Here is a 1,114,697-nt window from a genome sequence, read left to right on the forward strand (position 1 = left end):
GGCATCGTCCGGAAGCGGCTCTCTCTGGGGAAGCGGGTCACCATCCTTCCCAGTTCTTCACTGGACCTCAGGAAAGATGCCAGGACTCAGGTCCCCTTACTCCCATCCTCACTGTGCCCTGGAAAACTGACACTGCTCTCTTGTCTGGGACAACTTGTAAGGCACTGGTTAATCAGAGTCAAGGCAGAATATATTTTTCACTGGATTTAGAATTAGATTTGCCAGTGGCAGAAGGTACATTGTCTTAGACCTTCAAAGATGAACTGACCCGGTAACTAGAAGCCTTTTCCTCTACCTGGGATGTTGGAAGCATTTATCAGCCCTGACATTTCCTTCAGTTTTCAAGTTACCTGGAATTTCAGATTTAACTACCTTTCAGGAAACAGGTAGAAACCTATGAGAGAAAATACTAGACTAAAAAGAGGGAGAGAATCTTTACAATTAAGCTATTTGTGTTTAGCAAGTAAAAATCAAAACCCTGTGTTGTAGATAGCGCTGTTGATAGAATGACTGTGTTATTTCCTAATTATTTAAAATGTAAAGACCACCTGCTGAACCACACCTTTAGATAATGTCTAAATATGCCCTAGGTAATGTCTGTGGACTCCCTTTAGCCTTATTTATTGTTGATACTAACAGTACAGCTCATCTCTCCAAGATAAGGTATATACCAAGGCAACTTTGATTCCTTAAATAGGAAATTCAATTTTTAGAAATAATCCAGAGCTGAAAATCTGCTCTGTGTGATATTGACCATGCAAGGGTCCCCAACCTATGCTGTTGTCTTGTTAATAGCTAACCAGCTGCCCACAACTTTAAATCTAGGTGGGGAAAAATAAGCCCTTTTCCCAATTGAAGTGACACTTGGAAGAAAGTTAACAGACAAACTTAGCAGTGGGCTTCTGTCTGTCTCCCTGTGTGTGGTTGACTTTTTCCCCCTTGCAGATTGCAGGCATCTGCTCACCAGAAGGCGTTAGCCAGAGACCAGGCAAATGAGGGCAAAGATTCTGCTGAGCAAGGAGAGCCTGACCTCTCCACCCTGAGCTTAGCGGAGAAGTTGGCCTTGTTTAACAAACTGTCCCAGCCGGTCTCAAAAGCGATTTCAACGCGGAACAGATTAGACGTGAGACACAGGAGGATGAATGCTCGCTATCAAACCCAGCCGGTCACGCTTGGAGAGGTGGAACAGGTGGGTGGCCTGTGATCCAGCTCCAGTTTGCATATATGTCCTTAAAAGATGGGAACACGGTGTCCCTCTGAGGTTAGCGATATAGTCAGGGCATCTACCTGTAAACCGTGTTACCTGTCGTTACTTGGCAATAACTTCGTTCTTAAGGATATAACCATGCCGAGGATGGAGCTCTTCTCTTGTTCGCGTCATGGCTGAAGTCATCTGGAGCTGGGTCCCTTTCGGGGAGAAAAATAGGGCGCATGACCTGCTTTTCCCCCAGATGATTTGATTAACGAGATGCATTTATACAACTACGTCTAGGATTGGTTTCTCACCCAGAGAAGCAGGAAAACTGCCCCAAGTGTAGTGTCTCCATCCATGTCAATCCATCCAGCAGTATTTACACAGGCGGTGTTTTTATTTTTACTTTTTAATATTTATTTATGTACTTGGCTGCACCAGGTCTGAGCTGCGGCATGCAGGATCTTTAGCTGCAGATCTAGTTCCCTGACCAGGGATCAGACCCAGGCCCCCTGCATTGGGAGTGCGGAGTCCTAACCACTGGACCTCCAGGGAAGTCCCTAGGTGGTGTTTTTACATCAGCTTTTTCCTTTTGAACTGTGTCCTCCCAGGTGCAAAGTGGCAAGCTCATCCCTTTCTGCCCCACTGTTAACACATCTGTGTCCACCCCGGCATCTACCGTCACCCCCATGTACGCAGGGAATCTTCGGACAAAGCCACCGCTGGATGACAGCTCCAGTACCGCTGAGCAGAAGTTTCCTTCTTTGCTAGAAAGTTCAGACTCTCCAGTTCGAAGCATCCTGAAATCCCAAGGCTGGCAGTCTTCGGTAGAGGCTGGTGGGAGCAAAGGAATGTCGAGAGAATTTGAAGAGACAGAAAGCAAGGGAGTCTTGACAGGTGGAGATGGTGGTGTTACAAAGTACGGCTCCTTCGAGGAAGCAGAGCCATCCTGCCCCACGCTTAGCAGAGTCCGGGAAGGAGATGGCCATAAGGAACCCATCTATGCTGTTCCGAGAAAAGGAAGCCTGGAGCTCGCCCATCCTCCCGTGGCTCAGTTCGGTGATGAACCGAAGGAATTTTCCACTGCACAAAGCACCGCACAGGGGAGCCCGGACTGGAAGGACAGGCAGCTCTTTGAAGAGAAGGTGGACGTGGAGAACGTCACAAAGAGGAAGTTTTCGCTGAAAGGTAACTTACTGCTCCTTTCCTTTCTGCTTGGTGGGTCACATGTGTTTGGGATTGTTTTTAACTGAATTATGAAGGCAGTTGACAACTAAGTGTTAAGTGTTGATTGAAAGTCTAGTGTGAATCATACCCTCCCCAGACTTTTCTTCCTCTTGAACCTGACTTGTTCGGTGGACTCATCAATGTTTCTGCCATAAAAATACCTGAAGTGCTTTCACACATCTTGATAAGGGTTTTTGATGACTTTTGTCACGACACGACAGCCTTGTGAACCCCTAGCTCTTTTGGCTCCTTTTAGAAATTGATGACCCCAAAGGTCCCGGGCTGGGTGAGCATAGGGAATAGGGCTGGAACCCAGTCTCTGGGTTTCAGGTTCTCTTCCTAGATCCTTTTTGTGCAGACTAGCAAGCTGTGCTGCAGGGGACTGTAATTGTCTTTCTGCATTTCCATAAAATGATAGTGTGTCAGTTATAATAGTGGCTTTGGTTTGGGAGTATGACCCATGTGAAATGTCAAAGTATTGTTTTGGAGGCGTAGAAACATTCTGCAGTGTGTAGTCCAAACCAACTTCCTGTGTCTCGCACGTAGGAAAAGACCAATTGTCACAAAAGAAGTCGCTGGGTGGAGTCATCCACTGGGAAGTGTGGTTTCCTCAGGGACTAGAGCGCGCCCCAGATTTGCATAAATCCAAGTGGATTGGGTAGCCTGCCATGTGCCCACGGATTGAACTCCAAGTGCGGGTCATCCGGGGTCGGGGTCAGGGTGAAGGGCTCAAAGAATGCTTGCGCAGGGGAGTAAGTGCTGACAGGGCTTCGTTGCTTCCCAGCGGCAGAGTTCGGGGATCCCACTGCTGAGCAGGCAGGCGCAGCTGCTGGGAGACCGGTCGCTCAGACTGCAACCCCCGTGTCCTGGAAGCAGCAAGATCCCTCTGATCAGCCGCAGGAGGAGCACTATCGGAGTCCGTGTGCAATGTCTGCTGCTGAAGAGATCAAAGCGCCAGCGGCGGAGGGCATCCTCGACTCTCCCAGCAAAACCATGTCCATTAAAGAAAGGTAACGAGATTTAATGATTGAGAAGGAACTTTCCTGGTGGGAGGGCGTCGTACAACTTGCTTTTAGAAAAAGATCTGAGGAATGGGCAAAGAGAGAAACTCATGAATCCAGCTACCAGAGGGACTGTGCTCTCAGGGCATTTGAGAGGAAACCGCGTTTATCCCCGTGCCTGGTTTCCTGACGCTGGGAGATGCTGCTTCAAGACTCAGACGAGGAGACAAACAGAAGCAGACTTCTGCCTGCTTCTTTTGTGGTGCTTCTGTTTTCTTGTTTTATACTCAGTTCTCTGACCAGCCAGTGACAGGGGCAGAGATCCTGGCTCTTTCCCTTTCAGATACACGTGGCTTGAAACTGAATGTGTCCACTGCTTGTGACTGTTTGTCAGTGTAAATTATATGTGGAGTGAACGGATAAAAATTAACATTTAGGACATAAATCCTGGGAATTAGAATCTAAGTTTTGCTTGCTTCACAGAAAGTAAAATGGGTGACTCTTCTGCACTGCATTTAGACATTTCCTCTCAGGTACTAGCTATGAAAGACTACATTTGAGCATTAAGTAACACTGAAAGCTCATTTCATTCAAAGGGTCATGGAGGGTTCAGAGGAGATAAAGAGGACAGATACAAAGAATCGGAGTGAAATATCTGGGGTTGTATGTTCTGTGTCAGCCTTTAGCAGAGGATGTGAGTGACAGGAGGACTGGGTCCGGAATGTTCTCGTGAATTTCCCAATTTGATTGGCAGAAGTATGGTTCCGCCCACCCGGATCACTCCTTAGCACCTCCACTGTTCAGGAGTTTTCTTGCTCTGAGCGGCACTGGCCACTCTGATTTTTTTCTAAGTACATTTCCAACTACTTAAGACGATGTATCAAACCACAGTGAAAACTCTTCCTTCGGTTTTTCAAGTCAAACTTTTGAATAATATTCATAAAATATTAAATAGATTAACAAATTAATGAGACCGTTAAAGCTTATTTTCTTTAGCCTTTAATTATCTAAAATTCAAAATACAGAATACCTACAAGACTGAGGAGGCATGGGTGTTGGGGCCAAAGGGGTGAGCTAAATAAAAGGAGTGATGCTTGAATCAGGGAAGCAGTTTGACCTGTTCTGGCATGAAGTCCTCTCCACAGAAACTGGCTCAAAGAGGGTTTGATCCCAGATACCTAACTTTTTTTTTTAATTGAAGTATAGTTGATTTACAATATTGTGTTAGTTTTAGGTGTACAGCAAAGTGATTCAGTTACTTGTATATTTTTTTCAGATTCTTTTCCATTATAGGTTATTATAAGATGTAGAATATAGTTCCCTGTGCGATACAGTAGGGTTTGTTTATCTTATATATAGTAGTGTATATATGTTAATCCCATACTTCTAATTTATCCCTCCCCCCACTTTTCCCCTTTGATAACCATAAGTTTGTTTTCTATGAGTCTGTTTCTGTTTTGTAAATGAGCTCATTTGTATTATTTTTTAGGTTCCACATATAAGTGATATCATATAATATTTGTCTTTCTCTGCCTGACCTACTTCACTTACTATGATAATGTCTAGCTGCAACCATGTTGCTGCAAATGGCATTATTTCATTCTTTTTCATGGCCGAGTAATATTCCGCTGCATATATGTACCACATCTTCTTTATCCATTCATCTGTCGATGGACATTTAGGTTGTTTCCATGTCTTGGCTATTGTGAATACTGCTGCTGTGAACATAGGGGTGCGTGTATCTTTTCGAATTATAGTTTTCTCTGGATATATGCCCAGGAGTGGGATTGCAGGATCATATGGTGGCTCTATTTTTAGTTTTTTGAGGAACCTCCCTGTTGTTCTCCATAGTGGCTGCAGCAATTTACATTCCCACCAACAGTGTAGGATGGTTCCCTTTTCTCCACACCCTCCAGAGACCCAACTATTGATAACTGGTTAGGTGAGAAGGACGAGGTACCATTTAAGGGAAATAATGATAAGTATCACTTATACACAAGTTCTGATGTTTTACCCATCAGAAAACATTCTTGGGGTAAAATTCCAGTAGAAAATAATAATATACCCCTTCTCTCAAAGGCTTTTAAAGAGATTCCCCATCTTGGGGTATATTCTGTCTGTTAGACAAAAAAACTTCATCAAATGTCGTATCTGCTATGCAGTCATTCTTGGTTCACTTGCCTGTTTTTAGTGAATTTTAGTTTCTCTCTTTCCAAAAACAGTTTTAATCCTACTGTAAAATTGTAATTTTTAAAAAACACGAGGTGCTGTAAAGGTGCAACTCCCTAACCCGGGCTTTGTAGATGTCTGAGGAGATGGAGGATGGCTGTAAGGTTGCTGTGAGCTGCCTGAAAGGGTGTTCAAAGTCGACTGTGTACACACGGACCTCCTGGCTGGTGGGAGATAGCGCTTCTCACAGATCCAATGGGCTCCTGTTCCCAGTCTGTCCAGAAGCATGATCATGAGAATGCTTCTTAAATTTTCAGCTATTCAGTTTAATTGTCAAACTGTACATTTAAAAGAGGAGGAGGGACACTTTACTTAGCATTTATGTTTGTAAAAAATTATGCCAAAACAAAATATATTGCCAGAGATCTTACCCCCCCCCCTTATGTTGATGGTACTTTTATTTGTACTTTGCTAAAGCTATATATATCTTTACGGTCCATATGCGATAGCTTTTCCCCAAGGGCGGGGGTCTCTATTCCTCCCTTCTGTTAAAATAAAATAATGAAGCTTGACCCTTAAAAATAAGTATGCTCGGGGCTTCCCTGGTGGCGCAGTGGTTGAGAGTCCGCCTGCCGATGCAGGGGACACGGGTTCGTGCCCCGGTCTGGGAAGATCCCACATGCCGCGGAGCGGCTGGGCCCGTGAGCCATGGCTGCTGAGCCTGCGCGTCCAGAGCCTGTGCTTCGCAAAGGGAGAGGCCACAACAGTGAGAGGCCCACATACCGAAAAAAAAAAAAAAAAAAAAAAAAAAAAATAAGTATGCTCTTATATTCCTTTGGGCTTTCCTTTTTTGAGATGACATATAAAACAGAACTTTTAAACCTTATTCTAATTCCTCTGACCGCCTCATTTCGCGGAAGGAGAGGTTGAATTCCAGTGGCCTCTGGAGCCACATGGCCAATAGGACCACCCCCAGGGGCTGGTCATCAACTCTTCCTCTCAGTACACGTGACAAGGCTGCCGTGTGTTCACGTCAGCATCTCAGCAGCTAACGTGTGTTCTCACAGAGGGACATCGGTTAGAGGGCAGAAATTCTAACGGGACAGCAGTGCTCGGAAGAGTACACCCTCCTCCTGTACTGATTTTCTCAGCTCACGTGTTCTTGGCATCACTAGTTTCAAATTTCACTTTCATGTTTCAGACTCTTCAGAAGTAGAGACCGGACTTTGACAATTTCCTTCATCATTTCTTCTAGGCAGCTGCAGCCTGAGGATGTGGTTCTGCCTTCCTTGATCTTGTGCATCTGTCTTTCCTGCTCAGGACTTGAGCATCTTAAGTCCTCCGTACCGAGGACCACCGAGGGTCCTAGGCTGCCCAAGGCATTTCCCCTGTGTGACCTTATTGAGGGCTGAAGACAGCCCTTCGAAGGAGGCAATACTATCCCCATTTCGTAGATATAAACTAAGACTTACGAAAGGGGAGCAACGGAGACATTAGAGGAAATCCTCCCTACATTCCTCTTTTAGAACATGTTTGACGGTCGGGGAAACATATCTAAAAGTCCTTTTCTTTCTTCCTCTTTTATGACATCTCGAACGTCAAGTTTGGATCATAACTAGCATAAAGTTAAGGCTATATTCTGCTTTTCCCATTGGATTAATAACATCACTGTTTCATAACTGCCTACGTGGTTTGGGTTTAAATCGTCCCTTATGGGGCACTTCTTTGAAAACCATGGTAAATCGAATATATTTTGTGTTATTTAGGGATAAAACCTTTGATACCTCTTTAGAAGTTTATTAGGCTTTTAGAACTCTTTTTTCCACCGTTACTGAAACAACTGCTCTGTGTTTTCATTTTCGGGGGGAGAAGATGCCTAAAAAAGGCAAAAGAGCCGTCCTTCCCCTGGGAAATTGATGGAGCGTAAGGATGTATTGAACTCCCAGGAATGCTGAAGAGGCCTCCCATGCCTCTGGCTGAGCCTGCAGACTCCTGCCTTATAGGGCCTGGCTGGGGTCCCCCTGTGTTCCCCGCGAGCCCCACCTTCCACCCAGCCAGACTCGAGGTTCTTACCTTGTGGCCCGGAGATTTCAGCCACTGGAGGGCCCCAGATTTATGTCGGCGTTACGGACAGAGGTATCTTTCCTTTGCTGCCTCCTTTTCTGATCTTTGATTTGCCCTCATTTAAAAGACATTAGTTCACTCCTCCAGCCTATAAACCAGCCAAGGCCAAGATCTGATCTAAGGACTAACCCGTGCTGTTCAGCCTTATCTGTGTGGTGTTTGCGATTCTCTGAAATGAGGGGGCATCTTTAAAGGAGGGAGGAGAAAAAAGTACTGCATCTTAGAGGCATTCGGTTTGCGGGGCCCGTATCTGACCCAGCCCTGGCTGCCGAGCCTGCAAAACTTGTTGCAATCGAGCAGGGCTGTCAGACCAGTGCTGCTGAAACAGCCCGCCTCAGGCCAGTATTCCCTGCTGGGAAAGCATGGGCTGTGGCTGGAGGAAGAGCCGTTTCCCCAGTGGCCTGGCAGGCACCCATATCATGGTGGCCCCAGCCAGGCCTTGGGGTGAATAACTCACGGGTTCTCAGCCTCAGACTAAGCAGATGCCCAGGCTCTCAACACCCCAGCCCTGCAAATAGCACTTGGACTTGATGGACGTTAAAAGTGCTGACAGCTGTTTGAGTTGCATAGGCAGTCATTTATGGTATGTGCAGGACCAGACGCTTGCCCCCAACCCACCCCAGCCCTCTGCAGTGCACGGTGGTCTGCGGGGACTCAGGAGCGTCATGAGATTGCAGGAGAGAAGGCATTTGGAAAGGTCTCCCACCCTCCTCAGCTTGTTCAACACCGAGTCGGAAATCTAAGCGGACAGGAATAATACATGTATGTTTCAGTGCGTGTTACTTGTTTTCCATCACTTGCGCTCTGCAGGCTCCGGCTGGGCCTAATACCACGTGGGCTCAACTGAAGCACAGCTTCTTCCCTATTATTTTGGTTACTCTGTAGTCTTTGGAAGTTCCTGGATACCCTGCCAGCATATCTAATAGCAAGATTTCAGGCTCTTGGAAGGGAGGAATTCTTTGAAGGCTACCCCAGGAGAGGGGGGAAATATATAAAAAAGCCAGAATTACAGTACAGTTCCTAACACATGAGTGCGAAAACGTGCCTGGTCAGCTTACACACAACTAGTGAAGCAAGCCAGGACGTGCCGGGGTGGGAACCAGAGCTCCCTGCCCCAGTGACATGCAGGGTGACCTGGGTCAGTGACATCCTTGGCCTGTGTGTGCACCCATGTCTCATTCGGAGCAACAATATCCAGTTTCTTAGAGGTTGCTGAGCAGATCAACAGAGTGAGTACGCGGTGGACTACAGAGTGATTACAGATCCATACTTTGCCTTTTTCTAAATCAGTTTTCCATTCCTCCGTGCAGCCGCCAGGGTAACCACATGATTATTTAGATGATGTTGGCATGGCTTCAGACATTTGGGACCTTATTTCTGAGAATGCCCTTAGGGACCATAGTGCATTCTTTTTAATAAATGCAACTTCTGAGGCTGCATTTGATTTTTTAAATTTCTCTGAAATCACTTGGACTCTAATCTGACTGCAAAGGTAAGGTAGCCAAGATGAATAACTGCTGGTCTAGGTCAAGGGTGAAGTCAGAGCTGGTTCTGAGCGGTAAGGAGAGTATCAGTTAGACGAATGTCTGTGTTCACAAGATGAGGAATTGGAAATACATCTTCATTTGGGTGGTACTGGCATGCTTACCTTTTGGAAGTCTCCTTTATAGACGCTTTGAAAGCTCTACTGCAGCGTGCAAATACTCATGATTTCTTTTCATGATTTGATTTTATTTGATTATTTTTTCCTGTTAGAATAAAACTGACTCACTCAGAATAATTAGAGGAAAGATAAATCTTAGTCCTTATATAGTCTGACATTCAGATGGAAACCCTTAAAGGAAATTAGAATCTGTTTTCAAGTACACGAACTAGCCCTTGTAGAATGCAGAATATTGCCAAGCATCATAGATTATAGACTTTGGGGCTAAATGAGAGCAAGTAGGGTCTTAGATACAAGATTCTGACTCTAAGTTTCCAGTGTGGATTTTTTCCCTCACCATCAAGCCATTGTCTGACACCAGCTGGGCGTCCTACAGTTCCACCCAGTTCTGATGCTGTCTACCTGGAGACAGCCTCAGACCCCGCAGGGTAAGCGCCCTGTCCCACAGGACCGCCCCTCCCCCTTTCTGCAGACACCAGTGGCGAGTCCAGGCTGTCACCTGTGCTTCTGACCTACCCACCAGCTACAGACTGGAGGCTCCAACAACCTTCTCCTTGGGCTCAATTACTTTGCTACAGTGGCTCACAGAACTCAGAGAAATATATTTATTTACTAGACTTCAAGTTTATTATCAAAGAAGGTAACTAAGGCACAGCCAGATAGAAGAGATGCACAGGCGAGGTGTAAGGAGATGGTGTGGAGTTTCATGCCCTCACGAGGCGCACCACCCTCCCCAAACCTCCACCTGTCTGCCATCCCAAGAACTCTCGGAACCCTGTCCTTTTGGCTTTTTTATGGAGGCTTCATTACGTAGGCCTGATTGAGTTGAATCACCAGTGGCCAGTGATGTAGTTAATCTGAAGCCCCTTTCTCCTCCCTGGAGGTCAGCGGGGGCGGGGGGGGGGACTGAAAGTTCTAACTCTCTAATCACAGGGTTGGTTCTCCTGGCAACAAGCCCACACTTAGATGCTTCCAAAAGTCACCTCATCCACATACGATACCATTACCACTCTCATCATTCAGGAAATTCCAGAAGTTGTAGGAGCTCCCGTGCCAGGAAAGGGGACAAAGACCAAGTATATATTTATTATAAATCACAACATCACAGATAAACGAGGCGGCGTTATACCAGCTTTGTGGAGTGAATGTTGGGTCTTATCTGTTGTCACATAGCAGCAGGGAAGGGAAGGAAAAGGAAGAGGTCGGGAAAGGGGATAGGTCCAGAGTTTGAAGCCCTTGCCCTCCTTGAACTCCTTGGGGAGTTCTTTATAGCTTGCTTTCCATTATTTGACTGAGCGAATACAAATATACAGTATGATTCTGTATGAATTTGTAGATGTACATGGAGTCATATTTACTGCAAAATCTGTTTTCTTATTTGCTTAACTAAACTTTTATCGTGGAGTATGATATATTTCATCCCATCTCCAATTCAGATGTTTAACGGAGTCAGGACACTCGGTAGAAGGGCCCTTAGAAACCATCTAGTTCAGTTCCCACTGTGACCAATAAGGAACGGAGACCAGGTTACTTGACAGGAGTTAACAGCCAAATGAGCACTGATGTGTTGCTTAAAAATACACTCCTTATGGACATGCACTAATGAATGTTTAAGAGACCAGCCCAGCAGGCTCACCAGAGGGAAAGGAGTCCAATCATTTTTTTCCCTAATCTTTAAATTGTTTGAGCGTCAGCTCAGATGAGTTTAATGATCACCACTTTTGTGCCTTTTATCTTTCCTGTGTTTGTCCAACTTAAATGCCCAAGACTGAAACAGCCTCATGTTCATGAGAATAACCTTTCATAGATTTTAACATCCAAGCAGCTTTTTATCAAGTCACACCATAGTTGAACTAAAGTAGGTCAGGTAAAAACCTCAGTTCATTAGATTCTGTTTTTGTATATCGCTTTTCCCTGAGGAAAATTGAAATGATAATTTTAAAAATGGGTTTACAGAGAAGTTTCTGTATTAAGAAGGCAGATTGGAAAGACCAAGTTCATTTGGAAGAAAAGAACAGGACTTAGAATACAGGACATCTTAACATCGTCTTTTACCTGTAATTAAAACATGTGATATCCAGAGATTGTCAATAGCTTTAAATTTTTAAACCCATTTCTGCTATCCAGCTTTAGTCATTAAATGTTAATTCATCAAGTGACCAGAAGGGATCACTAGAAGACATTTTTCTCTGGGGACGTTTACTTTTATTTTCCTTCCTGCTCTCAGCCCAAAGGCAAGGAAAAAACAGAGATATTCCTTTGGTAGAATGATGTTGCATCTTTTATCTGGGAAAGTCAGTTTTCAGCTTTGCATTTCAATCCGATTTTAAGACTGTTGGGGCCATCTTAGAAAATATAATAATCTACATAATATAGTAATCTGTACTATTTTTCCAGACAGACTTTTTTCAGAATAAGTGACATTCAGAATGATTCAAATTAGGCAGCGGTGGTCATTTCTCGGGCAAAGACTTCTGGATGACTTAAACTGTGGTTCTGTTACCAGGAAGCGTTGGTGCTGAACTCTTTTTGGTCGGCGTGTCTTCCCCTTAGATTAGCCCTGTTGAAGAAAAGTGGTGAGGAAGACTGGAGAAACAGACTTAACAGAAAGCAGGAGTATGGCAAAGCGTCCGTCACCAGCAGCCTGCACATCCAAGAAACGGGACAGTCACTCAAGAAGAAGGTAACATTGTCCGTGCATGGGAAAAGCATTCTAACTAACATCACGCTTGGACGTGCATCCACCAGGCGAGCATGCATAACTTAACTGGTTACTACCCTGGGAAGCATAGCACTCTCTTGCCACGAGTGTCCACATTTTAAAAAGTCTGTCCCACAGCAGCTTCAATTGATCACCAGGTAAAGTCTTGAGATGTTCTAGAACTGGGAACAGCACCACGTACCTAATGCATCAGCAAGCAAGTTCCTAAATTTGGAAGTGTGCGCTTTTACTTTGGTTTCAGACCTTCTTAAATGGAGTCTGACTTTACGGTATTATTAAAGTCTTTAGAATGAAAAACTGTCATTGACCGCTAACCGTTTCTAAGTTGCATATAAATTATGGGCTTGAACGTCCTATGCCGAGGTTTAAAACAGGAGTATACAAGAGAAGAACATAATTGTGGTCGGTGAGGACTGATTTCATAATTGAAGACATGTTTCATGATGAGCAGGTAAGCCTTTTATTGAGAAGGTATGGCAAAGTATGTGACAAGTTTCGAGAAAAGTAATACACTGTTGTTGATACAGGCAAGCATTTCTTCATAGGCAAATGTAATTGCTAAATTACTAGTAATGATGACCAGCTTTGACCAGTCAGTGCACACTTTGAAAGCGGACGGTGACTTGCCCACTGCATGGCCCTGTGATTGCCAATGCACCTGCTGGCTGGGGGCAAAGTAGACGCTGTGACACACCCACTGGCCAACTTCTAGGCTCAAAAGTCTTCAAACAAAAAGGAAAACAAAATACTTACAACCAGATGATCACCTGGACCCCTTCTAATCTAAAACAATTTAATAAGCATCCGTGGAAGAAAGAAATGATGAACGTGACCTTCAGGCGTTCAGAAACTTACATTAAAAGGAGGTGTGTCCACAGGGCTGTGAGGAGAGAGTTCTGACACTGTTTCCTGTGGCACTTCTGTGTTTTCATAGGTTAAATTGAAACAGCAATTTGAATTCTCTTTTTTGAGACAGACATGACATTAAAGATAATGACTAAAGACAGTTAAAGCTCAGCCATTTGTAAAGTTCTCAAATCTGACTGGATATTACAGCACCTATGTAGGAAATCTGGATTTCCAGAATGAGATCCGGAAGTGAAAGTAAACTCTGTCCCTCAAATCATTGATCCCCATCACCCACAAACTTTCTTTAAAAGCTTGATTTGAAATCATTGGTTCACACATAACTTCAGCGCTTCATTCTTGGTCATGTCGAAAGATGCAAAGAAACCTTCCCTAGCAGGTCCCGCAGGGCACGGTGAAAGGTAAAGCTACAAAGCACAAAGCCAGGTAGAGCCCTCGTGAACAGTGGAATCGATTTCAATGCTCCACCCACTTTGGAGACAGGGATCATCCGAGGCTGGGTAACCCAGAAGGATGGGAGTAGCGGGTGAGAACAGAATGGCCTTAACACTAGGCAGAGGTTCTTGGGAGGCAAGAGATGGGAGGCGGTGACCGCGGTTGCCCCTGGCTTGAGTGGGAAGTGGTGTCTTGGGCTCACGGACGCGGGGGATTCTGCACCAGCATTGAGCTCACCGTCGGTCTCCTGCTGAGTGACCTAGTTCACTTCGGCCCAAGACAATAAGCTCTTTGAAGTTAAAATAAGCCCACCCATTTTCAGTTTTCGTAGCAGGCACTGGGAGATCACAAGTTCTGTTGAGGTCGGGTGGTTTTCCCATGGCCTCTGATAAGCCCTTGGCTTCATGTCTTCCCAAGGGCGGGCCGTGTATTTCAGCCACACCTTCGCCAGCTCAGATGAAGCAGGAGAGCTGCCTTGAACCTGATCTGCCTTAAGACAGTCCCCCGGGGCAGCTGGTTGTTGGGGGAGGTGCTTGAGACATGGCCAGGGCTCGCTGGGTGTCCAGCCGCTCCTCTGGAGAAGGAAGGACATTCATGACATGTGCTCCATGCAGATGGCAGCTTGCTGCCTGGGCTGGAGCTAGACTTGCTAGGGGCACAAGCTCTGGAACCTTCCATCTTTTGCACCAAGGGACAAGGGACTAGATTTACAGTCAGGTCATCACTTCCTGCACAGTTTCTGAGTTCATCAAATGCACATATTCATGGTTATGAAACATTTTACCCTTTGGCCTCCTCGAGCTTTTGTGTGCAGTGAGCAGGGTCCCACGAGTTACAGCCTGTGGAGAAGCAGAGGAAGCAGGAGATGGAGACTGGCCTCTATATAAATCACTTCTCCTGTGAAAACCCACGCTGTCCAGTAAAAATATAAAGCGAGCCACGCGAGTAATTAGAGATTGTCATGCAGCCACATTAAAAAAAATGATGTAAAGGAGGCCTTGAAAATCTAAAACAGTTTTTGTTTCTGTCAAAGGGTTTGTCCCAAAACAAAACAAATTTTTTTGGCGCTCTAACCCGCATCTCACCGGGGGTTCTATATGGAAGAAAATACTCTTTTGGTCCATGAATAGATTTGAGGTTAGATTTTAGGTTAGTTAGAGTTTTCCTTTCCCTTCTAAAGGATCAGTCATGTCTCAAGAGCTGATGTCACTTAACATCAGTTCCTTGCTTTCCAAATTTATCCCCCAAAATCAGGATTGATGATTTGGAGCTTAGCAGTGCCCATCATCTACCTTGCGGACCCTGTCGTTTCCTGCGACAAATAGCTCGGGTTTTCTCTCTCTCGCCCTCCCTCTTCCCTTCCTTCTGTTCGTGGTTTAGGGCATTGCTAACCTGACTTACACATTTTTGCCCTTGTAGTGTATAGAATTAGTTCTAAAGATGGCAAAGCCCATTGGTTTGTAGGTACGGCCAGGCTTGTAGTGCAGGGAATGTGTCCACTTGAGCATGGTATGCAGACAGTTTCCTTCAGAGTAACTCATCCCATCCCAAGAGTGAGAGAAATGAAATGAAGCCAAGTTTGAAAGAAAAGGGATTTGGCAGGAGTCTCTTTGTTTCAACTAAATTGCAGTTCTCTATTTTCACCAAATCATTATTTAAAATTCCAACCCCATTTTGGCATCTTCAGTACTTAAGGCAGAGACAGTGACTCCTGTGCCCTTTGGTCAAGATAATCATCAATGTTTCAGACTTTTTCCAGGAAATAAAAACCCTGTATAGAGTTTGTGGTTACAACCCTGAGTCCACATCTGAGTCACAGATCAGGATTTGATATCTGGCTGTGCTTCCATCAGCGTGTCAAGTCAGTGAATCAAGCTAAGGTCTGTGATGTCCCCAGAACAAGTCCTGGAAAATTCTAGGAAGGTCAGTCTGCCACATTCGTGTTCTGATTGGCTGTGTCATTGAAATTCGAAATCACAATTCAAGAGCATGAAGTCAGTTGAAGGAACAAGGCTAAGAGGGCAAGGAAGGCTGTTGGTACGACCTCCAAATTAAAGGTTATTATCCCGCTGACGAGTGATGAATTCACTTGGTGTCTGTGCCACCCGATCGTGTGGGCATGTGCATGCTTCTCCGGGAACCCAGCACAGAGTTCTTGGAAATGATTGTGACACCATAACCCGATCCTACCCTTCCAGCACTCTGCAATGTCTCCTATTTGTTTTAACCTGTAGGAAGAAGGAGCATTTACAGATGATAATGCCGTTTCTAATCTGCTCTGGGTAAGCCTGACTCTCACGCAGATCTCCTGGCCACGTGTAACTCTCATCCCTGACGGTTCCCCTTGGTGCCCCTCTCTGTTTGGTTTTCTTCTCCCGAGGCAAGATGCCACCTTGATCCAGAGTGGAGCGCTATCCTGTTTCCTGAAATTTTGTTTCAACCGTAGAATGAGAAAACTTGAAAGACGTTAAGGAAGATATTTTATATTCGATGTTAAAACGGTCCATGAAAGTCAGGGTTCCCCTGTGTGTCACGGAATATCTTCTGTAAATTGCAGTAATCTTGCCAGTAACTCAATTACTGCACAGAGCTGACTTGGGTATACTTACTGTGCTTGTGTGGGGATTTCTGTTAGCATTCTAAAAAAAGAAACAAGTAGGATGGACTCTTTGGGGAAGAGAATTGAAATTGCAATGAGTAAATTAACTTTCTGTGAGAGAAATCCTTGTTTTTGTCCCTCCCCCTTCCCCACCCCGCTGTGATAAATCTTCTCTTTTCACCTCTAATCCTCTTGCTTTGCTCTATAGGAACCTGTATATGCTTCTACTTATTCTCCTGCTATTCCTGCTGCCCATAAATACCTGTCTTTTGTATCTATTAATCAGGTGAGGAATTGCCTACACGTATTAAGCCTCATTGCAATTTCTGAGCAGCAGGGAGAAACTTGTTTCATTTGGGGAAGTAACTCCTTTGCTGCATTTCTGTGTGTGTGTGTGCGCGCGCGCGCGCAGATGTAATCGCTACTTCATATATTTAGGGTCAGTCACCCACATCTCAGCTTTCGCTCAGACCCCTAGGGAGACCTATGGTATTAATTCATCTCATAGTCACGTGACTGGTTGAAGAGGAAAGTCCCCCATTTTAATCTCCAAGGTTTATATCCTAAATTGAGTCAGGAGCCCAGGCAGGACCCCGGGGCTGTCTTGATAAAGTAGGAGGAGGTGGCCCAGGCGCTTTGGGGCGTGGAAGAGGCAGGATGGAAGAGGCGGTCCTGATGGGAGCTAGCTGCCATGGTGCTGTTGGCATGGTAACCACAGCCCTCCTTCCCCACTCCCCACCTCCACTGCACCCCGTCCGAACCCCGCCACAGAAGGGAGACCTAGCCTGGGCTGATATGATGCGTTGGTACGTAATACGTGATGATGTTTAAAGCTAAAAATACCAGTGATTGTTTGTTATTCCCCTTGGAATGTCCCTGGGGTCAAAGTAGCTAGAAACAGTAGCTGCATCCCCTTTGCCACGAGCCCCAGGTGCTAGTTGCCTTCCATCTGTGGGACCTGGCTGGTCATTCCCCCTTAGGGTTTCTGTCTCCTCATCAACCCTGGGACCACGCCTCTCAGGTGGCCTACAACTAGAAATCTCATGACTGTTCTGTTCCTTTAGGACTAGTGGTGACAAAAGGTCTTTGAGGGAGAGGCACAGGGTTTCAGCCAGAGGAAGGGTCTGGTGGGTCCTCCCGGCTTCATCTGGCATCTTCACAAGTGGAAACTCCCCGTTTCTTCTCCCGCAGGCGGCCTTTCCCTCACTCTCCTCAGTGCCTTTCCTCTGAAGTTAGGAATGTGGGTCTGTGGGAGCCCGGCCCTGCATTGCCAGCTGGTGTCCACCCCAAAAAAGAGGCTGAAATCTGGAGCGAACCTGCTGTTCCATCACTAAGGGGGGGAAATGCCTGTTTTCTTCTAAATAAGTCAATGTTAAACTTTAAAAGAAAAGATATATTACTGAAGTCTTTAAATATAAATTATGTATATTATATAATACACATGTCTTGTGTGTATATATATATATACAGTATACATTTTTTATAGACTTTACTTTTTAGAGCAGTTTTAGGGTCACAGCAAAATTGAGCAGAAAGTGCAGAGACTTCCCCTAACCCCCCCCCCCTCAAAACACACACACACAGCCTCCCCCATTATCAGCATAGCCCACCGGGTGGCATGTTCATTACAGTTGACAAGTTGTTCTCCCTCAGTGCCCATCATTTGTATTTGGGTTCACTCTTGGTGTCGTACATTCTCTGGATTTTGACACATGTATAATGACGTGTATCCATCATTGTAACATCATACAGAGTAGTTTCACTGCCCTAAAAACCCTCTGTGGGACTTCCCTGGCGGTCCAGTGGTTGAGTCTCCACGCTTCCACTGCAGGGGGTGCAGGTTCGATCCTTGGTTGAGGAACTAAGATCCCATGTGCCGTGGAGCGCGGCCAAAACAAAAAACAAAAAACCCAAACAAAACAAAAACCCTCTGTGCTCTGCCTTTTCATCCCTACCTCTTCCCCCCGCCTCCTTCCCTTGGCAACCACTGATGCTTTTACTGTCTCCATACTTCTGGTCTTTTCCAGAATGTCATATTGTTAGAATCGTACAGCATATGGCCTCTTCAGATTGGCTTCTTTCCCTTAGTAATATGCATTTAAGGTTCCCCCATGTATTTTCATGGCTTGATAACTCACTTCTTTTTACCACTAAATAATCGTCCTTGTCTGGATGGACCAGTTTATTTATCCATTTGCTTACTGAAGGTCATCTTGGTTGCTTCCAAGTTTTGGCAATTGTGAATTAAACTGCTATAAACATCCATTGCAGGTTTTTGTGTGGACATAAGTTTTCAACTCATTTGGATATCAAAGAGTATGATTGCTGGATCTTATGGTAAGAGTATGTTTAGTTTTGTAAGAAACTGCTAAACTGTCTTCCAAAGTGGCTGGACCATTTTGCATTCCCACCAGCAATGGATGAGAGTTCCTGTTGCTCCACATCCTCGCCAGCATTTGGTGGTGTCAGTGGTTTGGATTTTGGCCATTCTAGTAAGTGTGTAGAAGTATCTTGTTGTTTTAATTAGCATTTTCCTGATGACATAGGATATTGAACATCTTTTCATCTGTACGTCTTCTTTGGTGAAGTGTCTGTTCAGATCATTTGCCCATTTTTAAATTGGTTGTTTTCTTCTTGTTGAGTTTTGAGAGTTCTTTGTATATTTTGGATAGCAGTTCTTTATCAGATATGTCTTTTGCAAATATTTTTTCCCAGTGTGTGGCTTGTCTTCTCATTCCCTTGACAGTGTCTTTCACAGAGCAAAAATTTTTAATTTCAATGAAGTCCAGCTTGTTAGCTATTTCTTTCATGGATCATGCATTTAGTGTTGTATCTAAAAAGTCATCAGTGAACCCAAGGTCATCTAGATTTTTTTCTATGTGATCTACAAATTTTATAGTTTTGCATTTTACATTTAGGTCTATGAACCATTTTGAGTTAATTTTTGTGAAGGGTACAAAACCTGTGTCTAAATTCTTTTTTTTTGCATGTGGATGTCCAGTCATTTGTTGAAAAGACTATGAAAAGGCTGTCTTTTCTCCAGTGTATTACCTTTGCTCCTTTCAAAGATTAGTTGAGCATATTTGTGTGGGTATATTTCTGGGCTCTCTACTCTGTTCTATTGATCTATTTGTGTGTTTTTTCACTAGTACCACACTGTCTTGGTAGTAGTGGTACTTTTGCAGTAGCTTTACAGTAAGTCTTGAAGTTGGGGAGTGTCAGTCTTCTGGCTTTTTTCTTCCCCTTCAATATCGTGTTGGCTAATCTGGGTCTTTTGCTCCTCCATATACACTTGTCTGTTCATCGATATCCACAAAATAACTTGCTGGGATTTTGATTAGAATCACACCAAATCTATAAATCAAGTTGGAAAGAACTGACATCTTGACAGGATGGCATCTCCCCATCCATGAACATGGACTATCTCTCCATATATTTTTAAGTTTAAAAAAAAATAACATTTACCAGAAGCAATCTCTGTCTTATCACTTCAAAATTAAAATGACCTAAAAATCCTGTATTGGGCTTCCCTGGTGGCGCAGTGGTTGAGAGTCCGCCTGCCGATGCAGGGGACATGGGTTCGCGCCCCAGTCCGGGAAGATCCCACATGCCGCGGAGCGGCTAGGCCCGTGAGCCATAGCCGCTGAGCCTGCGTGTCCGGAGCCTATGCTCCACAGTGGGAGAGGCCACAACAGTGAGAGGCCCGTGTACCACAAAAAAAAAAAAAAAAAAATCCTGTATTTTTACTTCTGGACAATTTTCCCAGATGAATGTTTTACATCCCAGTGATGGGGCACTAGCTCCTCAGTGTTCCTGGAGATCCTTTCCTCCAGCAGTCCTGGTATAAATATTCAACAATGCAGGGGCTCAGAGAGGGAAACAGAGCATTGAAATAGTATACAAGCTCTGTCTAAATGGACTGTTTGTCTCTTGTCAGGCTTCAACCCACGTTTTCTTCTTCCTCACATGCCTCAGGGCTGTATCAGAATAAGATTTTCCTTGTTCCCTTCCTTTCATCTTAGTTGCTGGGAAAGGGTGACAAGGTCAGATTATAGTCACTTTGAGGTCCAAACCTAGTTGAGATCTTTTTGCATGTTTTGTTCAGGCCACGTGAGGCTCTGGGCACTGATGATGGATGGAAATCACTTAAAGAGATGCAGAGCTAAATTTCCTTAACAGTGCACAGGATCCGAAATGCTGATAGCATTTTTGAAAACTGAGAAGTGATGGTTTGTCACTGTACCTTATTCCTCTTAACACATGATTCTGTGATTTCTTCCTGTGATGTAGTTTCACTAGAGGTGAATAAGATAAACACTTAAAAGTCAGATCACAGTATTTTCTATCTATGAAGCTCTCCACTTGTAGAAGAATTTTACCCTTAGATCTGCACTAATCCTAGTCACACGTTAGTTCTCTCTCGTGTATCGCCTCCTGTGTCAGAAACACTTAGTGAGATTTGCACTGATTTCTCAGGTGTACAGAGGCAAACCCATCAGTAGCAGTATGGTAACCTGAAAACATTCTTGCAGCTTAACCCTTTGCACACTTTCTAGCTGTGTCCTACTGAGTCTCTGTCCATCCCTAAGACGCTCCTTTCTTCCCAACTGTTTCACTACCTTCTCCTCCCCTCCCCCTCCCCTTCCCCTTCTCCTTCCTCTCCTTCCTCTCCTTCTTCTTTTCTCCTTCTCTCTCTCTCATTCCCTCCCTCCCCCTCCTCATCTTTCTGCATCACGTTCATGAGATCTATATTTGAAACAGTAAAAGATAGATTGGGTAGGGCTTCTATTCATATTATGCCCCAACTCCCTTACTCTCCCAGTCAATCCTAAATATCATCAGCTAAACCTAGGAAAACCTGAACAATGACACAGTGCTTACTATACTATGTATTATCTCCTTCTCTAAATAAGGAAAGAAAACCTTCGAAGGGAAAAGCAAGACAAGACAATCATGAAGTTTTTTTTTCCGTACGCGGGCCTCTCACTGTTGTGGCCTCTCCCGTTGCGGAGCACAGGCTCCGGATGCGCAGGCTCAGCGGCCATGGCTCACGGGCCCAGCCGCTCCGCGGCATGTGGGATCCTCCCAGACCGGGGCACGAACCCGTATCCCCTGCATCGGCAGGCGGACTCTCAACCACTGCGCCACCAGGGAGGCCCAATCATGAAGTTTTAAGCTAAAAAAAAAAAAAAAAAGTACATGGACGAAGATGTCTATCTTGCCTGTTTTCATATTTTGAGTTCTAAAATTTAATAGCAACTTGTGATACATTCTGTTAATTTCTAAAGGGAATAAATAAACTGTATATTTATACATATAACACATGCATATGACATATATACATATATATAAGATAAATATATACACATTATATATATCTTACTGCATTATAGAACCATTTAAAGTCAGATAAGGGGAATCAGGGGCCTCTAGACCAACCCTACTAAGTGGCAAAGTTAAGGTGAAACTTCTAGAGAAGAAAAAACGTTTATGTTTAACAACATCGTTTAGAGGTGGGTGAAAAGCGTGCTCCTTAACGTAGATCTGGCAAACCACCGGACACCTTGAATCCGGGGACACCTGTATCATCCCAGGGCTTACGTCCATCACGTTCTCCCTGGAGCTGCAGGAGAATCCAAGTGCCTTGGGAAGTGGAATTGTTGACCTGGGGATACCATTTTTCTGAGCCATTAACCACACTTCCCGTGCGCCAGGACTCTGGAGATTTTGCTGAGTTCACCATAGCACTGGTGATGTCTGGATCTTCAGAGAAGAAAACTTTCTTGGCACTTTATATGTTTTTTAAAATATTTTAAGGCTAGTGTCCTATGGATTAAAATTCACTCCTGAAACTTCATTTTCCAAGAAAACTTATCCTCTTTTTTGAATTTTGATGAGGTTTTACTAGCAAGTCCACCGCATAGTTTATAAGGGCCTGTGATTCAGAGAATTACTTGGAATTAGGGTCATCTCACCACTCATGAGTAGGAAGGGCCTGGAGATAGAAGCTCTTTCTGTTCTGGGGACGATGCTTTTCTTTCCTCGGCACTAGCTTCCAGGGCTCCTGCCCTCTCCACTGCTTCTCCCCCTGTGCGCCCCACCCCCATACCCAGGGGGATTTTGTAGTGAAAGGAGGGACAGGTGAAGGAGGAGAGAAAGGAGACTTTTCTCTGGCCAGCATTCCAGCACGTCCCACCCCGGTGTCAGCCTGCTGCGGTCATGGTCATCCACTCTCCCGGCCGCGCCCCTTCCTCTGCACTGGTCCTCGGTGCCTTGAGCCCCGTCCTCGGCCTCCTTCCTGCCCATCCCCCTCCTTTCCTGGTCTCCCTCAAGTCACCCCCCACCTCCAACTTCTGCCTTTTAGGCCAAATGAGTGTCACCAATGGCTTAGAAATTGAAGAGGCACCTATCTCCAGAACCCCAATTAGAAGCATTTGAATGCCTTTTTTAGGTAGAACTGTTATTATGTACGTAGGTTATCTCTATAGCACAACTCAGCCCCGATGTCAGATACTCTGTGACTTAAAAGTCGCTTTTATGGGCTTGACCTGGTTGCCTAACTGCCCATGTAACATAGTTGCTCTAGGAAAAAGCACGCGAGTTCCAGAAAGCCTTCTGATCGCACATCCTTCCCTAATCAGCTTTCCTTCCTTTATGATTGACCATGTTCCTCGTGAACTTAAGAGGGTAAGATTTTCTAGACACACCGTGCGCTTTGTGAGTGTAATGGATAAAGAGTCCTAGTCAACTGAGTTTAACTAGATAAGTAAAACAGAGCAACTTTAAAACCCCGTAAAATTCATGGCAGGAAGACAGTCTATTTTTGTTTCTTTTTACAGAGTATCATTTTGATATTCCAGTGTTGCAAACAAATAAGTGAAAAACTAAGTTCTAACCTACAGTTCCCGCGTTGGTGGTGGTGATCTCTAACCCAAGGTGGAAATAGGGAAGCCGAGCCTGTTTCAGCGAGAGCAGCTGTGGACGTGTGGGGACGATGCTCGGCTGCTCTCTGCCTGCTTTTCAGCTCACGGGGGGCTGCGCGCTAACGCTTCTGTCTCTGTGATTTGCTCTCCTGTTTTCTTCTGGGTACACTCCGTAAACAGCGGGTCACAGAAAGTCGAGAGAGCCAGATGACGATTGAAGAGAGGAAGCATCTCATCACCGTGAGAGAGGACGCCTGGAAGACCAGGGGCCGAGGGGCAGCCAACGACTCCACCCAGTTTACCGTGGCCGGCAGGATGGTGAAGCGAGGTCAGGATGCGTGTGCGCGCTCCGTCGCCCCGCCCACGGAGGGGGCGTGGCCGGGGAGGGCTCAGTGTAAACAATGGGGCCGCAGTCTGCTCTGGCTTTCACTCTCACTGAAATTGTGCACACGTTTTCTGGGTAGGTTTTGTGAGATAGTCCTACCGAAAGCCTTTTCCTACGACACCGTCATCTTTGACATCAGACACATAATGCAATTAGTCACATTTCAAAACAGCCATTTGCAGATGGAGCCCAGGTTTCAAAAGCGATTTTGCAAATCTGCTAACAGATCTTAGTCCTTTCCTGTCCTTGCTTTGAAATTATTTCCATTTTCTTGCCATCTGGCAGTCAGTTCACCCAAATGAGCCTTTCTCAATGGAGGAGGAGTTTGTGTCTTCGCCCTTTTAGGGTAATTCCCGGGTCTCTTTCCATCAAACCAGAGTTCCCTGGCTTCGGAAGCCCCATTTCCAGCGATGTTTTAATAGCTGTCCAAAGGATGGATCCATTTCCACAGGGAAGTGAGATTTCCCTACAGATGGGCAGTTTCCCTGCAGCTGTGCTCTTGGAACTCATTTGCAGCAGGGAATCCAAAGGTTTATGAAAGTGATGAATCACGTGGTTAGAAGTCACCAGAGAGCTGAGGGGCTCCACATCCTGTAGGAAACCGTTAAAATCTAGGGTCCTTGTTCACCTACATGCACGTACCTTCATTTTCTAAGCTGTGGTTTAAGCAGATTTCTTAACTTAGTGATAAAGGTTTTCACATTCAGGTAGAGTTAACTTACATTGGTGTCTGCTTTCTAGGTTTGCAGTTCACTTTCCTCAGAACCTTTCAGGGTCCTCACTCAAAGACAGGGCCTAGCTCATTGTAGGCTCGTGATAAATATTTGCAGAAGGAAAGGAGGGAGGCAGGGAGGGAGGGGGAAAGGAAGGGAAGGAGGGAGGGAAAAGCCCTGAACTGAGATGAACCCAAATCTTGGTGGAAAAATCCTTTGTAACAAATTTATTCTTAACTTTTCTTGGAATTGTCAAGGATAACAGAAGATAATTTGCTCTCAGAATGAGGTGGCATTTGAATACGTTCCGTATACTTTAGGTGACCCCCATCCCTGTGTTAACAAAAGCAGATTAAGGCCCACACTGGTTAAGAAGAACTCGAGCTGAGAACTTGAACCGGAGCTCAGACCTGCCCGCGTCTAGCCCAGGCTTTTCTCCTGATGACTTTTCACTTTGGTTTCCTCTTTCCTCTTCCATCTGAGAAGATGGTAATTTATTTGAAGTCGGGCCCTTACTACCAGATACCACTGCCCTTGTCCACAGGAATGTCAGAGGAAGTAGCTTTGCTCTTAGGCAGGTTTGGAGAGTAAAGTCAGAGATGTTCCTCTCCCTTAGTGGATGAGTTAGTTCACTTTCACGTGTTTCTGAATAAATCAGGGATCTTTATGTAACAGGTGCGATATGACTTTGCTCAGGAAATAATTTTCTTGTACTTTCAATCTAATGGAAAAACTGCACCCTGTTTTTCTAATATTTGTTACCACCACCTACACAGTGATGTGTTTCACTCAGTCACCGCTCTTTCGGATTTGCAGATAGGGCGTCCAATGTCTTACATTCGCCAAAGAATGAAGGAGTCCTCACGCTGCAGCCACCAAGATTTCCCATCTCTTCGGGTTACTGTGTACCTGCGAGTTGCCAAGAGGCATGCCGTACCCTGATTTTCATTCTCTCACCCCAGAACACTCTCTTCTCCCCAGGCTCGCTAGGACTGTCTCCCTTTTTCTTATTCCTAGATGCTACATAACAGGGAGTACGCCACAGATTTCTGTGGTATTCTAGAATTCTCCTGGAAGTAAGTGCACCTTTGAATAAGAGAGATGTGAAATGTTCCTGAAGAGAGTAGGTGACTGGTTACTGCCTGCAGAATTCACTGAAAAGAGGTGTGGGGAATGCTTTGTTTTGTTTTAACATCGTGAAATTTAAATCTGTGTGCCCTCCCCCACTATGGACGAACCCTAAATCTCTCCAGGAAGGAGCTGGTCCACCTCTGGGAGCTCAGCGCTGCAGCCTGAACAGGCAGCAGGGCGCGCCGTGACAGCACAAGGGGCCGGTGTCCCAGCCACACCTGACATGGGTACGATCCTCCAACAGTCGCAGATCAGTACAAATGGTTCCTCTTGTGTCTTTCGTACAAAGCTTAGCACCCTCTGCATTATTGCCTAATAGGACCACACTCTGAGTGACGTCCCCAAAGGCCAGACTGTCCCCATGTCCCCTCAGCTGGGAGGGACACTCCGGGGCACTTCCCGGCCAGCGTGACAAGCCCGGTCTCCCCGTCCTCTGCAGAGATGGTGCAGAAACAACCGGCCCTCCGCATCCTCGCGTTCCGCAGCCACGAATTCAACCAACTGTGATCAAAAAAAATTTTAATTCCAGAGAATTCCCAAAAGCAAAACTGGAATTTGCCACCGCAGCTCTTTACATAGCATTTACATTGTCTTAGGTATAATGGGGCATCCAGAGATGATCTAGAGTCTCCGGGAGGATGTACGTAGGTTGTATGCAAATGTGCCATTTTGTATAAGGGACTTGAGCATCTGTGGATTTTGGTACCCACAGGGGGTCCTGGAACCAATCCCTTGTGGATATACCAAAGGACGACTGTATACTTTCTCTTCAGCTACCTCCACTGCCCCCAAAGCCTCCAGACGTCACCGTTTCATCTGTTCGAGGACATTCTGATTGCCTTCGTGTCTTGGTGGTTCAGTATGGAATGGCAGCCTGACAGCCGCCGCAGGCCTTAGAAACAATAAAACCCTGTCTCCATTGGCAGGTGTCCTACACGTGTGGGCACGGTCCCAGGCACATGTGTGTGTCCCATGCGTGTGTGTAAATTCTGTAAATTGTTAGATCTCCGTTGGGACTCAGGGCCATCCCTCAGGGTCCTGGGAACTTCCGGAAGTTTCCTGAGATGCTCAATAGCTCCTTTGTCTGCTCTGCAGGTCTGGCGTCCCCCACTGCCATCACCCCAGTAGCGTCCCCTATCTGCAGTAAAACGAGGGGCACCACGCCAGTTTCCAGACCCCTGGAAGGTGAGTCACCAGGCACCCAATGTGCCAAGAGGTCTGTGATCAGAAGAGCCCTCCGTGCTTCTCTCACCTGTGTTTTCTACTTGCCCAGATATCGAAGCCAGACCAGACATGCAGTTAGAATCAGACCTCAAGTTGGACAGGCTGGAAACCTTTCTAAGAAGGCTGAATAACAAAGGTACAAGCCAGAGGGAAGCTTGGGTTCGTGTGCTTGTAGCCAGTGTGACGCAGGTTTCAGTGGGTAGCTCGGGAAGCCTAGAAACACCTGACCTGCTCCCAGCATCTCTAAATCCCAACTGGGATTGATTTTTCTCCTCAGCTAAATTGTCTTCTATTATGACTTCACCAGTTCGTACTGTAAGCATTATCTTTGTTATGTTTTAAGAAATGAAGTGATTGGTCAACATTGATGAGATTACCAAACTCTGATTCACTTGGTAAATAATGAACTCAGTAGGGAGCCCCCAATAACACATTTGTTCCTGGATCTAAACCCTTGGGATGGGCTTCCCTGGTGGCGCAGTGGTTAAGAATCTGCCTGCCGATGCAGGGGACATGGGTTCGAGCCCTGGTCCGGGAAGATCCCACATGCTGCGGAGCAACTAAGCCCGTGCGCCACAACTACTGAAGCCTGTGCGCCTAGAGCCACCGCAATAAGAAGCCCGCGCACAGCAACGAAGAGTAGCCCCCGCTCTCTGCAGCTAGAGAAAGCCCGCGAGCAGCAACGAAGACCCAACGCAGCCAAAAATAAAATCAATCAATCAATAAATTTATGAAAAAGAAGTAAATAAACCCTTGGGATGTCATCCAATCAGGATTGTAGACTCGGTAATTTTGCCTTAAACCCTGAAAGCAGATTATTACACGAAATCAACGTGAGCTTGGGCCTGATGAACTTTCAGTTGTATATGTCAATTTCCAATAAGGTAGCAGCTGCTATTATAATCACAAATGACTTCTAAAAGAAATTCTAGTGAATAAAGATTTCAATACAAAAGTCCATGAAGTATAGATAATAAAAGAATAACATGCAGAAATAGGCTCATCTCTTAAAAAATGTCCAGTACTTGCAATTTATCAAATAGTAAGCCCTGGATTCCCTGCTATTGACAGTGACCCCTATAGGTTGAAAATAATACAGACAAAACCACCTGAAACCAGAAATATAAAAGTATAATGTAATAACAAAGCTGGCAAGGCAAAGAATGCAAACGAGTCAGTTTATCACCTGTATGTAATGGTGATCTAGCCCAGGGGTCGGCAAGCTAATCCAGCTCACCTCCTCTTTTTGTAAATAAAGTTTTATTGGAACCCAGTCGTGCCCATTCCTTAGCATATTGGTAAGAGTTGCTTTTGTACTATAGCAGCAGGGTCATGTAAGGGGCAACACGGGTCACACAGACTCCCATGCAAAGCCTAAACTATTTACTACGTGACCCTTTGCAGGACAAGTTCTCACCAAACCCTGAGCTAGAACGAGGCTGAGCTAGCGCTGCCTCCAAAAGCGCAAACAGCAGGTTCAGAAACTCCCGGTGAGCTTGAGCCTCCAGCGCTCCCAGCGCTCCCAGTGCAAGCTCTGTGCGGACGGGACGTCCTCTCCTGAGAAGCCAGCTGATCCCCCGGAAGCATCTACAGAACCCTGGACATCCCCGTCCTGTCTGCTCCACCCCTGGACCTTAGCGGGAAGAAAATCATGTTTAAGACTCAGTGAAGCGGAGTTGGAGTCACGTTTGTACACAAATCTCAGGTCATTGGTTTGCTTGTTTGTCCGTAGTTGGTGGGATGCAGGAAACGGTCCTCACCGTCACCGGGAAGTCCGTGAAGGAGGTGATGAAGCCGGACGATGAGGAAACCTTTGCCAGGTTCTACCGCAGCATGGATTCCGCTCTGCCGAGAAGCCCTGTGGAGCTGGACGAGGACTTTGACGTCATTTTCGATCCGTATGCCCCCAAGTGAGTTATCCCCTTTCCCATCTGTCACCCCTGGAGAACGGATTCCTTCACTGGTCTCCACACAGCACGTCCTCGAGAATCTTCTCTCACTGTTACCTCCTTCTGCAATAGAACTTCATTACAGCCAGACTGACACCAACCAGGGTTCTTGGCCTACCCCAATCAATAGAAATTGATAAGAGGCCAGACAGGAAACTCAGGCAAGGCTTTATTGGGACCCCTGCCACAGCAGGGGGGAGAAAGAACAAATAACAGGTTCCCTTGCTCGCTCCCCGAGGGGGGTGAGCTGCTTCCTTATATGAGGAGAGGGCAGGGGCGGGTCCAGGGGCTGGAGGCGTGGCTTAGGAGGTCTGCCCACCCCTTTGGTGGTGGTGTGTGCAGGGGGCATGCACAGTGCCCTGCTTTGGCTCCCGACACCCTGTTTTTGCTCCCTGCTCTTCAGAAATGGCAGTTGGGTTTTTTGGTCTTTTTGTATCCTTTGTCCATAATTTGGCCCAATTGCACAGGCACAGTTAATTTTAGTCCCTAATGGTTTTTTGTATTTTGTTGCTTGAGGAGACGTGTGTCCAGGTGCAAGCCCTGCAGCAAAGGGTCTCAGGTCCCAGGTCCCAGCCCGTCTCAAAATCACTATTCTCTAGAACCAGACACTGGGCTAGATAGAGCTTGCGTACCCAGGACAGACGTCCCCTCTGGCAGAAAGCCTTGCATCCACACCACATGCCTGGTCCATAAAAATAAAGTGACTGTGTTTTTCACGTCACTTGAATATTGTTTTGCAGACTTTATGAACACTGGTTAGCAGAAATTTCTATGCCTTTCTTCATTTGACATGTCAAATTCTTACTCAACTTTGAAAACTGTTTGGATCACCTGGGCTCTAATGAATACAGCTAACTAGAAAATCAATGAAACGTGTTACTTAATTTGCAATCATTGATAAGATCAATAGATCTGAGGGTTTTCTCAGTGATGTCCCAGGGTCCCTCTTCATGCAGGAACGTAACTAAACCACCAAAGAAAAGTGTTCATGGTGTTAGGATTCCCTTGGTTGTGATTGCCACAAAGAAAGGCAAGTCCAACTGGCTTCAGCAGAAGAGAGGCCTGGAGGGATTTACAGGTTCCCTCCTTGAAAAGCGCAGGCATGAACTCAGGTTCCAGGGGCTCAGAATGAGGTCTCTCGCACCTGGTTCCTTTAGGCTGGCTTTCCTCTCAGTCAGGCTGTCACCACGTGGTAGATGGTCACCCCTCACTCCGGATTTATATCCCATCTCGTTGGCCACCGCCAGCACAGGCAGCTGACCTGCCCAGCCTTCCCAGAAGACGTTCCAGGCTTGATTTTCTTGGGTTTGCATCCAGCCCTACAGCCATCATTGTGGCCAAGGGGATGGAAGATGCCGATTGGCCAGCAGTGGGTGGTCTTTGGAGCCCCTCGGGAGCCAGGGTAGGGGACAGGGCATGGAGGGAGATGGTTCCCCCAAAGGAAAGCCAAGGAGCTCTTACGAGAAGCAGGGAGAATGTGCTGGGTGAGCTAATAACCCCACAGCCGTCCACCACGTTTATCTGTTGCCCACAAAGTTTTCAGAGTGCCCGTCTCTTCCGGAAGTCTGCGTGGTTATCATAAATGTTTCCTTAAGCTGCTCCTGATACCTGTTTTGCATTTTTCAATGTGTTCAGTTTTGTTCAGTTTGCTACCTTAAGAAAATGAACAATTTGCCATTCCCCACCTCTAAGTAATATTTGGGGTATTTGCATACATTGGTAGTGAACCACTGCTCAATCTTCTCCTCACCCAAATGTCATTGTTTACATGGTTACATGAAATTTAAACATTGATATGTATGTTTACACACGCGCACACACACATGCGACAATGTTATGTATGGAAGAGGACCTCCAGGTACAGAGATCCATGCACTTAAGACATTAAAAGCAGCCGAGTCTGCTGGGAAACCACGTGACTGGGTCCACCCCTCTCCCCGTGTCTGGTCTTCTACCCCAGAGAGCTGAGTGTGTGTGTGGGGGGGGGGGTCACAGTTGGTTTTGTGGGCCTCTCTTATTTCAATATATTTTTCAAAATAGTGCTTATTTTCCAGAGGGGGGCAGTGGGTCGAGAGGAGGCTCGTGATGGGGAACTTGGGGAGGGAACTGGAAAACTTGCATGGAGAGAAAGCTGAGTCTGGTGGAGAGAGGGTTAAATCAAGAAGCAGTGGCTGGCTGTCCGTCCGCGGAGGGCTTGCTGGAGCCCGAAGGAGAAGTGGTCCTATTCCGGCAGGAGAAGTAGCGATCAGCGTGTTGTGGGCGCGATGAGAGGGAAGGACCGCACCCTTCAGGGCTGTTCAGGAGGGGGATGGGCTGCCCAGAGGCACTGGCCGCTCCTCCAGCCGGAGACCACGGGGCGTGGTGAGAGCGGGGCTCCAGGCGTGGGCTGGCATCCGGAACTAAATGGGCTTCAGTCTCCCACCTCCGAGATCCTCAGTGGAGGGGTGATGGGAGGGGAGAAACTGTACGATTATAATGAAGTCAAGAACTAAACTCGCGGCGCCCGCTGCTTCAGCTCAGACCCACGCGAGCCACCAGGCGTGGGTGACACTGCAGCCCCGGCCACAGCAGCTCTGTTCTGCCTCTTAGGTTGACGTCCTCTGTGGCTGAGCACAAGCGTGCGGTGAGGCCCAAGCGCCGCGTTCAGGCTTCCAAAAACCCCCTGAAGATGCTGGCAGCAAGGGAGGATCTCCTCCAGGGGTACACGGAGCAGAGACTGAACGTGGCCTTCGTGGAATCAAAGCGTATGAAAGTAGAAAAGAGTGAGTATCAGGACCCTCCCCAGCTGTGCGCTCGGGGACCGGTGAGCAGGTGACTGTCCTCTCCTTTTCCTGCCTTGCACAGGCCAGTGACAGTGCCCAGAGACACTCGTGCAAGGAGCAAGTCTGCACACACACGTGCACACCCGCAGGAACTCTGCTTGGAACTGAAAGGCTTGCAGTGTGGCCCATCTATTCACTTACATCAAATCATCCTGTTTTGTTGTTTTCTTCAAGAGGTTGGAGGAAAGGGAGGTTGCTGGGCTTTGCGATTCAACCCATTTCCAAACACAGCGATTCTTCACTTGATCTTATTCTAGAGCAAATGATTCGATCTCTCATGGGCAAGTGTCCCAAATTTCTGTTTTGCCTAATCCGAGATTTTTACATTATTAATTAATGCAGAAACCGGTGCTTTTCACATTGTTTTGGGCAGGACCCTCGGGCTCCTTGGAGCTGGGATGTGGGCTGCGGGGAGTCGGGAGAGTTGGGATGGGGCGGTGAATGGAGCGTGGGAGCAGGCCCGAGGTTTTCATCCCACTTCAGGCTAAGCCGTCGGCTTTTATCTGCCCGGTCATGTGGGGCTCCCCAGTTCTCAAAGAGTGGTTTTCCCAGTGGAGCTACTGGCGTGCATAGTCCTGTTCTTCTGAAGACTCTTGCTGTAGTTTTTATTTTCCTATAGCACTCATAAACCTACTTACTAACGTGTTTTTTTAGAAATAGCCTTTGGATGCAGTGGTTGAGTCTTTCCATAGTAACTGGTTTACTAATTAAGATGTTACAAACTCTCTACGCCATACGAGTTGTCAGGTAGTGTTATATTTCTTCAGTATTAGAACCTCATCCCAGCAAAATAATTTTCTGAGTTTCTCTCGAGCATATGCATAGTTTTTTAAAGAATGAGCTAGAGAAATAAAGGTTTATTGGCACAAGTTTTATGTACTTTAACTGTACCTCCACTTTTTGGGGACACACATACATTTGTTGGTCCACACTGAAAATCCAGCCTTTTGTTACAATCTTAAATCTGAGAGCAAGCGATCTCAAGAGATCATGGAGTTGTTCACTTAGCCTCCAGAGAAAGATGAGAACTAAACCATGCCTTACGAGGTGCCTGCTTTTCTGCATATAAAGACTTTGGATGGAAGATGTCTAACAGTCTCCCTTAGGAATGCGTTTTCAACATCTAACACTGTTAGGAATTATAACAGCTTTAGTGGAATTGCAGCACATGAGTCCAGCTCCTGATTTTATACTGATGTGGCTGGTCCACAGTGCCATTCAATTCTTGTCTCTCTGCATGGCCAGGGTGACACTTTTCAGCAAGCATTTACACTTTCAATCCTATGTTTAACTCCTAACACAAGGCTTCACTGCATAGTTAATCAGACTGGAGTGTGTTTTCCCCATCAGGAGTGAGTCACTTATGCATGATTGCTGAGTGTAAACACTGTCATTTCTCCTGAATGACTTGCTCCCCCTGCACTGTGTTTCCTCCTTTGACCCTCCCAGTGTCCGCCAACTCCAACTTCTCAGAAGTCACCCTGGCGGGATTAGCCAGCAAAGAAAACTTCAGCAACGTCAGCCTGCGGAGCGTCAACCTGACGGAACAGAATTCCAACAACAGCGCGGTGCCCTACAAAAAGCTGATGCTGTTACAGATTAAAGGTATTCAGAGCGGCAGAGAATGACACACGACCAGGGATTTTAGTCTGGTAACCTCGGGAGGCCTGACTTCCCCCAACTTGCCCGAAGGGAGAAGGGAACGCATGCTTTTGGAGAGACCACTGGGTGCCACCTCGTCTCACATCAGCCTCACAAAATCCCACCAGGTGGGAAACATTACGCCCGTGTGGTAGCGCTTACTGATGCGCCCGAGGCCCCAGCAGCTGCTGAGCAGCAGAGCTGGCTTTGAACCCTGGTCTGTCTGATCCCAGGATCTCAGCGTTTGCTGCTGCTCCCCTTCCCGTGACCCCGGCCACACACGGCCTGCGGTCACCAGACCCCCCTCAGCCATCAGAGTGTCCTCTCCATCTGTCCTCCCCGCCAGTGAGACGGAGAGAGGGGTGTCCTTGAGGAAGGGGGCAAGGGAGCATAGGGCAGGGGGTCTCAGTGGCTCCAGCACTCTCCCTCCCCCTCCCCTCCCTCCCTTTCTCTTTCTCTTCCCTCCCTCCTTCTTTCTCTGCCTCTTTTCCTTCCTCCCTCCCTGTCTTCCTTCCTTCCTTCCTTCTCTCTCTCTTCCCTCCCTCCCTCTCCCTCTCTCTTCCTTTCTTCCTTCCCTCCCTCTCTCCCTGTAGCAAGGAGCCCTAACCCACAACCAGGGTGGCTCTGGCTCTGCCCCAGAGACTTCGCTGCCTCGGGCAGCACTGCTGTAAATTAATGCTCAAGAAAAGCATGACCTGTCCTCTGCTTCGCTGGGGTTTTGCAGGGTGTGTCTGCATGGCCACTGTCCTTTCTAGCGTATTTAAAAGACCCTTGACGAGTGCAAACCACCCGCCTCTGTTCCTACGTTGTGACGCAGAGACTGCACCGTCAGTGTGATTGTGGAAAGGTCGAAACCATTTAGGAGGAGTTGGAAGCCGCACAAGGCAGTGCTTCCCTCTGAGCTGATTCCTCTCCACGCTCAAGTTTTCGGTTTAGAGAAGAACTCCCAGGGATGAAAAGGCTCTCTGAAGGCCCTCGCCTTGCCCGGCCCGCAGAGGCTGTTAAGTGTAGGAGGTGGGCTGAGTGGAGAGAGACCAGGAGAAGAGTGGGGGAGGGGAAAGGAGGTGTTTGCTGGTGTCCCTGGGGGAGGGAACCTTAATTAATCCATTCACATGCTGTCAAGGGACACTGCTAATGGTCCTGGGAAACATGGTGACCTCTGGGCACCTGCCACCAGGGAAGGTCATCGACAAGGCTATGACTAAGTGCCCTGGGTCATGGGAACCCACGTGAGCAGATGAGGCTGTTGGGGATGGGAAGTCGGGGGCAGGGATGCTCCGGACGCGGGGTGCTTCCCGGGCGGTCCTGCCGGGACTGCAGGACAGCGCTCCTCTCTGGGGAGACGGTGACCCTCCGCCTCGTGCCCAGGAAGAAGACACGTGCAGACGCGGCTGGTGGAACCTCGCGCTTCTTCCCTCAACAGCGGGGACTGCTTCCTCCTGCTCTCCCCACACCACTGCTTCCTGTGGGTCGGAGAGTTCGCCAACGTCATAGAGAAGGCGAAGGTCGGTATCTGAGGAACGGAAGTGGTCTCGTTTTGCATCCCCTGTAGACACAGGGAGAATGTTCTTCCAGTGGCCAGATCCCTGGAAAGCTTCTCAAACGTCCAATGTTGCATTCAAGCGAGAGGGGACAGGCGCGTTTATTGTCCAGAAGGTCTCTGAAACGAGCTCCTGGTAAGTGCTTAAGGGGGATGTTTTAAAAGGAATCTGACCTGTGCCTCCAGGTTGAAAGTTCTGGTTCATCCTTCCTTCTGTGGAGAAAAAGAACTGGCCCATCACTTCCAAGTTGTTTATCCTAGGTGTCTAGGAAGTTCTGCTATGGATCTGTTGAATGAGTCTATTGAATGAGACTTTAGTGGGAAAAGACCAGGGGGTGGGTATTTTTATTTTGGGGTATTTTTCCTTCCTTCCTTCCTTCCTTCCTTTCCTTTCTTCCTTCCTTTCTAATTGGAGTTGATTTACAATGTTAATATCTGCTGTACAGCAAGGTGATTCAGTTCTACATATATGTGTGTGTGTGTGTATATATATATATATATATATATATATTCTTTTCATATTCTTTTCCATGATGGTTTATCACAGGAGAGTGAATATAGTTCCCTGTTCTCTACAGTAGGACCTTGTTGGTGATCCATCCTATAGATACTAGTTTGCATCTGCTCATCCCACACTCCCACTCCATCCCTCCCCCACCCGCCCTCGCCTTTGGCAACCACAAGTCTGTGCTCTATGTCTGTGAGTTAATTTCTGTTTTGTAGAGAGGTTCATTTGTGCCATATTTTAGATTCCATGTATAAGTGATATCATATGGTATTCGTTTTCCCTTTCTGACTTACTTCACTTAGTATGATCATCTCTAGTTGCATCCATGTTGCTGCAAGTGGCATTATTTTCTTCTTTTATATGGCTGAGTAGTGGGATGGGTATTTTTAAAAAGCTTCACAAATGATCTTTTGAATTTGAAGATGGACAGGTGTTGCTGTAAAGAATGGATACCCCCAGTCCTTTCGTTATATTTTCTTGACTTTTAGACAGTCCCCAACCACCAGTGCCCCCGGACCCTGTGGTCACAAGGTTTTCCTTTCAGACACACTGTCTCTCTGCTCTGATTTCAGTGTTGCCCCTCCATCTGACCGTGGGCTTGTCTGCCCAGGTAACTGTGTTCCTCTCTCTTTTTAGGCCTCAGAACTCGCAAGTTTAATTCAGACCAAGAGGGAACTTGGTTGTAGAGCTACTTATATCCAAACTATCGAAGAAGGAATTAACACACACACTCATGCAGCCAAAGACTTCTGGAAGCTTCTGGGTGGCCAAACCAGTTACCAGTGTAAGCGTTGACTGCATCTCAGAGAATGAGCCTTGCCTACCTTTCCTCCTCGCCTGCTTCCTTCTTCCAAACCAGCCCCCCTCCAGTGGGAAACATAATGTCCTCTTCCTGTTCTTACCCCAAAGCTGCTGGAGACCCAAAGGAAGATGAGCTCTATGAAACGGCCATAATAGAAACCAACTGCATTTACCGACTAATGGATGACAAACTCGTTCCTGATGATGACTACTGGGGAAAGATTCCAAAGTGCTCCCTTCTGCAGTCAAGAGAGGTACAGTGAGTGGTCCGCCCTCCAGCAGGAAAGCCCTTGGCCCCGGGCTGCCCGCTAAAACAGGTAGTAAGTGCGATAGGAGCTAGCCAGGGTCAGTGCTTGCTGCAGGCCAGACATTTTTTTTTTTTTTAACTTTTATCTTATATTGGAGAAAGTTGATTTACAGTGTTTTTTTAGTTCCCGGTGTACAGCAAAGTGATTCAGTTATACATATACATGTATCCTTTTTCAAATTCTTCTCCTGTTTAGGTTATTACAGACTATTGAGCAGAGTTCCCTGGACTCTACAGTAGATCCTTGTTGATTGTCTGTTTTAAATATAGTAGTGTGTACCTGCAGAAACATCTTTTTAAAGGCTACCGACTTGTGATTTCAAACCGTTACTGCTATCTTAGATGCTGATACAGAATTCCGAATGTTGTTCAGAGGAGGCATGGGTCATTGAAGGCTTTTCTGTTTTAGGCCAGATGGAAATATGACTTAGCCCCATCTCTTGATTTTTGTATAAACATTAAATATTTTTCAGTCCTTCAGTTTCAGGAAAAATAGGTGTATCTGTAGTGTATGGGTTTGCCAAGTAGTGTGCTGATTTTTCCTCTCACACCAGCACATATTTATTATTACACAATTACATATATTTCCAGCACCACGTTTTTTTTTGTTTTTTGTTTTTTGGCTGCACCGCTCAGCTCGCGGGGATCTTCGTTCCCCGACCAGGGATCGAACCTGAGCCCCTGGCAGTGGAAGCTGGAGTCCAACTACTGGACCGCCAGGGAAGGCCCACCACTAAGTATTCTGAGTGTTGAGAAAAAAAGGGGAAGACACAGAAGGACTTCAAATTTCGCTGGGTAGAAGACAATGAGAAAGGATGTAATCCAAAGCTAGACTGATTGTGTGACAAATTTAAACAGAGAAAAACGTGTCACAGAAAAAGAACTAATCAGGAATGATTTTAAAGAGAAGGGGAAATTGAGGCTAGTCTGCAGTTAAGTAGAATTGGGATTGCTGGAAATGAAGGAAAAAATTATTCTAGGAAGGAAGCATAGAACAAACCAACAGGCATGTAAATAGGAGCCCTGAGTTCATGTATTCATTCACCAAACACTTAGTGAGCCCGACTGTAGATACATTAATAAGTACAGTATGGTCTTTGCCCTTGAGGGTCCTCTGTGCCACGTGAAGCGGCCCTTATGAGCTGAGTGAGTGAATGACAGAGGAGGAAAGGAGGAAGGAAGGGAGGGGGCGGGGAGGAAGACCTGCTTGAATAGCTGTTAGGAATCAGAAGTGTTTGGAGGAGGGGCATTAACGGGCATTTAGGACCACAAGACAGAAATCATCCCCACAGGGCAGAGGCTGGCTCGGCTGTGCAGTACCATCCGGCCAAGTCTTTCTGTGCTTGTACTGAATGCTCCATTAGCATTTGAATCATCGCCTGTTGGACTCTCGGTCACTAAGACCCTGGTTCAACTAGAACGTGCCCTTGAAGTTAACACGTTCTTCTGTGCCATTTCCCCAGGTACTGGTGTTTGATTTTGGGAGCGAAGTTTACGTGTGGCACGGGAAAGAAGTCACGTTAGCACAACGGAAAATAGCCTTTCAGCTGGCAAAGCACTTATGGAACGGAACCTTTGACTATGAGAATTGTGACATCAACCCCCTGGACCCTGGAGAGTGCAATCCGCGCATTCCCAGGTACCGCTGGGGCCCTGGGCAGCCAAGGCTCCCACCGCAGTGTTTAGCCATCCCCCTTCAGGGGTTTTAGTTTTCATAAATGATTGCAGTGCAGTACCACGAGTATTCACAACGAGAACAGTGCTTTAGCTTTTCCCTAAGAAATACAGAAATACAGATGGTGTAGTCATCTGGAAGATGCTCCTGTTATATTTCATTTCTTGAAGTAAACAAATCGATGCCACCTGCAGTATTCAGGTGCTGTTGTGACATATAATTTGTTGTTTAAACAAATGACTTGCTGATCTGAAAAGCTTGCCAGGTCCTGGAATTCAGCCATGGATCTGAAGGTGCAAAAGCAACGCATCTCTTTCTGATTTCACACCTTCCCAGCCTAGCCCCTGAATTCCATTTATCTGGCAGTAGATGATGCCTTTTGTGGGGAGGGAGGATGTGGTATTGAAATAATGATTGTAATTATAACATTTCCTACACTCTACTGGACTTTTAAAAGTCATTTTGGCAAATCAGCCGAAGATGCACAAAACTCTCAGAAATATGGTCATGAAAACAAGAATTCTTACATGCAAAGGATCATTGTTTTTTATTTCTTAACTACCAGGAAAAAAGAGAAGTGCTTTTAAATTATGCATGCCACATAATGGGTTAGAAATGGATGTGCCACCAAATGGCACATTAAAACTGCTTTTTAATGTTTTCAATTGAACATACAGATTTCAACTTTCCTACCTAGTTTCCTGTTTTAAAATACAATTATTGATTTTATTATTCATTGTAATTATAGAAACAGTTCAGAATGATCTCAGTGTAGGTGAAAAGTTTTCAAATCCTTTCCAAGCAAGTGCACATTTAACATAAAATTAGTACTGAAACAACTAGTTTTTTAAGGCCTAAAGCTAAGACTAAGAAGAATGTTTTAGTTGGTATAGTAAAAAAAAAAACATACTGAAGCATAAAATCTGTGGGATGGACAATGGATGATTTATATTTAGTCGTGACATCATCTGAGATCTGAAGGTAGATGAGTGGGCACCTAACCCGCTGGCTCTCAGCATCTCCCAGGTCAGAAGCACGGGAGAAGCTTTCAAAAGAAATGCAGGTGCCGGTCCTGGCCGTTTGGGTGGGGTGGGGTTTATGTGTCCGTACATCTTAAAAGCTCCCCCAGGGATTTTAAGGTTCAGCCCACGTAGAGCGCCCAGCCCTTCCTCACCGAGGAGTCATGACTGAGCCCAGCTCAGACCTGCGGGTCAGGACAGGGAGGGAGCACCCAGCTTCACACCCCCGTGCTGCAGACCTGCCCTCTGTGCTCCCTGACCTCACACATCCAAGATGGATTTCTAAGCTGAGACCAAGTGTCTTTCTATAGGCACCCTACCAAGTCTGCAGAGTGGAATTTATATAAAAGACGGTCACTCAGCTATTTTCTGATAAGGACCACAGCCTTCACGGTAGCCCTGAATTTTCCACAGTTGCTGATATTTGGTTCCTAAGTCCCGGCAGCGTTGGCAGTGGAAGTATTTGCACACAGTGCCTTATCCTTTCAGTCCCCTTTGAAACAGGCAGCCCCCCCTTGATGTGCCTTAGCCGTGATGCCTGAAACTGTGGTCTGGACCAAACAGGACGTGACGAAGCACATCGGGGGCCACCGCAGGGCCCAGGAAGCACTGCCCCTCGGTCTGACGGTCCCAGTCCACAAGCCAGGGCTGGTCTGGAAGGATGGGAAACGCCCGCACCTCATCCTCAGGGCTCACCCCCTCCGCCCCGGCGCTTCCCATTGCTAAGTCAGCTGTGTTCCAAGCTCAGCGTCAGAGTCCGGGATCCCGAAGCAGTACGGACCTCCCGACTGGGCTGTGCTGCCCCCTTCCCCGTCTGCATGCTCTGCCTGCCCGCTGTCCCGTCCAGTGGCCTAGAGATCAATATGCACAAATTCACTTTCTGATTTATGAGAGTATGTTCGCTTCGGGAAGAGAGGAGAATTTCCTGTCCCTGGAGACTGGAGAGCTCCATTGTAACATGACTTAAAAAGAGAGAGGATTCAGGGTGAGCATAAATTCCCCCACCCGTTCACTAACCTGACGGAAACACGGCAAGCCCCCGCGGCGAGCACGGCCGGCGTAACGGAGGCGAGGAAGACACGCGTGACTCCTGCCTTGCTGAGCTCCCAGCCTGGCGTGCTGCCCCCCAGGGGACCCCAACACGAGAATTTGCTGGAGTGCAAGGCAGATCCGGTCCTGACGTGGGTCACATCACATTCAGGCACATCAGCTCCAAGGACACAAAGCCTTGCAAGGCTTGGGGCTAAAATAGCAAAACGTCATTGATTGGGTCACATAAGTGAAAACGACCCGTTCCTTGTGTCTACTGCTTACGTATTCTGAGTTCCTCTCACTCGCCACATGTTCTGGTTTTGGACTTCTTGGGCTCAGCATGACTTGTTTGATCTTGGTTCTTTTCCCATCTCTCCCTCCCCGACCCCCCCTACAGAAAAGGACAGGGGCGGCCTGACTGGGCGATATTTGGGAGACTTACAGAACACAACGAGACGATTTTGTTCAAAGAGAAGTTTCTCGATTGGACGGAACTGAAGAGACCTAACGAGAAGAACGCCAGCGAACCTGCCCAGCACAAGGTATGTGGGACGATCAAGCCCCAAACCTCAGGGCTTGGTTTGGGTCCCTGCAGAAGGGGCCTGAACGCTAAAAGCCTTCCTGGGGTTCACTGGGACAGCAAACTGGTCTCCAGTTATGTTCTGACTTCAGGTCAATGAAAGCAGCTGTGTTTGTGGCTCCAGGTTGATCGGCGTCCCGTTCACAGTCGTGGCTGTCTGCCCCCAAACGCAGCCTTTCCTTAAGTGCCCTGAAGCAGCCTGAGCGCTGTACTTGAGGCCACCCCGCCGCCAGTGCAGCAGTGCGGAGTGTGACAGGTGCCGCCGGGCATCTCTGCGTTCTCTCCTAGGACGACCCGCGGGCGGAGGTCAAGCCCTACGACGTGACGCGGATGGTGCCGGTGCCCCAGACGACAGCGGGCACCGTGCTAGACGGGGTCAACGTGGGCCGGGGCTACGGCCTGGTGCAAGGGGACGACCGCAGGCAGCTGGAGATCGCCAGCGTGTCGGTGGACGTCTGGCACATCCTGGAATTCGACTACAGCAGGCTCCCCAAGCAGAGCATCGGGCAGTTCCACGAGGGCGACGCCTACGTGGTCAAGTGGAAGTTCATCGTGAGCACGGCAGGTGAGTGAGCTCGAGCCCCGCCGCGGGGACCGTGGCTGCCGGACCCGGAGCGCGGGCCGTGTCTGCCCCAGCCACGGGCGGAGGACCAGTCGAGGCATTCCCCTTGAGAGCCTCTCCGTAAACCTCGTGGATAGATTCCTAGCACCCCGCCGTGGCCGACAGCTGTGACGTCTCCCTCTAGAAAGCCGACGGGCACGGTAAGGTTTCTCTGCCGCCCTCAGCCCTCCCCTGCCCCGTCCCCCGAGGCTTCCTAGGGAAGTGATGATCTGTCCCCCATGATGGTCACCATGTGGCTGGATGCTGCCGAAACAAAAGCTATTAAGTAACACAGAGCCGATGCGTCAGAGCTGAAACAAAAGGGTGCCATGACGTCACAGTAAATCCACGCACAGGAGACGTATTTCCGCCGATGCCGAGAACGCTGACTGTGCTCTGTGGATCTGGCGGAATAAATACACGGTCAGAGCTACTCCTGGTTCCCACGAGTGCTGTGCTCTGCGCTAGAGGCAGTGAGGGCGGAGAGCGGCAGATCTGGGGGGAATAATCCCTTTTTCTTGCCGAGAAGAGAGCACGAATCGGGCTGTCCACAGCGTCCCTCAGCCCTGCGCGTTTAGGAGACAGTTCATGACACAACTCGGTGGCTCCGAGATTCACTTGCCAAGGGAGTTTGTTCACCTCTTTCCAGCCCCATTGCCGTCCGGGTGTGGCTGCCCCGCCGGGCACAGGGCGGAGGCCACTGTTAGCTGATCAAACACCTGCAGGCTTAGAGCCATTTGGTTTCTTTCCTAATGTATCTCTGTGGGTAAGACACTTTTTTAAATTTATCGTATTGAAATCTAGTTGATTTATAATGTTGTGTTAATTTCTGCTGTACAGCAACATGACTCAGTTTTATATATATATATATATATATATATGCTTTATCACTGGATATTGAATATAGTTCCCTGTGCTGTACAGTAGGACCTTGTTGTTTATCCATCCTATAGATACTAGTTTGCATCTGCTCATCCCAAACTCCCACTCCCTCCCTCCCCCCCACCCCTTGGCAACCACAAGTCTGTTCTGTGAGTCTGTTTCCATTTCACAGATATGTTCATTTGCGTCGTATTTTAGATTCTACCTATAAGTGATATCATATGGTATTTGTCTTTGTCTGACTTACTTCAGTTAGTATGGTATTTGTCTTTGTCTGACTTACTTCAGTTAGTACGATAATCTCTAGGTCCATCCGTGTTGCTGCAAATGGCATGATTTTGTTCTTTTTTATGGTTGAGTAATACTCCATTGTGTGTATGTGTATGTATATGTGTGTATGTATGTATGTGTGTGTGTGTGTATATATATATACACACACACATACATACATACATACACACCACATCTTCTTGATCCATTCATGTATCAATGGACATTTAGGTTGTTTCCATGTCTTGGCTGTTGTGAATAGTGCAGCTATGAACATAGGGGTGCAGGTATCTTTTTAAATTAGAGTTTGTCCAGGTATATTCCCAGTAGTGGGATTGCTGGATCATATGGTAGTTCTATTTTTAGTTTTTTAAGGAACCTCCATCCTGTTCTCCATGGTGGCTGCACCAACTTACATTCCCACCAGCAGTGAAGGAGGGTTCCCTTTTCTCCACACCCTCTCCAGCATTTATTATTTGTAGAGGTTTTAACGATGGCCATTCTGACCGGTGTGAGCTGGTACCTCATTGTAGTTTTGATTTGCATTTCTCTGATAATTAGCCATGTTGAGCATCTTTTCATGTGCCTGTTGACTATCTGTATGTCTTCTTTGGGGAAATGTCTATTTAGGTCTTCTGCCCATTTTTCAATTGGGTTGCTTATTTTTTGTTGTTGAGTTGTATGAGCTCTTTGTATATTTTGGAAATTAACCCCTCGTCAGTCACATCATTTGCAAATATTTCCTCCCAGTCCATAGCTGTCTTTTCATTTTGTTGATGGTTTCCTTTGCTGCGCAAAAGCTTGTAAGTCTGTTTAGGTCCCATTTGTTTATTTTTGCTTTTATTTCTATTGCCTTGGGAGACTGACCTAAGAAAACATTGGTACGATTTTTGCCAGAAAATGTTTTGCCTGTATTCTCTTCTAGGAGTTTTATGATGTCATGTCTTATGTTTAAGGAATAAGACATTTCTTTCGGGTGTCATTAAATATTCCTGGCCCTGCCTTCCGGAAGCATATGGTATAAATGACGGGGGGCAAGTAGGAAGAGGTGCTTGCCTCCTGCTGGGGTAGGAGAGCTCCGTTCCCTGAATAGGATCTGGCGGCTGTGGGAAAGCCCAGCGGCCGATGGGCAGGCATCGCAGGTGGGGAGGAGCTAGAGGCACCGCTCTGGGCTTCACCAGCCGCGCTAGGTGAGTACCTCACGGAGGCTCCATGGGATGTGTTCTGTCCTTTCACTAACTTCTCAGATGAGGAACACAACACCGAGATTAAGGAACGCCCCCTGAAGTCACATGGCTAGGAGAGAACAGGGCTGGACACTAAAAGCCCCTTTTTTTTAACCCAAGGAGGCCTTATAGCCTGGGTCTCAGTCTTCTCCCAGGCCCCACATGCCAGCTGTGTAACGTGGGGAAAGTTACTTAACCTGTCTGAGCCTCGGTTTTCTCACCTGGAAAACAGAGCTTCTAATACCCAGCTCGCAGGGTCCTAGGATCTGGTGCGTGATGGTTAGCGCACAGCCGACCGCTTACTTACGTGAGGGTACCGGAGATCGTCATCGCTGACGTTCTCAGCAGCCCAAGCATAGTTCCTGCACTGAACCTGAAGATCAGACAGATAACATGGATCCACCCCGAGCAACAGCCGTGCAACAGCAGTTCTCAAAGGGCCTCTACTGTGGGTTTAGGCTGCTGAGCGTGTGCGGGCTTGGCAAGCTGAATACTAAGCTGTGCCGCCTGGCAATAAAGACGGTAAGAGAGAACTTAGTGCGGAAAGATCTACTGACCTTCGGTGCCATGGACCTGCACCCATCGTTCTCATCTTTAAGATACAGGAAGTGAGGGGACTTGGTGTTTTACAAAACCAGACTGGGCACTACAGTTGGAAATTCAGTCGTTTCCTTACCTCAGCTGTTAGATATAAAACAAGAAGTGATGGTCAGTGAAAGGATGACTAAAACAATATGAAACTGAATGAAATTTAAAAACAGACTCAGGTTTCTGAGGTCTTCCTTGACTATATACTTGGAGACCCGAAGCGCTGATTTGACCCAGGTAAATGCTTGCTGTATTTCTCCCCGGTGAACACAAGGTACATGTCACGGCCCGATCCAGCAGCCCCGTAATGGGCAAAGTGACAGCTTTGATCAAGCCCAGCTGCGGAGGGTTAAGTGAGGCCAGGCAGCGCTCAGATTCCAGGCCGTCCCTCGGGGGGCAGAAAAGCACGGCCCGATGGCATCCACAGCTGCCCCGTGGTCGTCACGGAAGCCCCGGCCCCGTGGTGTCAGCTGGTCCAGCCCTCACGCTGCTCAGACCCTACAGGGGCCGCACCTGCCAGCGGGGCTGGGCCCCTCTGGGGCGGGCCCAGCAGACAGCAGTCCCGGGAGACACAGCACAGTCACCCGCTTGGCAGATGCCGGGCAGCCTGCTCCTTGGGAAGTGAACTGTGGCCCCGAGAGTAGGGAGCCCAGAGGCCCTGGTGGTCAGTGTCCCAGAGGCTGCCTCAGGTGCTGCAGGATGTGACTTGTGTCCCCCCAGGGTCAGGAGAGATAGGCAGCTCTGGGCACCCAGGGACACTGCATCAGGCCACGCTGGAGCGCCATCCAGGGGCCAAGTTCCTGTAGTAGGGGGCGGTAAATGGGGTCCGGCTACAAGACCGCGCGATGAGCAACTCGCTCTTTATACCTCGGTTTTTCTGTTACTTCATCAACACCTGCTGGCAGTGAACTCTTCCTCCTGAAAGCAGGGTGGACGGCGGGATGCAGCAACACGCTCAATTCGGCCTCGGGTCAAGGCCGCAAAGATGATAGCCCAGCAGCTGTTACTATATAGCTTAGCCTTTAATTTGCTAAAATTAAAACTAAAGAAATGAAGTCAAAAAGTAAGTTGTACATAGGATTAAATTTGGGGTATGCCGAAGAAAACTGCAAGGAAAATTCATGAAAACTTTTATGGGATATTTTTAAGGAAATATCCTATTTTAGGTATATACACACAAGCCCATTTTTGAATGTTAGGATGTAAAACATTGGTTGGTTATTAAAGCGTGAACGTATGTTTACACAAAGTGCTACCCAATTCCAAGATACGTGCCAGCTGCTGTGATCTGTTTTATGCATATCTCTCCCCGGTAATCTAGTTGACATGACTAAGTTTCACTACTTTGAAGAGTGTGGGATTGCTAATCAAAGGTAAACGTTTGTTCCTACCTAAATTAGCGGAAATTTCAATGGAGTGGCTTCCAGATTAACAGTGGACATGTATCATCTATTCACGGATGGTTCCCATTCACTTTGCCCACTTCAAACTACACAAACTTGACCATTTCAGGTTCACAGTAGAAGGCACTAAGGGCTGAGCTTGGTCAGAATCCTTTAAGAATTCTCATAATCATTTATGAAAATTGTTCTAGAGGACTTTGATAAAGCCCCCCCCCAAAAAAATCACATAAGTATGGCCCCTGACCTCTTAAGAACTTGAAAACAATGAGCTTTCTTCTTACCTTCAAACCTCAAGACAGCTGTGACTTTGTCGGTGGGACTGGAGCTGAGGAGGACTGAGATTGTATAGAACCAGGGGATCCAGTTCTTTTTTTTAAAATTAATTTTATTTATTTTTGGCTGCGTTGGATCTTCATTGCTGCGCGCAGGCTTTCTCTAGTTGCGGTGAGCGGAGGCTACTCTTCATTGTGGTGTGCAGGCTTCTCACTGCAGTGGCTTCTCTTGTTGCGGAGCACGGGCTCAAGGCGCGTGGGCTCAGTAGTTGTGGCTCGCGGGCTCTAGAGCATAGGCTCAGTAGTTGTGGCATGTGGGCTCAGTAGTTGTGGCTCACGGGCTCTAGAGCACAGGCTCAGAAGTTGTGGCTCATGGGCTCTAGAGCACAGGCTTAGTAGTTGTGGCACGTGGGCTCAGTAGTTGTGGCTCATGGGCTCTAGAGTGCAGGCTCAGTAGTTGTGGTGCACAGGCTTTGTTGCTCCTTGGCATGTGGTATCTTCCTGCACCAGGGCTCAAACCCATGTCCCCTGCATTGGCAGGCAGATTCTTAACCACTGTACCACTAGCGAAGCCCCAGTTATTATTTTTGATTGCTCACACGCGTGGGTACCACAGCCACCTGCATCCTCCCTGGGTTGACCCCACCTGGGGCCACCCGGGCATGTGAGTCGAGAACTTAGTCTCCGGACGCCACTCGGCCTAGAAGTCTCTGCCCCGTGGTCCCTGTCACTCGGGCCTCTGGTCGCGCACCTCCTCGGAAAGGTCTTCCCCCACCAGGCACTCGCAGCAGCTCTCCCCTGCCCCATGTCACATCCTGTCTTTTCCTCACAGCACTTCCCACCCTCTGAAGCTGCCTTGCTCAGCGCCATAGCCCCAGTATCCTGAAGAGTCCCTGGCACATAGTAGGTGCTCAGTAAATATCTGCTGAATGGAGAAATGAGAGAAATCTGGGGAGAGATCTCTTCCTGAAGGTTGCAGTTTGGGGTCTGAGGTACCATCTGAAACGACCACTTGCCCAGAGAACTGTCCGTGATTGCTCTTCAGTGGGGTCTGTGTTTTGTGCGCTGCTGACATCTGTCCAGTGCCCGCGCGGTCCCAGACAGTGAGGATAAGCAGCCCTTAATCCTGGCTACAGCCCTGGTGGCCGGTATCATTTAAATCCCAGATTATTTTGTGAAAGCCACAGGTCAGCAATTTCTCTCTCCCCTTTCTGACACAACTTGGAGACTTCACAGCGGTTTTTTTTACTCGAATAGTCTTAGCAGACTACATTTTTTCCTTCGTGCTGAAAGCTGGCCCAGCGGTCGTTTGCAGTCTTTTCTCCCCCAGCTCACCTTCTGCCAAAGGATGGCGTAATGTGGAAAATGCGTTTGTGTCTTCGGGAGCCCTTGGCCCTGCTCTGGCGTCCCCACTTTTCTCTGTCATCTCCCCCAGGATGACAGGTGTTTGTCTTAGGGTATCAGGAGGGCCCTGCAGATCATTTTTCTCCAGTTTGGAGGCTCAGGATCCGTTAGCTAGAAGAAAGGTGGTTTCTCTCTCCTCCGAGGCCATGATTGATGTTCCCTCCGGCTGTGAATGATGTCTCCCCAGCGCTGCGCCCCAGAGCCGCTCCCTTACTGTTTGTCCTCACGGGGCCTGGAGGCCTGAGCTGGCACTGGCTCTTCCTGGGCTTCGTCTGCTGCTCACCCCGTGCTCTGCCTTTCTGTGTGTCCGCAGTGGGAAGTCGCCAGAAGGCCGAGCACCCGGTCAGGGTGGCCGGCAAAGAGAAGCGCGTCTACTTCTTCTGGCAAGGCCGGCAGGCGACTGTGAGTGAGAAGGGCACGTCGGCTCTGATGACGGTGCAGCTGGACGAGGAAAGGGGCGCCCAGGTAAGTCCTGGAGGCAGATGCGCCGGAAACGAGGGAGCTGGCCTTGCCGGGAGCCGGAGGGTGTGTGGCCTGGTCCCCTAAACACAAAGACAGTATCGTCCAAAGCCCCTTTAGTCCTGGTCCGGCTTCTCCAGATGTCAGGCTGTGCCTCATCTCCCCACCTCTTCACCAGGAAGGCAGACCTCTCGTAATATGACCTTAAAGAACACCTGCAAATAGTAAATCCACAAAACAAGTGCAGAGAGCCCATGGGTGGTTTTTTAAGTTTCCACTTGACTGATCATCAGGGAATTAAAGAGATGCCATTTTCCACTCCTCAAATGGCAGAGAGTTTTAAAAGAGTAGATCCAGGGCTGGCAGGGATTCAGTAGGATGGGTACCCGTGCCTGCTTCCACTGAGAAGTGTAAACTGAAATACCCATCCTGAAAGCAGCCATAGCTTAGGAACCTTAAGATGCTCATACACTTTGATCAGTGATTCCACTTACACAAACCCATCCTAAGGAGATGTCGGCGACTGATGTAAACATTGGGTCTGCCCATCATCTGTGTTCCTCACAGCAGCCTGAGTGATTTTTCTACGACACGTCAGATGGTGCCCCTCGTTCTCCATCACACTCGGGACTACCACCTGAGGGTCTCCCGAGGGTCAGCCCTGCACCCCCCTCCAACCTCCCTCTTCTTGCACCTGGTCAGGCCACTCCCACCTCCTTGCAGTTCCTAGACACACCTCTTTCCACCCCACCCCCCACCCCAGGGCCTTTGCACTGATTCCCCGGCCTGGAACACTCCCCCTGAAACCTTACATGGTTTGGGTTTCTGTTTGAATGTCGCCTCCGTGTTTTATCCACATCCCTCCCCATTTTCCTGTCCTTCTCTGTCCCTTTGCTCTGCTTTATTTTTTCACAGTGCTTTACCCCTACGTAAAACAACATTCATTTTGTTTACTTATTTATTCTTTGTCTTCCCTGTAAGCATGAAAGAGACTATGTCTGTCCTGGTCTTACCCACTGTTATAACCCCAGGGCCTGCATGATGCCTGGTAGGTACCACTACCCAAAGTCAAGGTTTTGAAAGCACTTCTTTTTAACGTATTGTCCCCTCCTTTATTACCAGTAATTAAGAGTTAACTCTGGGGTTTGGGGACCATAACACCCTGTGCAGATCCTTTTACTATCTTGGATGAATAGTTAAGAATAACATCAGGAGAGAGAGGACTTTTCTCCAGAAACAGATCCACATCACGCAGCCTTCCAGGCTCCTAAGAACCAATCCTCTTCCCTAAAAAGTGTTTAATGCAGATGTTCTATGATGGACGATACTTTCCAAATAGCTTTCAGGGACAAACAGTTGTTAATTTATTCCTCAGAGTGGATCATTTCAACTGTTGTTTTTTTTCTCGTAAAGGCTGTGAACGAATATGTTTTATCATGCCTTCAAAATCATCCTTAGAGTTTTGAGTCTTAATCTAATTGGAGCATTTAATTTTTTTATCAATCCAACGGATGGAAAATCACTGCAGAAATAGAAAACACTGCCACAGAATGGCTCTTAATGACACAGAATGGGCCCTGAGATTGATAAGTCATGGTGAGAAATGTGTCCTACCTTTCAGTGCTCCCCTATGGCCAGGCTCAGTGAACATTTCCTTGTTTAAGGGGAGATATCTTGGCAAAGTGAGAGTCAGTCGACTCAGCCCTACGTCCGTTCCTGTTACTCTGCTGCATCTCACGCTGATGCGTAACTGTTGTGCTGACAGAGGCGCCGCTGAGTGACAGGCCCTGTGAGCGGACCAGAGCCTGCAAGAGACAGTTCTTTTCCCCAGAATCACTAAGTCGGTGATTAGTCATTCTCACTGCTGAGAGGTTTTCTTTATTAAAAACATGTTTAAACTAATCATGTTATATCCGTACCATGGAACGCTACCATTAAAATATCAAAATTCATGTTAAGAATCTTATGTGATGACAGAAAAACGTCAGTTGAAGAAAATCTGGGGATAAAAGCAACATAAAAAACAGCAATCCTATTTGGGAAAAATGTATACCTGAAAAATACTTTGTATTATAGGAAGGCTATACGCCAGAATTGTAATAGTGTTCTCTATAAATCACAGTATTATCAGTGGCTTTTATTTGTACTTCTCAGTATTTTTCAGATTTTCGACAACAGGCATGTGTTATTTTTATGACTCTGCAAAACCGGGACACGTGACTCACTGTAATGTGTTTAAATCGGAAGGTCCAGGTCCTGCAGGGCAAGGAGCCCCCCTGTTTTCTGCAGTGTTTCCAGGGGGGGATGGTGGTCCACTCCGGGAGACGGGAGGAGGAGGAAGAAAACGCACAAAGTGAGTCAATTCTGCTGTTGGAATTCGATTCTGTTCTTCCTCTCCGGGAAGGTATTTTTATAGGCGTGGGGCTTTAGAGTAACTCTCTTCATGTGGCTGCGGCCTGACCAGCGAAGGCCTCCTGACGTCCGCCTTACAAGTCAGCTTTCTGGGTGCCTCCCCTCCCGCTTCCTTCCGTGGAGTTGCCTTCAGAAAGCAGCTTTGCATAAAGGAGGCCCCAAGATGACTTGACCTTAAACTGGATCCTGGAGGGGGAAAAAAAATCAGTCATCTTCTCTTCTAAATTATGAGATTTTTGTTGACCAGCATCCAAAAAAAAAAAATCATAGTTTTAGAGCCTCTTAAAAAAATATGCCTGTTATGACTTACCTAGGTCTTTGTAAATAATGTAAAACTGGTTTTTCTGCATCGTGCACTTTGGGCAGCCTGCTTCTAACCAACTCCAACAAGATTGGCTTTCTGGGACTCAGTAAGACCGCAGCCTGACCTCGCCTCCACCTGCCCCTCCAGACACAGAAAGGGGGCGGGACGTGGGCTGCCCTGCAGGCCCCCTCCCCGCGCAGCCACGTCCTGACTGTGCCACTGGTGCCCCCTGCAGGCGAGTGGAGGCTGTACTGTGTGCGCGGAGAAGTGCCCGTGGAAGGGAACTTGCTGGAGGTGGCCTGTCACTGCAGCAGCCTGCGATCCAGGACGTCCATGGTCGTCCTCAACGTCCACAAAGCCCTCATCTACCTGTGGCACGGATGCAAAGCCCAGGCCCACACGAAGGAGGTCGGAAGGACCGCGGCCAACAAAATCAAGGAACAGTGAGTGCTGTGTGTGTGAGCACCTCTCCCGAGGGCTTCCCGGGTGCAGGCTAAGGATCCTAAGGCCCCCGTGGACGCCCCGTGTGCCCAGAGTGACTCAACGTGGGAAGTTGAGCCCCACGTGGCCAGAGGCCCTGAAGGTCCAAGTTCATGTGACACGTGTCCAGCCCAGACCTCCCCCGTGAGGGCTTCCCGAGGCCTTACCTGCCTCCGTAAAAGGCACAGGACTCCCAGCAGCTGCTTTGAAGGTGTGATTTGGCTTTTGAATTGTCAACCTGGAGTCCTTGGTTATTTAAAGAGAGCAAATTTCAAATGTCATTTAGGGGGGTTGGTTGTATCAGAGCAGTGGAAGGTTTAGGGCATTTAGCCAAAGAGAGTTGGGAGACCACCCACCGTGTCAGACTGAGGAACGCCCCCTCCTTCGGGGACAAGTGTGTTTCCCAGCGTCCGAGGCAGCTGCCCAAGTGCTGGGGTCCCTTCCTTTCCCAGGCAGGCACCCACAGGTGCCCACGACCCAGAGACAGCACACCGTGACAGCGCTAGGTGAGGACCCACCCTGGGGAGGGGCAGGCGGGGAGAGCCCAGAAGAAGCTGTGCCGCCCGCCACCTGCCCAGGTGCCTCTGTGCATCCCGGGCAGCACGGGCATCTCGGGCAGCCAAAGAGCCCAGTGCCCCCTCGAGCTGAGACCTGGGAGGACCTTGGTGACATCTGTACAGTGGAAATGAAGAGTCTCCCGGGGCCACATCCCACCAGGTGCCATCTGGTAAAATTCATTCTCTGGGCACCAAAGCGGTGCGGTCAGGGTCTGCTTCCCCCTGAGGCGTGCACGTGACCCAGCGCACGTGGAGAGCGGGAGGGGAGAGACCTTTCAGTTGGTGGACAGCTGTGAAGCAAGATGCTTCCTCTCCAGGCATCATTCTGAGGGCCAGGAAGCTAGATGATAGACAGGGTTCATTCAGGTCTCACATGGCACTGAGGCCCATCAGATTCATCCCTGGACCCCTGAGAAAAAACAAGATGAATAACTTATCCCCTCATTTAACAAACCTTATGAGCTGCTGCCTGAAGTCACGCACAGATCTAGGGACCAGGGCCGTGCGAGGGGACACACCCAGCCCTGGGACGAGGAACGGTAAGTATGCACGTGCCACAGAAAAACACTGTTTTCATCACGGCTTCTCTGTGGCCCAGCGTTCCTCTCTAAGGGCCCAGCCAACCCCTCCCTGCTGCACACACTCAGGTACTACAGAGCGTGTTTTCATTCATTACAAGAATTGTTCTAGTTAGAAAGTAGGCGCGAGCTGGTGAACCGAGCTGTAGATCTAGTGGGGATCTAATTTTGTGCTGCCCTCACCTCTGGGCCTCATCAAAACTCTCGGACTCTCTCTGTGCAGATGTCCCCTGGAGGCCGGGCTGCACAGTAGCAGCAAAGTGACAATTCACGAGTGTGACGAAGGATCGGAGCCCCTGGGATTCTGGGATGCTCTGGGGAGGAGAGACCGGAAGGCCTACGACTGCATGCTCCAAGGTAAGCCCCGGCGCCTGGAGCACCAGCTCACTCAGTGCGCGTTTACGCACACGTGCCCCGTACAGCACACCAGGAGCTACACCCAGGCCGACTGCTCTGGGGCCAACAAGACGACAAGGAGGCTAAATAACGTGTATGACTGATCATGATGCCAAGGAAAAGCTGTGTGTGTCAGAAAAGAGGTACAGGTGACAGAGGTGGAGAGTTAAAAGAAAGATTTCTTCCTCCAGGAAAATATCACACAGGACTCCATGGAAGACAGCACTTACCGGAGCCTTGGAGGTGTAGGTGTGGCTTGGAGAGAAGTGAAGGAGGGGGGAGCATTCCAGGAAAGGAGCTGAGCACAGCGTGAAGCTCTGGAACAAGACGCTTTCGGTGTAGCCGGCATCCAGGGTGCAGGGAAATAGTGGGGTTTAAATGAGAGAGTGGGTCGGTCTTGTCTTTAAATACACAAAATACAGATCGACATACATGCAGAATAACGTAAGAAAAAAGCTAACAATTACTAAGCCGTTAAGGCGAGCCAGGCCCTGTCTAAACACCTGCTGGACATTCACTCACTCAGTGCTCACAACCCAACAAGCTGCCTTGGTCACCGATGGGGAAACTGAGGCCTGGGGTGGTTAACCAGCTTGCCCGGGTTGGAAAACAGTGGGATGTCCTCATGACCGCACCACCATACTGCCTCTCAGCTTTTACAAACTTTTACATAGGTTTCTAAAGTACAGTTGACCCTTGAACAACATGGGGGTTAAGGGCCAACCCCGCACACACACACACACACACACACACACAGTCGAAAATCCACATGTAACTTGTAACCCCCACCAAACTTCTCTACTCATAGCCCACTGCTGACCGAGAACCTTACCGAGAACATAAAGAGTTAACACAGTTTGTAGGTTTTATGTATTAAATACTGTAATTCTTACCATAAAGTACGCTGGAGAAAACAAGATGTTATTAAGACAGTCATAAGGAAGAGAAATTACATTTACTGTATCGTATTTATCGATACCGTAAATTTACATCATCTGTTTACAAAATGAATCATTTGTCAGTACCTACATCAACATTCTCTTAGATGATACAAAACACTATAGATGTTATACGTATTACTAACACCAGACATCAAAAATGAAAAGATATACATATGTTCCCATATCTCTTCCCTCTATGTATATGTATAACTGATTCACTTTGTTATAAAGCAGAAACTAACATACCATTATAAAGCAATTATACTCCAATAAAGATGTTAAAAAAAAGAATAAAGCTTCCAAATAGACTCAGAAAAAAAAAGATAATGTGAAAAAGAAATTCATATATACAGGTATAACGAAGAAGCAGCAATATGATTACTTTACAATCGGCTAGTGTCATTGATACAATTGCTTCACAGTAGCCCAGCCTATACACTAATGAACAGTTATAAAATGTTTATGGCATACAGTGTTACAGTCCTATTCATAATAAAGTATTGGAAACAGTGTTACATTTTTATAAAAATCACTTACCCGTGATGATAGGCTGATACACAGCTTCCCCAATTATAAGAGAGAGAGGCATACTGTACGGTAATGTAATTCTTTGAAAGCGAAGCTCTAAAACAGTAAGAAAACAAACACATTTTATTTCAAATATCACTCATCTCATGCCTATGTAAGGACAGACTAGTATCTACATATATTTGATGCATTCATGACATACCTAAATTTTCTTACTTTTTTCAATATTTCTAGGCTATTCGGTTTGTCTGCAGGTTATTTTCCAGTGTCACAAATCTCCAAAAATTTTTTCCAATATATTTGTTGAAAAATCTCCATGTATTAAGTGGACCTGTGCAGTTCAAACCTGTGTTGTTCAAGGGTTAACTGTACTGCATATTGATGATGGGAAATACAAGGAAATTAAAGAAAATAAGATCCTTATAATCACGTCTTTCAAAGATGTGAACCAGAATTAACATTTCTTTATGCAATAAGTACTTATTTTTTAAAATAAAATTTGGATAGCATTCTTTATACAGTTTTGCAACCTGCTTTTTCCCCTTAATTTATTATGAACAATTTCCCAAATCCTATTTTAATATTTAGACTTTTAATGGCTGCAAGGTATTTCATGAGTATATCTGCCACTCTCTACTTAGACTGTGTCCTATAGTTGGAGAGCTGAGTTCTTTCCAGTTTTTCTCTAACAATAATAAAGTTGCAAATAATTTTCAAAAGAATTATCTGCATTCATTTCTAGTTAAGGTAAATTCCTAGACATGGATCTCCTTTGTTGAAGTTAGTATAAAAGCCTTAGAGTTCAGCAAGTGTCCCTAGAACACTGGCACCAAATTCCACTCTCACCAGCAATTTACAGACGTGTACATTTCACAGCACAATCATACACTCAGTTTATTACTTTTTCCTGTTTGCCAACATTGATGGTGGAAATTACTATCTAAACACTGTTATAACTTAATGTTTTAAATCAGAAGTACTGTTAAATGCTTTCTATATGTATTTTTTAGCCATTTGTACTTACGTTTAGGTGAATATTTTATTTGTGCCTTCAGCACATTTTTAAGATATTTATTGTTTCATTATTATATTCCTTTATAGACTACTAAGGATATTAACAGGTTTCCATATTTCCCATTTTGTCACTTGCCTTTTAGTTTTGTTTGGTTGGGGGTGCTTTTTGTATAATGTAATTGTTCATTTTTATGTTGTTAATGCATAAATCTCTCTTCTCCTTGAATTATACTTCTTTTGTAATTATGATTAAAAAGGCCTTCCCCACCTCCAAGTTCAGATAAATCTCACCTCTTTTTACACTTTACAATGCTTTGATCATTTCATGTCTAACAAACATTAATTCTCCAATCCACCTGGAATTTACTTTGGTGCATATTTTGTCTTTAGCTTTTGTTCTCTTTTCTTTCAAAGATCCTGGAAATTTTAACTTCACACCCCGCCTGTTCATCCTCAGCAGCTCCTCTGGCGATTTCTCAGCCACGGAGTTCATGTATCCAGCGCGAGACCCCTCTGTGGTCAATTCCATGCCCTTCCTGCAGGAAGACCTGTACAGCGCCCCGCAGCCAGGTATGGCCCACAGAAGGGGGCAGTCGTGCTGAGCCAGCAGAAGGCACGCCTTCCAAAAAGCCTTTTTACTTTTGCATCTAGTAAGCAGTTTTTAATCTGCCAAGTACACTTTTTAATATTATCTCATTTAATCTTTATATTATCTCATTTAATCCTCACACCTCCCCCCACAAAGGAAGTTGCCATCAATCACATATTATAGTGTAAAAAACTGACCCTCAGTTACTCAACTCACCCAAATTCGTCAGTTAAGAATAGGCTGAGTGCAACTGTGTCAGGCATGAGTCTCTGCTGTTCTCTCAGCCTTCCCTCCATCTTGCTGCTTCATGGTCTCCATGTGGCTGCCCCTGCTCCAGCCATCATGTTTCTGTTCAAAACAGAAGGCAGAGTAGGGAAAAGGGCAATGATGGCCATGTCTCCCTCTCCTACCAGATAAAGCAAAAGCTTTCCCAGAAGCCCCCCAGCAGACTTCTGTTTACACCCCCTGGCCAGAGCTCTGTCCCATAGCCACCCCCCAGCTGCAAGGGAACCTTGCAAGAGTCCGAGGAGCAGGGGGTTGGGAGTATCTGTGGAGTGAGCCCAAGAGCAGTGTCTGCCATGCTGCACAGCAGGGCCAAGGCCCGTGTCTTCTGATTCCAAGGTCAGGGCCGCATCCACTTGACTGCCACCTCAAGGCAGAAGCTGTGTGCTCTTGTCATGGGACAGTCACAGTCACCAGACACCAGGCGGTTGAGGCTGAGGTCGGCTGCCCTGGCCTCACCGCATCTCTGCTCTCATATTACAAGAGCCTGGAGCGGCACCAGGAACTTCCCGGACCCTGGCAGCCCTGGTCACCACCTTAAAACCTCGATAGTGCACACAGTCACAGGGTCATACTGGGGAACTATCAGCCAGTGTCTTAAAAGGGGCTGCTACCCACCTCTTCGTCCTGAGGCTCAGGTTGGGTCTTCAGCCTCCACTGGGCTTTTCAGGCATGTGATTATCACAGAATTCTGAGATGCAGGCTAGGAAAGGACTCAGGCGAAGGACTCAGGCAAGCTGGGCTGGTGGGTGTGAGAGCCCTTGACCACGTGGAAGAGTCAGGCTGACGGTCTGCTGAAGAGAAAAGGGAGCAACACTTGATTTCCAAAGCCCATTCCTCCCTGAAAGAACCATGGACTTAGATTGCCTGCAAAGCAGTCCTACGTGGGGCATGACCACTGATGACCCGAGGGCAAGCGTGATGTACTCCCCAATGTTCAGTACGCATTTTGGGCATCAGCGGTGCTGACAACCCCTTGGGGGTCACGTGTGTCATCTGTCCCGCTCTTCTCAACCGGCCAGGACCCAGAGGGCGGCTGCAGGAGGGGGAAGGAATGGGGGGAGAGGGAGGAAAGAGCCCACCTCATCGACGCCATCTGCCTCAAGGCATCTCCTGATGCACCGTTCAAAGGGCCAAGACGTCAGGGGCACCCTCCCTGTGGCCCTGAGTTTACCTGCCAAGGGGATTCTCGCACTGACTGGGGCGGCAGGGAGGGAGGCATCGGTTCGGTGCGGGGCAGAGCCCCTGACTGTCTGCTCCGCCCTCGCAGCACTTTTCCTTGTTGACAATCACCACGAGGTGTACCTCTGGCAGGGCTGGTGGCCCGTGGAGAACAAGATCACTGGCTCCGCCCGCATCCGCTGGGCCTCGGACCGGAAGAGCGCCATGGAGACGGTGCTGCAGTACTGCCGAGGTGAGGCCGCGGGGGGCGGGGGGGGGGACCCTCCATCCGGATGCCCTCTGGCTCTCTGCAGACTTGCTCAGAGTCCCAGACCACACTTCCCTTTCCACGGGTGCCAGCAGCCTGGATAAAGCCGGCAGACAGACCTGAAACCGACTGCTTTCCCTTGAACTTTTTTGAGACTCACTACTTCTGAGATTAGTACATTCTCAGCTGCCAGCATGAATGAGATTTCATTTTTCTCTTTTTTAAATTGAAGTAGAGGTAGAATATTATATGTTACAGGTGTACAATATAGTGATTCACAATTTTTAAAGGTTGTACTCCATTTACAGTTATTATAAAATATTGGCCTATACTCCCCGTGTTGTACAATATACCCTGGTAGCAGATTTTATACCTAATAGTTTGTACCTTTTAACCCCCTCCCCCATATGGCCCCCTCCCCCCTTCAACAAAGTGAGTATCATTTTTCTCTTTTATATTATGAGGCCAAATAACCTGTCACCCTTGAGGTTAACGGCTGAGTTGTGGGATGCCTGGCCTGGCTAAAACCCTTCTGCACTCAGGATCAATCATGCTGTGGGACACCAGGCCCCATCCTCGCACTGTCCACACGCAGCGTCACCCCCGTCAGAGGGGAGAGACCACCCCAAACGGGCTGGAAGGCCAATGGCAACCTTTCTGTCATCTGTTGTTCTGTTTAGTGTTTTACCTAAAAAGAAAGATCTGTAGTCAATTCGTGGCTTTTCTGCTATACCATCCACCTGAAACGTCTGGTCTTTTATATAAAACGAAGATGCCAGTGATTAATTTCTTACCTGAATTTTTAAGATTTCATTGAGTAGTATTACTGAATATGTACAGCTGATTTTCTCTTGGAAAGCTCTTTTGTAAAAAAATAACTTAATAAACTTCCCACCAAATGTTTAAGCTAAAGTAGCTTCTAAAATGCTGTTATGAGCTGGTAACTCACGCCGAACTCAAGGCTGGGTTAGGCAATCACAGGAATACTTCACAGGTGAGTCCAGGAGGGAAGGTCCCACCCAGATGCCAGAGACAGGCTTGCTTTTCTCCCATCCAGGGACCCAGAAGTGTTCTGTTGGGTTCAGGAAGTTCAAAGTCAGGTCGATCCCATGCAATTTCATGCACAGTCACATGCACGAAATTAACATTTTTTTGTAAACATCATGGCGGGGAGGGGCTACAAACTCATAACTTCCATTTTAACCCTGAAGTCAAGAGATGCAAACAAGAAAAAAATTACAGGGGAAATGAGAGAAAGCCAGGGCCATCGGGGCCACGCTGGGTCTGTGACAACTGCCTTCTGTGTGACCGCAGGAAAAAACCTCAAGAAGCCACCCCCCAAGTCTTACCTCATCCACGCCGGGCTGGAGCCCCTGACCTTCACCAACATGTTTCCCAGCTGGGAGCACAGAGAAGACATTGCAGAAATCACAGAAATGGTGAGCACGCCCCGTTCCCGTCGAGGGGGCCCCTGCCTTTCGGACTGTGGGAGGACTTCACCTGGGGGGAAGCAGCCAGTTGCATTTTCACGTGGGAGCACGTTTCCTTGGTCACAACACGTTCACCAGGCTATGTACAATCAGCTCAGGAATAGGAAAAGCCTAAGGAGAAGTCAGTGGAAATATTTTGGTAATCTTCTACACACGGCTTACGTTCCAACACTTAAAAGCAAAGGTGAATTTAATTAATTTGGAGACGACACATCAATAAAAGCAGCTGTCTCTTCCTCCTGTCAGCTGAAGATCCGTTGCTTCTCCAAGTCCATATAAGGCACCGCAAAAGGGCCCCGGGTCTCAGACTCTAACCTTGGGTCAGAGGCAACATGAAATAAGCCCATAGGGAAGCCCCTGCTCGGCTGAGTCGGAGTGGAGGTGGTGTGAGCCCGTCCTGAGGCGTACGGCCCGTTATGAGCCGGAACGTTACCCTTTCCACCTGCACGGAAAGAGGAAGCTTACTGCCGCTGTGTGGAACTTCTCGGTGTATGAGCTCTGAATGCTGCTCGCAGTAGCAATCCCAAGGGCATCTTTGGTGTTGTGGGAGACAGGTTTGTCCCGTTCAGATTTTCTCACTGTGTGGGAGAAGGGCCGCTTCCCTGGCAGAGCTGACGTGGAGGGGTATTTGATAGGAGGTCTGGATAAGTTTAAACAAACAGCAAAAATGCACTGCTGCTCGACCACGGAGGGGGCTGCCTCACCTCTGCTGGTGACCCTAAGCTCGCTCCCTGGAGCCCAGTGCGCTTGATCTTCACAGATGGGGGCTCAGGCCGCCTGGGAGCCGACAGGCATGGCAAGGTGGCCCTATCCAGAATGAACGTGTGACCCAGGACACCTCAGAGCTCTAGGGGTTACGAGCCCCATTGCTGTGGTCCAAGTTCAATTACATCAGTCACTGCCACTGTCCCGTGTGCCCTGCAGACCCCCGGGGGCTGGCCGGGGGGCTCTGGGGAGTCCTGTACAGCCCGCGGGCCATCAGCCAGTCCGCCATCGGGCAAGTCGTGATGAGAATTCACCAAGAGCCGCTCTGTGCCAGGCACTGCTCCAAACACCGCACTTAGCTTCGCCTTTAATTTTCACAACAGTCCACTAAGACCCAGCTGCTTCTTATCCCCGTTTCACCAGCGAACTAGCCAAGGCACGGACACTCGGAGAAGCTCGCCCCGATCTCTGACGTGTCCCCTCCGCCACTCGCCCCCGATCCCTGGTCTGTGTGCAGCTGAATTCACATCATTCCCCACACACACCTCCACCCAAAGGAGGTAGCCCACTGGGGGTCCCAGGTTTAACAGAGGAAGACTGTTCACCCGGAATAACCTGTTCAGGTGAAATGCACACAGTGGTTTAAAAACAAAAAAGAACTCAATTCACCCCAGCATATTCTAGATGCATTTTCTTACCTCCTTTTTCTATTGAGGATTAAGAGATGGGGTCTGAGGGGGTGGAGGGGGTGATTCCTTTTAAGTTTAACTGTTTTTAAATATCTGTAAACAAATTCCATTATTTGCATGCTTCCAGCGTTTCAACTTCACATTTAATCACCTTCTGGATAATTCACTCGTGTGATAGTCCCTAAACTTTTTTCCTGATGTATCTGAAATGCCGTGCAGGGTGAGATGGCATCTCAGAGCCTCATCTCCCTGAGCGGGGTCTCCAGGCTGCAGTGCAGATGGGCCAGGGGGGCCTATTTTCAGGCACATGATGAAACGTGTTCAGATGTGGGACACGGAGGTCCCCCTCTCTGCCCCCTCCTCTTCTCCAGGACACGGAAGTTTCAAATCAGATCACCCTGGTGGAGGATGTCTTAACCAAGCTGTGTAAAACCATTTATCCACTGGCCGACCTCCTAGCCAGGCCCCTGCCCGAGGGAGTTGACCCTCTGAAGCTGGAGATTTATCTCACCGACGAGGATTTCGAGGTAAGCGCTTCTTCAGGTGGGACAGCATTTGAGCACAGCATGCGTGGCTTGTCAGAGGGTCCTTTCACTCAGGGCGTTTCTTTCCCTCCTTCCAGTTTGCACTAGACATGACCCGAGACGAATACAGTGCACTGCCTGCCTGGAAGCAGGTGAACCTGAAGAAAGCAAAAGGTCTGTTCTGAGTCATGAGATGCTGGAGGAACCTCTGTTGTCACTTTCAATACTGTTGGACCAGGAAAATGGATGTGGTTTTTTTTTTTTGGAAGCAGGGTATGGCTAGTCCTTTAAAAAATATTTTTTCATCCGCGTTTTCGAAACCTGAAGCGATCAGCTCTCCTGCTTGTTTGGGAGTTGTGTATTTTGTAAATGTTCCAGAAAACTCTCTGGAAACACACCTTCCACGATTCAGCAGATGATGTTCATATGGCATCCGCAGCCTTACGCGCGCTCACGCAGGGGGCCCTCAGCAAAGGCCACGGCACCTTCCATGATTCAGCAGACGGTGTTCATAAGGCATCCGCATCCCTACGCGCGCTCACGCAGGGGGTCCTCAGCGAAGGCCACGGCGCTGCCCTCCTGGTCCTGCTAAGCGTTGCCTGTTATTTTTTTTTTTAAGCAGTTCCCTTTATAAAGTGTTATTTTGATAGTCTGTGGATTCTAAATATATATATTTATATAAACACCGTATAAATCAAATATGTATTTAACAAAGCAATATGTATTCATTTACTTTTAAGGGTTTTTTTTTGGTGTCAAAATAATATTAAAAGGTAGTTGCTTCTGTTGAATTAGTTCTGCCACCAATGTGTACCTTCACCCACGTTCAGAGGCGTCTCCTTCAGCGTTAAGTCTGACTCGTTCTGAGTGCTGCTTCCGGTGCTAAGATGAACAAAGAATTTATACTTCCAGGCACAGGCTCTTAAGAATCTGTGCAAATCCACCTTTCTACCTTAATATCGCCCCCAAATGTATAGTGCCTTGTATTATGTACAGTTTATATACAGAAAAGTTTGCTCTGCATTTTTTGACGATGGTTTGGAACATTATCTACAATTTTACTCTGAAATGGTAGAAATTTTAAAAAGAACCTCAATTTCTAATACCTGTTGTAAAAATTAAATGTGTCATTTGGCGATGGAAGACTCCAAAATAAAAGCTTCAGAATAAACACGACTATGAATTGATTGGTTCACAATGAGTTCCTTTCTGAAAAATATTTTTTTGTAAATGTTAACCTAGTACCAATATTCCACGATTCAGTATTAACTGCCGTAACTTTTAATTTAGCTCAGAGCAAGATGTAATACAAGGCTATAAGACTAAATAGACAGATATTCGTCCCATAAAATAAGTTGTAAGTCCTATGTTGAAGAACATATTTTTGCAAGTCATCATTCAACAGAAGCTCTTTACCCTCAACTATAGCTGCATCTCAAATTCAAGAGCTCAGTGCCTTTCTAAAAACATTGCATACATAAGGCATTTAGAAAGCATTAAAAACTCCTCACCAGGGCTTCCCTGGTGGCGCAGTGGTTGAGAGTCCGCCTGCCGATTCAGGGCACACGGGTTCGTGCCCCGGTCCGGGAAGATCCCACATGCCACGGAGCGGCTGGGCCCGTGAGCCATGGCCGCTGAGCCTGCGTGTCTGGAGCCTGTGCTCTGCAACGGGAGAGGCCACAGCAGTGAGAGGCCCGCCCACCACACACACACAAAAAAACTCCTCACCAGCTCTTATGTTCTTAAACTCCTAGGTCCAAGGGAAAAAAATCTGAAAAAGAAACTAACACAACATTGTAAAGCAACAACACCCCAAGAAAAAGAAAAAGAAAATATATAATTGACTCACTTTGCTGTACACCTGAAACTAACACAACATTGTAAATCAACTGTACTTCAGTCAGTCAAACCCCAAATCCCTGGTTTTGAACAAACACCACAGAGCCCGCTGTGAGTTACCACCACCCGCCTTGGTCTTAAGTTCACACGTCGATCACAGAATTTCCTTAAACTCCATCGCTGACTCATGAGCGCCACCCCCCCATGCCCCAGAACTGCGCCGGGTCAGGGGTCTCTACCCGCTCTGGCCCTACCACTTGATGACTGTGTGACATTGGGCAGGCATGGAACTGTCCCACCTCGATCTCCTCTTTTTTAAGGAAAGGAAATCAATCCTATAACTGCCCGCCTCCCAGGACTGATTCTGGGCGAGGAGGGCTGGATCCCACTGCTGCCAGTGTTACCGTCATGGCAGTGGACTTAGCAAAGCAAGAGGCTTGAAGTTAAGGAACGCAGTCACGCACCTAGAAATGGCAGGTTCCACCCAAGCAAGGAGAACCTTCCAAAGAAAGAATGTAGAAGGAAAAGTAGAGGGGTTCAGACTGTGTGTCCCATGGGTAGGAGGCAAAGAGGAGCAGAGAGGGGTGCACAGAGCCAGGAGGACAACCAGTGAGTGTCACAGAGGCTGGGCTGCCTGCGCCATGACAGTCCAGGGAAATCACCTGGATCCTTCGATGCACAGAAAGTAACCAGGGCTGTGATGAGAACTTCCAGAGGACAGCCTGGTGTAGGTGTGACGGACAACACAGAGTCATCGGCAATGCCCATTACCCCAAATTGTCCCAAATGCTTTAAAACCGCGTACATCCACTGGTACTAAACACTGTCCCCCAGCGCTGTGCTTTGTCTGCCTCTCGCCTCTTCTCTGTAAACAGGGCACCCCGTCTTGCATTTCATAATTACCTTTTGCCTCTTTTCTTGAGCTGTTTCCTAACTCTCTCTCTGGCCTGCAGAACTAGATCCTCTTTTATGTGGTTTTGTGATCCTTTTCCCTTCATAGCAGGACATGACCTTTGCATCCTGGGAAAGGACCCCACCTGAACACATGACATGCTAAATCTCAACAACTCAACCACCTGGGCTGGGCTGCACCCCTTCTCCAGTGCCACTCCAAGGCAAACCATCTGGGGAATTTTTTTTCTTTTTTTTGCGGTACGCAGGCCTCTCACTGTTTTGGCCTCTCCCACTGCAGAGCACAGGCTCCGGATGCGCAGGCTCAGCGGCCATGGCTCACGGGCCCAGCCGCTCCACGGCATGTGGGATCTTCCCAGACCGGGGCACGAACCCGTGTCTCCTGCATCGGCAGGCGGACTCTCAACCACTGCACCACCAGGGAAGCCCCATCTGGGAATTTTTATTAAAAACAGTTAGTGTTTTTTTCATTCGCTGCTTTTGAACTCAAGGACTTTTAAAGAGGGGAACGGATATCCGGGTGGAGACAAGACGTCACATGTGTCCTGAGGCTCTGGAAGAACCACAGGAATACAAGCAGGTTCCAAAGGACAGGAACCATTGCCCCAGTATGTCCTTCTCGGGCTGTGCCCGGGTCAGGGTCAAAGACTGCTCAGGAGCCCACTTCATTCTCTCCTTACTTTAAAACTTCAGCCCCACTTGTAGCAGAGCTCCCATTCTGGTAAAAGGAGATGCACTCCAGAAACAGCCTGAGAATCCGTTTTGGCCCTTCACTTTTGTTTTTCTTGCCTTCTGATTATAAAAGTAACACTGTCCACACAGAGACTTGTAGTACACAAATGTTCACAGCAGCATCATTCATAATAAGCCAAACCTGTAAACAGCCCACCTGTCCATCGGCTGAGAAACAGATAAACAAACAAAACGTGGTACATCCACACACTGAAATACTGTCCAACAGGAAAGGGAACAAAGTACTGATCCACGCTGCAACATGCATGGACCTCAGAAACATCATCATTCAAGGATTGGGAGTTGGGGATCAGCAGATGCAAACTAGTATATATAAGATGGATAAACAACAAGGTCCAACTGTAGAGCACAGGGAACTATATTCAGTATGCTGAGATAAACCATCATGGAAAAGAATAAGAAAAAATATATGTATAACTGAATCACTTTGCTGTACAGCATAAATTAACAAAACAAAAAGACGACTCACAGAATACAAGAAAATATTTGCAAATGGGACCAACAAGGGATTAATCTCCACGATACACAGATAGCTCATACAACTCTATGTCAAAAAAATAAACAACCAAGTCAAAAAATGAGCAGGAGATCTAAACAGACATTTCTCCAAAGAAGACATACAGATGGCCAAAAAGCACGTGAAAAGATGCTCACCATCACTAGTTATCAGAGAAATGCAAATCAAAACTACACTGAAGTATCACCTCAGACTGGTCGGAATGGGCATCATCAAAAAGTCTACAAACAAATGCTGGAGAGGGTGTGGAGAAGAGCGCCCCTCTCGCACTGCTGGTGGGATGTAAACTGATGCAGCCACTGTGGAGAAGAGTACGGAGGTTCCTTAAAACACTAAAACTAGAGTGGAACAAGGGGTGGATGGCGGAAGAGTAAGACGCGGAGATCACCGTCCTCCCACAGATACACCAGAAATTCATCTACACGAGGAACAACGCTTACAGAACACCTGCTGAACGCTGGCAGAAGACCTCATACCTCCCAGAAGGTAAGACACTCCCCACGTACCTGGGTAGGGCAAAAGATAAAAGGAAAAACAGAGACAAAAGAACAGGGCCGGGACCTGCACCAGTGGGAGGGAGCCGTGAAGGAGGAAAGGTTTCCACACACTAGGAGCCCCTTCGCGGGCGGAGACTGCGGGTGGCGGAGGGGGAAAGCTTCGGAGCCGCGGAGGAGACCGCAGCCACAGGGGTACGGAGGGCAAAGCAGAGAGATTCCCGCACAGAGGACCGGTGCCGACCGCCACCCACCAGCCCGAGAGGCTTGTTCTCCTCACCGACCGGGGCGGGCGGGGCTGGGAGCTGAGGCTCGGGCTTCAGTCAGAGCGCACTGGCGGCGTGAACACAGCCTGAAGGGGGTTAGTGCGCCACGGCCGGCCGGGAGGGAGTCCGGGGAAAAGTCTGGAGCTGCCGAAGAGGCAGGAGACTTTTCCTTCCCTCTTTGTTTCCTGGTGCGTGAGGAGAGGGGATTCAGAGCGCTGCTTAAAGGAGGCTCCAGAGACGGCCGCGAGGCGCGCCTGAAAGCACGGACCCCAGAGACGGGCGTGGGACGCTGGGGCTGCTGCTGCCGCCACCAAGAAGCCCCTGTGCGAGCGCAGGTCACTCTCCACACCTCCCCTCCCGGGAGCCTGTGCTGCCCGCCACCGCCACGGTCCCGGGCTCCACAGACAACATCCCCGGGAGAACGCACGGGCGCGCCTCGGGCTGACGCAACGTCACGCCGGCCTCCGCCGACGCACGCTCGCCCCGCCTCCGTGCCCCTCCCTCCCCCGCGGCCTGAAGGAGCCAGAGCGCCCGAATCAGCGGCTCCTTTAACCCCGCCCTGTCTGAGCGAAGAACAGACGTCCTCCGGCGACCTACACCCAGAGGCGGGGCCGAATCCAAAGCTGAGCCCCGGGAGCTGTGCGAACAGAGAAGAGAAAGGGGAATCTCTCCCAGCAGCCTCAGAAGCAGCGGATTAAAGCTCCGCAATCAACTTGATGTACCCTGCGTCTGTGGAATACATGAATAGACAACAAATCATCCCAAATTGAGGAGGTGGACTTTGAGAGCAAGATTTATGATTTTTTTCCCCTTTCCCTCTTTTTGTGAGTGTGTATGTGTATGCTTCTGTGTGAGATTTTGTCTGTATAGCTTTGCTTCCATCATTTGTCCCAGGGTTCTATCCGTCCGTTTTTTTTGTGTGTGTTTTTTTAAAAAAAATTTTTAATAATTATTTTTTATTTTAATAACTTTATTATATTCTATCACACTATATTCTATTTTACTTTATCTTCTTCTTTCTTTTTTTCCTACCTTCCCTCCTTCCTCCCTCCCTCTCTCTCTCTTTCTTTCTTCTTCAACTAATTCTTTCTAATTTTTCTCCCTTTTATTCTGAGCCATGTGGATGAAAGGCTCTTGGTGCTGCAGCCAGGAGTCAGTGCTGTGCCTCTGAGGTGGGAGAGCCAACTTCAGGACACGGGTCCACAAGAGACCTCCCAGCTCCACATATCAAATGGCGAAAATCTCCCAGATATCTCCATCTCAACACCAGCACCCAGCTTCACTCAACGACCAGCAAGCTACAGTGCTGGACTCCCTATGCCAAACAACTAGCAAGACAGGAACACAACCCCACCCATTAGCAGAGAGGCTGCCTAAAACCATACTAAGTCCACAGACACCCCAAAACACACCACCAGACGTGGACCTGCCCACCAGAAAGACAAGATCCAGCCTCATCCACCAGAACACAGGCACTAGTTCCCTCCACCAGGAAGCCTACACAAGCCACTGAACCAACCTTAGCCACTGGGGACAGACACCAAAACAACGGGAACTATGAACCTGCAGCCTGAGAAATGAGACCCCAAACACAGTAAGTTAAGCAAAATGAGAAGACAGAAAAACACACAGCAGGTTAAGGAGCAAGATAAAAACCCACCAGACCTAACAAATGAAATAGGCAGTCTACCTGAAAAATAATTCAGAATAATGATAGTAAAGATGATCCAAAATCTTGGAAATAGAATAGAGAAAATGCAAGAAACAGTTAACAAGGACCTAGAAGAACTAAAGATGAAACAAGCAATGATGAACAACACAATAAATGAAATTAAAAATTCTCTAGATGGGATCAATAGCAGAATAACTAAGGCAGAAGAACGGATAAGTGAGGTGGAAGATAAAATAGTGGAAATAACTACTGCAGAGCAGAAGAAAGAAAAAAGAATGAAAAGAACTGAGGACAGTCTCAGAGACCTCTGGGACAACATTAAACGCATTAACATTCGAATTATAGGGGTTCCAGAAGAAGAAGAGAAAAAGAAAGGGACTGAGAAAATATTTGAAGAGATTATAGTTGAAAACTTCCCTAATATGGGAAAGGAAATAGTTAATCAAGTCCAGGAGGCACAGAGAGTCCCATACAGAATAAATCCAAGGAGAAATACGCCAAGACACATATTAATCAAACTGTCAAAAATTAAAAACAAAGAAAACATATTAAAAGCAGCAAGGGAAAAACAACAAATAACACATAAGGGAATCCCCATAAGGTTAACAGCTGATCTTTCAGCAGAAACTCTACAAGCCAGAAGGGAGTGGCAGGACATATTTAAAGTGATGAAGGAAAAAAACCTGCAAACAAGATTACTCTACCCAGCAAGTGTCTCATTCAGATTTGATGGAGAAATTAAAACCTTTACAGACAAGCAAAAGCTGACAGAGTTCAGCACCACCAAACAAGCTTGACAACAAATGCTAAAGGAACTTCTCTAGGCAAGAAACACAACAGAAGGAAAAGACCTACAATACGAACCCAAAACAATTAAGAAAATGGGACTAAGAACATACATATCGATAATTACCTTAAATGTAAATGGACTAAATGCTCCCACCAAAAGACACATATTGGCTGAATGGATACAAAAACAAAACCCATATATATGCTGTCTACTAGAGACCCACTTGAGACCTAGAGACACATACAGACTGAAAGTAAGGATATGGAAAAAGATATTCCATGCAAATGGAAAGCAAAAGAAAGCTGGACTAGCAATTCTCATATCAGACAAAATAGACTTTAAAATAAAGACTATTAGAAGAGACAAAGAAGGACACTACATAATGATCAAGGGATCGATCCAAGAAGAAGATAAAACAATTGTAAATATTTATGCACCCAACATAGGAGCACCTGAATACATAAGGCAAATACTAACAGCCATAAAAGGGGAAATCTACGGTAACACATTCATAGTAGGGGACTTTAACACCCCACTTTCACCAATGGACAGATCATCCAAAATGAAAATAAATAAGGAAACACAAGCTTTAAATGATACATTAAACAAGATGGACTTAATTGATATTTACAGGACATTCCATCCAAAAACAACAGAATACACATTTTTCTCAAGTGCTCACAGAACATTCTCCAGGATAGATCATATCTTGGGTCACAAATCAAGACTTGGTAAATTTAAGAAAATTGAAATTGTATCAAGTATCTTTTCCCACCACAATGCTATGAGACTAGATATCAATTACAGGAAAAGAGCTGTAAAAAATACAAACACACGGAGGCTAAACAATACACTACTTAATAACGAAGTGATCACTGAAGAAATCAAAGAGGAAATGAAAAAATACCTAGAAACAAATGACAATGGAGACACGATGACCCAAAACCTATGGGATGCAGCAAAAGCAGTTCTAAGATGGAAGTTTACAGCAATACAATCCCACCTTAAGAAACAGGAAACATCTCAAGTAAACAACCTGACCTTCCACCTAAAGCAATTAGAGAAAGAAGAACAAAAACCCCCCAAAGTTAATAGAAGGAAAGAAATCATAAAAATCAGATCAGAAATAAATGAAAAAGAAGGAAATGATAGCAAAGATCAATAAAACTAAAAGCTGGTTCTTTGAGAAGATAAACAAAATTGATAAACCATTAGCCAGACTCATCAAGAAAAAAAGGGAGAAGACTCAAATCAATAGAATTAGAAATGAAAAAGGAGAAGTAACAACTGACACTGCAGAAATACAAAGGATCATGAGAGACTACTACAAGCAACTCTATGCCAATAAAATGGACAACGTGGAAGAAATGGACAAATTCTTAGAAATGCACAACCTGCCAAGACTGAATCAGGAAGAAATAGAAAATATGAACAGACCAATGACAAGCACTGAAATTGAAACTGTGATTAAAAATCTTCCAACAAACAAAAGCCCAGGACCAGATGGCTTCACAGGCAAATTCTATCAAACATTTAGAGAAGAGCTAACACCCACCCTTCTCAAACTCTTCCAAAATATAGCAGAGGGAGGAACACACCCAAACTCATTCTACGAGGCCACCATCACCTTGATACCAAAACCAGACAAGGATGTCACAAAGAAAGAAAACTACAGGCCAATATCATTGATGAACATAGATGCAAAAATCCTCAACAAAATACTAGCAAACAGAATCCAACAGCACATTAAAAGGATCATACACCATGATCAAGTGGGCTTTATTCCAGGAATGCAAGGATTCTTCAATATATGCAAATCAATCAATGTTATACACCATATTAACAAATTGAAAGAGAAAAACCATATGATCATCTCAATAGATGCAGAGAAAGCTTTCAACAAAAGTCAACACCCATTTATGATAAAAACCCTGCAGAAAGTAGGCATAGAGGGAACTTTCCTCAACATAATAAAGGCCATATATGACAAACCCACAGCCAACATCGTCCTCAATGGTGAAAAACTGAAACCATTTCCACTAAGGTCAGGAACAAGACAAGGCTGCCCACTCTCACCACTCGTATTCAACATAGTTTTGGAAGTTCTAGTCACAGCAATCAGAGAAGAAAAGGAAATAAAAGGAATCCAAATCGGAAAAGAAGAAGTAAAGCTGTCACTGTTTGCAGATGACATGATAGTATACATAGAGAATCCTAAAGATGCTACCAGAAAACTACTAGAGCTAATCAATGAAGTTGGTAAAGTAGCAGGATACAAAATTAATGCACAGAAATCTCTGGCATTCCTGTACACTAATGATGAAAAATCTGAAAGTGAAATTAAGAAAACACTCCCATTTACCACTGCAACAAAAAGAATAAAATATCTAGGAATAAACGTACCTAAGGAGACAAAAGACCTGTATGCAGAAAATTATAAGACACTGATGAAAAAAAATAAAGATGATACAAATAGATGGAGAGATATACCATGTTCCTGGATTGCAAGAATCAATATTGTGAAATGACTCTACTACCCAAAGCAATCTACAGATTCAATGCAATCCCTATAAAACTACCACTGGCATTTTTCACAGAACTAGAACAAAAAATTTCACAATCTGTGTGGAAACACAAAAGACCCCGAATAGCCAAAGCAACCTTGAGAACGAAAAACGGAGCTGGAGGAATCAGGTCCCCTGACTTCAGACTATACTACAAAGCGACAGTAATCAAGACAGTATGGTACTGGCACAAAAACAGAAAGATATATCAATGGAACAGGATAGAAAGCCCAGAGATAAACCCACGCACATATGGTCACCTTATCTTTGATAAAGGAGGCAGGAATGTACAGTGGAGAAAGGACAGCCTCTTCAATAAGTGGTGCTGGGAAAACTGGACAGGGACATGTAAAAGTATGAGATTAGATCATTCCCTAATACCATACACAAAAATAAGCTCAAAATGAATTAGAGACCTAAATGTAAGGCCAGACACTATCAAACTCTTAGAGGAAAACATAGGCAGAACACTCTATGACATCAATCACAGCAAGATCCTTTTTGACCCACCTCCTAGAGTAATGGAAATAAAAACAAAAATAAACAAATGGGACCTATTGAAATGTCAAAGTTTTTGCACAGCAAAGGAAACCATAAACAAGACCAAAAGACAACCCTCAGAATGGGAGAAAATATTTGCCAATGATGCAACTGACAAAGGATTAATCTCCAAAATTTATAAGCAGCTCATGCAGCTCAATAACAAAAAACAAACAACCCAATCCAAAAATGGGCAGAAGACCTAAATAGACATTTCTCCAAAGAAGATATACAGACTGCCAACAAACACATGAAAGAATGCTCAACATCATTAATCAGTAGAGAAATGCAAATCAAAACTACAATGAGATATCATCTCACACCAGTCAGAATGGCCATCATCAAAAAATCTACAAACAATAAATGCTGGAGAGGGTGTGGAAAAAAGGGAACACTCTTGCACTGCTGGTGGGAATGTGAATTGGTACAGCCGCTATGGAGAACGGTATGGAGGTTCCTTAAAAAACTACAAATAGAACTACCATATGACCCAGCAATCCCACTACTGGGCATATACCCTGAGAAAACCATAATTCAAAAAGAGTCATGTACCAAAATGTTCATAGCAGCTCTATTTACAATAGCCCGGAGATGGAAACAACCTAAGTGTCCATCATCCGATGAATGGATAAAGAAGATGTGGCACATATATACAATGGAATATTACTCAGCCATAAAAAGAAACGAAATTGAGCTATTTGTAATGAGGTGGATAGACCTAGAGTCTGTCATACAGAGTGAAGTCAGAAAGAGAAAGACAAATACCGTATGCTAACACATATATATGGAACTTAAGAAAAATAAAATGTCATGAAGAACCTAGGGGTAAAACAGGAATAAAGACACAGACCTACTTGAGAATGGACTTGAGGATATGGGGAGGGGGAAGGTTAAGCTGTAACAAAGCGAGAGAGTGGCATGGACATATATACACTACCAAACATAAAATAGCTAGCTAGTGGGAAGCAGTCGCATAGCACAGGGAGATCAGCTCGGTGCCTTGTGACCGACTGGAGGGGTGGGATAGGGAGGGTGGGAGGGAGGGAGCTGCAAGAGGGAAGGGAAATGGGAACAGGTGTACATGTATAAGTGATTCACTTTGTTATAAAGCAGAAACTAATACACCATTCTGAAGCAATTATACTCCAATAAAGTTGTAGAAAAAAAAAAAACTAAAAATAGACCTCCCATATGATCCCACAATCCCACTCCTTGGCAGATATCTGGAGAAAACTGTAATTCGAAAAGATACCTGCACCCCTACGTTCACAGCAGCACTATTTACAATAGCCAAGGCATGGAAGCAACCTAAATGTCCATCGACAGAGGAATGAATAAAGAAGATGTGGTACATATACACAATGGAATGCTACTCAGCCATAAAGAAAGAACAAAATAATGCCATTTGCAGCAACCTGGATGGACCTAGAGATTATCATACTAAATGAAATAAGTCATAGAAAGACAAATATCATATGATATCACTCATATGTAGAATCTAATTTTTTTTAATGATACAAATGAACTTATTTACAAAACAGAAACAGACTTAGAGATATCGAAAACAAATTTAGGGTTACCAGAGGGGAAAATGGGGGGAAGGGATAAATCAGGAGCTTGGGATTAACATACACACACCACTACTATATACAGGATAGATAATCAACAAGGACCTACTGCATAGCACAGGCAACTCTACTCAGTATTCTGTCGTAACCTATATGGGAAAAGAATCTGAAAAAGAATGAATATATGTATATGTATAACTGAATCGCTTTGCTGTACACCTGAAACTAACACAACATTGTAAATCAACTACACTCCAATAACATTTAAATAAATAAATGGGGGGGGGAAGAAACGTCATTCAATGAAAGAAGACGGACACAAAAGGCCACATATTGTTCAATTCCATTTATATGGAATTTCCTGAAAAGGCAAACCCATTCAGACAGATCAGTGGCGGCTCGAGATGGAGATGGGAGTGAAGGGGACTGGGGATGAGCACCAGGGAACCTTTCTGGGGGGCGGGGGGGTGCTGACGGAAACGGTCTAGAGCTGGATTCTGGTCATGGCGGCACAACTCTGCAAAAGCACTAGAACGTACTGAGCTGTGCACTTGCGTAGGTGTATTTTACAGCATATGGTATCATGCCACGAGGGTGCTGCTTCAAAAAAATAGTAAGACCAATCTATGTGGAAAATATCAGCATTGTAAGGATACATAATTTAGGGATGGAAAATCATAGCTATTCTTGCTGTTAAAGAAATAATCATTCCTGACACTGGTCAAGACAGTAAGGCAGGGACTTCCCTGGTGGTCTGGTGGTTAGGACTCAGTGCTTCCACTGCAGGAGGCCCGGGTTCAATCTCTGGTTGGGGAACTAAGATCCCACAGGCTGTGAGCTATGCACCCCCAGCCCCCCAAAAAAAGACAGTATGGTGGATGTTACTCAGAACAATCATGATAGGTGTAGGGGCCACTGCTGAAGGGGAGAGAGACTGGGCTCAACTCCAGATACAGTAGGAAGAGTGGGGATGTGTAGTGAAGAAGCAGAGGTGGAGTGTGGGCATCAGTGGATGGAGAATCACCGAGAGGAAACATCAGGGTAAGGGGGGGATCTGGCCGTATCAACCTAAGAGGACTCCTGCTGAGTGCAGGTCAGGGTGACCAGACACCACCTTGGGGGATGGTGGAGACACCCGATCAGATAATGAGGGTGATGAGACATCAAGGGTAAGTGAGCATCTTGCTCCATGTGGGCCTGTCCTGGAGGCCATGCCCAAGGACAGGCTCAGAGTAGCCTGACTCAAGCTTGGCCAAAGACAGTGTCTTCATCACCACTTCCCATATACAAGTACTTCAGTCGTTTGAGTTATAGTCTTCTAGATTCTTCTTTACATCAACTAACATAGAGATGTATGCTCATGTTTTGGGGTTTTTCTAAGGGAAAAATTGCATTTGTTCTTTGGCATGTTAGTCTCCCATCAACAGCAGGGCTCAGACGCTGGTCTCTGGATGTTGATCTGGGTGTGTGTGAGGTTCTGCGGTCACGTGGGGCACAGTGTGAAGGCCCAGATCAGCATTCAGTGCTGCTCACAGAGGGTGGGCGGCATCCGGCCAGGGCCCAGAGGGAGGATTTGGGGATTGGTTTTCAAAGGCCTTTCTTGATCTGAGATCCAGATCCAGAGTCAGGGCCAGAAGCCTCAGTACAGGCCTCTGTGCAAAGCAGATCAGCAGTGTAGTGAGAGACTAGTAAGGTTCAGGGGGACAATAACACGTCAAGGTCAAGGTCATGATTCAAATGCGAACAATGGAGTGTCAAATTGAAAACTGAAATAATGGGAAATTGAATATATTGGTACAGTATTTGACCCAAAGAAAAACCCCTACTTTACTTCCTCCTTTACTCGTAAGAAGTCAGTGCAGGGGGAGCGACGAAGGTGGAGGAGCCACAGGGCGCGGAGTTCACCCTTCCCCACAGATACGTCAGCGCGGCAACGTCAGCGCGGCATCGACACGTGGCACGAGTTGCACAGAACACCCACTGGACGCTGGCGGAAGACCTCAGACTGCTGAAAGGGCGAGAAAACCTCCATGCACCTGGGTAGGAAGGAAGGAATCGGGATGGGACCTGTGCCCGGGGGAGGAAGCTATGGAAGAGGAGACAGGGAGACCAGCCAGGACACAAGGGAGTTTCAGAGCCTCAGAGGAGAGCACGGCGGCCGGTCTGCGGCAGCCAGAGCAGAGGGAGAACTGCACGGACAGTCAGTGCTGCAGCACTGCACTCCCCAGCCTGAGGAGTGAGTCCGCTGGTGCAGGTGGGGGCTGGGGGCTGGAACTCGGGCTTCGGAGGTCAGACCCAGAGAGGGGACTTGGGTTGGCTGTGCAGAAGCAGCCCAGGTAGGCTGGCATCTGGTGCAACCGCAACTGAGGGTGTAGGCAGATGAAGCATGGGCCGCCTTAGAGGCCAGGTGCGATTGTTTGGGGGGTGCACGAAGGAAGGGATGGGACCTGGATTGGAGCCTTTTTCCCTGTGCAGGCACTCGCAGAGGGCAGGACGCCGCCTGCACGGGCTCCAGGAGTGGTCAAGAGCCGCCTCCACTCCCATCGCATGGTCCGGGGGCAGGCCTGGGCCTCCACAGCCACCAAGAACCCCAGGACTGGGCACCAGCCACCATGTCTGCATACCCCCTATCAAGGGGATAATGATCAGCACACGCTGAGGAAGTGGGTGATGGGCATCAATACCAAAAACAGCCTCGGGCTTCCCTGGTGGCGCGTTGGTTGGGAGTCCGCCTGCCGATGCAGGGGACACGGGTTCGTGCCCTGGTCTGGGAAGATCCCACATGCCGCTGAGCGGCTAGGCCCGTGAGCCATGGCCGCTGTGTGTGCGCATCTGGAGCCTGTGCTCCACAGCGGGAGAGGCCGCGGCGGCGAGAGGCCCGCGTACCGCAAAAAAAAACAAAAAAAAACAGCCTTCACGCCAAATATATTAAACCCACACAAGCTACATAGGGTGACTTCTGAAAATAAACAGCCCTCCAAGACCACAGTAGATAATTGCTTCTCTTAAACTCACAGAGTAAAAGAAATATGACTAAAATGAAGAAGTAGGGGAACCACTACACCAGTGAAATGACCAAGAGAATTCCCCAGAAATAACAAACATTGAAACAGACCTCTTCAGTTTAATAAACACCAATTTAAAAGAGGAGATAATTAAAATACTAAAGGAATTAAGAAAGGCTATCGACAGAAATGCAGATTACTGTAAAAAGGAACTAGAAGATATAATGAGTAAGCAAGAAAAATGAGAAAACTCATTTGCAGAGATGAAAGCTGAGCTAAAGGCAATGAATAGCAGAATTAATAATGCAGAAGAAAGAATAAGTGACCTGGAAGAGAGAATAATGGAAATCACCCAATCAGGATAGCAGACAGGAAGCCAAATTAAAAAAAATGAAAGCAATATGAGACCTATGGGATAATACAGAGTGTGCCAACCTACATGTAATAGGGATTCCAAAAGGAGAAGAAAGAGAAAAGGGGATCAAAAATGTATTTGAAGAAATTATGGCAGAAAACTTCCCAAACCTAAAGAAGAAAACAGACATCCAGGTACAGGAAGCACAGAGACTCCCAAACAAAATAAACCGAAACAGACCTACACCAAGACATATTATAATAAAAATGGCAAAAGTTAAAGATAAAGAGAGGATTCTAAAGGCAGCAAGAGAAAAACAAAAGAGTTAATTACAAGGTAACCCCTGTAAGGCTATCAGCTGATTTCTCTACAGAAACGTTGCAGGCCAGAAGGCAGTGGCTAGGCATATTCAAAGTCCTGAAAGGGAAAAAATCTGCAACTTAGGATACTCTACCCAGCAAGATTATCATTTAGAATAGGAGGAGAGTTAAAGAGTTCTCAGACAAGCAAAAACTAAAAGAATACAGCAATACTAAACCTGTTCTAAAGGAAATATTGAAAGGTCTTTTCTAAATAGAAAACAAGTAAGAATCTATACGAAAGAGAAAATCGCAATTGAAAAGCAAATCACTTAAATGAGCCAGTACACAGATTAAAAAAACAAAAATCAAATCAAAAAATTTCTATGAAGGTGATGATAACCACAATGAACAGCAAAAGGATGAACAGGAAGGTGTAAAGGAGGACATCAAAGTCATAGAGTGACGGAGAGGAGAGAAAGAAAATGTCAAGTTTTTTTTTTTCCTAGAATGTGTTTGAGCCTATATGACTGCCAGTCTAAGGCAAGTAGATAATAGGAAGGGATTAATAACATACTTGAAAAACAGGGTAACCACAAATTAAAAACGTAAAATAGATTCACAAAACCAAAAAGAAAAGAACATAAGTATAATAAAAAAAATCATCAAACCACAATAGGAAAAAGAAAAAGAGACAAGGAAGAAATATAAAATCAGTGGGAAGACAAGGTTTAAAATGGCAATAAATACATATCTATCAATAATTACCTTAAATGTCAATGGACTAAATGCTCCAATCAAAAGACAGAATGGCAGACTGGATTAAAAAAAAAAACTGGAACCTACGGTATGCTGCCTACAAGAGACATACTTTAGGGCAAAGGACACACATATATTGAAAGTGAGGGAATGGAAAAAGATATTTCATGCAAACAAAAATGACAAGCAAGCAGAGGTAGCAATACTCGTATCAGACAAAATAGACTTTAAAACAAAGGCCATAAAGAAAGATAGAAAAGAACACTATATAATGATAAATGCATCAATACAAGAAGAGGATTTTACACTTGTCAACATATATACCCCTAATATAGGAGCACCCAAATACAACAAATACGAACAGACATAAAGGGAGAAATTGATAGAAACACAATAATAGTAGGAGACTTTAACACCCTGCTCACATCAGTGGACAGATCTTCCAGACAGAGAATCAATAAGGCAACAGAAATCCTAAATGATACAATAGAACAGTTAGACTTAATTGACATTTTCAGGACATTGCATCCAAAAACACCAGAATATACATTCTTTTCAAGTGCACATGGAATGTTCTCTAGGACTGACCACATACTAGGGCACGAAACAAGCCTCAGCCTCAACAAATTTTAAGAGTATAGAAATTATCTCAAGCATCTTTTCTGACAACGACATGAAACTAGAAATTAACCACAGAAAAAGAAATGAGAAAAAATGATTAACTGGAGACTAAACAACAAGCTACTAAAACACCAATGGATCAAAGAGGAAATCAAAGAGGAAATTTAAAAATACCTTGAGACAAATGACAATGAACATACAACTATACAAAATCTATGGGATGCAGCAAAAGTAGTTCTTAGAGGGAAGTTCACAATGATACAGGCCTTCCTCAGAAAACAAGAAAAATCTCAAATAAACAACCTAACCTACCACTTACATAATTAGAAAAAGAAGAACAAACAAAACCTAAGGTCAGCAGAAGGAAGTAAATAATAAGGATCAGAGAGGAAAAAAATAAAATAGAGATTAAAAACAATAGAAAAAAAAAGCAATAAAACCAAGAGCTGGTTCTTTAAAGGGTAAACAAGATTGACAAACCTCTGGCCAGGCTCACCAAGAAGAAAAGAGAGAGAACCCAAAGAAACAAAATTAAGAAATGAAAATGGAGAGATAACAACTGATACTGCAGAAATACAAAACACCACGAGGGAATACTATGAACAATTATATGCCAACAAATACAACCTAGAAGAAATGGACAAGTTTCTAGAAACATACAGCCCATCAAAATTGAATCAAGAAGAAGCAGATAATTTGAACAGACCAATCACCAGAAGTGAGAGAGAATCTGTAATTAAAAAAAAAAAAAAAACTCCCTACAAACAGAAGTCCAGGATCAGATGGCTTCACAGGTGAATTCTACCAAACATACAAAGAAGAACTTACACTCATCCTTTTCAAACTCTTCCAAAAAACTGAAGAGGAGAGAACACTCCCAAAGACATTCTATGAAGCCACCATCACCCTGATACCAAAACCAGACAAAGATACCACCAAAAAAAAAAAAAGAAAGAAAAGTTACAGGCCAATATCTTTGATGAATATAGATGCAAAAATCCTCAACAAAATATTAGCAAACTGAATCCAACAACACATAAAAAAGATCATACACCAGGACAAAGTGGAATTCATCCCTAGTTCACAAGGATGGTTCAGCATATGCAAATCAATCAATGTAATACACCACATAAACAAAAGAAAAGACAAAAACCACATGATCACCTCAACAGATGCAGAAAAAGCATTCAACATTCATTCATGGTTAAAAAAACCTCTTACCAAAGGGGGTATAAAGGGAACATATCTCAATAAAATAAAAGCTATTTATGACAAACCCACAGCCAATATAATACTCAATGGTGAAAAGCTGAAAGCCTTCCCGCTAAAGTCTGGAACAAGACAAGGATGCCCACAATCACCTCTTCTATTCAACATAGTATTGGAAGTCCTACCCACAGCAATCAGACAAGAAAAAGAAAAGTTATTTCAATTGGAAGGGAAGAGGTAAAATTGTCACTATATACAGATGATATGATACTATATATAGAAAACCCTGAGGACTCCCCACGAAAACTACTAGAACTGATAAATGAATTCCGCAAGGTAGCAGAATACAAGATTAACATACAGTTATCAGTTGCATTTCTTTACACCAAAAATGAAATATCAGAAATGGAATGTAAAAAAAAAAAAAAACCTCTTAAAATTGCACCCCCCCCCAAAAAAAAACATACATGGGAATAAACCTGACCAAGGAGGTAAAAGGCTTATATGCTGAGAACTATAAAATTGCACCTATAAAATTGTAGTAGTAAAGGAAATTGAAGATGATTCAAAGAAATGGAAGAAAGATATCCCATGTTCTTGAACTGGAAGAATTAATATTGTTAAAATGGCAATACTACTCAAAGCAATCTACAGATTTAATGCAATCCCTATCAAATTACCCATGACATTTTTCACAGAACTAGAACAAATAATCCAAAAAGTTATATGGAACCATAAAAGACCCAGAAATGCCACAGCAATCCTCAGGGGAAAAAACAAAGCAGGAGGCATAAGTCTCCCAGAATTCAGACAATACTACAAAGCTACAGTAATCAAAACAATGTGGTATTGGTACAAAAACAGAATATACGGATCAACGGAACAGAACAGAGAGCCCAGAAATAAACACACACACCTACGGTCAATCTTCAACAAAGGAGGCAAGCATATAAAATGGGAAAAAGACAGTCTCTTTAGCAAGCGGTGCTGGGAAAATTGGACAGCTGCGTGTAAGTCAGTGAAGTTAGAACACACCCTCACACCATGCACAAAAATAAACTCAAAATGGATTAAAGACATATATAAGACATGGCACCATAAAACTCCTAGAAGAGAACAGGCAAAACATTCTCTGACATAAATCATATCAGTGTTTTCTTATGTCAGTTTCCCAAGACAATAGAAACAAAAAGAAAAATAAACAAATGGGACCTAATCAAACTTAGAAGCTTTTGCACAGCAAAGGAAACCATGAACAAAATGAAAAGACAACCTTTGGAATGGGAGATAATATTTGCAAATGATGTGACTGACAAGGGCTAAATTTCCAAAATATACAAACAGCTTATACAACTCAACAACAAAAAACAAACAACCCAATCAAAAAATGGGCAGAAAACCTAAATAGACACTTCTCCAAAGGAGACACACAGATGGCCAACAGGCACATGTAAAGCTGCTCAACATCACTAATTATTAGAGAAATGCAAACCAAAACCACAATGAGGTACCAGCTCACACTGGTCAGAATGGCCATCATTAACAAGTCTACAAATAACAAATGCTGGAGACGGTGTAGAGAAAAGGGAACCCTCCTACACTGTTGGTGGGAATGTAAGTTGGTGCAGCCACTATGCAGAACAGTATGAAGTTTCTTCAGAAAACTGAAAATAGAGCTGCCAATATGATCCAGCAATCCCACTCATGGGCATATATCTGGACAAAACTATAATGCAAAAATATACATGCACCCCTAATGTTCATAGCAACACTATCCACAATAGCCAAGACATGGACACAACCTAAGTGTCCATCGACACATGAATGGATAAAGAAGATGTGGTACATATATACAATGGAATATTACTCAGCTGTGAAAAAGAATGAAATAATGCCATTTGCAGCAACATGGATGGATCTAGAGGTTATCATACTAAGTGAAGTCAGACAGAGAAAGACAAATATAATATGATATCACTTATATGTGGAACCTAAAATATGACACAAACGAACTTATCTATGAAACAGAAATGGACTCACAGACAGAGAGATCAGACTTGTGGTTGCTGGGGGTTTGGGGGGCGGGAGGGTGGTACAGAGAGGGATGGAGTGGGAGTTTGGGATGAGCAGATGCCAACTGTTATATATAGGATGGATCAACAAGGTCCTACTGTAGAGCACAGGGAACTATATCCAGTCTTCTGGGATAAACCGTAATGGAAAAGAATATAAAAAAGAGTGTATATATATACATATGTATAACTGAGTCGCTTCACTGTACAGAAGAAATTAGCACAACATTGTAAATCAACCATACTTCAATAAAATAAAGAAAAAAAGTCCCCAATTCACCCACCTGTCCCCCAAACCTTAGCCTTCCATGTCGGAGGCTAAGATACCTGGCGGGGCTGTGGGTGCTGGATACACAGTACGGGGGGGCGGGGCGGAGGGGGTCACCCAGGGCAAGGAGCGCAGACCCCAGGCTCTCCGGTGCCCGTCCCTGTCCTGCCCCTTACAGCTGTTAACCTTGAGCAAGTTCCTCACCCTCTCTGTGCCCCAGCTTTATTCCCACCCACAGGATGGGGTTGCCGATGGCAGTACCCACCCCACATAAGATTGTAGGAAGTAACAGACTGGGTGCCAGCGAGTGCTTCCCGCGTGGCAACAGGGCGGGAAGGAGAAGCTGAATCGCCTTGCCTTCTAGGAGAAAGGACCTGTCAGCCTGGGGAGTAATTCAGAACTCGAACAACAGAGGCTTCTCCTCTCTGTGCACTTGGAGGGGGTAACAGAGACCCTGGGCGGGAGGGGTGGCGGAGCCAGGCCTCGCGGGGGGTCTTCGCACAGCAGACCTCGTAACTGCGCCAAAGCCCGCCATCTCTATCAGCCCCTCCCCCCAGGCAGCCCCAAGCAGGCGCGCAGCTTAAGGGAGAAAACAGCGCTCGCTATGCAGAAACCCACGCCCAGACAGAGCGCTTCCCCCAGCGCCCCCCAGGGTGGAAGGGCTTCAGCGTCCCCTGGGGTAGGTGAGGCCTCGTTCCTGAGGGCCAGTCAAGCCTGAAATTTCTTCTTTAACACTGAATTTAACCCAGGGATGATGTCTTAGGGGGAGATGTTTTCTGTTTATATCCAAATGGTCCTCTGGCCAATTAATTTATATTAATTTTGAAATAACGTGTCAATTGCATTCTTCCGGCTGAAAAGCCAGAACTCAGAGCCTGGACTGGCCTGGGGAGGAAGTAGGGAAACGACAGAAGAAGGACGTCTGGCCCAGGGCCCGCAGCGCGGAGCGAAGAGCGGTGGGGCCAGCAGGTGGCGCTGTCGCTCGCAGCGGACGCGGAGGTGCCGGGCCGCCCCGCCCCCACTCCCCCACCTCGCCTCGCCCCGAGTCACCGTCCCTAAAGCAGCGCACGCCCTTGGGCACGGGGGTCGGGGTCGGGCTGGGGCTAAGACCTCCCCCGCAGGGCCCCATCTGACCCCGAGCGACCCCATCTCTGCCGGTTGATTTGTTTCCAGCACAGAGAACTTGAATCCGGTGACCCGAGGGGAGGGGCTCCCATCCCGCTGCTGCCCGCGCGCAGGGAACCTTCCCAGAAGCAAATCCACCTCGTGAGGGCAGCCCTGCGGCGAGAAATCTCACAGTTAAATGAAACTGCCCCAAATCGGGGGGTTCCGCGGGCCACGGATCCCCTTGCTCTCAGCATCCGTCCCCTGTACACATTTTCTTTCCTGGCTTCTGTGAGTGTCTCCCCTTGGCCAGGTTTGCCATCCACAGAAGGAAGGTGATACCTTTCTTAGAAGCAATTAGTTAATGTCAGGAAAGCTCTCCGTCGGTGAAAAGCGCTAAATTCTATTTACCAAATACTTAATCAGCCACGCTTGGGGGGAATGAGTCATCATCATCTATTCAACTTGCTGAATAACCAGAGAAAAAGGCATGATCAGGAAATTCATCTTAAACACAGGTTTGCATAGATTTTGTACCTGTCAGGACTACGAGGGAGAATTTTCGAATTAGCGCTCGGATTCCTCCCTGCCTGGCAGGACCCTGAAGTCCCGGGTCCCCTTCCTCCTCAGCCCAGGGGGCCCAGCAGCAGCATCGCGGTGGGGGGGAGGCTGGCCGCAGCCTCCCTGCCTAAGCTCCTCCGGGGCCTGGCAGGCCACAGCATCTCTTCTCCTCTGGTCCGTTTCCTCATGTCCCCTCTGTCACATGCCTGTCCCTTCCTGCCCTGGCACGGACTCTGTGAGGAGAAATGAGGTGGTGTGGGAGGCATGGGCGCTTTGAAATGAAAGGCACCAAACCAGCTCGGAGCGGAGGGGGCTGCAGAGGCCTTCCCAGTGCCTTTGAAGCAGCACGGCCCAGTATGCATCAGACTCCCCGCTTGGGGAGCGAGCAAGGGAACCTGTTGCTTCTTCTCACTCCCCCTGCTGCGGAAGGGGCCCCAGTAAACCCTTGCCTGCATTTGTTGTCTGGCCTCTTATCAGTTTCAACTGATTAAGGAGGCCAAGAACCCTGGTCGGTGACACTGGGGCTGGGGCATGCAGCAACACTGGCCAGGACAGCAGGTAAAACAATGAGCTGTCTGGTGCGCATGCCCAGGAATTGGGTTTCTGGTTTTTTTGTTTGTCTGTTTTTTATCATGAATGCAATAAAAAGCTGCGGAAGGATTTGTAATGAGAAAAATGAAAGGACTGATATGTTTGTTGATCGAGACCACCCTAGCTGAAGCGTGGACCGTGGATTGGAGGGAAACAGAGCTACAATCAGCAGACGGGTCCTGTGGCCTCTGTTGTCATCTAGGTAGGAAGCCATGGTGCCAGAACTGGCACGGTGACCACCAGGAACCAAGGAGATCGCAGGGCACACGCCCAGGCTATGGAGGCACCCAGTCTCAAAACCCATCGATCGGACTCCGTCATTCAGTCAATAAATCTTTACTGAGCACCGACTGTGCATCAGGCCCTGTCTGGACTCCAGAGCTACAGAAATGAAGAAGACGGATGCTCTCAGAGAGGCTACACAATCATGGGGTCCCGGTAGGGCCGGGGCAGGCAATAAGCAGCAAACACAAAGGGAGCTAGTTTAATTGTACCGAGCTTCCTGGATCTGCCGTTTGCTGTGTCATTAATTTTGGAAAGTTCTCTGCCGTGATTACTTCAAATATTTGTTCTACTCAGTTCTCCATCTGGTTTTCCCATCAGGTGTGTGTCACACCTCTTATAATTGTCTCCATCCTTGGATGTTTTGGATTTTGTAAAAAAAATTCTTTGTTGTATTTAAGTTTGGGAAGTTTCTATTGGTCTATCTTCAAGCTCATTGCTTCTTTCCTCAGCTGTGTTGAGTGTACTGATGAATGCATCAAAGGCACTGCTCATTCCTGTTTGTTTTTTTTCTTCCTAGCATTTCCTTTCGCGTCTTCCTTATCTCTCTGCTTACATTCCCATCTGTAATTGCATGTGGTCTACTTTTTCCATTAGAGCCCTGAACAAATTAATCACAGTTAAATTCCCTGAATGATCATTTTTACCATCTGTGTTACATCTGAGTCTGCTTTTTTGATGCATCTTTTGTCTCTTCAGACTGTTTTTCTTTGGTTTGGGGTGGAACTTATGATTATTTTTGTCAAAAGCTGGACGTGCTGCACTGGGTAATAGAAACTGAGGCAAACAGGCCTCTTCTGTAAGGATTTATGATAATCTGGCTAGGAGTTGGCTTTGTTTAATGTTTTTTGCAGCTATAAGTGCCACAGACTTTAAATCCCCCTGGGGTCCCCATGTCTGGTTTTTGCCTCCACTCTTGGGCTTCTCTACATCCTCCTTCTCAGAGGGAGTGTGTCTTGTAACCCTTTCAGCTGCAACCCACTGTTGTTACAGGGAGCCCTGCTGGTGTGGAAAAGTGGAGGGGAGGGGAAAAGCGCCATCATCTTCTAACTGAATCTCAGTCCTGTGGGGGTGTGTGCCTCTTGTCTGTGACCTTCACAAGTGTTTCCTCCTGTGTAGTGAGGCAGGAAGGCCTGGGGAGGGATGCTCTTCCCAGACCCGGGACAAGGCTAGCTATGGTGAAGCCACAGAGGACACCCTGGTGTATCTCACAAGGGCCACTTTTCCTTCACGTCAGCCATAGCCGAGGATCTTAGACCTTCGCCAGGACAACCTGGTGGGGTTTCTGGAGGTAAAGCTCGAAGAAGGGGGGGGTGGTCCCCTGAAGGCCGCACTCCCCAGGAACTGGGTGCTCTCACACAGGTGCATACTCAGCCTCCAGCAAGTCACTGAAACGGCCATTGCCGTGTCCCTACCAGTTCATGGGTCCAGCAGCTTTGGCTTTGGGTAACAAGCTCTCAGCCGTGCCTCTCTGGATTCTCTGCAGATTTCAGGGCTGTGGTTTGCCCAGAAACCTCAGTTCTCTAATACAGGGGTCCTCGACCCCCGGGCCGTGGACAGTAGCAGTCCACGGCCTTTTAGGAACCGGGCCGCACAGCAGGAGGTGAGCGGCGAGTGAGCAGCAAAGCTCCATCTGCCACTCCCCGCCGCTCCCTGCTGCTCCCCGTCGCTCCCCGCCACTCCCCGCCGCTCCCCGCCGCTCCCCGTCACTCCCTGCTGCTCCCCGTCGCTCCCCACCACTCCCCGTCGCTCGCATGACTGCCTGAGCCATCCCCTCCCACCCTGTCCGTGGAAAAACTGTCTTCAACAAACCAGTCCCTGGTGCCAAAAAGTCTGGGGGCCGCTGCTCTAATGGGTCAAAGAAAAGGTGTTAATGTTCAGTTTGGCCAGCTTCCTCTTGTCGTTAAGGATGGGAGTGAGAACTTCCAAACTCTTACCTGTTGGTTCGGAAACAAAAGTCAATAAATAACATACTTTTAGGTGGTGATGAAGTGCAGGAGAACTGACTGGGGCGATGGGCATGAGTTACCGCAAGGTCACGAGACGGCTGTCCGTGGAAGAGACGTGAAGGGTGGGGAGGGATGAGCCTCATGACGGTCCAGGGGAGGACGCTCCAGCATTGGGATTGGCAGCTGTGAGTTCTTGGAATGGAAGGGCCTACGTGGCCAGAGCACAGGGAGAGGCAGAGAGGAGGGAGGACAGAGAATGGGCGCACGTCTGGGGTGACGACACGCAGAGCTGAAGCCGGTAGGCAGAGAAGTGACGTGATGTGACCCACATTTGCAAATGAGCCCTCTGGCTAGAAAGTCCGTAGGTCCAGGTTTGCCCAGGACAGTCCTGGTTTGGGTCTTTTGCCTGGTGTAATTCATCATCGTGCCCCCTTTCACTTTTAAAAGTGTCCTGGTTCAGAAAACAAATCACAGGATTCCCCATGACTCTGCTCACAGGGAGGGGCATGGGCACAGCTGTGGTGGAAGCTGAGGGGTCCGCTGGAAGTCGTGGTGGAAGCTGAGGGGTCTGCTGGAAGTGAATGCAGTGAAGACAAGCCATACGGGGTTCTGGCCGGGGTGGTGGCTGGGGAGCTGGGGGGACTGACACCCCCAGGATGTGTGGTAGAGGCGGAGCCAACAGGATTGACGGCGGGGGTGAAGGCGGGCAGGAAAGAGAGGAATTAGGGACCTGGGCAATCATGAGCCACTCCTTCTCACCCCATCACCCAGGCTCGTAAACTCCATCTCCAAAGACTCTCAAGTGTCCTTCTGCTCCCAGTTCTCACATCCACCTTCACTCTTCGACCCCTCCATCTCCCGCCTGAATTCAAGAGCTCCCCTCCAGGACTTCCGGGGAAGATGGTGGAAGAGTAAGACGCGGAGATCACCTTCCTCCCCACAGATACACCAGAAATACATCTACACGTGGAACAACTCCTACAGAACACCTACTGAACGCTGGCAGAAGACCTCAGACCTCCCAAAAGGCAAGACACTCCCCCACGTACCTGGGTAGGGCAAAAGAAAAAAGGAAAAACAGAGACAAAAGAACAGGGCCGGGACCTGCACCAGTGGGAGGGAGCCGTGAAGGAGGAAAGGTTTCCACACACTAGGAGCCCCTTCGCGGGCGGAGACTGCGGGTGGCGGAGCGAGGAGCTTCGGAGCCGCGGAGGAGAGCACAGCCACAGGGGTGCGGAGGGCAAAGCAGAGAGATTCCCGCACAGAGGATCGGTGCCGACTGCCACTCACCAGCCCGAGAGGCTTGTCTGCTCACACGCCGGGGCGGGCGGGGGCTGGGAGCTGAGGCTCGGGCTTCGGTCGGAGCGCAGGGAGAGGACTGGGGTTGGCGGCGTGAACACAGCCTGAAGGGGGTTAGTGCGCCACGGCCGGCCGGGAGGGAGTCCGGGAAAAGTCTGGAGCTGGCGAAGAGGCAGGAGACTTTTCCTTCCCTCTTTGTTTCCTGGTGCGCGAGGAGAGGGGATTCAGAGCACCGCTTAAAGGAGCTACAGAGACGGCCGCGAGCCGCGGGTATCAGCGCGGACCCCAGAGACGGGCATGAGACGCTAAGGCCGCTGCTGCCGCCACCAAGAAGCCTGTGTGCGAGCGCAGGTCACTGTCCACGCCCCCCTTCCGGGGAGCCTGTGCAGCCCATCACTGCCAGGGCCCCGTGATCCAGGGACAACATCCCCCGGAGAACGCACGGTGCGCCTCAGGCTGGTGCAACGTCCCGCTGGCCTCTGCCGCCGTAGGCTCGCCCCGCCTCTGTGCCCCTCCCTCCCCCGCGGCCTGAGGGAGCCAGAGCGCCCGAATCAGCGGCTCCTTTAACCCCGTCCTGTCTGAGCGAAGAACAGACGTCCTCCGGCGACCTACACGCAGAGGCGGGGCCGAATCCAAAGCTGAGCCCCGGGAGCTGTGCGAACAAAGAAGACAAAGGGGAATCTCTCCCAGCAGCCTCAGAAGCAGCGGATTAAAGCTCCGCAATCAACTTGATGTACCCTGCGTCTGTGGAATACCTGAAGAGACAACGAATCATCCCAAATTGAGGAGGTGGACTTTGAGAGCAAGATTTATGATTTTTTCCCCCTTTCCTCTTTTTGTGAGTGTGTATGTGTATGCTTCTGTGTGAGATTTTGTCTGTATAGCTTTGCTTCCAGCATTTGTCCCAGGGTTCTATCCGTCCGTTTTTGTTTTAATTTTTTTTTAATGATTTTTTATTTTAATAACTTTATTATATTTTATCACACTTACTTCTATTTTACTTTATCTTCTTTCTTCTTTTTTTCCTTCCTTCCCTCCTTCCTACCTCCCTTCCTCCTTTCTTTCTCTCTTTCTTTCTTTCTTTCTTCTACTAATTCTTTCTTTCTACTTTTGCTCCCTTTTATTCTGAGCCGTGTGGATGAAAGGCTCTTGGTGCTGCAGCTAGGCGTCAGGGCTGTGCCTCAGAGGTGGGAGAGCCAACTTCAGGACACGGGTCCACAAGAGACCTCCCAGCTCCACGTAATATCAAACGGCGAAAATCTCCCAGCGATCTCCATCTCAACACCAGTACCCAGCTTCACTCAACGCCCAGCAAGCTACAGTGCTGGACACCCTATGCCAAACAACTAGCAAGACAGGAACACAACCCCACCCATTAGCAGAGAGGCTGCCTAAAATCATAATAAGTCCACAGACACCCCAAAACACACCACCAGACGTGGACCTGCCCACCAGAAAGACAAGATCCAGCCTCATCCACCAGAACACAGGCACTAGTCTCCTCCACCCGGAAGCCTACACAACCCACTGAACCAACCTTAGCCACTGGGGACAAACACCAAAGACAACGGGAACTACGAACCTGCAGCCTGCAAAAAGGAGACCCCAAACACAGTAAGTTAAGCAAAATGAGAAGACAGAGAAATACACAGCAGATGAAGGAGCAAGATAAAAACCAACCAGACCAAGCAAATGAAGAGGAAATAGGCAGTCTACCTGAAAAAGAATTCAGAATAATGATAGCAAAGATGATCCAAAATCTTGGAAATAGAACAGAGAAAATGCAAGAAACAATTAACAAGGAGCTAGAAGAACTAAAGATGAATCAAGCAATGATTAACAACAAAATAAATGAAATTAAAAATACTCTAGATGGGATCAGTAGCACAATAACTGAGGCAGAAGAATGGATAAGTGACGTGGAAGATAAAATAGTGGAAATAACTACTGCAGAGCAGAAGAAAGAAAAAAGAATGAAAAGAACTGAGGACAGTCTCAGAGACCTGTGGGACAACATTAAACGCATCAACATTCGAATTATAGGGGTTCCAGAAGAAGAAGAGAAAAAGAAAGGGACTGAGAAAATATTTAAAGAGATTATAGTTGAAAACTTCCCTAATATGGGAAAGGAAATAGTTAATCAAGTCCAGGAGGCACAGAGAGTCCCATACAGAATAAATCCAAGGAGAAATACGCCAAGACACATATTAATCAAACTGTCAAAAATTAAACACAAAGAAAACATATTAAAAGCAGCAAGGGAAAAACAACAAATAACACACAAGGGAATCCCCATAAGGTTAACAGCTGATCTTTCAGCAGAAACTCTGCAAGCCAGAAGGGACTGGCAGGACATATTTAAAGTGATGAAGGAAAAAAACCTGCAAACAAGATTACTCTACCCAGCAAGTGTCTCATTCAGATTTGATGGAGAAATTAAAACCTTTACAGACAAGCAAAAGCTGACAGAGTTCAGGACCACCAAACCAGCTTTACAACAAATGCTAAAGGAACTTCTCTAGGCAAGAAACACAACAGAAGGAAAAGACCTACAATAACGAACCCAAAACAATTAAGAATATGGGAATAGGAACATACATATCGATAATTACCTTAAATGTAAATGGACTAAATGCTCCCACCAAAAGACACATATTGGCTGAATGGATACAAAAACAAAACCCATATATATGCTGTCTACTAGAGACCCACTTGAGACCTAGAGACACATACAGACTGAAAGTAAGGATATGGAAAAAGATATTCCATGCAAATGGAAAGCAAAAGAAAGCTGGACTAGCAATTCTCATATCAGACAAAATAGACTTTAAAATAAAGACTATTAGAAGAGACAAAGAAGGACACTACATAATGATCAAGGGATCGATCCAAGAAGAAGATAAAACAATTGTAAATATTTATGCACCCAACATAGGAGCACCTGAATACATAAGGCAAATACTAACAGCCATAAAAGGGGAAATTGACAGTAACACATTCATAGTAGGGGACTTTAACACCCCACTTTCACCAATGGACAGATCATCCAAAATGAAAATAAATAAGGAAACACAAGCTTTAAATGATACATTAAACAAGATGGACTTAATTGATATTTACAGGACATTCCATCCAAAAACAACAGAATACACATTTTTCTCAAGTGCTCACAGAACATTCTCCAGATCATATCTTGGGTCACAAATCAAGCCTTGGTAAATTTAAGAAAATTGAAATTGTATCAAGTATCTTTTCCCACCACAATGCTATGAGACTAGGTATCAATTACAGGAAAAGATCTGTAAAAAATACAAACACACGGAGGCTAAACAATACACTACTTAATAACGAAGTGATCACTGAAGAAATCAAAGAGGAAATAAAAAAATACCTAGAAACAAATGACAATAGAGACACGATGACCCAAAACCTATGGGATGTAGTAAATGCAGTTCTAAGAGGGAAGTTTATAGCAATACAATCCCACCTTAAGAAACAGGAAACATCTCGAATAAACAACCTGACCTTGCACCTAAAGCAGTTAGAGAAAGAACAAAAAAAACCCAAAGTTAGCAGAAGGAAAGAAATCATCAAAATCCAATCAAAAATAAATGAAAAAGAAATGAAGGAAATGATAGCAAAGATCAATAAAACTAAAAGCTGGTTCTTTGAGAAGATAAACAAAATTGACAAACCATTAGCCAGACTCATCAAGAAAAAAAGGGAGAAGACTCAAATCACTAGAATTAGAAATGAAAAAGGAGAAGTAACAACTGACACTGTAGAAATACAAAGGATCATGAGAGGTTACTAAAAGCAACTATATGCCGATAAAATGGACAACCTGGAAGAAATGGACAAATTCTTAGAAAAGCACAACCATCCCAGACTGAACCAGGAAGAAACAGAAAATATAAACAGACCAATCACAAGCACTGAAATTGAAACTGTGATTAAAAATCTTCCAACAAACAAAAGCCCAGGACCAGATGGCTTCACAGGCAAATTCTATCAAACATTTAGAGAAGAGCTAACACCCATCCTTCTCAAACTCTTCCAAAATATAGCAGAGGGAGGAACACACCCAAACTCATTCTACGAGGCCACCATCACCGTGATACCAAAACCAGACAAGGTTGTCACAAAGAAAGAAAACTACAGGCCAATATCACTGATGAACATAGATGCAAAAATCCTCAACAAAATACTAGCAAACAGAATCCAACAGCACATTAAAAGGATCATACACCATGATCAAGTGGGCTTTATTCCAGGAATGCAAGGATTCTTCAGTATACGCAAATCAATCAATGTTATACACCATATTAACAAGTTGAAGGAGAAAAACCATATGATCATCTCAATAGATGCAAAGAAAGCTTTCAACAGAATTCAACACCCATTTATGATAAAAACCCTGCAGAAAGTAGGCATAGAGGGAACTTTCCTCAACATAATAGAGGCCATATATGACAAACCCACAGCCAACATCGTCCTCAATGGTGAAAAACTGAAACCATTTCCACTAAGATCAGGAACAAGACAAGGTTGCCCACTCTCACCACTCGTGTTCAACATAGTTTTGGAAGTTCTAGCCACAGCAATCAGAGAAGAAAAGGAAATAAAAGGAATCCAAATCGGAAAAGAAGAAGTAAAGCTGTCACTGTTTGCAGATGACATGATACTATACATAGAGAATCCTAAAGATGCTACCAGAAAACTACTAGAGCTAATCAATCAATTTGGTAAAGTAGCAGGATACAAAATTAATGCACAGAAATCTCTGGCATTCCTGTACACTAATGATGAAAAATCTGAAAGTGAAATCAAGAAAACACTCCCATTTACCATTGCAACAAAAAGAATAAAATATCTAGGAATAAACCTACCTAAGGAGACAAAAGACCTGTATGCAGAAAATTATAAGACACTAATGAAAGAAATTATAGATGATACAAAAAGATGGAGTGATATATACCATGTTCCTGGATTGGAAGAATCAACATTGTGAAAATGACTCTACTACCCAAAGCAATCTACAGATTCAATGCAATTCCTATAAAACTACCACTGGCATTTTTCACAGAACTAGAACAAAAAAGTTCACAATTTGTATGGAAACACAAAAGACCCCGAATAGCCAAAGCAATCTTGAGAATGAAAAACGGAGCTGGAGGAATCAGGCTCCCTGACTGCAGACTATACTACAAAGATACAGTAATCAAGACAGTATGGTACTGGCACAAAAACAGAAAGATATATCAATGGAACAGGATAGAAAGCCCAGAGATAAACCCACGCACATATGGTCACCTTATCTTTGATAAAGGAGGCAGGAATGTACAGTGGAGAAAGGACAGCCTCTTCAATAAGTGGTGCTGGGAAAACTGGACAGGGACATGTAAAAGTATGAGATTAGATCACTCCCTAACACCATACACAAAAATAAGCTCAAAATGCATTAAAGATCTAAATGTAAGGCCAGAAACTATCAAACTCTTAGAGGAAAACATAGGCAGAACACTCTATGACATCAATCACAGCAAGATCCTTTTGGACCCACCTCCTAGAGAAAAGGAAATAAAAACAAAAATAAACAAATGGGACCTAATGAAACTTAAAAGTTTTTGCACAGCAAAGGAAACCATAAACAAGACCAAAAGACAGCCCTCAGAATGGGAGAAAATATTTGCAAATGAAGCAACAGACAAAGTATTAATCTCCAAAATTTACAAGCAGCTCATGCAGCTCAATAACAAAAAACAAACAACCCAATCCAAAAATGGGCAGAAGACCTAAATAGACATTTCGCCAAAGAAGATATACAGACTGCCAACAAACACATGAAAGAATGCTCAACATCACTAATCATTAGAGAAATGCAAATCAAAACTACAATGAGATATCACCTCACACCAGTCAGAATGGCCATCATCAAAAAATCTAGAAACAATAAATGCTGGAGAGGGTGTGGAAAAAAGGGAACACTCTTGCACTGCTGGTGGGAATGTGAATTGGTACAGCCGCTATGGAGAACGGTATGGAGGTTCCTTAAAAAACTACAAATAGAACTACCATATGACCCAGCAATCCCACTACTGGGCATATACCCTGAGAAAACCATAATTCAAAAAGAGTCATGTACCAAAATGTTCATAGCAGCTCTATTTACAATAGCCCGGAGATGGAAACAACCTAAGTGTCCATCATCCGATGAATGGATAAAGAAGATGTGGCACATATATACAATGGAATATTACTCAGCCATAAAAAGAAACGAAATTGAGCTATTTGTAATGAGGTGGATAGACCTAGAGTCTGTCATACAGAGTGAAGTAAATCAGAAAGAGAAAGACAAATACTGTATGCTAACACATATATATGGAATTTAAGAAAAATAAAATGTCATGAAGAACCTAGGGGTAAAACAGGAATAAAGACACAGACCTACTTGAGAATGGACTTGAGGATATGGGGAGGGGGAAGGGTAATCTGTGACAAAGTGAGAGAGAGGCATGGACATATATACACTACCAAACATAAGGTAGATAGCTAGTGGGAAGCAGCCGCAGAGCACAGGGAGATCAGCTCGGTGCTTTGTGACCACCTGGAGGGGTGGGATAGGGAGGGTGGGAGGGAGGGAGACGCAAGAGGGAAGGGATATGGGAACAGATGTATATGTATAACTGATTCACTCTGTTATAAAGCAGAAACTAACATACCATTGTAAATCAATTATACTCCAATAAAGTTGTAAAAAAAAAAAAAAAAAGAGCTCCCCTCCAGCCCCACGGGCATATGGTATTGTCCCCCTGGGCAGCGACACAACCTCTGGTCCTGCAGCCCACGTCGAGAGCACAGCCTACCTCACACGGTCAGCATGGCCCTCGTTAACAAGTCTACAAACAATAACTGCTGGAGAGGGTGTGGAGAAAAGGGAACCCTCTTGTACTGTTGGTGGGAATGTAAGTTGATACAGCCACTACGGAGAACAGTATCGAGGTTCCTCAAAAAACTAAAAATAGAGCTACCGTACGAGCCAGCAATCCCACTACTGGGCATATACCCTGAGAAAACTGTAACTCAAAAAGAGTCATGTACCACAATGTTCATTGCAGCTCTATTTACAATAGCCAGGTCATGGAAGCAACCTAAATGCCCACTGACAGATGAATGGATGAAGAAAATGTGGCACATATACACAATGGAATACTACTCAGCCATAAAAAGGAATGAAATAATGCCATTTGCAGCAACATGGATGGACCTAGAGATGATCATAGTAACTGAAGTAAATCAGAAAGAGAAAGACAAATACCGTATGATATCACTTATATGTGGAACCTAAAATATGACACAAATGAACTTATCTACAAAACAGAAACAGACTCACAGACACAGAGAACAGCCTTGTGGTTGCCAAGGGGGAGGCGGGGGAGGGAGGGAGAGTGTGGGATGAGCAGATGCAAACTAGTACACACAGGATGGATAAACAACAAGGTCCTACGTAGAGCACAGGGAACTATGTTCAACATCCTGCAATGAAGCGTCATGGAAAAGATGATGAAAAAGAATGTGTGTGTAACTGAGTCGCTCTGCTGTGCAGCAGAAATGAACCCAACACTGTCAATCACCTCGACTTCAATTAGAGAAAAAGCAGAGCCTGAGCCTGCGACCGCCGCCCCTCAGGGCTCCCCACGCGGGACGTCCCACCACTTCTTCCACAGCCTTCCACCCCTTGGTTCAGTGAGGCCTTCTGCCCAGGGTCCCCTCCTGCCACCTGTGCCCACTGAGCTTCTTCCCACCCTTCATGTTGCTTCCATGGCACCTCCTCAGTGGAGCCTCCAGCCAGCTGCCCCTCCCTTCTCTGACCAGCCAAGACCCTCAAATCTCTCTTTCAAGGCCCTTACGTAGTCCATCTTATAAAGCGGTCACTTGTGTATTTCCCCTCACCCTTCAACTACTCTATAAACTTCTGATGGAAAGAGCCATGTTCTCCGAACCTTCCATCCTGCAGGGCACTCGGCGCATCACGAGTGGCTCAGCGCTTCGTGGCGCTGAGTCTGGCATGTGGACGGCTATGGCTGCTTCGGTTGGTTCGACCCTGGCAGGCCTAGCCCTTGATGCACCGTGAAGTCAGCCAGGTAGGAAGCTCCTCGTGGGGTCCTCACTCCGAACCAGGAGTAAGACCCGTGCCGGGCAGCGCGGTCCGGACCCGGGCCCAGCTTGGCCCTGGCATTCGGGATAGGTGGGTGGAGGAGGCAGGTAAAAGAGTTAGACCCTTTAGCTGCAGTCTCCCCACTTACCAGCTGTGTGCTTTGGGCAACTTGCTGAACCTCTCTGTGGTCTCAGGTTTCTTATCTGCGAAGCACTGGCAGTAACAGCACCTGGCCAGGGGTGCTGGGAAGATCCCACGAGATAAAGCACGTAAGATGCTTAGCACAGAGTCTGGTATAGGGGACATGCTCCGTATCAGGCGCCTGACTGACGGAGCTGAGGCGTGGAGAAAGCCATGACTGCAGGCGTTGATGGGCTTTGATCATTTTATTACATATTTTAAATTTTTTAATGGGAACTCTCAGACTGGAGGGGTGAAGCGGGCCCTGCCACAGGACTATAAAAGGACGCAACTGCCCTGGAGAGCAACTTACCAAGAACCTTGACCCAGTCATTCCACACCTGGAGAATCTAGACTATGGAAATTCGCAAAAATACAGACAAAGCTGACTCCGAAAATGTTAGCCCCAGAATTATGAACAACAGCAGAAAACTGGAATTGAGCGACTATTATCTAAGGAAATAGTTAAGAAAAGTTTGGCATGGTATCAAGCGAAGCGTATGTAGTTATGAAAAGCATATTTGCAAAGATCTCCGAATGACTGGCGGAAATGCTGATAATGGTAAATGAGAAAAGCGAGCTACAAAATACTACGTAAGTGAACATAATTATGTAAAAAGCATGTGCGTGAAGAAGAACGTAAAATAGAGCAAAGTGTTAATCCTCGGCTACCGCAGCCAAGTGATGATAGCGGACAGTTTTGATTTTCCTTTTTCGACAGTTTCTAAAGTGAGAGACTGTTTTCTGAATCAGAAAGAAAAATCATGCTGTCTTAACAGACACCGGGCGTCTGGGTCGCCGTGCCCGTGCCGCCCGTGGTGCTGCCGCAGCCGTGGCCCCCGGGACGTGCGGCCTCGAGCAGCCCCCAGCCTGTGGACTCGCCTCTCTGGACCGCGGCGGCCTCCGCGGAGAAACGGCAGCACGGATCCTCACCTGTCTGAAGGCAGCGGGCCGGGTCAGGCGCGATCTAGAAGGCTTCTCCAGCCCCGGTGGTCTTGCAGGAGCCACCTTGGTGAGGCCCCTTTTCTCAGAGAGGGACATACATGGCTAGGACCGGAGGGACGAGCAGAGCAGAGGCCGCGTGCTTCTCCACGCCACGCGCCGAGGACTCGCTGCAGGGCCGCAGCTGCCCTGAGCTGCCCCTCCAGGCAGGAGTTTCAGGAAGAGGAGGAAGCCGCTGTCCTTTCCTCTCCTGGGGCTGTGGCCCTGCAGCCCTCCTTCGCCCCAGGGCCTCTGCTGCCGGCCCTCAGGGGTTTCTCAGACACGAGCAGCCTGTGGTCCTCTGCCTCGAAGATGCCCGAGGTGCCCAGGGCCCCGCGAGCAGAACCCCACGTCCTTCCTGCCCCCCTTCTCCCCTGGGAACCCAAGGACGACCACATCTTCTGTTCTGAAAACTCAGTCTGGGGGCTCAGAAGCTGAAGTGGGGATACGGAGCTCGCTCTGAACCTCGCGGGACAGACAGGCATCCCGGGCAGACACCCGCAGGTGGCTTCTACCTGAAACCAGCAGCCCAGGCACTGACTTTCCATCACGGGATCCAGCATGGGGCTGAAGTGAGGCACGTTCTTCCCAAGCTGCAGGTCCGCCTGGGACGCGCCACCAGTCATACTGGGAGGGCCCAGGAGTTCACCTGCCTGCGGGCACGGAAGAATTCACTGGGATGGGCCCAGCAGGTGAGTATGGATCTGCGGGCCTGGGACACATCCACGCCCTGCCCTGCCGCTCGCTTACTTGGCTATGTGACTGGTGAAATTATCCGATCTCTTTAAGTGCTGATTTTCCCATTTATAAAATGAGAATCCCAGTGGCCCCTACTGCACAGGGACGCCCTGAGGATTAAATGAGAAAATACACAGAACATGCTTTCCCCGGTGCCTGGCAGAGAGCAAAGGCTCAAGAAGTGGCTATTTTTGTTAGGAAGCTCTTCTTGGGCTCAGCACCCCAGCAGGCAGGGAGGAGGATCCAAGAGATTAAAGCACATTCCTGCTTCTCCAGTGAGGGGAGGACCCTCCCCAGGAAACAGTTAAACAGCTAAGCAGTGGGTGACTCGGTGCAAAAAACAACTGGAAGGCGGCAAGGCTACTTATAATAGCCTCGGTCTGGAGGCAACCCAAACGCCCAGCCACCCTGTGGTGACTAAGCGAAGCCTGAAACGCTGCAACCGCACGACCCGCTGCAGAGCCGCTGGAGACGGCCAGCGTGCCGCTGAGGTCCACACATGGAGAGGGGCCTCGGAAAGGAACGTTTCCAGAAGGAGGTCGCGAGGTGGCGTGTGCACGCCGTTGGCCCTGATGGGTAAACAGACGTCAAGCCCCCCTTGGAGGCCCAGAGGGACCTGGAGGAGTGGAAGCAGTTTAAAGCGCTCGTCAGGTATTTGTGTTTTCCCCCAACAAGTTGCTTAAGGACCGGCTGTTTAGAACGGATCATGGTGCCCCTGGGAAGGTCAGGGGGCGTGCGGAGAGGGAGCGAGGTGTGGGAGAGGCTGGGAAGGCAGAGGACGGCGCTTCAGCAGGTGTGGGAGCACCCGTGGGTTTGAAACTAGAAGCTGAGTTGCCCCAAGGGCACAACTTGGCTTCCCCCACCCCACCGGTCTCTTTGGCCAAAGACAGTGAGTCCAGTGGTGGAGAGACGGCAGGAAGAGCGGGTGCGGGGCGCGCGGGGCCGCCCTTCCCCAGGGCTCACGCTCTGTGTCCGCGGAGCTCTCGGCTTGCCTACAGGGCGGGGGCTGCTCCGCGCTCTCCCCGGTCCTGCCCAGACGCCTCCTCGCGGTGCCCGAGGGGCCCGTGTGGGAGGGATCCTGAGGGGCCTGTGCCACGGCTGGAAAGCCTGCATTCACGAAGATGCACAGGAGCCTCTCAAACAGGGTCCCAGGGACACCGGAAAGAGAGCTTGGAAATAGTTGAGGAACTTCCCCTCCATCTTGCTGGCCTAGCGAAGGCTGCAAGGCGTGAACAGGAGTCTCTAGGGCATCTCTGGGCTCGCGGCGCCCTGGTTTAGTTTACGGGTAAGTCAGCCGGCTGTGGCTTGGGTGTGGCCGGCCTCCGGGATCAGCTCTTGGGTCTGGCTTCTGTCCCCCGACCGTCACGAAAACGCACACGACATCGACACTGGCGCCCACCAGGTGGGGTGTGTATCCCGCCTCTGCCACTAGACCGCGACCCTGAGCAGGTCTGCAAGCGTCCGGAGCCTCCGGTTACTCGCCTGTAAGATGGGGCCGCTCCTGCCCCCCTGCAGGGCTCCGGGGCGAGCAGTAACGCGGGGAAGATCCGCTCAGATTAGAAGCCAGTGAGCCGCGGGCGCTGCCCCGTTCTTGCTGCCGACCCGTGCCTGTGGTGGCAGAGGTCCCAGCCTCATGACACAGTCACACTCCAGAGGCACAAGCCCGCAGCGTGAGCAGGCCCCCCCTCACCCCGCCCCCCTCCCTGTCCCGAGGCCTCAGCGGCCCTCAGAGGCGGGTCCTGCGTCGGAGACGGGCTCCCCCTGCCGGCGTGTAACGGTGGTGCTCAGGGCAGGTTGGCGGATGGGCCGCAGCTGCGGACTGTTCTAGAATTCCCCGGGAGCGCCCCTGCCCTACTCCAGGGTGGGCCAGCCGTGGACCAGCCACCTACAGCATAAGAAGAAACGTGTATTTGGTCCCTGTCCCTGGTTCCTCATATAGAGACCCACGGAATTTCCTAAGTGATGGGGTGAGAGGAGTGTCTTTTGTCCTACGATTTGGTCTTTGTCCCTGGAACCATCTCTCGGAACTTCCTGGGTGATGGGAAAATCTCTTGTCCTAATAGGGCAACTGCTGTTGGGCCCCTAGATAGCTCAGAGTGGGGCAGGTCCCCAGAGACCAAACGGTGATTAGAAGCTTGGAACTTTCAGCCCCAATCCCCAACCTCTGGAGAGGGGCTGGAGACCGAGTTAATGATTGATCATCACCACATGTGATGCCTCCATAGAAATCCCAATGGCATGGGGTTCAGGGAGCTCCTAGGCTGGTGGACACAGCCACGTGCCAGGAGAGTGGGCACCCCAAGTGCTCAGGGCAGAAGCCCGTGCTCGGGAGCCTTCCGGACCTCGCCCTGTGTTTCTCCCCATCTGGGTGTTCACTTGTATCCTTTGTCACATCCCTTGTAATAAACTGGTAAATGGAAGAGCAGCGTGTTCCTGAGTTCTCGGAGGTGTTCTAGCAAATTATCACAGGAACCCCTGATTGACAGCCAGCTGGTCAGAAGTAGGGGACGCCCAGGACTTGTGACTGGTGTTTGAAGTGGGAGCAGCCTTGCAGGACGCAGCCCTCAACCTGTGAGGCTGGGGTGTCAGTGTCAGAGTTGAGCTGAAGTGCCCAACAACCAATTGTGTCCAGAGACTCAGGGAGCTTGTGATCGGAAATCACCGTGCCGTCTACACTTTCGAAATGAAAGGGGCCCCCCCACACAGGGAGGGAGACATCACGAACACCGTCCTACTAATGGCCGGCCCCGGGCAGGGGGCTCTGAGAGCCTTCCTAGAGACATACATAGGCCTCCATCTCACAGCTGAGGGGCCAGGCCAACCATAAACAAGACAAAAAGACAACCTATGGAATACGAGAAAATATTTGCAAATGATGCGACTGACAAGGGCTTAATCTCCAAATATACAAGCAGATCATACAGCTCAACATCAAAAAACAAACAACCCAATCAAAAATGGGCAGAAGGGGCTTCCCTGGTGGTGCAGTGGTTGAGAGTCCGCCTGCCGATGCAGGGGACACGGGTTCGTGCCCCAGTCCGGGAAGATCCCACATGCCGCGGAGCGGCTGGGCCCGTGAGCCATGGCCACTGAGCCTGCGCGTCCGGAGCCTGTGCTCCGCAACGGGAGAGGCCACGGCAGTGAGAGGCCCGCGTATCACAAAAAAAAAAAAAAAAAACCCACTACAGTGTGGTATCATCTCACACCAGTCAGAATGGCCATCATTAACAAGTCTACAAACAGTAAATGCTGGAGAGGGTGTGGAGAAAAGGGAACCCTCCTACACTGTTCGTGGGAATGTAAGTTGATACAGCCTACTATGGAGAACAGTATAGAGGTTCCTTAAAAAACTAAAAATAGAGCTATCATACGATCCTGCAATCCCACTACTGGGCATATATCCAGAAAAAACCATAATTCAAAAAGATACACGCACCCCTACATTCATAGCAGCACTATTCACAATAGCCAAGACATGGAAACGACCTAAATGTCCATCGACAGAGGAATGGATAAAGAAGAGGTGGTACATATATACAATGGAATACTACCCAGCCATAAAAAAGAACAAAATAATGCCATTTGCAGCAGCATGGATGCAGCTAGACATTATCATACTAAGTGAAGAAAGCAGAAAGAGAAAGACAAATACCATATGATATCACTTATATGAGGACTCTAAAATATGACACAAATTAACATATCTATGAAACAGAAACAGACTCAGAGATATAAAGAACAGACTTGTGGCTGCCAAGGGGGGAGGGGAGAAGCAGGGATGGAGTGGGAGTTTGGGATTAGCAGACGCCAACTATTATATACGGGATGGATCAACAACAACATATAGTGTATAGCACAGAGAAGTATATTCAGTATCCTATGATAAGCCACAATGGAAAAGAATATGGAAGAAAAAGAATGTATATATACGTATAACTGAATCACTTGGCTGTACAGCAGAAATTAACACAACATTGTTATAAAAAGAAAACACAAGCCTCCCAGGCCGCCACTCAGACGCCCTTGTCCTCTGTGCTCTGCTCAGCCTGGCTTCTGCGTCTCCTCCCAGGCCTGGCAGCTCTCGCACAGGCCTTCGCCCACCCTCTTCCCTGCATCCAGAATGATCCAGTGCCAGCACGCACGGCCACCCCTTCCACCCAGCCATCCCCTTCGGGTCTCTGCTCAAGCCTCCTTTCACTAAAAACCTTCCCTGGCTGCTCAGTCTAGGGGGGTCCTTTAGAACAAATTCCCCTGAAATCTCATTCTTTTCCTTCCTCAGAATATGCATCTCAGTCTACAATTACGTATCAGTCATGTGATTGTTGGATTGATTTCTCTGATCACAACTGTATACCCGAACCTTAACAGAGGAACTAACAGTCGTAGGTTCTTTACAAATATAGACTGAATGAATGAGTTGAAATATAGGGCCCTGACTTATCTTTGATATTCCAAGATTTACGACCTCACAAAATAGGTCAAGGCCACAAGTTCCATGCATCCAATCATCAGAGGGATGGGGTACTGGAAAGCCAGGAATAACAAACAGGAAAGCCATCACACAAACCGGGTGGTTATTCAAAGCCACTCCCCCAGAGGGGTGGGCACAGATGGAGAGAGCAGCAGGGTCCAGCTTTGAGGATCGACCTGACTCTACATGGGGAGCAAACCTCTGATTTCAGAATGGCTCCTGCAGTGGCTTTGGAAGAGTGGTGAGGGCATTTTTGGTGACCACAGGGTCAGAAAGGGCCCCAATGGCATTCCCTTGGAGGAATTCTTTCGGAACTAAAGACATTGAAGTAAGGCGTTGGGCCAATCCCACGCAACAACACTTTTTTGTTGCTCCAGTGCCAAGAGCACCTCTGTTGAGAAATTCTGAAGGGAATCTGGGTGACGGAGGGCATAATACCGTTACATATCCCCCTACACAAGCTCCCCCCATGACTCTAAGGAACTGAGCCTTCACTACCATGAAAAGAGGAAGTGGCTGTTTATTAAGACACAGAGAACAAAGCGGGGGCACCCACAGCACCAGCCCTGGTGCCAAAACAAAGCAGGACCGCACAGTCTGGATGATGGCTGGCACACATGCATGGGTGCGTGCACGTGCACACACACACACAAACACGTGGGCGAACTCTGGCTGGCATGCACGCACACACGTGGACGGACTGTGGCTGACAAAGAAGGTGGTGCTATGGCTGGTCCTACACAGGGCCGATCCTCCTCACCCTCCCGGCCAGGGCTTCCGTCTGGGGAAACTGGAGGCTTAGGGCTGGGTCTCACGGTGCCATGATGGTGATGACCAACTCCAGCTGCCCTGGCCAGGCTCCTCTCTTACTGGCTCTTTGCACACAGGACCTCACGCTGAGCGGTGGCGGCGTGACTGGTCTTGCCTTCACTGCTCCATTTTACGTGGATGGCAGCTTAATGCTACCAGGATTCCAAGTTATGTTATGGGATAAGTTGACCATTTTCTTTCCAATGTATGGTGAATTCCAAACCAAAAGGTATCCAGGACTCTTCTTACACCTTCTTTCCAAGGTGAGGTCATCATAAATGATTTTCTTTAGAAAATCCCGTGTTCAACAGGCCCCAGGTCTCCCTTCCCCACTTCTTCTCCAGATCATGTGATCATAAACGGAACTGCCCAGAAGTTCCCTGACCCGTCATCCCCTGGCGACGAACAGAACTTTATAGTATAATACGGTCTGACAGCACATAGTATATCATACAAATTCTTACGACCTCTGGAAGAATCCTGCGAACAACTGGCAAATGTGCTTCAACAATCACACGGATTCTTTCTCTCTGATAACAAATGTAATGCGTGTTTATTCTAGAATATTCAGCCAAGCGCCAAGAAGAAAAATTGACACCCACTCACTCTCTCACCTACAGAGATAATCATCGTTCATGTTTTAGCGATCCTTCTCCCCCAAGCACGTGTAAGATACCCGTTTTTATATGAAATTGAGGTCATACGAGATGTGCTTTTTAAGTGGCCCTTTGCATTGGGCAATAGATCAACCACGTGTTCCATAACACGGTTTCCATGGCTATTTACCATTACATTGTATGGATGATCCAAAACTCACTTAACAAACCCCCTCACGCTGGACATTTGGGAGCAGCAGGGATGCTGTGCTCAGCAATCCTCCACTGACTCTCTTCCTGAGAATAAATTCCTGGAAGTGAAATGGCTGGGTCAGAGGACACAGGTCTGGATACTTATGGCCACACTGTCTTTCCCAAGTTTCCTAACAGTGTGTACCTTCCCGAGCAACGTGTACGGGCATCCATGTCCCCGGACACTTACCACCAGTGAGTGGCTGGTTTCTTCTTGGCTCTTCGACTTTAGATGCAGTGGGCCATGTAGAATACAGTGACATTCGTCTGTGGAATTCATCTCCATCCTCGGGAACCTATATACACACAAAAGACAGCACTTCTGAAATGACCAAGGAAACGCAGGACATGTTTACACGTGAACGGAACGCTGAAATAGGTTTTGCAAACTAAATGATAAAACGACGCTCTTTTGCTGACACAGTATGGATGGAAATTTCGGGCCTGGCCCTGCCCACGTATTTAAAATAACCTATGACAATGTCCCATCACCTGTCACTCTTTCCACCCAGTTGTTGGTGGCATAGATTTTAGAGGGGCATCACTCCAAGCTCCGTGTCTCCTAGGGCTCATTCTGCGTCCCCCAGGCCTGCAGTTCTGTCTGGCTTCCCTGAGCTGGGGAAGACCTTTCGGGGAGAGCAGGGTAGAGCTTCTGCCATCTGTCAAGGTGAAGGGTCCTCCTGGGTGTGTGTCTGCCGCCTCCGTAGACTGACTCAGGCCCAGGGAACAGCTGTGGTATTTGGATGCAGGAAAACGCCAGTGACTCATCTTCCTCTGGAAGGCAGGCAAGACCGTGGCATCCTCCTAAGGTGAAGGTGCCTCGTTTGAAATTCCCCAAAAATCGCCAACGTCTCAAACGGTTCCTTCCGTCTGAGAAGTTGTACAAGATTTGTCACATTTGGCGATTCACCTTTGGCCACGGCAAGCTCCGGCTCTGCAATTTAATCATCATATTGAACAAGTAATTTCTAAATTGGTCCTGTGATCAAGACTGTGTTATAGGACTATTAATTGTTTGAAGTGTGCAGCCAGAAAACACACGACAGTCTAGATTTTACGGCTCATTCTAAACGATGGTGACACATTACTGCTTCCTAACACCATAAATTGGATGTTGTTTATAATAATACAGCTAGAGCAGTAACGCTTTATCATCAGAGCCGCTGCCCCCATGGAAGATCATTATTCAGCGTATACTTGATAAATGGGTCATCAGTCACGGGCAGGTGACGGGGCCCATTTTATTTACAGGGGAGCGGGCAATATATTATCCTCTTATTGGGTTGATGTTTTTTCCCAGAAGGATTATGTTGCTTCTTGTGTGTTGCTCAGAGTTCTGTCAGTGTCACTCGTCTTACAAGCATTACGCCCAGAGCAGAGAAGTAACCGTCCCTAACCTCAGAATTATTTTCAGAGAGAACCCGGGAAAGAGACTTTCACTGACAGATTTAATCTCTTACTTCCCAAATGGAAAAACAAAGAGGAAATGATGACGGAGATGAGTAACTGCTCCCCAAAGCCGGCCAGGTCAGGAGAGGCGAGCCACCCTGACTTGACCTGTCCTTTAAATACAGGAAGACAGTGGCTGACTGTGGTTCGGTAGATGGTGTGAGGCCGGGCCTTCCATCTTCCTGGACGTGCGTCCCCAAAGGAGCTTGGCCACCTCTCCCTGGCGCCTGAGAGAGAACGTGGCCTTGCTATGGGGGACAGAGTCGTGCTGTGGACGTCACACCGTGATGCGAGCTGCGCGCCCCGACGAGCTCGGGGGCGCCCCCCGCTCTGGGGTGGGCACCGCTGCCCTGGCCGCCGTGCTGCTGCCAGAAGGCCGACTGCCCCAGGCCCTGGTTAGCAGTGCCCCTCGCCGCTGGCACACGTGTGCTGGTCAAGCGACAGCGGCTGAGCCTCCTCAGAGATGCCAGCCAGGCCGGGCGTGGGCTGTGAGGGGCCACTCCTCACTAGGTCTCAGGCTCCCCCGGAGCCACGGAGACTCCTCCAGCTTCTGGCACTTTCCAAGGTTCTGGTGATTCGGCTTCCGGGCCACACCACAGCCTCTCCTGACCCGCCAGCGTCAGGCACACTGAATTCATCCGCGGGGACATCTGAGTCTCCGCAGCGAGCCTGTGGGAGGGACGGGTGGAGACGGGGTTACAGGCAGAGAATCGCAAGCACACTTGCACAGTGTCTCGCCCTTTTCGAATGCTGCTCCAGACGCTGTCTTGAGGCGAGGCGATGCGACCGGGGACTCACATGCGGGCTGGGAAAGCCCTGCTCCTCCACGAGTGGGCGCCCTCCGGGTCCTTCCTGGCGGCTCTAAGCGCCCATTTCCTCTTCCGGAAAGTAGGGTCCACGCTAGTCCCTGTGCAATTCAGTTTCCAGGAGGACGCCGTGGGCTCACCCACACAAGCATGCATGCAGTGCGGGCTGTTCACTCCTGCTGACGCCCCCCCCGAAAAGAGGTACTGCAGGAGGGGCGGGGAGGGCAGGATGCAAAGAGCATCAACTATCTCATCTGCTTTCACATGGGCCGTCCTGGAGCTTTTTCCACCACCTTCCTCTCTCACGGGTGAGGAGACCGAGGCAGGTTCCTCACTAAGGTTCGTCCCTATTTGGGGCGGACGCTCCCCCGTGCACCGGGGGGCCGCAGCATCCCAGGCCTCCACCCAGCAGAGGACCGTCCCACGCGTGACAGCCAAGGAAGTCTCAGGACATGGCCAGTGTCCCCTGTGGGGCGACGCGACCCCCCAATTGAGACCCCCTGAGGCGGGGTAACTTGTCAAAGGCCCATGGGGAGCAGGGAGCCAGGCTCTTTTTATTCTGCGTGGCCCGCCCGAGGCTTGCCTGTCTCCACCGCTGTCCACCGTGGAGATTTTCAACCGGACGTTGTGTTCAGGAAGATGCTAGAAATTTCCAGCTTGCAGATGCTGGTGGGCTGTTAACAGAGCTCGGCCCGTGCAGATGGGCAGCCTGGTGGGAGGCCCCAGGCTGGATGGCCTTGGACAGAAGTTGGTGACGGGCCCCACGGGCTGTCAGATCACAGGCCTTTTCATTCCTCGACATTTCGGGAGACCTGAGCTTTCTGCCCCAAAGCTACACACCAGTCCCCGACTCGTTCATAGAGTCACCCACACAGTACTCAGAAACCCGAACGGCCGCTGGGAGCGCGGCTCCAGGCCCTACACTGCATCTCAGGACGATCTCTGTGGGGAGAAGCAAACAGAAAACTGACCTAAAGCGATAAAGCCCACTGGAGCATCGTGGGAAGTTGTGCCCTGTGTTATGGCCAGACAGCCCCACCTCGCTGAAGAGCATCTAAACCGATACGCACACACGGAAGGCTGGTGGTTCAGCCTAGAAAGCAGGCGTCCCCAGTTAAGCGTGGCCAGCTGGACCGACTGTCCTCCCTTCCCATCGTCGGTTACCCTAGGAGCAAGAGAGGCGCCGGTCAGCTCTGAGCTGGCTTCCCTGCTAGAGCTGTGGGCGGCCCGCCCTCCCGAGGCCCCTCCCCGGGTGCCGTGGAGGCCGGCCGCCGGCAGAGGGGGCCCCAGGCCTGCCGGGAGGCAGGGCTGCAGGCGGGGAAGCCGCGGCCCAGCCGGAGCACACTGGGGACGAGGCTGCTCAGAAAACCAGCTGGCTCCGTCCCCACTGGCCAACTGACGGAGGCTGGTGTCCACGATGAAGTCACAGACAGTGGAAAGTGCCTGGCCAGGCACAGCGATAACAAAACCAGCGGAAGGAAACTGCAGGCCGGGAGGGAGCAGGGCCGGGAAGCCCCGCTTCCCCTTCGAGCCGGCACCCCAGCCCGTGCCAAGGCCCACGGAGCTCCAGTCGGCCTTTGGAGGCCCCTGCCTGGGTCTCGTCTCTGTGCGGGGTTGCCCGCTGGCCATCCTGAAGCTGGAATCCTGAACCGAGGAAGGGGGGAGGGGAAGGGAGCCAGGAGAGGAGGCCAGGCGGGCTGGCAGGCCCCCTCTGACCCCGCACGGCTCGCTGGTGGCCCGTGGCGGACGTCAGGAGCTAGAGCCGCTGGACACACCGAAGGGGACCGTGAAGGCAAGGCTGGATGCCCCACGCCAGGGAGCAGAGTGTTCCAAAGGCTGGGGACCCCGAGACGTGACAGCTCTGGAAAGTTCAATGTGGCTGCGGCTCGTGCCTGTACCACCCGGCTGTGGAGGGCGGCCTGCGGCTTCCGCTGCCCGTGGGTCTAGAGACAGGGCCCAGAGGGACAGCAGGAGAAGAAAATGATGCGACAGGCCCCGCTTAGGAAGACGCCTGCCCATCCGCTTGCCAAGCGGCAAAGCGGCCCCTTAGCCCTCCAACCCCACGTGGAAGAGGCCCCGCCGCTGAGCCCGCAGGCGGCCCTGGAGCAGACGCACCTGTTAGGAGGAGGGCCTGGCGTCTGCTGGAGAAACGGGTGACCCCGACCGGGCTCTCTGTCTCCTCCGCCCAGAGGCTCCGGGGGCCTGCACCCTCCCCAGCGGCAGAGCGTGCCGTCTGGCTGCCCACAGTGACAACGCCCGCAGCTCTGGCTTTGCCGGGTGGCCCCGGAGCCACCACCGAGCGCAAACTGGCCACTGCAGACACTTCCATAGCGCCCAGTCCCTGCAGGCCAGGCCCTTTTCACCCAAGTGATACGCAGTTAACAGTCATTTATTCGCCATACCAACGAGCCGAGGCCCGTGAGGGATCAGAGGACCGGGCAGCGGCCGGATCCCAACTTCAAACCGCCCTACCTGTCCTTTCCGTCACCCGTCAGGGCGGCCCTGCAGCTGTCTGGCCCGGCGACAAGGGTGCCGTTTCTCTTGTTGGCATTGGGTGCTGTCAGCGCCCCTCCTCGCCCCATCCCTGCAGCTGTGAGCCTGGTTTCCTTCATCTGTTTCCAAGCCTGCCTGAGCTGCAATGTCCCACCTGCTTCTCCACGGCTTTATGTACCATCCGGGCCGTTTAAATCTGGGCTGACTTTTAGGGTGTTTATAAGCAAAGGAAAGTCGGGTCTAAGGGAAAGAGTACTGGTTATCCTCGCCTCCTTCTCGTATTTACTTCCTTTTCTTTAAGACTGTTTCGCTGTTTGCTCTCTGGGCCGCCCAGGGCATAACTGTAAAGGAGACCAAATACGACGGCAGAACCCTCCTTCTCCGTTCTTCCCTCCTGCTCGTCAACAGCCCAGGGGCTCCTGTCCCGGAGGAGACCCATCTATAAACTCCTGAGAGCGCAGCCTTCCTGGGGGAACTCGCCCTGCACAGCACACAAGGCTATGCAGCTCGGACAACAAACGCTACCGTTTCCAGACGGAGGGCAGCACCGTGGCCTGTCCTGGGTCCCGTCTGCGACAGCACCTGAAACATCCCGGAAGCCCGTGTTCTGGGCCCACTGGCAGTGCCCGGCCGCTGGTGCAGACACCGCTGGCCTCCCTGCTTTCTCGTCCCTGGCTTGCGGCCAGGAGACAGGGTGTCCCCTGCCTTCACCTCGGCCTGGTCTCCAGAGGGCTGCCTTCCCTCAGCACGTGGGTGCTGACGCCCCGAGACCCCAGATACCAGTTTAGAAAAGGCCCCAAGAATTGTGAGGAAATGAAGCCCTCCTCCCCCACCCATTCCACAAGCTAGCACCGTGACTCAGCTGTTTCCTCTCAAATCCTGGTACCGGAGGGATGCTTGGAGGGTGCTGGGGTCCCACAGACGACGCGCTTACTGAAAAGGAGGCCTCTGAGCTCCCAGGCCGGGGCGGGCAGCCGCCAGGGAGAGGGGGGCTGGCAGGAGAGGGGCGGCAGAGTGGACGGGGGAACTGTGTGCCCGATACGCGCAGACGCGGCCCCTGGGTTCCGCACCTTTGCAGCTCATTGGCAAATAGCACGGTTACCTACACGGCAGCCACTCGGCCGCGGACCCGACATGCACGTACCTGGTGGGGACCTTCACGGGGAAAGGTCAGCGTGAGCAGGAGACCAAGAAGATACCGCAGGGGCGGCGGGAAACTGCCACGACCCCGTCCTCAGCCGAGCCGCGCCGGGCTCTGAGTTAGGCGTCTCGCGTGTGCGCATGCGCTCGCCCGGCCGCCACGTGAGGAGGCTGGAGCTGATTGGCCAGGTGGAAGCTGGCCTCCCGCCCCGCTGCACGTCGGCTTCCTTTCACAGTCCGGCTACGGCCGGGCCTGTGGGTGAGCCTCGGAAGAGGGGGTGAGAGGGCATAGGGAGTGGGCCCCTTCTGTTGCCCCTGCACCCACGGGCTGCCCGGGCCCAGCCGAACGACGGCACTTAGCTCACTTGGGACCCGACGGCGCCCCCCGACCTGGGGGAGGGTCACCTCTGCGGTCCAAGATCCCCACGTTTGTTTATGTAATCAGTTCAGGGAGGGGTGATGAGGGTCCCTGTTATCTAGGGTTTTGTCTTCCAAAAGCCAGAGACAGAAAGGCCGCATTGGGCAGGAACGCGGGGACCCCGCAGGAACAATAAACAAGGGCCACTGGAGCTCATTTTCCTCCCTCCCTGAGCTGCCGAGTTCACTTGTAACAACCTGCTGCCCAAATTGGCCTCCTCGCCCACACACGCTCCCTGCTTCCTTAGAAGTCAGAGAGGAAAGGTAAAAAAAAAAATGGCAGAAATTAGTGCTTTGAGTTCAGGAAATCCCAACTCCTGGAGCCAATGGGTTAATGTCGGGCCGCTGATAAATCCCAGCTGTTTCAGCCATTCCAGCTGGAGGCCATGGGACCAGGGCTGGAATGAGCAGAAGGATCGGATCTTGTGCCGCTTTAATTTTTGTTCCTGCTTCCCCACGGGCCGATGCTAGGCTTCCAACTCCCTGCCTCGGCCTGGACGGGCTCGTGTAAAGTTACTGTCCAAAGAAAGCAGGAGAACATCTCGTGTGAAGAAGGCGTGGAGCGGCTGGAGTTGGCCCCCGTCTGGTGGAGGACCAGTTTCCACTTAGGGCCGGGCGGGGCTTGCCGCCCCGGGCTCCCCCGGAATGAATTCCATCTGCGGTGCTGCTGCTGGCCGGCCCCCTCCCCCACCCCATAAGAGCATCCGGGAAACAGGCGAGGGAACAGGTGGGCCAAGGCCGGCTGCAGACTCGGCCCCAGAGGGCCCAGCCACGTCCAAGGGCAAACAAGGCGTAAGAGGAGACACCGAGGAACATTCCAAGGTGCTGAGACCCATCCAGGCGTCAGGTCGGTCGTGGCGTTCACTTCTCAGCCTCCCGCGCCAGAACCAGCACCGATGGGCTTAAGTTCTCTCAAGGCGGGGCAAACTGGGTGCCAGCCCAGCGTAGGCCTTTAAGGCTCCCTCAGGGCCTCCAATTCCTCTTAGGTTAAAAAGTTGGAGCACCACTAAATATAAACTAATTAAGCAACAAGGATTTACTGTAGAGCACAGGAAACTATATTCAATGTCTTGTAATAACCTATAATGAAAAAGAATCGGTATGCGTATGTATAACTGAATCATTTTGCTGTCACCTTTAACTAACACAATATTGTAAATCAACTATAGTTCAATTAAAAAAAAGTTGGAGTGGATGACCTTGAAGGTCCCTTTCAGGTCAGCTCTTTCTAAGACTCTCCAGATCTGGCTGTGATCCGTTTGACTAAGAAGCAGCTTTCTACAGAGATGCACTAACACGTCATCACTTTCCCTTGGCTAGTACTCGACTCACTAGTGGCCCCAGAAACGGCGGAGCTGGACACCAGCAAATAAACTCCTGTGAACACTATTTGTAATATTCGTACATAGACAAACCGTGTGTTCGGAACAGAGGGAATTTTGTTTGGACAATTTCTAAGCAATGCTTTGAAAATAATCACTCAGCAAAGACTCAACAGAACACTTAAGTCCATCATTTATCTCTAAAAATTTCCAAGCAGTGCCCTGCAAACTAATCACAATTTCAAATACTCAAAAACCTGAGCCTCTTAAAAACCTGAGTTGGTCACTCAGAGGCCATCGCTCAGCAGGTAGGCCCAAGAGTTTGCACCTAATTCTATAGGTCCAGGCCAGTCCTGAATCCACTTCACGGAGGACCCTAAGTTAGAAGAAGCCCCCAGTCTGGGGTCCCCACCCCAAGTTAGGCTGGATGAGTTCAGGTAATCAAACCCACCCCTCGCTCCATCACTGATGTGAAACACCGATGGGCCTGAGGGTTACAACCGGGGGATGGTTACTCTCTAGCCTTTAAGAGACAGCTAAGGGTCCTACTTCTGACACTGCTGTTCCCTTCAAAAAACCAGACGGGGCTCTTGGCTAATCTTGGCTGTGCAAGGAGGATTTTAGAATTCCAGGAAAGAATTTCCTGAGCATAGCTCTGCAATACAGAGTGCTAATGAAATCATATATTCATTCATTTAATCAACACGTTCATCAAATATCTGCTGCTTGTCTGGCAATTTTTTAGCCAGTGGTATCACACTGATGGACAGGATAATTAGTCCAAGTCTGCCTTCCTGAGGGTGACAGTCTAGCAGGGGAGACATTGCCAAGTGTGAGTGGGTTGCCGGTAAGCAAACTCCAAAGGAAATGGGGAGGAGCCTGGACTGCTGCCTGGCTGAGGGCAGAGCCGTTCCCTTGCTCAGAGATGGGGTTCTGGACCACAGTGGGAAAAGAGCTGAATGATGGCCTGGGGTCTCCAGAAGCAAGTGCTCACGGAGGGAAGGGCTTGGGAGACTGGGCCGGGTCTACCTAGAACGGTGTCCAGGGTGTCCAGGGTTCAAGGGTTCCAGGGTGACGTGGCTGCCTGCAGTGGAACTGGACAGCTGGACGGGAAGACAAAGTCAAGTCACTCGCTTTGGACTGAATCCCCGGGCTTAGTTCTTGAGGGAGTGAGGCACACATGAGACAGGTGAGAATGCGGTGGTGGTGGCAGTTTTGTGACTCCAGGGTGACAAGGGCAGGAGCCACTGGTGGTAAGTCAGCAGCAGCAATGGGACCAAGTCCCCATAGATGACCTTCGCCCCCAGACCCCTTATTTCCAGAGTCTCATTCCCGATGCTTCCTGCAGATTCTGTGAGCTACCCTATCTTTCCAGGACATTTCAGTTTCTGGGCCTGAAATCCAGAGCCCTAATTGGTACAGAGATTGGATATCCCATTAAATGCTACACATATTTAAAAAGGCTTAAGGGCACGTAGCAACCGGCCCCATTACGGGGTGAGTAAGGAAAATGTTATATCGTCTGCTGTAGCCTTTATGGGCAACTGTGTCCAGGGCTGGGCTCAATTCAGGCCAAGGTTTCGATTACACCTCTCCTGTGGGCCTAGGTTTTAGCATGCCCTTTGGTGGACACAAACGTAGCTGGCCATATCCCTCTTCAAGTGCCATGTACTCCAGTGAGGAAGAATGATTTACACGCAGGAAACGCTCTCCATCAGTGCACGACCAGGTGGGAGGCTCCAGGAGGCGGGTCTCCTTCACAGACTCAAGAATATGGTCCCTCCCACGGCTTCTTTGCGTGCATGTTTCAGGACTGCTGCTTTATGTGCGTATTTTTATGCAGAAGGGACCTTGTATGTGTCAACTCTCAGATTCTCATATCTGGAAAGAACTGGAATTCATTTACTCAAAACAATAATTGAGTCCATCTAGCTGTTTTTTCTGTCTTATGAGTCATCTTAAATGCCTTCTAGACAAAGGTGGCTATAAATAAATTAAATAAATAAAAAAGAGTACATGATTCAGCAGAGCTTTGTTCGCTTTCAGAATTCAGAGAACTGTGCTGGGCCTTACGAGGCTGGGGAGTTGGTGCAGGGTGGGAAAGAGGCAAAGATGGGCAGGACGTGATGGGAGGTCTGGCACAGACCCCAAACGATGCCCCACGTGGAGAAGAACCATGGGCAGCAACGGCCAGTAAGGCGGGACTTCAGAAGGTAAGAGCGCTGGGTGACCTTGGGGCGACCATGGATAGCGAAATGAGAGGCACGAGGGACCACTTAAAGATCTCCTACCTGCCTAAGAGGCCAGCGCCAATGCTGAATGGCCCCCACTGACCCCCAGGTCCCCCTCCTGTCAGTCCACGGAAGTCCTTTCTCCCGTCCCCTACAGCCTCAAGGCCCAGCCGAGGGCAGTGCAAGTGAGTTAACACAGAAAAGCAAGAGACGGGAATTCCGAAGAAGTGGAAGATTCCTGCACCCTAGGGGGCCACATAGAGCCCAGTGTCCGGGGGCCTTGGGGGCCACAATGGTCTCTGTCCGCACCCCTTCCATGGCCCAAGCAGCCCCAGAGGGAGCGAGCTGTGAGGAAGGATGAGTCTGCACGTCCCTGCAGCTCTAGCAGGGTCAGGCCTTGGATCCGAGCCCCAAAGGGTGTCCTCGGTGACACTGACAAGGGGGCGGAGCCAGAGCCTGGGCCATGCTGGCGGTTAGTGGAGAAGGTGGCCCAGGACACGGTTTCTCCCCGATCAAACCAACTCCAGCCAAGTTTGTCCCTCGTCTTTACGAGGCCCCCCACCTAGCGTGAGCCCCGCACACAGGGCCGCAGGACACGTCTCCGGAACAGAATCCTCACCACGACCACTGGAACTCCCCCTGAAGTGGAGTTAGGATCGGAAACTGCCTCAAAGTACTTGGCCTTCAAAGCTTAAGATGGTGGCTTGGGTTATATGGACTGATATTAAGATATTTTAAACATTTTTTTGGTGTGTGTTTTTTTTTTCTTCTCTGTAATTAGAGGAGAGGAGGAAAATCTCATTCCCATCACGACGTAGCTGCCCTTTCACACCATCAGCAAGGTTTTCTTGTGCCTCCTGCCAACAGAAACTCCGTCTGGTTTGGTTGATTTTGCTGACTGGCCTCCTGCTCACCCACGGCGGCCTTGGGAGCCCGTGGGCGCCCAGACGCAGCCCAGGAAGGAAAGGGTTGCGGAAAAGTGGTTTCCAGCTCTGCTCAGATTCAGTGCGCCTCAGCAAAGGGACTTTCCCAGAAGTTCCGAAAGGCTGATGGGAGGTTTGATTTTGTTTTTTAGCAATTACGAAGGAAAAGAAAAATAAATCAATCCGAGTGAAAGCAGAAATCCCAACTCACTGACACACTCGCAAACCAGTGCAATGCCATGCACTTTCTTACAGACATGACACACCCAGCACAGAGCTGTTAAAGGCCCAGAGTGCGTGTAATTGGCCTGGTGGGTGTTTTTCTTAGCTCTGCACAAGCCCCCCCATGCCTGCTCCTCATTGAATAAACTTGCTCGTGAATTAAGGTCTTGAAACTAAAATATATGGATCCCCAAGGGCAACTTTCCAATTACCCAGTCGGAGCGTTACACCGCTACTGGTTTCCAACAAGCCAAGCCGAGGCTGCTCGCGGCCAGCGCTCTGGTACTGGTAGGGCTCAGGCCCTACATGGTGGGGCACACCTGGGCTGCCTTTAGCCGGTAACTCAAGTCCCCCAGCTGTTGTTAATGACCATCGCTTATCGACCAGGGACAACACGGGAAGGGGACTCACTGAAAACTCTACAAAGCCTCTGTTAACAGTCTGTAATTGCAAAGTTCATGGCGTGTGTGTTTAAATTTGGAAGGTTCCCTAACTCTGCAGCAATAAAGTTTTCTTCCAAGTCATACCTGAAAAATCACTTCTCGTGGAAGAATCCACTGATACAAAAACAGTTTTATGAAATGTATAATATTTGGTTGGCGATATCCTAACAGATTAGCCATGTGCTGATGAGGTTCGGGTGCAGAATAACAGACCTGAGTTCGGGTCTAGAGGTGAGGTCTGGAAGAACATGTCTGGGGAGGCGTTGGGGGCACCCCAGATGAGCAAGTCCTCTCACTTTACCCGCAGGCCTGGGATGAGACAAAGCAGCTGAGGACGGAGCTGGGCCCTCAGGTCAGCTCAGGGATGGACAGAGGTGGAGGTGCTCCAGATGGGCCACCAGGCTCCTGAGGGCAAGGTGTGCAGGGCCAGCAGCCCACCTTAATGGGCGCCGTGAGCCTGTCTTCCAGGTGGAACGAGAAGAGACACAGAGAGAGGGCTTCTCGCTGAAATGTTCTGGTCTGAGTGATCAAAGAGGCAGCTTGCCCTGGACTCTAAAAATCCACGTGCCACGTACACAAGGCACCTATAGCAAAATGGAGCACACAGAGAACCAAGTCTCCAGACTCACACTTGAGGGAAGTTCACATGTGAACACTGACAATTTCCCAAGTCACTTTTTCCCTTAAGATAATGGGGCATTTGGATGGAAAGGGAGACAGAGAGGAAAACTGCTTGGACTGAACTGCGGGTAAAGCTGAGACTATTACGGACGATCCACGAAGCCTTCCAAGCTTCTAAATGGACCGGCTGGGTAAGATGACCGCTCAAAATGGGGTGAAACATTTCAAGGTAAAAATGAATGCGAGATTTGTTAAAAGCTGAACTTAAAACCTTAAGGAAGGCTGGGTTTAAAATTTCCTAGCTTAATGAATCAAGCGCCCCTTTGATAGCACAGCCCAGCTGAGTCAGGCAGGCCTTGTGGCCCAGCCGTGCCCCATGGGGGCTGATGGGGTGACAGGAACGGCTTCCTTCGGCCCCAGGTCAGACCCCACGGCCAGTTCGAGGCCTGAGTAGGAAAGCTGTTCTTGGAGTGTTCATGCAAGGAGCCCCACCTGAGCCCAGATTGGCGCTTCCGGAAGGTGCCCAGCTGGGCCCTGGCGTACCTGGAGGCGGACACGCACCACGTTCACGGCCCCCTCCCGAGGAGGAGCCACAGTCCAGTGCCGTCCCCTGCCCCACGCCCTGCAGTGACTGCCTCCTGCATCGTCCTGTCCTGGGCCCTGGAACTGGGTAAGCAGGGGTGAGTGATTCACCCTGAGGCCGCCCCCGAGGCAGGTGGCCTGGAGAGCTGGGTGGGCAGAGACACATCAAAGTCTCCATTTTCACCCTGGGAAGGCAGCACTCAGGCAAAATGAGCGGATTGTTTTTAGCCTTCTTTGAAATGAAACCTGGGAGGAGGACCCAACTCCAGCCTTTTCGTTGGCAAAGGAAAGCCCTGTGGCTGCCTTTCTGTTCCCACCCCTACAATTAGGCAGGAGGCCGAGCTGCTTCCTGAAACAGGATCTGCAGTCCAGCCCCGGCTCCGGGCGGGACGCGCTGCCCACCATGGCCTGGCCGGAGGGACCGGACAGCCCACCAAGGCAGCGAGTGGTGGGGGCCCGGGGGGGCGGGGCGTGTGTGGTGAGGCGCTGGCTGTGGCCCGGAGAGCATGGTCCAGGCCGGGGTCCCTGGGCGCCGTCGGGAAGGCTGGTGAGACCAGGGCAAGGCTGAGCTGCAGGCGAGGGCTCTCGGGCCAGCCCGGGCCCTGTCACCCATCACCAGCGGTCCTGAACAGCAGCCTGCGATCATTTGTTCCCTCTGGGGATGGGCTCCACGCGTAATTTGGAGTGAAAACAAGTGTTTTCCAATGTATGGCCCACCTTTCCCAGGCTTGGCCCATCACCCTGGTGGGTATTTTAGCGGATGATGCTTTTCAATGCCTCGGGGCGGGGGGCCAGCTCCGGCCCCGCCCACTCAGCATGTCAGCTGCCACCTGCACCTTCAAGGACTGACGTCAGGAGAGGCCAAAGTGCTGACATCTGCTCCTGAAGTTTGGTTTTAAGTGCTTTCTCAGGAGTGCGAGACTCTACCTGGACCATCGTTCGGAAAATGCTTGCCATTTCTAGAGCAGGGCATTTGCTCATTTAGGAAAAAATTAGGAAGAGAAAATAAGGCCTGGACTCCTGCACCAGGTCTTCTTTTTTGTTGTTGTTGCGGTACGCAGGCCTCTCACTGCTGTGGCCTCTCCCATTGCGGAGCACAGGCTCCGGACGCGCAGGCTCAGCGGCCATGGCTCACGGGCCCAGCCGCTCCGCGGCATGTGGGATCTTCCCGGACCGGGGCACGAACCTGTGTCCCCTGCATCGGCAGGCGGACTCTCAACCACTGCGCCACCAGGGAAGCCCTGCACCAGGTCTTAAATGTGCCTCAGGCTTCCGCTCCCGGGAGCAGCCCCTGCGTCCCCCTTCCCTGCATCCCTGTCTGCAGCGCCTCAGGCCCCGGCGGCCCCGTTCCTACAACGGGAAGCACAGGGATGACTTAGCAGCTAGGTGTCTGACAGCTGCCGCTTTTGTCCCCAGAGGAACCTAGTTCCAGGCTCTTAAACTGGTACACTTCTATTTACTTTCTTTATAACAGCCAAACTGCAGAAGAGCAGTAAAACTTTTTTATGGTTTAACTCCACGCAATTATGATCGCGCGCAATAGAATCCATTCGGTTCAGTTACTTAAAGGAAGAGCCTAAAACACAAATGCAAAACTTCTGGCAGATGCAGAGCAGAGAGGGGATTTCTGGGAGGGGACTGACAGACGCATGTGGGGACTCTTTCCTGCATTTGCTCACGCTGTCCCGCAGTGGGACTCACGTGGCCCTGACCCTGGAGGCCCGGTTTAGTCATCACTTCTAAACTGTTTCTGGGGAGACAGGAGTTAGCGTGCCTTCAGGAGAACAGGTGGGTGAGCAGAAAAAACTGGACGTGGTCACAGAGCTACAAGGAAAATGCACGGGGAGTGTGCAGAGAGGTGGAAGCTGGTCCCACGGGGCCACCCCATCCCTGGGCTATACCTCCTCCTGGGGACTCTGACCTCCCATGGGAGAGAGCTTGGGACCCACCCCCAGAGAGCTGGAAAACTCACTTTTTCTAAGTCAAGTCATTTTTCACGGGCTGTCAAGGGAGCCGCATCTCACCACGGGGCTCCTCAGCCCCTGCCACCTCTGTCCTTCCACGTGTGACCCCTGAGAGGGTCACAGCAGAGTCCGTTAGACTGTGTCACCGTCCCCAGCGAGGGGCACCCTCTACAGCCCCAGTGGAAGCTACGGACGGGCAAGCAGACCTGGAGCCTGGTCTCTCCTGTTTACTTCTTTCTCGGCCCCCAGCCCCCCGTGCAATGTCGCCCATTTATCATCCCTCAGAGTCCAGCCTGGGCTTTCTAGAACTGATGTGCTGACCCCGAGGACTAACCTGCTATGCTTTCACTTGCATTTCAACTGGAATAGAAAGTCGCCTCCAGTGAGCACCCTTCAAATCCAGCCAGTTTGTGATCCAGGCCCACAGCACGACCATCAAAGAACTCGACCCTCCACAGACCTCCCTCTGGCATGAATTACTTACATTCGTTCTGCACACAGAATCCAAAGACCCCTGAAAGTCTCTCCCCATCACGGCTCAGGCTCAGGCTCGAGGTCCCGCAGTGCGTTTCCCAAGGCAGGTCCAGATCCATCTCGGTGTTTCTTCATGAACAGCAACTCAAGCCCAGTTTCTCTTGTTCTGAAGACCTGCGAACTAGAGAAAAGAGCACCGTGACCCACCCATTCAACAAACAATGTGATATCAGGATAGGAAAGCTCCATGTAACATGCTCCATGCAAAGCAGGGAGGAGAGAAAGCCTATATCAGCAACTGGTCCATGGCAATTTGGAAATCCATCCAGGCACTCATCTCTGGTTCCCTGATTAGAGCCAAGTCCTACTCCTGGGGAGGGGCTCCCAGGGGCTCTTAGTCAGGAGCTGTTGGGAGAAATGCCCTTAAGATTCTTAAAAGCCCCATTGTCTAACCGAGAAAGTCTGTAAGGCCTGCCTTTAAGACTCTCAGAAGCCCTGCAAGGTATATGCTTACATCTTTCTAAGGTCTGGAAAGAAGTCTTAGAGCCACACCTTGGGATGGTCACCCTGAGGCCATGCTGCGCAGACAGTGCCCTGGATTTGATCTTTGTCCTCAAGCCACTTCTCACTGTGAGTCACTTTTTCTGGGAGACAGACGCAAGGAGACACAGTTTCGTTATCACACCCAGAAAGCCCTGGTCCCTTTGTATCTCCTTAGTCCATGTATCTCTTCATACAGCTTATCACAGGCAGCTGGAAGAAGCCAGTGGCGTGTTCTCTCTTCTGCCTGGCGTCTCCTCAGCCAGACCCTTGGGTTCATTGCATATCCTGTCTATTTTCCATGTTTCCAAGGGCAACAGTGTTGCTAAACTTTCTGTCCAGACTCCAAATAATATTTTCCTCGCTGTCCTCCAAGCTCTCATCAAGTCTCTTTGAGGTCCTTCTGGCTTTTATTAAGCATCTTCCCAAGGTCCTCCCAGCTTTGCTCAATGCTTCATCCCAAAGCCAAGGCCGTGTGTTAGGTTTTTGTGAGGGCAGGAGCCCACTTCCAGGTACCACATTTTGTTCTGGTTATCTATGGCTGCATAACAAATTACCCCCAAACGTGGGGGTTTAAAACAACAATCATTTGTATTGTTTTCCACAATTTTGTGGATCCAAACCTTGGATAGAGCCCACTGGGTGATATGTTCTTTTCCTCCACTGGGTCAGTGGGTGACATTCAGCTGGTGGGGGGTGCTGGTCTATGGGGGTCACACGGCTGGTGTGTAGGTGGAGATGGCAGGAAGGCCGGGATCAACAGAGACTGTCAGCCAGAGCCCTACCCGTGGCCTCTCCAGCATGACAGTCAGCATGGTCAAGTGCATCACCTGACAGCTCACTCTTCCAGAGAGACTCTTCCTAGAGACTGTGTAATCTGCCATTGTCTTCAGATGTGGGTTTGGAACCTGGCACAACACGACTACCGCCACCGTCTAGTGGACACAGTAGTTCACTCAAGGGAAGGGGGCACAATCCCCACCTCTCATTGGGAGACTTGTCAAGGAATTTATGGCCATCTTTAGTCTTCCATACTCCTTCTTCCTGTTGCTTGGAGTGACGTGCGAAGGCTGGAGTTGCAGCAGCCGCCTTGGACTGTGAGAAGTTGTTAGGAGTAAAAGTCAGGCGCTGCAGATCAACCAGCTAGAAGCAATCTGGATCCCTGACACCAAGGAAAACCATCCAATCCTTAACTGTCTACCCCTGAATTTTTAAAATATGAGGAAAAAAATAACCATTCTTAAGTCATTGTTATTGGGGGCTTTTCTGCCACTTGCAGCCTAATACCTAACAGTTGTTTGGGGTATAATGTATCCTCCGGTAGCCCAGAGTTGCAGATTGAGGAGACTGCTCTGTACCCCAACAATCCATCCTGCACCCCACGGCCAGAGTTTCCTGAAGCATCACACATGGGGGTTGGCAACAGCTCCCCTACCATGCCTTCCACTGCAAGCGCTCTGGACCACACTCCGATCTCATCACTTCCTTCAAAACAAATTTTCTATCATATTACAGTCTTCCGTTCAAGGCCCTCCCCCAGCTCTCCAGCAGGACCTGCCCACTCTCCTCCACACCTGCCGCCGGTGGACTCAGATGCACCTGGGTTGTCCCGAGCCTGTTCCCCAGAATCCCACACACCTTCTTCCAAATCCTACCGTGTTTTTAGGACAGAGCTCAAATCTTTTCTGGGTGAAGAATTTCCAAGATCTCAACGACAGGGCTTGCTCCCTCTCCTGCCTTTTACGGGAGGGTTTACATTGTCCAAACCCCTCACTTGACACCACACGCCGCTATCAATAGGGGTTTGGTTGCTTTTATCCCCCACGCGCTCGCATCTCAATCTTCCAAGGTGAAGCTGGTCATGGCTGTTCTCACGAAGCCATGCATCCGACAAAAGCAGAGCCAGCCACCGGCCAGCCTGGAAAGAGGAGGCAGAAAATGCAGCCGCCCCCAGCTGCCCCCTTCTGGCCACTGCCCACCCCCTGGCACACACGCCCCCATTCCAAGCTCTTTCCCTCACTCACCAGACGCTCACTGGTGCAAACCCACCTCAGCGAACTCCCTGTACCACTGAGGAGAGGGACCCGGGAGCCTGCCTGCTGGGCTGCCCACAGCCCCTGGGCAGCCTCAGCTCCGCTCTGTCCCTGGACCAGTGCTGAGGCTTAGGGCACACGTCCTGGTTGCTCGGATCTTTGTTCCTTATCTTTCCTGACAACTGGGAACAAAGATCAGGACGGACATAAACATAAAAATGAGAATTTCTCTGGCTTTGCTTGTGATCACCTGGGAGAAAAACCCAAGGTGCCCCCCACCCAATGCCCTGCAAGACCAACCCCCTGCAGTCCTGGTCTGCAGAGAACCAGGGTGGACTCTGCTGGGATATCAGGGGACCCAGGAATCAGGAAAGTGGCCGAAAACGGCAGAGTCAGACTGGAAACTTTGGCTAAAACCTGGTGTTGCTTTTCCTGAGTGCTGGAGGCCTGACAGTGAGCTGAACGGACAGCCAGCAAGAGCCCGTTTAATGGCTTCTTTGGCGAGGGCTACTCCTGAAATTAATTATCAATCATTTCTCATCATTCTTAAATGGCATTTGTTAATCCACAAGGCTTGTGTTGCGGGGTGTTCCCCAGGCCGCTCTGAGGAGTCTGAGAGGCGTCCAGACACCTGGGCAAGGCTGGGCGCTGCATCTCCTGGCCCGGCCCCGGGTCATGGCGATAATCCAGCCGCAGTTAACCCACCTGGAAAGCCACACCGCCAATGTGTGCCTCACCTGGGGCAGGGGTGCGCCTGGCATGTCCTTTTGCACAACCAACAGGAGGAGCTCGGGCAGGAGGAACAGGTGCTGACGTGGGGAGCACCATTCCCGCCGTGGCACACCTGGCCAGGGATGGCGCAGGACACGGGCGGCTGCTCCTACCTCCTCCGGCCCCCGTGGGCCGGCAGGTACTGAAGTCAGCGCTAGAGGAGCAGCCAGGCGTGCGCACACGTGGGGACCTGGCCAGACACTGGAGTGACAAGGAGCCCAGGCCAGCCCCTCTGAGAAGGGGCCCTGAGAAGGCCGTCCCTGACTCAGATTGCCCCTGGGGCAAGCAGTCTCAGGGGGCGCCCACGGAGACCCCGACATCCAGAGCAGCGCACAGCGCTCTGACTTGTACAGCAATTCTGCTCACCCCGGAAGAGACAGGGACAGAGCAGGCGAGAGCTTCTGGAATCGTAGCCCTTCCAGAGCCACGTCAAAGCCCTGGACTCCTACTCCCTGGGACACATGTCCCTGGAGTCTGTCCGTCTGTAACCTCACGTCCTCCTCCTGCGTCCTTCCCACGTTACAGGGTCAGGAGCCTTTCAGCTCAGGGTCTCAGAATCTAGGTATGGCTTTGTGCTGACTCTTCTTTTTTTTAATGTCAGATTTTATTGAAGAATTTCCCTTTAATTGAGAGTGTACTAACCCTCTCCCCCGCAAACACACACAAAGATTTACATTTAAAAAAAGATGCAGGGACTTCCCTGGTGGCGCAGGGGTTAAGAATCCGCCTTCCAATGCAGGGGACGCGGGTTCAGTCCCTGGTCAGGAGACCAGATCTCACACGCGTACTGCAACTAAGAGTTCATGTGCCACAACTAAGGAGCCCACCTGCCGCAACTAAGGAGCCCGAATGCCACCACTAAGACCCGGCACGACCAAAATAAATAAATAAATAAAATTAAAAGAAAAAAAAAAAGATGCGGTAGAACAACAGAGTGAATGGAAGTGAGACCCAAATATCAGACTGGCCTGTGGCCCGGCTCTGGCCGTGTGACCTCGGACAGCCATGTCGCTGCTTTGCCCCCGGTTTCCACACCTGCAAAATGAGGGCTCGGCTGGGCCATCTCTTCGGTGCCCTCCGGGCTCAAGTCCAGTGGCGTGGACTGCAGCGCCTCCTGCTGACGGGAAGGCGAACTGCTCCATCCTCCTCCTTTGAGGAACCTTGGTGAGTTTTGAGGGTCCAAGTGGCAGCCCGTCATCCCTAAAGGCCGCCTATTCTGGCAGAAAGGAACGCAGGGAGACATGCGCTGGGGACCCCGGAGGGATGCTATCTCGTTGGGAGAAATTTCTTTTAAACTGGCTGTGGCCTACCACAACTAGAGCTCAGCACAGCCTGAGCGGCTTCACAAAGCAGTGCGTACTGAGTGAGCACTGGCAGCCATCTGCTACACAAACGCCAGAGGCAGGACCCAGGGCTTGAGGACCACAAACTGGGGTGTTCATTCAGGTTTAGCACAAACTCCAGGCATCCATCCCCAGGAGCAGACTCTAGGGGTGCAGACCCTAGTTTGGCACAGAGATTCGAGCCTGGGCCCTGCCAAAACGCAGCACCTGAATCACGGCGTGCTCTGAAAGCAGGCCTTCCTTGTGGGTGGGAGGGGCCTGCCGTGGGTCCGGAGTCTGAGACCATTTCCCTGCGACAGGTCCGCACGGCTCTTGCTGTCGCAGTTTCGAGCTCCATGCTCGTGGTCCATGTCTCTGAGACAGCGCTGATCAATCGCCGGCAATGTTCTAACCATCGTGCAGGACATCTGTGCCACAGCTGCATCAGCCAATGGAGATTTTTGCCATCATTGGGTGATGACGTGCCGTACTGATGGGGCGGCGCTCTGCTAGTCAGGAGGGAGGGCCTGGGACCATCGGAAATTCCAGGGGTTTTAAGGTTGGCGCGGGGTACGGTTCTAGGGGCTGTGCTGCTTGTCTGGGGTGTGTATCAACTGGAAACAACTGGGCATGAACGTCAGCAAGGAGAGCTTTGTACAGACAGACACTCCCACTGCCCCCACAAGATAACCTAAGAGTTATGCTAGCAAAGTTCTCAAAGTCTCAGAGCACATTTCTGGAATGTTCTAGAACTAAGGCCGCTGGTAATGACTACATTGCCAACAGTTGAGCCAGGCTCCTGGGCTAGAAAATGAAAGTAGGCTTTCTGTGCTAAAGGATTTTCAAGGCTACACAGAGAGAAGGGATGTTGGTTCTGATCCATCCTTCCCTAGCACGTTGGCACGTCACAGTGGCTGTTATACTAAAAACCCTAAAATGTTTCGATAAGGAATAAATTCCTGCCATGTACTTGGTGCCCCTAGCTTTCCAGAACACTCTCCCTACTAGATCTTCCTATTAGACTTGCCCAAGGCATCCAGGAGAGAAGAGGCGAGGCTCACACACAGCACCTCTGGGCCGGGGCGAGCCTTCTAGAGCCGCACCGGTGTCTGATGCTCTTGAGACCCCATCTTGCTTCCTCCCTTTCTCCCTTCCCAGGTGTCAGACCTGCATCCCGGTCTGAAGGCTCTCCCTGCCTCCTCCAGATCTGGCCCTCCCCTCTGCTGCCTTGAGCCTTCTAACTCCGTCTCGCCTCGGCCTCCCGAAGAACCCGGCCCAAGAACAGGGTCAGAGGTGCCGAGCAGCCCATCCTGCATCCTGCCTGGAGCAAAGGGGAAGGGCGGATCAGTGGGGGGCCCGCTCAGGAGCAAATCCGCAGATGGGTAAGTCTTGGCTGTGTTCTGTCTGAGGAGGTTACCAGATAGTTGGATGAGGTCCTAATTATCCCCGGACCCGGGGCACGTGCTGCCTTTTCCACGCAGCCGTCTTGCATGTTGCCAGCAGGATGAACGGTGGCTGCCGTTTGGTGGGCAGGTAGCGCATGCGGGGCGTGGTGCTAAGCACGCTTGCAACTGTCCCCATACCCCGTCTTCAGAACAATCCCACTTGGGAACGAGGAGACGGACTCTGGGTCCCTGTGCGGCGTCACACAGCTAAGCCGCAGCACAGTGGGCAGGCGAGCCCCCCTACATCAGAGCCTCCCTCTTCCTGGGGATTTCATACACCGCTGGGTCTCCCACTCTAAACCTTCCCATGGGAAATCACGCCTGAACCATCTCTGAAGTCTCCAGCATCCACCCCGGGGCTCTGCATACAGAAGTGCCCCGGCAGTGCTGACGTGTCCAGGAGCTTCTTGGGCCCGTCGGGGCACTGGTGAGGGTCCCCTTTCCAGTGACAGCCCTGGCATCCCCAGACACAGACTGGAGCTGGAGGCGGAAGCAGGGCCTGGTCACCAGGACCTAGGATGGCAGCGACCTGCTGGTCCCGTCCCCTCCCAGGAGTGACCCGCCCGCCACTACTCCACGGCTTCCCTGGCACTGGGGAGCCACAGTCTCCTCCTGCTGCAAAAATAACTTTTTCTTCTCTTTTGAGCACCGTGGGGCATCCACTCTGAGTGCCAAGCGAGGCCCTCTGGCCCCCAAAGCCACTGGAAAGCTGGAAGGCAGGAGCCGCATGGGGCGCTTAGGCGCCATCCTCCCCGGGAAGAAAGCTGGCTTGTTTCAGGCACACAAAGGCCGGGCGCTGGGCGGCCACGGGCTGTGAATGCTAATGGGCCGGGCGCTTGCCCCCCAGCGGGCAGGCTGCCCTCCCCGCCCCCAAGGGCCAGCGCAAGAGTCGCCTGGGCCCTTCACGTGGGGACCCAGGCGAGCATCTGTTGCAGGCAGCGCAGAGTCTAAACATCCGTGCAGACTTGAACCAACAGGTCCTGCTGAAATGTGCTAACCATCTGCTTTTCCTTAGCCGTTTTTGAGCAAATTGTGTTTACTATGTTAATTTATTTGACTGTCAACAACACCGAATGACACAGTTGTGGATAAACAACATCATTATATATCTCATTCTGGCACCTTACCAGAAGGTTTTTTTTTTTTTTATGCAACAGGAATAAATACATATTGAAATGTTAATTGAGTCCAGGGGCCAACTCACCAGAGTCGGGAAGGCCTTCTCTGGGGGAGGCAGCCTGGGGCGCGGGGCGGGCAGGACTCACTCTTGACCAGAAATGCGGGGATCCTCAGAAGCTGCGGGGCTGAGAAAGAGGCTTTCACGCATCTGATTTTTCTTGCCCAAACTTCCCTCCAAAAACTCTCCCATCTTCCAGATGGTCAAGCAAGGGGACCAGAAAGAGCCCTGAGTGGAGAAGGTTTGCCACGTGAGAGTCCTCGTGACTCGCTGGCAACCGCCCTAAAACCGAAACAGCCAGGCCAGAGTTGGATCATTTCCTAATTAAGATCATTTCCCCCTACGTGCAGAGACCAATAAACTCCATACTTCCAGAGAAAAGGGAGGAAAAAGAGGAGTGCTGGGTGGGACATGGAGGAAGAAGGTGCATCTCACAAGGGACCCAATCAGGGCGTCGGCTCAGGACGAACCTGTCTCCCCAGCGGAGCTCACCCCGGGGCTGAAGAGTCTGGACGCAGGATCACGCTGACTCCCGCAGTTCCCCCGTCAGGTAACGGGCGGCAGGAAGCAAATCAGTTTCCTGGGAGGAAAACAGTTTAGGGCCTCAGACAGAGAGCACAGCCGCCTGCGGTTGCGGAAAGGCACAGGGCTCCTTTCACCGGGCTCACAGGCCTGCAGCAGACTTTGCCTGCACACCCTGATCTGGGGCCGGCGGTGACAGCCGGCGGGCGGCTCCCCTGCATAACAGAGGGGCTCTTTGCCTGCTGACCCGTGGAAGCCCAGAGAAATTCCCAGGTGGCTTCCGGGTGTCCTTGCAAATATTTGGTTTCAGAGAACGGGTCACGTCACGCAGCTTAATACCTGGAGGCTGAAAGGGCTGCAGCGCTAAGCCCTGTCCCCTTCTTGTCCCCGCAGACAGCCCATAAACACGTGGGGCTCATGTTCACACAGAGGGCTGCTGGTTTACGGGCGGGGAAGGGGCGGTGAGCACGGTCACGGGCGGGCTGCCTGAGTCTCAGTTAAACGGGTCTCAGCTGCCAGGGCTGCAGCAGTCACGGAGGGACACCTGGGTCCTGTGAGGCCCCCTGCTCACCCATGAAGTACGCGCAGGCCCTGTCCCTACCCAGCCTTCCAGAGCCGTCCCTCCCTTCCGCCCAATCCCACCGCAGGGATGGCCCCGGCCCTTGAAGGTCGGCTGCAGTGCTGGCTCTGGCCCTCCCAGACCTCAGGGTGCGCCTCCTGCCTCTTTGCTTTCTCGCCTCTCTAGATGCCCGCTCACCCTTGGGAAAAGGTAACACATGGGTTCACTCTAAAAGAGGTGCCTAAATTGCATCTCTTCAAGGGCATTTTCCATTTAATTGAGGGCTCAGCCTTCCATGAAAGGAGTGGGTCTGTTATCGTGGGTGCCTCAGCAGAGACCCTTGTGCTTTAGGCTTCAGGGACCAGACGAGAGGAGGCAGGGGCCATTTCAACCCCAGGTGGGAGCTCCCCTGGAGTCCTGAACCCATTCTGGGCACCCTTGATCTCTTCAGGCGGTTTGTGCAGCATCCTGGAAAGGGATACGAGGACTCGCCACCACCAGGTGGCGCTATTGCCCAGGGCCGTCTAGTTGCCCTCAGGGCGGGCGCGCAGAGGGTAACCAGGGAGTGCGGTCTCGCGGGGCGGGGCTGCTTCTAGTCTGCAGTTCCTAACTCAGTAGTCACTGCAGGGCGGGGCTTAAAGAACGAATCGCGAATTCTTCCACACCATCCTCATCCCCGTTTTGAAGCCCTGCGATTCTCTGATTCCTGGCGTGATGTGTTGGGACCGGATCGAGGACAGACTTCTATTGTGGTCCTTGGGGGGCCCGGGGGGGCGGTCAGGACACTTCTCCTTTCGGGTTCAAGCAGAGGGATCCCAGAATGGGTAACTAGGCAGTACATGCCACCTTTCCAGGAGGGTAAACCCAGCTCCTGGACCCAGCCGGGCCCGCGGCTCCCTGGGCGGATCGCGGCGGGTCAAGCGGCGCATCCCCGGGGCGGAGCTGCTATAGCGCAGCTTCGCCCGCGCCCCCATCCCTGGCCTGGAAAAAGCAAAAGCATCTCTTGGTGCTAGGCTTTCTTCACGTAAAGTGACGGCCACTGTCAGAAAGAAACTGCTGCTTTCTGTACAACCGCAGACCACTTCGGAGAACAGGGACTTGGGATCAAAAAGGAAAACGATTTCAAAACAAACTGTTGCTAGCTGGCTTTTTTTTTTTCCCCTTTCCCTCTCAATTTTTTTAAGGGGGGGGAGGATTAAAAAACAAACAAACAAGAAAAGTAAGTCGGCATCTTCTCACAACTGCAGCTGATTTCCTGTGTAAACGAAAACCATGTGATATTCCATAAAGGCTTCCAGCTTTAAATGACAGGAAATGAAAACCATCACGGGAAAGGAAAGCTTCGGAGTAAACTCCCAGCACTGATATGAGTACGGCGACAGATCAGGGGGATGGCTGCTCATGGGGGCCGGGGACAGCGCCCCCTGCCTCCCCGCAAGCGCTTCTTCTGCGGGAGAAATGGGGCGGCGGCGATCACACCCCGGCGCTGCGCCCGGCAGCTGGGCTTTCAGTGAGGGAGCGAGCTGGGAAGAGCAGTCTTTTCTTTCTGCACGCCTCGCCGAGGTCAGGTCGCGACCCCGCCACGGCGTTCAGTCGGCGGTGCCATCCATATGCATGAAAGCTAATTAACTCTAAAAGGCCCGGCGGGCTGGGTCCTCCCCGCCGCGCAGGGGTCGGGTGGGCGCGGGGCCCGAGCGTCTCCCCCGAGGCCCGGCCTCCGCAGCCCCTCCCGCGCCGGCCGAGTGCGCACGTGTGCGCAGGGAGCGCGCGTCTCCGCGGCGCAGGGACCGGCGGGGCCAGGGAGTTAGGCGCGTCGTTCGTCGCCAGCCTAGCAACACGTGCTGACTTACCCAGAGAGCTCCCGCCTGGCTCTGCGCCCCGGGCCCAAAGTGGAAAAGGGATGCTCATGCGAAAGGGCGTTTCAGGTTCAGGGAGCCAGGGTTCTAGTCCCAACTCCGGCTGCCTGGGGGAGCGAGCATGGGTAAGTCTCACACATACATACACACACACACCCGGGTTCCCTGCGTTTGCTCGGCTCTGACATGAGGCTGCTCGGCTGGAAAATCAGTCGGGCACGTTTCACTGACGATAAATCCCCAGAGGTCTCTCCAGCTGTCACATTTTCCCTAGCTCCCAGTACTTTTAGGTTTCCCAGTTCAGGGCAAGCCAGCAGGTGCCTTGGCTTCCATGAGGAGGCAATCTGTGGGGTGATCTTTTCTACTTCTTCCTTTATCAGTTAAGACTCTTCAAGTTTAGATTTTACAGACTACCTTGAACTAGCTTATGCAAACTAGAGAAAGTTTATTTTACGGGTAGAGGGTTTGCTAGTGGACCCACAACCTAGGACGCACCAGGCTCAGAAAGTTCCTAATTTCTCCTTCACTCACCTTTTCTTCTGTATTTCTGCTGTTTTTTGTTCGACTGGCTTCCTCTAGACCTCTTTCTCAGTCTACCTGGCACATAAGACGGTCCATTAGACAGGTGGGCTCAGGGCAGCCCAGGTGAGGCTGCATTTCCCGCTTTCAGGCACAATGTCTCCGATTGGCCCTGCTTAGATCACGTGCCCAGCCCTGGTCCAATCCGCTGTGAGGGCTCAGTCACATGCTACAAACAGGGCTGCCATGGGCCCACCCCCACCCGTGGTGGGTAGGGGAGACTTAAGGCGTGGGAGGGGCCAGACGTGCCAAAGGGCATCTACTGCGCTAACTCAAAGCCTGATCTTAACCAGGCGTAGGGTAATTTCCTCATGGATGGCTCTCTGGGCTCCTGACCCAGCGCTAGCTTCGCCTTACGATAAAGAGGAGGGCAGGATTCCTTACGCCGAGTTCAGGGGCGCCAGGAAGAACATGCCTGACTTCCCTCCGCGTCAGGCAGGGAGTCAGGTGTGAAGTCACAGGCGCGGGGCAAGACCACAGCGGAGGAGAAGCCGACTTTCTCAGGGAGACTTCTGTGGCCTGGGCCAGAGGAAGGGTGGGGATTGCCAGGGGGAGGAGAGTGGATGGAGCCCGGCGCCTCCTGGCCGGAGGGAAACTTGCTCGCGGCTGTGACTGTTTCTCGCATCAGACTTCTTGATGGCAGACCAGGTAGGGAGGTGAAACACTCAGCGCTCTTGGTCATAAAAAATAAATCTACCTTGACTAGTTCAGCAGAAAATGGATTTCTTAAGTGTATTAGTCAGGAGGGGCTAACCCTAACACAACACTCAAATCAAAGTGGCTTCACACAATAAGAGGCTTATTTTGAGGCACAGTCCAGTCAGGGGGGATTTAAGGGCCCCGGGCTCCTTTACTTCTCCTGGCTCCACCATCTTCTAGGGACCTTGTGTCTTCCACTGGGTCTCTCCTCCATCCTGGGAGCTAAGAGCATGGAGGACTGCACGGGGGTGGGATGACGAGGGGGTTGGGACCAGGCATGGAAGTCCTTCATTTCTGCCCACATTCCATTAGTTAGAGCACAGTCACGTGGCCACACGCAAAAGCCAGGAAGTCTGGAAAAGGCAGTCCAGGAGCCCAGCTCCGTGTGTGCCCAAGGACAAAGAGAAAATGACTCAGGCGAGCATCTAGCCATTCTCTCAGGTGATGTTAGAACATGCTGCGTCACGGACGGGTGCGGGTAAGAGCTGAGGCTGAACTTCCAGGAGCGTTCCCAAATCCCGACCTCAGGCTCCAAGGATAGACGGCGGTGGCCTCTGCACTCAGAGCCACTAATGCCAGAGGCCTGCCTGGGTGCACGTGCCACTTCTGCTAGGACTAATGAAACTTCCGGTCCCAGGGCTTGACCTTGCAGTGTCTGGGAAACAGCCGCCACCACTGAGAGCCGGATGTCTCTGCCGTCACCCAAAACACTTCTAAGAAAGTATGGAGGCCCCAGGAGGAACTCCCTCCTCCTCTCCCCACCCTCACCTTGTTTCCCTCCAGGTTATTCACTTCCAAGTTCAGGTCTTGAATGGGACCATTTGAGGGGTCAAGACTTTATCCTTCCTGCAGGGAAGGCTGGGAATTCGAGTTCTGACCTTTATTCTGGGAAGGCAGGACTCACTGTGAGCTTTTCATGTAAGACAGAGATAGTAATAAACATGACAGATTTCCACCATCCGGGGCGAGTGGGGAGGGGGAACTTCTGGCCATTGCAGCTCTGGCTGGACCTAGATAACATGGATGGGAGGAATTAGACATTATTTTCAAGTGGGTCCAAAATCAGAAAGGCCAAGTGGCAGAAACATAGGTTCTTGGAGTTGGGAAAAATGTTAGCAGTTACCTGTCTTCAACTTAATGCTGAATCCTTCTCCCAAAACTTCTCTGTAATCACCAGCCCCAGTGAAATATTCACAGTGACAGGTGACTCAGTACTGCCCTACAGGACAGCCCTTTGGATTACTTTTTGTTCCTAGAAGGTTCTTTTTTTTTTAATATAAATTTATTTATTTACTTTTGGCTGTGTTGGGCCTTCGTTGCTGCACACGGGCTTTCTCTAGATGCGGCGAGCAGGGGCTACTCTTCGTTGTGGTGCGCGGGTTTCTCACTGTGGTGGTTTCTCTTGTTGCGGAGCACGGGCTCTAGGCGCGAGGGCTTCAGTAGTTGCGGCGCGTGGGCTCAGTAGTTGTGGCTCGCGGGCTCTAGAGCGCAGGCTCAGTAGTTGTGGCGCATGGATTTAGTTGCTCCGTGGCATGTGGGATCTTCCCGGACCAGGGCTCGAACCCGTGTCTCCTGCATTGGCAGGCGGATTCTTAACCACTGCACTACCAGGGAAGTCCTAGAAGGTTCTTTTTTAAGGGAAGCAGAAATCTTACTTTCTATTACTTGCACCCCGGGCTCCAGTTCTGCTCTGGGATGCCACATGAGACAAATCTATCCTGCATACATATGACACTTTTTATGCTCCAACTTCCTGTCCTTAAAAAAAAAAAAAAAAAAACTCTTCTCCAGGCTGAACAGCCCTCCTTCTCTCCATTCCACTCCTCATTTGGTGATCTTCTCGAGAGAGACTTGTGGGCAGAAGGTCGGGAGGACATACCCCAAAGGCAGTGCTGTACATTTCACTACTTCTTACACCTGTCTCAGAGAGATGCACACACATTCCAACTTGACTGATGGAAAAACCAAGGTCCTGAGCAATCTGGCAATAGAAGAAATCCAGGGTCCAGATCAAGACTTGAAACCACAGTCCCAAGTTCCACCAATGTCCCTCCCACGAGGTTCCATCCTCCCTGGGTCCATACAAGGGCCACCGCTCTATGTGCTGCGTCCCTGGGACTGTGCAGATTCCCAAGCCCGGGGAGGTCTGGCCTAGAGATGCTCCGATGGCCCGACTGTGGGGCTGTCACCTTGGTACCTTGCAACAGTTACTGCAAACAAAGACATCGACATAGAAACAAGTCCTCCTGTAAGAGCCTCTGACCACATTCCCCTGAATGTGTAGTATGATGACTTAGGAAGAAAAAAAAAAAAAGCTCATTTACCCTGACATTTTCTGTTAAGAAGAAGAAAAACATTTCTGTTATCTTTCTGAAACCACTGCCTGTCACCTCTGATGCGCTCAGCCTAATGGGTCCCCACAAGAAAGGAAGGAGCCTGTTATTAGCAGAATCACCACTGATTGTACAGAGCTGCTCTGGAAACGATGCTTTAATAGACACCGTGGGCAAGTTTAAATGTGGACGTTTTGCAGGCTGCCTCAACCATCCAGATCCTGGACTCCAATTACGGCTAATGCCCCAAATTCTGGATCCGTTGCTGTATCCATCTATTTTCCCACTGCTTTCATGATTATAAAGGAAATGGACGTTTATTGCAAAATATCTGGAAAAGACGTGCATATATATATATTAAAAAATTAAAATGTCCAGGAATAACCACGGCTGACAATTTAGTGCCTTTCGCCTGGGTTTTTACACGTATATCTGTATATAATGAGGTTAACGTCATGCTACAGACCCAGTTTTGTAGGCTTCTTCCTCATCTAATATTGTATGGTGAGCATTTTGCCATATGGATTTGTTGAGAATATGGCTTGAAGGCTGAATCACATGCCTTCTTTCACTGGCCTGTTCCTCAGTCAGGAAACATGGGAGTGTGGCAGGCGCTGTCCCAGGCTTTGGGGACACAACTTTCAGTGAGACAGCCAGCCCGGCCCTTGGGGGGCTCACCACCTGGTGGGGGAGAAGGAAGTGGGGGTCCAGTCATTGCCAAGGTGGTGAGCGTGGTGAGAAAGGACGGAGCCTCACCCCGCGTGTCCCGGGCGTCCTCGCTGGGCAGGGTGTGGCCCTGAGGAAGTCCTGCTGCAGCCCAGCCGTGGACGGGTGAATTTGGGAAGTGGTCAGACCCCTAAGGGAAGAGGTGGAAACGACCGAACTTGGCCGAGGACTGGATGTGAGGAAGGAACGGAGGGGGATGTCCAGGTCCCTTGCTTGGGCGCCAGGCGGCGGCCCGCGGCCCGCGTAGGAGCCTCAGGCTGTGCTGTTCCTTCTCTTTCCACTAGAAGTGCAGCGGGAAACACCCTGAAACACAAGCCTGTGGGCACCTCTCTGCTGTGTCCTCAGGGTAAAGGAGGCACTGGGTCACGTGGTGGAACAGTTTTTCAGGATTTGATGTGTCTTAACGTCACCTTCCAGGGAGACGTCCCCACCAGCAGGGATGAGGGGCTCAGGCCGGGCCCCTGGTCCACATCAGCCGTAATGGTTACCGTGGTGACAACAGAGGGGCGTGTGGTCCTCCCCACGCGGCAGGCTCTGTTCTCAGCACCTCAGGTACTTTTACTTATTAAAGCCTCACACCCCAGCCTTGAAGTCGGTGCTGTCAGGCCCTCATCCCAGAGGAGCTGAAGGAGGGGCAGGGGTTCACTCACCTGCCCGCTGTCACCGAGCACGTGAGCAGGGAGGTGACACCTCGTGCCGGGCGGCCTGACACCAGAGCCTGTGCTCTCAACACCAGAGCAGCACTTTGTTTAATGTGGCCAGTTGCATATTTCTTAAAAAACTGTATTCCTTTGAACACTAGTCAGTCTGAATATTTTGATCTTTGTGCTTTGCTGTCATGTTTTTGGACATGGATATTTGTGTGTGTGTGTGTGTGTGTGTGTATGTATCGGCATGTGTCTGTTCAGAGTGTATGTGTGTGGATCTATGTGGAACGTGTGTGCAGAGGGTAGAGTGTGTGAAGTGTGTGTATAGTGTGGTGTGTGTGTATAGTGTATAGTGTGTACAGTGTGTATAGTGTGTACAGTCTGTAGTGTGTATAGTGTGTACAGTGTGTGTAGTGTGTACAGTGTGTACAGTATGTATAGTGTGCAGTGTGTAGAGTGTGTGCAGTGTGTACGGTGTGTATAGTGTGTGTAGTGTGTACAGTGTGTACAGTGTGCATAGTAATGTATAGTATGTATAGTGTGTACAGTGTGTACAGTATGTAGTGTGTGGTGTGTATAGTGTGTACAGTGTGTACAGTGTGTATAGTGTGTATAGTGCAGAGTGTGTACAGTGTGGGGTGTGCAGGGTGTGTGTGTGCATCTGTGTGCACTGCCCCTTTGGATCCATGAGGGCCCGCGGGTCCGGATCCCAGTGCGTGGGCTGCACTGTGAGTTACGGTGTTTTGGGGTGGCCTCCTCCTGTGCGACAGGTGCCGTCCTCTCTGGGGGTGGGGAGGGCTGGGAGGGCGCAGGCAGGGCTCAGACTCACAGGCAGGTCAGTGCTGTGGTCAGGGGTCAGGGGTGAGCGTGTGTGCAGGTCGGGCTCCACCGCATCTGCAGGAATCTTGCTGGAGCACGTGACCGGGAGACCCAAAGGAGCCCGAGGCTGGCCCCGCTGGCCTTCTCTGGGTGTCCCTCGAGCTCGGGCGCCCCGGAGCCCCTGTCCTAACTCCCGGCCCCGGCCCCTGCGCACTGAGCGGCCTCCCTGGGCCTTGCGGGGCCCTCCTTCTTCTGGCATCCTGCTTCCTGTTCTTCTACATACAGACTCTGTGAGCCTTTGCAGGTCAGAGGCTTCCCTGTACTGAAGAGTTTGCATCTTGCTTGAACACAAGCAAACGCAGCAGCCAGTAGGAAACAGTAAGTACAGTCGTTCTCCCTTATCCACGGTTTCACCTTCCGAGGCTTTAGTTACCTGCAGTCAACCGTGGTCCGAAAATATTAAACGATTAACAATGTGTGTTAGTTTCAGGTGTACGACTCACACAACATTGTTAATCAACTATGCTCCAATATAAAATAAAAATTTAAAAAAGAAAATATTAAATGGAAAATTCCAGAAATAAACAAGTCATATGTTTTAAGTTGCATGTCATTCCGAGGACTGGGATGAAATCTCACTGAGGTTGCTAAGATCTATGTTCAGAACAAACCTCCTAGTCATGAAACTGTGAAGAAGGAAGAGAGAATTCATGCTGGTTCTGCTGTTGCACCTCAAACTGCAAAAGTTATGGTCACAGTTGGTGATAAATGCTTAGTTTAGATGGAGAAGGCATGACATTTTTACAATAAGATGTTGTATTATTATAATTGTTCTATTTTACTTTTAGCTATATTTGTTCATCTCTGTGCGTATTTATACATTAAACTTCATCGTAGTGGGTAAGTATAGGAAAAAGCACAGTGTCTATGGAGTTGAGTACTGTCCATAGTTTCAGGCCTCCACTGGGGGTCATGGACCGTATCCCCAGTGAATAAAGGGGGACCAGTGTAAAACCCACACAGGACCAAGAACCCACATTCTCAGGAGGCATCCTTGTTCCACCTGGGGTCCCGGTAAAGCCTGGGAGGGGACCCTATGCTGCAGTGTGGTGTCCTGGAAAGTCCCTTCCTAAGTGGTGACTTCCAAGGGGGTGCAGTGGCCAGCCCCAGGGAGGGGCAGTCTCTGATGTCCCACAGGACACAGTGGGCGCTGTCCCGCCCCTGGAGGGTCTCTCCTGGAGGGGCTCTGTCATGTCCACCTCAGCTGGGGGCAGGGGGAGGGAAGCCCAGGCCAGAACAGGAAGTACAGTTGTAAATGGAGTGAATCTTTTTATTTTACCAGAACCAGATGTGTAAAAGTACCAGGAAAAAAGGAAGCCAAAGGTTAACTAAACAGAAGACTGCCATCAGGAACAATGAAGTTATATGGCCATGAATGTCAAGGGCGTGGTTTAGGAGGTGCAATTCTGGGCTGGACGCCCCGGGCCGGACAGGAGGGCTGGGCGCCCAGCACTTCCCGGGGAGACCCCTGGGTGCCTGGGTCTCCCTCCCTGGCCATCTGCAGTTTGCAAGTGGATCTGTGCCTTGGATTCTTTGCCATCAGATTTGTCTCATCTGTGACCTCAGTCCCACCGGTGTCTAAGTGCCCAAGTAGTGACCTTCACCAGCACCTAGCTGCCACATCTGCTGGATGGCAGTCCTGCGACTCAGACCAACTCACGCTGAGGCCTGGGTGTGCTCACCTCGGTGTGTGAATGCGCACACAGGCCACACGTCTGTCTTCAGAGCATCGCCCTCTCCTCCAAACCCCCAGTGATTCCCACCCATTCCCTTCCTCCCAGTAAAAGCAGGTGGCGCTCCGACAGCCCTCAGGCGCCCCGAGGTGGGACCCCGCCGCCCCTCTGGCTCGCTCCCCAGCTCCCCGCCAGCCAGTTCTCCACCAGCTCAGCTCACTCCCACCGCAGCCTTTGCACTGGCTATTCCTCTCCTGGAAAGTGTCTCCAGATATCCACACGTCTCCCTGCCTCCAAGTCTCTGCCCAGATGTCACCTGTCGACCAAGTAGCTGTGACGGTGGAGCACGTGGTGCAAGGGGAAGGGGGTCTTCTGGCACCTCAGCCAGAGACACTAAGAATATTCCTGCTTAGAGGGTGCCCTTGTGGCCTTGGATCCCAAGGACAGGATTGTAGCAGAACCTGCAAGGGCCCGGGAGGTCCAAGGTGAGCTTCCCAAGTCACTGATTAAGTGGGTACCTCAAACCTGGGCCCTCCAAGTCACAGGTGGCTTTTCCAATACGACATGTGTCGCTCTGTGCATCCTGTAGCATCATTTCATCTCAAAGCAAAGGAAGGCACATGACACTCTGGCCAATAGAGCCAACAACTTAGCATAGAATCCCGTAAGGCAGGAAGGTGGGAGGGCTGGGGCCTCCACACAGCGCACTCAGAGCCCAGCCTTACCCTCCAGGGAGACGGGGTGCACGGGCAGGTAGCCCAAGGAGAAGCAGCACCCACGCACCTGTCCACCCGCTCCTGGGGCTTGGCTCTTCATATCTTACAGATTCCAGAATGAGCTACAGAGGTGCTTGTTTTAGAGCCAAGCGGGGCTATTTTATAGCAGATTTTCTTGTTTAAGAATTTGTAAACTGAGGCTTCCCTGGTGGCGCAGTGGTTAAGAATCCACCTGCCAATGCAGGGGACACGGGTTCAAGCCCTGGTCCAGGAAGATCCCACATGCCGCGGAGCAATTAAGCCCGTGTGCCACAGCTGCTGAGCCTGCGCTCTAGAGCCCGCAAGCCACAACTACTGAGCCTGTGCTCTAGAGCCCGCGAGCCACAACTACTGAGCCTTCACTCTAGAGCCCGAGAGCCACAACTACTGAGCACACACACCACAACTACTGAGCCTGGGCTCTAGAGACCACGAGCCACAACTACTGAGCCTGGGCTCTAGAGACCACGAGCCACAACTACTGAGCCTGCACTCTAGAGCCCGAGAGCCACAACTACTGAGCACGCACGCCACAACTACTGAGCCTGTGCTCTAGAGCCCGTGCACCACAGCTACTGAGCCTGCGCTCTAGAGCCCAAGAGCCACAACTACTGAGCCTGCACGCCACAACTACTGAGCCTGCGCTCTAGAGCCCGCAAGCCACAACTAGTGAGCCCACATGCCACAAGTACTGAAGCCTGAGCACCTAGAGCCTGTGCTCTGCAACAAGAGAAGCCACCGCAATGAGAAGCCCGCGCACCACCATGAAGAGTAGCCCCCGCTCGCCACAACTAGAGAAAGCCCGCGTGCAGCAACAAAGACCCAATGCGGCCAAAAATAAATAAATAAATAAATTTATTTTTAAAAATTTGCAAGCTGTGTTTGACTCCCTGTCTACCTCTCCCCTCCCCCCACCACCATCAGCTGCCCAGCCAGGCTGGCCAGGTCCCCTGGGAGTTCTCAGAGGTACCTGTGGTCCCTCGGAGGCAGGCCTGCTGGGCAGAGGGAGGCTGGATGGTTCACAGCTGCTGTGTGCAAAGCCCTGTGGAGGGGAGGGACTTAGATGCAGGCGGGAGGGAGGCCTGGGGACCACTGGGTACTAGGCTCTGTCCTCCAGACAGCAGGAAGCCGGCGGGCATCTCTCCGACCACACACATCCATCCGGAGCCTGCTCCCTGCATATCCCTCAGCCCGGCCTTCCGAGACAAACCGAGGCCCTACCCACACCCTGAGCGGGGCTGGAGGTGATGCTGTTCACTTGATGTATCTCTGGACACAGAGCCCGAATGTGCAGACGGAACAGATTCTAAGAACTCGGATGGGAAAATCCGTATTGCAAATCACCGTCCTTAGTCTGGCTTTACAAGAGCTGTTTATTCCACGAACCGCAGCGTGCTCATCATTCTCATTCTCCTCGAAGTGCACAGAGGAATTAGGGAATTTCCACCCCTCTGGCTATGAAGAAAGGGTGGGAGAGAAGGGAATACACGAGAATCCTGGAAAATAACTGATCCAGGCAGTGGCTTTGGTCGCCACATCTGAATTATCACTACATTCGGTAACATTAAGCGTGGTCCCCCTCCCTGGGCCAGAGGAGAAGACAGTCATCTGTCACCCAGAAGCAAAAGGTCTCTGTAGAGCCTCAGGGTGCTCGGGCGTCAGCTGAGAGCTGGAGAGATGACCGCGGGGGGCGCCGGAGGCAGAATGGGGGTGTTCCTGCCCGCAGGGATGGTCTCGGTAATGCAGGAGTGTAAACTGAACGTCCCCTAGAAGTTCAGATGACGGGGTAATTACCTGCCCCGCAGAGACCGGGAACGGGGGCCACACAGCCCGCCTGCCCCTTCTGGGCCGGCGCTGCACCCGTAGGTGGGTTTAACTGTGAACGGATAAGGCACGTTGTGATCCCATTTAGCAGTTCAAGGTTCCGGAAGCCAGGGGAGGTTCAGCAACTGGCATGACGATGGCAGGTCCGAATCCCCGCCCTCCGACCCCAGACCCACTTCCCTGTCCCCGCCCACTACACGCTGCGGGGGAGGGGAGGAAGAAGAGATTTCAGGATGGAGACACAGCATCAAGGGAGGAGGGAGATAAGGGGGCCTCTGGCAAAGAGAGGACACCTGGGACGTCACCTTCCTAGTGACGGGGGTCCCAACCCCAGAAAAAGCCAACTCCCCAGGTTGGCACACACCGGCCTTGAGTATCAGTTACATCTTGTCGTGACTGTATTTCTCAGCCCCTCTGGAGTGAGCGGGGAGACAGAGGCCGGAGGAGACACTTTGAGCCAGTGTCCCTGGGGGGTTGGAAGAAGGGTAACTAAAGAAATACCTGGGGCTTCCCTGGTGGCACAGTGGTTGAGAATCTGCCTGCTAATGCAGGGTACACAGGTTCGAGTCCTGGTGTGGGAAGATTCCCACATGCCGCGGAGCAACTGGGCCCGTGAGCCACAACTACTGAGCCTGCGCTCCACAACAAGAGAGGCCGCGATAGTGAGAGGTCCGCGCACCGCGATGAAGAGTGGATCCCGCTTGCCACAACTAGAGAAATCCCTCGCACAGAAATGAAGACCCAACACAGCCCAAAATAAATAAATAAATTTTAAAAATAAATTAATTAAAAAAATACCTGAAGTCCATAAAAACAACACATTTTTCTAGATCTAGGGATATTCTGGACTGTTCCTCAGAGGCCAGACAGAAGTGCCCTTGTTTGAAATTCATAATTTACCACTTTGTCATTTCAATCACATCATCTCCAAAAAAAAAAAAAGAGAGAGGATCTTCTTTAGAGCCTAAACATTAAAAAGTCTTCACTAAAATTTAAACCTGAAAACAGTATTTTTCTGAGTATTATGGACTGTGCCATTAATAATAGAACTGCTTTCACCTCCTTGGCATTTCAACCCATTTCGTCAGGCAGCCAGGTAAAACCATATTTGCCTATTCTTTTAATTTTGTTGTTATTTTACAGCAGATGGCAATGATTTCCATTTGAATGATTCTCTTTTTCCCGTATGTGGAAAGAACTTGAAAAAATGAACAGGGTAACTTGTGACAAGGCCTGCTCTGGTGTCTTCCTTACAGACATTTCAACTTGTCCGTCTCAAGGCAAAGGTTTGTGATGCAGTAGAGAGACAGCCCTGCCCTCTTACAGCCCCTTGGAAAGGAGCCCCACCACACACACTGTCCTCTAACCACCAAACTAAGTGGCTCAGAAACAAAATGTCTGAATTTCCCTCCCTTGCTGCCATCTTGGTCTGAAGTCCCACAAAGCTTCCTTTAAAGCAAGTTCGCGGTCTCTCTCTTCTCCCTTCTCTCATCCACATGGCTGCCAGCACCATCCTCCCCAGACACAGGTCAGGGCAGAGTGCTCTCCGCTTGGTCCTACTGTCTACACAAAGCCCTGTAGCCTTTAAGGTCCTCTTAGCACTGGGAGGCGTGAACCCCCCCCCAAACACACCAGGCATTGTCATGCCATGCGCTGTATTTATGCTGACCCTTCAGCCTAGAATGTCTCCTTCTCTGGTTAAAAAATCATCCTCAAGACCCAAATGAAAGTGGACCTCCCAGTTCTCCTAGCTGGAATGGATCACACTTTCCTCTTTGATCCCACGGTATTTGATGCCTCCATTGTTTCACTTTGGTTTTCGTATCTGTTTAAATTCCTTGGGCTACAACATATGCTTCTTAATGGCAGATGTCATCCCTTTATATCCTGTGGATATTGATTGGGTGTTTCTGTGTACAAGTCATGGAACTTGACACTGTGAGAATCTCATGTGATAAGGAATGGACCTTTACTTTGAGAAGTGTGAAGTCCATATTTTCAACATGTGTGCTGGGAATAGATCCAATATCTTAAGTATAACAAGAGCTCTTACAAATCAATAAGAGTGAATATCCCTGTAGGAAACGAAGGTAATTTCAGACACTGCTGGTGAGAGTATTCATGGTCACCACTTTTCTGGAGGGCATTTTGACAATACACATTTTAAAAATGTATAAACTTTTGTTCAGTAATTCCACACTAAGAAGCTTCGCCTAAGGAAGCAGTTAGGCCAGGCACAAAGATTAAATACCACTGCGCTCAACACCATTACGTTCAAGACAGGGTGATTTGTAATACTAAAAAAATGGAAATAGCACATCCATAGGATAGAATTTTTGCAAAAATAAAAATTATGTTTTCAAAAAGTAGTTAATGCACAGAAGAATATCAAGGCTAAAATATGAAAAAAGGAGAATATACATAAAAACCTGCTTCAATACCATAATGTATCTCTACGAAGTGGTATTTTAGGTTTTTAAAATTTGGGTCCTCTAAATTTTCAAAAATGATTATATGTCTATTTTAAAGCCAGAAAAAAAAATTTTTTTTGAAAGAAGGATATTAAATCGGGGGCTTCCCTGGTGGCACAGTGGTTGAGAATCTGCCTGCTAATGCAGGGGACACGGGTTCGAGCCCTGGGCTGGGAGGATCCCACATGCCGCGGAGCAACTAGGCCCGTGCACCATAACTACTGAGCGTGCGCGTCTGGAGCCTGTGCTCCGCAACAAGAGAGGCCGCGATGGTGAGAGGCCTGCGCACTGTGATGAAGAGTGGCCCCCGCTTGCCACAACTAGAGAAAGCCCTCGCACAGAAATGAAGAGCCAACACAGCAAAAATAAATAAATTAATTAATAAACTCCTACCCCAACATCTTCTTAAAAAAAAAAAAGAATATTAAGTCGAAAAGGAGACATAAGGCAAATACAGAAAGGCCCAGGGCTGGGGTCCAGCCAGTATTCATCAGTACACACCAACATGCTCAGTGCAGCTGTGACGGCCAGTGGCCCTTTGTTTGGTTGGGGCCCCCCCATACTGGTCATTAAATATATTTAGTGTCACCCATGCAAATAACCATGATAAGTTTCTTAAAGCCCAGATAAAGTGCTTTTAAAAATGACGTCCAATGAAAAGAATTACTTGCTCTAAAACCGTTAAGAAAGGAAATGAAACAGACCATCATATGCTACAGACTTTTGGAATCACTGAGCTTAGTAGCTGGAAAGAATCTTAAAGATCAGCAATGCCACAGATGGAGAAAATGTGGTTCAGAAGTATTCACCCACTGTCCCAAGGTCCAAGAGGTAGGGTGGTGTGATGGGTTGAATTATATCCCTCCCACCCCCCTCAAAATCCATATGTTGAAGTCCTAACCCCCGGTTCCACAGAACATGACCTTCTTTGGAAATAGGGTTATTGTAGATGTAATTGGTTAAATGTAGATGAGGTCATGAGGGTGGGCCCTAATCCAATATGGCTGGTGTCCTTAAAAGGGGGAAACTTGGACCCAGACATGCACATAGGGAGAACCCCATGCAAACACGAAGGCAGAGATGGGGGTGATGCTTCTATAAGCCAAGGATTATAGCCAAGGATTGGCTAAAGATTGCCAGCAAATCACCAGAAAAATAGGACCAGCACCTTTATCGCAGGCATTTGGCTGTTCTTCTTACATTCCTCTTCCAGGCCCAGATGTCTGAGGCTGGAATGCTGGGTCTGGAACTTCCAATGAAATCCAGATTATGTGTTTTTTTTTGAATTTTATTGAAGTATAGTTGATTTACAATGTTGTGTTCATTTCTTCTGTATAGCAAAGTGATTCTGTTTTACATATATATATATATTCTTTTCATATTCTTTTCCATGATGGTTCATCACAGGATACTGAATATAGTTCCCTGTGCTCTACAGTAGGACCTTGTTGTTGATGCATCCTGTACATAATAGTTTGCATCTGCTCATCCCAAACTCCCGCTCCATCCCTCCCCCACCCTCCCTCCCCCTTGGCAACCACAAATCTATCCTCTATGTCTGTGAGTCGGTTTTTGTTCTGTAGATATGTTGATTTGTGTCTTATTTTAGATTCCACATATTCTGTGTTGAATCCTCTTACCACCAGGGCAAAGAAAGGAGCTGTGAGGGATGGGGTCTGTCTCGACAGAGCTCACCCTCTGATTAGGAAACAAGACACGCTCCCAGGACGGTAGGCGACAGCGATCCACTGATTGTGGAATCTCACCACCCATGAAGCACACGGAGGGGCAGTCCCAGGCACGGAAGTTTCCCGCCCTGTCTGGTCTCACAACACTGTGTTCCATGATCAAAACCACCCTGGACTCAGAAGCAGCCGGAAGCTCAGAAGGTCAGGGTGGTGATGAGATTTGTGTCTAAGGCCCACCCTAGGGTGTGAACTCTTTAGGACAAAACAAGACAAAAGCAGCAGGGAAGCACCTAGGACCCACTTTCTTTAACTAGAATTTAGGCAGGAAAACAAGAGACCAGTGAGGTCTGGACTTCTGGTGTTCAGCCCCTGGGCTCACCTGGCCGGCCCCACTCCCACCCAGGCCGGACTCCCGGAGCCCCTAGTCCTACCCCTAGTCCGAATCACCCAGAGAACCAGCCTCCCGGGGGCCCACCAGGACTCCGGCCAACTGTTCCATGACCCGCAGAACCTTGGAGAACAGAGTATTTCCACAAAGCAGTTTTAAATCCAAACAACAGACTCTTCTGGAAACCATTGCCTCAAGCTGCAGGAGGCAAGAGAAAAAAAAAAAAAAGAACAACCCACAAATTAAAGTCCATAATACATTTTGTACATAGTTTGTGGTTTTAGAGTCACTTTAATCTTTCTCCCCACTAAACTCTTCCAAAGATCTGTGCATCAGCTGAGCCAACACGCGGTTGCACTTCTAAGCAAAAACCTTGTAAAACTAGACTCTGGACTGTGTCCCTCACAGGCTTATAACATCTCCAAGAGCAAAGAGTGACACGATACACTGAAACAGGTCCAAGGAACCATCCCTATGTTTTGTGTCAAAGAGCTGCTTTATTAAAGTCTTAGGACCATGTGTCACACCGGCTGAAGGCTTGTTTGCTTTCTTGCTGCGGAGCCCGGGTTGGCACAGTCGAGCGCATCAGCCCCATCGTCCTGGGGGCTGCAGTGTGTCTGCCCAGGGTCCCCAGCCGCTCCGCCACCGCCGAGCTAAGCCCACGGGTGCTTTGGCATGGCTGGGCAGGCAGCACCCGAGGAGGGTGGCTGTGAGGGGGAGACGCAGGGGAGCCCCCACACTCAGCGCCCTGCATCTCCCTGCTAGATAGACCCCAGGACCCCAGCATTTGCTGGATCCATCTGGCCCCGCAGGCCAGGCCTGTGGCTCCACTGCCCCTGATGGCAGAGAGCACTGTTCTGTTTATTTTTTCAAAGTCTCCATTTCAAACCAAGACCTGTGAACACAACAGTGTAAATCAGCTATACTTCAATAACATGTAAAAACAAAAAAAGCAGGGAACTGTATTCAATATCCTGTGACAAACCACAATGGAAAAGAATATGAAAAAGAATATATATGTATGACTGAGTCACTTTGCTGCACAGGAGAAACGAACATAACATTGTAAATCAACTAGACTGATAAAATTTAAAAAAAAGAAAAGAATTGTGTCTCTAGGCTTGGCCTTGGTTCCCTCTCCTTCCTGAGGAAGCCTGGGGCCCAGGGCCCAGGACAGTCTAGCGAAAGAAGCTGTCGGACAAGGAGAAGCACAGGTAATCTAACTACTTAGCATCCCCGTCTAATCTCAGAGTGTTCACACTTCAGCAGGTGTGAAAACACGAAGAGTGCCAGAGGGAATCTGTTCTCACCATCGTGAGAGCGCCTGGCCTTGGAGTCGGACGGCCCGGGTTAAAGCCTGACCGGTCAGCTTGCCGCCCTCACGCCAGGCGGGTGGGAGCCCGTCCCAGGGCCGCCGCGGGGGCCGGGGAGATGGGTGGTCACTCAGCGCCGTGGAAGCATCTGTCTGCGCTTTCCTCATCACTCTGGTCTCCCCTGACGTGACCCCTGTGAGTTCTATTTCCCGGCGTCTCCCACCCTGAGTGACACAGGACGTGGGCTTGGGCTTTCCCCACCCATTTGAGCAAACACACTGCACAGTCACACCCAGGAGTGGGTCCCAACGAAGTGGTACCACCGCTAACACCCCCGACCTGAGCTTAAGCCTGGGAGAAATCGGAAACAGGTGTTTGCCGAGGGACCCTCGTCACCCCAGGGAGGGTCTCAGAGGCGGAGCACAGCCCCACAGCCTGCAGGAGGAGACGGGCGGCCCCAGAGCCGTGGGCGGCCGTGGCGGGGTGCGCATGCTGTCCTCCGCCTACCCACCCGCTCCACCCGGACCAGGTCCACATCCTCACCTTGGAATCAACGATCTGTCTCCAGCGGGGTCCCAGGCTAAGCACGCACCCGGGAGGCAGGAGGGATGGGTGCCACAATACCCATGAGAACCTTAGAGCAGACGGGCTTGCGGGCTAGGAGGGGCCCTGCGAGGGGGTGAGACGGGAGAGGGGCAGCATCAGGGGACACCTGCCCGGCTACCAGCAGGGCCCAGGCCCTCGGGGACAGGCCGCACCCACCCCCGGGCCGACCGCCGGGTCCAGCACAGGGAAGTGGGCATCACTGGGCTGCAGGGTTTGAATCTATGGAGGGCGCACCTGTGACCCACAGGGACAGTCCTGCGACCATTGACCATGCCAGGCTCGGCCTGTCCTTTGGGCACCCACCGCCCGGGGACCTGGAAGCCGGGAGGCCAAGCCCTGATTGTCGACAGGCCCTTCGGCCAGCTGGGACCACACCGACCCAGCTGTGGGCTCTGGGCACCCACAGACACCCACTGTCCCAGCCTAGCTTGTGCACCTGGAGCCCCGTCCTGGAGTGACGTCCCAGGACGCTGGGGTCAGTGAGGTAGCTCCGCGGTCCTCCTGACTGGAGATGTCTACACAGCTCCCAGCCCTCTGCTGCGCCAGTCCACAAAGGACGGGGGGGAAGGGTAGAACTCCAAACGGGGTGAGAACAGGAGGAAGAGTCTGGAAGGCAGGGCAATGGTGCCGGGGCCAAGGAGAGGCTTTTCTAGAGGGGAGGGCGTCGGATGCTGCAGGCGGGGAGGAGGACTTGGGTAAGACACGGAGCTGGAGACCAGGAGTCCTGACGGCTGGCAGGACGGGGGCCACACGGCAGGGTGCCGGCAGGGAACCGTCCCAGCATCTGGAGCCCAGAGCCCAGCTGAGGGACCCTGCGTCCCTGGTGAGAGATGCTTCCCGTCCCGCCTGCTGACGTCAGAGGAGCCCTGACACGCGGCGCGTCCCCCAGCGATGACCTTCCCTCTGCGGGGCAGAGAGCCGGCCCCAGGCAACAGCTACATTCTGACAACACCACGGTTTTCATGGCATTTTTTAAAATGGTAACTTCTGCGCTGACAAATGATACCACTTTCCCCTTTAATGCAGCGGTAGTTCATTTCCTTATAAACTAATTTATCGAAGTAAAAACGTGAGTCCACTTAAGGAAAAAAGATGGAGTGAGCAGCAGACTACAGCATGTGGTGCGTGGATACGGCGAAAACGGTCCAGACAGTACCTGATGGTGCGAGGGCGTCACGGCAGGGAGGGTGACCCCCTGGGGAGTGGCTGTAGCAAAGCCTCTGGAGGAGGGGGTCCGGGGGGCTGGCGCAGCACCACCCTCAGAGGCCACGGCTCATCGTGAGATGAAACGAAGTCACACGAACACCAGCATTGCAGCCCCGTGTCCTGTCCCCTGGTCCTGGGGACGCCCATCAGGACGGCATCAGTCCCTGGGCCCATCCACCGACAACTTGGTTTGAATTCCCTCTCGGGCCTCCAGCTGTTTGGGAATGAACAGCAGAAAAGAAATGCGAACCGTTGTGAAGTCATGTATGTAGCCCGAGCGGCCTGACGCGGGTCCCTCCCTGACGTGGAGAAGCAGAGTGGGGTCACCGTGATTTCATCAGAGGAACCCGGCCCGGGGTGGGGGCGCTGTGCAGACGCCCGCAGAACCTGGGCCAGGCCTGCCTCCCAACCCCGTAAAGAAGACACAGCACGCACCTGGGAGATGCAAACAAGTGTGCGCTGTTACCGAGGGGTCTGTGTTCCAATTAGGGATGAAACTCTAACAGTTTGGGGTCTGAGGTTGAACATTTTCTCACTCATTTCCCCCCAGGAGAATCTAGTCACTGGCTATTGCTCCATGTCCCCCCGGGGAGTCCCAGCATCCCCACCAAACAAGAAAGAGAGTTAAACCAACAGGTGGCCTGTGGGATTTGCCTCTAATTAAATCATCTCAGAGGCGGGAATTCACTTACAATTGGGCCCAAGCTAAAGCTCCTCGAGCGTACTGGAATCCACGTCACGTCAGCCCGTCTTCCTTTCTTGTGAGTCTCCTTCCCCTGGCGTGTGTTTTCTTCTCTTCTGACCCTTCCTTTCAGCCCTCAGTCTGAGAGTGGTTTCTTAGGAACATGAACACGGGGAGGATACGGTAGCTCCCGGAGCGTCCCCCAAGCCTGGTCGCAAAGTCCTGACCACAGGCTGAGGGTGGGCAGGGCCGGCCCGCACCAAGCCCGCCCCTCCCCGTGCAGGATGGGCCCTCGGGCCCTCAACACTGCAGGTACCCAGAATTACCAACCTGAGCTCATCTGACATGTGTTAGTTACACGATTGCACTTTAACAAGGGGGAGGGGGAGGGAGCAGAGGCGGCGGGAGCCCCCGCTCCCCGGGGGTGCTGAGCCGACCTCTCCCCTCCCCTCCCCTCCCCATCTGACCTGGACAGACAGATGGCCCAGGATGGAGGGGCTGGGTGGAGGTATGAACAAAGGGTCTGGGCTTTGGGGTCCAGGTGGACTGGATTCCAGCTCATTCCCTCTCCCTCCCTCCCTCCCTCTCTCTCTCCCTCCCTCTGTCCCTCTCTCTCTCCCTCTCCGTCTCTCTCTCTCCCTCTCTCTCTCTCTCTCTCTCCCTCTCTCTCTTTCTCTCTCTCTCCCTCTCTTTCTCTCTCTCTCCCTCTCTCTCTCTCTCTCTCTCTCCCTCTCTCTCTCTCTCTCCCTCTCTTTCTCTCTCTCTCCCTCTCCGTCTGTATGTCTCTCTCTGTCTCTGTCTCTCTCTGTCTCTGTGTCTCTCCTTTCCCAACCAGCATCACCCGCTCTGTGGAGCACGGGGTCCAGCTGGCGGCTTCGTTCTCTGATGTTCCCAGTGGCTCAGGAAGGGGAATGGCTGATACATTTCCAGGTTTTCAGAATTTCCAGACTTTCTAGGAATTGGGGGTCTATAAATGCAGATGAAGGATCAGCAATGTAACATATGGACAATCACAGAAAAGCCCACCTTCAGCCCCAGATCATGAACCGGGCAACTACAGAATCTCCTAATTATTCAGCTCTCCTAGGGCCAGGTGCTGCTGAGAGCTTTGCCTGTCTTACCCCCAGGGCTCCCACCTTCCGACCGAGCCATCGAGGCTGAGAACGGCTGGTCATCTCGCTAGGTCCTGCGCTGGGAAGGATGGAGAGCGGACGTGGGTGAACAGAGCGAGGAGAGCTCGGGTTGCAGGAAGCCGGGAGCCCTGAGAACTCAGGCCCACAAGCCCCGAAGACAAGGGGGCAGGGAGGTTTCACCTAGAGAACAGGAGACTGGATGGAGGTGGCTGGCCGACGTCCTTGCAGGGAAAACAGGGACGGCTTTCTCTTCACACTGAGCGCCTTTAGAATAAGTGGGCTCAGTGGGCACTTGGGGAATGACTGGAGTTGCCGTGACAGTGGGCTGTCCCACTCTAGAACCCACGTCAGGGAGGTTTGCACTCTCCCCTCTGTAAGTGTAGACCCAGAGAGGCGCCAGCTGCCAGCCAGGGCCTGGCAGAGATGCTCAGCGTCCTGGTCCCACCTGCTGTCTAAGCAGCCGGACACAGGATTCTGGAGGAGAAGGACTTTTGCAAGTCCGGCTCCTTGTTGCCCTGGCTCAGGGTGGCCGGCACTGGAAGCGACCAGAGAGCTCACCGCCTCTGGGTGGTGGGCACTGGAGATGGGCCAGGGTACATGCAGGGGTGCAGTCGTGCAGAAGAGGAGCTATTTCACGGGCTCAGGCTGCTGTTTCCAGGCGTGTGGGTTTGTCCCGTTACACAGTCACCAGGAAACACAGCACATCCTTCCCGAAGTAAAGATGCAGCCAGGCGGCCCTGCATCCAAAGCTCAGCTCCACCACCTGCCAGCCACGTGGCCCTGGGCAAGTCAGGGAACCTTCTTGCTTTCCTTATCTGTAAAATGGGCACAGCCATCCTTGCCTTCCTTCAGGGTTGCTGCAAACACAGGGCTGTCTCCTAGTCAGTGCCTGATCAACAGCAGAGACCGTATGATGTGGTGCTTAATGGATTCGGAAACCTCTTTATCTTCTTCACGGGAGTAGATAGATACCATTGCACCCATTTTACAGATGGGGAAACAGGCAAATAACTTGCCTCAGAGCTAATCGCAAGCCTGGTGCTCATTCCACTGCATCACAAGCCTTTCTCCCTTTGCTTCTTTTCTCGGTTAAATCCAACCACCACCTATAAGTCCCCTTTCCTTCCAGGCCCTCCCTTCTCACTCAGGATGGGTCGCAGCATCCCTTTCCCTGCAGCCCGGCTCCTGAGAGACAGGTGGTCCATTGCCCCATCCAGCCGCCTTTAACTGAGCAAGAGAGGGCCCTACCGCTTTGCTCGGGTCCCAGCTCTCACTCATGCAATTGAAATGCATTCCGCTGCTCCAAGGTGTAAACGTGTTCCAGAGGCTGGTGATTGTCTATGCAAAGACGTACTTATAGTGAAAACAGTCTGGTAAGTGGCCTAAAGGCTCACAGCAGAGTGGAAGACTAGCTTCATCATTCGAGGTGTTTTGCAGGGCACATGGTGACAATTGCTCCATCTCCGTGAACACAACGCTGGCATCAAAACCAAGGAAGCGAAAGTCCAATGAGGAGGTCCCCGAAGGAGGGGAGGGCGGCTTAGCGCTCTGCTGGTAGGGGAGCTAGATGCTGAATCCCACGAGGAGGGGCAGCCTGCTTCAGTTACCACATCAGGATCCCAAACTCCCAGATCCCAGGTCCAAGGCCCTCACTGGTGGGGCAGGCCCCGCAGCTTGCCCTCTGCAGCAGAAAGGCAGAGGTCAGAAGGTGGATCGTCTTGACCTTCACCCACCTGCCTGTTCCATCTGGAATTCTCTGCCTACACAGACAGGGCCTGGCGGCCATCAGCGGTCCCCAAATGAAATCCTGCTAATCAAGAGCTTTGCTGATGTCTTAGCATTTCTAGGGTGACCTAATTCCTTGTGTCAGTTTTCCACAACTCTTCTACTTTTTTCCTCTCTTTTCTGTAAGAGCAAATCCCTGGACTGAGACCAAGTGGTTCACAGTGCCAAGAAACCAGAGAGGCTGCAGAGGCTCTGAGCACGATGCAGAAAGGCTCCCGGGTGCCAGCACCACCCTGCAGAGGGGCTGCCCGGGAGGCCCCTGCATGCACTCAGGCCCCAGCTGCACCCCCGGGCCCGGAAGGGCTCACAGCTCAGGTGCTTACCAACCACCGCCCAGGGCACGCGTCTAGAGCCTACTGACTCAGGAGTGAAAGCCCTGACCAGCCGCCCAGGTGATTCCAGGTGCTTCCTGCTTACCAGTCATCTGATAGGTACCATCATCCTCCTCACCATGGCCATCATCATGGGTACCATCATCTTCTTCATCATCGTCATCATCCTCACCATGGTCATCATCATGGGTACCCTCATCTTCTTCATCATCGTCATCATCCCCCACCCCCCTTTGATGATGGGGATAAATAGGACAGGACCTTAATCAACCTTCCCGATTCCACCCGGGGGTGGGAGGGGGGGAGCTGGTGGCAGTGTTTGGTTCAAGCCCTGGAACTGTGGTTCACACTCTCTACTTTTAACCATTTCTTCTCCTGCCTCTTTCCAGGCCACCGTCACTTCTTCTCTTGCCATTTCTGTGAGAGGAGGGGTACACAGTAGATTTTGCAGATGAGAAGCATCAAGCAGACGACAGGACCATCTTGGATTACCCTGCTTAGAGCAGTCACCAGGTTGGGAGTCGAACATTTCCAGACTAATTTTCAAGAAGCCTCATTCTGGTATTTAGAATGATCCAATAGAGGAAAAAATCCCCATATCTGCCTCTTCAGCGTTAATGTGCACCCAGATTCCCTGGAGGTGGAGTGAAAAGGCAGCCTCTGATTGGTCAGGTCTGGGGGGAGCCCAGAGGCTGCATTTCTAACAGGCAGCCAGGTGACGAGAAGTTTCTGGTCTGAGGCCTGCCCTCTGAGCACCAAGGCCCCAGAGCACAGATGTCCAGACCGGATTTCTGGGGTCTCCTGAGGCTGCCTCAGAAGCTGGCCTGGGGCTTGTGGGAAGGGGTTTTGAGTAAGATTCTCCTTGAAAGGGGGGTTTTTCATGTTTTGAAAACAGGTTTGAAAACCACAGCTCTAAATATAATATCCCATACATTTGGAGAGACTTAACTAGAATATGAATATAGAAATTTCTCTCCCAAAGATCTTTTTTTTTTAATACACTTTGCTGACTCAGAGGAATCGGCAGCCATATTTGGACAACTGGCCTCACCGTGACCTCCCTGCTACCTAATAGAAAATGGAAAATGTTGAAGGTATTCTACTTAGAAATAATTATATTTACATAGCCTCCGTGGCATCCATCTCTCTCTCACATAGATGCTTAGAGGAACACTTGCTTCTGGAATTCATCAGCTCCAGCTGTTTACTTCCATTTGAGGCCAGAACTTCATTTTTTTTCTCCCTGTGGTTAAGTTTCTTATGGGAGAGAGGGGGAGGGAAGGCTTCTAAGCAGCAATTATCAGAAATTGTTACTGTCCCTGAAAAAGCAATCTGTCCCAAATTTTGAGAGCTCGCCACCGGATCAGAGGAAACGAGATATCGGGGTATATTGAGCTGGACCGTAAGAGAATCCAGTGTTCCCCATCCTCTCCAGATGTCGTCTGCCAGGAAAGGATTCTGTGATCAAATAAGATGGGGACGCACTGGGCTGAACAAGTTTCTCGACTCTAGGATTCCTTGGAGTCCTTCGTAAGTTAGCACGGTATCATGCTCCAAAGGGGGATTAGACTCTGCGGTGTTGCCCAAATTGCCTTCATCACAGAGCCTGCTTCTCATAGATCTTCTCAAGGAACACTGGCATTCCATGGACTCCAATTTCTGGGACCAGCTAATAGAGCCCCAGCTGTGGAGCATCTAACAAAACCCCCCAAACTGAGCAGACATCTTCCCATGTGGTCTGGTTCTCTCTGCCAGACACCAAGGCCTCCCACCTCCGGAATCACAATTCCAGGAAGGTCCTGCCAGAGGCCCTCGGCAGCCCTGAGAGTGTGATGGCTGAGGCTGAGGCCAGAGGGTCGCCCCAGAGGCCAAGTGCCGCTTTCATTCCCCTTTGTGTCCCCAGGGTGGCCTGCAGGGAGCCACCTGTAAATGTGGGATACACGGGATGTGGCGGGTCAGGGGAAGACGGTCTGGAGAGCAGCCAGGAGGAGGTGCCCAAGCCAGAGGATGTACAGAGCTCCCAGGAGGGCAGGGAGAGTGGGGGCGAGGCCTCTGGTGTACGGGGCTGGGACCCAGCAGAGGGCAAGGGAGCAAGGGGCGTCTTCTGGGAAGGAGGGGGCACAGGGGGAATCAGCGCCTCACCTTGTTTTGCATGGACGTCCCTTCAGCTGCCCCAGAGCCTCAGCGTACTCATGTCTCAGACAGCGTTCTCTGACCGTTTAAGGACCCTCGCAGGTCTGGCAGTGAAAGGCTCTTGCATTTTTTTTGAAAACCAGTGGTGTTTTTTTTTTATGTGAAAACGTGTGTTTAGGCATAAAAATGCAACACACAACCAGAAACCACTGGTGTGCAGCTTCTCATTACAGTGGCTTCTCTTGTGGCGGAGCACGGGCTCTAGGCACGCAGGCTTCAGTAGTTGTGGCTCGTGGGCTCAGTAGTTGTGGCTCACGGGCTCTAGAGTGCAGGCTCAGTAGTTGTGGCTCGCGGGCTCTAGAGCGCAGGCTCAGTAGTTGTGGCGCGCGGGCTTAGTTGCTCTGCAGCATGTGGGATCTTCCGGGACCAGGGCTCGGACCCGTGTCCCCTGCATTGGCAGGCGGATTCTTAACCCCTGCGCCACCAGGGAAGCCCCAGAAATTAAGTTTTAAAGGAATGCCGTGAGGAAATAATTCTTTAAAGTCCCAGTCGACTTATTTCGTTAACAAAGATGAAATGTATTTGGCTCTGGTCACAGTTCTGTCATGTTTACACTCTTCATCCCAAAGTGTGACGCCGGGCCATTCAAGGCGAGCTGGGTGACCTTGGTGTTGCACAGACAAGCATTTGTAATTTCAGTAGTTATGTTTTTGTTTTAACATTTATTTGAAAAAATGTAAACTAGAACCTCAAGTCTCTGCCTCCCTGCATGTCCTTGCTTCGCTGGAGGCTAACGCAGGTGGCCCCAGGGCTCTGGCAAATGCTTCGCTGCGAAAGTTTTCAAGGTGGGAGCAGAAATGACAATTGTGAGCGGGTGACTGCAGTTGTAGGTGCCCAGGAAAATTCAGGGATCCCCCAGGAAAGAATGTCCCCCGACTGCGAAGGAGATGGTCCCTGGGGCTGGGCAGGCAGGGCTGTGGGATCGCAGGTTGAGCATACACTCCGGCCCCCCGAATCCCCTCCAGCCAGCACCCAGGGGGGCCGAGCCGCACAGAAGCTCAGCTGGTTTTCCAAACAACAGCAATGAACGCATGTTCCCTGAGTCTTCAGAACCCGGTGTCAAGGACTGCATCTCTCCCGCCAAGCCTGACGGTCCCTGGAAGTGACAGATGCCTGAGGACATGTAAGACAAAGTCTGTGGATGAAAAGAAAACACCAGAAAGGGGACAATTTTCTGCCCGTCCAGCTGCCTGACCCTGATCTGGCTTCTGTCTCTTTGGATTCCAAACCCTGGATTTCATTCACTGGCCAAGACTATCTTAATTCGTCCTGCTCCCAGGACACCTGGCGAGACTGTGTTTAAAGTGTAACAGAGAGAAACTTCAGTTGCTCTAAAGAAGTCCCCGTTTGACCCCTTCACACTGCAGTTCGAAGCGATGCAGGCCTTGGCGTGCGCAGTGGCCAGGCTTAAATAATGTGAAACTTTCTGTTTTCTGACTATGGCTCCAACCCGGCTTAGGCAGAGGGCTCTGTCCATTTGTCACACTCCTGCGGGGGTAATAGGAGTCCCTGGGAGTTCGTGAGGGCTCCTTACATCAGGCACTATTCTAAGAACTTGACACTTACTAATTTAACCCCGAGAGCCAGGGACGGTTATTATTCCCGTTTCACGGATGAGGAGAGTAAGGCCGTACCTAGAGGCTAAGGAAATCCAGAGCTGGGCTTTCGAACTCCTGGCCACTCACCGCCTCCCCGGGGAAGAGGTTCAGGACCTAAAGCCTTTCTAATCTCAGGCTCAAAAACGCAAAAACAAACACCAGACATGTGGATTTCCACAGTCAGTAATTCTCAGCGTGGATTGAGGTGACCAGAGTTTCCTCTAGAACAATGTGGGAATCGAAGAATCTAGAGGGAGCTCCAGGCTCCTGGGTTTGAGAAACGTGGCTTCATGTCTGAGGAAATGCTACCTGGGAATGTAGACCTAACTCCCAGCCACCTAGTGGGGAGAGGTTGGAGGGGGGAAGGGACTGAGGGACCTTCTGGAACCTTCTGGAACCTTCGTCCCGGGGTCTGGCCCAGGAAAGAGATGGGGTTTGGGGGTTTGCTGGGAAGCCCATTTGACTGGCTGCTTCTGAGCCCCAGGGTGTAACAGGGCTCGTTCTGTGCAGAATTGCAGATGTTGTGCAGTGACCGACCTGCCTCTGTTCCTGGGCCCAGGCCGGGCCTGCAGCCGTGCTGCACACTGCTGTCTGGTTGGCAGCCTTGGGGGTTGTGCGGGTCCGCGTGCAGCGTCCTGCCCACCCTGATCCCGTGTGACACTTGGCGACCGGCCATCACTGCTGCTCCTGTCCTGGGAGAAGCCCAGTAGACAAGAGGAAGTGGGCTGGGGGCCTGTCTCCCAGGGCCCTAGGAGCTGGGGGCCGGCCAAGCGGACCCCCTTCCGCAGCCTTGGACAGAGACGTCTCTGGACCTCTGGTGGGTAAAGTGGGTCTAACCTGTCTGCCGCAGGGCTTGGCCTCAGGCCTCTTTTAGCCTCACCCACTTCCCCATGAGCTCCGCCATCTGGGGGCTTGAAACACGTCTCTGTGCTGGGGATTCCAGCCTCTGTCTGCACGAAACTCCTGCCCGCCTGACATCCTCACGTGGAGTTCATGTGTGTCTCACACTTCACCCCGATCGCCCCACACCAGGCCTGCCCTCCTTGGGTGATGCCGAGCCCATCCGCCCAGGCGCCCAGGCCAACGCCCTGGACGTTGTCCCTGGTTTCTTTCTTTCTTTCTTCCACACGTCACAGCCAGTCCACCACGAATTGGCATCTAGATCAGGAGCCTCCTTTCCTGGATTGCTGCTGTGGCGCCTGCCCTTGTTTCCCACTCCGCAGAGCAAGCCCTCACCCTGTGCGGCCCCTGTGGCCCTCTGAGGCCCCGCACACTCAGAGCTCAGACCACTGACTGACCTGCTGCACCCCTGGCCTCGTGTCCTACGCTCTCCCCCTCCTCCCTCCAGCCCAGAGCGGGGGGCTCCAACCTCAGGGCCTTTGTCCCTCCATGGGGGTGCGCTTCCCAGATACCCGAGTAGCTGCTTCCTCGCCTCCAAATTCGTGCTCTAACTGCCACCTTCACAGGTCACTCTACTTATAACAGCCGTGACGCGTCATCCTCTCCCTCTTGCCTGATTCCTCTTTCTCTGTAACAGTTTCCCTTCAAATAAACCACACGGTTTACTTCTTTGCCTTCGTCATCTGTCTGCTTCCTTGAGAGGAGGAGCAGGGATTCTTGCCCATTCTGGTCACGCTCCACCTGGGCACCTACTGCCTGCTGCCAAGTAGGTGCTGATGCAGTTTTGTCACCTGAAAACCCTGCCTGTCCTGTGCTTTACGGAGAAACGCACTCTTCAGACACAGGGGACCCTCGTGGTTAAGACGCACAATTTGCAAATTGAAGACCTGCACCTGCAGGTCTCCGCCCCAGTATTTCCCAGGTCCCCAGGAGGCTCACCTCTATTTAGTACCAGCTTTGCGGCTCTCAGCCATCAAGGGTCGGGGAGGACCGCCAACAGGGGTTATCTGAGCCGTGACACGGGGACCATCTCCTCTTCTGGCCGGGACCCAAGGGAAGCCTGGAGACCAGGAGGCATTGCGAGAAGCAGTCAGGTGACACGGCAGCTGGAGGTTTGCCCACCGCGGGCTGGCAGGTGACGGGCTGGGACAGGAAGTTCAGGCAGGCAGGTGGGAAGCACCCTGACACCCCCAGAGCTCAGAGCAGGGGGGACTCCAGTGTCAGGTGTGTATCCCCACTGGACTGTGAGCCCCCGGGGGCGGGGGTCCATTTCTCTGCCCAGTGGCTGGCTCGGAAGCTAGCACACGGTGGGCACTGGTCAGATGCCAGCTAGGCGAGCAAGGCACTCGCCATCCGGCCCCTGGTGCACTTCCTCGTTTGCAAGTTTCCAGCCTGAGAAGCACCTCCGTAGGGGGTGCATGACTGGAGGGTGTGGACTCCCAGATTTTGCCTCGTGGTTGGTTTCTTGGATCCACTGCTCCCTTCGAGGTCAGGCAGCTGTGACTGCTACGTACAAGAACATCGCAGAGTGGCTTCATTCCCACCCACCCCGGGTAATTTGTGGGGTACACCCTGGAATCCAGAAAAACAATGGAGCCCTGCCCGGTCCCCGAAAGAAAGAACTAAAGTGCTGCAAGCAATCTGGAAAAGAGAAAAGGGCTTGGATGCACAGAACCAGCAGAATCGTGTCACACCTCCCCCCGCCGGCCCTTCGGCTCTTGTAGGAGAACAGGGTGGCAAGGGCGGCCTGCGCCCATCTCCCTGCACGCATCCCCGGATGGGGAGCCTGGGTGCATCCTCCTCCCTCCCGTGGACACACCTCTGTTCACAGCTCTCTTGCAGCTTTTCCTCTTCTGATGGTTGGAAGGGGTAGGAGTTAAATTTGCAGGCTTGAAGCTTGAAGCCTGGGACACTTTCCATCAGTGTGCTGGGCAGCTTTGCAGGGGACCAAACCTGTGACCTCCTGGGGTCTGTAAACCGGGACCCCCCAGTCCCTCCCAGCCTTTCAGGTTTCCTTATTCATGCTTCCCAAGCAGCATTTCCCCCCCAAAAGGAACCCGCACACCAGGAGAGCTGTCCCCTCAAGCCCCCCAGAGTGGTCACAAATGGCTCCGTTTCTCCTGACAGCTACTTAGCTTGGGCATCACTGGAAAACTCAGCTCCACGGCGAGTAACGAACCTGGAAAGGATGTCGGTCTTTGCTGGGATTTCACATGACAGGTTTCTAGCTCTGAACCTGGATAAGATTAACTCTTCGTTCTTAGGAAAGGAAAAAAAAAAACCAACTAATGCTCCGAAATAGCAGTTTAGTGGAAAAATGTGCAGCTTTGAAAGCATCACGGGCAGTCCGATTTGCACGTCCCTTTTCCAGGGCTGCATATTTTCTGTGTCTGATAATATGTTTGTTACACCTCCTCTTGGCCAGGGACACATACAGTAAATCGTCGTCTCGAACCATGTAATCTCTTAACCATAAGGCTCCAACATCTGCTGACCAGTTGCTGGAAGGCGGGCTCATTAACATGGCTTCTAATTTTACTCTTTGAATTTAACGTAAAAAGTTCTAATGAATGTATGTAATTCATACCTTCGAACTTCAGAGACTCCTGAAAGAGAAACCTGTGCTTTTATAACCCGTCTCTGAAGTACACGGTTGTATTTTTAAATCCTATTTCCTCCCCCTCCCCCGCCCCATACACAGCTGCATTATACAACAGACCCACGGGAAGTTATCTCCCTCTCCAGAATATGCATTCAAATAGTTCTCTAGGTTTTGGTGAAGAGCCCCTTTCAACTTCATGCTCACAAGATATGCCAGATGTCCTATTCTTTATGTGGAGATTAGGCCTTCATCCACCTATTAAAAACCAAATTGCAAATTGGCATCAGAAAGACAGCCCTTGAGTCATGTTGGGAGAATTCAGTTTCAGAACTCGCTTTCTCCCTCATGCCTGTTTTTTCCTGAAATGAGCTCGGGTTAGGAAGGGTCTATTCCTGGCCGTCTAGTCCAGTGTTCCCCTGCCCCCCTTCCCTGGCTATGCCGTCAATCCCCAGCCTAGAAAGCGACTGATTTTGATTAAATGCCATTTTGGATTGACCTTTTTTTATTCAGAGTCTTGCCTCCATCAACATATTTGGGGATACTTTTTAGGAACAAACTCCAAGAAGCCAGAGCAGAAACGTTCAACCCAATAACATACGCGACGGAGGAATCATCCCTTGAACCATCACGCGCTGTAGCTGTGTTCATCATTAACCAGCTCCTGGAGAATTTCAGGAGGAATTCCCAGATGGGCGTTCACCTCCTGTTTGGGGTCTTCTATACTGAAAGCAGGATGATGCTTTTAAAGCAAAAGGCCCAGAACTAACCTGGTTAGTGTGGCTTATTAACTCCTGCTGGAAGGTCTGCAGATGTTCTACAGATGCCCATCCCTGTCTGCCAAGTGCATTTTATCTGCCTAGGAGAGCGGGACAGCGACACCGATAATGGATGGCCCGAGTTAACAAGCAAAGTCTCTTTGTTTGTTATGGGAAATTAAGGGGACGGCTTCCCTCTGATTCTCTCAAGTTCACCGAAGTTCAGAGGCAGCGTCGCACCGCTGCATTTTGTGTGGAGGGCCGCACCTCAGACGGCTGGCGTGGTCTCCAATGCATGAGGCTGTTGAACTTGACCCAAGTCAAGATAAGGTTCCTCTGTCTCTCGGCAGACAGTATTAGGCTCTGCTTGATACCAGGCACCTTCCAGGCCCCAGGGATACAGAAGTGAAGCAGAACAAACGTGCTGCTTTCTTGGCACTAACTTTCTAGCATGAGGAGAGAGATGAGAAGCAAGTAACTGATTTGACTACGGCAGTGAAATTTTTCCACCAAAGACCCGAAGACAATGTCCTCCATTCTCTGGGGGACTAGGGATTGACTATGTTTCTAGAATTCTTGGGGAGGTTTACCTGCAGAACTTCTAGGGGTGGTACTGGGTCTGGTGAAGAGGCGGGAGCTGCAGCTACGGGTTGGGAGAACTCTGGAGGGAATCTGGTCCAAGGTCGTCGTCACATGGAGGTGAGGACGCAGACTGCCGTCAAGGCGGGGGTGGGAGGTGTTGCCACCACCAGCTTTGGTCCCAGCGTCTCTCACGAAGACGGACGGAGAGAAGAAGATGGGCACAGGGACACGGGAAAGGCAGAGAGGCGCGGAGCGGGGAGGGGCAGGCGGGGACCAACTTGGGAGGGGCCTCGGGCCGCGGAATCAGGTCCTCCCGGAAGGGTGGAGCCGGCTCCGTCCTTCAGGCTCCCTCAGTGGGGCGGAGCCTGGCTCCCCTGCGGTGACTTCCGAGGTGATGTGGGCTATTTCAGTTTGCTCCCTGTCTAAGCTCTTCCCTTTGTCCCCGCCCTGTTATGGGGCAAGTTGTAACCTGAAAAGAGTCCGAAGGAGCATAAAGAATGCAGGGGTTGCCACGGTGCCTGTTTCAATGGAATATTATCCAACGGAATAAAGTAAATGACCTACAGAGCCCAGGCAAAACAAGGCAGCACGTCGATTGCTCCAGTGCCTTCTGAAAAGTACGAGGCAGCGTCCTTGGGACGATTCACCTCTTTGGTTGAGCACGTATTCGACGCAGCTGAGCCGGTGTCTGGCACCTGCTGTGCCGCCCTGGTGGCTCGGAGGCTCGGAGCCAAGCTGGGCTGGGAGCGCGCGTGCCGCCTGGGCTCTGCCGGCTCTGCCCTCGGGATGTGGCCCTCGCCAGCCACCTGCCCTGTTCACCTCTCAGGGGTTCAAGCGTGGCTTCCCCGGGCCGGGGCTGGTCCAGCCGCGTCAGCCCCAGCATCCTCGCGCGCGCAGCCCCCAAGCTGGAGCGCAGACGCCCACCAGGCTCCCCGAGCTCCTCCGGGGGTCGGTGACAGCGCGGGGGGGGGTGCACAGGGAGGAAAGAGAAGGCGCAGGGGGGAGGGCGTCGCCACGCGGTAGGTCCTCGGGCACCTCAGCCTCGTCCTGTGGGAGTCCATCTCGTCGGCCTGTCCGCAGCCCTCAGCCCCTGGGCCCGTCCCCGCGTGGCTGGCGTCCCCACCCATTCAGCTCCCCGAAGCGGGACCCTGGGAAGTGGCCTCCAGGCCGCCCCTGTCTCTCCCCGCACCCCGCCTGCCTGCGGCCCCCCAGACCCACCGTCCACCCTCCAGCCTGGGCCGGCCGGTCTGGAGCCGCAAAGGGCTGCGCGCGGACACTTCACACAGTTAGTTCACTCGTCTCCGCAGGAAGCTGGGGCGGGCGGCTCGGGGCGGGGTGCCTCCGAGGGCAGGAAGCCCACCTGTCTCGTCCGGGCTCAGCCCCCAGCACAGGTGCGCGCCCGGGCACGTTGGCCTTGATGGAAGAAGGGAGTGGCCCTACTTCCCTCCCTCGGTCCAGGCCCCCGAGTTCGCGGCCTCCCAGGGGCTCTCCCCGCCCTTGACTGTCCATCCTCAACACAGCCGAGGCTCCAGAAGATGAAAAGCCCAGAGACCCTGCGTCTGGAAACCCCCGGGGGTGCCCACTGCCACGGAGACAAGGGCGCGCAGTCCGGACCCGGTGCCCCCCGCACCTGCCGGCACCCACGGGTCAGCGTCACGGCCTCCCTGCACGCCTTCCCTCCTCCAGGCTCCCAGTCTACGTCACCTCCCCCAGGAAGCCCTCCTCTGCTGTCCCGCAGCACACGCACCCGGTCCCTGAGAGCCCCCTGTGCCCTGCTTCCCCTCCCTCCCGGTTTGGGCGGCTGGCCCTCCAGAGGGTGATTCAGCTGCCAGCTGTAGGGCAGAACTCGAGGGAGGGTGAGGATGGAGGGGCAGAGGGAGAGTGCGCGTTGCCCTTGAACCTGAGACCTCACTCCTCTGGGCAGGTCAGCGGCCTGGCTGCCCTGCAGAGGCAGCCCCGCCCCAGCACGAGGCTCCATGATGACAGATTCCGGCCCCATGGAAGGGTGCTGGGAAAGATTTCCAGAGCCGCGGTGGCCTTTGAAAAAGCCCGATAAATGTTTCAATCAGAGACATAAAGGATCAGACTGAGGAGCCTGGTTCGGGCTGGAGCCGGGCCCGGGGAGCACAGCCGTCTCAGGCTCAGCCCCTGCTCCCCGGCCCCGCAGCCCGGCCTTGTCTCCAGGCAGAGGCTGTCAGTCCCACCCCGGGGGCCCCCGGAGAATCAGAGACGCCACAGCTGTGGCCACGCTCATAAAAAGAGATTCACGGAATCAGGGCCTCTTCCCCGCCCCCCGCCCTCCGAACCCCACCCAGGGCCTTCCCACTGCAGTCTTCTGCTTTCTCCCTGGTTGGGCGAGATGAAGCAACCCTCTCGTCTGCAAGAGGCACGGACACAAGAGGAAACTTGGGCAGTGTGGTTACTGGAACGGACATCTGACTCTGTGTCCAGCACGCCTTCCTTGGGGGAGCCCTCTCTCCACAGAGCGGGTGTGCCTGTGTGCTTCGGGGGGGTCTCTACTCACTGCACCCTGTCCCAGACCCAGAGCGGGCAGGTGACCGGGGCTTGAGTAGGGACAGCACACAGCCCAGACCCATGGCCAGGCCCCAGGTCCTCCCCTGGACATTCTGCTGGCCGAGCGGGGAGGCAGCTGGGTGCAGCCGTGAGCTCTAAGGCCCGGCCCATGCCAGCCCCACGTGCAGCTCTGTTTGGAGAATAAACCCAGCAAACCGGAGGGGACCAGCGATGGAGCCTTGGTGACATCATCACTTGGGCATCTGGCAGCAGCTGCATGAACTTTCTGGCTGGGTTAGCCAACCCTGCCCCCCACCTTCCCCGCTTCGAGTTGAATTTCTGTCGCTGGCATCCTGTCTGGTGCAAATGCTGACCATCAGGAAGCTCGCTGCAGAGGGACACCGTGCTTTCTGGCCATGGGCAAAGGATGCCAGTCCCTTAAATGATGCCCAAACAGGCAGCTTGGAAGAGGTGTGATAGGAGTCACCCCTCCTTTGCTTTGAGGGACTCACCGCCGCCGGTGGCACCGATAAATAACCCAAGGCAGCCTGAGGGGAAGAAAACCCAAGTCTCCAGAGTATTTGCCCCGGGGCTGGGCTTCCCCTTACTGCCCACAAGCCTCTGATTGAAGCGGAATCGGCCCATTTTTCGGAGGGGGAAGTGAAGGCATGGGACAGAGAGTCACCCCCTGGTTCTCGCTGACAGTGAGGGGCAGGGCCGGCACCCAAACCCACGTCTGTCTGGCGCCTGGGCCCGTGGTTTTCTGACGGGCCATTCAGCCTCACAAAGGCAGCAGGGCTCAGGGCAAGGGGAGATGGGCCCTCTCTCTAGAGAGGCTGGGGAAGGCCTCCACAGAGGGCGGCCTCCGACCTCCGCATCATCACGCATCTCCCGGAACTGCAGTGTCACCCTCCGTGGAGACCGGGGCGCCAGGAGGGCCCTGCTCCCAGCCAGCGCTGGAACGTGCCGACGGACACTGCTACACAGGCAGGGTGCCAAAGCGGCTTCTGGAACCATCCTTCCCGCAGCCCAGGAAGAAGGGAAGGCACAGGCTGGGGGCCCCAAGCCCTGGAGGAGGGGGCGGAGGCTGGGCTGCCAGGTGGGGGGATGGGATGGGTGTCCCGAGCTGCAACGCACCTCAGCGCCCCAGCACAGGTGCATCCAGGTGATCCCTAAAACGATGCAGGAGTGGAGTGAGGGGAGGGGCTTGTTTGCAGCTTTGACAAATGGCTCTTGAGGGATATGGATTTTCCCACAATAAATTCCACACACACACACTCGGATTCATATCTCCGACGGCCATTGTCCTGGCCGATGGCAGCTCCAGTGTGGGTGCTCACATCTGCCGGGTGCCTTTAATGGGCTCTCAGCCATGTTTTGCAGGCACAGGCCGTGGAGCAGGAACACAGCTGATTGGCTGCCTGCCCCCATCCCCCCCATTCCAACCCCCCATCCCCCCCCACCATCCCCCCCAGCCCCCTGGTTAGAAATGGCATTTTCCACTGAGGAGCCAGGAGCACCAGAGAGACACTGGAACCCCAGGTAGAGCACAGGGATGCCAGCAGCATCCCCCAGCAGGGACAATGTGGGCTGCTCCCTTGGCAGACAGGTGCCACCCAGGGTGGGGAGCTGCAGCCCCAGGAAGGTGGCACGGGGCTTCGCTGCCCGATTTTTGGTCAGTCTCTCCGGAATGCCAACCAAAAATAAAAAATAAACAAAGAAGCACAAATCCACCAGCACCTATAGCCACTAAACACCACTCGCCTTTAGAATGCAGTTAAGAAAGTTCTGGAGCTTTCCTCTTGGGGTCCATTTAAATACTGCCGTGATAGTTGTCTGTGACGTCAGTAAAACATCTGGCCTGATGTCCCATATGGGGAGCCTGAAGGAAGAGAAGAAGTCCATGTGCTGGGAAAGATCTTCAATCTGCGCTCATCATTTTCTAAGGGACACCCTCCCCTCGAAGGTCCTTCTTTGGTGACATTTCTGAAATGACCCGGTGGGGTATTTCTACCAGCTCTCACCTTTGGTATTAATACCAGTACCAGCCATTCCTATCTGAAATGTCTTTTATAATTATGTAATTACATACCTCATTGACCCAATTGTTAAGCCCACAGACAGATTAAATATTAACAACCGCTTGGTTCTCGTGACGTCATTAGTTGGAACACAACCCTGTAATCTCAGGTAACATGCGATGGTAATTATCCTTCACATCCACACACAGCTGAAAACGCACAGCAGTTAAGCCAGATAAGGTTGCCCAGTAAAATGCACTGCCTTTAAGTCCTGTTTTACCTCCAGCGTCTCCAGCAAGGCGCATTTCAGCCCAGCTCAGGGTTTGTCAGCAGGGGCTGGCTGGCGGCTGGCTGGGGAGGGGTAGGTGCAGGTGTACCAAACAGATCAATCCCCATGGATCCAGCCCTCTCCAGCCATAAGTCCGACTGCGCTTCATAAGTTCTAATGGGATTTTTCCCCGAAGCGCTAAGATGAAGATCGGGGTTAGCTCGAGCATCCCTCATTTCAGAAAACAGTGTTGAGTCCGGCAGAGCTCACCTTGGCTATTCCCTGCGGGCCGAGGAGCTGCAGGAGACTGGGTCCTGGGACCTGGCCTGGACCAGCCCCGTGGGCTTTGAAGGGTCCTTCTGTGCTGGCCCCCCTCCAAACCGGCCTTTTCCTTCAGGCCTTCCTAACCCTTTCCGCTGGAGACCCTCAGCTTCTCCACCCCCTTTTCTTCCTCTTCCACCTTCCATCCACTCTCCCCCACCTTCCATCCACTCTCCCCCACCTTCCATCCACTCTCCCCCGCCCATGGCGCCCCGCAGAGCCTCTGCCCCATGGCACCTGTGGCTGGCAGGTCAGGAGCTGACTGGGGCGGGCTTAACGAGAGCCTCAGGTGTTGGGTCCACCTGGCTCTCCAGGCTGTGGGGTGGCCTGAGCCGCTTCCCGTCTGGAGGTGCTGCAAACATCCAGTCTGGGAACAAAATCTGCAAAAGCAAAGCCTCCGCACGTGCCTTGGGCAGCCTGGCTGGCCCTCAGGGCCTCTCCCGACTTCCTTTCCTGCATGCCCCAGCTGTGCCCTCCTGGTGGATGGGTAATGGTCTGTGTCCTGCCCCGGGCTGTTGGGTGCTACTGCAGTCTCTGTTCAGACCCCAGTGCGTGGCTGGTGGACACTCTGGAATATTCCTACAACATAGCTTAGACGTGGGGGAGGACAGCACGGCCTGTCCAGCTCCAGACCTGTCCAGGCTGGCTCTGCTCAGCGCGGGACACCTGCGGCCACCTCCCTTCTGACCCCAGGGTGGTGGTGCTGGAGCCTACCTGGAAGGCGAGCACCTTGAGAAGGATTGCGACATCAAATGTAACATCCCTCTAAACACAAAGGATGGGCTGCCGTGTTCTGCTTGGCTAATAATGAACCAGCATGAATGAGAAAGCATTAGCTAATTATTGCTCAAATCACATTTAAAAAACCACCACTCTTCGCTGAACTTTGGGGAAATGTATAGAAGGATTTGGGCTCCTCTTAAAGATGTACTAATGCACGGGCAGCAGGAGAAAAAAGAAGGGGTACGTTAAGCAGAGTTGATACTGATGAAGCAACTCCACGGGGTGCAGGCGCTGGGTGTCAGAACTGCGGAGGGGCTCAGGGTCCCGCAGGCCTCATCACGATGGCCTGGCCCCCTGGTCCTCGCCTCCAACGCTGGGAACCTAATGTCCCATGGCTTTATAAAGTAAGAGTGATAAAAAGAGGTTGGCATCTATATTACATGCCAGAGACCTCCTGCTTTAGGTCAGAGAGGAAAATGCAAAAAACATCTTTTTTTCCGGCCGCCTGCAGCTGGCGGGATCTTAGTTCCCTGACCAGGGATTGAACCCGCACCCTCGGCAGTGAAAGCACGGAGTCCTAACCACTGGACTGCCAGCGAATTCCCCAATCTCCTTCTTAAAAACAACATTCTTTGCAGCAAATCTGAGGTTTGTATTTAATGCCCAGTAGGGCAGAGCTGCCTAAATCCTCCAAAGCAAACAGACTGGCAACCATCTTCCCAGGAAGAGAAGCTGGTTTTCTTTTGACAACTCATTTGCTTGATCTTAATTAGCCCTGAGGTTTTCGTTGTTGTTGGTGGTTGTTTATTTAATACCAAAGTCAGGGGAAAAGTCAGATGGAGCAACATTACCCAACATTCAACTCTCTGGAGGAGAAACTCAAGGCAGGAACGTGGTTTCTGTCCATTGTCTGGGGAATCATTAAAACTAACTTTAAAAATAAGGAGACATGATAGATGGCTCCTGCTTGCTAATTTCCTATGTGACATCTTACCTAAGGATTCGCTCCGTAATTAGTCAGCCCCAAGGCAAATTGGGCTGTAAGCCTTCTCCTCTTCTGACGGTTCAGTACAGAAGTTTCATTTTCTGCTCTATGTCTCAGCTACCTACCTCTTTAGGCCCAGCAAAGCAGCAAACTCTGTGCCAGCAGCCGGGCTCCTAACCAGGTCCAGCTGCCCCAATGTTTAGTCAGCGCTGTGCCCAGCATCGTGCATTGTGGCTCCTGCCTTTGTGGATTTATCATTTTTCTTTTCTATTATCAGACTGTTCCCAGGGAATGCTTTTTCATGGCTGGCAGCAGGCATGCAGAGCCCTAGAAACCCGACAAGCCTGTTTGAGCCATGATTGAAAAAGTGGTTCGTCTTACGGCCGCAGTGGGGAAGATGCAAGAGTTTAATTGGGTCCGACTTCAGGATTCAGATCACAGTTTTCCCTGGAGGTGTGCGTGGCAGGAAGCAACATTACCAAATCAGGACCTTTCTAAATGCTGAAATTAATCAAGTTCCAGGATCATTTGTAATGGGAAAATGTACGAGAGCATTTGAACGTTTAATTACAATATTCTGTAATTGTTAAATCAGCAGTGACATTACAGAATGCTCTTGGTGACCAGATTACATGATGTATTTCTGTGTGAGAAGGCAACGATGCAAAATGATGTCATCGCAGGCACCCTTCCTGCTCCTTCATCTTCCCCCAAAGGGACCAAGTCAAATAGATAATTTGACTTGATTGTTTTTATCACATTGTAAACATTTCAGAAAAAATTCGAGGATGAAGGTGAACACGAGTCAGTTGGTAATAAAAACGCAGGCTCCAATTCTTCTTGGATGACAGATGAAATGAGTTTAATACATTCTTGCTCTGTGGAAAATACGGAACATTTAAAACTGCAAACAACTGAATTCAATTAGCAGACCTCGTTCAAAACAGCTTGGAGAACTGGAGGACCGGGAACTCTTATTATCCACTCACTGCAGACGTAGGAAAGCACCATAGTTCATGGCTGATGGGAATTGGTGGGGAAACAATGTAAAATTGGCCCCTGTGTTTTTCCATCCAGCCTGAACTGGCAAGTAGATCCACTAAGAGCTTCAGCTGCTAATGTTTTCAACCCCTCACCTTTCATAAGCCCTTAATTCATCAGAAGGATAGAAAAGTGGACAAAATACTTTCAGTGTTGAAAGATGGACTGCTAACTGCATTGCTTTCAAATGCAAGTAAATCCCAATGGTGAAGTTCAATTCCGAATTTCCCTCCACTAATCACAATCGGCCATTGTCGGTGGGCTGTACCCTGCTCCCCACCTCAGAAGAAACCGGTCCTGGGCTTACTTTTTGAGTTGGTGATGCTCCCTGCTTCGGAGAAGGGAGCACATGTTTTATAGAAGAGTGGGCCTTGGCCGTGGTGTTCAAGGGTTGTGTTTTTTGTTGCTTAGCTAGGCCATCACTTTCACAGCCCCGGAAACACACAAACGCGTGGTTCACACATTTAATTGCTTCGACCTGTCTGCAGCGGGAACCCTGTGGGTCACCTGTGCTTCCTCCGTATAATTAGTTGCTAATCAAGTTTCATGAAACAAACAGCACCTTGAACTTGAGAAGCACAGCTTACTTAGGAAACCAGAATCTTCCGCAGGTTTCCTCAACCTCCACAGCTGGACGATTCCAATGAAGACACTCATCAGAGTCTCCACATGCCTGCTTTTCATTTACCAGAAGTGGCCCTCCGATGCCCCTAGAGCCAGAGCAGGTGATCCAGTGAGAGGACACCACTCAAATGCCCATCTGGCCATCTAGTCTGGAAACCACCCATCCCCACTTCACTCCGGAAGGTGCAGGTTGAACGCTTCCTTTGAAGTCTCATTCTCCAGCCCCCTCACTCTTAATTAAACGTCCTGAAAACGTTCATTTTGTATATGTTCTGTGCCTGTGGTACCTTGTCTCTTGCACTTTGTATATATCACTTGATAGCACTGTGTTCACAAAACCCAGCGAACTGTGCTTCTTGGGCTATAGAGGTAGGTTTGACAGTTGAGGATTTTAGCCTTCCTTGGGGAGGTGAGAACTTGCGGACAAAGAATGTTGCCTGCCGTTCCGGTAAACAGTGAATGCTGCCCACCCTCAAGCTATCAGCTACTGCAGCTGCCCCCTGGTGGGGGGAACTCAGGAGGGTGAAGGCCAGATGCTGGCCCTAGGAAGATGCTACGAAAGGAATCATTTCAATGAGCCCAGACTCTTGCCTCTTCCCATACACAGAAAAGAACTAAAATCACTAACCTCAGATGTCTGTTCTTGTGATTAACAGTCATCTTTTGATGTTGGACTACATTTTTTTTTTTCCAGCAAAACCTCCTATCTATCTTCCCTTACCTCTTTGGAACAGTCCCTCAGAGAGATCTCAGAGGCTGATCTCCAGGCTAGAGTCCTCAGTAAGACTCCTGAACTGGCAACTTTCAGGCTGTGCTTTTTTTTTTCAGTCAACAAACTCACCCAGGAAGACGGGGCTCCAGTCCACGCCCATCTGCGTGAAAACACAAGCCGAGGCGGTAGAAGCGGCTTTGGAACGGGACGGGAGCAGCTGCTGCCGGTCCCTCGGGGTGTCCGGGTCCCACCCCGGACTGGGGAGGGGCTGGGAAGGCGGGGTGAGGGCAAGTCTGCCAGGGGGCTGACACCGCTGTCGGCGACCCCCCAGGCCGCAGCTGCGGGTGCAGAGGGCCCACCCAGACGTGGTGACGCTGGGAGCAGAGCCCGCGGGGGGCCGAGCCTGGGCTGGCTCCCAGCGCCTTCCGCCAGGCTGGACTCAAGCGTGGGCAGAAAGGGAGTCTACACAAAGAGTAAGCGCTCAGGGGGAGACATCGAGGGCTGCCTCCCACTTTGGGGCCCCATACAAAATGTGTCCCCGTTTGAGGAGGAGGCGGAGGAAGCCTCCCGCGGCTGGCGTGGAAGCTCAGCGGCCTCCGCGGGAACGGTCCCATCGTGAGTGACCACGTGTGAGTGGCCACGTGGACCACGGGCGCACGGATGGAGAGGCGGGGCCAGCAGAGCAGGGTCGGGGGACGGGGGGAGGCAGCCCCTCCCTGCAGGGGAGAGAGCAGGGCTGGGGGCGGGAGAGGCTCAGCTCCAAGACGGGGGTCTCAGAGCCGGGAGGATCATTTCCACCCGTGTTCCCTGGACGGGACATGTTCAGGATGGCTTGGCTGTAAAACCACGGTTATATGATAAATATTGGTTTAAAAGGGGGAAATAATACAGCCCATGGGGTACGGGGGGCGATTTTCTACATGCTTCAGATTCCACAGACTTTTCAGTGGTTGTTGATCTTATTTTTATGGTCTTCTAAAAGAACTGTCCATTTAAGACATTTTCTTGAAGATGTTGAATGTGACAAAATATTGGGATAAGCTTGCTGCTGGCTGTACGGGCACCCGTGTCAGGCTGCACTTAGTAGAAAACGCGCAGCTCTCAGCTAGATTGGCTGCAGTTTGGACTGTAGGGCTGCCCGCTGTGAAAGGTTTATTTATTTTTTGGCCGTGCCACACGGCATGCGGGATCCAAGCTCCCCGACCAGGGATTGAACCCGCGCCCCCTGCAGTGGAAGCGCGGCGTCTTAACCACGGGACCGCCGGGGAAGGCCCAGGTGTGAAAGGTTTAATGCCAACCTCAGAGCGCGGCGAGCTGATTCACTCTACCTGAGACTGATGTGGTCCGTGCAAATCACACCTTCAGCCCCAAGGCATAGACAGAGAGCCGTTAGGCTGCTTTCCTGACATCTGGTCCGACACGCTCACTTCAGGAGGAGTAGCTCCTTCATCTACCCCCCCATCAGCCTCGCCACCAACTGAGACGCAGCGGTTTTTTCCCGCTACGTTAAAAGACTATTCATGCCCAAGCATGCTGAAGCCTGGCCGAACCTGTTTGAAATCCCTTGCTGTAGCAGAAGGCCTGTTGCCATTTCTGACCGGACGACGTGTGACGCTGACGGCCCCGCAGCCCCAAACTCCCCGGTTTCCTCAGCAGAGAGCAAACCTTGGGTCAAGACAGCATGGTTTCCCACGACTGTCTCAACGCTTGAGCAAATCGCTTAGGTTTGGAGCCCAGAACGTTCCCTTCTGGGATGGCCAGCCAGGAGGCCAAGTGGTGTCCATTTTGGCCATGGATTTTGTGATGGGGAAATGTTCCCAGTCGTAAGTGGACTGAGATCCCCAGTGAATCCCACCGGACCCAGAAAAGCATGAGTCCCTTGTGAAACTGGCATAAGACTGCCCTCTTCAATAATAAGGGCCCTCAGAGTTAACAAATATTACTGAGGTTATTATTTTCCGTATGAGATGATGAAGATGTTTGAAATAGTATTTTCAGGGCACTGATGAAAGTCAAAGCGAAATGAAAACATCCGATCATTGCCAATTTCCTTCTCTCCTAGTGCCTTTCACTATCAATGAAAGAGTCAGATACTATGCTCCCATCTATGTGCAAATGGAAAAGTACAGCTGGGCAACAGCATCTCCTGGGTAACCCCATGTGACCGGAAGTGCAGAGGATCTTCTCAAACCAGTGCTGCTCTGTGCTGGGCTGGCTTTCCGGCCAGGGGGCCCCAAGTGGGCTAGGGTGTGGGTCTCCACATGAGCTGGGCGCTCACGCGTGTGTGTTGATTTGGAAATCTCCCTGGAGGACCTGTGAGTAGTTCCATAAACACTTTTTTTGGGCAACTTGGGACAGATTTAAGCTGGTATGAAAAGGGGAACCAGACCGATTTTATTTAAGCCAATGCATTAAAATTGAGAAAGAGGGCCCTCCGAGGAATACACACAGGAGAATGTGATTAACTAGATGTTAACTTTGAGTGGTTTGGGCCAAGTGACAGCTGCGTGACAAGCAGACTTTGTTTTCACGGCGGCACTGGGTATTGGACATGGGAGGGAGTGGGAGTTTGTTTGCACCAGTGAGAGACTTGGTCTAATTTCAGCATCACTCCCTGGAGATGGTGGCAGGATACAGATCATTTTGAAGTCTAAGCGGCCCTTTCTTCGGCCATGTTCTACCCTTGTGGCCCAGTTATACTGCAGGCCTGGCAAAACGGCAGAACATTTGACAGGATAGTGAGGCCAGAAGGACGAGAAGGAGGGGGTCATACCCACATCCTCAGAAAACCTGGCCCGACGTGGGCTTCTGAGCACAGGCGAGGAGAGGGGGAGAGGAAGGCTGTTGGTTCCAGTAGGTTCCAATGCCGTCAGAATCTGCATCTTCTTCAGAGGACTAGATTTCTGCTGCACCATTTTATTTGAATTAGGATGAGAAATGAGAGACGATTTCAAACCCAGCCGGAACCCAGAGTCAGTAACTCTGGTCAAGTGAAACTTTGGAAGAGCTTTTCAGGGTGAGCCCGGGCCAGGTGGCAATGCCTCTGGGTTCCTAAGGGACGCATTCACTCTTTTCCAAAGGGCACTCAGGAGCCCCCCAGGGCGTTACTGAGGCACCAAAAGGCCTTCTTAGCGGCCACAGGGCTTCAGAACTTCCCAGCATTAGTCATCCCTTTGGCTTGAGGCCACCCTTCAGAAGGCCTATAAAATGCAAAAATCTGGGGAGAGATGAGGGTGCTCCATCAGGCCCGACAGCAGGGACTGGAGGGTTGACAGACAGCCCAGGGAGGCCACAAAGGGACAGGGAGGGTGGCACGTCTGATGCCTGTAGCAGTCTAGTTCAGATTGGGGCCTCATTGGTGGGTCATGAGATCAATTTAGTGTGAGGGAGCCAGAATTAAAAGAAGAAATTAGAACATTCAAGATGCAAAGTGCATGATAATGTAGAGACTGTATTATTTTTACAAAATGAAACATTTGTACCTGTGGGCCGTGGTGCGGTACCGTCAGGCAGCAGGGGCTCAGGCTCAAGGGGTCAGACAACTTTTCCTTCCTTCACAGCGTTGCCGAGGCCTTCCCCAACGACGGCAGCCCAGCTACTGCTTAATCCGGTGAAGACAGTTTGCAACCCAAAGACAATAAACAAAATGCAGCCAAACATTCCAATAACGCAGAAGTAAGTGTCCCGCTTTGCCGTCTCCTGGTACCCCTTTCCTGAAGCCCCCTTCCGGGAAAATTCCTATGCATATTACAAGCACACATCGACCCCTTCTCGCCCACCCTTACTTCCTCCTTTTTCACATGACAGCACACCATACGTGTTCTGCATCGTGCTTCCTGCACACAGTACAGATTTCAGCACAGGAGGTACGACTTCCGTCTTTTCTCCTGCAGCACGGTATTCTGTCCCCTGGAGCACTGAGGCTTCTTTAAACCGGCTCTGACGGATACTTAAATTTGTGTTCAGTCTTATAAACGATGCTGCACTGAACATCCTCACATATGTGTCGACTGAAAAAACCCCACAACCTTGAAGTGGAGAATTACGTTTTATTTGGTGGACGTACTAAGCGCTTAGGCCCAGGAGAGAGGTTCTCAGATCGCTTGGAGGGACTGTAAGGGAGAAGCCAGAATATATAGGAGTTTTTGCAAAAAAAAAAACACCCCAGGTCGTCAGAACATCAAGTGATGACTGTTAATTAAAGAAAACCAGACATCTCAAATTAATGAATTTAGCAATTTTCTATATATGGGAAGACGCAAGGGTCTGGGCTCACTGAAATGATTCCTTTGATATGCACCTTAGCTATCTGGGGCGGGCGTCCTGGGTTTCTCCATCCTGAATCCGCTCAGGGTGCACAGTCTGGGGCGGCTGCAGTGGCTGACAGCTTGATGGCTGCAACATCCTTTGTTTCCTGATATGGCAGGCGCCTTTCTTTGTCCACATCTGTCTGTGAACTCGTGCAGTAGTATCTATAGGCCAGATTCCTGGAAGTGGAGTTCCTGGGTCAAAAAGTCTGTGCATTTTAAAAAGATTTTGATAGAAATCGTCAAATTTGGTTTGTTCCAAGGAGGTGGTACCAAACTATTAATGCCATTTTGCTGCCTGGACCCTGGATCCAGGCTCCCCACTACCCTACGGCACCCCACTGGGCCTTTCCCTTCATCATCAAAAAGTTCCTCATGCCATGTCTTGACATGGCAGTGCTGCCCTCCTATTCGCCCTACCCACTCTTTACTTCAAGAAAGAATAAACACCATTCAAAGGACTTAAGTCTTCTTGGATATCTCAACTTTCCTTAGTTGTAACCACTGTCAAAAAGGCTTGGTTCAATGAATGTCTTAGGAAAAATTTAACTGTGCTTTAATTTGGATGAGACTGGGAAAAGGCATTGTATTAGTTTCATAAGAGCACACACTTAGCAATGACTTCCAGAAATAGCCAGAGCTTAGGGAGGGTCCTGCAGCTCGTATGTTTGAGCACCTGGATCTCCTCCGTGGCCAAATTTTTGTGGTAAGATCTGCATGACAACTCAGGCAATAATCAGATCAAGTTCATTGCTGTTTCTGCACATGCCCTTAGAACACCTGGTGGGAGGTCTCTTTGCAACACCTGACTGGAGATTAAATTCCTACTTAATGACAGAAGGTAAAATCTTTCATTTTTTTGAGTAGCGCTTAGTGGCTGATTTATCAAAACATGATCTATTGTGATGCTAATTGCTTGCAATTTTGTTTGTGGAATGTACTGAAAGAGGCAAGTACTGCCATCCTATTACAGGTGAATTCTTTATGGTTAAGCTAACCAAGGCGTGGTGGGCAATTTGAACATGTGAGCAAGTTTCACTGAAAAAAAAAAAAATCCCAGAAACCTGTTTAGCTTCACATCAAAATCAGAACAAGTGTCACATTTGGTCTCCTTCAGTAGACCCCGGAGTTTCTCCTAGGGTTAAGGCAACACATTGAAACATTCTCACACTTCAGAGCATGGAAGATGTGATGTACTACTTAGCTAACTAACATCCTGAACACAAGTTTAAAATATGCTTGCAAAACCATGGTTATAGTTTTATTATGGGGATAACCATGACCATGACCAAATATGAGATACAATAAACATTTCACCTCCAAAAGGAGCATTCCTGGAGAGGCGAATATGGTTCAAATACGTATTGGATTGCACCCCAAGTCCAGATAAGCTGCCGACTGCCTGATGTTAGGCAAGTCCGTATAAAGTTGAAGCTAAAAATCTGTTAAATCCCAGTTCATCCTTACCAGGGCCCTTTTCCTCAGAGCTCAGCACCAAGGGGAGATTCTACAAAATGTGTACCTAACAAAACACGTCAGCAGCTTGAATGGAGCAAACTGGTCCAGATCTGAGAATTCCAGTAAATAAATGAAGCTGAGCATTTATTGCCAACGATCATGTCACTGGGGCCACAGAAAACTGGAGCGGGGCAGCTGGGGAAGACAGTGGAATGCACGCAGGTTGGATTATTTATGGCGTGCTGATGAACAGACAACTTTCCATATGAGAGGAACGGTCAAGCTCCAGCAGGAAGAGGTCCAGAGAAAGAGAGAGAAACAAAAGGGGTCATGAATAAAAGCGACAGCCAATGAAACAATACAAATCTAAAATGCTGTAACTTTCAGAAATAATTTAGGGCCAAAAGAAAAAAACAAAAAAACCCCCTCATTTTTCTGGCTCTGGGACAACTTGCCAAGAAGCAAAAGACATGAAGTGAAATATACGTGCTGCATTTCAGACCAAATTTGCCCCTGTGCCTTCCTAGCTCTAAGGTGGGGAGCTCCTGAAGCTGGATCTATTCATAGAAAGGGAAAGGGACAATTTTATTTGTTTTTTGCTCACGTATTATTTTTTCAACAAATGTTGTACACTGGTCCTTGTCAGGGGCTGGATCCTCTGGGGCTACGTGCTGAGCAAAGACACAGTCCCTGCCCTCAAGAGGCTTATGGTCCAGTGTGGGAAACAGACAAGCCCACTGGGGCGGGCGCTGTGACCAGGGCCAGCGGAGGCCGCGGAGGGCAGCCACGGGGAGGGATTCGTGGCCCACAGTGGAACTCAGAACGGAGACCGTCTAGTGAATTTCACCTCCTCTATTGACTAAATAGACACCAAAACTCCATGTGATCCCAGTCCCAGTTTATTTAAAAATTAAAATACACTTTTTATGCAAAGATGCAAATGTCTGTGGTTCTCCGTAGAGGTTTTATCCTTGAATTCTGGACGTGAGGCCGACCTGAGGCATCACATACCTCTTCTTACAAGTCTGCCCAAAAGTATAATGAATAACAGCCACCAGTTACTCCGTGGCCCGAGTGTGCCCGACGCTCTATTTGTGTGGCATCGGCCGTTCACAACAGATGCCTTGGGTGGGGGGGTCACGGCTCCCATCTTACCGGTGGGAGAATGGAGCCTCGAAAGGTAACTCAGGGGCAGTAAGCCTCACAGCACCTCCTTGTACACATCGCTGCCTGTGGGTCACGTACGTAGGCTGGGACGTCTGCCCCCCCGGAAGGCTCGTCCATCAAGACCCCCCGGGGAATCCACGTGAGCTGTTCCCGAAGTTCTTTAGCTGAATGATTCCCTTTTCTCCTCCCTCCCCAGTTGGGGTCCCTCTTCGCAGCATTCCCACTGAAGAAGCGCCGTCGTTAAGGACCAGAGACTCCCTGACCGAGGTGGCACTGGGCTGCTCCTGGCGAAACGCAGGGAGGACCTGCGGAGAAGGGGACCCAGGCAGAGCGCCTCGTGAGGAGCCAACTGCACCCCCCAGCTTTGCTCTCGGCTCAGCCTCACCCTCTACTTCTTTCCAGAGGCTTCCTGAGCCCTCGCTGTCTTGCTCTCAATGCAGGAATGTGGGATTAAACACGGGCCACAGGGGAGTGTCCTCAGAACCTTGGGGACTTCGGACTCTCCCGTACGCGCGGGGTGGATGCCCTCTGCCCCCCCCGCACCTTTGTCTCCAACCGGATCCGCTCCTCTGCCCGAGGCCTTCTTGGCCAGTATTTCGGAAATCCTGCTTAGCATCTGAAGACAGAGGGGTCTAAGAACCACTTTAGAGTTTAAGTCAAGTTTCATGGTTTGAACTCAAGTAGTATTCGTGGTAGATCTCATTTGTTAGTGTCTTCGAGACCACTCCTCCAAAACCAAACTAGATGCTGCGCTGAATGGTAAAGCTGTCCCGTGACTAGCTGAGTTCTAAAAATATCCACACAGTGGAGGTCTGACAGCATCTCTCTGAGATTGGGTGCGGCGTGATCGATTGATGAACCACAGCAGAATCTTTCTGAGATTTCTATCCCTACCCTCTTATTCTCAAATTTATAAAACTATTTGCAAAAAAGCCACGGATTGGGTTTTCCCTTTTTTGCGCTATTTAAACCAAATTGTACTTCTGAGCACTTGGTTTTAAAATGAGACATTCAGAAAGATGATTTAAGACCTGCTAGCTCATCAGTTAGAATTTAGGTCTTGCTCCGTTTAGGTAACTTCCTTTAACACAGAAAAATGTTATGACGACGCCCGGGCCCAGCTTCAGGAACAGGGCTGGCCACGTGCACGGCGTTTTCAACCAAAGCCCGGGATTCAAGTGGCTTGAAGTGTTCAGACTCCCCCATTCCGAGAAAACGATTTTGCAGCCAGGATGGCCAGAAACTTCAAATGGCAACATTTCTGATTCGAGGTAATTTCCCAAGAATGTAACAGGCAATCATTTACTCCTGACTTTCAAAGAGGACCCGGGCTTGAAAGGCACAGTTGCATCTAAAATTGATCAGCCAGTGACAGCCCTCTGAAGTTACTGGGGAAGAGGAAAGGCCGCTGAAACACCTGACATCTGGGCTGAACTACCCAGTTCCCTCTCCAGGTTGTAAATTTTCTGGCTCAACAGACTTTTTTAAAATAACTTTTTAACAAAAAAGTGGTTTTTCTATTAGCCAAAGTACTAAGAAATGGTTGATTACTTTGACAGGGAGCACTACAGGGATAAGACTTCGCATCTAAGCCTCAACGGAATGTGCATTTAAGAAAATGAATTTAAAAAAGTCAAAGTCCTGAAAACACGGACTTTCAATTATGACAGACGAGAACCTCATTTAAGGTGCTGCTCTACGGCATATTCAAATAAACTAGAGAATCTGATAAAGATCAACAATATGCCAGGGTTGAGACAGAAATGATTTTGTCACCTGGACATTTACCACATTTGTCGACCTACTTAAACAGAAAACACGTGAACAAAAGGACACATACACGCACACAGACAGGAAGTAACTCAAACACACGTGTTTTTACTAAAAACTGTACTTGAAGAATAGCCTATAATACTCTACATTTCAATCTGCAAATTTATCTTTTTATTGAATCTGAAATAAAGTCTCAGATACTAACAGGACATAGAATTTTAAAATAAAACTACGTTATGTTAGAAAAATATGCATCAGGGGCATATGTACGTATATATTTCATAATAAAATAAAACTGTGTACGAAACTCACGCTGCTCATTAACGCTGATCCTAACCTGTCTGATTTTTGGTATTAAGCGCACCACCACGGAACAGAGGAAGAGGAGAGGAAACCTCCCCTTACCCCTCGGCTTCCTGTCTCATTTCCCGGTCTCGCTGGAAGGTTCGACGACTCCCTGGCTGGAGAGCGCGCTGAGGACCGTCCAGAGTCTCGGAGGGTCGTCGCACTTGTGCCGCTCTTCCCAATGCAGAAGCAGCTCTTCCTTCCTTACCAGCGTCTGTGCACAAAGCACGCAGTGAAAGCCAGGCCGGGGCGGGGAGAGGGCAGCGTCGGGGCCGGGACCCTCGGGGCCCTGGGGGTGTCCTCCGGGCTCACTGGGTCCTGGCTGGGCTCCTTCATGTTTTGCAAGTATCTCCACATCATTCTGATGACGGAGGTAGAGTTGCTTTTTCAGTCTGGGGACTGCACAGAGTTCCCCGTCCAAGGGACGGTGCTTAAGCTGCTTTCTTCTCTCAGGATGTTTCCAGAAAGGAGCAGCCTGCTGAACCAGTTCTCCCTGAGCTCCCCTGCTGCTCTCTTGCACCTGGCCCTGGATCTCCTCTCCATGAACGTAAAGCAGGTGGAACTTGATTTCAGCAAAAGACTGGGCAGTGATCTGACAGCGGCCACATCTGATCTGGAATTTAACCTCATCAGCCTGGTTTAGAAGGAGGTCTTCTTCCAGGCTGGACTTGGTCTCCCTGGAAAGGGGGGAAAGAGTCTGTATCAGATCTCATGGAAGGACACAAGCGGAACTTCTCCTTACAGCTCCTGGCCTTCGGGGATCTCAGACACACGCACTGAGGACGGGCCGAAGGAGGGGCAAGCAGAGAGCGCGTGGGAGGCAGAGGCCGCGGCGAAGGCCAAGGTCAGTGCTGCCTGGGGCCTCACACTTCCCACGCCCGCAGGGTCCACTTCGGAAAGAGGCTCCCCCGGGAGCCACCTGTTCTTTGGTTACCATGGCAACAGACGTGAGCGCCAGGAGAGCGGCAGGAACTCACTGGGTCCAGCTGAGGGGACTGTCCCCCCGCCCTCCAGGGCCCTCCCTCTCCCTGAGCACCCAGTGCAGTCTGGACATCTTAGCTAAAACTCAGCATGGACTCTGTTCAACAATTAAGAAGTGAGGTTTCTTTGGGGAGGCTGCTACGTACCTTAGGAAAAGGGACAGAAATGCCTACAGAGACACAGAGAAACCTCAGAAAAGCCGGGAGGAAACAGGACAGGCGTAACTTATTTTTAATGAATATGACAGACCAAGCTGAAATTGAACAGAAAGGATTTAGAACCATTAGGACAACTGGGAATGGTCAGGGGCCGAGGATCTAAAGTGCTGGAAAACGTTCAAGTTTCACGGTGCTGACGAGCATTCACTTCAGCGCAACCTCTCCGCCCCATCACCTAGAGCATGGTGGACAGACCCAGCGTGGTGCCCTGGTTGACTCACGACTCTCAGACCCGCCCGGCAGCTTTCAGATTACTCAGCTGGTTCGTTTACGGTGCTGGGAAGCAGCGCTGCACAGACAAGGACACAGGGGACAGTAAACCTGGCCTGACGGGGAAACAGGCCAAGCGCTGAGCGTCAGGCCCGCACCTGAGGGCTGCTCCGTGCAGCAGAGCTGCGCTGAGTCCCCGCCACCTGCCACGCCGTATTCTGGGCCAAATGGTACTCTTTGGGTATATATTCTGTGGCCAAGAGTGTGGAGGAGATTACTTCTCGGAAGCACCAGAACTACAGACACTAAGTTACTCTTTCATATTTCAGATGCAAAATTAATCTCTTGCCCAATTGTCCCCAGCGTCCCTCAAAGGGACCTCTGCATCCTGGCTCGTAGAAGATGGAGTCATCAAAAATCACTAATGATCAGAAGAGACCAGAGAGGAATGCGGCCCCTCTTCACAGAACAGGGGGAAGAGGTGGCAGCTCCCTTACGAAATCTTAACCTGAGGGAGGGTCTTCCAAACCCACCTTGCTGCATGTGGAATCTGGCCCTGACCTCAAAGCCGCAGCATCCCCGCACTCACCTGTCCGCCTGTCCCTCCATCCCTCGGGCAGTCTGCTCCCTGGTCCTCAGCAGGTCCCCCGGCTGCGGCTCCGGCTGCGGCTCACAGGGGGAGGGCTCGGTGCTGACGGCCACCCCGTGCACCTCTTTCAGGTGGCCAAAGTAGACTCTGACGTGGCCGAACACCTTCGCGCAGAATTCGCAGCACACGAGCCTCCTGGGCCGGGAGTCGCCGTGATGCAGCCGCACGTGTGCGCTCAGGCTGCCCGGCCGCACGTAGGCTTTGCGGCAGAGCCGGCAGCTGTAGGGCCGGCTGTCGCTGTGCGTGTTGGCGCGCTCGCGGAGGTGCTGCTTGGGCTGGAAGGCGTGCTCGCACACGTGGCACCCGTGCCAAGGCTTCTTGAGGCCGGAGAACCCATTTCTGAAGGCCGAGCCGGGCTTCGGGGAGGGGCTGTCGTCCTGCCTGCAGCCCAGATGCTTGGGGGCAGCGAGGGCGTGACTGAACGACGCGTGCCCCCGGCTGCCGGGCGCGGGGGGCTGTAACGTGGCCGCGGGCGAGGCCAGGGGAGCCAGGGCCGGCAGGACCAGGACAGGTTTGGGCATGATGCTACGGTATTTTTTCACAGCCCCAGGTTTTTGGTCCCTGGATTCCTGGGGATCGGCTCTGGCTCTTTCTTTGCCATCTTTACACTTATTAATGACACATTTCCTCCTTTTACCCTGAAATGTCAGACGTTCATCCGGGACCTTCCGTTTTCTTCCTCTTCTCTCGGCTGCCCCGCCGTTCGGTTTTGCTTTGTGGTTGCGGTCGGCTTTGGTGGCCGGACAGCAGGCCCTGTCGCAGGGGCTCTGCCTCGACGCCTGTGGGGCAGGTCCCCTGTCGGCCACCTGGGGGGCCGCACAGAAGCCCTCCGGGATGGACGAGGTCTTATCACCGGCTGCCCCGCGCCCAGGGAGAGAAACATCCGCAACGTTCACAGCCGCTCCGCCTTTGTAAACCTGCGACGCCCTCATTCTTGAGTAGGGCAGGATGGGCACTTTACCTCTGGGGATGGAAGGGACCACCTGAACCGCGTTTCCAGTAACGCCTGGCGGCAAATGGGTCGCGGCTCTGGCAGGGTCGACCTGTTCTCCAAGTTCACCCCTGGCGACAGCAGGCTTCCTGGAGGGCTTCTTGCCTGCAACGCCTTCTCTCCCTGACCTCTTCGGGAGGCCCCGCTCGGCAGAGGGCTCCTCCGGTGTGGACAGCGCTGGGGCGGAGGGCGGGTCCCGACCTCCGTGGTCGCTGGTCCCTGGGGGCCCAGGGTCTCCATGGCCACCCCCACTGGTCAGCGAGGCCGGGGCCTGGCCGGGTGCCAGCGCCGGCTCGGGTGGGCTGGGCTTGTGCGGGGCCTCGGGATGCTCAGGCAGGCGAGGGGCCGCTTGGGTTTGGGCGGGAGCTTGGCTACAGCCCCTGTCGGAGGAGCTGAACCCCGGTTTCTTTCTGGCTCCTTTGCTATGTCCTGGGCGTTGGTACCGGGGGATGGGCAGCTTCAGGTTCTTGGGCAGAGGCAGTCTGGGTTTCTGGAGTGGCTGAGCCGAGGCGACGTGCGGCAGAGCGACAAGGGAGAAGGTCCCTTCCTGGCCGGCCACCTGCATCAGCGCGTAATTCTGGGGGGCCATCCCCAGGGCCTTCGAGCCGAGGGAGGGGCCTGGATGCGCGTGGTCAGAGAGGGAGGGCGCCGGGCCCGGGAGCACTCTGGACGCCAGGACTTGGGGCGCAAGTTTTGGAGCGATGGTTCTAAACTGACTCTTACCCTGCAGACCCTTCCCACCCTGAATCGTTCCAGGAGGGCTGCTTGATTCACCTGCAAGGACAATGCAGTATAAAAAGTCACGCTGGTGTCACATAAGCATCTTACCATTCCCTCTGCCTGGAAGCAACCCTAGACCCAGCCCTGCCCTTGGGGGTAAACCCCGTGTTCCTCAAGACCCAGCCTGAAGGTCAGCTCCTGCCCACCTTCCCAGGGACTGATGACTGTCCTCCATGGTTCCATGGCCCCAGTGATAACATTCACCACTTCCCACGGTAATTCATCTGTTTATGCATCTCTACGACTAAACGCAGAGCTTCCTGAGAGCTGGGGCTTCCCCCTCCTTGTATTCCACAAGTCCGTCCTCTCCACTGGCCTAAGTCCGCCAGGGCGACCCCACCCCTCCCCCGAGCTCCCAGGCTGCACGCCCTCTGGCATGTTCTGCCGTGTACTCTTATTTCTTTCATATAAATGTCTTGCTTTCCCTATTAAGATCTGTGAGCGTGAAGCCCGTATTGGATCTGCCTTGCTATTTCCCACTGTATCTTTGGTACGAAACAAACGTTCCTTGTATCAAACTTCTTTTCACTCCATTTCAGGATACACAGTTTGACCCACTGGCGCGCAATTCGTTCTGCACAGTGGATGAATTCCAGCCTGAATGCTGGCTTGGTGGCTGTTTTCCCGTGTGACTTGTGGATTTCTTCTCATACCTTCCAAACTGTTTATGTGTGCTTTTGCAATTAAATCACCAGTATTAAAAACGCTGACGTGACACCTTACAAACATGTTGGAAGAAAAACAAAAAGATACACAGTGATAAGATACAGAGACAACATAAAAAATACATGAATCACACAAAAAGCCCCTTGCAGGACACCAAGAGGAACAATTTTAACCGACAGACTAACACTTCACGTCCCTGAGATTAGGCTGATGGAAGAGCAGTGATTACTGCTCTGAGGAACGATTAAGGAAACATGTCGATGCTTCTAAGGGCTGATTCATTGATTTGATCCCCTGAGGCCTCAAGCTCCTAAGGCCTGGCTGCAGAAGAGCTTCCCATTTCTAAGTACCTCATATTAGTCAAGCTTCACTTCAACTCGTGTTTACCAGGAACCTACACTATTCTAGACATTGGATATGGCAGGCCCGTGATTCCTCTTCTGAAACCACTGTGGCCAGATGTATTTTGGAATTTACACTTTCAAATTTTAGAAAAGTAATAAGATGCTCACACCAAATGTTACATAACACCCAGCAGAGTCTGCAGAATACCCCTAGCTAAACCAAGTACCACTTCTGTAGTAAAACATGAGTATTCACAAGGGGGAAAAAAATGAACATTTTTAAAGTGTCTTATTTCAGTTCAGGCTTTGCCTCTGAATGAGTTTTGGTACCCAACGTTTGATAACATTTTCTGTTTTCAGAGCCTGTTAGATTTTGGAGTCATAGGAAGAGGACTGAAGAACTATTTCTTTAGGGGCCACCAAGGATATAAAGATGAATGGATACAACTTCTGCCTTAGGTAGCTGGCAATCTGGTAAAGCAGACAAATAAACATTTTAAAAAAATCAACCTTGATTTTCATGTCTACAGTTAGTGAACTGGCAATTTTAGCAGAAAATTGACTTTTTTAGCAAAAATGACACTCTTCAAGTAAACAAATAAGTAGCACAGTAGGAATAAGGTTGAAATATATACTGACTGACCAACTTATTTTGGTAGCTTACATTAGAGGAAGAAGGAAAAAGACTCGTGTTATGGTCTGGGGAAATCAGACAAGGATAATTATGTAATCTGTTGTTTTCCTTTTTGGCTTTGCTACCATGAAGTTCATGGGTAAACTGACTGGTCGATCACCTCACAACAGTCACCCAAATTGATATGCTACATTTGCTTCATCTTCCTGCATAATTTCATTCATTTTTTACTTCTATTTTCACAGCCTTCAAATTTAAACGTCTTTCATGTTAAGCCTCATCTCATCTTTCTGGAAGAAGTACTGATGTAAGTTGTAAATATTGATAAATATACTAAATCAGAACTGGTAAAAGTTTGCAGAGAGCTTAAAATTACTGAAAGCTTTTGGTTGCCTAGGGACAAGGCTTATTAAAGAATTCCACTAACAGTCACAATGGTCTTTGCATCTACACAACCTATCAGGGGTGAGGGAGGGAAAAAAGAAGAAACGTTGGGTGATTTCTGTCTAGACCATACTCCTAAGTGATCAAGCACACAATATTTATAGTGAGAATTGCTGGAAGAAAGACTATGCTGGCCTTAATTAGTCGCAGGTCCTCTTGAAATAGTATGCGACAATAATGCATCGCAGCACAAGACATGTCACTTGTCTTGCTCAAGTCTGTGCAGTCGGCTCTTTGTCCCCGAGCCAGAGCCCAAGTCCTCGCAGGGGCCTCCAGGGCCTGGTGCCCTCGGCTCCTGGGAGCCCTCTGACCCGCACCGCCTCCAGGCATGCCAACCGCCCCCCGTGGCTGGTCCTCGCCTGCGCTCTCACCACCCTGACTGCTTCCCTAGGTGACCCCCGGTACTTGCTGCAGCATTCCCTTCAAGTTTTGTTCAAACGGCCTCTCCGTGATGAACTCTTCCCCGAGCGCCTCAGTAACCTGTATCCCATTCTGAGCTCCCGGCCCCGCCTTCCTGTTTTAATTTTCTCCCGCACACGTGCTCACGGACTTCATTATGGTCCGCAGCCCCCCCGACCCTGGAGTGAATTCCTCGAGGGAGGGGAGTTTATCTGCCTCTTCAGGGCCTGCAACAGGGTTAGGCATGGGCTCAGAAATCTGATAATTGTTTGTTGAATTTGTAAGTGGTATTTGTGATAAAGTGACCAGTGGCTGAAAGAAAGGAAAAAAAAAAAAAAGAACATAACTTAAAAGCAAACTTGAACAATGCCAAATTACTTTGAAAGTCTGCCCACTGCCAGCATAAGGAAATGGGTTTGCACCATGATTTAAAAACAAACAAACAAACAAACGAAAACCAAACCAAACAACAACAACAAAACCTTTTGAGATAAAGGGGAGAAGTGGGGCCGACTGACGAACCACCCGAGGAACTAACGAGAGGCAGTAAGTGATGCTGTTGGGATGCAGGCCCCACAGATAGTGGCAGAAACAAGCAAGCTCTGGAGTAGACACGGCTTTAAAGAAAACAGACATGCGAGGAGGGAGAGAGACGGGGATTAGAGTGAAGAGAGGAGGAACAGCTAGAAACAGAAAACTGACCCTCAGAGGCAGAGAATGGCAATGTCAGCACGACGAGGGGCAGAAATAACAAAGAAGAGAAGATGCAGCTGAAGCAACAACTGGTGGTCAAGGTCACGTCAAGGTCCCTGTAGACTTCCGCTGGGAAGGGGCTTCCTAGGTTTTATGACCAAGTGTAAGAAAGCAACCTTCTGACAGTTAAGGTTTCCAGCAATGAAACCAACTATCTTTATTGAGCCATTCCAAAGGGGAGGGAGGGAGCTAATTATGATACATGTAAAGTGGATGTGCTTCGAGCTTCCCTGGTGGCGCAGTGGTTGAGAGTCCGCCTGCCGATGCAGGGGACACGGGTTCGTGCCCTGGTCCGGGGAGATCCCACATGCCGCGGAGCGGCTGGGCCCGTGAGCCATGGTCACTGAGCCTGTGCGTCCGGAGCCTGTGCTCCGCGACAGGAGAGGCCACAGCAGTGAGAGGCCCGCATACCGCAAAAAAAAAAAAAAAAAAAATGGATGTGCTTCAGCTGATCTTCAAGAGTTGCTCCTTTACAGTGGAAATAAAATCACACACAAAGAGCAATGGCAGTCAGAAGAAAAGGAGGCCGACCGTGGTCCAGGGGCACAGGGAACTCTTTAGGGTAACCAGCTGTCCCGGCCACAGAGAACACTGACCAGTGAGCAGCCTGGTGGCCTGAGACCACAGAGCCCTGGGTGAGAGGAAGGGGCCTGCCACACAGGGTCGTCCGCCTCAAGTGCCCTGCAATTCAAAGGAGTGGGTGCCGGCATAGAAAAGCTTATCAACTGGCTTCATGATCGCTAATCACAGGCTAATCACGAGAAATCTGTGGGGTGAAAAGACAAGGCCTTGCACAGTAAACTAACTTGCTCATGCCTGCCCGGATCTGCTGGGGATTACATACAAGGCTGGGGTCTTCATGAAGGTGGTGCTGAGTCCCACCTCCCAGAATCATTGATGAATCATTAATGCATCAGAAGAAAAGCAAGGCAGGAGAAAGACGGCGAGGCCACAAAAACAGAAGGAAAAAAACCCCCTAGGAATTACTAAAACGTCCAGCAACAGGGTACTAATACAATACTCATCCAACCATACAACGGAATACTATGCTGCAGTGGAAAACAAGAATGAGTTAGACAGATATGGAATACTCTCCAAGATGTGAGGCTTATCGTATGCTATCACTTGGATTAAAAAAAAAAAGCAGTGAGAAACACACACAAATCTATTCCTGTATACACACAGAATAGCTCTCAAAGGAAACCAAAGAAACCGCCGTAGTGTGGCCTTCAGGGTGGAGCCACCGGGGGAAGTACAGATCGGGGTGAGATGAATGTGTATTTCCCACTGAATACTCTCTGGGCCTGGCACACAGGAGGTACTTACAAATATTTTTTGAATGGATAAAAGGAAAATGAAAGTTTCCCTTTTGGATCCGTTTTGCAAAGGGGTATCCGTGGGGATATCTGTGATGGGTAAGTGTGCATCCGTACATAAATGACTGTGTCCAGATGCCACCTTGAGAGCCTCTCGGGTTTTTACTTTCCTTGCCTACTTAATGGTAAGAATTGCTAATGATAAGGGAAGTAATCGAATAGTCTGACAGGCAGTTTATCACCACCCCGCAAGGTTCAGCCCTGAGAGGCATCAGAGCTCATCACCTCTGAAGGACAACCCAAGTCCTGAGAACTGGTCCTCATAATATTTGGCTCTTTAAAATAAAACAGGGCAGTTTGCAATAAAGGTCAGTTATGCTATAATAACTACAGGGTTTTTCTTTTTTTTTTCTTTTGAAAGAGGTTTGAACAATAGGAGTGTTTAGAGAAACTGCAAATGCCATTAAGTTTTCTAAAACACTGAGATGTCTGATTGTGGGAAGTCTTTCTTGGCCATGTAGCTGCAACAGTGGTTTACTCCACGACACATTTACAAGGCCTCTCCCAGATGGTGTGATCTAAGCCCCGTCACCTGTCACCTACTAACTTACAGATTTCATAGAACTGTGCACTAAATGGTAAGTCGAAATTTCCACTGACGTTCATCATTTCTGGAAATCCTGCGGAATTACCCGTAACACAGTTAGAGAGACCCACAGGACTCTCAGGCACTAAACATGGACTTTTCTAAACTGAAAACATCAAAGGCTCGCTCAGTAAAATTAATTTTTGCACAGTTACTACAATGCAAATAATTAGTATTATTAGGATTTTAAATGTGGACTGTTTTTAATATGTTAAGCATATTAAACAATTATTTTGAAGAGTGACATTTACAGTTGGTGAGAATTTGATCTAACTGTGGATTAAAAGACCTTATTATGGTCTAGAATCTGTGCTGGTCTCTTAATTGAATCCTTATGCAAACTCTGCAAATAAACATTATTGTCCCCTTTTACAGATGAGGCAAAAAGAGGCTTGAGGAAGTTAATTACATGCCAAAATCCACACAACCCAGGTCTGTTCCATTCCAATGTGAAGCAATGACCTTCCTTCTTCTCTTTCATCCTCCCCTCAAAAGGGGGAAAATTCTTTACAAAATTGCCCTAATTAGCTCCAAAATATAATTTTTATCTCTAAATTTTAAGGAGAAGAAAAAAGAAAATTTGAAATAGCAATGGCTTGTTACATCTCCAAACTTCAATTACCATTAAATGATTCTTTCCAACAGCCCACTTATTAGAGAACTGATGAAAAGGTAATAGTCACCTGAAGGTAAAAGCTGATATTCAAAGTTGAGTTTCCCACTTCCTATCCACAGGGTTCTGACAAATCCAGAAAGGCGGCCAGGTATCTGTCTGGAGAAAGCACCGTGTGCGTCCTCCTCCATCTCCTCCAGCGCCCGGGGCTGGTGCGTGTCGGCTGCCCTGACAGGCAGCGGAGGGAAGCCGAGGGCCCAGTGGCACCACGCGCCCGCATCTGCGCCAGCCCCATCAGACTGTTCCACAACGTGGCCCCGCACACGGTGTTAAGAGACAGGAACACGGGGCACGCGACTGTCCAAGAGCTGCAAGCAACTCACTTCCTGATTTCCACCGGCATGAGCCAAGGCCCGCGGTGTTGCTTCTGCACAAAGTTCTTCCCACCCGACCCTTGGCTGGTTCGGGCACGGTTGCCCCTCATTCCATCTGTGGGGACCCGAGGGCCCGTGGCTAAGCCGGAGCACAGAGCAGGTGGAGAGAGAGGGCCCCCCGCTCTTGACGCAGCCCCTGGCTCCAGGCTCAGAGCGCAAGTGTTGCCAAGTCTTGGCCACAAAAGAGCCAAAACTTTTAGGACTTGTTTAGGTTTTAATTTTATTACACTGAAAAACCCTATCTTCAATTTTATTGGTTGGCATCCCTGTTCTCCCTCCCACTTGGCTTTCCAATAATAAGTTCCAGTTGGGGTTCAAACTGTTTCCCAGGATGGTCTCTGGTTAAAATAAGCATGGTAAAACCCCAGAGAAATCTGAGATGAAAGAAACGTCTCAGAACACAAGGGAGCTCAACTTAATTTTGTTGAAAAACCTACAAACACGTGGAGCCATCGCCCACCCGTTCCCCCGCATGTCCCGGCTCTGCGGCGCCATCTACAGGGCTGTACTGAGCGCTGGAGGGAGAGATGGCCCTGTAAAGCGTGCTGGCAACACAGGCACACGGGTGCTTTGTTTCCAAGGACTCGGGAGGCTAAGCATCGCTCTAGTCCACACATCTACAGCACTCAGCCCGCCTTGAGTCATCCTAGTAGGAGCCCAAGTTCAGGAAATCTGACACTGTACAAAGGAAGCAAGCATATTCCCAATTTATGTGTCAGGTGCTGTGCAAAATACTTCACGTGCATTATGTCCTTTAATCCCCACAATGCGCTGAGTTAGGAATTACTGTGATGTGCATTTTACAGATGAAGATTTTGCAGCCAGCAGGTAACAGGCTGGAACTCAAGCCTTGGCCCACGTGACTCCAAAGGCTCTTCCCAGGTCTACCTGCTGCCTGGAAGCTATTACACATGGTGACAGTCACCATCACAGTCTCTAGTGGTAAGATCACGGGTTTGGGGGTTCAGACAGATGTGGGTTCAACTCCTGTCCCTGTCTTGTGGTTGGGGAGAGTCACTCTCTCAGCCTGAATGTTCCCATTTATGAAATGGGCATAATAGTATCTGGCCGCTGGCAGGATTAAATGAAGAAAGTACCCATTCAACGTGCCAGGGTAGTGCTTACCACATGTTAGATTCTCAGCAGCTTCCTACCTTCTCTTGCCAAGAAGTATGAAGCTCCTGACATTTATTTTTGGTGGGAGGAGAAAACGCACAAATCTTGACCGTGAATCATACGGCAGCAGCACTGAACCCTTCAACGGGTATTTCTTGTTTCAGAGGTAAATCAAGGAAAGCGGGAAGAAATAACTATTACTTGTGAATGATGCGCCCTGTAAACCTGTAAAGCACTTCTCTCTGGCCTCTCTCTGACAGCTCACTTATTACATCTGATACAGCCTATCAGGCTCTCTTTTCCCCATCCCGCCCCCCAATCTTTGCATCCAGCTGACAAAGTGCTAATCAGGTGAACAGTTCTAGTGAATAGGAGTGAACATACGTGCATTGTAAAGAGCAGTTTTCTGGGGAAACCCTCCTCTGCTTTTGTTTATATTGAGTATTGATGCTAACTGCTGTTGTTCTCCAGCTTAGCAGGGGACAAAACTCACCTAGTGGCCCTTCAGGGGATGGGGGTAAGCCCAGGCCTCAGGGGTCCTGGGAGGGACGGGGTCTAGAGTGGGACTAGCGACTCTGCCCACATCTCAGGAGGACGGTGAGAGCAATGGCTACGGGGTTTCTCAATTCAGAAGAGAAAATACGGGGACTCTCAGAGGGTGGGGCAGGGCAACCAGAACTTTGACAGCACTTGTAGATTTCAGTATGCTGCTGGGGAAAATCATTAGGAAGTAAGTTTAAGATAGCTTGTTTATAGAAAGAAAAGTCTGGCATCCAAAGAGGGTCTGTAGCCCATAAAATTGAACAAATTAGATATGTGAACATGTCATGAAGCACGGGGAAACAAGCATTCTTTACGAACAAATTTAAAAGCCAGTTACCTAAAACATTAACGGCAATAAAAGAAAAAAAATTTACACAATGTGGTTTTTGTTAAATTCAAGTAGCTAATTATTCTTTTTGGGTCGTATAATTAATGTCTTAAATGAAAATTTAAAAAGCACTACATTTAAAATACATTTTAATAATGCTCAATTTCAGTGAATTTCTCCTTCATTTTAATTAAGCCCCCTGTATCAGTCCTCATTTCTGGGAGGAACTATTTTTAATTTCAAGTGCTTCTGATGAAAAACAGTTGCAAACTATGAAATATTCTTATTTTTAATGCACTGAGAAAGATGAAGTTATTTATCGTTTTGGCAAAAAAAAAAAAAAACCTTGTAACGTGAGCACGATTTTATTCACTATTACAAATCAGTCAACTTGGTATCTTTACCCAAATCTAAGAATGACTAAATAGCACCAGAATTTAACAAAGAGCTAATGATCTATGAGGAACGCAAAGCAAGACAGAGGGATGCTTTATTAAGCCCATCCTCCTGTTATTCTTTTTGCTGTTAATATTGCTAGGATTGTGGATGTTCAGTTGAGTCACACAGCTGAAACTGAGAAGGCCTTGCTAACTGAACCGCATCAAGGTGAAAGCAGTAAATCACTTCGTTTGACACTCTAACTCCCATATAACAAATACCTGTGCATGCTGTCTTTCCAGGAGATTCCGACTTCTTCTGAGTCAGCTGTTTCTCAACAGGGCTGGTGAGCAGGGAAACACCTCCTGCAAAAGGGCTTTAGTGAGCTACGTAAACGTCTCAGGGCAAGAAATCTTCCATCACCGAGTTAAAAAAGGACCCCTTCTATTTACACCTTATATTTCAATATCAGTTGGAACAGTTACATATCTGGGATGATAGTTGGTGAAGAAAACCTTTTCCTTAGTGGGATGAACAGAGAGACAAGGTTTCAACATCAGAACACGCAGTCAGTTGGAACAACTAAACTAGGACAGTGCAGAAAGTTCTTGCTTTTGGTCACAATACCGTGATTATGAAACTAAAGTGGTAAAGATCACAGATCACAATGCTTCAACAGCAGGATAGTTAAAAGCCAGGGACTGGAATCACAAAGATATTCTTATTTTATACCGTAATTTCAAAAGTAGATTTGCTGTATGTATATAGAACAGACATTTTTAAAGAATGTGAAAACTGCATTTAAAAAAATGAAATAACGGTTCCACTGCTTTATGGCAGAGTTTTACAGATATTTTATCTTCACTTCTGATTTATCTTCAACTCACACTGATTTAGGACATTTTTTTTTTCTCTGCAAGTCTTTCTCTACCTCAGCTTTTATGTCAAATAGTTCATGATTTGTAAGTACAAATGTACAGCACCATGTATTTCTTTTTTATGTGGATAGTTATTCCCTAAAACTCCTGCTTGCTAAATCTTTACTGTTCCTCATTTCTTCAATCAAGGTACATCTTACCTTAACACAGAGAGATCACCTATAATACTGACACTTGGAAGAAAATAAAGAGAAAGAAAAGGAAGCACCGGGCACTGCTGGCACCGAGGTCCCGGGCTTGTGGCAGTTATTCCCATGGGGCTGACCAGTCTGGCCCTCCGTGAGCTAACCCCCATATACTGTACAGATTCTGAGGTACAAAACCACGAAGGCCTCGGAGTGTGAAAGCTGTGGGACCAATCTGGACTCCTTTCCTTTTGAATTCTGCCCGGCTTCTCCTCCATCAATATCTTTATTGTTCTTTGGATGACAACTACAGACCTGGCTGAAGGAAACATTCACTCTCGTCCACAGGGTAGGAACATGTAAGCATTAACTCCCCATTTTCTCCAAGGGGGTGGAGTGACGACACAGTCCACCTGCGTTCTCTTTTCCCCGAGGCTCTGCACGTACATAGGTGTGTGTACTTAGGTAAATGCTCCTGGTCCTGGAGTTGGCTTCCTGCCTGATCACCCCTGGACACTCCCAGCATGCCATGCGTCTTCCCACAGCACTGACCCCCACCCCGGTTCCCCTACTTCCCCCGTGCTCTCCACTCCCACTGCCTGCTGCCTGGTGCTGGAGAAACCCAACCACTGTGAACACTGGACAACATCACAGATGTCAGGTTTCCAGTCTGAGACTGCAGATTGACTCCAGTCAGTTTCTTCTCCTAGCAGACTCCCTTCAGTCCCTCTCTGGGACCAGCCCAGGTTTCTCCCACTGCTCGTCTGAGGCCCCACCCCTCTACCCCACCCTACCCTTCCCCCATGGCTCTCTCTCCTCAGTGATTTTTGGCATTGACCTTGCAATGAACTAAGTATTTGTGCCTTCCCTCCCCACCCCCAAATTCACATATTGAAATGCTAACCTCCAGTGTAATGGTATTAGGAGTTAATTAGGTCACGAGGGTGGAGCCCTCATGAGTGGGATTGGTGCCCTTATAAGAGGGACCCCAGAGACTTCTCTTCCTCTCTCTCTGCTACAGGAGCGTACACTGAGAAGATGGCAGCCTGCCACCCAGAAGAGGGCTCTCACCAGAACTGGACCACGCTGGCGCCTCATCTTGGACTTTCAGCCTCTAAACTTGAGAAATAAATTTCTGTTGTCTGGAAGCCACTCGGTCCATGGTACTTTGTTACAGCAGTTTCAAGTGACTGACACCTTGTGCGGAAGAGACAGGTCACTGCCCCTGCTTCCTACTTCTAAACTCTCCTCTTTAATTATACAACACAAATATGGTTACTTTTTCCTGGGGTGGGAGTCAGGAGGGCGAGGCCCTATTGCTCTAAATATACACCATATGCCCCGAGTCCTGAAACACCAAAGGTGAGAAGGTGTGTATCTCAGAATCAGGAAGTGGGGTGTTCCCAACGCTGTGCTGCACCCACACTTGTCTCCAGGCCCCTCTGCTGCCTCCGGGCTCCTACACCATCAGCGAGCCCCGGCGTTCAGGAGGCCTTCCCTACCATCCCACCTGAAGGCCGTGCTCCGCCCCAGGCGCTCAACTGTTTTCTTTAATTGTCCTTCACAGCACTTATGTTTATAATGAGATTATATCACCTGTCTCCTCCCACTAGAATGTAAGCTCCAAGAAAGCAGGGGCTGGCTTTGTTCACTGCCAGGACCTTGGTCCCTAGTCCCTGTCTGGTACGTGGCCATCCCACAGTACGTTATTCACTAAATGAGTGACCTGATAGCTCTCAGCTGTATTGTCTTGTTCTCTCCTGTGCTTTTGCTGGACAAGACACTATACAAACAAAACCAACGACCATAGAGAGCCCTTGGGCTTTCTCTCCTCTTCAAGCCACTGCCCTGTCTCCTTTCTTTTCTTTGTGAGAAAAGTTACCATAGGTAGAGTATATGCTCCCCGTTTCTACTTACTAACTCTATCTTTCCTCACCCTAAACCCTTAAACCCCCTTGTGAAGGACTAAACTGTCCCTCCGTCAAGAGTCAGATTCGGTGCTTAAGCTGTGATCTCGCTTCATCCTCCACCTGCTCTTGATAGTAACATCTCTGGGCAACAGATGCAGGAACTGAATCTTCCTGGCGAGGTCACAAGCTGGTAGATGAGAGATGGGTGTGAACCCACTGTGGCCCCAAAGCTGCTCTCCTCCCACTGAACTTAAGGAAGGGGTTTGGCGATGACTCTGTTTATACTGTTGGTCTCCGCCAGCGGCTGCAAGTGCCACACCATCCATCTCGACGCTGGGAAAATAAAGATCCTTTTGACTAACCTTTTCCAATCAGAGTGTAACCCTCAGGAGAGAGCGCGCGCTTCCTTTTCCTAACAGGAGTCTACAGCATGGCTACTGGAGACTTACAGGAAATTTAAGATTTTAAGGAAATTAACACAGAGGGAATCCCTTCACAATGCCCTGGTGCTTAAAAGCCAGTCTTCTTCCATGGTGGCCTTCCTCTTCTTTTTTTTTTTTTTTAATTGAAATACAGTTTATTTACAATGTTGTGTTAGTTTCAGGTGTATAGCAAAGTGATTCAGTTATATGTATACATGTATATCTATTCTCTTTTAGATTCTTTTCCATTATAGGTTGTTATAGGTTATTGAGTAGAGTTCCCTGTGCTACACAGTAGGTCCCTGTTGGTTTTACGTATAGTAGTGTGTATATTTTAATCCCAAACTCCATGGTGGCCTTTTACAGAGCTTCTGATGAATAAACCCTCTAGGCTTATGTCAAAATGTAACTTTTTTAAAGCATCAATTACACAATCAATTTAATAACACTTTTAGGTACCGACTTAAAGAGTTTTTTTATGATGAGCAAAAATGAAAGGAAAAAAATCATTACTAAGGTCTTTTATAATTTCAGTTATAATATAAATTTCCCAGATTTTTTTCAAATCCTATTGCACTTGCTTCCAAAACTGAGGTCAATGAAGAACATTAGGACTGAATGAAAAAGTCTGAAAATGCTGAAAGAATTTCTAAATTCCTCATGTGGTAAGTCCCGCCCCTTTAGTCAACTTGACGGAGCGTCTGAGAATTTTCCTTCTTTGGGTGGTGAGGGGGAAGCTCCTCGGGGTAAACAAGACAAGTTGCATTACACGCAAGAAAGAGAACAGAGGCCTGGCTTTGGTTCTTTCCCTAACTACTGGAGTGAGCCTGCGCGAGATCATAATCTTTCCTGGCCTTAAGTTTCTCTTTTTACCAAGGGAGGATTAGACTAGAGCATGGTTTCTCAAAGTGTGGTCTGCCGACCTGGGGAGGGTCCTCACTCTCTTTTCATGCTCGTAATAAGATGTCACTTGCCTTTTCTACCCTGTTGGCCTCTGCACGTGTTGCGTTGATGGAGCAAAGGAGGTAACTGGGTAAAAGTGAACTCAGGCAGTGACAGCAAACTGTCCAAGCAGCCATATCCTTTGCCACCATACTCCCTCAGTAGAACAAAAAAGCAGGATAAAATTTCAGTTTTCTTAAACCTTGATCCTTACAGGCCTTTTAAAAATTCTGTACGATGACACGGTTCATCCCCCCCAGAGCACTTGCGCTGCTCGTGGAGGCATGACGGTGGCCACAAGGAACAGTGCTCATGTGACGGTCTGCAGCTGAACTAGCTGCTCTTCGTGGAATAACCATCTTGACTTGAAAGAACATCTGACAGACATATGTTGAGAGAACATATTCAGACCTGGGTACCTCGCAGACATTTTCTCAGAAGTGAATGAACGAGCTTTGTCATTACAAGAAAAAACATCTGGCAGTATCCATGGCCAATGATAAAAATCAAGCTTTCGAGCAGCATTAGAATTTTGGAAAACTTGAATCCATCACCAGGAGACTGAAGCTTCCCTACACTTAGTGATTTTTCAGGTAAGGCTGCTGGTTATTTTAACAAATATGATTTTAAAAATATTGTATAAAATGACATATATAGAAGATCTGCGTAACTCAGTGAACTGTTTTCTAATACACATTGCACGATGGACCTAAATGTAACAGAATACAAGAAGTACACTGACATGGTTTCAAATTTCACATTACAACTAAACTTTAAGCTGTTACCTGACTCGTTTAAACTCAGGTATAGTTATCTGACACATTTTGGTGTAGTAGCAAAGAAAATTATCCACAATTATCTGAAAAGGCTATTAAAATACGCCCTCCCTTTCCAGTTACTGTAAAGCTGGATTTTCTTCAAATACTTCAACATAAACAATATATCACAACATACTGAATGCAGGACCAGATAGGAGACTCCTACCATTTTTAGTGAAGCCAGACTTTAAAGATTTGCAAAAAACATAAATCAATGCTAGTCTTCTCACTAATTTTTTTGCTTTGGAAAATATAGCCAATTACACAAAATATGTTATTTATGTTAAGCTGTAGTGAGATTACTGTTATTTTAAAATGGATTCACAAATACATATTTTTTTAGTTTATAATCTCAAATATGGTAAATCCCATTTGACACTATTGACATAAACAAATATTCTTTGAGTCCTCAATAGTTTTTAAGAGTGTAAAGGGGCCTGAAACTAAAATGTTTGAGAACTGCTGACTACATGAAATCTAATTCAAGCTCTTTCAAGATTCTGATTTTTTTTTGTTGTGTATGTGAATGAGAATAGAAAATAAAATCTGGAAATGTCTTGCTTTTGGTTGATAAGTTTTTGTTTCCTTCACGTTTTTCCCTTGTGAGAATATAATATGGCAGATCCATGAGACAGAGTTGTGAAAATGAAGTGTTTAAAGGTAATTTATTCTAATAAAAATATAAATTATAACTAAATATCACTAGTTGGAAATGTTAGAATACAGCTTAAATAAAAAAATTTTTTTGAGAAAAATATTATAAATATTAATGCTTTGAAATTTATTTTACTCAATTTATATTCATGGAACATCTAATAACATACTTAAACTAATGACATTTGTATTTTTCTCCAATTTTAAGAAATATCATCACAAGATTCTCTTAGTAGTATTAGAACCTTTGAAAAAAACAGAGCATTGTTCTTCTTTCAGAACTTTTAGCAAAATGTATTCAAAATCATTTAAAGTTACTTTATCAAAACCAAAATAATAAGTTGCTGTTTCTAATATAAGTTGGATATTGGAATTTCTGTAAATGTTTTTAGGGTTTTGGTGCCAATTAGTTTAAAGACAAGAACAATATGTTCATTCAAAGCACGACTAGACTTACAAATTTCCATTCCTATTAGTAGTAGACTTTTACCAACATAAAAGGCCTCGTCTATACTTCTGGCTTGCATAACATCTAAATACCGCTGTCGAAATTCTTTCCTTTAGCCCCACTCAGCTTATCACACCAACTATCTGCATAAATAAAGATGTAAGCACCTGCTATATGGCAAATGGTCTCGGGGGCAGATGTTCCCATCCTTGCGTTCATGTTGCTGGGGCCGCATACATTATCTGAACAGATGTATACAATCTGAAAATGTTGGGTCCCACGGTGAGATGTCTCCAACTGCTTCCTATCAAAGTACATAAATGCTGTTTGCACCTGCATTTATGTTAATGATAGAGAGGCAGCAGGGGTTCTGACAAAGTGAGATGTGATGCTATGAAATACACTTACATGGTTCATTGGAGTTTCTGAGAGACTCTGCTGCTGAGTGGCTACAGTGACAGTGATACAGGCCAGAGGAGATGATCTGGTGAGTAGCCTACTTTTTAAGCAGTGGAAATCTGGCCATTTCAAACAACAGAGATACTCATAAACCGAATTTACTAAAAAGAATATTCTAGACTCTAGTATTTTATCTCAAATAGGAGAATAACTCCCCATATGAGGCCTACCTGATAAGGTTTAGGCCACCCAAGTCATTTCCATTTTGTTCTACAAGGAAATTTCTATAGGCTTGTGTGTGTTTTCCATTTGCACTTCTGTCAACAGCATAACATACTAATACAGCAGGTTATTACATTGGAAAGTTCCAATTTCCAACGTTAAGGAGTTAACCAAAACCAGCTTGAAAATGTCAATTTGTACTTGGTCTGCAACATAAAATGGTACCAAAAGCCCAAGAACAGCACTTACGCCGCTAGTTAAGATCAAACTGTTTCCATGTGAATGTCACATATTTAGAAACATAATATTTTGGTAAAACATAGGGCATGCCCCTCCCTGCCTTTAATGAGGTCACAAAGCCACCTTAACCACTAAGTGCAAAGCATCAAAGTACAGTGCTTCTCCTTGCTACTGTGTATTAAATGTGAGCACTGAAGAGACAGTTCACAGCAAGAGTTGTCTTTGTAGCTTTACTGAGCTAAGAACTTGTGGTCACTTTCAAATAATATACTTATTACCTGATTAACTTGACACCGATCATATCAACGTTACCCAAAGTTATTATATCTGCGTTCCAAAAGAACTTTCATTCTGTAACTGACTCTGAGATTTATATTGTGCCCTCAGAGTTTACAAAGTGCATTCATACATGGTTGAGCCTCACCTGCAGATTCCATATGTGTGCACTCACCTGCTTGCTAAAGTTTATTTGCAACCCCCAAATCCATACAGGTGGCACTGTCGTGGTCATGTGTAGGCATGCACAGGCAAAAAGTGTGTGTCATGTTCCTAGCAGTAGTTGATGCTCTGCCTTGTTTCAGCTCCCATACTGTAAACAAGTGTCCTTTTTGCAGTCTATTTAGCGCCACATTTAAAATTTTTTTTTCCTTTTTGTTAGTGATTTCACTGTTTAAAACAGCTCTCGAGCATAGTGCTGATATGTTGTGCAGTGTTCCTAAGCATTAGAAGAGTCTGATGTGCCTCATGGAAAAAAATACGTGTGTTCGATAAGCTTTGTTCAGGCATGAGTTATAATGCTCGTCTGTGAGGCCAGTTAATGTCAAGGAATCAACAAGATACATTCAGTGAGGTGTCTTTAAACAGAAACACACATAAAGCCAGGGTTTGTGTTGATAGCTGATGAAAATGACCAAAGGCTCACAGGAAACCTAACCCTGCATTTCCTGTAGGAGCCATGGTGCAGTATTAGCTAATTCACTGTTTGTGGTGACTTTACAGAATGTGACAGATGCAAATGACGAGAATCAACAGTACCTTATCTCATTGGGCTGTGTCAGGGCGAAATTAACATCCCCATCTGAAAGATGAAAGGACTGAGGCTCACAGATTTAGCCAAGATCACAGAGCCTAGAAAGAAGGGCCGAAGAATAACCGGAGCTCAGCTGTCCAGCTCTTAGCCTGGTGTTCTCTCCCCAGACTGAGAGGGACCGGGAGGACAAAAGACAGGAAAGGAGCTTAGGAAACACCTCCAATGCCATGTTCGAAGGGTGAAACTTTAGTTAGATAACAAGACAATGAGCCACTCTTAGGTTGAATTCTCATAGAAGGTCAACTCCTGCTTGGATAGACAGCCCAGTTTTATTCATTGAAACTGAGCTACAAGAGAGGAGAGCTTAGTTTGGTTTTCCTTTTCCCCCCTTTGCTCCTTGCCCATTGCCCCTCCAAAGGCAATAAATATTTGTTAAGTGGACACATAGACTTGACAACTTCAGCTTGGTGTTTCATAAAAAACAAAGATTAAGATCTTTTCATAGCATCTGAGTAATATGATTTTTTTTTAAAGTGTTTGAGAGTTTAAAGCACTTTTAACAAAATTTAATATGTATTTGAGAAACCACTACATGCCAGGATGCTTTAAAGCCCACCAAAGACAGAAAATTCATTAAGAAGTTTGGGCTTCCCTGGTGGCGCAGTGGTTGAGAGTCCGCCTGCTGATGCAGGGGACACGGGTTCATGCCCCGGTCCGGGAGGATCCCACATGCCGCTGAGCGGCTGGGCCCGTGAGCCATGGCTGCTGAGCCTGCGCGTCCGGAGCCTGTGCTCTGCAACGGGAGAGGCCACAACAGTGAGAGGCCCACGTACCGCAGGGGGAAAAAAAAAAAAAAAGAAGTTTACATAAAGAACCCAACTGATACTAAGAGTCTAAAATAAGTAGGATCATTTTCCTAAACTTAAAAAAAAAGAACATTATTAACTACCTACCCCAAGTGTTCCTTGAGTTCAAAAATTCTATATTCACTAAAACCGAAAATGTTTATTTCTGTAAGATGTAAGTACAGCTTTTTATGTCTATAAGACATAAGAATATATTTTTAGGCTGTGCCATGATTATTTTTAAAATATTTCACTGAATCAGAAAATCTAGGTTTTTTTTTTTTTTTTTTTTTCACAGCTCCAAATCTGAATTCACATGAAAGACAGTAATGGCTATTGGCTTCACAGTTAAATAATGCACAGGTTTTGAAAATTAGTAGGCATGGTACAGAGTGTGTTTAGCTAACTGCAGTGTTTCTGAAGGGGGTCATTAAGACCCACTACTTCTTACTCAAAAGAAGTAAGATGCCTCAAAGCATCTGCCATTTTCTCAGCGCCATTTATCCTTACTCTCACTGAATAAAAAAATAGCACTCACAATTTGATAACTGTGTTTAAACTACACAAATGTTATGACAGAGCTGAGGAAAGTGTTAGAAGACCTCTGAGACCCTTCTACTCACAGCAGACTTGCCTAGGAAATGGCAAAACTGAATTGCGAAGCTGGCGAGTATCTAAGAGGTTTGAATGGCTCCAGCAAAACAGACCCTCCCGGGACCTAAGACTCTTTTCTGACCAATGAACAGTGGGACTTGTATTAATTAACTGTGTGGGGACTTGACACTCATCCTGCCCTCTCCAAGGTGCTCACTTCAATCCTTAACTGGCACAACTACAGTCAACTTCTTCCTGGCACATAACAAGGGAAAACTGTCCCTCTAAAGGAACCATTTGGCAAGGCTGCTCACTTGTGTGTTTCCTCATCTGGCAAGTAAATCAATGCCTTTGCATTTTCAATCACTGTGGTGGTTTTCTTTCCTTCAACAAATTTAAAGTGGAAGTTACGACTGTAGTTTGCCTTATCATGTTGTTTTCATGCCTTTTTTTTTTTTCCAAAACATGGTTTATCACTTGCTACAATTTGCTGTTTTCCAACACAAAATACATGTTCTTACATTTTTATTAGTTTATCATTTGAAAATACCAAACAAAAAAAGAAAGTTATGGGAAAACCATAAATCCTATCTCCAAATCCTGAATGCACGAGAAGATAGAATATTGTAACAAAATAAGTCTGATGAACTTCTGGAGATTCTATAAGTAATACTTTTACACAGAAAGGGATAATAACGACACTATTATAATGGAAAGCTTTTAACATAGTACAAATTATCTGAGTGATGTTACAATGTTAATTTCTTTATCCAAAATTAGGAAACATTTAAATAGAAGGCACTGGAATTTCTAATTAGTTTCCTCTAGTTCTTTCCTAGCTTTAATCCACATCCTGTGACCCCCTAAACCCCACCTGACTGACTTCTACACTTGTGCTCACATCCTGAGCAAATGCTACCTCCTGTCGTGTTTCCTGACCAGCCTCAAACTTCTGGCTCAACCAACTGTTTTCCAAGTACGTCACACTCAGGTCTAATACAGCATTTGTCATGCTTTATTCTGGTTAATCACACACACGTCTGCTGTTCTACTAGGGTTTTGTGTTTTGTAAGAGCGCAGACTTCTGTCTGATTTATCTTTGGACCCCTCAGAGCCTCCGGCATAGTTCCTGGTCAGTACTGTCTCGGGGATCATTAAATCTGCTTGCACTGTATGAAATTTTGTTAGAAGATAGTGTCATATATGATGCCATGGATTTTCTTAAGCTCCACAACTCTGCTGTGATGTCCTACCTGAATGTCATACGTTAACGTGCATGTGTGTGCCTGTGCGCGCGCGCGTGTGCTTACAAGTGTGAAATTTGAAAGTACTGTAATTTATAGACAGCCATTTATAGACAGCCAATTTATAGACAGCCAATAGTTCATTACATAAATCACTCAGCATTTAATTAATGAATGACACGTGATCAGCAAACTTTTCACGTCTCATAAGTGATTGTATTTGATGAAAGAAATGAAAACAAAATCATAATTTAAAAATCTGGCATTTGTCTTTGTTAAAAAATATTAATAGTAATCCAGGACACACAGAAAGCATTTGATAAATGAGTAAATTAATGAATAACCGGGCAATTCTTAGGCCTCATAGCTTTCCTTACCGATATAATTTCCCACGATACAAATTCTAATTTCTGTTTACTTTGGATTGAAATAGCTTTAAGCATTCATATATTTAATTAAGCACAATGTTTCATCAGAGAAGAAAAAGGGGGATGATCTAAAAACAGATTAGAGATCTTCTTTATAAATTTACAGTGTGACACAGGGGACAAACAGTCTTGGATTTTGATGGATCTAGGTTCAGATCTTAGCTCAGTCACTGAACTGGTTGGTGACCTTGGTAAAAAAAAAATGTAATCTCCCTGAACCACAGAAATAAAGATTATATTGAACACCGTGAGCATTAAATAAAACAACGGATGTCAAGTTGTAGGTGGAGTCACTATTACACTGAGGCCCTCGATTAATTGAGATCTTTTAGTTATTATATCTCTTTCTCTGTCAAATTCTGGGTTTGGGACTTACACACCTTTGGTCCCAGGAAAGGCTGATGCAGAATTTGTGAGAGCTGCTGAATTCTTGCTAGGCTTGAGGGCATCTTATACTTTGGTCAAGTCAATGGAGGTAATAACTAAGCTTACACAGCAGCTCAGAGAGGTAGACACAAAACCAAAACAAAGTAAACCTTGAGGAGAGCAAAGGAGGCAGGAGGTGTTGAGTGGAGACAAGCTTTACTTCCCTGTGTCAGCCAGAAACCCAGCAACTCGTTGCTTAGTTACTCACCCTGACTCATAACCTGCTAGAGCTGGGAAAGAACGGCCAGGAATCCTGGCTTCGCTAGTAAGAAACCCAGGCTTAGGGGCACAATAACTCGTCTGGCGGCCCACAGCCGGTTGGGGCTATATCCGGGACAGGCCCCAGCTTTCCTGACGCTCAGTCCAACACTCCTTCTTCTAAGCAGCCACACCTCTCCTCGCCTGCTCAGAGGAAGGAGGTCAGGCCAGCTCGGACACCGATCAGCCACAAGTGCAGAAATCTTCCCGGGGACACGTACCGAAACGCTCGCGGGCGGCCACACTTCTAATTGCTAGCGAGGGCCTGCTATCCCTGCCCCTCTCCCGCCGTCCGCTCTCTTGCCCTAGTGTCTGGGGCTAGGACGTGTGCGATTCTCAAGGGCTCTTACTCTCCCTCTGGCCACGGGCCTGGATGAGAAGCCAGCCGGGGGTCTGCTCTGCGTTCACTTCCCATGAGCGCCCCTGGACCACGCGTGGCCTTTGAAGGCGGCGAGGCATCCCCAGCAGGAGGCAGCCGTGCCCATCTCCCCGCACGGGCCTCCACCCGCGGGCAGGGCCCACGTGTTAATAACCACCCCTGAGAGCAAGGGCCGCTGTCACCTCATAGGGGCCCGCTCCGCGGGGAGCAGCGTGCAGAGTGATTTACATGCATTACCTCCTTCATCCCCACGTCACCTAGAGCGTAGGGCTTACTTCCTTCATTTTACAGATTTATAGATGAGAAAGTGACAGTCAAGTGATGTACCCAAGGTGATGCACTGCAGGGGCAGAAATGACTTTCAGACACAGACGCCACGCTCTTCACAGTTACGCCGCCACCTTTCATTTTGGCAGAGCGAACAAGGAGTGTTTTCTCCAGTTCAGGGGTCTTGAAAGCAAATGCCCTCCTTTCACGAACAGCGACACCTTCCACTAAGGAAGCCCAGTTTTGAATCATTTAAAGGCATTATTTTTCTCACACACACATACCAAACCTTCTGTATGGAAGAGAATCAGTAGAGGCCGGGGAAAGACTTGAATTCCTCTTAAACGTTAGACTTTGCCGTTTATACTGAGGAAAATTTAGTTGTTCTTTATTCAGAAATGACTCTATCTCCACCTGTAAACGGCTTTCCTGAAAGGTCCAGGAGCTCTTGCTAAAAAAAAAACCCCCATGATTTTCTTTTTAAAAATTCATATGGAGGGGAAACAGTTTCTTTTGTTTCTTTTTGTTAAATGGGTATATGGGAAGAAATAGGTCAAAAATGTATAAGCAAACATCCTCTCTCTCTCTACATGTGTGCTGTGTGTGCATACGTGTGCATGAATTTATATACTGTATACATCCTTCTCACTAGAACGCATGTCATTCTGCTTCGTTAAAGCCAATACTCTGTAACTTCATTTGACATCTGTTAGCGCCAGCTAAATTGCCAGCTGAGGTGCTGGCGTCTGTGAGTTTTACGTGGAATGAGATGGCCTGCTCTCAGTAAAGGGGACGTTGTCTGATAAACCAGGAATCCACAGACACTCAAGTAATTTACCAAAAGAAATCAACTTTCGTGTGTAATTGGATTTTTTGTTCTTAGTTCCAGGAAATAAGTCACCTTATGGTTAGAGGACAGTGACCTTAAATGCATTAGTTAAAACTCTTTACGACACACGAGTTACCGGTTTCCCTGGCATGGCTTATCTTACCTTGATCTTTTGGTGGTACTGATAAAGCACTCTGCATTATGATGTCTTTGACTTGAATAACAATTTGCCTAAAAATAACCAAGCACAAATAATAATTAGAAAATAACTGAGATGCCATGTTAACACAAACGAAAAATATAAATTACAAGCTTTTTATCTATAACTCATGAGTAATAAGGAATGGACTGAACTATTGGGAAACTGAAGTTTTAATTTTCCTTCTAGTTTTTATACAGACAGGCTTTTACTGAATGCAGTGGTGTGGGCTTGGAGAGGGAGCAGTGACACACTGAGAGGGCCCTGTATCTGCCTCTCTGCCCTCATAGGGTCAGGGAAATGTGCAAGTAGGCAGTTAAGGTTCCCTAAAAATGCCCTGCCTGATAATTATGTTTTATAGATTCTGCTTAAGAAATAACTAAAATGTTTAACAATATAAGTAAAGGCAGTTAACTGCAATATAATCATTTGATGAAACATAATTCAGTCATTAAAATGCAATTTTGAAGATTACGTAGCAACATGGAAAATGGTGATGATACAATGTACTGGATGCACACAGCAAATGACATACACATGAGGATAACAACTATACAAAAAACGAAGGCAAGACAGGAAATATGTTAATATGTATATTAGTCTTGTTCTTGGTGATATAATTACAGGTGTTTTCCCTTCCATTTTAGCTACTTTCCAAATTGTCTAGAATACAGGGTTCCATATTAATAAACTATTTGAATGTATAAGACAATTAAAGTCCTTGAAAAAATATAGGTAAATATTTTTGTAAGCCTTCAAACATGGAAGTGTTTCTAAGCACGACACCAAAGACAGAAGCCATTAAGGGAAAGACTGATGAATTTTTCCATTGAAAATTTTAAATGTTTTTAAAATAGAAAAACTAGGTAAAATAAAAGGGCACGACTTCTGCTTCCAGCCAAGACTGAACAACAGAGACCAGGTTTGCCCTCCTTCCTGAAACAACCAAGATACAGACAAAATACACAAAACAATATTTCGAAACACTGGACCTTAGGTCACGAAGACTGATCTTTGAGAGACAGGAAATAAATGAGGTGAAGGCTATCATCCACAGCGCAGGAAGGGAGAAAGCTGGTGGAAATTCCCAGAGTAATGAAGAAAAGAGCTGGAGAGAGAGAGAGAGAGAGAGAGAGAGAGAGCGCGCAATGAATAGGGTTCCCATCAAGTAGTCACAGGTCTGTTCTTACAAGTCAGACTGAAAAAACTCCTAATTCACAGAACGCTGGGCAGAGTACAAAGAATAATCTTGCTTTAATAAAGGGGAAGAATTGGTCCTACGTCAAACATTTCTTTGGTTTCACAAAACAAATCTTAAAGCAAGACCTAAAAGGATCAAACTGTTTCCAAGTGTCTTACCTGTGTATTTAGAACAAAGCTCAAGAATATTTATAGAAAGACAAAAATATCCATCACCCAAGAAAGTAAAAGTCAGAATGTCTGACATCTAACAAAGAAGTGTCAAACAATACAAAGAGGCAGGAAAATATGAGCCATAGTGTAGAAAATAATAAAAACTGACCCTGAACTGACACAGATGTTAGGATTAGCAGACAAGATCATTAAATGTATAACTGTATTTCATATGTTCAAAAAGTTTAGACAGGAAAGATATAAAAAAAGACCCAAATAAAATTTCCAGAGATGTAAACTACAATATGTAAGGTAAAAAAATACACTGGATAGGATTATCAGCATATTAGGCATGTCGGAAGAAAATACTAGTGAACTTGAGCATAGTAATAGAGACTATCCAAAATGAAACTCAGGAAGAAGAGAGTAAAAGAAAAATGAATAGATCATCAGTGGGCTCTAGGACAACTTTAAGCAGTCTAGTATATCAGTAACTGGAGAAGAGAGAGATGGAAAGTCAGAAAAATTATTTTAAGAAATAGTGGCAGAAACTTCCAAATTTGAGTAAAGCTATGAACAGATCCAGAAAGCTCAAAAAACCTAAAGCATAAGAAACATGAAGACTACACCAAAGCATATCATGACCAAATGGCTCAAAACTGGTGAAAAAAGGAAAGATTTAAAGTGAGGCAATGCAAGTAAGAAGACATTAGAGCAGCATCTTTAAAGTACTTGAAGAAAAAAGATCTGTAATCTAGAATTCTATGTTCACAGAAAGTATCTTTCAAAAATAAAGGAGAAATAAAGGCATGTTTGTATACACAAAAGCCAAAGGAATTCATCACAAGCCCACCCGCACTACAGGAATGTTAAATGATGCCCTTTAAGTAGAAGGAACATGATATTAGATTAAAATATGGATCTATATACAGAAAGGAAGATTTCAATACTAGAAATCAGAACTACATGATAAGCATGTAAGGCTTTTTTCTTAATAAAATCTCTTTAAAATATAATGGTTTAAATAAAAATAATTAACACTGCATTGTGGGGTTTATAACATATGTAAAAATAAAATGTATGAGAATTTCAGGACAAATGTAGAGAGGGGAGAAATGTAAGTATACTATTGTAAGGTTCTTTAGACTACAGGTGAAGTGGTATAGTATCACTGGAAGCTAGATTATAAGTTAAACATGTATATTATACACCCCAAAGCAACAATTAAAATCACGAAACAAAGAATTTTATCTAATACGCCAACAACAAAAAGATGGAATTATAAATATACGCAGTTTTCAAGGGAAAACAGGAAAAGAGAACAAAGAATAGGTAGAACAAATGGAAAACAAAAAGCAAGATGATAGATTAAAACCTAAACATATCAATAATCATATTAAATATAAATGATCTAAATATCCCAATTAAAAGATAGATGGGACAAAAAAGCAAGACCCAACTACATGCTGCCTGTAAGAAAGGCACTTTAAATATAAGGACACAAACAGATTACAAGTAAAAGAATGGAAAAAGATATATCATGTTAGCACTAGTCAAAAGAAAGGTGGTGTGGCTATATTAGTATCAGAAACAGTAGATTATAGAGCAAAGAATATTACCAGGCATAAAGACGGTCATTTCATAATTATAAAAGGACAACTCATCAAAAGGCTATAGAAATCCTAAATGTTTATGTCCCTAATAACTGAGCTTCAAAATACATAAAGCAAGAACTGATAGAACTGCAAGGAGAAATAGAGAATAATTAATAACCAATAATTGGTAAAAGAAGCAGACAGAAAATCATTAAGGACTCTGGAGATTTGAATGACACTATAAACCAATTTTACCTAATTGACATTTATAGAACATTCCACCCAATACAACAGAATACACATTGTTTTCAAGTGCACACGAAATATTTATTAAGGCACCGTATTCTGGGTCATAAAAACAAGGCTCAATACACTTAAGAGGATTCAAGTCACAACGTATATTCTCTTGAGCACAATGGAATAAAAGTAGAAGCCAAAATCACAGAAATGTATCTGGAAAATCTCCAAATATTTGTTAACTAAATCACACACCTATAAATAACCTATGGATCAAAGAAGAAACCAAAAAGAAAATTAGAGTGTGTTTTGAACTGAATGAAATGCAAACATAACATACCAAAATTTGTATGATTCCATTAAAGCAGTACACAGCGGGTAATTTAGAGCACTAAGCATCTATATTAGAAAAGAAGGTAGGTCTCAAGCCTCAGTTTCCACCTTAAAAACTAAAAAAAAAGTACAATTAACCCAAAGTAAGTAGAAGAAAGGAAATAAGAGATCAGAGAAAAAATAAGTGAAATGGACAACAGAAAAACGGATAAAATCAATTAGATCAAAAGCAGATTCTTTGAGAATATATAAAATCGATAAACTTTTAGCTCAACTGATCAGGAGAAAGAAGACACAAATGACCAATATCAGAAATGAGAAAGGTGTCATCACTACAGACTACCACTATTAAAAAGACATAAGGGGGCTTCACTGGTGGCACAGTGGTTGACAGTCTGCCTGCCAATGCAGGGAGACACGGGTTCGTGCCCCGGTCCGGGAAGATCCCACATGCCGCACAGCAGCTGGGCCCGTGAGCCATGGCCGCTGAGTCTGCGCATCCGGAGCCTGTGCTCCGTAACGGGAGAGGCCACAGCAGTGAGAGGCCCGCGTACCGCAATAAAAAAAAAAAAAAAAAAAAAGACATAAGGGTCCATTACAAACAACATTTTGACAATAAATTTGATAATTTAAATAAAATGAACAGTTACCCTGAAAGACACAAACTACCAAAGCTCACTCAAAAAGTGAGCCCTATGTTTTCAAAGAAATTGGATTTTTAGTTAAAAATCTTCCCTCAAGGAACTCTAGGCCCAAATGGTTTCTTTGGTGAATTCTACTGAATATTTAAGGAAGAAATAAAACCAATTAATTAATACCAATTATACACAAAAATAATATTTAAGGAAGAAATAATACCAATTATACACAAATTCTTCCAGAAAACTGAAAAGGAGGGAATTCTAAGTATCTAATTCTATGAGGCCAGCATTATCCAGAATCCAAAATCACTCAAAAAGTCACTAGAAGGAAAGAAATCTCCAGACAATATCCCTCATTAACACAAATGCAAAAATTATAAACAAGATGTTAGTAAATCAAATCCAATAATATTAACACATCCTGACCATGTAGGGTTATCCCAGGAATGTACACTTATTTAATATTCAAAATCAATGTAATTCACCATATTAACAAAGTAAAAAAAGAGAAACTATGTGATCATCTCAATAGATGCAGAAAATGCATGTGACAAAATCCAACATTCATTCCTTAAAAAAAAATCTTTTAGAAAAGTAAGAATAGAAGGAAACTTCCCCAACTTGGTAAAGGACATCTATGCAAAAACCTACGGCTAACATCATGCCAACAGAGAAGAAGTGAATGCTTTCCCTCTAAGTTTACAATTAAGAGAAGGATATCTACTCTCACCATGTCTATTCAGTATTGTATTGGAAGTTCTAGCCAATGCAGTAAAGCAGAAAATGAATAAAATGCATCTTCACTGGAAAACAAGACATAAACTGTATTTGCAGATGGTGTGATTATCTACGTAGAAAATTCAATGGAATCTATAAAAATAACTAAGTGAGTTTAACAAGGTTAAAGAATACAAGATCAATATATAAAAATCAATTACATTTCATACACTAGTAACAATCAGAAATGAAACAATAAATCAGAAATTAAAATTTAAAATGCTATTTGTAACAACATCAAAAATATGAAATAAGGGTAAATCTGAAAAAAAGATGTGAAACACTGAATACTACAAAACAATGATGAGAGAAATTTTTAAAGATGTAAATAAATGGAGAGATATACCACGTTCACAGATCAGAAGACTCAATATTGTTAAAATGGTAATTCTCTGCAAAGAGTTATAGATTCAATGGAATCTTAATCAAAATCCCAACAGACATTTTGTAGAAATTAACCAACTTATTCTTAAATTCACATGGAAATGCAAAGAACCCAGAACAGCCAAAATCATTTTTAAAACGAAGACAAACAGATAATACTCTTTTAATTTCAAGACTTATTAGAGTCCAGAAATAGACCCATACATGTGTGGCCAACTGAGGCTTCATAAAGGTACGGAGGGAAATCAGTAGAGAAAAGACAGTCGCTTCAACAAATGGTGCTTGGACTACTGGCTATCCATACACAAACAGCAACAAAACTGCGAGATATACCTCATACCACATGCAAATCCAAACGGCAACAGACACCTGCATGTAAAATCTAAACCCACAAAACGTCTAAAACACTATGGCTTGTCACCATGTAAAGACATCTTAGGTAGAACATCCAAAGCATAATCCACAAAACAACTAATAAGTTGGACTCCAAAATTAAAAACTTCTGCTCTTTAAAAAACTGTGAAGCAAAGGAAAAGACGAGCTGCAGAGTGAAAGAAAAGAATTGCAAATAATAAATATGTAAAGACATTATATTCAGAATAAAGTACTCTCAAAACTCAATAATAAAAAAAACATGCAATTTTAAAACAACAGGCACAAGATCTGAAGAGATACTTCATCAAAAAAGATATGGCTTGCCAACAAGGACATGAAAAGATGCTCAACATCCTTAGTTATTACAGAAACGTAAGTTAAAACTACAAATGTAAGTGAAAGTCACACACCTATTAGAATGGCTATAAAAAAAACAAAACCCACTATACCAAGGGTTGGCAAGGATGTAGAGGAAGTGGAAGTCTTTTACACTGCTGGTGGTAATGGGAAATGGTACAATTACTTTGAAAAATAGTTTGGCGTTTTCTTCATAAGTTAAAGATACACCTATCATATGATCCAGGCAATTCCTTCCTACTGTACAAAGAATGTTCACAGCAGCTTTACTGACAGTAGCCCCAAACCAGAAACAATCCAAATGTTCATCAACAGGTGAGCAGTTAAACAAACTGTGGTATGTCCATTCAACATAACACTCCTCAGCAATGTAAAGGAATAAATTATTGATCCACATTACAATATGGATGAATCTGTGAAAACATCATGCTGTATGAAAGAAGCCAGATAAAGAAAGGGTACATATTTTATGCCCTCATTTTTATAAATGTTTAGAAAATGCAAATTGTAGGAACGAAAAGCCGATTAATAGTTGCCTGAGCACAGGAAGACAGAGAGTTGGGAGGAAGGGCCTACAGCTGGGCATGACGAACATATATCCACCTATTAGTGTGAAGAATACATTCACTACCTTGATTGTGGTGACGGCTTCATGGGTGTTACATACATATAGCAAAACATACTGCATTGCACTTTAAATACATGTAATTTATTGTATGCCAATTACACCTTAATACAGCTGTCAAAAATTAAGGCAAATATTGGGAAAAAATGGAAAATTTACAATAGATATATAGTCACCCACTTACTCATTTAACAAACAGTCTTTGAGGTGCAACTATTCAAGGATATGGCAGAAATGGTCTTTACACTCTCAGGTCTGTTATAAACAAATTAATAAGAATGAGAAAGCACTCCATAAAACTAGCAGACTTATATAAGTCAAACTAGTAAATCATTAGAATGTCCAGCCTTACTAATAACCAAAGAAATGTAAATTTAAAAAAAAAATTTTTTTTAATTTCTTTCCCTAAAAAATGGCAAAAATAAAAAAAGATAAAGCAATGCATGCTTAGAAAAAGTCTACAGAGAGGTGCATGCAAAGTGTTTGGGGGTTATTTTTGCAGGATGCACCCTGAGCCTTAAATTTCTGCATTCCTTTTAATGTAGAGCTTCCTTCCACTTCAGAAAATTATGATAATGTGCAAAGCTATATACTACCATCTTCACTATCATCCTCCTCATTATCTTTTTAAAATTCTTCAGGGTACCATTTAAGATATACACCAAGTCAATTAGGATATATTTTTATAATGAAACTATTATAAACACTGTTTCTTAAAATATATATATATATATATATATATATATATATTTTTTTTTTTTTTTTTCTTTTTGCGGTATGCGGGCCTCTCACTGTTGTGGCCTCTCCCGTTGCGGAGCACAGGCTCCGGACGCGCAGGCCCAGCGGCCATGGCTCACGGGCCCAGCCGCTCCGCGGCATATGGGATCCTCCCAGACCGGGGCACGGACCCGTATCCCCTGCATCGGCAGGCGGACTCTCAACCACTGCGCCACCAGGGAGGCCCTTCTTAAAATATTTAAAAATTTGAAAAATGTTTGCCACACATTTTTATATGAGGGGAGTTGGTTACTGTACCACTCTGTAAGCAACTTAGGAGAAACTGCCACATGTTAAAAGTGGCTATCTCTCTGAGTGAGGAATTAAACTGTTATTTAACTTTCCTTCTTATGCTTATGGACATATTGCTATGTTTCCCCAATGAACAAGTACTATCTCTGCAATTGAGAAAAAGCAAAACAAAAATCAAGTTTTTGTTTTAATTGCTTTGGAACGTTATATTAGATAAGGATTGCCAGTAAAATAATCTCAACTGTACACCCCCAATATCTTGGTATTTAAAGTAGAAAATTCACTCAAATGGAGTCTGTTATCTTCTTCTGCCACATGAAGCATGATTGTATTTAATTCCACTGTAATTATGCAAAGCAAAAACAGTGCAATAAGTACACCTAATGCTTATTAAAGAAAACACTTGAATAATCACAATCTCACCTTCTGCTTGGGCTGGAAACCCAAGGCCATTATATACGTGTTCTACAGGAAAGATGCATTAAAAAGTCATGTGCGATGTATTAGCATTTTTCAAGTATCGCACAAGCAACGTCAAGGGGCATCTTGACCCAAGGTGCTATGTATGAAACAGCACTAGCAGCCGCTGCGTCCCTCACAGTCTAGCGACTCTCTGGTCAGTATAACCTGGCTTTTCCTACGTAAATGCTGAAAAGTACATTAAGCAGAAAAACCTATTGGAGAGGAACAAAGGTAAAGAACACAATCAGTGAATACTATCGATTGTAGCAAGACTTAATATAATATGCTTTATAAATCACTCATGCGGTTACCTGTAATTGTAGTCTATACGTCACATCTAAAGAGTTGATCAAAAATGAAAATTAGGTGAATTGGTTACTTGAGAAGTGACAACCTGATGGTGCTGGAAATGGAAATCTTCCATTTATTCCTGGTTGAGGAAACCTAAGGCACACCTTGCCTTGTCTTGGCTATGCTGCCTTGACATGTTTCCTAAAAACACATCTAGATGAAGAATCTTACAGAATAAATGAAAATTGTTTGCTCTATGCTCAATAAGCTTCTTACCATTAACCCAGAGTGTGAGTATGTGTTTAAGTGCATGCTCTTGTGTGTGTACGTAGGCACCATCCAGAGAGCTACAATGTGGATGTTACTCTAGATTATTAAGGGAACTTAATATTAACTGATTAGTATTAGGGAATTATTTCTAGGGAACTATTTCCTAAAGAATAAACACTGTCATTCAGATAAGTGCCATAATATAATGAAATTGGTCAGAAAAACTTGAAACATGAAAACATTTAAAAAGGTAATAAAGTCTTTGGGTGTCTAACTATGGGTCATTTGTAACAGGCTCTTCTTTATGTATGAAGATAACACTACTAACCTATTGACTGGGAAGCTGTTCTTCTCCCAGGCCTTCCTTCAGTTTTGATTCTATGGTGATCTCGTGGCTCTGGACTTTAAAGCATTGCACAGGGACTGTCCCACAGATTTTAGGTTTGCGGCTAGAGCCAGAGTTGGTGAATCTACAGAAGACACCTGCCCCTCCACTGTATTCTACACTATAGCTCTCCTGCACTGAGTATTTGCTATGGGCTGGACCTACAAAGTAATTCACACACACACATGCACGCGCACACACACACACACACACACACACACACTCTTCTTATCCTCACCAGGGCATCAGCACTGTCCTCATCTTTACGGTCAAGAAACTGAGGCCCAAGGAAATTAAGTAATGTGCTCAAGGTCACTTGGATGAGCCAGAACCAATTCTCCAAGTGTGTCTGGTCCCTAAATTCATATACATGCTCCTGCGCCACTGCGTGCAGTCTCCCTTCCCCTCCATCTTTCCTCCATTTTTCTGTCTCGTGAACACCTGTACAAGTAAGTGTGTACCAAGTCAATGGAAATATAGAGAGAAGGTTTGTTGCTGGAAACTAGAATGAAAGGAAAATCAGTGAAACAGAGAATGGGAATGAAGTAATAGGGAAAAAGTGATTTAGAGAAGCTGGGAAAGGAGTGAACCTGGGAAATAAGAGAATTCAGGGGAAAGCAATAGTCATCTTGAAATATTTGAAGGGAAGTTACATGCAGGAAGGATTCCAGGGACACTAGGTGACTCCAGTGGGCAGCAGTCAGACCAGGAAGGGAGACAAGTTACAAGGAAGCAAACCTCAGCCGGATGCGAGGAAGCAGCTTCTCATGACGACTGACATTCAACTCTGGCGCCCCCTCCATTACCTGCTGTTTGAAATGCTGAACCCTGTCACTGAAAACATTGAAGGAGAAGCGATTGAAGCCTTTTTTGTCCAGCCCTAAGAACCACTCATCGTACACTTCAGCACCATGGCAGGAAAGGCCTCAGTAAGGCTGCATAACCCCAGACATCATATAAGTGAAAAAGCCACCTTTCTTTTACTGTAATAAGGAGATAGTCATAACACGAGAGGGAAAGAAAGGAACTGCCTGAATGAACTTGTACCTATGAAGTATTCAGTGCTGCTCTTTTTCTTTTATAAACCCGGGTATTGTCTGAAAACGTTTAATGCACTTGAGGATGAATTCTCCTACCTTGTTTAATTTCATGCGCCCATTATAGTTCACTATTTTTTTAAAAAAACTTTTCAAATCAGCTTTATTGAGGTATAATCTTCATACAGCAAACACACACACACACACAAACGTATATATATCTATGTAGTAATTACATTCTTTTTTTTCTACATTTGATGATGTTTTGACATATGAGGGGCCTGGCTGGCTGGACAGAGTACCCCTTCCAGGGCTAGATAATCCTAGAGATAGCAAACCACCTCCGGAGAGCACACCTTTCAATGCAAAGTCCAAATCCCCAACCACTTCCTTTATGGAACTCTTACACAGCAAGTCAGTATTTCCCCTGGCTTCAATCAACCCAGGGCCAGGCACTGGACAGCTAGGACTACCTCCGACCCTGGAACCACTGACATCATTCAAACTAGGCAATCCTGAACTGCTTTGCCCTGCTTCGCTTTTCCCAGGGAGCCCACAGTAAAGGCTCTAGGCCAGGCTTTCCCATCCCTCCTTCCCTGGAACTTCCAACCCTGGAATGTCCCCATGTGGCCCTGAATGCCTAGCACACCCCCTTTCTTGGGAACTGTAAGTAATAAATTCTTCTTTCAAAGGCAGTTGTCTCTGTGTCTGTAACCCTACCCTACCTGATTAAAACAAATCCCAGATACATTACAAGAAAATATAGAACAGTAAAATCAAAAAGTTCCCTCATTACCTCAGAGTCCCCTTGTGTTCTTTTACGATCCATCCCCACCCCCTTTCCCTGGCCCCAGGCAATCACTGATGCTTTCTGTCACCATAAATTAGTTCTGCCTGTTCTAGACTTTCATATCATTTCAGATAAATCAAACAATACACACTCTTTTGTTGTACGTATCAGTAAATCATTTCTCTTACTGCTGAATGGGATCCATCCTATGACTCCAGTGCAATTTGTTCAGCCATTCACCCGTGGTTGGGCATTTGAGTTGTTGCCAGTTTTTGGCTCTCATGAATAAAATTGCTATAAATATTTGTGTCCAAGTCTTTGTGTAGATAAACATGTTCATATCTCTTGGGTGAAACTGCCTAGCGTGAAACTGCTGAGTGGTTTAACTTTATAGGCAACTGCCTGTTTTTAAAGTAGTTGTACTGTATTTCACTGATTTAAAAAAATAACTTTTTAAAGCATGGATGGAATTCAAGTTTCTCAAAATCTTTATATAAATGAAAGGATCCCAATACCTTAAAGCTCAATTTTCCAAAAATAATGTAATCTTATGGTACCCAGATTCTGACTAACAGTAACAGTCATTTGCTCAATTATAATAAATGCTTATTCCCATCTCAATCTGTCCTATTTAAGAAACTAATAAAATTCTGAAATTGGCACAAAAGGATTAGAAAAGGTGAAAGATAATCTAAAGAATGAGTTTTGATCCACTTAGAAACTTCTTAACTGCCTATATTAATATTTGCATTAATATAATGTATTTGACAATCTTCTTCCTCCCCTGAGTGGTTGAACACTGCTAATCAGTTCAATAAAAAAGTGCCTCTCTGGGCTTCCCTGGTGGCACAGTGGTTGAGAATCCGCCTGCCAATGCAGGAGACACGGGTTCAAGCCCTGGTCTGGGAAGATCCCACATGCCACGAAGCAACTAAGCCTGTGCACCACAACTACTGAGCCTGCGCTCTAGAGCCCGCAAGCCACAACTACTGAGTCTGCGAGCCACAACTACTGAAGTCCGTGTGCCTAGAGCCCGTGCTCCGCAACAAGCCACCGCAGTGAGTAGCCCCCACTCGCCGCAACTAGAGAAAGCCCATGCGCAGCAATGGAGACCCAACACACCCAAAAATAAATAAATGTTTTTTTTATAAAGGGTCTCTTTAAATTCAGATATTTCTGAATGTCAGTCACTGCCACAGTAAAATGCTTTACAGAGTTGTCCTGGGGGACTAGTTTGTTCAAGTCCCTCCAAGGCAACTTCTCTTCTCCTGAGCATTGCGGAAAGTCTAGGTTGTCCCACTTCCCCTAATTTTAGACCTATTGCTAAGGTGGTCTCACCAGATATTCACTGCTGTTCCCCAAACCAAAACCCGAAAAGACTAGACTGACCCTTCATTTTCAGGGCCATGTTCCAGCCCCACCTCAACGTGCAATGTGTGAAGAAGTTGTGGAAGGATCCGTGAACCAAGTGGGGAGATGTATGTTTTTAATTGAAACTTCTGTGAGCTTGAACAAGTCATTGAATCTTTTTGTCTTTTAGTTTCCCTGAATTAGAAAGGGAGAGATAATACTATTTAACCCATTTGGCTGAAGAAAGGATTAAACTTAGAATATTATGTGTTGAAAATATTTTGTAAAAAAAAAAACTATTCAAAAAACAGGGTATTATATATGGTAGTAAAGTTCTGCAGGATTCTTCCAAAAGGAAAAAAAAAAAAGGTTACTGTTGAGTTGGCAAAAAAGTCCATTTGGTTTTTCCCAAGAAAAAAAAAGGAATATACTAGAATATACTTAGAAATACAAACAACATCATTTTCACCTGTAAGATCTAATCATTTACCCTCGTAAAATGCAAGCACATATAGATATTTGTGTTCTTTCACATGTGTTCCACATATGACTGAACTAGGCAGGGTATAGTGTTTAGGAGGGCATTCTTCTAACTTAATAAAAATCTACCCAGGAAAATATATTCTAGCCTTAGACCCTAGTTTTTTTTTTTCCCTTCACAGATTTTCTGTGAGATTACTTCAACTTCTAAGGCTCTAACCACAGCTCTAAATTTGTATTTCTAGTTCCCAGGTTCCAGGGTGAAATATTCTCTGCTTATTACACTGCTCCACTTGGCTACCTGAAAACTAAATGCAGCTCCTGCCTCCTAAAATTAAAAAAAATTTTTTTTTCAGATTTATTGAGGTATAATTAATTGACAAATAAAATTGTATACACCAAATGTGTACAATGTGATGACGTGACATATGCATATTTTGTAAAATGATTACCACAGTCAGGTTAATTAACATACCCGTCACCTCACAGTCACTTTTTTTTTTCCCCCCTGTGGTAAGAACATTTAAATTGTGGCGAGAACACTTAAGGTCTACTTTCTTGGCAGATTTTAAGAACACAACATAGTATTACTAACTATAATCACCATGCTGTACATTAGACCCCCAGAGCTTATTCATCTATCTTTCCCAGAAACAAGCACTTTGAATTCTTAGAGCTGACTCTTCTTATATTTGTACCTCCATTCTGTCAATAACATGCTTATAATCTTACTTCTTGATTGTTCAGTGTCAGGCTGCACCTCCTGGTGTCCCACTGTGAAGGTTGAAGATTTATCTCTATTCTTATCTCTCAATCAACAAAAATCTTGCTTAATAATTTTTCTGAGCACAGAAGTCCAGGTTGAAATTTCCACTGTCTTCCGGTTTCTAGTGTTGCTGTTAAGAAATCCAAAGCTATTTGTGATCCTTTGTATGCAATCTGTTTTTATTTTTTTCTCTATGGCAACAAGGTTTAGAAATTTCACAGTGAAGTCTCTCAGCCTGTTTTCAACCATTTGCCAAGTGTTTGGTGGGCCTTTTCAATCTGGAAACTCTAGATCCTGGGACATTTTCTTCAATTATTTTTCTAAGATTTCCTAATTTATTTTTCTCTGTTCTTTTCCCCTTGAACTCTTCTTATTCTGATGTTTACCCTCCCTGGACTGTTAACACTTTTTTCCCCCTTTTCACATGTTTCTCCTCTTTTTTTTTAAAGTTCTTTTTTTTTTTTAAGTCTTTACTGAATTTGTTACAATATTGCTTCTGTTTTATGTTTTGGTTTTTTGGCTGCGAGGCCTGTGGGATCTTCGCTCCCTAACCAGGGACTGAACCTGCACCCTCTGCACTGGAAGGCGAAGGCTTAACCACTGGACAGCCAGGGAAGTCCCGTGTTTCACCTCTTTTGTTTTTGCTCTTTCTGGAAAAATTCCTTAACTTTATCTTTGAGTTCCACTATCATCTTTACCCAGTAGTCCGAGAAGGGTCTTTTTCATGCAAATCTAACCATTAAAATGTTTTCCTCGTGCTTCAAGTCCATCAGTGGCTCCCTCTGTCCACGGATGAAGCCCGACCTCCTCAGCCCGGCACACGAGGCCTTTAGCGCACTGGCCTGTGTGGCTATCACCACTACACTTAGCTGCTGCATCTCAAAAGGCCGCTCTCATTTGCCTCCACAGTTCTTCATGAACAGCCTTCTCACCCCTGCCCTGCCAGACAATTCCTACTCAAGGCCTCTGCAATGTCTACAATTTCTTGGCCCATTCAAGAAATTTCTACTGATCTGTCCATTACCTTTCAACACACTTTGACTGGCTCTCTTAGGATGCAGCATCTGCTTAAATCTGTCCATTTCTCCCCTTAAATTTGTGAGTTTCCGGATGGCAGGGACAATGCCCTATTTATCTTTATATTTCCAGAACCTAGAAGTGCCTGGTTTATAATAAGGTTTAATAAACGCTTATTGAATGAATAAATGTCAATAATCCTGTAAAAATAAGAGTGCTAGAAATTATTTAACAATACTTGCACGGTTCCATCTAGTACTTTTCATACCATTTAAATCTTTTATTTTCAATAGATGAGTTTCTAAAATTCTGAGTCTTTTTTTTTTTTTTTTTTTGCGGTACGCGGGCCTCTCACTGCCGTGGCCTCTCACGTTGCAGAGCACAGGCTCCGGAAGCGCAGGCCCAGCAGCCATGACTCACGGGCCCAGCTGCTCCACGGCACACGGGATCTTCCCGGACCGGGGCACGAACCCGCGTCCCCTGCATCGGCAGGCTGACTCCCAACCACTGCGCCACCAGGGAAGCCCTCTGAGTCATTTTTTTTTTTTTTTTTCTTTACTTGGGCCTCTCACTGTTGTGGCCTCCCCCATTGCGGAGCACAGGCTCTGGACGCGCAGGCTCAGCGGCCATGGCTCATGGGCCCAGCCGCTCCGCGGCATGTGGGATCTTCCCGGACCAGGGCACGAACCCGTGTTCCCTGCATCGGCAGGCGGGCTCTCAACCACTGCGCCACCAGGGAAGCCCTCTCTGAGTCATTTTTTAAATGAATAGTGATTTTTGAAATCTGAAGCAATATCTTATTAATTCTGCCATTACTATACTTTTCTATAACTTAAAGTGACAGATAAGTGACTAAGTTAATTTTTTCAGTAATAAATTTCCTTTGATCTCTGCAGATTGCCTGGTTGTGTTTTTAGGAGGACTGAACCACTCCTAAAATGACTTTAAAATTATCTTACGTAAATGTAAAAAATGTCCTCGTTTCTTCAGTTTCTCTAGTAGCAGGTGTGGGACTTTTCAGATATATCAACATTGTTTTAAGTGTCATTAACTATCAATAACAAGTCATAGGAAACAATGATTCCCAAAATTATCTATAAATGAAGTAATTTGACAATGCTGCTTTCCTGTTAAAAGGCCTGAGTACATTTTAGTTAAGTCTAAAAAGACCCAAGATTTAGGCAAGTTTTAACAAATGGGCATTCTTCCCTCCCTTATTTATTCAAATGTAAAAGATAAAGATGTAAGAAAAACATTTGGTTCTTTCTACATCAAACAGAGCATCTTTGGAATTTCCAGCCTGGCTTCTCAATGCTAAAAGGATGGATCCTTCTGGGCTGTGAGGTTACCATCATGATGAAGATGAAAGCATTTCAAAAGAGAATTGCACCATTTGGTAAGAAATGACACTTGACAGTAAAATAAACACTATCAAATAAAGAGGCTGTCACTTACACGTCCACGATATAGAGACACGCTGTGAAATCGGTCAGCATTTTGTTTCCTTCCAGCAGTCTGGGGGCAGTGTTTCTAACCGTTTGGATTTAATTCATTATTTTGAAATGATCGTTTCCACCACTCCTGTCTACCTTTAGTGACAAAATCATCTCCAAACTAAGCAGGTTTACAGGAAATTGATATACTTTGAAGATCACTCTGGATCCCTCACATGCGTTTTCGGCTGCTGAGCACCAGGGAGTTTTGGTGGCCTCACCTCAGACCACTGGGTGTCCTTTCCACAACTATTTCTGCCGCCTGCCTGTCTTTGGGAGTCCCACCCTCCCACAGCACTGCCAGGGCGCCCACTCCTCTCACCTCTGCTCCCGTCGCTAGCTCTTTTCTTTTCTACTATTTCTGCCCTGAAGTAAAATCCCATCAATTAAGTTTACAATGACTTCAATTAAAAACAAAAAACCAAACAAAACCCCCCTGCTCGGCTCTGTTTCCTGCTAACTTCATCTATGCTCCATAGTGTTTCATGTTCCTGTGAGTGTGTGGACTACTTCACGAATGAGTCTGGTGATGTCTTCCTCTTCTAAAATAAACTTTCACCTTTTCCCTGGAACACCCCAGTCACACGCCTACCTCTGCAGCATCACCTAAATTGTTCTTTTATTTGCTGCCACTGATGGCGTTGGTCTATCGCTTAGGTTACCAGACAATGCTTATCTCCGACATGGAAAAAGCGAAGGAAAAATGAACAAGCCTGACTCTCGACCTACACCCCCCCAGCTCCCCTCTTTAGAGGCAGCGACTCTTAGCACCTTTGTGGAAATCCTTTCAGCAAGTCTGTGTGTACACAAGCTAACGTGTAGAAATATGCTCTATCACCCGTTCTCCCCTCCCCAAATTAGAGCAGATTATACCTGCTGCTCTGTTTTCGCTTAATATATTTTCAGGAGCTCTCCATATCAGCACTTATGGATCCTCCTCATTCTTTGCAAAGGCTGTATAGTATTTCGTTGCATGGAACCACGGTTCATTAACCAGCCACCTACCGACGGACAATGAGACTGTTCTCAGCCTTCTGCTCTTACCCACGAAGCTGCAGCCTGCATCCTTATATTCACAGCCTAGCTGGCATGTTCAAGTCCATCTGAAGGGTGAAGTCAGGGTAAGAAATTTCTGGGTCAACTTAACATTTTTATGGACACTGCCGTACTGTCATTCAAGGAAGCTGTACTGACTTACCCAACGACATATGAGACTCCTTCCAAAACACTATTTGCCGAATTTGCCACAGGATTAGTTCAATCAACTAAATCCAAAAGCTTCAGAGAGTCCAGCTTGCCTAGATATTTTTCTCAACTCTAGCTGAACAGACAAACCTTGCTCTCTGTTGAAATACACAAACCCTGACAATAAAGTGAAAACAAGTTTCACCTCTCAAGGATCTAGAAGAGTGATTGTTTACGGGAAGTCCCTGACGGACTAGTAAAGGGAAAAATAGTGCTGCCCCGAGTCACCCAAAGGAAGTGGGTGTGCGGGTCAGGGAGTGCGGCCTGCGAGCTGGTGTCAGCGCATTTTTGCTATGAAAATGGAAAGACAAAGTGATTTCCTAATTGAAGCAGACAAGCCAGATAAAGTTATAGGAGAAAAAATCCTACATATTTGAAAAACTGTCCTTTAAAAATTTTTTTTCTTTTCAAGACATCACAGAATGTAACAGGTGTAGTTTAAGAGATAATTTTATCGTGTAAAAAGCGTGCTCCTCTGTCTAATATGAAATGGGGTCTTGACTGAGGTGCTACCAGCTGAGGATCAGGTGAACCCAATTAACCCAATTTTTACTTGTCTGTACTAAGTGGTTTATTTTAGATGCACACTACTCCCCAAATCCTTTAGGGTATGACATGGAAAAACCATAAACAGGCTCTAAAGGTCGTGACATTAATTTTCCTGTCATTCTCATGCTTTAAATAGGCATCAAAAAACTAAAAATTCTTGTCCTCTGGGAAGGAAGGCAAATCTGAAACTAATTATGGTAGTTATTATTGTAATACTATTAAATTAAACGCTGTGACCCCGGCTAAATTTATTTTGGTACCTTTTGTTAATGAATAAAACTTCTCAGATATGATTACTGCATCCTCTCATACTGCAAAATGATTCACCAGAGGACTACCAGAACTAAGTAACCACTCAATAACCTGAATTCTCATTCACCTAAAGCTGAACTGAAAAGTTAAATAAGCACACATGGAATTTTATTGCAGAAAATTCTGTATCTGTTACAAAGTTTTATTTAAGAGTAAAATCCTCACATGGGTAGAAGACTGAGCCAAGAGTCTTATCTGTCATGGGCAGTTTTCACTTGTTTTCTGTTGTCTATTTTGTCAACTTAAGGCTTGCTCATAAAGATTCCTATTTATTTATACCTAAAAGAAAATAAAGGCGGGGGGTGGGGTAGATGTCTCAGTAGCTTCTTTTTTCTGCTTAAGTTTCCAAGACTCAAACTGCTTTCTTTAGGTGTTTGCAGGACAAGATGGTCCAGAGGCAACATTGAAGCTTAAGGATTTCCTGGTAGCTGCCCGACCAACACCTGGGCACCAGGTGGAAGAGGAAGCCACCTGACCTGGTACTTAGGAAGTATTTGCTGTGTGTGTCCACTAGTGACCTGAAATCCAAAATGATATCCACAGAGACTCCGTTGGGCTCATTTTAATCCTACAGAGGCTGGAAGAGAGAGGAGGGCTGAAGACACTGAATGATGAGTTTGGATGGGTGGGAACGAAAATCCGGCAAGAAGGGCGGGCGGGCAACATCCGCGTGGGGTAACGAGCGGAGGAAAGATGAATGAGCAGCAATCACAAAAGAAAGAAAAAGCAAGTGGGGGGAAAACACAACAATGGCAGCATTACTTTAGAAGGAGAAATGGCCTGTGATAAAAAAAAAAAAAGCACTTAAATTCCAGTTTCTTTAAATATCTTAGAAGATACAGAAAACCAGTTAAGAACCGGCTCTTCCTCTCTCTACTGCAGCCAGAAAGACACCCATAGACTCTGTGCATTGTCGGTGGTCTAAGTAGTCAATAACCATTGGCTGGTTGTTAAATGGTCTTGTTGCTGATCAACTGCGACAGTTTATTAAAATTTAAGGTGAGCCAAGTGAAGGTAAATATTTTAAGAGCCATCTTCTACTGCTCTAAATTTGAAAGTCAGGCTTCAAATAAAACTTTCAAATTATCACTATTTGCTTAGAAGTGTTAACGGACCATGAGGCATCACCGCATAGGAAAGATGAGAAAAAGAAGAATGCGGAAGGAAACAGAGGAACATTTTGTCTTGCAAGCCCTTCTACAATGGTTCATTGTGCATACGCAGGGATTCCAATGAAAGGATATGATTACCAGTGTTTCCTGATCCTTTGTTTTCATGTGCTTTACCGTGGCCCCCAAATCTATTTCTTTACACTTTATAGACCCACATCTCAAACTGCCTTTTGGGCTTCATATACATTGTCACATTAGCTGATGAAGCAATTTTTTAAGCTAGTGCATGACGGTGCAGCCCAGCAGCCAAGAGTTCACTCTGAAGCCGTGTCCAACTATGTCTGTGCAACGGTTTTATGATTATTTAAATATTTCCTTATATTTCGCTCTTATTCTTTTAGAAAAATCAGTGGAGCTCAAAAGATTAAAGGTAAATGTGATTAATATGACAGCAAAAGTATAGGTAACAAAAGTAAAAATAGACAAACTGTACCATATCAAAATTAAAAGTTTCTGTACACCGAAGAAAACATTCAACAGAGTGAAAGCGCAGCCTATGGCATGGGAGAAAATATTGGCAATCATTTGTCTAAATAAGGGGTTAATATCCAGAATATATAAAGAACTCTGCAACTCAACAACAGCAGCAAACCAAATAACCCAATTAAAAAATGGGTGAAGGGGCCTCCCTGGTGGCGCAGTGGTTGAGAGTCCGCCTGCCGATGCAGGGGATACGGGTTCGTGCCCCGGTCTGGGAGGATCCCATATGCCGCGGAGCGGCTGGGCCCGTGGGCCATGGCCGCTGGGCCTGCGCATCCGGAGCCTGTGCTCCGCAACGGGAGAGGCCACAGCAGTGAGAGGCCCGCATACCGCAAAAAAAAAAAAAAAAAAAAAAAATGGGTGAAGGAGCTGAATAGACAATTGTCCAAAGGAGATACATACAAATGGTCACAAAGCATATGAAAAGATGTTCAATATTACTTATCATTAGAGAAATGCAAATCAAAACCATCATTAGATATCACCCCACGTCCATTAGGATGGCTACTACCAAAAAAAAAAAAAAGGAAAATTTCAAGTGTCAGCAAAGCTATGGAGAAACTGGAACCTTTCTGTACTGTTGGTGGAAACAAAAAATGGTACAGTTGCTACAGAAAACAGCATGGCGGTTCCTCAAAAACTTAAAACTAGAAATTACCATACGATTCAGCAATTTCACTTCTGGGTATATATCCAAAAGAAAAGAAAGCAGATATCGAAGAGATATATGCACACCTATGTTCATAGCAGCACTATTTACGGTCGCCCAGAAGTAACCCAAGTTATCTATCAATGGATGAACGGATAAACAAAATGTAGTATACGCATACAATGGAATGCTGTTCAGCCTTAAAAAGGAAGGAAATTCTGACACCTGCTACAACATGAACCTGAGGACATGCTAAGTGAAATAAGTCAGACAAAAAAAGACAAACATTCTGTGATTCTACGTATAGGAGGCACCTAGAGTAGTCAAATTCATAGAAACAGAAAGTAGAATGGTGACTGCCAGGGGCTGTGGGGAGGGAAAATGGGGACTTGTTTGATGGGTATAGGGCTGCAGTTTTGCAAGATGAAAAAGTTCTAGATATTGGTTGTACAACTATGTGAATATACTTAACACTACTGAACTGTACACTTAAAGATGGGAAAGATGATAAATTTTGTTATGCTTTTTTTTACAGTTTTAAAAAGGTAAATGTGATTATACTAGTGATAAGAAGCATAGGTCTTATGACCTACATAAATTAAGGCAAAAAAGGCAATCATTCAGGATATTTTAAGTAGGCAAATCTTTAACCTACGTTGGAAGCACAGTGGACTTTAGCCAGGCATATATGTCTTCAATTGTGAAGAAAAATAATAAAATTAAAGAATATTTACAAAGATACAATATTTATACTACACATATATCTATGTGAAAAGAAATGATGTATTAAGGAATTGTATAATGTTTTACTAGTTCTCTGGTGATAGAATCTTCTTATATAGCATCATGCACTTAACTTCTGTGTATGTTATTTTTTTCTTTTTTTTTTGAATTTTTATTGGAGTCTAGTTGTTTTACAATGTTGTGTTAGTGTCTACTGTACAGCAAAATGAATCAGCCGTACATATACATATATCCCTTCCCTTTTGGATTTCCCTCCCATTTAGGACACCACAGTGCATTAGGAGTTCCCTGTGCTCTACAGTATGTTCCCATCAGTTGTCTATTTTATACATAGTATCAATAGTGTATATATGTCAATCCCGATCTTCCAATTCATCCCACCCGCCCTTTCCCCGCTTGGTATCCATAGGTTTGCTCTCTACCTCTGTGTCTCTATTTCTGCTTGGAAAATAAGGTCATCTATACCATTTTTCTGAATTCCACATATATGCGTTAATATACGATATTTGTTTTTCTCTTGCTTACTTACTTCACTCTGTATGACACTCTCTAGGTCCATCCACGTCTGTACAAATGACCCAATTTCGTTCCTTTTTATGGCTGAGTAGTATTCCATTGTATATATGTACCACTCTTTATCCATTCATCTGCTGACGGACATTTAGGTTGCTTCCATGTCCCGGCTATTGTAAATAGTGCCGCTATGAACACTGGGGTCCTATACATAGAAAATCCTAAAGATGCCACCAGAAAACTACTAGAGCTAATCAATGAATTTAGTAAAGCTGCAGGATACAAAATTAATACATAGAAATCTCTTACATTCCTATACACTAACAACAAAAAATCAGAAAGAAATTAAGGTAACAATCCCATTTACCATTGCAACAAAAAGAATACAATACCTAGGATAAACCTAACTAAGGAGGCAAAAGACCTGTATACAGAAAACTCTGACACTGATGAAAGAAATCAAAGATGACACAAACAGATGGAGAGATATACCATGTTCTTGGATTGGAAGAATCAATATTGTGAAAATGACTATACTACCCAAAGCAATCTACAGATTCAACGCAATCCCTATCAAACTACCAATGGCATTTTTCACAGATCTGTGTATATTTTGAGGAACATATTTTACACAGAAGTAAATACTGCCTATAAACAGGAAGTCCCAGCCTAGGGCTCCTCAGGCCATATGCATGTCAACATAGCCACTATGAAGACTGGATCTGGTTTACTTCTTTTTATTTCTCCAAAACGTGTATCACCCCATATTCTCTGGTGACTTTATGAGACAGGCAGGGGTTTCTAGACCATCTCTGTTCATGAGGTACTTTAGTATCAGCAGTTGACAAAAGACTCAGTGTTACAGGGCAAGTGCTTCCCTAACTAACATCTTCTCAGGTCCAGGTTGGCTCAGGCAGAGGTGAGTGCCCCCCACTTCAATCCACTGCCCACTCCCCCAGCCACGCCCCTCCCCTCTCCAGGCTCTGGCACTACCCAAATTAAGCTGCGGGTATGAAGTTAACCCAAGTTGTTCCAGATTAGAATAACCGTAGGCATCTCAGAGACTAGCCATAAATCCCTGTTAGCTTTGAGATGAAAGCAGCAAGGCCGCCTAAGACCTGGGTCTGTATTCACAATAGTGAGACTGCAGATGTGGGTGGGTGAGGGCAGGTGGGAGGAGGTGCTCTGGGGCATGTAGGCCTTGTGGAGCTTCTGCTGCGAACATTCAGTTACATTTTAAGGATCTAAAACATTGGCAAAGATTGTACACCTACAGATTATAGCCTCTAAACAACCACATGGCATGAAATCCAAAACTGAAATACAACTAGTGGGAAATCTTTTCTCATTTTGGTATGCAATCTTTTTTTTTTTTTTTTTTTTTTTGGTACGCAGGCCTCTCACTGTTGTGGCCTCTCCCGTTGCGGAGCACAGGCTCCAGACGTGCAGGCTCAGCGGCCACGGCTCACGGGCCCAGCCGCTCCACGGCATGTGGGATCCTCCCAGACCGGGGCTCGAACCTGCGTCCCCTGCATTGGCAGGCGGACTCTCAACCACTGTGCCACCAGGGAAGCCCTGATTTTAAACGCTGACATTACAAGATCAATTGGCTGCTGCTGGAAATTCACTAAGCATTCAGTTTCCCTATAAATGACTGGGCAGGGGGTTAATTTTAGCCTTACCAAGGAAAGGCATATAAAAATAAAGGAACAATTTCAAAGGATAAGAAACTGCCAAGGGTGGCTGCCCCTGGAGAGAACTGGGGGGCACATTTGGGCGGGAGGCTGACTTCCACTGCATCCTCTTCTGTAAACAAACCTTTTGAATATTTTACCTTATGGATGGACTACTTAAAATAACATTATCACTGATAACAACAACAAGAATGAAGTAGATCTGGAGAGGCAGGTGGTCCTCAGTAAACACTGGCAGGGAAAGACATCCAGGAAATAATCTTAAGTGAAGCAAACTGTGGAACAGTGAGTATACTCTGATACTATTTGTCTTAAAAAAAAAAAAAAGTTGTATTTCCAAGAGGAACATCAAATTGTCAACAGTGGTTACCTTTGGGACTTGTGTTGGTGAAAATTCCCTTTTTCCTTTGTACATTTTTTGGTGTGTGTGTGTGTGTGTTTATATATACACCCATACACATAAACACAGTGTATGTGTGTATAAAATATATAACCATCTATTTTTATATTTAAAAAAAAACTGTTCCAAAAGAGAGAAAAAAAAAACTAGCTAGAATCCACTTTTAAAACATTCCTGGGGGCTTCCTGGTGGCGCAGTGGTTGAGAATCTGCCTGCTAATAATCTGCCTGCTAATGGGTTCGAGCCCTGGTCCAGGAGGATCCCACATGCCGCGGAGCAACTAGGCCCGTGGGCCACAACTACTGAGCCTGCGCGTCTGGAGCCTGTGCTCCGCAACAAGAGGCCGCGATAGTGAGAGGCCCGCACACCGCGATGAAGAGCGGCCCCCACTTGCCACAACTAGAGAAAGCCTTGCACAGAAACGAAGACCCAACACAGCAAAAATAAATAAATTAATTAATAAACTCCTACCCCCAACATCTTCTTAAAAAAAAAAAAATTCCTGTTCAAGAGGATAAATGGATATTTTGACTTTCAAGTGATAATTAACAAACTAAATGGTAGTCTTTTTTCACTTTGTATTTTCCTCATCCCAAATTTACTGCGATCATTACACTTAGTAATTTTCTGTCAAAAACAAATGCACGAGGTTCATCACTCAACCATCTAATGTCTACCAATAAATAGTAATTAGGAAATTGTGCATAGATCAATAAGAGGGCCATTAGATGTAATTTCTTAAAATTCTTATTTCAATACTTTTGCTAAACTCAAAATAATTTCAGCTTAGTAACAGGCATTTAGCCGAGAACAGATTTTAAAATACAGAAAACTAAAAGATAAAAAAATCCAAAGGAACAATATTCTCTGACTTCCCCTGATGAGTTTAGGTTTTCTTAGTTTATGAATCCAGTACACAATTTAATTCTTCTTTCCCAACACTGATGATACTTATGTGAATTTAACATCTGTCATCCTGACAAACTCAAAACTCTCCAAGGGCAGGGCCCAGCTCTGTCTTGTTCCCATTAGCCCTGGGGCCTTGCAGGGGAGAAGTCTTTCAAAAGCATTTGATGAATATACTTTGAAAGATGTAAACCTAAACAAAAGGAGTTGCAAGATTTACAGATATTCAAAAGCAAAACGTTTCCTAAATAAAGATTATGTAACCAACCAAAACAAAAAAGATCCACATCGTAGTTAAAAATAGCATAAGGAGAGAAGAAAAGGTTATTTGCCTAAATGATCTGTGGGACAAAATCAAAGCATATGTTCTCCAGGCTCAATTGCCAAAAGCCCCGCAGTTTTGGCTGTCTTAGAAATATCAGGCTCTGAGTCACAAAGCCAAAGCCTTGAGAAGACTAACTACAAGTAACTCCTGAAATGGGATTATGACACTGTACTCTTAAGGTATGTTATCACTGTAAAATTCATCTTATTAGCAGACTGTTTCAGAATTCTTTCTATTTCAAGAATCTTTAAAAAAGAATTATGGGATGGCAAATATTCTTAAACACACACGCGCGTGTGCACACACACACACACACACACACAAGTGAACTTTTGTTCTGACAATTCTCGAGAGGAATCCAAATCTTAATACTCTTTACTGAAGAAGTATGTTTTTTGGAATGTCTGCAATTATGCAATCTACTACAGTTGAATTAAGTCTACTCATGAACTTGTATGTCAGGTTCAACAGAATTTTAACCAAGGTGGAAAATTATACTTTTTCTAAATCAAAACAAAACAAAATGAAAGTGTTCTGGCCACAAGGATAACTGAAGTCATATGCTTTCTTATGCAAGCTTATATCTTTTGTCAAAGCAGGACAGTTCATTCATTCAGTCAATATAACTAACAGAACATGTTTTGTGTAAAGGGCCATTTAGCATATATTTTCAGTTTTATGGGCCCTATGGTCTCTTTACAGCTACTCCTTTCTGCTGGTGTAGCATGAAAGCAGCCAGAGACAATATGCATGAATAAACATGGCTGTGTACCAATAAACTTTTTAATTTATGGACAAAGACACTTGAATTTTATGTAATTTTCATGTGTCACAAAATATTATCTTCTTTGGATGTTCCCCCAATGATTTAGAAATGTAAAAACATTCTTAGCTTGCAAGCTGTATAAAAACAGGCCCAATTTGGCCTGTAAGCCATAGTTTGCTAACTCCTGACCTAAACCAACTCTTTAGGAAACCTGGTTTACACCACTTACTAGCCGTGTAACCTTGTCCTTGCTCCACCAAAAAAGCCCAAACAACAAACAAAATCAACAGAAGCAACCACCATAACTGAGTTATAACAACTTAATTTTCAGGTGAGAGTTAATATTTTATCTTTATTTATTTATTGAATTTATATTGAATTTACTGTTTTATTTATTTTATATTTTATCAATATAACAACAGCGGCAGCAACTAACATTTATTTTGAGCTTACTATCTTCCAAACAGTGTTCTAGGCATTTTAAATGTGTGCTAATTTATTTAGTTCTCACCACAGCCTTGGGATGGGTATTTTATGGTCACCCTTTCACATATAAGGAATTAGGCACAGAGCAGTTAAGTAACTTACCTAAGCTCTCACAGCTAGTAAAATGGTGGAGCTGAGGTCTGAAGACAGGTACTAGGTTCTGCTTTTAACCACAACTGCCTCTAACCTCCAAATTTCCCTGTTCTTTTCTTTCTTTTTTTTTCTTTTTAATTTTATTTAATTTTTTGCTGTGTTGGGTCTTCGTTGCTGCACACAGGCTTTCTCTAGTTGCAGTGAGTGGGGGCTATTCTTTGTTGCGGTGCACGGGCTTCTCTTGTTGCGGAGCACAGGCTCTAGGCGCGCGGGCTTCAGCAGTCGTGGCACACGGGCTCAGTAGTTGTGGCGCACAGACTCCAGAGCGCAGGCTCAGTAGTTGTGGCACACGGGCTTAGTCGCTCCACGGCATGTGGGATCTTCCCGGATCAGGGCTCGAACCCGTGTGCCCTGCATTGGCAGGCAGATTCTCAACCACTGCACCACCAGGGAAGCCCTCCCTGTTCTTTTCTTAAAGCCCCCATTTCTTTTTTTTTTTTAACATCTTTATTGGAGTATAATTGCTTTACAATGGTGTGTTAGTTTCTGCTTTATAACAAATTGAGTCAGTTATACACATACATATATCCCCGTATCTCTTCCCTCTTGCGTCTCCCTCCCACCCTTCCTATCCCACCCCTCTAGGTGGTCACAGAGCACGGAGCTGATCTCCCTGTGCTATGCGGCTGCTTCCCACTAGCTATCTGTTTTACATTTGGTAGTGTATATATGTCCATGCCACTCTCTCACTTTGTCCCAGCTTGCCCTTTCCCCTCCCCGTATCCCCAAGTCCATTCTCTAGTAGGTCTGCATTTAAAGTCCCCATTTCAAAGGACAATTCTCAGAAATTAAAATGCGCAGTGGAATAAGCATGCACAGTTAATGCTTACCAGTAAAGAGCTAATCCTTAGATTGAGCCTCTATTGCTAGTTACAAAAAAGGAAACTTGATTCAAATGGACGCAAGCTTCCGTGTTCTCCTGGAAAAACTATGAACAACAGTCTGACTCCCTCCTGTGTGTGCTGGCCCACGAGAACAGACATTAGTGAAAATGCCCCAGAAGAGGGCTGCAAACGGCAGGTCACTAAGACTTTCTCTAAATGACTCTTTATTCCCCTAATTTAAATTTGCCTCCTGCTTTGCTGTACACAGTGGCATTTATAGATTTATAAGGTTTGTCTATTACTGGTAGATAAGCAATAAACACTGTAAGCAGAGACACCTTCCTTGTAGCAGTTACGGTAAAACTTAACTTAAATCACAACCTATTGGCATGATCTATTTTCTTCGTCAGGTCTTTACCCATCTGTTGGTTCTATATGTTGACGTTCCAAATGCAAGTGGATACCCAAACAACTAACTCTTTGAAGGTCATTTGAAAAAAATTTTAGGGTATAAAGTTTATTTCCGTGTAGTCTTAAATTGCCAAAGTGGCTTTTAGAAATTATAATAAACTGTTATTGCTCCATATAACTGCAGAATAAAAACATCTCTGAAGAACTTGACATTGTAAGACTTTGGCTGGCCAAGGAAATAAGAATTGCTAAAACTGGATTCATTTCAGTTATTCCTCATTAGAAGGTAGTTACTTGCCAGAAAATTATTTCAGAGTCTATTTTCAATACTTACACCAAAATGAGGAAATTTAAATGACAGATGATCTCTACAGCACTGGAGACCATCAGCAAGGCCAAGTACATTATAAGACCCTGAAGATGCAGGCTAGGCCAAAAGAGGCTCCAAGACCAAAAGGGGCTCCAAGACCGAAATTCATCTGGCAAATACTAAAAAAATGTATCTAGTTTTCTCAAAAAATTTTTTAACTTTCCCCAAATATTTGCTATCAGCAAATTGCATAGCTCTACATAATGTGTGACTGCCTTGGTAAGAAAGACCTAGTTCTCAAAAGACAAAAAAAACAAAGAACCATTCATGTTACTTGAAGTTGTCCATACAAAGTGTGACTGAGGAAAACCTTTGGCTCAGAAATGACCCTCTGACCCACTCACTTTCAAAAGCCCAGCATCCAGGAGCCACGCCTTACACGCCCTCCCTCACTTCCCGTCTCTAGGCCTTCTCCAGATAGTGTCAATTTTATCTCTTACAAAGCCCTCAGGTATGTCCATTTCTTCTCAGCTCCACTGCCAATCACCTGGCGTCAGATGCTCTACCATCCCCTGAGAGACCACTGAATACCCTTCTACCTGCTTCCACGTCTGCTCCTGCAACCAGCACGGCCACAGTGATGCTCTCGTAACACACAGCGTGCCGTGCGGTCCAGAAGGAAAGCCACTACGAGCCCTGCTGCGCCCAAGAGGCTCTGCACAGTCCGGCCTCGGTCCGCTTCTGTGTCTCCTCCTGCACCCTCACCCCCACTCTCTGTGCCCAGCCACACTGGCCTTCCTCCAACCCCCAGAACATACCGTGGCTCTGTCGTCCAGACGGCCTACATGCTGGTCCCCCTCCCTGCGACGCCTCTTTTCTTCGCGATAACCTGAATCCATCCTTCAGATCTCAAGGCAGTCTCACCTCCTTAGGAGGACCGTCTTTTGACCTCGTCTGGCTGAGATACCCCCTGTTGATAGTGAACAGGTATCTTTTTCCCTCAGATCACTGACCACAATTGTAATTATACTTAGATCATGTCTAGTACTCCGGACCAGGGGTACTACCCCCAACAGACAAGCAGCTCTAGAAGGCACGGTTCACACCCCTTTGTGTTCATATGGTGCCCAAAGCATCTGGGGCACAATAACAGAGCACCCAGGAGGGGCTCAGGTAAGATTTATTTATTTATATTGGTGATACAATTCACATACCATAAAATTCACCCTTTATAAGTGTACATTTCAGGGGCTTCCCTGGTGGCGCAGTGGTTGAGAATCTGCCTGCTAATGCAGGGGACACAGGTTTGAGCCCTGGTCTGGGAAGATCCCACATGCCACGGAGCAACTAGGCCCGTGAGCCACGGCTGCTGAGCCTGCGCGCCTGGAGCCTGTGCTCCGCAACAAGAGAGGCCGCGATAGTGAGAGGCCCGCGCACCGCGATGAAGAGTGGCCCCCGCTTGCCACAACCGGAGAAAGCCCTCGCACAGAAACGAAGACCCAACACAGCAAAAATAAATAAATTACTAAAGTGTACATTTCAGTGGTGTTTGGTGTATTCACAAAGTTGTACAACTCTCACCACCATCTAATACCAAACTATCCCATCACTCTACCCCACTGCCTGTCCCTGGAAATCACTGATTTACTTTCTGTCTGTATGGATTTGCTTAGTCTGGAAATTTCATATAAATAAAATCATTTAACATGTGGCCTTTAAAAAAAAGAAGCAGGCATTTATAGCTATAAATTTCCCTCTAATTTCTTTAGTTGCATCCTGTAAATTTTGGCATGTTGTATTTTAAGTTACTTTATATCAAGGTATTTTCTAATTTCTCTTGTGATTTCTTCTTTAACCCATTGGCTATTTCGGAGTATGCTGTTTAACTTCCACGTAATTGTGAATTTCCCAATTTTCCTTCTGCTACTTATTTCTAATTGCATTCTACTGTGGTCAGAGAACATACTTTGTATGTTTTTGATCCTTTTTACATTTATTGAGGCTTGTTTCCTGGCCTAACGGGTAGTCTATCGAGGAGACGGAGCCATGTGGAGTGGAAAGAATGTGTACTCTGCTTGTGTTGAGTGGAGTGTTCTATACATGGCGCTTAGGTCTAGTTGGGTTACCTTTCTAAGGGTTCACCATTCCACGTAGTATCACCCTAATGGTAAGAGGTATACACAGTGAAGTCTGTACTTCGGATTTGCCCTTAAACACATTTATTCTGAAGAACTCTAAGGAGAGCAAAGTAGGAAATAAATGTAGCTGTTCTACCTTTCCTGATTAATATCATATCTATCTCATGGCCATGGTGTAAAAAAAATGATTTCAAAAACCTTGCCAATAAAAAAGTTAGTACAAGTGCAGTGAAATGTGAAATGCTATTTTAAACAACTAATACTGAAATTTAGTTTGCCCAAGCACTTTCTGAAAGAAAGATCATATTTTGCCTGATATAGCAAAAATAAATTTCACAATATAGAAACTTCATTTATGAAATATACTCTGGAAGTAGCATCCATTGCAAACTTTTCAAAAGTAGGCCTTATGAGGCAAATATGGAAATTATGATACATCAGTGTGCAAAAATTTTCTAATAAAATCTTTGTATTATTCTTATATAAGGTTTGCAGTTATTTCTCTCAAAATGTGTAGAAGATAAAATTTGCTGAGTTTCTTCAACATACTTAGGAAACATAATTGGATTTTCAAACTTGAGAGAACAATGCAAAACAATATCACTTGTATAGCATGAAGGTCACATCTACATTTACTGAAAAAAAAGACACAGTATTTAGGATCTTAAGCAAAATCCATAAAATTATTTACCTTATTCTACTGTAAAATATAAAAGCTTACCACTTTAGTAAAGTACTAAGATTTCTCAATGTACATGTATGTGAATATGAACTAAACAATGACTACTGAATTATACGAAGTTACAAATCCAAAGACATGGTTAAGTTTTGGTTCTGTTTATCACATAATCAACACTCAGTAACTCACACAAAGCATCCATGAGCTACTTCTAAATCACTGACATCTTTACTTGGGCAACAGGAAAATTCAACTCCAAAAATACAACACAAGTTTCTAACGGACTAAACTGCAGAGTTCCTGGCTCTGGGCTGAGATTTTATATTTCCAAAAAAAAAACAGAACTCAAAGTCCAAACCTAACACCTGAAATGATAAATCTCAGAAAACTACTTTGTACTCTAATTTGCTTTTCCTAGTCCTAGCCCTACTCACTCTTCTTCATTTTCACCCTGAACACCTACCTTTAGAGCCTATGTCGTCTCACTGAAAGTAATAAAAGCATTTTACTTCTTAATACTGCATGGTGAATCATTTTCAGACTTATAAGTTTCAAGGTGGTGTTAGTAATAGAAGGGTGCTTTCCATCCCCAAGTAACGACATTAACTACATGATCTAACTGCGTGTGAGAAAGTTACGTATCGTGAAGGCATTTTAGAAGGAGCTGTGGCTTATGCAGTCACGGCAACCACCATGAAACACTGGCCTGAATCTAAGAATACATTTGTCATGCTGGCACGTCATGCCTTCTTCCAGTTTTGATAACCGTGTCAGGATATATCCACACAACTATGGTACACATAGATGGCAGTGATAATACCAGGGATGCAAAGAGATCTCTGAAACTGTCTGCATGACCAAAATCAAGGTAACAGCAGGAACATCTACTCTTATTCACAGTGTGCCTGGCTAGATCTTCTTTCACATTGGTTCCTGAGGCTCCCAAGCTCAACCGAGCACTTCTGGAGAAGCAAGGTCCTGGGGGTCTCTGCATCCTCCCCATGCCTGGATGAAGAAAGACTTAAGAGCACAGTTACCACGTGTGAAAGTGGGGAAGAAGGTTCAGCTGAGGCTATTCCTTCTTCATACCCTCTTTTCTCTTAGCTGTCATGAACCAGAAGCCCCTGGTTTTTTCCTGCTGCCTTTCCGGCCATCCTTGGCCATTAAGTCTTGGAGCTCCTCAAGGTAAACATGGGGTCTCACTTTATAGTCTCTCCCTAGGAGATCTCATCCACATCTACAGCTTTATTTATCACATTAACAAACACAGGCACAAGGGTAAGGAGAGTTACTTGTATAATAATAGGCTGTATGAAAAGAGCTAGTTGGGTAATCATAGGCTACATGAAAGAAAAAAAAAACTAAACAGTAAATCTGCTGGAATCAAAACAAGGACCTGTCTTGCATGGTATCAGCTACTGTCTTTTCTACAATCTTGCCAATTTTTATTAGAATGAGTTATTGTCAGAAAACAGCATTCTTTTTTTTTCCTACTGGAAATGTGTGTACAGCTGGCAAATCATCTGCTCTTAGTACGTTAAGACGCAGACAAGTCCAATCGAAATGACTGAAAGGATACTAAAAACTTACCTGGAATTTTAATTGATAGGTTAATAGTAACATATCTTAAACCACTTTTAAACTGATATTTTAATTATCTCATATTTTATGTGTGTGTACATGTGAAGGCTAAAAATCAAAATAGATTTTGCTGGATGCCACTCAATGATGAAAAGGAACAAACTACTGATACACACAAGAATATGGATGAATCTGAAGGGAATTACGCTAAATGAAAAAGTCAACACTAAAGATTATATACTCTAAGATTCCATTTATATAACATTATTGAAATGACAAAATTATAGAAACAGAGGGCAGATTAGTGGTTGCCAGGGGTTAGGGCTGGCACGTGGGGGAGACAGGTGAGTATAGTTATAAAATGGCAACTTGAGAAATCCTTGTGATGGAACTGCTCTGTATCTTGACTACAGTAGACACAAGAAGCCATGCATGTGACAAGTGCACAGGAACTAAATACATATATCCACAAATGAGCTCAAGTAAAACTAGGAAAATCTGAATAGGATCTGCATTGTATCAATGTTAGTATCCTGGCAGTTACATTTGGGGGAAACTATGTAAAGGGTACATGGGTTATTTCTTCTAACTGCATGTGAACTTACAGTTATCCCCAATTTACAATTTAATAACAACAACAACAAAATAGCTGTAAGGTGCTTACAGCACACTCGCAAAGACAGTTTAGATTATCCATCCCTGACTACAGAATTCTAATTTTTTAAAGTAGTTTTCCTCCAGTTCATCCACATTCCATGCTGTTGATGTCAGCCCATGAAGAAAGGCAGATTTAGGTCGACAAAAGGAGAAATGTCTTGAGGTTATAAAAAATACAATAAAAACGTATTAATATTTTAAAAAGTAGATCTTGAAATGCATTTGAAAGTTTGAGATCATAATGACATAAATAAGCATTTATGACCTAAGAAAAACTGCCTCCTTTGGTACTTTGAAGTATTATAAAAAAATCACACGGAATTAAATTACAAAGCTAACACACTTGTTTACGCAGCTGGTCTTTTTTAAAATTGAGGAACTTTAAACCTACAATTCTAATAGGCTTATTGGTGACACCCCAATCCTTTGAAAAATAAATGAAATATCATAAATCATCTGACAGTTCTTAAGCTTAGATTTTTATCATCACTCAGACACTTTAACAATAAAAAGCAATATGAAAGGATAGGATCTTGTGTATGTGACCTATAAAGTTTAAGACAGAAAATAAATCATACTATTAAATGTCATTTAGAACTCTAACTTCAATACTTAGGATTGAATTGGCATAATATTCTTCGTAATTCCTATGAGAATTCATACGAGTAGGGTAGCTTTCCTTACAAAATATTTCAGAACTCTGGCATTTCCTGTGATAAATGAAGCAATAAAGCTTTGGAATTGCAATTGGGTATATTTAAGCACTTCATATAGGCAACCGGACTGCCATCTTACTGGATATCTAGCACTATGAATTTATTATTTGGCATTCAAAGGAATGTTTGAATACTTATAAAAAGTCAAGGATTGGGGTAAGCCCTTTTCATTTTAAGCTACGAATTTAGGACCACATTATAGCTACAGAGTTCAATCTTTATTTTCTGGCAAGTTCATTTAATGAAAATCATTCACAAATTTTGCAGGAAATGTTGAAATGAAAAATCCATAAATACCTTGAAACTGCTTAAGATTCAACAGAAGAGCAGTAAGATCTAAGTGTTAGCCACAGCATCCTGAGAATTTTTATCATAGTTAAGTTTCAAGAAGATAAATTATGGGAGACATTCTCCATGACCCGACTGTAAGGTAAATTTAATGACTGGTCAATGATCAGTCCAAGTGACATTCCAATTCTTAAAAGTGTGCCTTCAGATGTCCCCTGGACTAGCATTAGGGGACTGAGGTCAAAACTGAGGTAAGACTGTAATCATCTTAGATTTCAGTCGTTTTTCAAATTCATTTTAGGATACAGCTATGGAAACCTTAGTCTCCAAATAAAGGCTTAACTAATGTCACATCCCTATCAGGCTGTGTACAGGAATTTAATAAACATTTGAATAAATGACTGAATTGATGATATCAGAAAGCCAACTTCTTATATCCTGCATATCATATTGTCACTAATAAAGAATTCTTAAAGATTAATTTTAAAATATACATTACGTTTCATGAAATTATTATTAAATATTGAATATATACCAAACAATATTTTTGCATATGTGTAAGTTATAATGAAAAATAATAACATGAACACCTGTCTTCCTACTGCCGAGATGAGGGAATAGAACGTTACCAGTCACTCCAAAGTCGTCTTTGTGGTCTTTCCCATTCCAGTTCCTCTCCTTCTTGCCATGCCTTCTCCCCAAACACCTTGAATTTTTTCCCTCACTTTCCTTTATAGTGTTAGCATATGTATCCTTCATCAAATCAAGAATCAAATCTTAAATTCTGTAAGATTTGGGATGGAATTATATTGGTTGGAATCATATTGGAAGCATTCTTATACATTCCTAAGGTTCACCTGTAGTGGTATGTTTCAACATGGCACAATTATGCCTTCTCTTGTTGATGGCTATCTGAGTTCTTTCTGGTCTTCTGGAACATTGTCATATGCGTTTCTCCATGTATGTCTGCAAGAGTTTCTATCTCTCGGAGTGGAACTGCTGGGTTGGTAGATGCACAAGTTGTTAGATAATGACAAAGTTTTTCAAGGTCGATCCAACTGACACCACCACTAGTGAGGGTCAGAGGGGTCGGCGTGCCCCACTGCATTGCCGGTCTGCTGGATATAAAACAGTACCTCCTTGAGACATTTTTTAAGCTTTTTTTCCCTCTCTTTTGGAGTGAAACTGACATACAATGACACGCGCTAATGTTAAGTGGACCATCCCATGAGTTTTTACAAATGCATATACCTTGTAACCCACACCATGAGCACACCTCAAAAAAAGTGCCTTCATGAGCCTTCCCAGCCATTCGCTGCTCCATCCCCTAGAGGCGACCACAGACAAAGTTTGCTTGTTCTAAAACTTCACAGAAGTGGAGAAACCCTGGCTGTATTCTTCTGGATGAGGCTTCTCTCAGTTAGCACGATGAGATTCAGTCAGTGCTGTTTCTTTCTCTCAGAGTAGTACTCTATTTTATGAACACACCAGTCTGTTTATCCATTCTCTCACTGAGACACCTGGGCTGCTTCTAGTTTTTGGCTATTATGAATGAAGTCATATATCCATATGCTATGTACTTCTTGTGAACATCTTACTTTGTGGACTTATATTTCCATTTTTCTTGGGTAGATACCTAGAAGTAGAATTGCTGGGTCACCAGGTAAGTGTATGTTTAGCTTTATAAGGAAACTTCCAGATCTTTTTCGTGAGAGGTTGCACTGTCTAACCCTCCCACACAATATGTAAGAGTTCCAGTTGCTCTACACCCTTATTCACATTTGGTGTCACCGAGCTGTTTAATTTTAGCCGTTCTGGTGGGTGTCTCACTATCGCTTTAACTTGCATTTCCCTAGTGACTAATGAGGCAGAACACAGGCTTACTGGCCATTCAAATACCATCTGTGGTGGAGTGTTGTTGTTACAAAGTGTCTTTTCAAATCATTTGTCCCCTATCCCCACTTTGTGTTTTTGTTCTGTAGCTGTATAAATTCATTATCTATGTAGCCCTTTGACAAATACAAGTTTTGTGAGTATTTTTTCCCAGTCTGTGGCTCATCTTTTTGTTTTCTTAATGGTGTCTTTTGATGACCACGTTTGTTTTTTTTAATTCTGATAAAATCTAAGTTATATATTTTTTTCTTATGGTTATTGCTTTCTACATTTAAATCTTTGCCTACCTCAAATCATGAAGATATTCTCTGATGTGTTTTTCTAAAAGCCTTATGGTTCTAGCTTTTACATTTAAGTAATATGATCCATCTCAAATTAATCTTTGTGCATGGTGCAAGGTAGGAATTGAGATTTCTTTTTTTCCATATGGATATCCAGTTATTCCAGCACCACTTACCGAAAATCTTTCCTTTCCCCACTTGGTTGCTCTGGGCCTTTGTTGGAAATCCAACGACCATATAACTGTGGGTCTCTTCTGGCCTCTCCATTCGGTTGCATCAATCTGCTTGTTGATCTTTATGGCAGCACCACACTATCCTGGTTACTGTAGCTTTATGGGTAGGTTAGGAAGTCAACTCCTCCAGCTATGATTCTGAGATTGTTTTGGATAGTCTCAGTCTTTTACATTTCCATATAACTTTTAGAATCAGCTTGCCAATTAAAAAAAAAAAAGCCTGTGGGATTATGATAGGGATTAAGTTGAATCTATAGGTCAATTTTGGGAGAACTGTCATCTAACTGAGTCTTCCAATCCACGAACATGTCATCCTTCTTCATTTATTCAAGTCTGCTTTGATTTTTCTCAGTAATGTTTTATTGTTTCCAATGTAGAAATTTTTGCATGACTTTTGTTAATTTTATTCTTAGATGTTGTACTTTTATTAAAAATGGGAAATAGGCATATTATTGACAATCTCAATTCAAAATAGGGCTGCTCCATCATACACACTCTTTTTGGAAATACTAAATACATCAAAATTCTGAGCAATTTAGTTTAATAAACAAATGAATAAACATAGTATGTTCTGAATAGTAAGCAAGACAAGAATTTCTAAAAATGGGACAAGGACTCCACAACTTGACAGTAAAATAAAGGAATGGATATAATCCAAGAGCATACATGCTGGAAATGGGATCAGGAGATTTCTTTAATCCACTCACTTTAAGTACATTCTGTGCTGGGACAAGAAGCGGGTTAGATGTATGACCACTTCTATCTGGAGCTGCACTGACCTTTTAAGGATGGGACTCTTGGCACCTCACTGCTCCAAGGCCAACTCTTTTTTGACTTCTGGCACACACAGTCATAACCAAGGGTTTCAAGAAGAGTAGTGCAAGAAGTATTTAGCTTCGACTTCTGAGCAGATATAACACAAGCCCTTGGTCCTCTGCTAAAGACAGGCCTGTATCCCAAAGCTCGTAGGTTTCCCACGTGGCCTCCTTTCTACTGCAACTTGTTTCACTCCTTTCACCTCACTGTGGTCCTCTTCCTCGTTCTCTGCTTCTTCCTGGTATCACTAATTTCATTTTCCATCTTCACTGTCTGATTTTTCAGACGTCTGTATTTATCAGGATCTGGGAGTGAATGGATCAAACCCTTCATCACACACCACATCCAGCCCTAAAAGGCACCATCCCTCCCTTCATCTTTGGCCTCTGCTTGCCTCTTGTTGGCTTCTTTTTTGGTTTCACTTTTTAGAAGTCTTTTCTCCATATGCTTTGCCTTAATTTTCTTCCCATACTCTTCTTGATCAAACGTGCCCTCTTCCTGAAGCCTATCTTCTGCTTTATCATGGTTGATACTACCATGATCCTCTTCCTTAGTATCCTTCACAATGGATTTCTACATTGGCGGCCACTGGTGAACCAACTTCCCTTCATCAGTAGTGTTATTTTCTTATTCACTTAAAGTGTTTCATTACTTTTTTTGTTTCTGCGATTTCCTTGATTTTTTGTGCCTCATCAGTACTAGGAGCAGACTGAGTCTGAGGCCCTTTTGGTTTGACCATCTTCGCTTCCATGTTTCCCCTCATCTGCCTCCTTTCCTCTTCCTCCTTTTCTTTATTAATACCATTGGCCAGCTTGTACTCTTCCTCTCCTGCTTCTGGCCTTTTTCTACCTTACTTAACGATGGATATTTTCTCACTGAAATAAGCTCTAAATTCTTCCACTTAGTCACTGGTGAGGGACAGAGCCTTAAGCTCATTAACAATTCTTTGGTCAGCTGTTTCTACACTTTCCGAAGGAATCTTATCCAAGGAGCTGCTTATAGTAAGACCAAGAAATACAGCCTATTTGGGTAAATGTAACTTGTTCAAATCAAATACTCTTTCATCCTTCATCAGATATACTTACATACGTAAGAAGCAAAATACCTTTGACCTCTTTCTTTTCATTGCTGATCTTGGGCTAAAGATGACTCCAGTTTTTGTTTTTGTTTCCTAGATGTCCATACATTTTTCTGGATTGATTTTTATTTCTTTCATAAGCACTTTCTACTCAAGAAGTTGCTGTACTATCCTTTTTTTCTTCTGAGGGAAGCAAAATTAATAAAGCAGGTCTATATGCTCTGTGAATATGAGTTGGTATCCTCTGGGCAATCAAAGTGAAGAACTCAATTCGTGGCCTGAATATCCAACACCCTGGCTATCGTATCAGTAGCAAAGAGCACAGTTCACTCTTTTGCAGATAAACTTATTACGGACTTGCATTTTTCTCATCTGCTGTTGTCAACCACAGAAGTCAAGAATAGAAATACCAGAGTATAGGCAGTAGGAAACTTGGTTTACGGACCGAACCTCTCGACAACTGGAAAAAAATATAATACTTCTCAAAAAGGAATATAGGATACTTATTTCTTACTTCAGCTCACAACCTATGTAGTTTTATTCCAAAGGGACAGGGATGCTATATTTTACTTTTCTCACCAACTCAAACATATTCAGAGATTTTCAAACTCAAGCACACAAGGTACAAGGTCTTTTACAGATCTGACTTGTTTTGCCTAGAAAAAAGCAAAGTCAATGTTTTTTAGAAAGATTTTTTTTTTTTATAACAGCATTAATAGTGTCAGCAAAGGTCCATGCCCAAGATTCTATTCTACTTCATCATGAACTAACCTTTGGAGACTGGTATCATGAACACTTACTGTTTCATCCTTGTGTTCAATAGTCAAACCTGTATGCAAACAAGTATATTTATGTGGTTGATCTTCTCAAACACCTTGTCTCAGGTCTTTCCATCAATGATGAGATTGCTGAAAAGCCAGGATTCTTTCCTAATTCTCAGAAAAGGCCTGAGAAATAGATAAGTTCTCTCACAGAAAGTATTATCAGGACCCAGAGTCTGTCTGTCAAAGTCTATTAAGAATGATAAAAAGCTTCCAGTACTGGGATAAGGAAAATCAAAGTCTTGCCAGATCCTGTTCTGGCAGCTCCAAGTACATCTTTACCCTGCAAAGCCAGGATTAAAAAAATCTGTTCTCTATTATTGCCTCCATAAAGGCCCAAAGGAATCATTTTTGAAAATTCTTTAAGTTCAATACTATTTGCTGGTTGACTTATACTTGAAGGGTTGTTTAAACAGATATAAAAAGCTCTAAGTTACTTATTCTTTTCTTCAAAATCTTTTAAGTATATTCCATTTTCTTGCACTGACTGAAATCTGAGGCCAACATAATTTCCCCCCTTATAAAAAAAACTCAACCTATTTGCCTGGTTCCCCAAAGGAATTGTTCTTTACCTCTGAGGTCCAGCAATTTCACTAGGCACAGACACACAGAACGCCCCTTTAACATGCAGATTCTAGTTGTCTTTTATTTCAGAAAAGCTTAGTCTCTAAATATTGGATTTACTTCATTAGTTTGGGTGTCTTGTTGTATCTATGATTATATATATGATGGACCTGTTCTGCCTGTCTTCTGTAACAGCAGTCTACAAATTGAGGTACATTTAGAGCTATATGAAGACTAAGAGATACGTCGGCGCAAATTCCAGATCCTCAATCTCCATCCTTCCTATTACTGATCTCTTCCGGAATGTACCTGAGGCTAAGGTACCATGCCAGCCTCTTCTCATTCCCTCTTCCCCTCCTTCACAATCACTCTTTTCCCACTTGACAAAAGAAATGCATACCACTCACAAATCCCGGCTAGTGCATTGCCTTGGAATATAAAAACCCTCCAGGAAGCCAAACCTGTAAATCCTCCTTTAATCAAAGCACTACAGTAAGGATTTGTTCACTCCCCATCATACATATAACATACCTATCTTATTAAGAAATGGAGTATGTGGGCCCATGTTAGTAAATTACAAAATCAGATACATAGTAGAATGAAGCAGTAATGAGAGTGTTTTTACTTAAGGATCTTACCTTCCAAAACCCTTACTATTGTACAAGACACAACTCAACTCTGGGAGACTTTAGGGAGTGCAAAGCAAAGAAATCTTGAAGGCAGCAGCATCACTGTATCCAGGCAACATGTGGCAAGGCTCTGTGCCTTATCTATTTGTCTGTGTTAGAATTAGAATTCAGCTGTGTGATGGTTGTCATGGAAACGTACATTAACATATTTATTTGAGCTGAAAAATCAAGTCGGATTTTTACTGACAGAAGGAAGTCTGACTTGGAAGATAAGTTTAAAGTTGATGACTAAGCTTTGTCAATTAGATTAAATGGCAACCATTTTCCCTAAATTGAGTGATGTACGTTATAGCTGCAAGGTTTTGATAAAAATACGTTTCAAACATATGTTAAGACAAAATATTCCTCTAAAAACTCATTGTATGTTGGTAAGTATATATTAAAATTAATAACGTTTCTAAATAACACTTTCTAAGCATATTGGGTTAAACAAGGTGCCTCTAAGTAAAAGAGTAATAAATATAACAGTTATTTGATAAATCTTAGTTAAGCCTTTTTAATAAACTTTCCCAAACTGAGAAAGTGATAATAAATCCCTTTCAAAGTCAGATGGTTTCCAATTCTTTGCTTTCCACAAATGATTGAGTAATTGGGTTGTTGGTAGATAGATCATTAAACTAATTTATAGATCACTTTTTGATTTCTGGCACATAATTCAGAAGGATGAGAAAAGTTAATAACTGATGCAGTTCTGGCATACTGTAAACACTGATATTTTAAACCCAAAGGCGTTACATCATCTTTTAAATGTCTGTCTGACTTGGCTCCCTTCTCGCTTCTCTAATCCCTATGACCTCACTCTTTTTCTGTATCATCTCTTTTCCCTTCCACGCCTTCCAATTTTGTTTTCATTCCTTTGGTAGTTTTGTTTTTTTCTTTCAACTGTTCTTTCCTGGGTTCTGCTTCTAATTTTATAATTAAACCTAATTATAATTATTAACTTATAACTGATAATTTCACCATTTCCTATTTTGCGTGTGGTATGACATAGGAATCCAACAGTATGCTCTTCCATATGAGCAATCCCTTGCCCCAACTTGATACATTGAAAAACCTACCCGTCCTTTCCCCCAGTGGTTTACAGTACCAGTTTTGTTATAAATCTAGGTTCCATATATAGATGGATCTGTTTCTGAATTCTCTATTCTTTCCATTGGCCAATTTGTATATCTTTATATCATATACTGGCTTAATTATTATAATTTTACATTGTCACAATATACGTAGGAAAGACACTTTGCCTTCACTTTGTCTTTGTAATTCTTGGACCACTCCTCTACCATGTTAAGTTCAGAATTATAATGCTAAGCATCACCAAAATAACAACATTAAAGATGAATAATAGGGCTTCCCTGGTGGTGCAGTGGTTGAGAGTCCGCCTGCCGATGCAGGGGACACGGGTTCGTGCCCCGGTCCGGGAAGATCCCACATGCCGCGGAGCGGCTGGGCCCGTGAGCCATGGCCGCTGAGCCTGCGCGTCCGGAGCCTGTGCTCCGCAGCGGGAGAGGCCACAACGGTGAGAGGCCTGCGCACCGCAAAAAAAAAAAAAAAAAAAAAAAAGATGAACACTACTACCACTAGGAGTAGTAATGTTAAAAACCCCCAAATTTGTTAGGAATTTGATTCTAGGTGCATTGAGCGAATTAATATCTTTGCAACATTAAGTTTTCCAATCCATTAATACTGTGTTTCTCTCCATTTAATTGGACTGTAGCTAATGTCTTTCGATAAAAGTTTATAACTTTCTCAATAAAGGCTGTAGATGTTATTTGTAAGATTTATTCAAATGCTACTTACATTGTGCCTCTACTGTAAATTGTATATTTTTTAAATTGCATTTTCTACAGTAACTCCAACTGTGGAGAAACCTGGCGACAGCAGGTGATGAAGGCTACCATTGCCAGTGATGTCATGTTGATTGGATGTGACATAATCATGAGAAAACAACAGACAAACCCAAATTGAGGTCCATTCTACAAAGGATCTGACCATTACTCTTCAAAGCGTCAGGTCCCAGAAAGAAAAGATCAAGAAATTGCTGCAAATTGGAGTAGACTAAAGAGATAACAGCTACCTGGGTTTGACCCTGAAACAGAAAAAGGACATCAGTAGAAAAACGGGGAAAATCTGAATACAGCCACAGTTCAGTTAATATTATTGTATCAATGTTAATTTCTTAGTTTGAGAAGATATACCATGGCTATGTAGGATGTTAATTATTTCAAAATAAAATGTTTTTTAAAAATTACATCCTCTGTTTTGTTTCTGTTTTTGCAGGTCCATAGAAATGCAATTGGCTTTTCCACACAGATTTTGTATCCAAAAACCTTGCTCAACTCTCTAGTTAATGCTAAGAATTTAGCTGCAGAGTTCTGGAAAATTTCTACATAGACATTTATATCATTTGCCAATAGTGACAGTTTTTTTCTTCCTTTCCATTCCTACACTTTTTTATTTTTATTTTTTTTAGGTTTTTCTCCCCTATTTTACTCTGCCGGCTAGGATCTCTGGTACAATATTGATTAGAAATGGTGATATCATGGATCCTTATCTTTTAAGAGTTAAGTTATATCTGCTAATAGCCAGAGATAATTTTAATTTCATCAGAATAATCTAAGGAAACTAAATTGCTTTTGCCTTGAACATTTCTATCACAGAGATAGCAATACCCTTTAAAAAAATTTTCCAAAGCTAAAATGTTTATTTGAAAAGCATAAAAGAATACACAACACAGAGAAAAAGAAGTGACGTGAAGACAAAAAAGAAAAGCAATATGGTATTATGTTATTAAAAGAAAATAAAAGCTGTGACATTAACCTTGTAGACAACTAACATCTTCCAAACTTTGCTTTCCCGCCTCATGGTGTGGAGCTGTCACTGAGAAGTAGTGTCAAGCCAGAGTCCACATTTCCAAACCCTCCCCCCTTGCACCAGAGGTGGTCTTGTGCATAGCTGTCCCCAAAAGAATGGGGCTGAATGTCAGATCTCAGGTAGAGGCTTTCCAGAAGCAGGTGAGGTAGCTTCCTGCTCCTTCCCCAGCTACTGGAGGACTCAGAGGTGATGGAGGACACCTTCAGTTTACTGCTCATTAGCAAGAAATGCACTTTAATCAGGCTGAAGCTGTTATGTTTTTGTGGTCCACTTACTATAGCACTTAGCTTTCCCCAACTAACATAAAAAATGGTATCTTTAAGTGGGGTGCAGACCAAACAAAAAAAAATCTAAAATATATGACAACTGCTTAGCAGCCCGGCAGCAGGCAAGGGAGAGACCAAGTAAAGGATAGAAGGACAGTCATGTCACACAGTCACAAAACTTTTAAGACAAGTACTGCTTGTGAAAAGGGATCCATGATGATAGAAGTCGAGAAGTGGCTGTCTCCAGGGAGCTAACTGGAAAGCGGCCTCCATCTGGGGCAATGGAGATGCTCTATATCTTAGTCTTGGTGGCGGCCTACACGGTGTATACGACTGTCAAGCTCACTGAACCGAAAGCTATGTGTTTGCTCTATGTAAATTATACCTCGATGCTTGAAAATGCCTGAGATAGCTTCAGAGCTATCTAGCTCTAACTAAGTGTTAACTAAGGGTCTAACTAAGCCTATAGGGAAAAAGAGATGGAAAACAATATCAGAATAACATTATTACTTGCTGCATTTATTGAGAATTTACAAGAAAGAAATCTGCACAGGCAAGAAGTGACAGGTCTGAGAGCAGAACTGAAAGGGAGTAGAGAATCCAAAAATCTGGAGGCTCCCAGGGTTCGAAAATCTGACCGCTTCTGGATTTTACACAGTAAGAGAGGAGACTGAAAAAGGCTTTGAGCAAAAATGGCCTGTTAGGTTTTCTCAGGTGAACAGAGGGAAGTCAGCTTTGCTGCCGATCAGGCTGAGCAAGTGAACTTCCCAGGAAGCCTATTTCAAATGGCCATCCAAGGGCCCCCATACACTGAGAGAGGGGGGAACGGGAGACAGGAAGCAAAGGAATAAATTAGGCGTGGGGCTTCCTGGCATGCTTTTTTGGCTAGAGTGACCATACACAATTTACTGTCCAACCCGGGACAGTTTTGAGAGTAAAAGAGGGCATTATCACTTAACCTGCACGAGGGATATACACTGAGACTGTCCCTGACAGATGGGACACGTCACCCCTCCGTCTGGCATATGGAGTCAACTACAAGGAGGGAGGTCAGAAGCCAGCTAAGTTTCTGAGGGAATAACATTGCCAGCCCCCCACCCCCTAAGCCTTGCCTCTAAGCCTCCAGCTGACTCCTAAAACAATGCTCTAACCACCAAAACTGCATGATCATAAAGTAGGAAACAAAGGTCACACAGCCTCCAAGGTGGGAATATTCCCCCAATGTCTGTATAAGTGTGACCTTGGCAGAAGATGGGCAAAGAAGAACCTTCCAGAAGACATTCAGGTCCTAGGGAATAATGAACAATGGGAACCCGTGTCCCCCGCATCGGCAGGCGGACTCTCAACCACTGCACCACCAGGGAAGCCCTATTATTCATCTTTAATGTTGTTATTTTGGTGATGCTTAGCATTATAATTCTGAACTTAACATGGTAGAGGAGTGGTCCAAGAATTACAAAGACAAAGTGAAGGCAAAGTGTCTTTCCTATGTATATTGTGACAATGTAAAATTATAATAATTAAGCCAGTATATGATATAAAGATATATATGGAGCTCCTTCTAGAGAGCAGGGCCAGAGTCTAAGCAAGGGACATCTTCTACCCCAGGCAACAGTTCTTCCAAATGCGTCTTGCCATTCCATTTTTTTGGGTCACTGTCAGTATTCCTAATTCTAAATGTTCCCTCAGCTTCAGAAAATTAAACACAAACTTGTAAGTTGCAACTTGGGCCTAATGCAGTAAATTATGGACACTACACGTAACGTGATGGTGGTGAGAATAAAGTCTTTTACAAAGAGTCTTTTACAAAGATCACTCACTGAACTGCCTGCCAGGAGGCCATGTTTCTCCTCCAACCCTCGCTGTTAACTGTATGACCCTGGATAAATCATAATTTCTCCGGACTTCAGTTCCTTCATTTGTAAAATGAATAAGAGGATGCCTTCCCGTTCTATAATTCTAATTCAGAATTCTCGACCTCGCTGAGCCAAAAGAACTACAAAAATCCTCCACAAAATGTCATTACCTGGAGAATCCGTAAGAGACTGGGTCTGGTTTTTACAGCAAAAGCAACTCAGCACAATTCTAAAAAGTTATATTGGCAAGAAGAATCCTGGCACTTTTTCATTTCTTGACTTTTCTATATTATTTTGTTCTCATTATAGTACATTAAGGAATAAAATATAACCATTTTTAAGTGGAAAAAGACACTTGCCTTCCATTTCATTAGGCTTTCGGAACTAGTCCAAAAAGAGGAGGGAGCTGCACTGCACTTAAAATTTCAATTCTTTTGTAATGTTCACAACCTAAAATTTTGAATGTTTTAAAAACCAAAATGCTATTTGGAGAAGATTTTTAATCCAAAAATACCATAATAATACATTTTATTCATTATATAGTCAAAATAATATTCATCAAATCCTAAAAATATTATTTTTTCAAATAATTAAAATTTGAAAAAAGTATTTGCTAAATTTCAACTTTTGATGCCTCTAATTTCTGGAAGAAATTAGCACTCAGGACTGTCTTCTACACTGATAAAAGATAAGACAAAAACTAATATTCTACACTGATACTTTGTTACTCACAATTAATATAGTTTTATACATGTATAAAAATAAGAGCCAAACATATTTGAAAGGTAGGACCCAAAGTTTGTCACTTCAAATCACAATATGTTGTTGGGAATTCCCTGGCGGTCCAGTGGTTAGGACTCAGCGCTTTCACTGCCAGCCCAGGTTCGGTCCCTGGTCGGGGAACTAAGATCCCACAAGCCATGTGACACGGCCAAAAAAAAAAAAGATATCACAGTATGTTGGGACAAAAAAAAAAAAGAGAAGTATTTTGCAGATCCTGCTACCACATACCCTAGTATCATCAGTGAGTCTCTAAATCAGTCATATGTATTATCACTGACTATAAAACTATGGACCAGATGTTGGACTATCACACAAAACCAAGACAGATCAACTCCACAGTACCTTGAGAAAAGATCACTCAATTATCTGTTGAGTGAATCAGTGAATCAAAAAATACATAAAATATTTATGTATTTATGGTGCAGAAAAGCACCATAAAATATCCTAAATCTCTGGAACACAAATTTGCAGGTGTACCTCAGATTATATAAAAACTTTAAGCTTAAATAATGGAAAATTTGTAAGTGGAATATTTTAAATGTACTAAGGAAACTAGAGATATTTGACAGTAACTAACTCTCAGGTAAAAGAAGAAATGCTTTTTAATGACAAAAATTATCCCTTAAGAGAATATTTCACAATTTATGTTTCTGTATCAGTACTGATGTTGAGAGGTCTTGTTTGTTCTTATCCAAAACACTTTGTATATGACAATTTTTCTTCTCTGGAAACTTTACCATTTATCTTTTCTTTCTGTTCTAGGAAAGTGTCTTGTATTATTTCTTTGATAATTCTCTCCAAATTTTCTCTTGTATTAGCGAGTGACAGAATCTTCTGGACTGTGTCTCTAATTATTTCTTCCTCAAATTTATTTTTCAATCCCTCTGAGGAATTGATTTCAGCCACCACATTTCTAATTTTTGTCAGTTACTTCTTGTTCTTTAATTTTCCTCTCCTATAATTCTCCTTCTTAAAAAGGATTCTGCTATGCAAAATCTCACATTTTCAGAGATAGTAATTACAGTTTGTTTCTTAAGTTCCCTACTGTTTTGTCCCCTCAGAGTTCTTTATTTTTGTTTGCTTTATCTCTGCTTTCATATGGGAGGTATTCCCAAATATCTGTTGATCCTTGGCTGGCTCTCCCTATTTAAGTGTAAATTATTAGTAAAGCAAGATGGCGGCTCTGCCTGTGGGCTGAGCTTGTTGAAGGTCAGTTTCACTGAAGAGCAGGTGGGGAGCAAGCTGGCTTTCCCTGTGGAGAACCCCTATAGGAAGTTTCTCTGGGACCAGTCAGGCTCTCTGGGGAATCCTCCAGCACCTGACTGGGGACTTGGCTTCCTGATGCTCTAAGAGCAGGACGGATGTTTACTTAACCCCACCCTCTACTGCTCCCGTGTCCCTGAGCCTCAATTCTCTGAAGTTTCAACATCTCCAGAGAATAAACGTTCCATTGCCTGGGCTGTGGGGAAGGTAGTTATCTGGCTGGGGTGAGACAAGGATCCGAGTGTCCAACTGGTCCTTTCATAGACTTTCAACGGGTGGGGTCTGTTTCCAAGCGGATGCTTTAGCTCCTTCTCCAGCCTAACCTGAGGCCTCCTAAGGTTCTACAAGGCAAAGCTGCTTCCTGGCATGTTACTCTACTCTGTGGGAGCCTAGGTGTTCACTGTCCTCAGCTAAGTCACAGGGTCATATAACTTCTGTGTTCATATTTGTGGATTAGGGTTACTAATGTCACCTACTTTTTATCAAAGATAGAGCTGGAATTTTTTTTCTTATTTCCTTTGTTTTGGATGGATTTTGTAATAGGAGAAGGCAGAAAGTTCTCTATTTGCCATCTTAAAATCAGAACTTACAGTCTCTACCACACACCATTTGTAAGGCTTTGAGGTCACTACAGTTTTGGTCTGCTGAGCACACGCTCCCACCACCCTTCTTTGAATTCCTTTGGAGAAAGCCTCTCTCGCTGCATGAGGCCCCAGGGGGGCTTCCAGTCCCTGGACCACACCTCTTTACTGCAGCACTGGGAAATCATGCCCTCTGCTGGGCCTCAGTGATGATTCATCACACACGGGGTCAAGGAGGGTTGATTTGCATCTTCTCTAAGGCAGGCAGCAAGGTGTTTAGCCCCACAAGTTCTCTTTCTGTTGGGACTGCTCAGCTGGGAAGATGACAGTCTCAAGCCGCTGCCATTCATCTCACTGATCACATGCTGTCTGGAGAATGACGAATAAAGAAACCAGCAGAGCTGAAAAAGAGTCCAGATGAGATCATCCGAGTTCCTGGCTGCAACCATGCCTGACGCCAGATGTACCTCTGGAAACCGTAGTTATATAAACAATTAAGTTCCTTTGATTTTCATAAGCTGGCTTGAACTGGCTTTCTTGCATTTGCAACTGAAGGAGTCCTGATGAATTCATCATTTAATTGAAATGTTCCAAATTACTAATAATTGAATGACACAACACCACTTCTTTGCCAAAAATTAAACAGCCTAACTTCTTTTATTAAAATAAAATCACAAATAGTAAATATCATACCCATATGTCCCTTTCACCATTTAGGTAAGATACTTTGATTTTATTTGAATATTCTCATGTTTTCAGGACAGTACTACCTTGGAGAATGAGGCACATATACGTTCTGTAGTACTGCATACCCAATAGCTCTAACCTGTAGAACAATTTTCTTCCAGGGACTTCAGAAAGTCCTGTCATTTCTTTAAACCTTCTCTACTGGAGTTCTCAGTTTTTAATAAAATTCAAGTTGTACGGCTGTCTTACATAAACGCTATGTGGAAAAATGAAATAATATATCTCAAAATATTTGGTCCCTTTGGAAGAAAAGTAGGGTTTAAATGTAAAGAATTATTCAGCCTCAGTCTCTGACCCAGAGACGGGAAACCAGGATAATTTCAATGCAAGGGTTTATGGGAAGGAGGCAGACAGTAAAAACATGCTTCCAAGGAGGCAGGCGGGGATACTTAGAAGTAATGTGTTCCTTGGATGCTCTCCCTGGACTAACCTCCCCAGTGTTATCTCCGGGCCACTGTGCTCACCAGCCCGAGTCAACATCTAAGCCTCTAGGTCTGAAGTTCCTGCCTGGGTCTTTATCACTTTCAAGTGCCTCTCGAGGCTGGGCAGGTAATCCAATACAGTGAGGAGACTAAACATTTTTAATGTATTACGATTATTTTATTTGCAGGAAAAAGTAAATCTTATTAACATTCCAGCCTCTCTCACTCTCTTTTTTATTGGTTTAAGTTTTTTTTTTTTCATGCAGCATTTCTATCTATTATTTCTACTTTGTCCATGGCTTGCTTCATAATGCTATCTTAAATAACAGCTTTGGGCACGGAAACTCCTTGCATGCACAGAACTTATGTATATGAGTAAGAGTGAGTAACAGTGAAGATAATAATGGCTCAGTTTACTGAAACTTGGCACGTGGCATACACTGTTCCAAGTACTTCCCATGTATGACCTCACTCTGTCTTCACTTCAGCCCTGGGTGGTGGGTACCATCATCCTCATTTGACAGATGAGGGCAGGGAGTCACTGAGAGGGGTAGGCAGCTGCTCCAGTATTACAGAGCAAACAAGTTGTAAGTACGAATCCAGGCACCCTGTTCCAGGGACCTCTGCCCTTAAACTATTACCCTGCACTCCACCAAGAAATACACCATCAGTTATGGGTCGAATTGTGCCCCTGCAAACTGTTACACTGAAGCCCTAAGTCCGGGTACCCGTGAATGTAACCTTATTTGGAAATAGGGTCTTTGTAGACATAACTCAGTCAAAACGAGGTTGTCCTGGATTAGGGTAGGCCCTACTACACTATGACTGCTGTCCTCATAGAAGACAACCTGGACACAGGGGAGACAGCCGAGAGGAGAGGGGGGCAGAGGCTGGAGCGATGCTGCCAGAAACCGAGGAGCACGGGGGGCTACCGGAAGCTAGAAGAGGAAACACGGATCCTCGCCTGAGGCCTCGGACGGAGCAGGACCCTGCCAACACCTTGATGTCAGATTGCTAGCCTCCAAACAATGAGAGAACAAACTTCGGTTGTTTGACGCCACCCAGTTTATGGTACATTGTTACAACAGCCCTAGGAGAATAACACCGTCTTTCACTTATACTGAAATATGCTATCCTATCAACCTGTTATTTCCAATTTTAACACAAATGGCAGTATAAGCAACATTTAACTTTCCTCTTCATTCTATTTAAAGGAAACCAACAGCCAGGGGTGGGACTGTGAGAACTGGAAAGCACAGGCTCCCATCTCATTGAGGCAACTTCTCATCAGCTCTAACGGACGACAGCCACCTGCAAAGGTAGGACTAAAGCTGCCACATCTGACAGTTTTCAAGAGAACCCAGAAATCTGGATTCGTACATTAAATTAATTAACAGCAAATTCAATTAGGAACTAGTTAGAATAATACTAGTTAATAACGAACTCGTGTTTAAAAAGAACATTGTGCAAGCCAAACATGGTCCACGACTACGGACAGTCTCTGCTTTGTATGTTTAGTTTGCTTCCTGTGTCTCCTTTCCCTTCCTGGAGGCATCCACCCGCCACATGTAGGAAGCAGGCACAGTGCTGGTGCTAGAAGTCAGGTGGGAGTCGGCACCTCAGGACTAGGGACCCCTCCTGGGATGTATGGCAGATGTGGAAGAGCCCCACGCACTTCTGGGTCCAAGACTGGACAGGTGCAGTCTTCTGGATCTATATCTGAATACTATTCTAATACTATTCTTCCATGGTCTCGGCTGGTCTTCTTAAGGCATTTGCCTTTTAGGAGAGACTTAGGGCTTTAATGGGGTAAAGGTTTGGGGTAAACCTAGGACATGACCTGGGTACTTCTCAGGCTCATGGCCACTTCATTCGTAACCCTGTCCTTGTAACTTAACGAGTTCCCTACATTTCTTCTCTCTTCTCTGTACATGTGAAAGAAGTTTAAGTGGATGACAATAGCTCAGAGCTCTCTTTCAGAATTCACCATCCTGTAACCTATGAACGTTGCCCAGAAACCTGGAAACACTTTTGAATAGCAGTTTTGTGAAAGTACTTTTACAAAATGTGACTTTATTACTCAGGCTTATTAAAAACTTCAAAAATATAAAGAATTATCCTGAGAGTGTTAACATTAACTTTAGTCCGCTAAAGTCTATGACTACTGAGCAGCCTTAGAATTTTCTGAGTCCTCACTGGCTATGAACATTTCAGTATCTACCAGAGTTCAGACCTGTTGGATATGGTATAGAAACTAATGATTGCTTCTGGTAAGTGAAATGAGGTACCTGGTACGTAGCCAGGACTCTCTCTGCTGCACTGAGATGTTTAATTCAGTGACGCAGTTTGGCAAACCATGGTGGTGGGACTTACAAAACTGACAAATATTATTTGGAAAGTTTGTAGAGCAATGTTAAATACCACAAAATCTATCCAAATCATCTCATCTAATGCTTTGTGAGTTTTTGCTTGTTTTTTTGCTTACATTAAAAAATCTCTCAATCTTTCAAGGGTTTTTATACCTGTAAAATCATACTGAAATTCACTAGCTTATTATTCTCACAACCATCCCAAATGGTCAGTAAAGCAGGTTTTATCCCCATAGGATAAATGAGGAAACTGAAGCTGAGAGCATTAAATATTTTAAATTAAAATTTCATTATTCTCCAAAGAAGATATACAGATTGCCAAAAAACGCATGAAAGAATGCTCAACAGCATTAATCATTAGAGAAATGCAAATCAAAACTACAATGAGATATAATCTCACACTGGTCAGAATGGCCATCATCAAAAAATTTACAAACCATAAATGCTGGAAAGGGTCTAGAGAAAAGGGAACCCTCTTGCACTGTTGGTGGGAATGTAAATTGATACAGCCACTATGGAGAACAGTATGGAGGTTCCTTAAAAAACTAAAAATAGAATTACCATATGATCCAGCAATCCCACTACTGGGCATATACCCTGAGAAAACCATAATTCAAAAAGAGACATGTACCACAACATTCATTGCAGCTCTATTTACGATAGCCAGGACATGGAAGCAACCTAAGTGTCCATCGACAGATGAATGAATAAAGAAGATGTGGCACATATATACAATGGAATATTACTCAGCCATAAAAAGAAATGAAATTGAGATATTTGTAGTGAGGTGGATGGACCTAGAGTCTGTCATACAGAGTGAAGTAAGTCAGAAAGAGAAAAACAAATACCATATGCTAACACATATATATGGAATCTAAGAAAAAAAAAAAAAGGTCATGAAGAACCTAGGGGCAGGACGGGAATAAAGACGCAGACCTACTAGAGAATGGACTTGAGGACACGGGGAGGGGGAAGGGTAAGCTGGGATGAAGTGAGAGAGAGGCATGGACATATATACACTACCAAACTTAAGGTAGATAGCTAGTGGGAAGCAGCCACATAGCACAGGGAGATCAGCTCGGTGCTTTGTGACCACCTAGAGGGGTGGGATAGGGAGGGTGGGAGGGAGACGCAAGAGGGAAGAGATATGGGGATATATGTATACATATAGCTGATTCACTTTGTTACAAAGCAGAAACTAACACACCATTGTAAAGCAATTATACTCCAGTAAAGATGTTAAAAAAAATTTCATTAAAATGGTCACGGTTATTAGTGAGGGAGGTAAAGCTTACACCCAACCCCCCCCCCCACCACCAATTCCAAGTTCACTGATGTTTCCCAACAAATAAAAGTCACGCAGACCTGTAGGATCAGGCTGCTTAAACAGTTAGATAGCCAGACCTGGGATCAAAACCCAGTTCTACCACTGACTAGACTTTTGACATCAGATACACTTTTTAAACCTCTCTAAATCCCAAGTTCCTCCGTTGTAAAATGGAGTTAAGATCATAAAAGACATGTAAAGGACATGGCACGGAGTGGGTACTCAACGAATTTTAGTTCTCCCCGCTTCCCTTTCTCCTACAGGCTCCCTCAAATCTGAGCAGACCATCCATTGTCTGGTTAAACATTTGGATGGTTGGTGAAAGCCTAAGTTGTTATAGAAAAGTTAAGTCAAGAGATCTGGAGATAGTGATAACACAAGAGTCACTTAACTGCCACAGGCGAAGGCCAGAGCAGAAACTGCTGTCATGTACGTACTGGTACAGAAGAGCCAAGAGAGTGGTTCTTTTTAAAAAGTCCATGATGTTGAATCCTTTTCTAAAGGGGACAGGTCACATCAAAACATCACACCTTGAATTTATTCTCTGCCATCTAATAAACATGGCCCATTGTTGCCAGACATAAATTATTTAAAATACGTCAAAGAGGTGGGAAACGTATCCGACTAAGGCGTGGTTTGAGACTTCTGAGTGTGGATACGCTGGCAGCCTTCACATCCCGCTGCGGCCGGGAGTGTGAGGCCCTAGGGTCAGCCGGCGTGTCAGTGGCAAAGGAGAAGTGAAATTCTGACTGCTTTAATCTCCTCTCTGCTGCCCCCCACCCCGGGGTGCGGGGGTGGGGATGGGGGTGTGTGTGGTGCAGCGACACCAGCAGGGGATGGGCCTGGAGGGGAGGGGAGGGGGGGAGGTGTGGGTAGGAGAGAAGCATGAGCTCAGAGGACGGGCAGCTGCTGCTGTCAGGAAGCAGGCGTGGGTCTGCCGCCAGAAAAATGAAGCGCTTATCAAATCGGTTGCTAAAAATATTAAAGCGCACAGCATAACTTAGACTATTTCTTCAAATTTCAACTAGATGCTAGAGGATTATGTGCCAGTAAGTATCGTACATGTGACTCCAGCTGTTGGCACAATCCTGCCCAGTGAGAACTGAGGTTGTCTTACTGCACATGTGGGTGGTTAGTACATGCTTTACGAGTACGCTACAGGTCGCATTCCTCATACACACAACTTCACTTATGATTATGAGTTAGACGTGGACATAAGTAGACAATGGTCTCCTTCTATTAAATGCAAACTGGCGGAAATCACTGTTTAAGTTGCCAGGTTGTAAGAGAAAACAGATCAAACTAATGAGGGTGAAGTCGTATAATCGGTTTATAAAAGAAATCACGCCGAGGTCAAGGCTGACATCGCTGAGTCCCGTGCATCCATGCACACGTACACACGTGACCTTCTCTGCTTTCCCACCACCACTGCTCAAACTCAAGCTGGTTCTTATTTCTCTGCCATTCACATGCAGTCGACTAATCCTTTATCTTGGCAAACGCCCACTGCTCACAGGTCACAGAAGCCCCTGAGGGCTTCCCACTGCTTGAGGGGCAGAGGCCTGACTCCTACGTTCGGCCCCTCCTTCTAATTCAGTGGTTCTCAGCCACTGGGGGAGCTTTAAAAGATAAACAGGCTTATGTCTCATGCCGCAGCAATTCTATTTATTAGTTCTGGGGTAAGACCCAGGGACTTGTATTTTAAAAAAGACCTATGGATGGACTCTCATGCACTGCCAGGGTGGAACCACTGGTGCCATTTTCCACTGACATAAACGAAACCTTCTGTCCCAGCCAGTAATGCTGGTTCATTTGTTTGTTTGTTTGTAACTCTAGTCCTCTGGTCATGCTGTTAATCCAACCTGGAATACCCTTTCCTCTCCTAGCTCTTCATCTAGACCCTCACCATCACTCTAAGAGTGAATGAGGTCCCAGCACTATCTTTATAGCCACAGGGAATCACGCCATTCGGATCATCCTAAGAACATTTGTTACCCTCCTGAAGTACGTTATGGCAATTAACAACATATTGTTTGCGCTGTGAATGTTTCTTTCACACTCTACTCCCTGATTCAGGCTCCTGGAGGGGAAAGCACACTTTTCATATTATCTTTGGTTCCTGTTCCCCAGTCCCCAGCATCTAGGACAGTACTAAACATCAAATAGACACTCACTCCTGTGCTCCAAGCTCGTAAGATGACTGAACATGTTAAATTCTCTAAATTTTATGGAGTGCTTTTCTTACAGCCTGACAACAGAAACAGTCAGCCTCCAGGGCTGTTTACATACACGGGTGCTTTTCATGGCAAAGCATCACTACGCCCACATAGGAATGATAATCACTTGTCCACAAAACTGATGTCATGTCAAATATAGAGCTGATGCCTAGAAATGTGTTTTTCCTATAGAGGGAAGTACTTTCCATGTTTATATATTTAATTCCCATAAGCCCACAGGACAACTGCAAGTGAGCAGGAGTAAAACAGCTCCTCATCTGTCAATACCTGACTTAACCCCCGTGTGATAGGGCAGCTGAAGCCCTATTTACCATCCGAATCTACTGTGGGGAGGATGAGAAGAGCAAGCATCCCCTTGCCCTCAATTCAGAAGACATGAGAGTATCAGTGACCTATCGGTAAATGTTCCTTATGCAAATACTGAAAACCAAAAAGCTACTGGTATGAGGGTATCCAATATCAGGGTGGGGGGGACCATGCCAGAGCCCCAGCTCAGACCCTCCTACAGCTCAGGCTGCCCAGAAAGTTACTGTTCTGCTTCTAGGGAATGAGAGATGTGTTTCCATATCCAGAGTTAGAGGCTCTCTACAAAACAATGTGATACACGGAGGCTGCACTGGTACTTCTGGGTTAACTAGTCTTGGGAGGGCTGGCTGAGAAACCTAACCACTATTTATAACATTGTTTTTGTGGAAAAATGCTTTCTGCATTCCAAACAACAGAATTAGACATGAACTTTGGGACTACAGTTTATTTCTGAGGCTGGGAACTGACTGTATCTTGTTAATTACACCACGGTCAGTGTTTTCCTAGGATAAGATGGCAGTGTGGAGGTCTGCCAGGAGGGCACAACGAGAGAGAACAGCTGCCATGAATACGGACCCTATGTGTCTGTAGGGATGAAAGACGGAGGGGATGATGGGAGAAAAGTCCAGGCACATTCTCAATTTGTTATACAAATATTTACCAAGCACGATTAAAGGTTAATGCCGAATGCTGTGTAAGACAGAAATAAGTCAGGCAAGAGGTTTGATTTTCTGGCCCTCACAACCTCGGGTGGGAGATAAGACAGACATCAACACACACACTAAAGCTGCAGGGTAAAATGTGCTGAAACAGTGGTAAAAACAAAATCCTGGGTGAAGCCAGCAGAGAGGGGAAGAGCTCGTGCTTCTAGCTGGAGTGATCAGGGAAAGCTTCGTGGAGGGGTCCACACCTGAGCTGAGCCTTGAGGGGCCAGCTTGCGCCAAGATTTCAATCGGCAGAGAAACCAGAAAGGGAGGAGCAAAGGACGTCACAGAGAAACGCCAAGAAAACAGTCCCAGTCGAGACACAGAAGCACGGACGAGAATGAGGAGTCAGAGAACAGGAGAAAGCTCAGCTGGCTAAGGCGGGGGGTATTTTTAGGAGCTTGGGAGAGGGCTTTGAATTCCAGGGGAAGGCATGGATTCTATCCAGCAGTGAGTGGGGAGCCATTAAGGGGTTTTAAAATTATTGGAGTGGTTCTACGTGCAGATCTGTCTGGCAACGAAGACAGGATAGAAGACAGAATGAAGACAGAAGACCATTAGGAGATAATTATAATAGTTGGGATTGGTTAAGATGACTTTTCAAAGCTACATTTTTTGAATAAATAGTTAACCACTTAAGATTCCAGTTACTAAATATCACCCTTTAATGATCAAGAATATATTTTAAAAAGCCAAAGACTTAAGAAACTGAAAAACAAAACATTTGTTACAATGGAAAACCGTTTTATGTGTTTGTTTGTTTTTTGCGGTACGCAGGCCTCTCACTGCTGTGGCCTCTCCCGCTGCGGAGCACAGGCTCCGGACGCGCAGGCTTAGTGGCCATGGCTCATGGGCCCAGCCGCTGTGCAGCATGTGGGATCCTCCCGGACCGGGGCACGAACCCGTGTCCCGGGTTCGTCTCATTGGCAGGTGGACTCTCAACCACTGCGCCACCAGGGAAGCCCCGGAAAACCGTTTTAGAACCATTAAGTTTGGCACACAGCTGGGACTTGTTGCCTAGACTTGATACAAAATAAAGGACAATTTTGAAGTGCTACTCTCAGTTTTAAAATAATACCTTGATTTTAAACATTATATTTTTAATAAGCACATGAAATTTAGTAAGTAATCATCTTTCCACTATTTTCCAAGACCAGTGATTCAATATACAAGGGGACTCTAAGATATTCTGAGCAATTCGAGCGTTGAGAAAGCCTCAAAGGTGGTGAACTTAATTCTTTACATTTTAAATCAATATTAAGCTGATGCTGAGAGATGTGAGCAGACTTACATGAGGTGACTTGACTTAGCAAATGTCTTCTAAACTTCACATTTTCAGTGTTGGTTGAGACATGACATTCATCTTTATCTGAAAACAAATGTAATGGAAGTAATAAAATTGAAAGAACCGATAGGTAGCTTACAGAAGCCAATTAGATGATTAAACATCATAAATGAGTTATATTTAGTTCTATAAAACTGACATTACTTATATTATATATAATTTAAGAACCTAAGATAAAAATCTCAAGCTATGCTCAAAGACTTCTAAAATAGGAAGTATAACATATTCCCTTTCCATATTTTTTATGTCAATCTCCTAAAACTTCTGGAAAATATATTATTAGATATTTAAGCCTGATTTACACTGAATCATTTAAAATTTAGCTAACAATCAAGCCCTACTCAGTACTAGAGAGCAGGGAGAGATGAAGTTGAATAAGAGATAGTTCCTGTCCTCAGGAAACCCACAAACCACCAGAGACAGACAGATAAACTTGAAAAACTCCACATCAAGGCAAATACAATAAATGCTACAAGTGGTACAAAGTGCTTTGGATTTGGGGGAGGGTTACTTACTACAGGGAAAACGTACAGAGACTCTGTGTTATGGACTAAACCGTGTCTTCTAACCCCCCAAAATCATGTGTTGAAGCCCTAATCCCCCAGTACATCAGGATGTGGCTGTATTTGGAGATAAGGCCGTTTAAGATATGATTAAATTAAAATAAGGCCTTTAGGGTGGGCCCTAATCCAATCTGACTGGTGCCCCTATAGGAAGAGGAAGTTAGGACACAAAGAGACACACCAGGGGAAAGACCATGTGAGGACAAGGAAAGAAGGCAGACATCTGCAAGCTAAGGAGAGAATCCTCGAAGGAAATCAAGCCTGCGACACCTTGATCTCAGATGACTAGCTTCCAAGACTGAGCAAACACATTTCTGTTGTTGAAGTCACCCAGTCTATAGTATTTTGCTACACAGTGCCAGCAAAGTAACATGCTCTGTAAAGGTGACATTTAAATACAGTTTGAAAAGAGATAGGACTTCTAACAATCGGATAAAGGTAAGGTTTAGAAACAAATAACGTTCCAAGAAGAAACAAAAATTACTTTGTTTTAGGCACAGAGGCCACAATCCAGAGTATGAGCTCAGAAAAGTCAGTATACTTCTATAATAAAAGCATAGTCTGGGGGTGAGGAAGAGAAAAGGGGTGGCAGAGAGTGAGGGGGAAAAGCAGGAGGGAGGGAGGGAGCAGGAAACCCACAGACCAACAGACAGACAAGGACTGGACAGGGGCTGAATACTACATTCAGTATATGCAGCTGTATTTTATACATAAAAAGAGCCACCAAGGGTTTTCAGTAGAAAACTCATTCGAATTTGTATTCTAGAAAGATAGCTCTGGTTTTAGAGTTACTATGAGAAGATTCGAAAGGCAGTGAGACTTATTTTGTTACTGTAATAGTCAAGATAAGGGGAAACCAGGGCAACTGCAATGGAATTAAAACGTCAAAAATACACTGAAGACGTGCTTGAAAATGAGAACGAGAATAACCACGCCCTCAGTTATGCAAGACTGAGGGCTGGAACAGTTACCAGCATCCAGTCGGACAGTCACAAATGCAGTGTCCTCGGCCTCCACAGACCTTCCCTTTCAATCACAACCTTGTGTGTGTGCATTGATGATTACTTTTAGAAATCAACCAATCCAAAGACTCAGCTCACTTCTGACCTCTTATACTAGAACTTGATAATCAACCTATAAAACCTATAATCAACCTATAAAAATCCTAAATTCATTTCCTAAAGCAGGCAGTCCTTCAGGATCATCTGTGTGGTCTCTCTTGTTAGAGCAAGTCAATAAGACAGTTTGCTTGTCTTCTAGTTTATTTATTTGAGAGGGGAGCTTCCCACAAAGTTTGAGGCCCATCAGTGAAGTCAAGGAAGAATAGCCAAAGGAGGGAGCACCCTGTCCTGTCTTTTCAGGGCAGAAGGAGGGCTAAGAATAACTTAATAGTCACTGGTGAGCTTAGAAAGAAATTTCAGGATGGCAATAAAAGAGAACAGAAACTTCCAGTAATTGGGGGGATTAAAGAAAATGGAGAAATGGAATTAACTACTCTAAGAGGCCAGGCATAGTTTGAAAGGAAAGCTGAATCTTTAACAAGACTTGTTGTTGTTTTCATTTTTAATGCCAGTAAAAGGAAGAGAGGTTAATAATGGAGCAAAGTTAAGAGAAGGTGGGAAAAGAAGTCTGGTGAGAAGGTGGTAAAAGAAGTCTGGTTAGGGTTCGCCATGTTAAGAGGAGAAACTGTTCTTTCTTTATGGTTAGAAATGGAAGAAAGGATGGGTGATGGATATAGATAAAAATTATTGTGTATAAGGGCGTACAGTTGAGGGAGTTAAGATCAATAGCAAGGCCATCTACTGTGATAGAGAGGGGGGAGGGAAAGAGAGGTGGAGAGACAGTATATAACTGAAGAAATATCTGAATTTGAGGCTTTGAAGGGAAAAAACTAGCCAGAGAAGAGGAGAAAGGAAAACAGAGGGACTTTCAGTATTTGAGATCTTGAAATGATTCTGGTTGACAGAACTGATCAAGTTAAAGAATATAACTTGTTATAGTATACAGTTAAAAAATAGCACTGCCTACGAAAGCCAGGTTTAAATTTCTGCAGAGGAGAGGGAAGAATTCCTGGGGTAAGATCAAAATTATAAAAACTTATTCAAAATAGAGCAGGGGGTCCAGATGACATGAGGACCCAGAAGTAGGTTGGCAGTGGAACTGGGGGTTCCATCTGAACAGGGTAGGTCTGACTTCTTAGAGAAAGAGGATAATAAGAGTAGGGTATCTCTCTCTCTCTCTCTCTCTCTCTCTCTCTCTCTCTCTCTCTCTCTGCCTTACCTGTTTGGTGAGAGAGGGTGAAAGGCTGAACACACATGTCACCAGTCTCTCACCCTCTCTTAGAACTTGCTTGCCCAAACCTGCATACATTCCCCTCTCATCCACACTGCAAACTCAAAAGGGCAAGTTAGGTCAGTCCAATTCAAAGGGGTAGGATGATTAGAGTCAGGTCTAAGGATGCTCTTTTACCCAGTTCCCCCACAAATAAGGTTGACATTTTTATGCCAACCTGAGTTTATGTCTGCTTCTCAAAGGTTCGGAAGCTGGCAGAAGGAAAATGTGATATAATTAATTGGACCCCTCAAACTCCAAAAAAAGGGATGAAAAGTAAATAAACGGAGATCAATCTGAAGGAAACTGTATGGAAGGGGAGTTGAGTCTAAATCTTGTCAGCCACAGTGAAGTTTTACATCAGAGACCTAAAACTGAGACCTAGTTCAGGTGAAGAATATTACTAGAGACGGGAAGATTTCAAAGTATGGATTCAATGCCTTTTTTGGGTCTTCGTTGCTGCATGCGGGCTTTCTCTAGTTGTGGTGAGCAGGGGTTACTCTTCGTTACGGTGCGCAGGCTTCTCATTGCAGTGGCTTCTCTTGCTGTGGAGCACAGGCTCTAGGCGTGCAGGCTTCTGTAGTTGTGGCACGCGGACTCAGTAGTTGTGGCACATGGGCTCTAGGGCTCGCGGGCTCTAGAGTGCAGGCTCCGTATCTGTGGCGCACAGGCTTAGTTGCTCCACAGCATGTGGGATCTTCCCAGACCAGGGATTGAACCTGTGTCCCCTGCATTGGCAGGTGGATTCTTAAGCACTGTGCCACCAGGGAAGTCCCAGATTCAATGCCTTTAAAAGGTATAATACTATTCACAATTTTTACTTTTTTGAGTGTCAGTTTGGTAAGGAATTTGTCCATTTCATACAAGTTGTCAAATGTACTGACATAAAGTTGTTCATAGTATTTTCTTACCCTTTAATATTTCTGGGATCTCTAGTAATGCTTCCTTTTTATACCATATTGTTAATTTGAGCTCTTTTTGTTAAGTAGGAGTTTATCAATTTTATTAATATTTTCAAAGAAACACCTTTGACTTTGCTAATTTTCTTTGTCTTTTTTTCTGTTAGTTATTTCCAGTTTATCTGAATTTAGTTTGCACTTCTTTTTCTAGCTTTTTGAGATGGAAGATTAGATGGCTGGCTTTTTTTTTTTTTTTTTGGCGGTATGCGGGCCTCTCACTGTTGTGGGCTTTCCCGTTGCGGAGCACAGGCTCCGGACGCGCAGGCTCAGCGGCCATGGCTCACGGGCCCAGCCGCTCCGCGGCATATGGGATCCTCCCAGACCGGGGCACGAACCCGTATCCCCTGCATCGGCAGGCGGACTCTCAACCACTGCGCCACCAGGGAGGCCCTAGATGGCTGGCTTTTAATGTTACCTTTTAAACAAACGCATTTAAAGCTGTACAATTCTCCCCAGGCACTACTTTGTGTCTCACATGTTCTGATACTGATTCTGTTCAATATATTTTCTGATTGTGGTTGTGCGTACTTCTTTGACCTACGGATTATTTAAAAGTGTGCTGCTTATTTTCCATGCAAATTGAGAAATTTTTTATCTTTCTGTTATATATTTCTAGTTTAATTCCACCATGGAACATATACTGTATGATATCAATCCTTTGAAATCTGTTGAGATTGGCTTTTTGGCTTAGCACATGTTCTATTTTGGTAAAAGTTCCATGCATGCTTGAAAAAAAATGTGCATTCTGCAGTTGTTGGAAATAATGTTCTATAAATAGCAAATTATGTTCTATAAATAGGTCAAATTAATCACATTGTTTAAATATTCTATCACCTTACTGATTGTTAAAAATCTGCTTGCTGGACATATATTAAGTTAACCTTAAATAACAAAATAATACCTGCATTCCAATATACATTAGGTGCAGACAAATACTGTTTGATTCTGCCTATACGAGGCACCTAGAATAGCCAAATTCATAGAGTCAGAAAGTACACTGGTAGATGCCAGGAGCCCGGGGTTGGGGGGAAGGGAATAGGGAGTTAGTGTTTAATGGGGACAGTTTCAATTTAGGAAGGTGAAAAATTTGGGAGATGGATGATGGTGAGAGCTGCACAACAATGTGAATGCACTTAGTGCCACTGAACTGTACAGTTAAATATGGTTTAAATAGTATGCTTTACATTATGTGACTTTTACCACAATAAAAAAAAATATTTTTTGTTATATTAGTGGTTGAAAGAAGGTTGTTAAATTCTCCGACTATGATTTATCTTCTTCTCCTTTTTGTCCTGTCAATTTTAGCTTTATATATTTTGAAGTTATGTTGTTAGGAACATATAAATTTAGAACTGTTCTGTCTTCCTACTGAATTGATCCTTTATCATTATAAAATGCCCCCATTTATCTCTCATAATTCTTCTTGGCATAAAGTCTGCTTTGTCTGATATTAATATACAAGATTTTTTGGTCAGTACTTGTATAGTGTACCTTTTCTTCTTTTTCCATACCCTTTTATGTGATATATAACTTATGCAAACTATATATTTTTTCTTTTTAAAAAATCTACTCCAAAAATTTGTTTTTTAATTGGAGGAATAAGCCTATTTACACATAATTTAATTATATTTAAGGATACCTTTCTGTTATAAATTTTCTATTCATTCCATCTGCTCTTTTTTCTTCACTTATTCCTTTTTTTGATTAATCAATTTTTTATTATTCCATTTTACCTTTGGTGAAGTTTTTGTTTAAACATTTTTGTAATATTTTTAGCAATTATCTTACAGATTATAAATACTTCCTTGATTTACAGTTGACTTTTACCACTTCCTGAGTAAGACAAAACTATCAGTTTAACTCCATTTATACCTACTGGCCCTTCCACTGTTTTCAAATATTTTATTTCTACATATGTTTAAAGCCCCACAAAACATTATTATTGTTGCTTTCAATGGTCTTAAATCTTTTATATTTACTCATATATTTATGCTTCCCTATGCTCTTCATTTTTCCCTGAGCTTTTATGGTTCACTTGGGATTACTTGTTTTCAGACTGAATAACTTTCTTTAGTATTATTGTACTGTGGGTCTACTTGTGAGAAAGTGTCACACCTTTTGTCTAAAAACTTCTTTATTTTGCCTTCAATTAAAAAAATATTTTTGCTGGGTATAGAGTTTCAGGTTGGCCATATTTTTCCTTTCTGCACTTAAAATTTAAGGATGTCATTCCTTTATGATCTGATTTTAATAATGTCTGTAGGACAGTCAGCCACCAATCTTACTGTTGCTCCATTGAAGGTAGTGTGGTTTATTTCCTTCAGTTGTTTTAAGATTTTTCTCTTTATAGCTGGTTTTCACAAGTCTCACTAAGTTGTACTTAGGTGTGGTTTTCTTCATATTAATCTTGCTTGGGGTTCACTAAGTTTCTTGTGCTTCTTGAACTTGTGGATTGCTATCTTTCATCAGTTTGGAAAACCTTTGGTTATTATCTTTTCAAATATTGCTTTTGCTCATTCTCTCCTCCTGGGACTCCAATCACATGGACGTTAGATGAAGTGACTCAATCTCCTGTGTCTCTTAAGCTGTTTTGTTCTTTCCATTCCTTTCTCTTTCTGAGCTTGTACTTTTCTCCACTAAATGGTCCTTTAGTTCACTGGATCTAGTTATTTTTGTTGTGCCAAGTTTGCTCTTAAACTCAAATCTTAACTTCAGATACCATATTTCTCAGCTCTAGAATATCCACTTGATTATTTGATAGATCCCAACTTTCTGTTGATACTGTTCATCTTTTCACCCACTTTGCTAGATTCTTCATTTCCTTTAACACATTTACAACAACTATAAAATCTTTGTTTGGTAACTCCTAAGTCTATATCATTGGTGGATCTGCTTCTCTTGTACCTTATTCTTTGAACTTTTTTTTTTTTTTTTTTTTTTACTTCTCACATGTCACATAACTCTTTAGTTTATTATCAGTACTGTCAATGTAACAGCCATAAAACTGTGGCTGATGTTGTCTTCTCCCAGTGAGGGCCCATCCTTTCCTCTATTGCACAGGTAGGGTGAGAAGCTGCTCACTTCAATCTAACCAGCTTACTTCTGGTGTAAAACGTCTCAGTGTGAAATCAGTTGTGTGTTTATTGCAGCTGCACCCTACTCCATCACATGGAGACTGTCTCCTAAGCACTGCAGGACTGCAGAAGACGTCACTGCATATTTCCAGCTCAACTTCCCAACCTCCCATCCCGCCCCAAGGCTCAGCAAACAACCTATGGGGAAAACTAGCTGTGTGTCTGAGGCCTCCCCAGGTTCCAGTTCACCATGCCAGACTATGTGACCATCAAAATTCCCATGGTTCCTCTTTCTCCTCATAGAGTTTCACTTCCATAGCAAGCTTGATCCTTAGCCAGTGTCCATTCTCAGCAAACACGCTCAGGAAGGATGACTGCTAGCAATCTCATCTCCTACATGCTCCTCCATTTTTGCTATTTCAGTTCATTCAGCACTCTTTGTTTTCATAGCTCTCTGAGGTCTTCAAAAATATGACTGTGCTTAAGAGTGACACAAATATTTTGAAACTTCTCCCATTGAGAAGTGGGTATATATGTCTCTCCGCAACCTTGAATTTGGGTAATCTCTTTGACTTATTTGACCAATAAAATATGGTGGATATGACAAGACACCAGTTTCTGGGCCTAGAGCCTAAGACACTGACAACTTTAACCTCATATCTAGGAATATATATATGGAAGGCACTGAACTGACACTAAAGAGGGCCAACTAACCTGATCTGGTAAAAAACAATAATAAAACAGCTTTTGCTTTCATCAATTTTCTCTATTATTTGTCTGTTTTATAATATTTTATTTTATTGATTTCTACTTCTTGTTTTCTACCTTCCACTTACTTTGGGTTCATTTTCCTTTGATTTTTCCAGCTCCTTAAGGTGAAAGCTTAGATAATTGGTTTTATACTTTTCTTCTTTTCTAATGTTTGTATTTTAAAGCTATACATTTTCCTCTGAGCACTGCTTTAGCTGCATAAATACTGATATAATGTGTTTTCACTTTTCATTCAGTTAAAAAATATTTTCTAATTTTTCTTGTGATTTCTTGGAACCATGGATTATTTTAAAGTGTATTGTTTAATTTCTAAACATTTGGGGGAGGAATTCTAGATATTCTATTGTTATTTATTTTTAGTTCAATTTAGAAATAGTAAAAGAACATATCCTGTATAGTTTTAATCTTTTAAAATCTATTGAGACTTGTTATATGATCTACCTTGATGAAAATCCCATTGTACTTGAAAAGAATGTGTGTTCCTCTATTACTGAGTGCAATACTCTATAAATGTCAATTAAGTCCACTGGTTAACAGTGTTGTTCCAGATTCTAGTTTTTATTAATAGTCTGCCTACTTATAAATCAAATGCTGAGAGAGAAGTGTTTGAGACTAACTACAACTGTAGTTTTGCCTACTTATCCCTTCTGTTCTGTCAGTTTTTGCTTCAAGTATTTTGAAGCTCTGTTATTGGGCTCATAGACATTTAGGATTGTCATGTCTTTCTGATAAATTGATTCTCTTGTCATTATGAAATATCTCTCAATATCGCTAGTAATATTCCCTGTTCAGAAGCCTATTTTGTTGTCTATTAATACAGCCAGTCCAGTTTTCTTAATGATTAGTGTTTGCATGGCATATCTTTTTCAATCCTTTTACTTATAACCTGTGTGTTCATATACGAAGAGGATTTCTTGTGGACAGTATGTGGTTAGAAGGTCTTGCTTTTTTATCTAGCCTGATGATCTCCACCTTCAGAGCATTTAGACCATTTATACTCAATATAACTATCTATATGACTGAATTCAAAGTAACCATCTTGCTATTTTCTATTTGCCCAAATTTATCCTTTTCTCATTTTTTCTTGCCTTCTCTGGAACTGAATAGTTTTTAGTATTTCATTTTATCTCCACTGTTGGCTTATTAGACAGACCTGTTTCTTTTGTAGTTTTAGTGGTTGCTCTGGTGCTTAAACTATAGTGCTTTAACTTACCACAATCTACCTTCTAATACTAGTACACCACTTCACATATACGTAAGACGTTTACCACAGCAGATCCCATTTCCTCCGTCCTGTCTTTTGTGCTATTGTCACCACAGTCTAATTACAGCGAGACTGTCATGCTGAAAAGCTAGGTGCAGGCACTCTGGTTGACAGCCCCAGCCAAGAATAGCTTTTGAATGATCCTTGTCAAAGTACCAGAAATGTGAGTAAAACTGTCTTGGACTCTTCAAACCAGCCCATCCTTCAACTGAATGCCACCAACTAACCTCAGCTGATGCTACATGGAGAAGAATAACCACCATCTGAGCCTGCCCTTTTCACTGACCTACAATTTGTGAAGTACAACAAAATGGTGGTTGTTCTCAGATTACAAGTTTTTAGGTAATTTGTTACAGAATTAAATAACCATAACATATACTGGGTACATGGAAGTGGGACTCTGTAATAAAAATCTTAAAATAGTGACATTGGCTTTGGGACCAGGCGGTGAGCAGAAACAGGAAGGGCCTCAAGAATACTGTTAATGAAAGCTTAAAGGACATTAGTGAAAATGTTAACAGATGGAGAAATGACAAGCCCTCTTACACAGTGGTGGCAAAATTGCAACATTATTCCTTGCATAAAATAGAAAAGAGAAAATGTGCCCAATAAAGTGGCAGACTTGGCTAAGGAGATTGCCAGGCAGAAGGTTGAAAGTGATGTCTCTTTTAGCCAAGTATGATATGGAATGCAAAGAGAAAGATGAGTTACAAAAGAACTCTTCCATTTTCAAGCAGAATTTAGAGCTAACAAAAGAATCGTTTCATTTTCAAGCAGAATTTAGAGGAGCCAGGACTTGCTCTTTTCAAACATAAAACATTTTCTCATCCCCATTCTCCCCAGACAGAAAAGTAAGAAATAGCTTCAAAGTAAAAATCAAGTCTAGGGCTCTGCCAGTAAAGCATGGTTTCAGGATAAAAATTTCTAGAGTGTGACTGTAAAATACTGTATTGAGACCGAAAAATATTTAAAGTTGTATCTAGTTCAGTTCTAAGAATCTTCTGGACTCTTTCAAACAGAAAAGCTTCTAAGAATCTTATGGGTATCATCTTCTAGTGCCTTGACACATAATCTGAAGTAGAAAAAAGCATATCTCAAAACAAATGTGGGTGTGACTTCTGTCTAGTGGAGTGGATTATAATTTGATACACAGGAATCTCACAAAGTTTTCAAAAGAATTATGTCAGATTGGACTGAAAGGAGCAGAGAGAGAACAAACTGAAAAGATGCTTCTGGATTCTCAAATTTCTACAAGCAGGAAGCAAGGCTGGACAGGCTACCCAGTTATAAACATGAACCATTTCTTATAGAAAAAGCTGGGTGACTCAGAATTGCTTGAGTGAAGCCAGGAGCCAGGGACAATCATTTCCAGGGAGTAGAAATGACCTAATAAAGAAATGACAACATCAGAATTTCAAATTTGCTATGAACTAGTGAAAGCTATGTACCTCTTGTTTCCTGGATTTTGAGTGGAAATGTTTACTTCAGTTATTCTATGCCTGCTTCTCCATTATATGTTGAATAAATAACTTGTCTCTTGAGAGGAACTACAACAGAGGAGCTCCCTGGTGTAGTTACATCTGGACCTGGCTTAAATGACAAGGTGCTGGATCTGAAGCTTGAGGGTAAAGCCACAGTGGGATGAGAATTCTGGAATTCTTGGAAGGGGTTGAGTATATTCTGAGTATAGGAGGAATGCAAAATCATTTGTGGCCAGAGGGTGAACTGTGGTAGATTAAAGATGATCACAAATTCTCTGATACCTCTTCCATTGAGAGGCCACGCCTATGTCCCATCTCATTGAAACTGGGAGGGCTCTGGCACTGCTTTGACCAACACAATATGGCAGAAGTGATGTGGGGCCAGTTTCCAGTTTTAGGCCTTCCCCTAAAGCACCTTCCCCTTCCTATCTCTTGGAAAATTCTCTCTAGGAGTCCCAAGCCACAAGAGTACAAGTCTGACTACCCTGAGGCTATGCTAGAAAGATCATGTGAACACAGTCTTCTCTACCTTTTTCCAGGTACCATATATGTGAGTAAGATATCCTGGATCCTCCAGAGCATCCAATCCATCTACAAATGAATACCATCCAGTGATATCAGTCAGTGCAACATGGAATAGAAAAATCAACCAGCTGAGACTGCCTGAACTCCCAACCCACATAATCATGAGCTATACAGCACAACTGCTGTTTTAAACCACTCAGTGTTGGCGCAATTTATTATGTAATAACAGATCACTGAAACAGTGATTTTTGTAATTTACTTAGGTCATTTCAGGGGCCACAATGTCCTGCCTCTAACCTCTACAACTGAACTGGAAGCAGAAGCCTAAGCCTAGGTCTTATTCAGAAGTAATATGCAAAGTTCGTTATAAGGTAAAATGATTTCTTAGAGATAAAAAGGCCAGCATTGGGGCTTCCCTGGTGGTGCAGTGGTTGAGAGTCCGCCTGCTGATGCAGGGGACACAGGTTCGTGCCCCAGTCCAGGAGGATCCCACATGCCGTGGAGCGGCTGGGCCCGTGAGCCATGGCCACTGAGCCTGCGCATCTGGAGCCTGTGCTCCACAACGGGAGAGGCCACAACAACAGTGAGAGGCCCGTGTACCACACACACAAAAAAAGGCCACCATTCTCAGAGATACTATAAAACAATTCTCCAAACACAATAAACTTCAACTAAGTTACTGCAATTAAAACCAACAATTTTCTTCTTACTAAGTAAGCTACTGTTCACATATAATCAAGCCAAAAGATGCACGCACAGGTTGTCCTGTAGTTCATTTAACAAATGCTTATTTAGACACTTTCTCATGATTAAAACAAGACTAGAATTACAAATACAAAATTAAGACCATTTGTAGTAGTCTCAAGCAGTGATTTTAAAAAAGAACATAAAGAAATACTGGTGTATTAAGATAAATTATTAAGTACAGACCAGGTAATAGCTGTTACTAAAGTGATAACATATACATATATATATATATACACAGACGTGTGTATGTGTGTGTGTGTGTGTACACTCGTATCTTTTTATAAATAGAGGAGTGCCTGGTGCCAGTATGTTTACTGCAGCATCATAACAGCTAAAAACTGGAAACAATTAAAATATATATTTAAATATAGGAAAATAGCTAAGAAGGGAATAGAGAAATGAAAGGAGACCTTACTTTTTTATTCTACATATTCTATACTTGACATATGAATTAAATAGTTAAAAATGTTTTACAACAAGCATGCATCACTTGCGAAAATTCACAATGAAGAGCACACCATTCCAAGCTAAGGTCTGTGGCCATATTCTACTGTCTTTAGAGACAGAATGAGCCCTTGGTCTAAGCAGTCTAAGCACTGGAGAACAGCCAGAATTATTTCTCAGGGAGAACCATAACCTTCAGCACATATTTCTTCAGGCCACATCTACTCATAGGTGGTAGACAGTCTATTTAAATACTTTTCCTCCTCAGGTTCCCCAGCTTTCCTAAGAGGATGCCAATCCTACTCCCCACCTCGCTGGCTATTAAAGCAAATGGCCCCATATCTAACCTGTAACTGAGAATAAGTGCATTCTACGTACTTGCCAGGGAGTGAGATGCTAAACTTCCTGCTACTCAGTTTTCACCGAAAGCCCCTGCAGGACTGCCATCTGTCTATTCCGTCCAGCCATTCTCTACTCTCTAACCGCGTGTCTGGATTAAGAGGGACCACCCGAGAGCAGCAGCATTCTTGGCTTTGTCCTCTTACGCTCCCTTCCCCATTCACGCAGCAGAACTGGTGTGTTTTGCGAACTGCGCTTGATGTGCAGCCACTAGACTGCCCTGAAGGGAGGTTTAAGAGACAGGTGTGGAGAAGACCACTGTCACTTGTTGACTCCGAGGATGCTGCTGGGGACAGAGGTGAGTACACGCTGCACCGTGACTACAAGGATATGCTTCTCTTTGAAGTACAATTATTAGGTTTCTCCTAAAACGCTGATAAAATTTGACTTTGTAAACACTAGAAAACAGAGCTCACCTTAGGAGAGGTCTCTTTAAAGAGCTCGGAGCAAAATCTGTGAATCACCTCAAGCAAATAAAGGAGCTTTTATGAGATGCATTGTGTGTCCTACCCTTAGCCTATCTGTCCCATTTTGTCACCCTCTTTTTTTTTTTTAACAGTATTGAGACACAATTTACATACCATGAAATTCATCTGCTGTAAGTGTACAGTTCATTGACGTTTTAGTCAATTTACAGAAGTGTGCAATCACTAAAACCCAGTTTTAGAACAGTTCCAATCCCCTCGCAAACTCCCTTGAGTCCATATACAGTCAATTCCCATGCCCACTCAAAAAACCTCCTCTGATTTGCTCTGTGTAGACATTTCCTACAAATGGAGTCATACAATTTTTCGTCTTTTGAATTTGGCTTCTTTCACTTAGAACAGTATTTTTGAGGTTCATCCATGTGTCAGCACATATCAGTATTTTCCCTTTTTTCAACTGCCAAATGGTAGCCCAATGTTTGGACATAGCACATTTTGTTTATCCATTTAAAAGCTGAGGGACATTTGGATTGTTTCTCATTTGTGTCTATTATGAATAAAGCTACTATGAACAATGACATGCAAGTCTGTGTGGATATATGTTTTCATTTCTCTTGGGTAGATTCTGAGAAGTGGAACTGCTGGGTTATTATGGTGTAACGGTTAATTCTCTGTGTCAACTTGGCTGGGCACAGTGCCCAGATATTTGGTTAAACCTTATTCTGGGAGAGTGTTTTTGGAAGAGATTTACATTTAAATTGATGGCCTCTGAGTAAGGCAGACTGTGCTCCATAATGTGGGTGGGCCTCTTCCAATTAGTTGAAGACCTGAAAAGGACAAAAGGCCAACTTCTCTGCACAAGAGGGAACTCCCCAGAAGATGGACTTCAGACTTCATCAGCAACGTCGACTCTCCCTGGTTTTCCAGCAGGTTGGCTTTGGACTCAAACTGCATCCCTTTCCTGAGTTCCCGGCCTGCAAGCCTCCCCTATCAGCTTTTGGACTCACCAAGCCTCCACAATCCTGTGAGCCAATTTCTTAAAATAACTTTCGTCCCACATACAAACACATCCTATGTGTTCTGTTTCTCTGGAGAACCTGACTACTGCATATGGTAACTTGGTTTAATTTTTAAAGAAATGGCCAAACTGTTTACCAAGGTGGGTGTACCATTTTACATTCCCACCAACAATGTATGAGAGTTCCTGCTTCTCCATATCCTAGCCATTAGACATCGTCTGTTTTTTCGACTTATGGGCATCCTGCTGGGTACAAAGTAGTTATCTCACTGTGTTTTAAATGTGCATTTTCCTACTAACTAATGATGCTGAGCACATTTCCATGTGCTTATTAGTCATTTATGTCTTATTTGATGAAATCTCTATTCAGTTCTTTTTCTCATTTTAAAATTGAGTTGTTTGTCTTATTATTGAACTGCTGAAGTTCTTTATATGTTCTAGACACAGACCTTTATCAGACATGATTTGAAAATATATACTCTGTGGCTTGTCTTTTCAGTTCCTTAACAGTGTCTTCTGAAGCACAAAAGCTTGTAATAAAGTCAAATTTATCAATTTCTTCTTTCATGTCACATGCTTTTGGTGTTACATCTAACAACTCTTTGCCTAATCCAGAGCCATGAAATTTCTTCTGTGCTTTCTTTTACACGTTTTACAGTTTCAGCTCTTACATTTAGGTCCATAATTAACTTTGAGTTAATTTTTGTGTATGGTTGATTTTTATGAGGAAGTTCATTTTTTTGCATAAGGATACCCAATTTCCACAGAACCGTTCGTTTAAAAGAGAACCTTTTCCCTATCGAATAGTCTTAGCAGCTTTGTCAAAAGTCAATGGACCGGGGCTTCCCTGGTGGCGCTGTGGTTGAGAGTCCGCCCGCTGATGCAGGGGACATGGGTTCGTGCCCTGGTCCGGGAAGATCCCACATGCCGCGGAGCGGCCGGGCCCGTGAGCCATGGCCGCTGAGCCTGCGCGTCCGGAGCCTGTGCTCCGCAACGGGAGAGGCCACAACAGTGAGAGGCCCATGTACCGCAAAAAAAAAAAAGTCAATGGACCAAAAATGTAAGGTTTATTTCTGGACTCTTGATTCCACTCTCCTGATTCGTATGCCCATCCTTACGTGAAGGTCATAGTGTCTGGGTTACTGTCACATTATAGTGAGTTTTAAAATTGGGAAGTAACAAAGTCCTCCAACTTTGTTATTTTATTCATTTATTTTAAATTTTATTTTACATTATATGCGCTAATGAATACCATCTTAAATTCTGAAAAACGACAGATGTATATATTTACATTACACAAAAATAAAATAAATGATATTTTAAAGGTATTTTTAAAAGGACATATTCCTCTTAAGATTTTTTTTTTTTCTTTTTCTGTATGCGGGCCTCTCACTGTTGTGGCCTCTCCCGTTGTGGAGCACAGGCTCTGGACGCTCAGGCCCAGCGGCCATGGCTCATGGGTCCAGCCGCTCTGCGGCACGTGGGATCCTCCCGGACCGGGACACGAACCCATGTCCCCTGCATCGGCAGGCGGACTCTCAACCACTGCGCCACCATGGAAGTCCCCTCTTAAGATTTGAAAGTGACAATCACTAATATATTCCCCTAGGAATAAATATTAAATTAAGCCTCTTCATTCCCTACACCCACAACAACAAACATTTATTGAATGCTTACGACATGGTTCAAAGTTAGGTGCTGAAGATACAGAGATAAGTAAGACACAGTTCCCCATTTCGCATGTAAATAGAGAATGATGGTGCAGTATATTAATAGCAACAACAGAAATATGTACAAGATACAGTGGAGGCAAGGGATATTAACTTTAATCAGATTTGCCATCATATAATAAGTCTGTTTCTGAAAACATGGTTTAAATTTTTTGACTTTTTTCAAAGTGAGTTTAAAAACACCACAGAGGCTAGTGTATACAAAAGCTTGGAGTAAGCAATCCTTGCATAAAATAGAGGTTCTCTCAACTAGTGAGAGCTTCTAATTTGTCCTTTGTTTTTAAGGTTACAAAAGGAATTTACACTAATGGAAAAATTCAAACAAAACAGAAGTATTTATAGTAGAAAGTGAAAGTCTCGTTTTACCTCCAATCCACCCTACTCTTCCCACCAGAGGTAACTTCTGTTACGCTTGGTCAACTGATCGTTCAAAGCTATAGAAGATGCAGAGAGTAGGAACTCTTGAAATAAATCATCAGAGAAATCTCATACCTTGCTTTAGACAGAAAGAAGCCTCAGCCTCTTTCCCACTGACCACGACATCAGAATAGCTAGCAAGACTTAAAAATTATTTTTTTTCCTTCTATATCCCATCCTATGCCCTAGAAAAGGTGAAGATTAAGAAGAAAATGGACCTAAGCAGTAGACCTGAATAATATATACGTGTGCATGTGTGTGGGTGTGTGTAAAGTTTATAGTGACAACTCCTGAAACTTGTTCTACAAGAGATTTTAATAGGTGTTCTTAAAAAAGAAAGGAAGAAAAGAAGGAAGCCAGAGGGAGGAAGGCAGGCAGGCAGGCAGGCAGGCAGGGGGCATTTCCGTCAAGTATATTTGGGAAATACTAGGTTAAATAAAATATCAGTATTCACTGAAATGCTCTCACCTTACATAAAATTAGCTGACCACCAAACTCTTTAATCGTGGATCACTTAGTCATATCTTGAAAGCCAAGATCGTCACAAAACTATGGGAAACAAGCACTGGCTATAGTTTCCCCTTCATTATCACACCTCAATTCATATAGCTGAACAAATGGGGATATTCAGAAATATGCAGAGGGCCACATAAATTTGCTACTGGCCAGAAGACTAAAAGAGAAGTCAGCAGACCGTCTTAAGATTCTCTCCTTACTGGTTAGAAAAACTGGTTTCATTTCTTTGCTGTATAATTCTTCCTTTGGCTGTTTTATACAATAAAAGAATGAAACTAGAGACAGAAGTCTGGCTCTAAAATTAAATGCACTAAAGTGTTTTGTTTTTTTTTTTTCCTTTTTGCGGTATGCGGGCCTCTCACTGTTGTGGCCTCTCCCGTTGCAGAGCACAGGCTCCGGACGCGCAGGCCCAGCGGCCATGGCTCACGGGCCCAGCCGCTCCGCGGCATATGGGATCCTCCCAGACCGGGGCACGAACCCGTATCCCCTGCATCGGCAGGCGGACTCTCAACCACTGCGCCACCAGGGAGGCCCAAAGTGTTTGTTTTTAATAATAAGTAATAATAAGGAAATACAGTCCAAGGATCCCAATAAAAATTCTATCCATTTTTAAATTTGCTTTACAAAACCAAAACAAATTGGATTAAAGGAGTTTGGGATATTAATGTAACAATTGCTTTACTGTAGAAGAACTTTTAAGGGGTTAACTTAAAACTGCCCTAAAGTTATATTTATCTATAGTGACTACCACCACCAATACCTGTGCAAAAAAGAATTGTCAATTTGGGTCTATCTCCTTATACGTTAGACTTCAAATCAAGATGTAACTCAACGGTGAGAGCTGTTAAACTTGCCACTGAGATTGGCTGGGGCCGCTATTACCAACGTGGAGTCATGAATGATCCGTTTTCAATGTATCTTATTCCTGCCTTCCTGCTGAAACTTTAAATGGGTGAGAAATTGGGAGGACTCCCTACTGAGGTGGATCCTTATGGTAACTTAAAGAGCTGCTGTATGTCCTTGGTGGAAGCTGTTTTGAAACTCCACTTCAGTAAAAAATAAGGAATAAATAAGTCACCAATGGAGAAAGGTCTCCACCATATACTTAAGTTTCTTGTTGCTGTTTCTTCACCACTGTTGGGAACATAGAGTGTGATAATGATCACCCACATTTATAAATGTCAGACTCACTCCTTCCTACCTGAACCCCAACTATGAGTTTAATGCCCGACTCAAGCTTCCTTGATGAAACCTCTCACTGCTCTCTAACTCAAGGGAAATGACTTCTCCACAAAGCCACCTGATTCTCGTTCAGGCCTCTCACATAGCCCATAATCATTTTTATGGACCTTAAGTTGCTGTTTAACAGACCAGTGTACAGATCCCATTTGTTGAGAAGTCTGGACTCCAGGTGGTAGGACCAAAGTCGCACACATCTTTGGAGAACGCACAGTACCAGGCACGATGCTGTGTATGTCGGCATTCTCTAAGTATCTGTAAGTATTTGTCCACTAATTAACATAACCATTGAGTGTTCTATGATGGCCCTAGGAATAATGATATGGGAGAAAATATAAGCATTTTCCCATCATGAGAATAATAAATGGGCTTACTGGTCTTAGGAAATGTTAACAGACTATCTATAATTTAAGTAATTTATGACTAAATGTCCTTTTTCTCTATGACCAAGTAGTAAGAGGAGAGAGGGTTACATTGTTAGACACGTGCTTAATCACGCACAGACGGAACACTTCAGAATCTACAAACGTAATCTACTTCATTCATTCAAACAACCCTCTATCGAAAGCCACCGGTGTGACAGGCTGTCTCAGGCACTGGGGAACTAAAAGGGAATGAGAAATATCAACAGGCACACTGACCCCCTAAGGCAGATTCAAACAGAATCAATCTAAAAATTCCTCCACCCACCTTCATGGAAAACCATATTAAACATGGGAAGGTGCATAAAAAATATTTTATCTCACTGCTTTAAGCCATGTAAATAGCTTTGGCCAGCAAACTTAAATTATTCTAGAAACTCCTTCAAAGAGACATTGTTTCGATTCTATCCATCCCCAAACCCTTAGGTTCCCAAGTTGATGGGCGGGTCCATGGCAATGTGCTCTAAACAACACGAGCAAACTTACCCAGGGCTGAGTCTAACGGGCAGCTCATTACCTGGATGAGGCCAGTGCTGGAATAGGTACTCCGGGTCCCTACCAATTCATCAGCAGCCGCTGACACATACGGATGCTTCACAGGAGCGTAACATTTTCTCCCAAAACTTAAGGGGAAAAGGCAAAAATAGAAAATCTTTTGCCAACCACCAAAATGTATATTTAAAAAGTTGTGGAATCAAAATGAGCTGCTGTATACTTTAAAAGCCAGAGAAAAAGTAGAAAATAAGTATCTCCCTAGGCTCAGCTACAACCTCCTGAACTGAAGCAGAAATGTTGCCGTTTCAGCTAAGCAGCTTTACATCTGAGGCAACTTAAAACACACTACCAATCACATAAGCTAAAAGTAAGGCAGTGGCATCAAAATGTACCCTTTTCTAACCAGAACCCATTTTTCAAGTGTGCTTTTAGAAGGAAGAAGGTAAGTCTTCACTAGATCAACGGGCTTTCATTTACCTCGAAATTCACTAAACCAGCAACCGGCAGATTGTTAAATCTACACAGTTAACTTGACAACAAGTCTGATTGTTGGCTGCTAAATGTGAATTTTAAAACTAATATGTTAATGCTCTGTTCTTGTTTCAAATCAAAGGGATTTCTTCTGGGATTGAAAAGTAATGAGCATGTAGCCTATCTCACGGAGGAAAGAGTGATTTCTAATCTCTAAAAACAGGAGGTCCGCCTACATGATCACCTGGGACAAACTTGGCTAGTGCAACCCGGCGAGAAGGTTATAGGAGCCTGGGAATGTTTAACATCAAGAAAGGAATTACAGCTCAGTAAGATCAGAGGGAATTACACAGGAAATGTGAACAGTAACCCTTTCCTATCTCCGTACCCGCTCCCACCGCCTGTGATAAACGGGGTCCTGCGGCCACCCAGCAATGCAAATACACAAGCCAACAGCAGAAGGGGACTGGAAAAAAGCCATTGTATACACACACACACACACACACACACACAGAGCATAAACTCATAATGACATGATAAAATCATGCTGCTCCAGAAAAAAGCCTTTAGCCTTTCTGATTGCCATGTAGGCACTCTATCACTGCCTTATCCGACAAGAGGCCTAAGTAAAAATCCCAAGGAAACTTGAAGAATCACGCGGGGGTGGTGAGGATAGAAGAGCTGGCCGACTCTTCATAAGTAGGGAAAGGTGGCTTCTCTGAAGCTGACCAAACAAACAGATCTCCACCCTGGCTTATGTTTAAACATCTTGTTCCTTGTCAGTCTGTAGGGAAAACATTCTTTCCACAATAAATAATATGCAAACAAATCAGAAATTCTTACTCCATCCGTTATCTACTCTATGTAAAAGTTTTTTCAGTATTGTAAGCCAGAAGCTTAGAGAATTCAACTGATTGTAAACTTTTTTTTTTTTTTAAGAGTTGCTTAGGGATAGTCAAGGCAAGTTAAAATATTTCTAGTTGCTAGTTAAGGAGAATCAAGGGTGACTGTGCAGATCCTGGACTCCTTTAGAGGCCCGCTGGTTCCCATCTCAAGAAAACAAGCTACTCTTGCCACAGCTGCCTCTGGGAAAGGGGGAAATGCTCAGTTTCTATAAATAGGTGAGTGTGAGATTCATTAAAAAAAAACAACTAACAGGGCTTCCCTGGTGGCGCAGTGGTTGAGAGTCCGCCTGCCGATGCAGGGGACACGGGTTCGTGCCCCAGTCTGGGAAGATCCCATATGCCGCGGAGTGGCTGGGCCCGTGAGCCATGGCCGCTGAGCCTGCGCATCCGGAGCCTGTGCTTCGCAACGAGAGAGGCCGCAACAGTGAGAGGCCCGCGTACCGCACACACACACACACAAAAACAACAAAGAAACAAACAACCCCATGGTGCTCGGACAGTAAAGGCATGGTGGGGTAGTGAAATAAAATGAAGAAGAAAGTGGTATCTCCAGCGGGCTAAGTCTAAAATATGGAATAGAATTTTACAGGTCACTCTGAAACAAGATTTCACTTTTTCCTTTGGTATAACCAGGATAGAGATGGTCTGCCATAGACAGTAGGTCAAGAAATAAATGAAAGTGAATACAGAGATGACAAAGCAAACCACCAATGAAAGTTAAAAGGGTTAGCTTTTTAGAAGTATCCAGAAGAGGTGTTAGCTTTTTAGAACTATCCAGAAGAGGGGTTAGTTTTTTAGAACTATCCAGTAGAAGGAACAACAAAACCAAAGATTTTTTTTGTTTTGTTTTGCTCCATTTTCAGCATGTACCTCTCCTCCAAAGCACACATGGCTTCCCCAAGAAACAACCTGTACCAGTAGTGACTTTGTACAGTGAATGGCACGTCACCCAAATAGCAACTGAGATTTCAACTGGAGACTTCTGACTGGGCTTCCAAGCAACGATCAGTTCCCCATCACCGCGTGGACCACACAGAAACTCAGTGGTGCTTGTCTGCTCCTCTGGAAATGAGAGCTTACTTGGAAGGCCTCTTAGTCGCTTCAACCCATGTCTCCTTCTGATACGCATAAAAACTTCATACCTTCTTTGAACGTTATTTGAGATTTCAGAACAATTTAAGTATCATAACCAAAAAGAAGCCAGAACACAAGATAATTTCTGATGGTTTTTTTCAAACCAGGTCCCACTGCAACAGAATTTAGTAACAAACACTTTTCTAAATAGACAGATATTAATTAATACTTGTTTACTTTTCTCTTGAAGACAAAAAGGCCAAATACATCTACAGACACTATGTACTGGTGACAATGAAATGATGTTTATTTGGATCTTTGGCATATCTCTGCTTCTTGAGTTACTGTAGATGATCTTTTCAGTTCTTACATTAGGCCTGAAGAAATGCTGGCTGTACTTCAATATTTGCTCAGTGATTCAGCAGTAGGGCCCCTTTTGCTATTCTGAAGATCACAGAGCTCTGTTACAGTACTCCCTTCCATGTAATAAAGGACAGAGGAAAGCAGTTTAATTTCTCAGGACAGAGGCAATAGTAAAAGAGGCAAACTACAGACAACCTTGACAACAGTTCCGATGATGAAAATAGTAAGAGTATCACCCAATATCTGCATATTCATACAGTGCTTCACACTGTACAAGGCACTTTACGTTAATTCCACCCCGCAACTTTATTAAGTGGGTATTATTATCATTTGATGGAAACAGCATAAAGTGGCTTTTACAAGGTTCCCCAGCTAGTTGAGCAGCAGAGCTGAGATCTAAACTCTTCTGACAGCTCTCCCAGACATTAAAGCTTGCTACTTTGTCAGGAAATTTTGAAAATATCTTCATCCAAACTCTAAAATCAGAGTGCACATAATCAGCAGAATCTTTTTTTCTCTCAACCCACCCAACATCACTCCTTTTCTACCAATTCCCATAAAAACAATCAGAGTTCCTACGGCAGCAGCCTCTACTTCCTCAGACTGGACTGGCCAAGAGCACAGTGAAAAGCATCTTTCAAAAACAAACCTGCTCACACTTAGGACTTGCATCGTGTAACTGTCCCCCAAACAAGGACATCATCACAGGCATGGGTTTGGAAAACCATTAACTACTGAGGAAATGTCTGGGGTTGTCTGTTCTTCATTTAGAATGAGTCATACATGACACATACTACCTGTTCATGCCTGAAAGGTGAGCACATTCCCGGCCTTCTGGCTTAGCAGAGACACTCACTCCCAGGGCTGGGTGGAGAGGCCAACGGCACAGGAACAACAAATCTAACAGAACTAAGAGTTACATTCTTAGAAATTAAAAAAATCATTCCAAAGGTTTTCTTTTTGAAGTCTTATTAAAGAATGATGGGACTACTGGCATTAGTAATTTAATGTAAATGTGAGACATGATGAAGGCGGAATTTTACTCATGTAAAATCAATGATTTTTACTCACCTCTGAAGCTTATTATGAAGATTATGAAACAAAATCATATGAAGGATGCTAAACATCTTGCCTAGCACATAATAACTACTCAGTAAATATCAGCTGCAGTCAGTAACATTACTGAACTACTAAAAACAAAAGATATACTGCAAGATCATATTTAAGTGAACCAGCAAAACAATACATTCTATGGGGTCTTTTTGTTTTTGTTTTTTGGCCACACTGTGGCATGTGGGATCTTAGTCCCCAACCAGGGATTGAACCTGCGCCCCCTGCACTGGAAATGCGGAGTTTGAACCGCTGGACTGCCAGGGAAGTCCCTCTGTGGGTTATTTTTTAACATCTACACAAAACATAAATATCTAGGCATACAAATATATGCATGTAAGTATTCAGAACAAGATTTGGAAGAATAAAGGGCAAAATGGTGACCCAGGGACCGTGATGGTCAAAGGGAACTTTAATCCCTTTAAATCCCTTTGATTTGTAAGGATTTTTTTTTTTTTTTTTTTTTTTTTTTTGCGGTACACGGGCCTCTCACTGTTGTGGCCTCTCCCATTGCAGAGCACAGGCTCCGGACGTGCAGGCTCAGCGGCCATGGTTCACGGGCCCAGCCGCTCCGCGGCATGTGGGATCTTCCTGGACCGGGGCACGAACCCGTGTCCCCTGCATCGGCAGGCGGACTCTCAACCACTGCGCCACCAGGGAAGCCCTGTAAGGCTTTTTTTTTAAAAAAACAAAAGAAAGGTATTTATGTTTTCCTTCTATAAATAAAATTTTTAGTAAAGCAAAGTAGAAAATAGATTTACACAAAGTATTATCTTAATAAGTTTCTTCGATTGCATAGTTGATTTCAGTATTGCATGAAAAAGTTTATTTTATTTGTAGATAGAGTCAAAAAGAGGTCTTAAGCTCCTTTTCCTTATTTAGTAACACCATTCAAGCTTTATGTCACAGACTGCCTAATCTTCCTGATCGTTTACACTGAAAATACCTGCTTGTGCAAAAAGAAAAAAAAGAAAACCTTCCTTACAATTTTATTAAGTTTTAAAACCACTCAATGTATTTAATCAAGGTGCAAGGAGGCTTTCAATGTCCAGGAAGCCATAAATCGAAACAGTTTTACATTGAAAGATCACCCTTTCCCCTTGAATTCTGTGTGTGTTTACATTTCATAAACCACATACAGAAAGTCAAGTTGCTGATTCTTTTTAAGGCCAAAGGGGTTGCCTATTTAAAATAATCACAACAATTTCCAATGTCTTGAGGGTTGCTCTAATTAAAAACCTCTCCTCCTAGGCTCTTCCTACCTTCTAATTCTTGTCTGTACCATTTTGATGCTGGTTTTAAAATTCTAACTTTCCTTCCCATTCACAACCATAACTTTGACTTTTTCACCCCATTCTTCTTCCTTCAGATCACCTAGATGTGAGCCTATAAAATGTGGGCAAACCAGGTCACAAAAGCTCTTATGAACCCCTTCAAAGCAGCAAATAGCAGGCCTCCTGTGGTTCACTCACCAAGGGAAGCCACAGGCCCAACGGGCCTGGGCCCCTGCAATTTACAAATCCAGCTTATAAATTAAAGACCTCCAGTACTGTAAAAAGGGACAGACATTTCAACAGATGAGAGGTAGAGAAAGCAGCCTCTTACTTGACCAGGAGGACATTAGGCTGAATAGAAATCTCCACCTCAAGGAGCTGTGGAGTCAGTGTTTGCGGGAAGCAGTATGATCTCTTTTAGATATATTTATAATTCAAGAAAGCCCTTCTCTGTAAATAAATGGGTAATACTATTTGATCAAAAGTTATTTTCCGGGCTTCCCTGGTGGCGCAGTGGTTGAGAGTCCGCCTGCCGATGCAGGGGACACGGGTTCGTGTCCCGGTCCGGGAGGATCCCACGTGCCGCGGAGCGGCTGGGCCTGTGAGCTATGGCCGCTGGGCCTGCGCATCCAGAGCCTGTGCTCCGCAACGGGAGAGGCCACAGCAGTGAGAGGCCCGCGTACCACAAAAAAAAAGAAAAAAATAAAAAGTTATTTTCCTATAATTTCAAATAAAAATTCTAGATATAATGTGTAGCTAGTATAGGGCAATTTCAACAACAACAACAATATACAGCTTTATTTCTAGCAAATGAAAAGCACATGTATCAACAATTCTTTTCTCCCAGACGCTCAGCTATGGGCTCATTAATGTTAAGCTGCTATATCTGCAAACCTTAGAACAATGGCTCCTCCTGTAGCTGGCTTCCTTGATTCTAGAAGCCTCAACCTAGCACCGTGGTGACCCACCGCAGGCTAGCTGTTACCCACCTGCTCTGGGCCTCAGTTTCTGGTCTAATATTAACACTACCTGATAGGACTGTTGCAAGGATTACATAAGTTGTTATGTGTAAAGAACTAGACTGTGCCTAACACAGAGTCAAGCACTGTACGATTCTTGGCTATTTTTATTATCCTTAACATCAGAAAGGTGTAGCTCTGGGGCCAGAATGTTAATAAGCACAGCTACGGCAACCGCTCCAGGAATCGGTGTCTTGAGACTGCTTAGTTCTTGGCGCAAGTTCAAAGTCACCTGCGAATTCTCTCCTGTGCATTCTAATTACTGATGTCTTCCTGCCTGCCTCCGCGTACCTGGTGCTCAGCATGCCTGGGGACGCATCTCACTCTGGACTCTAAATATCTTGAGAACAGGGACTCTATCTACCTCGCCTTGTAGACTCAACACCTAGTGCAGTGTCTTGCATAGAGTAGCTGCTCTATAAAAACCCAATTGAGGGGCTTCCCTGGTGGCGCAGTGGTTGAGAGTCCGCCTGCCAATGCAGGACACATGGGTTCGAGCCCTGGTCTGGGAAGATCCCACATGCCACGGAGCAGCTGGCCCCGTGAGCCACAATTACTGAGCCTGCACGTCTGGAGCCTGTGCTCTGCAACAAGAGAGGCCACGATAGTGAGAGGCCCGCGCACCGCAATAAGGAGTGGCCCCCACTTGCCACAACTAGAGAAAGCCGTCGCACAGAAACAAAGACCCAACATAGCCATAAATAAATTAAAAAAAAAAAACCAATTGAAACATAGTAAGTATTAGCCATCTATCTGTCTGCCTCACTCAAGCTCAGTTCCTGAGAACAGAGGTTACTGAATGTTGGTTTCTGCATCCCTAGAAGGGCCTACCTCACACTGGCAGTTAATAAAAGCCTACCACCTACTTTTTGTAGCCATGTTTCGAATTTATTTTGCATGTTATTTTGACTTATTCACAGCAACGTTTTATTGACTGAAACAAAATGCATTTCTGAAATGAAACAATTCTTTTTTCTTTTCCCCTAGAAGCTCTTGATAGAGCAGGAAATAAAACTTTTCAATGACTTTTTAGTCCTCAAAGTGATGACTGTAGAGAAAAGAAGCAATGATCCTTTTTCCATGCTGCCCTGGATGGAGCCTTTGTCGGGAATCATCCTCCAGAACCTAGCCAGAACAAAGCCCTTCTTCAAAACGAGTCGTCCTTTGACTGCTGTACAGATTCCATTCAGTCAGCACTGTGTCCTCACTCCTCCACAACTGTGACATGGTCATTATCTGAAAACTCTCTCTGCCCACCCTGCTTGTGACCATGCCCAGCTCAGCTTAGGACAAAAAGCCTGTTTGGGCAGCCTCCTACTGCTGACCTCATGAAACACAAACTCAGGGCAAGCAGCCTTTGGAGCACTCAGGACCTCATCAATGAAAGATCTTCGGCGTGACCTTCAGTCTGATGCCTGGCTGAAGGTCGCATAGTGGGCCTACCTCCCAGGACCCTCAATCTCAAAACATGCACACATCCCAGGGAAAAAGGCAAGAACCTTCTGGGAGTCTAGATGAATATCTTAGTTTTCTCAGGGAAAAAAATGGTGATTTCACATTCTTCTGAGTCATTCTATTACTAGATTACTTCCAGGTGTTGTGGTGGGACAGCCCACCACAACGTGTGTCACTTGCTAATGTCAGGTCGGAGCATAAATACGTGAGTCATATATGGTCCTTCCAATTCTCCTGACTCAAGGTGGTAAGAGAAGTGATTTATTTCTCTTGACTTTCCAAGATGAAATGAAGCTAACTTCTTTGCTTAAACGAAATAAAAGCACTGTCAGATGGAAACTCCCTTGCTACCCCTGGTGCCCTGGTCAGGCATGGAGTTTTAAAGTGAGAAAGCATCTTGGACAGTCATCATCCTCACTGCATCATCCTCACCGCCTGAGGCCCAGAAGAGCTGAGACGTCTGCCATGGTCACAAAGGAAAACAGAGGACCAAAGCAAGACTAATGGTCCTCCTGCATTCTCCTCAGCCTGTTTGCTTTCCACACGCCACACGGAAAGGAGTCTCTGGCCAAGAACTTCACCCTGACCTGCAATCCTGAAGAGGCTGTTCTCAGCTTCCCCTCACTCCCTGCATTTTGGTAGTCCAGCTACATAATTATCTGCTAAAAAAAATATGAGAAATAAAGACAAGCCTTCCAGTCCAAAGTAACTTAGCCACATTACTATTTTCTTAAAGATATTACCCCTTGCAATTGCTACAGGCTTCTTTCCTCCACACTGTTTCCAAGACAAGGCTGCGTGTCCTCTAAGAGCCGCTTCCATAAATAGTCCTCAAGTATATTCCGAAAAAAATGGGAAAGTCCTGCACACAAGCACCCTTATGATAGTGAAGGAATGGAGATGACGCCCACTTGAGAAGGGCACACGACTAGGAGCATCCAAGGTAGGGATAATACTCTATCAGGGACTCAAAGCAAAAGGACAGCCTCTGACACTGAGCAAACATTAAGGAGAATGTAAATGCCATGCCCTGTGCCACCTGGTACCATAACTGACAGGGACATCTCAGAAAACAAGCTTACTCGTAAATAACTGGTAATGTTTCCCTACCCAACACCATAAAATCCATTAATTCAATAATCCCAAACATATTCGGAATCTTATACTTTGCCATTGCAAACACCAAATACAAAATTTGATACATTAACTTCAGTTTGACTATTTCTTCTTTTTTCCCAGTCTAATGAGAAGGGAAAGGGCCTGAATGTGGGCAATAATAAAAAGTGTCTTTTTAAGATATAATACAGAAATAGGTCAAGAAATAATGAGAAGTAATGTAATATGGCACAATAGCATATTTCTAATGACTTTCTTAAGCTTCACTTTGACATATACTTGGAAAACAGGGCAATTTATTTAAAGTTGTGACAATCTTAGGGTTTTCATAATTTCTATAGCTATAAAAATTAATGAAAATATTTTACAAATTATTTAAAATTACAATTTAATAATAGTCTGAGATAAAAATCTAAGATATCAATGAAAACTGAGAAGCAGATAAGTAAAACTTTATTAACTTTCTCATTTCCTACTGAGGGAAAACAAAAGATACCATCTTATTCTTGACTTAATTATAGGTATTACATGGATTTAAGGTTTCAAAAAAACTTAAAAATAATCAGCAGCAGATTTCAAAGCAGGCAAAATTCAAAACCAAATTAAACAAAGGTAAACTTTAAATCAAATAGCAAAAAGTCCAAAACACAATGGAAAATAAAAGACTTATATAAAAGAAACAAGATCAATGAAATAAAACCAATTAAAGATCAATTTTGACAATAAATATAAATGAGTTAAAATACCTGTTAAAAGACAAAGGTTCCTCCCATTAGGTTAAAAAATCCAACTATGAAATCCAACTATGTTCCAATTATAGAAAACATATCTCAAAGAAATGACAAAGAAAGGATAAATATAATAAGAAGTACACAGATACATATGGAAATATAAACTAAAGTAGCAATATTAATGTCAGCTAATCCTCAGTTGAGATACTGACAGTTAATAATGCATGAACACACAAAGCAAAACGAAAAAAGAGAAATATAAAGAAAAATTAATGGAAGAAATCACTGATTTACATCTTTAAGCCTCTGAGATCAGATAAAAAATAATTATAGAAAAGTTAAACAGCATAATAAATAAATATTTTAGTATCTTACAAAGAAGGCAAATCTTTAAAAAGGTCTGTGGAACTTTACTGAAACTGATCATAAATTAGTCCATGAAGACATTTAAAAATTAGAAAAGCAGAATGCTGTTTATCAATTTATTAGTAATTAGTACCTAAATTTTAAAAGTAACTTGTAAATTGGAGAAACACTCTCCTAAATAACTACTGGATCAAAGAGAACTCCTGGCATGAAATCATATGCTATTTTAGAAATTATTTTAATTGAGAATACATATCAGGGACTTCCCTGGTGGCGCAGTGGTTAAGAATCCGCCTGCCAATGCAGGGGACATGGGTTCAATCCCTGGACTGGGAAGATTTCCCATGCCGCAGGGCAACTAAGCCTGTGTGCCACAACTACTTAGCCTATGCACCACAACTACTGAAGCCTGCGCAATCTAGGGCCCACATGCCACAACTACTGAGCCCACATGCTGCAACTACTGAAGCCTGCACGCCTAGAGCCTGTGCTCTGCAACAAGAGAAGCCACTGCAGTGAGAAGCCCATGCACTGCAACAAGAGTAGCCCCCGCTCGCCGCAACCAGGAAAAGCCCGCATGCGGCAATGAAGACCCAACGCAGCCTAAATAAATAAATAAATAGATGAGAATACACACCAAAATACACTGACTATGGCCAAACAGTACACAGAGAAAAACTTAAGTCTTAAATGCTTTCCATTTTGTATTAGGGTATAAACTTTCTACCATAACAAAAGGACTCAAAAATATAGTAGCCACAGTTAGAGATTTTTCTTTTCCATGTCACAATGTGGGGTGCAGGGGGAGGTGTGCCTCACAAGATCATTCAGGGACCCAAGGTGACTCTATCAGCTTCCACATGGCTTCCATCTCTGGACCTAAGGTGGCTGCTATACCTGATGTAACATCCCCGCCAGGAGAAAGAGAAAAGAGAAAGTCTACGGCAAGTAGCTTGTCCTTAATGAGGTAACCTTATACACATCACCAGTCACCTCTCATTAGTCCAAAGCCACACCCTGCTGCAAGAGAAGCAGAGAAATGTACTTTCTAGATGGGCAGCCATGTATGTGCTCAGGTAAAATCTAGGAGTTCTATTCCTAACAGGAAAAATAGATTGTAAGAGACACTGGAGTATCTTCTACATATTTTTTCTGGTTAGAAAAATGAAAAGAACAATAAAACAAAATCAAGAGGGGATTATACGCAATTACTTCATTTTAGTTGGATTCTTCTTAGTGCCAAAGACACTCCAAAGATCAATTAAAGAAATCAGAAAGGTACATTAATGAATGTTAAGGATGCTAAGGTCCCATTCTAATACATCAAATCATAGGCTAACTAAACTGAAAATTCATCTACTCTCTTTCCTTGTTTAAGGATATTTAATTCATGTATTTTTATTTATATTGTGTATACTGATTTATCTAAATAGAATTTTCGGGTCAACTCAGTTTCAGCCTTACACAGAGAGGTCTACTAACATTAGACAGAAGTTAATGTTTTGTTAGTAAAATAACTTTCAAATTTTTGGAATTTTTTTCAAAACAACATTATTGAGGTAAAATGTGTACATTTCAATGAATTTTACAAACATATACATACATCCACATAATCACCACCATAGTTGAGATATAGAACACACTGATCAAACCAAAAGTTTCCCCTGAGCCCCATCCTGGTTAATCAAACTGTAGAGATATAGAACACATTGATCAAACCAAAAGGTTCCCTTGAGCCCCATCCAGGTCAATCACACTCCATCCTCAGCTGCAGACAACATGTCTGTTTATTGTCACTGTAGATTAAATCTGTTTGTTTTGGGTTTTTTTAGCAGCATTTCTGGTATAATAATTGTGAGCAGTAAACGGAATCATAGAGTTTGTATTCTTTTGTGTCTGGCTTATTGAACTCAGCATAATGTTTTTGAGATTCATTCATGTTGTTATATGTATCAGTACTTTGTTTCCTTTAAGTGCTGAGTAGTATATTACATGGATATGCCACAATGTGTTCATCCATTCACTAGTTGATGGACATTTAAGTTGCTTCCAGCTTGAGACTATTATGAATAAAGCTGCTATGGACATTCATGTACAAGTGTGTGTGTAAATATATGTTATTATTTCTCTTAGGTAAATAGTAGTAAAATTGTTGTATGTTATGGTAAATGTTTAACTTTATAACACACTGCCAAACAGTTTAAATGGTTTTATCATTTTACTTTCCTACCAGCAATACATGAAAGTTCCATTCTAACCCTTGTTCTTTTAATTTTTAATTTTAGCTATTCTGATGAATATACAATGGTATCTCATTGTTTTGGTTTGCATTTTTCTGATGTCTAATGATGTTGAACACCTTTTCCTGTGCTGTATTCATTATTTTCTTGTGCCTAGATTTTTAACTGGGTTGTGTTTTTAATGAGCTATAAGAGTTCTTTATATATTCTGGCTACAAGTCATTTGTCAGGTATATGTATTGTGAATATGTTCTCTCTGTTTAAAGATCACCTTTTCATTTTCTTAACGATGTCTTTTGAAGAATAGAAGTTTTAAATTTTGATGGAGTCCCATTTGTCAATTTTTCTTTTATGGTTCATGCTTTTTGGGCCCCAAGAAATCTTTGCCTATCCCAAGTTCACGAATATTTTCTCCTGTAATTTTTTCTTGAAGTTTTATAGTTTTAGTCTTTTATATTTAGATCCATGATTCTTTTCAAGTTATTTTTATATCTAGAAGAAGTAAGAGTTGAGGTTAATGTTTTTACATTTAATATCCACATGTTCCAGTACCATTTGTTAAAAAGACTATCCTTTCCCCATTGAATTAACTTGGCACGACTGTCAGAAATCAACTGACCATATATGTGTGGGTCTATTTCTGGATTCTCTATTCTATTCCATTGATACATATGTTTACCTTAGGCCAACACTACCTTCATCACCGCAGTTTTAAAGAAGGAGCTTTAAAAAGTAGAGGAAGTCTTGAAATTAAGTACTAAAAACCTTCCAATATTGTTCTTGTAAATACATTTTTTAGTTTTTATAGGTCCTTTGTATTTTGATATAAATTTTAAATTTCAATTTCTAATTTTTCATTGCTGGTATATATACATACAACTGACTTCGTGACTCTACTTTGCATCCTGCAAGCTTGCTAAATTCAATGACAAATTCTAGTGGCTTTTTAGAGATTTCTTAGCATTTTCTCTATACATGATCATGTTGTCTGCAAATAAAGACCTTTTATTTCTACCTTGCCAATGTGTATGTCATTTGTTTCTTTTTATTGCCTGTTACACTGGCTGGGGCCTCCATTACAGTATTAGATACACATATGGAAGAGATGGGCATACTTGCCTTGTGTACTGTCTTAGGAGGAAAGCACTCCATCTTTTGACATTAAATAAGACTTCAGCTAGAAGTTACATGTAGATGTCTTTTGTCAGGTTAAGAAATTCCCCTTCTGTTTCTAGTTTCCTGACAGATTTTATCACATATGACTGTTGAATGTACTCCAATGCTTTCTCCTGTAACTACTGACAGGATCATATAGGTTTTTTCTGTTAAAGTGATGAACTTATGCTAGTGAATTTTCCAATGTTAAACCAACCTTGCATCCCTAGAATAAACTCATTTTTTATATCCTGCTGGATTTGACTTACTAATGGTTCGTTAACAAAATGTTTCACTTATGTTCATGAAGGATATTTGTTTATAGTTTTCTTTTCTTGTAATGTCTTCACCTAGTTTTGATGTTAGCATAATGCTAGTGTCCTAAAATGAGTTGGGAAGAGTTTCCTTTTCCTCTATTTTCTGAATTATTTCTCCTTCAAATGTCTGATAGAATTCATCAGTTAAAACATGTATGGGCCTGGAGTTCTTTTGGTTTTAGTTTGGTTTGTTTTTGTGGGAAGGTTTTTAACCAGAAATATAACTTCTTTAATAGATATGGTGCTACTCTAATTTTATCCTTCTTCTGAAGTCAATTACATTACATAAATTGTGCCTTCCAAGGAATGTATCCATTTCATCAAAGTCGTCAAACTTATGTCCAAAAGATGTTTGTAATATTCTTTCTATATGCTTTTGATTTCTGTAGAATCTGTAGTGATGTCCCCTCTTTCAATTTTGACATTATACTTAGTAACATGTGTTTCCTCTTTATTTTTCTTGATTAGGATAGCTAGAGGTTTAATCGTTTTTTCAACAACCCTGCTTTTGGTTTCCTTGTTTATCTGTTGTTTATCTGTTTCTATTTCATCAATTTCTGTTCTTTTGTTTACCATTTCCTTCCTTCTACTTACTTTCATTTTAATTTGATCTTTTTCTGCCTTCTTAAGGTGGACGCTTAGATCATTCAAAGATTCGCCTAAGCACTGCTTCACATATATCCCAGAAATTTTGATGTTTTTATTGTGATTCACTTCAAAACATCTTTTAATCACCCCTCCTTTTTTTTTGACCAATGTGCTAGTTAGAAGTATGTGGTGTAATTACAAATGTTGAGGATTTTCCAGATATCTTTCTGATATTGATTTCTAGCTTAATTATATTGTGGTCATAGGATACACTCTGCATAATTTCCATCATTTTAAACTTAGTGAGACTTGTTTTATATATTAGAAGATGGAGGGACTATCTTGGTGGATATTCCATGTGAACTTGAAAAGAATGCATATTCTGCTACTGGTGAGTGGAATGTTCTATAAATGTCAGTGAAGTCAAGTTGGTTTACAGTGTTGTTAAGAGCATCTATATCCTCCCTGATCATGTTTCAATTTTTTCCATCAATTACTGATATGGGTATTAAAATTTCCAACTACAATTGAAGATTTGTCAGTTTCTTTTTTTTTTTCAGCACTCTCAGTTTCTGCTTTGTGTATTTTTACAATGTAGTATTGTTTTCATTTATATTTAAGGTTATTATTTCTTCTTGACAAATTGACCCATTTATCATTGTTATGAAGTATCCCTCTTTAACCTTCTTAATATCACTTGTTATGAAGCCCACTTTGATATTACTATAGCCACTCCAGTTTTCTCATACTTTGTTTCTAACCTATTTTGAAGGTTATCTTGGTTTTTTATCCAATTTGACAATCTTTGCCTTCTGATTAGAGTAGATCATTTGCGTTTAATGTGATTACTGATATGGTTGAATGTTGTTCTACCATATTGTTACAAGTTTCCTATTTGTCCCATCTAGTTTTGGTCCTTCTCCCCTTTGTTCCTGTCTTATTTTGGATTAGTTTTTAGGATTTCACTTCATATCCACCATTGGTTTCTTATTAGTTAAAACTCTTTTTTAGCTATTTTAGTGAATACTCTCTTTAGCTTAAGACAACCTACCTTCAAAAAATATTATACCACTTCATGTATAAGACCCTTATGATATGCTTCCTTTCCCCATCCCATTCTTTGAGCCATTGATGTCATACGTTTTACTTTTACATATGTTATCAATCTCACTAGATAAACACTGTCATTATTTTTTATTTAAAGAGACATTTATGTTTTAAAGAAACTGAAACAGGGAGAAAAAATTTTTTTGTTTATCAACATATGAACCACTTCTAGCGTTCTTTATCCCTTTGTATAGTCCAATTTCCACCTGGTATCATTTTCCTTTTGCCTAATAAACTTCCTTCAATATTTCTTGTAATGTATGTCTGCTGGTCATGAGTTGTCTCAGTTTCTGTCTAAAAAAGTTCTTATTTGGCCCTTATTTTTTTTTCTCCTTTCTTTTGTATTTTTACTGTCTGTAAAATCCTAGGTTGACAATTTTTCTAGCACTTGAAAATTGCTATTAAATTGCATTCTGGTTTGCGCAGTTTCTGATGACAAGTCTGCTGCCATTCTTGACTTTATTCCTTTGTATGTAATATCTTTTTATTCCCTCTGCCTGCTTTTAACATTTTTCTCTTTATCACTAATTTTCAGCAATTTTCTTGATGTACCGTGTGTGTGCGTGTGTGTGTGCGTGTGTGTGTGCGTGTGTGTGTGTGTGTGTGTGTGTGTGTGTGCTGTTTATCTTGCCTGGGCTCTGTTGATTTTCTTGGATCAATGGGTTTATATTTTCTTCAAATTTGGGGAAATTTCAGCCATTATTTTTTTCTCTTTCACCCTCCATCTAAAATCTGAGACTACAATTACACTTATGCCCATGGTTATCATACTAAAGGAAACCAAGTTGCTTTTCATCTTTTTCAACCTTTTTTCTCTCTATGCTTTTGGTTAAATTCTCACTATGTTTTCAAGTTCACTGACCTATTCTCCTGAAAGATCTAATCTGCACTTAATCCCATCTAGTAAAATTTTCATTTCAGTTACTATATTTTTTTTATCTCTGGCTGTTCCAATATTTTCTTTTTTCTATCTTCTATTTCATTTCTCATTATGTGTATGTACATGAGCCATATTTACAACAGCTGTTTTAAAGTTCCTATCTGCTAGTTCTATCATCTCTGTCATTTCAGGGTCTATTTCTACTGGCTCCTGGTTATGGGGTTTTTCTCCTGCTCCTTTCTTTATCTAGTGATGTTTGACTGGATGCAATTCACTGTGAATTTTAAGTGGCTGAATGCTGCATTTCTTGTATTTGTTTAAAGAGCATTGAATTTCTAGCAGACTGTTGTTACTGTGGATTAATATGATGCTTTTGAGGCTAAGTTTTAAGCTCTTTTACAGCTTGTATAGAGGAACCTTTACTCTAGGGCTCAATCTTACAGTGACCTGGTAATTTTTCATTTCTCATGAGATGTCCTTCCAGCTTTTGGGGGTTTCATCCTGTGCATGCATGGTTTGGTGTTCAGCAGATCCTCAGGAGCACCCCTAAGTAGATTTCAGAAATTCTTTCTCTGTCCAACACCCACCTCTCTAGGAAGGTGAGATTTCAAATGAATCAGGCTTTTCTATCCTGTCTCCTTGCTACTTCCTTCCCTGCTCCATAGTAAGAGTCAGGTACTTCACTTTTAAATTTGGTTACTGAACTTTAAACGCTGAAAGGAGAACTGATCTCCCTCTAAGAAACCTACTGAGCATACCTTCCTAGGAGCAGGGGAGGCAAGATAAAAGGTATTTATTTAGATTCTTTTTTCTTTAGGAATTGAATACAAAAAAACTTACAAAAGTTGAATAGAAAAAAGTATTTACTTCATTACCCTTATTCTTAAAAATACTTGTGCTTTATTATTTGTGTTGGTAGATACCTAAGTAAAGGCTTAAAATGAAGCCCCTTCTAAACCATTAAATAGCTTATACATTTATGGAGAAAAAAAAAAAAAGAGCAGATGTTTTAGGGGAGGTTGAAGAGATAAGTCGGTGGTAGGAAGCAAATGTTTCCAACAAGGCTAGGCTGTCATGAACTAAGTTGGAGTATATAATTATCTGACAGTTGTAATAACATTAATAATCACAAACTATATCTAGAAAATTATGCAGGTTCACTACTGAAAACTGGAAAAGGCCAAATATATAAAGATGAAAGTATGCCATCTATAAATCTATCACTTAGAAGATAACAACTGTTAATATTTGGCATGTGTTCTCACAGAGTTTTGCTAAGCATATACATGCATACATATATACACATTGGGTGGGCCAAAAGGTTCATTCATTTTTTTCCGTAAGATGGCTCTGGTAGTACTCACTTGTCTTTAACTTCATTGGAAACAATTTTGTTAGACTGTATGTGACAGCTGTCATACCAGAGTGCATTTAAAAAAAGACTCATCAAAATTGGTGAATTTTTGTGTAGCCATTTTGATATCGAAGATGGAAGGAAAAAAAGCAACATTTTCGGCATAATATGCTTTATTATTTCAAGAAAGGTAAAAACGCAACTGAAACGCACAAAAAGATTTGTGTAGCGTATGGAAAAGGTCCTGTGACTGATCAAACGTGTCAAAAGTGGTTTGCGAAGTTTTGTGCTGGAGACTTCTCATTGGACGATGCTCCATGGTCGGGTAGACCAGTTGAAGTTGATAGCGATCAAATTGAGACATTAACTAAGAACAATCAACGTTATACCCTGTGGGAGATAGCTGACATACTCTAAATATCCAAATCAAGCTTTGAAAATCATTTTCACCAGCTTGGTTATGTGAAACGCTTTGATGTTTGGGTCTCACATAAGCAAAAAAAACCTTCTTGACCATATTTCTGCACACAATTCTCTACGTTTTGAAACATAATGAAAACGTTCCATTTTTAAAACAAATTGTGACGGGCAATGACAAGTGGATACTGTACAACAACGTGGAACAGAAGAGATCGTGGGGCAAGCGAAGTGAACCACTACCAACTACACCAAAGGCCGGTCTTCAGCCCAAGAAGGTGATGTTGCCTATATGGTGGGATTGGAAGGGAGCTCTCTATTATGAGCTCCTTCTAGAAAACCAAATGATTAATTCCAACAAGTACCGCTCCCAATTAGACCAACTGAAAGTGGCACTCGACGAAAAGCATCCAGAATTAGTCAACAGAAAACACATAATCTTCCATCAGGATAACACAAGACCACATGTTTTTTTGATGACCAGGCAAAAACTGTTACAGCTTGGCTGGGAAGTTCTGATTCATCCACCATATCACCAGACATTGAACCTTCAGGTTTCCATTTATTTCGGTCTTTACAAAATTCTCTTAATGGAAAAAATTTCATTTCTCTGGAACACTATAAAAGGCACATGGAACATTTCTTTGCTCAAAAAGATAGAAAGTTTTGGGAAGATGGAATTATGAAGTTGCCTGAAAAATGGCAGAAGGTAGCGGAACAAAAGGGTGGATATGTTGTCCAATAAAGCTCTTGGTAAAAATGAAAAATGTGTCTTTTCTTTTTACTTAAAAAACTGAAGGCACTTTTTGGCCCACCCAATATATACCTCACAGGATTGCTGTGAGGACTAAATTAGCTAAAATATATAAAGCACTTAGAACACAGTAAGCTATGTACGTGTTTACTATCGTTATTAAGAGGAAAACCGAGTAAATAAAGAGGCTCTGAGTGGACCTGAGACCATTTCAAGACCTGAACTTTCCAACATCATCTGTATGTAGCTCAAATACCTCTTTCATTTGACAGAGAGAAGTGTACTACATTTGAGAACTGCTTTTCCCTTTATTATTTCATTACTGGCTTTAAAGGAGTGTAGATAAGTTAGTCTTCTGCCAAGGCCAGGTGCAAAAATTAGTCTAACTGCCTCAGTGCCAGAGACTGAGAACCATGACACATGTGCCATGATCATGTCACCTTCACCATCAAGAAGGTACCACTGGCCATCTCTCCTCCTAGGAGGATCCCTGGCTCAATTCAAAACAGGAATAACAACACAGGACATAATCCAAATGGTATGTTTTAGGTCAGCGCAGCAGTTTTGTGTGAGGTCAAAATGGTAATCAAGAAGAAGGAGTCAAATATTTGAAGAGATTATAGTTGAAAACATCCCTAATATGGGAAAGGAAATAGTCAGTCAAGTCCAGGAAGCGCAGAGAGTCCCATATAGGATAAATCCAAGGAGAAACATGCTGAGACACATATTAATCAAAAACTAAATACAAAGAAAAAATATTAAAAGCAGCAAGGGAAAAGCAACAAATAACATACAAGGGAATCCCCATAAGGTTAACAGCTGATTTCTCAGCAGAAACTCTGCAAGCCAGAGGGAGTGGCAGGACATATTTAAAGTGATGAAAGAGAAAAACCTACAACCAAGATTACTCTACCCAGCAAGGATCTCATTCAGATTTGATGGAGAAATAAAAACCTTTACAGATAAGCAAAAGCTAAGAGAAGTCAGCACCACCAAACCAGCTTTACAACAAATCCTAAAGGAACTTCCCTAGGCAGGAAACCCAGAGAAGGAAAAGACCTACAATAACAACCCCAAACAATTAAGAAAATGGGAATAGGAACACACATATCAATAACTACCTTAAATGTAAATGGATTAAATGCTCCAACCAAAAGACATAGACTGGCTGAATGGATACAAAAACAAGACCCATATATATACTGTCTACAAGAGACCCACTTCAGACCTAGAGACACATACAGACTGAAAGTGAGGGGATGGAAAAAGATATTCCATGCAAATGGAAATCAAAAGAAAGCTGGAGTAGCAATTCTCATATCAGACAAAATAGACTTTAAAATAAAGACTATTAGAAGAGACAAAGAAGGACACTACATAATGATCAAGGGATCGATCCAAGAAGAATATATAACAATTGTAAATATTTATGCACCCAACATAGGAGCACCTCAGTACTTAAGGCAAATGCTAACAGCCATAAAAGGGGAAATTGACAGTAACACAATCATAGTAGGGGACTTTAACACCCTACTTTCACCAATGGACAGATCATCCAAAATGAAAATAAATAAGGAGACACAAGCTTTAAATGATACATTAAACAAGATGGACTTAATTGATATTTATAGGACATTTCATCCAAAAACAACAGATTATACTTTCTTCTCAAGTGCTCATGGAACATTCTCCAGGATAGATCATATCCTGGGTCACAAATCAAGCACTGGTAAATTTAAGAAAATTGAAATCGTATCAAGTACCTTTTCTGACCACAACACTATGAGACTAGATATTAATTACAGGAAAATATCTGTTAAAAAAATGTAAAAAATACAAACACATGGAGGCAAAACAATACTTAATAACAAAGAGATCACTGAAGAAATCAAAGAGGAAGTCAAAAAATACCTAGAAACAAATGACAATGAAAACATGATGACCCAAAACCTATGTGATGCAGCAAAAGCAGTTCTAAGAGGGAAGTTTATCGCAATACAATCCCACCTCAAGAAACAAGAAACATCTCAAATAAACAACCTAAACTTACACCTAAAGCAATTAGAGAAAGAAGAACAAAAAAACGTCAAAGTTAGCAGAAGAAAACAAATCATAAAGATCAGATCAGAAATGAATGAAAAAGAAATGAAGGGAACAATAGCAAAGATCAATAAAACTAAAAGCTGGTTCTTTGAGAAGATAAACAAAATTGATAAACCATTAGCCAGATTCATCAAGAAAAAAAGGGAGAAGACTCAAATCAATAGAATTAGAAATGAAAAAGGAGAAGTAACAACTGACACTGCAGAAATACAAAGGATCTACAAACAACAAATGGTGGAGAGGGTGTGGAGAAAAGGGAACCCTCTTGCACTGGTGGTGGGAATGTAAATTGATAAAGTCACTATGGAGAACAGTATGGAGGTTCCTTAAAAAACTAAAAATAGAACTACCATATGACCCAGCAATCCCACTACTGGGCGTATACCCTGAGAAAACCATAATTCAAGAAGAGTCATGTACCACAATATTCATTGCAGCTCTATTTACAATAGCCAGGACATGGAAGCAACCTAAGTGTCCATCGACAGATGAATGGATAAAGAAGATGTGGCGCATATATATATATATATATATATATATATATATATACACAATGGAATATTACTCAGCCATAAAAAGAAATGAAATTGAATTATTTGTAGTGAGGTGGATGGGCCTAGAGTCTGTCATACAGAGTGAAGTAAGTCAGAAAGAGAAAAACAAGTACCATATGCTAACACACATATATGGAATCTAAAAAAAAAAAAAAGGTTCTGAAGAACCTAGGGGCAGGACGGGAATAAAGACGCAGACGTAGAGAATGGACTTGAGGATACGGGGAGGGGGAAGGGTAAGCTGGGACGAAGTGAGAGAGTGGCATGGACATATATGCAGTACCAAATGTAAAACAGATGGCTAGTGGGAAGCAGACACATAGCACAGGGAGATCAGCTCCGTGCTTTGTGACCACCTAGAGGGTGGGATAGGGAGGCTAGGAGGGAGACACAACAGGGAGGAGATATGGGGATATATGTATACGTATAGTTGATTCACTTTTTGATACAGCAGAAACTAACACACCATTGTAGAGCAATTATACTCCAATAAAGATGTTAAAAAAAATAATATCCGTAAAAAAAAGAGAGAAGAAGAAGGAGTCAAATCTAAAAGACAGAAGTAGCTCTAATGAGAAAGAGGGGAGCAAAGTCAGAAGCCTGGAGAAGACAGAGAAACCAGAGAGATTCTAGGTGAAAACATGTTACAGAGTTCAGCCCTTCCTTAGAGGCAGAACGGTGTCTTCATTAGAAGGCTGATTTCACATGGTGCGCCAGCATGCACGGGGGTGGGCCGGACCGGACCCTGGCGCTACAGGCAGCTGTGTCAGGCTGCGGGCGATCTTTAAATGTGTCATCCTATTATTTAGGCGCTAGTTACCAGAGCAATCAAATATAAAGTACTTCAGTATCACAGAGTGCCTGAAAATCATTCCTTCCTATACCACTAATTCCAAGTTCCACAGTTCAGTGGTTATAAGAAACTGGAATTTGCATTAATAGACTTCCTGGGGTCTAACTAAAAGCGCTTATAACTTAAAGTTGTCTATTATTTAAATCCTATTTTTGTCTTTCCAAAAGAAGAGAAGGGAATGGCTAGGTCACCCTCAATGACACGGTGAAGCACAGTCACTCCTTCTCAAAGAGCTTCTGGCCTAAGAGTAGGATGAACTTTCCATTTCTAGCAAACTCTGACTGAAGGCCATTTCCAAATATCATGCTCTTTACTTCTCAGACTCAGTACACTTTTGTTTAATAACTAAAATCTATTACAGAATTTGTGTATGTGTGCATTATTTATTTCAGACCTAATATCAATCTAAATAAATTTTAAATTAAAAATGAAAGAAAGAAAAATGCCTCCAAGGAAATGCCTTAGATGAGGACTTGGCCCACCTGAGTACCTTGATAGGAGCTCTTCTTTCACCTCAAATACTGGGAACTTCTCCTAGAAGTTCACCTTTATAATTTATGGATGAAAGCTTCCCAACACAAAGACAGGAGGAGTCATCTGAAAAAAGAAGATTTTGAAAACTGATATAATCTCAGAGCTGGGGAGACCAACTCTGGGGAGAAAAACCACTCTCCCCTCCCCCACTCTAGCACATCTTCCTCTGCAACATCCCAGGAGGTTGATCAGCCTCAAGTTGACACCTTCAGTGACAAAGAACCCACTGTCCTCTGCAGCAGCCCGGTCTATTTATATGCAGATGTCACCGTTACCAACTTACTCGTCTACTGCTTATTGAATGTTCTCTCTCCTCAGAATCCTCTCTCTGTAACTCCTGCCCATCAATTCTAGCAACGTCTTTCTGCAGCTCTACATCTCCAGTCCCTCTAACGCTCAAGAGCAATTCAAATTACAGAAACTCGGAACAACGAAAGTGCAAAACTTCTAGTGTGACCTCTGACCTCTCCCCCTACATGTGCTACAGAGCCTTAGAAATGTACTTTTCTCTCTAAGTCTACCTCCACTGGCACCAGGCTAAAAGCTGAAGTGGTCAGGATGAGGGTATAGGGTAGGGGGTAGGAGGGATTTAGCCAATTCCGAAGGGACTTGGAGAATTTAAGGGACAGCAAGAAAGCAACTGTGGCTACAGAGCCCCATGAGCACACAGAGAACAGCAGGAGAAAAGGCAGCAGGGAGAACCTGCAGGGCCTGGGAGAACGGGGTGAGAAGTTTACCCTGAGTGTAACGGGTAGACACTGCAGGGCTGTGAACAGGGGAAGGACAGGAACTGTTGAACATTAAAACTCAAACAAACGAAACAAAACAAAACAAAACCCACTTTCGCTGCTATATGGAGCACGGACTAGAGATAAGGAAGGCCATCGAGGAGACTATTACTGTCATCTAGGTAACTTACAATGGTGATTATAAGTTACATTATATAATTATACTAGAGTAGCAGTGGGGGCAATGGCAGCAAAGGCATATATTTTGAAAGGAAGACATCTGAGCCCCCCGATAGACTGGATGTGGGTTAAGAAGCAAAGAGAAAAGTCAAAGACGACTTCTAGGTTTTGGCTCGAGCAACTGAGCGGACCACTGAGTAAGCTGGAGGAGGATGCAGGGGCGTGTCTGGGGAAGAGAGTCCAGGCGTCCCGCTGCACATACGTAAGTCTGAAATGCTTATTGGGCTTCTGAATAGAGACGTTGGATAGGCAGACAGATAGGAGCCTGGAGCTCATGGGAGAGATCAAGGCAAAGAAATAAACTGGGGGGATGCATGGTATTTAAAGTGAGGGATGCATGAGATCACACAGAGAATAAGCAGCGAAGGCAACCAAGGACTGAGCCCTGAAGGACACCAGCCGCCAGAGACCACGAAGAAGAGGAGACCGAGAAGGAGAGTTTGTAATCTTGTGTGCATTTTATGCTTTCAGGTATAAGAAGGACTGGAGATTCAGGGCCACAGAAAGACATGGCTAGAACTGACGGGGAAAAGCTTCAGAGAGTGCGGTTTCTGCCCACTGTAACAAGCACTATGATGCGGAAGTTGGCAACATTCTCATTCTTCCTCAAAAAGCAACTGGGAGTATTTTATATCTACGAACGACAAAATCCACAGCCAGCCATCAAAATCTTCTTCAAAGACCACCTTTCAAAGTCACGTGCAACTCTCCTTCTGCCTCCTGGCCAGCTGACGGAGTCTGGAGAGCTCCGTTTCACATGCCAGCTGCTCAATTACCCCATCCCTGGCCTCTGGCATGGGTCCTGGCTTCTGAATCCAAGTTCTCACCCCCACTAACAACGTTCAGTTGCCCAGCGCTGACCAGGAGGCACACTGAGATCATGCTCCCCAGAGCTGCCAAGAGTTCTTGGCATCTGATCAATGAAGCACACAATGAGTGACTGTTCGGCAATTCATCAGGTGACAGAGGACAACTGACATGCTTGGGAACCAGAGGAAGAGCCAGGGCAAGGCTGGAACGGGCAGCAGGAGACTCCACTCCAGGCCCCTCACCCCGGGGGGAGTCTGCTCTGGGTCACCCGGTGTGATCAGACATCCTCTTACCCAGAAGGGTTGCTGTAATCTGGAGTTTACCGTGTGTCTGCAGACGCAGGATTCCCTGGAAGCTGGTAATATTAGGAACTAAACTGTAGGTACTGCACACCGTGGCGATCGGCTGTTTCTGCCACACCTTCGGGGTTGCCCTGGAGACATCTGTTACCCTCCAGCCTCATCTACGATGGGAGTTCCAAACTCGCTCATAGGTATTTGTGAAGGAGATCACTGTAAATGAAGTGCCTGGTACATAGCAAGCGCTCAGTGCCCGGTACATAGCAAGCGCTCAGTGCCCATGAGCTACCCCCATTTATACTTTAGGTGACCATAAAGTGACAGCCAGCCAGCGGAGTGGTAAAGCGTGTCTCCAGAAACAACACTTGCAGGGCTCTTCGAGCACAGAAGAAGAATAAAAAGCTTTTTTGCTTGATTTTATGTGTGGACTATAATTTCATCGATGGAATTTCAACTTGTCCTGAAAAAATGCTCCTCCCTTTTTCTAAACTCTCCTACCAAGGTTGGCACAGTTATGCTACATCACTAAGAAGTAAAGATATCAATCTCATACCAACAGAATTTACAACACCAATTCTGAACAAATATCATCAAGCAAAACAGAACTCTCCAAGCCTAACAATTATCCTGCAAAAGTCATTCAGGCCTGGGTCTGCTGTTGTAAATGTCTATATCCTTTAAGTAGAATATACTTCTATTTCCGTTTATGAAATTTAAGTTTAACTAAAATCACTAAAGTTGGCAACAGCAGCAGGAGACCATTTATAAGGCCAGCAGGGCTATTTTACTTTTATTAATGACAAGTTATGTAATAGTTCAGCAAACTACAGAGCTCCCTTCTTATAGTCTTTTAATATTTATAGAAATATAAAAGAGTTATACTGCCAGAGTCCATTTTGGAAACTGACAATTTCAATTATCTGACAGCTATCAATTATTTCAGCTCAACTACAGAAATGGCTCGTTAACGATAGGTCAGCTGAGTCCAGCACCTGACCTAGAAGCTCAAGTAGATGTGACTGAACAAAACCACCCTAAAAGGGTCTCAACTCCAAACCACTGAGTCACATCACTGGCCTTTTTGCCTCTAACAGTACATCGAAGAAAAGAAAAGAAAAAGAAAAAAGCGGTACACTGGGAACCATGGAAAGGGCCTGCTTATGTTAACAGAAAGAGCAGTACTAAACCACCAAAGAACACACAAGCACCTTAAAGGAATCAAAGAGCAAGTCTGTAACCAAGGTCAAGGAGATGTTCATGGACACCAGGCCAATGTCAAGAAAATGAAATCCCACGCCTCCCATGAACTGAAAAATGAAACCTATCGTCACATATTTCCCTGCATCTCTAATGCACGGAATCTGGGTTTTTCTAAAGGTAATTAAGTATTTTGATTTTTCAAACTATTACACAGAAAAGCTACTTCTAAACTACAATTTTCAAATAAATCTCGATTTTTTTTGGCTTTAAAGAAAAATTTCTATTTTGGAATAATTTTAGATTTACAGAAGAGTTGCAAAGATATTACCAAATTCCTGTGTCCCTTTCACCAAATTCCACCTGAAGTTAACATCTTACACTACCATGGTCCATTTGTCAATACTGAGAAACTGACATTGGTACATCTACTATTAACTAAGCTAGAGACTTTATTTGGATTTCACCTGTTTTTCAGTGGTGTCTTTTTTCAGTTCTAAGATACAATCCAGGACACCACCTTGCATTTAACGATTTTTTTTAGGGCTTTAAGTTTTGAAATATGCCTAACTTGTTTCTCCTATTGACAATGTTCTCTGTATAATTATTATACAAAATAAACCTAAGACTCCCTGGAAAATATGATTTATTGGATACCAGAGAACGTTACATTACGTTCATGTAAACATGGTATTTCTACCATTTTTACTGAGGAGAAAAACAGTTAAATCACTGAAGTAAGATATACCTCATCGCCTACTTTGTCAGGAACCTATGAGATCAAATCATTTAATGTTTCAGAAATATCTCTTCAAAAAATGCTTGTCACTTACCTATCTCCCAAGGCTCCCGTAAAGAGTCATAAGATGTATGGTAAATCCTTTTAATTTAATCCTGTAAGAGAATATAAAGTATTATCATAATCATATTCAGATAATCCATTTTTATCAAATATATGTTAACAACTGTATTCCTTTCATTCCCAAATTTTTAAAATTATTGTATGATATTTTTATTAAGATAACAAAAGAACTAATTTAAGGAAGAACAATACCATAAATTTATTCCATGTCTTTAAAAATGTTTAAAAATGAAGGCATGCAAAATTTAATACGTTTTAAGATAAACAGAAAATGTTCTAGAAAGAAGGAAGTGCCACAATGAATAAAACTGACTAATAAGAATGTTTCACATTCTTTTCCATGTGCATAATGCTGTGGAAATTACTAAGTAGTCACAAACAAGTGAATCACATTGAGGGCACAGCCTTTGTGAGGGGAAAACAGTAATCAGGAATTTGGGGTTAGGAGATTTTTGAAAAGACATGTGTCTGGTAAAGCGACCATGTGTGTCAGTTTCACTGAGACAGTCTCAACTTAGGTCCATTGTCACAGTGCCCCCCCCACCAATTTATTATTTGTCCTGGATTCTCCACTTTCTAGCGATTTTTTTTTAACGAGAGTGTTATAATAAGCTGGAACATTTACTTCCAGGCTCTGCCCTGATCTTGTTGAGTGCTGTGAGATACACGTGCAGTGAATCCAACTGTCAATTTAACCTGTGGTTAAATGTGAAAGACCTCTCTCTGGATGGGCTATAACTGACACCTCGTTCTCAAAGTCAGCACCCAAACCATGGGCAGAAAAAGGAAGTGCACTTGGACAGGAGAGGCTGAGGGACAGCTAAATCCTGCAGTCTTCGGTGGAGGTGGAAAAAATATTCAATGCTGTTGCCCCAACTATGATTAGCTCAAAGATACCAATTTAAGAAAAGCAGATGAAGATGTTTTATATATTATTCTATAAAGCATGACTTTTCATTTAGATCAAATGACTAGTCTTTAATCTTGCTCAGTTCTGATTACAAAGTATCTTGTTTACATAGTCAAAATTAAGTGACAGCTGTTATTTTGTTGGCTCTATTAGCAGAAGGAATTTACACTTAAGTGATGCCAGCTTTCTATCAGTGTCAAGAGATACATTAAATAGAAATCAGTTAATTCCAATAATCGGTTGATAGTTTTCATCCAATTCATGGAATCAAAGTAAAGCTTTTGGAAGTTCATTCTGTACTATGTGATATGCCTGACATTGCTGTAGCTGCTATTTAAACTCTGGAAGTTCAACAACAAAGATGCAATTATAGTCAGTTTTCATTAACCGCAGCAATGAAGTTCTATAAGGTCACCATGAACACTGAATTAGCAAATACCAAAGTACTGCTCTTAAAGGAGAAACAGAGTTAGGTTCCTGGGAGCCTCTGGCTACAACTTCTTCAACTGGTCAAACATAACACTGCATTACGTGTCTTTCTGTATAAAGACACTATATTTAATATATATTATGGATTCATTAACATTGAACTCACAGGCCATCGCACCAACTCATGCCTGAATAAAGCTTACTTAAGACACGTATTTTCTCTGTAAAATACAACACGTCACGACCTTCCTGCACTTAGGAACAATATACAATATACTATGCCTGGGAGTCACTGTAAACAGTGAAACCACCAACAAGAAGCACAAAAATACACAGAAAAGTGGCACTACAAAAAGGATACTTGTTTAGAGTTTGAAAGCTGAAAGAAGAAAGCCTTGCTTTACCTCAGCTGGGAACAAGTGTGTTGAGCAATCCAAATTTTCTGTTCCTCTGTATATGGCCCTAAATGACTACAAAAGGACCAAGAATACTGATTTGGGGGTTACAAATAAATTTTTGTGAGTAGGGAGAATTCGCAAAATGGAATCTATAAATAATGAGGATAGACTATATTTGATTTTACAGAGATACACAAATACAAACTTTGGTCAAGCACAGAATCATAGAGTAAAAAACAATGGTCTTACTAATTTTAAAAAGTACGGCACAGAAATAATCTTGGACATGGTTGTGATTCACATATTATTCACAACTGTACCACGTGAATGGCAAAATATGCCCAAAGTAGAAGCAAACGCATCCCACAATTACATCCACCAAAGATGTGACAGTCTAGCAATCACAACTGACAAATATTTAAACACACACACACACACACACAAACTGTCACTCGTGTGACAAAGATAATGTCAAATAGAAAAAAATACTCCAACGTGGCAATACCTGTTTTCTTTTGTTGCTACATATCTTAGAAATCTTTGAGGCTTTTAAGACTCACTTAGTAAAATCATCAATAGCATTGAAATTTTTTCAGCTGAGCACTCTAAATCTTGGCTTCATTTTGTTCTGTCAGTTGGAAATCTTTAATTCAGATTTAATTTATACAGAGAACCAGTTTTTTTACTTAGATAAGTTTATACTTTGTACCAGGATGAAATGGACTTCCAAATGCTTACAATCTAGCAGCATCTAAATTTGGTAAAATGGGGGACTTCCCTGGCGGTCCAGTGGTTAAGACTCCATGCTTCCACTGCAGGGGGTGCACGTTCGATCCCTGGTCAGGCAACTAAGATCCCGCATGCCGTGCAGTGCGGCCAAAAATAAATGAATAAAAATTTAAACAATTAAAAAAAAATTTGGTAAAATGTTCAGAAGACTTCTAAATAAATACAACTTATCTAACAAGCTTTCTCTTGTAAAAATATCATTGAATAAAGGTACTCTAAATTGAGTAAAAAGACAGTACCTATGAAAATATGTGGGCTGGAATATTTTCCTGTTAAACTACTTAAAAAAATCAAAATTTAGAATGACCTCAATTTAGTAGAATTTGCTTTGAACTTACCAGGTACCTTAGTATCTACACAGATATTATATTCTCAAATTTAAAGATTATGATTTACAGCAATTAGTAACTACTGAAAAGAATCAAGTTTCAAGTTTAGTAATCATAAAATGAAACTTTGAAGACTATAATTTTACAAAACAATACAACTGTGTTTCAAAACTACATTCCTGGGCTTCCCTGGTGGCGCAGTGGTTGGGAGTCCGCCTGCCAATGCAGGGGACGCGGGTTCGTGCCCTGGTCTGGGAGGATCCCGCGTGCCACGGAGCGGCTGGGCCCGTGAGCCGTGGCCTCTGGGCCTGAGTGTCCGGAGCCTGTGCTCCGCGACGGGAGAGGCCACAGCAGTGAGAGGCCCGCGTGCCGCAAAAAAAAAAAAAAACTACATTCCTTTCAGAAACATACAGAGACCCAGTACTACAGACAAATTATGACTAAGAAACTAAATAATGTATATGGGCTTCTACTGAGAATTCTATTTATGGTCTTTCTAAAGTTGAAAAAAATCAGTGTGAAATAATTTTGTTGTGATGTTTGTTGTGATGTTTTGGGTTTTTAAAAAAATATTAACATGGAAATATGTTAACATTTTTCAGAAATGAACTTATTTTTTGAATACAATAAAAATAAATCTGTTAGTCAACAAATAAAATTATACAATTTTATTATTTTTCAGTAATTCTTATTCTCAAAAGAATCTCAGTTTGGGCAATAAATTAAATGGTTAACCTAACCTTGGTGGTTAAGTTTATGTGTCAACTTGGCTAGACTATGGTGCCCAGCTGTTTGGTCTAACACTAGTCTATGTGTCTCTGTGACTGTCTCTGTGGATGTGATTAACATTTACAGTCAGTTGACTTTAAAGCAGATTACTCTCCATAATGTGGTGGGCCTCAACCAATCAGTTGAAGGCCTTAAGAGCAAAGACTGAACTTTCCCAAGAAAGAAGCAATTCTGCCTCAAGACTGCAACACAGAAACCTGCCTGAGTTTCCAGTCTGCTGGGCTGCCCTGCAAATTCTGGACTCAAGACTACATCATCAACGTTTACCTAAAATTTCCGCCTGCTGGCCTCCTCCACAAATTTCACACTTGCCAGCTCCCACAATCATGTGAGCCAGTTCCTTAACATAAAAACTAACTCTCTCTCCCTATCTATCTATCTAGCTAGTATATCCTATTCTTCTAACTATCTATCTATCCATCCATCTATCTATAGTGCATCCACAAAAGCTGTGATAGCATATATAGATATATCTCCTGCTAGTTGTATTTCTCTGCACAACCTGACTAATATACTAGGTAAGAGAGATTAGGAAGTATCAAGCATCTCCACCCAATGGAAGCTGCTCCCTGATAAGAGCAGAAAATGAAACAGTTTTATTTTAGGAAGTATGCAATTACATCATTAACAGTACCTTTAAAGAAGAATAAAAACCCAGATTTGGGGGCCATGCCTTCCTATACCAGAATGACACCACGTAACCCAACAACCAAGCTTTTAGAGAACAAGGTTGTGTCTCTTCCTCCTTTCTAGCAGGGAGTCTGAGAAAGAGAAGATGCTCTAAAATGTTGCTAAGCAAACATTTCATTTTGCTAAACAAACAATGTCTCAGAAGACACTGCCAATCCTAAATGCTGTAAAGATGGTGAGAGTATAAGCAAAAGTATGCTTTTTAATGTTTTCAGTAGTATTACTGTTGTCATTCTGAGACTATTGCATGTGTAATATGGGATAAAAATAAATGAATAATTATGGGATTTTCTAATTCTATAATCACTTGTGTCTGAAAAACCAGGATTCTTGGCACAGAGAAAAGGAGATATGGAAGGAAGATTCAAATACACTGTAGTCTAGAGTTTTAATTGGAAGCATCAATATGACCTTGTGAGGTATTTTATTTTATCTTAAATATGTACATATATTTCTTAACTCTGATTATAGAAAAGGCCTACAAACAAAGGCCAATCCAGCATCATTGAGCATCCCTTAGAGACCAGAGCTTCTTAGAGAAATGGCTAATTCTAGCACTCAGGAGCCAATCTCAAAAGGCTCCCACTGGCCAAAGATGGAATAATTTGAGCTTCATTAATGCTAATAAGTGAAATGGATTAAAACCCATCAAATGTTTAATTCTAAGAGTTCATAATTTTTTTAGTAATTGGTCATCTTCAAGAGATGATAGAGAACCAATTAATCATCTTAAAAACCATTAAATCAAAGAAAAAGCTCAAGAATTTATCCTGCCTTTCCTTTATGAACTGTATGACTGGGTAATACCTAAACTCTTTCAACTATGATAGCACTCTTCAAGCCACATGCACGTCTAATGGTAAAGAGTAAAATTCTAACCGGCTAGGAGGGTATAAGCACAGCCTTTAACCAATGAGTGGCTTATCTGACCATGGGGTAACCCTTGGGTAGTAAAGATAAAAGAAAAAAACAAGAAAATAAATTTGAGTAGAGACATCCAATGTTGTCCACTGGGGGAAACAGCTTTCACACAGTCAGTTCATCCAAGTCACTAACAATATATATAAATAACCAAGCAAACGGTATTAACCCCCATTCCCAAGGTGATCACTACACAGAGTTGCTACATGGTATTTAAAATGCCCGGTCTTCAACAAATACTGCAAAATGTGCAAAGAAGCAACAAACCCATTTTCAGGGAAAAAAAGGCAGGCAATACAAACTGATTCTAAAGGGGCCCAGATGTTAGACTTAACAGATACAGACTTCAAATCAGCTATTACAAATAAGTTCACAGAACTAAAGGAAATCATGTATAAAGAATTAGAGAAAAGTATAAGGACAATGTTTCAGCAAATAGAGAATATCAATAAAGATAAGGAAATTACAGGAAAAAAGCAGCAAATAGAAATTTTGGAATTGTACAATAACTGAAAAAGTACAATAACTGAAATGGAAAATTCACTATAGGAGCCCAACAGTAGACATGAGCTGGAAGAAGAAAGAATCAGAGTGCTTGAAGATAAACTGATAGAGATTATATACAATTTGAAGAATAGGGAGAAACAAAGAATGAAGAAACATGACCAGAGCACCAGGTGGCGCAGTGGTTGAGAGTCCGCCTGCTGATGCAGGGGACGCGGGTTCGTGCCCCGGTCTGGGAAGATCCCACATGCCGCGGAGCGGCTGGGCCCGTGAGCCATGGCCGCTGAGCCTGCGCGTCCGGAGCCTGTGCTCCGCAATGGGAGAGGCCACAACAGTGAGAGGCCCGCGTACCGCAAAAAAAAAAAAAAAGAAAGAAATGAACAGAGCACCCCAGAAAAAGAGAAAGGCACAGAACGGAGACGTACATAACGGCTGAAATCTTCCCAAATTTGATGAAAAACATCAGTAATCTACACATCTAAGAAGTTCAACCAACTCCAAACCAGATAAATATAGAGATCCACACCCAGACAAAATATAATCAAAATGTTGAGAAACAAAGAAAAAAATCTTGAAATCAGCAAGAGAAAAATGACTCATCACATACAAGGAACCCCAATAAGACTGACAGCTGACGCCTCATCAGAAGCAGAGGAAACTAGGATGTAGTAGGACTGAAGATTCAAAATGCTGAAGATAAAAAACTGTGAATTAAGAATCTTACGTCCAGCAGAACCATCTTTCAACCACGAAGGTGGAACCAAGACATTCCCAGAAAAACAAAAACTGAGAGAATTTGTTGCTAGGAGATCTGCTTTATAAGAAATACTGAAAAGAGTTCTTCAGGTTGAAAGCAAATGACACCAAACAGTAGTTTGAATGCACACAAAAAACAGACTGCCAATAATTATGTACATAATTACAAAAGAGACTACAATTGCATATTTCTCCCCCTTCTCTTAACTGATTTAAAGAGCAATTCAATGAAACAGTATGCATACAAGTGTATTGTTGGGCTAATAACAACATGTAATATTTTATATATTTGATGATAGTAACACAGAGGAAGCAGATGAGAGCAAACCTGCCTTGTGCTGGAGTAGGGAAATAACACAAGATGGTAACTCAGACCCACAGAATATATAAGGTGGATGAAAAGTAGAGAAGTTAATATAACTAATCCATAAATATGCACCTGCTCTCCTTTCTTCTCTCAGCTTCTTTAAAAGACTTACATAAAGGAAAAACTATAATAATATATTGTTGGGTTTCTACAATATATAGACGTAATATGGATAACAGTAGTAGCAAAAAAAAAGGAGAGAGAAATAGAGCTATACAGGAGAGGAGTTTCTTAATTTTGCTGAAGGTAGGTAAAAATCAGAAGTAGATTCCCTTAAGCTAAGAGCTATATTGTAAGCCCTAGAGCAAACACTAAGAAACTAATTCAAAATGTATAATTTAAAAATTATTAAAGGAGTTAAGATACCACACTGGAAGAGATTCACTTTTTTCAAAAGAGGACAGTAAAAAAAAAGAACAAAAGGCGGCATAAGACCTATGGAAAACAAAAAGCAAAATGGCAGGTGTAAATCCAACCATATCAATAATATTAAATGTGAATAGACTGAACAATCCAATCAAAAGGTGGAGATTATCAGATTGTATTTTTAAAAACCCAACTATATACTGTCTACAGGAGACAGTAGGTTCAAGGATACAAATAGGTGGAAAGTAAAAGGATAGAAAGTGACACACTATGAAACAGCAACTGTAAGAAAATCAACCAAAATAGGCGGTAAAGCTACAAGAACAACAGAGGAAGAAGAATTGAAAGAATAAATAAACAATTCAACAATGATAATAGACTTCTTATCCCCTTTCAATACTAGTGGAAAAACCAGGAAAAAAAAACAACAGGGCAATAGAAGATTGGAATAAAAGTGTAAGCCAACTAGACCTGCCAGACATCTATACAACACTCCACCCAACAACACAAGGCCGTCTTCTCAAGTGCACATGAAACATTCTCTAAAAGAGACCATATTCTAGGCCACAAACAATCCTCAAGAATTTAAAGTGATTAAAATCATGTGACTAAAATCCATTCCACAATGGAATGCAATCAGAAATCAGTAACAGAAGGAAATTTTGGAAATTCACAAATACATGGAAATAAAACAATACACTTGTAAGTAGCCAATGAAACAAAGAAGAAATCGTAAAGGAAAGTAGAAAATACCTTGAGATGAATGAAAACTAAAATATAACATACCAAAATCTACGGGATGTAGCTAAAGAAAGCAGTGCTTAGAGGAAAATTTATAGCTGTAAATGCCTATATTATAAAAGAAGAAAGATCTCAAATCAATAACCTAAACTTCCATCTTAAGAACCAAGAAAAAAGAGCAATCTAAACCTAAGCAAGCAGCAAGAAAGAAACAATAAAGATTAAAATGCAAACAAATGAAATAAAGAATAGAAAAACATGAAAGACAATCAATGAAAACAAAAATTGTTTCTTTGAAAAGATCCCCGAAATTGACAACCCTTTAGTTATAGTGACCAAGGAAAAACGAGGGGACACAAAAATTACAAATGAATAAAAGGACATTATACAGAAATAAAAAGTATTATAAAGGAATACTATGAACATCTGTACAACAACAAAGTGGATAACTTGGAGGAAAAGAACAAATCCCTAGAAAAACACAAACTACTAAAACTGAAGAAAAAATGGAATATCTAAAAAGGCTTATAGCAAGAGATTGAACTGGTGATTAAAAACACTTCCAACAGATGTAAGTGCAGACTCAAAGGACTTCACTGGTAAATTCGACCAAACATTTAAATGAGAATTAACACCAATCTTTGACAAACTCTTCCCCAAAAAAGAAAGAAAAAAAAAAAAAAGGAGATAATACTTCTATGGGGCCAGGGGCCAGCAATACTCTGATATCAAAGCTAGACAAAGATATCATGAGATATCTACAGACCAATATTCTTTATAGCTATTGATGCAAAAATCTTCCACAAAATATTAGCAAACCAAATTAATAAAATAAAAGCCACATGATCATATCAATTGAGAAAAGGCATTTTCCAAAATCCAACAGTCTTGTCATAAAACTCACTCAACAAACCAGGAATAGAAAGGAACTTCCTAAACCAGACAAAGGGCAACCACACACAAAAAAATCACAGCTAATATTATACTTAATAGTGAAAGACTGAATGGATCACTCCTAAAATTAGGAACAAGAATACAATGTTCTATTTCTTACCATTTCTACTCAACATTTCACTGCAGGTGTAACTAACCATTGTAATTAGGTAAGAAAAAAAACCAAGCAAACAAAATCAGCATCCAGAAAGGAATAAGTATAACTATCTCTATTCATAGATGATATGAATTTGTAGCACATCCTAAGGAACCAACTAAAAAAAAAAACCATTAAACACAAATAACCAGGTTCAACAAGGTTGCAGGATATAAGATTAACATACAAATTCAATCTATTTCTATACAACAGCAATGACCAACCCAAACATAAAAGAATGAAATTAAGAAAAGAGCTGCATTTACAATCACATCAAAAAGAATAAAATACTCAGGAATATATTCAATATTTAACAAAAATAGTACAGGACTCACTCACTGGAAACTACAAAACGTTGGAAAATATTAAAGACAAAACATGCTACATTCATGGGTTGTTAAGACTTAATATTGTTAGGATATCAATACTCCCCTTATTGGCCTACATATTCAGCACAATTACTATTATGATCCAAGCTGCCTTTTCTGCAGAAATTAAAAAACATCCTAAAACTCATTCGGATATGCAAGGAACCCAGAATAGCCAAACAATCTTTAAAAAGGAGAACAGAGTTGGAAGATTCACATATCCCAATTTCAAAACTTACTATATAGTTGCAGTGATCAACACATTATGGTACTGACATAAAGACAAACATGTAAAACAATGGAAGTGAATTAAGAGTTCAGAAATAAACTCTTACATTTATAATCAATTGTGACAGAGTGCCATCCAAAACAATTTAATTGACAAAGTACAGTCTTTTCAACAAATGGTGCAGGGACAACTGAATGTCCAAATGCAAATAAAATAAAGTTGGACCTTTTCTTACATAAAAATTAACTAAAAATGTATCAGAGACTTCAATGTAAGTGCTAAAACTATAAAACTCTTAGAAGAAAACAGAGCAGTAAATCTTTATGGTCTTGGATTAGGCAATGGTTTGTTAAACATGATACCAAAAGTACAAGTGACAAAAGATAAAATAGATAAATTGGGATCCATCTAAATTAAAATATTTTGTACTGCAAATGATACTATAAAGAAAGTGGGGGAGGGCTTCCCTGGTGGCGCAGGGGTTGAGAATCCACCTGCCGATTCAGGGGACACGGGTTCGTGCCCCGGTTCGGGAAGATCCCACATGCCGCGGAGCAGCTGGGCCCGTGAGCCATGGCAGCTGAGCCTGTGCGTCTGGAGCCTGTGCTCCGCAACGGGAGAGGCCACAGCAGTGAGAGGCCTGCGTACCACACACACAAAAAAAAAACACAAAAGAAAGTGGGGGAAAAGACGCAGAATGGGAGTAAATAATTGTAAATCATGTATCTGAAAAGGGACTGGTATCAGTCATAAAGAACTTTTGTAGGTCTTTAACAAAAAGGTAAACAATTATATAATCAAAATTATCATTATTTTATAACTATAATTTAAATTTTTAAATGAGCAAAGGATTTGAATAGATGTTTCTCCAAAGAACATTTACAAATGGCTAATAAACACATTAAGAAGATGCTCAACGCCATTTGCCACTGGGGAAATGCACATGAAAAACATAATACAGGGACTTCCCTGGTGGCGCAGTGGTTAAGAATCCACCTGACAATGCAGGGGACACAGGTTTAAGCCCTGGTCTGGGAAGATCCCACATGCCATGCAGCAACTAAGCCCATGCGCCACAACAACTGAGCCTGCACTCAAGAGCCCGCATGCTACAACTACTGAACCCTAGAGCCTAGAGCCCGTGCTCCGCAACAAGAGAAGCCACCGCAATGAGAAGCCTGCGCACCACAGCGAAGAGTAGCCCCCACTCGCGGCAACTAGAGAAATCCCGTGCACAGCAACAAAGACCCAACAATAAATATCTTTTTTTAAACAATAAATAATTTTTTAATTAAATTTTTTTAATTAAAAAAATTTTTTTTAATTTTTTTAAAAAATTAAAATTAAAAAAAGAAAACCATAATACATTTACAGTCAATTAGATACTCAATGAGATACTACTTTATACCCTTTAAGATGGATATAATGAAAAAGAGATAATAACAAACATTGATGAAGATGTGGAGAAACCGGAACCTTCTAATTGCTGTTGTTTATGCAAAATGGTGTAGCCTCTGTTTTTCCAACAGTTCGGCAGTTCCTCAAAAGGTTAAACCATAGAGTACCACTTGACCCGGCAATTCCCACTACTAACTGTATATTCAAGGGAAATGAAAGCATACATCCACACAAAAACTTGTGTGTAAATGCTCATAACAGCATTATTCATAATAGCCACTAAGTGCAAACAACCCAAACGTCCATCAGCTGATCAATGGATAAACAAAATGTGGCATATCCGTACAATGGGGTAGTCTTCAGCAACAAAAAGGAATAAAATACTAATATATGCTATGCCACGGATGAACCTCAAAAGTGTTACACTAAGTGAAAGAAGTCAGACACAAAAGACCACATGTTAGGTGGCTCTGTGGCGCAATGGATAGCGCATTGGACTTCTAGTGACGAAAGACCACATGTTGTGTGACTTGATTTACATGAAAAGTCAGAATAAGCAAGCTATAGAGACAGAAAATAGATTAATGGTTGCCAGGGCTGGGGTGACTGGGAGGATGGGGATGAGGAATGACTGCTAAGGGGTACACGTTTTTTTCTGGTGTGACAAAAATGTTCTAAAACCTAGACTGTGGTGATGGTTGTACAATTCTGAGAAGACACTAAAACCACTGAATTGTATACTTTAAATGGATTAATTTTACAGCATGGAAATTGTATCTGAATAAAAATGTTTTTACTTTGGTTAAAACCAAACTATAGTGTTGAAGGAAACAAACTGGATCCATAAATTATAAAAAGAAAAATGCAAGTGATTACTATGAAGATTTGGGATGATGCTTACTTATGAGAGAAGAGAGGGTTGTGATTGACACAGGACACAAGGAAGAATTTCACGGGTGACTCGTGAAGTTCTAATTCTTGACCTGGGTGCCACTGGCATTGTAATACTTCATTAAATCATATATCTGGTTTGGGTGATTTTCATACCTTTGTTTTATTTTATAATAAAAACACTTTTTAAGGGACATTTTTGGATTTTTTTAAAAAACAGGAATTTGAGGGGCTTCCCTGGTGGCGCAGTGGTTGAGAGTCCGCCTGCCGATGCAGGGGACACGGGTTCGTGCCCTGGTCCGGGAGGATCCCACATGCCGCGGAGCAACTAAGCCCATGAGCCATGGCCGCTGAGCCTGTGTGTCCGGAGCCTGTGCTCCGCAACGGGAGAGGCCACGACAGTGAGAGGCCCATGTACCGCAAAAAAAAAACAAAAACAAAAACAAAAAACAGGAATTTGAGGTTATATGCTAATCATCTGACTAAATTATTGTCAATATAATAATGAACTATCCTATATTTGCACTGTCCCATACAGTTACTGAGCACTTGAAATGTGGCCAGCACAACTGAGGAACTGAATTTTTAATTGATTTTAATTCTAACAAATTTAAATTCAAATTTAAATAACCACACGTGGCTGGTGGTTATCACATGGACAATGCAGGCTTGGAACATACAACTACTATAAAATTTTTGGCAGATATGTATTTTTCAAGAACAATGGATGAATAAGCTAACCTTTAAAATTCTAAAATAAAATTTACATATCACAAAGATGGCAGCTTTGCGACAACCGTAATTTAAGCTTGCATAAACTTCTCAAAGAACAACCAAATAAACAAATATGTCTATATCTATATATAGATATAAATATAGATATAGACATAGGTATATATGGTATATGTTATATAACGTTGGAATCGGATGTTCATATCTCCAAATTTCGCAATCATATCTCCAAATTTCATCCAAATCATCAAGGAAATGAAAATGGCCACCTAGTCTGAATATCACTGAAGTGATTTGTACAATACATCACCAACTCCCATCCCTGCCCTGTCACAGACTCCAAGAAATACCAATTCCTCCAGAATCTTGAACAAATCCAACTAGATGTAAAGCCTACAGTGTTTTTGTCACCCTCCAATTTGTTCCCCAGATTGGGCCCTCAGTTCTCCAGATTGGGTTTTATGACTAGTTTCTATCACTAAAAATGGTCCTTAGCATTCAATCACTCAACAAACAATGACGAATTATGTTAGGAACTATATTAAGAAACAGATGAAAAGTACAGTCTTTGTCCTGAAAGAAGTTAGAGTCTAGAGGAGGATAAGCACCAAATAAACCTCCAGAATTGAGCAGTGTGTTTAAGAGCTAAATGAGTACAATTTACATACCTCCATGGCTGTACCGAAAAGGGGCATCTAACTCCCAGGGACAGAAAAGGGACCAGGGAAGCAGGGTGATAGTAGAGGCATCCCTGAGCTAAGTCCTGGAAGATAAGCAGCGAAGGGAGAAAGAGAAGTGTTTCAGTCAAAGAGAAAACATGCAAAGGCTCAAAAGCTCAAGAGAACTCAGAATCATGGCAGGTTCAGGTACTAACGCCCAGGAGAAGTACAGAAGCGAGAGAAGCAAACACTAGCCAGGCAGGCAGAGACCCAGGTCTGAAGCCCTCTGCTGGCATAGGAGGGAGTCTGGATTTTATCTGGAAGGTGTAGGAGGCCAAAGGATTTTGAGCTCAGGAATAATGTGATTAGACCTGCATTAAAAAAAAAAAAATCACTCTGCAACAGTATGAAGTATAAGTAAGAGAAAGTCTGAGATTGGAGACAGGACAAGCACTTTTAAAGAGCATTACAGCAATATGGGTGAAAAGATACGGCTCAAACTAAAGCAGAGACAATAAGGATGGAGACGAAATGATGCACTGGAGGGATATTTAGAGGATGGAACATAAACCAACTGTACATGGGGGTAAAGGAAGAATAAAGAATCATGGTGAGTTCCAGGTTTCTTACATGAGAAAAAGGACGCTGCCATGCATCAATTAAAAAAAAATACAAAAGGAACAAGTGCAGGTTTGAGAGTAATTCTGAGTTCTGAAACTCAGAAAGTGGTAGTAAAATCAATAACATCAAACGTCCGCAGAGAGGTTGAGTCAGCTCAGCTCTACAAGCCCCAGCTCAGACTTACTGATTTAGAAGCTCTGGGGATGGAACCCAGGTATTTTCATCCCCCTCCAAATGATTCTGGTGTACGCGCTAAAGCCGGAGAAGCGCTGGTCTTGCAAAACACTAGTGGTAATACTGGCAAAGGCCCAGGCAACTGGGTCGGCACGCATGACAGAAGGGGAGGCTTCCTATCAGGGGCAGCAGAATCCAGGTTACAGGAGATGTACGGAATAAACCGGAGGAAAAGAAATGGAGACAGCACGCATAGACCCTTCTTTCAATAAGCTTGAAGAGAAAGAGGAGACAGACTAAAAATAAAGATGAGAAAACATGATGAACAGAATAAAGTCCTCCAAGTGCAAAAAAGGATTCAGAGCCCAGGCAGAGGAGCTAGTCTTGGAAGGGACGGTGGACACGAGTGGCTGGCCTCACCAGTCTGCTCTCCATCCTGGATACCAGAATCCTAAGTTTGTTCTTCTCTGAGAGGAGGGCTGGAGGGCCATGAATCTTGAGTAGCCAAAGCCAGTCACTGGACTTCTCTATCTCTTGCCACTGACTGGTTTAGAAATGGGATGTATCATATAAATTTGGCTAGTGAAGTCAAGTCTTCTGGGAGGCTTCTTCTTTCTCTCTCTGAAAAAGGACATAAGAAAGATGCTATGGCTTGAATATTTGTGCCCCCCAAAAACCCTATGTTAAAGCCTTAATCCCCAATGTGATGGTATCTGGAGGTGAGGTCTTTGGAGGCTATTAGGGTTAGATTAGTTTAGGAGCTTGGAGCCCCAAAATGGGATTAGCGTCCTTATAATATAGGAGACTAGAGCTCTCTCTCTCTGCCATGCGAGGAAACAGGAAAAAGATAGTTGCCTGCAAGCTCATGAAGAATCAAATCTTCAGGCACCTTGATCTTGGGCTTCCCAGACTCCAGAACTGTGAGAAATAAAATGTCTGTTGCTGAAGCCACCCAGTATATAGCATTTTGTTATAGCAGCCCGAACCAAGACAAGAGACACCTCTTCTTACAGTCTTGGGTGCTTTGATATGAGGATGTCAGTCTTGGAGCTAAAGCTGCCTGCCATCTTGAGACCAGGAAGGGACAAGCTTGAGGACAAAAGCTAACTTATCATGATAGCAGGACAGAAAGACAGAAAGATTCCAAGAGCCTAATGACAGCAGTTAGCTGCTACATGAACCAACTATAAAACCATCTTTCTTCCAGATTTCTAGTTCTATGAGATCATTAAATTTACTTATTATTTAAGTTGTTCACAGTTGAGTCTTCAGTTATTTGTCAGCTGAAAGCATTCTAACTAATACAGAAAGAAAGATTTTCACGAGATGGGTGTGGATGAAATTAACTTGGCCTACTGGAGACCTGGGAATTTGAAGGAGTTTCAGCTTTAAGTTCCACTTATTAAACAAAATGAAGCTCATGTAGTTCCATTTTATAAAGAGACTGGCCTTAAGAGTTCTTTTCTGCTTAAAAAAAAATCTAGTATTTCTAATGATGACAGTAGCTAGTAATGAAGACAATGATGATAATAACAATAATAACAATCCAATTTACCTTCAGCATTCCGTTTGACTTCAATAGTGAAACCCTCCCAATCTTACTTAACCTGATCTATGGTCATTACCGAGGACTCAAGGGGTTTTCCAAAGAAGACTTCTCCACTTCTGAATTTATACCTACAGCTCGTTCACATGCAGGAGGCTCACCTATCCAATTTACCTTCAGCATTCCGTTTGACTTCAATAGTGAAACCCTCCCAATCTCTCTTCCTTTCTGTTTACAACTTGCATGTCAGTTTTATTTTCCATACCTTCATAGCACGCAACACTACGCCACAATATAGTTTATGGAGTAATCCTTACCTTTAAAGGACAAGCACTCTGAAAACAGAACCACTTGTAAACAGATTTCTATTTTTCTTTCCACACCGTTTCGAAACCTGTTCCTCCAGCTGTGGAATGACCCCTTTGATTCCCATCAGAGGGTGGAAAACCAACACTGTCGCCACACGGATCAATGGAGCACAAATAACGAAAAGCACTAGAGTTGCATGCCTATCCAAGCAGTCCCCAAATGGTGAGAAAAAATGTTTCTGGAAGTTAAATTGTAAGTCTTGAGCCCAAAACATTTTCCTACAGAAACGATGTTACCATGAGTCATGCCATTACTAGGCCAGTCCATACAAGCCTTATGAAACCATATGCATAGGACTATTGTTTGAACTACCCCCAGGCAGAATAATACCTTTTCCTTTGGAAAATACATCGTTTTCTCCCTCCACCCTCCACCAGGTCCCAGGGGGAAAGGGCCTCATCATGGACTCTGTTCCCTCCTCCAGCCTCATCCCTCACAACTCTCCCTCCCCACACTCTGTGGTCCAGCCATACCACCCTCCTTCAACCTGCAGGGCCTTCTCCCCTCCAAGTCGTCGCTGTCATGCCCTTCCCGTCCTCTTCGTGGTCACCTCCGCTCGGACTTCGCCGGTCTCGGTTTAAATGCTGCTTCCACAGGAAAGCTGTCCCTTGTCCCCATACTGAGTCGTGGGGCCCTGCCACACTTCCCCACCACAGTATGCATCACACTGCATGGAACCCACTTCGCCAATCTCCCCTATAATCTCTGCCGTGTTGGGGATACATTCTATTTGTTATCTTAAGCCCAGAGATCAGAAGAGTGGCTGGCATTTGAAGATGTTTAATACATATTTGTTTGTATGAATGAATTTTCCTGAGAAGGTACTCCAATGCTTTTTAAACTTGATCTATGGAATACTTAACCTGATCTATGGTCATTACCAAGGACTCAAGGGGTTTTCCAAAGAAGACTTCTCCACTTCTGAATTTATACCTACAGCTTGTTCACATGCAGGAGGCTCACCTATCCAATTTCCTCCACACTGCTGGTTTATAAAGTGACTTAAATGGAACATTAAAATTCTCGCAAGCAGGAATAAGCATATTTTCTAATAATACCTTTATCTCTTCCTTGCAGGTAATGTCATTCATTCTCGTGGCTTTTACTTACTATAACTGATGAAGTGCTGATTCCCAAATTTGTATCTCTAGGCCTGATTTTCTCTTGAGTTGAAGATCCAAGGGTCCAGCTGTCTATAATTTTCAACCTGAACGTCCCACAAGGACTTCACTCCATCTCCCAGGTCCTCCCCGCCCTTTCTTTTCTCCTGTGTTTCCCATTTCTGATATAGACATCATCATCTAGGCACTGGAGCCTGAAACTCAAACTTAAAGACTGGTCCACGGACAACGGTGCAGCTCACCTCCTGGAATCCCAGAGTCTCTGGCACCACCCCAGACCTGCTGAATCAGGAGCTACCTTTAAACAAAATCCCCAGGTGATTCATATGCACACTAAAATTTAAGAAACATCGATCTACAATTCTTCATCCTCCCTACCCCTACACATCAACTCTGTCACTAAGACTTCACAGGAAACTGTCCCAAATATGCGCCTTGCCACCCATTTCTGTCATCACTGCCTTGATGTAAGCCACCCCCTCTTGTCTGGGACACGGCAGTGGCCTCTTAGCCCATCTCATTCCTCTAACCATTGGCTCTCAGCCAGAATTTCAGAAGAGACATTCAGCTGTACAGCTATGAATTTTGAGAGAGACCATGTGGTTGAACAGCTTCTGTGCGCCAGGCTCTGAGGCACAATCGCCCACCCCTAACTTCAGGAACCCCCCAGACAGGTGGCAGGGGTTGACTCACACACCCAAGACCACAGTATGGTACTGAGTCAACTCAGAGGGTGGCTCAGCAGCAGCGCTGGGTCGGGTGGGACGCCCTGCTCCTATCCGGTTGCTGCTCTCGAGAGAAGACAGAGGCCAGGAGGAAGAGGTGAAAGATGCAGTTTGGACGAGGCAGAAGAGTCATATGTCATGTTGAGACAAAGGCAGTGGCTGGGGGTAGCTACAGCACAAGAAACAGAAATCAGAAAATGGCCCCAATCCCTTAAAACCTTGCTGGAATCGGGAATTATCTTAATTTCCAGTACTTCTGAGAGAATAGAAGGGGTAACCCAAGGCTGATTTAAAATGCACTTCTTTGATACCCATTTTTATTACTAATTGTATTCCTTACCTGCTAAAATTCTCTGTCCACCTATGTCCTAAATCTTGACAGTTTTTTTCCTCATTAATTTGCGAGAAGTCCTCCAGTATTACAGATGTTAACCCTCAGTCACACTTGATATGAGCATTTCCCCCAGTCTGTTATTTTATTTTTCCATTGTGAACAAGTCTTCAATTTTATATATCCAAACTGATGATCTTTTCTTTGGTGAGTTTCTCATTGCTCCAAATTCTGAGTTATCAAACTTCCACAAACCTGATGAGTAGTACATTCTATTTTCTACTACTTTGTCTAAAATGTGATTGTAAAAATACCTCGCTCTGGACAGCAGCTAGACCTGATAAAGACATGATGTGCATAAACATTCACACATAGCCATTAATCTTCCTCTTCCAATCCTACTCCCACCCCTTTGCTAAGATACAGCCAGGGAATTTGCTTTCATCCCAACTCCTCGCTTATTTTATTCAAATTCCCTCACACTACAAGGCTGGGAAGGCAGCAGCTGGAACAGGTGTCCTGTGCACTATCTTTAGAGATGGCCCTGAGACACCCACACCCTCTATAGAAGAGTTAAGAATGAATATTTTAAGGTACATATTGGGGACAGAAAACATTTAAGGGATGCTAATTTTAAAGTACTGGTGGCAATATTCACTGCTATACTTTCTAAGTCCCTAAAACTAGAAATCAAATATCTAGGTTTTCTTTAAGGGTCTGCCATGCCATAGCCTTTTGACTTCATGTTATGGAAGACAATTTTCAAATTGAAAAAAGGGCTTAAGGAGCCTCCTACACTGCTGGTGGAAATGTAAACTGGTGCAGCCATGATGGAGAACAGTATGGAGGTTCCTTAAAAAACTACAAATAGAACTACCAAACGATCCTGCAATCCCACTCCTGGGCAAATATCTGGAGAAAACTATAATTCAAAAAGATGCATGCACCCCAATGTTCATTGTAGAACTACTGACAATAGCCAAGACATGGAAGCAACCTAAATGTCCATCGACAGATGAATAGATAAAGAAGATGCGGTACGTATATACAATGGAATGCTACTCCGCCATAAAAAAGAAGAAATAATGCCACTTGCAGCAACATGGATGGACCTAGAGATTGTCATACTGAGTGAAGTAAGTCAGACAAATATCATATATTGCTTATATGTGGAATCTAAAAAAAAAAGATACAAATGAACTTATTTACAAAACAGAAATGGACCCTCAGACATAGAAAACAAATGTATGGTTACCGGGGGGGGGGGGGGGAGAAGGGGTAAATCAGGAGTTTGGGATTAACATACATACACTACTCTGTATAAAACAGATAACCAATCAACAAGGTCCTACTGTATAGCACAGGGAACTCTACTCAATATTTTGTAATAACCTATAAGGGAAAAGAATCTGAAAAAGAATAGATATATAGGGACTTCCCTGGTGGTCCAGTGGTTAAGACCTCTCCTCCCAATGCAGGGGGTGCAGGTTCGATCCCTGGTCAGGGAGCTAAGATCCCACATGCCCCACAGCCAAAAAACTAAAACAGAAGCAATACTGTAACAAACTCAATAAAGACTTTAAAAAGGGTCCATATAAAAGAAATCTTTTAAAAAAAGGATATATATATACGTATACATATGTATAGATATAGATATAGATATATAACTGAATCACTGTGCTATACAGGTGAAACTAACACAACACTGTAAATCAACTGTACTCCAATTTTTTTAAAAAGGGAAAAATTCATGAAAATGAATTACCAAATTTACATGAATAAATAAATAAAAAGGGCTTAGTCTGTGGTGGTTTGCAGTTGAACGTGACTGGCCCCCATAGCAGTGTGGAACTTAGAGGGCAGGGGCACGGTTTAGATGTCACGTGAGGGAGCACACACACGCTGCTCTCAGTGAGGGACCGGAGATCCTCAGTGTCCCACAACGTGCAGGGCCGCCCTGTACGACAACAACCTTCCCGCCCCAAATGCCAACTGCCACCCCACTTCAGCTGAGAGCCTTCCAGCCCAAATGACCTGCTCACAAGGTCTGGTGCAGACACGTCTCCTGACTTCCATTGGTTCTACCTGCCCTGGCATAGGTACTTGTTTCAGAGTGGGAGGGCCAGCCCAGGAGAAGACTGTGAGGTGGGCCTGGCTGTACTGGATGCCCTGCTTACCCTCCCCCCATGGGATCTCTCATTTCACCACCCAACCTGGCCTGCATTCGTTCAAGTAACATCCCCACGAGGTCCTGGCTTTGGCTACTCTCTTCTCACTCTGATCCACCAAATCCTGCTTCCTTCAAGACCTTAGAAAATACTTGATAAACAAATCACACAAAGATGTTAATCTCATGATGACACCAGGCATTCCTCTTCTCAGGAATACCTATATTTAAGGCGTAAACCAAAGATACCATTCCTTACCATCTCCTCTACCACCACCCTGGTACCAGCTCCTCCCACCTTTTCACCTGGATCACCGCAGTATTCCTCTTTTTGTTTGTTTTTTTGTTTTTTGGTTTTTTTGGGTTTTTTGCTAGTGATGTTAACTGTCTCTTCATTTATTTATTTATTTATTTATTTTTTTGTGGTACGCGGGCCTCTCACTGCTGGGGCCTCTCCCGTTGCAGAGCACAGGCTCCGGATGTGCAGGCTCAGTGGCCATGGCTCATGGGCCCAGCCGCTCCGCAGCATGTGGGATCTTCCCGGACCGGGGCACGAACCCATGTCCCCTGCATCGGCAGGAGGACTCTCAACCACTGCACCACCAGGGAAGCACATCACCGCAGTATTCTTAACTTGTCTTCCTGCTTCAACCCTCCAACTTACAGTCTGTTCTCAACAAAGACCTGACCTAAATGAGAGCCTATCGTTTCTTAGCCCCAAACGCCCTGACAGCTCCCTAGTTCACTCAGAATAAAAGCTGAAGTACCTCCAGTGTCCTGCAAGGTCACGCATGATCTGAAATGAGGAAAGCTGGAGGGCAGTAAATCGGGAGAAAGAACAAGAGCTCACTTTGGTTCTGTTAAGTTTGTTAGGAGACAGTCAGACAGAGCTGCCCAAAGCCATTATCCTTAGACCCTCCGAAGGGAGCTTCAGGCTTGATAAGTGGGTCTCCACTGGGGGGGATTCTGCCCCCAGGAGATACTCAGCAGTGAGTGGTGACACCTGCGGTTGGCACACCGGGGACAGAGGGGTTCTACTGGCATCTGGTGGGTGGAGGCCAGAGATGCTGCTGACCATCCTGCAACGCACAAGACAGCCCTGCAGCAAAGTGTCATCCAGCCCCAAACGTCACTAGTGCTGAGGCTGAGAGAGCGTGGGCGAGAGACATAAACACGGGAGACTTACTCAAATAGATCATATTTAAAATCAGAAGGGCGAGGGGGGAAAAAGAGGACGAGACCTTGAGGAGCCCCTCACTGAGCAGTCAGGCAGAAGTGGAGGGACCGACACAGAAGACGGAAAAGGAGAGCCAGGAAAGGGTGGTGTGACAAAGGCCGAGAGCAGAGGTTCCTGAAATGAAGCAATGGGCAACTGCGGTCAACTGCGTGCAGAGCTGCTGAGATGCCAGGTAACGCGGGAGCAGTGAGAGGTCTGAAAGCCCGGACGCGGGATGCTGCGGGGAGTGAGATGAAAGGCGCCTGGGGTGGCTACCGGCAGTTCTGAGGCTGCAGAGTGTACGCACCATGAACGTGAAACCAACACGCAGGTAGCTGGGCTCAGCCAGTCCTGAGTGTTCGCCAGGCCGGAGATCAAAGGGGTGCAAAGGGATGGGGGGAGTCTGCAGGTGAGTAACTGGAACTGGGTCAGAAGCCTGGATGAGGAAGGAACTGATGACCACAGGGAACTCACGAATAGAGAGAAATGGGGCGGGGGGTAATGAATTGAAAGTCTCAAGGAGTCATAAACACTTTCCCACATCAATACATATAATTCTCTTCCATGCTTTTAATTGCTTCATAGTAATATAGCCTATTTCTTGATATTATTAAAGTAAGTGTGATTTTACTTTAAGAAGAAATAGCTCTTTACCATCTGAATACTGCCAACCCTCCTACTTACTCTTCTAGACAAGAATCAAACGGCATTTGTGGAAAAGATCGCGTCATTGCGAAAGATGTGCGAAATAACAGACGTGGGTTAAACTACGAGCCCTTCCATTTACTAACGTTGCGAGCCTGGACAACTTAGCTAACCTCTCTGGACCTCAATCTCTCTAATTAACAGATTGTAGGAGGCAAAATAATGACCCCACCCCCAAGGATATCCATGTCCTAGTCCCTGAAATCTGTGAATATGTTAGGTTACATGACAAGGGGGAATTAAGATTGCAAGTGCCTATCAACGGCCCTTAAAATGAGAGTATCCTGGATTACTGAGATGGGTCCTTAACGGGAGAAGAGGGATGAACAGTCAGAACCAGAGAAACAGCGTCCAAAAGACTCGACCTGCCACTGCGGACAGTGGAAGGAGGCCACGAGCAAAGCAAGTGTGGGCAGCCTAGAGAAGATGGAACAGACAAGAAAACGCATCTCTACTGAAGCTTGCAGAAAGGAATGCAGCCCTACCAGCTCTCAGTAAGACCCATTTTGGGCTTCTGACCTCCAGATCTGTAAGATAATACATTTGTGCTATTTCAAGGCATGAAGTTTTTGTTAATTTGTAACAGCAGCAACAGGAAACGCATACACAGGTGAAACAAATCGCCCATAGACTGCTGTGCATTAGCCAAGATGACGCACATGAAGTACCTAACGGAACGACAAGCACAGAGGAAGCACTGACATAACGGCTATTGATACCCTGCCAGTGCTAATAACTATTAACAGCACTGAACCAACAGTGAGCACCCCAAGAACACTGACTCAGTCCTACGGTTTCCTCAACTCCGTGACCTAAGACATCATAGGTCACCTCTGCAGGAGTCCCTCTTCTCACCTTCAAAACAACATGAGGGAGCCTCAAATACATGACTTCTAGACTTTCTTCCAGCTCTACAATTTTATGATTCTAAAATCTAACTCTTCTTTTTTTTTTTTTGCGGTACGCGGGCCTCTCACCGCTGTGGCCTCTCCCGTTGCGGAGCACAGGCTCCGGATGTGCAGGCCCAGCGGCCATGGCTCACGGGCCCAGCCGCTCCGCGGCACGTGGGATCTTCCCAGACCGGGGCACGAACCCGTGGCCCCTGCATCGGCAGGCAGACTCTCAACCACGGCGCCACCAGGGAAGCCCTAAAATCTAACTCCTTAATGACACATTCTACTTATTGCTAATTAACTGATTCAGAAAATCCTATTAAATAAAAATAGTAAGCCAAGCAGTTTTCATTTTATGTTTCAACATTTTCAATATCTTATACTGCTGAGTTATAGCCTTATAAAGTTGAGTCATGGCATAAAATCACAGGCCTGCAAGCAAGGAAAAATATCTAAGTCATCCTGCTACTATTTAAAAGCCTTACAGTCAAACTATAATATTACTAGGATCTTCTCAAATAGCTCAAAGTATATCCCTACATATTACCTCATACATTCTTTTTTTAACAGCTTTACTGAGATATAACTCACCTACTATACAACTCACCCTTTTAAAGTACACTATTCATTGACTTTAGTGTATTCACAGAGTTGTGCAGCCATCAGCACAAGCCACTTTAGACTGTTTGCATCATCCTGAAAGCAGCTCGCTGCCCATGAGGAGTCCCTCCCCATCCCCCCGCCTCCAATGCCCCCAGCCTACTCATCTACTTCTGTCCCTATGGAACGGCCCATCCTGGACATTTCATATAAATGGAATCATACAATGTATTCTAACGTTTTGAGATTCATCCATGTTGCAGCATATGTCAGCACTTCATTCTTTTTTTTCTTGCTGAATGATATTCCATTGTGTGGATATACTACATTTTGTTTATCTAGTCATCACTTGATGGACATCTGGGCTGTCTCTACTTTTTAACTATTAGGAATAATGCTGCAATAAACATTCACGTACAAGTGTTTGTGTGAATGTGTTTTAATTTCTTTGGGGTATATACCTAAGAATGGAATTGCTGGGTAACCCATGGTAACTTGATGTTTTTAACCTTTTAAAGAACTGCCAAGCTGTTTTCCAAAGTGGCTGCCCCATTATACAGTCCCAGCAGCAAGGTATAAAGGTTCCAGCTTCTCCAAATCCTGACTAACACTTGTCATTACCTATCTTCGATTACAGCCGAGTAGTGGCTACGGGTGCTATCTTCTGTGGTTCTGATTTGCACACCCCTATGACGAATGCTGTTGAGCATCGTTGCATGTGCTTACCAGGCATTTGTAAGTCTTCTTTGGAGAAATGTCTATTCAGATCATTTGCCCATTTTTTAACTGAGTCATTTGTCCTTTTTACTACTGAGTTGTAAGAGTTCTGTGTAAATTCTGGATACAAGTACATTATCAGATATATGACTTTTATGTATTTTCTCCCACTCTGTGTATCTCATCTCATCTTAGTGCAGCGACTTGCACTAAATAAACAGATGCCGTGTTGCTATCCCCATTTTACAGATAGAACTGGCATGTCATTAAACAGACTTGACAACTGGCTGACTCAAAAGTAAGCTTACAGATGTGCTCCTGGTTTTATTCATTTAAAGATGAATGAATATTGATATTCATTCATTGGTATGAATATACATTGTTATCAATGTATATTGATAACACTGCGGCAGAACTTCCACGAAGTCTCCCCCAGTTCAACCCTGATGCTATCTTGTATCTATAACCAGACAATGTTATTTCCAAGTTATATAAAAGATGGTTCCTTCATTCACTGGAAAAAACAGTTATGAAGTGTTAGGTAGCAGGCACTGTTTGACTCCTAGCTCAGGATGCATTCTTGAACATAACCAAATCCTTACCCTCATTAGTCTGATAACTTGGCAGTATTATGCAAAGTCCCTAGCCCTAAAAATATTTCTTAATAGCAAACAATCCAAAGAAAGACATTTTTCATCTTAATGCTTAAAGATCCATCCTCAACTCAGAAGAAACACTACAGATTTTAATGTAAGCGATATCCTGTTTTTCAAAAAAACCCAAAGTGCCAAACTTATTTTGTGGCCTAGGACGACCTTGTTTTTGAGTATTGGCCTTAATAGGCCATCCCTTGCTTCTTATAAATCCTTTTTATAATGCAGCAGTACTTAGTTTAATGACATTTGTCAAAATGAAACTTGACTAGAAGAGGAAAATCCTCACAGTTTTACCTTTAATCAGAAAAACCTGAAGGTGGGGCCTCCCTGGTGGCGCAGTGGTTGAGAGTCCGCCTGCCGATGCAGGGGATACGGGTTCGTGCCCCGGTCTGGGAGGATCCCATATGCCGCGGAGCGGCTGGGCCCGTGAGCCATGGCCGCTGAGCCTGCGCATCCGGAGCCTGTGCTCCGCAACGGGAGAGGCCACAACAGTGAGAGGCCCGCGTACCGCAAAAAAAAAAAAAAAAAAAAAAAAAAAGAAAAACCTGAAGGTCCCGAGTCTCTATCCTGGCCAGTTCCTACTCCATGCTGAGCAAAAAAAAAGTTATACTAGCTCCATTAAACATAAAAACAAAAGTCCAGAACAAAAATCCACTAACTTACAAAGGCAGTTCTAACCTTGTCTGTCAAAGCATTCCTAGTACAGAGCAGAGGGACCAAATCATCCCCAGAAGACTGAAGGCCCAGCCCTGACGGGCCCAGGCAAACTTAAAATTTCTTAGACTGGTGTTTTTTCTCTTAAAGAGTTCCCACCAGTGTTATATTCTAAACTATAATACATCTATGTCCTTTTGTTATAAAAAACATTTACCATTCTTAATGAGGGTCAATATACGAATCTGCTGAGAAGGCAAGACAGAACTCACGGCTTATCAGCAACTCATCGCTCATCCATCTTTCCCGGGCGCATTTAGTAAATAACAGCCGGCAAGTAAAGCTAACGCTGGGGAAGACAGGCCTGCCTCCTAGTTTTGAGCGCCCTCAGCACGCCACTTTGTAACTGGAGGTCCCCACACTCCCTCCGGCTAGAGGTGCCTAAGGATTAACGAGGCACAGCTCAGCTGCGGGAGCATGACCCGAGGCGACCCCAGGGATGGCCGGCTGCAAGCAGCAGCATCCCGGTGCAAGGCAGGCCTTCTCCACACTGTGACCTGGGAGGCTGGGCGTTTTCTGGAGGCATCTCGGGGCTGCTCCGGGGGGATCAGAGAAGAGCTGTACGTGGGCGGAGCACTGCACTGCACCTGTCTTACGTACTGGGCCTCCACGGACATCTTCTGAAGACTGAAATCAGACTGCAACGAAAAGGCCTGAAAACCTTCAGTCTAGAGGAAGTCTTGGCCAGGCAGACAACAATGTGCATCAGATCTGAAAGACGAGGTGAGGGAGAAAGGGGAGGATGGATAATGAAGCCAGTGGGAAGCAGAGTCAAAAACAGGAAAGGGTGTGGAAGAAGCCAGGGGTCAGGGGCAGGCCTCTGTCCACTGAAAAGAATGCCTATTGTGGAGTGGGTGCGTCTGCTTAAAGGAACAGCCTGGCCTCCTTCACCCAGCAGCACTCAACTGCTCAAACCGTCAGCTTCAAAATGCCACTTGCGGGCCCCAGTCTCTCCTTCCTGCTCCCCAGATCCCTGGCCTCCGCCGCCAACCAGCTCCCCACAGAGCGGCCAACATGAACCGTCAGAAAGCAGACCGTCACTCCTCTGATTGGTGGGTGTCTCTCCCACGACGCCTGAACCAAACCCTAATTCCTCAGGGCAGCCTGGACACACCACGCCTCTCTCCTCTCACTCGTGCTCCGAGCCCTGGCCGGGGCTCTGCCCGGGCTGCGTCCGGACCCACGTGCACTGCTGTGTCCCGATGACGCTCGAGTCTGCTCCGAGGTCGCCTCTTCCTGTTCATGCTATCGGTCTCTGACCCTTGACCTTTCTCCATTTTTCTCTTTAACATTTTCTTACTGTCCAAAATTATCCCTGCTTGCCGTCTGCCTCCCCCGCTAGGAGGAAGCTCTACCAGGGCGGGGACTTCGTTTTGATCACTGTTTTGGTCTTGGGAGCCAGACCACTGAGAACAGTGCCTGGAAGACAGATGTTCACCGTTTATGGAATGAGTGAATGAATCAGTCCTGCGTGATCTGAAATGCGTTTAGGCCTCCAGCTTTTCCCCAAACCCCTCTCTTTTCGTACCTGATCCATCAACCACGCGCCCAGCTTTACTTCTTGCCCACTGTGACCTAGGATCTGATCACCGAGGTTTGCAATCACTCCTTTGCCTGAACTCTCAACTTTCTCGCCGGCCTGTCCTTCCCCTCAACCAGCCTAAGGATCTACTTGTCCCCTCACACACCGCAGCCACCCAGAGGTCACTGCTAGAAAAAGCCCCAGCCGTGCCGACGGGGGACTCTGCAAACACACGGTCCCCCACCAGGAGCCCATCCATCTTTTTCAGGCTCTCAATCCAGTCCCCCTCTCACAGCCGACAGAAGCAATTCCAGGCTGCCATCACTTTCTTCACGCTTCCTCCCCTCCCCTCCACTCAGCAAGCGGCATCACCTCCACAGGAACAAGAGAGGGCATTAGGTCAGACTCCCTCCGTTTCCTCCGTCCCTCCGATCACCGACCACACGCCCGCTCTCACCTCCTTCCTGGCAGTGCGGAGGGCGGATGTCCTTCTTCCGGCCCGAAGCTAACCCCAGCCAGAGCTCTGGAAGGCACGCGAGGCAGCCCACCTCCTCAGGGATCTTCCCCGTCATGGGTCCACCCGCCCCCTCCCCATCTTCACCTTCCCCTTCTCATCAGCCTTCTGCCCCACTGCACGCAAAGGCTCAGATTCTCCCGGCACAAAACAAATGAACAAACAAAACTGATCCACTGCCCCAGACGTTACGTCTCTCCCTTGCCTTTGTCCTCTTTTCCCTTTTCTCTTCACAGGCAAGTGTCTTGTAAGACAGCTTGAACTCACTATTTTCACGGTTCCTCTTCCCCACTCCCAATTCACTGCTCGAGCCCCTGAGATCTGGATTTTGCCTGCAAACACGAAACTGCTCTCTCCAAAATACATGTGACTTCTTAGCTGAAAATCCACTAAGAATTTATTAAACCTGTCAATTTAACATCGACATCTTGTCTTGTCTCCTGGCTTCAGTGACATTATTCTTTCTTGCTGCTTGACTTTTTTGGACCCTTCTTGGCAGTCTGCTTTGCTATCTACTGTGTGATCTGAGAAAAGTCTCTCTATGTGGTGTAGCAGTTACAAGCCCAGGCTTGGGCTTAGTCGGCTTGGGCTTAGTCAGCTTGGGCTGCTGTAACAAAGTGCCATGACTAGGTGGCTCAAGAGCATAACTTCATTTCCTCACAGCTCTGGAGGTGGCAGCCCAGCATGGTGGGGTCCTGGTGAGAGCGGTCTTCCTGGGATCCGGAAAGCCTGCTTCTCACCGCGTTCTCACGTGGCAGAGAAAGCTCTCTGGTGTCTCCTCCCCTTCTTGTGAGGACACCAGTTCTGTAGGATCGGGATCCACCCTCACAATCGCATTTAACCTTAATCGCCTCCTTAAAAGCCTGATCTCCAACCCGGTGACATGGCGGGTTAAGGCTTCGACGTGGATCTGGGGGGACACAATTCAGTCCTTGGCAGCCAACAATAACTGCACTTTAATTAAAGCATGGTAAAGCCGAATGTTACGTAACAGTAACTGTGCAAGTACAAGAACTCTAAGGCAGCAGAGAAAATGGGTATCACATGAAAATATCAGGCTACAAGATTTTATATCAACATGTAAAACATACGCATATGAAATAAAAAGGAATATATCATAATCGTCGTCAGGCTGAGGTTCCAGTAAAAGAGCTTATTTCTAAACTCTTGGCTAAGCAGTTTGAAAAATAAATTTTCATAGAAAGACTATATAAATGAAAAACTTCAACTGAACAAAACAATCACTAAGAACAATTTCAAATCTAACTTTCCCTGTTTGTTTCCTGCTAACCTCATTGCCATCTGTATTAACTAGGATATAGGCCAATCTGCTGTGACAAAACCAAGAACATAGTGGCTCAAATGAAAGAGGAGTTTGTTTCTCTCCCATGTAACAGTTTGGGGGCAGACAGGGGGTCCCAGGAAGGTCCAGGGACTGAGGTTCCTGCTGTCTCGTCCCACCACCCCTGTGGACACTGCCCTGGTCCGCAGGACAGAAGCTGGCTCACAACACCTTGCTCTTGGGGGTGGGGGAAAAGAACAGGACTAACAGCAGATCTGAATACGAATGTGGTTTAGAAGTGGCACACATCGTTTCCACTCCCACCCACCGGCCAAAACTTAGACATGCGGCCTCATCTGCCTACAAGGAGCCTAAGAAATACAATTCCTCTGTAGGCTGAGCTAAATATGAGAGGTGAGAGGGTATCCTTCTCCCGACTCTGGAAGAGTCGTCTCCTTCCTAAGGGGACGCCCATCCAATCACTGGATTCCGCTCCGAGTCTACGATCTCTGCAACAGATATCGACGTGGCTCCATCCCAGCCCAGTGACCTACAAACTAACAGACCAGGAACCTTTTGCTCTCCACCACCAGCACAGCGACCAAAATACAACGAAACGAGAATAAGATGAATGCAGTTAAGTCTCCCATTCTGAAAAGAAAAGAATGGCAAATACACGATGAGATACGGCTGGACGAGAAAGGCAAAGAATCCCCCCTCCACCAAGGAAGCCAGACCCTTGGTTAAACTCAGTCCTGTCCTCTGGGGGGAACAGGAGGGATCTCCTTTATCAGTTTGTCTGCTGAAGCCTGGCTTTGCCTCTGGAAAATTCCTTTTTTTTTTTATTCCCATCATCCTTTCTAGCCATATGTGAAGTGGATACGGAAAATCATGTGCTCCAAAGACGTGGCAAAGAGCTGGTGCCAATTTGGGGGTCAAGGGTTGATTTAGGTGTCAGTGTCAAACCCACCACAGGCTTTTACAAGGCAAACTTGCGGCATCTTTGCCAACGTAATCCTCTCAAAAATTCAGCAGGTCTGTTTGCCTTCAGTCAGTACCACATGAAAGCAACCACAGCTAAAGACAGTCCTGTCATAGATACTAAGCTTGTCTTTTCTCCTCCTTCACTTGCTGGCTGCTGTGGCAGATCCATCTTTCCCTCAATTCAAGGTGAGCTACCCTGAGGTCATCTGACTCATGACAGGAGGATTAAACCACGACACCCCAGTGATGTCAGGGCAGGCCACGTGACTTGAGACGGCTCTTCCCGTCTGACTGATTTCAGGCTCAACCATTTAATTTGCTTTGGCCAATAAAATATGAACAAAAGTAACACATGCCACGTCCAAGCACCTGATTCTGCCACATCCTTTTCCTTCTGCCACAGAATAGCAATGTCTCCAAAAAGCCTATTCCTTTGGCTTAGTGGAACAGACGACGTGGAACAGAGCCACGGACATGTCATGAGTAAGAAATCAACCTTTGTTGCTGTAAGGGAGCTGAGACTGTGTTTTTAAGTGCAGCTCTACCTGGCCATGGGGAAATTTTGATGGAATTTAACAAGTAATAACAACAAGTCCCTCAAAATTAAGGACTTGTTATTCAACAAAGGACGTTCTAGACAAAGTTAACAGACAGGCAAAAGACTGGGAGTACGTATTCGCAACATCTAAAAGAAACCAAGGGATTTAATATCCAGTGTATGCCAAGGACTCTTGAAAAATAACAATAAAAAGACAGGAAGTGCAATTGAAAATTGGATAAGACACAAGCAGACAATTCACCGAAAATAAAATCAAAGTGGTCAGATAAAATACAGGATGCCCCATTAAGTCTGAATTAAAGATAAATAATGAAAAAAAATCAGTATAAGCATGGCCTGACTACTACATAGTATACACTTATACTAAAAAATTATTTGTTGTTTATTTGAAATTCAAATTTTATAGTGTCCTGTATTTTTACTTTCTAAATCGGGCAAGCGTAAGTGAAATCCATGTGGCTAACAAGTGAATGAAGAGAAGCTGAGCCTCACCAGTAATCAAAGAAATGCAAATTAAACCTACGAGATACCATTTTATATCCATTATATTAGCAAAGTCCAGAAAACAAGGCTTTTATTGAAGTGCATATAACCCTGTATTTTTCCATTTTATTACAAAAGATCACCTAGCCTAAGATTCTTTTTTCATCATACCACTAGGCAATAAAAGCCCGACTATCCACTGCATGTGCACAGAGAAAAACCGCACTTCAAATCATAATTTCATACAGTAGGTAGTAAAGGAATAATCCCAGTAACCACGGCCAGGCATCATAGACTTCTTCCTAGAAAACTTAAGTGCCTATTTAGAATAAATTTGTAGAAATGAAATGTTGAGGATGGAATATGCTTGAGCATCATTTCGTAATCAACAGCTCTTTCATAAAGAACATCATAACATTAATTTTGCTACTAGATGAAGATTAACCTCTTAAGGTTAACTCTCATAGCAGGTCAGAAACTTGGACTGTAAATAAAAACAAGAATCAGGCTTCACGGTTTCAAAGAGCTTTCACGTAAAAATGCTTTATCTAAATCACAACTATAGCTTTAGCACTGGATGATATCCATCTGGAAGGCAGAGGTAAGACACAAAAGCTGTAGGTTAAGGAAGAGAATACGGGGACTTCCCTGGTGGCGCAGTGGTTAAGAATCCGCCTGCCAACGCCGGGGACACGGGTTCAAGCGCTGGTCCAGGAAGATCCCACACGTCGTGGAGCAACGTAGCCCGTGCGCCACAACTACAGACCCCGCGTGCCTAGAGCCCGCGCACCTCAACAAAGAGCAGCCCCTGCTCCGCTTGCCACAACTAAAGAAAGCCCGCACACAGCAACAAAGACCCAACGCAGCCCAACAATAAATAAATTAAATAAATAAAATATTTTTTTTTAAAAAGGAAGGGAATAGGAGAAGCCTATAAACACAACGTATATAGCACCCATTCTTCGTGTAAATACAGCATGTATGCTATTTTAAATAAAATTTCGATACAAAACACAAAGAACACCAACAACTCATTTTGCCTTCTTGAACTTCTAGGATAAATAATGCCCTCTGAGTTGATTTTAACATCTCCAGAGGAAAACATTTTTAAAACTAAACTCTTACTGTGAGAGATCAATTTAGAAAAAGACCAACATTTTGGCACAGTTCCGAGAAATAGTCCTAAATAGCTCTTTATTTCATTCCGAAGCATAAAAATATTTCAAAATAACTATTAAACCAAAATACTTAATATGAATGGTACTCTGATATAATAGTTGTGGTAAACTGATTTACAGATACTAACGTGACTCAGCCTCCCTTCTATAAAAGACATGCAATATAATCGTGAACCCTTCTAAAATGTTGGTAGGGATAATTGCTCGTCTGCTTTCAAAAGGTGATCACTTCTGGAGGTACCTCTAAGAACAGCGAACACAGCAAGCTTTTAGATCTATAATTCAGCCTCCATCAGGACGAACTGTGGCAGGCAACTGACACAACACACCCCCACAAGAGAGAAAGGGAAACATAAAAGTCACACAGCTTCCACCGTAATGTCTAAGGCATTAAAGTATTTCCATACATCACATATTGTCTTTTTAACTACATATAAAAATAATCCTTGAAACAGCCTGGGCCCCAAATATCATAGAATCCTGAGGCTACCAGGCAGGAAACAAATGATATTCACTGCAGTCTTTTTTCTTTTAAGTTTCAGAAGAAAAGCAAAATCAGAAGTGTTATATAAACGCCACTGCTAACAAAGGTTTGACATCAACGTGGAACATTCAAAGTACCTGCTCTTCGACTTCAGGGAAGGAGAGGACCATTCCTTGGCTCTTGTCCCAAGCTGGGAACAAGTAAACACAGAACCGGTTTTAAAGAAGCCCCAGTCAATCAATCCTTAAAGTCTACTCAATATTTCCACTTAAGTACACAGCTGAGAAAGTCAGCCACTCAGGGACTGCCCCCCTTCAGTACCCTCGCTCCTCAAAGCTGGCCAGTCCCTAAAGTCCAAGTTTAAAGTCAACCAATCCTTAAATTGTCTCACTTTTGAAAAAAAAAAAAAAAAAATCCTAAAACTCCATGCTTCCTCAAAATCCGACCTAAGTACATCTCTGCCTGTTTTGAGGACTATATTCTGCAAGCATAATTCTCCCTTGCTCAGCAAGTATGAAATTCAGCTTTGATTTAGCTACACTTGAGCGGTGGTCTCTTCCTTCAATAATACGATAAATAGTATGGTTACTTGGTTATTAGCATTTTTCTTCATGAAGGTAAGAAAAATATTTGTTATAATAATTCAATTTTATGGAAAGTTGAGAGTCTTTGCCTTTTAAGCCTAAGTATAATCCTACTAGCCCAATACACAGCTGCACTAACAAAGGGGTCCATTTCCTTCTCCTCTCAACCCCAGACCCACACCTCACACTATCAATGGTCCAAACCCAGCCGATGGATGTACCATATGAAACACTAAAATTTCCAATTACTGAAACTTGAATCAAGAATTGAGTATCATCAAATAGTCTTCAAAGAATATGGTAACTGAGCAAATATTTAAGTAGATACTCTTTCTGATCTAATAGAAATGACAGTGTGGCCTGGTTTTTTAAGATTTGAAAACCTAAATTCTAAATCCTATCTTTGAGATTGGTTTACTTGGGTAAACTGATCATCTCTTCTTAAATTTTTCAGTCTAGAAAATAAAGTGACCATCACCAGCTCCTACCACCTCACAAAAATGATGTATGTACTCATTTAGAGTAAGATGGACTCTAAATGTTTCAGAAAGGCAAATAAAACCTAACCATTACGTTATTTTGTTTGTTGCTAAAGTCAAGTCAGTTTGAGGTTTAGGTCAGCATGGAGAAAAAGTACGAAAAACTGTCTCAATTTGATATAAAAGATGGCTGAAGAGAGTAATATAGGTTCTAATTAGAAAAGTAGAATGCATGGGAGTCCTATCCCAAATATAACTCCCTCTATCAGACTGGCAAAGTGAATCGTGCGAGAGGGTCGCCTGACCCCGGTACACTCAGATACGGCTGAGGGCCATGTTTTGGACGGCGTTTGGACTTAGTGTTCTCAAAAAATTCTAAATGGCAAGTAGCGCTGCCTTACGGTTTATCAAAGCTCCGTGAAGTTTCCACTCAAGTTCAGTCAGAGTAGGATTACAAACACTGAATTACCAACTGATTCAAGTTAACATGAACATTTGACTAGGTGTTAAAGGAAACCAGAATGTCACCGCAAGACCTGCCATTTTGGCATATTGGTTATTTTGAAATAAAGGCACTTAAGAAATAGCAGGTACAAGAAAGACACTCTGAGTCTCCTTTGTTCCTCCTGAAAGCAAGAGATAAAACTCCCATGTGAAAGGTACTTTCCCTGTACCAGGAGGAAGACATTCTTATCAGCAGAGGCGGGGAACTGGGGGCTGAGAAATCTGTACAAACAAACCTTATTACAGTAACCCTTACCTTGCTGTTACCCCCTCACCACTCACTACCTCGGGCCCACACCCCTTTGTCTTGTCAACTCTTCACAAAGTTATCGTTTGTCTAAAATGTGCAAAAGCTTCCTGCTCTGGTCACTTCTTCAGGTCTTCATTCTCTTGTGAAGGCTCCCATGCATATGTAAAAGTTTAATAAAATGTGTATGTTTTTCTCCTGTTAATCTGTATTATGTCAGTTTAATTCTCAGGCCCAGCTAGAGACCCAAAGAGGGTAGACGAGAATTTTCCCTCACCTACAGTGCCAAGAGGCCTACTTAGTTAGGTTAGGCATAGATTTGGTGAATTCATACAGAAACTGTCGAATTTATTTCTAGAGAAGAATCCATGGAGAGGCAGTATAATACGCTCAGGGGAAACAGTCAAAACTACATTATGGGTTTGGTGACCTTGAATAAGTTACTTAATATCTCTGAACCTGTTTCCTCGTCTATAAAATAGGAATTATTTCACAGGACTGTCAGAAAGATTAAAAGAGATAACGATAACTAGTACGTTTAAAAGTGTCCTAAGCATCCGGACCTCTGAGTCCTAGATTTACTTTTGTCACTAACTTGCTATAATACACATGACAAGTCATTTGATCTAAGTCGGTTTCCTCATCTGTCAAACAGTGGGGTAATGCATACCCTACACATTTCATGGGGTATTTATGACAATCACATATGAAAATTAATGTGAAAAGGATTTTTCAAATATAGAGAAAGCCTGGGAGTTTTGACTGGGAGATAATTAATTCCACACCTACAAAAATGAAGAGGATTCATACTAACAAACTTGTTACAACCCAGGATTATATAATGCCCCAATTAACTTTACTAAGAAAAAAATTTCATGCCTAAGAACATACCCAACACACTAGACACGTTGGCAACCACTAGGCCATTAGCTACAAGAATTCTTTTCCACGCAATAAATGCACCAAATTGGCTCAGCTCTCCAATGAACTAAAAGCAGTTCAACACAATCTTTTGTTCAAGTCAGGTGTCTGCCACTTAAAACTACCCCTTCAATTTCTAAAGCATCAGGGAAAAAAAGGAAAAGAAGAAAGCTATACATTGCAGGGTTTCTCAACAGCAGCAGTGTTGACACCAGATCATGTTTCAATGTTGGGGTTGCTCTGTGCACCATAGGGTATTTAGGCGCATCCTTGGCCGCCACCAACTGGATGTGCGGAGCAGCACCCCTCCCACACAGCTGTGACACCCAAAGATGTCTCCAGGCATTGCCAGATGTCCCCAGGGTGAGTTGGGGAGGGGACAAGGTCATCCCCAGTTGAGATCCACTGAGCTACAGCCATAGTACTACCTTCCAGTCGTATTTATCTCACATCTCTCTCTCTCCCTAAAGACTGGTGGCTTACAATGCAGTCTGAAAAACTAACAGTTTTGCAATCTAAGAACTCAAGAAAAGAATGCTGTCTGTAGGACAGTAACTTCGTAAGAAGAATTGCAGGTACGGTAGTGAGTTACGGTTCAATTATCTCTTCCATCAACATGCTGTTTTTGCTTCATCCTCTCTTAAGAATTCTCTTCTTGGGAGTTTTTTTGGGGTGACAATTTGGTTAACCTGTCACTAAAGCTTAGTCTCCACCCAGACTTACTAATTCTTATTCGTTAGTGTTTACGTGAAAACAAAAAAAATCAAGCCTCAGCGTTTTAATTTCTAAGCAACCAAATATGAAATTAACCAAAATTAAGTGTTACATATCTATTTAAATTATTAAAATTAAACATATTCAAACATTTAAAATATTAAGTAAAAGTACACAAATTAGTATTCAGCTATTACTGTAAATATATAATATATATGTTGAAGGTAATGTGCAAAAATAAAAGAAACCATACGAAGTAGAATTTTAAGAATTACATTTAATGCCTACTACATTCCATCACTGGGCTAGACACATGGTTTTCTACAAGAAACAGTTTCCATAATATCAGTACTTACATTGGTACTCTTAACATGGTAGTTTTAAAATTTGCCTAGGTAAGTATAAATTTTAAACGCAATTTGGATAAGTTATCTAGGATGCTATATTTCACCTGGTCAGTGTTAGAAAGAGTGGCTTCTGTTGTCTTCAAACAGGACGGCTGACCATCACTGCCCCTCTGCCGGGAGCTACCTGACACAATTCAATAATCGTCAACCTGCTCTCCCAGCGCCTGAACTTAAAAAGTGACAAAGCCTGAGCCATCGACAGGCCACTTCAGACGCAATTCTACTTTATACCATATCTAATGTTCTTAAGGAAGCTAACTGCAATTGTGGTTTAACAAAATAGTGATAATCACTTCAACTCCGTTAAATTTAGGGCCACTACAATAGCAGATTTAAGATTTGGGGACTGCACACTGAGACGGCACATCTCCACTTTTCTACTTGCGGAGGATTCCTGCTTTAGAGTTCTGGTGGACTTGGTTATCCAGATCAACTCTCCCACTGAAAGCTAAAACAGCTAAACAAAATATAATTGTATCTGTTGTAGGGGAAAAGCTCTGAAACTAATCATGAAATCTACAATGGTATAAATTTATCAATATACAATCTGTAATGGTTCAGATGTGAAATACTCACATTAGGAAGTAATAAAACCGTGATAAATGTATGGAGGTTATAACATGCCCTGAAAGAAATCAACAGAAATAACGTACCTACTTTTGTATGTATGGTTCAAGTTCCTGTGTTTCCACATTGTTCCACATAATTCCACTCATGACAAATACCACCAGATCCTCTTTCTCTGACAAGAAATACAGCTCAGTGTTAACGGGGTGATCAGCAGAGAGACTCAAGCTCATTCCGACGTGTGGAACTTTGGCCTGATTCACTTAACCGGGCGGAAACCTGCCTAAACACTTCACACAACCCCTCCATCGCCCTCTGTTATGCAAGCTGCAACATTTTAAGGCAACTCCCTTACTTCACCAGCGGGCCCTGTCAACACTGATGTAACAGAACTGGAAAAACTCATCACTCCACCATGATATTCAAATATCAAACTGTATTTCACTTGGGGAAAATTATACGGTTGCCAAATAAAACTAATACAAATATAGTAAACGAGGCAAGGCTCTGAGTCATTCTTTTCTTGAAAAGGACTCTTGGGGGCCCTCGAATCCCTCCTGCGACCGCTCAGGCCTTCTTTTGCTCCTCTGACCCCGCCCCGCCCCGCCCCTCAAGCGTGCGGGGCTGAGCGGGGGCGGCAAGAAGGCCAGGATGCACTCAGCAGCGTGCGCGCCGTCCACTCGAGTTCTATCCCCACGGGTCCTTCCTCGCACTCTGCTCCTCCAGAAGGAGAGCTATGTTTTATTCATCTCTGAGCTCCCCAAACCTCAGCCAACGTCCTGCATATAAAGTCATGCCTGACGTCCACTCCATGGCAAGCACCAGACTCGGGACTAGAGACAGAGAAGAGGAAGAGATGCGGACCTCAGCCTCTGAGCCTCACGGAGGGGGAATGTTGGATGTTGGCTGCCTGAACGGAATCAAGTAATGACGGGCCAGTTAGCACAGCGCCAGCTGCCTGTGCCTTTCTCCCCTTGCCCATCAAGGCTTAATGAGGAACCAAAGAGGGCCTTCTCGGAAGAAATACAAACGTGTGTCTTCAGCCCTGACCATTCCCCTGAGTTCCACATCCATACATCCAAGGGCCTACTCAACGTGTCGACTCGCAGGGCGTTACAGGGATAAACTGCATGGGCTTGGAAGTCAGACGGCTCGGGGTTTGAATCCCAGCTCCATCACTGCCCAGCTGGGTGCCAGCAGGCGGGTCACTTTGAACCTCTCTGTGCCTCTGTCTCCTCCCGCGTAAAGTGGGGACCCTGATGCCTCCTGGCACACACAGCTGTGATATAAGGATTAAATGAATTAACATGTGTAAGCATGCTTAAAACCCCATCGGACACACAGTTCACGCTTACACGGTGCTGTTAGTCCTAGCGCCGGTCCTGCTGTTACTATGTCTGTCGGGCATCTAAAACTCGTCCAAAGCGGAAGGCACGGTTTTCTTCCCAAACCCCTTTCTCTCGTCTCGGGAAACAGCACCACTATCCATCCACCAGCTGTCCCACCCTAAAACCTGAGAAGTCATCACTTCTTCCTTTTCCCCACCCTCCAACTAGCAAGTCCACACCAGCACTCCTGGCTTCAGAAGCTTTCCACGACTTTGACCACATACCATCGCCTCGCCAGTACCTCCCTAGTGCGGGCGCCCACCGTCTCTCCCCCGGGGGGACAGCAAGACTCTCCCACCTCCCCACTCTCAACGCTCCCCGCTCCACGACCCTCCGGCCAACTCTCCATCCAAGAGCACTGAAGTCAGATGCTATTCCCGTGATGCAAACCTCCCTGTGGCTTTCCGTCACGCTTCGAGGAGCATCCTCACTGCCCCACGCCTACAAGGGCCCTGCCTGGCCCTCCAACGCCACCGGCCACCACCTTCCCCCCTCCTCGCTCCGTTCTGAACACTCTCTCCCTGCCATGCCTTGGCCACGCCAGCCTGGCTTCCCCTCAGCGCACTGCGCCAGGGTCGCTGCCGCCGCAAGGCAGTAGCGGTATTGTCCTTCCAAGTCCGGACTCAAGTCGCGCTGCCCAAACTCAGATGCTGTCCCTGTCACGTTTCAGCTGTGCCACCCTGAGCAAATTCTTAAACCCTCTGTGTGTCAGGGTCCCCATCGATAAAAATGGAGATAGTAATACAGACCTCAGAAGGCTGTAAAAACGTCATCAGGCGTTTAGACGAGGGCCTCGCACACAGTAAGGTCCAGGCAAGGTTTACTGCTGTGATTATTCCTGCCCGACATGCTCTTACCTCAGGCTCTTCCTCTCCCGTCAATCCATTCAACTACCACCCGCTCTGAGAGGCGTCCCCAGACAAACCCCCTCTGAAACGACCTGCCCTGCTCTCCCACTCCCGGCCTCGTCTTCCTTTGCTTCACCGCACTCACCGCCGTCGGAAATAACATCACGGCCTTGCTCTTTGCTGCCCGGTGCCCCGCCGGAACGTGAGCTCCACTAGGGTGGACACGTCGTCTCATCTGCTGCTCTAGCTCCGCTTCTGACCCGGGACCTGACTCTGCAAGCACAACACACCTCTTCCCCAGGTTAGGGAACCGGCGTGAATTTCTTAGTAACGACACCGTACTGAGCCGGCCTCTCGTCTTCACCTTCATGACCACAGCTGATCCTCAGGAGAGCGACACTACGCATACCATCACCTCCCATTTTAGGGAGAAAGCTCAAGTTCCAAGTTTGGGTGACTCATCTTTGGACGCAAAGGCTAGTAACGAGCAGAACAAAGGTTCGAACCCCTGCGTTCCCAGTCTGAGGCCCTTCAAACCAGGATGGAAGAGTATTAGGCCCTGGAGCTGCCTCTACAGAAACGGGATCTCTCGGTCTCATGAATAAATACACCGGGGGTGCCTGGTCCTCTGCCCTTCGAAGTTCCTGACAAGCACCTGCCCTGCATCTGAGAACGATTTTGGCACAGCACGAACGCGTCGGCGGCGCACCAAGCCCGGGCGGGCAGGCAGCTACGACGGCGGGGCGTTCCAGAGGGACACGGCAGCACCCCGCGACTCTTCCGGGGCGCTCAGGGTTCTCTGCAAACCCGCACGGCGGGGCCTCATAATATCGCCGAGAGCGCGGCGGTGACGCTTCCAGCGACTTCTTGGCCCCCGTCCACCACGTTCAGATGGGCCGTCGGGCTCGAGGGTGGTCCAGGATCAGAGTGGGCGGAGGAAGGCGGGAGGCAGACCGTGGCAAGAACCCCGGCTCACGAGACCTCTGTCAGAGGGCTGCGGGTCCCCACGTCCGCAGAGTAGCCCATGCCTTTGTACGCTTTCTCCTGGCGCGGTCACATGCCAGTGTCACCTCGCGTGCCCTCACGACGCGCCCGGCCCTGGGGCTGCCTCCGAGGGAGGCCGGAGGCCGCTTCGCCTCCAGTGTACGCGAAAAGGACACTGAGGCAGCAAGTGGTCATCCCTGCAAGTGGCTCCGCCTCAGCCACCTGGTCGCTCGCGGGACCCCAGAGGAAGCCCGGGCGGGGTGGGGGGGGGGTCTCCACAGGAACCCTGCACCCCTGACTCAGTATGTGCAGAGGGGAACCCAGTGCCCCCATAGAGGAAGAAAGAAAGGGGCCTCTCCCCCCGGACTCCCCCTTCCCCGGCCTACATCACGGCCCCAGGGGAGACGCTGCGGTGCTGCCGGGGCGCGGCCTCGCCTGCTCGCACGCCCGTCCCTCCCGCCGCGGAGGGCGCGCTCCCGGCCCGGGCGGGCACCTGTCCCGTCACCGCGTTCAGCGGCTCCCCGGACCGCCCCAGGAGCAGAACCCACGGCCACCACCGACTCCGGGGGTGCGAGCAGCCGGGTGAGCCCCGCAGGCCCGGGGAACTGCAGAAATCCTCAGAAACTTACAGTTTTCCTACCGCGTGCGCGTCACGGCGAGGTGACGTCACGAGACCCGGCGCCCGGGCAGGTCAGGCCGCGGGTCGCCGCCGCCCGCCCCCCAACGGCCCCGCCCCCCGCGCGCCGGCGGGAGACGCGCCCTTCCTCAGCGGCCCCGCCCCGCCGCGGAGCCATGGGCGCGGGCGCGGGCGCAGGCGCAGGCGCAGACGGCCCGCGTGGCTGCAAATACTCTGGGAGCCCAGCAAGCGGGCTGCCGCCCGGGGGCTGGAGTAGGACGCCAGGCTTGTGAGGTAGATTTTCCACAGACATTGCCTTCCCTCCCTCACGTGTTCCTTAGAAGTCCTCCACATGAGGAAACAGCCATTTGCTCTTCACCAGGTGCCACGGGCGCCTCGGCCGGGAGGGGTCAGCTCTCCCACCGGCCCTTGCTCCTGCCCCGCCCCCTCAAGACTCCGCCCCAACTGGATAGGCCCGGACTCGGCCCCGCCCACGCTGATTATGCTCCGCCCCAGGCTCCGCCCCAACCGGACCTGCTCCGGCTTGGCCCCGCCCACATCTGCTCGACCCCGTCCCCTGGGGCCCGCCTTTCCGGCTCCAGCTCGAGGCTAGGCTGGCGCCCGGCGACCCCACCCTGTCCCGGCGGCTCCTCTAGCGTTTTACTTGAGTTTTTAGCCTCTACCCTTCCTACTGGGTTTCCCGCTTTGGCTCAGTGAGACGACTTGAGGACTACCGTTCTCCTCTATTAAGCTTCGCAGGCGATGATCTGTACAAACAAGGATATTCGCTTCTTCCCTCTTGTAAACTTTCCGCCACCTCCTCCTCCTCGCGTGACGACACCTTCCTGCGCCCATCCCACGGGTCTCTGCCCCTTTTTAGGCTCTTTCTTGTGTTCTTACAAATGACGAGTGCTGGTTCAGAGATGGCTCAGTGGAAGGAAAAAGGAAGGCTCGAAGAGCCGACAGCAATATACTAAACATTTATGTCTGACTTGTAGGATTCTTATATTATTACTCTTATAGGCAGAAAAAAAAACCTTGATGCTTAAAAGTGGCTCAGACAAATATGTCTTGGGGAAAAATAAAGAATGGGAAAAACAGGCCTTGGAAATAGACGCTAAGGAGGAAGTACTGAGGAGAGAAAGGATCACTTTTAAAAACTTACTTGGAATCACGACAAATAGCTAGATGAAGCAGGGAATTTTGCCCGGCAGCTCCAGTGTAAATAAAACCTGAAACAATTGTTTATTTACACTCTCATTGAAAATACTGTAGTATTTTTATAGGAAAGAGTGATGCGGGGGAATGTTAGCCTTTAACGCCTGATATCTGGGCTGATTAAAAATAAACGTATTATTCAGGAAAAACCCACGTAAGTAATTAAATCTTAGAGAAGTTTCTGATTCGGATATTATTCGTATATTTTATCTTAATATATCATACAAGGTTTTAACGATCATTATCAAATGATATAAGAAATTTTTAAAGTTTGTAGATAACAGTTTTAACAAAAATAAGGTTTTTGTTCTGTGGAGCAGGGTTATAGAAGAATCGGCACTTCTTAAAAGTTCTGCGTATTGAACAAATGACAGTATATTTTCCTTGCAAAACAACAATTTTAAGAAACCTTTAAATTGTTAATTTCATTATTTACATGCTTATAAAATCCCCAAAATTGGAATTCTTTTTTAAGGAGATTCTAGATACTCCTATGGGAGCATCCCACACATCGTATATGACATCTGTCCTTTTATGGAATGGAAATGGTTAACAAGTATACACCAAATGCATTAAAAGTTCTTCAATACAAAATACTTCTGCCTCTGTAAGATGGTATGACAGAAGACATTCCTTTCTTCTCGTCTTATTATTTAGCAAATTTTTTCTCTTGATACCCCAAGATTTTCAAACAAAACAAAACAAAAACAAAAACCTCCTGTCTTGCTAGATGCAGGAAAGAAGTAATGCAGCCAACAAAAGATTGACAGGCAGAAAGCGTACCCAAACAAGGAGAGGAACCTCAGGGAATATCAAGTAGAAATTTGGGGGAAATACATGATCAGATACAGTCAAGTTTCTGTAACAGACTGGAATCTGATCTAGACAAGTAACCAGGAGCTAGGGTCAAACGTATGTTGATATTAGAGATAGGAACTGTTAGGAGAACTGCTTTCTTTAAGGCAAAACAAAAACAAAACAAAACCCTGGACATTCAGGCGTTAGCACTGGAAGGACTGAGGACCTTCCTTCACTCTGGCCCTTGGGGTTTCAGTTTCCCCTGGTGGTTGTTTCACTTTGGTATCTGCTGCCCCTAGCAAGCTGGGTTCCAGGGCCCTGTACTTCATAACTCTTCCTTTTGTCCTATTGGCAAACTGCGAAAAGCTGAACCTTAACACTAGGGGAAAATAAAAGGTTGAAATATAATGGCTAATATTTGTCGAGTGTTTATATGCACCAGACACTGCATTAATTCATTTAATCCTTGCAACTGGATGAGGAAAGTGCTGTTATTATCTCCCATTTACACACGGGGCAAGCAGAGTGCAGGAGACCAAGTGTCACACATCTCACAGCCTCTGAGTAACAGAGTCAAGATACTCTAGAATCTGCAGCCATAACCACTGGTCTGTATTGAGTTTCAAGTAACAAGGCAAGAAACAGGGACTTGGAAAGTGCAAGATCTGTAAATTCTAGCTCCTAAAGACTGACCACAGTGTAGGGGTATCTTCTTCACTATTTCTTGGCCTGTCTCCGCATGGATACTTCTATTTCAATTTTTGAGGTGCTCATCATGACCTAGTAAATTGATTTTGTGACCCATTAGTGGATTACCAGCCTGAAAAACACTAATCAGAATCCAAAATATCAAATATCAAATTGTATCCCATGCAATAAGGGTAATTTTTCCCAAAACACAAGCTTTAGTAAACTACTGTTTCAGTAATGTGTGTGTTTTCTGAGTTGCTATGTTAATGTATTTCTTACCATGGATCTCAATTCAAAAAGTTTCAAAAACACTATTATAACCACCACTTGCCTGACTTCTATGCATATTTCATCATTCAGAATCAAGATCAAGACAAACCGAATCCCATTCCAACCCCCTTGCATCCCCCCCAGCTCCAGGATCTGCTCGAGGTAATCAACACAATAACCAGGTCACTTCTACATCCAGAAGGCTCTTGTCTCCAGGACAAAAACCAAGACTGTAATAATGACAACATGATAAACATCCAGAAAACCAGCGTTACACCCAAACAAAGAGAGGCGGTCATGAGAAAGGAGCAGAGTTGGGTAGCTGGGTGGAAGGAAGAGCGGGAGCAGAGCTGGGGGGCTGCAGAAGGACACACGCTCATAAGCCCACAATCTTACAGCTGCGGTGACACGGCTTGCAAAGTTCTATTTCGTATCTCATTTTATCACCTCTCTTCTCCCATCCCTTTACTCAGCTAATTCTCCCCATCCTTGGGATCTCTCCTTTGCAGAAACTTCCTCCGAGAAGCTTTCCCTAAACTGCCTTTGCTCTGGGCCTTGGAAATGATTTTCACCTCCTCCCCTGCTGGACTGTGTGCTCTGTGAGAGTAGGGGTAATATTGGTCTTGTTCAACCTCAAAGGTTTACTGGTACCTGAGGACCCTACCCTGAGCAGGTACTCACTAAAGATGTGTGGAGGAATGAATGGATGGATACATGACCTCAAATCCACACAATGGCTGGTTTCTTACTCAGGATACTAGTTGCTTTCTAAACAGGGGGCACTGTGTTAATAGAAATAATACCGAGAAGAAAAATCCTTTAGGAGGAAAAACTGTTTGAAGGATGGTGCAGCATAATATCGCAAAACCCTGAACAGGGTCAGCTTGCCTGGGTACTTCTGTGCCCAGTTATTTGGAGAAATCCAGTAACTTCTCCAAGCTTCAGAGGGGATTAGGATCACTGAATGTTGTTCAGAGTGAATGCCCTAATAGGGTGTTAGCCCTCAGGGAACTTTGTGAAATCAGGGCAGGCCACCTGCACCCTTATTTGCATGAAGTCCCTGGAAAGAAATTGACAGGCACTAGGGAACAGCAGTGAATCCTTTCAGACAAAGGATATTGGACAAAGGGTGGGGGAGTGAGGAGGGAAACGGAAAGCAAGTCACTAGTGGTGTGGCTCTGAGAGGCCAAGTCCATGACTGAGTAAAGGGCCAGGTGTGTGCTTTCGAGTGAAAAGCTGAAAGAACCAAGCTGCCCTGTGGGTGTGTTGGGATTCGAGGGCAGGGGAAGAAGGTGCAGGAGAAAGAAGAAGGTGTCAGAAAGATCCAGAATTCCTCAAGGAAGAAACCTCACCGGCCACAGCACCGCAGTCAAGCAGAATGTTCCAGAAACAGGCTTGAAGTCTTTGCGTCTTCGGTTCTTCCTCCGTGGGATCTGTTTTCTCCCTTATCTCTTGGAAAAAGACCTAGTCTTTCTTCAAGTCCTATCATTAACTGCTTCTGCTAAAAATAGCCAACTTTTTTGAGCACTTAGATCTAAATCATTGATCAGCACTCTATGTGAAATCTTTAATCTTCACAACAACTCTTCAGAGTAGCTACTATTTTTACGTCTTTTACAGATGAGAGAAAAAGTGATGTTAAGTGACTTGCCCTAGGTCACATAGCTTAAAGTTATCTGACTCCCAATTTCAGCCTTAAATACTTCCCTGGAGCTCATTGCTTTGCCCAGGTGGTCAAACCATCTCTTCCCTCTGCTCCTTAATGAAACTTCTATAGCACATGACATTTAAATGTCTCTCAAATCAGAATGCATCTTAAAATGGAAAGGATAACATAATTTAATTTTTTCTTAGTTTTACAAAAAAATAATGATTTATCTTATCACTGATAGATTCTTTGATTTAATAGCACACAGTATATTGCTTTATAAATGTTTATACGTCTTTCTCCCCACTAAGCTATGAATTCTTTGAAGACGGAGATTGACTCACCCAACTTTGTGTCCTTAGCACCTAACACAGTTCCCGGAATGTAAAAGGCATTGGGCAAATTTCTTGAATTCAGTTGAGGAGGGTATGTTATCTCCCTGACAGCTGGCAGGTGGGTGCAACCTAGGAGACAAAAGTCATCACTGTCATCACCCAAACTCTCGATTATCCTCAAAGCCCTGTTGTTCTGGGAAAACAGTCACAACTTCTCTGAGTTTTATCCCAGTTAAGTTCTATTTGGCTCTAAAGGTATGTGAAGGTTCCCCTTGGTAATTAATTCGGCATGTCTCTTCTCTACTTGACAAAATGTCATTTATTATTTACCCTTTATGTTGGGTTCAGGCAGTTTGTAATCAATTAAAGCAATATAATGAGGCCAAATTAAAGTTAAATTTTAAAATCTGATTTTACAAGGTCAGAGGGAGGGGATATGGGGATATATGTATACGTATAGCTGATTCACTTTGTTATACAGCAGAAACTAACACAACAATGTAAAGCAATTAAACTCCAATAAAGATGTTAAAAAAAATGCATTCATGTTATGTACATTCTCAACCTTTCTATTATCATCATCAATCTAGAATAGTGGTTCTCCATCCTGACGACACAGTGAGAGCTGTGTAAACTTCAAAATGTAAAGCAATACTCATGCGATGCTGCTGGTCCAAGGATCCATACTTGGAGAACACTTGCAAAGGTGAAAGAGGGACTGACAGTTGGGGGGCGGGAGGGGAGGGGGAGGGGAGGGCATCCACACCAGTTGTAGGTTCCGTCAGTGGCTCACCTGTACACAGGGCCCCAAGGAGTAAGTGTGCTCAGGGAAGCTAGACATTAGGATTCTGGACAGACAGTCCTGGGGTCAAACTTGATCCAGAGGCATGAGGCTTTTTATCTGTGAATGGACTACAGAGACCCACGGGCAGGAATGACCAGGAGTGGCAGGCACGGGCACCAAGAGGCTCTTCCTCCATTGTTGTACAACCCAAGGGAGGGAATAGGAACAAGGAGAGTAGATAGATAGATACATAGATACATAGATACATAGACAGACAGATAGTTGATAGATAGATAGATACATAGATACATAGATAGATAGATGATAGATGATAGATGATTGATAGATACATAGATACAAAAGATAGATGATTGATAGATACATAGATAGATGATAGACATAGAGAGATAGATAGATAGATAGTTATCGAGAGATAGAGAGATAGATAATAGATGATTGATAGATACATAAATAGATACATAGATGATAGATACATAGGTGATACATGATAGATAGATGACTGATAGAGAGATACATAGATAATAGATGATTGACAGATACATAAATAGGTACATACATAGATAGATGATAGATACATAGATGATAGATAGATAGATGATGATGATAGATAGATAGATAGATGATAGATAGATAGAAGCATTTTCTGCCTCTCTAGGGTGGAAGCTAAGTCACACTGGATTTAATTTAGAAAAATTAAAGAAATGTGATAGTTCTTGTGACTTGGGTATCATGGCACTAAGTTATGGATGTGACAAAAGCTGATATATGTACAGGAAAATACCTTATATTTGAATAATGCTTTATTGTCATATACAAGTTCTCATGCTCTACTTATGATCTGATTGTAACTACAAAGCGACCCATTAGATTGGGTACAAAGCAGAGACAGAGTAATGCCAGCAGAAATTTAGGAAGCTACCTAAAGAGCCCCAGACATAGTGACACCCTCACACAGAGAGATGTTTGTGTTTTCTGACTCTTACAGTTGAGAAAAATATTTTCTTATCTAGACATCTGCCTTGTCATCAGTATCTTCTTATTTATAAAAGCAAAAATTGTTTTTTTCACTTTAAAATTTTCATTCCTGCCATATCGATCCAATAAAGTGAGCACATGACATTTTTACTTATACACACACACACACACACACACACACACACACACACATCTAGGAAAAGAGATGCCCACTTTATACTAAGTTGCTTTGAATTTTTCTTTAATATGTTACTTCTAAGGCTCTTTTCAAATTTAAAATATTATATTATTCTTGTCAAGTAAAGTAGACCAGTTTCTTAATATGGGCTTGGTGATCAATTCACTAGTAGCTAAAGCATTAAAACTACAGTTGTCTCATTCCTAGATGTCCCTCTCTTTATATAAATTTGGGCCATTTATTTAAAAGCACAGAGCCTGGTACATGGTCAGTCCTCATTTAATGAATGAATACTGATGGTTATCCAAAAGAACTTTTCTAAGAAACAAGAACTGCAGAAAATGAAGGCTCGTGGCCATTTAAGTGTTGCTCATTTATTTTTATGTTTATTTTTTAGAGGTTACATACTCAGAATAAAATTCAGAAATAATAAGTGTACAATTCAATGAGTTTTAACCTATATATATATATAGGCATATGCCCACCACACAATTATGATGTATATTATAGAATACCTCTATCACCCGGAAGGTTCCCTTGTACCACATTGTGGTCAGTCCCCCCACCCCCTCCCCAGCTCGGCCCCTGGTACCAGTGGTTCCTTTGCCTTTATAGAAATAGATTCATGTAAATAGAATAACATATTCTTTTGTATCTGGAATTTTTATTTAACACAATGTCTTTGAGATTCATCCATATTGTTTTACCAGTAGTTCAAACATTTTGTATTCCTCCGCAGTATACATTTTTATGGATAGATCACGATTTATTTGTCTGTTCACCTGTTGACAAACATTTCAGTTGTTTCCAGTTTCTGCTTATTATCGATTAGACAGCTATAAACTTTGGAGCACAACTCTTACGTTTTCATTTATCTTGGATAAATACCTTGTAATGGGGCTGGATTTCATGGTGAGTATATCTTAAACTTTATAAGAAACTGCCAAATTGATTTGCAAAGTGGCTGTACAATTTTACATTCTCATCAGTAATGTACAAGAGTTCTGGTTCCTTTCCATTGTCATCCCCAAATGGTATTGCCCAAATTTCAGCTCTTCTATTGTTTATGTTCTACTGTCTGATCTAAGGAAGACTGGACTCACCCAAAGTCACAGAGATTTTTCTCTTTTGATTTCTTCTGGAAGTTTTATAGTTTTAGCTTTCGCATGTAGAAGTATGATCCATTTTGAGTGAAATTTTTGTATAGGGTGAGGCAAGAGTTGAAGTTCTTCTTTTTCCATGTAGACAGCCAACTGTTCCAGCACTGTTTGAGCAAAGACTTTCTTTCCCCTACTGAGTTGCCACGGTATCTTGGGCATCGTCGCAACCTCATCTTTTTCACGAAGTCCAATCTGATCTCCTTCTAGCCAATCTTTCAGTACACCCACGACTAGACAGAAAACACGTAACCAACAAGGACCTACTGCGTTGCACAGGGAACTCTGCTCAGTATCTTGTAATAACACATAATGGGAGAGAATCTTTAAAAGTTGTACTGTATATATTATATGTCTGAATATATAATATATGTGTGCACATACATATATATGTAGATCTGAATCACTTTGTTGTACAACTGAAACCAACACAACATCGTATATCAACCATATTTCAACAAAACTAAAAAAAACCCAAAAAACCCATAAAGCTTCTGGGGTGGATTCCGTGACCCATCACTCAGCTCCCTCTTTAGGATGGAGTCTCTCACTCCAGCTGCAGGATGTGTGGTTTGGGGATGGCTCCTAGCTGTGTCCCTCACCAGGAGTTGCTCTCACCTATGGGAATCAGCCTGGCCCAAGCCTCGTCTCCTCCCTGGGGACAGCTCCCATCCAATGACTTCTCAGGGCAAGTAAGAAGGTCTGGCCACCTGGTGGGACAACTCAAGATGGGGCAACTCTGAATGGCCATTTCAGCTCCCAATGCCCCCATGGGATCAGCTGCAGCCTCTGATGCGCCTGCATGGCCACCCATATCCCCTCTTCCCACCCCTCTTTCCCTTCACTCTCTTACAGGTACTGTTCCCCAAATTATTCCCCATCTGAATGCTGCATGCAAATCTCAGGGTTTCAGTGACCATATCTTAGGGGAGTCTACTTTTGATCATCTTAAAGCTGATTATGTTATTTCCCTGCTTTAAATCCTTTGCCTACAGACTAAGGTATTCACTCCTGAATTTGGCCTACAAATGCGTTCATAGGCAGGCTCCAATCCCTCTCTCTGTCCTTGGCTTCCTCTGTCGCCATTGACTCTGTCCTTCAGATAATACATATCTGTATCCCCAAACTCCCCAGACCCACTTCTTTGGCTGTGGTCTTCTCTCTGCCAGGGATAAATTTCCCACCTTCTGCTTTTCCTTCTGTTCTGCCTTGGATGGAATGTCAGCTCCTCTGGGAAATCTTCTCATGGTGTCGCCACAGTACCATGCAACCCTTGATCTGAGAATTTACCATCTAACCTTGAAACTTATTTGTTTACCTATCTGACCCTCCTACTAAATTGTGAGTTCCTCTAGGCAAAGACTGAATTCTGGGTCCATGTGCCATCTTCAGTGGGTTATAGATTTTCAATACATTTTTGGTGAATGGATGAATAATAAATACAAACATAAGCCGGACACTATAAGAAAAAGTACTAAACATTTGGAAATTTTTGCTAAACTTCTTTCCTGATATCTTATACCTAGAATATCATGCATCTTCTTTAGCAGAGTCTATAATTTGTTTAAAATCTTTTCTGGGGCCTCCCTGGTGGCGCAGTGGTTGAGAGTCCGCCTGCCGATGCAGGGGATACGGGTTCGTGCCCCGGTCTGGGAGGATCCCATATGCCGCGGAGCGGCTGGGCCCGTGAGCCATGGCCGCTGGGCCTGCGCATCCGGAGCCTGTGCTCCGCAACGGGAGAGGCCACAACAGTGAGAGGCCCGCATACCGCAAAAAAAAAAAAAAAAAAAAAAAAAAAAAAAAAAATCTTTTCTGCGTTCTGGACTACCATGTTGACCAGTAAAACAAATCTAGGCAAACACTTCAAGGTGAAATGAAATCCAAACCTCAGATCTGTACAGTTAGCTATGTCTGTAAACCAGAACTGGGGGAGGAATGGGGGTGAAAATGCCAATAATGTCGAGAGAGAGAGAGAAAGTACTGATTAAAAACTGGATTGGCTGGTGAGAGACTGGAAATTTTCTTCCCGTTCCCAAGAGGCTTATTTTTTTATCTTTCTTTTTCACATGGTAAAGCGGCAAATTAAATTGCAAAGTTAATTCTCATCACTAAGGAAGGGATTCCAAATGTATTAATTAAGGATTGCTGAGCATTTAAATTTTATTCATGAGAATGAAAACTTTTAAATAATTAAACAATTATTTGTTCTCTTTTACAGATTTATGTTATTATAAAATACTACAATTTAACAACGAGTGTTTAGGCTCTAGGTTCCAGAGACTTGGATGACTATTTTAAAATTAGAGCTGTGTTTATTGATATATTTGATTTTATGAATTATGGTACTGGAGTTCCCTTGAGAGATGATGTTCTCTTTTCTTCCAAGATGAAGTCCTTAGCAGGATGAGATCTTATCTTGCAGGAAACCGTGAGTTCACTGTGGAGAAGAGTGATTTGGATTTTGCTCTGGTAGAACATAAAGTACATTTTGAAGGCTTTACTGTCTCTTTCAGTGATTTATCTTATGCATGAAAATAATCTTTAGCCTTGTTCACAACAGATGAATCTATCTTTATAGAAATTGAACAGTCGTTCTGCAAGAAAACCTAAGAAAAACAAAATGATTTCTTTTTGGTAAGGTAAACAGTATTGTATCTTTGACTGAAAATCCCGGTATTTAAAGCTTATGTCAAAATTCTTATTTTAAACAGTGAGGTAGTCATTGGAAAAGTTGAAATCATTGTCTTCTTTACAAGGAAATGTTGAGATTATAAATTCTACATTGTGAAAATGGTATCTGAAGATAAAATTCTAAACAATTGAAAACTAAAGAATATGTTTCTTTTCCCAAATTTGCCTGACCTTTTAAAGTTGAGCTTGGATCCCTCTGCTACTTCCAGTAAATAAGCTACTCTAACTCCCAGATAATATTAAAAATATAACTGCCTAGAAAGGAAACAACTTTGGAAGTTAGGGGGCTTCAAGCAAAACTAAATTATAGTGCTTCATCAAATGACACCAATAATCAGAGGGGTTATTTAATGAAATCATGGGGGTTTTGTTAAGAAAATAAAAGCTTTAGCTTTTTACATATGGACAGAGAAAACGTGTATAGCCCCCACGTTGTCCTGTCGTCACCTTGACGGACAGAGATCGTTATTAACAAGAGTGTAATACAGGCATCCAGAGAGTCTGGAATTCTGTCTCTGTTAAGATTTAGATCCTGCCAGTGGCTAGCAGCTGTTTTAAATTTAAGAGGACAGGAGTGAGTTAGCGACATTTTGTAAGAAATAAATGAGCCCTCAGTGCACACCAATTGCTGGTAAATTCAGAAAATGATAAACATTCTTCCTTGAGCAAGAAAGTTAGATCGGAAACACACCTGCAAAGATTTATTTTCAAAACAGCAAAGATGTTGCTGTGCAACTGAAATATTCTATTTTCACCTTTTCCCCCCAATTTTTCTTCAGGATGGTCTCCTGACTTCAGTTGCTCTCATAAAATCTGAGAATTTTTGATGAAAATAAAACAAAACTCAGAAATTCACAGCTCAAAAGTGTCCAGTTTTAAAACCTAAGTCAATTTCCATTAACATTTGCTCAACATAATTTTCTTATTTTGGTCTATGCTTTTTTTTTCTGTGAAAATAGTATCAACATTTTAAAAAGAATGAAACAAACAAAAAAACATTAAAAAGCAATTAAAAACTGTACAGAAAACTGAACAGTTCTTAAGCCACCCAATAAAGGGGTTGCTAGCACCAGAAAAAAATAGATAGAATGTCTTATGCTTTATCCTATGACTGGCATTCCAGAGAGTTGGTGAAAAACTTTGAACAAACCTCTTCTTTAAGTCAATTGTGTGAAGTTTTAAACTACCAACTTTCTAGTGTTTCTAAATATTATGTAATCGATGTGAATGAGAAAATTTGTATTTCTTAATAAACCTAATTTATAGAAAAACAAATTCCCCCAGGTTGCCATTTTAATTTCCTGAAATAGATCCTCATGTCTGTCACTTAACATGCTATAAACTATATGCATTTCTTATTTCCTTGTCTTTAAATCATAATTCAGGAAAACCTATGAAAAGAAGAATCTATGTTCAAAGGTAAAGTGAAAACTGAGATAAAAATATAGGATAGTAATGGAGACTATACTTAATATAATTAAACTGTAGTTCTATGCCATAATTTGCTTCTAAAATTAGATGATCATCAAAATAGCTCTTTATATTTGTAGTTTTCAAAACTGTGTAGCATTTTTGCCACCATCAGGTGGATGATACACACACACACACACACACACACACAAACCACATAGGCTGAGATAAGTGAATTGAACTGATAAAATGAATTTTAGGTCACTTTAATAAAGTTAGACTTTATTAAAAAGGTTACATAATGAATTAAAATAGAGTATTTTTTCAAATAAATCCAGCCCAAGCTTTATAAAACTACTGTGTTTCATTCAGTAAAAAGGATATATATGTATATATATATATATATATATATGTATATGTATATATACATATATATATATATATACATACACACACACACACACACACACATATGTGTCATTCCTACTCATGAAAATTAGAGTTATAAACTTTAGGGTATTAGGGAAGGTGAAAAGATAAATAATAGTAAAATAATTTCTATTACCATGGTTTATATTACTGCTTCCAAACATGATGAAAGGGTGTGAGTAAAAGATCCTTTGTGATTGTGATCATAAATGCCCAGTCATTACCCCCCAAACTACATAAAATCAGAACCTAGAATGAAAACAACAATAGCAAAAACAAATAAGGAAAAAATCCTCAGGGCACCAATTTGGCGCTGTGCTCCTCTCCTTATGATAGGTTTTTGTTTTTTCCTATTGCTTTGGGATTGCAAAAAAAAGTTTGTCCCACAATGTTATTTCTATATAAAATGTGGGTCTGCATGTGGGTCCTTATGTTGCACAATCCTTGGTGGCAGAAGATAACATCTTTACTTACCCGTCTGCCAATATTTTCCTGTGCACACAGAAGGTCCTTAAAATACAATTGAAAAAAACATACAAATAAATACTAACACATCTTGTCCTTAAACTTAATCTCAATGACATAGCAACAGCTGCTTTGAAGGGAAGGATTCAAGCAAAGCTAAACCACAGAAAATGGTTACCAAAACTTTAGCTAGTGCCTTGAAGAGGCCGCACGATAACCTTTGATGTCCAGTTCAAGTCTTAAGTCTGTGGGAGCAATGGCTTAGAAGCCCTGAAGCCCTAAACCGTGGAAATCCAATTTTGACTTAAATAAAAAACATTTTGTTGAAAATGGTTTCATACATTAAGAATCCTTGATGCATATCTTTTACTAATTTGTCTTTAATCTTCTGGAAAAAGGAATAATTTTGATATAATCTACATCACAAAACATAATGCAATAACTCAAAAATATACAAAAGTAATTATTGCTATTAACAAAATGTTGGAGAATTTTAAAACTCTAGGAAGAGACATTTAAGGAGACAGGATAAGCAACAATTCTTAAAATGTTAGAGTTCTGAAATGTATACATATGCCCAGAAAAGTCTAGTTTAATATTAAATGTATCCATTTTTATGTATTTTGATTACTTACAAATATTTTTAAATGTGTGAAATCAGAATTTATATTACAGAATAAATGCTAATTTTCATAAAGTAGACTTACTTTAGATCTATTAAGTGTGTTTAATCATTCAACAAACATCAATCACATGCTCTCACATGATATTGAGATACTGACTGCATAGTAAGACATTGATTTTCAAGGATCTTTCAGTTTGATAGAGGTGATAAGATAGTAGGAACAAGTAATATCAATACAAGAGATAAAACTCTAAATATTGTTCAACTTCAGTTATAAATATAAGTTCTAAATAAACATTTGGCAATGTAGTTATGAGCCATGACCAAGTAGGTTTGCTAAGTGAATTTATATATACAAAATGCCTGGCACATATGTAGTAAGTGCTACAAATATGTTAACTATTAGCTAGGTATTCCAGAAATATGGAATAGGATGATTCAACATTATGAAAAATGTCTAGTTTCTTACATTAACAAGAAAGAAAAAATGCATTTGTCAATATATACAAGAAACACACTTGATAAACTTCAAGAACAATCAACCAAAAACCAAAACCCAGCAGTTAAAGGGCTAAAAGGCAAATGGGTAAAGCATCATCATTAACGTCAGAAAATAAATAGGGATAGCTACTTTATCAATCAGGGATCAGTCAAGAGGCAGACACCACACCAGTTATTTTAGCAGAGAGAATTTAATATAAAGAATTATTACCTAGGTGTCAACTTCACAAGGTATAGCTTAAAAACAAAAAGAGGACTTGGGATCACAGAGGTAGCAATTGCAGAAAGCAGCTACCGCTATATGATGGAGTATGATCAAGAAGAGAAGTTGGAGTTATTAAAACTTAGACGCTTAGAGAAAAGCCTCGAGGAAATGAAACGCAGATGGCATGTATCCCTGAGTTGGGGGTGCAAAGAGGCGCTTCCTACACGTTAGAAAACTGTTCATGGGATTGTCCTGCTGCTGTGGGAAGGAACTGCTCTGTCAAGATGAAGCAGCATTGGTAGGTTGACGCTCATAGAACAGGGAGCAAATAAGAAGATAAGAAGTGACCAGAAAATAAACAGTAAGGAACAATCCCTGCTTCACTCTCCTTCCTGGGAGCTCTCTGCCAGTGAACTATTTTTTTTTTTTTTTTTTTTTTTTTTTTTTGCGGTACGCGGGCCTCTCACTGTTGTGGCCTCTCCTGTTGCGGAGCACAGGCTCCGGACGTGCAGGCTCAGCAGCCATGGCTCACGGGCCCGCAGCCTGTGGGATCTTCCCGGACTGGGGCACGAGCCCGCGTCCCCTGCATTGGCAGGTGGACTCTCAACCACTGCGCCACCAGGAAAGCCCTGCCAGTGAATTCTTTATCAGCACAGTTTAACAGGGAGCCAACTTGCAAAGCAAAAACACGGTTTGCTAAATTCCAGCCCCAGCATCACAAGCAAAGCATCAAAGTTTAGGTTTGGAATGAAGAGTGGCACATTTGCTATCACCATTATTATTCAAAAATTAGAAAATTAGGCTAATGCTGAAGGTAAGAAAACAAAATAATAACAATCAACATAAATACTGGGGGAGGGCAGCAAGAATTCATTTTATTTGCAGAAGATGTTGTTATACTTAGAGAACTCAAGAAACTATACTAAATTATTTTTTTAAATAAGAGACTAAGGTATGGTGGCAAGATGTAAGATAAATATACAGATGTCAATGGATCTTTCTCTGTACTTTGTTGCATCAGTTACCTTTGTTCTGTAGCAAAACAACCCTGATACAAAAGCAAACATTTATTTCTCACTGACATTCCATGAGGCCCGAGGGTTGGTGGTGGGAGATACTCTTCCATGAGCCTCTTGTGTCCCTATGTGTCCTGCTGGGTATGCTAAGCCTTTAAAACCCTGATCATTTTTTTACCCAGCCATTCCTCAGGGTTCAGTATGCAGTGAGCAACCTTGAGGGAGAAGGTAATACCTACCTCTGGGGCAAAGAGCAGCCTTGCTTACTGCTTGCTATGACATGATGGGATTTCAAGTTCACTGTCCCTCTCCTGTGATGCAACTGGCTTTGTGTTCAGGCATGTATCTGGGCCCCACCATGGGAATGAAGACTCGGGGAACCAACACAAACATGCTGACACTCACTCTGGCTGCTGTCTTTTGTCTCTGGTCCAGGAGTTGTGTCTTCTGTCAGCATCCATGCAATGGGCAAATGAACGTCTTAACTTGAAAGTAAAGTAAAATGTGACACCCTTCACAGATCTTGATGGTTGGCAGCTACTCTGCTCCGAGCTACAGGTGGGCTGCAGGTCTGCTTCACGAGCATTCTTGTTCCAGGATCTAGGCTGAAGAAGTAGCCCCAACCTGGCCATGTTCGTGCCAGAGAGCAGGAGCTCAAGAGGACAAGTATTATCACACACTTGAATTTCAAGCTTCGGTTTGCTGTGTTTATGTCATATATTCATTGGCCACAGCAAGTCACATGGCCAACACAAATGGGGATAGGATGGATGTATGTTTCATCTCTAAGAAGGTACTGCAAATGATATCCAACAAGCATACCTCTCTTACCATGGAGGAAATAGATAATGATCAATAGTACAATCTACCGTACTAGTGATAACCACTTAAACATAAATGGAAAATAAAAGCTTTTTCATGACAGTAAGAAAATCTAAAAAAAAAAAAAAAAAAAAAATTTAACAAAGAATTACAATAGCTACATGAAAACCTTTTTTTTCCTCTTGAAAGATGTAAAATAAAACCTCAATAACAGGGCTTCCCTGGTGGCACAGTGTTTGAGAATCTGCCTGCTAATGCAGGGGACATGGGTTTGAGCCCTGGTCTGGGAGGATCCCACATGCCGCGGAGCAACTACGACCGTGAGCCACAGCTACTGAGCCTGCGCGTCTGGAGGCTGTGCTCCGCAACAAGAGAGGCCATGATAGTGAGAGGCCCACGCACCGTGATGAAGAGTGGCCCCCGCTTGCCACAACTAGAGAAAGCCCTTGCACAGAAACGAAGACCCAACACAGCAAAAATAAATAAATTAATTAATAAACTCCTACCCCCAACATCTAAAAAAAAACCACCTCAATAACTGAGTTCCCTGGTGGCCTAGTGGTTAGGATTCTGGGCTTTCACTGCCGTGGCCCAGGTTCAATCCCTGGTCAGAGAACTGAGATCCCACAAGCTGTGTAGCCAAAAAACAAGCAAAGAAAACAAACAAAAAACGCGCTAAAAACACCTCAGTAAATGAAAACTTATGTTACTAGATGGAAATACAGTATGATTTTAAAAATTCCTTCTCCATTTTAATACATTTTAATGCAAAGTGAATCAGAATCTTAAGTTTTTGGTGTTCTTTAAAATGAAAATGAATAATTTGTCTGTATGGTCCAAGGGGATTCCCCATGAGAAGCTGGTAAGTGATAAAGCAAGTTGCAGAAAAATGTGCAATATAATGCTATTTTTATAAGGTAAAAACACTATGTATTTGTGTGTTAATATAAATATGTATTTGCAGGAGCATATGAAGAAGAGGATGGGTACATAACCTGATCTACCTCAGAAGGATGAACTGGTAAGAGAAGGGGAATCATTCTTTTTTCTTTTTATATCTCTGTATTGTTTGACAATGGAGTTAGCCCAACAGCAAATAAAGTCAGAGAATCACAAAACTATCTTAAATCTTGTCTAAGTCTCCATTAAACAGTGGCATGTTTTAGGCCGACATGGGTAAACACACAAAACGAGCAGATATTTTGCTTCCTGGGCTCAGGTATGAGGGGAAACTAGGGGGTCGTCTTCTGCCATCAGCATCACTTTATTCTTCAAAACCAGCTTGGCACTCTTGGAAACACTCCTCATTAAAAAAGAATAATTTTTTCTAGAAGGCAACTGAAGATGCCAGCCAAAACACAAATCTGATGAGGCTCACTTGTATATCAAGGTTGGAAGTAGGTTATCACAGACAACAAGCGCTCAACTTTTTTGTGCCTAAGTACACTGTTCAAAGGAATTTTGTCGTCCCCACCATGGGTATCATGGCGTTTATTTATTTTTTTAATTTAATGTTTATTTTATATTGGAGTATAGTTGATTTACAATGTTGTGTTAGTTTCAGGTGTGCAGCAAAGTGAATCAGTTACACATATACTTATATTCATTCTTCTTCAGATTCTTTTCCCATATAGGTTGTTACAGAATACTGAGTAGAGTTCCCTGTGCTATACAGTAGGTCCTTGTTGATTATCTAGTTTATATATAGTAGTGGGTATATGTTAATCCCAAACTCCTCATTTATCATGGCATTTAAATTGGATTCACACAAACCTTATTTTTATACGGGTAGATCTTATTACTAGAGTGCAATTCTCTGTGGTATATAATATTAAACAATATTAGAACATATTAAGAAAAACTGTAATGGCTGTAAAGATTTTGTATGAAGTATCTCCTTTAATCACTGGAGGACCAAACTTCACAATGCTGGAGAAATTCTCAGGGAACAATTCATTCCGAGTGGTCCCAAAAGTTTCTTTGAGAGGATATTTCAAAGCTATTCCAGAATTTTTTTCTCGAATTCTATAGTTGGGCATTAGAACATCTTACCTGCTGATGCCACATTTTTAAGTTTTGCAGAAGATCAAATCCTGGCTTTTTCCTCCCCTTAGTCTGATGCATCTTATGATTGTCCTCAAGAACATTGTGTTACACCATATCTTTATGCATGACTTGTGGTTAAAGATGGTGTGGAAGTAAAGAAGCTGTTTCTCAAGTCTTTGGGGCTACAACCAAACCAATAATATCTTCGAAGCTCTTTCAAAATTCTTCTGAACAAATGAGCTTAAAAAAATTGATTGGGGGCCTCCCTGGTGGTGCAGTGGTTGAGAGTCCGCCTGCCGATGCAGGGGATACGGGTTCGTGCCCCGGTCTGGGAGGATCCCATGTGCCGCGGAGCGGCTGGGCCCGTGAGCCATGGCCGCTGAGCCTGTGCATCCGGAGCCTGTGCTCCGCAACGGGAGAGGTCGCGGCAGTGAGAGGCCCGCGTACTGCAAAAAAAAAAAAAAAAAAAAAAAAAAATTGATTGGAATGTGCAGGGATGATGCTCCAGTAATATTGGATTCACAGTGAAGAATTCAGCAGGGGAAAAAAATCAGATTTATTCACTGGTGAGCATCTAAAACCCTGCCCAGCAGTCTATGAGGACTACTCATGTTATTATCAAGGTAGTCAACCCCATGAAAAGTGCTAGAGTACATGCCTTCCTTTGTGAATATTTGAATGTTCACAACAAAGTTCGTATGTTCCATCCTGAAGTTTATTAGCTATCAAAAGAGAAGATATTTGGCTAAAGAATGCAGGGGTCCTTATCTTCAGAACATCAAGGAAACTACTATTTCAAACTTTCAGAATGAATAACTTTCATGGGGGTTTGCCATATTTGGCAGATATATTTGGAACTTTGTATGTGGAACCTGAAATTTTAAGCACTAAACACCAATGTTAAAGTCTGTTAAGTACGCTTCAGGCAGTGATAACTAAAATCCAGCTATAGAGAGAACACATGATTGGTACAAAATAATCCCTCTCTTTCTTTTTAAAAAAAAAATAAAATTATTTATTTATTTTTATTTGTTTATTTTTGGCTGTGTTGGGTCTTCATTGCTGCGCGCGGGCTTTCTCTAGTTGCGGCGAGCGGGGGCTACTCTTCATCGCGGTGCACGGGCTTCTTGTTGCGGTGTCTTCTCTCGTTGTGGAGCACGGGCTCTAGGCGCGCGGGCTCAGTAGTTGTGGCTCCCGGGCTCTAGAGCGCAGGCTCAGTAGTTGTGGCTCACGGGCTTAGTTGCTCCGCGGCATGTGGGATCTTCCCAGACCAGGGCTCGAACGCATGTTCCCCTGCATTGGCAGGCGGATTCTTTACCACTGTGTCACCAGGGAAGCCCCTCTCTTTCTGACTTAATCCTTGAAAGTAATTTCACGGGAAAAAAAAAAAAAGTAAAATAACATCTAGTCTGCCTGCAAGATAAATTCAGGTAATATTTTCCTGATATTATGGCAGAAAACTCCATTTGGAAGGTTGGGAGGAAATTTTTCCCCACTTACATTTCATATTTGCCAAACAATCCCCAGGAGAAGATTTGGGGAATCAAATTTGATTTTGTTGTAACTTCCAAAAATAATTTGGAAAAATTTGGGGTAAAACAAGTTTTTATTTTACCCCAAATAAGTGAGTTGTCCTTGTACACCCCTATCCAATTTTCATGACTGTATTTGTGAAACTTTTCTCTTTAATCTTTCTATTTGTGCTTGTGAAAACAAAGCAGCATGATAGGCTCGATGTTAAACATGGCCTGTTTTGTGTTCCTGCTTCCAAAATCCCTTCCAAATTCTTGCTTCCAAAGAAAGCTTGAGAGTGGGCTCCATAGTCACATAAAATCACAGAACTAAGATGAAAAATGTAGGTCTCTTAAGTTAAAATTTTTAAAGCCTTTCTTCTAAAATACAATCACCTTTATGTATTTTAACTGTGATCTTTAATCAATTCTACCATTTAAAATGGAGTCAAAGGAAACCATGGATTTGAACAAAGAGTAGGTTAAAATGATTCTTGCCTCATTTTTTGCTGCTTCAGGAAATGTACCCTTATCTGTAACAATATAGAGCTAATTGCAATTCCCTTTATGCTTCTGTGCCTTCTCAGATTATGATTTCCTAAAATTCACTTTTCCTCAATTTATTAGCTAAGCAATTAGTTCCTTGTCCTTCAAATCTCTGATCAAGGAAGTCCCTTGCTCTGGAGAGCCTGGTCCAGATGGAGGGCCCTTTCCTCGCTTCGCCACAACACTCTGTGGACCTTTTGTCCTGACACTTTCCACACACTGTGCACTCCATGCTGCCCAGGACCATATTGTATTTGATTTTATACATGCAGCGCCTCGCTGAGTGCCTACTGCTTGCTAGTCTCTCAATAGCCATCTTGGTTGTCCAATATGTGTAGATAAATACATGCAGATATACATGTCAGAGAGAGTAGCTAGAGAAGAGAATGATTAACTACGTAGTGGGGATAGTGGGCAGTCAGGAAAACCTTTACAGACGAGGTGACAGCCAATAGGATTCTACAACTGAATAGGCTGTGCCACATAGAGGGGTAAGTTGAAGGAAGCATGAGAGGAGAGACTCTTAGACAGGGAAAGGGTTAGTATAGGAAGGGAGGGAGGGAGGGAGGGAGGAAGGAAGGAAAGGAAAAAGGAAAGATAGAAGGAAGGATTGATACATGGATGGATGGGTGGAAGGAAGGAAGCATGGATGGATGGAAGGATAGAATGAGGGAGGATGGATGTTAAGCAAAGAGGCAAAGAAGTCTGAGGAGGTCTAAGGCAGTGGGGAAGGGTGGGGGCTGTGTTAACCTGGACGGCACATGCTTCATTCAAGAGGGGAGCCATTACCAGGCTTTTGTCGATTCTACTCACGCAGGAATTTGTAGCCTAAGATTAGCATGTCTTTTTCTTTAAGAGAAGCTAGAAATCAGATATGAAATCTCCCAATTTTTAGATCTTGGTAAGAACCTTAAAGTCTCAACACAGGCTAGAAACGCGCATCCTTGGGCTCAGTTTGTCAACAGCTTGTTTTGTGCCCACAACAAGAAGCACATAGACTGTGGTGAGCAAGTCGTCTTTCACCCCAGGTCAGTGGCCAGGTGGTGGTATGAGAATTACATAGAAACACCCATGCTATCTCTGTGGCATTCCCTAGCGAACCATGTGTCCTCATCGTGAAGGTCCCCGTCGCTGGGAGAGCACTGCTGGGTTTGTGGAGCACCCTGAGGAATTCCACACTCCTGAGTGGAATGGAAAGGTCAGGAAAAACCACTCCAGATGGATTCATTTCATGCTACAAATTCATGACCAGAAGAAAAGGTGAAGGGGAAACCACAAAAGGCCCACGGACAGAAATTTGGGGGGAACACATACATTCAGGGCACCTGAGGAGAAGAAAAGGAAGACGGTCCTGAGGAAAACAGGGGCTTTGCCAGGGGAGCTGAGGGAGGAAAGCCAACGAGGTCGCTTATCACAGGGAAGCTCAGATTATTCAGTGCCCTTGTTTTTATTTAAAAAATGACATGAAAAGTCATTTTAACGACCATTAAATGATTTCTTCAGCCTTCTTTTGCGTGCAGGTTCAAGAGTTAACACTCCCTGACAAACAATGCAGCTTAAGAAAGGAGGTGGGAGGCCGTTGCACATCTGCTTTGCTTTAACCTTTCTCCACAGGAAAAACAGTCCTGACGACTTGGACCGGTTTTTAAACTTGGAATTGTCTTACATGGAGCTGAAAAGCCCTCACACGCAACGAGATTAATCTCATGGCATTGAAACCTTTGGAAACCTGGCATGGAATTTTCTTCCCAGACTGGAAATGCACCTAAGAAAGGGCTACAATGAGTAAACAGATATGGGGAAATGTGTAACCTCGTTAGCAATCCAAGAGACACAGATAAAAGCCACAACGATAAACTTCGGAGCCTGGAATGATGCTGGTTCCGAGAGCTGGCTGCTGTCTTAGTATCTCTGCTCTGAAACATTGTTGGAGGTTAGTACAATCGGGACAATTTCTCCAAAAAATAATCTGGCAATGCATTTCAAGAGCCACAAACTCTTCTGGTTCTGTAGTTTTTCGAGTTGAATTTGGAATCTCTACAATTAGAAAAAATACTACAGGTATAAATGTTTTTGTGTCACCTTTATTTACATGATATTCAGTGTGCTTTATTTACATGATTATTCATTACTTCAGGAGATTTTCTGAGGTTGCTGTCCCTAGAAGCAGAGCCTGAGATGGGGATTGTTTTGCAGTGATTCAGTGAGAGTGTTTGCAGGTAAAACCTGCAAGGGAGCGAGGGGTCCAGGATGGGACTGAGGAAGAAGCCAGGTGAACACATGGATTCAGCTTGAAGTCCAACCTCAACCTGAGCCCACGGGGAGCTCTGGAGCGTGAACAGTCCCATTGGTTGTCCCACCTTGAACAAGGGGCTGCCCTTTTGCACAGCGCAGGCCGTTGGCTGAGTGTAATGACCTGGGCGGAGGGTGGGATCGTCCCTGCCTTTCCAGGTGAGGCAGCTCCTATCAACTCTGGAGAAGGGTTCAGCACACAGCACCTGGAGGATGGATACCCCAGCCTGGGGATGGGGGTCTGGACACTGGCAAGCACATCTCTCCTCTCCAGGTTGGAGATTATAATTGGTGCATAGAACCCAGCTCAGCTCATCGAGTCTAGTATTCCTTGAGGGCAGATCTCCTGGACCCCACTCAGCTTTCGTCACCGAACCCTATTTTGTTTTCTTCTGGGAACAACATACCCCTTTATCTGCGAGTGGTTCTTCCACTGGGAGCTCCTAAACTGTTTCTCCAAAACCCCACCCCCTTCCCGCCACCCCATCTTCTACCCCTATTCCAGCCATAGGTGAGTAGCTGAAGAAACTGACAAAAACAGGAAGGAGACATTGGTAGATGGGAGGCAGAAGTGTGGCTCTCACAGGTTCAAAAGTTGGGGACTGTGTCTGTTTCTCTTGTTGGTGCCAACCCGATGTATCACAGTAACAGAACGCATGAGTCAGAAGGTTGTCGGGTCCCCTTGGGGAGCATCTGTCCTGTCTGGTTCAGCCTTTGGAGTGTGTGCCTTTCCATCCAAAAGTGTGCTCCCCTATAAAACCCTCTGAGTGATACCAAGCGTGGAGGATCCGGCTGGCCTTCTGTATACAGTCTTCTCAGCTTTAGTTTTCACTGCCAGTCTTTTTGTTTATCTTCCATGGAGTTTTAAAGAGACATTGGGAGGATTCTCAAAGCTATCAGGAATGGCCAGTCTTCTGCCAAGTTAATTCAGAAGAGTTTTTAAAAGGAAAAGAAAAAGTGTTTGCACATTTGAGAACTTTTTTGAGAATGCCTTCGAAGTGATGTCTTTTTGCTAAAGACTTCCTGTTTAAACCAGATAGTCTTATTTCTACATACACTTGAGAAATAAATGATAAATATGCAAATTCCAAAGGAATAAATGAAAAGCACTGAGGCTTTTCCACATGAAGTCTTAAAAATATTCAAAAGACAAGGGGATCTACTGGTGGAATAGGAGCCAAAGATTACAGAGAAGCAGAAAAATTCAGGAAGAACTGAAGTGGTGAATGCCTTAAGTTTTTAGTTCAAATCCCTGTTCTACTCCTGAACATCTGTAACTTTCGACAAGGTTATCTTTCCAAGCCTCAGTTTCTTCAACTGTATAATGGGAATGATGTTTCTTTCCTCTCTGGGCCAGCATAGTGACGGTTGGGGATATTTGCCCTGCAGGCTCTGGGGTCAGAATGCCTGGCTTTCAGTTTTGGCTTCATCACGACCCAGCTGTTTGACCTTAGGCTCAATAACCACTTTCAACTTCCTTTCCTGAAAAAATGAGTATAATGAGAGTACTTATCTTATAGGGGATGATTGGAGAATTAAATGGGTTAAAACCACTGAAATGCTTAGAAGAATACTTGGCACATAACAAGCCTTAAAACAACATTGGCTGCTTCAATATCCTGTGATAAACCATGATGGGAAAGAATAGGAAAAAGAATATATATGTATAACTGAATCACTCTGCTGTACAGCAGAAATTAATGCAACATTGTAAATCAACTAGACTCCAATAAAATAAATTTAAAAAACAACATTGGTTGCAACGTGTTAGATATTATTATGATTTTTAAATTAACTAATGTATATAAAGAAAATGATAAGTGGTCAATAAATGTTAAAACAAGGATTTGATCTGTATGTATTTCATAGCAAGTGGTATATTATATATGAACACCCACTAAATGTTTCTGGTTTGATGTCATCATCACTAAAGGGCAAATAACTCACACGTCGCATGACAAGGTAACTGAGGCCTTCTGTGCGAAGTATTGACAGATCTGTCCAAGTTCATTATTAATATGGTGTATCTTCTTTCTTCATTTCTTTTTCCAAGAATATAAAATATCCCTTATCTTAGCATGATGGATCATACTGACAAAACCGAAAACGAACCAGTCACTAAGAAACAGGCTTTGATAAAATTAGCCCTCCTCTCCGAGAGTGACAAGGAGAGAGAGAGGGAGAGGGAGAGACCGAGAGAGAGAAAGAGAAAGTCAGAGACAGAGAGGGAGAGAAACTATGAGAGTGAATGAACAGGACACAAAACTAAAATGGTTTCATAAAGATACCAACACGTAACTTAGCAACTGAGGCTGCATGGTGTCTACACCTGATCTTAGAAACTAGGCAACACTGAATCCAGGCTACCTTGGGTGAAAGGGCATTAGAACAGCATCTCATTTCCAGGCAAATGAACCTCTACGTTACCTTTTTGGTAACTTCAAGACTTAAAGTAAGGACTTGCAATCCGTTTACAGAGATCATAGAGACACATCGAAATCAAGTGTTGAAATGTGTCTTCCAGGTAAAGATAAGACAGGTGTTTCGGCTCTAAGGTGATGTGTTTCCTCACAAAGCTTTGTGCTCTGCAAAATGACTTACTGAAGGAACTGAGTTTATGAAGAAATAAGATTACAGCAGGCCATTCTAAACTATGCAACCCTGTAACCAGAGCAGTATCAAAACAAAAATTGGTTCCTGGAATAATAATCTCCAGAGCCCAGTTAGGCAGCTCTCAGGGAGTCTAGAAAATGCCACAGCAAACAAGTGAGTGGCATCCCGGGCGACGTTTACATCAGAACAGAGCTGGCAGGGCTGCGGCAGCACAGATCGGGGAGGCTGTGGGCTGCTGTGAAGGTGGGCGACCCAGGACCTGCTACTGCTCCAAGGCGAGGGCCAGAGGCTGCGCCGCGCTTCTAGGGGAGGGTCTCCCAGAGGCCCACGATGTCTATTTCCTTAAAGGTACAGGTTATAGGTTCCTAGTGCTAGGGTGGTAATCAGCTGTTTAATTTTTCCTTCTCTGCTACAGGCTATCATTCTATTGCTGTGGTAACAGTGCCCCCTGCCCAGGAAGAGACCATGAACCCATGCCGTTTCCGGGTCCCACTAAGCTTTCCTAGTGATCAATTGCATGGGAGTTAACTTGCACTGTGGGTCATCTAATGTGATCAAGATGGTATTAAATTGGATATATTTTTAGAAAAATTACAAAGCAACTTGCTAAGAAACAGGTTGCTTCTGGCTATGGGAAAGAGAGCTACAGTTTGAATTAAAGTGCTGGGGATCTTGGAGGGAAACTGAGACGTAAGCACAGTGAGTGAGGTAGACGAAGGCCACATCATCATAAGAAGGCTTAATGCTTAGACGATGTCTAATCCTGTCAGCCCTCAGTATCTGCGGGTTTCCCATACACAGAGTCAACCAACCACAGATCAAAAATATTCAGAAAAAGAAATTCCAGAAGGTTCCTAAAAGCAAACCTGGAATTTGCTGTGTCAGTAACTATTGACAGAGCATGTACATGGTGATTTAAAATGCACAGGAGGATGTGCGTAGGTTATAGGCAAATACTACCTCATTTTATACAAGGGACTTGAGCATCCGTGGATTTTGGTATTGGCGGGGCTTGTGAAACCAATCCCCCAGGGATGATGAGGGATGCCTGGACGAAGGGATCTTTCTGGGGATCGTTGGGAGTCCTAAAATCCATCATTAGCATTTTCCCAATTTCCTTCTCTCCTGGGAAGGTTGGGACTGTGGGGGAAGCATGAAATGAGTAAATAACAAATTGAGATAGGAAGGACTGTTGAAGAGAGAGACAGGGAGGATCAGCCCCCCCAATTTGAACATCAAGGGAGGGGCCTCTGAAGAGCCAGGAGCATCCAGACTATCATCCCGGCCTCGGCTCCGGTTACAAGCCGAGAAGTCTGAGGAACAAAGTGGCTTGGGAGTCTTTGCACTCAACATCTGTGGGTCTCCGTTAGCTCTTTTTACCCTCGGTCTGTTTCCAGCTGTTTCCAACTTCAAAAGGATGAACGGATTGTGGTTGACTTCAGGAGTTGGAAAGCAGGAGGGTATTTATGGCTGATCCCAAGGCTTAGAAGCCAGAGAAGGATGAAAACCTTGACCCCAAGAAACAGGTGGGTGCAGTGGAAATCAAAGCAATGGGATAAACCCAAGAATTCTTGGAAAAAAAGAATGAGTTGACCTCAGGCAAAGCAGCAGCCCAGGGAACTGCCGTCCGGAGGCTGAGCGCCTACAGAGACCCCACCCCCCTCCAGGGGCAGCCCCTTCCCTTGGAACTGCTCACTGAAGCCTGGGAGCGAGGGGACCCTGTTTCCATTGTCCAGGATGTGTGGGGCGACTGAGGGGGTCTTTGCTCTGGGAAAAGAGTCTCTGGAATCCCACGTTAGAACTGGCAGGCATTCTCCCAAAGGAAACTTTAGGGTGTATAAGCACAAATAATGTAACAGTGGAAACATGCTGGGTACCACTTTTAGCTCAATACAGGAAGTGATGAGGCCAAAGGGAAAGATAAAGGATGTAGCAGGAAAGACTGGAAGTCTTGTTTATCGGGGGTGATTCTTGAGCCACCAGGCACGATGTCTGGCTCTGCGGCCAGAGTGGTGCTCAGGAAGCTTGTGTTCACTAAGCTTGGAGCCTGGAGGAAGGAAGAACCAGCCAAGGTCTAGAACGGGAGATGGGCATTCGGGTAACGGGAGACGGGCATTCGGGTAACGGGAGCCAGCACAGGGGTGGGCTTTGGGTCGGTATCTCCCCAGGTGAGTCTCCTCCGACCACGAGCACTGGGCCCACCTGGTGTACTGGTTGACAAGGCAGACCCCCAGCCTCTTCCCCAGACCTACTAAGCCAGCACCCCTGGTGGCGAGGCCCAGGAATCAGCATAGTAACAGCCACTCCAAAACTTTCACATTCTTCTGCACGTTAATAACGGAGAACCCCTGGCTTAGGTTTTGTTCTCTAGAAATCTGGGTGCCTGGATGATAAATGGGAACAACTGTCCAATTATTTCCCAGAACTCTGAAGACTGAACATCCACGAACAGGCCATGCATAGGGTTATAACTGAATAGATCTCATTCCCGTTACAACACCCCAACACACACAATCGCTATTGTGCTGCTTGGTAATTAGGCGTCATCGTGAATGTTTCCCTAAAGGATTGCGATTCATGTGGTTTAAAAACATTTCAAGCCAGCATTTCTGCCATCAGCAGGGGAGAGAGGCGGGAGCTGGAGGGTGCTGTAAGGAGAATATCAACTCTTACGAGCAAAGGATCCAGGTTGGGTGTGCCGTTCCTGCAGCTGGGACGCCCACGATAGGAGAGGTCATCGCTTCCTTTCCTGTATGGAAGGTGGAGCCAGCCCCCAGTCGCGGCTTCCTGTGCCGTGTGGGTGTTCTCTGAAGCCCTGGCTCCCTGGGCCCTTCTCAGAAGCCCAGCACACTGACCACTGGGCCTGCTAGTCTCTTCCCTGGGCTACCTGGGCTGGGAAGGAGAGTTGGGTCAGCCATCTTGAGCAGTCCAGCACGAAGATAGATGTGGAAGATTCACATCCCAGGACAGAAGAGCCACGGGCTGTCCAGTCCAGGCCTCTCATCTTGCTGGAGAGGACAGAGCCTCTGAGGATTAAAGTGACTCACCCGAGGGCACAGGACTCATTCAGGGCAGCTCTGCACCTTGACTTTGGGTTCTAACTCCTAACGCAGGGCTCCTTTTTTCCATCTATCCCTGAGCTGGTCTGGCTCTGGCTGGGCAGAAGGCGAGCATCTGACTCACAAGAATTGTACACCAGGCACAGCTGGGCCTGTGAATAGCTTCCTGCTCTTCCGCACATCACCAGATGGCTCCTCTTAGGCATCACTCCATTTTATTGGCATATTAAAATCACAACTCAGAATCGGCGTTGGTGGCAGGCTCTTAAGCCCTTGGGAAAACAACATGGCAGATCTCTTCCTTTCCGTTGATGGATTATTGAACAGCATTTTTTGGACTCCTATTTGTTATTTTCTAGCAAATGTTCTCAGTGTGGCCAAGGGGACCAAAAATAAATTCCAACATTACTTGTGGTAACTGAGAAGCTGAGGTCATGCAGCTTGGAAATACAGTGAGGTCCTGGGGACAGACGTGGCTACACTCAGCCTGGTTACATTTCTCTGTACTGAGGTCATCAACAGGGCTGAGGACTTCCTAAGAGACGAAACAAAGTCCCTGCCCAGAAGGACCATTCCCAGAGAAGTTTATGTGTTGCGCAGAAGCGTCCTCAAGTCTATCAGAACTTTCCACTTAAGAATAGCCATGCCCAATAACAGTCTAAAGTTTGGGGAAAAAATCATCAAAGCCCTTCTTATTTCTCCACCTACTTACCAAATAGCATTGAAAACCAAGCAAGGCTTGTGTTTTAAAAAGGCACTTCTGTTCTTCTTCACAAGTGATCTTCTTTTCAGCCTAAGTGGATGTGAAGATGTCAACCTGGCAGGTGATACAGGTCCTTTACAAGAGTTTATCCTTGGCCTGTAAAAGCTCCCAGAGACATCACACAAGTGTGCTTAACTTCCGTCAAGTGATGCTCACCTTCCGTCAAGTGATGCTCTATTGTTCTACGGGGAAAAAATCCTTTCAAGTGTGCCTGTGGTTTTTAGCCAAGAATGAGCAATTTGGCAAGTTTACCAGGACAGGCTGCTAGCTAATTCTTCTGAAAGAATGGTGGAAATCTTTGACTCTGCAGGTCTTGTCCAAGAAATCCCCAAGGGTCCCACATCACTATGAACTCCCCATTTTTCTTTTTGGAACAAGTAAATGATTCTGTCAAGAATAGATCCTATGGTTGCAAGGAGGAGAGAACAAATTTTTTAGTAGAAATTCAGTCATCACTTCACTTCTTTGCAAGAACGAAGGGGGGAAAGGTGTTAGTGGCATATAACCAACTATAATAGCTTCAGCTATGTGAACCTCTTTATATATCTTGGAATTTTTGAAGCTGAGGGAGGTTGTCTGTGCCAAGATACACTTGGGCAATACAACCTGAGAAAACAAAGTTTTAAATAAAGCACTCTGACATCTTTTTCTAATGACACATGCAATTTGGTTATAGACCGAGCTTACGTCTTTCCTTCCAGCTCGGGAGAAGGCAACATCATCTGAGTCTGGCCCCAAATCAGGAAGAAAGCTGGGCTTGGCTTCACCCCTGTGTTCTCTGTGGCAGCTGGTCCAAGAGGCAGATGGAGAAACCATACATCACCCCCTTAAGCTGAGAGTTTTGGGGAATCTGTTCCCGTTCCCTTGGTTTCTAAACATAAATATGTGTGAAGATTTGGGCTGCGAATGGGCAATGCTCTTAAGTCATTCTGGACCCCAAGGAAGGTGGGATGAGCTCTCCTTCATCTGGAGAAGTTACCTGGGAAACTCCAAGTCATCTTTCCGTAGGCTGATCACAATAAGATCTCCATTTTCTCCACGAGAGCCAAACTCAAAGTTAATATGATTTTCTACCAGTTTCAACATTCTAATTAAATACCTGGCTTTATTTTTTTGGAAGAAAGAAAGCAGAACCTTCATTTCAGTCATAGAAATAACCGTATCTTTGGCTTGTATTAAATGCTGTTGGTCTCCCAAGCTCTGTTTGAAATTCACAACATGGGAATTTACAGAATTTTCATAAAAGCAATTGAAGTTACAGTGTCTCCATGAACTCCCAGGGTGAACTTCTATTAACAAAAGCTGTTTTGCTTTACTCACACCTGCTCGGTTCTCCATGGGGGCTCAAGCGATACACATTCCAATCGAGCAGCGTCAATGAAATCAAATAAAAATTAAGTTCCAGGGGATGGAATGGAGATAAACAACATTACCCCATAAAGTCCATTTGAAAAGGAGCTGAATTATTGGAACTGGTTTTCTAAGCAGAAAATGGTTACAGAAAAATAGATTTTTCAACTGTAAATCATATAGTTTTGACTTGGTGGAATTCTCTTTCTGCAATTCTAACACGTCTTCCTTCTGTTTCTCCCTCTGTGTGTGGGGGGCGGGTGGTGGTGAGGGAAGGGAAGAGAAGGGAACAGGGACGGAGAACATTTGAAAGAGGTAGAAGAGGGATTTCTCTGGTGGCGCAGGGGTTAAGAATCTGCCTGCCAATGCAGGGGACACGGGTTCGAGCCCTGGTCTGGGAAGATCCCACATGCCTGTATGCCACAACTACAGAGCCCGCAAGCCACAACTATTGAGCTGGCGTGCCACAACTACTCAGCGGGCCACAACTACTGAAGCCCATGCGCCTAGAGCCCGTGCTCCATAACAAGAGAAGCCACCGCAATGAGAAGCCCGCGCACCGCAATGAAGACCCAACACAGCCAAAAATAAATAAATAAATAAAAGAAAAAGAAAAAGAAAGAAAGAGGTAAGAGAAAAGAGCTAGCGAAATAGGAATTTCTTTTTTCTCTTTGAATGTTACTGGAAAGAATTACAGAGCTGTCACAAAGTCTGCCTAAATGAATGTGTTTATACTCATTAGATTATGGTCTTAAGAAAAGAAAACTTATGTTTCCTTACTCAAAGTCCATGAAATCCCACTTGTCTTAAGAAGCCTTCTCTCTGTTGGGAAACAAGGTAAGACCTTAATTCCCCTAACTGCCAACACGTTCATTTTCAAACACAGTATTAACATGGCTAAGGTTTGTTCTGAGAATCACAGAACATCCGAAAAGTTTGGCATGAATAGTGCCCCTTCCACACACACACACGCACACGGAGCACATAGAATTATAGGTGAAAGGCAAGGTCCCTGCCTTTAAAGAGCTTACTCTTTTTAGGAAGCAGGAATGTGACAGATATGTGCGTGATGGGAACAGTGTTTTTGTGAGAGGGAAAAGTTCCTTGTTATTCACAATTTTCTGGTTGTTTTTAAAGGAAGGGGGAATCCCGAAGGGACTGTTTAGGGGGAGGTGATGGGTGTGAAGATGCCGGGCTGGGGAAAGAGCTGTAGCTCTGCCTGGGAAGGGGACATATTGGAGGGGGGGAGGGTGCGGGGAGATCCGGAAGCAGGAGATGCTGGCCCAGAGCTGTGAAGGGCAAGTAAGGAGAGCAAGGTGAGGCTGCCTGTGGCTGAAGAGAAGCTCTGGAAGGGGGCCAGAGGTGTACGATGGGGACTTTTCTTGATTTTTTTTTAAATTGAAGTATAGTTTATTTGTATCATTTTTTTTAAAGATTCCACATATAAGCGATATTATATGATATCTGTCTTTGCCTGACTTACTTCACTCAGTATGATAATCTCTAGGTCCATCCGTGTTGCCGCAACGGCATTATTTCATTCTTTTTTATGGCTAAGACATATACAGACTGAAAGTGAGGGGATAGAAAAAGTTATTTCATGTAAATGGAAATCAAAAGAAAGCTGGAGGGCTTCCCTGGTGGTGCAGTGGTTGAGAGTCCGCCTGCCGACACGGGTTCGTGCCCCGGTCCGGGAGGATCCCATATGCCGCGGAGCGGCTAGGCCCGTGAGCCATGGCCGCAGAGCCTGCGCATCCGGAGCCTGTGCTCTGCAAAGGGAGAGGCCACAGCAGTGAGAGGCCCGTGTACCGCAAAAAAAAAAAAAAAGAAGAAAGCTGGAGTAGCAATACTCATATCAGACAAAATAGACTTTAAAATAAAGACTGTTACAAGAGACAAGGAAGGACACTACATAACGATCAGGGGACCAATCCAAGAAGAAGATATAACAGTTGTAAATGTATATGTACCCAACATAGGAGCACCTCAATATAAGGCAAATGTTACTGATTTTTCCTTCCTTCATTCATTCAAACGTCTTTCCAAAGCACTGCTGTGCACCAGGCTCTGTTAGATGCTGGAGACAAGGCAGACACCGGCCCTCAAGAACCCTCCGTGAAGGTTCTCACTGCCTTGTGGAGGGCATTTTCTCCTGAAGAGGGTAGTGAAGGATTCTGAGACGTTGTCAAGGCTGGCACGGGGTCGGGGCACAGAGGTGCCAGGGAGCACAGCCATGCCTGCCCTCCTCACATTTCAGAGGAGTGTCTGCAAAGGATAAACCCAACGTGCTGGCTCTGACTTGTTGTAATTGACTTGATGACCAAGAGTTGAAAGCATCGAAGTGTAGGAAGAACATGCACATCTGTCAGGAATGTGGAGGGAAGGGAAAGTTTGCTTTGGATGGGGTTAGTGACTTCTCAACATGTTAAGGTGACTTTACCTAATTAGCTTGTTCTTTCACCTTGGTCTGGAACAGTCTTGGGAGTTTAATCCTCCAGAGCAGCTGTTCTCAACAGAGCTGTCCCCAATAAATTGGAATGAATTTGGAGGGGCACTATAATTTCTTACTAAAATTACCAAAAGTGGGCAAATGAAGCCACCAAAATGTTTAAAGTGAATATAATAAAAACTTGGGTAGTTAAAAACAGCAACCCCCCCAGAAAAAACAACCTCAGTCTTCTCTACGGCTGTAACATGTGACAGTTTAATGTTTGTGTTTGCATGCATAACCCAATGAGTGTTCCCAGCTTGGTAGCTATAATTCCACTCCTTTCTGTCCCTTTCAAGAAGGAAAAGCAAGTGAATATGAGAGAGATTATTGTAGGTATGATTTTCCTTGAGGCTACTTCTGGGCTCAGTGGAAAGAGTGTGTGATTGATTGATAATGTCTGTCTTGGATACAGGAAGGGGGTGTGGCAGTGCATTGCCAGATATTTGCCTTTTTGAGTTAGATCATTTCTATGAGTTCCATGGTGTTGCAGCTCTTTAGTTTGCTTTGTGTTCTAGTCACCTATATTGTAGTCTTCTGGAAAACTGTATCTTACACAGTTTTGATTAACTCATCTCACCTAGCCCAGCCACATCCTGCACCAAAGGGGCTCAGTAGATGTTGTTAGAATTCAACTGACTTTATATACCATTTAGCTGAGTGCTTCTAACCTGGGTGCTCTCTTAAAATTATGGAACGATTTTACAAAGGCAATGCCCATGGCAACCCCTGTGCATGTAACACTCAATATAGACAAGGTACACAAAATCTTTTTCTCAGTAATTGTCCTAATAGAAAAGAATACATTTTGATCAATAGTAAAGCTGTATTCAACCAGAAATCTGGGGGAATTGCTTTTTTTTTTTTCAGAGCCAGTGCTTTTAGGAACCCATCAAGCACACATGACCACTTTCCTGACTTGGTAAACATGGTCCAAAGGGCCAAATGGAAGCTGTGCAAGCATCTCATGGTCCTCACACTAAAGATTATTTGGATGGGGGAGATTGGGTCAAAACTGTACGAACTCAGGTGGCCACCAAAAGTTGCTTTTAAATAAATAAATACATAAATAACCAACCAATCTGGGCTCTCAGAGAATTTTGCTGATAGCGACCTCTTTATGAAAAGACCAGGTAAAGAAAAATAAATTCAATAACTGAGCATTCTAGTAAGCCAGGAGCAGATAATTCTAGGGTTTTCTATATCTAGTTGCCCAAACATGGATAAGAAGTTAGAACCCTGAACTACTGAACATCTGATGTAACATTTAGTCTTTCATGGCTTGCAAGTCCCATGCCTGGATCAATTGATTTAAAAAATCTCACTTCCTGGTATTTATGGTTCCTTAAAGCTTCATTCTTTTAGCATTTGGAAACAGCCAGTAACCACCTTGAAGAAGGCAGCTCCACTTGTTCTATAAACTTACCCCCAGCTTGAAGAATCGTATAAAGCAAGCAAATAAATAAAAATAACTACGACTGCAAGATGTGTGAAGGAAATTCTTCTTTTGAGAGAGGTAGCCTAATGTTAGGGTTGAGAGCATGGAATCTGGAGCCCAATTACCTAGGTTCAAATCCAGCTCCGACATTTATAAGCTGTGAACTTGGGCATGTCTTTAGCCTCTGTGCTTCCCTTTCCTCATCTGTAAATGAGGATAATCTCAGAAAATATTGCATATTCTGGTATGTGGACAGTATGCCTGGAAAGTCACTATAAGGCATGGCTGGGGCACTGCATCACCTGATGTGAAGTCATTAAAATCATCTTTAAGTTGTCCTTTTCTAAGCAACCAATTAAAAGTTCTCCCTGAATAGTGGATTGACTGCTATACATGCAAAGATCTACCATGTGTTACTGTTCTTTGATTATAGATGAATGACATCATTGCTAATTATCAGAGAAATGCAAATCAAAACTACAGTGAGGTACCACCTCACACTGGCCAGAACGGCCATCATGAAAAAATCTACAAACAATAAATGCTGGAGAGGCTGTGGAGAAAAGGGAACCCTCTTGCACTGTTGGTGGGAATGTAAAGTGGTGCAGCCACTATGGAGAAAAGTATGGAGTATCCTCAAAAAACTAAAAATAGAGTTACATATGACCCAGCAATCCTACTCCTGCCCATATATCTGGACAAAACTATAATTCGAAAAGATACATGCACCCCAATATTCATAGCAGCACTATTCACAATAGCCAAGACATGGAAGCAACCTAAGTGTCCATCAACAGATGAATGGATAAGGAAGGTGTGGCATATATATACAATGGAATATTACTCAGCCATAAAAAAGAATGAAATAATGTCATTTGCAGTAACATGGATGGACCTAGAGATTATCATACTAAGCAGAGTAAGTCAGAGAAAGACAAATATCATGATATCACTTATATGTGGAATCTAAAATATGACACAAATGAACATATCTATGAAACAGAAACAGACTCACAGACATAGAGAACAGACTTGTGGTTGCCAAGGGGGAGGGGTGGGGGAGGGAGGGATTAGGAGTGTGGGATGAGCAGATGCAAACTATTATATAGAGAATGGATAAACAACAAGGTCCTACTGTATAGCACAGGGAACTATATTCAATATCCTGTGATAAACCATAATGGAAAAGAATATGAAAAAAGAATGTATATATGTATATAACTGAATCACTTTTCTGTACAGCAGAAATTAACACATTGTAAATCAACTATACGTCAAAAAATTTTTTTTTAATTATAGATGAGTGAGGTCTGGTGCTCACCACATCCACACCTAGAGGGTCAATTCTTATATACACATGGCCTTTCTAGGTACGTGATCCATAGTTATGTTTCATTGATGACCAAATTCTAAAGCCTGAATGTCAGCCAGTTCTTTAAAGTGGCTCCAAAACTCTTTCATACAAAAGTGATGTGGGTCTAGTGTCCATTCCCAGAAACAGAGTGGACCTGGACGGCAGGCACTCTGGCTTGAGAACTGGCACCAGGGAGAGGCTGGACCCCGGGCCCGAGCAGCCATGAAGCACTGTGACAAAGGGACTAGTTTACAGTGCAACTAAGGAAGGAAGCCAGAGGTCAGCCTGACGGCAGCAGTAGCAGACCACAGGTCAGAGGAGCAGGAAACAGGTCTAGGGCTGTGACCTGGACAATCAGGACCAGGTGGGGAAGGGAAGTGGCCAGCAAGATGGACCGAGGCAAGTATTTCAGGATGTAGCCTGGGAGCACAGGGAGGATGCCGGGCGCCTTTTGGATCAGAGCCAACAGTATGAGGTGGGGATGGGCCTTCCAGTTTAAAGGCTTTTGCAAATGACTTTGCTTAAGGTATTCTGATGTGCAATATTTATACTATTTAATAATCTGGGTTGGGAGGGAATTCTCATTTCTTCAGAAACTTCACACAGACCTTTTGAAGTTTGAGATTGAAGTAAACAGGCTCAAAACTTAATCTCCAACCCCTTCCCTTCTCCAGGCTTCCATACATCAATGAAGGATGCCTCTGGGGACAAAACTCCCTTGAAATGACATTACATGAGCAACAGTGAGCATAAGCTACATGAGCAACAGTGGTGGGCGTCACGTAGCTGAGTGACCAAAGTCCTCTACGTTCACAAGGGCGCTGTCGTGCAAGGTGGAAGGTGCACATGCTAACCTCCTGCCCATCCGGGATCTTTATTCTTGTCTTCACCCCTTGATCTGCTTTGTGGTCAGCAGCGTCCTGCTTCCTAAACCACTCACCTTGTGAATAGGAGCAGCAACAGCTATGCCCACGTATTGAGTCGTAGGCTGTGCTAACTCCTTTACTTGTAATACATGATAGGATCCTTGCAACAATCCCAAGGGTAAATGGTATCATTATTCCCATTTTATGGATGAGGAAACTGAGGCTCATAAAGGTGAAGCAACTTGCACAGGGTCACCAGCAATGGGCAGATCTGGAATTAAATCCAAGTCTGACACCAAAGCCCAGGCTTTTGACCACTCTGCCGAGGTTCTAATGAGAACGGGTTACAGCTGCTGATGGATTAATTACACCCAGGGAATGTAAGTTTTAGGCCCTGCTCTCAGGATTTATATTTCAATACAGATGTAATTTATATTTTTAATTTATAAAACATATAAATGTAAAATATTTATATTTAATATATTTTATATTCATATGTTTTATCTTCAGTTGTGGAACAAAAGTCTAGGTCCCAAATTATTTTTTTAATTTATTTTTTCTTTGAGAGTGTAGTTGATTTACAACATTGTGTTAACTGCTGTTGTATAGCAAAGTGACTCAGTTATACATACATATATTCTTTTTCATATTCTTTTCCATTATGCTTTATTACAGGATACTGACTATAGTTCCCTGCGCTCTATAGTAGGACCTTGTTGTTTATCCATTCTCTATATGATAGTTTGCCTCTGCTCATCCCACACTCCCAGTCCGTCCCTCCCCCCTCCCCTCCCCCTCCCCCTCCCCTCCCCCCTCCCCTTGGAGACCTCAGGTCTGTTCTCCAAGTCTGTGCTCTGGTTACTGTTTTGGGTCCCAAATTAAAAGGATGGGAGGCAGGAGGGAGAGGGCTGGGTGACAGAGGGGGTGAGGCTGTCTGAGGCCAGGTGGGCTGCACGGGGTTTGGTGATCCTTTTAGGACCACCAGAGTGAGTGCTCTGAAAAGGTTGGGCGGCTCTGATCCACTTCCTCCGGAGTCTGGGAGGAGAAGCAGCTCAGCGCTGCGCGGGCCCCTGCCAAACCTATTTTCAGAGCCTGCACGTATTTGGCCAACGCTCTTATCGACGTGCGCTGTGGCCTGGAGCAGCCCGTTCCAGCCCAGCCCCGACACCTCAGACAGACTCGTGCTCCACACTTTGCCTCCTGCTCTCCATCCGCTGCCCTCCCTCTAAACCGTCCCCTTCCTCATCTGGCCCACGTGATGCTGCTGAGACTAAAAACGGCAAACACACTGTATTTACTATCCAAACACGCTACTCATCTTAACTCGTTCGATTATAGTTCCTGAGCATTCTAGAATTTTTTTCTAAATAATCCTCTTTGCTCTCATCCCAAAGGACGTTCTTAAGTTCCTTATATCTTTTCTTACTTCTGATAACCATGTTTTTGACAACCTGGCGTGTCACTCGAACGCGTCCTTTCTGTCAACAGAGGTGCACAGTTGGGCTCCCTCCGAAGTCTGCGCCGCCCCTGCTTTGCCCGTCTGCCCTCCCACCCGCCTCCAAGGGCCCTGCTCTAGGGCATCTGCAGCTCCTTCCAGGCCTCTGAGGTGCTCGCCTGTGGATTTACTTCTAGTTTCTTCCACGACCCTCCTTTCCTATCGACCCCATATTTGCAGAATTGTGACCGTCCCTCAGAATTGGCTTTAAACGTTGCTTCTCCTACTTATTTATCTTTAAGGCATAAAGTCATCAGCTCTGAAACCCGATGCCGGCCACAAACTCGGCCTCCTCTCCCTTCTCCCTGGCTCAGCTGTGGACTAGCATGTAAATTGGGAAGGACCGTAAAATAGCGAGTGACCGCTGCACCCCCCACACGCTGTCACTCCTCTCACACTGAGGAAGGTCTGTGGCTGTTCTTCTCTGCTTCCTTCCATCCCCTTCGAGAAAAAAGAAAAGCACTCGGCAGACTTCCATCGACCTTGCCTGGCCCGAGGACAAAACAAAGAAAATCTCTTTACAACACACCATTAAGTCACCGTGAAATCTGGGCCCTCATTCTCGTGGTTTTGATAAATATGAGGTGTGCTGAAATTAGAGATCATAAATTTGGGAACCAAGAAGAGATTGCCTGGATTTAATAGAACAAGCTGCTACAAGAAATCTGTCTTCTTAAAGTTAATTAAAGGAAGTAGAAATGGTCATGTGTTAGCAGAATCTAGCCCCTCCAAGGAATAGTTTGTGAATATAAATGTAGAAATGCGTGTACAATTTGTAGGTATTATGTGTATGGATATATAGTGTGTCTGCATTTATATACAACATCTTCTGGTTCAGAAGACCTAAATGGACATTTCTCCAAAGAAGATATACAGATGGTCAACCGGCACATGAAAAAATGCTCAACATCACTAATTTTTAGAGAAATGCAAATCAAAACTACAATGAGGTGTCACCTCACACTGGTCAGAATGACCATCATTACAAAGTCTACAAATAACAAATGCTGGAGAGGGTGTGGAGAAAAGGGAACCCTCCTACATTGTTGGTGGCAATGTAAATTGGTACAGCGACTATGGAGAACACTATGGAGATTCCTCAAAAAAGTAAAAATAGAGCTGCCATATGATCCAGCAATTCCACTCCTGGGCATAAATCTGGACAAAACTCTAATTCAAAAAGTTACATGCACCCCAATATTCATAGCAGCACTATTCACAATAGCCAAGACATGGAAACAACCTAAATGTCCATCAACAGATGAATGGATAAAGAAGATGTGGTACATATATACAATGGAGTATTACTTAGCCATAAAAAAGAATGAAATAATGCCATTTGCAGCCACATTGATGGACCTAGATATTATCATACTAAGTGAAGTAAGTCAGAAAGAGAAAGGCAAATACCATACACTATCAATTATATGTGGAATCTAACATATGACACAAATGAACTTATCTATGAAAGAGAAACAGACTCATAGACATAGAGAACAGACTTGTGGTTGCCAAGGGGGAGGGGGATGGGAGAGGGATGGACTGGGAGTTTGGGATTAGCAGATGCAAACGATTATATAGAGAGAATGGATAAACAACAAGGTCCTACTGTATAGCACAGGGAACGACATTCAGTGTCCTGTGATAAACCATAATGGAAATGCATATGTAAATGAACATACATGGGACTTCCCTGGTGGCGCAGTGGCTAAGACTCCATACTCCCAATGCAGGGGTCCTGGGTTTGATCCCTGGTCAGGGAACAAGATCCCATGTGCATACCACAACTAAGGAGGCCACGTGACACAACTAAGGAGCCCGCCTGCCGCAACTAAGGAATCTGTGAGCCACAACTAAGACCCAGCACAACCAAATAAATAAATAAATAAATTTTTTTTTAAAGGAGAAGAATGGGCTTCCCTGGTGGCGCAGTGGTTGAGAGTCCGCCTGCCGATGCAGGGGACACGGGTTCGTGCTCCGGTCTGGGAAGATCCCACATGCCGCGGAGTGGCTGGGCCCGTGAGCCATGGCCGCTGAGCCTGCACGTCCGGAGCCTGTGCTCCACAATGGGAGAGGCCACAACAGTGAGAGGCCCGCGTACCGCAAAAAAAAAAGGAGAAGAATGAACATATATGTATAACTGGATCACTTTGCTGTACAGCAGAAATTAACACAACATTGTAAGTCAACTATGTTTCAATTAAAACAAAACCAAAAAACTCCCCAAAACAACAACAACCAAAAATGCAGGCAGCGTAGTAACACCCCAAGCAAAGCTTAAGGCATGGCTTGGTTGTTAAGCCATTGGCCCCCATCTTGGAACCCCCACGGCTTTGTGCTGCTGGAGCTGGAACTCAGCACACTCAGTTTCTGCTCCGCTGGATGCCTCCCGATTAGGCTCCACCAACAGGGGGCACTAGAGGGAGATCGGAGGCAGGGGTGGGGGGAAGGAGCAGGCCCCTTCCTTCGTGCTTCCTGGCTTGCCAGTTATGCACCAGGGCCCCTCCCTCTGGAGCTGGCCGCTGGCCATTGAGTCCATCAGCAGCTGGTCCCAGTCTCTGGCCCTTGCCCCATACCCAGCAGCATCCTCATCACCCCTCCCCTCAGAGCTTTCAGCCCTGGCCCTGCTGCTGTCCCCTCCAGGAGGTCCCAGTTCTGCAGCCCCTCCCCCAAGCCCCTAGGTCTGATGACACCCACTTCTTCCCTTTGTTCCTCCAGCCCCTGGGGACGGAAGCTGCTTCCTGCACTTATTATTCCTTTCTTATTTCAGGGTCTGCCTTATGCATTCGGAGTTCTCCAATACCTGTTTAACCAATTTCTTATATTAAATTCTCTCTGCTAAATAGTGTTGTTTCTAGTTTCCTGACTAGTTCAGAAAATTAGGAAATCAAATTATATGTATACAGAAACAACCACTGTATGAAGCTATGTAAAAGCAGATGGGGAACAGGGGAAAGTAGCAGAAGGAAATTTACCGAAATCCTAATAAGTGGCCGTATTAGAGAGTTAGTCTTACGGTGATTTTTTTTTTCTCCCTTCATTCCTACTTTTGAGACTTTTTTTGGTAAGGTGGCTACATGACTTTCGTAGTAAAAATATATATCTTTATATATTTTAAAAGAGAGGATTTGATGCCCGATAAAAGACTATGTAGCCTGAAGAGAGATGGGCCTATAAAACCAGGTGAATTATAATCTGAGTAATGAAAAGTGATTGCCAATGTGATCACAATTTCACCGCGAGTATCTTTTGAAAAAGAGAAGTGGTGTCACAGCTCTCCAAGGGGGGAAAATGGTACAGTTCAGAGATAACAAAATGAGAAGATTGATGTGAGTCTCTAACAAATTCTATAACAGCCTATTGCATAGATGAGAACACTGGGAGAAAGCTTGGGTTTACAGACACCATATTATGCCAGATTCACCTCATTTCCTTCTTTGTTGGGTTATTGTATGGGTTGATCATGTATTCACTTATTTATTCATTTGCCCATTCATCCAACAGACATTAATTACATAAATGTTCCATGAACTATGCTCCAGGAACTGTCTTGGCAATGAAGACAGAAATACAAGCTTCTCGTAGGAGAGAAACGTACATGACATTCAGATGCTGTCAACATATGTCCTAGAAAATAAATTGTTCCACTTTAAGCTTTTTATTTTACCTAATAATATGCAAAAGAGTTATCTGTATTTTATACCTGGGCCTCACACATCAGTGCCCCCCAGCCCCTACTTCTGGTAGGGGATGGATTTCGGGGCCTGGGAAGGATGAGGGAGAGGGTCTGGGGTAAGGCCGGATTGGCATGGGTGGGGTGAGGGACGGTTCAGGGGTGGGGGTTTTAGGCGCCATCTGGCAGCCAAAACACATAAAACCAGGCAGCATATGTTTTTCACACTTGCTCATCACAGCAGGGGCCATCAATCATTCTCAATAAGATGTCTGCTCACTCTCTTGATTTCACATGAAAATTGAATGGTCCACGTATCATATTCTCTGATTCCCCCTTAAAGCTGAAGTGGTCAAATGCATTTACTTCCTAGTAATAAACAGATTTAGCTGATTAGTAATGGAAGCCATTCCATTCTTGAAATGGACACTCCTGCTTTTTTTTTGGTATTCTTTCTGATTTGATTGTCCTTATTAAGTACACATAGGACGTCAGAGGGAGGGAATGACTTGTCCACAGTAGGATCTTCTATTCTCAAATCTCAACTTAAATAAATTTCTAACTGTCCTTTTGGTACTCCCTGCTGTGTACACGCGTCTTGGTTAAAATTCTAAAACTCCACTAGGATGAGGGTTGGGAAGACAAGACTAAAACATTTTAGGGGTTAACCCAGATATAGATGTTCATATATCTTTGTTCTTTTTTCCCTCTGATGATAAAGAGAGTGTACCCATACAAATTACAAGCCGATAGGAATGAACAAAGTAGAAAGTGAAAGTTTCCCACAATTAGCAATGGGGGGTGTTGGAGAAGAAGTAAGAGAGGGGGTTTGGTTGACCATGATCCTTGGTAATTAACAGTGATTTTACTTTCAGGCTACAGTAATAGGGATGAATCAAAATACTCTGCTTCAGGGCAGGCAAGGCTCCCAAGCAAATCTTTGTAATAAAATGTGGTAAAGACTCCAGTGGAACAATAGCCAAGACATGGAAGCAACCTAAATGTCCCTCAGCAGATAGAATGGATAAAGAAGATGTGGTAGATACATACCATGGAAGACTACTCAGCCATAAAAAAAGAATGAAATAATCCCATTTGCAGCAATATGGATGCAACTAGAGATTATCTTACTAAGTGAAGTAAGCCAGACAGGGAAAGACACAAATCATATGATATCACTTATATGTGGAATCTAAAGTATGACACAAAGGAACTTTTCCACGAAACAAAAACAGACTCATAGACATAGAGAACATACTTGTGGTTGCCAAAGGGGAGGGAAGGGCTGGGAGTTTGAGGTTAGCAGATGCAAACTTTTATATATAGAATGGATAAACAACAAGGTCCTACTGTATAGCACAGGGAACTACATTCAATGTCCTGTGATAAACCATAATGGAAAAGAATATGAAAAAGAATATATATACATGTGTATAAATGAATCACTTTGCTGTACAGCAGAAATTAACACAGCATTGTAAATCAACTGTACTTCAATTAAAAAAAAACAAAAGACTCTCATGGAAGATCAAGAAGAAAACAGTGAGTATCAGGGCAGAGGTGAAGAGGAATGTTTTGGGGATGTGAGGCTAAAGGTTGGTGTTAACTCATAGCTCCAGGTTACCATCCTTAGCCTTAAACAACAACCAATTTATTTATACTCCACCATATTTCAAAACTATAAAGTGATCTATTAAAATGTATATAATACTGGAATAGAAAATGAAAATAAGTTGTGAGCAGGGGGCATGAGAATTAGGGTAAGAAAAATAAGATTAACCCATGAGTAAGTTTTGGTCCAAAATCAATATCTGTAGAAATAATACACAAAAACCATTTGTAGGAGTTCCTATACATTTGCCAAAGATGGACCACAACTTGGTTCCAAGCTTTCAGGTATGCATACAAAAAAAGAGATCTCTGATCACATTGTCAATCACTTAATTATTGTACTTAATTAATTACTTAAATATACCAATGAATTAGCCATGTAAAACACATCTCTTCATGGTACTGAGTGAGAAAGGATTTTTTCCTGTGGATCTTCATAAAGAAGTGACCGAGTAATACATGATGTGTCCCAGTGGCCTTTACAAGTTCAAAAGGCTTACTTCACTCTGTATGACAGGCTCTAGGTCTATCCACCTCGCTGTAAATAACTCAGTTTTGTTTCTTTTTATGGCTGAGTAATATTCCATTGTATATATATGCCACATCTTCCTTATCCATTCATCTGTTGATGGACACTTAGGTTGCTTCCATGTCCTGGCTATCGTAAATAGAGCTGCAGTGAACATTGTGGTACATGTCTCTTTCTGAATTCTGGTTCTCTCAATGAGCTTTGTGAAGATGCTTCTTATATCAACTGTCAAGGAGATGAAGTCAAAATACCATCACCCAATTCAGGAAGAGAAACTTTATGGGAAAATAAAAATTATGTGGTTTGAGTATATAACTTATCCTAAATGTTCTATTCATTTATTTTTTTAGAACAAATATGTGTAGAGACTCTGCCGTGTTCTCGGCAATGGCAGCCATGGAAAAGTACTGCTTGGATCATCTGGTGTGCGGGGACCCAGCTGCTTCTCTTCCAGACTCACCACCACATTCGCACCAAGGCCACTGTCCCCCGAGCTGCTCCCGATCCAATGACAGAGCACAGTAGACAGGACCAGATAGAAAGAGTCCCTGCCCTATGCGAGATGACTCTACCGTGTAAGCTATGCTAAGAATTTGGAACTTTATCCCTCAAAATGTTTTTATGTTTCATTTTGTTTTTAAATGCCCACAGCCTTAAAATAGGAGACTTTAAGCAGAGGAGTGTCACCATCAGGTTGATGGAGTTTGTCTGAGTCAAAAGGCTTGACAATTGATAAAGTTGAACAGGTGGCGGGAATGGAGCCAGCCTCGGGGCCCCATCTGTCTGAAGGCAGGGGATCTTTCCCGAGTGTTACGTCTCGTCTAAGCTTTTGAATCACCCGCACTGTAGGGGGCAAATGCTGCTGAGACAGTGTCAGAAAACAGAGGTGGGAGGTGAGGAGTTCCTCCCTTTTTTTTTTTCTGGAATCCATCAAGTTTGGGTGCAGCTGATCTGGATTTGTAAAGGTAGAGCGAGAAGGCTTCCAGACAGCCAGCAGGACGAAAGTAGCCGCGGTGCCCCTCCTGTTCATTCCTCGGGCAGCTCAGCCTCACAACCCCCGTCCTCGGTCTTTGGACATTCTGCTCCCTCGCCTGGACAGCTCATCTTCCTTCCGGTCTGGCTAACTGGGGCTGATCTTTAAGTCCCAACAGTAATGTCCTTTACCCCAAGAACCCACTTCCTAGGCTGGGTCAGGTGCACAAAATGTCCCCTATCACTGTTCACTTAGCTCACTTTATTTTTTATTCATTTTATTTTTCTTTTCCATGTTGGTTTATCACAGGATGTTGAATATAGTTCCCTGTACTATACAGTAGGACCTTGCTGTTTATCCATCCTATATATACTAGTTTGCATCTGCTCATCCCAAACTCCCAATCCATCCCTCCCCCATCCCCCTCCCCCTTGGCAACCACCAGTCTGTTCTCTATGTCTGTGAGTCTGTTTCTGTTTCATAGATAAGTTCATTTGTGTCATATTTTAGATTCCACATATAAATGATATCATATGGTATTTGTCTTTCTCTTTCTGACTTGCTTCATTTACTATGATCATCTCTAGGTCCATCCGTGTTGCTGCAAATGGCATGATTTCATTCTTTTTTATGGCTGAGTCATATTCCATTGTATACATGCACCACATCTTCTGTATCCATTCATGTATTGATGGACTTTTAGGTTGTTTCCATGTCTTGGCTATTGTCAATAGTGCTGCTATGAACATGGGGTGCATGGATGTTTTTGAATTAGAGTTTTGTATGGATGTATGCTCAGGAGTGGGACTACTTAGCTCACTTTAGAAAGCTTGCTTGAAGGGTCGCCATCTACGGTTGGACAGGTCACACCTGACAGTGGGGGGCCATTTATACCCTAGTCTATGGGAATAATGTCCCCTGAAGTTGGCCAGTGCACACTCTGTGCAGCTGTACCTCTTCGCCCTGATCGCTTATTTTGTGTGCCTTCTCCCATTCGACTGACAACTCCAGAAAATCCCAGACCACATCTCTGAGCACTACTGCTGGTAACTATGAAGCTAACAGATCTATCCTTGTTAATGCAGATAATGGTGAAATGGAATCTCCCCACTTGGATTTATTATACCTAAATTTTTCCTACGAGCAGCCGCATAGCACAGGGAGATCAGCTCGGTGCTTTGTGACCACCTAGAGGGGTGGGATAGGGAGGGTGGGAGGGAGGGAGACGCAAGAGGGAAGAGATATGGGAACAGATGTATATGTATAACTGATTCACTTTGTTATAAAGCAGAAACTAACACACCATTGTGAAGCAATTATACTCCAATAAAGTTATAAAAAAAATTTTTTTCCTACGCAATGTGTTTGTAATCAGATTTAAATTAGTAAGACCCTCAGTGACATCTCTGCATTTTTGTTTCATAGGCTGTGGCATTAACGCGACCAGATTTCCCGCCCCTTCTACTTCCTAAGGACCTTCATTAAACTGCTGCCTGGAAGGCGAAGCCTCGCAGTTGCAGGGATGGATGTGAGCTGAGACGGGTTTCAGCTGAGCAGGGCTCAGCAATCTGCTGACCGAGGATGAAAGGAGGGAGTTGAGGACCAGTCGGAGGAAGTTCCACCCCCAGCGCCGGCATTCATCTCCGCGCCCCCTGCCCTCCCCACCTGCAGGGAGGCTAGCGAATGGAGTTCTGTCACTGGGCGCATTGCTGGTAAGAAGGGAGGGTGGATCTGAAGAGGCACCAGCAGTCCTGACACAGACTCGAAAGGAAGACTCTGCTCAAATGCTGGACTGAAAGCAAATGACCACTTTCTGCTCACCCAGCTTGGAATATCTGCATATAAGACGAAGGCTGTTTGCCAGGGGGACCTTCTGTGCTGGCCTCTGGGGTTGAATAAAGGCCAAATATTCCCCACATCTATTCTGCCAGAGGTTCTGCATACAGTTCGGAGAAAGTTTCCTTTTTGGTGAACACAACCATCTCTGAACACATGACCACAAAGGCATTCAGCCCCCAGAGACCCCCAAAGACCAGTGATACATGGAAACGGAAAAGGTAATGTACGAATTCAGAAAAATCATGCCCCACTTCCTCCTGTAACTCAGGCAAACTACTTTCATAATTTAAAGCAAAAAAAGCCCAACGAACCCCACAAAACCCTGTATGAAGGATGCCTTCAGTGAAAAGGAGAGCGTGAGTCAAGAGACCTCAGGTTGGGCTCGCGTTGGTTTGGAGAACGTGGCGAGATGATCGAAGGTCCCGTTTAAATGGCGGCTGGAAATATGGAACTACGATTTGGGGATCGGGGTCCCAGAAAATGGATCTGATGGCTCATAGAGAAGAGGAGGAAGAGTAGTATAGAAAGAAATGACAAATTCCCAGAAGCTTCTGTTCACCTGCCTGGCTGTCTAAAATAACCAGCACCAACCCCTTCCAAGTCAACCCATGTCTTCAAGGACCAATCAATAGATAATACAAAGTGCCCATCCATTTGAAAAGAGGGATAATCTGCAAGTAAGAAACACACAATGAAGGTGATCTAAAATGATAACTCTTTGGTAGAAAACATGCTTAAAGATGTGTGTCTAAATATGTCAGTATTTACCATATAATTGAGGAGTTCTTTCTTCCCTCTGAAATTAAATTTTGCAATTTAAGACAACTCACTCTGATGAAAGGACCATTTATTCACTAAGGAAGTTATTTCTGTGCAACATTAATCATCTTAAGCTCAGGGTTTCTCCAGAGGGATCACCACCAGTTTGTTACAGGAAAGAAACAACATTACTAGATTACTATCCTCACTAACACTGTAAGATGGAATTTAGAAATAGGATGGGCTTTATGACTTCCCTGTGGGCACCATAATCACACATGGGCACCATTATCACCAGTGGAAAAGATGGCAACTGCTTTGGGTGCAATGAAAACGACATTAACGAAAATGACCAGGCTGACGTGTTCTTGAGTGCTGATGGAATTCAGGGAAAAAGCCTTATTTGTGAGCAGCTTAAATAGTTGGAAGATGCTGACTGACATTCACTGCCGTAACGATGACAGACTTAATTCCAGAATTTCACGTAACGGTGTAGCATGTTGAGAAAAGTGAATAATCCTTACTCTTTTAGACACCCAGATATGCATTAAGCATTTTAAATAATGCTCTTATATCTAAAACCATTTGAGACTATCGATTGAGGCTCAGCTCTGGCAAAAACTGTGCCATCAGGAGAATTCTTTACATATCTCCACAGTCTGTTCCCAGTGAAATAGGCATTCATTATGTATTTCAGTATTTTTCCCTTTCTCCCCCAGCAGAGATTGCAGACATGGTACCAGGATCTCTCTTCTTCCCCGGCAGGCGTCACTCGTCAGTCTCGGCATACTTGCTTGCTGAGCCCAGACCGGCTTTCCAGAGATAACACCTCAGTGATAGGCCAGTGCGTCGGTGCTTGGGTGAAACATAGTTGCCCTTCCCGTCCCCCAAGATAGCTCTACAGACCTGGTTTAAAAAGTTAGCTACGGGGCTTCCCTGGTGGCGCAGTGGTTGAGAGTCCGCCTGCCGATGCAGGGGACACGGGTTCGTGCCCCGGTCCGGGAAGATCCCACATGCCACGGAGCGGCTGGGCCCGTGAGCCATGGCGCTGAGCCTGCACGTCCGGAGCCTGTGCTCCGCAACGGGAGAGGCCACAACAGTGAGCGGCCCGCGTACCGCCAAAAAAAAAAAAAAAAAAAGTTACTTCATTCCATATATTCAGCTCTCTATAAAATTCCTTTTTATGACCGTCAAAAGTATTTCTCAATAGGTTATTGAGAAACCAGATGTGATTATACATAATTAAAACACCACCAATCTTTTAAACTCACACATGTAGAAGATAAAATATGATAAAATGAATGGTGAGCCAACTCATGTATAAAAACCTGAGTGATACTTTTTATAAATATATTTTTGTATAATGGAGTAAACCCGTAAGCACAGTTAAGTTTTATTGATCTGTGAAATATTAGTATCTAAGAGGAGATCGATTCATCATACTTTTTTAAATTCAAGCATAGTTGACTTATAATATTATATTATTTTCATGTGTATAGCATAGCGATATGGTATTTTTACAGACTGTACTCCATTAAAAGTTATTACAAGATAATGGCTATAATTCCCTGTGCTGTACAATATATCCCTGTTGCTTATCTATCACACTTTAACACTGCACTTTTTGCCATGGCAGTAGCTATCATAACATCACAAAAAAATAATCGTCTTCAAAAAATAATCTTATCTAGGAAGGGTTTTTTTTATGTTACCATAAACTGCAAAGTAACTTGATTATTAGGTAAATTGTATCAGCAAAAGCTTAGCTTCTAGTGTCATGCTTTGTAACATCTTTATCCTCAAGTCCATTCCCAGAAAAGCCTTCCTCAGAAGAGGGTAACTTCCAGCTCTAAACATCAACAACCTCAAATGCTGTGATCATTATTTCTTTCCATTGGGATAGTTGAACCATAAGCCCAAGGCTACTAAAAGCTTACACAGGTGGCAGGGAAATAACCCAAACAGGACTGGAAGACTTCTTAGCTTCTTTCCCATCCTTAACCTGGTGACCATCTCCTTCTCGGGATGTGGAAGAAGCTGGCAGGCAAGGTGGCCACCATGAGGCCTCCCGGGGGGGCAGGTGTGGGGCAGGCTACCTACTGTCCCTCCTGTGTCCCTGTCTCCTGTCTCTTCTCTACTGCACCCCAGGAAGCAACGGAAGAGACCTGGGAGGCATGAGGTGTTCACTTTAGGAAAGGATTTGTGTAAAAGGGAAAGCCAAAAATCTATCACACACACTGGATGTAAGCCAACTCTTTTTTATATATATATAATTTTATTTATTTATTTTTGGCGGCATTGGGTCTTCGTTGTTGCACACGGGCTTTTCTCTAGTTGCGGCGAGAGGGGGCTACTCTTCATTGCGGTGCACAGGCTTGTGCTTGCGGTGGCTTCTCTTGTTGCAGAGCACGGGCTCTGGGCACGCGGGCTCAGTAGTTGTGGCTCGCAGGCTCTAGAGCACAGGCTCAGTAGTTGTGGCACACCGGCTTAGTTGTTCCACAACATGTGGGATCTTCCCGGACCAGGGCTGGAACCCATGTCCCCTGCCATGGCAGGCAGATTCTTAACCACTGCGCCACCAGGGAAGTGCAGCCAACTCTTTAAGGTAAAAGCGAGGTACAGAGCACTTCTCCATTGGCAGTGAACGTGGGAGCTGAGCGTTTGCTGAATTCTCTTTTCTGCTCCGCGAGCATTAGCCACCTGAGAGCCGAGGACTCAGCCCACCGTTGGGGGATTCGGCTGGATGTGGCCCGTTCTCTTATCTGTAAGATGGGGTGATGATTCTTGCACTGCCTGCTTTGCAGCATGCAGGGAGGGGAGGAGGGGAGAGAAATGACATCATGCGTGTGTAAGTGCCCTGTCAGTTAGGGCAAGAGTCCCCAGAGAGCCAGTGCTAGGTATTATTTTATTGTCATCCTTATCATCTTATGTCTGTCTATCTGATAAACTTCAGGACATGCAGCTCTTTCTTGGATTCAGACAAGATGAAAGAGAGATTTAGATCAAGTACAATACTGTCAAAGTCACCTTCTGGTTTATTTCCAGCCTCCACCCACCCATGGTTTTCAACCCTGACTCAGCACTCAGAATTAATCGTAGGTTTTAGTTTATTAAAAACATACATTTTTGAAGATCCCACTTATAAGTGACATCATATGGAATGTAAAAAAAAAGATACAAATGAACTTACAGAACAGAATAGACCCGCAGACATAGAAAACAAACTTATGATTGCCAAAGGGAAAAGCGGGGGAGTGGGGGAATAAATTAGCAGGTTGACATTAACATACACACACTACCATGTATAAAATAGATAACCAACACGCACCTACTGTACAGCACAGGGAACTATACTCAATATTTTGCAATAACCTATAAGGGAAAAAATCTGATAAAGAATATACCTTCTTTACTTAAATTTTTTTATTGAAGTATAGTTGATTTACAATGTTGTGCTAATTTCTGCTATACCGCAAAGTGACTCAGTTATACACATATATGCATTCTTGAAAAAGAATATATATTCTTTTTATACATATATGTATATATGTATAACTGAATCATCGAAACTAACACAGGAAACTAACATCTGAAACTAACATAACATTGTAAATCAACTATACTTTAATTTTAAAAAAAACTGGAAAAAATAAAATGAAATTTTCATTATGTACTGACAAAACAACAACAAACACTCAAACTTTTTTTTTTTGCAGTACGCAGGCCTCTCACTGTTGTGGCCTCTCCCGTTGTGGAGCACAGGCTCCTGACGCGCAGGCTCAGCGGCCATGGCTCACGGGCCCAGCTGCTCCACGGCATGTGGGATCTTCCCGGATCGGGGCACGAACTCGTGTCCCCTGCATCGGCAGGCGGACTCTCAACCACTGCGCCACCAGGGAAGCCCCCAAACATTTTTTTAAAATAGAGAAGTCATGCAAAGCTTTAGCCCAGGACTGGACAGGACCCAGTGGGTTCTATTTTTAAAAGTTCCACTAGTGATCCTGATGCTTAGCCAGGGTTGGGAACCACACACCAGGTGATCCAGGGCCGTTGTATTAACTCTACACTCCATTCAGACCCCAGATCTCTCTTCTCCCAAGCACACGTCTGGGTGCAATGGGCAGCGATGTTGTAACATTCCACTGGCAGTGACTTTGCTTGGCCCTGGCCTCTCCTTCTTTTCCTTACCTTCCCAGGGGAAGCTACCTTCCCAGCATCAATTCTGTTCCCACCCTACCTCCTCTGTCTCTAATTACTTGTTACGATGACTTGGAATAGGAGCCACCTGAAGTAAATGTCGGCTCCATCTCTCAGCAGCTAACATCTAACACAATCACCATGAGTAATATAATGGCTAATGAAACACAGAATGAAATTTATTATACAAAAAGATATAAGCGTGCATTTCAAGTAAGTGCCTGGGATGACATTTTGCTGAATTCCAATTTTAAACTCAGCATTGAAATTATGTGGGTTTTTCTTTTCTTTTTTTTTGGTTCCAGGTAACAACTTCATTAGCAAGACATGACTATGTTGATTCGTACTAATTCTTTTCTCTTGGGTGAAAATATTTTATGATCTTAAATGGTTTCTCTCCAACTCACCCCATCACTAGCATGCATCATTTTAGCAGGGTTCATTCTAATCAGCTCAATGCTAGAGAAAGATTTCTGTGGCTTTGTAAATCCTTTTTTTTTTTTTTTTTTCCTGAGCTCATTTCTAGTTAAATTAACCTTTCTGTACGTTTGCTGTTAAAATCTTCTCTGGTGGGTACAGGTCAGACCATCAAGCTGCCGACATCTAGAACGCTTCCCTTCTCGTTTCCCCTAAGTTTTCAGCACATTCGTACAGTAATCCTTCCCAGCTGGTAGTGGACCCCGCTTCTGGAAGAGGAAAAAGCAAGAAACCCAGCCTAGCTCCCCAGCTGCATGTTATTACGTGATTTCCAATTCACAGGAAATGAACAATCATTTAGTCTTGACAGGTACATCCAGAAACTCACTGTCTTCCTTTTCAACCTGAAAAAAACAAATCAGGGCCTGCAGAAGTTAAGCAATGAAGTATGCTTCCTATTTTTTTTCTTTTTGCCAATGTTATGAGGATATCTTGTGAAAGCTTTTGAAAACACTCTGGGAAAATGCTGCCAATAGGCTTAGAAACCGAGGAGGAAAAAAATAATCATCCGAAAAAATACTTTGTGTCCATGAAGATATGTAAGTGAGTGGTCCCTTGTGAGCTGGGCAAGTCTGAAATATGTGATGGTAATTGGGGCATTAACCCAAATGGCCTCGTTAGTAGAGTCTTAGACTGAACAGGAAAGCAAAGTCATCAGCAGCAGAGGCAGCCCCAGATCAGCCCCAGGATGAACAAAAAGCAATTACAAATATGCCAGGGAGAGGTTTTCTCTCCTTTATCCTGATGGATTTCTCCCTCGATTGAAAACATTTCTATTTTCTGAATGTAGTTTTCCAAAGTAGGAACAAAGCAACACCAAGTAACACTCCCCCTTTGCCTTGCAGCTTTTCAGAGCCCTACTGGGGACCTGCCTAACTCTCTTCACTGTCCCGATGGCTGGGTGGATGTGGGCCCCCATTGTACAGATGACAAAGGGGGACCCGGGGCGCTTCGCAGGCTGCCTGTCTCCTCGCTGGGGGCGCCTGGCCGGCAGCTATCCCTGCTGGCTCCTCGGCCAGTGCTGTTTAGTCTATTTAGCTGAGGATTTGAAAACATTGACTTCGGCTTAACTCGCTTTGCCCCCTATTATGGGCCATTTGTGTGTGTCAGTCTTTATCTCTGGACCTGAGTCAAACTTCACTCCTTTCTCCCACCCCGTTTCAGAAGAAAAAAAAAAACCCAAAAAACCCAAAGCCTAAATATGGAACACATGTGCTTCTCAGCTGGGCTGTGGAGCGGGACTGGGGAAACGGACACTGTCACTGGCCCTCTGTCCCCGGGTCTCGGGCTGCCTTCACACCTGGGTCCCCCTGGCACTGCTGCTGGCCCCAGCCTGAGCCCGAATCACTCAACATCCACCTTCTGGGGCCTGCCTTTTCTCCAACTTTCATCTTTTTGGGCTTCTCTGCATGATTGGAGGTTGGCCTTACTGGCCTATGAAAAATCCGATGTGTCTCAGTGTAGGGTAGCTTTGGAAGTGAGTCGCAGGAGGTCGGTAGGCACCTCTGACGTAAAGATCCAGAACTTTCTGCCACCTCTCCGACTGGACCGCCACGCGCAGCGGTGACTCACGGTGAGGTCATGCATTCCCAGGCCGGGTTTATAGTAATGGGAGGCTGAGCTATTTGCAGGTGCCTCTTCCAAACTGAGCGCCCTCATTCTCACTCACCTCCACGCTGCCCTGGCATCTTTTGAAGCCGAGCTTCGTGGGGGTGAACAGGAAGACTACAACATTTTTATTATTGTTGGCTTCCTTTGCTGAATTAGCGTTTATATTTTCCCAGTAGAAATCCCCAAATTGAAAATAGAGAGGTGTCAGCTAGCACCACTTTAGTTAAGGTTGTGTCAACATTTCCTATAAACCTTGTTTTTCTAGGGTTTATAACTAGACCATAAAAATGTGCTCAGCTCTGAAACTTGGCTTAGAAAGGAAACCTGGGAGTGAATCTGGCAGAATTTGAAGAGGGGGAAAAGTAATTCCAGCTGTTTTTAACATGTGCCTGTCCTAAAACGGAAACGATCGGAAGGTGCATATTCTCTTTGTGTGATTCAAATGGAGTTTCAGATTTTAAAAAAACTCCTGGAGAGATTATCCCATTAATATGGGCTAATTGCAGTTGTCAGTCTTCAGAGGAGACGTGAGTGGCTGAGGTATGGGACTCAACCCACTGACTTCACATCTGCGGGTACCAGTTTTGGCAAAGCCGTTAGCTACACATCATAACGTGATCTGGCAAATCATCCTCACACCTTTTCGTGCAGGAAACCACCAACGTTTTGAAGGAAGGAATCCTTCCTGATGAGAGGTTAATGGGCCGTTTCAAGATGCAGGCTCGCTCAGAATAGCACCCCTTTACTCATCTTCCCTTCATCTGCTGTTCACGTTGATTGGATGACCCCGGAAAGCAGCTCCCGTAATGTCTGTAGGAGGGAAGCATCCGATCCTTCTGAAAGTCTACCTTTTCCTGTGGGTGGGGTTAGTCTTCTGCGTCGCCAGCAGATCACTTTGACTGTGCTGGCTGGTCACTGGTACTCTGGAGGCAATCAAGCGACGTGCCGCCATGTGCCTGTGATGCCCTGGCCTGCATCTGTCTGTCCGTCTCTGGCCTTGGACTCTGGGAAGATGGCAGCCACCAGGGGCTGGAGCATCGTGGAGGAAAGGAAGAAAGTGCTGGACTCAACACCAGGAGAACCACGTTCCAGCATCCTCTCTGGCCCTTCCCGACACTCGGCTAAGCTAGAGGCTTACGGAGAGGGTCCACTGAAATCACATAAGGCACTTTTAAAACTGTAAAGCGTCCTCCAAATGGAAGCAGGCAGTGCCTGCCTCAGCATCAGAATCCACGGATGCCCGCTGAGCGCTGGCAGGTGTGTAAGGACTCACCCCCCGTCAGCGGACGCGGGGAAAGGCCTGGGCTTCCCAGCACAGCAAGCCACCACCACACGACCCAGTCCCGCTTTATTTCTTCTGGTTGCATCTTCCGCTTCCACTCCTCCCACCCATCACTGAACACGGACCACCGCTGTGAAAGGAGGATGATCCTCGGCTGTCCATGGACATCAGCCCTGTCTGGCCCCGGAGGCCACTCTGATGTCACCTGCTCTTCCACCCTCACCAACCCCCACCACCACCACCCACATGCAACGTGACCTCAGGGCCTTTTGCGCGCTGTAGGCATACTGTTTTCCGGTACCTTCAGGTTTTCTCTGAGACTGTCCCCCACTCTCCCCCACTGCACCCTTGGGCTCCCTTCCTCAAGGAGAAGACGGCTGCACACCTTGGCACCAGTGATCTACGTTTGCCGAGGGGAGTTTCCCCCAGGGAGATCTGTGAAAGGCTGTGAGCGTGGTCAGTCCTCGGAAGGGCCCTGAGCCCAGTTTAACGCTGGGCTGTCGGCATCCTGAAATTCTGAATACATTCTTAACGAGAGGCCAGCCCATATTTTTAGTTTGGACTGGTCCCTACAAACTGTGTGTAATAACAGGTTCTGGTCCTGATCTCTTCCCCGCTGGCCCGGACGACTGGGGACAATCCTGCTGAGCACTCCAGCCACCCGTGACGAGGGCTGCGATGTCTGCAGTCGCCTCCCCCGAGCAGCGGAGGGGTTAAGAGTGAGTCTGCCGGCCCCACCCTGGGCCGGTATCAGCCTCCTGCCCCGGAGCCCTCTCCCACCCCCAGAGCCTCGGGTCCTTGTGAGACAATAGCCAGACCCTCTGGGTAGCATTTCTGGTCCTTCCTCCAGAAGCCTGGAGGCTGATGTGGCCCCTTGTAGTGTCCAGCAGAATCCCCTTCCAACACGAGGGGGACACTGGGCACCGAGGACCATCCCTCTGCAGGCAGCCTGCTGGATGCCATCTGTTTACCCAACCAAGGCTAACTGAATGGCAACCGTGTGGGAGACGTGACATGGGCCCCGGGGACACCTCCACAGGCCAGCAGAGACGCCCCTGCCCGTGGGGAGGGCTGCATTAGGAGCTGTGAATTTCAGGGGGGAGGAGGATTCTAGGCAGAGGCTAAGGCTGGAGCAAAAGCCCCTCAAATGGAGTGAGAGGGCTCACGAGGAGGCCACGTGGCGGGGACGGGTGAGCGGGGGAGGGGGAGGAGATGGGGCCAGGAACGGGGCAGGGGCTGGGGGCGGGCTTGTCACACCAGCTGGAGCAGTGGGATGCCGGGACCCGCTTCAAAGGATGCCTCCGGCTGCTGTGACACAACAGACTGCAGAAGAGCAAGCACAGGGAGGGGGAAGACCAGCCAGAAACCTGTGCAATAATCCGGGGGGAAATGTGCGCTCCCAGAGAATTTCTTCTAGTTGGAACAAGATGGGGCACGTTTCTTTAGTGTCCGTCTGCTAAAATCTAATCGGATTCTGATGTGTGCTCTGAAGCACAAAGTCATGCTCGTCTGTGTCCCCAAACTGTATAGCAAGAAAACAGTTGTCAGTGCTCGTGGATGTGGTCTGAACCAGCCGGGAGGGGAGGGTGGAGGGTGCTCCCTGGGAGACAGCCTCCACCTTACCTGGGCGACCACAGTGAGAGCCCTGCCTGGGGATGGATGGTGGGGCCACCACCTTCAAACCACGTTCGGCTGTGAGAGGTTTAGCCAGTGACACACTGGGGGCAGACGGAGTCACTTCCCCGTCTCACACTCAGGCCCTCAGAGCCCTTCTGCCCGGGCTGGGGCCCCAGCAGTCACCCCATCTCTTCCCACTTCTTTCTCAGAGCCTCCTGGTGTGAAGGCTTCAGCAGCGTTTGCAGCTAAATCCATCCAACCGAGGCCTGGGAGGGTGTGCCCTTAGCTAAAGATTCTTTTTAAAAAGAGCTAGCTTTAGACCTGGGGGTCCTTTAAATCCACAGTTGGGGGAGGGTTCTTACCTCAGGCCTCCTTAAGACCTCTCCAGGCCTGCAACGCGTTCTCCAGACCCTCTCTCCTAGCAGCTGCATCTGTACTATTTGACTCACCCATAAGCTTGTTTCAAACAAGCCCCTGTGGACAATAACTCAAGCCAGTAAAACACCTTTGCAGGCAGTAAAACACGGCTCCCTCTGAGGTCAGAAAGCTTCCTCAGCAAGAAAGACGAGTGGGTGGTGCCTATAAGCAGGAAGAACAGCTCTGGGCCCCGTGCCCTGCCCATCAGCACACCTGGCCTGCAGGTGCGGGTGAGCAGGGAGGGAGGTGATGTACAAAGGCCTGCCTCTCTCCCTTTTGTTCACCCCCATCATCTTTCTTCTTTCCAATACGTTGTCAGATCTGTTAAAGAAAATGAAACCTTTCACGCCAATCCCAGATCGCATCCGGAATCAAATAAGAAAATTGCAAAAGTGCTTTGTAAACACGAAAGCACTCTCCGAAATGAAGGCAGCGTCATTATGTGGGAAAACAGTCTCCAGCGTTCTCCTTTTGCGTTTGGAAAGAGCGTGTTGAATACCTTCCAAACAATTAAATCCCATCAAGCTGTTCAAATTGTGTTCTAATAATCTGCCCAGGGTCTCACTGCATCTCTCTCCGGGGGGCTGCTGGGATGCAGGACTGGCTATATTTTCTGCTGGGCTGGGATGCTGGGTGATGGACCAAAAGTCAGAGCACCCGCTGAGCTCTGTACCCGGGAAGTCACCTGTCCTCTCGGAGGTTCCATTTCTTTATCTGTAGAATCTCCTACCAACTTCACAGGGTTTTGGTACAATCACGTGCAATAATGCTCACGAAAATCCTCTCTAAATTGAACAGTGCGATGCCAGTCGCCACTTCAAAGGTGGATTCATCAACAAATGGAACCATGATTCTACGCTCATCAGCATTTTTCTCCTAATAATTCCAAGATCCAAGTGCAGGTTAAGTATAGGTTTTAGGGACCTCCCTGCCTTCTGCTCCTTTTGGTTTGTTTGTTTAGAAAAACAAGAAAGCCAGGTGGCTGGATCCTGTCATCATTAAGGTCTTTGAGTTTCTTAAGTGAGAGACACCACATCACCCGTCTCTGCGGTCATTTGCAATAACGAACAGGAATTAATGAATTCCATGTATGAGCAGTAGGTGAGAGAAAGGAGAAGAAAACTCCATCAGGACTTCCCTGGTGGCACAGTGGTTAAGAATCCGCCTACCAATGCAGGGGACATGGGTTCGAGCCCTGGTCTGGGAAGATCCCACATGCCATGGAGCAACTAAGCTCGTGTGCCACAACTACTGAGCCTGCGCTCTAGAGCCCATGCTCCGCAACAAGAGAAGCCCGCGCACTGCAATGAAGAGCAGCCCCCGCTCGCCGCAACTAGAGAAAGCCCGCGTGCAGCAACGAAGACCCATCGCAGCCAAAAATAAATGAGTAAAATATAAATAAATTAATAAAAAAAGAAAAGAAATGAAAACTCCATCATTAAAAGCTGAATAAACAGTGTGACAAAAGGACAGCTACGTGAGGTGGGATGGGGTCCTGTTGTATGATATCGGCTGGACGGCTAATTTCGTGTGTTTAGAAACATTGTAGAGAGTAGTTGATGGTTACGCAAACAGCAGTCATGAGATGCTTTCAGGGGCTGAGGGTTTGGAGGGCCCACACGCTGTAGGATCTTGGGACAGCTCTTCTTTGTTGGTGATTGGTTTATGGGCAAGCCCCCCAGCAGGGCATCCCTGAGTCCCCAGAGGCAGGAGTTACTCGGGTAGGTTCCGGCCACCTTGCTGGCTGAGGAGGCCACACAGTAAAAAGCCTGCCCCATAAGGGAGTCACGTCTTGTGACTGGGTCAGAAGGCCCTCACTCTCTCAGGATACCACGGGAAGAACAGAGAGGCCTATTGTGGGACCCGTTGGCCAGGGAGCCCGCAGCCCCGGGGCCCACGCTGACCCCAGCATCTGCTGTAAACTCTCCCTTCATGGCCGCGGGCCCCTGATTCCTCGCCTGTGAAGACGGACCGGGGTAAGTCTGACTCAGGACACCACACGGCCGATGTGTACAGAGAGCTTTGCTGCACCAAGCTCTGGGCTAATCACCTTTACATGGGCCACTGTATTTAGTTTTCGATAACTCTATGAGTGTGGTGCTAATCTAGAACCTGCATTTAGAATCATGAAGGAAAAGAATATTAAAAAGAATGTAATATAAAAAAGAATATATATATATGTATAACTGTATCACTTTGCTGTACATCAGAAATTAACACAACATTGTAAATCAACTCTACTCAATTAAAAAAAAGAACCTGCATTTAGGACAGACTAAACAGTCCCTACTTGATATTCTACAACCCTAATCCACCAGAATCCTGTTCCCTGGTTAATAATACATGTCCTTTTGGTTCAGAATGCCAAAATATTCTTGGAAATGTCCATATCTTCCTCAGTGGCCACAACAGATTTCCTCTGCACATGCAGTTTAGGGGGGACCCCTCTCTCAGCTGTGGGGTATTACATACTGACTCTGACAACAAAGGGAGGCCCACTTCGCTAATAAGTAGCTGATTACAAGGTCAGTGCTTTACAGGTGTTATACGTTGACCCTTCAAACAACTCTGTGAGACAGACTATTCTCTTCATTTTCTAGATGAGTCCAGGGCACAGAAGGTTAAGTGATGGCCCAAAGTCACACAGCCGACTCAGGGCAGGACTGGGTCTCAGTCCTCACCGCTTCCTTAGAAGGCACTCGCCAGCGAGGGCGTTGCTATTCCCTGCATCCCACCCATCCTCCAAATGGTCCAGGCCTCTGGCTCCACTCCTACCAAAAGACCTCGGAAAACGTGTCGTGCGCACACGTGAAGAGTGCAGGCCAGGCCCAGAATGCACTGGCTCTGGTTGATAGGGAAGAGGGAGGAGGGAGCCGAAACAGGCCATCTGCTTGCTTGTGACTCATTTTGTTTGCTTTGTTTTGTGTTATTGTGGTAAGAATATTCAATGTGAGACCTACCCTGTTAACACGTTTTTAACTGTGCAAAACATTCTTGTTGACTACAGACACCGTTTCCTTGTGACTTTTTACATAGGAGCAAAAACTGAATTGAAACATTTAACTCTCATCATCCTTTGACAGAAGCAGCCTGTTTAGGGAAGGTTACTTTGGGATTTTATTTTGGATTATAATAAGGACTATCTTGACCACGGATTTGGTGTTGAGATATCATTTTGCAGGAAGGTCTGTTCAGGTAGCCAGAGTCAAGATTTTAGCCTCTGGTAGGAACCTGGACCCTCAGCTTCCCCCCTACGAAATTGACATGCTTTGTGCCCCCTTTTAACAGTCTCTGAGGGTACCTTCCAGTAGCCTAATAACATCCTCGCTGGGATAATGTGCTGCACACTTATGAAATTAGGGTGATCTGACGAAGAGACATTTGGCTTTGTCTAGGGAGTTAGACGGCACAAGTGGTTTCAGATGACACAGGTCCTCCTTTCGTCCCAGGATGAGTTCAGACTGCTGAGTCACTCTGGAGCCAGAACACGTCGAACAAGGAAGGGAGCACAGGGCATCTCAACATCACCTGGTGGCCGGGCCCCTCTCCAGTCCCCAGGAGCCCTGAGGACAGAGGTGACACCGTGCCATTACGGTGCTAATGGTGTTATTTTCTTGGGCCATTAGCGTGCGTGACCCAAACCACTGCCAAACGCGCATCGCCCCAGCTCTCTGGGGGTCTCCTGCGTGATGAGCCTGTGAAAATTCACCTCCAGCTTCCAAATCAAGTTGTTCCAGGACCCCTGGGCTAAGTGTGTTTCCTCTAACACTGTCCTGTATGTCAAGAGGTTCTCAGAAAAAGAATGGATACCTAGGAACAGAAGCAAAGAGTGGGGTCGCTTTCTGGAAAGACCCTGCTTGGCTATGCAAAAATCACACTCAGGGTGTGACCAAGCCAGGGCCGGGGGCTGGGCCGAAGCTGAGGTGGTCCCAGGCCTGGGAGAAGCAGGCAGGAGAAGGTGGCTATTTGAGGGCCGAACCAGGAGGGGTCAGTGGGGTCTCGGTGGAGGGGTCGGGCCAGCAGTAGGTCAGGGACTGACTCTTGGCCCAGGGACTCCACAGAGAGAGGCTGTCAGTGAACTTGAGTTCATACTCTCGTGGGGCACCCTGCTCAGGGGAGGCTCCTAACAAGATCTAGCCCAGGCCTGGTGACTGTCTCCCAACAACCCCGCGGGGTCAGGTCCTTGCACTGAGCAGTACGGCCTTTAGAAAACCATCTGGGAAGCTCTGAAGGCCCTGGCGAGGCTCTCCTTAGCCAGAGGGAGGACCACAGCCCTGGTAAGAAACCCAGAGGAAGCTGGATGGTCCCCTCATCCTTTCCAGAGAGGAGCTGATCTCAGGACAGGACGACCTTGGGTGGACAGGTGATGGCAGGTGCGTCAGGCCCGACAGGAAGATGCCCCCTCTCCCCAGGCTTTGCTCACCGGGAGCTCCCCAGACCTTCAGCCTCAGGCCCCCCTCCCTCCTGAAGCAGTTCTGACCGGTTCAGCAGGACCCCTAGCCCTGGGGTGGAAGGGAGGAAGCTACTGGATGGGTCTGGAGTCGGGCCTGCTGTCAGAGCCCAGCTGCCCTGGGCTTCTGTGGACTTACTCACATCAGATTTCCACGCCTCTGACTCTCTGCGGGGTATTCGGAGAGATTCCCTCAGCTCTGCCTTCTGCCTCAGACAGACAGAGACTGTTGTGTTACAGGTCCATGGAGGTTTTCACTGTAATGATTATGATTCTCATTTTTATCATTTATATTTGGTTCTTTTTCAAACCTTTGTTGTTGTTATTCATTTCTTCTTTCCTAATGGTTTCAACATCTTATTTTATATTTTTAAAATGCTCACTTTATAGTCTCTTCCAGATTGTTCAGTCGTCTTCAGGTTTTGTTTCTCCCATGGTGGTTCAGCTGTGTGTGTGTGTGTGTGTGTGTGTGTGTGTGTAATCTTCTTGTACAAGCTCATCCTCAGTGGAGAGCATCGTCCTCTGGGAGGCTGTGTGCCATGGGCTGAGATCCGTGCCCTGGTTCTGTGCAGGTATCCACTGGGCATCCAGCATTCTCCAGTTTGGACAATTTTTTCCTCAGCCAGAGATTCCCAATCCGCGTGTGTCATGTAAATTCAGATTCCATCCCTGAATATGAAGTGCAAGATTGGCTGTTAATTTTTTGTGTGTGTGTGGTACACGGGCCTCTCGCTGTTGTGGCCTCTCCCGTTGCGGAGCACAGGCTCCGGATGCGCAGGCTCAGCGGCCATGGCTCATGGGCCCAGCCACTCCGCGGCATGTGGGATCTTCCCGGACGGGGGCATGAACCCGTGTCCCCTGCATCGGCACGCGGACTCTCAACCACTGCGTCACCAGGGAAGCCCTTGGTTGTTAATTTTATTTACAGTAGACATTTTTTCCTACTCAGAGCTCTGAACAGGGCACAATGCTTTCTTAATACCTGTCTGGGCCATTGGATGGAGTTTCCTGGACCCCTTCTCATAAACCAGCAGCCCTTCAAGAGTCCTGGCTTTCAGCTGAAACCTCCCTTCCTTCTACTTTTGAGTAGACTCAGGGCCACGTTTCTTATCCATGCACGGGAATTAAATTCTAGCCATGTGGCTTCAGCTCAAGTGGGCCATTCTGATTTGAATTCACTTTGCCTCTGGCATATGAGAGTTTCCATTTCTTTTTTAAATATTCAACTTGCATTAAACAGCAATTTTTTTAAAGTTCTATTCCATCCAGGATCTCACTGCATTTGCGCCTGAAGGAGTGGATGAGTGAACACACTCCACCATGTTGCCAGAAGTCGAGCCCACGTACCAGCCTCCGGGGCTTGAATTTTGCCTTCCGTGTGTCAGTCACTGGTGGAGGTCTTGCTCTGAGCTAGCTGCTAACCTGTCTCCAACACCGCTGTCTGCTAACTTTCAGCGTCACTGTTCCGGGGACCTCTGATGCTGAATTCACCCCACTGATTATATTGTGCATCCACATGTGTTGACCGAATCGTGACTACTTTTCCCTTCCCCTCTGGAACACTTTTGGTGGCCAGCTAACTTCCCTCCGGAGAGCCAGCCACTGAGGGCACATGTGAAGAAAGGAACTTGGTTGATTAGAGCTTCTTTATTCTTTCTTCAGGCAGGCTGGCTGGACAAGAATCTTTCACCATCTAGAATCCTGTAACTTGGTGGGGGGTCACAAATCCCTTTGGGGATCTGAAGAAAAGAGTGCATCCTGTCCTGAGAAAAAAATGTACATGCACAGAAACTAGTGCATGAATTTTAGAGCTTCATTAACCCCCTGAATTCCACATTAAGAATTTCTGCTTTGGAGGCTGATTGTTCTTTGGTGAATGGGAACCTCGAGTTTTCTAGCCTTATTCAAATCAACTCTAGTGAAAAACCTTCTTAAAATGAGACCCTATGACATAATAACAATCTTTCAGTTTTTCACTCCTTTGACGCCATCTTTTTAAAATTAATTTATTTATTTATTTATTTATTTTTATTTTCAGCTGTGTTGGGTCCTCGTTGCTGTGCGCGGGCTTTCTTTAGTTGCGTCAAGCTGGGGCTACTCTTCATTGCGGTGTGCAGGCTTCTCATTGCAGCAGTTTCTCTTGTTACGGAGCACAGGCTCTAGACGTGTGGGCTTCAGTAGCTGTGGCATGCAGGCTCAGTAGTTGTGGTGCACAGGCTTAGTTGCTCCGTGGCATGTGGGATCTTCCCAGACCAGGGTCGAACCCGTGTCCCCTGCATTGGCAGGCGGATTCTTAACCACTGTGTCACCAGGGAAGCCCTTGATGGCATCTTGAAACATAACAATGGCACACGAGAGTAGTGTCAATAATTAGTGACAATCTCCCATAAAAATCTCTCCCTCAAAGTACTTTTTAAAGTACTTTTTAAATAATTGATGTTACCAGAGCATCATTTCCTCAAATACCACTTTCTGATTCAAACCTATGCCATCTACAGGGCAGAAGCAGCTTCATGAAATAAGACAGACTGATACAGCATGGTAGAAATAAAGCTGGATTCTAGATTCAATGTCTAGATTTGGGATCTTTGCTTTGAACCATCTAGTGCCTTTGGGAAATTCCCAATCTTCCCGGGTTTCTTTTTCCTTATCTGTAAAGTGAGGAATTTGGACTAGATCAGAGCTTAACAAACTAAAACCCAACAGCAAATTCTGTCTATTGCCTGTTTTTATAAATAAAGTTTTGTTGGAACACAGCCATGCTCATTTGTTTCTGTATTATCTGTGGCCGCTTTCCTGCCACAAGGGAAGAGCTGAGTAGTTGTGACAGAGACCATATGGCCCGCAAAGGTGGAAATAGTTACTCTCTGTCCCTTTACAGAAAAGTTCGCCAGCCCCTGACCAAAAGGCCCCCTCCCCCTTTCCACCTCTTGATGATTCTCAGAGGCAGAGAATGCAACCCAGGCACATTCAAGGGCACAGGTGGAGGAGAAGCAAAAGATGGATGAGTCAAGACAAATCACATTATTTTGTTGACGCAGCTTCCTCAATCACTGTTGCTTATGGAAGTCTAATAAATAGTCAAGTGGAACTACTTAAAACAATTAGACTCCATGTGGCCTCTAAATGGTTTCATCATCCAGACACTGGTGATTCAGAAGGACCTTCTTCCAGCCTATCCGAATCAGTGAGGATTTAAAAAATTACTCTGATAATATACATTAATAAACACAATTAGGTTTAGGAATAATGGACAGGATAGCATATACAATCCCTTTTGCCCGACGCAAACCCTGTTTTGAAATGAGCTAGAGCATAGAACAACCCCTTCTGATGAAGCCCTTCTGATGCGGATGACAAGGGCAGGGTTCCGCTGACTGTGAACTTTCTGGGTGGAATATTCAGGAGACTAATAATATATTTTGATGATCCGTGTGTCCAAACTGTGCTTTCCAAACATCGTGAAGCTGAGAAGTTGCTGTGCCATAGGGCACGGCTGCAGTGGCCCACGGCCCAGAGGCTAGGGTTTCCCACCAAGTCAGACTTCCAACAATCTCATTAGCTTGGGACGCATCTGTTTTTTTTTTTAACATCTTTATTGGAGTATAATTGCTTTACAATGGTGTTAGTTTCTGCTGCATAACAAAGTGAATCAGCTATATGCATACATATATCCCCATATCTCTTCCCTCTTGCATCTCCCTCCCACCATCCCTATCGCACCCCTCTAGGTGGTCACAAAGCACCGAGCTGATCTCCCTGTGCTATGCGGCTGCTTCCCGCTAGCTATCTATTTTACATTTGGTAGTGTATATATGTCCATGCCACTCTCACTTCATCCCAGCTTACCCTTCCCCCTCCCCATGTCCTCAAGTCCATTCTCTACGTCTGTGTCTTTATTCCTGTCCTGCCCCTAGGTTCTTCAGAACATTTTTTTTTTAGATTCCATATATATGCATTAGCATACGGTATTTGTTTTTCTCTTTCTGACTTACTTCACTCTGTATGACAGATTCTAGGTCCATCCACCTCACTACAAATAACTCAATTTCGTTTCTTTTTATGGCTGAGTAATATTCCATTGTACATATGTGCCACATCTTCTTTATCCATTCATCTGTCGATGGACACTTAGGTTGCTTCCATGTCCTGGATTTTTAAAATTGACTCTCCTGTTTCTTTTCTCTTCGTTCATCTGAGGAGGGATTATTTGAACTAAGTAGCAAGAAGCGTTTTTCTGAAATTAACGTATTTGAGAGCACTAAACTGAAAAATAAGATGGGGACCAGTCCCACAGGTGCTTAAAATTCCAGGTCCAAAGGAGCAGAAAAATCTCCTATCATCGATGCAATTTTACCTTATGCTTTCAATCTACCTGAACCATCAGACTGCTATTTCCCTTTCTCTTCCAACATACAGCCACTTTTGTGTCTTGGTGCAGTGGAAATAGCATATTCTGTGGGCCTTTTCTTAACCGACCCTGAGAAGTGATTTCCAAACAGCTTTGAGTTCAACATTGCTAATTATTAGAGAAATGTAAATCAAAACTACAATGAGGTACCATCTCACACCGGTCAGAATGGCCATCATTAAAAAGTCTACAAATAACAAATGCTGGAGAGGGTGTGGAGAAAAGGGAACCCTCCTACGCTGTTGGTGGGAATGGAAGTTGGTGCAGCCACTATGGGGAACAGTATGGAGGTTCCTCAGAAAATGACAAATGGAGTTGCCATATGATCCAGCAATCCCACTCCTGGGCATAAGTCAGGACAAATCTATAATTCAAAAAGATACATGTACCCCAATGTTCATAGCAGCATTATTTACAATAGCTAAGACATGGAAACAACCTAAATGTCCAACAACAGATGAATGGATAAAGAAGATGTGATACATGTAAAGAAGATGTGATACAACTTTGGAATACTACTCAACCATAACAAAAGAATGAAATAATGCCATTTTCAGCAAAATGGATGTAACTAGAGATTATAATACTAAGTGAAGTAGGTCAGAAAGAGAAAGACAGATACCATATGATATTGCTTATACGTGGAATCTAAACTGTGACACAAATGAACCTATCTGTGAAACAGAAACAGAATCACAGACATAGAGAACAGACTGGTGGTTGCCAAAGGAGAGGGGGTTGGGGGAGGGATGGAGTGGGAGTTTGGGATGAGCAGATGCAAAGTAGTATATATAGAGAATGGATAAACAACAAGGTCCTACTGTAGAGCACAGGGAACTATATTCAATATCCTGTGATAAACCATAATGGAAAAGAATATGAAAAAGAATGTATGTATGTATAACTGAATCACTTTGCTGTACGCAGTAATTAAGACAACATTGTAAATCAACTATACTTCAATTAAAAAAAACAGCTTTGAAAAATCTCTCTCATCCGCCATTTTGTTCTCTTGGTGGCAACTGGAATAAATTGCCCCAAATGATAGGACACAGGTGATGTCAAAGGACATAGTGTTTGAATCCCCCTCCACTTCCTCAAAATCATAGGGGATTTGGACCCCAACCCAGCTGGTGTGGTTCCTCGGGGTCATGGCTAGAGCTGGGAGCATAAACTCAAGATCCCAGAGCTGCCCAAACTGGAGGGTGAGCAAGACAGAAGCCAAGTTACTCCCCAGGAGCACGAAGAGACCTCTGTGAACCTTGGGTATGAGGTTATCTGGGCACAGACTCCCAGCGATGGCCATCTGCAGAGTCCTTGGTGAGCCTCACAACTGCTGCCCTGGCTCAGGAACTTACATTCCGCTCCCTCGTAGCTACCACAAGAAATGTGACCTCATCACATACATTTTTCATTTTTGGTGTTCTTCTTCTGGAAGGTTCCAAGCATCATTTCATGCACCTCACACAGCTTTCCTCTGCCTTCCTCCTTCCACTCTGCTCTAACTCCGTTCCCCAGGCTTATGCTCTCTGTCTTCCAAAAGGACTCTGGCCCCTGGCGGTCTCTTAACTGATCTTTCTCCTGGGCTGTGGCTCCATCTTTTGCGCCCCTCCCCCCAGCCTGCCTCACTGCTCATTCTGGCTGAAGAAACAATTCTCTATCACGCTTGCCATTTGGAAGTAAAACCAACTGGGGAATTGTCTAGAAGGAGAGCTTCTGCTGCTCACAGCTTTTTGGGGTGGGGCAAGTAGCCAGGACATGGATCACAGATGGGGAGTGGAGTGGCCACAAGACTTCATGACAGCTCAGCCTGCTCAGAACTTATTAACTTCTAGAGTCAACACAGACAGAGACAAAAGAAGAACAGAGTTGGTGTTAATCCGCATCGCAATCCGTCACTTTGCTACCCTTGAATTTCTCTCTTTTTCCTGGTAGAGAAATGCATGCATTGCCTTGTTTGGCCCAGGAACACTGGTCTTGCTCATAGCCCTGCTCTGAAGTTCTTCGTTCCAGGGTTTACCTCTGTTCAAATCTTGGTTCTATGTTTTGCTTTACTGTTTATGTTTTCTTACTCAACTTCCTGGTCTAAACTCTGTGAAGTTCAACTCCAGCCAATTACAGTTGTAATACTTTCTAAATTAAGTGCTGGCAATTCCCAAAGTACAAACACCAAATTTATGAATGTCCCTTACACCAAAAGGGCTGCCCCTTTTTGCTTGTGGGTGGCTGTATCAGAACCGCTGGAGAGAATTCCTGTTCTCTGTGAAGTTCAGGCAGCGGGAGGAGAGTTCCTCTCATCCAGCTTTTTGAGTTGGAATAATTTCCCATAGAAACCATTGCACATGGTGGTCTAGCTCCCAGAGCAGCCCACAAAAATGGCCTGCTTAATCCATAACGCAGCTGGAAAAGAGTGAAAAAAAAAACACAGCTGATAAGAGATGCTTTTGCTAATGTGTACTTGTTCATTTCCATTAGGGTGACATTTACACAGCCACATTTATGGGAAAATGTTTGCGTTCCAAAGACTGATTTACAAACAAACTCTTGGAAGAAAAAATCTCATCTAAATTTAGAACTTCCTAGATTAGCTCTCGTTTTCAGCACTATTTTTCCTTTTGTTTGCACAAGTCATCTGGGTACGGGTTTACTGAGGCTTTCTCCGCAGGCAAACCAAAGCCATGGGGGGGCACCTGTCTGGAGTCAGACACCCAGGTGCCCAGGGGCCAAGGAAAAAGGAGTCTCTGTAATCAAGAAAGGAGTTTGGTTTCAACGTGGACTGGATTTTTCTGGATTCGTTTAAAATACTGTCATCACTCTGCCTGCGTAGAACTCATGTCAGATAGATTTTGCTAAGTAAATTCTGCCTTTATACCTTCTCAATTATCTGATTTGTTATGAATATGAATTTTCCTTTAAAAAAGAAGCTAAACAGTACAAAACACAACTTCCTAATTGGCCTATCAGAGAGTAGTTCTTCGTAGTCAGGTGGAATTAACGTACCTTGGTTGGATTTGCCCAGAATGCTTTGCTCCTGCAGTCAGTGACCATATGAGCACGTGGGCTTGGGACTTTTCTTCTGGTGGGTTCACCTGAAGGACGGAGCTGTTTCTTGAGTCCAGTTAACCGTAACTGAAAAGGTTTCCTAGTGAATGTTGCTCTCAGGACACAGCCGGGCTCCTGGGCCAGGTGCTCTGAGGGTCCTTGCTTTCTACACCAACTTGCTAAACAGTCAAGGTGTGCCTACCACTGACACCGTAGCTCTTTTGTTCAGCGGGCTTGTAAGTGGCACTTCATTTAAGCCCCAATGACTGGTAGAGAGGGCATTTCCTGATACTTAATGACCAACTGGAGGAACTGTGGGCCTGAGGCAATGCATATAATATGCTATTAAACTCTGAAATTTAAGAATGTAAAGGAAAAATAATTACCTTCTTATGCATGTTACCATGGATACTAAGAATTGTTTATAGTTTTAGTCTTTTCCTAGAGGTTAAAGTCTAGTTGGGCAACCAATAGGGACGAAGAACTTCAGGCTCAATTTCCACTCACTTTATAATGTCTGACATTACCTAGTTAGTGTACGTTTCTTCAAGAAGGCGCACATCACCCCCGAAATAGGATACGTAACGAGTGGTATGGATTGCCATAATAAGTATTCATATTTTATTGAACAGTTTGGCAATCAGTATATAAAATCAGCTAACCTTGTAGAGAATCACGTTCCGTTTCCCCAGAGTGGCAGTAACTTTCATACCATTCTTCTTCCCCCCAAGAATGAACCATTTTTCAGTCTTCAGACTGCACGCACATATTTTATGCATTAGTTCCAGAAACACTTTTTCAGTCGGATCTATTATTATAGGGCATAACTCAGAGATTAACATTTAAGCATGAAGGAGAAAATACGCAGAGAAGCACCTGATGCTCTATCATTTACATGGCAGCTATTTGTTCTATACTTTTTTGAATCTTGGAACACTTTCTCTTTTCTAAGTCTTAGGGAAAGATAGGACGGAATTAAATCAGTTTCACAACACTGCAGAAGTGCTGGCCCAAATTAATACCACGAACTCCTCATCTATTCTAGGGATAAAGGAACTCAGGAAAATTTAGAGACTGAGTTTTATCTACAACTCCAAACTTTCTCCCACAAATATTTTCTCCACAGTTCTTAGCACGATTTTCCGGCTTTTATTTTTCTTTTTTCTATCATAATCAAATATTTATCAAATATTTAATCCGGGAATATCATTCATTCATTCATTAATCCATTCATTCATTTATTTATCTTATTTATTTATCATGAGCCAGATCACAAAAGCCTGCAAATGAAAAAGCCAAGTTCCCCTTTGGAGAAGTCTGTCTGCTAAGGAGTCAGGCATGTAACGTAAATTACAGTTGACCCTAAAGCAACACAGGTTTGAATTGTGCAGGTTCACTTATCTGCGGATTTTTTTCAATGAATATTAGAGTACTGGAGATTCAGGACAGTTTCTCGGAGGAGGTGACATTTACTTTAGATGTGAACTGTAAAGCCCTATACATAATTATAAAGCTATTATTAGTTTCCTTAACTATTCTCCTATAGGAATACAAAGATGGATAAATTCTTAAAGAGACTATAACTCAGTTGGGAGTCAAATATAAAAATTTGATAATGGTTATAAAGCCCATTTTAATACACTTCCTCTCCAGATTTTCCCCCAAATATTCATATCTATAAACAGTGCTAAATTTACATACAGAACTATGTCTTGATGGGAAGGAGGGTAGGAGTCTCTGGAAAAGGAGGTGGACACCTCCCACGGTGTTCATTTCCGCATTGAAATGCAATGCACAAGATCTACCTTTCCTGTATTTATAAAAATACATGAGGAGAATCCTGACACCTTTCTTTGAACGATTTTTATCTGTACACATCCAGCTCACACTCAGTGCGGGTGTGATTTATCTGGGTCCCGAGAATCAGACTGTACAAGCCAGAAGCATAAGCTCTGCGTAGGAGGGAAATAAAGGAATCAGAAGAGAGTTCATTAGGGAAGCCTGTCCCCTTGGGTTTGAGCAAACCCTTTGGGGATGTAACGAACATAAATTCACAGTGAAAGACTAGCATGGACGCAAGTGGCCAGACAGTATCCAGCCAGTCCTTGGGGGTTACAGAAAGCAGATCAGCTTCCCTGGCACAGAAGGGCTGGCTGGCTGGGAAGTAAGGAGAAGTTAGATGAAAAAGATAAGTGCAGGGGGACTTCCCTGGTGGCGCAGTGGTTAAGAATCCGCCTGCCAATGCAGAGGACACGTGTTCGAGCCCGGGAAGATCGCACATGCCACGGAGCAACTAAGCTCGTGCGCCACAACTACTGAAACCTGAGCACCTAGAGCCCATGCTCCGCAACAAGAGAAGCCACCGCAATGAGAAGCCCATGCACCGCAGCAAAGAGTGGCCCCCACTTACCCCAACAAGAGAAAGCCCGTGCGCAGCAACCAAGACCCAACGCAGCCAAAAATAAATTAAAGAAAGAAAGAGATTTATTTAAAAAAATAAAAAAGATAAGTGCAGGAAGGGGAACAGATGTCAAATGGCCCCTGTCGCTAGCTTGAGGTGTGTGGGTGGACTGATCAATTCCTCCTGTCCTCGGGACTCTGGGTCACTTTCCCTGATCTCCACCCCTAGCCTCATAGCACTTAAAAGTGCTGTACTGAAGTGATCTGTTTAAACATCAGTCTCTCCACTTTCCCCGCGTTCCCAACTCTGATCTCTTGCCATCCATGCAGTCACTCTGCCCCGTAGTGCGTTCAGAGCCCAGCCCGGAGCCTGCCAGGGTTGCTGCTTGAACCTGAAGCAGACTTCATTTACTCAGCCAAGAGTAGCCGAGGGTCACCTGTGCCAGCACTGTTCTAGCAGCCAAGGAAACAGCGGTGAAAAAGATAAGCCATGTCCCTGATCATCTGGAACAGACAGGCCGCAGGGAACCATTCTAGACACGTATGCACAGCAAACCTGGAGAAAGTAAGGAAGATTGTTTTGGATCTGAGTCAAGTCAGAGACTTCAGCTGGGGGCTGCTGCCTTATTCCACCTGTGACTATGTGAGGAGATGAATCTGGCTTGAGGAGAGGGCATAGGTGGTCCATCCAATGGCCAATCAGAGCTGGAAATGACAGAGGTGCCAATACTGGAAAAGTCTACTATCATTTTCAACAGTGGCCTTTTCAATGGAAAAGTCCAAGGGAAAGGACAAACACAAGTACAACTGCAAGTATGTTGGCATCCAAATGTACCCTGATGAGGCCAACAGGACTGGATTCAATATTCCCATAGACACCGCCCTGGGAGACGGCCTAACCTCACCGAGGAAGTCCAGGGCCCAGCAGAAGCAAGCTCTGCCCCAGGATCTGACAGCTCCTGGGCTCATCACTCCCCTGAACTGCTCTGTTTTCCTGGCCTCTCCTGTCCGGTCCGCCCGCCGCTCCCAGCCTCTGCCTCCCCCGTGACGGCGGGAGTGCAGCACACACGGCGACCCTCAAAGCTGGGGAGCGTCGGGGGGGGTGGCCTTACAGTCCTCCTAACCAGAGACCTTTAGAGCTGATAGGACCGTGCAAACCATGAAGAGCAGAGCTGCGGATGGAGGAAGGTGGGGAGGGAAGATGGGAGGTGGGGCTCACCGGGACCACGTATAAGGTCAGCATCCCGCGATGAATTAGCCCTCATGCCCCTTCCAGTACAAGATCTGAGAAGCTTGATATCAAGTGGAAAAGCCACTTCGCTTGCCTCAGAAGGATCGTATGAAAAGGGGAGAAGTTCTCAGTTCTTTACTCAAGTCCATAGAAGAGGTGAGGACTTCCCTGGTGGCGCAGTGGTTAAGAATCCGCCTGCCAATGCAGGGGACACGGGTTTGAGCCCTGGTCCGGGAAGATCCCACATGCCATGGAGCAAGTGAGCCCGTGCGCCACAGCTACTGAGCCTGCGCTCTAGAGCCCGCGAGCCACAACTACTGAGCCCACGTGCCACAACTACTGAAGCCCACATGCCTAGAGCCCATGCTCCGCAACAAGAGAAGCCCCTGCTTGCCACAACTAGAGAAAGCCCGCGTGCAGGCTTTCTAATGGGTCTTTCTAACGAAGATCCAATGCAGCCAAAAATTAATTAATTAATTTAAGATTACAAAAAAAAGGAGAAGAGGTGAGCCCAGCTTCCACGGCATCCTTGTCAGAACCGGCCTGTGGACATGGCCATTCAGGCTCATCACAGGTATCAGCAGTGATCGTGTGTGCATTTTCTTTATACCGGTCCCCTCTGTGATGCTGAGGCTGTACAGAAGAATAGGCAGTGGAGTGTGGAATTAGTATAATCAGTGCTGAGTTGTACGAACTTGTTGGAGAAGGTTTCTAAACTACTTCCTCAGATCAATAACTTTCGGTCATGAAAGAACTCAGAGGAACCACCTTGTTCTTTTCCCAAAGGATCCCAAATGGGATGAGACGTTTCTTGTGGATGAGACGAGAGGTGAACTTGAAGGGTCGAGGAAGAAAAACGTGCCTTGCTGATTTGTCCAGGCACTCAGACCTAAGTGGGCTCATGTGTAAACAGACGGCAGGTTGGGACACCGATTTTACCTTTCTGATCAGCCCTGAGTCCCCCAGAACCTCCACAGAGTTCACAGAGCTGCTATTGGGTGAATACGGAGTCATAACTCAAGAAAATATTCAGAGAGGTTTATAAAAATTAATGTTTTTAAGTTTCTGCAGTTGCCCACTGAATGCGAACCTTGGCATATATCTGAATTATTACACATCTGCCTTATCGGTATGGTTCAGTTTCAAGAACTGATTGAACAAGCCATACATGCAAAGGAGGCACAGAACCTTGGGATTCCAGACATGAATATATGAATGAATCCACAAAGGTCCTAAAGTTTCTGACCATGTTATCAAAACTCTAGGGAATGTTTGCATCTACTTAGCTCTGTGAAAATGCATTCTCTTTTATGAAATGGCTAAAATCCAAACTGAGAATTGCAAGCAGAGTTGGAAATCTGGCATCTGACGTGAGGTGTGTCCAGACCGCAAGTATTTAGGAACTCTCAGAAAAAGTCCCCTTTGCTCCCTATATGTATATTTTAACCAAAATCAGTTGATAGCTAGCAAGATGCTCATAATGAGTTTGGTTTTAAAAAGATGGAGAACTTTCCATAACCCAAGTTCTGTCGTTCACTGACCTCACCAGCCTATAAATATAAATTGTCTCATCTGGTCACGACCCAAGTTTCACGGGCTGTTGTAGGCCGTGTTCCCAGGGAAGTAGCTGATTAAGGACTGCTTTCAGGTTCAATACTTGTGAAGGGAAAGGGGGAAGCAGGATTAGACAAAGGGAGAAGTGGAGATGTGATACAGTCATCAGCCAACCCATGTGGAGCTCTGGGCCTGGGGAAGCCTTTTAGAGTTGTCCCAAATTAGGGCAAGGGGGCCTTTCAAAGCAGGTTGTCACTAGAAGGAGGTGTGATCTTCAAATCACCAGGCAGATTCCTTTAGCTGCGGCAAACCCCAGAGGCTAACAGCTGAGGGCCATCACCTGACAGCGCTCCCAGCAGCTGGGGGACGAAAGGAAAGCATTTATCCATTAGGGCTTATGCTCTATCAGTCAAAGGTTTGCCCCCAAAACTTACTCCCCAGAACTTCTGGCTTAGTCAACGCCTGGGCCCCATGTGGCTCAGAGAAGCTCCACGGCAGACACTGGAAGCTTCAGCAGAGATGTGAGGTGTGGGCAAGAGGCGGGGCCCTGTCAGGTGGCCCTTAGAGGAAGCTGCTCAGAGCCTGCATCAGTGGCTGTAATAAAGGACAAGAGATGTCCAAAGGCGCTGAGGTGGTACCCACGAGGTACTCCAGGTCTAAAACTGGATTCTGCTTTAAGAGCTTCTTAGTAGAAAGACAAATACCATATTTTATATGTGGAATCTAAAATCTGACACAGATGAACCTATCTACGAAGCAGAAACAGACTCAAGGACATAGAGAATAGACATGTGGTTGCCAAGGGGGAGGGGGGTGGAAGAGGGATGGAGTGGGAGGTTGGGGTTAGCAGATGCAAACTATTATGTACAGGATGCATCAACAACAAGGTCCTACTGTAGAGCACAGGGAACTATATTCAATATCCTGTGATAAACCATAACAAAAAAGAATATGAAAAAGAATGTGTGTGTGTGTGTGTGTGTGTGTGTATAACTGAGTCACTTTGCTGTACAGCAGAAATTAACACAACATTGTAAATCAGCTAGACTTCAGTAACATTTTTTTAAAAAGAGCATCTTAGAGAAAATCTTTTGATCTTTAGCAATCCCTAAGAACTGACTCCCCCGCCCCCCTGCCAGTAAGAGTTATGTGATGTGAGATATTTGAGTCACACACCGTTCTGGGCATTGAGATTCTATTTATGTATAGAGCCAATATTTGAAAAGTTTTGAAAAGTATGTCCTTTGTTTCCTGTTTCAAAGTATGACGCTTCATGAATGCATCGGAGATTATATCTGAAAACAGATTTACGCCAGACATCTTGTCTAGCAAACTCCGCACAAGTTAATGTCCTTTGCAGAAAATAAACAGTTGAAGGAGTGAAACTGTTCATATTACGCAAGTGGGTAAGAAGCCATTTCTACACTCATTTTCAGAGTACCTCTGAATTTCCAGAAGCAGCTTTCTTTTAGGCTGGCTGGTTTAAGTGCAATTTTAAAACAATGTGAATTTTCCCACTGTCCTCTTACCTACAACCCCTGAAAATGTTTCTTCTCTGAGAATCCAGTCCTGATTTTTTTCATGGTCAAATTAAGCTGCAACAAACAAGGCAAGATCCTATTTACATTTCCTTGTAAGTAGGTCTCTGCTGTTTAAAATAGTGCAGTCTTCTGGATCACAATCCTGATGCCAAGGGACTTAGCACTTGGCTACTAATCGGTCCTGGAAGATGCACTGCGGGCAGAATTTTTGAACCTTGATATACAGCTGCTCCGCCCCTCTCTTTGAGAATAACGGGTAATGGAATCACAACTAAATTTACTTAGAGGGAGAGCTCAGCAAACACTGGTTAAAAATTGGAATTCTACTCTATAGCACAGGGAACTATATTAATATTTTGCAATAACCTATAAGAGAAAAGAATCTGAAAAAGAATATATATACATATATACATATATGTACATATATATATATAACTGAATCACTTTGCTGTACACCTGAAACTAACATAACCTTGTAAATCAACTATATTTCAATTAAAAAATTTAAAATCTCAAAATAATTAAAAAATTTTTTAAAAACCCCGAAGAATTAGAATCCTTCTGGCTGGAAGAGCCACGATGAAGGCGCAGGAGGCATCACTTGAGTTCCAAAGGCAATGGCGGAGAAAATCTCATCTCTCAGACCACAGTCCTCTGCAACCTGTTCTACTGACACTTGACTTAAGTAGTTACGTTAACCTACTGGAGGTTGGCTATTCAAAGTTTAATTCATCAGCTACTAGCATTTAAGTCAAATGTATGCTTATCATGAGAATTCTTAATATAGTTGACTCCTGAACTCCCCAGGGGGTTAGGGGCCCCGACCTTCCATGAAAATCCGAGTGTAATTTATAGTCGGCCCTCCGTAACTGAGGTTCCTCTGTATCTGCACCTCAGCATCCACGGGTCAAACGACCCGCTGATCGTGCAGTCCTGTACTTATTGGGAAAAAAAATCTGCATATAGGTGTACCCTCGCAGTTCAAACTCATGTCGTTCAAGGAACAACTGTACATACCAGAGTTTTAAAAATTATAACAGCACACAAATTCGATGTTATTATCTCTCATCGCAAAGTGCCTGAGGCACAGAGAGGCTAAGGAAGGCCTCCAAAGTCACACAGCTAAGCAGTGGTAGAGCTGGAGTTTAAGTCAGGCAGCACCAGCCACCGAGGCCTGCCTCTTTACTCCACATCCTCCATTCTCCCCTTATCGTCAAAAAACAAGGGAGGGATTTGTCCCAGGATGTGACAAAGAGGCCAAGATGAGGAAGCCAACCTTGATGGGGGCAAATTAATCCTGTCTGGCTCTCCCATGGCCGGTCCTTCCAGCCCCGGGGCCCAGGAGGAGAGGGGGGACCCAGGGCAGCGAAGTTACCATTTAGCTCCATCCACAGCCCCAGCTGCAAAGTGTTACGTAAATGCTCCTGGCTGGGACCCAGGGCAGCAGGCCAGTCAAGGCTCTAAACCCCTTGCAGCGCAGAGCCCCGTCTGTCCCGCCTCAAGCCCTGTCCTCAGGCTCACTTCATGACAGCCCCCCGACCTCACGACGGTTCTGCAGAAAACAGTTCTGAGATCACCGAGCTGCAGAAGACCATGAAAATAATACATTCTACACCACGGTTCCTCTGTTCCAGGTGGTTCCCCCCGGGGGGGACCGGCATGGAACGCTCACCGCCTGCCCTCACGCCCAAAACAGAAACTCTAGCAACGAGTTGCTTGTTAACTTAAGGAAAGCCTGATTATTCATCAGCCCAGCAAATTATTTAGGGAACACTGGGCTGGGTATGGAGACTCTGTCCATGAACAGAAAGGCCGGTTTCTGCCTCCAGAGCTTACAGTTGAATAGGGGTGATGAACGTTGCCCAACTGGACTGGTCAGGAGTATTTAAAAAAAAAAAAGTGCCAGGTACTACAGGCTTACTTAATAGGAAGACCTTCTCTTATGGAGGCACCAGGGAAGTCACATTTCATCCGAGGCCTAAAGAATGAACAGGAGATAAACCGATCTGGGGGGCGGAATCCATGCACAGGGACCCGCGTCAGCAACAGGCCTTCTCCTGGTACGCTTCCACCCCGGCTTCCCACCTCTGCTTAGACCCCTTCCCTCCCTAGAAGCTGGCTTTAGGGACCCCCCCCCCACCATTTCCTGTCAATAGCACTCATCACCCAGAGTCCTGGTTAGCTGTTTACTTTTGCACAGCATCCCTGGCAAATGGGCCACACCTTGAGGCCTGGGTGTCCTGTTTCTTTATTTCCCTCGTTCACAGGGACACTCCATAAAATGTCTGCGGAAGGAGGAAAACCAGGGAAGAAGGGAAGAGGACGCAAAGCGATGAAATAACACCTCCCTGCAGCCACAAGTTCATCCTCCACAATGCCCTGGTTTCAGTCATGGAAAACGACAGCAGTTGGACCCAGTGGTCACAAGCACCACACCCCAAGCCCTTCGCACGTTAGTCTAGCGTCCAAACATTTGTGTGAGGCGGGGAGACGATGATGAATAAGATGCAGCGTCTGTGTTCAGGGAGCTTATGATCTAGGAGTGGAAACTCAACAGAAACGCAATCCTCTCATCCTTCCATCGTTTCGCCAAAATATGAAGCAGAAAAGGCAGGACGAGTTTGGGTGCCAGCCGTCCAGGCAGGATTCCGGCCTTGCCCGCTGACAGCTGGCTTTACAGCTGCCCGCCGGGGCCCTGCACGAGGAATCCCTGATGGATGCCTCTCTCTGCTCGCTACGAATTTTCCCGCGCCTTCACCGGTTCTTCCCAGCGGGGGTGGGAGAGCCCCAAACCCTTCTGTCCGCGGGGCTGTCCGACCCCTCCTCCTCGCAGGGCGGGATCCGGGTCCGCCCCGTCTGCAGACCCGGGACGCCTCCGCACGCCGCGGGCTCGGGGACCCGCGCGCCCACTAGGCCGGGCGCCCCTCCCCCGCACGACGTCACCTGGGTCACGTGGGCGACCCCCTCCCCCGCCCCGCCGGACTCAGCCGCTGGGCCCCAGATCTGGGGGGCGGGCGGCGCGTCTGCTTGGCCCCTCGGGGGTCCCCGTCCCCGCCCCCCACCTCCGCGGAGCCCGAGTAGGCTGGCGGGGGGGCCTCTGGTGAAATCGGAACCGGGGCTCCGAATGAAGGGGAGCAGATGTCCCTGTGTTGCTGGGAGGCCCGGGTGGCCTGCTGTTCAGACGGCGGTCGTCGGGGCGCTGACCTTCCGGGGCCGCCGTCAGTCTCCGTGCAGATGGCCCGCCCGCCGCCCTGCCCGCTCCTCCGCGCGGGGACCGCGGCAGCCGGCGGGTCGGCGGCCGGAGGGAGCCGTCTGCGTCGTGGGGGGGGCTGGCGGGGGCGCCGGGCGGGAGGACAGGGCCGGCCCCGCGCACAAAGGAGCCCCGGCGGCGGCCCCTCGGAGGACAATGCAGCCCCGGGGCGCGGGGGGCTGCGCCGCGCTCCAGCTGCCTCTTCACAGCGAGGCCTGCAAACGTGCCCACTTGATTCTAAATCCTCTTAGGCGCTCGCCGTGTGAACCGGGAAGGGGGTGGCCCTCCGAGCCTTTGCAGCCCCAGGCCTGGAGCCCAGGCGCTTGGCGAGCGGTCTGCAGCGCGCATGCAAATAGAGCCAGCGTTTTGGAGACGTGGGCAGAGTCTGCAGGCTAACCAGCAAACGCCCCGACCTGGCCCTTCGGTGCCTTGCTGGGTCCTGAAAAATGTGAAGGGTGTTTCCCCTGGAAGGACTTCCTGCTAAGTGTTCAGAAAAGCCAGCTGAGCTGCGCTAGGTCATTAGTCACCCAGGTATTTACACTGTTTTTCCTATTTCCTTTCTCTCTTGGCCTCTGTGGTCAGTGGTATAAAATTCCTAGGAACTCCCACCTAAACACCAGCTTCCTGTTTATGCTCTCAGTGGCTTTAATGTTAAGCTGTTGAAAGCAGTTGACCAAGTCTCTATGAAACGACCAGCAAAGGTTTGCAGGTGAACAGAGAAAATAAAAGGAGGGGGAACCCTAAACCCAAATGGGTAGGTCAAAGGTTCGGGTTCATTTTTAATCACGTATGTCAGAATCACATGGGGAAAAGGTAAAAGTGAAGTGTAATTTGATGCCTAAGATCGTGGCTCAGTTTCATTTGGCCCCTGTGTCTACAGGAACCTGTAAAATATGATCCGCTAAACTATGAACGTTTTCGTTGCTAGCAGTTAAAGGCCTTTTTTTCTAATGTGGCATGACATTCTTTTGTTATAAAGGCTAAAGTTCGCGCGTCAGCACAATGTGTATGCCCCTGTGTGTGCCTTACACCTCCCGGGGCTGTTCTTCCTTAAGTTCCTGCAGCAAAATGTTGCATTTATGTACCTACCTGAATTGCAGCCTCCCTGACCTGGAAAGAACCTTAAAGGGCAGCTCACCCAGCCGTTTTCTGATGCAGAATTCCCTGTAGGACTCCCACGAAGTGAAGGATAGGATCCCTCTGGAATTCCCTACATCAGAAGAACCTAGGGGTAAGAAGGGAATAAAGACACAGACCTACTAGAGCATGGACTTGAGGATACAGGGAGGGGGAAGGGTAAGCTGTGACAAAGTGAGAGAGTGGCATGGACATATATACACTACCAGACGTAAAACAGATAGCTAGTGGGAAGCACCGCATGGCACAGGGAGATCAGCTCGGTGCTTTGTGACCACCTAGAGGGGTGGGATAGGGAGGGTGGGAGGGAGAGAGACGCAAGAGGGAAGAGATATGGGGACATATGTATGTGTATAACTGATTCACTTTGTTATAAAGCAGAAACTAACACACCACTGTAAAGCAATTATACTCCAATAAAGATGTTAAAAAAAAAGATAGCATGTTTCCTTGACAATCTGATTTTTTTTAAGGTTTTCGATCCATAAAACTAGAATCTGTCTCCACTTATGGAGCCAGGCAGAATTAATCTAATTTCTCTTCCACATGATATTACCCTTCAGGTATTTGGAGGCAACTCCCATGTCCCCTCAGCGTTTTCTCCCAGTTAAATACCTGCAGATCCTTCACCAGTTCCTGCCGTGGGTCTGAGTCTCCTGCACCATCCGAGTATCTGGAGATGCTCCAGTGCATCTGAGTTCCTTTGAAACTGAAGATGGTGTTTCAATCATGCGGAAACTCAGCCTAGGAGGCAGCACGGGAGGAATATGGCTTAAAACCAACAGGGAAAAGCAAACCATGGCCAAGTTACTCAGACAAAAATAAATTTTGATTTTCCATTTTAGTCTTTTTCTACTCTGTGGCAATCATGCCCGACTCAGTTTTGAAGCCCAGGAACGAAGGAAAGAGCTGTATTGCGAGCTAGCACTGAGCCTTTCACGTTCTTGCGTTTCATCCTCACAAAACCCCTCTGAGCGGGAACTATTGTTATTCCTCTTCTACAGGCTCCAAGGTCAAAGAATCCACCCAAGGTCACCCGGCTAATAGGTAGCAGAGTGAGGTCTCTAACCTGTGACTAGCGCTTTGCATTTCCTGAAGCTGCTGCCCTGGAGCCCATAGTGAAAACGGAGGTCCTGGATTGGATTTGTTTTTCAGCATGTTCTATGACATACAGCTTTAATTCAAGACCAGTTCGTATACATCCTATTTATACAGCTACAAAATCTTTTGAAATGCAAGTTAAGAACTTTAGGGGGGAAAGTTCTTTCTGGAAGCAAATGAAACAGAAATTCCAAGTGAAAGCCAAAAGTCATCCCAAACATGGTTTTATTCCAATGGCATTACTTAACGGTGAAGTGTTATATTACCCTTGAATTTCCTGCCTGGGCTCAGGATAGGCTGGGCCCCTGATGCTATTTCAATTGTCCATGTATCACAGCAACGCCATCGCCCCTAACTCAGGCCGGCCCTCCAACATGTCAGTTACTCAAGAAAACGGGTAGAGTGTTTCCCATGCACGCACTGTAATTTTTTTCGTGTTGCTCAGCCTGCCAGAACAAACGTAAAACCACAGAAAGAAGATTTAGATCAGCCTCTTCATTGCCTGGCTGATATTTTACAGTTTTAGGAGGGGTTGGACATCAAACACTTGAAACTGTCATCCACACATTCCTTCTCGGAATAAAGCAGCATTGGCGTGGACCCCTGCTAAATTATTTTCTACCCCCAAATGTTGGAAACTTTTGCCCTCCAGGAAAATACTCCACAGAAGACACACTGAATTAAGGGAGTTAGTTCTGAGAAAGTCTCTTGCGGTCTATAATAAACTGGCACATGTTGACATCTGGCCAGATGGATTCTCTGCCTTAGCAGGGGTGTTGCTTGGATGTTTAGTTTTTCTGATTTGTTGGCTATTATAAATAGTGCTTGAGAGAATTTTTTCTTACTGCCCTATTAAAGCATCTGCCCCCCAAAATCACTGTCACATAAATCTGTTTATTTTCTTCAAAGTATTTATGGCAACTTAATGCTCTATTCCTTACACGTTTGTTCATGGTCTACCTTCTCTTGATCACGACTTGGGCATAAATCAGGTAACCTGGGCTATCTTGTTTATTACCTAGCACACAGTAGGTCCTCAGGAAATGTTTTCTGAAGGAATACATCTTTCGTGGATGTATATGTTGCTCTTACACAATTTTCTTCTTAAGATTAATTCTTTGAGTCGTCAAATTCCTAGAGACAGAAAGTAGGACACAGTTGCCAGGGGCTGGGGGGCAGGGGGAATGGGGGGTTCGTGTTTAATGGGTGCAGAGTTTCAACTGAGGAAGAGAAAAAAGTTCTGCAGATGGATGGAGGTGATGGGCACACAACAATGTGAATACACTTAATGTCGCTGAACTGTACATTTTTAAATGGTTAAAATGGTAAGTTTTATAGTACCTGTCTTTTACCACAAGAAAAATAAATGAATTCTTTGAATTGAAATTCTTGGGCTAAGGGTAAGTGTGTATATTTTAACTTTGGGTATATGTTCCTAAACTTTCCTCCAGAAGTTATGTCAGTTTACATGCCAACGACCAGTTCATGAGAATAAGCATTTCCCAGCACGCTGGCAACATTCTTTCCTCAGTCTCTTTCTCCTTTGTATTTGGTAGGTAAACACACGCACACACAACAGGATAGTTATTTGTGTCACTTTACTTAGTATTAACTTATTATTATTATTATTATTAACTTATTATTAACACTATACTTATTATTAATTATTATTAACTTATTATTAACGTATTATTAACAGTTGAGTATAGTTTTATATGTTTGGCATTTCTTCTTTGGTAAAAAGCTTATGTGTTTCATTTCCCATATTTATTGGGCTATTTGTTTCCTTTTATTGATTTGTAGAAGATCTGTGATCAGTAAAGATATTAACTCTTAGTCTGTTATATAGTTTGCAAATATTTTTCCCAGTTTACTACTTCTCTTTAAATGTTATTTGTAATTTTCTGCTGTATGAAATTTAAAATTATGTGCTGTATCAATATAATGTTGGGATGAAAAAGTCCCTTTCTCATTCCAAGATTATAAAAATAGTCATCTATGCTTTTATCCAGTACATTTGTGGCTCTGTATTTTTATATTTGATGCATCTATATGTTGATGGTAAGCAGTAAGGTAAAGATCCAACTGAATTTGCTTTTAACAGACAAGTTATTCTATCATCGTTTATTATAAAGTCCATATTTTCTCTCAGCAATTTGAAATGACATCTTTTTGTTGTAATAAATAGCCATATTCTGAGGCCCATTTCATTGCTCTATCTATTCCAGCACCTAGTCGTGCTGTTCTGTGTACAGCGAGTTACCAATATATTTAGATGGTGCTTATTGCCATAAATCTTACACTAGTGACTAACCTTTAAGAACTGATCCATTATTGGAAAGATTTTAAATTATGTATAATCGTAAATTGGAAAGGTACAGCCAGACAGAGAATTTCTTCTACTGGGAGTCAGCAAGGAAGGTGCTTGCCAGGACCAGTGGTAGGAAGGAGAGGGCTTGGCTGGGATGCCGGACACAGCGTCAGGTCTGCCCTTATACCCAAATCACATTCCCCAGCAAGATTAACTCAGTTACCATGTGGTGGACAGAAAGCTGGTGGGCTTTGCCCTCTTGGTACTGAGTTCTCTCTCTGCTACTTATTAGCTTTGTGGTCTTGGATGAGTCACTAAAGCAATCTGCTTATCTCAAGGCAAAGAACAGCTCCCAGCATGATCGTTCTGTAGGTTAAACTGTACATTTAAATGCGCTCTGCAGATAGCATCTAAATATTTATCATCATTATCATCTTTACTATTACTACGACTGCTGTAGGGGAAGATGGTTTCCCTCCCGTGTCTTCCTGCTTCTGCTGGTTCACCTGCATCCTGGCCCGGCGCCTTCCTTGGGAGACATCCTTGTCCTCCAAGGAAGAGCTGCCAACAGAATGGCGAGGCTCAGAGGCCGCCATCCCTCGAGGGCGTGTTCCCAGGCAGTGGCTCCTCTGATGCACCTCATCCAGGACACTGCTGGCTGCATGTGCTCCTTCTCTCCCTACAGACTGTCTTAATTCGCTAATCCTATCATTTACATTTCCTTGCGGGGGAGGAGATCTTTGTGTGTGCGTGGCCTTGGTCTAGACCACAGGCTCCGATCCAGCTCAACCAGTGAGCGCTGTGCTGGGGGCCCTGGGGGGTAACCATGCCGTGTGTTTGGGTTGCCATTCTGCCGCTGTTCCTTGAGTGCCATCACAGGTGTTCCGCAGTGACACACAGTCACACCTCATGGGAGGGGGACTGACTGACAGAGACTTGGGACACTGCTAGTTCCCTAACGATAATATACCATCCCGGATGTCAAACCCTCACCTCTGTGACCTCTAAGCTCTGACAATTACCCGTCCCCAGCCTGGGTCAGTCACCCACAGGGAGAGTCTGTGGAGGACACAAGAGTGAGAGTTCAGTGGACACCAGTTACTGTTACTGCTCTGACCACAGGCTCTGCAGGCGGGGAAGTGGGGTCCTGTGACACAGGGAGCTGCTGTGCCCGGGGCTCCACCCCAACGTGCTCAGCCTACGCTGATTCCTTGCCCTCCATGTGGCCTTGCCCTCCACCTCCAGCCCCTCTGGGCCCCCGGCCTGGCACCTGGCTCTCTCTTGACCTGCTACCCTCTGGATCCAGCCCACCCTTCGCCCCAGCCCCTGCCTTTCCTTCTCCAGTTTGCCAGGGTTCCTTACGTTCTGTCTCCGTTTCTCTGGGTGGTGTTTCACCAGGCGTCTCGCCAGGGCGGCTAAAAGAAAACCTGATGAGTGTTCAAGGCATCCCACGCCCAAGCAGGACGTGAGAGCTGCCAGCCATCGGGGGTTCTGTGAAGGACAGGCACACAGCGAACCGTGGGCACGGCCAACCCTGGAGCCTGCTCTTGTTAGAGGGAGGCTGGGTAGTACCACTGGCATCTCCGTGCATTCCTGCAATGCCTGTGCCACTTACTGGGAGTCAGAGGTGGGCAAGACAGATGTGATTCGCAGCCTCCTGGGAACTCAGTCCAACGGGGGAGACAGACAAACACCACGAGACACGTGAATAAACAACCCAGTGCGGCGAGCGCTGTCCAGGCACGGCCGGGTGCTGAGGTCAAGGCGAGGGGGCCTGGCCTGTAGGCCCACTCAGACCTGATGCCAGGGAAGCCCTCTCCGAATGCCTTAATCCCACTTTCAGCAAGAACTCTTTTCTCATCCCATACAGATTTGCAAAGACTTCCATCAGTTCCTCTTACATTTTGCGACTTTTCTAGTGACAAAAACAAAACCAAAAAAATGATCACCAGGCGGTAAGTAGCGAAACCTGTAAAAGAGAGCATCCCTGGCCCCAGTCACACTTCCCTCTTTGTTTGCCCTTTGACACCTTTTACTTGATTGCACTGAGGCCTGGATTAATTTCTCCTGGCCCAAGGCCCATGCTAATTTACATGGCTATTCTATACAGGGGTCAGATCCAGGAAGACAGCAGCCCAGCCTGGATTCACAAACAGAGTCACATCCATCAAATCGCCATGAGCTCAATATACTCAGGGAGAAGAATGGAGGGTAATGAGAAATCCTACTGCGGCCTGAAAGCGTGACTCACCAGGGTTGCCCTGTGGTCAGGCTGATGGGTAAAGCACTCCATCATCCTTATGTTCTCCTTGTCAGACACTTGTGGGATCCATTTTGGGCTTTAGACATGTAATTATGGTTCCCATTGTTTCCAAGGCCAGAATGACACCTAAGATGATACGATTAATTGTGAACTAAGTGGAGTGCCCTCTTCTACGACGTTCATACAAATCCTCGTTTCCTGCAGCAAATACTAGATATGCTGCCGAATCCCACTAGTCCCTAAAATCCACGTTCCTGTTGTCATATTTAGCTGTTGTTCTGAGTGGGGAACTGGTAGACTGACTTACAGCTGGGGCTAAAATCCACTATGGGAAACTCCATTCTTTCACTGTATTTGTTGGCATCGTCAACAATGCTTTTGGTCACTGGCAGTGTTTGTTCATTTATTCACATATTCATTCGTTCGATCAATCAACAAAGACTGTTTTAGGTCTGTTACGTGGGAGGAACTGTACTAAATGCAGGTGAAAGGGCATATGGTCTGAACTAAAAACAGAGCCGCCATATGATCCAGCAATCCCACTCCTGGGCATTTACCCAGACAAAACTCTAATTCTGAAAGATACGTGCATCCCTATGTTCATAGCAGCACTATTCACAATAGCCAAGACATGGAAACAACCTAAATGTCCATCGACAGACGAATGGATAAAGAAGAGGTGGTACATATAGACAATGGAATATTACTCAGCCATAAAAAAGAATGAAATAGTGCCATTTGCAGCAACATGGATGGACCTAGAGATCATCATACTAAGTGAAGTAAGTCAGACAGAGAAAGACAAGTACCATATGATATCACTTATATGTGGAATCTAAAATATGACACAAATGAACTTATCTATGAAAGAGAAACAACCTCACAGACATAGAGAACAGACTTGTGGTTGCCAAGGGGGAGGGAAGGTGGGGGAGGGAAGGAATGGGAGTGTGGGATTAGCAGTTGCAAACTATTATGTACAGGATGGATAAATAACAAGGTCTTACTTTAGAGCACAGGGAACTATATTCAATATCCTGTGATAAACCATAATGGAAAAGAATATGAAAAAACATATACATGTGTATAACTGAATCACCTCGCTGTACAGCAGAAATGAACACAACATTGTAAACCAACTATACTTCAATAAATTTTAAAAACCTCGAAAAGGCATGGTCTCTGGCCTCAAAACTGCCCGGCTGGGAAGGTGTCCACCTTGGGGCAGGTGTTGTATCCGAGTCACCTGGGCATCTTCTAAAGTCACATATGTCTGCTCTTCTCACCCCAGACTCGTCCGAGATTCTGATTTGCCAGGTCCAGAAAGAGGCCCTGGCGTGTGGATTTTGAAAAGACAAGACTCCTACAACAGTTCTGATTACACCCTTGGGTGATGAACCACCGGTCTAGTGATCTTTCCAGAACTCTGTAGAAATCAGCTCCTTTTCGTGGAGCAGTAGGGCCACAAGCCCCTCTTGGCCCAAGATGTCAGGAGCTACCCTGGGCCCGGGGTAACACGGGCTCCCGAGGGCCTGTTCCCAGGCACGGGGTGGGGCCTGCACCGGCCACCTGCTCTCATGCCGACTCTGGCCGGGGCATCTCTGCTGTAGTCTGTCCCTGGCCAGGGGCATCCCTCTGTGCTGAGCTTACCTGGTCCCCTGACCTCTTCCCTGGCTCCGAAAGCTCGCCTTCTGGGGCTGGCTCTGAGGTTACAACTCATGACTGTCTGAGCCCCCTTCTCAGGGCCGTGGGGACCCAGGGCACCTGGCTCTGTGGGCTGAGGACCGTGGAGACGCTGAAGAGGTCAGAAAAGTGGCATTTAGGGAAGTGTCAAAGCTCAGAGGAGGAGCTGGGCAGGGAGGCCCCGCCACCAAGGAAGCTAAACAGAGAGGGTGAGCCGGGCTCTGACAGCAGCTTCCCAGTGCGGGGTGGGAGTGGGAGGCAAGTTCTTTATCAAGTGCCCACAGGTTGGGGGGCGGGGCCGTTAAAGGCCTGGGCGCAAAGCAGGCCTCGGAAGGGACGCAGCCCCGCCGAGCCCGGGCACCGCCCTCCCACTCCGCCCCGTGCAGCAGTCGGTGTGGCCAAGCTCCGGTCTGAACACCGCACGGTCACTGCTGGACTGTCACTTCTGAGTGAACGGCAACGGTTTGTCTCACGCAAGGCCTTTGCCAGCTCGTGAATGGTTTAGCTTTGTTTTTCATTGCTCGTGTCACGCCTGATTATTTTGAACATGACATTCTGGCCTGAATACGGCTGATACTGGGGACCAGTCAGAGATGGTGTATTCACCACTTTACAATGTAAGGCTGCGTAGGTAAAGACTGGGCCAGCCAGCCAGGGTTTAGGGTCCGTCAGTCTCCTGAATGGATGAATGCAGTCAATCCAGAAAGTCTTACTTAAACTAAAATAAGCTGGAAAAGTACAAGTAAAACCAGAATTAGCTGATGTATGTTTGCTAACTGGGGCGATTTGCTGGTTTTTTACCTTCAATCATCACATCCTCTCGCAGCGCATCATCCGTGGGTTCATTTGCTCGGCTTTCCCTACGGGGGGGGTCACCGGGGGTGCCTCGGAAACCGACCCCAAACCACGCCTCCTTCCTCATGGCCACACCCCCTCCCCTCATACATGGACCACCGGGCACACATGCAGATAAAGTGAACAGACGTGGCCCCTGTCCCTCAAGTCACCCCGTCAGGTGAGGGTGACAGCCACAGAGCAACCGTTCCAAGGTGATGGAGGCTGTGGTGGCGTCTTCCCCGGGGGCTTGAGGACGCAGAGCCGAGAAGCCAGGAGCACCGCCCTGCGGAAAGCGGGGCGCGCAGTCAGATCGGGGGAGGGCGGCCTTCGTGTCTCGGGGCGCGTGCACGGAGGGCAGGCGGGAGGCAGCTCCGCGCCGAAGCCTGACCCGTTGCTCCGTGAGTGGTTGTCCTGCGTGTGCCACTCCTGCCCCTCTGGCTCTTCGGCGTGACCACGGTCCCCCCTCAGCCGCCCTCCAGGGCCTCAGCTCAGCTGGAAGAGAAAACTCAGCCCCTTGTTCTCGGGAGACAGGGAGGGCGCCTGGCGGCGGGCGTTTATTTCTCTTCCTTTGGACGTTGAAACAAACCACATCGAACTGCTGCTGGGATCCCCGTGCAGGTGTCCCACAGACCTGGCAGCACACGGGTCTCCTCCGGGTGCGGCCCCGATGGAAACACGTTCTGAGCCCTCAGAGAGGTCTGTGGCGCGAGGCTAAGAATAGGCGAGCAAAGCAGCCCCGGCTCAGGGATCAGGCTTTGCAGGCCCCAGGAAAGGCAGCTGTAGCAAGCTCAGGCCAAGCCTCAGGGTCGTGAGAGACTTCCCAGCTTGACTCCGGGAGCTGGGAAAGACGGGCAGGATGTGGTGCGGTGGCCGTGCGCGGTCTGCAGGGCCAGCGCTCCCAGCAAAAAGCCTCCTACAGACGCTTTGAACAGTGCTAACCAGTTTAAAAAAACAAAAGAGCGCGTACACACGCACATGCGCGCACATGCGCGCACACACACCCACAGCCCCTGAACAGCTCTTTGCTTTAATCTCCTTCAGTGGAAACTGGGATTTGGGGCAGTTCTCATAGCGGGCGGCCAGCTCTTGGTTTTCAGGGTCTTCTGAGTATGTATAGCCATTAGCAAGGCCGTGAAAAACACCACGGGTACCCTGATAAAGCCACGTGTCCCAGGTTGACGGACGTGAGTGAGGGCCAAAACCCGGAGCAACGACTTCTCGGTGCTGATCTGCAAAGGACCTGGCCAAGCCCGGTGTGTGACGGTGCAGGAGTCCCTTTCCTAACACCTCCCCGCCAACATCTCTCCCCTCCGCCCTTCCAGCCGTGGAGCCCATCCGCTTATCGTTGGCATAGTTTCATTCAGGGGACGTGGGTCCGAGGGACTGGAATAATAATAGGTTTCAGCCCTGATTCAGTGTGTTCTAGGGCAGAAAAGACACTTCCTCTTTGCTTCTGAACTCCTTCCTGAAGAGAAAAGCAAAACGCCACTCCCAGGAAGGCAGAGCAGCACAGTCACCCCTGCATCCCCAGGGAACCACTTCAGGGGGCTTCTGTTAGCAGGTGGATGAGCTCTTTTCCAACCAAGTGTATGAAAGCTGAGCAGCTCTGAGCACATTGCTGGTGAGTCACAGTGAGGGGGATGACTCAGTATTTTAGACTCTGATAAGGATCGTTACCGAAATACCCAAGGCAGCTGCCATCAACATTTTGGAACGCATACATTTTAAAAACATGGAAAGGCTCTACCCTCTTACTTTTCATGTCTTTATTTTTTTGATTTACCTTAAGCAAGGCACTTCATTTTCTCCCCAGCGTTGTGGAGATGGAATTGACAAGGCTCTACTCTTTAAATCCTCACTTGGAGGAAAAGATCTTCTTAAACAGATTGTTCTCTTACTCTTTCCCGACCCGGAGAAGAGTCTTTCTTCCAGATACGTCCTCCTTGACGGCTGTCAGATAGGATTGACGGGAAAGGACGGGAGAGGGGATTAGTATTTCCTGAGCGACCACTGGATTCCAGGTCGATGAATAGCCAGTGAAGCAGATTTCTAACGTGGGCAGGTACCCTCCATCAGACTAGCTGAAGAAGCCTGGAGACAGGTAGCGTGTGTGAAGGCTGGAGCCTGAGGTCACACGGCCCAGGTTCGTGGAGACGCCGAGTTACCTGCTCCACGGGTTTGTGTGGATTTCATGAGCTGACCCTCGAGCAGTCAGCGCAGTATCCAGCACAGAGGACGTGCTCAGGAAACGCGAGATCCTTCTCCGGTTCTATCATTCCCAGCCCACAGCTCTGAAACCCATAGTTTATGTTCACTAAACACCGATTCATTTGGAAAGATAGACCTGGCATTAACCACAGCTGCGGTACAAGAAAGATGACTTGTGTTGATGCATATTTCGGGGGCAAAAGGCACAAAGTGACGAGCAAATAGTTTGCCGTTTGGTGGCCTAGAAACGTGTTTACTAGTCTGTGCTTTCCTAGTGCTTCTGCACCAGCAGAGTTAAAGCTTGCCAAGTAGGAAAAGACTGCACTCCCGGGGGGTCATTAACTCACTGCGTGGATCAGGCTCTTACTTGGGCCTTCTCCCTTTTATTCCAAAGAGATTTTTTGCAGTTATTCCGTTTAGTTCTAAAGACCTGAAGTGTTATGGGATACATTTGCTTATGGTGATGGATGGGCATTTGGACAACCCAGGGCTTTGCTTCGAGGGCCCTTTTATGAATGCTGAATATCGCCCAACAGGGAAAGAGCCCAGCACCCCAACCGAGAAGTGTGTGTTCCTCTCACGTTGCAGAGAGACCAGGTGACTTGTTTAAAAGTGCCCAGCAGACGGGTGACAGGCAAAGTGGGCTGCCGTCGGCCATACTCCCACACGGAGGGAACATGAAGGAGCAGTTCGTCCGCTGCCCAGCTGCCTTTAATTAGAAACAAAGGAAGTCAGGGCTTTCTATCCGCTGGAGAAAAACAGTGAAACTCGACTAGCTAAACACTGAAAATCCCTGTCATCAAAAGCCCATGGGATTGAGCTTCTGGAAGGCCAGCCCAGCGGTAAACGTTGGTGACGTGGCTGTCCAGCTGGAGTGGCTGCAGAGAGAGAGAGTCATGGGACAGAGCATCGTAAGCAGCTGGTACAGGAGTGGGGAGTGGGCCCTGCCTTGCCGCCTGCCCTGGAGCCCTCAGGTCCAGTCATGGGCCCCTCTGCTCTGACCTCCTGAGGAGAGAATGGCACCAGATATTTTTCCCATTCCAGATGCAAAACCAAGAGCTTGAGTCCAAATGTTCTCAGTCCAGGGAAAACGTTCTGAGACCTCAGAAAACTCATTCCCCCAGAGACCATTTTCCTGACTTGTAATTGGGTCGGTGATCACCCGTTTTAGAAAGGTTTGGGGTGGTCCAGTTTCCTCTGGGAACCCTGGAGGTTTCATGGTTTCAGTTTCCGGAGTTTTCCGCTGGCCTCGGAGTTCCAGGGAAAACTGAACTTGCTGAGGAAGCGAGCGCCAGCTGTTTGGCCGCAGAGGTAGTTTCATGCTGAGGAAAAGAAAACCCAATTCGGATTCCTTCCCCTTTCTTGATACGAGCGAGGGAGCTGGCCTGAGCACAGCCTGTGTGCAGAGGGAGGCTTTGAAAGTTTCATCCCTGGTATACCACCATAAGAAAGATCTGAAAATTTCAGAAAGACTGAGAATTTCAAAACATTATGTAATGAGCTACACATTTTTTTTTTTTTTTACAAGTGTCATTAGATCTGCTGTCACCACTTTGGGGTGTCAGAACCGCTAAGCATCAAGCATCACCCTCCCTAAGGGTCTGAGTCGGTTGTGACTGGGGATGGTGTGAGTCTCTGATTTCCACACACTTTAACGCAGCCCTCTAATCTGAAGTATGCAAACTAGGTTTTCTCCCTTCGGAAAGATGATCCCATACAATTTGGTTGAGGAGCTATGCACATTTCACAGCGAGGGGACAGGGGCCATCCAAAAGGATGGAAATTGCTCAAATGAACAATTTGCATTTCCTCTCCTCCCTGGGGGAAAATAAATGCAAAAATATCTGTTGTGAAAGTTAAAGTCTACTCTTCACCTCCTCCACCTTTCTCAGTCCTTGTTTTGCACAGCAGAACACTAACAGAAGGCAAGGTGGCTTTTTTCTTTCTTTCTTTAAATGCAGGCACAGAGAATCCGAGCTACAACAAATGGTCCAGGGAACCAGTGTGGAGACTGAGAATATCAAGTCAGGACAGTCAGCTTCTAGAACAAGTTGGTGGGGGGTCCCTGTGACAACAAAACTAGCTGAGGAGTGTCAGCAGCCTGGGCGGTCCTCCAGCCCGAGGGGTCACTGCCCTGCTCTCCGTAACAATAAATGTCAGAAAGCGCAGCCCATCTCCCTAAATGAGCAGAAACCTTTCCCCACTCTTCCAGCCCCATCAAATATTTCTCCTTCCAAAGGCAGGACGGTCGTGTGTTTCTTGAAGCTGATCAAGTAGAGACAGTTTGAGGTGCAGGTGGAGAGTCACCTCTCTGAGGTCACTAGATTCAAGCCTCCACCATCTGTTCGGGGGGAGCCCAAGGAGCCCCCGTGGGCATCAGATGGGAATTTCCACCTCCCAGCTACAGAGCCATTGTGGGAAGATCCGGCCACACCAGGTCCGGAGCTCCGTGTCCAATGAGGGCAGGTATTGCATCAAATGCCAAACATACGTTGGGTTTCTTCCTTCCCTTCAGAGTTGCTCTGGCTAATTTCATTAGGTCCCTGAGCTTGGCATCAAGACCAATTAGAAGAGAATAACGATAAAGTCCGGAAGTGTGCAGGGCTAAATAGATAAAAAAAAAGCGGTCGCTCATAGATCCCAGCGGAGCTTTCTGGCAGGAGCCACTTTCCAGCATCAAAGCCATTTGGAACTTATCTATAAGATGTTTGACCTTTTAGCTGATATAGCTGCTTTGGTCTGATTTGCAAAATACCCAAAGTTTTTCAGCCATGACCTTGGCTTCCCTCTTCTTTTTATTTCTTCTTTTGTCTCTTGAACCAGACTATTCTGAGTGTAGTTTGGTTCCACTGACCAAAGATGTTAGAAGCAAGGGCTGGGTTCAGATATGTCACTCAGTCCAGACTCTTTGCCCCTCACGATGAAGGAATTCTGTGCAAAGACCTTATCATTGCTGATCTTGGCACATTCTGACAGCCCACTTGTGTGGGCCCCAGACAAGCCCCCACTGTGGCCAGCTGGATGGATGTCACCGGGGAACCCTCTCATCTCAGAGGGTCACTTCCTTTCTCAGGCTACAGCCACAAGAGCTGTGTCAACTGGGGCTGGGAAAGTAGGCCAAACCAGAACTGGAGGAAAACCAGGCAGAGTGTGTTTGGAGGCATCTGTGATCCAGAGAGACAGATACCTCCTCTCTGTTGAGAGTGACTTGGGGATTATCTCCATTTGCCTTCAGTTCCTAAAGGTCATGCACTGTGGTCCAAACCATGTAATTCACCAAAACCTGCACAGATGAACTAGATTTTTGCATCCAAATTTCTTTTCTAAGAATCAGCATATTTCTGTCTTGTGATCTTGTGTCTCTAAATATTGCCAAGTGTGTGTGCGCAGGGTGTGGATACACTGGGGCCAAACCTGGGTTGCCATCTGGGGCATTTCATATATATGACGTGTTCCTCATATGTCCTCTGCTGCCAGTTTGCTGCCTGAAACCTCAAACAGGAAACGAAATCTTTAATTCTACCATCTGAGCCAAGGACTCTGCCAAGAGGAAAAGATGCTTGTGGAAAATGTCCCACGAGACTTTCGATGATGTGCGGATTCTTGCCTGAGGTTAAGCTCTGAAGGAAGTTGGTGGCGGGGATGGGAAAGGGGTGGTCAAGAACAGGCGGTCAGTGGGTCCCAGAAAAAAGAAAAGTGTATCTGGAAGGGCATCAGAAGGGACCCGCAGGGAAAGGAAGACAACTTCACCTATGCCACACCTTGCCTGGTCATCGGTGGGTTATTCTCTTGGCATCAGCACAGCAGGCCTGCTGGTGAGGGCTCTCAGTGGATGGGAAGCTACTTTTCTCCACACCAAGGTCAACAGCAAACAAAGCTGCCTTTGTGTCTGGTTCACCCTGAACTTTGCTGACCACCCTGCCCCCAGCAGAGCTGGGAGGAGCTGACTCGATCACGAGATCCAGCTCCCATTCACCTGGTTATAGACACAGGGACACAGCCATGGGTTTCCAAACCTTTGCTCCTGATGTGCCTTCAAGGGCAGGTATCCACAGGCCCATGGGTCTCCAAATTGGGAGAACTAATATTAAAACAGCATCTGCTCTAGATCCAATCTCCAGCCACCTGGCCCTTTCCATCAGGTCCTCCAAAAGGTCGAAATAACCTTTAACACGGTCCGGGAAGAGGATCTTAACAGAAAGAGGGCTGAAAGAAGACCAAACTAACCGCCCCCCCTTCCCTTCCCTGACTTAGCCAGGCAAGCTCCTCCACTCGTCTGTTCTCCTCCTTGATGGCCCCAGTGGGAAGGAAACATAAAGGACCCACATATAACCTTTTCTCATAATCACTTCCTAACTCTTTTGCCAACAAGTACAGGCAGAGCCCATGGTGTGTAAGTACAATGGAAACTCAACTGTTGAAATAACTGGGGATGTACTTGGTCTAGACTACCTGGGACCAAGTTGAAGAGACTGGATCTCAGCTGGTTGACTCTTCACCTTGAAAAAACTGCAAGAGTTGCCCAAAGGCCTGGAATCACCAGTTGTATTTTACAGTATTGTGCCTATTCTATTTACAGTAGCCTATTTATAATATTCTATTTACAGTTTATTTACACAGAAGCAACCTAAATGTCCACCGACAGATGAACGGATAAAGAAGATGTGGTACCACATCCAGCCACATGGATGGACCTAGAGATCATCATACTAAGCAAAGTATTGACAGGTCAGAAAGAGAAAGAGAAACAGAAATACCATATGATATCATTTATATGTGGAATCTAAAATATGACACAAATGAACTTATCTACAAAACAGAAACAGACTCACAGACATAGAGAACAGACTTGTGGTTGCCAAAGGGGAGGGGGGTGGGGGAGGGATGGACTGGAAGTTTGGGGTTAGTAGATGCAAACTACTATATATAGAATGGATAAACAACAAGGTCCTACTGTAGAGCACAGGGAACCATATTCAACATCCTGTGATAAACCATAATGGAAAAGAATACAAAAAAGAATGCATATATATATAATCATTCTGCCGTACAGCAGAAATTAACATAACATTGTAAATCAACTATATTTCAATAAAATAAAATTTAAAAATAACATAAAATATTGTGCCTATGAATACAATGAACAGTATTTGGTTTCACTATCAACATTTGTTTCAGCATAATTAAGGCCATTTCATTCCTTGAAAAAATGTACAATCTTATATTCATATTTAGGGTCTGAGTTCCAGAGTGCCTTTTAGTTCTTTACCATTTCATCTTTTTAAGAAATCGTATAACATATGGAAAGAAAATGGAAAGATTACTCACTTGACTGGAATCAGATTTGAAATCACTCTGAATATATTTTCTAACACTTCCTCATTGATTGCCTCGGGAATAAATAACCCCAAGCGGTAGCGTCATAAGATCTCTCTTATTACTCTGCTTCTAAAATAAATTCCCAAGAAAGTGCGCAGAGTATCAAACTAGCATTTTCAGTATCTGCCAACCTCACACTCACATCTCAGCAAGAAAGCGTGCGAGTGAGTAAACTGCCTCTTTGTCAAACATAAATGTGGCAAATTCTAAGGCGGCTCCTTTTCAACTAAATTGTCTCAGCACGCAGAGCAGCGGGGAGAGGGTTTGCTATGGGACCCAGGCAAAAACCCAAACTTCAGATGATTTTTCCGGGAGGGTATTATATTACGACGTTCCTGGGAGAAATGACGAGATATTCGCAGTGAAACGGCACCTTTTCTTTCAGAATCCCCTGCTCTCTTGAAATGCGTTCGAGTCTCCAGAATGTGTGCCTGACGGGCCTCTGGGTCGCACACAGAGTCCCCGGGATGCTAAGGAATTCTGTAACCTGACTGGCTGCTGCGATTTCCACGAGGCCTGACCTCCTCTGGACTCACCCTGACCCCACAAACATGCTTTCCAAGAGACACAGCCTTGTCTTGTCTGGAGCACGTGTGATGAGAAAGCAGCCGGGCCCGCCCACCCAGCAGCCACGGTCGCTCGGGGCGGCAGTGGCTCTGCCTTGGCTGTCCTCAGAGGTGTCTAGTGGCCCAGAGATCCAGGGCATGGCTCACCCGGAGCCCAGGCTTGGCCAGACTCACGCAGTGCCAGGCGCTGTCTGCTCGGAGCCTTGGGGGTGACATGGGGGCCCGTGGCAGCCGTGCCCCACGTGGCCTTGGGCGGCAGGAAGCGGTCTCAGTCACCTGGCGCCAGCTGCCCAACGACTCCACCCAGATTGCAGAGACCCTCCAGGGGCCTATCCAACCCCAAAGCCCCTCATCGCTCACAAGCTTTCCCTGCAGACTCCCTAAATCCCAGTCCCCCAGGCCCCGTTTTTAATCCAGCTCTCGCTCCATTTCTCTCTACACCAATAAGATCCCTTGCCCTATCAAACTGGACTTCTAGTTCCTGTTTTCAACGCCCCAATGCCAGCCTCTGACCCCAGACACTCTAAAAGCCTCTCAGCAATTATTTCCATACTCAATTCCACATCCTCCAATTCAAGGATTACCCTATAACCAAATTTCTTTTCCAAATACACACCTCTGGTCGTGTTACAACGTCATTCTCCTGCTCACAGACTTCCAGTGGCTTCTCACAGCCTGCAGTTTCCTTAGCTGGGTGCCCTGGCCCACTGCCTGTTTGTGTAAATAACGTTTCATTGGCACGTAGCCACACCCGTCATTTACATATTGTTTACAGCTGTGTCCATGCTCTGATGGCAGAGCTGAGTCATCGCGATGGAGATCACATGGCTTGAAACGCCTAAAATACGATTTATCCCTTCATGGAGAACATTGGCTGACCCCTGCTCTAAAAGGTGGTCCCAAATTTCCTTTGCAGTTTCATGTCTTTAGAGCCTGGGCGCTCCTGACTTTAGGGCCTTGATTTCCACTAGTCCACTCTCTGCTGGGGGAAATGGACCCTCCAGGTCCATCCCAAGTGGACCCACTCACAGACGCTTTCAACGCCATCTCTCCCTGCTTTGGACCCATCACACACTGTTATGGCATTTTGCAAGTTCTGACTTTTATTGTGTTAATGTATGTTTCCCATCCCCATTGAGTCTGGAAGTTCCTGGAGGGCAGGAGACAGGTCTCAACCATCTTAAGCTCTTAACCCAGCTCCCTGCAGTGTCATTCAATAGCTATTTGGAGACTTACCTGACTCAAAATCTGGGAGTCTTTTCTTCCAGTGGCTTCCAGAATTAATCATCAACATTCTCCCAGATGCCCACGGGCATCCCAACACCACCCAATACAAGGGGGAGTTAGAGTGAAAAGAGACAGTGGTCTTAACTGATTTTGCTTCAAATCTCTTACTTTTTCAAATTAAAAAAAAAAACCAACAAATTACCATATGGTAAGGGCCCTTCCCAGGGCTTTGGAAGGAGTCAGGGCAAGCGAGGGGCTCTGAAGCTCAGCTTTATCAGCTTCTCGGCAATTTACCTCTGTATAGAGGAGTCACTCAGGTGTGAAGGCTTTAATGCAATTGCCTAGAGAGAGCTGGGCGAGAGGTACGTGCTCTGTGCTAATGAGGGCTCCAGGCACAGCTGGCACTCATCACGCAGGCATTCCCCATGGCATAACAAGAGCCTTCTTCTACATGTTTTCTTTAATCTGGGTTTTTTAAATCTTACAGGTTTGCTATGGAAAACAGTTTGGTATTTTCTCAAAAAGCTAAGTGTAGAATTACTGTATGACCCAGCAGTTCCACTCCTAGGTATATACCCCAAAGAATTGAAAGTAGGAACTGGAAAAGATACTTATACACCCATCTTCATAGCAGCATTACTCACAATAGCCAAAAGGTGGAAGCAACCCAATGTCCATCAACAAATGAATGGATAAGAAAAGTGTATGTATACGATGGAAAATTAGGCAGCTGTAAAAAGGAATGATGTTCTGATGCATGATGCAACACGGATAGACCTTGAAAATATTACGCTAAGTAACATAAGACACAAGAGGACATATATTTTGTGATTCCACTTACATGAAATATCTAGAACAGGAAAATTCTTAGAGACAGAAAATAGATCAGAGTTTACTAGGGGCTGGAGAAAGGGGGGAAGGGGAAATTATTACTTAATTGTTTTGAGAAGTTCTATTTGGGATGATGAGAAAGTTTGAGAAATATACAGTGATAATGGCTGTACAACACTGTGAATGTAATGAATGCCACTGAATTGTACACTTAAGAATTGGTAAAATGGTAAATTTATGCTATGTATATTTTGCCACAATAAAAGTACCAAAATATGTGAGGTAATATCTGAGCATCAGAAATGAATTTGTTCAGATCAGGTTATTCATGCATAAAACATATCTGGCAGAATCTTTTGCATGAAAATATTTATCTAAAACGATTGCCATCTCTGGAATAAGAACACTGTAGAGCTCATATAGAAAAAAATCTCACAGGTTAATTACCAAGCCAATGAAAATTGATATTAACCTGCTGTACATTCACCAACTGTCCCTACACTTGTCAACCACCCACCATGGATGCATTCAAGGGCAGTGAACACACAGGTTTCGAGAGATGGTGTGGCTTGTGTTTGCCAATGTTGTCTTCTAAAACAGAAAAATTTACTCGGAGGCGATTTGCCTGGGTTAATTTCTTTCAGATCCTGAACTCCCTGAGGCCTGTTTAATATGCCTCCTTAGCTGTCTGTATAGATCCTGACAGCCAGCTAGAGGTGAGGGGCACCCAGACAGCCTCACAGAGGTTCATCCAGAGCATAAAAGCATTGATAAGGGAGGATCATTAAGTGAGCGGCAGACCACATGCCACTTGGACACTGTGAGCCACTCTCTAAATGTATTTGCTACCCCTGGCTCCCCACCCCTGCCCCAGGTTCCAGTCACCCTCTCAGCTGCTTTCTCTGGGACACATTCCGAGCCTGCATTAAGTAGGGTAAACAATGCTTGATAGGACAACAAACTCTGAGATGGTTTAGCACAGTGAGAGCTTTATTTTGCATTCCAGGACAATCTGAGACCGCTAGGCAGGTGGCCACAGATCAGCTTCTGTGAAGCTAATCAGGGATGTGAGCTCCTTCCATCGAGTGGGCCCCCATCCCCATCAGCTGGGAGTTTGTCTGCGGATCCTACGCACGTGACCAGAAGCCCAGGGAGTGGGATTGTGACATGGCCCAGGTGTGTTTTCTGGGCCAGGCCCAGAAGTGATGCACGTCACTTCCATCTACATCCCATTGGCCAAGACTCAGTCACATGACCCCACCTGACTGCCAAGGAGTCTGAGAAATAGCTTTGGGTGAGTTCACAACAGTGTTTTCTGCCACGGGGATTTTATAAGCCACACAATCAGTGCTTTTCCCATCCCCTGTCCCATTTATCCTCACTCCACCAGGCAACAGGAATTGCCTTGCCTCCCAAGGGTAGGAAATGGGAGAAACCTTGAACTCAAGGCTCCAGCCTGGATAAAGACTGTGGCCAGGAGCTGCACTTCCACTTTCCTGGCCGGGACAAGACTACTTTCTCTCGTGACCTGCTCTGAGCTCCAGGGCAGACTAGGCCAGCCTCTGCCCAGAGGGAGATCTGCTCAGAACATCTGGGCTCCAGATGCTGCTGGCTTCCTTAATGGCTCCGAGGGCAGGGGAAGGTGTTGGTCTTAAGCCGTAAAATCCTGCAAGGTCTGCTTTTTGTCTCTGAGAGCTCTTCTCTCCCCTTTGCACTCTTCGAGGGCTGAATTCAACAGAGCCAGCCTTCTTTGACAGCTGACAGGGAATTCTCTGAGGAGGACAGTTGATTTTGGAACAATTCCTGCTGTCAGTCCTGTAAAGCCCAATCTTCCTGACCCATAGGACAGGATGACAATCTCACCTGTGTTTGCAGTTAGTCACTTGAGGGGCTTCACTGTTAAAAGTTTGTCAAAGGTCAAGCTGGATGGCACAGAAAAGGATGCGTTCATCGGGCTGATCCTGGCACTCTCTGCCCTATTCCTTGTGACTTTGCTCACAGACCCACGAACGTGCGTTGCCAAGGTGTGAAGACACAGTCAGCAGGAGATACCTTTTGCCTCCTCTAAGTGTAGGTTTCCACCCATACATCTGTCTTGGCATTTTATTTCCCGTGAAAGCGGTCCTTGGGATGAGGTGTGCGTCCACTGCATGACCTCTTAATTCAGAGTAGGACTAACAACATTGAGAGTTGATCAGATTCATAAATGGTCATTCATAACGGGAGGTGGGGGAAATGAAAGTGTACTGTGTGCAACTTTAACTTTCCAAGGTTGCGACCAAGAACGATCACACCTTCCAACTTTCCTCCCAGTGTATCTTTCAGTCACACAGCCCTGAACTGGATGGATGGGATGCTGACCCCAGGAGGGATTTTTTATGTTTGCACATAGCTCTGTTACTAAAGATGCTTTACAGATAACTATGAGAAAAGTAAATCTTTGTTATATTAATACAGTATATAAGAGCAGAGAGGCTCAAAAATACACTTGCTTTAAAGTTAGGGAATGTAGCTCTCTCGTGTTCAGGTGAGAGGGCTGAGATCTGGGTTTTTATTTTTTATTTTTTTCACTATTTCTGAACATTTACCTCTTCAGGTTTGCTTCCTCTGTACCACAGTGGAGAAGAAAGGCATGTGATTTGGGGGGGATGCTTTCAGATGCAAGGAATAGCATATCTGACCAAAAGTGAGGTTTATCTTCTCACATAGCCAGACATCCTGGATGTCGAGTCATGGGAAGGTTGGCTAATTCAGTGGCACAGAAACATGATCTTTTTGCTCTGTGGTCCTCAGCCATGCCTCCTTGTAGCCACAAGATGGATGCTGAAGCTCCAGACATCACATCTTCACAGAACTAAGGCCAAAGGCTGCAATGTCTTTCCTCTTTTCATCCGAGAGAAATACCTTTCTTAAAATCCTCCAGCAGACTTTCACTTGTATCTCAATGACCTGAAGGGAGTTCATTCTTATCCTTAATGTAATCATTGGCAAAGGGGAATGGGATTATCACAACTGGTTTAGACCAGTGGTTCTCAAACTTCAGCATGAATCAGAATCTCCTGGGGGGCTTACTAAAAAAAGATTGCTGTGTTCCTCCACCAAAATTTCTGATTTAGTATATTGGGGATGGGGCCTACTAAATTTGTATTTCTAATAAGTTGCCAGGTCATCCCACTGCTGCCAGTCTGGGGATCATACTTTGGGGACTATTGGTTTAGACAGGTCTTGGTTCATTTTCTGGGGCTGAGGGTAATAGGAGGAACACATCGGGACCGAGTCAGCAGAAGAGAGCTTGTCAGGTCGGCATCCAGCCCCAACTGCCTCCTGTTTTCCTGTATTTTCCCTGCATTTTCTGAGTACATACCTAGACTCTTTTGGCCTTTTTTTCAGGACCACTGCAGATTAGATGGCTTTACTGAAATGTTTTTATTAATTTGATTCCTACAGCAAGTCTTTTCCTTTTGAAACTAACATAAATTCTAAGTCCCTCGGTGTGTACTGCTTAAATTATGTAGAGCTTAAATGATTTCTTTCAATATCTATTACCTTTTGGTCTTCTCTGTAAAACGTTATCAGTCTTCATGTTTGTTGCATCCTCCAGTTTATTAGAGCCACCTTAAGATCCTCACAACCCTCCCAGCTCTTACCAACCTAAACACTTTTGTGTCCTCAGCAAATTCTCTCACACTGCCATTCACTTCATCCTCTAGATCACTGACCAGTATATGGAGCTAAATTACTGGAACTACCAACTTGAACTTCAGCCACTAGCAGCACCTGAAACACTGCGGCAGCAGCCGTCAATCAGTGTATCAGTTTCTTACATTAAAAAAAATCCATATTTGACTCCATTATTTCCTGTGCAGAGTTTGTAGCAGATACATAGACATAGATATAAACATGATTATACAGAAGGAAACTTATCTTGTTGAAAAGGCAGCGTACACGGCTTAACATTTTGGAGATCATTTTGGAGATTTGGTGGCACTAAATGTGGAGATTTGTTTCGAGAGGCACCCCTTCAATCCCATGCCCAAAGGGCTAGCTACTTGATATCAAATTCCACCGTTAGAAAGTCATTCTTTGGAGTAAATGAGCATCTCGTTTAAAATAAGTGTCTCTTGAAAGGTTAAGGTTAAGAGAGCTATAGCCCTAGTCGTATATACCAACCTGAGCGTGAGTCCATTTAGTAATATTCATTCCTCCGAGCTGTGATCTACCCACTGAAAGGATGGAAAGACGGAAGCAAGGAATGGATTGACTGGGGAATTCAGGGCAGCAAACCTCTCTGGGAAGGAATTCCCAGTGGGCCCTGGGCCACTGAGGGGGTGACAGGGGGAACTGGGATGCTTGTACATCACAAAAGGCCCCAGAAGGTAGCAGTGGAGACAGAAGTGGGAACACGTCTCTCACAGTTTGATCCAAGACAGCCCTGTTTAGTAGCTTAATGTGCATCTTAATAAAGATTAATAAAGAGCCCAGGGATGTTTTTATTATTAATGGAATATTAACACCTGAACTCCAGACCAGCCTTTCTCCCCTCACCTCTGGTCAGAACAGGTTGATGGGGCCCATGCCTGTTTTTTTTTTTTTTTTTTTTTTTTGCGGTACGCGGTCCTTTCACTGTTGTGGCCTCTCCCGTTGCGGAGCACAGGCTCCGGACGCGCAGCCTCAGCGGCCATGGCTCACGGGCCCAGCCGCTCTGCGGCAAGTGGGATCTTCCCGGACCGGGGCACGAACCTGTGTCCCCTGCATCGGCAGGTGGACTCTCAACCACTGTGCCGCCAGGGAAGCCCCATATGCCTGTTTTTAAAGCCTAACCATAGTTCTTATCTCAACCAAGCCCCATAGGGCCAGAATCCAAGATGAGAAGCTCAGGTATGAGGACTTTTAGGTGGTTCACCAAAGGCCATACGGTTAATGGCAGAGCCAAGATTTGGTGGTCAGTGCTGTTTCTATCACACCACATGGTCTATAGGATCAGGACTGCTGTGGATGGCTGTGCGGCCTGTGCACTGCACAAAGGCACCCGGGTGACGGGTGACAGGGCAGCAGGAACCAGGGGTCCTTTTGTAAGGAGCACCAAAGCCCCAAATGTACTGGCTTAGGCTTTGCTTACTCATTACTAGCTCTTATTTTCCTACAAATGGATTCACCCCTAACAGACCAGAATTCTTATGTTTATATTAGAGTTATTTATGTAAAATTGGTTCCTGTAAGGCGGGTTCTAGGTGTAAGGACACTTTGGATTCTCAGCGTCTTCCTGAGTGGTCTCCCTGCCTCAGTCTTGCCTTTTCCAGGCGCAGCGCCAACACCACGTGCTTCAGGGATAATGAGCGAACAGTACACGGTGTGTTTTAAACGCGTACAATTTGAAATGCCGACATATGTGTGCATCCACGAAACCGCCCCACAAAGTGGGCAACATGCCCAGCCCCCCAAACTCTCCACCTGACCCTTTGCAATCACTCTCCCACCCCCTGCTCCCAATCCAGGGAACCACCCACCTGCTTTCTGTCCCCAGAGGTCAGTTTACATTTTCTAGTACAGTATGAATGGAATCATACAGTCTGTGTTGATTTTTGTTTGGCTTCTTCGCCAGAATGATTATTTTGAGCTTTATCCATGTCCTTCCATGTATCAACAGTTTGTTCCTTTTTTATTGCTAAGTACTATTCCATTGTATGGATGTGCCACAATTTGTGTATCCATTCACCTGATGATAACCATTTGGATTGTTCTTGGTTTTCTTTTAATTAATTAGTTAATTAATTAAGGCTATTACAAACAAGTCTGCTATAAATATTTGTATACACATCTTTGTATGGACATAGGCATTTATTTCACCTGGATAAATATCCAGAAGGAGAAAGCCTGGATCTTATGGAAAGTGTATGTTTATAACTATTTAAGAAATTGTCAAACTGTTTTCCAGGTATTTGTGCCATTTTACATTGTGTGTCAGAGGTCTAGTTCACTCGCATCCTAACCAGCAATTCACAGGGTCAGTCTTTTTAACTATAGACCTACAAATAGGCACACAACAGTATCTCACTATGGTTTTAATGTACATTTCCATAGTGCATAATGATGTTGAGTATCTTTTCATGTGTTTATTTGCTGTCTGTATATCTTCTCTGATGAATTGTATGTTCAAATCTTTGGCTCATTTAAAAAATACAGTTGTTTGTTTTCTTATTGCTGAGTTTTGGGAGTTATTAATATATTGTGGATACCAGTTCTTTATCAGATATGTGATTTATAAGCATTTTCTTCTACTCTCTGGCTTATCTTTTCACTTTTTAACAGTGCCTTTTGAACAACATTTCTTAATTTTGAGGCACTCCAATATATCAATTTTGTATGTGTGTGTATTATTCTTTTGCCGTTGAATGTAAAAAAATCTTTACATAACCTGAGGCCACAAAGATTTTCTCCTATGTATCTTCTAGAAATTTTGTAATTTTAGTTTTTACAGCTAGATCTCCAATCTATTTTGACTTACTTTTTGTATAAGTGCCAGGATTGGACTGGAATTATTTTTTGCATAAGAATATCCAACTGTTTCATCTGCGTTAGTTGAAAACTTTGTATTTTCTTCTGAATTATCTTTACACCTGTGTAAAGAGACATAATAGAGAAGTTGACCATTGAGAACTGCTGACACCTGTCTATGGTATATTCCACAGGACACCTACCAAAAGAAAGAAAACCAGAAAGAGAGAGCCAGCATAGCAAGACATAGGCATTGCAACACCCCGGCACGGGCTCCTGCCAGTGCCAGCTGGGTTCCCTGCCACTGTTACCATTTGTACCGGCCTTGCCACTCTGCCCCTTACCTGCAGTCCTGAACTTTAAACCCAAGGATTAGGTCAAAAGAAAAAATTGACCTTATCAATGTGAGTCTATTTCTGGACTCTCCATTTTTTTCTATTGATCTTATTGTCTGTATTGACACCAATATCATACTATTTTAATTACTCTATTCTGTTCCATTGATCTACTTATCTATCTTGATGCCAATACCACAGTATCTTAATTACTGTAGTTTTATAATAAATATCAAAGTAACGTAGTATGAAAGCTTTCCTCCTATTTTTCAAAGTTGTTTTGATGTCCCTAGGTTCTTTATATTTCCAAATGAATTTCAGAATCAGCTTGTCAGTTTATACAAAAAGGATTCTCATTGGGAATGCTTTTTTTTTCTATAGATTAACTTGGGGGAAATTTGACATATTCGGTATATTGAGTTATCTGACCCATGAAACTTGTAAATCACTCCATTTATTTAGGCCTTTCATTTCTCTCAGCAATGTTCTATAGTTTTAAATGTGCAGACCTTAATCATGTTTTGCCAGATTTATCCCTAAGAATATAACACTTTTTAATGCTATTGTAAATGGAATTTTAAAAATGTCAATAGCGAACTGTTCATTAGTAGTATTTGGAAATAACAGATCTTTGTATATTGATTTTACATCCTGCAACCTTCCTAAAGCCACTTATTGGTTCTTTTGGCTTTTTTGGCAGATTCTATAAGATTTTCTATATAGATGATAATGTCATCAATGCATAAAAAAGGTTTTATTTCTTTTCCAATTAAGATGGCTTTTCTTTCTTTTTCTTGCCTTATCGATGGATCTGGTTAGAACCTCCAGTACGATACTGAATACAGGTGGTGAGTGAACATCCTTGTCTTGTTTCTAATCTTCAGGGGAAGGTGTTTGGTCCTTCACAATACATAGGAGGCTAGCTATACATTTTCCTTTGATAACCTTTATCAAGTAGAATTCCCTTCAATGCCTAGTTTGCCGAGACTAGGACCTCCAAGTACACATGTATTAGACCACTTGGAAGCTGTCCCAGAGTGCACAGATAGTTTATTGTTTCCAGTCTTTCTCTCCATGTTTCACTGTATTTACTTTCTATTGCTAAGTCTTCAAATTCACTAATCTTTTTCTCTGCCATGTCTAATCTATTTTGATTCCATCCAGTGTGTTTCTAGTCTCAGATATTGTAGTTTTCATAGAATTTCAGTTTGTATTTTATATTTTCCATGTCTCTGCTAATCCTGCATGATCTTTCCTCCAATTTCTTGAACACACTGAATACAGATATAATAACTATTAAATATCTTTGTCCACTAATTCCATCACCTATGTCATCTGTGTATCAGTTTCCATGAGCTTATTTCTTCCTCTGATTATGGGTCAAAATTTTCTGTTGCTCTGCATGCCTAGCAATCTAGATTGGATGCCAGACACTGTGAATTTCACCTTGTTGGGTGCTACCTATTTTTGTATTCCTCGAACTATTCTTGAACTCTGAACTCCGGAGCACAGTTAAATTACTTGGAAATGGTTCAATCCTTTCAAGTTTGCTTTTAAGGTTTGTTGGGCAGAACCAAGAGAATGTCGTCCAGGTCTAATTTTGCCTCACCACCAAGATCCAAACACTTGGATCTCCATGAATTATGCCTCTTTTGCTCTGGCCCTGTGTTATCTCTGGAGAGTACCTACTTTTATCTCTTGGGTGGTTCTTTCCCCAGCCTCGGGAGTTTCCTCACACACTCTTACTGATAGGCTGTGAGCTGAAGCCTCAGGGGAGACCCTCTGGATATTTCTGGAGGCCTTCTCCACATGGCTCCCTCTTCTCCCACTAACTCTAGCCACCTTGGCCTCCCCAGACTCTCAGCTGTCTCCTCAACTTAGGGAGATCACAGGGCTCTGCCTGGGTATCCCCCTCTGCCCCACTGCTTGGAAACCCTCCTTTAGGGCTGGGACAACTGGATGCCCCCCCAACCCTGGTTTGCTTCTCGTCTCTCAAGGATCGCTCTCCTTTACTACCCGATATCCAGGGTCTTTCAAACTCTTGTTTCATATACGTTATCTCTGTTTCCAGTTATTTCAGGCAAGAGGGTAAATCTGGTCCTTGTTACTCTATCTTGTCTGCCCTGTGTTTCAAACCCTTGTTTTAAATCAAAACCTACCAGGTTCAAGTGCCTCTCTTTTAGAGCTTCTTCCCTAATTTAGAAATTAATCTAAGCAGGCAGCCAGGGTTTGTGACTAAGAGCATAAGCATCGAGGTTGCACAGTATTACTTCATATTCTCATGGTCTGACCTCGAGCGAGTTACCTTCTTCAAGCCCCAGTCTCCTCCTTTATAATTGGGGGAAATACTGCGTGGGTTAATTTTATGTGTCAGCCTGGCTATGGGGCTCAGTTGTTGGGTCAAACATTAGTCTAGATGTTACTGTGAAGATATTTTGTCAATATGATCAACACTTGCAAGCGGCTGGCTTTGGAGGGAGATTGCCCTTGATAATGCAGGTGAGCCTCATCCGATCAGTTGAAGCAGACACTGAGGCTTCTGAGAGAAGAAGGAATTTGCCTCCAGACTCCACACACAAGTCCTGCCAGCCTGCCCTGTGGGTTCTGGACTCAAGATCGCAACTTAACTCCTGCCTGAGCTCCAGCCTCACCTACGCACTGCTGCCCTGTAAATGCTGTACTTGCCCAGCTCCACAATCACATGGGCCAATTCCTTAAATGAACCTCTCTAAGCAGGACTCTAAGCCTGTTACTGATCAGTTCTTTTGTTCTCTGTCTCTTTCCCACATTCCCCCTACCATGTAGTTGGTTTTTGTTTGTTTGTTTGTTTGTTTGTTGCAGTACGCCGGCCTCTCACTGTTGTGGCCTCTCCTGTTGCGGAGCACAGGCTCCGGACGCGCAGGCTCAGTGGCCATGGCTCACGGGCCCAGCCGCTCCGCGGCATGTGGGATCTTCCCGGACCAGGGCACAAACCCGTGTCCCCTGCATCGTCAGGCAGACTCTCAACCACTGCTCCACCAGGGAAGCCCCATGTATTTGTTTTAAAAATACACGTTGCCAACAGCTCAGGTGTGTGTGTGCTTTCACTTTACCATTACAGAGGGCTATCTTCCATGAGCTGCAGTGTACAAGGCAATATTTCAGAAGAGAATACATCTTCTCTTAAAGTACGTCAATTCATCTATGAAACAAACACACGAATGCAGGTTCAGCTGTGGAGGCCTATGGGGCAAGTGCCTGACCCTACTTTCCCGCAAACTTCACATTTTTCCCCTCACTTCCTGTCCGGGGCTGCCCTGAAATTCTCTTCCACTTCACGTCCTCCCTTCACAGAGGCAGCCACTGGGGCCAGTGTAAATCCTGGGGGTCACAGCCAGGAAACTGAAGTTGGGGGAACCCAAGTAGTGGCAGAGAGAGGTTGGACTGGTAACTTGAAGGAAAGCTCAAACTCCAAGTTTTTTTTTTTTCTTCTTCTTTTTTTTTTTTTTTGCGGTATGCGGGCCTCTCACTGTTGTGGCCTCTCCCGTTGCGGAGCACAGGCTCCGGACGCGCAGGCCCAGCGGCCATGGCTCACGGGCTCAGCCGCTCCGCGGCATATGGGATCCTCCCAGACCGGGGCACGAACCCGTATCCCCTGCATGGCAGGCGGACTCTCAACCACTGCGCCACCAGGGAGGCCCAACTCCAAGTGTTTATACTGAAAAATCCAGGGCAATCGATATACATCAGCCTGACCTACACTCAGCAAAGCAGAATGTAACAGCTCTGACTTCCTGCTCTGTGCCCTGGAGAATTAAGAGAGTAAGAGAGGCATCTTTTAAACTAGGAGAACATTCTTTTAAATGTTGAAAATATTTGAGGGTTTCTTCCTCTTACAGTATCATTTACGCCATCATCATAGCACTAAAACCTGGTATTTCTGGCAACGTGCTTTCACTATTACGTATCCATACAGAGATCAAGTGGGACTTCAAGCGGAGCCTCTGTGCGGACCTTCACTCTGTCAACCTCTTTTCTCCGGTAGATGTATGTATTAATTCAGTTATAGAAATAGTAACTTAAATAATGGATGAGCTCTTTCTACTTTTCGTAGACAAAGAGATTTAAGCAACCGAAGAAAAGGCAATTGTATTTACCCGAGTAAACACACATAATGTACGCAAAGAGGAATAAATGGAGACTAACGATAGGAAAACATCAGCTATTTTAATTTATCCAGTGTTCTTTTTCTTTTTGCAGTGGAGTTAGGAAATTGAAATGTGTAAGCCAAAACATTTGGAGTTTTAAGTCCTACGGTATTCTGACATGTGACGATTTTAGTCACATAAAAATTTAAATGCCTTGCTTTGGAAAGAGATAAGACAATGGAATAAGAGAAGAGACACGCCTATGCTCCAAGGATGAATTTTAAAATGGTGTTTGATTTGCTCATTGAACCTTCGTGATCTGATTCCTGCTATGAAACTGGCAAAAATAAACACTAAATGAGGCACTTTCGAATAAATATCACATTGAAAGCTCTGGTCGAGGGAAGTATACTGTATATCATTTGGTAAATCTCATTTCTCTGAAACTCTGGACTTTATGCTTTTATTGGCTTTTTCTTGCCAATTTTTAGTCTCCATCTTTGAGTCATTATGACTGTTCAAAAGAAAGCCAGAATTCATGCAAACGCACATAAAAGAAGACTTGATTAATTTTGAAATTATAGACACACCAGGAAACAGTAAAGTTAACACACCTGGTATAAAACGTACTTGGAGCACTTTCATATTTAATGGAATATATATTCCACTGAGTGTTAACCCTGAACAACATGACCTAGAAATCCACTAATAGTTTTGCAGCTTATTGCAAGATTGAGATTTTACTATCCCCACGCTAGCCGAGCATTATATGAAAATGATTATAAATTTCAACAACTCACCCTGAAGTCCTGCCAATCAGAACTTTTGCCCCCAATCAGTGGAATGTACATGAAAATATAAAAATTTCAGCAATGTCTACAGAGACGCTCCAAATTACTAAGGTATTAAATCATCTAATATGAGATGGATCTATGACCACAATGGGAAGAGTCCCCGAAGAGGACGAAATAGTTATCTAATGGGCCAATGGATCATGGGACACAGAGTGGGTTTGTAATAGGTTCAGTTATGTTCTCACTTCAGGGAGAGAGAATGCTGTGATTCCCTCTAAACCGAATTTTGGTTGTTCAACAAAACCATATTATTACCCTGTATGAAGAAATAAGCCCATAAATAGCGATACAGACCTTGGGTTTTCCCCTCCTCCCTGTGAAATTTCTCTGGAATTTCCTGCTTCTCTTTTATGCAAGAGATTTCTTTTTTCCATCGTTCTTCTAAGGCTGATTGGTTTGTATCATTTTGGAACACGGATTTTTCTTTCAAAATATCAGATTAAAAAATTCTCAGCCTTGCGTTGTCTCATAAAGATTATGCTCTGATTAAAACCAGACCTGGCTTGTGGATCTGCTTTCATTTTTTTCCCTGAAACGCAAACAAGAGAAATTTTAATAAAAACATTCCACTTCCCACCAGGGATGCTGGCGATGGTAATCCAGGTATTACCCTATCTGCAAATATGCATCCAACATGCAGGGCCTGCATGGAAGTATTTCAAAGGCTTAACCCAAGATTTTCATATTAAGAATGGAACGTAGTATTTTTTGATTCCTTAAATCCCTAATTTTGGAGAAAGGCACCTTTTAAAATGACCTGGGTAATGACCTGGGACTGCTAACAGATATCCGGTAAGATAATGAGCTCACCTGTTTCCCTTTCTCAGTGCTTTTTATAAGTGGGGAAACGGCACGCAAAGACACATGAGAAAAGATGTTCACTGCAGCTTTGTTTGTAGTAGCCGCCAGCTGCATGTAGTCTGACTGCCCATCAAGAGGGGGCTTGGGGGGGCCTCCCTGGTGGCGCAGTGGTTGAGAGTCTGCCTGCCGATGCAGGGGATACGGGTTCGTGCCCCGGTCTGGGAGGATCCCATATACCGCGGAGCGGCTGGGCCCGTGAGCCATGGCTGCCGAGCCTGTGCATCCGGAGCCTGTGCTCCGCAACGGGAGAGGCCACAACAGTGAGAGGCCCACGTACCACAAAAAAAAAAAAAAAAAAAAGAGGGGGCTTGGGGAGGGTGCTAGTGGAGGGAGTAAAAGCAGAAGCACTGGAGACCAGCTGCCTGGTTATGGATTCTGGTGCCACTACTTACTAATCCTGTGACCTTGGGCAAGTTACGTAAACTTTAGTTTTCTCCTCTGTAAAATCGGGATAATCACAGTAGCTAATTTTTAAGGCTGAAGTGAAGCCTGAGATAATAGCTGCTAGTATCCATAGCACCTAGAACAGTGCCTGGTACATAACAGGCTCTCCATAAATATGTGTTGAATAAATACAAAGAGGGTGCAAGAGTGCCCAGCAAACAGTCGGCACTCAAATGGTGGCTATTACATGGTGTGTCCATATAATGGCATAGTAGGCAGTGATTTTTTTTTTTTTTTCGGTACGCGGGACTCTCACTGTTGTGGCCTCTCCCGTTGCGGAGCACAGGCTCTGGACACGCAGGCCCAGCGGCCATGGCTCATGGGCCCAGCCGCTCCGCGGCACGTGGGATCTTCCCGGACCGGGGCACGAACCCGTGTCCCCTGCATCGGCAGGCGGACTCTCAACCACTGCACCACCAGGGAAGCCCTCGAGTGATTTTAAAACTTTATGTATCACTATGTAAAAATAAATTTTAAGATTTTAAAATATGATATAACTAAAAAAGCATAAGATGCTACAATTTTTCTAAGAAAATGGCCAACACATATATACACACACACATTTTTAAAAAGTATTTATTTGGTTGCACTGGGTCTTGGTTGCAGCAGGCTGGCTCCTTAGTTGTGGCACATGGGCTCCTTAGTTGCAGCACGTGGGCTCCTTAGTTGTGGCACGTGAACTCTCAGTTGCAGCATGCCTGTGGGATCTAGTTCCCTGACCAGGGATCAAACCTGGGCCTTCTGCATTGGAAGTGCAGAGTCTTAACCATTACGCCACCAGGGAAGTCCCAAAACACGTATTTTTTTTTTCTATGTACACATTCACACACTCAGGACCATCTCTGGATGCATCCGCAAGCACAGGTGTGCTTATTTTCCCTTGCACACTGTTTTGGCTTGTTTGACTTCCCTATGTGGCAGGTGGGTTTTCTGGGAAGCAGATTCTCTGAGCTGAGACTCGTGTGCAGAACATCTGTTAGGGGGTGCTCCTGTGGAGGGGAGGGGGGAAGCGGGATTGGATGGAGAAGTTGGTCTGCGATGGATTCCCAGCAAAGCCAACCCCTGGGGAGTCAGAAGCCGGATGGCCCCTCAGAGCTGCTCCAAGATGGGAGGAGGGGCCAGGCCTTCACGCCCCATGGATCGGGCACTGGATGCTGGCTGGTCCTGGGAGGAGGTGGGCCTGAGGCAGTTTTCTTCAGCTGAGGCAATCCCCAAAGGGGGTTGACGGTAAGGGCCTTCTAGCACATCCCCAGCAGCTGGGGGAGAAGTCGCTCCTTCTTGAAGGGGGGTCAGGCAGCACAGAACAGTATCCACAACATTATCTGTTCCTTCAGTAAGTGAATGACATAGCTATCGAGGATTCAATTTCCAGTCACACGAGTTTGTGGTGTGACTGACACGGTGCCCCAGGGCTATCGGCTCTCAGCCCCCAGAGGTTTTCCCCACACCACCCTGCCCAAAGTACCAGAAGTTTTAACAATTTGTTGAGCGATGGTCTAAGAGGTGCTTCCTGGAGAAATTTATTAGGGTGTACTCACTGCCTTAATAGGTTTCTCAATGATTGTCTATTATAGACCATAATTCAGGCAATGTCAGAACAAGACACTGAAATTGTCCAGTTTTCCTAGTTTAGCCCTTGTTAATATGAGCAGGAATTTAGGGCTGATTCTCTGGACCACCAAAGGAGCATGAATACAATATAGAGCAGTGTTCCCCAAAATGGGATGTGGGTGCTCCAGGGAGTACAAAAGACCCTGACCCTCTCTTTATAGCAGGGGCATTTGCTATAGAAAGGAAGTTTGAGAATTTTTAAGGATACAAATTTTTGTCTCTAAAAAGGAAAGGAAATGGGCTTCTCTGGTGGCGCAGTGGTTGCGAGTCCGCCTGCCGATGCAGGGGACACGGGTTCGTGCCCCGGTCCAGGAAGATCCCACATGCCGCGGAGCGGCTGGGCCCGTGAGCCATGGCCGCTGAGCCTGCACGTCCGGAGCCTGTGCTCTGCAACAGGAGGGGCCACAGCGGTGAGAGGCCCGCGTACCGGAAAAAAAAAAAAAAATATATATATATATATATATATAAAGGAAAGGCAAGGAAGAAGTAAAGTTTCCCCAACATTTAATAAACATATGAAGACTGGCCCCTTATTTGGCCCACAAGCTAGACCAACCTTATTTCCGGTCCAGTGGAAAACAGAGTCCTAATTCCACAGCAGGAAAGAAAGGGACAAAGCCACCCCTGCTTTCAGCATCTTGTAACACTTGCAGGAGCTCCTTGGTGAACTGGAATGCCAAATAATATCATCTCGTTTTAACTAAACAAATCTTCACAAAATTATTATGTGGCATTGGCTGCTGACTCTTTCGGTGACGTGGTATCCTGGAACAGAAAAAAAGCACAATAATGGAAGAACTGGAGAAATTCAAATAAAGTCTATAGTTAGTAATACTTTATTAGTGTTAATTTTTTAGTTTTGATGGATTTACTATGCTTATATCAGACGTCCACATTAAAGGAAGCTGCAATGAAGGGTATATGGGAATTCTTCGTTCTATCTTAGCAATTCTTCTGTAAATCTAAAATTCTCTCAAATTAAAAAGTTCTTACAAAAAGTCTATTTGAAATATAGCTTTTTACATCTATTATTGTTAACAATGAACACTGACCTAAGTGTAGAGCGTTCCTTTGCTATATTAGAAAATGACAGAACAAAATTAGCATGGTTAGCAAAAGCAACTTAAAATTAAAATTCCAGAACATAAAAAACCAAGCCTCTTGTTTTGTTTGAAGTGTATGGTTGTGTGAGTCTCCATCCAGGATTTTAAAATAACTTACTAAATTTTTATAATATTTAGAAGCTACTTTTGAGATTTCTTATCTAATAGCAAATACACCGTTAGAGAAACTGCAGCAGAGAAATAATTTACATAAAGCAATAATGAAAAATGAAAACGCTCTCTTTAGTTAGAAAACCTTTTAGAAGACACAAGCAAAGTGTTAGAAAAAATGACACACTGTGGGCTGATTGCCGGAAGAACGAAAGTTGAGAGCCTTCTAACACGACTCCATAATTGAGCGGCTGGATTGTTTCAATAATGAAATACCTGCAGAAAGGCTTTCATATGGGCTGCCAAAGAAAAGACGTACCAGACAAAGATACATGCTCATCAAAGTATGGCTTCTTTAATTAGATGAAGGTGGTCAAAAAGTACAAACTCCCAGTTTTAAGATAAATAAGTTCTAGGGATGCAATGTACAACATGATAAGTAGAATCAACACTGCTGTGTGTTATATATGAAATTTGTTAAGAGAGTCAATCCTAACACAAGTTCTCATCACAAGGAAAACAAAATTTTTTTCTATTTCTTTGATTTTTTATCTATAGGAGATGACGAATGTTTACTAAACTTATTGCGATTATCCTTTCATGATGTATGTAAGTCACATGATGATGCCGTACACCTTAAACTTACACAGTGATGTATGTCAAGTATATCTCAATAAAATTGAAAGGAGAAGATAAAGATAGAAAGAAAAAAAAAAAGAAGTGGGAGTGAGGTGGTATCCATATAAGTATAACCACTTATGGAGTGGCAGCTTTGGCAGAATTAAAAAAAAGAAAGGACATGGAGGAAAGCGCCCAGACCTGGTCCCTCCCAGGACGTTCGCTGACAGCATCAGTCACAAGGATGTCACTGCAGCAGAAACACTGAACCAGAGATCCCCCAAATGCTACCAGATGTCATTAAAAAAAGAAATAGGGGAATGACCATGAAAATCTCTTGTGCCCTCGGATGGTTGTAAGTTATCTGATGGCAAAGCGCTTAAAAACGTGATTAAATTTGAAATGGTCATTATTCTTTTACAAATACAAATGTTCCAAATGTGCTGGCTTTTTTGGGGTGTGGTTATAAGGGGTTGACACACAGTCTGGCAGACATTTCCAAAAAGTAAATATGCTTAATCTGTCCATTTGCGAAAATGATGTTAAAATGAGTGAGGAAGGAGTAACTTTTGAAAGAAATTCATGCTATGGAAAGAGAATTTTGAAACTGGATGTTTGAGAATGTTTCTGATTTACATGGCTTTTACTGTCACAAACAATGTAAAAACTCATATCTGCAAACATAAAAATTCTGGAAACAGAATTTTCGACCCTGTCCCCAGTTTTTCAAAATGAAGAATTTTATCACGTTTTAAATATGTTTGTTAGAAATGTAAAAAAGTGCCACACTTTCTAATTTTCAACAACATCAATTTGATATTCAGAAAAAATGGAAATGTACTAGCCCGTAAGAAACCTTGGGATAATTAGTGGAGGGAATTAAAAAATCAGTATCATAATTTAGTAAGTGCAGAAAAAAAGGGCACTTCTTCCACTTAAATCTACGTATCTTTGTGAAGCATGTTTTCATTTATTATAACTAAATAATAAAAGATAGCGAATTCAAAACCAACATCAGAAATTTGTTTCTTGTTTGTTTTATTGAAGTTGATTTACAATATTATGTTAGTTTCACGTGTACAGCCAAGTGATTCAGTTATACATACATATATATATATGTATCTATATTCTTCTTTTTCTATTCTTTTCCATTATAATTTATTACAAGATATTGAATATAGTTCCCTGTGCTGTACAGTAAATCTTTGCTGTTTACAAATTGGTTTTGATCTCGCTATGTCACAAAGTACTAAACCAAAATTTTCTCTAATCAAAATCTTAAATCTTATTTCAACTTTTTTCCTTTAAAAACATTTTTTAAGTATTAGGAACATATTCATAATATGTTCCTACTAAAGCACAATATAGTATATAAATACAGATATTAATATTCAATATTTTTAAAGTGCCAATATTGGAAACACATGCTCAAAAGTGTTTTCCTGATAGGGGTGCATGATTTATAGTCTGTTATAGAGGATAGCTAATCAGAAACAGCAAAGAAAATGGGTTGGTTTAGTCCTTTATAAAATCTATTAGAGAAAAAACACGCTCCCCACCACATACACAACAGGCCAGTTCTAAGTGTGCATTGGCCCTGTTTATGCCAAGCAAACAAATTAGAAAGCTAGTTACCTAAGCACTTTTACAATTGTTCAGCAACGTCATCTATTTGCCTTTGGTTGAAAGTCACGTTTGTGGAGCACAGCCCCAGAGATTCTGATGCAGCAGGAGAACGGGTGTCAGCCCAGGGATCTGGACGGTTAGCAAGTCCCCTGCACTGTCCAGAAGCAGTTGCTCAGGCGTGGAGATGAGGGCAGTGAGATCTAGAGAGTTAAGTGACTTGCCGGTGGTACACAAGTGGTTCCCTAACCAGAGCCAGGACTGGGACGGTCCAGACTCACCTCTTTGGGTACGTCCTGCTCTTGAAGTGACAATCTGGTGCCGGTCCAGTTTGATATTTGCAGATTGGGGGAAAAGCAACCGATTCAAAGCTTCAGCTGGAAATTGCTCTTCGCTTGCAAAATATCCTTTGAATTTTCTGGTGAGACTCATGCCACGGGCTTTATAGAGCTAACGACAAAAGGTCATTGTTGGGTTTGCTGGCGTCGCCATGTTGCTAGGAGAGCCTGTGCGATGGAATGTCTCAGGCCACACGAGCTTGGAGCCTCCACTCAGCCCCGCTGTGTGCGAAGGACACCGCCTCTGTGCACGGCGAGTGAGACCGTGCATCCCAAGGCCAAGGCCCGGGCACCCAGTCCTCCCAGACTCTGTGGGAGAGGGATCGAAGACTAACACAAAAGTCCCCAAGTCACAATAGGGTGCTTACAATATTAAGAAATAAGCATATGTTAAAATTTCAAATATTATTTTGCCTTGTGGTCCCCAAACCTGCTCGTTTCTCCTTGGCAATAGTTATAACAAAGAGCAGTAAAACGGGCCTAAATGGATATGAACTCGTTTTGCTGGAAATAGGCGACGACCTGGCCGCAACATTTGACTTGCCGGCCTTGGGAACTCTCCAAGCACGTGGCGCGAGCGCGGGAAGTCAGCCCAGCGGCCTCGCGGGTCAGGTCGTCGAGCACAGGGGAAGACGAGGGTGCACGTGAAGGCCACAGACGCTCCGTGTGTAACAATGTGCTAAACGCTGTGCTGGGACGCAGAGCACAGACCCATCTCTTCCAAGCACCAGGATTCCAACCGCCACACTCTTTCCTTTGTTATTTACATCCTAGAAGATACGCCTCCAAGCGTGACGTGTGCTTATGTATACATACGTATTTTCAGAGCGAGAGAAAACAGAAAGAGTAAGAGGAGATTTCTGACTCACCAGCTAACGTTTTTGAAATGTCTGAAAACTGCTTTGGGGAAAGCGACGTAGCTCTGGCTTAGAAAATATAACCCATTTGAATTTTAAAATAGCTCTGCAATTTTGGGGGGCAGGATGTGTTTTGTAAACCCCCCAAAGCCGAGCATGGGTGTCAGTTCTGGAGTCTTCCTGCAGCATGCTAACGGGAGGCCGTGTCCCCTGCGACCAGGGCTAAGGGCACAGCCACGGGCTTCCACACCTGCTTCTGGGTTCCCAGCACAGGGCCAGAGAAGGGCGAGGGCAGGATGCTGGCTGAGGCCAACTCTACCCTTGGGTGAAACTGGAGCAAAAGAAAAGCAGCCAGGGAGGATTCTGGTGTGGTTAGAATAATGGGGGAACCTTCCAATTCAAAAGCTCAGTGGGGCCCACAGGGCTCAGGTCTGCCCAGCGCCCCGGGCATGGCGCAGAGCCCCCCAGCCCTGCACCCGGCCGCTCCTCCGGCGGGTAGTGATGCTCTGGCTAAAAAGCTGAGGGGCGGAGATGCCTCTGGCGGAACTGGGGCCCATCCTCACCAGAATCTCCTCACTAGGACGATCGGCTGCCGTCCAGACTGTCTGCATGTCATGGCTGTCACAGGGAATGGTAATACCTGTACCATCTCAGGGACCGTGGAGAGAAATGAGGAGGGAGGCTCCAGGCCCTGCCGAGGTGCCCGACACCTGAGGGGACCAGTTTGTCGATACACTGACAACTGGCACAGAGGTTGGGAAGCTCTGGTTTGCACTGCAGCCCCATCTCTGCTGGAGGACTGAAAGCTTTTGTCCCCCACTGAAGGATCTGGAAGGGCAGGCATTTTCTGCGTGGCCCTGAGGTGCTGAGGTCTTCTCCTGTTGGGGGAAAGCAGAGACCGTGCGAGGCCTGAAGAAGGAGAAGACTGCAGTCCTGGGGGGGACTGGGAATCCCTGGCAGGTACCCCAAGTGCAAGAGGGCACCCCGGTGCCTGCCCCGCACCAGGGCAGAAGCTAAGGGGAGTGCCCGTAGCCCTCAGTTTCTCAACTCCGCACCTGTGCCCCCTCTGAGAGGGGAGAGGGCCACCGGCAGAGCCCCTGTGCTGCCTGGCCTGGATCCCGGAACTGGGATGCGGAGAAAGTGGGTTGGGGGTTCCTGCCTCTCCTATGGTCCCGCCTCCAGCTGGGCCATCCTCTGCCCGCCCCCGAGGAACGATGCCACAGGTGAGGAGTGGTTGGCAAGGTGTGTGCCAGGGCTTGTATTCGATAGAGGAAGTGAAGGGATAGTGGTGGGCCCATCCACAGAGAGGGACACAGCAAATACTCCATAAGGCGGGTAATCTCCTTTCCTCGTGTATTCTCTGGCCAAGAGGAAATCATTCCATTCACATACTGCAAGTAATCGCCCTGTTACCAAACCCTACGGACTTAAGAGCGTTTCGTGTACATAGCTCAAAGAATCAGGCGCATGGTTTTCAGTTATGACTGCTTTAGTAATTTCTGCCAGACTAGACAATAAAATTCTATTCTTGCTTCCAGAGTCTTATCAATGTGAAGCACACTTTATTAGACATCTTTAGTCTCACCTGAGTCTCCAAGTAATGGTGCAGGCGGTCATGCCCATGTGTCACAGCTGCAGACAGACAACCCAAGCCCGAAGACTGCCTGCCACGTTTTCTGACCAAGTTCCTCAGAAACATCTTCTTTCCAGTTCAGCTCAGGTGCTTTTCGGCATCAGACAATTTTCCTCACCTCCTAACTCTGTCCCCATCATTTATTTTAACTTGCTTTTACTGAAATAGAGTTGATTTCCAATGTTGCGTTAGTTTCAGGTATTCAGCAAAATGATTTAGCTGTTGCCCTTTGGCTAAATCGAGTCCCACCTTGGAGGCTGACTGGTCCCGGAGCTCGGCTGTCCCCAGAGTCTGGAGCGACGTGGGGACGACGCACGTGGCAGTGGTTCAGAGGAAGCCAGGTGGCAGTTCTTGCATCCTCATGCCGCCGTGATGCCTGTAACACAGGCGTAGTGACGTAGATGTAGGGACGCCTGCATCACCACGTGTGTGGAATTCTCAGTGAATGAAGATGGAGAAGGGATGTAACTCACGCAGGTAAGAAAGAGGTGACGCTCCATAAGGTGACGGGGAAGCGGGGTGTCCACTGGGGGAGAGACTGGAAAAAACGACTTGGAGCAGGGCGGTGGGAGGGATGCTGCTGGGATGAAGGGAACTGGTGTTGGCTGTCGGCCCCGCCGGACTCACCTGAGGGCCCCCCGAGCTGCGCCGGGGCCCTGTGGGTGACCACTCTCTGCTCACACACACCTGCAACTCCTTCCAGGCACAGAGGCGAGGGGCTCCAACTGAGAAAACTGGGGAGAAAGAAACAGAAATGAAGCGCGACGGGATGGCATTTGGGTCCGTCCCCCAAGCTCCACGGTGCCCCCTGTGCGCCCAGCGCTGCCCCAAATCCTAGGAGCCGACAGGTGTGAGTGTGGCTCCTGCCCTCAAGGAGCGGATGCAGGCGGGGGAGGACGCGGTCAGCGGCGCACGTGTGAGGACGGACAAGCCAGGACCACAGCGCGCAACGAGCGGGGAAGCGCATTCCACCCGCAGCCTCCCCTTAGAGCTTTCGGCGGGGAAAAATCAGGGGCCAGTGACTTTCCTGATCACATTTAGACGTGAGAAACATCCCAGTCATTTAAATCTCCGAACACCAGCTCATTTCAGTGATTTATATGGCCAGCAAGTGTGATAATCAAAAGCTTCGCACTTCATTGCACAGGAAAACTTCGCCCGCCCCTCCCCTGGCACGGACCGCGGGCTGAGGGCAGCGGGGGCGAGGTGCCCCCAGCCGGCCCACCCCCAGCTGTGGCTCGGATTCCTGCCTGCCGCGGAGAGGGGTGAGCGGGGGGGGGGGGGGGGGGGCGATGCGGGGGAAGGTCAGGAAGCCGGGAGCTGCTCCTGGACCACCAGCAGCAGTGCATCGGCCTCTCTCTCTCGGCCCCGCTTATGTTCCAGCAGCTTCTTTCTCGTGCGATGCCTTCAGTGGTTCTCCCAGACCCTCCAGGGCCCCGTCCCCAGCTCGGCCACAGTCCAGCCAGGGTCTCACCGCAGCCCCCTCTGCTGAGTGCATCCCCTCTGCTGTCCACTCTCCACCCTTTCCTCGGCTCCCAGACACTAAGGTCGCGCCCTACTAGGGTCGCCTCGCTCTCTACCTGGCCCCCCTGCTCCCTCTTCCTGCTGAATGGGGCTCACCCCGCCATCTGGAAACGCTGTGAGCCCTCTGCCCACCAACTCTGAGCGCAAGCTGGTCCCCAGGCGGCCGCCTCTCCTTGCTCGGCCATCAGGGTGGCTGACCCACCGGGCTCTCCCTCCAGACTCAGCCAGGCTCCAGCCCATCGTGTCCCGCCAGCTTCAGGGACAAAGGTTAAGCCTCCAAATACTTCCTCAAAGCCCCTGTGGACTGTTTTGAGGGAGTCACCCCATTCTTCTGGGTGGGACCCACTGCTTAGCTTTCTCCCCCCAAATTCTCTCCTGTGAACTGCAGTTCTTTCCTCGGCTTCTGTGTTACCCTGTAGAGTCTGGAGGTGGGTGGTGGGCTGAAAGTAGAAAACTGGTCCTCATAAGCATCCCTTGCAAATCTTGCAGCTCATTTTGGAATATTTTATCTATTGCTTGTGGCCTCAGTTGAAACGGAGACTAAAGGTTCCAATTTAGCATCCTTAGCGCATCCATCTTCCCCCCAGGGCGTCGCATGCACAGAAAAATGGAAACATTTGTGTGGTCCTCTAGGGTCAATGGATGTGCTGTTGGCAGCTGGAGGTGACTGGCCAGGAGCTCCAGCTACTCTAGGCCCAACTGGACACCTCAAGGCCCAAGGGCACGCCTGTGATCTGTTTGCATACCCGATGCGCCACTTCACATTGGCTGGGAAGCTGTGCACTAGACTGCCCGAGGCCCGGAGCGATGCAGAAGAGTGAACGATTCATGTGAGCTGTGGCATTTAGCCACCCAGAGGTGGTGATGCCTGAGCTGGGTTTTGAAGGATGAAGCGGAGTTCCTAGGCAGCCAAGTAGGGCAAAGGCATTCTGGATAACTCAGTAACTTGGTGCAGCTGGAGAATTCAAGTGTGTGTCAGGTAGAAGGGGACCTGGCTGGGCAAGAGGCTGGAGACGCTGACTGCGCAAGGGCTCCTGGGAGCCCTCTCCCTCAAGACTTACTCAGAGCTGTGACTTTCAGCAGTCTCAGTGTCACCTCAGCCTCACTCTTGGCTTTTTTTTTTTTAGTTCTCCTTCCTAATTCACATCTAATGAATTACCAGGTTCTGCTGCTTTCACCTTTCAACTCTTTTTCACGTGACCCCCTCCACTCCACCCCTGCACTCACTGCCATGGTCACACCCAGGGTCTTCTTTCTCCCACCTGTAAAGGAGGCCCACCTGCCCCTCTCCCCATCCACTGTCTGCACTGCAACCACAGTGATGTTAAGACATCCAGGCCGCTTAACCACCCCTGCCCCCTGCAATCACCTCACATCTCATTCAGCAAAGCCCCTGCCTTGCCGTGAGCCTGCCCAGACCCACACGCCCCACAGCCTGCTGCCTGTGGGACCACCCCGCCCACCCCGTCCCCTCGGCTCCAGCCGTGTCAGCCTCCTGGCTCTTCCTCAGACTGGCCAAGCACACCTCCCTCAGGGCCTTTGCACTCACCCTTCCCTATTTTCGGAGAGCTGATACCTCAAATATTCTCCTCTTCTTCAAAGTCTCAAACACCACTTTATAAGAGACCATCTGTAAACAACAGCAACCCTGCCTGCAACTCTCCCCTCCCCGCCCCCCACCCACCACTTCATCTTCCTCCAGAGCATTGATACCTCGTGGCCTGTTGCACATTTTTTTGGATTATTGCCTGCCTGGCAGAATGTGAGTTCACGAGGGTGGGACTTGGTCCTCTTCCCTAAATAATCCCCCACGCCTGGCTGGTAGGAGGCTCGCAAATGATGGACCAGTCAAGAGGTGTGGGAGGAGATGAAGAGCATCCGACTCACTTTACACCCAAGGGCTCTTCAGGCTGGAAAAGCTGTCTCCTTTGATACCAATCATTTATTGAAGATTGACTGCATGTGGTTCTCTGTGCTAGACATTTTACATGTATCACCTCAGCTAGTCTCTGCAGTAATCTATGAAATATATATGATTTCTAGCCCTCCTTTCAATACAATGTAGGTTTTACAGTAAATTAAAGCATATAATAAGACATTCAAACATACAACAACATATACTTTAAACTGCATTTACTCTTGCAACTTGTTTATCTTTCCTGATCTTTTTCTGTGTACACATAAGTGCACATATATTCGACTGGGAGTTTGTGTGTGTTTTCACCTGCTTGTTTTGTTTTTTCCTTTACAAAAATGACACCCTGCTACAGACATCGTTATACAGTATAATGTGTCTCAGAGATTTTTGTCATGAAAGTTAACAAGATACACCTTACTCTTTCTCTTGGCTTCTTACATAGGATACACCACGATGTGTTTGATTCATCACCTACTGGTTCACATTCGCGTTGGATTTTTTGGTTTGGTTCCACTGTATTAAGAACAATTCTGTCTACAAATAACAAATGCTGGAGAGGGTGTGGAGAAAAGGGAACCCTCCTACACTGTTGGTGGGAATGTAAGTTGGTGCAACCACTATGGAGAACAGTATGGAGGCTCCTCAGAAAACTAAAAATAGAACTACCATACGACCCAGCAATCCCACTCTGGGGCATATATCCAGACAAAACTCTAATTCAGAAAAATACATGCACCCCTATGTTCACAGCAGCAGTATTCACAACAGCCAAGACATGGAAACAACCTAAATGTCCATCGACAGATGAATGGATAAAGAAGATGTGGTACACATATATGATGGAATACTACTCAGCCACAGAAAGGAATGAAATAATGCCATTTGTAGCAACAGGGATGGACCTAGAGATGATTATCACTAAGCAAAGTAAGTCAGAAAGAGAAAGACAAATACCAAATGATATCACTTATATATGGAATCTAAAATATGACACAAATGAACCTACCTATGAAACAGAAACAGACCCACAGACACAGAAACAGACTTGTGGTCTCCAAGGTGGGGTGGGGGAGGGATGGACTGGGAGTGTGGGATGAGCAGATGCAAAGTAGTATCTACAGGATGGATAAACAACAAGGTCCTACTGTAGAGCACAGGGAACTATAGTCAATATCCTGTGATAAACCGTCATGGAAAAGAAGATGAAAAAGAATGTGTGTGTATATATATGTGTGTGTGTGTGTCTCTCTCTCTCTCTCTATATATATATATATATATAACTGAATCACTTTGCTGTACAGCAGAAATTAACACAACACTGTAAATCAATTATATTTCAATTAAAAAAATCGAAAACAATTCTGTAATAAAACCTGTCTTCCTATATATATTGTTGATCAGGGCCCAGGTAAGTTGGTATAAATCAGGAGGGACATGCCTGGACTTGATTCCTAAGTCAGCAAATATGCACATATCATTGATTTATTAGAATCTGGTACGACGGCTGTGGTCTCTGTAGCAGATGTGGCCAGTGCCTCACCTACATCCCTCCACCCACCACTGCCAGGCAGGCTGTCCTGACTCTTTGCCTGAGGCTTCCCAGGGCCACCAGAGCTTGCTCTGTCTGTGTGTGAGCCATGGAATGAACACCCCAGAGCAGACATCGATCAGTGACCCACAGGAGCTAATGGGCACGCCCCTGTTGGAGGGTTAACTGGTTTTGAGTCTTTCACTGGATCTCAGCGTTCCTTTGCTCCTGGTGGTAACCTGATTGACAGACACTCTTGGCTGACAGCCTTCCCTGTCCTACTAGCTCTTCCCCTCCTCCATTCCCTGCTCATGTTTCTCAAGTTCACCACCACAATGAACCCTCACACTCAAATCTCTGTCCTGGTGTCGGCTTCTGGAGAGCCAAAACTAAGACACCCTGATTTATTTCTGGGGGAAAAAAAGAGTTTCTTCTCTAAATAAAGGTGATGCATGAACCTGGTATTTTTTAAGTATAAAAAGATAGAAAATGAAAGGTAAACATCTTTCACCTCCCAACCTCTAGTCTCTCTACCCAACAGTAATGTCTGTTCACAGTGTCCTTTATTTCTTTCCAGAAAAAGACATGACTACACAAATATAAACACATATCCTTTTAAATTTACGTAAGTGGAATAATCCTAAACACTGTGCCTGGAACCTTTTTTCCACGTAACGATATAGTCTTGGAGACCATTTTTATTTGCACGTACAAGATCTTTAAGTAACAGTTTAACTGCCTTATATTTTGTGGCCACCCCATAGGTTTCCAACCAGTCTCCTATGAGAGAACATTTATTGTATCTAATATTACACAGGTACAACCATGCTGTGACAAACGTTTTTGTACACAGACCTTAGCTCATTTTTAAAAAAATGTATTTATTTATTCATTTTTGGCTGCATTGGGTCTTCGTTGCTGAGTGCAGGCTTTCTCTAGTTGGGGCGAGCGGGGTCTACTCTTTGCTGTGGTGCGTGGGTTTCTCACCGCAGTGGCTTCTCCTGTCACAGAGCATGGGCTCTAGGCGTGCAGGCTTCAGTAGTCGTGGCTCGCGGGCTCTAGAGCACAGTCTCAGTAGTTGTGGCATGTGGGCCCAGTAGTTGTGGCTCGCGGGCTCTAGAGCACAGGCTCAGTAGTTGTGGCACACGGGCTTAGCTGCTCCACGGCATGTGGGATCTTCCCAGACCAGGGATCAAACTCATGTCCCCTGCATTGGCAGGTGGATTCTTATCCACTGCGCCACCAGGGAAGTCCCTCAGTTTAAAAATTTTAAATAAATTCATAACCGAACTGCTGGGTCAAGGGGTATATGCATTTTAACTTATTTTTCTATTTTAGATATTACTGTTTTTCCCTCTTGAAGTTGATTGCTTTGATTTACACTCTTATCAACAGTGTGTGAATGCCTGTTTCCCATGGCTTCCCTGACACTGGGGTTATCAAACATTTTAACGTTTACTCATCTGTTAGGTGCCATATCATTTTACTGTGGTTTCTACTTGTTCATATCCTTGACCCATTTTTCAATTGGATTTTTTGGTCCTCTTTTTGATTTCTAAGAGCTTTTTTTTTTTTTTCTTTTTGCGGTATGCGGGCCTCTCACTGTTGTGGCCTCTCCCGTTGCGGAGCACAGGCTCCGGATGCGCAGGCCCAGCGGCCATGGCTCACGGGCCCAGCCGCTCCGCGGCATATGGGATCCTCCCAGACCGGGGCACGAACCCGTATCCCCTGCATCGGCAGGCGGACTCTCAACCACTGCGCCACCAGGGAGGCCCTCTAAGAGCTTTTAATTAAATAATTTTTTGAGGTAACACTGGTTTATAATGTTATGTAAGTTTCACGTGTACAACATTACATTTCTACTTCTGTGTACCCTACAGCAAGCTCACCACCAAAATTTTAGTTTCCAGCTGTGACTATACGGTTGACGCCCTTTATCTATTTTGCCATCCCGCCCCCCCGACCCCTTCCTCTGTGGTAACCACTACTCCGTTCTCTGTATCGACCTGTTTGTTTTTGTTTCATTTGATTTGTTCACTTATTTTGTTTGTCTGTCTTCTACATTCCACCTATGAGTGAAATCATATGGTATTCATTTTACTTTGTCTGACTTATTTCACTTAGCATAAGAGCATCAAGGTCCATCCAGGTTTTTTACAAATGCCAAGATTTTATCTTTATCGCTGAGTAGTATTCTGTTGTATATATATACCATATCTTCTTTATCCATTCATCCGTTATGAGCACTTAGGTTGTTTCCATATCTTGGCTATTGTAAATAATGATGTGATTTACACAGGGGTACATATACCTTTTCTAACTAGTTTCTAAGAGCTTTTTAATTGAGTATGGCTACTAACCTGCTACATACGGCACTTATATTTTCTCCCATTCTGTGAATTCCCTTGAACTTTTTTCTAATGAAATATTTTCTTATACAAAAGTCTTAAATTATTAAATCAAGTCTGCTCATTCTTCTTTTTTCCCCCCATAGTTTCCAGATTCTATATCATGCTTAAGTCTATCCTGCCCCAAGTTTATAAAAATATCCATCTATGTATCTCCTAGTTCTTTAAGATTTTACTTTTGTATTTAGGTCACTAATCCAGCTGGAGTTTATTTTTGTGGATGGTGTTTGTTGTTGGAAGAAACTACAGAGAAGTGGGAGTGGGGCAGAGAGAACAGGCCAAGAAGAGAGTGCTTGGGTGGTGTCTCCACTGATCAGAACCAGCTGATGGCCTTCCCAGGGAGGGTGAACTCAGTCCTTTTCTAGGGCTGTTGTCAGTGGTGTGATGGAGCCAGCCTGGCCAAATTATTACATACAGCCATTATTATAAGTTGAATCCTACAACATCACCATAAAAAGGTAAAAATTTCCAAATTCATCACTTTCTAATTATTTTACTGTGTTTTACTATTACCTATGCTCCTAAGATTATTTACTCGTATCGGATGTAATACGGTGGAAATACGACATAAGGAGATTTCTTGTTGGAAGCTCGAATAGGCCATGGAGGGAGTATATACGCCATGCAAATTGGCAAATGCTACCAGTCAGAGTCTTTCTTTCTTCTTTGGGGATCCAGTTGTTAAGCATTTACCAGCACACCACTGACTTTGCCCGTCTCCAGATACGTCTATTCAGAGAGGAGCTGCCGCGCTGGAGAGGAACCTCAAGCATCAATTATGGAGTCAGACTGGAGGACACTGAGATCCCTTCCAGTCCTAACATTCTATGATTCTGCGATGCTCATAATTACTCTCGATGGCTATGCTGCCAGGGGGAATTTAGCTCAGAAAAATCTGCTTTTAGGGGATTTCTTCACGGTCTCCACATTGCTAACCTGGATCTCATTTTGGTGTAATTCAGTCCCTTGATGAGTCCTGCACAGGATTTTCCCCTGTGATACCTCAGATCTGGATTCCCGTGCGGCAACTCAGAGCTCTAGATAGAATTATTAATCATCATCCCTCTGTTTTTCATTTGATATTGTGTTCTTCAAAGATTTGACTCCTCTTTAAATGCTTTTAAAGTAGCCACAGTGTACTAACCACTTTACTTCCTCCCTGCCACATGGCGGCTCATATTCTGTAGAAAGTAAAAGAAAGTTGGAGGAAAGAGAAGCAGAAGATGAGCTTGGGACCCTACACCAACTCTTGGAGCAATGGAAGCCTTATTTTTCCCAGTTATAAACAAGGGCTTTTGTTTGGTCTTCATAAATCACTTTTTCAGAAGAAGCTACGAACACTTAAAAGGTACATAAAAGTCACAGGAAAAAATGTAATATTCAAGGAGCTCTTATATGATCTTATGAGAACCTTCTCACTTGGAATAGGAGAAAGTTACTTTTTTCTGCTTCAGCATTTTCTTTTAAAGATAGAGAGACCTTTTAAAAGTGTTCACCACACATTTAGAAATCCCTATGGAATCCATTACAATAATAATTTTATGCACTGTCCATCCTGAACCAAATCCATCTACCGTATTAATAATGTTTAGGGGGGTGGAGGTTGCTTTCACCAAGAGTTTTCTCTTTCACAAATATTCCTTAGAAGTCATTTTGCCCACGTTTCGCAGATGGTCAGACTGGTCTATCGACTGTCTCCCCAACATTCAAGCTAATTTCCAGTTTCTCTCCTCTCCCTCTTCCTGCCTGAAATTCTGTCTCCCCTCTTTTCATGCAACCATCTCAATCCTTTGAGACCCTATGCAGTCTTTCCGTAATTATCCCCCAGTTCAGCGATGCTTTATCTTCAGGACTCGGAACTCCTATTTTCTGTACCACTCATTGGTGCCCAATCAATCATACTCTCCCTTGTGACCTAATGCTGTTAAGTCCATTTCTACTGCGTATGGTTTTACCCCAGCATTTAGACAAGAGGTTTCTATCCTGGGTTACACAGACCCCTTGAGACTTCAGGGAAACTAGGGATGTCATGAACTTATAAGTAAAATTTTGTGTGTATGTGCCTTTTTAGGGGCAAAATTTCTTATCTTTCATCAGATTCTCCAGAGGATTTTTGGCCCAACAGTTTTGTCCCCTGGGGAACAGAAACTAGATGCTATTCTTTGCTGTATTTTCCACAGTATCTTCAATAACTCAGCTCAGTAACTGAATGGGCACACGGTCGATCTAATGTTTCCTCTTATTTGCTACCAGTGAATCCCTTATTTTCCAAACGAAGAAAGAGGGACAACATGGCTTGTCTGTTTCCATCTCACAGTTGGGCATATATGGAGATGATAGATGTTTAAATGTTGGGAAAAATAGAAAACAATACCGTACAAGTATGAGAGCTCACCTTGAGACATGGAATAAAGGAATTCTGCACTGATGAAATTCTCTGTCATTTGATTACCTTTTAAGAATCTTCTAGAGAAGCAGAGCTTGGAAAATGTCTTCTCCCTTGACACCAACTTTGGCTGCATCTGTTTTATCCATACCTCCTCTCACCCAACAGCTTGTCAATGAAAATTGCTTCATCCCCTGGTCTTTACTCTCCATTCACTGGTGATTTTTATTTCCTGATTGACTCTCATTCTCTCCAATACTATTCCCACTCTAATGCTTGGTGATTTCAGTACGCCCTCAGATACCCCTTGCAATACCCTAGCCTCTCGTCTCCCAAACCTTCTCTCCTCCAACGACTTGTCCTCTACCCACTTAAGCCACTCACTCCCACGGTCACACCTAGACCTTGTCTTTACCAGTAACTACACTCCTTCTGTGTAGATAATGATCGTGCCACCCAGAGATGTCTACACTCTAATCCCTAGAATCTGTGACTATGTTGCATGACACGGCAAAGGGGAATAAAGGCTGCAGACAGAGTTAAGGTTGTTAATCAGCTGACCTTAAACAGAGAGAGTATACTGCAGTACCCAGGTGGACCTAATGTAACCACAAGCGTTCTCAAATGTGCAAGAGGGAAGAGAAGAGGACGTCGGAACGATGCTATGTGAGAACATGGCTTTGAAGACGGAGGAAGACAACCATGACCCAAGGAACATGGGTGACCGCCGTGGGCTGGAAAGAGCCAGGAAGTGGCTTCTTCCCTGGAGCCTCCAGAAAGGAACACAGTCCTGCCCACACCGTGATTTCAGCCCAGCGAGACCCATTTCAGAATGCTGACCTCTCATAATGATAAAATAATACATCTGTATTGTTTTAAGCCAATACATTTTGAAAACCTGTTCCAGCAGCAAGAGGAAGCCAATACACCTTCCTTCCATTAGCAAATGAGGTCATGCTGCCTCCGAGAACCCACTCTCCTATCTTTATAGTTTACTCTCTCTACTACCCAGTTCCAGCAATGCTTTGACCCCACTAAGACCTACAATCCACTGACCCTAGGGCCTGTGACCTCACTCCCTGTGTCCTGCTCCCCTGAGCAAAATCCTAACTCTAGTTGAATCCAGCCCTCCACCGATTTTGTACTTGAACCTGCGGGCTGTAGTTGGAAAAAAAACACACAACCAACCTGACTGGTTTCACTTCAAACTCGAGTAGGACTTTGTGTCCCTGCAAGGATTCTGTAGCCCCCTCACCCTCTCGCTCTTCTAGGAGACTATTTCACCATTTCTCTTCTCTCTGGAAATCTCCAAATCACCAAATTCACCCTCTACTGATTTTGCGTGAACGTGACCTTACTTCCTACCCCACCGAGAGAGAAGACGGTCAGAGCAGTGCTTCCTCACACCCCGCCATCTCGTCTGCCCCCGCCTGTCTACACTGCCTTCTCTTCCATAACTGCGAACCATCTCTGATGGCGTCTAAGCTCTGCCCCTCCAGTGGGACTGAGGACCCGTCCCCTTACACCCCTCCAGCATCTGTCTCCTTCTGTGCCTGTGAAGTCACCTTTCCGTTCTCTACTGGATCCTCTCCTGAAGAGCATCCGAACACCCTGCTGTTCCCCAATCCAAAAGCAAACTCTTTTGTCCCTGTGTCCCCACTGCTGTGACTTCCTCCTCTTCTCCAGCCCCTCCTGGACTACTCCAGTCGGCCTTGCATCCTCACCTCGCCCCTGAAACTGCCCTTGACCACGTCACCAGCGCTTCCCCACAGCTAAACCCAGGGGTCAGTTCTCTGTCGCATCGTACTTGGCCCACTGGCAGCATCTGGTATCATCTCTGGCCTGAATGGTCGCCAAATGTTCCTAAACGGCCTCCCAGCTCCCCTTGCCGCCCTGGGTCTAGTTTCTACTCGGCAGCCCGAGCGCGCCTGTGTTGTTTTGTCTTCAGTGGATCGGGTCCTGTGTCGCCTCGGGTGACAACCCTCCAAAGCATCTCAGCTCATTCAGGGTAAAAGCCAGGATCCTGACACTGGTCCACGACATGCCTACGGTGCCGTCACCTGCTGACAACCTCTCTCCCGTTCCCTCTGCTCCAGCCTCGGGGCCTCCCCCTGGCCCCTCAGACACACACGTTGCCTGTTCCCACCTCAGAGATTCTGCCCCTGGAGCCTCTGCCTGAAGAATTCTTCCCCCAGATCAGCACAGCCCTCCCCTCCTTCCTTCAGGTCTCTGCTCAAATGTCACCTTATCCCAGTGGCTTCCTGGACACCGTCCATCATGAAACAGTAACACCCCTGCTTGCCCCCAGCTGCTTTGTTCCGCGGTAAAATACAGGAGGCATTTAGCGCAGGGCTGTTCCACTTGTCACTTACACCGACCAGCATTTATCACTATCTGAGATTTCATATATATGAAACATAGATATAATTTAATATTTGCATTAAATTTAGATCCGATACTTATTTAATATTTAATAAACATATTCAATATTATTAAATTATATAGAACAATGTATACTGTGATACATTAGTGTCACATATACTAATCATATCGTATGTTATATAGTGTATTATATATGTATGTAAGTGTATTATATACATGTATCTTTTTTTTCTCACCCACTAAAGTATAAATGCCATCAGGGCAGGGGCTTTGTTTTGCTCGTCGCAACACCTCCAGCGCTTAAAACAGTGCCTCATGTGTAGCTGAACAAGCCTCCTGGAGGACGGCAGGAAGGGATGGGCGGGTTTAAGGAAACCTGAGCCCGTCTGGGCGCATCCCGCTTGGCCGTGGCCCTCTGCGCTGTTTCAGCAGCGAGTGGACGAGATGAGCTTTTCCTCGCTTCACACGCCTCAGCTTTAGCTCTTACAAACACGGATCGCGTGATCCTGGAGCTGGTCTACCTGGCTAATGTCTTTTCGGCCTCAAGGGGCACCTCCTCCAGGGAGGTCCCGGACTCCTGTAATGTCACCACCATCTAGCTCTCTTTGTTGTCTTTTGACGATCTTCCCTTAAAAGCGCCCTCCTTGGGGGATGACAGTAAGGAACAGAAGTTAATTATTGATGCTGTTGCTGAATGTCTTCTTTGATTTCTGTGAAAACCACTGCCTTTTTTCAGGAGGAGCTTTGTACCAAGGTAGAGCAGCACTGCCTTTCCCACCCGTGGCAGGGAGCGGCTCAGGTCCAAAGCACCATCTGAGAACGGCACTTACCCAACAGTCAGCGCATAACGACTGCGCTGACCCAGTGCCATTCTGTTTGTTAACTAGCATGTAGAAATATACACCCTTAGAAAAATGGAGGCAGGTAAATTTTCTCTCTCATTTTCACCTCTTCTTTAAAGGTGGTAACAGACGGCCCCATGGAGCCCCCTGCCAGCGGGGCTGTGAGCAGAGCGTTGTCTACACTGCCCTCCAGCCCCGTTCCAGAAGCACAGAGCTTCTCAGTGGCTCCGGAGGCTGGACAAGCAGAGGCTCTTTCAAGTTCCTGCCACAGCGAACCCTCTGCTTTAAATCATCACCATCAACAATCCAAACAGGACCTGGTTTCTGAACAGGGCATCAAGAGAACCGGATCCTCCTTCACCCTTGACCTCGAGGTGTGACCTGCCACGTCCACAGCGGAGCAACAAGTGTGAGTGGTTAGACCACGATGCTGGGGCCCCAGCTCGCCCTGGCGGCTTGCACGCTTGGGCGAATTACTTAGACTCTGTGCCTCAGGCTGCCTGCCTGTAACATGGGGAGAAACGGTGCGGCGTGCATTGAGTGGCTGGAGCTGCGTTCGTGTGTGAACGCACGAGGACCGTGCCCAGCACCTCCCTGTACCTCCCGAGCAGTAGCTCAGGGGTAGCAGGACCTGGAGGCGTGCATCCCCTGGTACCACTTTGGGACCCAGGGCCACGGTATTCAAGCTCGCCTCGGCTTCTTCACTGTAAATGGAGATGATTATATTACTGAAACCTTAGGGTTGTTCAAAGGACTAATCCGAAGAAAGTGCTTACACCTCGCTGACCTTTGTGCCGGGGAGCTTGGTCAGGGATGCTGCTCTTACCACTGCCTTCATCATCTTTCCACCTGGGAACCACCCCCCGCCCCTGCCGCGTGGGAACCGTCCTCCGGTACCACAACCCGCACAGGGACGCGTGAGGGGAACACCCATCCCTTTCCTGTTAATACGTGACAGCATTTTTTTTTTTCGGTACACGGGCCTCTCACTGCCGTGGCCTCTCCCGTTGCGGAGCACAGGCTCCAGACGCGCAGGCTCAGCGGCCATGGCTCACGGGACCAGCCGCTCAGCGGCATGTGGGATCTTCCCGGCCCGGGGCACGAACCCGTGTGCCCTGCATCGGCAGGCGGACTCTCAACCACTGCGCCACCAGGGAAGCCCTGCAGCAGTTTTAAGTGGCTGTTTCTCTGGGAAACTTTGGCGGCGGCCCTGGAGTAAAATGGGAAGAGCCCTGGGATTGGAGACAAAAGCCCCGACTCTGAATCTCATCTCCGCTCGCTGCGTGTCCCTCGCCGACTTGCAACCACTCTGTGCCTCACCGCCCTCCCCGATGGAACCAGCCCCAGGGCTTCCGTGCGGACCAGTGAGAGGATGCCTGTCTGAATACGAATGTCAAGGCAGAAGCAAGGCAGGAGGGCTTCTGAGATGGACAATACCAAGGCCACGGAGGCCGGCAGAGGCGGGGAGAGCCCAGCCCAGGCCCCGGGGCGTCGGGTGGCTGCCTGGAGGGGAGAAGCCTCCTGGGGCCCCGAGCCGTGGCCCACATCTGATGCACACCGCCAGGCATTGCTGGGCCATCCGCATCGGGAGCCCACTTTGTGCCCAGAGCTGCGGGGAAGGAGCGGAGTGTTTCCTTCTGGGCACCCTGGACACAGAGCTCGACAGGCGGGGGGTCCCCGGGCAGGGCTGCCCAGAGCGTCCCTGAGGACAAGGACAAGTCGGTGGCTCGTCCCTCCTCCTCGATGAGATGAAGTGAATGGTCCCAAGTATTGACTCATTCACAGGATTCCCAAACAGGATTATAAAGGGTCCCTTTAAAGGTTAGAGGGGGAACTCAACTCTACGGCAACTGCCCCGCGACAACTGAAACGTGCCGGTGCCCCCGCCCCGGAGCAGCTGTCGAAATGCCTCAGCCTCACACACCTCGGGCCTGGCTGGCCGCCCCCAAAGCCGCATTCCTGGCAGGTCCAGGAATCAAGAAAAATCCACCAGAACAAGAAGTGCCTCCGCGTTCTCCAGTTACCAGCAGGTGGAAGGGGGGCTGCTCCGGATGGAAATGGTTTTGACGGACCTCCAGAGTTCAAGGGCGTTTCCCGCTCAGCACGCAGGGCTGCGCGCTGGCCGGTCTTCCTTTGGAGACACGGTCCCCGCTCTCATGAAGTCCGAGCTTCTGCCCCCAGGGTCTGCCGGCCAGGACACTGCGAGCCGCGTGCAGACCCCCTTGCTCGCCTCTGTGCTGAGGTTCCCACAGGAAGCCAGCGACCGTGGCTGCTTCCCTCAGGCACTGAGCTGCCCGGGGCCTTGTGATCGTGCTTGCATCTCCTCGAAAATGGACCGTCAGCCAGGAGACATGTGGGTTTTGCCTTACCTTTGTATCTGGAGATTATGGAATTGAATTTGAATACTAATTACAAGTGCCACTGCCCTTGTGGATGAATTGGGGGGTGACTGGTGCTTGATTTCTTCGCTCCACACTCAGTCACCACGGGCGAGAATGCTTGTTCAAGGCTCCATGATGCTGATCCTGATTTACAGAGTCTTTAGCTGGAAGGATGGTTGAGTGCCCTCTGTCTGCCTTACTGGATGGGCCAGCTCTTTCCGTGTCTTTATAAAAAGTATCAGGGACCAGGTTTCACAGGAATTCTAAATCGGGCAAGGCACTGCAGTGATGCATGGAGAATTCTCACTCCCCTCTATTAAAACAAGATCCTGCTGTGGGATCTGCAGCGTACGTACCTCCTTACCGTGAGACGCGTGGACTGCACAAGTGCCGATGCTCCGCGCCACGCCCGGCCTCTAGGTCCCTACTGCTGGCGCTCTGGGTGCCCCGTCACCGGCAGCTCTCTGAGCCGCGGCTGTCTCTCGGGCTGGGGGTGCCGGGGGACATGATGCTCCCGTGTCCCAGCAGAGAACCCTCGGAGCCTAGTCTGCTGCAGGCTGGGCCCCTGGCCGCAGTGGTGCTCTGGGGTACCCCGCTTGGGTGGCACCAGCACCAGCTTCCTCCTCCTGCCTGGCTCACTTCTCCTGGGATGGCTCCCAGGAACGTGGCACCAGCCTCACTTCGGTCGCAGGTGTGCTCCCAGGAGATGCACACTAAGGAGGACCCCGGCCCAGGACAGCAGGCTGGGCCGAGCTGGGGGGAACGTGAGGGCCCTGGGAGCCTCAATACCTCTGCAGCCTGGCCTGACCCACACTCTGCCACCCGGCGCCTGTGTTCCCCGAGGCCTCCCTCACCACGGGCTCCGGAAGAAGCACCTCGGTATCTCTCCTTGGGTCTGGGGTGTCACTCTCCCTGCCTCTCCCCAAAAAGCAGCCAGCTTACCCAGTCTAGAACACCGGCCATGGGATGCTCCCTTCCTGGGACCCGGCTTACACGGGCACAAGGGACCAAGCACTTAACACCCGATGCCTCGCTGATGCTAGCCTGTATCTGCTTCTCTTCTCCAACGGAACTGTCAGGTTCTGGAGAGCTAGATACCGGGGCAAATGGTTTTTGTTTAGTCTCGTTCAGGTTTTCTTCTTTTGTACCCCATGCCACGCCAGGCACAGTCCTGGTGACGCACAGTGGGTATGCAACACTTCAGCAAATGTGGGTTAAGTGTCCACTGTGTTCTGGGTTGCAGGGAGATATCTCTCCCAGCTCAAATGCTGGTGTAGGAAACAGTCAGCAAAAGTACATAACTAATCACACGGTGCGTCAGAAAGTGTTAGCCGATGCACAGCAGGGGAGACTGCCCGGGGTGGGCAGCGGGGAAGTTGCCATTTTAAACAGTGTCCACGGAAAGCGGTGTCGACAGAGGTTTGGGCTGAGCCCAGCCTTGGACGAGCGAGGGAGCAGGCTCGACAGGGACCTGGGGGGAGAGCATCGCGGCAGCAGCAGCCCCCAGGGCCGCAACCCGGAGATGCGGGCGCACCTGAGGCACCGAAGGCAGCGGCAGTGGAGGCTGGAGACGCAGCACCCGACCCTCATCCACACCGAGGACCTGGGCTTCGGCTGGGTGCACGGGGCGGGGCGGGGCGCAGGGACGCGAGTGATGAGGGGGTCGGCGATCCCTCAGCGGGGGACGACGGTGGTTTGCCGGGATACGGTTTGAAGGATTTTCCGCTGGGTTGGAGGCAGAGTGTGTGAACTCCGGTGCCTTGGTTAAAGTGCAGGCCATCAGGTTTTCCCCTGGGACGATGTTACTTTTCCCTTTTGTAATTAATAAGGAATCTGGGGGGAGATACATTTAGATGCTGTGAGTATCCTCTGCCTCATCAAGCTTTCATGCATGATCCTTGCTTGAATCAATTGTTACTAGGATCACTGGCGAATGGTGATTCTCCTAAACCCGTCATTCACTCTGCATTCATGAATCAGCACTTTCCCGTAGGGAGGCCTTTCCCTTGTGCCTTGATTATTTACTCATGTGAGTGGACTCACACATTCTTGTTTTTCCTCACTGAGTTATAATCTGTTAATATCATTATATATGTTGATGATCAAAATATCCCAGATTTGGCCAGTGGGAGCCACTGCAGGTTGGCCCCTGGGTCATTTTGACATTTCTCCACCATTCTTTGAGCACCTTCTCACTTCCAGGCTCTGGGCACCTCACCGGGGTCCGTGTGCGGGGGGCCTCATCGGGGCTCCACTCTTTCTCAGACGGTGCCCAGGGGACTGTCTGCGGTGCTGGGGGTGGGGGACTGGGGAGCCCCCCGCTCCTGTGACGGGTGCCCTTTCCTCTGTGATGATTTGCCTCGTCTCCTGCCCCTACTGCTGCCAGTCTCGACAGCCGAAGCTCCCGGGCAAAGCCCCTGCAACCGCGGCTGGGAGAAGTTCAGGCAGCACCTCGACGCAGCACAAGCCCCGCCCCGAGTCAGGCTGAGCCCTCAGTGTCCTGGAGAGGAAGTGTGTTCACTGCGGCTCCTGCCATCGGCTCCTCCTGGGCCCCTTTCTCGAATGTGCTTACTCCTCGGGCATATCCCGCATCAAATCGTTCTCCCCCGGCAATGCCCAGCCCCAGCCCAAGTTTCCCTCGTGCCTGCATCTCTGTCCTGAAACCGGTCCAAGTGTCCCTGCTCATCCAGGATTGTGGCCCTGCCCGCCCCCCTCCAGCGGTAAGGATCTGGATGGAACCTGGCTCACGGGGCAGCCCTCCTAACGATCCGGGCTTCTTTCTCCTCGCGACACGCTCCCTGCGGCCCGGGCTGCTCTGCTGCTTCCCCCTGCAGCCTTTCTTTCCCTGGGAGCCCTGGATTCCTGCCCTCCTCCGATGGTCAGCCCAGGCTCTGACTCTGGCCCCGTTTCCTGGAATGGCTTACATACCACATCCTGTTCCTGGCGATTATAAAATCTACCATGATTGATTGCTTTTCTCCAAACTTCCCCAAATGTCTCCCTCATCAAATAATTATTCCTTGCCGGTCACCCTTAAGCTCTGAGCAATCACTGACTTTGCTGTCAGCCCACTCCGCAGTTCCCCTCGTGTGCCAAAAAAGCTGCTTTTCACCAGCTCCTCAAATGTTTCCTGATTCCATCAACGAATGGGTGCGTGATCTCTGGCACACTTTTGCTATGTCTGGAACTCCAATTCTTTGAAAATCGGTGCGGATGGTTATATGCCTAACGTATTTTCCAGCGTACTCAATTAGTTCAACAGTTTCTATCAGCCATACCTTAGCCATTGCTTGTTGGCATACTCCTGTGTTATTTTCTTCAGCAAAGAGTTTACAAATTAGAGGATCCCAGAGGAGAAACTCTGGCACCTCTTCCTAGGTGGAAGGTAGAGGTAACATCTGGAGCAGCGTCACGTACAGACAGACCTAATAAACCTCGGATGATGATGCTAGTAAACCAAAAGGGAAAGCCCTACAGAACTCCTGGCCTCTGCACTTACCAGCTGCAGGGTCTTGCTCAGCTGTAAAAGCACCTTCCTATGGCCGCAACGTCAAGTGTACTAGCAGAGGGAACTAGTGCTCGATGCCAAAAGCAGTAAAACTGACAGAGTCAGAATGTTGCATCCTTTAAGGTAAACCAGTTAGAAACCGGAGACCCCGGCCTCCCGGCTGCCGGTTGCTACAGGAAATCTTATTCACAGTGGACAATGACAATACCTAAAAGACGAATAGAACGAAGGAGAGTGGGGGAGTTTCTCTGTGCCTTTCATCCAGGAAAGGTTCATTTTCTCCCTCATGAGTATTGCCTTGCGGTAAATCTGCTTAGTGCTAAGTAAGCCCTCAAGATGACACAGCGTGCTCCAGAGCAAGTGGCTGACAGCGAATCGAACATCAGGATGACGGCAGCTCCTGGGCAGGTGCTTACGTGGCCGTTATTCAGCGTCTGTGCAGGGCCCCTGAATTGACGCCTTTGTGGGGAGGCTCAGCCAGGGAGCGGGGCGCAGGGTGGCTGGGCACCGCTCCTCAGGCCACCAGGCTGATGAGGCTGGGAGTGGGCAGGGGAAAGGCCTGGGCAGCGAGCGCTTCAGAGACTGTTACAGCCAATCAGCACCGATACCAGGCTGATTCGTGTTACTGTTTCCTCCCAGCCCAGTCATTACCTGCTCTCCTGGGACACGCTTGCAAGGCCCTGAGTTCTTTAGAGGCTGGTTGAAAAAAGGTTTCAAAATTTTTTTTTAATTAAAAAAACACTTGGTCACTGACCCGCTTTTCACCTTTCAGAGGGTGGAGAAGGGTGAGGCTGAGGAGTCAGGCGTCCGTCCCGCAATGAGCGGTCCCCTGGCATCAGATAGCCTGCCTGCGGCAGCATTCCACCGCTATGCCATCCCTCGCCCACCCCCCTGAGACGCTGTCAAGTTCCTGGCCCTGAGGTTCCACTCGCCGGCTGAGTCCAACTGCGATTAACTGTCGGGGGAGTGTCAATGGTTTCCCTCAATAGACATAAGGTGGGAGTAGGGGGTCCTTCCTGCCTTAAGATGACAAAGTGCTTGATCTTGACCTCTCCCTTTGTAGGATGAGGATAAATACAGCTGCCTCTTATGGTTGCTGTGAAAACAGAAAGACTGAATACTCATGAATACAGGTAAACGCTCAATAAATGCTTACTATTGGCAGAGGCTGTAGCAGGGGGTGATTCTTGCCCAGGAGGAAGTCAGGCATCCCTGTGTACCTCTGACCATTGGTGAATTAAATCAAATATGGAGAGTTCACTGATGCCCAAGCTACTCGAGGAGCATCACCTTTTATCCTCAAGGTAAGTGCCAAGAAGACATTTCCTACGGAATAACGCAGTGATCTTTCCAAAGAGAGAACTCTAAGGCTCCTGCTTGCCAGCCCCAGAGTCTCAGGCAGCATCTTACCTCACTGGAGTGCACACATACCCGTATATGATGGGGGGATGCCAGAGCCTGGAGATGTCACATTTGTCACGTGTGGATGTGCCAACATCAGGATGTTAAATGAGACTTTTTCAACGAAAGAATTTTCAGCAAACACTGAAACAATACTCAGAGTATTGGGTTGAATTTATCTAAGGGTATTTGCTTTCTTTGAACACTGCCCATGGTGCATGGCAAAGAATCGGACCTCATTGTAAGATAGCTCATGATTTTCCTGGGTGAGCTAGAAGGCAGAATAAGGTCCTTGACATGAGAACACCACCCCAAGGAAAGGCCTGTGATGGCACCATGAGACAATGTGGGCCATGGAAGCAACTTAAATGTCCATCAACAGAGGAAAGGATAAAGAAGATGTGGTACATATATACAATGGAATATTACTCAGCAATAAAAAAGAATGAAATAATGCCATTTGCAGCAACATGGATGGACTTAGAGATTATCATACTAAGTGAAGTAATTCAGAAAGAGAAAGACAGATACCATATGATATTGCTTATGATACAAACGAACTTATTTACAAAACAGAAACAGACTCACAGACTTAGAGAACAAACTTACAGTTACCTGGGGGAAGGGTGGGAGGTGAGGGATAGACTAGGAGTTTGGGGTTGACATGTACACATGGCTATGTTTAAAATAGATAACTAATAAGAACCTGCTGTATAGCACAGGGAACTCTGCTCAATACTCTGTAATAACCTAAATGGGAAAAGAATTTGAAAAACAATAGGTGACAAGTATATGTGTAACTGAATCACTCTGCTGTACACCTGAAACTAACACAACATTGTTAATTAACTATATTTTAAAATAAAATAAAATAAAATATAAAACAAACACACACACACACACACACACACACAGAGACAATGAGGGCTAGTCCTGCCCCCTCCACCAAAGTCAGCAGGAGCCTCTGGTTTGTCCATCAGGAAGGCAGGGCTGAGAGTCACAAACTCCATTTATAGAGACAAAAACTGAAATAGCTTTGCAAGTTCCCACACATTGTTGGATGGTGAAGTCAAAAGTGGACCTCCCCAAAGTCAGCTCCACAGAAGGAAGGTCCTGGTCTGCTGTGTTCCCAGCAACATCTCTGGGACCTGGAGCAGCAGTTGGCACAAAATGAATGTTCACTGTTTGTTGAATGGATGTTTCAAATTTTGGGGGGCGGGGGACTCGTTTTTTGCTTACTGAAGATTATTACTTAAAAGAAATGAAAAGACAAACTACAATCTAAGAGGCTATATTTGCCACACATAACAAATAAAGGTTTCTTATGAAGACTGTATTAAAGTCTCCTACAAAGCAATAAAAAATAATATTGAAAAGACAAACAAATCAATAGAAAACTGAGCAAAAGATGTGAACAGGCACATCACAAAATGTATAAGGCCAATAATCATATGAAGGGATGCTCAACTTTCAAGAGTCAGAGAAATACAAATCAAGACCATAAAGGATATATTGCTTTTACCCATTCCGCCGGCAAAAATAATTAAGTGTAACACCACCAAATACTGAAGAGTATGCAGATGAATTGGATTGCTTATACACCAAGGATTAGGACAGAAATGGGTGCAATCATTTTGAAATACGATATGGCATTATTTTGTAAAGTTGAATATTTACACATTTTACGATTCAACAATTCTGCTTCTAGATAAGAACTCCCCAAAATCTTTTGACATGCGTCCAGAGACAGATATAAGAATGTACTTAGCAGCACTGTTCAAAATAGCAAAAATAATTAGAAGCAACACCAGTGACCATTGGCAAGGGAATAGTATTTTCAAACAGCAGGATATTCTACAGCAGTGACGATGAATGATACACACAACATGACTGATCTTTGCAACCACTGGAGATCAAGTCTCAGAATGTTACATACCCTTTTTATAAAGTTCAAGGACGGATGAAACTAAACAATACATTGTTCAAACATACAAAGGTACTTGATAAAACTATAAACTAAAAACGTCAAGAGAAGAATAAACACAAAATCCAGGACAGTGGTGATCTGGGCGAGTGGGGAAGTGAGGGGATGAGATGGGAGAGTAGAACACAGGTAAGTTATAAATAAAGGGTTGGCAGTGAATTCACAGGTGTCCCAAAGAATTAAAAAGGAAACATATCTTAACAGAATGCTATTAACATTAACTATGTCTTACTCATTTCCCATTTAAGAGAATTATCATGAAATACTTATTTTTCCTTTTTCTTAATCTGAATGCCTTCCAGGCCTACAATCATAGAATAATTGTTTAGAAACAGATTCCTTATAAAAGAGAAAATTCTAATTCTGGAAAACAGCTAACTGGGATGTACTGTTTCATCTTGCTTGACTTAGGAATGCTGTTATTGATCTCTAAACGGAATTTTGAAACCAGTGACTTGTATAAAAATATGATGTACTGTGGGAAGAAGTAGGAAATAAAGAGCAGGAGGGAGAGAAAGAAAAGACAATGTACAGAACAAACTCAAACAATAACCTTAATGGGCTTTATCCTTCCCTGTACATCAACAAATCATTTTCCCACCAGCCAGACAGTTGCAGTAGAATCTGGATTCATTCTGCTCATTCTGGAGATGGTTACAAGTGCTCGGACTGGTGCCATGTTATGCATTTGGAAGAATGATTGCATTATAAACCCCATTCCAAGCTTCCCACTGTTCCAACAATGGAAACAGAGAAGAATGTTTGGGCTGATCTAAGATGTGAAGATGTAGCTCCCGTATTACTGAGGCTTCCTGCCACTCAAACATTCCCCCCAAATAAGTCTCAATCACCTGCCTAATTAAGGTCTGAGGTTAGGTAAGAAAGAATCATTTCTTCTAGTAGTAACTTGTATGCTGCTTGTAGAACGATGCACTCATGAAACTGGAGCCCTGTTGAAACTCCAGGCTTAGCACCTAGCAGGAAATAATCAGCCTCGATAGAATAGGCTTTGGGGCTTCTGTTTTCAGAGGTGTGATTGATAAGATACCCTAAAGGACCTTCCTCACTAAAAACTGAAATACTAGATTAAATGTTGAAAGACACACCCCATTCATTTAGGTGCATTGCTGAGCTGGCACTAAATTAAGGAATGCACAGAATCCCACAGAAAGTGAAAACGGGCATCCTGGGAGGTAGGCCAACACCAAATTCCACTTATGCCCTGGAGGGGTGTGGCCAAACCCTAGAGATGCTGAATCGCTGCTCTGATGGTCTCTGCTGTCAGACGACAGAAGGTAAAGCAGAGACCCCTAGTTATCTGGAAGCCTCTAGGCCACAGTCGTAAGGGAAGGATGAGTGAGAAGGAAACCCTGATATTCAGAAGGGAACAGAAGGGAAACTTGGCTCCACTTTGAACTGAAGGTAGGGAAAAATAAATGGCCCTCCTCCCCCTGAGAATTCGTACCCACAAGCCAGCAGTCTAAAACTCAGGTTGAAATTTTAATTTAAAATGGTCCAGGGTTGGTGGCTCTAAGGAACAAGGGCTAATCCTCTCCAGAGGAGCTCGGCTTCCAATCCAGCCCCGGGAAATTCCTGCGCAGATGACTTCCCCAAACCATCAGGCCACATTCACGAAACACTCAAGGAAAGAAGCCATCACAGGTGAAATCCACCAGAAACAACACAAAACAGAAACAAGTCCCCAAATGCTTTAGATATTGAAAATAACTGGCCCAGAATAACTCATTTAATAGGCTTAAAGTGAATATAATAAACTCAGTGAACTGCCTATGTAGCAGATTAGATGCAGTTGATTTGGACAGGAAAAAGTGAATGGCAGATAAACCCAAAGAAATGAGAAGAATCTGGAGAGAGGGATGGGAAATGGGAGAGTTTAAGGGGGAAGGGGATAGAGCTGGAAGCTTTAACATATGTCTAATTTCAGTTCCAGAGGGAGAAAACAGGGTGTGGAAGAGGCACTGTCCAAACAGAGAAAGTTTCAGAGCTGTTGAAAGACGTCCATCCTTAGATGCAGTAAGCCCCGTGAATTCCAACCGGGATGAATTTCTGAAAAATCACAGGAAAACCTAAGAAAAACAGAAGATCCTAAAAGCAGTGAGAGAAAAAAAGGTCACTTACAAAAGAACTACAATTAGGCTTGTGCTGATTTCTAAACAGAGAGGACTGAAAAGCCAGGGGGAGCCCACCTGACCATCATCAGTAGAGAGAGCTTTCACCTGAACTTGAACTTCATAAACGGGATCACACTTTCTCTCTCTTTCCTGCCCTCTTCTTGGCTTTCTGTATGAGGCCAGTGCTTGATGTGCTCACAGTGGTAGCGTTTCACCAGCCTTCAGTCCTCTGCACACGTACCAACTCGCGACCTAGTGTATAAATGTCCAGATTGATCCCCTCAGGTACCCTCCCAATGTACCTGTCAGTTCTCACTTAAAGTGTCCAGGTAATCAACATTGTAATGAGGTAAGAATTAAAGGAAAGTTGATACGAGTCAGACATTTCCAGGCTGCAGCATAATCCACATGATTAAGTGAAAATCTCAAGAAACTGGTCAACGTCCAGAAGAAAGAGGTTCTACTTCATATGCTGTAGATAGTAGAAATCTAAAGGTCATAGTCTAAATGATCACCTATACTTAGAAAAGATGCCCATGGATGGCACTTTTTAAGGGAAGCTCCTGCCAAGCCTGCAGTTTTATATTAGCTGTTTGAGAAACTCTTGAAAATTGCAGTTTATGTGTTAAGTCCGACAGTACTGGCCGCACTACACAAAGAACAGCGCCATAAGTAAAAGTAGCCTGGAAACTGTCAGTGATATATTCATGCTATTAAAGACAGCACATCTCCTTACTTTTATTTTTGCTAAGATGTTTAGCAATAATAAAACAAGAAGAGTAACCATAGAAACAGAGCATTTATCTTATTTCCATGGGAAGGAAAGCAACTCCTTCCATGGAATACTTTGAGGTGCTCTGGCAGCGATTCTACCTGAGAAGATTCCTCTCCTAAAGCTCTTGCTGAACTATTTAAAGTAATGGGAATTCTCTAAAAATAATAGGCAAGTCATTTAATAATAAAGGCAATTTTCATTGAAAGTTAAAATATTCTTACTACACAGAAATGCAAAAATGTGATGGCAACAGACCAAACCATCCAATAGGAAAGAGGGAGAACAGCAAAGGACCAAATCAATGTTCAGACTGCAATAAAAAGGAAAAACTGACATGCCCTGAAAGCCGGCTCTTTGTCAAGCACTTGTTATATACTTCATTGCACTGAAGACTCATGACCATCCTATAAGTATATATACATATATATTTATTTGTATCTTTTCCTCAACTGCTAAAGCCATCCAGTCCTCCCTCAGTGTCTGCAGGGGATTGGTTCTAGGACTGCTGTGGGTACCAAAATTCGAGGATGCTCAAATCCCTTATAAAAAATGATGCAGTATTTGCATAACCTACGCACAGCCCGCCAGTATACTTTAAATCATCTCTAGATTACTTATAAGACCTAATACAATGTAAATGCTATGTAAATATTTGTGAATGCCACGTAGTTACCAGAGGGCAGCAAATTCAAGTGCATTTTTACGATTTTACCTCCTTTCCCTCCTCTCTCAGTATTTAACAATTTTACCATTAATTTTCCCCTCTCTTTTGGTTACCTTTGTAAATTAAAATGCTACCTCTAAACTTCCCCTTCCTGTTCCATCAACTTGCAATGGTGTATCTTGATTCCTTACTTTGCAATATGAGGATATTACTGTCTCTATCCTTTCCTACAAATTTTAAACTTCTACTTATTATTATTATTTTTTTGGCCCGCGCTGCACGGCATGCGGGATCTTAGCTCCGGGACCAGTGATCGAACCCACGCCCCGTGCAGTGGAAGCGTGGAGTCTCAACCACTGGACCACCAGGGAAGTCCCTTAAACTTCCACTTTTGATAGATCCTATTTTACATGGTCAAGACTGATGTTATGTACATTTTGCCTCTACTGATAGAATAGTTAAATATTTCGAGGTTTGCCTATAGATTGATTCTAATACTGGAAATCAATAAACTATTTATCATGGTTGTATAGTTATTTTTTATTCCAGGGCCAAATTCCTTCTCCCTTGTTCCAAGATCACAGTGCCATTCGCCTTAAAAGACAATATGCTAGCATCATGTAAGATCAAATGGATTTTTTCTTAATTCTATCTGTGGCTCAAAATAATAATAAATGTTCAGTAGAATTCACTTGGGATGCCATATGGACATCGTGTGGCATAGAGTTTTGTTTGTGGGAAAGTTTTTAATTACAGATTTAATATCTTTAGTAATTATAGGACTACTCTGATTTTTTACTTCTTAATAGGAGTTTTGAAAAGCTGTGTTTTTATAGAAAATTGTCCATTTTACCTCAATTTTCATTTTTTTGGCATAAATTTTTTTCACAATATCCTGAAGTACTAATTTCAATTTCTGAAATATCATTAGTGATGTCTCCTTTTTAAAAAATAAATTTATTTATTTTACTTATTTTTTTTAAATTTATTTTTGGCTGTGTTGAGTCCCCGTTGCTGCGCGCTGGCTTTCTCTAGTTGTGGTACGCAGGGGCCACTCTTTGTTGCGGTGCACAGGCTTCTCATTGCGGTGGCTTCTCTTGTTGCAGAGCACAGGCTCTAGGCGCACGGGCTTCAGTAGTTGTGGCACGTGGGCTCAGTAGTTGTGGCTCGCGGGCTCTAGAGCACAGGCTCAGTAGTTGTGGCGCATGGGCTTAGTTGCTCTGTGGATTGTGGGAATCTTCCTGGACCAGGGTTCGAACCCGTGTCCCCTGCATGGGCAGGTGGATTCGTAACCACTGCGCCACCAGGGAAGCCTGATGTCTCCTTTTTGATTATAATAATGGTTATGTCTACTTCCTTAATCAGCCTTGCTAGGTATTTATCAATTTGATTGATACTTTAAGAAGCGACATTGCTGGCTCCTAGGGTATAAGTCTAGTCTACTTTTATTGATATGCTAAACAGTTTTCCAAAGTGGTTTTTACCAAGTTACATGCCCACCAGCAGTATATGAGAGTTCCGGTTGGTCCACATCCTTGCCAAAACCTGGTATTGTCTGTCCTTTTTATTTTAACCCTGCAGGTGGGTGTGCAGTGGTATCTTATGATCTGAATTTGCATTTATCTGATAACTAATGATTTTGTGCACCTCTTCATATGTTTGTTTGCCATTTGGATATCTTCTTCTGTGAAGTATCTGTCTATATATTTTGTCCATTTCTCTATTATCTTTCTTTCTTTGTAAGAGGTTTTTTACTTATATTTTTTTAATATATTTTTTTACACATTTACATATGTGTCCTTTCCAGGTTGCATGTATTGCAAAAAATCATATCCCAACTTCTTAGCTTGCCTTTTCACTCTCCTAATGTTGTTTGATCAAGAGTTTCTTAACTTTGTGTAGTCCTATTTATCAATTATTATGTATTATTTACTTGTTTATTATGTCCAATTTATCCATTACATTCAGTGCCTTTTAAAAGTCTTTCCCTTCCTCAAAAGCATGAAGATATTCTCCTGCGATTTATTCCAGAAGTTGATTGGTTTTGCCTTCCTTATTTACATATATAATCCACCTAGAATTGATTTTGAATATGATTTCTTTTTTTCAATATGGATATTCAATTGGTCCTGCACCACTAAATGAAAAGACCATGTTTTTCTCATTGCACGTCAGTATCGTCTTTGTCATTTAATCAAATGACTATATATTTAGGTCTGTTTCTCTACTTTCTGTTATGTTTCATTTCTCAATTTGTCTCTCCTTGTGTGAATGGCACACTGACTTTATTATGATAACCTCATAATTAGTTTTAATGTATCAGAGTATAAGTCCAAATTAGCTTTTCTTCGAAATTACTTTGGTTATTTCTAGACTTTCGTATTTTCACACTAATTTTAGAATCACCTTGTTGATTTCCACACAAAAAAATATCTGCTGAAATTCTGATTGAGTTTGCAGTTACTCTATAAATCAACTTGTGGAGACTTGTTATCTAATAATTTTAGTCATGATCATGGTGTAAATTTCATTTATTTAGGTTTTTTTTTTTTTTTTTTTTGCGGTACGTGGGCCTCTCACTGCTCCCGTTGTGGAGCACAGTCTCCGGACGCACAGGCCCAGCGGCCATGGCTCACGGGCCCGGCCGCTCCACAGCACGTGGGATCCTCCCCGACTGGGGCACGAACCCGTGGCCCCTGCATCGTCAGGCGGACTCCCAACCACTGTTCCATGAGGGAAGCCCAATTTAGGTATTTTTAATTTATTTCCACAATGTTTTATAATTTTCTACATAGAACTCTTGCATATTTTCATGAGTTGCATCCTAGATATTTGATATTTTGATGTTTTTATAAACAGTAGGTTTAATTTTTTCACCTTTAATTCTTTATTGCTAATATACAGAAATAAAGATTTTTGTATTGTTCTCTTATCTAGTGTCTTTACTAAATTAACTTATAAATAGCTTGTAGATTATTTTGAATATTCTATGTATAATGACGGCTTCATTTCTTCCTTTCTAATCATTCTACTTTTTTATTGCCTTATTGTACTGTCTAGGATGTCTATTACAATGTTAAATAAAAATGGTGATATTAGGACTTCCCTGGTGGCACGGTGGTTAAGAATCCGCCTGTCAATGCAGGGGACAGGGGTTCGAGCCCTGGTCCGTGAAGATCCCACGTGCTGTGGAGCAACTAAGCCCATGCGCCACAACTACTGAGCCTGTGCTCTACAGCCCGCGAGCCACAACTACTGAGCCCACACGCCTAGAGCCCGTGCTCCACAACAAAGAGAAGCCACCGCCGTGAGAAGCCTGAGTGCAGCAACGAAGACCCAACGCAGCCCCATAAATAAATAAATAACACTGTATAAATAAATAATTTTTTTAAATGGTGATATTAGGCATCTTTCTCTTATTCCTGATTTAAGGAGGAAAACTTCTGACATAGCAAAATTAAGTATGAAGCTTACTCTAAGTTTTTTGTATATACTTGTTCATCCCATTAAGGAACTTCCCTTCTATATCCACTTTGGTAAATTCTTCCCTTTTTAATCATTACTGGAATTTGAATTTTATCAGATGCTTTTTCTGCATCTGACATGATAATCAATTTTTCTCCTTTATTCAGTTAATCTGGTGAATTGAATTTCATTGATTTTTATAGTGTTAAATCAACCTTGCATTCCTGGAATAAATCCAACTTTTCATGACATGTTTTTGGTTTTGTTTTTATACATTGCAGGATTCAATTTGCTAATATTTTGTTTAGGATCATGCCTCAATTGTTCATGAGAAGAACCAGCTTATAATTCTCTTTTCTTGTACTATTCTTGCCAGGCTTTGATATCAATATTATGCTGGCCTCATAAAAATAAATTGGGATTTATTTCCTCTTTTTCTATTCTTGGGAAGTGTTTTTTTTTTTTTTTTTTTTTTTGCAGTACACGGGCCTCTCATTGTTGTGGCCTCTCCCATCGCGGAGCACAGGCTCTGGATGCACAGGTTCAGCGGTCATGGTCCACGGGCCCAGCCGCTCCACGGCATGTGGGATCCTCCTGGACCGGGGCACGAATCCACATCCCCTGCATTGGCAGGCGGACTCTCAACCACTGCGCCACCAGGGAAGCCCTTGGGAAGTGTTTTTTTAAGAGTGGTGTTATATATTACTTGAGGTTTGGAAACATTCACAAATGAAGTTTATCTGTGCCTTGAGATTTCTTAGTGGAAAGGTATTTAATCACAAATTTAAGTTTTAATTACATATTTAAGTTTTAAATGGATATTCAGATTTTCCATTTTTCTTTTTGTAACAGTTGTAAACTGTACTTTCTTAGGAATTTGTCCATTTCATCAAAAGTTGTAAATTTCTTGCCTAAATTTAGTTCCAGTATCTCTTATCTTTTTTTTTTTTTTTTTTTTTTTTTTTTTGCGGCCTCTCACTGTTGTGGCCCCTGCCGCTGCGGAGCACAGGCTCCGGACGAGGAGGCCCAGAGGCCATGGCTCACGGGCCCAGCTGCTCCGCGGCATGTGGGATCCTCCTGGACCGGGACACGAACCCGTGTCCCCTGCATTGGCAGGTGGACTCTCAACCACTGCGCCACCAGGGAAGCCCTCTTATCTTTTAAACGTCTGTATGATCTGTAGTGATGTCTTTCTTTTCTTTTATTCCTGATATTGATTATAAGGGCTCTCTTTTTTTCCTTCTTCAGTCTTCAAAAAACTAACTTAGTCTTTCAGAGAACCAAATTTCAGCTTTGTTGATATTTCTCTATGGTACTTAGGGTTTCTATTTCATTAATTTCTGCTCTTATCTTTATTATTTCCTTCCACCTACATTCTTGGGTTTACTTGGCTGGGAGTTTGTGTTTTTTTTTCCCCTTAGGTTTTTTAGCTGGATAGTGAGATCATTGTTTTTTAAACTTTCTTCTTTAACATATGGATTTGATGGTTGTACAGTTTTCCATAAGCACAACATTTGTGGCATTAAACATATTTTGATATGCCATATTTTCGTTTTCATTCAGTGCAAAATATCATTTACCTCCACTGGGGTTTCTTTCTTGACTCAAGGTTTATTTTTAAATGAATTGTTTAACTTCCATGTATTTGAGAATTTTCTAGTGATTATTTCTGTTTGCTTATTTTTAGTTTAATTTCGCTGTGTAAGAGAACATGATTTCAATCCTTTGAAATTTGTTGAGACTTACGACCTAGCAAATTATCAATTTTGATAAAATTTGGCATGTATGACTTGAAAAAAGTATATTCTGGGGCTTCCCTGGTGGCGCAGTGGTTAAGAATCTGCCTGCCAATCAGGGGACACGGGTTTGAGCCCTGGTCCAGGAAGATCCCACATGCCACGGAGCAACTAAGCCTGTGCACCACAACCACTGAGCCTGCACTCTAGAGCCCGTGAGTCACAACTACTGAGTCCGTGCACCACAACTACTGAAGCCCGTGCACCTAGAGCCCGTGCTCTGCAACAAGAGAAGCCACCGCAATGAGAAGCCCGTGAAACTGCAACGAAGAGTAGCCCTCAGAGCGGCTTCAACTAGAGAAAGCCTGCGCGCAGCAACAAAGACCTAACCCAGCCAAAAATAAATAAATAAAATAAATTAATTTTTAAAAATTGACTTTTCTAAAAAAAAAGTATATTCCATCAGTTAGGTGCATTGTTAAGTAGGTTAGTTTTGCTTATCACATCATTCACCTTTCCTAGTCCTCTCTTTGGTTGTATATAATTAATTATAAAATACATCTATTTACAGTTTAATTTACATTATTATATTTTTCAGTTTTTGAATTTCCATTTGATATTTTTTAAAGATCTAGTACTCTGGAAAATTCTCTATCTTGATTTCAATGTTTTTTTTAACATAATAACATTCATTATTTTTAAGTATGTGTCTGACCAATAGCTGAGTCACAAATGAGTCCACCTGGTATTTTTTTTAATGTTAGACATCGTGATTTTAAAAATTTATGGCCTTAGATGCTATTATTTTTCTTCCAAGAGGCTTTCCCCTACCCTCTGTGAGGCATCCAGAATGGAATCAGATGAGTTCAATCCAACCAGGACTGAGGTGACGTGAAGTGGAGTTGTGGTCTTTATAAGGCTTGGTTTACCCATAGGCTTAGTGTAAAACCCAGGGATTCCAGGGGAAGGTCACTAGGGCCCCCTCCCCTTCTGGCAGATTCTGAAATCCAACTTTTGTTTCCCAAGGACCACAAGCGTGTTGAAAATTCCACACTGTGTTTCAGTGTTTTCTGCTTAGCTTCCTAGACTTTGCCCTGTACAGCTTAAGCTTCAATAGGGTTAGAGAAAAATGATCCCAAATGTGGAGCTTTCCTCAATATCCCTGTTCTCTGGGATATTGGTCCTTCAAGTCCTAGACACTTTGGTAGTATCATTGGTCAGTGACAGAAGCCAAATTCACTCCATGGTTTGAAAAGAAAATCCAATACTTTTAGGATTATTTTCCATTTACTAATGCTGTTCCACCATTACAAAGATCAGCAAACTCAAGCTCTTTTTATTTAACATTCCATTTTCTAGAATATAGTTGGTTTAGTGTTTCTTTTTCTTTTCTTTTTTTTTTTTTTGCAGTAGGCGGGCCTCTCTCACTGTTGTGGCCCCTCCCGTTGCGGAGCACAGGCTCCGGACGCGCAGGCTCAGCAGCCATGGCTCACGGGCCCAGCCGCTCCGTGGCATGTGGGATCTTCCCGGACCAGGGCATGAACCCGTGTCCCCTGCATCGGCAGGTGGACTCTCAACCACTGTGCCACCGGGGAAGCCCTTAGTGTTTTTTTTAGAACGCTTATTTAGTGGAGATTTATATCTTTGCCACTCTGAATCTCCCTGGACTACCCATTGTCAGGAAAACCGTGAACTTGGATTTAAAATCATTGTACTAGGTTGCTTTCTTTTAATTGATTATTTATGGTCGACTCACTCCCTATTAATCCCCACCAAGTTATACGGCCTTAGGGGCTTGATCGTAAGTTTTGTTTCCATAAGTCTTTTGGAAACAAAAGACTTGGAGTGGCCATAGATTCTCCTATAGTCAATTATTTCATGAGTCTCATTCCATCCAAATTTATTTTGGAAAAAATGCCTTTTTAAAGTAAGCTTTAAAATAATCACAGGGAAAAATATAGTTCATTTTTCAGCAATCCCTTCTGGTGAATTAAAAACTCAAACCTTGGAGATCAGTCAGAGACTGTGATTTTCCACCTGAAGATCTGATAATATCTAAAAATCAGAATATATACAACATTCAGGATTTTTCAAAAATCAACACATTCTGAAAAGTTGCTCTGCACGGAAAAAACACACAAGAATCTAAGATTTTTTAGACCTTTCACCATATGAATTGTCAAGTTTATTATGAAGCTCCTTTTTTAAAATATGAAGTTTCATCAACACTCTTTTAGTGAATTTCAATGTATTATTTGTCAACTGATAAGTTGTGGACTGTTTTTGTTCTTCTGTGTCCTATCCTATTGAATTGTTTTGGAGAGAAATTTGATAGAAATCACATGTGGCTGGGTAACAAACAAATTCATTGCACTGAAGGTGAACCCATGCTTTTATTTTAGAATAATTTAAACCAAACATGACACTATGAAAATTAACATTTGGTTTTCCTCAATCCTGCGACACAGAGCAGTATTCTCCCATCTTACTTCCCAGTTACAACAACATGAGAAGATATTGATATTGAGCCTATTATCTCAGCAATAACGCATATTACTACAAGTGATTACTTATTAGCAGTAAAATTTTCCTCCAGGGCTTAATTTAGAATGCCTGCAATGAGATAACAAAATCTCAGTCTTGGAAGTGATCCTCTGTATGGTTAATGTTTAGGGAAATTTTTATTGCTTCATGGCAGTTTAAGATCCTTAATTGGCTGGTTCTTTGAAATGAAGGCATACGGTAAGGACCCAAACCTTGGAAGGCTGACGTGAATGACATATGCAGAATTAGAAGCCAGGCTTCCTGGAATGGTTGGTAGGATTTAGTTCAGAAGTAGAAGTGTTCATTTTTTTTTCATGCTCCGTGATATCCTCGGGACTCCTGGATGTCCTGCTGCTTTAGCGGCTTCCACCTTCGCCCCAGGATTCTACGCTCAGAAAGAGAAGTTGGGCGTGGACGGGTTTATCCACCCAACTGTACTCTTTCATGATCAGAGTGCAGTCAAACATCAGGTTTGGTCACATGGAGTTGTGATGGGGTTGTGATGCAAAACTTGGCTGATCCAATGGGTTAGAGCAGGTTGTCCTGGAAGATTTCAGCTCCGAGTGAGCTAAATCTACTTTAGGCTTGACAAACCAACAGAGGAGTCTAATTCCTGCAAATTCTTGAGATAGCAAGGCAAGCTTCCAGTCCTGAAAATGCCGAGGCAGGTAGGAGCTCAGGTATGCAAGGGTAAGATAAGGGTGCAGGTCTGGAACTTCTGACTCACAGGTGTGCCTGATCAAAAAGCATAAGGTGAGAATCCACTTCCCAGACTCAGAACTGCAAGTCAGAGCAGGCCTGAGAGCATGGCTGACCTGATGCTGAACCCCCAAACTGATACCTAAATGGTTCCTCCATTCTCCCTGACCTGATCACAGAGCCTGAGGCAGTGGAGTCTCCGGGTAATCACTAAGAGGTCCCAGCTGTGGGATATGAGGGCTTCAAGAGCAGGGAATTCCCTGGTCACCACATCCTTCTTTAGCGACTATTTTTGTGGATTTTTTATTCCTTTCCGAATTCTTGGAGAATTGGAGATTTATGAATGTTGGAGATTAATCAAGTTCCAGAGGCAGTTTTTGCCTTGACCAGGTATCTTTCTTGCGACCCTGAACAGATGCTCAACGGAGGACCAGGTATCCCCTCCCTGGCATGGCTGCAGGTGTGCCTGGGTCCTACAGATGGCCCAGGGCCTTGCGTTTTCCCCTCTGAGCCCCTTTGAATCTGTTGACTGATGACAGTGATGACTGGACGTCTCCATGACTGAACTAAAATCTTCAGACTTCCAAAACACTGCAATAAATTTCCTTAATGGAACTGTTGGCTAGAGGAGGAAGCATCTACAGAAGCCTTGCTTGTACTTCTATCCAAAGCTCTTTCCTCTGATTCTAAGCTCCAGGCTCTCGGTAGATTGCCTAATTATTTGGAAAGGTGCTGAGCTAGCAGGTGGTCTGGCTCAGCCCAGTCGAAGCACCGAGTGCCACCTGCATCCACACCAGTCTGCATCTTAGGGGACCTGCCCCTGTGGGACCACTCGCTCAGCTAGACACATCCTCTCTGGTCCAGCCTCCTTAGTCCAGAATATCAGGCTGGCGACTTGGAAAGCAAAGGTACAGGCAAGCTAGGAGAGCCTCCGACCCGGCAATGAGGCACGTGCAAAACAGAGAAGCGTGTTCTCGTGAACTGGTGAAGATGAGCAAGGAGGTTGAGCTGCAAGTGAAGAGAAATCCAGCAGGAGAGCAGATCTGATGTCCAGATTATAGACCCAAGCGGAGCCCAGTGCAGGGGGAAAAGGATGGTCTTCAGGCCCTCGCAAACCCTAAACGCTTCCGCTGACTATCCATTAATTCATCCATCCAACATTTATTACAACCTACTGCATACTCTGGTGCTGGACTAGGCGTGTGCCAAGTCCAGATTCTGTCAGTGGAGCTCGTTTTCCAGGCAGAAGTCAGGTTAGGGTGAAGGAAGGAAATTGTTATTTCAGTATTTACCACATGGCAGGCACTTTCATAGTGAGGATTTCATTTAATCCTCAAAACAATCCTGTAGATATTATTCTCCCCAGTTCTGACGAATGGCAAAGGAAGCACATTTCATGAAAGTAGGATAAAGAGAAATAAAACCAGAGTGAAGATGATCATCCATGGGACCCACACAAGGTGCCACCTCTGAGTCTCTGCTCACTTACCTGTAAAATGGATAGTTGTACCCGTCTTGGAGGACAGTTGTAAAGAAGGAAATTGCATTACGTGGCAAATACAAAAGTCCCAGCTCTAAGGTTTCACGCCCGGCAAGTGGTTGCTAAGTGTGTGTCTTCTGCATTCCCATCGGAGGACGATGCCCTAGAGGCTGGCAGAGCCCCAGGATGACGCCTGGCCCGGGTGACACACACAACAACCCTGAGCTGGCCAGAGCTGGCGTGGGACAGCCGGAGCTCAGCCCCCAGTCCCGGGGGGGCTGGAAAAGCAAGGCAGCCATTAGAATTAGCACAGCATGACCAGGTTTCCTCGGGCTGGATGACAAGAGCACTGCTGCATTTCAGCAGGACCCACGGCCTCAGCCCCCGAAGCAAGGAAGTCCTGGCCCCAAGTCATTGCTCCCGGAGCCCCATCTCCAGGCGTCGCGGCTCTCAGCTCTTCCTCCTGTGACTCAACAACTCCTCAGCGGTTTCCACCTGCCTCTAGCCTCGTTTCCCTGACCCTCTGTGTCTCTGATGCTGTGTCTCCCCGCTGATATCAGCTAGGCTCACGTCAGCTAGGTGCACGGTGAGCTCGCTCGGAGCTGAGTCACGCAAAGCCCAGGGCCCCTGGAGGTGCTTGGCGGGCGAGTCACCGGACCTGTGAAGGCTGAGCTGCCGGCGGGGGAGAAGTGGCCCTTCCTTCAGGGTCCCCGAGCCCGCGCAGGACACGGTTGGTCTCAGGCTCTGTCCCTCTGTGTCTCTTTCTTTCTCACACACACATGCACAAGCACGACCTCAACAAGTCAAGGATGTGGTGTCACAGTATCCAGGCCACACTGCCCCATGTGAAAACGCTTCTTCCCCTTGGCTGCTGAATATCACTACTGCTTCCTTCTCATGAAGGAAGGCGACTCCGGCCTAGAGCCTAAAAACAGGACTTTTCTGTTTCTGACTCCTGTTCACGAATTGAACCACAGTTGAAAAGCAGGGAGAAAGTCTGCTTTGTTTCTGCATCATTCATGTTACAGGGCCTGGGTGGCACTGTAGAACTGTCACCAACTTCTCGGTTTGAACTCCTACCCAGAATCCATCCTGGGAAAGTCTCTTCCTTCACACCCACCAAGTTCACACTAGTTTGTTACTTGAAGTCATGAGCACAAAACATCAGCGGAAAGGTTTTGGGATGTGGAATCAGAAAGGATGTGAAGGTGGGGAAGATACATCAGTAACACATTGAGAATGTCTGAGTGGGTAGTTCTGGGGATAGACATTATCTAAAAGCTATGAAGAATTCCCTCCTTCATGTAGAACCCCATTTGCCATGTTTCTGAATTCAAAGTCTTCCAAATTCCAGTCATAGCTTAGCTGAAACCCTTCCTCGATCGTCTGTCATTAATAACTTCTTCCTTTTCAATACCCCGCCCCCCAGCCCCTCTTATCTTTTTCTCTTATCACACTCATTAATTTGTCCTGGGGTAGATCCAGGTTCTATAGGGCCTAAAGTTTAAACAATTGGGGGGGGCACCTCCTTGGGGAAAATAATTATAAGTGATTAGTTAAAAATCACTAAATCAGTAACTAGTAAAAATTAGATGTGAAAATGATTATTTGTTTAAAATAAAGAAATCACCACAAAATCAAGTTTTAACAAGTTAATGAATACAACAAACCTTACAAAATCTAGAAAAAAATAACATTTTCATGAAGTAAGTACCTGTCAGAGTTACTTAACTATTTTTTATAGAGAAAATGGAAAGATAATTCAGTGTTTCTTCTATAAGGTTGGTCACAATTTTATTATTGTTGATAACTGGAATAAATAAAACATACAACTTCACATATAGGCGTAGTACCCACTCTTTGTCCTACGGCCACCAGGTTGTACCTAGATACCTACACATGCTATTATTTTGTGCATCACGAACAACCAGAAAATGTATGATGCATGTATAATTGTGTAACTATTTATGCTGTGTTATCGAGAGCATTCCTGACTTCAGAAAGTTCTGTTTTGACCAGGCACTGCTGTGAACTGAATCTTCTGTTTACAGTTTTACGTGTCTGATTAGAAGAATTTCCCACCAGCTAGCTTTGGGCTCCATTTACTTTACAGCTGGTGTCTCCTCCATGCCCACCCACTTCCTGTGCTGAGTGCCACGGGGCCTGCTCCTGTTGCGATAAAGCCACTGCTCGGCACCTGCATCAGCACGGGGGTGGGGTGAGACGTTTCTAGAAATCACTCCTGCACCGGTGCAAGTGGGAAGCGGTTCATTCCACAATGCAGTGTCCGGGAGCCCCACTCATACATTTCAAAAAACCCAACTAGATGTGTCCTCCGCACAACTTCTCCTTTGCTGGATCTCAAAACTATCCTTGGCTTTTTCAGCAATGGGGAAAAGCAAGACGGGAGACACAGGTGGAAAAAAAAAAAAAACTCAACTTTTTCAAATTTTACCAAAATGTATGGCCAGGTAAGTGAACTGATAGGGTCTCTCCCTGGGGTTGCAAAGGAGTGACGGGCACTGAGGCATGGGCGTCATACACTTCATGCTAAATCTGCTGCTGCTTGAACCTGGTCTTACAGTAATTGACGTCCTCGTCTAATTATGCCTTCTATCTTTTTTCTTTTTTTTTTTGCGGTACGTGGGCCTCTCACTGCTGTAGCCTCTCCCGTTGCGGAGCACAGGCTCCGGACGCACAGGCTCAGCGGCCATGGCTCACGGGCCCAGCCGCTCCGCGGCATGTGCGATCTTCCCGGACCGGGGCACGAACCCGTGTCCCCGGCATTGGCAGGCAGATTCTTAACCACTGCGCCACCAGGGAGGCCCTCACCATTTACTTTATTGTGGTAACATACACAAACCATAAAACTCACCATCTTATTTATCTTTAAGTGTACAATTCAGTGGCATTAAGTACATTCACAACGATGCAACCATCACCACCATCCATCGCCAGAACTCTTTTCATCCTGCAAAACTGAAACTCTGTACCCATTAAAAACATACACACACACACACACACACACACACACACACACATTCCCCTTTCCTGACAGTCCCTGGAAATGACTGTTCTCCTTCATCCCTATGATTTTGAGTACTCTAGGTATTTCACGTGAGCGGAATCATATAGCATTATCTTTTTGTGACTGGCGTATTTCACTATAATAATTTTTTTCCAGTTATCTTGAAGTTTATTTAAACTAAGGGAAAAAAATCACGTTTTCATGCAACACATACTTGGTTCTTTAAATAACAGTTGTGACAAATAACATAAAGAATTAAGGAATGCTGTAAGATGTCTCAAACACTTTGAAATACCATAGTAGCCAATACATACATAGAGGCATGCCTTAGGTGGGAATAGGAATGCAGCTTAGAAAAGAAAGAAAAAAAATCACACTGGAACTACTCAATTTCTTTAAAATCACTGAGCAAGAGAAGCAACATTGAACTTCCAGACTGACATAACATCGTTTAGCAAGGTTCATCCATGTTGTAGCATCTGTCAGAACTTCCTTTCTTTTTGAGGCTAAATAACACTCCATGGTATCATTTACACCACACACATACATATACCACACTTTGCTTATCTGGACACTTGTTTTGCTTCCACATGTTAGCTAGATTTCTCTCTCTCTCTCTCTTTACATTTTATATATTTTTATTGATATCTCCATTTTGTTCATACATCATTTTCTTGACTTTCTCCTCATCTTCCTTTAGTTATTTCAGCATCTTTAAGGCAGCTACTTTAAATCTTTGCCTAGTAAGTCTACCATCTGGTGTTTCTCTGGGCCAGTTTCTGCTGGTTTATTTATTTTTTCCTTTGAATGGGCCATACTTTGCTGTTCCTTAGTATTGCTTGTGATTTTTTGTTTAAAGCTGGACATTGCATCTAATGATGTGCTAACTCTGGAAATCAGATTCTCCCCCTTCCCCAAGGTTTGCTGATTTCTCTCTCTCTCTCTCTCTCTCTCTCTCTGTCTCTCTCTCTCTCTCTCTCTCTCTCTGTTGTTATACACTGTTTCCGTGCTAAAGATCAGCCTGAGGTGTAAACTTAGGGTCTTCTCAGGTCTTTTCTGAGTCTGTACCTTTCACTTTCCCTGGATATGTGTGTTAACTTTCTAATTGTCCCATATATGCAGTTGCTTTTGAACATTCTAGTCTTTAGTGTCCAGCTCCCAAAAGGGTACAAAGGGAAAAATGAAGGGAGGAGGTACCAGCCCTTTGAATGCCCTGGAAGTCACTTCAGTCAGAGGAGGAGGGCTTGCAACGATGCCTACTCACCTCTTCACCTGCACCTTTATGATCAGAAGCGGCAACCAGCAGTCAGAGCACAGATCCTCTGGCTCCCGAAAGCTACACAAGCTGCTCCAGGAACACATGCAAGGCTGCTCCCCGGGGGTGGGGGTGGGATGGGGGAGGGGCAGAGAGATGGAGGATGGATAGCTGCTACCATGCTGGGTGCTGAAATTGATTTGAATTTAACCACAATTTACCATGAAGCCTTCTGCTAGAAGTTGCTGGACTCCAGAGTTCCAAAATAGTTACACTGGACAGATTCTGCCAGTGCAATTGCTGTCTAGGTGCAGAGACAGATTCCTGATGCTCCTCCTCTGTCACCTTCCCAGAACCCTCTCTGAACCTCGGCCTGTTAATTACACTTCCCTACCTGGCAAAACCTTTGAACTAACCCAACTGCTCTTCTTCTACCTGCCTGCAATCAGGCAGCGGAATCCCACTGGAGAAAATCACGTTACTGAACGGATTGCTAACCACCATAGACTACAGACTGATGATCACCAAGCACAACTGAATCTACACAATTCCAACCGATCTTTCTCAAAAAACTTGTCTTCACTTCTTCATTTTTCTCTTGCTCTGCTTTTCCCTTTAAAAAATGGGAAGGGCTTCCCTGGTGGCACAGTGGTTGAGAGTCCGCCTGCTGATGCAGGGGACATGGGTTCATGCCCTGGTCTGGGAGGATCCCACAGGCCATGGAGCGGCTGGGCCTGTGAGCCATGGCCGCTGAGCCTGCGCATCCGGAGCCCGTGCTCCGCAACGGGAGAGGCCACAACAGTGAGAGGCCCGTGTACCGCAAAAAAAAAAAAAAAGGAAATATCTTAAGCACTCTCGAATATACGGTCTATGAGGCTGATGGGTTCTGCTCTATCCCTAGTTCTTAAAACACTGGCACATGCGAGATACTCATTTCGAATGAATGGGCACTGAGAAGTACACAAATCAAAATAGAAAGTGCAGTGGGACCCCCATGCTTTATCAAATGTTGACATACTGCCATATTTGCTCCACATTTTTTCTTTTGTGAAATTAAATACTGCAGACAAAGCAGAAACCCCTATGTATCCTTTCTGGGTCCTGTTCCCCTTTCTCCATCCCTAATGATAGTTGCTGTCAGTCATTTGGCGTTTATCTTTCTCGTGGAAGTTTTTGTGCTTTACTACTACCTATTTAGGGAGTTCCATAATACTATATAGCACTGTTGTGAAGGATTAGAGTTTGCCTAAGTGGCACCATACTCTACATATCATTCTACAACTTTTTTTCCTTCTACATCATGCTTTTCAGATGTTGATACCCGTGGTTCCAGTTCATTCTTTTAAAGTTGTGTAGAGTTCCTTTTCGCTTGCTTGTATCACAGTTTGTTTATTCATGCTCTTATTGATGGACATTCAAATAATTTCCAGATTGTTACCATTACTGGCACCGCTACAATGAACATTCCTGTACAAGTGCCTCTGTGCAACTATCTGCAAGAATTCCTCCAGGAATGATCTGGAATGCTGGGACACAGGGAATGCCGAGTTTCATCTCTGAGAGACATGGTCAAATTATTCTCCAAATATTTTGTACTAACTAACATTTCCAACAGAAATATTTGAAAGTTCTCCTTGCTCTACATTCAAGTCAACATGTGGTATTGTCAGGCTTTAAATATTTTTCTAACCTCATGATGTGAAACAGCAACTTACTTTTTTATTTTACATGTCTCTGATTACCAGTAAAAATGAAACAATTTTTCATGTTTATTGGTCATTAGGCAATCCTCTTTTATAAAATGCAACCTCATATAACTTTGTCTTTTTTTTTTAAGTAAGATTTTTTTTTTTTTTTTTTTTGGAGCAGTTTAAGGTTCACGGCAAAATGATAGGGGAAGGTACAGAGATTTCCCATATGCCCCCTGCCCTCAAGCATTCATTATCAACATCCCCACCAAAGAGGTACATTTGTTACAATTGATGAACCTACAATGACACATCATTATCACCCAAAGTTCATAATTTACAGTAGGGTTCTCTCTTGGGTGTTGTACGTTCTATGGGTTTGGACAAATGTATGACAACATGTATCCGTCATGATGGTGTCAGACAGTATTTTCACTGTCCTAAAAGTCCTCTGTGCGCCGTTTATTCATCCCTCTCCACTCCAAAAAACGAAACCTTGCCTATTTTTTTTTTATCAAGTCAGTTCTTTCTCTCTTTAATTTGCAGGCAATCATTATATACTCTGACAACTAATCCTTTGTCAACTATGTGATTGTAAATGTCTTCTTTTGGTCTGTGTTTTATGTTCACTTTATTTATAGCATTAAAAAATATATTTTAGGGCCTCCCTGGTGGCGCAGTGGTTGAGAGTCCGCCTGCCGATGCAGGGGATACGGGTTCGTGCCCCGGTCTGGGAGGATCCCATATGCCGCGGAGCGGCTGGGCCCGTGAGCCATGGCCGCTGGGCCTGCGCGTCCGGAGCCTGTGCTCCGCAACGGGGGAGGCCACAACAGTGAGAGGCCCGCATACCGCAAAAAAAAAAATATATATATATATATATATATTTTAAAGGAATTTAACATTTTAAAGGAGTCAAATTTATCAATTCTTTCCTTGACTTAAGAACGCTCTCTCTCCATCCTCAGGTCTTAAGGATATTGTTTTATGCTATCTTCTAAATTTTTAAAATACTGTTCCACACACTGAGTTTTTAATCCAGCCAGGGGAATCAGGTAAGAATTAAATTTTATCTTTTCCATACAGATAACTAATGTTCCCACCACCATTTTATTAACCCACTGATCAGTAATGCCACTCCTGACAAATATACTATTTGTGTATTCTATGCCACTGGGCACCTTCTCCATATCTGTGCCAAAATCACATTGTATTAATCACTATAATTTTACAAAAAGTATTGATCTCTTCCCTACCTTGCTCTTCTTTAAAGATTTTTTTGGGCTATTCTTGTCCTTTTCTCTACATATAAATGTTAAGGACGCTTATCAAGTTCTATATAAAACTCTGATGATATGTTAAATGGAATTACATTTTAAACTGATTTTGTAAATTAATTTGGAGCAAACTGCTATCTTTACTATAGTAAAACTTCCAGTCCAAAAACACGGTTTTTATTTAGGACTTCTCCATTTATTTGAGACTTCCGTTACTTCAATAATGCTGTATTTTCTTTTTGATTATCAAATACATCTTTGTTGGATTTAGCCTTAGGTAAATTATAGTTTTTGTTGTCATTGCAAAAAGTATGTTTTGTGTATTGCTTTTCTAATGGATTATTAGGAGTGTTATTGGGCTCAGCTTGTATCCAAAAATATGCACCAGCTTTCAAATTAGTTTTAGAATTTTATATTGGTTCATTACTAGGAAAAATACTAATTCTTAGGTTTTGTAGTATATAAATATGCCTCATGTCTTTCTTTCCAATACTTGTATCTCTTATGTTTTTATTCATCTGTTGGGTTGTCTAGAACCTTCAGTACATTACTGAATGGAGCAGTGACATGAAATATCCTGGTTTTTTTGGTGGGGGGGGGTCCCTGACTTAAATGAGAATGCTTCTAAAGTTTCATCAATACACTATTACTGTAGGTTTTGGATATTAGGTATAGAAAGTTGTCTTCTATTTCTAGTTTGCTAAGATTTATTTATTTCTTTTTTAGTTTGCTAAGATATTTTAAAATCATGATGAATGCTGATTTTTTAAATCAAATGCTTATCATGGAATTACTGAGATGATCAGAGAGATTTTTTAAATCTCTTAATGCAGCATATTACACCAAAAGATTTTGGAATCTCTTCTGAAATCACCCCTCTCCTCCTGAAATGAACCCAACCTGAACATAAACACTGCTGAATTTAATTTGCTACTATTTTATTCAGAATAAATAAAATGGGTCTATGGTTTCCTTTTCCTATGTTCTCCCTGATCTCAAGAGTACACTGATGCATCTCTTTGTCTCTAAATATACATTTTGCAAAAGTTGACATAGCTTGTGTGGTAGACAGAATGGTGACCCTCCCAAAGAAGTCCACGTGCTAATCCTGGAATCTGTGAATATGGCACCTTACATGGCCAAAGGGACTTGGCCAATAGGATAAAGTAATCACAAGGGTCCTTAGAAGTGAAAAAGAAAGGCAAGGAAGTCAGCACCTTTTGGAAGGTGTTAGCAGCTGGCTTTGACGATGGAGGAAGGGGCTTGCACATGACCTCTGGAAAAGGCAAAGCAGTGGGTCTCCCCCACCGAGGTTCCTGAAGGAATGCAGCCCTACCCACACCTGGGTGTTAGCACAGTGGAACCCATTTGACTCAGAATTTGTTCCCCCATTTTCATTCTTAGTATGAGTTATCACAATTTACTATTTCCCACAATATCTTCTGCTTTCTTTACTCATTTTGGTTTGCTTAGTCTATTAATTTTTTTTTTTTTTTTTGGCGGTACGCGGGCCTCTCACTGTCGTGGCCTCTCCCGTTGTGGAGCACAGGCTCCAGACGTGCAGGCCCAGCGGCCATGGCTCACGGACCCAGCCGCTCCGCGGCATGTAGGATCCTCCCGGACCGGGGCACGAACCCGTGTCCCCTGCATCGGCAGGCGGACTCTCAACCACTGCGCCACCAGGGAAGCCCCCAGTCTATTAATTTTTAATAGAGTTTGTTTAAAATCTTCAGCTCTAACTGTGCACTTACCAATTTATCTGTGTAATTCTGTCAATTTTTGCTTTGCATACTTTGATGCTGGGTCTTGAGCTAACTCATGACTGGTTTGGTTTTTTGGTGGATTATTCCTCTATTCTTAGGTCATTTCCCATTTTATCCCTAGTAGTGCCTTTTGCCCTGAATTCAGTCTTGACTCATACTGATGCTGTTGTACTGGTGTAGCTAAAGGCGCCCCTTGACCCACTCAGAGTCCCTCAGCTTCACCTCTATGTGCAAAGGCTGCTTCATTTCTGGCCATGGGAGGACACTCTACTCACCCACAAGGCAAGACAGGAGAGCCGAATAGCCAGTGTCCCCAGAGCCAGCGCTCGTGCTCCTTTGCTCCTCAGGGGGAAGCTTGGAGCTACATCCTGCTCTGGGCGGAACTCCAGTGGCCATGGTGCTTAGTGGCGAATAACACCTTGGATTAGCTTCCTTCTCTTCCCTTCTCCCTACCTGTGTTTCCCGGAATCACCTCCCAAACAATCTGTACTGGGAACCTTGCTTCCAGGTCTGTCAACCAGCTTTCTTTTGCTTAATACAACTGACCCTTGAGTGATGCCAGGGTGAACCTGATTGTGCAGAGGGTCGGTGCCCAATCACGGCATTTAACTTATAGTTGGGTTCTCCTATTCACTATTCCTCCTTATCTGTGGTTCCGCATCCTCAGTTCAACCAACCAGGGATCGTGTGGTGCTGTAGTATTTACTATTGAAGAAAATCCACATATAAGTGGACCTGAACAGTCCAAACCCGTGTTGTTCAAGGGTCAGCTGTATATGCATAGAGTATCTTCCCCACCCTTTATTAATCTTTTATGTGTTTTTAAAGGCTCTTATCTTGTGAGAAACATACAGCCAGCTTCAAAAAAATCCCATCTGAAAACTTCTGTCTGTGCAGGATACAAAATTAATACATAGAAATACACTGCATTTCTATATACTAATGATGAAAGATCAGAAAAGGAAATTAAGGAAACAATCCCATTTACCATCACATCAAAAAGAATAAAATACCTAGGCATAAACCTACCTAAGGAGTCAAAAGACCTATACTCTGAAATCTATAAGATGCTGATGAAAGAAATCGAAGATGACACAAACAGACAGAGAGATATACCATGTTCTTGGATTGGAAGAATCAATATTGTCAAAATGACTACACTACCTAAGGTAATCTTGGGTAGTGCGGTCCTTGCAATCCTTATCAATGCAATCCCTATCAAATTACCAATGGCATTTTTCACAGAACTAGAACAAAGAATTTTTAAATTTGAATGTAAACACACAAGACAGTGAATAGCCAAAGCAATCTGGAGAAAGAAAAACAGAGCTGAAGGAATCAGCTGCCCTGATTTCAGAATATACTACAAAGCTATAGTCATCAAAACAGTATGGTAATAGCACAAAAACAGACATATACATCAATGGAACAGGACAGAAAGCCCAGAAATAAATCCATGCACCTATGGTCAATTAATCTATGACAAAGGAGGCAAGAATATACAGTGAAGGAAAGACAGTCTCTTCAATGAGTGGGGCTGGGAAAACTGGACAGCTACATGTAAAAGAATGAAACTAGAACATTCTCTAACATCATACACAAAAATAAACTCAAAATGGATTAAAGACCTAGATGTAAGACTAGATACTATAAAAGTCCTAGAGGAAAACATAGGGAGGACATTCTTTGACATAAATTGCAGCAAGGTCTTTTTGGATCCATTTCCCAGAGTAATGAAAATAAAAACAAAAATAAATGGGACCTAATTAAACTCAAAAGCTTTTGCACAGCAAAGGAAACCATAAACAAAATGAAAAGACAACCTATAGAATGGGAGAAAACATTTGCAAATGATGCAACCAAGAAGGGATTAATCTCCAAAATATACAAACAGCTCATACAGCTCAATATCACAAAAACAGACAATCCAAATCAAAAAATGGGCAGAAGATATAAATAGACATTTCTCCAAAGACATACAGATGGCCAAAAGGCACAGGAAAAGACGCCTAAACACTGCTAATTATTAGAGAAATGCAAATCAAACCTACAGTGAGGTACCACCTTACACCCGTCAGAATGGGCATCATCAAAAAGTCTACAAAGAATAAATGCTGGAGAGGCTGTGGAGAAGAGGGCCCCCTCCTACAGTACTGGTGCAGCCAGTATGGAGAACAGGACAGAGGTTCCTTTAAAAACTAAAAACAGAGCCGCCATACGATCCTGCAATCCCTCTCCTGGGCACATATCCAGAGAAACCATAATTTGAAGAGATGCCTGCACCCCAGTGTTCACTGCAGCACTATGTACAACAGCCAGGACATGGAAGCCACCTAAGTGTCCATCGACAGATGAATGGATAAAGAAGGTGTGGTGCATGTATACAATGGAATACTACCCGGCCATAAAAAAGAACAAAATAATGCCATTTGCAGCAACATGGATGCAACTAGAGTTTATCACACTAAGTGAAGCAATTCAGACAGAGCAAGACAGATATCATATGATATCACTTATATGTGGAATCTAAAAAGATGATACAAATGAACTTATTCACAAAACAGAAACAGACTCAAATACACAGAAAACAAACTTATGATTACCAAAGGGGAAAGGTGGGGGGGAGGGATAAATTAGGAATTTGGGATTAACAGATACACACGACTATATATAAAGTAGATAACCAATGAGGACCTACTGTATAGCACAGGGAACTATACTCGATATTTTGTAATAATCTATATGGGAAAAGAATCTGGAAAATTATATATATATATATGTCTGAATCACTTTGCTATACACCTGAAACTAACATAACATTGTAAGTCAACTATACTTCAATATTAAACAAATAAATAAATATAAATGGAAAGACTTTTCTTGTCCAATAACTACTAACCCTAACCCTAACCCTAACCCCTAACCCCAACCCTAACCCTAACCCTAACCCTACTACAAGTTGACCAACTACTCCCAAGGGGCAAATCTGGCCTGAAATATGTTTCTGTATGGCTTTCAAGCCATACACAAGCTAAGAATGGTTTTAAGGTTTTTAAAGAATTGCAGACATTGTATGTGACCCACAGCACCTAAATATTATCTGGTCCTTTACAGAAAAGAAGTTTGCCAACTCCTGGCTTAATCCACTCATATTTATTGTGATTGCTGTTTCACTGCATATTCGTAACATTTGTAATTTTAATTTACTATCATGTTCCTTTGCAATTTTCTCCTTTTCTGTCTTCTGCTGGATTGATAAAAGTTTTCGGTCTTCCTGTTTCTCCCTGCTACTTTTTTGGAAGCTATAGATTCTCCTCTTTTGGTGACTACTGTTAAAATTTTTAAATATATTCTTCCCTATTTTTTAAAAAAAGTATTTTTATTTATTTATTTTTGGCGGCATCAGGTCTTTGTTGCTGCACGCGGGCTTTCTCTAGTTGCGGCGGGCGGGGGCTACTCTTCGTTGCAGTGTGCGGGCTTCTCATTGCGGTGGCTTCTCTTGTTGCCGGGCACGGGCTCTAGGCACACAGGCCTCAGCAGTTGTGGCACGTGGGCTCAGCAGTTGTGGCTCACGGGCTCTAGAGCGCAGGCTCAGCAGTTGTGGCGCACGAGCTTAGCTGCTTCACGGCATGTGGGATCTTCCCGGTCCAAGGCTCGAACCCGTGTCCCCTGCATTGGCAGGTGGACTCTCAACCACTGCGCCCCCAGGGAAGTGTCTTCCCTATGTTTTTAATGCCAAGTCTAAAGTTGGTCAGCATTTAACCTTCTCCCACTAAATACTTCGTACTGTTATTTAGAACGTCAGATTTATCTAATATAACACCAAAAACTTTTCTAATAATTGTATTGTACTATTAAAGACTAAAAGATAAACTTCAGACTAAAACTAGTTGATATACTATCTTTTATTTCTATCAGCATCTGTGTTCGCTGTTCTCTTGTGGTCCATACTTTCTGGGTTCTTTTTTTTAAAGTATATCCTATAATGAGGGTTTATGATTGGTTAACTTTCTAAATCTTTGTACTTGTGTAAATGTCTCTTTTGCATTTTTCATAGTTTTGCAGAGTCTAACCTGCTGGGTGGAGGGTTCAGTTCTCTCAGGTGACGAGGACACCGCTGTCTCCCCACATCTGTTGTAATAAGGACACGTCTGCTGCCAGTCTGTTGAGTGCGCCTTTGCCTGGAATCTGCTTTTTATCTCTGAGAGTTTTAAAGTTTTTGTTACCGAACACAAGTTTGTGTGCCCGACGCAGTGAGGCCAAACAAACCAAAACGTCACAGCTGCAGCAGGGAAAGGTTTATCACAGGGCCGTGCAAGCAGACAGGTGGCTTGTGCCCCCAAAAGCCCGAACTCTCAGAAGGGTTTCAGGTAAGCATATTAAAGGCCAGGTGAGGGAGGGGCGTGGTTAGCTGTTGCAAACTTCCTGGTGCCGGAATCCCTTGTCCTCGCCGCTGTCCACGTAGATCAGGTCACGATGTTCCTGTAAACCTCCAGCAACACACATGTGATTCTCTGTTCTACAACTTTTTGTCTCTGTATGAATGGAAAGGTGTTACACCTTTAAAGGTCAGAGCCTTGAGAATGGGAGGTATTTCAGGCTACAGGCAACATTCTTTTTAAAATGGCACAGAGCGAGCCAGCAGGACTAGGCACAGGCAATGTAGGTTAAAGTAAAAGAAACAGATCTAATATGGAGTCAGATGTGTTCTTCTCTGTTACAGTGTTTCTCTTTAGTTTTGGTGTTCTTCAACCTCATACGTTGTACTTAGTTTTCTTCCTCCTGCTTGCTACTGGTTGTCCCTTTAACCTGAGGATTCATGCTGTCTTACAATTCTGGAAAACTTCAACTCTTCTTTCTTCAAATCTTGCTCCTCCAGTCCTCTCTCCTGTCACCCCTACTGGGCATATATTGGAGGACTTGTGTCCCTCCCTATCAAAGTGCCTACTATCACCCACAGGGTTGTACCGCTAATGTTTCTCCATCATTCCAAGTGGAAAATTAAGATACAGTATAAACAGTGAAGTGCTTAACTATTATTTGCTTAAAGCAAAATCCTAATTCAGAAATGCATTGAGTCACAGTATTTAAACCAGGGACAGTTAGACCATAACATTATGGCAAAATCCTGTTTATGCCACTACAAGGCTAAAATTATAATCATACATTGAATTTAATAAACTTAAAATCAGAAAGATTCTTAAAAACTGAAATTGATAAGCAACAATAACATTACTATCCAAATCTATGATTTGTAACTAGTTACGTGAATTCTCTGATTTTTGAATCCTGAGGTCATTAAAAAACTTACTGATACAGGCTTACAGTAATGGTAGCCTGTGTCTCTTCTATTGCGTGGGTATGTTACAATCCTACAGTAAAATAGCATCGTCCAGCAACCCTTGTTGCTTAAGTTTTCTACAGAACAAGCCTTATCTCATAACCATTTTCTGCGTAATATCTGTCACTCCCTGTTATCTTGTTTGTCTGTCTTCAGCCCCATGAAGCTGGAGGCTGAGAGTTTTTTAGTCATTACTGTGTCTCCTAGAACATTCTCTTGCACATAGTAGTTACTCTAATAGTTGTGAAATGAATGGTAAGCTCCTATATTTTTACATGTTTCAGATTTAAATTTGAGTTAAAATTAAGCAAGAGAGGGCTTCCCTGGTGGCGCAGTGGTTGAGAGTCCGCCTGCCGATGCAGGGGACACGGGTTTGTGCCCGGTCTGGGAAGATTCCACATGCTGCGGAGCAGCCGGGCCCGTGAGCCATGGCCACTGAGCCTGCGCATCCGGAGCCTGTGCTCCGCAACGGGAGAGGCCACAACAGTGAGAGACCCGCTTACCAAAAAAAAAAAAAATTAAGCAAGAGAGACATTTTGATGAAAGTGCATAAAATAGGAGCACTGTAGGAGTGTTGCGGGCCCAGATGGAGCACAGAGTGTGTGACCATAGGAGGTACGACAAACTGGGCGAGGCCACCAGTCAGGGGATGCAAACAGTGGGCGAGCTGTGGTCAGAGCCTTGGTTAACTGTGGAAAGACAGGAGGGCATGAAAGAGAGCCAGATGGCTAGAGTCCACTAACCCGTTCAGGATAAAGCCTGGATGCTTAGATACGAGCTTATGACAAATCTGGAAACGGCTGCTCTGATGGAAACACGGCCCATGGGGTTCATCCCCTGACTGATCCCAATTACATCCAACGCCTTAATGCGGCAGATGCGGCCCTTCCCGTCTGGTTCCCCCGGACCATCGTCTCCTCTGTCATCCCTCCGCTACTGGTTCTACTTTCTGCTCCCTGCCCCCCACCCCCCACCACTGTGAAGTCGTCACACTTCTCTGACATGGGTCTGCCTGGCCTTCACAGGCTCTGGCTGGTCCCTTTCCTTCCCCGTAGAATCCTGTGCCTTCTCGCCTTATCTTCACTCCCCCTTAGGCCTCCTGCCTGTCTTCCCTCACAGCTTGGCTTAAACATGGGCTCTCGTGGGAAGTGCCTTCGCCTCCCCGAGATCAGGGAGAACACCTTTCTGATGTGTCCCCACAGCATCCACTCACCCTTACGTAGCAATTATCATAGGGTTTTGAAGTTGCCGCTTTTCATGGCTATCTGCCCAGCCGGGCAGTATGATCCTCAAAGACAGGGGCTGGGTTTTGCTTTCAGGTACATTGCAGGACCCAGCATGACTGACACACAGAGGGGAGACAGTCAATCGTTGTTCAGTGAATGGTGAGCAAACGAGTGAAGAATGAGTGGATGAATGAACGCAGGAATGAATGTGAACAGGCTGAGTCACAGGCAGCCCGAGGAGGCTGGTAGTAGAGCCGGTTGAGTCTCAAACCCACCAGAGAAGTGTGTCTGGCTCAGGAGTCAAGGGAGCTTCAGGGGAGACCGGGAGGCCTCGGTATCACAGCTGAGGTGTGTTAAGCAAGGTTGAGTCAAACGCAGGTGAAGCTAGGGCACAGTAAAACCACGACGCGGCCAGAGCTGGCCTTCGTCCGTTGTATAACAAGCTGACTTCAGACACCAGATCCCCTCCTACTCTTTCTCCTTCGTACAATACCAGCTCTGGCTGGTGAGGTCCTCCTCCTAAGTCATGGGTATTCGAACTGCAGGATGTTCTCAGAAACCCTGGCATTGTGGCCACAAGAAGCTTCCCATTCTGCTGGGGGTCAGATGGGTGTGGGCTTCATCAATCTCTCAGTGGAGAGTCAGAGAGCCTCCCAGGAGGACACAGACTCAGCCAGCACGAGGCACTGAGGTGTTAAAGAGGGAAGTGCCTGCCATGATGACAATGGGTTGGAGCTGATCTTTAATGATGCATGAATCATACGTATACACTTTCCACCAACTGGAATCTATTATTTCTCTTTTGAGCCAGCTGTTTCCTAGGCTTCGTTCCCTATAATGGAAGGGAGACCTTGAGATATTACACCTTTCCCGTCCTACATCCTCAGAAATCTGTACCTGATACTTTAATAAAGGGACTCGCTTCTCCTCCAAGAACCCCTCTGTGACAAAAGCCTGTTTGGGTACAGCCTAATGCACGCATAATAAAGATACATGGCCATAAAACCGAGCAAAATTCCTGGCAGCCTGTTATTTACAGTGATTGTAGATTGTGAATGGACATTTTAAAGAGAAGCTTACAAGTTAGTTGTACCTTCTGGTACAATTACCTCGTACAAACATGACTCACTTCGGCAGTTTAAATGCAAGAGTTGGGTGTCCCCAAATCAACAGTCTTATAAATAAATCTCTGAATCACGAACTGAATGCATAAATGTTATAAATATTGCTCTTGATCTCAAACACAGTTTTAGATTTAAGATCTGATGCATTAAAATACCCTTGGGAAAACGCAAGAAACAGAAGCAGAGATCACGGCCATCCCTGTGCACTGGGGCAAAGCTTTCTGCACTCGAGAAGTCACCATCCTTTCGGGAAGACAGAAACTCCAGCAGTCAGAGTGTGGAGGGTACGTTTTCTTCAATCCAGGAGGGGAGGCTGCTTTTATGTGTTGATGCAGTCCATTTGTTTTGTTTCTTACATAGCACTCACAGGGCGGACTTTTATGGTAATAGAGCAACGCTAATGCTTTTGGGTGGGACGGCCCAGGAATCTCGAGGGTAACAGAACATGTAACTGGAGGAATGCAGTTGTGTCAGCTGGGAACGCCGAAGAGAGGACCATCCAGGCCAGAAGGATGTATACATTTTTTTGGAACGCTCGCTCAAAGGCACTGTGTATCTCAATAAGCGCTGGCTTTCCAATCAGTGGAACATTTTTTGTTGTTGTTAAACATTAAGAAAAAGCCCACTTTGAAAGCATTGAGAGAAATTTAGGTGCTGACATCATCCACCCACTAGATTAATTTCTTTTTGTGAAATCCTAAAGTTTTATTTGTGTCTGATTAAAACTATATTAGAAGTTTCTCAGACTCACAGACATAGAGAACAGACTGGTGGTTGCCAAGGGGGAGAAGGGGTTGGAGGGGGGTGGAGTGGGAGTGTGGGATGAGCAGATGCAAACTAGTATATACAGGATGGATAAACAACAAGGTCCTACTGGATAGCACAGGGAACCGTATTCAATATCCTGTGATAAACCAGCATGGAAAAGAATATGAAAAAGAATACACATATATGTATAGCTGAGTCACTTTGCTGTACAGCAGAAATTAACACAACATTTATATCAACTATACTTCAACAGAATTAAAAAATACATGTATTAGGAGTTTCTGTTAGATTCTCATTATTTCATGGATTTCAGCATATAATGGTAGTCACTCACATGGGCCAAAGAGTCAAATCTATAGTCAGAACTCTATCATCTGTGTTTAAAATATGAAATCACATGTCAGGACACAGGCAGTTGTTTTTCTCCTGTTTAAAACTGCTGTGTGACAGCCAACCTACCAATGATTCCTACAGAATGTTTGGCGTCAAAAGAGAACTACTTCAGCTGACCATTCTTTCCCAGTACTTTTCTGAATTTGTGTCTATGTTGTTCCTAGTCATTTTCATATCTCTAGCTGCTGCTGTTGCATTCCCATCTCTTGGAAGGATCCAGGGAAATACAGGGCTCCTCTGTGGCCAAGGGGAAAGATGCCTGCCAAGAACTCTGAACTTCTGGTGAAGGTCACCAAATACTACAAAATGGACTCAGCACAGTAAAATCATCTTGTTGTTGTGCACAAACGAATAGCCAATGGCAACGGCGTTCTGTGGAGAAATCTGATATCATATAATAACACTAGTACAGCTAGGCTCAGGGGAGCATAGTGAAATACCTCCGAAGGGCATGCAGCAATTCTGTGGTCAGACAAGGACCAACCCAAAGCTCAGAACATCCCAGAATAATCATCACGACAAAGAACGGGTATGGGTTGCACATATTAGACCCCCGTGTACAGCTCAGCATCACAGGCCAGAAACTTTCCACCTGGCTCTCATTAAGTCCTTTGAAGAAGAAGGAAAACCAGACCTGCACAGTCTATTCTCTTGAACGTGAAATGATCACCCCAGATGCTCAGGCTCACGGCGTGTCAAAAAACAAGGCGATTCCCTCTACAGATCCACTGGAGATGCTTACAGTGCCCAGGGTATTAACTCTGGTCCAACAAGAGCTTAAGTTTTGGGGCTTGGCAGGACAGAGTGGGAGCGGGGTAGTTTGGAGGACATCCATTGCCCATTCTCAAACCACTTTTTCAACAAGAGTAACTTACTGCTAAGGATGGGGCCCTGAGGGACCTTCACTAGCATCTGGGGAGAAGGGAAGTTGCCTGGAGGCAGCTCAGAAGGAACTGGGGTGAGGGCAGAGGATGCTAACCGGCCCTCCAGCCCTAGGCCCCTTTGCCGGGCACAAGTGAGGTCTCTTCCCCAAAGGCAGCAGCAAACCCTTTTGACTTTAAAAACAGTACCAGATAACAAGCTTTTTCACAGCAAAAGAAACCATAAACAAAACAAAAAGACAACCTACGAAATGGGAAAAAATATTTGCAAGCAATGTGACTGACAGGGCTTAATTTCCAAAATATACAAATAGCTCATACAACTCCACAACAAAACAACAAACAAACAACCCAATTGAAAAAATGGGCAGAAGACCTAAATAGACATTTATCCAAAGGAGATGTACAGATGGCCAAGAGGCACATGAAAAGATGCTCAACATCGCTAATTATTAGAGAAATGCAAATCAAAACTACAATGAGGTATCACCTCATGCTGGTCAGAATAGCCATCATTAAAAAGTCTACAAATAACAAATGCTGGAGGGGGTGTGTAGAAAAGGAAACCCTCCTACACTGTTGGTGGGAATGTAAGTTGGTGCAGCCACTATGGAAAACAGTATGGAGGTTCCTCAAAAAACTGAAAATAGAATTACCATAAGATCCAGCAATCCCACTCCTGGGCATATATACAGATAAAACTATACTTCAAAAAGATACATGCACCCCTATGTTTATAGCAGCACTATTCACAACAGCCAAGACATGGAAACAACCTAAATGTCCATCAACAGATGAATGGATAAAGAAGATGCAGTACATACATACAATAGAATACTACTCAGCCGTAACAAAGAATGAAATAATGCCATTTGCAGTAACATGGATGGACCTAGAGATTATCATATGAAGTGAAGTAAGTCAGAAACAGAAAGACAAATACCATATGATATCACTTATATGTAGAATCTAAAATATGACACAAATGAACATATCTATGAAATGGAAACAGACTCACAGACATAGAGAACAGACTTGTGGTTGCCAAGGGAGAGGGGGGTGGGGGAGGGATGGACGGGGAGTTTGGGATTAGCAGATGGAAACTATCATATATGGGATGGATAAACAACAAGGTCCTACTGTAGAGCACAGGGAACTATAGTCAATATCCTGAGATAAATCATTATGGAAAAGAATATAAAAAACAATGTGTGTGTATATATATATATACACACACACACACACACACACATATAAAAATGGAATCATTTTGCTGTACAACAGAAATTAACAAAACATGGTAAATCAACTCTACTTCAATTAACAAAGATATTTTGACCCCTTTAATTACTGAGTCCCCTTCAGTGACGGAGTTCCCTAAGTTCTAGCTGGGTTCCCACTGCCAGTTAGAGACTACATTCCTCAGGTGTGTCCACAAAACTAAATTCCCTCCAGTGACAGAAGTGGGAAGAAATAATATATGTGATTTCCAGGCAACCCCCTTAATGGCAAGTTGCTTGTCCTGAATGCCTCCTTCCTGCTGGCTGGAAGATTTGGTGGCTGGATGCACCTTGGAGGCCACATGTTCAGGGCGGCAGAACACCTCCATCGCCCTGGACATACTCACCTATGGGTTGCTACAGGGGGAATAAATACATCTCTATCCTATTTAAGCCACTGTATTTTGGATCTCTTTGTTACAGCAGTTACGTAATAAGCCTAAAGAACACTCCCCATGCAACAGGGGCTATATTATATTCCTCTTTGTAACCTCATCATGACTCAACTCAGTGGTTTATATTGAGTAAGCTTTCAGTAGCTTATTGCTTATTGGGATGAATGTTGAATAAATGAAATCCATATATGTGTAATGTTAGCCCCAAGAGAAGTATTTAAAAGCTTAAAATCCTACATACTTTTAATTTTCTTTTGCCGTTCGCGGGCCTCTCACTGTTGTGGCCTCTCCCGTTGCGGGGCACAGGCTCCAGACGCGCAGGCTCAGTGGCCATGGCTCACGGGCCCAGCTGCTCCGCGGCATGTGGGATCTTCCCGGACCGGGGCACAAACCCATGTCCCCTGCATCGGTAGGCGGACTCTCAACCACTGCGCCACCAGGGAAGCCCACTTTTAATTTTTAAATGACATCAGACAAAATTATGTTCTGCCAGGTTTGTCCTTCACACGTCATGAGAGGCCGACAATTAAAGTTGGTAAAATGTAGAAAGGACAGAAAATGAAATGACTCTTAAAGCTGGTACCTATATAATAATGCTTTGGGTTTTTTTTTTTTTCTGGTAAAGTATCATAGAATTGTAAAATAATACACTCAAGGATAAATTATGGATTAACAGTTTAAACTAATTTTACATCCAAAATTATCCTTTCTTCTTCCCAAGAAAAGTTATCAACTTCCAAATCAGCTAAAATATTGCTATAACAATTAACTGCAAATATGTGTTCCATAAAAGGTAATCAATATGCATCAAAGAGCTTGATCCTCCATTGAAACAAACCTGATTCTTTGCTGACAAAACCTGGTCAAAACAATTTGTACATCTATCCTGCATTCCTTGCAGGAAAAATTAGCTGTGTGAAAACACAGATTTACTTTAAAAATGTTATTTAATGCATCTCTAGTCACTGCAGGTAACAAAGACTTCAGCCAAATTTTTTTTTACGGGAGAAGAGTCAACAGAATTTCATGTTGTTTCAGAAATAATGATTTTTAAAAGGTTGCACTGCTGCTTGCTGAAGGCTAAACTACTTCTGCTTTGATGTCACTACTTCTAATAGTAAAGCTTTGTGAAGAGCCTTTTTAAAAAATGTAAAACCAAGGAAATCTAGTGTAGAGCCTAGATGTCAATATACAAACACTGATTTTCAGGGCTGATGCTTTCATGAGCATCTTATTTATGCCAGAGGAGAGAAGAAGTTGCCAGTCCGTCTACTAGGAAATCCTACAAAGACTTCCCCCCCAGATCTCACTCCACTCAGCTCTAAGGGTACAGTAATTTCTTGAGGTGAAACTAATAATCCTTAGCAAATATAATTGTGTGTTCTCATTGCCAATTTACTTATTAAAGTTAAGTCCTTGTTAGAGTTCATTCTAACGCTAAAAAATAATTTTTTATCCTAGCAAATCAATCTCCTTCCCCAATGGGTGTTGTTTTAAATATACAGACTGATTAGCATCCCTTTAGTTTAATCAACTATAAATGGTGTGCCTGCATCATACTCACATTGGTATCTCGAGCTACTTACCATCCTTCCATTTAGGATGACGAAACATCACTTACGGCCATTTACATCGCTGGCATGTAAATTTAAAGTAGCTATCCATCACTAAAACATATTATGAAATTATTAAAATGTCATTTCAGGGGCTTCCCTGGTGGCGCAGTGGTTGAGAGTCCGCCTGCCGATGCAGGGGATACGGGTTCGTGCCCCGGTCTGAGAGGATCCCATATGCCGCGGAGCGGCTGGGCCCGTGAGCCACGGCCGCTGGGCCTGCGCGTCCGGAGCCTGTGCTCCGCAACGGGAGAGGCCACGGCAGTGAGAGGCCCGCATACCGCAAAAAGAAAAAAAAAAAAAAAAAAAAATGTCATTTCATTGTACTTAAAACAGTTGCTCTGATGTGCATTTTAAGTAGAAAGTGAGTTAAACACACTTCCCAAATAATTTCTCCTCAAAAGCCTTAACGAACTGTTACTCGCAGAAGCATTTCAACAAATAATGATTATTTGTCCTATAATTAAGACTAGGATGGCTGTGCGGCATTTAGAATTCGAAATGGAAAGCTCTTTTCATCCCCCTGCCTACCTTCAGGATTGCATTTTTCTTAGTCTGATATTTTCCCGTGAGGGACTCAGCTAGTATTCTGACTTTGGGTTGCAGATCCTTGGAAAACTACACGTGAGACTAATCCCAGCTCTTCCTCTAGACGCTTTGGGTAAGTTCTCAGTGACTCAGTTTCCTCAGGTATAATGTGAGCGCAGAAACGACCCCCTCACCGAGCTGAGGAATGGAGGAGGACGTGTGGGCAAGGGTCCAGGCGGGCAGGACCCTGCCGGTGCGCCTTCTCTTCCCTCTGGTTACTCTGGCTGATTGGCCCGTCACTTTCACGAACGCAAACCTTGAGGCCAGAAATGATGTCCTTCCTCTTAGCCTGATTCTTTGGCTTCCAGACTCTTGGGTGTTTCATTAGTGTCAAAACCATGAAAGCAGCCCTGAGGAACTGGATTTGCAATGAGAAGAGGTTGGGGTAGGATAAGGAAGTGGACTGACCAGTACTTAGAATGCTGTGTGTTCTTGTTTCTTGTATTTCCAGCATCTTTAATTTTTTGTCCTGGGAATCTTCCTTTCTGGGACACATGCTCAGGATCACAGCAATAGCACAGCCCATCACCTCCTTCGATGCTGGTTCCTTTTTCCATTTGTTAAAACTTTTAAGAGGTTTTGAATGGGGAGAGAGGCAAGGGTACTTTTCATCTCATACTAATTTACATTATTTCTAGTTCAAAAATTGCCTAGTGCAATGGGCCTGTCCAAAAGTGGGTCCATGTTTATCAAAAAGAACACTGTCCAGTTCCAAAATTAGAAGGAAACCCCCAGCAGTCAGCTGTGCCCCTGGGCCCGGGGCGGGGCTGTCTCTCCAGGGCGGGGTCTGAGGATGAGCAGGGTGTTCTTGGCCAGTGCTCTTGGCCACAATGTGGGGATATTTCAGGTGAGGTTCGAGGGACGGACTTTGCGTGCCTGACTGGGACAATGTGGTCCCTGCCTGTATAGTCACACATGGAACCTGTTCTTTTGGGAAGTGTCATAAAGAACATGGATGGCCAGTCCGTTTGTTCTCCTGGAGAGGATGCCGTGTCTTGCTCGGGCAGCATGTGCTGCAGGTATCCGCGACCAGTGCTCCCTGTGCACCGACCAGAAAATCCTCACGGTCTTAACTGAGACACACCCTAGGCTTTCTGTGATGTCACGGAACAGCACGTGTGGAGAACGTGTGTTCCAGGCCTTGCCTCCACACAGCGGGTACTGGACGTATTTGGGGCAAAGTTCTCTGTGTGCTTCTTGAGTGTCTTCAAGAAAGTCTACTGACTCTAGCGTTTGGTGATCCAGTGCTGACCTTGCACACTGTTGGGTTTTAGGATGGGCAGGTGAGTGCATTGTATAAATGAGTAGGAAAAAGGACACGGATGCAAAGACAGGAAGGCCTCCCCACTGGTAACACAGCCAAATGGGAAGAGCCCTTGCTAGCTGTGTCACCGTGTACGAGTGATTTAACCTCTCTGAGCCTCGGCTTCCTCCTCTGTAAAATGGGGATAATACCAGCCTTACAGAAACTGGATCATAAATAGTGATAAAAATAGGTTAACTACTACTTATTGAGCACTTACTGTGTTCAGTATTTGGCCCAAGCACTTTACGTGTGAAACTCCCTTCATATTCACAACAGTGTTAAGGGACAGCAGATTCTACTGTGATCCTGCTTTTACAGTGAGGAACCTGAGTCATCATGACAGCCACAATGGGAGCCGTTACCACTAATCACCACAATGTCACTACCACTGTTAGAAGTATTAACATCTAACGAGGAAAGGAAGTAAAACAACAGGAATTTCTTCACTTTAAAAAATTATAAAAGCAAGATTTATATAGGAAAAAACTAAGTAAGAGAAATGAGAAATATAAGAAAAACTGAGTAAGAAAAAAATTGAATAAACTAAACATTCTTTAGATGTACGCTTGATTTCTTCCCCCTATGCCTCATTCTCCAAAGTAATAGGTAGTCATGAAAACTATTTGCCATAAATGAGCCTTATGGTCTGAACAGTTCTATAAAGATGTGATTAGAAACTGAAATTATTTGCTAGTCCCAGAGAGAACAGAGAAAATGGACAGGGGAAAATATAAACAAATAATTCCCCCCAAATTAAAAGGTAAGAGTTTCCACATTTGGGGCTTCCCTGGTGGCGCAGTGGTTAAGAATCCACCTGCCAATGCAGGGGACACGGGTTTGAGCCCTGGTCCGGGAAGATCCCACATGCCGCAGAGCAACTAAGCCCGTTCATCACAACTACTGAGCTTGCACTCTAGAGCCTGCGAGCCACAACTACCGAGACCTCGTGCCACAACTGCTGAAGCCCGTGCACCCTAGAGCCTGTGCTCTGCAACAAGAGAAGCCACCGCAATGAGAAGCCCGCACACTGCAACGAAGACCCAATGCAGCCATAAATAAATAAATTAAAAAAAAAAAGAGTTTCCACATTTGAATGGGCCATCCCAACAAAGAAGAAAAGACCCACACCAAGTCACAGCACCAGTGAAATTTAGGAAAATCAGAAAGAAGAGAAGATCCTAAAATCTAACCCCAAAGGACAAGCAAGCAAACACCGTTTGCAAAGAGTCAGGTGTCAAATAGCATCCAACTTCCAACACAGGACAAACTAGAGGACAATGGAGAAGATTCTTCAAAGGTTTGAGGCAACATTCTTTCCCACCTAAAACATTACTCCCAGACAAATTGTTAATTATTTCCAATATTTTATGATGTTTAGAGGCTCAAAAATTTTACCTCCTATATATTCTCTTTCTCAGGAAAGTACTAGAGCATCTGCTCCACAAAAAAAAAGAGGAAGTAAATGAAGAAAAAGGAAGACGTGCGATACAGGAAACAGAGGATTTAGGAGACTATGGAAATTCCCGGGGGGCACTGAAAGAATGTTCCGGAATGACAGCTGTGCGGCAGCCCTGGACAGCAGGTCCATGTTCGGGCAAGATGGAAAGCCATGGGAGAGAAATCTCCAGAGAGGGGGAAAGGGAACTGATTGATTTGCTATGTTTGGCATTTGGAAAAGTTAATTTTAAGTTGTTTGACATGTATGTTACAGCATTAGAAAAAATATATAGAGCGACAGATACACAGAAACTAAGCAAATACAAACATAAACAGGGCAATCATGAACTCTAGGAAGAATAAAAAGTTGTACAAAGAAGGAAACAATCAAAGTACACTACCTGTATGAGCAACAGAAAAGATTTATGTAGTCCTGTAAATGTAAACCATGACTGCTGATTTAGCCACAAATTGAAATTTTACTCTATTGGGAAGATGGCACAGGGGGGTGATGGAGGGAGGGTGAGACTGTAACTATAGCCTCACCTACAAAATAGCAGGTTGACGCTGCCTAGAATTCACAAACCAAGGAATTGTATTCTAAGTATATTACTTACAAGGTGGAGAAGCAGGTAAAAGGACTGAACTTGGCTGCCCTGGGATCCTCAGTCTGGGAGGTGGAGAGGGACAGTGAGGGGAATTGTTTTCAACAAGACTTTCAGGGATTGTTTTTTTTTTTTTAATTGTGGTATAACTGACATATAAAAATATATTATTTCCAGTTGCTTGAACTTTGAGGCTTTTTAATTTCAAAAGATGTAAATATGCTCATGTATAAAGATAAACACATAAAATAATCCATTTAAGAAGGGCTCATCCTGAGTAGGCAACTTCATCAGAGATGCTACTAACTTTAAGAAGTTGCTTTTAGAGCCATACTAGGTGATTCCGATCTGATGGTTAAAGATTACAGTTTTCTGCTCTTTAAAAAAAAAAAAATCTGAATTTAGGAAGTTGATTCTAATGCCCCAGACTGATAGAAAAGGAGCAGAAAATTTAAGGATGAGAGATATTTAATAAGAGGAAGAGAAGTAAAGAGCGAAAAGCAAAAGAATAGCAAGTAAGTTAGAAAAAAGAACTTGAGAAAGCAGTAAACATTGAAGGCTGAGGGACTGTGGACAGGCTCATTACTCAGCAGGAACTGAGAAAGGAGAGAGACTCATGGACACATGTGCTGGTCGTCCCCACCTGGTTGGTGCACAGACGGGAAGCAATGGGAAGGAAAAGATGTAATGAAGGCAAATAAAGCTTTTTTTTTTTTTTTTTTTTGTGGTACGCGGGCCTCTCACTGTTGTGGCCTCTCCCGTTGCGGAGCACAGGCTCTGGACGCGCAGGCCCAGTGGCCATGGCTCACAGGCCCAGCCGCTCCGCGGCACGTGGGATCTTCCCGGACCGGGGCACGAACCCATGTCCCCTGCATCGGCAGGCGGACTCTCAACCACTCTGCCACCAGGGAAGCCCAAATAAAGCATTTTTAAGATTATTGGTAATTGATTTGAAACTAGTTGCTGATTTTTTTTTCTTTTGAGCCTCAAAAAGGAGGCTCATGAAAACATATACCTAAAAGAGCAAAGAAAACTAACACATTTTGAGAGGGAAAAAGCATTTCCAAAGAGGCTGAGAGCTCTCCCCTGTGTGTGTGAGTAGCGGGATTCCAAGGCAGGAGACGGGTCTTCTTTGGGGCACAGGAGGATGTAGGGGATATGAAGATCTGGGAAAAAGGCTCCTCGGAAATGTAGGGTTCTTCTTTTTTTCCCCCTAATTGGCAACAGGTTTTGACTCTGAATTAAATTTCCTTTCCTTCTTCTATACTTTAATAAATATTTGTGCTACATCAATTTCCCAGTGTTCTGAGTTTCTGGGTAAAATGATATTTCAAGCCTCATTTCCATTCATCCAATGCATTGTGAAGTTTGAAAGCTTGTGCAACACTGTGGAAATTCTAAGTCACAGGTAGGTAGTTCTAAAGCAAAGGTCGCCATTTTGACGCCACCATTATTTATAGTTCCAGAAGTCTGAAGCCCTTTCAACTGGGTGAAAAGAAGAAGAAAAATGCATTACCTTTTCTATAAGGCAAGCATATACACAGACTGCTTATTCTACAATTTACACAGTCATTTTTTAATCATTTCTAATTATATTCACGAGAATTCTAAAAGTATAAGTAGCCCTGGTTACCAAAGGGGAAAGGTGGGGGGTGGGAGGGATTAATTGGGAGTTTGGGATGAACAGACACACACGACCACAGATAAAACAGATAACAACAAGGACCTGCTGTATAGCACAGGGAACTCTACTCAGTGTTCTGTAATAACCTATATGGGAAAAGAATCTGAAAAAGAATACACACACACACACACACACACACACACACACACACACACACACACATATATGAGTATATATAACAATCTCTTTGCTGTACACCTGAAACTAACACAACATTGTAAATCAACTATACTTCAGTAAAAAATAAATACATAAATTTAAAAAAAAGATGCAGAAAAGGGAGGGGCATATGGTTGGCAGAACTCTACAATGGCCCCCATTATCTCTGTGCCCCTCCCCTTGAGTACAGCTGGAACCTGGAAATATGATGAGATATCACTGCCAGGGTTAAGTAATTATAAGTTGACTCTGACAGAGGAATGGATGAGGAAGATGTGGTACATATATACAATGGAATACGACTCAGCCATAAAAAAAGAATGAAACAATGCCATTTGCAGCAACATGGATGGACCTAGAGATTGTCATACTGAGTGAAGTGAGTCAGACAGAGAAAGAGAAATATCGTATGATATCGCTTATATGCGGAATCTAAAAAGAAATGATACAAATGAACGTATTTACAAAACAGGCACAGACTCACAGACTTGGGAGAATGAACTTATGGTTACCAGGCGGGAAGGCTGGAGGGAAGGGCTATCTATATTTGAAAAGGATAAACCAACAAGGACCTACTGCATAGCACAGGGAACTCTGCTCAGTGTTATGTGGCAGCTGGATGAGAGCGGAGTCTGGGGGAGAATGGATACACGTATATGGATGGCTGAGTTACTCTGCTGTGCACCTGAAACTATCACAACATTGTTAATCGGCTATACTCCAGTATAAAATAAAAGGTTTAAAAAAAAAAAAGTCGACTCTGAGTAATCAGAAGAGAGATTATCCTGGGTGGGTCTTACCTAATCAGGTGAGTCTTTAAAGGCCTGTGAGGAGTCATAGAAGCATGCTTCAGCTGGCCTGGAAGAAGGCAACATCCTACTGTGAGCTGGCTGTGGGGACCACATGTCACCTATATTTAATTGGACAAATATTTATCAATGACTAGTATTTGTAACAATCTAGTGGGCCCTTCTATGGATTGAAAAAAAAATCACAGTTCTGGTCTTCAGAGGGCTGACTGTTTAATAAGAAGGAAAACACAAGAGCACAAAGTTTTTCTTCAAGGCAGATAGTAAAAAAAAGAAGTCCTAAGAGAGACATGAGCAAAGTGTTACAGCAGTTTAAAGGTAGAACAGGTCACATCTGGCTGGGAATAGAAATATTTAATAGAGAAAGAGTCATGGGAGAGGGTACTAAAAAATAAGTCAGATTACCACAAACAGAGAGATTGGAAAAAGGAAAGCAAAGGGGTTGGATGAAATGAGAGGCTATTTTCGAAGAAGACAGACCAAATAAACAAAGGCTTAGTGTAACGAATCCAGGGCGTATTTGCAGAATGCAAGTGGTCCAATGTGGCTGGAGTATGTGGACCAGCAGCACAGCAGGGGAGGGTAAGGCCAGAAAAGTAGGCTGGAAAGGCTTCTAAATGTCAAAGAAGGATCAGTCACTGGGAGAAGCAGGTGGGAGTCCGGGATATCACTGCAGAATTGACTGAGTGGACATTATCAAGTTGATGATTTAACAACCTCAGATCCCTTCCTTTCTGCTAACAGGTCCAGGGTGCTTCCAGAAACGTATATTACCTTGACTTTAAATATAAATGTGTATTTGGGGATATTAAGAATAGGGGTGACGTGAGGGACAGGATTCCTTTAGACTCAGAAAGATAACCTTCACGGCAAATTGGAAATCTCTACTGTATTTATCTCTCTAGCTGTTCACATATACTAGCAACGGCTTATCCTAACCTTTATTACTGACCCTTAGCTCTAGATCGGTGTTGTAGCCCAGTAGCGTATCCTTCATTGCCAATTTGGTCTTTGTTTGGAGGAATTCTATCTTCTTGGCTCTTTCTAATGACAGAAAATTCTCAGTCTGCTTTTCTGATACTGGTCATTAGACCAATTCCTGTGAGTCAGCAGAATTCCTGTCTTTCTGATATGGGTCAGATGTTTCCCTGTCCCTAATCCCAGGGGGTATCACAGGGAAGAAAAGAGATAACGCAGTTTCTGTATGTTGTTGACTAGCACCTCCTTCCCAAAACGTACAGAGATTTCTCTTAAATTATTTGTAACTTCGAAAACATTTTTTGAAATGCCGTTTGGATTACAAACACTAAAAATATTGTAATATTTCCTTTAAGTAAGAACTACTTCCAGACTCCTTCTAAAGTACATGTAACTTATCTGAAATAAAGTGCTTAGTACTTAAGTAATGGTGTTAGTTGACCTCACTCAGCAGCACAAAGAAAGCTTGGATCCCTTAAAACACGGTTCAGTTATAAAGATTAATGTGAAAAAATAATCAACTTCCATTTTAGGATGTGATGGGGTACCTTAGAGTATATCAATGTTCCCACTAAGAAAAAACAGAAAAATAGAAAAAAATGAGATGCACAAAACATGCATCTATTTAAATGCATCAGTGACCAACAGAAGGAACCAGGAAGAAGGGAGGCTGAGACTCTGAAGCTTCTGGAGAAGGGACGACCAGGGAGAGAACAGCTGAGAGTCTGTAGCTGCTTCTTCCCCGGCCGATGCTGGATCCTAGAGTCTGAGGATTGCCTGGACAGAGGGCTACTGGGGAGAGACACCAGCAGAGCTCTGGGTGGACTTGCAGCACTGGGACACAAAATTAGAGACTCGAAGGGCCAGGACTCGACTGAAAAGGGACCGTTGAGAGTGCAGCTTAGCTGTTCCACGGTATCACTGCCCCCGTGGACATTTGGTTTGACCAAGGGCCTGCAGGGGCCTTACACAGACACTAGCCCCTCGTGCAAGTGCATTCCCTAGATAACAGCCCCAGAGTCACAAGCAACCTGAGTTCCTGATACGACTTCCCCACCAGCAGTCTCCCTGCCTCTCAAGGCCTTCTTTGTGTGCCCCTTGGAGCTTAACCAAACCTTAATCTTTTTGGTTTAAATTGACCAATCTGATCTCAGCCCAGGAACCCCAAAGCACTCTGCCCACAGACCCTAATAAAGGCATGTGCCCAGGTTCTGCCTCTTTCTCTGCCTGCCCCCTGCCTTGACCTCCCCGTGTAACCCCTCGAAGCGTACCATGAACTTCCTCCAGGACCTGTGAGTGATAAACTTCCTTATTTCGATTTCTTGTGGCTTTTTGTTGAACCATGCCAGCACCCTGTGGGAAGCTTAACAAAAGTTAATTTAACAAGTCAGAGCAGGGGCACATGAAGCACTAGGGTTGGCACATGGTTGGTTTTCCCCAGGACATCTGCTGAATTCTGAAGCTACAAGAGGTGGGAAACTAAGAACCTAAGAACAAAAAAGACTGCAAAAATCAGATCTGAGTTTCTGATTAAGGAGAAAAAATGAAAAGAAAGTTAGGGACTAGATGGAAGGAGAGGCTCTGGTGAACACGGGAGGCCTCCATCTGGAATCTGTGGAGATGTGACCTCCTGTGAACACCGCACAGTCCTTGATTGGATTTAGATGGTCAGTCTTCACTCTCTCTGCCCAGCAGAGGAAAAGGCAGAACTGCTCTGGAGAAAGATTACATAATCTGGAGGCTCTATGATTGCTTATTACACAATGTCCAGAATTAATACAAAATTACTTAGCATGCCAAGAAAAAGATCATACAACCCAAACTCAAGAGATAAAAAAGACCTCTGAGATTTGGTGACTAGACTTAGCAGATAAGAGCTCTGAAATGATTATAATTAACATGTTCAATGAAATATAAGAAAAAAGACAAAAATATACTAAAATACTGAAAAAGACAAGAATTGAAATTAAGAACTCAACATATGGGTTTAACAACAGATTACAGAGATTAAAAAGAAAAGTAAACTCAAAGCCAAGTCAGTGTAGAACATCAGTCCTAAAGAACAGAGGAAAAAATGAGTGGGACAACAAGAATAAGAAACAAGAATATGAAATGCACGTGAAGCGTAGTGAAAAGGTTCAACAGTCATGTAAGTGGAGTCTCATTAGGAGCTGGAAGAGAGAATGAAACAAAACAGGAAGAGATAAAGAAGAAGATCCCAAAGGATGAAAGGCATCAAAATGCAGATCAATAGGGCTTTAAACCTCAAAAAGGAAAAATACAAAGGATAAGTATTACGGGCACACCAGAATAAAACTGCCTTTAAAAAGACAAAAAGAGGGCCTCCCTGGTGGCGCAGTGGTTGAGAGTCCGCCTGCCGATGCAGGGGATGCGGGTTCGTGCCCCGATCTGGGAGGATCCCATATGCCGCGGAGCGGCTGGGCCCGTGAGCCATGGCCGCTGAGCCTGCGCGTCCGGAGCCTGTGCTCCGCAACGGGAGAGGCCACAACAGTGAGAGGCCCGCGTACGGGAAAAAAAAAAAAAAAAAAAGACAAAAAGAAAATATTTAAAGCAGCCAGAGAAAAATTTTACCTTAAAAGGATCCACAGATTGTTTGGTAACTTCTCAATAGAAATAATGGAAACCAAAAAACGATAGTGTTAGTATGACATAAATAAGACTGGTGAAAAATCATAACTGCCAATCTAGAATTGTACTCTGCGAAGTCCTTCAAAAATGAGGGTGATATAAAGACTTTTCAGAAAACAAAAACTGACATTGAGATAATTTGTTGTCAGTAGCCCGAGAGAAGGAAAATTATCACAGATGAAAACACCAAATATTATAAAGTCATGAAGAGTTAGAGAAAGGGCAAACATTTTGGATAAATACAACTGAATATTGACTGTACAAAACGACGATGGTGATAATGCCTTACAGAGTTTAAACTATATAAAAAACTAAAATGCATATAAGAAGAGTACAAAAGGCAGGAGGGGGATAAATGGATTACCTGGGAAGTATTAAAAGTAATACTTTATATTATCTTGTAATAAAACAAGGATATAAATTGTAATCTCTAGGGTAGTTACAAAAGAAGAGTTAAAGGGTAACTACCTAACAAATGAACACATAGAAACAAAATAATAAAAAAACTGATTAGTACAATAATAGGCAAGAAAGGAGAGAAAAAAGAATATGAAACAAGTGAGTCAAAGAGAGAAAATAGGAAGCAGATTGATTTAAACCCAACAGTGTCAGTAATTACAGTAAATGTAAGCAGGCTAAACATTCCAAGTAAAAGACTAATGGGGCAAAAACAAAAACAATTCAATTACATTCTGATTACAAAAGATACATTTTAAATATAAAGACATAGGTTGAAAGTAAAAGTATGGAAAACGCTGCTTTAGTAATACTAGTATCAGATGAATAGCCTTTAAGACGAGAAGCATTATCAGAGATAAAGAGGAGCTTTTCATAATGATAAAGGGATCAGTCCACCGGGAAATATAAAGTTCGAAGTCTGTATGCACACATAGACAAAGATTCAAAATATATACAGCAGAAATTAACAGCACTAAAAGACAAAAATGGTCCAAATTATAATAAAAGGGGTAGATTTTAATACCCTCATCTAAGTAGCTGACAGGGCAAGCAAATCTTAGGAAGACTATAGAAAAATCTGAACAACATAATTAACAAAGTTGGTCTAGTTAATATATCAAGAAGGAGAGAATTCACATTCTTTTTAAATGTACATGAACTATTTACCAAAGTCAACCATATTCTGGGTCACACAAAATGTCTCAATAAATTTTACAAGACTGAAATCACTTAGATGTGTTTTGACCTCAATGGAATTCAGCTGGAAATAGATCCTAACCCAAACTCTCTGCAAACAAATAAACAACAATAAAAAAACAACAAAGATACGTTATGAAATAGTTCATGAAAAAAAGAAAATTAAAATAAATATAAAATATTTTGCATTGAATTATAATGAAGAAATAAGATATCAAAACTCATGGGATGCAGCTAAAGCTTTACTTTGGAAACTATGTCCTTAAACGCACTTATCAGCAAAGAAAAAAGGCTGAAAAACAATGTTTTAAGTTTCAATATCAAGACGCTAGAAAAAGAAAAGTATTCAAAGCCTAAGAAAAATTTAAAAATGGAAATAATAAACACAAGGTTAGAAATCCCCTAAGTAAAACTGATGAAAACCTATCAAGACCAATCAGTAAAAATAAGCACACAGTGGGATAGGGAGGGTGGGAGGGAGACGCAAAAGGGAGGGGATATGGGAACATATGTATATGTATAACTGATTAAATTTGTTATAAAGCAAAAAAAAAATAAATAAATAAGCACACAATTACAACACCAGGAATAAAAAAATGAACATCTCTACAGATCTTACAGACATAAAGAATATATTAAGGTATTAATCTGCACAACTTTATGCCATGAAATTTGGCAGTTTGGATGAAATAACAAATTCTTTAAAAATAGAATTTACTACAGCTGACAAGGGAATAAATATAAAATCTGAATAGTCACACACACACACACACACACACACACACACACGTATATATGTTAAATAATTAACTATGTTATTGAAAACCTTCCCATGAAGAAAACTCCAAGGCCAGATGGCTTCATTGGTAAAGTTTTCCAAAAACTGTAAGGAAGAAATGTCACAAATAAACAAATTCTAGAGAACAAGAAAAGACAGAATGAATCACAACTTTTCTATGAGGCCAGAATAATCTTGATATCAAAATCTGCAAGGATATTACATGAAAATCACAAACCAATCTCTCTCTTGAACACAGATGCAAAATTCCTAAACCACATAACAGCAAGTCAAATCCAGCTATGTATAAAAACAGCATTAGATTATGACTAAGTGGAGTTGATTACAGAAATGTAAGGGTAGTATAACGTTTGAAAACCAGTTCATGTAATTTACCTCACTAACAGAGAAAAAAGGAGAAAAAAATATGATATGGTCATTTTGGCAGATGCAGAAAAAGCATCTGATAATGCTGAGCAGGAAGATGCAGCTACCAGTCCCCAGAGAGGATTCCCACCAAGTGGAGGACAGCAAAGATCATAACAACGCCGACCAGCAGAAGTCGGAGCCCACAGACCTCAGCTTACTCCACCTTCTATGGGTTGGAAGCCGCCAAGAAGGACTCAGCATATAAGGCGGTGCTTGGAACAATGTTTCACTCACAGAAAGGAGAATATACGCAGCAAAATCAGTGTCTGCAGAGTGTGCTGGTCTCCCATGGCCAGGCTGTCCCTCTTGAGAGCCAGTGCAGGGCTATGGACTTCAGGCACCTCTCTCAGGCTGCAGGTGGAGACCTCATTCCCTTCCCAAGGAGAAGCAGCAGATACCCTGGTGGGGTTGTCCACGTGCCATGTGACACACATTTAAGAAATAAAAGGAAGTTCGCTGTGTACCCAGAACAGGGGAAAGGTTTCTTTAATAAGGAAGAAGAATCGAGGGCCAAGTGACAACTTGGAACCCTGCCTCCAGATAAGAGAATGTTCTAGGCCCAGAGCACTGTTGGGCAATCCAGGAGGTGGGCAGCAGGCTCAGCAATGACTGCTGCTTCAACAGATACAATCCAACATTCATTCATGATATAAACTCTCAGCAACAAGAAATAAAAGGGAAGTTTGTTCACCTGATGAGTATTCGCAAAAACAAAACCAGATGTACGGCAAGCATAATACTTAGTGAATTATTGAAAGCTCTCTCCCTGAGGCTGAGAATGAGACAATGATGTCCCATACTACCATTTATACTCAACATTGTATCAGAGATCCGAGTTAGTGCAACTAGGCAAGAAAAATTAAGTGAAAAGAACTAGCAGGGGCTCAAGAATGTTACCAAGGACCAAGTTTCTTTCAGTTTCTCCACTCTATCTTATGCAGTGTCAGCTTCATTCAAACTTGGCTTTCACTGCAGTCTGAAGATGGTTGTCAATAGCTCCAACAGCCACATGCGTTCTCAGCCAAAGACACACACAGAGAGAGAGAGAGAGAGAGAGGGAGGGAGGGACAGGGAGATTGAGATGGAGATTGTATGAGACTTGAGATTTACTGTGACTGGGCTGATTTGGGACACATATTCACCTCTTCAGAAGGCCTGGAAGGTAGACTGAACTGCACTGATTAATTTAGCTTGATCATGCCATCCAACCCTCAAATCTGGTGGTGCATCCAATGTCTCAGATTCACATGGATCCCCAAAGAGTTGTTGAGAAGAAGGTAATGCAGAGGTGCTAAACTTCTTCCTCTGTTCATAGTGCCCTTAGTGCCTCAGTAATTTTCTCATGGTGCCTCTAGGTCAAAAGAAATAATCTACAGATCCTTTTTTATTGCTTTTTTATTAAGTAGTTGGGCCCAAACAACTTGATAATTGTAGTTCATGCAGCACTCAACAAACGTTACAGTACTTCCCTTGAAAGTGTCAAATGTCTCAGGTGCTCCTGTGAGTTCTCCGTGGTGCCCCAGAGCACATCAGTGCAATCTGGGAACTACGGTAATAATGGCTGATGGGGAGGCAACCACACATAGCCACTGACTTCCTAAGTCAACAATCATGAAAAACAAAACAAAACACAACTATTTCAGAACAAACGACAGAAACTTTCCCAAAGGGAAAATTAAGGAAGCATAGCTGCAAACACCATTTACTGACATCACATTTTCAACATCCATTACCTTTAACAAGACCACAGAATACTGAGCCTGGATGGAGTTTAGGGAAGGGGAAGAAAAAAAGATAAATAAAAATTCAGCCTGTCCTGCTCCCCACTGAGCCAAGAGCTTTGAAAGAGGAGGAGACTTCCTGTGCTTGCATTTGAAGCTCCAAGTCCTGGAGGTATGTCCTCGGCTGCCTTCTGCACGGGCTCCTAGTGCAGATCTGAGCTCTGAACCAAGATAATTAAACTATCTACTCTGCAGGTTTGCAGTCGCATCAAAGAACTGGATTAATGGCAAATAAGGATTTTCAGAGAGCAAAAACAGACAAAAATAAGCGAATGTTTAAGGGCTCTTATTTTATGGTTTTTAATACTAACGTTAAAAAGTTACCTATAGCTAACTAGGGCAATCCTGCTTTCGGTGGATCTTTCTGCTACTTGCTAATACAACAACCTAGGTCTCTGCAAATCTGCCTGAAGGGGTTCTGGAAGTTCACAAGGGCCGTCTCACATGAGCTCCTTAACAAGTCTGGTCAGTGTTCACCATCAGGTTAGAGTCGATGAAGAGAATTAGTCATCGTGTATGGCTTTAGCCCCTTCTTGCTCCCGATGGCCCCCTGACTAGGTGGCACCTCACCTCCTGGGCACTGCCAGGCCCACTGGGCACAGCCAGGCATGCCAGGCCTACCAGGTACCACCACAGCTTATATGTGTGACTGGACATTGCCGGCACCTCCTTCAGATACCGTCAGGTCTACAGTATACAGCTGTGCAATATTCCATGAGCAGTGGCAGAGACTTAATCATTAAGATTATAGCACACTTCCCCTCCCCCATAGCTAACCATCACGTCAACAGGCTCCAGTGTAATATCAGTGGATTACAATCGAGGGAGCTGCAAGACACAGACTCTATTTAAGAAAGAGCCCTTAGGGAAACCTAAAGACATCAGGGGAGGGAAGAATAACACCCAAAACAAAACAAACAAAACACTGCACACAAAACCAAAAAACCCTAGAGGAGAGAGAAGCCCCTGGCCCAGCTCCTGGCCAGACTGACACCTCACACTAAAAGCCTGATTAACCCAGTTCCTATTACCAGTTGGATCATATCTGGCTTTCCGCAAAAAATAACAAGGCACGCTAAAAGGCAAGGCAAGGTGAAGACACCCATATTACAAATGACACACACACACACACACACACACACACACACACACACAGAAACCTCTGCCCTTGTCCAGCTCCTCTTCCCAATGGCAGGGGGAAATCTCATGACCACTGAGGCTGTGTGCTGTGAAGGCAGAAAAGATGTGGAGCCTTGGGCTTCACAAGTTCGGGACCAGATGAGACTCCAGCTCTGGTGAAACGGTTAGGGGGAAGGGCTCTGAGTCTGAACACTGGCTCGGCTACTCAGCAGCCTTCTGCCTGGCTTAGCACTTCTACACTTCCTATTCCCAGTCTGCAAAACGGTGCTTATCGTAACACCCAACTCACAGGGCTGTCACGACAGGTAAATGGAATGATACAAATGGGCACTTATCGGTGCACCAAGCACCAAGCACAGCATAAGCACTCAACTATTAGCTGTGATTATCCACAAAGGCTAACATCATCCAGGTATATAGATGTCCACCATGTCCTCTGTTCTCTTACAATTAACAATCTTATTTCATTTGATGCATAGTGTAGGTAAATGACACAGAGCCGGGGAACTAATTTTCTAGCTGTAAAGAAGAAATATTATTTATTCTTTTCTAAATCCAACAATTTTCAGAGCACATTAATACATATAGTGTCTGCTGCTTCATTTCTAACAGGTTCTGATGCCTTCGTTTCCTGGTGTTAAACTAAGAACCACTATCAGCAGTAGGTGCAGACTTAAATGATCAACAGTTTTCCATTAGAAGAAAAACTCAATTCTTAGAACAGCATGACTCAAAACTGATGGCTTTTTAGAGCAAATGTAGCCTGATCCTGAGAAGACAATTTCTAAATTTAAGGAATCTAAGTGAAATATCCTACTTGACTATTAGGTACTATAAATTGATGATTTAATTATGTTGTATTATAATTTCCATTTGTGAGTACTGGCTGTAGATTTGTGTTAAGTTGTTTGACATTCTATAGTTGACATTCAAATGGGGCCTGTGGTTGTGACTTTGGGGCAGGGAACACTACCTGCCATATGTCTTCCTTTCCACTAAAACCTCGTACCACTAATATTTAACATGCCTTACCTGCCTTAAATGACTCTCATTGGTTCCCATTTTGGTGCCTTTAATTCTTGATGAAATTAATGTCTTCCTATGCTGCTGTACCCAATTCTCAAAGACTACTCACAAAAGTGTGGTTCTGGTTATTTGGAATGTCAAAAAATATTTATATCTTGACCTAGGAATTCCTATACATATATTCTCTCAGACACATAAAGGCACACATACACACACACAAACATATTTGTTGTAACACTTCTGTAATAACAAAAAACTAGAAGTGATATCAATACCTATTAGTAGGAGAAAAGCTAAATACATTACGAAATTTCCCAATGTTGGAGTATTATGCAATCATTAAAAATATGATATAGACATTATCTATACTTAAAACAAGATATATTTAAAAGCAGATTATTTATGCACTGATATGCAAACACATAAATATGCTAAAACTATACTGATGAAAAAATTAAGTTGCAGAAGAGCATGGTCTCAAACTCTGTTAAAAAACAAAAACAAAAAAAACTGCACTGGCATACACATAGAGAATTTATGGAAAGATGCAAAAAACAAAAGTGTTAGCAAGATTAATTCTGGGAAGCAGGGAAGGGTGAGGGGAGGGGTAAAGAGGGATTTACTTTTCATTCTTATAGCTTTTTGAGTTTGAATAACAACATTTACTTTATAAAAATAAATAACTGAACAGAATGATTTCACATGTATATTTCAGGTACACAGATAAACCACAAAATGGTATGTAAGTTATGATCACATTTCGTTTTTTAAAAACCATATGTATTTTACATGTATTGATAAACACAGGCATGGCCTAATTGTGGAGCCATAGAACAATGCATTACTTTGGAATTAAAATATTATTTGAAAAAGTGTTAACTTGATAAGTGCCTCTTAAAATTTTATTTGTAACCGTGCTTGCTAACACAAAATATCCAGTAAAATAACGCAGTCATTTCTCAGGCCAAGGGTATAATTTCCTGAGGTGCTATTATATTTATTAGTTCACATAATGCTGTTCCCGAGAACTGCAGGACATCGTTAACAGAAATAAATCAATTGACGAAATAGGAAAAAATGGCACCTAATAAGTAATAGTTGCTATATTGCAGTGGGAATTTTTTAAAAACTTTTTAAAATTACTGAAGTATAACAGACATATATTAAAGTGAAAACTCACTTTAATATATGTCAATGAATTATCCCAAAGTGAACAGCTTTATGACTACCACCTAGGTCAAGAAATAGAACATTACCACCACCCTAAAATCCCCCTCTTGGTCCCTCTCCATTTCTAAATCCTCCCTCCTCCTGAAAGATAATCAGTATTCTGATTTTTATCACCATAGATTAGTTTTACCTATTTTTAACATTATATAGATGGAATAACAATGGTTAGTTCATTTGCATTGCTTGAATGGACATCTTACAATGTTACTTACGTATATGCTGCTATGAACATTCTTATACATGTCTTTTGGTGCATGTGCACATGTGTATGCATTTCCACCAAGGAGTGGAATTAACTGGGTCATAAGGTATGACTCTGCTCAGTTTTAGTAGATAATACAAAATAGTTTTCTAATTTACTGGTATCGATTTACGCTCCTACCAGCAATACAGGGGTACCTATTGCTTCACATCCTCCCCACATCGTACTGCTAGGCTTTTCTATTTTAGCCATTCTGGTAGATTTGAAGTAACATTTCTTCATGGTTTTAATTTCCATTCTCATGACGGGTAGTGGTGTCAGCTTTTCATATCTTTATTGGTCATTTGGATATCCTCTTTTGTGAAGTTCAAGTCTCTTGCCCACTTTTCTTTTGGTTCTCTATCTTTTTCTTATTGACCTGTAAGAGTTCTTCACATATTCTGGATATGAGCTCTTTGTTGGTTATACAGGTTGCAAATATTGCCTTTTACTCTGTGGCTTTCATTTTTACTCTATTTCTCTGAGTGTTAGTAAGTTCTTAATTTGAATGTCATCTATTTAATGTGAGGTATTAATCACTCTCTTTTTAGTTGGTGCTTTTTGTGTTCTGTTTAAGGAAACTTTGCTTATCCTAATACCCTAACGATAATCCTCTGTTTCATTTCCTGCAGGATTTAATGTTTAACACTCCGTATTTATATCTACGATCTACTTGTAATGGATTTTTGTGTATGGTATGAAGCAAGGGTGCGGTTTCATCTTTTACCATATGGGTACGCCAACTGACTCAATACCATTTATCAAAGATGCCACCTGTCACAACACAAGAGTCCATATATGTATATGTATTAGTTGTGAAATATCTTCTCTGGTCTATTGGTCTTTTTACAATCCTTTTGCCAGGTCACACTCTTAATTACTTTGTTTTAAAATAAATCATGGTTCCTCCATACTTCTTTTTCTTAAGATTCTTTGCTATTCTCGGCCCTTTGCATTTCCATATGAATTTGAGAATCAGCTTGCCAGTTTCATAAAAACCTGCTGGAATTTTTATTGGGTTTGTTTGAATATGTTCATTACATGAAACTCATTGAATTTAGGGAGAACTAACATCTTTACAACACTGAGTTTTCCAATGCACACACATTTATTAGGGTCTTCTATGCTTTTAAGAATGTTTTATGGTTTTTCTATGTAGAGGTGTACATTTTTATTAACCTTACTCCTAGGCATTTGATGCTTTTAAAACTATGCTATATGGTATCTTTAATTTTTTTCCTTTTTTCTAGGCCCTACTTACTGCTGGGTATGGAGAAATACAACTGATTTTTGTATACTGATTGTATACTCAGCCTTCTTGCTAATACTCTAATTAATTCTAAAAATTTCCCTATAGATCTTTTGGATTTTCTTTGACCCAATCATATCACCTGTGAACAATCTCCGTTACCTTTTTTTTCTTTTTTTTTTTTTGCGGTACGCGGGTCTCTCACTGTTGTGGCCTCTCCTGTTGTGGAGCACAGGCTCCGGACGCGCAGGCTCAGCGGCCATGGCTCACGGGCCCAGCCGCTCCGCGACATATGGGATCTTCCCGGACTGGGGCACGAACCCATGTCCCCTGCATCGGCAGGCGGACTCCCAACCGCTGCGCCACCAGGGAAGTCCCCCTGTCCTTTACTTTGTACTTTCCTATCCTTCTGTGTTTCATGTCTTTTTCTTGCCTTACTGGCAAGAACCTTCAACACAATACTGATTGGACTTTGACAATGGGCATGGTTCTCTCACCCCGATCTTAGTGAGAAGGTTTTCATCAATAAATACAACGTTCGATATGTTTTTTTTATAGGTCCTCTTCGTCAGATTAAGTAAATTTCCTTCTATTTCTAGTTTCCTGAGAGTTTTTTTTTGAAATCACAAATGAATGCTGAATTTTATCAAATGTTTTTTTTGCATTTACTGAGTATCTAACAATTTTTATCTTTCAACCTGTTAATATGATTAATTCATTAACTGATAATATAATATTGAATAAGAGTTGCATTCCCAGATTCTTTTAACAGTCGTTATGTCCTATTCCCTTTTGGACAAAAGCACCTGACAGTCCCTTTTGCAAAATCACCTGGGCCTCTCCAATTCCTCTCCCTCCTCCCCTGTCTCCATCTGTTTCTCTCATTCACCACTGCATCCCCCGCAAGACGGGGCTTAATACCCATGGTGGCATCATAGGTGCTGGCACTTCATGGATACTAAACATTTGTTGATAGCATTTAGATGCTTTTATATTAATTAGACTGTATATGTCATACATCACAGAACTCTGTTAGATCTTTTTCTTTTCAGTCCCATAACTGTTTTTGTCACATGTTAGGAAACAGCCCGGCACAATGAAGCGTATGTGTAGAATTCCTTTTAACAAAAGCATTTAAAATTAGTGTATGAGTTAGGTACTATGTCTCTATGAGAACATTCTGCTTAGGATTCCTGGAGATTCTCTATTAAATTATTTAGATTTAGGAATAGGCTTTGGAATCTGAGAGACCTTGGTTCTACCCCTAGTTCTAGGGCAGGAACATGCCTGGCACATACAAGGGCCACGGAGGAGGCCGGTGTGGTGGAAAGGAGTGAAGATGGGGCTGCAGGGGGGAGGCTGGAGAGCCGGGGGTGGGCGGAACTTGCAGACCTTGAAGCCCACTGTACGGAATTTGGATTGACTTTACTGAGAGGGGCAGCCATTGGCGGGCTGGAGCGGAGACCGTGAGCTGATTGTTTTAACAGGCTAACTCTGACCGCTCCTACTGAAACAGGCCGGGCGACAAAGGCAGAAGCAGGGGAAACCCCGTGAGGGACAACGGTGACTTCAATGGTCCAGGCGAGTGGTAATGGTAGCTCGGCCCAGATGGCAGCAGAGAAACTGATGCAAAGTGGTCAAATTCTGGATGTATTTTGAAAGGAGAACACATGAATTTTCTGAAAAATTGAACAAGGGGTTTAAGAATGAGGGGAGTCCAGATTAACTCCAAGGTTAACTCAAGCTTAACTCAGGCCTGAGCCTTTTAGGAGGATGGGATTATTGTTGTGTGAAATAAGAGATTAAGACTGCAGAAGGAGCAGGCCGGGGGAGGGGGACTGATACCAGAGGCTCAGTTTGGGGCATTTTAAGTGTGCAGCCATGTCTACTGGCCATCCAGATGGAGAGGCCAAGTAAGCCCAGAGTTCACAGATTAGGGCCAGGCTGGAAATATTTATTTGGGAGCCACCGGCCAAGACATCAGAACTAAAGCCAAGGACACAGAGGAGATCGCTTCGGGAAGGCATGCAGACCGAAAAGGAAAGATGTCTGTGGACTGACCCCTGGCACTTTAATATTCAGACACTGGAGAGAAGAAGACGAACAAGTCGGAGAGACTGAGAAGGAGTGGCTTGAAACGTAGGAGGGAAACCGGGCCAGTGTGCCATCGTGAAGGCCAAGTGCAGCAGGCCTTTCAGGGCGGACAGAGGACCAGCCGTGAGCTCTGCTGTCACGAGGACTGAGAACTAACCCCCGGCTCCCGCGACGCCGCAGCAGCTGTGTTGCTGAAGGGGCTATGATGCAGAGCAGAGGGGGTAATTTCCGTCCCTGGGTGAAGGAGAGGCTGCGAGGTTCAGTACACACGTAGTGGGGGCTGGTTCTGGCCTTACTGCCAGTTAAGGAGAAAACCAGAAGAAAAGGCAAAAACACAAAGCAGTGAGCAACACGGAAGAATATCCTAAGAAACCTGTAGAAGACTGGAATGAGGGCCTAAGTCTCCTTTCCAGGGAAGTTACTTCAATCTCTAGAGACGCTCCATAAATCATATAATGCTTTGCACCTCGGAGTGGGGTAGGGCACTCCTGCTGGATAATGTTAAATTTCACCCCGTTACCCAATGTGCAATTAAACTTGCTTACCAATCCCTCAGCAGAGTACACACACACACACACACACACACACACACACACACACACACACACACACACACACACACCCTCTGAGAACATTTTTATTTGTTTGTTGTTTTTTTTGCTTGTTTTTTTTTGCGGTACGCGGGCCCCTCACTGTTGTGGCCTCTCCCGTTGCGGAGCACAGGCTCCGGACGCGCAGGCTCAGCGGCCATGGCTCACGGGCCCAGCCGCTCCGCGGCATGTGGGATCTTCCCGGACCGGGGCACGAACCTGCATCCCCTGCATTGGCAGGCGGACTCTCAACCACTGCGTCACCAGGGAAGCCCCTCTGAGAACATTTTTGAACAGCATGGGAAAAAAAATTTAGATTTCAAGGAGAGTATTTTTTCTTTTTTTCACTGTTTCATAAACAAAAAGGGATAGGATATTCTCTTGCAAGCTTCATGACCAAGTTGGAAACAGAGACCTGAGGCAAAGCCTATGGCAGTGAATGTTCCAGACGTGTATTAATACACAGTAAAGGACTAAAATGACCCAGGGTTTAGCAGGTCTGCTTCTGTACTAACACGAGTATTGAGACTGGAACATTCCACAAATTTAAATTCTAAAATTTTGGCTTGATCCATAAATCACATACAAAGCAGCAAAACACTGACTTGCAAATATTAATACAATATCCAGTTTGAAATTTTTTTCAACTTAAAAAAATCATGAATTGTTAAGAATGACTGTATAAGGGGCTTCCCTGGTGGCGCAGTGGTTGAAAGTCCGCCTGCTGATGCAGGGGACGCGGGTTCGCGCCCCGGTCCGGGAAGATCCCACGTGCCGCGGAGCGGCTGGGCCCGTGAGCCATGGCCGCTGAGCCTGCGCGTCCGGAGCCTGTGCTCTGCAATGGGAGAGGCCACAACAGTGAGAGGCCCGCGTAATGCAAAAAAAAAAAAAAAAAAAAAAAAGAATGACTGTACAAGAGATGTTGTTTCATTCTTTAAAAAATTCTAGGGGAATTCCCCGGCGGTCCAGTGGTTAAGGACTCTGTGCTCTCCCTGCCGAGGGCATGGGTTCAATCCCTGGTCGGGGAACTAAGATCCCGCAAGCCCCACGGTGCAGCCAAGTTAAAAAAAAAAAAAAATTCTAGAGTTTGTTTCCTAGGTGAGCACAACATTAAAAGAAGCCAACTAAAGTTCTAGTGCATACTTGGTTGCTTCCTTTATTAGAGATTATAACAGTCCTGGTCCTACCCGCACCCTGCCCCCCGGGGATGAAAAGGAGGGGTGGGGTGAGGTAAGCTGAGCTGCTGAGAAACAGGAACCAACTGTGGACGAAGGGGGGAAAGGTGCTTAGTCGTTCAAGGACGAGGCTCACCTAGGCGACGCAGCACCCAGATTTGGTAAGCTCTGTTAAATACTGCTCCGGTTTTCACAACAAAACCAAATCTCTTAACCCTAAATAACTTAACGGGTTTCTTTTTCTTAAGATCAGTGTAGTATTCATCTGGGCCTCACACACCAGGCTCTCCACGTCCACCCGACTAGGTGAGGGACCTTTCGGTAAAACAACACCTCTGAGCCTCAGTTTCCCAAAGAATGTTCCTGACATCATGATGTTATTATGAGGATCAAGTGAGATTTTCAGTGGTCAAGAGCCTGAAGCTCTTTGAACGATGATGACTGTAATTTAAGAATAATCCATCAGCTTCATAATTCTAATGATCTTTCAAGGGTTGGGAAAGGAGGCAGAAGTCCCCACATCTTTGTGGTTTGGACTTTAGTGTCACGGATAACGTACCTGGATAACATTAGAAGAGCCACGCAAAGGTACATGAAGCCTACGGCCCCTGGCCTAAGCCAGCAAACCCCTCCATGTTCTTCAGGGCCCTGTGCAAACGGATGAGGCTCTACATGTTCCATCTGGGTAATTAAAGACATTAGCCCTATTTTCTTCAACATACAGACACAGGCAACTATGTCATCATTAACACTGATGGAAAGAATGTAGATGTTTTACAAGGAAAACTGCACATATGTTCACTTACTTTGTTTTAAAACAGTAGTGAAATGGTATCTAACATAATGAAAAACAAAATTAAACAAAGAGAACAGGTGGTAGTGAGTCAATTAATGGGAGACACCACAGGTTTCATTACAGCATTTGTAACAGACTATATATTCTTATGAGAATTCCACACCTTACACCTTCTGCTCTGACACCTGCTTTGAACCAAACGAGACTTACCGAGCAGTTAAAACCAAACAATCATGGACTGAACACATCCTACCTGCCTGGCTCTCCCGACACCCTCCTGGCCATACCAGCCCACACCTTTCTGAGGACGTGTTACCAGCGCACTGGAATTCTGCTCAGCAATTCACCAGAGGGAATCATGACCCCTGTGCGTCTCCAACTGCTCTTGCCCCCCTTCTCCTTTTCCATGGCACTTAATCCTCTTCTAACACGTTATACAATTTGCTTATTGTATTCGTTGCCTATTGTTTGTCTCATTCCACTAGCGCTTAAGTTCTACTGGGCAAGGATTTTTGTCTGTCTGGTTCCTTGGTGTCTCCAGCAACTTAGAACAGTGCCTGGCACACAGAAGCAGATCAATAAATATTTGCCGACTGAATGAAAAATAAATTCTTCTTCTTGTGTCCCTCTTTAAAAAGATCAGACACTCTCCCTTGGTTCCAAGGTAGGTGTATGAGGTTAAATGGCATGTTTTGACATCTTTGGTTTCATATTTGATCTGTTTTATCTTACTTGGCGCACAGCACTGTCCAGTTTTCTAAAAACAATCCGGCGATATTTCCTGTACTGACCTTACCACACTGACCTTCTTGATACTGAAAGAACAATAATTCTTATGCCTTAAACCAATAGTTGGCTCCACCCAGAAATCTTTCTATTTCACTATGATTTCTTTTGTTCTAAGACCTTTGTTAATGACTTGGATGACTTTTAAAAGGCATTCTTTCTCTGCTGACATTTCTTTGTGGAAAATTATTAGTACCTGTATCTATATTCTTTCCAAATTTTTTTCTTGGATAGTGTGACTAGACCCTTATCTTTTTATCATTATTCTTAGACATCCAGTTAATACATTGTTTACCTCATTTTGCTCTTTCAAATTCTTAATCATTACATCTTACGTGGATGTTCATCTATATAAAACTATCTTTATTCCTGTAGTAATGTCCTAGTTGAGACACAATTACTTCGAAACATTTGTACTTTTGCCTTTCGAGCTGTTTGGGGTAGGCTTTGGAGATCCCTTCCTGCTCTGCAGTCATCTGTTTTTGCTTACAGACAGCCCTGGTTTGAAAAAGTAGGTTACAGGATGCTGCAAGTCGTACATCTTTTTGAGATCTGGCCCTGCTGCTGGAGTTGCCTTCCATGACAACTGAAGCATCTTGTGCTACCTGAAAAAACGTTTCCTCCCTGACGTCTGTATTTCTGCCAGTCCTTAATTTTTCTACTGGCTACTTTAAAATGTACACATTGAAGGCACAGTACCTTGACAGTCCCAGCAGTTAATTCTTTTATCGGGTTGGCAATTTCTTTTGGTCCAAAAGGAGCTACCGTAGTTATTAACTCTTGGCTCCATGTGTCATACTAACATAAAAACTTTACAATTCTGTTTCAAAAGAATCTTTGTATTATGTTTGTGGGTTATGCTAGCAACAATGGGATGTTAGATTTTTTTTCCCCAACTGTTTTGCCCGTTACAAGTATTCACTCTAGAAGATATATTCTTGACGTTTTCTGTCTCCGTAACCCCCAAGCTGTATTGTCATGTGTCCCCACTTTCATGGACAATCTAGATCCCTTTCTATTCCAGGGCTCCTAAATTCTAATTCAGAATTTAAGTTGTTTTTGGTGATGGATATCTTTCAAGTTTTGACTGCTGTCTTCCTCCTTTTGGTCGTCACGTCAAAGACGTCTGCTCCCCAAATCAATCTTTTCTTCCTTGGCTCTCGGAATTCAGATGTACTAACACCACACGTAATGGTATAAAATGTGATGGCTCATCCCTGGTAGCTCATTTTAAAAGGGCTGCCCTTTTTCCATGTTTTTGCTTCCTATCGGGTTAAGTTCAGGTCAATTACGCTGAGACAAATTGTACTCTTCTTCCATATCAGCTTCCAATCAGGACTCTCTTCTTACACCAGCCATCGATGGTAGTTATCTATCATAGAAGATATTTAAAAATATATATACGTTCCAGACATAGTCATCAACTATAATAGGAGTTATCAGCCATGGACTCTATCATAAAAGAGTTTATAATGGAGCATGAGAGAGAAGACAGGGAACAACTGATTATGAAATAAAGATGATTAAAAACTTCGTTGTTGGAGACTAGAGAAATCAATGAAGCAGATTAGGAGGGATGGGGATTGGGGAGAAAAAGGACCTTCTGAAACATGAGAGAAGGAGAGAATGTCTCATGTTCATGGAACTGCTCAAGTAGAGAAGAGGGGATAGAGAAAGAATTACAAGTCATTCAAAATTTTGTACATCATGAGAAAACTTATAGAAATGCTGAATGTATAACAAAATGTTCACTAAAATATTTCTGCTCGTAATTATTTTTCTGAATGTTAACCTTTCCTTTATGCTTTAGAACTTTGTCTTGGCAAAGCCCTGGATATGCTTTTATGTTTATCGAGTACAGGAGAATTTGAACGTGGGATTTGTAGTTAGTCTGGGTTGGAATCCCAGTCTAGACTATCATCAACTAGGTGACGGTAGCCTCTCTGATTCTGTTTCCACACATATGAGATGGAAATAATATCTATTAGTGCTGTAACAAAGCTCAAATAAAACCATCGTGATAGGTTACAAAGGCTCTACAAATTGTACATTCTCTATTATGTTGGTAAGTGTGCATCAGCATACGTAGGATATTTCCCTCCTTCCTTTTCCTTCCTTTTTGCTCTCGAACCTAGACACAGTGGATACATGATTCGCCATTTTATTGTGGAAAGAAGCTTTCATTCTTCATCTGGAATGCGACAGCAATCATTCTCCAGTTAGATCTAAATGACTGAATTGCAAGGTGAACTTTGTTGGTGACTAACTCATTTTCCCTCACCTCCAGCACCCTCTTTTCCCAAGATCAAGCAATTTTCTTGTGTAATGAACTGTATCTGCCATCAAGTGGCCTGGAAATTAAGAGGTTAAGCTCGTTCCCTATTTGGTATCATGATGTCTTTTGCTGCTACACCACTGATCTATGTTTTCCAAGGCTGTGCAAAGGAAAACTGCAAAATGAATGGAACTACAGCACAATTTTGTATATGGGGAAGAGCTTCAATAGATTTTGAATTATCCAGGGGATGGTTTTCTAGCTAATGGGTTGTCCAACTCTTTGCATCTAGTGCTTTTGTCTGGTTGATAACATTTTGGTCAGTTCGATGCTGACCAGCAATGGAAGGGGAGCGGATGCAAACGAGGACAGGCTTTACAACCAACATTAACCCCCAGAGTGGATTGTAGTGGTTTGATTTACGTCCATAACATACCCAAAGTCTGGAGAAAATAAGTTCGAGCGAGGACAAAAATATACGTAAACTAGGGAATAAGGAAAACAAAAATTCAGGCCATATGTTCTCTTGATTTACTACGACTTCTATAGGTACAGAAAATAAAATAAAACAGGGAAGAACGAATCAGTTTATTCGACCATCCCATGAGACTAATATTTTTCTCACATAGTCCATGTTTTTTTATCTTTTTCTGTTAGCAAACAATTTCTGAGTGATTTCTTCTATTCACCATTTCTGCTATTTATAAGGTTTCTGCTGAGCACTGGATGTTTTATATTCATATATTACTTTTTGGCATTTACTAAATATGTCACCGGTAGCTAATAAAAATATCTGCCAGAAAATCTTTCATATCATCTTAACAGTATCTGAAAGACCGTAACAGATATCTGTCAGTGACTTTACCAATCAAAAGCACATATCAGATGGGCAGAATCAGGAAATTAGTTGAGCCACTAAAAAGAAAAGATACTTATTTAATGACTAATTAATTCAATGTATATAAAATGACTAAATTCCACAACTGCTTACATTAAAATAGTATTAATTGCTAGTTGTAAGTAACAGCAAAACGTGTTGAATAACGTTGATTCCAAATGTGCATGCATTCCATACTATTTTAAATAGGAATGACTTTACTTATAACTAAAATATTGCTACTGAAGGTAAAACAACATAATTCTCTAAAGTTATATGGCAAAAATGTAAAATGGTATCAAAGTTAGGAGTAAATAATAATTTTGTTATTTGTGGGCATTTTTAAAATGGTCTGTAGGAACACTTTATAAAGTAACCTAGAAGGAAAAATGTGACTAAATTCAATTGCATTTGACAGTTGGCTGAAATCCTGGCAGATAATTTCAGAGACAAAACTGGTCATAAAACCAAAGCCAGTCCTTTGCGAAAACCTTCAGAAATAAAAAGCAAATATTTTTCAAAAGTTTATCAGGGTGGTTTTGACATAATAGTCAAGTAGTTGATATACCTTTTTAGTTCAGACCTCTTTTTACTTTGTCTTTTGCATCTATTTTGTTTTTGACGTTTTCATTGTTTAAAGGCACTTCCATTAGAGGGTGAGCAAGAGAAACGAAAGAAATTAAAAATAATCAACTCAGTATATGTTACTGAAATGAGTCAATACTACAGAGGTTCAAATAAAATACAAAGGAGCTAATTATTCAAAACGCATTAATGTTTGGCTTTAGGAAGAATTTTTTTATAATGATATAGGTTTGTACAGTAAAACTTCAAAATTCGATGTCTTAACAGTTTTCAAAATAACGTCCATGCACATGATCTCACGTCATACTCACCAAGACCCTGTGAATATGTAGGGAATTTTGGTTTATGTAGGGAAATTAGGCTTAATCCTACAGAGAAGGAACTCAGGCTCAAGGAAGTGAGGTGACTTGCCCAAGGTTATGCCTACAGTAAACTACTGAGTGTGGACTCTCAAATCTCATTCATTTATTCATTCTCTCATTCATCCATCTTTTGGTAACTGTTCCTCCTTCCCTAAGTTCCCTTTGCCGGATGAAGGCAATCTTGACAGAGAAAGAAAAACCACCTGAGTTAAGAATTTGCCATAGAAATTCAGCAAAATGGGAAACTGGCCAGAGTTGTACAGTCTGGATGTGGATCAAAAGTAAAAATATTGGCTAACAGTGATTTGCAGTTCTGTCAGACCATGCTATGCCTATGGGTAAGAGCTAGCTGTGTCTCTACCTTACAGCTTTTAATGGAATCACTTTATCATGATTTTGAGTATCGTCATCTTTCTAGCTTACACACAGCCGTGTGTATAATTGTGTGTATAAAACAAATGGTAGCTAACTACTCATGCTGTCCTTTATCATGTCATTTTATCTAACTTTAATTTTACTTTTTATCTTTGAGAGTTTTTCAGATCAGCTGCTTCATTCTTTTTAAGTGATGGCATAGTATTCCTAGGAATTCCTTTGGACTACGCTCTAATTTATTTGATAGCTAAGTATACTTTTTCAAGTATTCCAAAACTGCTAACCTTTGCTATCCCCTAGAAAAGGGATACTTGCAGTTAACTGATTATTTCATAAGAGCAAGTGAGAATGTGAAACTCACAAAAATTCTAAATACTGTTATTTTACTAGACACTTATTTAAAAATCCAGTGATAAGCTTAATTAGAATCTAAAATACAAACTGTTCTTTCACTAATAAGTGAATTTTAAATAAACAAATGAATAAACATACACATATTTTAAAAACACTAGGTATGAAAGGGCTTGAATAGGTCTCAAGATCCAGGGCTAGAATTATTAACAGTTTAATCCAGTATGGAATTTACTATATAGTCATATATGTTCTTCCTTAGTCCATTTAAGTGTCTTCCTATGTACATATTCTAAAACACAGAGTGATTTGTATGTTTCCAATCAGTGTGAATAAGCTACCAATTTTCAAAAATTTTTAGTCTTGGTGAGACAAATTCTTATATATTTCTAGTGGCATCATATGTTCGTACAACCCTTTTCAAATGCATGCTGACAATAGGTTTAAAAAGATACAACCGTGTTCATTCCCACTTACAAAGTAATTCCAGTTTTGAGAATATTTCCCTAGGAAATGATCAAAGACCATACAATAGTGTCCATTCTTCACAAAACAAAAAATTGGAAATAATGTAAATGTTCAACAATATATAACTGGTTTAGTAAGTTATAGTATATCAATTTGAAGAATGTTATCGTTAAGTAAAAAAAAAAAAAAAAATTCAAGCATAAAGGTTCTGTGCCTACCTGGGAAAATGTGTTTGTTAAGTGAAAATAGTATAATACTACTAAATTATACACGGTTCTTATATATGAATATGGCAAAAACTAGGCATTATTATAACTATAAACTACATGTGAAAAGTGAATAATCCCAACATTGGGGCAGGAGTAGGGATGACTGCTTTCACCCTAAGCCTTGCGTAATAGACCTCTCCTGTGTCCATCCCACCCTTATGCCCAGCAGGAGGTCTGCAAAGAAAATGAATCGGATGCGAGAGGGATGCAGAGGTGAGAAAGGGAGGGACACTGCCTGCAGATGTACAGGTGTTCCAGCTCCTCCCTCCTGAGACCTGGCTGCTCCCCTGCTCTCGGATTCCATGGCAAAATCCCCACACACTTACATCCTTATTAAAAATCCCTCTCTCTTTTGCTTGGGCCACTTTGAATTGGTGTCTGCTACACACAAACCAGAAAACAAAACAAAGAGAGTTTTTATATTCCTTTCGTAATTTTTAACCTGTATTTTTAAAAAGTGCCACACGTCATCTAACTGCATTGCAAACAGCGTTACTCATACTAGGGAAGTAAGTTCACTTACTGTGTAGATAGATTTTCCATAGATAATATAGCTAGTGGGAGCCAACGGTGTCTCTAGACAATGTAACAAATCTTCCAGCTAACGTTAAACAAACAACAGGCTCATATCATCTCCTCTTTCTGCCTTTTAATTAGAATCATTCCACCTACACCTGAAGTGACATTTTCAGGGATAAAAATCATCTTATCTTTTAGCCTGAACAGAAAGGCACTGTGTAGGAATTCTAGTGGATTATGCTCTTAATATCTGACTCTGCTCTTTGCCCAAGAATTTGCCTTTGTTGTATTATCTGTCATTTACTGTTTGCCATGTGCCAGGCACCATGTAAAACTTCACATACAGTATCTCGTTTGCTCTTCACAAAACCCCTCCACCAGAATGATTCACAAATGGCAGGAACTTTCACTCTTTTCCGTAATTAACTGAGCGGACTTCCCACTAGACAGGCATTGCTTTAGGTATCAGAAATACAAAGACGAAAAGCTCAGGCTAGGAGGAGAGAGATGTCAATCACCCAGTAAAGGTAGTAAATGCTACAGCAGTGGTAGGTGGGAAGTGCTCTGAAAGGTGTGAGGGAATTACTAGCTATGTGGGGCTGCTTGCCCAATCCCCAAGAATTCTGATACAACTGGAAAACTGCTGAGAGAATGTGCAATCTAGGGAAAGAAAACTATCCTGCCTCCCTGGAAATATGTACGGTAATCCCAAAGACAGCAGAATCTGAACAGGGAGGATGTTAGCTTTTGTGCATTAGGCTGTAGTAAACATACTACTGGGGGAAAAAAGCAAGTGTTAAAAGACACACTGGAGACCCTTTTTAAAAATATTCATTCGTTTAGTGTACAATTTCGAGGGCCTGCCATGTCCTAATGCAGTACTAGGAGCTAGTAAGAGCACCATGAGAATGTATAAACCAAAACAGCTCTATTAATAATGTAAAGACTCAATATTAATTACGCTTTACATTGCTTTTCACAGCAGTGTTACCCTACTTGCTAATAAAGTCTGGAAACGTTCTCTCTCACCTGTGCTTCATGTGGATAGTCACAGCTCATCTGTGCACTGCGTTTACTTGCTGACTTCTTCCTTAGTGAACGATTCTTCCAGAGGAAAAACCCTTTGAAGCTCCCTTGACGCTTGCTCTGCTCACCCGCTCCCCGTCCCTGGCACCCACGACACTAATCAACACATATGACGTGGACACCCTTGACTTTACAAAAACCTTTCCATGGCTTACAATTCGTCAGTATAAGGTCCCCAAACCTTAGCGCCGTCACGGGATCTGGCTCCTGCCTACCCACCTCTGCAGCCTCTTCTGGAGCACGTGGGGTTTTATCTGCTGCGGTCCCTCCGTCGGATTTGCCACCTCCTCACACCCCCTACCGCCCCCCATCCCCTGCCCCAAAGCACAAGACTTGCATCCGGAGACTTCTGTTGTCACTTCTGCCTTAACACTCTTCCCCGCTCCCCCCGACAAATTCCATCACTTCTTCAAGAAAGACTTCCTTGACTCCAGGGTACTTCAGAAGTCTCTCCTGTGTGTACTACACCAACCTGACACTCTTGTTAACAGGCTCTTTGTCAGTTTGTTTCTTCCACAGACCTGTGAGCTGCTTGAGGTCAGGGACCGTACGTACTAGGCATTCCTAGCCCCACACAGTGCCTGTCACATTAGAATGCTAGAGTATTAGGTGAACAAATGAACCAATGAATTATTATTAGAACTTCCATGTGGCACGATGTTCAATGTTACATAAAAAGTAATGACCACTTAGCAAAAGGCTTTAAAGCTGCTTATCAATTAAAGATGAACAAATTAATCGATACAAACATGTTTCTCAGTCACGAAACTGAGAGCTTGCATACTCTGGTAGGCAGAATAGTGGCCCCCAAAGACGTCTATGCCCTAATCCCCGGGGCACAGACGGTGTGTTATGTTAGGTCATACGGCAAAGGGAAATTAAGGCTGCCGTTGGGATTAAGCTCACTAATCATTATCAGCTGACACTGAAATGGAAGATACCTTGAATGATCCAGGTGGACCTAATTTAACCACAAAAGCCCTCAGACGTGGAAGAGCCGGGCAGAAACAGAGCTAGCAAGCTGGCGGCACGGGATGGGCTCTGCCCTGGGCTGCTGGCCTAGAAGACGGAGGAGGCCCAGAAGTCAAGGAACGTGGGCGGCCTCAGAGCTGGAAAAGGCCGGGAAATGGGTTCTCCCCTCGAGCCTTCCGAAGAAACCCAATCCTGCCAAAACCTTCATTCCAGCTCAGCGAGACCCACTCTGACTTCTGACATCCAGAACTATAAGATAGTACATTTGTGTTGTTTTAAGCCACCAAGTTGGTGGTAATTTTTTTATAGCAGCAACAGGAAACTAACACAATACCTAAAACACATCAGACAAGGTTAACCTTGGCTCCATATGGCAGAGTTTTCTAAGACAATAGCGGCTGGAAGAAGATCGAAGTTTACTTGTCTCTCTAGAACAGAGCTCTGGAGGCAGAAGTCGAGGGCTGGTTATGCACTCCCACACCATCAAGGACTTGGGCTCCTTCAGTCTTGCTGCTGTGCCTTCCTTAACCTGAAGGAGCCCTCGTCAGCAGGTCTGATCCCAGCCAGCAAGAAGAGAAGTTCTAAGGAATGGTGAACCGCTCCCTCTTGAGGGACCTCACCAACCAGGGCATCACTCACAACTCACAGGCCAGGACTGAGAGGCACAGCAGCAGCGAGGTATGTGCAGTGGCCATGCCAGGGGCCACGTGACAAGTGTGGCAGGTTCCATTGTTAAAAGGGGAAGAAACCTATGGGGACAACCAGCCACCTCCACCTTAATACTGTAGTGCTGTGATGCCCCCCCACTCACGGTTTTAAGTACCTAAAAGTAGTCTCTCCTACTTTCAGATCAACCAAGGCAGGGGCCTTCATTTCAAAAACAGTAACTGAATAACTACGATGTCATAGACTCTGGCACATTCCTAAGCTTTGCCAGATTTTGCATGTACACATATTAGAACATGAGTATATGCCTGTCAGTGATGACATCACATTCAAACTCTAGTGTTATAATTGATGGAAACAGAATTCTTGACTAATAAGAAATAAGGCGCAGGGGTTAAGAATCTACCTGCTAATGCAGGGGACACAGGTTTGATCCCTGGTCCTGGAAGATCCTACATGCCGCAGAGCAACTAAGCCCGTGTGCCACAACTACTGAGCCTGCGCTCTAGAGCCCGTGCGCCACAACTACTGAGCCCGCGCACCTAGAGCCAGTGCTCCGCAACGAGAAGCCACCACAGTGAGAAGCCCGCGCACCTCAACGAAGAGTAGCCCCCGCTCGTCGCAACTAGAGAAAGCCCGCGCGCAGCAACGAAGACCCAACACAGCCAAAAATAAATAAATAAAATTAAAAAAATATTCTTAATCATAAAAAAAAGAAGGCTAAAAACATATTTTATTTCTAGACATGTGCTACTCAGGGGCCTGACAGGAAGCAGATGGCATGCCCCAAGGGTGAATTGCAGAGAGTTTGATGAAGAGACTACTTACATGGACGTGGGCAGGCTTTAGGGGAACCAATAAGGGATAAAGTACCCAAGGACTCACAGCAGGAGGAAACCATTACCCTCTCTAGGCCTGAAAGAACAAAGGGAAGGCGCAGTTTCTGGAACTTGCCAAGACCTGTAGCCATGGGACAGGACTGTCTGACCCGAGCCACGGCCTTAGGTAGAGGAGCCAGGCGCCTGCCAAAAGCCACAGACAGGCAGGAGGGAGTGTGGGGGAAGGTGAAATTAATATCCTGACCTCTCTCTCTTTCCTTCCTCTGATCATCTGCCAATGCCTCCAAATGGGCTGAAATCAAATAGAAACCAAAGGGCAAAGGAGCCTGGGTGATGTGGTCCACAGGAATCAGCCTTTCAGAGCACAGAAAGGCAGAGACTGGACTTTGAGGGACAGAGGATAGAACCAGCATAATACGGAGAAGTACTGATGTTTCACAGGGTGGGGATGATTCAAAAGGCCTTGAACAAAAAGAAAAAGGGAATCGATCCAAACAGATCTGGGCAAGACCTGGGACAAAGAAAGATGGAGGAAGAGAATGATTAAAACATGAAAGAGCAGAGAGGGGCCCAGGTGTGATCTACTTATGCAAGTGGGCTAAAGAGAGTGGGCGAAGAAAAATGGAGGCGGAAGACGGAAGAACTTCTGAAGGGCCCGATCAGGGGCCTGAAAGTTGTGGCTCTGTCTGAACACAGGCTCTGTCTGTGTTTCTCATTGCCAACTTTTCCACATGGGTTTAACACAGTGGTGGGACATCTAAAACCTGTTATTGACTGCAAATATTTTTAACATGTATACTCAAAGGATTGAATAGTGGCAGTGATTATAACTGAAGGTCTGTGGAATACAGAAGGCTAGGACTGTAGGTCAAAGAAACAGCAATACTCTGCAGCAGAACCAGTCGGCTGCTAAAAATAAGCCAAGATGCCAGAGAAAAGAAATGCATCGAGACAAAGGGGGAAAAACAGCAAAACAGAATATCAGAAACCTGATATCAGACCCCTGATACCACGGTAGATTCTTAAAATTCCCTCAAATCCAAAATATGCATGTTGCTTTCCTTCTCTCTAGTACAAATTACCTACCTACAGTTGTTAAGTATAAGAAAAAAAATGCTACTCATGTTCACAAGTGATTTCAATAACAGAAACTGTAATCTCTCTTCTGTAGAGGCAGCCTTTGAATGCAATCGCTTTAATCACTGTGACTTTACGGAAAAGATCAGCTTTACTTTTTGGATGTTCATTAACAGCCTTCAAACATCTATCTCCCTCTACGTTTATTTATATTTAACATCTCTCTATGTTAGACATGTTCCTGAAAAACTGTCCCCCAGATTAGAAGCTCCATGGGTTAACATTTCATGGACTTATATTAAAAATAGGAGCCTTATTCCCCAGAGAGGGAAAAACAGTTTTGTGGTGCAATATGTAATAAAATCACAGGGAGGTTTGGGGAAAACACCTGTCCCTATTATTACCTCCTGGGAGGCTTCATTAGAAGAGCGTGTGTGGGTCCTCAGGACAACTGTTGGTTCTGTGCCACCCCGTAGCCTTGTTTCCTTCCTGATCTGGTGACACAGAATTTGGTGAACTGCCCTCTTGCAACGCATGGTGACCCATGTACACCCAGAGTCACTACTGAGCACGGACTGCAGGGCCACTGTCCAGGGGCTTCTCCATGCTGTCCTTTGATGGACAACATGTCTCAAGACTTTAAGATTAAAGCCTGACAAGTTAGCGAAGTCAACTTATTTCATGAAATACCTATATTAACTTGCCGTGAAAATAACCGATTTCTTACTTTAACAAAGATTATAGAATCACATTATGTTCTACTTCTCAAATGTGTTCAGGAAGTGAGGTACGTGGAAATCATATGCTCCATGTGGAACACTGTGCAGTATGTACATTTTAAACTTAAAATAATTTTATGTCAAATTTTATCCTAGCTTATACATGAATCTTACATGAAATGCAAACAGCAGGTGCAAGGGGTTTATGAAAAATTTATAGAAAAAAACTCAATACTGAAAATATTCTACCCATTTACATTTTCCCTGTGAACTTAGAAAAGATTACAGTAATTTAGTTTTAGCAGTCTACCTCTCCTTCAGCATGTGCAATCCCAGTGCTCCCTGGAAGCAGTGTTGCCACTTCAGTGACATTAGAGCTAGGAGCACATATTGAATACATATTGTATAATGACACTACGATTACTAAAAACCAACAACAATACAGGACCCATGCTAAACTCTAACTAGTATCCCCACCATGTGTGAATAAAGTAAGCCTAATTTTTAAAAATTGAGGTATAATTGACTAAATAAACCTAAAGTTTAACACATTTATTTAGAAATTCCTTTTCTAAAGTTATTCTAAAGATTTTTTCCAATTCTTTAGTTACATTTAAGAGATAAAGCAACCATCACATACGCATCAGCTTTAAAGCAGCAATCTATTTTGAGATTTACTTTTGCCTGCTTTCTTTCCAGTCTAGCATTCAATAATTTTGGGAACATTACAGTAAATAAGCACATTAACCACATATTAAATTTATAATCTATATCTAATTACTGTAGGATTTTACAAAATTGAAATTCTGTATTAGAAAATTTGGAACATCAATATTTCCTGTGCATATTTAAAAACCAGAAGTGATCGGGATTAATCATTTGGGAAAAATGACTATGGAGAATCTAAAATCAAGAGCAATTAGTCTCAAAATAAGGCAGAATATAAACGACAGAAAACAGCTTTCACATTCATGATTTCAACTGCTCCTAAGAACTAATGTGATGAAGGCAGATAAACAACCCTTACTTTAAAGCCAAGAAGAGATTCAGAAAAAGTCAACGATACTAACTTTTAAAAGAAATAGTTACCTACCAAGCACCTGCTATGTGATTAGGTACTCTGCTAGGTGCTAAGGGCACAGAAATGAACCAGCAAAAACAAAACACAAAAAAGGTAACTGTCCGCAAGAAGTTGAATAGTCTGGCCCAAACTAACTAAACCAGTAACGACTAAAGTAAGGAAGATGACTTCCACTTGGCTTATCCCTTGACTTTGTCTCTCTGATTTCAAGGTAAGGATGAACAATGAAGAAAGCCTAGTCGGGGGATCAGGACAGGCACCTCAGAAAGACGTGTGACACTTCCTAAGTTTAAAAGCAAGTGAAATATGCACTAGAGTTAGAAAGTTTTGTTTTGTTTTGTTTTTTCCTTTCTGACTGGAAATTAGGGTAGCTGTAAAAAAGCTGTGCGTGTGTGTGCCTGCCTGTGCGCTGGGGCAGGGGGCGTGGGGAGATGCCAGCAAAGGATAAAGTCTACAAGCTGATCCAGAAGGAAATTGAAGAACATCACATAGCTCTTAAGAGGGTAGGGAAAAAGCACCACTTGAACCAAGCAAAGCACGAACGTGGCTCTGGTTCTCACATGTACACGGTCAATTAACACGGTACTGAGGAAAGGCAGGGATGCCTGTACTTAAGATGATCATTAAGACGGATGATTCTAGTTGTGGCCTTGAGGAAGGGAGCAGACATATAGACATAACGTATAGCAAAGGATACTTACAGTCACATTTCACGCACCAATAAATAATGCATTCACTTCTCAAAATGCCAAAGCAAACGTGGGAGAGAATTTTCATCTATATTCAGGATTAAACTTTCTAATTTTAAATTACCAGACTTCAGCTGTAAATTTATTTCAGTTGAAAGGTGTGAAGAGATTATTAATGAATCTTCTAAAAGTCTGGAGAGTGTTTAGAAGATTAACGTAATAAAAAAGTCCAGCCATAGGCACGGCAGAAATTATAAGCATGAATTTATTGAGCACCTACTGTGACAGCACTGTGCTAGGTGACTGGGTTATTTCTCATACTTCGTCACGCTCCGGTCTCCTCAATTTCTCTGTCATCTCTTACCGTGTTCACTTGGAACTGCACGATTCGAAGTGCAGCCCGGCTCACTTATTCCGTAAGGTTGGTCCCAAAGACATTTCCTCATTTGAAGGCGGGGAGGAGGGGAAAGCTAAGTCCCTACCGAGCACTTAAGACCTGACTTCCTTGGTATTTGTGGTGTTATCTACGTGGCCCTTCAGAAGTCCCAGAACTTGTACAAAGAACTCAGAGAAGACCGCAACCGCTCTGCCCCCAAGACCTCCCCCGCCGGCCCTCGTTTCTTGCCGGAAGGTCCTTCGCAGCCACAGCTGCCCGTCTAGGTACTAAATCGCGGCCTGTTGATAACCTGAGCTCTAAGTCTGGAAGCCTCGGATCTGGCCGGCCGGGGGCGGGGGCGGCCGAGGTGACAGCAGGTGAGCGCCCGGCGCGGAGGAGGAAGTGAGACAGGCCGGCGTGGGCATTACTCAGGCCGCGTTACCGCCGAGGTGGCTCGCAAGCGGAACTCCTCGCCCCTCCGTCGCTCCAGCTGGGCTTCTATCTCGCTGAAGTCACTTCCCATCCCGGGTCGCGCGGGGGAAAACCGTGCGTCCGAGGAGGGGCAGAGAGTCAGACGTGCGGGGTCAGGTGGCCTCTCCCCGGGCACCGCGTGTCCCGAACCAGCCCCTCGCCGCTCCCCGGACCTGCCTGCCCCCGATCCCGGGGCGTCCCCGGGCGGCCGGGGGTGCGTGAGCTCCCCGTGAGGAGGAGGGAGGACAGGTCGCTCCGGCCACTCCGGGGGCAGCTCCGAGGACACCGGATCCCGGGGAGAATCAGCCAGACCCGATCGTGCCCCTGGCGGCCGCGGCGGGTGTGGCCGGTTCAGAGCCTCCTACTTTACCTTTCTCACTCCGACGGCCAGTCGCCCTTCGGACCACGTCCACACCGCTCCCCAGCGCCCCCGCCCCCAGCCCGCGACACCTGGGGGAAACTTCTCCCTCGCCCCTCAATGCAAACTCGGCCGCTCCCCCAGCGGCCGCAAACCGTCCTCTCCCTAGCAACAAGGTTCCGGCCGTAGAGCGAGCGGCTCTAGGTGTAAGGAAGGTGATGTCGTAAAGCCGCGAGTGTCGTAAACCAGGTGCGGTGGGGAGGGGGGAGGGGTGGAGGCGGAGGGGCGGGGGGGAAGGGGGAGGGAGGGAGGGGGAGGAGGTGACTCGAGCATTTAGACACAAGCGAGAGGATCATGGCGGATGGCCCCAGGTGTAAGCGCAGAAAGCAGGCGAACCCGCGGCGCAATAACGGTGAGTGGCGGAGGGGACCGGGGAGCGGCGGAGTCAGGGGGAGCCGGGCGGCTGGGGCGCCCCCGGGGGCGAGGGGGGCGAGCCGGGCTGGGGGCGGCCGGGTAGGGACGGGCCAAGTGGAGTGGGAAAGTAGAAAGTAGTGCTCTCTGCCCCCCTCCGGGCCGCCGCCTCGGGAGCCGCGCCGCGGCCGCCCGCTCTCCCTGAACCGTTATGTCTCTTACCTGGTCTCTCCGCCTAGCGGCTCCCGCCGCCCCTGCCGCCTCGCTGGACCGTTAGCCGCCGCCGCCGCCGCATCCCCGGCGCAGGAGGGCGGCCGGGACGCGGCGTCCACTTTTCTGGGCTCCGAGGGAGCGGCTGTTGCTTCTTTCCGCACTTTTCCCCACTCTTGTGCCCCTCGGCGCCCCCCTCCCTTCCTCCTCAGCGCCCTCGGCGTTTCGTCCCCGCGGCGCCGAGGCCCTGGAGCTGAGGAACTAACTTGTGCCCGGCGCTGCCTGTGTAGAGTAGCTTCCGCGCGCTGCAGCCCCGCCGGCGCCGGCGCTCGGGCCCCGCGGCTCGGCCGGGCGGGCGGCGGCGGGACGCGGCGGCCGCGGGCTGCGTGTCGTCCGTGCGCGCGTGTGCGCGGGCGGCGCGGAGCGCGCGGCGGGCGGACGGGCCGGGCCGGGCCGGCGGCGGTAAAGTTGGGACCGGCCGGCGAGGCGCGCTCGGCGCGGGACGGGGCTTCGCGGCGCGGGGCTCGGGTGCCTCAGCGCCCTTCCTCTCCCGCGCCCGCGGCCGCCGCCGCGCCCCGAGCGTGGTCCGCGTCCCGCGGGGAGCCGGCGGGGTCGCGGGCGGGCGGGGCGGGCGCAGAGCTGCGGCCGCGGGAGCCGCGGGGGGCGGCGGGTTTGCGGAGTTGTTACCTGGTCTCGGGACCGCAGACAGGTCCCCGCCCGGGAGGACGCCTCCTCCGCGCCGGGATGGGGTGCCGAGCGTGCGCCTGCCTTGTGCTCTTTCGGTTTGGGGAAGTTGTTACCTGGGCCGGACGCGCGGGGCGTGAAACCGGCGAACGGAGCTTGGACGGCACTCCGGGTCTCGGGTGGAAGGAGGGTGGGGGAGGGGCGCCCGGACCGACGGACGCGGGGCACCGCTGCCTGCGCTGCGGGCCGCGGTGTTTACTGATGAGTGCCGTTGCGCCGGGGACGCACACCCGCCCTGCCTGGCGTGAGAGTTTAGAAAAATAACAATAATGACGAGAGAGCGAGCGCGAGCCCCGAACATGTGGTGGTGGTTTGCACAGTCGCCTTTTGCAGTTGGGAGAGACGGTGTAAGTTGACTGCATGTCTGCTTATCTCGGGCGCCGCTGTGCCCGCCCGCCCGCCCACCGCTCGGCAGCGAACGTCTGCTGGTGGGTATTGTCTGGACAGTTCCTGCGGCGACAGGGCCGAGGCTGGAGCGCGGCCCCCGCCCGCCCGGTACCTGTTTGGAGAATAATGGGCGGCAACGGCCCTGCCGCCGGCTGAGGCCGAGTCTATATAAGGAATTGCACGGACCTAGCGGACCGAGGGGCTCGTGTGGGTTCCTGCGTTATTTTTAAAACGAGTTTCTGAGAGTCGGGAAATAAAGGCGCCTGAAATGGGATCGCCGTGTCCGCCAGAAAATGAGGAAATGCGGGTTTAAGTCAGAACTCCCCGGCGCTCGCCCCACCCCCACGCCTGGGCCCCCTTTCTCCCTCCCCTCTGGGATGCGAAACGCGAGGTTTTGTAACCTTTCCTGGCAATTTCAGATTTTGTGTGGGATTTCCTGTCTCGAAGTAGATACGAAGGTTCTAGGCGGTTTCAAGATGTTTCCTTCCAATCGTAAACGTAATTTTAATATATTCGAGTCGACATTAGAATCACCGCTTTCATGAACGGTGTTAGTTATCCAAATACACATTTGTATTTTAAAGACCTCCGTTAGTTATGATCGATAACTAATATTGGGCGTCCTCATTGTGGAGAGATGACTTGTTACGGCCGCAGCGGAGCACAGGCTATTGCAATTTTAATTTCCTGTTTTAGCGTCAAATAGCGTGTGTGCTATATCGAGCTGTTGCTGCTGTGGCTTTATGAAAGGTAAGTTGGTTTGGAAAGGGCTGTTCGCGTTTTACCTTATTTAAAATGTTCGTCGCCAGAGAAAGGGGCTTTTCTTGTTGCTGACGACATGTGTGTGACATGTGAGTCTGAACCACCCAGCGTCTGTGCAGCTGCTGTAAACATGTTTACCTGAGCAGGAAAGGATGGATTTTCCTCCTAAAGATCCTGTGATACGAATATTACGCCCATAAGGCATATCAACAGCTGACTTAGGGGGAAAAAGCGATCCCGAAAGGTACTTGAAATCAGCAGGAAAGAGAGCTGCTGGACGGCTGCAGCAAATGGCAACTTGCGCAGGTAGAAAAAGATGGTGTTTAGTTTTCCCCTGCGCGTGTCAGCCCCTCCAGTCTGCTGCTTTCATTCTCAAGGGAGCGATTTATTTACCGCGCTTGCTGTCAGTGTTTTTCCTTTGTGTTTACTATTAGAGAAACAGATTTGGGGCTTTTTAGCACAAAATGTCTCGTCTGCAGTGTGCATCACTCTCAGAAAACAAAAGGTGTTTCAGATAGCACTGTGCTACTACAGGTATCTTCCATTTTCATCAGTGTTGGCTCTGTCCTTGTATTTCTTTTTGTTCTCAGATGCATTTCATCCATTGCTGATTATTACAGCCACGCTATTTGATTAAGCCTCATGATTTGCAAATTAAAAATGAAGTTGTATGCCATTGTGTTGTGAAACCTCAGGATAGGTGCTGGTTAAGATTTCTTAGCAACGCAGTCATATTTAAGTTGCAGTTGTTTATTGGAGAGAATCGCTTGGAAAATGTTAACTCTTAAATCTTTTTAATGAAGGAATAAATGATGTATACAGTGGGAAGTGGTCATAGAGATACTTTATGCTGTAATTTATATGTAAATAATTTTTTGTTCATTTTAAAATAAGGCATGCAGATTTTTTGCTAAGCCTTCAGTAAAACATTTTAATTTCCTTTCTGGAATATATCTGCAGAGTAGGATATTAATGGGAGCATCAAGTAATGTAACTTGACAGGGGTAAAACAGTTGAGCAAGGCTTGGCCAAAGCCTGAGACCTTATGTAGTAACTCTATGGTGATGATGTTAGTGGCTTAAATTGATTTTTTTTTTTTTTACGGTTTATAATGTAATGCTTTGTTTGCTGTATTTTAAAAATCTGCCTTCTCATTTTGCACTTCTCCTGTTTGTGGTTATTTATTTATTTATTTATCTACTTGAGAAATGTACTCTAGCTGCTAATGACCACATACTGATGAATTCACTCTAGATGGACTGGCAGGTACATATCTTCTGTCATTTGCATTTCTACTTGCTGTCTTTGGAAACCACCAGTAGAGGATGCTAACAAAAATGATTATTGGTGTAGTATACCATAAATCTATCTATCTCCTGTTGATTTGGGACCTCTGCTTTGATAGGGACCTTCAGTATAATTCCGGGTCTTACCCTTATTTAAAACTAGCCCTGGGTGAATTAGGCATAAGCATTTTCTAGTCTGCTAGGACTGGAAAGAAGTAGGATTGTTCTAGCTTGAACAGTTGTATAAATTTGGTCTTTTTAAATCTTGCAACTGAGATTGCTGTCAATCTAGTCTTGCTTTAGACCAGTTGTATTACTGCTTTTTTAAAGAAAGTTTTGTTTTATGTTGTTAGGTTTAGAGAAGAATATGTAATGATTGGTCCATATTTATTTTGCATTCTTACTATATATTTTTTTCATGCTATATTTTTAAATCTCCTTTTTCATTCATGGTAAGATCCCTGGAAATATATATTTTTAGACATTAAAAATGTAAATGGTTGGATATGGTAAGAAAATTTGAAATTGACTGATCGGTGATATTGTGTAATTATTTTTTTCATAACTTACATAGACTTAAAACTATACATGGGTTGGCAGACAACTACTGAAGAAGGTATTTACCAGCGGTCACTCAGATGTTAGTGATTTTTATCTTTTCCTTCCGCTTCTGATTAAGATTCAGACTCAGGTAGTGTATAAATTTTTAATTTACCAATTGTAAATTAAGGAATGTAAATTTGTTTTGAAGTTTTAAATGCATTTAAGAGTCTCTGTAGTTTACTAATTATTGTATGCTTGTATTCAAAGAATTCTTTTCAACAAATATAAATTGGTACTGTAACTTATATTCCGTGAGATTTAATGTATTTAGTTATGTCTTTTTGGTCTGTGTCTATATAATTATGTTAATGTTACTGTAAACTTTTAGAAGCCTTTCATTAGGTCAAATGTTAGAAGTATTTACTTCCCTAATTTTTTCTAGGTATTTTTACCTAACTATTTTTTAATGGTATTTCTGTAAATGCACCATCACCAGTACCGTAATGCAACAGTAATACTCTTTATCTTGAAATAAGTAGGAATTATGTGAATTATCAGGTAAGCCTGTGTGAATTTCTCATTTTAGGGTGTCATAGTTCTTCTTCTTCTTCTTCTTCTTCTTCTTCGAGAGTGTGTGTGTGTGTGAATATAGTTTTACATTTCCTGACACAGTTCTTGAGTGTGGTTTTCTAATTTCTAGAGCTCAGTAGTGAATAGGTTTGGTTACTATCAACTTAGTTCTTTATGAACTGAGGAACTTTACCACAAAGCCATGACATATACAGTTGTAGCATGGAGCAAAACTTAAACTATCTTGTAAATTGAAAGTACCAATCACTTGTTAAAATGACCCTAGTATAAGAGCATATGAAATATTTGGTTAGTACTTTTTTTTCTTTCTTATATCCAGTGTTTTTGAAATGCCATACCCTATGTTTGCAATTTCAGTAACTTTGAAGCATGTGGTGAGAAAGTTATATCAAGTTGGGAATGATACATTTAAAATAACAACTTAATTGTCTCTCATACTTGTGTTTTTTTCCCTCCTTTTTTGCTTTCCCCTGTATAAATCACTTCTAAGCATGTGATTAGAGCCAGATGTAAACACAGATGCAATATCATGTGGAATTATATTGTTAGCTACTCTTAACTACCTGTAGTGAATTGCAATGGAGGAGAAGAAAAGTCATGCAGATGTTGGAAGAAGATACGCATTGGTGTGCGGAAGTGCAATGAGAGGTTAGAGGACTTGGTGAAATGGTAGAAATAGTATTTAGGACTGAAAAAGGTTTCTTAATCCTTGCAGTATGATCAGTAATTTATGGGGAAATGTATGTTCATCTCTAACAGAGCTATGAGCTAAATAAAACAAATAAAAGTTCATTGTTGAAAGAAAAGTAAAATATTTTAAGTTAGAAAGATACCCTGATTAGGAAATATAATAAAATGTATCTCTTAAAATACTTTTTAAAAGGCTGTATGTTGTGCCTATAACTAGCTAAGTGATCATTAAACTAGTTATATTAAAAGTAGACAATAAATGGATATACACATAGTAGGAAAAGTTCTGTAGCAACCCTGCTTAAAATTAAATGTGATCTGTTATACAAGCATTGCTATAGGAAATAATCTTTCCTTTGGATGGGACAGTGGCTTTTTTTCTAAGTTTTTCCGGCTTTATTGAGATGTAATAGGCGTACAACATTGTGTAAGTTTAAGGTGTACAGTGTGATGATTTGATACATGTATAGATTGCACGTTTGCCATGATAAGGTTAGTTAACACACCCTTCACCTCACGTAATTACACTCTTGTCGCCATGGTGAGAACATTAAAACTACTCTCATAGCAGCTTTCACGTACAGCATACAGTTCTGTTAACTAGTGTCCTCATGCTGTGTGTGCATCAGTTCCCCGGAGTTTATTCGTGTTATAATTGAAAGTTTGTACCCTTTGACAGACATCTCTATGGGACAGCGTTTGAAGAATTGTATCTGCAAAGGGAGCATTCTTAGGACATCGATTTTACCAAATACAGTTTTTCAGTATGCTGTGCACGTGATGGGGTGGGTTATACTGCTTGTTAACCTGAAACGGAGTTTCTTGGAAGTATGGCAACATACTTAAATAGCACGGTGCTCTCTAATGAGTAAAGTTTGCCTGTGGATTGTGTTCAGAGAAAAAAATTTAATGTTTACAACTCACTTCATTAATTTTGTTACAACGTATTTTGGAGTATATCATTTAGGTGTAGATAAACCCAAAGATTCCAGAAGGAACAGCCAAAAAAGCGGAATTCAAGTCCATGCTTGCGTTACAGCTATGAAACGTTTTATTAGATTCTTATTTTTCATTCTCTAAGAAGTTGTTTTCCTCTTGTTTATTTCGTCAAACATTTCCTTGTTATTTAATACAGGTGCTCTGGAGACACAGGGAATGCAGTTAATTGTCCATGTACACATTTTTCTCCTACAGTCAACTCTGTGTATTCCTGGGACTTGATGTGCAGGGTTTGGGGTCTGCACTGTAGCTGTTGGTGGAAGACCTCATAGCAGGGCAGCGTGGAGGACCTTCATCCTCGCTTTTGCTGAAACAACTGCATCTGTGCTGGAATTATTAGGAACAGATGTTTCGTGACCTCTTAATTCCCACTCCCCTTCCCCCTCCCCTTCCCCATCCATATTTAAACTTCAGTGTGAATGAAGATAAATATGGGAATGATGTCAGTTTCTCATGTTTATTATTGTATTCTAAAAATATTGCAAGACATCTCTTTTCTCTTTTAAAATGTTCCAGTTTCAAAATTTTAGGTATATTCTAATTCCAGCTTTTTAAAGATATTTTAAATATTGTGATATCAATTTTCTTTTTATAAAATGTGACACCACTATTTTTTAGATACCTCAGTTACTATTTATGGCCACCAAGCCACAATATAGTCTAATTTCCCTTATTTTTAATGTCTTCATATCCATTTAATCCACAGATCTAATTGAATGCTTGTTTTTTTATTAAATGCTCAGGGTGACCAGTTTGTTGATTAAAAAATTCATCATTCTCTTGGAATCTTACATTTTTAATATGGAAGGGACTTTTAGGGAATCATCATTTTTAATCTGAAAATTGATACAGATAATCTGAAATTTAGGGCCTTCAAGTAGAAACTCCATACGAGACTATAATGTGTGTTTTGAGAAGGGGCAGCGGTGATGCGTGGAATAGTGGGTAGTAAAATCCTTAACGGAATAGAGTGTCTGAACCTGGGCTCAAGTTAACGTCACTCTGACTTAGGTACTTGCCAAGGCTCTCTGAACATCACTGTATCTCTAATGTTTTCTCCTTTCTGCCCTAAAAAACTAAGTTGCTATTCATTCCTATTGCTACATCACTCTTCTAAATCTCTTTTGATACTCTTGTTTTTTATTTATTTATTTTTTGGTTGCGGGGGAGGGAATAATTGGAGCAGAGAGAAAATAATTTCCTATGAATAAAAATTAAGAAAATAAAAATTAAAAAAAGAAAAAGAAAATAAAAATTGTGGAGCTGGAGGGATTCGGGACAATCATCCGAATCCATTTTTTTCAGATAAGCAAACAGATTCAAAGAGGTAAAAGGACTTTGCCAAGTTCCTATTACGAGTTTGCTTGGACCAGGTTATAGCTTCTCAGGCTAGTAGCTTGGTATTCCGTTATTAGACCGTTTTATCCATGATGATAACAAGGAAGAACTAGAAGCTGCGAATTTTCAAATTTGTCATAGTAAAAACCAAATGTATTGTGTAGAATACTCAATCATATCATAAAAATGGATTTCTAATCTATTCCCATAAATCCATCAAATTTAACAGTTGATGTGCCGATATCACTTAGAACATTTCAGGTGCAGAGAGTTGGTCTGGTCTGCTTAGAGGCATATACTCCCATTATTTGGATTGTAATTTTCCCTCTTCATTCCCTACCTCAACTCCCATTCACCCTGTCCTTCCCAACCCTCACTTCCACCCAATCTAGTGTGTTTTATATATGTCCTTGGCTATGTCTCTGTCCTTGTAAAATTATCTAGTTCTTTGTGTGTTTTGCATCTGTATACCTGATATTTTGCTGTATATTTTACTTTCGCCACCCCGTGTTGTTCGAGATCTGTTCATGTTCCTGTAAGTACATCTAGTTCATTGCTTCCAGCTGTGCAGTATTTCATGGTTTGTGTCAGCACTTATCAATTACTCTACTCATTAGTTCCCCTAATGATGGATGCCTAGGTTGACTCCAACTCTTGGGTACAAATAATTCTGTAAAAACATCTTTTTACATGTTGCTAATGGCTGTGGAAGAGTTTCTCTGGGAACATACATCCAGGCATAGTATTGCTGAGTTACAGGTTAGTCACATATTTAATATCACTAAATTCTGCCAGATTGTTTCTAAAACGGCTACACCAATTTTTACCTTCACCAGTGTTACATAAAAATTCCTATATTCTCACATTTTTGTCAGCTTTTAGTATTGTACAACATCTGCATTTGGCTAGTTTGATAGTTATTAAATAGAATATTGTAGTTGCTTTAATATGTATTTTCTTGTTTACTGGCGAGGTTGGTTATTTCTTCACATCCTTGCTAGCCATTTGAGTTTCCCTTTCCATGTCTGGCTTATTCATACTCTTTGCCCTTCTTTTTGGTTTGGTTTCTACTTGTTGATTTCCTAGAATTCCTTGTGTATTTGAGATAGTAATCCCAGTCACCTGTTGACTTTGACTATGGTATGGAAATCCCTAATTTTAATATATTTACATCTGTCAAATTTTTGACTTTGTGGGTAGTAGGAAAGTCCTTCCTAATCCATGAATTGCAGAGATATTTTCTTAGATTTTCTTCTAATAGTTTTGTAGTTTTACCTTTCATATTTAGGTCTCTGGTGAATCTGGAGTTCACTTTTTGAATGTAGTGTTTCTTTCTGAAGGGGAGCAAACGTAGTGGTTAAGGGTTTGGGTTGATCCTATAATTTACTAGATGAGTCACCTTGGCCAAGTTGCTTAGTCTCCGTATGCTTGACTTCTCCCATATGTAAAATGGGGGAGGTAACCTTAGAGTTTATGAAGCACTGCACTTAGCACAGTTTTAAGCATTCAATAAACGTTTGTTTAAAGTTTTATTTATATTATTAGATTATGTTTGTTTTAAATGCAGCTTGCATCAACTGATGCTTAATTCCTTATTCTCTTGTCCACAATTAACTTTAACTGACATAACTGCCATTTAAAAGGATGTTGTTATAAAATTTATTCATTGCTTCTATAGCTTTGACCTTAAACATTGCTTAGTTGTTCTGGCCTTAAGAACAAGGCTGTCCGTTAAATCAGTAATAGAATAGTAATATACACTGAAGCTTCATCTTATAGCTATTAGTATATGGTTTTTAGCTTGAGGAAGGCGGCCTTGAACTCCTTTTTAAAGAGCATTATATTGAGAGAGACCTCACCATATTACTTTATGTATAATATTGACCTGAACTTCAAGGATAATGTCCCAGTATTCTATTGCATAAAACAAAGAACCTTGAGCTGGGGAGAGTAGATAGGGAGGGTTAGAGGGAGGCTCAAGAGGGAGGGGATAAGGAGATATATGTATATGCATAGCTGATTCACTTTGTTTACAGCAGAAACTAATACAACATTGTAAAGCAATTATACTCCAAAAAAGATGAAAAAAAAATTGAGTAGCTTAATGAATGTGGCATCCACAACTTTTCATGGTTTCATTCATTTAGTTTGGAATATATTGAAGAAGACAGTTGTATGTCTTCCTAAAACATAGTATGTTCTTGTGCTTATGGATCAAGGCAATCCTAAGACAAAAGTTAAAATGCTACCCTGTTTTGTGTGTGTGTTAATAAACTTTATTGAGGTATAATTTGCATTCTACACTGAAGCTTCATCTTATAGCTCTTAGTATATGTTTTTTAGCTTGAGGAAGGCTGTATGTATACACTAGTATGCATGTAACATTTTGGTGAGTGTTGACATACCTGTGGCTACCAGTGTAACCACCACCACAGTCAAGATACAGAACATTTCCTGCTTGTACCTCATCTCAGTCAATCCTCCCTGCCTATGCCCAAGCAACCACTGATCTGGTTTTGATCCCTAAAGGTGAGATTTACCATTTTAGGGTTTCATATAAACAGAATCATACAGTATGTGCCATCTGTGTTCTTTTGCTCAGCATACGTTTTCATCATGTTATTGCATGTATCAGTAGTTCATTCTTTCTGCGTTGCTGAGTAGTCTTCCATTGTGTGATGGAATTAGTTTCTCTCTTCATCTACAATGGGCTTCCTACAGGCAGACCTTGGAGTTTGGTACCAGACCACCACAATAAAATGAATATCACAATAAAGTGTGTCACATGAATTTTTTGGTTTCCCAGTGCATATAAAATGTTTACACTGTCCTGTACTCTGTTAAGTGTGCAATAGCATTGTCTTAAAAAACAGTGCACATACCTTAATTAAAATACTTAGTTGCTGAAACGTGCTAACTATCATCTGATAACAGAAGGTTGCTCCAAACCTTCAATTTGTTAAACAAACAAACAAAAAAGCAGTGTCTGCGAAGTGCTGTAAAGTGAAGTGCCATAAAACAAGGTATGCCTGCATTTGAGTTGTTTCTGATACTTTGCTGTAGAATAAAGCAGATGTGAGTGTTCACATCCAATTTTTCTTGCTAATATATGCTTACATTTCTTTTGGGTAGAATTGTTGGCTCATGTAGTAAGTGTTCGTTTAACTTTGCAAGAGACTGCCAAACTAGTTTCTAAAGTGCTTGTAACATTTCACCTTTCACAGTGTATGAAAGTTCTAGTTGCTCCAATCCTTGCAAACGTTTGTCCACGTTTTAAATTAGGCTATTCCATGGATGAAGAAGGTGTGGCTCATATATACAATGGAATATTACTCAGCCATAAAAAGAAACGGAATTGAGTCATCTGCAGTGAGGGGGATGGACCTAGAGTCTGTCCTACAGAGTGATGTAAGCCAGAAAGAGAAAAACAAATACCGTATGCTAATGCATATATATGGAATCTAAAAGAAAAATGGTACTGATGAACCTAGGGGCAGGACAGGAGTAACTACGCAGATGTTAGTGGACTTAAGGACATGGGGAGGGGGAGGGGTAAGCTGGGACGAAGTGAGAGAGTGGCATGGACATATATACACTACCAAATGTAAAATAGATAGCTCGTGGGAAGCAGCCACATAGCACAGGGAGATCAGCTCGGTGCTTTGTGACCACCTAGAGGGGTGGGATAAGGGAAGGTGAGAAGGAGGCTCAAGAGGGAGGGGATATGGGGATATACGTATGCATATAGCTGATTCACTTTGTTATGCAGCAGAAACTAACACACCATTGTAAAGCAATTATACTCCAATAAAGATGTTAAAAAAATAAATTAGGCTATTCCAGTAGGTGTGTAGTAGTATCCTTTTGGTTTTAATTTGGATTTCACTGATAACTAATGATGTTGGAGTATCTTTTAATGTACTTAACGGCCATTTCTGTATTTTCTTTTGTGAAATATATGTTCTAATCGTTTATCTACTTTTTAATTGGATTGCTTTTTATTGAGTTGCAAGAGTTCTTTTTATATTTTGGATCCAAGTTCTTTGTTGAATATAGATATTTAAAATATTTTCTCCCTTTCTGTGGCTTGTACCACATTTGATGAAGTCCAATTTATAATTTTATTCTTTTAGGCTTTGTGCTTTTTGTATTCTAGGAAATCTTTGCCCAGTTGAGGAAGATTTGCTGCTATGTTTTGCTTTGTTTAAGTTTATAGCTTTAACATTTAGGTCTGTGATCCATTTCAGGTTAATTTTTGTCTCTACCTTGTTTTGATCTTCATCTGCAACCCTGCCTGAGATAGCCTTGAGTAGTTTGCAAGAGACAAAAACTTGATCTTACTCATGAAAATTCAGTATGAGAATTTCTGTTTGAGGTTTTTAAGAATATTTTTCAGAACCCGACTAAGAACCAAAGCTCTTGATTGTAGAGGAACACAAATCCTGCTTTCCTGGTTTTATACGTTTTTAAACTGAGCACAGTTTCATTGTGTCTAGTCAGCGTTTTCAAGTTTTCTATGTCCTGAACACACTTTGACTTCATGGAGACGTTCAAGGCTAAAGTTGCCGGGAAAGATGCTTGAGAGAGTAGCCAGAGTTGGGCTGAGTGTGGATGTTCTCTTGATGGTCTCTTACTCCTGTGTGGTGTCACTGAGCTTAGCCCTTCACACTAGCCAGTTACTTCTCCTTCCTTTGGTCTGTCATGCAGGCTGCTACCAAAATTATCTCTGTGGAAAAAGTCTGATTCAGTCATTACCCCAATTAAACCCCTTCCTTGGATCTTTATTAACTTACAGGACAAAACCAAGATCCTTCGCATGAGATCCCAGGCCCTGGTTTATGGTCCTGCCCTGCTGTTTCTTTCCTCTCTCTGGTGGCCCCTCCGACCTACAGATTTCCGGGTTTTTCTCCATGTCTTTGGAGGTACTTTTGTTCCCTCTACCTGATACACACTTTTTTCCCCACTACCCCATATGTTTTGGTATGTTTTGAAAGGTGGACAGGAGTTCATCTCAGGTATTTCTTTGTCTGAAATGCTTTCCGTGATCCCTTTCCCATTTGTCAGAGAAAGTTAATTTTCTTCTGTTACATTGGTGGATCCATCTTTTTTTTTTTTTTTTTTTTTTCTGTACGCGGGCCTCTCACTGTTGCGGCCTCTCCCGTTGCAGAGCACAGGCTCCAGATGCACAGGCTCAGCGGCCATGGCCCACGGGCCCAGCCGCTCCGCGGCATGTGGGATCTTCCCAGACCGGGGCACGAACCCGTGCCCCCTGCATTGGCAGGCAGACTCAACCACTGCGCCACCAGGGAAGCCCAGATCCATCTTTTATACTTGTATTATTGTGCTTTTTTGATGTGTTATGGTGTGTTTCTGTGTCATCCTCCCAACCTAACCCTGGTTTCCTTTAGGATGGAGACTGTCTTCCTCACCCTGGCATGCCAGGGGGTAGTCGAGTGGTAGTAATGACGTGGCAGGTACAGCACCTACCGCATTTACACTGCTCTCCGCGTGCCAGGTGCTGTTCTGAGTGCTTTACATTTGACTAGCTCGTTTGATTCTCACAGTGATCCTGTTACGGTTTTTAGACCCTTTTTGTAGGTGAGCAAACAGGCAAAGAGATTAAGTGATATACCCAAGTTCACACAGCTGGTAAGCAGTAGAAGCAGGATTTGAATCCATTTAGCATCTACACTCCTACCCACCGCCCTTCCTTGCCTCTCAGTGAACCGGCACATGGTGGGCATTCAGTGCTTGTTGAATGAAGGTTAACCCTGGGAGAAGAATTTTATTGCCCTGCTCCCCTCTGCCCCAAGGGTAACTTGAAAGACTATTTAAAAATTTTATATATTTTATAATATTCAAAAGTGTATACATCTGAGTTGGTTAATATCATTTTTACTCAATTGAGAGCTTTTTTCAGTTCATTCTTCTTGGACTAGTGATTTTTTATTTAAGTTAAAATCTTGCTTCCTATAAGTTTTTTCCCATGAAAGGTAACTTATACACCAAATAAGGCTACTTTCCTTTTACCATGGCATAAATGCTTGATCTTGTTGATTTTTAGCTACATACTTTACCTCTTATATTGTTTAAGGAAAAAAATGTTTAGTTATTTTGAAGTTGATTACAGATATATTTACTTACTTATTATTTATCTTTTTCATGTCCTAAAAAGTTTTTATGTCACTGGACTAACTCCTATGTGATTCTTATTTTTAAGGTAGTATTTTTCTATCTAACTTTTCTATTTATTTTTATCACCTATCCCTATTCCTTGAAAATTCTTTATAACTAACTTGTATCTTATTTTTGTTTGTAAAGCTCTCACTTTTTTATACTCCATTTAGCTCTTTGTCTGGCCTGAACATTATAGATATTAATGCATAATTCCTTCTGATCTGGTATCCTTAGGTGCACTTATAGAAAGAACATTGAACTGGAAGATAGAAGTCTTAGATTCTAATATTAAATCTGCCATTAATTGGCCTATGAAATTAGGAAAATAATTCAATTTATTTGGGCCCAAGTGTGTTCATCTGTAGAATGAACATGATGGATTACTGTGTGCAAGGCAGTGACACTCTTAGGCAGAAAGATACAGTATGTTGCCCTGAAGAGCTTCCATTAAGAATTTAGAGCTTCCTTAAGAATTTAGTTTGGTAACTGATGTGATATTCTGTCCCACACACATGGAGGGGATGGCCACATCTTAAAGGATGTGTGTCGGTTGTCTTAGTAAAGATGTGGAAAATAATATTCCAGACAGGGTATTGTATGTGCAAAAGCATCTCCCTCCCCCCTCCCCCTCCCTCCCCCCGCCCCCCACACACATTGTGGGACCTGCAAGTCATGTTTGGGCAAACTCTGTAGGGTGAGTGGAGGAATGGCTAGAGATGAGGCTAGAGAATTAGATGGGAAGCAAATGAAGAAAAGAAAGCTTTATATTGCCATGATCGTTTTTTATATTGGAAGTGGTGGGGAATTGCCAAAGGTCTTGAAGCAGAGAGTGACAACGATTATATACTTCATCATCTTTATGTATTAAATGTTAAATGATTAAAAATTCAAGAAGATACACGCTTGCTTTACTAAAAGTGGGAAAAGTGTAAAAGTAAACACTGATATTTCCTGTGTTCCCGAGTTTTTGCTTGTATACTATAATGCTAAGAGAGTCACATAGTAATTGCTCTGATGGTGTGGCCACCATCATGACTGTCACCACTGCTGCTTCGTCATCTATGAATAAAAGGCTTACTTCACTAGAAGCAGAAGTGGCCTTGGTTGGAGGTGATTGCTAAAATCTGTGCACCAAGTTGGCTACTTTTGAGCTCTGCACTATTTTGAGGAATTTTGTATCTTTATTTTTTTCCTCTTTTCAAATCAGTAAATCACAACCCATGCAAATGTGTTGTGGGCTTACAGTCCTATGGAATAAGATGGTTTTACTGCCATTAATTATGGTTCTCCAAAGATGTAAAATCCTCTGCATTTATTATTATGAGACAGTTTTCTAGATCATTTCTGGCACTTCTTAATGGTCTGTGTAGAGCTCTATCTCGTGAACCTGTTATATGTACTTTGTCAGTGGTTCTCTACCATAGATATTTAATAAAATAAGGTAGATGATGCTTGCCATTCTTCTGGCTGGCATGATCCAGTACCTGCTTGTCTATGTTAGACGAGGCTGATAAGTGAGCTGGCTCTTTTACTGTCTACATGGAAATAACTAGGCATCTACAAAACTTCCATATTCCAAGTAAAATAACACTTTGTTTACCTGAATATTTCTGATTCAAAATAGCTGTAGGACTGGTATGTGTTTTTCTTATTAAACAAACAAAAAAAATTCAAGCTTCTTTGGGAAATTACACTGTCTGTTACAGGATAAATGAAAACTAGTGCCTTTCTCTAGACCTAGTGCTGAGAAAGCACACTTTTATCATGTTTCAGCCACTAAGGTAATAATTCTTATGTAAAAAATATCATCTTATTTATGTATGTTTTCTAAATAATTCACATTGGACCTAATTTTATGTTAATTAAGGGACTTTTGTGCTCTCTATGTTATAAACTGTATTTTTAAATCAAAACTTAGAAAACTTAACTAACCTCATCTTACTAGTATTCATTTGTACCTTTTGTACCTTATTTATATGTTTAACTTAACCATGTGTGACAACAATAAAACTTAATACCATGTGGGACACGAGTAAAACTTAATTGTTATAAACTGCTTTGTCATTTTAGCTCTTACCATGTCAAGCTGGTGTTTTGAGTGAGGCGCATCCTCCTCCTTTTTATCCATAGTAGACGAGTGAAGTTTTACTGTACTAACTTCAAAAATGGTTTGTGGCAGGAAGGCAGACTCTGGCAGTCTGTTCTTTGGAAGTGCCTTAGTCATGTGGGGAGGGAAGCAACGTGTTCGCTGTTTTCAGGGTTCAGGGCCACACCGACTCCCACCTGTTCATGGTCACCTGAGTGGTGAGAGCCTGGGGTTGCCACCTGTCCTTCGTGTACTGGGTTGCGGCAGCAGTCAGCTCTCAGTCGCGGTCATGCGTCCACCGTTACGTTCTCTGAGTTTCTGATCACCGTAGTCTCACAGGTAAGGAAGGTGGTTGCAGATGGAAGGTCTGAGATGTAAGGATAGAAAACCCAGGAAATGATAAATAAGGGTAGGTTTAGACAAACACTGTAAAACTTGGGAGGAGAGTAAAATTACTGATAAGCTGTAGACCCTGGTAAGTTATGTATTCATGTTAAAATTTCTGAGATAAGGAATAAAAATCTAGAAATAGTATGTGTATCTTCCAAACTAGTAGAGGAGGGAAATAGAATGAGAAAAAATACTCAATTTTTAAAAAAAGACAAGGAAGAAGAAAAGAAACATAGAAAAGGGGATACACGTAGAAAGCACAAAATAAGGTAGTAGTAATAAATGCAAATATATTAAAAATTAAATGCATATAAATTGGAAAAATGCTCCTGTTAACAGAAACTGATTGTCAGATTGGATAAAATAACAAAATCTAGTTATGTGCTCTTTATAAGAAACATACCTTTAAAAAGGATATAAAAACTTGAAAATAAAAAGGATAAAAATAAGACATGCCTGATAATACTTACTAAAGAAAGGTTGTGTTATGTGGCTATGTTAATATTGTGTAAAGTTGACTTTGGGAGAAAAAAACTATCCTAGAGAGTGAGGGTCACCAAATAATGATAAAAAGATAAAAGAAACGGTAATTTAAAATTGCTGTGTACCTGATAATATGCTTTCAAAATATATTAAGCAAACAATAGATAGGACCACAGAAAAAACAGGCAAATCCATCAGCATTGTAAGTTATTAAAAACAGTCTCCCTTACTAAAGAGAGATTTAAATTGATTTTTAATAAATTTAAAATAATTTCTCTGCTTATTAGTGTTGGAATAAGCAGAGAAAAATCAACAAAAATGTAGAAGATTTTAATAATAGCATTTACAAGCACATGGGGAACATTTTAAAAAACTGAAAATATTCTGGTCAAATACAGCCAGTTTTAACAGATTTCAGTATATTGGCATCACTGCATTCTCTGTTTACAATGCCATTAACTATAAGTACATAACAATATATATAACAATAACTATAACATAATTTCCTTGTATATTTGGGAATTCAGGTGTATTATTTACAAAATAACGCTTGGGCCAAAGAAAAACTCAAAAAGAACATTAGAAAATATTTATAATAGTATAAAATACTATATATCAGAAGTTGTGTGATATAGCTAAAGTGGTACTATATGGAAACTTGTAGACTTTAATGCTTATTTACAGGACTAAATGCTGAAAAATAATAACTGTGAATTCTTAAGAATTAGAAGAAGAATAAAAGAGTACTTCAATTAACATAAAAAGGAAATAAATGCAAGTTAATGTAATAGAAAACAAAACTAAATCAGAGAGGAAAACAATGCAACTAAAAATAGATTATTTGAAAAAACTAACAGAATTGAAAACTGTTGGCAAGATTAGTCAAGGGAAGAGAGAAGTCACAAAGCAGTATACTTCTGGAGTGAAGAAGGGAGTGTGTTCCTATAGCTGTTTCGGGAATGGTCAGCTTTATGCTCCTGTAGTTGAAAGTTTAGATCAAATGGACAAATTCCTAGAAAAATATAGCTCATGTTGATTGGCTCAAGAAGGGATAGAAAATTGAATGGTCTTAAAACATAAAGGAAAAATACTCTCTCAAAAATACCAGCTCCACACAGTTTACTAGAAAATTCTACAAAATATCCAAGGGATAATAGTAAGATACTCATTAAGAAAATGTGGTCATCAGTAACAGCACTGGTATTGCCAGTCAGTGGAGACAGGATGGCTCTTTCAAAAATTGGGGTAGTTGGTTAACTAAGTGGAAGAAAGTTGAGTTGGAGCATCACCTCATAATATTTAGAGAAATCAATGGGGTTGGATTATAGATCTAAATCTGTAGGTAAGATAAAGGCATAGTTAAAGCAAAACCATACCACTTTCTAAAGATAACAGAGTAGAGTATTTTAATGACTTTGAATAAATAAGGTAAAAATGCATAAGTAGAGCAAAAGGTGAGCGAACATGACTACATCAAAATTAACAATTTCTTTTCACTAATAGATATCTAAAGACAATACGGATTAGTATTCACAAATAAAGATCTGCCACACAGTGGAATAAAGACAACTCAACAGAAAACTGGGCAAAGGATTTAAATGTGTACTTCCTAAAAGAATGAAGTCATTTGGCCAATAAGCATGTTATAAGATATTCAACCTCATGAGTAATCAGGGAAGTGCATATTAAAACCATATTATTAACCAAATGCCGCAATGAGAAGGCATTTCATTTCTCCTAGATTCTCAAAGATTAAAAGCCAAATGATATTTCTGTTCATGTAAATAGGGAGCGACTAGAACACTTGCTAGAAAAAATACCCACTAGAAAAAATTTGGTGATATTAAATAAAGGTGCAGACGCACATACATTATGATCCAGTGTCTCCATTCCTAAGTATGTCTTAGGGAAACCTCTCTACAGACATATCAGGTGATGTGTCTAGTTGTCCATACAGCACTGTTCATAACAGCAAAACAAACAAAAAAACCCTCAAATCCACAGTAGGATGCAAAGTGGTATATTCATACAATGGAATGCTGTTCATTACTGAAAATGGATGAGTTATAGCTGTGCTCAACAACTCAGATCATCTGAGGAATGTACTGTTGGTACAAAACAAATCATAGAAGAAAATACAGCATGGTTGCATTCATAAAATTCAAGAACATGCGAAGTGAAGTAATATACCGTTAAAGGATACCAGTATAGTACAACTCTAAAGGGAATGATAAATACAAAATTTTGGGATAAGTGAATAACATTACTTTGGGGGAGGACACAGGGTAAATATAAGAGGTGAGGGTGATTTTTTTTTTCCCAAACTGGATGGTGAATACTCATATGTATTATATTATTCTTTATACCTTAAACTTATTTTATGGAAATGTGTTTTAGTATTTCCCATTAATAATTACTTACAAAATTAATCACCGATAATCAATATTTAATTGAAAATAGTAACTGGAAATGGAAAAATGAATCCTTTTGGGTATCTTGAGTTTTTACTATGATCTTTGTATCTAATAGAGCAGAATAGTTTCTAATGCTGGTTGTGAGGTACTCCAACATGTAGTCATTTCTTTCAAGGGGTACAGATAACTTTAATTCTTTTACATTTTTCTAAGCATTGAATTTACGTAGTTTTCTACTTTCATATGTTTTCCACTTATTGACTGCATTTTAAGAAGTTTGAGAAAGGCCTTGCCTTACCTTATATTTTTCTAACTTAAAACATGTATGATGTCTTTTATCCCTACGGTTGCATTTGTGGGTACAAATTGCACTTGCATTCATAATATTACCGTTTTGTTTTATTTATTTATAAAACACTGAATAGTTTTATGTGTCAGGCAGTATTCTAAGCACTTAGAAAATATTAACTCATTTAATCTGTATTCAAATCCCGTGAGGAGGAGATTGTTATTCTCATTTTATAGCCAAGGACACAGAGACACAGAGAGGCTGTTTCCTAAGGTCACACAGCTAGTAGGTGGAGCCTGAAATCCGGGCAGCTTGGCTCCAGACCACTGAGCTACAAAAGATCATGTGAAGTAGATCTCTGAGGGGAACATGCCATCATTTTCACATTGTTTAACAAATAGGGTATGGTTGCTGAAGGTTGCCAGCATGTTATCAGACTATGAGACTATGTAATTCCCTTTCTTTTATCTAGAATGTGGAAAGTAACATGAGTAAATGATATATTTACAGCCACTGCTTAAATCTACTCCTAAATGAAACTTGTGTCCATGTATTCATGACATGAGAAGAGTGGATGGGTTAGAGAACCCGGCAGTCTAACTGCAGGTCTGACCACATGCACAAATGGTGGTAATGACCTTTCTTTCTTTTTCTGAAGATGAGTTGATGGAGTCATAATCTAAAATAAGAAAGTTTAATGGTAGCATGTGTAAATTTGGGACAGCAATATTTGATTCAGGGATGTTGACATGATACTTTGGGGAAATTCTTATAATCAGGTAGAGTTAGACTCTGAATAGAGAGAATTGGGCAATTGTAAGTGATTTGTGAAGAAGCTAGTAGTAATATTTGGAAATAAGGCACCAGAGGTAAAGAGAGAAGAATCAGATCCTTTAGAGCGATAGTTCTTTACCCACTGAGGGTCACACCCTTTTGAGAATCTGATATTAGCTTATAGAAATTGCAATATAAATTCAAGGGTTTTATAACTCCACGTTCTTACTCTCTTCCCCTACCAAGTGCATCCTGCTTTGGGCACAAGATCTCTTTCTTTCAGACGTCAAAACACTTAGGGATACATTTTATGAATTTAACTTTTTCCTTTGGTACAGACTTGAAACCATTTGGAGGATAAACTATAGCAAAAGTCTGATTTTTTTAAAAATTAGAGTAAAAAGTCTGATTTTTGTTGAATGGAGCTGCAGCTAATCTTTAAACCTTGTTCATAACATTTTAGTAATAGCACTTAACATTCAGAAAGGAAAAATACATCACCTAACTTCTCATTTTCAGTTTTACATAATTTTACAACCTGGCACTTGATGACTGACTTGCTGTTCTTGATGTGAGACTAGACAGTATAACGTAACCAACGTTTAATGATTGCCATCTGTGTTGTAGGCACTGTGCTAATTGCTAGGGGTACAGTGATGGATAGAGCTGTGGTCCTGCAGTTAAGAGAACTCACAGTCGACAATGGATAGAGTCACAAAAACAGATATTTGTGATACAGTACAGTCACTCTAATACAGAGAAATAGAAAGAATGGCCAAAGAAAGCATTACTGGAAGAGATAATGTCTGAACTGAATATTAAAGGATCAGAAAGAGAATTAGCATTTGTGCGTGTGTCTGTGTGTGTGTGAGAACGGAGGTGGGAGGGAGCGGGGAATGGGAGAAGAGGAGTGAAGGCGTGTTGGGAGAAGCAGCAGATGTGTTCTGGAAGTGCACGCGGGTGTGTGTGTTGGCAGGAGTATAAGTAAGGGACCGAGAGCGGGGAGAGCTATGGAACCAGATCACGGAAAGCTTTTTTATGCCATTTTTAGGAGCTTGAACTTCATCTCTCATTCTGTGCTTTGGGAAGCCATCAAAGAGTTTTAAGCAGGCGCTGATTTGATTGCAGCCAAGCTGAATGGGTTACTCTGGTAGCTGTCATGGATGGTAAATTTGAAGAGAAAAAGATTGGAGGCAGGGAGGCCAGGTAGTTGGCTTAATCAGAGCTGATGAGGACTTTAGGGCTGTGTTAACAGAAATGGGGACGAGGGAACAGATTTCAGACTCTGTACGTTTGTTTTTGGTTAATAGTAAATTCAGTAGGACTTGATGCTTGGAAATGGCGGGGCGGGTGGTGGGCAGGAGTAGATAAGTTTGACTCCAAAGTTTCTCGCCGGGTGCTCACGTGGATGGTGATGACACCAAACAGAGCGAATACATGATGAGTAAGGACCAGTTTCGAAGCTAAGGGAGCCAGTTTGGGGCATTTTGAGTTTGGGGTCTAACAAGGCAGTTGGCTTTTTGAATCTGACTCTGTGGGATGTGGCTGAGGATCCTGGGCTGGAAGAACCAGCATGTCAGAGGCCGTTGAAATCATGAGCCCCTGCACGGAGCGCCTGTGCGCAGAGAACGTAGAAGAGGGCAGGAGATGGGCTCTTGGGGAATCTCGGTGTTTCAGAGTCAAGCAGCGAAAGAGGAGCCCCACAAAGGAGAGAAGGAGTCAACCGAGAGCAAATGAAGGAATCGTGAGCCCGCCTGAGGGTCCACCTGAGACTGGAAATGTGAGCCACATTTTTCATAGGACAGATCGATATCGTTGTGATGCCCTCTCTAGCCTAAACCAGTGACGGAGATCAGAATGTAGCATTAATCCAGGACTGAGCTCTCACCACTCTGGCACAGTGGAGAGCTGTGAGTTTGGGGAAACGATTGTGCTGGAGTTAGAGCAGTTGAGATGATCAGCTGTGGCAAATATCGCATATTACGTGCTGTGCGTTATTCTTTATATGTATCAACTCATTTAATCCTCACAACAACCATCGTTGTCCCAGGAGAGTCTATAACGTCAGTTCCATGAGGACAGGAGTTGTATTCTCGGTGCCTGACCTGCAGAATGTGCTCAGATACTCGTTGAATAAATGAGTGAATACGAAGTACGTATTATGTTTCCCGTTTGACAGAGGTGGAAGCTGGGCAAGGAGAGATCCAGAAACTCATGCTCTTTAGTGACAGAGGTGGGAGGGAAGGAAGGGAGCCGAGACCCGGAGCTGGTAGAGAATGGAGGCGTTCTGGGACCACTCCAGGCGTCCTCCTGGAATGGAGGACGTGTGGTGGGGACCAATTCCTGAGAGAGAGAGAGGAGGGATGGTCAGGGAGTTGGGTGTTGCAGGTGCAGGTGGGTTGTTCTGGGTGGTGACCAAGGGGCAGGTCTTGGGGGCGGAGTGGAGTGGAGTGGAGGATGTTCTTTGCAGACGTTTGGGTGGCAAGGAAGAGAGTGACCCAGTCCTCAGTAGGTGAGGCGCCCTTCTGTGCAGATGAGGGGCCGCAGAGAGTGGAGAGGTGAGTGCCATTTTCTTTCTTTGACTCCCAGCTTTTGGACATAGGGGTGAGATCTGGTTTGCTGAAGAGACAGGGAGAGATTGCCTTCACTGCCTCCTGCTTGCGGACAGTCCTGTTGGAAAGCTGCAAAAGTACTCAGAATAAAAATACAAAAGTTGTAAATTTTGCCTCACATTCCAGCCATACTTAAGGTATGAATTCTAAATGTTGCGTTTCTCCCCTGCAAAAAAAAACCCTACCTTGCTTTCTATAGTAGTAGGGCAAATTTTTTGTGTTTGTAGCATCAGGGATTTTTTTTTGGTAGCTGTTGAGTCCACATCCCAATAATGGCAGGAACAAAATACACTTGCTCTTCTAATCCTCAGTCACTGCCCAGTGGATGGCCATTTGTTCCCAGTTCCCTGCTGGCCCTTTACCCTGCCCCTCCCCCAAGGCTCTTTTGAATGCTTCTGTTTCAAAAAGCTCTTGAGAGCCTTCTATGTTACATTGGTGGCACAGAAAAAAGCAAAATTTATTTTAGCACTGAATTATAGTTAACATTTTCAGTTGAACGTTTTCAGCATGTTTCAATAAACCTAAGCAATCAATTCTGCTTCATTTTAAAAAGATTATTCAACCTGATATTTCATCTGCTTTAAAAGGTTTTAATTTATTTTCATAGCATTGTTATTTCTGTCCTGAATATTCCCCTTTAGAAAAATACAAAAACCCAGTAATTTATTACAGGATTGTGTTAAACCTAAATTTTTGTTATTTATTACATAATTTAAATCATAGCTTTTGATTTATAGACTTTTTTTCATTTTGTGGTTGGACAGTTATGCCCGCCTATCCTTTTGTTTATTTATGTATGTGTGTGTCTTTTGACAGATGAGTAATAGCTCTTAGGAAATTCAGAGTTAATCAAATGTGCTATACAGTATGTTTGTATAATGAAAAGGTTGGAGCGCATGATTTCCAAAGGTGCCTTTTGGAGCAGATGTACCATGATTTTGTGGTTCTCTGTGCTCGGCCTACTTTGGGTCTTAGTAAGCAGCAGCTGAAATACTGCCAAGCGACCTTTGACACAGAAGCCATGAGTGCCCCACGTATGATTTCACTTTCAGCTCCTCTGTAAGCTTAAGTGCTTGTCAGACCAGATGTGCGCTCCGGTCTTTAACTGAACGTGTCTCGAGGAGGAGAACAGAGCTTGGAGCCAACTTGCTGTAATTCCGCCCCATTTATCTTTTTCTGTTAGGGAGGCTTGCTGTGGGATGGGGTGATGGTCCTCTCAGAGGAGGAAGTGCAGGCCAAGTGTAGGTGGGCTTGCTGTCCTCTCCTCTAGACTTTCCATACACTAATGGAGAGCAGACCAGGGCTGCTGGTTGGTATTTGTGGTTCCCATTTGACCCAGGTACTTCTGGTTTATCATAAACACGTTAAGGATACTGTATCAAGGCGCTGTATTTGGGGGCATCTCCCTTTTCCCTTATCAGTAAACTAGATTGCCTCCCAGTGTTAATAGCATAAGAGGTTGTTCATATGTTCAAGTATGTGTATAGTATATATAATAAAAGGTTAAATGTGTGTTTTTCTGTGAGGATTTTTGTAAGCCTGGTAATTATGCCAGTTTGTCAACTCTTAAGTGTAAAATGCTTAAATATAAATATAGTTAAGCATTTAATTAGTATTTTAATTTTACAATAATGAAATTGAAAATTCTTGAATCTTATTCATTTAAACTTTCTGATTTAGGTTCTGATAATCTGTTTGAAAATTAAGAATATGCTTAGGCTCGCATGACTTTCAGTAGCAGAAGCTTCTGCTACATCCTTATTGGTGATAGTTGATTAGAAGCTACAAACAGTCACTAATGGTTAAAATATAAGGAGGAGGTTGTAGGGGGACCGTATGACAAAAGCACTAGTTACCTTTACAGTTTGTTCGCTGTACCTCATACACTTTGTTTCAGAAGAAAAGCTCTATTCAGTGCCTTGGGTGAAAAGACTCTTCCTCCTTTTAGACAAGGATTGTGGGAGATTCCTTGCTAACTTGGACATTTCAGCTGGCTCAGGGCTATTTTGAACGTATTGAACCGTAGTCTCAGAATTGTTCAGAACTTAACTCATTTTTTCTTGTTTTGCTGAATCAGTTGTTTAGTGATTAAAGCTCTTTTAACAGACTTAATAAATATCGATTTGAAACTTAATGAAAACTATTAACATAAAAGGAGATCTCTAATAATTTTGATATGAGAGAACATAGAAAATCAAAATATTTAATGATTTGTCTAGATAATAAGATTTGACTAGAAGAAAGTGTTTTCTACCAGAAGAGGTTTTTTTGATTTTAACATTTTGGAGTAGGGGAAGGAAGCTGAAGAGGTGGTTTAGCCCAGATTAACCACTGACGTGCTCAGTATCCAAGTCTGTAGCATCTCACTAAGCCATTTGTGTTCGCAGCATCTTTGTTGATGAGTCTCTTCATTCACAGGGCTCTGAAGTCGCTTCCTTTAGTTAAGTCTGTTTAGCTGAAGATTAAAGCATACATTGCGATAGATGAAAACAGCTGTGGGGGGGACTCGTGTTATTATTAAAGCTGCTTAAAACAGGAGCACTGATTTCCCTCGTCAGAATTGTGCGGTGGCAGGAAGGTAGACTAGCAACCTGGAATTAATTCTTTTTCTCTAAGTTCATCCAGTTCTTTGGCCAGTATGGTGAATATAGACCCTTCCATGCTCTAAGTTGTCCAGCTGCACAAAACTACTTTCCAGAAGCCTTGATGTTTCCCATAAAGCTGTAAAGACAAAAAACCTCAAGTCCTAACACCTTTTATGGGAGAGAAACCCTGATGGGGGTTATGTGACTTGTCTTGACTAAGCAGAACACCGAGGGGACCAGTAGTCTAAAGGGAGGGAGATCAAAAAAGGAGGCTGTTAGCCGAGAAGCCTCATTCGTTTATCAGAATCATTATCTTGTAAGGAAATCAGCTTCTCTAGATCTTAAGGAGGGTTTTGAAGATGCTGGGAGATCCTAGAAAACTTTTCTGTGCAGACTAACAGAAAAAGGTGAGAGCATTTTCTTTTACTATCACTTTTGAAAAGGATTTGAAAAAGAGTGAGAGAAATGAAGTACAGATTTTTAAATTAGAAAGGTCCTTAAAGAAATCCAGCTGATTTGATCATTTTATAGATAGGAATTTGTCTACCTATCTTTCTGAGAACCTCAGAAAGCTAGGTGGTTTGGTGTGTAGATCATAGAGCTAGTTTGAAGCCAAAAGTACAGTTTCCTCATTGGGTTTGGTTGGTAAAAAAGTGTGAACAGTCATTGTTAAAATGTGAGGAGGTTATAGGGGATCATATGACAAAAGGACTACTAGTTACCTTTACAGCTTGTTCACTGTTCCTTATACACTGTTTCAGAAGTAAAACTCTATTCATTGACTTGTGTGAAAGACTGACCTTTGTACAAACATGAATTATGGGAAATGTCTCGCTAACTTGAGTATTTCAACTCCATTAGGGTTATTTCTAGGAACTGGTTAGTTGTTTTTAGGGAGACAAAAGCATATAAGAGTTGTTGATATATGGAAACCCTAGAGCCAAAATTAAGGCAGAATTATATGAGTTTAGTACTTAAAATTTGAATGAAACAGGAACTTTTTGAGATGTTTTAACAGTTGCCCTTAACAGTTCATCTTGAATTAGATGGATTTGGGACTAATAATATTTCTTTTAACAAAAAGTAAATATATAAACAGAACTTTCATGTATCCCTTTTCTTTTCTCTTTTGGAGGTGGATAAAGCATTTTAATGTTACTATCTATTATGTCTTGATTAGTCAAGGACAGACCACTTGTTGAAGAGAGACATGAAATAGTAACTAACATAGAAAAAATCCTGTCAGAGAAAAGATAAAGTTTTTCACTGTCTGTTAGTCTGGTTATTCTTTATTGTGTAAAAGGAACTTAATAAATCTTGTCAACTTACACATAAGTCCTATTTTCTGTCTTTCAGGTATAACCATACATGTTTAATGATGTCAATTATCAGGTCTTTCTTTCACTATAGGTTACAGAATAAATAAATGTGTTATCAGACCTTTGAGTCTTAAATAATGTGAATTTTCTTTGCACATTTTTCTGCGTGCCCATTTAATAGATGCACAAAATATTTTTCTACCCTAACACTGTACTTTTGCTCGTTCAGCCCTTTCCTTGGAGTTAAGATTAGACAATATTTACAGAATTTTAAGAGAGTGATTTTTGAAAGGCCTCTAACTACTGAGGATTGTTTAAAGCTTTGGTAAGTGAGATTTGGTGCTTTAAAAGAGAACTTTAAATATTCTCCAAACACTTGGAGGGTATTTATTCCAGTTCTAAGTAAAATGCAGTTCAGCGTTAGATAAGGAAGTTTTTGAGGTTTTAGTCAGGGTTTAGGAAATTCATTTTATTTCTACTCTAAAGTGATTATGAGGGCAGGTTTTTATTCCTTATAAAGTGCTAGAGAAAGAAAATGAATTGTGAAATGCCGATTTTAAAAAAACAAATGTACTTCTTAGAGGAAGATTTCTCGCTCCCTCCCTCCTCTCCCCCAAAAACCTCCTCTTATTAAAATAAGATTCTTCCCTTATTTCTGTCAGTCTTAATGTAATAGAATCTCACTCAGTGAAGAGCTGAGGCTTCATTTGTTTGAAAACATTCATGAGTTTTTTAACTTGTCCCCTCCACATGCATATACCACTTAACATAGGAAAGCGCCTTTTATAAAGTTTATAAAACTTTCATAAACAATTCAGATTACTCCATTATAGGTCTTTTAGTGGATATACCGGCTCCTCTTATTGGACATGTGTTATGAAAATTGTTTTCCTTATTATAAGTACCTGACATGAATATTTGTATATAAAGTTGGTTTGACAGTTTATCCTGGGATAGAGTCCCAGGAGTGAAATTATTGGGCAAACCCTTTTAAGCCTCCTAATACATATTGCTAATGCTCTTTGCAAAAAGCTTCATCAGTTGATACTCTCCAGTATGAATTCCGGAATCCTCTTGAGAGGTTGGTGAGGACGCGTAGCACAGCACCAGGTGGTGTCTGGAGGCGTGGTTTCTAGTCTCTGTCCTGCCACGTACTAACCTAGATGTCTGGGTTAGTTCCCTGAGCTGTGTGGACCTCAGTTTCCTCACCATAAACTTCGATGAATTCTAAGTGCTCTCCCAGCTCTAATTCTCATTCTATTACAAAGCGGGTTTGAACACAGAGGACGAGTGCTGGCATCTGACCAGGTGATCTGTCTGGAAGGAGGCAGGAGCAGGGAGAATCCGATGTACCTGGAGGAGGGAGGGCACCGGGCCGAAGGGACAGGACGTGTGGTTCGCTCTTCAGGTGGTTTAGCGGGAGCGGAGCAATAGGATCCAGTCTAAGTACGTCATGTAGACAACTTCTCTTGAGACAGAGGGATGTTCCAATAAGTTTAAGTAGAGAATGAAAGTACAAGGAGACATGTACATAACTTTTCAAAGGAAGTTGTGTCCTGTGTAGGTTGTAGGTTACAAAATGACTCAGTCGAAGCCAAAGAAAAAAGAGAGAATTTGTTAGAGATTCCGATGTTCACACAAAGGCAAACTATTTTCATATTTCTAGAGTAAATTATTCATTCTGTGATGAGAAAGGGGGCAGAAGCTGTGTGTGATCTCAAATATGTAGGAAAAGGGGACCTGGGCATAGAATAAACCTGGTTATTTCTCTTTTCAAGGAGCAACTACCTTAACTCTGCCTATATTCAAAGAAGATTTAAGCTCTATTAATAATTTAGGCAACCAGGCATCATTAATAGTTGTGAGAGAAACCTGACCCGTAGCCTGGCTGTGCTCCTCAGGAGCCAGGACTACCTAGCAGAGACTCTGCTGTAAAATAAATCTCGACGGCACTGTCGCCAGTGGAGAAAGCTTTTCTTGAACCAGTTTCAGACATTGCATTATTATTTTTTTTTTTTTTTTTTTTCCGTACGCGGGCCTCTCACTGTTGTGGCCTCTCCCGTTGCGGAGCACAGGCTCTGGATGCGCAGGCTCAGCGGCCATGGCTCACGGGCCCAGCCACTCCGCGGCATGTGGGATCCTCCCAGACCGGGGCACGAACCCGTATCCCCTGCATCGGCAGGCGGACTCTCAACCACTGCGCCACCAGGGAGGCCCAGACATTGCATTATTAAATGGACACAAATAATGATAAAAATGAAAAGATTGATAAATGAGCATTTTGTAATTAGCTTCCTCAATTAAGAATAACAAAAAATAGTTTGGTTTCTAATATCCCGTGATGAAAATTATTAGCTGATTTACTGGTCTGTTTCAAAATGGACACTTTTGGTCTGATTTATAAAATGTATAAATTAGAAAAATATAATTTACAGTGTTAAAAGTGTTTTCAAGTAGAAAAAAAAAGCAGAAGTTTACTGAATAGTGATAGTTTTTAAACTTTGTTAGTCTTTGAGTTCACTATTTAGAGTTCCCTGATGGATTGTTAGCGGTAGAAATAGTGAGTTCATTGCTTGACTGAATAAATAATTCATATGGCACAAAAGCGGCTTTTTCTTTCTCCCCAGTTCCTTTCTCCCCCATTATTCGCTTTCTCTCTTTTAAAAGGATCCTTTACAGCCAAAGAGTAACTTTGTGTGAATGTGCAAGGGCTTGGGCATGGTTGTGGCCTCAGTGTTAGCTGCATAACTGGGGTCACCAGAGAAAGGGAGGAATCTGTCTTAAATGTATATTCTCTAGTAGCGGCTAGAAAGGTGCAGAGTAGTTGTGCATTGTCGTAGTTACACATTGTCAGACCTTACCCTAGGTGAAGTTGCCTGGGGAATTTTCTTTAGGAAAACACGTTCTTCTTTTTGGCTTTAGTATCTTTCATAGTGTCTGCCTCAAGACAAAGTTGAATTTTAAAATTGAGTAAATCATTGCATTTCTTCTAGTTTTTCAGAAACGTTTTCACTATGACTGTGACACTGTCAGAGTTTTAATTCTTTACATTATTATTTAATTAATAATTAAATTAATTCTTTAATTCTTTACATGAGAATTTTTTATTTTCTAACAATTTTGAAGATAATGTTAAATATTTATGTGAAGTTCCATTTTTCTACCGTTTATTACAGCGCCAAAGTAGGAATTATGCCAGATTATTTTCTCTGCTATTTAAGTCATAAGAGACTCACTGTTTTATTGGATCAGAGCGATTTCTCCCAGCCCGATAATCTCTTGGTCGGTGATACCACTGGAGATGGTGGTTATCTTTCATAAATCAACTGCATAGTTATTTTTTTGTAATAAATTAGTATCTGGATATCTTAAGAGATTATCTAAAAATATTTCTTCAAACTTGTGTGTATTCAGCACATTTCATGATGTACTAATACTTTTTTTACATTTATGTGACAGAAATTTAAAGTAAGATATTAGACTGTAATCCAAACTTCCATCAACTGGAAATATTTATTAGTTGATATTTTGCTGCTTCTGTAGTGTACTGATACTTCACCTATAAAATGTTTATCCTTGAATACGTTTTCAAGTAAGATAAAATACGTTTAGCGTAATTCAGTGTTATATTTTATTGTGTGCTCTTCTTCATACGACAATAATCCATAACGTGTAGGCTAATAAATCTGATTTAGATGCCGTATTTTGATATAACCAAACTTTGCCGTGTTACCTATTTGCCTTTTTCAAACTTCAAGCGATACCTTCTTATTTGCTTATTTTAGGACTTGGAGATTCAGTCAATATTAACTTTATTCTTAAATAGTCATTGTGATATTCACACACTGTGATTTTAAGTGCTGAACCATGCTGGGTTTTTTTTTTTTTTTTTTTTTTGCGGTATGCGGGCCTCTCACTGTTGTGGCCTCTCCCGTTGCGGAGCACAGGCTCCGGACGCGCAGGCCCAGCGGCCATGGCTCACGGGCCCAGCCGCTCCGCGGCATATGGGATCCTCCCAGACCGGGGCACGAACCCGTATCCCCTGCATCGGCAGGCGGACTCTCAACCACTGCGCCACCAGGGAGGCCCCATGCTGGGGTTTTTTGATCTAAATTAGATGTGATCCTTAAAACTTAGGCTTTACTGTGGTATTTCACAACTCTACTTCACTAGTCCCAGAAACCAAACGTTTTGGGGTTTCACTGGCCTTCTACGTGCTGACGCTGTATGGCTGAAGCGCGTTTCTGAGAGGACAGAGCGCATTTCGCTGATCAGTTGCTGCGTAGCAAACGCCCCTGAGGCTCTGGCTTAACGGGACAGTGACTGCTCATCCCTCGTGCCCTTGAGGGCTGCCTGGCCGAGTCTTCTGCCTCTCGGGGTCGTGGTCGCGGTGCTCGAAGGACGGCCGGGACGCAGGCTGCAGCGGGGGCCGCTTCTCCGGGGGCCTCCTCGGGCTTCTCCCAGTTGGTTAGCTGGCTTTCAGGGATGAGGGCCCCGGAAGGTGAAGGCCCAGATTCTGGAGCGACCCGGGGCCATTCCTGCGCGTTCCGTTAGCCAGAAGAGGTCGCGAGGCCAGCTCAGGTCAAGCGGGGCGGGGGGTGGTTCCACTGCCGGATGGGGCGGCCTGTGCTGTCGCAGCCCTCGTTGGGAACCTGGACCACCGCAGGGGAGCGGAGCCTTTCGCGGGACGTAGGCGGTCGTTGTTACCACGTGTCACAAGCTGGCGTCACCGGGCACGTGAGGAGCGCGTGCTGGCTCCACACGAGAATCACGGAGGAGCTGTTGGCGGCCATTTTGTCGGCGGGGCAGTAGTAGTGTCCGCCCTGCAGGATGATGCGACAGTTAAATGAGACGACCGTGTGGAAGCAAGCGGCGTCGTCCTGGAGCGTCAGCTGCTCCCATCCCGTGCCTTGCCCCTGTCCTGCGTGCTTGATTAATATTTGTATTGGTGATGAGAGTACTTGGAAGTATGTTTTTTAAATGACCAGTGGTAATTCATCTAAAGTCTTATCCGTCTTATCAAGGTATTTTGCTAGTTCTAATCTGAATAAAGTTTACAGTCGTCATCGAATTGATAGCTCTAATTTAAGCCTCTGCCTCGTGCGGCAGTTCTTTATAACTGTTCTGTACGGACTGTTCACAGTGCAGGGGCTGCTGGCTGGTCGAGTGTCTCAACAAATCGGCTGTTTCCATTTGCCGTCGCTCTGCATTCCGTCCGCCTTCCAGTTTGCAGAGAAGTCGTGTGACTTTCCCACGCCATCTTTTCAGGTCACCAGAATTGGTTTCTGATCTGATGGACAAGTCCCTTGCTGTAGGGCTTACCAGACCAAATCAGAGGAAGAAGTCTGAAGAGATAACGTCATTTTCCACTGGCCGTTTATATGGAGGATGTGAATACCGGCTACTTTGGTTGATTAACAGCCGTGGTGCTAACAATCAAAGGTTGATTCAGTTTCAGTCGGCTGTTTGTTCTAGTCTTGGGAGTCACCAGTGCCACCAACCTGTCATGTTGTCATTACAAAGTTTTGGTCACCAGGTAAGAGAGTCATAGAAAATCAGTGCTGCTTATAAAAAAAATAAGTGAAAGCACAAGTCCTGCTTTTTGCTCTTCAGGATCAGGTTGAAGAGGATATTGATTTGGCTTTAAACAGTATCTACAAAGATAAAACCAAATAAAATATTATATTAAATATAGTAGACAATTGGAAGAATGGAGATAGATGTAAGGAAGAACTTTGGGACAGTAATAATGATTAGATGTTAGAATAGGTTTCCCAGGAGAGTATTTTAAAGAATTGAACGTATGATAGGGTTATGGATTACGTGGAAAGTGCTGAAAGTGCGAACAGGGCAAAAGAAGTGGACTTAGTTTTGTCAAGTGAATTTGTCTTTTGAAAGTTAGAGGGAACGTTTCATTTCCTCTAAAGAAATCAGTAACATCGGAATCTTGTTCACCTTCTTATTTTTATTTTTTTATTTTTTATGTATTAATTTATTTATTTATGACTGTGTTGGGTCTTTGTTTCTGTGCGAGGGCTTTCCCTAGTTGCGGCAAGTGGGGGCCACTCCTCATCGCCGTGCGCGGGCCTCTCACTATTGCGGCCTCTCTTGTTGCGGAGCACAGGCTCCAGACGCACAGGCTCAGTAATTGCGGCTCACGGGGCTAGCTGCTCCGTGGCATGTGGGATCTTCCCAGACCAGGGCTCGAACCCGTGTCCCCTGCATTGGCAGGCAGATTCTCAACCACTGCGCCACCAGGGAAGCCCTCACCTTCTTATTTTTAAACATTGACTTTGTAAGTGATTTATGGGAGAAGCTTTTAAGTTTTATGGAAAGCACTGCTTTTTGTACACAGCACACAATGGGTACCTTTAAAATTACCTATTTGTGGCACTTAATTTGAAGAACGTGTTCATGCATATTACTATGTTTTCTTGATTCTGAGAGATGACGATTGTAAGACATATCCTTTGATTTTAGTGCATTTTTTACTCTCTTTTTGGAAAAAATCAAGCACTTATTTTGGAGGGGGGAGGAGCGTTCTATCTAAGGATTATTCTGAATTTCTTTCAGCCGTAGGGGTGCTGCTTTTGACCTCGAGCACTTTTCAGGTTGATAGCATAATTCTGAGGCACATCCAGGAATTACTTTGGTTTCGCTTCCATTTCCTATTTAATTAAGCTTGTAGCTTTGTTTTTTTTAGTAGTTATATTATATATCACTAGAAGTTAAGTAACTTCTCTTGAAAGTCATCCAGGAGAATTTCACAGACAGGTATTTGGTACCTGCTCAGAAATATCACTTAGTAAATCTTCACTGAACATAAATTAGCCACATGTTACAGGCAGCTCTGCATGTACAATAACTTTTTATTTCAGTGCTGCATTATAGTGATCTTTATAAAGACATTCTAAGAGGTAGTTAGGGATTTAACATTAAGTTAAAACTCAGCTGTATGTGGTTCTATCAATGCAGATAATTGAGGTGATAGATAAAAGGTATATTCTTAATCATGTCCAAGTTCACACATGGATAGGCAGTGACAAGGTGTTATAACGTGTAATGACTTGCAAGTTTCTTTTCATGTCTACTGTAAGACTCCTCTTGATTTGAAAAGTGTTAAAGTGAAGAATACATGCATTGTAGAATTTCGAAAACAGACTATTTCTTTTTTCCCTCCCCACAACTACGTAAGGAAGACAGAGAGGGCGTTGGACACTGCTCTTACTGAGGTAAAGAATCTGAGGGTTTGAGACTTAGTGACGCAATAAGCGGTAGATCTGGGATTACATACCGGGTCTTCAGGACGTCCAGGTATGTGTACTGTCTACTGTACTATGCCACCTTTTCAACTTCAATTTAGTGAGATGCGTTTATTCAACACATATTTACTAAATGCTCTTATTGTGTGCCAGGCATTCTGTTAAATGATATCATAAAACAGTAAATAAGAAGTTAAGGTCTGTGTCCTCATGAAACCAGCAGCTTTGGAAAAGACCAAAGTAACTACAACTCAGATGAGCATTAAGGGAGAAGTAAGTCACAGGTGATAGGAGAGTGTGTAGCAGGCAGACCTAACCCGGCCTGGACTGGTGGGCAGTGCTGATGGGCAAGTCAGGGAGGGACACGGCGAGTTACCTCTAGGTTGAGGTTGTTGGGAATCAGCATGAGTCAGAGAGCACTGCAGGCAGCAGAAACAGCCTCTGCAAAAGCAAGAGGAGGAACTAAAAGGATTCCAGTGTGGCTGAGCATCAGAAAGAGGAGAGGGAAAGGTGGAGAGGAATTCAGGAAGCAGATTATGCAACCTTGTTCAGGACTTTGGCCTTTATCCTAAAGGATATTGGAAGGCATGGAAAGGTTGTAAGCAGAGGGGTGACCTGATGAGGTTTTCATTTGAAAACCATTGAATCTGACCTCAGTGCAAGTAGAAGCCTGTCATTAGAAGCTGCTGCTGTAGACCGGGCTGGAGATGATGGGTCCAGCAGCTGAGCTGGAGGGAGAGGGGCAGCTTTGAAGTGTGGGAGGTTAGACCAGGCCTAGGGACTTGACGGGGCCGGAGCACTAGGCCTGTCGCTGTCCCGTCTGTAGGTCGCTTCCAGAATCCTCTGAGTGACCTGCGCTCAATGCCAGGGAGTGACTGTGACACAGAATGTAATTGAGAAAGCACTGCTCCTTAAAAATAACTTGTGTATTGAGCTAATTCCTGTTATTGTTTGTTGGAGTCCATTAAGTAGTCCAGGGAGAACTTAGTTTAAAAGAGAATTTTACATCTTATTTATATGGTGAAGCATGTAAGCAGTTCTGTACGTACACGATGTGGACCCATATAGTGCATGTTACTTGGTTCACACCACTTATTAATCAACATCAGATTTGAAAGGTGACTGAATATTTAGGATTTTATTATTCCTGATCGGTTGGTTGAAACTGAGATTTAAACCATTTTGTTTCAAATAGCATTTTATTAAGAAACACTTTTTCCTTTGTAATGATCAGAATTTATGGTTGGCTCATTGGTTCTAGAAATAGGCTCCTAGTTAAATTAGAAGATTCAGAAGGGAAAAGTTTTAAAAGCATGCTTGCCTGAGTGCCTTATGAACTGCTCTGTTTTCTTAGCCAGCAGTATTTTTTTGTGTACTTACGGCTTCTGTCAGTCTGTTGTATCGGGGTCGTATAGACAAATACCTGTAAGAACTTTGACAGGAAGAATTCGCGCATTTAGGGCAATGATCTGGAGCCTGGGGTTCTCGGGAGTTGATGCTCCTCTAAGTGGGCGGGGGGAGCAGCTAGTGCTCTGTTCCGCCTGGTTGTGGCCATGCGAGTGTTCGGGCTGAGTGTTCCCACAGTTTCCAAAGTTTCGAAAGTATCCTGAAATACAGATTTCTATGTAAATTAGTTGCTAACTAATTCAAATGTTTTTTATTTTTATTTATTTTATTTCTGGCTGCGTTGGGTCTTCATTGCAGTGCGCGACCTTCTCATTGCGTGGCTTCTCCCGTTGCAGAGCACGGGCTCTAGGCGCGCGGGCTTCAGTAGTTGTGGTTCGCGGGCTCTAGAGCGCAGGCTCAGTAGTTGTGGCGCACAGGCTTAGTTGCTCCGCGGCATGTGGGACCTTCCCGGACCAGGGCTCGAACCCATGTCCCTTGCATTGGCAGGCAGATTCTTAACCACTGTGCCACCAGGGAAGCCCTCAAATGTTTTTTAAAACCATCACTACAGGGAAAAATGTGACGGTAGAATATATTTAGCCCTCAGGCCTTCATTTTACAGCCTCTGCTTTATAGAGGTCTGTAATCACAATACAAAGATAAAAGATCAGAATTATTTCTAGGTAAAGTAAATGCCAAGAGAAGGAAGGAAAGAAAGAAGAAAAGGAAAGAGGAAATGAGGAATTTTTTTTTATAAAAAGTACAAAACTGTCTAGGTTTGATTTTTAGTTTAAGTTCAAAAAGAGATTCACTGTCACCAGAATAATTTGTCTGTGCTTCGGAGCACGCTTCTTGCAGCTTCAGCTGTCTGAGTGTGCTTAACTGGGAAATCAAGAGCGGGATGGGAGTGTGTGGGGAGCAGGAAGCCAGTGAGCTATACAGATGGGCGTCTGGTGGTTCTCTCTCTCTTTCTCTCTTTTTTTCTTTTTGTTTTTAGTGGTTCTCTCTTAACCAGTTCCCAGCAAAGTACAGCAGAAAAAAGACACAGTTGATGTCAGAGAAAACTCAGAGTATAAGAAAAGAGCATTCTGAGTGGGTCATGGACCCTTGAAAGCATTACTATATTGAAAGCATTATTTAACTTTTATATTAATGATCAGGAAGGTGTCAAATTGTTTGGTACATTCCGATGTGTTAAATCCTCTCCTCTCAGTAACACATGTAATACACAGTCATAGTAGGCAATTAAGAAAATATAGAAATATATATATAGCACTTTTCTTTAAAAGCCAGGGATAGGTAAAAATAATTTTATAATTATCTAAAAGTATTTAAATAGAGCTGGGCACTTGTTAGTTTCCTAATTGCCAGGGCTCGAACCCATGTCCCCTGCACTGGCAGGCGGATTCTTAACCACTATGCCACCAGGGAAGTCCCCTCGTGCCATTGAGTTTTGATAGACACAACCCAGAAAAGCACGGCCTTTGCTTTTAAGGAGCCATCTCAGTGATGTGACCTGCTTGACTGAGAAGATCCAAACTTGTGATATCACGGATGTCTACGAACATTGCCTATGAACAACTTTCCAAAAAAGGCCAGGGGGCGGAGGGTGGGGTGTGGCAGGGTTTAAATGAGAATCAAATATAACTTACATTTTTCTTATGTTCAGGAATAATGATATGAGATTTAAAGGTGAGTGCAGTCTAACAAAGCAAAAATTCTCACTTCCAATGAAATAAATGAGCTTTGTTTATTATTGAGGTTTGTTCACAAGTACTTGGTACGTTTATTTGTGCTGAATAAAGCAGAGTTTTATTGTTGATCCTTTTTTGTTGGGCAGGCTGAATTTGTGAATATGTCATAAACTGTATTAAAAGGCATTTGTATGCCCTACTAAATATAGGGAACATAATCTTTAGACCAGATGATCGACATTTTTAGGCATTCCGTGTCTTAAACTGTTGTTCCTTTTCTTTCTTCATCAGTCACACCCTTAAGGCCTTTTGAAGTGTCATCAAGAAAAAGCAGCTGTGAGCGTTTGGCTCCGGCAAACTGGAGCAAACTTCCAAGTCTTTGCTGGAGCTGCTCTCTGCCTTTGCTGCCGCGGGCTAGTCCTCGCCGCCTGACTCTAAGACCACCCCAAGTCCACTTTCCACGGCTTCTGCTGTCTACCATTTCCTTCATCCTGAGCTGATAGGGCGGAATAGAGAGTTGCTGGAAAAACCTGACTTAAAACAAATTATCTTTGGTACCTGTTTTGTTCCTCACCGTCGGTTGATGGATTAAAATAATCCTTTCGATTCCCGTCTCTGTCCCTTTTCAAAACCAGCGTTGGACTGTCATAACACACCCCGTTATGCACACCGTTGCCAATACAAGCTTTCTGAAGGACTGATTGGGTTTCTGAGCAGAGAAAGGGAGATAGATGATCAGTCTTTGTGGGATGCAGTGTAGGTGCTTTGCGGTACGTGTGCTCTCCTGGGACAGCGGTAGTTTTCCAAGGTTCTACTTCCTGCTCACACTTCTTCGACCTGAAATGGAGTTTATCTCTACCTATAAAAATCTTGTTTGTTATGAGGTCTAGCAAAGATCTTTTCTGTGAAGCCTTCCCCATCAACCCTAATTAAAATCCCTTCTCTGAGCTCCGAGCACATACTACTCATTAGCTGGAGCCAGACTTCGTGATGAGAGGTGATTTTCCTGCTGAGATTCCAGCAACGTTTCGTATCTCGTGCTTCTATCCCCTTTAATACCTAGCAGAGAATACCACCTCAAGTGAGCATGCAAATGTTTGGTAACTGCCTTACTCACAGGAAGTTTTTGTAAACTTGCTTGCTAGTCTGTACCCAAGAAGGAATGAAGTATTTAAGCTTCTTTAACTGTTTGTTGAACCCAGGACCCCTTACTTACTTCTGCATTCCTGTCTACCCTGTAGAGCACTTGGCTCAGTAGAAAATAACTCTTGGCTTTGGGGACGGGTTATGTGTGTTTTAGAGAAGGAAGTAAAACTATTATTGGACTTTTAAAGCTGTAGCCTTTTCTGTTTTAAAGTATTTTGCTTCTTGATACTGTATTCATAATGTCATATCGGTACAAGCAGTGTTTTGCATATTTATTTGCTTTCTCTTTAATACAGTATTTTCAAACTTTGGTGTGATACTGAACTAGAGTCTCTGGGAGTGTGGCCTAGTCTGCTTTCTTACTAAGACTCCTTGGAGCTGCTTCCAGAGGTGGTGATGGTGGTGGTCGTGGTGCTGACCATGGCTGTGACAGCTTTGAAGGCTTATGTGTGCCTGGCACACTCCTTCAGCCAGTGGACAGCTGTTAACTTACCTCATGTTCACAGCAAGCCTGTGAGGTGAGATGCTATTGTTAGCTTCATTTTTCAGATGGAGAAACTCAGGTAGAGATAAATCAAATAACTCGCCCCCCAGATGACTTTCTTATAAACATGGTAAATTTATGAAAAGGATGAGGCATATTTCTTTGGTTGGTTTAAAAAATCCTATTCTCTCAAGGATTGCTGTGAATAATGTGAATGATATAAAGAAGCTGTTTCTTCTTATGTGTATTGGTATATCGATATGCTAACCCTATATAGAACACTTCAACAGCTAGACCTAAACATAGATAACCCTATATTGCTTTAAGGAAGCCAGTCACAATTCTTGGTGGAAAAGTAGACACACACACACACACAAACACACACAAACTTAGCACATTGAGGAGAACTTTAAAAAATTACACATTCTAATAAACTTGCATGATTTTTTTTTTTTTGGCTGCGTTGGGTCTTAGTTGCGACACAACTCAACCGCTCTTTACTATAAATATAGACATACATATGCACGTGTATATATTGATACATATAATATATTGAGATGTTATTTTGTGACCAAATGGAATATAAGTAAAACTCTTTAAGCACATATTTTTTGCTTCAATAGCATAAGATCGATCTGGATTTTATATTCTAGAATATTTTACTCTATTTTTAATACTAACTGGTACGAGTATTTCATGCTCTTTGGCTCCCAGGCTCTGGTCGGGGAGGTGTGTCGTGCGGGTGGGTGGAACTAACTGGTTGGTGTCGTTACCTGTTCTGAGAGTTTTGGTGATTGAGTTTAGGTATTGCCTAATGAGCACTCTGACTCTGGATACCAGTTGTACTAAAAAAAAAAGTGTGCTGTGTTTTACAAAGCTAAATTGAGTTAGTGGCCAACTTTTATCCTTACAACTAAATCTAAGCAGTTTTTGACTATTTCTTTCTCTATTTCCCATTTACACGTTTTCTGAACTTCTCTTACTGCCGATTTATATGTAGTTGGGATGAGTTATATCAAGCAGTCAAGATAAGACTTTTAAATTCTAATGCTATCCATGTGGTGTGCTTAAATTGCTAGACAATCCTAAGAAAAACTGGATAAATGGAGTGCCAGGAGGTAAAATAAAAATAGACGTGATGCCAGGGGAAAATGTACCAAATTGTCTTCTGTATAGAAACTTTTGATAAAATTTTATGTATTTCTTAGACCCATGTTCTGAGTCTGTAAGAGTTGGATGTCAGGCTAATTGCCTGCCTTAAAGCTTATAAAGAGGGAGTATCAGGTTTAAATTAATCATACACTGTTCTTCCCCTAACTTTATGAATTGATTCTTTGCATTTTTCTGGGGCTAATGATGTATATGTTTGAGATTTAGTACTGAGGTTAAAAGGTTTAAATCTTCCTAATAAAATTGTATTTCCTTCTGAGGCATAACTGTTTCTTTCCTTGATTATAATAAAAGAAGCATTTGTTCTTAAGGGGTCTTGATTTTGCTGCAGACTAGCTGTGTGACTTTGGGCAAATAATGTCCTCTTATTCTGGACCTGTTTCTTCGTTAAAATGAAGCATGGTGTCACATATTGAAACTGCTATAAGTGGACTAGTTGAATATATTTAAGATTATATGCAAGCACATAAACACATTGGCAAGTCATTGCTAGAATGTGAAACTAGCTTTGTTGTGTAGGTGTGTTATCAATAATGTTATTCACACCAAGAGAGTTGCATTCTCTGCTTTTTGGTTCATGATTTTGTTACTCTGATAGTAGCTTTTCAGAATTATGTCTCTTGTACTGAAAACTAAATTACTGCCATGGTGATTGGAATCATTAGGATGAGTGACACGAACAAATTTAGAATTTTTGCTTCTCTCATCCTGAATGCGTGATTTTTAAAGTATTTTCATGTTCTGTAATTTCATTTGGCTAAGGAATTTATCCTTGATCTTTTTCCAGAGTGAGGACATGAATACTTCCATAGTCATAGTCTATATTTAATTAAGTTTTGCTTTGTGGGCTTTATCAGGCTAAATAAAGTGGTTGTATATTTTCTGTTTTTAAAAATGCTTCTTGATACAAAGTCTTCTCAGATCAGCCCCCCATGTGACAAGTCTCTTCAAACAATGTAAGCTGCCACTGTGTGCTTGTTTCTTTCTTGCAAGTCTAGCCATTCATATGCCTTCATGAGCTGTTTTCTCCTCCCTAACCCCCATATTCAGCTGTGTATTATGAAACTCCTTGAGAAAGGAGTTTAACTGTTCCTGTGTATCTCGTAGTACCCAGGAAAGAGCTCTGTTAGTCTCTGAATAGTTCCTAAGTGTTATTGCTACTGAGGATTTGGGATTAAAATTGGATAGAATGAAGTAAGCCTGTTTCTAGGATATCAAACTGTTTGGGGTTGGTGCTGTTTCGTTAAGCTCTAGGCTTTGTGTTCTGAAGTCAGTTTCTCCTAGTTTAACAATAAATTGATTATTCACCTTATATTCTCTTGTATGTAATACCTCGGTATCAGGTTACTGATGGGGAGAGTCTGTCAGGGTGTAGGAGGGATAGATGTGCATTTGCACATGTCCTTAATGTGCGTGTGAGAGGAGGACGGGTTTGGAATGCGGATGGGGTGATGTGTCATGGTCAGTGTTAACGATCTGAGTCCTGCATGACTGTCTAGTTATGTGCACTGAGTTTCGGACCTGTTACAGTTGACATTCAGAAACAATTTTTAATCAGTAGTAAACACAGTACTTTAGGAAAATAAGACCGTGTTTTCCTTTTCTTTCCTATCCTCATTTTAGCTTTACTCTATTGTGTATTTGCTGAAGCTGTAAATAGTCAGGAAAAAATAATCATTGAAATGGGCCAACTTCTAGCTGGGCAGAAATGCTGTTGGGACTCTGGGGTATACCTCAACGACATGTGGGAGCAATGTAATATGCCGAATACTTGCGAAGTATCAAAACAGAGACTGTAAAAACCTAATCAGAAAGCCTAATGGTTGAAGATCATATGTAACTGACAGGCACTGCAAAGATTAGCTCTAATAAGTAAGAAAAAAGGAGCCTAAGCTGGTGCAGAAAAGGGCCCGAGTTGTTTGTGCACTATAGCTGGAAGTGGTAGCCAGACATTGTTTCTTCTCAGTGCAGAGGATGATGCTCGCAGGCAGGGAGGGCATGTAACCTTTAACTTCTTATGATACGGACTGCAAGTAGTTGATGATTTAATAAATACTTTGTAACTATAGATGATACTCTCGAAGTGTTTCCCAACATTACAAATAGCTTTCAGATAGAGTCACTGTTGGACAGAATTTAAGTTTGTGACTCTATAGATACATCACTGGACAAATACCATCTTTATCGTGTGTTAACTTGGGTTACAGAATAATTGAGGGAACTTTTTTGGAAGCAAACAAAGTTTACTTAAAACTGCTCTCTGAAGAGATTTTTTTCTCTTTGCCCTGGCATTACTTCTCAAACATGTTAAGACTGCTTGGAAGGAGGTGAATCAAACTCAACTCACTTAATTCTCCAGCTTAGAGTCTTTGTTCATTATCAGTTGGTGGGTGTGGAAACAACTTAATAAAGTTTGGGTAATTTAGTTTCAGTTTAAATTCTCACCTGGCAATTGGCCGAAAACTCCCATCTGAAGACAGGAGCATCCAAAAGGCATGTTGTGATTTCGCTACTGTCTGCTCGACAGAGGAAGGCCTATCAAGAAAGCTGTGGAGGGACTAGCTGCCAAAAGAAAACCCATGGTAAGAGTTTCCCATTAACTTAGCGTGTGTGCGTGTGAGTGCGTGTGCGTAAAGCTTACCAACCCATTATATTTGAATTAAAATTCTAGAGCTTTTAAAATCTAGGACGTAATTAATGCCTAGTGTTTGAATTTGTATGTCTGGTGCTTATTGATGCACTTATAATGAAATAAATGCAAGGGGTCATTTTATGAAAGATTTTATATGCTTAATGTTGATAAGAAAACAGTATTAAGTGTGAAAATCAGTTTAACGGGTTGTTTTTTGTGGTTCGACTGTAGTTAATCATTTTAAAAATAGCACATTTTCAGTGTTGCTTCAGTAAAGTTTTCACCAAACTGAATTTTTCTGTTAGTTTCATAGCTGTTTCTCATTTACAGTAAATGTCATAAATTTTGCAAAAAAAGTAGTCTGTTGATTCCTGTTTCGTTTTTTACTTCCATTATAAAGTGATAGGGAAGAAGAAAGAATGTATAATATCTAATAATAAAATAGACTTCGTTTAACATTAGGCCTTTAAAATGTATCATTATTACTATACCTCTGTGGAAAATATTAAATTCTGAAGATAAGATGTTTGTATAGCGAAAATAGAGTAGCTATTCAAAATATAGCACAGTATCAAATTGTACTGATAAAATCAGGCATCTCTCCCTTGCCATACACACATTTGCACTGAGAAAAAAGTTCAAATTTAGCTACATTTTTATATCTTTCAGGTGACCTTAAACTTAATATTTTCATCCTCCTTGTGTTTGGTTCCTGTATATCCCTTTATTTGGACGTCTGTGTCTTATCAAATCCATGATTAGTTATATTAACTTTGGACAAGAGTGGAATTAGTATCTTATAAAGGTTGAAATCTAAAAGCACTGTTTATCCGAGCTTGCTCTAGTGTCGGTGGACATAGTAGCTTTGTGATAACTGGATAATGGTGATGAAGGCCAGATATTAACAATAGATTGTGATTCTGTTGTCAAACTTACAATTTTTGAGATTGACATAGTTTGAATAATTTTTTTTGCAAGTTAGAGGTGTCAAAATGATGTTAGTTGAATGTGACCATATTCTTAACTGTTTTCTAGAGCTTAATAACAAGCATGTCAGGAATAGCACGTGTGACAAGCACCTCTGAACAGCAGCTGTCATCATGTAAACAATCACACGCTGACAGTGAACTAAGTGCTCTGGATGACAGCATCTGTCCTTTAATCCACCTCCCTAGTAATTCAGGTTCACATAGACTGCTCCGTGCCAGCCATTCAGCCAGGTGCTGAGAAGAAGATGGTGCGATTCAAAACAGAGGTGCTTCCTAACTGCTCTTGAACTTGCAGTGTAGATGGTGATTACACTCTAGATAAAATCACACAGATGAATGTAAAATTGCAACTGGAACCAACACTCTGGAAAGGTGTAAGTAGCTGTGAGAGTAGAAGCAGTATGGCTGGCATGTAAGTAAAGCAGGGAGCTCACATTTATTTATTAAGATGAACTGATGACTTGTCTTCTGAACTTTTAAAACTTATCATTTATTAAATGAATATCTTCTATTAGAAACACGCAGAAAGACTAAATTCCAACCACGGAAAGAGAAATTTTTTTATGCTACTATTCTATTTTCTTAGATTTCTTAAGAATTTACAACAAAGTCTTGTCAAAGCAGTGTTTTTATGTGAGAATTTCATTTTCTGGGGAGAATTCTTATAGGATCCTTTAACATTGTAGGATTGCAAGCAGTGAATGAAGACCCTGATTTCTTCAACCGAATTTAAGTTTATTAAAGGATGTCAATCATAAAATAACCACAGTCCCCTCCTTAGCACCTCTTCCATTCTGGTGTCAGGCCAGAACAGGGGTTTATCCATCACTCACTTTATATCATTGAGTTGTTACATGCAGACATTTTTTAATGATAGTATGATTTCCTTAATCAACTTTTATTCCTTTTTGAAAGAAAAGAATGTAAAATTTGTTTCTTTTATAATTTATTCTAAAACATATTTATTACATTTTTGAAAATACATATGATAGACCATTTGGATGCCTAAATGTTTACGCTTTTTCTGTAGGACACAGAGAATCTTGTCTAAGGGAAGCGATGTTTGAAAATTGATGAAGTTAGTTGTTTTCTGTGTTCGCTCTGTCAACATTTTAAAGAAAACTCTCATGCAAGGACTAGCTTTTCTTTATTCAGCTGATAGTATAAACAGATTGAATCAGAGCATGCTATTTGGTACGAACCTAAAATCAAAAAAGCTTACTTTTATAATAGAAATGATCTTTCTCTAATTTACTACTAAAATATGTAAGCTATTTAAAATATTAAATAAATGTAAGTATTTTTCAAGTGGCAAAAATCCAAATTGTCTGTTGTTAATTTTTTCTCCAGATTATTATGTTGAATTCAGTCTCTGCAATGACTTCTAAATTAAGTTTTTCCTAGATATACTCAAAAGAAGGACACCAACCTCCCTTTCAAGTTGTGACATTAAAAAAACAAAGCAGTCTGTTCTTAAGTATACCTTGAGAATTGACCTGTAGTATGCTCATCATTCAGTCAGTTTACTTTCCTCATGAAATGAGGTTATTCATTTTGACATAAAATTGGACAGAAACTCTTTGAGGATGGATCTCAGAAATTAGTGGGGACTGATACATAGTCTTGGCTTTTGTACAGCTTATTTAAAGCAAGAAACTACTGTGGAAAAATCTTTAAGTTTCTAAGGTACCAAGAAATGTGAATATGAGCAGAGCAAACTCAAAAAGCCTATCCTGTATATTGTACATTACACAGATCATTTAATACAATTATATGAAGCAGTTTTACATTAAAAATTTCCAAGCTGCAGTGGTTAAGAGGTTGGGCTCTAGAGTCAGACTGGTTGGGCTTGAGTATTAACTGAGATACTTACAAGCTTTGCAGCCTTAGGGAAGTGTATAGCTCCTCTGTGCTTCAGTTTCCTCATCTGCAAAATGGAGATAAAAAGAGTACAAAGAAAATTTTTATATTTGTGGATTAATTCAATTTAATTATTATAATAAGTGCAAGTACTTCAATGAATCATTTTCAGATGAAGTATTTGAATTAAATGTAAAATAGGAATTTCATAACCTAGTGTCTTTTCTTTTTTTTTTTTTTTTGCGGTACGCGGGCCTCTCACCGTTGTGGCCTCTCCCGTTGCGGAGCACAGGCTCCGGACGCACAGGCTCAGCGGCCATGGCTCACGGGCCCAGCCGCTCCGCGGCACGTGGGATCTTCCCAGACCAGGGCACGAACCCGCGTCCCCTGCATCGGCAGGCGGACCCTCAACCACTGCGCCACCAGGGAAGTCCCCTAGTGTCTTTATTTTTGTTTACAATACAGAAATATTTCTTCCATTGTAAGATCTCAATGAGAGAAAATTATTTCACTACTACCAGTATGGTTTCCAGTGACCACAATTAGTTGAATAGAATTAATCAACAAGTAATAGAATAGAGCAGAATAGAATTAATCAACTTAGTAAGTTATTGAAAACTCACTAAGCTACCTAGCACTTGCTAATTGTAGTGTCATGGTAGCCAAAAGAGTTGTGCTGTCACTGTGCTTAGGCCTTAGGAAGACTAAAACCATGGAAAGAACTTGGACATCCAGCAGGAAATGGAGACCTAGTTCCTGCTCTGCCACTACTAGAGGGATCTCAGGTGTATGAACCTATTGAAATCATGCGGCTGTCTCAGTGCTCAGTCTCCTCATTTTATACGTATGTGTTATGTATTTGTGTGTGTGCGCACGCGTGCACATGTCTGTGCGTATATAGACGCACAATAGGTATATATCCAGTCCATATTATTGCTCCAAACTGAAAGGAAAAGCTAAGAATTCGTTAAGTTTTTTAATGTTTAAATATACTGAGTAAAGAATTCTGTTCTACAAAGTATTTTACATGATACCTTCAAGTAAAAATACATTATTGATTTTTACATATACTATTTCAGGGCCTCTCAAATATTCCCGTATAAATTATGTACTGTTCCATAACTTCACAAGGGAAATGTAGAATTCCTGTAGTCTGCCTAATTTCAAACTCATTTCCTTGTTACGTGATTAAAACGTTTTTCTAGTAAACGTTTCAAACAGGTACCAAATTATTTTTTTTACACATCTGGACTCTTTTTTTTTTTTTTTTTTTTTTTTTGCAGTACACGGGCCTCTCACTGTTGTGGCCTCTCCCGTTGCGGAGCACAGGCTCCGGACGCGCAGGCTCAGCGGCCATGGCTCACGGGCCCAGCCGCTCCGCGGCATGTGGGATCTTCCCGGACCGGGGCACGAACCCGTGTCCCCTGCATCGGCAGGCGGACTCTCAACCACTGTGCCACCAGGGAAGCCCCATCTGGACTTTTTATAAACCAGTTTTAAATAGTTACAGCAGTTCTTACCAGCTCTGCCCTTTGCAACAACATAGGGCATTTATAGTTGTGTAAATGGTGTCATGAGTTTTCAGAGTAATTTACTAATTCAAGTACACTATAACATTTTAAGGGAAAAGACATAAGCAAGCATGATCTATATATGCTTTATATATATGCACTTACTTGCTTTACCAGATGATGTCACTGAATCCTATAAAAGACCACCTACTCCTACTAAAGGAGAGTGGAGTGGCTAGGAGCTGCTAACTGAAGGCCCCTGTATCGCCCAGCTCTGCTTTAGTGTGGCAGGCGTCTGGGCCCCAATGCGTTCCGAGCCAAGTGAACATAGGAAGTTGGTTGGTATGCCTAGTGAAGTACTAGATGCTACTGTAGTCATAATTAGAATAATTCTTCTTATTAAAAAAATCAAAGAGTTAAAATAGCTGCCTTTTATAGACTTTAATAGAAGATTTAAGAATGCCTATATTGTCAGCTACTACATTTAAAATGTTAAAATCTTACAAGGGCATTAAATGCAAACATTTTTGGTACAAGGATTGTACTTAAATTTACAAGTTATCCGGAGGAAATATTAACATGCAATCATATGAAAGAAGACTGAAGTTTATAAGAATATAAAATTAACAAAGAAAACTTTTTTTTGGAGGATTTGCTTACTGTGGTATCAAGTGGAAAAAAGTCTTATCCATCACTAAGCAATCATTAATAGTAAAAGTGCAGCCAAAAACTTTAAAAAAATGTCTCTAATTGCTGTGAAAACAAGATAAGTAGATAATTCTCTCTCACGCTGTAGAATACTTTTTATGTGGGGACAGATAAATGATGACTGAGGTTCTGTGGTGGAACATATGAGGGGCAGGTTTCAGGGGATCTCTGCCACATACTTTACCCTTAGAGAGGCATTTAAATGTTTAAGAGGAGCATATAAATCCAGATATCTGTGTGGGTGTTAAACTTATATCTTTCTTTCACTTGAATACCTGAGTACCTGCTGTGTGTAAAATATTATGCTATTTTATACTTAGCACAGTGAGGCTGTAACACACAACCTCCTGTCACTTAGGTGAGACCAGTCAGCCTCATTCAGAGAAGAGAATATCAGTTGGTTAAAGGGGGAGCATTTGAATCAGGGGATAGTTTTTGAAAATACAGACCTAAGTAATATGTACCATTAAAATCGGAAGGCAGCAGGAGTTGGTTGAGATACGAAGGAGGTAAGGTATCAAAATAATTTACTTTGCATTGACTGGTTCAGTGTACCCTACAAACCATAGTATCTTTTATTTGTTTTGAGGGTACAAATTATTTTGTTGCTCTGATATTTTGTTTCCTAAAGTATTGTTGGACTAGAATTTACAATTTTTTTCTCTACAAATACACATACACACAGTAACAATATATGCAAGTCAAATTTAATTTTAAAATGAATCTTTTACAATGTGGGCACATCCATGCCAACCACAGGACAGTCTGTCATATCTTTTGCGCCCTTGCTTTGTACAGGGTGAGAAGGTTTGATGTCTGGCAGGGTAGTAGATAATAGTTCTATTTTTACTCATACCGTTTTTGGCTTAATAGATGATGTTCTGGGGGCCTGAATTGTTTTAATTATGAAAAATTTCAAACATGTAAAGGAAGAGAGACTGGTGTAATAAACTCCCTCTATCTGTGGCCCAGATTTAACAATTAGCAAATTTTTGCTGCAGTTGCTTCATCTACTTCCTGTTTTCTCAACTATTTTAAAGCAGATCCCAGACCTCAAGTCTTTTTATTCCTGCCTTCTTCAGTAGTCACCTCTTTTTTTAAAAAGACTTTAAAAGATGTATTTTAGTGAAGTATAGTTGATTTGCAATGTTGTGTTCATTTCTACTGTACAGCAAAGTGCTTCAGTTACATATATATATATATATATATATATATATATATACACATTCTTTCTCATATTCTCTTCCATTATGGTTTATCACAGGATATTGAATATAGTTTCCTGTGCTCTACTGTAGGGAAAGAAAGACTTTTTAAATATAACCCTAATACCTCTATCACATCAAACAAAATTAACAAAATTTACTTATCACCTGATACTATCTCCCTATTCAGTCCCTCCTGCTTTTGATTCAAAATTGCCATGTCACATTTGGGTTGTCTGTTCAGAATCCAAACAAGATCCATATAGTGTTTGGTTGTTTGGACTGCTGCATAATTTGAAATGTCTCTTCCCCACTGCCTACTTAACTCCCTCCTTCCCTTCTTCTCTTCGTCTTTCTTTCCTTCCTGTTCATGATTTATTAAAGAAGCTGAGTAAGTTGTCCCATAGAATAGCCCCCATTCTGGATTTTTTTTGGTGGCGTCCCGGTTATTTATTCCATTGACCTCTAAATTTCCCGCAAATTAGAAGTTAGCACAAAAGACCTAGTTAGATTCAGGTTCCGCTTTGATTTTGGGGTTGTGGTGGGGTGGACAGGAATACTTCGAACGTGAGGCTGTGCCTTCACACTGGATCACGTCATGTAACGTGTGATGTCTGCTTGTCATGGTCTTTGCGATGCTAGAATTGGTCAGTGCTGACTGTCCAGTCTCTCCAGGGAGACTTTCCCCCCTTCCTCTGTGGTTTCATCCACTGCTGATTGTTTTTGAATCAATTCTATCATCAGGGTTTGCAAGATAACGAATATTTTAATCTGCTACCCCATCTACATTTATTACTGAAAGTAATAAATAATATTATTTATTACTGAAATTTCTATAAAGAAGAAATTTCCCTCATAAACTGTGGCTTTTTGATTTCCCTGAAGTATTTCATCTTAGAAAGAAACCTGGTACTTTCAATACCATCTCTTAAATACCTAGTTTCCTATCTGAGAGTAACTTCAGGTACGAAGCGCACACAACACTGAAGTGCCTGTGTAATTATAGGGTTTTTATAGAATAAGGATATTTCTTACTTGATTGTCATGAACACTGTCAGTATTAGGACAGCTTTATATAGTCAGCATATACAGTGTTGATCATTTAGGAGTTGGGAACCTTTTCTACCAAGTTCTACTTGGTTAAATACATTGCTTCCCACTGAGTAATGGGTGACGAGTTGAACTTCAAGGAATAAGACGCTTCATTAAGTCAGCAGGCTGAACAGTGTCATGGAGCAGGGTAGCAGCATGTAGGGGACGACTTAATATTGCTATAGATTGATACACTTACATTCGGGAGCAAAACAACTACCATTTTGATTATTAGTTTATTCAACAACCACCACTAACTCCATTTTTATTTAATACTGTTAATGAACAAAATAAGAAAAAATAAAACAGATTTCATTTTTAGATGACATGATTGATTAAGCAAATCTATGGCAGTCAGCTTTAGAGCCATTTTTAGAAACAATAAAAATAAAGTTCTGGATATACTATATCTTTATACCAGCTGAAAAAATAACGGAGAAAGACCCCACTCAGAATCGTAACAAAGTATAATACTTAACAATAAATTGGAGAAAGATGTTAGGCCTTTAGAAAGAAATTATTAAAACATTTGAGAACATTTTAAGATTCAAATAAATGAAGAGAAACTGTTTCTGAATCTTGAGAATATTGGCAAATTATTTGACTATACGCAATTTATAGATTTCTAAGTTTACTTCTAACTTTCAAAATTTCTAGTGATTTGTTTTATAGTGATTCTACACTGAGGGGAAATCTCACCCTACTACATACCAGAAACTATTCTGAAGCAGCAACAGTGGTAGTGATGCGGGAATAGACGGGTAACCCAGATAGTGGAGTAGACTTTTCTGCTCCTTGGAGATTTAGACAGAAATTTTCCTTGAAGCCCTGACTTCCTGGTCAGTGAGAGTTAGGAGAAATACCCTTCATCCTGTGATGTATGCAGATCCCTGTCCCTCACTTAATGCTCATGTTTCTTGCTTCTCTGGCCACCCTGTTTTTTGCCAGTGTCAATACAGATATGAAATCAGCCCCTTCTACTAGTTTTTAAAAATTTAGCATTTTGTCGGTTTAGAAACTGAGTAGGTGCTATAGTCAGCAAATTTTTTCTTAGTCTTTGAGCAAAACATCCCCATCCATACCCTCACCCCACTTCTATTCACACACTTTACTAAATTAATACAATTGCCTTCTTAAGAGGAATTCTGAAAAGTAAACTTTTTTCCTGTCTTGTAAAACATGGATTACTGGAGTGTTATGAGGAGTCCAAAATTAGTCCCATCTACTTACAACAGCTTAATATTCTTCCCTGGAGGAGAGGCCACTTAAATGATATTCATTCACTAGTATTAGATAGTGTTATAACTGCAGAAGTGAAAAGACAAAAAAAGGCTTTCATCCTTATTTCATACCACCGTAGGACTTTTTAAAACGTAGCATAGAAAATGCTTTTACATCTCATACTTGAAGCATTAGTAGAACTCAGCAAGGTAAAGATACACATGAATATTAAAAATGTTTGTCAGACTAAAATATTGTAATTCAAAGGATCACTGAAGATCGTGGAAATACCTAAATCAGAAGTTACAAAGGAAGTGATAATAGCTGTGGCAGTTTTATATTATTGCAAAATATGCAGATTTAGACTTCAAGATTCTAACGTATGAGAAAAAGTATGACAGATTAAGGATATAAAAAGAAATAAATACGAGTAATAAAGAAATATGAGGGGAAATATTTACCCATGCACTTATCAAAAAACTTTGATAAGTTGAGCAATAAATTTGAGCAAATTATGACTTAGAGATACAGGGTTTTCATTGTATTAAAGGGGCTAAATTTTCTTAAAAGAAATCTAATCTTGGCAAGATAAGCAGTGATACCAAACTCTTCTGGGAATTGATACAGGCATATGCTCAGAGTCACAGCAATGTTTAGATATTTCACTAGTAGGAATTCAGGAAATATATATTGTGCTAATTATATATAGAGAAAGGTACCCAATTTAGAGACTAATTATAGAACATCAGTGTAAATATTATGTTGTCTTTAAATGGTTAGTTTTGAAGACTCTAGAACGACTGTCCAGTAGAACTTTTTGTGTGGATGAAAATATCCTGTCATTTGCACTAATACCATAGCCGTTAGCTACACGTGGCTACTAAGCACTTGAAGTGTAGCTGGGGCACCTGAGGAACTGAATTTTTAATTTTATTTAACAGCATTTAAATTTGAATACTCATGTGGGCTAGTGGCCACGTTACTGGACATTGCAGTTCTAGAAATGTGGAAAAATGTTAGGTGTAAGTGAAAATAAACTAGTAAGTTTATATGCCATGATTGCAAGTGTGTATATATCTATACGTACGTATGGAAAGTAATATCCACAGTTAAAATATTTGTACTAGGTTTGAAGGAAATGGGTGATTTTTTAAAATGCTAATTAGAAGATAAGTGAAAACAATGCAGGACTCCGCACTGTGCTGTTTAGTATGGTAGCCACCAGCCTGATGTGGCAGTTTAAATACAAATTAATTTAAATTAAGTAAAATAAAAAATTCAGTCACTCGGTCACACTGGTACATTTCAGGTAGCCACACGTGGCTAATGCTTCCGTTTGGACAGCGGATATAGAACATCGACCACTGCAGAATGTTCTGTTGTAAGTGCTGCAGAGGGAACTGTTGGGAGGGATATACTGGAACCAGGTCTTGATAACTTCAGTCGATTTCGAAGGGCACAAATGAGTGAGAACTGGAAATTCGAGCCAGTAAAAAAGTATAAGGGATAGTATCAGAAGACACTACTTTTTTTTTTTTTTTTTTTTTTTCGGTACGTGGGCCTCTCACTGTTGTGGCCTCTCCCATTGTGGAGCACGGGCTCCGGACGCACAGGCTCAGTGGCCATGGCTCACGGGCCCAGCCGCTCCGCGGCATGTGGGATCCTCCCGGACCGGGGCACGAACCCGTGTCCCCCGCATCGGCAGGTGGACTCTCAACCACTGCGCCACCAGGGAAGCCCGACACTACTGTTTAACCCAGATCAGCATTCCATGAAGTGTGGGCAGTGAACTAGTGATGGCTGTACTGTCCACGACTAACTGCGTCCTCTCAGTTTCAGCACTTGCTTAGAACCTTTTACAGCAGTGTCATGCTTCTGTGTCATCCAAGCACATCACCTGTTTTATCTCATTGGAGGAAGCTGCCTGGAAAGCCCCATGTGGTCTGAGCTGAGTAATAGCTGTGAGCAGTAGGCCGTGAGCATGGGTCCAAAAACGGTCCTCCACTATGTAAAACACTGGTCAGGATGAAAAAGGGAAAGCAGATTGCTTAGGGCAACTGTGTAGGAAACTTAAGTCACTTGTTCCTATAGCTTAATAATCTGTACTTGCAAGTGAAATCAGAATTGAACACTAAATCTCTGAATGTGGTCAACTTAGGCTTCATCCCTCCTGCCAGGGGAAATGATCCATTACCCGCTAGTGGGAACCAGGATTTTAAAGGAGTTCCTAGCCAGTGGCCCTGTCTTTTCACCCTCCTGAGCCTGGGGATTCAACCAGGTAGCGGAATCTTTTTCTTTCAGCAAAATTTCCAACTTTGTATTTTCCTTTACCGCTTTTAAGCTCTTTTTGACGTATTACACTTAGTTCTTCGTAGCTGTTTTCACCTCTCTCCTCCAAAGTTAGTTTCAAAGGTTTTTCAAGGTGCCTAAATAGGAAAATTGTTCTAAATTAAGTGAGCTTCTAAAGTTTTGTTCTAAAATTTCTTCCTTATTTTCACATTTAATCCTGCTTCCCTGATATGAGATATTAAATTGAATTCTTTGTGAAATACGAAAAGCTCTTTACTACTATGATTAAGGCATAATCTGTCAGCTAGAACATTGTCTTACTGATATGGGGTCAGCATCAATCTTAGATTTCCTACCTGTCTTCTGTGACTGTGGTTTTGGCCGTACATTAAATGGTTGCCTGTGCTCAGGGATGAGATGCCCATGTGCACCGTCCAGTGTGTTTTGAGGACCGGTTGTACATTTGTGGAATTTGGGGTCAAATGAAATCAAGTATTTCCTAATAGTTTGTTCTTCTAGTGGCCTTGCATTTTGGACTTAAAAAACATATACATGTTATTCCTTTATCAAGAGGATTGTTGTATCTGTTACTGATTTCAGCATTTCTTCTTTTTCCCCTAATTTATCAAATTTGGAAAGAGTCATTAAAACTACCTGAAAGAAATCAATCTCTGTTCTTAGTAATAGTCTGTAAGTTATAGGAAAGCAAATAAACGAATAATATTCAGCACTTCCTGTTTAAATCCTCTTTTTTGAGATTGAAGAAAATGTACATATTTACTTAAAATATATATGAAAATCATACTGATAGAATGGTATCTTCTGATTTCAGTTTTAAAATTACGGTAATGATTTACTTAAGCATATAGATATATATATAGATAACCATATTGCATATAGATAACTGTATTATCACTTGGTTTATGTAGACCTACTCTTCAGAGGATGAAAAATAATTAATACTAAAGTATTAAAAAGGCATGTTTCTTTTTCTCTATATTAATATTATTATGTTTGATATTTAGTAATATATTTTGAAGGTACAGTGTGTGATTTCCTGACCGTAACAAGGTATTCCATTCCTTTTCAGGAATTTGGGTTGAAATAATATATTTATAGCATTGTCTCATAAATATTTTAAAGTATAGCATTTTAAAAACATTATATTCTCAAGTTATTTGATGTGTGATTAGGGGTTGATATTGTTAATATTATTTTTAAGTCACAGGTTTTCAAGTTCCTTGGAACATTTGTAGGCTTCTAATTGTTTCATTCTGTATAAGTTTCGACCTTGAGAATATTGACTAATTGGTTAATATTCTTTCTACTTATCAGATTTTTTTTAGTGCTTAGTATGTGCCAGGAGCTGTTTAAGGCTCTGCAGATAATCTGTGTAAGAAAGAAAACCCACCCAAAATTCTTTTCCCCCAGGAGCTTACACTTAGTAGATTGCTTCATATATGATTATGTGGCATTTAACTCAAAGGGCTACTTTTCTGTTAATTGTCAGGAAATGCACGTCATTAAAGAGAGATAGAGGCAGGACAAAATTTCTCTTTGTTCTTTTTAACTCATTGCTTTTCAGTGAGTTTAGCTTTCCTAATTTTTTTAGTGGCATTTACAACTATAATCATTTGGCAACCCAGAGTTTTTCTGTATTTTTCTCAACTTCCAACTATTAGTTCAGTGCAAAGGTAGAAGTTGAACTAGTCACTTAAGGTTTGGAGTTTAAAGAGGAATGTTTGAAGCAGGCAGTATTCTTTAGGGAAGATAACTTTTTGTGAAAGAAGAGAATATGGCTTTTGGAAGACTCATGATTTTATCTAATTTATTTCTTCAGAGCCTACCATTTGTATTCTAGATACGTAAACCTGAACCACATGGCATGGTCTCAGTGTAATATTTGACTCTTCTCTCCTCTTCAGGAAAATCTTAAACTTCCATCACCAGAAGACTAAAAAGAGGTCCCTCCTGCACCAGGAGAGCGCTGCGGGTCTTTTTCAGTGTTCTTGGAGGTGTGGGCGGTGAGCCCTTGGTCACTTTCTGTCAGCCTCCTTGTTCTCTAAAGGTAAGCTCCGAGTAGCGAGCGCACGCTCAGGGCCAGGCTCCATGCAAGACTGGGTTTGGAATGCTCCATGGTGGCTTGGAGACCATTACTTCTCTCGTAGAAGAGCGCATAGGCAGCACCTGTGGGCAGGACACCCACACCCATCAAGAAGAGATGCTTCTCCTTGTTGAGAAGTCCACATGTCCTAGAGATGTGCGGGTGTTTTTTGTTTTGTTTTGTTTTGTTAGAAATTCCAGTTATAGTAAAACTTGTCTTCCACTTCAGTCTGCATTTAAATCAGTTTAATAACTACCACAGTTGATCCTTCATCAAAAACTCTTCTTGGACGTATTAAGATTTGCATTCAAGGATTTTGACACGAGGACAGCATTTAAGCAGTCTGGTGACTTAATAGCTTAAATTGATATAACCAGCTTTGAAGAATTGCTTTTCATGATCTTCTTGAAGCTTACCTTTACTTCAGAGAAAGTCCCTCAAACATTTTTTAAATCTCTGTTAAGCTTCAGAAAGTGTGAAGGCGAACGTCTTCTTAATCTTTAATAGGTCTATGGTCATAAAATTTATGTCAGATCCTAACTGACCACCAGGAGACCAAATGTCTATGGAACATTTCAGATTCTCATCACCAGGACACTTGTATTGTCAGTGAGGCCTTACAGTGCTGATGAAGAAATTAAGTCCGTCCATATCCAATTTTATTCATCTTTTATGAAAACCCTTAAAGTGATCTTGGAAACTTTAAAAGATGTGAAATTTTTATGAACTATTAAACTTGGTAGAAATCTGATTTTTGTCTGGTAGCCCTATCTTTGATTTATGATAATTTTACTTTCTTTTCAAAGCAGTTGTTTTTCCTATATTTGTATAATAAAAGATATTAAGAAGGAAAAGAACACTTGTGTTTGCTGTTAGAATGAGTAAAAATACCACCGAGACCTTTTATGAAAACACCTTGAGAACCAGTTTTTTTGTATGTCATTCAGTTGAGGAGTTGGAACCAGTCTTGCTTATTATAACTGCAGGCAACTTTAAAAGATTTCAGTCTCCAAAGTAGATATGATATAGGTTATATTAGTGAAAAATGGAGATTACTAAGTATTTGGAAATAATCTCTCTATATAATTTTCTTTGAATTTTTAATTTGTGAGAGCATGTTGAATATTTTTAACCTTTATAACAGCGTGGAACAGAATAGACAAATGTATTAACTCTTTGGGCCAGTTGAGAAAAAAATTTGAATTGAAAGTCAAACCTACTGAAAATGTAAGGTGGGGTATAAAAATAACTAAACAGGTTATTTCTTACCTAAGCTAAAGCTTTTTTATAACTGAAACTTTTTTAATCTAAGAAGGCCCCTCCCCCATCCCATCTTTCTTAAAATGAGCTTTATCTTACTATAGTATTGGTCACACACTTTTTCTTTTCTTTTTTTTTTTTTTGCTGTACACGGGCCTCTCACTGTTGTGGCCTCTCCCTTTGCGGAGCACAGGCTCTGGACGTGCAGTCTCAGCGGCCATGGCTCACGGGCCCAGCCGCTCCGTGGCATGTGGGATCTTCCCAGACCGGGGCACGAACCCGTGCCCCCTGCATCAGCAAGCGGACTCTCAACCACTGCACCACCAGGGAAGCCCGGTCACACACTTTTTAAATAGAAAAATTTATTTCATCGTTCTAGAACCAGTGGTCTAATATCACATCATTTACATAGCATGAATATAAAAAATGGGGACCTTTGGGTCTTGCCTTCAGTATCTAGAGCATCATAAATAAGATCTTTTCCCAATAATTCTTATTAATAACTATATCATCTCAGTTTGTATCAGACAACAAAATAAATTATTGTTCTATGATTCTGATAATATATAGGAGTGAAAACCCAACATGAGAGTACTGAGAGATTCTTCCACTGGAACTGGGATCTGGGAGATTTTATTTTTATACATACCTGCACATACTTAATCATACACACTCACACATACGAGGGTTTATTTCTTCTTTTAACTTACATAAGACCTTATCAAAGACCAAGTTTCTGATTTGTCTCTCACTAGTATTTGGATGCCATGTTTTGTTTTTGTTTTTGTTTTTAAAGCATAATAGCCAATCCATGGGAACAGCCCCTGCTAGAAGTTTTGTTTCCTTGGTATGATCATGTTCCTTACCTACTCTAAGAGCAGGACAGAAGTGAGAGAGGCAGCCCTGTGTTTACCAATATTGATTTTTTTTTAGAGAAAGAACAGCAAGGAAGTTCTAGACCAGTCCTCTCCTTGGAGCCATGCAGCCCAGCAGTGTCTAGTAAAAATGTAGTGCAAGCCACAAATACAAGCTACATGTGTAATTTTAAGGGTTTCTTTTTTCTTTGTAGCCACATGAAACAGGTAACGAGACAGGCAAAATTACTTTAAATTATATTTTATTTAATCTAATATATCTAAAATATTTCAACATATAATTAGTACAGAAATTTATGAGATGTTTTACCTTTTTCAATAGTAAGCATTCAAAATCTGGTGTGAATTTTACAGTTGCAGAACATTTCATATTGGACTAGCCACAGTTCGAGTGCTCCATAGCCACACGTGGCTTGTGGCCACCGTGTTGGTACAGATCTAGACTGAGAGTGGAGGACCCATTCTAGCTTTATCCATGCTGATGTCCATGGTAACCCTGTGAGCTCCCCTGGGTTAAGAGTGTCCAGATTTAGCAGAAGACAGGAAAAAAAAAATTGAGGATGCCCAGCATAATTTGAATCTCAGATAAATAAAAAATAATTTAGTGTAATTATGTCCCATGCTATATTTAGTATATACTAAGGAAAAAATATTTATCTGAAATGCACGTTTAAGTGGGTGTCATGTATTTTATCTGGCAATCCTACCCTGGTTTCACTGAGTGGAAGACATCAGGCTGCCTATAAACGTGCAGGACTGGAGGATAGAGAATCTTTTCCTCTGTGGAGAAGTTTTACAGCCCTCTGAAAATCAATATGCAACCCGGAACTATCTGTAGCCCATTTCTTCCTAATTCTCTAAGATGTTTAAGAGACAACAGAGGGGCATATATGACAGGAACTCAGTCCTTATATAGTTAAACATTTAAAATCTAAATTATCACATTAAGCTGTAAGGTTTATTAAATTTTATAAATTGAATGATTAGTTGCTTGAGTTTATAAAAGAGAACTTGTCTAACAGCACATTACTAGTATCAGACCATATGAAAAACAATTCACCCTTGGTGATGATCTCAGCAGTTTTTAGGGTCCTGGCTGTTTTGGGTTACTTTCTTGCCATTGGTTTCCACTGCAGCTGTCACATAACTCTCAAGGTGGCAAGCATTAACACAAAATTCTAGGTTGCTAAATGCCAAGGTGAAAGTATTTAAGTACCTGTGATGCTCTGCTCTGGAGTTGACCAGTAGATCTCAACCTGGTCAACAACCAGTCAGTTCTTATACCAGTTTCATTCGCTCCCCCTCAGGGCTTCTTTTACATAGGAACAGCTTTCCATTCTTACTCTTTACCAATTTTTAGTGTTCATATTTTAGTGCCATTTTTGAAGCATGTAACAACTTCTCTAGTAGTGGCTCCATCCCCCTTAAGCTGTAGAGAAGAGACCATTCATAATTCGTGTTCTCTAAGGACAATAATTACACCAGCTCCACACCCCCTCTAGGGGGCACCTGCCTCCCAGGGTGAATGACTAGGTGACAAGTCCACCTCACTCCCAGCCAGGCAGGGAGAGCCACTGCCAGTGCAGTCTGGCAGTTTAGCAGTTGGGTGTAAGCCATGGCGCATTCCAAATCCATTCACGCTTAGGAGAACGTACCCAAGAGTGTGGATGTGTTTAAAATTACTGCATTTCCTTCAGAGAACAAGAATTACAGGTAAGTTTTCTTCTTTTTTTCTGGCAGTGATCCAACAACTATTTGTAAATAAGAAATTTAAGGATCTGAAAGTATTCCCTTTCCCTCAAATCAGTCACCTAAAAGATCTCAAATATAGCCTACGTTATGTAATATTTTTCTTCCTCACTCTAAGAAGGAGTTGAACGTGGCGATGGGGAGGGTTAGAAGGAGACAGCTTATTGTCATTTGAAAGCTGTGAATGTCACACATTTCCATGTCTAGAAATACCCTAGCTTTACATAAGAATCTTACTTCACCTAACTTCTAATGTCTAAAGTATGAATTATTTTGTCAAATTAGCACCTTCATCTATATATAGATAAGGTGTTCAGCCTTTCCAAGCTAATATCTTTAACAGCAGTGAGTAAATTAATGAATTGTGTTTGGGTTTTCACATTCTCAAGATTGATTTTCTTTTGTTTAAAGACTTTAACCTTATTTCTGAAACCAAAATTTAAAGCTACAAAATACCTTAAATATAACGTAGCTCCCTTTTTACCAAGTGGTATTTGGATGAGCTTCAGAGAGGCTGTGAACACCCTGAAATTATATCAAATTTTGTATGTATGTGTTTTTTGCTGGGAAGAATGTCCGTATTTTTCATCATATTCTTCAGGGGTTTTTGTAACAAAAAATTTGGTTAACAAACACTGATCTGGACTAACATTATCACTTTACTGATAAACTGGGGTTCAAAAAATATATTACTTGCCTTCATTCATTTGAAACTTAATACGCATAAAAACTAAAGTTTATTTCTAAGAAACACTGTACTTATTTTTAGAAGGAAAAAGCTTTAACTTGAATTAATTAAACTTGAGAAATACCAGCCTAAATGGGAGCATTTAGCTTGCTAATAGTTTCTTCTGTTCCCTGCTTTGACTGCAGTCTGTACCAGTCGTCACATGAAAATGACTCCTCAATAAAGTACATATGAGACTGTGTGGTAGATTCCTGAAGATTGAGTAAAGAAAAAATGAATTCTCTATTATCATTTAAGTCCTATTTTTCTCTTTTCAAATCCTCCCTTTAAAAAGAGTTAAAACTCAAAAAAATAGATGAATGTTATTTTAGTTATTTTCAGATTATTTTTAAAAAGCGGTTAATTACCTTAATAAACATCACACTGAGCATTGTTGGGACCCCTTCTGGTTCTGAACCCTGGTTAAAGAAATTCTGTAGTAGACTGTGTCTGCTTCAAGTTGTGGGTCAGTGATGGAGTGTTTTAAGGTTTTTCTTTTTATTGTAAGATGCTTTTAACTAACACAACATTGTAAATCAACCATACTCTAATAAAATAAAATTAAAAATTACAGTAGTACTTTAGAAATGATAAGTAAGGCCTGTATTAATTAAGGAAACTAATACTTCTTTCTCAAAATAAAGGAAGTATCTTTTTCTTTTACTGGTACTGGCCAGCAAAGTCTGCCTAATTCAAGATTTAATGAATTTAATGAATTTTAATGAACTGAATATTAGAATAAAAAGAAACTTGAGAGATGATACACAGAAAGCAATTATTTCCCAAAAGGAATAGAAAAAAGTAAGACAACTTAGGATATTACCTGTATTTTTAATTTAAATTTAATTATACTTAAAGTTTCTAAAATTTGTAGCATAAAGCTCATTATAGAAAATGGCATTGATTTCCAAAATAGATGACCGTTTTGTTTTGTTTTGTTTTGTTCTCTCCTTTGGGCATTAGCACTCAAGGCGATTATCACTTATGTTCTCGGCCTTTATAGCCAGTAACCTTTTCAGAAAGCCAGAATGTGTTTTTTTCCAGGAAGAACAGTTTGTGAATCAGTAGGCCACCTGTGTTACTTGCCATGGGTAATTATAACAAATAAGGAGTTAAATTTTTACTTTTCATTCAACAAATCATTTAGTGTTTAAAATAGAAAAGCTCAAATTCTTCTTAGGAACAATTGCAAATATTTATAGTTTTTTTTTTAAAGTTGAGATAGATATGAAATATTATCTTTGCATCAAAGAAACTGAAACAATTGACCTGCTCAGTCAGTTCTCTCAGCGGTGGAGCCTTGGTTTTCATAGCAGGTTAAAAACAATCAGCATCTAAATGCAGACAGTAAAAGCTTATTTATGATCAATTCTATTCCAGAAGTTTATTACCATAGATTGTATTTAAAATAGAACTTGTGAATAAACTTAAGAACTGTATTAAAAGTGGCTTCTCTCTGTGTGCCCACGTGCATGGCTTACATCTTTGCTGTGTATAAACAATTTAGCATTTAACTCTTACTTCATTTAAGTTCCTGTATCGAAAACTCTTAGCAATTTCACTGTTTATACTGCAGTTCATGGACTGAAACTTTGCCACCACTACCTACCATGTTCTTGTATAGGAAATAAATGTATTCAACCAGTTATCACATATATAAAGAACTAATTGAATAGAGTGGGAAATAAAACACATTCCCTGCCCTCAAAGAATCTGTAGTGGAGCAGTGCAGAGGGAAGCAGTGCATCTCGGGTCAGAGAAGACTTACTGGCAAAAATGAAATTCTAGCTGAATCTGAGCATAATTAGGAGTTAGTCAAACAAAATGTGAAAGCAGAATAAGCATATGTGAAAGCCATGAAGGAAGGAAGAGAGCCAACACATTTTAGACAGACTTATGGGGCTTCCCTGGTGGCGCAGTGGTTGAGAGCCCGCCTGCCGATGCAGGGGACACGGGTTCGTGCCCCGGTGAGAGGCCCGCATACCGCAAAAATAAATAAATAAATAAAAGACTTATGGAGAGGGGGAAGGTGAAATATATGTCAGGTCATTATTAGGTATTAGATATTAGATTTGGGGCTTTAGCTAAGAGCAGCCAGAAAACATTGAACATCATGTTAGTATTTTTTCTAAAACTTTTAATTTAAGCCAAATACACATCTAGAAGAGTGAGCCTATCCTAAGTATATAGATCCATGAATCGTCACAAACTGATACACATATGTGACCATCGCCCGGGTGAAGAAACAGAAGTCCTGTCTCACCTTTCCTTTCTGGTCAGTGTTGCCCCCCCTTATGCCCCCAAGGAGCCCTCTGGCCAATCTTCTTCTTCTTTAAAGTATTTTTTTTCTATTTATTTATTTTTGGCTGCATTGGGTCTTCGTTGCTGTGTGCAGGCTTTCTCTAGTTGCGGCGAGCGGGGGCTCTTCCTTGCGGTGCGCAGGCTTCTCATTGCGGTGGCTTCTCTTGTTGCAGAGCGCGGGCTCTAGGCGCACGGGCTTCAGTGGTTGTGGCTCGTGGGTTATAGAGCAGAGGCTCAGTAGTTGTGGCGCACGGGCTTAGTTGCTCCGCGGCATGTGGGATCTGCCAGGACCAGGGCTCAAACCCATGTCCCCTGCATTGGCAGGTGGATTCTTAACCACTGTGCCACCAGGGAAGTCCCCCACCTTCTTATGTTATAGAAATGGGAGCATCCCCTATCCGCTCATTTCAAGGAAAGGAGCCAGACACAGCATTATGATTATAAGAGTCATCCGTGTTGTTGAGTGTAGTTGCTGGTCATTCTCACGGCCCTGTAGTGTTCCGTCATATGGATTACGGATGTACCACAGGACTTGCGCTTTTCTGAGGCTGCCACATCTGCCCTATGAAGGAAAGAAACGTGACGTTGTAAGCTTCACAGTCAGTTTGGGTTTGCACTAGTGTGGTGACAGTGAGGATGAAGAGAAGTGGGCGTGGTAGAGATTTAAGAGTCAGAATTTATAGGCCATGGGGCTTAATTAGATGAGAAGATGAAGAATACAGAGACACCAGGGGTAACTCATGGGTTTCTGACTTGGGCAGAAATGGATGGTGGTCCCTTTATTAAGCCCTAACACTTGAGGGGAATGGATCGTTGTTTGAGTTTTAGTGATAGAGGGGGATAATTAATTCAGTATCCGATCTGTGTGAGGTACTGTGGACAGGTCCGCTTTATACAACAAAATACAGTTTGATTAACTGAATGAATGCGTGACTTTACATTCATTCATAACAGTGTGGTAACAGGGAGCTCTTCTGCATAGGGAATGTTATAAATCTTCTCTTTCTTCACTTCTAAATCTCATCAAATACTCTTTCTAAGTGTTTGTAGGAGTGATTTTGTCACATCTTATAAAACTCCCTCCCTAAAATAGTGCTAATTTCATATGCAAGCAGACTTACACTTTCTTATACACATGATATGAAAGGCATTGTAATGCCTTCATGCTCTGTGTGTGTGTGTGTTAGGATTTTTAAAATTTTTATTGAATATAGTTGATTTACAATGTTGTATTAGTTTCAGGTATACAGCAAAGTGACTCAGTTATACATACATATATATACTTTTTTTTACATTCTCTTCCATTATAAGTTATTATAAGATATTGAGTAGAGTTCCCTGTGCTATACAGTGGGCCCTTGTTGGTTATCTGTTTTAATGTATAGTAGTGTGTGTATGTTAATCCCCAACTCCTAATTCATCCTCCCCATCATGTTTCCCCTTTGGTAACGATAAGTTTGTTTTTGAAATCTGTGAGTCTGTTTCTGTTTTGTAAATAAGTTCATTTATATCATTTTTTAAATTAGATTCCACATATGAGGGATATCATATGATATTTGTCTTTCTCTGCCTGACTTACTTCACTTAGTCTGATAATCTGTAGGTCCATCCATGTTGCTACAAATGGCATTATTTCATCCTTTTTTATGGCTGAGTAGTATTCTATTGTGTGTATGTACCACATCGTATCCATTCATCTGTTGATGGACATTTAGATTGCTTCCATGTCCTGGCTATTGTACATAGTGCTGCAGTGAACATTGGGGCTCATGTATCTTTTCAAAGTATGATTTTCTCTGGATATGTGCCCAGGAGAGGGGTTGCTGGATCATATGGCAGCTCTATTTTTAGTTTTTTTAAGGAACCTCCATACTGTTCTCCAGAGTGGCTGCACCAATTCACATTCCCACCAGCAGTGCAGGAGGGTTCCCTTTTCTCCACAGCCTCTCCAGCATTTGTTATTTGTAGACTAACTGGTGTGAGGTGATACCTCATTGTAGTTTTGGTTTGCATTTCTCTAATAATTCTCATCACGTCAGTAGTGAGGTGGAGCATCTTTTCATGTGCGCCTTTTGGCCATCTGTATTGTTCATTGGAAAGTTGTGTTTTTAGGTCTTCTGCCCATTTTTGGAGTGGGTTGCTGGTTTTTGGTGTTGAGCTGTATGAGCTGTTTGTGTATTTTGGAGCTTAAATTAGGTTTCTGTCGTAATTTTTTTTAATTAGCACAATAAGCACCCCTTAAAGTGCATTTATTTCTGTGAAATGATTAACCTATTTACTTGGCAAGACTTAACATGACTGAAATAAATGTTCATTAAAATTTGGGGAGGGCAAAGGAAAGAAAGATGAGAATGAGGTGAAACCTGCAGCCTGAGCACAAGCCACGGCAGGTGCCACGGGGAAGACACTGGGTGTCAGAGCACGGGACGAAAGAACCTGATTTTAACAGCGTGGAACACCAAAGGGTGGGATAGGAATTGTGAGCAAGGAACTTTGCCCCTTTACAGTGCTGCCGGGACTGGGTGTACCCCTGGGAGACTTTACCGGAAGAGGAATAATAGGTATAGCACTGACAGTGGAATCCCAAGTAGACGTGGCCATTTACGCCTGTTACACCAATCAGGATTCACTGCTGTCTCTAGACCATAACGTTTGAACTAAAATCAAGGCAGTTTTATCATGTCGGCGAAAAAAACCTAAGCAATCACGCTCACGATTTTCAGTTAATAGAGTTTTTACCCAGCTTTGGGCTCTATCACTTAGTAGATGGTACTGTTTTTAAAATTAACACTCCATTTCATTTCATGGGGGTTTTTTTTTCCTTCAAATTTTTGCCTGTAATCGACATTGACATAGTGAAATCAGACCAGTACTTTCAGAAGCCATTGAAGTTAACTAGTTTGTTTAACATATACTTATGAAATATATATCATGTTTTACAACAGTGTTATAGCTGAAGGCGATGATGCCAAGAAGTATTTCTGCCTTTGTTACCAGTGCTCTAGTTGGGAAACTCAGAACATACAGAAACAGTGAGTTGATGCAAATTATTATAGGATTAACTGATTGAATGGTGTTGAAGAAGCAGTGAATCCAGGGGAAAACAATTATGGGCTATGATATCAGAAGAAATGATGGATGTGGTAGAATTTGTTTTGGGTCTTGATGGGTAAGTAGGATTTGAATTGCTCAATAAGCCAGCAGACATAACAACACAGATTACTGATTTTTAGATTATCTGTAAGTATAATTTTACTTTACTTGTCATCAATTAATTACTTAGGTTTTACTTGTTATCATATGTAATTGTTTAGATTTTATCTGTGAAATTACCTGAAGGAGCAAAGTGATTACACTTTTTAAGTTCAGAGGATCATCCCCTGGGATCTGTGGATTGGCTTCAGTGAGTCTGGATCTCTCTGAAATGAAAGCAGAAGTTTAGATGCATATCTTTTTTGGAGGAAAACTCGTTGACTTTATCAGAGTCTTAAAGGGTCTGACAATCCAGAAGATGTTAATAAAAACAGCTCTTCCTCTCCTGACTTAAAATGTTTTAAATCGAACACCTGACTTCCATCTCCTGCATCGTTAATTTTTCCCTCACTACTAGATATTTTCCACCAACATACAAATAATGCTGTTTTTTTCTCCCACCTTAAAAGTAATTCCTGTTCCCAATATTGCCTTTGGTCACTGCCCAGGGTCATTTCATTTGCAGCTAACCTCCCTGAAAGAGTTGCCCACGCATTGGGAATTCAGCTTGTGTAGCCTCCGCCACCCCTTCAGAACCATCCTTCTCACTGACCCCCGTGGTGGGCTTCACGGCCCTCAGCTCGCGTGACCTGGTGGCAGTGTTGACCGCGGTCTTCATCTGGCCTCCAGATGCTGCGCTCACCTCTCTGGCCTCTGTTTCAGTCTCCTTTGCTGGGTCCTTCTCTCCTCTCCAGCCTAAACTGGGAATGCATCAACACTTGGAATTTGGACCTCTTTTCTCTTCACACTTACGCCCTTGGTGACCTCACCCAGCCCCATGGTTTTAGATGACCATCGATTTGCTCATCAGCAGAAGTCATTTTCTGAGCTCAGAATGTACTGCAGTAAACCAGACTCCCTATCTTACCCACCTCACCACGTCCTCCTGAGTTTTCCGAGTCTCAGTAAATAGCAGTGTCGTTTTTCCAGTCAGCCTTGGTGCCATCTCGGATTCCTAGCTTTCTTTCATCCCACGTCTGATCATTCCCCAAATGTCTGTCACCAGTCTGTTGTCCGCACCCTTAAAAATATCCAGAATCCAGTCACAGATCACCACTTCCACTGCTGCTTCTCTGATCCAGGTTCCCTTCATGTCTTGCCTGTATTATTGCAGAAGCCTCCTACAGTGGGTCTACCTGTTTCTGCCTGTGGTTTACTTCAGTCTGTTCTTAATACACCATGTAGAGCGGTTATGTTAAAATATGTCATATTATGTCACCACCTGGATGAAAATCCTCCACTGACTTCTCATCTCAATCAGAAGAAAAGCTAGGACCCGATAAATCACCTACCAGGCTCCTCCTCTAGGCGCCTGCTTATTCCCAGACCTCAGCTCCTGTTCTCCCTCCCTCACTCTGCTCTAGTCATACTGGTTCTTTGCTCGTCTTGGAACATGTAGGCAAGTTCTTGCTTCAGAGGATTTGCGCTGGCTCTTCTCTCTGCCTGCAAATCTCTTTCCCTGTTACCTGTGGTTCATTCCCTCATCACTTGGGGATTTTTACTGAAATGTCAGCTTAGGGTTTCTTTAACCACTCAGTGTAAAATTGCAGATCCTCTCCATCCCCATTCTTCTTGCTCCTTTGTGGTTCTTTCCTTGTGAGCCCTGCTACCGTCTACCATCCTGTAGATTTTACTTTTCCTATTTATTTTCTGCCTTTTCCACATAGAATGTAAGGGCAAGGATTTTGTTTGCTTTGTTCACTGCTTTGTCCTCAGCACATAGAAGTTCAGGGCCTGGTTCATGTTATACGCTGCTCGGTTAATATTTGCTAAACGAATGAATGCCGTTTAAAAAATAGCCTCCAGGGCTTCCCTGGTGGCACAGTGGCTGAGAGTCCGCCTGCCGATGCAGGGGACACGGGTTCATGCCCCGGTCTGGGAAGATCCCACATTCCCATGGAGCGGCTGGGCCCGTGAGCCATGGCCGCTGAGCCTGCATGTCCGGAGCCTGTGCTCCATAACGGGAGAGGCCAGAGCAGTGAGAGGCCCACGTACCGCTAAATAAATAAATAAATAGCCTCCAAATTGAAAGTAGTTCAGAGGTGATTTAATAAACACTCAGGCATTTCAATAAATAACATGCATGGAACTAAGGTATTAGAAATATGACTGTATATACTGATATTATAACATATGTAGAGCTTCTTTGAACAGACCCTTGGTTTTGACCGTTTACTTATTCAATTTTATAAGTGTAGAATACTAAAAAAAATATTATTTGAAATTACATATGATCATTATTTCAGTATGCTACAACGTGGAATCTTTTTTTAAGAATCTTTTTGTCTTTAAAAGTGTTGGGGGCTTCCCTGGTGGCACAGTGGTTGAGAGTCTGCCTGCCGATGCAGGGGACACGGGTTCGTGTCCCGGTCCGGGAGGATCCCACGTGCCACGGAGCGGCTAGGCCCGTGAGCCATGGCCACTGAGCCTGAGCGTCCGGAGCCTGTGCTCCGCAACGGGAGAGGCCACAACAGTGAGAGAGGGGTCCACGTACCGCAAAGAAAAAAAAAGAAAAAAAGTGTTGGTCATTTAGTACAATACTAAGAATTTTCTTTTTTTGTTTTTAAAACTTTTTATTTTGAAATAATTTAGATTTACAGAAGAGTTATAAAGATAGTACATACTGTACTCTTCAGGATCCTTATTTTTTGTTTTGTAAGTTTACAAGCTTCAAAAAGCATAACATGGATACTAAGTCAGCCTACTAATATAGCTTTTGTTAAAGTTACTGCTTTTTTAAATAATGATTTTTAATAACCATCATGAAACCACCAAATAACTACTGTTTTCCAATTTCCATATTTATTGTCCATCTTGACTACATGCATAACAATTTAAAATAATTATAGTCATAACGTGCATTTCATTTTGTTTCTAAATTATATCCATTTTTGCATGTTTCATTATAATCTCCATCATTATCTTTTTAGATGACTAAAATAATAGGCCATATTGCTGGTGTTCATTTTTTTTTTGGAGGGTTTTGTTTATTTTTTATTGAAGTATAGTTGATTTACAGTGCTGTGTAAATTACTGCTGTACAGCAAAGTGACTCAGTTATACATATATATATTCTTTTCCATTATGGCTTATCACAAGATATTGAATATAGCTCCCTGTGCTGTATAGTAGGACATTATTGTTTGTCCATTCTATATATACCATTTTGCATCTGCTAATCCCAAATTCCCAATCTATCCCTCTCTCACCCGCCTCTGCCTTGGCAACCACAAGTCTATTCTTTATGTCCCCGATTCAGTTTGTGTTTCATAGATAGGTTCATTTGTGTCATATTTTAGATTCCACATATAAGTGATACATGGTATTTGTCTTTCTCTTTATGACTTTCTTCACTTAGTGTGATAATCTCTAGTTACATCCATGTTGCTTGCTGCAAATGACATTATTTCATTCTTTTTTATGGCTGAGTAGTATTCCATTGTATATATGTGCCACATCTTTATCCATTCATCTGTTGAGGGACATTTAGGTTGTTTCCATGTCTTGGCTATTGTGAATAGTGCTGCTATAAACACTGGGGTGCATGTATCTTTTTGAATTATAGTTTTCTCCAGATATATGCCCAGGAGTGGGATTGCTGGATCATATGCTAATTCTATTTTTAGTTTTCTGAGGAACCGCCATACTGCTTTCCGTAGTGGCTGCACCAACTTCCATTCCCACCAGCAGTGTAGGAGGGTTCCCTTTTCTCCACACCCTCTCCAGCATTTGTTATTTGTAGACTTTTTAATAATGGGCATTCTGACCAGTGTGAGGTGGTACCTCATTGCAGCTTTGATTTGCATTTCTCTAATAATTAGTGATGTTGAGCATCTTTTCACATGCCTGTTGGTCATCTGTATGTCTTCTTTGGAGAAATGTCTCTTTAGGTCTTCTGCCCAGTTTTCGTTTAGGTTGTTTTTTGTTGTTGTTGAGTTGTATGAGCTGTTAGTACATTTTGGAAATTAAGCCCTTGTCAGTCACATCATTTGCAAATATTTTCTCCCATTCCATAGATGGTTGTTCCGTTTTTTTTATGGTTTCCTTTGCTGTGCAAAAGCTTGTAAGTTTGATTATGTTCCATTCATTTATTTTCATTTTTATTTCTATTGCCTTGGGAGACTGACCTAAGAAGACATTGGTACAGTTTATGTCAGAGAATGTTTTGCCTGTGATCTCTTCTAGTAGTTTTATGGTATCACGTCTTATGTTTAAGTCTTTAAGCCATTTTGAGTGTATTTTTGTATATGGTGTGATGAGGGTGTGTTCTGACTTCATTGATTTACATGCAGCTGTCCAACTTTTCCAACACCACTTGCTGAGAGACTGTCTTTTTCCCGTTGTATATTCTTGTCTCCTTTGTTGAAGATTATTGACCATAGGTGTGTGGGTTTATTTCTGGGCTCTCTGTTCTCTTGCATTGATCTATATGTCTCTTTTTGTGCCAGTACCATGCTGTTTTGATTACTATAGCTTTGTAATATGGTCTGAAGTCTGGGAAGGTTATGCTTCCTACTTTGTTATTTTTCTTCAGGATTGCTTTGGCAATTCTGGATCTTTTATGGTTCCATATGAATTTTAGGATTATTCTAGTTTTGCGAAAAATATCATGGGTAATTTGATAGGGGTCCTATTACATCTGTAGATTTCTTTGAGTAGTATGGTCATGTTAACATTCATTCTTCCTGTCCCAGAGCATGGAATATCTGTCAGTTTCTTTGAATGCTGATATTCCTTAGTAATAAAGTATTCTCCTCCTGCTAGAGGTTGCTGTCCAGTGCGGTGGCAGTAAGAATGGAAAAGAAAGTGTAACTATGAGCAGTAGGATTCATCGTCCCATAAAGAGAGGATAAAAAGGATATAAAATAAACATTGGGGCTTCCCTGGTGGCACAGTGGTTGAGAGTCCGCCTGCCGATGCAGGGGACACGGGCTCGTGCCCCGGTCCGGGAAGATCCCACAGGCCGTGGAGCGGCTGGGCCCGTGAGCCATGGCCGCTGAGCCTGCGCGTCCGGAGCCTGTGCTCCGCCACGGGAGAGGCCACAACAGTGAGAGGCCCGCGTACCACACACACAAAAAAATAATAAAAATAAATAAACATTTGTCCAAGATTGCTCCAAAGTATTATCCTTAGTGTCTAAGGAGTAGTGATCCAAGGAAAAGAATAGAGCATCAGGAAGAAGGACTTTCTGAGTTGAAGGAGAGGGTCCTCCTGAAATGATGAGCTCAGTTTACGAGGAAGCCTCACTGTGAGTAGACCCATCACTGGCTTGTGTCCTGAGACAGGACAGTGTTGCAGTGTTTGATTAATTGTGTGGGGACCATGGACAGCCGGTCACTCCTCTGGCTCTGAGCTTTCTCACTTGTGAAGCAAGTGTTGGGCCACTGCTAGGTGGTGGCTGAAGTCTCTCCCAACTTTGGAATGATTGCTGTCTTTTGTTTCATTTGAACTCCGTTACTGTTTCTTCTGATTGGTTTCTAGTGCCCTTTCATAAAAAGTTTGGCTTACAAGAAATGAAAAAGCGTAAAATGCCCAATCCTGAGTCTGTTGGAGATGAAACTTTCCGTAATACTCAAAACACTTCAACACAGGAAGTACAGAACTGCCACTGCATTTTGTCTTTCTCTGCCAAGAGCAACTTCTTATGGATCAAAATTTAGAACAGAGAAGATTGGATTTAAGGCCAAACTTTGAAAAAACATTCTGGAGTTTTCTGTAATACATACTTTTGGGGTTCTTATTTATCTTAGCCACCGTAAGTCCCAATAAATTATTTGGAAAAACATAATGCAATACAAATATAATAGTATTGTATAAGCATATACATAAAGTATATGTGATAAATACAGTCTAGCCTATAGAGAAAGCAGTAGCCTGTAGAGAAAAGAGCCGGCTTTGGAATTAGTCATTTCAGGTTCAATTATCAGTTTTACTACTTTACTAGCTATGTAACTTAGGCAAATTGCAATGAAAAGCTTGATTTTAGAGGGTGATTTAGTTTCTTTCTATGTGAAATTGGAATAGCAGTACTGAGTTTGCAGACTTGTCACCAGGATCAGAGAGAATGTTTGTAAAGTACTAAATGTATAGCCTGATATTCAGTGAACACTAACCTTTATCGATTATCAGTAACAGTTATTGCTATTGCTGTTATAATATACACTTAGTTAATACTTTTTCAAAATCTTGACTGTATTAAGTACTTATTCTGTATTCCTGTCCTGTAATTAGGATCGTGTGTGTGTGTGTGTGTGTGTGTGTGTGAGAGAGAGAGAGAGAGAGAGAGACAGACAGACAGAGAGACAGAGTCCAAGACAGACAGACAGAGAGAGAGAGAGATGGAGGGAGAAAGACACCATGGGTTTCTAATATTCAATTTTTTGGCAGCTTAAATGGTTTGGTAGAACTAAAGAATTATTTTTAAAATTCTTATTCTAGAGCTTAAGCATATTCAAGTCTCAGATTGAATAATGTTTATTTTTAAAGAAATGTTTCTTCCCTATAAATTTCTGTCTTTTGCTGCTTTTGTGAAAACATTTGTTAGATTCAGACGGTAGTCCAATAAAATTACTAGAAGTGCACTTTTTAGGGAGTTTAGGTAGTATAATGTAAAATGTTTTGGGAATCAGAAGAGCTAATTTTCTTCTCCTTAAAAATTATCAATTGTATTTTATAATGTTATAACAGTGAATTGTCATACTGTATACAAATTTATTATTTTCTGACGCCAGAGCCAGAAGAACTGCCCTAGGTGTTTAATCAGAGGAGGGTTCCTGTGCTTCTCAGTGGCCTCTTTTAGGAACGTTTTTTTGTTCAGGGATCTGAAAAAAGTAGATGTGCTTCACTGACTTGATTTATACTAGGAAGTTCTTTATTCGGATACATATGGAGGAAGGAAGAGTAATAAGTGGGGGAACAGTGACCATATAGACATATCATGAGCTTCAAAACTAAGAAGAAAATATGGATGAAAATGACTTTTTGGTTTATCAAGAAAGATGTTAATCAGGAAGACAAAAGAGGAAAAGATGAAAAATCAGAAGGAAATTTTAAAAAGACCCTGATGCTTTGAATATGTATTTTGTAAGCAAAACAGGAAGACTTGTTTGTATTCAAGAGAAAATACATTTTGAATAATTTAAAACATGGAAATATTATTTATGCCAATTGATGTGATCAGAGGACCTATTTTATGCAGGAATTGATTTCAAACCAAAGTAAGATAACTGTATGTTCAGATGGATGCCTTTCTTCCCAGGGTCCTTAAGGAACAGGCATATTGCTTTCTCTTTCCTCTGTTGCACTTTGTATCTGGTGCCAGCTCAGTAGTATTGTGCATTTAGTACTTCTCATTTCATAAGATATATTATACAGCTGTTACATAAAGCATTTTGGGTGGCTTTTTAAAAATTTCCTACCTGTTATTGACCAAGACATTGCATTCAGTCATAATTGCTCTCTTACAGTTTGATTATATCATTGATGAAGAGAGTAGAGTTAATGTACTTGTAAAATTGATTTCTTGTTTCTTCTAAGTTGCGCTTAAACTATTCATGTGGTCTAGGGACACTTCATCCATAAACCATACATGAAATTTGGACAGTTTTTTTTTTCCACCAAAATAACATTTTTTAATGTTATGCACTAATTTAGTTAGAGCTGCCAAAACAAAGTACTGTACCAGAGGCTGCGTGGCTTAAACAACAGAACATTTTCTCACAGTTCTAGAGACAAGAAGTTGGAGGTCACGGTGTGGGCGGGTTGTTTACTCTGAGGCCTTTCTCCTTGGCTTACAGTTGACCATCTCCTGTCTTCACGTCATCTTTCCTCCAAGATTTGGACAGTTTTATCTCAAATACCTTATAATCCGTTCTGAAAACATTCAACCACTGGTTCTTAAACTTCAGCTGTATCAGAATCACCCAGAGGACTTGTTTAAACAAAGATTGAGGGACACTTCCCCCATCGTTTCTGACTTAGTAGGTCTGGGGTGGGGCCCCAGAATTTCCAAGAAGCTTTTCACAGGTTCCCAGGCGGTGCTGATGCTCTTGTTCCAGGGACCAGACCTTGAGAACCACTACACTTAACTAAGAACAGAATAGCTTTACTTTACCCCCCAAAGAGTTAAAAATTAATGATGTTTGAATTGCATGCATTAAGGGTAATTTCGTGACTTTTTTTTTTCATTTATTTATTTTTGGCTGTGTCAGGTCTTAGTTGCGACATGACGCGCGGGGTCTTCTTTGTGGGTTTGTTCGTTGCAGCGCGCGGGCTCAGTAGTTGTGGCGCATGGGCACAGTTGCCTCGCGGCATGTGGGATCTTAGTTCCCCAACCAGGGATCGAACCCGTGTCCCCTCATTGGAAGGCAGATTCTTTACCACTGGACCACCAGGGAAGTCCCTCATGACTCTTTCTTTACCAGGTTATACCATAGTGACAAATAATGATCTTCTTCCAAGGAGTTGGAACTAATTTCTTCTGCTATTTTAAACACCCAAATTACTCTTTTGTAAATTAGAGAGGAATTATTTGTGTAAAATTAGGATGACGTTCCTTTCTGGTTTTTGCATTTAAAATGGCATTATTTCTGAGACTAATATAAAAAATCATTTTTGAAAGTAAGAGTAGACTAGTAATCTGCTAGATCTGACAAAATAACAGAAACAGCAAGCTATAGAATCTTTCTTACAGTACTTCCTGTAAAAGATAACCAGTATTGTGGGTATTAAAGATTGTTTGCTGGCATATTATTTATATTACATATTCAGCTTTGCTTTCATGAAATTTATTTTAAAATTTCAAAAAAATACTTCAGATACTTCTTAACAGCTTTTATGCTTTTCTTTAATTAGGAACAGATTGATAATGCTGATGATATGGTAATGGTTAAAACTGTTATGTTTTTGCAGAAGTCTTCTTTTCTGAAATAATAAAAATACCTTTTAAAATAGATGGAGAAAATATGAAAGGCGAATTACTGCTGAAAATTCAGAGTCTTTAAGGGATAAAATATGGAAGTGTTGACTGTGGACAGATTGGTCTATATTTACTATATTAAATTTCCACCTAAGTTATGAAAGATCCAGTATATTATCCTTTTGGACACTTAAAAATAGTAAAACTCATTGTTTCTCAGAACAGAAACAATGCGTTTGAGATAACAAATTCATTTTATGATTGTGGTTATAGTTGAAGACTGTATGTTAATACAGTGAATCATTGCCTCTCTGATTGCTGTGTGTACCCTTTTCCCCAACCGTTTTATTTTTTACTCTTCTTAAAGTCTGTTTTATTATAGTGATTCTCTTTCTTGTTTCAGAAGGGATAAACGGTTATTTTTTGTTAATAATAAATGTAGGCTGCTGTTTATCTGCCTTTATACATTTTTTTCTTGTCTATACAGAGCACTTATCTATGCAGGTATTAATTTACTAAAAATGTTACCAACTTTGTGGCCTTGAGAATATTTTTTTAAATGCTGTTAACTGATTAATACTCTGGTTAAAAGCAAAATGCATACCTCAACCTGAGCGGTTTACCTTCGTAGGGGAAAAAAATATATATTTGATCACATTTTAAGTTTACATCTGCTGGCTTTCATGTATTACTTTGCACCTTGTATAGTTTGTCTAGTGAGTTGATCTTTTTATGCATCTATTATATCCTGTTCTTATCCTATAAAGTGTAGGTTACAATTAAAATCACTCACAGACCGTTTGACCTTAAGCCGTGGACCTTGCCCTTTGCCTCTCTCCTTTTGTGATTTCGGTCTGAAGGCGGAAGCAGCACAGAGAGAGAATGTGGTCTCTGCCCGTCAGCCGCGTGGTGGCGGGAAGAGGTGAGGCAGAGGAGATGACTGGAGAGGAGGAGGGTCTTCAGCAGTAGACCGGGTGAGGGTGCGAAGGGAGGGCAAGGTCGCAGGGGCCAAGCACGCCGAGGGGCCGTGCCCTGGGCTGGATGCTCCGCTGTCACCATCTTCAAAGACTTTGCAAACAGGGGTCCCTGCATTTTCATTGCCCTGGATCTCCCCATTTCTGTAGCTGATCCTGCAACAGAAAATAACAAGAGAAAAAAGCAGAGATTGCTGCTGCGTCCTTGGCTCTTCATTCCTTTTCCCAGTGCCAGGATAGGGATTGTTTTTAAGAGGATGACTTACAGACATTGCAAAGTTGTGCAAGATGAGCCTCATTTGAAAGTGATTGTGTGTGCGCATCTGTGTACTCCAGCCACTTAACGAAGAATTGGGTAGAGGGAGATAGGAGCTTGTTAGAATGATCGTATAGACGTATCAAAGATGGCCGGACTTCCAGTAGAGACTTTACCAAGTAAATACATAATATACACAGTTTGAGAAGTACAAATGATTGGAACTACAGGATTTTATTCCTGAATTAACCTACTGCATGTCTATGCAAACCGTAATAGTCTTTTCCTTCACCCGTAAAGCCTGATATTTTGTACTCAGTGTAGTACTTTATTACTTGGTAATTTTTTCCTTCGAATATTGTTATTACGTCTAACATGGTGATGGTTTCTTGCCTTTATAGTGCTTGTAAAGTTTATTTTTAAAAGATTTTGGAAATTAAAATTTAGAAATTCAAAATCCCAAATATTATGGTTTTTAGGGAGCTCTGTCAGTGTCTTTCTTTTATTTGGTAGTGACATAGTACTTGCCTATTTAAGATGGAAGATGTTGCTTTGTGTCACACCTGCACTCGTTTTCCAGCTCTCTTCCTTGTTCAAGTTTGCTAATTTCATTTAACTGCATAACCAAGCTAAAACATAAAACCAACCTTCTTTTACATTCTTTCAGTTGAGCGTTCTGTTATTCTGTGGCGTAATGGGTGAGGGAGGGGATTGCCTAAATTCATAAGGATCCTTGCAAACTGAGTGAACCAATATAAGATTTCCTGAAATTTGAATTAACCATTCACAGACCTCAGCAGAATTCATTGTATTTAAAACCACGTGACTTAGAATAAGATTGTGCTTTCCTTTAGGAGCAAAATTGTGAAAAAGCTAGGAGTGGGGAGAGATAACACTGCGGTTTCTCTGCAGATGTAGAAAAAGTATGTGCTCACTTTTATAAAGTGTCTAATAACATAGTTAAGAGCTAACTTTTTAAAACTAGAGGAGGGAATACCAAAATTTTCATTGTAAGGTGACTCCACTTGTGGAATTTTTATTTTAAAATTGATAAAATACATTTCTTTAAGACTCTTTCTTATATAATTTTAAGGAATCATTGGGTCGATTTTAGATCTCCTTGGCTTCCGTCGAAAATGTATTAGTCCTTAGGAAAGTCTTTCCTGGGTTTGTAAAGTATCCTAAAACAGCTGTCAGGAAGCATCAAGCTGAAGGTTTAAGCGGGGGGGTACTGCCCTCAGCCTAGTGAAGGTGTTGAAACTCTTCTACATCCTGGAAGTATAACTAAGAGAGAGAAACCAACTTAAAGTCAGCTGACTTGCCGTAAGTTGCAAGAGAAGATTTTTAAAGAGCCATATAGCTAATAATTTTTTAAAGTTACAGAGTCTAAATTATGGACAAGAATTCTTCTATTTCACTTATTTTTATCCAGAATTACAAGATTACATATTGAGATTATATAGAAGATAAACATTAGAAGCATTATTTTTTCATGACATTGTACAGGGTAATACCTGTAAAAATGAAGTTAAATATATGTGTGCCCATCATAAGCCTAAAACATCCAGCATCAACATAGGCATATAGAAGATAGGCAAGCAACTAAACCAGTAGCATAAATCAAAGAATAGAGTGGTGAGTGCACAGGTAATAAACCCTTGATTCTGCTGGAATGGTCTAGCAAAAATTGCATCTTTTGCTTTAGCCTCAAAAAACTTTACATAGGAGGTGGAATTGTAGATGGTTGGTGTATAGATGATGGGAAGAGTGCTTTTGACAAGTGCAGGGGAAAAGCACAGGGATTGTGATTACAGGTATAGAGGGTGGGAAGCACTGGCTTTAGGAATCAGAGGCCATGAGCTTGTGCGGGTATAGAAATAAAAAACAGAACTTACTGGGACAAACAGATACAGCTGAGGAGGAAGCGGATGCAGAAGTAGGCTGGTGGGCTCAGTGGCAGTGTCGTTCACCAACAGGCACCTCTGTGGGTTTTCCTCCGGGACAGAGAGTTTGAAAGAGATGAAATACAGCCTCTAATTAAGGCTACCTGTAAAAATTTTGACTGTTGTTAAGAATACAGAGATGGTTTGTGTCTTTAAAATGAGATTTGTTTACAGTTTAACTTTGTTTGTAGACTGAACATCTTTATAATTTTATAGTCGTTAAGCTTGATATTCATAAATGCGAACAGGCAAAATGTCTTGGTCTCTGTGCCAGTCCGTGTTTCCAGCTGCCCATAAAACAGCTCCATTGGTCGCCTGCTCTGTGTCAGTGTGTCCATTGCTACAGGCTCCTCTCCTGGCCCCTCCCAGACTGCCTTTTCCTCCTAGTGGTGTATCCAAGGTCTAACAAACTGTGAGTCATTTTTTATTTTCTCTCTTCCCTTTACCCTTTTCAGCCCTAGATATGATTTCTGCAGGTGACTTAATCTCTCTGCACCTCAGTTTTTTGATGTGTCACATGGAGATAAAACTTTATTGGCTCTTTCAGAAGTAAATGAGCTAATGTTTGAAAGCACCCAGCATAGTTCATGGCACACAGTCATTGAGCTTCAGTCAGCAGATGTTATTTGTTTTTCCTCTCTTATCGACCGGTAATCATAACTCTACTGAAAATGTGAGAATTTAGAGAAAAATTTTTAAATGAATTGTGTTTGCCAAAATTTTGGTTCGCATTTATACAGTGGATTATGTGTAAATTTGTTCTCATTAGATAGATTATCAAGTGTTTTGTCTTTACCTTACTTGTTTTAAAAGGTTAATCGGGGCATAACAAAATATAGCATCACTGTCCTACAGTGGACCCATAAAATCATAATTATCTTAAAATGCATTTGAAAATTAGTGAGAGGGGTTGTTACATGAGACAGGGGACAGGGTATACTTAATTCTAATTTTAGTTATGAAATTATTTGCTTCTCAGACTAAGGCAACATCTCTAATTCCATATCCCCATCGATGACTCAGTGATTTTCGAGGTTGTGAATGAATGTTTGCACGTCCCTGCCTGTAATATAGATTATCTGAATCATGATATCCCTGTCATCTTGACATCATATTGGGCTTCATCACATTTATACCAAGGCTTTACCTGTCACAACTATCTCCCTTCTGTCTTTCAAGATCCCTCAGCAAAGAAAAATTCAGTCCTCACTTGGTTATAAATAGTAGCAGCATTGTCAAGTAGAGTTTTTGATATAGTGACTGAGCACACATCTCAAAGTATGATAAAAGCACTGTTCATACTTTATAACACTTAACCGTTGATGAAAGATTGGAACTGAAACTTAACATGAGTGCATCAGCTTTATTCAAACAAGATTATTGAGAAACAGAGTCATCGGTTTTAGCCAGTACGGTTTTATAAGTTCTGTACTGTTTTTCATTCAGAATCATTTAACTGTTCTCTCCGCCTGCCCCCATCATCCTTACAAAGAGCTTTGATTGGTCGGCATTGCTGACGTGTCAGCAATGGAATACAAAGTCTGTGTTTCCAATATAATTACTATTCAGGAGAGGGAACATGATTTCTGTGAAAAGACAGCATGGTCCTATAAAGAGAGGTTTGTTTTACCTTGCTCACTTAATTCTAGAAACGTAAATATCAACAAAGTTCTTAAGGACAGCTGGCGTGACACACGTGTATGAAGAAATTGCAGCTCTGAGAAGTAGTGCTAGGAGCGTGCAGCCCATGTATATTATGCACATTAGACAAGGGTGCCTTAATAATCCTGGCTGCTGTCGACACTACCAGGACCAGTATAGCTACGCTAACGGTGTAGAAAAAGGTCTTTGTTCACGGGGTTGGGCGGCAGAAAGTCATGATGCGTGGTGGGGTCACATCTCTTGTAGCATCTTTTTCCTTTTAATGTTTCTCAAGTGGAAGTTAGGTTCTCTTGTACTTAAAAAAAATTTTTAGTTTAAAAAGTGACAGTCCCGTCTTATTGGACTTCATTAAATCATCAGTTATTTTCCATTTATGGTTTCATTTCTGACATTGATAGAGAGCCCTTTACCATTTACTCAGTACTTTGACACTTTAACAGTTTTGTAGATACAGTTTGAGGGATTCTGAATATAGAAAAGTGAAGTTGATATTTGAGTGTAAAACCTGTATTTGGGATATTTGTTGCCCTTTTTGCCTTCTCAAAGATAATCTAGAATCACTAATATTGATTGGTTATTTTGTTTCATAACCCTTTGTGAATGATTATTGGCAACAAGTGTTAATTTCTCTTCAATTGTGAACACTAACGAAAAAGTTAACTTAGAATTACCCGGTGTTTTAAGGGCTACCCAAGCTGACACTCAAAAATCTAAGAGGGCTTCAGAGCATGAGATACCTAATTGTTAATCAAGGCTGGACTTATTTGTAATAATCTTAGATATAAATGCTAATGTCTTATTGGCTTTCTGCTTCACCTTACCATTGCTGGTATAAAAATGTGTTGAAATGTTTGAAGTTATTTCCTCTGTTATAGTTTGTGTCCTATGTAGAGGTGTGATTATCTGAGGACTGATTTTTTTTCCAGAGTTTAAATATGGTGTACTGTTTACTACTAACACATAGTTCTAAAGACTATCTTGACTAAATATTTTTGTTCCTTTTGATTGGTTATAATTGAATATTTCCTATATTTGGAAAAGAAGAAAGATAATTTAGTTTTAGATATACTTGTTGGTAGGCTCTTAATCTTTTTCTCCTCTGTGATGTAGGTTTCTAAGCCAAAATTGGAATAACTAAACATGCTGAGCGTCCTCATTATTACATTTTACTGCTGTAACACACGCAAAGCTAGCTTCCGGCTTCCAGCCTCAGTGTTCACTGCCACGCATGCACCAGTGGTCGGTCCTCACAGCTGCGAACACACTCTGCAACTCCGTCCCCGCACAGGTGCTTTCAGCTGGCCATCACCACTACACACACACACCCGCGACCTCGTCTGGCCCCTGCCACCATCCTGGCTCCCACTCCTGAGCGTGTGTCTGTGGACCCCTACAGCAGAACAACTGCACACAGCTGGCCTTGGCCCCTGCTGCCACATGCATGCCTGCAGCCGACCCCAACGGTTATGCATACATTCATAGCCAACCCTAGCCCCTGCCTAGCCAAGGACACTCACTGCTGGACATGGAATCTCTGTTGAGGACCCCAGCCCTCACAGCCACTGATGACCTCAGCTGCTGCACCACTGGGTCCCTCCCCCAAACCTGGAGCTGCCATACACCCCTGCACTCGATGTCCTGTGTACAACTAGACCTGGTGCAGCAGTGCACTCTTGCACACCCTTCCAGTGGCACTCACACACCTACTCTTTAGACCTTCTTGCAGGTGAAGGTCTTTCTTTATGGAAGCCTCTTTATGAAAACTGGAAAATGTGACTGCTTCTTCAAATGCACAGACTCCAGTGCAAGGAAACAAGGAACACCAAAAATCAGGGAAACATGACACCACCAAAGGAACTGAATAAACTTCCAATTAGCCTTCCCCCAAAGAATGGAGATTCACAGAATGCCTTAAAAAATACAAAATAATTGTCCTAAAGAAGCTCAGTGAGCCCACACACCACAACTACAGAGCCCACGTGCTCTGGAGCCCTCACGCCACAACTAGAGAGAAGGCCATGCGCTGCAACTAAGACCCGATGCAGCCATTAAAAAAATAATAATAATAAATTAAAATTTAAAAAAATAAAGAAGAGAGATCTCAAGTAAACATTCTACCTTTACAACTCAAGGACCTAGATAAAGAAGAACAATCTACACCCAAAATTAGCAGAAGGAATGAAATAATAAATATTAGGGCAGAAATAAATGAAGTAGAGAATATAAAAGCATTACCCCAAAAATCAATGAAAGTAAGAGTTGGTTTTTTGAAAAGATAAACAAATTGACACACCCTTAGCTAGTTTAAGGAAAGAAAGGAGAATATTCAAATAAAATCAGAAATGAAAGAGGAGACATTACAGAGAAATAAAAAGAATCATGGGAGACTGTTAGGCACAATTATATGCCAACAACTGGATAACGTAGAAGAAAGTAGTAAATTCCTAGAGACATACAACCTACCAAAACTGAATCAAGAAGAAAGAGAAAGCTTGAACAGACCAATAAAAAAGAGATTAAATCAGTAATAGCCTGCCAGCAGAGAAAAACTGTGGACCAGGTGGCTTCACGGAGGGCATGCTACCAAACATTCAAAGAAGAACTAATACCAACCCTTCTTAAACTCTTCCAGAAAAAATAGAAGTAGAGAGAATATTCCTAAACTCATTTTATGAGACCAGTATCACCCTGATTCCAAAGCCAGACAAAGATAGCATGAGAAAAGAAAACTATAGGCCAGTATCTCTGATGATCATAGATGCAAACTCCTCAAGATACTAGCAGATTGAATTCAACAGCACATTAAAAGGACCATACACTATGGCTGAATAAGATTTATCCCTGGGATGCAAGGATTATTCAACATATGAAAATCAATCAGTGTGGTACACCACATTAGTAGGATGAAAGACAAAAACCACATGATCAATCTCAGTAGATGCAGAAAAAAATTTTGACAAAATCCAAATCCTTTTATGATTAAAAACTCTCAACAAAGTAGATACAGAAGGAATGTACTTCAATACAACAAAGGCTATATATGAAGAATAAAAAAGAACTAACATCAGAATCAATGGGGAAGAAACAAAGTTTTTCCTCGAAGTCTCAGAACAATATAGCTAACAATATAGTAATAGAAGTTCTAACCAGAGTAATCAGGCAAGAAAAAGAAATAAAAGGCATCCAAATCAGAAGAGAAGAAGTAAAATTACCTGTTTGCAATGACATGATCGTACATGTAGAAAACTCTAAAGGCTCCACAAAAAATCCTGTTAAAACCAATAAATTCTGCAAAGTTGCAGGATGCAAAATCAGCATTAAAAAAATCAGTTGCATTTCTGTACACTAACAACAAACTATCTGAAAAAGTAACTACCAAAAAAATTCCATTCACATTAGCTATGTAAAGAATAAAATACCTAGGTATTAACCAAAGAGGTTAAAGATATACATTGAAAATTATAAAGCATAGATGGAGGAAATTTTAAAAGATGCAAATAAGTGAAAAGACATTCAACATTCATGGACTGGAAAAACTAATATTGTTAAAATGTTTATACTACCCAAAGTGATCTACAAATTTAATGCAATCCCTATCAAAATCCCAATGATTTTGTTTTTATACAGATAGAAAAAACAACCCTAAAATTCATATAGAACCACAAAGGACCCCAAATAGCCAAAGCAGTCTCAAACAAGAAGAATGAAGCTGGAGATGTTACAGTGCCTGACTTCAAATTACGTTATGAAATTAGTAATCAGAATAGTATAGGACTGGCATAAAACCAGACATCTAGACCAGTGGAAGAGAATAGAGAACCCAGAAATATACCTATGCATTTACAGTCAACTGATCTTTGATAAAGTTTCCCAGAACACACAGTAGGGAAAGGGGACAGTCTCTTCAACACATGGTACTGGGAAAACTGGATATCTACATGCAAAAGAATTAAATTGGACCCCTATCTTACACCATTCACAAAAATCAACTCAAAATGGATTAAAACTTAAATGTAAGGCCTGAAACTATAAAACTCCTAGAAGAAATATAGGAGAAATGCTTCTTTTACATTAGTCTTGGCACTAATTATTTTGGCTATGACACCAAAAGTACAGGCAACAAAAGTAAAATATAGACAAGGGGAATTACATCAAACTAAAAAGCTTCTGCACAGCAAAGGAAAAATTCCTTACAATTTTCTGCTGGATGTTCTATCCATTATTGAAAGTTGGAAAGTAATCAACAAAATGAAAAGGCAAACTACAGAATGGGAAAAATATTTGCAAACCACATATCCAGTACAGAGTTAATATTCAAACTATGTGAGCAATTCATACAACTCGATACCAAAAGTACAAATAACATAATTTAAAAAGATACTTTTCAAAAGAAGTAACCCAGACAGCTAAGAGGTATATGTAAAGATGCTCATCATCTCTGATCATCAGGGAAATGCAAGTCAGAACCAAGAGGTACCGCTTCACGCTCGTCAAGATGGCAGTTACCACAAAGAGAAGACACAAGTGTTGGTGAGGATGTAGGAAAAGGAAACCCTTGTGCACTGTTGGTGGGAACATAAATTGGTACAACCACTATGGAAAAGCATATAGAGGTTGCTTAAACATTTGAAAATAGAACTACCATGTGATCTAGCAGTCTCGCTTCTGGATATATACCCAAAGGAATGAAATCAGGATCTCAAAGAGATCCCATACATTCCCATGTTGAACACGGCACTATTCATGATAGCTGAGATATGCGAACAACCTAAATGCTCTTCAACATATGAATGGATAAAGAAAATGTGATATACACACAATGGAATGTTTACATATATAAATGGAATGTTATAAATACATACATATATGGAATGTAATTGGAATATATAAATGGAATATTATTTATGGAATATTATTCAGGTTTTTAAAAATAAGGAAATATCACATCTCTGTGGAATCTAAAATCAAACTCCTAGAAGCAGAGAGTAGAATGGTGTTTGCCAGGAGCTGAGGGTAGGGGGAAGTGGGGTGATGGAGGTCTAAGGGTACAAACTTTCAGTTATGCAGGACGAATAAGTTCTAGAGATCGAATGTACAGTATGGGTAAGATAGTTAACAGTACTGTATTGTATACTTGAGATTCGCAGAGAAGTTAGATCTTAAATCTTACCACACACAGGCACAAAACTGTAACTATGTAGAGGTGTTGGATACTTTAGCTTGAATGTGGTGATCTTCTCATATATCAAAACATCAGGGGCTTCCCTGGTGGTTCAGTGATTACAAATCCGCCTGCCAATGCAGGGGTACGGGTTCGAGCCCTGGTCTGGGAAGATCCCACACTCCGCGGAGCAACTAAGCCCGTGCACCACAACTACTGAGCCCGCACGTTAGAGCCCGTGAGCCACAACTACTGAGCCCACGTGCCACAACTACTGAAGCCCACATGCCTAGAGCCCATGCTCTGCAACAAGAGAAGCCACCGCAGTGAGAAACCCGCGCACTGCAACGAAGAGCAGGCCCCGCTCTTCGCAACTAGAGAAAGCCCGCGCGGCAACAAAGACCCAATGCAGCCCAAAATAAATAAAACAAAAAACATCAAGTTGTACAGCTTAACTACATGTAACTTTTATATGTCAACGATACCTCAGTAAAGCTGTTAAAATATAAAAACAAATTCAAGGAAAAATATTCAAGAAATAAAATATTATTTCTTACTCTCAGGTGATGATGTGATGTATATTTTCTAGTCTTGCTGTAGGCTTAGAGTTATCTGTATGATGGTAATGCACCAGTCTGCTTAAAATGGAAAACAAGGAATTAAAAATGTTGAATTTGAATTCTCAGTGAACTGTTTAGTCATTTTTCCTAGAGGATATTGAATCAAATTTTTAAATATATTATTTGACCAAAGGGTCAAAGCCCCTTACAAACTGGGAGATGTTACAAGTGTATCTAAATTTTATATTTAGAGCACTGGAGAGAAACACAGGAGTACATAGAAAGAATGAATTCAGTTACGTATTTTAGAGTTAACCCAAGGACTCAGCAACACGGCACATACTTGCCAAATAACGATTCTAGGAAGCAAGTATTTTCTTGATTGTACCATAACAGCCTAGAGATTGTACCATAACAGCCTAGAGATTTCTATTTGTGGCATTACTCTGATTAATGAAATCAGTTCCAGGGCAAACGTTTGGGCTGTTAGAAAATTTGAAAAACCATTATTGTCCAGTTCCGCAGCTGTTGCCATAGCCCTGACTCTCATCTTTTCACACCTAGTTTACTGTATCTTCCGTGTTGGGATCCGTGCCTCAGTCTCGCCCTCCTCAAACGTTGATACATTCAATTTATTTGTTCCATATACATTTGAGAAGCTACCATGTGCCACACATTTATTTAAGCGATGTTTTTATATCTTCCATTCCCTAGTTAGGAGTGTTAATAGTCCTTAATTGACTAGCCAATCAAAACTAAACTCAACCTAGAATTCAAAGTTTTCCGAGTCTCACTTACTCTTGCTGTTTGGTACACATCTCTTCGTGATCACATTTCTTCTCAGCACAGTCTGTGTCTGTTTCCGCTTCTTCGTGTTTCGTCCTCTTCTTCTTCGAGGACATACTCCTCCTCCCTTACAATTTTTAAAAACACAGCCAGAAGTACCTGGTGAGGTTTGAGGTTTAGGTTGGGTTTAGTCATCAATCTGGATCATCCTTGTATTCTGGATCCTGAAAGCAATATCAGGAAATTGAGTATTCTAGTTAACTAGTGGGTTATCACATTTTCTTCATAGGTTAACAGTGCACAGCACTCTTCAGTCAAATTCACATCATGACAAAATGTACTGCAATGTCTTTAATGCTTCTTTGATGATACAGCAGGTGTTTCTCTTAGAAATTTAGATGTATGGGAATACTGGTTAATAGAAATTTCTAGTTTTTACCATCTATTTCATATTTTCTGGTAGTTTATTTGAAGCTATTGTAAATATTTTATGTTTCATATTTTTAACCAGGCAGTATCTCTGTTCCCCATTCTGAACACCTAATATGGTACTTTATGCAAACAGGTTTTCATAAAACACTTGATTCATTCTGTCAAAAAAAAATTTTTTTTTTATTGAGCATCTACTATGTGCCAAGACATAGGACTTTAGTACTAGTGCCATGAAAAGATAGTCTGTGCTCTTACCTGCAGGTACATAAGCTAGCAGAAGAGACAGTGGACAGACAACCCTAATGCAGTATAAGTTCTCTGACTGAGGGAAATACACAGTGGTGTGTAGTACCTGGGCAGGGCTGGGCTGCCCAGCAAACTTTTCCAGTAGAAGCAGTGTCAGCTCCAAGAAGAGAATGAAGACATTTTAGTCCCCGAGACTCTCCTTCAGACCCCAAAACTATACCACCTGAGCCTGACCATCAAAGTACAGTGTGTTTTGTTTTGCAAACACAGCTGTAAGACAAGTCTCCAGGGTTCTCTCCCTCCAGAGTGCCACCCCTAACCTTACCTGGGTAGAAGTTCTGGAGCTCCTTTGAGGGGAAGGGCTAGCTAAGCCGAGGCGAGTAGAGGGCATCCTGCAGGACAGAGGAGCCAGAGCGCTCCTGGGGAGGGAACGTGGTGAACAGAGAGCCTCACGGGGGAAGTAGGTCTCCGAGGCCAGAGCCGGGAGGTGGTGAGGGGATGGTCCTGATAGGGGCCGGGTTGTGAAGGGAGCAGCCTTTGCGGGCCTTGGTGAGAGCTGGGATTTCTATCGGGAGGGCAGTGGGGAGTCACTGACAGGTTCTAAGCTAAAGAAAGATGACGTGATCCTGTTTCATTACCAGCGTTGTTCTAAGCCCAATTTAGATTCTTTCTTTTTCACATTTATACTAATCAGATTTTTTAAAATGTTATTCTATACCTTCTTATTCTTAAAAACATCTTTTGAAAAAAGCATTTTAGATCCCTGAAATCCGTGGTTTTCAAACTTTGGTTTTCCTAGCAGTGGAATTCTTAAACATTTAAAACTTCTGGCTCAGTACGTCACAGACGGACAGAAGGAGGAGATTTCTGTTCTAGTTGTGGTGCTTTCAGGCTCGTTCTGCTGTGTCCGCCGGAGCGCCGGGCTGCCGGCGTTGTCTCGGTTGCTTGCGTCCGCCCCACCCTGAGGTTCGGGATCCCGTTCTCCAGTGACGCTATGGGCACCAGGTAGGGCTCTGGGCTTCTGAGTGGGGGTGGCAGTAGCCCTCGTGATGGGTGGCTGCTGGTCTCCTAGGCCTTTGCTCTTATGGACTCACCACTATGTGGACTACATGTGGGCAGTACTGGTGGTACTTCTCTGAGCAAAGCAGACACGGTCCCTGACCTGATGGAGCTTCCAGTGTCGTGGAGGGAATCACACGAGCTGTGTGATAACTGGTGTGCAGAAGAGGGAATTTATATCGGGAGCGCTTTGAAGAGGTGACATTTAAGTAGACACTTACGCTAGGGTCTGAAGGATGAGAAGGAGGTGAGCAAAGGCAGAAGGTTCCAGGCGTGGGTGGTGTGAGGTGATGGCAAGGGAAGACGCTCGGCGGGGAGGCAGAGGCCAGGTGACGGGAAGCCACCCTGAGGACCTGGGCTTCCATCCTCAGTGTAATGAGAAGCCGTTAAACGGGTTTGAACAGGGAAGTGAAACAAGATGATTCGTCTTAAAAAGATTGATTGCTCTGGGTGATGTGTAGAAATTGGCTGAGAGAACAGCTGGGATGAACACAGAGACATCAGTTAGGAGTCTCATCCCAGCATCAGGCGCAGCAGATGTGTGTGGGTTTACTGCATGATGACTAGATCACTGTCTGTTGTAACATCTCAAATTATTCATACTTGGACCATGAGTTAAACTGAATTTTTTTTTTTTTTTTTTTTGCGGTACGCGGGCCGCTCACTGTTGTGGCCTCTCCCGTTGCGGAGCACAGGCTCCGGACGCGCAGGCTCAGCGGCCGTGGCTCACGGGCCCAGCCGTTCCGTGGCATGTGGGATCTTCCCGGACCGGGGCACGAACCCGTGTCCCCTGCATCGGCAGGCGGACTCTCAACCACTGTGCCACCAGGGAAGCCCTGAACTGAATATTTTTAAGAAGTCACCCAGAGTGGTGCTGACTTGTACTAATTTTTCCTCATAAAACTTCAGATATTTTGACTTGCTTCTTCATCTTGGCCAGTGTGAAAGCGTTCATTCATTCAGCAAATATTTGAGTGTTTGAAATGTGCCTGGCACTGGCCTGGAGCTGAATGTACAGAACCGTGTATAAGATAGGCATGAAATCTGCCGTCAGGTGACTGCCGGTCTGCGAGCCAGACCCGAGCGCAGTGAGCAGTAGGTTGGCCTCGTGCCTGTCAAACGATGCGATGTGGAATTAGGCTGGCTGTCCCAACCTCAGGATCTGGAATGTCCTGGGTGGGCCAGGAGGCCCTCCTGGTTCCAACCTGTACTACTGGGTTTGTACTTCGAATATTTTTGCCGAAAATACAGCCCCTCGGAAGTCCTAACGTGTCAGGGACCTGACAACCTAAAGACTGAATTCCAGTTCTCCTTCACTTTTAGAAAAGCTGGGGCCCTATTTAATGGATTACCCTTCCATTGCTGCATAAATTACCACAAATTTCGTGGCTTAAACAGCACATATTTATTATCTCACAGTTTCTGTGGGTCAGGAGTCCAGGCACAGCCTCTCTGGGCCAGGCCACGTTCCCACATGGAGTTCAGGGTCGTCTTCCAAGCTCTTTCAGATTATTGACGGAATTCCTTTCCTTGTCCTTGTAGGAAGGCTACTTCTTTCCATGGGCAGTTAAAACATGGCTTTTTGCTTCTTCAAGGACAGCAGAAGAGAGAAAGTCTCCACTGCTTTGAATCTCTGAGCTCAGCAGAGGCCTAAGCCCTCTTTTAAAGGTTTCATCTGATTAAGTCAGGTCCACTCAGGATAATCTCTTGATAAACACAAATTTCAACTGACCAGAGACCCTCATTATATCTGCAAAACCCCTTCACATTCATCATGTAACTTCGTATTATAATGGGAGTGATATCTCCATCCACACGCACATGGCGGGGTTTACACAGGGGAGTCACTCGTAGAATCCTGCCTGCCTCACTTGCCCCTCTGTGAATTTCTCCAATCTCTTGGCCACGCACAAGGCATGGTCTTCTTAGTCTCTCCACATCTTTGGTGGTCCCTTCTCCATTCTCTTCGTCCATTCCGTAAATGTTCACATCCTCCGGAACATCCTGTTAGCCAGCCAGCCTGTTTCTTGACCCTGTATCTATTGTTTTCCACTGGACGAGGACCATTTTCCTTCTCCTAAAAACAAAACTAAGAGCAAGTTCTTTTTTTCCAATCACTTGCTGAAGGACACAGACTTATCAGATAACGAATAAAACAAAAGCTATCTATTATACTACTTCCTGCCATTCTTGGACCCATTTGGGAAGAAAGGGGAAGATCCCTGTCTTATCATGATTGGTTACAGCTCCAGCCACTCAAGGTAGGGTAAGCTGTGCATGGATGGTGGCGAGAACCCTGAGGATGGTTGGGAAAACTTGACCAGCCCAGGGGCTAGGCAGTTGTGCAGGGGGTCTAGAAGATGGAGCCATGGAGGAGTATTGTCCTGGAGTGCCCAGGCACCTTCAAAGAATGTGGGTATGCTCATGGCTTTTATTGAGAGGGGCCAGACATGGGTGGGTTGGGGCAACTGTGTGCTATTATTAACCCACAATGATTTCAAATTATATTTCTGGAAACACATTCTTACATTTTAAGTGTAGCATTTGCACCTGAATTCAACCTTCCGTCCTCTAGCAAAACTGGGTATACTGTATATAACTTAAGGCCTTCAGTCTTCTGCAGTTTCCCTAATTTAGGAATAGCTTGGTGGAATTTGTCTGAAAGAAGCAGTTCCTTTTGCCACTTTCTGAAATGACCTTCATCTCTCTTTTTTTATCTATTTGGTTTATCCATTAAGAACCAGCTTAGCAAAGAAAGCTTAGACATTATCTCCTTGCTAAAGCATTTTCATTTCTAGAAACCTGCCCCACTGTCCATCCTTCTTCTCTCTCTTTGCTTTCTACCAGGTCATACATGTTTATATCAAGTATGCCCATCGTGATGTATTATAACTTATTTATTTAAGATGTTAGTCTACCCTACTAGTGAGATCCTTGGTGATATAAATTGATTTATTCATTTTCTTAACTATAGTGTCAGACCTATGACAGATGCTCAATAAATGTTTTAAATAAATAAATGAATCAGTCATTACCCCAACCCAGGTCACAATATTTCCACCCATATGACTTCAACTGACCACATCTGGTTCCCTCAGATACAGACACTGACCCTGATAACCCTATTTTTATTTTGTGCCATGGGTATGTATTTGAACTACATACTAGCCATCCTTTCTGTAGCTAGTTTGGTTACTCTAGCATAGAGTTCTCTGCTTTTTCCCCTCCCCCTCCCCACTACTGACCAGCATGTTTTAAAGTCGTAAGACCAGTCTTCCAGAAAGATGTTATGGCTGGGCAAAGCCTGTTGTCTTGAAGCCCTCAGTCACTCCAGAAAGTGTGGGAACTAAAGTGCTTGGCACAGGGTGAAGCACTAGCCAAGGGTTTTCATTATAATTCTTCACACTTGGGTGAACTTCTGAAGATATGAAATAGAAGAATAGGGACGATAATGCCGGCATCCGTAGGTTTGGGGGATAGACTAAAGATTATCTTTGGAAATCCCCAAATTTTGAAATATACACTATATTTTAAGGTTGTAAATGCAGAAGAATTTTAGGGTTGTATAGTATTTGGACTACCAAGGAAACTAATTTTATATTCATACTTAACAGAGAGCTAAGTCACAGTATCTTTAGATTATTGTCTCTACTGAAGATCCTTATGTATTTTACTGTTGAAAAGCAACATTAAAGATGGTGCAGTAGCATCATTAGAAATGTGGCCTTGGAAGAACATCACCTCCATATCAGAAGTGTACTTTTTAAATGTGAGAATTAATTCTATCCAACGTTGATGGCTGTAGCATAGGAGTCTAGAGTTAAGAGAATTTGATATGGATAACAGTGCCGAGTTAATTTCAGAAAGCTCTGTGTAGCTCTTCTTCTGGAATATTGGCAGAAAGCAGTCTCCCGGTTTTCTCTATGGTCAGCCATTTTCTCTGGGTACTTACCTTGTCAGAGGTAAGGTATCTAACTGACTACAGTTAACTAAAAGTTTTGTTTAAGAATGAATCTATTTTGGATGGAAAACAGAGTCCGGAAGGTGAATGACTTTATATTAAGCAAGAAATATTTTTTTTAAGCTAGCAGTTCTAAAACCAGGTGAAGGAAATTAATGATTCAGTAGAAATTGGGACATGCATGGAATTTTTTAAGATTGTAAAAAGTTTTTCTAACTTCTTTCTTGTTTTCAGATTATTCTGATAACAAGAGTTTATGCAGTAGGTATACTCCAAAAAGGTTGTGTTACTGCATAATGTAAATGCATAAGGATCAGTGTTCAGGAACTAAGTAGTCACAAACCTCCAATTTATCTCTTCCCCAAATGTAATTTTTATCTATAAGCAGGCACACTTGTAGGAAGAAATGGAAAAATGGCGGGGGCGGGGAGAGTTGTTCATCCAGAAAACTTTAGGATTTTTAGTCTGAAAACTTCATGGGAAATCTTAAAATAGTCAATTAGGGCTTCCTTGGTGGCGCAGTGGTTGGGAGTCCGCCTGCCGATACAGGGGACACGGGTTCGTGCCCCAGTCCAGGAAGATCCCACATGCCGCGGAGCGGTTGGTCCCGTGAGTCATGGCCGCTGAGCCCGCGCATCCGGAGCGTGTGCTCCGCAACGGGAGAGGCCACAGCAGTGAGAGGCCCGCTTACCGCAAAAAAAAAAAAAAAAAAGTCAATTAAAGGCAAATCTGATTGTATCAATAGTTACTTGGAATCAAATGTTCTTCAGGCCCAGTCTTTTGATTCTGTTAGTCTTTAAAGTTCTCAAATGCAGGATTTTAATTACGTACTCCTCTCATTTCAGCAGGTGCAATGATGGTAGAAAACCATTCTGGAATAATGGGGATACTTTAGATTTTGCTTAGTAATTCTGTAATGACCAGTTGTTATAAAGGACACTTGATAAAATTCCAAATTGTTACTTCTGTTTTTCTTGTTTCTGTTGTCTTTCATTTTAGTTACTGGTTTCAGCTTATCATTTTAGATCCTTGCCTTCTAAGTGGTACTTTATCTCCTTATTCTCAATTTTAATTTAATTTTTTTCTGAAAAGTATTCTGCCACTCTGTTAAAATATTTCATACCTTCTTCTCTAACACATGTTTAGATAAATTCACACTGAAGAAATACATTCAGGTTATCAGTTGTGTGGAGTAATTAATAGCCAGCAGTGTCATCAGTGAAACTATACATTTTCCCTGTAGACTTTTCATCATGAGTTTGCATAGCATTGTTTCAGGTAGATCAACAAATTGATTATTATATTTTACCTTTATTATATCATGAATAATGCCTACGGTCTCAATAATGAAATTTGTTGGGGAGGGGTTTTTATAAGCTTCTGGGTTTAAATGGTGCTGCAATTTAGTTATTCCACTGAATCTACGCAGAGCGCACAGTTGACATGGTTAATAAAAGGTGTGGTTAAGCTTTCTCTAGATTGAACGTTGAGCAATACACAGTTCTGTGGTGCATTAGAATTTGAGTTCCTTGTGTACAAGAATATTTACTACCTTCTTTGTTTCATTTCGGAATGACCTTATTTTAAAATGTATGAGGCTATTTATAATCGACTCTGTGGCAGTGATTAAAGAGGTGTGAATAATAGATTATTGGAACTTGACAGCTAAACTCGTGTCAGAACGTTTATGCTACTCACATGGACTTTATTTTTCTAAGGTGGGAATTTCTTTTTTGACATGTGGGTTATTGGCATAATATATTCTGTAGGTTTTTCTCTTTAAAGTGGTTTTTACCAAATCATAGTATTTTATTGATTTATTTTATGTTTTAAATCTTCTTCAGCCCATGAATCAACACTTTATGCTTCATAACAATAACCTTAGTGTAGGTTATCAATCACATAGTCAGTACAGACAGAGGATTGTGCCTTAAGCACGGCCTTGGCCTTCTACCTGCAGCTTTCCTATACAATAAATGCAACCGATGTTGAATTTTTTTTAATAGGAAAAAACCTTTTATTACAGAAAATTTGAAAACATTTGGAAGGTTGATATTCAGCAGTTGTTAGTTTGGGAGGAATGTCAGTACTCCTGAAGAAATCTGAGATAGCACAATGTATCCAAAAAAGAAGAGCTGTGTACCTGGTGTTTCAGTAAACCTTTTTATTAATTGTAAATACAGAGACCAGAAAACATGAATTTGAATTAATCAGATTCAGATTAGACAGTATTTTTATTTAAGAATAAAAGGAAATGTAGGAGGGCCTCCCTGGTGGCGCAGTGGTTGAGAGTCCGCCTGCCGATGCAGGGGATACGGGTTCGTGCCCCGGTCTGGGAGGATCCCATATGCCGCGGAGCGGCTGGGCCCGTGAGCCACGGCCGCTGGGCCTGCGCATCCGGAGCCTGTGCTCCGCAACGGGAGAGGCCACAACAGTGAGAGGCCCGCATACCGCAAAAAGAAAAAAATAAATAAATAAAAAAGGAAATGTAGGAAAGTATTTTAAAATTTTGAATAAATTTTAAGTAGTTTTGAGTAAGCCAATAATTAACCAAATGATTTTCCCACCATCAGCACGGACTCAGAGCACTTGGTCATTTGGCAACACTGAGGTACATTGAAGACTGAGCACTGAGATATACTTTAATGGTACGACTCAGTGACTCCGACCAGCCAGGAGGTGAGGTTTCTAGAAGGAGTGGGGTTGACAGAAGTGCAGCAGGGGCCATCAGGCCTCGTAGAAGACAAAGCCTATAGGGAAATCATAAGAAAACTCGCTATGTGTGTATTCCTCAGTAAGCCTGAGAAATGCTTTAATCTAAAAACATCCGAAAAAAACCCACATTTCTCAGCATGACAAACGTCCTCCACTACATAACTCTTCACCTGACCCACTTTTCCTTAGGTGTGATCTATAGCATCAGTCTCACACAAATTTTGAATTATATAAATAGTGCCTATTTGAAAGTTTCTAAACTATCTGGCTTGAAGCTTACTTTTCACTTGATTTTTCCCTTGTTTCATTTTTGCAAGTCTCAAAAATTATTGCAGCAGCTTGCATTTTCATGGCATTTAAGGGTGTATTTTTCTAGAGCTGAACAGCTACCCACATATTGAGAAACTGGAATACAGATGCTTACCAAAGGATGGAATAATTGTTTGCAGGTATCAAACAGAATTGTAGATGCATGCATATAAACAGCACAAAGGTTTTGTGAAAAATTAAATGTGAAATTCAGAACACCTAGCAAGAGACTTATGTTTATTCCTGGAATACCATGGTGCTTCGGAGAGAACTCCAGAGACCTGCTTTTAATCCATACTTTCCTACTACTCTCTGTGTGAATTTAAGTAGTTTGCTTTTAACTTCACTGTACTTCATACGCCTTTTCCTTAAAAAGTGATGAGAATACCAGCTCTACAGTCTCACTGTTTGGTTCTGAGAATGTCCTGGTTGAAATGCTTTGTCGTTTATAAATCGCAGTATAGAGTTGTCAGGTTTGGAGATGTTGTGGGTTGTTTTACTCCTTGTCAATCTGAAGATTCCAGTTGAAATACAAAACATGTGACCTAGAGAAAACATGAGTCTCTACTCTCTGTTCCCCAGAGTGACTCAGGGTGACAGCTGTTCTTAGTTAAGAGATACTTGGGAAAAACAGGACAGTTTGGGGAGCTCTCTATGGATATTCACTGACTTCTAGTTCGTTTGGGCCTTCTGAAGCACTTCTCTTGAAAGACAGTTTTATGTCTCTAACTCATTCCAGAGTCTTTAGACTACACCAAGATATTCTGATTATAGAGTCGGCTAACTTTATAACCCGGGAGTAGCACAGAGAACCCTCCTGTTGTTGAAGTTGTACCACTGGGACGTCCTGTGATCTGACTGTTCCTGGTGCACTAGCTAATCCCACCCATATCCTGTTTGTGAATAATTGGATGGATGCCTGGAAATTCTAATGCCAGATTGTATAGCACCTTCTACAACAGAAATCTCTAGTTTGCGTGTTTATTTACCTTCTCCCTATACAAACACCTTTTGTAGGTGAGTCCCTTAGCTCAAAAGGCAAGATTATATAATATGATAATCCTTAGCTCAGTCTGCAGTCACACTTTGCAGAGCAGTTCCCGTTGATCTGGATGGGAGACATATCTAAAGTACAAACACAGGGCTGTCGTCTTTCTGTATAACTGAGAAAATAGGTTTTGAATTGTACACCTCTTGCTATGAATGTAGCAGAAATCTCTGGAAAAAGAAAGCATTTCTTAATTATCTTCTTGTCTAAATTGCTGAGAATAGGAAAATGCCATTTGCATCTTTGTATTCTCTGTTGCTGTTTGATTTTCTTTACGAACTGTCGTAGTGCATGGTTACAAAACAGATGCATATAGGTGTGTGCAGCCTTGTCTTAATTCAGAAAGGAATTCCATTGTTACATCTCAGGGATATATGTAACAGTGCTGCCATGTACTCCAGCAATGTGATTAAGGGCACAAGCTCTGGAATCAGTATCTTAGTATATATATGCTAAATCCATCATTTACTAAAGAATTCGAATGGATATTGTGGAAATAAAACCTCCATTTTTCTACCTGCTGTATTCTCACCCATAATTAGTGTATTAATAAAGACTGTTTGAGTTGTAAGTTTTAGGTATCTGACTCAATCAGTAGGCAAAAGCAAAAAGAGGGGAGGAGGGCAGGGAATGGATTTCATTGGCTTGTATAACTTTAAAGTACAAGAGGTGATGACTTCAGGTATTGATCCATCCAGGGGCTCAAACTATATTACCAGGACTTAATCTCAGTCTCCTCCTTTCTCATTCTCTCTCTTATTCCTCTAGAGGGATCTCTCTCTCCCTCTCTCTCTTCCCCTCCCCCTTCCCCCTGCCCCTCCCCCTCCTCCCCTCCCCCTCTCCCCCCCCTTTATCCCCTATCTGCAATATAAAAAACTTGAACTTGTTGCTTTAAAAGTCAATGAATCTGTCAGGAATACTGTAGACAGAATTCTTACTTGAGGGAAAGTGTCTCATAGGATTCTGAGAGTCTGTTTTTGATACTCTTATTAGGCAATTGCATATGATTTTTTTTTTTTTTTCTTTTTGCGGTATGCGGGCCTCTCACTGTTGTGGCCTCCCCCGTTGCGGAGCACAGGCTCCGGACACGCAGGCCCAGCGGCCATGGCTCACGGGCCCAGCCGCTCCGCGGCATATGGGATCCTCCCAGACCGGGGCACGAACCCGTATCCCCTGCATCGGCAGGCGGACTCTCAACCACTTGCGCCACCAGGGAGGCCCTGCATATGATTTTTAAATCTAAATCTCTTAATTTCTTATTTAAACTTCTCAGTGATACTTGACAAAGTAAAAAAGATTTAAATAGCATATTATTTCAGGTATGGAGTACTAAAATGAATCAAAGTGAAATGCTTGTAAATATATTTGTGTCCTCGGGAAACTGTGTGTGTGGTGTGTAGGATCATTTATTAATCACTTACTGTGCATCTTTTACTGTGTGAAGCAGTTTACAGAAATTGCCTAATTCAGTCCTTAAAACAATCTTATAGGGCTTCCCTGGTGGCGCAGTGGTTGAGAGTCCGCCTGCCGATGCAGGGGACACGGGTTCGTGCCCCAGTCTGGGAAGATCCCACATGCCGCGGAGCGGCTGGGCCCGTGAGCCATGGCCGCTGAGCCTGCGGGTCCGGAGCCTGTGCTCCGCAACGGGAGAGGCCACAGCAGTGAGAAGCCCGCGTATCGCAAAAAAAAAAAAAAAATCTTATAAGTGGTTATTATTGTGTTACATGTAAGGAAACCAAGACTTAAGAAGGAAACTTATCCAAGAACAACCAGCCATTGAGTGTTTGACCCATGATTTGAACTCAAATCAGCCGGACCCTAAAGCCTCTATTGCATTGTTAGATTATACTTTTATGGCTTTTATTAATGAATTCCCTCCTTATGTGAACCAAATACTACCCTTTAGTATAGTATCTTAGATTGATACCATTTAGTGTCATGATTTTTTTTTTTTTTTTTTTTTTTTTGTGGTACACGGGCCTCACACTGTTGTGGCCTCTCCCATTGCGGAGCACAGGCTCCAGACACACAGGCTCAGCGGCCATGGTTCATGGGCCCAGCCACTCCGTGGCATGTGGGGTCTTCCTGGACCGGGACATGAACCCGTGTCCCCTGTATCGGCAGGCGGACTCTCAACCACTGCGCCACCAGGGAAGCCCCTCATGATTTGAATTTACTAAAAATTGTCTCTTTTTTCAGTTTAATAATTATTTAAGTAGTCATATGACTTTTATCTAAATTTCCTAATTTTTCCACATTAAAATTTAACAAGCCAATTTGAACCATAAAATCTGATTTTACTTTTTAAAAAATTTCTACCACTGCCAATATAGTGTCAAATTTTTACCCTTAGCTATAATGTTCCTTGTAAAATAATTTGCTACACAAACACTTTATATGGAAAATAAAGCAGTTTATGAAAATATGTTAACTCTTACTTAGATCATAACCCTTTCTAATTACAGGAACATTATTTAGAATGAACTTACATAGCAAGACAAAATTGAAAACAGAGGCTTTAGAAGCTAGCATAGTATAAAGTTTACAGTTTACAAAAATTACCTCATTTAATAGCAATTATTTTTATTTGCTTTTATTGAAAAAATAAATTCCTGTGATTCAACTTATGGTACACATTCTTTTGCATGGAGGAGGGGTGATTTTGTAAGGCCCCCAAATCAGTACCTACTCCACGCTGTACAAAGAGTATGTTAGTTTTATGGATCATGTTTTTGCTTCTCACCCAAAAAGCAGATTTAAGAAAAAATATTGTCTTCTTTTTCCCAAAAGAATCTTCAGGGGGTGTATGGAGGGGATGATGCATAGTCCTAAATTGGCAGAGGGCTTTTGTATACATGCAAGCAGCTAACCTCTCACCTAGCTCCAGGTACAGATCTTGGTTGTTGACCAGAGAAGTACCTACCCGCCAGAAGCCTATGTATCTCTCCTGTTCTTCTCCTTCCTATAAATGTGGTCTTGCCTGCCAAGGAGCATTGCTTTAAACTAAACAGGAAAGAGGAAGCAATGTTCACTACACTATAAATCTGTTAACTACTAAGTGAGGAGTAACAGAGGGCAAATACAGGCCAGCTCTAGCTTTTTGGTGTCCCTGAGTACTTTGCAGTTATCTTGGTACGTAAGAATCTCAGAAGTGTATTTAAACAAAATTTATTTAAAATTTTAACTTTAATATGCTTCCACAAATTCCATTCCCTGCTTTTAGTAGGATATAAGGATTGTCAAATCAAAATAATTAGACGCTAAAATTTTAAAAAGTTAGGAATCCTACAAGGCTATACAGGAAATAAAAGCATTCTGTAAACCCCAGGTGATACTAATTTATTCAAAACAAGTTTAATCATTTTATTGTTTATTATAACTTTTAATATAATGTTAAAAACATGGCTTTTTTTCACCCACATGTACAGAAGTCTTTGGAAAACTTGAAAGTCATAATTAGTAGTTCATGATTATGAACTGCAAGACCTGTACAGTATAAGCAATAGATAATAAGAGGAAAGGACTGTCTTTAAATACTTATTTATGCAAATGAAGTGAAACAACGTAACTTGACCCTTGACAAAGTAGTTTATTGTAAACCCATAAGAAGAGAAAAAGTGGAGACCCAATGCTTATAAATTTGGGCAGGAATATATTGAAATACGAAAGATGATAAACATAATCACGTGAGTCTGTCTAATGTAAAACCCTCAATAAATACTTACTGAGTAAATATTCAGTTCAGCAGTTATCTTATTCAGCATATTTATTTCTAGTAATGTATATTTAAGGCATTATGGGCTATAATATAATATTATATATATATGTGTGTAAAACATTATCATGTCGTATAGATATTAGTGTTTTAGTCCCTGCCCTCAAAAGGCATATATTCTTTTTAGAGAGTTGAAAACAGGTATGAAAATACTGAAAGAATTATACCAGTGATGTTTAGTAAGATGCTGATTAACTGCCTCCCAAATGTAGTTATAGATCAGCACTGTCCAATAGAACTTTCTGTGATGATAGAAATGTTCTATATCTGTTCTGTCTAATAGCCACTAGCCACATGCAGTTATTGAGCACTTGAGCTGTGTCTAGTATGAATGAAGTTGAACTTTGTACTTTATTTATAATTTTAATTAACTTTAATGTGAAAAATAATATGTGACTAGTGGCTACCTTATTAAACAGCATACTTTTCAAAGTTTTTTTTGATCTCAGGATCCCTTTACACTCTTCAGAATCCTTTAAGACCTCAAAGTGCTTTTGATTATCTGGGTTATGTTTATTAATATTTATTCTTTTCAAAAGTAAAACTGAAAACACTTAAAATATTTATTAATTGATTCTTAATAACAGTAAAGGCAGCTGGGTTCACGTATCTGCTCTGTCTTCAATCTGTTGTAATTTGTTTTGGTTGAAGTATGTTAAAACATAGCCTCACACAGTTATGTAGTTGGAATTAGCTTTTTCAGATAATTGTGGGTATTCTTTGATTACTACCCCAAAACTCATCAAGTAACAACTCATTAGTTGCAATGTGAGTGGAATATGAAAAACCATATAGTGATTTTGTAGTCTGTTACATTAAAATCCATTGGTCTATCTTGAACTTTAAATGGATCTTTTATACACTCATGAGTCTGTAACATCATGCATTACTCATTTGGAATATATTGGTTCACTGAGTTGTATAGATCTTCCAAATGTTGACCGTTTTCATTTTACCATGTCAAAAAAATCAGTATTAGCACCAGTCCCTTCAGAAGAGTCTTTAAAATTGGGAAGCTGTGAAACTCACATGTTTTCCAAAATTCTAACTTATAACTGAAAGCTCAAATTTTATCATTGGAAACAAATTTGGACTTTTGTTTTCCTTTAAGTGACAAGCTTACTTTTTTTTTAATGTTTCTCAGATTCTTAAGTCTGAAAAAACATAATTAGTTGTTCTTTCAAATAAAATTGGTGTACCATGAACAAAGCAGCTAGTTTAGCTGGCAACTCAAAACAATTGCATGCTTTGATATCCAGCAGAAATGTTTTATGTGTACATCCCATTTTGTCACACAGAATATTTAAAAGACATGTTCTAATGGATAAAGATTTAATAAAATAATTTTTACTACTTCATCAAAGCATTCTTTTTTTGTGGTACGCTGGCCTCTCACTGTTATGGCCTCTCCCGTTGCGGAGCACAGGCTCTGGACATGCAGGCTCAGTGGCCATGGCTCACGGTCCTAGCCGCTCCGTGGCATGTGGGATCCTCCCAGACCAGGGCACAAACCCGTGTCCCCTACATCGGCAGGCGGACTCTCAACCACTGCGCCACCAGGGAAGCCCCCATCAAGGCATTCTTAAGTGAAATGGCAATTATTTTTAAGCTGGAAATGAGTGACAGTAAAGGATACGAGGATACAGTTTGTTGCCACTGCTTTGAATTGTGCTACAAAACCAACAGTTTTACCCACCACTGCCTTTGCGTCAGTGCAGAATGTCAAAAGAGTAAATAAGGCAAATAATGTAGCATCTTAGTAGTAGTATAGAAATGCTTTTGACCTTGCTGGTATAGACGATGAGGGAGGAGGGAAAGTGCCTTTAACAAGGACAGGCTGGGGAAGGCATCATGACAGAGGTCAGTGTGATATGCATGCTCTGCTTTGCTTCTCTTTTACCTGCCTTTTCCCATAAAAAAAAAGTGAGTAGGAAAGCATTTAACATGTAAAAAACTGTTTAACCATGTTCATTTGTATTTTACATTTTAATCATTCATTAACTCAAGTATTCATTGAATATCTACTTTGCATAAGTTATTTTCCTTGTTGAGAAATTGGAAATATATAGTGTTCATGATAATGATCATGCCAGTAAGAGCATCTACTGACCCTGCTATTTATAGAGCACTTGCTCTGTGCGAGGTACTGCGTTTATGTGCTTTTTTCTTTTTAGTAAATTTATTTATTTTTGGCTGCGTTGGGTCTTTGTTGCGATGCGCAGGCTTCTCACTGCAGTGGCTTCTCTTGTTGCGGAGCACGGGCTCTAGCGCACAGGCTCAGTAGTTGTGGCGCACGGGCTTAGTTGCTCCGCAGCATGTGTGATCTTCCTGGACCAGGGCTCGAACCCATGTCCCCTGCATTGGCAGGCAGATTCTTAACCACTGCAGCACCAGGGAAGTCCCTGTGTGCTTTTAAATGTATTTATTTAATCTTCATGGCAACCTCAGGAGGTAGATTTTTATAGAAGGTCCACTGGATCTTTTGCCAGGTTCACAATTTTTTTGTGTAACTGGGCAAATTACTTAGCTTCTTTGGGTTTTAAGTGTAAAATATGGCACTGAAACTTAATCTTCATATCCTTTCCAGGTTTAAAATTTATTAATTTAACATATATTTCACAGCAGGGTGATCCTTTATTGACACATTATTAGAATATTCCACACTTTATTAGGAAACCGTAAAAACAGTTACAGAATCAACAAACTTTTTGAAACCTTTTAAAGTCTCTTTCACTTTAAAATTCATTGATTGTAGACATCTTTCACAGCACTTAATCCTTTATTGACATATTGTCAGAACACTTCACACTTGACCAAAGACCTAATATAAGCATGTGAACATAATGAAAACATAATGGGATATGCACACTATTGCAGAGAATGTAAACTTTTATAAAGGAGCACAAAGATTAAAACGAGTCATGAAAAGTCAAGAAGAACTTCACCAAAGCAGTAGCATTTTAGTTAATTCAACAGATCTCTTAAGTGCCTTCAATAGGCCCTGTAATGCTTGGAACTAAACTCTTGGAGTGAACGAGACAGTGTCTTTGCCCTCGTGGAGCTTACATTTTTAGTGGGAAAGTATAGTAGGTAGAATTTATGAGTACGTTACATTACACGACAAAGGAAAATTAAAGTAGCAGAAAGAATTCAGGTTGCTTATCAGCTGACCTTAAAATAGGGAGATTATTTTGGGTTATCCAGTTGGGCCCAGTGGTAAGCGTCCTTAAAAGTGGAGGTGAGGGCTTCCCTGGTGGCGCAGTGGTTGAGAGTCCGCCTGCCGATGCAGGGAACACGGGTTCATGCCCCGGTCTGGGAAGATCCCACATGCTGCGGAGCGGCTGGGCCCATGAGCCATGGCCGCTGAGCCTGCGCGTCCAGAGCCTGTGCTCCGCAATGGGGGAGGCCACAACAGTGAGAGGCCCAAGTAAAGAAAAAAAAAAAAAAAAAAAAAAGTGGAGGTGAGAGAGAGACAAAAGGAGGGTCGGTGTCAGTGATGTGACGTGAGAGAGTCTCAGCTGGCCATTGCTGGCTGTGAAGGGGGGAAGGGGGTCACCTGCGGGCAGTGCGGGAAGCCCCTAGAAGTTGGAAGACACAAGAGAACAGGCTCCCCCAGAGCCTCCAGAAAAGCCCCAGCTCTGCCAACACCCTAATTTTAGCCCAGTGAGACCTGTCTTGGACTTCTGACCTCAGAACTGTAAAATAACAAATGTGTGTTATTTTAAACCTCTTAAGTTTGTGGTAATTTGTTACAGCAGCAACAGAAAACTAATATAAAGGAAAGAAAATTAACAAGTGACTAAACACTTTAGACATTTACGGATTGGATGCTGTGAGAGAACCCCGGTGGAGCAGGTTAGATTGAGTGGCCGTGGAAGGATCATTTGACACTGTGACCTTGGGGTGGAGACGTGGAGAGAAGAGCCAGTGAGGACGGAGCTGGGACCAGAGCATCACTCCAGGCAGAGGGGAGGGCGGGGACCAGGGCTGGGGGTGCAGGAAGCCTGGACACCTGCCAAGAACAAGATCCTCCAGTGAGAATGTGTAAGAGTGGAGAAGAAGGTGTGGGCCCGAACTCGCAGAACCTGCAGGCCGTGACAGAACACTGCAGAGCCACTAAAAGATTTCAAGAAGGAGAGTGGCATATTCCGCTTTTATGTTTTGAAAAGATCATTCTAGCTGCCACTAGTAGATACAGACAGGGGTACCGGTGAGGTAGGTCTTACAGGATCCAGAGAAGGGCACGGAGAGGTATGACCAGCAGGACCTGTTGATGGCTTGGATGTGAGATCTGAAAGATGAGTATGAATTCGGCAGTAGAGGATAAGGGGCGAAGGGGAACGTGAACATACAGAGTTGCCTGGGGAATAGAATACCTCGGGCAGAATGGTAGGGGTAAAGATAAAGAGGTGATTGAGGCTGTAATGGTCACGGTCTAGAGACCCTTATTTGCTGCATATAGGGCTTTGGAATTCATGGTGTATGCAATGGAAATTTAAATTGAGAATAAAACAGTCTCTGAACTGAGATTTGTAGTTATTTGTGTCTTCCAATGTCATTCTGATGTAAAGACGAATAGTAAGGATATTTTAAGTTTTATTTTCTTAGATTCTGAGGTCAGAAAGATTTGATTAAGTGCTTGTCAGTGAAGTGTCTAGTAATTCATCGTGACCCCCTCTCTCTTTTCCTGGTTTGTTTGTGAGGGTGTGTGGCTCGTTTGCTGGCCCTGGCATTCTGCTCCGGGGAGGGCACAGTAGATGTAGGCTCAGGCAGGTCCTTGGGAGCCACGTGGGCTTGGGTTGGGGTCCTGGCTCCAGTGTAACTGGTCTCTTTTGGCAGTTCCATAACCTAAGTCTCAGTTTCCTTATCTATAAAATAAGAATATTAGTAGCCTTTCATGTGGTTCTTGTAAGGATTAACTGATTCAGTGCTTATAAAACACTGTAAAGGGCCTCCCTGGTGGCGCAGTGGTTGAGAGTCCGCCTGCCGATGCAGGGGATACGGGTTCGTGCCCCGGTCTGGGAGGATCCCATATGCCGCGGAGCGGCTGGGCCCGTGAGCCATGGCCGCTGGGCCTGCGCATCCGGAGCCTGTGCTCCGCAACGGGAGAGGCCACAACAGTGAGAGGCCCGCATACCGCAAAAAAAAAAAAAAAAAAAAAACACTGTAAAATACCTAGCTAGTGGGAAGCAGCCACGTAGCACAGGGAGATCAGCTCCGTGCTTTGTTACCACCTAGAGGGGTGGGATAGGGAGGGTGGGAGGGAGACGCAAGAGGGAGGGGATATGGGGACATATGTATATATATAGCTGATTCACTTTGTTGTACAGCAGAAACTAACACACCATTGTAAATCAACTATACTGCAGTAAAGATGTTAAAAAAGTAAATAAAAAATAAAAAAATAAAACACTGAATACTTAGTACTTCTTGGGGCAGGGTGCAAAACTATGTAAGCGGCATTGATTGGTTTAACTTGCCTTTTCACCAGCAGTAGAAATTCAGTAGGTCATAATGTCTTTTTAAATACTTTTAAAATACTTCTTTCTCTGTTTCTGTATATGGTATTAAATTTTCCATTTATGTGTGTTTTTCCAAGAATCTCCACTTCTTTCACCACTAAGGCCATTTACTCGCTAAGATAGAGTTTATATGAATACTTAGGTGTGGTGAGTTCACATGATCTTCTTGTTTACTGGATATTGTTTATTTTCTGAATAGGTTCTGTCCAAAGATGGTTACCATTCCAACTGCTTCTCAGATAAATCAGGTACAACAAAATACTAGAAATTCTTTGGTACAAAATTCAAATACATTTAACTTCTCAACAACGTATTTCAAATTAAAAACCCAAAGTATTCAAAATTTTATTTCTGTAGCATGTTAGCAAGGCATAAAAGATTAGACACAATGAGGTAGGGAATCCTATAGTATTTATTTGCTACACCACTCTTAGCATTTATTTATTGTCACATTCGCATGATAATATTCAACATGTATCATTCATATTTTGTAAGTATTGCATGCATCTCGGAAGCAGAGACTGTAGACCACATATGTCTTCATCCTCCCACCTTCTGGAGCACTTAGGTCAGAACTAAAGTCTTCATTCTACTTTGATAACTCACAAGCTTGTAAATGTAATGTTTAGAAGATCTCAGTAAAACTAATATCTAGTTACCTATAAATTGTTTTTAATGCTTCATTAAGATTAAATTCCAGTTCAGATCTTACTGCTGTGATCCTTGTTCTTCTGTGATGAGTCCATAATGGAGTGAAGAGAGCCCCTTTATGAGGCTAGACTTGGGGAATGAGTGCGTGCAGTGCACTCAGGAAAGCTTCAAAGACGAGGTCCCCCAGTGGTGCCTTGAGCCCTGCTTGGTTACTGTGTGCTGCCCCCCCTGGAAGCAAGGGACCACCCATCCTTGGGGTTACAATCTGTTTCGTTCCATTTCTCCTGACTTCCTTTCCAGCTGTGAGCAGTGGTGTCCAGCACAAGGCCAGGAGTTTTCAGTTAAACACACTGTATTACTAGTTGAAAGGAACGTGAAAAACTCACATGAAAAGATTTAGAATAAAATTCTTGTCCTCTGCCTTCATCTTATTTTTCATAACCAGTTCAGCCACAAATCGGTGAGTCTCAAAACCAGTCAGGGAAAAAGTGACTTCTGGGATTGGTAAATGACAAGATATGTCTTAAAGCTTCTTTGTAAATCGAGGAAAACTTAGAATCATGCCAACTCCTGCAGTAGAAGCTACTAAACATACGATTGTGTGGATGGGTGTGTGTGTTGCTGTAACCTGTGCTTTGGGAGTATTAGTTGCCTTCGACAAGGGGAAGCAAGTGCTCTCCACAGGCCTCCCTGGGCGCCTGCGGAGTACGAGAGCAGCTGCCCTCGGCACCGGCGGGCAGGGCAGGAGGCACAGGCCTGGGTGGTCACTTACGTCTCTCTGCAAGTGTCACTTTCCTTTTTCATTTTGCGTGATGTCACACTTTTAGGTACCTATGGATAGAAAAGGTGAATGTTATTCATACTATAAAACAGACAGCCGTCTTTCACATGTGAGACAAATAGAGCTGTTATTTTCTAATAAGAACTTAAGTTGTTTTATTTCAAAATCTACAGGACGTATATTTACAACTTATTATTTATTTTCTTCCTAAATGTTATTTTTAACCTTTATTTTTAAGATTTCACTTCATGTTGTTTCTAATCATACCCTCCTATCTACTGTTATTAAAATTCAAGTAACAAAAATATTAAGAAAATGTTTCCCCTGATCCCAGTTCAGTTTTCTGATGTTCACCACTAGCAACAGTATGCTGATATTATGTCAGACTTTCTCCCTGCACATTTAAAACTTATCTTTTAAAAAAGTTTAAGTAGGGCTTCCCTGGTGGTGCAGTGGTTAAGAATCCGCCTGCCAATGCAGGGGACATGGGTTCGAGCCCTGGTCCGGGAAGATCCCACATGCCGCGGAGCAACTGAGTCCATGCGCCACAACTACTGAAGCCCATGCTCCACAACAATAGAAGCCACCGCAGTGAGAAGCCCGCGCACCGCAACAAAGAGTAGCCCCTGCTCGCCGCAACTAGAGAAAGCCCGCGTGCAGCAACAAAGACCCAACACAGCCAAAAAAAAAAAAAAAAAAGTTTAAGTAATACAAATATTTAAACAGTCTTATAGAAGGAATAAAATAGAAAAAAAACAGGTCACTCTTTCTTACTCCATTTCTTCATTTGTATGTCCTTCTAGACAGTATCATGCATTATTTAGGTGCATGTATATGTACTCTGTGTCTTTATTTTCTACAAGAATGGGATCAGACTGTTTTGGAGGACCCCTCTGTATTAGTCCAAACAGATATACCTTGGGGGGCTATTTAGGTTTTTTGTAATTAAAAACAAGTTTGCAGAGAAACATATGTATACGTATTCGCACACCTGTGTAAGTTCATTTAAAGGGTAAATTCCAAGAAATTGCTGGATCAGCAGGTAAACATTTTAAATTTTGGAAAACACTGCCAAATTGACACAACAACATGAAAGCGTGTATTTGTTTCCTCAACCCTTGCGTATACCGTGAGTTAATGAACAGTTAGTACTGATGGGCAGTACGGTACATGCATGGGGGCACAGCAGTGAACAAAACAAAAAATCTTGCCCACATGTATTTTACATTCTAGTGAGAGGAGACAATTAAAAAATAGTAAAATATTACGGCAGTTGGCAGTAAGTACTTTAAAAAGAAAGAAGTCGCAGGAGCGGGGTGTACTATCGTGGTGGAGGAGGTCTGTAACTGTAATTAGGGCAGTCTGCAGAAGCCTTGACCAGTGCATCCGGAGGGCAGGGAGCGGGCGTAAGGGCGCACGTGGAGTCCAGGCGGCGGCAGCGGAGGGCACCGCTCCTGAAGGGCCTTTGGATTGCAGTGGATGAGGTGGGAACCCACTGGCTGGGTTGGGAGAAGGGTGACAGGGTCCCCCTGATGCGGTGGAAGGGTTGCTTGGCTGCTGTCCTGAGAACTGACCGTAGGGAAGCAAAGGAAGCAGTAAGAAGGCCTGAGAGGAGCCCGTTAACGATATTCGGGGGTCAGGGGGGGCAGAAACTGGTCAGATGCCAAATGGGTTTTAAGATACTTCCCCTCCAGGTTAGACGTGGAATATAAGAGGAAATAGGGAGTCAAAACTGACACCACGATTTTTGGCCTGAGCAACTGGAAGAACAGAATTGCCATTTACTGAAGTGAGGGGACTGGGAGAGGCCCAGGGGTTGGCTTTGGGACACGGCACGTTTGCACCTTGGTCATCCAGGTGGAGGCGTCAAGTAGGCAGTGGACGCCCAGGTCCGGAGCTCCGAGGAGAGACGGGACTCGGATATGAAGCAGGTTTAGGGCCGTGAGACAGATGGAAGCCCGGAGGTGGAGGAAAGAAACAGAAAAGGAGCAAGGGGTTCGGAGGAAAACCAGGAGAGTCGAAAGAAGAGAGGGCTTTGACGAGGAGAGAGTGAGGGGTTATGTCAGATGCTGCTCGTGGGTCGTGTAACAGGAGGCCTGATGACTGTCGTTGGGTTTAGCAATGTAAACATCCTTCACAGTCACAAGATGAGAGCAACTCGGAAGAAACGTTGGAGGCAAGTGTAGGCAGTGTGTTCAGGAGGCTTTGCAGGGAACAGGGACTGGAAACGTGAGATTTAAACAGAAGAGGGGCTTTGAAGTCGGAGAAAGGCAGGAGCGTTAAAGGTGTGTATAAGACGTAATGATATTAGAGCAATGTAGGATTAAAGTAGGTATGTAGGTTGAGTGTCTTTTTTACATGCTTATTGGCCATTCATATTGTTGTGTGTGTGAATTACCTTTGCATATTCTTATTGGGTGGTTCATCTTTTTCTCATGGATATTTAAGAATTCTTTGTATAATAAAGAAGTCAGCCTTTGATAACATGTATTGCAGATATATTTTTTTCTTTTTTTTTTTTGCGGTACGTGGGCCTCTCACTGTTGCGACCTCTCCCGCTGGGGAGCACAGGCTCCGGACGCGCAGGCCCAGCGGCCATGGCTCACGGGCCCAGCCGCTCCGCAGCATGTGGGATCCTCCCGGACCGGGGCACGAACCCGTTTCCCCTGCGTCGGCAGGTGGACTCTTAACCACTGCGCCACCAGGGAAGCCCTCATATATTTCTTAATGTTGAGTATATTTTATTTGGAGTTTTTACATCAGTGATTACCAGTGAGACTGATCTTATGAGTGTGTGTGAGACTGATTTTATGAGTGGGCATGTGTGTACTCTTCCTCAGACATTGATTGATTGATTGCTGCATTGGGTCTTTGTTGCTGCGCACGGGCTTTCTCTAGTTGTGGCGAGCGGGGGCTACTCTGTTGAGGTGCGCAGGCTTCTCATTGCAGTGGCTTCTCTTGTTGCATAGGGTGCAACAGGCTCTAGGTGCACGGGCTTCAGTAGTTGTGGCTCACGGGCTCTAGAGCTCAGGCTCAGTAGTTGTGGCACAGGGCTTGGTTGCTCCGCGGCATGTGGGATCTTCCCAAACCAGGGCTCAAACCCGTGTCCCCTGCATTGGCAGGCGGATTCTTAACCGCTGTGCCACCAGGGAAGTCCCTGTTCCTCAGATTCTAGTTGACTGTTACTATGCTGGCTTCATAGAAAGAATTTGGACTCTGCATTTTCCTCTCTCTTTTTAAAAGGCAACAGAATTATCAGTCCTTTGAAGATCTGAAGTTCACCTGGGAAAACATCTGGCACTTTTTGGTTAACTCTTTGATAGCTTCCTACATTTATTCTATGGTCTGTCTACCATTGCTCTCTCTTCCATAATTTTATAAATTCTATCAAATGTAGCTATAATCATTTACAGTGTCCAGAAAAGTTATTTCATCCATGTTTACAAATTTACCTGCTTAGATTTGTGCAAAATATTTATAAAGTAAGTAGCTTAAATTACTTTTAGTTGGAGTTACTTGTCTATTTGCATTTTAATATCGAATATTTGTGCCTCTCAATTTTTTTCTAGTGTTAAGTGGGCTAGTGACTTGTCTATTTTACTGATACTTCAAAGATCTGGCTTTTGGATTGATTTATCAATTATATGGCTTCTCTACTTTTTGACTCAATAATTTCCATGTTTATATTTTTAATTTCTTTTTCACACTTTACTTGCATTTTGTCATACTGCCTGTATTCCAGAAGTAACAAGTAACATAAATTAAAAAGCATCCTTTTATAAATGTAGAATTAACCTATGAAAGAAATATTAGTTATTAATAATTTAGTGTGAGTTATTTTAGTCCATATATTTTCCTCACCTGTTCGTGAGACTGAATTTAGTTTAATCTGCTGAGAACTTTGCTGTTTAACTGTTCCACCAACCTTTTTGTGAATTGTACTAACACTGGCAGAAATAAGCTCCCTGGATGAGTGGGAGTTTTGATACGGCAGACCAAGGGGAAGGTCACTTGGGATAGCTCCTGGTGGGGGCCATAGACAGCGGACCCGTGGAGAATGGGGGAAGGGCCAGAGTAAGGACCGAGAGAGGACCAAAGACGGATCCCATGGAAACCTAGTACGTTTTGTGTGATGAGAGAGGGGAGAAAACAAGTCAGCTTTCAGTCTATTAATAGCTGGTATCTGGAGGCATTGAAAACCACCAGCCCTTTTGCAGGGGTAAACTTCAGAATCATTGACTTTCACTGAAGTTATGTTTTTCAAATTAATTTGAAAATGTAAAAAGAGTCTATGATTATTGTTCATTAGGTACCCTAAGTTAAGAAAGATTTTACCTAGAGAGGAATTGAAATAACTTCCCGCAAAATTGGCTGAACCATTAGTGTTTGTTAAAACCTCACATGTTCATAGGGCTTGGAGCACTCTACAGTCACTGTGATGCCTGTTTTTAAGGGACTTAAATATAAAATTAGATAATATACACATTGTACATTATTTACTAGATTACTTGTATGTTATATTAAATATGCATATTATATCATAACCTTATGCACTAAATAATAGATAGTAAGTTAATATTATCTTTAAATCAGGTCAAAAGCCAGATTAACAAATACTGACGGTGTAGACTGAGCGAAGTGTTTATGGACAGTGTGAGCTCCTCTCTCTTGGAGTAATATTTGCAGAAGTTTTCTATAAGCTTATGAATTGTCAAATAACCTCTTCTTTCTATTTCATGTGTTAATTTTAAGTTTCTTTACATGGTTATTATTACTGCAGCTTTGTCTTCATTTTCCTGAATTATCATTAACACTTAAATATACTCACTGACCTCACTGAGAAAAAAAGAAGTGTGGCCTCAGATTCAGTTCAGCAAATAATTCTGTACCTACCGTGTGGAAGGCAGTGAGTGTGCCAGGGACTCTGCTCAGGACCAGAAAACTACATGACGTGACATCATTTCCGTCCCACTGATGTCAAGGGGTAATGGAAGCACCGGTGCTGGTCTCCGCCTTTCTCTCCACGTTTCATGCGCTCGTGCCTGAGTCACGTTGTTCTCAGCCTAGTGCAGACACGTGTAAGATATTCTGCTGCTCAGTCCAACTATAATCTTGAGCAGACTTGCAGTGTCCCTCTTTTTCTAGGTCTTTCTTAAATTATGCCAGTAGGTTAGACTGATGCATATGGAAGAGTTTGTTAGAAGGAGTCTGTTAGTTTTTAAGGACCAGTCTTAGGTCTTTTCCTGAGAGAGATTTTTATCTTTCTTTTCTGCCATGCGGGTGAGTGTGTGTTTGGGGGTTAGGTAGGCATGAGTGGGACGTAATTAAGCATGATGTACCCCTCCTCTGGAAGGAGAAACGCCTTTGTACATCTGAAAATATGTCGAAACGTGGCCTTACCTGTGGCTTTAACCGACACATGCCACCGCTGTCACCGGACAGGAACCGAAAACCTGTGAGTCAGACCTGACCACCGCCCACTCCCCTACCCGCCCCTAGTCTCCCGCTTACGTGCAGGAACCTAATCTGCTGTTCAGAGCAACTGTAGACAGTGTCTGGTGGGGTTTCGATTTGTAAAGCCTTCAGATATCTTCGTGATGGAAGTTGAGATTGTATTGCTCTCTTCTTGAACTGTCTTCATCTAATTTAGCTAGTTCTTTTATTATTGTACTTTACTTAGGAAACGGATACATAGGAGTTTAGCGCAGTTGATGTGGTGCTACATGCAATCAATACTAAAAATATGCTATGTGCTAGTCTTTTAAAGTTTATTGATTATAATGATGATATTACCCCATGGTATACTGTTTGTTATATTATTTTGAGATTCTGATGGTTAAAATTCTTCAGTCATTTGCAAATGTTTTTAGTGCAGAATTGTTAAGTATGAGATTACAGGGCCCCAGAATAGGCTAGACACAAAAATACAAGTTTAAAAATATTTATCATTAGTGCAACCATCTTCTGTCAGCAGGCTTTATATATAGCAGTAAAAGTATATGGGTTGTGGAATCAGGCAGACCAGGTTTGTAGTCCAGCTTTTCAACTTAGTAGCTACATAACCTCAGACACGTTACTCAGCTACTTTTTTTTGTCTACAAAAGCTATAATAGTATCTACTTGTTAGGAATTGTAAGCTTCATTGAGATGTTGCTGCTGCTGATGGTAACAGCAGGCACTTCTGCAGTCTTTACTGCCTGCGAGGTGCTGCTCTAATAAGCACAGCGCGTTTCTAAGTCAGTAGCTCCTCCCAGCCGCCTTGTGCAGGAGACGCTGTTAAACCTGGCATTGATGGTAGCAAATGCTACGAACAGGAATCATCACCGAGAGTCAGCGTGTCCTTATCCCATTCTAGAATGCATTGAAAATGTTACTATTTTTATTGAAATTTAAATTCGTACTGTGTATTATAAATTATATTTAAAGATTTTAAAAAGCTGTTTACCTTTTCTGTTTGTCTTTTCTTTCTTAAAATGTTATTATTTCAATGAAAACTCAGAAGCAAGAGGTGATGATCACCTGTGATGGTTAATAATATTCCTCTCTTTAGATAAACTATGTTATTTTTTTAGCCAAAGGGTGCAACAGTGTAGAGATAGATGGGCACAGTTGAGATCACTGATGCTCTCATTGGCTATCAGAATTTATAAAGGTCCTGTATTATTCTCTATGCTTTTTAGTGCTGGGGCTGTACTTTTGAGATTAGCTCTGTAGATCCACAAAAGGATAGATCCAGACACACAGGGAGGCTTGCCTGTTATCTGAGTTACGATAATTAATGTAAGTGATTTGCACTACTTTTTCTCTCCACTAAGTGACTTTGAAGCAGAAGACAGTGTGAAGTCCTGGAAAATAGTTATTGGTCTTTTTTTCCATCTTAGCCAGCAAAGTGTATTGCTCTTCTGGATTTTTCAAGTTTTATACCACTTATTCAAAACATGCTTTAGGAAAATTCACAGGATAATAGTAAAATATATGCCGTCTCTGTGTTTTGGTTATTTGGCTTATAATCTTCCATACCACATGGCAGCGTGCACTGGGGGACAGGAAGGAGTTTTGCTAGAGTCCTAGACAGTGGCAGGTGTTCTCAGAGGACTTCAGGCTACAGTTGACTCAGACAGAGTAAAACAGCTAAGAGTAAAAAGAACTCAATGAAAACTATGAAGCATGCAAGTAAATATTTGAACCATAAGTAAATATTTGAACCATAATGCCTACATGTCTTAAAGCCCAAGTTTTGGAAAATTTTCAAGCCTAGAATACTCTTAAGTGTGCATGTAAATATCTAGGGTTAACAAAAAAAACCTACAGCTAACAAAATTGATAATGATAAAGCTAAGCTGGAGTGTACTTCATTAAAAGGCAAGAATAGCACCAATATAAACCCATGCTCAACTCAAGACGCTGAAGAAGCACCGAAACCTCCCTTCAGAAAACGGTAGGAATTTCAGCTGTCTGTGAATGTCCAAGCGCGATGAGAGCTTTGCAGTGAGCCAGACCTTCCGTGGCGTCCAGGTCTAGTGGAGTACAGAATCGATTAACCCTGAGGAAACACTAGCTGTGTTCTAAGTTTAGCTTGTGGCATAGAAATGCCTTTATATACTGTCCCAACTTTCAGTGACTTTAGTAAGTCATTCAGTAGGCTACTACTAAGGAGCCCTTGACAGTAAAAATAAAGCTGATAGCACTGTGCATCATTTGCCAGTAAGATCCCTCATTCAAATACACACACACTTGTATCTTACTGTCAGTTAAAGGTTCATTGGGAAACCCTTTTCCAACTGCAGACTGTCCTTTGAGAATCACGCTCTTTACCCACACACACAGTTTCACAATTTACATTGCTCCTGGTGTGGCTAGAGTGTAAGGAATTCCCTGTGTTTCCATATCTACTTAATAAGTTTTCCTTTGACTCAGCAATTCCACCCCTACTAATGTATCTGACAAATGTATTTAAGGAATGTCCAAAGATATATTTACAAGAAAATTTATTATGATGTTGTTGACAATGCTTACACACTGGAAACAAACTAAATTTTGTCCACAGGTGATTGGTTAGGTTATATCTGTTACAGTGAAATGCTCTGTACCCATCCAGAGGAAAATGGGAAAGCTCCACAGATGCTCACATAGAAAAGTTTCCGGGATATGTAATTAAGTGGCAAAAAACTAAGTGGCAGAACAGTATAATGTGATCCCATATGTGTGTATTTTAAGTATGCACACATACACTTATATATAGGATTGATAATAAATACATGATATGTATGTGTATAAGGTGAGGTCTGTGTTACAATTAAATAGGATAAGGTATATAAATATAAAGTGCTTAGTATCATGCCTGCCTAGTGCATAAATTAATTAATAAACCTTGCTGTTACTGTTACCGTGAAAGAGTGAGTTGAGGAAGGAAAAATTGGGAGAGGGGGATTTTACTAATTTTACATGTTTTGTGTTGTCTGAATTTTTTACATGTATTACTTTTACATTAAAACTAGAGAGAAAACTGTTTGCTCTTGGGGCAAGATCTGGGAAACTGTATTCATACTGAAGTATTACAGACACAACAATACTTGACACTTTTCTTCAGATATGGAAGAATTCCCAGTGTGGGCAAAAGAGTAACTCCGGTACTCTCTTGGACAGAGGGGTTTTCCCAGGGTCTGTCAGAGCAGTTTTAGAGACGTGGTTATTAGTTCTAGCCTTGACATACACATCCATGCTTTTGATTCTGTTTCTTCTTTTGTGTTCTTGGGTGTGTGTGTGTGTGTATGGGAAGGGGTATATATATATGCATGTCGTTTAAGCGTTTAGGTGATTATCTTCTTTCAAGAATGCTTGGAAAATTTAAGGAAGAAATGGAAAGAATAACTGGAAGTGATTGTTGCTTAGCTACGTAAACAAAGCTTTCTTTTTCTCCCTTCCTCTCACACTTATCTTAGCAAGTAAGAATCACCCGGCTAATTGTTGAAAAGAGGTATTCCAGTGACCATACCCCACGAGGTTCTAAATAATTTATCGCATTAGAGTGACTATTACAAGGACTCTGAAGAAAAAATATTGACTACTATATAATTTGTTTTGGTTCTGTGAGCTGTAGTTATTCAGAATTATTATATGTCTTTATAATGCTGGTGTGTTAAAGTTTATTGAAGCTCATTAAAAATGTGGAAAGGGTGCCCGTTTGAAAACTGAATGTCAGGGTGTTTTTTCCTTCAGAATGACGGACTTACGTATAAACATTACTTAAATCATGTCTTAATTATGTGGGAATTTGGTTAAATTGGTTGATTCTTTCTAAAGTCAGTGTGGAATTAATAGGAAATGCATGGGCCTAATTGACAATTTGAAAATACCCTCATTGTGTTAAACTTGATGATGCATTGCTATTTTATTAGGAGAGATGACCTCTTTTCTTAAATGGTAATGCTTTAAAGATTTGAAGCCCTTGTTCCTCATAAGCAGCGTCATGTCATATAAACGCATTACGATTGGAGAAGATGTTTGATGTAGTGGTTAAGGACACAGAATATGGAACCAGACTCCTAGGGTTCAAATCCCCACCCTGCCACTTCCTAGATGTGTGGTCTTGGACAAGATACTTACTTTCCCTGTGCCTCGGTTTCCGCTTCTGCAGAACAGGGATATAAGCAGTAGGTGGTAGGTAGATCCTGTGGTCATAGGGCTGCTAAAAGGTTGTGGTAAGAATCAGCGAGTTACTCTCCATAAAACGCCCGTGCACATAGCTAAGCATTTGGTAAGCATGGCTACTGTTACTTGCCTTTTTGTCCACCTAGTATCTAGTAAGCGCTGTGTGCGTGCATGTTATCAAATAAATTAGTTGCTTACATTTTACAGTCTAAAACTATTATTGAATGCCAATGGTTTAAGTACTTCTTAAAATTTCTTTGTACTAAGGTGTGAAAACCAGCTTTTGTACTAATTGGTTTTATTTGTTTCTTGTTTGTATTACAGTTACAAACTATAATACTGTGGTAGAAACAAATTCAGATTCAGATGATGAAGACAAACTCCACATTGTGGAAGAAGAAAGTATCACGGATGCAGCAGACGGTGAAGGTGGCGTGCCAGAAGATGACCTGCCAACAGACCAGACAGTCTTACCTGGGAGCAGCGCAAGAGAAGGGAACGTGAAGAGCTGCTGGGAAGACGATGGTGAGTTTAGTTTTTCTAGTAATGTTCTATTCTCTGGATTTTTTTTTTTACCATCTTTATTGGAGTATAATTGCTTTACAGTGGTGTGTTAGTTTCTGCTTTATAACAAAGTAAGTCAGTTATACATATACATATGTTCCCATATCGCTTCCCTCTTCTTTTAAAAAATATATTAACTGAAACAATAAATTGGATGAAAAGTTTGAAATGAACTGTAATTTATTTGCTGTTAGTCAGTAGAACATCTCCTTCTACTTACCAAAAAGTACATTTTAAAGTCAGTGTGGGATTAATAGGAAATGCATGGGCCTAATTGACAATTTGAAAATACCTTCATTGTGTTAAACTTGATGATGCATTGCTATTTTATTAGGAGAGATGAAAGTTATTTTGACCATAACTTGCATGTAATATATTGAGCCATATAATATATTGAATTTTGGTAGTTTTTTAAAACCAGAGTCAAGCTTTCCCTATACTGTTGATATAATTGAACCTATCTTTAATTTCATATTGTGACTTCAAATGAAGAATCTACTTAGAAACCAACAAAGTATATTTTGGTATAGTAACATTATAAGATAATTCAGTGTGCAAAAATCACAAATGCAGGTAAATCATGGGAATATTTTTAGTGTTTATAAGCATCTCCATTCCCCCCACCACCACATGGTTCTTTCACTTGCTTTAAATTTCTCTGCGAGTGAACCCTTTACAAAAGTAAAGCCTGGTTGAGTGGAAGGAGCAATGAAAGCAGGAGCCCCCACTAGTGCCCTCCAGTGAGCGAGCATCGTGTCTAACCTTCCTCCTCGTCTGTCAGATGAAGGTGCTTTTTCTTCCAGCTCTAAAATGTCTCCTTTCTACTTTTCCCAATAAACTATTTAGCCTATCTTGTGAGAATTTAAGCAACAGTGGGATAAAAACAGAAGGATGTGGACGTGGCAGCTGTTGTGAATTAGAGGGGTCGGGGATCGGGCTCAGGGGCATCAGCAGAGGCAGAGAGGAGCAGGTAAAGGGACCACATTCAAGGTCAGGCAGAGAAGCTGCCCAGCAAGATTCAAATTCAGGAAAGTCATCTCAACAGGATATCAAAACTCAGGCTACACAGTCAGGGGAAACGGGTCAGGTATGCAGGTCCAAGAATCTGGGTAACCAAATGTGGAAGCTGAGATAAGAGTCCAAAGAGTAGGCACAGGGTGACAGGAGTTAACAAATTTTATAGCTAACAGAGGGCCTCTGGAATCACGTGATCAGCCCCTCGTTTTATGGCGTTACTCAACTGTCCATTCAGCAGCTCTGCAGGAATGGGGTTGCAAACTGGAGTGAGACTGTCTGTGTGAAAAGTGCTTACAGTTTAATGTGGGAGAGGGAAATAAGTCACAAAGTCAGTATAGTTAGATGTAGGTGTAAATTTAAGAGTTATGTGGAAACATGAGGAAGGACCACCTACACCTGAGAGAGTAGAAGTCCTAGAAGGGTTTCCGAGTGAAACAGCGCCGGGCTTGAGTCACAGAGGACCAGTGGAGGTTCAGCAGGCAGAGCAGAGGCAGAGGAGGTGCTTGTGCAGCAGAAGGCGTGACATACGTGGAACCACAAAGATTTGGACAACTGGGGTTGGCAGAAAATGAGCTCAGAGAAGTAAACAAGGGCAAGACTATGAAGGGCATCATGTGCTAAGTCAAGGAATTTGAACTTTATCCTGGAAGCTATGAGAATAACAGCACTGATATGTACTTTAGAAATAAGTCTGGTAGCAATATGGAAAAAGAATCCTAGGAACAGGGGTGTCTAGAGGCAGGAGGTAGTGTCCTCAGTAAAGAGGCTTAATAGTTCAGGCAGTGATGAGGGTTTTTGAACTAAAGAAGTGAGCCTTGGGATGGGAATAAAAGGGAGAGATTTGACAGAAATGTAGGGGGTAAAATATATTGAATTTGGTTGATTCCATGTAATTCTGTGTAATTGAGAAAGAAAGGCTGACATAACTCCCAGGTTTCTGGAAAGTAGAACCCAGAGAAGTTAACTTGCTTATTTTTTTTTTTTTTTTTTTGTGTGGTATGTGGGCCTCTCACTGTTGTGGCCTCTCCCATTGAGGAGCACAGGCCCAGTGGCCATGGCTCATGGGCCCAGCCGCTCCACGGCATGTGGGATCTTCCCAGACCGGGGCACGAACCTGTGTCCCCTGCATCAGCAGGCAGACTCTCAACCACTGCGCCACCAGGGAAGCCCTAACTTGCTTATTTATTATCACAGTTGGTTAACAGCAGGGCTGATAACCTGTTAAATTGTAATACTGAGCTCAGAACTTTGGGGAGCAGCTGTTTCTTAAGTATTTACTGTTGGTAGCCAGAACTGATCCATTGGTGTCATTGATCTGAAGTCTTAATACAGAAGCAAGAAGGAAATGATTTGTCTGGAAAAGGGGGAGATCGGGAGAATGAGACAGAGGTAAAAAGAAAGATGAAAAAATCAATGAAGAGGTTCTGTTTCTGAAAATACATTTACGGATAGATTATTTGGACCAGTGTTCTCACTGAAAATAACTAATGATAATAAATTTTTAAATAAAGAAAGAAATCTTCTTGAAAGATTTAAAGAGCTAACTAGATAGTAAGACATTAACAGATTATATATCTAAGTGGATACAGGAAGCCACAGAGGTCAGCGGAGCACAGCATAGAAGACTCTTTGGCCTTGAGGACATTTGCCTCACAAGGGTAACCTAAGATGTGGTTTTCAGGCCTCTGAGAAGAAACAAAGCCTTGGACCACCCAAGAGTTAGTAGCAGATCCTCCCCTAGTATGGACTGCATCCTGACTATGATGAACTAAAAGCAAACCCTCTACCACCCCTACCATCCTCAGGAGTTAGCAAACAAAATTGTCTTGGCTAGGAACTGGGGGAATGGAGGATTGTCTCTGAGAAACAGTAACCACAAGCTATCATGCATTGATTTATAGCTCAGATTCACATTACTGGGCAGCCTGATAAAGTTCAAGCCATAATTGAGTCTAAAGTGGACCTGCTGCCCTACCCATAGACACCAAGCAGAAGCAAAGCCAAATCTTTTGGAGGAACATACCTTCATCTTAGCACTGTAGAAGTTTCCCAGATAATTCAGCAAGAAGACAGCAACATGAGTGAGAATTACCAGAAACAAAAGGAAGCAGAAACTGACCCATAAGGACTTTAACTATCTGATACAGATTATAAAATGACTGTCATGTTTAAAGAAAACATACGCAAACTTGAAATTACCTGCTGTGGTAGAATAAAATACAGTAGAACCAACAGATTTTAAGAAACAAATATAACTTCTAAAAATTAAAAAAATAGAATAATAGAAATTCAAATTCAAAGGATAGGTTTAACACTAAAGTAAACAGAGCTGAAGAAAGAATTAATGAATTGGAATATAGGGGGAAATTTATACTAAATGCAACTCAGAGAGACAGATAGAAAAATCCTGATAAGAGACATAAAGGATAGAATAGAAGTTTCTTCTACTCTTAATTCTAGAAGAGAGAACAGGGAAGCAGCAGTATTTGAAGAGATAATGGCTGAGATTTTTTTCAGTCTTGATGAAGGACACTGGACCACAGATTCAAGAAGTTCAGTGGATCTCAAGAAGGATAAATAAATCTATCCCCAGTCACATTATGGTGAAATTACAGATTATCCAAGACAAAAATAAAACTCTTAAAAGTAAACCCCCCAAATTCATATTATGTTTGAGAGGGTGGCAGTTGGACTGACAGCTGAATTCTCTGTGAAAACATTGGAAGCCAGACATAGTGAAAAGATGCCTGCCAATACAGAATTCTGTACTTCACAAAATATCTTTTAAGAAAGGAGGTGACGGGGCTTCCCTGGTGGCGCAGTGGTTGAGAGTCCGCCTGCCGATGCAGGGGACGCGGGTTCGTGCCCCGGTCCGGGAAGATCCCACGTGCCGCGGAGCGGCTGGGCCCGTGAGCCATGGCTGCTGGGCCTGAGCGTCCGGAGCCTGTGCTCCACAACAGGAGAGGCCACAACAGTGAGAGGCCTGCATACCGCAAAAAAAAAAAAAAAAAAAAAAAAAAAAAGGAGGTGACGATTTCAGACAACTTTCAGGCAATGAAAACAGAAAATGTGTTCTCAGTAGACCCTTATTAAAGCAAGTCTTAAAGAATATATTTTAGGCATGAAGAGAGAAATCCTTGATAGAGGTCTGAGGTGTAAGAAGAACAGAGAAAATGACAAGTACATGGTAAAGGTAGATAAACAGATAGTATTTCCCATGAAAATACTCACAAAAAAAGTGGGTGTAGCTAAATTTATTTCAGATGATGTTGACTTGAAGGCTAAAAGCATTATTATGGATAACAGGATCATTTTATAATGATGAAAGATTAAATTCACTGATCAGATATTATTTTAAATGTGTTTGTACCTAATAACAAGGCCTCAAAAATATATGAAGAAAAAATAGACAATCTACAAAGAGAAAAAGACAAATATACAGTCATTGCTGAGGATTTAACATACCTTGGTTAGTCATGGATGGAATAATCACACAAAACCAATGAGGATATGGAAGATTTGAAAAGATACACAGACAGTGTACTTAGTAATTGCAAAATAAGTATTTTTTCAAGCTATTTGGAATATTAGTAAAAATTGAACATATACGGGGTCATAAAGCAAATCTCAACAAATTTCAAAGGATAAAATCATATAGAGCATGTTCCTTGAACACAATACAATTAAACTATGAAATAAGCTAAATAGAATATTATGTTTGGGAGTTTTAAGGAACACACTTTTGAATGTATGTTCATGGATCAATAAAGAGATCATAATGAAAATGAGGAAATACTTTGAACTGAATGGTAAAAATATTCTATATCAGAATTTGTAGGATGTGGTTAAAGCAGTTTCTAGAGGAAAATTTAGAGTTTTAACTACATATTTTAGTAAAGTTTCTGGCTAAAAGTTAATGAACTAATAAGCATCTATCTTAAGAACTTAGAAAAAGAACAGCAAACTGAGTTGTTTGAAAGTAAAAGAATAGAGAACAAAGTAAGTACAGTTAACTCTTGAACAACGTGAGGGTCAGGGTGCCGACCCTCCCTGCAGCCTAGTCAGCCCTCCGTGCTTGCAGTTCCCCCCAACCACCTGTGTGGTCCCCGCCGTGTGTACTGTCCCCCCATGCCTGCAGTCCCTCAGTGCATGCGGGTCCCCCCGTTCGTGCAGTTCCTCATCCATGGATTCAGTCAACTGCAAATAGCTTAGTATTGTAGTATTTACTATTGAAAAATGTCAGCGTGTAAGTGGACCTGTGCAGTTCAAACCTATGTTGTTCAAGGATCAACTATAATATAAAATTGAAAATAAACCTACAGGGGACTTCCCTGGCAGTTCAGTGGTTAAGAGTTTGCCTTCCAATGCTGGGGGTGCAGGTTCGATCCCTGGTTCGGGGAGCTAAGGATCCCACATGCCTTGCGGCCAAAATACCAAAGCATAAAACAGAAGCAATGTTGTAACAAATTCAATAAAGACTTTAAAAATGGTCCACATCAAAAAAGAAAAAACTTTGAAAAAAATTAAATAAACCTACAGTTCAAAAAATCAATATAAGCAAAACTTTGTTCTTCGAAAACATTAATATTTACAAACCTTTGATGAGACTGATCAAGGAAAAAAGAAAATATAAATAGCTAAAGTCAAGAATGAAAGAGTGGACATAACTACAGATACTACAGACATTAACAAGTTTACAGGGGAAATGTGGGACAGGATATTAGAAATTCTTAGCCAAAACTGGCTCAGGAAGAATTGGAAACCAGGAATAGTTCTATAACCTCACCACAAAGGAGTGGTGAAGACACGGAGCAGCTGAGACTCGTAGGATTGCAAATGCTCTGCCGCCCTGGGAAGCCGTTTGGCAGTTTAGTATAAAGTTAAATGTACACTTAGCATATGACCCGGCAGTCCCACTCCTGGGTATGTTCCCTAGGAAAATGAAAACTTAGGTTCACACGAAAACTTGTACCCTGATGTTAGAAGCTCTATTCATAAGTTCCAGAAATTGGAAGCAACCCATTGCCCTTCAACAGATGAAAGTGTAAGGAAACTGCAGTACATCCATGAAATGGAATACTACTCAGTGATGAAAAGGGACAAACTAGTGATACAAGCAACAACTTGGATGAATCTCAGAGGCCTTATGCTAAATGAAAGAAGCCAATCTCAAAAGGTTATATACTGTTTGAGTCCACGTACCTTACATTTTCAAAAAGACAGACTGTATGCTGGATAACAAATCAGTAGTTGCCAAGGGCTAAAGGGAAAGTGTGACCATAAAGGGATAGATAGCACCAGGGAGTGTCGGGGATAATGGGACTGTTCCGTATCCCGTTTTTGGTGGTGGTTACATGAATCTACAGTGTTAAAATTCATAGAACTGTACACCAAAAGAAAAAACAGTAAGTTTTTCTACATGATAATTTGGTATGTGTACGTATGTGTGTGTATATATATATAAATTTTTTCCTCCTCTACAAAGAAACCTAGCCCAAATGACATCACTGGTAAATTCTTCTAAATATTCAAGGAGATAATAATTAGAATTTTAGACAGTGCTTCCAAAGACTAGTGTAAGAGAGATGATTCCCCAACCCTTTAAATGAGGCTACCATAATCTTGATACCAAACCAGATAAGTATAAGAAAGGAAAATTACAGACTTGCTCAGAACACAGACACAGAAATCCCAAACAAGATATTAGCGATACAGTATACATGCATGTACGTGTATGAAATGCAAGGTCAGAATAACATTTAAAACAATTTAGGGATTTCCCTGGTGGTCCAGTGGTTAAGACTTCACCTTCCAATGCAGGGGGTGTGGGTTCCATCCCTGGTCAGGGAGCTAAGATCCCACATGCCTTGTGGCCAAAAAAACCAAAAAATATAAAACAGAAGCAGTATTGTAACAAACTCAATAAAGACTTTAAAAATGGCCCACATCAAGAAAATATCTTTACAAAAATAAAAATTAAAAAAATTTTTTAAATACCACTTTAACCCAGACTTAAGGAGAATACTCAAAATTCACTTCAACAGACACAGGAAAAAAAGTGTTTATTAAAACTCAGTACCTGTGAATGGATATCATAAAAACTAATGAATTAGGTACTTCCTTGATCTAAGGAAGTATGTCTATGTAAAATCTATCACAGACATCATGCTTAATGACAAAATGATGAGAACATTTCCTTGGTGATGACGTTTACCGCTCTCCTCAGCCTTCTTCTGGAGGTGCTGCCAGCGCGGTAAGACTGAACAGACCCAGGAAGATAGCAGTTAAAAAGGAAAGAACAACTCTCATCATCTACAGGCGATACAACTGTATATATAAAAAAGAATCTACAGATAAATTATAATTATAGTACTAGTAAGAGAATTTGACAAATTTGCTGACTACAAATGATATACTGAATTTAAGTCATCCTTATATATCAGCAAGAGTTAAAAAATGAAAGTAGATGTGGAAGACCACATGAACAAATTATAAACCCTTATTAGAAGCATTAGCAAGTACCTCAGTAAATGGAGAAATATGTCATGTTCATGGATTAGAAGACTCCATCTTTTTTTACCTAGACTCCAGACTTTATTTGGATCTCACAGGTTTTCCCACTCACATCCTCCTGTTCCAGGGTCCAGTCCAGGGCACACATCGCATTTGGTTTGGTCTCCTTGGTCTCCTCCGGTCTGTGACGGTTTCTCATCTTTCCTTGTTTCTCGTGACCTGACAGTTTGAGGAGTACTGGTCAGGTACTTGTAGAACATCCTTCAATTTTGGTTTGTCTGATATTTTTTCATAATTAGACTGAGGGTGTGGGATCTTGCAAAGAATAACGTGGTAAAGTACCCTTCTTGTCACTTCTTATCAGGGGGCACACAAAAGCCACAGGACCTCACTGTGATTTCTCTTTTTTTATTGGAGTCTAGTTGATTTACAATGTTGTGTTACTTTCAGGTGTGCAGCAAAGTGAATCAGTTACACATCTACATATATCCACTCTTTTTTTTTTTAGATTCTTTTCCCATATAGACCATTATGGAGTATTGAGTAGAGTCCCCCAGTCCCCTGTGCTACACAGCCGGTCCTTATTAGTTATCTATTTTACATTTAGTAGTGTGTCTGTGTCCCGGAATCACTGTGATTTTTAACCTGGCATCTGAGGAGCCTGGCCAGCAGGCTCGTGGGCAGAGGGAGGGAGGGAGGGATCCGCAGACATGAAGCCAGAGAGGCAGTGAAATGCCAGAGCACTGAGAGGTCTTAGAAGCTACTGGACACGCTTTTACTCTTGTTAAAATGAGGAGACATTAGAAGAATTTGAATGGAGACGTGGTGTGGCTTGATTCTCATTTCACAAGGAGCACTCTGGCTGCTGTATTGAGAATAAACCCTAGACGTCAAGGGTAGGGACAGAAAGACCGGCGCAGAGTTATTACAACCCTCCAGGGCAGTGGCTTGAATCAGGACAGGAGAAGTAAAGGTAGTGAGGGGTACCAAATTCTGGTTATACTTTGAAAGTAGAGTCACTAGCGTTTATTGATGGATTATATCAGGATTGTGAGGGGAAGAGGGGTTTAAGAGGATCCCATGGTTTCTTCCATTTTGCAGTTAGGTTTGGAGGGAGCTGATTATGACACATTTTTTACTCGTAATCTTGTTGGAACCAGTCCCACTGGTATCTGTTTTTGAGTCTGATTCTGTCTTTTGTCCTGTCCATTTCCCTCTGTCATCCAGAAGTGTGATGAGGAGGGCCAACGACAGACCTAGTGGCACTAGCTTTCTCCTGTTGTCATCATTCTCTAAACCACCACTTTTTAAATAAATTTATTCAACCTTTTTTTTTTTTTTTTTTTTTTTTGCCGTACGCGGGCCTCTCACTGCTGTGGCCTCTCCCGTCGCGGAGCACAGGCTCCGGACGCGCAGGCTCAGCGGCCATGGCTCATGGGCCCAGCCGCTCCGTGGCATGTGGGATCTTCCCGGACCGGGGCACGAACCCGCGTTCCCTGCATCGGCAGGCGGACTCTCAACCACTGCACCACCAGGGAAGCCCTCAACCATTTTTTAATCCATCCATGTCTTCAAAAATAAATATAATATGAGACCATGCCTCCCAGTAATACTTTAAAAAATGGATATGAGGCCAGTTTATATGACTTTTTTTCTTTGAACCCATCCCGAATGCTAGTGGTCAATGTTTTCTTTTTCTTCTTAAGTGCAGACAACATAGTACCTTTATAATCTATTCTAGAAAACATTCTCAGGATGGAAGTTAAATATCTCTGATCTGTAGTTTACAAAAGGAAGTCAAAGGTAGACTATGCAAATTGAATGACTTTGTCCATATCTCCTAATCTCCACTGTTACTCAGAGATCATAACCAGTGATCAGGTCAGTGATTTATCTTCAAAGTCTTTTATATTTTCTGAAAATAATTTTGTATGAGCCAGGAGACCCAAGTGTTCCTGTACAGTGATGTATCTATCATGAGTTTGATTCTCTTTTGCTTCCTGAACGTCATACTTTCTGGAAGAGAAGATCAAAACTAATTCTTTTAGTTCCTGGCTGCCTGTGGGATTTGAATCCCGACTCTGCAACATGACAGACCAGGGCCGGTACGGTCCAGCTGCACCACGTCTTCCCAAGCTGGGTGCGGCACCACGCCCTGTGTCCAGCCCACTCCTCTAGGCTCCCGTATCCTGTCCCCTCTCCCGGGTGTCCTTCTGTCCTGAATGTCTCCTCCTCTGTGACCCACTGTCTGACCCCTGCAGACACAGTGAGTGAGTGTCAGCAAAGCTGCGTCTGTCTGTCACTCTCCCACATCGTGCTGTGACTGACTGATCACTCTGCTCCACCAAACACTCCTGAGGCCACACGCCGTATCATACTGATCTCTGTCAGTGACCACTACCGCCTAATACGTATTAGATGCTTACGAAATCTCCTGCAAGTGAGTGAATGAGTTAAGACGCAAGACATTTTCCTTGTTTTATTTCTAATCTTCATCAATTATACCATCAGTTTCAAGAAAATGTTTTTTCCTTCCTTGCTTTCCTTAACATTTTGAGAGCTTTAGTTCTTTTTCATTTTTTATCTTCCTGACACTGTTTGGACCTTACGTTGTCTAAACTCCTATATTCATCCTTGGTTATGTGACATTCTTTCTGCTCTTTGTAAATTTACTTTTGAAACTGAGCAACCTGGAAGCTCCATCTGGGTGGCACTTTGCTTTCTTTCTTTTCTTAAACTTTTCTTATATAAAATATGAATAGAGATTAAGGAGATTTCTTGGCTGGCCCACGTATAAGGCATCTAGGAAGTAGTAAAATAAGACAATCACTTAATCCTTTATCAACTGTTTTAAAAAGAACTATAGAGACTTCTTCTGGTAAGATGCAGTAGATATACTTTTCCCTATTTCTTCTGCTAAGTACAGCCAAAACCTGTGGATACTACATGTAAACAAGAAGACTCTGGAAGGTGGAGGGAAGAAGGCAGGCTAGTTGCCTCAGGACCCGAGGAACAACCCAGCAGTGAGTCCCCTGGGCTTTCTCTTAGCCACTGTGTCCCTCGTGGATCAGAAACTCAACACCTGGTAAGAAGGCGGCTTGTGGACACTAACTGCTCTAGTCCAGCCACAGGAAGACTGCAGCCCCACTGCCCATCCTCACCAGCAAAGGCTAGTGGGGAGCCCAGCCTTCCACACTCACTGAAAGGAACCTCCCCCCATGGTGATGTCAGAGACCAAGTAGGGAGCTGGGACTTGGGTCCCCACTCAGCAGCAGTGACCACGGAAACACCATGGAAACTACGCGGGAGCCTGGCCTTCCATCCCACCGCCCCCAGTGGTGACAGGCATCCCACCTGCTCCTGCTAGGAAGCCTGGTGGAGACTGAAGGCTTTCACCCCTGCCCGCAGGGCCAGCGGAAGCCACGTGGAGCGCGGCAATGAGCCGGCTCACCCTTCTCAGCCAGAGCAGGATCAGGAGAGCCTGGCAGGGGCCTGGACCCCACCCGCTCAGCCGGAAAGAGCAGCGCCTCTCCCCAGGCGGGGAGCACAGGCTGAGGGCGGAGCCCGCACCTCCCCCACCACAGCCCAGAATGGGAGCGTGCCCGCCTTCCCACGGGAGATCCAGGGTCTCCGTCTCCCCACAGAGTAGCTGAATGTCTAGGTGTCATTCAAAACTCATTTGTCACACTGAGAGCCAGGAAAGTTTCAACTGAAGTAGAAAAGACAATCAACAGACACCAGCACTGAGGTGACAACGATGCTAGAATTATCTGACGTGGGCAGTCATGTGATAAAAGTGCTTCAACTCCCAATTGTGAGCATGCTTCAAGCTAAAAGATACAGTCTCCACAAAGAAGTAGAAAATATGAAAATTTAGAACTGAAAAATACAATAACTGAAACTCAGAACCTCAGCACGCAGATTCTGTAGCCGCGTGGAAGGATGGGAGGAGAATCAGCGAGGTTGCAGCTGGAACAGGAGAATGGTCCAGCGTGGACGACAGAAGGAGACAGCCTGCAAAAAGGACAGAGCCTAAGCGACTCCTTTGGATCTGATGTGCCTGTCGTCAGAATTCCAGGAGAGAAGTAAGAGGACGAGCCTGAAAAAGTATTCAAAGAATTAACGGCTGAAATTTTCCAAAAAGTGGCAAAAGACACGCACCCACACCCCAAACAGGATAAATCCAAAGAGACCCAGGCCAAGATGCATCATAGGCTAACTCCAGAAAACTAAAGCCAAAGAAAGAATCCTGAAGGTAGAGAGAGGAGATGCCTTTACCTTTAGGGGAAAACAGTTTACGTGACAGAAACTGCTCATAGGAAACCATGGAGCCAGCCAGAAACAGGACACCTCAGGTGCTAAAGAAAAGACTTGTCAACCTGGAACTCTATATCCTGAAAAGAGAACCTTCAAGGATGCAGAAGAAATCAGGACACTTTCAAATGAAGAAACACTAAGAGGGTTTGTCCCCAGCACACCTACGCTAAATGAATGGCTAAAAGCAGCTCTCTGAACAGAAAGGAAGTGATAGAAAAGAAATCTTGGGACATCAGGAAGGAAGAAAGCACAATGGCAAGAGTGAACATACGATGACATGCGGTAGAATATCCTCTTCTGGATTTTCCAATGACGTGTGATGACAAAGCAAAAGACATGAGTGTGGGCAGGTAAAATGAATGAAACAGAGTAAATATCAATAGTTTCTAATTTGTATTGTGTACAAGCTACCTCAAGTTCTGTTTGACCGAATCTTATGGTAAATTTGATACTCAAGTCATAGGGTATTGAGAATTACACATCAATTCCTACCTGAACATAGCTATTTTCATTTGAGCCATTATTGTTCAACATGCATTGTTTAGAGAACATATGTTAAAGAGACACTGAAAACTACTTAAAACTCCTCTAAAGAAAAAACCCTCAATTTGGAGATACATTCCTTTCATAAATAAACTATATTTCTAAACCAACATAAAGGGCTAATTTCTAGGCTTTACCTCAGCTAATTAAATAAGTAAATAAAGGTTTATGTGTGTCACACCATGTTCAAAACAATCTTGCCTGACCAAGTAGAAAAAACCAATACACATAAAACCGTACTTTTGATAAATAGTTTTGACCAAAGTGAAAAATCAATATCAGCCACTGAAAACCTCAAGTCTGGATAATTCTGGCATTCCACCACTTAAAAATATCCTTTCCCACTGCTAGAGTTTAGAATTTCATCTGTGAAAAGGGGCACAGCAGATTTGCAACACTGCCTAGGAATGCAAGGCAACCAAGACTTTTTGCTGGAATATTGGTTCAGAATCCTCAATAAATTAATTTAACTTCATGAATATCCAGGTTAGTAACTGTTACTGGTTTCTTCAGTTGGCTACCATTAAGTGGCCCTTAATCATTCATTCAAATGAAAGTTCATGTAATGAGGCCTCAAATCCAGAGACTTCCACCCTTGAATTGTTTTTTGGCTCCTCAAGATGGTCCTTGTGGCTGAATTTGAAAAATTATCTGTCATATTGGACCTGGTTGACCAAACCAGCCTGGTCCTGGAGCAGAGGCAGAACACTTGAGTTACGGCCAGTGGAGCTCCCGGAGGCAGACAGTCCCCCTGCCTGGCCACCGTTTCTCTCAGGAGACCCAGCTCCACTGCTGGTCTGTGTTCTTTACTGTTTTGGTGCATCCTATTAATAAACTACTACCCAGTGTGACAAAACAAACAACAAAAACAAGGAAGGAAAGCTACAGGAGCCACACCATCTATGCCAATTAGTTACTTTAAAGACTTTTAAGAAAAAGGGGAAACAGTAAAGAAGAAAGCAGTCAGTGACATTTAGCTGTGCCAGAGACCAGCACATGAAACTGATACACAGCTGCAGCAGAGTGCAAATCAAGGGTCTAAATATATTGGAAAATATATGCTATCGAGATGTTAATTATGCAGTAAGCGCCTTTAAAAATCTATTCGTATCTGGGAGTGAAATCTCAAGTTAGGATCAAGTTCTTAGATTATAGAGAAGACGCAATAGTTTCATCGTAGATCCTAAATTAACTAGGACATGTTCACTTCTAAAAATGAAATTTCTAGATTCTTTAAGCCCTGTTGTTTTAAAATACTATAAACTTGACATTTTTTTCTAGGGAAGATAGTGTAACCTGGCAGTGTTCCAACATGTCATACTTATCTGACAAGAGTTTCTTGTGGTTCAGCCAAAAATTCTCATGCTTGTGTCAGTTAAACGTTCTTAAACATATACACTCTTAACTTCTGAGACACCTGTTTTATAGGCCCCTCATTTTTTTAGCTTCTAAAAAGTATATGAAACTAATCCAATAGTATAAAATATTATTTAATAGATTGGCTATTTCTTAATGCTTTAAAATGCTTAAATGTTTAAACAGTGATCCCAAGTAACAGTGACTTAACCATTTTTCTACTTGAAGTTTTTTAAACTCTTTAGAAATATACGTGTTTACAAAAATGCCAAGTCAGTGAAAACTTCTCTAAAATAAAAACATCTAAAATTCTGATCTTACAGTCCATAGCAATAAGCCTTTCTTGAATACAAGTTATAATAAAATAGTATAAGTAATCTGCAAACAGTGCATCAATCGCTATATAACTCATTATCGAGCCAAATTATCCTCACGTCTCAGATTCGGCCTTACCTACTCTTTGGAAGCTTTTCAACCAAGGACGGTGTGTGATGTGGACAAAGCTCACCACGCAGCTCCATGTCTTCACTGTACTGCTGTGCCTCTTGAGCGCCTCTTTTGCGTCTGTAAAATGAAAAGACTGGGCCAGATGACCACAGAGGTATTTTTTAGCTCTACTTGTAAGGGGATCCCACTCCGTTTGCGCTAATATGCAACAGTAATATTTAAGTGCCTCTAAATGCCTAAGTGTTAAGAGACAGCCCTGGCGGAGGAACCTGGGCTGTGCCCACAGTGTGAGCCTCAGCCGTACCCTCTGCCCTCCTGCAAACCCCAGCCAAACACACGAGCTGCCTGGAGAGCAGTGTGTGCAGCTCCTTTGTCATCAGCTCTACTGCGCGTGTTCCGAGCACTGCTTTCCAAGTTACTTAGGTTCTTTCTTGTCTTCCCCACCCACTTCAGTGTGTGATGTAATTCATTTGTAATACAGCTAGGTTCCTTTGTTGATGCTTGTATTTCATTTTTTATTCTGTCTGCTGAGCGATTTATTTTGGTGGTGGGGGGGAACAGGGACATTGTCATGGCTGTAAAGGTGTGCTGTGCAGAAAGATACACTCAGACAAGTGTCACACTGCCCCCCCAGTCCCTCTCATTTTCCCTCTAGTTAATAAAAATGCTACTCACAGAGGTATGCATTATTTTGAAACTATTTTATGTGTAAAGTGTACACTGGAATTGAACAAATAAGTTTGTTGAGGATGATGAGACCCAGATTTCTCACTGTCAGAAAGAAGTTACAAACAAGGGGAAGAAAGGAGGCTAGAATAAAGCCTGTGGTGTCCGGCTAGAATCAGAGGTACCAGAGTGAACTCATGGTTCTTTATGTCTATAAACATAAATACAAAATTACACATGGGTATACGCAGGTGTTAGGGTACGTATGTGTATCTCCCAGCTCTGTCTGCTGAGAAGGCATGGAAGCAATGAGAGCCAGTAGCAGTGAGTGTATCTAGTGCGCAGATCTGGGATTCACACACCATCTCCTATAGAATGACTGTACCAAGGCTCCTCGCATAAATGGCTGATTCTAGAACTGAGCGGGGGGGATATGAGGTAAGCCTGGAACATAAGTAAAAAAGTGCTACAAAAATTTATGAAGGCATATCAAAGGACACAAGAGCTACCTTGAAGGAGCTCCCCATGGCCCAATCTGGAACAGTTTCGGCAGCAAAATAATGATGATAGTATTGGATTATAATCTATAAAATAAAATATCCATTCATCCATATTGATATAAATACTTAATACATGGGGGAGAAGGGAAAGCTCCTCCTTACAGTGTAATTCCAGTTGTAAATTAAGAAGTAATTAGGGGAATGGAAAATCGCCATTTGGCAAACACCTTGGTAATAATTGTTGCAGGCAAGAACCATCAATGGATGCTAAAATTAGTGGGTGCAAGTAAAATGAGAAAGAAGTGTATCTGCATAATCGCAAAGTATTTCCCCACCAGACAGTTATAAAGAAAGGCATAATAACTAGTATAAAGAAACCTGACGGCATCTTAACCAGGTGATCAAGGTCACTGTCACCAGTAGTAGGACATGCTGACACCACACACCGCTGGTGAGAGGCACTAACATCGCTTCAGAGACAGTTTTGCTCAAAATGTATTTCCTCAATCCAGTCATTAGAAAACAGCAGAGAAATCCAATTGAGGGCATCTTACAAAATAAGTGACCAGTACTCTTCAAAATTGTCAGTGTCAGGGTCATCAAAAAGACTTGTCGGAGACTGACTGGACTGTCAAATTTTGGAGGAGACGAGGAGACATGACAACTGAACGCACCGTGGGATCCAGAGTTGATTTCTGAACCAGAAAAGAAAAGGGCGTTAGGGGGGAGACTGGCAAACGTCACATAAGATGTGTATGTGAGTTAATAGTATGGCATTACTGTTATTAGAATGGTCCTCATAATAGTGTGGCGATTATGTAAGAAGCTGGTTGAAAGGTATACAGGAACTCGGTGCTGTCTTTCTTTTCTATAAGCCTAAAATTATTTTAAATCGAAAAGGTTGTTTTAATCCTGGTCAAAATGAAGCAAAACCCCCTTTTCTTTGAGTTCCATTAGTATATCTGAAAAAAAAGTTGGAGTTTTGAAAAAGATTTTTCTCAATAAACAATAATAGAACAAAAGGAGGAACACTGAAACATAGTAATAATTCAGCTTACAGAGTGCATATGCTGTCGAATCTCTGGCCAGATCTCTGGACTTCATCCCTGCCTTAGCCTGTCTGATAGAATGTCTGATGTCCCCACCCTGAAGGCCTCGGGCATGGCCGGCACCGTCCTCCTCATCTGCTCCAAGTTGCCGGCAGCCTTATCCCAGAGCTGGTCTCCATACCTGGAACTCTGGGGGCAAGGATGAGTCAGGCTCATTCTACCTTTCATTCGGGCTTTTGTGTTCAGGTCTGGTTTGGGTTTTGAGAGATATGCGTCTTTTCTGAAAAACACTGGAGGGCTGGGAAGGCTGGCACAATAATGAACATTCAGCTGTAAAGCCAACTTTCACACATCAGCACAGAGAAGTAACACCGAGTGGATGCACCTGTACAGGCCTGCTGCTGACTGCTTTCCCAAACATCATTTTCTTTAATTTTTATAACAACTCTGTGAGATAGCGTATTAGCTCCATTTTACAAGTAAGGAAGCTGAGCCTCAGAAAGGTTAAGTATCTTGTTAAGATGACACATTAAATATGGAAAGCCAAGATTTAAATCCAAATCTATTTGACTGAAAACTATGCTATTTTCTTTTCCTCATAGACCAACAGAAGAAAAAATATATACATTGAATATAACATCATTACATGACATACATGTGTAGAGGAACAGGATGTAATTTCATCATAGGATACATCCATAGAGATCTCTTCTGTGGTGCTTCTTTCAGCGCTGAACTCTTCTCTGTTTCATGCTCCCCTTTCTAATTGACTTAATGACCTCCAAACCTTAATTTTATTTTAAATTTCTATCTTTATGTTTTATGTTTCCTTCGTATATCTGTTTGCACTTCATTTTTATATTTTACATGTAAAAGCCTTCAGTCCCTCCTTCTCATAGGCATGTTACACTGAGTTGACCAGAATGTTCAGTTTTTTCGAGAAGAGGGTTCTAGTGGTGCATAGTTGTCTAACTTCATTCAAAACAATTTTGTTAGATTGTATCGTGACAGCTGTCGTATCAGTGTGCATTAAAAAAACTTACCAAAATTGGTGAATTTTTGTGTAGCCATTTTAATATTGAAGGTGGAAGAAAAAAAGCAACATTTTCTGCATCTTATGCTTTATTATATGCAACTGAAATGCAATAAAAGATTTGTACAGTAAGTATATGGAGAAGGTGCTGTGACTGATCGAACGTGTCAAAAGTGGTTTGCCAAGTTTCGTGCTGGAGATTTCTTGCTGGACGGTGCTCTAGGGTAGACCAGTTGAAATTGATAGAGATCAAATGGAAACAATAATTGACAACGGTCAACGTTATACCACGCGGGAGATAGCCGACATACTCAAAATATCCAAATCAAGCGTTGAAAATCATTTGCACCAGCTTGGTTATGTGAATTGCTCTGATGTTTGGATTCCACGTTAAGCAAAAAAAACCTTCTTGACCATATTTCCACATGTGATTCTCTACTGAAACATGATGAAAACGTTACGTTTTTAAAACAAATTGTGACGGGCAATGGCAAGTGGATTCTGTACAACAGTGTGGAACGGAAGAGATCATGGGGCAAGCGAAGTGAACCACAACCAACCACACCAAAGACCGGTCTTCATCCAAAGAAGGTGATGTTGTGTGTATGGTGGGATTGGAAGGGAGTCCTTTATTTTGAGCTCCTTCCAGAAAACCGAATGATTAATTCCAACAAATACTGCTACCAATTAGACCTGAAAGCAGCACTCAACAAAAAGTGTCCAGAATTAGTCAACAGAAAACGCACAATCTTCCATGAGGATAACGCAAGACCACGTGTTTCTTTGATTACCAGGCAAAAACTGTTACAGCTTGGCTGGGAAGTTCTGATTCATCCACTAGATTCACCAAACATTGCACCTTCGGATTTCCGTTTATTTCAGTCTTCACAAAATTCTCTTAATGGAAAAAATTTCAATTCCCTGGAAGACCGTAAAAGGCACCTGGAACAGTTCTTTGCTCAAGAGAACGTTCTGGAAAGATGGAATTATGAAGTTGCCTGAAAAATGGCAGAAGGTAGTGGAACAAAAAGGTGAATATGTTGTTGAACAAAGTTCTTGGTGAAAATGAAAACTGTATCTTTTATTTTTACTTAAAATCTGAAGGAACCTTTTGGCCCACCCAATATATCCCTCTAGACTATAAACGTTCCCATGGCCTCCAGCAAGGCCAGGACCTAGTAATTCCTTGACGATTCTTGGTTTTCAGACCTATGGTATCTGATATTGAACCCTACATCCCAATCTTCTTCTTGGCTAGCCAGCAAATAGCTGTTATCCTCTTTCTTCTCCTTGCTCTGAGACTATTTAACCACTTGATTGGTTTTCTGTTGCTGCCATAACAAATTACCAGAACACTCAATGGCTTAAACAACACAAATGTATGGTTTTACAGTGCTGTTGGTCATAAGCCCATGACAGATCTCACTGGGCTAAAATCTGAGTGTTGACAGAGCTGCATATTTTTCTGGAGATCCTAGGAGACGATCAATTTCCTCACTCATTTGGAGGTTGGCGGAATCAGTTCCTTTTGGTTGTAGGACCAAGGACCCCCCAGGACAGTTCCATCAGCAAAGAACTCCTCACTGTACCCTTTTTAGTCACACCTTCCTCCTACTGCAAACCCTGGCGGCCACGGGTTCTTCTCTGTCACTGTGGTTTTGGTTTTTTGAGGTCATATAGATGAAATCACAGCATAAAACCTTTTGTGTCTGGCTTCCTTCATGCTGCATGCCTTTGAGATTCATTCGTCTTGTTCCAAGTGTAACTTCATTGATGAGTAGTATTCCATTATATGGATGCACCACAGTTTATCCATTCACCCATTGAAGGACATTTAGCTGTTTCCCGTTTGTGGGGATTATTAATAAAGCTGTAAACAGTGTATATGTGGGGTTTTGTGAACAGTTTTCATTTCTCTAAGGCTAACTTGTAGTGGTACAGTTGAATAAAATGTTAAGTGTATGTTTAATGTTTTAAGAAAATGTCAAACTGTTTTCCAGAGTGGCTGTACCATCCCACCAGTAATGCAGAAAGATCTAGTTTCTCCACATCCTCACCACTGTTTGATTTTATCAGTTATTTTTTACTTCAGCCATTGTAATAAGTGTGTTTTTATAATGTGTCGTTCTCCTGTGCATTCCCCTAATGGCTAGTGAAGTTGAACATCTTTTCACGTGTTTGTTTGCCATCTGGATATCCCCTTCAGTGAAGTGTCTGTTCATGTCTTTTGTGCATTTATATAAACAGGGTTTTAGTTTAAGTTTTGAGTGTTCCTTTTAGTTGTAGTAAATATTTTCTCCCAGCCTGTAGCTTTTCATTCTCTTATCCTAGCCTTTCACAGAGCAAAAGTTTTAGATTCATTGAGGTCCTCTAACAATTTTTCCTTTTATGGATCATGTTTTGGTGTCATGTCCAAGAACTCTTTGCTTACCCCAAGATTACTGGAATTTTCTCCTTTGTGTCCTTCACTTTTTTATCAGATCTATGATCCATTTTCAGTTAACTTTTTATAAGAGACAAGGTTGAGGTGAGGTTCATTTTTTTGGATATGGATGTCCATTTGTTCTGATATTGTTTGTTGAAAAGACTGTCCTTTCTCTGTTGAATTGCATTTGCACTTGTGTCAAAACTTAATGTCCATATTGTGAGGCTCTGTTTCTGGACTCTGTTCTGGTGGTCTGTGGGTCTGTCCCTTTGCCAGTACCACCACATCATGTGATTACTGTGACTTCATCCTAAGTCTTAAAATTAGGCAATGACATTCCTCCACCTTTAATTTTATTTTTAAAAATTGTTTTGACTATTATAGTTTCTTTGCCTTTCCATGTGAATTTTAGCATAGTCTTATATATATTAAAAAATCCTGCTGGTATTTTTATTTAAATTGTGTTAAATCTGTAGATCAATTTTGAGAGAACTAACATCTTTATTATGTTGAGGAGTCCCTATCTTTATTTTTTCCAGCTTTATTGAGATATATTTGCTATGTAACATTAAGATGTACAATATGACTTGATATATGTCTTTATTATGAAATGATTGCCATAATAAGGTTAGTTAACACATCCATTACCTCACATAGTTACCACTGTGTGTATGGCGGGAACATTTAAGATCTACTTTCGAACTGTAATACAGTATTGTTAACTACATTCATCATGCCATTCATTAGGTTCCCAGAACTTACTCATAACTGAGAGTTTGTACCCTTTGACCACCATCTCCCATTTTCCCCAGCCCTGGGCAGCCGCCAATCTGCATTCTGTTTCTGTGAGTTATGTTTTTGAGATTCTGCCTATAAGTGAGATCATGCAGTACTTGTCTTCCTTTAACTTATTTCACTCAGCATAACGCCCTCAAGTTTCATCCATGTTGCTGCATAGGGCTGGATTTGCTGCTTTTTTGCTGCTAAATATTTCATTGTGTGTGTGTATGTGTATACATACCACATTGTCTTTATTCATCTGTTGATGTACACTTTGTTTGCATGTCTTGGCTATTGTAAATAATGCTTCAGTGAACATGGGAGTACAGATATTTCTTGAGACAGTAATTTCCTTTCCTTCAGATATATACCTAGAAGCAGGATTCCTGGATCACGTGGTAGTTCTATTTTTAATTTTCTTGAGGAACCTCCATACTGTTTTTCATAGTGGCTGCACCAGTTTACATTCCCAACAGTACACAAGGGTTCCCTTTTCTCCACACCCTCTCCAGCATTTATTATTTGTAGACTTTCGAATGATGGCCATTCTGACCCATGTGTGGTGGTACCTCATTGTAGTTTTGATTTGCATTTTGCTGATGGTAAGTGATACTGAACACCTTTTCATGTACCTCTTGGCCATCTGTAGATCTGCTTTGAAAAAAAATTTCTGTTCGGGTCCTTTGCCCATTTTTAAATCATTATTTGTTTTTTTACTGTCAAGTGGTATAAGTTCCTTGTATATTTTGAATATTAGCCCCTTTTCAGATGTACGGTTTGCAGATATTTTCTCCCACCCCATAGGTTGCCTTTTCACTTTGTGGATCATTTCTTTTGCTATGCAGAAGCTTTTTTAGTTTGATGTATTTCTTCCTACTTGTTTATTTTTTATTTTGTTGCTTGTGCTTTGGTGTCATATCTAGAAAATCACTGCCAAGACCCGTGTCAAGGAGTTTTTTCCCTATGTTTTCTTCCAGGATTTTTATGGTTTCATGTCTCACATTGAAGTCTTTAATCCATTTCTAGTTAATCTTTGAGAGTAATACAAGACAGGAGTCCAGTTTCACTTTTACGTGTGACTGTCCAGTTTTCCCAACACCATTTATTGAAGAGACCACCTCTTGCCCATTGAGTATTCTTGGCTCCCTTGTCAAATATTAGTTGACCATATACACATGGGTTTATTTCTGAGCCTTTGATTCTTTTCCATTAGTCTGTGTTTTTAATGCCAGTACCATACTGTTTTTATTACTATAGTTTTGTAGTATGGTTTGAAATCAGGAAGTGTGATGCCTCTACCATTGTTCTTATTTCTCAAGATTGTTTTGGCTATTCAGGGTCTTTTGTGATTCTGTATAAATTTTAGGATTTTTTTTTTCTATTTCTGTAAAAAATGCCATTGGGATTTTGATAGGGATTGCATTGAATCTGCAGACAGCTCTGGGTAGTATGGACATTTTAACAATATTAATTCTTCTAGTTCATGAACAGAAGATATCTTTCCACTTATTTGTGTCTTCTTCAATTTCTTTCATCAGTGTTTTACAGTTTTTAGTGTACAGATCTTTTATTACCTCCTTGGTTAAATTTATTCCTAAGTATTTTATTGGTTTTGACACTGTTGTAAACGAGATTGTTTCCTTTATTTCTCTTTCAGGCAGTTCACTGTTAGTATATAAAAATGCAGCTGATTTTTTGTATGTTGATTTTTTTTCTTGTCCTACATCGGTATTGTTTGATTTCTTGCATCAGTGTTTTGTAGTTTCAAAATGCAGGTCATTAACATGTTTTGAGAGACTTAAAACCTATGTCTTTCATTTTTGAAGGGAGAAACTATTGTGAATGTTCTGTTTTTAATTAAGTTTCCATTTGTTCATTGCTTTTATATAGCAAGCAATATGATTCATTTTTGTGTGTTGCCCTTGTATCCTGCAGACTTGCTAGTTCTAGAAATTTTTTGTAGATTCCTTGAGATTTCTATGTAGACAGTCTTCTCTTCAAATTGGGACAGTTTTTCTTCCTTTCTAATCTGTATAACTTTTATTTCTTTTTATTAAAAGATGTCAGGAGTGGTGAGAGTGGACATTTTTCTTTTCCCCAATCTTAGAGGGGGAAGTATTTGATCTTTTACTTTTAAATATAATGTTAACTGTAGCTTTGTTGTAGATGCTCTTTATCAAACTGAGTAAGTTTTCATTTCTAGTTTGCTGAGAGTTTTCATCATGAATAGATGTGAAATTTTTTCAAATGCTTTTTCTGCATCAGTTGATATGATCGTGCAGTTTTGCTTCTTTAGCCTGTTAACACAGTAGAATGCATTACTGGACTTCCTAGTATGGAACCAGCCTTAGATTGATTCCCTGGAAAGCCCCTCTTAGTCATTGTGTTTTCATATATTGCTGAATATGACTTGGTAATTTTTTGTTGAAGATTTTTGTGCCAGTGTACATGAGAGATATTGGTCTATAGGTGGGTTTTTTTTCTGCAATATTGTTACCTGATTTTGGTATCAGGGTAATGTGGACCTCATAAAATTAGTAGAAAAGTCTTCCTTTCTCTTCTATTTTCTTGAAAATATTATTTAAATTCATTAAATGCAATTCATTAAATGTCTGGAAAAATTTAAAGTAAAACCATCTGGACCTAGAATTTTATATTGTTTGGGGGGAAGGTTTTAAACTCCAAATTCAATTTTTAGAACAGTTATAGGAATATTCAGGTTAACCATCTCATCTTGGATGACTTGTAGTAGTTTCTAGTTTTTTGAGGAAATGGTCCACTTCAAAGTTTTCAAATTCATGTGTGTTAGAGATGTTAACCTTACAGGACTGCTTTCAGGAAACTAGCTCACAATTATATAGCACTTACTATGTGCCTGGTACAGTACTAAGCATATACTATATTGATTTAATCTTCACAACTACCCTAAGAGGTATGGTTACTATCCTCCAAATTTATATTTTGTAAACTGATTATGTACTGCCTCACAGATTTCATAATGGACATATAAAATTTTTCATTTCAGGTGTAAGTAATTACAAAAACAATCTAATTTCTAGCACATTAAAAATGACATTTTTAACATTATTCTTATATGTGAAATCCATAGCAATTTAATACCTTCGTTTAATACTTTCATTTTTTAAAAATATGAATAAGCTCTTCTTTAAGAGTCAGAAATATATATCTTAATGTTTACTCCTTGGACTCATAGTGGTCCCTTATAACTCTTTTAATATCTTCTGGCTCTTCAGTGATATCCCCTTTTCATTCCTGATATTAGAAATTTGTGGCTTCCCTCTTTTTTTGTCAGTCTTGCTTAAGGTTTGTCAATTTTATTGATCTTTTCAAAGAAGCTTTTATTGTTTTCTTCTCTGTTATTCTTTTTTGAATTTTATTGATTTCTGATCTTAATACTTCTTCCTTTCTGTTTGCCCTGGGTTTATTTTTCTCCTCTTTTCCCATTTCTAACATGGAAGCATAGAATTTTGATTTGAGTCCTTATTTTATAACATAAGCATTTAATAATTTAAATTACCCTTTAAACAGTGTTTTAGGTACATTCCACAAATTTTGATACATTGTTTTTCATTTTTCTATTTGACCCATGGATTCTTTAGAAGTGTGTTAATTTCCCAAGTGTTTAGAGATTTTCTCCTCTTTCTTCTACTGATATCTAGTTTATATTCATTTTGATAAGAGAACATACTTTGTATTATATATATTTTTTAATTTGTTAAGTTTTGTTGTATGATCCTGGATGTGATCTGTCTTCATGAATGTTCTATGTGCATTGGAAGAGATTGGGTTGAATGTTTTATAAATGTCAATTGGATCTGGTAGTTGTTAATGTTGCCTAGTTCTTTATATCCTTGCTGACTTTTTCTGTCTGCTTGTTCTGTCAATTAATGTGAGAGGACTATTGAAGTCTCCAGTTATAATCATGGATTTGCCTCTGCTTTCTGTTCTCTCATTCACCTATTTTGAAGCTTTGTTGCTAGATTCATACAAATTTAAGATTGTTATGTCTTCTTGGTGAATTGACCTCTTATCATTATAATGTTTCTCTATATCTCTGGTAATTTTCTTAGCTCCAAAGCCTACTTTGATATTAAAATAATCACCCTAGCTTTCTTTTCATTAGTGTTTGTCTGGTATATCGTTTTCCATCCTTTTACTTTTAACATACCTGTATCACTACATTTGAAATAACTTATTTGTAGAGAACTACAGATGGAGCTTGCTTTTTAAAATCTGTTCTGACAATCTCTGTCCCTTAATTGGCTTGCTTAGACCATTTATATTTAATGTAACTTTTGGTGTTTGGGTTTAGGTTTATAATTGTATATTATTTGTTTACCGTTTTTTCATTCTTCTGTTTCTTCTTTTCCTGTCTTTTTTGGACCATTTGAATATGCTTTAGTATTACATTTTCACTTATTTATTTCATTTTTGACTATCTCTTTGTATAGATTGTTTTTTTAGTAGTTGCTCTATTTTTTGTGTGTGTGGTACGCGGGCCTCTCACTGCTGTGGCCTCTCCCGTTGCGGAGCACAGGCTCCGGACGCACAGGCCCAGCGGCCATGGCTCACGGGCCCAGCCGCTCCACAGCATGTGGGATCCTCCCAGACCGGGGCACGAACCCGTGTCCCCTGCATCGGCAGGTGGACTCTCAACCACTGCGCCACCAGGGAAGCCCTGCTCTATTTTTAAAATTTTTTTATTGGAGTATAGTTGCTTTACAATGTTGTGTGAGTTTATGCTGTACAGCAAAGTGAACCACCTATATGTATACATATATCCCCTCTTTTTTGGATTTTCTTCTCATTTAGGTCACCACAGAGCATTGAGTAGAGTCCCCTGTGCTGCACACTAGGTTCTCATTAGTTATCTATTTTATATATAGTACCAGTAGTGTATATATGTCAATTCCAATCTCCCACTTCATCCCAAACCCGCCCCCCCTTTCCCCCCTTTCCCCCCTTTCCCCCTTGGTATCCATACATTTGTTCTCTACGTCTGTGTCTCTATCTCTGCTTTATAAATAAGACCATCTATACCAATTTGTTCAGATTCCATATATGAGTTAATATACAATATTTGTTTTTCTCTTTCTGACTTACTTTGCTCTATAGATTCGAATGTTACATGCTTTTCACAATCTACTTAGAATCAGTATTTTACCAGTCCAAGTGAAATATAGAAACCTTGCACCCACTGGGTCCCTTTACCTTCCTTCCTTTATGTTGTAGTTATCATATGTAGTTGTCATTTCTCATGTTCTCCTTCATTCCTGACATTTCAATTTCCCTCTAATATCATTTCCCCTTCTGTGTGAAGATCTCCTTCTAGCAGTTCTTTTAGATGAAGTCTCCTGTCAACAAACTCTGCTAGATTTCTTTTATCTAAGAATCTCTTTATTTTACCTCCAGTTCTGAAGTATATTTTCACTGGATGTAGAATTTAGGGTTGAGAGGCTTTTCTTTCTTTTAGCACTTTAAAAATGTTCCACTTCCTTATGGAATCCTTAATTTCTAATGATAAATTTGCTGTCTTTTGAATCATTCTTCCCTTTATAGTCATGTTACATTTTCTCTCTTTTCAAGATTTTTTTAAATTTTAGTTTTCAGAGTTTGACTCATGATCTGGGCCTGGATTTGGGGGGCTTTACCCTATTTGAGATTCAGTTAACCTCTTGAATCTATTAATTTGTGTCTTTTGTTGAATTGGGAATGTTTTTAGACATTATTTTTTCTAATATTTTTTTCTGTGTCATTCTCTTTCTGGGACTTAAGTGACACGAAAGATACTTTATTATTATCCTACACATCTCAAGGCTCTATTTTTTAATCACTTACTCTGTTTTTCAGATTAGATAATTTTTTTTCATTGCTCTATCATCAAGTTCACTGATCTTTCCTCTTTCATCTCCATTTTGCTATTGAGCCTATCGAGTGATTTTTTTTTTACATTTTGTCACTGTAATTTTAGTTCTAAAGTTTCCTTTTGATTCTTTTTTATATCTTCTATTTGCTGATGAGAGTTTGCTGAGACTTTTATCTTTCCACTCTTGTCAGGAGTGTTCACCCTTACTTCTTGGAACACCTTTACAGTAGCTGGCTTACAGTCTTTGTCCTATAATTTCAGCATCTATGTCATCTCAGTGTTGCCATTTTTGATCACCTTTTCCCACAGGCACTGCGATTTTCCTGGTTCTTTGTACGCCAGGTAATTTTGGATTGTATCCTGGACATTTTGAGTATTGTCTTATGAGACTCTTGTTGTTATTTAAATCCTGTGGAGAATTTTTTGTATTTTTGGTTTAGCAGGCAATTCAGTGTATCAGGCTGTAAGTTCCAAGCAGCTTTCTGTGGGTTGTGGTTCCAACATCAGTTCAGTTTTCAAGCCTTTGCAGTGCTTTTCAGATCGGTGCCATGCAGTGGCCAGTCTGGGACATGAGTAGTAATCTTATCCCACACTTCATTTCTCAGAGTCTGTGGTCAGATCCACATGTGAGAAGCTTGGAATGCACCCTGGAGCTCACAGACAGCTTTGTGCAGTCTCTCTCCCACGCCCCTCCCTCTCCACGGTCACCTCAGTATTTCCAGTTCCTTGGGACTCCCCTGTTCAGTCTTCTGACAAAAGCCTGGGACTTTGTTGCCGCACCTGATGCATACTTCCTGCAACTATGACTGCGAGAAGAAGGGCCGCAAGAAGACGGGGAGGAGGAACTCAGTGGACATTTGTGCACCCTCTGCAGGCTCTGGGCCTCTGACTGGAGGAGAAGGTCCCTTTCCCTTGGAGTTTTAGGTACCCTTAGGCCCCTGCTGTCACCATGGCCTCTCCCACCACCGTGGAATGACCTGGGGGCTGGGACACAAGACAAAAGAGGGGAAAGTGCATATTTCTCCCTTCTTTGAGCCCCTCCCTGCTCCCTGAGCCTAAAGTAGAGGGCTTTCTTAGCATGCTCTTCCATGCCTCAGTGTTGACGTCCAGCTTTTGGGCCTCCCTGAACCCAGGCCGGGGTGGGAGGGGTCACTTCCAGCTCAGTGGCCCAGTCTTCCTCCCCTGCCTGCCTTCCTGCTGTGGTTCACCTTCCAGAGGCTTCACACTGCCCCTGCCTGCATTCCCCCAGCTGCTTTAGCTGCATCCAGTGGGACACACAGGTGGTTTATCTCCATCTTAACCAAAGCTGACCCCAGGTATATATTTTTTTACCATTATCTAAGTTAACAGGTATTCATGGAGGTTGTGAATTATATTTACTGTGACATTGATGGGCAGTTATACCAAAAATATATTAATACATATGTAGAACCTAAACGATATTAGAAGGGAAGGTGGCACTGTCTGGAAAGATTCTGAAAAAGTACATGATGAAACAAATGTTTCACCCCTAAATAAAGTTTGAATACTATACTAATACTAATGCTAATACTAATACTATACTATACTATACTATACTATATTATCGGCGTTTGCTTTTCGGATAGTATTCCTGTAATAGGAACAGCAGGGTGGGGATAGCAGAGAGCAGGGTCAGGGAAGACTTACAAAATGAGAGACATGTGAACTGATCTTTAAAGAATCAGATTAGTAGAAGTTACTCAGATGAATGGGTAACAGCATTCTCGCAGAGAAAACAGCTTGAGAAGAGGCAGGTATAAATGTGCGTGGCATATGTGGATGTGTGTCATCAAGGAAGAGACAAAAGCAGGAAAGGAAAATCTGATTCATTTAGCCACTTACTGTGCCTTATTAGCCATTGCTACAAAGTGTTCCCACAGAAACACGTGAAATGGTTATAGAAACACCCTGGTATGAATTTCAGAAATGCAAGGTTTAGGATTTAGAACGTGTTAAATAATCAGTCCTGTACTTTGAACTATTCTATCTTGCCATTGATAGTAAGCTTCTGGATTTTTAATTAAAATCAATTGCATTTGTCATTCTTACTTTTACTTGCTAGGAATTTCATCCTTTGGCAAAATGAGCAAGTGCTGTCTGTTTTGATCTAAATGTGTGCTATTTGCCTTTGACTTTTTTTAAACTAAGCTTTCAATTTTGAAATAATTATAGATTCACAAATAATTCAGTTTTAGATTTACAAATAATACAGAGAGCCTTTGTACCTTTTACCCAGTTTCCCCCAATGGTAGCATGTTCTAAAACTGTAGTGCAGTATCATAACCAGGATATTAACGTTGACATAGGCGAGATACAGAGCATTCCATCACCACAGGGCTCCCTACTTGCCTTCAAACAACCAACCCTCTCCTCCCCTCCACCCCATCCTTAACCCCTGGTAACCACTAAGCTGTTCTCCCTTTTTGTAATTTTGTCATTTCAATAATGTTATGTAAGTGGAATCATACAGTATGTAACCTTTTGGATTGGCTTTTTTCACTCTCCGTAATTTCTTGGAGATGCACTGAAGTTGTATGTATCAGTAGTTTGTTCCTTTTTGTTGCTGAGTAGTATTTTATGACTTATTGCAGCTATATTTTACCATTATTTAAAAAGCTAAAGTCTTGTTACTCAGGAGTTTTTCCTTTATATATTTGCTTTGGAATTTAGACTAAAAGCCAAAGCCTCAGAAGCATTCTAGTTTTCTTTCCTAAGTTGCATTTAGGTGGGTCAATCATAATGTGTTGACATTATTAAGTCTTACAGGAGAGAAAGTCTTATATACAAGTAGATTCAACTACTTTATCCCTCATATATTTCTTAAAACTAGAAGTAAGATCAGAACACATGAGGGAGAATGCCGCTTGAGAAATATTTAGAACAGCCCCTGTTCCAAGACACCCTTGTGCTGGTCCCTGGACAGAGCGGGGGGGCCTGCCCCAGGTAGCGGTCTGCAGCGAGAGGAGTGTGCCCACCTTACAGCCCAGCATCAGCACCATTTCTGTTTTCATTAGTTGACATGGTTTTAGTTATTGAACCAAAATTCCAGCCCCAGTAGTGAGGGAAAGAATGGACACTTCTGGGTTTCAAATTGTGGTGAGTGAGTGTGGGACCAGATTCTGACATATGCTGCATGCTCATCTAAGCAGCCTAGATTTTATTCCAGCAGAAGGAATGACTAGTTTAATTGAATTGCATACAGTGTTTAAATTAGCTATAATAATAACTGTAAGTAGTAAAGTTAATAAGGTCCAAAATATCACTCTAAACTTTAATATCAGTGTTATCCTCCACCTTAGCAAGTCATAACTCTGCCTGCTTTGATCTTCATTTGAGGAGAAATAGAGAATGCGCATAGGCAATAATAGGTACCTGTATTACTACCATATAATTGCCCACTTGGCACACTGTTTATTTTAGTTTAAGTAGATGCTTTGGAGGAAGAGGAAAAAAAGACATTAGAGACTTTCAGACACTTACCAAATTCTAGTGTTTATCCTACAGTATTGTTAACACTTGACCAGGGATTTTTAAATGGTCATTTTGCTGATGGCAAATACAAAATGAGAATTCTTCGGCAGAAGTTAATGTCATCATTATCCACTTTAGACAGTGTTTTTTTATGCTGATCTAGAGAGGTTTGTGCATATTTTAACTATTTTTCACATAATGATCATCTTTAAGTAGTAACATAAAACTTAATGAGTATAGAAAATCCGCTGAATAAATCCACCCGATAATCCAAGACACTTAAGGAAATACATGCTTTAATGTGAGCACAGATTTTACTTGATTAGTGCTCTATTTCTCAATTCAATTATCAAGCTTAAGGGAAATCTAAATCAAGATTTTTGACTGACATATTCAATGGGATTGATTGGAGTGCAGATAACTGCACAATGTTTTAATATGACTGTAAGTCTTCTGATCATAATTATGATATATACTCTGAAAGCAGTTTTTAACTTATCTTTTGTATGTGCACAGGTTCTTAATAAACTATTTAATGAATAAAATGTACCTAAATATATAAAGCATACTTTCTGCTTGACTAAATAATGTGCATATTTACTCTGATCTTATGAGTTCATTACAAGCATACATAGGCAGCAGAGACAGATAATAGACAACTAAAATGTTTATTATACCACTGTTACCATTTATTACTACTTATCAGTAGTTAGAATAATAAATACAGAGAAAGAAAAAGGATAGTCCATAGGTGTTTGCTCTGGGCACACTGCAGTTTGGTCCAGCCTGCTTTCTGGTGGTCCAGGACTCCATCTCTTGAGAGGAGCCAAGGTAGAGTAGCAAGTAGGCTTTGGAGCCGTTCAGACGTGCACGCAAGTTCCGCCTCCCCCACCCGGGAACCGTGTGTCCTTACACAGGTTGTTTAACCTCTTAAAGCCTCATGTTTGGGTGGGATTTTTTTAATTTATAAAAAGGTAGTTATGAAGATTAGAGGAAATGAGTTGATAAGGCATCTAGTACAGTGCCCAGTACATAGCAATTTGTGCTTCGGGAAGGAGATGCAAAAAGGAATCCTACTGCCTGTAAGTAGGGCTCCTCTCCTAAAAAAAAAATGCTAAAATCCTAGTATGCTTATAATTCTAAGACATGTACGCGTTCAGAATTACATATACATCTTCACTTATTTTGCTTCACTAAAATATCTGCGTTTTGTAAAACTGCTTAATTTCTTTAAAAAGCTTTTCCTTACTAGGAGATATTACTATACTTATAAAAGGGAAAAACTCCAAATCAAATATAATCTGAAAGTTTCCTTTTCAGATTTCTAGAAGTTAAAATGTTGGTGAGAGGTGGATCTATTTTAATGCTTTGTTCTTTGATTTTAGCAGGAAAGGAAGGACAAGAAATCCTGGGGCCTGAAGCTCGGGCGGATGAAGTGGGAGGTACAGGTAACTCTTGCCTTTTTCATGCATACTGTCGTCCTTGAACAAGGCCTTTTGTGTCACTGGTTTCTGCATCTGTGAGTCCTGAATTTAGTCTGTTTCCTACTCTTTATCTTGCCCCCTTTAAATGTTTAAGTACCCAGGCGTGTGGGACACTGTATGAAAAGTTAGCTGTTTATATTCTTTAAATACAGTGTAAGCTTACAGATTCATGTAATACAGATTTCCATCCATAAGGATGACAAGTATAATCTACAGATAATCCCCAAAATAAGTATTTGAATGATAATTTAAACTTCTATCAAGTTTTTTTTACCATAGTTATACAAATACAGATCTAACTGTTCTGAGTTTCATTATTAGTTACCAGGATCTACATTGAATTGCCCACAAGACAAAAAGCAAAGAGAGAAAAATAAGCAGATATAATTTTGAGAATCATGAATATTGATGAGTGAACATGTCACAGCAAACAAGAGAATAAACATTTTTCTTGTAATTACTGTGATTGAAAAAGGCCAAAATGAAATTGAATTATAGTAAACAAGGAAATTGCTTCTAGGTGACTAAAAGTACATACTCCCTGAGACTTAAGGCTATTCCTCTGTAATGGATCCAAATCAGATTTAAGAAGCAAAAGAATAAGTGCAAATCTTAAATCCAGATCTTATATATGATAAGAGTAGGCACTTAATTATTGTGTCCCATAAGTCAGTCTTAGAATGTAAACTTCAAAAATAAATTCCAGATTATTGAAACATTTCCTCAAAATTCTGTACTTTAAAGTAGTATAACTGTATTCTGTATATACAACCATAAATTAGATATTTCTATCATATAGTTTTAATTAAATTTTGGTTTTTTCTTTGGTTTAACGTTTATAGTTTTTTTTTCTTTGCAGTACATTTTAGGAGTATTCCACAGAGCCTTATAAATTACCTTGTGTTGTGTAAGATGAGTGAGTTTTATAGTAATGTGTCAAAAATAGATTTTCGTCTATAATATAAGCATCAGCCCTCCCGTACTTGTCAGTTCTATAAGACAAAGGGCAAGTCTTTGTACTGTTACTGAAGGTGCATTCCAAATTAACTAAATAATAATGGGACATGTGATAATTTATGGTGCCTGCAGCCAAAGATTTTGTATTCTGCCTTTACTATGGTTATGTTGAACTTGCATGAATAATGTATTCAGGTATGCTTGTTATCAAATATTTGTCAGGCTAACTTACACCTTATATAAAATATTTAAACGAGGTATTTGTTATTAGTAAAATAGTGTTAATGAACACAAAAGAATGCTGTTCATTACTCTTTTATTTAATGTTAAAATTTGATGACTTACATTACCAGAGTAATGTAAAAGATCGTTTGCCCTTTTAGGCAAAATGCCAGCAAAAAAAAGACATTTACAGTTCCAAGTTTACAGTATTTTACCTCACAGTTTGCTCTTCACTACGAAAATGAATGAATTCTTTAAGTTTGAAGTACTGAGTAACACATAATTTCCCTCCCCCCGCCAACACAGTCACATCTGGAAGATACAGTCACTGTGTATCAGCCAGAGCTGCCACTGAAACACAGGACCCTCTGCCACAAGACGATGAGTCCTGTGCTTTATTTCCTTGGAACATGGGGAGTTAGGAGTAGACAGACATTTAGTGAAACCCCGATAAGTGCAGTTTTCAGCATAGAAGGATGGAAATTAGACGTTTGAGACTATTGAGCAGTTAAACCTTAAAATTATGTTTCGCCTTTGCTTTTGTTACTTCCTTGACTTCTAGGGAATAATGTGCTGACAGAGTCAACAAAAACCTGGCACAAAGGTCACCATCATTAGTTTAGAACTTTGTCAGCTTCTTTCTATAGTTGACTTCCTTCTGCAATTCACGAAGTGAAGAGAACTATGGTCTCAGCTTAGTATTCAGAGAGTGAAAAATGCACCAAAACATCCTTTGTTCTTCTAAGCATCCCTTTTTTTGTTTATATAGCTGATACTTGTGCAGAGTTTTAAAATTGGAGGATAAAGATAGGATACTTTATTCTGATGGGAGTGAAATACTGATGGCCACGTTAAAAAATGTTATTTAGTCTTTACACTAAACATTTGTCTCTCTCTCCTTGCTTTCTCTAATTTGCGATGATAACCCTGTAATTCTGCACTTCGTCAAATGATTATAGTCCTATAGTTCTGTACTTTGACAATTAGCTCTGAGTTTTGTCACACCTGAAAGAAAACCAAATTATCATTATGTGTTTCTCTGTGTTTGCTCATCTCTTTAATGTTTAAACACATAAGTTTATCAGTCTTAGGACGAGGAATTTTGCTTTATAATTGACCTTTTCACAACATGCACCTCCCAACACTTTAAATTTTATGGGTAAAACTGTGGAATGTCTGGTCTTAGCTTGAAATTGGCTTGGTAAATGCAGGCTCGTGGAGACAGTGTACTTCAGTTGGAAAGAGGCCCAAATGTGAAAGCAGACCCTAATACTGAACCATCTGCTCCAATGTAATGTTCACCTTGCCAGGACTGCTTGGAGGAAAATAGAGAACAGTTATACAGCACGTACTGCATGCCTGGTACAATACTAAGCACATACTGTAGTAACTCATTTAATTCTCACAACTACCCTATTATTCTCCAGATGTTATAGTATACAAATGGATCATGTATTGCTTCCCAAGTTTCTGATGGACATATAAAATTCTTCATTTTAAGTGTAAGTACAGTTGACCCTTGAACAACACGGGTTTGAACAGGGCAGGTCCACTTATATGCAGATTTTTTCCGATAGTAAATATTGCAGTGCCGCAGTCTGGCCTTGGCTGAGTCCGAGGATGCAGACCCATGTATGCAGAGGGCCGACTCTAAGTTACACATGGACTTCGGACTGCATGGAGGGTCGGCACCAGTAACCTGCCCCGAGTTGTTCAAGGGTCACCTGTACTTACAGCCTCATCTCTGGCATATTAAAAATGACATTTCTAACATCCATCACTCTTATATTTGAAATCCATAGAAATGTAATACCATTCATTTTTTAAAATATGAATAAGCTCTTCTTTAAGAGTCAGAAATGTTATATCATCATGTTTACCCCTTGAACTCATATTTCCATTCTACGTAGCCCGTAGAATTTGATGCTAACATACTGTATATTTCCTGTTGGAAGATATTTTTGATCAACTCTCATTTCTTTGCAAGAAAAACATGTATAGAAATTGAAATCTAAGTTTCTCTTAAGTTCCCAGGAACCATACGGCTCTTAAGATTAAAACAAAATTATGGATTGATTTATCCTATGATTATTAGTACTACATAGTTGATCACAACGTACATGACAAATTGTAATAAATATGGTTGACCCTTGAACAACATGGGGACTGGGCCGCCGACCCTCTGCCCAGTCAGAGTCCACACATCACTGAGAGTCCGTGCTCCCGTGTACGCAGCCCCTCCGTGCACAGGACCCCTCCCTGTCTGCGGTTCCATATCCGTGGCTGCAACCAACCATCGATGGTGTAGAACTGTAGTATTTACTGTATTGAAAAAACCCAGTATAAGTGGACCCGTGCAGTTCAAACCTGTGTTGTTCAAGGGTCAACTACTTATTAAAGAAAAATGTTACTGGAAATGAGATGAAAGGAGCTGAAGTATTCTTCAATTAGCCCGTGTATCAGTAGTTTAATGTTGCTTATTCTAGAAGAAAAAGTATTCAGCATTAATTCTGTTTCCTTTTTTTCTTTAGCGCTGAGATAACCTTATTCTCATAAATAAAAAGGTGAAATACATTTTTGTTATAAATGATTTATTCGATTCTTTACATATTCAGATTTGCAAAGAATTATGGTTATCTATTAATAAAAATATTTTAATGTCTTGTCAACTGACAGTTCTATTAAATGCTCCTTCAGTTTTGTTGAAAGCAAAAATGGAAAGCCACCTAATTTGCTAAAGGATTTGTTTCCCAGTCACCAGAATCATTCACTCCCTCATTTCCTGGGACATATGTCAAAAGGCTTTACCAATACTTACTTATCAAAGGACTAATGATATCTGTTTTCCCTTTTGTCACTTTTTTCCCCTCACTTTGAGGCACCTTGTTTAATATATTCAGAAATGGTTGGAGATATTGAAATATTGCTAATTTTAGTACTTTCTGTCAGTATATTTTTAAATAAAAATCCTTTTAACGTGAATTAACTATATTTTGATCAATACCTTAGAGCTATAAACTTAGTTCATTCAATTTCTGGAAAATTTGTACCTAATAACCTTACTAGTAAAACCAATTATCACTGTTAGACCAATCAGCCAAATCAGACTTTCTGTCAGAAAAAAAAGGGTGTCTTCATTTTTCTAATTAAAATAAATGTGTTGATACACATTTTGAGGGATTTTATAAAATATTTTCTATGAAAAACATGTTACAAATAATGAGGAATATATAAAGTATAAATAAATACATCTTTAAAATAGATTATTCAATAATGAGATTAAGATTATTTAGATCTAATCTAATCGTTATGCCTTATAAAAATCTTGGTCTCCAAATGGGTACCTTTACAACCAGTGTATAGATAAACTTATAACTTATTGAAGATGCAAGGTTTGTGTATAAAATACAGATTACCTATATAATGCTGAGAAACATATACTATTTAAAACCTCATCATACTATCATCTAGCATATATATAGTTACTAGGCTATAGAAAATATAAACATTTTAAAAGTGGAGACTATTTAACTGAAATAAATATTTTGTAATATAATCTGTTAAAAATATTTCTAAGTAACTTGTCAAATCTATATTTCTGTATAGGAAGTCACATAAAATATAAATTTCACTCATGAGTTTAATCTAGTTTAACTTGAAAATTTGAAGTTACTTTGAACAGACCTAATAACACAGATTTGTACTACTTTAGTTATTCAGAAGTGCTTATTGTTCTAGCTAATGACAGATCCTAGGAAGGGTTTTTGAGAATACTCTTTGCTTTGCTCTCACCAGCCTCCTGAAGAGCAGTGAATTTTTTAATAATAGGGAATGAAACAGGTGAGATCATTAAAGGAAAATTACTCTCACTCCCTCTGGATATATTATATAGCTGAGTTCAGAGCTTTGTAACTAGGGCCAAAATAATCCCCATTTCAATTGCCATACTTTACCCCTGATAGAAATCCATGTAAACAGGAAAGGCCGGATGCCTAGAGCGCTCTTATGTTGCTCTTGATTGATCAACAAAGAAGGCTTTCCTCAATCGGTATTTTGAATCGTTTTCCTTCGGCAACCTGGAGGTTTTTTACACTCCCAGGCAATGCACTGTATTAACGTAAGGGATGGAGGGGGAGGGATCTGCCTCTCTGAAGTTAGAGCAAAGGACTGTGAAAAGCAGGGGTAGAAAGAACCTTCAGGATTCTAGGAAGGACCGTGCATGGAAGCTGAGGATCTGGAAGTAGATTCTGTTTAAACCAACAGTACTGGCTTCACTTTAAAAGAGTCTTTTCCTCCCCCCACCTCCCCGGATCCAGTAACCCTGGTTTGGTGACTACAGGCGTCAACTAAAAACTACAGTTCTCAGTACAGTTACCATTGAACAACACAGGCCTTAGAGGCACCTGACCCTCCCCACGGTGGAAAATCTGTGTGTCACTTACAGCCAGCCCTTCCAACACGAGGTTCGTCTGTGGCCACAGTTCCACATACACGGATTCAACCAACCACAGTCATGTAGTACTTACTATTGTAAGTATTTACTATTTACTAGTAAATAGTAAATTTACTAGTAAATAGTAAAAGTATTTACTATTGAAAAAATCCGAGTATAAGTGGACCCACACAGCTCAAACCCATGTTGTTCAGGGTCAGTGTGTATAGCAGATACTAAATAATTGATAGCTCTTGGCTGCATTTAAGAGGAGGAAAAAATGACTAGTCATCATGATTACTATGTCATCATCAGCTCTAAGTTTGTAACTAGCAGCCACCCTGAGGAGTTGGGTTACTACTCCTGTGCAAGATTGCTTTGGTAACTGTCGAACAAAAGGATGCCCTTACATCACCATTTTAATTTATTTTCATGATTTTTTTTTTTTTTTTTTTTGGCTGTGCTGTATCTTTGTTGCTGCGCACGGGCTTTCTCTAGTTGAGGCGAGCGGGGGCTACTCTTTGTTGCGGTGCGCGGGCTTCTCACTGCGGTGGCTTCTCTTGTGGAGCATGGGCCCTAGGTGCGCGGGCTCAGTAGTTGTGGCTCGTGGGCTCTAGAGCGTGGGCTCAGTAGTTGTGGCTTGCAGGCTCTAGAGCGCAGGCTCCGTAGTTGTGGCGCACGGGCTTAGTTGCTCCGCGGCATGTGGGATCTTCCCAGACCAGGGCTCGAACCCGTGTCCCCTGCATTGGCAGGCGGGATCTTAACCCCTGCACCACCAGGGAAGTCGCACCATTTTAAGCACCAGTTCAGTCTGCTGCTTTATAAATTTAGAAGTGAGTTCAGTCTGAAGTGTGTGAAGAGGTCAGCCATGAGACACCCGGGGGCCACCCTGACCCAGGACAGTTAGCAGCAGCGTGGAGCAGACCCTCCTCCGGGAGGAAAAGGACGGGAACCCCAGGATACCAGTCCCGCTCTGCAAACGCAGCAACGCTCTGGGCTGACTTCTCCAAGTGAAGACGTGCTGTTATGCTCGGAACCTTCTGACTCAGGGAAAATGCCTCTCCTTCACCCCACAGTTACACATTTACTGAGGAAGAAACACAGAAAGAATAGCTCTGCCTGTATCTGAATACTAGGGTAGATAGGAAGCAGTTTTATCAATTTGATACTCTTTGACTCTTATTAGAAGTCTTTCCAACTGTAGGGAACTACTAAAGCTGTTTTCTGAGAAATCACATAACTGAACTGAACTTCAGAGCAGTTTGTTATTCAGAGAAAGGTTCAGATTTCAAGCACAACTCCAACTAAATATGAACAGTAGGTTGCTAGGAAGGACTGAGGTTTGAGAACTACATTTTTCTCTTTTCCTGTTTTCCTTGCTTTATCATTGATTCAGAAACTAAGGATTCAGCCAGCCTTCTCTGTGTCTTGCTCATCAGTAAAATGGAATAGAAGTACAACCCTAAAGCTTAAAAGGGATATTTTGACAATGTCAAGACTTTTATAACATCTTAAACTTATGAAAACGGACTTAATAGATTATAACAGAACGAGCAAATTTTTAATGTTCCGTAAATATTTCCTGCAAGTTCAAGAACAATCATTCATTCTCTCAAGATAAACAATTTCTTATTTAGGAAAACTATGTAACAACTTGGTGGTGAAATTGGTTTTTATAGAGTATGCATTTCTTTTAGTAAAAGATGATGAATGCGACTCAGACGCAGAAAATGAACAAAACCATGATCCTAACGTTGAAGAGTTCCTGCAGCAACAAGACACTGCAGTCATCTACCCCGAGGCGCCCGAGGAGGACCAGAGGCAGGGCACGCCAGAGGCCAGCGGGCACGATGAAAACGGTAACAAGCATCACGGCCGCTTTGTTCTCATCTCCAAAGGATTATTGCTTCCATTACTCTATGTGGGAACCCACTCTACTAGAGGGAACATTTTTGAAAACCAAAATTTACTGCAGGTGGCTGTAGAGCGTGATCTCTTTAATCAGTGGAACACTGTCCATGGTAACAGTAGAGCATTATATCAGTGGCCTCTTGTGTGTATAGTGTGATGCCACCACATGTGAAATGCTTAGGGCAGTGCCTGGACATTGATTTCCATTCACTTACATGGTAGCAAGTAGTAGAAATGGGAACTAGGATGACCCTTACTGCCCTTTGATTATTCTCCACTGTTCTGGCAAGAAAAGTGTGGCTGTCTGGTTCAAAACATAGTAATTTGGAGACAGATGGGTCTCCTGTATCTACTTTGGTCCCCTCTGATATGAACAGCCAGTATATAGAGTGGTAAAATGCAATAATAATGCGGTCATACGCTCCTGAAAAGAAATATGCCGTCATTCTGCCTTCCATGCACTAGAAAGAAACAGAGGAAAATATTCCTGTAAGAAATTTTACACAGTATCTGTACCAAGAACTAGGAAGATGCTTGGAATGTTTGAGGATATTTGAAGTATTAAGATCCTAAATCTGGTTTGGTTTTTCCAGGGTTCCCAGTTTAATGGATAGATTTAGCTTAATAGCCCAATAATCAACTTTTTAAAAGACTTTTTAGAGCAGTTTTACATTTAGAACAAAATTGTACAGAGGTGCAGAGATTTCCCATATTCCCCGTCCCCCCATTATCAACATCACTCACCAGAGTGGTACTTTTTTTTTTTAAACCAAGGATGAACCTACATTGACACATCATAATCACTCAAAGACCCTAATTTGCATTAGGGTTCACTCGTGGTGTTGTACATTCTATGGGTTTGGACAAATGTACAATGACATGTATCCATCATTATAGTATCACACAGTATTTTCACTGCCCTACAGGTCCTCTGTGCTCTGCCTAGTCATCCTCCCCTCCTCCTTGCCCTGGCAACCACTGATGTTTTTATGTCTCCATAGTTTTGCCTTATCCAGAATGTCTTATAGTTGGAGTCATATAGTATATAGTCATATAGCCTTTTCAGATTGGCTTCTTTCACTTAGTTATGCATTTAACTTTCCTCTGTGTCTTTTCATGGATAACTCATTTCTTATAAATGTTGAATGATATTCCATAGTCTGGGTGTACTGCATTTTATTTATCCATTCACCTACTGAAGGACACCTTGGTTGCTTCCAAGTTTTGGCAATTATGAATAAAGCTGCTATAAACATTCATGCACAGATTTTGATCTGGAAATAAGTTTTCAGCTCCTTTGGGTAAATACCAAGGTGCACAATTGCTGGATTATATGATGAGTATGTTTAGTTCTAGAGGATAACTGCCAAACTATCATCCAGAGTGGCTGTACCATTTTTCATTCCACCAGCAATGAATGAGAGTTCCTGTTGCTCCACATCATGGCCAATATTTCATGTTCTCAGTGTTAACCGATTTTGGCCATTCTAATAGTGTGTAGTGGTATCTTGCTGTTATAATTTGTATTTCCCTAATGAAATATTATGTGCAGCATCTTTTCACACTTATTTGTCATCTGTATATCTTCTTTGATGAGGTGACAAAGTCCTTGGCCCATTTTTTAATTTTTTTGATTTTATATTGGAGTTAGTTGATTTATAATGTTGTGTTAGCTTCAGGTGTACAGCAAAGTTATTTAGTTATACATATACATATCTATTCTTTTTCAGATTCTTGTCCCATATAGGTCATTGCAGAGTATTGAGTAGAGTCCGCTGTGCTATGCAGTAGATCCTTGTTGGCTGTCTATCTTATATATAGTAGTGTGCACATGTGAATCCCAATCTCCTCATTTATCCCGCCCCTGCCTTTCCCCTTTGGTAACTGAGTTTGTTTTCAAAGTCTGTGAGTCTGTTTCTGTTTTGTAAATAAGTTCATTTGTACTATTTTTTAGATTCCACATATAAATGATATCCTTTGATATTTATCTTTCTCTAACTTACTTAGTATGATAATCTCTAGATCCATCCATGTTGCCGCAGATGGCATTTTGCATTCTTTTTTATGGCTGAGTAATATTACATTGTGTATATATACCTATATATATACACCACATCATCTTTATCCATTCCTCTGTCGATGGACACTTAGGTTGCTTCCATGTCCTGGCTCTTGTAAATAGTGCTGCAGTGAACATTGGGGTGCATGTACCTTGTTGAAGTGTGATTTTCTCTGGATGTATGCCCAGGAGATGGGCATCCTCTCCAGCATTTATTGTTTGTAGATTTTTTGATGATAGCCATTCTGACCGGGGATACCTCACTGTAGTTTTGATTCTCATTTCTCTAATAATTAGTAATGTGGAATATCTTTTCATGTGCTTTTTGGCCATCTGTATGTCTTCTTTGGAGAAATGTATATTTAGACCTACTGCCCATTTTTTTGATTGGGTTGTTTGTTTTTTCGATATTGAGCTGCATGAGCTGTTTGTATGTTTTGGAGATTAAACCCTTGTCGTTCGCTTTATTTGCAAATATTTTCTCCCATTCTGTGGGTTGTCTTCATTTTGTTTATGGTTTCCTTTGCTGTGCAAAAGCTTTTAAGTTTAATTAGGTCCCATTTGTTTATTTTTGTTTTTATTTTTGTTACTCTAGGAGGTGGGTCAAAAAGGTATTACTGCAATTTATGTCAAACAATGTTCTGCCTATGTTTTCCTCGAAGAGATTTATACATTTAGGTCTGTAATCAATTTTGAGTTTATTTTTGTGTATGCTGTTAGAGAATGTTCTAATTTCATGCTTTTACATGTAGCTCTCCACTTTTCCCAGCACCATTTATTAAAGAGACTGTCTTTTCTCCATTGTATATTCTTGCCTCCTTTGTCATAGATTAATTGACCATAGGTGTGTGGGTTTATTTCTGGGCTTTCTATCCTGTTTCACTGATCTGTATTTCTGTCTTTGTGCCAGTACCATACTGTTTTGATGACTGTAGCTTTATAGTATAGTCTGAAGTCAGTCAGCCTGATTCCTCCAGCAGCTCTGTTTTTCTTTCCCAAGATTGCTTTGGCTGTTCAGGGTCTTTTGTGTTTCCATACAGATTTTAAGGTTTTTGTTCTAGATCTGCAGAAAATGCCATTAGTTATTTTATCAGGATTGCATTGAATCTGTAGATTGCCTTGGGTATAGTATAGTCATTTTGACAATATTGATTCTTCCAATCCAAGAATATGGTATATCTTTCCATCTGTTTGTGTCATCTTCAATTTCTTTCATCAGCATCTTATAGTTTTCTGCATACAGGTCTTTTGCCTCCTTAGGTAGGTTTATTCCTAGTTAATTTATTTTTTTCATGCACTGATAAATGGTATTGTTTCCTTAATTTCTCTTTCTGATATTTCATTGTTAGTGTATAGGAATGCAACAGATTTCTCTGTATTAACTTTGTGTCCTGCAACTTTACTGAATCCATTGACGAGCTCCAGTAGTTTTCTGATAGCACCTTTAGGATTTTTTATGTATAGTATCATGTCATCTGTAAACAGTGACAGTTTTAGTTCTTCCTTTCCAACTTGGATTCCTGCTATTTTTTTCTTCTCTAATTGCTATGGCTAAGACTTCCAAAACTATGTTGAATAGAAGTGGCGAGAGTGGACATCCTTGTCTTGTTCCTGATCTTAGAAGAAATGCTTTCCGCTTTTCACCACTGAATATGATGTTAGCTGTGGGTTTGTCATATATGGCCTTTATTATGTTGAGGTATATTCCCTCTATGCCCACTTTCTGGAGAGTTTTTATCTTAAATGGATGTTGAAATTTTGTCAAAAGATTTTTCTATTGAGATGATCATATGTTTTTTTTTCTTCAATTTGTTAATGTGTATCACACTGAATGATTGTGGGTACTGAAAAATCCTTGCATCCCTGGGATAGATCCCACTTGATCATGGTGCATGATGTATTTAATGTATTGTTGGATTCTGTTTGCCAGTATTTTGTTGAGGATTTTTGCACCTATGTTCATCTATGAGATTGGCCTGTAATTTTCTTTTCTTGTGGTATCTATGTCTGGTTTTGGTATCACGGTGACGTTGACCTCATAGAATGAATTTTGGAGTGTTCCTTCGTCTGCAATTTTTTGAAATAGTTTCAGAAGGATAGGTGTTAACTCTTCTCTAAATGTTTGATAGAATTCCCCTGTGAAGCTATCTGGTCCTGGACTTTTGTTCATTGGGAATTTTTAAATCAGTTTCAGTTTCAGTGCTTGTGATTATTGTTCATATTTTCAATTTCTTCCTTGTTCATTTTTGGGAGATTGTACCTTTCTAAGAATTTGTCCATTTCTTCTAGGTTGTCCATTATATTGGCATATAGTTGCTTGTAGTAGTCTCTTAAGATCCTCCGTATTTCTGTGGTGTCCATTGTAACTTCTCCTTTTTCATTTCTAATTTTATTGATTTGAGCCCTCTCACTTTTTTTCTCGATGAATCTATCTAAAGGTTTATTTATTTTGTTTATCTTTTCAGAGAGCCAGCTTTTAGTTTCATTGATCTTTTCTAATGTTTTCTTCATCTCTATTTCATTTATTTCTGCTCTGATCTTTATGATTTCTTTCCTCCTGCTAACTTTGGGTTTTGTTTGTTCTTAAATTTCTAGTTGATTTTGGTGTAAGGTTAGGTTGTTTATTTGGGATTTTTCTTGTTTCCTGAGATGAGACTGTATTGCTATAAACTTCCCTCTTTAGAACTGCTTTTGCTGCACCCCATTGGTTTTGGATCATCATGTTTTGACTGTCATTTGTCTCTACGTATTTTTTTATTTTCTCTTTGCTTTCTTTAGTGACTCATTGGTTGTTTAGTAGTGTATTGTTTAGCCTCCACAGGTTTGTGTTTTTTTACAGTTTTTTTTTTTTTTTTGGTAGTTGATTTCTAACCTCCTAGCACTGTGGTCAGAAAATATGCTTGATAAGGTTTGTTTTCTTAAATTTATCAAGGGTTGCTTTATGGCCCAGAATGTGATCTATCCTGGAGAATGTTCCATGTGCACTTGAAAAGAATGTGTATTCTGCCACTTTTGGACAGAATGCTATATGAATATCAATCAAGTCCATCCGATCTTATGTGTCATTTAAGGCCTGTGTTTCCTTTATAGATTTTCTGTCTTGATGATCTGTCCATTGATGTAAGTGGGATGTTAAAGTCCCTCATTATTATTGTGTTACTGTTGATTTCTCCTTTTATGGCTGTTAGCATTTGCCTTGTATATTGAGGTGCTCCTATGTTGGATGCATAAATATTTACAATTGTTATATCTTCTTCTTGGATTGATCCCTTGATCATTATGTAGTGTCCTTCTTTGTCTCTTGTAACAGTCATTTTAAAGTCTATTTGGTCTGATATGAGTACTGCTACTCCAGCTTTCTTTTGATTTACATTTGCATGGAATACCTTTTTCCATCCCCTCACTTTCAGTCTGCATGTGTCCCTAGGTCTGAAGTGGGCCTTTTGTAGACAGCATATATATGGGTCTTGTCTTTGTATCCATTCAGCCAGTCTTTTGGGTGGAGCATTTTAATCCATTTACATTTCAGGTAATTACTGATATGTATGTTCTTATTGCTGTTTTGTTAATTTGGGGGGTGGTTGTTTTTGTAGATTTGGGCATTTATTGTTTATTGTTTGCAGATTTTTTGAGGACAGCCATTCTGACTGGTGTGAGGTGATAGCTCATTGTAGTTTTGATTTGCATTTCTCTAATAATTGGCGATGTTGAGCATCTTTTCATGTGCTTTTTAGCCATCTTTATGTCTTCTTTGGAGAAATATCTATTTAGATCTTCTACCCATTTTATGATTGTTTGTTTTTTTTGATATTGAGCTGCATGAGCTGTTTGTTGGGTGGGTTATTTTTGTAGGTCTCTTTTCTTCCCTTCCTCTTTTGTCCTCTTGTGATTTGATGACTATGTTTAGTGTTGTGTTTGGATTCCTTTTTCTTTTCTGTGTATCTATAAGTAGATTCTTGGTTTGCGGTTACCATGAGGTTTTGATACAGCAGTCTATATATGTATATACAAGGTTGTTTTAAGTTGCTGGTCTCTTAATTTCAAATGCATTTCCAATATCCTGCATTGTACTCTCCTCTTCTCATGATTGCTGGTTTTGATAGCATGTTTGTGAGTGGATGATTCCTACCTTTACTGTATGTTTGCCTTGACCAATCACCTTTCACATTCATAATTTTCTTGTTTTCTCTCATGGGCTTTTCTTTTCTGCCTAGAGCAGTTTCTTTAGCATTTGTTTGAAAGCCGGTTTGGTGGTGCCATATTCTCTTAGCTTTTGCTTGTCTGTAAAGCTTTTGATTTCTCCATCGAATCTGAACAAGAGCCTTGCTGAGTATTCTTGGTTGTAGGTTTTTCCCTTCCACCACTTAAATAATATCCTGCCACTCCATTCTGGCCTGCAGAGTTTCTGCTGAAATACCAGCTGATAACCTTATGGGGATTCCCTTGTGTGTTATTTGTTGCTTTTCCCTTGTTGCTTTTGATATTTTCTCTTTATCTTTCATTTTTGTCAAGTTGATTAATATGTGTCCGCATATTCCTCCTTGGGTTTATCCTTTATGGGACTCTCTGCACTTCCTGGACTTAGGTGACTGTTTCCTTTCCCATGTTAAGGAAGTGTTCAGCTATTATCTCTTCAAATACTTTCTCAGGCCCTTTGTCTCTCTCTTCTCCTTCTAGGACCCCTATAATGCAAATGTTGGTGTGTTTAATGTTGTCCCAGAGGTCTCTTAGGCTGTCTTCATTTCTTTTCATTCTTTTTTCTTTATTCTGTTCTGCAGCAGTGATTTCCACCATTCTGTCTTCAGCTCACTTATCCATCCTTCTGCATCATTTATTCTGCTATTGATTCTTTCTGGTGTATTTGTCATTTCAGTTATTGTATTGTTCAACTCTGTTTTTTTAATCTTCTAGCTCTTTGTTAAACATTTCTTGTATCTTCTTGGTCTATGCCTCCATTCTTTTTCCGAGATCTTGGATCATCTTTACCATCATTACTGTGAATTCGTTTTCAAGTAGATTGTCTATCACTTCATGTAATTATTCTTTTGGGGTTTTATATTGTTCTTTCATCTGGAACATATTCCTCTGCCATCTCATTTTGTCTCACTTTCTGTGTTTGAGGTCCCACAGACTGCAGGATTGTAGTTCCTCTTGTTTCTGGTGTCTGCCCCCTGGTGAGTGAGGCTGGTCATGGGGCTTGTGCAGGCTTCCTGGGGAGGGACTGGTGCCTGCCCACTAGTGGATGGAGCTGGGTCTTGTCCCTCTGGTGGGCAGGGCCATGTCAAGGAGTGTGTTTAGAGGTGGCTGTGGCTCAGGATGACTTTAGGCAGCCTGTCTGCTGATGGGTGGGGCTGTGTTCCCGCCCTGCGGGTTGTTTGGCCTGAGGCGTGCCAGCACTGGAACCTAAGGGCTGTTGGGTGGGGCCAGGTCTTGGTGTCAAAATGGCGGCCTCCAGGACAGCTCATGCCAATGGGTACCCCCCAGTACCTCTGCCACCAGTGTCCTTTTACCCACAGTGAGCCACAGCCACCCCTCACCTCCCCAGCAGACCCCTCCAACACCAGCAGGTAGGTCTTGCCCAGGGTCCTATGAAGTCACTGCTCTTTCCTGTGTCCCAGCTCACACTAGACCTTATTTGTGCCCTCCAAGAGTGGTGCTTCTGTTTCCCCCAGTCCCGTGGAGTTCTGCAGTCAAGCCCCACTGGTCTTAAAAGCCAAATGCTCTGGGGGCTTCTCCTACCAATGCAAGACCTCCAGACTGGGGAGCCTGACGTGGGGCTCAGAACTCTCACTCCTGTGAGAGAACCTCTGTGATATAATTATTTTCTAGTTTGTGGGTCAAACTAGAAAATAATTAGTATGGGATTTGATTGTATTGCAAATGTGCCCCTTCTACCATCTTGTTGTGGCTTTGTCTTTGGAAGTAGAATTATCTTTTTTGGTAGATTCCAGCCCTTTTTTGTTGATGGTTGTTTAGCAGTTAGGTGTGATTTTGCTGTCTTCATGAGAGGAAGTCCTTCTACTCCACCATCTTGTCCTCCAGGTTTACTTTAATCTCAGGTATGTATTCTTGAACTCAGTAGTTCCAGTGGTGATTTCCTGATTCTCCGTCATGAAGTTGGAGGAGGAAGGGCGCTATGATTTGGCCCATTTTTTAATTTAAATTATTTTATTTCTTAGCAGTGAGTTTTAAGAATTCTTTGTATATTTTGGATACTAGTCCTTTTTCAGATGTGTCGTTTGCAAATAGTTTTCCCAGTCTTTTCCCAGTCCATGGCTTATCTTCTAATTCTCTTCTAGTTCTCTTGTTATTGTCTTTCACGGAACAGAACTTTTTCATTTAATGAAGTCCAGCTTATCAAGTATCACTTTCATGGCTCATGCCTTTGGTATCTAAACTGGCATTACCATACCCAAGGTCACATAGGTTTTCTTCTGTTGTCTGTGATCCATTTTGAGTTTTGTAAAGGGTGTAAGGTCTGTGTTTACTTTTTTTTTTTTTTTTTTGTATGTGGATGTCCAGTTGCCTTTGCTTTTTGGGCTGTCTATTCTGTTCCACTGATCCATTTGTCTGTTCTCTCGCCAACACCACACTTTCTTTATTATAGCTATATAGTAAGCCTTGAAGTCAGATAGTGTTGGTCTCCCAACGTTACTCTTCACCTTCAATGTTATGTTGCCTCTTCGGGGTCTCTTGCCTCTCTGTATAAATTTAGAATGTCTGTCATTATCCATAAAATAACTTGATTGGGATTACAATGACTCTGTAGATCTAGTTGAGGAGAACTGACATCTTGACAATATTGAGTCAATATTGAGTATCCATGAACATGGAATATCTCTCTATTTATTTAGTTCTTTGATTTTATTCATCAGACTTTTGTAGTTTTCCTCAAATAAATATTATAATTTGTTAGATTTATGCCTAAGTATTTTTGGTGCTAGTGTAAATGGTGTTTATCAATCAGCTTTTAAATTTTTGAAGGAAATTGAGAAGGATGGTACAGAAAACAAAACAGATTCCATTGTAAGAGTGAACTGTACCTTCCTTAAATCAGGAATCGGCTATGCAAAAGAGCAGAAAGAGAAGTTTCACTCCAGAATAGATAGGATTTCTGTAACTAATGTGGTGACAAAGGAAAAAGAAGTAGAGTACCCTAGGAATTGTTTCCTGCACAAGTGTGGCAAAAGGACACGTTTCTGAAAACTGTAAGTAATTACCCCTGGGGACACTGCATTTCAGCTTAATGATGTGCGTTCTGTTGATCTGTTTGCATATTTGCAGAGTCCGTAGTTATTGGCATTATAATCCTGTAGGGCCTTAGTTCTCTACTTTTGTTTCTTGATTTTTTTTTTTCTCTTAAAGAAAATGTGTTGACATTTCACCTGAAGAAGCAGTAGCTTACAATAAATATGAAAGGGAAATAGAACATTTTAAATGCAGATGTGTATAACTATGTAAAGTTTTATGTAACAAAGAGGATTTCAGAAAGTATCAGTGAAAGAAAATAATGAAAACTAAAAAAAGTTCCATTGCATAGATCAAATAAGGTTAAACTTTGTAAAGTCCATTGTTACAAATCAATGCAGTAAAATCCCATAAAATTGAGGTCTTAACTGTTCTGAATTAGTAAAACATTTTTTGTTTTGTCTAATTATTATTCAATGTTTTTAATTCAGGAATTCATTACTTTTAGGTATATAATGTAATTTAACTGCTAATACAGTATTTCACAGTAGATTTTCTGTCACACCAGCAACATCTGTTTACATAGAAAACGTGATTATCTTCAGAAGCACTTAGGTTTTTAGTGTTTTAATAGATAAAACATACTGTCTGCATGTCATAAGTTGTAAACAGGGAAACTTTACTCCAACAGATGGATTTATCACAAATTCTGGTTCAGTGGGGAACAAATCAAGGAAATTTTTCACAGGTTTTATATCAGTCTGCCTACTAAAGGAAGTTTAAGATACAGAAATTTAAAATGTTTTTAAAATAAGTATATTCATGGTCACAGGTACATAAAGAAATTATGGTTCAAAAAATCGTCAGACATAGGTTGGATTTTTTAGTAGTACTGAATTGCTACCATAAGTTTATTATAGGAATGCTAAAAAGAAACATTTTTTCCCTTACATGACAAGTCTTCATTGCTAAAAAGTGAGTTTTTAAAAAATAATAGTCCAGTATTTTTTAAAACAGAAACAAAAATTCTAACTTTTAAACCTGTTCATTCTATAACTTATGATGTCAAATATTTAGATTTTTTTCATTGTTTTATGCAATTGGCCTAAAAGAATAAATTCATATCTCATACATGTGAGAACATTCAATAGATACTGATTTATGAAAAGAACTTGCTATTTGAATATGAGAAACTTGTCATTTTATGGAATTATTAGTATTTTGTTTACTGATTGGAAGGATTAATCATGAAGGTAAAGAAAAAATAGAATGTAATGCAAGCAGACCACCTATGACCCAGGAGTACAAGGAGCTTGAATCATGGAATCACACTGTGACTGTGGTACTGATGACCAAACACCTGTAATGGTGGACTCTGACGTTAGCCGCTGAGACCAGTAGGATAGACAGACAGTCTGGCAAGGAGAGTGTCCCAAATGTTGATTTCCCACTTGTCTGTACAAATAGGAAATTGATACTAGACAAAATATAACTTCATTTCCCCCCCAAAATATCCTCATGTGGCTACTCTAGTCCCCAAAGAAGGGGGTCATGCCAGAGTCATCACTAAGAGAAAAAAACTCGGGTTCCAGGTGCCTTGTGAGCTGATAACAAAAAAAAAAACAGCATAAACCATGGGGGTCTTGGTTGTTTGATTTTATTTGCATATTTGATACATATTTCGGTGTATTTAGCTGTATAGTGTCAGGTGCTTAGCTTATTATTTGCAGGCCTGCCCTTAAGCAAGACATTTAATTTACATAGACTTGAATTTCAATAATGGAGACACATGTTTATGAAGCATTTGAAGAATGTTACGAAATGTTCTTTGGTGGTTTTTTTCTGTAAGAAATTCAAAATGAAGGTAAGATGATATTTACAATAAGATGTCACTTAGGAACTTATTTCTTTGAAGAAATACATCAAATATGGAAATCTACTCTTAAATATTAATTGGCTAAAGTAGTATTACATTTTTAGGATTGGCAGGCTTAGATGGTTCCATATATGAAAAATATCTAGTTCACTCTGCAAACTACAATTCATCCATAATGCCCTTATTTTCTGAAAGCTATCGTAATAGTCATCCAGATAAAACTATACAGAAAATGTGTTGGTGTTTCAGGAGAGAAAAGAACATGAAGAGCCGTGCAGGGGTCGTCTCAATGGGCCAGGCCTGGTCTGGCCCCCACTGCTCCTCTCAGTACACACTCTTTTGGTCTGAACTCGGGCACAGGGCCACACCTACCTGCAAGGGAGTCTTAGAAACATAGTCCATGTGCTGCTTACTCTCCGAGGACTATAACTAGAGTGTCATTTTTCTCTAATTAACCATGAAAACGAAGAGAAGAAATATGTTTTAGTGAAAAAGTCACACAGCATGTGTTTGACTTTTGACTTCATCATTTACTGGCTGTGTGATTTGGAAGTTATTTAGCCTTTTCTGGGCCTCACGTTCTCTCTTTATAAAATAGAGGGGGAGATCAGTGTGTTGTTTTGAGAATCAAATACAAAGCATAATGTCTGGTACGTAGCAGAGGGCCTTGGTGGTAGCTTCGGTAATTTTTTTTTATAACATCTTTATTGGAGTATAATTGCTTTACAATGGTGTGTTAGTTTCTGCTGTATAACAAAGTGAATCAACTATACATATACATATGTTCCCATATCAACTCCCTCTTGCGTCTCCCTCCCACCCTCCCTATCCCACCCCTCTAGGTGGACACAAAGCACCAAGCTGATCTCCCTGTGCTATGCGGCTGCTTCCCACTAGCTATCTATTTTACATTTGATAGTGTATATATGTTCATGCCACTCTCTTACATTGTCCCACCCAGCTAACCCTTCCCCCTCCCTGTGTCCTCAAGTCCCTTCTCTATGTCTGCATCTTTATTCCTGACCTGCCCCTAGGATCTTCAGAACTTTATATGTGTTAGCATATGGTATTTGTTTTTCTCTTTCTGACTTACTTCACTCTGTTTGACAGACACAAGGTCCATCCACCTCACTACAAATAACTCAATTTTGTTTCTCTTTGTGGCTGAGTAATATTCCATTGTATATATGTGCCACATCTTCTTTATCCATTCATCTTTCAATGGACATTTAGGTTGCTTCCATGTCCTGGTTATTGTAAATAGAGCTGCAGTGAACATTTTGGTACATGACTCTTTTTGAATTATGGTTTTCTCAGGGTATATGCCCAGTAGTGGGATTGCTGGGTCATATGGTAGTTCTATTTGTAGTTTTTTAAGGAACCTCCATAATGTTCTCCATAGTGGCTGTATCAATATACATTCCCACCAACAGTACAAGAGGGTTCCCTTTTCTCCACACCCTCTCCAGCACTTATTATTGGTAGATTTTTTGATGATGGCCGTTCTGACTGGTGTGAGGTGATACCTCATTGTAGTTTTGATTTGCATTTCTCTAATAATTAGTGATGTTGAGCATACTTTCATGTGTTTGTTGGCAATCTGTGTATCTTCTTTGGAAAAATGTCTATTTAGATCTTCTGCCCATTTTTGGATTGTGTTGTTTGTTTTTCTCAAATTGAGCTGCATGAGCTGCTTGTAAATTTTGGGAGATTAATCCTTTGTCAGTTGCTTCATTTACAAATATTTTCTCCCATTCTGAGGGTTGTCTTTTCGTCTTATGTCTTCCTTTGCTGTGAAAGTTTTAAGTTTCATTAGGTGTACCATTTGTTTATTTTTGTTTTAACTTCCACTTCTCCAGGAGGTGTGTCAAAAAGGATCTTGCTGTGATTTATGTCATACAGTGTTCTGCCTATGTTTTCCTCAAAGAGTTTTATAGTGTCTGGCCTTACATTCTTTAATCCATTTTGAGTTTATTTTTGTGTATCGTGTTAGGAAGTGTTCTAATTTCATTCTTTCACATGTAGCTGTCCAGTTTTCCCAGCACCACTTATTGGAGAGGCTGTCTTTTCTCCATTGTATTCTTGGCTCCTTTTATGAAAAATAAGGGGACCATATGTGCATGGGTTTATCTCTGCTCTTTCTTTCCACTGATCTATATTTCTGTTTTTGTGCCAGTACCATACTGTCTTGATTACTGTAGCTTTGTAGTATAGTCTGAAGTCCAGGAGCCTGATTCCTCCAGCTCCATTTTTCTTTCTCAAGATTGCTTTGGATATTTGTGGTCTTTTGTGTTTCCATACAAGTTCTGTGAAAAATGCCACTGGTAGTTTGATAGGGATTGCATTGAATCTGTAGATTGCTTTGGGTAGTATAGTAATTTTCACAGTGTTCATTCTTCCAATCCAAGAACATGGTATATCTCTCCATCTGTTTGTATCATCTTTAATTTCATCAGTGTCTTATAGTTTTCTGCATACAGGTTTTTTTTTATTCCTAGGTATTTTATTCTTTTTATTGCAGTGGTAAATGGGAGTGTTTCCTTAATTTCTCTTTCAGATTTTTCATCATTAGTGTTAAGGAATGCAAGAGACTTCTGTGCATTAATTTTGTATCCCGCTACTTTACCAGATTCATTGATTAGCTCTAGTAGTTTTCTGGTGGCATCTTTAGGATTCTCTATGTATAGTATCATGTCATCTGCAAACAGTGACAGCTTTACTTCTTTTCTGATTTGGATTCCTTTTAGTTCTTTTTCTTCTCTGATTGCTGTGGCTAGAACAAAACTATATTGAATAATAATGGTGAGTGGACAACCTTGTCTTGTTCCTGATCTTAGAGGAAATGGTTTCAGTTTTTCACCACTGAGAAGGATGCTGGCTTTGGGTTTGTCATATATGGCCTCATTATGTTGAGGTAAGTTTTCTCTATGCCTACTTTCTGGAGGGAAATGGGTGTTGAATTTTGTCGAAAGCTTTCTCTGCATCTATTGAGACGATCATATGGTTTTTCTCCTTCCATTTGTTAACAGGGTGTATCACATTGACTGATTTGTGTGTAGTGAAGAATCCTTGCATTCCTGGGATAAGCCCCACTTGATCATGGTGTATGATCCTTTTAATGTGCTGTTGGATTCTGTTTGCTAGTATTTTGTTGAGGAGTTTTGCAACTGTGTTCATCAGTGGTGTTGGCCTGTAGTTTTCTTTCTTTGTGACATCTTTGCTTTCGGTATCAGGGTGGGGGTGGCCTTGTAGAATGAGTTCTGGGAATGTTCCTCCCTCGGAAGAGTTTAACAAGTATAGGTGTCAGCTCTTCTCTAAATGTTTGACAGAATTCACCTGTAAAGCCATCTGGTCCTGGGCTTTTGTTTGTTGGAAGATTTTTAATCACAGTCTCAACTTCAGTGCTTGTGATTGGTCTGTTCATATTTTCTATTTCTTCCTGATTCAGTCTTGGCAGGTTGTGCATTTCTAAGAATTTGTCCATTTCTTCCAGGTTGTCCATTTTATTGGCATACAGTTGCTTGTAGTAATCTCTCATAATCCTTTGTATTTCAGCTGTGTCACTTGTCTCCTTTTTCATTTCTAATTCTATTGATTTGAGTCTTCTCCCTTTTTTTTCTTGATGAGTCTGGCTAATGGTGTATCAATTTTGTTTATCTTCTCAAAGAACCAGCTTTTAATTTTATTGATCTTTGCTGCTGTTTCCTTCATCTCTTTTTCATTTATATCTGATCTGATGTTTATGAGTTCTTTCCTTCTGCTAACTTTGGCTTTTTTTGTTCTTCTTTCTCTAATTGCTTTAGGTGCAAGGTCAGGTTGTTTATTTGAGATGTTTCTTGTTTCTTGAGGTAGGATTGTATTGCTATAAACTTCCCTCTTAGAACTGCTTTTTGCTGCATCCCATAGGTATTGGGTCATTGTGTTTTCACTGTCATTGTTTCTAGGTATTTTTTTTATTTCTTCTTTGATTTCTTTAGTGATCTCTTGGTTACTTAGTAGTGTATTGTTTAGCCTCCATGTTTTTTCCCTGTAATTGATATCTAGTCTCATAGCGTTGTGGTCAGAAAAGATACTTGATATAATTTGTTTTCTTAAACTTACCAAGGCTTGATTTGTGACCCAAGATATGATCTATCCTGGAGAATGTTCCACGAGCACTAAAGAAAGTGTATTCCATTGTTTTTGGATGGAATGTCCTATAAATATCAATTAAGTCCATCTTCTTTAATGTATCATTTAAAGCTTCTGTTTCCTTATTTATTTTCATTTTGGATGATCTGTCCATTGGTGAAAGTGGGGTGTTAAAGTCCCCTACTACAATCTGTTACTGTTGATTTCCCCTTTATGGTTGTTAGCATTTGCCTTATGTATTGAGGTGCTCCTATGTTGGGTGCATAAATATTTACAATTGTTATATCTTCTTCTTGGATTGATCCCTTGATCATTATGTAGTGTCCTTCTTTGTCTCTTCTAATAGTCTTTGTTTTAAAGTCTATTTTGTCTGATAGGAGAATTGCTACTCCAGCTTTCTTTTGATTTCCATTTGCATGGAATATCTTTTTCCATCTCCTCACTTTCAGTCTGTATGTGTCCCTAGGTCTGAAGTGGGTCTGTTGTAGACAGCATATATATGGGTCTTGTTTTTGTATCCATTCAGCCAGTCTATGTCTTTTGGTTGGAGCATTTAATCCATTTACATTTAAGCTAGTTATAGATATGTATGTTCCTATTACCATTTTTGTAATTGTTTCGGGTTTGTTATTGTAGGTCTTTTCCTTCTCTTGTATTTCCTGCCTAGAGAAGTTCCTTTAGCATTTGTTGTAAAGCTAGTTTGGTGGTGAATTCTCTTAGCTTTTGCTTGTCTGAGAGGTTTTAATTTCTCCATCGAATCTGAATGAGGTCTTTGCTGGGTAGAGTAATCTTGGTTGTAGCTTTTTCCCTTTCATCACTTTAAATATGTCCTGCCACTCCCTTCTGACTTGCAGAGTTTCTGCTGAAAGATCAGCTGTAAACCTTATGGGGATTCCCTTGTATGTTATTTGTTGTTTTTCCCTTGCTGCTTTTAATATATTTTCTTTGTAGTTAACTTTTGCTAGTTTAATTAATGTGTGTCTTCGCGTGTTTCTGTATGGGACTCTGTGCTTCCTGGACTTGATTGTCTATTTCCTTTCCCATATTAGGGAGGTTTTCAAGTATTTTCTTGGACATATCTTTCTTTTTCTCTTCTTCTTCTTCTGGGACCCCTATAATTCGAATGTTGGTGTGTTTAATGTTGTCCCAGAGGTCTCTGAGAATGTCCTCAATTCTTTTCATTCTTTTTTCTTTATTCTGCTCTGTGGTAGTTATTTCCACTATTTGGTAGTTATTTCCACTATTTTATCTTCCAGGTCACTTATCTGTTCTTCTGCCTCAGTTATTCTGCTATTGATTCCTTTTAGAGAGTTTTTAATTTCATTTATTGTGTTGTTCATCATTGTCTGTTTGCTCTTTAGTTCTTCTAGGTCCTTGTTAAATGTTTCTTGTATTTACTCCATTTTATTTCTAAGATTTTGGATCATCTTTACTATCACTACTCTGAATTCTTTTTCAGGTAGACTGCCTATTTCGTCTTCACTTGTTTGGTCTGGTGGGTTTTTTTTGTTTTTTTGTTTTTTTTGCAGTACACGGGCCTCTCACTGTTGTGGCCTCTCCTGTTGCGGAGCACAGGCTCTGGACGCGCAGGCTCAGCAGCCATGGCTCATGGGCCTAGCCACTCCGCGGCATGTGGGATCTTCCCAAACCAGGGCATGAACCCGTGTCCCCTGCATTGGCAGGTGGAGTCTCAAACACTGCGCCACCAGGGAAGCCCAGTCTGGTGGGTTTTTACCTTGCTCCTTCATCTGCTGTGTGTTTCTCTGTCTTCTCACTTTAACTTGCTGTTTTGGGGGTCTCCTTTTCGCAGGCTTCAGGTCCGTAGTTCCCGTTGTTTTTGGTGTCTGACCCCAGTGGGTAAGGTTGGTTCAGTGGGTTGTGTAGGCTTCCTGGTGGAGGGGACTGGTGCCTGTGTTCTGGTGGATGAGGCTGGATCTTGTCTTTCTGGTGGGCAGGACCGTGTCCAGTGGTGTGTTTTGGGGTGTCTGTCACCTTATTATGATTTTAGGCAGCCTCTCTGCTAATGGGTTGGGTTGTGTTCCTGTCTTGCTAGTTGTTTGGCATGGCCTGTCCAGCACTAGAGATTGCTGGTCATTGAGTGGAGCTGGGTCTTAGCATTGAGACGGACATCTCTGGGAGAGCTTTTGCTGTTTGATATTACGTGGAGCCAGGAGGTCTCTGGTGGACCAGTGTCCTGAACTCAGCTCTCCCACCACAGAGGCTCAGGCCTGACACCCGGCTGGAGCACCAAGACCCTGTCAGCCACACAGCTCAGAAGAAAAGGGAGGAAAAAAGAAAGAAAGAAAAGAAAGTTATTAAAATAAAATTTTTTTAATTATTAAAAATAAAAAATTCAAAAATAATTTTTAAGAAGGGGAAAGAAAGAAGAGAGCAACCAAACCAAAAAACAAATCCCCCAATTATAATAAGTGCTCAAAACTATACTAGACAGACAGAACCATAGGACAAATGGTAAAAGCAAAGCTATACAGACAAAATCACACAAAGAAGCATACACATACACACTCACATAAAGAGAAAAAGGAAAAAAAATATATATATATAAAAAGAAAAAAAGAAAGAGAGCAAACAAATCAATAAAAAAATCTACCAGTGATAATAAGCTCTAAATACTAAACTAAGATAAACATAAAAGCAGACCCAAGTCTACAGTTGTTCCCAAAGTCCACCTCCTCAATTTGGGATGATATGTTGTCTATTCAGGTATTCCACAGATGCAGGTACATCACGTTGGTGGTGGAGATTTAATCTGCTACTCCTGAGGCTGTTGGGAGAGATTTCCCTTTGTCTTCTTTGTTCGGACAGCTCCTGGGGTTCAGCTTTGGATTTGGCCCCACCTCTGCGTGTAGGTCGCCTGAGGGTGTCTCTTCTTCACTCAGACAGGATGGGGTTAAAGGAGCTGCTGATTCGGGGGCTCTGGCTCACTCAGGCTGGGAGGGAGGGAGGGGCACGGAGTGTGGGGCGAGCCTGTGGCGGCAGAGGCCGGCGGGACATTGCACCAGCCCGAGGTGTGCCGTGCGCTCTCTCGGGGAAGCCGTCCCTGGATCCCGGGACCCCAGCAGTGGCGGGCTGCACAGGCTCCCAGAAGGGGGGCGTGGACAGTGACCTGTGCTCGCACACCGACCTCTTGGCGGCGGCAGCAGCAGCCCCAGCATCCCACGCCCGTCTCTGAGGTCCGCGCTTTTAGCCGCGGCTCGTGCCCATCTCTGGAGCTCCTTTAAGGAGCGCTCTTAATCCCCTCTCCCAGGTACATGGGGAGTTTCTTGCCTTTTGGGTAGGTCTGAGGTCTTCTGCCAGCGTTCAGTAGGTGTTCTGTAGGAGTTGTTCCACGTGTAGATGTATTTCTGATGTATCTCTGGGGAGGAAGGTGATCTCCACGTCTCACTCCTCTGCCATCTTGAAGGTCTGTCCTGGCAATAATTTTTTAATGTTTTTAAATTTAAAATATATGATCCTTCTTTTACAGGAACACCAGATGCATTTTCCCAGTTACTCACCTGCCCGTATTGTGACAGAGGATATAAACGCTTTACCTCTCTGAAAGAACACATTAAATATCGCCATGAAAAGAATGAAGATAACTTCAGTTGCTCCCTGTGCAGTTACACCTTTGCATACAGAACCCAGCTCGAACGTCACATGACCTCCCATAAATCAGGAAGAGATCAAGTAAGTGGAATGACTGCATTCACGAACTTTCCACACTGAGAACTCACCCCTCCACAGAAGGCGAGGGTTTTAATATACTGAAAAATTTAGGGGATGTACTGGACAGTGTCAGGTCTACAGCCTTATGAAAAGGAAAGTGATTATTCATTTGTATTATCTGGTCATTTCTGATTTTAAAAGCACAAATGAACACTATTTTAGAGGTAACTAAGTTTTTTTTTCTTTTTCAGGTAGGTCCCTTTCATCTCAATTTGTTTTGCTTATACCATAACAAATATTTCTCTTATGTTTAGGATTTCAAAATACATACTACTGGAATGTTCAGTGTAGGGAAAATAACTGATTGCATAAACTGCATGCCTCTAAAAGTCTGAAGTTTAGACTCTAAACCATTTTTAATCTGAAGATTCAATTTTCATATGGTTTATTCTACTTCTGTTTCACTTTGCCTCAATTTCTAGAAGCATAAACCAAGACTATCCTAGTTACATTTAAATTGTTGGCTCTGTACTTAAGTACAGATTAGAGTTAAAGAAGCTTTTGCCAGTTGTCCTTTTATAAGATCCTGATAACTATCAACTGCAAGTAATGAAATTTAGCTACTTAATTCTAGATTTAAAAATCAAGTAAATATTCAGCTGCACAGGGTATGTTGAGGCTATGTCCAGTTTCTTATATCCAAGGATGTGAATATCTGTCTACCTGAGTGCATGATGCACGAGAGTCTTCTCTGTGTGCACCTAAGTCACAGATCCCCTAGAGGACAAGTTACCCCAAACCAGAAAACTGCAACAGAATGATGAGAAGGGTCAGCCTGTCTTCTCAGGGCTCTGGGGACAGCACTCACGAACTAAGATAAGGGGTGTGGGAGGGTGGCAGGCAGGAAGAACCAAGCTTCTCCTCAGGTGGGTTAGTGGTTCCGTCCACGCAGGGCACTTGGGGTGGAGCAAGCGCCAGGAGGGGAGAAAACTGACACACGGAAGACAAAGCCTATCTGTTTGCATGTGCCCCGCACGAGTCTTGTCAGGGACAATACAGACGCGTGCTCTTGCCACACTGGTGTCCCGACATGACCACGCTATAGACAAGCCCTGGGGAAAGGGCCTGCCAGGTGACGTTTGGGGAGCAGCCCCGTCCTGTCTCTGCTGCCCCACATCCTCTACCCTGAGGGCCCTTGTCAAAGGAGGGGACCTTCGGAGGACAGATGGAACTGGTGGAGAAAGCAGGAGATGCTGCTATAAAATTTTAAGATCTCTGATGAGCATGAAGGCCACTTTCTGTGAGGATTGATGGGTGCTGTGAGGATTCGTCTGATGGGTGCAAAGGTAGCTGGTTTTATATGTGAAGTATGTAGTCAGACCAACGTCAGAAAGGAGCTGTGATAAATGTAATAATGTGAGGGAAACAGAATTGGGAATAAGTTAGGTTAGGAGGCAGGAAACCAAAGGGCAGACCATCTGCCTTGCTGGCCTTTGAAGATCATGCCGTGACCTAAAGATACGCATTTCCAACAAGTGTCTGAGTTTCGATTCTGTATCAGCCCTGTTGTAGGTGTTAAAGGCACAATAGTGAAAAAGATGAGCAAAGTCCCTGACAGTAGAAGGCGTGTATTAGTAGGTGATAGAAATGTAAGATATAAAAGCAGGTAGAATGAAGAAGAAATAAGGCAAGAGTAAGAGGACAGAAAGTGGTGGAAGCTGCTATTTTTATTATTTTTTTTACAGGGTAGGGAAACCTTTCTGAGAATAAGTGTGATAGGGAAGCCACTGAAAGATACTGCATTTTGTCTTTATATTTCTAAGGCAGCACGGGCTCTTGGGTGCAAAGTAGACTGAGAGGGACAAGAAGGAAGCAGGGAGGCCACTTAGAGGCTGTGGCTGTGATCTAGGCCAGAGGTGGTTGGTGTGGCAGACACGACATCGTTAGGGACCGTGGGTGCAGGATCGTTGCTGGGGGATTGAACAAGGGTCTAAGGGAAAGAGAGGGATCCGGGATTCTTCCGAAGTTCAGGGCTTAAGTGATGATCAAGTCAATGAGGGGCTTATTCACAAAGGTAAGAGACACATGAGAGGAGGAGCCGACTCTTCCAGGAGAGGAATGCAGGGGTCACCGCAGGGGTCGCCGCAGGCCTGTTCCCAGCGGGGACCATGGAGGGAGCAGCCGGCTGTGAGGGTCTGGCATTGAGGGGCGGGGAGACTTCGAGCGAGAGAAATCTGGGAGTTGTCACCGTATGTCCGGTTTCAAAGCCAGGGGTTTGGGTGAAGTAGAGGCTGACACGTGCTCATTCTCTGTCCTTCCTGTACGAAGGACAGAGGGAGGGAGGTTCCAGTGAGGGAGAGCACGCTGGACTCGAGCCTTTGACAGATGGATAGCATCTTAACTGTCATAATTCAGGGTAAACATAGCCAAGAAGTAAGGGACAGTATAAATCAGAGCAAGGAGATGAAGAGCAGTACATGTGCAGAAGATTGGGACTCACTGGACGACTAGGGCATAGGCTCCTGGGAGGGGACTGGTGAAGAAGAAGCCTGGAGACTCAGGGGCTATGAACCTGGCGTCTGTAGTATTAGAATCTGGGTTCAGGGGTGGAGAGGAATCCTCTAGAAATCTATGAGCAGAACTGGTTGAATAATTCAATTCCAGCAGTGCTTCTGTAAGATTAATAAAGGGTACAGAATATATTCGAAGTATATAGAAGTGGAGATTTGATAAGCCAGGCAGAAAGCTATTATAACAATCCATATATGGCTGAAAAAAATGGAAGTACTTTTTAAATCATCAGATTAAGGTACATTTTGGAAATACCAAACTTGTACTTTTTAAATCATCAGATTAAGGTACATTTTGGAAATACCAAACTTACTAGAGACAGGCTAAAGTGCTGAAAAAGCCCAGCCTTTTCTTCTGTTCAGGAGACCTTGTGCTTCTGTGTAGTAACTATGCTAGAGACAGATGACAGGATGTTCTCGACTGCAGTTCCTTTATCTGTGAATGAGACTGAGGGGAGACGGTCTCTGGTTCCTCGCAAAGTGTGTAGTATTTCGTAAAGTGATTCTGATCCTTTAGGAAGTGGAGATTTTCCTTTTCCTTTATGTCACAATTCTGCTGCCATGATCAACCTCCTTTTTGGTAATATTCCAAGTGTTAGATTTTTGTGACTTAAAATTTGAGGCCTTTAAGAAACAAAAGAATCACCAAAACATTACTTTTAGTAGACTGGATGTTCTTTATGTCTAAAGACTTTTTGCTTTATAAATAAAACACCAATTCTTTCTTACAGAGACATGTGACGCAGTCTGGGGGTAATCGTAAATTCAAGTGCACTGAATGTGGAAAAGCTTTCAAATACAAACACCATCTAAAAGAGCACTTAAGAATCCACAGTGGTAAATATTTGTTTTCTTTGTCTATGGTGAATATCATAGCAATGATGGTAATAAATTACACATGATTAGAAACGCTGCTTTTCTTTTAGGATAAAGACTAATCTGGAGAAATCTTCTGCTTGTAAATGGTATTTTACTGGAATCTTAATCTTTGACTAAAGTATAGCAAGTCAATAGGACATACTCCAGATTTCCTCATCAGAATATAGCATGCGTTAACCAGACATACAACCTGAAAACACTTCAGCTTTCTGGTGAATGTTAATTTCATCACCTCCCCTGCACAGTTAACAAGGGAATGATAAAAGGTATAGGGGTACCGTGTGCACAAGCAAAGGAGGAGATGAAGACACTCTTCTTTACATGAGAGAAGTAGAAATGGAACTCGAGGCAGGAGGTGGCATGGGTGCTGTGGAGTCAGCGGGAGAGGGCAGCACAGCGGGGCACGGACTGAGGCATGAAGGGGGACCTACAGGAGGGAAATGTGCTCTGCCCTCATCTCACCCTTCTCTTCTACACTAGTCACTGTCTGCAGCTTTACGTACAAAATGAACATTACTATATGGTAAAAATGTTATGTCTGTTTAGAAACTTGTTTCCACAAAAGCTATCAAAACCTAGAAAGTATCCCACATTTGCATTATGAACTCTGTTCGTCTCCTGATTCATTCTGATATGTTACTTAAATAATGAGTGGGAAATTATGTGTCTGCACATGCGTATTTTGTGAAGATTTTACAAATATCCTGCAAAAAGAGTAGAGTTGGGTGGCTTTACGAGGGCTGGTTGGTGATATCTGTATGGAACTGCATTTCTAGACGTTGTGCTGAATTGGTTGTTGAGGGCTAAATAATGTTAAAGTTACCACTTAAAAATGCTCAAACCAAGATTCATACAAATACATTTTTAAATTTTTACACATTATAATGTGTCTGGAAAGTAAAGATTATCTTTTAGAGCCTGCAACAGGATCCTGTTTCTCAGCTCCTGTGCCACTGAACAGTTTTCATCAATTTTATACATATATATTAATATTAATTAACATATATTAATATATATATTAAATGGATCTTTTTTCCTCTTACACCACTATCCTTTTTTCTTCCAGCTTTATTGAGATATAATTGACATACAGCACTGTATAAGTTTAAGGTGTACAGCGTGATCTGACTTACATACATCATGAAATGATTATCACAATAAGTTTAGTGAACATCCATCTCATACAGACGCAAAATTATAGAAAAAATATTTTCCTTGTGATGAGATCTCTTAGGATTTACTCTCAACTTTCATATATAATATGCAGCAGTGTTAAGTATACTTATCATGTTATACATTGCATTCCTAGTACTTATTTATCTTATAACTGGAAGTTTGTACCTTTTGACCACCTTCATCCAATTCCCCCTCCCCCCACCCTGCCTCTGGTAATCACAGATCTGATCTCTTTTTCTATGAGTTTGTTTGTAAATTTTTACAAAGTGTCTTTGTCTGGTTTTGGTATCAGGCTGATGCTGGCCTTGTAGAATGAGTTCAGAAGTGTCCCTTCCTCTTGCAAACTTATTTTTGAAACAGTTTAAGAAAAATAGGTGTTACATCAATAATATATTTTTAATAACCTCCTGTCTTATCAGAAATGATTTGAAGTTGTTGATAGAGATATAGCTAATTCAAGGGGGTTATTTAAATATTAAAATTGGGGTAATAAAGCTTAAAGTAAGATTCACATACAAAATGAATGTCATATGGTCCTATTTGCAGTCATATAAGAAGGACTTATCAGATCTATAGATGATACGCAGTTGGGATGCACAGATCACACCAAACATTAAAATATAAGTCTAGAAACAAGAAGTTAATAATCACAGAATCCCACATTGATACTCAAAACTCAACCTCAATCAAGTAGGGAGCTACTATCTGTAATACCTACAGAAAAACTTGAGTTTCGATGGTGAAGAGCTTTGTATAAGCTAACAGTAAGCTGCTGCTTTAAAAGATAAGGCAAATTTAGGCCACATCATAGAACCAAAACTCCCACAGTGCTTTGCTCTCCATTCATTATGTATTTATGTCTCCTATTATTAAAATTATTTACTATGAGGCTTGTACACCTTTAATACAGCAAAAATTTTAAAAACATTTAAGAAAAATAAAGTTAAGAAAGTAAGACAGGCATGAAGTAAACGTGAGAAAAAAAGGAATATATAAAATCCTTTGCACATACTAGAAGTGACCACAAATTAGACCCTAAGGTTTAGGGAGTAAGAAAACTACAGTTAGTAACCAAGACCCAGAGTGACTGTAAAAAGCACAACCCTTACATATGGAACAACTCCTACAGAACACTGGCAGAAGGCCACAGACTTCCCAAAAGGCCGTGTGGCTGACAGGGTCTTGGTGCTCCAGCCAGGTGTCAGGCCTGAATCTCTGAGGTGGGAGAGCCAAGTTCAGGACATTGGACCACCGGACACGTCCCAGCCCCACGTAATATCAATTGGCGAGAGCTCTCCCAGAGATCTCCGTCTCAATGCTAAGACCCAGCTAAACTCAACGACCAGCAAGCTCCAGTGCTGGACACCCCATGCCAAACAACTAGCAAGACAGGAACACAACCCCACCCATTAGCAAGGAGGCTGCCTAAAATCGTAAGGTCACAGACACCCCAACGGTCCTGTCGACCAGAAATACAAGATCCAGCCTCATCCACCAGAACACAGGCACCAGTCTCCTCCACCAGGAAGCCTACACAACCCACTGAACCAACCTTAGCCACTGGGAGCAGACACCAAAAACAGAACCTGCAGCCTGTGAAAAGGAGACCCCAAACGCAGGAACTTAGGCAATGAGAAGAAAGAGAAATACACAGCAGATGAAGAAAGTAATAACCCACCAGACCAAACAAATGAAGAGGAAAAGCGCAGTCTGAAAAAGAATTCAGAGTGATGATAGTAAAGATGATCCAAAATCTTGGAAATAGAATGGAGGGAATACAAGAAACATCTAACAAGGATCTAGAAGAACTAAAGAGCAAACAGACAATGATGAACACAATAAATGAAATTAAAAATCCTCTAGAAGGAATCAATACCAGAATAACTGAGGCAGAAGAACAGATAAGTGACCTGGAAGATAAAATAGTGGAAATAACTGCTGCAGAGCAGAATAGAGAAAAAAGAATGAAAAGAACTGAGGACAGTCTCAGAGACCTCTGAGACAACATTAAACGCACCAACATTCGAATTACAGGAGTCCCAGAAGAAGAGGAGAAAAAGAAAGGGACTGAGAAAATATTTGAAAGGATTATAGTTGAAAACTTCCCTAATATGGGAAAGGAAATAATCAACTCCAGGAAGCACAGAGGGTCCCATACAGGATAAATCCAAAGAGAAACACACCAAGACACATGTTAATCAAACTATCAAAAATTAAATACAAAGAATTAAAAGCAGCAAGGGAAAAGCAACAAATAACATACAAGGGAATCCCCATAAGGTTAACAGCTGATCTTTCAGCAGAAACTCTGCAGCCCAGAAGGGAGTGGCAGGACATATTTAAAGTGATGAAAGGGAGAAAACCTACAACCAAAAATTACTCTACCCAGCAAGGATCTCATTCAGATTCAACGGAGAAATTAAAACCTTAACAGACAAGCAAAAGCTAACAGAATTCACCACCACCAAACCAGCTTTACAACAAATGCCGAAGGAACTTCTCTAGGCAGGAAACACAAGAGAAGGAAAAGACCTACAATAACAAACCCAACACAATTAAGAAAATGGTAATTGGAACATAACATATCCATAATTACCTTAAATGTAAATGTATTAAGTGCTCCAACCAAAAGACATAGACTGGCTGAATGGATACAGAAACATATGCTGTCTACAAGAGATGCACTTCAGACCTAGGGACACATACAGACTGAAAGTGAGGGGATGGAAAAAGATATTCCATGCAAATGGAAATCAAAAGAAAGCTGGAGTAGCAGTTCTCCTATCAGACAAAATAGACTTTAAAATAAAGACTATTACAAGAGACAAAGAAGGACACTATATAATGATCAAGGGATCAATCCAAGAGGAAGATATAACAATTGTAAATATTTAGGCACCCAACATAGGAGCACCTCAATACATAAGGCAAATACTAACAGCCATAAAAGGGGAAATCGACAGTAACACAATCATAGTAGGGGACTTTAACACCCACTTTCACCAATGGACAGATCATCCAAAGTGAAAATAAATAAGGAAACACAAGCTTTAAATGATACATTAAACAAGATGGACTTAATATTTATAGGACATTCCACCCAAAAACAACAGAATACACTTTCTTCTCAAGTGCTCATGGAATGTTCTCCAGGATAGATCATGTCTCAGGTCACAAATCAAGCCTTGGTAAATTTAAGAAAATTGAAACTGTATCAAGTATCTTTCCTGACCACAACACTGAGACTAGATATCAATTACAGGAAAAAAAAACTAAAAAATACAAACACATGGAAGCTAAACAATATGCTACTGAATAACCAAGACATCACGGAAGAAATCAAAAAGGAAATAAAAAAATACCTAGAAACAGATGACACTGAAAACACAATTACCCAAAACCTGTGGGATGCAGCAAAAGCAATTCTAAGAGGGAAGTTAATCGCAGCACAATCCTACCTCAAGAAACAAGAAACATCTCAAATAAACAACCTAACCTTACACTTAAAGCAACTAGAGAAAGAACAAAAATAGCCCAAAGTTACCAGAAGGAAAGATATCATAAAGATCACAAATAAATGAAAAAGAGATGAATGAAACAATAGCAGAGATCAATAAAACTAAAAGCTGGTTCTTTGAGAAGATACACAAAATTGATAAACCATTAGCCAGACTCATCAAGAAAAAAAGGAGAAAACTCAAATCAATAGAATTAGGAAGGAAAAAGGAGAAGTAACAACTGACACTGCTGATATGCAAAGGATCATGAGAGATTACTACAGGCAACTCTATGCCAATAAAATGGACAACTTGGAGAAATGGACAAATTCTTAGAAAAGCACAACTTTCCGAGACTGAACCAGGAAGAAATAGAAAACATAAACAGACTAATCACAAGCACTGAAATTGAGACTGTGATTAAAAATCTTCCAACAAACAAAAGTCCAGGACCAGGTGGCTTCACAGGCAAATTCTATCAAACATTTAGAGAAGAGCTAACACCTATCTTCTTCAACTCTTCCAAAATATAGCAGAGGGAGGAACACTCCCAAACTCATTCTACGAGGCCACCATCACCCTGATACCAAAACCAAAGATGTCACAAAGAAAGAAAACTACAGGCCAATATCACTGATGAACATAGATGCAAAAATCCACAACAAAATACTAGCAAACAGGGCTTCCCTGGTGGCGCAGTGGTTGAGAGTCCGCCTGCCTATGCAGGGGACACAGGTTTGTGCCCCAGTCCGGGAAGATCCCACATGCTGCGGAGCAGCTGGGCCCGTGAGCCGTGGCCACTAGCCTGCGCATCCGGAGCCTGTGCTCCGCCACAGGAGAGGCCACAACAGTGAGAGGCCCACATACCACACACACACACAAAAAATACTAGCAAAGAGAATCCAACAGCACATTAAAAGGATCATACACCAGGATCAAGTGGGGTTTATCCCAGGAATGCAAGGATTCTTCAATATATGCAAATCAATCAATGTGATACACCATGTTAACAAACTGAAGGATAAAAACCGTATGATAATAGATGCAGAAAAAGCTTTTGGGGCTTCCCTGGTGGCGCAGTGGTTGAGAGTCTGCCTGCCGATGCAGGGGACACGGGTTCGTGCCCTGGTCCGGGAGGATCCCACATGCCGTGGAGCGACTGGGCCCGTGAGCCACGGCCGCTGAGCCTGCGCGTCCAGAGCCTGTGCTCCGCAACGAGAGGCTGCAGCAGTGAGAGGCCCGTGTACCACAAAAAAAAAAAAAAAAAAAAAAAAAAGCTTTTGACAAAATTCAACACCCATTTATGATAAAAACTCTCCAGCAAGTAGGCATAGAGGGAAATTACCTCAGCATAATAAAGGCCATATATGACAAACCCATAGCCAACATCATTCTCAATGGTGAAAAACTGAAACCATTTCCACTAATACCAGGAATAAGACAAGGTTGCCCACTCTCACCACTCTTATTCAACATAGTTTTGGAAGTTTTAGCCACAGCAGTCAGAGAAGAAAAAGAAATAAAAGGAATTCAAATTGGATAAGAAGTAAAACTCACTGTTTGCAGATGACATGATACTGTACTAGAGAATCCTAAAGATGCTACCAGAAGACTACTAGAGCTAATCAATGAATTTCGTAAAGTAGCAGGATACAAAATTAATGCACAGAAATCTCTGGCATTCCTATATACACACTAATGATGAAAAATCTGAAAGAGAAATTAAGGAAACACTCCCATTTACCATTGCAACACAAAGAATAAAATACCTAGGAATAAACCTACCTAAGGAGACAAAAGACCTGTATGCAGAAAACTGTAAGACACTGATGAAAGAAATTAAAGATGATACAAACAGATGGAAAGATACACTATGTTCTTTGATTGGAAGAATCAACATTGTGAAAATGACTATACTACCCAAAGCAATCTACAGGTTCAATGCAATCCCTGTCACACTACCAATGGCATTATTCACAGAACTAGAACAAAAAAATTGCACAATTTGTATGGAAACACAAAAGACCCCGAATAGTCAAAGCAATCTTGAGAAAGAAAAACAGAGCTGGAGGAATCAGGCTCCCGGACTTCAGACTGTAGTACAAAGCTACAGTAATCAAGACAGTATGGTACTGGCACAAAAACAGAAATATAGATCAATGGAACAGGATAGAAAGCCCAGAGAAAAACCCACGCACGTATGGTCACCTTATCTTTGATAAAGGAGCAAGAATATACAATGGAGAATTGAGCCTCTTCAATAAGTGGTGCTGGTCCCACATCGACTGATTCACTTTGTTATAAAGCAGAAACTAATAAAAATATAAAAATAAAAAATAAAAAAAAATGAGTGGTGCTGGGAAAACTGGACAGCTACATGTAAAAGAATGAAATTAGAAAACTTCGTAACACCACACACAAAAATAAACTCAAAATGGATTAAAGACATAAACGTAAGGCCACATACATAAAACTCTTAGAGGAAAACATAGGCAGAACACTCTATGACATAAATCACAGCAAGATCCTTTTTGACCCACCGCCTAGAGAAATGGAAATAAAGACAAAAATAAACAAATGGGACCTAATGAAACTTCAAAGCTTTTGCAAAGGAAACCATAAACAAGATGAAAAGACAACCCTCAGAATAGAAAATATTTGCAAATGAAGCAACTGATAAAGGATTAATCTCCAAAATTTATAAGCAGCTCATGCAGCTCAATATCAGAAAAACAAACAACCCAATTCAAAAATGGGCAGAAGACCTAAACAGACATTTCTCCACAGAAGATATACAGACTGCCAACAAACACATGAAAAGATGCTCAACATCACTAATCATTAGAGAAATGCAAATCAAAACTACAATGAGGTATCACCTCACACCAGTCAGAGTGGCCATCATCAAAAAATCTACAAACCATAAATGCTGGAGAGGGTTGGGAGAAAAAGGAACCCTCTTGCACTGTTGGTGGGAATGTGAATTGATACAGCCACTAGGGAGAACAGTATGGAGGTTCCTTGAAAAACTAAAAATAGAACTATCATACCACCCAGCCATCCCACTACTTGGCATAGACCCCGAGAAAGCCATAATTCAAAAAGAGTCATGTACCAAAATGTTCACTGCAGCACTATTTACAATAGCCAGGACATGGAAGCAACCTAAGTGTCCATCGACAGATGAATGGATGAAGAAGATGTGGCACATATATACAATGGAATATTACTCAGCCATAAAAAGAAATGAAACTGAGTTATTTGTAGTGAGGTGGATGGACCTAGAGTCTGTCATACAGAGTGAAGTAAGTCAGAAAGAGAAAGACGGATACCATATGCTAACACATATATATGGAATTTAAAAAAAAAAGGTTCTGAAGAACCTAGGGGCAGTACAGGAATTAGACGCAGATGTAGAGAACGGACTTGAGGACACAGGGAGGGGGAAGGGTAAACTGAGACAAAGTGAGAGAGGGGCATGGACATATATACACTACCACATGTAAAATAGATAGCTAGTGGGAAGCAGCTGCGTAGCACAGGGAGATCAGCTCAGTGCTTTGTGACCACCTAGAGGGGTGGGATAGGGAGGGTGGGAGGGAGATGCAAGAGGGAGTGGATATGGGGACATATGTATACGTATAGCTGATTCCCTCTGTTATACAGCAGAAACTGACACACCATTGCAAAGCAATTATACTCTAATAAAGATGTTAAAAAATTAAGTTAAAGAATAAAGAACAAAATATTTATATCATCCTGAGAAACATCCTTAAAATAATACAGCAGAGAATTTGATAGTGTTTTCTCTCTAAAATAAGATTCTTCGATAGAGGCCAGTGATAGTTCACCAAAGTGCAATTCAGAAAAAGCATTGTCCCAGGGTGGCCGATGGATGCCGTCCCAGTCTACGGCTCCCTGATGGTTTATTCCAAGGGGAGAGTTCAAGCAGGGCTGCTCGGTGTCATCCCAGATACACTGAGAAACTAGTATTACCAAGACAGTGCTGTGACGATTTCACTGTAGTTTATACAATATTGGTCCATAGGAGATTGGAAAAGTTTTTCAATGAAAAGACAAATGACCCTTCACCACAGATGGTTTTGAAAGCACTGTTTAGAGTATCTAGTAATGAATGAACTGCATATCCTTCAGGAATCCTCTGTAATTTTTTTTCTCAGCTGAGTTTTTAAAAGGCCTTGAGGGTCAGGGTCCTCAATTATATGCCATAAAATTGCCCGGATAGTTGGTCTCTTCTGATACCCATGAAATGAACCCTATGCAGAGACGTGTGTCACCCGTCATGTGAACTTCACACATGGGTGGGAACTGAGCTGTGAGAAGGCCACCACACCTGCACACACAGGGGGTGCAAAAGAGCCCCTGCACCTGGGCTGCAATCCTCCCCAGCAAGTAACCTAGGTTTGTTCCATGGCCTTACAGTCATTTTAGCCTGGAAAACTTTTACATCAGGTGCAACCAAACACCCACCCAGCCATTAAAAAAAAGAAGTCAGTGTTCGTAGTACATGTAACTTTGAGCTGCACACCCTCCTGATATGACCTCCAGGGCTGAGCGGTTACAAACACTGACCCAGGTTGACTGGTAAGCGAGCTGATGTGCTTCAGCTATCATCCATAAGCTATAAAGTTAGAGTTAGAAACAAGGGTTTTTCTAACAAACGTAGTGACTTTGGCTGTAGAATAACTGTTCTGCAGACTTTCTTTGCAGGAGTGGTAAAATATCAGGGTGATTCCCAATAAGCATAATGATAACTAGCACTTACTGAATACCTAACTCTGTACAGCCACATTCTAGTTACTTGTGTGCATAAAGTCATGTAGTTCTCACAATAGCCCTGTGAGGTAGATGCTACTATTTCCTCTTTGTTTTTTTTACTGATGAGAAAATGGAGGTTCAGCAAAAGCTTAGCGTGTGCACAGTCACTCAGCTGGGACGCGGCAGGGCTGGGCTCTGACGCAGGCATCCTGTCTCCACAGCCACTGCCGTGCCCCCTGTGCTCTTGTACCCCCGTTTGTAAAGACAGAACTAATCTGTATTACATACGCTTATTTTCCTAGTGAGCAAGAGAACAAGCGCAGCTCATCTAAAAATGCCATCAAGTAATTAAGAATGTGAAAATAAGAGAGATACTAGGACATATCCCTTGTTTTACCCCCACTGGAAATTTTTATATGATGCATTTTGAGTAATGAATCATATTTCAGGCATCCCACTGGAAAGATATTGATTAAACTGGAGAATTTCCAGAGGTGGGTGAACAAGCGAGTAAGGGTTCTAAAAACCATGTCCCATGAGGAATGCATGAAAGACCCAGATATGTTCAACCTACACACGGGAAATTGAAGAATACACATGACAGCTCTTCATCAGTTTGGAAGTCTGGCTCGTGGAAGAAAAGTTAAACCAATTCTGTGTGGCATCGGAAGCAAACTAGTACAAGGAAGTAGGCATTCTAACAAGCTGACTTTGGCTTAGTACTGAGCCTCTGATCATTGCCTTTGTAAGGAATCACTAACATTTCTTGAGAGCACACTGAGTTTTGCTATATAATCTCATATAACTGCTACAACAATCCAGTGAGGATGTATCTACATTTATTTATGCACCAAAACACTGAGGCTTAAAAAGGTTAAGAAAATAGCCTGTGACAGAGCCAGAATCTGAACCCAGATCCATGGTCCTCAGCAGAGCCAGACTAGACTGTCTTGCACAGAGCTGTCCAGCGGCAGTAGACTCCTTTTAATAAAGGAGGTAAAGCCAGTGTCAAGGATGATATAAAATGAACTCTTCATTGAGAAAGAGGCTATATAGAGAGCTTATTAGATTCCTTCCAGTTCTGATTTCTTAGATAGAAATCTCTGTGGGCAGCATTCTCTGAGGGCAGGCGAGTTCTCTGTAAAGAAGGAGCCACCAACTCTCCCTAGTTCAGAGCCTTCTTGGAGTCTTCAAGCACTGAACAAAAGCATTGTTTGGAAGAACCAAGACAAAAGCCGTGTGGATGAAAGCCTCTTGGTGCTGCAGCCAGGAGTCAGTGCTGGGCCTCTGAGGTGGGAGAGCCAACTTCAGGACACTGGTCCACAAGAGACCTCCCAGCTCCACATAATATCCAACGGCGAAAATCTCCCAGAGATCTCCATCTCAACACCAACACCCAGCTTATCTCAATGACCAGCAAGCTACAGTGCTGGACTCCCTATGCCAAACAACTAGCAAGACAGGAACACAACCCCACCCATTAGCAGAGAGGCTGCCTAAAATCATAATAAGTCCACAGACACCCCAAAACACACCACTAGACGTGGACCTGCCCACCAGAAAGACAAGATCCAGCCTCATCCACCAGAACACAGGCACCCTCCACCAGGAAGCCTACACAACCCACTGAACCAACTTTAGCCACTGGGGACAGACACCAAAAACGACGGGAACTACGAACCTGCAGCCTGCAAAAAGGAGACCCCCAAACACAGTAAGAGAAGCAAAATGAGAAGACAGAAAAACACACAGCAGATGAAGGAGCAAGATGAAAACCCACCAGACCTAACAAATGAAGAGGAAATAGGCAGTCTCCCTGAAAAAGAATTCAGAATAATGATAGTAAAGATGATCCAAAATCTTGGAAATAGAATAGAGAAAATGCAAGAAACATTTAACAAGGACCTAGAAGAACTAAAGATGAAACAAGCAACGATGAACAACACAATAAATGAAATTAAAAATACTCTAGATGGGATCAATAGCACAATAACTGAGGCAGAAGAACGGATAAGTGAGGTGGAAGATAAAATAGTGGAAATAACTACTGCAGAGCAGAATAGAGAAAAAAGAATGAAAAGAACTGAGGACAGTCTCAGAGACCTCTGGGACAACATTAAACGCACCAACATTCGAATTATAGGGGTTCCAGAAGAAGAAGAGAAAAAGAAAGGGACTGAGAAAATATTTGAAGAGATAATAGTTAAAAACTTCCCTAATATGGGAAAGGAAATAGTCAAGTCCAGGGGGCACAGAGAGTCCCATACAGGATAAATCCAAGGAGAAATACGCCAAGACACATATTAATCAAACTGTCAAAAATTAAATACAAAGAAAACATATTAAAAGCAGCAAGGGAAAAACACAACAAATAACACACAAGGGAATCCCCATGAGGTTAACAGCTGATCTTTCAGCAGAAACTCTGCAAGCCAGAAGGGGCTGGCAGGACATATTTAAAGTGATGAAGGAGAAAAAACTAAAACCAAGATTACTCTACCCAGCAAGGATCTCATTCAGATTGGATGGAGAAATTAAAACCTTCACAGACAAGAAAAAGCTAACAGAATTCAGCACCACCAAACCAGCTTTACAACAAATGCTAAAGGAACCTCTCTAGGCAAGAAACACAACAGAAGGAAAAGACCTATAATAACGAACCCAAAACAATTAAGAAAATGGGAATAGGAACATATATATCGATAATTACCTTAAATGTAAATGGACTAAATGCTCCCAGCAAAAGACACAGATTGGCTGAATGGATCCCAAAACAAGACCCATATATGCTGTCTACAGGAGACCCACTTCAGACCTAGAGACACATACAGACTGAAAGTAAGGGGATGGAAAAAGATATTCCATGCAAATGCAAACCAAAAGAAAGCTGGAGTAGCAATTGTCATATCAGACAAAACAGACTTTAAGATAAAGATATTACAAGAGACAAAGAAGGACACTACATAATGATCAAGGGATCAATCCAAGAAGAAGATATAACAATTGTAAATATTTATGCAGCCAACATAGGAGCACCTGGAACATACTCCAGGATAGATCATATCTTGGGTCACAAATCAAGCCTTGGTAAATTTAAGAAAATTGAAATTGTATCAAGTATCTTTTCCGACCACAATGCTATGAGGCTAGCTATCAATTACAGGAAAATATCTGTAAAAAATACAAACACATGGAGGCTAAACAATACACTACTTAATAACGAAGTGATCACTGAAGAAATCAAAGAGGAAATAAAAAAATACCTAGAAACAAATGACAATGGAGACACGATGACCCAAAACCTATGGGATGCAGCAAAAGCAGTTCTAAGAGGGAAGTTTATAGCAATACAATCCCACCTTAAGAAACAGGAAACATCTCGAATAAACAACCTGACCTTGCACCTAAAGCAATTAGAGAAAGAAGAACAAAAACACCCCAAAGTTAGCAGAAGGAAAGAAATCATAAAAATCAGATCAGAAATAAATGAAAAAGAAATGAAGGAAATGATAGCAAAGATCAATAAAACTAAAAGCTGGATGAGAAGATAAACAAAATTGATAAACCATTAGCCAGACTCATCAAGAAAAAAAGGGAGACGACTCAAACCTATAGACTTAGAAATGAAAAAGGAGAAGTAACAACTGATACTGCAGAAATACAAAAGATCATGAGAGATTACTACAAGCAACTCTATGCCAATAAAATGGACAACCTGGAAGAAATGGACAAATTCTTAGAAATGCACAATCTGCCAAGACTGAATGAGGAAGAAATATGAACAGACCAATCAGAAGCACTGAAATTGAAACTGTGATTAAAAATCTTCCAACAAACAAAAGCCCAGGACAAGATGGCTTCACAGGCAAATTCTATCAAACATTTAGAGAAGAGCTAACACCTATCCTTCTCAAAACTCTTCCAAAATATAGCAGAGGGAGGAACGCTCCCAAACTCATTCTACGAGGCCACCATCACCGTGATACCAAAACCAGACAAGGTTGTCACAAAGAAAGAAAACTACAGGCCAATATCACTTATGAACATTGATGCAAAAATCCTCAACAAAATACTAGCAAACAGAATCCAACAGCACATTAAAAGGATCATACACCATGACCAAGTGGGGTTTATTCCAGGAATGCAAGGATTCTTCAGTATACGCAAATCAATCAATGTGATACACCACATTAACAGATTGAAGGAGAAAAACCATATGATCATCTCAATAGATGCAGAGAAAGCTTTCGACAAAAGTCAACACCCATTTATGATAAAAACCCTGCAGAAAGTAGGCATAGAGGGAACTTTCCTCAACATAATAAAGGCCACATATATGACAAACCCACAGACAACACTGTCCTCAATGGTGAAAAACTGAAACCATTTCCACTAAGATCAGGAACAAGACAAGGCTGCCCACTCTCACCACTCTTATTCAACATAGTTTTGGAAGTTTTAGCCACAGCCATCAGAGAAGAAAAAGAAATAAAAGGAATCCAAATTGGATAAGAAGAAGTAAAGCTGTCACTGTTTGCAGATGACATGATACTATACATAGAGAATCCTAAAGATGCCACCAGAAAACTACTAGAGCTAATCAATGAATTTGGTAAAGTAGCAGGATACAAAATTAATGCACAGAAATCTCTGGCATTCCTATACACTAATGATAAAAAATTTGGAAGTGAAATCAAGAAAACACTCCCATTTACCATTGCAACAAAAAGAATAAAATATCTAGGAATAAACCTACCTAAGGAGACAAAAGACCTGTATGCAGAAAATTATAAGACACTGATGAAAGAAATTAAAAATGATACAAATAGATGGAGAGATATACCATGTTCTTGGATTGGAAGAATCAACATTGTGAAAATGACTCTACTACCCAAAGCAATCTACAGATTCAATGCAATCCCTATCAAACTACCACTGGCATTTTTCACAGAACTAGAACAAAAAAATTCACAATTTGTATGGAAACACAAAAGACCCCAAATAGCCAAAGCAATATTGAGAACGAAAAACAGAGCTGGAGGAATCAGGCTCCCTGACTTCAGACTATACTACAAAGCTACAGTAATCAAGACACTATGCTACTGGCACAAAAACAGAAATATAGATCAATGGAACAGGATAGAAAGCCCAGAGATAAACCCACACACATATGGTCACCTTATCTTTGATAAAGGAGGCAGGAATGTACAGTGGAGAAAGGACAGCCTCTTCAATAAGTGGTGCTGGGAAAACTGGACAGGGACATGTAAAAGTATGAGATTAGATCACTCCCTAACACCATACAGAAAAATAAGCTCAAAATGGATTAAAGACCTAAATGTAAGGCCAGAAACTATCAAACTCTTAGGGGAAAACATAGGCAGAACACTATATGACACAAATCACATCAAGATCCTTTTTGACCCACCTCCTAGAGAAATGGAAATAAAAACAAACAAATGGGACCTAATGAAACTTCAAAGCTTTTGCACAGCAAAGGAAACCATAAACAAGACCAAAAGACGACCCTCAGAATGGGAGAAAATATTTGCAAATGAAGCAGCTGACAAAGGATTAATCTCCAAAATTTATAAGCAGCTCATGCAGCTCAATAACAAAAAAACAAACAACCCAATCCAAAAATGGGCAGAAGACCTAAATAGACATTTCTCCAAAGAAGATATACAGACTGCCAACAAACACATGAAAGAATGCTCAACATCATTAATCAGTAGAGAAATGCAAATCAAAACTACAATGAGATATCATCTCACACCAGTCAGAACGGCCATCATCAAAAAATCTAGAAACAATAAATGCTAGAGAGGGTGTGGAGAAAAGGGAACACTCTTACACTGCTGCTGGGAATGTGAATTGGTACAGCCACTATGGAGAACAGTATGGAGGTTCCTTAAAAAACTAAAAATAGAACTACCATATGACCCAGCAATCCCACTACTGGGCATATACCCTGAGAAAACCATAATTCAAAAAGAGTCATGTACCAAAATGTTCACTGCAGCTCTATTTACAATAGCCCAGAGATGGAAACAACCTAAGTGTCCATCATCGGATGAATGGATAAAGAAGATGTGGCACATATATACAATGGAATATTACTCAGCCATAAAAAGAAACAAAATTGAGCTATTTGTAATGAGGTGGCTAGACCTAGAGTCTGTCATACAGAGTGAAGTTAAGTCAGAAAGAGAAAAACAAATACCATATGCTAACATATATATATGGAATTTAAGAAAAAAAAAATGTCATGAAGAACCTGGGGTAAAACAGGAATAAAGACACAGACCTACTTGAGAATGGACTTGAGGATATGGGGACGGGGAAGGGTACGCTGTGACAAAGTGAGAGAGAGGCATGGACATATATACACTACCAAACGTAAGGTAGATAGCTAGTGGGAAGCAGCCGCATGGCACAGGGAGATCAGCTCGGTGCTTTGTGACCGCCTGGAGGGGTGGGAGAGGGAAGGTGGGAGGGAGGGAGACGCAAGAGGGAGGAGATATGGGAACATATGTATACGTATAACTGATTCACTTTGTTATGCAGCAGAAACTAACACACCATTGTGAAGCAATTATACTCCAATAAAGTTGTAAAAAAAATTTTTTTAAAGCAAAAGAAAAATTTCTGTGAAAATATAATGCACTTGTTTTAAAGTTTACAACACTGAAGCTATATTACTAGCAGAGCTTACACTGACTTTCTTGCTGCTTTTCCTTTTAATTATTAAAAAGAAAGGGGGAACGTGTTGGGGGGGGTGGGATGAACTGGGTGATTGGGATTGACATGTATACACTAGTATGTACAAAACAGATACCTAATAAGAACCTGCTGTATAAAAAATAAATAAAATTCAAAAATTCAAAAAAAAAGAATAAAGCTGAATATACCAGAAACTAACACAACATTGCAAATCAACTATACATCAATTTTAAAAAAAAGTGGCTATAAACATCAAAAAAAGGGGTGGTGATAAAGAGCCTTAATTTTGCTACTGAGTAGATAATCAGCATCGTCACATTTCATAAGTTTCATAGCCATTCATTCATCTAAGAAGGTTTAAAGAGCATCTCTGTGAGCTGCTGAGCTGCACTGTAGCAGGTGCAGGTCAACGGCCCACAACACCTGGAGTTTGCTACCTCCCTGAAAATGGGCATCAGTAACCTTTAAATTATAAATGATGAACTATAAGTAAAAGCAAAAGGAAAAAGGAAATAGCTTGTATGTAAATATTTCATGTAGCTTGGTGCTTCTCAAAATTTTCTGTCCAAGTATCCCTAGTGGCCAAGAAGCATACATGCCTTGTGCCCTGGAAGGTTTAGGGAAGCAACGTAAAGGCCTCTGTAAGCAGGAAGCATCTTCGGTTTGTTTCCTAACACTTCACAGAAACGTTGCATTTGTGCAACACAGTCTAATCTGTGTCTTAATATTTAAATGTTTTAAATTACCATAACCACTATCACTAAAATTGAAACTGTAAGATGCTTTTCATACCCAGTAAAACATTGCCTGATATATCCAGAAGTACATACATCCCAGTTTAATAAGCCAAGGCTTATAACAATACCTTGTATTTAAAGTTTTCTTCCCATTGAAAAAGATCTTTTCGAGGAAACCTGTGGATATGGGAAGGATAGATATTCATGACTCATACAGTTAAGGCGAGATGTTCATACATGTTAAGCCTTATGGGAGATTTACTTTTCTTTCCTCTAATATTAATTTCTCCTACAGATGGTTAAGTAGAACAAAATATAGAAAATTACATAAATTGGTGAAACAGAGTAAGAAACAAATTACTTGAAAGAGTAGGATATAATTTTTTGGTATTTGAGAATGATTTGAACTTTTAAAAGTTTGCAGAAATGTTGGACACATATGCTGAGAAGGTTCTTTTATTGGTTAGCATGTAGTTCAGACTCACGTTTTACTGGTGTTTATGACATTTACATAGGTTTTGAACGTAAAGTGATGATTCTAAATAAAATTATATTACAAACATACATGGTAACCCCTTTTTAAATTTTAAAACTGCTTGTTTTAGGGAAAACATGGATACGTAAAAATTTGTAATTTTTTATAATGTAATGTAATGAATGTAATTTTTTGTTGTTGTTTAGGAGAGAAGCCATATGAATGCCCAAACTGCAAGAAACGTTTTTCCCATTCCGGTTCCTATAGCTCACACATAAGCAGCAAGAAATGTATCAGCCTGATGCCTGTGAACGGGCGACCACGAACAGGGCTCAAGACCTCGCAGTGTCCCTCACCATCTCTCTCGGCATCACCAGGCAGTCCCACGCGACCACAGATACGGCAGAAGATAGAGAATAAGCCCTTCCAAGAACAACTTTCCGTAAACCAAATCAAAACTGAGCCTGTGGATTATGAGTTCAAGCCCATAGTGGTTGCTTCAGGAATCAACTGTTCAACCCCTTTACAGAATGGGGTTTTCAGTGGTGGTGGCCCCTTACAGGCAACCAGTGCTCCTCAGGGTGTGGTGCAAGCCGTTGTTCTGCCAACGGTGGGGCTGGTATCCCCCATCAGTATCAATTTAAGTGATATTCAGAATGTACTTAAAGTGGCAGTAGATGGTAATGTAATCAGGCAAGTTTTGGAGAATAATCAAGCCAATCTTGCATCCAAAGAACAAGAAACAATCAGCGCTTCATCCATCCAGCAAGGCGGCCATTCTGTTATTTCAGCCATCAGTCTTCCTCTGGTTGATCAAGATGGAACAACCAAAATCATCATTAACTACAGTCTTGAACAACCTAGCCAACTTCAAGTTGTTCCTCAGAATTTAAAAAAAGAAAATCCAGTCCCCACCAACAGTTGCAAAAGTGAAAAGTTACCAGAAGATCTTACTGTTAAATCTGAGAAGGACAAAAGCTTTGAAGGAGGAGGGAGTGACAGCACTTGCCTCCTGTGTGACGACTGTCCAGGGGACATCAGCGCGCTTCCGGAGCTCAAGCACTATGACCTGAAGCAGCCCGCCCAGCCCCATCTGCCCCCCTCACCAGAAGTCGCCAAGCCCGAGGCCTCCGCTCCCTCGGGGTCCGGAGATGGCAGTCTGTCTCCCAGTCAGCCACCTTTAAAGAACCTCCTGTCTCTTCTGAAAGCATATTATGCTTTGAACGCACAGCCAAGTGCAGAAGAGCTCTCAAAAATTGCTGACTCCGTGAACCTACCGCCGGATGTAGTGAAAAAGTGGTTTGAAAAGATGCAGACGGGACAGACTTCAGTGCAGTCTTCTGAAGCATCTTCTCCCGAGCCAGGCAAAGCCAACATCCCTGCAAAGAGCGATGATGAGCCTCAACCCACAAACGCAGATGAATCCCAGGACGGCACAAGGAATCTCCAGAGTCCTCTGAAGATAACTAGCTCCCCCGTCCTACCGGTGGGCTCAGCGGTCAATGGTTCCAGAAGCAGCGCATCATCCCCATCCCCCCTCAACCTCTCCTCCTCCGGAAACGCACAGGGTTACTCGTACCCGGCAGAAGGGGCACAGGAAGAGCCCCAAGTCGAACCTCTTGATCTTTCACTACCAAAGCAACAGGGAGAGTTATTGGAAAGGTCAACTATCACTAGTGTTTACCAGAACAGTGTTTATTCTGTCCAGGAAGAACCCTTGAACTTGTCTTGTGCAAAAAAGGAGCCACAAAAGGACAGTTGTGTCACAGACTCAGAACCAGTTGTAAATGTAATCCCACCAAGTGCCAACCCCATAAATATTGCTATACCTACAGTCACTGCCCAGTTACCCACGATTGTGGCCATCGCCGACCAGAACAGCGTTCCGTGCTTGCGAGCGCTGGCGGCCAACAAACAGACCATCCTGATCCCCCAGGTTGCGTACACATACTCGACTGCAGTCAGCCCCGCGGTCCAGGAAGCATCCCTGAAGGTGACCCAGTCCAACGGGAATCAGGTAAAGAATGCTCGCACCCTCGACCTATTGGTCAAGTGCTCATTTGACTTATTTCAGTGAATTTTTCTAATAAAAATCAGTCACGAGAGAGCCAAGCAGCTTGTTAAGCTGTCATTTTCGAAAGGAAATAGTTGAATGTGTGCCTTAGTACTTTTCAATGGCAGTTTTGTTATTCTGCTGAGAAAAGGGTGGATGAATCTCAGTTAAATATTGACTGTTTGAAACTAGAGACAGAAGAGGAAAGTAAAACTGGAATGCTCACTGATCAGACTTCTGTTTTTATAGTTAGATTCCCAAAATTCGTAACTTTCTGTGTTGATTATGATCATTAGTAAATGAGAATTTGTTCACAGACATTTCACACCGGGCAAACTTAGCTTTCACTTTTTATGTGTTAACACCTCTGTTTATAAAAAACCTTTAATTAAACAGAAATTAAGTATATAAAGAATTCATCTAGTGCATTTACTCATGATTTTATAAGCTGTAAACTAAATAGTGTTCAATCATAATGATATATGAGGAAATATACTTGTGAATCTATGTTTGCATTTTCCTCTTTAACTCCCCCCAAATCCATGACAGTTTTGATAGAACCATTTTGTGTGATTGTTGTGTGTCTCACTGTCCGGGCTTTTTCTATGTCACTGACCTTGATGTCTCTCCATTTTTTTCCATCAATTTCTGATTAAATTTATCTCTAGTACTCATTTGATTCAATCTTTTTTCCAAATATTTGCTATAAGTAGGTTCAGCTAAAATAATTACAGTATCCTGTTCAAGTGTGTTCTGCTGCTTTTTTCTCCTTAACTATTGCTACCAATGGGCTTCCCATAATTGTGGTAACTCTTGAAAACGTTTTCACGTGGCTAAATTTCTAAGTCTACATTTTGGGTGTATAAAACACTCTTCACACCTTTGAATAATAAACAGGGAACCACAAACGTTTCAGTTAATCGTCCAACTAGGTCACATAACGTTGAAAGTAGAGCCCCTTTGGCACCGTTAGCAGCTCACAAATGCCAGAAAAATGTCGGCACTTCTCCCGCCTCACAAAGCCGTGGGAAACGTGGGAAACCTCCGAACCTGTAGAAAATTTGTGAGTTTAGAACGGAAGACTTCAGAAAAGACGCAGGACCTTAGGGGCCCAATCCCACTACATACTCCCTGAGAAGTGTTTTACCAACAGGAGGCCCAAGTGTCCTCCCCAACCCTATCCCTAACCCGAAACTCTAAAGGTTCATTGTCTGGCAAGTGTTCTTGTTTGAAAATGTAGACCCTCCTACATTGTTTTTCCATCTTGCTCCTTAGAAAAGTGATAGGGAGACAATGGAGTTCAGTTCATGAAACTCTAAGATTCTGGAAGATACAATTTAAAGACCACTTTTACAAAACAGAATCTTAATTTTTGCTTAGTGAAACCCAGAATGAAAAAAGTGAAGGTAAGGGATGCAGTCAGAAATCTGTGATTGTTTAGCAAACTCGTAAGTTAAACCTTTCTGCCAATTTCTCATACGTTAATGATTCACATGGAACTAGGTGGACGGCGTTAGTACTGCGTTTTGTATTGTTTCTTTTTCGTGTCCTTTCTTCTCGGTGCCAGCTGGCCCTGGGTTCGCTGCGGTTGTGGCTGTAGCGCCCCTGCCTTTTGTCTGTGTCAGCCCCACCTGTCACCTGGCCCTCCCCTTGGAGCCTGCTTTGGTCAAGTTGTTGAAAGTGTAAATCACAGTGGTTCTTTAATCTGTGCTTTTATTTATGTCTCTCGTTTATCTTGTAATTTTAAATGAAATTGTCCCACTTCGTTTTCTCCTTTAGGATGAAAGGCAAGACACTAGCTCAGAAGGAGTATCAAATGTAGAAGATCAGAATGACTCTGATTCCACGCCACCCAAAAAGAAAATGCGAAAGACAGAAAATGGAATGTATGCTTGTGATTTGTGTGATAAGATATTCCAGAAGAGTAGCTCGTTGTTGAGACATAAATACGAACACACAGGTATGTACGCTCATGAACCTGGCAGTTTTGGAAAAACAAATTTATAACCGTTGCCATAACCTGAAGTGCCCCGAAGGCTGTCGGCTGAATGCCGTCTTATTTCATAGCTGTACCCTTATTTTCAGGTAAAAGACCTCACGAGTGCGGCATCTGCAAAAAGGCGTTTAAACACAAGCATCACCTGATCGAGCACACGCGCTTGCATTCCGGGGAGAAGCCCTACCAGTGTGACAAGTGCGGGAAGCGCTTCTCCCACTCGGGCTCCTATTCCCAGCACATGAACCACCGCTACTCCTACTGCAAGAGGGAGGCCGAGGGGCCCGAGCCGGGGGCTGCGGGCCCGGGGGGCCCGTCCGCACACCACGCGGGGGCCCACGCCTCCCCCTCGCAGGGCGACTCAGACGAGAGGGAGAGCTCCACGCGGGAGGAGGATGAGGACAGTGACAAGGAGGAGGAGGAGGAGGAGGAGGAGAGGGAGACGGAGGACCTGCAGGAGGAAAAGGAAAGTGGAGGACCGCAGGCGGGGGAGGGGGAGGAGGGGGAGGGGCACGAGGGGGAGGAGGGAGCGAGCTCCGAAGGTGCGAGGGAGGGCACAGGGGCTGGAAGCCCAGCCCGCAGCTTAGAACACAAAGTCAGCCAGGGCGGCGGGCAGGTGTCTCAAGAGAAGACAAATGAAGCCTGATCGTTTTTCTAGAAAGAAAGAAAATTCTAATTGGTAATGAATTTTGTTCTATATTATACATGCTTTTCACGGAAACACAGTAACCTGTGTACTGTGATTTCTGTTCACTACTGTGTAAAGTAAAAATTTAAAAAAATACAAAATACCAAAAAAAAAAAAAAAACACACACACAAAAAAATCCGGGTGTGCCTGAACCTCAGACCTAGTAATTTTTCATGCATTTTTCAAAGTTAGGAACAAGTTTGTAACATGAAGCAGATTAGAAAACTTAATGACTCAGAAAGCAAAGATGCAACAGGTTAAAGGAAACTGATTACTTAGAAAAGCATCTGGCATTGTTTCATTTTATCAGTATTATCACTCTTATGTTGGTTTATTCTTAAGCTGTACAATTGGGAGAAATTTTATAATTTTTTATTGGTAAACATATGCTAAATCCGCTTCAGTATTTTATTATGTTTTTTAAAATGTGAGAACTTCTGCACTACAAAATTCCCTTCACGGAGAAGTATAATGCAGTTCCAAACCGTGCTAACTACCATTTCTAAATTCAACCTAGAAGGTAGTAACTTCTAATACTTAGATGTCATAGTAGAGCGTCTTCTCATTTAAAGTGTATCGTTAGCCTTAAGAAAGCAGCCGATAGAAGAGCTGAAGTTTCTTACTCATGTGGTTTAAATGGAGTTGCAAAGATTGCCGCTGAGTTCTGACTGCAGGGACTAACAGTGTTGATACTGGTGAGGACAGCAGAGTCGTCAGATCAGTGTTCGTAATTGTGTTTGAGTGCGTGGTAAACAAATATGAAGGGTGTGATATGAAGCTTCGTATCTCCTCTGGCCTTAAGCAAGACCTGTGTGCTCTAAGTGCCATTTATCAGTAGTTTCAAGGCGCTGACCAGCCTCCGTTCATGCGTGGCCTACAATAACTAGCATTTGTTGGTTTGTTTCTTGTATCGAAATTCTAAAATAAAACTCAAAACCACTGACTCTGTCAGAGAAGCCAAACACTGGGACATTTCACCCTTTAATAATTCCTCAGTATTCATTTTGCGTTAATTGACTTTCAGAATTTCTCTACAGAAATGAAAGGGAAATTTTCTAATCTGCTTTATCCATGTACTTGCATTTCAAACATGGACCTGTCATTGTTATTCGGCTCATAATTGTTTCCAAATGTTAGTTATTATGGACCCAGTTTATTAACAACATTAGCTGATTCTTACCTATCAGTATTATTTTATTTCTTTTAGTTTATAGATCTGTGCAACATTTTTGTACTGTATGTCTTCAAACCTGGCAGTATTAATACCCTTCTTAACTGACATATGTACTTTTAGTTTTAGAAAACTTTTATATTTATGTGTCTTATTTTTATATTTCTTTATTTATTACACAGTGTAGTGTATAATACTGTAGTTTGTATTAATACAATAATATATTTTAGTATGAAAATTTGGAAAGTTGATAAGATTTAAAGTAGAGATGCAATTGGTTCTCTTGCATTGAGATTTGATTTAACAGTGTTATGTTAACATTTATACTTGCCTTGGACTGTAGAACAGAATTTAAATGGGAATGTATTAGTTTTACAACTACAATCAAGTCATTTTACCTTTACCCAGTTTTTAATATAAAAACTCTTAAATTCTGAAATTCACTGTGTGACTAACAGCATGATGCTCTGCGGTTTTATTAAGAGATTAGTCTAACCATGAAGTCTCATTTCCTTATAAGCCAAGCTAGGGCAACCTTATATAAACAGTGCTGGGAACAACGTTTAACATTTTGTGCCAATTTGTTCCTGTATTCATGTATGTAAGTTACAAATCTGACTCTTCATTTTTAAGTTCCTTGTTACACCATGGTCATTTTCTAGTTTTTTACCAGACTCCCCCATCTCACAATAAAATGCATCAACAAGCCTGACTCACGTGCTGTCATTCTTTTAATCATTATCAAGATTTTCTTTGGAAAACTCTGTGACATATATGGGGGTATTATACCGTCATCCTGCGCTTGGTTTATCTTGGGCTGGGTCTGGGGAGACTGAATGGTGTAGACATTCCCCACTAAATCGTGGATTTTCCTGCGGCTGGGTGTTTCTGGGAAGGTCAGAGGTGACAACTAACGAATGGCCTCCCCGGAGCTTTGCTTCCTCTTCCCGAAACCCTTCGCCCCTCACTCCTGATCCCGTGGCCTCTCACCCTTCGGGGGGCCTGGGTTAGGTGCCTTTCTTCTGGGCTCCCACAGCCCCTGTACCTGCCTCCTCACCTCAGCCCTTCTGCTGTGGCTCGCACCCCGCCCACCAGGACGGGCCGTGGCGGCCGCTGGGTCACCCGCCCCAGTGCCCACCCGGCAGAGTGCCCGGCCCAAGGGCACGCGGCCACGTTGGTTGAACGAGAATATAATTTGCACGTTAACAGGGCTCAGCTGTGTCTTTCTTTACTACTCTTTTGCTTCTGTGTATGTTCAGTGATTTCAGCAATTTAATAATTTTTTTTATTCAGGCCCTACTAAACACTAGACATAACAGACAAATAGTAAACTATACCTTTCCTATTGCCTTTCTACTCTGATGTGCGAGCTTATTTCTAGGTGTCGTCTTTCTGGTGCTTAACCCAGTGGTACATGACACAGGCATTCAAGGCCTCTGGTAGGAACTGATGGGACCCCTCCCCTTCTCACGGCCTCACGTTCCTGGGCGATCATTATAAGCATGGTGCCTCATTGCTTCTGTCACCGAGAAGAGCTACCCAATAAACAAATTCATTGTATAGGGTTAGAAAATAAGAACAAATAACCCTTCTGAGGAGACACTGGTCCTATAATCACTAAAGAGCAGCTCAAAGAAGGCAGGTGCTCGATACATACGGAGAAACGGCTGAGAAAGGGATCCAGGTTCATCAGACAAGTGCTGAAAACGAAACCGTGTGAATGCCTCCCATCACTCCCCCAAGTCCCATGACAGCAAGAGTGTCATTTGTCCCTGACTTGTACCATGCACAGGTGCTTCACTGCTGTTGTCAAAGCTGATTTCACAAAAGCCTTGCAAGATTGAAAGACCATGTGCCCATGAACACAGATGTATTAAGTAGCAGAATAAAGACTGGAACATGGGTCCACCTGACTCTAAGAGCCACGCCCTTAACTAGCCAGCCTCACATCTCACTTAAGAGTAGCATACACCATCTACATGTAAACTGAATCCTGGCCTTAAGTAACATGAGTAGAAAATGTCAGCAAGACCAATATACATCTTATAATATGGTGAAAAAGAAAAGCAAGGGCAAGGGTTTTTCAAATCTGTGCAAACGTAAAATTAGCCTTGAAAACGTGAAAATGCAAACTCAGAACAGATCTCTTAAGATCAATTAGAACAACCACAATATGGTCTTTGTCTTCTGAACCTAAAAAAAAGCATGAATTCCTCTGTTCTAGTGAACAAATACATTCCACTCAACAATACACATTTTTCCCAACAACACATGGGACATTCATGAAGAGAAACCATCTTATGGGCCATAAAACAACCCTCAAATTCAAAAGAATTGCAAACAAAGTGGTTTTTCTCGACTACAAAATAATTAAACTAGAAATCAGTAACAGATACATCTGGAAAATCCGCCCCCCTCCACAAAACTACTGGAAATTAGACAACACATTTCTAAGTAAATTATGACCATTATAAATTATGAAGAACAAAGTAAAAATGAAAATGCAACATCAGAAGTTGCAGTGTGCAGTAAAGCAGTGCATGTCAGAAAATTTATAACATTAAACACTTTTATTAGAAAAAAATAGAAGGTGCAGTCATCTAAGCTTCCGCCTTAAGAAATTAGGAAAAGAATAAAATTAAACCCAAGCCAAGCAGAAAGGAGGCAGTAGTAAAAGACAGAAGTCGATGGCATAGAAAACAAAAACAACTGAGTAAACAATGAAATCAGTATCTGATTCTTTGAAAAAATTAATACAATTGATAAACCTCTAGCCAGATAGATCAAAGAATAAAAGAAAGGAGACAAATCACCAAGAACGAGAGAGAGGATCTTCTTGCAGATTCTACAGGGTAAAAGGATGAAAAGGAAGTATTATGAACTTTATGCCAATGAATTTGACAACTTTGATGACAATGTCATGTCCAAAATACCAAAACTCACTAAAGGAGAAACAGATAACCTGATTAGTCCAATCACAAAGAAATTTCTAGTTAAAAATATTCCCACAAAGAAGACTCCAAGCCCAGATGCTTCACTGGTGAATTCTACCAAGAATTTACAGAAGTTATTGTACCAATTCTACACAAACTCATCCAGAAAATAAAAGAGGAAAACACTTCCCACCTTAGTCTGTGAAGCAGCATTAACCTGATAGGAAAACCAGACAATGATATTACAAGAAACAAAAACTACACACTAATAGCTCCCTGGATGTAGATGCAAAAATCCTTGACAAGATATTAGGAAATCATTTTGAATAGTTTATCAAAAGGAAAGAACATTACAACTAAGGGGAATTTATCCCAGGACTGCAAGGTTGTTTTTGGATTCAAAAACCACCTTGTAAACCAGAAATTTACATAGTTTTTACATATTTACATCATATTTACAGAGCAAAAAGAAAAACTATATATCACCTTAACAGGTGTACAAAAAGCATCTGACTAAATTCGACACCAAGTCATACAAGTTCTTGGCAACCTAGGAATAGAAGGGGGTTTCTTCAACCTGATGGCACATGCAAAAAAAAACCTATAGTTAATAATTTTGAAAAATTAAACGCTTTCTTCCTAAAATTATTAACAAGGCAATAATGTCTGCTCTCACCCTTTTATTAAGGTCCCACAAGGTGCAACATGACAAGAAAAATGAAAGGCATACAGATTGGGGAAAAAAAAGAAGTAAAACTTTTTATTTGCAGACAGCTTGGTTGTCTATGTTGAAAAAAAAAAGAATTTACAAAAAAGCAACTAGAAAAGATGAGAGCAAGGTTACAGGATATAAGTAAGGTCATTATGCAAAAATCTATCATTCTTATGGTAGGGGTAAATGGAAATTTAATTTTTTAATGTATGAAATATTTAGGGATAATTTAGCAAACTACAGGCAAAACCTAGGCACTGAAACATACAAAACCCAGCTGAAAGAAATTAAAGGTGCAATGAAAATGAAAAGATATTCCATGTTTATTGATCAGAGGATTCAATGTCATTGCTGTGTCAATCCTCCCCAAATTTATCTATTTTTAAAAATTTTTTTCAAATTTATTTATTTATTTTTGTCTGTTGGGTCTTCATTGCTGTGTGTGGTTTTTCTCTAGTTGCGACGAGCGGGGGCTACTCTTCGTTGCAGTGCATGGGCTTCTCATTGTTGTGGCTTCTCTTGTTGCGGAGCAAGGGCTCTAGGCATGTGGGTTTCAGTAGTTGTGGCACACGGGCTCAGTAGTTGTGGCTTACGGGCTTAGCTGCTCCGCGGCATGTGGGATCTTCCCGGACCGGGGATCAAACTTGTGTCCCCTGCATTGGCAGGCAGATTCTTAACCACTGCGCCACCAGGGAAGTCCCTATCCTCCCCAAATTTATCTATTGATTCAACACAATTCCAGTGAAAATTGCAGCCACATACTTGTAGAAACTGACAGGCTTGTTCAACATTTATATGGAAATGCAAAAGACTTCAAGTAAGAAATGCAAAAGACTTCAAGTAAGAAAAAAATTTTGGAAAAGAATAAAGTTGGAGGACTTAGACTACCTGATTTCTAGTGTTACTATAAAGCTACAGTAGTTAATACAGGATTGTACTGAATGGACAATACAGGGTTGTATAAGAATGGACATATCGATCAAGAATACAGAATTAAGAGTTAGGAGGAGATCCACATTTCATAGTCAATTGATTTTTGTCATAGGTGCCAAGATAATCCAATGGTTAACTGATCAACTTTTAAAATGTACTGCTGGGGCCTCCCTGGTGGCGCAGTGGTTGAGAGTCCGCCTGCCGATGCAGGGGATACGGGTTCGTGCCCCGGTCTGGGAGGATCCCATATGCCGCGGAGCGGCTGGGCCCGTGAGCCATGGCCGCTGGGCCTGCGCATCCGGAGCCTGTGCTCTGCAACGGGAGAGGCCACAACAGTGAGAGGCCCGCATACCGCAAAAAGAAAAAAAAAAAATAAAAAAAAAAAATAAATAAAATAAAATAAAATAAAATGTACTGCTGATAGGATATCCACATGCAGGAAAATGAACTCGATCCTGATGTCACACCATACATAGAAATTGTTTCAAACTGGATTGCATACTTAAATATAAGAGCTAAAATTATAAATATTTTGGAAGAAAACAAATTCTTTGTGACCTTCGATTAGGCAAAGATTTCCTAGATAAGATACAAAAAGGATGAATGAGTCATAGAGGAAAAGAATTGATGAATTAAAATTTATGAAAACTTTAAAATTTTGCTCTCTAAAAGATACTGTCAAGAAAATCAAGAGGGAAGACACAGACTTCTTCAAGAGGGAGAAAATATTTGCACACATATATCTATATACCCGAGAAATGAAAACGTGTCTACACAAAAACATGTACACAATGTTCATAGTAGCATTACTTATAATAGCTGGAAAGTGGAAACAGTCCTAACGTCAATCAACTAATGAACAGATAAATGTGGTATATCCATACAACAGAATATTATTTCATAGTAAAAAGGAATGAGGTATTGATGCATGCTACAACATGGATGGACCTTGAAGACCTTACCCTAAGTGAAAGAAGCTAGTCACAAAAGATAAAATATTCTGTTATTCCATCATATGAAATATCCAAAATAGGCAAATCTAAAGAGACAGGAAGTAGATTAGGGCTGGGGGTGGGGAGAGAATGGATACTGACTGCTAACTGGTATGGGTTTCTTTTGGGGGCAGTCAAAAGTTCCAAATTAGACTGTGGTGATATTTGCATAACTGTGAATATACAAAAACCATAAAATTGTACATTCTAAATGGGTGGCTTTATGGTATGTGAACTATATCTCAACAAAACTTAAAATATGTGTATATATATTAATAAGACAGCCCAATTTTTTTTTATGGGACAAAAGATTTGAACAGATACTTTACCAAAGAAGACATAAGAATGGGAAGGGACCACATGGAAAGATCATCAACATCACCAGGCATTAGGGGAGGCAAAGTAAAGCCACATGTGCTACCACTACACACCCAAGAGAATGGCCGAAATTTAACACTATCAGTAAGACCAAATACTGCACAGGCTACAGAGCAACTGGAACTCTCAAACATGGCTGGTGGGAATTTAAAACAGTACAACCGGGCTCCCCTGGTGGCGCAGTGGTTGGGAGTCCGCCTGCCGATGCAGGGGACATGGGTTCGTGCCCCGGTCTGGGAAGATCCCATATGCTGTGGAGCGGCTGGGCCCGTGAGCCATGGCCGCTGAGCCTGTGCGTCCGGAGCCTGTGCTCCGCAACGGGAGAGGCCACAGCAGTGAGAGGTCCACATACCGCAAAAATAAAATAAAATAAAATAAAATAAAACAGTACAACCACTTTAGAAAATAGTTTGTCGGTGTCTTATAAAGTTAAACACATACTTAATATACAACCTTGAAAGCCCACTCCTTGGTATTTACCCAAGATAAATGAAAATATATGTCCACTCAAAAACTGCATTAAAATGTTCATAACAGTTTTAGTCATAATAGCCAAACTGGAGATAACCCAAATATCTATCAACCAGGGAAATAAACAAACTGCAGATTCTCCATACACGGGAATAAGTAACGCATAAGCAATAAGTAACATATAACAACACGGATGAATCTGAAAAGCAGATATGCAAAGTATAACATGAAGTGTGGTGGCCACACAGGTATACACCTTTGTAAAAACTGTAAAAATTATCCTTTTTGATGCCAATCTCATACAACCTCCATTTCCTTTATTAATTAAAAGATCAAAACAACAGGTAGTAAGCGCTGTCCTTGTGTCCTAAGTATATATTTGAGTTGTGTTGCAGTAACTCAGTATTTCTATTATTGGATTAGGTTTCTTCTTTCAGTCTTAGAGTACTAGAAGGTGGGAAGGGGACTATCTCTTAAACGCAGACATATTCAAGGCAAATTGCAAGTTAGAGGTTTTTATAAGTCATCTGGAGCTTCAGAAAACACTATATTCTATTATTATTACTTTGGGGCTTGTATATTCTTTTTTATTGCGGTAAAATATACACAATATAAAATTTACCATTTTAACCATATTTAAGTGTACAATTCACTGGCATTAAGTACATTCACAATGTTGTACAACCATCACCACTATCCATTTTTCATCATCGCAAACAGAAACTCTGTACCCAAAAGTCCTCGTCCCTCCCTGTCCCCAGCCTCTTTAACCTCTATTATACTTTGTTATATTTTCCATCTCTGTGAATTGGTCTACGTACTTCATATGAGTGGAATCACACAGTGTTTGTCCTTTTATGTCTGCCTTGTTTCACTTAGCATAAAGCCCTCAAGGTTCATCTATGCTGTAGTATGTATCAGAACTGCATTCCTTTTCAAGGCTAAATAATAGTCCCTTGTATGTATATGTTACATCTTGTTTATCCACTCATCTATTGACAGACATCTAGTTGTTTCCGCCTTCTGGCTATTGTGAATCATGCCCCATCAACACTGACTTACGAGTATCTCTTTGAGCTCCTGCTTTCAATTCTTTTGGGTGTATACCTAGAAGTGGAATTGCTGGATCAAATGGCAATTCTAAGCTAAACTTTTTGAGTAGCTACCAAACTGTCTTCCACAGTGGTACACCATTTTATATTCCACCAGCAAAGCACAAGCATTTCAATTTCTCCATGTCCTTGCCAACACTTGTTATTTTGTTTTGTGTTTGATAATACTTATTCCAATAAATAATACCTCTTTCTTCCAGTCAGACAGACCTAGGTTTAAATCTCAGAATGTTAGGAGTCACTTCTCAGATTCTTCATTTATAAAATGTATTTAATATGCTCCCTCGTGAGGATTAAATGAGAAAATGTGTACAAATGTTTCAAGCATATGCACACATAGTAGGTGCTTAATAAATAGAAGATTTTCTCTCCTAACTATTCATCTTCATGTACTGCACATTAATTTTCCTTAAGTACAGCTCTGATTATAGCTCCCTGTTCATGTATGACTGCCTATGGAGTAAAAGCCAAATTCCTGAGCAGTTACACCTTAATTTCCCCTAATATAATTAGCAGCTCATACTTACTGAGCACTTACTTTATGTTAGACACTGGGATACTTTTATTATACTTATAAACTGTTTAATTCTCATAATGACACTATGAGATAGGCCCTGTGGTATAATAAAAATGTACATATTGGGGAAGGGTTCTGGGAAGACGGTCGAGTAGGCAGCACCAGGCCCTGTCTCCCCACCTAGACAACAATTACCTAGGCAGAACACGTCTGATGTAACTATTTTGGTACCCTGGGCACTAGTGTCCAAGGGAAAACTTGGAGAGTAAATTGAAGCTAATTTTGGTCAATTTCCAAAGTTGATATTTGGTCAACAGGAGCAGCTACCCATCCCCCAGCCCCAGCCTGTGAGAGGCATCTGCACACATGTCGCTGGAGTATCTTGCACATGGTGTGCAGGATCCAGGGTGGGCAAGAAGGAGCCTGTGCTCCAAATAGCAGACACCTGTGCTCTGTTCGCTGATTCCTGCTTCTGATCACAGAGGCGGCAGCCACTGTTGTTACTCCTCCCCCAATTGTCACAAGCCCCTCTCCTTCCGGATGAAGTGACTTCCATCCCCCATTCATTTTTCACTTTAGGAGCCAGACATTAGGATATTCAAAAACAACTAATATATGGGGAAAATTAGAAAGTGACTGCACATGCCCAGGACAAGGCTCAGAAAAGACTTGAGAAAAACCTTAAGTTTAGACCTCAGACCAAGCCCTGGCTCAGAGACAGATTATAAAAATAAAACAGTAACAAACAGCAAACCCTGGGGAAAGGGGAGAATCTGCTTTCCAGAGTTACTACATCATTAGATTCAAATGTCTAGTATTCGACAACAATGACAACAGCAAAAATCACAAGGCATAGAAACAGGAAAGTGTGGCTCATTCAAAAGAAAAAATAAATCAACGTAACTGTCCCTGAGAAAGACCTGAGGGCAAATCTACTAGACAGAGATGTTAAAACAACTGTCTTAAAGATGCTCAAAGAATTAAAGGATGATGTGGAGAAAGCCAAGAAAACAAACTGTGAACAAAATGGAAATATTAATAAAGATGTAGAAAACCTAAAAAGAAACCAAAAAGAAATTCTGGAGCTGAAAAGAACAATAACAAATTTAAAAATTCACTAGGGACACTCAAAAACAGATGTGAGCAGGCAGAAGAAGAATTAGCAAACTTGAAGATAGGGCAACAGAAATTTTCAAGTCTGTAGAACAGAAAGAAACGAAATTGAAAAAAGGTGAACAGAGCCTAAGGGACCTGTGGGACACCACCAAGTGGACCAACAGAATATGCATCATGGGAATCCCAGAAGGAGAAGAGAGGGAAGAGGCAGAGAGAATAGTTGAAGAAATAATGGCTGAAAACTTCCCAAACTTGATGAAAGACAAGAGTATAAACATCCAAGATGGTCAGTAATCTCCAAGTAAGATGAACTCAGAGACCTACACCAAGACACATTATAATCAATCTATCAAAAAACAAAGACAAAGAAAGAATCTTGAAAGCATGTAGAAAGAGGCAAATCATCACATACAAGGGACCCTCAATAAGATTATCAGGAGATTTCTCATCAGAAGCTTTACGGAACAGAAGACAGTGGGCTGATATATTCAAAGTGCTAAAAGAAAAAACTGTCAGCCAAGAATCCTATACCCTGAAAAACTGTCTTTAAAAATGAAGAAGACATTAAGACATTCCCAGATAAACAAAAGCTGAGGGAGTTCTTCACCATTAGACCTGCCCTGCAATAAATGCTCAAGGGAGTCCTGCAAGGTGAAATGAAAGGATACTACGTGGTAACTTGAAGCTGCATGGAGAAATGAACATCTCAATTAAAGTAACAAATGGGAAATTATAAAAGCTAGTAGTAATGTAACAATGATTTGTTACTGCACTTTTCATTTTCTACACGGTGTAAGAAATTAACACATTTAAAGAAAAAATTATTAGTGTAAAAGCTAATTAATATTACTGTAACTTTGGTTTGTAACTCCAAATCTTGTTTTCTACATAATATAAAGGACTAATGCATTTAAAATAATTATCAGTTTATGTTTGGGGGCATACAATGCATAAAGACGTAATTCTGTGACATCAACAACCAAAAAAGCTGGGGACAGAGCTGTAAAGGAGCAGTGTTTGTATGTTAATACAGTTAAGTTGGTGTAACTTTAGAATGTTAAATGTAATCCCCATGGTAACCACAAAGAAAATAGCTACAGAATATACATAAAAGAAAATGAGAAAGGAATTTAAACATTTCACTACAAAAAATCAACTAAACATGGAAGATGACAAGAATGTAGCAAATTGGGGGGGAAGCTATAAAGCATATAGAAAACAATGACAGAAGTAAGCCCCTCCTCATAAGTAATTATTTTAAATATAAATGGATTAAATTCACAAATCAAGAAACAGATATTGGCATGTGTATAAAAACACACGCTCCAACTATATGCTGTCTACAGGATAATCATCTGAGATCCAAAGACACAAACAGGTTGAAAGTGAAAAGATGGAAAAGGATATTATGTGCAAACAGTAACCCAAAGGGAGCAGGGGATAGGGCTATAGTAATATCAGACAAAATAGACTTTAAATCATAAAAGCTTATAAGAGACAAAGAATGACATTACATATTATAAAACGTTTAATACAGCAAGAAGGTACAGCAATTACCAACATTTATATACCAAATGATAGCCCATCAAAATAAATGAAGCAAAAAGTGACAGAACTGAAGGAAGCAATAGAGAGCTCCATCATAATAGCTGGAGACTTCAATGCTCCACTCTCAAGAGTGGATAAAATAACCAGACAGAAGATAAGTCAGGAAACGGAAGACAACACAATAAACCAACTCGTCTAACAGACATACACAGAACACTCCACCCAACAACATCAGAATAAATATTTTTCTCAGGTGCACATAGGATGTTCTCCAGGATACACCATCTGTTAGGCCACAAGTTAAGTCTCAGTACATTTTAAAATATAGATATTATACAAAGGATCTTCTCTAACCACAACAGGATGAAAGTTAGAAATCAGTAACAAAAAAATTGGAAAACTCACAAAATTTTAGAAATTAAGCAATATGCTCTTACACAATTAATGGATCAAAAAAAGAAATCACAAAGCAAATCAGAAAATACTCAGAGATGAGTAAAAATGAGAACACGATGGAGGTGTGGCCAAGATGTGGAGTAGGAAGACCCTGAGCTCACCTCCTCCCACGAGCATGTGAAAACTACAACTATGTACAGAGCAACTATCTATGAGAACAACCTGAAGACCAGCAGAAAAGATTTTCCACAACTAAAGATACAAAGAAGGAACCACAATGAGATGGTTAGGGATGGTAGAGATACACGATGATCTGACCCACACCCCCCAGGTAGGCAACCCACAATGGGAGGATAATCACAACTGCAGACGTTCTTCCCAAAGAGTGAGGGGTCTGAGCCCCACATCAGGCTTCCCAGCCTGGAGGTCCTGCACCAGGAAAACAAGATCCCAGAATGTGTGGCTTTGAAAGGCAACAGGGCTTGTGCATGGGAGAGCCAGAGGAATCTAGGAAACAGAGTCTCTTAAAGGGCACACAGTAAATCTCACACAATGCAAGTCCCAGCGCAGAGGCAGTAATCTGAAGGGAGTCTGGGTCAAACCCACTTGTTGATCATGGAGAGGCAGGAGGCAACTGATGCCCCCTGGGGACACAGACATTGGCAGCAGCCATTTTGGGAGGCTCGTTCTACCACCAGGACACTGGTGCTAACAAGCACCATTTTGGAATCCTCCCTCTAGCCTATTACCAGCACACTGACATCAGCCCCAGGACACCCACCCGTGGGCTGGCATCAGTCCCAGGACCCCTCAGGACTGGCAGCCAGCCACCCAGGGATTAGGCTCCACCCACCAGCAGGCCAGCACCAGCTCTGCCCCTGCCGTGCCATGCAACCAGCTGTGCCAGGACCCCACGCCACCTAACAGCAGGCCAAGAGCCTCCACGTGAGCTAGGGCCATGCAGCCAACTGGGCCAGGACTCAGGCCCACCGACCAGTGTGTCCACAGTAGTCAAACCAACCACAACGTAACAGTCTACACAGCCTACGTGAGGTGACCAGAGGGGAGTGTGCTGCTGGGCCCCACAGAACATCTTCTACATAAGGCAATTTCTTCTAGATTAGGAAATGTAACTGGATTACAAATACACAGAAATAAACACAGAATTAGGCAAAATGAGGAGACAGAGGAGTGTGTTCCAAATGAAGGAACAAGACAAAGATGAGAAAGAGAACTAAGTGACATGGAGACAAGCAATCTACCTGACAAGGAGGTCAAGGTAACGAACATAAAGATGCTCAATGAACTCAGGAGAAGAATGGATGGACACAGTGAGAAGTTTAAAAAAGTTAGACAGTAAAAAGAAGAACCAAACAGAGCTAAAGAACACAATAATTGAAATAAAAAAGTACAATAGAAGGAATCAACAGTAGATTAGATGATACAGGGGAATGGACCAGTGAACTGGAAGATGGTAGTGGAAATCACCCAAGCTGAACAGAAAAAAGAAAAAAAGAATTTAAAAAAATGAGGATACTTTCTATGACAAAGTAGGATACAATGGAGAAAAGACAGCCTCTTCAGTAAGTGGTGCTGGGAAAACTGGACAGCTACATGTAACAGAATGAAATTTGAACACTCCCTAACAACAGACACAAAATAAACTCAAAATGGATTAATGTAAGGCCAGACACTATAAAACCCTTAGAAGAAAACATAGGAAAAACACTCTTTGACATAAACCACAGCAAGATCTTTTTTGACCCATCTCCTAGAGTAACAGAAATAAAAATATAAACAAACAAATGGAACTTACTTAAACTTACTTTTGCACAGCAAAGGAAACCATAAGCAAGACAAAAAGACAACCCTTAGAATGGGAGAAAATATTTGCAAATGAAGCAATTGACAAAGGATTAATCTCCAAAATTTACAAGCAGGTCATGCAGCTGAATATCAAAAAAACAAACAACCCAATCCAAAAACGGGCAGACCTAAATAGACATTTCTCCAAAGAAGATATACAGATTGCCAACAAACACATGAAAGAATGCTCAACATCACTAATCATTAGAGAAATGCAAATCAAAACTACAATGAGGTATCACCTCACACCAGTCAGAATGGTCATCATCAAAAAATCTAGAAACAATAAATGCTGGAGAGGGTGTGGAGAAAGGAACCCTTCTACACTGTTGGTGGGAATGTAAACTGGTACAACCACTATGGAGAACAGTATGGCGGTTCCTTAATAAACTAAAAATAGAACTACCACATGATCCAGCAATCCCACTCCTGAGCATATATCTGGAGAAAACCATACTTCAAAAAGATACACACAGGGCTTCCCTGGTGGCGCAGTGGTTGAGACTGTCCGCCTGCCGATGCGGGGGACACGGGTTCGTGCCCCAGTCTGGGAGGATCCCACATGCCGCGGAGCGGCTGGGCCCGTGAGCCATGGCCACTGAGCCTGCGCATCCGGAGCCTGTGCTCCGCAACAGGAGAGGCCACAGCAGTGAGAGGCCCGCGTACAGCAAAAAAAAAAAAAAAAAAAAAAAGATACACACACCCCAATGTTCATTGCAGCACCATTTACAATAGCCAAGATATAGAAACAACCTAAATGTCCATCGACAGATGAATGGATAATGAAGATGTGGCACATATATACAATGGAATGTTACTCAGCCATTAAAATGAATGAAATAATGCCATTTGCAGCAACATGGACGGACCTAGAGATTATCATACTAAGTGAAGTCAGACAAAAACAAATATCATATGATATCACTCATATATGGAATCTAATTTTTAAAAATTATACAAATGAACTTATTTACAAAACAGAAACAGACTCGCAGATTTCAAAAACAAACCAAACAAACCAAAGGGGAAACATAGTGGGGAGGGATAAATTAGGAGCTTGTGATTAACATACACACACTAATATATATAAAATAACCAACAAGGACCTACTGTATAGCACAGGGAACTCTACTCAATATTCTGTAATAACCTATATGGGTAAAGAATATGAAAAAGAATGAATATATGTATATGTAACACTGAATCACTTTGCTGTACACCTGAAACTAACACGGCATTGTAAATCAACTATACTCCAATAAAATTTTTTTTAAATGAGAATAATTTAAGAGCCCTCTGTGACAAAATCCAGCATACTAACATTGACATTATAGGGGTCTCAGAAGGAGAAGAGACAGAAAGAGGCAGAGAACATATTTAAAGAAACAATAGCTGAAAAAGTCCCTAACCTGGTAAAGGAAACAGACAGGTTCAGAAAGCAAAGAGAATGCCCAACAAGATAAACCAAAGAAGTCCACACCAAGACATATTATAATTAAAATGGCAAAATTAAAGAAAAAGAGAAAATCTTAAAAGCAGCAAGAGAGAAGCAAATAGTTATGTACAAAGGAACTCCCACAGACTATAAGCTGATTTTTCAGGACAGAAAGGAGTGGCACAGTAAGTTCAAGTGATGTAAGGAGAAAACCTACAACCAAGAATACATTACCTGGCAAGGCTATCATTCTGGTTTGAAGGAGAGATCAAGAGTTTTACAGACAAGCAAAAGCTAAAAGAGTTCAGCACCACTAAAACTGGCTTTACTAGAAACATGAAAAGGACTTCTCTAAGCAAAAAAGAAAGACCACAACTAGAATGTGAAAATTATAAAAACAAAAATCTCATTGGAAAAGGCAAACATAAAGTAAAGGTAGTAAATCAACCACTTATGAAGATAGCAGAAGGTTTAAAGACAAAACTAGTAAAATCACCTATATTCACAATAAGTAGTTAAGGGGTCCACAAAACAAAAAGTTGTAAAATATGATGTTAAAAAATTAAACATGGTGAGAGGAGAGTAAAAAATGCAGAGCTGTTGGAATGCATTCAAGCTTAAGAGATCAGCAACTTTTATATATATAAAATAAGCAATATATATAATAATCATATATGCTATATATAATATATAGCATAACTATACTATATATGTAAATATGAACTTAATATGAACTTTAAACAAATGATCTATAATAAATACACAAAAATAAAACTGAGAAAGGAATCCAACCGTAACACTGATAACAGTCATCAAATCACAAGGCAAGAGAACAAAATTAAAACACAGAAATGAAACAGGACTACAAACACAACCCGAAAACAGTTCCCAAACTGGCAAGAAGTACCTGCCCATCAATAATTACTTTAAATGCAAATGAGCTAAATGCTCCAATCAAAACACATGGAGTGGCTGAATGGACAAAAAAACAAAAACACAAGACCCAAATAATATGCTGCACTCAGGAAACTCATATTAAATCTAAAAAAACACACAGACTGAACATGAGAGGATGGAAATACATATTCCACACATAAGGAAATGAAAAGAAAGCTGGGGTAGCAATATTTATATCAGACAAAATAGACTTTAAAACATAGGCTGTGGGCTTCCCTGGTGGCGCAGTGGTTGACAGTCTGCCTGCCGATGCAGGGGACACGGGTTCGTGCCCCGGTCCGGGAAGATCCCACGTGCCACGGAGCAGCTAGGCCCGTGAGCCATGGCAGCTGAGCCTGTGCGTCCGGAGCCTGTGCTCCGCAATGGGAGAGGCCGCAGCGGTGGGAGGCCCGCGTACCGCAAAAAAAAAATAGGCTGTAACAAGAGACAAAGAAGGACATTACATAATGATCAGGGGATCAATCCAACAAGAAGATATAACAATTTTAAATATACATGCAGCCAACATAGGAGCACCTAAATACATAAAGCAAATATTAACAAATATAAAGGGAGAAATTGACAGTAACACAATAATAATAACTTTAACAATAATAATAATAACTTTAATAGCCCACTTAAATCAATGGACAGATTATCCAAACAGAAAATCGATAAGGGAACACTGGCCTTAAATGACACATTAAATCAGGTGAACATAATAGGTATATAGATAACATTCCATCCAAAAGCAGCAGAATACACTTTTCAAGTACATATGGAACATTCTCCAGGAAAGATCTCATGCTAGGCCACAAAACAACTCTCAGTCAATTTAAGAAGACTGAAATCATATCAAGCATCTTTTCAGATCAGAAAAGTATAAGACTAGAAATCAACTACAAACAACAGCAACAATCAAAACACACACACACACACTGAGGCTAAACAATATGCTACTAAACAACCAATGGGTCACTGAAGAAATCAAAAAGAATATCAAAAATACCTGGATACAAATGAGAATAGAAACAATTCAAAATCTGTGTGATGCAGCAAAATCAGTTCTGAGAGGGAATTTTTTAGCAATAAAAGCTTACCTCAGGGAACAAGAAAAATCTCAAATAAACAATCTAACCTTATATCTAAAAGGAACTAGAAAAAGAAGAACAAACAAAACCCAAAGTTAGTAAGAGGAAAGAAATCATAAAGATCAGAGCAGAAATAAATGAAATAGAGACTTAAAACACAATAGAGAGGGCTTCCCTGGTGGTGCAGTGGTTGAGAATCTGCCTGCTAATGCAGGGGACACGGGTTCGAGCCCTGGTCTGGGAGGACCCCACATGCCGCGGAGCAACTGGGCCCATGGGCCACAGCTACTGAGCCTGCACTTCTGGAGCCTGTGCTCCGCAACGAGAGGCTGCACACCGTGATGAAGAGTGGCCCCCGCTTGCCACAACTGGAGAAAGCCCTCGCACAGAAACGAAGACCCAACACAGCAAAAATGAATAAATAAATACAACAATAGAAAAGATCAATGAGACTAAGAGCTGGTTCTTTGAAAATAAAGAAAATTGATAAACCTTTAGCCAGACTCATGAAGAAAAAAAGAGGGCCCAAATCAATAAAATCAGAAATGAAAAAGAAGAAATTACAACTGAAATAACATCGTATGCTGACAGATGAAAACTAGGCTTATCACAGTGTTCATTTTGTAATGTACAAAAATATTGAATCACTACATTGTACACCTGAAACTAATATAATATTGTAAGTCAATTATACTTCAATAACACCCCCAAAAAGAAAAATTTGCCAAAATGCTAATAATTGGTGAAAGTATGTTAAAAGAATATATGGAAGCACTGCAACTTTTCTGTAAGTTTTAATTTTGTTTAAATTATTTTTATAAACCCACAATATACCAAAACTTACAGGATGCAGCGAAAAATGGTACTAAGAGGGAAACTGATAGCTATAAACATATTAAAAACAAGAAAGATGTCAAATCAACAAACTAACTTTATAACTTAAGAAACTAGAAAAATAAGACCTAAACCCAAAGTTAAGAGTAACAAGGAAACAATAAAGATTAGAGAAGAGATAAATGACATAAAGAATAGGAGAACAATAGAGAAAAATAAATGAAATTAAAAGTTAGCTCTTTGTAAAAATAGAGTTACCATACAATCCAGCAATCCCACTCCTGGGCATATATCTGGAGAAAACTATAATACGAAAAGATACACACATCACAATGTTCACAGCAGCACTATTTACAATCGCCAAGACATGGAAGCAACCTAAATGTCCATCGTCAGATGAATGGATAAAGAAGATGTGGTGTATATACACAATGGAGTATTACTCAGCCATAAAAAAGAATGAAACAATGTCATTTGCAGCAAGAGATTATCATACTAAGTGAACTAAGTCATACAGAGAAAGACAAATATCACTTGACATCACTTACATGTGGAATCTTAAAAAATAATACAGATGAACTTATTTACAAAACAGAAAAAGACTCACAGACAGAAAACAAACTTATGGTTACCAAAGAGAAAAGGTGGAGAGGGATAAGTTAGGAGTTTGGGATTTAAATATACACACTACTATATATAAAATAGACAACCAACAAGGACCTATGGTATAGCACAGGGAACTATAATCAATATCTTGTACTAACCTATAATGGAAAAGAATACACACACACACACACACACACATACACACACACATATATAGAATCACTTTGCTGTATATCTGAAGCTAACACAACATTGGAAATCAACTATATTTCAATAAAAAAATTTTTTAAGTTGGTTCTTTGAAAAGATCAACAAAATTGATAAACCATTAGATGAACTAAGAAAAAAATTACTACAACCAGAATTGAAAGTGTGGACATTATTACCAATTCTACAGAAATAAAAATGATTATAAGAGTAGTATGAGCAATTGTACCCCCAACAAGTTGGATAATTTAGATGAACTGGAAAATTTCCTAGAAACACAAATCCTACCAAGAGTAAATCATGAATAAAGAGAAAAACTGAACAGACCTGTAACTAGTAAGGAGATTGAGTCAGTGGTAAAAAAATCTCCCAAAAAAGAAAAGCTCTCAACCTGATGGCTTCACGTAGTGAATTCTATAACACCTTTTAAATAATAATTTCATACCAATTCTCCTCAAACTTTTCCAAAAAAATTGTAGAAGAGGGAACACTTTCTAACTCATTCTATGAGGCCAGTTTAACCCTGATACCAAAGACAGACGAAGATACTACAAGAAAACTACAAACCAATATCCCTATGAACATTAATGCAAAAATCCTCAATAAAATACTAGCAAACAGAATTTAGTAGCATATTAAAAGGACTATACACCGTGACCAAATAGGATTTATTGCATCTGGAATGCAAAGATGGTTCAACATATGAAAATTGATCAGTGTAATATGCCACATCACCAACATGAAGGAAGAAACCACATAATCATCTCAACTGATGTAGAAAAAGCATGTGGCAAAATAAAACACCCTTTCATGATTAAAGAAAACAGCTATGAATAGAAGGAAATTACCTCAACATAATAAAAGCAGTTTATGAAAAGCTCACAGTAAATATAATACTCAACAGTGAAAAACTGAAAGCTTTTCCTCTAAGATCAGGAACAAGGTAATGATGCCCATTTTCACCACTTCTATTCAACATAATACTGGAAGTTATAACCAGATCAATTAGGCAAGAAAAAGAAATTAAATACAGCTAAATTGGAAAGGAAGAAGTAAAATGATCTGTTTGCAAATGATATGATCTTATATATAGAAAACTCTAAAAATTCCACAGAAAAACCATTAGAGATAATAAATGAATTCAGCAAAGTAGCACCATACAAAGTCAACACACGAAAATCAGTTGCATTTTTACACATGAACAATAAACGATCTAAAAAGGAAATTGCAAAACAATTCCGCTTACAATAGTATCAAAAAGAATAAGATACTTAGGAATTAACTAAGGAAGTGAGAGACGTGTACAACGAAAACTACAAAACATTGCTGAAAGAAACTGCAGAAGATATAAATAAGTGGAAACACATTTCATGTTTATGGATTGGAAGACTTGATATTGTTAGAATGTACATATTACCCAAAGAAATCTACAGATTCAAAGAAATTCCCATCAAAATCTCAATGGCATTTTTTTTACAAAAATATAAAAATCCAATCTAAAATTCACATGAATCTCAAAGAACACCAAATAGCCAGAATAGTCTTGAAAAAGAAGAACAAAACTGGAGGACTCACACCTTCTGATTTCAAAACTTACTATAGAGCTAGAGTAATCAAAAGAGTGTGGTACAGGCAGACAGATGTATAGACTAATGGAATAAAATAGAGAGCCTAGAAATAAACTCACATATACAGTGAAATGATTTTTGACAAGGGTGCCAAGACCATTCAATGTTGCCTTTTCAACAAATGATGCTAGGAAACCTGGATAAACACATGCAAAAGAATGAAATTGGACCCATACATAACACCATATACAAAATCAACTACAAATGAATCAAGGACCTAACTGTAAGACCTAAAACAATAAAAATTTCAGAGGAAAACACAGGACAAAACTTCATGACATTGGACCTGGCAACAATTTCTTCCATATGATACCAAAAGCACAGGTAACAACAGAAAAATAGACTAATTGGACTCTGTGAAAATTTTAAATTTCATGCATCAAAAGACACAGTCAACAGAGTAAAAAGGCAAACCACATAATGGTAAAAAATATTTGCAAATATATACCTGATAAGGGATTAATATCCAGAATATATAGACAACTCCTAAAACTCAACAACAACAACCAACCCAATTCAAAAATTAGCAAAGAACTTGAATAGACATTTCTCCAAAGATACGTGAATGGCCAATTAGCACACGAAAATATGCTCAACATCACTGATCATTAGGGAAATGCAAATCAAAACTATAGTGAGGTATCGCCTCACACCCAATAGGATAGCCACTATTTTTTTTAAGAATACCAAGTCTGGCGAGGATGTGGAAAAACTGCAACCCTTGTGCACTCCTTGTGGGAATGTAAAATGGTATAGCTGCTATGAAAAACAGTATATTGGTTCCTCAAAAAATTATACATAGAATTACCATTAGTTCCAGCAATTCCATTTCTGGGCATATACCCAAAAGAATTGAAAGCAAAGTCTCAAAGAGATATCTGCACACCCACATTCATAGCAGTATTATTCACAACAGCTAAAACATGGAAGCAACCCAAGTGTCCACTGACAGATGAATGGATAAGCAAAATGTGGTCGATACATATGAAATATTACTTAGCCTTAAAAAGTAAATAAATTTTGCAATATGCCATGTCAGAGATGAACCTGAGGACATTATGCTAAGTCACAAAAAAGACAAATGCTGTATGATCCCACTGATAGGAATTACTTAATCAAAATCATAAGGACAGAAAATATAATGGTGGTTGACAGGGTCTGGGAAAGAGGAGAAAGGGGAGTTGTTCCACGGGTGTAGAGTTTCAGTTTTATAAGCTGAAGAGAGTTACGGGGATGGATGGGTGGGGATGACTGCACAGCAATGTGCATGTATTTAACACCACTGAACTGTACAGTTAAAAATGGTTAAAATGGAACAGTTCATGTTAGGTGTATTTTACATAAACATTACATTACTCCTGAGTGACCAGAGTGTCTTTTGCTATTCATAACAATCCCCTTTCATCCACACCTGCGTTTATACGAACAAGGTGATTTAAGGTGGGCCCTTAGGGAGTTTCAAGGGCAAGGCTGGCCACGCCAGAACAACCATGCACACTACTAGAGGGCTAGAACGTCCACCCTATGCCCTGACCTCCAGTGGGGGAGTCGGTCTGGAAGTTGAGTTCAGTCACCAACGTTCAACGGTGCAATCAATCCTGCCTACGTAACGAAGCCTCAATGACCACGAACGGTGAGGTTTGGGGAGCTTCTAGGTTGGTAAACGCATTGATCACGTTGGGAGAGTAGCTGTGCCTGGAGAAAGGATGGAAGCCCTGTACCCCACCCTACCCCCAAACCTTGCCCGATGCATCTCTCCCATTTGACTGTCCCTAAGTTGCATCCTTTGTAAAAAAAAAAAAAAAAAAAAAGTGGTCATTGTAAGTAAAGCTCCATTCTGAGTTCTGTGAGTTATTCTAGTGACTTATCAAAGCTGAGTGCGGAGTGTGGAAAGCCCTGAATTTACAGCCAGCTGGGCAGACATACAAGTAGCCTGGGGACCTCACTGGCAGCTGCTTTCCTAAGTCCGGGCAGTCACTTAAGTGGTACGGAGCCCTCACCTCTGGGGTCTGTGCTCACTCGGGGTCCTCACTGTCAGAATCGAATTGAATTGCAGGGTGCCTAGTTGGTTTCAAAGGATCAGAGAATTGGTTGTTGTTGGAATGACACAAGCACCCCATCACTATTCCCACGTTTGGAAGAAAGAGATGTTAAGGGGCTTATCCAACTTCGGGGAGCAGCTGAGATTCTAGCGAGGCTGCCTGACCCCAGAATCCATGCTGATAACTTTTAACAGCTGTCCCATACCTTAAATCCTCATCATAAATGAAATGCTCTCAGCCTTCCATGGGCAATTCCATACGTTCCTGCTTCTGTGTTACTTAGTGCTCATCTTACCTGGAACACTCTTCTCTCCCATCCCCACGTTCTAAATCTACATCAAGGTCAAGCACCGGTGCCAGCCTGTGAACAAAGTCCCCCCCCCCCGCAACACACACACACACCCCGCCCCGATTCCCAGCTGCAGCCGTGAGAACACACCTCGTGCACCTGCCGTGACAGCGTTGACCTCCAGACCCGTGGCTTCACTCTGGACCTCACTGCCCTCCCCGTGTGGAGGCCACGTTGCCCCTGGGTTGCTTCCGGCCATGACTGAGTGTGACGGGAGCCTCAGGACAGCTCTGAGGCTGGCGCCGGGTAGAGGACTCCTGACGGCCGGGCCAAAACTTCCCTGGGCTGCCCTCTCTTCCCCTCAACCCTCAATTCCTCTTTCCTTCACTCAGGGGTCGGGCTGCAGCGGGGCTTGGTGCCTCTCCCAGGTTTTCTCTGCTCCCTCCCTGTTTTCTCAGAGCTGATACCCCCTGATCAATCCTTGCACAATTAGTCCGGTCTTGGAATGTGCTTCTTGAAGAACCCAGACTGACACATTCCCTGAGGTGAAAGAATACTTTCCATCCCCCGAGACTCCATGGCATCTCGTCCGTGCCTGTCTCAGCACATGTGACACAGCTGACCTTGGCCGGCCATTACTGTCTTAGTTCCCCTGCTACCCTTTAAGCTTCCCTCAAGGCTCTAAGCCCGAGTCATGATTTTATCCTTCTCTACACCTAGTAGATTGTCAATAAATACTTGTTGACTAAGTGAATGAATAAACAAGGACCCGAGAACTGGGAGCTCAGTCTAGCATTTCTCAAAGTCAGCTCGCTGGGATGTTAATGAATGCCATTTGGGGGAAAAAAAATTCCATGGTCAAATAAGTTTAGCAACTGCTGAGCTGAACAAAAATTAACAGATGTCTTTACTATACAACTTCTCAGAGCATTTAAGATGCTGCTTTTGTTTTGTGACCCTCCAGGAAGCAGCCTCCTTATATGATCACAGAATTGGGTTCTGAAAAACCCAGTTTGGGAGGCATATTATAATTAGGAAGACCAGGTAAATCTTCCAGAATGCACGGTGCATCTGAGATGATTCTGAAGGAACTGCAAGGATTTCAGCAGGCCAAGATGGAAGAAAGAAAGAACTTTCCAGGAAGCATTTCATAAACTACAGAGGTAGGAAGGTACAAGTTACATTCAGGGAAAGCATATAGACTGTTTATCTATTAGGGTCCTACAAGAGCCTGAAGGATGGTAAGACCAGGAAGGAAAGTCGTGGAGGAGCTGTAATTTAGACTATGATACTTGGCCTTTATCCTAGGATGCTATGAAGGTTTCTGCACCAGGAAATGATGGAATAAATGGTGACAAAGGGAATCATTAGTTTTAATTAGAAAGGCATGGTACATGTGTAGTGGTGTGCTGAGAAGAATTCCATATGTTGCAAAACCAAATGAAGCAATCTCAGGTTTTATAACCAAGGCAATTTGTCTGTCACATTACTAAATCCACAGTCATGATAAGGCTTCTTCAGTGTTTAATGTTCTGGTTTGCAATATGTGTCATGGAAGGAATCTATTAAAATGCCATTAAGATGAACAAATTATCTTGCATCGACTTCTTTGGAAAAGAAGCTGTAAATTACATCATCTCAATTTCTTGCCTCTTTTTTTGGTTCAGATTTGTAGCCGACACTCACATATTGGGGGCAACTGAAGTTTGTATCCTTTAGGCAAACCTGAAGCTTATTCATGTCAAGAGATATTTAGTGTTTGTGGATATTATCTTTCAACCAAAAAGCTAGGATATGGCACGATGCAGACAGAAGTGCCAGTGAATGCACACCACTGAGTTTGTGCTCTTGGGGAAGGCTGGTTGTTGCATTTTGAAATTTAACTAATCAGTTCTTCTTTACTCAAATTAAGTGAAAATCAAATACTATTTTATAAGTTGAAAATATATTCATCTTCAATATGCAACGATGGGAAAGCTGGACAAATTTTACTCTGGATCTAACATGTTACCTTGGGTTAAATAATCCCAAAGAATCATTTTAAATGATTTTTAATTTTAACCTGCAACATTTTGAGTTTTGATTATTTCAAATCAATGTCGGAACAATTTCTAACCCTTCCAAAGACATTTTTGTGATGGCACCTGTAGTGAGTGAAAGAGGAGAGTTTCCTGAGGGCATGATAGATACATGTATATGTATAACTGAATCACTTTGCTGTCCACCTGAAACTAACACAACACTGTAAATCAACTATACTCCAATACGAAATACAAATTTAAAAAATAAAGAGATGATTTTTTTCTCCAAAAAAATATTTCTTTGCAGTTATTTTTCTCAGGATGCAAATAAGATTTTTTATCTTTCAATTTGTCTTTTGGTTTTTTCCAACTTTAATGCACATCACTTTTAGTTTATAACATAGGACTTTTTCTCAACACTTCTCTGTCTAAAATATACAACCAACATCACTGTTTCAGACTTGACTGCAGGAATCCTGGAATGTATTTATTTAGTCCTTCTCCTCATTCACTGGCTCCTGGCCTCAGGACCTTTGTTCATGCTGTTCCTTCTATAGGAAATGCTGTTCCTTCCCCTGCTCACCAGGTTAACTCCTATCACTTACTCAGAGAATCTTTCCTTGACTGTTGTGATTGAGTCAGTGCTTCCTGTATCACCTCTCATAGCTTTTCCCCGCTCCTTAAATCTTACCACTGTTGTAATTTTCATATCTGTGTGATTATTTGACAGTAACCTGATTTCCCCCAGATCCTAATCTCCCTGAATTATGGGGATGGATGGTGAGATAAGGAATTTGGTATATCTTTTCTATCATATAGTATATTAAACCACATTTAATTTATATAGTTCAAACCCTTTAATGTGATGCCCAAGAAATTATCTGGTTTGGAAAGTTGCCCAAAACTTAGCAGTTTTTTTGGAAAATTCCCCAAAACTGAAAAGAGAACAAGAACTACCAGTAGGTGGGAAAGGTCTGGCTAATTTTTAAGGAACATTGGATCTGCTTTGGCTATTAGGAACAAATCAAAATATAAATATGTCTAATCAGGTATACATACCTCTGGCACAACTGTTCAAGAAAAAAAGAGATAATACAAATCAAATAAATGCTGAAATAAAAAGATGATCAACTATGACACAACAGAGATATAATAATAGTAAAAATATTAAGTACTCAGCTTTAACAAATGTAGAAAATCTAGACAAAATACATTTCTGGAAAAATATAAGATTTAAAAAATGGGAGGTGGGCAAGATGGATGGAGGGGGTCAAAAGGCACAAACTTCTTGCTATAAAATAAATCAATCAGGGCTTCCCTGGTGGCGCAGTGGTTGAGAGTCCGCCTGCCGATGCAGGGGACACGGGTTCGTGCCCCGATCCCGGAAGATCCCACATGCCGCGGAGCGGCTGGGCCCGCGAGCCATGGCCGCGGAGCCTGTGTGTCCGGAGCCTGTGCTCCGCAACGGGAGAGGCCACAGCAGTGAGAGGCCCGCGTACAGCAAAAAAAAAATAAATAAATAAATAAATAAATAAATCAATCAATCAGTCATTGGTGATGGAATAATGTACAGCACGGCAACTATGGTTAATAATCCTGTGTTGCATATTTGCAAGCTGCTAAGAGAGTAGGTCTTAAAAGTCCTCATCACAAGAAAAATTTGTAACTACGTGGTGACACATGTTAACTACACTTATCATGATCATTTTGCAATATATACAATATCAAATCATACTGTTGTACACCAGAAAATAATATAACGTTGTATGTCCATTTTAACTCAATAAAAATTCTTTTGAAATGGCACAAGATAAAAGAGAAATATTGAATAGACCAATAATTATTAGGGAAATTGAATTAAACATTCCAAAAAGTACCCAGACCCAAAGGGTATTGCTATGGACTGAATGTTTGTGTCCTCCCAGAATTCATATGTTGAAGCTAACCCTTAATGTGAAGGTATTAGGAGGTGGGGCTTTGGGAGGTGATTAGGTCATGAGGATGGAGCCCTCATGAATGGGATTAGTGCCCTTACAAAACAGACCCCAGAGAGCTCCCTCATTCACTTTCAGCCATTTGAGGGTAAAGCAAGAAGACAGTGGTCTATGAACCAGGAAGCAGGTCCTCACCAGACACTGAATCCACTGGCACCTTGATCTTGGACTTCCCACCTTCCAGAACTATGAGAAATAAATGTTGTTCAAGCCATCCAGTCTATGGTATTTTTGTTACAGCAGCCCAGACTGACTAAGACAGGTATCATGGGGGCAATCTACCAAACTTCCAAGGAATAGATAATCCCCATCATATGCTTGATTCTGAAACTGGATAAGGAGAGTACAAGAAAAGCTAACAGTTCTTTACACTTATGAACCCTAACAAAATATGAGACAACCAAATCCAATAGGTACTGATGATGCAACAACAACAAGAAAAGTTTATTCTAGAAATTTAAGCATAAGTTAGGATCAGAAAAGCAGTAACATTAAGGGCTAAGGTACTAAGAACTAAAGGCAAAAAATATCAGCTTATTATGATAATGCAAAAAAGTACCAGATGACATTCAACACCTATTGATGATTTTTTTTTAATCTCAAAAAGCTAGGAATATAAAAGTACTTTATTTTAACAAAATCTAAATACCAAAAAATCAACATATTTAGTCAACAAAAACATTACACTTAATAGAAAAACCTAAATATTCCCTTAAAGTTTAGAAATGCCTACCATCATCACGACTACTTAATATAAATCTGGAGATCCTGGCAATCACTGAGACAAGAAAAGGAAATAAGAGCTAAAAGAATTTGAAGAGAAGAGATAAAACTGTCTTTATTTGCAGATGGTTAATCTACCTAGAAAAGTCAACAGGAATTATAACTAATAAGAGAGTTCATCAATATTGCAAGATAAAAATATTAACTCACAAAATTTAATATAATGTTCTTCACCTATGACAGCCAATTTAGAAATAAAATAGTAAATCATTCATAACAGTTACAAAAACTATTGTGTACCTGGAGGGAGGGTGTGATGAAATGTTCTTGATTGTGATAATGGTTATACAACTGTATACATTACATCAAAACTCACAGAACTGTCCACTGAAAGGGTTCATTTTATGCTGGAGAGGGTATGGAGAAAAGGGAACCCTCCTACACAACAGTGGGAATGTAAATTGGTGCAGCCACTATGGAGAACAGTATGGAAGTTCCTCAGAAAACTAAAAATAGTTACCATATGATCCAGCAATCTCACTCCTGGGCATATATCTGGAGGAAACTATAATTCTAAAAGATAAATGTACCCCTATGTTCACAGCAGCATTATTCACAATAGCCAAGACATGGAAGCAACCTAAATGTCCATCAACAGATGAATGGATAAAGAAGATGTGGTACATATATATTGATATGATGGAATACTACTTAGCCATAAAAAAGAATAATGCCATTTGCAGCAACATGGATGGACCTAGAGATGATCACACTAAGTGAAGTCAGAAAGAGAAAGACAAATACCATATAATATCACTTATATGTGGAATCTAAAATATGACACAGGGCCTCCCTGGTGGCGCAGTGGTTGAGAGTCCGCTTGCCAATGCAGGGGATACGGGTTCGTGCCCCGGTCTGGGAGGATCTCATATGCCGCGGAGCGGCTGGGCCCGTGAGCCATGGCCGCTGGGCCTGCGCGTCCGGAGCCTGTGCTCCGCAACGGGAGAGGCCACAACAGTGAGAGGCCCGCATACCGCGAAAAAAAAAAAAAAAAATATGACACAAATGAACCTATCTACGAGACAGAATCACACACATACAGAACAGACTTGTGGTTGCCAAGAGGGAGGGGGATTGAGGGATGGGATGGGGAGGGATGGAGTGGGAGATTGGGGTTAGCAGATGTAAACTATTATACAGAGAATGGATACACAACAAGGTCCTACTGTAGAGCACAGAGAAATATATTCAGTATCCTATGATAAACCATAATGGAAAAGAACATTAAAAAAACAATGTACATATGTATAACTCAATCACTGTGCTTCTACAGCAGAAATTAAAAAAACATTGTAAACCACCTATACTTCAATTTTTTAAAAGTTTCATTTTACTGTATGTGAATTATAACTTTTTTTTTTAAGTAGGAAAAAAAAATCACCAGATGGAAAGGGACACCAAATCTTGAAGCACTGAAGGGCGCAGGCCTCCAGCAGACCTGGGAGCTGCTCTCTACCTTCTGGTGAGTGTCCACCTCTGATCCTGCCCAATCCTGTGCCTGGAGCAGCCCCAAGCACCTGCCGTGAGACTGGCTTCCCCCAGCCCCGTACCCCAGCCAACACACGCACACACACCCTGCCCTTTCTTTCCCCTTCTCCCTCCGCTCCGTTGCCCAAGCTCTCCCCAGGAAGGGCCCTGCTCCTGCCCCTATGGAGCGGAAAGCTCGGGGCCCCAGACCACTGTTCAAAGTGTACCGGACACCCCGTGGATCAGTCAAGCCTTTGCGGGCGGACCCAAGACCCCGGGTCACCCCCGAGCAGAGCGCCGCTTCTGTAGGGAAGTAGCTCGTTAACAAACAGCGTTCAGCGCACGCCTCGGCCCTAAGCTGAGGACGGTCTGTACCTCGGTCTCCTTGGAACAACTTTCCCTTCGGGGTTTCAAGTGGGGCTGCAGGTGTAGGCAGGTCTAGCAGGAGGCCCGGGGTCATGCCATCCCACCTCTGCTGGGCCTAAGGAGAGACATGGCAAGGCCCAGGTCAGCCCAGACAGACTGTGAAGCCGACGGAGAGTAGATGGACATCACGTGGAGGCTGTGGCCTTTCTCTGCTCTCCCACCCCCTCGGCGGACCGCCACCCCCTCCCTCGGGCATCCAGCCCCCTGGCGCCTTCACCGTACAGAAGCTCACCTGGAAGGTTTCGTACCAGCTCTTCCAAGCTGCGAAGGCCCGTGAGAGGGAAGAAAGGACTTCCAGCGTCCCCAGCCAGGTCTGTTCGTCCGAGGCACAGCACGCCTGGCTGCTGAGACGCTTAAATGTGCAGCAGAGAGTTTGCGCGGGGAGCGCGGAAACGGCGCGGCCCGGGCGTTCTGCGCAGGCGTAACTCCGCTACCAGCCTCAGACGCTAACAGAGCGGCTGCGCGCTCAGGCCCAGTTGGGAGCTCGGTGGTCCCACCCCGTCTTAACCAGCTCAGCTGCAACTAGACTGAGCTGGTTGAGTCAGCTGACTCCAAGTTCCCGGGAAACACCTCGGGCAAACATCTTACTCTTGAGGCTGCGTGCTTCTTGGAGAACAAGGGAGCCTTAAAACGACCTTGATTAGTGAAGGCAGGTGAAATGGATCTAACCCACGGCCTCACCGGGACCTTATTATCTATCAGCGAAAGAAGGCTTAGCCCGAACCAGAGCCTCTCAGGTCGCAAGTGCAGGAGTGGATTTAGGGGGAGGAGGTGGGCAGCCGGGGGTGGGGGTGGGGGGAGGGTCTTGTGTATCTGAAACCTTGAAATAAGTATTCCGTGGAGCACCCAGTCCACTGATACATAAAGGAGTCTCTCCCCCGCCCCAGGCCCCCCCTCCCCCAGCCTCAGCATCCTTCTGGTTCCAAAGTCCATCCACAAAGCTGCGAACACAGGGGCCACTGGTGACGGCCAGAGTTCCAACCCTGCTGTTGCAACCCATTAGGAAGAGCTGAATCTCTTCATCAGCACGCGATTAAAAAGGGTCTCCTGTCTCAATAACCCCCTAGAAGCATCCCAGCCTCCTACAAGTTGGCTAAGTTTTGTAGACCAGAGCATCTGGCTCCATAACGACACCAACTTCTCACGTGTGGGGAGAAGGCCAGCTTGAGTCTCTTGGCTCTGGGCAAAGACGTCTTGCCCTGGAGGAGCAGCGATGTCTCCTCTCATTTGTTTTAAATCGAGGGCTGAGGGTTGGACGTCAGCACTCTGCCAGAGATCTGCAAGCGGACCTTCCTCACCCTCCTGCCAATCAGCAGCTCAGCGTGGTGTTGGAACGGCTGGCATGTCCCCGCACGACTTAGACTGCCCACGGGTTCCCTTCGAGCCACGTCTGAGGCCCCTGCTGGGCCCCCTGCCGGCGCCTCCTCGCTCTCTGCAGCCAGAGAGGCACACCCCACTGCCCGACCCCTTCCCAGGCTGGCAGAAGCGCCTCAGTCCTCAACTGCTTCTCTCCCCCAGCTCACTTAGCTGCCCCCCCCCAGGAATTTAACACCCCCAAGCTGGCCCTAGTCACCGTCCACCACCGGACGGCCCACTCCCGCTGGCGTCAGGAAGCAGCACCACAAACCAGTGTCCTTCATCTGCGACCTCCTGGCTGACCAGGTCTTCAGAAACAGGTTGGACTCTGCGCTTCCTGCCACCATTTATCTGGCCTCCCAGGGGGCGGGGGACAGCAGAGTTGACTTCCTGAGGTTGAACTAAATCCCTATCAGACCACGGGGAGCAGATGGTCCGTGATGACCTGGCCTGGGGGAACAAGGGACCTTGCTTTCATCTTGAGTTTGTGAACACCCACAGTGGAGAGTCCCAAGACACGGCCTTTTCCCTTGCCGGGTCCTGGGCATTTCATCCTCACACTGGAAAACTGTCCAAGGAGGGTGTCCCGAGCACACAGACCGCACTGAGCCGAGGTCCGTGGGAGAGTCTGTCTGTGTGAGAAGGTTGGTCAGAGTCCCGGGCATCTGGGCCATCAGACACATGCGCCAAACCGTGACGGAGGATTTCGAAATGAAATCATTAGCCGCACTTAGGGTTACAACCAGGGCTTCACGTGTGCTCAGCCGGTTTCAGGCTCGCCAAGGATGACCCGTGACCAAAGACGATTCCAGACCGTCTGCGTTTGGGCTGCCCCTGCCCTGGACCCCATGGTGGGGCGTTTATGCAAAGGCCTCCAGACTTCCCAGCTGGGACGGGGCTCAGGAGAACCAGCTGCTGCTACGCAAACTCCCGTTCAAGTCAGGAGGCTTTGAGCCAGACTGCTGCTCCCGCAGCCCCGTCCCGGGACGGCCAAGGCTGGACCGAGGTGTGATGAGGCCTTTAACACCGGAGGCTGGAGCTGGTCCAAGGAGGGAGAGGATGAGGAGGGCCAGGGGCTTGCAAGTCCAAGGAGGGCATGGAGTGGAGTCAGCATGACCTTCAAGTCGCTGATGCTCCCCAGACCTTGGTGTCAGTGTCTGTGTCCGTGCTGTCCACGGGGTGGACGACAGTCTTTATAAGGAAATGAGAAAATGTACATGAAGGCAACGTAAAACTAGCAGCATGACAGGCATACCAACTACTTCCCGAGGTCCCTTCCATTCCTAAGTCATATGCATATGTTTCTGTGAAATCCAGACTAGGAGAGGTCAGAGGCTTGATGACCTGGCAGGGGGCCATGGGCAGCACAGTGGAGGAAGGAGCTGGACGGCCACAGGCCATCTTCCTGATGATACAAGCACGTGGCCATCACAGGGGCCAGTGTCGTCCCGTGGAGAAACGCCAGCACATCACAGAATGACGTGTGTGGTCGTCAGTATGCGAGACACGGACACACCTCCTCGGGAAGCTGGGGCATTTCCTTTTGGCCTGTTCACTCCTAAGATCTGAATCCATCATCGATCTTTCTAGCACAGCAAACTGCAGCACCTCCAGAAACCAACCTGTGGGAGAGGACTGTGGGAGGCCGCTGTGCTCGGAGCCCAACCTGCAGGCGTCCCACGGTCACTGCGAGAGCCAGAGGGCAGACGAGCAAGAACAGAGGCTCCGAGGGGGCATCACAGCGTCCAGCCGTCGGGGGAAGGGCTGGCCATCGGTCCCTCCAGCCAGGCCGTTCTTCTAGGGAGCCTGACCCAGGCAAACACTGCCCTGGGGGCCACCCGAGCATCTACAACAGCTGGTCCCCCGTGAAGACAGCAGCCAGACAGCTGGAGAAGAGAGACTGCGCGGAGGGTGAGGCCAGGCCTGCAGGAGCCAGGACGGTGGGGAGGCTGCCGCTGCCTGCCCAGGGGTCCAGCATATGGTCTTTGTGCCATATTCTCATCTTGAAAAGAGAGGACGCGGGGAGGGGGAAGGGTGAGCTGGGACCAAGTGAGAGAGAGGCATGGACATATCTACACTACCAAATGTAAAATAGATAGCTAGTGGGAAGCAGCCGCATAGCACAGGGTGATCAGCTCGGTGCTTTGTGACCCCCTAGAGGGTGGGATAGGGAGGGTGGGAGGGAGACGCAAGAGGGAGGGGATATAGGGATATATGTACACATATAGCTGATTCACTTTGTTATACAGCAGAAACTAACACAACAATGTAAAGCAATTATACTCCAAAAAAGATGTAAAAAATAAAGTGCACAGTCATTCTCTTTTGTTCCTCAACATTTATCAGCCCCGGTCTCAGAGGGCTGCCTACTTTCACAGAGTCACTCAAGGACAGTGACTCAAAGTGGAACTCAGGGGCTTCCCTGGTGGTGCAGTTGTTAAGAATCCACCTGCCAATGCAGGGGACACAGGTTCGAGCCTGGTCCGGGAGGATCCCACATGCTGTGGAGCAACTAAGCCCGTGCGCCACAGCTACTGAGCCTGCGCTCTAGAGCCCGCGAGCCACAACCACAGAGCCCGCACGCCTAGAGCCTGTGCTCCACAACAAGAGAAGCCACCATAATGAGAAGCCCGTGCACCGCCACAAAGACCCAACGCAGCCAAAAATAAATAAATAAATAAACTAAAATAAATGCTAAAATATATAATAATGATCAATTTTTTTTTTAAAGAAAAGTGAAAGTCAGCTGACCTGGGTTTATTTCTCCGTTTCTGTCATTTCCCCTCTGGGATAAACCTAGATCAGTTACTGTGGCAGTTTCCCGAGCAGAGATGCTGGGGCCCCGGGCATCTCCCTCATCTGAGCTCTCAGCCTCCCTCGCTCAGGTGTTAGATTTACCCACAAAAATCGCCTTCCTGTGTGTCTGTGGACTGATTATGTAAATGCAGTATCACCGCTGCACGGGCTCCTGGATACCTTGGCATTAGACTGACTTTAACGACGAAGGAAAGGAACACAATCCATGTAGGGGACCAGGAACATCTCAAAAATGTTCTTTCTTCCCAGGGCAGCCGTGCCATGATGACATTTACACAAAATGAGGCAACGTTTTTTGAGAAGCTTGAGTCTCCGGCTCTGTGTCCCAGAAGGAAATTAGCTCAATCTAATTACACGTAACAAGTGGCTGCATGAATCTCTGCGTGTACAGCCACCCCAAGGGTCCTTTGTCAACTCCCTGCCTCTACCCACCCCCATGAGACCACCCTTTGGGGGCCGACACACCTCCTTCAGGGCCATCCCCAAAAGAGAGCCAGCTGTGATCCAGGCTGCCTCTGCTGTTTGCTTATCTTGGTGACTGCTGTGAGCCCCACCAGTGGATTTCAGCCCCTGGAGCAGAAATGGTGCTGCAGAAATAAACAGCCCAGACAGCTTCTCAGGAGGAGGGCTCCCTGCCCACCGTCCCAGAGCACACGGGGCCTCCGTGGGCACAGCTGCTCACCCGGCACAACCTGCAGCCTCCGCATCCAGGGAGGCCCAGCCTGGGAAGCCATGGTACAAACACGCCGCTGATGCACCAGTTCCCCCAAAAGTCTGCTCCAGGGCTGTGGTGCCATGGGGTCCCCTCCTGCTTGGGCTGCAGCCGCCCCTGGATCCCCGAACCCCCAAGACACCAGGTTCCTGGGCCCAGTCATTCCTGGCCTGGCACCTGCCTGTGAGCTCAGCTTCTGTCTGCATTTGCCCAGTCCTACTTCTCAAGCGCTTTCTGGGCCAGGCCCTGCTCGGTGCTGGGGATTCAGAAATAAGACACGTCACTGCCCTGCAGGGAGCTCACGATCTCGTTACTTCAAAGGAGAAGATAGGCCCCTGCTCTTGCCCTGCCCCGACCATCCAGGGCTATCCTGCAGAGTCTTGTTCCCCTCTTTCTCCAAACTCAGAAACATCCTTAGATGCGACAGCGTTCGAACTGCTGAGCCAAACATACGAGATGCTTCAGGCCTCTGACTTCACCCTGAAAAGCACCAAGTCAGCACTTCCCAAAATGTGAGAAAAGCAACAGCTAAATATAAGCTCCTGAGGAGCAAACGGTAGGTTGGTGGGAACGAGGTGTCCTATAGTCCTATCCGAAAGCCACTTGCGGATAAAAGGTGAGGGAGCAGTGGCGCTGGCCCCTGTTCTGGCTCTGCGGGCCGGGCTGGGCTGAGCGCTAAGCCCAGGCTGAGAAAAGCTGAGAATCTTCAAGTAGCCAGGTAGAGCTGACAGGCCTGGGTGAGAAAGGCCGTTTCTTGAACTGGCCTTATTCAGACTTAATAACTTTGATTTGTCCGTGGACAATGATGACACTTATTTTGCTAGAAGACACAAGATGCACAGACTCCCTAGAGACGGAAGACACTGCCCTCCTCCCTCCAACCGTGCGGCTCGTTTTCTCGTTGGCCCCTGACAACGGTCAGTGTCTGTTACAGGTCCGGGGCACGACCGTGCGCATCCTCAGGTGGGGGTGGGGTGCGAGGGGGGATCCCAGGAATCCAGGAAGCACTGGGGGCGCGGCTGCCCCTCTGACCTAAGGTCACCCGTCCTCACCAACGGGGGTGTTCACACCCCAACAGAAGAACAGGACGCCCGCAAAGTGCCCACGCGGCTACAGAATTAGCCCGCCGTTCCCGGAGCCCCTCCCGTTTCCGCGGAGAGGCAGGAGCCGCCAGCGGGCGAGAGGAAGCAAGGGTGCGGGTTGCGGGGTGGCCAGTGCCTGAGCTCAAGGTCCCACTTCGTCACTCACTATCTAGCGGTGTGCAGCTCAGTCCCCTGTCTGTGAAATGGGGCTGAAGGGTGGGACACGGCCCCCCACTGCCTTGGCCGGCGGGGGGCTGGGGGGACGTTGGCCCTCTCCTTCGGCCCGGCGCCTCCCTCCAGGCCCCGCCCCCCAGCGCCGGGGCCTCCAGCCTGCAGAGAAGGCCCGGCTGCGCGGAGAAGCCGACGGAGACTCGCCGCGCCCCGCCCCGCCCCGCCCCGCCCCCGCCCCACTGAGGCCCCGCCTCCTCCTCGACCCCGCCCCCGCCACCCCCATCAGTCACGGGCCTGTGCGGCCGCCCCGCGGCCTTCGACCGTACCGAGTGTAGGACATCCCCGAACAAAGGGCGGAGGTGCTGGCCCAGGGCAGGTCTACCAGGGACAGGAACGCTGGGGGTGCTGGGCCGTGGGCGCGGGTCCCCAGACCCTGCCCCCGTGAACCTGGCCTGGTCCCGCAGCCCCCCGAGCCTGGGTCTCCTTGTCTGGCCGGGGGCAAGGGGGCGTTTGGGCGGGTCCCAGGAAGGATGGGCGAAGCCCGATCCTCCCCCGAGCCACCGGCTCTGTGCGTCCCGGGCTGGGAAGGTCCCCGTGCCTCCGTGGGGCACCCAGGCTGTTCTCCTCACGCTGTGAAGCTTCATTTCAGCCTCCCCAGGGCAGGGGGGTTTGCCCGTGGGGCGGGCACCGTGACTTCATCTGCTTCTCAGGCAGCGGGAGGGACGATGCCTCGTTGTTTCCTCCCCAAAAGCAGACAGAATGAAGCACGTTCTGGGCACTGGACCGGGAAACGGGTTCCCAGAAATCGTGCTGTCTTCTCTGCCCCCCCTCTTCGCCTTTCTCCTCTTCCTTCCAGCAGCGAGGGGCGTGGTGCAGGGGTCCCGGATCGGCCTGCGAATCCTGAGTCTTCAGGAAGTGACCACGTGGAACCGACTGCGGCTTCCATTGTACAGCCGCTTTGATCAAGCATCTTACAGAAAGACATACCTGAGGATATGTGTACAAGGTTGTTTCTTGCAACGTTATTTACAGTGACAGTAAAAGGAAATAACCTACATATTCTGTTGGGGAATGGTGGAAGAAATTACTGTGCATTCAACTATGAAATCCATACTTTGAGCTGTTATGCAGTTATCACAAAGAACAGGTTAGAGCCACATACAGTTACCGGTAAACAGATTCGTTATGTATTGGAAACAAGCAAATTGCAGAAATAATATTTTATCTCTAAAATGTAGTTCTGTTGAAAAAAAAATTAAAAGTGGGTGGGGAGACAGAAAGGTTTGTATATTTTTCATGTCCCTCAAGAAAGACATGAAAGAATACACATCACACTGTCCAGTTTCCTTGGAGGCCTAGAGCTTTTCTCTATGTATCTTTGTACTGCCTGATGTGTTGTAAGCAAGTATTTTGAAATTTAAAAAAAACAGTATAGAAAAGGAGAACAGAAAAAACCATGTCGGAGGCCGAGTGCTGTTCCCTCAGTAATCATGTATTGCTTCTTGCGCAATAATAGATCCGCAGATATTTAGCTGGGTTTGAGGCCACGTTTCTCTGCCTTCCTGCAGCCCGCTGACGGCCGGCCTATAGAGAGTGAGGAAGGGACGTGTGTAGTTTCTGGGACAAGATTCCTTAAAGGTGGGGGTCGTGCATCTCCTTCCCACATCCTCCATCCTGCTCTGGGGTTGTGGACGAGCCGGCAGAAGCTCACCTTGGACCCTGAGGCTCAAAACCACACCCTCTGGACAGCTGAGCAAGCATCGTGGAGAGCCAGGCTTAGGGAGGCCCGGGAGCCATCACACTGCCCTGAAGCGCCTTCCTCCAGGCTTTGACATCAAAGGGAAAGAAACTTTGGTAGTTTTCAAGCTACTTAATTTGGACTCTTTTACATGCAGCCAAATAAACCCTCCTTCAAGTAAGACACAGAAAAAGTAGACTTCTTCCTGGTCATGAGATTCTGCTGCGACGCCACACCCAGGACCACACGGGAACAGACTGGGTTCTACAGGAGGGAGAGCAGCCTGAAGCCCAGAGCCGCTCAGAGCCTCACGGAGGTGAGTCACTCACACAGCAGGTGACGGGTGCACCAGGCCCACACTGCAGGAGCTGACCTCTGGACTGAACTCAGCTCTGGCCACAGGGCCTCCATGGCAGAGAGGCCTGGCTGCAAGAGAGACAGCTCGGGGTACAAGCAGCCTGTCCTCCTCCCAGGGCTGCACCTGGAACCCTGAGGTCAAGCTTCTGGACGGAAAGGCAGTCCTGGGGTGAGTTTTAGCAAAACCTGAGTTTTCGCTCTTTCAGGTCAAGCCCCTCAGCTGCCATTCTGGCCGCCGGTGTTAAGGCCTGGCGCCCTCTCCAGTGGAAGGAACTGCCTTGGGTGCTGGAGGGAAAAGTCTTGCTCCCTCCTTGCAGTGGCTTTTTGGGGTGCTCCCCATCGGCTCAGGTTTCTGGAGTGACAGTGAAAGAAGGGAGGAAACAAAGGTCCAGAATCCAGAACCACACCTGCCTGTCTTCATCAAGCAATGCAACCTCATAATTCTAACCGCCAACATTTCCTGACTTGGGTTTTGCATCGCACTTTCAAATTCTCTGGAAAGAATCTGATCAACCGATGCCATTTGGTGCCCCAGGATCCCACATCCTACGTGGACCGTGGGCTGTTCTTCGAGAACCTTCCAAGGGGAGAAGGCAAAACGTTAAGTCCCACCACAGCAGGCAGCCCAATGGAGTCCTAGGGGAAGCAGTGTTCCCGTGGCTTCAGTGGACAAACACGATCATGCCCTCCTCGTCTGTCACTTGGGTGGCAAAATCAGCTTCAGGTCTGCCATTTGAGCACAGAGTAAAAATTCGATCATTTGTATCCAGCCCATTTGATGTTTGTGAGTTTTTAAACAGGGGCTATGCTGTTTGCCCTTGCACCATCTCTCTTTCTCAAAACACAAACTGATAATATAAAGAAGATTGTGATAATATTAATCTATTTTTTAAACTGAAATCTTCAAGCTCTCATATGAATATCAGCAATTAATATGCTAATTACAAAGGGTGCTTCCCTAATCATAAAAGCAAGTCTAACAAGAATTCGTTAACCATTGCATCTTTTAATTGCTTGCAGGTGACAAGACAGAACTTATTTTGAAATCTTTTTATCACAAATTTGAGACCAGCTTCTCTTCCTCTCGTGCCTTTCAGGTTATTGGGATCCAGACTGTATCCCAGTCACATCACCCCTAGAGATTCCATTGGAAACTGGGTCTGAGTGCGTTTGTGGGTGGGAAGGGAGGACCAGTCTGGACCTCATACATCCCATTCTACAGGGAATGGCCGTGCTGGGCTCCATCCGTCAATACGGTCTGTCTTTCTATGTGTTCCCACTCTAGAATTTTAGGTAGGTCAGTTCACGTGAGAAAGCCAGTACCAGGCAAACATGGTCCATCGCAACTCACCTGCTGAGGGCTCTGGGTTCCCCAGTAAAGCTGGAAGGAACCATCAGACTCCTTTAAGGACACACCATTTCTCAGCTACTGCTTATCAGCTGAACCCAGGCTGCATTCATTTTCTGCGCTGCATGACAAATTACCACAAACTTAATGGCTTAAGATAACATGGGTTTATTATCTCAGAGTTTCCGTGTGCAGGAGTCTGGACTGAGTCCTCACCCGGAGGCTCCGCTGGGGAAGAATCTGCCCCCAGGCTCATTCAGTGTCTTGACAGACTTCCTTTGCTCGGCTGTACTGAGGGCCCAGCTCCATGCTGGCTGTTGGCTGGGGGCACCCCCGGGTGCTAGAGTCTGCCCACAGTTCTTTGACATGCGAGCTTCTCCAACATGGCTGCATCTTTCATTAAGCTCATAAGGAGAGTCTCTAGCCCCTGTTTGCTAAGAGGGAGTCTTGTGTAATGTAACCTAATCATAGGAGTGACGTTTTACCTTTATCATATTCTGTAGATAGAAGCACAGGTCCTGCTCACCCTCAGAGGGGGATCATACGAGGTCATGGACACCAGGAGGCAGGGGTCCCAGCAGCCACCCTGAAGTCTCTCCACCACACAGCCTTTAGCATTTTCCCCATCCCTTGAATCTGGGCTTACCCTGTGACCTGCTTTGGCCAGTAGAAGATGGCAGATGTGACCAACGGTCAGTTGCCAGCCTAGGCCTTGGGAGGCCTTGTCCTCTCTTTCTCTCTGAAACTTTCTAGGCTAGCATGAAAGCAAGCCCAGGTTAGCCTGCTGGAAGGTGAGAGATGCATGGAGCAGATTAGTCATCCTAGCACATGCAAAGGCCCTGAGGCCCAAGGATGTTTGACATGTGTGAAGATCAGACAGGATGCCAGACTGAGGGAACAGTGGTAAGAAATGAGGCTAGAGAAGCAGCTAGAAGCCTGAAAAGCCGTGATGAGGACTTTGAGTTTTATTCTAAATGCATGATAGCAACAAATGAACAAATGAATAAAGAAGCAAACACAGGAGTGAATGGTCAACCAGGGAGAAGGAAAGTGTGCATGGTTTCTAACAGGTAAAACAAGCAGCCATTGCCATGGACAGCCTGTCTGGGATTTGAAACTCAAAGAAGAGCACATCCCATACTTCTCTGTGACAGGCTCAGCTCACGGTGAAGGGAGCCCTGGGCACCACATAACCTGATCTCTGTTGCTTTCTTTCCTGGCTCTGGATCCCCAGTGGGCATCAGATTAGCTCTGATATTGATTATTAACTTTATTATTATATATGTTGTGTCCCCAGTAACAGATTTATAATTAGTTTTAGTGTTTGTCTTTTAAATATTATAGAAAATAAAAAATGGATTTACAAACCAAAATTGCAATAATGATGAAGTTTATGTTTGCCCATATATTTACCTTTATTGGGGATCTCATGTCACTTTGTGCTACTGTCTAAAGTCCTTTCATTTCAACTTGAAGGACTCTCTTCAGAATTTCTTGTAGAGCAGGTCTAGTGGCAATGAACTCCTTCAGCTTTTGTTTACCTGAGAATGTCTTAATTTCTCCCTCATTTTTGAAGAACAGTTTAGCCAGATATATAATTCTTGGTTGACAATTTTTTTTCTTTCAGCATTTTAAACAAATTATATTATTGCCTTCTGACCTCCATGACTTCTAATGATAAATCAGCTAAAAATCTTATTGGGGATCCCTTGTATGTGATGTTACTTTTCTCTTGCTGTTTTCAAGATTCTGTCTTTGGCTGTCGACAGTTTATGTGTCTCAGTATGGATCTCTCTGGGTTCTTCCTACTTAGAGTTTATGGAGCTTCTTGAATTCATGTCTTTTTTCAAATTTGGGAAGTTTTCAACGACTATTTCTCCATATAATCATTCTGCCTCTTTCTCTTCTTCTGAAACTCCCATAAGGCATAAGTTGTTCCACTTAATGGCATTCCACAAATCCGTTATGGTCCGTGCATTTTTTTTTTTTTTTTGCGGTATGCGGGCCTCTCACTGTTGTGGCCTCTCCCGTTGTGGAGCACAGGCTCCGGACGCGCAGGCCCAGCGGCCACGGCTCACGGGCCCAGCCGCTCCGCGGCATATGGGATCCTCCCAGACCGGGGCACGAACCCGTATCCCCTGCATCGGCAGGCGGACTCTCAACCACTGCGCCACCAGGGAGGCCCTGGTCCGTGCATTTTTATTCATTCTTTTTCCCTGCTTCTCAGACTCAATACTTTTATTTTTTTATTTATATTTTTTATAAATTTATTTGTTTGTTTTTATTTTTGGCTGTGTTGGGTCTTCGTTGCTGTGTGTGGGCTTTTTCTAGTTGCAGCGAGCAGGGGCTACTCTTCACTGTGGTGCGTGGGCTTCTCATTGTCATGGCTTCTCTTGTTGCAGAGCACAGGCTCTAGGCACACAGGCTTCAGTAGTTGTGGCTCGCGGGCTCTAGAGCACAGGCTCAGTAGTTGTGGCGCATGGGCGTAGTTGCTCTGTGGCATGTGGGATCTTCCTGGGCCAGGGATTGAACCTGTGTCCCCTTCATTGGCAGGCAGATTCTTAACCACTGCGCTACCAGGGAAGCCCTCAGACTCAATACTTTTAATCATTCTATCTTCAAGTTCACTGATTGTTTTTTCTGTTTGTTCCAATTTGTTGCTGAACCTCTCTAGTGAATTTTTTATATAAATTATTGTACTTTTCAGCTCAAAATTTTTTGTTTGGTTCCTTTTTGTAATTTCTTTCTCTTTGTTAATATTCTCATTTTGTTCATGTATGGATTTCCTAGCTTCCTTTTGTTCTTTGTCCATGTTTTCCCTAGAGAGTTGGTTTAAAGGCTTTATCTAGTCATTCTGATGCCTGGGTTTCTTCAGGGACAGCTTCTGTCAATTAATTTTGCTCCTTTGCATGGGTCATGTGTTCCTGACTCTTTTTATGCCTTGTGATTCCTTGTGTTGCTGTTGAAAATTGTGCATTTGACCACTATAATGTGGTAACTCTGGAAATCAGATTCTACTTCTTCCCCGTCCTCAGGGTTTGCTGGTTTTCTCTCTCCTTTCTCTTCCTTCCTTCCTTCCTCCCTCCCTCTCTTCCTATGGTTATTGTTGAAGGCTATAGTCGTACAGTTATGATACTTTTCCAAAATATTTTTGCAAAGATTATAGGCCTTATCGCGTGTAATCACTGAAGTTTCTATTTCTTTTGCTTGTGTTCAGCTAGGATCTTGACAGAGATTTCCTGAAATGCCAGGAGCTCAAACAAACAAACCAACAAAAACACCAAAAGAAGACTCCAAAATGAGAGAACAGCCACCTTTCCTAGTCTTTGCAGACTGGCTCTGTTCTAGGGACACTCCTTCACCACTTATCTAGGCTTCCTTTGAGCCTAAGGATCAGCCCAATGTCAATGCTTAAGTTCTTCTCAGGAGTTTTCTGAGCATGTACCTTCCCTGAATATGCACATGTGTTTCTAAATTCTCCTGGATACACGGCTACTTTTAAATGTCCTAATTTCCAAAAGCATCTAACTTCAGCTTCTCCTCCTGACCTTAGATGGTCTACTGTACGTCTCCACCCAGATATCTTTCAGTTTCTAGTTGCCTTGTAGCTTTTACAAGCAATACCCGCCTGCATTTCAAGTTGTGCGGAACAGGGACTAGTGGCTTGCATCATTCCTCCAGGTATGCCGTTCCGGCTTGAGGAAGAAAACTAGAAACAGGTCTGCCACCTTCTCAAGACCAAAGTCACCATTTTGCTGGGAGGGGTGACGTGGGCTGGAGCTAGGGTGAGTAAAAATATCACATAATTTTCCCACCATTTTGAAAATGGATTGTTTTTGGAGGGCATTTGCTTGGTTGCTGTAAACATTTGACTGTTTTCTAGAGCTCCTACAATGTTGTTTAAGACAGCTTCCATTTCTTTTTGCTGTTGTTTGGGTGTGTGTGTGTATATGTGTGTGTTTGTATGTGTGTGTGCGTGTGTGTTTCTGTGGGGAAATGAGAACTTTGAACTTCCTGGTCTACAATTTGCTGATGTCACTCTCTGCTACATGACTCTGGACACAGGTGCTGAGGACCTGAATCAGGCAGAACAGCTGTCCTATAAATGGAAAGGAAAAAGCTAAGCTCACTACTGAATTCAACAAATATTTATTAAGTACTTACTATCTGCAAGGCACAGTTGCAGGTGCTGGCATCTAGAGCAGCAGTTGAAAAGGACATGAGATACCTTTATTCATTTATTATTTTACATAACAAACATTTATTGTGCTCCGTCCATACACCAAGCACTGATGACACAGCAGTAAGTAATGTAAGCATCATCCCTGCTGCCACAGAGCTTGGGACTGAAGTAGACATGAGTTCGTGCTAAACCATTAAAGAGTAGAAATTGGATGCATTACTGCCAAACTACTAGAGAAGAGAAAAATGGAAGGAAACTTGTCTTTAAAAATTCAGGAAAGGGGTGCTAGAGGAAAAGCACCGCAGTGAGGAGATATAGGCCACTGCAGTGCCACATGATGCAGGGTATGATAGCAGAGTACAAGGTGTTCGGGGGCTTCTCAGGGGCAAGTATAACTTGGCAGAGTCTTAAAGATGCACGTGAGGTGATCAGGTGAGAGGTAGCAAAGGTGTTCTAGGCAGATGAAAAAATACGTGCAAAGACAGAGTAAAGACAGTGTGTGGCATATTTGAATATAACTAAAAGAAGTCCATTTGGGTCAGCTTTTTGAGATTTTAAGTACTGAGAGCTGAGCCAGGAAAGGAGAGTAGAACCAAGGTCTTGCAGGATATTTTAAGCCACATAAAGCAGTTTAAAATTATCATAAGAGTGATGGAAGCCACTGAAAGGTTAATAAAGGAAGTGACATGAAAAGATGGGGATTTTAGAAAGCTGAACTTGGCTGTCTTGCAGATAATAAACCAGAGGCCAGTTAGGGGTTGTTGCAGGAACATACTCAATAGATGGTGGTGATGTCGACTTGGGTCGTGACAGTGAGAATAGAAAAAAGTGACTGGGGTGATTAGGAAATTAAAGACATATCTTGGAGATTGATTGGACTGAGAATTGAAGAAAAGGAAGAAGACAAAAATAAGTCCCAGGTTTCTGGCTTGAGCAACTGATGGATTGGGTGTTATTTACTGAAATCATCTTAGGAGTTGTTGGTGTCCTGCCCAGATCACTTTACGGGCCAGCGAACCTAACTGCGAACCACCAGAAAATTGTCCTCAGCCAAACGGGAGCCAGGAGCCACCTTACACAGGGAATCACACTCCCCACCCCACTCCAGAAATCTGCAGCTAATGACCAGCTGACATGAGGGTACAAAAGCCTGGCTCCTTTGCTTCAAGGTGGGATTGGTTCTGTGGTGTAGGCCATGCTCCAGGGCTACCCAAGAGATCAAGCTGTATCTGGGTCCCACGTGAGACCCCCTCCATGCCTTGGTCCTTTCCCGGCTCACCCTACTTCCCTTACACTCCCTCTCTCCTAAGAGTGCTCCCTCAGTAAATCACAGTAACCCAAATCCCTGTCTCAGCCTCTGCTTGAAGGATGCTTACCCTAAGACCGTTGGTACCAAGAATGCTCTCCAGAGGAAATTCTAAAGATGCGATTCCGGAGTTGATCACTTGCCACCTAGCTGGCAATGAGGACCCTCATCACTGGTGGTCGAGTGGGAGTGCTGAAAGACCTTGGCCTGATGTAGCAGTGTAATTGCTGAGACCTTCACTGGGGGGTGAGCTGAAAAGGAATACAGGTTGAAAGAGATGTAGTTTATTGCAATATCTCTGGCACATGGGAGGTACAGGGCAAAGAGTAATTAAAGGATGGTGGGGTTGGTGGCCATTGCTGACCATCATTTGAGGCATTGAAAAGAGAAAATGACAGGCTTGGGGGAAATCAATGACTAATCCAAAGCAAACTGTGAGAGACAGAGGCTTCCTTGGCACTGTTAAACAAACAAACAAAAAAACATCTCCTGGAGCCAGAAGGTAGACCAAGCTGAGAACCAAACTCAAGACTTTCAGGAAAGCAACTCTCTTCCATCCACGTCGGGGCCTGACACAGACTGGGAGGGACTGAGGGACTAAAATGGGGGAGTGGGTGTTTCTGGGTGGATGCATTGGAGAACCGTGAAGCCTCCAGATTCCCCTGAACCTCCTGAGTTTGCAGAAGCGGCCCCTCCACCTTGTTGAAGGAGAACAGCCTTTCCTCGTACATTTTGCACAAGCCTCCAAAGAGGCAAAAGCCACGACAGTGATGACTGCTCTCTGAGGGTCTCCCCTCTCCCCTTCTTGCTGGCCACCGGACCAGTGACTGGGGTCAGGTTCAGGACAACCCACGTGAGGGCTCCGTCACTGGGCCTGAGAAGGGGAAAGAATTCTATAACAGAGGAGCCGCAGGACTGGGTGAACGTGCATGGGCAGGAGCTGGAAGTGTGTGTCGGGGGCGCATCTGAAGAACGCCGGCTCACGGAAGGAAGAGTCCAAGTCAGGACACGTTTATTAATATGGAACTATCTTCCCAGAACAAGGATTTCACATCATGGGCAAGGGCCTAGGGGCGGGATGAGAGAGTGAGGTCCTGATGGCTCTTACAAGCTTGGAAAAAGCAATACCAGGATCATTGTGCTCAACCATGGAAGGAGGTATCAAAAGGCTATAGACATGGATGCACTAGGACTAATCTACCGTGAGGCCAGACACACCAGCTGACCTTCCCTCAGAAGGGCCTGGGGGACCAACATCCGCCCAGGTGTTGAGGAGAGTGCTGGGAGAGCAGCACCACCATCATTAAGATGCTTCAGTCAGTGGTGACCCCTGTGTAGTCTGGGGCTGATGATAAGAGGAGTGGTTTAGTCTGGGCTTTTTGGTGGTAATGAGGATGCTACTGGACCCTAGAATATCAAAGGCCAGTGGCACACTTAACCATGAGAAACAGGAGAGGCACCATTATCGTAACAGGCAGCAAAGGCAGAAAGGCAACCAAGGACCCTGACCTGTGGTGAGCTGTGGGCATGACTAATAGAACACGGTGCTCCCAGAGGCAAGACAGATGGACAAGCAGCACGGTCACTGCCTGGTACATACGGGTGAGCAGAAGAGGCTGAGAATATAAGCTCAAGGATGTCAGGAGAGCCGGTGGAAAGTCACAGTCCTTTTCGCAGTTTCCAGGTCTGAGCCGGTTTTCAGACCCACGTCCTTCGACTAAAGGCAAGGCTGGGTCACTCGTGATGCCGCACTGTTTCCTCCAAAGGGACTGATGACCATTTACCCAGATACCGTACGGTGGGGAAAGGAGACGGCCCAGATCTTCTGAGGCCTGTTGGATACAGGGTGTGAAATGATGGGGACCCAAAGTACCACTATGGCCCCTGTTAGACTAGTGTTATATGATGATCTAGTAATAAAGGGCTCCTGATCCGTGTATATGCCTCACTGTGGTCCACAAACCCACCTGTGGTCATTTTCCTGCTTCCCAGATGTACAATGGGAATGGATATTAGATGTTGACAGAAAGCTCACTGGTTCCTTGATCTATAGAGTAAACCCTAGGATAGTAAGAAAAAGTACTAATAGGAGATATATCTATTTATATCTATCTATCTATCTATCTATTATATATCTATATCTAAAAGATTTATTATAAGGAATTGGCTTACCAATTTGGGGGGCTGAGAAGTCCCAAGACCTGCAGTCAACAAGTTGGAGTCGGGGGACTTCCCTGGCAGTCCAATGGTTAAGACTTCGCCTTCCAATGCAGGGGGTGCAGGTTTGATCCTTGGTCAGGGAGCTAAGATCCGACATGCCTCGTGGCCAAAAAACCAGAACATAAAACAGTAGCAATATTGTCACAAATTCAATAGACTTTAAAAAATGGTCCACATCAAAAAAAAAATCTTTAAACAACAACAACAAAAACAAGCTGGAGTCCCAAGAGATCTGATGACACAGTTCTGGTCTGAGTCTGAAGTTCTGACACCAGAAGAGCCAATGGTGTGAGTTCCAACCCAACAGACTCAAGAGGAGCCACTGTTTCAGTTCCAGTCCAAAAGCAGAAAAAGACCGATGTCCCCGCTCCATGGTCAGCAGGAGGACTCCCCTGTCACTCACAGAGGGGTAGCCCTTTTGTTCTCTTCAGGTCTTCCTTGGATCGCACGAGGCCCCCCCTTATTAGGAAGGGCCACCTGCTTTGCTCAGTGGATTCAAATGCTGATCTCATCTAGAAACACCCTTGCAGACACACCTGGAATCATGTTTGACCCAATATCTGGGCACCCTGTCAAGTTGACACATAAAATTAACCATCACAGTCACCCAGCTGGTATGTGGTGGATTCAGGATCAGAACTCCACGTTCAGAGGGACATGAAGATCTCAAGCTACAGGGAAATATCTGAGCTAGAGAGAGAGGTTGGGGAGTTGTCGACATGGTGGTGGTCACTGAAGCCACATGAGGAAATGAGCCAACCAAGGAGAACGTGGGGTTTGTCAAGAGAAGATGGCCTGGACCCCAAACCTGGGGATTCACAGCATCCAGGCGATGGGCTGAGCCAAGGGCACTAGGGCAGGACGGCCAGAGAGGTAGAAGGAAATCCAGGAGAGAAGCTAAGGGGAGGCGTGTTGGGAGGAAGAGGGGCTGGGATGGGGTTAAACAGGACTCGGGTATGGCGAGGGCCACAGAGTGTCCTGGGGACACAGGGAACTTGGCGGGGGCCATTCCAGGGAGGCGGACACTAGTTTGCCGTGACTAAGGAACCCAAGAGCATAAGGCAGGCTTGCGGGTAGGTGCAGGGGGAAGCAGGAGAAGGCTAAGAGCTGGAGACAGGCACTGGGAAAGGTGTTTCAGTTTGTCTTTAAGATGGAGACACCTCAGCATTTTGAGTTAGTGGGGTGTGAGACCAGCCAGGCTACCAGTCACGCTGGGGAGGGAGCCTCCGAGAAATGGGATGAGCCCAGGCTTTGAGTCGAGTCCCGCTCTCCTGTTCACTCCTCGGGCAGATGATTTTGTGTCTCCAGGCCTCATTTCTATAACAGCCGACGTCAAAATGCTGTTGAGATGAAGTCACAAATGCATGTGAAGTCACTGGACCAATAATCATCGCGATTTCCAAATATGAAAGGCCAAAGAGATGGCTGAATGAAAGATACCCCCAAGCTTTTTGATCCCAAGAGTCTGGGAAACAGCGGCGTGGACGGCTGAATCAGGAAAAACCCAGCAGGAAGAGCTCTGGAGAAAAAATGACAAGGTTGGTTTATGCAGGCTACCACTTGGGTCATGACAGGACGTCAAAAGTGGAAACACCTACAGATACGCGGAGTTGGGGACCAGATTTGGGAGAGAATTCAGGGCTGGAGAGTGTGTGTTGGCTCCCCCAGGTGAGAGGCGAGAGGCGAGTCAACAGGGGCCTGTGTAATGCCTGACAGAGTCGCAGAGAACACCCACAGCTGCCCTGCATTTAGCCACGACTTTGTGTCAGGCCCTTTCCCTACGATACCTTCAACCCTCGGGATTAATCTGCACTTTACAGTTGAGAAAATGGAGGCTCAGAGAGATCACCCAACTAATAAATGACACAGCCCAGAATCAGACAGTCACTCTGGCTCCCAAACCTGCATTCTATTCTTTCCACTATCTCACGCCGCTCCAGGGGATGGAGTCTCAGGGGCGAACTGTGTTTAGGAGACGAAGGACAACAGCTCATCAGACAGAAGGACGGGGAGCGGGTGTGGTGTTATTACGGAGGCCAAGGAAGGATAGTTTCAAGATGGTGGAGGCGGGAAACAGCACCGGACACTGCAGAGAGGAGAGAGAGAAGAGGAAACCTACTCGACGCGGTGAGAGGAGGGTTCCTAGGGACTGTGGAGCGTAGGAGGGGGCTAGTCGGTAAAAACAAAGGTGTTGCATAGGAAGGCACTGGACCCCATCCTTCCCAGGTCCCCACAACGGTGCTAGTGGGGAGGGGAAAGAAGCGAGCCGCCAAGGCGGGGGGAGGGGGGAGGGAGGGGAGGGGGAGGGGAGGGGAGGGGGTGGAAGGGAGGGAAGGGGAGGAGAGGGGAGGGGGTGGAAGGGAGGGAAGGGGAGGGGAGGGGAGGGGGTGGAAGGGAGGGAAGGGGAGGGGGGAAGGGAGGGGAGGGGGAGGGGAGGGGGAGGGGAGGGGAGGGGAGGGGGAGGGGGAGGGGAGGGGGAGGAAGGGAGCGGGGGAGGAAGGGAGGGGAGAAGGAGGGCAGACACACCCGGAGGAAGGGAAGATGCAGACCGTGGCCACGAGCTCCGCGTTCAGGTGCCTCGTCGCACCCGCAGCTCGTGGAGGTGCGTCCTCACCCTCTTCACCTGCTCAGGCCTCGTCTTAACAACGGCCTCACCCCGCTTGCCTTGGCGGCTCACTTATCTCCCCTCCCCTCCCCCCCAGCAACAGATCCAGCCTGATTTCCTCTTTCCTGCCTCATTTTCTAAAAGCCACAGGCCAGGGAGTTCCCCGGTGGTCCAGGGGTTAAGATTCCACCTTCCAATGCAGGGGGCACGGGTTCGATCCCTGGCTGGGGAACTAAGATCCCACATACTGCATGGTGTGGCCAAAAAAAATTTTTTTTTAATTCAAAAATTTAATAAAAAACATGAAATCCACAGGCCAGGGAGTGTCATCCATGTGGGCACAGCAAGGCTCTGGACTCTCCCCTCCCTCCCCCACCCTCCACTTCCGCCTTCCTGCTGCCGCTCACCTGCTGTAGGTCAGGAGAGGACGAGCAGAATTCCTGTGCTGGACCGGCCTCAGGCTGGGTGCTCCGCCAGAAAAGGCTTCCGCTGCCACCGTGCCTGAAATGCCAACATGATCACCAATGCCTTTGGTGAAGAGTTCCTGGTGCCTGTCTTCAAACGTAAACATGCTTGGAAGGGTAACTAACAGCCTCTGTCTCTAACACTGTGGAGAAAATCATGAGAAGACCTCTTTGATGTGTCTTGGAGAATCAAATACCTCTGAAGCCTGGGGCAGGGGCGGGGGTTGGCACCAAGAGATGGTTTAGGGAGCAGAGAGGGAAGGTGGTGGGGCTGATGAAATCTTAACCCACTTTGCAATTTTATCCTGGATTAACCTCGTGCCTTGGTTTGGGTTCGGGGCAAGGGGCAATCATTCATTTGTAACTGAGGCTGTAGATGCTCCAGCCATACCCCCTGGGCCTTCCTCAGAATTTACCCGCAGACGTTTTCCAAATATCAGTGGGGAAAGTCAAACGATCTGGAGTTGATGCCCTGCAGAAACGAATGGGGGTCAAGTCTGGGGTGTTCTGCGTGGTCGCCCAGAGGGTCCCCAGCGGCATTGGACCCCACGGCCCCCAGCAGTTACCCGTTCATTACTGACCCTTTGATTGCTGACCCTCAGAGCGCTTCCTGGATGGCCCCTGGAAGGAACTATTCACACCCAAGCTCTGTTTCAGGTCTTGCTTTGGTGGGGGGAATACAGACTGTATAAGGAATTTTTCCCTGTTATTCCTAAGACCGATTGGGGCGGGGCGGGGGACGGGAATAAAGTCCACCGGCTCTCAAAAAAAACAAAACAAAAAACCACACACCCACGACCCATAATTCAGAAATATGCATCAAAATTTTAAATGCCCATATGTTTTGACCCAGAATCCTACTTCTAGAAGTTTACCTTAAGGAAACTAACAGACTGGGTGCAAAAATGTATGCAGAAGGACGTTTATCATCATGCAGAAGAGTAAAATTGGTGAAGCGATTTAAATTTCCAGCAATAGCAAATTGGCTAATAAGTTATAGTAACCCTATGTTGCCATTAGAAATAACAGTACAGATTTTTCTGTATCTTTCTATGTCTTTGGTAAGTTAAGTGAAAACGCAGGCGACAAAACATCATGGAATCTACTTTTGTCACTAGTACATCCCTAGGTGACCGCGTGGGCGTATCTGGAGGATGACAGCCGAATGTTAACAGTGGTTGGTCATCTTTGGGTGGAAAGATGGGGATTGCGGCTCATGTTCATTTCCTTCTTTACGCCTTTCTGAACTAAAAAAATGAAGTATGCTTTTTTAATGATTGATACAACTTTTAAAACTGAAAAAAAAATGTGTAAAGAGAAGCCAAGGCCTCAGCCACGTAGAACTGAATTCCACAGCCAACCCCGCCTGTCCTCCCAACAGGAGCTACTGGTCTCATCGGCTAGGGGACTGGGGCAGACCCCCAGAAGGGAGGCATCCTCCTCAGCCGGCCGACGCTGGGCGGGGCGTCTCTAAGCCAGCCAGCCGACCCGGAGGCCGGGCGGTGGGGGGGAGGGGGCTTGCAGCGCGCGTCACGTGTCCGGCGTGTGTGGCCCCAGCTGACTCCGAGGAAACGCGCGCAGCCCAGCATCCAGGCTCGGTCGCGCCCCGCCTCCCTGCAGACACCGCCCTGCCCCCGCCCGCCTGGAGCCCCAGCTGGCACTCAGCGGGTCCCTTTCCAATTTGCGGCACATTCAGGAGGTCGGTATTCCCACGGGAAGAGCTCGTTGCCATGGCGATGCGAGCCTCCCAACCCCGGGACCGCCCGGGAGGCCGAGTCCTCCCCCAGCACGGCCCGCCCCCGCCCGCTGGAGAGGGTCGCGGCGTGGGGGAGGGCGGCGTCAACGACGGACCCAGGTGAGAGGGAAAGGGAGGAAGGCCTGCTTGCGAGCCCCCTGGCCGCCCTGCCCTTTCCAGCCCCCTCGGGTCCAGGGGCAGATGCCACCTCTGGTTCTGGAGCGTCTGGGTGGGGATGTCGGACGCTCCGATCTCCTCCCAACGTCTTCCAAGAACGCCGGGGCATCTGTAAAAGTTTCTGGAACGCAGCACTCAGGAAAGAAGCTTTAACCTCCGGCCCCCACAGTCCGGACTGAAAAGTCGGGAGGGCTGAGGAGAGGGAGGAGGGGGAGGCGACCGGCCGGTGCCGCGAAGGCGGGGGGCAGGCAGGCGGGGCCTCCTGCGCGCCGTGCTGCGCGGCCTTGGAGGGGCCGGGGTCAGGCGAGGCCCGGCCGCGGGACAGCGCAGCCACGCCCGGCGGCGACGCGGGGAGGGAGGGGGCGGTCACGTGCGCCTGCTCACCGGGGCCCCGCCCACCTCCCCACCTCCCTGGGCAGCCGGGGGCTCTGGACTGGCAGGCCTCTGCGCGGGGAGGAACCGTGTCTCCTGTTACTCACCGCAGGTGGCTGCCCAGGGGAAAGCTCCAAGCGCATCACCGACTGGCCTGGAAAGCCTTTCATCTCTGCTCCAGCAGCAGCAGCTCTTTGATGAATTGTGCCTCGTGGCTTTGGAGCCTCCAGCCATACCGCGCTGTAACTCCCTGGGCGCCTGCTGGCTCCGATCTCCCTTCCCTCCTCCGCTGCCTCAAGACTCAGGGACTTGCAGTCGCAATAAACCTTGATTTTTCCAAGAGTTTTTTTTCCCCTCCAGCCTCTCCGTGCACCCACCCACTCCTACACCTGACGTTTTCCTTCGACTACACCCCGCCCCCCTTCAGGTCCGCAGACACACAGGCCTCGTGCCTTCCCCTCCATCACCAGTCCAGTGAGAAGTCAGCTCACCCAAGAGGGACGCCCCCGGCCAGCTGTCCGCTCAGCCCAGGAGAGAGAGGCCACACCGAGCAGCAGGCCCCTGTGCAAAGAGCGCTTTTGCCAACCCCAGGCATCGTATTTCCCGAGTGAGCCCCATGTAGAAAGGATGAGCTGTTTCACCCAACAAGCCCACATCTGTAGTTACGTTCTAACAGGGATACAACGACCCTGGTTATTAGTCCTCCTGCTTTAGGATATAAGCTGATCACCAGCTGGGCTCAGGAAAAAAAACCCTGCCCAACCCATCCTCACCTGCCCCATCTCCTGTGGTGCAGTGTTGCACTTCTGTCTGCAAACCAAGTTCAAGGCCACCAACGGAGGCCCCTCTGAGACAGGACAGCTCCAGTCTGTTCTGGAGAGGACATCCATTCAGTCACGTGAGTACGTGTGAAGAATCTACTTCGGGCAAGATGTCAGTCCCCACTGTGGCAGAAACAAAGATGATTCCTGCACGGCCCTTGTCATTTCTGTGCCAAGAAACGCTGAAGTGGGAGGCCACAAACTGTACGTGGTTTCTGGGACTTCTTGCCCTGAGGCGCCCGGGGTGTATCAGGTGGCCTCGGGGAAACCAGCTGGGGTTTGGGTGGTATTTCCAAGCCTGCTGCCAACAAGGAAGGGAGCTGTTTCCTCTGGCCTCCGCTGATGGGGCCTCTCCCTCCCGCGAGCAGCTGGAGAGGCCAGGGCAGCTGTGTTTCCTTCTCTGATTCATTCTCTTCCGACTTCATAACTGCAGGCACTGGACACTTCCAGAAGTCTCCATTTCCCTGGGTGGGACCCACAGGAGTGATGCAGGTTGAGAACCAGGGCTTACTCTTTCCAGATCAGCAGGCCTGGAAGCCACAGTGAAGTGACATCCCCGGGAGGCCATAATCCCCAGTCACTCGGACCTGGCCAGGGATGGGCTGACCACGCGATCCAGCATCCAAATCGGGACCTGTCCGTAATGAGAAGAGGTACCGTGGATAATTACACGGGACTTTCCTGAGCAAACCAGGATGCGTTCACCTAACCTGAGGGGTCATCTCCGCTGGGAAGGGCCATGACCAGGACACCACTGAGACTCGACAGTGCCAGCCGCTCCCTGAGAATGGCCCTGTGTCCCCTGCTGTGGACAGGTCTCCACCCACCCCAGCCCTTCCCCCCCTCCTCTGCCCCCTGTACCTGAAGCACCTGCATCTCCACTCTCCAGCGTTGGATCAGCCCAACCATCTGTTTTTATTGGTACTGGGTCCAGGATGCTGGGAGATTAAATAGAGATTGTGATCAATAATGCTCGTCGAGTGAATAAATCTGGGTTGACCCCATTGCACAGTTAGGCTTTCTACCCTTGACTGCTTCTCCACATGGCTCTGTTGTCCTGCTGGCTTTCTCATTTCTCACGGTAGTGTTCCAAACCTTCTCTAGCCCGAATCCCCATCCACCCCCGATTCTTGCCAGACGCCCCAACTTCCCTGAGAACAAAAAACAAAAACAAACTTGAGATGCAAACCTGTCAGACTTTCTAAACTCCCCTCCACCTCTGAACTACACGGATCGATGGACGCCCCTCTTCAGGGAAGACTGTCCCTCCTTCCCCGCATCTGCGTGGTCCCCACAGGGGCATGTGCTCACGTCCGGCCACCTCTGCACAGCCTCGCACAACCTATTGACCCCGGTTGGACTCCTACAGACTCAGGATGGACCAGTGAGAAACTCTCCCTAGAATTCTGGGTTTGGGGCCAAGAGGGTCAGTCTAGTGCCTCTCCTGTGGCTGCAGCCTCTGCCTTGTTTCCCCAAGACTGAAGAAGCTGAGGACCTGCAGGGGCCAAGAGAAGAATGAGGAGGATTCGGAGGGGGCCTGAGAGCCAAGTAGGGAGAGTCTGGAACATTCTGGAAGCTCCTGAGGCCCAGCCATGCTTCTGTTGTTGTTTTGTTTTTCTTTTTTAACTTAACTGATTTAAGTTGGTTTCTCTTAAACAGACTCACAGACTTAGAAAACAAACTATGGTTACCAAAGGGGAAAGCTGAGGGGGGAAGGATAAATTAGGAGGTTGGGATTAACATATACACACGACTATATATAAAATAGATAATCAATAAGGACCTACTGTACAGCACAGGGAACTCTACTCAATATTCTGTAATAACCTATAATAGAAAAGACTCTGAAGAAGAATAGGTGTATGTTTGTATAACTGAATCACTTTGCTGTACACCTGAAACTAACAACATTGTACATCAACTCCAATATAAAATTTTTTAATAAAAATAAAGAATTGGTTTCTCTCACTTATAATCAAAGGCTTCTTATATAACGCAAGCTGCTTCTCTCACTTATAATCAAAGGCCCCTTATATAACGCAAGCTGCTTCTCTCACTTATAATCAAAGGCCCCTTATATAACGCAAGCTGCTTTTCCCTCCTGTCTCTGGCTGATTTCCTCCTCAATTCAGTCCCCACGCTGGCCATGCTTGTTTTATCACTCGCACCACTTCTCTTGAACCTTCAGTCGTGTTAGTTACAAATACGCTCATCTCCCTGTCCCAAAACGAAATGAATAAAGCAAAGGATCCAGAAGCTTCTGTCCCCTTCCCCTCTACTCTCGCCAATTCCATTTAATATTTTTTTTTTATTTTTATTAGTTTCTGCTTTATAACAAAGTGAATCAGTCATACATATACATCCGTTCCCACATCCCTTCCCTCATGCATCTCCCTCCCTCCCACCCTCCCCATCCCACCCCTCCAGGCGGTCACAAAGCACCGAGCTGATCTCCCTGTGCTCTGCGGCTGCTTCCCACTAGCTATCTACCTTACGTTTGGTAGTGTATATATGTCCATGCCTCTCTTTCGTTTTGTCACAGCTTACCCTTCCCCCTCCCCATATCCTCAAGTCCATTCTCAAGTAGGTCTGTGTCTTTATTCCCATTTTACCCCTGGGTTCTTCATGATATTTTTTTTCTTAAATTCCATATATATATGTTAGCATACGGTATTTGTCTTTCTCTTTCTGACTTACTTCACTCTGTATGACAGACTCTAGGTCTATCCACCTCATTACAAATAGCTCAGTTTCGTTTCTTTTTATGGCTGAGTAATATTCCATTGTATATATGTGCCACATCTTCTTTATCCATTCATCCGATGATGGACACTTAGGTTGTTTCCAGTTCCGGGCTATTGTGAATAGAGCTGCAGTGAACATTTTGGTACATGTCTCTTTTTGAATTATGGTTTTCTCAGGGTATATGCCTAGTAGTGGGACTGCTGGGTCATATGGTAGTTCTATTTTTAGTTTTTTAAGGAACCTCCATACTGTTCTCCATAGTGGCTGCACCAATTCACATTCCCACCAGCAGTGCAAGAGTGTTCCCTTTTCTCCACACCCTCTCCAGCATTTATTGTTTCTAGATTTTTTGATGATGGCCTTTCTGACTGGTGTGAGATGATATCTCATTGTAGTTTTGATTTGCATTTCTCTAATGATTAATGATGTTGAGCATTCTTTCATGTGTTTGTTGGCAGTCTGTATATCTTCTTTGGAGAAATGTCTATTTAGGTCTTCTGCCCATTTTTGGATTGGGTTGTTTGTTTTTTTGCTATTGAGCTGCATGAGCTGCTTATAAATTTTGGAGATTAATCCTTTGTCAGTTGCTTCATTTGCAAATATTTTCTCCAGGATAGAAAGCCCAGAGATAAACCCACGCACATATGGTCACCTTATCTTTGATAAAGGAGGCAAGAATGTACAGTGGAGAAAGGACAGCCTCTTCAATAAGTGGTGCTGGGAAAACTGGACAGGGACATGTAAAAGTATGAGATTAGATCATTCCCTAACACCATACACAAAAATAAGCTCAAAATGTATTAAAGATCTAAATGTAAGGCCAGAAACTATCAAACTCTTAGAGGAAAACATACGCAGAACACTCTATGATATAAGTCACAGAAGGATCCTTTTTGACCCACCTCCTAGAGAAATGGAAATAAAAACAAAGATAAACAAATGGGACCTAATGAAACTTCAAAGCTTTTGCACAGCAAAGGAAACCATAAACAAGACCAAAAGACAACCCTCAGAATGGGAGAAAATATTTCCAATTCCATTTTCTCACCTCCCACTTCCCACCCAATCTTCTGCGTCCTCTGGCTCCCTGCCCCCTTCCTTGCAAACCACGCCCACTTGCTAGCCTCGAGCTGCTTGTCTGCAGACCTGGCATCAGCAACCACCTTGTCTTGAAACTCACACTTCTCTTGAGGCTTTTCCTCCTGGTTCTTGTTGCTTTTAACGCAGAGAAGCTTGACCTGCAGAAGTGGTACCAGGATCTCAAGGTACTAGGGATCGAAAGCTCTAGACTTTTTCAGCCTTCCTCTCATCCCATAAACATGCAACTGCCCTGTGCCTGCTCTTCTGGTGCCCTACAGAGTGAGGCTGACTCATCTCAGCAAACAGCTGGAGCTGAGGTAGTAATGGGCGAGTCATTTCGCTCTTGTGATAACACTCTCAAATGTGGGTTACAGTGGAAGGGGATGGGGGGCAGGAATGGGGTGGAAGGGGGGCTAAAGATGTATTACTGAGATTCTAAACATTTTTGTGACATTTAAGGTTTTATTTTCACTTTCATGTTAATCTGTGCTTGATGATGTGTTTCAATTTACCATCCCACTGGCACCAAGTAATCACCATTTAGTGCGGTATTTCATAAGTGAAATGTATGCTCAGTGTTTCAGAAAATTTCTGCTTCTAAAGTGAGTCCCTTTCTCCCTCAGACTGGAAAGGACTGACTCAAGGGATAAGCATCTTTGAAATGTGAGAGCTGTCTCTGTTCCTAGTGGCACTAGATGGAAAAGAAGACCTCAGTTCTGCCCTCAAAGATTCATAGGTTCATTAGAAAAACAACACAAGGGGTTTCCCTGGTGGCGCAGTGATTGAGAGTCCGCCTGCTGATGCAGGGGACACGGGTTCGTGCCCCGGTCCGGGAAGATTCCACATGCCGCGGAATGGCTGGGCCCGTGAGCCATGGCCGCTGGGCCTGTGCGTCCGGAGCCTGTGCTCCGAAACGGGAGAGGCCACAACAGTGAGAGGCCTGCGTACCGCACAAAAAAAAAAAAAGAAAAAAAAAAAGAAAAACAACACAAGCACACTTGAAAAGTTAATTATAAGCATAAAGCAAGAATGTGAGATATCTCACATGTGGTGTATTATAGGGTGATGCAGACAACACTTTCCACGGGAGATCAGAGGCGGGAGAGCTTTCCCTGTGTGGGAATAACCAGCCGAGGCTTCCTCGGTTGGTGGCACTACTGGTCTGGGAGGTGAGTGGGAGCCTTAGATGAAAAGTAAGAATAATGGAGGAAAAGAAAGAGAGAGGGATGCTTGGGGCAAAGAAGTCCAAGAGCCTGCAAGGTCCTGAGCCTGGGGTCAAGATCAGGCTGGACTGAATGGAGGGTTCTTATGGGGACACAACAGACAACGCTTGCTGACCTTCCATCAAACTGAGCACATACTCAGGCCATCAACACGGCCAGGACGCCCACCATTGTTGTTTAAGAATTTCTTATTTGACATTTTAAAAACAGCATCAAGAAGACATTATGGGAAAAATTGGAACAGAGTTGGACTTCCTTATACTTGTGTTAATGGTTTTTAATAGTGTTGTATATTTGCCTTCTTTGGAGGGTAGAGGTGGGCACCACCAGTGGCTAGGTCCTCCAAAGGTCTAATGCAGCCTTTCAGGAGAAAATTATGTTGAGGCCATGTTTTGGGCGACTTGAATCCCAAGTGCGGCAGCTAGACTCTGCATGTCTTGATGTGCAGACATCCAAGGCAATGACTGCCTCACCTTCTCTGGGGCTCTGAGTTACTCACCAAGATTAATTCAGGGTTTCAGATCCTTTGTTGCACAGTGCACATTTCCAGGGCTACACACGTAAGAGGTTTCTTCATGGCAGTGATTATACCTCTTCGTTTCATTGCCATTGTTGATTGGCATTGGCTGGAAGACAGAATGTCCCCTCGAATGCAAAGCCTTTCTTGCAGAATATTCCCTACACCAACCAAGGAGGTTTATTGCTTTTATTAACTTGACAGTCTGGAGACAACGGTTATCCAACTTTCTCATCCTTCTGGGTTAGTCGGACACTACCTTGCTGTTGTAACCTGTACCCACCTTGTGCTTGGGACAGTGAAGGTCTGGTCATAGGGTGCCGTGAGTCATAGATATTGTGAAATGAGTGACTGAATGAATAAATGAACAGTTAAGGAGGATTCATGCTAAGAGAAGGTATCCCAAACGTGGCACCGAGAGGGAGGTTGGGATAGATGATTGCTAGGTCTCTTCCAAGTGCAAGAACTCTCCTTAGGTTGGGGAGGGGCTGAGGGAGGACATTCAATTCTCTAATAGGTCTCAGGAGATCCACTCTGAGTCCCTTCCCTAGGGCTCTCTTGGAAAGATCCCATCACCCTTGTCAGTAGACTATTTATTTCAGCTTCTCTGAGTCTCGGGGAAGAAAGTTCTTTCTAGTGGCCAACTCAGCTCCCTCCAACTGCAGTTGAACTGATTCCGTCGGTCTCGTTCTTCAGTGAAAGCAGCTCTTCTTAGCGTCAGGGTGAAACGATTGCTAAGGCCAGTCTAGGATTAAAGTCTTGGTGGGGAGGAGAAGAGAGGCCTTTACAGAGACACCGGTCAAGGTGATGAGGCCCTGCTGGATGGCTTCAGTTATCCGGGCATCTTGATGGGTGGGCCCTGCACACGCTCTGGGGAAGACGGGAGGAAACGAGCTCCAGATCAATCACTCCGACCGTCACTGGACGGAGGGCACTGAGCACCTGTGGGACCAGAGGGACAACAGGTCCACAGACGCAGAGAGGGAAATGGAAAGTCACGGGGCCAGGATCGGGAAAAGAGGGGCAAGCGAAACACTGAGACCCATGCTTTTTAGGCCCATTTGCACAAAGGTAGTGACAATGAAGTCACCCAGGTGGGAGTGGACAGTGGGGTTCAGGCCTGGGAATTCCCCGGCCTCACGTGTGGCCCAAGGCTGGGGCCATAAAGGGAGCCCCAGACCAGAGACGGCAGGTCTCACAGGCAAAAAGGAGGGGGATGCCATAAACTGGGGTGAGGAAAGGAGATGAGAAGTGGTGAAAGCAGCCTCCTGAAGGCTTCTGGAGGAGGACAGAGCAGGGTGCCGCTCCCAGCCTGTCCCAGAAGTTCAACAATCCCCACCACGAGCGGAAACTCCGTCCCTGCCGCCCCTGGGTTACTGTGTGGGGTGGAGGGCGGTGGATGGGTGTGTGCGCGTGCGCGCAGTTAAATACGGAGAATTCTTTCTCCTTGAGAAATGTTTGTGTATGTCCAGCACTTAACATACAGTATTTCGTGAATGTTTGTTAAATGAATAGAGCTAACATTCACTGCACTTCTACTCCTTCTCGGTGCTTTATAGGAACGATCGCATTTATCCACCTAATCATCCTATGACGTTTTTTAAATTAATTTATTTATTTATGGCTGTGTTGGGTCTTCGTTTCTGTGCGAGGGCTTTCTCTAGTTGTGGCAAGCGGGGGCCACTCTTCATCGCGGTGCGCGGGCCTCTCACTATCGCGGCCTCTCTTGTTGCGGAGCACAGGCTCCAGACGCGCAGGCTCAGCAGTTGTGGATCACGGGCCTAGTTGCTCCGCGGCATGTGGGATCTTCCCAGACCAGGGCTCAAACCCGTGTCCCCTGCATTAGCAGGCAGATTCTCAACCACTGCGCCACCAGGGAAGCCCCCATCCTATGACTTTTTAAAATCCCTCTTTCATGGATGAAAAGAAAAAAAAACCACTGAGGCTCAAATCAATGCAGTAACGTGTTCAGCTACGAGGGGACATGTGTGTGGAGTGGAAGGAAAGGAGGGCCAGAGAGAAGAAAGGAACGAGGGAGGGAGGGAGGAGGGTCTCAGAAACGGGCTGTCAAGGCTCAGAGAATTTCTTTTGAAGACCACTTTGACTCAGCAAAACTGTGCCCAGCTCACAGATCCGCCTTCAGTCCTCTTTACCGCTGGTGTTGAGTCCTGTGAAGAGCTGTGGAAATAAGCCCGGCCCCACGTGGGACTGAAAGGGAATAAACGACAGGGCAGGATTTTAAGTGAATGTCAATACGCCACGAGCAACCCTAGTGCTTCGGGCTGCTGACAGCGGGATGGACAGACGCTGGGGTGCTCGTTGTCCAGGCTGCTGACTGTCGAGAAATGATCCTGTGAGCCTCATACCAACCGGTTTTATTGGGGATAATAGCCATCAAAACCTTCGAGGGACTGAAGAGGAACATGAATGGGAAAATAAAGGTTAGATGACCTCACAGAAGGGCACACTAAGTGTCCTGCGTCGGGGGCAGGGAAGCAGGACACAGTTTTGGCTGTGAGCTACCCAGCAGCTTAAGCAAGGAGTGAAAGCATCAGTTACAGGAGCCGTGGTGTTCACAGGGCAAAAGCGAACCCCCGGTTTAGAGGAAGCACGGCGCGTTCTCTTTGCTGAAACCTCAGATACTTTTGCCTTGCAAACATCCTCAACAGCGTCCCGCGACGTCACGGTCTGTAGAGTTCATGTTTATGTCGCCGGACTCCATGCCGGTCGGTTCAGAGCCGCCGCAGCATCCTCCGAGGGCAGCAACCCAGAGGCATCACGAGACGCCACTGGTCACAAAGGGCCTTTGTTGCCGCGACGCTTCCTACTGCTTCCTCGGAGCCGAAGCCCACAGCGAGAGGAGCCGCCATGGGCTTCAAAAAGGAACGAAACTGAGTTATTTGTAGTGAGGTGGATGGACCTGGAGTCTGTCATACAGAGTGAAGTAAGTCAGAAAGAGAAAAACAAATGTCGTATGCTGACACATATATATGGAATTTAAGGGGAAAAAAAAGGTCCTGAAGAACTTAGGGGCAAGACGGGAATAAAGACACAGACCTACTAGAGAATGGACGTGAGGATATGGGGAGGGGGAAGGGTAAACTGTGACAAAGTGAGAGAGTGGCATGGACATCTATACACTACCAAACGTAAAATAGATAGCTAGTGGGAAGCAGCCGCATAGCACAGGGAGATCAGCTCGGTGCTTTGTGACCACCTAGAGGGGTGGGAGAGGGAGGGTGGGAGGGAGGGAGATGCAAGAGGGAGGGGTTATGGGGATATATGTATACGTATAGCTGATTCATTTTGTTATACAGCAGAAACTAACACACCATTGTAAAGCAATTATACTCCAATAAAGATGTTTAAAAAAAAAAAAACTCCACCCAGGGAGTCTCACCAGAGGCAGCCGGCCCCGCCCAGGAACAGGAAGGATCCAGTCACCTGGAGACAGCCCTGAACAGACCCAGGCAGAAAAGGACAAAGTGCTGCAGAGGTATTAGACGGTGCAGATCAAAGGAGAGCAGCCTCCCCGAAGGGCTGTGTCTCCCACAGCTCCGTTCTGGACGGCGTGGGAGCAGAACTGCAATGCCTCAGCCACCGGTCCATGGTCGCATCATGGCCCATTGTTCACGGCTGCTGGCTGGGGTCCTACAGATGTTAAAGATCAGATTTTGACTTTGGTTCAATTCCAATGGGCTGGACCTTTTGTACATGCCCAGGATTTCTGAGTGAACGACACGGCGCAGCTCAGTTCATCCACACTAACAGCACCGAGGTGGGCGATTTTATTATTCACATTTTCACGTTAGGAAGTTGAGGCTCCAAGAGGGAGAGGCCCGAGAAACGTACCTTTGTTGGGGATGGTATTCGCTGCTGCCGCGGGGCTAAGTGCAGAGGTCTTCCAGTCTCTCCATTGCCCAGGTTGGTGAAGACAGGCATGTCTGTGACTGCTTTTTATATCACTCTTCCAACTCAAAAGAAAAAAGACTTGGCAAGCTATAAACAGAGCTCTCCACCACCCCCAAAAACTCGATCACTCGATCATGAAAATGTCCTTGATCACCACGCCAGAGGAAGAGACTGTCCCACCTCCCCTCCACCCTCCTTCCTTCCAGCCCAGGTATTTGTGAAGAGTTTACCATGTCCTTACAAGTCCTAGCTATTATAAACACCGCTGCAATGAACACTGGGCTACATGTATCCTTTCGGACCATGTTTTTCTCTGGGTATGTGCCCAGGAGTGAGATTGCTGGGTCGTATGGTAGTTCCACTTTTAGTTATTTAAGGATCCTCCATACTGTTCTCCATAGTGGCTGTATCAGTTTACATTCCCACCAACAGTGCAGGGGGGTTCCCTTTTCTCCACACCCTCTCCAGCATTTGCTGTTTGCAGATTTTTTTGAATATGGCCATTCTGACCAGTGTGAGGTGATACCTCATTGTAGTTTTGATTTGCATTTCTCTAATGATTAGTGATGTTGAGCATCCTTTCATGTGTTTGTTGGCCGTCTGTATGTCTTCTTTGGAGAGATGCCTGTTTAGGTCTTCTGCCCATTTTTGGATTGGGTTGTTTGTTTTTATGATATTGAGCTGCATGAGCTGTTTGTAAGTTTTGGAGATTAATCCCTTGTTGGTTGCATCGTTTGCAAATATTTTCTCCCATTCTCTGGGTTGTCTTTTTGTTTTGTTTATGGTTTGTACACACTGCTATATTTAAAACGGATAACCAACAAGGACCTACTGTATAGCACAGGGAACTCTGCTCAACACTATGTAACAACCTAAATGGGAAAAGAATTTGAAAAAGAATAGATACATACATAGGTATAACTGAATCACTTTGCTGTATGCCTGAAACTAACACAATATTGTTAATCAACTATACTCCAGTATAAAATAAAAAGTTTAAAAAAAGGGCTTCCCTGGTGGTGCAGTGGTTGGGAGTCCACCTGCCGATGCAGGGGACACGGGTTCATGCCCCGGTCCGGGAAGATCCCACATGCCGCGGAGCGGCTGGGCCCGTGAGCCATGGCCACTGAGCCTACGCGTCCGGAGCCTGTGCTCCGCAACGGGAGAGGCCACAACAGTGAGAGGCCCGCGTACCGCAAAAAAAAAAAAAAAAGAATTTACCACGTCCTGTTCCCAGGCATGAGGGGTTCAAAGATGAGCATAACGTAGTCCCCGTGCTCAAGGGCTCACGCTCTATCGAGGAGACAGACAAACAGCTGGAGGCTCCCATGCCCACAGGAAGGGCTAGCTCAAGGACCACAAAGAGGGGGCCCCCAGGTTGAGGAGTAAAGAGAGAAAGTGTCCCCTGCCCGAGATGGCACAATAATCTCTAACGTCCCTCCCAGGAGGCAGCTGCCCTGACCCAGCAGGGGTGCTGGGCTTGCACTGACTCACTCCCACTCTCAGCTCAGGGATGAAAGAAGGTGGCCCCAATCTGCGGTGCTGGACTCGTACAAGAAATGTGAAGCCTGTGGTTCATCTCTCCCAGAGACCCGTTTAAAATGTGGTCCAAGCTTGGAGCAGAGAAAAAACAGAACTCACTTAAATGCCCAACACAACATGTGGACTATTATCCACTGTACATCCATTTCCTGGAATATTAATCTCTCATTTTAAGTGATACCTGTTAAGACTCTACATCTGAAATTCTTCCAACAAGGACTTCCCTGGCAGTCCAGTGATTAAGACTCCACGCTTCCACTGCAGGGGACATGGGTTTGATCCCTGGTCTGGGAAGATCCCACAAGCGACTAAGCCCATGTGCCACAACTACTGAGCCCATGTGTCACAACTACTGAAGCCTAAGAGCTCTAGGCCCACATGCCACAACTACTGAAGCCCACGTGCCTAGAGCCCATGCTCTGCAACAAGAGAAGCCACCGCAATGAGAAGCCCACGCACCACAAGAGTAGCCCCCGCTTGCTGCAACTAGAGAAAGCCCGCACGCAGCAACGAAGACCCAACGCAGCCAAAAAAAAAAAAACAGTAAAGTTTCTAAAGTCATCCCCCGCCCCTTATCCAAAGAGGATACATCCCAAGACCCCAGTGGATGCCTGCGAGAGTACCCAGCCCTGTATATACTATGTTTTTCCCTTACATACCTATGACAATGTTCAGTTTATAAGTTAGGCAGAGTAAGAGATTAACAATAATAACTAATAATAATATAGAACAGTTATAACAATACACTGTAATAAAGGTTATGTGAATCTGGTCTCTCTCTCTCAAAGCATCTTATTGTACAAATGTAATGCCTTTGCCACCTTAAGAAAGCACTTACCACACACTGTGGCTGTAACTTTTGCAGTCTGAGGTGTGACAGCAAAACTAGCAGGAATTTTTTTCCTTCTTCACAATTTCATGGGTAGAAGATTCGTTCTTACCATACATAGCAACCTCAGCATACGATTTTTTTGCCTTCCTTATTAAGTGGAGAACTTTCACCTTTTCACTTAAGGAAGCACCTTACAGCTGCTCATTGGCACGTCCAAATCGCCTACCTCACTCCTCTTGTGCTTTGGGGCCAATATTAAGTACAATTAGGGTCACTTAAACACAAGCACTGCGGTACCACAATGGTGTATCTGACAACCGAGTAGCTACGAGGTGACCAACAGGTGGGATGTGCTGGACAAAGGGGTGATGCATGTCCTGGGCAGATTTCGTCCCGCTACTGAGAACGGCATGCAATTTAAAACTTACTGTTTATTTCTGGAATTTTCCATTTAATATTTTCAAACTGTGATTGACTGCAGGTAATTGAAACCACGGATCAGGGAAAGAATGACTGAAGTGTGTTTTAGTATTTGCATATTAAATTAGTATTTGCATATTAAAAAGGGTAAGTAGAATTCTAAAAGATACATGCACCCCAGTGTTCATAGCAGCACTATTCACAATAACCAAGACATGGAAATGACCTAAATGTCCATCGACAGAGGAATGGATAAAAAAGACATGGTTCATATATACAATGGAATATTACTCAGCCATAAACAAGAACGAAATCATGCCATTTGCAGCAACATGGATGGACCTAGAGATGATCATACTAAGCGAAGTCAGTCAGAAAGAGAAAGAAAGAAAAACCCCATATGATATCACTTATATGTAGAATCTCAAATATGACACAAATGAACTTATCTACAAAACAGAAACAGACTCACAGACATAGAGGACAGACTTGTGGTTGCCAAAGGGGAGGGGGGTAGGCGAGGGATGGACGGGGAGTTTGGGATGAGCAGATGCCAACTACAGAAGGGATAAACAACAAGGTCCTACTGTACAGCACCTGTGCAGTTCAATATCCTGTGATCAACCGTAATGGAAAAGAATACAAAAAGAATGTATATATATGTCTAACTGAGTCACTTTGCCGTACAGAAGAATTAGCACAATATTGTAAAACGACTATACATCAATAAAATGTTTTTAAAGGGTAAGTAGAAAAATAAAAAAACAAAAAGAAGAAAAAAAGGGTAAGTAGAAATACTCTTCTTTTTGACACTTACACTTTTTTTCATTTTTAGTGACCTGTATTGCTCTCTGTAGAAATACTCCTGATACTGGTCAGCGGCTCTTAGGTGAGGGCCTGGCAGCACCGGGGGTGTTTCCTCCTTCTGCTTCCTAAGTGCTCTGTGGTGCAGTTACGTCCAGTCAGGGACTATGACCGCACACACACGTGCACGTGAGCACAGGTGTCGGGCCGCGTCCTCACGTCCTGCATCCCCTCCTCACACGCCGTCGGGGAGCATCTGGACTTGGCGAAGGCTGGCCGCTCCTTCAGGAGGGTCGTCCGGGGAGCCACAGGCAGGGCCACCTGTGTCCCCAGGTAGCCTCCTTGTGCCCCTTGGGGATCCTGCCTGGGCTGACGTGCCCTAGACTGGAGTTCTCTCCCTGTAGAGACAGCTTTGAGGCCGACACAGGACCTAACCCCCCAGTAGGAAGCACTCCAAGTCCACAGACACTGCTGGGACCATGGCAGGCAAGTCCCGAGCTCCTGTGGCCCTCGAGGGTCCACTAGAGGCTCCTGCGGGCCCTGACTGGGCAGGGAGAAGCGGGGTCTTCTGAGGGCAGCGCTCTGCACTCTGGCTGACCCCGCTGGCTGAGTCTCTGGGCTCCGGAATTTTCCTACTCACTTGGACACACTTCCTGGGAGGCCCCGGAGGCCGAGCCAGCTCCCAGAGGCTCCCTGGGTGCAGGCGGTCCCAGGGGGAACGGGGTGGGTGGGGAGAGCTCTCACCCTGTCGTCTCTGCGTGGGCTGGCAGCTCTGGAAGGGACCAAGGGGATTCCAGCCTCTAGGTCCTGCCTCGAGGTCCAGCCGCATCATGGAGCCAAGGGTTTGGCTCAGCGGTACTGGGCCTGAGGCCCTGGGGCCCTGGCTACTCCCCTCCCCCTCCCCTCCCCCCTCCCGCGGGGACTCTCGGTGGCTCCCACACGGGGTCCCTGCCCTTGCTTCCACTGCCATGTCTGCCTCCCGCTCCGGCCCTTGTGTCTGGCTGATTATCAGCCCCTGACACCCTGTCTACTTCCCGCACTTGCTCTTTTTGTACCAACACCGTGGGCCGGGGTCCCGGGTTCATCCGGACCCGGGTTCATCCCTCCTCAGGGCAAGGCCTCCCTGGGGTGAGAAAGCATAAAATGGGGAAGAGGGAGGACATGGGATGAGGGACAGAGAGAGGGCAGGGGAAGAGAGGGAAACGATGTCGCATCTGTGGGGAGAAACACCCTTCCCGGCTCCGGACGTGGCTCCACGCACAGCTGCCCCTGGGAATTGGACCGCAGGGAGGTCGCGGGGAGAGGGGCAGCGGGGAAGACGGCCCCCCCGGCCCGTGCCCTGGGTCCGAGGCCCAAGGTGGCGCCCGCGGGCGCGAGCCCTCGCAGGGAGAGGAGGCTGCATCCTGGCGGCCCGCGGTGCGGCGTCCCACCGTGCGGCAGAGCTACGCTCGCGTTCCAGCTGTGGCTCGACAGCTGTTTGAACCCCCCCTGGTGCTCGGAGACAAACGACGCCAGCCGGGCAGGGCTAAGGGCCGCTGCGGAGCCAGGCGCGAGCTGTGCGTGACCCGCGGGCCCGGCCGCCCGTCACTGCGCAGCCCGCCTCCCGAAGGGCCGCCGGCTCTCCCACGGGAGTGTTTACATTGGAACGTGGCTGCGAAACTTCCAGCAAAAAGAGGGGTGGCAGGACTCACGCCACTGGGCAGCTGGGCCGCCGGGCCCGGGGAAGAGGTGCCCAGCCGCGAGCTGAGCCACGAGGAGATGCCCCCCGAGGAGATGCCGGGGACAGGGGACAGTCCCCGAGGCCGGAGCAGTCCGCCCTCTGCGGGGAGAGAGGACGACAGTCACCGAAACGGCTCCGTGGGCCTGTCCCAGTGGGTGTCCGCCGGGCCCCACCCTCCCACCCCCGGAAGTCACGTGAATTCAGCCGAAGGCGCCTGCTGACGGCAACCCGCTTTCTCCTGTGTGCCTCACAGCTGAGATGTCTTTGCCCGGCCTGGGCCAGGCCGGCGGGGGAGTCGGGGGGAGGCCCCGAACAGACAGAGGAGCATTTGGGGGCCCCCAAAGCCACAGAGGCCCCCGGAGCCCCCAGCTGCCGCAGCTGACGAGCTTGGCTAAAGAAGGCCTGAGCACCTGTTTAATCTCGAGAGGAAGACGGCAAGTAGGGCTGTTCGCTCTAACACGCCCCATTAAATATTCCTGGAATCCAAATGCAAAAGGAGAAAAATAAACCACTTTGAAGTTCCAGGCCACGGGTGAGTTTGGGATGGGGGAGGGTCCTGTACGGCTGCACGGGCTGGGCTGCGTGGGACTCGGCCGGGCGAGGCTCCACGGCCGGGTGGGAGTGCCACGCCGCCCCTCCCCCGCCCGCTGACTGGGTGTATCTGGGCATCAGTTGGTCCTCGGATCTGCAGGAAGTGGGGGGAGAAAGGTGGTGTCTCGGGGTGCAGCTGCGCCTACCTGGGCGGGGAAGAACAGCTGGGAGCCAGGGTCGGTCTGGGGGGGTTGGCCTCCTGAGAGCTCAGGCCTCAGGAGGGCCTCTGGAAAAGCAAATGGGCCCCTGGGCAAGGGGCTCCCTGCTCTAAACGCTGTGGGTGTATCAACTCATTTCATCCTCACGACAAACCTGCGATGTGGGTATCATTATCGCCCCCCTATTACAGATGAGAAAACCCAGGCGCAGAGAGAGAGGTGGCTTTCCCAAGATACCCGGCAAGGAAGTGGTGAGGCCAGGATCTGAACCCACAGTCTGGCTCCACAGCCCCGGCTCTGAACCGGGACTCTCCACAGTCTCTCTAACTGCATTTTTTGTTTTGTTTTGTTTTTGTTGTTTGTTTGTTTTTTTTGCGGTATGCGGGCCTCTCACTGCTGTGGCCTCTCCCATTGAGGAGCACAGGCTCCGGACGCGCAGGCCCAGCGGCCATGGCTTGCGGGCCCAGCCGCTCTGTGGCATGTGGGATCTTCCCAGACCGGGGCACGAACCCGTGTCTCCTGCATCGGCAGGCCGACTCTCAACCACTGCGCCACCAGGGAAGCCCTCTAACTGCATTTTGAAACCAACTCTTCTGCCCAGGAGGCATCTGGCACATCACGCCCTGCCCACCCTGGCTCTCCCCGCCTGGAAGTCTCCCCACGCTCTGTGACTGGCTGTCTCTTGGGGTCCGAGCCCTTCTGCCCACCTGGACACCCATGCCCAGCCCGGGGCCTGCTTCCTGTGTTGCTTCCCACCTCCAGAGGCAACAGAGTTTCACAAAGCTTGATGGCCATTAAAAATGAACACAGGGGGCTTCCCTGGTGGCGCAGTGGTTGAGAGTCCACCTGCCAATGCAGGGGACACAGGTTCGTGCCCCAGTCCGGGAGGATCCCACATGCCTCGGAGCGGCTGGGCCCGTGAGCCATGGCCGCTGAGCCTGCGCGTCCGGAGCCTGTGCTCCGCAACGGGAGGGGCCACAACAGTGAGAGGCCTGCGTACCGCAAAAAAAAAAAATGAACACAGGGAAGGGATCCAGGGCCTGCCCCTGGCCCCGGCCAGGATTTACTGCGAATCATGAACGCCCGAGGCTTTCGTTTCTTTGAGGGACTGTGAAGGCAGTGTCAGGGCCCTGTCACCCCCGAGAGGGAGGAAGAGGGGCTGAGGGCTGAGGTGGCGGTGACGGCCCCTCTCACCTCCCTGGGGACCTGCCACCACCCCCCACACGTCCTTGAGGCTGTCTTTCTCTCCCTGAGGCCCGAGCTGGTCTCCTCTCATTGGAACCCTGGGACAAAGCCTGCTTGACCCAAACGCACTCTCAGCATCTGCTGAAAACATCCAGATTACCAAACTCTCTACAATACGGCCTCCCTTTGTCCAGGTGACTCATCCACCCTCCTCGCTGTTACCGGGAATATCTTTCCAGAACACAAGTCAGATTAAGTCTCTCTCCTGATTAAAACGATTTAGAATCTGATGGGGGCAGCTGCCCACGGGATACAACCCCGGCGGCTTAGGATGTCACACGAGGCTCTCTGCAGTTCGGCCCAGCCTACTGTCCTCTGCCTACTTGAGCCAGCTGGGGCAGAGGCCATTACTGCGTCCAGGCATTGGGTAAGCTGCTTTCCCAGTCCAATGACCCCTCAGCCTGGTATACAGCTCCTATTCATCCCTCAAAGCCCCACTCAATTATCTCCTTCCAGGGCTGTCCTCAACCACCTCTCTCCACGGGCAAAAAACAACGACAAGAACAAGAACAACAAAGCAACATAACCTTTGGCACATACCTCTATCACATCCCCTCGTACCCATGTCCTCCCCACTACCTGTGTCATGTCTCCCCACTGTAACGAGCTGCTTAAGAGGAGGTAGCGGCTTTATCTTTGTATTTCCAGCACCCAGTCCCAACAATGCTGTTCCAGTGCAAGTACTTGGGAGAGGGAAGCATATTGAGCCAATAACTTCCATTAACCCAACAGTGTGCGTGCGCCTCCTTAGTTAGCTCTAGCAGAGAAAAAGCCTTTTGAGAGACTGACCGCCGCACGTGACACCAAGTTCTGACGGGACAGGAAGGAGACCTACACTGTGGGAGAGGCTCACCCAAGGAGGCCAGAGAGGCAGGCATGGGGTTTGGGGCCCCTGACGGGCCTTCAGGGACTGGGCAAGCTCAAGGGCTTTGCAGATGGGTGCAAACCAAGCTTTCTCAGCCCTGTGGCTTTCCCCAGGCCAACCCTTCCCAGAGGAACTCATTCTGCCTCTTGACTCACCTACCCTAGACTCTCCCCCTGAGGCTCTGTTCTGGTCACTGGCGGCCCCCTCCTGCTGAGCAGAAAGCAGCCTCCGGGCGCCCACTCAGTCCATCACAGGTAAGTGTGGACCACCCCCACCTCCTTCCTCCTCCAGGGACAGCGTCTTCCCCTCCCTGCCGCCTTCACCCCAGATCCCGCTGGTCTGCCCAGCTGGACGCACCGTGGAACCCCAGGAAATAGAGGTGCTGGAGCCAAATCTATCTGAGTCTAAATTCTGACACAGCCAAGTCTCAGTGTCCTCATCTGCAAAGAAGTGGGAACCAACTCTCCCTCAGGGTAAGTCTGGGAAACAGAGATAACGCAGGCACAGTCTCCATGAGCAAACAGTAGACACTTAATACATGGTAGCTCTGGGGTGCAATGGCCCCCTTGCTCTTTCCTTCATGTTGATAAACACAGTTGACTATGATGGGCTCATGGACCCTTGCCCAGTAGCAGCTTATGAGTAGTAGCTCGTGACAGGTACATCTGGGTCACCTGTAAACCACAGTGCCTATGGTGTGACACGCAGAATGGGAGCAGCCCTGAGCAGGGCAGGGCCCAACACCATGTTCGTAAGGAAAAATAAAGCTCCACTATGGAGAACAGTATGGAGGTTCCTTTAAAAACTAAAAGTAGAGCTACTATATGATCCTGAAGCCCCACTCCTGGGAATATATCCAGAGAAAATCATAATTTGAAGAGATACATACACCCCTATGTTCACAGTAGCAGTATTCACAATAGCCAAGACACGGAAGCAAACTAAGTGTCCATCGACAGAGGAATGGATAAAGAAGATGTGGTACATATATACAAATGGAATATTACTCAGCCATAAAAAGGAATGAAATAATGTCATTTACAGTGACATGGGTGGACCTAGAGATTATCATACTAAGTGAAGTAACTCAGACAGGGAAAGACATATCATATGATATCATTTATATGTGGAATCTAAAAAAATGATACAAATAAACTTATTTACAAAACAGAAACAGACTCACAGACTTCAAAGACAAACTTATGGTTACCAAAGGGGAAATTTGGAGGGATAAATTAGGAGTTTGGGATTAACTTAGACACACTACTATATATAAAATAGAAAACCAACAAGGACCTACTGCACAGCACAGGGAACTCTACTCAATACTCTGTAATAACCTATATGGGAAAAGAATCTGAAAAAGAATGGATATATGTATATGCATAACTGAACCACTTTGCTGTGCACCTGAAACTAACACAACATTGTAAATCAACTATAATATAAAATAAAAATTCAATTAAAAAAGAAATAAAGTTATACATATAAATGAATATACCTAGAAAACCTCTAGAAGGATCAGTTTCAAAATATTAACAATCATAGGGCTATGAGAGTTTTTTCTTTTTGTTACATATTTATCTACTTTTCTTCCCCCCCAATGAGCAAGCATTGAGCAACAATGCGGAAAAAAATTAAACCACATGTGGTGGAAATCTGCAGGCAATATGGGCCTTAAATTCAAAGCACCATCTGGGATTTGCGTGTCAAAGAATCATGGTTTACAACTGCAGATGCCGGAGCCTCCATGTGGAAGGAATTAGGGTAGCCGAGCAGGTCCCCACCCTAGGAAAGAAACCCGTGGGGAAAGGCAAGTGCCACTCCCCAAATAGAGGCTTCCCTACAACTACCACTTAACAGAGGGGTTCTGTAAACCTGACAGCACGATCACTTAAAACAAACGCTCCATTAGATAGGCAGTATTTGGGATTTGTATTTTCGAAATGAAGTTCCATTTTTAATCCATTTGGTGAGCTCTGTGTTTTAAAGAACCTTCTAGGAAACCTGTCGCAAAACCAAGTCCTTTCTGCAGTTCAAACTCTCACTTCCCTGAATCTTTCCATGTTATCAATTTGCACGTGAGCTGGTTTTCTTGTAACAAGAAATGCTTCCACATGCTAAGACTAACAACTGGTTCTATTAGGACAAATGCCACCCCATTTCTTTCACGATAAAACTCTAAAACCGTGCCTTTTTCTTTGGCATCAACGCACTGGAATGCACCACAGCAAAGGGAGGTGATGACATTTCTGTGTGTATGAAAAGCATATGAAGCAATTTTACGGGGTAGTTTCTCATGAGACCTGCTTAGAGTCAGGGCAGCAGACTAAATTAACTCTCGACAGCCTCTTCAGTTCTGCAAGTCTGTCAAATTGACTGTACGGATGCTTTACTTTTATTTTTATTTTTATTTTTTTTAAGTTCCTTATCCCTCCATGAAGAAGAGATGGGAGAAACATTAGGCCTGAGGTGCCTAATGTTTAACACAAAAATCAGCCATGTTGAGGTGCCAATGATTCAAAATAAGAGTTATGAATAGTAATAAATCTGATCTCTTCAAGAGGCAAAGTGATCCTCAAACTAAGAGACAGTCTAAAATCTATTTACAAATAAAACTCTGACCGTGTAAAGTACAGCTGACTCTTGAACAACACAGGTTTGAACAGTGTGGGCCCACTTATACTTGGATTTTTTTTGTTAAGTAATATTACAGTACGGCACGATCTGCAGTTGGCTGAATCTCCAGATGTGGAACCTCGGATACGGGAGGCCCGACTGTAAAGTTATACGTGGATTCTCCACTGCATGGCGTTGGGGTTGGTGCTCCTAACCCCTGGGTTGTTCAAGCATCAACTTAGATAGTTTTAGGGTTGGTTGATTCGACTGTGTGATTACATCATCAATAACTCAGATTCTTTTAGTCTTTCTATTCTGTCTCTGACATTCTGTTCTCCTCATGGTCACAGGATGGCTGCAACCATTTAGAATCATCAAATCCTCAAGCAGAGACATTCAAAAGCCTATTACTAAATCAGTCTCTGATGTGAAGAATGGATTTATCATGATTGGTTTAAATAAATCATGAGTCCCCCCCTGGGGTTGAGGAAGAAGGCAAAACAATGGTCTTGACACTTGAACAAGATCAGGTTCGGTAAGAAGGAAAAAGGAAAGACTGGACGGTGAGTAGTCTACGACCAAGAGCTGCTACAAAGACAGATACGAGGTTTATAACTGACAACACTAAATGCTAGAAGGCAACAGAGAAATTCAGTTATGATTCTAGGAGAGATATATTTCAGACCTGAGAATCTATACCTAGCCAAGCTATCCATCAAAGAGGAGATAAAATAGTTTTAGGTGGGAAGAAATCAGAAAGTTTATCTTCCATAAACCTCAAAAATAAAAATAAAACGAAAAAGTATTTGACGATGCATGCCATCACAGCCAATAGGAATCCAAGAAAGAGGCATATCTGTGATCCACGAAAAAGTGAAATTAACTCAGGAGTGCAACTGAAATAAATCTTAGCTTGAAACTCTGCAACAGGCCTGAAAAACAGTGTGTCAAAATTAAAATGAGAAGTACCAAAGTTCTCCACCATGTAAGTTTTCAAAATGCAAGTGAGTTCCATTATATAATTCTATGATAAGGAACCTAGAAATTTTTAATCAGATGAAAGCATATATGTTTCTTTTTTCAACACAACAACAAATAAAACAGCTAGAAATTCCAGGGAAAATAGCCATACAACATCATAGTACAAACACGAATCAGAATAAAAAGTGACATTAAGCATGACATTAAGCAATTGACTGTAATTATAAAAAGAATCCATTCAGGGCTTCCCTGGTGGCGCAGTGGTTGAGAGTCCGCCTGCCGATGCAGGGGACGTGGGTTCATGCCCCGGTCCGGGAGGATCCCACATGCCGTGGAGCGGCTGGGCCTGTGAGCCATGGCCACTGAGCCTGCGTGTCTGGAGCCTGTGCTCCGCGATGGGAGAGTCCACAACAGTGAGAGGCCCGCGTACCACAAAAAAAAAAAAAAGAAAGAAAGAAATACATACTGAAATATTTACAGGTAAAATGATACAATGTCTTAACATTTGTTTCAAAATAATTGGTAGAGGGAAGTAAGTGAGGATATGGAAAAAATAAGATTGATTATGGGTTCCAAGTAGAAGCTATGTCCCAGATACACAGGGACTTAATACACTCTTCTATTTTTGCATATGTTTGAAATTTTCCATAATAAAAAAGTTTTAGAAGATAAAGTTTTAAGTGTGTTATTTAAAGCTAAAAATTAACCACTAGAATATCCAAAAGTATAGTGTAAATATCCACAATCAGGTGATAGAGGCAGAGGGTTGATGGGAGTTAACGGAAGTACTCTCAGTCCCTCATCCATCCTTGAGAGGAGGCCCAGACACCATCTACACTGGGAGAATCAAGGCACAGAGACATACACGGGTGATTCAGAGTTACAGAGATAACCACGAGAGACATGTAAAAGGAGGGGAGAGAGGAAGGGAGGCAAGGTGTTCCCTTCTCATTTGATATTATTTTGTATTGTGTGATGGTTTTAACTCGAGCACATATTACTTTTTTTTTAAATTGTGGTAAAATAAAAACAACCTAAAATTTACCGTTTTACCCATTTTAAGTGTACAGTTCAGTGGCATTAAGTATTTTCACAATGTTGTGCAACCATCTCTACTATTAATCTCCAGAACTTTTTCATCATCCCAAACAGAGATCCATTAAACAATAATTTCCCAGTACCCCTTCTCCCCACAGCCCTTGGTAACTGCTATGCTACTTTCTGTCTCTATGAATCTGCCTATTGTCAGTGCCTCATGTTAGTGGAATCATACAATATCTGTCCTTTTGTATATGCATCTTTAAGCCGATGGCATCTTAGGCGATGAAATACAGTATCTGGATTGCCCGTGTGTCATTTATGCCCCAACTGTGTGTGTTGTAGGACACCATGGGCTCCAACTGTGTGTGTTGTAGGACACCATGGGCTCTTTTCTTTCTTTTTCTTTTTTTTTTTTTTGGCTGCACCACCTGGCATGTGGGATCTTAGTTCCCCGACCAGGAATCGAAACTGCGCCCCCTGCACTGGAAGCGTAGAGTCTTAACCACTGGATCTCCAGGGAAGTCCCTGTCCATATTATTTCATTTAGCATGCTTTCAAGGTTCATCCATGTTGCATCCTGTATATCAGAATTTCATCTCTTTTTGTGTTAAAATATACATAACATAAAATTTACCATTTTAACAACTTTTAGGTATACAGTTCAGTGGTACATTCACACTGTGGTGCAACCATCACCACCATCATCTCTGGAACATTTTCATCTTCTCAAACAAATTCTGTACCACTTGAACACTAACTTCCCATCTCCCTGATCCCAGCCCTTGGAAACCACCATTTCATTTTCCGTCCCTAGGAGTCTGACTACTCCAGGTACCTCAGACCAGTAGACTCATACAATACTTGTCTCTTTGTGTCTGCCTTACTTCACTTCGTGTAATGTCTTTAAGGTACGTTCATGTTGCAGTATGTGTCAAAATTTCATTTCTTTTTAGGGCTGGATAACATTCCATTGAATATATATACCACATGTTTTTTTATCCATTCATCTGTTGATGGACATTTGTGTTGTTTCCACCTTTTGGTTACTGTAAATAATGTTGCTATTAACGTTGGTGTGCAAGTATCTGTTCAAGTCTTTGCTTTCAATTCTTTTGGGTATATTATCTGGAGTGAAATTGCTGGATTATATGGTAATTCCATTTTTAACTTTTTGAGGAACTTCCAAACTGTTTTCCACAGCATTTCACACTTTGACCAGCGAAGTACAAGGGTTCCAATTTCTTCATTCCTTGTCAACACTTGCTATCTTCTGACTTTTTGATAATAGCCATTCCTAATGGGTGTGAAGTGGTATCTTGTGATTTTGATTTGCATTTCCCTAATGACTCATGATGTTGAACATCTTTTCATGTGCTTATTGGTTATTTTATGTCTTCTTTGAGTATCTTCTTTGGGAAAATGTCTATTCAAGTCCTTTCTCTCCAGTCCATTTTTGGATCAAACTGTTTTTTGTTGTTGAGTTGTAGGAGTTCTTTATGTATTCTAGATACTACTCCTTTATCAGATATATAATTTGCAAATATTTTCCCCATACAATGGGTTGCCTCTTCACTCTGTTGATTGTGCCCTTCGATACACAAAAGTTCTAATTTTGTGCGAGTCCAGTTTGTCTACTTTTTGTTGTTGTTGTTATTGCCTGTGCTTTTGGTGTCAGCCACAAAACTGTTGCCAACTCCAATGTCGTGAAGCTTTCCCCCTATGTTTTTTCCTAAAAGAAAGAAGTTTTAGCTCTTATCTTTAGGTCTTTGCTCCATTTTGAGTTAATTTTTGCATATGGTAAGAGTGCATACACTGTTTTAAAGTTTAAAAATAAACATTTATGCAAATAAGAAAAAATTCAATAGGATGATGCTTATCTTTGAAGAATTACCCTTGAATTATTACTTTGTTTAATTCTCAGAAACTCACAGCTTTGAAAATCACATTGTTCTACCTTTTCCTCCTGAAGTTTTGCAATGACCTTTGGTTAAGTTGTACTGGAAAGTCACAAATAGCCACTGACTTTATGATCAACAATGACTCTTTTCCACAGTGCTCTGGACAACCTCAGCCCTGGACAGAAGCAGGTAGTTTCCAGCCTGTTTGCTTCCAGGCAAGTTCAGCTTCTCATTTGGTTCATGAGGAGGGACAGGAATAGACTCTGTAAGCCTAGTGCACTGTACACAGTAGGTGATCAGTAACGCCTGTCCAGTGTTGACTATCAAATTCCTAGCACTGAGCACATCCCATTAACTGTGGTGCAAGCTGGGGACCAGCCAACCTCTGTCCCAGGATGCCCACAGGGAACACAGAAATGAGATCAGCATCTGCTGGGCCTCCCCTGGCAGATCTCCCAGCTCCGGGAAGGAGTGATTCCACGAGTCTGTCCAAATTTGCAATTCTCTCCCCCGCCTTGAAGTCTCCAAGCCTGGGCATTTAAGGTGATCTGGCCCTGGGCAGATACCAGCCACGCTCACAACAATATCAAACGTTCAAGACCTTTTCTGTGAAACTATCACTTCCCTGTAGATCTGCCCAAGAAATGCAACAACAGCTTCCTTTTGGTGAGCACTTAATTGATCCTGTGTTACTATGTCATCTAATTCTGAAAATAAGGGGGGAAAGTGGGTGTTGTAAGTCCCATTATACAGATGCACATTCCGAGGCTTAGTCAGCATATTTAAGGTTATACGAGTAGAACTCAAACCCAAGTCTGACTGGCGTGAGGACTCCTCTCTGAGCCATCACAGTACATAGACAGTCCCTGGTTTCTACCTTGCATTTCCCTGCTCCCATCCTCCGCCACTCAGATCATCTCATAGAACAGCAGTTCCCCAAAGCCTACAGTCATTCCTTGGTTTAACCTGCAGGGCCTCTTGCACTCGGGCAGCAGTGAGGGGAAGGAAGGTCACAAGAGAAGGTCTTCAATCTCTAAGACCTTTGCTTCTGCTGACTCCCTTTCACTCTCACCCTTCAGGCTGCCCTTGGTAGTAGAAGATGGTAAAGCACTGAAACAACATGAAAAAGGTTCCAGAGACCCTGTTCCTCAAGCCCTCCCAGCTGAGGTCCCATAGCAATGCCTTCAAAAACTTGGAAGATGCAAGAACTGCCTTTGAGAAGATTCACTGGTGGGACAGTTCTGGAAGCTTCTGCTTGCTGCAGGGCAACTTACTACAAGAAAAAGAGGGCCCCCATTCACCTCTCCATGAAACAGCTTTATTTTATTTTATTTTCCAAATGTTAAATTTTTTTTTTTAAAGAAAACATTTTTAATCTTACGGTACAGTACCTTGAAAAGTACAGTGGTGGGCTTCCCTGGTGGCGCAGTGGCTGAGAATCTGCCTGCCAATGCAAGGTACATGGGTTCGAGCCCTGGTCTGGGAAGATCCCACATGCCGTGGAGCAACTAGGCCCGTGAGCCACAACTACTGAGCCTGCGCGTCTGGAGCCTGTGCTCCGCAACAAGAGAGGCCGCGACAGTGAGAGGCCTGCGCACCGTGATGAAGAGTGGCCCCCGCTCGCCGCAACTAGAGAGAGCCCTCGCACAGAAACGAAGACCCAACACAGCCAAAAATAAAAATAAATAAATAATTAATTAAGACCACATATTAAAAAATAAATAAATAATAAAATCTTTAAAAAAAAAAAAAAAAGAAAAGTACAGTGGTACGGTACTACAGCTGGCATACACAAATGTTAAATTTTTTACTGTGAAACTGTTAGAGGGAAACATATAGGATAAATCTTTATGACCCTGGATTAGGCGATGGTTTCTTAAATATGACAACAGAAGTTCAAGCAATAAATTAAAGTTGATAATTGGACTTCATCAAAATTAAAAACTCTTATGCATCAAAGGACACTAACAAGAATCCAAAACAGCTTTTAAAAAGAAACATAGGAATCATCCCTAAAAACCTCTTAAATTCTGAAAAAGCAAATACAGTTATGAAGGAAATACACATTTTATTTTGTGATAGCCTGAAATAATGGTTTCGAGAGATCAAATTTACGATATGATAGAGTTGTATTTTTTTGGCTGTGTGTATTCTTTAGATATGCCAGCTCCTTGTTCACCAACAGGGCAAGTACTCTGAGTCCCAAAGGAAGGCAGCAACAAATAAAAGTTGAGAGACAGAGGGTTTCAGTTTTTGACTGTTGCCTGGCTGGGTGACTTTGGACAAGCCACTTAAGATCTGTGGACATTATTTTTAATTCATCCATTCATTCTTTCATTCATTGAGACAGTCGAGTATTTATTAGGCACCTTCTGTTCTGAAATGTACTGTGGGATTTTAATTTATGGAGGAGACACGGAGAGGCCAATGCCATTGAAAGAAGAATGTATTATATACCTTTCCCAAGAGAAAGGAACACACCACTCCAAGCAGGGCTACAGGGGAAACTTAGGATGCTCAGGAGGCAGAAGACGGGAGTGAGGGAAAGCCAAGTCAGAGCCTGTATTGGGGCTTCTGCAGGAAGCAGTGTAGGGTAAAGAGCTCAGGATTGACTCGACTGAATAATTCCGGTGGGCTTTGAGCAATATGGGTGGTCTCTAGTTGCCTGGTACCTGGCCCCGGGATGGTTTAGGGCAGAGAAAATATTGACCTGGTGTGTGAGAGTTAGATAAAGCGCTGGTTGAGGATAGACTTGGGATTGTTTGATTTGCATGGGAAAGGTGTGCCCCCGGCCAAGCCCTTTGCTAGCCCTAAGAACTGGCTAGTTCTGGGAAGGGCAGTCTTGCCCAGGGTCTATAAGACCCCCAAAAGCCAGAGTATCAAGAATGCATAAAATAGGGGCTTCCCTGGTGGTGCAGAGGTGAAGAATCCGCCTGCCAATGCAGGGGACACGGGTTTGAGCCCTGGTCCGGGAGGATCCCACATGCTGCAGAGCAACTAAGCCCATGTGCCACAACTACTGAGCCTGTGCTCTAGAACCCGCGAGCCACAACTCCCACATGCCACAACTACTGAAGCTCACGTGCCTAGAGCCTGTGCTCCACGACAACAGAAGCCACCACAATGAGAAGCCCGCGCACTGCAACAAAGAGTAGCCCCCACTCTCCGCAACTAGAGAAAAGCCCACATGCAGCAACAAAGACCCACCACAGCCAAAAATAAAATAAATAAATTTTTTAAAAATTAAAAAAAAAGGGCTTACCTGGTGGCGTAGTGGTTGAGAGTCCGCCTGCCGATGCAGGGGACACGGGTTTGTGCCCTGGTTCGGGAAGATTCCACATGCTGCGGAGTGGGTAGGCCCGTGAGCCATGGCCGCTGAGCCTGCGCGTCCGGAGCCTGAGCTCCACAATGGAGTGAGAGGCCTGCGTTTCGCAAAAAAAAAAAAAAATTAAAAAAAATGAATGCATAAAGTAGGAAAATATACTTACTAGGAGTGATATCAGCAAGATGGCAAAATCGTTTCCAGCCCTTGTCCCTCAAAAAACATCAATTTGAACAACCATCCACACATGGAAATACCTTCACAAGGGCTAAGGAATCCAGGTGAGAGTTTATAGCACCTGAGTAGAGCAGAGAAATCAGAAAAGATGCAATGAAGATGGTAGGAAGGACAGTTTCACATCACCCATGTACTATGGTCTGAATGTCTGTGTCCTCCCAAGATTCGTATGTTGAAACCTAATGTCGCCTGTGATGGTTCTAGGTGGTAGGGCCTTTGGGAGATCTTTGGGAGGTAGAGTGTTCATGCATGAGATTAGTGTCCTTATAAAAGAGGGCCAGGAGACCTCCCTTGCCCTTTCCAACACGTGAGGACACAGAGAGAGGTCAGCATTCTGCAGTGCACCAGAGCCCAACCATGCTGGCACCCTGATTTTGGTTTGCAGCCTCCAGGACCATGAGAAATAAATTTCTGTGTTTATAATCCACTCAGTCTATAGTATTTTGTTAGAGCAGCCTGAATGGACTAAGGCTCTGTGCCACCAACCCCCCCAACTCCTTACAGTGCTGCATGGAAAAAGATACCCACTTCATGGAGGAAGGAGAGTAAAATGAGCACCCATCTTTGCTGTGGACCACAGCATCAGGCTTGTCCCAGTGAACCCTGGTGCTGGGACAGCATGTAAGGCCCTGGGCTCCAGGACTTCCCCTATGGACCCAGGCCCCAGGTCAACCTCCACAGACTCAGGCTCCAGGCCCGTCACCATGACCTCAGGCTCCAGGCTAAGCCAGTACCAGGCCAGCCTCCATGGATCCAGGCTCCATACTTGTTCTTGTGGACCCTGGTACCAAGCCAGCCCCCAAAGACTCAGGACCAGGTCCATCCCTGTAGACCCAGGCATCAGGCCCATCCCAATGCCAAACTGCCTGAGGACTTGGGCTCAAAGCCCACCCCAGCTCCAGGCTGGCCCCCACAGACCCAGGTTCCTGGACCATCCCTGCAGACCCAGTCTCCAAGCCTGACCCTGTGGACCCCAGCAACCAGGCCAGTTCCATGGACCCAGCATCCCAGCCCACACCTGTGGACCAGTCTCCAGGCTTATCCCAGTATACTCATGTTCCAGGTACACCCCTGCAGACCCAGGCACCAGGCTGGCCCCAATGGACCCAGGTGCCAGACCCACCCACCCAGTTGCCTAGGCAAAAGGCCAGCCCCTTAAGGACTCCATCCAGCAGCAAGCCAGCCTATGGAACCCATCAGCTGGCCTGCCCAGAATCTCTGGACAGACTGACTGGTGAAGAGTTTTCCCTGCAAAAGCCAGTGTGTAAAGCCTGGGAGAAATGACTACTTCTTCAAATACACAGAAGGCAATAAGGGACACATGATACCACCAAAGGCACAAAATAAAGCACTAATAACTGATCTGAAATTAACAGAAATCTATGAATTGCCTAACAAAGAATTCAAAATAATCATCTTAAAGGAGCTCAGTGAGCTACAAGAGAACACAGATAAACTAAAGAAAATCAGAAAACAATACATGAACAAAATGAGACGCTTAACCAAGAGAAACAATAAAAAATAACCAAACAATTTTTGTAGCTGAAGAATGCAGTGACTGAACTGAAAAATTTGACAGAGAACTTCAACATGAGACTCAATCAAGCAGAAGAAAGAATCAGCAAGCTCAAAGACAAGTCACTTGAAATTACTAAGTCAGAGGAACAAAAATGAAATGAAGTAGGAAAAAAAGAAAGCCTACAAGAATTTGCTGATGTGACACCATCAGCAAACCAATTTACTGATACTATTAAAGTCCCAGAAGGAGCAGAGAAAGAGAAAGGGACAGAAAGCTTATTTTTAAAAATTAGAGAAAACCTCCCAAATCTGGAGAGGTACATGAACATCCAGATCCATGAAGCCCAAAGAACCCCAAATAGACTAAACATAAAGAGATCATCACCAAAACATATCATAATCAAATTCTCGTAAGTTAAAGACAAAGAGAGAACTTTGAAAGAAGCAAGAGAAAAGTGACTTGTCACATACAAGGAAACTCCTATAAGGCTATCAGTGGATTTCTCATCAGAAATCTTACAGGCCAGGAGAGAGTGGGATGATACATTCAAAGTGTCACAAGAAAAAATTGCCAACCAAAATTACTATACCCAGCAAAGCTGTCCTTCAGAAATTAAAAAGAGATAAAGACTTTCCTGGACCAAAAAAATTTAAAAATTAAAAAGCTGAAGTCCATTGCCAACAGACCTGCCTTATAAGAAGTTGTAAAGGGAGTTCTTCAGGTTAAAATGAAAGGACACTAACCAACAACATGAAAACATATGAAAGTATAAAACTCACTGTAAAGGTAAGAATATAGTCAAATTCAAATACTCTAGTACTGTAATGGTGGTACATACATCACTTTTAACTCTAGTATAAAAATTAAGAGACAAAGCATTTTTTAAACTATAGCTACAATAATTTGTTAATGGATATACAATATTAGAAGATGTAAACTGTGACATCAAACATAAAATGTAGGATAAGGAGAGGAAAGAATGTAGAGTTTCTGTATGTGGTTGTAAGTTAAGTTGTTATCAGCATAAAATGGACTATAATAAATGTTATAAGAAGCTTTATGTAAGCCTCATGGTAATCATAAAGAAAAAAACCAACAAGGGAACTACAAAGCAATTTTTTAAAATTAACAAAATGGCTATAGTACGTCCTTACCTATTAATAATTACTTTAAATATAAATGGATTAAGTTTCCCAATCAGAAGATACAGAGTGGATGAATAGATTAAAAAACTCAGTTTAACTCTATGCTGCTTACAAGAGACTCACTTTAGCTTTAGGTCCACACATAGGGTGAAAGGGAAGGCATAGAAGAAGATGTTCCATGTAAATGGAAACCAAAACAGAGCAGACCAGACAAATCTACATCAAGACAAAATAGACTGGAAGTAAAAAACTGTCATAAGAGACAGAAGCCCATTATACAATGAAAAAGGGGTCAATTCAGTAAGAGGATATAACAGTTGTAAACGTGAATGTACTCAACATTGAACGACCTGAATATATAAAACAAATATTAATAAACTGGAAGGATACATGGACAGCAATATAATAATAAAAGAGGACTTAAATATCTCACTTCAGCAATGCATAGATGGCCCAAACAGAAAATCAATAAGGAAACATTGGACTTGAACTACACTTTAGACCAAATGGAATTAACAGACATAAACAGAACAGTCCATCCAACAGCAGCAGAATACACATTCTTTTCAAGTGCACACTGAGCCCTCTCCAGGATAGATCATAGGTTAAGCCACAAAATACATCTTAACACATTTTAGAAGTATGAAAACATATCAGGTATCTTTTCCAATCACAGTGGTATAAAAGTAGAAATGAATAATAGGAGGAAAATTGGAAAATTCACAAACATGGAAAATTGATAGCATGCATCTGAATAATCAATGAGTCAAAGAATAAATTTAAAAAGAAATCAAAATTACCTTGAAACAGGGCTTCCCTGGTGGTGCAGCAGTTGAGAGTTCGCCTGTCGATGCAGGGGACAAGGGTTCGTGCCCTGGTCTGGGAGGATCCCACATGCCGTGGAGCGGCTGGGCCCGTGAGTCATGGCCACTGGGCCTGCGTGTCTGGAGCCTGTGCTCCACAATGGGAGAGGCCACAGCAGTGAGAGGCCTGTGTACCGCTAAAAAAAAAAAAAAAAAAAAAAAAATTACCTTGAAACAAATGAAAATGGAACACAACATACAAAAACTATGGGAAGCAGCTCCAAAAGGAAAGTTTATAGAAATAAATTCTTACAATAAGAAAATAGAAAGATTTCAAATAAACAACCTAACTTTAATACCTCAAGGAACTAGAAAAGGAAGAACAAACTAAGCCCAAAGTTAGCAGAAGGATGGAACTAATAAAGATCAGAGAAGAAATAAATAGAGACTAGAAAAACAATTTAAAAGATCAATAAAACAAAGAGTGGTTCTTTAAAAAGAAAAAAAAATTGACCACTATTTAGCTAGACAAGAAAAAAGAGAGAAGCCACAAATAAATAAAATTGTAAATGAAATAGGAGATATTACAACTAATACCACAGAAATACTAAGGATTAAAAGACTACTATGAATAATTATATGCCAACAAATTGCTTAACCTAGAGAAATGGATCAACATTTAGAAACTTACAACCTATCAAGACTTAATCATGAAAAAATAGAAAATCTGAATAGACCAATCATGAGTAAGGAGATTGAATCAGTAACCAAAAACCTCCCAACAAAAAAAGTCCACGACCTAATGGCTTCACTGGTGAATTCTAGCAAATATTTAAAGAAGAATTAATGCCAATCCTTCTCAAACTCTTCCAAAAAACTGAAGAGGAAGGAACACTTCCAAACTCATTTTATGAGGCTAGCATTACTCTCATACCAAAGGCAGACAAGGACACTATGAGAAAAGAAAATTACAGGCCAAGAACCCTGATGAAGATAGATGCAAAAATCCTCAACAAAATACTTGCAAACCAAATTCAACATCATATTTAAAAGATCATATGCCATGATCAAATGACATTTATCCCTGGGATTCAAGGATGTTTCAATATATGCAAATCAATCAATGTGACAATACAACATATTAACAAAAGAAAGGATAAAAATCATAATCATCTCAATAGATGGTGAAACGGCATTTGATAAAATTCAACACGCTTTCATGATAAAAAAAAAAAAACTCTCAACAAATTAGGTATAGTAAGAATGTACGTCAACATAATAAAGGCCACATAAGACAAGCCCACAGTTAACATCATTGTAAATAGTGAAAAGCTGAAAGCTTTTCCTCTAAGATTAGGAACAAGACAAGGATGCTCTCCTATTCAACATAGTACTGGAAGTCCTACCCAGAGCAATCAGGCAAGAAAAATAAATACAAGGCATTCAAATTGGAAAGGAAGAAGTAAAACTGTCTCTGTTTGCAGATGATATTATGTTGTATATAGAAAACCCTAAAGACTCCACCAAAAAACTGCTAGAACTAATAAATACAGTAAAGTTATAGGATACAAAATCAACATACGAAACTCAGTTCTGTTTCTATATGCTAACAATGAACTATTTGAAAAGGAAATTAAGAAAATTCCATTTACAGTAGTATCAAAAAATTAAAACACTTAGGAATAAATGTAATCACAGAGGTGAGATATCTGTACAATGAAAACTATAAAACACAGATAGAACGAACTGAAGAAGACACAAATAAATGGAAAAATATTCCATGTTAGAGAATTAATCAAAATGTTAAAATATTCACATTACCCAAAGTGATCTTCATATTCAAGGTAATCCCTATCAAAATTCCAATGACATTTTTCACAGAAATTAAAAAAAAATCCTAAAATGTATATAGAACCACAAAAGATCATGAATAGCCACAGTAATCTTTAGCAGGAAAATATACTATAAAGCTATAATAACTAAAGCAGTATGATACTAACATAAAAACTAATACATAGGCCAATGGAAAAGAATAGAGAGTCCAGAAATAAATCCACATATTATGGTCAACTGATCTTCAACAAAGGTGCCAATAACACACTATGGGGGAAAAGACAGTCTCTTCAACAGATAGTGCTGGGAAAACTGGATATCAACAGCAGAAGAATGCAATTAGACCCTTGCCTCCCACCATATACAACAATCGACTCAAAATGGATTACAGACATAAACGATAAGACCTGAAACTATAAAACTACTGGAAGAAAAAATAGAGAAAAAGCTTATTGACATTGGTGTAGATAATGATATTTTGAATATGAAAACAGAGCACAGGCAACAAAAGCAAAAATAAACAAATGGGATTGTATCAAACTAGAAAGTTTGTGCACAGCAAAGGAAACAATCAACAGAGTGAAGATACAATCTATGGAATAAAAGAAAATATTTGCAAGCCATATCTGATAAGGAGTTAATATCCAAAATACACAATGAACTCAAACAACTCAATAGCAAGAAAAAAATGACCTGATTAAAAAATGGACAAAGGACCTGAATGGATATTTCTCAAAAGAAGATATACAAATGGTCAAAAGGCACATGAAAAATGCTCATCATTACTAATCATCAGGGAAATACACATCAAAACCAAAAAAAAGAAAAAAAAGGATATCACCTTATATCTGTTACAATGGCTATTATCAAAAGACAAAAGATGACAAGTGTGGGCAAGGATGTGGAGAAAGGGGACCCTTGTGCACTGTTGGTGGGAATGTAAACTGGTGCAGCCACTATGAAAAACAGTATGGAGGTTCCTGAAGAAATTAAAAATAGAACTACCATATGATCCAGCAATCCAACATCTGGGTATATATCTGAAGAAAACGAAATCACTATCTTGAAAAGATATCTGCACTCTCATGTTCATTGCAGCACTATTCACAACAGCCAGATATGGAACCATCCCAAGTATCCATCAACAGATGAATGGATAAAATATATCTCTCATACACACACACACACACACACACACACACACACACTGGAATATTACTCTGCCATACAAAAAAAAGGAAATCCTTTTATCTGCAACAACCTGGATGAACCCGGAGGATGTTAGGCTTAGTGGAACAAACCAGGCACGGAAAGACAAATACTGCATGATCTCATTTATAGGTGGGGCTAAAAATGTCAAACTCACAGAAGTAGAGAGTAGAATGTTGGTTGCTATGGACTGGCAGGTGGGTGGTGGGGGAATGGGGAGATGTTGGTCAAAGAGCACAAAGTTTCAGTTATGCTAGAGGAATAAGTTCTGGAGATCTAATGCACCATGTGGTGACTAAAATACTCTATTGTATACTTGAAACTTGCTCAAAGTAACTACGTGAAGTGATGGATATGTTAGTTAGCTTGATCATTTCCCAAGGTATATCAAAATCTCACACTGTATACCTTAAATATGTACAGTTTTTATTTGTTAATCATACCTCAATAAAGCTGGGGGGAGAAAATATAGTTAACATAATTGGCCCAGTGATGAATGGATGCCAAGCAGACAAAGACAGAATCTAAGAAAACACAATTAGAACACCTGTATCTTATTCTTTGTGCTAGTCCTGAAAATATAGTCGCGAGCAACTCCGCCATGGTTATCTTTATGGAACATTTAGTATAATTGTAAATTAAGGAGGTTGGATTAGGTGATCTCTGAATTCTATAACCATTGCATTAATATTTACATGGTGGGGGCATCAGGTCTATGAGTTATTTGCTGCTAAGTCCTTGGTCAGGATGTGACCTTAATTATAACACTGTTTCATCAGGTTTCCAGGAAAGCACCATGGGGATGAGTGGAGCTCGTGTCCCTCAGCCATGCACACCAGATTTCCCAGACTCAGAGCTGTGGAAAAGGTACAGACACCCGTGCAGAGCAGGGCAGGGGGAGGGGGAGATTCAGGCTGTGCTCAGTGCCTCCAGACACTGAGCTGGAGATGCTGGAGATGCCAGGGGACAAGCATCTCCCCAGGCCTGACCGAGATGCCACAGAAAATCGGAAGGAGATTCCATGCTTTAGTCAGGAAGATGGGAGAGAGCCACAGTGCGCTTTCTTTCTACCAAATTTACCTCCTCAACAAATCACAAATCCATTTTTCTTTCATCCATGGCCATTTTAACCCAAGCCAACTGCTCCCATTGACCCCTCACCTGTCTCCCTGCCTCTTCTCTCCCTCCTATCTCTCTTTTCCAAGTGATTTCTTCTTTGATCATGAATTATTTAGAAGTGCTTTAACATTTCCAAATACATGGAAAATTTGGGGATTTTTCCCTCCCATCTTGTTTTCTCATTTCATTGCACTGTATTGAGAGAACATGGCTGGGGTGGTACAGAAGTGTTAGTATTTATCAGGGTGGGTGGGTGGCCTCATGTGTGATTACCTTTTGAAAATGCTCCACGGAGAAAAGGGAACCCTCCTATACTGTTGGTAAAAGTGTAAGTTGGTGTAGCCACTATGGAAAACAGTATGGAGGTTCCTCAGGAAACTAAAAATAGAACTACCATACGACCCAGCAATCCCACTCCTGGGCATATATCCAGACAAAACCATAATTCAGAAAGATACATGCACCCCTATGTTCATAGCAGCACTATTCACAAGAGCCAAAACATGGAAACAACCTAAATGTTCACTGACAGATGTATAAAGAAGATGTGGTACATATATACGATGGAATACCACTCAGCCATAAAAAAGAATGAAATAATGTCATTTGCAGCAACATGGATGCAACTAGAGATTATCATACTAAATGAAGTAAGTCAGAAAGAGAAAGACAAATACTATATGATATCACTTATATGTGGAATCTAATATATGACACAAATGAACCTATCTAAGAAACAGAAACAGACTCACAGACATAGAGAACAGATTTGTGGTTGCCAAGGGGGAGGGGGTTGGGGGAGGGATGGAGTGGGAGGTTGGGGTCAGCAGATGTAAGTTATTATATACAGAATGGATAAACAACAAGGTCCTACTGTATTGCATAAAGAACTATATGCAATAGCCTATGATGAACCATAATGGAAAAGAATATAAAAAAGAATGCATATAATGTATGTAACTGAATCACTTTGCTGTAGAGCATAAATTAACACAACATTGTAAATCAAGTGTACTTCAATTTTAAAATGTTAAAACTGAAAAAAAAATAAAATTAATGAAATAAAAAAGAACTTTAAAAAAAAGAAAATGCTCCATGTACACTTGAAGAAAAAAGTTTATTTTTAAAGTATTGGGTAAAGGGTTCTCTCTCTATATCTACGAATGGTGTTGTTCAGATCTTCTACTGTTACCAATTATTTGGTACCATTTTGATCTGCCGTTTTGTGAGGGAAATATTTTGAACTCTCCCATTATGAACGTGGATCTGTCGACTTTCCCTTAGGACTGTCGGTGTTTGCTTTAGGATTCTGAAGGTGATGCTGATAGGTGAAAACAGACATAAAGGTTCCAAGTTGTTACACTTTTCTGGTAAACTGACCATCTCTGACGACGTCTCCTTGAAAAACGAGCTACAGAAGGGCTGCCAGCTGCCCACCTGCTCCGCCTCTGACCCAGCACTTTGCTCTCGTCCCAGGATGCTTCCAACGATCGGTGACCCAGAATGCCTCCGAGGCGGGCACTACCTCTGCTTTGGGGTCTGTCATCCCAGGAAGGTTAGACGAATACACTGACAAACCAACCAACCCAAACAAGTATACACAAGTAGTATTAGCGTGGCATGTTTAGATGTTTTAAAATACAGTGTATTGATCACGATGTGTCAGTGCAGCTCATCAGCTGTAACACGTGTACCGCTCTGGTCGGGGTGTTGATAATGGGGGAGGCCATGCACGTGTGGTGGAAGGGGGTATATGGGAGACCTCCACCTCCTACTTCATTCCGCTGTGATCCTAAAATTGCTCTAAAAAATAAAGTCTAATAAAGTAGTGTATTAATAGAAAATTTGAAGTACGATAAGGCCAATAGATCAGGAGGGGTTGCCGGTGAAATGACAGTTTGTCACAGTTCTCAAGAAGAGGATGCTTACGTGCCATGGGGGGCCACGGGGTCACACAGGGAAGCACCTGTCAGGAGAAAGAGCCAGGGAGGGGAAATGTGGGAGGAGCCTTTACTGTGGTTCCCGTGGGAAGGAGGGTGAGGGAAGCCAAGCAGCTTAGGGTTGGCTGGCTTGCATCACTTCCGCAGGCTGAGCCATAGGGGCTGCCCCAGTTGCCTGGTACCTGGCCTCGGGGTGATCAGGGCAGGTCGAGAGCAGCCTCGAGAGCAGGAGCCGATTAGGAAAGTGGCTGGGTGTGCGGCTCTGGACTGGCTGGTCTGTATTTGAAGAGTGCACTTGCAGCCAGGTTGTTTACTCTAGGAATTGGCTAAGCATGGGAGGGGCAGTCCCTCTGGGTCAGCAAGACCCCAGATGTCAAAGCATCAGAATACAGCGGGGGGAGGGGAGGAAGGCAGCACATGGTTCGCGCAGGACACTTGCTCTATGCCAGGCGTGCACTGGGCTCGATGTCGCCTAAGCCCCAACTCCTCCAGGAAGGGAGTGATACGTCACTCTCCCGTTAGAGACGAGGAAACAGGCCCAGGGCTATGCAACAACTTCCCCAAGGTCACAGAGCTAGTAAAGAGTGACATCTGGCCTGACTCCAGAAGCAGTTTTCTAAGTCGTTTCCAAAGAAGCTCCAACGTTAATTCTACCCAAGGAGGGGGCTGAAACGCGTACCTCAACTCTTGACCTTTGACCCTGAAGCCCTGGGTGCTCCCTCCCCCTTCCTGATCTCTGGACACTCCCTAGTCTCCCTGGAGCCCCTGTAACTCAGGTCCTGGTTTCTCACCAGGGGCGCCCCACCTCCACCCGAGAGCCTGCCAAGCAAGATTCTACCCACAAAGCCAATGAGCAACGAGGCTGTGGTCCCTTTGGTCAAGAGAAACCAACTGGTCAAGGTCATAGGCTTCTAGGCCACCAACCACACCCACCCCAGGGCTCTACCCGTGCGACTCAGAGCAACCAAACCCAAGTTGCCCGATTTTCACCAACGGACCTGGAAGAGACCTCAGACACAACAGAACTGAGCCCTTTGGTTTTATAAACAATGGAACTCAAGTGCGGAGAGTTGAAGGCTGGCCGGTGCAAGGTAGAAGGGGCGTGCAGGTGGTCTACACACACAGAGATGCGCCCAGACGCACACAGGCACACACGCAGAATGCTGGCGGAACCGGTGAAATCTGCACACACTTTGTGCGTCGCACTAGTGTTAGTTCCCTGGTTTTGAGAGTCTGCTGCAGTTACGCAAAATGTTACCACTGGGGAGGCTGGGCTAAGAGGAAACAGCGCCTCTCTGGACTTTTTTTGGCAACTTCCTATGCATCTATAATTATTTCAAAATAAAGTTTGGGGGTTTTTTTAGCCTCACTGCCGGCTTACAAGGTCTTAGTTCCCCGACCAGGGATCGAACCCGAGGCCTCGGCGGTGAAAGCGCGGAGTCCTAACTACTGGACTGCCAGGGAAGTCCCAAAATAAAGCCTTCTTTTTAAGTCACCTGAAGAACTTTTAAAACTCGGCAATGCCTGTGACTCAAAGCAGGACATGTGAGTTAAAATCTCTAGGGGTGGGACTCAGGCAAATATATATTTTCTCAAAGCCCCTCAATGAGAATAGTGGGCGGGCTAAGCTGAGAACCACCGCGCCGGGTTCCGCAGGAAAAGATGTGGATGGCAATGTGGACTTGGAGCTTCGGGCCTCCCACCTTCCTGCTCGGAGCATCCCCTTGGAGTTGGAGTCCTGCACGGGAGAAGCACCATGGAGGCCACCTGGCTGGAGAGGGGGAGGGTTGGCTGTGCTACCCCTTGATGGACCCCAGGGGCGATGTTGCCTTGGGACTCTGGCTGGGACATCACTCAGACCTTGGCCGGAAAGTTGCTGATGTTGCAGGTGGCGCGTTAGGTCACAAGGCCAGCAGGTGCCCAGCACCTCCCAGGTGATGGAGCCAGACACAGTCACTGACCTGCCCTCTCTGTCTGCCCAGCGTTACGCTCCCAGACAGCGGGTCTGCTGGGCTCGTCTGTCGGCATAATCACACAGTCTGGAGTACCATCCACTTCTGAAGTGTCCAACCTGTGCCATCACTGTCTCTGAGTCGGTCACCAACCCCCGGTCTGTCCCCTGCGGTGAGGGTGACAGCGATGCTGTCCCTTGCTACGAGTAGCACAAACCATACCAGCATATCCCGGGAAGGGCTGAGTTTTCACCACTTTCCTTAAAAGGCAGCTGAAACCCAGGGGCTCTTCCTGCAGCCTGTCCGCAGGTTTGCCCTTCTCTGCCCCAAAGACAGGCAGTCTTGGTCCCAGGCAGGCGAGAGAGGGGCCCTCATCCTATTCCACGAGGGCCTGCATCTTGGGCTGGGTTCAGCGCAGGCAGACCCTGAAACGGGTGCGAGCGTGCGGGGGGCATATCTCAGGAGGCACCAACAGGAAGTGGGCCCGCGGGGCTGGAAGGGAGAGAGCCAGCCCCCGGCGCAGTTACCCAGCGGCCCCTGAGGCTCGGCTCCCGTTCATCCCCGGCCGAGGGCTGCCTCCTGGCAGTAATGCCTCACAAGGCCCCCAAATTCCTGACCAACAGAAATAGTGACATAATAAACAATAACTGTCATTTTAAGCCACTCAGTGTTGGGTGACTTGTGACACAACAGGTAACTGATACATTTGAGATTGATGGATCCGAAAGCCCTCAAAAACTCTGACTGATCCCTTCTCCCAGTGTGTGTTTTCTGGAATAGCCATCGGCCCCTCTGGGGACAGATTAGAGGAACATCCACGCTGCACACTTGGCTGGTGCTGCAGGGTCTTTCCTCTGGAAGCCCGGCCTCCACTTTCATTGGCTTCTGGGTCTGAGAACAGGCTTAGTCCTGGACACTGGGCAAGGGATGGCCATGTCCACCCTGTGGTCGCCATCACCCTCTGCTTAGTACCCCCGATCTCGTTTACTGCTCTAGGTCAAGCAACACCCACTGGTTTCCTGGCTCTCCTGCCCCTGGGAACTCCATGGTTATTTGCCATTGCTACAGACCTCTGTGGGTCCGTGTCCCCAGGGGCCAACCTGTCCTTGCTCAGTTACAGTGATGACTGGCCTCTGATGCGTAAGTTCTCTCTGTTCTCAGAAGTGTGGCCTCTGTCCTATGTGTCAATTCTGGGGAGTCCAGTTCCCTAAAAGCATCGAACCCACCAACCATGACCCAGAGGGCAGTCACCGGTGAGCCCCTAGGTGGTTCTTGTGCCGACACAGACAGGCACTGGGGTAAAGGCATCAGCTGAAGATTGCTCACTGTCAGGTAGCAGAGAGCACGATCTCCAAGGAAATAAGGACCAGCACAGGTAAACCGATGGGGAAGCAATACTGAAAATGCAGAGCAATGTCCTAGGCTGAGGCGGGGCCGTGGTGGTGGCCCTGAGCGTGTGGGCACTTTATGTATGAGGAAGAATGTCAGGGAATGCCCGGAGGAAAGGGGAGAGTGTGGACAGGCGTTATCCATCTCCTAGCACTGCCAAGGACCAGCCTTGGAGGGAAGAAGATGGTTAAGCTGATAAATTAGCTTTGATGAGCAGGCTCCACGCTTAGTCACACCAGCTGAGCCTATGACTTGGCAAGATCCCACCAGAAAAGAAACCAACCCTATACAACAAAAACCAACAGCTGTCCCCATGCAACATGGAAAACAACTGTTCATTTCAGGCATTTCACTGAAAAATCAGCTGAGTCAGTAGGAAAATAAACAAAATCAATAGCTAAACTCCCTTGGCAATATACCAAACAGCCAGTGCTTATGCCTAAGGAGAGGATTTTTCACTTTTCAACCAGCTACTCTGACGCTGGCCGACTCTGGCGGTGGCACTGGCATCTGCTCCAGGCCACCTCCCAGCACAGGGAGGTGCCCCAGAAGAGCTGGCCTGGAAGACATCACCGGTAAGCAGTTGCCATGAATGGAGCATCAAACAGAAGTCAACGCCAAGGAGAGAGAGCCCTGGGTCATCCTCCTTTGCTGTCAGCTTCTGTCTTTGATCCTCAAGGTAGAGCATTAGAAAGTCGTGGTTCTGGAACACAGTCCTCCAGGGAGACATGAGGAATCCTTGAATCATACCCACAAAGGTCCTGGCAGGACAGGCCATATGATTTGTGCGCCCCAGAGGAAAATGAAAAGGCGAGGCCCCTTTTTTGAAACTTATTAAAACTTTCAAGACAGGCATAGCAGATTATTAAACCAAGCATGGGGCCCTGGGTGAATGCACAGGCCACATGTCCAGGAAGTTGGCCTGGGTCCTGGGCCACAAGGTAGGATGCAAGAAGCACTGAGCTGGGAGTCAGCAGCCCCAGGTTTGGTCCTCACCCTGCCACTGCTTACTATGTGACAATGCATGAGGTGCTCAGTGTTTCTGGGTCATCTGAAAACCCGAGACAAAGAGCAAAGATATGAGGGAAATAAAGGTTTCAAATCTTGTTTGCTATTTATAAAAATCTTTTAAGAATCAATATTTCTATAAATATGTACACACTTAGCCTTGAAAAAGCTTTATTTTCAACCAACACCTGCTCTTTACCTGTCTCCTGCCAGCTGCCATGCCAGATTCTGGGGGCAAGGATTAGGGACGGTCACTGCCTTAGGGGACTCACACTCTCCAAAGCCCCGTACCCGGAAATGGGGCTACAATGTTAACAAGCAGAGCATGTCCACCAATGGTGTCTTTCAAAGGTGTTGCCCTGGGGACTTCGCTGGCAGTCCAATGGTTAAGACTCTGTGCTCCCAAGTCAGGGGGCGAGGGGTCCATCCATCCCTGGTCGGGGAACTAAGATTCCTGCATGCCGCATACACCAAGAAAGTCAACCCCACTGCATTAGTCACTCCTAGTTTTGGACCACTTACGACACTACCTAGCTTGATTATCCATCTAGTTGAATAGTTTTCATTCATAATGATTTGGAGCCATTTAAAAATTCTAATCCACCCTCAGAATTTTTTAAAACATAAGATTTGTTTAGTGTTTTACACTTTGCCAAGTAAATCCTACATAGTTTTCCTTTGTTCATCAGGACAATAGAAGTATTATTTTTATCTCCATTTTATGAATGAGATTCTGTCTCTAGTTAAAAAAAAAAACCAAAGGAATATACAAATTAGCCCAATTCTTTAAAAATGCCAAAATGCTTTGAGAAATGGCAATATCATAGGGATACGTCTATAGTGTCTTAATGTGATAATTTCAAAGGGGAACCACTTACATCAGGTATGAGTTCTGGTTGATAAACTAGCTACACCCTTTTAATCACACTCATACATTAACAATCCATTAGGTGTGACCACACATAAAATGCAGTGGAATAGCTGTTTTGGAATAGTAGAATTCTTCCTTCAAGCAAAATCTTACACAGAAGTCCAATGTGTTATATAAAACTCGGGCTGACTGGATTAAAACAAGGTAGGGCAACCTCGCTAACCCTGGCCACTCCCCACCTCCTTCGCCTCCCCACTCACCCTGGTCCTTGGACCTCTGGAGCCCTCAGAGCACAATCAGCAAATCATTAGAGAAGTTGAGCCAATCTGTAGAAAAATTAGTTCTAAAATGTTAGGTTTGACTAGGGAAAGTAGCTTGTTGATTCAAAGAGGGAAAAAAGTAGGCAATGCAGAGAAGCAATAATTAGTTAATGGAAAAAACTGCCACCGATTAAAATAAGATTAATCCTATTTTGAAGATTAACCATATTTACATTCCTGGAGCACAGTCTAGCTATAATGTGCTTGAAAATAGGCACAAATATTCTCGCCCTCGCTTCCATTACAGCAGGAGTCATATTAGAGGCAATTCTGTGATTCTCCTCAACAAACATGGTTCACGTTGAAAACAGAGGCACAGGGCCCTTTGCAGTTTGTGGAGAGAACAATTCTCACCTTCCACGTAGCTCCTCAAGGGTGGAGGCTGTGGAGGGGCCGCACTGGCAGCATGGGACCCACAGATCCAAGTGGTCACTGGTGCTTCCTTTGGACAGTGTCTTTTCTCAGTGGGCTGAGGGTGGGGGTGGGAGTGTGATGAGATTCGGGTTCACCCCGGGCTTAGGGCCCTGCTGCCGGGCAAGCAGGCTTTGGAGTCCCTGGGGAGATGTGTTCTTTCATTGACTTTTATGGAAACGGTGGCATTTCAGATAGACTGGGAACAGGAATCAAGACCCAATAAACCTTAAGAGACACAGACATGCAATTAGAATTACAAGATTAATTTGAAAGAGCATCCCGGTTAGGGCTGGGGTGGGGACAGTGGGGAGGGAGAGTTCAGTGCTTGGAACTTGGCCCAGGAACAAAAATGTTGGCTTTCTAATTTGCCTGCCATGCCTTTCTGAGCCCAGATGATAAAATAATGCAAATCAGAGCAATTTACCTTATGCTAAGTGCTTACTATGCATTCCTTCCTTTAATCTTCACAAGAGGCTTCCCTTGAGCCAGATACTTAGCCCCATTTTACCATCAGCCAAGGGGCCTGAGATCCAGGGAGACTGAGTAGCCAGCATCACAGCTCAGTGAGTGGCCAGGCTGCGATGCTGACCCAGTTCTCCTGACTCCTAGGTCTGTGCTCTTGAACTCTGCGCCATGCTGCCTGAAGATTCGGATATTTGTCTATTTTATTGTGGAAAGTGGAGGGCAGCCAAGTATGAAGACAGTCTCCCCAGCTTCTCAACCCTGAGACCCTTTAAAATCCAGACACAAGGATGCAGGCGTCAGGCCTAGAGCAGGCCACCAACCCATCCTGGCTCACAAATGTCACTCTGCATCCACAGGGACCCAGGAGAAGCTAGAGAGGGGTGACCTGGCACGGTGGCCCCAGGGGGAGCTACTGTGGGCCCCTCTAGGCCCCCAGGCCACCTCCCTTCTGGCTATTTACCTCTTGGTTCTTTCCAAAACCCACTGCAGAGCAAATAGCCCCGGAATTTCCTATGAACACATGGATTTTACTACCCTCTTCCTGCTTGAGGGGTTTTGAATACATTTATATGGTTCTTGTAAATGCTAAAGATAAGGCGTGGAATGTAGCTCTCATCCCCTCCCTCCCTTCCTCCAATTTTTAGCCCTCTTAATACAGGAATGGGCCAGACTCCACCCGTTACAGCTGCATGTGTTACCATAAAACTCCAAAAAAAATCCACACCGTCCTGCCAATACCCTCAGAAATCGAGACTTTCCACAGGGAGTGGAGTATGCTCTGCATTCTCCTTTTAGGTGAAATAAAAATAAAAGGAGACAGGAAAAACAGTTAAACAAAACACTCATTCCTGTTCAAAAACTAAAACAGAAATTAATAGCAGCTTTGGGGCTGCAGGTCAACGTGATATTGTGAGTTTGCCCTTGGAGTCCCCTCTGTTCTCCAAGCAGGACACTTAGAGATGAAGTTTTCTTTATATAAAAAGACAGGGTCACGATTAGAAACAAAGGAAACAAGGACTAGAAACTGAACAGACACACAGTGGTGAATGCTGATGTCACAGGTCTGTGGGGCTCCAGGCAGAGGAGGCCAAACTCAATCCTGCAGGGAAATGGGTTTGAAGGCCTCCCTTTCCTGGTGCGAAACCAGAGCTGGCTCGAGGGAGTAAGCCGGGAAGGGCAGAGCGTGGCTGGTACCGTAAAGCATCATCACAGCTGAGGAAGGATCAGAGAGAGCTTCACCTGGGCTCCTACCACCAAGGAACAGAGCCCCAAGTCAGGGACACGGGCCATCTCAGGTGGACGGTGGAGGCAACCATAAAACCAGGGAGAGAGAAATCAGAAACAATTTCCAGTCCAGGCCACCCTACAAACAAAGTTCTAAAGAATGCCAGAAATGTAGCCCCAAGAAAGGGCTCCCACAAGCAATGATCAACAGAGAAACCTCCTCTGTGTGAATGCATGTAATAGAAGCAATCTCTCCAAAGGAATTTACAATGAGCACGTTTAGCTCTTGAAGACATAAAGGAGGGCCAGGCAAGAATATTAACAAGACTTTCTGAAACAAAACTAGGAAGCAATGAAACAAGAAAAGATGGACGGGATCGTGATGAATTGCGGCAAGGATAGGGGAGGATGGGGGTGTCAGCTGCTTCTTCTAGACGTTAGGGAATGCAGCTGGACCTGGATCTAAAGCAGGCTCTCCATATCACCCAGGCCTGGAGGACGACACCTGGCTGGAGGACCGAGAGGAGCTCAGAAGGCCAGCCACCCTGTGCCTTTGGATTGTAGAATTTAACCCATTTACATGTAAGCCGTGTGGCTGACAGTGCTCCGGCCAGGTGTCAGGCCTGAACCTCTGAGGTGGGAGAACTGAGTTCAGGACACTGGACCACCAGAGACCCCCTGGCTCCACATAATATCAATCAGCTAGAGCTCTCCCAGAGATCTCCATCTCAACACTAAGACCCAGCTCCACTCAATGACCAGCAATCTCTAGTGCTGGACAGGCCATGCCAAACAACTAGCAAGACAGGAACACAACCCCACCCATTAGCAGAGAGGCTACCTAAAATTATAATAAGTTCACAGACACCGCAAAACGCACCACCGGACGTGGTCCTGCCCACCAGAAAGACAAGGTGCAGCCTCATCCACCAGAACACAGGCACCAATCCCTTCCACTAGGAAGCCTACACAACCCACTGAGCCCACCTTACCCACTGGGGGCAGACAACAAATACAATGGCAACTACGAACCTGCAGGCTGCAAAAAGGAGACCCCAAACACAGTAAGTTAAGCAAAATGAGAAGACAGAGGAATATGCAGCAGATGAAGAAGCAAAGTAAAAACCCACCAGACCAAAAAATGAAGAGGAAATAGGCAGTCTACCTGAAAAAGAATTCAGAATAATTATAGTATAGATGATCCATTGGAAATAGAATGGAGAAAATACAAGAAACGTGTAACAAGGACCTACGAGAACTAAAGAGCAAACAGACAACGATGAACAACACAATAAATGAAATTAAAAATTCTCTAGAAGGAATCAATAGCAGAATAACTGAGGCAGAAGAATGGATATGTGACCTGGAAGATAAAATAGTAGAAATAATTACCACAGAGCAGAATGAAGAAAAAAGAATGAAAAGAATTGAGAACAGACTCAGAGACCTCTGGGACAACATTAAACACACCAACATTCGAATTATAGGGGTCCCAGAAGAAGAAGAGAAAAAGAAAGGGACTGTGAAAATATATGAAGAGATTATAGTTGAAAACTTCCCTAATATGGGAAAGGAAATAGTCAATCAAGTTCAGGAAGCAGAGAGAGTCCCAGACAGGATAAATCCACAGAGAAACACACCAAGACACATGTTAATCAAACTATCAAAAATTAAATACAAAGAAAAAATATTAAAAGTAGCAAGGGAGAAGCAACAAATAACATACAAGGGAATCCTCATTAAGTTAACAGCTGATCTTTCAGCAGAAACTCTGCAAGCCAGAAGGGAGTGGCAGGACATATTTAAGTGATGAAAGGGAAAAAACTACAACCAAGATTACTCTACCCAGCAAGGATCTCAATTAGATTCGATGAAGAAATTAAAACCTTTACAGACAAGCAAAAGCTAAGAGAATTTAGCACCATCAAACCAGCTTTACAACAAATGCTAAAGGAACTTGTCTAGGCAGGAAACACAACAGAAGGAAAAGACCCACAATAACAAACCCAAAACAATTAAGAAAATAGTAATAGGAACATACATATCAATAATTACCTTAAATGTAAATGGATCAAATACTCCAACCAAAAGCCATAGACTGGCTGAATGGATACAAAAACAAGACCTGTATATATGCTGTCTACAAGAGACACACTTCAGATCTAGGGACACATAGTCTGTAGACTGAAAGTGAGGGGATGGAAAAAGATATTCCATGCAAATGGAAATCAAAAGGAAGCGGCAGTAGCAATTCTCATATCAGACAAAATAGATTTTAAAATAAAGACTATTACAAGAGACAAAGAAGGACAGTACATAATGATCAAGGGATCAATCCACGAAGAAGATATAACAATTGTAAATATTTATGCACCCAACATAGGAGCACCTCAATACATAAGGCAAATACTAACAGCCATAAAAGGGGAAATCAACAGTAACACAATCAAATTAGGGGACTTTAACACCCCACTTTCACCAATGGACAGATCAACCAAAATGAAAATAAATAAGGAAACACAAGCTTTAAATGATACATTAAACAAGATGGACTTAATTGATATTTATAGGACATTCCATCCAAAAACAACAGAATACACATTTTTCTCAAGTGCTCATGGAACATTCTCCAGGATAGATCATATCTTGGGTCACAAATCAAACCTTGGTAAATTTAAGAAAACTGAAATCGTATCATGTATCTTTTCCGACCACAACGCTAGGAGAATAGATATCAATTACAGGAAAAAAAAAAAAAACTGTAAAAAATACAAACACATGGAGGCTAAACAATCCACTACTAAATTACCAAGAGATCACTGAAGAAATCAAAGAGAAAATCAAAAAAATTCCTAGAAACAAGTGACAGTAAAAACACGATGGCCCAAAACCTATGGGATGCAGCAAAAGCAGGTCTAAGAGGGAAGTTTATAGCATTACAATCCCACCTCAAGAAACAAGAAACATCTCAAATAAACAACCTCACCTTACACCTAAAGCAACTAGAGAAAGAAGAACAAAAAAAGCCCAAAGTTAGCAGAAGGAAAGAAATCATAAAGATCAGATCAGAAATAAATGAAAAAGAGATGAAGGAAACAATAGCAAAGATCAATAAAACTAAAAGCTGGTTCTTTGAGAAGATAAACAAAATTGATACACCATTAGTCAGACTCATCAAGAAAAAAAGGGAGAAGACTCAGATCAACAGAATTAGAAATGAAAAAGGAAAAGAAACAACTGACACTGCTGAAATACAAAGGATCATGAGAGATTACTACAAGCAACTCTATGCCAATAAAATGGACAACCTGGAAGAAATGGAGAAATTCTTAGAAAAGCACAACTTTCCGAGACTGAACCAGGAAGAAATAGAAAACATAAACAGACTAATCACAAGCACTGAAATTGAGACTGTGATTAAAAATCTTCCAACAAACAAAAGTCCAGGACCAGGTGGCTTCACAGGCAAATTCTATCAAACATTTAGAGAAGAGCTAACACCTATCCTTCTCAAACTCTTCCAAAATATAGCAGAGGGAAGAACACTCCCAAACTCATTCTACAAGGCCACAATCACCCTGATACCGAAACCAAAGATGTCACAAAAAAAGAAAACTACAGGTCAATATCACTGATGAACATAGATGCAAAACTCCTCAACACAATACTAGCAAACAGAATCCAACAGCACATTAAAAGGATCATACACCATGATCAAGTGGGGTTTATCCCAGGAATGCAAGGGTTCTTCACTACACACAAATCAGTCAATGTGACACACTGTATTAACAAACTGAAGGAGAAAAACCGTATGATCAACTCAATAGATGCAGAAAAAGCTTTTGACAAAATTCAACACCCATTTATGATAAAAACTCTCCAGAAATTAGGCATAGAGGGAACTTACCTCAACATAAGAAAGGTCATACATGACAAACCCACAGCCAACATCATTCTCAACGGTGAAAAACTGAAACCACTTCCACTAGATCAGGAACAAGACAAGGTTGTCCATTCTCACCACTACTATTCAACATAGTTTTGGAAGTTTTTGCCACAGCAATCAGAGAAGAAAAAGAAATAAAAGGAATCCAAATTGGAAAAGAAGAAGTAAAGCTGTCACTGTTTACAGATGACATGATACTATACATAGAGAATCCTAAAGATGCTACCAGAAGACTACTAGAGCTAATCAATGAATTTGGTAGAGTAGCAGGATACAATATTAATGCACAGAAATCTCTTGCATTCCTATATACACACTAATGATGAAAAATCTGAAAGAGAAATTAAGGAAACACTCCCATTTACCATTGCAACAAAAAGAATAAAATACCTAGGAATAGACCTACCCGAGGAGACAAAAGACCTGTATGCAGAAAACTATAAGACACTGATAAAGAAATTAAAGATGATACGAACAGTTGGAGAGATATACCATGTTCTTGGATTGGAAGAATCAACATTGTGAAAATGACTATACTACCCAAAGCAATCTACAGATTCAATGCAATCCCTATCAAACTACCAATGGCATTTTTCACAGAACTAGAACAAAACATTTCACGATTTGTATGGAAACACAAAAGACCATGAATAGTCAAAGCAATCTTGAGAAAGAAAAACGGAGCTGGAGAAATCAGGTTCCCTGACTTCAGACTATACTACAAAGCTACAGTCATTAAAACAGTATGATACTGGCACAAAGACAGACTTATAGACCAAAGGAACAAGGTAGAAAGCCCAGAAAAAATCCCACACACATATGGTCACCTTATCTTTGATAAAGGAGGTAAGACTATACAATGGAGAAAAGACAGCCTCTTCAATAAGTGGTGCTGGGAAAACTGGACAGCTACATGTAAAAGAATGAAATTAGAACACTCCCTAACACCATACACAAAAATAAACTCAAAATGGATTAAAGACCTAAATGTAAGGCCAGACACTATAAAGCTCTTAGAGGAAAACATAGACAGAACACTCTATGACATAAATCACAGCAAGATCCTTTTTGACCCACCTCCTAGAGAAATGGAAATAAAAACAAAAATAAACAGGTGGGACCTAATGAAACTTCAAAGCTTTTGTACAGCAAAGGAAACCATAAATAAGATGAAAAAACAACCCTCAGAATGGGAGAAAATATTTGCAAACAAAGCAACTGACCAAGGATTAATCTCCAAAATATACAAGCAGCTCATGCAGCTCAATATCAAAAAAACAAAAAACCCAATCCAAAAATGGGCAGAAGACCTAAACAGACATTTCTCCAAAGAAGATATACAGATTGCCAACAAACACATGAAAGGATGCTCAACATCACTAATCATTAGCAAAATGCAAATCAAAACTAAAATGAGGTATCACTTCACACTAGTCAGAATGGCCATAATCAAAAAATCTACAAACAATAAATGCTGGAGAGGGTGTGGAGAAAAGGGAATCCTCTTGCACTGTTGGTGGGAATGTGAATTGATACAGCCATTGTGGAGAACAGTGTGGAGGTTCCTTAAAAAACTAAAAATAGAACTACCATGCAACCCAGCAACCCCACTACTGGGCATATACCCTAAGAAAACCATACTTCAAAAAGAGACATGTACCAAAATGTTCAATGCAGCATATTTACAATAGCCAGGACATGGAAGCAACCTAAGTGTCCATCGACAGATGAATGGATAAGGAAGATGTGGCACATATATACAATGGAATATTAGTCAGCCACAAAAAGAAATGAAATTGAGTTATTTGTAGTGAGGTGGATGGACCTAGAGTCTGTCATACAGAGTGAAGTAAATCAGAAAGAGGAAAACAGATACCATATGCTAACACATATATATGGAATTAAAAAAGAAAAGGTTCTGAAGAACCTAGGGGCAGTACAGGAATTAGACACAGATGTAGAGAACGGACTTGAGGACACAGGGAGGGGGAAGGGTAAACTGAGACGAAGTGAGAGAGGGGCATGTACCTATATACACTACCAAATGTAAAATAGATAGCTAGTGGGAAGCAGCCACATAGCACAGGGAGATCAGCTCGGTGCTTTGTGACCACCTAGAGGGAGGGTGGGAGGGAGACTCAAGAGGGAGGAGATATGGGGATATATGTATATGTATAGCTGATTCACTTTGTTATACAGCAGAAACTAACGCACAACTGTAAAGCAATTATACTCCAATAAAGATGTTAAAAAAAAAACCAGAGTAATGTGTAAACCCTGCTTGGGGCCTGGACTAAATAAATAACCAGGTCTACAAGACAAAAAAAAAAAAAAAGATGGGACAGGGAAAGAGAACCAATTAGAAATCTTGGAAAAGAGAAATGATCATTGGAATAGCAGTTTATACAGTATTATCTCAGTTCAATACACCTTCAACCATCCCTCACACACAATTTCATGTTCACAGTGTGAGCCGAAGATGCTTGGTCATCAAAGAGTCGCAGATCTGTGTTGTGTCGGGCGGGTGGGGAGGCGAGAGGGGGAGGAGCAGAAGCAGCGGAAAGAGGTGAAAGTACTGGCACCTGGAGTCCCGCCCCTGCCCCATGACCAGCAGTATTTAACCTCCCTGAAGCTTCACGCCTTTCTGTACGAGGATAATAATGACCACGACAGGGTTGAAGATGGTGGACATTTTATGTAACATCGTGTAACCTTATTGATAGAAACTGATCAAGGAAGGAAAGTACCTCGACACTTCTAATTGTATTTTTAATAATTAAATAAATCCTGGTACCTTACATGTCACCCTCCTCTGGAATCAGAGTAGTGTATTCTCTGGACCTTCTGGCCACTGCACTGTCCTGTAGGTAGGTGGTCTCTGATGCTCACCAACAGAGGCTTTTCTTGGAAACTGCCTGTGAGCACTTTGCTTTGCCACCGTTGGCTGCCATGCCACGCACTTGAGTGGATCAGAATCAGAGTCAGAATCAGATAGCCACGAGGATGCTTCACTAGCCCCCGTGACAGGAGAACAATGTTTCAAGATGACTTAATCCTTTTACCCTCTAGAGTCTGCCTTCTAAGTGCTCCCTCTTAATGCAATAAAAACTTATCTGTGTTAATAAATGTCTGTGTCTGCTCCAGCCTTGGAGTTTGTTTCGCTGGCAGACACCCATCATCTGATCAACGAGGTGACTGTGTCTGCTCTTCCACCCCAGGGAGGGGGAGAGGCCGCTGGGGCTGACTGCGGGGAAAGGGCTCATTTCCGGTTACTTGATGCCCTCTCCTCACAGGAAAAGAGAGCCCTGATTAAATAAGACACAGCAGAATTAGATCTTCCAACATGAAGAGAACCAGAAACACCTGTTCGTGATGGCCTAGGGTGGCGTCTGTGACCTTCAGGGGAGTGGGGTTAATGTGAAGAATTCCATCTACCCAAGGCGGCCTTAGCGTCAGAACCCCAGGGACAACCATAATATAAGGAGATAAGCTGACAACCTTTCTCTTCTTTCTTTATTTACCTGCAACTTTAAAAAATATATAAAATGCTTCAGACACCGGAGATGACAGAAGTTCACATTTTGCCACATTTGCATCAGGTCACTGGACTCGCTAAGAAATGCGGTGTCATAGATGGGACCAAAGTCCCACTCCAAAGCCTCCCCAACATGCTCTCCCCACAGAGAGCTACTATCTTGAAGTGAACATGCATGTTTTAATTCTTTTTAATACATACACATTAGGTAGCCACAAACTTTGTGCTATTATGTGTTTTCAAAATTACATGTGTGGTACCCACACCCTTTTGCATCTTTCTTTTTTTACTCAATATTACGTTTTTGCAATTTCACTTATTTATTTTTGCTACAAATAGTTACAGGGTGCCTACAATAAACCAGGCAACTTTTGGGGTACTGAAGTTGAAAAAAAAAGGGACAGACAAAACCCCTATTCTATGAGAGGAACAATAAAAAAGATAAGTAAGATATATACTCTGATTTATATGAAGTATTGTATATATGAAAAATATACTAAGGCAGTGGTAAGTGCTAAGGAAGACAAGGGGATAAGAAGTGTGTATTTGGGGGTGGGGAGCATGATTGGTAATTTAGACCACGTGTTTCAGGTTAAACACTGCGTGGCATTATCCTTGGTGAAATGACTCTGCTACACAGAGGGCTGACTGCCATGCACAGCCTTGCTCATGGCTCCTTTAAGAATTGCCAAGTCGTAGCATAGGCGCATCTTCAAACACAAGAGCACCCCACTTCCCTCTGGGATTGTATTGATGTATACTCCCACCAGCAGGCTATTGGGATTTCCATTTCCCCACATCCTTGCCAGTTTTTATCAGACTTCTAAACTTTGCCTTTCTGAAGGGTATAAATGATAACTTGTTGCCATTTTAATTTTTTTCCAAGATTATTACTATGGCTGAGATCTCCACATTGACCACTCTGGTTTCCTTCCTGCAGTGGTCTGGTCACATCCTTTGCTCATTTTTCTGTGGAGGTATTTGTCTTAACTGTACTCATTTATACAATATGATTCCTTTATACGGTGTGGATTCATCCTTTGTCACTCGCAGGGATTGCAGATACGTTATCCCTCTCTGTGGCTTGTCTTTTTGCCTAGGGTCTCATTTGTGATGCAGGATTAACACTAATTTGATCAAATGATCAAGCCTCTCCTGTGTCATTTGTGCTTTTTTTTATCCTAAGAACACCTTCCCTACCCTGATGTCATAAAAGTATTCTGGCAGGTTTTCTTCTAAAAGTTTTATCGCTTTTCATACAAGTCCGTAATCTGGGACTGAAGTAACATAAAAACGTACTTTTCTTTTTCTCTAGAGAGCCAACTGTCCCAGCACTATTTATTGAAGAGTCCATGTCTTCTCTGTTAATGGGTAATGAGACTTCTGTCAAATGCCAAGTTACTTACCAGATATGGGATCTTTTCCTGTCTCGCTGGTCTGTTCATCCATCCCTCAACAGTTCTACTGTCTTTACTGTCATAACTTCACAATGTCTTGGTATCTACAACAATCCCCCACCTTGGCCCACCATTAATCTTCCACAAAACTACCTTTGCTATTCATGGCCTTTTCCACTCTACCATAATAATTTTAGGATCAATTTGGAAAATTCCCAGTCAGTAGTGGAATTGCATTGCATATATAAATTAATTTAGGAGAACTATTAACTTTATAATATTGAGCCTTTCCATCATGACAGTATCTCTTCACTTATTTAGGTCTTGTTTGATATTTTTTGATACATTTTATAATTTTTTATAAAGACCTATTATTTTGTCACATCATATCCTACTGCTATTTTTTGTTGCTATAGAAAATATTGTCTATAATTGCATTTCCTAATAGTTTATTGCAGGTGTATAGAAGATCTATTAAGTTTTGTACATAAGCCTTACATAGCAACCTTGCTGAATTCTCCCATTAGTTTGTCTGCAGTTTAGTTAATAGTCTAAACAGCTTAGATACTCATACTCAACTAATAGTTTATCTGCAAATAAACATATTATCTTGAAATATTACTAGTTAGGATTTTTTTCTTTTCCAATCAATACAGTTCTTTTTTCTTATTGCTAGAACTTCAAGATTAATGTTAAATATAAGTTGTGATGGCAGATAGCCTCATCTTTATCCTGGTTTAAAAAGGAATGCTTCTGATATTTTACCAGTAAGTATAGTGTTTACTGTAGGGTTTTGGTAGATTATTAGGTTAAGAAAGTTCACTTCTATTCACAGTGAACTAAGGATTTTCGTTAGGAATGGGTTTTAAATTACATAAAATTTATTTTTGGCATCTACTGAAATGATTAATTTATTAAAGTGGGTGGCTCTTGTATTCTCAGAAAACCCAAGAATTTGATAATAATGTATTTTGTATATTGACGGATTTATTTTACTAATATTTTATGTAGAATTTTGTATCAATATTCATAATTGAGGTTGTCAATGATTTACTTATTACTCCTCTCTGAGTTTTGGTATCAAGGTTACACTAATCTCATAAAATGAGCTGGAGGGGGACTTTCCCTTTATTTTAATATTCTGTGAACAATGAGCATAACATAGAAAGTATCTGTTCCCTAGAGTGTTGCCAGAACTCAGTGGCTTTTGTTTTTACAAAGGATAGGAATCAAGCAGATACTTAATTTCAGATTCATTTTCTTTATGGGTTATAGACCTAGGTAGGTTTTCTATTACTGGGTAGATTTTTATAAGTTAAATTTTCCCAGGAAACTGTCTATTTAATTTCAGTTGTCATGTTTTTGTTCACAGAATTTGCTTATATATGTTGTGTATATATTGTATATATGATTATATATATGTATATACTTAATCATATATATGTTAAGTACCCTTATTTTTTTTCCTAGCTAAACCTTGCTAGAGATTTGTTTATCCTTGTAGTCTTTTCAAAGAACCAGCTGTTTGATTTGTTAATCTTTTCAATTCTATCTTTGTTTTCTATTTTGTTAATTTCTGTTCTTATCTTGATTATTTCTTTTTTTTTTTTTTTTTTTTTTTTACGGTACACAGGCCTCTCACTGTTGTAGCCTCTCCCGTTGTGGAGCACAGCCTCCGGACGTGCAGGCTCAGTGGCCATGGCTCATAGGCCTAGCCACTCTGCGGCATGTGGGATCTTCCCGGACTGGGGCACGAACCCGTGTCCCCTGCATCGGCAGGTGGACTCTCAACCACTGCGCCACCAGGGAAGCCCAATTATTTCTTTTCTTACACTTTCTACTTAATCTGTTGCTCTTTTATTAATAATTATACTTCTCCACTTCTATTATATTCATTTAAAGGTATAGATTTATTTTTAAAAACTGTTTTAGCTGTATCCCACAAGTTTAATTTAATTTAAAAAATTTTATTATGATTCCTTTTTTTTTTTTTTTTTTTTTTTTTTTTTTTGCGGTATGCGGGCCTCTCACTGTTGTGGCCTCCCCCGTTGCGGAGCACAGGCTCCGGATCGCAGGCCCAGCGGCCATGGCTCACGGGCCCAGCAGCTCCGCGGCATATGGGATCCTCCCAGACCGGGGCACGAACCCGTATCCCCTGCATCGGCAGGCGGACTCTCAACCACTGCGCCACCAGGGAGGCCCTCTGATTCCTTCTTTGACCATTAGTTATTTAGAATTGGGTTTTTAATTTTACCAATGTTGGTTTTTGTTTTCTTGTGGTATTTTTTTTTCTTCTTTTCCTTTGTTGTAGAGAACATGGGGGATATTAAATGTTTAACATTTTTAAAGTTTTCTCCGTTTTTATAAATCTTATAAATTTTATAAATTACATGAATGAAAAAATGTGTATTTTCTAATTGTTGGACCTGAGGTTCTCTCTACATATAGATAGATATATAGATATAGATTTATATTCAATATATAAGCCTTGTCATTACACTATTCAAACCCCTATATCATTTAAATTCTTTGCCTATTTCATCTATCAATGACTAGGGAAAGGGTGTTAAAATCTCCTACCAAACTGTAGTTTTGTGGATGTGTCCTTATAATTTTGTCCATTTTTTATTTATAAGATCTGAAGCTAAATTATTAGGTACTTAAAAGTTCAGATTTACGTCTTGTGCTGAATTTTTCTTTGATCATATTACGCAACAAACTTCTTTACTCCTAATAGTGCTTTTTGCCTTAAAGTGTATTTTATCTGTTATTAACGTAGCTTCATAAGTTTAATTAGTATCTATCTTTACTGTGTCATTATGTTTTATGTATGTTTCTTGTAAAAAGCACAGAACACGGTTTTTAAAAATCCAGTCTGGGGACTTCCCTGGTGGTCCAGTGGTTAAGACTTGGCCTTCCAATGCATGGGGTGTGGGTTTGATCCCTGGTCGGGGAGCGAAGATCGCCGACCATGCCTCGTGGCCAAAAAGCCAAAAAAAAAAAAAAAAAAAAGAAAAACAGAAGCAATATTGTAACCAATTCAATAAAGACTTTGAAAATGGTCCACAGCAAAAAAAAAAAAAAAAAAAAAAAAATCCAGTCTGATACAAAATGCATCAAAATGATATTAAAATGTATCACAATTAGTAAAATATTTAGGTTTACATGTATCCCTCTTATTCTTCCTTATATTCATTCTTATTTGAGACAAATAAGAGCTGAGAGAATTGTCATCATACCTACACTACAAGAAGTATCAACACAAGTTCTTCAGGCAGAAGGAAATGACACCAGATGGCAGATGGTTATACAAAAGGAATGAAGCAGGCCCTAATAGGGGAAAATGGGTAAATTTAAAAGGATTTTCTCATGTTTAACATTTCTTTAATTGATAGTTGACTGCCTGAATAAAAGAAATAACAGTATATTGTTTGGTTTATGACCTATGTAGGATAATTAAGAATAGCAACAGCATAAAGGATGGGCAAGGGTGGGCAAGGGAAACCTGACTGTAATGTTATAAATGTCCTGCACCAGACATGAAGTGATTTAATATTATTTGAAGATAGACAGTTATAAGTTAACAATGTACATTTTAAACCCTAGATCAACCACACAAAAAAAGAGGCATACATAATAAGCCACAAGTGGAGATAAGACGGAATCATTAAAAATACCTAATCCAAAAGAAGACAGATAAGGAGAAAAAAGAAACATAGGAAAGACGGAATGAACAGAAAAGAGATAGTAAGAGGATAGATTTAAATCCAATGACATAATCAAATACATTAAAAGCATATGTTCCAAACACCACAGTTAAAAGGCAGAGATTGTCATATTGGGGGGGGGGGAAGCAAGACCCAACCATATGTTGTCTACAAGAAATCCATTTTGTGTGTAAAGACACAGAGAGAGGGACTTCCCCGGTGGAACAGTGGTTAAGAATCTGCCTGCTAATGCAGGGGACGCAGGTTCGAGCCCTGGTCCGGAAAGATCCCACATGCCGTGGAGCAACTAAGCTCGTGCACCACAACTACTGTGCCTGCACTCTAGAGCCTGCAAGCCACAAATACTGAGCCCACGTGCCACAACTACTGAAGCCCGTGCACCTAGACCCCATGCTCTGTAACAAGAGAAGCCACTGCAATGAGAAGCCTACGCACCACAACGAAGAGTAGCCCCCGCTTGCCACAACTAGAGAAAGCCCACGCACAGCAACAAAGACCCAATGCAGCCAAAAGTAAATAAGTAAATTAATTAATTTTTAAAAAGACACAGACAGATTAAAAATAAAAGGATGGGGTTTCCCTGGTGGTGCAGTGGTTAAGAATCCTCTTGCCAATGCAGGGGACATGGGTTTGAGCCTTGGTCCAGGAAGAGCCCACATGCCGTGGAGCAACTAAGCCCGTGCACCACAACTACTGAGCCTGCGATCTAGAGCCCGCGAGCCACAACTACTGAGCCTGCGTGCCACAACTACTGAAGCCTGCGTGCCTAGAGCCCGAGCTCTGCAACAAGAGAAGCCACTGCAATGAGAAGCCCACGCACCACAACTAAGAGTAGCCCCCGCTCACCTCAACTAGAGAAAGCCCACGTGCAGTAACGAAGACCCAACAATGAAGACCCAATGCAGCCAAAAATAAATAAATAAACTTATTTTTTAAATAAATAAATAAATAAAAGGATGGAAAAGATACTCCATGCAAACAGTAATCAAAAGTAAGCTGGCTAATAATAGTAAACATACACTTATCATAAAAAAAAGTTATTGTGAGGCAAACATTGATAAACAGCAGAAGAGGAGAACCACATTCTATAAATGATAGTATGTCATTTCCCTTTTGGACTAAATGATAAACTCAATAACAGATACAGCTGATTAATCTTGTGGCTGTTTTGAAGTATAAAGATGAGTGAACTAGTGATGAATGAACTGGTTTCAACTATTAAAAGGGTGACATTTATTATAAAACGAATATATGTTTATTGTAGGAAATCTGGAAAATACAGAAAAGATATTTTAAGAATCACCCCTGGTTCCACACTCAAATTCAATAACAAATATATAGTTAAAACAAAAGTCCCTTTTTTGTCTCCTTTCCCCCAAAATATACCATGTTAATGATTTGGTTTACCAATTTCACATGGATGAGATCCTATTTAATACACTGTTCTCTCACTTGAAAAAAAAATAAAAGTAAGCTGGAGTGGCTATGTTATTGTAAAACAGATTTCAGAGAAAGAAATATTATCAGAGATTATATGAGATAAAGAAGGACATCTCATAATGATAAAGAGGTCAATTCACCATGGAGATATAATAAATCTTAATATGAATGTACCTAATAGCAGAGCTTCAAAATACATGAAGCAAAAATTAGTAGAAGTGAGAGGAAATGTAGACAAGTACACAATCAGTTGGAGATTTCAACACTCCTTTCTCAGTATTGTTAGAACAAACAGAAAATCAGTAATTATCTGGAATACTTGATAATGCTATTGACCAACTTGACCTAACTGATTGATCAGTTAGAGAATACTCCTCCCAACAACAGCAGGATCACACATTATTTTAAAGGGTATGCAGATCATTCTCCAAGATAAACCAAATTCTGAGCCATAACATACGTCTCAATAAATTTAGAAGGATTGGAATCATGCAAAGCACTTCATCTGAACACAATGTAATTCCACACAACTAGAAATCAATTATAGAAATATATTTGGAGTATGATCAAATACTCAAGATTTTAAGAACACACTTCTAAGTAACTTACAAGTCAAAGAAAAAGTATTTTGAACTGAATGAAAATGGAAACACAGCATAACAAAACTTACTAGGTGTAGCCAGGGCAGCAGTCAGAGGAAGTCTGCAGCACTGAATGCTCACATGAGAGAGAAAAGTTTCAAGTCAGCTAACTAAGTATCTACCTTAAGAAAGCAAAAAAAAAAAAAAAAAGCTAATTAAGCCCGACATAAGCAAAAGGAAAGAAGTAATAAAAAAAAGGCAAACATCAATGAAATAGAAATAAAAAGGAAACTTAAAAACAATTATGAAAAATAAAGTCAAAAGCTGGTCATTTTAAAAGCTCAATAAATTGGCAATCATTTAGCCAAAGTGGTCAGAAAAAAAAGATAAATTACCAATATCATGAATGAAAGAGAAGCCATTGCTATAGATCCAGCAGCATTAAATGGACAATAAGAAAGTATTATGAACAACTTTACACCAATATATTAGACAAATTAAATTAAATAGACAAACTCCTTGGCATATACAAACTTCCAAAGCCCACTCAAAAACTAAGATAAGCAGAACAGCCCAGTATTTGTTTGTTTTTAAATAAAGTTGTAGTTATAACCCTTCTCACAAAGAAAATTCCAGGCCCAGATGGCTTCACTGGTGAACTCTAATACACTTTAAAGGAAGAAACAGTACCCATTCTACACAAACTTTATCCACCTGATAAAGGACATATACGAAAACCTACAACGGATATCACCTTTAATGACCGAATGCTTTATCCCTAAGATTGGGAACAAGACAATAATATTCACTCTTACTACTTCTATTCAACATTATATTGGAGTACCTAACCAAAGAAACTAAGCAACAAAAAGAAATAAAATGCATAAAGACAATATGATCATCTACGGAGAAAAACCTAAAGAATCTACAAAAAAGCTGCTGGAAATGAAGGTCAACATACAAAATACTGGAACTAACAGCTGGAAACTGAAATTTAAAAACAATACCATTTATAATGGCATAAAAATGTATAAAGTTTTATGGGAGAGATTTAACAACAACAACAAAATGTTCAAGACCAATGCACCCAAAGTTACAAAACACTGCCAAGAGAAATTAAAGATGACCTAAAAAAATGGAGAGATATGCCATGTTCATGGATCAGAAGACTCCATATTGTTAAGCTGTCAGTTCTCGTTGAATTTAATCTGTGAATTCAAGGAAATGCCAATAAAATCCCAGAAGAGGTTTTTTTTGGTAGAGATTTATAAGCTGATTTGAATATTTATATGGACATGCAAAGGATCTAGAGTAGCCACAACAATTTTGAGAAAGAACTAGTTGGAAGAATTATACTATTTTGATTTAGAGACTTACTATAAAGTCTAGTAAATAAGACAGTGTGGTATCGACAATGAAATGAATAGGGACTCCCAAAATAGACCATACATACATGGTCAATTAATTTAAGACAAAAGTACCAAAATAACTGAATGGGAAAAGACAGTCTTTTCAACAAATTGTGCTGGAATAATTGGATATCCATATGCAAGAAAATGAAACTCAACCCTTACCTTACACCTTATATAAAAATTAACTTCAAATGGATCACAGACCTAAATATAGACCCAAAACTATAAAACTTTTAGAAGAAAACATATGGCAAAACGTTTATGACTCTGAATTAAGCTAAGAGCTTTTAGGTAGGCTAAATTAAGCAGAACCATTAAAGAAATACTTGAAAAATTGGACTTCATCAAAATTTAAAGCTTTTGCTTTTCAAAAGACAGTGTTCAAAAATTAAAAAGTAAGCCACAGACTGGGAAAAATATTTATAAAACTTTTACTTGTTCTGGACTTAAATCCAGAATTTATAAAGAAAACTTAAAACTCACTAATAAAAAGATAATAAGCCAATAAAAATGGGAAACAAGTTGATCAGACTCTTTACAAAAGAAAATATATAAATGGCAAATAAACAAATGAAAATATGCTCAACATCATTAGTCACTAGGGAAAAGCAAATTAAAACCACAAGGAGATACCACCGGTGACATGCCCATAGGATGCTGAAAGTAAAAGTACCAAGCACACCATGATAGGCAGACTAGTGGCCTCCAAAGATGTCCATTCTAATCACTGAAACACGTGAATCAATCCATCTTGTTGTAACAGTCCCCAAATAAGTCTTCATTATTGTTCTTTTACCCAGTAAATGCTTGTCCTTCGTTCCATCTACTTCCTTCTCAGACACATTCTTTTAATGAAGGTCTGTGAGTGGCAAATTCTCTACATTGTTTTTAGCTAAAATGGTCTTCCTGTTTTTCCCTCACTCTTGATTACTAGTATAACTCTAAGAAGGTATCATTCTCTTCTCTTCTGATCTCTGTTGTTGGTATTGGGAAATCTGCTATCATTCTAATCACTGGTACATTGTATGTGATCTCATCTCTCTCTTTGCTTTGCAGATTTTCTCCTTGGATTTCGTGTTTAATGGTTATACAAGGAAGTCTCTAGGTGTGGGATTACCCAGCTTGGGATTCCTTGGAATTCTTCCATTGAGGGTTTATGTCTTTAATCAGTTCCAAATCATCTATTTTCTCCTCAAATATTTCTCTGATTCTTTCTGTTTAGGTCTTATTAGCTACGAGATACCACCAGTGAGTACATACCAGCACTCTTATTAGCTTTGTATTGGACATTTTCATTATCTTAAACTCCCTTTCACGTTTTTCATCTTATCTCTGTGCTGTGTTCTAGGTAATAGCCTCTGATATTTAGTTTAACAATTCTCTCCTCCAGTGAGCTAATTCAGGGTCCCATCCATCCACTGAGACTTTCATTCAATGAATACGTTTCACATTTCTAGAAGGCCTATTTCATTATTTTGCAAACCTTCCTTATTTACAGCATCTTGATCCTCCCTCCAGGACTTGATTCCGTCTATTATGTTTTTAAGCATTTTTACCATACTTTCCCCCCTCTGATTGTGCCTTTATTAGCTCACGTTGGTGGGACTGGAATCTTAATGTTTGTTGTGTCTGCTGTCTCTTGCTCCCAGCAAATTATTTCACTGTATGTTTCCTAACTTTTTAAACTCATGAGCTCACCGTTAATGAGGCTTATTTTCTGAGAAAGCACAGTGAGGCCAGTGCTGTCAGAGTACCTCTGCTGGGTGACTTAGTACGGCAGACATTCCAGGGGTGTCCACTCTGGGACAGATTTGCATGTTTATTTCTCTGCTCGCAGTTTCCCTGAGCCTTGCAGAGATATCTGCAGGTTTTCTGAGTGGAGTAAAGACATGTTTTGGACCCAAAACCCAAGGGCAAGCCCAGGGCTTAATTTTCTCTAGGGAGACTGTTTCCTTCAACTCAAGCTGAGGCAGCTTCCTTGTCTTCTCCCTGTGCCAAGAGCCAGATTTCTCCTAATCCCCCTTTCCACTGAGAGTTCAGCTCTTCAAACGTCCTGACTTAGCCCTTTCTCGGGATTCCAAGACCTTGTCTCCTGTCCTCAAATGCGTGTTAAAGCCCAAGCCCCAGGGTTTACTAGGACTGAAAACAAACTCCCAGGTCAGTTTGTGGGCCCACATTGCTCTCAGTTTCAGTCTCCTTGTTTCAGAGACTCACAATCTCAGCTGTGCAATTCTCAAGGGTCACACCTACCCAGAACATCTGTGTCTTTGGGACAGGAGGGAGTTCAGGTCTCTTAGTCCATCATCTTTCTGGAAAGAGAACTCTCCTCCTCCACTTATTCACGTGGCCACCTCCCAAGAAACATAACTTCAGAGTCATTCTGTGACTGTTTACATGGCTCCAAAACACATTAGTTAAGTTGAAGCGTTCGGCCAATCATCCAGATGTTTTTGTCTACACAATGCCAAATATCCAGATGTGCATCCAATTCATCTGCTATTTCCAAACATAATAAACTTACATTATTAAGCACATTGCTATTTCACAAACTCAGGGATCCTGTGGGTATAATCCTGTCCCTCATTTGCCAAGACCAATTATATTAGAGCCCATGACTTTCATTTGATCACACAGACTTCTAACGCTGTCATTCTTTTCCTTGTTCTTGTTGGTACTCTTGTGTTTTGTTTTTGTTTTTTCATAATACAGTATTGAGGTCCATAAGTATTTATTAAACTCTTGGCTGAGGGTGAAAAGAATGAAAAACCACTCTGTCCCTGGGGGGATACTAAAATGTAGTTTATTTATTTATTCATTCCTTCATTCAATACTTTTTTATTGCGCAGACACCATGTTCCTGGGGAAACAGGGTAAACAAGACTGACCCCCTGCCTTCGTGAAGCGGGACATTTAGTGGGACACACACGTAATATATAATAAAACAATCACACAAGTAACATAGAACAAAAAGTCATTAATGCTACATAGGAAAGGAGTACTGTGACAGAGAATCATACATAGTCTCAGCTTAGTTTGGGGAAGGGAGGGAACGGCCTCTCTTAGGAGTGACCTAAGCTGTGACCTGAGAGATGCAGGCAAAGAGTGAGGAAAGAAAGTTCCAGACTGAGGAACCATAGGAGAGGCCGTGGGAGGGGCCGGGGGCCGAAGGGGCTGGGAGGCTGAAGGAACACAAAGATTGTCGGTGTGGCTGGGCGTGTCAGCAGGAGGCTGGTGTGGAAATAAAGCTGGAGAAGGAGGTTGGCATCTCATCAGCTCTGAAAAGGACAGGGTTTGGATCTGGGATTTTCTTCTGAGAGCAATAACTCCCCCACTGGAGCAGAGGGAAGATGGGAAGAGATCCCTGGCTACTCCATGGCAAGGGAGACTAGGAAGAAAACAGGTGAGTTAGAATTTAGTGAGAGGATGGTGGTGAAGAATGAGAGGTGTCAGTGGCGACAGAGAGAAAGAGGCGAGCGGGATGCAGTTCAGAGCTGGGATCTGGTGATGGATTCGGGTAGCGCAGGGGAGGACCGTGTCAAACCGGGCTCTGGCACAAGCGGCCGGGGTTACAGAAGCACCATTACTCAGAGAGGGAAGCCTGGAGAAGAGCCAGATTTCTGGGGAATTAGTTCACTTTTGGACATCTGAACTTGGGGATTAGCACGCTAATCAGTTGGTTACCTTTAGCCATGATCTTATTTATCACGCTAACCCTTCGTGAGACACACAAGTCGAGTCGTCAACTGGACAGCAGGGTATATATGGCTGGAGCTCAGGAGAGGCAGGTGAGGTACAAGTCTGGGAGTCAAGGGCACGTAATTGGTACGTCAAACTACGGAACTGGTGACGGTGATGCGGGGAGAGACAGAAAGAGAGCAGGAGCCTTGGTCATAGAAGACAAGGAATCTATTTTTTTTTAAAGAAGACTGAGTTAGTCATATGATATCACTCGTACGTGGAATTTAATTTTTTAAAAATGATACAAATGAACTTATTTACAAAACAGAAACAGACTCACAGATATCAAAAACAAAATTATGGATACCAAAGGGGAAGTGTCAGGGGGAGGGATAAATTAGGAGCTTGGGATGAACATACATACACTACTATGTATAAGATAGATAACCAACAGGGACCTGCTGTGGAGCACAGGGAACTCTGCTCAATATTCTGTGATAACGGATGTGAGTAAAGAATCTAAAAAAGAATGACTAGATGTATATGTATAACTGAATCACTGTGCTGTCCACCTGAAACTAACATGACTTTGTAAATCAGCTAGACTCCAATAAAAAGTTTTTTTTACTTAAAAAGACTGAGTCAGGAGTATCTGAATTGGGGAGAAACAAGAGCCTGGTGTCATGAAATCCCAGAGAAGAGAGTGTTTAAGGCAGAAAGAGTGGTTAGCTTTTCATTGAGAACTTGAACTTCTGAAAGGTCGAGTGAGATAAAAACTAAGAGGTGGCCGGTGGGGAGGACGGATGCCAGGGGCGAGTCTGCCGGTGAAAAGGAAGAGCTCCGGGAGTGAGACGGGCTACAGTTGTCGTGGAAACGAGGAAGCAGAGCTAGACAGGGGCCGGCTCTCCCTGCGAGGGGCCAAGCGAGGGCCGTGGAACCAGGAGAAGGAACAGAACGCAAGGCACTCTGTCACTCCAAGCGGGGAAAGGAGACACGCAGAGGCTGCAAGAGGAGGGGGAGAACTCACTGCCTGATGAGATGCAGCCCTCGGGTACCAGGTACCCGGCGGGATTTGGATAAACGGGGAGGGGAGGAGGCCTTTGGGCCTGGGAACCAGCGCAGGCAAAAGCAAGTGAGCAGAGGTGGTCAGGGGATGAAGGGGACCCGGGAGAGACCAGGGGGAGGGCGGCTTTAGTCTCACAGCTGAAAAATAAAGCTGGATGGGGAGGCTTGACTCTATCTCCTTTGTCATCTGCCCACTTCTGAGAAAGGGTCACTGCCTTTCGGTGGCCCTTCCCTGCATTCCGTCCATGAGGCGGGAGAGGGGCTGCTGTCATGGGACCCGTGCCCACCCGCCGGGGCTGTGGGACCCCAACCAGGCCGGCCGGACACCCCCCACCCCCAGCCCCGAGGGCCCTGTTGGCAGAAGCTACAGAGATGCTCTCGCGGAGAGAATGAAATGGGCCCTCGGGGAACAGCAGAGGCGGGAGGCGGGCGGCGGGGCCCCCGGCCCCGAGGCCACCTGGGACCTGCCCACACCACCGTCCTTCCCGGGGCTCCAGCGCACGGAGCCCCCAGTATATTCCTTCCTCCTTAGGCCTCAGCGGCTTCTGCCGAGCATCCCTGGCCAGAGCACGCGGCCAGGTGGCAGCTGGAAACAGCATCGCCCACGGCTGGGGCTCAGCGGCAGGCTGAGAGGCAGCCCCCCGCCCAACCCCAGGGGAGGCTGGAGGAACCCCTGCAAGGAGCCAGGAAGACAGCCCACACCTCAGAAACAGTCCACCCTTACCTGCTGGCGAGGACTTCTGAAATCTCCAGCTTTTGCAGGTTGATAACTTGTGGTTAATTCCATCCATTTCCTTTTGAAATGACATCAGAACCCTCTTCTACTGAGCCTCAAGGATTAGCTCGTGTCAGAATCAAGGCACCAAGACACACTGGTCTGACCTTGCACGAAAGCCCTCGAGAGTGGAGGAATTCACATCAGAAAGTCTATAGATATCAAGCACTGGTGAGGCTGTGGAGAAAAGAGAACCCTGCTACACCGCTGTGGGGAATGTAAATGGGGGCAGCCACTGCGGAGAACAGTACGGAGGTTCCTCAGAAAACTAAAACTAGAACTACCCTACGACCCAGCAATCCCACTCCTGGGCATATACCCTGAGAAAACCATAAGTTGAAAAGATACATGCACCCCAATGTTCACTGCAGCTCTATTTACAATAGGCAAGACGTGGAAGCAACCTAAATGTCCATCGACAGACGAATGGATAAAGAAGGTGTGGTGTATATATACAATGGAATACTACTCCGCCATAAAAAGGAATGAAACAGTGCCATTTGCAGCAACATGGATGGACCTAGAGAATATTATGCTTAGTGAAATAAGCCAAATACTGTATGACATTACTACATATGGAATCTAAAAAATAATACAAATGAATGTATATGCAAAACAGAAATAATCTGATAGATAGAGAAAACAAACTTGTGGCTACCGGTGGGGAGAGGGAAAGGGGGAGGGCCAGGATGGGGTAGGGGATTAAGAGGCGCAAACTACTGTATATAAAATAAATAAGCTATAGGGATATATTTACAGCACAGGGAATTATACCCAGTACCTTGTAATAATCTATAATGGAGTATAATCTGCAAAAATACTGAATCACTATGTTGTACACCTGACACTAATATAATATTGTAAATCAACTATACTTCAATTAAAAGAGCAAAGGAATACAGAGGTTTCGAGTAAGTCGCGCTCGAGTTGGGTCCGCAGGCTGGAGGTTTTCCGCAGAGGGAAAAGAGCTGCAGGTTTGTGGTAGGTCGGAGGTAAGAAGACCGGGTCCCTTGCCAAAGAAGTGACAAGGAAGCATTTCCCAGCCTCGCAGGCTATGTTGCCCATTCTCTGCTCAGGGTTTGATGCCTTATTTGGATTGCAAATATGCACATGGGGCCCAGGGTGCCTGCAGGCTGAGCTGACCGGCCCACTTTTTAGGAGGCAGCCACCAGAGCCCTGGTTCTGATTCAGTGTCTGTGGAAGCTGACTCCTTGCATGTGGGGCTCCAATAGCCCACGCAAGCTCCCTGAATTCACACTCCACCCAAAGGATAGACTCGGGGGCCGGGAAGGCTACACTCTGTAGGGACACGATCGATGTCTAATGTTGGAGGGAGCTCCCCTTATAAAGAGACACAGGACCTCAAAGACTTCCTAACTTGGGAAACATCCATGAGTATGTGAAGCATTCAGCTTATAAACCGCGTGTGTGGAGCAACCACATTCCGATAAATAAACATACGCACGTGGCTCTCCATGTGCTGTGTATGTGTGCATGTACATTTAAAAGATCCTGAAGTGACACACACCAAAATGTTAGCCATGGCTACCTTGCAGGGAGGGGAAGGGGGCTTAAAGGTGACTATTATTATATTTCCTTTTCTTAACTGTATTTTCCCATTTTTCTATAATAAACACATATAACTTAGGTTAATTTTTTAATATTCTTTTTTAAAAGAGCACCTGGCAGGTTTCTTATAAACAGGTATTGAAAACCCACAGTTTAGGGGTTTTGTTGGCAGGCATGGGGGTAATGGCTTAGGGAAGATGTGTATATTGTTTGTGGTTGTTTACTGCTATGTCGCTTTATTGCAGTGTAGCCGAGGGATGGGAGGTGCCCACGTGGTTTAGGATCACACCATGCCACTCACATAAAATCACATCCAGGGTGGTTCTCTGTGTTGTCATTCTCACTTGACTAACCATAAATAAACCCACTAGATAATAGCTGGCTGGAACCAGGCCACATAATCCCTCCATAATCAGGCTTTTATACTCAGTACAGATCACTATATGCTCACTGCTTGCTGCCTGAGGTTGGGTAGAAACCACTTAGTCACAAAGCTCCAGAAGACCACCTCTCTCTTGGCCCTACTAAGTGGAATCCTTGTTGAAGCCAAGATGCTATCTTGTACTCGAAATACTTATTAGCAGTTGTTAACAACCCTTACACACCCACATGCAGCCTCCTGGCTTTATCCTCGGCCCCTCAGAATTGAAAAAACTTCGATGGATTTCGTTCTCAGCTGAGCTCACCGTCCTAGAAACCCATGCGCACACAGGGTCATCTATCTAATACACTTACATGAGATCATTCGTATCCGTCTAGGGCCTAAGAGCGTGGATTTTGGAGTCAAATGGTCTTCAGCTGATTAGCTTTAGGGGCGTGATTTTATTTATCACACTAACCCTACGAGGGTATGCATACCACGCTCCATTTTACAGATGGGGAAGCTGAGGCTCACAGGAACTTGCTCAGGGTCTTGCTCAGGTAAGCGCAAGTTGGAAACTGAGGCCACAGTTCCCTGACCCCAGACCCTGTGCTTTTTGTCTCCTGCCAGGTTAGCCCCACCACTCCTACAAGGATCTGGCCCAGTGGGGATGTGTCCATCCTAAGGACCAATGTCACCATGTTTGAGATGACCATGGTTTTGTTTTCCAACAAACTTTCCAAGGAACAGACCACACTGTCTTTCCCCTTTTCTTGCACCTTCCCTCCCACTTTACACACAGACACACACACAGTCTTCATGAAATAACCACTTGCAAAGAGACTGACGGGGGCTTCAGACACTGCTGGGGCCACAGGACGGTGCACCCCCAGGCAGTGGCTCACCCACTGCTGTGAGGATTGAGGCCCCCTCGAGCGAGTCCGAGGCCAGACACCCCCTTGTGTGTGAGGCTGGTGGAGGGCTCAGCCAGCCTTCCTAAACCTCCTTGCAAGCCACAGCTGGAGGATCCCGTGGAGAGGCTGGGGCAGCGGCCATTCTAAGGAGGCTCCAAGAAGCTCAAGTCATGTGGCTTCCCTGCCCTTAGTCTACCTCACAGGGTGGCCGTGAAGCTCTCAGAAGGTGTCCTGGGAGGGTGGATTTTGACAAAACCTAGTGTGTGACTCCTGTGAAGGTATCATCACCTCTGAGTAGAAGCCGGTCACCATGGTGACCATCTCGTAGGGTGTCTGTCAAAGCTCCTGAAAGGGCAGTATCATCAAGAGACCACAAACATGGGGGAAACCTTCAGAGGCAGAAAAGCTGGAAGGGAATCCTTGGAACACAGATCTCTTCCTCTGAAAAATGGGGCTAATTGTATGTGAGTGTGCGGATACATCCAGCACAGGGCCTAGATGTAGAGCGAGCCTTCCAAGAATCTCTAGTAGAGCAGATCTAACTTGATTTTTAAAACTTAATATCACAAATGGACTTGTTTACAAAACAGAAATTGACTCACAGATATAGAACACAAACTTATGGTTACCAAAGGGGATAGCGAGGGGGTGAGGGAGGAGATGAATTAGGAGTTCAGAATTAACAGATACACACAACTATATATAAAATAGATAAACAACAAGGACCTACGGTATAGCCCAAGGAACTCTAATGTCTTGTAATAATGTATAACGAAGAGAATGTGAAAAAAGAACATATATTTATATACGTGTGTGTAACTGAATCACTTTGCTGTATACTTGAAACTAACACAACATCATAAATTAACTATACCTTAATAAAAAATTTTTTTTAATAAATAAAAATAAAAATTTAGGACTACAGAGCAGAGGGATTAAATTCATCTAGCACATGCATGGAAGAGTCGGAACCTAAGCCCCAGGCCCCGGACATCATGCAACTGACCACGTTATTCCCAACAGGGATGCAACCAGTGTGCATCGAATGACTGGATGGCCGAATATAGTTCTGATATAAACTCACCTTCCCAAACTCAACCCTGAATTCAAATGCTTTCTTAAAAAAAAAAAAAAGAAAAAAAATGAATATCAACCTCAAGACCCCAATATTAGCCCAGCCAGCTGCCCAATCTGCCAGCAGGTTCATTTGTACAAACTGATCCTGTCCCCTAGTAAGGAGAAGCACGCTGAAACATGCCATTGTTCACAAGGCAATTATCGTAATGAGGCAAAGCAAACTGAATGCAGGGCTAATCCAGCTGCTGTGTTGATAAAGCATAACAAGGGTGGCCGCTCCAGAGCACAACCGCAGAGTTAATTTGCGCTTTTCTCCACCAGCCTGATGCTGCCTACACCACAACTGCCCTCATAACTAAACAGGAGCTAATTACACATGTTAATTACCCAGCCCTGCGCCAGATCCCAGCAGTTACAGACAGCCAAAGGCTAAGCCCACGGATTCTTCCTTTGAGCTCTGCACAGAAGCTAAGTTGGGGTGTCCAAATCTTTGCAGTGGGTTCTCACCTCCTTGAAGATACACTCTTTGCACAGAGGAAGATAATTCTGTGGATGAGGCTGGTGGCCACTTTCCCACTTCCTCGTTCTTGTCTTCCAAGATTCCCCCAGCCCCCCAAATATTTTTCCCACTTTTCTTTTCTCTGCACAGAACATTATATCTGGTAGAACTTTAGCAAAAGTAAGTTAATAAATTAAGTTACTATAAACGAAAAGGCTGTACACTGTATGATTCCATTTATATAACGTTCTGGAAAAGGCGAAACTATAAAGGCAGAGGACAGATCACCGTTGGCAGGGGTGGGGATGGAGGGGAGGGCTACTCCTCCAAAGGGAATCTGGGACTGGTAGAACTCTTCCTGTATCATTATGCTCATGGAAACACAATACGCGGGCATATGCAGTTGTCAAAACCCACACCACTGTACACCACAAAGGGCAAAGTTTACTGTATTGTCCTTTACGTAAATTAAAAATAAATGTAAAAAGAATAAAACGTGTTCTCTCTCAGACAGTTTTTCCTTTTAATTTGTCTTTATCATTAGAAATTGCCAAGCCATCTTTTTCTGACAGAGGAAACCTTTGAAATTCTAGCAAAAAATGGGGAGGGGGAAACAACCGCTTTTTCCACTAATTTGTAATAAATGCCCTCTATCTATTGTGTTTGAAATGATTAAGCAGGTGTGGATTTTTTTTCCCTGGGAATGTGAAACGAGTATCTACGAAAACAGAGCATGGCAAAGGTTTGAACAATTGTCCAGTGAGATCAGTAAAATCTTAATCTCTATGACGCCAAGAGACTAGGCTACCAAGTGGAAAGTTCATTCAATTCCCCAGCTGTTCTGTCTCTGTGTGTCCCCCATCGATGTGGCTGTTCAGGTTTCAGATTGTTCGGCTGGTGCCAGGGAGACGCTACCAGAGTTGGCAGCTTTCCCCAGTGACACACTGTCTTTACCCTTCCTCAGCTCCCTTCACTGGGGCAGCTACAGCCTGAAGTTCTTTGTCATCTCATTTCGACAGCAGTTGCTTAAAGAAGACAAATCAGCGACTTTATGATGAGTTATAATACGCATCATTCTTTTCTCCTCCCTGGAACCCGCACGGCAACTCCACAGAAAAGGTGATGCAACATGGCAGCCTGAAATATCCCAAAGGTCATTCATTGTCACGGCAACATAAACACTTACACCATTTCCAAAATAATCACACCAGAACTGAAGACAGTTTTGCATTCATTTGTAATGTTAAGTACTTAATCAACAAGTTAAATATTCTTCAGGTTCACAAGAATGATGACAACCTCTGAAGAGTTTTCTATCACTTAAGCGGGGTTTGTCTGATTAGGGCTGACAGATGTATATAAGAAAACAAGCAGCTTTACCTACACGCTTTTTTTTTCTTGTTGGGAATATGATAATGCAATAAAATTAGATCTTAAGATGCTTGCATGTTTATGCCTTGAAAATCGTATGCATACCTTTGTTGCAGACGCAAAAGGAGAGGAAGTAGACAAATGCCATATGATATCACTTATATGTGGAATCTGAAATATGATACAAATGAACCTATCTACGAAACAGAAACAGACTCATGGACACAGAGAACAGAATTGTGGTTGCCAAGGGGGAGGGGCTGTGGGGGAGGGATGGAGTGGGAGTGTTGGATGAGAAGATGCAAACTAGTATCTATAGGATGGATCAACAACAAGGTCCTACTGTACAGCACAGGGAGCTATACTCAACAGCCTGTGATAAACCACAATGGAAAAGAATATAAAAAAGAATGTACATATATGTATAACTGAATCACTTTCCTGTACAGCAGAAATTAACACAACATTGTAAATCAACTATATTTCAATTTAAAATAAAAGTCAACTGGAAGACAAAGGAAAGGAAATAGTCTTAGAGATCGATTCCTAATGCATCTGCTGTCTGTCCACCGCATGTTATGCGCCTACAGTGTGGGGGGCATACCATGAGGTAAACCCTTAAACTCAATTTGTAGAACCACAAACTCTCCAGTTAGCAGAGGCCTGAACAGTGGCTCTGATGAGCTTATCCTGAGTGCAGGGCATAGGAGCTTATTATAGAAAAACACATCAACTGGGTCTGAAGCTGAAAAACTCTAAGGAACCAAGACAGCTCTGGGGACCAGTGACTAGACTTGCCTCTCAGGCCACACACTCCCTCCCATCCCTCCCCAAACCAACCCCTGCTTCCCACCGCCTCCCACTTTCAGCTTACTCGTGGCCCTCTGTGACTTCTCTGGCCTCTCCCTGACATCAAACCGTTGCCAACTTTCTGGTTCACACTGTACTTCTCAGTTTTTAAAGCTGAGAGGGAAAGTTTGATTGGCTCAGCACACTTTCCCACGCCAGGCCCAATGATGGATGTAATTACGTGTCACTATCAGTCAGTGAATTGACAACCCTGGGATCCGGTGTCAACCCAAACTGCTCAGTCCAAAGTGGTGGAACATAACACAAAACACAGCCATCTTGGCTGTAGGGGCTCTGGGTGGGCAGTTCCCGTTAGAAAGCAGGGTTAGTAAGGCTGAGAGGGTGCTGTGCCCATGGCTAATAGTTGAGCTTCCTCTACAGCAGGGGTGTCAACTCCAAGGCCTACACTAGCCAGGCAGGCTATGGAAATGAGCTAAACCGACTTGGTCAAGAGGATGCACTGCAGGAGTGGGAAAGACTTTGAGGAATTAGAGAACGCAGCCTGGGGTCAAGGGAGAGAGACCACTAGCTCTGGCTGTTTGGTCAACATGCAGAAAAGAGGGCTTCGTGTTGGCAGATCTTCTAATTTTTCTGCAGACACCAGAAATATGATATTTTATGTATAATCTCCCAAACTTTAATGTTGGCTCAAACTTTTGAAACCACGTGGGTCAACCAAAACATCCCATCAACCAAAACATTCCCTTGCTGCCTCCACTTTCTGACCAACTGATGACCCTCAGCCTCCAGCACCTCCCAAACACAGAGCCATGAGGGACGCATTGCCATCTTTGAAGGAAGCCCATGCTGTTCTCCAACAGTTCTGGGGTCATTTAAAATTCCTTCATATATTTAGAATTAACATTGTTTAAATGGCCATACTACCCAAAGCAATCTACAGATTTAATGCAATCCTTATCAAAACACCCATGACATTTTTCACAGAACCAGAACACATAATCCTAAATTATATGGAACCACAAAAGACTCAGAATTGCCAAAGCAATCTTGAGGAAAAAGAACAAAGCTGGAGGCATAACCCTTCCAGACTTCAGACAATACTACAAAGCCACAGTCATCAAAACAGTGTGGTACTGGCACAAAAAGAGACATATGGATCAATGGAACAGAATAGAGAGCCCAGAAATAAACCCACACACCCACAGTCAATTAATCTTCAACAAAGGAGGCAAGAATATACAACAGAGGAAAGACAGTCTCTTCAGCAAGTGCTGTTGGGAGAGCTGGACAGCCACACGTGAATAAAATCAGTGAAGTTAGAACACTCCCTCACACCACATACAAAAATAAACTCAAAATGATTTAAAGACCTAAATATAAGACATGACACCATAAAACTCCTAAAAGAGAACACAGGCAAAACATTCTCAGACATAAATTGTAGCACTATTTTCTCAGATCAGTCTCCCAAGGCAACAAAAATAAAAGCAGAAACAAGCAAATGGGACCTAATCAAACTTAAAAGCTTTTGCACAGCAAAGGAAACCATAAACAAAATGAAAAGACAACCTACAAAATGGGAGAAAATATTTACAAATGATGCAACCGACAAGGGATTAATTTCCAAAATATACAAACAGCTCATACAATTAAAAAAAAAAACCCAATAAAAAAATGGGCAGAAGACCTAAATAGACATCTCTCCAAAGAAGACATATAGATGGTCAACAGCCACATGAAAAGATGGTCAACATGACTAATTATGAGAGAAATGCAAATCAAAACCACAATGAAGTATCACCTCACTCTAGTCAGAGTGGCCATCATGAAAAAGTCTACAAACAATAAATGCTGGAGAGGGTGTGAAGAAAAGGGAACCCTCTTGCACTGTTGTTGGGAATGTAAACTGGTTCAGCCACTATGGAGAACAGTATGGAGGTTCCTTAAAAACATAAAAATAGAGCTGCCATATGATCCAGCAATCCCACTCCTGGGCACATATCCAGAAAAGGTGAAAACTCTAATTTGGAAAAATATGTGCACTCCAATGTTCATAGCTGCACTATTTACAGTAACCAATACAAGGGACCAACCTAAGTGTCCATCAACAGACAATTGGTTTGGGCTTCCCTCGTGGTGCAGTGGTTAAGAATCCACCTGCCTATGCAGGGGACACGGGTTCGAGCCCTGGTCCAGGAAGATCCCACATGCCGTGGAGCAACTAAGCCTGTGCACCACAACTACTGAGCCTGTGCTCTAGAACCCGCGAGCCACAACTTCTGAGCCCACGTGCTACAACTACTGAAGCCCAAACGCCTAGAGCCTGTGATCTGCAACAAGAGAAGCCACCACAATGAGAAGCCCACACACCGCAGCGAAGAGTAGCCCCCGCTCGCCACAACTAGAGAAAGTCCTCGTGCAGCAACGAAGATACAATGCAGCTAAAAATAAAATAAATTTTTAAAAAATTATTAAAAAAAAACAAAACAGACAATTGGTTTAAGAAGATGTGGTATATTTATACAATGGAATGTTACTCAGTCATAAAAGAGAATGAAATGCCACTTGCAGCAACATGGATGGACCTAGAGAGTATCATACTAAGTGAACTAAATCAGACAAAGACAATTATATGAAGTCACTTACATGTGGAATCTAAAAAATAATACAAATGAATCTACATACAAAACAGAAACAGACTCACAGACATAGAAAATGAACTGATGGTTACCCAAGGGGAAGGGAAGGTCGGGAGGGATAAGTTAGGAGAAGGGATTAACAGATACAAGGTAAATATTATACATCAAATACATAAACAACAAAGATTCACTGTATAGCACAGGGAACTGTATTCAATATCTGGTAATAACCTATAATGGAAAATAATCTGGAAAAAATATTTACACATACTTTGTTGTACACCTGAAACTAACACAATATTGCAAATCAACTATACTTCAGTTTTTAAAAAAAACAATAAACTTCCTTCAGATATTTGAATCTAAATCAGTCTCCCCCCGAGTCTGTCCGTTACGACGTAAAGGGAAAAAAATCGAAAGCCCCTTCAACGTGGTAGCCAAAGGCCTGCCTGAAGACAACTCCCCACAGTTTCTCATTTCATTTCTTCAGAAGCACCTCCTGTGTCAAAACTGGCCCGGGGCCGCGGAGGGTAAGAGAAAATGGGAAGACGATGCAGGAGAGACAGAAGCACTTCCATCCAGCTCTTCCAATGTTTTGGGTTTTTCTGACAGCTGCTCTTGCGCTCAGGCAGAAGCAACTCTTTTCCTGTCCCCGTCCTGCGTGCCCCGGCACTCAGCCCCGCTCTGGCCCCGCTCAGCCGCCCTGTGGCTTGTTAGGCCTTTAGAGGTTCACCTGGGGGCCCGCCCTCCATCCTAAGAGCTTCTAGGGAACACGCGTTCTGATCGCAGCGGCCCGCTTACAACGCACCTGAGAACACAGCTCGCCCCTAACTGGAACCTGCCTGTACACGGGAGCCCAGTCACCCCAAAGTGGACACGGTTCATTACCAAAGGAGCATGCAAAGCACAGGGCACCGAGCCTGACGACACAGAGGGTCTTGCGGATGGCAGGGGTAGGGCTTTCCCTGGAGGCCCAGGAAGTGTGCGCTCAGCTGTCAAAGGGAAGCGGGGTCCTGACAGAGCCCTCAAAGGAGGGTGAAGAGCCTCAGATCCGGGACGAGTGCCCGGGAGGGGCCGGCGTCTGACTCTCCCCTTGGGGGGGCTTACCATGGCCTCGGGCCGCAGGGTACCGTCTTCCCGGCTTCTGATCAGAAGTGGGGGGTCCTGACTGTGCCTGGAATTCCGTGGGGCTGCCCCAGAGCCTGGCTCCGCCTGCCGGCTCTCCGCAGCCAAGCCTCGCCTTCAGGCCCGTCGGGCTCCAGAAGCATCTCCGAGGCCCGGGCAGGCGCCAGGCCCCGCCCAGCACGCCGAGGAGCCCGAGGGGAGAGGCCGCTCAGCCTTCCAGTCTCCGGAGGTGCTGGCAGGTGTGCGGCCAGGTGGGCGGGGCCCCTGCTCCGGGGCGGGGCCGGGAGCCGGACGCGTGAGATAAGCGTCCCGAGCGCTCCTCCCCCACCTGGCCTTTCCCATCACAAGGATGCTGAGCACCTGGGGGCGGGGGAAGGGGCACAGGGCCAGTCGGAGTCCAGCTTCTCAGCCAGAAATTTGAGTTGGGGTCCTACGTTTACCAGCGTGGACCAGCCTCTTCTGAATCTCACTTTCCTCAACTTTAAAGTGGAGATAAGGGTACAGTCGGTTCTGCCACAATCCGACAGGGGCGTTCCTGAAAAATCACCCCTCTACGCAAAATCGCACGATGAAAACTACAGGGCTTACGGGGAAAAGGGGGTTAGGGACACACCCAAAGCTAATAAAAATGGCAGCGCTGGTTTACACATGTTCCGTGGTTTAGAAATTCCTAACCACTACGGACACGTCTGGCGCTTTACCTTGAATAAGACCTGAAGTTGCTTGGGAAGCGGGAGTCGGTGAGTGAGTCGTTGTGAGGTGGGGGAGGATTTACCTGAAATCGGATGGAGAGTGGTAGCACCTGGTGCGCAGGGGCGTGGCTCCCTGTTCGCTGTGGACCGAGGTAGCTGGAGGTGTTGGCGGGGGTCTGTGTGTGTTTGCGTCTTGTATCCCCGTGCAGCCCAGGGCAGCTGGGTGCAGTCTTCTGCGTTCACCTAGTTTTGTGTGCGTGTGGACAAAATCATACGGAAGCAAGCGCAAAATTCACATTATGCTGAAGTTGTTCCCTAGTATATTAATTACGTCGAAACAAGTTCTCATTTTTTTTTTTTGCTGTACGCGGGCCTCTCACTGCTGTGGCCTCTCCCGTTGCGGAGCACAGGCTCCGGACACACAGGCTCCGCGGCCATGGCTCACGGGCCCAGCCGCTCCGCGGCACGTGGGATCTTCCCAGACCGGGACACGAACCCGCGGCCTCTGCATCGGCAGGCGGACTCTCAACCACTGCGCCACCAGGGAAGCCCACAAGTTCTCATTTTTAAAACGAGTGTTATAGCAGAACTGGCTATACTACCTACCTCACGGGGGGATGTCCTGAGGATTATATTAGATAATTCACGTAAGTGTTGAACCCAGGGCCTGACAAGTGGTTAATACCTGTTTTTAGTGTAATGAATAGACATCAAACTATTATATTCCAAACAAATCAAAGGGTGAATCTGAATGCAAGAATGCCTAACTGTGGAGTAGGGAGAGTGGTGACCTATGTGAGGACAGGCTGGAGAACCCAGGCGCAGGCTGTGCTAGCCCTGTGATCAGGAGGACAAGAGAACTCCCTCCCTGCCCCTGTTATGTGAGTACCATCACAGGGATACCAGCCACCACCGTGCAGGCCCCACGGCCTCATACTTACACGTTACATGTTGCCGATCAGGAATTTGGGCTGGGCTCAGCTGAGCGATTCTTCTATTCCTCTGGTATCAGTGATATCACTCAGTGTTACTCAGCCAGCAGATGGGCTGGTCTGGAGAGACCAGGATGGCTTCACTCACATGTCTGGTGCCTTGGCTGGGAGGCCAGGCCCAGTGAGGACTGCCAGTCAGAGCCCCTACATGTCACCTCCCCAGCACGGTCAGACTGCTTACAAGTTCCAAAATCCTGGAGGTCAATGCTGCAAGGCTTTTTTTCACCTAGCCCCGGGAGTTCCAGCACATCACTTCTGCTGCATCCAACTGGTCAAGCAAATTAGCCCACTGAAGATTCTAGGACAGACAGAGCCTATGTCTCAGTGGGGGAAGTGCAAAGACCCTGGGGCCACCTCTGATCTACCACACTGCCCTTGAAAACTCCACTCCAGCATCACGTCCAGAATTCTGGATGGAATTTTCTGCAGCAGACGACCCCTGGGTGCCCCCCTCCCCCATCCACTGTGCACATTTCTGCCATTGTGTGTGGTGCCCTGGGCTGTATGCCTTGCTGAATCTAACGTTGCCCATGGGCTGCACGCTCCTGCGGGGTAGGGACTAGTTTCATTCCATGTCGGACCTGGAGCATCCTCGTGTTGAATCTGGTACCTGAAAGGCGCTTAGTAACACTGGATAGAATAATCAACAAATGGAAAGGACCAGCTCTACCGCTTCTGGTCAAAGCCTCCAACGCCTCAAGAGCAGGAGCCATGGCTCCTCCCTCGTGTCCCCAGCACAAAACACACTGCCTGACACTTAGCTGACACCGAATCAGTGTTTGTTGAAAACCCAAGTACAGCCGTGCACACGGGGCCCCCGCTACCCCGCCGTGGCTGACAGGCCCGGTGCTGTGGCCCCAGCAGAGTGGGGAGGTTGACCTGAAACCAAGTCCTGAGTGTTGGGACTTCTGGTTACAGTGGGTAGAGACAGGAGTTAGAGCAGGTCGTGACTGTGAACCCCGAGGGACAGGGAAGGGGCCGGGGACAAAGAGGAATAGATGGCAGCTCTGCTGTCTCCAGGGCCACTCAGTGGGGAGATGCTGGCTTATACACAAGGTGCCAACAGTTCCCAAACTGCTCTGCACGAGGCCTGCCTACTAGCACGTGACGACTGGCCCCAAAGAAAAACAGCTTTGGGTTTGGTTCAAGCACGAGAGCTTTGGAAAGAGGGGACCTGGCCACAGAAAATGAGCATTTAGCAATGAGGGGGCTGTGAGTTACCAGGAGCAGTAAACCAGGTGCTGCCCCTGTGGCTATTTTAAGCCTAATCTAATTTAGCTCTTGGACTAGGTGAGTGCTATTTATAAGGGGTGATATGGATGGAGGCTTTGGTCTTGGGGCAGGTGGGCACCCACTACGCCCGTGGATGCCCAGCTCTGCAGGTGGTCAGCCAGCCCTGAGGACAAAAGCCACCGGCCCGCAGATCACGGCTCAGCCCAGGCTCCCTGCATCCAGCCTCAGGCCCCACGTGGCTGGGGCCTCTGGGTGCTCACCAGGCACAGAATGTGCTGGAAGATCCAGGGCTTGGTCCTGCCTTGCCTAACCCTCCAGGAAGACGAGATGAAATGGCTTGTCCCAGCTGGGCGGCCCCCTTCCTCACACAGCCTTCGGTCTCTTCCAGCGGACACAAAGAACTGGCGTCCACATGCCCCTGGTAGTGGCGCAGAGACCGAGCTGAGCTTTGTGACAGACCCCAGCCATCCTGGAAACCCGGGCTTTGGCTTCCCAGGCAGGCCCAGATCGCCTGTGGGGACTTTTTCCAGAACAGATGGGAGATACACACCCTGATTGGAGAGGCAGCCTCTGTGAGCAGAGCCCTGGGCCTGGCTGGGGGGGGTGCGGGGGGCTGCAGAATCCCCCGTGCCCTGGCCCAGCAGAAGCCTCAGCAGAGGACCCGCTCCCCCATCAGAAGCCAATGACACAAATCAGGGCAGAGCGCGTGAACCAGCCAGCTCGATGGAGGTGCCAGGGTGACTGGGCCAGCTCCAGGGAGGCCTGGCTGCAGGAGATGCTGTGAGATGCAGTGAGGGTCCAGTCTGAGGTCCTCTCCAAGCCGTCCTGAGAGCAGCAGTAAACCCAGAGGTAGCTGGGAGCTCATCTTCACCCCCGTGCTGCAGTGAGAGACCTGTCAGCCTGCTGGGGAGCCCCTCCAGAGGCCCCTGGGCACCACAGCAGGGTTTGGGCTGTAACGCGGCGGCACGCAGACATCTCAAGAGCACTGAGCCTCCCCGGTATGGGGCCCGCCCTCCAGGCACTGCTGTCCCCCCAACCTGGGCACGGAGACGGTGACCCACTGTCCACTGGACATGTCCCTTTTCCGTTGGTGAGACATCAGGTGCTTACAGGGGACCCGCCCTTGCGTTCTGTGTGGTGGCAGCATGATGAGCATCTGCCCAACTTCCAGGCCCAGGTGGCCAGGCATTGATGAGGGTCAGGGGCGCTGTACTTGTCCTGGGGACAGGGAAAAAGGAAGAGGAAACCTCCCGTGCAGAGCGATTCCAACAGACACTTCCCTCTTGCCTGGAGAAAGGCCAGCCACTGAAGTGTGTTTTTCCTTTGTCATGTTTAATTCGTAAGCTGGTGACAATGGAAGTGGAAGCATCCATGGGGGAGGTGGGGAGCGTTTGTCATGAAATAGGCGCAGGTGGCCGGCGTCCCGAGTGCGCACAGACAAGGGCGCCTTGCCCTGCAGCCGGGTTCCCCAAGCTGCTCCTTGGCTTGCCCTGTTCTTGCTCCCTGAGGGTCACGGACACGCCTTTTCTGTTTGGAAATTTCGATCTGGCCTCCTGGGCTCCCCCCTCCTCCCATTCCTCAAGGAGGCTGTGACTTTCTCAGAAATATTCTTTAGCTGGTGACAGGCAGGAGGCCCACCGTCCTGCGGTGCTTTTACAGGGGAAAGCCAGCTCTCGGCTTCTGGTAAAGGGGGCGGTGGGGAAGGGTGGGAGCGCCGAGCACTTCCAGAACTGCCCTTTCCTCTCCTCCGGAGGCAGGGAGCCCGGCCTTCCCCAGCCTTTACCTCCAGGGAGAATGTCCTTCCCGAGCTTACATCCTTTTCCCTCCTGTGTGTGGGGTAGTATTTTCTAAAAGGCGACGCACACCCCTTATTCTCCAGACCTTGAGGGGGACCAGGGGCTTCTTGCCCTCGGTGGGCAGGGCTGGCCCAGAGCTCGCTGAGCTGTTCCCGTACAACTGTCGAGACCCTCCCTGAGCCACAGTCCTGCACAGGGGCAGGCCCCGCCCCTTCCCCTCTGTATCTTCCCCAAAGAGCCTCTTTTCTTGCTTTCGCTCATCTTTTGAGTTCATACCTCAGCGGGTCTGTCACTGGGCCCCCAGGCCTGAGACACAGTTGAACGGGAGTCAGTGGATTCAGAGTAAAAGAGTGTGTGTGGGTGTGGGTGTATAAAGAGACAGACAGACAGACAGAGACGGGGAGTTTGTCCACATCCTGCAGTCATGTCTTGCTGCTTTGGACTATTTGACTATTTGTGCAAAAAAAAAAAAAAACAGTACTAGATCCACGCTAACATCACAGAATAATAGTAAGTTCCCGATAACGACTAAAACATGGGCATTCGTTGCGTAGAAAGCTCACTGGGTGCCAGGAGCTGTTCCGAGCACGTTTCCTGCGTGAACACGTGTTAGGCAGCCTCCACAATCCTGGGAGGTTAGAACTGGTACCATTCACCCCACTTTCCATTGAGGAGGGTCTGAGGGAGGAAGGCGGATAGAGCCTTCCAAGTTGCTGAGCAATTGGAAGCTCCTCAGGATATGGGGGGACAATTACGCAGAGCGGGGCTGTGACCTCTGGGTGAGTGACTTGCTATGCATTTAACTGAAATCCTCATTTTTTTCAAGGGGCCTGCACTGATGGAAGCCCTTGGACATCAATGCGAGAGGGCAGCCGTATTTGTAGGACCAGAGAAAGACAGGGTAGGCGAAGAGGCCCTTGTTAAAGGCCTCACCCCAAACTGGGTGGAGAAAGAGCCCCAGGGTCAGTGGCGACTAGGAGATGCTCAGTTAAATACACTGAGTTCCTTTACTACCCCACTTCTCGGAGCTTTGATGTGCTCACATGTACTGTGTGGCTTCTAGAAAGAAATGGAGAATGAAGCACTTTCTCACTCGTCAGACCTCTCTGTCTGGAGGAGACACTTGTGGGACCAGAATTCCATGGGACACACCTGGGGAGACGCTGAGTGTCTGACCAGATCATTCTTTCCACTGTTGAGGTCACTGTGGGCCTGAGCTGGCCTGGAACCAGAGGTCTTTCTCAGGTTGTCTGAAAAGACCCAAATGTTCTGAAGAAGGATTTGGACCTACCACCTGGGAGACAGCAGCACAGGGCAATCTCGGCACCTGCTGTGTCTCGTGTGTTCCCCTCCCCCAGCCCTGACGTTCGGGCCACGGTACCTGCAAGAGAGGGTCTGGTTATCGGTGATCCCCGAAGCAAAGTGCCAAGCCCCTCTTTTCTCTGCACAGTGACCCTACCAGCAAATGGATGACAAATGTACTGATTTCCTGAAATGAGGGCCCCCATAGGGTTCAAGAACTTCCTGTGTGTTTACAGTAGAGCCTGGCTATGCTTCCCCACACAGGAGCAGTACTGTTGGGGGAATTACTGGCCATGAACGTCAAGATACTCAAGATATTCAAGATGTGAGGGTGCTTCATGGGGTCAAGCAGTATAAGAGGGTGAGGCCAAAAGGGCCCCACTGGAAGCTATATAATTTCTGGGATGGCAAGAAGAAAACTTAGGGCCGGGGGGGTCTCACTGTCAATAACTCCAAAAAACAACAGTACTTAGAAGCCCCCCCCCCCACCAATAACCCATCATCGACCAAAGCTTCCTTGGGGATGCTCTCCCATCCAAGCTACCATTGCTTCTCTCAGGCATACAATATTCCCTTCTGACTAAAGTGATGGGTCTTCTTCCGTCGATTCCAGCTCACCTCCTGGACCCACTGCCAGCTTAATCTTCCTCAAAGATTCATGTTCACTTATCTCCTCAAAAGCTTCAAATGCCAGTTTGGATATGGCCCCAAGCTATCCATCCTGCCCTATTCCCACTCTCCTGCTGCCTGGGCCCTTGAGCCAGCCAAATGCTTCTCCCCTCTCACAGTTGCATACTCACAGAAAACTCTGGGTGCACCCTGCTCAGTCAACTTCGTTTACATCAATTTCCAGCCTCAAGTGTCCCTTCTAGAGCAGTGTCGGCGGGAAGGATGGTGTAAAGACCTCTGATCATCCTCTCTGAGAACCGTGGCAAAAATCATCACCATCAACTTTTGCAGAATTCAGAACATTAACCAAAGGCTTGCAGCAATCGGGGAGTGTTTACTAGGAAAAGAAAAAGGCAGAATCTCAGTAAGAACCGTGAGCTTTACGGTGTTGTAACTTGCCTTACTCTCATCCCCCCCTCTCCCCAGTTCCCCCCAGTAGCCTTGAAAACCAACAGCCTTCAATCCCAGCGAAAAGCAGCAGCCTGGCAGAAGAGGGTCAAAACCCTATCCCCGTAGCTGTCTGGTGGTTTCCTGGAGGACCCCGCTTTGCAAGACTCGTCTTTATTTGATCTGACTAGGACTTCACTCGTGCAGACAGTCTTTTCCTTTGCCTCCTTGGTGTCCCTTGAAAAGACCAGGAGCCCTCCCAGCTCAAGGCCATTACTACTGCCTGGCTGTCCTTGCCCTGGAATCCAGACGTCTCACTCCCCACCTCCTCCAAGTCCTTGTTTGAATGTCGCCTTCTCCATGAGGATTTCCCTTGTTGTAAATCCTCCCCCACCCACAGGTACTTCTTATTTCCCTCCCCAGCTTCATTCACCTCCAGAGCCCTTATCACCCTCTTACATACCGTCTACTTCATTTATATTAGGCTTATCGTATGTGTCTCCCGCTAGAATGCAAGCTACCATGAAGGCGAGATTTTGTGTTTTCTTCAATGCTGTATCTCCAGCACCTAGAAGATTGCTTGGCACAAAATAAGTGCCCAGTATATATCTGTCGAATGAGTAAATGAATGAAGGTTTGGAAAAGAAAACGTTAGCAGAAATGCAGCACTTCTTGTTAAACGTAGCCTGTAGGTGCCTGGTAATTAATTGTCATACTGACAAGAGACGGGAAACTTATTTGCAGGAGAAACTGGTCACGGAGTCCTGACCCTCTTCCAGGGATAAAGCCAATGTCTGCTTCCATCAGCACCTCCATGCTGGGCGCACAACACATTTTTGTTGATTTATTTGAGACCAAAGTCTGGCCTTTCTCCAGGAAGTCATAAGAATACAGAAGCCCCCAGGAGTCCCCAGAACCCACTGAAGATAGACGGGAGAGATTAGGTCTAAAGGAAGTTGACTTATTTTTGTTTGGTTTTGTTTGACAAACAATCTCTTCAGAAGTGATATTCCAAATAAACAAGTTCTCTTGGAGGACAGCATGCATTTCAGCAACAATGCTATAAGTTTGCTCCTAGAAACATCTTCATGGTCAGTAAGATTTCTTTTTAATTGTACATAATAGCAAATTTTCACTTTTGCAACATGGGCTTACTTTTGCAAGTGACCCAAAGTCCCTTAAAACAAAATCATTCCTAATTCCCCTGGTTAGAAACTCCAGTAAAATGTTGAGTAGAAGTTGTGAAGGCAGGTATCTTTGTCTTATTTCTGATCTTTAGAAAAGGAAAGGATTTAGCCTTTCACCATTCATTATGTTAGCTATGCATTTATTTTATTTATTTTTTTGTAGCTGCCTCTTATTCGGCTGAGAAAGTTCCCTTCTACTACTAAAGTTTTATTTTTTAATCAGGAACAAATGTTGGACTTTGTTAAATGCTTTTTCTATGGCTACTGAGATAATCATATAATTTCTTCTTTGACTCATTGGCTAGTTATAAATGTATTACTCCATGTACCATTATTTGGAGATTTTCCAAATATCTGTTACCGATTTGTGATTTACTTCCACCGTGGTCAGAGAACATACTTTGTATGACTTGCATCTTTTTAGATGTGTTGAGACTTGTTTTATGGACCGGAGTATTATGCATCTTGGTAAGTCTTCGTGTGCGCTAACAAGGAATGTGTACTCTGCTGTTGTTGGGTGATGTGATCTATAAACATCAGTCAGGCTGAGTTGGTGGAGGGTTGCCCAGGTTGTCTACATCCTTGCCATCTTCCGTCCACTTGTTCTACTAATTATTGACAGAGTGGTGTTGAAATCTCTGACGGTAATTGTGGGTTTGTCTGTTTCTTCTTGCAATTCTATTCATTTCTCCTTCATGTATTTTGAAGCCTTGCTATTCAGTGCATAACATTTAGAATTGTTATGTCCCCTGGATTAATTGATCCCTTTATCGTTATGAAATGACTTTTTAATTCCTGATATTTTATTTGTTCTGGAATCTGCTTTGTCTGATACTAATATTCTCTCTCCAGCTTTCTTTTGATTACTGATTAGCATAGCATATCTTTTTTCATCCTTTTGCTCTTAACCTACTTGTGTCTTAATAACATTGCATTTCTTGGAGGCAGATATGATCTTCTCCCGGTTACAGTCCTCAGCTTCCTCATATACACAACAATGAACAGGGGCCTGTCAATCTCTCATGCCCAGGTTTCTCCCTTGACCTTGGTGGGGATTAAGTGGGATTGGGGCCGAGTGTTCAGAGAGAAGCTTCGGTTCACCCTGCCACAAATAGTACCTTATAACTTAGGTTGAATCCCGTCACATATCAACTGTGTGACCTTGGGCAAGTTCCTTAACCACTCTGAGCCTCAGTTTCTCCATCAATAAAATGAACCGAATAATGTTGGCTTCTTGGGGTTATAGATAATCTGTGTAGTTATCCTTCCCCAGGGTCCGGAGCTCATTTAGTGATAGATATTATCATCGTTATTATTACTTTTATATTAATGTATATACCATACAAATGCATACATTTACATTGCAAATCAACCTCTTAAGTGAACACAAAGCAGCGATCATACTTTTTTTTTTAATTAACTTGCTCTGCCAGGGAGGTAATAAAAGGAATGAAATCAGCATGTTTTTTTCAACGTGCCTGCCATACGTTAAGCATCTAGGTACGTGCCTCTTTCCAAGGCTGTGGGTGAGCAGGGCCAGAGGGAGGGGCGCAGCGCGTAAATTCTCTGCTGCTCTGCCTGGTGCCCTTCTCGGGGAGCGGCCGGCCGAGGGTGCTTGGTCCTCAGTCGTGCAATTATGACTCTAACCTTGAAGAACCTTGACAAGGAACAAGGGTCCTGGGTTTTCATCAGGTGCTGCCAGCTGGGTGTTTTCCATCTGACATATTAATTCTCGCCTCTTCCTGTAAAGATAATTCACGCTCCTGGCAGCACTGTGCAAGGTACAATGCCGGGTGCCAGGAATCTCCTGCAAAACTTCAGCAGGGCTGTATTGTAATGTGCCGCTAGATTAATCTGGCCACCTAAAATGCATTTTATAAAAGCCAGAGGTCTTTCCCGTGAATAACCTGGCGAGTATTTGAGCTTCATTATAACTTCCCTCTAATGGAGTTTGGGGAAATGAAATGGGAGTTATTAGCCAGATTTATAAGACTGTCCCCTGAGAAAACAGGGGATGACTTAGCAGATGAGGTGCGCACTGGTTGACTCCCTGGCCCAGGAGGAAGACCTGGCCTCCAGTTTGCAAGACAAAACTATCCTCACTCCCAGCCACTTTCCTGCGCTCCCAGTGCAGGGCTAGCGGTGCCTCTGTGACCGGAGGAAGCGCTGCAGGCACAGCTCCAGGGACCTCCTCTCCGTGTCTTCAGAACCCTACCCTGCAATCCCACTAATGCGGATTTATCCAAATGAACTGAATTCAGGATCTCAAAGAGGTATTGGCACTCCTGTATTCATTATGACATCACTCACAATAGCCAAGATGTGGAAATGACCTAATGTCCATCGATAGGTGAACAGATAAAGACATGTGATAGAGGCATACGACGGAACACCACTCAGACTTTAAAAAGAAAGAAATTCTGCAAAGTGGGACAACGTGGGTGAACCTTGAGGACATTACGCTCAGTGAATAAGCCAGTCACAGAAAGACATGGTTCCACTCACATGAGGTATCTGAAATTAAAAGGCCACATTCATAGAATCGGAGCGCAATGCTGGTTGCCAGGGACTGGAAAGAGAGGGGAATTATGGGGAATTACTGATCGACAGGCATGAAGTTTCAGTCAAGTGAGATGAACAAGCTCTAAGTATCTGCTGTACGACACTGTACCAATAGTCAACAGTCGTGGATCACAACCAGATGAGGTCACTTACATGATACATGATACGTATCGACACCAATGACTTTATTTACGAAACAGAGACAGACTCACAGACATAGAGAACAGACTTGTGGTTGCCAAGGGGGAGGGGGGTGGGGGAGGAGTAAATTAGGAGTTTGAGATTAACAGATACAAACTACTATATATAAAAATAGATAAACAACAACAAGGACCTACTGTAGAGCACAGGGAACTATATCCAATATCCTATAACAAACCATAATGGAAAAGAATATATATATATAACTGAAGCACTTTGTTGTACAGCAGAAAGTAACACAACATTGTAAATCAACTATATGTCAATAAAAATTAAAATAAATTTAAAAAAACAATGATGGATTATAGACTTAAAATTTTGCTGGGAATTCCCTAGTGGTCCAGAGGTTAGGACCCAGAGTTTTCACTGCTGGGGCCTGAGTTCGATCCCTGGTCAGGGAACTAAGATCCCACAAGCCGTGCGGTGCAGCCAAAGAAACAAAATCAAAAACAAAACCAAAATTTTGTTAAGTGGGTAGATCTCACGTTAAGTGTTCTTACCACACCAAAAGTTTTCAAAGTTAAGAATAAATAAATAAAGTTAAACATTAAAAAAAACCCACCCTAAGGGACCATCGTGTTGGTGATCCCGGTGGAGCAGGCGCGAACACAGTCTCCTGTTGGCATTGGGAGAGTTTTAAATCCACCTCATTGAAGGGCAGACATGCCCTCGAGAGGGGCATCTTGGGCGGGAAACGGCGGAGCGAGGCTCCCGAAGGGGGAAGCAGCAAGTTCCCTCCAGGGGCGTCGAGAGCCATCGCCTGGGAGAGACAGTCCTGGGAAGCAGGAGAGCAGGGCCCCCGGGAAGCTGAGGGGCTCCAGGAGTGGGAAGGGGGCCGGGGCCGTGTCCTGCTCGGACGAGCTCTCTCAGCAGCGTGCTTAGATGGTAAGGACCTCAGGGTGGAGACTCAGACCATGAACAACGGTGACACCAACATTTCCATTAAGGACCTGTGGTCAGTTCACGTGGGCGGCCATAACGGAGGACCAAGGGCTGGAGGCTTAAACAACAGAATTTATTTTCTCACCGTTCGGAGGCTGGAAGTCCAAGGTCAGGGTGTCTGGCAGGGATGGTTTCTTTGGAGGCCTCCCTCCTTGGCCTGGAGAGGCTGTCTTCTCCCTGTGCCCTGAGGTGGTCTTCCCTCCGTGTGCGTCTGCGTCCTAATCAACTCTTCTTTTAAGGACACCAGTCACATGGGATTAGGGTCCACCCTAGGGACCTCATTTTCATGTAATTACCCTTGTAAAGACCCCTGTCTCCAAATACTTTCACATTCTGAGCTCCCAGGGGTTAGGACGTCAACAGATGAATGTTTGGGGGACATAATTCAGCCTATAATCCTGTAAGTTCTAGAATTGGTATGATTATACTGTAAAGCCACAATGGTTCCCATCCCTGGGCCTTCACTGGGCTTCTTATGCATCATTTCACCTACACCTGACCTTCAAAATGTACCTGTGAGGTAGGTAGCATCAGCGTTCACCCTTTAGAGGTGAGAAAATTGAGGCCCAGGGCGGCCAAGAAACTCACCTGGTTTGGAGGCAGAACTGAGCTTGCACCTCGGATCACATCACCTGCCTCTACTGTCAGGTTTGTTACAGAAAAACGTGCAAACTCTAGAAGAGAAAGAAGATAATGATAATAGAATAAAAGTCACCCACTATCCCACCCGTCTCAGCTCTACATACAAACACGGATCATGCTGTGCAGTCTTCCTGTCCTCCTTCCTCCTTAACGTGGGCTAATGTCTTGGATGTCGCTTTGCTGGTGGCGGAGCCAAAGGAGGGCCACAGAGGGTTGCAAACTGCACCCACAAGACTTCGAGGGCAGGGGACATCGTTAATGCTACAGTGCGGGGTGTGAAAAGCCGGTTCCTTTACACTGTGTGCAGGATGAGCCCAATTAAAAAAAAAAGAAACCAACGCCAGATTGCCACGTGTCGATCTCTGGCCAGCATGGAACTACAATACAGGCGGTACTAATTTTCCTCCTATATCACCTATATTTATTTCCTCTACTTCTCAAATGTGCTACCATGAGCATGTGGACACAATGACCTCTGTGAGCAGAAATGAAAACAATAAATGTCATGAGAGAAGCATTACCCTGTGCCACTCACCACACACAGGTGCAATTCGCTGACGGGGCCTCAGTTCTGGAAGATTTCTCCATATGCATCTGGAAAGGAAAACAAAGGCAGCAGACAGCGTCTGTGAGGAAATCTATTGGCAACAACATCCTGAGTGAGAAAAGTGACAAAAGAACCACCTTCCTAAAAGCAGCCCGAAGAGCCCATTCAAATAGTAAAAAATGACGCAGAGGGTTGAAAACAAAGTCCCAGCTTTCAGCCAGAGTTTCCGGAGCCAGTGCAGACAGCCAGGGAGGAAGAGGAAGCCCGCGTTCCCAGTGTCCCCGGGGGCCCTGTGCTGTCGCCCGGGCCCCGAGACTCCTGAGGGCCCAGACCACTCCCTCGTGTCACGCCAGGTGGAGGATGGCACGGCCCAGGTGCCCTTGGGGAACCAGACCACTGCTCTGCCTCCTTCCCGGTACCTCGGGGGCCACTGCCAGGCTTCTCGTCCAGGGGGCAGGGTGGCACTGGGATGGGGACCCACGGCAGCCAGGTCCCACCTTGGGCCACCTGCTTCCTGCCAGGCTGCACAGCCAGGCAGACACAATGGGCAGAACCCACGTCCGATTCTTAGGGAAGAAAATCACTCTTTGTGGACCGAGAGATCAGGACAGGATATCTGTAACGGTTAAAAAAAAAAGCCCTGGTCCGCAACCCCTCCCTCCCCAAGCACTTCCGAAACGTCGTGCCACACACCCAGCTCCTTAAATATCCAAACCCAGAATAAATGTGCCGACAGCATTTCCCCCGGCAACCGGGCCCTACGGCTGCCAGCTGAGTCAGTCTCCGAGTGAGAGAGCTGGAGCGGGCCTCCCAGATCCACAGGCTCGGCGGAGACCGGGGCGCCCAGCACTAGGCACTCCTGCCCTTGTGCGCGTCTCCCAACGGCCCCCGCCCCCATCAGGCTCACCCGGGACGCCCCTAACCACTGTGCCGCCCTGCCTTCCCAAGGGGGGTCGCCCCACACTCGCACTTGTAAATGAGCTGCAGCGTCTAGGGAGGGAAAGCCCTTGGTGTAAGTTACACGACTTGTTCGTGGCAAAGCCGAGCTAAAGCCTGGCACTGATTCCCATCCTCCTGCTCTTTCCCTGGACAAAGGGGCCATTTGGACCCGATGACTCTTTGCGGGGGGCTGTCCCGTGGCAGTGTGGGTGACTGTTCTGGATTGGATACTGCAGGATGTGCTTTAAGGGCCTTATAAATACGTTTAGACAGGCATTTCTTGTAAGATGTCTACCCAGTTGAACTACAGATATATATTATGTAGTTTCTGTTTTTCATTAAAAAATTTTGGGGGGCCTCTGGTTGAATAGAGCTTCTACCAGACCTCAAGGTGTGACACAGAAACAAGCAGAGCTGACCTGGTTGAAGTGGGGCAGGGGCCCAACGCTCCCTCATCCACAGCCCTCTGCCGCCCCCGACCCCCGCGCCCTGGAGACATATCCTGGGGCCCAGCGTTCCGAGCGATGGTTTGCAAAGCACTGGGCCAGTTAGTATTCTGTGGACTCACGTACCTGAGAATCGCTGCTTCGCCATTAAGTGAGTCTGGGTATGGAGGGACCACCTTCAGGGTTCGACTCAATCCTTCTCTGCTTCTCGTAGTAAATAAGGATGAGGGGAGGCCATGTACCTGAACTTAAATGCAACCAGAGGTTAACAGTGAGATGTGGCGGAGCCAAGCCCAACGTAAGTCATTCATTCTTTCACTCGTCCAACAAAAACTGATGGAGCACTTACTATGTGCCAGCCCCAGCGCTAGGCACAGCAAATGATGTACAGGAAAGTAATCAATAGTCTTCATGGAGGTTTGCGTTCTAAGCAAAATCTGAAATACAAAGAAAATTATAAGCGTAAGGCACAATTTTTTTCAGAGATCCGTGAATATGAGCTACCCTTTCAAGCAATGATGATCACCGAAGGCTTCATGGAAGAAGTGACATTTGAAGAATTGTTTGGTTTTCACAGGCAGCTGGGGGAGGACGGCCCTCCAGAACAAGGAAGCAACATGTGCAAAGGCCCGGAGGCCCTCTTGTCGCACAGGCCGTACAACTCCAGGAAGTGCGTTCATGGAGTCTGTCAAGGGAGGGGCAGCCCCTGGAATCAGCCCTGCTGGAAAGCACAGATGTGAGCTTGACAAGACAGGGGGAGGGAGCAGGACGGAGCAAAAGAGGGAGATCAGGTGAGGTTGGAACCAGAGTGCCGAGGGCCTGGGACGGCAGACAAGGTCCTGTCACTCCAAGCTGCACACAGCGGGCAGGGGCTAAGGGGGTTTGAGCAGGTGACAACAGAGGGCAGCGTTAGGAAGCCGGGCCTAGTGCAGTTGAAGAGGAGGAAAGACCGCTGGGACAGTGATGGAAAGTTCCTGCCACGGTGAAAGGGACTGGTGACGGGGCACCTGTGGGCAGAGGCAGTGGAGATGGGAAAGGAGAGACAGAGGCAGAGGAAAAAAGGCCCCGGGAAAACCAGCCAGGCTTGGCGAACCCCTGGCTTCGGGGGTCAAGGGACAGGAAGGCCGGGGGGACAGCAGGCCTGGTGTGGGTGCCTGGGGAGCAGCGGGTGCCGTGTGCACACTGAGGGGGGAGGGTAGGGGTGCTGGGGCTGGGTGGGCCCGTGGGAAGTTTGATTTTAGGCCTGGAAGGTTTGGGGCATTGGAGGGAGAGTTCAAAGGACAAGCTCAACCTCTGAGCCAGGCCTTCCCTCCATCCCTGCACAAGCGGGGACACAAAGTCCCAGTACTGATGGTGAAACGGTCTGATTTTGGGTGAGGGTCACCGATGCCAAGAACACCCACGTTCCCGAAGCTTCCATCAGATTCCTGCCCCTCGTCGTCTCCCCGGGGAGCACAGGGCTCCCAGGGGAGGAAAGCAGAAAAGGAGGCTTCCTTATGGCCAATCTGGGCGGCCATCACAAGAACAAGAAAGGGGACCCCCAACCCAGGCCCATGTTTTCCAGCTGAGCCTTGCTGGTCAGGGTAAACAGCAACCAAAATAATCCCAGTTGGTTGCCACTTGGAATATGATTATCTGAACAGCTGGTGGATAGGAACTGTTTTTCAAACAAGCTATCAAAACAAACCCAGGGAGCACATCTGCGAGGCTGTGGGCCTGTGAGCCGCTGAGGAAGGAAACCGGTAACCCAGTGGCCTCCCCGTCAGATGTCCTCCCACCAAGGGGCAGGTCCCCAAGATCGCCCAGGGCAGAGAGGGAGGGGCTGGCGCGCCTACAGTCTCTGAGAGAGATGCAGAAAACAACCTCTGAAAACAGGGAGGCTTAGGTGACCGGGCGGCCAGCCAGCAGGGCAGGACCGGGCGGCCACTTGTCCCAGGCCATCACCTGAGAGCCTGAAACCGTTGAGTGCAAACATTAGATGTTATTTATAGCCGTCTGTTGAAATCCGCGTTATTTATCATGATGTTTATAAGAATGAATCTTAGGTAGCTTTCCTTCCTAGCCTCTCCAGCCCGGCCTAGAGACGTTCTTATGCGCAGACTTCTCTTTCTTGAGCTCATTTTTCTTTAAGAAAAAAAAAAAAAGGAACTAATGAGGGCAAGGACAACAAATCTTTCTTATTTGAAACCCTGATGAGGCCGAGGCACCTGAACTCCCAGGAGGCAAGGGCAGCAGAAGGAGGCAGGTGCCTGCATCTGCAGCCTGGGAGCAGCTTGCGAAACAAAACTCTGCAGGCTGTCTTCCAGGGAGGGGTTTGTCTGTGGTCCTGGAGCGGGGGAGGTTCTCAGAAGGAGGGGGAAATGCCCACGGGTAGAGCTGCTTCCCTCCTTCTGTTCTACGCCCGTCATCCCCTAAATAAAACGTGTAAAGGCCCCCCTGACTCTCTCCCTGCGTCTCCCACTTTGGGTTGTGACCCGTATTCTCAAATCACAGGTTGTAGTTCTTTCTCACACAGGCCAGTTGGAAGTTTTCGGGGAGTCAGTTCAATGAAAAGAGGGAGTGAGGTGAGGCACATCTAGAGAACAAACTAGCGGTTACAGGGGGGAGGGGGAGGAGCAACACGGGGTGGGAGAGGGGAGGGCACAGACTATGGGTGTAAGACAGGCTCGGGGACTATTGTATCAATACAACACGGGGAAGACAGCCAATATCTTGTCGTAACTGTAAATGGAAAGTAACCTTCAAAAATTGAATTAAAATTTTTAAAATATTTTCTAAAAAATTAAAAATAGGAGTTCCCTGGTGGCCTAGTGGTTAGGATTCCGGGCTTTCACTGCTGTGGCTTGGGTTCAATCCCTGATCAGGGAACTGAGATGCCGCAAGCCGCGCGGTGCAGCCAGAAAATAAATAAATAAAAATAGACTCTTGTCAGTGCTGGCCAAAAAAAAAAGTGCTTGAGAAAACACAAGGAATAATGTAAAATTCTCTACGGCAACAGCTTTAAAACTGGATTTCTTTTAGGAGTTTGGGATTATCAGAAATACACTACTATATATAAAATAGATAAACAACAAGGACCAACTGTATAGCACAGGGAACTATATTCAATATCCTGTAACAACCTATAATGGAAAAGACTCTGAAAAAGAATAGGTATATATATGTATGTATAACTGAATTACTTTGCTGTACACCTGAAACTAACACAGCATTGCAAATCAAGTACACTTCAATAAAAAGTGGTTTAAAACTGGATTTCACATCTGGAAAAAATAAAAAGAAATAAATAAGCTTAAAACAAAATAAAATAAAATAAACACATTACTACATATAAAATAGATAACCAACAAGGACCTACTGTAGACCACAGGGAACTCAAATTCTGTAATAGCCTATTTGGGAAAAGAATCTGAAAAAGAGTGGATACATATATGTGTATAACTGATTCAATTTGCCGTACACCTGAAACTAACACAACATGTAAATCAACTGTACTCCAAAACAAAATAAAAATTAAACAATAAAATAAACTAGGGAGTGAGGGATACTGGCAACCCTCTTGACTGCAGATCGAAGGCTGAATTCGCCCATCAGCTTTATTAGTAATGAACAGGATATTTTGATGTTAAAAACAAAAGCAGCGAATTGCCAGCGGGCGAGGGTGCCGACTGGAGGCTGAGGACACTGACTGGCTGTCCGGCAGCAGGCCCGTCACCCTGGACTTGGGGCCCAGGCCCTGCAGCTCAGGAAACGTCTTTTTCCGCTGTCCCGCCAACCAACCCCCAGCACAGCCACACTGAGTCGCTCTGGCAACCGGAAACCCCAGGCTGGGGGGCCCATGGCCCAGCGAGGACCCTCTCCAGGCAGAGCTGAGGCCAGAGGGGACCCTGAGGGGGGGCGAGGGGGCAGGAAGGGCCAGCGAGGAATCCACCCTCCACCGTGAGGCTTCCCTGGCTGTATACAATGAAGATGTCACCTCGCAGAGTGAGGGACCCTCTGGGTGGATCCTTGGAAAGGCCAGGCTGACTGTTGCCTTAAAGAAATGTTGCCAAAGTCGGGGGGGGACTAGGGGGCTCCCTGTGGAGGGCCCAGATCGAGGTAGATGGGAATGCAGAGAGAGGAGGGGACAGAGAGGAGGGGAGAGAGAGGAGGGGAGAGAGAGGAGGGACAGAGAGGAGGGGAGAGTGCAGGGGACAGAGAGGAGGGGACAGAGAGGAGGGACAGAGAGGAGGGGAGAGTGCAGGGGACAGAGAGGAGGGGACAGAGAGGAGGGGAGAGTGCAGGGGACAGAGAGGAGGGACAGAGAGCAGGGTGGTTCTGGGGGGCTGGGTAGAGCTACCCTACGTGAAAGGTCAGAGGCGACAGGAAGGACAGAGAACATAAAAGGTCCCCAGGACCTTCTGGTGCTGAAGACAATCTTCACCACAAAAAGCTCAGGCAATGGTGTCAGCAGGGGTCCTGGAGGGAGACAACCCCAAGTCCAGGGAGCTATCCCTGTGGCCGCTGAGCAAGGCCCTGGTCTCTGGGAGGAGGAACCAGGACGAGATCTGAGGGCTGGAGTCCATCTCAGGGCAGCCATGGGACTGGGGGCGGAGGGGACGGTGCCTCTATTTCCACCTGTTTCTGGGGGCAAGGTTGTAAGAAGTTCCTGGGGGGCGGGCGTGAATTAGGAGTTGGGGATTAACATATACACACTCCTGTGTATGAAACAGATAACCAACACGGACCTACTGTGTAGCACAGGGAACTCTACTCAGTATGCTGTAATAACCTGTGAGGGAAAACAATCTGAAAAAAGTAGATATATATGTATGTATAACTTAATCACTGTGCTGTACACCTAAAACACTACACTGTAAATCAACTATACTTCAATATAAAGGAATAAATAAATAAATAAAAATAATTTCCTACCAAACGGATAAAAGGACTAAACTGAACACAGACATTGAGAAGCGGCAACAAAGGTCCATCTCGCAGATGCAACGCTGAGTGAAAGAAGCAGACAGTGTGTAAGGCACGATTCCACCCATTTACCAGCAGACGAACTGATAGCTAATCCACGGGGACAGAGGTCAGAAGAGGGGTCCCCCGGGGCTGCTGCCTGGGAGGGACCCTGAGGGAGGCTTCTGGGAGCTGCGCTGCTCCATATCTTGGTCCCGGGGTGGCTACACAGAGTAGAAAGTGTAAAAAGTCACTCAGGGGCTTCCCTGGTGGCGCAGTGGTTGAGAGTCCGCCTGCCGATGCAGGGGACACGGGTTCGTGCCCCGGTCCGGGAAGATCCCACATGCCGCGGAGCAGCTGGGCCCGTGAGCCGTGGCCGCTGAGCCTGCGCGTCCGGAGCCTGTGCTCCGCAATGGGAGAGGCCGCAGCAGTGAGAGGCCCGCGTACCGCAAAAAAAAAAAAGTCACTCAGTTTGTGAGTAAGACCACGGCATTCACGCACACAGGGCACCTCCACAAAATGTCTTGAAGTGGGATGATGTGTCTTACTTAAGCGTATTCACTTCCTGCTGCTGTGATAAATTACCACAAACATAGTGGCTTAAAACAACCCAAATTTGTGATCGTACTGGAGGTCGGAAGCCTATCACCAACGTGTCAGCAGGGCTGAGTTCCTTCTGGAGCCTTCAGGGGGCCCTCCACAACCTCTGGAAGCCACCTGCGTCCCTGGACTCGTGGCCTCTTCTCACATCACTCCAACCTCTTGCTTCGGTCATCACATCCCCACTCCTGTCCAGTTTCCTTCTTTTTTATTTTGTTTTTGGCCACGTCCCACGGCTCGCAGGATCCTTAGATCCCTGACCAGGGATTATTGGACCCAGAGAGTCCTAAGCACTGGACCACCAGGAGGGGGGTCCCTGGTCTCCTTCTTATAAGGACCCTTGTGATAACCCTGGGCCCATCTGGATAATCCAGAATCATCTCTCCATCTCAAAATCCTTAATTTAATCACAGCTGCAAAGTCTCTTTTGCCATATAAGGTCACATCCTCATAATTCTGGGCATGAGGACATGGGCGTTTTGGGGGGCATTATTCAGCCTCCAGCATCCCCAGAGGAGCCTTAGATAGAATTCAAGAGAACTGTGAACCTGAATGGGAAAAAGATTTACATCTTTATTTTCTCTAAACTTAGCACTTTCTTCAATCATACATGTAGTCAATAAGTCACATCAGTACTGGCAGTATTTGTAATAGAAATCAGGTATTTTCACATCATAATACGGTTATGTTGCCTATATCAAAATATCACTTATACTCATCACTACTTCAAAAGGATGGTGGTTATGAAACCTCCCCCTATATCTTATTAAATAATGGGTTAATTAAGAGGTGTACATATTAAATTATCATGATTTTTATACTTTAATAACTATATTTGAGTATGAATTTTAACCTAGTATTCTATTTTATCCATTTAAAAATAACACACACACACAAAAGATGTCTTTTATTTTTTAAAAAAACCACACATTTCTGGGAAGAAATCTATAGGCTTCACCAAATTGACAAAGCGGTCCAGTGGTCCACACATACACACACAAAACGGCTTAGAAGGCCCTGAAATGTGGGCGCCCTTTTGGCTCCCGTACGTGTGAAGCAGTCTGGGGGGCCTCATCAGTGCTGGTTCCTTACTGGGTGCCGGCACCTGGGGCGGGAGGCTCCCCCAGCCTCTCTCAAAGGATCCAGGGTTTCTCCTTCAGACCACAAGCTTGCGGCAGAGGTTCCCCCAGTTGTGCAGGGAATTCTTTAGGGAGCATGTAGCCAGTGAGTCCTGTAGGCGACTAAGCTACTTTCATCCGAGAGTGAGGACCCACCAGGGTCGCTGCGAGGCACCAGCCTACTGGCTTGACCAGCTTCGCTGCTCTTTTGAGCTCCTTCTAACTCCACCCTTACTCATCCCCCAGACCAAGCTAGAGCTCCTTGCTCTTTTCTCCCTGACCACGGAGGAGGCCAGAGCCTCCACTGGCCTGTGACCGCAGCTCTCGGTGAATTCAGTGGGGTACCCTGCCCGCGAGCCTCCCGCCCACAGCTGCGTCCCAGGACTGGATTCCTGTTCCCTTCCTTGCGCACACAAGCCTTGGGTGTTGGCTCACGCCTCGGACCTTCCTGGCCACCTCGCCGCCGGCCTCTCCCCGACCTCGTCCTTGGCTGCCCGAGACGCCTCCAGGGTGGCTCAGACCTGACCTCCCAGTCCTCGTGCCCTCCCTCCACCTCCCTCTCCCGTCCCAGCTGGGCAGCAGCCCTCCACCCACACTGCCTCTACCTAGAGTAGGTGGTCCTGCCACATCCAGACGTGGCGGCCCGTCCGGCTGTCGGAGGGGAGGGAGCAGAGACCCCACCAGGGCACCCGTCCTCCTCCTCTTCTTTGAAGCCTCCTCCAAGGCTCCCCTTTCTCGCAAAGGCCTGCGGCCCTTCAGTGGGGCCAGAGGAAGGGCACGTTCCCACCGCAACGGGGGCTCCCGGCTCCCACTGGTTTGGGCCATTCTGCTTTGTCCAAACTACCATCTTCTTCCCTTTCCCCTCCCTGTGAGGACCCTGCCCCCTGCGCTCCACGCCCCTGAGAAAAGGGGGGAGTCCTGTGTCCTGAGAGAGTCATGGTAGAAAGTGCCCACCCTTCCCTGGAGACAGGGGCCTCCAGCCCTCACTCCCACCCCACTGAGGGGGACCCTCCTGAAACCAGGAGCCAGAGCTCAGGCCCGGGATGCGGACCTGGCCTCGGGGTCCGAGTGTGGGTGAGCATGTCGGGGGGACACACGTCCCTCCCCGTGCCCGCCCCTGGCCCCGCGCCTGCGCCCTCCCACCAGCTCCCTGAGTCCAGATGGCCAAACCTGAGCAGAGAAGCAGGAGGGCCGCGTGGCCGTGGCTGGGAGCCCGTGCCCCCGCCGCCACCCCCGGACGGGCTCTGTGCCCACCTCGGCCCCAGCATCTGTCTCCTCCGGCGGTTCCGGCTTCCTTCCTGGCCTCCCCTCCCCGCTGCTGAGACCCTGCCTTGCCTCCAGGGCCCTGCCTGGCCCTCCACTAGGTTTACAAGCCCCAGTGACCACGGGATGGGCTTGGTCCCGCTGCCCCTCTGACCCTTGATTCAACGACCTTGAACCCACCTGCTTGCCCTGCCCTGCTGCTTCCTGTGTGCAGCACCCAGTGCGTGTCCAGCCCCTCCCTCTGCCCGAACCAGGGGTCCGAGGGTCACTGACCCCTGCCTCCCCTGCTGCCCCTGCCGTCCAGCTCCAGCCCGGCCGCTGGATGTGCCCCCACGGCCACTGCCCTCCCCTCACCTCCTCATCTGCACCCCTGCAGCCCTTCCCCAGACAGTCTCCACGATGAGCGTTAGAAAGACCTGTCCGACTGTTTCCTTCTAGCCAACTCTTACCTATGTCGAGACTTTGAAAACTTTTCTAGGCTTTTCTTTGCCAACAGGTTTTTCTCAGTCTGGTTCCAGCCTACCTGGCAAAGTCTTGTGTCCTATATTCCTCCCCCTGCCCCCCGACATGAACACCCACGTGCACACGTGCACACACACGCACACGCATGTAGACGGCGGCCATCTATTCCTTCACATGTGTGATTATTTACAGAGTGCCAACTATTTGCACTTGGGAGACGACACTGACACTGTCACCATTTCTTTTTCTTCTTATAAAGTAGGTACTGTTTTTTGTTTTTTGTTTTTTTTATATAAATTGATTGATTGATTGATTTTTGGCTGTGTTGGGTCTTCGTTGCTGCGCGTGGGCTTTCTCCAGTTGCGGTGAGCAGGGCTACTCTTGTTGCAGTGCATGGGCTTCTCACTGCAGTGGCTTCTCTTGTTGCAGAGCACAGGCTCTAGGCATGTGGGCTTCAGTAGTTGTGGCACATGGGCTCAGTAGTTGTGGTTTGCGGGCTCTAGAGTGCGGGCTCAGTAGTTGTGGCACACGGGCTGAGCTGCTCCGCGGCATGTGGGATCTTCCCGGACCAGGGCTCGAACCCGTGTTCCCTGCATTGGCGGGCAGACTCCTAACCACTGCACCACCAGGGAAGCCCCCGTTTCTTAAGGGCATCACTCACAGCTTTTCTGTGCTTTTCCACCTAATATGGTCCCACCCCCTTTCTTCAGGACTCGGCTCTACAGCGCCTCCTTTGTGACGCCTCGCCTGCTTCCCGGGCAAGTGAAGACCCTGATGCATCTCCTGCCCTCCTGCCTGGAGCGGTGAGATGACTGCCCCTTCGGGGTGGGGGTGGGAATCACTAATCTTAAGCACCCGCGGCCGGTACGGGGCCCAGCGTGCTTGCTGCATGCGCGAGGGGTCCGAGGTCCCCGAAGTGTTCCGAGCACTCTCGGAGCTTCTCTGTCACCCCCAGGAAGCCCCAGCCCCAGGGCGGCCGGAGCGGCACGGTGTCGGTGCCCATTGGGCCCCAGCAGCAGCCAGGCAGCGGCCCCCCGGAGGTACGGCTGAGACTCACCACCGTTACGCCCCTCCTACATCCTCACACTTGGCTGGAGAAAGAGAGAAGCAGCCCGAGTTAGGCCCTGACGTGGCATCGCTGAGACCCCAGCCCATCATCTGAGGCCACATTCGGCCCTCCCCGGTCCAGCTCCCCCGGGGACCAGGTCGTGGCGGGAGCGGGGCGGGGGCGGGCCTCACTCCCGGTGGGTGCCTGGATCTCCCCGGGTCCGCGGACAAAGGAACCAGAGCCCAGGGCGCCCTCGGATGCAGCCTGGAGGGTTTCACTACCCCTCCTGCCCCGTCGGAAGCAGCACTGCAGTTAAACATTCAGGACTTCTATTTTTTGGAGGAGGCTCGCTTGGCTTAGAGGGCTTTTTTTTTTTTTTCTTCTTCCACTTCAATGAACCAAGTATTTGGGAAATTAGCTCACGGAGTCATGCCACCAACACCAAATTAGAGCCATCTGTACAGATAAAACAGTTAGGAGCTTTTGTGCCACCGCGGGCTGAGATGTATGGCTCATTCAGTCGCAGAGGGCCCACTTTATCCCGGAATTCCTTTTTTTTCCCCTAACACAGAAGAAGTCTCAGTCAGCGCGTAGGAAACAGGAAGGAACCCGTTGTTTTAAATAGCAGACGGCAGAGAATTGACTCATTATGGTCTGTTCATTCAGCGAGCGACAGCCAGAAGGCAGGCCGCTCAGCCGCCGCCATCCCCAAGATGCAGGTCAGGGGGCACGGCCAAGATTTTCTCAGAGGCTGGAAGAATCTAGCGCAAGCCCTTTCCAAGGAAGTTGGTGAAGCCCAAGGTCTCTATCTTGCCAGGGACTTTACAACATCATTTGAAAAATAAGAAGAAGACAAAAACAAGAACTGCAGTAAAATCCTACAAGAATAGCTGGAAGTCAGACATCCTGTGTTTCCCTTCCTCATCCTGATTTGCTCTGAGGAGGGCAAACACGCCTGCTAAGCCTCCGTTCTTATCTCGACAACGGTCTATTTTCACTTCTCCCGGCGCAGGAGCCATTGGCTCAGGGCGGTCAGGCAGCGGAAGGGGTGGCCTCGGGGGGGGGACAGGGGCCCCCCTTAAAGGCAGTTTCATGGAGGGAGAGGGGGCCCTACAGGGCTGTTAGGCTCAGGAACCGACAGGTTAATCTGTCTCAAATCCATCATGATGACAGCCAAGCACACAAATCAGACCTGCCCGAAGCTGTCCTGACCTCTGAATTTAATTTTTTTTAAGTGTATTGTGTTGTCGTTGATGTTCAGAGTGGAATCCAGGTGTCATGATGGGGCCTGAGGGAGATGAGAATGTGAGGCCCTCGGGTACCACAGCTCACATCCGCCCTCCACTGTCCGTGTCTTCTTGGTCCAGGGAGACCCAGGGTCACCTGATTTCCAGCAGTTGAGTGGGGGGCCTTGAAACTGACCTGCCTACACTCTCCTCTCAAGCCTCCCCAGCTGTGAACACCTGCAGCCTCAAGGTTCACCGGCCCCAAGTATCACACCTCCCTACCCAGGCAACATCTGTCACAGCTCATAGAGCCATCTGGGCTCATATTTTCACCTGAAGCTGAGGGTGACTCCTGTCACCAATAGGAGTGATCAAAACGTTACTCCAAGTGTCAGTACACCCCTGGACGCTCACGGTGGCGGAGCGTGCAGCATCTTCCAGTGGACATCTTTCCCTGCCTGGACGCCTTTCTAGAACATGCCCCACAGTTAGGGCTCTCGGTGTATTCAGGAGGTGGGCAGAAATCCTGGAGACGGAGGATGGGCAAAGCCTGCCACGTTTTCATTTTCTTCAAAGCCATTTTGCATGCCTACAGGTGTCAGTATAAGATAAAGAATGGCTCTTGTCACAGATGAGAAGTTAAAGTACCCATATCATTTGTTGTCTAAATGTGGACACTGTTGAGAGTGAAAAGGAAAGCTATTAATAATTATGCTGAAACACCAAGTGTAGAGGGTGACTGTCCCAGGCAAACTGGGACGTTTGGTCACTCTATGAACTGTGAGCTCTAAATTGGTGCTGGCTCCAATGCGGGGCATCCACTCGTTTTCAGTACAACACCTGAGTGACCCTACGTCTGACGGGTGGAAGGGGCTGAGGAGGGCAAGGAAGGCGCGGTCCAGCCACCACGCCTGACTGACAGCCATGCGGGGGGTCTGGAATGGGGAGAACGGGGACTTGTTCATCCCAGAAAAGGGGGATCTGCTCCAGACTGCGGAAACCCAGGTTCCTTTTCTTGTCTGAGCTGCCAGCTGCTCGCAGCAAAGCACCTGGGTTCTGCCAGCATCTTCTCTCCAGCTGCAAAAAACAGCAGAGTCCCGAGTCCAGAGGCTGGAGTTCCAAGCCAGCCTCCGTGGTGTCTATCAGAAGACAGACTCGGGGCTGCCACACTCACTCATCCTTGGCTGTTGGCCTAAAGGTCCAGGCCAAAGGCATTCTCCATCATCCCTTCTGACAGACACAGTGACAGAGCCACTGCTCTAGACTCTTTCCCCGTCCTGGGCAAGGCTAGAGGATCAGATGCCATCTCCTTCTAGGCCTCCCATCAACCCAGCTGGCCAGCAGCTTTGTAAAAGACAACTTCTTCTATCTTCAGAGGAAAATTACCTGAAGTAGTTACATTTTAACTTTTCTCTCCTTAGAGCATGCCTCCAGAATCAGAAAGGCCTTAACTGTTTGATGGAAATTTGTTCATTCACATGAAAACGATTTTTCTTTTCTAGGGTAGAAACACTCCACTGGCCTACAAAATAGTATTCTATAACATACCTTATCCTCAACCTCTAGGCAAAAATTACACTGAAATAACACTGAAATGATCCAGTGGTTGCAAAGATGAAATTATTCTTCCAGAAACATGGTACACCAAGTACAGGATCCAAGAAAACTCCTTTATATATACAACATATTACTTGATAGGGAAAAAAGTCCTCCCTGCAACCATAAAAAGAAACAAGGAACAAGCATATCTTTTGTATCCTCATATCACTTCGACTGAATAATATACTAGAACTTAAAATCAGTTTTTCTCTGGAGTAAGTTTTCACACTCCAGTTTTCACATCACTCTTTCATTTTCCCTGGTTAAAGTTATTGTTAGTGGTGGTTATCACACTCTCTTACTAGACTGTGATCTCCCCAAATGCAAGGATTTTGCTTTGTTCATGTGTTTATTTCCAGAAAGGTGTTCAATAAATATTTGATAAATACATCAATAAAGTCATACTAAGCATCAAATTATGACAATAAACATAAATAGCTAAAATTTCTCCAAACCCTCAGATTAAATTGAAAAACAAAATCTAAAACTTTCTGCTTATAAGAATTGTACCTAAAATATAAAATAAATGGCCCCAGACTTCCCTGGTGGCACAGTGGTTAAGAATCCGCCTGCCAATGCAGGAGACACGAGGTCGAGCCCTGGTCCAGGAAGATCCCTCATGCCACAGAGCAACTAAGCCCGTGCACCACAACTACTGAGCCTGCGCTCTAGAGCCCGTGAGCCACAACTACTGAGCCTATGTGCCACAACTACTGAAGCCCACACACCTAGAACCCGTTTTCCACAACAAGAGAAGCCACCGCAATGAGAAGCCCGCGCACCACAACAAAGAGTAGCCCCGGTTTGCCGCAACTAGAGAAAGCCCATGCACAGCAGCGAAGACCCAACACAGCCAAAAATAAATAAATAAATAAAATAAAAATTTTAAAATAAATAAATAAATAAATGGCCCCAAAGTGCTAAATATAAAAAGATTGTGGTAATGAAGATTAAAAAGAAACATGAACACAGAGAAAACAGAATTGGCAATATTGATATAGCAGAAGTAGAATTTAAGACAAATCATTGAATCAAATAATTTTATATTGTCAAAGGTAAAATCAACTGAATTTGCCAGAGAATTATTTGTTTTTATGGGTTTTCATTTGTTTGTTTAGGGGTGTGCCAAAGAACCATTCTGGGATTTATTTATTCAATCCATTGCTTTCTGAGCAAAATAACCAAAAGGTTTATTTACCAAATATGGCAAAAATCACATAATGTAAGAAAACTAGAAATACATGTTGACAGAAACAAAGGATGAGAGGCAGGACAGGAGATCTCGGAGGACATTGCCTGAAGCATGTGGGGGCCCAGCAAGTTCAAGGCAGCCAATCTGGGAACGAAGCAGGGAGCAGAGTGGGAAAGCTGGGAAAGATCAGTTTGAGGTCCTCTGGATTCCAACTGCCAAGAGAGGACGGTAGGGAAGGGTGACTGAGAGAAACCGTTCTGGGACTACCTTTCTATATAGTACAAAAGGTCTGGGGCAAGAGCAGAGAGCAAAGGGGACGCCTCAGAACTCAAAACTCTGATAACCTATGAAGCAGTGGGAGAGACCTCCTATGGCTCAGAAAGCTGGTCACCAAGCTGCAAAGAACAAAGAATTCTCAGAATCTTACCAGTACTCAGATCCCCAAGGCCTAGAGAAGGGAAAGTCCTGATTATACACTGAAAACATTTTCATCTATTTGCCAATCAAATAAAGCTGCAATAAAACCCAGACCCAAGGGAAGTCCCTGGTGGTCCAGTGGTTAAGACTGCACTTCCACTACAGGGGGCACGGGTTCAATCCCTTGTCAGGGAACTAAGATCCCGTATGCCGCGTGGCATGGCCAAAAAATTAAATTAAATTTTTTTAAAAATCAGATATCTGTCATTTTGGACTTCCCTGGTGGCACAGTGGTTGAGAGGTGGTGCCTGCCAATGCAGGGGACATGGGCTCAAGCCCTGGTCCAGGAAGATCTCACATGCCACTGAGCAGCTAAGCCCATGCGCCACAACTCCTGAGCCTGCACCCTAGAGCCCGCAAGCCACGGCTACTGAAGCCCGCACACTTAGAGCTTGTGCTCCACAACAAGAGAAGCCACCTCAATGAGAAGCCCGTGCACCACAACAAAGAGTAGCCCCCGCTCGCCACAACTAGAGAAAGCCCACGTGCAGCAATGAAGACCCAATGCAGCCAAAAATAAATAAATAAATAAAACCCAGACCAATCACACAAATTTTAACTCAGCCCCTCAATTCTAGTACCCCTTCCTGGAGGTAGATATTCTTTACTTCACTGCTGTTATTTTAAATAAAATGATTCACATCAATAAAAATTACAAGACACCTAAAGAATCAAGAAAATATGATTTATGATCAAAAGAAGAAACAGTCAATAGAAACAGACAGTCATCTCTGAAACAGATTTAAAATTTTTCAGGCAGAGATTTTAAAATAACTATGATAGAAATGCTAAAGGACCTAGTAGGAAGGTGGAAAACATGCATGAGGAGATGAGGAATTTCTAGAGACATAGAAACTATAACAGAATCAAATGGAAATGCTGGAAATTAAAAAGTACAACATTACAAATAAAGCACTCCATTGATGGCCTTAATGGCAGGCTGGACTCAGCAAAGAAAAAACAGTAAACTTACAGACATAGCAATTTTAAAATGGAAACAAAAGGAATAATGAGTAAAAAGAACAAAACAAAGAATTTGAGATCTGTGAGGCCATATCAAATATCAAACACTTTAATGTATGTGTAATTGGAGTCTCAGAAAGAGAGGCCAGAAGGAAACGAACAGAAAAATATTTGGGCAGATAATGGTCAGTAAACGTCTAAATCCACAAATCCAAGAAACCCAGCAAGTCTCAAGCAGGATGAATTAAAAGAAAACCACACCTCAGCACATCACTATCAAACTACTGAAAATCAAATATTAAGAGCAACCAGAGAAAACGAACATATCATTTCTCACCAGAAACAATGGAGGGCAAAAGGCAATGGAATAATATCTTTTTTTTTAACACTGAAAGAAAAAAATTGTTAACCCAAAATACTATACCCCATACAAAGTTGCTTCAAAAATGAAGTCAAAATGAAGGTATTTCCAGACACATAAAAACTTTAAAAAGTTGTCTCCAGCATACTTACATTGCAAGAAATGTTAAAAGAGTTTTCAGACTTAAAGAGTTATATCTTTCTGAAGGGAAACAGTACACCAGATAGAACAGATTGAATCCCAGATCTGCGGGAAGGAATGAAGACCAGCAGGAAGGGTAAATATCCGTGCTAATAGTTAAAATAAAAGACTTCATCTTTGTAGTAATGCATATATGCATGTACATACATGTGTATAATACTTTAAAATAATTTTTAAAACATTATTGACCATTTACACCAAAAATAATAATATGTATTGTGGGTTTTATAGCATAAGAACACAAAATATGGGCTGGAGCAAATGGAATTCTTATACAGCTCATGAAGTAGTGTATTATTAGAAGGTTGACCATGAGCAACCACTACAAGAAATATCACAAAGATTTAAAAAGTCTATACAGGATATAAAATGGAATACTAAAAATTACACAGTTCACCCACACCGCAAAAAGGGCAGAAAATATATGGGAGGGGGAAACAAGGAGGTATTAGTCAAAGGGTACAAAGTTTCAGCTGTGCAAGGTAAATAAATCCTGGAGATCTACTGTATAGCATAAAGCCTATAGTTGATAATACTGTACTGTATTCTTCAAAATTTGCTAAGAGTATAGATCTTATGTTAAGTGGTCCTATAGGAAAAAAGAAAAAAAGGAGAAGAAGAAAAGAGAAGGTAAGAGGAAACCTCTGGAGGTAATGGATAGGTCTAAGGCATAGATTGTGGTCACAGTTTTACAGATGTGTACTTATCTCCAAACTCATGAAGTATGTACAGTAAATATGGACAGTTTTTTCTATGCCAATCATATTTCAATAAAATGTTTTTTTAAGTTAGGAAGGAAAAATCAAAAGAATAAAGAACTAATGAGATGGGTAATAACCAATTCAATTGGGAGACATAAATCCAATCATATAATAATGACATTTAATGGAAATGGACTAAACATTCCAATTAAGGGTCAGAGTTTGACAGACTGAATACAGAAGCAAGATGAAGTATATACTGTTAAATATAAAGACACTGACAGGTTGAAAGTAAAAGGGTAGAAAACAAAACATACCATGCAAATTTTAAGCATGAGAAAGTTGGTATGGCTATATACTTATCAAACAAAGTAAACTTTAAGTCAGAGAGTATTACTAGAGTATTTAAGTTGAAGAGTATTGACTCTTTAAGTCAAAGAGGATTAAGTTAAAGAGTATTACTAGTCAAAGAGTATTACTAAAGAGGATCCCTTCCTAATAATAAAAGGATTAATTCTTCAAGAAGACAAACTCATAAGAGATCTTCAAAACACATTTGAAAAATCAAAGGAACTGAGCAGAAGCAAGAAGAACTACAGTCCTGCAGCCTGTGGAATGAAAACCACATTCACAGAAAGACAGACAAGATGAAAAGGCAGAGGGCTATGTACCAGATGAAGGAACAAGATAAAACCCCAGAAAAACAACTAAATGGGGCCTCCCTGGTGGCGCAGTGGTTGAGAGTCCGCCTGCCGATGCAGGGGATACGGGTTCGTGCCCCGGTCTGGGAGGATCCCATATGCCGCGAAGCGGCTGGGCCCGTGAGCCATGGCCGCTGGGCCTGCGCATCCGGAGCCTGTGCTCCGCAACGGGAGAGGCCACAACAGTGAGAGGCCCGCATATCGCAAAAAGAAAAAAAAAAAAAAAAAAAAAAAAAAAAACACAACTAAATGAAGTGGAGATAGGCAACCTTCCAGAAAAAGAATTCAGAATAATGATAGTGAAGATGATCCAGGACCTCGTAAGAAGAATGGAGGCAAAGATCGAGAAGATGCAAGAAATGTTTAACAAAGACCTAGAAGAATTAAAGAACAAACAAACAGAGATGAACAATACAATAACTGAAATGAAAACTATACTAGAAGGAATCAATAGCAGAATAACTGAGGCAGAAGAACAGATAAGTGACCTGGAAGACAGAATGGTGGAATTCACTGCTGTGGAACAGAATAAAGAAAAAAGAATGAAAAGAAATGAAGACAGCCTAAGAGACCTCTGGGACAACATTAAATTTTTGCAACAATGTTCTCATTATAGGGGTCCCAGAAGGAGAAGAGAGAGAGAAGGGACCAGAGAAAATATTTGAAGAGAGTATAGTCAAAAATTCCCTAACATGGGAAAGGAAATAGCCACCCAAGTCCAGGAAGTGCAGAGACTCCCATACAGGATAAACCCAAGGAGAAACATGCCAAGACACATAGTAATCAAACTGGCAAAAATTAAAGACAAAGAAAAATTATTCAAAGCAGCAAGGGAAAAATGACAAATAACATACAAGGGAACTCCCATAAGGTTAACAGTTGATTTCTCAGCAGAAACTCTACAAGCCAGAAGGGAGTGGTATGATATACGTAAAGTGATGAAAGGGAAGAACCTACAACCCAGATTACTCTACCCGGCAAGGATCCCATTCAGATTTGATGGAGAAATCAAAAGCTTTACAGACAAGCAATAGCTAAGAGAATTCAGCACCACCAAACCAGCTCTACAACAAATGCTAAAGGAAGTTCTCTAAGTGGGAAACACAAGAGAAGAAAAAGACCTACAAAAACAAACCCAAAACAATTAAGAAAATGGTCATAGGAACATACATATCGATAATAACCTTAAACATGAATGGATTCAATGCTCCAACCAAAAGACACAGGCTTCCTGAATGGATACAAAAACTAGACCCATATATATGCTGTGCACAAGAGACCCACTTCAGGCCTAGGGACGCATACAGACTGAAAGTGAGGCGATGGAAAAAGATATTCCATGCAAATGGGAATCAAAAGAAAGCTGGAGTAGCAATTCTCCTATCAAATAGACTTTAAAGACTATTACAAGAGACAAAGAAGGACACTACATAACGATCAAGGGATCCATCCAAGAAGAAGGTATAACAATTGTAAATATTTATGCACCCAACATAAGAGCACCTCAATACATAAGGCAAATGCTAACAGCCATAAAAGGGGAAATCAACAGTAACACAATTGTAGTAGGGGACTTTAACACCTCACTTACACCAATGGACAGATCATCCAAAATGAAAATAAATAAGGAAACAGAAGCTTTAAATGACACAATAGACCAGATAGATTTAATTGATATTTATAGGACATTCCATCCAAAAACAGCAGATTACACTTTCTTCTCAAGTGCTCATGGAACACTGTCCAGGGTAGATCACATCTTGGGTCACAAATCAAGCCTCAGTAAATTTAAGAAAATTGAAATCGTATCAAGCATCTTTTCTGACCACAACGCTATGAGATTAGAAATGAATTACAAGGAAAAAAACGTAAAAAACACAAACACATGGAGGCTAAACCATACATTACTAAATTACCAAGAGATCACTGAAGAAATCAAAGAGAAAATAAAAAAATACCTAGAGACAAATGACAATGAAAACACGATGATCCAAAACCTATGGGATACAGCAAAGCAGTTCTAAGAGGGAAGTTTATAGCTATACAAGCCTACCTCAAGAAGCAAGAAAAATCTCAAATAAACAATCTAACCTTACACCTAAAGTAACTAGAGAAATAAGAACAAACAAAACCCAAAGTTAGCAGAAGGAAAGAAATCATAAAGATCAGAGCACAAATAAATGAAATAGAAACAAAGAAAACAATAGCAAAGATCAATAAAACTAAAAGCTGGTTCTTTGAGAAGATAAACAAAATTGATAAACCTTTAGCCAGACACATCAAGAAAAAGAGGGAGAGGACTCAAATCAATAAAATTAGAAATGAAAAAGGAGAAGTTACAACAGACACCAAAGAAATACAAAGCATCCTAAGAGACTACTACAAGCAACTCTATGCCAATAAAATGGACAACCTGGAAGAAATGGACAAATTCTTAGAAAGGTATAACCTTCCAACACTGAACCAGGAAGAAACAGAAAATATGAACAGACCAATCACAAGTAATGAAATTGAAACTGTGATTAGAAATCTTCCAACAAACAAAAGTCCAGGAGCAGATGGCTTCACAGGTGAATTCTATCAAACATTTAGAGAAGAGCTAACACCCATCCTTCTCAAACTCTTCCAGAAAATTGCAGAGGAAGGAACACTCCCAAACTCATTCTCTGAGGCCACCATCACCCTGATACCAAAACCAGACAAAGATACTACAAAAAAAGAAAATTACAGACCAATATCATTGATGAATATAGATGCAAAAATCCTCAACAAAATACTAGCAAACAGAATCCAACAACACATTAAAAGGATCATACACCATGATCAAGTGGGATTTATCCCAGGGATGCAAGGATTCTTCAATATACACAAATAAATCAATGTGATACACCATATTAACAAATTGAAGAATAAAAACCATATGATCATCTCAATAGATGCAGAAAAAGCTTTTGACAAAATTCAACACCCATTTATGATAAAAACTCTCCAGAAAGTGGGCATAGAGGGAACGTACCTCAACATAATAAAGGGCATATATGACAAACCCACAGCAAACATCATTCTCAATGGTGAAAAACTGAAACCATTTCCTCTAAGATCAGGAAAAAGACAAGGATGTCCACTCTCACCACTATTATTCAACATAGTTTTGGAAGTCCTAGCCACAGTAATCAGAGAAGAAAAAGAAATAAAAGGAATACAAATTGGAAAAGAAGAAGTAAAACTGTCACGGTTTGCAGATGACATGATACTATACATAGAGAATCCTAAAGATGCCACCAGAAAACTACTAGAGCTAATCAATGAATTTGGTAAAGTAGCAGGATACAAAATTAATGCACAGAAATCTCTGGCATTCCTATACACTAATGATGAAAAATCTGAAAGTGAAATCAAGAAAACACTCCCATTTACCACTGCAACAAAAAGAATAAAATACCTAGGAATAAACCTACCTAGGGAGACAAAAGACCTGTATGCAAAAAACTATAAGACACTGATGAAAGAAATTAAAGATGATACCAACAGATGGAGAGATATACCATGTTCTTAGATTGGAAGAATCAACATTGTGAAAATGACTATACTACCCAAAGCAATCTACAGATTCAATGAAATCCCGATCAAATTACCAACGGCATTTTTTACAGGACTAGAACAAAAAATCTTAAAATTTGTGTGGAGACACAAATGACCCCAAATAGCCAAAGCAGTCTTGAGGGGAAAAAACGGAGCTGGAGGAATCAGACTCCCTGACTTCAGACTATACTACAAAGCTACAGTCATTAAAACTGTATGGTACTGACACAAAAACAGAAACATAGATCAATGGAACAAGATAGAAAGCACAGAGATAAACCCATGCACCTATGGTCAACTAATCTATGACAAAGGAGGCAAGGATATACAATGGAGAAAAGACAGTCTCTTCAATAAGTGGTGCTGGGAAAACTGGACAGCTACATGTAAAAGAATGAAATTAGAACGCTCCCTAACACCATACAGAAAAATAAACTCAAAATGGATTAGAGACCTAAATGTAAGACCAGACACTATACAACTCTTAGAGGAAAACATAGGAGGAACGCTCTTTGACATAAATCACAGCAAGATCTTTTTTGATCCACCTCCTAGAGTAATGGAAATAAAAACAAAAATAAACAAATGGGACCTAATGAAACTTCAAAGCTTTTGCACAGCAAAGGAAACCATAAACAAGACGAAAAGACAACCCTCAGAATGGGAGAAAATATTTGCAAACGAATAAATGGACAAAGGATTAATCTCCAAAATATATAAACAGCTCATGCAGCTCAATATTAAAAAAACAAACAACCCAATCCAAAAATGCGCAGAAGACCTAAATAGACATTTCTCCAAAGCAGACATACAGGTGGCCAAGAAGCACATGAAAAGCTGCTCAACATCACTAATTATTAGAGAAATGCAAATCAAACTACAATGAGGTATCACCTCAAACTGGTTAGAATGGGCATCATCAGAAAATCTACAAACAACAAATGCTGGAGAGGGTGTGGAGAAACAGAACCCTCTTGCACGTTGGTGGGAATGTAAATTGATACAGCCACTATGGAGAACAGTATGGAGGTTCCTTAAAAAACTAAAAACAGAATTACCATATGATCCAGCAATCCCACTACTGGGCATATACCCAGAGAAAACCATAATTCAAAAAGACACATGCAGCCCGATGTTCACTGCAGCACTATTTACAATAGCCAGGTTATGGAAGCAACCTAAATGCCCATCGACAGACGAATGGATAAAGAAGATGTGGTACATATATACAATGGAATTTTACTCAGCCATAAAAAGGAAAAAAATTGGGTCATTTGTTGAGACGTGGATGGATCTAGAGACTGCCATACAGAGTGAAGTAAGTCAGAAAGAGAAAAACAAATATCGTATATTAATGCATGTATGTGGAACCTAGAAAAATGGTACAGATGAACCGGTCTGCAGGGCAGAAGGTGAGACACAGATGTAGAGAACAAACATATGGACACCAAGGGGGGAAAACCGCGGTGGGGTGGGGATGGTGGTGTGATGAATTGGGCGATTGGGATTGACATGTGTACACTGATGTGTATAAAATTGACGACTAATAAGAACCTGCTGTATAAAAAAATAAATTAAATTAAATTTAAAAAGAATTTTTTTAATCAAAGGAACTAATAGACAAAGCCACAAAGATAGTGGAAGGTTTTTTAGCATCCTTCTTTCAATAATTGATGGGGAAAAATACTAGTAAAAATATAGATGATTTGAACAACATGATCAATTAGCTTTACATAATATTTTTATAACACAACTTCCAAGTCTATAGTGTACATTCTTTCTAAGTGCACATGAAACATTCAGCAAGTAGACCATAAACTGGGCAGTAAATAAGTTTCCATGAATATCAAAGGATTGAAATAATACACAGTGTATTTTCTGACCACTATGGTATTATGTTGACTTATTTGATGGCTCTTAAAAACACATAATGCACATTCTTTTGGAGTTTATGTGAAACAGTTATAAAATTGATGAAATGCTAATTAAGAAAAATAAAATCTCCTAATAAAATTTGGTCATAAAATTTTCAGTCCCTCATCTGTCATCTTAAATGAAAAAAATCCAAAATACAATGTTTTACCCTAAAACAATGATTTTTAAAACCTTAATCCCATGGATATTGAAAAATACCCTTCAAAGTAGCAATGGTTTAAGAAGAAATTGAAGAATATAATGGCAGGCTATTTTGAAAAAACTAATAATAATGAGATCACTATTGAAACCAACTGGGCTCGAAGATGGTATAAAAGGGGAGGAGAGATGAACAGGGAGAGCACAGAGGATCTCAGCACAGTGAAAATACCTTATGATACTATAATGATGGATACATGTCATTTTGCATTTGTCCAAACCCACAGAATGTACAGCACTAAGAGTGAACCCTAATGTAAACTATGGACTTGGGTAATTGTTATGTGTCAGTGTAGGCTGGACAACGGTAACAAACATACCACTCTGGTGGGGGATGTTGATAATGGGGGAGGGATGCATGTGTGGGTGAGGGGAATTTATGGGAAATCTCAGTACCTCCCACTCAATTTTACTGTGAACCGAAAACTGCTCTAAAGAATAAAATTTGTTTTTAAAAAGAGTTAAACTCAAAGGCAACATCATAGCCTTAAATATTCTTATTATTTTTTTAAAAATTCATAAGGAAAATACATTAAAAATGACCATAAAGCAGAAAAAAATAAATTAGTAGAAAAATGAATTAAATAAGTAAATTAAAAACCTGGTTCTTTTTTTTTTTTTTTTTTTTTTTGGTGGTACGCGGGCCTCTCACTGTTGTGGTCTCTCCCGTTGCGGAGCACAGGCTCCGGACGCGCAGGCTCAGCGGCCATGGCTCACGGGCCCAGCTGCTCCGCGGCATGTGGGATCTTCCCAGACCGGGGCACGAACCCGTGTCCCCTGCATCGGCAGGTGGACTCTCAACCACTGCGCCACCAGGGAAGCCCGAAAAACCTGGTTCTTTGACAACAAACAAAATTGATAAACATTTGGGAAATATAATAAAGAAAACAGTTTTAACAAAAAATTAATAAATTGGAATGAGAAAGTGATAAACATCTGACATAAAGGTACAAAGGAGATTAAAACTATTCACAATTTTATGGTAATAAATTTGGGAATCTCTACCAAAAACCAAAATGCTTCTCCTAGTAAATATAAATAACCAAAGTTTTTGCAATGCAAATCAATGCAACAACACATAGAAGGCTTGAAAAGAACAAGATCTGAGAAAGTTATGCAGAAACCACCTTCAAAGCAGACCTGGAACTCTGATGGATTTCCTGATAGATTTCTTTAAATTGTCCATGTGTGATTAACTCCTATGTCACATAAACTTTTTCAGAGAGTACAAAGAAGTGGAAGGAAAGTAACTTAATTTACTTAATACATCACATAACCCTGACCCCAAAATCTAATGAAGGTGGAAAGGAAATGGCTGAGGGAAGGGCAGAGATCTCTGGTGCAGGGGGGCAGGGCTGGGGAGAGGGCGGAACACCATCCAGATCCCGGATCAGTGGTGCTGAGCAGAGAGAGAGGAAACGCCAAGATACACCCAGCAGGCTGGACACAGGAAGACATGAGTCACTTCCGCTTTTGAACCTCTCCATGTAAAAAAAATTAAGAATTGCCAAAGCAATGTTTCAAATAGAATAACATTTAACAAACACTTTAAATACTTACAAAAACATAAATAAATGCAGCACTGTGAGGGCATCATGTGGAGATAATCAGGAGTAGATGTGACGCCTTTAAAGAAGTGGGTGGGATCCTTCTAGCGACACTCGCACCCCCCACAAACCCACCACACACACACACACACACACACACACACACACACACCTGGCGACAGATGGACTAATGCTGAGAGCGGAGTTTGTGAGAGGAAGCGGAAACAGAAATTTTAAACATTTCTGGAAACAACTCTTTATGTTTCTGCCTCCTGAGTGTGACGTACACCATGAAGGGTATAACTTGGTTGCCAGTAGCATTATTGTGACAGGGAAGAACAAATCTAACTCCATATTAGATCTGTTTCTTTCACTCTAACCTTTGTATTCTATGCTTTCGCTACCAGTTAAGAATGTTACCTATTGCCCGAAATATACAGGATAGCGCATCCTCAAGGTCCTGACCTTTAAAGGCATAACACCTTTCCATTCATATAGAGATAAAATGTTGCAGAACAGAGAATAACATGTGTCCTGTTGGAGGTTTATAGGAACATCGTGACCTGACCTACCTGGACAGCTGCAAGAACAAAGGATTCCGGCACCAGGAAGTTTGCAACAAGCAGCCACACCCCGTCCCCTTTTAGTATAAGAGAAGCCTGAATTCTAACTCGGCTAAGATGGGTTTTGGGGACACCAGTCCCCCATCTTCTCAGTCTGCTGGCTTTCCGAAGAAAGTTGCTCTTCATTCCCCCAACAACTTGTCTCTCGATTTATTGGCCTCTCATGTCAGCAGTATGAGCCTGGACTTGGTAACATGATCATTTATGATGAAATAGTATCCGAACAAAACAGTGTTTATATGATTAACCTTATTATATGCTATTCACCTCAGAAGTTCTAATCATGAAATCTGCAGAAAGAGGTGTTACCAACCTACCCTTGATGTCAGGCACCGATTTCTGGCAGGGGATACCTTCCGTGCCTCAGTTTCTGCTTCCTAGGCCTGTAGAAAGCCCAGGCCCAGGTCTGGATGGGCCAAGGGCAGGCTGGTGTTAAGCCCAGAGCCCCTGCTGCCTTCTTCCCTAAGGCCCTGTGCTTATTCTGTCGTACTGCTCCTGACTCCTTTGTCATTTAGTATAATTTTTACTCTCAGGTGCCTCTTTGCCTCATTTGGCAAACTTGCCTCCTTTACAGCTGTGCGAGGCCATGAGACTGGGTTCTGGCCAATTGGATATTAACAGAAGTGGTGTGTACAATTTCTAGATGTCATGAAAGGAGGAGACAGGCCCATATCTTCCCCTTTTCTCCTTCCTGCTGGCTGGAATGCAGACGTGAGTGCTAGAGCTGAAGCAGCCATTTTGGGCCATGAGGTAAACTTGGCAAACAGAGCCCAACACATTGGAGCAATAAGATATAAGGAGCCCAGGGAGCTGGCTAACCTTAGGGTGAGCACAACTCCCCCAAATGCTGTGTGAATCTGGGGCCACCAAAGAGGAGAAAAGGTTGGAAGGTGGGGGCCTAGCCTTGACCTCCTCAGGGGAGGTTCTGCCTCCTGTCTGCTGGAAGAGGAGTCTGGTTCCTCAGAGAAGCTGTGACCTGCTCTGCATAACTAGATGCTATTCTTCTTTGTATCAGCTGGACCTCCTACCCACTTTCAACTTGTAGAAAGATACCAGAGAAATTAGGCTGGTGTCAAGCCGGGTACAATTAACACACCTTCTTGCCTTTGTCCTGGATTAGTTTAATAACTGTCTTTGTAGGTTTTATTCAGAGCTCCTCACAATTGCTGTCAAATCACTCCTTGGCTCTACATGCAAGAGAATCAAATGCAGCTATGCCTCAGAAGCTCATATGGGAGGAAGGATGTGCCCGAAAATTCCTTTTAGGGAAGGAGCCCAGTTCATGGGAAATATGCTGGTGTAGGGACCCCTGTCTGACAGCCTCAAGAGAATTCTCCCAGCCTTGGACCTCTGACTCCTGCCTCCATGCTCTCAGAGGGTCCTTCCAAGTGGAAGCTCCCACTGTTCTTTCCAGAGCTGGGAGAGGGAAATGGGACTCCACTCCTCTCCAAGCTGCGGCTGGGGGATCTGGGGAGGACTCGAGGGGCTGCAGCTGCACAGACCTCCCCCAAACCTTGATGGTCTCTGAAGAGAAGGAGCAAGAAGAATCCAGGACAATCTGATTCAGGCAGGCGGTACCCAGGAATCTGCATTTCATCCAGCTCCCTTGTTATTTGTATACAGGCTGATACAGTGACCCCACGGTGAGCAATGCTGCCCACCCGTGTTGCTAAACAGCTGTGAGCTGTCGAATGCTTCCATCTGCTACCACTTTGAGGACACGGGAGGCCACAGAATCCTACCATCTTGCTGACTTTTGATTTTGAAAAATCTCAAACATACAGAAAAAGACTACATCAATGACCACCCACAGAGTCACCGCCCAGAGTAAAGGGTTGCTGGCATTGCAGCCTCCATGTTCCACCCACATGCCTTCCTTTGTGGCTGGACCAACTTAACGTATGTTACAGACAACATGACAGTTTTTAAACCGCACCTAAAAATTGGACATTTTCCTACCATCCACAAGAAATCGCCACACTTAACAAAACATCTTCAACATCTTCTTAAGATGTTCTAATGAAGAAGAATGACTTCAGTCTTCAACATTACCTAATAATAACTTCCCCAATTTCCCCCCAAATGTCTTTAATAGGTGACTTCTTTTTTTAAATCAGGAAGTGTGCACTACCAGTTTTGAGGTGACTAGTCTGGACAGACTTTGAGGATTTCCAGGGTGACTTGCTGATGGGAGTCCCCTAGGTTTCTTGTACCCACGGAAGAGCACACAGATGAAAGGCTGGTCCCTCTCCCTCCCCATCCCCTCCCCAGCCCGGGCCTGACAACATCGCAGTCCCCCTCCCAGGCTCTCACCCTTTGGAGCTGAGGATTGACAGTAACAGCATTCCTCTTCCCAAGACCACAGATCCTCTTCTGCGGCCTCTTCCTATACCTACAGCTCTCTCTCCAGGTTCTGGGAACCACTCAGACCTAGATAAGACAAGGGATCCCAGCTCTTTCCAGCCCCAGGGTGCTACCCTGCTCACACCTTGTAAATATCTCTTTGTAAAAACCCTCTTCAATTACCCCACTTCACTATGGTTTCCCTTTCCCATTGGGACCCTGACTGATGAAGTCATCGGTACCAGAGATGGCCCCAGAGGAAAATAACTCTCATATGAGATTCTGGGATGGGATTGCTCACATACTGGAGATGTACAGGGGGAAACAGAGCACAAGCATCTATAAAATACGGTGGCATCAAAGCTGCTCAAATCATCAGCAGTAGTGCATCGGAAGAATGCAGATGGAAGGCAAGATGTTGGCAGATGCAGTGCCTTGGCTGTGCTGACAATGGTGACTACAGGTCTGTGGTGTGGGTGGCTTTTCTGACAGCCCCAGAGACTATACCTACACAAAGAAGGGACAAAGTGAAGGTCCTGAATGCCCAACTCAGAACATGGGTGGAAACCCCCAAATCCTCCATGGTAGCCTTCAGGGAGTTACTGATCTCCTGCTGGGCAGATATGCCCAGGGACTGATTATAAAGGGGACCAGGTGACAGACATACAGAGTCAATTAGATTTTCAACCCCACCAGATTTCTTATGTTTTCCACTGGTTGGAAAGGTGGGACCCTGGTTCATTGGTTGGAACGTTGGAGCAGAGACAGATGTGGCTGCCAAGTTGCCTCAGGACCCATCCCACACACTTAGTGTCTCCAGGCCCATAATCAGAGTTGTATACTAGGATAGCTCAGATGGAGAAGGACAAAGCCTGGTACAGAAGGAGAGAGACTGTACGCCAAAAGTTTAGCAGGGAAACCAGCAGGAATCATGGCGTGGTTATTGGAGGGAGTTCCAAGGGCATCGGATGGAGATGGACAAAATATAAAACTGGGTCGGAGAGAATTTAATGATACAGTTATGCTCACTGAAGATTTCATGTGCTGGCGTGAACCCCAGGGAGGGGCATTCAGAGCTATGCTGGACTCAACAGCGGCTGGCAGTGAAGGAGGACTTTTCTAGCATTCTGAAGGAAAAGAAACTTGAAGGCTCAGTAAGTTAGGAATGTTGGAGGGGTCTCTTCTGTATAACATCGTAGCCACACCTAACTACACTCCCCGGGAGGGCCAGAGGATAACTCCCTTCACGAGGCCAGAAGAATTCCATTGTCAAGTGTTCACAGGCCTCCTTGAAAAGCTCTTCTTGGCTGTTTTCTGTAGGCAGGAAATGATAGTGGGAGAGACCGCAATGGAATTAGGGTCTCTGATGTTAATGGAAAAAGTGGGATCCCTGCAGAGGAGGGGTCAGGTGTCTCAAAGACACAATGCGCACAATTGCAATAATGTAAGACTGGAGTGGTCATTGGACTGTTTGGGCCTCTAGGGATCTGTGGCCCTGGCTAACTGATCATGGGGTCACTATGCCTGCAGTAGATGTACAGACTATTAAGATGCTGCTTGACATATATAAGCAGAAAAATTCTGGGCCTGGTGGGCAAAATCATAGTAGAGAATCAAAACTTACCCAGTGTTTGGACCCAAAGGCCCAGAATCCCTTGACTTGGGGGGTGGAGCTGGGGTGGGGGGGTAGAGGTCTCTTTGAGCAAGCGTCTGCAATGCAGCCATAGGTCTATACTATGAATCTTCCCCCAATCCTCCCCAAAAGACACCTGGCACCACTGAACAGAACAGGAAAAGGGAAATATCCAGACCTTCCAGGGACTAGTAGATACTGTTTCTAAACTCATGCTAACCACAGGAGACTCAAATTTCCATAGTGGTCCCACAGTGAGAGTATGAGCTCATGGAAGTCAGGTCTGTCTTACAGTGGGTTCAGTAGGACGGAGGCTCTATGCTGTTGTTATCTTCCCAGAATACATAATAGTAATAGATACATTAGTAACTCACAGAAGCTCACAGTGGCTCCCTAACCCATGGAACACAGCCCATTATGGCAGGAAGAACCACGTGGGAACTGTCTCCTTCCAAGTGGAACTTCCCCCTCCCCCCACCACCAAGATAATGAGCCCAAAGAAATATCATAGCCCTGGGAGGATGGCACAGATTAGTGTAACCATCAAATACTTAAAAGATTCTGACCACATTAATATTTAACTCATGTTTGACTGGGGCAGAAACCAGATAGATCATAGAGAATGAATATAGATGATAGAGAATTTGGTCACGTGCTGATGCCAAGTCCAACAGCAGTTCCAGATGGATATCTTTACTAGGACAAATCAAAAACACCCCCGGCACCTGCTATGAAGCTACAGTCCTAGAGGAAGATTTTCTTCAATTCCAAGCAGCTAAGCTGACGGCCTTCACATGGCAGGGACAACAGTACACTTTCACCTGAGGCTTTGTATCAGGGCTGTATCGACTATCTTGTTCTCTGTTGTACTATAGTCCACGAGAACTTGATCATCTTGATTCTCAGAGAACATCACTGTATTTAATTCATGACACTATACAAATTGGACCTGGTGAGCAGGAAGTAGCAAATATTTTAGGTGTCTTAGTAAGATACATGCATTTCAGGCAACAGGAGACAAACCCCGTGAAAGTTTAGAGGCATTCCATATTGCAAAGTTTCTAGGCACCCAGGGGTCTGAAAGATGTCAGGAATGAGTGACAAAATGCACTTCCTAATACAAAGAAAGAGATACAGTGTTTGATAGACCTGTGGGTTTTGGGGATAACATACACCATACTTGGGTTTGCTGCTCTGACCCATTACAGGGGAAACGATTGAAGTATGGATCTACACTGCTTCAGGAGCAGAGACTAATGGGTTGGCCAACTAGTCAAGGACTTAGAAAGAATGAGATCGGAAGATTGGTGACAAGGAGGACTGGGAAGGGGTATATGAATAGACTCCCAAAATGGTATCATTCCCTGAGCTGAATAGCCAATCACCTGGTGACAGGTTGATGACACTGAATCCTTTCCATCACTGTGGGGGCAGTGATTTGCCCTTGTACGAATAGATGCATAGTCTACATAAGTTTTTGCTTTCCCTGATCATAACACACTGCCAGCACCATCATGCCCTACAGAATGCCTTATTCATTACCATAGACCACATGTTGCCTGAGACAAGGAAAAAGATGTTCTTTAAGTGCAAAGAAAGGGCAGCAGAGCGTTGAGTCCAATAAAGTAAATCCATGGTTCACCTGTCTGCATCCTGTGTAAAGGTCTTCAGCCCCACACATGTTCAGATACCTTTTCACCAGCTTCTGAACAGATGATCAAGAAGTTGCCCAATAGGGCTCTACTGGTCTCAACTCGTTCAGACACTAGCTTGCTTGCTGGAGGGGTGCCATGGACTGAATGTGTCTCGCCAGAATTCATATGTTGAAATCCTAACTCCCAACGTGATGATATTTGGAGATGGGGCCTTTAGGAAATGATTAGGTCATGAGGGTGGTACCCTCATGAGTGGGATTAGTGACCTCATCAAAAAACTCCTAGGAGCGTGATCCTCTCCTTCCGCTGTATGAGGTTATGACAAAAAGTTGCAGTCAGCAACCTGGAAGAGGCCCTCACCAGAACCCGACCATGCTGGCACCTTGATCTCAGACTTCCAGCCTCCAGAACTCTGAGAAATAAATTTACGCCATCTATGGCACTTTGTTACAGGAGCCCAAACAGACTGGGTCAAGGGTTCTGGAGCACTGGGCTCAGTCACTGAAACATCTTCGGAAGAAGGTCCCAAATGGTGAGCCAACTGGAGTGTGCTGCAAATGAGCTCCGGAATGACCCGGGAGAGGACCCCATCCTCCAGGGCAGCTGGAGCAGCCTCACCAAAGGCTCCTGGGCAGGCAGCCAGGGGGAGCAGGGTCCAATGGCATGCTGCATGGTCCTGCAGGCACACACACAAGAGCAACACCCCGCACCCGTGGCTCCACCACCTGGCCCTGGACTTGGGCAGCAGGCCATGAGGTCTGCAGCTGCTGCTCATGGACAAGGGGCCCGTGAGCTGCTGGAGGACCCTGTGTTCCATGTGCCTAGAGAAGGACCGTGGGGGTGGGCAGGGGCTCCGGGCAGGCTCAGCTCAACCTCCAGCTTCACTTACGTTGGACAGTTCTGTTGCGATTCTGGGTGACATGCCTTTGAGTCATGTCTAAGCTAACTGATGAAGCATCGCTCTGACAAGGCATGCTCACTCTGAAAAATTAGAACTGCTTTATTCTAAAATAGTATCAGGACTTCCAGGTGGGGCAGTGGTTAAGAATCCCCCTGCCAATGCAGGGGACACAGGTTCGAACCCTGGTCCGGGAAGATCCCACATGCCGCAGAGCAACTAAGCCCGTGCACCACAACTACTGAGCCTGCGCTCTAGAGCCTACGAGCCACAACTACTGAGCCTGCGTGCCACAACTACTGAAGCCCGTGCGCCAAGAGCCTGTGCTCCGCAACAAGAGAAGCCACCGCAATGAAAAGCCCACATACCGTAATGAAGACCCAACACAGTCAAAAATAATTAATTAATTAATTTTTAAAATTTAAATTTAAATTTAAAAAATAAAATGGTTGATGGGAAATAAATTAGCTTGGATTTGAAATTCTACCACATCATCACCTACACAAAAGTCAACATTATATGTGACATGAAAAAGGAGGCGCTATTCGATTCCTTAAATATATATCCATATAATAATAGAAATACATATATTACATATATTTACTAAATATATTTAAATATAAATATATACATAAAGGTAACTGTTGTAAATATCTGAATGGTGTAAAGCATCGTATTACGTTTTGTGACCCACTACTACTAAAATGTCTCCTCTGTGTACCCAGTTTGCAATGGAAGTAGTATTTTCTGTGGTGCCACGTGGTGGGAAAGGCTGGGAAGCTTTGCCCTAAGGTACTGGGGACCCTCATTTCCCTGCCTCGACCCCTGCCACGCCTACAGTGTATTAGACAAACCACAACTAGGGACTGAACGCTGAATGGAACCACTGAGTTAAGGGTCTCCCTAAACGTAGCCTCAGATCTCTATAGTCATTTCCTTCACAGTAGCAGAAATAATTCCCCGTAGGGTGAAAACCCCCTTCTGGGTTTTTTATATGCAAACACACACACACACACACACACACACACAATGTCTTCTGAGAGTACCCTGACATAAAAGTATGACCTGGGAGGAGATGGTTGATTTGAGGAAAAAGAGGGACAAAATAACCAATAAACGGTTAAAGTAAAATTTTAACTTAGAATTCTGGCCCGTCACAGGGACTAACTTAGAACTCTGGTGTGTCACAGGGACTAACTTAGTTAGCTGCAGCCAACACTGACAGGTCTGAGGCTGAAATGCCTTGGTCCTTAGGTCCCTAGACCCTCCTAGGCCTACAAACGAAAAGGGCGAGTTTAATAAGAGTGGAAACAAAGGGCCCCATGAATGGACCAGACCCGGAACTGCGCACACACTGACTGCATTTTATAAAGCATGGAAACAGGCTAAATTAATCTATGGCATCAGCAATCAGGAGGGTGGTTAACACAGGCGGACTGGGGGAAAAGGTGGTCAGAGACCACAGGAGGGGCTTCTGGGTGGTTGACAGTGTAATGTCGCTTAATCTGAATGTTGGTTACATGGGCTTTTTCTGTTTGTGAATATTTTTAAAGTTGTACACTTATATGAGCACTTTTGCATGTGTTTATTGTGCTTCAGTGAAAATATTTTAAATAAAATGGCAGAGAGATCCTACAAACACAAAAATCCTTGCTAGTTAGGCACAGGTATAGAAGAGGGAAAACAAAAACAAAAATCCAGGGGCCCCTGTGGACCACAAGCTGCATGTGAAGTAACAAGTTAGTGTTACTAGACGCAAAGAAAGCAAGCTAGCCTGATACCTGGGCTATAATAAAGGACGCTTGTGTGACTTACAGGTTCAAAAGTAATTCTTCTATGATTTGATGTAGCTCCTTGAGCCCTGACCAGAATAATGGGGAATTTTGATGAACATCCTTTGAAAAGGACATTGAGAACCAGAAGGGATTCAGGGAAGAGCAATAGAGATGATTAAAGATATGAGAAATAGACCCTCAAAAAAAGGTTAAAAAGTAATGCATTTTTTAAAAAATGGGTGCTGGTCCTCTTACCTTGATAAGTGTTGAGATGGCTCCCCTACCCTTTCCTCTAATCCTCTGGCCCTCTCCCTTTTTTCTATCCGCAAGAGGACTTGGAAGCGCCCAATAAGGCAGCTGATGTTAATTTACTGAGCAGATATGTCAATATCCTCCTGAAAGAAAAAAAAGATGTTCAGTCATTAAAAGCCCGAGTCAGAATAATCGGGATGGCTCAGCTTAAGGCAGAGGGGATTTGATTGGCCCTAAAAAAGCTGAAGATTTCTGAGAAGGGAGCTTATCGGTCATTGTTCACCTCAGAAGACAAAGTGAAAGTAAACGATCTTAAGGCACAGATTTCAGCAGGACACCAGAAAACCCACGAATGAGTCACCAGGCCTGGGGACCCTCAGGAGGAAAAGCAGGCTACTCTGACCAGGCGAGGTTCTTTGTAACATCATAATTTTTATTATCTCCTGAGTAATGAGTTTGATTTTATTTATAACAGGGACAATAGCTTACATTTGTAAAGCCTTAGAGTTCTCCTCCAGAGACACATTTACGCCCCTGTGACTCAACTTAGAGCCCTGCTTTTGCACTGATGCTGCCAGAGGGAAAGCTGTCGCTGCAAAGAGGCCCCAAGGCAGCCGGTGCGCTGGAGGCTGGGAGCCGGCCTGCCAGGTCGGGGGATGCAGGCTGTCGCCTGTCACCATGGCGACCTCACAGCCTGCAGCTGCCGCGGTCCCCACCCTCGGGAAGGTGTCTGAAGGGCTCCTGAGGCAGGTTGGGCCAGGGCGGTCCCAGCAGAGGCCTGAAGCCTCAAGAAACCCTGGCCACTTGCTCAGCCTCTCCTGCGGCTCCTGGCGGGCTTCAGGGGCCGCTTCAGAGCAGGCTTTGCCAGACCAGCCCGAGAAACGTCCCCCAGCACCCACGTGCTGCCTCCTCTGTGTCCCATTGTCCTGGGGAAGTCTGAGGCCTGCGGGGAGACCACGGTTGGAGGGCGTTTCTGCAAGTGGAAAGGGAATGACGTGGCTTCTTAGGTTTAGGCCAAGACTTAACGCCCTCGTCCACCTGGTATTTAGCGCACGTCGGAGCTGCTGCTGGCGGGGGACCTTCCGGAGCCCCTCCGGGCCTGAATCCTGAATCCTGAAGGCAGCTGCCCTGCGTCTCCACCACCTGCTGCCCCGCAAGCAGCCCCTCATCCCTGATGCCTCCACCCCGGGGCCCCTGCCCAGCACCTGCCGCCTGGCACCCACAAGGCAGGGCCAGGCCCGCGCCCGAGGGAGCCAACAGCTGGCAGGCCGGCCCGCAGGCCCACGCCTGCCCCGCTGGGCTGCAGGGAGCGGGGAGGCCGGCAGGGGGGCTTTGATGGGGGGGCCTCTCCAGCAAGACATCTGCTCCCCTGGCCTCCGGATCTGGAGGGCGGATGCAGGAGCTCCGAGCGGGCCCAGCCCGCAGCTGTGCCCAGCCCGCCCCTCTCTTGCCTGTCTCCCCTCCCCTCCCCCTCAGCTGGCGTCTGGGGAAGGAGAAGCATCACAGACAAAGCCGTCTGCTGGCGGCCGTCCAGGCTGCCCGGTCCCCTGCCCCCCTCCACCTTGGGCCTCTCCCTGACGTGCAGCCCTGGGCCCCGGCCAGGGCGGGGGGCAGGGTCCCGTCCAGCCTGGTCTGACGCAGGGATGGGGGCTTTGCGGGGCTGGAGACGCAAGTGGCAGATGAGCAAGGCGCCCCCCTGAGTCACCAGCCTGGAGCCTCCCTGGCGGCTGGTGAAGAAGCAGCCCCCGACCCCGGCAGCTCTTCTCCTGCCCTTGGCCGAAGCACCTGGACCAAATGGGGAACCAGGGGGTGGGGATTCGGTCCTGGGATGGGGAATTGGCTTTTGGAGGAAACCAATATCAAGGATCCAGACCCGATTCGGTGAGCCTGGCTGGGAGAATGTAAAAGTCTGTCATCACCTCCTGATTAGCACGAGGATGTAAAAACCAACAGGCAAGCAGTCTGCCCTTGGCCTGGCCAGAGAGAGCGGTTTATAAACTGAGGGGCCCAGACTTTTCTGTGGCCCAAGACTCTCGGGCAACCTGGGCTTTGCGTCTCTCCAGGCAACTGCTGACGGCGCCAGAGTAGGAAGGGGTGAGCGCGGGGACGTGACCTCCAGGCCCTGTCACTGCGGGAACCTCTTCCCCAGCGACTAGTGGGACCCATGTCTAGGAGAAAGCCCTGTCCTGAGGGCCTAGGCCCTCAAGGACGTGCCTCTGGGGAAGTCCCCAAGTCAGGGTACGACAGTAGAGACGGTCACGCTGCACTCACAAGCCCCGCACAGGCTGGTGGCTTGGAACCACGTCTGCCCACTTGTTGCTGGTTTCTGGGTTTTGCAGATCATGCCTCCACCTTCCTTCCCACCCCCGGTGACTCAGAGATGTGTCGGGAGAACTCCTAGGCAGAGGAGCTTGTCAACTAGGGGACCACAGGCTGGGGAGCCCCGTGACACCGGTCCTGGTCACTCCCCCACTGGCCACCTGCTGCCTGCAGCACCTCCAGCTGGCCTCCAAGAAGCCCCAGCCCCGGCTAAGGGCAGGTGGGCAGCCTGGGAATCCTGTGAAGCACACAGAGCTTCCCTCTGCGTGGCTCGGGTTCCAGGGAGCACAGTGAGCGCAGGCTAGGACATCACGAGAGCCGGTGTGTGTGCACGGGTGTGTCTGCACACACGCACACACACACGCACACACACACACAGCTGGGGTAGAGGCACCACTCCCTGCCCAGCTCCTCCCTTATCCCCTGACTCCCCCCCATCCCCCCATCTGCCGCCCTGTCTGCGCCGCCATTACTGAGGACCTTGATGCCCGCATCCCATTACCCTGCCACGCCATCGTCCATCTCCTTGACCGTCTCCGTTTCTAGTTCCGAGCAGGACAGCAGCAGCGCTTGCTTGCGGCCTAGGACAGCACTTGTTCAGTGCCTGTGGAGGGAACGAGCCCTCCAGGTGGCTCACTGATCCGCAGCTTGGCTATCCACCCCCCGAGGCCCTGCCCCTGGGACCCAGCCCAACGTGAGCCAACCTGGTCTCCTTGGCTCTTCAGCTGTCTCGGCATCCCCACCATGGCAAATGGAACATGTATTTTTAACGAACGAGACAAGCCCTGCGCTTTTAATAGGGGCAAAAAGGGAAAAACACTTAGCTACAGACACAGAACGGGCTTAATTCTCCCAGGAGGTCCATTAGAGACAAGAGTGTGAGAGGTGATCAAAGCAAAAGAGAAATGGAATCCCGTGGGCCCCCTGCAGCTCTCAGCTGTCCTCAGACATTGCACCCAAGTCCCTGGAAGCCAAGGATAAGGACGCAGAAGGCATAGCAGGTGCCCAGTGGACCCGTGGAAAGAACAGTATTCTGGGTGCCAGTCGTGGTGTCCTCGCATCCACCATTTCACTTCTCTGAACTTCTGTTTCCCTGCAAAATAAAGATAAACGTGCCCTGCCCGCTCACAGCATGGTTGTGGAGGGCAAGTGGGACAGGAACCAGGAGAGGGTTCCAGCAAGCCCAGTGCTCCCTTCCAAGCAAAGGTGGGCCCTCAGAGTTAAAACACGGTCACGAGGGTGGGCCCTAATCCAATATGACAGTGTCCTTATAAGAAGGGGAGATTGGGACACAGATGCTCACAGAGGGACGACCATGTGAAAGGCTCAGAAGAAGCCGGCCGTTTACAAACCAAGGAGCAAGGCCTCAGAAGAAAGCTTCCCTGTCGACACCTCCATCTCTGACTTCCAGCCTCTGGAACTGTGAGGAAATAGATTTCTGTGCTTAAGCCCCTGCCGGTGCTGCTATGTAACATCCCCCCACCCTGGCGAACGCACACAGCCCCTTCTGCCCCACGGGTGCTGTCCCACAGAAGCGTGCTGTCCCCCAGCCGGCTCTGCTACGCTCTCACGACGCCTGGTCACAGCGCCCTCCTGTCTGTCTGGCCAGGACACTCCGAGTCAAAGGCCACTTCAGGGGCGATTTCTGTCCCGCTGCTAAGATATTCGGGAGAGTGTGTCCTATGTTTCTCAGACATGGTGCTCCAGGGGCTCCCAAAGGTGTGCCCTTGTGTAGCTGTCAGCATCACCTGCAGGGGGGTGGGGGGCTGATCAAAATGCAGACTCCTAAAACAAAACACAGAGCTACCATACAATCCTGCAATCCTACTCCTGGGCATACGTCTGGAGAAACCCATAATTCGAAAAGATACATGAACCCTGCTGTTCACTGCAGCACTATATATGATAGCCAACACACGGAAGCAACCTAAATGCCCATTGACAGATGAATGGATAAAGAAGATGTTGTTGTGTATATATATATATACACAACATCTTCTTTATCCATTCATATATATATATATATATATATATATATATATATAATGGAATATTACTCAGCCATTAAAAAGACTGACATAATGCCATTTGCAGCAACATGGATGCACCTAGAGATAATCATACTAAGTGAAGTAAGCCAGACAAAGAGAATTATCATATGATATCACTTATACATGGAATCTAAAATAAATGATACAAACGAACTTATTTACAAAACAGAGATAGTCACAGACATAGAAAAGAAACTTATGCTTACCAAAGGGGAAAGGGTGGGAGGGATAAATCAGGAGTTTGGGATTAAAATATACACTCTACTATATATAAAATAAATAACCAACAGCTCCTCCAAGGGCAGAGTGCATTGACACAAAAACGCCCCCCAACTCTGGGGAAATCCTCTGAAACCCCCTTTGTGACGTCTGATGGGCCCTTGCCTGCTATTTCCAGCCTTCAGTGGCGCCCCATTAAAAATGATCTCTTCCCCGAATCACAAATCACAGGATGTTGGAGCTGGAAGGCACCGAGAGGGTCACGGAGTCCAAGCCCCTCCATCCACCTGGAAGAGACCAGTCTTCAGGCGGGGCAGCTGCACCCGGACCAGGACCCACTGAGCCAGAAGCAGGTCTCCAGACGCCCCGCTGGGTGCTCACCTTCTCCAGGGAGCTCTTGAGCACCGTTCGGGCTTCTGCATGTGACCCTGACGGGCTCCGCTGGGGCCCCCCGGCCCCCTGAACGCCAGGCACGTCACAGGCAGCATCTCACTTAATCCACAGTGACCCTGTCTCCTTAGAGCTCGTTTTCCACATTTTATGTTACACAGACCTGCCCAACGTCCCACAGACAAGAAAGCTGGAGCCAGGACTCACCCCAGTCTGTCTGCCTCCAAGTCCCACGTGGCCCATCATCTGGGGACAAGAAGCCTGTACTGCTTAAACGGCTGCCCAGAGCTGGATGGGCACCAGGAGCACCAGGGAAGCTACGCGTCCACTCTGTGGCCACAGCACGGCCGGGTCAGGAGCCCTTCCCGCCCCACCGCACAGCCTCTGGCTTTGCCGGCTCTCTGCGCCGGGCCCACAGGTCCCTCCTGGCAGCTCTCAGGGGACACCTGATGGGCTGGGCAGGCAGCGGTACCTGTGCCAGGACCCCGGGCAGCCCCGCCAGAGGAGAAGGCAGTGCCTGCCCAGATGATGCCGCCGGGCATCTGGGCCGGCCCGAGAGAACTCTCACCTTCCTCCCAGCCTCTGTTTCTCCGCCCAAGCCCTTACCTCATTCTCTTCCTGGACTTAGGGGAGGCCTTCCGGCGGGGGAGGGCCTCCGAAAGCTGACTGGATGCCAGGGTCCACTCACAATCACCTGCAACCCGGTACTTAATGAAGGAGAGGGGTGCGAGGCGTGCAGGGCATGCGCCCCACGCGAGCCGTCAAGTGATGGACGGCATCCTTAGAGCAGGCGTCACGGAGGCCCTTCCACCTGCAGTCTACAAGCCAAATGAGGATGAAAGTGAAAACACACCCGATCCCCTCCATCGCCAAACACGGCAAAGAGCTCTGTGTCCTCTGACCTTAGCTCAGCACCCCAGCCTTCGCACGGAGAGCACCTGCTTCTCAGGTGGTGAATAGTCTCCGACCCTGTTTTAAACTCTGCACGATTTGGCTACAGGGTTTCCTTGGGAGGCCAGCTACAAATGCTGCCAGGAAGTACGAGGACCCCGGGGGAGAAGGCCTTCCTCCTCCCGCCGGTGGGGGGGGCTGCTCCCCAGCCTGAAGGCCTGGTTCCCCGCAGCAGCAAGTGAGCTGCAGGTCTGCGAGCCCAAGGGGCCGTCCCAGGGCGGTCTGGGTGGGCGTCAGTCAGCGCAGGGGAGAGACAACAGGGAAGCAGCGCTGGGGCCGTTTTCTTTCCTGAAATGACCTGCATTTGCAAGCTAACTGCAGTTTCTGGCCCTGCCTGGGTCTCAGCCTCAGCCTCAGTGGCGGAGCCTCATGGCCCATTGCTCCTGGCACGCTCTCCCTCCAACTCCTTTTTCTTGGCCAGACGCGGCCAGTCAGAAACTGACAGGGAAGAACCCAGCTCTCCAAATTCTTCTGGTGTCTTGTCTAGGGTTCCTATGGAGCTTGGGACAGACCCCAAACAGGTCTCAGCAGTTAAGGATGCTGACCTGCGCTGGCACCTCTCTCGACTTTCCCACCTCACCTTCACACCCCGTTCGCTGACAACAAACGGACCCCTCCTCCTCGACCCTTCCCACGCTGCCCCACAAACCCAGGACCACACAAAGGGCAGGCGCGGCCCCTGTGGGAACCGGAGGTCCTCCGCCAGGACGGGACCAGCCCTCCCGTTTGAAAGGCCCTTTCTTCTAGTACTTAATGAGGCAAAGGCCGTTAAGGGCGGGACTGACCAGATGTGGGTGGAGAAGGGGGAGTTTGCAGGGTGGAGAGGAATCAGATGAGGAAAGGAAGGGATTCCGGGCGGGGCTGAGTCTGGACATGGGACAACACATCTGCTTGGTTTCATTAGAGCCTCAGGTGGCAGAGGCGGCCCTTAGTGTACTTAGTACTTGAGGGGAAGACCCGGCATCAGCTTAGGTTTTCGAGCACAGAAGTAACGATGAAAGCACATTTTTTCCCAGGGTGGGACCGAGAGGAGGTTCAAGGCCCTGAAAGGCTCACACACCTTATTCCTGGCCTTCTAGCTCCGTGAAATTTAAAACTGCAAAATTGATGTTATGTCAAACGGGTCCATTTTCTACGTGATGCAATTCATAAGTTAGACTGTGCCATGAGAGCTCGTGGAAAAAAATGGAATTCTCTAAAAATCTGAGGGAAAACAAACCCTGAATGCAAAGGATGCAGACCAACTGTCTTCACATCAGTGCTCACTCTGAGGATGCAAGACAGGCTCTAGGTGACAGGAGACTGACGTCTACACTCTACTTACAGGTTCGTTTTTTTGTTTGTTTGTTTTAGATGTTGGGGGTAGGAGTTTATTAATTAATTTATTTATTTTTCGTTTCTGTGCGAGGGCTTTCTCCAGTTGTGGCGAGCGGGGGCCACTCTTCATCGCGGTACGCGGGCCTCTCGCGGCCTCTCTTGTTGCGGAGCACAGGCTCCAGACGCGCAGGCTCAGTAGTTGTGGCTCACGGGCCTAGTTGCTCCGTGGCATGTGGGATCTTCCCAGACCAGGGCTCGAACCGGTGTCCCCTGCATTAGCAGGCAGATTCTCAACCACTGCGCCACCAGGGAAGCCCCACAGGTTCGTTTTTATTTTCAGTTTTTTATTCTCTCAGTGGCCGGAAGGTAGGAGGGAAACTCTCCTTAAAAACTGACTGCCAGGTTTTCTCACGAGAACAAGGACTGTGAAGCCACGTTCTTGAGGAATGTTCATTGCCTTGACCTTTAGCATCCTGATGGGCTGACTGCGCGGCCCTCGCCCCGGGGGTCAGCAGGGTGATAAATACCCAAGACTTAGAAACAAGCCCGCCTCAGTCCCGGCGCGGTGCGGGGTGCAAGTCCCTCCAGCGCCCGCCCCCGGGGGAGCGGGACAGTGAGCGCCCAGCTGCGCGCGGGAGGGTGGGCGTGGCAGCACAGGTGGAGGCAGTGGGGGCGGGGTCGAGGTGAGGCCCCACCCCGCATCCCTAGCGGCGTCCCGGTGGGCGACCACGGCCCTCGCACGGGGAGCGGTGTTTCTGCTCCATCAGGGACCACCCGAGGCGCCGCAGGGCTCTCCCACCAGGCCCGTGGGGGAGGCTTTGCTGTGGCCGAGGAAGCAGCCTCCCTTCGAGCCACAGCCATCAGAGTCCCGTCGGGAAGCCCTGCACGTGATGCAGATGCGCTCGGACAGACTCGAGGACGGAGCCGCGAAATTAAAACCACAGCAGAGTCCGGGCGGCGTTGAGGAGCTCTCAGCCTCCAGCACGCGGCCCGGCACCGGGGCGGAAACTGAACCGGCGTCCACCGCGCGGCGCCCTGGAGCGGTAACCACGGCGACCGCGCGCGCGCCCCGCCCCGGGAAGCCCCGCCTCCCTGCGCTCTCCACTGGCCGCCCGCCCCGGTGCTCCCCGAAGCCACCAATCACCGGCCGCATCTCCCTACAAAGAGTGGAGAGACACCTCAGGCCAGAAGCCGCGCTCTGTGCACGAAACCTAGGCTGATGGCTTAACTGAGGTCAACGTAAACTCCAATTGGAGAAGCAAAAAGCAAGCAAGATGATCTAATCGCCTATATATAAGGGAGCAATCCGAGAGTCCGAGCAGCTCCTAGTAACCGGCCCTGGAAAGGTGTCTGTGCGAAGAGCCAACAGACTGCGCTGATCCTGGACGTCTGTCTGTCTAGACGGGAGTTCCGGCTCCATCACTACCTGATTCCGTGTCACTTCCCATCCGGGGGTCTCTGATTCCTCAGCTTAGAGAGGAGGACTGCATAGTCTGTCAGGACCCTTCCAACTCCAGATTTCTGTGAGCTGCAGAGTCTGAGTTACACCCCCAGCCCCCGGGGGGGAGCCAATGATGTTTAGCGTTCAGACTTGAACAGGAAAGCACTGAATGGGAGGCTGATTTAATTTTGCTTTTTTTCTTTGCCTCTGTCTGCAGGAAAAGAAATAGCTGTCTCATTCCCCTTTGCCAGAGGAAAAAAATCGATAGGTGTTTAATCTGCAAGAGAGATTAATTTCTCATCTAAGCCGAGGAGATCCGGGACTGCTCTGGGCTGAGGACTGATAGAAGTGTCAGATGCCAGAGCCGACAGCGGCCGTAAACAATCCCGTCCAGCCCCCTGGCTTTACAGATGAGGAGAGTGCGGCCCAGAGATGCTAGGGGACTTGTGCAAGGCCGCCCAGCTGTCAGGGCCAGGTGGAAATCAATGTCCTTTCTGCCACACCATCGTGGCCAGCTCTGGCCGCTTGCTTAACTCGGGGACCCCCTTTTGCTGTGCCTCCCCCTCGTTTTCCTCCTCTTCCTTGCACACTGTCCAGTAATAACTGGCAACATACAATCCAGACCTGGAACCTCAGAGGCCAGGACCAAGCTGAGTTTCTGGTGCATTCCTTTTTTTTTTTTTTTTTTTTTTTTTGCGGTACGCGGGCCTCTTACTGCTGTGGCCTCTCCCGCTGCGGAGCACAGGCTCCAGACGCGCAGGCTCAGCGGCCATGGCTCACGGGCCCAGCCGCTCCGTGGCATGTGGGATCTTCCTGGACCGGGTCACGAACCCGTGTCCCCTGCATTGGCAGGTGGACTCTCAACCACTGCGCCACCAGGGAAGCCCAGGTGCATTCCTTTTAAAAAGAAGGAAGAGGCTGCCTTTAACTTGGCCACAATCTGAAACTCTGAAAATTCCAGTGATTCTGCAACACAAAGGTTTCAGCTTTACAGGACTTGCAGCTGGTTTCACACACTTTCGAAGCCTTAAAGAGCACAGTGATGGAGCTCACCAGTATAGCAGATCTTCTTACTTACCAAATCCACAGAACAGAATCCACTGGGTTTGGCACCTGCGAAGTCTTGCCGCCATCCCAGGACACATTCCTTTCTCTTACTAAACCCACCTCGTTCCCTGTCATGTCGGACGACCTCCTCTACCCCAGCAACAGGTGTTCCTTGAACTCCAGTACAATCTCAGCACTTCTGAGACCAGGGGAGGATCTCCGAAGCCCCCAGGTCCATTCCTGCCCGGCTGCCTCTGCCCGCCTTCTGACCCGAGCTGCGGCCTCTTCCCTTCCCATCACATGCGCCAATTCAAAACGCTTCGCAGGCTTCCCGTGGTGTCTCCTAGGTTTCTGGTTAACTCCTGGAATCCAGCTTCTCCAGGACGCTGGTGCCCCCGTGGTTTGTCCAGGGCTGCTCTGAGACAGACAAACAGCAGTCAGCCAGACTGGTTCACCATCTGCATAGAAGCTGGAAGTTGATGGTGACGGTCTAGCCAAAAGAAGGAGGCGGGAGAGGAGGAATAGAAGAAGAAAAACATGCCAAGGGCTAAACTGCATCCCTTTCGAAAAGAATCTGAAAGAGAATAGATATATGTATATATATATCACTTTGCTGTACACCTGAAACTAACACAACATTGTAAATCAACTGTACTCCAGGATAAAATAAAAATGAAAAATAAAATAACATAAAATAAGATGCATCCCTTTCCACCCTACAAAGTCCAAAATCTTTCACCACCCGGTTCAAAGCAGAGCCTACCCTGTCACTAACTGGCACTGCGCGTTCATTTAAACAACACTTTGAGCACCTGCTCTGTGCCCGCCCTGGTACACTGGCGAATGAGACAGGCAAGGCCAGGCCTCACGGAGCCCGCAGGCTTGGGCTCCCGGCACAGGAGAGCGTGAAGGGTTCAGGCTGGATGGTGCAGGAGCAGAGAGAGAGGCGTGGCTGGAGCCAAGTGCTCAGAGGAAACAGGGCCAGGTCCCCCAGAGCCTCGCACTCACTGAGGAGTTGGAATTCTAAGTACAATGGATTCTTTATTTTTAAAATTTTTATTATTTATTTTTGGCCGCACCTCGAGGCATGCAAGACTTCCTGACCAGGGATCAAACCCACGCCCCCTGCAGTGGAAGCGCAGAGTCTTAACCACTGGACCGCCGGGAGCCTTTGCGGGGTTTAAGCAGCATAGAGGCATGACCTGATTTACATTTGTAAACCCCGCTCTGGCTGCTCTGGGGCTCCTGTAGCGTTTATCCAGAGAGGAATCTTCTTGGCATGAGAAGAAATCCGTGCAGCCGCCTGAGTAGACATCCCCTTCTGCACTTTAATCTGCCCCAGGAGGGGACGGTTATCCCACCCAGTCTAGCTTGGGGTATTGCTTTTGGGCCTCCAGGTTTGTAAATCAACCTCTTATGCAAAGCTATGAACTAGATTCTGTCCAAAGTCCTGCCCGCCTGTGAGGTCCTGTGAGCAGTGAGTGGATTGGAGCCCTCCGCTTTAAACCATCGTCATGTTTGCTGAATGAACCAATGAAAAACCAAGTAGATGGCTGGCTGGCAGGAACGTGTGTGTGTGTGTGTGAGTGTGTGTGTGTGTGTGTGTGTGTGTGTAGGGAGAGAGAGAGAGAGAGAGAATGAGGGCGCGCTGGAGGTAGCTAGGGAAGGGTCCCCGGGGAGGAGGGATGGGTCGAGAGCGCCAGCGGAGAGATTGATCTCACCTCTTAAGCCCCGCCTGCTTATTCTGGGACGGTGCTCAGTCCGCCTTCCAGGCTCTTTGGCTGCCTGGAGACAGGCTACGTAAATGGCCTGAAGCAAGCGTCAAAATCTCCCCAGGTGCTTTGCGCCCAGAGGGCAGAATAATCGCCTTCTCTTCAGACCCCACAACTGCATCCACCCCGCTCTGGGAGCCCAGGCTTTCCACATCCCTAGATGTCCCCTCTAGCCGCAGCGGGGTTAGGAGAGTCCAGGAAGGAAGAAGGGGGTGTGGCTGCTGAGACCCCGGGTCAGGGCTCCCCGTGAGGCCAGAGACAAGGTGGAAGCAGAATCCACCCCCATCCCAGCCTCAGGGCTGGCCCTCGGATCCCCAAGGACCCTCCCTGCACACAGGTGGGTGCCAGAGTGCTGAGGGTCGGTGCCAAAGGCTCCCTGATGGCGTCAGCGTCCCCCACTGCCCAGGCTGCCCCTGGATCCAGGCCACCAGGCGCCTGCCATGTGTGAGGCTGACACCTTCCACCAGCAGCTGCTTTCAACACATTGGTCGGAATCCTGTGTCGGATCGGCTGTTCCTTCGTGGGGTCTGGGCCTCCAGAGGGAGAAACAAGCTTGACGTGGAACAATGTGCCGACTCAGGCTACCCAGAAACAGAGAGGAAAATGCCAGCATTTTGCTGTGAGGCCACCCCGCTTGCGAAATCTGCCTTTTTGGTTTCTGGTGGGAAGTCCCACTCTGCTCTGTTAGCAAAAAGACAGGGAGAGGGAGAGAGAGGGAGAGGGAGGGAGACAGACAGACAGACAGACAGGGCCCCACACACTCGGCCAGGTTGCTTTTGTTCTCCTGCAAGGGAGAAATGCTTTCCACATGGTCTGAGTGCAGGAGGCTTCTTTCCCCCGGCATTGGATCCCTGGACGCTGCAGCGTGTAAACAATCATCATCCCACAGACAGTTTCCAGAAACAGAGCCTCACTGGCTGATCCCACGCCCGCCGCTGAGGGAGATGACCGCGTCCCCGCACCATCCGGCACCCGCCCCCCTGACCACCTGGAGCTGGACCGCTAAGTCTCCTGGAAGCTCATCCTGGCAGAGAGGAAGGCCTGAGGCAAATGATGCTCTTGGTGGCCGTCGTCTGAGGTCACCCAGGCTCCCTGCCCAGAACTGCCTTCTCTGGGGCCCCTGGGCTCCATGACTGCCTGAGACAGACCACCGTCCTCTCCTCCAACAGGGAGATAAGATCACATGAAGACAAACCCAGGGCTGGGGAGAAATACTCTCATGGACGCCTGTGAGCATATCAGATACTGTGGATTTCCTACGTCTCTGCAGGCAATTTGTACTAAATAAATAATTATAAAATACTCCCTTAAAATGGATAGGCTCTCTGAATAAGCATTTCCAGCTCTAGGAAGCCATCCCCAGAAAATAAGCCAGGAATGTGGCAAACAGAAAAAACGGGAAACAACCTACGTGCCCAATCATAGAGGACTGATGGGTCTCTTCTACTTTGAGTCAACAGTCACAGACCCCTAGCAAACATAATTTTTGAGAACACATCCTGATAAATAAATGTGTATTTATTTATGATAAGTTGTGTATGGGTACTGTGGTACTAAAAATGTTATGTGCATTTAAAAACATGTAATATGGTCATTTTAAGCAATATTTTAATTTTTATTTTATTCATTAATACCACAGCAATATTTAGGCTTTGAGAGAGCAGGTGATGTTGGATATGCTCAGTTATCGTAATTACCACTTTGTGATGCAACTGTTGAAAGTTCAATATATTTCTCTGCTTGGTTATAAAGCTGCCATAATTGAAAATAATCTTTTATGATGGCAGATACAAATAGGAGAAAGGCATAATTGGACACACAATAAATCAAATTAATTTTTCATTCTCATATACTAAGCATACAGAGATTTGTTCTGGAATGGGGCTAAGTAAATTTTCCACTTCTATGATGTCAATTAATCCATCCTACATTTTTTTAATACTTTTAACAAATGCATCCAAAACACGAAAAATTTCATGGGGAAATCTTTAAACAAGTTACAAATTTCTGTTTCCACATTTTAAACTGAGCAAATATGAGAGTATTTATATATAACTGCATTTTTTCCAGCAATAAAATCACATAACATTGGAAATCAAAAGGTACTCACTAATTCTCTCAAAAAGCATTATTTTATTTTTCATTGTTAAAATGTCACCATAACTTGGAGGGACAGATCCCATGTATTTGTTTTGAAACTTAAATGACATAATATGAGAAGCCACCAAATTCCTGTATTTATTAGCTCTTTTAAGTAATTTGCTACATGATGCACATCCAAACTTTGTGTACAGGGCTTCCCTGGTGGCACAGTGGTTGAGAGTCCACCTGCCGATGCAGGGGACACGGGTTCGTGCCCCAGTCCGGGAAGATCCCACATGCTGTGAAGCGGCTGGGCCTGTGAGCCATGGCCGCTGAGCCTGCGTGTCCGGAGCCCGTGCTCCACAACAGGAGAGGCCACAGCAGTGAGAGGCCCGCGTACCGCAAAAAAAAAAAAAAAAAAAAAAAAAAAAAGTGTAAATAAAATTTTTTGCTATAGAATTTTTTCCCTATGTCCTTAAAAAATATTATAAAGATTCTACTATATGTTTAAAGCTTCATTTTATAAATGGAGCCACGTGACTGATATTCAGCGTAGAACTTTGCACTCGAGTTTCAAATTCCTTGCTACAGTAGTTTGTTTGTAAATAAATTTCAAGCATGGTGTAAATTATCAGCGATATTTGTGGAGCACTTACTATGGGTCAGGCATAGTTTAAGCGCTTTAGATATATTAACTCACTTAACTTTTGCAACTACCCCTCGTGTAGATATAATTATTATCCCCATTTTACAGGTGAGAAACCTGAGGCCCAGAGAGGTCAAGTAACTTGCTGTCTCACAGCAAGCAAGCAGCAGCCCTGGAATTTGAACCATGACAGTCCAGGTCCAAGGACAGTGCTGTTCCCCACTTGCTAGACTACTATCTATGTGTCTACATCTATCTGTTGAAGTTCAAGAAACTTGTGGTTCAAGCGGGCACACTAGGACTTCCCTGGTGGCACAGTGGTTAAGAATCCGCCTGCCAACGTAGGGGACATGGGTTCGAGCCCTGGTCCAGGAAGATCCCACATGCCGCAGAGCAACTAAGCCCGTGCGCCACAACTACTGAGCCTGCACTCTAGAGCTCACGAGCCACAACTACTGAGCCCGCCTGCCACAACTACTGAAGCCCACGTGCCTAGAGCCCGTGCTCTGCAATGAGAAGCCACCCCAACGAGAAGCCCATGCACCGCAACAAAGAGTAGCCCCTGCTCGCTGCAACTAGAGAAAGCCCGCGTGCAGCAACAAAGACCCAATGCAGCCAAAAATAAATAAATTAATAAATTTTTTAAAAAAGCAGGCACTCTATTTTCTATCTGCTCTTATACCTATGTATAAGAACAACATTTGTTGTTGCTGTTTTTAACCATTATTGCAAACATTATTTAATATTGAGAATATATATCCTTCAGTTATCCTTCTTGTAGTGGCTTACAAAAACATACTTCATGTGTTTTGTTTTTGAAACAGAACTCAGCAAATGCTGTAACCGAATCATGTTGAAAACGTGTGTGATTTCATCCACTTCTAGAGCAAAACTTCCACACTGTGTTGTGTCTTCTAATACTTATTTCTCCAAATATTCAGCAGCTGCTTTCTATGCATCATCCAGTAGTATTTTCTGGCAAAAACTACATTTAAGTTCATCCCCACATTTTCCCCATGTGTTACTTTGGCCAGTTCTACCCTGGTATGTGGCTTTTAAGCTTCTAAACATTTATTACTAGTAGTTGAGTCAAAACGTATAAGTTCGGAAATATTTCATGTCTTTAAACATCGGTGGAAAATGTTGAAATTTGTCGTTATATTCTCAATGCCTTTTTTTTTTTAATGTCCTGCCTATGGTGATATTCTTATTAGCTCTCAAGGTACACTTAGAGTAAGGCCATTACAAACGGAATGGCTAATATATCCATTATTCTCTCAAAACGTTAATACATTTGAGGCTGACTTATTTTCAGGTCTGTTTATATTGGTGGTGTTCTTACATCTAATAAGAACTATGACAAGCTCATACCATACACTGAAGAACCTATTCTGTTATTTTCTTGTTTTCCTCTCACTTTCTACATTTTCTTTGCAGGAAGCTTTTTCAGCCATCTGTCCATTTTGTGACGGTTATTAGTTAAAAGAGTATGATCTGGAAATCTCTCTAACCAAAAATCATAACTTGCAGTAAATTGCAGTTTGCTAAAAGCAAAGAAATTTGTGGGGTTCCCCACCCCGACCAGCCTCCCCCAGGACCATGGGTACCACCTGGTGCCATCAGGTTCACAGACTGCATGCAGCACCATGGTGAGTCCAGACATCAGCTTATTTGGGGATAAAAATAAATAGCAGAGGAAGTTGCAATATTTTCTTCCCTCACCCCAGGGGATTGTCTTGCATGTGCCTCACTTTGGAGACCACAAGGGAATACTTTGCAGTTTTTAAAAATTATGTTATAGAAGACTATATACAAAGATACAGGAACAGAGTCATAATATGCTAAATGGAAAAGATCAGGTTCAAAAACCGGATATACACAATAATTTTATTTTGTATATAAAAGTGTAATTCAAGATGATTCAAAGAAATGGAAAGATATCCCATGCTCTTGGACTGGAAGAATTAACGTTGTTAAAATGGCCATACCACCCAGAGCAATCTACAGATTTAATGTGATCCCTATCAAATTACCCATGTCATTTTTCACAGAACTGGAACAAATAATCCTAAAATTTATATTTTAGGAACCATAAAAAACCAGAATTGCCAAAGCAATCCTGAGGAAAGGGAACAAAGCTGGAGGCATAACCCTTCCAGACTTCAGACCATACTACAAAGCCACAGTAATCAAAACAGCATGGTATTGGCACAAACACAGAATATGGATCAACAGAACACAACAGAGAGCCCAGACATAAACCCACACAACTAAGATCAATTAATTTTTGACAAAGGAAACAAGAATATACAATGGAGAAAAAACATTTTTCAGCAAGTGGTGTTGGGAAAGCTGGATAGCCACACATAAATCAATGAAGTTAGAATATACCCTCATACCATGCACAAAAATAAACTCAAAATGGCTTAAAGGTTTAAATATTAGACATGACACCATAGAACTCCTAGAAGAGAACATAGGCAAAACATTCTCCGACATAACATCATACCAATGTCTTCTTAGGTCAATCTCCCAAGGCAATAGAAATAAAAGCAAAAATAAACAAATGGGACCTAATCAAACTATAAGCTTTTGCACAGCAAAGGAAACCATAAACAAAACAAAAAGACAACCTATGGACCGTGAGAAAATATTTGCAGATGATGCAACCAATGAGGGCTTAATTTTCAAAATATACAAACAGCTAATACAACTCAGTAACAAAAAACAACCCACTCAAAAGGATAGGCAGAAGACCTAAATAGACAGTTCTCCACAGAAGACATACAGATGGCCAATGACAAGATGCTCAACATTGTTAATTATTAGTGAAATGCAAGTCAAAACTGCAATGAGGTATCACCTCGCACCAGTCAGAATGGTCATCATTAAAAAGTCTACAAATAACAAATGCTGGAGAGGGTGTGGAGAAAAGGGAACCCTCTTGCACTGTTGGTGGGAATGTAAATTGGTGCAGCCACTATGGAGAACAGTATGGAGTTCCTCAAAAAACTAAAAGTAGAGCTACCATATGATCTAGCAATCCCACTCCTGGGCATATAGTCAGACAAAACTATAATTCGAAAAGATCCATGCACCCGTATGTTCATAGCAGCACTATTCACAATAGCCAGGACATGGAAACAACCTAAATGTCTATCGACATATGGATGGATAAAGAAGATGTGGTACATATATACAATGGAATACTACTCAGCCATAAAAAAAGAATGCAATAATGCCATTTGCAGCAACATGGATGGACCTAGAGATGATCATACGAAGTGAAGTAAGTCAGAAAGAGAAGACAAATACCATATGATATCACTTATATATGGAGTCTAAAATATGACACAAATGAACTTATCTATGAAAGAGAAACTGACTCACAGACATAGAGGACGGACTTGTGGTTGCCAAGGGGGAGGGGGGTGGGGGAGGGATGGATTGGGAGTGTGGGATGAGCAGATGCAAACTAGTGTGTATAGGATGGATCAACAACAAGGTCCTACTGTAGAGCACAGGGAACTATTGATATATTCAATATCTTGTAATAAACAATAATGGAATATAAAAAGAATATATATATCAATATATAACTGAATCACTTTGCTGTATACCAGAAACGAGCACAACATTGTAAAACAACTATATAATATTGATGATATCCTGTTAAACTCCGTCTCTTTCCAGTTTAAAAGTAGCAGCCCCATCCTCGTGGCTCATCTGACTGCACGGGGATGGCTGGTGAACACAGACAGAATGCAAGGACCTGAATTATCTACGAAGGACAAGCATACCCCAAGCCACCAACCCTAAACAACTACAGACACAGGCTTTAGGGACGTTAACTCAGGGACAGGCTTGTGAATTGGACACGGCCAGGTCCCTGGAAGGGTTTGGCTCAGGCCTGTGGCAATGGCAAAATACTGGGACTGCCCTTGGGCTTCTGTTCCCAGCTGTGGAAGGGGGCACAGCAGCACTGCAGGGTGGTGGAACAGCAGCTCCACGCAGTCCACAGAGCATCGTAACTGGTGGAAGACATTACAGAAGGCCTACTCGAGTCGTCGAGCAACGCAAAAAACCACTATTCAGGAGCTAGAACAGCTGCGCACGACCTACAGGACCCCTGGGACATTCACAGCGACCAAGGAATCCACTTTACTGGCCATGAAGTTCAGAAATGGGCCAATGAACAGGACACACTGGCATAAAATAAATAAATAAAACTAACATAAATTTTAAAAGAAAACGAAAAAAGTGTATACACACACGTGACATTTATTCACATGCACGGCAGGGAGCAAATGCTTCACGCCGTCACCACCTGTGTCTGCCTGCCCCCTCGAGGTAAGTGGTGCGGGGTGCCCACGTCCTCCTGGAAGCGAGGGAGCGGACACAGCAGCAGAGCTGTGCTTCTGTGCTTGGGGGATGGGAGATGGGGGCTGCAGCAGGTGAGCCGGGAGCTGCGCGAAGCCCGGCCGGGTACCAGGTGCCGGCAGAGGGCGAGCACAGGGCGGCGGCCCACTTCCCAGCTTCCCGCCCTGTCCCCGGCGGTAGACTGCCTGTCAGCTCGGTCTTAGCAACGACCTGCGTTATTCTAACACGGTTCTTCCAAGGGGACCTCACCAGACTTCATGTCCTGGCCTCGCGTGTCCGACAACGTGGTTTGGGTGCTGGGTCAGGAGAGAGACGGTCTTCGCAAGCGACGCAGACAAGAGGCGCCAGCACCTGGGGAACGTTAGGCCGGTGGTCCAGGGCTGCGGCGCCACACTCCCTGCTCCCCCCGGGCCTGCTCAGCCCTTGGGTCCCGCCGGCCTCCCCTCCAGCCGGGCTGGCTTTGGCCTCCCGCCCAGGCTGGCCTGGAGCAGCCGGTGCGAGCCCCCGCCCTCTGTCCTGACCTCCGCGTCGGGAGGCCTTCCAGGGCTGGCAGGGGCCCAGCTCACATCCCTGGGGTGACCCGGGACTGACCGCCCATCCTGGTGGCTTCAGACCCCGCACACACCAGAGCGCGGGGACCGGGGGATGAAGCGGGTGAGCCGGGGGCCCTGAGTTGCCATCCCCGCCCCCCACGGCCTGGTCTTGCTCCCTCTCAGACTCTCACCTAAAAGCTGAGGCTCCACGGGCCCCGCTGTGGAAACCGGCGCTGGGCCCGGCAGCCTGCTCGTGGGGCAAAGCCTCTGCCCCGAGAGACGAGGAATTGAAGATGTTATTGACCGCACCTGCAGTGTATTGAGCCCCAGACGACAGGCCCTTTACACACGTGCTGCCCTTTAATCCCATCAACAGCCCCGGGCAGGTGGGTTCTTTCATCTTCACTTTTACAGATGAGGAAACAAGCTCAGGGAAGCTGAATAAATAAATTGCCCGACGCCTCACTGCCCAGAAGTGGGAAGCTGGACCTGCGAGCCCCACGTGTGTGTCTGGGGACCCTGCAGTCCATTCTTGAGGCAGCGTGGCTGGAGTTCCGACCAGTCGGCAGGCAGGTCACTGGGGTGTCTGTCGTGAACCCTGTCCCAAGGTACACTCTGGCACCCACCGAGGACGGGGCAGATCGGCCTATGTGGCACGAGGCCACCAGGGGCAGCAGCTGGGCACACGGCTCTCAGAGACACCTCGTCCCCCTGGTGGGACTTCACTCCCCACCCAGACCCAGGCGGGGCTGCGAGCACCGAAGTCCCCGGAGCAGGCCTTCCCCGTCCAAACCTGATCTTCTCTGAGATTTGACAGAAGTGGGGGGGCCGGGATGCAGGGAAATACAGCTGAGTCTGCCATGACCCCATGGGGCCGACGAACCAGCTTCCTGGGCCCCCAGCTCAGCCCACTGAGATACACGCGAGGGAGTGTGTGTACATGTGTGGGTGTGTGCACGTGTGTGTGTGCGTATGTGAATGTGTGTGCGTGCATGTGTGGGTGTGTTAATGTGTGTGCATATGTGAACTGTGCGTGTGTGCATGTGTGTGTGGGTGTGACTGTTGTGCATGTGTGTGCATGTGTGTGAGTGCATATGTGAATGTGTGTTCATTGTGGGTGTGCACGTGTGTGCATGTGTGGGTGTGTGCATGTGTGTTCATATGTGAATGTGTGTTCATGTATACATCTGTGAGTGTGAGTGTGTGGCAGTGTGTGTGTGTGTCTGTGAGTGCACGTCCAACTGTGTGTTGAGGGGGACCCAGATTCTCAGCAGCCCGAGCCGGGGATTGCACTTTAGTTTGAGGCACCAAAGGCCACACATGTGCTCCCCACTCTCACCAGCTCTGGGGCCTCCTCCTATTTCATGGAGAAGAAAAGCCTCACACAAATTTAAGAGGCCACCAGGAGAGTTGATTATGATGTTTAAGAGCTAATGCTACCACCCACGACTCTCTGTTTACAAAGGACACTTGCTTACCGTCACTCTCGTAAACTGTGTGTACCGCGAGCACTTGGTGGGCAGGGCCGTGAGCTCTCATTCCAGGCAGGCGGGAGGAGAGGGGCCACTGCTGTTGGGCGGGTGAGAGCGGAGACAAAGGCACAGAAGGCAGCTGCTCTGGCCCCAGATGCGTGGCGGTTTAGGGAAGGTGACAGATCCCGTTAAGGGATGCTGCCCAGCACACACAGGGGAGCCATGTCCCCGTAAATCAACATCAGGCCTAGGTCTCGGGAAGGCTCCTGCAGACCTGGGGCCCAAACAGGCTTCCTGCCTAAGAAAAGACGAGGGAAAAGGGAAGAAGGGGTCAATGGCTGTCCTCCAACACTGAGAACAGGGCCCTGAGGGCAGAGGTGGAGCACGAACTTCAGGGGTCCCCAGTCTCCCAGTCCTGAGACACTGGGAGAATCCCGGGGCTCTGAACTGAAACCGAGTCCCCCAGAAACTGAGTTCCTCTGCCGAGTTCATGATTACCCTCTCTATCCAAAACTTTATTCCCTTTCTTGTCCTACACCAGCTCCCCTCAGGATTGAGGAGTGTCAAATGAAAGGGGGGGGCAGTTTCCCTGGTGGCGCAGTGGTTGAGAGTCCGCCTGCCGATGCAGGGAACGCAGGTTCGTGCCCCAGTCCGGGAGGATCCCACATGCCGCGGAGCGGCTGGGCCTGTGAGCCATGGCCGCTGAGCCTGCGTGTCCGGAGCCTGTGCTCCGCAACGGGAGAGGCCACAACAGTGAGAGGCCTGCGTACCACACACACACACACACACACACACACACACACACAAAAGTATTGTACAATTCCACTTATACTAGGCACCTGGAGTAGTCAATGTCATACAGAAAGTGGGGGAGGGGTTACTAGGGGCTGGGGGAGGGGGAATGGGGAGTTATTGTTTAATGGGGACAGTTTCTATTTGGAATGATGAAGAAGTTCTGGAAATGGATAGTGGTAACGGTTGCACAAAATTGTGTATATTCTTAATGCCACTGAATTGTACAGTTAAAATGGTCCATTTTATGTTATGTATATTTTACCACAATTTAAAAAAAAATTCTTCAGTTACTTAACTCTGCAGCGGAAAAAAGTCCCGCATCACTCCCAGGTTGCTGCAGGCGTCCACAGGCTGGGAGTGGGGCAGCGGGCAAGAGCGTCAGGTGGACTTCAGACTCCTGCAAGGAGACAGATTGCCAAGCATCTCGGCTGCTTTTACCCTAACGGCTGTTGCTAAAATGGGCAAACTGATGGGTTTTAGCTTTAACAGCCCCTTGGAGCAAAGAAACAGAAACCAAAGCCTGCCTTCCACACACACAGCGTGATAGGGCACCCAGCAGAAGACCCTTCCCACAGGGAGGCCTGTCCCGGGGCTGTACCCATTCTCCACCCCCCGAAGCACGCTCACCACGGGGCCCATGTGACAATGGCCTTGGCAGCTAGCAAGGAAAGCGGACAACCCAGGCCTGGCCACTGGCCCTAGACTGAATTTGCAGCCTAGCATGTGTGTCAGGGGGTCCCAGATGGGCCTGCTCGTCAGGTACAGGTCAAGGGATGCTAGCAGCCACGCGCACCACGCCGCCACCGTGATGGCCTCCCCATCACCCCCTCCATACCCCCTCTGACCCCTCTCCCTCTTCCGTCACAGCTCTGCTTCCTACCGTTTCCTGGGAGCCCCCTGCTCTCTCGCCCTGGCCCTCACGTGGGCTGGACATTCTCTCTGCCACCAGCAACCCTACTCATCCTTTTGACCTCAGCCCCAAAGGCATTTCCTCAGGGAAGCTTGCTCTGACCCCAAGCCTAAACCCCTTTGTAAATACACTTTTTGTGTGTGTGGTACGCGGGCCTCTCACTGTTGTGGCCTCTCCCGTTGCGGAGCACAGGCTCCGGACACGCAGGCTCAGCGGCCATGGCTCATGGGCCCAGCCGCTCTGCAGCATGCGGGATCTTCCTGGACCTGGGCACGAACCGGTGTCCCCTGCATCGGCAGGTGGACTCTCAACCACTGCGCCACCAGGGAAGCCCGTAAATACACTTTTATAAACCTGGTTCCTTGCTTTCAGAGCACTTAAATCAGTTTTGAATTATACTTTTATCAGTGGGATGATTTGATTAATATCTCTATCCCTCACTAGACTATAAACACCCTGACAGCAGGAAATATATCTGGTAATATTCATTATAATTCCAGTGTCTAACACATTGGATGGACTCAAAATTGTTTTTGAACAAATAGCTCAGAAGACTTGGGGTTTGTCCCAACTTTGCCACTTGTCTTATGACCTTCGTCAGCCACTGATCTTTCTGAAATTTGGTTTCCCTTCTTGTATAATGGAATAACATGACTTATTTTTGTGTGTACACATTTAGTTTTATTGTAGCAAAGCAACTTGTACTCTTTTAACATTTAAAACTGAGTGTCATCTTTCCTCTCCAGTGAAACAAAAAGAAAAATCGAAAAATAAACAGGAACAAAATTACAATAGAAAATGTCAATTGCACCTAAGATCCTACAGGTCCTGCTGGTTCCCCATGGAGTGGCAGGGCTCAAGTCATCATTAGGAGAGAAGTTTATTTTAAAAGGGTCATCTTAAACTGCAAGGATGTCCGTTAAACACCACAATTCCCGGGGTTCTTATGAGGACCAAATAAAACCCAATATATGAAAAATGTAAGTTTTATTACAGGATTGCAGCTGGAGTAATATCATATTTTGCTCTGTGATTAACACTGATTAGGCACTTACTGTACACCAGACACTACGCAAGGTGCTTCCAAGACATTTTCTCATTTAATCCTTGTCTTAAAAACTGCAAAGGAGGTGTGATTGTCTGAATTCTACATATGAAGAAATTGAAGTTCTTAGAAGTTCAAGAAATTTGCTTTGACTCCGGCTGAGAAATGTGGGATCGGAACTCAGGTCTCTCTGATCCCAGCGCCTGCACTCTCCTGACCCCCAGCCTCGGGGTCTTCTCCAAGCTCCCCTCGCCCAGAGCTGCTCTGGAACTGACTGGCTGGCTGGCTGGCTGGCTGGAATCAAGGAGGGAACGCCAGAGGGTCTCTGCTTTCCATGTCCTTCCCAAATTCACTAGAAGTTTAGAGTCACCAGAGCACAGCATTCCCCAGTATAAGGGCAGCTGGGCAAGAACCCAGATCTCCTGGGGAAACCCAGGTCTGCAGAGCATCTCCCTGACTTTGGTGAAGGGGGCCACCGGCCTCGGGTCGCCCTAAATCTGCTTCAGTTCACGATCACTCACCCTGCCTTCCACTCACAGGCGTGTTCAAGCAGCCCTTGAGTGTCTAAAAGATCGTGCAAGGAGACGGTGATACCAAAGGAAGTTCTTTTTCAATTTACAAAAGCTTTTCTAAAAGTGATTTTTCAACCTAAGACAAAAACCAGCTTTAAATTTTTGCCATTGTCTCCAGATCCAAAAGTCCTGTTTCCTAAGTTTTTTAATAGAACCACACTTTGTCCACTTTGGAATCAGTTTACAGTTTCCATTTTGTTCTTTGGAAGGCCTTCTTGTGTTTATGGCAAAGTTTTTTTCAATGTCCATCACCCAAGGAGCAGAAGAAACCTCTGCATTCAGTGCGTCTCGGGGGTAACAAGTGACAACCAGAAAAAATTTTTTTTAATTTTTTTTTTAAAGAGTGACAACCAGAAGAGTTTCCACTTTTGTTTTCTAGGACCCTAAGATTAATTACTATAAACAATTCCAAACAGTAAGTGCTTGATGATTATATTTTGGACATCTATGTAGGTTATGAGTGGGTAGATATTTTATTTTAAATATACACATACTAAGTTTACTTTCTGCAAAAAGACATTTCCAACTCCTACCTCAAGCTCAAGGAAATTAAAACACCACATACACATACACACACACACACACACACACACACACACACACACACACACACACCCTGAGCCGTATTTTCACCAAAGATAATGAACAGAGCAGACAAATCAGTCTGACAGGTAATTTACCATTAACGGTTTGATTTCATCAGTCTAGCCACAATGCATTATGAACCAGGAAAATTAGACAAGTCAAGAGCATGATAGTATCAGTGTTTAGTGTTTATTTTCCATTACCTGGCAGCACAATTATTCTCAATAAAATATAACTGTTCTCTAAGAGAAAAACTTGAAGCAGTTTGGCTAATAAAATAGTACTATTAAAGTTTCAAGCAGACTCAGCTACTTGGACAAAGGGACCATGTGCCTTTTATTGATGACCACTGTGACAGCTGGAAAACCATGCAGATTTATCACTCCGTTTAGGTGAAATGCAGGGAAACAGGGCATTCTCCACACAAATAACTTCCACAGCCACTAAATGAAAAATGTTTTTCTCCTTCCCTTTTGAATGTCACGCAAAATGTAGTCATTTTTTAAGTGAGGTGACAATTCTGTGTTGGTTACCCCAACCCAAAGCAACATACGACAAAGTTATTGAAAATCTTACATCAATATGAGATATATTAATAAATGTCACACCTGTTCTGGTGCCCTAAGCCCAGGTATAAATTCATCTAAAAATGATGAAAAGAGTCTTAACAGTTACCCTTGCCTATCAGACTTTTCAGAAATTGAGTTTTCAAAAACAGGTAAATTGTTTGAGATTAGCCTCCCACACAAATATTCCTGTCATATGGGGAAATTTTTCTTCCCAATGCTCTGTTTTGAAAAAAAAATAGTGGAATACAACTTTGAAAAAATGTAGATTCCTTACACTTCAAATGTAATTTCAATGTTCCTAATTTTACCATTGTACCTCTTATAACCAGTTGCCAAATGAAGCAGCTGAGAATCCAAGAAAATCTTCAGTTTCAAGATAGTGCCTTCTTAGAAGCGGAAAGAGTAATTTCAAAAACATCAATGCCAAAAGAGGGTAAAAGGCAGTTTCTAAGGCTTAATAAGGTCAATCCTAGCTCCTTCTACCACAGAGACACTGAGGGTTGATATAAGAAGGGAAGGAGGACTTCCCCGGTGGCGCAGTGGTTAAGAATCCGCCTGCCAAGGAAGGGGAGACGGGTTCGAGCCCTGGTCTGGGAAGATCCCAAATGCCGTGGAGCAACTAAGCCCATGCACCACAACTACTGAGCCTGCACACTGCAACTACTGAGCCCGCAGAGCCACAACTACCGAAGCCCACACACTTAGAGCCAGTGCTCCGCAACAAGAGAAGCCACCGCAATGAGAAGCCCGCACACCATAACCAAGAGTAGCCCCCGCTCGCCGTAACTAGAGAAAGCCTGCGCGCAGCAACAAAGACCCAATGCAGCCAAAACTAACTAAATAAATTTATAAAAAAATTTTTTAATTTAAAAAAAGAAGGGAAGGAAGAGGAGGGGGAGGAGAAGGAATAGTAGTAATGATAATAATAAAGCTGTAGCGAGGGCTAGAGTCTACAGATCACACAGCACTTGCAGTGTGGGGTATGATTGAAAGAAGAGGGAGGAACACACCTCATATCTCATTCACCCTCCACTCGCTAGTTCAGCATCCACTGACGATACTTGCCTGAATCGCTTACTACGTTCATGGTTGCTCTTCTCTTTCTTCTTCTGTTCATTTTTCTCCTGGATTATTGGTCTTTTACGTCTTAATTTCTAAGAGCTCTTTAAATATTACAAAGATTATTTCTTCATCTATGACAGATTTGTCTATTTTGTTAATCATAAAAAAATAGTAAAAGAATATATAGCTAATAGTTACAGTAAGAGAAGTGAAATATTGAAAACTACTAGAGTCAAAAGAAGACCAGAAAATGAGGGGGAGACATTTCACTTTTATGGCTTTGATATTGCCAGGAACTGAGGACCAGAGACCAAATATTGTAACAAAAGATACTCCCACGGCTCTTACCTCTCAGGCTCTCAGGAAATTCCAAGTGTTTTGGGAGCTGTGATCCAGGAATTGCAGACAAATACTAAATACATACAGAAAAAAATTTTATATATATTTGAATATATATGACCAAAATATATCTGAATGACCAAATATATATTGCTTACAAATCACGATAACGCAAGTAGAGAATTCTAGGTTGGCAGTTTGCTTTCAGTATTTTACTATTTTTGTTGAGAAGTCAGTAACCAATTTTATTATTGCTTATTTGAAGGTAACATGTCATTTTTCTTTTGTCTCTACTGTTTGGCACTTTCCCTATGATATCCCTACAGTGATGTGGGGTTTTTGTATTTATCCTGTGTGTTTAGAGAGCTCCCTCCATCTATGGTTTGTTGATTTTCAATCTACTTTGGAAAATTCCCAGCCATTCTCTCTTCAAATAGTGCTTCTACCATATTCTCTCTGACATTTCCTGGAACCCCTGCTACATGGATGTTAATTTTTTTTCACCATTTCCCATATAACCCTTATGTTCAATTCTTTATTTTCTATCCTTTTGCCTCTCCAGGTTTCAGTCTGGATATTATCTGTTGAGATATCTTTTGGTACACTTCTCTCTTTAGCTGTGTCTAATCTGTAAGCTCATCTATGGAGTTCTTAATTTCAACTACTGTATTTTTCAGTCCCAGAATTTCCATTTGAGTCTTATAATTTCTAGTTCTTTGCTGAAATTCTCTATCTTTTCATTCAATGTCTTAAACATACTAATCACAGCTTTTGTAAAATAGGACAATTCCAATATTTGGAACTCACGTGTAACTATTTCTATTGTCTGTTTTTACTATTGATTTTAGTCAATTATTGCTTTTATTCTCTGTTTTTTGTTTTGTCTTGTTTTTTTAATTGAATGCCAAACACTGTGTATGAAAAATTGTGACTTAGATGTTCTGGATGTTCTGGTCCCACAGTGAGGTTAAGCTTCTTTTAAAAGTTTTAAACACATCTCCCTCCCTTTTTTATTGTGGCATAATTTACATGCAGGGAAATGTGAAGATCTTAAGTGAATAGTTTGATGAAATTTGACAAATACACACCCCACATCTATCAAAATATGGCACATTTTATCACTCCTTGGGCCTCTTTCCCAATAAATTCCCTCTCCCCACAAAATAAATATTGAGATGAATGTATAAACAAATGCAATAGAGACACAATGGAATATCACGCAGCAATAAAAAGACAAACACCTGGGTGAATCACAAAACGTTACAGTGAATCAAAGAAGTTGGACAGAAAAGAGTATCTGCATAATGGTTATATTTATATGAACCTCTAGCAGAGTCAAATCTAATCTATAGTTATAGAAAAGCCCATCAGTATTTGCTTGGGACCAGGTCTGGAGAATAGATATTGACCAAAATGGGCCCTTGGAACTTCTGGGGGTGATGGAAGTGGTCTTTGTCTTGTTTGTGCTAGTGGTTTACACAGGTGAGTATATTTGTCACTAATCAAACTATACACTTAAATGGGCATATTATATTGTATGTAAATTGTACCTCAATAACGTTGATTTTAAAATGTTACCAGGTTTTCCAGTTGTTCTCAGCTGGAGAATCTTGATTCTCAGGGACCCAGGGGATGACAGAATTAGGATATTCCAGAAGTGTTCATTTGTTTAGTCTCCTGTTACATATACACCAACCAGAATAATACCAATACAATTACTAAAAATACTTTTGAATTTTTGCATATGTCCTCCCCATTCTTCATAACAATGGTACTAAATCTGCATTTGGAAGGGTGTATGTAGTCATTAAGGACTATCTATCCTCCCTGTTGGCCCTCATTTAGTCTTATTTCTATTATAAGTAACTAAATATTTAATACTCAACCACCAGTCCTTATGCTGATGTTTCCAAGACATTTTGGTAGCCTGAAACTCTGTAATCTGTAGTCTGTAAACTTCTGTAATCGATTCTTAAAGATGGGATCATGAGAAGAGCCTTTCTTGAATTCTTAAATGCTGATAACAATTTGTGCCTTTTATATTTCAAAGTCCGTTTTGTTAGATAGGAAATCCTTGACTTTCTTTTCTTGAGAATCTTAAACACATTGCTCCACCTGCATCTGGTATACAATAGTATGGTTGAAAGTTCTAATAATCTAGTTATTTCCTCTTCACAGTCCAGTAATTTCACTAGAGTATGTCTTGTTCATGGTTATTTTCGGTCAATATTAGTTATCTGGTGTGCTCTTTCAATACATAATTTCTAATTTCAGGGAAGTGCTTCTAAAATATTTTTAATGTCTTTTAATCTTGCCTTGGTTTTCTTATGAACTCCTATTGGTACTCTGTGTGACCTTCTTTACCTATCTTCAGTGTCACTTTTTAATCTTCTAAAAATTTTTCTTTCATTTTTTATTAAAAAAATTTTACACCTTCTATTTCTTTTAAGGCATTATGTTTTATCTGCTCTTATGTTTCTATTTATGATCCTAAAGTATTTTATTTCTAATTCTTTCCTGAGTTCTGTCATCTTATAATTCTGATTTGATGTTGTTCTTTCATGTCTTATACTATTTCTTAAAAAGCTCATTTTGCAATAAAAAGTTAGTTTTCTTTTATGGGCACGTGTTTCTGGAATGCTCCCATTTTCCATAGGGGTGTTATTCTGCTTATTCTTTTTCCTTATAATTTCATATGGGATTTGGCCTTGATGTTATTATTTTGCTCATTTTCCTGTAAAATTCATTTTCCTGAACTTATGGACTAAGGAGTCAGGAAAGCTTTGCTAACTTCACAGATTCATTCTTGTGTTGTTTCTGCATTGTGTTAAAAAGTATGGCAGCTTGATTCCTGGGACTTCCTGGCTCTACTTCCCCTGCCCACCTTGAACTAGACAACCTCCTTTACCTGCGGTCCCTATCCTACCCAATTTTGATTCTACTCCCAGCAACTTTTCTTCAGTGTGAGGCCTTGTCCTGGAAGGGATCTCTGGCAAGTGGGTTTTGAGACTTCCTGGGGTGACAGTGACTCAGCCCTTTCAGTCCTGGTGGTTATACCGTGGTTCTCCTGCCCTTGGGTTTCTCAGATGCTACCCGACTGCCTCTTTCAAATACTGTGCCCTTCCAGATCTTGGAGCTGGTGGTACTTTATCCCCAGCTGCTCGTATTTTGGGGGTTGTGAGGATATCTTGTTACCTAGCTTTGCTGTCAATGTCATCATGCTGTTGTTTTAACATGGGAATTGAAAAACTATGCCGTCACCACTACTTCCCCGGAATCCTTTCCATATATTAATTTTCGTACAGGAGGTATGATGTGGATTACTTGTGTGACCAGTAACAATGCTGTTAAATCCATGCTTTTCCTGACACTTCAGTGGAGAATGTCCCACTTCACATTTTATTGCTTCATGCCACGATGATCCATTTGCTGTTTAAAACCAGGCCTCATCCATTGAAACGATGCTTCATCAAAACCTTTGACATCTCCTGTATTTATTTGACAAACTTGCCTAACTTCAACTCCACAAGTACTCAAGAATTACATCATTCTCAACTCATACCCAGTCACGTAGCAATAAACCTTAGTTCAATCTCAGCAACCTGGCCTGGCCACTAGTGGCCGACTGGGAAGGCACATTTATAATAAAACTACTGAGGTTGACCATTTCAATTCACCCACTCAATAAGGGTTTATGTCAGAACTAAATATATACCAGTTGTCATAATACCAATCTCAAAACCAGAGACATGGGACTTTCCTGGTGGTCCAGTGGTTAAGACTCTGTGCTTCTGTTTTGCTTACCGTTCTATCCCCAGAGGTTAACACCACGCGTAAACACCTAATACGACGTCACTGAGTTTGTTGAACGAGTAAGTGGGATCCCGGCAGGTCGTTTACGTGAAACTCCCTTCAGTGGGGGATGTTTCAGTACCTGTTACGTAAAACAGCAGTTCCATACTGTGTGATGCTGGCTTTGTGGAGCCGCTGACGCCGACTGAACGTGCTCCAGCCGCTTCCGAGTGTGGTGATGGCAGGGAGGCTGAGCTGTTGGTACTGGCACTGCTCAGGCACTCAATCTGGCTCACGTAACAGGCCAGGAGACAGGGCTGTCATAAGATGCAGCCGGGCGTCAGAAACACCACATCTGATCTGCTTCCCAACGTAAGGCGTTGGATTCAGGGAACCTCCTAGTCAGAACTAAAGATACTGGGATCTTTAGCTATTGTCCCCCCTTTATAACGCAGCTGTGCTGGCTTCTGCAGAGGCCTTTGATTCCTCTTTAAGTCCACTGTCCAGGAAACCTGGACACTGTGGACACAAGGGCCTCAGCAAGCCCCAATACGGCCTGTGTGAGTAGCCACACATCTGACTGTCCAAGGCCAACAGCAACTGCTGAGACAGGCCAACTCCAGATTCATAAGAGATGTACACACATATAAAAGAAAGAAAATAGAAGTTTCAAAATGCCCCATAAATAAAAATTTAGCTTGAAAACAGATGTCCACAATAGGTAGACAAGCTACATGTTTCCTCCTCAAATGATATTATGTGAACATGCCACAATTCATCACAAGCTTTTTTTTTTTTTTTTGGCCACGCCGTTTAGCATGCATGTTGGGATCTTAGTTCCCCAACCAGGGATCAGGGATTGAACCCGAGCCCCCCATAGTAGAAGCATGGAGTCTTAACCACTGGACCGCCAGGGAAGTGCCTGTCACAAACTTTAAATAGAAATAACATAACTGATCAAGATCCCTCAGGCTTCTGAGCCGCTAACCAGCCATCAGGCTGCAGGCACTCACACGCACTCTGGGCCTCCATAACCTAAGACCGTGAGTGTGAGAGTCCCTATGGTTCCGGCCTGCTTTATCAATCAGTGAGACTCAGTTTTACTTGACTGTTAAGATACCCATTTCTCTTGACTACGTATATAAACAATCTCTCAAAATGCCCAGGAGAAGGAGGCCCTGAAGGCCATGCGGAACCCGCACTAGTCATGACCCTGACCGGACAGCTGTTTTGACTTCTACCTCCGCAAGGGCTCTGTTGATAAGAGCTTCCACAGCGTGGTCGCTCTGGTGTCAGTAGGTTCCGTGAACACTACAAGGTTCATGACAGTTTACAAGTTTCAGTGCTACCTGCAGTACGAGCCACAAGGATTAGAACTACCTAGAAGATCTGGCTGTCGGTTAAAATCTTTACCGAAGACTGCTCCTCTGAAAACGTGGAGAGAGCAAGTAAAACAGAGGGAGGGGCAGGGTGATGAGGAAAAGTGAGAAACCAAACTTCTTGAAATTCGTGTCTTAGTGATTTGTTCAACAGTTACCTTGTCCTGGAAGTGCTCTGTTTATGAGGACCATGGAAGTGCTTTTTTCTTTTTTTTTCCTGTGGGAGAAGGGAAGCAATGAGGGAAATGAAAGAGTTCATTTAAGTGCCATATTCACATAAGGCTAATTTGTAAAAGCTCAAAGCAGCTGAATACATTTACAGCCAGCACTGGTCCACAAAACTTCACTTGAGAAGGCTAATTGAGATTCTCCAGGAGAACTCCCGGCCTTCAGTAGTTAAGGGAACGTTTCATTAGCATTCTGAGCCGCCCCCTTTTCTAGAAGGCTAAGTCTGACTCTGCCTGGCCTGGGTTCACAGCTTGTGAATTTCCAACAGAGTCTAATCACTATCATTGTAAGGCTGCTGATGTGGTTTTGCAGCCCCTTTGCCTTTTTTTTTTTTTCCTTTTGGTTTCAAACTAAAGTTGCATTTAACACGATTGTATTAGTTATACAGGAATACTGTTTTAAAAAAAACAAAAACAGAAATGATGCCCCACCTCCAGGACTGTAACATACAGGCTGAACTCGCTAATTAAGACACCTCTGTCTCAAACTAGAGGCGTGCTTTCTATAAAAGAGAATCGTTAGAGCTGACGGCTGGAGTTCAGAGACCAGTAAACTCAATACAATCTTATTTTCTACCATTTTCAACTCTATATAGATGCAGTATTTGAGCAGTTGACTTTTTAACATCAGTGAGAGGATGACACCCATTTGACTATTATTTTTTACTAAAATGACATGTTGTAGGTTCCTCTGTATATTTTTTTAAATGCTTAAAGATGTTGGAGAAATCAGCGTCATGGGAAACTGCATGTTTACTTTAAATATTTAATTAAAAGCCTCTCCCACGAACTAGGAAAAAATTCCTCTCACTGCTATCTTAATATCTATTATTACAGGCTTACAAAGAATCATAGGATAAAACCAAAATAGTACAAAGGTCTCCAGGTATCTGCCATGATTATTATTGATGAGTTTTCATTTGTATGTAAGCAATGACACATACACACACACATTTACATACACATATATGTGCATACGTGTATATAACACAACTGCCTAGGCCCAAAGTTTGGCTGAATTATTCCATCTGTACTTTTCACATAAGAAAAAAAAAATCTATAGATTTGCCTCTATCTAAAAGGTAACATCATTTTCCCAGAAATATTTCATAATTTTTCTAGAGTAAAAGGTAAAATTTCTTACTGCTGTAACATTTAAATAATAAGTATTTTCCTTCTATTGGATTATAACAACATACTTGAATATACTTTTTCCTTTCAATTTCCAACTACTTTTTTTAATGACATTCTGAAGGAAAGCCTATTAGTAAATGAAATTCCACTGACAATTTATTTCAGCCTTTAATATATTTTCTACTAAAAGTCAAGCTGTCAAGACAGAAAAATATTACTGGTTTTGTTATGACAAGAAAACAAGTGAGAATTTTTAATTCACAAAGGATGAACACACAAGACATTGATCTCATTATACATACAGTATTACAACAAGCTGATTAGCTGTGGACTATTAGAACATTCAAGACTTCACATACACACAGGTGTACTTGGAAACAAGAAACACAGGACAATTTTCATCTTTGATATGTCATAACTACCAAGAGAAAGAACATCACTGATTTGAGTCTAATTGTTTTCCTGGCATACAATCACTATATAGGCCAGGCCTAAAGCATACTGTATATTGTTAAGGACATCTTTAGGCAAATATAAACATTCTCATTTGGGAGCTTTTTCTCCCTGCCCAAAACAATGCTTTCCCATTGCTGTCAAGTAGCTTGGTTTGTTATCAATTTAACAAGATCACAACAACAAACATTTTCACCACAAAACTCAGGTGAGAGGTTTTTACGCAGGTCATACAAAAAATATTTGTCCCCAAGAAAAGTAATCTGTAAATTATAGATGCAACCCTAAGAAAAAGAGTCTTGGTTACAAATCATTCACTTTCAAATATTGATGAAGAAATAGAGTGGAGGGGGTGGGAGGAGGTGGAAGGGGATGGGAGGGGATGGGAGGGGGATGGGAGGGATGGGAGTGGGTGAGAAGGGGTGGGAGGTGGTGGAAGGGGGTGAGAAGGGATGGGAGGGGTGGAAGGGGATGGGAGGGGATGGGGGGATGGGAGGGGGTGAGAAGGGGTGGGAGGTGGTGGAAGGGGGTGAGAAGGGATGGGAGGGGGTGGGAGGGGATGGGGGGATGGGAGGGGTGGGAGGGGGTGAGAAGGGATGGGAGGGGTGGGAGGGGTGGGAGGGGGTGGGAGGGGTGAGAAGGGGTGGGAGGGGATGGGAAGGGGTGGGTGGCAGAGGCACTGGCATGGCAGGGAGCACAAAAGGTGTGAAACGAGGAAAACATTTGCCACAGGAAGTACTGGATTCAGTTGATTTTTTTTAAATGAGGTATTATAAGAGTGTGCCAGTAAATGCAAAAACAAAACAAAATTATAAACCAAAATACACATTTCCAATGGAAAAATCTCTAAACCTCTTATAGTTTTCTTTATTCAGATTAGACATTTCATATACAGCAGTTAATCTAGAAAAATACATTTAAAAAAATCTTCAGCAGACCACGCTCTCTGTAACAAAACCTTCCAAACCCTGTTTTATTATACAAACCAATCTACAATAGTAATGTAAAAAGAAATTCTCAAACTTAGCCATGTCACTTTCGACCTGACATCCCTCTAATTTACATATGGGTTTCCACTATTCGTACTGCAGAGTTAGAATTCTGTAATAAATTTTTTCTAATGTACTCTGTACATATTAAATAATCTAAAAGGTTCCTCTTGTAGTGCATTTACCATTTAGCAAGTCTAGTCAGCATTGTTCCAGTACCATTTGCATTACAGTGATTTGCCTGTAAATGTAATTAAAATCTAAAAGTGCACACAGTTAACTTTCTCAGATAACGGCCTATTTCTGGAGGAAACCTAATATTCACGGAGAATTACCAATATCGTGATTAGAAATGAGAGGTTAGAGTGTACTCTGAGACTATATAACACAATTATATACATAAGCTAAAGGACAGTGAGTCTTTAGCCTGGATTTACATCAAATAACGCTGGTTTCCACAGGATCATACCAAGAACTCAGTATGGCACTAGGTAGATTAGGATTGTTAGCTACAAGTCAGTGTAGCACAGAAAGCCCCAAGATACCCTGAACTGGCTTTTATGCCAAATTAAACTCCAGCATATCACAGTGTTTTACGTACTATTAGTATGCTGCTGTGCTACTCCGTAAAGACAGCAAGCCTTCATCAAGGGATCGCATCCGGGTTATAACGGGTCCTAGCAATCAGACTGCCACTGCATGCAGAAACCCCGAAAAAAAATACACAGGTTTCACAACAGATATACTTCGTTTTGTTTAAAATGCCCAGGAGCGTTTTCAAAATAGCTGATAGTAAGTATTGTTCTATCGAGCAATGAACCTATTGAATCGTGAGAAGAAATTCTAGGTTATCCAGTTTGAGGAGAAAAAATGTAGTATTCTTACCAAATTATCCAGTGTATATGACTGGCTAGAATCACAAGTTTTGATTTTTACTGAAATTCAGAGTATGAAATGCAAACATTCAGGATAAAATTAATTCAAACAGTTCTATCAACTTGCAACAAAGCAGCAAATATGAGGGCCTGTCACACATCTGGACTCTCCCATTCCCTTCTGATCCCTCAGAAAAGTGCAAAATCAAAGAGTCACTGCTTGGTCCAAACATAAAATACATCAGGTATAAGGACTTGGAATCTGATGAAATCCGGCTTCTATTCCACAGGTTGTCTTCAGTGAGAGTCAACGTCCGAAGATGGAATTTAGCTCGAGAAGAATTAACTCTACAATCTGATTCTGGTAGACGGTATGAACTGCTATGTTGCCAGTCTCCTTCTCTGGCTTTAACAGAGTAGGACCGAACACAATTGCTATACTCTGATACGTCATTCTGTTTTTTTCTCCGTTTTCTATAACTCTAAGAGGAAAAACAAAAATTGTTAAAAGAGAAAATTTTAAAATCGGAGAAATTCTTCAAAAAATATTATAAACAGCTTGCATTTAGAAAAGAGAAATAATGCTTATTTTCCTAAGGTACGTACAAACTACTTAACCAAATAGAATTCAGTCTGAATAGCATGTAAAGCTTCCTTTTGCATAAACACAGCTGAAAGGTATACATATTCTCACAAACTTTAAATGTGTGATATTTCAGCTGAGTTTTAAAAATAAGACATAGACTTGAATACCTATTACAATTCAGGTAACAATGATTCCTCCGCTAGGGTGACAGGGAAAATATCATTAGGGCACAGAGATTAAACTTTGAATTTTATTCATTTTATGCTATTAAAAAAAAAATCTCTCATACTGTGATCACTTATTTTAGTAATCTCGTGTTCTTTCTATCAGAAGTTTCAGAGTGACTATGTAGTAACTTAGACCTAATTTCCTTGACTTCAAGGTAACTGAATATTCCTCACTTAACCAATCTCATCTTCATCATAATTAACTTTTAGCAACAATTTCTGAACACTTACTACGTGCTAGGCATTATACAAATGCTTCACATATGAAATCTAATTCAATGTATTCTTTATACCAAACCGTTTTACCTACGAGGAACTGGGGCTCAGAGAAGTCATCTTTCTCATGTTACAGACACAGCGAGCAGCAGAGCTGGGCTCTGAACCAAGGTCTTCGTGGCCCTGGCCCCGGGGGTCCTACACCACATCTCATGCCTGTGCACTTCTCCGACCTTCTTTTTCCCCCAATTACTCCTTCTCTTTTGCGGTGAGACTCTTACCTTTTGAGATGTCTAAACAGAGTCTGCATTGTGTCTTGATTTGGCTTTGGCAACTGTTTGATTAGATCCTTCACAGCAGAGACACGCTGTCTTGGTTCTTGTTCTGAAAAAAGACAATGACTGGAGATTTTGCATGAAACTGAAAGCAGTGACATTATTTTGGAATGTGGTATTTGGTAATACACAGTGACACCTGGTGGTTACATTTAAAATTTCTGGAGTAAAACAATCCTTTGAAAAAACTTGTTTAAAATATCAAACAGTGTTGGAGCAGCTACAGAGGGTTTTCAACATCTAGGGAAAAAACTGAGTGGAATTAATTACATACTTACTAATTGCATTAACAAAATCATTAAAATGATTAAATGTAAAGAGAGGTTCTGGTAATTCTCGAAAAAACATTTTCAGTGCTCCAGTGATGACATGAATATCTTCCCATTTACTATCCTTCAAGTCCAATTTCTCATCTGGAAAACAGTAGGAACGGGAAAGTTTTTGAAATTATTTTAAACCAATTCTAACAGTCATCAGTTATTTATTCTGTATATAAAAATATATGATCTTACCATGATTGACTGTAAACCTCAGCTTCTGGATCACTGCAAGGTTGCCACTAACTCTATAAATCCCATCAACATCCAACCCTAAGAGACAAATAACAATAATTTTACGTTTAAAGTTCTTGTTGGCTTCTTCTAAAGACGCTTTCATGTTTTAGAATTCTTATTTATTAACATTAGCCTAAAATAAAATTACTCTTTTCCTCTAAATGGCTTTTTATAGATGCTTGGCAGTGAGAGAGGGGTGGAGATTCACTCTGAATTGTTTGGTAAACAGCAACAAATCTACTTTATCATGTAGACTGTGGATCACCATCTCAAGGAAATCATCTCAAACTCGAAATACTAGCAATTTAAGATAAACTTCGGCAAACACCTGAAGATAATTCAAAAAGTAAAGGAAGCCAGTAGATAAAATCAGCCCACCCGTTTCTTGGCACGTCATTTGAGAGTGTAAATGTACAGGTGCTCTCTGAATCAAAGTGCTTGTCATATTAAGTGCTTGTAATAAATAAACTTAATACAAGCCAGCAACTAAAATAATGGTTCTATAACAACTGATAATTTGATACAGTTATTAATTTCTTTTATACGTGAAACAGAATCATTTGAAATTCACACAATGAAGCCCCAAAATTCATATATTCATTAAATGATAATGATGCACACACTTCACATTATCTAATGTGCTACTCAGTTAACTTCTAGTAAAGCCAAGTAGCATGGCATCTCTACTGTCAGGCTGAGAGTCAGAGATCTGTGACTAGCATAAATTACATTTTATGCAAATATTTTAATTACACAAGATATTTTTGATGATATACTGATATAAGTTAATGGGACTGCAGTCAAGATACTGTTATTTTAAAAGCTAGTATAAATATTATAAACATGTTAAAATTAACCAAAACAGAAATTAGTTTAAGTCTTCAGAAGTACAGGAAATGACATAAAGAGGATTTGTCGTCTATTTGCACACTTTAGAGTTGATTTAGCAGTTTGGGAATGTCATCTCATTTTTATTATAAACAGAAGAAACTTCCCCTTAGTAAGTAAACACTATCTCCTCCTGTCTCTTACACTGCTGGATCATTTCTTAATAAACACAGTTTCACAATCACCACGTCCATTTTAAGCAAATGCCAACTCCCAATGGCTTCAAGGAATACAATATGCTGAATCAACCCTAAGTACTGAACATGCAATAGATGACTGCAAAGGCCTTAATTTGAAACAATACAAAAGAAATAAGGTTTTTTTGCAAAAAAGATGCTTTTCTTGACAACTTAGGACTATAAAGAACTTTTGGTTGCAACACTCAAAATCATAAAAATCCTAGGGATTTTGATGGCAAAACAATGGGTGGTGTGCTTAACTTAAAAAAAAAATTCATTTTCTTACCATATTGCTCAACATGTTCGATGCACAATTTCACGAATTTTGGCACGGTGCCATTCTCTCTCTGACACAGATTAGCAAGATTGGCTCCAAATACCTGATCTGAAAGAGATTTCAAGAAATGAGTCACCTTGCTAAACTTTAGTTCACAAAATGGCTAAATGATTCACAGTGCAACAGAAGATACCCCTGCATGCAGACACTTTCACCACAATGCATGTCTGTCTGATCTGCACTCACCTCCCTCTTCCGACTCCAAGCTCCAAGAACACCCTCCTTCATTCCTGCCTGGCTCCCTTCTTACCTTCCCCTCCTGTGCAGAGATCAACCTTCCCCCAAACGGAGCTCCTTCTCACCACTCCTGGTCTCAGCTAAAATGCCACCTCTTTTTTTTGTTTGTTTTTTTTTTGTTTTGTTTTTTTTGCTGTACGCGGGCCTCTCACTGTTGTGGCCTCTCCCATTGTGGAGCACAGGCTCCGGACACCAGGCTCAGTGGCCATGGCTCACGGGCCCAGCCGCTCTGCGGCATGTGGGATCTTCCTGGACCGGGGCACGAACCCATGTCCCCTGCATCGGCAGGCGGACTCTCAACCACTGCGCCACCAGGGAAGCCCAAAATGCCACCTCTTTTTAAGAACCCTCTGACCATCCTAAGGCAGCCCAATTCCAGTCACTCTCTGTTTTATCACTATGTCAGATTCTTCACGTAAGTCACCATTATTCTAAATTACCTTGTCTGTCTCTCCTCTTTATAGAAGTTTCATGCGGGCAGGGACCCTCTCATTCTTGAATGCCAATAGGTATTCCCAGCACTGAGGCTCAAGTCCACCACTTAGCAAATACTCAAATACTTTTTAAACTGTTAAAACATGCCCATCAGATTGGGATTGACATATATACACTAATATGTATAAAATGGATAACTAATAAGAACCTGCTGTATAAAAAAATAAATAAAATTAAATTCAAAAAAAAAAAAAACCACACGCCCATCGTGTACCAACATCTGATTTCACAAAATATATCAAAGTCTGCTCTAGTAATCTTTCAACCCAACAGTTTTGAAATTCCACATTCGTGCTAAATATTCAGGAAAACAAATAAAATACAGTATTTGAAGTGGATGAACACCACCAGGAAGTAGCAAGTTTGTATTTCTCATTGAAAGGGTCTGACGAAGAGTGAGCAGGAGTTTCTATCCATTTATTTGTCAGGCTTTTTTTAAGGCTCTAAGCTCAACATGCTAAATTCATGTGCATTATCTGGGGGTTCCTGTTTACTCTTAACTCTTTAAGGCTGCTAATCTGAATCACTTAATTAGCTGAATTCTTCCTAGAAGTTTTAAATAGCTTTTTAATGAAACTCATTTGTGTACTTTAATCTAGATGCTTTGCATAACAGATGTTTCTGCAATGGTCTTTGTTAGAAACTTCATAATCAAAGACAGCTCTAATATATATGGTATAAATTATGTTACCTTTTCCTATATTTTTATTATGAACAAATGTCTCTGTTTGGAGTGATGTGTTAGAAATTTTATCTTTGGAATTAAACATGCTTGTAAAAACTAAAGGTATATACAAGTTTATGTGATTTTAAAGAATACTTTCCTATTAAGAAAAAACTCTGTTAGTACATTATGGTTCTTATACATGAAAATAAAATGTAAAAATTAGTTAGAAAAAAACACTTCATCCTAATTTTAAAATTACCTTAAATGAGAACTGAAGGCAAACAATCAAGAATAAAATTGTATATTATTTTTTCTTTCTTTCTACAGCTAGTGATTATTTGAAATTTCTTCTGATCTGTGCATCTCAAAACTAAAAATCTGTCATTCTGAAAATCTGCCACGCCGTCCCATCACATCCATGTAGCTCCTCTGGTACAGGGTTTCTAAAAAGCTAATTTGGTATTTATGTCTGTTCGATGCTTTAGTTAAAATAAACTCTTCATGTGCATTAAAAAATTAATTTTAATTACTCAAATGTATTTTAATCACTGAACCTGATAACTTTATGAATAAAGAATGAGACATTTTTACTGTTTGGAAAATTTTCAGCTTTTAATGTAAAATATCTTATTTCTGATTTGGGCCAAAGTTCATTATTATAAACATCACTTCTACTTACCTTTTTTTTTTTTTTTTTTGGCCACTATACAAAACTTTATTGTTTTGGTAGGACTGTATTTCACTTTATTTTTATTTTTATTTTTTTTATTAGTTTCTTCTTTATAACAAAGTGAATCAGTCATACATATACATCTGTTCCCACATCCCTTCCCTCTTGCATCTCCCTCCCTCCCACCCTCCCTATCCCACCCCTCCAGGCGGTCACAAAGCACCGAGCTGATCTCCCCGTGCTCTGCGGCTGCTTCCCACTAGCTATCTACCTTACGTTTGGTAGTGTATATATGTCCATGCCTCTCTTTCGCTTTGTCACAGCTTACCCTTCCCCCTCCCCATATCCTCAAGTCCATTCTCAGTAGGTCTGTGTCTTTATTCCTGTTTTACCCCTAGGTTTTTCATGACATTTTTTTTTCTTAAATTCCATATATATGTGTTAGCATACGGTATTTGTCTTTCTGACTTAACTTCACTCTGTATGACAGACTCTAGGTCTATCCACCTCATTACAAATAGCTCAGTTTCGTTTCTTTTTATGGCTGAGTAATATTCCATTGTATATATGTGCCACATCTTCTTTATCCATTCATCCGATGATGGACACTTAGGTTGTTTCCATCTCTGGGCTATTGTGAATAGAGCTGCAGTGAACATTTTGGTACATGACTCTTTTTGAATTATGGTTTTCTCAGGGTATATGCCTAGTAGTGGGATTGCTGGGTCATATGGTAGTTCTATTTTTAGTTTTTTAAGGAACCTCCATACTGTTCTCCATAGCGGCTGTACCAATTCACATTCCCACCAGCAGTGCAAGAGTGTTCCCTTTTCTCCGCACCCTCTCCAGCTACCTACCTTTAATATAACCTTTTTCACGAACAGCTTGCAAAGTGGGGCGTCGTGTAAGAAATTTCTTTAAGTTTTTCTTGGTTTTCTTCTGTTCTGAAGAATCTATGCTAGATACTTTCATGGCTTAAGACAGATAGATATTAAGCATTTTATAAAATAAAGGCTTTTTTGATGAAAATTTTTCCACCTAGTACTCAAAACATATTAATCTCATATATAAAAAAATCACAGTATATAAATTCAGTTTTTCTAACTTTAATACGGTTTAAGAGTAACACATGAAGAATCAAAAACTAACACAATTTCAAAGTGACAAACCAAATGAAACATTTCATTTTTATCACTAAACACTGACCGCAAACTGTGCCTTCTTTAGTATATGTGCCAAGACATTTGTAAGTCATTCTAATTTATATTCATTATTTCACAAATGATATAGTCTTGGACTCTCCATCAGGTTTAGACGGTAAAATGACCAGCAAAAAATAAAGTAACCAACCCGTAAAACATAAACAAAATCCCTACCCTTCCCCATCCTCACTGAACTAGGAGTCGGGATATATATGTATACATATCCATCACAATTATTTGTACTTCAAGCTAAGACTCATCATAATTATCTCTACTCTGAGCTAAGGATGGGACCACCTGGATTTCCACATTGCCTGCAGACCTGATTTCTCTTTGGGTTACAATAATAAAAATTGAGAAAGTAAATTTCTTGAAAATAACCATATTTGAAGAAAGTTGAGAGCACAAACAATATATGAGTAAAGAATTAAAACAATAAAAGTTTCGTGGTTTACACTATTATACAGTGACAGTGTCAGTAATAGGCCTAAACTTCATAAGAATGTGGGAGAAAAACAGGAGAACTGATTTTCTAATCATTCAGTTAATGTGAAGACCAAAAATTTCTCAGTTAAATGTGGATTTGTTAAAATAGATTTAAGCAGGTTCAAGTCACGGGTAATGGCCTATTTAAAGCACATAATTCACAAGAGCCCTGTGTTAGAAAATGCAATCCTTGGGAATTCCCTGGCGGTCCCGTGGTTAGGACTCCATGCTTCCACTGCAGGGGGCACGGGTTCCATCTAAGATCCCACATGCAGCATGGAGTGGCCAAAAAAAAAGATGGTTAAAAGAAAAGAAAAAAAAAAGGAAAGAAAATGAAATCCTTACAACTGCTGGCGTTTCTCTGGTCCTGTATACATAATATGTGGTCTGGAGATTAAATGCACAGACATATCCCAGTCTAGAGGCGGCTGCCTGGCATCCAATAGGGAACTATGGTACATATCCTGTGACTTCTGACTTCTTAATGTAGAAGGGTCTATCTAGAATCTTAAACAGTAATTATATATTTTCCAATCAATAAAGTTCAGCTTCCTAGAGACCTCAACATAAGCGCATTCTGTTGTGCGCATTTGTTCCTCTTGAAAGGGTATCATAATATCTTAAAATTAATATGATGCCATCGGGGTGCATACGATTAGGCTGAAAAATGATGATGAGTTGGGCTTCCCTGGTGGCGCAGTGGTTGAGAGTCCGCCTGCCAATGCAGGGGACATGGGTTCGTGCCCCGGTCCGGGAAGATCCCACATGCCGCGGAGCGGCTGGGCCCGTGAGCCATGGCCGCTGAGCCTGCACGTCTGGAGCCTGTGCTCCGCAACGGGAGAGGCCACAACAGTGAGAGGCCCATGTACCGCAAAAAACAAACAAACAAACAAAAAATGATGATGAGTTAATGAGGAGAGAGAACACTGAACCACTGAGACTGCAACTCCTGAATCTTAGAAGTCTTGTAACACTGGAGAGTCCACTCAGCTTTTATATATTTACTCTAAACCTTTGCTAAGAGAATAAGCTCACTCAAACCACTAGCAACATAGGGAAGGAAAACTTACAACGCAATTTCTTCAGATCCTTATGGTCCTTTTCTTTATCGTGCTTTTCTATTCCTGGTGAATCTGGTAAATCCTCCTCAATCGCTTCATCGGGTTCTGCTGTCTGTTGGTTAGAGATTTTCCAAACACATATTACTTTTGCTATTACTTTAGATGTAATTCTCAGAATGATCAGTAATCAACTCTTCCAAATGATTTTAGGGAACCAATTAGTACATAAGATATATGATTTAGATATTTGATAAATCTTTAAAAATACTCTTCCCCCCACACCCACTGATGGCATTAACTGAATTTCGATAAAGAAAAAATTACTGATAATTCACAGGGATAATGCGCTTGTACTGATGGTGATGCTATCTTGCCTCATTTTGATCAAGTGACAAGTAATACCAGTTAAAAGGCTGGGCTATAATCTGTGGTGACAGAACAGGATGATGGCACATTGTTGGTAATAGGACAGATAAAGCTAACTAGCAATGGTACCTTAACTGCTTCACACCAACAGTCTTTTAAAATTGCACTTTGTGTCAATAGTTAATTGACATTACTCATTACTCACAGACCTACGGATATCAGGAATTGAAAGAAATCCTAGAACTCATTTACAGCCTAACTATGGTCACTTTTACAAGTTAAAAAGGGGACTGAATTCTTAAAGCTAAAAACACTGCTCTGCCTTTTACTCTGAGGTCCTTTCTCCACCCAGAGTTTATTTTTGTGCACAGTGTAAGGAAAGGCTCCAGTTCTTCTTGGACATCCAGCTCACCCAGCACATGCTCTACCTGGCACAGAGTGTCCAAAGGTACGTGGGTCTGTCTCCAGGCTCTTTATTCTGTTCCACAGGTCTTTATGTCTATCCCATTATGGATACACAGCTTTATAAGGTCCTGACATATGCTACAGCAAGTCTTCTTCAAAGGTGTCTTGCATATTCTTAGCCCTTTGCATTTCTATATGAATTTTAGAATAAGTTTGTCAAGTTCCACCACAAAACCTACTGGGATTTTGAATGAGACTCAAAAATCTCAAACCTACAAATTTATAAGTCATTTGGAAGAATATTATATCTTTACATAATTGAATTTTTTAATCCATGAACATGATATACTTCTCATTTAAGTTTTTGCCAATGTCTCTTAATAAAAAAAAGTTTTGTAATCTTGTCCATCTCTTTGCCCTCAGTATCTTTTGCCACTTTGTAAACAGTACACATTTAAAATTTTTAGAGTCAATTATATGTTCCTCTCTTTTCAGTTGGCTTATTCCCTGAACGCTTAGGCCTTAATTTAAAAAGCCACTTTCTCTGCAAGGCCTCCCTTGATCCCTACACTAGATTAGCCCCTACTTAATCAGAGTTTTTATATGTTCATTATATTAACTGTTCAGTTGTCTGTCCTCAGTAATCTTCTGTCTTTGATTGTAAGCTCCATGCATAAAGATGCAGCATCCGGTTGCACGCTGCTATACCCCAGTGTGTAAGGCACTCACATGTGTGTGAGATGGATGCAGCCACCCTTGCTTTCAAGGGGTAGCGAGCACATTACAGTGACTAGACCTGCAAGCCCGTACTGGGTAGAGTAGGAGGTACATTTGAAAAGACAGACTGGGCTCAGGTTGTTGAATTCTAATAGGAGTCACGTAAGGTTTCTGTGCAGGGGAGGATTACAAAAGTGACATCAGGAAGTTTCATACAGTAGCGGCATTAACAATGCATTGGTGGGGGATGAGATGAAATAAGGAAAACTGTTTAGGAGGTTACTCTCAATATCAACATTTAAAGGCCTGTCCATGGTTTCAGGAATAAATGGAAAGAAATGGACAAGGTTCAGAAATATCACACAGTATTACAAACCGCAAAGGAAGAATTCACATCTAGGTTGGTAAATACTTTGCTAGAAGAGGTAAAAGTTGGAGGCAGAAGAGTTAAAGAATACTCAGATTCCAAATCTGGGTGATTTGAACTGGGTGAATCATAAAATTTTGGAGCTTAAAAGGATAGTTGGAGACAATCCAGTGCAATCTCTCTATTTTCTCTAAGTAGAAAAACTGAGACCCACAGAAGGTAAACACCTTGATACAATCACAAACCTTATTAATAATGAAGCATCACCTATGAAGTCTCTGAAAGACATCTCCATCTCTACTAAAGCCAGTGATTCCCAAACTTTTTTTGTCTCCATTTAGTTTAAAACCTGCATTACATGCTCCCGTAAGTATTCACTTTCATTTCACTTCTGTCACTGATACATGATCCTTAACCAGGAACCAAGTCCCCATATGGTGAGGGGGGAAGAGTACAGTCTAAGAAAGTACAGCTTCTAGTTGTTTATTACTGCTCTTACAAACACAGCTTCAGAATATAAATGCGAGGTTCTTTTTGGTTGTAATACACATGAGAAGAAATTTTCCAGGAACATGAGGGTACTCTGAGTAGAAAGGTCACTAGGAAAGAAAAAGTACAAATGACAAGACGACAGCTTCATGCATCTCACCATTTTGCTCAGGATCTGTTTCCACCAAATAGGATGATTTCCAAAGCATTCACTCCATGAACAAATACTACATACTAGGCACAGTTAGACTGTCCCTGCCTCCTGAGCTATTTTCTTTTTGAACCAATGCCTCATGTGAAAGTTACGTGAAATCTACTGGTGGCAAAATCCTATAAATGACGATGTTAAATCACTCATCAGTCCCTGGGAACTGCTAAGCTAATCACTATCTTTCCTACCTCTGTCAAAATATGATTTTTAAAAAGTATTTTTTAAATATAAATTGGAAACTATATATATAATAACCAGTTAGAAAGCCAAAAAACAAAAAGAACACAAGAAAAACAGCTCTAAAGTTAAAAAAAAATTTACCTGAGTCAAACACATACCTGATTACTGATGGTGCTACTAAGAGCTTTAAACCACTCATTGATAACTGCGTCATTGTCAGACTGAATCAGCAGTTCTGTTCCTTGACGGGTTTTCAGCTTTAGAGATAAGAAAGGGAAAAAAAAGTATGGTTAGTGCTTTCAATGAAGTAAATAAATACATTTAATTCAAAGTCTACAAAACCACCAGAAGATTGGATGCCATATATTATATTAATAGTGGAATGGTTACAGTACTCCACAGGGATGGAATTATCTTTTATTTTAGTATAAAAGAATACCAGCTGGATAATTTTACAAAACATGACGTTTTTCTCACAGTAAATTCTCAATGAAAATCTAATAATTTAGGATCCCAAACTCCATCACACAAACAACATAAAACTTGCTGGAATCTAGAATACTTTATCATTAAAAAAATAAGTTCAAGTACCTATGCTGTGCATTTTAAATGAGAATTGAAACATGATTTGTTAAGAAATAAAATCTATAATATTTTAACATAAATTTGAGAATTTCTCTCTCTGGTTAAAAAATATATAGAAAAAGAGACTATACAAGAGTTAGACTTTCAATATTGAGTATTTAATAGGAAATTATAATGACTTGGTACAAAGAGAGGGCACAGACAATAAACATCACAACCCTTCTGGACAGAAACATCACTGAATTGTCAAATCATGAACTAACTAAAGTAAGGACACGATATATGATTCTATATGAATGCAATAACCCATTTATGTATGATCTCCTGGGTTCAGAGTTCCTCACACCTGACTGAGGAAGAATTTTGAGGTATTTATAGAAATCATTCCTTCTATTTTCTGTTTGGTAAGTGTCTGATTTTCTTTCTTCCTAGAGGAACATATGGCAATGTTTCCCAAACAACATTCTGAGATATATTCCTCAAACAGCTCCTGAAGTAATGTTTTAAAAGGCATTCCTCAAAAAAAATAAAGAACTCATTATGTGATGTTAATTTGGGAAATGCTGGATTGGAAAGAGCTAAACAAGACTCTCTCCTTCAAGACTTCTCAGAGTTTTGCTATTCCAGGGTGCACCGTGACTTCCTAACAGAGGAATAAAATATATATTATTTCCCAAATTTATTTGACCATGGGACCTTCTTCATTCTGGAATGAAACAAGGCTACCTCAGGTAACAGTAACTTCCTTTCCTGCATTTCTTCTAGAGAGTGGGCCAAGATACTCTGTTAGAGGGTCTCACTTTGTAACAATAAGGAAAAACATGCAGTCTCTTTGCTTGAAAAGAAAATTTAATAATCTAGCGGGGGAGGGCTTCCCTGGTGGTGCAGTGGTTGAGAGTCCGCCTGCCGATGCAGGGGACACGGGTTCGTGCCCCGATCCCGGAAGATCCCACATGCCGCGGAGCGGCTGGGCCCGCGAGCCATGGCCGCGGAGCCTGTGTGTCCGGAGCCTGTGCTCCGCAACGGGAGAGGCCACAGCAGTGAGAGGCCCGCGTACAGCAAAAAAAAAAAAAAAAAAAAAAAAAAAAAAAAAAATCTAGCGGGGGAGTAATTTACAGATGACGAAAGCTCCGGGTACGTGAGAACAAACGCCATGTTACAAGCACAAAGCAGCAGCACCTGCGCTGTGGTGGCGTTTCTTGTGGGTCCTGGAAGAGAGGGAACACTTGACAAGGAGAGGCTAGCAGCTGCCGGTATTAAAGGCAGATCCATCAGGAGTGAAAACCATCAAGACAGGAAAACCCGGGTTCCACTTGGGAAATATCAACTATTCTAATCTGCCTAGACGACAAGTAGGAAAGACCGGAGACAGGAGAGATTCTTTGCAAAGACGGTCCGAGCACCCTCTGCTCTCTGCTTACGCAGCCCTGTGCAGTGTGGCTGCCCCTCCACCAGCGGGGGGGGCTGTGCTTTAAGCCACAGAACACACTGCTGTTTGACTCTTACATCCGGTCCCCAAGAAGCCTTGCGGCTCCCACTCTGGCCCCCCTGGAACCCTGACATGTGAAGAAGCCTGGGGTCACCTCCTTGAGGAGGAGAGATGGTGAGCGGGATCCCAGCCAACAGCTGGCACCAACCCGGAGGGGGAACTAGACCGTCCAGCCCCGGTCAAGCCACTGGATGACTGAAGCTGGGTGACCGGTCCCGGGTTGGACCAGAAGAACCATTCAGCTCCGCACAGGCCAAACCAAACAAGCAAAACGGTTCTTTCCTCAGGCTACTAAGTCTGGGGATGGTCTGTTAGGCAGAAATAAGTAACTGATACAGGATCATGTATCACTGCGGAGGGCTTTTAATGACAAATAGGAAGGTTTTAATTTGTTTTTTAATATTAGATTTGGTAGGCAAAAGGAACCAAACCTTTTATTGTTGCTGGGGAAAGGCATGACTTGTGGAACAAAGGCTTGTAATACATCTTCGGAGATCCAGTGACTTATGCAAGTGAAGCCAGATCTTTACACCAGCTTTTTTCCTTAAATTATGATACAAAGTAACTTAATGACTAACTTTGCCTTAACTAGTCACGCTGAAAGACCATTTCCCGAAATAACTCAAAACAGAACATGAAGTTACCATGGTTAAGAATGTGGATTATACTTAGAGAATAATTTATTACCTCAAATACATTCTTTTTGCTGGATTTATCCTTTGAAGCCATCTCAATCGTTGCCCCCTTAAGGTCCACCGTGAACTCTGGTTTGGACTGATTACTCCCAAACTTCGTTTTAGAAAAGAGGAAAAACCTTTATGTTATATTCATGTACATGTGTGTATCCAAAAAGAATAAGGCCAATTTTATATTGTTAACAATAAATCAAAAAGGTGGTCACCTCAAATTCCTCTTCTCTTTTTGTATTATAAAATAACAATTCCTACTTTAAATTGAAATTGAAAAATGTAAGACATGATTATATATAGTTCATAGAAAAGGAAACAAAATGGCTCAACCTCCATCATTATAAGAAAAATACAAAATAAAGCCATAGTAAAATCTTTTTTCACCCATTAGTGCAAAAGCAACAAAAAAAGTTCAATGAAAAACTGCATTGGTGAGGCTACAGAGTAATAGGCCCTCATTTGCAAGTAGGATATAGATTGGAACTCCTAGAGAAGAAAAATTGCTCATACTATATTTACAAATTTATAAACACATGTATCCTTTGGCTTAGCAATTCTATTTTTTGGAATTTATTCTAAACTATCTATGACTAGGTAAAATGATGTGTTCAAAAGGCAATATTCTTATATATGTATAAATAATATCTGGCAGAAAAACAAGTTCTTTTCCACCTAATAAATATTCTCTAAACCTGATTTTGTGCTTTCAAGGGTTATTTTCTTATCAACTATTTATGTTGTCAACAACTAACAATAACTTGTAAAAACAAAATCCTAAGGCCCATGTTCTTCTATTCAGCCTTTGTTAGAAATAAAAACTAGAGCCAGGTGCTCTAAAGCCTCAGCAATTTAATGAGGAACCATGAACAGAAGAGGAAAACAGTTGACATGGGTGGTTTGAGAAGAAGCAGCACTTAGCTATTATATTTTGTTAACCAGATAAGGAAAAGATTAGAAAATGTCAGAAAATTTATGTTAAATATAGACCTACTCTGTATCTTGCCATCATAATTTAAATATCTGTTTAGTCTGTTAACTGAGAATAGAAAATAGCATTCCTATGTTAATGTAGGGTTTGGGGGTTTTAAAATCTTCAAGGGCTGATGAATTGTAATCTTTAAGGTCATAAAGACTTGTTACAGGAAATTTCATTTGCTAAAATATTTTCAAATTATGTTTGTCATTGGAAATGGATCTTACCCCCCAATCTTGTGATAACTTATCGCTATTCATAACATTAATGACTACTTCGTAGTTTCACATTTAATAAATGGTTTGACTTCATCTGTTCCCGTTTACTTCATCTTTTCAGTGTGGACTTAAATAATATACTTGTTATAACTAAACAAAACTTAGGATATTATATGGACTTTATTAGTGGAATCAAAACAAAATTTAGGGTAATTCATGTAATTTTATTAGTGGTATCATAATAAAATTCACAACAAAAATTTCAACAATTCTACAAAGCCTTTGCCTTCCTTAGTACCTTTTGTCATTCAAAAGACATGTTATTAATCATAAAGCTATGATGGGCATAGACAACTTTCTGAGAAAATTTGATATATCTCAAAAGTCACAAAACTTAAATGGATACATTTAACAAAATGATAGAAATCAACTTAATTTAACTTGTCATCATGACATGCTCTGTAGATAGTTAGCTATAAGGTAAGATATAAGTAGCCAACCAAATAAGTTATAGCAACCAAATACAAATATCAATACAATCACATGACACGGAATGCTATAAAAATGCTTCAATGTGGTTGGCAAAATTTTGGGTTTGTTATCCATTATTTCTTAAAATCTAGTCCTGCTTTTCTCTACTGTAATCATCGCTCCAATGCATTCATGGCAAAGAAAACAGAACTACCGTGGCAACGGACATGCGACAAGAACACATACAGTGACAGCGGACACAGGAGCGGATTTTACATATGCAACAGCAGGCCGGCGGCTGACAGAGTGCGTCCAAGAAGAAAGCAGCGAGAGCAGGAGCTCAGAGACCGAGCCCTGCCGGCAGAATGACTTGATGGGAAAAGGGAAGAAAATGACGATGTCATTACAGTGCACAATGGCAAAATGACGCACAAGAGAAAACCATAACGGAACCAGAGAGGACACAAACAGGGCTCTGTAAGCAGGGGACACAAGCCAAGCTGCATCTCCAAAGTATTTTTCAAAGGCCCTAGAATTTATCTCCGAGCATTTTCTGACTTCTCAGTTTATTCCATAAATTCATGTTTTATTTTTAAGATGAATGCTTTATACAACTTACTTTAAGCTAACTTGTTCTCCCGTATACTCACAATGGAAGCCTTGGGGGGATGGAGAGGAGTCCCTGAGCCCCTCCAATGGCCTGCGGGCCTTGTCCTCTGGTCCCTGTCTGCGTCGTCTCTCGGGAGAGGCCCTGCCACCCAGCTTGCCCCCCCCCCCCCGCTTCCTCTAGGACAGTGGATCTCAACCAGAGGCGATTCTGCCACCTGGGGACACCTGGCAATGTCTGGAGATGCTTTCAGTTGGAGGTGGGGTGCTGCTGTTACCTGCTGAACCCCCTGATGCATAAGACAGTCCCCACAACAAAGTATTATCTGGTCCAAAGAAGCCACTATTTTTAGAAATTCGAAAGCATTGTATAAATGAATTTGAACAACTACCAATATCTGTGGGGTGACTTCTGAAATACTCAAGGAATATGAGTATTTAAATCTGCAAGGAACACAGTGTATGTCGTGTCGTCTTGTGACTGTGCACGTGCTGGTCCCCCTGTTACAGTGTAAGCTCTGAAGACGGAGGTCACGTTACTCACTTCTGAACCCCCAAGCCTAACACCAGACCCAGAACAGAGCAGGCTTTTATGTCTGCTGAACAAATGAGGTGAAGGAAGTAAGAAAAGGGAAAGTATACTTTAAGTTACTGATATAACAACCCGGGAGATTAATATTTTCCGGAAAACAAGTGACGTCTACCTATCCCGAGGAAAAGGAAAGGCTCGCTGGCTTCTGGATGATACAGCATTGGTGTAAAATTATCTTACAGTGGAGCTGCGTGTGGCATATGCACATTTCATTTACTCAGTTTTTACTACCCATGAAACCAAAAATAAACACAAAGCATGAATGGTTTTCTAAAAACAGAGCTTCAAATTGTATGGATGATTTTGCTCAGCATCCCATCGATGAGTATATGCCCTGGAGTAGACTGTAAGATTTGAACTGCCTATTTCTTCCAGCGGATCTCGGTATAGGTTTTTGCACCAAGTGTGAAACTAATCTGTAAAGAACCATACTTCTCCAGCGTGGCCCTGGAACAAACCATCTGAACCCAACTGAAGGAAAAGCAATCTCTTCTAACATCAAAGGAAAAAACTGGCTCTGCGAGACACTGACTTCTCACAGCATCTTCCTGAGAGACACTCAAAGGAAATTTTCACTACAGGTGATTTTTGTCCTTTGGGCTTACGTGTTAGCCTCAGGTTAGGTGTGATGTCACTGTATAAACAGGATAACATTTTACCCACGAAAGATCTAGCTGGTGACCGAGCAGGGAAACAAAGTTAGGATTCTTTCAAACCCTTTTTGAACAATCCTAATTACAGAGTTAATTAAGAAGCATCTTGCATATTTCATCAATTTTTAATATTCATGAGTGTTGTATATGCCAAAATATACTTACACACTTTTTATTTGAATAATCTTACTAGCTTTTACTTAGGCCACTTAAATTAGTTTTCGTTCCCTTAATATGTACATATGGGAAGAAAAAGCAAGGCAGTTTGAGATTTTATAATTAGCCATAAAATAAAAATTAAGAATTGACTGTATAACCAAGCATTTTATCATATCTGTTTAGTTTTTAAGACTATAAAACACCGTGTGACTATATTTTATTTAATTATACCAACCTGAAATGATTACCATAATGTACTGTATTATTAACAACATATTAATAAAATTTCATTTAAAGGCAAAAATTCAAAGAGTGAATCTCTAAAGTTAAAACTCCATTAAGAATTCTCCAATTTCAAAATTGGCTAGCTCAGTGAATTTTAAGCTACACTTCTGCTATTACCACATGGTAATGCAGTAACACAACTTTAGCTGATAAACAGAAATACCCCACACCCTCTGTTGGCATTAGTTTTCATTATGAGTTCTGAATTATGTAAGGTCCTCAGGAGACCTTCATAAAATGCAACCAGCCTGTACTAATGGTTCTGTGCCAGGGTATTCACTTAACATCTTCAAATTTTCTTTTTAATTTTATTTTCTTTAAATCACATACATATCTGCCTACCTCAATGATGCCTCACTTACCACAGTGATCTATGTACTTGCTTTATCTGTATATACCACAACCTTCAATCTTTAGGGGTCAGTAATTATCAAATAAATGACCATTATCCAGCTTCCTTCAGGAACTTTTTTATTATTTTAATCTCTAATTGCTTCTCCATTCCTTTTCTTTCATTCACTTCACTCAGTTTCAAATAAAAGTTGAGCCACGAGTAGGAAGAAGAAATAACTGCATCTTCTTCTAGAAACGCATTAATATAAACAAAAAAGTACCATATGCTTCACCTCAGGGGAAAAAGGAGAAATAATTATCAATTTACTTTAAGACAAGTCAAACAAAAATTTCAATCTTTTAATCTGGAAAGCATATCACAGGTCAGTTCCACTGTACTGGCTGACCAGAGAGCAAATCAAAGCATCAGTGAAGCAAAAGAGAAGAAACATTCCAGAAAGTTCATATTCATGCTCAATCCAGCAGATTTTTGGGGTTGCCATATCAGAGTATTTGAGGACTAATACGCTCTATGGCACTCCTGGCTCAGAACAATGATACATGGCTGCACTGTAAATGTAGATGACTAAAATTTGCTTGAATTTTACAAATGGATTTCTCTTTTATCAAACGTAAAGTCAATAGGTCCTGTTAATTTTAAATCAACTCCGTAATTGTAAGAAATACTGGTTAAGGCAGGATATAAAGCAGACCAAAAACATTAGATTAATTTCATTTTAAAACCTTTTTGGAAATACCCAGAGCATGGACTCTGGAGCCAAAACGGTACCCAGATCTGTCACTTAGTAGCTGTAAGACCTTGAGCGAAGCACTGAACTGTTGTATACTTCATTTTCTCATCTCCAACAGGGGGAGAGGGAATGATAAACAGTACCCCCCAAGAGTTAAGAGGATAATATATACACCATCCTCTACACTTAGAACAGTACCTAACACATTTTCAGCTGTTAGCTAAAAAATGTTAGCTATTATGATATGGCACAAATTATAATTTTTGGTATTTGTATTACAAATAACCAAGGAGTAACGATAGTAAACACTCAAATATACGAAAAGCTTCAAAGTCCCACAAGTGATGGTGACATTTCTTTTTTCTTCTCAAAACTGGCTGATATCATATATAGACATGGAAACCTGACTAGTATCCAAGGGTCAGATCACAAGTCAAGGTGGGGCTTGTCACATGATTGCTTATTTTCTGACTAAATATCTGAAAGAGCCAAGTCACAGACACAGGAAAGCTTTGGCATCCTGAAAACAGACCAAGAAATATATCTGTTCTCTAATGCCCAAGTAGTAAGGTCACCTTTCAGTTCAATGCATAAAATATAACTGGTTGGTTTTAACAATATGAGTCAGACTTTTCTAAGTAGCCCTTTTCTTTCTCTTGTGAGTCAAAATGCATCTTTAACTAAGAAAACCTCATTTACTCTTATTTGCAAGCTAGTGGTAGCTAGGAGGACTCTGGAATACTTCGTGAAGTTCAGGTGCAACACCATCCACATAATTTAAATGTAGAAAGCCTCCAAACAAAAGAAATACTTACCCAACTTGTGCTACTTCCTTGAGTTTTGGTAAACAGTAAAGAGGAACCCTGCAACACGGCCCAAGAAGTCAACCAGTTCTTTCTGTAATGATAAAGATGGCCAATTAAAGCTCCATATCCAGTTTTTCTCACCAAATTTAAAAACTTAAAACCTACTTAGCTGTTATCAATGTTGTCCACAATTTACAGTCATACTGACATTCTAATTGTTTTTATTGGGGATATAATTCTAATGGAAATTACAATCATTTTATGGCCCCAAAACAAATGAAGTCAATGAGAGATGTAAGTTATCAGAATAACTATACACCTAACTATGTGCACATGGGGGTAATCCAGCAGATTTGTGATCAAGGGCACTAATTTAGAGTCACATGAACTGAACACTGCATTTGGCAAGAATTCTTATTCACAATTAAAAATTCGACAAACATGCTCATCTTACCTAATTCTCTGTAGATACAGATTGTTTTATATCTCTTAGTTATCTTCCTTCCCTTAATAAGGCTATACCAGGTAAGCGGTAGATCGTATAAATTACATGCTGGTTGATAACCAAGGTTACTATTACTAAAATAAGGCTTTTTAAAAATCTTTCCTAAATTACAAAATCAACACACATACTATATGAAAACTCTGAACGTAGAAATGTATACAGAAAAAGGCCCCATTTCTTCTCCTTCAACCACCTCTCCAGAGGTAACCAGTGTTCACGTTATAAGGCAATTTAATTGTTGGCAGGCTAAAACGAACGTCAAATGTATCTTCCACAGGAATTTATCAAGGCTCGCCTTACAGCCAAACATATGGCCAGTTTTGTGAAAACTTTATACGCACTCAAAAGAAGGTTTATTCTCCATATTCAGAATGTAGAATTTAATATCTACCAATTAGACCTACTTGATTATTTTACGACTTTTTATGTCCACTTGAACTTGAAAAGTGAAATAAAGTTTACTCCTACTGAATCTCTATTTTTCCTTTTATTTCCTGTTGTTTTGCTTATGGTCATTAACACTACTTACTCAGTGAATGGCTATTTCTAATGACGAGATCTTCACTGTGGATTGATCCACAGTGCTTTATCATTTTAAAAATGCTTAGTGCCTTCCCCGAGTTGAACCTGTCTGCTACTAAGATCCCTATTCCTGCTTTACTTTTTATGCCTTTGATATGCATTTTTATTTGTTTTAACTTTTCTGAATCATTTTTCAGATGTCTCTTTTGTATGTAATATTGAATTGGGTTTTGCTTTGTGTTTCAGTCTGAGCACCTTTTTCTTTCAACGGATGAATATAGTGCATTTACATTTATTTATACTGATATGACACATATGTTTGGTACCTGTTCTGTCATCATTTTATTATATTTTCATTTTATTTTATTATTTTGTTTTGTGTGGATCTCAAGATATTTTGGAAGGATTTATTTTCATTGGTAAATTTATTTTATATTCCATCTTATATTTCTTTAGCTAATATCTAACTTCTGTATGCTGAAAAATGCTAAAATATATTCTCACTTTAAAAAAATATATATATGTATTTCCACTTTAAATAAACTTTTTGAGTTTAATTTTCAAAATCAAAAAAACTGTAGAATGCATATCTCAGAACAAATATTGAATATATGGATACTGAATGAATGACAGTATCCAAATATTGAGTTGCAGGTAGAATTAGTCACACCTTTTTCATGGAACCAATTTTTTCCTGAACAAACAACTGACGGATACACGGATTATTTAGACTTGACTACTTGGCAGGTAGACATTATCTCAAAAATAAATGAAGTGAGCCTTTCATTTCAAGGAAAATAAATGATAGTATATGTTCACAATAACAAATTAAAGCTTTTAAACAGAAAGCAGAATTTTGGAAAACTTGGCACATCTGCCACTGTGAGGCTGACAATATTCCAAAACTTAGTGACTTTGATGATGATATTACTGATTTATGATTCTTTGATATTATAAAATAAAACGTGCCAACATTTGAAAAATCGGCAAACTTAGTAAACCAGTATTTTCCAAATGACCTACAAGATACTACAAAATTATGCATAGGTAAAGATTCATTCACAATGCAACACAGACCCATGGATTTTAATGTAACTGAGTACTGAAAGTTTAAGGATAGTTTTTCAGAATCTTCACTGCAACTAACATTTTTGGCATTTTGGTGTAGCAGAAAAAATACGCACAATTATCTGAGAAGGGTATTAAAATATTCCTCCCTTTTCCAACTTTATCTATGTAAAGGAGCATTTTCTTTATATACTTCAACCAAAATAATATGTCGCAACAGACTGACTGCAAGCAGAGATGAGAATCCAGGTGTCTTCCATTAAGCCAAATAGTAAAGATTTCTGAAAACATAAAACAATGCCACGCTTCTCATGGAAGTTTTCTGCATGAGAAAATACAGGGGGTTTTCTTCCTAAAAGATGTTATTCATGTTAACATGTAACAGGTTATTAGTTTTAAAAGAGTTAATAGAGATTCTTAAAATCTCTCAGTTTTCATTTCTTACAGTCAATCATTCTAGATAAACTATATAGACCAAAGTTCTTTGCACTAACCAATAATGTTTAAGAGTTTAAAGAGGTCCTCAGAACAAAATGTTTGATCAACGCTAAACTACAGGAACTTAAAACACCACTGTGCTCAGCTCTCTATAAATCAATGTGAATATAATGAAATGGATGATATTCTTAGGAAACGTATTCCAAAACGCATTCCAAAGTAAGTAGAAAATCTAAAACACTAATTATCACAGGAAACATGACAACAATGAAAGCAGGGAAAATGGCCACAGACCTACGTGCACTACACGTACCCAAAAGGGAGACAAGAAACCAGGGTCCAACGCACATGACTTCTACCGAGGAGCAGCGCCAGGAACAGGCAACTGCAGCATCTGTAAAGCTATTTCAAAGCACTGAAGAGAAACACGTCCAAGTACCCAAATCTGACAAAGACAGGTCAAGGAAAGCAAATCTAAAAAACTCAACTACATGGAAAGTTTAAACTCTTTCTTAAACGACAGACTGATCTCACTTTGGCTATAAAACCCTAGCATTTCAGCAGTTTTTTAAAACTGGGGAAAATGCAACGTATCTTACAAAGAGTTAATTTCCTTAATTTATTAACCCAAAAAACCCAACAACCCAACAGAAAAAGAGACAAAGGGTATAAACTGATAATTCGACGACAACAACAAAAAAGAAATATAAATGGCTTGTGGTACTCTACCCTACTAAAAAGAAACGCAAATAAAAACAACATTTTCTCTCAAATCTCTATTAGCAAAGATCAAAGAGCTTGACAACATACTGAATGGGCAAAGACATGGAGAAATCCAAGGCTCCTGAGGTTGGAACTGACTGAGAGCCTTAGGGCACAATTTGGAATTGTATGAAAATGACCAACTGCATATGGCCTAGCAATTCCACTTTCATAAAATATGCTCTACAGGCGTATCTACATACTTGCAAAATGAACCGTGCAAGACACTGAGGGTAATACTGTTTATAATAGCAAAAAATGGAAACATCTTAAATGTCTACCAATAGACAGGTATATTTACATACTTGCAAATAAATAACAGTTAAATAAACTATGATGCAGCCATACAACATACAACTATGCAGCAGTTAAAAACTATGTGCCAGCTGTACATGCAATGAAGTAGCACCATCTCCAAGATAAACTGTTAAAAGATTGTGTTAAAAAAATTAATCTATGCACGTGTAAATATATCTATTTTCTATCTCTGGAGGAAGATAGTACATCTCACTAGACATAACTGGTTACCTCTGGGGAGGGAAACTGATGGCTGGTGACTGACTTCTGACTACATGTTTTGTGTACGTTTGTATTTTGCCATGTGCATTTATTACTTATTGAAAAAAATTTTAATAAAGCTAATGCCTGCTCAGAATCCTCCACTTTATCACCTCTGAATTTAATCTTACCTTTAGAAATATGTCAAGACAAAGAAAAATTTTCCTCTACTTCCTGACAATCTTATATACATCATATTAGAAAATACATTTGAAATTCTTTGAACCTGTTAATTACTTCTACTAGAATATAATTATATTCAGTTTTTATTTATATCAATCGATGAAATATGTGAGAACATTAATGATCTGTGTACTTACCGAACCTTTTTCCCATTTTCAGTAATTTTTGTTACATTTAATAATCCATATTTCTCTTGACCCTATGATATGGAACAGAGGTATTACTGTTTATAGATCATTCATACAGACAATGAAGTCCAAATTCTTACATAGGACTGAATCAAAATGATCTGGTACTCTAAATATTAGCTTAAAAGAAAAGATCAGTCAGTGCATAATATGGTTAGTTCTAGACTACCTTAAGAATATAATTTCCTAATACTTCTGTAAAGTTTTTTTCAGCTATTTTTGTAATTAAACACTTGGTCTTCTCAAGGAATAGCAGCCATAAGGTAAGGTAAAATCAAATTAAATTTCCACATGAACGCTACATGTCAGCACTGGAAAAATGATTTATGACTTCCTGTTCAAAGCAAGTGATACCATGCTATAAATACCACAAAAAAGGAACTGTTTACTTTGCTGTCATTTTACAACAGTAGAGTCTGAAAATTATTTAAGATACTAACCTACTTTGTCAGAATGTGAAAATAAGTAGGTAGAACAAATGCAGTGACTGTATTTAGTAAATTACTTAAAAGTAAGTGGCACTACGCATAGAACTGGCCTTAATGTGGCATAAAGAATTCAATATGTGCTTCATTAAACATATTATCAGATGGCAAACTGGGCTCTGGACAAACTAGATCTATTAGTCAGCTGATGTAAGAAACAACAACACAGCTTTATCATCAAACCCTAGGAAGGCAAAAGTCACTGTGCTCAAGTTAAATGTTATCATAAAATTCTTCCAGGTGGAGCTGAAGAAGCACTTTCTCATCGCTCTAGCCTTCTACAGTCAAATGAATTTAATCAAAATGAGCCTGTGCCTACAGCCATCATCCATTAGTGAGCGCTGTATGAAAACGACAAAGCAGTCAATTTTACTTCCATTAAAACACACACACAATACACACACATACAGGAAAAAATATTCTCAACTCAGAATTTATTTCTAACTATTTACCTCAGCTATTTTCTCAATGTACTTTAATTAGAAAAAAAAAAGTCTTTCTTGTATGAGAGAGAAACATAGCATTATTTTCTCACTAATGTCTAAAAGATAATGTTTGAAAGTTTTGCCTGGTCTGATGATAACTCACATCTATAGACAAAGCTGACAAACTATTATGTTATTCACTTTTGTTACACTGGGAACTTGGGAAATATCCATATTACTATAATTTTTTCAGAAAGCACAGGTTGGATCTCCTTAGATATGCAAGCCTGATACATTTCATAAGAGCTCTCTGTTGCCTCTCAATAAAAATATCAATTACACGGTGATAAGTATGCACAGGATGTTAAGTAAGAACTTTCCCAATTTACCATCAGAAGCAGGGAGGGAAGAAAAACTTTCAGTGATCCAGGAACTAAGTAACATTAATCTGAGAGGATGGGCACTGGTGATGTGAGCACAGGAACTGGAAGGGCGGAGGTGGGAATAAGCCTATTAAAAAACACCAAAGCTGGAACCATGCAGGGTGAAAAAGCAGAGACAGGAAGGAAATGCCAGCATCCAAACAGGAAGAAAAATGGAAGGGACGGCAGCAGTGACAGACGGCCGAAGCCTGAGGGGGAAAGAGACACTCCGGACCAGGGATTCGTACCTGAGTCATGGGGGGACCAACACTGCACGTAACGGTGCACGTACACGCATCCTTCCAGCGAAAGGCCCCGAGCTCTCAGGAAATTCTCACAGGGACCAAGACCCAAGCACTAATGCTCTAAGCAGTAAGCACTCCAACGTGAACACAGAATAAGAACAAAACGTGCCACGCCCAAAACGTACCAATGCAATGACCATTACCACGCGGTGTGAGAAGTGCTCAGAGGAAGGCGTACCTAACTCCACCTGAGAGGGGAGGAGGGAGGAAGAGAAGCTTCCCGGAGACCCTGACCCGGGCGTGAGGACAGGAGTCGTCCAGACAGAAGCGACCGACGGGTGAAGGCACAGACGCCGGAAGCGCATCATCTCTACGAGGCTTAGGTTCCCTCTGCGTACGGGGTGCAGCCGAGCAGGAGGAAGGGGGCGGGGGCGGGCAGCGGACCGAGCGAGGCAGGGGCGGGCGATGCAGCGCCACCGGAACGCTGTTCTGATAACGCCTATCACTGCACGAGGTGCTGACGGCCTGGCCCAGGCAGAGGCCTGAGACGGTGAAGAGGGGCCACGCGTGAGAGCGACTCGGACGGCAGGACTGACCGGGACGGGACGGGAGGAAGGAGGCAAGATCGGGGAGCCTCCCAGGCTCGAGCGGCTGGGCAGCTGGGGGCCCTCAGCTGCGACGACAAGCTCTAGAGGAGCCGTCCCTGACCCCTCGGCAGGAGCTCCTCCGCCCTCCAACGACTGACGAGGGCCCCCAGACTGTTTCCTTCGTGGCACCTAATGCAGAGCACAACTACATGTTATGTATTCGCCACCTACTGTCAGGCTGTGCGTCGGGACCACACCTGCTGTGCTCACCATGTATGACAGCGCCCAGCACAGCGGCTAGCGTGGTGCCGGGGCTCAACACATGTTTGTTGAAGTAATTAAGCAACAAAGCAGCCGTGCTATCACACTACCAAGAAATGTAAGAGAAGCTCAGTGATGGAGAAAATAAAGCTTTAACTCTTAAACACTGAAGTTCTGAATTTGACATAAAAGTGACAAGCAGGCAGATACAGGTTTGGCTATACAGGTGTAGATTTCAGGGGGAAATTTAGGCAGATTATTAGTTTATACTGTTCGGTGTACTCTTCTCTACTTAATAGGACTCAAAGTCAACCAGTGTTTTTGTGTAGCTTACTAAAATAACTTCATAAAAATACCTGTTAAGTCCTTTAAAAACTGCCCATACTCACACATGAATATTTCTTAGTCTAAATGTGTCGTTACTCCAAGGGAAACTTCGTGTTGAAAATAAGCAGGAATGTTTTAATATGAACTGGCAAAATATGGTTAAATTTTAACCAAAAATATTGTAGTAAGATTGTCCTATCCTAATTAAGGCAAGAAAACAATAAAATGTCAGTTCTGTTGAGTAATCTGGGAAAACTTCCACAGGTTCATAATCACTTTGCAGGCTCCAGAATTTCTAATTGATTTTACATTCATTTAGTAAGATAAGCATTTCCCAATTTTGGCTAATAATTATTATATGTCAAAATCAATACCTCCCATTAAAATCTTTATCTTCAGTTAATCATGTTATAACCATGTAATAAAAAGATTCTGTCTATACAGAGTAAGTAACCTTGCCCTGTGATATAATGTTGAAAAAGAACCAGTGTGATAAAACTTCCAGAGCAGGTAAGTCCATACTAGAGGCTGCCATGGGGAGGGGAGAAGAGGTGGGGAAAGGTGCAGTGACTGCTTAATGGTAGGCGTCTCCCCCTGAGGTGATGAAAGTGTCCTGAAACTGAGCAGGAGTGACAGCTACACACATTGTAAATACACTAAAGCCACTGAACTATATACTTTAAAATCGTTAATGGCTAATTTTATGTTATGTGAATTTCACCTCGATTAAAAAAATGTTTAAAGAGCCAGTGTTATAAAAAATTGTTTAAATCATGTTTTTTTAAAAGGCTTTAGAATAGTAATATTCAATGTAAAAAAATTAGCCGATTTGTCCACTAAACCCTTTTGGTAACAAACGTGTTGAAATGCCCTTTTCTCCAAAGTGGGTAAAGCATTTTAATACCATAATTGGAAAGACAAAGTCAAAAGCTCAGGTTTCCAAATTATATACTTAAAATTGTATTCACTATTCAGTAAATGAGAACTTTAAAATGCATATCCTCATAGGCACATTGGGACACATAGAGATGAGGTTCTTAGATCAGCCTACAAAATCCTATTTAATCCATGTTGCAGTCATATTTTAGAGGAATATCAGTTTTTAAAAAATGTATACACTACCTATTTCAAAAAAGGACTTGAAGTGACTATGAAAAATAACAATGCATTTGAAAACTGGATATAAAACAAGAAAAAGTGAACATGTTTAAAATTTATATTAAGGGATGAAATTTTAATCTGGTTTGATTAGAGGAGACTGAATGAAAACATCATACGCTACGTGAACAAAGCCTGTCAAACGAGACCATGTATTCTATGACTCCACTCATGTGAAGCGTCCAGAAGAGGCAGATCTAGTGAGATAGAAAGCACATTACTGGTTTCTTAGGGCTTGATGGGATGTGGAAGTAGAGGGGTGACAGCAACGAGTACTTCTTTTCGAAGTGATGAAGATGTTCTAAAATGACCGTCCTGATGGTTGCACTTATCTGAACATACTAGAAACCACGGAACTATACACTTTAAAGGGGTGAACGGTGTAGTATGTTAGTCATATTTCAATACGGTTTTAATAAAAAATAAATAAATAAAGAGATTCAATAGGCGATCTGCAGAGATTTAAAGATGCCATCAGGTAACTAACACTGATTACGATGTCAGTTTCTTTTTCTTAACACTAAGGCTTTACACCAACCAGATTTTAACTCACAAAGAACTAAAAAAAAAAAATCTGCTTGTATTAACTGGGTAAGAGTGGGAAAGACAGGCAAAAGACTCCGTTCAAACAGGGCAAGTAGAGAAGAGGGCAGAGGCTGCAGGAGGAAAGAAGAGGCTCCGGGGAGCAGAAGCCGGGGGGGCCAGGCTGGGGCTTGGGGGGAAGGATGCTGCACACTTACAGGGAAACAGAACAGCCTCAGCAGAATGAACAGAGCTGTTCCTGTTTTCCACCTGAAGGTAAATAAAGAACGAAACAGAATCCTGCTGCGGCAGTTCCCTGCCATGGCCATCAGAAGGGACCCTGAGTCTGGGGCAGACAGGTGACTGGCAAACTCTTGAGAAAGGGGTAACTGCCTGGGGGAATAATTTGCAAACCGTCCTTTTAACTCCCATGCGAACACTTATAAACTCACGTTTCCAGGATTACCAAGAAATTCCCTTTTACCAAAATGTAAATAATTTATAAAAGGCCTTCTCAGAAGTTACATATTACCCATATTTAAAATAAGTTAAAAAGGGTTTCTGCTTCTTTTCTAGATGGATGGATAGATTAAGAATACTGCAGTAATAGTACCTTACATTCATACAGGAAATCCTGACAAAACCACTAAAATCATGTTCACTTTGATCTTTATTTAATTTTCATGCACCCAGGACTGTGTTAAATAATGCAAAAGATAAAAAGTATTAGAAAGCAGCCCCCCCCCCGCTCTCTCTGAGTGCCTTCAGAGTTTAAACCCTTAGCAGAGAGCTGAGAGGCACACGAGGTAACTTTCACACCATTAATGCCATCAGTGACTTGAGAGCTCAAAGAAAAAGAAGAGATGCTATTATGCTGAGGTTAGTGTGGGCAGGCCCTAAGGGGTCATCCCACTGGTCAGCACAAGATTAAGTGTAGGTGCAGAGAGGCTGAGGACCACGGTAGGCAGGGAACCCGCCTGAGCAATATCAGCAGGACGGGTGGACAGCATGTGATAGGAACCAAAAGACCTGATTTGCTCAGGGGATGGAGAAAAGAGCCAGACAAGGAAAACAGCATCTGTGAAAAACCTGTGCCTCTAGAAAATCGGAATTATCCTAACAAACAAGAGTCTATAATAGTTTCTTAAAATTAAGGAAGTAACAATAAAAGTTTGTCTTCTGGAAAGCTTTAAAAATTTCATTTCGGCAAAACTCCAGGGAACAGCTGCTCTATGGCACTGGGGTTACTCTGGCCCTGCTCTAAGGAGTCTTTTCCTTGTCTAGTGGGGAAGACATGAGCTGAGGGTTGGAAGTTCCTACAAGAAATAGGAAATGAGAAGAGTTACTCGATTTTATGGACTCAAACAACATATAATTAAATGTTATTAATAGTATCACAGGGAAACCTGACCAAAGCTAGAGGATCTGAAGAAAATTCCGAGCCTGAACCACGCTCTAAGGCATGACCAGAAGTTGACCAGGCAGAGACGTCGGGGAAGACGGGTTTCAGTGCGTGAAGGGCCTGGAGCTGAAGGGCGGGCTCCTTTGCAGAGAGGAGAGCAGCGGGGCTGCAGGAAAACACGCCGGGGGGGGGGGGGGCAAGGAGGGGGATGAGGACCCGGGACAGGCACAGTGCTGCAGAGCTCGGCACGAAGCTGCGTCCTCCTTCTGAAAGGAAAGGAGGGCCGCTGGAGGGGAGGAGCAGGAGGGGCAGATCACAGGGCGGACTTGGGGACGGGGCGCTGCAAACACCGAGACCAAGTAGAATTCCTCCAAAGTTACGACTGAAGAGAAGGGCTTCCCTGGTGGCGCAGTGGCTAAGAATCCGCCTGCCAATGCAGGGGACATGGGGTTCGAGCCCTGGTCCGGGAAGATCCCACATGCTGCAGAGCAACGAAGCCTGTGAGCCACAACTACTGAGCCTGCGCTCTAGAGCCCGCACACCACAACTACTGAGCCTGTGCACCTAGAGCCCGTGCTCCACAACAAGAAGCCCCCGCAATGAGAAGCCCGCGCACCGCAACAAAGAGTAGACCCCGCTCACCGCAACTAGAGAAAGCCTGCACGCAGCACCGAAGACCCAAGGCAGCAAATAAATGAATGAATGAATGAATGAATAACTAAAGAGAAGTCACTGTATCGCCAATATTACCTGGCCTAGGCTGGGCAATGCATTTGACAGCTTAGTGGGGAAAAAAGGGCATCCAAGCTCGTTAAGAAGGAGGGAAGTGATTCTTACCTCTGGACTGCTGGCCTGAGGGAGGAAGGGTAACGTGTAATCTGACAGGATTCTCCAGGGATTTTTGTATTTATGTGTAAAAGCTGAACATAAATTCACTGCTTACAAATATGGTACACAAGTTGATCACGAAGATACCATATTTTGCATAAAAGGGGGAATTTTTAAATCAATAAAATCTGATTTTTAATTTAAACCTATTATCTGATTATTTTTTGAAAGACCAATGAAATTTAATAGAAGCCCAAGAGATATTTTTACACATTACACTTAGAGAAAATTAATGTACTGCAATGGATTGAAGTAATTGGACCATATTATCTACATGCTTCTATCATACTAACTGTATCTTGGTTCTTTGGTGAGGAGGGAGAAGACTCATTTTCAGGATAGCAGGGTTTGGAGGCAGGTGGAGATTCCTACAAGAAATAAGTAATGAGAAATGTTACTCTATTTCATATAATTATATTTCTCCCTCTACTGACAGTGGGAAAGCTTAATAAGGGAGGCTAAGAAAAAGTTTTTCCTAGTTATTTCCCTTCTATATTCAGCTATGAAACTAATATGGTACAGATGTGAAAACTACAGATATCATAAAGTTTATGAAATATGGCATATTTTATACCAATTACAGTAAATTTAAATACCGCATACGGAATTACTCAAAAGAAATGATGCATGTTGCCTTAAAATCATGATGTTGCATCAGCTTAAATTAACCATATTTAAAATAAGTAAAATCTGAACACTTAACGGATAAAAATGTAACAGTCCCCATACTAACTTGCTCTGGGTATGAATCCTGGTAGGATTAGGCAAGGAATAGTCACAGGAACTACTTGGCAACTTGTATTAAGAAATTAAATTAAATTGCTATTAATATTTAATGTAATTTATAGCTAACTTTCCAATTATTAGAAATAAGCAAGATTGTTTAAAATGCAAAGAAGAAACTTCAGATTTACAGATTAATAACTCACCAGGAAAAAAAATATATTTTAATGTCTAAGCCTACAAGAATATATAATAGGAGCAAACCAATAATGTGCATTTTTAAAGCAATTCTGCTTTGTCAATATTAAAACATGGTATGTGATTTCTACCTCAGATATCTGTAAAACTATTCATGGAGGATAAGACTGAAAAAGACATTTTTTGGGACCAAGAGCCAAGCTCCATTTTTCTCTGTTCTCCTAGAAGCTTTGAATAATTTCAAGAAAAGAGAATTAGGAAAATCATATGCCAATGTCTATTATTATTTTTCCTATAAAACCAAATAATTTACTTGGACATTCATCTTCACATCTGTATCATCTACTTTACTATACTTATGAAACTGGATAACGTACTGGGAATTTGTATTAAATCACAATACAAAAAACCATTAATAAAATCCATTCACTTAGAAAAAAGTCTTCAGGTTTATATCCTGTACAATTCGTAAATACAGAAACCAGGTAGCAGTGAAACTGTACAGGGACAATCCTTGAAGGTAACAACCTTGAAATCCAAGACCTACACTATAAATGGAGAAAACATTAAAATCATTATCAAATATATCTTTATAAAAATTACATTTAATGTCCAATTATCAGTTTAGCCTCATTTAAGTATTTTTTCTAACAGCTTCAGATGTTTTACTTTTCAATTTCTTGACTTCTAAGAGTGTTTAATATTAAAACACTCTGAGAAAAAGAGGAAAGATTTGATGACCCATAAACTAGAAAATAAGTAATTGAATAAAATGAATGGTAATTACAACTTATTTTTCATGGCATTATCAGTCCTACAGAAATGAAAACCATAGCAAATGGAGTAATAATGTAAACACAACAATTATAATTATTATAAACCAACAATTTTACATTTATCCATTTGTTTATGTATACTTATAAATGTATATGCATATATAAATACATCTTAATGTCTACAAGCAGCAGGTTTTAGTAAAAATCATACATAGGCAGAAACAAACAGATGTACATACACACACACACACACACACACACACACACACACACACACACACACACACACACACACACACACCCAGCTCCACCAAGGCTGTCTGGCAACTGAATTAGGACCCATATCATCATAACAACATTTGCTACATAGTATTAGGTTTCTCTGATTATCTTTCAAGTTATACGCATTTCACCCCTTATCATATATTAGTCAGCTAGTTTGTTCTGGTATAGTCCCTCTTTTATAATCTCAAATCTTAAAATCGTGTATACTGTGTGATGATAAATAGAAGAGTTTACTTGGTGGAGTAGCTATCTATGACTCCATCTATAAAGGTGGGGGAGGAGACATGTCTACCAAAAACAAGTAGAGCTCTGGTCTCAAGAAAATCATGTTATCACATGCTGAAACAATTAGATGAAAAAGGATATATAATAAGAACTTCATGCAGGTTATTCTAATAATAGACTGAAAATGAATCTCAAGAAAGATTATAAGGGAGTAACAAATTTTAAGTCTACATCACTAAAATAACCATCCTTTTGGTTCTAGTACCAAGAGCCAGTAGAGTTGGCTCAACAACAGCTTTTGCACTAGAGCTTTCATTACATACAGTAGGAGCTTTCTGTATACACTGAACTGTAATCTGGTTCTTGGAGTTAAATGAATTTTTCTATTAAAATCTCTAGGACTCTTACCTACACAGGTTAACCTCAATGCTAGTATATTGGGTTGGCCAAAAAGTTCGTTCGGGTTCCCCCACAAGCACTTACGAAACACCCGAGTGAACTTTTTGGCCAACCCAATATTTTCAAGCATTCTTCAATAGACAGACTCCAAAATTTCATTCCTTTAATATGCCCCCTACATTCAACCACATAACATCCTTACAAATAGAAATTAGGAGTACTTGTCTGACTGAGATAATTTAGAAAGGAATTTAAGACTGAAAGCATACAAACACAGAGAAACCTCAGGAGAGTTCATCCTGTTTTCACTAACTACCTAAAAATGCAGGAAACCTATTAATTATGTCAAAGGAGCAGCCTGGTGGTAAAGTAACAGAGAGTCCCCAGCGACAAATATTTTAGCTTTAGGGTGTTGCCACCACCCTCAGATTTTAACATTAGTATGTCTGCTGTTCTACAAGTTCGTACTAAGTTCCTATTCTATCCCCAAACTGAAGCCACAATGTAAAGATGTAACTCACAAGGAAATTCAAAACCTCATGGCTTTTCCAATCTCATGTTTGCATCAAAATCCATTCCCTATTTGAAACCGAGAACGTGACTTCTCAGAAGCACTTGTGCAAAGAGCACTTAGGGGAACAGGAGGAGCAGGGTTCCAACCGTCCCTGGGATGGGAAAGTCAGTGAAACGCCTTTACCATTAGACCTCCTAGAGACCGAAGACAAACAATAACAGATACGTGACTTTAAAAAGAGATTATGGGGCCTCCCTGGTGGCGCAGTGGTTGAGAGTCCGCCTGCCGATGCAGGGGATGCGGGTTCGTGCCCCGGTCTGGGAGGATCCCACATGCCGCGGAGCGGCTGGGCCCGTGAGCCATGGCCGCTGAGCCTGCGCGTCCGGAGCCTGTGCTCCACAACGGGAGAGGCCACAGCGGTGAGAGGCCCGCGTACCGCAAAAAAGAGGAAAAAAAAAAAAAAAAAAAAGAGATTATGAAGAAAAACCTGTCACCTACTAGGCCCATATGTATCGTGGAACACATAGTTATGCCACATGTAAGTCGGTCCACTGTGCAAACATCAAAAACCTTCAAAACCAAACCCCACTCCGGGACAAACTGATATGACATACGATAAACCAGTCATCACCAAGGTGTGAGATTCAACCGAGGAGAAAACACAGAATAAGGAACTTGGCAAAGTTCGCAGCAGGTTCCCTCAGAAGGTCCTACCTGGTCGTTGGCGTCCAGCACGACGGCGCTATGTCTCCACTTTGTTAGCACTATTGGCTCCTGCAGCCGCCTGTCCAGACTCCTACTTTTAACAATTTCTCTTTGCTGCTGAGATGAGGCATTATACTAAAGAAAACAAAGTATACCTCATAAGTAATAGAGGCAAAAGTGGAATCTACACATGCTGGCTCCAAGTGGCACACGGTGTTAGGCAAAACCCACCATGTGACACTAACCTGAGTTTTCTCATCGTTGACCAGCACTGTGACACAGTCAAGGAGATCACAGGTTTGGGTATTGGAGAGGCCAAGTTAATGTTATCTTTGGCAAAACGCTTAATCTCCACAAGGCTAAGTTTCATCAACTATAAAACAGATATAATGGAAAGAGAGTTCTAAGGATTAAACAGTATAAAAAGTGCCAGATGTAGCCCTGATAGGTTCTCAATAAATATTAGTAGTTATAATTTATAAAATGAGGTCATTGGACAAATTAATTTTTTAAGGTTCCTTCTACTTCAAAAATCCACATGAATTCAATTTGTCGTTTAGGTTTTTTTAATGATGCTTTCATATACAACAGTATTCTCACATTTAGAGGAGTTTTTGTCTTTACTTTTACTTTCCATATGTAGGCCAAACACACTATTATTTGTTTCTCTGAAGTGGTAAAACATAACCAAGTCAAAAGGCAGAGATGGTACTCGTTCCAAACACCAATCCTGAACATATCAGTTGTGTACAAAGGATAAGTAATAACTACCAACTGAAAATGAAATATAACATTAAGAACACATTATCAATAAGGTATTAGGTCTTGTGAGTGTCTGAAATGTCAATTAGACCACCAGGCATAAACATTTGAGAAATGTGAGGTTTAAGAGTTATGCTGTTTTATACAGGCAGTCTTAATAAATAATAAATTATAATAAAATGACAAAAGAGGGCTTCCCTGGTGGCGCAGTGGTTGAGAGTCCGCCTGCCGATGCAGGGGACACGGGTTCGTGCCCCGGTCCGGGAGGATCCCACATGCCGCGGAGCGGCTGGGCCCGTGAGCCATGGCCACTGAGCCTGCGCGTCCAGAGCCTGTGCTCCGCGACGGGAGAGGCCACAACAGTGAGAGGCCCGCGTACCGCAAAAAAAAAAAAAAAAAAAAAAGACAAAAGAAAATTCATCTACTTTTTAAGGGATACATCCTTCTCCTGAAACCAAAGGATACCTAATATCTACTTCTCTAAAAAGCCCAGTAAATCTTAAATTTTAATGACTCGTAATTTCAGTGACATTATGTTTTATTATGTTATACTACTATATCTCAGTAATATATTATTATTTATATTGTTTTTAATTTTAAAACTTTCCAACATCTTTCTCCATAATATGCCATTTCTTCACTTCCCAGAATGAGTCCAGACAGGTCCCCCAAACTGTTTCCAAAGCTGTTACTTCATTTTTTACATTAAAAATTTGCCAAAGCCAGGCAATCACATATGGGTATATGTTTTTCATTCATTGTTGCTTAACAAACTGCCATCTTAAAATTTGTCACAGAAGTTAACAAAGGGATCATTTCTAGAATGAACAAAGACGAAGCTTAAAGGCTTCCCCCCAAAAAATTCTGCGCCGCATATCGCTAAGTGAAGAGACCGAGTTATTAAGCAGAGCTCCTTCCAGACAATCATCGTTAACAATAATTAAAATGTGTAGTTGCGTGTAAGCTTGTGTATGAACTTTAATGGATACCTACCCTAGCTGTTGAACTTTATAACTACAGTTGTTTAGAAATCCTTTCCAAGGGGCAAGAAAAATAATGTAAAATTAAACTGGGTAATATTCACAATTTAAAAGGTGCTGGTAATTTTATTAGGCAACAGTATGTTCATAAAAGCAAATAAAGCACCAATAAGATGTCATATAAAATCTAGTGTAGACAGAAGACAAAAATAAAGTGTCACATAATCAGAGAAAAGAAAAATAAGATGATACCACAGCTAAAATACACACACACACACACACGTCTAGTTAAACAAGATGGCTAAAACAACATTTCAGAAATCTTTTTAGAACAACTTTTTTCTTTTAAGAATTTTAATTGCAATTTTATTTGAATTATTTCAAACATACAAAAGAACAGCGACTATAATAAAAACCCACCACAAGCTTCAGCACATCTAACATAAAACAGGTACCTTTTTTTTAAAGAAAAAAAATATTAGAGTCCTCTGAAGACATCTTCCAGATTCCATTCCTCTCCCTCCCTCCCCGACAGTACCATATAGTTCAGTGCTCACCATTCTCATGCACTTTACACTTTAGTACATACGTATGTATCTATAAATACACAGTACCTGTAAGCTTTTAGATTTTATATAAGTGGAATCATATCACATGCATCCATCTTCAACTTGCTTTTTCACTCAATATGTTTTTATTAAAACAAAAACCAAAAAAAGCTGCGTCCATATTGGTGGGTATGCGGCTCTAACTCATTTGTGTTTCACTTCTGTGTGACACTACATTATAGGTAGATACCACGATTTAACGACTCTGTTATGAATGGACATGTCTGAGGTGGTGGTACTAATTACATTTCTACCAGCAGAACATACTACTTTGGACTGCCCTGCTCGGCACTGTTGGACTTATATGCATTTGTGTATATAAAATAAGTGTATGTACATGTGCACAAAGTTTTAAACTTCTATTAGAAGAGTGAAATGTTATCTCTTTTTCATTCTCTGATTACTTATAAATTTGAACATCTTTTCATATACTTATTTCATGAATCTCCTCTTCTCTGTATTGCTTAGTCATATATTTTGCCTGTTTTTGACTGGGTTCTCTCTCTCACTAGTGTGTACAGAAAGAACCAGGAGGCTCTTTATAGATTTAGGCTTCTAAGGCTTCATAAGCTATGTGAGTTGAATGTAGCTTTTCCGAGTCTGAAGCTCATCTCTTGCCTTTTGTATATGGTATCTTTTGTATCAAAAGGTGTTCTGTTGAATTTTATGTAGTTATATCTGTCTATCTTTCCCTTTATAATTTTTCCTTATACAGTCTTGTTTAAGAAATCCTTCCCATTCTGAAGTCAAAGATATTCTTTGACATGTCATTCTTTAGCCATTAAAGTTTTGCTTATTATGTTGACAACTGTCATCTACCTGGAATTAATTACTAGGTGTGAAGTCAAGATCTATGTTTATTTCATTTCTTCATGTGAATAACCAATAATCTTCCCAACATTTATTGCACAGCCCATGCTTTATCTGTTGATTTGTGATGCCACATCTGAGATTCCTATTCTGTTCTGCTGGTCTATTTCTCTGCACATGTGCCCACAACTTAATCACTACAGCAGGAACTCCACATCCCTGCCCCCAGATTCTTCCTACTCAGAAACATTTTGGTTCTTCATAGACCTTTGTTTGCAAATAAAATTTAGCATCAGTTCAAGAAAAAAAAAGGTAGGGACGGCGACAGGAAATGGAAATACAGTGAACTTACAGATCAATGGGGACATTTATAAAATTAAGGGTCCCAACCCAAGGTCATAATGGTGTATTGCACCATTTCAGGTCAACTTTTATGTCTCTCAATTCTGCTCTGAAATTTTCATTAAGATCTTACAAACCTTCTGCAGGAGTATTCTTAGTTATGACTCTTCTTAGTGTTGCTGCTGCTTCTAATGTAAAAAAGATCTTTATTCCTATCACATTTTCAAATTGACTTTTTATTAGAGACATGGGTAGTTTTTAGGTTGATTTTAATATCATCACTCTTCAGTTTGCTGAATCTCCTGATTTTCTAATAATCAAAAGAACAACTGAATCTTTCAATTCATTTTTTTTTCTTATTTTATTGTTGAATAGAAACACTGATGGGAAAGTTACAGTCTAGGTCCTAACTCTATTGGCAAAGCTTCTGTAATTGCACCATGAAGTATGAGATTTACTGTTGATTACATGATAAATAACCTTTAGCATGATGTAATATATAATTACATGTGAAGTGACCTTTTTGTAGAAACATATAGTTGGGTCACGGTTTTTTGTCATTTCTGAGAATCTTTTAACAGCTGTGTTTAAACCATTTACACTTAATGTAATTATTTATATGTTAGGATTTAAGTCTATTTTATTTGTTTTCTGTTCTGTTTATCATTCCTGTTTCTCCTTTCCTTTCTCCTCTCCTTTCTTTTTTTTTTTTTTTTTTTTTTTTTGCTGTACGCGGGCCTCTCACTGTTGTGGCCTCTCCCGTTGCGGAACACAGGCTCCGCACGCGCAGGCGCAGCGGCCATGGCTCACGGGCCCAGCCGCTCCGCGGCATGTGGGATCCTCCCAGACCGGGGCACGAACCCGTATCCCCTGCATCGGCAGGCGGACTCTCAACCACTGCGCCACCAGGGAGGCCCTCCTCTCCTTTCTTGAGTCTATCTCTTGTTACGGTTTTTTAGGGCTTGCTCTAGGGATTACAATGTACATACTTAATTTCTCAGTCTACCAATATCAGCATTTTACTATTTCAAGTGAAATGTGGAAGCCTTACCAACAATTACATCACACTACTCTCCCCTCTTTATGATATAGTTGTTTTAAATATCATCTCCGCCTACAATGAGTACTTCTTCAGAAATGTTATAATTTTTGTTTTAAAGATCAAACATAATTTTTAAAACTCAGGACAAAACTCTCCTCAGATATTCACCCTTCCCATTGTACTTTCTTCATTCTTAATGTTCCAAGTTATCTTCATTTATCATTTCTCTTCTGTTTTAAGGACTTCCTATAGCAATTCTTTGAGAACAAGACTGCTAGTAATATATCTCTTAGTTTACTTTCATCTGAAAATGTATTCTTTTCACCTTCATTCCTGAAGGATATTTTTGCTGGATGTACAATTATGGGTTGACAGGTTTTTTTTTTCAGCATTTGTAAAATGTTACACCACTTTCTTCTGGCTTCATGGTTTCTGAAAAGACATCCATTGCCATTCAAATCATTATTACCCTACAGGTACTATGTTGTTTCACTGAGCTGCTTTCAAGATTTTTTTTGGAGGAGGAAAAAGGGAAGTCTTTAATTTTCAGAAATTTGATTACAATGCATCTGGATGTGGATTTCTTTGAGTTTATCCTGTTTAGTATTTATTCAGCTTCTTGAATCTGTTAATTTGTCTTTTGCCACATTTGGGTGTTTTCAAACATCGTTTCTGCATATATTTTTCAGCCTCACACTCTTTCTCCACTTCTTCTGGAATTCTGATGAAATGAATGTTAGATCTTCTGTATTTTCCCACAGATCTCTGAGGCTCTGTTCATTTTCTTAAAACGCATTTACTCCTTCTGGGTCCAGGAGGCTAGCCTGGTGCATTCGTCTCATGGCAGTGGCAGAAGCGGAAGAGCAAGCCCTGGTGCACAAGCCCATTTCAATACCATGTTTGTGACACATTTGCTCATGTCCCACCAGTGGAAGCAAGTCACATGACTAGACTGGATTCAGTCATGATGATAACAGCAGGACAATATGCCCCATCCACAGCGGGAGGCCCCTACAAAGGTACACAGCAGACAGCACTGATACAGGAGTGGGTAAGGAATGGGTCCAATGCTGCAATCTGACACCACAGGTAATCTGGTTGTCTACCCTTTGATGGCTTTTAAGATTGTCTCCTCTACTGAACTTCCATAGATCCAGTAAAATCTGTCAACATGTGTATTTATTTTTCTGTCTTCTGGTCTGTATTGAGGGCATATTTTCCAGTTAAAAATGCATGCCTTCCTTTAGTTTTAGAAAATTCCCAGAAATTATATTTTCCAATACTATTTCTCTACCATTTCCTCCATTTTCTTCTTCTAGAATTCCTGATATACGAATTTAGGAAACTTCCCACCCATTTTCCATTTCTCCTAACTATGCGTTAATATTCGTTACCTTCCTGTCCCTCTGTCTATAGTTTACACTATCCACTGCACTTTATATTTCAATGATTTTTTTCTATATCCTTGTATCTTTATACTAATAATATTTTTCTTTAAACTGACTTACTCCGGGACAAAGAAAACTAAAGTCTATCTGGTAATTGACACTACAGATATGTCTGCTACTTACACTTGTCTTCTAAAACATTAAAATAATGTACCAATTAAAATTTAAATGTTTGCTCAGATTTCACTTAAAATTATCTGAACACTAGTAGTGATAAGTATACGACCACTATGAAACCTACTGCTTTAGATAAACTCAGCCCTGGTGCACTTATCTAAAGAGAGAGAGCCAGTGAGACCCTAGATCTCATTGCCACAAGCTGCTAATGACTGACTCAATTACAACACACATATACATACAAGAATAAACTTGAATACTGAGTTGCTTTTCTTTCTTTAAAAAAATAAATATAAGATCAACGTCATGTAGAAGATGCAATATATTCAAGGGAACTACTGGCATTATTGGCACTGAAGGGGACACTGTATCCAGCAACAATGAAAAACTGATTTCAAGTTAAACCAAGAGAATTTTTAAATAGGGATTATCAGTATTATATAGCTATGACATATGCACATCTTAGAAAAATTTAGCCAAAGGATTCTCGATGAATTCTGAAAAAACTAGTCTTGCTGCTTTTTAGAAGTTGAATAAAAATTTAAAAGTGAATCTGCTGTAACCATTTTCAGATATTATTTTATCTACTATTTCTAAACAGAAATCCAGTGTTAATGTTTATTACCTTTGGCAACTCCCATTCTGACCGAGATCCATCTGCACTGTAGTAATATTGTCTACCTTGATCGTCAACATGCTTGAGCCACTATAAAGAAAAAACAGGTGTTATATTTTAAATGTACATAAAATTGAGTTGAAGCCTATACAACCAGAGATATTAGATGACATTCTTATGAATTTTATTCTACTTGCTCAAGACCATTGCAAAAGAAATATAACAAACCTATACTAATAGACTTGCATTTTAAGTTTGGTAAAAATAAGGAAACTAGGGACTTCCCTGGTGGTGCAGTGGTTAGGAGTCCGCCTGCCAATGCAGGGTGCACAGGTTCAAGCCCTGGTCCAGGAAGATCCCACATGCTGTGGAGCAACTAAGCCTGCACACTACAACTTACTGAGTCTGTGCTCTAGAGCCCACGTGCCACAACTACTGAGCCCATGTGTCACAACTACTGAAGCCTGCACGCCTAGAGCCCAGGCTCTGCAATAAGACAAGCCACCGCAATGACAAGCCAACGCACCACAACACAGAGTAGTCCCCACTCACCGCAACTAGAGAAAGCCCGCGTGCAGCAACGAAGACCCAACGTAGCCAAAAATAATTAATTAATTAATTTTTTTAAAAAGGAAATCTACATTTATTCCCAAGGGTCTTATTCTTTAAACTAGCACAACAAACCATTACCTTCTCTGATGATAAACACATAAAATTTCAAAATACATTCTCAGGGCTTCCCTGGTGGCGCAGTGGTTGAGAGTCCGCCTGCCAATGCACGGGACACGGGTTCGTGCCCCGGCCTGGGAAGATCCCACATGCTGCGGAGCGGCTGGGCCCGTGAGCCACGGCTGCTGGGTCTGCGCATCCGGAGCCTGTGCTCCGCAACGGGAGAGGCCACAGCAGTGAGAGGCCCGCGTACCGCAAAAAAAAAAAAAAAAAAAATGCATTCTCAAACTAGTTGATTAATCATAAAATACGAGATTCATGGTTTTTGTTTTATGTAACTTGGTTATAAAAGAAAAAGGAGTGTAGGAAGTGAGGTGGTATGTCATAACAGCATGTTGAGAAAACTATTCCCAAAAAACTATTCCCCAAGAAAAACACAAAGAAATATGTTTACTGAAGAAGTGTAAGCAGACTGACACTCAACGGGTCTACTCTTCAAAGGGTCTGTCTTAAACAGGTTGACACCACAAACATTACTCTAACTGGAAGCAGTTTAAAACCATGAATAAGTAGTTACACTGAGTTTTCATATTATCAGTTGACATGATTACAGAATTACAAGAAAATATTTTCATGAGTTTTAAAAATACTACTAAAGCTTCAGTACATAATGATTTTATGAGAGGAATCTGCCACGAAAACTAGATGAGAGAAAAAGAAAGTACCTTTTCATTAGTACAGTCACTGGTATACAAGGTATGCCCACGTTCATCCAACTCTTCTGACCAACCCCTTGGAGAACCACACTGACTATCTGACTGGCTGTAACAAACGCTGTGGTAGTTTTCTTCTGATGAAAGATGCTATAAATAGTCAGAAACATAAGGATTTTTCTTCTTTGAACATATATATATATATATATATATATATATATATATATATATATATGTGCAGCAGTTGAAAATCTAAGCAATTGACTTTATTTGGTTATACATACTAATATATCTTGAATATATTTAAATATTTAGTTTTCAAAACAAAGTGTTTAGTCTTTTTAATGGTACACTGTAAGTGGTAAGGTGAAATTAGTAAGTTATTTTATGGCATTAATGCAAGCCTAGAAAAATTTACTATGATGAAATTGAGAACAATGTTTTCAGATTGAGAGATAAAATGCTACCTTCTATTTAATGCTGCTTTCGAAATGAAATCAGGTTAAAAAATGACAGGGGGGGTTCCCTGGTGGCGCAGTGGTTGAGAGTCCTCCTGCCGATGCAGGGGACGCGGGTTCGTGCCCCAGTCCGGGAAGATCCCACATGCCGCGGAGCGGCTGGGCCCGTGAGCCATGGCCGCTGGGCCTGCGTGTCTGGAGCCTGTGCTCCGCAGCGGGAAAGGCCACAGCAGTGAGAGGCCTGTGTACCACCAAAAAAAAAAAAAAAATGACGGGTGCGTGTGTGTGTGTGTGTGTACACACATCTATGTGTAAGCAAAGCAGGAGGTGAGGGCACTTCATTAGACTGAGATTCTTGAAACTTCTCACCTATTTATTGCAAGTTCCTAGCCAAATGCCCCGCAAAAAGTGCTCAATATATCTTGAACTATTTTTTAAAAGCGTGTGGGATGGAGATGGGGGGAGAAAAGGCACTAGCTTTGTAACACTATATTTTATGTTCTAATTTATTGTCAAGTTTTCCTAACTCACTCAACCAAATACTTCTTAAAACTATTCAAAACTACACTTTGAAAGAAGAAAAAATAATATTGAGAAAATACAAACACAATACAGAAAGATTAAGAAATTCAGTATGTAATATTTACTAGGCTAACTCTAATATGCAAATGACCCTTCCAGGGTCACGTTCAGATAAAATATCTTCTACAATTAAATCTACTCAATCAGACTGGATTTTCTACCATAACTTGGTCTGAAACACTAAGATGTGTAGATTCTCAATGCTATAGAAGTAACATATGTAAACATCCTAATGTTAGTAATATGTTCACAAAAACTGACATAGACTACTTAACAGAAGTCCTGCGTACAGTGAGCTATATATGTTTTGTAACAGTAATGTTTTTAAAAAATGAAAAACCTAACTCAAAAATCAGGATTTATTTTAATTTAATTGAGACCACTTAAAATGTAAGCTCATATAGGAGAGGTACAGTAAAATCTTTTAGAAACAGAATAAAAGAAGGCAATCTGTACAGGAAAATATAACTCAACCATCAAAAAAAAAAAGAAGGAGGGTAGGGCTTCCTTGGTGGTGCAGTGGTTGAGAGTCCGCCTGCCGATGCAGGGGACACGGGTTCGTGCCCCGGTCCAGGAGGATCCCACATGCCGCGGAGCGGCTGGGCCCGTGAGCCATGGCCGCTGAGTCTGCGCGTCCGGAGCCTGTGCTCCGCAACGGGAGAGGCCACAACAGTGAGAGGCCCGCGTACAACAAAAAAAAAAAAAAAGAAAGAAAAGAAGGAGGCCTTCCCTGGTGGCGCAGTGGTTAAGTATCCGCCTGCCAATGCTGGGGACACGGGTTCGATCCCTGGTCCGGGAAGATCCCACATGCCACGGAACAACTGAGCCCATGTGCCACAACTACTGAGCCTGCACTCTAGAGCCCGCGAGCCACAACTACTGAAGCCCGCATGCCTAGAGCCCGTGCTCCGCAACAAGAGAAGCCACCGCAGTGAGAAGCCCGCGCACCACAACGAAGAGTAGCCCCCGCTCACCGCAACTAGAGAAAAGCCCACGTGCAGCAATGAAGACCCAACATAGCCAAATAAATAAATAAATAAATTTATTTTAAAAGAAGAAGAATCCAGAAAGGTAAGTAGAATAAAAAGGCAGCTTCCTCCTTGATGGCATTTGCCAAATCCTGAACTAGAACATTAGTTTTCAAGGCCATGCAGAAGTGCTGGGGAACAGGACTTGGAAAAACCTAAGGCAGTGAGTCCCACAAGAAAGAAAGGGGACCCCAAAGAATTATACCTGCAGTTTATGGGGTGAACCAAAAACAAATCTTGGCCCTTTATTCCATGCTAGGAAAACCACAGGACTAATCAGGGGAAACTGGGGGAGAACGCAACAAGCCACTCTTCATGCGATCCAAAATTACTACTACCTAGGTGGCCTGTGAAAGCGTAAACGGTAAATTTAGTTTCAAATGTTCACAGCATACTAGTTTCCCCAGGCACCTGGCAGAAACAAAAGCAAATCCTCTCTGAAGGAACAAACTTTCAACCCTAGCATTAAACTTGCTATATATGAATTTCCAAAAACTATAATCTCACATTAAAACACACACACGATGTAAAACAAACACCATGACTGAGAGTCAGCAGAACAGCATATTCAGACTCTTAAAGACTATATACTGAAATGATCATAAATAAAGTACAAAATAAGACTTAAGAAAGATATGACAAATAAATGCAATATATGATCCTTCACTGGATCCTTCACTGCAGGAAAAAAACTATAAAGGATATGACTTGACAAGTGAGAAACACGAACATTTATTTCCTTTGTATTAAATAATATACTGATATTAAATTTCTTGGGTGTGATAATGTATTTTTCACACACACAAAAAAAGATTTTGCTGGAAAAAGTCCTTATACTTACAGAATAAAACATTATGTTGTCTGGGCCAAATGATTCAGAAAAAAAATTACTGCAGAGTTAGAAGGGTAAAAGGAGGGAAAGAGTAATAAGGCAAATGTGGTAAAGTGTTAACAACTTGTAAATCCAGATGAAGGGTACCTGGCAGCTCAATATACTATTCTTTCTACTTTTTTTGTATGTTGCAAACTTCTCAAAGTAATTAAGATAGGAAAGCTCCCCAAACAAATTTAAAATAACACATTTTTTAAATTCAAGGGTTGGTTTAGTATCAAACAAACATACATGATGAAGAGAAAAACAGCAAACAGGAGCTTGACTTGGAAATGACTGGGAACAAGCAGAGAGAGACACAGCAATAAAATGTTAAAGTATAAGGGAAATCAAGACACATGATAAACGGAGCAAGCAGATTAATTGTTCATCTAATCAAAGTCCCAAAACAAGAGGAAAGAGAAAATGTGACAGGAGCTGTATAAAGACAATGCCTAAGAGTTTTTCCAGAACTAATCAAAGATGGAACGCCTCAAATTTGGGATTCCCAACAAAGCCCCGGAAGGAAATAAAAAACATAACTTCACCTAATTACATCATAGTGAAATTACAGACACGAGATCCTCAAAGCCACCCGCAAGAAGAGATCTACAAGTTGAATCTTCCACATCAACAATGGAAGCCAGAAAACATCGAGAATAAAGTCTTCAACGAACAAGGGAAAAATAAAAAGCAATCAGCTTAGAACTGTGCACCAGGTAAAGATATTCTTCAAAAATAAGGAAGTGAGGGGCTTCCCGGTGGCGCAGTGGTTGAGAGTCCGCCTGCCGATGCAGGGGACACGGGTTCGTGCCCCGGTCCGGGAAGATCCCACATGCCGCAGAGCGGCTGGGCCCGTGAGCCATGGCCGCTGAGCCTGCGCGTCCGGAGCCTGTGCCCCGCAACGGGAGAGGCCACAACAGTGAGAGGCCCGCGTACCGCAAAAAAACAAAAAACAAACAAACAAACAAAAATAAGGATGAAAATAAATTTCCAGGCAAATGAAAACTAAGATTCTATCACTAACAGAGGCTCACTAAGGAAATTTAAAAGTAGGTACTTAAGACAGTATAAAGGTATCCAAGATAATCTAATATGCCTAAGAAATGTGAAAAAAGAAAGTGGTACATATGAGGACAAATTTTAAGAGTCACCATGTAGAACAAGTAGTAAGGGAGCTAAAAAATAGAAATAAAGCACCGCTGCACATACAGCTCTTGTGTGGCTTCAAAAGGAGCAAGAAGATGCTGATTAACCGCAGACTTTGCTAAGTGCGCCAGTTACAACTTCTAAGGCGGAGTTTCTCATCAGCAGCACCGTGGACAGTTAGGGCCAGATTGTTCCTCGCGGTGGGAGCTGTCTTGTGAACCACAGGATGCTCAACAGCTTCTCTGGCCTCTACCCATGAGGAGCCAGTAGCCCTTGCTGAGTTGTGACAACCCAAAATACCCCCAGACATTGCCTAGGTCCCCCCGGAGACAACACTGCCCCACGTGAGAACCACTGTCCTAGGGCAACCACTGAAATAACAAGCTTCTGAGCTAGGACGAGAGGGCGAGCGTCTGCTCCCTCTCAAACCCTACTGAAATAAAAGTATCGAAACAAGCCTAAAAAGACCCGAACCGTCAAGAACAGGGAGAACACAAGGAGACACAACAGCCACAAAACTCTGGAGGCTGAGAAGCAGATGAACAAACACCTAAGTTATCCGCAAAGAAAGCAGAATCTAAACTGGTGGGGGGCATGGGTGCCGGGGAGGGAAGATGAAATACAACAGGTCTGCAGAGCGAAATCTTCAAACGGCCCAGGAAGTATTAGGTCCTCCTGAACCGAGGGTACTGACCTGAGGACTGAAACCGCCAGACTCCCCTTCCTCACGCCTGGCCACTAGGTGTGCACCCCTCCCTTATTCCAGCCCAAGTGTAGGGTTTTACTCCCTATCAAGAGGGATTCTGAGTCGGAAGTCAACAGGCCCGACTGGGACGCAGGTACCAAACAGAAAGAGGGGAGACTAAGGAACTGTGTGCAAACTAAACGCCGGGGACCAAGACCCAGGCGGCCCTCACTGTCCAGGCGTTAAGACTTCTGCAGAGACGGGTCAGTCTGAAAGGGAAGACCGAATGGTTCCAACGCTGGAGACACCCCACACGCAGCTGACCGAGATCGCCGTAAAGTCAAGTTCAAAATGCCTTGCAACTGTGAGAAGAAATGATGTCCAACCTAGAATTCTTCACTCAGGCCAACTATCGATCAAATAGGAGGGCAGAATACAGACTGTCTCACACACAAAGTCTCAATGTTACCTCCCACGCACAATCTTTCTCAAGAAGTTACTGGAAGGTATGCTCCAGCCACTCTGGAAGTACCTATTTTACACAATACCTGCAGAGAGTGAGTGGTGTGAGCTCAGACTCTGACACACTAATCACTCTCATCTAGTCATTGAAATAGAAAGCTAAGAAGGGTTGTTAAAGTTCCCATGTATACTTCAAATTTCTTTATATTATTCTACAATTTAGCCCTTACCCTAATTCTTCCAAATTACATGATTTTACTTTATTACTGATACACAGGACAACTTATTTTCAAATCTTTCTGGACACACAAATTCAAATCACTTTCCTAACATTTTCTTATTATAATAGCAACACATGAACAATTTCTCACTATCCTCCACGCCATTCCTGAATACTAAAAGTACAAGTTACCACCAAAGCAACGCTATAAATATCCAACTGAAAAACAGGATAAGACGAGAGGGGTCATTAACTGTAAAAAGCTTTCAGATTCTGCTAGATACAGGATGTGTTACCTGATGTCTCCAGCTCCTACCTATAACTGGAGTTCTGTTCTTACTTTACAAGCCAGCCGCTCTCTCTAAGAGCAGGTGTCCTGTGCAGGTGCGGGGGCCGCCGTCTACCAAACAGCAGGATTTAACTCCGTTCTATCCACTCTACCCAAGCTTCTCCTGCACACCTGAACAGTCCCAAGGACTCTCTCCAGGCCTCGGAGATGAGTGTTTCTCAAAACACAGCTGGCCAATTCACCGCACCACCCTCTGAGAGGTGGGAGGGAGGTTAAACCAAGGCAGGTGGGGAGACAGTATGGACACGTGTTAGAGAAAATAACGATATAGAGTGAATTGGCAGACTTAGAGGGTGGTCCTTTGCTCGCAGCAAAGGAATTATACTTATTTCCCTTACATAGAAATAAAAAGTGATCTTGTATCTCTAACAAAAACTGACAAGTATCTTGCTAGCCCCACCAAACCATAAAGAAAAGTGTCAATTAAATAACTTTGTTGGGCTCCCCTGGTGGCGCAGTGGTTGAGAGTCCGCCTGCCAATGCAGGGGACACGGGTTCGTGCCCCGGTCCGGGAGGATCCCACATGCCGCAGAGCGGCTGGGCCCGTGAGCCATGGCCACTGAGCCTGCGCATCCGGAGCCTGTGCTCTGCAACAGGAGAGGCCACAACAGTGAGAGGCCCCCGTACCGCAAAAATAAATAAATAAATAAATAAATATTAAATAACTTTGTTTTTATTTATTTGGCTAAATCATATCACATATTTTCTCTCCTTTTTCTAAAAGGTGTCACTCCTTGGGCAATAACAATGATTGAATTAGTATCTTCTAGCACATGAGGGAAACCACTGCCACTAGGCAACATTAACCCAGTTAATTCTGGGACTAGTAAGCATGCTACAAGGCTAGCCGCTGTCCACTAGTTAGAGGTTAGGAAGCGACAAGAAGTAATATAATAAAACGTGGAAAAAAGATTTAGTATCTTAGAGATTTCAAGGGTTAGAAGCAAACCTATTCACTTCTTTGAGGAACAAAAAGAGAAAAAGCTCGGCAACTCACGGGTTGACCCCCTAACTCCTCATACCTCTTGACCTCCTGGACTCTGGGAATCTCCTTTGCTTATGTTTGTATCTCGAGTCCAACGAGGGGGTTTCCAAGTTCTTTCCTGTGTTCCTCTGTTATAGTAGTAACAACGCCCTGAACTATCTTTATGAGTTTCCCATTCTCCATTAATCTGAATTGCTGGGCTTCCAGGGATCGGGGGGAGAGCCGACTGGGATATTTTCAGTTCTTGCAGGTTAGCGTAGACAGGAGAATCTGGCCGCCCTTGATTTGGAGGTGTTGTCGCCTGTGAAAAATGTGAAATATCCATGTTTAAACTGGCATAACGCTTATAAATTAAACATGAGATTTATAAACATAAATACTAATTCATTTTAAAACATATATACAGGTGTATACAATCTTTTTAAGGAAATAAGAATTTAACAGTTTTAATATTCATAGTTTGAAAAAAACATAAGCTTTAAAGAGAATCCAAAGTGTGCCTGGGCTTCCCTGGTGGTGCAGTGGTTGAGAATCTGCCTGTCAACGCAGGGGACACAGGTTCAAGCCCTAGTCCAGGAAGAGCTCACGTGCCACAGAGCAACTAAGCCCGTGCGCCACAACTACTGAGCCTGTGCCCTAGAGCCTGCAAGCCACAACTACTGAGCCCGCGAGCGACAACTACTGAGCCCGTGAGCCACAACTACTGAGCCTGTGCTCTAGAGCCCACAAGACACAACTACTGAGCCTGCGTGCCACAACTACTGAAGACCGTGCGCCTAGAGCCCGTGCTCTGCAACAAGAGAAGCTACCGCAATGAGAAGCCCGTGCACCGCAACGAAGAGTAGCCCCTGCTCGCCACAACTAGAGGAAGCCCGCGCACAGCAACGAAGACCCAACACAGCCAAAAATAAATACATAAATAATTTTTTTTTTAAAGTGTGCTTAATTACTTCCCCTCACCCTGAAAGAGTACTCGACCAGAAGTCAGGAGCTATGGGTTCCAGTTCAAGATCTGGCCTAACAAGTGGTAAGACAACGAAAAAGATCACTTCATATCTCTGAAACTGAACTTTTTAATCTCTGTAAGTGAAGAAACTGGATTAAACCACCTAGGTCCCCATTGGCTCTAAAATTCTATGATTTGAGGCAATTTTTAAAATATAAAAAGTCTTACATATGGGTAACTCAGCATTTATTCAGAAAACTATCCTAAGCTCTAATATTAAATCAAGAATATAAGTAAAAGACAAAGGAGATACAATACTTCAGGTAAGAATTTACCACATACTACTTCTCAGCTATAGTTTCTCAGTAGCCATAAACAAATCTTTCCTCTCTTCCTAGTCTACTTATTTGTGAATTTCCTAAGACTGGAAAAACAATTAGTAGTAACTCTGATTTACAGGCTTATTCAGTCTCAACCTTCAGTTTTACTTTTTATTTTTAAATGTCTCACTAGATGTCAGTCAAGAGCAGAATACTCTTCATACACTTTGCATAAGGACATTGTAAACCGTATTAAGTTAGAATTATAATTGCTGAAAGAAAAAGTGCACGTCTGAGAACGCCTTTTTAATACTGTGTGTTTGTATTTGTGTATACATCTTTCCTTTTACAAGAGGGTTTCTCAACCTCAGCACCACTAACATTTGGGAAGAGCTGATTCTTTTTGTGGGAGGCTATCCTGGGCATTGTAGAATGTTCACTAGCATCTCCAGCCGCCACCCACTAGATGACAGTGGCTTCCCCTCACTGTGACAATTAGAGTCTCCAGACACTGCCAAGTGTCTCATGGGGACAAACTGCCCTTGATTGAGAACCTTTGCCATATTAGTCCTAGAATTATTCAGATGTTCAATTACTTCTATAATATACCCATAGTTTTATGAACACTTGAAAACACTGCATTAAAAAAGGGAAATGTGGGGCTTCCCTGGTGGCGCAGTGGTTGAGAGTCCGCCTGCCGATACAGGGGACACGGGTTCGTGCCCCGGTCCGGGAAGATCCCACATGCCGCGGAGCGGCTAGGCCCGTGAGCCACGGCCGCTGAGCCTGCGTGTCCGGAGCCTGTGCTCTGCAATGGGAGAGACAACAACAGTGAAATGCCCACGTACCGCAAAAAAAAAAAAAAAAATTAAAAAAAGGGAAATGTGGGCCATCATCAAAAAATCTACAAACAATAAATGCTGGAGAGGGTGTGGAGAAAAGGGAACCCTCCTACACTGTTGGTGGGAATGTAAACTGGTTCAGCCACTATAGAGAGCAGTATGGAGGTTCCTTAAACAACTAAAAATAGAGTTGCCATATGATCCAGCAATCCCACTCCTGCACATATACCCAGACAAAACTATAATTCAAAAAGATACATGCACCTCTATGTTCATAGCAGCACTATTCACAATAACCAAGACATGGAAACAACCTAAATTCAGCAGAGGAATGGATAAAGAAGATGTGGTACATATACACAATGGAATATCACTCAGCCATGAAAAAGAATGAAATAATGCCACCTGCAGTGACATGGATGGACCTAGAGATTGCCATACTGAGTGAAGTAAGTCAGAGAAAGACAAATACCATATGATATTACTTACATGTGGAATCTAAAAAAATGGTACAAATAAACTTATTTACAAAACAGAAATGGAGTCAAAGATGTAGAAAGCAAACTTTTGGTTACTAAGGGGGAACAGGGAGGGAGGGATAAATTGAGAGACTGGGATTGACATATACACACTACTACATATAAAATAGATAACTAATAAGAACCTACTGCATAGCATAGGGAACTCTACTTAATACTCTGTAATGTCCTATATGGGAAAAGAATCTAAAATTAAAGAGTGGATATATGTATATGTATAACTGATTCACTTTGCTGTACAGCAGAAACTAACACAACACTGTAAATCAACTATACTCTAATAAAAATTTTATAAAAGGGAAATGTGGATGGATACACTGAATCAGTTTTATTGAAATTAAAGTACTTTAACTGCGAAAATATTATTTGCCTATAAATTAATTATAATGAATCTAAATCACAGAATAAGCTTTACAAAAGAAAACAGTAGGGACTTCCCTGGTGGTGCAGTGGTTAAGAATCTGCCTGCCAATGCAGGGGACACCGGGTTCGAGCCCTGGTCCGGGAAGATCCCACATGCTGTGGAGCAACTAAGCCCGTGTGCCACAACTACTGAGCCTGCGCTCTAGAGCCCGCGAGCCACAACTACTGAGCCCATGAGCCACAACTACTGAAGCCCGTAGGCCTAGAGCCTGTGCTCCGCAACAAGAGAAGCCACTGCAATGAGAAGCCCATGCACCACAACGAAGAGTAGCCCCTGCTCGCTGCAACTAGAGAAAGCCCGCGCGCAGCAACAAAGATCCAACACAGCCAAAAATAGAAAAATAAAAATGAAAGAAAACAGTAAAACTAACCCGAGACCTGAATATATTTATAAAACGGTTACCTTTGGTCTTTTTAAACATGGTAATTATGCAAATATTGTACTCACTGATACAAATTAGACCATTTTCCTATAAATGTTAGCTTTGAATTTAGACTATCACCAAACGGCATTTTTCTATGGAGAAAATCTATCCATGAGGACAGATTTCCATGTGTTTCTCTTCCAGACTAATTCCATATCCTGATGACTTAGCTGGATAACAGTGCTTCTCTGACTAAAACCAAGTCTGTTAGTATAACAAGCAATTCTATATAGTAAATCATTTCCCAGGACCTTATCTAGAAAATTCAACAAGTGTTAAAGTTCTTTGCTCCTGATACTTCACTAGACTTGGGGAAATAAAGACGCCAAGAAACAGCAACTTTCTAAACAATGTTAGAGACACATTGTACTACAGCTTTAAGAAATAACTAATTCCTGTTGTTTAAACAATTCAAATTTAAACAGTTTTCCCAATTTAAAAAAACTGAAATGCCTTAACAAAGTTTATAAGGCTAGCATAATTCTGAAACAAAAGCAGAGAATTAAACGAAAGAAAAGTACAAACCAATGTCACTTATAAATATATATGAAAATATACTAAATAAAACATTAGCACTCAAATCTAGCACTGCATTAAATAAATCAGGAAAAAGCGGAACTATTAAGGGAGTCTGTCTTCTGGAACTCTCTTTCTGTAATTCTTTACATTAACAGATTAACTTGATCATCTATCTCCACAGACACCAACAAAGCTACTGATAAAATTCAACATGGATTCAGGATAAATCTCTTAGCAAGTGAGGAACAGGTGATGCCTCCTTAATTTGATTTTTTAAATTATTATTCAAAATAAACATCGTACTCAGCAAGACACTGATAGAAGCATTTTCATTAAAGTCAAGAATAATTCCAGGGAGACTTCCCTGGCAGAACCAGTGGTTAGGACTTGGTGCTTTCACTGCCAGGGCCTGGGTTCAATCCCTGGTCAGGGAACTAAGATCCCACAAGCCACGCAGCCCAGCTGAAAAAAGAAAAATCCCAGCATGCCAAGTATCACAGCTTTTATTCAACAAATGTACAATACTAAGATATGAAATGCACTGAGACATGAAAAATGAGTTAACTCATAAATACCCAGTAGGAAAACAACCTGATATTTGTCACTGACATAATGAATATTTGAAAACCTAAGTCCATGAAAACCACTAAGAAGTTTAATAAGTTGGCCAGATAAAAAGATCATTTAATCAGTTTCCGATACATGAGCAATGACAAGTTAGAAACTGTAACAGAATTTTTAAAATCTCATTCACACTAAGAACTGTTAAAACACAGTTAATAAGCTTAACAAAAAGCTTTTTAAAAAAAAGCTTAAAAAATGAGGAATACTTCTAGATAAACTGTTGTTCCTTAATTTTGTAAATGTGTTCCTTCTCAAAAAATTAATCTATACATTCTACAAATTCAGTGCAATGTTTGGCACACAGTATATAGTTAGTTCACAGCCTTGCATACAGTAGCACTGAAGGAACTACTGAGCCCGCGCGCCTAGAGCCCGTGCTCCGCAACAACAGAAGCCACCACAATGAGAAGCCCGCGCACCGCAACGAAGAGTAGCCCCGGCTCGCTGCAACTAGAGAAAGCCCGCGCACAGCAACAAAGACCCAACGCAGCCAAAAAAAAATTAATTAATTAAAAAAAAGAAGAGGTTTACTGATGGTGGATGAATGGTAAAACTTTAATATTTCACGCTCTTACTTACCACTAAATTTTTGGACAGATGTTCATTTGAAATGTTGCTCATCTGCTGTTACAAACAGCTTCTAGTAGAAATAAGAACTTTGTTTTCTTAATAAATTAACTCCAAACTTAAGACCAGCTTAAACCTTCAATTTCCAAAATGTGCAGAAAGAGAACAGAAGAGGACTCAGTATTTTTAATATTCCAATCTCTGGCAAAAAGACACTGTCCCTGTTTATTATCAACTGCTCAAACCATTGAGAAAAATTCAAGGGAATGACCACTGATTGATCACTAACAAGTTTCCTCAAGAACCCTTGAAAACTTAAATTCTTGGTAGAAAAAATACTTAGTATAAAATATCAAACTTATTTTTACATACACACAAAACATGTATTAACCACGACAAAGGATGGTTACATAATTATATACCATTTTGTCTAGTGAACCAAAACTATGGGTTTTTTTAAATGAACACAACGCTGGTGAAGATGAATGTTAACTCTAGTTTACAGCTGGTAACTTTAACTAGATGAACCCTTTTGGAAAAGAGTTTGACAGTATGTTTCAAAAGCTTTTAAAGGGGCTTCCCTGGTGGCGCAGTGGTTGAGAGTCAGCCTGCCGATGCAGGGGACACGGGTTCGTGCCCCGGTCCGGGAGGATCCCACATGCCGCGGAGCACCTGGGCCCGTGAGCCATGGCCGCTGATCCTGTGCGTCCGGAGCCTGTGCTCCGCAACGGGAGAGGCCACAACAGTGAGAGGCCCGCGTACCGCAAAAAAAAAAAAAAAAAGCTTTTAAAAATATTTTTAGGGGAAAGGGGAGAAAAAAATTGTATACATTGAAAAAATTTTCCCCCAAAGATGTTCATTCCAATGTTATTTATCAGAAAGAAATTTGAAACAATCTAAACATCCAACAGAATGGTTAAGTAAATAATGATCTACTATATAAGGCAATACTATAAAAGCAATGAAATGTTAATGGTTTCTTAACATGATAAAAAAAATTATGAGGTTAATGAGAAGAGCAAAATATAAAAGTGCATCTAACTTCCAACTTAAAATTTTAAAGTATGAAGAAGAACAAGCTAAAACATTATGAGTACCTGGCAAGGCTTTCACTCAGATCTAATGGAGAGATCAAAAGTTTCACAGACAAGCAAAAGCTAAGAGTTCAGCACCACCAAACCAGCTTTACAAGAAATGTTAAAGGGACTTCTCTAAGCGAAAATGGCCACAACTAGAAACACAAAGAGTATGAAAGGTAAAGGCAAATACACAGTAAAGGTAGTAAATCAACCATATATAAAGCTAGTAGGAAGGTTAAAAGACAAAAGTAGTAAAATCATCTTAACCACAGTAAGTAATTGATACAGAAAATGAAAAGGTGTAAAATACGATGTCAAAAACAGTAAACCTGGGGGGGAAGGGAGTAAAAATGCAAGGTTGTTAAAATGTGTTGGAACTTAAGAGATCAGCAACTTAAAACAATCATAGATAGATAGATATAGATAGATAGATATAAACCTTGTAGTAACCACAAACCGAAAATCTATAATAGATACACACAAAAAAGAGAAAGAAATCCAAACACAGCAATGAAGATAGTCATGAAGTCACACAAGGGAAGAGAAGACAGAAATATTGAGCCACTATGTTGTGTAACAGGACTTAACATAGTGTTGTAGGTCAATTATACTTCAAAAACAAACAAATAAACTCATGGAAAAAGAGATCAGACTTGTGGTTGCCATGGGGGAAACTGGATGCAGGTGATCAAAAGGTATATAAAATAAAGAAGTACGAGGGGTGCAATGTACATACAGCCTGATAAATATCATTAACGCTGCTCTCTGTTATATATGAAAGTCGTTAAGAAAGCCAATCCCGAGAGTTCTCATCCCAAAAAGAAAATTTTTTCTATTTTGAAATTTTGTATCTATATGAGAAGATGGATGCTCACTACACTTACTGAGATAATCACCTCATGATGTATGTAAACCAAATCATTATGATGTACACCTTAAACTTACACAGTGCTGCATGGCAATTATATCTCATTAAAACTGGAAGAAAAAAATTTTTAATTAAAATTAAAAGATTTTTTAAATCCGTTTTCTTGGGAATTCCCTGGTGGTCCAGGGGTTAGGACTTGGCGTTTTCACTACTAAGAGCTCAGGTTCAATCCCTGGTCGGGGAACTAAGATCCCCAAAGCCACTCGGCATGGCCAAAAGAAAAAATCAGTTTTCTCTGCATAATGTAATTATATTTTTTTCTATGTGCTTTATTACCCAATTTCATCACAATGAGAATTATTACCCATAGAGTCTGATTAGGACAAGAATCTGGGGCATTTGTCTAGTCTACTGGACTCATAGAGTGACAGCAATAGTATTACCACTATACAAACTAGTGTCTCTTAAGGGTTGGTCAATGGATCATCTGTAACAGACTCATCTAGGGGTTCTGAGTAAAAGTCTTGTTACTGGGGGTGGAGAGTAACGGGGGTGGGGGTCAACAATCTGTATTTCTAAGTACCCTATGTGATTTTCATGGATACTATTATTCAGAAGTTACTCAATCTTTCTGAATGGACTTAGGGCAAACCAGGCCCCTGATCCAATATACTTGTATTACAAAAAACATAAAAAACTTAAAGACAATTCTTAAGTTTCTTACTCTGCAGATAATTCAAAGGAAGAAGTCTTAAAAGAATAAGCAACAAGAAGTACTTCCAATATATGAATCAAATAAAAATCAGTTCTCAAATATTTATGACTTAAGTATTACACACTTAAACTGAACAAGCAGCCTTGTTCATGAACTGCCACCAACAAAAATGAGTGGATTTTTCATACCAAAAAAAAAAATCTTTAAAAGGAGAACACAGAAACAAAGTTAATTTTATGGGTCATATCTGTCATTAATTAACAACTGAACTGGGACCAGTACCTCTGCACACGACCCAATTTAATATTTAAAAAAAGACCTGGCCTGTTCCACTTCTATCTATATGCAGACGAAAATAGTCTTCCCACTATCCACAGAAAGGAAAAACTGGGGAGCCATATATGAAGAAGGTAACTTTAAACTTTGATTGTACCTGAATTCTTACTTTAATACCAAAAATACTGAGATTTGGCCCTCTTTACTTTTGACATTCAGTCACTGTTTCTAAAATAAACTTCAGAGAACAGGAGAATACATATTAGCTACACTTCTTGTTTCTTAATTAGCATATGCTACTCTGTACTAATACTTAAGTATTATATCTATCTACCTTACCATAAATGCAAAATTATATCTGTATTACTGAATAATCAGTAATTTATATTATGGAATAATCAGTCCCTGCAGCCTATAATCATACCTTTAGATTTAGATTTATGGGGAAAAAAACATATACCAAAGTATCAAACTCCAAAACGGAATTCTAATTACTTTTTTTTTTTTCTTTTTTTTTTTTGCGGTATGCGGGCCTCTCACTGTTGTGGCCTCTCCCGTTGCAGAGCACAGGCTCCGGATGCGCAGGCCCAGCGGCCATGGCTCACGGGCCCAGCCGCTCCGCGGCATATGGGATCCTCCCAGACCGGGGCACGAACCCGTATCCCCTGCATCGGCAGGCGGACTCTCAACCACTGCGCCACCAGGGAGGCCCCTAATTACTTTTTAAACTCTATTTTAATTCATGTGGAAAAACGACATTTATGTGCCTTTGGTAATTTACCTGCTTAAACTCTGCTTTACCATAATTGCTAATTATAATAACATTGGGTCAGTTAACAGAATGAGGACAAAAAGAAAAAACATGGTCAACAAGCCAATATTCAGTTAAAATAGGACTGAAATTTGTTTCAGTTTCACAACTGAAAATTGCACATCAACTTCATTTATTTATTTATTTATTTTTAAAATTTATTTATTTTAGGCTGCATTGGGTCTTCGTTGCTACGTGTGGGCTTCTCTCTAGTTGTGACAAGCGGGGGCTACTCCTCATTGTGGTGTGTGGGCTTCTCACTGCGGTGGCTTCTCTTGTTGCAGAGCACGGGCTCTAGGTGCGCGGGTTCAGTAGTTGTGGCACACGGACTCAGTACTTGTGGCTCTCGGGCTCTAGAGCGCAGGCTCAGTAGTTGTGGAGCACGGGCTTAGTTGCTCTGCGGCATGTGGGATCTTCCCGGGCCAGGGCTCAAACCCGTGTCCCCTGCATTGGCAGGCGGATTCTTCACCACTGCGCCACCAAGGAAGCCCTGCACATCAACTTTAAACTGGAAAATCCAACTTTCCAAAAGACAATATTCTCACTTAAAGTCAAATTTTAGGGGGAGGAGGGAAATATATTACCCTCTGTTTAATAATTTTTAAATACAAACACTTGCAAGTTGAAGTGTTCATATCTTAAAGCATGGCTGCACTAAGATTTCAAGCTCTGTACAGTATTCTGATATTTTCTGCAACTCACTTATTTAACTATCACTTAAGAACTAATTATGAGCCAGGTGGGAGATGAACATAAGACAGTCCCTGTCTTTCAGGGCCAGCAGCCTAGCAAAGAGGAAGAGACAGGCAGAACACGACTCCAGGGGCAGGAGCTGAGAGTTGTACAGAGAAGCAGCACTAAACAGAGAGAAGAGGGTGAGATGGGGTGGTCGGGAAAAGGCTCCCGGCAGGTTTAACTGCATCTTTAAGGAAAGCAGGAGGAAGCCAGGGACGCCAAGAAGTGGTGAGGACCCTCCAAGAACACTCACGGTCTTAAGTGTTTAAGCTGACATAACACAAGGAAATGAAATGCAGTCTTTCAATAATGAAACATAACTGGTAGCTAAGTGAATCCAGTGCTGTGAAAAGCTTTCACAGATATAATCTTCATGGTAAATATATTCTTTTTCTTACTGGTTTTCTAGTTTGCAACTCAAGGCCGCCCAACTCCTCCGGGGCTTGCTGTCTCACATTCAGCTACTAAAGGCTCCCATTCCACCTGGCTTCTGTCCTCCACCTGCTCCGCGGACCGTGGCCAACAACCTGAAGGAGCCCTTCACATCCTCACAGGTCCGTCACTTACGCCTCCTCCCCGCCAGACACAAACAAGGCAGGTCCCAGGCGGGAAGGCGCGGAGGCCTGACGGATGCTCGTTTCTGGGAACCACACAAACATAATGGAGTCATTCCTGTGCCACCAAGCCTGCCGTAACCGCTGCCCACAGAGCAACCGGGCCACACCATCAACAGAAATCGCTGTGGTTCAAGACTCTGGACCTACAGGGTGGGTAGATTGCAGCTGACAGACACCACAGCGAAGAGCCCAGGGTCCTGGAGCCCAACACATACATAGTCGTGAGGGCGGGAGTGTGTGTACAGTTGGGAGGTTTATCAGAAGTAAAAAGTCTGCCAAAAAGGGACAAGTGACAAACTTCCCCTTGGAGATCAAGCCCACACCTCTCCAGTGTCAGCTTCTGTTGTCCTCACGTGGGTCCTTCCTGGGCCTAACTACCCCGTAGCTTGTCGTGGAACTTACGACACTGCAGTGTCATCCCACATGGACTGCCAGCCTTTCCCTCTGGAGCTTGATCGCCTTTCGGGCAGAAACGGCTGCCTGGCTGCCCGGTTTCTCGCTTCATCTTTGGCGCCAAGCACAGCACTCGGGCACGGTAAACACTCAGGATGTTCTTAAAGGAAAATTACCTTTATAGAACTAACGAAGCTATCATGAAATCCATGCACTGAAGTTAATTTCCTACTCCTGTGTTTACAGTCTCCCTGGGAAATCTTAACTGACTCCACTGCTTCAAAAAAATCAAACTCTCTCTCAAACACCCACCTCCCTCCCCTGGACAGCAGATGTGTTGTGAAAGACCTCCTGGCATGGACCCTCCAGACGCTCAGGCCCATCACCTCCTCGGCCCCAACCTCTGTCCATAACACACTATCCTAGCATCCTCAACAGTTCAAACCACAGCATCACGAGCTCCTCAGGGGGATCTCAAAGTTACCCTGTGTCTCTTCTCTTTACCCCAGTGAGCTTCTACTAACTCTTCCCCCCACTCTGTCCTGAACTGCTTCCTCTCCTAGCCCAAGACAACCACCTTAATTGAGGTGGTGAATAAGTGAGGACAAGTCCCATTTCTTCACCTTGTCGAACTGATCCTCCAGTCCCAAGTTATTCTCCAAAAACAAATCTGATCTCGTTACTCACCCACTTCAAAAACATCAATGAATATTTCACTGACTGTAGAAGTTCAAATATCACAGCAGAGAACTGAAGGCTCCTAAAATCTTCAGTCCCAAACAATCTTTTCTGCCTTTTATTGCGACTGTTTTTACATTCTTTGTCCAAAACCCCCATGTTACTCACAATTCTATTAATGTCATGCTATTTTCCCTTGTTACACCTTCAAATCATTATCCCTCTATCTACAATATACTGTCCCCAACCACCAACCCGTGAACCACATATAAACCATAACGAGTTGGTTCAAAGGTCACTTTCTCTTTGAGATGCCCCTCTATTCCTCAAGGGCAGAATTCGTAGATTTCCTGTGCCTCTAGAGCAGCACTAACACGAATATCACATGAGCCAGGTGATTTACAATTTTCCAGTGACCACATTAAAAAGGTAAAAATAAAGAGGTGAAATGAATTCTAATAGTATATTCATTCATTCAACCCAATATTCAAAATATTAGCATTTTTACTGTATAATGAATATCAAAATTATTGAGATATTTTATTTTTTCTGGACTAAGTCCTCAAAGTCCAGCATGTATTTCATAGCATATCTCAATTCAGATCCTAAACTTTCATCAAAAATACTTGATCTGTATACAGATTTCATAAAATTTACAGTTGAAAAATAGATTCACAGACTCAAATGATTCCAAACAGTCTTAAAAGTTTTCCCATAAATGAATCAAGTATGAGTTTTAAAATTTTAACTTGGAGTAACTGAATAAAATAAAATAAAATAAATTCAGTTCCTCAGCCTCACTAGCCACATTCGAAGCGTTCGATTACCACATTGGCCAGTGGCTGCTAGATCAAATAGGGCCACCTGGCAGCACTTCGTATTCACCTGTACTAACCGTCCCCAGCACACCCCACAGTAATTAATTGCTGTTCTTCTGCCTCCCAGTAAACTGTAGGCCCCTGAAGAGTTCAGAGCAAGACCATGTCTTAATCATCATATGCTTTCAAAGTCTAGAACTGAAGATCCCTTCTCAAGCCCTGACTCAGGCTCTAATGATTTCTGTTTTCCCAGTAACTGCTTTCCCAGTCCATAGTATGTTTTAAGTAGAAGGGTAAAGGGGATAGCTGCTAGATACTAATATTTATTGATGAAACCTCATTATTAATCTGTGTTAAAAGTATTCAACCAGAGATGCTTGTCCTTGGTCAGTTAAACAAACAAAATTCCTCAGCAGGACATAATGCTGAGATAACAAGACTTAGTTACTATTTTATGCTGATGAAACAACAGTGCAATGGCCTGGTGCACTGCCATTCATTATTACAAATCTCCCTCCCTGGGAACTTGAATGGTAACTCTAGGATCAGCACCCAGGGGATGACTAAAGAATACTCTGTTGCTGAAATTTCTAGAAGGTAAAAGTTTATGGTACAATTACAAAGGAAAAACAAATGCATCTGTGTTTAATTACTGAAAGCATGTACTACATGTACAAATCTAAGCTTAGAAGCTGAGGTATCTGGCAACAACAAAAAATATAATAATTTCAAAAAGATACAAAATTAATCCATAGTAATATGGGATACATTTAAAGAGTTGACATACTATCTTTCCTCTAATTTTCTGACAAATGACTATTCCTTTTGCTTTTCAAAAATAAGATTCTGGAAATAAAATATTTTGAAAAACTTTCATTATCTAAGGAAAATAATTTATAAATTGTTATTTTGAATAAATACAACTAAATAAATGGGTTTCTAACTTACCACATGTCCTAATTCATTAACAAGTCTGCATGAGAACACTGTAATACAATTCCTTGGATAATCTATTATTATATTAACTCCAAACTGAGTGTTAGTTATAAATTTTAAAGCATTACTTCCTTAAAGCTATACTGAAAGAAGGTCTAAGTATACAAAGTGAATAAAAAGCTGATGATTTACCATCATTTTGATTGCCCAGCAAGAAATACTTAAGCCCTGAATTCCTTAAAAAATATTCAAAATAGGTATTCAAAATAGGTATTAAAATACATATAGTATGAATCTATACATATAAAAATATGTGTATACTTTCACACACATACATACATGCATGAAAGAAGATCAAAACGCTATGTAAGGGGCTTCCCTGGTGGCACAATGGTTCAGAATCCCTGGTGGCACAATGGTTCAGAATTTTAAAAATTTATTTATTAAATAAATAAACTTATTTTTAAAAACACACTACTTAAGATTTTGCAATTTATTTCATGGAATTATGGCTGGTTTTGTTTTGGTTTTGTTTATCTGTATTTTCTTTCTTTTTTAAATTTATTTATTTATTTATTTATTTTTGACGGTGTTGGGTCTTCGTTGCTGCACGCGGGCTTTCTCTAGTTGCTGCGAGCGGGGGCTACTCTTCATTGCAGTACGCAGACTTCTCATTGCAGTGGCTTCTCTTGTTGCGGAGCACGGGCTCTAGGCACGTGGGCTCAGTAGCTGTAGCTCGCAGGCTCTAGAGCACAGGCTCAGTAGTTGTGGTGCGTGGGCTTAGTTGCTCCGTGGATGTGGGATCTTCCCAGACCCAGGCTCGAACCCCTGTCCCCTGCATTGGCAGGTGGATTCTTAACCACTGCGCCACCAGGGAAGTCCTGTATTTTATAATTTATTCTTCAAGGAGCACATTTATTTTGAAGATTAAAAATTTGTGGGAAAAAAAGGCCATTAGTTTTAAACCCAAAAAACAATTCTGGAATGACCTTTAGGAAGTTCTATAGCCTAAGCTACAAAGGCAAGAACATTTATGATATCCATGGAGGTCAATACTCAAAACTTCAAGTTTACCCAGAAAGTCTAGAGCAGGCAAGGAGGAAGGGCTTGTTCATGGTCACAGATATTCTGAGTTCATTCTAAGCCAAAAATGTAGTCACTGAACTTAGAATTATGATCCTCATAATAAGCCACAATGAGAATAGAGTTCCCTTTAGCAAGTTCTCCAAGTAGCTAATGGATAAAGCAGGGTAGGTAGAATGGCATTGTTCTATAATGACAGTGATCAAAAGTCTAGCACCTCTTTGAGCCGTTCATCTTAAAGTTTCACAAGCTGAGACCTGTCTAGACATTGGGTAATCGTTCCCAGCCCTTCTTTCTTTAGAACCATCAACACCATCCATCTCCAGAACTTTCTTCATCTTGCAAAACGGAAACTCTGTACCCATTACACAATACTCTCCATCCCCCTCTACCCCAGCCAGTGGTAACAAACACTCCACTTTCTGTCTCTATGAATCTGACTACTCTAGGTGCCTCAACTAAGTGGAATCACACAACACTTGTCCTTTTGTAACTGGCTTATTTCAGTTATCATAACATCCTCAAGATTCACCCATGTTGTAGCATATGTCAGAATTTATTTCTTTTTAAGGCTGAATAACATCTTACTGTATGTATGTACACCCAAAATTTTTTCTATGCATCTGTTGAGGGAACTTGGGTTGCTTCCACCTCTTGGCTATCATGAATAATGCTATGAATATGGACATACAAATATCTGTTGTAGTCCCTGCTTTCAATTCCTTTGGGTATTGTGATGACTGACTGGATGTGTCAATTTGACTGGGCTAAGGTGATGCGCAGATAGACAGTAAAACATTACTGCTAGATGTGTCTGTAAGGGTGTCTCCAGAAGAGATTAGCATTTGCATCAGCAGACTGCATCAAGAAGACTGTCCTCACCAGTGGCGGTGGGCATCAACCAGTAGTTCAGGGCCTCAACAAAACACAGGAAGAGCAAATTCACTCTCAACTTGAGATGAGACATCCACGGCTCCTGCCCTAGGACAATGGCTCTCCAGGTTCTTGGGCCTTGGACCACGGGACATACCCCTCCCCCAACCCCCGCCCCAGGTCTCAGGGTGTCTGACTTGGACTGAATTCCGCTACTGGCTCTCCTGTTCTCCAGCTTGCATACGGCGGACTGTGGGACTTCTCTCTCAGCCTCCAGAACAGCATGGGCTGATTCCTATAATAAATATGCTCTGATATGTATCTACATATACGCTGTGGGTTCTGTTTCTCTGGAGAACCCTGACTGATAGATTTATACCCAGAGCTCTTTTCCCTTGAAATTGCTTAAGTAAGGCTTACCATTACCTTTAGAGGTCATTATCTAAAAATAACACTGATGCTTTACATGTTTTCTGCTTCCCAACATCTTAAACACACTGAAGACCATTAATCCAAAAGAGGGGGGAAAATCAATCAGCAGCTAAGTTTAAAAGCAATTTGTTTTTGTTCCTCTTGATCTCCTCATGTAGCCTCATTCCCAGGGAGAAAAATATAAAACATTCTACTTATATTTCAACGTGCAGGAAACAAAATCCACCTAACAAATGTACTCCAGGTCAACGGAGAATTAAGCTAGTCAAAGCTGCAGTTTGTTTTCCAAGATCCTTGGTCTCCTTTTAGAGCCCCTTCCAACCTCTCTTCTTCATCACAGCTAGCTCTCAGTTCAGAATTTTCAGAAAAGATTCCTAAATACAAAAGACATGTTTCCCATAAGTCAAATTAACCCCAATCCTCATCTAAAGACTCACAATTACTCTACCCTGTTCCAACACTCACTTGAGACATGGGGGCTCCCTTTGTTCCCAAGCAGCTTTTTTTTTTTTTTAAGATTTTTTTGATGTGGACCATTTTTAAAGTCTTTATTGAATTTGTTACAATATTGCTTCTGTTTTATGCTTTGGTTTTTTGGGCATAAGGCATGTGGGATCTTAGCTCCCCGACCAGGGATCAAACCTGTGCCCCCCCTGCAGTGGAAGCGCAGAGTCTTACCCACTGGGCCACCAGGGAAGTCCCCCAAATCAGTTATTTATATGTTTGTTCCTTTTTATCAGGTATCTAAACATTCACAGGAGAAATAAAAAGGTTTGCATTCAGGGTTCAGAAGTCTCTAGAGAACATCTGCGGCAGAGACCTAAATTCTTTATTAACTTCTTGCCGAGTTTGTCCTTTGGGGATACTGTTGCTCTTCAGAATGAGACATACTGAAAGTGGCATAAAGATGCCTGGTTCCTTTTAAGAGAAGAAAAGGCTGGCCACAGGAAGGAACAAGTCTGGTTATCACAGTTTTCAGGCTCCACGTTCTATTTTGGTGAATGCGCTAACATAAAATCTATGAGACGTATGTGTCAGAGCAAGTAACTATTTTAAGAGTATCCATGCCATTTTTCGAATTACAGCATATTTAGTTTTTATAGGAACACTGAGATTTATTAATTCCTATTTAAATCTTTAAAGCTGTAGCTAAAAAGATAAAAAGGTCACATTCCTCCCCACTTGATTACGTCATGTGTTCTTTAACAGCTGGCGATTCAGTTATTGTAACTGAAGAATAAACTGATTGTTTTTCTCCATAAACTCATTTAAATTATAGTAACAAAACTGTCGATGAGAAAAATTACTTTAACTAAAACATAAAATAGATGGTTTTTCTATAAAAACAAAAAGGTTTAATCTCTATGTATATGTCACATTACTTGAATATTTAGCAATAACATCCACACGACATGGGTCTTTCTCAATGCTTTTCTACAGTAAGCATAATAAATCAAGTAATATAGCAGAGGGAGGAACACTCCCAAACTCATTCTACGAGGCCATCATCACCTTGATACCAAAACCAGACAAGGATGTCACAAAGAAAGAAAACTACAGGCCAACATCACTGATGAACATAGATGCAAAAATCCTCAACAAAATACTACCAAACAGAATCCAACAGCACATTAAAAGGATCATACACCATGATCAAGTGGGCTTTATTCCAGGAATGCAAGGATTCTTCAATATACGCAAATCAATCAACGTGATACACCATATTAAAAAACTGAAGGAGAAAAACCATATGATAATCTCAATAGATGCAGAGAAAGCTTTCGACAAAATTCAACACCCATTTATGATAAAAACCCTGCAGAAAGTAGGCATAGAGGGAACTTTCCTCAACATAATAAAGGCCATATATGACAAACCCACAGCCAGCATCGTCCTCAATGGTGAAAAACTGAAACCATTTCCACTAAGATCAGGAACAAGACAAGGTTGCCCACTCTCACCACTCTTATTCAACATAGTTTTGGAAGTTTTAGCCACAGCAATCAGAGAAGAAAAGGAAATAAAAGGAATCCAAATCGGAAAAGAAGAAGTAAAGCTGTCACTGTTTGCAGATGACATGATACTATACATAGAGAATCCTAAAGATGCTACCAGAAAACTACTAGAGCTAATCAATCAATTTGGTAAAGTAGCAGGATACAAAATTAATGCACAGAAATCTCTGGCATTCCTATATACTAATGATGAAAAATCTGAAAGTGAAATTAAGGAAACACTCCCATTTACCATTGCAACAAAAAGAATAAAATATCTAGGAATAAACCTACCTAAGGAGACAAAAGACCTGTATGCAGAAAATTATAAGACACTGATGAAAGAAATTAAAGATGATACAAATAGATGGAGAGATGTACCATGTTCTTGGATTGGAAGAATCAACATTGTGAAAATGACTCTACTACCCAAAGCAATCTACAGATTCAATGCAATCCCTATCAAACTACCACTGGCATTTTTCACAGAACTAGAACAAAAAATTTCACAATTTGTATGGAAACACAAAAAACCCCGAATAGCCAAAGCAATCCTGAGAACGAAAAATGGAGCTGGAGGAATCAGGCTCCCTCACTTCAGACTATACTACAAAGCTACAGTAATCAAGACACTGTGGTACTGGCACAAAAACAGAAAGATAGATCAATGGAACAGGATAGAAAGCCCAGAGATAAACCCATGCACATATGGTCACCTTATCTTTGATAAAGGAGGCAGGAATGTACAGTGGAGAAAGGACAGTCTCTTCAATACGTGGTGCTGGGAAAACTGGACAGGGACATGTAAAAGTATGAGATTAGATCACTCCCTAACACCATACACAAAAATAAGCTCAAAATGGATTAAAGACCTAAATGTAAGGCGAGAAACTATCAAACTCTTAGAGGGAAACATAGGCAGAACACTCTATGACATAAATCACAGCAAGATCCTTTCTGACCCACCTCCTAGAGAAATGGAAATAAAGACAAAAATAAACAAATGGGACCTAATGAAACTTAAAAGCTTTTGCACAGCAAAGGAAACCATAAACAAGACCAAAAGACAACCCTCAGAATGGGAGAAAATATTTGCAAATGAAGCAACTGACAAAGGATTAATCTCCAAAATTTATAAGCAGCTCATGCAGCTCAATAACAAAAAACAAACAACCCAATCCAAAAATGGGCAGAAGACCTAAATAGACATTTCTCCAAAGAAGATATACAGACTGCCAACAAACACATGAAAGGATGCTCAACATCTTTACTCATTAGAGAAATGCAAATCAAAACTACAATGAGATATCATCTCACACCAGTCAGAATGGCCATCATCAAAAAATCTAGAAACAATAAATGCTGGAGAGGGTGTGGAGAAAAGGGAACACTCTTGCACTGCTGGTGGGAATGTAAATTGACACAGCCACTATGGAGAATGGTATGGAGGTTCCTTAAAAAACTACAAATAGAACTACCATATGACCCAGCAATCCCACTACTGGGCATATACCCTGAGAAAACCATAATTCAAAAAGAGTCATGTACCAAAATGTTCATAGCAGCCCTATTTACAATAGCCAGGACATGGAAGCAACCTAAGTGTCCATCATCGGATGAATGGATAAAGAAGATGTGGCACATATATACAATGGAATATTACTCAGCCATAAAAAGAAACGAAATTGAGCTATTTGTAATGAGGTGGATGGACCTAGAGTCTGTCATACAGAGTGAAGTAAGTCAGAAAGAGAAAGACAAATACTGTATGCTGACACATATATATGGAATTTAAGGGGAAAAAATGTCATGAAGAACATAGGGGTAAGACAGGAATAAAGACACAGATCTACTAGAGAACGGACTTGAGGATATGGGGAGGGGGAAGGGTAAGCTGTGACAAAGCGAAAGAGTGGCATGGACATATATACACTACCAAACGTAAGGTAGATAGCTAGTGGGAAGCAGCCGCAGAGCACAGGGAGATCAGCTGGGTGCTTTGTGACCGCCTGGAGGGGTGGGATAGGGAGGGCGGGAGGGAGACGCAAAAGGGAGGGGATATGGGAACATATGTATATGTATAACTGATTAAATTTGTTAATTTAAAAAATTAAAAAAAAAAAAGGAAAACCTGACATACTCAAGGGAGATATTTTGCAGATAACTGATAAAATTTTGAAACCACACTTTGCTGGCTAGAAAAGTGACGTATTAATAAGCTGCACAAAATGTTAGATTTTAATTATAAAATACAGATATAAAAGGCAAAGAAGAAATCGATCTTCCTTTTATAAAAAAACGGAAAATAGACTAGAATTAAAAAGGAAAAACAAAAAACCCTCCAGAAAACTACTCAAGTATAACCTATTGATGTCTCCAGTGAAGCTGTAATCATAACAGGTGCAGGCTGTGACCTTTTGCTTAGAATTTTTAACTTTTAAACATCTTGCACTTCCGTATTTTCAAAATCAAACTCCTAAGCTTCCTTTCATACATAAAATTTGAACTGTCTTATACCAGCTGATGAACTTTTTGAGCAAATAGTGGCAACCATTCTGTTTCAGAAGCCTTGGATTTCTCTGTATAGCAATGCTTCTGCAGTCTTGTATTTGAGTATTTTATTGAATCTTACACTTTTTAAAATAAGGTAAAACTATGAAAATGGAAAAAAATACTGCAGCATTTCCCTACTTATTGTAAAGGGACAGGCAAGATATGGTCCAAATGCAGCCTGTTGCCTGTCTGTGTAAATGAAGTTTGACTGAAGCACAGCCATGCTCCTTTGTTCCCACTGTCTCTGGCTGCTTTATGCCACAATGGCAGAACTGAATACTCGTGACTGAGACCATATAGCTTACAAAACCTAAAATATTTGCTCTCTGGTTCTTTACAGAGAAAATTTGCGAACTCCTGTGAAAATGCCCTCCTCAAGTTAAGCTAGATTTTATTAAAACCAAGCACACAAAAATTAGATGGATATGCACTGTGCTGCATTCTTCCAAAGCAATTACTTCAAATAATTACAAACTTTAGATTCCTTCAACCTTGACATTCTCCCTCTCTAGAAGCCTCAGAAAGGACGGACAAAAAGTGCAATCTTCAGCTATGTACAAGTGTCACTTCCATGTTAACAGTGAGTTTCAACTGATATTCTTCTCTTTTTTTTTTTTTTTTTTTTTTTTTTTGTGGTACGTGGGCCTCTCACTGTTCTGGCCCCTCCCGTTGCGGAGCACAGGCTCCAGACGCGCAGGCTCAGCGGCCATGGCTCACAGGCCCAGCCACTCCGCGGCATGTGGGATCTTCCCGGACTGGGGCACGAACCCGTGTCCCCTGCATCGGCAGGTGGACTCTCAACCACTGTGCCACCAGGGAAGCCCTCAACTGAGTTTCTTAATTCACATGTTAGTTTTAATACCTATTTCAAAGATAAGACATTTTCTCTTCCTTAACTAGGGAAATAAACACTTATCACAGAGAACTTCAGTGGTTTCCTTTAAAAAAGGAAAATTTTATTTAAAAAATATAACTTTATTAGAACCTAGCCTAAGTCAAATAGTCACAAAAATTAAGTGCAGAATCTCTAGCTTTCTTGTTTATTGTTTAACTTATTTAACTTATCCTTCCCCATGTATCTTTCCTCTGACCTCTGATCTTGTACTACCTAGTTCATTGCCTTATCCTACTAATTACCTGCATCCCCACAAAGCACCTAACACGCTCACGTTTGGCTCCAGTTTTGAAAAAAGCCAATACAGACTAAGAGACTGACACTAGGCTGGCAGTTTTGATATCCAATAAATTCCTTAACTAAAATCGCCACCACCTACACTACCAGAGCCGTATTAGAACCTCCTCCACGGTTACAGTAACGGCGCCTACACACTTCTACAAGGTTTCTGGCAATTCTCTGCAGGTACTTTTAACAACCCCCAGAGGTCAGGGAATGTCCAATTAAAATTTTCTTATGGGAGACAAAAGGGGAGCAACAGAAATGATCCACTGTTCTACATAGGTATCCTGTATGCATTCATAAAGTAGGGCTCTATTAAAAGATATGCTCTGTGCTCACCATCAAACCCCCAGAACCTTGCACGATACAAGGTATACAGCTGGTGCTCAACAGCTGGTACTCAACAAATTTACAGCTGGTGAACGCATGAATTATTTAATTATTCCATTAAATCTACAGTTATGGTTTTTGTTTTATTTTATTCTTCTCCATCAGTGTTTTCCTTTCTAAATAAAAACTGATTAAAATATTTAACAAATATGTATGAAAAAAATCTAACAGTTCTATTAAAGCCGATAGTTCACAATGGGTATTAAAAAACTATTGTTTAGTGGTGATTATTTTTTTTAATTTATTGATTGATTGATTGATTGATTGATTGGCTGCATTGGGTCTTTGTTGCTGCGTGCGGGCTTTCTCTAGTTGCGGCGAGCGGGCTTCTCACTGTGGTGGCTTCTCTTGTTGCAGAGCACAGGCTTCAGTAGTTGTGGCACATGGGCTCAGTAGTTGTAGCTCACAGGCTCTAGAGCACAGGCTCAGCAGTTGTGGCTCATGGGCTCTAGAGCACAGGCTCAGTAGTTGTGGCGCACGAGCTTAGTTGCTCCGTGGCATGTGGGATCTTCCCAGACCAGGGCCCGAACCCATATCCCCTGCATTGGCAGGTGGGTTCTTAACCACTGTGCCACCAGGGAAGCCCCTAGTGGTGACCATTTTGTAATGTATAGAAATATCAAGTCGCTATGTTGTGCACCAGGAACTAACATAGTGTTGTAGGTCAATTATACTCCAAAAAACAAACTCATAGAAAAAGAGATCAGATTTGTGGTCACCAGAGGCGGGAAGAGGGTGCTGTGAGGGGAGGGCGAACCAGATGGAGGAGGTCAAAGGGCACAAACTTCCAGCTATAAGATAAACAAGTACTAGGGATGCAATGAACAGCATGGTTAATATAATTAATGCTGCTGTATGTTACCTATGAAAGTTAAGAGAGTAAGTCCTAAGAGTTCTCATTAAACTCTTTTTTTTTTCTTTTTTAAAATTTTGTATCTACATGAGGTGATGGATGTTCACTAAACTTACTGTGGTCATCATTTCATAATGTATATAAGTCAAATCATTATGCTATACAGAAACATACACAGTGCTGTACGTCAACTGCATCTCGATACAACTGGAAGAGAAGAAAAAAACTACTGTTTAATTTGATGTGTCCAAACCTCTCTGAAATACAGGGAAGACACGGCAGATTCTATCTTCAAATATCTTGACTTATGGTCTCAGAAAAATGCTTATCCAGAAAACATAGCCTTATATCACTTCATGAAAAAGAACCAAATGTAGATACACATGTAAGTATCTACATCAAATAATCCCAGTAATTAAGTTCTACCTTTAATATTTTGATCAGATAGATAATTATATTTCTATGACTTATACATTCAGCCATTCACTTACTAAGTAAACTTTATTTCCTACATAATTAAAATAGGCTTTTGCTATTTTTCTTCTATTTTTAATTAAAATGTCAAAAATATATAGCTCTATGGGTATGTTTGACATCAAAGTAATAAGAGTACACCTACACATAAATATAGAAAACACTTAGCAGTATATTTGTGGACCAGACAATATTCTAAGAACTTATATAAATCCAACTAATCTTCATAAAAACCCTATGACATAGGTACTACTATTATTCCCATTTTACAGATGGGGAAATAGTTCCAGAAAAGTCTGGGTACTTGACCAGGTTTGGACAACTAGAAAGTGATCGATCTGAACTTTGAACCCAGGCAAGCTGGCTCTTTGCCTCTCTTACACTATGCTGCCTCTATACTTGATTAATGGGAAAAACTTTTATGAAAGTTATAATATTGAATTCTTAGAAAGAGTTATTAGTTATGAACTATAAAAAGTAAACCACACAAAAATTCATGTCTTCTTTGGAAGTACATTATAGACTAAATTGGAAAAACAAGAAAAGGACTTGTGCCAGTGAATAAAGTAAGATTTCTGTTTGACAACACAATGTTAATTAAGAAACAGAACTGAGAAGTCATACTCTTTAATGTCTTTTGATTTAACTAGAGCCTTTTATGCTCTCATTCATTCACTTACTCATTCAAGAAATGTTCAATACATCCTGATTGACAGGATAGAAAAAAGTAACAGACAAATCCCTGTCCTTGAGAGGCTTTGCAACTCAGGAATGAGAAGCAAGGCTCAAAGCAGTGAAGTGTATTTCCCAGACTTTACATCATAGGCTTTCCCCCAAAAACTATATCACGTCAGCTTTCCATAAGAACATTAAAACTGACAAAGGATTATCAAATATAATATATAAATGTAGTGACTAATGTCATGTTAAAAAAAAAAAAAAAAAAACCTGCCTAAGAGAGTAACATTATCCCTATAGGCTGAGAAACGGGAATAAATGCCCTGGGCCCACAGATACGTTATAAGAGGCCCAATATAGTATACAAAATACATAAAGCACACACCCAAATAAACTGATTCTAACCCAATGTGCCAACTATGCATTTCTTTAAAATTTTTGCTTGCGTCCTTAGAAGTTAGAAAATCTCTTTTGAACGGTCTCAAATAGAAACCCACAGAGTTTAGAACTGTCTTTTTTTAAATAAAATTTTACTTTAGCAATAAAAAAAATACTACATAGCAATGAATATTTACTAAGCATATACTCTGTCTGAGGCACTGGACTCTCATGTCCTCAGCACCCAGGAGTTTCGTGATTCCTCCCTCCTCACAAGGGAGTTGCTGAACCAAGATTTAAAACTAGGTCTGTTTGATTTCAAAGTCCAGGCTATTACTCACTACCTATACTGTCCCTACCAAGTACAAGGAACAGTAATCATATCTTACAGCTGTGTTTAATAAATACTCTTATTTCCACAGTGTAAAATATTTTCAAATTTAAGAACTGGCACATTCTCTCTCCCTAAAGTTACAAACAGAAACACACTAACAAGAAATATTAAGTGCTACGTTATTCCACTTTAATTTCATTTTGCCTATCTTCCAGTGAAAGATTTGAGAATACTGTTCTGTAATTTCTAAATCATGCCTGTTACAGCAAAAGCAAGCAATAAATACTTACCTAAATAAATAATGCTCTCCTCTCCAGGAGCACGACAATCATTTGACACAGTTCAGATTTCAAATATTACCTCCCACTCGTCCCCAGAAGTACATTCTCACTTACACTCCTCAGCACAAATGTGACTTTTCGTTCGGTAAGTACGGCTGCCTCACCATGACACTACCAGAATTCCAAGCTCAAAATGCCGCCAGCTCTCCAGCTAAGTTTGCAATGCAAAATAAAAGTAGGATGATTAACAGTGCAGAAGTGTGTTCCACTAGGAAACAGATTCCTTGATTCAATACCCCAAGTCACTGAGCACCTGTAAATATGGGACACTAGGTAAATTTAAGTGAAAGAGAATTCTCAAGGTTCATTTCATGGTTCTTCAGTATGCTGAAATAACAAAAAAAATCACAATCACTTGGGAACTATAAAATAACTGCCAAGACACACCCACCCTTTTTTCTTTTAAATGACCTTCACATACATTTCTGCCTACAAGTGCCACACCTGTCTGCTCTCCCAGAGCCAGGGATGGGACACCCGCCCCAGCTCAACTGGTTTCCCAAAGAGACAGGGAGGCTGAACTCCCCCCACTGACAACCTTCCATTAGATTACTTGCTTGGGTACTTATGAGATTCTAACTAACACAACTCTGGTCTTCATCTGTGGAGAAGCATTAGACAAAAAGATAAAAAAGGCCACGGGACTTCCCTGGTGGCACAGTGGTTAAGAATCCGCCTGTCAATACAGGGGACACGGGTTCGAGCTCTGGTCCAGGAAGATTTCCACATGCCGCGGAGCAACTAAGCCCGTGCGCCACTGAGCCTGCACTCTAGAGCCTGTGAGCCACAACTACTGAAGCCCGCGTGCCTAGAGCCTGTGCTCTGCAACAAGAGAAGCCACCTCAATGAGAAGCCCGCGCACCACAACGAAGAGTAGCCCCTGCTCGCTGCAACTAGAGAAAGCCTGCGTGCAGCAACGAAGACCCAACGCAGCCAAAAAGATAAATAAATTTATATATATATATAAAAAAGAGATAAAGAAGGCCAGACATATGCTCTGCTCTCATTAAGAGGCCAAGAATGATAAGTAAAATTCAGAGAGTGGAGTCACCAAAATAAGTCCATATCCATAGGATTTTAAGTGAATATCAGAATAATGAACACAGAGATAAAGAGATCACAGAGTAGGAGAAACAAGTGTTTTGGTTTAGATGTATTTTTTTTAATCAGACAAAAAGAAAAGTAAACATATACATTAAAAAAAATTATAGTAATTAGAGCCTATCTAACCAAAACTGTTACTGGAATTTTTCAACATTTTCACTTTAGCAGAATTAGACAAATGACACCTGACAGTACAATTATTTTCTTTTCCTCCAAAAGTAACACTGAGTATGTCCTGGAGACACTATGAACTAACAAATATACTATGTGCTATACAGACAACTAATAGTAATAATAATGATGACTACAAACGTCTGATTCTTTGAAGGAAGGTTCAATAATCTTTCATACACTAGTTTTACTACTGCTGGAGAGCAGAGTGAAATACACTAAACTATGGGCTCTTTAAAGGCAGAAACCAGACTAGATGTGGCATCTCTTCTAGCACTTAGAAAACCTTTAATAGGTCGTGAATGAAACATAGATACTGGATATTCAATTAGGCAAAAATTTCTATCCCCCAGAAAAACTGACTGAGGTTTCAGTGCATTAAAAACTACATATTTATTTACTCCCTAAGACTCACATTAATTATCTCCTTGCCTGAACCTGCTTCAAATTTTAGTTCAACAAGCTAAACAGATAAAAGAAGAGAAATGGTGTTAATTCATCTTATATGAAAAGTACTGAAAAACAGTCCCAGCACTGACTGAGGCGTCTCTCACCCTGCCTAAGGAAGAACAGATTCAGAAGGCAGACTTCCCCCCGCCCCAGCCCCTTTGATAAGCTTTCCATTTTCTAACTTCAGCACAAAAAAATATTTAACACAGTCTGACTACGGGAAATCTTCCTCTTTTCCATCCTTACTAGAGACACACGTCTTTCACTTCTTGTCATTTCTATTTTTGCGTAGTCAACGTTTTCAGATCTTGAAACTGAGTGTGTTCATGTTGTGCCCTCCTTATGGGGATGGGACTTTATGTATACTATATATAATTTTTTATATAAGTATGAACAATTTCTAATGCAAGAAATTTCCAACATTTTAATATTACTATAGTTCATAACACTGCATATATGCTTACAAAAAAATTAAATTTAATTCTATGTATTGTTAAAACACCACTGACTATATGCCGACCAAATGAACTGGTAATAGATTTTAACAAAGAATTCATCTCTCTAACTGAAATAGAGTTTAGCCAAAATGTCTCTGACCAAATTTTAAAACGTTTTACCAAACAATGTGATCATCATCAAACCCTAAACCACTAACATACACCCTGAACCTATACATAAAGGCATTGGATTCTAGGGAGAAGAATCCTGTGAGGCGGCAATCCAATACTACGTTCCCTTAGCTAAACGCAGATCCTTTCACCAAAACAGCATTCTCAAACGTTTTGATCCCAGAGCCCCTGTACCCTCTTAAAAATTACCTGGGATACAAAAGAGCTTTTGTTCCTGTTCAATATCATATCTATTGATATTTGGCATTAGAAGTTAAAACTAGGAAATTTTAAAATTATTTGTTAAATTTATTTAAAAATAATAAACATGTTGCATGTTAATATGAATATGTATTTAGAAAAATAATGATAGCCTCCCCCAAAAACATCAGTGAGGAAAACAGCACTGTCTCGCAGTGTTGAATCTCCTCATTATCTGGATTCTCATACCCGCTTCCACATTAAACCTCTTGCAATATGTTGTTCTGGCTGAAGCACATATAGAAAAAATGGTCTTATACAGACATGCAGACAATAAAAGGAGAATTATTTTAATAAGCTTTTCAGATAATTGTGGACATTCTTTAACATTCCTCCAAAACTCAATGAGTAGCGGTTTCTTAAAGATTAGTTGCAATGTGGAATCTAAAATCACATCAATTAACGATTTGTACTTTGTCACATTAAAATCCATTGGTCTATCTGGCCTCTGAATGACTCTTGTATCCATCATGCATTGGTCATTTGAAAAATGTTAGTTCACTGAGCTAGGCTTATCTTATTTTCCAAATGTTGGAACACTTTACTACACAGTATCAAAAACAAATACAAAATCTTTAACATCACCACTGCTTTCATCAGCAAAGTCCTGAGTTTGAAAAACTATAAGCTCACGGCGGCAGATACAAGTTTTCAAGATTCTAATTTTCACCTGAAAGCTTGATTTTTATCATTTGCGACAAAAATCAATTTTTTTTTGGAAGCAATGGCCTTACTTTGTTCATTTTTGAGAAAATGTCTAAGAAATGCCCTGCTGTGAATAAGCAGTCTGTCAGTCATTCTTTCAAGTAAAATTGGTGTTCCATTAAAAAAGTAACTGGCTAAACTCACAACTCAAACAAGGTTAGGGGACTTCCCTGGTGGTCCAGTGGTTAAGACTCCATGCTCCCAATGCAGGGGGCCTGGGTTCAAACCCTGGTCCGGGAACTAGATCCCACGTGCATGCTGCAACTAAGAGTTCACATGCCACAACTAAGAAGCCTGTGAGCTGCAACTAAGGAGCCCATGTGCAGTAACTAAGGAGCCCATGCCTGCCACAACTAAGACTCAGAGCAACCAAATAAATAAATATTTTTTAAAAATCAAACAAGGTCAGAATTTTGATATAATTATTTTTAAGTATTTTTAAAGGTATAAATACTCCCTTGACTTCATAAACTGAGAATATGCAATTGTTTCTTCAATGTAAAAAGAAAGTTATCCCTACCTGCCTTACAAAGCAGCTGTGAAGCAACCACATACAGAAGCATCTATTCTAGTGCCTGACACAGTAAAGACGCTCAACTAACCATGGTTAGTTCCTTCCATCATCCTGTCTCTCACTATAATATTAATATTAATGAATCCCCTCTAGTTCTTCATTTTTCTATTTCTCCTCTATAACCAAGTTGTCACTCACCTACCTTCCAACCACTTTTAAGTTACTGAATTCCTCTCTATGAGACAGAAAAACAGACAGGTAGTATTCAACCATAGGCTACGGAAAGGGGGCTTCAGAAGTCAAGCATCTTGTAGAAAGGCTCTGAGACACAAATTTCTCTGGTTTAGAAGCCTAGTCCTTTCCCTCTCCCTTTAATGTACCAAGTTACATTCATGATTCGCCAGAAGTGTGAGCTCAAGTGTTGTTATAACACGTTTCAAAATAACTGTTGTGATAAAATTGTTCAAGGAGTCATCCTGAGTTTAAACCATCTGTCTGGCATTTACTGAAGCAATTGCTAAAGATATTCTATGCATACAGATGAGATTTTTCTCAACAAAAATGCAAAAATGTTTCCACATCTGTTGTTTTTGTTGATATGTCACCTAGTTTAGCAAATTCTTTCCTACGAAGGAAACAGGGTGAAAACACAGAACATTTTTAATGAACACATTTTTAAATGACTCTTAAAATTATGTCATCTTTCCAACCATCTTTTTCTACTGCTACTCAACGACAATCATACTAAAAGTATGTATGTGTGTATACATACACACACATACATACACACATACATATACATGCACACGCACACACACACGCACACACGTGTGTACATGCGTGCACATACGCATACACATACATGCACACGTATGCACATCCACGCAATGCATACACATACACCCACATGCATACGCACATACATACACATACCCACAATACACACATACACACATACATACACACATTCATACACACATACATATGTACACACGTATGTGCAGATACACATACGTACACTCTTACACATACAAACGCACATACATACATATATGCATACATACATCTAAAGAGACAGAGAGAGAAATTTCCAGTATCTCAAGTCGACTGACACTGTGACTTTAATCTTTAAACATGTCTAAGACTTAAAATCACAAACTGGAAAATTCACGCATCAGAACTGGTCTACAGAAGTGAAGAAATTTACATGCAATTGATGTTACACAGTATCCAAGAATTCTAAAACATAAAGAATACACTCATTCCATATTCCAAAAGATAGATATATTCCAAAGTATAGCAAATAACTGTGCCATATGAACATGTATTGTTCTGACTGCCTAGCAGGCCCTCGTTTCAGGTGCGAGCGCCACTGCAGCCCTTTCTTTGGTTATCTGCCCTCCCCCGAATGATGGGATTCTGGTGGTACTGCCAATCATACTACCCTGCACACCTCACGCCTTCTTTGTGACGGGCTGGCAATAAACACAGTGCTGACGCACCACAGTGCTCAACCCACCTACCAGAGGAATTGGTCCAGAGACGAGCACAAGACTTAGTTAAGCTAAGGTGAGCCGTCCCTGCAAAGGATTTCACACACGAACTTCAGGTCTTTCTTCTGGATCTAACTGTGATGATAAAAGCGTGGAGCAGTCAGCGGCTGTAACCTGTATATTAGGGTTCTCCAGAGAAACAGATACAAGAAGAGGTGTATAGACAGGCAGACATACAGACAGACAGATAGATAGACAGATATAGAAAAAGATTTATTTTAAGGAATTGGCTCATGCAATGGGGAAGGCTTGGCAAGTCCAAAATCTACAGAGCAGTCTGGCAGGCTGGAGACCAAGGGAAACATAGCAGTTCAAGTTCAAGAGCGGTCTGGTGGCAGAATTCCTTCTTAACAAGGGGAGGCTCTATTCTCTGTTCTATTAAGGCCTCCAACCGATTGGATGAGGCCCACCCACATAATGGAGGACAACATGCTTTATTCAAGGTCCGCCAGTTGACATGTTAATCTCATCCAAAAGACACCTTCACAGAAACATCCAGAATAATGTTTGACCAAGTATCTGGACACCATGGTCCAGCCAAGCTGACACCTAAAATTAACCATCACAAGTTCACCTCTTATCAACTGTAGACGTATCATGTTAAGCATATTAAGTTGCTTTCTTTTTTTAATCAGTATTGCCTTCACTATACAGATTCTTTATTATTTGTCGTCAGAAGTTTGCTGGCAGAAATGGGCAGGATACAATCTTTGGCTTTAAAGACTACAATCTGAAGAGAGTAGGACATGCACAAAGGGAATATTACTTTGCTCTTCCTACGCTGGACTAGAATCAGTCTGATAACTGTCCTGGCCAGCTCTTCCCCTGGCCTTCATGGCACCTGATAACTGACCTGGCACAGAACGGGTGTGAAGTGGGAAGACCTCAGAAGAAGAAGATATGGTCGACAACTATTATTTGCCTGCCTGGCACCTCTCCCTTATTCTGGGAACAGCACGTCTGCTACTTCTGTGGGGGAACTGCTTCTACTCAAATTCCAACTACGCAGTTTGGGTATGGTCCAGCCGTGCCCCTGGTCATAAGCATAAGGATAACCCAAGCCAAGCCAATTCTTTCTCCAAGGTTTTCTGAATTAGAACTAAGGGAGGAAAAATAGATGCTCTAAACAGATGCTCTAACAGAAAAACTAAGGATGTGACCCTAGCACTTGCCAGCAACTTGTCTATAGCCATGTGGAAGAAGTCTGTTTGGAAGAATGACAGAGTCATGGAAGGGGAATCAGGGATAAGAGAGAAAGGATAAAAGGAATCCTGACAGTGAGAAGGCCTTAGTTCCAATCACCCCTAATGCCTACATGAATAAACCCTTCCTCTGGTTTGGTTACATGAGCCAGTAAATTCCCTTTTGCCTAAACTAGGCACAGTTGGGTTTCTACCACTAAGTTCTGGCTAACAGACAGGAATTAAAGCAGAAAAGGGTAAAATAAAGCCAAGTGCATCTAGGATCATGAGGCAGAAGGACAGGTAAAGTTTATAAGAAGGTAAAGAAGAGACCAACTTGTCTTAGAAAAGGAAAAGGTGAGAAAAGGGTCAGGACGAAGGTGAAAGGGAGGTGGATGTAAAGAGTTTTATGTGGACTGTTAGCCCAGGGGTACCACAGGCATGAATATACATGCAGGCATTTTCTTGAAGAGAAGGTCTACGGCTTCACTAGATCCTCGGAAAGGTCACAACCAACCAAAGAGGAAGGAGCCTGATAAACAGATCGACGTTAAATTAAAGCAGGCTCTTTATTCCAGAAGGAAGCTAATGATAGATGATAAAGCATTTACTTTCTAATATCAAGAGTTTCTGAGAAAAGACCCCCAGCAGTTAGAACAAGGTGTTCTTCTCATGGAGAACAGAAGACATGCCAAAGAGAGTAGGAGCAGTCATCCTAAGAGATCTCAATTAATTTTGCCTTCAGGTTTGACCCAAATGTAATTTCAAGCAGATCTAACTCCTCTCCCAAATTTCCATCTAATTAGACATTTATGCCTAAATTTCCTTCAAGAAGATCTATCAATGTTCACTCCATAATTACTTTGCCCAGAACTTTCACTGTAAGAATCTGGGTTTCTGGATACCTTGAAATTAGAGCAAAATTTGATGTAAATGTGCATTTCTTGAGAGAGGAGTTTGCATTTTTCACCAAACTCTGATTGCATTTTTTATCAAATTGCATTTTTCCTATAAATCCTGTGACTTGATAAATATGTACGTAGTCAATCAAATAAAATCAAAAAAAACTTTTATTCTTTCCTGTTTTGATTTAGTAGAAAGATTTGACAAGAAGATGATCCTAGAAAGCAGAAACAGAAGATAGTTTCCCAAATGCTATTCAGAGGAGGAAAATACAAAGAAAGGAAAGCTAAAGGACACTGTAGTTGAAAAACTTCGTTAAGTTTGCCTAAATATGGCTGTCTTTATTTACAGCTGATTATAAAGGAAAAAGTCAAACTAACAAAACCACCCAAAAAAGCACTGCTGATCTCATCACTCCCAGGGATGTCACAAATTAAAATATTTCTGAAATAAGATTCAATCCTAATACAAACAACTCTCCATATGTGGCGATGATGACCATTTCTACAGATCATCAGAACCCTTTTCTTTACTTCCCCCCACCCCTTTAGTACTTTATATGCTCAAGCAAAGGACAGTCCAAGAACTGGAATGGAACTAAAATGCCGATCAATTACTACTTGCTAAGGTAAGTTTAAAGAATAAAAAAAAAATTAACGAGGGGAGAGAGAAAAACTATTTTATTATTCCACCTACAGATCTCACATTAATACATTTCCTGTTCAACACAGGCAGAGATTATTAAGGGCTTACTATAAATATGTTCAATTTCATGTACATCTATTCTTATATTGAGTCTTTTATTTATTATTTATTTCAGTTATTTAAATGAAATGTCAGTTCCAGTTTACCAGCTTTTTCGCTTTTATTTTCTAATGATTAAGCCACCAGATACACCCATCTTGGTTGTCTCAAAACAGTCAACTGTTTTAACTAGTTTTTCAAGAGTCAAGCACCGTTAATACTAGATTATGCATTCCGGGCAGGGGGATATGGAAATCCAGAATCTGACAGTAATTTGGCTGGCCAGCCTTCTAAAGCAAAGCCACTAAATATACCTGCCAGTTGCTTTGATTAAGTAGATCTGCCACCCATGAGATCGCCTTTCTGAAATTAGGTAGAGATATTAATCACTCCAGTCTCTGTGCAAAAAAATACACCACCGATTCTACTAATAATTATTATCAAACGGAATACAAAGTTCACCTTCACACTCAAATACGCAAAGGTACAGCTTTCTACTTTATAAAAACATTTAAAATTAATTTTGAAAGTTGTTTAAAAATCCAGGACCCACTTAAAATGTTCATCTCCTATGATTCAAGGTCTAAGAAAGAGTGTAGTGGTTTTTAATATATGTATGAACTTAAAGCATCAAGTTTTAGAGAACTAAGGGCTCTGAAAGAGCAGTGAAACCCTTAAACATACTGTGCCTGGGCATTCCAACCTCTAAGACTGCCAGCAACTATAAGACTTGGAGAGAACAGAACTAGTAGCGTGCTTGGGGTTTCCCCTGCGCCAGATACACAAGGAGTTCCACACACAGTATTTCATTAAATACAACAACAATTCTCAGTTCACTTTTAGAGGTAAGAAAACTGAGGCTCAGCAATTAGGGGACTTGCCCACAGACATACAGCTACACAGCAGCAGATCCCAAATCTTAAAAGCCACACCTGTCCTAACTCAAGTTCAGACACCACAGTGCCCTAAATATAAAAAGTAAAATAGGGCTTCCCTGGTGGTGCAGTGGCGAAGAATCCGCCTGCTAATGCAGGAGACACGGGTTTGAGCCCTGGTCCGGGAAGATCCCACATGCCGCCGAGCAACTAAGCCTGTGCTCTAGAGCCCGCGAGCCACAACTACTGAGACTGCGTGCCACAAATACTGAGCCCTGTGCTATAACTACTGAAGCCTGTGCACCTAGAGCCCGTGTTCTGCAACAAGAGAAGCCACCACAATGAGAAGCCCGCGCACCGCAACGAAGAGTAGCCCTGCTCACTGCAACTAGAGAAAGCCCGCGCGCAGCAACGAAGACCCAACGCAGCCAAAAATAAATATAAACAAATAAATAAATTTATTTAAAAAAAAGAGAGACATAATTTGAGAGCAAATCACAAAAGACAACAACAACAAAAAAGTAAAATAAACAATACCAGTAAAATAAACAATACTCAAGAGACAATTCCAACTGCTTTGAAGTAAGACACTAAACTTCATCCATACTTTACCAAAGAAAATGACATAAATGCTGAAGATTAGGTTTTCAGGCAAATTCACTAAAACGTATTCAAGCCATTATATGGCATAAGCCATCAGCACCCAAATCTCCTAAAATTCCTAATTTGGGAGCTGCTCTAAGCAATAAAGAAATTAAACAGGAAGTTGTGGTGAGTCTGAGCAGGTGGCAAAGCAGCATTTCAGAGAATTTTAAGGAATCTAAGTAATGACTCCACGCGTTCCAGCAGCAGGGCAGGGGAGGATTTCACAAAAGGGTCTACCAACAGCGAGCGAGGATTTGGACGAAAGGGGACATTATTAGCTGTCGCTATACAAAGCTAATTTATGTCTGTTTTTAGACTCAGAACCATCTTTGTGGAAACAGATTTAGGAAAATCTCTAACAAACACTGAAACCTTTTATACCTAATCCTGAATTAACCAGAAAATCCAATTAGCCGGAAAAATTACACCTCTCAGCATTCTTCTTTGTTTAATAAATATTCTGTTTGCATAATAGATATTTTAAAAATACTCCGTGTGGTGAAACTGCACATACAGTATGATTCTTTCTTTGTAAATACAGATATATTTATGATTGTATAATTAAAATCTGTATTTTTAAATACAATAAACATCTGTATTAACAGTCCACATAATATGGGAATAAAGACTAAAAAGAAATATTTAAATATTTTTCAATTAGAAACAAAGCTTCAATCTATAAAAAATTACAGAATTGATTTTGTGAACCTAGAGTACTATGATAACACCTAGAAATGCTGATGAATTGTTCCATATATAAAATTTTCCAGATGAATGTAATATTAGATGTCAAATGCCAGAAATACATTAGTTTAGCACTGTCAATGAAGAAACTCTTTCTATAAATATATCTGCCAATATAAAAAAGCTAGCAAAGAACATAAACATTTCTAGATTCATAGTCATCGTAAACATTCATACTGTATTTTTTAAATAACATGATTCTCAGCTTTACAGTATTTTGGCCTTCTTCCTAAAGTCATCACTTCTGGCATCCTGTCAAGCCTCACAAACGAAGGTCTACCATCTCGACTTTCCAGCTTTAGACCTCACTTTCTAACTACAGGGAACCGGGAAACTTGATACTCAAGGCTGGTAAGACACACATATTAAAGGAATATTAATGAGATCATGAGAGAAAAATCGGGCATCAGGAGCAGAGCGTGTAATTTTTAAGGCTGTTCTAAGGTTTGGAGCTCGGAACTAACACTGATTTTTCAGTTTCATCTTCATATCAACCATCAGTATAAGCTTTGAAATGACCTAACAGCTTGCTCCGATGAAGATCCTGCATATCATGTACCCAATTTAAGGGGGGGGTGGGGGGGCCTCAATATTATGATTTTTATTGTTGTTCTTGTTGCGGAGCACAGGCTCCGGACGCGCAGGCTCAGCGGCCACGGCTCACGGGCCCAGCCGCTCCGCAGCATGTGGGATCCTCCCGGACCGGGGCACGAACCCGCGTCCCCTGCATCGGCAGGCGGACTCTCAACCACTGCGCCACCAGGGAAGCTCTATGATTTTTTTTTTACTCAAATTTTGGAATCTCTCTATCGCATTACAGTTTTCTACCCCCAACTTCACCTCTCTAATAACATTCTTCATAAAGCCTATGCTGTGTCAAAGACCACAGCACTGCTGGATGGCTGTTTTTCAAGCAGAAACATGCATCTTTGATGGGACATTTATCTAGGTCTCCCCTTCCATGTATCTGTGGCTAAACACTGGTCATCATTACAGAAGCATTTAGCACATCTACTATGTACCAGGGTACTATGCTAGGCACCGGACAGAGAGATATCAAGACATGGTAGATAGCTTGGCCTTGGAGACCACAGACTGACTAGTGAGAAGAAAGAAAACAATCCTAAGTGTGATGAGTACAGCAAAGGAAAAGGACAGGGCATGACGGAAGCTTGCGATAAGAGGATCCCCCAGAGAACTTTCACCACTGCCAAGTGGCAAAGAGGCCATCCTCTAACCAAGACTGTTAAGAGGGCAAGACAATGAGCACTTAAAAACCACCACTGAGGGCCTCCCTGGTGGCGCAGTGGTTGAGAGTCCGCCTGCCGATGCAGGGGATACGGGTTCGTGCCCCGGTCTGGGGGGATCCCATATGCCGCGGAGCGGCTGGGCCCGTGAGCCGTGGCCGCTGAGACTGCACGTCTGGAGCCTGTGCTCCGCAACAGGAGAGGCCACAACAGTGAGAGGCCCACGTACCGCAAAAAAAAAAAACAAACAAAAAAAACACCACTGAAAACTTACCAATCACTTCCAGTTCTGGGGAAAAGGAGGAAATGTACTTTACCCTATTCCTCACACTAGGTATAAATAAAAACATAATATATAAAACAAACAGAAGACAACTCTGAAAGGCAGAGAGAAGGTAAACCAACTGTGACCTCAGGACCCAATGAACAACAAACTGGTGAGTTCCCTGGGTTTAGTTGTGGTTTCATACACCACAGGTTTGAAGAGGGAAGTCAGGGACTTCCCTGGTGGTCCAGTGGGTAAGACTCTGCACTCCCAATGCAGGAGGCCCAGGTTCGATCCCTGGTCGGGGAACTAGATCCCACATGCGTGCCGCGACTAAGAGTCCACATGCCGCAACTAAGAGTCCGCATGCCACAACTAAGAAGTCCTCACACCACAACTAAAAACAGGCGCAGCCAAAATATAATAAATATTAAAGAAAATAAAGAGGGAAGTCAGCAACCCAGAAACACCAACAGGCACAGACCAAAAAAGCCCCAACAAATCCCCGCTCTACATCTAGCAGAAGAACCAGAAAAGGGGAAGACCAGCAAGACTGAAAGGTTTTGGACATTACCGCTCTAGTCCAGCCAAATGCCACAGAACAAACCACCGATTCCACCCACAGACCACCAGTGGCGGCAAGCAGGGCTGTAACAGGCACCCCAAAACCCCCACCAGGGTGGTGTCAGAGAAGGCAGAGGCAGCAACCAGGGCGGTCACTGCCAGACAGTCACAAGACCCCCCCACCTATGTACATACACACAGAGGGCGCTTACTGGAGACTCAGAACCTGCACCACCGCCAAGCAGCAAGGAGGCCATCCTCTGACCAGCATGTCGGTGGAGGGCCTGTGGGCCAAGGAATGAGGCACTGCCGCCGCCCCCCGCCCCGGCCAGGAAGGCAGCAGGGAGATGTACTGGGGAGCCAGGCACTAACGAGGAACTCTCAGAGAAGGCCAAAAACATGGGTACTTGATGAAGTTAAAGCCTCTGTCTGGTACCTACAACTACATCAAACCTTAAACACAGTCCAATTTCTAGCCCGTTGAACATAACACTGCACACTAGAGGCCTATTTACTTCCATCCCTATTACCCAATAAAACATGTCTGGCTCTCAACAAAAACTATGAAGCATGGCAAAAGGCAAGAAAAAAAACCATCTAAAGAGATAAAGGTAGCATCAAACTCAGATATGGCACAGATGTTGGAATTATCAGGAGGAATTTAAAGTAACTATTATTAATATTTTAAGGGCTGTAAAGGAAAAAGTAGGCAACATACAAGAACAAATGCGTAATGCAAGCAGAGGGATGGAAAATCTAAGACAGAATCAAAAAGAAATGCCACAAATTAAAACACTGTAACAGAAAAGAGAAAATGCCTTTGATGTGATGATCAGTAGACTGGACACAGCTGGGAAAAGAATCAATGAGCTTGAAGATACGTCAACAGAAATTTCCCAAACTGAAAGCAGGATAAATACCAAAAACTTACACAAATACTAAAATACAAAAAGAAAAAAACGCACACAAACTGCAGAAAACCAAAGATGAAGAGAAAATCTTGAAAGAAGCCAGAGGCAAAAACACTGAACTAGTGAAGAACAAGAATAAGAGTTAAGCATACTTCTCACTGGAGACCATGCAAGCAAAAAAAGAGTGGGTAAAATATTTCAAGTGTTGAAAGAAAAAAGTCACCAACAAGAACTCTGTATCTAAAGAAACCATGCATCAAAGTGAAGCACTTTCCTGAACAAACAAAACTGAGAGAATTCAGCACTACCAGGCCTGCCTGCAAGGAACGTTAATACTGTTAAGATGGCATTACTCCCCAAACCAACCTACAGATGATCCCTATTAGAATCCCAGCTGGCATAGTCAGACCTGCCGCTGCTCCACCTTCACACCTTCCCTCTGTGTGGTGCCCCTCTGCCGCTCTATGGACATGTGTGGTTGCACGTAGGGTCCAGGATAATGTCCTCACCTCAAAATCCTTACCTTAATCATATCTGCAAAGACCTTCTTCCCCTCTTCAGCCTACAATAGCAAAAATATCTTGGAAAAAGAAGAAAGTAGGAGGAATCAGTCTACTCAATTTCAAGACTATTATATAGCTAGAATTATCAAGCCTGTGTGCTATTAGAGGAGGAACATACATGTCTCTGAGTGAAACAGAAGAGATGGCCCAGAAACAGACCCATACAAGTGTGGCCAGTTGATTTTTGACAAAAGTGTAAAAGCAATTTATTGGAGGAAAGATAGCTTTTCAACAAACAGTACTGTAGTAATCAGATACCCATAGGCCAAAAAAAACTGAACCCTGATTTAACCTCATACAAAAATTAAACTCGGGCTTCCCTGGTGGCACAGTGGTTGAGAGTCCGCCTGCCGATGCAGGGGACACGGGTTCGTGCCCCGGTCCGGGAAGATCCCACATACCGCAGAGCGGCTAGGCCCGTGAGTCATGGCCGCTGAGCCTGCGCGTCCGGAGCCTGTGCTCCGCAACGGGAGAGGCCACAACAGTGAGAGGCCCGGGTACCGCAAAAAAAAAAAAAAAAAAATTAAACTCAAAATGGATCACAGGGACTTCCCTGGTGACGCAGTGGTTAAAAATCCGCCTGCCAATGCAGAGGACACAGGTTCGAGCCCTGGTCCAGGAAGATGCCACATGCCACGGAGCAACTAAGCCTGTGCGCCACAACTACTGAGCCCACGTGCCACAACTACTGAAGCCTGTGCACCACAACTACCGAAGCCCGTGCGCCACAACTACCGAAGCCTGCGTGCCTAGAGCCCATGCGCCACAACAAGAGAAACCATCGCTATGAGAAGCCTGCGTACCGCAGCAAAGAGTAGCCCCCGCCCACCTCAACTAGAGAAAGCCCGTGCACAAAACCAAAGAACCAACACAGCTAAAAATAAATAAATAAATTTATTTATTTAAAAAAAAAAAAAAAAAGATCACAGATTCAAATGTAAAACTATAAACTTTTAGGGGAAAAAAAACTGGAGGGAAATATTTAGAATCTAAACCTACTGTGATGGTTAATTTTGTGTGTCAACTCAGCTGGGTCAGATATTTGGTGAAGCATTATTCTAGATGTTTCTGTGAGGGTGCTTTGGATGCAATAAACATTTAAATTGGTGGACTTTGAATAAATCAGGTTGCCCCCTGCCCCCACTAGAGAGGGTGGCCTCATCCAGTCAGTTGAAGGCCCTCAGACAACAGAAGACTGACCTCCCGTGCAAGAATAAATTCTGCCAGCAGACAAACTTCGGATCTGAACTTCAACACTGGCTCTGCCCTGGGTCTCCGGCCTACCATCCCACCCTTCAGGTGTTGGACTTGCCGACTTGTGTAATCACATAAGCCAATTCCTTAAAATAAATCTCTCTCCATACACAAACACACACACACACATGCCTTATTGCTTGTTTCCCTGGAGAACCCTGACTAATAGAGCTATACAGCGAGTTCTTAAGACTTGACACAAAAGCCTGATCCATAAAAGGGAAAATTAATAAATTGGACTTTATCAAAATTAAAAACCTTTGCTCTGCAAAAGACACTGTTAAGAGTACAAAAAGACATTGGGAGAAAATATTTGCAAATTATATATCTGACAAACGACTAGTATCTATACTAAAAAAAGACTCTAATCAGCTTGATGCTTTGTGACCACCTAGAGGGGTGGGATAGGGAGGGTGGGAGGGAGGCTCAAGAGGGAGGGGATATGGGGATATATGTATATGCATAGCTGATTCACTTAGTTATACAGCAGAAATTAACACACCATTGTAAAGCAATTACAATCCAATAAAGATTAAAAAAATAAAATAAAAAGTAAAAAAATAAAATAAAAAAATTTTAAAACTCTCCAAACTCAACAGTACAAAAGTCTAATTAAAAATGGGCAAAAGCCCTGAAGAGACATTTCAATGAGGAGGATCTACTGATGGCAAACAAGCACATAAAAGGTGTTCCACAACATCAGCCATTAGGGAAATGGAAATTAGAATCAGGAGCGATTACGACACACCTATCAGAATGGCTAAAATAAACAAGTGACAACACCAAATGCTGGTGAGCATGCAGAGAACCTGGATCACAAGCATTGCTGATACAAATGTAAAACGTACAGCCACTCTAGAAAACAGCTTGGCAGTTCCTTGAAAAATTAAACGTGCAACTGCCATATAATTGCTGTTTAATTTTCTTGAAAAGTTAAACAGCAATTATACACACGGGCATTTATGCCAAAGAAATAAAAAAGGTATGTTCACACAAAAACCTGTGCAGAAACGTTTATACGTAGCAGCTTTGTTTGCAATAGCGAAAAACCGGAAACTCAGACATTCTTCAATGGGTGAATTATTTTTAAGTACGGTACATCCATACCATAGAATACTAGTTAGCAACAAAAAGAACAAACCCTGATACACACAACAGCCTGGATCAATCTCCAGAGAATTATGTGGAATGATAAAAGCCAATCCCGGGGACTTCCCTAGTGGTCCAGTGGTTAAGAATCCACCTTCCAACGCAGGGGACGCAGGTTCAATCCTTGGCTGGGGAACTAAGACCCCACATGCTGCAGGGCGACTAAGCCCACACGCCACAACTAATAAGCCCATGTGCCACACCTAGAGAGCCCACGCATCTCAAATACTGAGCTTGCGAGCCACAACTAGAGAGAAGCCCACGTGCCACAAAGAAGAGCCCGCACACTGCAACAAAGATCCCGCGTGCCGTAACTAAGACCTGACGCAGCCAAATCAATCAATCAATCAATAAATATTTTTAAAATCCAATTCCAAAAAGCTACATAGGCTGTGAGTCCATTTATATAACGTTCCTGAAATGACAAATTATAAAAATGGAGAACAGATTAGTGGTGGAGAGCGGTTAAGCAGCGTTGGGGGTGGGAGGGGAGCGGGTGTGGCCATTAAGAGGGCAACATAAGGGGTCCTCGTGTTGATGGAAACGCCCAGCATCTCGCCTGTACCAACGTCAACACCCTGACTGTGATACTACAGTCCAGTCTGACAAGACGTTACAACGGAGGTAAATGGACAGAGGGCACAGGGGACCCCTCACTATGGTTTCCTACCACTGCTTACGAAGCTACAATCATCTCAAAATGAAAGTTTAATTAAAGAAGACTGATCAGTACTAACATGTCAGAAGAATGAAAATCTCCTAGCAGAGACACGGCGGGGAGGGTGTAGATACTGACTGGGAAGGGGCTCATGGCTTTACATAAGCACAAATCCATCAAGCCGTACATTTAAGATTAGTACAATTTACACACGTGATTATATGCTATGCCTCAGTGAAAAGTTATTTTAAGTTGCCTTCTGATTATTAATCTTGTTTACTGTAATCATGATATGATTATGTATAAAAATTTTTTTAACTGTCTGTACATTTATCAACAATGAAACCATGGGCAGCTTTTAGCAGAAGCTGTTTAGGTGGGGTGGTGAAGCCATATGAGACCAGGTTAAGGAATGAGCAGGAAATGAGCAAACACAAAGAAGCAAATACGTGCAACTCTTTCCAGAAGTTGTCAGTAAGGAGTGATACGGTGATACTCGGAGGGGAAGGTATTGCTGGAGAGCTTTACTAAAATAGGAAAACAGGAGCAAATGTACATCCTGAAGGAAAAAACTTGGTCAATAATGAGCCTAAAGCCATATGAGCTACACAATGTTTAGCAAAAGGTTTGTGGAAAAGAGGGAAAAGCAAATATGAAGAGACCACTCATTGATAGAAGATGCCACGCCTGCGCTGCCGGTACCTGGGGGAGATCACCGATGACACGGGTGCACCTGTAGGCTTCATGGTGGGAATAACTGTAACAGAAACGACGACGACAGTAATGACAGCTCTGTGGTGCTGAATGCGTGCTGCGGTAGCCAGCCCCGAGGTGACCCTTAATGTCCCGTAGCCTGATGTTCACACTCCATACAGAGCAGGGCTGAGCTGTGTGATCGCCAAGACACGACAGGGTGCAACTTCCAACATCGGGGCGTAAAAGACAATGCAGCTTCCACCCGGCTCCCTCTTGGATGGCCCTGTCTCGGGGAAAGCTAGTCACAACATTCAAGCATCTGCAAGGAGGCCCAAACAGCACCAGGTGAGTGACCATCCTAGAGGCAGCTGCGCTGGCCCGGCCAAGCCTTCGTAAGACGCCAACCCCGTGAGAGACCCTGAGCCTTTAAAACCACCACCTAAGCTGCTTCTGAATGACTGACCCACAGAAACTGTGACATAATAAATGTTTGCTGTTTTAAGCCAGGAGATCTGGGAGCAATTTATCAAGCAGCAGTAGATACCTACTCTACTTGCTTAAGTGCCAGGCACAGCTGTAAGCCTGCTAGGTATACAGGAACCCACTTGTGATCCCCATGTCAGGAGGAGGAAACTGAGACACACAGAAGTTAAGTAATCGGCCCCAATTATCAGTCAGCCGGTAAGCGATGTGGACCCGGATTCAAATCTAAGGACAGCTCGATTAATTGCTGTGCATACGTCCTCCCCACGCAGAAGCAGTTCCCACCCCACGGTCTTCACTTCTGCCGTGAAACAGAAGGCAAGACTATCTGCTAGGAGAGCAGGGAAAAGCAGGTGGATCAGAGAACTGAATAAAACGGAAAAGGTTTGAAACAGCTGCCACGAAGAGCTAGGACGAGGTCTGGCTAGAGAAATGGAACAGGATTTCCAAACAGTCCAGGAGAGGTTAGGAGCCACGAGCTTCCACGGAGTGAACTGAAGATGAGCACAATGAAGAGAACACAGGGCTGCAAGTGGACCTACACATACAGCGTAATTTCAAGTGTGAAACAGTGGTGATGGCCAGATGGAAGAGAAAACACACGTCTTCCCCAAGTCCAACTAATACATAAGGAGCCACATACAGAACAAGTCCAGGACACACGAAAGAAATATTCTACATCAAAGTATCACGTAAGGACTGAAGAAAAGACTAAGACGAATGATGATAAACTGACAGTAACTGCCTTGATCTCAAGCATCAGAAGTTTTTCTAGAGAACCTTCCCTTTTTCCTGTCTCCATTCAAAATGTCACAAGAAAAATTAAAACCTATAAAAGAAAAAGAACATACTAGTTCCATTACAATCAGACCACACCTTAAGAGCAGCCTCACTGACTTAATTTGATGAATAACTCTTACAACAGAGCTTTAGGCCCAAAACTTATCAAATTCACTAATAATTAAACTTTTCTAAACACATTCAAGTTTCAGTTTCACGCATGTGCTTTTAAAATTACTTCACTTTACTTGACAAACTGACACAAAGTAATCTCAAAATAAAAGTTAGTTAAGGGGGGGGATATCAAACCGTAGATGCAAAATTTTTTCAAGGCTAACATTCAATGCAAGACACTTAAGACACAAAAGTGCGTGAACAGAGGTAAAGGTTTGTGCATTCTCTCTCTTTGTGTATATACATATATATATATAATATTCAAAGTTAATAAACAAGTTTCAAAGAACAAGAGTTAGTATTAGTAGTTAATATTCCTGTGACATTTTTCCTCTCATATCCATTATTACCTGAAGACTTAGTGAAAACAAATCAAAATGAGTGCAGCTAGAAAGCATACTTTTTCCAGTAAAAGAAATATCATCCCTGGATAAACTAAGTAAATCCTTTCCACATAATGGGTAATCAATAGAGAGGGGGTAAAAAAGTGTCCACACTTCTGGCAGTTCTAGGCCTACAAAGGAACAAGAAGAATTAGAGAAACCCTAAAGTGAACCTCCATCATCCCCCAAGTTATTTCACATATTCTGTCTCTCTCGGTTGGGATAAACCCATGTACTCTGAAAACATAAGGCAAAACAAACAATTCTTAAGTCTTACGAAGATTTTAATTAAAATAAAACCTATAATTAAGAATGGATAAACAACAAGTCCTACTGTATAGGACTGGGAGCCTACAGTCAATATCCTGTAATAAACCATCATGGAACAGAATATACGAAGGAGTGTGTGAGTGTGTGTGTGTGTGTGTGTGTGTGTGTGTATATGACTGAGTCACTTTGCTGCACACCAGAAACTAACCCAACACTGTGAATCAACTACACTTCAATAAAGTAAATTTAAACAAATTTAAAAATAGTACCACCTATAATTAAATGGTTATGAAGGCGGCACAAGTGTTCCATCATCCACTTTCAGTCTTACCCTTATCTGCTCAGTGGAGCTGCTGCTAAGCTCATCACCAGACTCTGAATCCTGATGTATCCGTTCCGAGCCTTCTCCTGCTGAATCACAAGACTGTTCCTGGGAGAAGCCAGCTTTCTCTACGTCCAAGAACTCCGGACCAGGAAAGTGACCAAATAACCGTGTCCTATTCTGTCCAGAAACTTTGGGAGAATGTGAGTCACTGTTGAACTTTCCATTATTATGGGTCAGGTCCAGGCTGAGGTTGACAGTCTGACCTGGAATATAACTGGGTCCAAAATTCTGATTGGCATCACGAATAAGACCTGTTCCTTGAACAGACGGCGATGGCTTTCCAAAACTTGAAAGCTCGGGCAATTTGTTCACATTTTCTGTGGACCTCTGAAGGTGGAGACTCTGCATCGCTTTCACAGAATGATTCGGCAGCCCCGCTGCCTGTTTCACAGGCGGCATCAGGGCTCTGCGGCCGACCTCCCTCACATACTGGGCAGGCACATAAAAGGCTTTGGAGTTCTCATCCAGCTTCACCTGCCACCAGTCATCGTTGGTCTTCTTCACCAGGATATATCGCTCCCCTTGTTTGATCACGACCTTTCTGTCCTTCGCTTCGTATTCGTAATCATATTCCACTTCAATATACACCTGCCCTGGAACAATCTTCCCACCTCTGTCAGCCATTTTCATTCCGTAACATTCACCTCTCAAAAAGGATGCTTTGCCACATTATGGCTCTGTGGCTTGTTGGATCAATACGGCTATTTTTAGTTAAATGAAGGAAGAGAATGAAGAAAAAAGTTAACATAGTCTGGATTTTTAATATCCGTTCACAAGCATCACAGAATAAAGAACATTACCTTCAAATCTCAAACCCAGAAATTAAACATGTTTCTAATACTGTATGTATGGTCCTGCATTACAAACGCTCTCATTCTAACTGTATTCTACATTTTTCAGTCGTTTATGACCAAAACTGAACCAATGACTGGAATGGTAAATACGCTAACCAACCAGACGTACGACTATCAAAAATAAGAGGTGAGAAGAACTTTCCTTCCTTTCATGACTACCTCAAACCTCCTTCACTTTCTTAGAAAGGCTCCCTAACAATAACTAATACATATTAGGCACTTATCAAGGCCAGGCATTGCTCTAGGTTCACTGTATGCCTTATTAAAAACCCTCTTTGAAGCTGAGGCTGAATTTCAATGACCCTGAATTTCATTCACTGACCCTGTATTCTTTATTTTCTAAAATGATCAAGTGCATTAGTGAGCTTAAAAAAAAAGCTATCCAAATATATGTTTCATTTTCTAATATAAATTGATTAAAAAGCAGCATTGTTATTTTTAGGCAAAATACACACAAACAGAGAAAAGAAACTGCTTGTTTACTTTTGTTTCCTCTTACATCCACCCCAGGACGACCACATCCTCGTTAAGCTGAATCCCACAAATCCCAGCAAATAACCAGTCTTTTTATTTGTAAATTTTACACACACACACCATGCAAAGTCTACTAGAAATATCCTTAAAATGGCTTGAGAAACCTAGGATTCACTTTTACAATTCCAAATATTTTAGTACCTCATAAAACACAGCATTCAAGCTTCAGAATGATCACAGCATCTCGATTTTGCTACAATTCAATTCGAGCCCCAACTACTGTGGGATGAATTGTGTTCCCCAAAAAGGTATGTCTAAGTCCTAACACAGGACCTGTGAATGTGACCGTACTTGGAACTAGGGTCTTGGCAGATGCAATCAACTTGAGATGAGTTCACATTGATTAGGGTGGGCCCCAAATCCTTGGAGACAGGGAGAGGAGACACAGAGGGAATAAGACCACGTGCAGACAGAGGCAGAAATGGGCAGTGAAGCAGCTACAAGTCAAGGAATGCCAGCAACCGCCAGAAACTGGAATGGGCAAGGAAGGATTCTCCCCTAGAGCCTTCAGAGGGAGCACAGAGGACCTCTGGCTCCAGAACTATGAGAGAATAAGTTTCTGTAGTTTTTAGGTCACCCAGTTGGTAGCACTTTGTTACAGCAGCCCTAGGAAAACACACTCAACCCAACACTCCAGGATCCTCAGGCAAACCAGAGTAACTCTGACTAGTGAGATGTACCAGAAATGTTCCCACAAGGTCGCGTAGCCTCCCAATTTTCCTCAGCACCTAAGTGCCGGGCACGACACTATTTACACAATATCTGCAGTAACCACCATGCCCCTGGGGACAACATCCTCTGAAACAGACAAAGCCCAGGTGATAACTAGTTAGGCATACAATTTTAGCAACTAAATTTTACTTTCTAGACAAACTACTTGAATAATAAATTTAATATAGTAATGTTGTTTCAAAAAAAATAATAAAAATAAAAAACTTACCTTAGAAGGAGAACTAAACAGCCAGTCTTACATTTAAACCTATAGAAAAAAATAATAATAAAGTTCATTAACTTTAACCGGGATTGCTTAAAGAAGGCTAAGAATGCAATGTTGCTCGCGGTTTTAGAAGCATAACTCTTTTACAACAGCTATAAGGAACACAGTACAATTTTACATATCACGACTGTGCCCAGCACCGCCCTCCAGACAAAGCACACTTCACCACTGCCCCTCCTACTTCATTTCCACTTCGTTTCCACTTCATTTTCGCCCATAGTTTTTAGCCTGACAGAAATATTTTTTCAAACTTCTAATAACATGAGAAACAACTTTTGTAAAATCGTTAGTAAAAAACAAACCCAGAATGTGAGACATTCTATGAGACACACACCTGAACTCTTCAAAAACTCAATTTCATGAAAAATGAAAGAGAGAGAGATTCTTCTAGATTAAAGGCGACTACTGACACACAACACCCAAACCCACTCAATGTCCTAACAGGTACCTAAAACCTAACCATATCCAAAATCTACCCCGACCCTGCCCAATCTGCCTGGTCTTTGCCGACACAGTAAATAGAAATTCTAAGCTTCAAAGCAATCAGCCTTTATATTCACGCATTACCAGGGCATTAGTCACTATGAACGTTAATCCTTTTACCTACATAAAAGGTTTTCACTACAACTTTTCAAAATTCCACATTGAAATACTTATCCTCGGGTGATGTTTTTTTCTCTTACTTTCCAGGAAGTAATAAAATAACTTACGAAACATCTTTGAAGATCCTGAAACAAGTCAGGGAATGCACAGAAGGCTACAGGAACTCAGGTGTACCAGAAGTGCTCAGACACTGATCCGCAGGCGTGGAGCAAAGGGAAGTATGAAGAGTAAGGAGTAAACGGCATGGTTTCCTGGTAGCAGGGGAGGGGCCGTGGGGTGGAGTGCAGCACAGGTTAGCGGCATCCACGCCCGTCCACGCCCGGCCTCATGACCACACCTTCCCCAGCGACCGCAGAGGTACGGAGGAAGAGGAACCAGGGAAAACGGGAAGTCAGTGTCACCACGCTCAACATGGGACACCCAAACTAAAGCTCTCAGTACTGTAAAGGACATGAGAAGTGGGAGGACAAGAAAGACGGAGAAGCAGTCGAAAGACATCCAGATAGAACAGGTAGTTGATACAAGGCAGATGACATGAGCAAGAGTGAGCACAGGGGTAACAGGACCTGAGAACAGGTTTCTAGTTAATACGGGGATGGGGGTGGGAAACGAACTGGGAAGCCCGAGACGACTGAAATAATAAACTTCTAGAAAGTCACGTAGCAGGAATTATGTATCACAATCCAAGGTCTAGGAAACGTTAGATAAAATAAATATGAAGAGAAAAGCCCTATTATAAACTACAGCTTCAAATAAAATTAAAATAATTGTGGGGTAGCTCTACAAACTTGGATCTAAGGGAAATTTATCTGCATATATGTGAATAACATATGCTGCCTATTTTTATTTAAAAACATAAGCTGTATTAAAACAAATGTTTGTGGTTTTAATTTTGGTTTGTTTCTTCATCTGTTCCCCAAACTGTGGATTCTTTGTTTTTAAGTCTTTTATTGAAGTATAGTTGATTGACAATATCATGTAAGTTTCAGGTATACAGCACAGCACTTCAGTTATATATACATTCTGTTTCAGATTCTTTTCCCCTATAGGTTATTACATAATATTGAGTATAGTTCCCTGTACTATACAATAGGTCCTTGTTGATTATCTTTTTTTTATTAAGAGTGATTATCTCTTTTATTTTTAATTTTTATTTTATTTTGTTTATTTATTTTTTGGCTGTGTTGGGTCTTCCATTGCTGCACACGGGCTTTCTTTTAAGTGCGGTGAGCGGGTGCTACTCTTTGTTGCAGTGTGCGGGCTTCTCACTGTGGTGGCTTCTCTTGTTGCGGAGCACAGGCTCTAGGCGCATGGGCTCAGTAGTTGTGGCACGCGGGCTCAGCAGTTGTGGCTCGCGGGCTCTAGAGTGCGGGCTCAGTAGTTGTGGCGCACGAGCTTAGCTGCTCCACGGCATGTGGGATCTTTCCAGACCAGGGCTCGAACCCGTGTCCCCTGCATTGGCAGGCGGATTCCTAACCACTGCGCCACCAGGGAAGTCCCTTGATTTTCTATTTTATACAGAGTAGTGTGTGTATGTTAATCCCAAACTCCTAATTTATCCCTCCCCCCACTGTGGATTCTTCTCTTTAGATTAGGTTGAGCACTGTTTATCCTGCTATCTTCACCTCTCACAAGTATTTCGGTTAGAATCTTGTTCAACTACAACACCCTCTGAGCACAACGCTCCTCCAATTGAAATACATTCTATACTTATCACCACACTCCTCCACCCTTTTTCATCACACACACACAACTACTAAGGACCCAACCACCAGGATAAGAGTTTTTGCACATCTACTATGCGGTAACCACCACTGCTCTTCTTTGAGGCGTGAAAAGCCTCTTACCAGTGGTCCTCTTCCTCAAGCTTCAACAAGAACAGACACACCCAGAGACACACCACTTTTTACAGCTGTTACTTCTTCCCCACCCGCCCCCCGAAGTCAGGTTCATTTCTTTTTTTTTTTTTTTTTTTTTTTTTAAATATATATTTTTTTAAACCCACATTTGTTTATTTATTTTTTTTATTTTTGGCTATGTTGGTTCTTCACTTCTGTGCGAGGGCTTTCTCTAGTTGTGGCAAGCGGGGGGTCACTCTTCATCGCAGTGCGCGGGCCTCTCACTATCAAGGCCTCTTTTGTTGCTGGAGCACAGGCTCCAGACGCGCAGGCTCAGTAGCCGTGGCTCACGGGCCCAGCCGCTCCGCGGCATGTGGGATCTTCCCAGACCAGGGCTCGAACCCGTGTCCCCTGCATTAGCAGGCAGACTCTCAACCACTGCGCCACCAGGGAAGCCCTCAGGTTCATTTCTAACAGGCTATCTTAAATTCTAACGGCCTCCTCCTTTCTGTCTACCAATGTCTCTCATTTCCTTTCCTAGCGCAAATTACACAGCCGGCAAATGTTATCTTCCTCCCCCGAGACATGTGCTGTAATCAACTACATCTCACAGCATGAGATCCTTACCAGGTACATCAAAACGTAAACAAGCAAACAGTCTTAAGAGGACTGGGGTAAATGTGTCCGTAATTAATGACCTTACAATTTAAGCCTGATACATACATGTACAACATACTTAGCAATTCTAACACCATGAACAACAAAATGCTAATACAGCCTCACACACATATTAACCCACTTAAAATACCACAATTTAAGCACTGATTCTTGACACCAAGTCCTCCAGTAGCTTTAGAAGTACTTGTTTAAAATGAACACTCCCTAAACAACCCTCTACTAAAGAAATCAATTAAACTTAATGAGCACAACAAAAAAGTTATAAACAACTCCAGCATAAGTTCCACAGTAAGAAATCATTCCACCAAATAATTTTGTAGATTGTACACTTAACAAGAAATCACACGCCGTGATAGGGCACCTAAGGTTTTCTTCTTAATGCATTATCCCTGTCTTCCAAGAATAAAAACATACAGAATATAAGATATATCTTTAGGCCTAAAGAACAGAAGCAAAATATACTCATTGCTATTATAAACTATTCTGGTCATAAAGAAATAGCAAAAATAAGAACAGCAGAAAGGAGACAGGAAATAATCAGGTAACTGGAAAGCAGTAGAAAACTCAGCCAAGCATAAACTGGTAAAGGAAATTCAAAACCAGATTGAAATACGAAACAAAAATGAGGAAACAACAAAAGAAGTACTTGGGAGAGCAAGCATATTTTAATAAAAATGATATTTGCATGGAGTATTTCAGAAAGATTTGGGCCATCAAGTCTTTCTTAGAAATGAGGTAGGGACTTCCCTGGTGGCACAGTGGTTAAGAATCTGCCTGCCAATGCAGGGGACACGGGTTCGAGCCCTAGTCCGGGAAGATCCCACATGCCGCGGAGCAACTAAGCCCGTGTGCCACAACTACTGAGCCTGCGTTCTAGAGCCCACGAGCCACAACTACTGAGCCTGCGTGCCACAACTACTGAGCCCGTGCGCCTAGAGCCCGTGCTCCACAACAAGAGAAGCCACTGCAGTGAGAAGCCCGTGCACCACAATGAAGACCCAACACTGCCAAAAATAAATAAATAAAATAAATTAAAAAAAAAAAAGTATCCGCCTGCCAATGCAGGGGACACAGGCTCGAGCCCTGGTCCAGGAAGATCCCACATCCCTCGGAGCAACTAAGTCCATGCGCCACAACTACTGAGCCTGTGCTCTAGAGCCCGTGAGCCACAACTACTGAGCCCACATGCCACAACTACTGAAGCCTGCACGCCTAGAGACCGTGCTCCACAACAAGAGAAGCCACCGCAATGACAAGCCTGTGCACCGCAATGAAGAGTAGCCCCTGCTCGCCGCAACTAGAGAAAGCCCACACGCAGCAACAAAGACCCAAAGCAGCCAAAACTAAAGTAAATTTATAAAAACAAAACAGAAAAACACAATGATACACCACTCCATACCCATTAGGGTGGCTACTGTGAAAATAACAACAGAAATAACAAGTGTTGGTGAGAATGTGGTGAAACTGGAATTCTTATGCATTGCTGGGGGAGATGTAAAATGGAGAATGCAGTTTAAATCACCTTATACCTGTCTATCCCAAAACCATAAAACTCACTAAAATCCTCATACAGCTTTTACAGATCCTCTTTCAAAGTAAACATTAAAAGGCAAATAAACATTCAACCTCTTAGAAAGCTGAAAAGTAGCACACTTCTGTAGCACACAGACAATGATGAACTACTACCGCTACCAGTCCCCTCGAGGCTTCTGTCCTCTACTGGGGAAAAAACCCACAAAATTCCATGACTATTCATTTTTATTCCATTTAGTTTACAAACCATTAAATATCCTATAATGCAAACTAAAACCCAAACAAGATATCACTACCCACCAACTATAATAAAGTTATGTTTAAAACACAAAGACAATATCAAGTGCTGACCAGGATACCAACAACTGGACACACATTCAGTGGTAGTGGGAATGCTAAATGGTACAGGCAGGCAGTTCAGTAGTTTCTTATAAACATACATTTTCTCTCTTTCTCTCTCTTTTCTTTTTCTTTCTTTTTTTGGCCACACCGTGTGGCATGTGGGATCTTCATTCCCGGACCAGGGATCGAACCCGTGCCCCCTGCACTGGGAGCATGGAGTCTTAACCACTGGACCACCAGGGAAGTCCCTAAGCATACATTTTTTGTTGATTATATTCTGGGCCATGAAACAAATCTCAATAAATCTAAAAAGACTGAAATAATATGAAGAATCTTCTCTGACAACTGAATTACATTATAAATTAATAAAAAGATATCTTAAAACCCACAAATTTGTTGTTAGAATTTAAACAACATACTTCTAAATACCTCAGAGGTCAAAGAAGAAATCAAACAGGAAATCTGAACCGGATGAAAACGAAAAGGTGACAGCTCAAAATTTGTGGGATGCAGCTATAGTAATGCTTAGAGAAAATGTATCCGCTAAATGCCCACAATTAGCAAAGAAAGAGGTCTCAAATCAGTGGTGTAAACTTGCACTCTAAGAAACCAGACAAAGAGCAAATTAAACCCAAAGCAAGCAGAAGAAAGGACATGATTAAAGTCAGAGCAGAAAGCTGTAAAAGACAGAAAAATGTTAGAGGGAATCAATGAAACCAGAAGGTAGTTCTTCAAAAGGATCAGTAAAGGATCAGTAACACTGACAATCCTCTCGCCAAACTGATCAAGAACTAAAGACAAGAAACACAAATTACCAGTATCAGGAATGAGACAGGAGATATAACTACATACCCTAAAGACACTGAAAGGAAGATAAGAGAATATTATGAACAGCTTTATGCTGATAACTTCAACAACTTAGTGAACCACATAAATTCCTTTGGCAAATTACCAAAGCTTGCTTAAGAAGAAACAGATAACCTAAATAGTCCTATGTTTATTAAATAAATTGAATCCATCTTTAAAAATCTTCCCACAAAGAAAACTCCTGGCCAAGATGGCTCCACTGGTGAATTTTACAAAATGTAAGGAAGATAATACCAATTCTACACAAACCTCTTAAAGAAAACTGAAACGGAGGAAAAACATCCCAACTCATTCCATGAAGTCAGCATTCTCCTCATACCAAAACCAGACAAAGACGTTATAAAAAAGAAAAACTACACACCAATATCCCTCATGAAAATAGACACAAATGTCTCAGACACAAACTTATCTCCAACAAAGAACTCATATCTAGAATATATAATAACTGTACAAGCCATTAAGAAGACAAATGACCCAATTAAAAAAGGGCAAAAGATAGGAACAGACAAGTGTTCATATCCAAGGAAGATCTATAGATGGTAAATAAGCCCATGAAAAGATGCTCTACATCTTTAGTCGTTCGGGAAATGCAAATTAAAAACACAAAGAAATAACACCACACGTCTACTAGAATGACTAAAATTAAAAGACTGACAATACCCGTATTTCTGAGAATGCGGAGCAACCAGAACTCTCAAATACTGCTGGTGGGGATGTAAAATGGTACAACCACTTTGGGAAGAGTTGGGGAGATTCTTAATAGCTTGAAATATACATCTACCATATGACCCAGGGATTCTACTCCTAGGTAGTCACCAAAGAAAATGAAAACACATGTCCACACAAAGACCTGTATGTGAATGTTCACAGTGGCTTTATCTGTAATAGTCCCTAATTGGAAACAACCCAATGTCCACCAACAGGCGACCGGATAAACCAATTGTGTAATATCCACACAATAGGATATCACTCAGCAATAAAAGGAACAAACTACTGATACACACAACAAACTGGATGAATCTCAAAATAATTTTGCTGAGTGGAAGTAAGTCAGAAAAAGAAAAACAAATACCGTATACTAACACATATATATGGAATCTAAAAAAAAGAAAAAAAATGGTTATGAAGAACCTAGGGGCAGGACAGGAATAGAGACGCAGATGTAGAAGATGGACTTGACATGGGGACGGGGAAGGGTAAGCTGGGACAAAGTGAGAGAGTGGCATGGACATATATACACTACCAAATGTAAAATAGAGGGCTTCCCTGGTGGCGCAGTGGTTGAGAGTCCGCCTGCCGATGCAGGGGACACGGGTTCGTGCCCCGGTCCGGGAGGATCCCACATGCCACGGAGCAGCTGGGCCCGTGAGCCATGGCCGCTGAGCCTGCGCATCCGAAGCCTGTGCTCCGCAACGGGAGAGGCCACAACAGTGAGAGACCCGCGTACCGCAAAAAAAAAAAAAAAGAAATGTAAAATAGATAGCTAGTGGGAAGCAGCTACATAGCACCGGGAGATCAGCTCCGTGCTCTGTGACCACCTAGAGGGGTGGGATAGGGAGGGTGGGAGGGAGACGCAAGAGGGAGGAGATATGGGGATATATGTATATGTATAACTGATTCACTTTGTAATAAACTAACACACCATTGTGAAGCAATTATACTCCAATAAAGATGTTAAAAAAATTTTGCTGAGTGAAAAAAAAAAAAATCCAGACAAGAAAGAGTGCATACTGTATGACACCATCTACATAAAATTCTAGAAAATGCAAAGTCATACATAGTGACAGAAAGCAGATCAATAGTTACCAGGGAATAAGGGCAACAAATTACCTTTGGGCTCAAGGAAATTGGGAGGTTGGTGATGGATACGTTTGTTATCCTGATAATGGTGATGATTTTAGAGGCACAGCTATTCATATGTCCAAACTCATCAAACTACACACTTAAAATATGTCCAGTTTATTTTACAGCAATTATACCTCAATAAAGCTGTTAAGACAAAACCCTTATAATGCAATGGCTTTATGCAGGGGACACGAATTCGAGCCCTGGTCGGGGAAGATCTCACATGCCACAGAACAACTTTATATATATTTAGAATGGCTTTACATACATATAAAGGATATTCTGTAGGGTAAAGATACCAGCAACTGGAATTCTCATTCACTGCTGGTGGTAATGCAGAGTGGTACAGCTACTTTGGAAAGCATTTGGGCAGTTTCTTATAAAGTTAAACATACATTTAACATACGATCTCGCAATTCCTCTTCTAGGTATTTACCCAAGAAAAATGAAACCATAAATCCTTGAAAAGGCCTTACATGAGCATCTATAATGGCTTTATTCATAAGAGCCAGAAATTGGAAATAACCCAGAGGCCTATCAACTGGTGAATGCCTAAACTAACTGTGATACACTCATCTGTAAAACAAGAAACAATACAAAGTTCAGAAGATCCCTGTGAAAGTGGGTAGAGAAAACATGAAAAAGTACTTAGTAAATTATAAAGCGTGATAAAAAGCATCACATTAATCACAGTTTACTCAAGGAAGCCAAATGGAGACAAAAGCATATACACATATAGTATGTAGCCTTTCATGTCTGGCTTGTTTCACCTAGAACAATGCTTCTGAGAGATTCATTCATGTCTTTGTATGTATCTGCAGTTCACCCCATTTTATTGTTGAGTGTTTTATTTTACTGTATGTATATTTTAACTCAAAACTGATTTTTTTTTAAACAAACCAGTAATATACAGCAAAATACAGGTAATTTTCAACTAACTTTAAAGATATCACTCTAACTTGTAAATGTATTCTGAATTCTCCTGTGGTAAAGGAACAGAGAACTCAGGGTCGGAGGACTGAAATTTAAATCAGGATTTTCCATGTATTAGCTCTCAGGCCCTCAGCACCTGAACTATCTGTAAAACAAAAGAAACAACACAAACCTCAAAAGATCCTTGTGAAAATGGAAAGAGAAAAAAGTACTCTGTAAACTACAAGGCATGATACAGAACATCCACATTAATCAGTGCTTACTCAAAGAAGCAAAACTTGCAGAGAAGGACAACACTCACAAATGAACTGACTGCTCTTCAATTAGTCCCTCCTCAAACGTCCCTGTTTCTGCCTCTTGCTACCTAAGACACGTCACCTAACCTCTCTGAGCCTCAGTATTTTTTCCATTTGTGAAAAGGAGCTAACTAATGGCACATATCACATATTGGGAGAGTTAAATGAGTAAATATGTGTAGAGTACTTGGTATAATCCCTAGCATATGCTAAGTGTTTTATAAGTTTTAGCTCTTATTACAAAAATACTATTATTGGGAATCCCTGGAGGTCCGGTGGTTAGGACTCTGAGCTTCCACTGCAGGGGCCTAGGTTCGATCCCTGATCAGGGAACTAGAATCCCCGAAGCCATGAGGCGTGGCCCACCCCCAAAAATGCCGTTATTACCCTGCGAGGCCTAACAGTAGCCCCCGCCCTGCCCACCCAAGCTGCAGTAGTGCAGGTCATATTAGTGACCTGGGTCACCGCCTCTCACTTTTAGTGAGAGACGGCACCGCCTGGAGAGCTCCTTTAAAAACATAAACTAAGATAAAATAAAATAAAAACATTCTGTTAGATGAGCTGTAGATTTACAGAATTACTGCAAGGACAGTACACCGTTCCCCACTACAAACATCTTACATTACTATGGTACATTCGTCATGGTCAGTGAACAAATACTGATACCTAATAACGTCCATATTCCTTAGTTTTTCCCCAATGAACTCTTTCTGTTCTGGGATCCCATCCAAAACATCACATATACATTTTGTAGTCATATGCTGCAAGTTACTGAAACCCCAGATATTCTAATGAGAGTAGGTTTGAGGGGGGGCCCTAAAATGTACATTTCTAACAAGTTCCCAAGGGTTGCTGATAGGGCCAATCTGAACACACACTTAGAACAGCACTGATCTGGATTCTAGACTCCAGAACCATGCTGTTCAACACAGCAGGCAAATGTGGTTACTGAGCATGTGAAGTATGGCTAATCTAAACTGAGACGTGCTGGAAGTGTCAAATACATATGGGATTTTGAAGATGTCACGCAGACAAAAATGATAATAAAATTTATTTCATGGTTTCTTTTTAACTTTACCTATCATGTGAGTACTAAAAACTAGAGAATTACACAGGTGACTGGCATTACATTTCTACTGGACAGTAGTAGTCTGAAGTCCGGGCAGCATCGGTATCATCTGGGGCTTGTTAGAAGTTCAGGTAATTCCCATGCACATAGAAATCTGAGAAGGACTAGATTATCAACAGGGGAAGGGTGCTTAGAGACATCAGTGTCTGGCACTTCAGTTCAAATGAAAAGCTGCTCAACTGCAAACTGAAACTGCAAAATATTAAGTCAGTATAATAAGAAAATGGCTGAATCACTGCAAAGCCATCCACAGATGAGGATGTGGCACAATTAGAACAGTTAACAATTGAAGAAAAGAAAACACAAAGATAGTGGCCCAATGGGTTCCTCAAAAGAGAATAATCATTGAAAAGCATGATTTGAAGCACGATGATGCAATGTGGTACCATCCTGCCTTTTCACATCTGATTCATTCTACAAAGCAGTGCATATTTGCAATTACGACTAAAATTGTTAAATATAAGATAAAATAAACGTTTAATTTCACTTTTCTCTCCCCCTATTATAAAACTGTACTGCCCATTTTAGGCAGATTTACCTTTAGCTTTTTCCTAGTACCAATTTTCTCAGATAAGCAAAAATCAGTACTACCACTTAGTAATTTTACACATCACCACATTCACTGTTTGAATTAATCTAAACTGTTTATTACCCTTTTGTGCTCAGAAATGTCAACTGCATTACTTAAAGAACTTATATTCGTAAAACCCATTTTCTGTCAACCTATTAAAAAAACCACTCAGCAGATACTTTCTAATTAATGAAAGAAAAGCCAAATGACTGACTACAAATAACACGCTGTTTTTCTGCAGTATTTACATATTTCCACTTGTGCCTCACAACAACTAGTGCAGTAATTTGAAAAATCTAAAGGTATATAAAATATTGACTATATATGGACAACTATTCTATAGAGGGCATCATATTAAGAATCAATGAAGGACTTCCCTGGTGGTGCAGGGGTTAAGAATCTGCCTGCCAATGCAGGGGACACCGGGTTCGAGCCCTGGCCCGGGAAGATCCCACATGCCGCGGAGCAACTAAACCCGTGCGCCACAACTACTGAGCCTGCGCTCTAGAGCCCGCGAGCCACAACTACTGAGCCCGCGTGCTGCAACTACTGAAGCCCACGCGCCTAGAGTCCGTGCTCCGCAACAAGAGAAGCCACTGCAACGAGAAGCCCACGCACCGCAACGAAGAGTAGCCCCCGCTCGCCGCACCTAGAGAAAGCCCGCGCGCAGCAATGAAGACCCAACGCAGCCAAAAATAAATAAATTAATTAATTTTTTAAAAAGAATCAATGAGTTAGCAATCTTCTCCAACATCTGTCGTTGATCAAGTATAAATAGAAACCTATCAGCCAGTACTGCGGCATGCACACGTAATCTGGTACATTAGACTGTATTTAACTCATTTTTTCCCAGAGAGCCTCCCCCAGAGCAGCAGAGCTACTACCTGCAACCACGGGTCACACCTACATGCCCAGCTTCTCTGGCTCTTCGGGGTGCCCCACTCAGGGTCAAGTCTTCAGAGCCCGGCTCACTAATCTGGGCTCCCAAATCCCTGCTGTGAAACATTTCCAAGGCATTTTTAAAACAGAGAGAAAAAGAAAGAGAAAATACTGGAGCCAGCAGCCGGACTGTCTACTGGGACCAAAAGATAGACAAAGATGCCCCATCCTGTAACGCACCCTCCTGCAGATCAGGAAAGAACACTGGATATGGACCAACATACACCTCCAGGCCCCCGTTTCCCAGCGTTTAAGTGGGAAAGAGGCGTGGCTAGGAGCTGGACACTTGTTTTAACCACCTTTCACTGTAACATTCAAGAGTCTTTGAAGGTCTCGCCTTCAGACGCGGGGGGCAGAATCTGAACCCGAGCGACTCCTCTTTCAAAGCTCGTTCCTCTCTACGTCACCTCCCCTTAGGAGCATGTGCGTAATTGCTCAATAAAGTCTACCTCATCATGATTAACCATAAGGCAACACGAGTGTTAACAGGCTCTACCGACAACACACTCTACTTGGAAAGACATCAGAACTCTCATAAAGCCACGCTCTGAACATTTTTGGTTTCGCCTTCGCAAGTGCACTGAAAACTGCGGCTGCAGCCAGAAGGAAAACATCACACGCCTCGAGAACGCCAGGAGGCCGTGCCCTTCTCAGGGCTGATGACCCTGTGGCCTTTTCGTCTCAAAGGGTCTTCGGTACCTTCAGCCGCAACACGTCAAAGACAGTCATGTTTATAAGACAACCCACCACCCCCGAGGACAATGCACAGCATTCTTTAAACTCAAGGACCCGGAGGAGATTCCTCGCAGAAGGGCTGGAAAGGAGCAAGAACCCACCGAGCAGGGGCGGGGCACCTCTGAGGGCTGCAGGGCCCCGCGTGCCCAGTGCTGAGGTCAACAGCCCTCGAGGGGAGGCCCCGGGGGAGGCAGGTTGCAGCCCCGGCAGCGCTGGCGGAGCGGGCACGGCGGCGGCGGGAGGCCAGGAAGGAGGGCGGCACCGCCGGCCTTTAACACACGCACAAGCACACACACACACACACAACCCAACACCCTCCTTCCTGGGGGCGGGGCGGGGCGGCGGGCACTGACTGCCCTCTCACAGGAAGTCAGGACAGCCGGGGGGCAGAGGAGCCGCAACTTCCAGCCATTTAAACCCCGTCGCCCCCGTCGGCCGGCCGGCCGGCAGCGGCCCCCGGCCCCGCGCCCGCCCCGCGCCCGCCCCGCGCCCCGACCCCGCCGGCCGCGCCCACGGCCGCACCTCTCGCACCCCGGCGCCGCCACGCGCCCGCACACGCCTCCCCCAGCCCCTCAGCCCCGGCCCCGGGCGCCTTTGTGCAGCGCCGCCTCGACCTGCCCTCCGCCCCGGCCCGCCCCTCCCTCACCGAGGGCCCGGCGGCCCCGCGTGGGGCGGCTCCCTCCTGGCCCGGCTCGGCGGCGGCGGCGGCGGCGGGGCGCCCTGGCAAGCCCGAAGGGCGCTCACTCGGCGGCGGCCGCGGCCGGCGCGTCCCCGCAGGCTGCCCTCCCGGGGAGACAGAGTTCCAGGGCACGTCGGAGCGCGCCGGCGCGGGGGCGGGGCGGGGCGCGGGCACGTGACGGGGGCGGGGCGCGGGCACGTGACGGCCCGGCGGGCGCGGGGGGGACCAGCGGCGCGGAGCTGGGAGGGGGAGGGGAGGCCGAGGGAGGGGCGCGGCGGGCGCGCCGAGCTGTCGGCGGAGGGGGCGGCGGCGCCGGGTAAATGCGTGGTGGGAGATGCCGAGGAAGCGCTTGTGGGGAAAACGAGGGACGGGCGCACGGGAGACGGCCGGAGCGCGGCGTGGCGGAAGCGGGACCCAGGGAAGGAGGGCCTGTCCCGTTCCTTGGCACGCTGGGAGCGCTGCCGGCGTCGGTCAGCCGTTCCCGCGCCCGGAAATCCCGCGGGGGAGGCTCGGGAAAAATCCTCACGCGACCTCAGCGGGACGGAACGCAACTCTGGAGGCCCTGATCCTTGCGAAGCTGTCCTTCGCCGGGACCACCCGGGCAGAGTGCGGGGCCAGGGCGGCCTGACCGCTCACCCCGCGCCCCGCTGTCCACCGGCCCGCAGTGTGCAGGCCCCGGGGGGACCACGGTGTCATTGCCCGAAGTTACCCCAGCTTGCAGCGCTTGCAGGATGGCAGCACAGACTCCGGAAGTCAGAGGCGTGAAAAGGTTTCCCGTGGGGATCCGGGGGCGGGAGTTGTGCTGGCCTGAGAATCGAGAGAGACCTGGCTTCTGCCATTGTCACTTCACCCGTCTCGCTTCAGCTGTCAAAGGAGCATGTTGACAAGTCCGAAGGCTCCTTCTAAACTCTAAGATTCACCGACTGAGAAAACTAACTGATGTGTATTAGGACTGCAGAAACCATTCATTAGTAACCATTTGTTGATCGTATCTATTATGGCCAGGATGAAATTTTAATAATACAAGAAAAAAAGGCCAGGCTGTGATTCAATAGCCACTCTCTGGAACTGGCTCTTTTCTGTTCTTCACCTCATGCTTGCAGATGCCGTTGGATCTGGATCTAATGGGGGTCTAAAGTTGAACGATATTCTCCTTTTAGAAAGAAAAGATACATAAGCCTGAGACCATACTATCTCTGCCAATACACTCGATACCCCCTTTCCTTGGCATCAGCGGTCTTTTCTGTCTCCCTCAGTTTCTAACAAGTAACCTTTTCCATGCCCTTGTTCAGCAGACACAGTATTGCTGCTGTATGATTCTGACACTGTTTTCCATGAAATCCTTTGTGATCTCTTTGTAGAACCAAAACAGGGACACAGCAATAAGGAAACTGTGCCCTGATGGGAATATGCTGATAACCTTATCTTTCCTACGCCCCAAGCCTGAGTGGGCACCCTTGGTTTCAGCTAGAGATAGAACTAAACAGTTTGCACATCCTTGCTGATCTGCCTGTAACCCCACTTCCTATTTCACAACCTAATCTCAGATGCTACCACAATGCCCACAGCATGCTGATCACTACCAACAGCAGATGGAGTCAGATAAAAAGAGCTCTCGCCCAAGTGTGTTGTTTAAAAGGACCTGATGGAAAGCTATCAAATCATATGCAGCATTGCCTCTAGTTAGTTTTTAAATCACACTGGTAGCGGATGTCTGGCGCCAGGGCTCAGGATCACAACGGATCATTTTCAGGATATTGACATTTAACTCGCTTCTTAAGAAGTAGCCTAGAGTTCCAAGATGTAAGCTCCACAAAGGCAGAGATTTGAGTTTGATTTGTTTAGATACGTGTGTCCAAAAGCCTAAAAGCACTTGGCATGCGGTAGATGCACAATAAATTACTGTTGAATGTATTTTTGAGTAAAAATGTACTCTGTAAATTGCCAAATAAACTTGTCTTGCTTTCTTCCGTATTCTTTAATAGGTAACCCAGTTTTCACTGTGCATTTCTGAATGAAATGAAAAAAAGCATAAAATTATAGTTGGCATCACTGCTTTGGCTAAAATATAGAGAAACAGGAATTTGGCAGCATCTATCAAAATTACAAATGCACACCTACTCTGAGCCTCCAGTTTCACTTCTAGGGATCTAGCCCACAGATGTAGTTCCATACATGAGAAATGATAAGGTATTTCTTATCCTTCACTGAGAGTAGCAAATGATTGGGAACAACCTAAATATATCCATCAACAAGACACTAGTTGAATTATGATATATCCATCCATTTGAACACTATGTAGCTGTTAACATGTTTTAATATTAAGCTCTCCAATATTTTTTTGTTCGATGAAAAAAGCAGAAAAATGGAACAGAATAATGTATTGGCTTGTATATGCATTAAACTGAGACAAAGTAACTGTTGAGGTATGAGAAATCTGTGGATGGAAGGCATAGGTAGGACTTTTCACTGTATTCATATTTAAACTTTTTGATAATCAAACCGTGAGAAGGATTTATCTATTCAAACAAATTAAAATGTTTAATTTAAAAAATTTCCAGTATCTTTGTTATTAAAACATTCAGCCTTCATCTATTTTATCAAAGTTTACCTGGTTAGAATAAGAATATCAGGTAAATTATTACACATACCAGGTAAACTTTTTTAAAAATTGAGTTATTTTCATTAAGTTCAAATGTCTGTTCTTTAATAATTTAAGATCCAGTCACTGTATTCAGTTTGAGGCTTAGTATACATCGTATCAAATATAGGTACATTTTCAAGAGTGCTTTATTTTTCTTAAAGTGGGTCCTTAAGTTTTAACGACTTGGACCCTCTGTCTTAAACAATAAACTTAGAATTGTATGGACCATTTGTTCATCTCCTAATTAAGGTCGAGAAAAAACACCGAAGGCACGTGTTTTTGTGTGTGTCTGTTCACTCACCCACTTTGTAATGTCAGCTGCCTCCTGTTCCCACAGGTCACAGAGATGAAAAAAGAAAGTTAAAAAAAGAAAGTTTAACTCCATGGAAACTTAAAAAAATTCATTATTTAAGCCACTTTAAATGTATGAACAACATTTAATATGTGCCACAGCTAGACAGTAGTGCAATGTTTCAATGTGAAACATAGCTAAGGTAGAAATAATATCTTTTTTGGGGGGGTGGTGCTGCGTCGGGTCTTCGCTGCTGTGCACGGGCTTTCTCTAGTTGCGGCGAGCGGGGGCTACTCTTCGTTGTGGTGCACAGGCTTCTCATTGCAGTGGCTTCTCTTGTTGCGGAGCACGGGCTCCAGGCGCGCGGGCTTCAGTAATTGTGGCACGCGGGCTCACTAGTTGTGGCTCGTGGGCTTCAGTAGTTGTGGCACACGAGCTTAGTTGCTCTGCGGCATGTGGGATCTTCCCGGACCAGGGCTCGAACCCGTGTCCCCTGCATTGGCAGGCAGATTCTTAACCACTGCGCCACCAGGGAAGTCCCAATATTTCTTGATTTAAAAATAAAACTACTTCCCTAACTTTGGGAACGAGGGAAGGATATCTGCTTTCACCACTTCCAGTCAACATTGTACTGGTGGTTCTAGCAAGTAACTGGTGATAAGTAAATTTGCAGATAAAACTTTATGTAAATTTATGTAAGTTGGTACAGTAGATAAAACATCCAAACAAATCACTTTACTAAAATCCATATGATTGGTATATCAGGGCAGCTGGGAGGATTAAATGAGGGAAAACACCTAGCCCTTTTGGTGCCACCTGACATTTGGTAGGTGGTCAGTAAATGATAAAACTGAAGTTCTGTAGAGTTTTTTCAATTCTTAGTAAAAGAGTAATTTGTTATAAAGTCGTGAAAGACACACTTTTACAGATTTACGCAGGAGATGAAAGTATACCTCTTTCTTAATTTGGGTTCCTCCAGAAGCTGACCTTGAGGCAGAGATTAAAGTGCAAGATTATTTGGGAGGTGATAGAAGCAACAGTATTGGGAGTGAGGAAGTGAGATAGGGAAGAAGGCAATTAATCCAGGGTGCTGAATCCAGCCTGCAGGCAGTTGGAGGTAATCCCACTAGGGAAATTCTGGGAGCTGGAAAGAATAACCTCTCTTTCATTTTCAAATAAAACTGAGCAGCCCTAAGCTCAAATACATACTTGATTTTGTGGGATTTTCAAAACATATGTGCACATGGAGCTGGCCGTCATAATCGTATTTTCCTGAAGATCCTGGATGTGCCCTCCAGCCCCACAATAGCAGGAGCCTTGGCCACTTTTAGTTGAGCCTGTGACATTCACATTGCTTGCAGCCTTTATATTTCCAATTCACCCTTATAATCGTGTATGATATTTGTTTGAGGACCTACTGTATAGCACAGGGGACTCTACTCAATACTCTGAAATAACCTATATGGGAAAAGAATCTGAAAAAGAATCGATATAGGTATATGTATAACTGAATCACTTTGCTGTATACCTGAAACTAAAACAACGTTCTTTTTTTTTTTTAATTTATTTTTGGCTGCGTTGGGTCTTCGTTGCTGTGAGTGGGCTTTCTCGAGCTGTGGCGAGCGGGGGCTACTCTTCGTTGTGGTGCGCGGGCTTCTCATTGCAGCTGCTTCTCTTGTTGCAGAGCACGGGCTCTAGGCACGCGGGTTTCAGTAGTTGCAGCACGTGGGCTCAGTAGTTGTGGCTCTCGGGCTCTAGAGCGCAGGCTCAGTAGTTGTGGCGCACGGGCTTAGTTGCTCCACGGCATGTGGGATCTTCCCGGACCAGGGCTCGAACCCATGTCCCCTGCATTGGCCGGAGGATTCTTTTTTTTCTTTTTTTTTTTTTTTTTTTCTTTTTGCGGTATGCGGGCCTCTCACTGTTGTGGCCTCTCCCGTTGCGGAGCACAGGCTCCGGACGCGCAGGCCCAGCGGCCATGGCTCACAGGCCCAGCCGCTCCGCGGCATATGGGATCCTCCCAGACCGGGACACGAACCCGTATCCCCTGCATCGGCAGGCGGACTCTCAACCACTGCGCCACCAGGGAGGCCCGGCCGGAGGATTCTTAACCACTGCGCCACCCGGGAAGCCCTAACACAACATTCTAAATCAACTTACTCCAATATAAATTAAAAAAAATTTTTAAAGAAATATCAAGAAAAAAAGAAATTAATGTTTTTGTGCAGTCAGATTTATATTAAAAATATTAGAATATTAAAATGCACATTGTCATCTTTATTGTTACATAAAGTATAACCATTTTGTGTCCCAGCATCAATCCAAATGTGATGATATGACTACAAAACTATAAGTCAGATCAACTACAAATCAGATATCTTGGCAATATAGACTATCCAAATAGCTGAGAACCAAAAAATAAGAAAAAAAAATGGTGAGTTGGCGCTAAGGTGGAACAGAGTTCATGCACAAAACTTTTACTTGATCCAAAATTCTGAGTTCAACAGGCTGGTTATTCTCCATCCCAACCACCATTCCCAGATGCATTCTCCACCCTTCTCTGTCCTGCTTTATGTCCTGGAGGCTAATCCCTTGGAATTGCATCACAACCAGGCTCCCTTGCCCCGCGGCTCTTGGCTGGAAGGCACTGACACAGGATAGAGGGTGGAAAGAGAGAAAGGTCAGGGTATTCATTCCTCTCTACTCCCTGCCTTGAAGGTTCTGGTGGAAAGGTAGCTGCTCACCTCCACAAAAGCAGTTCCCTTAGGAAGCCTTTCTGTCATGGTTCCTGCTCTCTCCAGGCTCTGCAACACTGGTCTTTCCTCCTCCACCTAGAGTCCCAGGCCCAGGAAGGGCTCCTGGCTGTACTGATGTCTGCAGGCCTCACCACCCACTTATCAGTTCCCTTATCCCTGCCCCCATCTCTGAGAATAGTTCCATCCTTGAATCTGCTTCCATTAAATTCATTTAGCTGGACCTTTTCCTGATAGGACTCTGGCTGATACACTTGGTTGTTTTCCTAACCAGGAACAGTTTAGAAATATAACAGGCCTGGGAGTTCCCTGGTGGCCTAGTGCTTAGGATTCTGAGCTTTCACTCCCGGGTTCAGTTCCTGGTCGGGGAACTGGGATCCCTCAAGCCGTGTGGGACAGCCAAAAAAAAAAAAAAAAAAAAAAAGACAAAAACAAATATAACAGGCCTTTGGTAATATGTTGTGCCATTGAAATTAGAAGGATTCCAAAGAATACTTAAGCGAAAATAATAATAATAACCAACATCCTGAGGGCAAGTGAAATGAAAGGAGAAAACACTATATAAAAAGCAGGGGAATAAAAAAAGCAACTAGTGCTCAAGCTATTTGGAAAACATTTAGTAAAGGCTTTTCGAGAACCCTCGAGGTCACTGATCTTTTATGATGTTTATTTGGAGGACTCTAAGTGCTCCTGAGTAGTTGAAGCTTCACAGCAATCCTAAAAGATATTGTAAACCTCCCCAAAGGGAGGTTTTTAAAATAAAAATACAGGTTTGCTAGGAACCTCTACAGCTGCTTCTCTGCTCTCAGGAATGGCTCTAATTATCGGAATGGAGGAAGGAGATGGACAGAACTTCTTCCTACCGAAAACACAGTCTCAGGACTTCCCTGGTGGTCCGGTGGTTAAGAATCTGCCTTCCAATGCAGGGGACACGGGTTCGAGCCCTGGTCGGGGAACTAAGATCCCACATGCTGCGGAGCAACTAAGCCTGCACATCACAATTAGAGAGAAGCCCACGGCTGCAACAAACACCCGATGCAGCCAAATAAATAAATAAATGTTAAAAACAAAAGACAGAAAAACCCCACAAAAGCACATCTCCACCATCAGGTCCTTACTTGTAACAATTTACATCAGCTCTGGCACAGGTAAAACCCATTACCTCAAGATGCTAGCTAATGCTCTAGGTATTCAGATTTGTTTTCTCAAATTTCAGTTTCTATAACTTTAAGAAAATTGATTACACGTTTCATTTTTATTTCTACTCAGATACGACTCATTTTAATTTCCAAAAATACAATAAGCACCATCATATGTCAATCACCATTCATTAGAAGGAATACATTTTAAGTAAAGAGATGAGTTGTAGCCGAATACAGCTAGTTAAGAAAAAGGACATTACCAATTCTTTAGATCAACTCTGCCTAGTTATTGAAGCACTTGCAATGATTGAATTATTGAGGTTTTGAAAGGGAAAAAAAATTCAACTTCCAAGGAACACTGCACTACATCTGTTGATATTATCATGACAGCATTTAGGTGGCTGTCATGGTAACCAGAATTTAATCTTCTATTAGTGTCCTGGAACACCCAGGCGCCCCAGGGAGCAAGGAGGCTGAGTCAGCGGGTGGCACACTCCTGTCCTTGTGAGTCAGGAAAATACCAAAGCCCTCACTCAGCGTTGTACAGGCACCCTTATATGAGACATAAAATGCAGCCACTGTGTGGTCTGTGACACTTTACACAAGAGCAAGGTGTTGGCTTCATTACATATTCCTGTAAAGTGTATTTTCATTGATTCTGAAGCAAATTTTCACATTGGGCCAATGGGCAGATTTTACTTTTCTTTTTGTCTTTTAGGCAAACATCTATATTTTTTAATGACATGCTGCAGTCATGTTTTCTGTAGTTGTTTGTTTGTTTTTGGCTGCGCCTCCCAGCTTGCAGGATCTTAGTTCCCCTGCCAGGGATTGAACCCGGGCCTCAGCAGTGAAAGCGCCGAGTCCTAACCACTGGACCTCCAGGGAATTCCTTTTTTTTTTTTTTTTAACATATTTACAACATATTCTTCATTTTCATCTTTTGGGTGCAAGGTCAATAAGAGAGTAAAATAGCTCTTTTTGCTGCCTTACCAGTTTTGTTTGAAAGCAAGAGACAAGATTGAAACTAATGGCTAAAATGAGGTATTTTTTGTCTTCATTTCCTGGTGTAACATCACAGAATCTAAAATGGTCAGGACTACCAAATTCAAATCCAGAGTCGTGGTAAAGTCGCCATGCTTTGCATAGTATTCTGCAAGGTCTGTGAGATCAGCAAAAGCAATAAAAATAGGCAAATAATATGGTTACTTTGAAAAATCACCAGAAAAGTTCTTGCCACGTAGGACTTTCTCACCATTTTTTTCAGTTTGATTGACACGTTCATACTATTGCACGTGTGTGTATGCCTGCACAGACCAAGAGCAGAGAGAATTTTGTATATCTAAATATATATTGGACTTCCCTGGTGGTCCAGTGGTTAAGAATCCACCTTCCAATGCAGGGGATGCGGGTTCGAGCCCTGGTCGGGGAACTAACATCCCACATGCCATGGGGTGACTAAGCCCACACACCACAACTACTGAGCCCACGTGCCACAACTAGAGAGAAGTGCGCATGCCACAATGAAGAGCCTGTGCAGACAAATATATATATATATATATATATATATGCATATACATATATAAAAAATCTTACTTAGGATGGAGAAAACATATATGAGAAAGCACAAGTTATTTAATAGTTGAATGGACCTAGAGATTATCATAGTAAGTGAAGTTAAGTGAGAAAGAGAAAGACAAATACCATATGACATCACTTATATGTGGAATATAAAATATGGCGCAAATGAACGTATCTACAAAACAGAAACAGACTCATAGACATAGGGAACAGACTTGTGGTTGCCAAGGGAGGGGGGAAGGAGAGGGATGGACTGGCAGTTTGGGGTTAGTAGATGCAAACTATTACATTTAGAATGGATAAACAACAAGGTCCTACTGTAGAGCACAGGGAACTATGTCCAATCTCCTGGGATAAACCATAATGGAAAAGAATATAAAAAAGAATATATATATAAAACTGAATCACTTGGCTGTACAGAAGAAATTTAACACAACACTGTAAATCAACTACACTTCAATAAAAAAATTTTTAAACACCATATGGATAAGAATATTAAAAAGAATGTATATATATGTATAACTGAATCACTTTGCTGTACAGCAGAAATTAACACAACATTGTAAATCACCTGTACTTCAATTTTAAAAAATAATAAAATAAAATTTTAAAGTTCTTTAATAGTTAAAGAAATTGGGAGAGAAAAAGAAAAAACTCACTTGATTTGACAGATGGTCTCGGCTCTCCATCTGAGCATGTGGCTTCATTGGCACCACGTGTCTGAACTCTTGACCATCTGAGTGGATCTACTAATACAATGTCCCATAGCATCACACAAATAAACCAACTTGCTACCTGTTCACCCAGTCTTTGATGAAGAAGATTCTCTGATGTACTGACACTCAGTTTCCTTATGGCAATCCGCATCATTCCTGTAGAGAGTCCACACACTTCTCCTTAAACAATGAGCTGAAAAGAAGGAGGTATTTTCTTAAATCACAAATTTTCCAGAGCCCCCTTCTGGAGTGGCTAACAAATTTATTTCTTCTTGTCCTAGTCAACCTGGTGGCATGAGATTGCATTACCCTCTGCCAAACTGGTTCCACTTCATTTCGGTGACCTTCGTTCTCCTGGGTGTTTGCAGTCCCACACAGGCTGATAGAGAAGGCTAGTGCCTTGCTAGTGGGAGTCTCAAAAGAAGCTTCAGTTTGATTAAACTCTGCCCTTTGATGCTTGTTTCTTAAAGTTAGACACATAATGTTTTACATTTACATAAATTCACATTCTGTTATCACAAATCTTTATATCCATAGTTTAACCTGTGTGAAGTAATTATTTTTACTATGAACAAAAATTTAGCTCTGGTGGAATAAAAAGGGAGCTGGAAACAGTGTCTATCAAAGATGATAAAGAAATCAATTGAATTCTTTACTTGATGACACTTAGTAACTTTCTACACACTGGGGGAGGGGAAGGCAGTAGAAAGATTTCTTGAGGGAATTCAGGACTCCTAGATTAACATTCCAGCTCTGTTATTAATTAGCAGGGTCATTTTATATAAGTGTCATCTTGGATAATTCCTCTCACAGCCTCAGTTTCTTCCTCAGTCAACTGAGAGAGTTGGCTGGGATGATTCTAAGATCCTATTCATCCCCAGTATTCCTTGATTCTATTTATGACCTCAAGGTATTTGACAAAGAACATCATTTTGGGGTCTTGACCTAAGTTATAAAATAACATTACAATATAATAACACTTACTCTTCCTTTCAATCTCAAAATATTTTTCTTGTATAATGTAATCTTTAAAATACCCCTTGGATAAGAAGAGGAACTATTATTACCCCCATTTCCCAGATGGGGAAATTTGGGGAGTTCAGAGTCATTATCAACACTTGAGTCCCTTTTACTGGTCTTAAAGCTCTGTCATTGCTGATCGGAGGCTTTTCTTTTTTTTTTTTTTAATAAATTTATTTATTTATTTATGGCTGCTTTGGGTCTTTGTTGCTGCACGTGGGCTTTCTCTAGCTGCGGCGAGCGGGGGCTACTCTTCATTGCGGTACGTGGACTTCTCATTGCGGTGGCTTCTCTTGTTGCGGAGCACAGGCTCTAGGCTCGTGGGCTTCAGTAGTTGTGGCACACAGGCTCTAGAGTGCAGGCTCAGTAGTTGTGGCATGTGGGCTCAGTAGTTGTGGCTCGCAGGCTCTAGAGCGCAGGCTCAGTAGTTGTGGAGCACGGGCTTAGTTGCTCCGTGGCATGTGGGATCTTCCCGGACCAGGGCTCGAACCCGTGTGCCCTGCATTGGCAGGCGGATTCTTAACCACTGAGCCACCAGGGAAACCCGGAGGCATATTTTTTGAGCCTGGCTCTCAGTAGTCACCAGGTCAAGGTGAGAATAAATAGTTCAGCTCCTGGCCCATCACTGCAAAGCCAAGGAGTCTGTATTTAAATCCCTGTCTTGTACTTGCTCTAGTTGCATCCAGGGAAGAAAAATACAAGGAAATGCCAGGCTTTCAGGAAGTGGTTACAGAATAAAGGATGCTACTCCAAGTTAAGTTAAATTAAATAACATCTAAGTCATTTAAGGATCTACTTGGAATGGTGACACTGTGGAACCACCATGGCTTCACAGTGACTCACGTTGAGACACGGTCCTGGTGTTATTATAATATATGTATCATGATATTTGAAAATGTGTAGAATGCAGTATTAAAATGAGAAGTGGGTTTAGTGAAGGAAAAGAGCCTTTGTATCACGGTAACACGAACTTTCGTTTCCCTGGTATAGCAGAGAAAATGTATCATTTATCTTTCCTACTCTTCCCAGTTTCCCCTTCACTCACTGTTCAGATGCTGAGTCTGAAATGACTTAGAAGGGGAGGAATTCACAGTGTTGCAGACAGAAGGCCTTTCTCTGGGCAGTGCTTGTTAGTCTTCTTTGTAAGTAGGGATAACAAAGACCCCCAAGATATGAACAGACAAAGGACATAAGTAAACAATTCACAAAAGAGGAAATTCAGCTGTTTGACAAACAGCGGGAAAAGATTCCATCTCACTAGCAATCAAAGATATGCAAATTAAAACACTAATGAGAGAGCATTTAGCGAAGCATTTGGTTGTTTGTTGTTTATGATAATACTCACACTGGCATCAGTGTGAAAGCTGCTTTCTGGTCCATGGCTAGTAGCAGTGGAAACAGATTTAGCTCTGTTAAAGAGATATGGGAACATATGTATATGTATAACTGATTCACTTTGTTATACAGCAGAAATTAACACACCATTGTAAAGCAATTATACTCCAATAAAAAAAAGAAAAGAAAATTGGCAGTGATGCAAATCAAAATTAAAGCATTAAAATATTTTATGCTTTTTGAACTAGTAATTCCACTCTTGGGAATCCATTCTAAGAAAGTCCAAATATGGAAACCATTTTGTCTACAGCGATGTGTTCATCATAGGGCTGTTTGTTAAACCAAGAAGGAGATACTAAATAAATGTCCAATGATAGGTTAATTAGGTATGACTCGTTCTGACCAAAATATCGTGAAGCAATTAAAATTGTTTCTAATCACATAGGAAAATACATATGTTATCATGTAATGTGAGAAATTAGGTCATAAAAACCATGAAAACAAATAGCTTTTTCTTAAAGATGAAAAAAAATTATTTCTAGAAAACAATAAAAGAAATCACTAATGTTAATAGGAGTTGTCTTCATATTAGTAACTCTTCTTTTTACTTTTCTGTATTTTCAATCATTTCATATTGATCACTTAGGACTTTTTATAATGATAAAAGCATTTTTTTAAAAAAGATAAAAGCTTGGGACTTCCCTGGTGGTCCAGTGGTTAAGACTCTGGGCTTCCAATGCAGGGGGCGTGGGTTGGATCCCTGGCTGGGGAACTAAGATCCCACACGCTGTGTGGCACGGCCAAAAAAAAAAAAAAAAAAAGATAAAAGCTTAACATTTTTCATCATAGTCCCCTTTAAAATATATCATCTGAAAGAAAAACTGAATTCCCTGGATCTCATCTCTCATAACTATTACTTTTTTCTTTTTGATTTCTATACTATCCTAACCTATATTAAATAGATAGATAATTGATCTATTAACCAAAACAAAAAGAAATGTCCCTAACAGTTTCCTTAGAAATTTTGTATGAATGTACCCTAAAACACAGCTTTGTTTTGATTCTTTCCAGTTTACTTTGAACTCTAAAATTCTCATCTCCCTCCAAGCTAGAACTTCTTTTTAAATTTTAATTGTGACCATATTGTTATTTTTCAAAAAGAAAAAAAGGAAAATGGTAAAAACAATGATAAAAGACGGTACTATTTAGTCTTCAAAAAAGAACAGCATGGCCTTTATCAGAGGCCTATCCAGTACTTAGAAACAAAGAACCCAGAGGAGGAGAAAATGACAGATATTCAGTGGGAGGGGGAAAGTCCTCCACATAAGGCCTGTCAAAGAAGAGAATTGTACCATGATTTTCTTTTTAACATCTTTATTGGAGTATAATTGCTTTACAATGGTGTGTTAGTTTCTGCTGTACAACAAAGTGAATCAGCTATACGTATACATATAGCCCCATATCCCTTCCTTCTTGCGTCTCCCTCCCACCCTCCCTACCCACCGTGTCCCATGATTTTGGATGATAGCACATCACGGATATATTTGCATGAGACTGTGTAGTGTTGGCTTGGATTTTTGTGATGCCACCTAAAATCGAAACCAAGTAGATATACTAACTACACAGATTTTGAAAGACCAACAAAGAAGTATCAGCCAGACAGAGAACGGGCTCACAGGTTACATCAGCCGTTCCTGCAAATTCCTTTCCTCCTCCTTTTTCTTAAAATACCCTTCCTGAATTTGTGACTTCTGTTAGGAAAAATGCAACGTCTTTTGGGCCCTGAAGGTGATTAATTCTACTAAAATGTCAACAACCTCTCCACTCTTTCAGCTTTCGTTTACTATGTGATACTGGAAACAAGAAAAGAAATGGTGCAGATTGTTTCCTTCTATAATTTGACACTAATAAGTTAAAGATGAATGACGTGATTCCTTTTATGATGGTTGTTGTGAGCCCCCAGCGGGCCAGACTTAGCAACCCGTTATTTATCCTCTTCTCCTGGGGCTTATCATTTTTCTTACATTACACGTTGAGAGCTCACAGCCCTTTTAATGCTCACGCCCTTGTGTACATTCCATTCATCGTGCTCAGCCATTATGGATTATTGCCATCTGGTGGAAAAACAGGGTTGGCTACCAGATGGTAGTTTTGAAATTTCCGGAAGTAAAGTAAAGTAGTTTTCATCGGGGGAAAAAAATGCATTCATTTCTCTCATGCATATCCTGGGGTTCTAAAACAACAAGTGGTTGACATGTATACACTGCTATATTTATTTACTTATTTATTTAAAAGATTTTTTTGATGTGGACCATTTTTAAAGTCTTTACTGAATTTGTTACAATACTGCTTCTGTTCCATTTTCGTTTTTTGGCCCCGAGGCATGTGGGATCCCACCTCCCCCACCAAGTATCAAACCCACACCCCCTGCACTGGAAGGCAAAGTCTTAACCACTGGACCAAATGGATAACTAATAAGGACCTACTGTATAGCACAGAAAACTCTGTGCAATATTATGTAGCAAAATAAATGGGAAAAGAATTTGAAAAAGAATAGATACATGTATAGGTATAACTGAATCCCTTTGCTGTACACCTGAAACTAACACAATATTGGTAATCACATCTACTCCAATATAAGGTAAAAAGTTAAAAAATAAAATAAAATGACAAGCACTTTTCTATTCCATTTCACTTGCGGGGGTGGGTGGAGTATGCAAGTTCAGCTGCTCAAGAGATGAAAGTGTTGATTTTCTATAATGATCACAAGAACAGTGCTTGTGAAAAAGTTGCACCACATTTTTAAGAAACCTTGTGACTGTAAGACAGAAAAATGACAAAACAAAACAGCTAAAATGTCTCAATTGCCTTTCCCTTCACCAGGGAGAGTTACAGTATTAGATAGCTTCCACTTCTAAGTTCTGTAATAGCACACTTGAGTCACTGAGCAATTTTCAAATATATTAGTTCTTAACGTGAGATTTATTCATAGGCAAAATTTAACATAGTCTTCAAAGTGACAGGATGAATATAATTCCAAAATAATGAGGCGTTTCTTTTCCCCAAGTTGTCATAAAATTTACTAACACAATTATAATTTCTAAAAATCTAAATTCAACAAGATGTCAGGCCTGAGCACCTCAAAACTGTCAACATTATAAAAGACAAAAATGGCAGGGGGATTGTTTCAGAGAAAAAGAGTTTTATGAGACATAATCACCAAAGGCAGTGAAGGATTCTTGATTGGACTGTGATTCTGGAAAAAGAAAGGGTAATTAGAGAAATTTGAATACGAACTATATCTGAGCCAGTATTATTGTATCGGTGTTAAATTTCTTAGGGAAGATAATGCTACTGTTATGTAAGAGAATGTCCTTTTCTTGGATGATGCAGGATAAATATTTAGGTGTAACACTTACTTTTAATTGGTTGAAAAATAAACTTGAAGTATACGCAGCAAAATATTAATAATTTGTGACCCTAGATGAAGGGCTATGGATTCCATTGTTCAAGGTTTTCAAATTTTCCATAGGTTCACATTTTTAAAAATAAAAAATTGGCACCAAAAAAACTGAAGAGACTAGTCTTTAAAAAAAAACTTTACAGGGAGCTTCTTTGTCAGCCCATGATACAGAATGTCCCTGATACACAGTAGATAATTGACTGAGTGTATCAGTCTAATTATAGGCCTGTTTGTCTTGTTCTTTTTGTTTTGTTTTTTTCTTTTTCTTTTTTATGTGGCTATGCCGTGTGGCTTGTAGGATCTTAGTTCCCCAACCAGGGATCAAACCCAGGCCCTTAGCAGTGAAAGCACCGAGTCCTAGAGTCCTAACCACTGGACCACCAGGGAATTCCCTGGGCCTGTTTGTCTTGTTACTAGATATCACACCATGAGTAAGGTCACTTAGTGGAATCAAAAAACATCAAGTGGTTTATGCTTCCAGCCGTGATGGAATAGGAATTGGATTTACCCTCTTACCTTAACTAAGAAACTGGACAAAATGTATGAAACACTGGTTCACAGATATTGGCCCACAAGAATCTTAAGACAATGTTCCTGGGACTTCCCCGGCAGTCCCGTGGTTAGGATTTCACTGCCGGGGCCCGGGGGTCCATCCCTGGTCTGGGAACTAAGATCCTGCAAGCCAGGCAGTGTGGCCAAAAAAAAAAGACAGTGTTCCCTCAGAGAAGGAAACACGCGCGGAGGGAGCTCTACCATCGTCCCAGCTCACTGCCTGCACTTTCCAGGCTGTAGCTCAAGGAGGAGAAACACAAATGGCACCCAAGGGATTCTTTGAGTCCAGGAAACAGTTGAAAATGATAGAATTGAGATGAAAGTGGTTAGAATTTGCAGGGAGGAGTACTGGAGAGCAAAGAAGCTACAAAAGAGAGCTTTGGGGGAACTGCGGAGGGTTCCCGTCAGGTCTTCATGTGTGTGATCAGCACATTCGTGTGAGGAAGCAGCCTGAGGCTAGAGAAAGTTGAGAACACTCAAAGGTGCGAACGTGCGTTCCACCATCAATGTCAGGCGTGAGTGAAATGGCAGCTGACCCTCCGTCTCCTGTTGCTGAGGACCCTTCAGCTCTACCATCGCCCACCTCCTCTCCCTCCTCCAGTCGGTTACTCTTCTTGCCGGCTCACTCGATGCCAGCCCCTGGACGCCAGCTGTTGTGCTGTACTACTGTGCTTTTCAAGGGACTGTACTGTAAGAGTAAAGAAGTTTTCTTTATTTTTGTGTTTGTTTGTTTTTTATGTTTATTTGTGTGAAAAGTATTCTAAACCTATCACAGTACAGTACCGTATAGCCGATTGTGTTAGTTGGGTACCGAGGCTAACTTTGTTGGACTTACGAACACGCTCTCGGATCAGAACTCGTTCAAATGTAGGGGACTTACTGTAGAGTTCCCTGTGCTATACAGTGGGTCCTAGTTGATTAGCCATCTTATATATAGTAGTGTGTGCATGTTAATCCCAAACTCCTAATTTATTCCTGCCCCCCATCCCCTTAGGTAACTAAGCATAAGTTTGTTTTTATAGTCTGTGAGACTACTTCTCTACTGTAAATAAGTTCATTTGTATCCTTTTTTTAGAGTCCACATATAAGTGATATCATACGATATTTGTCCTTGTCTGACTTACTTCACTTAATATGATAATCTCTAGGTCCATCCATGTTGCTGCAAATGAAGAGTTTTTAATTAAAAGGCAGATACTCCAGAGAGAAAGAGAGAGGGAGCATAACAAAAAGTAAAGTTTGTAGAAGACTTTGTTTTAAATTTTACTGCTTTGGAGAATTAGAAAAGACATTAGTTGACTTGGAAAGATACGGGGTGGGAGGAGATTACAATTTACAAAATAGCAGGTACGATGTAAGATACATATTATAGGGTTTCCCCGGTGGCACAGTGGTTGAGAATCTGCCTGCCAATGCAGGGGACACGGGTTCGAGCCCTGGTCCAGGAAGATCCCACATGCCGTGGAGCAACTAAGCTCGTGTGCCACAACTACTGAGCCCACATGCTGCAACTACTGAAGCCCGTGCGCCTAGAGCCCGTGCTCCACAATGAGGGAAGCCACTGCAGTGAGAAGCCCGCACACCGCAACAAAGAGTAGCCCCCGCTTGCCACAACTAGAGAAAGCCCACGTGCAGCAATGAAGACCCAACACAGCCAAAAATAATTAAATAAATAAATAAAAATCTTTAAAAAGATACATATTATACACTTTGTGATATATGTGATATATAATACACTCTGAGTGGTGTGATGATAGGTGATTATTATTTACTTGCTCATACACATATTTTGTTTCTTTTACAGTTAACGTGTCCTATTTACGTCAGTTATTTTTCAGGTAAATTTTGTTTTGTGGCCGCACTGTGCAGCATGTGGGATCTTAGTTCCCCAACCAGGGATTGAACCCTCACCCCCTGCAGTGGAAGCACGAGGTCTTAACCACTGGACCGCCAGAGAAGTCCCAGTAATTTTTTTGTTTTTAATTTATTTTGGGCTGCGTTGGGTCTTTCTTGCTGCTCACGGGCTTTCTCTAGTTGCGGCGAGCGGAGGCTACTCTTCGTTGCAGTGCGCAGGTTTCTCATTACGGTGGCTTTTCTTGTTGTGGAGCACGGGCTCTAGGCGCGCAGTCTTCAGTAGTTGTGTCACGTGGGCTCAGTAGTTGTGGCGCACAGGCTTAGTTGCTCCACGGCATGTGGGATCTTCCCGGACCAGGGATCAAACCTGTGTCCCCTGCATTGGCAGGCGGATTCTTAACCACTGCGCCACTAGGAAGGTCCCCCGGTAAATTTTTTATTTAGGTTAAAAAAGAAAGCACTGAGGCCTCAAGTAGGTTTAAGCTCAAACTACACAGTGTGCTAGAGGTCTGGGAAGGGAGCAGTGGGGGGATTTTACCATACGAGAACATGTGTAGCCCAAGAAGGACACATGATGGAATCTCAGAGGTCTAACTCTCGACAAATCTAATGTCAAACTTCAGCATCTATTTCCACTGAGTGTCCATTGCACCTCCATAGGCTCTAAAGCACTGCTAGAGACGGTGGTGTGACTTTGATTTGAGTCAGGGAAGTGTTTCACCACATGAGAAAGCAAATGATGAAGTTGTTTGCTTGGAGTTTGTGGTTGCAGTCTGCTCAGCATGAGCTGTAAATACACAAGCCCTTTTTCAAAATCTGTGGCATGGGCCTCCCTGGTGGCGCAGTGGTTGAGAGTCCGCCTGCCGATGCAAGGGATACGGGTTCGTGCCCCGGTCTGGGAGGATCCCATATGCCGCGGAGCGGCTGGGCCCGTGAGCCATGGCCGCTGAGCCTGTGCGTCCGGAGCCTGTGCTCCGCAACGGGAGAGGCCACAACAGTGAGAGGCCCGCGTACAGCAAAAAAAAAAAAAAAAAAAAATCTGTGGCACACTGAAAAGATCTCATGTTCAACAAAAGCAACATACCAAATGCACAGACATATGCCAGCCGTCTGCCACCCTCCTCAGTAGGAGGGCTTGAGAGATACGCTTCTAACTAAACTACTCTGTTTGAGAATCGTCTCAGTCGGATGGCTGAGAATTTTGCTCATGACACACTTGACTCAAAGACATGTGATATCAGAACTTCAGAATAGAGGAATGTTTAAGTGATAGCCCATTTTTGCAGGTAACAGCTTATAAAATACTGTGAAATAAACAGCGAAGATTGTTCTCTGTTTGGGTGTAATTATATACAGTTTTCAATTCCTTTCACCAAGCATATGTTGAGCACCTGCTGTGTTAAATTCCAAGATACAAAGATGAATTAGCTCTGATCTGTGCCCACAGGGCTTGGAGTTCACTGAGGGGACCAGCCTGCATGGCGTGCGAATGATGTCATGGAGCACAGAGGAAGAATGCTCGTGCAGGCGTCAGGGCACTGGGGAGGTTTGGGAGGAGCTAATGCCAGAACTGAGTCTTGCCAGGCAGACAGGGTGGAAAGGAAGGACATTTCAAGCGGACATAAAAGTGCACAGACATTCAAGAACCCAGAGTTTTATTTTTTAACTTGTTTTGGCTGCGCTGCACAGCATGTGGGATCTCAGTTACCCGACCAGGGGCTGAACCTGTGCCACCTGCAGTGGAAGTGTGGAGTCTTAACCACTGGACCACCAGGGAAGCACGAAGAGCCCAAAGTTTTTAAAAGCTGCAAATAGTTCCAAAAGACTCAACTGGACTTCTACTTCTGGCCAAGATGGAGTGACAGTGACTGGCTTTACCCTCCTTCCTCTGAAACAATTTCAAAAGTAGGAAAAATGCAGAAAACAAGTGTTTCAGACACTGCATACCAGGCAGCAGAGGACAATGATCCCTGAGAGGGGGGAGACAAATGAGATGAGCGCTGTGATTGTCTCAGCTTCCTGCCTGGAGAGTTTCCAGGGGGCACCTTAGAGAACGGGAGCCAGCGTGGAGCCTGGGTGTCTGGGGAGGCCCTGGCATGGACATCTCAGGCAGCCTCACAGGGCGGGGAGCACGGCCCAGGGACAGAGCCCCAGAGACCTGCACAGGGTCCCCAAAAGTCTTCAGGTGAGTACTGATCAGCACCTGAGTGTGGGGAAGCTACTCAAGGGTAGGATCAGAGGGAATAATCTTGGAAAGAAGAACCTTGTAATTCACAGGGCATCAGGTAGAGTATGCATAAGAGCATTGCCTCAGCGGAATGGCAGAATGAGCTCCAGAATAAAGGCTGTTCTCATCCTGCCTGACAAAGCTTAAGAGAAGCATTGAAAAGACTGGACTGTTTCCAAGTAATTTAACTGCTTCCCAGAATAAAGCTCAAGAAGACATGTATAGGAATAGAAAGATATCCAGCACCTAAGAAGGTAAAATTCACAACATCTGGCATCCAGTGGAAAATGACCAGGCATGCAAACAAGCAGGAAAGTACAATGCATAATGAGGAGAAAAAGCATCCATAGAAGCAGACCCAGAGATGACAGAGACATTAAATTAGACAAAGATAGAATGAGTGGACAAAGACATTAAAACAGTTGTTATATTAATAATTATATATGGTTATCTATTCCATATGCTTAAGAATCTAAACAAAAGATTAAGCTCATTAAGTACACAAATGGAATAAAGTAAAAAACCAAGCAACTTCTAGACACAAAAAAATATTATATCTACAGTGAAAAATATACTGGATGGGATTAATAGCAGATTAAGACACAAGTGAAGAAAAGAGTAGAAATGCATAGTAATAGGGCTTCCCTGGTGGCGCAGTGGTTGAGAGTCCGCCTGCCAATGCAGGGGACGCGGGTTTGTGCCCCGGTCTGGGAAGATCCCACATGTCGTGGAGCGGCTGGGCCCATGAGCCATGGCCGCTGAGCCTGCGTGTCCGGAGCCTGTGCTCCGCAACGGGAGAGGCCACAACAGTGAGAGGCCCACATACCACAAAAAAAAAAAAAAAAAGAAATGCATAGTAATAGAAACTTGCCAGAGTGAAACACACAGAGAAAAAAGGTTGAACACAAAATGAGCAGAGCATCAGTGAACTACAGCACAACTTCAAATTACATACATCGTAACCCTGTATGTGAGGCCAAAGTTGATTGATTGATGGGCGGACACCTTGACCCTGGCCAGGCCAATGACTTTCTTCTTTGGGATTTTGAACTGAAGACCCAGAAAGAATCAGGTCTTGCTCTGACTGAAGCAGGCAAAATGGAAATCTTCGCTGTTTCCCACCAGGTAGATGGAGAAGCAGAAGAATTTAGTCTGTATCAAGGGGAGCTATGAAACAGATAAATGGGGGAATGTAGAGGTATAATTTGGAGAGAGAAATCATCAGGATTTTAGGTCCTGGTTCCAGGTCTTTCTGATCCTAGCTGTACTGCTATATCCTGTTCAGATTCTCTTAGATTCCATGAAATATGGTGGGTTTCTTTTTGTTGTTGTTGTTTGTTTGTTTGTTTTTGGTCACCTATAATGAAAAAGGCCTTGGGAACTCCCTGATGGTCCAGTGGTTAGGACTCCACACTTCTACTGCAGGGGCATGGGTTCAATCCTTGGTCAGGGAACTAAGATCCCACAAGCTGTGCAGTTCTGCCAAGGGGGAAAAAAGAGATCCCACAAGCCGTGCAGTGCGGCCAAGGGGGAAAAAAAGGCCTTAAATTATATAGAGATAATGCATTTGATTTTGGACATGTTAAAATGTTCTTTGGTTTTTGACACAGGTTTGGAGAATCTATGGGCTATCAACATGGAAATGTCCACTAGGCAGGTGAATAGACTTATCTGAAGCTCAGAGAAGAAGTGCATGCCTGAAATTTACACACTTATGTATTGTTGTTATGACTTACATTTCTATCAGTATATAGAATAAATAGACAACCTAACTCCAAGAGAGGACATGCAATTGACAATGGAGAACATTAGAGGGAGGCACAATAAAACCAAGGACAGAACCTGGAAAACAACCACATTAAAGAGACAAAAAGAGCCTCCAGGGAACGACTGAGAAGGAACATTTTCCAAGGCAGGATGGAAGCATGAAGAAAGGGGAAACCAACAACACTATCAAATTCCTAAAGGACCTGAGACACTCCTGACCCTTGACTGACAACCACCAACTTCCTATATTTCTAACCTAACTTCCTTTTTTCTGCCCATACTGACCACACCTGAGTCCTTATATCCCTGTTTCTGACCTCAACATGCTAACTTAACCATAGTTATTCATTCCTTTTAGGAGAGTTTGATTTCGGCATTCTCCACCTTACATTATTCTACAATACCTGACAAGGATCAAAGACCCATCAAAGCAGATCCACAGAGAAGATCTGAGCCCTTCTCCCCCAAAGACAGTTGTACACCAATTCACCTCGGGGAGGCAAGGAAGGAGCTGGAGGGGAACGTATGGTTTTCCAAGAGGAAATCAGGCCTCATTGATCTAATAAAGCTCTTGTAGGAGGGGCATATGCATATGGACAAAAGCTCATGAATGGCATCCAGTAAGATTTTCAAAAAGCCTTTCACAAAGTTCCACACAAAAGGCTATTTTAAAAATTGAGTCATCGTGGTATAATGGAGACTCTGGTGACCCAGAGGAAAGTTGCTTAGAGATGAGAAACAATGGTTTAGGATTCAGGGCACTTCTTGGGGGAAGAAGTGTAAACATTGGCATTCTCCTATGATTAGTCTTGCTTAATGCTTTTGTGAATTATTTGGAGCTGTGATTATGAAAAGCCTAAGTATATAGGAATAACCTGAAGTTAACGTACAAATGTTGAACTGGTCTTCACATGGGCAAAAATAAAGTCTTGAACTTAGGGAACAGTAACCTCAAGGATACTTAAAAGATTTGTTTACTCATTCATTCATTAAACACTTACTGAGGATCTGCTATGTGGCCAGCTATTGCGCTACAAGTTGGACAGGAAATAATAATGAAGAAGGCACTTCTCCCTGCTCTTAGGAAACTTAAATGGAACAAGAAGACATTTCCTGAACCTTGAGAAAAGTAAATTTAAAGGTGAATAAAGGAAATGGTTCACACAATAGGAAAAACATGGAGCTTGATTTTCCAAGCATTATGCTGATAAGGTTGAAAATTTTAAATATACTCTAAGTATTTAGATAATTCCACAAAAGGTACTGCTATGATGGTTTTATTAAGGGAAGATAGAGTATTTGGGACCGCCTCCATGTTATTGATGGGGTCCCAAATGGTTCTAACATATGTTAGAACCATTTTTCTATTGCTGTTGCAAGTGATAAAAACCCAATTCAAAACTAACTGCAGGGCTTCCCTGGTGGCGCAGTGGTTGGGAGTCCGCCTGCCGATGCAGGGAACACGGGTTCGTGCCCCGGTCCGGGAGGATCCCACATGCCGCGGAGCAGCTGGGCCCGTGAGCCATGGCCGCTGAGTCTGCGCGTCCGGAGCCTGTGCTTCGCAACGGGTGAGGCCACAACGGTGAGAGGCCCGCGTACCGCAAAAAAAAAAAAAAAAAAAAAAAAAAAACTAACTGCAAAAAGAAAAGTTAAGCCTGACTTCAGGCAAAGCTGGGCATAGAGGGGCAGGAGATGTTACGAGGATTTGGTGTGTTTCACTCACCCTGCTCCTCTCAGCTCTGTTTTACTAAGAATTTTTTCACATGGAGCAATGGAGTCCTATATATAGACATAGAAGACAGAAGAATTCCAGTTTTCCATGTTTCACAGCACCTGTGATCTTAGGAGACCCTGTTTCTCCCAGCACCCCTGTCAGTTCCTGGAAAAGGCTCTGAAAGGCTCATCCTTGAATCACTCCCTCCGGCCACAAAGTTGCCCATCCCCCAAGAGCCAGGGTGAGGGCAGCTTTCAGTCTCCAGAGCCACACAGCCTGAGGAGGAGGAAGAGGTCATTTCCCAAGTAGACAGTAAGCAGACAAAAATAACAGCACAACCCGCTACTTCCTCTCCACAAGGTCACCATAGGCTGATTTTGGTCGCGGTAGGAGCCTCTGAAATAATCCCCCTCTGATCCCCGCCTCCCTTCCACGTGGGCTAGACTTAGTGACTCACTTCTAGAGAAGACAGCATGGCAGAAGCGATGGCCTCAATGCAGAGATTAGGTGACAAAGGACTGCAGGTTCCATCTTGGACGCTCTCTTTCCAGCTCTCTCTTGCCTGGTTCACTTGGGGAAGCCAGCGACCATGCTGTGAGTCAGCCCCATGGAGAGGCCCAGGTGAGTGAGCTTGGAAGCCGATTTCCTGAGACTGATAATAACCAGGTGTGTGAGCTTGGAAGTGGCTCCTGCCCCTCCCCACCCCTGCCGAGGTCCAGTCTTTAGATGAGACCCCAGACCTGGCCGTCAGCTCACCTGCAACTTCATGCAACTCAGCTCAGCTGTGCCCAGATTCCTGACCCACAAAAACGGAAAGATCGACATTTTAATCTATAAGCCATTAAATTTGGGGGCAATTTGTTAAACAGCAATAGATAACTAATACACTGGGGTTGGTGCAATAAGATAATATTTATGTTCTTATGACCAAAAATAGGTAAATACATACAGGATCAGGCAAAAGAATCTGTTAAAATGTCATATGTGATTTCTGCCATATGTTTGAATACTTTCTGTGTTGAGTGTGAAGAAAATAAACTTTTCTTCCCTGGATGAAACAATGGGGTATTTTTTTTTTTATCTATAAGTAGGCTGACTCTATAGTAGCTGCACGCATCTTATTAAATACAAATCTTAAATCAAGATTCAGCAGTTACAGCATCTGTAGCTAGGCAAAGACTACATTATTTGGCTATGTTCTGTACTGTTTCTCTAATTTTTTCATGGTTCAAATAAGGTTTTCAATTGTAATTTGATGTTAAAAAGAATCATTTTGCCAAGTTTCCTTTGACTCATTCAAAAGATCTGAAACAGGGGCTTCCCTGGTGGTGCAGTGGTTGAGAATCTGCCTGCCAGTGCGGGGGACATGGGGTCGAGCCCTGGTCTGGGAGGATCCCACATGCCGCGGAGCAACTAGGCCCGTGAGCCACAACTACTGAGCCTGTGCGTCTGGAGCCTGTGCTCCGCAACGAGAGGCCGCGATAGTGAGAGGCCCGCGCACCGCGATGAAGAGGCCCGCTTGCCACAACTAGAGAAAGCCCTCGCACAGAAATGAAGACCCAACACAGCCATAAATAAATAAATAAATAAATTTATAAAAGATCTGAAACAGATCTTCATGAAGTGAAGGTCCGTATAAGGTCAACATGACTCTGAGATCTGTTTATGTCTTGTGTTTGTAGGTTACCTAAGCACCTCTCCCTGATGAAAAGCCTAAAATAATCTCCAAGGAAAAAAGAAAGAGGACGAAATCCAATATCAAAAGAATGTTTACTGAAGCCAATTTTCTTTAGCAGCAGCTTTACAATAAAAATAAAAGATATTTTTAAATGTATAAATCCATAAGCCTGGGTATAAAAACCAGACTGACATCGCTCTATAAAAATATCAAGCTGTAGCCTCTGCAAACTGTGTAGGTCATAGATGTGTCTATTAACCTCAGTGCAAGGGCTTATACCTGCTACTATTTTCGGAAGTTAATAGCTACCCTCGGGCATTTTAAACTTACGTATAACGTTGAGTGGGATTTTCCTGTGATATTTGTCCTAATATTTCAGAAAATTCTAATTAGCAACTGAGTACCATTCCATCCTGTCACCACATAACCTCATGCTGCTGCTGTAACTTTATTTCTTCAAATATGACAGAGGGAGGCTCCAACAAGTTCTGAAGGTGCTTTTGATAATTATATAGCCCAGGGGACGAAATTGCATTTGCTGTGATTTCTGTAAGATATAGCTGTATCCAGACAATTAGCATGCTCAACGTAGAACCAAAACAAAGTTGATTTGCTTGTATATTTGGGGAGACCAGTGTCTCAAAATAAACCCCTAATATGCCTCCCACCTTCTTATGGGATCCAGGTTTTCTTCCAAGAAACTGGAAGCAGGGCCCTTTACTTGGAATTCATGGGAATTCAATGAATACTTAGAATTTATTACGAGTAACCAGTAAACTCATTTTATGGAGCAAATTCCTTCAATCCTAACCAGTTCTCACTCATGTGCATAGAAAATTCCATGTTTTAACATATATCGCATTCGGGTGAATTGTGCTTTTATGTATGTTTTTCCTTTTCCTTCCTTATCTAACTGTCTACGAGTGTAGAGGGCTGTTTTGAAGCTATTTAATTTTTGTTGTTGTTTTTCAGTCCTTAGAAGTTTAATGAGAAAAATTGTATGAAAATATACATGTTCATGCCAACATACCTCATTCCTGCCTACAAGAGTGCCAGGTAACACCCAAGGTTACTGACCCCAAGCAACTGAAGTGGTATTGAAACAGAGCAGGATGCTCTGACCCCTGCCCCCCATGTCCTCTGCTGGCCTTCTGTCTGTGGAACAACTTTAGCCAAAGAATAAGTTTAATCGGAGAGTGAGAAAATGCAGAAACAAAGGAAAACAGTCAAAGGAGACCAAATAGTAACAGTTTAGTCATCAAGCATAGTCAAGGACCTTCTGTTCCTTCTCAAGGGCTATAGATACTAATCTGAGCCATACACTGTGAGCTGTCTTACAGAGACTGAAACCCCCACCAGGTGGAAGAAGTGAACTCCATGATGACCAGACTGTAGCCATGACCTAAGCTGCCACAATTCTGAGAACTGGTTGCAAAGAAATGGAAACAAACCGACCCTGGAACTGAAGATTAACTGTACCTAAAACAATCAAGATGACGCTGGTCAGACCACCGATGTCCAGTGTCAAGAAGACTGGGAGAGCTGACCGTGCTGTTTCTGCACGCAGCCCCCTCCCTCCACCTAGAGAAGCTCTTGCCTCCTGGCTGTCAGTGGGGGGAGTCGCCCTTGGACAGGGGTCTGCTCCACCCCCGGTTGCCCACCTCTGAAATAAAGCAACCTTTCCTCTCCACCAACCTGGCCTCTTTATTGGCTTTTGAGCCGGAGCAGCCGGACCCCACTTTCGGTTACAGCATTTGTGATGGTGGATGCTTTGCAGTCTGTAGGACGCGGAGAAGAAACAGAACCGATGAATCCATCTTCTCCCCAAGAGCCAAGAACTTTGACGCCCCAGCCTGGGAGTGGGTAGTTTGCCCCAGAATCGTTGCAAAGCTAATCTGGCGCCAGCACAGCCCCATTATGGAGGGATTCTGTGAACCACCACCTTGGTTTTACATTGAAAAGCTAAGGTTTTTTTATCCCAACTCCAGATAATTCCACAGAGTTGGTTATGGCCTTTTTTTTCTTTCTTTTTTTTTTTTTGCCGTGAAGCTTGTGGGGATCTTAGTTCCCCGACCAGGGATTGAATCCGGGCCCTCAGCAGTGAAAGCGCCAAGTCCTAACCATGGGACCATCAGAGAATTCCCAAGAGAAATGGTTATTATGTATGCTTATTAGCCTACTTAAAGCAGAAAAGACTTCTATATATAATAGGAAAGAAAAAAGCCATAAAGGGGAAGACAAGATTTTGCTACAAAAAGAGGAAGAACATATGCAAGTTTTAAAAAAAATATATCGTAAATAAAACTCACAGGCAAATGAAAATGATGGAAGGTATTTGCAAAATGTATGGCAAAGGATTAGGGCTAATGTTTTTAATACATAGAGAGTTCTTTGCAACCTCTATAAATAAAATTAGGTTTCTGTTTCTTTTCGCCTTCTGGGTATAGAGGCAGGTGGAATGGTCTACGTTTGGCGACAGTCCTAGGCCGGCTTACGACACAACCGCTCATCGAATCAGATGGTCCTGAGCCCCTGGCATTAGCGTTGTTTACTTTTATACGAGGCCGAGTGGGGCAGCACCAGAATCCGCATGTGCCCTGTGCCCGGGTCAACCCCAAGGGGTTCGTGCCTGAGACTGAGCATTCCTGTGAGATGCCAAAAACAAAAACCCATGTCATCCTGGCCCACTCCCGGTTGCTAAGCGTGTCGGTGACAGGGTCAAGTGCCCTTGTCTTCTGAGGAGCAGAAAATCACTAGGAAAGTATTGCAGGCACAAGCGCAGACTCAGAAAAGCTAAATTTAAGTGTTTTTTCTTCACAGACTGTATTGATGTAGAGTTGGTTTACAGCGTTGTGTTAATTTCTGCTGTACAGCAGTGACTCAGTTATACGTATATATTCTTTTTCATATTCTTTTCCATTATGGTGTGTCACCAAAAGCTAAATTTTAAAATGAGCTTTTTTTTGAATACTAATTTTTTTTTTTTTTTTTTTTGCAGTACGCAGGCCTCTCACTGTTGTGGCCTCTCCCGTTGAGGAGCACAGGCTCCGGATGCGCAGGCTCAGCGGCCATGGCTCACGGGCCCAGCCGCTCCACGCGGCATGTGGGA

At 43.5% G+C, this 1,114,697-nt stretch overlaps 5 protein-coding genes and 2 long non-coding RNA genes across 50 annotated transcripts in view; 3 read left to right on the top strand and 4 right to left on the bottom strand.

Annotated features, from left to right (window-relative positions):
- The window catches only part of SVIL (supervillin), a 240,088-nt gene extending 178,647 nt beyond the window's left edge, over positions 1 to 61,441 (top strand). For 7 of the 9 annotated variants that reach the window (XM_082618197.1, XM_082618201.1, XM_082618202.1 and 4 more), the window contains 26 exons: positions 946 to 1,189; positions 1,804 to 2,380; positions 3,204 to 3,429; positions 11,930 to 12,059; positions 15,635 to 15,682; positions 23,103 to 23,250; positions 26,247 to 26,336; positions 26,425 to 26,511; positions 28,108 to 28,285; positions 30,914 to 31,086; positions 32,596 to 32,751; positions 34,156 to 34,292; positions 35,472 to 35,619; positions 35,745 to 35,890; positions 37,407 to 37,582; positions 40,067 to 40,211; positions 40,538 to 40,814; positions 47,209 to 47,360; positions 49,602 to 49,707; positions 50,306 to 50,513; positions 51,909 to 52,042; positions 54,979 to 55,134; positions 56,706 to 56,849; positions 58,179 to 58,303; positions 60,120 to 60,275; positions 60,371 to 61,441. In XM_082618197.1, coding sequence (XP_082474323.1) covers positions 946 to 1,189; positions 1,804 to 2,380; positions 3,204 to 3,429; positions 11,930 to 12,059; positions 15,635 to 15,682; positions 23,103 to 23,250; positions 26,247 to 26,336; positions 26,425 to 26,511; positions 28,108 to 28,285; positions 30,914 to 31,086; positions 32,596 to 32,751; positions 34,156 to 34,292; positions 35,472 to 35,619; positions 35,745 to 35,890; positions 37,407 to 37,582; positions 40,067 to 40,211; positions 40,538 to 40,814; positions 47,209 to 47,360; positions 49,602 to 49,707; positions 50,306 to 50,513; positions 51,909 to 52,042; positions 54,979 to 55,134; positions 56,706 to 56,849; positions 58,179 to 58,303; positions 60,120 to 60,275; positions 60,371 to 60,457 — 4,354 coding nt within the window. In that variant the 3' untranslated portion in view covers positions 60,458 to 61,441. The remainder of the gene's footprint in view (positions 1 to 945; positions 1,190 to 1,803; positions 2,381 to 3,203; positions 3,430 to 11,929; positions 12,060 to 15,634; positions 15,683 to 23,102; positions 23,251 to 26,246; positions 26,337 to 26,424; positions 26,512 to 28,107; positions 28,286 to 30,913; positions 31,087 to 32,595; positions 32,752 to 34,155; positions 34,293 to 35,471; positions 35,620 to 35,744; positions 35,891 to 37,406; positions 37,583 to 40,066; positions 40,212 to 40,537; positions 40,815 to 47,208; positions 47,361 to 49,601; positions 49,708 to 50,305; positions 50,514 to 51,908; positions 52,043 to 54,978; positions 55,135 to 56,705; positions 56,850 to 58,178; positions 58,304 to 60,119; positions 60,276 to 60,370) is intronic. The other 2 variants (XM_082618199.1, XM_082618205.1) reach the window with 1 other exon arrangement.
- On the bottom strand, positions 49,714 to 51,541 carry LOC309802573. Its single transcript, XR_014293834.1, has 3 exons — positions 51,380 to 51,541; positions 50,718 to 50,796; positions 49,714 to 49,952 (listed from the first exon to the last, which is right to left on the bottom strand). It is a non-coding gene; the product is annotated as an uncharacterized lncRNA (long non-coding RNA).
- An 84,516-nt stretch (positions 61,442 to 145,957) lies between the features above and the next one.
- LOC309803075 lies at positions 145,958 to 148,963 on the bottom strand. The gene is made up of 3 exons (XR_014293894.1): positions 148,910 to 148,963; positions 146,539 to 146,682; positions 145,958 to 146,060 (listed from the first exon to the last, which is right to left on the bottom strand). It is a non-coding gene; the product is annotated as an uncharacterized lncRNA (long non-coding RNA).
- Positions 148,964 to 176,407: 27,444 nt separating this feature from the next.
- ZNF438 (zinc finger protein 438) lies at positions 176,408 to 565,125 on the bottom strand. Of its 33 annotated transcripts, XM_082620001.1 has the most exons (17): positions 563,471 to 563,623; positions 562,530 to 563,127; positions 464,026 to 467,306; positions 460,846 to 461,054; positions 457,668 to 457,902; positions 452,068 to 452,179; positions 444,121 to 444,215; positions 427,772 to 427,900; positions 427,158 to 427,244; positions 305,892 to 305,952; positions 301,733 to 301,847; positions 260,171 to 260,248; positions 203,720 to 203,835; positions 202,692 to 202,759; positions 189,392 to 189,475; positions 178,666 to 180,490; positions 176,408 to 177,344 (listed from the first exon to the last, which is right to left on the bottom strand). In XM_082620001.1, exons 13-17 carry the CDS (start codon positions 203,776 to 203,778, stop codon positions 176,744 to 176,746), a joined length of 2,637 nt encoding a protein of 878 aa, XP_082476127.1. In that variant the 5' UTR covers positions 203,779 to 203,835; positions 260,171 to 260,248; positions 301,733 to 301,847; positions 305,892 to 305,952; positions 427,158 to 427,244; positions 427,772 to 427,900; positions 444,121 to 444,215; positions 452,068 to 452,179; positions 457,668 to 457,902; positions 460,846 to 461,054; positions 464,026 to 467,306; positions 562,530 to 563,127; positions 563,471 to 563,623; the 3' UTR covers positions 176,408 to 176,743. The 33 variants fall into 33 exon arrangements, with proteins under 33 accessions (XP_082476127.1, XP_082476120.1, XP_082476125.1 ...); XM_082619994.1 differs by lacking the exons at positions 562,530 to 563,127; positions 563,471 to 563,623 and adding an exon at positions 564,880 to 565,125; XM_082619999.1 differs by lacking the exons at positions 562,530 to 563,127; positions 563,471 to 563,623 and adding an exon at positions 564,767 to 565,125.
- On the top strand, positions 563,789 to 765,849 carry ZEB1 (zinc finger E-box binding homeobox 1). The gene is made up of 9 exons (XM_082619971.1): positions 563,789 to 563,870; positions 680,199 to 680,399; positions 711,849 to 711,911; positions 719,256 to 719,417; positions 738,211 to 738,413; positions 741,694 to 741,799; positions 759,435 to 761,245; positions 763,061 to 763,241; positions 763,367 to 765,849. The coding sequence occupies exons 1-9, from the start codon at positions 563,813 to 563,815 to the stop codon at positions 763,921 to 763,923; spliced, it is 3,342 nt and encodes a 1,113-aa protein (XP_082476097.1). The 5' UTR covers positions 563,789 to 563,812; the 3' UTR covers positions 763,924 to 765,849.
- Positions 765,850 to 814,279: 48,430 nt separating this feature from the next.
- LOC309802287 (uncharacterized protein) lies at positions 814,280 to 819,493 on the top strand (the record flags this gene model as incomplete). The annotated part of the gene is made up of 4 exons (XM_082617706.1): positions 814,280 to 814,346; positions 814,670 to 814,790; positions 815,611 to 816,084; positions 816,626 to 819,493. The coding sequence occupies 4 exons, from the start codon at positions 814,280 to 814,282 to the stop codon at positions 817,122 to 817,124; spliced, it is 1,161 nt and encodes a 386-aa protein (XP_082473832.1). The 3' UTR covers positions 817,125 to 819,493.
- Positions 819,494 to 975,216: 155,723 nt separating this feature from the next.
- ARHGAP12 (Rho GTPase activating protein 12) lies at positions 975,217 to 1,086,951 on the bottom strand. Of its 4 annotated transcripts, XM_082620013.1 has the most exons (19): positions 1,086,824 to 1,086,951; positions 1,073,812 to 1,073,850; positions 1,071,430 to 1,072,184; positions 1,026,590 to 1,026,853; positions 1,019,776 to 1,019,913; positions 1,018,391 to 1,018,471; positions 1,011,666 to 1,011,791; positions 1,008,125 to 1,008,199; positions 1,001,059 to 1,001,120; positions 996,895 to 996,976; positions 991,036 to 991,137; positions 988,433 to 988,531; positions 985,549 to 985,651; positions 983,648 to 983,764; positions 980,671 to 980,769; positions 979,276 to 979,353; positions 979,042 to 979,176; positions 978,710 to 978,812; positions 975,217 to 977,881 (listed from the first exon to the last, which is right to left on the bottom strand). In XM_082620013.1, exons 3-19 carry the CDS (start codon positions 1,072,111 to 1,072,113, stop codon positions 977,707 to 977,709), a joined length of 2,523 nt encoding a protein of 840 aa, XP_082476139.1. In that variant the 5' UTR covers positions 1,072,114 to 1,072,184; positions 1,073,812 to 1,073,850; positions 1,086,824 to 1,086,951; the 3' UTR covers positions 975,217 to 977,706. The 4 variants fall into 4 exon arrangements, with proteins under 4 accessions (XP_082476139.1, XP_082476136.1, XP_082476138.1 ...); XM_082620010.1 differs by lacking the exon at positions 1,019,776 to 1,019,913 and having other exon boundaries at positions 1,086,824 to 1,086,948; XM_082620012.1 differs by lacking the exons at positions 1,019,776 to 1,019,913; positions 1,026,590 to 1,026,853 and having other exon boundaries at positions 1,086,824 to 1,086,950.
- Positions 1,086,952 to 1,114,697: the final 27,746 nt, after the last annotated feature.

The sequence above is a fragment of the Mesoplodon mirus genome (assembly GCF_964341445.2).
Source record: "Mesoplodon mirus genome assembly, chromosome: 4".
Classification (NCBI taxonomy): domain Eukaryota; kingdom Metazoa; phylum Chordata; class Mammalia; order Artiodactyla; family Ziphiidae; genus Mesoplodon; species Mesoplodon mirus.

Coding starts and splice junctions, on each gene's coding strand:
- ZNF438 (XM_082619994.1), bottom strand. CDS start 203,778: ATGATAGCCTTCACCTCATTTATTTCCTGTCTCTCAAAGATCAGTCTT. Junction 189,476..202,691: donor AGTACCACCAAAAGATCAAG/GTAAGATAAGCC, acceptor GCCCTTTTGCAG/GAGGTGTTTCCCTGCTCACC. Junction 177,345..178,665: donor ATGGAGGGACAGGCGGACAG/GTGAGTGCGGGG, acceptor CCCCCTTTCCAG/GGAGACCAAGTCCAGCCTGG.
- ZEB1 (XM_082619971.1), top strand. CDS start 563,813: ATGGCGGATGGCCCCAGGTGTAAGCGCAGAAAGCAGGCGAACCCGCGG. Junction 738,414..741,693: donor ATAAATCAGGAAGAGATCAA/GTAAGTGGAATG, acceptor TCTTTCTTACAG/AGACATGTGACGCAGTCTGG. Junction 741,800..759,434: donor GCACTTAAGAATCCACAGTG/GTAAATATTTGT, acceptor GTTGTTGTTTAG/GAGAGAAGCCATATGAATGC.
- ARHGAP12 (XM_082620013.1), bottom strand. CDS start 1,072,113: ATGAAAATGGCTGACAGAGGTGGGAAGATTGTTCCAGGGCAGGTGTAT. Junction 1,001,121..1,008,124: donor CACCAAAGAACCAAGATACA/GTTAGTATGATA, acceptor TCCATATCATAG/GGTCAAGAGAAATATGGATT. Junction 978,813..979,041: donor TGATTTTGTTAATGCAATTA/GTAAGTATGTAA, acceptor GTCTTTTTTCAG/AACAAGAACCAAGACAGCGT.